This window comes from Triplophysa rosa, linkage group LG10 (genome assembly GCF_024868665.1).
Source record: "Triplophysa rosa linkage group LG10, Trosa_1v2, whole genome shotgun sequence".
Classification (NCBI taxonomy): domain Eukaryota; kingdom Metazoa; phylum Chordata; class Actinopteri; order Cypriniformes; family Nemacheilidae; genus Triplophysa; species Triplophysa rosa.
In genome coordinates, this window is record NC_079899.1 from 23,326,454 (window position 1) to 24,371,571 (window position 1,045,118).

The 1,045,118-nt window shown below is 39.0% G+C and overlaps 46 protein-coding genes, 3 long non-coding RNA genes and 8 other non-coding genes across 92 annotated transcripts in view; 34 read left to right on the forward strand and 23 right to left on the reverse strand.

The window, feature by feature from the left end:
* Positions 1 to 39,286, reverse strand: part of kif26ba (kinesin family member 26Ba) — a 72,306-nt gene extending 33,020 nt beyond the window's left edge. For both annotated transcript variants that reach the window (XM_057343313.1, XM_057343312.1), the window contains exons 1-4: positions 38,851 to 39,286; positions 38,278 to 38,667; positions 15,746 to 16,363; positions 7,823 to 7,986 (exon numbers count right to left, since the gene is read on the reverse strand). In XM_057343313.1, coding sequence (XP_057199296.1) covers positions 7,823 to 7,986; positions 15,746 to 16,363; positions 38,278 to 38,667; positions 38,851 to 38,907 — 1,229 coding nt within the window. In that variant the 5' untranslated portion in view covers positions 38,908 to 39,286. The remainder of the gene's footprint in view (positions 1 to 7,822; positions 7,987 to 15,745; positions 16,364 to 38,277; positions 38,668 to 38,850) is intronic.
* A 1,186-nt stretch (positions 39,287 to 40,472) lies between these two features.
* Positions 40,473 to 43,311, reverse strand: efcab2 (EF-hand calcium binding domain 2). 2 transcript variants are annotated; one of them, XM_057344265.1, is made up of 8 exons: positions 43,224 to 43,311; positions 42,413 to 42,508; positions 42,096 to 42,180; positions 41,865 to 41,937; positions 41,673 to 41,752; positions 41,060 to 41,102; positions 40,811 to 40,877; positions 40,473 to 40,671 (listed from the first exon to the last, which is right to left on the reverse strand). In XM_057344265.1, the coding sequence occupies exons 2-8, from the start codon at positions 42,432 to 42,434 to the stop codon at positions 40,553 to 40,555; spliced, it is 489 nt and encodes a 162-aa protein (XP_057200248.1). In that variant the 5' UTR covers positions 42,435 to 42,508; positions 43,224 to 43,311; the 3' UTR covers positions 40,473 to 40,552. The 2 variants fall into 2 exon arrangements, with proteins under 2 accessions (XP_057200248.1, XP_057200247.1); XM_057344264.1 differs by lacking the exon at positions 43,224 to 43,311 and having other exon boundaries at positions 42,413 to 43,149.
* A 47-nt stretch (positions 43,312 to 43,358) lies between these two features.
* hnrnpua (heterogeneous nuclear ribonucleoprotein Ua) lies at positions 43,359 to 53,136 on the forward strand. 2 transcript variants are annotated; one of them, XM_057344263.1, is made up of 14 exons: positions 43,359 to 43,901; positions 45,427 to 45,541; positions 46,359 to 46,432; positions 47,097 to 47,236; positions 47,317 to 47,416; positions 47,490 to 47,602; positions 47,854 to 48,117; positions 49,191 to 49,310; positions 49,402 to 49,530; positions 50,302 to 50,470; positions 50,557 to 50,838; positions 51,004 to 51,242; positions 51,404 to 51,496; positions 51,694 to 53,136. In XM_057344263.1, the coding sequence occupies exons 1-14, from the start codon at positions 43,496 to 43,498 to the stop codon at positions 51,742 to 51,744; spliced, it is 2,295 nt and encodes a 764-aa protein (XP_057200246.1). In that variant the 5' UTR covers positions 43,359 to 43,495; the 3' UTR covers positions 51,745 to 53,136. The 2 variants fall into 2 exon arrangements, with proteins under 2 accessions (XP_057200246.1, XP_057200245.1); XM_057344262.1 differs by having other exon boundaries at positions 43,360 to 43,901; positions 51,401 to 51,496; positions 51,694 to 53,135.
* Positions 53,137 to 54,168: 1,032 nt separating this feature from the next.
* Positions 54,169 to 62,631, forward strand: adpgk2 (ADP-dependent glucokinase 2). Its single transcript, XM_057343819.1, has 6 exons — positions 54,169 to 54,405; positions 55,326 to 55,485; positions 56,867 to 57,057; positions 57,345 to 57,441; positions 57,566 to 57,702; positions 59,343 to 62,631. Exons 1-6 carry the CDS (start codon positions 54,225 to 54,227, stop codon positions 60,011 to 60,013), a joined length of 1,437 nt encoding a protein of 478 aa, XP_057199802.1. The 5' UTR covers positions 54,169 to 54,224; the 3' UTR covers positions 60,014 to 62,631.
* A 1,894-nt stretch (positions 62,632 to 64,525) lies between these two features.
* Positions 64,526 to 69,592, forward strand: psma3 (proteasome 20S subunit alpha 3). Its single transcript, XM_057343939.1, has 11 exons — positions 64,526 to 64,653; positions 65,278 to 65,360; positions 66,920 to 67,043; positions 67,295 to 67,396; positions 67,700 to 67,773; positions 67,888 to 67,960; positions 68,156 to 68,221; positions 68,579 to 68,625; positions 68,952 to 69,019; positions 69,242 to 69,306; positions 69,396 to 69,592. The coding sequence occupies exons 1-11, from the start codon at positions 64,633 to 64,635 to the stop codon at positions 69,438 to 69,440; spliced, it is 768 nt and encodes a 255-aa protein (XP_057199922.1). The 5' UTR covers positions 64,526 to 64,632; the 3' UTR covers positions 69,441 to 69,592.
* A 1,629-nt stretch (positions 69,593 to 71,221) lies between these two features.
* arid4a (AT rich interactive domain 4A (RBP1-like)) lies at positions 71,222 to 92,360 on the forward strand. 2 transcript variants are annotated; one of them, XM_057344385.1, is made up of 25 exons: positions 71,222 to 71,911; positions 72,861 to 72,910; positions 73,345 to 73,455; positions 74,257 to 74,322; positions 74,857 to 74,947; positions 75,107 to 75,186; positions 75,312 to 75,406; positions 75,883 to 76,015; positions 76,235 to 76,314; positions 77,492 to 77,568; positions 77,646 to 77,812; positions 80,122 to 80,194; positions 81,358 to 81,452; positions 81,697 to 81,794; positions 82,514 to 82,754; positions 83,542 to 83,795; positions 84,508 to 84,684; positions 85,130 to 85,208; positions 85,286 to 85,472; positions 85,558 to 85,620; positions 86,045 to 87,208; positions 87,316 to 87,420; positions 87,741 to 87,947; positions 89,547 to 89,693; positions 90,548 to 92,360. In XM_057344385.1, exons 2-25 carry the CDS (start codon positions 72,905 to 72,907, stop codon positions 90,649 to 90,651), a joined length of 3,900 nt encoding a protein of 1,299 aa, XP_057200368.1. In that variant the 5' UTR covers positions 71,222 to 71,911; positions 72,861 to 72,904; the 3' UTR covers positions 90,652 to 92,360. The 2 variants fall into 2 exon arrangements, with proteins under 2 accessions (XP_057200368.1, XP_057200369.1); XM_057344386.1 differs by lacking the exon at positions 71,222 to 71,911 and adding an exon at positions 71,937 to 72,649.
* On the forward strand, positions 82,865 to 82,951 carry LOC130560871 (small nucleolar RNA SNORD53/SNORD92). The gene has a single exon (XR_008963773.1). It is a non-coding gene; the product is annotated as a small nucleolar RNA SNORD53/SNORD92 (small nucleolar RNA).
* Positions 83,873 to 83,952, forward strand: LOC130560868 (small nucleolar RNA SNORD53/SNORD92). The gene has a single exon (XR_008963772.1). It is a non-coding gene; the product is annotated as a small nucleolar RNA SNORD53/SNORD92 (small nucleolar RNA).
* Positions 84,813 to 84,894, forward strand: LOC130560867 (small nucleolar RNA SNORD53/SNORD92). Its single transcript, XR_008963771.1, has one exon. It is a non-coding gene; the product is annotated as a small nucleolar RNA SNORD53/SNORD92 (small nucleolar RNA).
* On the forward strand, positions 85,846 to 85,927 carry LOC130560865 (small nucleolar RNA SNORD53/SNORD92). Its single transcript, XR_008963769.1, has one exon. It is a non-coding gene; the product is annotated as a small nucleolar RNA SNORD53/SNORD92 (small nucleolar RNA).
* LOC130560866 (small nucleolar RNA SNORD53/SNORD92) lies at positions 87,506 to 87,588 on the forward strand. The gene has a single exon (XR_008963770.1). It is a non-coding gene; the product is annotated as a small nucleolar RNA SNORD53/SNORD92 (small nucleolar RNA).
* Positions 92,361 to 92,485: 125 nt separating the features above from the next.
* On the reverse strand, positions 92,486 to 94,013 carry timm9 (translocase of inner mitochondrial membrane 9 homolog). Its single transcript, XM_057344389.1, has 4 exons — positions 93,940 to 94,013; positions 93,523 to 93,581; positions 93,336 to 93,431; positions 92,486 to 93,151 (listed from the first exon to the last, which is right to left on the reverse strand). The coding sequence occupies exons 2-4, from the start codon at positions 93,559 to 93,561 to the stop codon at positions 93,017 to 93,019; spliced, it is 270 nt and encodes an 89-aa protein (XP_057200372.1). The 5' UTR covers positions 93,562 to 93,581; positions 93,940 to 94,013; the 3' UTR covers positions 92,486 to 93,016.
* Positions 94,014 to 94,332: 319 nt separating this feature from the next.
* On the forward strand, positions 94,333 to 197,601 carry kiaa0586 (KIAA0586 ortholog). 4 transcript variants are annotated; one of them, XM_057344384.1, is made up of 34 exons: positions 94,381 to 94,420; positions 95,042 to 95,314; positions 95,403 to 95,464; positions 95,560 to 95,623; positions 95,743 to 95,812; positions 95,908 to 96,082; positions 96,320 to 96,520; positions 96,822 to 96,972; positions 97,688 to 97,837; positions 102,899 to 103,025; positions 130,876 to 131,071; positions 132,294 to 132,404; positions 134,014 to 134,237; positions 142,853 to 142,925; positions 144,022 to 144,285; positions 145,154 to 145,322; positions 145,425 to 145,598; positions 153,085 to 153,281; positions 153,528 to 153,629; positions 156,808 to 156,894; positions 159,325 to 159,497; positions 161,231 to 161,340; positions 163,137 to 163,312; positions 163,575 to 163,722; positions 163,810 to 164,008; positions 164,754 to 165,022; positions 165,450 to 165,526; positions 165,757 to 165,882; positions 166,165 to 166,351; positions 167,979 to 168,103; positions 169,716 to 169,791; positions 170,386 to 170,426; positions 189,391 to 189,447; positions 197,278 to 197,444. In XM_057344384.1, the coding sequence occupies exons 2-34, from the start codon at positions 95,059 to 95,061 to the stop codon at positions 197,335 to 197,337; spliced, it is 4,677 nt and encodes a 1,558-aa protein (XP_057200367.1). In that variant the 5' UTR covers positions 94,381 to 94,420; positions 95,042 to 95,058; the 3' UTR covers positions 197,338 to 197,444. The 4 variants fall into 4 exon arrangements, with proteins under 4 accessions (XP_057200365.1, XP_057200367.1, XP_057200364.1 ...); XM_057344382.1 differs by lacking the exon at positions 170,386 to 170,426 and having other exon boundaries at positions 94,333 to 94,420; positions 95,045 to 95,314; positions 197,278 to 197,601; XM_057344381.1 differs by lacking the exon at positions 170,386 to 170,426 and having other exon boundaries at positions 197,278 to 197,601.
* irf2bpl (interferon regulatory factor 2 binding protein-like) lies at positions 105,794 to 108,639 on the forward strand. The gene is made up of 2 exons (XM_057344387.1): positions 105,794 to 106,632; positions 107,173 to 108,639. The coding sequence occupies exons 1-2, from the start codon at positions 105,858 to 105,860 to the stop codon at positions 107,895 to 107,897; spliced, it is 1,500 nt and encodes a 499-aa protein (XP_057200370.1). The 5' UTR covers positions 105,794 to 105,857; the 3' UTR covers positions 107,898 to 108,639.
* LOC130560539 (uncharacterized) lies at positions 122,907 to 134,082 on the reverse strand. 3 transcript variants are annotated; one of them, XR_008963708.1, is made up of 3 exons: positions 133,985 to 134,082; positions 123,934 to 124,140; positions 122,907 to 123,438 (listed from the first exon to the last, which is right to left on the reverse strand). It is a non-coding gene; the product is annotated as an uncharacterized LOC130560539 (long non-coding RNA). The 3 variants fall into 3 exon arrangements; XR_008963706.1 differs by lacking the exon at positions 133,985 to 134,082 and adding an exon at positions 125,672 to 126,572; XR_008963707.1 differs by lacking the exon at positions 133,985 to 134,082 and adding an exon at positions 125,497 to 126,572.
* Positions 197,602 to 215,801: 18,200 nt separating the features above from the next.
* Positions 215,802 to 222,299, forward strand: dact1 (dishevelled-binding antagonist of beta-catenin 1). The gene is made up of 4 exons (XM_057343791.1): positions 215,802 to 216,409; positions 218,163 to 218,292; positions 219,180 to 219,335; positions 219,840 to 222,299. The coding sequence occupies exons 1-4, from the start codon at positions 216,107 to 216,109 to the stop codon at positions 221,678 to 221,680; spliced, it is 2,430 nt and encodes an 809-aa protein (XP_057199774.1). The 5' UTR covers positions 215,802 to 216,106; the 3' UTR covers positions 221,681 to 222,299.
* Positions 222,300 to 241,886: 19,587 nt separating this feature from the next.
* On the reverse strand, positions 241,887 to 241,969 carry trnal-uaa (transfer RNA leucine (anticodon UAA)). Its single transcript has one exon. It is a non-coding gene; the product is annotated as a tRNA-Leu (tRNA).
* Positions 241,970 to 242,073: 104 nt separating this feature from the next.
* Positions 242,074 to 242,156, reverse strand: trnal-uaa (transfer RNA leucine (anticodon UAA)). The gene has a single exon. It is a non-coding gene; the product is annotated as a tRNA-Leu (tRNA).
* A 4,987-nt stretch (positions 242,157 to 247,143) lies between these two features.
* On the reverse strand, positions 247,144 to 247,226 carry trnal-uaa (transfer RNA leucine (anticodon UAA)). The gene has a single exon. It is a non-coding gene; the product is annotated as a tRNA-Leu (tRNA).
* Positions 247,227 to 264,055: 16,829 nt separating this feature from the next.
* On the forward strand, positions 264,056 to 267,742 carry LOC130560059 (uncharacterized). Its single transcript, XR_008963650.1, has 4 exons — positions 264,056 to 264,100; positions 266,187 to 266,263; positions 266,592 to 266,719; positions 267,733 to 267,742. It is a non-coding gene; the product is annotated as an uncharacterized LOC130560059 (long non-coding RNA).
* Positions 267,743 to 267,780: 38 nt separating this feature from the next.
* On the forward strand, positions 267,781 to 272,842 carry lgals3b (lectin, galactoside binding soluble 3b). The gene is made up of 11 exons (XM_057343105.1): positions 267,781 to 268,086; positions 268,181 to 268,269; positions 268,420 to 268,588; positions 268,857 to 269,009; positions 269,718 to 269,724; positions 269,831 to 269,941; positions 270,797 to 270,807; positions 270,906 to 271,205; positions 271,380 to 271,468; positions 271,734 to 271,902; positions 272,168 to 272,842. Exons 1-11 carry the CDS (start codon positions 267,796 to 267,798, stop codon positions 272,324 to 272,326), a joined length of 1,548 nt encoding a protein of 515 aa, XP_057199088.1. The 5' UTR covers positions 267,781 to 267,795; the 3' UTR covers positions 272,327 to 272,842.
* A 120-nt stretch (positions 272,843 to 272,962) lies between these two features.
* Positions 272,963 to 289,820, forward strand: fbxo34 (F-box protein 34). 2 transcript variants are annotated; one of them, XM_057343529.1, is made up of 4 exons: positions 272,963 to 273,486; positions 282,257 to 282,465; positions 283,485 to 283,638; positions 286,717 to 289,820. In XM_057343529.1, exons 3-4 carry the CDS (start codon positions 283,547 to 283,549, stop codon positions 288,731 to 288,733), a joined length of 2,109 nt encoding a protein of 702 aa, XP_057199512.1. In that variant the 5' UTR covers positions 272,963 to 273,486; positions 282,257 to 282,465; positions 283,485 to 283,546; the 3' UTR covers positions 288,734 to 289,820. The 2 variants fall into 2 exon arrangements, with proteins under 2 accessions (XP_057199512.1, XP_057199511.1); XM_057343528.1 differs by lacking the exon at positions 282,257 to 282,465.
* A 996-nt stretch (positions 289,821 to 290,816) lies between these two features.
* atg14 (autophagy related 14) lies at positions 290,817 to 295,458 on the reverse strand. Its single transcript, XM_057343824.1, has 10 exons — positions 295,003 to 295,458; positions 294,332 to 294,394; positions 294,209 to 294,251; positions 294,048 to 294,129; positions 293,696 to 293,933; positions 293,382 to 293,614; positions 292,969 to 293,086; positions 292,680 to 292,770; positions 292,503 to 292,588; positions 290,817 to 292,291 (listed from the first exon to the last, which is right to left on the reverse strand). Exons 1-10 carry the CDS (start codon positions 295,293 to 295,295, stop codon positions 291,994 to 291,996), a joined length of 1,545 nt encoding a protein of 514 aa, XP_057199807.1. The 5' UTR covers positions 295,296 to 295,458; the 3' UTR covers positions 290,817 to 291,993.
* Positions 295,459 to 295,844: 386 nt separating this feature from the next.
* tbpl2 (TATA box binding protein like 2) lies at positions 295,845 to 298,427 on the reverse strand. The gene is made up of 7 exons (XM_057344340.1): positions 298,328 to 298,427; positions 297,344 to 297,705; positions 297,124 to 297,211; positions 296,905 to 296,996; positions 296,610 to 296,777; positions 296,435 to 296,529; positions 295,845 to 296,329 (listed from the first exon to the last, which is right to left on the reverse strand). The coding sequence occupies exons 1-7, from the start codon at positions 298,370 to 298,372 to the stop codon at positions 296,253 to 296,255; spliced, it is 927 nt and encodes a 308-aa protein (XP_057200323.1). The 5' UTR covers positions 298,373 to 298,427; the 3' UTR covers positions 295,845 to 296,252.
* A 308-nt stretch (positions 298,428 to 298,735) lies between these two features.
* jmjd7 (jumonji domain containing 7) lies at positions 298,736 to 301,535 on the forward strand. The gene is given in 8 exon segments (XM_057343519.1): positions 298,736 to 298,971; positions 299,212 to 299,365; positions 299,743 to 299,996; positions 300,091 to 300,147; positions 300,234 to 300,329; positions 300,428 to 300,501; positions 301,146 to 301,305; positions 301,425 to 301,535. Coding segments are annotated over 8 exon segments (933 nt in total). The 5' UTR covers positions 298,736 to 298,922; the 3' UTR covers positions 301,514 to 301,535.
* Positions 301,536 to 301,650: 115 nt separating this feature from the next.
* Positions 301,651 to 342,691, reverse strand: mapkbp1 (mitogen-activated protein kinase binding protein 1). Of its 2 annotated transcripts, XM_057343517.1 has the most exons (31): positions 342,227 to 342,691; positions 339,073 to 339,164; positions 327,745 to 327,807; positions 327,482 to 327,539; positions 325,943 to 326,113; positions 325,682 to 325,819; positions 325,396 to 325,578; positions 323,212 to 323,229; positions 321,176 to 321,336; positions 318,895 to 319,084; positions 317,701 to 317,844; positions 317,300 to 317,484; positions 317,032 to 317,123; positions 314,864 to 314,989; positions 314,697 to 314,767; positions 313,173 to 313,294; positions 310,974 to 311,049; positions 310,781 to 310,892; positions 310,605 to 310,668; positions 310,358 to 310,480; positions 310,134 to 310,270; positions 309,916 to 309,962; positions 309,610 to 309,846; positions 308,626 to 308,750; positions 308,340 to 308,494; positions 307,627 to 307,812; positions 307,121 to 307,196; positions 306,753 to 307,030; positions 305,831 to 306,673; positions 304,177 to 304,262; positions 301,651 to 304,048 (listed from the first exon to the last, which is right to left on the reverse strand). In XM_057343517.1, the coding sequence occupies exons 1-31, from the start codon at positions 342,338 to 342,340 to the stop codon at positions 303,809 to 303,811; spliced, it is 4,713 nt and encodes a 1,570-aa protein (XP_057199500.1). In that variant the 5' UTR covers positions 342,341 to 342,691; the 3' UTR covers positions 301,651 to 303,808. The 2 variants fall into 2 exon arrangements, with proteins under 2 accessions (XP_057199500.1, XP_057199501.1); XM_057343518.1 differs by lacking the exon at positions 323,212 to 323,229.
* Positions 342,692 to 344,016: 1,325 nt separating this feature from the next.
* On the reverse strand, positions 344,017 to 345,090 carry LOC130559827 (type-1 angiotensin II receptor B). Its single transcript, XM_057343106.1, has one exon. The coding sequence runs from the start codon at positions 345,088 to 345,090 to the stop codon at positions 344,017 to 344,019; it is 1,074 nt and encodes a 357-aa protein (XP_057199089.1).
* A 28-nt stretch (positions 345,091 to 345,118) lies between these two features.
* On the reverse strand, positions 345,119 to 366,429 carry mgaa (MAX dimerization protein MGA a). The gene is given in 25 exon segments (XM_057343203.1): positions 345,119 to 347,820; positions 347,910 to 348,035; positions 348,126 to 348,197; positions 348,285 to 348,818; positions 349,006 to 349,117; positions 349,212 to 349,325; positions 350,614 to 350,647; positions 350,765 to 350,940; positions 351,025 to 351,800; positions 352,035 to 352,328; positions 352,995 to 353,183; positions 354,496 to 354,742; positions 355,135 to 355,559; positions 355,711 to 355,750; positions 355,845 to 355,952; positions 356,089 to 356,276; positions 356,473 to 356,764; positions 356,912 to 357,600; positions 357,700 to 357,792; positions 357,889 to 358,008; positions 358,085 to 358,195; positions 358,283 to 358,352; positions 359,562 to 361,335; positions 362,562 to 363,705; positions 366,212 to 366,429. Coding segments are annotated over 24 exon segments (8,547 nt in total). The 5' UTR covers positions 363,668 to 363,705; positions 366,212 to 366,429; the 3' UTR covers positions 345,119 to 346,963.
* A 1,169-nt stretch (positions 366,430 to 367,598) lies between these two features.
* On the reverse strand, positions 367,599 to 386,190 carry tyro3 (TYRO3 protein tyrosine kinase). 2 transcript variants are annotated; one of them, XM_057343204.1, is made up of 20 exons: positions 386,035 to 386,190; positions 385,867 to 385,935; positions 381,973 to 382,156; positions 380,279 to 380,379; positions 379,984 to 380,154; positions 378,307 to 378,393; positions 377,227 to 377,342; positions 376,181 to 376,361; positions 375,186 to 375,328; positions 373,797 to 373,935; positions 373,473 to 373,599; positions 373,259 to 373,353; positions 373,074 to 373,169; positions 372,852 to 372,932; positions 372,645 to 372,737; positions 370,958 to 371,079; positions 370,479 to 370,588; positions 370,197 to 370,356; positions 369,917 to 370,053; positions 367,599 to 369,062 (listed from the first exon to the last, which is right to left on the reverse strand). In XM_057343204.1, the coding sequence occupies exons 2-20, from the start codon at positions 385,922 to 385,924 to the stop codon at positions 368,651 to 368,653; spliced, it is 2,613 nt and encodes an 870-aa protein (XP_057199187.1). In that variant the 5' UTR covers positions 385,925 to 385,935; positions 386,035 to 386,190; the 3' UTR covers positions 367,599 to 368,650. The 2 variants fall into 2 exon arrangements, with proteins under 2 accessions (XP_057199187.1, XP_057199188.1); XM_057343205.1 differs by lacking the exons at positions 385,867 to 385,935; positions 386,035 to 386,190 and adding an exon at positions 383,907 to 385,856.
* Positions 386,191 to 386,995: 805 nt separating this feature from the next.
* On the forward strand, positions 386,996 to 445,426 carry mipol1 (mirror-image polydactyly 1). 4 transcript variants are annotated; one of them, XM_057343060.1, is made up of 14 exons: positions 386,996 to 387,127; positions 389,628 to 389,713; positions 402,648 to 402,732; positions 403,612 to 403,682; positions 407,182 to 407,392; positions 408,939 to 409,071; positions 411,815 to 411,920; positions 413,389 to 413,518; positions 418,258 to 418,291; positions 419,664 to 419,834; positions 423,827 to 423,934; positions 432,094 to 432,185; positions 438,547 to 438,723; positions 444,805 to 445,426. In XM_057343060.1, the coding sequence occupies exons 2-14, from the start codon at positions 389,668 to 389,670 to the stop codon at positions 444,869 to 444,871; spliced, it is 1,431 nt and encodes a 476-aa protein (XP_057199043.1). In that variant the 5' UTR covers positions 386,996 to 387,127; positions 389,628 to 389,667; the 3' UTR covers positions 444,872 to 445,426. The 4 variants fall into 4 exon arrangements, with proteins under 4 accessions (XP_057199043.1, XP_057199045.1, XP_057199046.1 ...); XM_057343062.1 differs by lacking the exon at positions 423,827 to 423,934; XM_057343063.1 differs by lacking the exon at positions 402,648 to 402,732.
* A 4,039-nt stretch (positions 445,427 to 449,465) lies between these two features.
* On the reverse strand, positions 449,466 to 452,220 carry foxa1 (forkhead box A1). Its single transcript, XM_057344002.1, has 2 exons — positions 451,956 to 452,220; positions 449,466 to 451,186 (listed from the first exon to the last, which is right to left on the reverse strand). The coding sequence occupies exons 1-2, from the start codon at positions 452,163 to 452,165 to the stop codon at positions 449,954 to 449,956; spliced, it is 1,443 nt and encodes a 480-aa protein (XP_057199985.1). The 5' UTR covers positions 452,166 to 452,220; the 3' UTR covers positions 449,466 to 449,953.
* A 1,299-nt stretch (positions 452,221 to 453,519) lies between these two features.
* ttc6 (tetratricopeptide repeat domain 6) lies at positions 453,520 to 477,393 on the forward strand. Its single transcript, XM_057343107.1, has 32 exons — positions 453,520 to 453,627; positions 454,049 to 454,765; positions 455,474 to 455,644; positions 456,192 to 456,325; positions 458,325 to 458,501; positions 458,887 to 459,046; positions 459,433 to 459,537; positions 459,953 to 460,033; positions 460,634 to 460,729; positions 460,914 to 461,290; positions 461,678 to 462,131; positions 462,438 to 462,567; positions 463,021 to 463,196; positions 463,352 to 463,488; positions 464,189 to 464,358; positions 465,205 to 465,325; positions 465,504 to 465,654; positions 466,289 to 466,371; positions 466,957 to 467,033; positions 467,261 to 467,418; positions 468,868 to 469,002; positions 469,131 to 469,307; positions 469,785 to 469,925; positions 470,055 to 470,168; positions 470,356 to 470,475; positions 470,904 to 470,977; positions 472,057 to 472,086; positions 472,171 to 472,267; positions 473,086 to 473,238; positions 473,507 to 473,680; positions 473,755 to 473,980; positions 477,091 to 477,393. The coding sequence occupies exons 2-32, from the start codon at positions 454,148 to 454,150 to the stop codon at positions 477,219 to 477,221; spliced, it is 5,148 nt and encodes a 1,715-aa protein (XP_057199090.1). The 5' UTR covers positions 453,520 to 453,627; positions 454,049 to 454,147; the 3' UTR covers positions 477,222 to 477,393.
* Positions 477,394 to 480,120: 2,727 nt separating this feature from the next.
* Positions 480,121 to 483,300, forward strand: LOC130560553 (uncharacterized). Of its 2 annotated transcripts, XR_008963711.1 has the most exons (4): positions 480,121 to 480,913; positions 481,841 to 481,895; positions 482,122 to 482,176; positions 482,538 to 483,300. It is a non-coding gene; the product is annotated as an uncharacterized LOC130560553 (long non-coding RNA). The 2 variants fall into 2 exon arrangements; XR_008963710.1 differs by lacking the exon at positions 480,121 to 480,913 and having other exon boundaries at positions 481,312 to 481,895.
* A 216-nt stretch (positions 483,301 to 483,516) lies between these two features.
* Positions 483,517 to 485,631, forward strand: sstr1a (somatostatin receptor 1a). The gene has a single exon (XM_057344083.1). It carries the CDS (start codon positions 483,876 to 483,878, stop codon positions 484,974 to 484,976), a length of 1,101 nt encoding a protein of 366 aa, XP_057200066.1. The 5' UTR covers positions 483,517 to 483,875; the 3' UTR covers positions 484,977 to 485,631.
* Positions 485,632 to 486,589: 958 nt separating this feature from the next.
* On the reverse strand, positions 486,590 to 488,180 carry clec14a (C-type lectin domain containing 14A). The gene has a single exon (XM_057343040.1). The coding sequence runs from the start codon at positions 488,110 to 488,112 to the stop codon at positions 486,970 to 486,972; it is 1,143 nt and encodes a 380-aa protein (XP_057199023.1). The 5' UTR covers positions 488,113 to 488,180; the 3' UTR covers positions 486,590 to 486,969.
* A 24,076-nt stretch (positions 488,181 to 512,256) lies between these two features.
* Positions 512,257 to 532,321, reverse strand: sec23a (Sec23 homolog A, coat complex II component). 2 transcript variants are annotated; one of them, XR_008963681.1, is made up of 21 exons: positions 532,228 to 532,321; positions 531,011 to 531,242; positions 530,776 to 530,833; positions 530,590 to 530,676; positions 530,091 to 530,327; positions 529,919 to 529,998; positions 529,621 to 529,765; positions 529,137 to 529,295; positions 528,821 to 528,936; positions 528,612 to 528,735; positions 528,413 to 528,493; positions 528,219 to 528,308; positions 523,727 to 523,833; positions 523,000 to 523,153; positions 522,729 to 522,806; positions 522,460 to 522,621; positions 521,123 to 521,209; positions 520,275 to 520,430; positions 519,693 to 519,758; positions 512,832 to 519,559; positions 512,257 to 512,508 (listed from the first exon to the last, which is right to left on the reverse strand). XR_008963681.1 is itself a non-coding variant. In XM_057344204.1 (20 exons), the coding sequence occupies exons 2-20, from the start codon at positions 531,229 to 531,231 to the stop codon at positions 519,470 to 519,472; spliced, it is 2,298 nt and encodes a 765-aa protein (XP_057200187.1). In that variant the 5' UTR covers positions 531,232 to 531,242; positions 532,228 to 532,321; the 3' UTR covers positions 512,257 to 519,469. The 2 variants fall into 2 exon arrangements, 1 of the variants encoding a protein (XP_057200187.1); XM_057344204.1 differs by having other exon boundaries at positions 512,257 to 519,559.
* Positions 524,889 to 527,670, forward strand: LOC130560442 (adenosine receptor A3). The gene is made up of 3 exons (XM_057344205.1): positions 524,889 to 525,744; positions 526,613 to 526,766; positions 527,192 to 527,670. Exons 1-3 carry the CDS (start codon positions 525,018 to 525,020, stop codon positions 527,370 to 527,372), a joined length of 1,062 nt encoding a protein of 353 aa, XP_057200188.1. The 5' UTR covers positions 524,889 to 525,017; the 3' UTR covers positions 527,373 to 527,670.
* A 573-nt stretch (positions 532,322 to 532,894) lies between the features above and the next one.
* Positions 532,895 to 537,462, reverse strand: srp54 (signal recognition particle 54). The gene is made up of 17 exons (XM_057343812.1): positions 537,378 to 537,462; positions 536,847 to 536,966; positions 536,592 to 536,694; positions 536,402 to 536,493; positions 536,234 to 536,318; positions 535,966 to 536,070; positions 535,816 to 535,882; positions 535,668 to 535,725; positions 535,415 to 535,565; positions 534,956 to 535,104; positions 534,764 to 534,864; positions 534,591 to 534,677; positions 534,372 to 534,445; positions 534,169 to 534,277; positions 533,900 to 534,070; positions 533,675 to 533,770; positions 532,895 to 533,553 (listed from the first exon to the last, which is right to left on the reverse strand). Exons 3-17 carry the CDS (start codon positions 536,667 to 536,669, stop codon positions 533,462 to 533,464), a joined length of 1,515 nt encoding a protein of 504 aa, XP_057199795.1. The 5' UTR covers positions 536,670 to 536,694; positions 536,847 to 536,966; positions 537,378 to 537,462; the 3' UTR covers positions 532,895 to 533,461.
* Positions 537,463 to 537,843: 381 nt separating this feature from the next.
* Positions 537,844 to 540,365, forward strand: zgc:109986 (uncharacterized protein LOC553566 homolog). 4 transcript variants are annotated; one of them, XM_057344185.1, is made up of 8 exons: positions 537,844 to 538,020; positions 538,136 to 538,257; positions 538,657 to 538,795; positions 538,880 to 539,001; positions 539,301 to 539,411; positions 539,498 to 539,604; positions 539,716 to 539,812; positions 539,926 to 540,357. In XM_057344185.1, the coding sequence occupies exons 1-8, from the start codon at positions 537,924 to 537,926 to the stop codon at positions 540,046 to 540,048; spliced, it is 918 nt and encodes a 305-aa protein (XP_057200168.1). In that variant the 5' UTR covers positions 537,844 to 537,923; the 3' UTR covers positions 540,049 to 540,357. The 4 variants fall into 4 exon arrangements, with proteins under 4 accessions (XP_057200168.1, XP_057200167.1, XP_057200166.1 ...); XM_057344184.1 differs by having other exon boundaries at positions 539,716 to 539,815; positions 539,926 to 540,356; XM_057344183.1 differs by having other exon boundaries at positions 539,716 to 540,363.
* Positions 540,366 to 541,353: 988 nt separating this feature from the next.
* On the forward strand, positions 541,354 to 554,858 carry baz1a (bromodomain adjacent to zinc finger domain, 1A). 5 transcript variants are annotated; one of them, XM_057344656.1, is made up of 28 exons: positions 541,354 to 541,522; positions 541,833 to 541,975; positions 544,107 to 544,385; positions 545,978 to 546,124; positions 546,224 to 546,322; positions 546,585 to 546,672; positions 546,973 to 547,107; positions 547,313 to 547,373; positions 547,461 to 547,615; positions 547,764 to 547,859; positions 548,021 to 548,159; positions 548,270 to 548,416; positions 548,564 to 548,659; positions 548,836 to 549,060; positions 549,180 to 549,345; positions 549,430 to 549,534; positions 549,619 to 549,710; positions 549,823 to 550,359; positions 550,567 to 550,730; positions 550,987 to 551,129; positions 551,464 to 551,612; positions 551,970 to 552,050; positions 552,158 to 552,405; positions 552,525 to 552,733; positions 552,827 to 553,158; positions 553,257 to 553,429; positions 553,617 to 553,704; positions 553,786 to 554,858. In XM_057344656.1, the coding sequence occupies exons 2-28, from the start codon at positions 541,863 to 541,865 to the stop codon at positions 553,956 to 553,958; spliced, it is 4,440 nt and encodes a 1,479-aa protein (XP_057200639.1). In that variant the 5' UTR covers positions 541,354 to 541,522; positions 541,833 to 541,862; the 3' UTR covers positions 553,959 to 554,858. The 5 variants fall into 5 exon arrangements, with proteins under 5 accessions (XP_057200639.1, XP_057200638.1, XP_057200637.1 ...); XM_057344655.1 differs by having other exon boundaries at positions 546,227 to 546,322; positions 553,254 to 553,429; XM_057344654.1 differs by having other exon boundaries at positions 541,356 to 541,522; positions 553,254 to 553,429.
* Positions 554,859 to 555,365: 507 nt separating this feature from the next.
* cfl2 (cofilin 2 (muscle)) lies at positions 555,366 to 559,473 on the forward strand. 2 transcript variants are annotated; one of them, XM_057344072.1, is made up of 4 exons: positions 555,366 to 555,471; positions 557,282 to 557,589; positions 558,168 to 558,244; positions 558,388 to 559,472. In XM_057344072.1, the coding sequence occupies exons 1-4, from the start codon at positions 555,469 to 555,471 to the stop codon at positions 558,498 to 558,500; spliced, it is 501 nt and encodes a 166-aa protein (XP_057200055.1). In that variant the 5' UTR covers positions 555,366 to 555,468; the 3' UTR covers positions 558,501 to 559,472. The 2 variants fall into 2 exon arrangements, with proteins under 2 accessions (XP_057200055.1, XP_057200056.1); XM_057344073.1 differs by lacking the exon at positions 555,366 to 555,471 and adding an exon at positions 556,949 to 557,057 and having other exon boundaries at positions 558,388 to 559,473.
* Positions 559,474 to 562,681: 3,208 nt separating this feature from the next.
* snx6 (sorting nexin 6) lies at positions 562,682 to 573,626 on the forward strand. Its single transcript, XM_057343789.1, has 14 exons — positions 562,682 to 562,889; positions 563,021 to 563,071; positions 564,864 to 564,968; positions 565,110 to 565,220; positions 566,014 to 566,135; positions 566,216 to 566,339; positions 567,479 to 567,574; positions 569,046 to 569,151; positions 570,797 to 570,872; positions 570,951 to 570,990; positions 571,193 to 571,279; positions 571,574 to 571,733; positions 572,416 to 572,501; positions 572,797 to 573,626. Exons 1-14 carry the CDS (start codon positions 562,884 to 562,886, stop codon positions 572,848 to 572,850), a joined length of 1,224 nt encoding a protein of 407 aa, XP_057199772.1. The 5' UTR covers positions 562,682 to 562,883; the 3' UTR covers positions 572,851 to 573,626.
* Positions 573,627 to 573,875: 249 nt separating this feature from the next.
* Positions 573,876 to 576,293, forward strand: eapp (e2f-associated phosphoprotein). Its single transcript, XM_057344255.1, has 6 exons — positions 573,876 to 574,046; positions 574,391 to 574,575; positions 574,660 to 574,767; positions 574,853 to 574,967; positions 575,323 to 575,448; positions 575,542 to 576,293. Exons 1-6 carry the CDS (start codon positions 573,976 to 573,978, stop codon positions 575,852 to 575,854), a joined length of 918 nt encoding a protein of 305 aa, XP_057200238.1. The 5' UTR covers positions 573,876 to 573,975; the 3' UTR covers positions 575,855 to 576,293.
* A 6,040-nt stretch (positions 576,294 to 582,333) lies between these two features.
* egln3 (egl-9 family hypoxia-inducible factor 3) lies at positions 582,334 to 588,856 on the forward strand. 2 transcript variants are annotated; one of them, XM_057344632.1, is made up of 5 exons: positions 582,334 to 582,860; positions 587,282 to 587,401; positions 587,489 to 587,625; positions 587,714 to 587,787; positions 587,872 to 588,856. In XM_057344632.1, exons 1-5 carry the CDS (start codon positions 582,423 to 582,425, stop codon positions 587,898 to 587,900), a joined length of 798 nt encoding a protein of 265 aa, XP_057200615.1. In that variant the 5' UTR covers positions 582,334 to 582,422; the 3' UTR covers positions 587,901 to 588,856. The 2 variants fall into 2 exon arrangements, with proteins under 2 accessions (XP_057200615.1, XP_057200616.1); XM_057344633.1 differs by lacking the exon at positions 582,334 to 582,860 and adding an exon at positions 584,164 to 584,730.
* Positions 588,857 to 591,907: 3,051 nt separating this feature from the next.
* LOC130560294 (neuronal PAS domain-containing protein 3) lies at positions 591,908 to 827,072 on the reverse strand. 7 transcript variants are annotated; one of them, XM_057343995.1, is made up of 12 exons: positions 825,945 to 827,072; positions 776,454 to 776,552; positions 748,098 to 748,342; positions 712,705 to 712,787; positions 678,302 to 678,391; positions 631,434 to 631,611; positions 609,614 to 609,732; positions 606,133 to 606,326; positions 604,476 to 604,582; positions 598,758 to 598,905; positions 598,067 to 598,182; positions 591,908 to 596,686 (listed from the first exon to the last, which is right to left on the reverse strand). In XM_057343995.1, exons 1-12 carry the CDS (start codon positions 826,100 to 826,102, stop codon positions 595,302 to 595,304), a joined length of 2,922 nt encoding a protein of 973 aa, XP_057199978.1. In that variant the 5' UTR covers positions 826,103 to 827,072; the 3' UTR covers positions 591,908 to 595,301. The 7 variants fall into 7 exon arrangements, with proteins under 7 accessions (XP_057199978.1, XP_057199977.1, XP_057199976.1 ...); XM_057343994.1 differs by having other exon boundaries at positions 591,908 to 596,689; XM_057343993.1 differs by having other exon boundaries at positions 776,454 to 776,615.
* Positions 827,073 to 840,028: 12,956 nt separating this feature from the next.
* On the reverse strand, positions 840,029 to 954,399 carry akap6 (A kinase (PRKA) anchor protein 6). Of its 2 annotated transcripts, XM_057343892.1 has the most exons (15): positions 954,267 to 954,399; positions 943,972 to 944,351; positions 933,225 to 933,476; positions 930,101 to 931,504; positions 923,427 to 923,549; positions 916,125 to 916,221; positions 911,288 to 911,457; positions 885,303 to 885,433; positions 880,117 to 880,237; positions 862,747 to 862,893; positions 859,100 to 859,342; positions 849,539 to 849,754; positions 844,392 to 847,430; positions 842,999 to 843,106; positions 840,029 to 841,023 (listed from the first exon to the last, which is right to left on the reverse strand). In XM_057343892.1, exons 2-15 carry the CDS (start codon positions 944,305 to 944,307, stop codon positions 840,982 to 840,984), a joined length of 6,429 nt encoding a protein of 2,142 aa, XP_057199875.1. In that variant the 5' UTR covers positions 944,308 to 944,351; positions 954,267 to 954,399; the 3' UTR covers positions 840,029 to 840,981. The 2 variants fall into 2 exon arrangements, with proteins under 2 accessions (XP_057199875.1, XP_057199876.1); XM_057343893.1 differs by lacking the exon at positions 849,539 to 849,754.
* Positions 954,400 to 955,882: 1,483 nt separating this feature from the next.
* Positions 955,883 to 966,897, forward strand: zranb1b (zinc finger, RAN-binding domain containing 1b). The gene is made up of 10 exons (XM_057343688.1): positions 955,883 to 956,311; positions 958,263 to 959,213; positions 959,989 to 960,176; positions 961,146 to 961,299; positions 961,488 to 961,559; positions 962,583 to 962,781; positions 962,992 to 963,112; positions 965,085 to 965,214; positions 966,068 to 966,297; positions 966,490 to 966,897. Exons 2-10 carry the CDS (start codon positions 958,373 to 958,375, stop codon positions 966,706 to 966,708), a joined length of 2,154 nt encoding a protein of 717 aa, XP_057199671.1. The 5' UTR covers positions 955,883 to 956,311; positions 958,263 to 958,372; the 3' UTR covers positions 966,709 to 966,897.
* A 1,625-nt stretch (positions 966,898 to 968,522) lies between these two features.
* On the reverse strand, positions 968,523 to 974,686 carry psmc1a (proteasome 26S subunit, ATPase 1a). The gene is made up of 11 exons (XM_057343689.1): positions 974,610 to 974,686; positions 973,939 to 973,992; positions 973,652 to 973,748; positions 973,430 to 973,554; positions 973,025 to 973,210; positions 972,785 to 972,913; positions 972,487 to 972,583; positions 972,210 to 972,399; positions 970,204 to 970,355; positions 968,895 to 969,049; positions 968,523 to 968,773 (listed from the first exon to the last, which is right to left on the reverse strand). Exons 1-11 carry the CDS (start codon positions 974,610 to 974,612, stop codon positions 968,639 to 968,641), a joined length of 1,323 nt encoding a protein of 440 aa, XP_057199672.1. The 5' UTR covers positions 974,613 to 974,686; the 3' UTR covers positions 968,523 to 968,638.
* A 1,425-nt stretch (positions 974,687 to 976,111) lies between these two features.
* On the reverse strand, positions 976,112 to 977,045 carry LOC130560647 (proactivator polypeptide-like 1). 3 transcript variants are annotated; one of them, XM_057344594.1, is made up of 5 exons: positions 976,934 to 977,045; positions 976,752 to 976,804; positions 976,568 to 976,648; positions 976,311 to 976,474; positions 976,112 to 976,185 (listed from the first exon to the last, which is right to left on the reverse strand). In XM_057344594.1, coding segments are annotated over exons 1-5 (393 nt in total). In that variant the 5' UTR covers positions 977,028 to 977,045; the 3' UTR covers positions 976,112 to 976,184. The 3 variants fall into 3 exon arrangements, with proteins under 3 accessions (XP_057200577.1, XP_057200578.1, XP_057200576.1); XM_057344595.1 differs by having other exon boundaries at positions 976,114 to 976,185; positions 976,307 to 976,474; XM_057344593.1 differs by lacking the exon at positions 976,112 to 976,185 and having other exon boundaries at positions 976,192 to 976,474.
* A 10,432-nt stretch (positions 977,046 to 987,477) lies between these two features.
* LOC130560481 (uncharacterized) lies at positions 987,478 to 988,770 on the forward strand. Its single transcript, XM_057344288.1, has one exon. It carries the CDS (start codon positions 987,513 to 987,515, stop codon positions 988,419 to 988,421), a length of 909 nt encoding a protein of 302 aa, XP_057200271.1. The 5' UTR covers positions 987,478 to 987,512; the 3' UTR covers positions 988,422 to 988,770.
* Positions 988,771 to 1,001,383: 12,613 nt separating this feature from the next.
* On the forward strand, positions 1,001,384 to 1,002,367 carry LOC130560454 (prosaposin-like). The gene is made up of 5 exons (XM_057344223.1): positions 1,001,384 to 1,001,454; positions 1,001,541 to 1,001,602; positions 1,001,727 to 1,001,825; positions 1,001,917 to 1,002,074; positions 1,002,233 to 1,002,367. Exons 1-5 carry the CDS (start codon positions 1,001,412 to 1,001,414, stop codon positions 1,002,312 to 1,002,314), a joined length of 444 nt encoding a protein of 147 aa, XP_057200206.1. The 5' UTR covers positions 1,001,384 to 1,001,411; the 3' UTR covers positions 1,002,315 to 1,002,367.
* A 1,366-nt stretch (positions 1,002,368 to 1,003,733) lies between these two features.
* LOC130560455 (prosaposin-like) lies at positions 1,003,734 to 1,004,814 on the forward strand. Its single transcript, XM_057344224.1, has 5 exons — positions 1,003,734 to 1,003,847; positions 1,003,935 to 1,003,996; positions 1,004,212 to 1,004,307; positions 1,004,433 to 1,004,590; positions 1,004,679 to 1,004,814. The coding sequence occupies exons 1-5, from the start codon at positions 1,003,805 to 1,003,807 to the stop codon at positions 1,004,740 to 1,004,742; spliced, it is 423 nt and encodes a 140-aa protein (XP_057200207.1). The 5' UTR covers positions 1,003,734 to 1,003,804; the 3' UTR covers positions 1,004,743 to 1,004,814.
* A 1,978-nt stretch (positions 1,004,815 to 1,006,792) lies between these two features.
* Positions 1,006,793 to 1,008,056, forward strand: LOC130560456 (prosaposin-like). Its single transcript, XM_057344225.1, has 5 exons — positions 1,006,793 to 1,006,854; positions 1,006,951 to 1,007,012; positions 1,007,153 to 1,007,251; positions 1,007,706 to 1,007,863; positions 1,007,960 to 1,008,056. Exons 1-5 carry the CDS (start codon positions 1,006,812 to 1,006,814, stop codon positions 1,008,015 to 1,008,017), a joined length of 420 nt encoding a protein of 139 aa, XP_057200208.1. The 5' UTR covers positions 1,006,793 to 1,006,811; the 3' UTR covers positions 1,008,018 to 1,008,056.
* Positions 1,008,057 to 1,011,526: 3,470 nt separating this feature from the next.
* Positions 1,011,527 to 1,012,983, forward strand: LOC130560776 (antimicrobial peptide NK-lysin-like). Its single transcript, XM_057344795.1, has 4 exons — positions 1,011,527 to 1,011,632; positions 1,012,049 to 1,012,119; positions 1,012,315 to 1,012,419; positions 1,012,538 to 1,012,983. The coding sequence occupies exons 1-4, from the start codon at positions 1,011,590 to 1,011,592 to the stop codon at positions 1,012,706 to 1,012,708; spliced, it is 390 nt and encodes a 129-aa protein (XP_057200778.1). The 5' UTR covers positions 1,011,527 to 1,011,589; the 3' UTR covers positions 1,012,709 to 1,012,983.
* A 44-nt stretch (positions 1,012,984 to 1,013,027) lies between these two features.
* Positions 1,013,028 to 1,027,278, reverse strand: tonsl (tonsoku-like, DNA repair protein). The gene is made up of 28 exons (XM_057344794.1): positions 1,027,013 to 1,027,278; positions 1,026,502 to 1,026,597; positions 1,026,183 to 1,026,325; positions 1,025,918 to 1,026,101; positions 1,025,648 to 1,025,777; positions 1,025,317 to 1,025,488; positions 1,025,075 to 1,025,189; positions 1,024,402 to 1,024,547; positions 1,024,177 to 1,024,329; positions 1,023,962 to 1,024,084; positions 1,023,694 to 1,023,886; positions 1,023,480 to 1,023,535; positions 1,023,314 to 1,023,403; positions 1,023,136 to 1,023,208; positions 1,022,888 to 1,023,051; positions 1,022,577 to 1,022,700; positions 1,020,815 to 1,021,044; positions 1,020,263 to 1,020,728; positions 1,019,980 to 1,020,155; positions 1,019,676 to 1,019,779; positions 1,019,438 to 1,019,594; positions 1,018,751 to 1,018,829; positions 1,018,165 to 1,018,472; positions 1,016,922 to 1,017,093; positions 1,016,544 to 1,016,719; positions 1,015,299 to 1,015,372; positions 1,013,764 to 1,013,897; positions 1,013,028 to 1,013,578 (listed from the first exon to the last, which is right to left on the reverse strand). Exons 1-28 carry the CDS (start codon positions 1,027,035 to 1,027,037, stop codon positions 1,013,376 to 1,013,378), a joined length of 4,266 nt encoding a protein of 1,421 aa, XP_057200777.1. The 5' UTR covers positions 1,027,038 to 1,027,278; the 3' UTR covers positions 1,013,028 to 1,013,375.
* Positions 1,027,279 to 1,027,634: 356 nt separating this feature from the next.
* edrf1 (erythroid differentiation regulatory factor 1) lies at positions 1,027,635 to 1,035,608 on the reverse strand. Its single transcript, XM_057344698.1, has 25 exons — positions 1,035,178 to 1,035,608; positions 1,034,584 to 1,034,792; positions 1,034,425 to 1,034,491; positions 1,034,199 to 1,034,324; positions 1,033,978 to 1,034,102; positions 1,033,744 to 1,033,894; positions 1,033,561 to 1,033,653; positions 1,033,170 to 1,033,291; positions 1,032,913 to 1,033,024; positions 1,032,680 to 1,032,827; positions 1,032,483 to 1,032,594; positions 1,032,285 to 1,032,396; positions 1,031,931 to 1,032,197; positions 1,031,744 to 1,031,815; positions 1,031,191 to 1,031,338; positions 1,030,915 to 1,031,106; positions 1,030,510 to 1,030,710; positions 1,030,162 to 1,030,383; positions 1,029,763 to 1,029,989; positions 1,029,423 to 1,029,581; positions 1,029,173 to 1,029,322; positions 1,028,936 to 1,029,089; positions 1,028,733 to 1,028,851; positions 1,028,404 to 1,028,615; positions 1,027,635 to 1,028,320 (listed from the first exon to the last, which is right to left on the reverse strand). Exons 1-25 carry the CDS (start codon positions 1,035,256 to 1,035,258, stop codon positions 1,028,158 to 1,028,160), a joined length of 3,744 nt encoding a protein of 1,247 aa, XP_057200681.1. The 5' UTR covers positions 1,035,259 to 1,035,608; the 3' UTR covers positions 1,027,635 to 1,028,157.
* Positions 1,035,609 to 1,036,378: 770 nt separating this feature from the next.
* tex36 (testis expressed 36) lies at positions 1,036,379 to 1,037,390 on the forward strand. Its single transcript, XM_057343202.1, has 4 exons — positions 1,036,379 to 1,036,481; positions 1,036,569 to 1,036,709; positions 1,036,922 to 1,037,002; positions 1,037,088 to 1,037,390. The coding sequence occupies exons 1-4, from the start codon at positions 1,036,428 to 1,036,430 to the stop codon at positions 1,037,388 to 1,037,390; spliced, it is 579 nt and encodes a 192-aa protein (XP_057199185.1). The 5' UTR covers positions 1,036,379 to 1,036,427.
* The last annotated feature ends 7,728 nt before the right edge of the window (positions 1,037,391 to 1,045,118 follow it).

Below are 1,045,118 nucleotides of genomic sequence, written 5' to 3' on the forward strand. Positions count from 1 at the left end.
TGCATTGCTTTGCGGCCCCCCAAATAAAGACTTATAATCTTAAACTTAAAATTTTAATTAAACCAAGAAAATATTCAGTTAAACAATGCCAAAACATCAATTATTTTGGATGGTGGTGTTGTTTTTGTGATGTTTGATTGCACAAAATGTATGATAGATATCTATATTTCTAAAATGCCACAAAATCTGTGGCCCCCCGGAACCATCTTGGGGCCTCCCAGGAGGCCACGGCCCCCAGTTTGAGAACCACTGCCTTAAATGTAATTCATACTAATACTGTATGTACAGCCATTGAAAAAATTAAGAGACCACTTCTAAAGTTCTTCTACTTCTTTTCTACTTTCCTATCCCCCCAACCCAAAAAAAATCTTAGCTTATGTGATAGGCTGACTGAGAGCAGTTTTTACTGCACCTATGCATTGTTGTTCTTTTGTTGCACAAATTGCTTCTATTGTTTTCCCCTACTTTGTAAGTCGCTTTGGATAAAAGCGTCTGCTAAATGACTAAATGTAAATTATTTTCATATATTTTTTCATACAAATAGAATTTACGCGTTCAAAAATGAATATATGATGGAATAAGTCAGTTTTTTTTTCGCAACTTTCATTCATCTTTGCATTCAGTCTTTTACATTGCTGTTGGGTGACTTTATTCCTGAGGTTTGTTTCTGTTGAAATTCAACAGACATTCGACATGAATTGCCAAAATACATGCAAAAATGCTGATTAAACATAAAATTGGAGTAGTCTCTTAATATTTTCCGCAGATGTATAATCATATTTATAAGCAGTAGTAATAATGATGCTTGCCTTAGCAAACATCACTAATAAAGTCAAATAACTAAATGCATGTACTGGCTGCACTGGGTGGAAATATCCAGGACAAGCTCATTAAGTTTCAGTGTCAAAAATTCACACACACACATACACACACACACACACACACACACACACAAACCACTGCTCTGTAGTGGAATGCCATCTGAGACAGCCGTCCCCTGAGGTGAATATTTATGGAATAAATCTGGCTGGGCTCTAATGAAACCTCTCACTCTCCTCACGTCGCTCGGCTCTTCAGCAGCTCAATCGATCATTTGAGCGTGCGTCGGGAGGGAAGGTCTCTAAGGGGGGGTGGTCCTGCTGCGATAGAAGGGTCAGGGCTGATGTGAGGGGTTTCTGAGGTGACCCTGCACGTTTTTAAGGGCCACAGTAAAGTAAACTGGCGAGGAGGTGGAGCATAGGAGGTGTAGGTCAAGGGGGCGACAGTTTAGCTCCCCGGAGATGGAAGCACGAGAGCTAATGAACAGAACGACACACGCTGCACATACTGAAAGTGGCAGCGGATACGCATGGATGCTTGCATTATCTCATCTGTACGGTACATACCCCACACCCACAGCTTATTCGGTTAAACACACATACATAAACACAACATCTGGAAGACAGCTGAAGGATGAAAATACAGACAAAATGTGTTTCTGATTAAGATCGTCCTACTTCAGGGAAAAAGTAAAGGGGAAATAAAGATTACAAATGAACAGTTAGAGAAAGTATTCTGTTTTGCAGAACAATATATAAATCCACAGCCATTCTGCAGGGGAATTTAAACAAGCACCGCCCATTACTCCCCGTTCAACTGTCCAACTGGATTTCTGTCACAGACTTCCAGGCTTCTAATTTGCACATGGTCTCAGTTCGCTCACTTATTAAAAGCAACCCAACCTGTCGAAATATGCACACGCACGCGCGCACACACACACACACACACGCACACACACACACACACACACACACACACGCACACACACACACACACACCTTTCCTATTGGTGTTCTTGACACTGATGACTTGTAGAGGAAAAAAACATGGGTGAAAAACTCCTGGGACCAGAGAAAGATGGAAGAGGTGAATCTTAAATAGATCTTTTATCATACTCCACCCAAAAATGTAAATTCTGTCACGAATTACTCCCCCCAAGTTGTTCCCAACCTGTATAAATGTCTTTGTTATTTTTAACACAAAGAAAGATATTTAGAAAAATGTTAGCAACTGACATTTCTAGGACACCATTGAATACTATAGTAGGAAAAATTAAAATGGTAGTCAAAGCTGCCCCAGAACTGTTTACTTACCTAAATTTTTCTAAATATCTCATTTTGTGCTTAATAGAACAAAAAAATTATACAATCATTTTTCCTACTATGGTAGTCAATGATGTCCCAGAAATGTCAGTTGCTAACATTTTTCCAAATATCTTTCTTTGTGTTCATCAGAACAAAGACATGTATACAGGTTTGGAACAACTTTTTTATTTCCCTTCAAAAGTCAGCAAATGGGTTAAACAAATTTAGAATTTTGTATAGAAATAAAATTATATATAATATAATATAATATAATGTTTGTTATGTTATGTTATGTTATGTTATGTTATGTTATGTTATGTTATGTTATGTTATGTTATGTTATGTTATGTTATGTTATGTTATGTTGTTCTATTTTTTGTACAATATACAACAGTCAACAATCTGTATAATAAGAGGTACAGTATAAATGATTCACATAAGCATGAGAGGAAGACAAAAACAAGAGAAAGATGAAGAAAAAAGATGGATTTTACTACAGGGCTCACTTTGTAAACATTAGGGAAGGGAGATATAGCTGCCATTATGCTCTCCTAACCAACCAGACACCAAATAATTGTACCACAGCAGCAGAAATAGCAGCTCTTGGGGTACAGTGAGGCTGTGACGGCGGAGGGGAGGATAGATGTGAGATGGGCTGAAAGAAAGGAAAGAACAAGGAGCCTCTGCCGAGATGTCAACTTGCCCGACACACATTCCTGTGCCAACACACCTGGGAGGAAACACCTGATCGGGCCAGGGCAGATCTACAAATAGATCTCCTAACTGAAGGACGCGGACCACCCACCACAGGATACGAAGAAGGAATCTCCCTAGCGGCCTCAACTGATTCAGATTGCGCCACCGCGACCAATTCTCAACGTCCCCGCAGAACCTCGATTTAAATAACCAAATGAAAGATTGTGACTGATGATTGCAGACTGTGAGTTAGAACAGACACAGCCAAAGCTTTAGATAAGAAACCGCAACACCGACAGGCTTTTTCCACTGTGAAAATATTACATTAGAAGAACGCTTCCATATGGGCTGATGTCCCGGGTCAACATGTCCTTACTTAGAGAGCAGCGAGCGAGACCGGGGATCAGGGGTACCGGCAAACTAATGAGAGCCGCAGGAACCTGACATGGCTGAGCGGAGAAAGGGTTGTTGAAAAGACAGGCATGACCGCACGGGGGGACGTTTGGTTGATGATAGAGTCTCTCATGCAGACAGAGACCGCCAGCAGGCGGATCAGATATTCAGCAGCTTGTATTCTGGATATATGCAAGAGAGAACCCATTACAAAAAATGATCATAGTAGCTCAATTATCATGAACTTACACCTCAACAATGAACACACAAACCTCAACCATGGTAACAATCAAAAACCATCATTCATTAAAAAAACACAACAGATAACTAACAGAAACAACGATATTAAAGCATAAATTAAGCCAGCAAGAACTAAAACACTAAAGAAGAAACACAGAATTGAACGTGCTGCAATGCATCTTGGGAACTTTCAAACTCTTGCAATATTGTTTGTTCAGAATGCACTGTTTTGTAACTGGACAAACTTTCTGAAGCATTTTGGCCAAAAACTTGAGAATCTAAGTCCAGTCAACAAAATAATCTTTGTTAGAATTATGTTTAGGCTAATTTTGTTTGGTATATGCAAAACAATCACGTGACTCCTTTTTACAAAAAATTCTATGTTCAAGTTGTTTATTTATCTTTGTAGGGAGAACATTTTGCAAGTTGGATTTTTTCACAGTGTTTAACACAAAACATATTCAGAGAAATGTCTGTTGTTTTGTGTCCATACGATGCAAGTCAATAGGGGTCAATGTTGTTTGGTTACTGACATTCTTCAAAATATCTTCTTTTGTGTTCTGCAGAAGAAAAGAAAGTCATACCGGTTTGCAAAGACATGAGGATGAATAAATGATGAAAGAATTCTTTAATTCACGTGGTTCCTGAGGTTGATCATTGAAAAATGTAAGCAACCGTGATTCGTGCTTCAGCACATAGACTAGCAGAAGATGAACAGGACATATTTCACGGTATCTGGAAGGAAGGTGTGTAAATTGCAGGTTCAGTTTGACAGCCCCGACACTTTAACCAAACGCATCCGGATGGTCAGGTCACGACACCTGTCCCATAAACCACAACGCTCTCTCAAAGCGTGTTACGACATCTGTAAATGTTCAGGTGCGAGAGCAGGGGAAGAAGCGCAGGGGGTGTGACACGGTCCCGTTTCAAACAAAGAGAAAAATGAGCGCCAGGTGTATATATAAACACACGCTTTGGCAGAATAGTCTTTAGCTGTCAAACGGCAGGTCAAGACACATATATACAGAAGAGAAGAGGGCTGTCCTTCATGTAAACCGGCACTGTCTTCTGAAGTTTACAGCCTTTTTGTGAACTGCCCAAGGATAGTTGACATTGTAGGCTACATGAGGGCATGACGGGTATAAATCACAGTTCACTCTCTCCTGGTCCTTTTATTATTTCGAAAGAGGAAAACTAGCAACTGGCACGTATGGAAAAATGTGAGAATCAATAGAAACACACACTGTAAGAAACTTCTGTAGAAATTACAGTATTACTGGCAGCAGTTTGCCAGTAACTTACTGTAGATTTACATTTACGTAATTTACTGGCAACGGTTTGTTCAAAGATAAATGAACATTAACCATTAACAAGTCTTTATCTTTACAGAAAAAAATAACAGCCTCATGCAAAGCATTCTGGGAGGCAAAATTAAAAAAAGAAAAAACAGAAAAAGGTTGATGAGGATTTCTGGTTCCCAGAATGCTTTGCATGAGGCTAACACAATGCTCTACCAAATACTTCCATATCAATATGAAAATGAAATTAAGCAAAATAACTAAAATAATGTAAATATATGTGATCTTGGAAAACAAAACCAGTCTTATGATTTTGCATCATCTGAAAGCTGAATAAATTGGCTTTCCATTGGTGTATGGTTTAGGATAGGGTTAGGATAGGACAATATTTGGCCAAGATACAACTATTTAAAACTCTGGAATCTGAGGGTGCGAGAAAATCACCTTTAAAGTTGTCCAAATGAAATCCTTATCATAGCTTATTACTCACAAAAATTATCTTCATGGAACATGATCTTTACTTTTGAGTTTTGGCATAAAAGAAAAATCGATCATTTTGACCCACATGATGTTTTGTTGGCTATTGCCACAAATATTCCCGTGCTACTTAAGACTAGTTTTGTGATCCAGGGTCACATATTGGTTTATTTTTTTATTCAGAATCAGCATCGTTTTTTCCTTGCGTTCTCTTTCAGACCTGACAACCACCAGTTGAGAGCCACTGATCTAGAACATCCACATGGTATCTGCCAGCACGCTTGATATGAAGCCAGTAAATCACGCCGGACGCCTCTTAACCTCGTTGTGATCTGAACTTTACAAAAATATTTACAGCGATTGAGCAATACATCTACGGTAAGATCCACTCGCATGGATTAAGAGCGTACGGTCCGTTTAACAATTCATTCTGCAGATGAGGCTGAATGTCATTTATCATAACTGTTTACCCAATAAGCACCACATCACAGATATAGGAGCGCTGCCAAATGGTTTCTACTGTAAATGTTTTGGGCCTTTGGATGGATGACTGTACGAGACGTTAAACAGAGCACTGGAAGAAAGAGTCGGGAAGCAATCTTTTCCAAAAGAAAACGTTCTCGTGAATATTAAATTGAAATGGAATCAAGTTCGATTTGACAATGGTGCACTCTGTCATTTAGGATATTTATCAGCTGCTACAATGTAAAGATAACAAATTTATGGTGCAATCTGTAACTTTTGCATCTATATCGGCATCTCTGCTTGAAACAGAAAATTGCAGGTGACTTTGCGGTTTTTTTCTTTACGTAGGATGAAGTCCAACTGACATTTGCACACAGAGACGAAGTGATAAAGATAAAGACACAGTGCCACCACAGCCGTAGCCTCTGACACAAATAAAATCCTTAAATCCGTCCGCTGAATGAGAGAGGCTCTCATTCCATTTGTCTCCCGCTATCTGCCTCTCCACCCTTCCCCTTCTCTCCTACATCCTACGATAACACCCCATGATCGATGTCCTCGCCTCCTCCCACGCCGCTCTGGGCGACAGAGACCAGAGCCCCAATCAATTCATCGGGAGGGGAGCTAGGGTATTTCCCCAAGTGTGAAATAATGACTTCTTCGAAAGATAGTAAACACACAAGTTTAACTTCACGTACAGTAAGACCCTGAGGGTCACGTCGCACGTCTTCTTTCCAAGCTGAGAGCAGTGGAAAAGAAGTCTCCGGTGTAGTCCACCCAGTGGTCAGAGCATCTCGTTTGACAACATTAAAGTGACAACACCTCTGCGCTAGCAGGAGTGTGTTTGCATGTGCGAGAAACATCGTGTTGACAACTGACAGCTGTGAAGATGAGTGTGAGTGAAGATGAACATGAGAGAACGCACATGCTCGAGTCTCTCTTCACCCCAGAGTTCATATGCTGGCTACAGATGGGAGACGAGTGCTACGGTCACCACCATAAAAAGAGCGATGAAGTCATCGGCATGCAAATATTCAAGTGACGTGATAAGAAAGTCTTGCTCAAGGCTAAGATTACTATTTTAAAAAGAATCTACATAATCTAATCTACTTCCATATAATAATAACCAGATAATGTGCCATAGAGTCACACATTTACAAGCTCCTGCTAGGAAATTATCATCCAAGGCCCATTCACATCCAGAATGTTAAAGGGACAGTTCACCCAAAAATGAAAGTTCTGTCATCATTTACTCACCCTCAAGTTGTTCCAAGCCTGTATACATTTCTTTGTTCTGATGAACACAGAGAAAGATATTTGGAAGAATGCTTGTAACCAAACAGTTCTCGGCCACCATTGACTACCATACATGTAGTACGAAAGTTTGCTTTATAAATGTATTTGTTCTGTTGAACACAAAAGAAGATGTTTTTGTAGGAAAGCAAACAGTTCTGGGACACTTTCGACTATGGCAGTCAATGGCAGCCAAGAACTGTTTGGTTACAAGCATTCTTCAAAATATCTTCTCTGTGTTCATCACAACAAAGAAATGTATACCGATTTGAAACAATTCGAGGGTGAGACACCATTTTTATTTTTGGGTGAACTGTCCCTTTAACAATAACTATAACTTAAAAGTAAAAAAATCGTCTTAATTTAATTGAATAGCAAAGTCCATAACACAACTATAATAATACAGAGTCATCATATCTTTGACATCTCTTTCGCAGCAATTTTTCTTCCAGCTGAAAACATTGACAGCCAATCAAAATCCATTCAAATGTAAAGGGATAACACATATAAAATGTGAAAGTGCAGCAGGTGACATAGAAAAAAACATAATATTATTGTGTGTTTTTATGTTTTTGCATTTATTGTTATTACATTAACAAGCTGATTGGATGGCAGAACGGTGACTCACAATCACTGGATACTTGTTTAACATTATTTCATGGCCTTTTTACTTGCATTTATGTTACATGGGCCACATTAAGAAATGAACTGGTATCTCAAAAAAATATATGCAACACCGACAGAAATCCACTTTTAATTCTGGACTTTTTGACTGGAATGGCAATCAAAGTTTTTTTTACACTATTAGACCAAACATGCAAAATGATCCAAATTTACCTGGCAAAGAAGGATGCAGCAGCAGAGGTGCCACTGGAGGGCGCTGTGGTGGCCGGGGCAGGAGCCGGCGGGCTGCTGTATGCTGTCGGGCGGTCGGCATTGTATCGGTTCAGCGCTGCCTCATTTAAACCCTCTCTGTTGCCCTCCGACACCATCTGAGAGATCTGCATGGGAGTAAACAAACCCGTCAAAAACACGGTGCAACAAACCACAATTATACAGGAGACAATATAGTTAGGCTAATGTTATAATATAATTAGCTAATGTTCTCAATTTGCTATTTTATGACCCCCATGACTTGTATTTTCCCAGACGTGCGGGGGAAAAGAGTGAAAACACATTCTATTTGTGTCTAAACTACTGCGGCATGGTAGCGGCACGCAGACATTTCTGGCAAGCATCCCGGGTCACGCAGCGGCTGTAAATTTAGCTCAGATTCTGCCAGGGCTCCAGATAAACTTGTTTAGCTTAAACGTGAGTCATGAGAAACAGCCCTGATAATTATGCCGCGAAGGGCCCGTGGCTTTCTTAAACAAGCATGCGGACAGAGCCACTCAGAGAGATTTGGAAATAATCCGGGCACCCTCCCCTGACCCAGCTCTGTAAATAATCAGCAAGGGCACTGCTGTTGCTGCGGGCCGGGTCTGTCGTCTCACCCCAAATAAGGACACGCACGTCCCTGTTGGCGATGAGCACTGCTGTACAGTGAAACAGCAGCCCTCTTTGTGTTTACCCAGAATGCTTTAGAAGTGTAGGCAAGTATCACCAAGATAAGCTTAAAGGGACAGTGAGAAAGTCCAGCTGGTGAGTTTAAGAAGTGTTTCTGAAATTGTGATATGCCCAAGCAAAAGTCAACATTAAACATCAGGAACACATTTTATATTCATGTGTCATATTTCTGAATGACCAAAAAAAGATTAAAAAAACAAAACAAAAACGATGCTAAATTATGTATAAATGTTGATTTTATGCATTGGCAAGTGTTTGGATCGTGAAAACCGGGTGTTGCACACCACAATTTGCAGTCTCAAAAAATTTAAGATGAATTGCAACATCCCATTTGCACATGCCAACTAACAATCACTTTCACAGCTGACAGATATAGTAGAGCGAGCCAAATGCTCATGGTGTCTTCACAGCTTCACAGGTTATTTCTGTTTGGCTGCAGGTATGGTGGCAAAATTCACAGCCGTCTTAAAAATACACTCTGATAGCACATGACTAATAGATATATTTAGCGGTGTCTGAACGCATTACAGCTCAATAGCTGTAATCGTCCCAGCACAGGATTTACAGATGTGTGCACTTGACAGCTGCAAAAGGAATGAAATCAAATAGATAAACGAAAACATTAACAAACCTGATAGCAATCAGCTAATATTAGACACGGTATTGACCCTCTCACATCATAAGGTCAAAAACATCTTTGTCAGTCATAAATGTATGAAACACTGGTTATAAATTGCATAATCTTATAAATAAATTTAAACATTTTTTTTTATCGAGATTTATACATCATCTGAAAGCTGAATAAATAAGCTTTCCATTGATTTATTACAATATTTGGCAGTGATACAAATATTGGAAATCTGGCATCTGAGGGCGCAGTAGCAAAAACAGCCTGTTTATCATAAGGATGGTGGAGAGGGTGTTTTACATATAGTTTTGGTTCTTAAAAACCTTTATTAACATTTAGAGAGTTTAGGCACAATAAAAGTAACACAAATCTAGAGTTACGTCCCTTTAAAAAATGATTGTTTTCATTTAAAACTCATGTTTTTTGTGGACTAAATGGTACTGCTGTCCTCACTGGTGACATTAAAACAGACCCAGCGCAGTATACAGACCATCAGATCGCTGGGGAACTCAAGGCTGATCTGCCATCTGTTGTGCAGGAATGAGAAGAAGGGGCATTAAATACGGTCAGTGCCAACAGCACAGATTGCACCTCTCTGCCCATCCACTCGTTTATCACCATCATCTCTTCTTTCTTTAATCGCCACTCACTTGTCCTTCTTTTACTCCATAATATAATGCTTTTGTCCAAATGTAAGGTTCTAATCCATTTAACCATTGCTATTTCTCTTTTTCTTCTCAAGAGAATGACCTGATTGCTGAAGGTACTTAAAAAAACACAAACCAGATTTCAGATGTTAACCTGCCTGACCTTGACTTTGACCTTCATACTCCTTTTGCTGCTCCATATAGGCTTGAAAAGTAGATTAAAAATCTCAGCATTACTGTGATAACAGCGATAAGAGATACTGGCACATATTATAAGATCTCCAGTTACAGGTTGTGGAATGAGAGAGCATTTTCTTCCAGGTTTTTTTTTACAAGGACAGAATAAACCTCTCATTTTGTAAAGTAAATTATAAATCTGGATCGCCATAGTATGTTTACACCACAAATTAAACAAAAAAAAAAACAGCAAAACTGTTAGACCTTTCTTATACATTTTATTAATTGTTGTAAAAAGATGCTAAGTGTAATCAAATTGAATATATAAAAGGATACTTTATTTAATAATTATACTCAAATATTATGAATATCAAATATGATAAATAACATTCAATAAAATAATAAATAACATTAAATAACATAATATTCAATTCATTTTATTATTAAATTAAATTATACTTTATTAAATGTAAAATATTTAAAAATGTAATTAAATAACATTATATAACACACACACACATATAAAACATTAAGTAACATAATATTAAATCAAATCAAAATAATGTATTATTAAATGTTGTTATACTGTATATTTAACATTAAATGTATTAAACATAATGCATTCACTGAATTTTTTATAGTTAGTTATAACACATAGTTAACTCATATATTTACAGTATAATTTAAGAATTTTAAATGAAATATTAAAATATTAATTAAAAATCTGTTAAAAAAATAACAATTAACAAAGGACTTTTACAAAGGAGATTTTTTAGATTTTTCTTCCATTTAATCCATCATATTCGGAATGCTCAACCTGGGAAACGTCATCAAGTCTTATTAAGTCATACTCAAAAAGAGAGAAGCACCATCGTGACAATCTAGTGCTTCAAACAGTGGCAAGTGTGAAAAGATAAACCAAATATTTAATGTCCTGGTTGCCCTGGAGAAAAATATAATTCTAGTGCTTTATTCGAGCATATTAGAATGCCTTGAGCACAATTATGGCAACTTCATGACAGATGACAGATTGCAAAGTATGCCCCTGTGCGTGTGTGAAATCAATATCCAGCACTTGTAATTTTATGGATGTCTTATTTCATGTGTTTCTACAGCAGGCCAGGCCCACCATGTGACTATAGATGCTCCGGGGTTCCATGAAACCAAGTGCAGGTGTGATGAATGAGGAAGGTGGAAAACATTTCTGAGAGTGGAATTCTCCTGATGTAGCATTTATACCCAAGAGAGAAAGAAAAGATAAAAAAAAAACTTGAACGGAGGTTTCCTTCCACCCTGTTCCCCGGTGGCCCCCTGCACGCCCACATGTACAGACTTCCTCATTTATCATAATTAAAACATGGACACACTGCACTGCCTGGGCACATGAACCTGTACTATTCTCCTCCATCCCCTGTGTTCTCTTATATCTGTCACAACTCTTTTCCTACCGTGAGAAAGCATGCCGTTAAGTTGGGAATGGGGGTACACAGCCCTGCAGGGAGACATTTCAATAGAGACAAGCTGCAGAAAGGCCTAAAACAATGAGATGAAGAAATGAAATATATATTTTTGTCTTTTTGTGCAAATATTCATTTCTCTCTCTCTCTCTCTCTCTCTCTCACTCTATCTCTCTCTCTCTATCTCTCTAACTCTATACAGTATAAGGAGTGTTGGGTGTAACTAGTTACTAAGTAATTAGTTACTGTAATTTAATTACTTTCCCTTGAAAAAGTAAAGTAAGGGATTACTTATTTTTTCTGTAATTTAATTACAGTTACTTCTGATGTAATTAAACTAAATACTTTGTGTAATATGTGTGTGCAATAGTGGAATTGACATCAAAATTCAAAGTCTAACTTTAAAATCCTTGCTTCAATGTATAATTCTCACATTTGTAATACTTTGGTCAGGTAATAATAATACTTTATGTAGTTTAATATTATTTGATTGACTGAATTAAATAAGCCATTTCATGTCTATCCTTGAATCATTTAACTAATCAAGGTTGATGTAGGATATAGAAAGTAATTAGTAATAAGTAACTAAATATTTTTGGAGAGAGTAATTTGTACAGTAATCTAATTACACTATTGAATATGTAATTAGTAACTAGTAATTAAATACTTTTTCAGAGTAATTTACCCAACACTGAGTATAAGGCATATATATATACAGTATATTCAAAAGGCAAAAATGCCTCATCACATCTCTAAAAGGCCCTGTGATGTAGCCATGGCAGAGGTCTTAAGTGTCTGTTGGGTGGGGGGTTAAATTCCTCCTCCATAGAAATGGATGTAACCCTCCTTAAGGAGATTTTATAAGGGATAAGACAAAGTCCACACGGAATGTAAGGACTCCGTGTGTGGCATCCGAACTGTTTTTATGGCAAGGTCCTGCATCCAGGGTAATTGTCACTATCTGAGTTACTCTGCAACACAAGCTTAACAGCTTCCTGTGAACAAAAACCAGCCCCTTAGGCACAGAAAGACAGAAGGAGAGTAAGAGAAACAGAAAAGAAAACAGATTTTAGCCAAAGTAAACAGTCGTGAAAAGAAGACACAAAAGACTCACTGAGATAAAGATACAGATTTTAGCTCATGGTGGAGAAAAGAATACCAAGGAGGAACTTGAGGAACCTAAACCCAGAGGGATTATATCCACAGAAAGATGTTGTGAAGGGTGTGAACCATCCACAGCCTAAATTACTTCCGATTAGGTTCAAATCAAAATTGTACCCCCACCAAAACTGACCACGACCAAACCACGTCCTCTTACACACTGGATTATTTCCTTGGCCAAAATATAAGCTTTTAAAGAAAATGTGTACCCATAAAGCCATACATTTTCCAATAATGAAATTTTATGTATTCTGTGTGAACTAACTTCTTTTTTAATTTAGTGATGTGTTGTTGATTGTAAATGACAAATAGATTATATTCTTAAAACTAAGGGTAGTTTAGATTCTATATTCAGATGGAAAGAATCAGTTCACCATATTTAAAGCTATTGTAAAAAAAACAATTTTATTCTTCCCAAGTTGATATGTTGCTTGAAAAGCCATTGGCGAGGCTAAACTGTACATACAGTATATCAGTATTCTGTGTTTTTAATAGAAATCAATTGTTCTTGGCAAAATTATTTGGTGTATCTGTTGTATATTTAGAAATTTGGTGTTTTCCCAATTAAAATCTGAGTGCTAATTCACCTTGAGTCTGTGCATTCTGAAAGAGGACACATTTGGAAGAGCGAGAGATGTGAGTGAACATGCAAAATATCTTATGTTAAAAGATATCCCACAATGCCCTCAATATTAAAACTATATGTAATGATTTAAAAAGAAAGATGGTTCCTTACTAGTCTAATGAACCTCACCTTTATGCACATGTCAAACCCATGATCTGTAACTTTAAAGCGGCCCTAACACACGCGGTTACCCAATCTCATATTAATCTTGAGTACCTATAGAGTAGTATTGCATACTTCGTATCTTCGAAGAGTATTTAGTTTGATCACATTTATAAAAGATAGATACAGCTGTACGATTATTTCCGAAAGCATACGGCGCGTGCGGGGGGAGGGGTAGGCTGAACTAAAGCACGTGCGCACCCATTGCCAACAAAACACAGACATCAGTTTCACTCACCGCATGCCGTTTATGTCCGGCATCTTTTAGCGCTCCATATATCAGTTTCAAACGATCTCCAAATCCAGCGTTATATCCACCGTTTATATAACATTCATCACCCAAATGCAGTGAACAAACAAACACCTGAACTTCGCGAACGTATGCTCTCAACTCTCTCTCTCTCTCTCTCAGAACATTCATCACCCATATGCTCTCTCTCTCTCCTGCACACAAGTGAAAGTGACGTCTGCGCATGCTCCTTCTCCTGCTCTCCTTTCTGCCGCGTGGGCGTGCCGCATGCTTTTCCGGGAGAATTGTCCAATAAGGGACTAAGAAAAATTGTTACGAAACAGTTTTATATGTTCGAAAAAAACCTGTACGATCGCTGGGGGAGTGTGTCGAGCACAGAAATACTACGTAATACGCCCAACTCGTTTTTTGACAAGTTGACCATGTTACGCATGAGAAGACAGCACGTTTAACAGTGTAAAGAAGTCAGAATGCATGACACACCGTTGCACCACCCCTTTAACTATTTGGTTGGATCAACATCACACAGAAGTGTCTTTGTTTCCATAAAAGTTCATTTTAAAAACATTGTTCTTATCTAAATGGATTTTAAAAGCTTGACTCTTAAAATTCAATCAAGGAAACATTAATCCACTCAACCACTTAAACTCACACCATAATGTTCATTTCCAAATATAGCCAATGAAATATTCTTTAACAGATTCCTGTTTAAGTTCGTCTACAAACAACTTCATTTACAGCTGATTTAAAATGAGATTCAGTTTGATATGCACAAGAATACATGATAGTATCTTGTACACAGCAATCCTTTACATTTAATGGAAGGTAAACCAGCTGACACTGTCTGATAAGCCATTGAGACTCCAGAGGAGATCTAATCAGCCTGCTGTGTCTTCATTTAGTTCAATTTACTAAAAAGACCCACGAGGACTTCTTTTCCAGCAGACAGACACAATATATGCCAAGGTTTAAGAATGAATTATCCCTTAAAACAAGATATCTCATTTGGACCTTGTTCAAATGTTTTTGTTTAAGATATTTGCTTTGGTTGCAGTCATTTCTGCATCTGACTCTGAAGAACTAGAAATTAGGTCTGAAGCGGACTGAGCATCATTCACCTGTGTGACAGGATTAAATTGTTTGGTCTCCAAAGACACACTCGAGATCATTGGCCTCAGTCTTAAAATAAAGAGTCGCCTCTGATACCAAGGCAATTCTGAGGCAAACTCTTTTGGAAATGACTCCCCAACACTACTTAGAGGGTTCCGGGACCCCTTGCAGTCTATATAAAATGTAATTGCTTCCACCCTGATGCATTACCAATGCACATTAGACCCAGAGGGATTCCCACAGGACTCTATCATCAGATTACAACATTAACCACAATGTGTAAACGCTCTCATTATATCCAAGGCACTGCTCCCCGAAGGGACAGAAAGCCACCAACCATGAATAAAAACACTCAGACTTTTCCCCAAAACCAAGTGAGATGCTTTGATGTCTATCGACTACAGGAAGTAACATTCTCAGCAGCAACAAAAGAAACCTTATAAGTGACTGATTTGGAATGGTCTACATGTACAGTAGACTGCACACCCCACAAAATTGATTTATAATATGAAATTTGTTGTTGTTTTTGTTAAAACACTATTTACATTAAAGTTGCAATCCATAACTTTTGCCAAATTGTTACTGTATTGAGGGCACTCATCGTTACATTTACATTTAGTCATTTAGCAGACGCTTTCATCCAAAGCGACAACATGCGATTAGGTTGAAGTCAAATGGTGTCAAACTGAGCGACATTTTCCACAGCTCAAATTATCAAGTTGTATAAAAAAGATACAACCAACAATTGATTTGCATACAATTTCGTGTTAGCATGTTGTGAGCTAATCTCACAGCGTGTTAAGTCTGATCAGTGTAAAGATACATACCGCACAAATATATATATTTTTTAAACAAACACCAATTAAGTGCCTATTTTTAAAATCATTACCAACTAACTAGGTTCTATCTCCTTAAGAAGTCATAAATTCAGAAATGTGATGCTCTCGCACACCAAAACAGAATTAACAAGCCCCTACCTGGTAAGGATAAAGCGTGACCCCATTGGCTCTCGACTGATGCCCGGCCGTCCACGTGCCCTCCATATACTGGTGAGTTTGGAGCACCGTGGAGCTCAACACGGTCCCATTGCTGTTGCTGGGGCTGCCGGGTGGATAGGGCTGTTGCGACGCTGTCGACTTTCCACCGTGTCCGGGGGAGTTATTCTTCTTCTCCACCCCGCTGCTCACCCCCAGGCTGTTGGGCTTGGACCCGTGTTTGGGATGGGTCGGATGGTGCGGGCTGGCACTGTTACTTGCGCTGGTGGTTGTTGTTGTAGAACTGGAGGTGAAGGCTGGAACAGTTACAGGAGCGGAGGATGCTGATGAATGGTACCCCGGAGGCAAGTAGGCCCAGTCCCGTGGTGGCATGGAGCCCTGGAGGACGCTGCGAGAACTGACGAGGGAGGCCAGGGATGGAGGAGAGCCGGGAGACACGTCACACTGGTCCAGGCTCAGGACCATATGGACGGCTTCCTGTTTCAGTTGACTCAGGTGGGTGGAGCAGACATCGCAGCGGCCGTCTCGCTCGTTCCAGGCTTTGCGCGTGCTGTTGGGCACCTGCAGCTTATCGTGGATCAGCAAAGAGAATGAGGGATCCTATACAGGAAGAGAGAGAGAGAGAGAAAGAAAGATGTCTTAATATGACGGTCACATAGAGCATTTAATTGCAATGATTCTTTCCAAACAAAGATATTTTGTAACTACATAGATTTGCTAAAAAAATGTGTCTTAAACCCATTTGTTACTTTGGAATACTTTGCGGGTGGGAATTAATGTTAGGTTGGCAGAGAATGCTGGGAGACTCCTGAAGAGAACCATAAATAAATACAACGGTCATCCAAACAGATTTTCTACAGGATCAAAGTAAATAAGTAGAAAAAAATAGAATAAAATCAAAACATTGATTAAAGTAACAAATATAGTTGGTTTAAGATCTATTAAAAAGATTCAGTTTGATTAAAGTAATAAAAAAAATATTCATGCAAGAAAAAAATACATTTTTCAATAAAAAAAGTAATAAACAAAGAATTTAGAATATATAACAAGAAATAAATGATATGTAAGTAATTGTATACATTAAGGAATACATTACAGTAGTGAGAGAAAAAATATAATTATTTTATTCATATGATTAAATAGAAACTTAATAGAAACTAATTTTACATTTATAATATAAGTTTTCAGTGTATAAATTGTGTATGTAAAAGACAGAATGAGAAAGATCATACTTGGGGGTCCGTGGCATCTAACAGATTGAAAACCCCTGGTCTAAAGTATACAGTATATTGTTTTCATTGCATATACAGTATGTCCCATTTGAGGGTGTTTTTTTGACTTTTTTACTATACACGTTTTCCAGTCTCCCCCTACACATTAAAACATTACTGATTAATCATTAAAAATTCAGTGCAAATGAAATGTGTTCTCACACTTTGTTACTTTAGATCTTCCGTCGCTTCATTAACATAAAGCTGCCAATTATCTGGGTTTAAAACATCATCACACCAAGTGCTTGAGCATTGTGTGAAATGTAGATCATAATTACGTTCTGGCACATGCTCGCAGGCTATGGTGAAAACGTGGGAAGGATTTGAATTAGTTTAATTGAGATGATGAATGACATCATCAGTTTATCACACCTGGGAAGAGATGCAGACTTACTAGGACTCAGCGGGTGACCAGAAGTAAATCATTTTTTTCTTTTCTTTCCATTTTTTCCTTCTACATTTACATATTTTTATATGTATTTTTAACTCTTCATAATGAATACACTACAGTTTTTTTTTTCACTTTTATTTTAGACCCAACAGCCGTGATCTAATTAACTTCTAAAGCGGCCTGAAAACCACTTGACCTTTTTAACAGGTAGGACTATATCTGTTAGACACAATAGCGGTGCTTTCAGACTCTAAAAGCGCAGCTAGTGCAATAATTAACCTTAAACCTTTGAATCATGAAATATACTTCAGACTTTGCTAATGTTGCTGAATTAAGAGACTGATAATAACTGTGTAGCATTCGTCTAAATCAAACCTGCATATTACTGAAGTCATTTGGCTCTGCTTTCAGCCATCATATGCAAAACCAAGATTTTTCATCCATACAAGGACAAATTTGGCTTTTAAATGCTGCAAAATTGCAAGTGAAAAGTGATAACGTGAGGCCAGATGGTCGAACGAAAGGGATTAAAAAATGGCTTGCTGACATCATCCGAGAAGGAAAGTCATTTCACAGACGAAGCAAGCGAATACATGTTGATGAAAACATAATAAGCCGAGCACATTAAAATCACCACATGTATTCATACAGTAAATAGGGTCCATCTTGATTTCAAGCAACCATTGTTTCTTCCTTAATATTGTATAATCGTAAGCACGGTGTCCTTACTGCACCTTTACCTCACCGATGGGTTTGCCCACCCACCCCTCGGCTCTCCCCGGCGGCTCACGGCATCGATCCAGCTAATCAAAAGCCGTCCACGATCACAGTCACTGGAGGAGAGAGACTGAAGGTCTGTTCTGATTAAAACCACACATTCCTGCTGTCAGTGTAAATCTAGAGGCCGTCTCTCGTCTTACACAAGATGCTTTGTGTATCCATCCCCTCCACGGCCAGCGTCCACTTTGCCCCGTACATCGTACGCAGTGACCTCTTACATTTGCTACGGTTAAGTCCACTATGCAGCTGACATAAGGCTTGTATCATAAGGCTCTGTATAAAAGTTCAGAACTAAGAATATTTTCTCTGAGCAGGTTGGTGTTCTGTGTTTCTGGTCCATGTCCAAAGGATGGAAATTCAATCTGGCACAACACACATAATGGCAAAATCTACCCAGAATGCTCCTCTGCCTCATTGTGCATGCATTCTGGATGTGCTTTGGTGGAGATGTGTGTCCTGATCTCACCTGAAAGGGACAGTTTCAATCCTTTCATGATTTACTCAGTCTCGGTTCATTCCAGACATGACTTTCTTTCTTCAGCAGAACACAAAAGAAGATATTTTGAAGAATGGTGGTAGACAAACAACATTGGACCCCATTGACTTACATTGTTTTGACACAAAACCACTGCGACGTTTCTCAAAATATCTTCTTTTGTGTTCCACAGAAGAAAGTCATATACAGGTTTGAATTATTTGAGAGGGAATAAATGATAACAGAATTTTCTATCCGGATTAGGCAGTTTGGGGCACTAGCATCATTAAAAAGTACATGAAAGTACAGAGTACATGAATGATGAATCTCTTTTTTATGAACGCATCGAACGAAGTCTAGATTTTTTTATGTCAAAGTCACCTCTCATTGTCCTTTGCTTTCGCAGTTCATATGTTTCAGAGACGCTGATGTCAATACAGTTTATAAGGGTTCTATTGCTGATTCTCTGTCAATGACAACATCGTTTTGTCTGTCATCTGTGATATCTCTACCCAGCCTTCAAACCAGCATCAAAATGCATTGGTGGATAATTTAAACATTTTACAAAAAAAACGGCACGCATGCTACTTCACTTAAAGGAACTGCACAAGATACATTTGTCTCCGGAGCAATATTGATGTAAATATTTGTAGAAGGCAGACAGACGTGATCTGGAATATGTCTGGAACCCCCGAAAATACTCACGCACTGACCTTCACTTCCCAGGCCAACAGGAAACTATCACTAACACGCTGGAAGTTCTGGTGCTGGATACTAACTGTCTGTCTCTGTGTGTTTATCAGACAAGTTCTCAATTTGTCCGGGCATTCTTAAATAATTTACACTAAACGATACTAAAAAAAACATATTGAAGGTAAATCTGGTGTGAGATGACTGTAAACTCTGGAAGTTCAGACGTTTCAGACTGCGGCAGCTGAAACCTGCAACACTTTAATTCATGCAAAGCCACTGCAGATATTTCGCCTGTCAGGGTGGAGACCTAAAAACCAAATCCTAAGCTGTGCCACTTTAAGCCTTCGCCAAAAATAACCAGAAACAGCGGAACTATCACTTCAACTTCAACAGAAAATAAGCAGATGTTTGGCCTGGTGAAAACCTGCACCCCGAACCATCGCAACAAATGCATTAAAGACCTTGCAATTTAGAAAAACTGCAGTATCTGAGCAGAACGCAATGCCTGAAGGCGTTTTACTTATGTCGAGTATTTGATATCTCATATCTCATATGTGACCCTGGATCACAAAACCAGTCTTAAGTAGCACGGGAACATTTTTAGTAAACGCCAAAAAAACTTTACAACATTACACAAAACAACATAAAATAATTTTTAAAATTATAAATTCTAAGTGACACTTAAAGCAAACTTTGCTAGGGGGTTCATGTGTAAACTCATTATCTGCCAACACAAATGAACAACACGCTTTTGAGTATTGAAGTAAAAATTTGAAGTAAATAATTGGCATCTCCGTAATTTTGTTTTACACGACATCTTTGGCTAAAGAAAAAATATGATTACCGCCCCAGTGAACTCAAAGTTGTGAAATGACTAAAATATCTTGAAATCCACTAGAAAAGAGGTGAACACTTAGTGACCTCCATAAGGTCTTTCAAAAGATTTTTGTTTCAGTTTTTTTGCATGCTGAAGAGCAGCTACGCATTCATAAAAGACGCTTGCATGCACTATTCTGCATCGCTCACATTAATATCACATTTATTTATAAAAATAAACCCTTACGGTATCCTCTCAATACAGCACTTTTGGACAGATGAGGGAAAGCGCACTAATGGATGTAGCCATTCATTCTGCCGACAGAAAGAGAATTTCACAGCGGCTGAAAGAGGCCTCTTAAGACCACCAGATGGGCTAAAGCCCTTCGGTCCGGCGCTCGCCTTTAAAGACACTTCAGATGAGAGGCTCAGAGAAGTGTTGATTGGATCATTTATCATGGTGGGAACTGGATCCGGATCGTAAGAAGTTTCTTAGATGTTTCCCCAGCTCATATTCCTAACTTAGAGGGACTCTGGACAGTTATGAGGTCCTAATTGGAACCATTTACTCACTGCCACCGAACGGGTCCCATGACACGTTTACCCGCGCGGTCAAAGCAAATGAGCAAAGTCAGGCCCGCGTCCAGAGCCTAACTAGTCAATCCCTCTTTTCATTATCGGGGATTGGAGAGAGAAGTGCAACTATTATCGGGACGGTCATGAAAACTTTGGAGTCATTAATACTTCTAGCAGTAGCGCTGACGGAATCCATTTACCATCGTTCATATGGACGTCCCATTGGGCCAAATGTAAAGGGCAAGGGGCAAAAGTCAAAAGCTGGATGTGGCTGGAACAGAAGATGGAGTGTCCTTACAATTAAAGAGATTTCAAAGATGTCTGAAGTCATGGACCCTAAACTCGAAACAGTCATACACATCTCTACATCAAAAACATTTATATTTACTCTGTTCATACAACACTCCGCAAGTGAGTTACGAGATCTTCAAAGCATATGTTTCTCTCACTTCTAATTTAAAGTTCTTTGAGTCTTCCAAGTTTTTAGTCGCTATATTTCCTTCATCATGCACTATAAACATGTTAAAGCTAGGAGCGTGATGTAAGAACAAAGTCTGTTTTTGCAATACTGATGTCGCTTTTGGCTGATGCTGAGTATATTCATTACGGGGTTTAACTGGTCATGCATTACATTTCCGTCCGCTCCTCAGAGAAGAAGTACATAACATATCCATAAACCTCACAGAGAGGTTTTTGTGTCTGACAGCCTTAACACACCTCTAAGACTTGACAATTATCCTGTATCAACAAATCCGAAGCTCTCCGGAGGGGCCGCTTCTCTCGGCCCCCCTGGAACCCGCTTCTGTCTTAAGACCCAAACTAATGTTGACTAAACGGAGGGACAGGGAACTATTGATAAGGGCACACAGGAGCCCTAAAGTTTAATGTAAAGCTTGTATACATTTATCTGAGCTTCAGACAGGGAGTTTAGTGTGGGCAGGAAGGCACGTGTGCTGTCAATAACTGTCAGAGCCGAGCTCAAACTGGAATGAATGGACAAGAGAGGTGAAGCGTTTTTTTACCTGCACAAATCAACCTGAACCAGATGAACGTCTTTAAAATCCAAGATTAAAAGTATAGTGACATTAGAATATAGCTTCAGTTCACATTTTAAAGCTGCCTAAAACCTATTAGGTTAACAAACATATTGCCATATGAAAGAAATGTCTGACAACCCACATCACTGGAAAGTATTTTAACCGACCTGATTTCACGGGAATTCATGTGTTTTTTACGAGGTGACTAATTTGTAAGAATTTGTACGATGAGAATCACACAAAAACGTATGATTATTAGAAAAAGCAATACTGAAGCCCCTCCCCTAACTCCACCCCTAAAGCTAATGTCACAGGCGTGAAAGCAAACCGGACTAATTCCACGGTCACACTAGACTTCGAGTATGCGAAATTCGTTCGCAAAAATGGGCGGGAGCGATTCCTCTATCGTTTACATTTCTGTACCGAGAAGTCATCTTGTGACATTTTGATCTTCTATTGGTCTCACGCATTCAAGTGACGCGAATTCACCATGACTGGAAGTCAATGGAACGAAAAGTCAAGTGTGACCGCAGCTTAAAACGTACGAATTAATACGAATTAGCCACCTGTGAGATTGCATTGATGCTAACTCCTCCAAAAACCCTTTTTACGCTCTGATTAATTTAAAGTCTGTTCAACATTACATTGTTTGAAATGTTTCAATAAATATGAAATAAGAGTAAAGAACATTATTGTAAAGAAACAATTTATACATTGTGTTGTATTGTACATATCAGTGCACACACATAGAAATAAAAAATGTATACCTTTAATGCACAGGTAGTTGCTTTGGAAAAAATATGTTAATAAATAATATTTTGTACAAAAAACCCCTGCAATTTAGGTGTCAATACAGTTACACTGTACTAACAACTACAAAGCCTTTCAATGTGACATTACATTTTCTGTCCTCAAATCAATTCCACGCTCCAAAAATAAATAAATAAACAGCATGTCAGTAAATTAACTCACTGACGTCTGCTAAAAACATCATGCCTCCTGAGAAAATATTACTGCTCAGCTCAAAACCAAATGACAAAATTTACGGTGGCAGTATATTTCCACTGCGATCGGTGTTGTAAGTCCAGAATTCTGTTCTGTTCCCATTAGCAGCACTTTCAACCCACTGCCAAACATTCATCGCTTATGTCTGGACTCCAGTACAAGACAGATCCAAAGGTTTCAGGATTGTAAAACCCAAACATGAATCTCTTCAGACAACACAGCCAGTATGGAGAGAAGCAGTAAGGTGCCGCTCTGCGAAGAGAGGGGGGAAGGAACTGGAATACACAATTCTGCAGGTTTCCAGAAAAATAAATGACATCCTGAATTGCTTTAGAGAGATCACATTTATTTCTACAGATGTACTTGTGTGTGCGAGGGTGCGTGTGGAGGAAAATGACTGCAGTAAATGTAATAAAGAATATTGAGCAAAGACTGAGTTCGCTGAAATCAATTGATGCTATTGCATTTCTTAGCATCAATGCATATAGGTTTATGTAATGTGTGAAGATTCAAATCTTTCTTTTTTATCAAATCTTTAATAAATTGTGGAGTCTTTAATGGATTTTAGTCAGAACCTATAAGAACCCTTTTCATTGCACACACGCTTCTTTAGACTAAAACAAAGAAAGGAAAAATGATTATTTTAAGACCCTTCTGCTGTAATGTTCCACAGGGAACCAAAATGGTTCTTATGGCACCTTTATTTTTAAGAGTGTCTATCTGACAGACATCTCTAAAATAAGTGTCCTGGGAAATTACACCTGTCTCTCTCAACGACAATCTGAGAGTGGCCTGCATGTGTCAACCAATCAGAATGCACGGAGGCGTGTTTCTGCCTGTCAATCACTTCACATGTTTTGGAAAGAGGCTGTGTGGTTAAAAAAAGGACGAGCAAGATGGATAACATTGCTTACTGTATAGCAGCTTTACAAACCACTTGAGATTTATTACCGTACCATTTATGAATGTGGAAATATGAAATGCAGCCTCGCTATTCGAAGTGGGTGTTTTGCTGCAGGGATCTGTGAATACATTTTTTACCACAAAACTAAAGTGTGGTTTCACCTCTGGTAATAAAGAGGACCGCGGTTTGGAAAGAATTATCTGTCTGTTTTACTGTAGATTCAAACTTGTCTGAATGTGAATGCTGACACGGAGGTCTCAAAAAGCCCTTGGCCTCAAGGTGATCATAAATACTCACTGTAGGGAGTCGTTTGGCCTAAAAATAAAGAATACGGTAGATACATTAGCTTAAGTCCACACGGGCCTATCACAGAGAAAGAAAATGTTACTTTAAATAGTCATTTTGTTGTCATAATAATGCCTGACCTTCCTAACTGAAATAGGTTGATTTAGTGGTCAGACGGCCCATTTCCTGATAAGCTTTCGGCTCCGTCCTGTCCTTTAAAGTCACCATGAAAGGGTATTTTCTCCTACTATGGTGTCAATGGTGACCAAGCGTTCTTCCAAATAACTTTCTCTGTGTTCATCAGAACAAATACATTTTACTCGGGTGAGTAAACAGAATTTTTTTTTTTGAGTGAACTGTCCTTTTAATGTGGCATATTTTCCATTTTGAAAAGAGAAAGGCATCAACCATACAAAATACATGCTAGAACAATTTTATCAATTGGGATTGTAAAAAATAACCGTTCCAGCCAAAAGCGTGAAAAAAGAAAACAAAATAAGTATTTGCCTACTGGTTGTGATTATTTTCCAACCAAACAGAGAAGTCATTGAAGAAATCTTTTTAATGTAGAAAAATATACAATGATGAATTATTCAAAATAACATGCGCGAATTAAAAATGGTCAAATACTTAAATGGAGCTCTGATCAATTCATCAAGTCATTTCCATATTAGCCCAAAGCTTATTATTCAGCAGTGATGTCACTTGTGTGTGTGTGTGTGTGTGTGTGTGTGCATGCGTGTGTGCGTGTAAACCTACAAATCATCTACATTGTGAGGATCAGTCAAGGAAAACAGATTTAGAAGCATATTAAATATTTTCTTAATATAAGGAAATATTTTCTATATAAACAACGGAAAGTCTCCATCCTACAAAAAAAACGAATTTTTAGTGCGTAACACTAAACTGCAGGAGGGTAAAAATGGAAAGATGCCCCTGCTGTGATATAATGAGATGGGACAGGCCGCAGATGTTTTTCAGCATCAGGTAAATTTTCCACTCTCATCGGACACCGATTCAGGGCCCATCAAAAGCAAATCCACACCGGAGCCCCTGATGTTTGTTGATGTCGAGAGATAGATAGACAGATTAAGAGAGATCCCAATCACTTCGGTCTCCATTCCACCAGACGCTATCTACCTGCATCTCCCTGCCAGAAAAGTGCCATAAATCCAGTCTTGGCCAGCAGCCCTGTTTGGCCCCGCACCAAACACCCCCCCCCCCAGAGGAGAGATGAATAGGAAATTAGTGCTCGCAGGAGCCGAGGGATCTGACACAGGAAATGGAGCTGGTCAGAGCCGCACAGAGTTCTGCTTTTATCCTCCTGTAATAAGTTCCATCTGGATGCACACAAGGTGCAGGGGGGCACAGCAGTACATAAAAGCAGTACACACTATGGAGTACACACTCCCTAGTGGTGCTCCTGCGATCTACCCTGATAGAATCACTAATAGAGTAATAGATACTTTTTGGGGAATATGTACAATAATTCTGAATTCAAGCTAATTCTTAAAACTACAATCCTAGAAATAAAGGTGCTTCACCATGCCATAGAAGAACCCTTTTTTGTCTAAATGGTTCCATAAGGACCCTTTAACATCAAAAGAACCTTTCTGTTTCACAAAAGGTTCTTTGTGGCCTAAAAAGGTTCTTTAGATTATAAAAAGGCATGAAAGAGATGGTTCTTTAAAGAACCTATGACTGAATGGTTCTTTGTGGAACAAAAAATGGTTCTTCTATGGCATCACTGACAAGAACCTTTTAAGCACCTTGATTTTTGGGAGTGTACCAAACAAAAACAGAGGGAATCCTTAGATTCTCGATTAACTACTAGTCCAATCTACTTTACGGTTTATACGTTAAGGGGTTACATGAACGTTACATACGTTACATGAACAAATAACACAATGTTCATATTAAGAAATGACAAAATGCTTAAGGAAACATATTTTTTAATCAAATAATAGTTTGTATAACTCTCCCAAAAAATGAAAATGCATGTCATTTCAAACCTTAATGGCTTTCTTTCTTCTGCAGAACACAAAAGAAGATATTTTGAAGAAGGTTGGTACAACCAAACTGCATTGACCCCCATTGACTTCCATTGTGTGGACACAAAACCACTGAGACATTTCTCAAAGTATTTTTTTAGTGTTCCACAGAAGAAAGAAAGTCATACAAGTTTTGAACAACATGAGGATGAATTAATGATGGCAGACTTTTAGTTTTTCTGCTTTGCAGTGTGAATGCAATTTTTATTGCAAAGTATCTCATTTTTATTTATTAGCCAAAGCCAAATGCGACTTAAAGAGATAGTTCACTCAAAAATGAAAATTCTGTTATCATTTACTCAACCTCACAAAAGAAGATATTTTGAAGAATGTTGGTAACCGAACAACGGCGCTACCCATTGTCTGCTATTGTATGGACACAAAACCAATGCAAGTCAATGGGTACCACTGTGGTTCAGTTACTAACTTTCTTCAAATTATCTTTTGTGATCTGCAGAAGAAAGAAACTCATACAGGTTTGAAATGACAAGAGGGTGAGTAAATGATGACAGAATTTTCAATATTGGTTGAACTATCACTTTAACCCATAACTGCACAACAAAAACCATTCAAGGACATGTCTCAGTCCCTTCTCAGTCACAACTCCAAATAAACAACAGATGTCCCGCCTCCAAGTTTTATTGAGGCTGAACTCTTAAGTGCTTGTGCATTTGGATGAACGGCGTTCTGTTGAGCTCTGGTTGTAGATGTGAGGTCATGTTTAGTGTCAGGGCAGTAAATTCAGCCGATGTGACGTCAATTTAAAGATAATTGGAAAACCAAGAAAAGAGGTTTTCAGTTTATAGATCATGCACAGTTAATAGACTGACACTCAGTTCCTTTTTTGGGATTTCCAAAGTGATTTAAAGGGACAGTTCACAAAAAAATGTCATCATTTACTCACCCTCATGTGCTTTCAATCCAAACCTGTGTAACATCTGCATTTAACACAAAATTAAACACAAAATTAGTTTTCTAGCAGACTGTCCATGCTGCATTTTCTATATGGAAGCGATGGTTATACTGTATAAAACTTTCTGCTAAATATCTCCTTTCGTCTTCCACACAAGAAAGAAAATCATACAGGTTTGGAACAACATGAGGAGTAAATTTTGATCATATTTAGGTTAACTCTTTAATATCGCTGATCTTTGTTGGAAGGGTCGTGCACAAAAAGGTTGTGAATGATAAAAAAAAAATTCTAAAACGTTCAAAATGCTCGGTTTTCTCAAAGAAATTACACTCAATCCTAATAGATAAGAGACAGCTTCACCTTTCCCAACCCAATTTGTTCAGATAAAGTACTCAATCTCAGTCGAGTGCAACATGTGGTTGCGGATGGTGACCCAACCAAATTGATGGGTCATATTGACCTCTGATGAAAACAGACTTCCGTTTGTTTGTGTGAACGTGTATGTGTGCGCCAGGGGGTCAATGCCAGGGCAGAACTGAGTGATTCACACAATATCACTTACAGACATAAGGACCAGCACTGAAGCGTTTGGAAGACAACATAATCTTGCCTGTCAAACCTTTTTGCTGTGGGAGGAGAGGGTCAATACGAGATCATTGATGAATGACTTCTCACTAGACACCGTTAACGGTCAATCATCTCCTCTATGATGTGCTCGTGGGATGGGGTGAGAGAAACATCCAGACACCTGCCGTGATTAACTGCCGCTATTTAGAAATGAGAAGCGTGTGCATCACAGAATGATGCATCAGCTATAGAGATGAATTGCTCCTGAGAGCTTTCAGAAATCTGTCTATGCTTTCACATCAAGCGTAGTGGGCTGAAGAGGGACAGAATTTGTGTAAAGTAACAGTAGATGGATAATAGGAAAAAAACACAAAGTACAAAAGCAAAGTACAAAAGCAAACTCGAATCTATGCTGCAGATAGAATGAATTTGCTCTTGATATAAATAATAAAAGAATTTAGAGGATTTATAATTAGATGGTATTTATAGCGGCAAACACAAACGTTATTGTGTTATGCCGTGACCAAATGCGAATGCTGGAAATCTAAAAATGTGCTTACTCTTTAAGGATTATTATTCAGATTTATTGGATAAACCCCTTGAGATGCACCATCTCGTTTTCAAGGGGGTCCTGAATAATAAAAGGATAATACCAGTGATGTCATATTGCAATATTAGCGCAGTAATTTCATGCAATGATATGCAATAATCCATATATCTCTATATAGAGTGCAAACATTTCCAGAGGTGGACTTTACCTAAATATTTTTTATCTAAGTATACTTGAAATACTTTACTCTTCAGAAGTTCACTTTGGAAAGATTTTACTTTAATACATTAAAAAGCATATATCAAAGTTTTTACTCCACTACATTTACATTTAATGAACTCATGTAGGTTTTCGATACCTTAAAGAACATTAAAAATCAAGAATTACAACGTAAAAGTCTAACGTAAAACAAGAAAGTAAAAGTAAAAAGAAAGTATTTTAAAGGGAAGTATTGTACAAGATATATTTATAAATTGGAGTAAAATATATGCTTATAAGGCAGTGAAATAGAATTTTAGAAAGTACAGATTTACTTGAAAACTATCGCAAAAATACTTAAGCACTGTCCCCACCTATGAATATTTCGGTTGTACTTTATTTTACATTTACATTTACATTTACTCATTTAGCAGACGCTTTTATCCAAAGCGACTTGCAGATGAGGGAAACAATGGAAGCAATTGGAACAACATAAGGACAATAAAAACCATGAGTGCAATAAAAGAAAATTGGTCTCATATAGCCTATCACAGTATACAGAGCTAAGTTTTTTTTTTTTTTGAAAGAGTAGAAAAGAGATAGAAGTCAGAACTGATCAGTCAGGTGTTGACGGAAGAGATGTGTTTTCAGATTTTACAGTACGTGTACCTATAGTGTACTTACAGTGTACTTCCCTAAGAAAGTGCTGGGTAACTACATGGGATAAGGTTAGGTTTAGGGGTAGGTTCAGGTTTAGTACCTAGTTATTACCCAATTATAATATTTACTATAATAAGTACACAGTATGTACATGAGAAACAGGACTGTAAAATAAAGTGCTACCAACATTTCTATATCTGGACAGCAGGAAAATGCAAGGTGACAGGTCTTTTTGCAGTAAAGTGATTCAGACACAGCAAACCGGAGCAAGAGAGAGAGGGAGAGGGGGCGGGGCTTGTCTGCCTGTCACTTCAATGATTGATTGAGCAGACCCTGAGGTTTCATTAGGACTATAACATCACACCCCATTGTGAGATAAGTACGGAGGGGGTGTTGCTCATTCCTCCATACAATCACAAACACGAGACAACATAAAGGCTGGTTAAAAAGGACCGATCCTGCACATGAACCATAACCACAGGCCATCAGTGGGTTTATGTGTTATGATGCATAGGCTCCCATGCTTCCTAACCTGAGTGGATGGATGGACAGATCTACTCATGCACAGACAGACAAACACAGTCCAAACATTAGATGGATGGATATGTACAGACAAAGTGTAAACGTGTTTGATGGGATTAGATAGACAGGAAATTGATTCTTCATTGGTTCTTTAACCACAAGAGCTCAGATGGTTGGTTATATTTTTTTGTCTTTGTCATTAATGCCATTGATTAGTGGATTTCTATTGACCCTGCAATTGAGCTTTAATTATTTTTGAGTATTAAATGATGTGAGGTCTGCATGGCCCGGCAGTTTCTGCTCATCGAATGCACATCGAATGCACAGACCAGCAAGACTGCAATATACCCTGCTTGAGCAGAGCTTTAAACAATCTAGTCTTTGGTAAACCAGCTGGTTAATAGTCCTCTATTTATCCTGACCAACCGAGAACAACATATGTGTAGTTCAGCCATCCGTTACTGATGGAGAGAAGTTCATTAACGTGCTGTGTTGCTATGGCAATGTGGGTTTTCTAATGGGATTTGTACATTATTCTATAGTTAACATCATGGTATGTTGAATAACCACACACAGCATGCTATTATATCGACAAGTGAACCGCCTTCTTTTATATGAACATAAAAAAGCAATTAGCTGAGTTTCCATATGATCAAGAGAACATGGCATGCTATTCATTATGCATTTGTCTTCAATGTTATATTGTTGTGCATTTCCTAAATTAAAACCACGCACAACACATACTTCATCACAGAGGGCTTGCACTCTTTCTACGCCTGTGGGAGTTGATGTTGTTTTCATTCACTTTAAAATTACAGACGGGCATGCAGAACACGTACACATGAGCTGTCCCACAAAAAACATCAACAAGTGATGCACACAAATACATGTCCCTTCGCTTCAGGCTGTCAGATGAAACTTGAGGTCAGAGGGCACAACGACATGACAATACACAACCGAAGGGAGTATTTCAGGAGTAAAGGACAGACGTTGAGAGCTGGCATTGGGTCACTGAGTTATAAAACAAAAAGGACCCAGGATTCAAAGAAGGCAGATGAAGGTGAAATGAATAGAGCCAAGATATCATTTGAGTTAACTCTTATATTGCCAAATCTAAGCCTTCAAACGCTGGAAAAAGAATTTTCGTGGCTTTTTTGTCATGGTTTTAAATGATTGATCATCTAACAGACTCAGTCACCATTCACTTTCATTGCCTCTTCTTTTCCCACTGAAAGTGAATGGCGACTGAGGCTGTCAATCACTCACATTCTGACTGACAGTCGCTAACAATCTCCACGGAAGAAAGTCTAAATATGAGGGTGAATAAATGATGACATCTATGCAGCTCTGACAGCTTTTGTCAAGTGTAAAACACAAACATACGCAAATATCTTTTTAGGCTAGAGACTAGAAGCAGACACGCACTAACAACGTACAAACCCGAATGCATTATAACAAACCGTTGCGCAGATATACAAACTGTCTGTATGTCTACCTACAGTCAGTGAGTATAGAAATACAATTTTAAAGTCATAGGAAGCTGAAGTTTAGCTGCACAAATCTATAAAACTGAACTGAATTTATCCAAGCTTGCAAACTGAATGAACTGGTAGTGGACAGTTGGAGCTGTGCAACACAAAAATAAACAATAAATAGCATTATATATGCTCACCAGTATGTGCTGTAATTTTTCAAGAATCTACAGTATGTTTGAAACATATTTTCTGCTTCCATTCACACTTCTCTCTCTCTCTCTCCCTGTGACAGTGATAAATTGTTCTGTGCCGTGCAGAGAATCCATCTTCTTAGACCCCAGACCCAAATCTTTAGTGTACTCTGCCTCTATTCTCTCACATTCCTCTGAGCTCAAGGTTACTGTGGTCTGTGGTGCTGAGCTGAAAACCTGCAGCTAATGACTTCAAGCTCAATGGAGAACAGATAACACAGAGAGCAGGAAAGAGCTTGACTAAACAAAAAACAGCAAATAAAAACAAGAAGATTAACAAGGATCTTAAAAACAATTTCACGTCTTTAAGGAGTGCGGAGTTGTTTTATTTTTTTAATTTTGGAATTAAAAATGTTATTTTTGTTGCTGTGCCTTTAAGAAATGCAAGAACTTTGCTCTCTCTCTGTCTTTCTCTCTGTATATACATTTCATTATTTTATATATATGAAAAAATTATGCCCATATCATATCTCAAGGCAACATCAGAATATTTCTTTGTGCGTGTGTGCATGTTTGCGTGTGTTTGCGCGTGTGCATGTGTTTGCGCATGTGCGTGTGTTTGCGCGTGCGTGTGTTTGCGCATGTGTGTGTGTTTGCGCGTGTGCGTGCGTGCGTGCGTGTATGGACAGGTACCGGTCCACTGGTGCATGCAATAGAGATGTAATGGGCAAGGTGACATTGTGCTGACATCACACACAGCACCGCGGTACATCATAATTTGGACATGAGCTAGAGCTCATGTGAAGGTTAATTCAGTTCTTTATTCATAATAATGAGCCACTTCGTTGGTCTATTGCATGTGTGACCTCTAGTGAAACCCAACACGCCTTACTTTAAAAAAGTGACACACTTTCAAAGTGCTTTCTACATGGGTGTCAAAAAAAGATGAGAAAAAATTGCAGTAAGAGTCGGTTTCGGAACGTATTTTGTACTGTGTTTTGGCAGTTTTACTTTACAGCCATGGTTGATGAGACACTTAAGATTTTAAAAGAATAGTTCACCAAAAATTGAAAACTATTCCCAGACCCATTTTCCAAGCACGGAACAAAATACTATTTCAACTGTCTGCTGAGAAATGAAAAAACTGATTCTATCTGAAATGGCTTGGAAGGCAATTTTCAGTGTATTTATTTGACACATAAAAATCCCCAGTCTGGCTGGTCACCGCAAGGTCAACTGAAATCTCAGAAACAAGGGAAAGCTCCAGTAAAATGCATCTCCTCTGATCTAACACCATATCATGTTCATGGACTCTTCCTGTCCTCCTGACCTTTATGATGCCCTCGTCATTCACAGCGTAATAACCCCAAACCTCTCTCTGTGTCTGCATTACCCCGCTCTCAGTCACCCTCTTAACCTTGTTGATTTTGTAGAGGAATGCACTTAAACCTCTCGTAAAACATGGCCTTTGAGAATGAATGACTCCATCTGTTTTCTTTTTCTGTCAAAAGGTGTGCGTTCCCCTTGAACTCTACCCAACGTTAGAGCACCACTCGCCTCTCTCATCATCACTGCATGTCAAAGACCCTTCTAAATAAGTAAAAAAAATCCCTCTTGATGGTTTTATGCATGTTGATAGATGCAGGTTCTTTTATTATATGGCGGTTTTGTGTTTGTCTCTCAAATTTTACAGATAGCATAACCTGTATACATTTCTCAAGATATTTTAATGAAAGTTTGTAACTAACCCATCTTGGGTCACCATTGACTGCCATAGTACGACAAAAGACTACTATGGGAGTCAATGGTGACCCAAAACGGCTTCGTTATGAAGAAATGTATACAGGTTTGTAACAACTGGAAGGTGAGCAAATGATGACAAAATTTTCGTTTTTGGGTGAACTATTCCTTTAACACAAATGGATTAAATTGCATAAACAGTATTATGAAAAATCACAACTATTGACTAGCCTACAGCAGCATTCAGGAGCAAAATATAATATTCTATTATAAAATATTATTGTTCTCTAACATAATGAAAAATTATATACATTGCAGTAATGGATTTTTTTGTGCATCCCAGTTGTTGTGTGGCGGGACAATTAAAGAAACGAGGCAGTCAGCGAGGGGGGGAAGAGGCCTCATCCCAGGTTAAAAGCAGAGTCAATGGCCCTCTCCACATGTGTGTAAGACCAGTGACCGCATGAGAGATCACAGCGGTGTAAAACATGGGTAAAGTGGAGTTCAAGCTGACTAACACTGCTAATGAGAGATGAGGTTTATAAATGCATTGGAAAAAATGCTATTAAAGACATAATTTATCCAAGAAATACCATTCTGTCATTATTTGATCCATGTCAAAAATATATATAAAAGAAGCATGGGAAAATAAAGTAGCTTCAATGTCAACAAATAAACAAACAAGCAATGCATTTAGTTTAAAAAAAAGCATAACACGTGCTCTCACTCACTGGTAATACATAAATCCAATGAGTTTTATTACCAAACAAAGTTAAAAAAACCACTTTGCTTGTAAGTTGTTAACTGGACTATACATGTTCAGCACATCAAACACTTCGGTCTCCAGAGGCCCAACACACATCTGCTCGAAATCTTTCAAACCATTTCTACTCAATGACCAAGTCACGAGTGACTAATGCAAACCAGCACTGCTGATCGCTGACCTAAAAATTGCATACCGGCAGAACCGGGGTCTATCCCCAATGAGGGAGTTCTGCTTTGATCATAGAAGACTTGGAGCCGGCCCGGTCCACAACCCCTTCAACTAATCCCTTTGATATCGATTGTCCGTGTTTGATGGAGTTTTAGCAGAATCACAGACCTCTTCGCTTTGGAGAAAGGGTCACAAAAACAAGCTGGCAGTGATTATGGGGCACAGCAGCAACCTGAGTGATGCATAACACAGTTTTGATTAAAAAACAAACCCACTCTATAGAAATGCTCTATATCTACTGACTTCGGCACTGTGAAACTATTGTTCGTGGGTCACAGGTGATGTTTGACATCGTGTTGTTGTAATATTTGAGAAAATGTTCAGTGACACACATGCACAAATGTAAATCTCAGGATGACATTCACATGGAATCAAATGAGAATGCAACAGAAAGTAACAATGACAAATGAGATCTCATCTCTTCTCAAATCATGAGATTAACAAGATTAAATAGACAACAAATGCAAACCTGCTTTTTAAATTTTGTGACTGTGAAAAAACATATCTAGACTTAATAAAAAAAGATGTCTTAAACTGTGCTCAGTTTACTCCTACTTTTCTCCTATTGGTAGTTGTCCCAAAAGTCGGTCATCATTTGCATAAAGTTGAGCAAATCTCAACTTTGTCGCACTCGTGTCGCCAGAAGTCGCTGGCTCTCCATTGAAATGAATGACATCGCGTCGCTTTGTCGCTGGGTGTTGCTGGTGGTGTGAACGCACAGTCAGAATATCTTTAAGTCTCCTATGAAGGTGCAAACATTTTTTAAATTGGTCATATGGCGCGAACACATGTTTTTCTGTGTCTTTGGTGTGTTATAAGTTGCCCATGCATGTATTAAGACACTTAAAAAATAAAGTGTAAATAAAACCTAAAATAAACCTTATGAGCTATTTCTATATACATACAGCACGGGTCTGCTTGGTGTTTTTATCATTATCTCATTCGCGAAAGATGCAAAAAAGTGACAACATCTTAGTCTTCTCTCAGCCGCTGTAGTGCTTCGAAAGGGAGTGGGGAGGGGTGAGCCGTTGGTTGAAATTCGCAAGCTCACCACTAGATGCTGATAAAATCACACAGTGGTCCTTAAAGACCAAAGCTTGTTTTAAAACTACAGCAAAACCCTACAAACTACACCAAATTCAAAGTCCTATAAAAGTCTTAAGTTGTAAAACAACAGCATACCTCAGCTAGTGCATAAAAAAACCTTTTAACAATGCATACCTCTAGTCTCAAAAAGCAGGTTTTAAAGGCTTATCATTACTACCCAAGACCTTCAGTTCAGCTGGTAAAGTAGAAGAAATGGTTCATAAAGCATTCGACTTGTAAATCCAAGCTGTATCATTGCAGTATCACAGCTTTGGCTTGGTCAACAATCCACTATTGTTGCGATCACAAATCTGTAAAATCACAAAGTATTATAAAGCTCACATCCATTTTCCACAAGCTATGCTCCCTATTGAGCACACCAAATCCTGCAGGGACGTGCCCGTTCTCTCACTACTGAGCTGTATTCATATATGCCCTAGTGACACCATTACACCCCAGTGCTGAGACAAAGCCTTCAGCCGGACAGGAGGGAGTGTCGTTTACAGTAAGAGCGGCTGCTGAATTGAGGCCGCGTCAGCAACCCTTTCCCATCAGTCCGTAGTGACAAAGCGACCTCTTTATATGATAATTCCTTTCCCACCTGAGAGGCATAAAGAGCATTAAAACGTGAAATATGTATGAATCTCATGCCCATAACATGTTGCTGCCGTGGCAACAGTGCTGTACTGGAAATTGGAGCGGTGTGTGCAAAGGAATGAAATTAACATCCTTCTGTTGTGTAATCTAAACACGATCCCCAGGGGATGAAAGAACCCCCGTGAGTCTGACGGAACAAGTTCTGTGAGCTATACTGGTCTCCCAGTATACTGCGGTCCATTGAAAGGGAGATATTCCTACATGATGTCTCTTGATGTGTCAGCGCAGGGCCGCTCAGAAGATGATGAATGAGAAAACAAAATGGTAATGCTACCGTCAGCATCGCAGGTATTCAATCATCAACAATAAGTCTTTTGACAGCCAAATTGCGACGAATAAGGTTATGCTTATTAAGTGTGTTACACACTTTTTTCTTTGCAAGAGTGCTAGAATTTTAAACAGGTTTAAGTATTATTAAATGCTTAAAACTTACATTTATAAATGAGGGGGACAATTTTATACAAATAAATACATACCTACTGTATGTATATTCTTTGGAAATCCAACCCACAAATTTGCAATGCTAAATCAACGCTCTACCAAACTGAGCTGGCTAGTTCACCCAAAAATGAGAATTCTTTCATCATTTACATCATTTTACTCACTGATGTCATTCCAAACCTCTGACTTTCAACTGCAGAACACACAATTTTGAAGAACCCCCACAGCAAGATTTTTCAAAACATCTTCTTTTGTGTTCCACCGAATATATGAGGTCAAGTTAATGATAACAGAACTTCTAGTTTTGGGTGAACTGTTCCTTTAAAACATTTTATTTGCTCCAAAGACAATGGCTATCATCGTCTGCCATGTAGGATCTTTCATGTATAAATTTCGTATGAGTTAAATGGTATCTTGTAAATGATAACTTGCAAAGTCAACAGGCATGACCTACTGTATATCACAATAGGGCTCCACTCTTCAGTTCCTGTAACAACACTTCTAATCACCATGTGGGTGATGATCCCGTCACGTCTCTAGTAAAACTGCCTCCGGCTGGAAGCACAGCCATTAAAAGGGCTTCCACACGGCCACCCTGTTCTCCGGTGATCCGCTCTCCTTCCTATAAGCCCCTCCTCCAGCACATTTTAATAGGAAGCTCCAGGTCACTTTTGCAGCTGGCAGAACTAGCCATAAAATCTGGAGACCAACCTCAGGTCTGAAACATGAGCCACGGGTAAGTCGGATGAACGGTGCTCTTAAAACACAGTAAAGTGCTCCGTTTACAATAATTGTATTAATAAAAACACTTGTTTGTGAATTATTTAGACACGGTTTGTGTTGAGGTGATGTGAATGCTGTTTTGGACTGCTAATGGTTCGTTTTTTCACAGGAAAATTGAGTAATTATTGAGATAATGGACACCATATGTCTATGTGGCCTAAATTGGAGGAACTGCAACTGTGATTGGGTTGTAACCCTTATAACATGTCTCTCTTTTAACACTTTCTCTCTGGTAAAAGCGTTATACTGTATCTGCTATGGGTCTCTATAAAGAATGTAACCAGATTTTCATCTATGGTTGTTAAGGTGCTGGTTTCCAAAATTATTTGTAAACACATTCCAACGACAAAAAAGTAATTCAATTCATGGTTTAGGATCAGATATATTAAATTAACATATAGCCCTATCCAAAAAGTAAACAAGTAAAGAAAGTATTACATGATATCACATTTTTGCATTACTGAATCTTTATAGTGCATCGTTTGTAAAAGCACAGCGCCCCCTGTTCAGGATGGGTAATTATTTAATTGGACCAACTGTGCTTGAATGCCATAATGCGCACACATAACCCCAAATTATTAGCATCGTAAGATCTGTTCAACTTCTTTTCAGAAAAACCGTTTCTCTGATTATGTTATTTTAGTATAAAAGCTATAAAAGAAACACGCCTTGCTGCCTCATAACACGTTTACGCACACATGCATCCAATTACGCACTGTATATTTACGCATATCCTATGTACATTCTGTGGTTATGAGTTATGAGCTGGTGCACAGTGGAATCCACACCTTTGTTTTGTTTTCAGTACTGCCTTGGGTGGCACATGTCAGAAAAGAAATCATAATGGATAATCGTAAATGCGCCTGGCAAAACGAGCCAGTCCTCTCCACCAAAGCCACATCATGACGTGTTTCTTCTCTCAATCTGCTTCGAGTTACAAAATTCACGAAGTAAAGAAAATAGTTATTTGTCACCAATTAACTTCACCCCCTTGGCTATTCTCGTCATGATCACAGAGACGCACAGGAATAACAGCGATACTGGATCTGCAACATGCTGCAATGTCCTGAAGGTTCAGCACTCCACCCCTCGTGTGCAACACTTCTTTCTTTGTGTTTCATTCAATCCAGCTCATTTTCAAAACTCTCTTTTTTCTTTTCTTATTTGCAATATTTGGATCGTAAGTGAAACATATTCCCTCAAGCGAAATAATGAATGAGCATCAGAAAAAACTAACGCAGCAGGTAATTCATTTAAATGGGAGCACCTTTAGCCAAATATTAAGTTCGGATGTCTACTGTGTGTGTGTCTTTGCACAGGTACTCAGACGTGCGGGATGTCCAAAATTACGCACTGCACCGCTGTTCACCGTGCATTTCATGCCATCAGTATTTGCTTTACCAAGTCAAAACTTGTCTTTAAAATATTTTAAATGTTCTGGTAACCAGCCTACCTTGCTAGTATGGGGTCCGGGGATGAGTAATTTAAATGCCTGTCTCTTTAGCTCCACCAGCCGAGCGTTGCAGTTCTCACACCAGATACCTCGTTCAGAACCAGGTGAGCTCCCGCTACCCGAAGCGGGGGATCCTGTGCCGAATCCTGGAGATCCACCTAACGAACCGGGCGATCCGGTGCTGATTCCCGGAGATACGGTAACAGGTGAGCCGGAAAAAGACCCCGGGGAGGATATTCCTGATCCGGGAGAAGGGGTTCCGGAGGACCCGGGCATGGACCCGGCACCTTCTGGGATGGGGCGGCTGCCACCCCGGGACTCTTCATAAGCCTTTCGGTACCAGGTTTCAGGAGAGAATGATGCTGACTTGGTCGGGGAGGAATCTGTCATCTGCAATAAATGATGTCTCGGTTACAGATATGGAAAATGTTTAAAATAAGTGTGCAAAAGTGCGTCTGCAATGTGAATCCTAAGTGGGGTTTATAGCCAACATTGCGCACACACCGATAGAAGCAACAACTGTACTAAATTCACGCATACAGTTATAATAATAATCTTAGTAACTATCCTTACCCCATGTTTTCTACTCCTCGTGCCGGATCTGTCTTTACTCCCAGTTAGAGAGGTCATGATAAAGCTTTAGCGAACTGGTGGAATATCTGTGCTTCTGGTTACATCCACAAACCAAGATCCAAAAATCAACCTCAGGTCAGTTCAACAGTCCTTCTGATGTCCAGTCTCAGTGATCAGTGCCATGCACGAACCTATCCATCTTCCACATTGGAATATGAATATCAGAAGATGTTCCACCTGGAAATGACCAACACAGAATGAATCCTTTCTATTCCCTCTGGTATAATGCGTCCATGCGCAGAGCTTTAGATTTCACAGCATCCCAGCACAGGCGCATTTTGCCATGCATGCGGACTTGTTGGGTTGAGGCGCACAACACTGACAGCAGAACGGACTGCGCTTCTCCCACTCCAGAGTAGCGCGCACATCTGTCTCTGGGTAGACTGACCACGCCTCCTCTTCGCCGCTTAGCCAATAGCGTCCCCAGGACTGTCAGAGTGACGTGTGGGCGTGTACGTTAGACATTTCAAATGACTTTAAACTTTAAGAATTCCCTACACGGAAAGTCACTTTATGATGGTTGTTGGAGAGATGTTGGTCTATTATTGAGTCAAATAATATAATGAATGACATGAACCAGAGCACGCTATTAAAACATTCCTGAACAGAAGTTGTCATGTGTATTGGTTTTATTGCGAACATGTTATTTAAACTATTGAATGCAAATGTTTAGCTATGATACCAAAATCAAACATTTGTTAAAACATTCTGTGGGAGATATCCGGAAGCTATATAGCGTTTTTTAAATAACGGCCAACTGTTGTTCTATATTGATAAAACGTTCATAGTTTACTGTTTTCAGCTTTTTGTGCTAATCTCAGACAGAATTGGACGAAACACTGTCATGTGTGGGTTAAAAGCGCCACCTGCTGGTTGCAAATGCAACATCCCTTCAACTGTAAAAAGATTATCCATGGCAAAACAAAGGATTGAAAAATCAATTGTCAGGGTAATATTGAAAGAATATTTCAGCATAAAATAATGCTTCATAAAATACGCCACTGTGAATCTTCTTGTGATACTTAAAAAAGCTTTTCCTTAGGGCATATCAAAACATGAAAGGATTCTGTATGAACACTGAACGTTTTTTCTTTTCAATTTAGTCCTTCAATGCACCAAAAACCTTTCTTGAAATATTACTTTTAAACCAATCTGCATAACTGCATTCTTCAATGGCTATTAAAAAGTAATACGTTTCTCTGGTCAGTTCACATGGGGACAGACATGCTCTTGTGGAGCACAGGTTAATTAGGAAAAAATGAGCTCGGAGAATTTCTCACCCCTTCATGAAAGCTGCAAGTTTGCTAATGAAAATAACAGAATGAGGAGAGACGCCACAAAGTGACTTTGTAATGAGGGTCTCTGACACCCAAACGGCCTTAGAAAACCTGCCTTATTAATAGTGAGAATGAGTATTGTTAGAATTAATTGTTAATCTATGTGTACAACCACTAAGCCTCACACACATTCTTCTCTTGTTAATATTTACAAATTATTGAACTGTTTTGTTTGGATGGAAAAAGTAGTTTTAAAAACACCATAAAGAAAGTACATCAGGTAAAATAAAATTATTTATTATGTTTGTTACTGTATGGTTTGCTTGAACGCTTTGATTGTAATTCTTTGTTTATTCCATTGGCCATCATCGATGATCATCGAAGGTCATCATGCTGACAAAATCCTTGTAGAAAATGAAATTTTTATCAGGATCAACAGCAGCGGACAGCATTTCCTCAACTTCTTCCTGTGTGAAGGACTCTCCTTCAGAAGCAGGACAAGATTTCATTTAGAACGTGCTTAAGTTAAAAAACATCACATTTGATTTGAAAACACAGCCATTTCACAACATTCGAACCTATCATAAAACAGTTCCTAAACCATGATTTTACAGATTTATTACCTTCTTGTGTTAAATATCTGGTCAGTTCCTCTTGTTCCAAATATCCTTTTTTCTGTTGATCTAAAACCTTTAAAAAAGACCATTATAAAGTCTTTCCTTAGGTCTGAAGACGCCATATTTATATACAGTATCACCATGTTTCTCTCACAATTAATAGGTAAAAAAATATGTACTGAAAAATATATGCTCACAAATTCATTCCCAAGTCTGCAAATATGTAAAGGGTAAAATAAGAAAACAACAGTGCACCTCAAAGGCCTGCAGAAGCAAATCTTCTGTGATTGGACGAAACCTGAAATGAAGAGCAAGCACATCTAAAACATTTAACAAATGCTAGGGTTTTCTAAATGCCTCTTTTGTTTACCGTTAAATATGACAAATTCGACCAAGTGAGATCCACATTAAAGCAAATTCAATATTGATTAAGAAGATAAAGGTTCAACTTTAAAAAATAACATCAAATCATATTCTCACAGGGTTTGCCCTTGATCTCCATGATCAGCTCTCCATTGTACAAACGGACTCGGGCATATCCAAACCACAAAACAAATATCATTGAGTACAACAAACATTACAAAGACTCTAAGACCAATCCCAAAATCCAACCATACCTGTTACTGGACTTCATAAAAGAGATTATGTAAAAGCATTTGAACTTTTCAATAATGAAATACCAGCGATGGATGAGTTGGTATTTCAGATATGCTGGGACATTATACTAATATTAGAAACAATACAGTCGACCTCAAAGGTAACCTTTTCTATTAAATACATAATTTTTTGCCTGAGGTATCTACTTATGTGTAATTCGACAGCAAGCTCAAGATATTTCTAATTTGTGTGATTGATTGTAACTGCTTACTTGCGCTCCAGCAGGATCTTAGTCATAGTTGGAAGGAACCTTTCATAGCGTACAAACCCTGTAGGCTCTTCCTCTTCTAGCTGTGGAAGCAGATGCACATCATTCATAGGACCGATTGTGGTGTGACACTTGTCTAATTAGTTTGCAATGAGTCAATAATTAAATCTAGAGCTGAAAAACAAACCCACTAACCTCAGCAATGATATCATGCAGTTCAGCTTCCGAGGGGTAACAGCCAAGTGAACGGATAATTGTGCCTATTTCTCTTTTACAAGAAAAAAATAGCAAAGATAAATAAATGCAATACAATTAATATCACATTGACAGCTAGTTAAAACTTGTGTAAACATACGTATGTAAACATGAACAGAAGCTCTTATATGAAACAGAAAAGCATTTGAATGTCTTGACAGTAAACATTACCTAACGTCAACAGTCTTGTTAGATTCGTGGTCAAATACATCAAAGGCATTACTTATCTTCTTATGGGTGTCTGATATAATAGTCTCTGAAGAAGAAAATATGGGTTCATTCGCAGATTTTACATGATTGTGGTAAGTAAAAAAACAAGTTCATGACTGGAAAGTTGTAATGGACTTCTATTTCATGTGACTGTTTATTATGGTCTGCGACAGGAGTTTTATACGTTAATGCTGTGACAACAAATCTAAACAACTGGTCTGTACGAATAGACATAAACTCCTGTAGTTAAAAAAGATATTGACGCTACTTTTGCTTACCTGCGTTATACTTCTCCGCCATGTTCAACAAACTGGTTGCTAAGAAACGACGACTCTCCGCCACACGTGTTCCGTGACGTCATTTATCACGGGCGTCTGCATTTAAAAAATGGTGTGGGCCGTTATAAAGTTGATCGCTGGTTGCCAAAAATGCAACTAATAATATTAGCTTACTTTAAAGTTCAATACACATATAAGCAATATGTTTATAGCAATGCCGTTTTATGAATTAAGGCAGAGAGAAACCGGGTAACAATTATATTGTTGGGGAAAAGCCCCTCAAACATAAACAACCTTCTAAAATGTTAGATTTACATAAGTCCCAGGGAGTTGGCCATTTTATCTGTCTTTTAGTTACTGTCTCCGTTGCAAAATCCTTCGAGTATATTGAACGTTAGCTCCACAAGAGGTCCATATTCGCAACGCAAAAACCTACCGTGGATCACGTGCCCTAAATGCGCCGTAAAACCTTCCCTTACCGGAAGTTAAGTTGCGTCTTTTTTCCTAGCACGAATCGAACAAGCCAACACAAAAAAATATCATGACACGAGGTAGAAACTTTTATTTAATTGTATTCCAACGTAACTATCAGCACAACTTCAAAGTGTACTTTAAGCAGCATATTAAAGTAAGAAATATATCGGTCCTGCCTTGACATCAGTCGTGACGCTACGCCATGACGCATTCTCATAGGTGAAATGGTACAATGATAGTGATTTAAAGATTAAATTTTTCATTAATAACTTATATAAATAATAATAAATAATATTTGTAATAGAAATACTAGGAGAAATAGATACTTTGACAATACCGTAATCTCTCAGGCCATTTACTCGGTTGATTACGGTTTCACCGTACAGTCAGTGATGTTTACGGTAGTTTGCTTGTCTATTCCATGCACTACGGTAATGTTATATAAGGCTGAATTGGCCCCGTATAGCTTTGACTGCTGCCCATCTGCTCGCACCGAGTGCTCTGTACGCAAGACAGTCAGCTCGGACGGATTTATTGTAGGTTAACCTCTTGTTCCTTTTTAAATTCTGTAATTTTGCAGGTATCATTTATTAAACGGGGATCCGAAGGATGAGCTCGATCAACGTGAAAAAGCTGAAAGTGAACGAGTTGAAGGACGAGCTGAAGAAGAGGAATCTGTCCGATAAAGGGCTCAAGGCCGATCTGATGTCCCGTCTTCAGGCCGTTCTGGATCAGGAGGAGCTGTCCAGGACCAATGGTGCTGAAAGAGAGGATGGGGATAAAGGCGGCCCTGGTTACATGGGCGATGAAGACCTGGTTGGGGAGAGCATGGAGGCCGATGAGGAGGATGGAGATGACGCGGAAGCAGAGGAGCATCAGGATGATGACATGCTGGATGAGGAGGACGCGGGGGTAGAGATGGATAACTCGGACGAGGATGCGCTCCTCAAAGAAGATGATGATGATGAAGAGATGGAGAAATTTGAAGAGGATGATGTGGCGGTCTCTGGAGAGGGTGAGATTAAAATTTCTTCTAATATCCGAGCTGTTATACAGGTAATGATAATCGATTAGAGTATCAAGCTTGTTATGTCTGGACCGCGAGCGGTGTCTTTAAGCGCGTGCAATGAGTACTTTTTTTTCATTTTGACAGCATCGAGAGCATAGATGGTTTCTAAGGGTTGTCAAGAAATTGTTGCATTTGTGTCCTCGTGACTTAAGTCACATTATTTAATGCATTAAACTCTGTTTTTAAGCAGTTTTATGCTCATCACAACAATATATCGCATGTAGCCTATAGCAGTTTATTTTTGTATTTAATTTACATTACTGCTTTATAAATATTGATTATCTTTCTGAAGTTATATTGGAGAAAGTTATATTTGGCAACATTACATTTAACCCAACACATTTTCAGCATAGTTATGTCCAAATTTGAGCCATATCCCTCTGACGTTATCAAATAAAATAATAATAAAAAATATATTTGGGAGTGTTTCCTAAATTATAAACCCTAAATATTGTGTTATTGGAAAGAAATGTCACTGGAGTGCACATAGGCTCAAGGGAATTGGTGAACTGTAATAGGATGCTGAAGTTGAGAAGGACAGAAGCTCCAGATGGAGTCTGTGCATAATGATCTCAGCTCATTTGTTTCATTTTGCCTGGAGTAGTGAGGAGCACATGTTAGGACATTATTAATCTTAGTCTGCATTCAGCAGATGTGTTCTTATTTTTTATATTATATTGATAGTGCAAGGACGACCTTATTGGGGTAACTTTTAGGTGTTGTGCTTAAGGGCTCATTGGTTATAGTTCATGAAATGTTTATCTCACTTCTGGTTTAGAGCCTAGATCTTTATTTACTACATGACAACAACACATATAGATAAGAAAAATTTGAAGTACGGTAAGATTGATGGTCTTGGTAAAAATAACTATTGTCCATTATTTTTAGGTTTTGTACATTACAATTCGTCATTTGTCATGCATGTCAGCCTTTTACACTACAGTGTCATGGAAGATCATGAAAATGTGTCTATTTTTTATGGATTTCTGAATTATTTGTCATAGTTTGGCGTTTGCTGGTTTTATGTTTACTTTAATTTTGGTTGTTAATGTGTATAAGTGTGGTTCATTTGAGTAAATTGGAGACAGTTTTGTCCATCACCAAACGTGCCTTCAACATTCACACAAAGGATTGCTTTCCTTCCAGCTGCATGCACCGTGAACCTGAAAATGTGTGTTACTTAGCTCAGAATTGCATAGTTTGCAGTTGTCTTGGCAACAGCCTAATTTCTGTAACCATAAGCAGTACTGCAGTGTACCAGCTGCTCTATATATAAGCACTCCTTGATTTTAAACATGTGCAATTGCAATTATACACCTTTCTGTTTTAAAATAATAATATTGGTTTATATTGGCAATTAACCGACTGCACCAAATAAGTCCTCCAGTAATGATGTGGACCCACGTGTCACGTCATGTAGGGTCCAGCGGGGAGGCGCATCCCCTTACTTTATATTGTTTTATTTCCCAAGGAGATGCGGACAAACACGAGAGTGATGAACAGAAGAATAAGAAGGGTGTAAAGAGACGTCGTGATGAACATGGAAGGGGCTACTTTGAGTTTATTGAAGAAAGCAAATACAGCCGGTAAGAACTGTGCAGTCAGGCCTCTGGTACTCCTGAGGTTCTCCTGCACCGCATGAACAGCTTTGGCAGTAAAGAGCCGAATCTGAATGTTGTTCCTCTCCCGTGCAAAGAAACACACATTTTTACTGTTGACCATTTTAATGTCCACAATTTAAGAGGCACCTGTGTCAACTCAGAGTCGACAAGTGCTGTTTATTTCTTAGACATTTGTGTGTGCGTTTTGATCCGGGTTTGGGTTGATTTGAGATTTAGAACAACAACGTGTAAGGTATACTGAATGGGACGTTGACAGTTCTGGAAGAAAACATGATTTCTCATTTTTATAAACCAGACAGTCGTTTGTATGTTTGTAAAGTTTTTTTTTGTTTTTACAATTTTTGCCAATTTGTACTGTATCTATTTATGGTTTTGTCAGTTTACAGGTACCGTAATCACTTGTATATCTACAGCTAAATTTAAAAAATGTTAGAACGGTATTAATTGGATAATACTTATTTAAAGTGCATTTATGTTTAACATACAGTATGATTTTTTTAAATATATTCAGTAAAATAAGGTAAGTAATCCTACAAATTGCTAAAGATTTAATGTAAAGCGTTAACAATTATTGGATGAGATAATTATTGATATCAGATTAGGCATAAACCTTTACTTCTTAATTTAGCTTTCTTTGTATAATCTAAATTGAGATGTTACACGTGTCTCTGGCCGTACACATTCTAAGAGCTGAAGGAACTTCACAGGCAATTTCAAAAGCTATGAATTAATTATATTATATATAATTATATTTACAGTATCTCACTGATCACTCCCTCAGGGCAAAGTCACCTCAGCCTCCACTGGAGGAGGAAGATGAAGAGTTTGATGACACCACTGTATGTCTGGACACCTGTAAGTACAGCATAGCACTTTCTGTTTATCATGCATATAGAAATACTGCAACTATAGAAATACTGATGTCAATATCATAAACATTTCTCAGAGCAGCATGCAGCTCAAAAACACAATGCATGTGTCGTGATTCTGCCTCATCTTGTCATGGCTTTCTTGACCTTGTGGCAGAATCACGGCAGAATCCCTTGTTTAATGTGGAGAGAGAAGTTTTGGCCCACTTGGCCTTCCACATTCTCTCTCCGGTGTCGAGTCTCTGTTCCCGCCCTTTCGTCTCCTTAGTTACATTGTAAATTAGTTCATGCCCCGCACCTGTCCGCTCTTGATTTATCTCCCTGTATATTGACCTGTGTCTCTTGTCTTGTGCTGATTCGTTTTGTGCTACTTTGTACTGTTTGGATTACCTCGTATTACTCAGTGTTCCTCGTCATTGTAAGTGTTACGTTTTGCTCTGCCTAGTCTTGTGTGTGTAGTTAGTTTAGTCCTGTCTAAGTTTCATGTAGTTTAGTTAGTTACCCTGCCTCGTCTGTTTTATCCCCCATCAAGGGTGTTTTGCTTTGTGTTTTGTGTCAATAAACCTGTGTTTCCGTTCCACCGCTGTCTGCACCTGGGTCCTCATTTGCGAATCATGACAGCATGAAGCCTGTCTCTTGTGTTTCCTCAGACAACTGCGACTTGCACTTCAAAGTGTCTCGGGATCGATACAGCGCCTCCTCTCTCACTATGGAGAGCTTTGCCTACCTGTGGGCAGGAGGACGGGCGTCTTATGGTGTGGCCAAGGGCAAGGCCTGCTTTGAAATGAAGGTGTGACTGTTGTCTCAACTTGAGTTTTACCTATATTTTTTATTTTTTTTCATTTTTAAAATCCTGGATTTATTTTCCAGATTATAGAGAAGATTCCTGTTAAACACATTTCCAGTAAAGGAATCGAGATTCATGACGTCCTGGTGGGCTGGTCACTGGCGAACAGCTCCCTTCTGCTAGGTAAGGGTCTGTGTTGATTTCTTACAGAAAAATTTTAAATAAACAAATGTATTTTTTTTGTGTAATATTACAGGAGAGGACCCCAATTCTTATGCCTTTTCTACTAAGGCTAAGAAAACCAGCAACTGTGTGACAGAAGATTTTGGAGAGGCATTTGATGAGAATGATGTTGTTGGTTGCTTTATTGTGAGTGTCCATGTGCTCTTATTTTGTAAACATGCATACATGTACAGTACAATGAAATATTTTTAGTGTATTTTTTTACAATATGTATTTTGTATTACTTGTATTCTGCCTACATACATGTAAGTGTCAATGTGCTTTTACATTTATTTTAACATTTCAGAATTGTTTCAGTTGTTTTTTAGTTATGTAATGGAAACCTTCTTAACTTTGGATAACAGCAAAATGCATAAATGTAAATGTTTCTTTGGCAGAACTTTGATGGTGAAGATGTTGAGATTTCCTTCTCTAAGAACGGACAAGATCTAGGATGTGCTTTTAAAGTCAGTAAAGAAGTGCTTGATGGAAAGGCACAGTTACCTCATGTGCTCTGCCATAACTGTGCAGTTGAGTTCAACTTCGGTCAGCGAGAAACACCTTTCTTTCCTCAACCTGACGGCTTCACATTCCTGCAGAACATTCCTGTTTGTGATCGCGTCAGAGGACCAAAGGGACCCGAGACCAAAGAAGACTGTGAGGTTGGTTTCACTAGTATACTGCTTACTATACACTGGTATATAGTAAGTAGGTATGCTGACCAGTGTTGGGAGTAACTAGTTACTAAGTAATTAGTTTTTGTAATTCAATTACATTTCCCTTGAAAAAGTAAAGTAAGGGTTTACTCAATTTTTTTGAGTAATTTAATTACAGTTACTTCTGATGTAATTAATCTAAATACTTTGTGTATATATATGTGTGCAATAGTGGAACTGACATCAAAATTCAAAGTCTAACTTTAAAATCCATGCTTCAATGTATAATTCTCACATTTGTAATACTTTGATCAGTTAATAAGAGTACTTTATGTAGTTTTATATTATTTATTTGAATTAATTAAAAGAGCAGTTTCATGTAAATCCTTGAATCACTTAAGTGAAAGTGACCTATTAGTCAGATATGGTGACCCATACCCGAAATGTGACCTCTGCATTTAACCCATCCAGAGAGTAGTGAACACACGCACAGCAAGTGATGAACACACGTACACCCGGAGCAGTGGGCAGCTATCACTGCAGCGCCCGGGGAGCAAGTAGGGGTAAGGTGCCTTGCTCAAGGGCACCTCAGTCGTTAACCGCCGGCCCTGGGAATCGAACCGGCAACCTTCTGGTCACGAATCCGACTCTCTAACCATTAGGCCGTTTTGAAGAGAGTAACTTGTACAGTAATCTAATTACATTATCGAATGTGTAATTAGTAACTAGTAATTAATTATTTTTTCAGAGTAACTTACCCAACACTGATGCTGACTAGTATTGTTTTTTTTAAATAGTATGTGAAGTATATAGTATGTAAGAATAAATGTTCAGAACAATAGTACGGTACATCTCTCTTCCTAAGTTTAAAATAAATACAATTATTTTACATTTTAAATGTGCAAAAAATACATTAACCTAGCTAACGCAATTTAGCATTGTAAAATGTGTATGCTGTTCAGTGTGAAAGTTTTATATTCTGTGTACATCAAAAATAGTGATCTAATAAAATGGCAAGATGTACTGAACAAGTCTATTCTGAAGATAGACTTTGCTTTGTCTTCTGTAAAATGGCATAGGTCATAGTCATGGTTGGACTGCCTGGATCTGGAAAGACAGAATGGGTTACAAACCACACACAAGCCAACCCTGGAAAATATAACATCCTTGGAACCAACACGATCATAGAGAAAATGATGGTGAGTCAGATTGTATTACTGTGATTGAGTTTAATAAGGTTAAAATAATCATGAACATGACAGCGTATGTTCTTTTCATGTTGAAATTCAGATTTCCAGTCTGAAACGGCAGATGAAAGACATCATAAAAATCACAGCAATATCTCAGCGTGCTCCGCTCTTCCTTGGGAAGTTTATTGAGATTGCAGCACGAAAGAAACGCAATTACATTCTTGACCAGGTGACTAAATGTGATCTAGAAAAAAAATTAAATAAAACATTTTTCAGTAGATTATTTATTAAATCATTGAGTAAAAATATTGACGCTTAAGTCACACATTTTTGTATATGATTGTTTTTGTTAGTTCTGATTTATTTTTCATGTAATATCTGGTGCAATGATTATTAAAGGGGTCATATGACACGGCTAAAACAAATTTTATCATTTGTTTTAGATGTAATGCAATGTGTAAACACGATTTAAGGTTCAAAAACGCTGTATTTTCCACATCCCGTGCATGTTTGTATCTCCTCTTTGCCCCGCCTCTCTGAAACGTGCAGCTTTTTTACAAAGCACATTGCTCTGAAAAGGTGTGCTATGATTGGCCAGTTAACCAGTGCGTAGTGATTGGTCGAATACTGCAAGCGTGTGACGGAAATGTGACGCCTCTTACCATATTTGGAACATCAGGGTCCAAAGCAATTGTGCTAACATGTACGCCCACCTTACTTGCGTATAGATTTGGGCGGTCTTAGTCAAATCATACCACCAACTGACGTAGATTTGTGGGGGTGTGGTTACACGAGGCGTTTCAGGCAGGTCTGGGTGAGCATTCGCTTTTAGATAGAATGCATCTTTTGTTCCCACACTTTCATTTTTGCAATTTCACGTGTCTAATACATGCATGGTCAATTTATAACACACCAAAGACACACAAAAACACGTATTCGCGCCATATGACCCCTTTAAATCATCTTCTAAAAATATTCTCACATAAATGTCTCTGTTTAGACTAATGTATCAGCACCAGCCCAAAGAAGGAAAATGTGCCTGTTTGCTAGCTTCCAGCGGAAAGCTGTGGTCGTCTGTCCGACAGATGAGGCGTACATACAGAGAACCCAGAAAAAGGCAGAAACAGATGGCAAAGATGTACCCGAACACGCTGTGCTAAAAATGAAAGGTAAAATCTTTTGTAAATAAGTGTGCGGTCCCCAAAATGTGGACGGTTATAAAACGTTTTGATTAATTTCTGGTAATCTCTTTCAGGAATATACACGTTGCCCGTGGAAGGTGAATGTTTCAATGAAGTGCGTTATGTTGAGCTGGAGAAAGAGGAAGCCATGAAACTGCTCGATCAGTACAAGGAAGAGAGCAGAAGTTCCCTTCCACCCGAGAAGAAACTCAACCAGGGTGGAGTTCAGCCGAAGAGAGGAGGCATCCGGGGACGAGGAGTCAAAAATCTGTTCAGTCGTGGTGGTGGTGGTGGTGGTGGACGCGGTCAGAGGGGAGGAAGAGGAGGCTTTCAAAACAGGGGCAACTTCAGGGGGTGTACGGCACTCACAAAAAAACATAAATCATAGACAATAATCACACCAATAAATAAGTAAATAGTGTCAATTATAATTTTGTGTTGTATTTCAATGAATCCAAAAGAAATCCTGGCCGGCCTTAATGAAGAAAAAAACAAACTTTTCTTTTCTGACTGTATAACAGTACCCGGACCTCGAGGTGGGTTCAGCAGGCCACCAAGAGGTTTCCTTCCTCCCCCTGCCTTCAGAGGAGGATTTAACCGGGGCAGTTTTAACCGCGGTGGTGGGATGCCCAACAGAGGTGGTCCCCCCAGACCAGGACCGGGTCGGGGAAACATGGTTAACATGGGCAGCAGAGGAGGAGGCATGCACAGGGGCAACATGGCCAGAGGGGGAGGAGCTAATAGGGGTAACTTCAACCAGGTGAGAGATCAGCAATAGTCTGCATCATTCCCAATGTGGCTTTTCTATTCTGTTGTTGTAAATCTATCCAATTTATTTTCTAAACAATAAATTTTTTGCTTTAACATACTGACTGCCTGCCCAAGTGCATCTATATTAATATCTTTATGGTTCTACAGAAGTTCAGGGGTCGAGGAGGAAATAATCGTGGTTTTAAAAATGGGAATTTTAGCATGAACAAAGCACAAGCTTTCAACCAGAGCTGGCAACAAGGGGTGAGTGTCTCTTTAAAGTAAGATTTCTGTATTCTGTGTGTTATTCTGATTCACTGAAATCTTTTTTGGTCTCAGATAAAGAAAACATACTACCTGTACTGCTAAATATGCATATTTATAAATAGCCAATTTTATGAAATTCATATTATAAAATGAAATATGTATATCCATGAAACGATAATCTTTGTCTTCATCAGTTTTGGAATCAGAAGCCATGGAGTCAACAGTACCATCCTGGATATTACTGAAAAACTCTAGCTGTTATGGACTGAGATCAGAATCGTCTACTTTAACTTTAAACCGAGGGGAACATCTTTTTTTCTTTGTTCTATTGTGTTTTGTACAGATTTTAGGACATTCCACATCTGAGTGGAAATGACTCTGGGGCTTTGAGAAACTTCACAGTTCCCTGTTGCTTTGTTTATATTTTTAGGTGTTTATCTTTGGACATACAGTAGGTCCAGAGTCCTATGATATCATATTTAAAATCAGGAATCTAAGTAACTTCAGGGTGGGATGTTTGTCTTTTAAAAACATTCAGGATTCTGAATTTTGCTTTTAATAAGACTTTGTGTAGCTCCATAATATAAGAATACAATTGTTGAGAAAATTTGCAGAATATTTGTTTTGCTGCAATAATGTTTTCGTTCAAACATATTAATTGTGCAATGGGAAAAAAAAACTTTGTATATTTAAGTGAGGCCATCTTTTGAAAACTATATATGAGGGCCCTTCTAAATGTTTTGAAAAATATGAAATTTTCCAGTGTTGTAGTGGTGTGTGTTGAATTCAGTAAGGTCTTGATCGAAAACCAGCTGTCATCTGTACATACATTAAGCAAGGTGCTAAACAGTCTGGGCCTTTAGGTTACAATTTGGCAAGTGTAAAAATGAGAGATGTTAAGTCTGTTACTGTGGTGTCTGTTTTATGTGTTGTTACCATTTTGTACAGTGCAGTCTAGTTTTATCATCAATTTCAGTCAGGCAATTCCGTATATAAGACCTTTAGTCATCAGACATAGTGACTGCACATTTACTATTTATTAAGGTTTTCTCTCCATGTTATGGCTGCAAACAAAGTCAGAATAGCTATTTGGACTGTTACCAATAGGCTGATAAGATGCAAATGTCATTAAACAGGATTAATAAAGGATTTTGTCTCTCATTTCTAATCCCCCAGCAGAGACACATAAGTGATCAATTCAACCTGTAAAATGCATTTCTTGTTCCTAAAATAATGTAACCATAGTTATTTTGCTGTACATAATGTAGACAGTCTCATATCAGTATACGTAGGATATTGTCTCCAGACTTCTGATGCAATGACAACATTCTTGTTTTAAGTAATTGTTGGTTTAAAACATGCATATGTAAAGCACATTTGAAGTATTACTGTTTTGTATTAGTAAATTATGAATGGCATGTCCTTTAAAAAAATGTTGACTTTAATTGAAACTCGTTTTGATGTTGCATTTATTCGTGTTTAAGGTATTTGGTCAAGAAACTAATATATTACTGACATACTAACAATTTGTAACATACCCTTTTTTTCTTTGTTTTTATACCTTACTATCTTTTGTATTTTACCTTTGAAATAATTAATTCTATTGCAAATTGTTTTCAAACTAAGACAATAAAATTTGAAGATAAAGCATGACTTGCATTTATTTTTGAGTTTATTTATCTATAAATATGGACCTCCCTGAACAACTATTGATAGAGTTGCAAAATTAAAGCCACGCAAATACACCAGGCACAGCACATCCCACAGGCCTATCAATGCAGAAATATACTACTTGTGTTGACAGTTTAACTCCCCATTTATATCTCTGCCACAGATGAATTTGATGTATACAGTATATGGCAGGCTTTTTTGCTGAGTCAAGCACAAGCCATTCTGGTGGCAAAATATCACATTTCATGCTTGTTTGTAAAATCTACACAGAGAATAAAAATACTAAACAACAGTAAAAATATTATTACTAAATCACTTGCATTCAAAGTTAATAAATACTCTCGTTTTTACTCTATGTATAGTTTAAATATGTGTAGGCTAATTTATTAATGAAAGAACAGAACTTTTATTTTGAAACAAAATGACCGGAGCGGGTTGATTTCTTGTAGGCCAGTTGAACAACACTGAATAGAAAATGTAAATGAACAACAATGGTTTACAATTATACGGCAACGTTTACCTCCTCCAGGGGGCGCATTAAAGCCCAATGCAATTATTAGGACATTTTAGTCATTGGAGATCAGTATATTTATTTATATATTCTAAGACGTTTTTCTTACATGCAAACGCAAAACCTGATCAAGCAATCTATATAAACTTATTTTTAATGCCCTAATAGTTGATCAGAAACAACGGTGACTAGTCCACTTAGAACAGCGCTGATAAAAGTAGCAGATTCCACGTGATAGCGGGTCACCTGAATTTTACATTGAAACTTATACTTTATTATCTTATACTTTACAGCTTTATTAATAAAATTCAGGCATGAATATATGTAAAATAAGCTTAACGCCTGAAGTTGGGGTTTGATATAAGTCTCATCTCGCAAAATACAACAACTTCCGGGCCGCCACCCGCGCCTCATTTTAATGCTCTTCTGCCGCTCTAACTGCTGCTTCTATTTCTACAGAAGAAAAAAACATCCGCCGATTCATCATTGCATTATTGGCTCAGGAAGGCGGAGGGCAGATAGGAGTGCGTTCATACATCTGCAATGGCCATTGGAGTGAAATATAGCTCGCTTTTGTCTCTTGCAGTGGTGCTGATTGCATACTGGTTCCGATCACCAGACAGTTCGGTTCTGGACGACAGACTGGACACGGTTCTGTCTTCACTGCTGCGCGCGGAGCGGAAAGTTGGCATGAACAGCGTTTCCAGACCTCGAGTGGCCATCGGTACAGACTTTTACATGCATTTCTACACCATGAAACATAAATAATTAATTATATGCATACTTAAAATAACTTTTGCAACTCTCAAATGTAAAAATAATATTTTATGATACAATTATATGTGCAACACTGAGATTTTGATAAGTTATCTATATGTTATCTTTAAACAAATATTTACGTATGTTTTACGTAAATAATTGTTAAATATGCTTGAAATAACTTTGTCAATTCTCAAATGTGATAATAATATATATTTTTTATTTTTAATAATATTTAAATGTTTGATAATATATGTTTTCATTTTTTACTTTTTATAAAACTAGCATTTCCTTAAAACATCAGGGTTGTGCTGTGTGATTTGCAATTTTGCATGTTAGATTTGCATATTTTCTTGCTTATTTTAACAGTCTCTGTTGTAACGCATGCTCACTGCTTGCATAGAAAGACAACAAACCAGGGTTAGGTCTTCCATTTAACAAAAAACATTCTTCGGCCATTGCCTTACACTTTTAGGTTGATTGTATTATACAGACAATGAATGTTAACTCAACTTTATCTTAATCTTAGTTCATGGGGTTGGTATTGACATATATCCTCATGGTGACTGCTTATCCATTTATTCAATCTTTACTGATTTTTGATCTACTCAGCCTGACATCATGTCTGTGGTTTACATGTCATACACTGTATTCCAACCTGTAACTGGTAACTGTCAGCAGTCAGTCTAATGAGAAAGGACAGCTTCTGTGCCAGCTATGGATGACATCTAATCTAGTTTGTTCAGTTGCTTGCAGATATTGTATGACCTATGAGTTTAGGTGTGTTTTGTTGCATAGTCAGGTTCAAAGTTGAAAAAAAATGTAATAGTAGATAAGATTGCATTATTAAACAGCACATGTAATATTATTTTCCTCTTTTATTAGGTTTTGGTGGCTGTGTCGATATCATCGTCGATGGAGTGGCCCTGCTGAACAAAATCGGTGTGAAGCCTTCAGACCAGCCTCTCCATCATGACTACATAGAGAACGCAGAGCAACTGGCCCAGAGCTTCGCCTTCTTTTTCCCACCGGGAGCCGCTTCAGAGTAAGTACAAGACGTTCACGAACATGCTCAAAAAGCCCCCGGGACACAGGGGTGCCTGCCTGGAATTCCTCTGTAATCTAAAGACCTTGTTTAGCAGCTTTGTGGAGCTCTTCTTCTAAAGCTCAATTCTGACGGTGACTTCCCATGAGCATGATTGGAAATAATAGTCATTCGTTTGAACTGATTTTATTTGCTAGTAGTTTAACTGGTTCAAATCTTTAGTTTTGTTAGATGCATGGTCAATTGATGAGTTTACAGTCTAGAAAATCAGGCACATACAGCTTTAGAAAATGTGTGCCGGCACTATGCCAGTAGCATCATGCTTCACTCTATAGGAGAGTGTGAGAAATTTCACATTTCACAGATGTGATCTCTCAGGATACTGTTGCAGTTGTGTTGAGACGGATGAGTGTCATTAACTGCTTGTGCTGCTAAATGTTGTTTTGGAACATGGCAGGGTTGGGAGGCCTGTGTGCAGCTTGACACATGTTTAGAATTTAAACTGATGTGTCAATACTTGCGCGCCTCATAACTGTGGGTCGTAGTGGAATTGTAATTTTTATTCTTTTTAACTCAAAAAACTCAAAAATTCTTAAAATGCATACTGTAACACTATGTTAAAAAATAGTGTCGAGCTGAATTGTTATTTCTCAGTGAAAGCTTATTTATAACACAGTGTAACAAATTGTTGTTTCGCCTGACCTTTTTATAATTCTTTGTACAATTCTGTGGTGCTAATTATTGTGGTAATATTTATTTTCATATATGTAGCATCAATGTTTTAGTGTATATTTAGCTCAAGTAAATATTCATCTTATATCATTAATTACGAATTATCGGTATATTGCAAATAAACAAAAACTGTAACATTTTTTACATATTTTAAAAGGCTCAGGGAAGGACTCATTTTTAGTAACTGTATGTTAAACTGTTGTTTTGAGCTCAGTGTTATGCCAGTACCTTGTATTTTTTTGAGTTTTATTCTAGTAATAATACCGAAACGTATACATGTAAAAAAAAATTTTTTGTGTGTGTGTTTTTTTTCTACTTCATAAAGAAACAGTAAAATAAAATTAATGTATTAAATCGAAACAACTTTTTAAAAAATGTGTTACATTGTGTAATTAAATGATTTGTTTGTGTTTCAAGTTAAGAGACAAATGTTTGTCATTTGGCAATTTGCTTTACTTTTACATTTTGCGTGTTAGATAATTAATTATCTGAATCGAGTTTGTTTCCGGAGATATGATGTACTGTATATGGAAAGGACAAAAACACTGCAAACACGGTCCGCTTTCACATCTCACGTTCCTAACCATCAGTCTGCCCTTCTGGTGTGTTTTAAACTGTTATTTAAATTTTTTTTTTTTAAATTTTGTAGGAGGTTTGTGGTGAACGACACACTCTTCAGTGAGCTGGTGGAGGCTTCTCGCGAGCTGCCAGGAAACAGGTGGTCGATCGGAGGAAATGCACCTGTCATGGCCAGCAGGATGGCACTTGAGGGGTGTGATGTGCTTCTAGGGGGCAGTTTCAGCACAGATTTCACTGACATCCTGTCTCAGCGAATCACTGGTGGCGTAACATTCATACTTTCAGAATATCCCCACTAATTATAGAATAGAAGAGAATATTTAAATACAGTTAAACTATGGCTACTGTAGCAAAACCATAGTTAACTTTTTACTATGGTTTACCATGATTTAACTACAGGATTGGTTTAAAAGTTAATAAATCTGTTACTAGTATCATTAGTCTTTAGTATATTTATTATCTTCACCTCTAAAATCGTATGTAGCGTAAAGTTGTCTTTCATTTATGTTTAATATCTTTTAATGTAATTAATTATTTGGTCTCTGCAGTGGCAGGAAACACACTGGACGAGCCAGACATCCACCTGATTCTGGAGTACCCCACAGGAGCCACATGGGGGCCATACACCTCGCGAAGGGCCAACAGGTTGGTATACATTTGATTATAGATGGATTAACTCATCTGCATCCAATAAATGTCAATATGCTAAAACAAATCTGCATATGTCTGTAATATGTTAAACGTTTTGCTTGCTTATGCATTTCTTTAGATATATAGTCCACAGCGATGACCATAATCCGTATCTCGACTCCATGGAGCAATTTCAAGAGCAGCTAAAGAGCTTCAAACCAGATCTACTGGTGGTGGGCGGGCTTCAGATGATGGACAGCTTCCCTTTTAAACACGGTAAGTGAATTGCAGCCACAACAGGGGGTATCTGTAACACCCTGCGTCTACTACAGACGTGAGTGGCGTGACGCGACACAACAAATGCCTTGTTCTTAATGAGTTTGTCATGTTGCATCGCGCCACGTCTGGTGTGGACAAAATAAAAAATTAGAATAGGTTCTTATTGATTCTATTGTCTTTTGTCGTGGCGCGGCGCGGCTTGCGTCCAGTATAGACAGGTTGTGAGTTTAGATTAAACACTGGGTACTATATAACTTTAGGTAGTAACTCAGAAGTTGATATACTTTTAGATATTTACATTTTTATGAAATGTGTATTAAAATGAAGTTTAGTGACTCAAAGTTTCATGATGTTTATTTTACACTACTTTAACAAATGATTCTTGAATTGTTTTATAGGTAACACTTTTTTTAAGATTAAAGGGGTCATATGGCGCGAATACGTGTTTTTCTGTATCTTTGGTGTGTTATAAGTTACCCATGCATGTATTAGACACGTAAAATTGCAAATATTAAAGTGTCGGAACAAAAGATGCATTCTCTCTAAAAGCGAATGCTCACCCAGACCTGTTTGAAACGTCTCTTGTAACCACACCCCCACAAACCAACGTCAGTTTTTTGGTATGACTTGACTAAAGCCCATTGCACATTGAGTCCGAAATTTGCGTCCGAAATTTCCGCACGTTAAAAAATAAATACGACCTCACGTTGTGTCAATCACATTTACACACTGACTCCGATATTTTCGTCCGTCATAAAAAAATTCGGACCGGGTTCGATCTTCTGCGTTTTTTGCATCCGTCAAGCATTTTGAGAGGCGTTTTATAACAATTCAGAGACACCGTACAAACGAGAGGCAAATACGAAAAAACGCATACGAAAATTTCGGACTGTATGTGCAAAGACCTTAAGACCACCCAAATGTATACGCACGTAAGGTGGGCGTACCTGTCAGTACAATTGAAGAGGAACCTGATGTTCCAAATATGGTAAGAGGCGTCACATTTCCGTCACACGCTTGCAGTATTCGACCAGTCACTACGCACTGGTTATCTGGCCAATCATAGCACACCTCGCTTTTCAGAGCGATGAGCTTTGTAAAAAATCTGCACGTTTCAGAGAGGCGGGGCAAAGAGGAGATACAAACATGCACGGTATGTGGAAAATAAAATCCTTAAATCCTGTATACACATTGGATTACATCTAAAACAAATGGTAATATTCGTGTTAGCCGTGTCATATGACCCCTTTAATAAATGCTTTAGAAGTTCATGTTAGCTAATGCATTTACTAATTGTCAACAAATACAACCTTATTTTTACAATGTGATGTATATGTAAACTGCGATACTGTGTATAAATCAGTGGTGGTTTGTAGCCGTGCAGTCTGAACCAGTACTGTATGTCACAGGGTGAGATTAATGTGTTTTTTCAGCCTCCCTGGGAAAGTTGACAGGCTGTAATGGCTTTTTAATATTCAGTAATCCTGTTTGTTTTGTACCTCTGTGGCAGTCTGCCCTTGAGCCAAAATAGGATGGTTAATAATTATTGCGTATTTGAACTGGCAAAATATTAACTGTAACATCTCAGCCTTTTAAAGTTTTTTTTCTGTATTTATTGTACCATTGTTTTCTTTTAGGAGAGCGTGAATCATTGCTGAAAAATCTGGCACGGATGTTGTCCTCTGCATCGCCTCAGACTACTGTGCATTTTGAGATGGCCAGCTTTGTGGATGAGGGTTTGATGTTGGATCTTCTACAGTTCGTTCTTCCACATGCTGATTCGTTGGGCATGAACGAACAAGAGCTGCCCAATCTCTTGAGCCTCTTCCGGGGTAGCAACCTAACCGTTCTGTCCGATCCCAACCCTCGCGTAGCTACGGTTCTGGACCAGATGCGAGAACTCTATCGCCTGGTAAACCAGCACCATCAAGATGCCGGTACGGGCCGTCCACTCACCCGCCTCCACGTCCACACGCTCGCTTTCCAGGCCATCATCGTCAAGCGTGGCTCCCAGTGGAAGAACACCATGGCGGCCATGGCCAAAGCCTCTCTGACCGCCAACCGGCATGTTTGCGGCTCGGCGGACATCGACCTGAGTAAAGCGCGGCTGATCATGGACGAATCGTTCTCCACTAGCAGGAGTGAAGGAAGCCAGAGGATTCCTCTGCAGGAGTCTCGACCCGTCTCGTGTTGGCACGAGGATGACTATGAGATCTGCGTGGCTCCTGTTCTGGTGTGCACTGAAGTGTATCAGACCGCCGGGGGAGGAGACAACATCTCTGCAGCTGGACTCGTCCTGCAGGTCTGAATACGAGAGGTGGTGGATGGTCCCAAACAATTGATTTGATTAATTGTGTTGTTTTATTTTTCGTTTTTACTTTTGTGGGGACGACACATCATGTGCAATATAAACATTGGGTCCAGTCGATATATAACTTGGTGTATTTCACAAAACCTGTCAAGATGTTCTGGTCAAAGTTCACACTAACATCAGAACAAAGAGAAAGGAATTTGACTTTTTTGAATTTGATTAATGTTCGCTTATGTTAAGTGATAGTTCAACCAAAAATTTTAATTCTCTCATCATTTACTCATCCTCTTGTCATTTCAAACCTGTATGACTTTCTTTCTTCCGCAGAACACAAAAGAAGATATTTTAAAGAATGTTCACCAGCACCGATTCACTTGCATTAGTTTTGTGTCCATACAATAGAAGTTTCCAGCTATCTTCAAAATATATTCTTTTGTGTTCTGCAGAAGAAAGAAAGTCATACAGGCTTGACACTAGGGTGAGTGAATGATGTCAGAATTGTATCACTCTAATGCTGGGTTCACACCAAACGCAAACAATCGCGTTGCACGCTCTTTATTACTCGCGGGAAAAGTTCGTTATTTTCGCGTGAGTGACGCGAGTGATCGCGCCGCCCGATTCGCGTCATTCGCACCGCCTGCCGCGAGTTCGCGTCTGTACGTGTCCTTACATTGACTTTGAATGCAATTTACTCACGCAAAACGCTTAATTCGCGTTTGGTGTGAACCCAGTGTAAGGACTACAATGTTTTTTTTGCATTGCAATTTATTCCTGATATACAAAAATATTGCTTTATAACATTGAGAAAGTGGTCACTATTCAGAATAATGAAAATAACTATATATGTAAACCAAATGTCTGGAGACATGATAATGGGAATTTGTGGTTGTGTGGCGTTTAGGAATGAAAATCACAATGCAAAAAAAAAGTGTATGGTTCTTAAAACTATGAAAAACTGTTTTCATGAGATTCAAGCAGTTATACTACCTATAGGTCACTGTTTCCGTTTTATTTTCTTGTTCAACACGTCTTTACTTCATTTACATGTTTGGCAGACGCTTAAAAGTGACTTACATTGCATTATACTATACATTTGTATCTGAGTATGTGCAATCCCCTGAGATCAAACCCATGACCTTGGCGTTGCTAGCACCATGCTCTTACCACTGAGCTACAGGAAAGTCCACTTCATTAATATCCCTTATCAGGTTGATGGCTTCAGAATCATTACCTTCACACAATCCAATGAGATGCCAGTCATTTTCAAGTACTACCGAAGATTTTTTTGAGGAGCCAGAGCTTGTTACATTATGACTGAAATCTGTGTATACAAAGTGAAAACACTTAAGAATTTAGCATGACTGATGTGCTTTAGGGCGTTTCAACCTGTTTTCTAAATTAGCTTCAATGCTTCATCTCTTTCCTATCTTATGCTCCTCGTACTGCAGTCAATATTAAATTGCTTCTCTTCATTCCACAGCTTCATCATATTCCTCTATAGCAAGCATCTGAGCAGTTACACATCCCAAATAGATGTCTTTTGCATTTCCCTTTATCATGTCATTGATTAATCATGTCTCATTTTATAATGTAATGAATGCTGAACCCTGTTGACTTTTGCTGCTCATTAGGGAACGTGGCATGTTTTAAACTCTTAATAGGGTAAAGGGAAATGTTGATTTTAATCTGTTTATTTTCATCACATTTTTTCTTGCAATGGACATAATATGAAACCAAAACCATTTCTTTATTTGCGAACGTGTATTTGATATGTGTGTGATGTTTCAAATCTGCCTGCATGTACATAATGTAGAAGGAGGGTTAGAAGAACTTATGTAAAGGGTGAAGGCACCTCAGATATGATCATGGTCCTTTCTGAATCTTTTCCATTAGCCACCCTGAGTGCAAATTATTACCTACCTCCTGTGCCTATGAAATTACAAACAGCTGTCTTTTATGATTATATTGTATGCCTGCATTTATTTACAGGAGGGGTTTATTAGAATGCTCATCCATGCTAGTGTAGCAGCCTCATATTAGACAGGAGCTCGATAAAGATGTCCCACCCTATGAAAGATATCAGGGTGAGTGCATTTAGGCACTCACAAGCTGATATATAAATCACGTCTCAGGGATTACAGTAGCCCGGATGTCTATGATCCACAACACTTGAGCCTGTTGAGCTGTAACGGAGAGCAGCTGGTGTGATGAAACCTTTTTTCCTGGATGAGATCTGAGCCTTTATATACTGGCCAACCAGTGGTCCAGTAGAAGATTTTTTGTGTGAACAATAGCAATGGATGTTTTTGTTTTGAATGTGATTTGTGCGTTAAATCATACATTGATGATATGAAAGGGGTTTAGAACCATGTTTGCATGCATATGAACCAATTGTAGCATTTTAATTTTGACAGAAAGGGTAAAACAGTATCCTTAATGTTTTGCTGGAACAGCTGGAAATGACAATTGATATGAACTGCGTTTTTCTCTTTTTCCCATCTGTGTTCTGTCAGCAACACCTGTTTTTGAAGGGAATGCTTGTTTCTGAATGATTTTGTATGTAATAAACTATTACATTCCATTGATGATACAAACTTTGTGGATTTGTAGTTACTTTATTGACTGTATCTCAGTTGACTGTTGAATTTTTGTTTAATACATTTATGCATTTGGCAGAGTAAGCAACTTACATTGCATTATCCTATAGATTTGTTTCTAAGTATTTGCAATCCCCTGGGATCGAACCCACAACCTTGGCATTGTTAATGCCTTGCTCTTACCACTCAGCTAATATAAATACATAATAGATAATACATAATAAAATAATAATAATATTAATGAAATTCTGTCATCATTTATTCACCCTCTTGTCATTTCAAACCTGTATACATTTCTTTCTTCTGCAGAACACAAAAGATATTTTGAAAAATGTTGTTAGCTGGACCCCATTGACTTGCGTTGGTTTTGTGTCCATAAGTGAATGGGGTCCAGTGCTGTTCGGTTACCAACTTTCTTCAAAATATCTTCTTTTGTGTTATTCGGTAGAAAGAAAGTCATACAGGTTTGAAATGACAAGCGGGTGAGTAAATGATGAAAGAATTTCATTTTGGGTGAACTGTCCCTTTAAATTTGAATGTGGAACAAGCTTATGTCTCCTTCTCTTATTTTGGAACTTCAGTGCTGCCTCAGAATTCATGGTTTGGCCCAACTGTCAGTCCAACAGTTGCCTTCTTATGCGTCTGCAAAAGGACATAGGAAAGATGATAAAAACATTTGGATTAATCCAGGTTAATTGACTTTGCACCTACAGTGCAGACAATTATTCCCTGTAATAGAAATTTAAGAAAGGAATAATTCATTACTGTGGTTATGGGCTCACATCACAGTTACCATGCACACTATAGTAAGACATGTTATATTTCAAGAGATTTGTCAGGTTTTGTCCTTGAATGCTTTTGTGAGTAGGACTGTGTGATGTGGTGATATGGAACTGTAATGCGGTCAACAAACATCTTGAAGTAACACATCTGAACAATGTCTTGAGGTGTGCTAACTGTGGTATTATTAGCAGAATAATTTATTTGGTTCTGTCACCACTAATTCCTTTATAACAAACTGACTAACACAGAGTCACTATAAGGTCATTTATAGAATGGGAAATTTTACATTAATGTTTGAAGGTACATAAATGTTTACAAGAGATAGGAATTAAAGCTACCAATGTAACGTTAGACCGCCCAGCCACCTTGGGTTTCCTGGAAAACACTCCATGAAAGATTTCATCGTTTTTATCAAAACAATCTTCAAAAAAAAATCAATAGTCGCAAATATTCTCTGTTTTTACAATGCTACATGTTGCAGTTTCACTACTATTTTGCAAGAAATGAGAGCACACATCTTAAAACTATTCAGTTTCAGTTTAGTGTAGGCTTGTAATAATTTTACCCCAGGACTCATCAGACCATAACGTCACACATCAATATGCCCATATATGACAACATTTAATAGCCAATTAGCAGAAAGACCCAAATATGGCAAACACCAATTAAAATTGCTGCTATTAGTTTGACGGCAGAAATAAACCAAAATACACATTGCAAAAAAAATTCACTTCATTTAATATTTGATAGATGACTTGAGACATGAAATATATTTTCACACATAGATAAACATATTTATAAATGCACAATAAACATCAGTTTGTAAGGTTGAAAGATAATTTTATCATTCATTCAATGGGGGAAATACAAAATAGAAGCATTTTCTCTAGATTTCTCAGACATGTGGATCTAATTGTGTGTTCTTATTTTTTATTAATTTAATCTGCATAACTCACTTTTTGTATGCAATTGTTTTGATTTATATTGAAATATAATCCCATCATTCACAAGCCAGCAATTAATATAATCAACTGTTTTACATTTTGCTACTATGTCAAAGGGTCTTATGTTTTATTCCTTTGACGTATAAAGGACTCTTGTTTTGAAATGGTTTTTGTCCAATCAGCGAGCTCGTTGTTCGCAGATGCCAGAGGGAGAACTGATGCGCCGTAGAGTCTGCGGCTACTATAACGCAAAAGTCATACACACATTTATAACTGATCGCCGTGAATTAAAATGAGCTCGATTGGTACAGGGGTGAGTTAAATCAGTAATACAGCATAAATCACCATGTTTGAATGAGACTTGATGCTAAATGAGCTATTGAATGGGGAATATGTGTATGTCTGTGTCATTCTGAAGCTAATAAGCTAATGCTGGTGTGCATGATGTGTAATAGTGTGTTAATTTTACATGAATATATTTTAAGTTGACAAAGAGTGTGTGTAGTTTGTAGAATGTTTTATTTTATTTTGCATGAGTTAATTGTTGTGTTTTGCTGTATTTTTCCTCTGCTGAGTCACTGCTTGCTAACAATGAGTGAGTTCATATGAAGTCACTTGAACTAAAGTGAAAGTAAATTTGATCTGCAGGGTAAACGCTGCTCTAAAATTTATTTTGTGTCCAGATCTACAAGAAATAAACGATGTTAAAAAATATAAAAGTGAAATATATCCTAATATCGTTTTGTTTTGATAATGTGTGGGTAATTCAGATTGGGACACTTTTTGACAGTCATCTTAATGTCAAAAGTTGTCTCATTTTTATTGAATTTACCCTAGTTTTGTTTGTTCTATGTATTAATGATTTGTTTGAAAGTAAAATCTTTAATTGTCATTTTCTGTATGTATAAAACGTTTATGCTGTGTTTCTTCTATCCAGTATGATTTATCAGCCTCCACATTTTCACCTGATGGACGGGTGTTTCAGGTGGAATATGCCATGAAAGCAGTAGAAAATAGCAGGTAAGTAATGATCATCATAATCATCACATCAACTATTCAAATAAAACCTATCGTTTTTATTGAAAGAATAAAAGCAGTACACAGTAAAATAGTGAACAATACAATTTCCTTCTTTCCATTTTGCTTAATGAACCTCCACCCCCAAAATCCCAAACATCCCTGGGCAGTGAAAACACAGCAAAGTAACAATGTCTGATTACAGAGGCAAAATACACTGCCCGTCCAAAAAAAAGTCACCACCTGGATTTAACTAAGCAAATAGGTAAGAACCTCCCATTGGATTGGAGGTCTAGGTTCAGCAACGTTATTTGCCCAAAGAATGAGGTCAGCTGACTACCTGAATATACTGAATGACCAGGTTATTCCATTAATGAGTTTTTTCTTCCCTGATGGCACGGGCATATTCCAAGATGACAATGCCAGGATTCATCAGGCTCAAATTGTGAAAGAGGGGTTCAGGGAGCATCATTTTCACACATGGATTGGCCACCACAGAGTCCACACCTTAACCCCATTGAGAATCTTTGGGATGTGCTGGAGAGAAGACTTTGCGCACCGGTCCGACTCTCCCATCATCAATACAAGATCTTGGCGAAAAACTAATGCAACTCTGGACAGGAAAAAAATGGACATTCTGGACATTGCAGAAGCTTATCGAAACGATGCCACAGCGAATGCGTGCCGTAATCAAAGCTAAAGGCAGTCCAACGAAATATTAGAGTGTGTGACTTTTTTTGGACATGCAGTGTATAATGATTACTTCCTTACAAGGTTTAAGCCCATGCTTATCGCTATCTAAATGATGATGATAGTAGAAATGTGTATTATTACAGCAATATTACTGTATAAATACATACATACAGAGAAAAAAAGATTAAGCCATCCTACGAGAGTTACCACAATGAGATCAAACTTACCAAAATTAACATTACACACAAAAAAGGAGAAACCAAGTACAGAAAGAAAATAGTAGTTAACAATTGGGCATTTCTGTTAAATGTGTAAAATGACAAAATATGCTCCCAGTTTGTGAAAAACTTGTCCACAGGTTCCCTTAGTGTAAATTTAATCTTTTCTAATTTTAAGAAGAACATCACATCTTCGAACCAAACTGTCACAGACGGTGGGGTAGGGGACTTCTAACTCAACAAAATTCTGCGGGCCAGTAAAGAAGTGTAGGCAGTGATATCCCACTGGGTTGCAGTTAAAATTGTGGTCATATTGTCACTGGGAATTCCGATAACAGCTACTTAAGGACTAGGCCTCAGTGTCCACCCTAAGGGCTTCAACACAAATCCCAGTAATCTATAGAGAGGGACAACACCAAAGCATATGCGTCAGATTAGCTGGGGAAAAGAACACCTATCCCAGGCTGCAATTATGTCCGGGTATATTCCAGCTAACGGTGCTAAAACAGTTTTTTAATCACATTCTGTGGTTTCACAGAATAGCTATATCATGATGAAAAGTATGGGAATTAAATGAAGTTTTTTTAATCATGGCTTTAGTTTAGGAAGAGCCTTGTCTTATTTGCTGGTGTTTTTTTTTTGTTCATGTAGCACAGCAATTGGAATCCGCTGCAAAGATGGAGTTGTGTTCGGTGTGGAAAAGCTGGTGCTGTCCAAATTGTATGAAGCGGGTTCCAATAAGCGCATCTTCAATATTGATCGCCACGTTGGGATGGTGAGAACATTTAACAAATTGTTTTCCCTTAACATGTTCAGTAACTCTTCTTCAGTGACATTTTCTTGGTTTTGTAGAATATTTGAATAAATGAAAGACATTTTGGAATATAGTTGAGAAGTATAAGTGCAGGTTGCTTTTAATGTACTCCAGAAGCAGATAAAAGAGGAAAGTTTGGAGTGTGAAGTGAAACAAAGACTTAAATCCAGTTGAATTTAATACAAAGTATTTTCTGTTTGTTTGTTTTGCAGGCAGTGGCTGGTCTTTTAGCAGATGCTCGATCACTCTCAGAGGTGGCCAGAGAAGAAGCATCTAACTTTCGCTCCAACTACGGCCACGACATCCCATTGAAGGTGAGAGATAGTGAGAGATATTTATGGAAAATAGCTGGTACTCTTGAAATCTTTGGACGTGCTGATAAAACAAGTCATGTCTAACCATAACTAAGATAGGTTGATTAAATAACAAAAAATAGCTTGTATAACTGATCAATCAGTAAGCTGAATCAGAGTTGACTAAGATTTAATCTTTTCACTTTTAAAAACTCGATACACTGGTAATTTAACATATGACTACATTATAAAAAGTAAATGACTTAATCAAAAGGAATTGTTTTTCAGACTGACTTACATGTTTTCTAATATACTTTTAAACAGCATCTATCTGACAGAGTGGCCATGTATGTCCATGCTTACACATTATACAGCGCTATGAGACCTTTTGGATGCAGGTAAATTTATTGTATGAAAGTAAAAAATGGTGAAAGGTATACTTCTAAAACAAATTGGAACATGTTTGTGTCAGTGAAACAGCAGGGGTTTCACTTTTTTGTACCTCCTTTTAGTTTCATTCTCGGGTCTCATGATGAAGATGACGGTCCACAGCTGTACATGGTCGACCCTTCTGGCATTTCATACGTAAGAGATCTCTGTTAATCAATATACATGCAAATTCCATCGTGCAAAAATAACTGCAAATCATTTGTAGCATTTGAATGTGCGTTTGAATTATCGTTTAACTTAAACCTCTATTCTGCGTGTTGCTGCTGTTTTTATTTGTAAAAACACTGCTTGTTGCTTGAACGGACAGTACAGTTTTGTGTCTGTTTTTAGGGTTATTGGGGATGTGCTATTGGAAAAGCCAAGCAAGCTGCTAAGACAGAAATAGAGAAACTACAGGTACGTGTTTTACTGCTTATTACTTTAACCATACAGTTGCTCTTGAATGACTGTGATCCAGCACATTCTGAATATTTATTTAAACATTTTAGTCAAACGCAATCGCAAACCAGTCAAAAATGATGAATAGCTTCTTGTTAAGCTTGTAATATCATTAAAGTCTGTAGTATCTTTATTAGTTTATTAGTACAGCTGTCTGTGCACTTATAAGTGTGCACAACAATATGTTCAAACAAGAGTCTGCTACTATTGGTGCTTATTTCTACTGGGATACCCTCACCTTATACGGTTTTGTAGGATGCATTCATGAGGCTTGCTTTTGTGTTTATGTAAACACAATATTATTTATTTTCACAGATGAAAGAAATGACCTGCAGAGAACTGGTGAAGGAAGTTGCAAAAATGTGAGTGCATTTTATTTATATTTATAATTAAGAGTGACCTTAACATTTATTAGTGCATGACAGCTAACATAAGACTGCAGCAGAGGTGCATGGATAATATCTACCACCACATGATGATAAATAACAAACGGCTTGTATTGACTGTTGTGCCTGGGATTTGAAAGGTCTAGCTCAGCGCTTCTTTTTCTTATCTGTAAAAGTTATACATGTCAGCACATTTAAGTTGCTGAGTTTACAAAAGTCTTTAAATGAAATGCGACATAGCAATCTATAACTAACATTTAAATCACTGTACTCTAATTATAGTGTTTTTCTTTTGTTCTCAGTATCTATATTGTTCATGATGAGGTGAAAGACAAAACCTTTGAACTGGAGCTCAGCTGGGTTGGAGAAGGTACTGAGCTGACCAATGTCAACATGACATTTCATTACATCTTAGAAGTTATCGAATCACCATATCCTTTTTATGCATAAGAATATTTGAATCGTGTATTTTGATCTTAATATTGTTTAACAAGCAACTCAATATTTTCAAGGTCATTCAGTTGGTTTAAAGGATGAGTTTAGACAAGGTAATAGAAATGTGGTTTATTTATATCTTTTTCCTTTTTATTAGTCACAAAAGGAAGGCACGAGCTTGTCCCCAAAGACATCAAAGAGGAGGCAGAGAAATATGCAAAAGTAAGTAACTCTTACCCTCTGGTAACGGACAGTTCGCTGGCTGAAACTGCCTTCAGCGTTTGCTTATTCTCATGTGTCTGTCTTTACAGGAATCTCTGGAAGAAGAGGATGATTCTGATGAAGACAATATGTAAACCTCTTCCTGTGTACCATGTTTAACACATCCTGGCAAATCTCAGCACACAATAAAAATATGTTTTTTATGTTTTGTAATGGACCAATGGTGTCCTATATTTTCCTGTGGGTTTCAAACTTAAAATAAATACCATTTGTAACATCGAAAGAAGCTCTGATACATGGTCATAATTATATTCATTAGTTGAGGTGGCATGTTTAGGCACCAGACCCACTTATTTCACCTGTAGAGTCATTGAATATATATGCAAGAATATGTCCATTACTAGGATGGGCATAGAGCAAAGAAAACACCCTGAAATCAGGTGTAGATAGATAAACAGTTCTTCAGCAAGGTCTACACTGCAAGGACTTGAACCTTGAGCTAAGGGGTAGCTCAGCTGTGCCAACCACCAGCGTAAGGTGCCCAAAGCAACTGTTTATCAATGCACAACCCAACGGTATCATCATGGAAAAGAAATCAGCCATGGTACTTACATTTCAATTTAAAAAGTACATCATATAAGTCTTAATTTTAAAGTGACTTTACTTTGAGTTACAGCTGTGAGGGTAAGACACTTGTCGTCAGTTTTAGGCCCAATCCCATTTCTAGCCCTTACCCCTACACTGTATCTCGATTCTCTTTCGGTTGGAGGGGTAGGGGTAAGGGCCATATAGCGCTAACCCTTCAAACGAAGATTTTTCGGGACTTCACTTCAAACAAAGTGGTGTGAAATTTCCCAACATGGCTGCTCATGCGAGTATAATGTAAGCTTTTATTTTGGCTTTATTAAGGATTTAAATAACAAATATTCATATTGTTTATGTTAAATTTAATGTGTATATAAAAAGTCATAAATATGCACTTTATGATGAAATGTTCTAGCACTGTCACATACACTACAAGGCAAAAGCTTACACCCACACATCTTGGTGTAACAGTCTCCAAACTATGGGAACACATTTAAATAGTATTCAAACATGATTTTTTTTAGCTCTACACACACTGAGCATTTTCTCAACCTACTGTACGAGGCGCATGCCTCTTAAAAGTAAATGTATGCTGAACTGTTGCTGTTGTTCTTGCATTTGGAACAACTCATCCATTAAAAACTAAGATAATTATTATTACTGTGACAAAATTGAAAGGTATGCATATTTACATAAAATGTAAGTGTTTAGGCCTAGATCAGGCAAAAAAAGTATACACTATTTTGTGATAAATTAGTTCTCTTTGAGGTCCAAGCTCATGCTTCTTGTTCTGGTGACAAGCTGGACCTCATAGGCAGTTTTTTTAAATGTTCCATGTATTATGTAATATCTGTCAATCCTAATGAATTGTATAGACAGTTACACAGTTACACTATATTTATGGGTACCCAATTTATAAGTACAATAATACAGGCACTACACATGCAGTTTGCACACTAATAAATGTTACTTTCTGACTTACTTTACATTAACTTCCACACAGCTGAAATATGACAATACCTTAATAAGTCATATAAATGAGACTGTTTAAAACATTCATCCAATATACTTATTTGTAGTCATTTTTAATACTGAAAAACATAACTATTAATTTGTAGGACAAGTAAGGCTTTGAACACATTTCTATAGCAAGTCAATGGACACTGCTTTAAACCCCCCCCCACACACAGATGTAACTAAAAAAAGAAACGTGTCACACATATTTCGTTTAAAGAGTGACACTGGTTAGTCTGTTCCCGTCACGTGGTCAAAAACCCGTGACGTCCGACGTCCTCCCCAGCAAAGACGTCAAGACGCCATTATCGTTGCTTTCAATTGACCTTTTCTAAAAGACCCGATATAAAGCGATTTATTTTCAGAATAGTAACACTACAAATGCAACATAGAACATTTACATCTAGAACACGACTAAAATGGGCGATTCTTACTAGAATAGCAGAGAATGTACAGCCGAGGGCTCACTGCGAAATCTCACGGGCTCCGAATCCAGAATGCGAAATAATTACGTTGGGTACAAAATGGCGAATGTTCTTTTCACTTCGACATGCGCAGACTGATCAGAGGCTTTCGCTCTCCGTAAAGATGCCGACTTCCCATACAAGATTACAGCCAATGAGCTTAGCAGACTGGACGCTTCTGAGTCAGTTTAACCAATCGTAACTGCGGGACGGCACAGAATGGGAAACGTACCGCCAATTGGAGAGCAGGATAGGTTTGTTTTATTTGCAAAGAGTGGGAATCGAAGAACACCAATGAACAGCCGTCATTTGCAGCGCCGCTTTCGTACGCACCTATCATTTTGCGGACATCAGTGCAGCCTATAGAAAACCGCTCATTTGGCGGCCAATCACAAAACTGAGAATTTGCCCACAGTGTCCTCAGTAGCCAATAGGGGTCCGAGAAACACTGCCTCAGCTCAACAGCTTGTTATTTCGTTTATGCCTTGGCAAATTGCAACCTAGTCGAATGCTGCTGAGCTGAAGCAGTCATATAGGAGCATGTAAGTACACATTTATATTTCCTCACAACATACAAACAACGATTTCGCTTCAATAATCCTAAACATTTACGTATGTCTTGTTTAATCCCGTTTGTCCGGAAGTAATCCAGTCATATTTGTCGTTTTCTAGCGAAGGTATTTAGGCGACGAAGAGAAAAAAAATTGAATGGCAGAGGCTAGTCACAGCTAACGTTAGTCGGCTTGTTTTCTCTCAGGAATCACGTTTCACCCGACCACTTTTACTTAAACTAAACCATTCAAAACCGATTGCTTTCTCGTTAGAAACTTGTAACGTTAACTCAATCGTTTACTAAAAGTCTCCCGTCAGACGCCTCACATATTGTTGCGGAACTAACCCGAAGAACAGTTTAAATCGCCATAACAGCTTCACTATATTTAGCCCAACCGCCTGAGTTTGATTGACAGGCGTCAATAACCAACATATCCGTCAGTTTGTCGTCCTTAAAAGTCAGATACGATAAAGACAACGTTAGGCGAGGAAAGTGTGGGGTTTAGTGGATGGTGGAGGGGCTGACATGGTGCAGGACGGTGTGTGAGCTATGATGGCGACGTGACACACACACACACACACACACACATAGTGAGTGAAGCGGGAAGGAAACACGCAGGGTTTTGAAGGGCTTGTGTTTTCTTTCTGCCGTCACTTTTTTGTTTTTACACCATCAAAACGTTTTAAGTGACTCAGATCGGTGGTAAAGCCATGGTGGAGCGATTAAGGTGTGTTTGAAGGGCTGGTCTTGTGTTTTTGATCATTTTGAAGGGGCGAGGAGGAGTACTGGCTAACTGCGTTAGCTTACGTACCATTTTCTCCGTGCGTTTGTGTCGTGCTGTCAAACCTTTCCCATTCGTACACATACGACACGTTTTTCAGCACATGGTGGCAGATCGTGACTCTGTTTCTTTATGCGTGTGTGTTTTTCTTTTTCAGCAGTCGAAACCAATCGAGCTGGACTCCCTCAAATAGCCATCAAGATGAAGGTGAGTCTGGAATCCTCTGCAGTTCTCACAGGCGACGCCTCTTCAAATTAACCCCAACAAAAGATTTATATGAGTGCATCACTTGAACAGAGGGAAAAGTGTGTGATTGTCGTGTAATTTTTTTGTAAGGGGTTAAGAAAGTAGTCAAATGATTGAAGTAGTCACCAGTCAACACATTGGCAGCTTTAATACTGTTACTTCTTTCCTGTCAAGTGCATCGTGTTTTCAGAAAAAAAGGGTTGTTTACATGAATGCCAATGCAAAAGCTGTAACCAAAGGTGCTCTTTTCATAAAATGTATTCTTGTGTCTTTTAAAAATATAATGTAACAATGTTCTTTGTAACTCAAGCTTGTGATTGTCATTATATGGAGCGCAAATGTTGCTATAAATCTGTACATGCATTATAACAATATTTATCATATCACGCCCACAGGTAGCAGATGAACCTGCCTACCTGACCGTGGGGACGGATGTGAGCGCAAAGTACCGCGGTGCCTTCTGCGAGGCAAAAATCAAGACTGTTAAACGCATGGTGAAGGTTAAGGTAAGCTTAAATTTTTCTGTCCGTCTAGGTTAAAACTTTTCTAAGCGTATGGTCGTTTCATTCATAAGATTTGAGTCTTTAAGTTCAGAGTTCAGTTAGAAGGCTGAAGTCTTATCTGTCAAGCCAGTGTCAGGTGACATGGAGGATAAACAAACTTTCTTTGTAAGTGTCTGTGTTCACTTTTGACTAAGCACAGATTTGTTTCTTGGTGCTCTGTATACAGTTATCGTCAGCTGGCCTACAAAGAAAAATAAATGTATTTTTCGTAGATCATGCTTTCCAATATTGGAAAGCAATATACTGACTTCGGGCATGAGTTGTACATGACATTCAAAACTTTTCTGTTAGTGAAAACCTTGAACATTTCCATGTTGTGTGAGTGAACAAGCAGTTTTCAAATGGTTTAATTGTCACCAAGCAAACATAATTACTTTGTTTTAGGTTGATATCCTTGATGTATGTCATCTGTGTTAAACTTTCTGTTAAGCTCTGCGAAAGCAGCCTGGTTTATGACAAGTCTTGCCTGCTGAAAGCTTTAGTTAACACAGATCAACAGATGCACCATCTGAATTTTAGGTGCATGTTCCTAAGTTTGACTAGAATAAGATTTTAAGTAGTTACTCTAAACAATGTACGTAATGCTAAGCTTGAAGATCATGACGAACACGCTACACTGTCTGTTACACAACCAGATTACTTTACCTTCACTGAACTCTGTTACTAGTCTTTTACTATCCTCTGGCTTCTCGCCATCTTTTGTTGGTGCACTTTTCAATATCATCTGCCATTCTTTCTTTGTAGGTTGTGCTTAAAGGAGACAGCACCTCACAAGTTGTCCAAGATGACCAAGTGAAAGGTCCTTTAAGGGTAAAGTGGAAAATTTGTATTTTGTGGTTGTTGCACAATAAAATTGCTAGCTGAATTGAAGTCTCTGCTTGTTACTTAAACATCAAATTTAAGACCCTAGTCATGGCTATAGGACCTTTTGCACCGGAGGAATGTTTTCATAGTTTCTATACTGTAACTATTGGCAGAAGTTTGCATGTTCGCACCGCAGGACCTGGGATTAGTTTTAGTTTAGGAACAATATTTAGGAGGACTAAATTAACTGTAGATTAGGGTCTAACCCAGCACAATAGGACCCACTACATATTACAAAACACACAACAGACGACAAATACACAGTTTGGATTATGGTATAGATTATTTGATATTTTATTAGGATATGGTCACTTCTGTTCTTAATTATATGATAGATATGCTTTAGATGTTGCAGCCTCAGAAAAGAGACTCAAAGCATGTTTAATTCTATCCAAAGGTTATGTTATTAAGCATGATATTTCGCAAAGGCGGTTTATTGCAAAAACGGTCCAGTGATGTGATGTTTCTGTGTGGTCTCAGGTTGGCTCAACAGTGGAGGTGAGGAGCCCCGAGGGCGGACTTACTGAAGCTGTCATCAGCAAACTCACAGATGCCAGCTGGTACACTGTGGGTACGTACAGGCATAGCTGAGGAAATTTCCCTGAAGAGCTGCTGTCATAAAGCCATTCGCTCTCAATCTCTCTAATTGCTCTTCAGTACCACAACAGTGATCGAGGTCTTAGCCAAAGTTGTCATTAGGTTTCTAAAGTTGTTTTCTTTCTCGTTGCAGTATTTGATGATGGAGATGAGAAGACGCTTAGAAGAACGTCGTTGTGTCTCAAAGGCGAGAGACATTTTGCAGAGAGCGAGGTCTGAAGTATTTGCTTGGAATGTGATGTGATGTGTTTTCTTTGCTTTGTCGAATTTGTGCTAACGCTTCTTTGTGGGGGTCTCTTTCTCTTTTTGCTGGCTTTCCATCTCTTTCTTACTGACAGACTTTGGACCAACTGCCCCTGACTAACCCAGAGCACTTTGGCACTCCTGTCATTGGAAAGAAGACAAACCGAGGTAGAAGGTCTTCACAGGCAGTGTGAGTATTTATGGATTTTTACCTCCCGGTGTTTGACATCTTCATGGGAAGCTTTGCTTTGTGAGTGTTAGAGTATGTCCACATAGTGCTGTAAAAGTACGACCCCTTTAAGTCTGTTTCATTTTTGTTTTCTGTATTAGCTGTATTACTGTGACTGCATGTCTAAAAACAAAAAGTGACTGAGTGTAATAAATGTTTGTTGTGGATAAAGATGTTATGCAAATGAAGTGTTGCAAATGAAGTGTTATCAGCTTAATTCACACTGAGCTTGTTGAAAAATGCTTGTCATTCTCATTTCAGTTTGAGATCCCTGTAAGTTAAAACTAGGCCTATTATACTTATAATGAATCTAAGAAATGTAAGTTTATCTGCTGATTTGGTTCTGAGCTGGTTTATTTTTGCCGTTCTGCCAGTGTTACAGTGTGACAAAGAAACAAATTGATTAAAACTCGACTGCTTTCTTTGATGCGTTGCAGTGCAGAGGATGAGAAGGAGTCTTCATCGAGTGAAGATGATGATGATGACAGGAGGAGGCTCAATGATGATCTTTTGGGGAAAGTTGCCTGTATCGAGAGCGGTTCGGATAGTAATTCATGGTTCTATGCCCTGGTTAGTCCTGGCTTCATTTGTTTTATTGGATAGCTTTTTGACCCACTTTTGTGTTTTAAAGCATATGGACATAGCCAGTATGGAGACAGTTGCATTGTTAATGTTGAAAACGTGACTCTGAGAGTGTGTAGAAGACTTGATTGCAGTGAGATACACTGTGTATTTCTTGTTAATTACTACACTGCTTAGATTTTTAAAGATATTTATTTCTCTCTGAAGGTAATATCTCCAAGCTGCAATGATGACATAACTATAAAAAAGGACCAATGTTTAGTGAGATCATTTGCTGACTCCAAATTGTGAGTACCCTCAAATGTTGCTGTTACTGTTTATTTTGATATGACAAATAATACTTCATTAAGCATTGTCACGTGGTTGTCCTTCGGACAAGTAAATTTGTCATTCACTTGTCCGAGTACAAAAATTACTTGTCCGAAGATAATAAATTATATTTAATTTGAAGTTTCATAATCGTTTCGGATTCTGATTTGTCAAGTTCGCGTCTAAGCGATTTACCTAGTGTCCACTGTGGCCGCCTGAATTTGGTTATACTCTCCGTGATTGCTATAGAACAAATTAAAGCAGTAATTATTATTAGTAATTAGTGAAAATATACTACAATGCTACTGCAATTTTCTATAGCAAATACTATACATTTTTACATTTACATTTATGCATTTGGAAGACGCTTTTATCCAAAGCGACTTGCATTGCATTGTACTATTCTTTTTTTTATATAAGTATGTGCAATCACTGGGATTGAACCCACAATGACCTTGGCGTTGCTAGCGCAATGCTGTAACAACTAAGCCACAGAGAGAAGAATTTTACTTGCCCGACTATAGTACACTGAAGTATTCTTTCATCTGAGTTTTAAAGTTAACGGGACTTTTATTTTGACGGGTCATCGAGAAGAAGCTCGAGTTTGACGATGGCTTCACTCAAACACTAAAATGTTAGTAAAATAAACTCTCATAACAACTCTGTAGATGAAGTTAATGTCTTTTATATCCTCATTCAGTGCAGACGCAGACAAATCCTCGACCATCACTTGTGTAGTATGTTAAACCGTGCACCTCATTTACTCAGACACGCAGAACAGCCAGATGACATATTTAAACAACAGGATTCCGCGTCTGCATCTAGTTATTTGGACTCAGTGTGGTGCGCATTGATTATTGTCACACACAAACAAGCACAACGTCAAACCCACTTCACACAAACACTGAGCTCCGTCTAATGCACCTATTCTTATTATTCTACATATATATCGCACTGTACAGCCCTGAGTGGTTTTTTTTCAAGTTACTTGTCTGGTCGGGCAAGTTAACTTCTCTCTCATTTGCCCATACAAAACATTCACTTGTCCCGGACGAGCGTTAATGTCGAGCCCTGTTATTGAATAAAAAATCATGGTACGTTTCAGTAAATAACCTGAACATGCTGACAGATCTTTCTTTTGTTTGTCCCCTATAGTCACACAGTGGCACGCAAAGAAATTCAGGAGTTGAACATCAACACCATCTCCAACCCTGAATACTCGAACAGGAAAGGTATGAGACCTTGGCTGACTTTGGTTAATTTGTCCAGTGTCAGATCTCTAATCCACAATTTATTTTTCTCTGGACAGGATTTGAAGCAGTACAACATTTTCTACAGTCCAAACAGGTCCCTGACAGCTGGAAAATGGACCTAAGTGAGATTTTGGAGTCTTCAAGCAGTGATGAAGAGGATGAAGAAGATGATGGTGATGGCAAAGAGAGTGAGGAAGAGTTGAAAGAGCCAGAGCAAGAAGAGGTAAGACTTTAACTTGCTCATCATTGCCAATTCGCTCAATAAATATTTACAACAACAGTGTTTTATTTCGACATGGTCCAAAAATAAATCTTCATCTTTCCTCTTTTGTTGATTTGTTGTTTATTTTTGTTTTTGTTTTATACTATTGCTTTCAACTTGTGGTCCTGGTCCCCAGTGTTTGGCATGTAGTGTTGCAAAGGTAGCTAGGGTTAAAGTGGTTGGCACCAGGAGTACTGAAGGTGTATAATGACATTCACAGGTGCCATGTACTGACCAAGAGCCCCAGTGTTGATATTTTTGTTGATTTGTGAAGACATTCCTCGGCTCTTTACATCTCATGTTCTCGTACACCTTGATTAAGTCCACTGAATGGTCCCAGCATGTGGGAAAGTCCCCAGGCTCCATGCAACAATGTCTCATTCTTCCTGCTCCCCGAGTTTGGACAAATGGCCATTTGCTTGGTTTTCTGACACGTTCCCATGGCAACTGTTCGTTCCTTTGATTGTGAAAAGGCTTTGGGGATTGGATGAGGCCCAGTGGAGGTGTGCCAGATTATTGGTGGGCAGGGCTGAGCTCATCTGAAAGAGTCTTCTCTCTTCACTGAAGGTGGTCGTGCACATCACAGAAAATATTTTTGGGGAAAGATGGGTTCTTTTTGAGAGTGTTGTCATTGGAAAGATGCTATATAACTGCTCTTGTAAATGGTTAATAGCAGCAATGAGCGTGTGGATGCTTTCTTTAAGTTTATGGCTTGAATCAAAGTTTTTACTACCACAATCTCAACAACAGCTTCCTTAGCCCCTTCTTGTGTTGAACAATTGTGCAATAACAATTTTGTCTTGCTTTTTATTTTATTAAAATAAAAGCAAGCAGCAAATTTAGGGGCACACCTTATATCAGCCTGCAATGCAATTGTTGACATTTTCCCCCAGCTGTATTGGGGACAAATACTTTGATAATAAATAGACTTAAACTAACAGAAATGATGATATGACATTACTCAATACCAGGGTCAAATGGAATCTGCAGACTTTTTTGTTAATTCTGTGCTAAAATTTTGGAAATATCTGCAGAATTCTGTGGAACAGTTTTAGATTAGTGTACATTTGTACAGAAATGTAAATATGTGTTAAAATAGTTGTAAAATACTACCCGTCTATGCATTTAACTGCAGGTGACAGTGGTTTGGTTCTGCTCATCATTTAAAAAGTGGCAGAGCCTACAGAGAAGCTTAAAGTGCTAAGTAAAGGGAGTGTTTAAACTCTCAATACACTAGACCAAATTAGTATTCTAAATTCATTTGAACCAACAGAAAATGTACATGTCATTTTGTATGAAAAGTATATATTTTGTTGTTTATAGTGTTAAAGCAAAATGAAAGGGCTCGTCTTACTACATTCTTATGATGAATTCATTGTGTATTAAGAACACTTTTTATCATGTTCACAACACAATGTAAAAATAAGTTCACATAAAACTCAACAAGAGCATTCGCCTGTCGTTCATTCTTGTTGTGAACGGATTGGAAATGATTCATCGCTGTCTCAAGTAATCAGATAAATGGCGTATTCTGTTAGTTTTGTTTTAAACGTCTCAAATATCAAATCGTTTGTCTTCAGGCTCAAAAAATCAGTCACAGCAAACAGCGAATCACAGTAATGTGCTCACGTTGTGTCTGTTAACTTGTCAATGATAAGCTGAGCTGAGCTGTGACCGATGCGACGACAGAGAGAAACATCAGTCACCCAGCCAAGCAGCGCTGGACTCCCCTTCTCACACACATAGGCCTACACTGGTGGGCTCGCGATCTACTCGTCTTTTCACATGAGATATAACAATTAGAAAAAAGTACTTGAAAATAGTACTTGTAAAAAAAAAAAAAAATGCTCGCGATGTCTCAAACTGGTTGCAGTCTGGAGCCCTCAAATGTATCAGATCATAAGAAATATAGCTAAACTCTGAAGCTTGATTCAGCACAACTCATTTGCTGAGTTTTAATTTCTGTGGTACTACAATAGGATTAAAAACAGGATTAAATTGCTATAGAAATTGTTTTCTAGTATTACAACCGGTTACTCAAATGTTGTTATTATTGTTATCTAATACTAGCAACAACACACTTTTGATGATATTTTTAAGATATGATTTCAGGGCTTGAATGTTAACTTTGTTTTAGCACTTGACCCTACCACCAATTATGGATACTTTTGCAATTAGGTGACAATGATATTTATAAATGATTTTGCTTGACTGATATTATAGAGTAACTATCTATGACTTTGTTGGGCCTTTGTGTCTTTCTTAACCAGCCTGATGATGAACCTGATCCAGAGGAGAGGGACCATTTTCTTCAGCAGCTCTACAAATTTATGGAGGACAGAGGTAATGTTTGCACATCCCAAGTAGAATTGATTAACACGCAATAATGTAAAAAGAAAACCAGGATTACCAAATTCCACTGATGTCTGAATACTGTAGATCAGTGGTTCTCAAACTGTGGTACGTGTACCACTAGTGGTACTTGAAGAGACCCCTGGTGGTACGTGACATGACAGGAAATTAAAAACTGTATATTCATTTCGTGTTTTAAATACAATGTAAAATGTTTAATACATGATCGATAAATACAGAATACATATAGCCTATGCGCAATTTTAATGCAGTTGTATCAATTATCGTTTATTTTTCATTGGTCTATGTAACTCAGGTGCGTGAAGGGCAGCTCAAACACAGAGCGGGAGCAGACAGACACTTGTGCGTCTCTCACTCTCTCTCTTCCGACGAGCTGTGTGCAAATTAAGCTTCTTATGTATTTCTGCACTTGAACCGTTGTTTAAAGCTGTTATTATTGCTGTAAAGCACTAATTCAACACGTGTCTACATCTACTTGAGGTTAAATCAATGAAGCGTGTGTTGTGATTTAGTTTTGACGCGTGAGTGTGAGTCTCTGTTTGTTATATACAGCTGTTCTCCTGACGTTTAAGTATATGAATATTTATCGTCTGTTAAATATTCTTTCTACATTGTCTGTCTTTGATATAGGTTTGTAGTCTTTCTGCAAGTCCCCACAAAGTTAATAAATCCCCCATAAAAGTCATTTACAGAGCCCTGTTTACTGTGCACTACAGAAAAGTGTTTTGTGTCCACTATTACTGCTGACTTGAAAGACATGGAAAAACATGTCATTTAGTTTGAAAACAGCTTGCAAATAAAAAGTGTTTGTATTATTAATAATACATTAGAATTGAAGGACGAGGTGTAAAGATAAAAATTCACAGCTCTACTATTAATTTTAATGTTTATTCATGTGATTTTTCTATGGCGGTCATTAGGTGGTCCTTGGAACAACTAATTTTATTAAAGGTGGTACTTTATCTGAAAAGTTTGAGAACCATTGCTGTAGATCATGGTAGATTGCTCTACTATAATCTTGTTTGTGTGGCCCAACAGGCTCAGACACGTTTTTTTTTTTAGGAGGACCCCATGACTAATTCTGCAATGCCAACTTTCAGTTCAACGCTTCTGCCTCTTTATTTTTCTTCCAGGGACGCCAATTAACAAACCTCCAGTGCTGGGCTATAAAGATCTTAACCTCTTCAAGCTCTTCCGGCTGGTCCATATTCATGGCGGCTGTGACAATGTGAGTGTTCTTCACTCTCCTACAGTTGTTTATCGTTCTCTGCAAGTGAGAAATTAGACCTTGACAAAAGTGAACTGAAAGTTGGCCTTTGGTTTTCATTTCATTGAGTGAAGGAAACTAAAATGTGTTATTTGGCTTTATATGTTTGCTGGATCTGCATAGCTCAATGACCTCTACAGTAAGAACATTACTATAAGTCATCATTGAAGAGTTTGGTAATGGAACTGTTTATTGATGTTTGCAGATTGAGAGCGGATCCATTTGGAAGCAGATCTACATGGATCTCGGCATCCCGATCCTGAACTCTGCAGCCTCCTACAATGTGAAAACGGCTTACAGAAAGTAAGTGCATGCTTGCACAATTCCTGCTGCTTTGGGTTGTGTTTGTCAGCAGATAGTGTTTTATAGCCTAGCAAAAATCTTTTTGTATAGTTAGCAAACAGACAATTCTACACTTTGCTGAGCTTAATTAGTTGTTTTCAACCTATTGATTATGGATATAATCTTTCGCCTGCTTTTAATCTCCACGGAAAGTTTTAACTTGTCCTTCAGTGTGTACATAAACTTACACAAAACATGTTTGTCGTACATACACTCATATTGAATGTTTAGCAGCCAAGTGTGCTAGCTAGCTTTTGTTAGCCTGCTGGTGAAAATAATTCTAGTCTTATTGCAATATGTAAGAAATGCAATATGCAAATTATGACCCTTTAAATAGTTTAATAGTGCACTGCATCATAAATATCTATATACCCTTTAAATAAATCACCTTGACATAAAACTTCCGAGATAGCTTTTGTGAAAGTGACAGTAACTTTGGCTCAGCTGTAATCCATCGTAGAAACTGTAATGTGGCAACATTTTCTAGCCGTGCTTTTTACCCTTCTGTTGTTTACTTCTGTGTTCTAAACCTTGAAATGTGAAAGGGGGCGGTCTGTTATATTGCACTACAGACGCTGTTCTTAGACATTGTTTTCGAAATATCCTACATTGTTCCCTCAACATAAAACTCCCAATAGTGTTGAAATGCAACATGACTCATTCTGTGTCCTGAACATCAGGTACCTGTACGGTTTTGAGGAGTATTGCCGCTCGGCACAGATCCAGTTCAGGACGGTGCACCACAACGAGCCTCGACCGGAAAGCTTGCCAGGGGTGAAGAGCGACAGGCCCATGATAAACGAGAGCGAGGCGACGGAGGAAGTGAGAGAGCAGGTTAAAGCAGAGCCTGCAACCAGCGGGGATGGAGATGAGTCAGACGCAGAGAGCGAAAAGGGACACAAAGATAGCTGCTCGCCCAGGGTGAGTTTCTACAGGGCTGCACTCAGGATGTGGGATTGTCATACTTGTTGACCTGCGAGCCACAGAGCAATAATGCTTGGATTCAAAGCTTTATGCGCTCTAGGGAGGAAATGCACATGATGATGCTAGAGAATGGTTTCGCTTTCATGACCTGATGTCACATGATGCCACACTTCTCTTGGCTGTCTGATACGCATCTTCTGGTTTTAATTGATTAATGGCTGTCTTTTAGTTGTGCAGGAAGTGAAGGATGTAATTGCAGCCTTAATGTTTTACCTGAACTGAACTTTTGTGAATGTTGCAGGAAAAAACCTTGAAGGCTAGACATAAAAAAAGCATGATTAATAAGATTTTGATGCATTTTTCTGTTTTGCTGTGATCTGGTATCCTGCTGCCTCAATGCCAATTTATAACCAGATCCAGATTTTCTGCTTAACGGTTGAATTGTGTAACTTCTGCGGTATTAGCTGAACCAAACAGAACTGCACATAACCATGACTGCTTTCAAACAAGTTCCAAGCACTCCCCGTACCATTGTTTGGCAAACAGGAATTTTTATCCCCAAACTTGGGCTGGTCAAAATTGACATGATCCAAACACTGATGCTGTTGTATTGCTGTTGACCGTATTTATTTTTTCAAGGAAATCGGCCTAAAAAGAAATGGCTTACAATTTCTTTTTAAGCTAGTATAGTATTAAATGTATCAATGTAAAATAGCATATACAAGCTCCCATGGACATATTACACTATAGATTTAAATGACAAATGTGTTTTTTAACCCTTCAGGGCCAACGGCGGAGCGCCGTGCCTCCTGTAAAAGTTGAGGGCAGGGATTCTCTGAATGAGGAGAAAGTGATGGAGGAGGCACCAAGAGGAGGAGAAGCCAGTGGAGAGGAGCCAAAGGAGAAAGCCGATGAAGAGAATCCTGGGAAACGACGCAGCCGTCACCTTGAGGACTCTGATAGAGACTCTGATGATGAGGAGCTGGACGATGATGAATATGAAGAGGACGATGGAGAGAGATTCAGATTCAGGGACAGGTACGTTAGATTTTGTTCAATACTTTTATATTTCACAAAGTGTATGGTCAGGATGAAATTGGTTGTTCCAGCAGAGTCAAAAATGATGATACCAGAGAATGGTTTCGCTTACTTGACTGATCTGATGTGATGTCACACTTCTCTTGGCTGTCTGATGAATCTCTGCATTTTAACAGTGATTTCAGAGTCGTTTCATATTGCTTTTGATGGGACCATGTTCTACACTTTAGTAGCTTTTTTGTGTTCTTCAAAGTCAGCTAATGTTATTTTTTGGCACCAAGAACAGATGCTTTTTAGTGTTTTGTGACGACATTCTCTCTGACCCTAGAGTTAAACAGGCTGTTTTAATGAACATGTTTAAGACATCTGTATGTGTTTGATCTCTGTAAATAAGCACAGATAAATGAAAATCGACAGCTTTATCTTTCCTGTGAATGTATTGTAATGCATTACTTTTTGCATCGGGCAAGGCCAGATAACCAAATAATTTACAGTTGTTGCTGATGCCATTTTTGGATTTTCACTGAAATAGTCTGATGTACTCTATAGATGTACTGCAATGCAAGTCTTTCAAAGACAACTCCGATTTCTGTTATATGTCCCTTTAGAAATGGCATTTGAGCTATTTGTGTCCTTTCACGTGTTTTCATCAAAACGCAAACATGAATCACTCTGTGGAAGATAAATCTGATGGTTTGCATTTGTTTGACAGAGATGAGAGGGAATGTGATGGCTGTGAAGACCCTGAGCACTCTTTGGCTGGCACTAAAGTCAAAGTGAAATACGGCAAGGGAAAGACACAGAAGATCTATGAGGCCAACATCAAAAATACTGAGACTGATAATGGCGAGGTTCTCTACTTGGTGCATTACTACGGCTGGAACGTGAGGTGAGACAGCGATGTGCCTTGATGAGGTGTTTTGGCTTTTGAAGCTTTTGACACTTCTCATGCCTTTTATTTGTGCCTAAATATGAGATGTGTGTGAGAATGAAAGGTTTCTGTGAAGAAAATGAGGTCAACCATGATGATACCAGGGAATGGTTTCGCTAACTTGACTGATGTCATGTGATGTCACATTTCTCTTGGCTGTCTGATTAACCTCTGCTCCAGTTTTTGATGTTCAACTCTCTCTTAGTAAACCTTTGGCCTATTACCTGTAGAGTTTCCAGTATTTCAATATTTGAGATGAAATTTGTTTGCACACCTTTCTCGAGATCACCTCTCTTTTTAATGTCAAACATGCTCTTTGCCTGTTAAGTTTCCCATTCTTCAAATTTGTATGTGTATATTGAAATCAGTTATTTAAATTAGGTTTTTGTTTTGTTTCTAACAGATATGATGAATGGGTTAAAGCCGATAGAATAATATGGCCTGTTGATAAGGGTGGAACAAAGAGAAAGCAAAAGAAAAAGGTGAGCAAAATAAGACTTGTTATTAACTATTGAGGACTTCTTACATTTTCTAAAGCCCACATGATTTTTCACCATAGAATAAAGAGGATGAAGAGAAAGAGGAAGATAAACAGGTCAAAGTAGCTCCAAGACGTGGTCGTCCTCCACTCAAATCCACCCCTCCAAGCACATCCCGCAGTGTGTCCAAGACCCCCAGCAATGAGGGTCGATCCAGCAGCAAGAACTCGCGACCCACAGACGCATCTGTCCTGCCGAATGGAGAAGGTACGGTTGTCAGATGCTATGTGTATAGTCAGATTTCTTGAATAAGATGAACTGTTATGATTAACAGTGGAGAATGTTTGCACAGGTACCCCTCGTCGACGCACAAGGAGAACTTCTGGCATGTATGATTCTGACAGAGGGTCTAATGGTAAGTCCAAAAAGCAGCTAGCAATGCTTTAAGCTTAAATGCTTAATATGGATGAAGGACCTGGTTTCCAAAACCAATGCATTCTACTTTAAAATATAGATGTAAACCTAGTTTTTTTAAACAACTTTTAGACAGACCACTTACTGCATATCAAGTAAATTATGCAGTAAGTGGTCTGTCTAAAAGTTGTTTAAAAAAACTAAGTTTATGAAAACTGAATTAGGTCTGAGATGATGATACCAGAGAATGGTTTCGCTTACATCGCTGATTTCATGTGATGTCACACTTCTCTTGGCTGTCTGATTGACCCCTCTGCTCCAGTTTTCACATGTTTTCATGTACACTTTTAGTCTAGTTAGTTGTAAAATATGACAATATGGTTGATATGGATTTATAGGTGACAGTTAACTTTCATTGTTCTTAGATTCAGGAAACTCTTCAGATGACAGCGACTGCGAGGACTCTCCTGAGCCGAAGCCAGAGTGGACTGAGAAAACTGATGCACCCCCAACAGAAAAACAAGAGGAGGTGAAAGAGGAGCCTCAGGAGGAAGAGAGCCGAATTCCAGAATCTACGCAGTCTGAGCCAGAATGTCCCAACAGTCCTGCAGAGATGCCCAATTTCCAGAAGAGTGACAAACCTGAAGAAGAGACACCCCTGTTTATGGAGTCTGATGACGGATCTCTGAAATCAAGAGCAAAGAGGCCTCTGCTGAGAGAACCAGGATCGGAGACTCCTACGCAAACACCTGCCACTGCTAATCATTTAGAGACAGAGGAACCTTGCACTCCTCCACGTCCTGCTAAGAAATCCCAGGAAACGCCCCATAGCAGTCCTGCAGAGAGAATACCCGAGACACCCGGCTCGGACACAGACTCTGCCACGGAGGACGTTGGCCCTCCAGAACGAAGCAGCGCCTTGAAACGCAAAACCACTGAACAGCGGACGTCGGAAAAGAAGGTTCGCCTGGACAGAAAAGATGAACCCAAAATGCTGTCTCCAGTAAAAACATCGCCACAGGAGTCTGAGAGGAGGCCTGAGCCAGCTGAGAAGCTCGGAGAACATCCTACCCCAAAACTATCATCACCCAGCAAAGATCTGGAGGTGAAGTCTGAGATGCCCGCTCTCACCAGAGAGGTGCACATCAGGGTGGAACCTTTGTGTCTGGAGCTGCAGGATCCCTTAACAGCCACAAACGAAGAGATGATGCCTCAAATAGGCCCAGAAGCGCTGGTTTGCCATGAAGTGGACCTCGATGACCCAGAGGAGAAGGACAGACCATCTGGTGAAGAGTTACTGATGATGATGAAGGAAGAGAAAGCTCCGCTTCAGCCTCTGGAGATTTCTGACCACTTTCCTCACGCCCTGGCTCAGGTAGGACCTCCCCGGCTCTTTTCCCCGTCATCTGCCCCGAGCCCGGACGAGTCCCACAGCACAAAAAGCGAAAGCGATGCCACGATCGAGGTGGACAGCGTGGCGGAGTCACAGGAAGGTCTTGGAGAGAATGAATCCACTCATAGCTTTGATGCTAGCGCCAGTTCCAGTAACTCCAGCATCTCACTACAGGAACGAGATGGAAAGGACAGAGGTCCGTTTGAAGTTTCTGAATATTTATATGAATGACATTTGCTTGTCCATGATGATCTGGACTTTGTAACTCTTTTCATTGGTTTTGTTGTCAATCTGAATGTTTAGGTCAGAAGAGATTATTAGACTGCACTACCGGCTCATTGGCCAAGAAGCAAAAACGCAGCCAGAAACGTTCAAGTGTGGTCTGTAAAACAGAAAAGAATGGAGCAGGTGAGTTATCGGTTTGTCTGAAAGTCATTGCGAGCGAGTATTATTTGCTTTTGAAAAACTAAAGGTTTGTGAAAAACAAATGAGGTCAGAGATGATGATACCCGAGAATGGTTTCGCTTACATCGCTGATTTCATGTGATGTCACACTTCTCTTGGCTGTCTGATTGACCCCTCTGCTCCAGTTTTCAGATGGTCAGCTTTGTCGCAGTACACTTTTAGCTTATCAATCACAAGCATCATGATTACTGTTGTTCATACTTTAATAAATATCAACTTGCCTTGCATTGAATGACACTGACAATCTCTCCGAATGTCTCCAGGTCACAGTAGCGACAGTGAGGACCTGTCTGCCATGGACAGCTCAAATAAGCTAACCCCAGTGAAGCACTCCAGCCTAACCAAGAGTCAGAAGCTTTCTCCATCACCTGCTCTGGTTTCTCCCAACAGTAAAGACACGGAGAAAGACAAGCACAAAGAGAAGCAGTCTGTCATCTCCCCCCGCGCACAGAAGTGGTCCTGCCAGCTGAGTGAGTTTTGAAGCTTTTCAAAAGTTACACTGACACATTTACATTGTGGTTTCTCATGCTTTGCTAACTGCAGATGTTTATACATGTACTTAGTAGATGTGTTTTCATGGTTGGCAGACATGTGGCTGTGCAACTTCCCAATTAATATAAAGCAGTTTACTGCTAATTCTGAGCTGTACTGTAATGGCGGTTTTCCACTGCATGGTACCGTCAGGTTTAGTACGACTGCTCGGTACAGCTCACTTCACTTCGGCTCAGTTTGCTTTTCCACAGTAGTTTATTCAACTAGATTATAAAATTAATCGTCATAGTTGCGCCGCCTGTACTGCTGTAGCATCATTGTGAATGCGACATAAACACACGCACAACACAGGAGTAATGGAGCATATCTATGGCGGATGGCAGCAAAACAAAATACTGCTAGTTTCACTGGTGTGCAATTTAAATGCTGATATGCATCAAAGATAATGCGGTTCATATTAACGGTAGCATGTTTTGATGTAAAACATGGTAAAAGCTTACCATGGTGTCCAAAACCATTGACATTTTTTTTCTCATTATTCTCTTCTTGAAATGTGCCAGTATTGGAAGAGTTAATGGAAAATTTTGGTTTCTATGTAGGATGATTCAAATAAAAGGTCGACGCATTTGCTTATTTTTGTTTTTTATCATCTTCGTCTTCTAAAGTGTCTGTAAAACTGGTTGTATGATTGGTAATACTTTAGTGAATCATATTATGTATGCAGATGATCTTGTGGTGTTTAGTCCTAGCAGTGCTGGTCTTCAACAGCTGTTAAACTTATGTTCTGATTATGGTCTTGAACATGATATTTTATATAATCCTGATAAGAGTGTGTGGTTATGATTTGCAGAACTAAGGAGGATAAAAGTATACATTTCCCAGTTTTTAAGTTGTCTAAGAAGAGTCTCACTGTGTGTGCGAAAGTAAAATACCTTGGACATATTATCACTGAACGCATGCCAGATGATGAGGATATTGAAAGGCAACGCCGTGTGATGTATATGTAGGCGAATATACTTTTACGTAAGTTTAGTTTCTGTTCAGATGAGGTGAAGGTGTCACTTTTTAAAGAATATTGTACAACACTTTATACTGCCCATTTGTAGTAGCTTATAATGATGCAATGAGAATCTTACTAAGGAGACTTAGATGGCATAGTGCAAGTGAAATGTTTGTGAGTGTAAGAGTAATCACTTTTAAAGCACTGTTACGAAATCATATGTATAGTTTTATCTGTCATCTTAATGCTGCTAAAAATGAAATTATTGTGGGTTTATCAAATATAGGGGTTAGTACTACACTGTATCAGTCAAAGCTGTGGAGACACTGGTATTGCTGTATTTTGTAACTCTGTTTGTGATGGATCCTATGGTTGTATATGTTGTTTATTGTCTATTGTTTATTTTTTATTGGACCTTGAGTCTGTAATAAAGATTGATTGATTGATTAAAGTGAATTCATTACATTTAAGCATTTAGCAGACACTTTTATCCAAAGCAACTTACAAGTCTGTGCTGTCGTTTCTGTAGTCGAGTATGAATTTTGTACTGACTGGGTCCTGCTTCTGTTTTCCACAGCTGAGCTGGACAACATGTCGAGCGCTGAGCGAATTTCATTCCTGCAAGAGAAGCTGCAGGAAATCAGGAAGTATTACATGTCACTCAAGTCTGAGGTGGCGTCCATCGACAGGAGGCGGAAAAGGTTAAAAAAGAAGGAAAGAGAAGGTATGATTGCCTTTTGATTTTATAGAATAAAGCTGATTTTTATTTTATTTTAATTTTTTTATTTGCATTGTTGGAATTGTGAAATCTTGTGAAAATCCAGTCTTTAAAGATTGTTTTAGATCAGCCAATAAATTGCCATTGCACAGAAACACAGCCTCTGACAGATTCTTACACCGTGTCTACACCGGACGCGACTGACGGGACATGACAACCTGCTTGTTCCAATGGGATTGTCGCGCCGCATCCAGTGTGGACCAATTTTAAATGATAATGGGTTCTAATGCATTTCTAATGTCTTTTGTCGTGGCACATTGAGCCGGTTGCGAATGGCGTAGACACTGTGTGTCAGTGTTTAGAATTTTGGATTGTAATCCTCATGTGAAACTGCTACTATGGCAACCATCAAATAAACAACCTGGAAATAACAGTTATACAGCATTTTACACAGCAGGGGGAGACGTTCGGTTAAACATGTTGATACTAGTAATATAAATATTTCATTTTAGCATTTCCTTTGTGTTGTGAACATACTGTTAAAATTACGCCAGGTGTGCTCTGAAGAACAGTCCTGTTCTGGCCTTCAGACCCTAACTTGCTTTTTTTGATGGTAACATAAGTGCAAAGGCTTTCTTGGATTTGTGCAGTACTATTTCAAGTTCACGTGTCATTGAGTATGTCAGAATGTGATTGATGTGCTAAAAGTTGTGGCCGTTTTAGCAAAGATCTATATTGCACAGTGATATAAGTCAGGGCTGACTTGTCCATACCAACATCTCGCTGTCAGTGAGGACAGAAAGTGTAAACTGTATAGAAGAAAAATCTTTGTGAATTAACCTTTGACTTTTGATCAACAGTGTCCCACACCACGGCATCCACATCATCGGGCTCGTCCGACACGGGCATGAGTCCGTCTTCAGCCTCCCCCACTCAAAACACTGTGGCCGTGGAGTGCAGGTGATGCCACGCCTGTGCCCCGTCCCGTCCCACCTCTGCCTTTTCAGCATCCTGCTGCCTCCTCGGAGACGTGCATACTGATGAGCCAGAGCAAGCAGCCAATAGCACTAGACTGCCCGCCTCCATGTCTCCTCCGATTCCTATGGCCACTCTCACCTTCTGCACTTTGTAAACTGATCCTGCCTCCACTCGCTCACTGTCGCTACAGCACCAGGGAACAGACTCTACGTGAGGGTTGAATGTAATCTATGAAACAAAAGCTTACAATTTATCCATCCAGAAAGAAAACAATGGCACTTTCCACTTCGTTCTCTACAAACCCTGAACAGAATTCTGAATTTGGATGCAGTAGTCAATCATTTGTACGGTCCTCTATCAGAACATGGTAAGAACCTTGTGTAAGATCCCTAGGTAATGGTCACTTAACCAGCTGGACATGGTTATTCAATGAAAGGTCAATTGTAATGTGCTTGCTCCATCAGAACTGCCAAAGTACATGTGTTACAGCAGAGTGCCCTATTTTGGAAAAGTAGGACAAAGTCAATTGCGAAAGGGAATGTAGTTTACTGAAAACCACAGCCGGCGTCTTCCACTTATCTTGGTGTGCGGGCGCAGAGAATTATGCAAAAACCTATTTTGTTGACTTTTTAAGAAAATAAAAACGAAAACAGAAAAAAACCTGAGCAAATGTTTACAGTGGAATACGAGACAAATCTGTTTTCAGTGGACTAATTTCCTTTGCAAATTGTATTTTGTCTTTTTTATATGTAATTGCAGAGTTTTTATTTTAGTATGGAAAATTTCAAAAAGTATATATCACAGCCGTGAAGTTATTTAATGAAAGATTTCTAGAGCTGACATTTTTGTGTAAAATAAAGGTGTTATCTTGCAACTTGTTAAATATATTTATTCAGTCCGTGGACATAGTTTTTGTAATTTTTACAAGATGAGATCACACAATCCTCCCACGTTCGGTTCAGTTGGTGGGGTAGAAGGAAAATGAGAATTTTGTGAAGTCATCTTGATCGTTTGAATGTGATGTCACAATTGGGTAACTACTGTGCAAGTGTCCTCTACCGTTTCGTTCATTTCATTTAGGCCCAAATAACCCGAGTTATTTCCAACACCTTTTAATGGAACACCAGAAACTGGTGGCCTGCTTTTTGTCCCCTTGATTTGCTGGTACTTTGTTTGTTAATTTAAACATTTCTTGTTTTCTTTTCGAGTTCTTGACCAATTGAATAAATCAGTTGCTTATTACACAAGTATGTTAAGCCCAGGGGTTTCTTACTGTTCCTATTGTAAATAGATCTTCCGAAACCATGTATTTGAAAATACATTTTACACAAACTGTAAAAATGATTTATATTATTTTTTAAACAGTACATCTTTGTATATTAATTTTCCTTTTCTATGTCAAGTTGGTAGAAGCATTAGCACATCTTTAGACTGTATATACTCAACCATTTAGGAACCTAAACCAAGCTGTCTAGAGTGATGAACCCATGATATGTTGAACATTTTATGCTGTAGGCGTCGATTAATTCACCGTTGAGATGAAATTGTGAAAACTTGCTTCCCTGTGACTTCAGTTTATTTACAGATTCCTGGACAGAATGGAATGAAGGCATTAGGTTCCTAAGCAAAGCCATTGTATCTTTATGTAAAATAAGAGTTCTCATTTCTAATAAAGTTTTGAAATATTCTGATTCATCACGTTGTCTTTATTGGCTTAAATTAAAGCAGAAAGACCATGCCACACATTTACTCCAAAGTAAAATCTTGCATTGAGTGTCTAATGCAACCCCCACCTCTTAGTAAACTAAATACTTTGATTTATCTTTTGTGTGTAATTTTTTTCGGCAGTAATGATTCTCATTGCTGTACAAGTAAGTTTTGAAGTATAATGAAATGCTACATTATATAAAAATGACAAATAAAAGACAACTGATTTTAAAATAAATGCTTAATTGAGGAAACCAATGTCACAATACAAAACATCTAAATGGCTTCAATGTCTGCCAATCTTTGATGACAATTTGCCCAGGAAATATAACAAAAAAATGGAAAACTTAAAAGTTCACCGTTCTTAAACACATTTATTTCTTCAGTTAAATTACATACAGTAATAAACTCAATAAGTGAGAATATTTTGTAGCATGTCAACAAATCAGTATCTGCATCCATCAATATTAGAGTATCTGTCCTTGTTGAAAGGAAACCCCCATTATCTGAAGATGTGATGGAGCTCAGAGGACTTCTCACGCTTTCACCCATGTCTCTGTCCTCTGCGGGGTCCAGTTTGGAGACCCCTTCTCCACACTGAAAGAGTGGCGTACTGGTTTGGAGTCCATTGTAATAGCGGTTGATTACCGCGGCTGTCCTAACAAGCCAGCTTTAGCAGCCAATGCTTCATTTTGCTGGATGTGATATTCCTGGAAACGCATGGAGATCCTCTGTGTCATTTTCAGGTACTTCTGTAAGCAGCTCTCAGAGCACGTGGTCTGGAAAGATACATTTATATTATTAATCAGAAAAAAATGGTTTGCACTGAATAAATTCTTTAAGGATTTTTAGCTGTTGGGTTTTTGGCTCAATTAGTACAAAAACCTCAGTATTACTAGTGCTTTTAAAAAAGTGTGGGGAAATATAAAACAATTACAACAGAAATAGAAGTGCACATCATACCTCTTCTGGTTTGACTTCTCTTGTAGTGAAATCTTTTACACAATCCATAAAGCAGTTTTCTGTCAGTTTGTTGTAGGTGCCCAAAAATTCTTTAAACTGAAAGATGAACAATACAACAGATATTGAACATGATTTTATAACAATCACTAGAGTAATTTTATGATTATGTCAGTAAGACTCCTATTACCTGTTTAATCTGATCTGATTCAGTGACCTGAGCTGCCATAGTTAAATTATTATGGGATGCTGTGGGCGAAATGAAATATAAAATAAATACATTCATCAACAAAAACATTCATCAACAACATTCAAACAAAAACATTCATCTGTTAATACAACTGTTTCAGCACAGCATTTAAGATCCTTGATAAAATAAATAAATACACACACAAACACACATATATATATATATATATAAACAAAGGTATCATAATACTTCTATAAATTAGATGAGTAGCTAGATTAGCCTTTAGCATTCCCTTAGATTTATCATACTAAAACGCGGAAAATGTCGGAAATATTGAAAATATTTATAATACATAAAATGTATGCGATAAACATGGCAACATTACAAAAAACGACAACATTACAATAAAAACGTTACCTTTGCTGTCAGAACTAAGGATGTGAAGGGCACGTGAACCAAGGAGAACTTGAACCACATCCGGTGATTCCTATTGGCACTTTCGCTAAAAATAAAAGCCCTTGTTGAAAAAAAGAAAATTTGTAAGCAAAAATGTTTTTGGGAATATAGATGCATAAAACAGCATAAACAGTAAATGTTTCATAAAATAATTTTTAATTGTTTTTCTAGTTTGTGACCTTATACATACATTTTTGATATCTAACGTGTTCTAAGCCCTGTAACATTATTGAATATTATAAATCAACGTTAACAAATATTTTCCCTCGTTTCGCAAACATATTTTGCTACAGATCAAAAACACTTCATGGCTCAAATCGCTTTGAATCACCGTGAGAGAAGGAGACTTTTACTTTGAAATGATTGTTATGTAGTCGCTGTATTGTTTCCTGATTCACAGATTTGTTAACTTTCTGTTGTCAACAACAACCGTCGTTGTACAGTAAGTGTATTTACGGTTATACTAAACTATGCACACTTTGATATTTCTTAAAAAAATACTTCACATGAGTAGTTTAGTACACTGGAGAAACAGTGCTCCGAGCTGTTGCTTTTAAATATTACACGCGGCGGGAAATTTGAAAAGGATAACGTTACCTATTGACAAACATGTTAAAGGGATTGACGTGTGTCAGTTCTAGCTATCTGAAGAAAACATTATAATAATCCCTGTAACTAGCTTACTTGTTCAGTAAAATGTCTATTAATGCTTAACAATAGTCAACGCATGTGACACTTGACTGCTAGATCACTTTCTTCATCACATTAATCCTTATTGATTTACAGTTTGTAATGAAGCCGCTGTTGGAGTAAAAAAAACCCCATCACATAAATTCTCATTTATTTAGTGGTTACAATGGGAATTTGATTTATAATACTTTCTCTGGATCACTATTGGGAATATGTTGGATTCTGTGAAATGTTCTCTGGTGGATGGTAGTCAATACATAATAAGGCCAAAAATACATTACATAAAATAATATTGTAATAGTTTAATGGTAGACAGCTGATGTTTATTAATGTCATTTGTAAAGGAACCCAATAAAATGTGTATTTCTTTCAGCAGGGCTATGAGTGGCAATGGACCCTTGTGTGTCTGTTATCAATAATACACATTTAAATGACTCCACTTCAAGCTCTGATGCTGCAGATGTATTGATCGGTTCAACCAGAGTTTCAGTGGATCCCAGCAGAGTGGAGAAACAACACAAGAGTCATAACAAAGTGAATATTTATATCAGGAGAATATCAGACTCTGCACATGTTTCGTTTGATGATGACAGGTGTATAGAGGAAGACAGACCGTCTCTGAATAAGCCTCCAGGTTCAAAAACAGGTAACACCCTTAGACTTATGTTAATAAAATGATGAGACAAATGAATTCAAACGAACAAAAGAAACAAGCCATATTTGTGTGTGTTTAGAAAGACCCAAGGTACAACAAGCTTGTGGGCCATCAAAACAAGTTCCTGAACCTTTAAACAAGGTGAGTTTTTGCTTATGTTTGGTATGGTCCTTGTTTTGCCAAGTATATCGTTTTTTTTCACGTGTACTAACCAAAGCATATGTTTACTCCTGTAGGACCCCAGAAAAGAGAAAAACCAAGCTCAAACAATCATGCAGACAGGAAATTCAAAATTAAAAGGTGTGTGTATTTTTTTCCTTATATTTCACCGTGGTTTTGCATTCCAAATAACACTCAAAATGATCAAGTTTGTGTGTACGTAAGTGATAGTGGTATGAGTTGACTGAATATTTTTGCAGGTGAAGATGTGCACATTTCTAGATACTCGGCTGATGGTAGAGGGGCGGTTTCTGCAGCACTCAAGAAGAGGTGACGCTTGCTTACGTTCTCATTAATACCATACAAGAATGTGATCAAACCTGGTTGTGTTTATGACATGAGTCTTTTGTCTCTTTGTCTGTCAGAAGTCAGAGTGTACCTATAAACCGAAGTGTGACGGTACAGCTTTTGGACCAAGAACGATCTCAATCTCCCAAAGTCCTCAATGATCCTCCCTGTCCATCCGTAGATACTGGAGCTTCTGCCACGGTGGCAGCCATTTCAGCTGCTGCGATAGCTGCGACTGCTCCACTTCTGAAGGTAGACATACATAGATTACATTGCACTACACTACATACAGAATACATTATAGAAACATGCGATTGCAAAAAATAGCTGGAAGTTGCATATTAATGGACTTTCTGAAACGTTTAGTGTAATCGTAATAAGACCCAATGATCCAAAAAGCCGAAAGGCAGCTTAAATGAGCTAAATGCCTGTTTAAAAGTCATGCATTTGTTATAACAATTTGTGCATGTTATACTCTGTTACCATAAGGCTCAGAGTGAAATGGAGGCACAGATTGCTCGAGTAAGTGCCGAGCTGAAGAGACTGCAGGGATCAGAGGCCAGTGCTCCGCAGGGGAGAGCGGACACTTCTGCTGGTAAAGTGACCCATCTGGAAGAGCAGCTGAACGTTCTGATCCAGCAGAGACTGCAACACCTAGAGACGATCCAGTGTCAGCAGATCCAACTACAGGTATCAATGCCGAATCCTCTGTCCAGATCTGGAAATGCAGAATCTGGCTGTCCTATAGGGACCACATTATAAAGATTCACATTATATGAATCAGTTTTGTACTGTTTTTCCCCTGCAGTGTACTTGTAATGTTATTCAATATTTTTTGCACCAAAAACAACTTCCGTCCTCTATGTGAGTGTTAATAAAATCAGGCTGTGTTTGCTACTGTACCTTTAAGAACTGTAAATGTCCGAAATGTCATTTCAGAGTTCATGAATTGATTGGATATGAATTAATATGGTTATGTTTTTGACTGTAGAATCGTATCTTGGACTCGGCTCTGGACGCTGTTACAGCTCGTGCAAACGCAGACTCGCACACACATCACACTGTTTCTGAAATCAGCCAGACAGAGTCGCTGCCAGCTCACACTTTCACTGATAAAACCTTTGCTGGAAGCCTAGAAGCAGGTGAGGCTGATATCTGTAGATATTCTTCAAAACATCTTAGCAGTTTTGTTGATTTCAATTTCATAAACTCCGAATGTATAATCAGTTTCAGAGTGATCAATGACTGTGACAAACAAAATATTCAACTATTCAAAAATGAGAATTTTATACAAATATTTAAACTACATTATCAAAAATAATCATTATGTAGGTTTTCCATGTACTGTTGGAATCTAACTGTGTATAATATTCTAATATTAGCCATTTTCTTAAAGTGATAGTTCACCCAAAGATAAAAATTCTGTCATCATTTACTCATCCTCTTGTCATTTCAAACCTGTATGACTCTCTTTCTTCCGCAGAACACAAAAGAAGGTATTTTGAAGAATATTGTTAACTGGCACACATTCACTTGCATTGGTTTTGTGATCATACAATAGAAGTGAATGGGTCCCAGGCACTGTTCGGAGACCAACTTTCTTCAAAATATCTTCTTTTGTGTTCTGCGGAAGAAAAAAATCATACAAGTTTGAAATGACAAGAGGGTGAGTAAATGATGACAGAATCTTCATTTTTTTGCTTGAACTATGCCTTTAAATCTTTAAAGATACACAGAGATGTACTGAATGCATTAGAAATATTCTGAATATATGTGGGGTTTGGCATTTTAAAGCTATTGCAAATATAAACAGAAGCACTGGCTCAAGTGTTTCTTTATTTTTTCATTTCTCATTAGCTTCAAAATTTGAGAACATAGAGAAGCTGACAGGTGGACATAAAAGCCCCGTGGAGACCCCAGCACCTCGTAAAGTCGTTCCGAAACCCACCTACTGGACATCTTCATCCAAAGCCATCAAACCCCAGAGAACGTCTATTAAAACCCAAGGTGAGTTTATTGCCAAAAGCAATTTTGTCAAGATTTGAAAAATGTATATCCAGTGTAATTAAACGTATTGTCTGGTATGATAGCAGTGTCGATGGCATTTGTCATTTAAGCCACTGGATGGCAGTAGCGTCACATACCGCAACCATTGAGGAACCCTACTGTATAGCCACTGTCGTATAATAGTTTCAGTGTAGATTTGAGTCTAAGCAGAGGTAATATTAATCCATAAAAGCCATAAAACTGTCTATTCTAATCTCTCCCAAGACTGTCTGGATGGTCGAATCTAAAAGCTTTATTGGCTAATGGTATTCTGGAATTAGTTGCACACTTTTGGATTATATTTTTCCGAGCATTGAAAAATGAAGATTGTAATGCAATTCACGTACAGCATTTGGTCATTATTATTGTTGCCATTAATCTTTTTATTAAGGTATTTATTTACTGTCAGATCATAGAATACGTTCCATCTATATACTGTAAGAAGTCATTGTTTGTTTGTATGTTCTGGCAAGAGGCCACAATGTTTTAATCGATCACTGCTGTGTGTATTTTGCAGCATATTGTTTTTGGTTGCATCTCAAATATTTTATCACTGATTTTAAATGCCTTTCTCATCTGCTTCCATGGCCACAGGCTTTGGAATCCATTGTGTTCTGCCTTTGCCAAGACACAGCCTGGCTTTAGTTTCCTGTTTAAGAGGCAGCAGCGTTCAGCTCAGGGTGAAACAAGTTCTTTTCGTACCAGTAATTATCCAGGAACATGTCTTTTCCTTGTAGACGGTAGACACCATCATTCAACCACTCTGTCACTCCTCCGGCTCGAATTGAAGACTCGCTTTTGCACCAAAAACCAATTAAGGCAAAACAGTTATGTTGAAGGGGCGTCTCTGCCGAACAGCTGTGTAAATACGAACGGTTTAAGCTGTTCGCCTCCGTCACACTGTTTTGCTCTGTGTCAGCTTTTGTCGGAGGACTGAGGCTTGTTATTGGAAAAGCTTCAGGCATGTTTGCACAGGCTGACCTGAGAAAACAGCTGCCTCAGTGTCTTAGCAGTCAGCGTCATTAAACGGCCCACTGTATACCCGAGTTACACAACGTCGTGTAACAGTTTGCATACACTAGACTGGCCAGTAGGTTTCCATTTCTTCGCTCCGTTTCCAACAGGGAGGTAATTTAGGTGCGAGTTTTGCGCTCCGAGATGGGGTCAGTACGTCTGAAGCTAATCCACCTGCTGAAGTATGTCCCACATGAACACAGGATTGCTTTCCCAGATGCAAGAACTCTGTTCTCAGGCTTTGATGGATGTGCGGCAGAAGGAAGTGTTCATTACGGCTTGTGCTTGTTTTAAGCGAGTGTGAAAATTCTCATTTAGAGCATAATTGCTTGCCCGACCCAGATACATATACAAAACCCTCGTCCTTTATGTTTGATATAAAATTCAGGAAAGATTCCACACTCAGAATTGAAAAGAGTTTGTGTTTGTCAGGCAGTGGGAAATGTAAGCAGTGCTTTAAGATGTCTGTTTTAACTGACTCCATTTTGTCATTTGTGAGCATCCATCTGGTCGTCATGGCAACCCTGCTATTTCAGTGGCAGCTTCGCTCTGTTCGTTTCTCTGGCCATCAGGCTGCTCTCTCCATTAAACGAGCTATTTTTAGCCAAACTACCTTTTGTTTCTCGAAAACATCATCAAGTGGCGTTAAATAGATGCGGGGAAGCAATATCTGGCGTGTCATGTGGAGGATACTTTTAATATCCACCCATTTGTGAGTAATTCAGCGGGAAATTAGTAAAAGAACTGGTTTAATTGTCAGGAGGGTAGACTGGTTTTTAGCATCAAGACTTCAGGTTAAAATGTATTTGAATGTACAAGTAAAATTGTATATTTGATGTGCTGAAACTAGTCTGTGTTTTCCACCATTTTTCAACCTTTAGCATTTTAGCAGTTCTTTAAAAAGGTCAAGTGGTGTGAAAAAATGATTTTGTACGGTACATTAGTTCCTTGTAAATCTCTCTGTTAACATGTCGTCATTAAAACCCACCTAAAAGTTTAGTAAATGTTATTTAATTAAAGTATATTTTAGAACAACTCTAGCATGTCGTATTGAAAGACACTGCTGTCACTGTCTGAAATGTCAAGCATCCTTTTGCAAAGCACAGAAAGCAAATTAGATTGAAATGTAATAGTGTTTTCTGCTCTATAGACGACTCAGATTTTATTATCTCTGGTGTATATATAGAAAGAATTAGCGGAGAAGCTTGTAGGTTGTACATTAAAGGTTATGAATATTGCAATTCCCGTGGTCTAACCTCCTCAAATATTTATGGGCCAGAGTTTTAGCTTGTTCCATCCAGACAGACAATAGTGCATATGCAATTCGTGTGTTTGTTTCATAAAAAGATGCTGCAGACTAAACATAATGATTAAATCAAGAGCAAAGTCGTAGATTAACATAATCAAGAATACAGACATTAAAACATTGTGACCCACATCATGATCCCAACACGTTCACCGTACGTGTTGCTGTGATTTGAAAGCGTCTTGTCACTTCTCCCACATCAACTGAAAGATGCCAAGAGAGTCTGTGTGCACCCTGCCGGGATGCCCTTTCCGATACAAATGGCAAATTTTATTAATAGCCACTACCCTTACCTGCGTAGACCCCCATCACTGTTGATGTGCACTGGGGGGGAGTCACATGCCGTGCGTCACTTCTCAATAAAGCACACAAATAGGCCTGTGCGCAGTGGGCAAATGCATTATGTTAGGCATCCCCGGTTCTTTTGTTTTGCTCTTTAATGCTTTTAATGCATTAGTGATCTTGCACACCCCTGCTCTCTTAAGACCATTTTCCTGTTCGTAAAGAGTTTAATGTGTGATGGCATACACTAATGCTGTGCCAGTCTGTCTGGACGCTGCGCTCCCGGAGGGCTGCAGTCTGGCAGCATTATTACGAGAAATCACCTCTTGGTGAATTGCCAGATTCCTGGTAAATGCTGAGTATTGTTTACAGCTCTGCGTTTGGAATAATTAGAAACAAAGCTCTGGGTCCACACATTGCAGCTGTGGACATGTGTTGCTTTGACGTCACGCCGCTGTAAAAGGGGATCAGAATCTGAGCACTCGAGGGCTGTTGTTTACATCCGTCACAGTTAAAAAAAACCTGAATGTGTTTGAAAATATGGTGCAGAGAAACGATGACTCTTAGTTATATTTATGAAACATATTGATTTCTTTTTCTATGTTCGATTATGTATGACATCAGTAGAAAAACCCCCTTTGAATGCTGTGAAAAGGTTTATTACAGATCTGTTTGTTGTATTTCATTTCTTTATATGATTCTATGTATTTTTTATGTACTGTACGTTTATGCAATTTTTAAGCACATCTGTATGACTTTTTATGAGTCCACTTTAGTCAGGGCTTTGAGGAATAGATGCAGAGTTCATTTAATAGGTTGTATAACTACCACTATTGAAAATTCCAGAAAACATGAATTGTTGAAATGAGACATGGGGCTGGTTGCATAAACTGCTTAGACTAGTCTTACAAGTTAGTCACCTAATTTTTTCTTCAAGACTGGTCTTAACTTCTTCAAGTCAGGTACATAAAAAGGTGAAATATGAAAAGTAAGACTTATTAGTCCTAACTAAATGCTAGTCTTTGAGAATAGCTGTTAAGACACAGTCTATAGTGGCTATGTTTATGCAACTGGCCCATGATCTAAAGATCTGGGACATGACTAGCACAGTACAATCTATTGAATGCACTGCATGTATTAACTAGAGTTGCACCGATATATCGGCCAATAATATTGGTCGGCCGATAAAAGCTCATTTTCACATAGCCATTACTTTAAAAACCGCAGATGATCAAGGCCGATTGAAGATCACCAGTTTGATGTTCAATATTGTATTAGTCATTATATAAATGAATACCATTCAGAAAGTTAAGAAATATTACTGTAACCATCAGAAACGGTATCGGCAGATATCACTCTGAATAATTGGATATCGGTATCGATAAATTTAGTATCATGCATCTCTAGTATTAACCTTGTTCTCAATCATGTCAAATTCAATATGTATTTTCCTAAATATGAGTGTTTCCCTAAACTTCATTGTTTTATTAAAAAAACTACATGGGAAAAAAAAAACAAATCTAACAAAATAAATGGTGCTGATCAGTTAACCAATCTGATAGAAATCAGTGACTAAAATATATATATTTTTCTGTACATTCATGTAATTTTAAAGCTGTAATATGTCATTTCATTGAATGTGTTTTTATGCAGGTTTGCTTTTCAACAAAAACATTAGACAAATCTAAAACTCTCCCAAATCTGACTTTTGATTTCCAAAGCATATCTTCTAGACGTTGATTGTTTTTCCACATCTTCTCGTTCTCGCACAGGAAACGCGTCCATTAAAAGAAAGCTTTGTTAGCTGTGAAGTCATGAGGTTTTAGCTGCTCATTTAACTGTAGTCAAGAAGCTGGAGGGCCTCTCAGTCAAAGCCTGCTGTTCATCAGACGCCGGGGTCCGCTGGGGACCGCCGGAGGTGCACATTGCAACATTGCTGTTGTTGTAGTTGGAGACCCACTTTACAGTGCCTTTTTGACCTTAAGGAAATGATTATGGTCGGGAGCTCTTTCGACTGCCAGGGGACACTGTTGTTTTTGGAGGATTGAGAAATCCTTGTCCTGCGTGTTTATATAGCTTTTGTTTCCTTTCGTCTGCATTCCACGGGACCTCGGGGAGAACATTCCACTCGCCCGCCTCTCATAGGGTTCAGGAAATCTGCGAGATACGAGGTTTCCCTTTCCCCCGTTTACAGATTCTGACTTTTTCCATTTACAGTCAAGGGCTGTGTAACCGTAAGAATAACGAAAGAAAAACTTTGTGTTCACGAACGCCTGACGAGCATCGCATGTTTATGGTTCAGGTTATTGGCACGCTGGGTTTCTGCAGAACTGATGACTGCAGCTGAAACACGCGGGGCCTTGTTAGAGTCTCAGGCCCGGAGCGGTGTGCGATCATGGCGGTATCTTCTCTCTTTGCAGGAAATGGCAGACTCCAGGACCAGAACCGTAACAACCAGAGGTCTCCTGAGAGATGTGATGTGCAGTCTGTCGGGGTAAAGAGGTTTGCCATGGCAACAGCTGACAATGGCCAACCAGAGCAGTCCAGGTAATAATAGATCTTGTTTTCAGAGCGTGAAAGCACACAACCCTTGGCCTTTCATGTTTCATTGTACACAGAGTGTAACCATAGCACTGGACCTTCACAACTATTTCCATTCCCAAGCCAAAGAATGCTTTTGTTTTATATATGGCACACCGCTAGGCCAGCTTGTCTTTTTCTATTAAATATGCCTTAGAAATGTTCCGTAAGCAAGTGTCATTTAAAGACGATAAGTGGACACGGTTTGCTCGAGCGTGTCTCTGTCTAGAGGCTTGGCGCTGCTTGTCCAAATGGCTGGATGAGAAGCAGGGCTTAACACTGTAACCTTGTCTTTGTTTCTGGCCTGTTATAAAGTCGGGGAGGTTTTTGTTTTGGATCCGGTTCCAGGATCTTTCTGCACTACGTCTGCAGGTTCATGTGGGTGTTTTCATTTATTATATTTGTTGTAGTTTATATAACGGTAAACATTGTGCAGCTGATGCTGACAAAAATACAGCGGTGTACCATGGTATTACCATAGGATATCAATACGGTACCCGGGTACTGCCACGGGACTATTTTTGTATAAACTCTGGTTTTGTCAAACTTTGTTTACTTGCAGGTATTGGGTGATGTTGTAAAAAAGTTTTTTTTCTGTATGATTAAAACAAGTGTGGTTTATGTTTTAAGGAAAGAAAGCCTCATGTATGAAAGGTGTATGAAAACAGCAATTCCAAATGGGAATGTTATTCAGTAATGCCACATTTGGTTGTTGTGGTCGGGAAAATATGTTGTTTTCACATTCGTCTTTCTTTTCGAGTCGCTACTCCTATGAGAAAGACCAACAAGCCAGGGAGAGCAAAGTCATACATCTGCAAGTTACTGAGAGTTCTTCACTAGATGTGCACGATCGAGCGGCACTGGGAAGTCTCTGAGCAGCCTCTGGTTCCCATGGCAACTGCGGGGTGGTCTCTATCGGCTCCATCTGAGAATAGGTAAAGTAAATCTGCATGCATTTGGCTGCCCGCCAGCGTCTCAAAAGAAAGAGCACTTTGAATTGCTGCCAGCTTTGGAGGAGGAGAGGGGCTGTCAGGCCTGCTTAATGTTGGCAGTTTGTACTTGGCAAGACTTGCCTTTTCCCAGAATCCCTCACTCTGGCAGCCCGCCAGCCACTTAGCGGAAGCTGAGCATTAACCCCTGCGATAAGCTGAACATGGAAAATTTTCCGTGCGCAGTGAGTGCGTCTGCATGTGTGTGTGTGTGTGTGTGTGAGTAGGTGGGTGGGTGATATTTTGCACAGGGCCGGTGCGTGCGTGTGAGAGAGAGAGCGAGCCAAGCCTCTGGGTGATCTGTATTCACGGGAAGGCTACACGGACAGCGAAACATCTCTCAATAGAGTAAAATATCCATTACAGTTGCACTGTCGGTTTTAGACTCGCTGTATATTACAAAAGGATATTTTAATTGTATTTCTTTTTTTTGCCATTAAAATGTGATAAACATAAACATTTCAGAGAAGTTCCACTCCATAATATAAATATTGACAAACTTCACAGTCTGTCTGATGTGAGGATTGTTCATTTGTGGAGTCTGATTTCAATATAAAGTCAAGTGATTTGCTCTGTCTGTGCAAAGATCATTGCACAAACACTCCTTTCTTTGTGTTGTTCATTTGAAGCAAAAGTCACAGCCCCAGTCACAAGTGCAGAGCACGGATAGTTTACAAATCGTCTCCAGCTGCTTTCGAGACGGGCTGATATATGCATTTCTATACCTGTTTGTATATCAGTAGTTGTTATTCCATTTCTTTTGGCCTTCATGTGAGGCTCCTTAATTCTTGGTATACTGCATATGTAATATTCGGGTAGGGTGAAAAAAAACACATCCTTGAAATTGGCTTCAGCCTTACTTGGTGGTTTTAGTTTTTGGCTCGGATAGAGCGCAGCTTCGTTCTGTGCCAGCAGAATGCAGGGATCGCAATAAATGGCATTTCTTCTTTCCCTCAGACCTCTCTTGCTTTTTTCTTGCTGTTTTTCCAGCCTCACATTTAGTTGTATAACAGGGTCAGTTTTTTCATGTCTACAGGGTGTTGTTAAGCAGAGAATAGGCTCTGAGAAAGGGGCGGGGCTGACAACTCCTCATTTAAAGTAAACATTCTGGAGATGCAAAAATACAGAAACTGCTCAAAATGCTAGTGAATATTGTTTAAATATAGGTGTATGATACTCAGACTTCTCACAGATTATCTCTAAGGAAAATGAGCATTTTTTTAAGTAAAAGTGTAGTAATCGTTGTTTTTGGTCGGTTGGTATTGCCATAGTTTGTGTAACAGATTTTATTGTTTTACCATAAGTATTGTTTAAGAAAATCGATTCGCCATGGCGCATATACTTTATCCAATATGTACAAAGACCATGGTCAGTAAAATATAGCAAGAATGCGCTTGTTTTTTATTACAAATGGCACGTGCGCGTTTTGCTGATGTAAGCATTTTTGCAAGACGTGATCTCGCATTTACAGTAATGCACAAAATTTCACGCCGAAAAGGACACTTGGAACGAATTAAAACGGATACTCTGGCTGAAAAACGGAATAACAACGATTTTCCTCCATCTGGTTCTCGCATTCTGAGGGCAAACTGGCCAGCGTGGTGATGCGCGTTCCTCGGTCCATTCAGAAGATTTGTTAGGGAGTGGTTAGCGCATGCGCACTCGCATGGCAACAAGTGGCTTGTCACATTGTAACAGAACTGCGGAACGTGGTGCTGACGTCACCGGCCCAGCCAGGTGGCATTCCGAGAAGAAGAGGCGCGTTCACCTCTCAGTAAACGAATAGCGGACTCGAGAGGAGCAGTTCAACATGTCTTCGGCGCAAGTCTCCTCGTCGAGGAGACAGTCGTGTTATTTGTGTGATTTGCCGCGCATGCCGTGGGCTATGATCTGGGATTTTACCGAGCCCGTGTGCAGAGGATGCGTGAACTACGAAGGGGCCGACAGGATCGAGTTCGTCATCGAAACGGCGCGCCAGCTCAAACGGGCGCACGGCTTTCAGGACGGCAGACCGCCGGGACCCGGGAAACAGCTGTCGGGGAAAGACATTCAGTCCATGAACCATGCGCCGGGTGACCCGGGCTCGCGCCCGCCGCAGCCGCTCGACCGCTACCCGCTGTCCTCCGAGCGCCCGCCCAGGCTCGGACCCGAGTATCAGTCCGCGCGGCAGGCGAACGGCATCCCGGTGCCGAACGGATTCTCGAAACCGGACGACCCGCCGGAGCTGAACCGCCAGAGCCCGAACCCGCGCAGGACTAGCGCCGTTCCGCCCAATCTCATGCCTTTGATGAACGGCGGCATGATGAACGGCAGACCGCAGATCTCGGGGCACGCGCCCGCGGAGCTCGGCGGGAGTAAGCGGCCGGCCTCCGTCTCCAGCACGGAGCACGACAAGGACAGACACAGACCGGACAGCCTGACGCCGGAGATCGGAGACGGACACAAGGGCCGGGACGACTGGCTGAACAAGAACAAGACGGTTCGGGACATGATGACGCTGTACCCGCACGACGGCGGCCGGTTCAAGAAAGAGCACATGCAGCAGAGGGTCATGTACGAGACCAGCGCCCCTCCATCTAAATCCGGTGGGTTTGTATTCACTTATTCTGGGTTTCTGCGTGCATTGCAGTATTTTAGTGGTAACCATAGACTAAGCATCATATTTGTAATATTCAAGCAACACTTTTACTATGTCATAGCCACAGTTAATTTTCTCAACTGTGCATTTTTTTGATCAGATTATGTGTATGTATGGATATATTGGAGTGTCTAGAATACATCGTGTATTTCTGCTTTGCAGTGTCGCGGAAATCAACATTTTTCCTTATAAGATGTGCAGCGAAATGCGTTTTCTTTCGATTCTTATTGTGTTGTGTTCAGTGTCGGGTGGGAGGACTTGTATTGTTGCCTCATAAATGGCCTGGTTTGAATGAGAGCACTGTGGCATGAGTCAGCTGCAGGGAAATTTCCGCTGATCAAAGCTGATGGTGTATTTGCATGCGGTGCGTTTGCAGACAGCCTCATTGTTACGTCTGGCACTACGATGCATGTCTGCGTATCAGCAGGTTTACTGTGACGGATTCGTTTGCATGTGGTATTAACTGGCTCTCTGTGCGCTCTTGCAGATAGAGGCAAACATCCCAAGAATCTCAAGAGGAAAGCCTCGCCCGAGCCGGACGGGGAGGGCACCGCCGTCAAGATTAACGGGGACGGACAGCAGTGGCTTCCGGCGCCCGGAGATGGCTTAAAAATGCCACCTGTTCCTCCGCCCAGCTTCGCTGCCCCCCCTTCCACGATTTCCCCGCACCCTCGCACCACCCCGCCGGAGGCCGCGAGCGGTGCCGCCGCTCAGAACGGACAATCTCCCATGGCCGCTCTCATTATGGCAGCGGATAACGCCGGCGGCAACAGCTCGCCCAAGGACGCCAACCAGGTGCACTCGACGACGCGCAGGAACAGCAGCAGCCCGCTGTCCCCCAACCAGCGGCGACTGGCGCAGAGGGAAGGCTCGGGTGCCGGGACGCCCCACGTGCCCGGCATGGATGCGGTACATCCTCAGAGCATTCCGGACTCGTCGGTGCCCAGCAGCATTCCGCTGTGCTGCACGCTGTGCCACGAGAGACTGGAGGACACGCACTTCGTCCAGTGCCCCTCGGTGCCCTCGCACAAGTTTTGCTTCCCGTGCTCCCGGGAGAGCATCAAAGCGCAGGGGGCCACGGGAGAGGTGTACTGCCCCAGCGGAGAGAAATGTCCCCTGGTAGGGTCAAACGTGCCTTGGGCTTTCATGCAAGGCGAGATAGCGACCATTTTAGCTGGGGATGTCAAAGTAAAGAAGGAAAGAGACCCTTAAGTATAACTATACCATATATGCTTCCCGCACCAGAAACAGTCAAGTGAAGCGAGTATATTTACGGCTGTGTTTTAAAACCCCGCGAGCTGCCTACTAAACCGCGTATTCGGGCATCACAGGTGCGCGCGGCGTTTTTTGGGCATCATTCAAACTTAAAACGCGCCTGACGTGAACAAAGATGCGGTGTGTGTGTGCAGCTCGCTGGGTTTTAAAGCACAACTCTATTTGTTGTGAATATTGAAGTTACAGAAATAGTCCAGTGTACAGAGACATTTGCGTTTCGCCACGAAGGGGGAGGAGGCGGTGTGCGTGGAAACATTTTTACGGCACTTTTACGGTTTACGTTATAACGTTTCTATTCGATTTCATACTCGTTTCCACATCTACATGTACAATCCCAAGCAAAAAAAATATTATTAACGAATACACTTTTGTGGTAGGTGTAACAAACGAAGCGAGTCTAAGAGAGGGCGTTTGTTGTTTTTTGATCTTGTCATTTTTTTGTATGATCTTTAAAACAGCGATTTTTAATTTGTATCCCGTGGTCTGAGAATACAGATATATTTTATTACGTGATTTCATTCTCTCTTTTTGCTTTGAAGTTGCACGGACGCTTTAGTAGAGCTGAAAATACTGTACATGAAAAAAAGAAAAGCTCTGTTTGTTTATACATATTTCTGTAGTAACAGAAGACTTGTAATGTGCCTTGGAGCGGAGTAAATTGTAATAAATTCATTGATATTAACTCTTTGTGGCGTGTTAATTTGTTGAGGTAGAAGGAAATATTACTCCTATATTTATTGTAAAGTTGACTTATTATTTGTTTATTAAATCCGAATAATGTTTGCATTACTGTTGGTTCATTAAGCTTTTTAATGTTATGAAACAAACTAGATTTGCTGAATATATTACCTCATGACCTCATTAGAGATCTTTCTAAAGAGATCATTTAATATCTTCCTGGCATAGATGTTATGGTGTCATCTTTATGTGTGTGAAACAGACATATTTAATCTTTTATTTATTTTGGAGTAGTTCATTGACTCATAGTGATTCATTTTGCATTTCAATGAACTTTTCTATATGAGGAAAAGTAAAGCGCTTAACCAAGCACATTGCTGTGTAACAGTGGATCAAGCATCAATAAGCATATCTCTTTCATTGCTTTAACACTGTCTTGAGAATTCATGTCATTGTTTTGCTTCACACCGATTTAGTCCTGCTACACTGACCTGAAGAGTAAAGTTTGAAGCATCTTTCAGCACACGGACGGTACACATGGCTGTCACATGGGGTGGCTGTGGTGCTTATTTAATATGTGCCGCCCTTGTTTCACCCTTAGCAACAAGTTCTGTTAATGGCACATGATAAAAACTGTTTCGCTGCATATGCAGGAGGTTTTAAAATAGCATGCTATACCAGCGTGCTTAATCTGCCATGCCTCAGTTTAGCAACCGTTACCCTATCTGAGATTGGGAGTATTTTTTGGGGAGGTAAAGAAGGGCGAAAATGCTTGCACATGCCTGAGATGTCTCGGGGGATGTATTCCTCATTTAGAATTCAGCTGGTGGTCATGTGACTTGTCAGTCGTAGTTTTGCATTGGCTGCGGGAGAGAGGAAAAACAGTTGGTGCGTGGCTGTTGCCATGACTCATACTAATGCTGGCTCTTTCCCTTCAGAAGCTCCGGCAAATAGGGTGGCACAATTCATTCATGGCAGCCGGCCATGCAAGAGCATCCAGACCAGAAAACAGGGGGGACATTAAGGTCAGGGAACAATGCGTATGCCAAACTATCCCACTGAAGTGGGCTTTGTGCTCGAATTCTGTGGAGGCCTGTGGTGCACATTCTGGAGCGCAGTAATTTGACAGTGTTGTACTAAGCAAGGGATTTTGTTTTTGTTATGGGGGCACGTACAACATGCATTTCTCTACTTATTAGCATGTTACATTTATTTTACAGAAATACATTTTTGTGTAATACATTTGCAATTGGCATCTATGTTGATTTATTACGTAATTGAATTGCAGTGTTTGATATATAATGGCAATGATGGAAATCCACAACTACACTGCGTTTAACTTCAATCATGAGTATTTGATCACAATATGACATTGTAAGTGCAATAAATAATATTTATTGTAATAAGTAATATACGTTCTTGCATAGTCGTTGTTTTCTGTCAAATATGGTACATTTTCTTAAATGATCTACAAATGAAATATAATTCCTTAAATGGTGCATCCGTATTAAGATAATCTTGCCAAAATAATTGTGATTCAAAAAGACAATGGCTCCTTTGAGATCACACAGAATTAGTCAAGCAATTATATTGTATAGATATCATCCATTCACAAGTCATATTCTATAATTTAAGCCAAATTTAAGGAGACATGTTTTGTGCTGCAATGCAGTGATATTGTTGTCGCTGTCTGCTGGAGGAATCAAAGGTGCGGTGTCTGTTTAATGGAGAGGCTTCCTATTGTCATGCAAAAACAGATTGAGGTGCCCTTGGCTGTCTTGGTAATCACCTGGGTTTCAAGTATCAGTGCACATACAAAAAAAATAAACAGATACCCCAACCCCACCCGTCAGGGAGGGAGGGGGTCCCACTTCCTGTTTACTATACACACATCTGTGCCGTCTGAGTGTGTGTGTCAAATTCTGCACCTTTTCATGGAATGCTCGATCTTTGGGACACGGTCAAGTACAATCCAAAGACGGGACCGTTAGTAAGACTGGACTCTATAAAAAGTTTGATAGCTTGTGTTTTAAGGATTTGTGTACCACAGGATCGCATCTTGATTTTTTTAAAGTGGCTTTTTGGATTTCTAGGCCAAATTGGTTGAGTGTTTTCTGTAGCTGCTTTATATCGGCGGAATACTTTCTTGTACTAGGTTGCAATGTTATTTCCGTGCAAAGTTATTTATGTTAACCGTTGCATTTATTTGCATTGCAACAAACATCTCCGAAACAATACGAATTTCTTGCATTCTAAGCAATCAGCTCTGACGTCAATTGTCAGTTCTGAAATTTATTTTGGACGCATTGTAAAATCACTGCAGTCTGTTCACCCCTCGCTAGCCAGCGGCTTCTTCCCCTCCTCCAATTCCCTTCAATCCTCATAACACACACACACACACGCGCACACACACACACACACACTCAGGGAGAAGTTTCCAGCGGATAAAAATACAGCCACTCCAAAGGTTGCACCGCAGTGCCATCGTGCACAGTTGCCCGTGGCAACAGCCTTGTTCAAAACATCATTTATTCAGGAATGTGCAGACACAAAGAGTTGAGACGGAGGTTCAGCCTTAACCCTGCGTGTGCCGGGGCTCGGCTGTCTGAACCACAACCTCTCTAGAAAGGTTCTTGCGTTGTGCTTTAATCTCTTCGTGTGTTTTTGTTAAATAGTCATGTTTATAGAGGTGTCTTAAGTGCATGTAACTTCTCTCACAAATATTTATGATGTTGTTTTGTGTTTGTTTTCCTTTTGAAATAACAACAAGGAAAACCAACATTATCTCAGACAGGTTTTTACAAACGTCAACCTCTGCCACTGGACCTCCAAGCAGGTAGTGAAACCCACAACAACACATTGGATGCTCAAGCAATGTTTATAGTGATTTCTGCACATCAAACTGGGATAGGAGTAGGTTTATTTAAAAGTTATTGGATAAAAGCTGTTCAGCCGCATATTGTCTTCCCACCTTTTCCCTCTGCGTCAGCGCATCTCTCGCTGCGATATGACATTTAACTCTCCTCAACTGTGCTCGTTATTTGGCGCCAACAGAGGGGGTTTATGTGCAAGAGGGTTATTCCTATTTTGTTTTCATTCACCGTGCCTCCGAGCACAGCCATTTATAGACGGTGATGTCAGCACTATCTTCCATAGCCCAGGGCCTCTTGGCACATAATGTATGCAATCTCAGACATTCCATTCCTGCCTCGCAAATAAGCTGCGGGCTACAGCGGGCGTGTGCTTCCCCCACTCGTTCTGCAGATATTAAAGGCGCAGAGGGGGAATTGATTTTCTGCCGCTTTTCACTCCCACACTGTCGTTTATTTTATTTTTCGGGCTTTTCCTCTTTTGTAGTTCAGAGGAAATGCTGCGCCATCCCTTCGGCATGTTGCGAATATAATTTGTCAGTATCATTTGGGATTAGAGTGTTATACTTATTATGGTTTAATGTGTTATCACTTTCTGCATTTGAGTTGGTTTTCGGGTCTGTTTGCATTCACACGTTGGCTGTGTGATTTCTGTTAGTTAGTTAGTCCCCTTATTTAATGGAAACGAAGCATCGATATGATCAAAATCTCTCATGTGTCCACAGAATGTAACAAAGTCGTACGGGTTTAGACAGACACCAAGGTGAGTAAATGTTAACAGATGTTTTATTGTTAGGTAAACTAACTCTTTAATAAACATTCTTAATCATCTTGTTTTGATCATCGCTATATTTATATTTTACAGCTTCTTATATAAGAACGTAAGCCCTGTGTAATGGATGTCGGGTCTAGCCTTGACTAATGGCATGTGGATTGTAAAAAGGGGCCATTCTGGCCGAGTTTCAGATGTTTTTCATTAGCTTGTAAAGGACTTCAATTTTCGGATGGAATTCCAATTTGCATTTCAAGGCCGGTGCCTCCTTGAGGGCCTGTTACAGCTTCCTGTAGTTACCCGCCAGGGCAGTTTGGGGTGTGGGGGGAGCTAGTTTGAGGCCAGAGGGTGGGGGTGCTTCTGAGCACATGAAAATGGGCTATAGGGCACCATGGAGATTCAGTCTGTCATGAAAAGCTCGCAGTCTGGATTGTTCAAGGGCGGTTTCGCTTGATTGATCTACATTTTTGTACCGAGGTCTCAATAAACGATCTGTCCTTTTGACCGTCATGCATTGAGCACCTTTGGATTCCAAATCATCCCCCCAACTTGTGTATGGATCGACTTGAATGAATAAAACAAACACTGAGCACCTTTGTAGTTGCATAATTCATGTACATTAGTCATATTTAATGTTTATATTCAGTAAAAACTGTTCAGTCTCTTACTAATAAACATCCAGTTCTCTGTTTTTATTTTCCTGACGTCTGGTTGGAAGGAAAGGGTTAACTGTAACCGTGCAGCTCTTGGCCGGCCTTCTGGAGAAATGTAGCCCCCTTTCATTCTCCGGGTTGTTTACGCGACTGGCAGCCATTTTAGACCGGAGCTCTGCTAACACAGAGAGGATTCAGGTTTCTTAAGCTCACGGTGCAGCGGGTTCACTCGGCGGCTTGTTCTCTCATCCATCTTCCATCGGGCCCAACCCCCCCCCCCACTTAACACACACACATTCCTCCATTCTCTCATTCCAGAATCTGGTCACCATCCACATTTCACTGTACCCTGAGAACTGAGTGTTTTTACTTAAGTGCTCTGTTGTTTATTAAATAAGATTCGGCCACATTTGACGGTGGGGTTAATTCTGTTAAGGGTAACTGGTGGTTTTGGCAGAGTTATTATTAAAACAGACGTATATTGAAGAAGAAAGAAGGTTCTACACGTTTTGAATGACATAAAGGTGAATAAATGATGACTGAAATTTTTATTTTTAGGTTGGCTTTAATAATACGTTGTTCTTAAAAAGCGTGTCTCACGGTTGTCTGTTTTATTCCGCCGAGTCAATCAACCTTGCCTTGTCCTAAATTTCCATTAAAAGGTCCATTAGTGGACGAGGATACTGTGTCCGCATTAGTGCCTGTGTCTATCTGTTGCTTTGATCCCGTACCAACAAATACAGATGATCTCACTGTACCAAAACCATCAGTATTAATAGCAGCGAAACTCCCATGTAATGAAAACCTTCCCAACGACCTTGCGGTGAAACCAAAGGTCGCCATCTATCTCCAGCCCAACAGCGAGAAAGGACAGTGGGTGTGGTTTGCCCAGTGAAGTGTCTAATTGGTGGTCTGTTTTAAAGGTGATGTCATTTATTTGTCTATGGATCTTTAACCTAGCACCGTTCCATTTTTATCAGTTAAGTCTTTGAAGTATTATTTCAGGCCCTTTGATTGGATCTAATCGAGCGTTCCCAAATGTAAAACCCCCCGGCACAGCCGGATGGGTATCGTCTGCGTTCATTAGAAAATGAGGGTTATTGATCAACCGCATCCTCCTGTGCCGTTTGCTTCAATCACGTCAACAAATAACATCCTCGATTTATAAGATGGATTTAGCCTTTTCTCCAGTCGTTGAGCTGCATGCTACTGTATGTGCGCTGTTCATTTGTTTGGAATGATTTTGCGAGCGTGTTGATATTTGCTGTGCGGTAACTACGATTGGTCATTTACAAGCATTGAATCAGGCTGACTTTGACCTTTTCGGTTTGGTTAGGTGATCAAACATTGTTCTGACAAGTGTGATCAATTCAGTGAGGACGTAAAAGAAAATGAATTTGTTTTCAAAATAAGTTCATGCATCTTCGCTCTTTTGGTTAGTATATTTGAGAAATTTTAAAGTAATAGTTCACTCCAAAGTAAAAATTCTGTCATCGTTTACTAGCAACCGAACACGACGGTACCCATTGACTTGCATTGGTTTTGTGTACCGCCGTTGTTCGGTTACCCACATTCTTCAAAATAGCTTCTAGTGTGTTCTGAAGAAGAAAGAAAGTCATACAGGTTTGAAATGACAAGGGGGAGGAAATGATGACAAAATGTTGATTTTTGGTCGAACTGTCCCTTTAAGCATCTGGGTTGAGGGCCATAATCAAAAATGTAACTTTTTGCAAAGAAATAACTGTGTGGTATTTCACCCCAAAACAAAGGAAAATGATATTTATCATGTATAAAATGATTCTCAGTGGGGTGGGGGAGAAATATGACCCAGTCATTTCTTTACCATTCACATGAGATTTACTCAAAAATCAATATGTATCTGTTTATTACCATTTTGTCATGCAAGACTCCATTTTGACCTTCCAAAATAATGGCAGTAATGGCAGACGAGCAGCTGTGATTAATATTTAATATTCCACTTCCTTGAGCAACGCAACGCGCCTTACATGTCGGCACTCCCCCGTTCATTTCCCCGCGTTTCATTCCACTCCATCGTCACACGTTTTGTTGACTGAACATTTCGCAGCAAATCCAGCTGACGCTAGATGACCTCATCTCTCGGCTGCTGATTGGTCAATAGACCGTTGACACTGCCGCAGCCTTTCGACACCAATACCCCATGCAAACAGAGCTGTTTGGGATGGGTACGACCGTAATGGCCTTCCTCCCGTCACCTGGGCCGGGTGCGATCACCCCCCGCCCCACCTGTAGGCCATCTGTTGCGTGAACGAGAGCCGTGATGGTGCTTCATTAAAAAGTGTTAGAAGAACGTCAACAGCTGTACCAGACTTCCCTTCACACTTCCAGACTCGACTTGAAATAAGAGGGGAAAAGCATGTGTAAATTGTTTTCGCAGACTGTTTATTTCTGTCTTGCCCGTCACGCCGTTCGCACCCAGAAATGGTGTAATTTAGGAATGCTATTGAAATTCAACCGAAGAATGTCATTGACAAACTCTCCTTTGTGATGTTTTTTCTCAGTTTCAGCTGGCGGTGTGCTCCAGTCATGGCTGAATTTTAAACACTGCAGCCATTGATTGAATTTCCATTAGACTGAATGAACATTGAAACAGAGGACCTCATGGACAACAGGCATGTAGGGATAGTTCCTGGTTGTTTTGAATATATTTTAACCCACCCCCCACATCATTTATTCACCCTCATGTCATTCCAAATTCCAAAAAAGAAGATACGTTGGAAATTAAACGACACTGGCCCCCATTGACTTCCATTGGATGGACACAAAACCACTGAGACATTTCTCAAAATATCTTCTTTTGTGTTGCACACTCCCTGGTTCCTAAGTATTTCCGGTGTCCCATCTATGAGATATTTTGTCATCCACCAAGAGAAAATGTCTGATTGTATGGGAAAGTCGCACACCATATCTGTATAACAAATGAGTTTAATACAAAGGTTTTTGTTCCCTATTTTCCCCGTACAATCGTAAGATCAAACGGAACAGTGACACTCGCCTTAGCGAACAGCACTAATGACTGCGGCCTTGCACCTGGATGATATATCCGTAGCCATTAGTGTCGTTCTATTAACAAACACTCCCCGACATCCACTTTGACATTTTCCATAAATGTCGCGTCCGTTCGGCGTGGCATTAGATTGTGTGGCTCTCCATGTCTTCGGGATGATTAGGGAATAGAGGACCGGTCTTTAAATAGAATGTCAATGAAGGAGCGCACAGCCTGATTGGCAGAGGCGATGTATAATTCAGTTTTCAACCCCCAGGAATCAGAGCAAGTCTGTGTTCTGATTACTAATCAGCAAATGTGGAAGTCACTCCACCTCCCGTACGGCGAGGAGATCAGCTGCTGCGTCTGTCATGAACTGTTGCCGAGAAAAAGTGGGAGGGCTCGGAGGAGATGCTTGTTGCCATGGAGAGGAAGACGTGAGATGATGCTGGTTGGTTGTAAATTGAAGGTCTCGGAGTCTTTTGATATCTCTCTTTTTCTCTCTCCCTGAGTTTTTCTCTTCAATCCACCCTGAATGACAGAGAGAGATGAGTCGCATGCCCAGCGGTTCATGGGAAAATGCATGCGAGACGGGATTACTTGAAGAGTAGAACTAGGCCAGAAATTTTGCGGTGACTTTTTTTTTTAGCGGGGAAGGTTTTGGCGGCGGTCTAGGATACCATCCTTCAGTAATTTAGTCTTTTGAAAACCATGTTTTATGGGTTTCTAAAGGGAAGGTTTTAGAAATACTATTATATAACACCTGTCATACTTTCCTCATATTGATATTGAAAGCGCCACTCCACGTCTGTTATAAAGTTCACCTTGATTTTGTAAAGTAAAAGTTTTATGTTTTTATTTTCCAGCCGTGCAGGGGAGATTTTATAGTCTCATCTCTAGCTTTATCTTTTTTCTCTTGTTGTCTCACTGTTTCTTGAATATCTCTCTCCCTCTCATTGTTCATTTGTTTTTGTCCAGACGCCAAACCCTTTCTGACCCACTCTCATTTCTGGTAATCACAACCAGAACCTCTCCAGAAGTCTGACATCCCACAATCCCGGGAAGGAGCCACTATCCCGGGGTGGTCGGATCGTAATTATTCACATTCCACGGCGCGCTGTGTTTTGAGTTTGAATCTCACTAAAATGTGGGCCAAAGAGTACACAATGTCCACTAGATTTTTTTCAACATTTTGTTCCCTCTGCATTTTTGCAGAAAACCATGGACAGCCAATTTAAAGCTCATTATTGAATCTCAGCCAACGGATGGACCCAAATTGTATTCCCATGTTGTCTGGATGATGATCAGATATATGTGTTATCCACCGAGGGAATTCAGAGAGGATGAGTCATAACTATTTCAGTTTGAGGCCTTCATTCACACCTACGAACGCCTGCGTCGCCTTTAAAGGTTGTGAATTGGCCATTCACACTCTTTTGCTTTATGCGCCATACTCAGAAGGACTCCTGCTGGTTAATGTGTGCTATTGCATGTAACTTCGTGGGTTCAACAATATCGTGGAGTCTCATACACTTGTTTTATTTAAGCTTTGAATAGCAGTTGAATGCACTTATTTTCTTATGTCTAAATCCCTACAGAGACAAGTTCACCAAGTCCACATGAAATCCATATTTACTTATAACTTGTTCTTGGACATATTGTATGTCACATTTTATTTAATGATTTTCCACCTGTTCAGGGTGTTTCTGTGCCTGTGGTCTGAAATATGTTGGGATGGGCTCTAGCTACTGTATAAAGATAAGCCATATAGGGAGTAAGTGGATGTAAAAAATTGCAATGTCTCCGAAACAGATTTTCTTTTTGGCTTTTATTTTTTTTTATCCAAACGCCTTGCTTCATTCTAGGGCTTGGATCAATACCAATATTCTGGTTTTGATACGACCGTCTGCAGTTATCTTGGTATAGATACTAAATTGATACCTTGGGCAACAAATAAACAAGCAAGTGATGAAATATACCCAGGGCTGTTCTATAATTCTTATTGACAATGCTTTTTTTAAATGATTGTGATTTGTTTCTTTTCCTCATGAAGAAAACAAAGTTAGTTCAACCGTGAATTGGCGTTGTTGCTCGGTTTAATTACCAAAATTGTTTTTCATCAGATTTCAGAGATTAAATTGGTTGTGAATGCCATTTTATGTTGATTTAAAGGGACCGCTCCCCCAACAATGAAAATTCTTTCATCATTTATTCATTCTCGTGTCTTTCCAAATCTGTATGACTTTCTTTCTTTTGAAGAAAAAAGGAGATTTTAAAGAACGTTGATAACCAAAGAACATGAACCTCCATTGACTTCAGTTGAGACATTTCTCGAAATATCTTCTTTTGTGTGCCACATAAAAAAAGAGTCACATACAGGTTTTGAAGCACATGAGGGTGAATAAATGAATATAATTCAATTTAAGGGTGAACTGTCCCTTTAAAAGCCAACTCTTCTAGCCTTCGACCAAAGGTCCGGGCCAGAGGTAATGCATTGCAGCCTGTTTGCCGATGGCAGCCGCACAGATGTTGAGTCGTACAGGAGAGCAGAGCCCTGTTCCTTTAAGGTGATTTATGAAATCCCGGCTCCTCTCTCAGCCTCCACGGACGGCATCGGTCTCTCTGGTCCCTGGTGTATTTCCTTCACGTTGTCAGATTTATACCAGGGTGTAGTGCATATTTATGAAGTGCACTCTCCATTTACACTGGTGGGTTGTTTTTCTTACATTTACTGTCCGTGGCGCTGGATATTAATCATATGTCACTCACTGCCTCTGCTGCAGATGGCTGCGGATGTCCACCAGCCGCATAATTGAGCAAAGCGTGCCAAAGTTCGGTAGGAAGTAGGTCTGATAAGTTCTATGTGTCTTTTGTCTTTGTTCATCTGTGAGTATATCTGAGGTTTTCATTTTATGTTTCACCCTTTATGAAGTTCTAATCTTTTAGGGTTACCCTGTTGTGTCCTGAGACCGTATCACGTTGTAATTTCCATATTAAATAATATGTAAGATTAGATTGGTACATTATAAATCAGTACAATGAAGATTTTTCCATCATTTTCTCACCCTTCTGTAGAACACAAAAGAAGATATTTCGAAGAAATTTGGCAACCAAACAACATTGGCCCCCATTGACTTCCATTGTATGGACACAAAAACATTCCATAAAAGAAAGTCATGAACATGTTTTGAATAACGTAACGGTAAATTAATGATGAACACTTTTTTTTGAGTGAGCTGTCTCTTTAACCGTGGTATGTCTGATGTTACCTGCTTGGTGGTCTCGCATCAGTATCACATCATTATTTTGTGTCTGTTAGTTGTGTAATAAGGCTGTAAATAATTCAGGATGATGAAATATGTTTATAGCACAGCTGTCATTCTGAAACCAATGAAGTTAAACAACTAGTTACATGCCTTGACGTACCTTGTCAGTCAGTAAAGGCAGAATATAGAGTCAGAATGAAAAAATAGAAAGCAAAAGCGAGTGTCATTTTCTCATGTCACGCCTACGTCTTCTGCAGAAGACAGAAGAATCCTGCGCGTGATGTAATATCATTTTTTCATGAGAAATGTCTGACTGCCGTGGGTGCCGCGAGTCGTTTCCGTCTGCTGGCCTTTCCATCAGTAAGGCAGGCCGTGGGGGAGGAGCTCTTACCGTGTCGTTCCGATGCGACGAGCGGCGAAGACACGAGCAGAAAATAGCCCCATCTCCCCCGTTTCAGCTGCCCTCATCCTCATTTTCTCTGCCCCAACCAAACCCCCTTGAACGTCTGATGCAACCAGCCAATGGCAGCTGGCCCTGTTGCTAGGTAATTGCTCTGCCGCCCCCTCGCCTAATACGTGGCGATCGCATCCCCCTTGCCGAGACGAGAGCTCTTTCGGCAGAAGACGCGGGTGTGGTGGGGGTTTGTTTACAATGAGCGAGAAAGGCCGAGACGATAAAGAGAAACACAAAGGGCAGCAGGCAGACAGAGGAAGAGAATTATAGGGGAGAGCCAATAACTTCTTGCTCAAGGTGAGGCGTCACATTGAGGAAGTGAGTCACCGTGAGCAAATATGGCTGGTTGGAAATGAGTTCGGCTTCATAGCGGAAGGTTGATGTAACAAAACAACCCATATCTTTCGTTTACAGAACAGGTTCAGTCGCAGTCGCTCATCTCTATTTTTAATTGATCAACATTTTGAATTTGGTGGCTTCTCACCTCCCACGGGGGTCCCACTATCCCTCATGGGATAGATTGATGTCCATCTCATGCATACTTTGAAACCTCAATTGGTGCAATAGACCACCACCAGTGTTGGGTAAGTTACTCTGAAAAAGTAATTAATTACTAGTTACTAATTACACATTCGATAATGTAATTAGATTACTGTACAAGTTACTCTCTTCAAAAAGTATTTAATTACTTATTACTAATTTATTTCTATATCCTAAATCAACCTTGATGAGTTAAGTGATTCAAGGATAGGCATGAAACGGCTCTTTTAATTCATTCAAATAAATAATATAAAACCACATAAAGTAGTATTATTAATTACAAATGTGAGAATTATACATTAAAGCACGGATTTTAAAGTTAGACTTTGAATTTTGATGTAAATTCCTCTTCTGCACACACATATATTACACAAAGTATTTAGTTTAATTACATCAGAAGTAACTAATTAAATTACAGAAAAAATAAGAGAAATCCCTTACTTACTTTTTCAAGGGGAAAGTAATTAAATTACAGTAACTAATTACTTAGTAACTAGTTACACCCAACACTGACCACCACCTACTGTTTTTGCATACTAAGGTTTTAAATGTACTTTTCATTATGCAAACTGATACTGAAGTAGGCAATAGGGCTACAACAGGGCAGTTTGGATCAGCAGACCCCCACACACACATGTATGCTAACATAAATATGCGTGAACCATGCAAACCTTTACATTAATAAAAAAATGCATAAGCTTTGTATTAAGCCGGATGAATATTAACGAGGAAGCGTGTTTCAGATGGATATGGTTTAATAACAAGCGTGTGTGTGCTGGTGATCGCTGAGGAGGATGCTGGGAAGGTCGGCAGGGTACAGGACAGCGAGCGGAATACTAATGCAACCGCTATACCGTTGTTCCGCTCCAGCCCTCACGTTTTTCCACCTGCTAGGAGTCATTCACATGCAGCCGAATGCGCTGGAGAGGAGGACACTGCGGGCTGCAGAAACGCTAGAATGAAATTCTTGTCTCGTTCGGGTGCACAGAGAGCAGAATTGCTGAATTTGTTATCGCGTGCACAGGTGTTATGTGAAATGAGGAGAAAAGGATTGTGCATTGTGAAGCAGAACATTAACGTGTGTCTTTCTTTAGTTTCTTTTTAGGGTGTGTTTAAGCAATTCTGGTTGAGAGATGGTGCTATGGCGTGAATATATTCACAGCTATAAGGCGTTTTAAGGCGTGAAGTGGAGCCGAGTTCCTATAGACATAGATGTGCACACGTAACTCCCAATATTTCGACTGATGCTTGTGTAGGTGGTCTTGGGAAACATCTTTGGATCTCATACCAATCACATTTTAGTTTACAAGTTTACATTTACAGTTAATCTGACGTTTAAGCTTACAAGCAGGGTTGAGTGATTCCACACCTGATTTTATGGATACATTTTGGGTTTTTACAGATATGTTGTTCCAGGGTCAACAAACTATACCTAGGAACATCCTTAACTTGGCAAAATTTAGCGATTCTTAAGCTGTTCCTCCATTTATGAAATATGATTACAGTCTGGTCTTTAGACTGTATTCACAATAATATTATTGTCTTATTGCTTTGAGAAATTTTGTTACTAGGACAAAAAAATGTAATAACGTTTTTTACAAAGCAAATAAGTCCTTGTGCCTGAAGATATTCTACTGTACACAAAAAAATGCTGGCTTATTTCACCCCATAGGTTAGGTAAAATATGAACAAGCCCAACCATTGGTTTATTTGTTGTATACATGTTATGTACATTTTTTAATCAATTTTATTTCTTTTTTATTGCTATTTTAAGTCGATAAGTGTCTTGGCGATTCATCTAAAAAATGCTGTGTTGGGTTAAAAATGGACAAACTCCGCAGATAAATTACCCCCCCCAAAAAAGTTTATATTTGAGCCATGGATCCAAGGGGGCACAGTTTTTGTGGCATTTCATGAAATATAGAAATTTATCAAACATTTTGTGTAATCAAAAAATAAGGCCACCCAACTAAATAATTGTTTTTCCAGCATTGTGTAATTGAATATGTTTTTTGTTTAATTACATTTCTAAGTTTAAGGTTATACACAAAAGGATGCACCCTACACAAGGGGTGCCTTACAAAAAGAAGTTTAAGAACCACTGACTTAAAATTAACTTAGAAAATGTCCAAATTTGACCAAATTAAGACAATTCAGCATTTTTTTGTGTGTACCTTTGACATATCGGAGTGCATCTATGCAACAAAACCAGTTATCTGCTTTGGGTGTTGCACAGTGATTTGTAACCAGATTTTTTTATGTTATTAGCACGGATCTGCGCGACTTGCTTTTATATTGACCAAACAGCGTTCTGTTTTATTGTCACGCATATGTTTGAACTGATGAATGGATGACCTCTGTTGCAAAGCAACAGCACATTTACTGTGTAAATATGAGATTTGTATGTTGATAACTGCCTGCATTCAATATGTGTGTGTGTGTGTGTGTGTGTCCTCCCTGCTGTAAGCAGGCTTTCTCCATTGAGACTTTCACCACATTAGTGGACTCCAGTTTAAATGTCACCCACTACTGATAGACAGCTCCTGCCTGCACCAACGTAAAGCCAATAAACTGACCTTGATCCTGCCAAAATGTCACGCTATCCACCCTGTCGTGACATTACGGGTAGGGGACTATATTTGCGCATGAGGAGTCTTGCTATTAAATATCCAACACAATGGAGTGTTCAACTTTTTCTGTTTTATTTTATGGCTTTGAATGGCACTCGTGTTACTTTTCACAAGGTCTGTTTTCATTGTAGTACACACATGGATGTGTGTATGCAGGTGAAAGTTAGCATTGTGCATGAGACATTAGCTGTGTTTTAAAACCTAGAGAGCTTGCAGTCTGTTTGAATGCTACTTCCAAACTCTGCAGATGTATTTGTTGTCAGTCGAATTTCTGAAAGCAAATAGAAAACTTGAGATTGCCTCATGCAGAAAGGAAACATGCAACGATGCCTTAGATGTTCACCAAAACAATCTTATGTGCCGTGATGTGGGTTATTGGAACAGAACTAAAATGTGTGTTCTCAGGGAACATAAGATTGGAGCTGTGTGCGCACAGTGTGACAAAATCCTTGAGGGATTGTAAGAGGAGCAATTCAGAGGAGAGTTTCATCATCCTGCATAGTCTTCTCTTCCAGGCCCATCTCCGTTCTGTCCTGTAAAATTGATTTTAAATTACATTTCCGGGTTTCTCCCTCGATTCCCTTCATTATCTGTGAAGCAGAGGAAATAAATATCAGTTTGAAATATCCAATTCGGTTCTTTTCTATGGACATTTGCAATGAAGTGGACGCAGTGTTTATTGATCTAATTTCTCTTTATAGAAGTCGGGAATCCTGAGTTTAACAACAAATTGACTCAGAACTCAACAGTTGGGTTAAAATAACACAGAAAATGTTTATATTTGACCCAACACTGGGTTAAAAAAACCCAGCATACATTAATTTGTAACCCAACGGATGGGTTTGTCCAATGTTGACCCAATGCTGGGTTGAAATAACCCAATATTTTTAAGAGTGTAGTCATATATTTATATGAATATGCTTCTGATGCAGGTGAAAATACAGCGTCTGTATCCAGAGGACATTCACACAGACTACACAATCCAAAAACATAATCTCCCAAAAACCGATATGATGAAGAGCATTAATGGAAGCAGGGCACCCTGTACAAATCATGATAAATGAGCACCCAAGAACCGCGCTCACCCATGCTGTGCCGCCGGAGTTCTCGCCACAGCCCTGGGCATCAGGTGGCCGGATTTAAATAGCGAGGTCCGAGGCCACATCTGTTGTGGCTGGTACGGTGGAAAGAGCATCCGTGCTCGGGTCGGTGTGTTCGGCATTTAGATGAGCGGGGTTTACCCAGCATCTGTGCAGCCGCGGGTCGCCATGATGGATGATGGGTCCCTTTGGCTAATGCACGGCACAGAAAAACAGTCTGTTGTTAGGGCATGAGACGCAAGCCACCCTGTTGCTTAAATGCTTGCAGTGATGTTTGTAGGAGGCAGTGGCTGTAGGTAGAAAATCTGTCATTGATTTGTTTTTCTGTGCGGTTGCTAGTTTACTAGTTATCACTGTCATATCAGCTACTTGCATCCACATTGTTTTTTAGGAAATATCGTGGTTAAAAAGCAGGGTTGATATTAGGGACGTAACAGGTGTATATTGTGGCACAATATAGCGACATGCAAAAGAGAAAACACACACACCAAAAAAAGCTAAAAGATGTATTTTAGCAATAATTATATTTTTTCAATATTTCATAGATATTGCTATAATATTGTTAACATGAATTATTTTGGTCATAATAATTGTATAGGGATAATGTTATATTGTACTGCCGCACATGAGCTGCGCCAACATATATCATCTTAATTCCTTTCTTAATTTTATTTTTCAATGACAGACCTATTAATTTACACTCAGAAGGTTTAATTAAACCATATACTGCCATAGAAAAAAATAAGAGACACATTTTTATTTAATCAGCATTTCTAGATGTATTGTGGTCATTCCAGTCCAGAATTTCAACAAAATCAAACCTCAGGAGTGACTTAAAGTTATCCAACAGCAATGTGAAAGACTGACCGCATTACAGGACACATGAAAACTGTGATAAAAATCCTGGTCATCCTGGTCATGTACAAATATTACAGTTGTATTGCTTTGAAGTGTTTTCTTTGCAGTATTTGAGGTCTAAAAAATACACAGAATCTTTTCTGTTATTTTCACCTGGTTCTCCAGTTTTCATTTTCTGCGAATAAATGCAAATAGAAACAATATTTTTATTTAAAATTTGGGAGAAATTTGTTAGTAAAAATGATATTTTTACTAAATTTAAAAAATTTACAAAAATGATATTTTTACCTAAACGCATACCTATAAATAGTAAATCCAAAGAAAAACTGAAAATAATATTGAAAGGGTCTCCCATTTTTTTTTGCGGCTATATGTTCTATAACAACTTGTTTTGTGAAAAAGTCATTGAAATTTGTAATGTTTTGGAAATAAGTTTAAATTTAAATCTATTGATATCGCTTTTGCTTCGGTTATAAATGTTCTGTTGGTTGTATTTTGTTTAAAGGTTTGTGTTGTGTTAAAACACTGAAACAGTAAGTTCTTCTGGACCAGCTTTGTTTACATCTTCCGAAGTATATATAGACCTATACTGAATGTTTTAATAATTCATTCAAATTTAATAAGTCATACAAATATTTTTTCATATGAACGATTTACATACTGGGCTTAGTATACATACTGCGTGCTTACTGCAAAGATAGTGTGAGGACTGTGAACACAGCAGTAAGTTTTCCTCATCTCCTGACACGACCGTTGTCTATTCATTCAGTTTTAAACAGAAGACATCCCACTTTCATGAAATAACCTGTCTGTCATCAAAACAGCACGCTGTCATATTTATAAATATCGTCAGCAGTCAGAGAACCTGCCGGTTCTTTTGTTCCTCAGGTTTCCCTCGCTGCGTGGAGCGCAGCACCCCACGATGAATATGCCACCTGCCCCGACATTTCACTCTTCTTTCTATGAAATCTGAATCAATGAAATGAAATCTCTTCACAGGAGGGTTGAAACTCATGTGCCACCATTAGCGAAGCCCGCGGTCGCCGTTTCCCGTAGACCGAAGCAGCCGTGAGGTTAGAAGACGTCACCCTTCCTCCATCCTCATTTCACCTCTTCAGAAAGAGGTTCTTCCCTCTCGTTTCTCCTCCAGATCTGTTGTGACTGACAAATGAAGGCAGACACCAAGCGTTCTGATTGGACGAATGGGGAAAACATCTTGTTTCTTTGTTCTATTTTTGGGGCTTTGCCGCTTTTGGATAATGAATTGTTCTCTCTGTAGCGTTTGTTAAAAGCGATTCTCCAAGCGTGTGGTTTGTCCTTGAGGTTTGGCGTCTTGTCGAGTTAAACCTTAGGTGATGTCTATCTCTGCGATAAACCAGAAAAAATGTGCCGAGCATTGATAAAACGCTTCTTTTCTCTGGAAGGTGACGGAAAGTCGTAATTCGATTTGAGAAATATTTGGGCGTAACTATTGTGTCGTACAATCTGACAGGTGTCACATATTGATTATGCTTTCTTATTGGCACACAAATAACCCTCCATATGAATATTTCAGCAGGAAAATCCATACCCCGTCTGGCAGTGCATCATTTAAGAACGATTTCTATCACCACCGAACGTCGACACACAAACGGGGAAACTCATTAACCGCCGTGTTTTCTGGGAGAAGATGTCTCAGACATTAGCATCGTGTGACCTCCATCGGGCATCCCCCCCCCATCGTATCTACACCCTAATCAATTTGAGCGAGATCAAAAAGCCTGGCATCTCCCTCTTCAAATGGGTTGGCTTCTTTTTGTGGCATCTTAAAGCTGATTGAGGGAAGCGTGCTGCGTGGAAACGTCACGCGGTGCCCCGACGCTCTCGCCTTCATGTTTATTTATTACGAAGCCCCAAAAGGCAAAAAAGCACCTGTTTCCTTCCCTGGCTTCCTGTCAGCAAATGAAACCTGGGGACAGAGAGGCGTCTCTGATGAGACGGATGTCTAATGCATCTGCCTGTTGTGCTGTCTGTTGCCAAGCGATGGATCAAACACAACGCTGTCTCGGGTTAACGCAGCCGTCTTCAGCATCAGACGCTTCACCTTGAGAAGATTTAGTTGTTTTGTCTGTATCGTATCCTTCACCTATCGGCTCTTTATAAGAGAGGAGGTGACTGTCGGTCATTTAAGATGAGCTAGTTTTATTGCTCACATAAAATGCTAATTTGATGTGATTTGGCCATTTTCTGTCTCTTGTCTGCCTGCACATTTTTTCTTGCAGGTTGCTTTTTTCCTGTTTAATAGTCCTACTTGTAGTTCCTTTAAAGGACAGTTCACCCAAAAATAAAAATTCTGTCTTTATTTACTCACCCTCAAGTTGTTCCAAATCTAATGAACACAGAGAAAGATATTTGGAAGAATGATAGCAACCGACAATTCTGAGGCACCAAAGTCAATGGCGCCTCAGAAATTGTAGTAGGCTAACATTCTTCCAAATATCTTTCTTTGTGCTCAACCTAACAAAGACATTTATGCAGGTTTGGAACAACTAGAGGGTTGAGAATTTTCATTTTTGGGCGAACTGTTCATTTAAGACAGCATTCAGATGAACCATATTTTAGCACCAAGGACATTTTGTTGATTTATTAGTTCACTATTTTCTTAAAATACTTTTTTTGTCTTGTTGACGTATGTCAGTAAGTCTCTGTGCTATTCTGGTCACAAGTTATGACTCGAATCCCCTGTTCGAATCTATCTGATCGGGTTTTTTGCCAAGATCATCAACGACCTATTCAAAATTATCATTCATTTTCACTTTGAAATAAATGCTGTTTCACGTTTCCGTTTCATAGCGACAAATAAATGGAATTTTACCTGTAAGGCAAATCAATAACATCTTGTGTTTCTTCCGCAGGTCAAGATTACACTTTTCTTCTAAATACTGCTTAGTCTCTGCGGTTGCCTGAGGTTTTTCTGCTTTTTGTGCTCAGATGGAATGAATGTCTGTCTGTAGTGAAGTAAACCAACAGATTTCTGTGTGTGTGTGCGCGTGTGCGTATGTGTGTGTGTGTGTGTGTGTGCGCGTGTGCGTGCGTGGGCTTTTTACACAGGACCTCATGATGTGCAGATAGTGAGCTACCTCAGCCTACTGTCTGTTGTTCATTTACATTTTTTATTAAAAAAAAGAAGACAAAAGCACGCACAACAGCCTCAAGTGGGTGCTCGACCAAAAAAACAAATAAAGAATTGTATATAGTCGACACACCAAAGCTCCAAAAATATAAAAAATGTATTAATCAAAAGACTTTTAAAAGTTTCATATCAATTTTTTTATATTTTTGGAGCTTTGGTGCAATTCTTTACATTTTTTATTCACATTTATTTACAGCTTTTCATTTTGTTGCTGAGTTTGTTGCAATGCATTCTGGGATTGCTGTATATACATGCAGTGCTGCCTTAGAATTTGAACCAAAATACCTATGATGCTTTGAAATTCTTTTCCTCTTTTCCCCTATCTCTCTCTGTTTGTCCTGCTGTATCACATTTCATTTTCCTCCTTGTTCCACTTTCGTTCTTGTCCTTTCTCGTTTTGTCATCTTCGCTTCGTTTCAATCGTCTCTCTCCAGCTCTTCCCTTTGTCGTTCCACCAGCTTCTCTCTCTCTAAATAAAGCCGTCAAGCTCAACGCTTTACTTTCTTCCAGTATCCATTCTCACATAACAGCTCTTTGTCTTTGTGGCTTAAAGGGCAACATGTATCTTTAAAGAACCCTTTCCTAGTAGGTGAGAGCAAACCAGTGGGAAAAAGCAATCAGTGTAACAAGAAACCCATATTAACCCTCCGGATGACATTTAGCACTGCGTCTGTCCCTGCAGACGGGAGAAAGTTCGTAGTGAATTTCGTTAAACCTGTCAAGAATTTGTCCAAGCCTCATTTCATCTCAAAGTCAACAGAAAGAAATAAGAATCTAAGATAATTTCATGAAAAAAGTGTCAGGCTGCAGCCTTCTTAATAAGTCCTATGAATGTGTTTTATGTGGTTGTGTTTTTTGTTATTGTGGGCTAGAAAATAACCAAGACGCAGATTTAGAAATCATGTTGAAATAACCTGTTTTGCTCTCTCTGTCAAGGAAAGACAATGCGATCTGCCCGAAAACCGTCTCTTTTATTGTTCAAATGTGCAGCATAATTTTGGCAAACCGAAACCGTCAGCAGATGATTAATCGCCGCAACGTTAGACAAGCGTTTCAGTGTTGGAGAAATTGCCACAGTAACGTTAGATGGGTTGGCAACCAAATGCTGTGAAACCAGACTGCTAAAACCTGACAAACCCCTGAGCTGGGGACCTCCGGGCCCCTCTGGCTTTCTGCTTACCTGCCAGTATAAATACATATTTCAGATTCAGTCTGGCCTGTTTCAGGTTTTCTCCCTGGTGCCGCTCACGTGACATGTGGTGTAAACGCTGAGCTGTTAGGACGGATGGGGACGGTGGGGTAGTCGCGCAGAGGGTGATGAGTTCACATCCTCCGGCACTGTTTCAGGGCGCTTGCTCACTCATTCCTCTGATGAAAGAGGCGAGCATCACTGCTTAGTCCTTCAGCTAAACTCTATTATAGTCTGTGTGTGTGAGGAACACTAATCCTTTAACTGGATTATTAGTACACTGAATTGTAATGATATAATGTCAATGTATCTGTCAGTTGAGTTAACTGGACAGCGTTTGGTATTGTGAGATTAGCGTTATTGATGTTGGTGATGGAAAACACATTTCAATCACCAATGTGCAAAAATATTGATGTTTAAGATTCTTACCTCGGGTTGACATTTACTTGATAGGCTACATGCATGAAACGCAAGCTAAACGAATTTTAGGACACCTTAAACCCGAACAAGTTGGGTAAACTCAAAAAGTTTTCAAAACTCAAGTTTTGAGTTTGTTGTACTCATGCATGTTAATACCTCTTAATTTTGAACATTTAGTAAGGTAGCTCCTTTTTTATTTACAGTTAGATAAAAGGTCTTAAGATAACCTAAACATTTCAGCTACATCAACAATTATCAAACAGCCTTCACAGAAAGTGATGCAACACACACGAGAGCTATGGCACCTCCCACAACCTAAGCATAAGCACCACTCTTCTGAACAATGGTAACCCCGAAACTCAAAAATACAACAAACTCTTCTAAATATCAAAGATACGTTAACATTTATCATTAACTGTAGCTTTATCCTTTCTAAAAACGCATAAAATAACACCTAATTTCAAAATTTACTCTCCTAATACAGTCGCACTCAAAGCATGATGGGAACTGAAAATCATTCTCAACAAATCGTGTTGAATTAACTTGTTTAAATTAAGTTACAATAACGCAAAAGTGGGAATTAGTTACAGAAACTCAAAATATTTAAGTTAGTACCATTTTTTTAATATAAAATTAAGTTTACACTTCTTTATCTATTTAATTACTGTGAACATTCGAGTTTACAGTGTGTAATGCATTTGTAAAACAACTTTTTGCCTGTTTTTTGAATGATTTACACAAATGAATTGTTCTTGCGGCAAGCATGTACTCATTTACATATGAGCAAGAAACTCTGCAGCCATGGAAAAAATTAAGAGACTATTCAAAATTTTCATTTAATCAGCATTTCTAGATGTATTGTGGTCATTTCAGTCCAGTGTCTGTTGAATTTAAAAAATAAAAATAAAACTCAGGAATTACATAAAGTCATCCAACAGCAATGTGAAAGACTGATGACAAGACACATGAGAACTGTGATAAAAGAGGTTATCACAGCAAAAATATTTGTAACTTGTCCTAACTAAACACTAACTATTACTGTTATATTGCTATAAAGGGAATATGAACTTGTTTTCTTTGCAGTATTTGAGGTCTGGAAAAGTTTTTATTTAGTGCAAATACTGTAAATGCAAATAGAAATAATATTTTTATTTGAAAATTGGGAGAAATATTGTTAATAGTTCACAGAATTAAACAAAAATGATTATCGTGGCTGTATATGTGACTTCATGTATGAAGCATCTCACTAAAAATAAATTTAAGTCTCATCTCTCTGATGCTTTTGCAGAAGCACACAGATGTCACCTAAAGCATCACGTTCTGGAAACCAAGGACCATCAGAACCAGCCGTGAAGCAACAGAGCAAACTGGAGGACCACAGAGAACAGGCACACATGGCATCTTCCAGCTCAGCCGTGCGGCGGGCCGGCGAGATACTGCGAGATCTGGGCCGACTAAAAAATGAGATGAGTCGTCTAATTCAGGTGAGAGCCTCGGAAATCAATGCTAACTTTCACACTCTGGCTTTGAGTATAGTTACTAGAATAGATCTCATGCAGTAGTGTTATCTGTCTTGAGCAAGCCTATTAAAAGTTAAGCGGCTAGCTTCTTCTTATTTGTCATTACTCTGAAATGGGAGGATGACGGCTAAAACGGACATCGTAAGTTTGAATTCTGAGGCATATTTCAAGACAAAATACCCACATGTGTCCTTTGAATAACTTATTCATTAACACCTTAAGTTTATTTTTGGCTTGGAACCTAAATGCAAATGGTTTGTATATAAATAACTTTATTTTTTTCATAACGCAGTGTATATGCACTGCAAACTGTATATGCAGTGAATTCACTTGTTTACTACTAAAATGTATTTTTATCTTATTTGGTTATTTTCTCTTTTTTATAAACCGCACGCAAAGCAAAAGATTATTCCTAACCACAAGTCTGGCATCAATACAACAACAGCTACAAAAACAAGATTTTAAACAGTTAAAGTAAAATGAAATGGACAATTAAGACATTTTAGCCACCGTATGTACCAGCAGGTTTCTGCTCTCTTAAAGTGGCCCAATGACCGCCCAAGTGTTGAGCTCCGGATCGACTTAATCTAATTGGAGGGGGGCCGCTGATGAAATCAAGCCGAGCCACCGAAGCGAGACATTTGTGTCTCATTGACCAGACACCAATTTTTCCAATTGTTTCGTTCCTCTGCCTCCCACACTAATAAATTACAGCACTTCTTCATTCTCACCAAATGTGCCACTGCCTGTTTCCATCCATTACTGTCACACTCGCTCTCCCAGTATGGCATTGAGTTTCCAGTCACGTCTCTGCGGCTGAAAAATTCCATCAGCCCGGAATAATGTAACATACAGCAAATGACACATTAGCATATAATTGAGGATGCAGGATCTGAATGCTCTTTGGCCGCTGTCAGAAACTCTCTCTCGCTCTCGCTCAGTCACTGGTCCTGCAGTCTGGCCTGTTTTAATAGAATGTCATTCACACTGCGTAGTGAACTAACACGTCATGCGCCTGCGGCTGATTTCCAAAGTGTGCCATTTTGTAAAACAATAAGAAATGTTATATTACTAGTTACATTTAATTGCATGCAAAAGCACGTCGATGCATCTAATGTTTTACATAAAAGTTTAAGTTCGTGTTCAAGGCAACTAAGATTCTGCATGTTGGTCCTTGTCCTTTCAGACTGCTGATGCGCTTCCTGCGCAGCACGCCAAGTCGACCCAGAACAGCAGGAGCAGCCATCTCACACCCTCCACCCCGGTCCCGCCTCCTTCCACAACCCCCATCTCCATGGTAGGTTTCCATGGCAACCCCATCCTCTGCAGTGCCTGGTTTACGAGGTTGCTTCTCTGAGCGTTTTCTATTCACAACAACAGATAGGCACACCGGTACCTTTTGTGTCGTGTAATTTAAGGCACGCTGCTATTCAAAGACCGTTCAGATAAATCAGCGTTGTTATCGGTAGTTTGCACCTGGGGTTAGAAAAGAAATGTGCAATGACTCTAAAAACACTTCTGTAAGCCGCTGCAGCAAATTACAGCATTCTTTGTGTTGAGATTTGTTTCTTTTCGTCCGAGTCAATAATCGCAGCCTCTTGTTGTTGCCATTTATTTTGTCATTTGTATCTCTTCGTTGTTATGTTACATATTATATGAATTGACACTCTTTGTACCAAACTTAAATTAAACAGTTATCTTGCAAACGTACTGCAAATGCATCCCCTCTGCCCCAATATCGATCAGGATGTGAATGCCGAATTCATTGTGTGCTGTAAGAGGATCTTTGTAAGTTCATGATTAACAGTATTTTAGCATCTCTGATGTAGCTTAACGTTCGACAGGAGTACAGGGTTCAGGTTAAAATCTCTCGTCGAGCTCGCCAGGGCAGCATCTGCTGGTCTGTGTAATGGATTTATGGAGCTCTCCGACAGATTTGTATTCAGGAGAGGATGTGGAAAGAGACAGCCAAGGACCCTCGGCTGCCCACTTTCATGCTTGCCGAGAAGGAACGTGATATGTGTACTACAGGGAACGATGCTGCGCTTCGGGCCAAGATTTACACAGCAGCACTCACCTATATTTGATCAAATCCTACAAGAAAACTGTATTTACTATAGGATGCTGTAGTCATTTTTTACTTTATCATAGTAAATATTAAAGTATACTACGGTATTTACTAAACTGCATCAGTTCACAGTAGTTAATTCTACAGAATATTTGGTAACACTTTATAATAAGGTGCTATTTGTTAACAATTAGCTAATGCATTAGCTAACATGAACTAACAATAAACAACACTTCTACAGCATTTATTAATGTTAGTTTATGCCAATTTTAGCATTTACTAATACATTATTAAAATCAAACGTTGTCACTGTTAACATTATTTAATGCACCACAAATGAACATGAATAACTGTATTGACATGACCTAACATTAACGGATTAATGCTGAAAAACTAACTTGTTTATTGTTAGCTAATGCATTTACTACTGTTAACAAATAGCACCTTATTGTAAAGTGTTACCGAATATTTTAGTATACTTCAATTTATACTACAGTATGCTACAATGTACCGCCGTTACTATGGTAAATGCTAAAGTATACTGCAGTATTTTTTTCATTTGGGAGGATTTGAATTTTTTTCCATTTTCATTGGCACATTTCAGATCATTTTAATATGAAACAAATACAGTTAATTTAATTGTTTACGATATAGCAGTAATGAAGTTATGCCTTTAGTGAATCAATTTACATTTAACATCAAAATTAAATGCATTTCGTTTTACTTTAATGAGTTTTCTTATTTTTTCTCCGAAGCTGCTCTTTTAAAAAGATTTTGAAGGAAATAAGCACGCGCCCGGAAATACATACGATTATTTAAATGATCTCCTTTCCTGCAGCCCTCAGAGCCCATTGATGTAATTCCCACCAGAGCCGTTCCTTTAAACAGACTGAGCATTCTGAAGAGCATCCAGCCGCCCACATCCATGTTTGAGGATGCAGGACAGGTCCTGAGGCGGGTCAGGCAGCGCAAGAAGGTTCTGGAAGAAAATCTGCAAGCCATTTTGAGAGCCAAAGATGGAGAGGTGCTTCATGCCCAGTTAGAGGCACTGTCAAAAAACAGGTATGAGTGTTAAGGCCCTTTTAAAAGTACCATTGAATTACAATATCAGTATAAAAGTGGTGTTTTGACATTGCTGTCATGGTAATTTGAAGGTGTGAGTGCCATTTAAATTGGAGATGTGATTATTACACTACCTGTCATAAATCTGGACATCCATTCATTATTAATAGCATTTTCATAATACAGTAATAATAAAGTTACAGTGAAAATTCTTCCATCATTTATTCACCCATGATATTACAAACCTGTATGACTTTCTTTCTTCTGCAGAACACAAAAGTACATATTTTGAAGAATGTTGGTAACCAAACATTATTGGCCCCCATTGACTATTGTATGAACACAAACCCACTGAGACATTTCTCAAAATATCTTCTTTTGTGTTCCACAGAAGAAAGAGTCATATACAGATTTTGAATGACATGAGAGTGAATAAATGATGACTGAGTTTTTATTTTTGGGTGAACTATCCCTTTAAGATCAAAACTGGGTTTTGATATTTTAGTGTGCAAACATTTGACTGTTAACCATCTTAATCACTTCAAGACATTTCTAAAACAGTAAATGGTCTACTTGAGCTATTTTCTCTTTCTCTCTCAGTAAATAATTTATTGCATTAATATTGTCATTTGTTTGCTAGTCGTGAGGTTTAGATCTCTTGCAATTTTACCAATGCTTCTGAGAGCTCTGCTGGTTAACTCCAGCGTTTTTCTAGTGTTTTCATGCTTTTGAAAGTTTGAGGCAGTGAACCAGAATGCGAGTTTGATTGACAGCTGGCCTCAGAGCACACTCCAGGCAGGAAAGGTCTAAGGCAAAGGAAAGCGTCACATTGATAGGCAGCTGTCAGCAGAGGCCTCTACTCCGATGCCGCAGAAGAGGCGCTCGACCTCAAGATATTCAACCCGCAGCATCACCTCTGAGAGCGGAGCTGGCTTCCACCCGAGGTTAACAGCTCTGGCATCGCATTAAACTCAGAACAGAATCTTACAGGTCTTTTTCTTACACAAAGGCAAGAATGATTGTCAGCCACGTGGGGTTAAAATCAAATATGGCTGCAAAAATGGTGCGCTGTGTTATTCAGGAGAATAGCAAAACTATAGCTTTTGTAGCTGAATGTCAATTTAGAAATATTCCTTTTCATTACTGTTAACTTACTACTCTTGGTGTTATGGAGAGAAATGCGTGACACAATCAAATGTAACGAATATTTTTCTAGCACAAAAAACTGAAAGGGTTCATTTCTGCTATGCTGTACATTTTTATTGTGTCCTTCAAATGTGACTTAATATATTAAATAAAATATGAACCTCCGATTTTTCATTCATTTTTAATTTATCGCCATTTCCAAAATGAAGGAAACATTTAGGATTACATTTATAAAGTAAAACAGGATTGAATGTATAATGATTTGTTAAGCAGAAGTCGCCAGTTACATTTTAAAAGGTTGTTAAAAAATTATCGAAATTCTCTCTATTATAGATATATGGCTAATGTCAACATTTTATTAGTCGACTCTCGCGTACTGAAGGTCTGGGAACTTTGGCCGGTTTCTTTGGCCAAGGCCTGCCCAAAACGCCATTTGTCTGAAAGGTAAAGCAACCAATCACGTTTCGTTTTGTGTCGCGTCATGTTTAGCGTGGAAATGTCCCCACAGTAACAGGCCGGTGTACATTCACGAACGTCAAAAGCTAACAGCAACAACAATGATTATAAGTTTATGTTGTGAACCTCGCATACTTTTAAGAATTTAGCGTTTAGTCGATCGTGATGAATTCTTATTGCAACCGTTGTAAACACGACAGCTTACTTCTTCGAACGGCTTCGTGTTGCTTCCAGGCAGACCATAAAAAGAACGCGACACGCACGTCTCCTGGAAATCCTGTGGAATTCAACCAATCAGATGACGTGTTTCCAAGAAAGTGAGCCTTTTGCATCAGACGTGCAGCCAACGGTCAGTGGGCGTGACGTCTGAGGCTGAGACTAGCTTTTTATTTCCATCCGTGTTGCTTTTTATTTGTAAATATTTATTTAAAAGTTGCAGATTTTTAAAGGGAGCGCATAGCAGAAATGAACAATTCTCATTAGGTGATAATATCCCCAGTCAGTCACGGCACATGTTTGTTGTAAACGCTCCACCAGGACGTTATGCCTCTGCGCATTATGGACAGTTTGCATTTGTTTGCAGCTTTTAAACATTACGCTCAGAGCCAAACAAAGTGTTTGGACGGAAGGGGGTCGATTTTTTGCTTCTTTAGCAGATCTCACACAGAGGGGCAAGGCTTTATAGCGTGAGGTCAGTCTCAATCTTTCCATTCAGCCTCGTCTCAATGTGACATTAGCCCACTTCCCCCGGGCGTAGAGGAGCTAATGGCTTGTGATACACCGCGAGCCACAATCTCTGCCCACATCATGCACTTTTTCAGAGAGAGAGAGAGAGAGGCAGAGTGCTAAAGCAGCAGTTTAAAAAGTGAAATGGAGACGGCCGCCCCAGGACTGCTGTCTGTTATGTGATGCTGTGTGGATAGCAGTGTTCTCTGGCTTTCCTCGTGCTCAGTGCACAGTCAGTGCTGGAGATGGTAGAGAAAGACTATTATTGTCCGAATGCTATAATATGTTTTGAAATGAGTGGTCAAGAGATGTATAGTTAGTACTGAAACCACTAATGAAAATGCTTTTGTTTTGCATTTACATTTGTGCTTCTGGCAGATGCTTTTATCCCAAGCGACCTTAAAGTGCATTCAAGGATTTCACTTTATCTGTCTTGTTTCTGTCTCTCTTGTATGTTTATATAGCACCAAAAACCAACCAAAGTTGACAGAAGGTAGATGCAGGGTTTTCTGGTGGCGTGGGCGCCACATGTTTGTTTAAAACCTGATGATCCCTTGCTAGAATGTTCCAAAGAGCATCTTGTGTGCTTTAGTGAAAGCAAACAAGTCTGACCTTTTTTCCTTTTTAAGTTCACGTGATCGAATTTGCTTGTGAGGAGTGTTCAAGAACAGTCAACTTCTATTTCTATTTCCTTTAATGTCTGGGTTTCTTATCTCATTCCTGGTTCTCAAATGGAAATTGGCACTTTAACTATTTATTTATTTCCCCTATTTTTTTTCATTCAGACCTAATAATTATATTCAACAACATTTCAAGTGAACCCCATATTTCTTGATATGCAGTAGTTTGCCAAATAATGTTATCCATTAAATACCATAAAGGTCCAGTGTATGAAGTTTAGCGACATCTAGCAGTGAGGTTGTGAATTGCAACCCACGGCTCAGTCTACCCCTCCCTTTCAACGCACTACGGTGTCATCGCGTTCTTTGCGTGTTTACGAAACGCGCAAATATTGCACCAAAAAAGTCATCTGTACATCACTTTAGGCCACTACTGCATATTGCCAATATAAGCCTATGAGATATCGGCTGATAAATTGACCAAATACAGCACTAAATGTCTAATGTATTCTGTATTTACATAGCAGGCTGTCAAATGATACTGGTTGTTTTCTTTAATGTCAATGTGCATTGTTTTGTTCGAAAGCTTTAGCCCAACGTGAGGGCGGTGTTCCCGGCTCGGCGGTCCCCCTCCGACACCTCTCGAACCCGTCTCGGTATCCAAACTCTTCAACCAAAATGTCACCCCCAATGCTAATTGTCTCCAAAATGGCAGCGACAATCAGCCGCGCGAGCACGAAAACACAAACGGGCTGATTGATGCGGCTGCCTCTCTTTGCTCTAATGGCTTTGATCTTTTCCTTTGCTGAAAGGTCGCAGGGATTGAGGTGCCAGATGCTGTTCTGCTCTCCCCCGTTCACCGGTTGAGCCCGCGCTGCGGGAGAAGAGCGTTTCACGTCGCGCTTTATGTGCAGAGCTTGATGGATTCATGCATTTGACGATGTGACACTGCAAAACGAGTGTGAAGTTCGATTTTATTCCCGCCATCCGTCGCGATGAAATATTAATGAGGGCGTTTGCAAATGTGGAAGTTTCCGATCTTTTTATTCCTTCATTATGCACCGCGGGCCCCCTCCGAAAAGTTACACCTCACACTTGGGCAAAGGCAATATTTTCTCAGTTTGAGTTTCAATGACTTTGTAATTGTAATTATCCAATGTGCTGAAAATCTCATGAAGGGTGTTGCATAATTCAACAGATGGCAAAGGCTTTGGGTTGCCGAGACGGTGGTGAGATTTATCGTTCGTCTCGCTGCTTCTAACTAGTTTTCTTGATGCTTCCTACCGTCTCCGCTCATAATTGTTATGGCTTCGTTTCGTCAGTAGCAGAGGCTTGGAGTTCAAACCTGTATTGAATTGTGTTCAAGTTTCCTCGAATTACATCCCAACTTTCAGCTGAAGTCGTTTGTATTATATAGATATGTCATTTGTAGTTGTGTCAACTCCAAGAGTGCTTGATGATTCTGGTAATTACTCCGAGAATTACATCTGCTAGCACCCTCGGAGATTATGAGCTTTTATTGTTCATCAGGGACTGATGTTTGGGTTTGATGACTTGCCTATGTCACGTTTGGAGTTAAACCGATTTCTAGAGAATTGTGCGACTCTGTTCTGCTGTTTTGTATATTCCTTAACTTGAAAAAGTTAAGGAAACTTTGTTCTTAATGTACTTTGATAATACAACTTAATAACATAATTCGTGTTTATTAATATCTCTGTTATTGTCAATACCGGCATATTATATTTAGGGCTGTCAAACGATTAATCGCATCCAGAATAAAAGTTTGTGTTTACCTAATATATGTCTGTGTACTGTGTATATTAATTTTGCATTTATAAACGCATATATTTAGGAAATATTTAGATGTATCTATATTTACCAAACGTTTATCACTTTTTATATTATTTTCAATATATGCATGTATGTGTATGTGTTTATCAATACGAAATTAATATTCAAAGTACACAAACAAATATTATGTAAACACAAACTTTTATTCTGGATGCGATTAATCGTTATAATCAGGTCGGAGCACAACAGAAAACAACAGGATTCTGGGGTCAGATCAAGGTAAAAATATTTTAGCCGGAAAAACGTCAACGTCACTAATTGGCAATTGTTGTTGTAGTAGTCAACATCCCCACCCATCTCCAACCGACACAACATCTTATCTTAGTCCACTCACAACTCCAAATTTGCTGATTCTGATATTATGCGTTTTTAGAGCCGTCAGCAAATACTTAAAGCTTTTATCTCTTTTTGAGTTTCTCTCTGGAGCCATTTCACTTCTCGTATTTTTTTTTCAGAAGGAACGTGAATAAAGATATGTGCTAAATAGACTTTACGGCTCATTTTCCACTTTCGCCCCCTTCCCGAGAAGCTCAAATTTGCGAGATAATAAGGAGTTTAAAGGGGCTCAGTTAGAGGATGGTGAGGAAAATGGCGAGCGGTCCGAAGAGGTTAATTGAAGGTCATTCGCCGAGCTCGAATCAATTGCGCTTCATTTGGAGTCACAAGTGTCTTCGAGCATCATCTGATTAGGTGAATCCATCACACCGGCAGACGCCCGGCAGAGACGCAGGAGGCACCGGAGTTCGCTGACAGGGCTTTTATCGTCAGCCAGAGCCTTCCGATGAGAGTCTGTGTTTGTGTCGAGAGCTGTTTGGGAGAGATGTGGGCAGCTGTGTCGATGCTTGGATCAGCGAGTCCTTGTGTGTTTGTGTAGGAAGTCTGTGTGTGTTTGTTGTGGTTCTAGTGGGTGTTGGGTAAGGATCAGTAGGGCTCAGTTCTCTTTGTCTTTGTGTTTTTTTATGGCCAGCTGTTGTGAATTTCAGTCCAGAATTCGCACCGCTGTGCCCCTGAAACATCCTCTCTCCTGACAGCGCCTCAGTCCTTCTCTGGGCTTTGGGTATGTTGGATATCTTCCCTTTGTGCCGCAGTGCAATATCTGTCAGGCTACCATCCAAACTATCTTCCTAATGGCACTTACACACCAGAGAGAGCTCTGATGGAGTGGTGGATGGGATTGAGGGTGTGGAAAGAGAACGGTCAGATTGAAATCAAGCAAGAATACAGCAAACTAGATTTTTCCGATAGTCTCTCATAAATTTTTATTGGTTAATGGTAATAATGAGTCTAGTGGTCAAATATACAGTACATGCAACAATTTACTATTTTTTTTATATGTAGTTTTTTCTTTTTGATATTATTGCATTTTTATTAGACTTAGACAGTAGTGTTGCTTGGTAGTAAACCCTCCTGTAAATGTATGCTTTTTTAAACACAGACACAACAGCCATTCAGATGTCTTTGGCGGCAATGTAATGTCTCATTTTTAAGATTTAAAGTGTCATAGTTGTTCATAAATTAATTATAAATGGTTACATCTGCTGAATCAAATGCCAACGTCACATCATATCAAGATCAAGAGGGCCCTTTAAACACGTACCTGTACAGGTAAAGGGAACTGTTTTTCTGGATTAACAGCACGAAAACATTTACATTACTAACCCATTTTCAATGCTTGCAACTGTAAGTCTTCTGTTTCTTATGAGAATAAGTAAAGTTGGAGATGAAATGTTTTCGATAATAAACCATTAAAATTCAACCGAGTAATGTAAATGTTGTGCTTTTTATGCAGAAAAAAACACTTGATAATGCTTTATAAACACTGAAGTGTTTATAATGATCTTAAAAATCTTTTAATCTCAAGGTGTATGCTTAAATGTTTAAAATTGCTTTTGTGGACAAAAATAAAATTGTGCGTTTCTTTCATTAGAAAACCAAAATTTTATTTTAAAAATACTTTTTAATTGGAAGACCTAGACCACATAAGAAAGAAAAAGCAGCCAATAAGAGCCCTGAATAGAGGAGCTGAATAAAAAAATACCAAGAGAACAATTTTGCTAGCTACAGTCAAAGGTTGGCAACTTTGAAGATGCTAAAATATGACAGTTTTGATTTATTTTAGATGCTTTTATTCACAAAATAATATGGAAAAAAACCTGAAATAAAGATTGAGTGAGTATCCAAACTTTTGACTGGTACTGTATGTCTATGCCAGGGGTGTCCAGTCCCTCTCCAGCTTTAATCAAACGCACCTGAACCAGCCAAAGTCTTCAGATTAGTTTAAAAATTACAGACAGGTGTTTGATCAGGGTTGAAGCTGAAATCAGCAGGACAGCGGCCCTCCAGGAGCAAGATTATACGCCCCTTCCTAAAACCAGTTAGTATGGTCAGGCGGTCCACTCACAAGTTGATTTTGAAAACATCTACAGATGCCAATGTCAGAGCGCATTGCAGCAACCGTTCACTTTCACAAACCCTCCATTTTCCCTCTACACCTTTGCACCGCCCTATCCCCTTTGAAACCGTTGGATCCGCAGTGTTCTTCAACGTAACTCCATTGTGCCGGCGCTCCTGCACACACGAGCACAGACTCCCTGTTCCAGCCCTCACGATTGCTCCTGTGTTACGTGTTGAAGCTCAGAGAGATCTTATAGAAGAATAAGCAGACAGTTGATGCGTCGGGTTCTGGCGGTACAGAGCAGCAGTCGGGAGGCATGCTGGGAATGTCACTCAGCCCCTCATCTCTGTGATTTATACAGTGCAATAAGTGATGCAGAGATGGACTAACAGGCCAGCAGACAGCAGGGCATTAACATAATGTGTGGTGTGGAGAAACGCTGGAAGATGATTGCGTCTCTGAACGCAGTGTGCTACATTTAGATTAGCTCTGCTCGCAGATGTCAGCCCGCGTCGGGATTCACTTTTTCAAACGTTTAGAACACGAACGTGAAGATTATTACGCTCCCGAATGTGGTGGTAAGGGGGAACTATATGTGTTTTTGCACATATTCATGTCTGAATGGTATGCAGCAGAGTTTGTTTATTTTGGAGATTTTGAAAGTGAATTTGAAGATTTGTTTTTGTGCATTTTCATTTCACCCAATGAATGAAATTCACACCATCAGAGGCTAAACTACAACCAGTGATTTTTGGAAATTAGCTGACACTGATAGAAATGTTCATGTTGTTTACATTTTTATGTTATTGCTTATATGTGATATGAGATATGCACCATATTTTAAACATAAACACATGATCATTTGCAGTAAAGGAAATCATGAAATGAGGTTCAAACATAGAAAAGATGAAGAACTGTCTAATAGTTATTTCAGTTCCTTATTAGCATGCCTATTATTAGCTATTATTAGCATATTCGACATCCCTAATCTAACCCAATACCTAAACCTAACAACTACCTTACTAACTATTAATAAGCAACAACTTAGGAGTTTATTAAGGCAAAAGTCATAGTTAATGGTTAATTAATAAAAAAAAAAAAAATATAAAAAAAAAATTAAACAATAAAAAAAAAAAAAAAAATAAAATAAAAAAAGAGTATAAAAAAAAAAAATAAAAAAAATAAAAAAAAATATAAAAAAAAAAAATAAAAAAAAAAAAAAAAAATATAAAAAAAAAAGATAAAACACAAAAAAAAATTAAAAAAAAAAAAAAAAAATAATGAAAAAAAAAAAATAAAAAAAAAAAAAAAAAAAATTAAAAAACATGACAGTATTTTAACAATGAGACTCTGTTGTTCTGTCGCTTTTGTAGTTTCTGTCGTGTCTTTGAGGACATTTGCTAAATGTTGATGTCCTATAGAGATGTTAGTGAAGAACTGAGGATAAAGAAGACAGTTGATGCCTGGATCAATACACTCAGCAAAGAGATTCAGGTGAGTTGACCTAAAAGATTTCTCTCTTTCCTTTGTAGCAGTCTCGTCATCTACCGTAAAATCCATCGATGTTTCTTTTTCTCTAGAATTTAGTTTGAAAATGTTAATAATTTTTCAATTATAGTATTAGAGTTATTTAATGGGGGCTGCATAAGAATGTTTGACAACAGTTTGTCTTTTTTCCTTTGTTTGTTTTAATTTGGTTAAAAGCTGCTTTTGTTGGTTAAAAATACACAAGTTGCATTATTGTGCAAATACATAAAAAGAATCAGTGATCAAAATTGTCTCCTTACCTTCTTCGATTCACAACGGTAAGATTATTACAATGCTGTACAGTTTATTATAGACCGTTTCATCGGACGCGCACGCGCCTGACCCCCAGTTAACTTCCGGTTTGTGTTTGGCTATAGTGTCTAATAATATAACTACTTATATTTAATTTATGTTCATATTAATTTGTATTATTATTTGACTGTATAATAATTGTATTCAATAAACGACTTGTTGAATTTTGTTGTATGTTCATTTTATTAAATAAACAGTTTGTTGAATGGGTCCTGTAGGACGGTCGCATTTAAACAAACCATATGGTACGTTGACTTTGACATCTAGCGGTTGAGCTTGGTTTCGGAGTTTAAATTCAAAGTATTGGAGAGACGAGTTTAGCCAACAAACGATTGTTCTCGGTTTCTTTTGATTGTTATCAGAAATAATCTACAGGCACTCTATTGTTTGTGAATGTGTGCCGGTGGTTCAGGAGGGGTCACGAAAGTGCGCATGCGCAGAAACGGTTGTTAATGTTGTTAAGATGAAACCGTCTATAGATTATAACTCTCTTCATCTGCCATTGGTCAAATAAAAAGCTGTTGTCGATGCTGTTGCGTTGGACTTTTGGGGATACCTGAACAGACCAATGTTTTGATAGCATTTACATTATGGAACTCAACCTATAATGGCATTGTCATCCCTAAATTTTAACTTCTAAGAATTGATCTTTTTAGGAAATATGTGAACACCAGGGGCTTTGCCAGAGTTAAACGAAAGCTCACGTCAAGCGTTTCTGACTACAACGTGCCCTCTCTATCTCTCCTGGCAGGATGAGCTGGCGAGGGAGAGCTCTGTTTCTGAGAAGAGGATTGTGGAGAGCAACAATGCTGCAGTCACTGAAATGGTGCAGCAGGGCCAGGGGAGCGGGAGCAGCCGCAGGGCTGGACCGAGAGGGGGAGGAAGAGGAGGAGGAGGTGAAACCTCTGCAACGGAGAAGAAAACCTCTCTGAGAGGCTCAGTAAAAAACACTCTGCCGCATGGGAAACAACCTACTGTGTGTGTCAGAACCAAACCTGAAGTAAACCAAGAGATGGTGAGCAAGCCCAGTGTTATCTCATGAACTTCACAATGTGCTCGCATAAAACTCAAACTTTATAACTCCGTTCCAAAACCTTGTGAGCTCAAGATAGTAGAAATCGTGGCACTTTGGTTTTGCAAGATTCTACGGCAGCGGCATGCTGTTTTAGCTTTGCTTCCAAGCATCCATCTGTAATCACCAACATGAAAATCTGTTAACCTGTTTTTGTTTGCTAATCGCCGTGACCTGACTGCAGTATCTCACAACACTCCCAAAATTGTCCATCTGGACAACCACGCAGTTGCTTCTCTACATCTCTGTGGTGGTTCTCTAAATGAACGCCCGTATGTTGCCGTGACACTAATTTGCTAAATATAAAGAGTGTGAAGACAATAGACAGGCCTGCTTTATCTGTGTTTGGCACGCCAGGGCCTGTTAATGTCCGTCCCTGTTGCCCGGTGTCTGTGTGGAAGATTCTTAACCTAGCAACACATCCGTTGGTTATCTGAAAGGTTACCAAGCGTGAAGCGAGTTGGGGCTTTTTATTGCTATCATTAAAGGTAAATCCAGTCCGGATATTTTGGCACACAATTATAAGAGTTTGAGATGGATTTTGTTTGGCGGCTCTGTGGGGTTGCCATGAGATTTTGATGATAAAGATCCATGGCTATAATAAGCTTTTATCTAAGTATGTGGATTATTTTTTATTCTTGTCAGAGTAAAGTAAAAAATATGTATATTTTACCATAATCATAGTATAGTATACTACAGTATAGTTTTGTATATATTTCAACATGTTTGCTAAACATTTAAGTGTGTCATTCCATACTGTATAATGTATAACTTAGCGAAAGTCTATTGTTTGTTCTTCATTCATGTCCAGCCACTGGTCGTGAAAACTCAGGACGATCATGAATATCTGGCCAAGCTTTACGGGAAAGCTCTTTATGAGGGTCGTCGACGGACTCTGAAAAAGGGACCTTACCTTCGATTCACTTCCCCCACACCTAAATCCCAAACTCAACGACCCAAAGTAATAGAGACCGTCAGAGGTGAGTTATTGAAATGTGTCCATAATCTTCAATTGGAAACGATTCTCTTCTCCCTTTTATGATCTTTTTGTTTAATCCTCCTCTTTTCATTATGTCATATAGGGGTCGTAATGAAGTCATCTAAAACCCAAACTAGTCCATCTGTGGATGCTGTTTCCGGCCTGCAGCCTTCAGTCTCTGAACCTCATTTCCTGTTCAGCCGCAGTGACTCCGCCCAGCAGCATCAGCCCGGTTCCCCAGTACGCGGCTACCTCATTCCCATGGCCATACCCTTAGGTAAACCATCATTACAGCGTGTAATTCTCTCTTTCTCCTTTGAATTCACAAGAGTGATCAAAAACTACGTGAAGTCAACTCTCCCGACCTCTGATTGAATAGGTTTCAGAGAATCCGATTTGCGTCGGAATTACATCTTTGATGCCCAAGAAAGCTTTGTAGGTAAAGATAAGTAGGTTTGGACACAAATCTCCTGTCGTTTGACTATATGGAGTCATTTTTGCTTTTAGTCATCCCGTTTGGCCATTCTGCCACGAAGACGTTTGGATTGCGACAGCCTCCTCATGCTGCAGTCATAAAACCATCTCTCCTCAGGCGGGACGCGAGCGTGCGGCGGCATTAAAGAACGGACTTAATTAGACAGACATTGCAGCTCGGCGAGTCGAGCTCTTAATTACGGCTTCCTCTCCTCTCATTAAAAAGCCTTCCAACGCCGCTTTCTTTTAATCACTTCACTGTCAGGATCATTAATGCTTTCTATCGCGCTCCCATTTTCCCAGTTCAAATCACCGCAACCTCCATCTCAGCTCCGACCTTGTGCAGTCGGAGGTAATTCTTTTTATTAGCCTGCGTATGAAAACACCGGCGTGCTTTACGAGGGCGCCTTTTTTAAGGCAGTAATTGCAAATAGCCAATTGGAAACATTTTGAAAGTGTTGGTATTATGAGATTATTCTTATTAACCCTACTCCCCCACTTCTTTTGGACCTCCTGGCGACAGAAGGATCCATTAGTTTGGTAACAGCTGAATTGGAGTCGTTATTATTTTCTGCAATGGACTGAGGAGGTAATTAAAGGTATCGCTCTAATAAATAGCGGTGACTGTGCACCTTTGCTCCGGTTAAATTGTTTACAGTATTCGAACGCTTCCGGAATTGCGACTCGGGCTATTGAAAATGAAATGGCAGAGAACGGCGGACGTTGAAATGGCAGGTGGTGGTTTTGTGGGCTGTCGTCTGTCTGCTGCGTTGACCTTTGATCCGAGCTGCGCTTGAGTGAACAAAGACTCGGCTAATCGCATCTGCAATGCAGTGGCCCTGAACAGTGTCATTGAATTTACCTTACGCTCGTATCACCTCGCTGGTTCCTCTCACTATTCAGTGTGTTACCTGAATGTCTTTCACAGCAATAATGCTGCGTTCATTTTAGGTAGGAATTATGAATTATTCAGACACGTCGTTTGGAAGCGAAACATTTAGAATTGTATTAAATTGACCATTGTGAAATAGAGCTAAAATATGAATGTTAGCATTAACGGGATACTCCACCCCCCCCCAAAAAAGAAGAAAATTCTGTCATCATTTACTCCCCCTTAAGTTGTTCCAAACCTGTATACAAAGATATTTGGGGAAATGTTAGCAACTGACATTTCTAGGACATTATTGACAGCCGTAGTTGGAAAAATCATTGTATCTTTTTTTGTTCTGTTGAACACAAAATGAGATATTTTGAAGAATTTAGAAAAGCAAACTGTTCTAGGGCACCTTTGACTACCATTTTAATTTTTCCTACTATGGTAGTCAATGATGTCCCAGAAATGCTAAAATTTTTACAAATATCTTTCTTTGTGTTTGACAGAACAAAGAAATTTATTATTTAGGTTTGGAAAAATTTATGGGAGTAATTCATGAAAGAATTTTCATTATTGGGTGGAGTATACCTTTTAAGGACATCTATAAACTATAGATAAAGAGGATATAGGCATTCATAATTTACAGTCTCTTATTTCCGCCGATACGGATTAACAATTTTGATGACATCATTCTGCACTTCTCATTCAATTCTAGTCTCATTCAATTCTAGTCTAGTTACTGTAAAGTAAACTAAGTGATAATGGGGGAGGAGCCATTGAATGTCTCGTACCTTGACTTACTGTTTCAGGAGAAATGATGTGGACACTTCAGTGAGTCTTTAACGGTAGTTTGGTACCCTCACACATATTTGTGTTTGATATCACTGCTGTCCTTTCTATTACCATATTTCTTAATTTCTATTTTTTGCCGTAAATCAATAGTAATCCTTTATGTTCGTCACTGGGTTTTGCAAATATCTAACTATTAAATAGTATTTAAAAAAGGGTTTGTCAACCTTGACAACACAGTATTTAATCATTTAAAAAGTACAGAGTTTTTTCCATTTCCTGAAAAACGTTGAATTTGGACATCCGAGGTTTCGGAAGGACAGCGTCTATATGCTGTTTTATTGCTATAGACAATGTGGGCTTTTTATTCATAAACATAACAAAAGCATATAAATTTACGTAGTGAATAAATACTTTGAATAGCCACATGGATTCATTTGGCACTATGCGTGTTGCCATAGAAACATAATTTCTGGATGTGAACAGCTCAGAGTATCTGGTAATTACAGTCATTTGAGTGTGATGTGAATGCATCATAACTGTAGCTGTGATGCTGATATCACTGATGTCCTGGGTCCTTATCAGGTGTGACGCTGTTCATACTGAAAATGCTGTGAGATGCGACATGATGTTTAATAAACGGCACACAGTAAACTCACCAGTGTTAAAAAAGTCAAATTAACACTCACAGTGTATATATAATACACTATCATAATACACTATCCACTGACTTTTTTTTAACACTGATGATTTTGCTGTGCAGGATTTTGGACTAATGATATTTCAGTGTATAGAGGGCTAACGAAATAAATAAACAATAATAATTGTTATTAAAGACATGTTCACACCAAGAAAGAAAGATAACTATAGCAATAAGTATATTAGCTTTCACACCTATTAGCAAATGTGGTCTGTTTATTCTCGTGCACTACAGTTTCACATTTTGAATGTGAGAGTCCTATAAAATTCAAATGGACTTTTGGTTGGCTGTCAATGCTTTCTGGATTATGAGATGAAAAAAATAGCTTTTAAAGTGATAATAACAATGTTGTTCCGCTGTATTGTTAGCTTTAAACTCTACATTTTAAATCTTTCTTGGTGTGAACAGGCCTTAAATCATTAGGTTTCAGAGAATGTGAGTGAGGCGAGTATAAAAATATTTTTCATAATTTTAATGATCAACTTTATGATCTGAAAAGTTGGATTTACTGGTGTAATTTGAAAGTGCTCTGTAAATTAACCACATTTTTTCTTATTGCATTTCGCAGGGTCTCCATCTCATTCCCCAAGTTGTAGCTATCAGACTCGTCTAAATTCTATCTAATGAAAGTGAAGCATATCACTTTTATTAGCAGTCGTGGTGATATTCGAGGCGATGAGATTCCCACGGCATTTTAATCTGTTCATACACCGTCCGCCGGTGTTGTCCCTGCGGCTGTCCTATTTCTCGTCGCACTGAATGTGTGAAAGTTGCAGACTCTCATTAAAAACAGTTTTGCGGAGTATCTGTAAAGCAAGAGGATACCAGACCGGCCCAGGCTGGATTGGATTGACTCGCCAAGGCTCAGACTGGGTCTCTGGAGGGCTGTAGATTAGAGCTGGCCTAATTTCCCCTCTTCCATGACTCTCCGGGGAGGACAGTGGGAATTGCAGAGCGCCCCATGGGAGCGGAGAGCGAGCCTTTCATCTGCTGCAGATGTTCCGTATGTCTCATCCGCAGACGAGTCGCAGTCACACGGAAGCTACGGCGGGCAGCTTTCCGTAAATCTGCTTAGATAGTTCTGCTCTGCAGAGAGGAGAAAATGGCAGGCGATTCAACTTTGGGTTTTACAGAATGTGATGTTTTTTTTTTACATTTTTATGACGTATATTTTTTTGATAACGGTTGTTTTTGCATTTCTTTGTAACCTGCAAAAGGCTTTTTATTATTATCTGCATTAGTTTAAGTAATTGAAATGAAAATATGTCAATGAGTGCATTTACATGCACAGTCTTACTCCAATTATGCTTAATAAGATGATAACAAGTAGGTTATGTAAACGCATAAAACGGTTTTCTTTTAACGGGGAAAGCTCATAAACGGCGTAAGCAAAATCCGCTCGGCAGAGGTAGTTTTTTGCCCATTACTCCGATTTTGCGCTGCATGTAAACGCCTTTACTGGTTTTCTCTCAGTTTTGTTTATGTATATATTAATAGTAAAAGTCCCAAAGTAATAGTAAAATAACGCGTAAAAGTCCGCTCTCGAATCATACTGTTGATGTAGAAACGTCAAAATGAAGAACTATTGTTGCATATGCAGGTACTGCGGACTTGAGAAGAGATATAAAAATACAGCTTCTGACCGTTTTCCCGCTGCATTTTTAATTACTAAACAGACTATTGACGGCGACGTCACTGCACGCAAGAAACCCGGCAAGTCTCAAACTTCCATGTAAACGCGGTTTTATGCGTAGCCGGTTTATTACAATGCATGTAAACAAGTGGAAACAGGTTTCCTTTTAAGATGATTTTTGATAGATTTATTTTGTGCATGTAAACGCACTCATTGATAAAGAAATTGCTGAAACTCTTAATTTGCTTGCTTCCCTTCTCTTGCACGCAGGCACTGAGCAGCTTGAGCTCACAGTGTCTTGCTGTCTCAGGGGTGAATGCTTATAGTTTATTGATTGAAAGAGAAATTACTCTTGTGTTGTTGTCCCCCGTAGTGAAGACGTGACTTCATTTGTTGCGTTAAAATTGCGTGCGGTTGCAGAAGAGGCAGTGTGCGCACATACATTTCTGAGCTTTTTTTGTCTTAAAGTCTCCGTGAACTGAAAGTTGCGATCTTTTTTACTTCCGTATTCTGACACATTTCCGAGTGAAAAGGAATTTCAAAGGAGAAAATTAGTGGGCGTGGCTTGCGTTTTTCACTGCGAATTGATTGGGTGTGTAAAAACAGCTGCTGCATTGATTTTGAAATGAAACTGGCAGCAGACTGACAGTTGAAGGGGAGGAGTTAACGGATGCTCTGCCCACAGCATCTAATTTGCGTCATTTGAGATGGATAGTCATTTCAGGGCGGAAGTGCATTTTCTTATTTTAACTGAAGATTATGAGGGTGCATGAATTTTAAAAAGAAAATGACCCACAGTGATAAGCTATTTACTATAAACGCTGCAAAATTTCATGAAAAAATAAGAATCGTCATTTTTGATTTCACTGGGACTTTAACCATCATAACCTCTTTTCTTTTTCCACTGACCTGCACAGCAACGGCCTCGGGTCCGATAAAATCAGTGATTTACACGTTCCTGGATGTGTTCCCGTGCATTTTTAGGTATAAGGGAAGTAAATTCTGTCACCCGATTCTGGTCTTTGTTTCCTCGCATGCCTGGCGGCCTCTCTGGGTCGCTAAAATAGCATCACTCCCTACCCTCTCGCCGTCCATCACTGCGCTAATCTGTCCAATCTCGTTTCGTATTTCGCAAACTCTCTCTCTCGAGGTTGTGGAATACAAATGTCTTTCCTCCGTCTGCAGTCCTGCAGCGCAGCCCACATGTTTGCTATCAGAACTATTTGTGCATTCCAGATGAGTCAGTACTTCTTGCTCCTGAGCCACTGTTTGGATGCCCTTCAGCCAAATTATGGAAATCGTAAAGCTTATGTTTCCCCTGCTTTGCATGGAAGGCTGGGAAAAACAGATTGCTGCGCTCGCAGCAGATTTATGCTAATGCGAGCCTCCTCGTTCGCCGTTAATGTGCCGAGTCCAGACTCGCGTCTCTGTAATGGGGCGTGCGTGTCCGTAATCTGCCTTCCCGCAAACAGGGATGACACAAACCTCTAGCGCACTCTGGCTGAACCGCTTTGTCTTTTGGTACCGTTACAGAACAGACGCTTGCCTTCCGCTTTGCCAGATGTGTGCGAATGGGTTTTGGACAGACACGGCGGTTTGAAGTACCGTGAACGTCCTTTACAATCCCACTGAAGTGTGTTGAGCGGTGAAGTAATGAGTAGGTGTGTGTGGGCTTTATCCGCAGGAGTGTGTCTGTCTTTAATATCCCTCTTGCGTGAGTATTGGGGTCTCGCTGTGTCCTTGCCTGTAAACAGCGCGTGTTGATGTTATCTCTGCTGCATTGGGCCGATGGATGTGCAGACTTCAGGGGTTTGGCAGGGGCAGCTTTCGGCTGTCTAAATGTGTTGTTAATCCACTCTTGTATCCTGCGGAAGAGTCCTCTCGGTTTAATGTAGCCTCTTTAATTCTGCAGACAGATATCCCCAGTGCACGAGAAACTGCATCCTTTTTTAAGTCTAGTCATTTAGCTGATGTTGTTTTTATAGTGAAGTTCTGCAAAGTGCATAAACACAAACCTACACACAATTATTCATGACAATAGTCTGAAAGACCCAACAGCAATGTGAAAGACGATAGAGAATGCCAAGACACATGAAAAACTCTGATTTATTCCATCATATACTGTATTCATATTTGAACTGATCATAAAATACATGTAAACATTAGTATTGTGTTGTTTATACATGAATATGAACTTGTTTTCTTTGCAGTATTCCAGATATGCAAATACTGTATCTTTTTTTGGTATTTTGTCTGCAAATTATGCTAAATTTCTGCAAATAAATGGAATGAAATGTTGACACGAGATCATAATTCACAGAATGAAACAAAAATTATCATTTTACTTAATACTTAAACAGGTAGCTATAAATTGTAAATTCAGAAAAACTGAAAACATTTTTTTGCAGCTATATATATATATAATTTCCCATTCTTTATTTATTATTTTTCTTCCTATATCTGTTTATTTATTTATTGCATGTTGCTTTTCAACAATGCAAAATTGTAAAAGTGCTATATGAATAAACTTGACAAATGCTTCTAGATACAAAACAAAAACAGTCAGCGTTCATAACACAAGCCGTAATGACAGTTTATGGATAGCCCATTGCAAAATTCAGAAAGTGACCATCTGACCAACCCAGCTCAGGCAATTCCATCCCCAAGAGCAAAGACGGACTACTTGTCACATTAATGCTAAATTTACAATACTTAGTATTTAATGCTAAACTAACATCACATGACGGCAGTTTAAAGTTATAGCTGCACTCAGTTACATTATGCCATTACTATTTTCCCTGCTTATAACATTCCTCTGTTGTCTGATATCCATCACAAAATTAGACCTAAACAGTTAACTAATAAGCTCTCCATATCCTTCATAAACATTTACTCAGTAACTTTTAATCAAAGTCAGTGAGTGCAGCAGTGACGCGTCAGAGGAGACCTGGCCCTCCCGGCTGAGACTGGTTTCTCCCGAGGTTTGTATCTCCATTTATTTATCATTGGGGTTTAGGTTCCTCGCCACAGGGCAGTGTTGGCTTACTCACCGGGAGACTGATTTTATTAAATATTATTTATTAGAATGATCTTGCTTGTTCTATAAACACCATGCACTGTGCTGTGTTTAACCTTTTCTGAGTTTTTCTGTTTTTCTCCTGTAAAGCTGCTTTAGAACAATGCACATTGTGAAAAGCGCTATATAAATCGAATCGAATTGAATTGAATCTCTAACCTTTCAGATACTAGCCCTGATTTTTAATCTCTACACCGCTCTGTATCTGTCGTTTTAGGTAAGCCCAGAGTGGACAGCCAGGCCCCGGTGCCTTCACAGATCACCATCAGTGACAAACCCCCGATTATAACAACTTCCTTACCACCTACAACCATCGCTGAACCCAAACCAGCTCCGGTCATTCGGAAGCCCAACACCATCTTACTGGAGGTCCAGTCGGAACCAAAGAAACGCCGCCCGCAGCTCGAAATACAGGTGAGAGTTACAGCAGAACTTTGATATCACTGTATTGCTGCAATTTTATTGCATTTGAACCCAAAGAACTACACGGTTGTGTTTTAGCCATTCAAGCAGTACATTTCCCTTAGATGCATTCTGATCATCAAAGATTTTCTAATTTTTCATTTGTAAATACGCAGTATTTTCCTTTCGCTGGGGCCAAAATGACACTTATTAACTTGTGAATTTAAATGGCATTTGCATCACATGTTTTGTTTGCAGGTTCAGCCTGGTGTGAACATTGAGAGCGTCTTATGCAGCGGACCGGCTTCCTCTACACCGTTGATCTCAGCTGATCCCATCTTTCCTCCACCCGTCATTGATGTAAAACCTCACAAATCACAAACAACACAAATTAGACCGCAAAATTCACATTATTTGCCAATGAAATCGTTACACTATACGTTTCATAACCATGAGGTCATACAGAAACGCTTAGCAATGATCACTAGCGATTAATGTGGTTGGTTGTCATTCCTGTTTTCAATATTTGTTTTTTGTCTCTTTCTATCCATCAAAGAGAGCGATATGCTTTTCTTGTAGCAGAGCCATCACTAATATTTCTGCAGACCGATGAATATGATGAATATTTCTCCGAGATGGAGGGTACATTTAGAATGTGCTCTCTTTGAACATTTGTATGTGCCGTCCATGGCCAGAGGACCTCTGGTATTAATACACCAGCTGGTCTTTGCTCTGTTCAGAGAATGTATAGATGGATACCATTAGAGTTTGGCAGTACTCCAGTGTGCTGTACTTCTATAAGGGCCGGTTTTGTTCACGGTTTGCATTTCTCATTGCTTCGCCATTGATTTTTGCCAAGCCCTGCGCTCGCATGCGTGCGCTTGTGCTCTCAGAACGCGCTCGAGCGGATGAAGATGGATGGGGTGTGTGCGTTTCTCCGCATGCGTGGGGCTGAATTCATAATGATCCAGAGGGGACTTTGCCGGCAGCGATTTCTGCTCTCACTCCTCCAAAACCGACCTCGGCTGCTCACATCTGGTTGCTAGGCAACAGATGCAGCTTCAATGCTTTGTGTCAGAGGATTCTGAGCAAGCGTTTGGGAGGACAAAGACGCTCTGTGCTCTGCCTGCTGCTGTTAGCATCATATTAATCATTACAGCTGTCTGGAAAGAACCGCAGAGCAGCTTTTACATTTATATTGGAATCAATTGAGTTTAGTGATACGTTTGTGGAGGTTTCTGTTTTTTGTATTGTATCAAGGTTAGGGACATATTTTTTGAATTGAGCATCTACAGTTCCCAGCTTTAGTACTGTTAAATTAATTTAACTGCTTAATTTCAATATTTACTAAAGATTTATTTAGTTGCGATTAGCTAGTAGAAAGAGGTGTCGGATGTAAGATATAATGGTGTTGAGTCTACAACATTCTTTAAAGGGAATAGTTCACCCAAAAATAAGCCGTTTTGGGTCACCATTGACGCCCATAGTAGTGTTTCGTCAAAGTGCTTAGTTACAAACTTTCATTAAAATACCTTCATTTGTGTTCAGCACAACAAATAAATGCTTACAGGTTTGTGACAACTGGAGGGTGAGCAAAGGATGACAAACATTTTATTTTTGCCTGAACTACTCCTTTAAGAGCTAAAAAAAAAAAACATTTAGTTGCGTTTTTGTATAGTTCAGTATGAAACTTAACACTTGCTCTATGAAAGGAAAATGAGAAAATTCATGTGTTACTGCCCTTTCTTTCAGTTCTGAGTATTAGATTCAGAATTTTATCTGAAGCAAAGCTTTTTTAAAACACCACTGCGTTCAAATAAAACACAGGGATTTTACAATGGTTAAGGATGCAAAAAGGTAGTTCACATCTTGTGTGAAGTATGAAGCATAAACGCATGTGTATTTATGTATGTCTCAAATCGTCTTTCCCGGTGCCGCACAGCGGAGGTGTTCAGTTCTGCCAGCCCCGGGCACTATTACAGCATGGCTAAATTCATCACTTTCTCTGCCTGGTTAATGCCCATGACTCATCAGCCTGGCAGACCACAGCCGCTAACCACACACACAAATACACACAGCACATCTACAGATTCACAGATGCAGTCTCACAAAGCCACAAATCCACCGACAGGCTTTAAATTTCAAATTGAATTCACCTCTCTCCTGAGGCCTGTCAGACACGGCGAATTAAATGGGACTGCTTCCCATGTATGTACTTATGTAACATAACTATTTTTTTGATTTTGTTTGGCTCTGTATTGCGTTAAGAGGTGTTTTATGCGATTATGTATTTTGTGTAGTTGGCATAATTTGAAATCTAGAAGCAAAAACAGATATGAATAAATGTTTGCGTGCAGGTGTGATTGTGCAACTGTGTGTGAGCTGAATTGTAATAGTGTGCGTTCGCAGCGCATTTGCTGCAGTCCTGCGTGTTACCGCAGCTCAGATGCAGTTATTTTTCACGCATACAGTGCATACCGACTCTCTTAGACAATGGAACACAAACCACGTAGGACAGGGATAATGTACAGTCATCCGTTCAGTGTCACAAAATCGATTAGTAGCCTTGCTAATTTGGTTTATTTCATCACTATTTAGCAAACAGTGTACACCATGGAGCTACTGTATTGATTAATTGGTCACAATAAACATGACAAAAAAAGCTATGAAAACACAGTCTAATACAACACGTACAACACTGTCTCCATACTCAGCACACTCATGCCTCTCATTCATATGAGCAGACTGATTCTCTCGGTTACCATAGAGACAAGACCAAGCTGTGTGAGACAAAGACGTGAAAAACTGATGCGTGATTTTTACCTTTTCTTACACACGCACACCACTTACACAGTAACAGTTCATGACCTGTGTGTAATTCATGGATACTTCGTAGAGATGTCCCCTAAGGACAATGTCTCGTCCCTTCTGTAATGAGATTAGAGGCCTGATGTTGGTGAAGTGACGGGCATTTTGTTGTGTGTGTGCGCGTGTGTGTGTGTGTGCGCGTGCGTGTGTGTACTCAGCATCATGCCTTTAGTCCTGAAGGTGTGTCAAGACGTGCATCAAGGATAAAGGTGCTTCTTGATAACTGTAGGAAAAGTTTTTTCGATTTTGTGGATGTCAAACCTGGAATTAAAGGGATAGTTCCCCCCATTATTTATCCTCATGTCAGTCCAAACCTGTATGACTTTCTTTCTTCTACAGAACACAGAAGAAGATATTTTGGTGACCGAACAACATTGGCTTCCGTTAACTTCCATTGTATGGACCCAAAACAACTGAGACGTTTCTCAAAATATCTTCTTTTGTCTTTCACAGAAAAAAAGGTTGTAAATGACATGAAGGTGAATAAAGGATGACGTCATTTTTATTAACGAACTATACCTTCCATTCAAGCTTAAAATGCAATTAAATGAAAATTTCTTATTAACGTATACATCAACACGTTTCTAATCTTCCAAGCCGTTAATGAATTTCGTCATTTGCAGATGTCGCATAGCTTCTTGACCTTTGTCTCTATATCATCGCCTCACAGGCCGTGGAGGAGCCGCACGCTCACGAAGACGAGGAGGAAAATGTCTTTCCTGGAACCAATTTCTTGGAGGTAGCCGACATCAGCCAGGTACATTCAATTAAAAGCACATTTCAGCGAGTCACCACCCATACACACGCCACAGCTCTCAGCATAAAGGTCATTTCACAGCCTGGTGTCCACCCTGAGAATGTCGGCCCGCCTGACGATTCCTTCATCATTTGGATTCTCAAAATACAAATATTCCAAATCCCTCCATCTTGGAAAAATTGCCCGTCGACGGCACGGTGCTCCAATAATGAGGTTTTCAGAGCCAAAGGATGAAGGAGAATCGCTCTCTTTAATTAACAAAGACCAGCAAACGAATGAGAGTTTAAAATATCATTCTGCTCAGAACATTTTACACGCCCCGGAAAAAAAATCGAATGAGAATGTGCGCTAAATTGGCCTTTCGGTGGATTGATATTGAAGGGGTGTGGTGCATATCGCGTGTCTTTTTTGCTCCCTTTGTGGCAACGCTGGTAAACAATTCTGCTCATGTCACAGCTCACTCAAGCATTTACGTGGAGCCATAAGCCCCTTATATTTACCACTAACAAGCTGCACAGGACACCCGCAGTATTGGGCATTAGGCCGATTGTACCGCACGGTCGTACAAGGGCAAGGCGACAGTTAGCACAGAAATAGGATGGCAGTCATTAGGCTGGAAGAGGGAATCGGTGTTGTTCTCACAGGCTTTTGCTGGGAAAAAAGAGCGTTTCAAATGAGGATAATGAATCGGTGGGGGGGGGGGGCTTGCTCACCGATAACATGAGCTCTTCCACAGTGCCCCCTTTTGGTTTCAGCAGCACACCACAACCACAGAGGGCTCATCTTATCTCAGGTAACAGAGAATGTGAGCTGACAGGTATTGTTTTTTAAACAGGTTTATTAGAATAAAGAGTTTTGCTCAAGAGATGTCTGTCTGTTTGCAGGATTTTTGAAGTATGTATTATTTTGTTAAAATCCCTCACTCTCTGTCTAAAATGTTTTTTTGTGTGTGTTTTTGTAAAGCTGGTCTATTAGCTGTCCGACAGACACGTTTGCGATCTGTAGGCTTTCTCATCTTAGTTATTAGTTCTTTCTGATGGGTTTACCATTTTTTACCATAGTTGTTTTATGTTTATAATGTGATCACTATTTTTATTATTATTTTTATTGTGTAAAGTGTCTTGAGAAGCTGCTATAAAGGCGCTATTTAAAACACATTTATTGTTATTGTTATTATTGTTAATAATATATTATTATTATTACAATCTTATTAAAGCAGCAATGCATGTTTTTTTTGCGTATTACTGAGCAAGTTCATAAGCATTTGTATTGAAGACTCTCCTTATTTTACCCGATTCACAACAGTAAACTTCTTATAAAGATTTATTATTTTTTAAGTTTATCTTCTGGGTCTGATTTCACAGGTATGTCATTTGACTTCAACCCAAGTAAAGTATATAAAGTAACCTGGAATTTTATGTTTCACACAGAGGGGGCGATAGAGAGGTTAACTTAATTAGCTTAAATCATATGCAATTTCCAAGAAAGCATACGTTTTCCATATTTATTGTGCATTTTTACTTTTTGTTAATTCAATATCAATTATTCTGTAAATGAAAGACAGAAGTTTTCTATTATGAAGATTTCAATTCTTCAATTTCAAGAGTTTTAACCCGAACCACACAAACATCACTGACGTTTTCTTTTTTTAAATCTTGCGTGTTTTGGTGTCTTTTTCAGTGATGTGATTTTAATTAAAAAGTTCTCAAGTCTTATTGCATGGCAGTTAAGATCAGTTATTGAGTGCAATAAAAATGCAAGTGTTTTGCACAGAAATGGCCTGTAATTAAGTTTTTGTGAATTCTCGGTGAGGACTGGCGTGTTTTTCGCCCACTCTGAGTTTTCCCAACGACCAAATAAAGGCCACAGCAACTTTACAGCAGGTCCTGGTGATCACGCTCTTACTCTCTTTTGGACTGCAGACTCGGATCTTTGGCAGCTCCTAAATGTGACTCCTCTAAGTCTCTAGAGCTTTAGCTTTGGCCGGGTCTGTTTTGATGAAGCCATAAACCTCATCCGGGCCCAGCGCCCGGCTGGCAAAATGTACTTCTTTCTCTGGCTCCTGGCCACTGGAAATGAGCTAATGACATCTTTCACAGACCTTCCTGAGCCCGGGCCAAAGGAATCTGAGCAATATCCAAACCAGTGACCGAAATGTTGAAATCCGGCCCGCAGAACTCGGGATAAAATTATATAAGACAAACATCCTTCTTCTTCACAGCTTCTCATTCTGTTGCGACCGGTGCAGACTAACATATGTTTGCCGTTACTTCACACTTTTTGTGATTTTATATGCTGTCATTTTGTGATGAAAGTTCAATGTCTGATCTTGTGAGCTGTCAAGGATATTTTGGCAGTACCAGTGAATCCCTTTCTGTTTGTTGGCAGATGTATACGATAAAACTGCTGCGATTCTTGTGTTGATTTCAGGAAACACATGTCGGAGACTCTCCTGTAGAGCTGAAGGGATTGCCGTCTCCTCCTGCCGCTCTGTATCATGGCCCAGCGTTTCCTCCACAGCCTCACCGGTCCACCCCGCTCACAGAGCCCGTTCTCAACACCATCCTGCAGAGAGAGACCCTAGAGAATAGACTCGTGGATTGGTGAGACTCTTTACAAATATCATTCAGTGAATATTTTAACATTTAGATTATCCAATTATGAAAATGAATTGGCCTGTAGGTTTGGAAAAAGTAATACATTGCAAACTATACCTGCATGTCTAATCATTGAATTGTAACTAAATGTTGGTTAAAGGGGTCATATGACAGGGCTAAAACGAATATTATCGTTTGTTTTAGATGTAATGCAATGTGTAAACACGATTTAAGGTTCAAAAACGCTGTATTTTCCACATACGCGCAGATTTTTAACAAAGCTCATCGCTCTGAAAAGCGAGGTGTGCTATGATTGGCCAGTTATCCAGTGCGTAGTGATTGGTCGAATACTGCAAGCGTGTGACAGAAATGTGACGCCTCTTATTTGGAACATCAGGTTCCTCTTCAATTGTACTGACAGGTACGCCCTCCTTACGTGCGTATACATTGGATTTGTGGGGGTGTGGTTACACGAGGCGTTTCAGGCAGGTCTGGGTGAGCACACGCTTTTAGATAGAATGCAGCTTTAGATCCGACACTTTAATTTTTACAATTTTACGTGTCTAATACATGCATGGGCAACTTATAACACACCAAAGACACAGAAAAACACGCGCCATATGACCCCTTTAATTTCTTGTTCAGTCAGCTTACAGAAAACTTTCAGAGGTCATGTAACCTCTAATGTTATACAGTATATTAGTGAGATATGAGTAAATTACACTGCAAGAAAATTAATTTCCTACTTCTGCCATGCACAAATATCTAAAAATTAAATCGAAGACTCTTAAATCAAGAGTTTTGCTTGAGAAGCAAAATGAATTAGGATATTGAGATCTTGTTTTCGTAAAAATAAAATAATTACGTCAGTCTGTTCTTAAATTGAGAAAATATCCGCCAATGGGCTAAATTCAAGTTTATTTTGTTTAAAAAGAATAAAGTAAAAAAAAACATGATTAAGGGCGTTATTCAAGATTTTTTACCCATTGACAGATATTTTAACTGATTTTTGCATGAATAGCTTTTTTCAGAACAGAAGATGTAGGCCCGGTTTCACAGACAGGATTTAGCTTAAGCCAGGACTAACCCTTAGTTAAATTATGATATTTGAGTAGCTTTTATAAAAAAATGTTTAATTGGAAAACAATGGCAATGACATATTTTAAGATATTTCAGGGCACGTTGTTTTCAGTTAAGACAAACTTTCGTTTTAGTCTGGGACTAGCCTTAAGCCTTGTCTGTAAAACCGGGCAATAATAATTTAAATATGTTTAGATATGTATACCTAAAACAAAACAAAAATGCTAGGTAAGATCTATTTGTTGAGTTGAAGAAGTGAGCTTTGATAGTACTGGTAAATATGATTTGTCCCTGCCCATGCAACATTTGTTATCAGCAGAAAAGTTGTTTCAGAGGAAGATATTACATATTGATGAACATTTTGTCGTGCACATGATGTACACAGTAACAAATTCATGAGGAATAAAGACATTTATGAAAAATGAAGATTACATTTATGCATTTGGCAGACACTTTTATCCAAAGCGACTTACATTGCATTGTACTATACATTTTTGTTTATGACTATGTGCAATCCCCTGGGATCAAACCCATGACCTTGACGTAGCTAGCGCCATGCTCTAACCACTGAGCCGCAGGAAAGATTCAAGTAAAAGTAGCTGTAATCATTCATATCAAGTCATTATTGTGTAATTACAGGTTGTACATTTGTCTCACAGGGTGGAGCAACAGCTCATGGCCAGAATGATCACTGAAATGTTCCCTCAGCCTGTCCAGGCTGATCCAGCCAGCCAATCAGAGCTTGAGAATAGTGTGACGTCAGATATAGGTGAGCTATTCAAACCGAATTAATGTATCTCACAGGTAAAAATAATATGTACAAACAGTACAGTGCTAATGTCGATGTAAAATAAATGATTGAAAGCGTGAGTGTGCATCAAACGTTCTGCATTTACAAATAACTAGATTCACGTTTTGCCACTACTGCACTTCATGCAACATCCCAAAATAATGCAAGTCACTTCACACACACGGCTCGACTAAATTCATGAAGTCACGTGAGAGTTTGCCGTCACATTTAAAATCTCTCACGTTAAGCACTGACGTTTGTCAGTCTGTTCTTCAGCCGTCATACATCATCACCAATATACCGCCGCCTCTGAACAATGTTAAAAACCAACAACACGATTAATAATGCCTGACAGAAAACACTAAGAGTGGCGGAGCGGCACCACGTTCCACTCTACAAACTCATAACATGATTCATAGTGTCGTCGGAGATGAGCGGCACGTTTGTCAAGAATGTCAGCGAGACAGTATTTCCCAATTAAAGTGCTACACTCCTCCTTCACTCCATCCCTGTCTGCGTCGCGTCACTTGTGCTCAGCCAGCGCGGAGGTCCTGCCTCATTAATTCTCGCTTTCCTTTAATAGAAAGATCAATGATGTATCAAATATGCAGAGGAGGCTACGAGTCTGCCGCGAGCAAACCGTTGTCAGCATATTCAGCCTGCACAGACTCTTCCTCGTGTAGTTGAGTTTGAACGCTTGGCCTTAGAATAAAGGAAACGAGGACCTCTGCCAAAAATGTCAGTTCTGTATATTAGCTTTTTAATAGCAAAGGTCCGAAATGCTTACGGGTGCAAGAATTCAGAATAGTTTGAGAGGTTGTTGTAAATTATTTCGCTGTCAAAACGCAGTTTGAGGCACTAAATATATAGGAATAGTTAATGGAAATGTTGACATGTGACATTTACGCATTATGCAATTATTCTGCGTATGTGCAGTTAATATTAGTGTTGTCTGTTTAAATTATACCGACTTGATGTAAATCTATACCAACCCCAAAATGTTGTTTGCGGTTTTGTGGTATATAGATCATGTCATTTAGCTTTAAGGTAACTAAAAGTGAAGTTTTACCAGATGTACACAATTAACTATTTGTAGCTTACGGGAAAAAATAATATGCATACATATACATATACACTATGTGTAAAATATATGAAAAATATATTTAACTTATTTTTTTTTTTATAATTTGACCAAGTTTACAGAAGAGATAAGAAAGATAGAAAGCTAAAATAAAGCAAAAAAGACATGCTGTGTCCGTATGACTCTAGGTTAGGGTTTGTGGTTCATGGCTGTTAAAATATTTAATATATATTTTTAAAAATACAAAATATTATATACAGTTTCAAAAGACAACCTAAACAAGCCACTGTTTATTTATTTTATTTTTGTGCAACTTTCAATTGATTTCGACAATTATAATAATTATTTCCCTGTTCATATCTGTTAACTGTTTTCATGTAAACAGTCTCATATTGTCGCCGTCCTTCTAAAACCTCAGATGTCCAAATTCACAGTTTTTCAGGAAATAGTAAAAAACACAGTACTTTTTCATTGATGAAATACTGAGTCGTCAAGCACTTTTTAATACTTTTTATTGGTTCGATATTTGCAAAACCCAGTGACACACATAAAGGGTGACTAATAATAATGATTTATTGCAAAAACAAAAATGACAAAATATGGAGATACGAGGTTTCAGAAGGACAGCAGCGATATGATGCTGGTCAGTGCTTTACCCCATGTTCATCTTGCTGTTTGTGTTGTTGTGTTATAGTGGAGACAGCCGGAGGGGCCGGTCTGCAGTTGTTCGTGGATGCAGGGGTACCGGTGGACTCTGAGCTCATAAGGGAGTGTGTGAAGGAGGTGCTGACTGAAACCGTTGCTCTAATGCTGGGACAGAGAGAGACCCAGAGAGTGCCCGCTGAACCCGCTCAAACACACGCGCAGGAGGTACTGCATGCACACAGTCAAAAACAGCTTTTGAATCCAAGTGACCGGCCTATTTGGAATATATAAGCAACAATTTCACAAGGCTGGTTGTGTTTTTTGGTGGAACACAAAAAAGATATTTTGAGAAATGTCTCAGTGGTTCTGTAATAGACAACATTTTTTTTTTGTTAACCGTTGTTTTCAACGGTCTTGAAAATTGCATTCATGAGCAGCTGTATTGTAAACTCTTATTTTAATGTGCTAAAGATAATACATATTGCAGGAGCTGACAATAGTGCCAACACCAGTACCCACACCTGAACCCATCCTCAAAGAGCCGCCATCTCCTGTCAGAACCCCTGATCTCTCCGAACATCCTTCTACAGCTTTGCCTCTTGAAGAAAACCAACCTCAGGAATTAACTTCCCCAGGTCATCCATATCATACATTTTCTGAATAACAAATCACGCTGCCAACATGTATTAGTCAGGCTTAAAACGTTTCTGCCTTTGTTTCAGGTCCATCTAGAATTCCCGTGGACACACCGACTACTACACCGATCCCATCTCCCGTCAGGGTGGACGCACCCTCTCCTCCTCCTGCCAGTCGGAGTCCAGAGTCAGCCAGCCTGCCGAACCACCCAGGGGAAGGCACAGAGCTCCCCCTACAGGAGGAAGAGCCACACAGCGAGACAGAAGAGGAGCAGCCTCCTCCAGTGTGCGCTGTTTATTTTCCTATTATTGTCCTAATGCAGAGCAAAAAAACAAACACTGCTTATTTCAATGTTTCATACATACAGATTTTTCATACATAAGTCCCTCCTCAAAACCTATACAAAACAATGTAGGCAGCATTACAAAAAAAACAACTTACAGCTGCTTTAACATGCATTTGTGAAATCACGTTTGGTTTGAAATCCTTTATTTACTTTTTGCATTGACAAAAATGAGTTGTGCTAGTATTTTCAATTTAGGTTTAGGATATTGGGACATGATGTGCAATACAGATGAAATGTGTTAGCCCACAGTGCCCCCTGCTGACCATAAAGATACGTTTTATATCAATCCCAGGTATGGTAAATGCGCTTATAAATAAACTGAAAAGTGCTTTCTCCGACATTGAATTTCACAAACAACTCGAGCAAAAGCGCATCTTTTATTTAAATTGGGTAACCTACAGTTTCATTCTATTTTGTCCATTTTATAATCTTGTTTTTATACCTGACACAATCACAGTTTAGTTTTTCAGGATCTTTATCCACACTTTCTCCATCCCCTCATAAAAACATTTTATTTAAAAAATGAAACGGTCTGAATTTGAAAACGTTTATGTGCAAATGACCTCTGTTGTGACTGGCTAACTTTCATGTGAAATGAAAAAATAAATAAGTGTCTGTCAATGTGTGTAGCCCTGCATGTAATGTTTGTTTTGCTAACACGCCTCCACCTTTCTGTGTAAACAGTGTGATGTCAGTAGCCCGAGAGGATGAAGAAGAATCGCTCATCCCTACAGTTTCACCTCTGCCCTCGAAACCACAGACCGCGCCTCCACCTCCTTTTCCAGTGATTCAGGAACCTCCACTTCCTTCGCCTGCTGCTGAGTCTGAATCCTCCTCCACAGAGGAGAGCAGCTCCAGTTCCAGTGATACAGTGACTGAGACCGAGACAGCAGCCAGACACATCTCAGAGGGAGAGCTGTTGTTCAGTCACGGCCAAATGGCGGCAGTCAGAGGTACGCTCAAACGCCAAAGCTCTGTTCCAATCCCTAGTAAGCTGCCTCACTGTGTAGGGAGCTGTCTTCTAAGGCAAATAGCAATCCAGATGTTTTAGCGCACATTATTCGTTTTGAATGTGAGTGGGTCACAGTGGTGGCATGTAGTCCCTAATATGCTAGATCAAGCACAATATATAGTGAACCATCTATACAGTAGTAAAATGCCTTGATTGTCATTGCACAGCTGTAAAACATGCTCTTCTCAGTAGGACACACATACCTGTACATAAAAAACACAGAGATATGGACGACCCTGATAAAAAATTAGTTGTGGACATTTTGTTTGACCTTTCCAATATGGCGGAGGACTAAAACAATACAGCGGGTAAATGGTTTCAGTGTGCACAAATTGTTTTTATTGAATTCCCACCTCTTTTCTTCGCAGTTCTGAATGAGGAAGGAATCCTTCTGCCAAATTTGTTGAGCAGCTTGAACAATTCCATGCATGGAGTCCAGGACATGGTAAACGTTTGACCCCAGAGTCTTAGCAACAGACCTAAACACTTGTGTCCCTGTTTATCGAACAGAATTGAATGAATTAGCAATCATCTGTGATTTCCGGTGTAAAAGAACTAAGACTGCTCAAACAATGATACAACGAAAAACTTTGGTTTTTGAACTGAACTTTGATCAGTTCTTTCTGTAGATATACACATTGTTCTAGAATACACTGATTTCATCTGTTTTTTTAGGATTATGATCCACCCAGTGAGGGTCAGGTGATCAGTGGGCCACGCCTCCAAGCTCATCATGACCCTATCCTGTCTCTTTTGGCCAGAATGGATCACGGTCCTGTCAGCCAATTACAGCAGCCAGAGGTATCGCATGATTCTAGTGAAAAGTTTTAAGAAGAACACATTTCTGACAATCTTATTAAATGATTCATTCTGACCAGTTGTAACTCGTAATAATCTTTTTATTCTATATTTTTAATTTGAAATACAAAAATGTGACTATTGTTCAAGCTAAATAGCATTGCTTCTGTTTTAACCGATTCCTAAATTTTAATCAAATGTAGGATTAGCGTATAACTGTGTGTTTCAGTTCTGCCCATATCCAGTAGATGGCGCTATGGCCTTTATAATTCGTTCCTCTTACAGAGATGGTGGGTGGACGAGAGCAGTGGAGAGATCAGTGAGGGTCAGAGGCCTCTTCTGACCGCTGCAGAGGAAAGTGTGCTGACGGGACATTCTCTTATAGACCAGCAGAGATCCGCACAGCCTAACACAGAGGTCTCGCCCCATGCCACGCTCACATCACCTGGACAAGTGCTCACTGACCATACAGGTATAAAAACATCACAAACACATGTGTCGGTCTTTAAGAAATAACAGCAAAGCCAATCTGACATGTAAAAGCACCCTATGTTCTGCTCCCCTATCACCCCTATAGAAACGTCAACTTTTTTACATTGTTATTCCTGTCACCGTTAATCTCTCATTTTGCCCGTTAACTCTCCGTGGCCGTTTGGGTGGCCTTGTCCCCTTCCTGTTCCCCTTCGGTGTTGTTACCGGCCCTCCGCGGGGGCGTTTCAAATGCAGCGTGTCTCACACTACCCGTGTTATGTGATCACAGGGAATTAAACTGTTATTGCTTTAGGATCTGTGTGTGTGTGTGTGTGAGAGAGAGAGAGCGAGAGAGCTTGGGCCGACACAGAGGAAGTCAGGCTGTCTGGATACTTCATCAGAATTCAGGCTCGGGGAGAAGAGAGGAAGCCAAACTCTCTTCCACTCTGAGCATCTTTTACAAAGCCTGTGAACTCGGTCCAAATGCAACCACAGAGATGCTGCGCTTTTTCCACTGATGTTCATCTGAAGTTCCCAGCTCCACGTGCATCCTTCTGCTTAAACAACTGATCCATTGAAACTTGAGATTCACTGATATTGTTTTTAAGTGTCCGAAAATCAAATTGCGGAACGTATTTTTTTAATTTCGGACATAATATTCAACAGTAAATAACTGTACTATAACAATAAAAACAAAGAAAAGATATGCTTTTGTTCATCCTGATAATGAGTTATTATGCCATTACACTTACTGTATGTGAAGTTGTTTTTTAGGCTAGATGGTCGCAAATGTATTTTAATTGTTGTTTTAGAGTATGTCTAAAAATAAGTGGCTTGAAATCTGAGTTGATTGATATTATTTGTCTAGTTATACTATAAAAATGAATTTTAGTTGGGTTATTTTGCTGTAACTATTAGATTTGCATCATGACTCAAAATGGAAACATCTGTCCAAACAAAAGCATACAATCAAATAAGGTTTAAAGCAAAGATGTTTTGGAAAAGTTTTACCCGGCCTGCTTTTAAAATGTTTGCCGTTAAGCGATTAGTGAACCCCTGCTGTTCGAAAACGTACATTAAGTTATGAGTCCCGGGCAACAGAACGCTGGTGTAGGTTCCAAAGCTTCTTCCTGTGTTGGCTTAAACCAATATTTACTTAAAGCCAAGACTGCTCTGCTCGCTGTAAAAAGAACCTCGGTGTTGCTTAGAGACGAGCGCTGCCAAAGAAAAAAACACACAGACCCCGGCAGCACATACAAGAGTTCATCCTTGACTGAGGCAGAATTTAATGCTGTTTTGCTTTCCTCTCAATTGTAAAAGAAAACCATTACAGAGACAAATCATAGCTCACGGTCACTAAACCATCTTATTCAGCCTGTCGAGGGGAATCTTGAATCTGTGTAAACCTTACAATCTGTCAAGCTTTTTGCTCACCTGGCTATAGGATTCAGATTTTAAATGGCTTTGCAGATTGGCATTAGGAGAGGTTTGGTCATTTTGTGACCGTGTTGATGTGATGTACAGTCATTACATGTTGTTGTTGTTGTTATTTGACAGACAGAAATGTTTGATTTGACTCCTAATGCATAAAACCAGAAATGATGTGCCGTTGTATCCATGACAACCAGGTGCAGTAGCTGAAGAGAGCGAACTGTCAGTCACCCTCAGGTCGTCAAGGGAACCAAAAGAAGCTGAAGTTTATCATGCGATGGCCGTCTCTTCACCTCAGCCGGAGGATACAGAACATCAACAGGTACAGTGGCACAGGTTTGCATACACTCTTACACCGTGTCTACACAGGGCGCGGCACGACTAACCCATTAAGAACGTTTTGCGTCATGCCATTCGTGTCTGGTGTAGACAGGGGGTTAACAAAAGGGTCTACAAAAGGTTCTTTAAAGTGAAGCCATAGAAGCATTTTTTGCTCCCCCTAGAACCATTTAGTCAAAGGTTCATATCAGAACCATTTCTTTCTTACTTTTTTGTGAGAAATCCTTTTGTGAAACAAAACCGTAAAGCATCTTTTTTAAGAGTGTATCTAAGACAACATGACATTATTTCTTAGAGAGCTGAGTGATCATATTTATTCATGGATTTTCAATAAAACTTATGTTAGGAATAGTACACCCACATATGTAACATTTTTTCATGCTGTTGAAGACAAAATAAATAATTGTATATAAAATCACTTGTATACAGTATGGGACTCGACATGTTGGCAATCCATCATAAACTCCAGTGGGTTAGGAAGGGCATTTTCCAAACGGCAGTGTGCATCCCTATGCCCTACTCCCTTCGAAGGGCTGAGGCCTTGAAGTGAACTCTTGGAAGGGTGTAGGGCACTACTGTCTCTCGTGTAAGCCTTTGGAGCTCCCTTCACAAAGGGAATGACCGGCCAAATGTTACCTTGACCACGCCGCACGTGCACTCTGAAACCAGCGCTCGGTTGTTCAAAATAAACAATATTTTTTGTTGATCATCATCTTATACTATATTTTAACCATCTTAAATCATATTTACCATTGACAAAAATAGTGTAAAACAAATACAGACTCAATTATTATACTTACGTTTGTAGGTAGCGTCAAAGTCCCGCACCATATTTGCTTCAAAATGCATCGCGAGACCTCGTAATCCAAGATCACGGGATCACAAACGGAACTCACTTCCTTGAAGTGACCATGGCATGTACCCTTCGCTAACGGACTTCTGAAAGGGCCCTTTGCGAAGGGATTCAGGTGTACACTTTAGTTTGGTCCCCTTCGCGAAGGGCCCTTCAAGGTCGCATAAATGCAGTTTGGAAAATGCCCTAAATATATTCTGAATCGAAGCGATCGGTGCATGTTAATAACATGCAGTATATCTTTAAATCTCACGTAGTGAAATTGACCAAGGCAAACACATACCAGCACTAAATTCAAATGTCTATAACTTATAAAATATCAATGGTTCTTTAAGATTTCTTTAACAAACACGAGAATCTTTAAAAAAAAGTTATTGACCGATCAATGTATTGACCCATCGTTTCACGTTTCACAAATTTATTAGCCCACTGGAAACAGCGATGCTCTGTCGGAGTTTTTACGCTGCATTTGAGTGACGCTTGATGCTCTGAGGAAAATTCTCTTAATCTCAAAAACAAAGTGGTCTCATCAGTGCTGTGTTGACACTCTCTTGACCCTCATTAATCCAGGATCTGTGGTCTGTACGCTGCCCATGTGTGGGATTTACCCCCCTGATTTAGAGAGAGAGATTGAAACTGTGTTCTCCAGCTCTTCCTGTCTAATCCCTCTGCACACACTGTCCATCTGACGCCCATCTCTCTTCTGATGTTGTCTCAGATCATCTCATCTTTTTTTGTTTAGAGCACAGAAACAACACAGATGGTCCACAGACCTGCAGCGATCCTAGTGAGGCAGTACCGAGATGAAGAGGAGCCAGGTACATAAACAAACTTCGACTTCAAAGTTCAAAACTCACATTCGAGTTGTTCCAAATCTGTATACATTTCTTTGTTCTGATGATCACAGAATAAGATATTTGGAAAAATGCATGCAGTATAACCAGACAGATTTTGCCCCCCATTGACTAACATAGTAGGAAAAAATACAATGGTGGTCAAAAGTGCCCCAGAACTGTTTGCTGTCCTACATTCTTCAAAATGTCTTCATTTGTGTTCATCAGAACAACTATTTTAAATTATAAAGTCATTTTTCCTTCTGTGGGAGTCAATGGGGGGGGGGGAATCTGTCTGTTTATAAGCATTTTTCCAAATATCTTTCTCTGTGTTCATTAGAATTGATACAGATTTGGAACAACTCGAAGGTGAGTAAATGATGAATTTTCATTTTAGGGTGAAGTATCCCTTTAAATAAACGGTGCAGTTTGCTCCGCGGCCTGTAGATGGCGGTGTGTCTATACAACCGTCTGCAGTGTCCTATTGACACGCTGAGGTCAATGCAGTCACTCTAAAGCAAATTGTCCTCTTCTCTCCTTCTCTCGTGACTTGTGTGAACCCCCCTTCCTGTCGTCAAGGGTCCAGAGATGCTGGAATCAGCTTTTCAGACTTCACTCAGGTGTGAAGAAGATGCTCGGCTGAGACAAATATCCTCCTGACAGCAGAGATGGCATTTGTGTTTAGTTTGATGGTTTTGCTGAATCTGTTTGTTTAAGGAGTGACTGAGAGTTTCATAGTTACATAGACAGAGATCTTTAATCCATTGCGGATTGAAAAGATAATAAACCTTAGTGTCTCTTCTGAAAAACTTGATGCATTTCTTCAAAATGAAAAATCTGTCAACAATTTCTCAACCTGTTGTCAGTTTAAACCCGTGTGATTTTATTTCCTCTGCAAAACACAAATGAAGATATTTGGAAAAATGTCGGTAACCAAAAACCGTTGGTCTCCATTTACTTCTATTGAATGGACACAAAACCATTGCAAGTCGATGGGGACCAACGTTTTTTTCAAAATATCTTCTTTTGTGTTCTGCAGAGGAAAGAAAGTCATAAAGGTTTGAAATGACAAGAGAGCGTGTAAATAATGAAAGAATTTTCATTTTGAAGGTGAAGCGTTCCTTTAAGGTTTGTATTAGAGAACCATTTGAATTCGGTACACATCACCCCAGTTTAATAACACGACACAGCTGCCAATGTTCTTGTGTCCCACTCCTTTCCCTCTGTGAGACTTTATGATCTCACTATGAACCTGTAAGTCATGCTATAAAATCCAATGTGCCACCCTCTTGTCAAATAAACCGTATGCACACCTGTGACTGCACATCAATTTTACATGAATGAGCCATGTTGCTTAGCGACCATACGCCGATTTAGCCAATTATATTGATTTGCATTACCAAGCATTGTCTGCCTGTCTGTCATCATAATTATTGTCTGTCTGTATGTTTGTTTTTATGTCATCGCTATTATTTACCTTTGTCTGTCTGTCTATCAGTAACACTCAGCCTCTCTCATGGTCTGTTGCTTTAGTGTTCAACTGTGAATCTTGACATTGTCATCTTTTGCATCCTCCTCCTCTTTTATTTCTCTCCCTCCATTTCTCTTTTTGTCATGATTCACATTTTCCGCTCTTACCCGTAGTTCTCCACACATGTGCGAGTCATTATAGTTATCCAGAAGCATTGAGATATTTCCATGTGGACTGTTGCAGAGCAGCCCATCGTGTGTTATAAGCGTGTGCTGACGGCTGATTGGACATGATCAATGTTTGAACTCGTTGCGTGTCATTACATTTGCCCGGCTGGTTTTTCTTTTCTCTCTCACCGTGTAATTTGACGCACCAGTGAAAATACAAAAATACCAGAGCTGCACGTCAATTTGGGGGTCTCCGGTTACTTTGCAAATTGCCAGGACATTACACTCCATCATTACAGTGATGTGTGCAGACGGTGTCAGAAATTGACTTCATTAAGGGGAAGTAAATGCCCTGGGATTGATTTTCAAGGTCATTTTTTGTATTTACAAAGCCATTTTGTTTTTAAACAGTATCAGATGCACAGTACCTCATCCATTTATGTTAAATATTTGACTGGAGCCAGTTTATGACCATCATGGATGTTAAACATTAAATTAGATCGGCTTAAAATACAGATGTAAAAACAGAAATAATTTTGCAAAAATATAATGTTATTATATAAAGATATAATCGCGCAATTCCCTCAAAGTACAAGTACACAACTCGCATACACAATGTTTAATAAAGCTTTAATACTCGATTTAAAAAAGGACAAATTAGTAAATATTCCAAAGTTGAACATCACTTTTTGACACGTCTGTATGTGTGCGCCCGTCTTAAAACAATATAAGCACATTTTTGGTATAATCCTAAAGGTGTCCGTTTACATAGACATGCACTGTTATTTCTATTGTAGGCGTCACACAAAACGTAATTACGCTAAACAGCCTGTATATCTTCACAAAGTCTCACTGTTAGATCTGTCCTTTCCGCTCTTTATCAGCGCTCACACAGTAAACCGTTTGTGCCTTTGAATAGAGGTGACAGCACTGAATGTCCCCCAATGTGTTTCCTTGTTTTCCCAGTGCAATGCTATACTGTAAGTACATGACACGAGACCCTTTTAGTCACAGCTTTACCCCAGACGAAAGGCATGGAACAAATAGACCTTCTGTGGCTACGCTTCGCGCCTGTGTCTGATCTACAGATGGGCCAATTGTGTCGTCTAATAAAGGCTTAGTGTGCTACTGTACGCTCAGATCGATGTAGACATGACCCGAGCAACGTCCTCTGGTAATACATCTGCACTTTCTGATTGTCATCTAGCGCTTTACCAATCACAGAATAGATGCTCTGTTCAGATGTCCTGGTTCTGGTTTTATTCGTGACATTGAGGGTGAAAGGCAAGTTAAGGATGCTGATGTAATTGTGGCTGGATTCGGCCACAGATGCAGTGTGGTGCGAGTTTTTGTCTGATATTTTTAATTCATTTGATTTATTTAAAGTTTTAGCCAGTGCCCACACCGTACAATGTTGTTGCTGCTTTAAATTACAAGTCGTATAATTGTTTGGTATGTTATATTAGATAGAATTGTATAACATTAGGACAAGTTAAGTGTCTGTAAGGTTCATTCTGTTGTTTGCATGTACAGTAGTTGGTGTGTGCTTTGTTGTTGGTACCGTGTTGTGTTAAAGCGATAGTTCACCCAAAAATGAAAATTCTGTCACCATTTACTCACCCTCAAGTTGTTCCAAACCTGTATAAATTCTTTTGTTCTGTTGAACACAAAAGAAGATATTTTGAAGAATGTAGAAAAGCAAATTGTAAGTGGTATACTATGGTAGGCAATGTTGCCCCAGAATTGAAAAATGCTAACATTCTAATGCTAACATTCACTTATTTGTGAAAAGTGGAGATTTTTGTCCAGTCGTAATGTACATTTGTGCTTCACAGACTTGCACAACTCATAAAAGACTCTCTATCCTGATGTGAAAGTGGCTTTGGTTGAACACTAGACTCTTGTGTTTGAAATATTGGCCCCTCTGTGGAGCACAGGAAGGGGGTGAGGGCACACAGCTCGCCTCTCGAGGGCCATACCCATAAACTGTTTCCAAGCTGCTCCGTCGCTCTGTTTTTATTGGGATCAAAACATCTATCAAGGTGTTGAGAGCCGTGTTTAGTTCAGCTATGTGTGGGCCCTGTTTCTCGATCGGTTCTGCCAGCTCGTCCCTGTAATGATAACACGCCTGCAGCCACGTTTGGTTAAGAAAAATGTATGTGTGCCAAGTGAGAACAGAGAAGCACGCATTCAAGTGCCTATGCAATTAAGTGACTTGCGATTTTCATGGTGCTGGCGCTGAATTTTGATGACATTTTAAGCTTATTGTTATGCAAAGCATGCAGGAATCATTTACGCTTCAGTCAGATTGCGTTGGTCTTTTTTTTCTTCTTACACATTGTTTAAACATGCATGCATTGTATTTTTATTTTAAAGCTGTAATTGTTGGGGTTAAAAGAAACAAAAATGAGTTATTTGGCAAATACTTAAAAAACTGTGTTCAAAAATGTTTTTGCCTTATCCCATTTTGCAACTATAAGCTTATTATAATGATTTATAATATAATCTGTGATCAGTTGTTTGTTGATACATAAAGACAAATTAAAAATTAAAATGACTTGTAATTTTGTGTTTCAGACAGAGCTTTCCATAGAAAGGCAAGTTACAGATTGCAGCTTTAAAGTCGATATTTGAATAAAGTCAGATGTTTTTATTGCCTTTCGTGTAATGAGAGTTTGATGCGTTATATAAACATAATCTAACGCACACAACTCAGATCGGTACCATTTATTGAAAGTTAGCTTTAAGAACGCGTTCAAAACAGGACAGACGGGTGTCCGGCAATCATTAAGTGAAAAAAGTTCGTAAATATTTATTATATTGTTTTAACATGCATTTGTTATTACTTGAAAAGATCTGACCCTGTGATCGTTATACAGCATGTGAAGTCAAAGTCAAGTTGAAGTTTTCAAGAGACGGCCTGTTTTATGGACCCCTTTAACATATGTTACATTGTATACATGGGCAAATTGTATTTATGTATTTCACATATGGATTGACCTATAGTTACTTAGACTTTCATGTGCATAAGAGAAACAGCAAATCTTTACGTTCACTTCAAATCAGTCCAGATTTCTGTGATGTGCTGTGAAGTTGGACGATCTCAATAAATCGTTGCATTATGAATGTTTTTGTTTTGGTTTGAGCTCGCAGTGTGACGCCATCTCGTGTTTCCTTTTCAAACAGCAGTCTAACGCAAACAAACACAGATACACTGAGACGCTGTCTCCTCTTTTCACTTTTCATCACACCGCTCCTCCCGGACGTGGGTTGGGTCTGGTTTAAACGCAGATGAGAGCAGATTATTTACTCCACGGCTGCTTTTAGGTTTATGGTCAAAGAACGGCGACTTGTGCGTGTTTGTTTAAACAACCTGCACAAAACAATTTGGAAGCATGTATGTTTGTTATTGGATGACACTGTGGACTTCTTACATTTGATCAGACCGCAAGTATAGCGACCTTGTTTGACCTTACAACTCTAAAATATGTGAATAAATGATATCTGGTGCACACGTCCCATTCTTTCATATAGGAGCTGTATGGTGTGGTTGACAAATCACGTTTTTGATGTGATTTCTGAGGTTACGGGATGAAAGAAGAGTCCGATCAATGCCAGCCTTTGGCCATGTTTTTCTCTTAAAGTGGGAAGAAGCGATAATGGGACCCGATGAAAGAATAACAAACCAGAAAGTTCAATTCTGTCTTTGTATTTATGCAGCCACACACTCACCCGCTTCTCTCTGCCGTTCGGACATAAACTCTCACTCCAAAAGCTCTGGAATAACACTCTATATAAACAAACCCCAAAAGTTGAGGTTTTGTAGCCACCCAGAACTTCACCACATTGAAACGGAATGGAAAGAGCAAAACAGAAGGCAGAGAAGAGTGGGTGTTGTGTTAGAGGCCGTTCTCTTACAACAAAAAGAAAATGGCGGGAGAAACCACGTTGTTCTACACAAGAAAACCTGGGCTTAACTGGATTTAGTGCTTTAGAAAGTGTTTTTACACACTCTGTGTTTGGCAAAGTATGTGGACATCCACCACAGAGAGAAGTTATGCGAGAGGTCAACCTCACGTTTCCCACAAATGAAGTGACGGGACACGGGGCTTGTCCAAATGATGTTGGGTTCTTCCTTTTTGATTTAGAGCCAGTTTTCTTCTACTGTCCTCAAGACGATGTTTGCTGTGTATGTTGCCGTTGAGCTGTGCCAAAGAACGCTGCGTTTAATGTGCGTGCACTTTTTAAAGCTGAATTGAGAAATCAACTTTTCCAGATTAAGTAAGACAGATCCGCCAAAACCAAAGTGGAACTGTTAAGTCTTTAACATCACTCCAAGCCGGACGTGAAACGGCTCCAGAGAGAGAAAATTGGAATCAAAATAAGATGAATACGCAGTTCTTGCGTGGCAACTATCCTGCCCAGTTATCACTGGAAGTACAGTTATTAGTGGTACTTGGTAAGGCAACCATAACTATTATTATTTCTTTGGCGTACATGTGGTATTTTGTTAGAAACTACAGTTACCGTGGTCATTTTGTAAAAGGTTAACACTGTCTGGAAATGCAGTTTAGGTTTAGACTGTAGTTGTTTTGACAGCAGGGTGTGGAATGACAGTGTCAAGTGTCTGTGTAAGATGGGTAAGTGATGACTGTAGTGTGTATGTTTGTGTTCATACGGCCCCTTTGTAGCGTCACGGTGAGTGCTTATCTGCAGTTGACTGACAGAGACTCGCCCGGCCAAGTTCTTGTTTATCATCATGCTTCATCGGACTTTCCCATCGTCTGACCTGCAGATGCTGCAAAGCAATTTCACGGCACAGTTACGAGCCGCCACCCTGCTGAGGCACAGCAGCCATGACACAACCGTCGCAGGGTTCGGCGGATGAAGCTCTCAGAGCACTTTTATGGCTCGAGTACACTTTTATAGCTAAGTTATGGTGATGCTGCAATGGTATGTTAAACTTTTGCAATGGTTACTTGGAAACATGGTACTGTGGTGAATACTTCGTTATAATTTTTGTAAGATTAATAGATATGTTTGAAGGGACAGACATACAAATTCTGTCATCATTTGAGCACCCCCGAATTGTTCCAAATCTGTATAAATTTCTTTGCTTTGATGAACACAGAGGAAGATATTTGGAAGAATGCTTGTAAGCATACAGTTCTTGGCCATCATTGACTACCATAGTAGGAAAAATGACAACTGTAGTCAAAAGTGCCCAAGAACTGTTGTTCATGTCTTCTTTTGTGTTCAACAGAACAAAGAAATTTATAAAGTAATTTTTCCTACTGTGGGTGTCAATGGGGGGCAAGAACGGTTTGGTTATAAGCATTCTTCCAAATATCTTTCTCTATGTTCATCAGAACAAAGACATTTAAACAGAGTTGGAACAATTCGAGGGTGAGTAAATAATGACAGAATTTGTATCTTTCTTTAAGATGTCAGAAACATACCGTAGGCATTTTTAACCCCAAAATCAAAAGAAAATAAAGTCTACAGTATGTTAGTATTGTTTTTTCTCGCATTGTTTTTCATGACAAATTCTCATTACCATAATGCAAAAATATATTTTTATTTTAATGGTAAATGAAAAAGCTGTAGAAGAATAATGGAAAGAAAGGGAAGGATTGGGGAGGAAATGTTAATGTTCAAACACACAAGCTAACTTCAATTAATCCTATAAACAGGCTTCATTTTCATTTGGAAAAATATAATTTCTTTATTTTTGTTTTTTGAACTTGAAATGTTACTTAGACCTGTTTTCATTCAAATGTAATCCCACATAATACTGTATATTCCATACACAGATTTCCAGCAAAATGTTACCTGTATGGAATACTGGTCCAATACTTCATCCACAACGCTTTCTAACTTCAGATGAAACAAACAAAAAAAACGTGTTCTCTGTCTGTAGCAACGTGCTGCCAAATCGGCCAGGATGAGCTCTGGACAAACAAGTGACTCATATGGCAGCGTGTCTTCTGAGGAAGTCTTGGAAAAATCTGCTGGCCTTCAAGATGTCGAGCAGTGGAAAACAAATCATTCTTAAATCATGCGTTCTTATGCTAAGAGTTTTCCTGTAAGATCTACACGGCCTGTTAGCGCGAGCTGTCGAGAATAAACCCCTCGTCCAGTTGTTCGATGTAATTCGAGGAAGCTTGAAAATGTGTTGTCAGTTCGTCCAGCTGCACTGAGCCGTCTGTCTGTGAACAGCTGCAGGAGGTTCCGCTACGAGCTCGAGACCAACAGACATTCCACGCCACTCACCCGGGCCATGCATATCATTTTATTGTGTCTGTTGAGGACGATGCATGTTTGAAGTTCTTTGCTCTGGTCCTTTGGTACCGCAGTCATCTGCAAATGACGCCAACTGGTCGAGCGTGAGCAGGTTCAGTTAAATCATGTTTCTCACAATCTATAAATACAGTTTTAGTTGCTGACCCATAGACTTTCCTGAAAGCACTTGCCACGGTAGCCAAAATTATTGCAATTATTGTTACTACTGTGAAATTAGTGATAATCAGTATTAGATCATTTGGTTCAATTTATTATATTTATATTTTTTAATATTTTGTAGACAATGGAGGACAATACCAAGTCCAAACAGTTTAAAAGGTCCAATGTGTACTGTCATTTTTTGGGGCTCTATTGAGAGAAATGCAATATAATATACATGACTATGTGTTCAGAGGTGTATAACGGCCTAACATACTGAATCGTTATGTTTTTATTACCTTACAATGAGTTATTTCTATCTACACACACCGTGGGTCCCCTTACATGGAATTCTCCATGTTGTTTCTACTGTAGCCCTAAACGGACAAACTGCTGTAAAGAGCGCGTTTCGTAAATCTCTTTTATTTCGTTATCTCCTTCGGCAAAGAAGTGAAAAAGCAACGACATCTTAGTCCTCTGTCAGCCTCCGTAGTGCTTCCAAAGGGAGGGTTGGAGTGAGCCGTTGGTTGCAATTCTGACCCTCACCGCTAGATGCCGCAAAATTTCATACACAAGAGCTTTAATAGTGGTAACTGCAATCCGTAACTTTGGCATCTGTAATGCTATTTTTGTTTAAAAAAAATACTTGTCATGGTTTGTTTGTTGAAATAAAATGACGTCAAACAGACATTTCGTGCTACCGTAATCCACATATAATAGTTGTAAAATTGTTTACTTTTAGCCTAAAAGTTACCAATTGAAGCTTTAACTTTAGCGCCTTTTTATTATTGTGATAGAAATTAGGCTTAATGTATGGTTAATTGTACATAATTTTGATTGGTAGTTTTTTTTCAACATTTAATTTTCTTAAAGGAATAGTTCACATAAAAATAAAAGTATGTCATCATGAGATTTAGAGCCCACCATGTGCTTTGGTTTTATAGCACTCTGTTCCACAAAAGAAATAAAATCGTTTGAGTGTGGAACAACATGAGGGTAAATAAAATAATGAGAGCTTATTTTGGGGATTTAATTATTACCTTAAGCCCATTGTTCAAAACTTCTTCACATAACTCATTCAAAACTCAAGTGGCATCAAGAAATTGCTGCTGACGCTCTGACGTTCCGTTAAACAGAATTACTTTCTCTTTATACTTGGAGGGATGCAGCACCAGGCGGCTCCAGCAGTCCCGTGTCCTCCTGTCAAGCGTGAGATCAGGCGCAGAGATAAAGTTCCCCGCACAGATGGATGAGTGGAGATGAGAAGGATAGACTTTTGAAAATGAACCGGGTTGTGAGTGCGGCTGTGCGCTCCAATAGTCCTCACCTCTTCACCTCTGACTCCTCATCTGCCAGACATTGAGAGGAGGGGGTGCTCGTCCCCGGAGCTGGACCGCTTTGATCAGCCGCGCCGGGCAGCGGCACTAAGCCACGCGGCAGAAGGCAGAATCTTTCCTTTCACAGGTGGAGGAGAAGGCCTTGCGTGAGAGTGCTCCTGTTACAGTGCGCTGAGGTTTTGCGGGGTTACGGGCCTGTGTTTGTGTTTGAAGTTGGGATGAGTGGCGAGTAGGGACCTTCTGTCTGCCAGATGGATGGATGAGTGTTCTATATGACAGGGCAACGTGGGCCCACTTTACAGGACACTGTGGGCTCCTAAGTGAATTATCCTGCTGTTGAGGATCCACTGTATGGTTGGCTGTGGTGTTTTATAAATCTTTAAAGCTGATATACACACACGTGACCTTGAATTGATTTGAATTGTGATTAATAAGTTGCAAAATGTTGGCCATTAAAAGGATAGTTCACACAAAAAGAAACAAAATATGTCATTTATTTACCCTCATGTCATTCAAACCTGTATATGACTTATGCAGAAAGCAGATATTCTGAGAAATGTCTCAGCGGTTTTGTGTCCATACAATGGAAGTCAATGAGGTCCAATGTTGGTTACCAACATTCTTCAAAATATCTTCTTTTGTGTTCTGCAGAAGAAAGTCATACAGGTTTGGAATGACATGTTGATGAGTGAATGATGAAGGAATTTTCATTTTTGGGTGAACTATCCCTTTAAGAACTATTGAAAACTCACTGGTCAGTGTAGATGAGGATGGGAACCATGGATATCACACATGGAATTGCACTGTTGCTGTAATTTTGAAAAGGTTTGTGTGTGTCATCGCGTGTGACTCGAATCATGCATGATAAACATGTTTTTGTAAAACAATGGCTGAGTAGCTCTCTAGATTTTTCTGCCTCTTTATTAAAGCCTACAACCCTTACGAAAATTAACCATGTTTTTTTTTGTGGTACAAGTGTAGTAACCATTTGGTGGATTGATTACTTAGGGCAAAACCATGGTTTTATTACAGTTTACTATGGTTTTTACAAAAAACATGGTTTTCAAAACCATGGTTATTTTGTGATAACCATTGTTTTACTACAGTAACCATGGTTTTTTGGTTTTAACTGTAGTAAAACCATGGTAAATTTTCGTAAGGGAAGTGAAGAGTTTGGTTCCAAAACGCGATAAACGCCATTTAAAAAAAACGAGTTAACGCCAAAATCAGTGTTGCATCATGTCGGTATTGAAAAGTCACTTTTTAATTTTACGCAAAATGCGATATCCGCCGTGTTATTCTGTCATGTTTTCTCCCCTTACTTTCCAAACCGCAATATACGCCAGTCTCACTTCTCTGCAGAATGCGATATATCCGCTCAACCAATCACAGCTCACCATTCCACGCACTGTAAACAGTACTGGCGGCGCTCTGAATACGGTCGGGCTCCTAGTTTTCCTGATCTAAAAATAAAAAAATAAAGTTTCCCTGATCTACTTTGTACTTTGTGTTCAACAAACAAACAAAAAAAAGAATGATTTTAACGGCATTGATGAACCTGTGCTGGTTTCTGCGGTGGGGAAGAAACGTAAGTCATCGAAATCTTAATCATTTACGTGAGGAGATTAAGAAGACGAGGCAGTAATTTATAGCATTAAAAAGATGACCCGTTGAATTCATTTTTGGAGCGATGACTGATTGAATGTATTTTTAGTCCAGTGCCTGTATGTAAGATTAGGATTGTATTGAGTTCAGAGGCTGTCATATGTGGATCAACTCACTTTGTTGTGTATTTTCAACAGTTTCAATATGAAAAATAAATGTTATATTGATTCAATGGATTTATTGCATTTTGATTTAAAAAAATGGTTATGGATTTATTGCATTTTGGAAAAAAAGATCAGTTTTTGTAATAAATCTTTTAAAATCAAAATCTGGATTTGAGTTTTTTATGTTACTAGAACCTAAAGATGCTATGTGAAACTTTGAAACAGAAAATCGTGGTTTTCATCTTGCCACTTTCTTTGTAAAGAAAACACATTTTTACTCAAATGAATCAAAATGGATTTATAGCGTTTTGGAACCGAACCCTTCAAGTATTCATTGAAGAACAATTATCAATGTGAGTTACTGATCACAATTGCTGTTAATTGTATTAAAGCAGTACGATGGTAAAATCACAATGGTCCGTCATTACCTATTGCATTATACGAGCAGCTGCCATGCTGATTTAACGAAATGGTTTCGCCACATTGACTCAGTGTTGTGCTTCAGGTGAGTGTGTTTGCGGCTAGAGAGAGTGCCTTTTGTTTCTGACAGCTCTGAGTTTCCATGTGTTTTATCTCACTGCCACTCGACCTCTCTCTCTTTCTCCGTCTCTCTCTCTATGGCTCTTTTCCCCCCAGCTGGGGTACTGGAACAGACCCCAGCGCCCCATTAAAATCCTGGCTACCACCAATTCTGTACAACCAGACCAGCATCTTGAATCTATCAGTACTTTCACATGTGCTTCCAGGTTCTCGTCCAATTTATGCCGCCACTGTGACTTTCACGTAATATTTTTCAGTGCATCTTTGTTTGCCTGGTTGCGTTGGATGCAGGGTTGAGTAGAAGCTGAGGCTTCAGTTTGATTTGGCTGCAGTCTGAACATGTTTGAGTTTTAAGCGATTTAAAGGAAATCGATTCGCTTGTCAGCTGACGGTGTGTGAACTTGGGGCGTACTCGCATTTGAATGTGATCTGCAGAGGTTTGTTTCTTTCTTGAGTTTTTTTGCTTTAATATGTCGGGTGGTTTGTGTTGGGTTTTGAACATGGTTTCTTATTTGTCAGGTACTTAAAGGGATAGGTCACTGTCATCATTTAACTAGCCCCATGAACACAAAAGAAGATATTTTGAAGAACGTTGGTAACCAAACAACATCGAACCCCATTGTATGGACACAAAACCACTGAGGCATTTCTCAAAATATCTTCTTTTGTGTTCTACAGTTAGCACAAAAAATCGCCAGCTAAAGACTTTTTTATCCTAAAAATGTCCCATCGGCGAGTCCAACAGATACACGCATGCATTCCCCAGCGTTTTATTTCAATCACACGTACATGCCTTCCCATCACTCCCTCTTATTTCAGATCATTTTAGCCCTTCAGACACACGCTCCCTTGTTCACAGATGGCTGACAGTTCGGGCGGCTCGCCCACAGGTCCGCCCTGGCACCCTTTCCCTCTCCACCCCTCAGTGATCGCAGCTTCTTCCCCACTCCCGCAGGGCCCTCACATACCTGCGATACGCTCGGTTAGGCTTACACAGAGCAGCGTTCCTGATAGAAGTGCCGTGAACGAGGCTGACAGCTTAGTTTTCAAAGGCATGCCTCTTAATTAGACTAGATCTAAGACTGAAGGTGTGCTAAGCCAATATAATGCTTTGCTGGCTTCAGCAGATAGCAGATTGTTTTCAGGTGAACTGTCATGCGATCTCCGAGCCTGCTTCATTCCTGGCCCCCATCGGAGCGCTGTGGGAGAGATGCAGGAGGGGCGACATTGCTTGAGAAATCTAGTTTAACGTACAGCTGTCTGGCACACAGTAAGAGCGGGCGTAGGCGAATGACACGGTTTGTAGATTTGTCGTTTCATGCCTTTCAATGCAGTTTGACTTTTTTAGCTCAGAAGTGGACCGGAGAGAAATAGTCCAACAGTTCTTCGGGTGGACGGTGTGTGAGTCCCGGCTCATGATTCTACTTTCTCTCGTCCAGTATTACTTCCTGTATTTTAGCTTCAATCTTCTGAAAATAAATGCAAAAAAGGCAGTACATTTTTTTATAATTTAAGAAATGTTGCAAGCTGTTGAAAACTATTTCACCTTTTTGGTCCTATCATTAGAAATCAAATTGTGTTTATTGTCCTTAAAGGGACAGTTCACCCAAAACTTGTTTTTACTCACCCTCTAGTTGTTCCATACCTGTATGAATTTCTTTGTTCTGTTAAACACAGAGAAAGATATCTGGGTCACTATTGACTACCATAGTAGGGAAAATGACATTGGTAGGCAAAAGTGGCCGAGAACTGTTTGCTTTGCTACATTCTTCAAAATATCTTCTTATGTGTTAAACAGCACAAAGACATTTTTCTTAGTCAATGGTGACTGTTCGGTTATACAGTAAGCATTCTTCCAAATATCTTTCTCTGTGTTCATCAGAACAAAGACATTATACAGATTTGGAACAAGACAGAATTTTCATTTTTGGGTGAACTGTTCCTCTAAGCTATCTTTTGAAATAAAGTTTTGTGTACTATAAAAGCAATGTAACTTCCCATTATTCAATTCATAGGACCATTTATTTCTAAAATAGCTTGTTTCATTTGATTGAACCTTGGATTTCAGATGTCAAAAATCCTATTAAAATGAATGACTTCTTTATCCTCCGCGTGGTATCACCTGTGTTTTTATAAAGAGGAAAGGGTTTTGCTTGTATTCAAGAACTCTTTGTGATAAATGAATTAAGCCTATCACATTTCCACAGAGAAGCTTAATGCATCATTACACCATTAAAAGACCATCATTATATCATTTATACCATTATACAATTACAGCTGCTTAGCCAAATGATTTTATTATTTCAGTCCAATTTTTAAAGCGGTTTGTTGCATATTTACTGTAGTGTGTGTCAGTATTGGCAGAGCTGTGTAGAAATACAGCTTCATTTAGTATTCTTGGAGTAAATGTTGATGGGGTGAGAGTTGGAAATGAAAAGGGTTGTTGTTTTCATTTGTCTAAAGAAAACCTCATTAAATCTGAGTGTTGACGAGAATAGAAGGTCAACCAGGCAGAGTTATTCCTGGAACAGAGCTGATTTCTCAATTATTTTACCTTTCTGTTTGACCTGCTTTGAAGCTGGCCCACATGATGGCTTTTTTCTCTCAGTCGTTTCTGAGGCTCGGTCCCCCAGTTCTCTTGGGACAAATAGCCCACTTATCTAAAAATAACCTTTAGTCCTTTTTAAATCCCTGTATAGCACGACTTCTGTGAAATGCATTAGCCAGTTGTGCAAGGTGGAAAGAGTTGTATTTATGATGACAGTGATGCCAATAAATGAATTCTCAAAAATCTCTCTGAAGCAAAGTTTGGTTCTCCAGCTGTGGTCCAAGTCTGTGAGAAAGTAGTTGAGAAGATTCATATTGTCAGTCTTTGAACGATCGGTTTAGCAGATGATCATAAACATCATTGTTTCAACGTCATTGGTTAAAGCTGTATGGTGCAGATTTTTTAATCATTTTTTCAGTTTTCTACCTTGATAGTGTAGGTATCAAAACAAAACAATCATTTTTTTAGGTCTGCCAAATGATTATTCTCGATTAATCGCATCCAGAATAAAGGTTTGTGTTTACATAATATATACCTGTGTACTGTGCATATTAAATATCTGTGTACTGTGCATATTCATTTTGTATTTATAAAGACAAGACAAAACATACACATACTTGTCTATAAATTTTAAATGTATTAATTTATATTTACCAATAATTGAAATTGTAAATAAAAGTTTATTAATAGTTCTATTTTATATTTTTCTTAAATATATGCATTTATGTGTAGGTGTTTATGAATACAAAATTAATATGCACAGAACACCGGCATATATTATGTAAACACAAACTTTTATTCTGGATGCGATTAATCACGATTAATCATTTGACAGCCCTAGTTTATATATAATTTCAATTGATGGTAAAAATAAATAAATACAGCTAAATATTTCCTACATATATATATATAGACACTGCACAGCACTATATATATATATATAGACACTGCACAGCACTATATATATATAGACACTGCACAACACTGCACAGCAGAGCAGTGCAGTGTTGGCTTGCTCACCGGGAGACTGCATTTATTTATTTATTTATTTATTCAGTTATTTATTAGATATTATTTATTATAATGATCTTGCTTGGTCTATAAACACCATGCACTGTGCTGTGTTTTACCTTTCTGTGTTTTTCTTATTTGCTCCTGTAAAGCTGCTTTGGAACAATGCACATTGTGAAAAGCGCTATATAAATAAAATTGAATTGAATTGAATTGAATATATATATACATGTATGTGTTTATGAATACAAAATAAATATGCACAGTACACAGACATACACTCACCTAAAGGATTATTAGGAACACCTGTTCAATTTCTCATTAATGCAATTATCTAATAAACCAATCACATGGCAGTTGCTTCAATGCATTTAGGGGTGTGGTCCTGGTCAAGACAATCTCCTGAACTCCAAACTGAATGTCAGAATGGGAAAGAAAGGTGATTTAAGCAATTTTGAGCGTGGCATGGTTGTTGGTGCCAGACGGGCCGGTCTGAGTATTTCACAATCTGCTCAGTTACTGGGATTTTCACGCACAACCATTTCTAGGGTTTACAAAGAATGGTGTGAAAAGGGAAAAACATCCAGTATGCGGCAGTCCTGTGGGCGAAAATGCCTTGTTGATGCTAGAGGTCAGAGGAGAATGGGCCGACTGATTCAAGCTGATAGAAGAGCAACTTTGACTGAAATAACCACTCGTTACAACCGAGGTATGCAGCAAAGCATTTGTGAAGCCACAACACGCACAACCTTGAGGCAGATGGGCTACAACAGCAGAAGACCCCACCGGGTACCACTCATCTCCACTACAAATAGGAAAAAGAGGCTACAATTTGCACGAGCTCACCAAAATTGGACAGTTGAAGACTGGAAAAATGTTGCCTGGTCTGATGAGTCTCGATTTCTGTTGAGACATTCAAATGGTAGAGTCAGAATTTGGCGTAAACAGAATGAGAACATGGATCCATCATGCCTTGTTACCACTGTGCAGGCTGGTGGTGGTGGTGTAATGGTGTGGGGGATGTTTTCTTGGCACACTTTAGGCCCCTTAGTGCCAATTGGGCATCGTTTAAATGCCACGGCCTACCTGAGCATTGTTTCTGACCATGTCCATCCCTTTATGACCACCATGTACCCATCCTCTAATGGCTACTTCCAGCAGGATAATGCACCATGTCACAAAGCTCGAATCATTTCAAATTGGTTTCTTGAACATGACAATGAGTTCACTGTACTAGAATGGCCCCCACAGTCACCAGATCTCAACCCGATAGAACATCTTTGGGATGTGGTGGAACGGGAGCTTCGTGCCCTGGATGTGCATCCCACAAATCTCCATCAACTGCAAGATGCTATCCTATCAATATGGGCCAACATTTCTAAAGAATGCTTTCAGCACCTTGTTGAATCAATGCCACGTAGAATTAAGGCAGTTCTGAAGGCGAAAGGGGGTCAAACACCGTATTAGTATGGTGTTCCTAATAATCCTTTAGGTGAGTGTATATTATGTGAACACAAACTTTTATGCTGGGTGCGATTAATTGCGATTAATCGTTTGACAGAAAATGTAAAAAACACGGGACAGGCACGACGCAACACGACAAAATACATCAAAAACGCAGTAGAACCCATTATAATTTTTCATATTGTCCACACTGGATGGGGCGTGACGCAACAAACCCATTTAAACAAACCCTGTCGTGTCACGTTGCGCAATTTTTTTTTATTTTAATTTTACTTTTTTTTAACTTTCTTTTTCATTTATTTATTCGTCTGTTCGTTTTTTTGCAGTACAGTAATGAGAATTGTAAGTCAAAATGTCTTTAACTCTTCTGATAATATCACAATGTAGAAAATCTGTTTTCTGCAAACAAATACAATTGATTTGTTTCTTTTGACGTGTTTTTAACATGTTTGATCAATTTCACCCATGAGCTGTTCCGACAGATGATACTTGAATGATTGTGATGGCCTGCGGTGGCCGTAAACACTGGCCTCGTCTTTGTCTCTGATACAGTGTCCATCGACTTTAACAAACCCACGGAGGGGTTTTCTCCAAATGAAGACGGATAAGATCTCTCTCTGTTCTCTTTCACTCTCTCTCTATCTGCCTCTGTGTCTCTCTATCTCTGGCCCTGAGCCGTGGCCTCGCTGACCTTATCTCCTCTCCGCTCCTTGACCCTTCAGCGTGAGGTTACGGCCCGGCTTCTCCACATGGGAGTCCTGCCTGCTGTCTAAGCCCAACTCTGTGTTCCAACCTCTTCTCCAGATCCAGATGAAAGGAACATTGAGAGGCTGTCCCATCACCCCAGACCCCCTCCAGCCCTCTTTGGACGGGACAAGAGGCAGGGGGATAAAAGCTCCTCTGGCCGAATGCAAATCCCCCTGAATCCAACCCTGTTGCCAGATCTTCACAGCAGCCCCCTCCCCATACTTGTTTTCATCGCTGGGATCTGCCAAGAGGACTTTTCCACGTGACCTCAGTTTCGAACTGTATGCTCATCGAAGCCGCTGTTCCCTCTCCGTGGAGCTGGGTGGAGTCACGTGGACCCCTATCCAAAGGTCGTAACCCCTTGACTCTCAATTAGCACTCCCTGTATTCAAGCTGCTCTTGTTTCTAGGGTCGGGACAGATGAAACGGTGGGAGATGGATGGTGGGCGGCACTTTGCAACACAATGCTTCAATCAGCAGCCCATGCGGCTTTCCTGAGCGGTGCTGTAAACAAGCAGAAAGAAAAGGATTAGTTAAGACTCATTGATGTCTTTGATTGACTTAATCTGTCTTTAGGGGATAGGAAGTTTGATGGGGTTTTAAATGCTCGGTGGACGACCCCAGCTCCACCTGGCCGCACCCCCACCCTGCACCTCATAAACCGAAATCTTCAGCGGGCCGTGTCAGGAGGTCTCCACCTGCAGAAGAAAAGCCCAGTAAATCAAATTCGACCTGACGTTTTTCCCAAGCAGTGAGCCTTTGGCTGTGTTCCCCAAACATGAGGCAGGGAAGATGGTGTAATTAATTTATGAAGCGTTGCTTTTGGTTTGACACTTTGACTCAGGCGTGCGGGTTTGATGAAAGAACCGCTATCCCACTTTTCAAACACACGCCCTGTTTTTTAGCCTTGTATGGTACTTATTTGGCTTTAAACCAGCATGCCCTGTTATGATTTATCTTCAGGCTCTTTAAGACATGGGAAAGGTACTGTGACGTCACACTAGTGGAATACATAAAGCTGAAGGAATGTTAATGCTTTTGTCCAAGACTATAGTGCTATAGATTTCATCTATTGTAGTGACCAAAAGTGATGTCCGGTGGGAGGGACATATTTGTACAAAATAGGCTTTTGATGGCCTCTCATCAAAATATAAGATGTATGGCAAAATGGATAAAACACTAAACTTTAAAGAGATTCATTGGTAATTTGGCAAAAGTGGAAACTACAGCATATCATGGAAGGTGGGTTTTCTTCTTAAATGCAAAAAATGCATAAAAACAACCAAAAAGCTCACATGCAATAAAGCAAACATTGACTACGATTTTACGTTATTAACATTTGTTGATCTTCTTTTGTACTAATAGTTTATAGTCATTCTCCTGTGCCTCTCTGCCAAGCGTGTTCTTCTGAAAGCTTAGATTTAGTTGAGTAATTATGACAAATACATAATTGTCCAAAGTTGGACATGACAATTGTATCTAATTTGGTATTTGCGTTATAAGCAGGCATGAGCACAGGCTGTCTTTGCTCACCGTTTTTCAATTAAATAAAGCAACCATTTAGTTCACTGGCCTATTGTGTTCCATGCTTGGGGATAAAGAACGTTTCAGAAACAAATAACCCACAATCCCACAATAACCCCCGACTTCTTATATTATGCCTTTCATCGTAGTCATGTGGGTTTTAAGATGTGTCTGGTATTAGCTTGCAGCAGGAAAAGTCTGAATGTGACTGGCTCTTCTGAACGCTTCGACATGCCCACGGGGAAAGTGAATTGAGGTTATACGTGTAATTGCGAGTTTCTGTGTGTTTGTGAAGTTCTGTTATGTTATTATTTCAGCTCAATGCTTAAAGGAGTTGTTCACCTAAAAATAAAAAGTCTCCCATAGTTTACACAGGAGACTTTTGTCATAAGTCCCTTTTGGATTTGATTTATGACATTTGCGGAACAAAACTGAAAGCAACAATAATAGAATAAAAACTATCAATGATTAAAAAAAAGAATGGTCATTTCTGAATGGTTTTTCAATTGACTTATGTCATGCTAAAAAACGGACTTATGTCATCTCTGTCTTTGTTTTTCCCCAGAGCTTCTCAAACAGAGACGATCTTCAGATGGCACATTTTTTGAGGACGACGAGAAAGGTATTGTGTAAATAGTTTGTCTTTCTTCTTTTCATATGAAGAGTTGAAAATGAGATAACTCATGTTTTTTTATTGTGCATTCCAATCAATATCAATCGAACTGCAGTTTTTTTTTATTTTTTATTTAAGCCATAGTAACTCCAAAATACAGCTAACTAACATAGTAAAAACATGATTTTTGAAACATTTTAAAAACGGAGTTATCTCATTTTGGAACTAAACTCTTCGTATATTCTGTTAGTGTAAAAAACAGATGCTTTGATCTGACTTGTTTCATATTATCAAATGCCCCCTCTCGACTCTAAACCTTGCTGAAGCGCTATTTTAAACAGTACAGCATAGGAAGCTTTCCAGCGACCGTCTACCACTATGAAAACACTGCCAGACAGCTTCATTCTTTAAAATCCCCAAACCTCCCACCAGCCAGATGAGAGCGGAGAAAGTGGTGAAGATGAGCGGGGAGGGGTTGACTCATCTGTCTGTCCCGAGAGCATGAACACGCTGGAGAACTCTGTTAAGTGCTTGCAGGTGTCTTCCAAGAGCCAAGCCAAACTTTAGGTGTGTGCCAGAACGTGTTTGTGTGTTTATTACCATTAGACTTTAAACACACACTAGTAAGTCATTTTTCCCGATGCTCCACCTCTCCGGAACGAGCGCTTTGCCAAATGTGTCAGATCTTTCTCTCTTTTATCAGCTCTGGCCATTTGTTTTGTTCTTTACTGAATTTGGATTTCTGCTGCACCTGGCTACTTTTACCATCTCTGAAGGTCATGCAGAAGTTCCTCTCTTACAGCTGAAGCATCTTTGTGCGTGGTGTGATATTTTCAAGCCGTGCTGATGGATAAGGTTTGACCTCACCACCTGGTGCTCTGCGGAGACACTGATATCAATCTCTGTTCTCTGCTCTTCTGTTTTTACTGGCATGCCCAGAGGTCAGGCTCTGGTTCCAGGTTTAATAAAAGTTTGGAGTCTCTTCTAGGTGAAAGGCATTGTTGAAATGTCACTCCTGAAGTTTGAGCAATAGCTGCTGTGCTGAACCAAATATAACTGAACCAAACATAGTTAGAAGACATATTACTTTTTTTTAATGTGACGTATTTTGTTTGGCTCTGCAAAAAAATGCAATGCATGGATGGTTGCCAGGGTATTTTGGCACAATATTTAGGGGTTGCTAATGTAATTAATATAGTTATAGATATACTGTAGATATATGTACATAGACACCTCATTAAAATCTGTTTCAATGTGATTCTATAGGCAGTTTCAACGGACACAGTTAGTTAACTGCAGGTCTGTGTTTGTGATCGGTCTGGCTAGTGGCTAATAATATAACTATTTATATTTTATTTAATCTATATTAATATTAATTATAATAAATTAAATATTTATTGTATAATAATTGTATTAAATAAACCATTTATATTCATATTTTATTGTATAATAATTGTGTTAAATAAAAAAATTGTTGAATGGGTGGTATAACTTTGTTGCATTTAAAGTGGAGGTTACACACGCAGTTTCTGCAAATCTCATATTAATCTTGACTACCTATAGAGTAGTACTAGTTACTTCGTATCTTCGAAGAGTATTTAGTTTGATTAAATTTATAAAAGAAGGATACAGCTGTACGATTATTTCCGAAAACAGGCGAGCCCCTGGAGCAGGGGTGCGAAACTACAGCACGAGCACACAACACATCATCTCATTATTTTAGCATAACTCTTGATTCACTACAATTTCGTGTTGTTTACATAATGCGCGGCGATTGCCAACAAAACACAGACATTTGACCCAGGTTCATGTACTGCATCTTGTAGCGCTGGGACTGATCCATCTATCAGTTTCTAACGATCTCCAAATCCAGCGTTATATCCACCGTTTGTATAACATTACTTACCCAAATGCAGTGAGCAAACAAACACAGCTGAACTTCTGCAAAGCACATTGATAGGTGTGCTCTTTCTCTCGCTCCAGCTGGTTGATGTGTGCTTGTGCTCTTTCTCTCGCTGGTTGACACGTGGGCGTGCTCTTTTTCTCGCTCTGGCGGGCTGACGCGTGGGTGTGCTTTTCCGGGAGAATTGCCCAATAAGGGCTAAGAAAAGTTGTTACGTAACGGAATTTCATGCTTGAAAAAACTTTCAGGAAGGTGTACAAACCTTGGGGGAGTGTATCGGGCACAGAAATACTACGTCAAACGCCCAACTCGTTTTTTGACAAGTTGACCATGTCAAGCATGAGAAGCCAGCACGTTTAACATTGTAAATAAGGTAGAATACATGAAACACTGTTTAACCCCTCCCCCCTTTAAGTAACGGTTCTTTTACTAGTAACCCGAAGTAATACTGGCCAAACATACTTTTGACTTGCTAGCTAATGTAATTTACGTTATTTATTTGCTTGTTATCAGAAATAATCTACAGGGATTCTTCGTGGATGTGCACTGGAAGTTAAATTCGGGCCACAAAAGTGCACATAAACTGTCTGCCATATTGGAATTGTCAATGCCGGTCCATGATCACTTGAGATGCAGCTAGACTGTGCATCGGCAAATAGTTCAAATGTTGCGTGCTGTTTTGTAGTTCTTAACATTATAATTATAATTGCTAAACAAAATAAAAAAGACAAAGGCGTATAGCTAATGCAACATAAAAAGTTACCATAGTTTAAAAACCTGTTATATTGACAGCGGTCGAATCGAATGTGGCATCTGGGTACACATATCTATGGTTCTGGGTGGCTGTGAAATGTCGTCACTCATAAAGCTGTTAGATCCCACAACACTGCGTATGCCGGATCTTTGGCATGTAGGGCATGAGAACTCATTTTATGTCATGTAACTATTTCCTGTTAGGAAACATTCTCATAAGCCAACCGGTGCTTGTCCTCATAGAGAGCAATAGTAAGTCATGAAGAGCTGACAGTTTAATTCCAGATAGCTGTAGCTCAGTTTGTAAAGCGTGACACTCACAACACCAAGGTCATGTGTTGGACTCCCGGGAAACACACAACATAGAAAAAGGATACCCTTGTGTGCATTCTACGTCGCTTTGCTTAGATGTTGTACTCTCTTCTGCTGCGTGTTCAGTGAAGATCTGTTATTAATACTTGATGTGTTAATGAAATGTTAATGACAAGTGATGAAACATCTGTGTTTTTTCTTCTGAAAGCAAATTCCATCCTTAATGGAACTGTTGTCAGACAGATTTAAAGTCTGAACTTTTTATATTCTAACTTTCATGTTTCATTAACCCACTTGTATTTTGATGTTTTTATAATGCATGTATGATTTATGTAGATATCTGCTCTGATAATAAGATGAGCTGCTTGATCCAAAACTCTTGAGAATAGTTCATCCAAAAAATGGAATCTGTCATTTACTCGTGTTGTTCTAATTCATGATTTTCTTCTTTTCATGGAATTTAAAGGATGTTTAATAGCATACGGTGCCAAGCGGATGTTAAAAAAGCATGTTGAAAGTACCATAAAATGTTGACGTTGGTTCTTGTGACCAATTGTGTATTTTGGTAAATAATGAAAGCCTTTTTAACTTTTGGGCGCACTGTTCCTGTAAGAAGCTGTTTTTTTTTTGTCATGTTCCCATAAAACTGGTTGACACACAGCTTTAGGAATGCTTTAGAAAACAAGTATCACTTTTCAAATGTCAAAGTTATAAAGAATGATCTCCTTGTTTGGGTGGTTTAATTCTTACGTGATCATCATTTTGTTCCTACAATCCAAACAAATGACTCGGTGCAAATGCCTTTCTGTTTGCTTGGTGTCAGACTATTTCAAGCTTACGATCACAGCACAATTATGTACATTTTAAAGCAAAGGCCATTTTTTTATTGAGGTTGAACCTTTAAAGAAAAATATTGATTGTGAAGAGTTGTACTGATGTCTTTTCGAAGCACTCTAAGTTCAACGGTCCAAGAATTTGGTGATGACCTAACGTCCCTGCGGTATCATACAGTCAAAGATACAGCGCAGCAGTGTCTGCCTCGTGATTCCAGTGCGATGACTCCATGTCTTTTCACACAGCTGCGAATGTTTGTTAAAGCCCACACAGAAAATGAAATCATTGCCTGAACACTTTCCACTGAAAAGTTTAGAGGAGAATGAATGCTGAGCATCCAAAAACGGAAGCAATTTTTTAAAGGATAGTTCACACCAATGATTATTGTTTTGTTATGTCATTCCAAACACAGGAGATTTTAGGCTGATTGTTGGTGACCGACAATCTCAGTCCCCATTCACTTTTTTTATTGTATAGACAACAGAATTCTATTTTGGGGTGAACTGTGCCTTTAAAGCACAGCAAAGCAAATATTTTAGATCAGTGGTTCTCAAACTTTTTCGTTGTAAGGCCCCCTTTGTGTAGAGTGCATCGCTTTGCGGCCCCCCAAATAAAGACTTATAATCTTAAATTTAACTTTTTTTTTAAACAAAAACATATTCGGTTATACAATGCTGAAACATCAATTCTTTTGTCTGTTGGTCTTATTTTTCTGATGTTTGATTGCATAAAATCTATGATCAATTTCTATATTTCATAAAATGCCACAAAATCTGTGGCCCCCCTGGATCCATCTCGGGGCCCCCCCAGGGGCCACGGCCCCCAGTTTGAGAACTACTGTTTTAGATATTCTTTTAATACCTTTTACTCATTCATAACACCCACCAACACGTTCACATGGGTCTGAATAGCTCAAGGCTGCTTACACCTTATAAGAAGTTTGGTTTCTATCGATGGGCAAACTCCAACTCTCTCTTCGTCTCTACGTTCTTTCTATTTCTCTCCTCCACCCTGAGGTGTTATATAGCGTGTAGCGTTTGTAGGCCACAGGCTTTTCCAACAAGAATCTGTGCCAGACTTGGCCCATCTGCTCTACAGAGACAATATTCACTGCACACGGTCCTCGAGGGTCTTTACCTTGAAGTTTGTGTGTAAAATAACATCACTTGTTCAATCTTCTCTTTTTCCATAGTTTATACTACAGTATCAGAGATCAGTTTTATGTTTTTCCAAATGTCTTGATAAGGAAGATGGCGTATTCCTGGCCCAGCCTGTGTTTATTGGCTTTAATACCTTGATCAAGGTTTTTGCCAATGCTGGCAATAGACAGAACAGAAAAAGTCTACGTGAAACGACATCACCTCATTCTCCGTTCATTGAAGCCAATCCATATCACTAGTCCAAATCTGTTTTTTGTTATTATATTCGAATTGTTCAAGAGTGAAATAGTTTTTATTAATCATCTACTTGATGAATCTGATCACGTCAGTTTGCTTTGAATTCGCTCCAGTCAAAACATATGCGGCCCGTTGAATCTGTCAAAGGCAATGAAGCTCAATATTTGTGGGAGAGAAATTATGGGAGAGATTCGTTGTAAAAATCTCTGTTGGTCTCTTCACAGTAAATCTCCAGTTCAAATGATGTCTACTGGATCAAAGCATACCAGAGTTATTTTAAAGAAGCTAGATTTGATTGAAAACAACTTTCTTTCTTTTTGTACAGTACAAGTGTTTGATTCAGTGTGTCGACAGGTTTAAATGTTGACGGCTCAAATCTTCGTTCCCAGTTCAAATGAACGATTTATCAAAGACTAAACAGCTAATGCAAAAATCATTGTGGTTACGGTGTTTCAACATGTGCACACGATCGTCTGCATTTACACTTCTTGAGTGTTTAGCAGCTTGACCCAGACTAACCAACCGTGTGAACAAGGAGGTTTTTATTCAGAAGTGTTTTTAATTATAATGATAGTCATAATAACCAATTATAGTGATTTACAAATAGAAGTCTTAAATGTACAGGAGCGATTTACAAATAGTCTTAAAGGTAGCCTTAACCGTCTGTTTATATTGTATTTATTTTTAGATTGAATAAGAATAAACATTTATATTTATAGTTTGACTTTTTAAAATAAAATATGAGTGTTTAATTTTAAAAATATATATATAAATGTTTTTATAAAAATGTATTTGAATATTTATTAGGGCTGTCAACGTTAACGCGTTTGATTATTTTTTTCAAATTAACGCGTGAAAAATATTTAACGCAATTAACGCAGCATCCGTTTGTTTTGACATTTTTTGTCTAGCGTTACATTATGTAATCACGCTCTTATTCGTGTACAGGCTTTTAAACCACTTAAGCGCGATTTTAAACAGTTGCTTTGACGCGTTCAATGAAGATAGACAGCTTCTAAACTGTGGGACGCGCAAAACGCAACGCGAGGTCCAGTCTGGTGTAAACAGTCACGGGCTGAAGGCTGCGTCGGTGAATCTCTGTCAGACAGCGCATCCGTGTTAAATTCTCTTTCGTGCTTGAATGGATAAAACCACACAAGATTATGTCAGAAAGCCCGTTTTGTCTAGCGTTTTCTTAAGCAAGACTTCAAAGTGTAAAATAAAATCTTAAATGAATGCAAAGAGTTGTGAAAATGGGAGTGCGGTGACGGTGAGATCTGCGTACTGAGACAGCTCTTAAAGGGGCCGCGTTCTTAAACGTGCTGCTGTGACTCCTGTCACTAACGTTAATCAAAGAACAAAATAAAAGAAGAAATCAATGTGATTTTATAGCTTTAATGAGAATTCTTCTGCATTTAATTTATAATTTAGCATTAAAGACTGTAAAGTGTTTGAGAACTTCCTTCAATTTCTGTATATTTCATGATAGCTCTCAATTATATTGTTGAATGGCTATAATTAATGTTAAAATAATCAATTTAATAGAGACATCAGTTACAGTACTAATATCAAAATGTTTTCTTTCATTCATAAAATGACGCTGTTAAAGAAATAGGTTGTTTCTACATCAATTTGAAGATTAAATGTGAAATTATTCAAATGTAAAAGTATATTTTAAAATATTATTGTTATGTGTGATTAATCGTGATTAATCACAGAAAATGTGTGATTAATCCGATTAATTTTTTTAATCGATTGACAGCACTAATATTTATTAAAAAATACATTTTGATTTCATACTGACTTAAAGGGTCAGAGAGGATGTGGGAAACATTCACAAAGATAAAATTCTGGCTATTTTAAGTGCAAGTAACCTTATGTAGAAATGAAAACGGTGGAGTTTGGCCCCTTTAATATTTGTGGCTAAGCCAGCATTTTCCACACCAGTAAAAAATCCCCAACAGCTTGAGAAAACACACAGGATAGAAAACCATCCTCTATTGTGAATGTGTGTGAGGCTGAATCAAAGCTCCCCGCCGAGACTCCCTCCCCTGCAGAACTGCCAGAGCTGATCTCCATCACTGCGTGCCCGGGTGGTCCCGTGAGGGTCCCCGTTCACTACCACTTCCTCTACTGCACGCCCCATTGATCTGGGTAAATGCCCACCCTGCTTCTGCCCGCTGCACCCTCCGATGCGGAGGAAATGACTGATGAGTGTTTGTTTCTCCCTTTAAGTGTGCCATCACCGAAGCAGTGCGACCGTTTAGATAACATGTCTTAATAAGTGGATGATGTCAGACTGATTTAATGATGAGTTCAGTACCGCTCGCTAAGTTGGAAAGGATTGATTAGGATGGCTTAATTGCATTGTAATGTCTAAATTATAGCAAATTACACTTGGAAATTCGTTTTTTTTTAGCTGTACTTTTGAAATGCACGTGTGAATGTAAATGCGAAAAGTGTGTTTTAATGATGTTATCACAGTTAAGATCTGTTAAAAGACAATGCAAAGCAGAATTCACCTAAAAGTGGAAATTCTTTCCTACTTAAATGCTTATCCGAGATGTATGACTTCTTTTCTCTCGAACGCAAACGATGTCACAGAAATCATATCCATTGTTTTTTTCCTGTTTTCCACAGATAAAGACGCTTTTCTGCACGCAGGAGGCGGAGGAAGTGATGTCAGAGTCATGTCAGTGAGACTGCCGTCTGTCGAACAGGACCACGAGTCCGTCAGTCTCAGCTCTGTCGAAGGAGATACAGACTCTTCTGCTAATGATGTGTTTCAGCTGACATCCGACCTGTCTTGAAACTGCTAAGTGCAAAAGAATATGCAGTTTTTTTATTATTTATTCCGTTTTTATGCTATGACAGTGAAAGAGATACGGTACAATGAACGTCTTTTACGTCTGTTGTCGTTCACTGTGTCACATCAATTGTACATGTTTATACAAATAAATGCTTTTAAACAAATCTTGGTTGCGCATCAGTGTTTTTGTCTGTACGTTCAATGCCGTTTTAATAGTTTGGTCACGTTGCTATTCCAGGTTCACCGCGGGTCTAAGCACGGCTGTTTTCTGTCATGGTAATGGCACGACTTCACGAGAGGAGGTTTCACATCATTAGTCTCAGAAGGTTTTTTTGTCCCATTAGACGGAGAGATAAAGAGAAGATAGCTGCTATCTGATGTTGCTTTGCAGTGTCCTGTACTGATGATGCCTGTCTAATAAGCATCCTGTTTCCCTTTCAGCACTCCAGACATGAGAAAGCCCAGGAGAGAGCATGTGAACCACAGACGGCCTTGCAGAGCCAGAGCTTTTATTTTTTGGCGTAAACTCTGGTCCACTGTGCAGCTCATTCTTGTACAGGACCCAATCAGACAGGAAGGAGCCATCCGACCGCATTCTGTTTGGTTGATGTTTTGAGGTCGGGTGTATTTGAAATATGTAGTCTAGAGATTATATAGGTATATGTAATAAGACAATGATAGATTAGGGTTTAACAAATTCGGTTAGTACCACAGTCTCTGGTAATATTCGTATTTGCAATACTGAAGAAAATTTTCTTTTAAGCTAGATTTTTTTATTCCTTCTAATAAGTAGCAATTTTTCGATCCACTTGGTACGTCGTGACACAAGAATATTGTTTCGAGCATCCACTCTTAAACTTAAGCTGTTTATGAGCCCTGTCATATCACAAGTGTATGCTATATTTACATAAACTTCAGGCTCAAGGAACGCGACGTCAATATTTTTGCAATTCATAAAAAATGAATTTAAATGAACGGAGATAAAGGTCAGGTTCTTCCGTAATTTTACAGCACACCCGATACGCAACTGAAAGAGCGTTTAGACCCGGAAGCAGTGGTGCGTGATGTCAGACTTAACACGTGGACTGGGTTTGGTTTTCAAACATCCTATTTAACCTTAAAAATGCTGGAAGGTTTTTAACTGTATGCTGAGGTGAATGTGGACAAACCCAACCATTTGTTTAAATGAGCGTAATGTCCATATTTGACCCAGCCATGTGTCATCCACGCATTTCTTTCAAAGATTTCATATATCCTAAATCCAACCTATCAGGTTGAAGCTTGCAACTTTGAAAAAAGCTCTTCCAATTTCCATGTTCAATATCAGATGAGCCACGGGCATCCCATCTAAGGCTGAGACTATAATGAAAATATCTAGATCCGTCGTGACCTTGGTGCAGAGCTCCCAGCAGACTCGGTACAAGAATATAGTAACTGGAGAATTTTAGTCCACTTCTCCCAGATACACTTTGTTCTGCTTTTTCCGCAGGTCGAAGGAGAGGATCTTGAGAGAAATAATAAAGAAGAGCAGAAAATCTATATATAACAATATTATCTGGGAAAACAGCAGGCTTTCAGAGCAGCCAACGGAGCGATAAGTGCTGGCAGAACAGGTCTGGATATAAAGAAGCTGATGGTGTAATGTGAAGTTGACCAGAGAGTCCACCTGGCCGTTTTAACAGAGGTGTAAAGAGTACCTGAAAACCATACTTAAGTAAAAGTACAGATACCGTGCAGTGAAAATGACTCCATTACAAGTTACAAGTCACCAATTCCAAAACGACTTCAGTAAAAGTCTTCGAGTATCTGATTTGAACAGTACTTGAGTATTTTACTCATACTGAATGTAGGCTCAAAGCAGCACTAGTCCTCAACACTTAAGAGACACATCAGTGAAAAACTAGAAACAGATGATTCGTGAGGAGAGCAATCGCATTTATTTTCTTAAATCATAATAAGACTGAACACCTCAAAATGCAACAAATCATGGCCGACACCATAACCTACGTCATTACAAACACCCAAGTCTCATTTAATCTAAAGTGCTCATAAGTAAACCAAACTCCTTCAAAAAGGTCTCTTCAATATAACGGATAAATAAAATAATGTTAAGTAGAATTAAAAAGTCAAAGCCTTTTTGCACTGGACATGCTGGTTTGGGCCTCATGGCCAGCTGCAGTCATGTCCTCATTTCACATACACTGTTAGCCCTTACCTGCCATTTCTACAGTCATATACTGTCAACACTGTTGCCTGCTAGTTACTGTAGGTGTTTTACAGTAAACTACTGCAATGGCTGTTTGAAGATACATTATAAAGAATCTATTAACGCACTTAAGTCACACAGTCTTAGATGAACACGTGTAAATAACAGATGAACACAATAAATCTGTCAAGATTTCACCAGAGGAGAATTAAACACAAACATCAATAACATCTTCACATATTACAGACACCACTTTCACTTTATTTCTGTCATCTGTGTAAGATCTTATTGAGATTGAACTCGAGTTCATAGTGGTTCAATTGTGTTTTAAGTCACCATTATGGCGATCAGTGTTTGCTTTGGTTGGACTCTTTGACTTTCTTGTAGCTTTAAAATGTACACTTATACAATAACACTGAAAGGGACTTTACAGGAACCGCAACTTTATGTTTGCTTAGTAACTGAAGATACATCTGAAAGAATTCAATCATTAAATAATAATAATATAGCATTTAAGATTTATTAAGATATGTTTGGTAAAGTGATCACATGTTATAATGGAAAGATCTCTGTCAGAAAATCTTTCTTTGCAATTGAGACACAGTTAGACACTTGACATACAAACCTCATCAATGGTGACAAACAATCATGAATGAGTTTTGTACTATGTACCCAGCATGCATTGCAGCATGAAGCTGTTCAGTTGATTGTCACCATTGTTGAGATTCATATGTGGATTGTTCATTTCTCTGTGTCCGACTCATTCTATAGGTTAATATTTTGTCTATATAGTGTGAGAGCACTTTTGAAAATTGAAATACTATACATTCTTTTTACTGGTTTACATCACTTCATGGCAATAGTCCCACCATATGGTCAAATTTTGAGCAAACATGTTTAGAGCACATTTAGGAAGAGTTAGTTTTAAAAATAAGAGCTTTTGTAGATGTGTGACCTACAGTAACTAGCTGGCAACAGTGTTGCCAATATATTACTGTAGAAATAGCGGGTAAGGGCTAACCGTGTGTAAACCGCCAGCGATTGACATCTACCTGATACTGCACTCATATTCATATAAAGAAGCCATGTTGACAAGTTTTTGTAAGTTATGGCAAAATCCACAAGATTGTAGTACCTTCATTGCCCTGTAAATGGCAATATTAATTATAAGATAGGTGGCATGCAAAATGTAATGTGTAATTGCATTAGTCATTACAAATGTAGTGGAGTAAAGAGTACATATACTTGTTCAAAAATGTAGTTAAGTAGAGAGTAAAAGTTGCTAATATCTTTAATACTCAGTACAACTACAAAGTAGCCAAAAAGATACTTAAGTAAAGTAACTAAGTACATTTACTCCAATACTTTACACCACTGCGTTTTAATCCATAGGCTCTCAAAAGAAATGTAAAGTAAGTTCTCGGTTAAAACTATTGTAAGATTTCATAATATCATACGTCTGTATGACATCAATCTCAGCTATTTGTAACTATTTTACGAGGGGGCTCATTTGTTTGAATTTATACATGTAATGTTGAAGTCTAAATATCTGCTTTAAAGTGTATCTGCTCGCAATGAGGAATGAGTTAAAATGCATGTCTGTGGTACGGACACTTTGCCAACAGTTTTATTGCTCTTCGTGTGATTAATTTCATCTCGTGACCCCTTCAGTTTGGCACTGGATATGTGGCTTCTGCAGACCAAATCATTTAAACAGCTGTGTGTGTCAAAACACTAACTGATCAACCTCATTCGATAGCCAAGCTGGGTTTGATTGGATTATAATGAGCATGCAGGAGAACCACGAAGAGAATTACAGAGAGAGAAGAAGCCCTCAAAAACCCCACCGCTGGCCTGATATCACTCAAAGTTTCTCTAAGTGTTTTCTAAAGATTAGGTTTGTGGGCCAAGCTTTGCAGTCAGCTCATATCAGCTCTCACACCCCAAGAAAAAAGCTCCCCTGTTAGCCAGCTGTTTATCAAAGCCAGATGTGCTGGACAGGAAGCTCTTGGAAGTGAAGCGTGACATTGTCCACTCGTCTCTTGAAAATCCTCGTAGAACAGAGAATAACGCATGTAAAAAATTCCCATCGCCATCGAACTTTCTGTAAAAGGAATGTTTACCGAAAAATTGAGTCTGCATGTTGTTCAAAACCTGTATTTGACGCTTTTCTTTGTGGAACACAAAATAAGATATTTCGAGAAATGTCTCGATGGTTTTGTATTCATACAATGAGGGGCCAGTGTTGTTTGGTTTCAGACGTTCTTCAAAATATCTTTTTTCGTGTCCTGCAGAAGAAAGAACGTCATACAGGTCTGGACAGACATGAGGGTGAGCATATGATTTGTCATTTTGGGGTAACGTATCCCTAACAGTTTCCTTCATAGGTTGGTGCTTAAACCTTATGGGAATTGCCACGCGTTGTGCTCGGTGCGTTGCTTGTGATGTCAGTAGCTGGTAGGAATCTTCTTGTCATTTGTGGACATTCTTAAGAGGTTAGAGGTCGCATTTAATCTTGGCGACTTTAGATGGACGATGCGTTTGGGAAAATTCCAGATCACAGTTTTTGTAAATTATTCTGAAGGCAAAGCATGGCTGAACAAACAGTCAAAATTATAAATTGAAGAGGTGATCATACTGACAGTGATTTAGAGAGTCAAGATGACCAGAAGTCTTTCATTTTCAATGAGGGCTGTTGATGCGAGTAACAGAGACCAAGCTTACGCAGAGTTCAGCTTAAAGGGATAGTTTGCTCAAAAATAAAAAAAACTGTTATCATTTATCCACCCATGATGTTCAAGAACTGTGTGACTCTTTCTTCTGCGTAAAGCAAAATAAGATATTTTGAGAAATGTCTCTGTGGTTTTGTGTCCATAAAATAGTCAATGGCAGCCAATGTTGTAAGGTTACCAACATTCTTCAAAATATATTCTTCTGTATCCGCAGAAAAAAAAAGCTCACACAGGTTTGGAATGACATGAGTGTGAGTAAATGATGAAATCATTTTCTTTTTCTGGTCATATCTTTGCTGAAAGCTAATACTGTCGTTATGACAGAGACTCAAAGCTAACAGCCACGGACCATAAAAGAGCAATCTGCATGGAAGCGGCGCTTTCACATCCTCCTAACACACCGGAGATCTTCGACCTGTGTCCTCCACAGTATATAGGTGACATTGATCAACCTGGTGATGATATCTTTACTCCACCGCAGCAGTCGGATGACGGTGAGTAATGATGCTCGAGGTCACGATAAGCAGGACGAAGAACATCCTGCCCTCTCAAACCAAGAGCTTTAGAAGATAAATGGCCTGCTTGCTGGATTTAGACCAGTTCAGCGTCCCATCGCTTTGTTGTGTCCCTGCAATGATGAATGACCGCAGTTAAGGTTTAGTACGTGAGGATTTCACCCGGATGACCAGCGGTACCCAGCACCTGCCGTATGAATCACTCCCTCGTGTCAGGCCCTCAACCCTCCACCTGCTGAGAATCTCACTCGTGTCACGTCCACATACATTCGTCTTTTCGACATCTAGTCTTCAAATAAGGGATAATAAGGAAAGTGAAGGATACATCTATTCCCTCTATTCATTCTTTTCAATTATGTGAATTTTGCATTGCTTTTCACGACGTTCTAGTTATTGCATTAGCTGATTAGCTGGAATAGTTGCTGTGTTGTCATAGGGGAAGATGAGCTAATCTCATTTAATCAGATATTTGATGGACGTTTTCAAGTCAAATGTGAGAGTGGGTTTGGACGCACCCTGCAGATTTTTTGGCAGCGCTGGGATGAATGTTTCTTAATGAGCGTTTGGGAGGAGTTTGATTATCCTTCTCTGGGGTTTAATAGAGACTCAATGGCTAAGAGAACCACGGGGGATGATTTATACTGGACACTAGACAGAACTGTGTTTCTTTTGCACACTACAAAGATCCCTAACATGAGACAAGCGAGCTGTTTTGCTGTGTTTGTATCTAACGCCACAAACAGAACCACACTACACTTTAGGGCTTTTCACACTGCGCTTAACTCCGGGTCATCTTCATTCTAAACCCCGCTTTTTATCCCCACATTTTACCCGGGGTTATGAAACCCTGCTCCGAAGCTTTTGCAGGGTTAAAGCATGTGCGGGGTGAAACGAAGCGGGGGTAGAACGATAAGACCAGGCGCTTAGCAACGGACACCCAATCAAAAACAGTCACAGAAACACTTTGCGCTGTGTAAACAATCCTTGGAGTTTAGGAGGCTTGAAACAGCCAAAAAGGATTTGCGAGGCGTCATTTTCCCCCGGATGCAGAACAAGGAGGTATTTGGTTATTTAAAGTGACCGCGCACAATAGGGCTTTTCACTCTTGAAATCGTTGACCCCGGGTTATTCTTAACCCCAGGTAAACAGAATCCTGCGTTATCTGTTTCACGTTTCACACTGCTCATAATTTACCAGGGGTTAAGAGATAACCCTGGGTATTCAAACTGTACATCACTAAACCCTGGTTTACCATTCTTATTTGCATATTTGCGGTGTCAACAGTCATGATTGGATAAATACTGCAGCGTCAAACTGACTGGATAAAAATACGGCCTTTTCACACTGCACGTAACCCCGGGATATCTTCATTCTAAACCCCGCTTTTTAAATGCGGGTAAATGAACGTTTCACACTTGTAATTTGGAAGCGGGGTTATCCCCTCGTATTACCCGGGGTTATGAAGCCCTGCTCCGAAGCGGGGTTAGCACCGCTTTTGCAGGATTAACCCCCGGATTGCGGTGCCAACGTGTGCAGTGTGAAAGGAAGCGGGGGTAGAATGATACGACCAGACGCTTAGCAACAGACGCCCAATCAAAATCTGAACACAGCTTACTTGCGAACCATCAGGTTATGAATACCCAGGGTTATCTCTTAACCCCTGGTAAATTATAAGCAGTGTGAAACGTGAAACAGACCTGGCGTTTAGACTAACCCGGGTTATCGATTTCAAGTGTGAAAGGCCTTTTGTTTCCTTGTGTTTTAATGGCTCCTCGCTTGGCCCGAGATCAGTTACGCAGCGTATGATTTGGCATCCAGTGGAGGCCTACAGATGGACTTGATGTGTTTATGGAAATTAAGCTGGCTAGATCACATGATAGATGGACATACAGTCAGCCTCTTTGTTCCAACCTCGCAACATCACAGAGGAGCTCATGTACCGCTTTGATTTGTGTGATATCAGTGTTTATCTTTAATAAAAGAAAAACAGGAAGGGAGGAAAACATCAGTGTTGTTCTTATCTAGATGACCTTCGCTTATGAAACGTCTCAATTATCTATTCATGAGTGCTTTGGACATCTAAACATCTCTAGAGGTGTGACCCATCTGGGATTTAGAGTCAGCTGATATGCAAACCGCATTGATTTTCTACTCTCTGCTCTGCAAGATGTGCGAGGGCATATAATCAATCTATGTTCAGTACATTGGTGCTGATATTTAGACGTGCAAACATCACACGAGTGTTGCAGTGAAATGCATTTGTGCCCTTGCCTGCTTCGGCAAAGTCACAGACATGCATTTTATTTAGGGTGAGGGAAGGCCAGAGTTGTGTTAGGAACAGATGTGTCCAGATGTTTGCTCTGAGAGCAGTCGCTGACCCTCTGCAATATCCTTTGAGGCAGAGATGGCAGCCGTGCTGAGTGCACAGGAAGTAAAACAGCTTTTATCCCCCCAACACAGACAGCTGTTTCAGCAGCTGTAGAGAGACAATCTACACAGTCCTGACAATGACCGGCTATGTTCTAGAAGAGAATACTCTTAAAAATAAAGGTGCTTATAAGATTCTTCACAGCGATGCCATAAAAGAACCATTTTTGGTTCCACAAAGAACCATTGAGTCAAAGGTTCTTTAAAGCAGTGGTTCTCAAACTGGGGGCCGTGGCCCCCTGGGGGGCCCCAAGATGGATCCAGGGGGGCCACAGATTTTTTGGCATTTTATGAAATATAGAAATTTATCATAGTTTTTATGCAATCAAAGTTTTTGGTTTAATTAAAATTCTAAGTTTAAGATTATACGTCTTTATATGGGGGGCAGCAAAGCGATGCACTTAACACAAAGGGGGCCTTACAACGAAAAAGTTTGAGAACCACTGCTTTAAAGAACCCTCTATTTCTTACCTTTTTATGATCTGAAGAACCTTTTTTCGCCACAAAGAGCTGTTTCGTCTTAAGGTTTGTTGGATGTTAAAGGTTCTTTATGAAACCATTTAGACAAAAAAGCTTCTTATATGGCATCATGAAGCACCTTTATTTTGAATAGAATAGAATTACATTTAGCAGTAGTATTGACCCATCTAAGAAAAAAAAAGTTTTTGCTAACTTTGCTAGCAAGTTATGAAAACGTTTCTTCAAATGTTCCACCTGCACTCTAAGAATAGGCTTACCATTTCATACCAATGTTTTTCTAATGTTTTTAGAACGTTAGAAATGACTTACAATGTTGATGAAATGTGACCCTGTGTGTGAAAAACACTGTTTTATGTGTTTTGCACATAAAATCGTCCAAAATAATGTAAACATTATGTGAATCTATAACATTGATATGTTTAATATTGACCAAATAATGCCATGTCAAAGATACTATTCAATGTTTAGGGAGCCAACTTCAAAATCATAAAACATAGTAACTACTGTATCTGAAAAAATATATAATATAATTGATTATTAAAGTCAATAAAGCTCACTTTTAAGGCCATAACTATAATGTTATAAATAGATTTTATGACGTTAGTCTGGATTTCACAGTCAGGTTGCAAACACAATATCATTCCTTGCTTTTTCAAACATGATATAACTTGATTTCTATATAACATAACATCAAATATCTTGATTTGGTATTTAGCTGTAAAGTTGAATAAAGAGCATTGCATAAACATCAGATCTGTTAGATGCTTGTCTTGTGTCTAAGATGGATGGAGGCGGAGGGGCGTGTATATGCCCGTGAGAGCATTAATTATTCACAACCATTGGCAGTTAGTGAATCATACAAGTGAAGACAGGAAAACAAAAGCTGAGGAGGGACTACATCGCTAATACCTTCCCACACAGAAAGGAAAAGCAAGGGTGGAATAAGTAAGAGACCATTGGGAATGGAGATAGATCAGCTAAAAGCTAGAAGCCTGCTGTCCACAGCTGTGTTGCAATGGTCAGGCTGTGTTTTTGAGCCTTGCCTCGGGCGCTGAGCCAGATTAATTCAGTAGATTTAATTCAATGTTTGTGCACCCACAGGGTCTTAACTTCACATGCTGAATGTTAATTATAATACCTTTGACCCGCCTGCGAATGCAAATGCAGTGGTTCCAAAATATCTTTGAAGAAATGACCATTCCTTACATTTTTGCCTTGTTTATTTATTATCCTCCATTATTTGTAGTTCCACAGACTGGAATGTATTTCTAAGAAATGCCATTGTGTTTGTCACCGGTGTAAACATATCTAGGTCCAATCTTTCAGGTATTTTCTGCTTCTGATAGCCATGCCCTCAGGAACCTCGGCGGTATTTGTTTGGTGTTTCCACATATTTGCAATGTATTTGTTCCCATCCAAGTCCGACTTGGTGAAATGCCTCAGGATACACAATACTACACACGACTGAAGGAAAACGACTTGAGATTGATATTGATTTTATTGTACACTGTCAGAAAGATGTCAGAATGAAAGATGCTCAGCGTGAATATATTCCAACTGTTTCGACCGGATGTGTCCTGGATGTTAGATATATGCTGTTTTTCTCTTTTCTTTCTTCTTGAATGTCCAAAATAGACCAAAATAGAATGAATGCTCTGTACTCTCTAGGAACATTTGATGTGTTTCTCTTTGCCTTCTCATTTTCCATCTCTCTCTCCCCCTCCGCACCTCTTTGAGAACAATACTCAATCTCTCTCTCTCTCTCTCTCTCTCTCTCTCTCTCTCTCTCTCTCTCTCTCTCATTCTTCTCTCTCTCTCTCTTTCTCTCTCTCTCATTCTCTCTCATCCTCTCTCTCTCTCCTCACTCTCTCTCTCTCACTCACTCTCTCTCTCTACTCACTCGACTACTCTCTCTTCTCTCTCTCTCTCTCTCTCTCTTCTCTCTCTTCACCATTTACTCTCTCTCTCTCTCTCTCTCTCTCTCTCTCTCTCTCTCTCTCTCTCTCTCTCTCTCTCTCTCTCTCTCTCTCTCTCTCCTCTCTCTCTTCTCTCTCTCGTCTCATTCTCTCTCGTCTCTCTCTCTCTCTCTCTCTCTCATTCTTCTCTCATTTTTCTCTCTCTCTCTCATTCTCTCTCATTTCATCTCTCTCTCTCTCCTCTCTCTCTCTTCTCTCTCTCTCTCTCTCGTCTCTCTCTCTCTCACTCACTACTCACTCACTCACTCACTCACTCACTCACTACATCTCTCTCTCCTCTCTCTCTCTTCTCTACGTCCTCCTCCTCACCACTCCACTCACTCACTCACTCGTCACTCACTCACCTCTCTCTCTCTCTCTCTCTCTCTCTCTCTCACTCTCACTCTCACTCTCACTCTCTCTCTCTCCACGTGTGCTCATGTGCTATTTCGGTGGATGAAATGGATGAAAATAACAGAACTAGAGGGAGAGTCTTAAAACTTTCATGGTATATGAGTGGACTATTGAAAGGTATATTGCAGATGTTGTGTGGCTGACAGCTGACCGCTGACAGCTGAGATTTAAAGATTGTGGTACCAGACCCCTGTTAAATATTAACTGCATTAAAAATATTCGCTCCTTATTGAAGTCATTTTTGTAGCCCAAAATTGTCTAGCGCTAACCAAATGGTCCCCGTATCTGTTTCTTATGTGAACGTACTGAAGTATGAACGTTTTTTGCTGTTGTTGTATAAACATGATTTTTTTATATTTACAGGTTGGCTGGTCAAGCTTTCTTCATCTTATGTAAGTGTTATTTAAACGATTTTGTAAAAAATACCATTTGCTTGTTTAGATGTACCTTTAATATTATTACAAAGATTCATAATGTAAAGTCCCATCAACCATTTTTGATAGACGAGCAACATCTCAAGCTTAGAATGTACATGCACATATGGCAGTTAATCTGGTTTATATTTTTCACCTGATGGACATTCTGATGGATTTCACCCGAGCATCTCCGAAGAAATCAGAACCTAATCCCGGAGCTTAGGAGAGACCCAGCTCCAGTATTGAAGTGGGGACATGGGAGGCAGGCAGTTTTCCTAACATGAAGCAGATCTTTAAACAGTCAGACCCTAATGGAGTCCATCTTTTATTCGGTGATGTTTGTGGGAACCCTGCATGGGTCTCTCAGGACCTACGCTGGTACCCACCCTCACCACAGTCACTTTCTGCCTCTGCAGATGTTTGTTTGATCTGGCCTTTAGGTCGGTGGAAACATCGAGTTATTTTTGGAGCCGCAGTCGCCATTTAATTAAGGCTATTAAGTGACCCCGCCAAAGATGAGGAAACTGCCTCCGATGGTGCGAGCGATATGATAGTGAGAGAGATGTCATCTTGAGTAAACACATCCCGGTATAATTAAGTGTGTGATGAAAATCCAGACGGGTTTGTGTGTGCCGGGAGTCATTCTCAGACCGTGTCGAGTAACCGAGCCGAGGGAAAGTTGGCCTTAAAATAGCGAGTTTGTGCTTTCATAGCGAGTTTGTGTTTCCACTCCCTTGTGTTTGATTGAATCAGCTCTGCGTATTATTTAATTTATTCTTGAATTAAAAGGGAACATGTTTATTTTTTGTTGTATTATTTCAGTGTCAGGCTGTAATGGACGCTTTGATCAATCAGAGGAAAGCAATTATCCAGAGCTACAGATGTATTATCATGGGCTGGAGACTGTAGAACATTAATCATGTTTCAAAGACATTAGCATATAAGATACCGATAAGCGCACAGCTGAAATGTTGACGCATTGATAAATATGAGTGCTGACAGACTGTTTAAATGCCTGTCATTTTGTTATGTCCATTTAGCCAAACTGAAAAAGGCCATGTTGGTAATGTTAACGTTGATTTTAAGCGTCATTTTTTTAGACAAGTAATCACCCTGAAGGACTGTATTTTGCAGTAATGGCTGGCTGACTGTATATTATCCATTTATGTCATGGCTACTTGCCAAATAAATGAATACATGGAATATTCATTTGCGTAAAACCACAGTGATGCTAAAACCGGTTGCCTAGGGCAACACTCTATTATACACTGTAGCTTACATTATTCTAAAATATGTGACCCATCTGTAATCACAACACACACAAACTCATCTGTCTCGCACTATTTTAGAATAAATTAGGGCTGTGGGCAAAAAAACATTCCTTTTGCAGGTTATGACCTTAAAAAACTGGTATTCATTTGAAGACACAGCACCTCTTTTGTCCAACCCGTCTCAAACACCCAGAGGGGCTTTTCCAACAAAAAGCATCTGCAGCATCGTGACTGTGTTTTAATTACGCACAAATCCCTGTGATGAACGATGGAGGGGCAGGGTATGGAGGTGGGAGCGTACCGGTGTCTGATAAGGCGTTGTCATGACAACCGCATCCACGTAACCTCCCGGTAAAACCGAGCACTGCAGAGATTAGTAAAAGCAAAGCAAAATGTCAATCGGTATTATCTCTTTCAGTCGAGAAACGGACCGCTGCATGGAACTCATTACTTTCAGATTAAACTTCCATCTTAGTGACTCAATATTTGCTCAAAAATGAATGAGACGTTTTGGCTGCCATAGAAAAAATATTCAATCTTTTAAATTATGTTTTGTCCAAAGAACCTGTTATGCAAATAAAGATGTTCTCTGTCAATACTTATTACTTATTCATTTTAGTCTGGGACTAGCCTTAAGACTTGTCTGTGAAACCGGGCAATAATGTTTTTCTTGATGAAGTATCGTAAAATAATGGCTGCATTGGTTGTACTGTATTTATGTTGTTTTGAATTTGTTGTCATCTATACTAATGGATTCCAGGCATTGCTTGAAATGCTATTTGTCCCATAAAGAGTTTTTTTGTTTTACTCATCAAGCATCACATCTTGTTTCATGGCAGAACACAGAACGGCTCTGTACTGCAGCTGCATTACAGAACCACAAATCAAGAACATCCAATGGAACACATGACAACTAGGCCTGTAAGTGACAGTCTTATTAACTTTTTCAGATGAAAAATAGTTCTTTTCATTGCTTTACCTTTTATCCCACATAACAGATTTTGTGAAAATTGTTTCGCAGTGTGTGATGTATTGTTTTATATTGTGATTTGACTGTGATGTGTAAAGATGAAGATGGTGTGTGGAATATAATGGCATTTGAAAACACAATAACAAACCTAACTGAAAGTGCACACAAATGATGGTAGAGATGTCAGAACTAAATTCACTTTTTTTTTGCCATTACTTTTTACCAACTGTTCTTAGTGGTTTGTAGTGGATACATAAAACCTTCAAGTGTAATTCATCACATGAGAAATAGAATGTTATATAATGTTCCACTAACATTTTCAATACCTAAAAGTGTATATGATATGTTGCTGTACACTACGTCTATTGTTTATTCGTTTCATTTTAAACCTAAATGCATTTTTTTGCGAAACGTGTTGCCATTTGTTTTATTACTCTGACATCTAAAATCATTTCAGTTTATTTTTGTTTGAGTCACAACCATCTATTCAGGTATCGTAGCGTTCACCCTAAATTGTGAAACCACAATAACCCTTTGTCTTTCTACGGTTTTCACTCTTTGACTACAGTAGCTGTTGATCTTTGGAATGGCTTGTTAAACATGGTGGTTTTCTGCACGTGTACCTGGCATGGAAAACTACTTGCGCATGTGCCGTGTCACGTGTGTTTGCCCTCAGACGGTTAAGGGTGTGTGTTCAAAATAAATGGGTGTGAAGGGGTTTTTGAGAGGGGTCTGTGTGACAGGGAGGGTAATTGGCATTGTGCAGACCCGCATTACCCCGCCATTAATACTCTTAATGATCCACAGGATGACAGTAAGGAGATCCTGGAGACCGCCTGGCCTCTACGCTGTTCTGTGCATGTGTGCGTTTTCAAAAGAATCGCCATTTAAACCCTTTTAGTGCACAACATTCTGAAGTACTTCTTTTATATAGATTTTTGCAGGGCTTCATGGGCTGCATCTGTGACATGCTTCTATGAGAAAAAATAATCTCTCAGTTTGTAAAAATAAGTACAATTGTGGTCACAGTAATGTGCCTACAGTCTATGGGGCAAGACAATGCGCTGGGAAACATTAAAATACACTGATTCAAGAATACTCATCTTGAACTTCCTGTTTATGGAAATCATAGCAGATACAAAGAGACAAATTCCTCATAGATATATTGGTTTCAAATAGCCAGAATGTTTCACCTACAACTGTAGCTTCTGCTCAAAGAATGATTTCTGAAGCCCAAATGTGATTAAATATTGCGTGTAACAATTCAGTTTTAAAATTCCTGCTTTTGATCCTTTGAGAATGCCTTGCCCAATAGACTTCTATTGTAAATATTTTTGTTTGTTTTTACAAACTGAGGGACGGGTCGGAATTATTGCCTGTGGTAGTGGTCAGCATGCCACTGATGTTGTTTTGTACATTCCTTTAATTCCCCGTAGTCTTTATCTACAAGGTTTCCTACACTTCCTTGTTCTGGAAAAGTTGGAATTGATTTTGACTAAATGTTTTTGCTTTCTTCAGATGCTTAGACCGTAGTTTTCATTATTGTATCATGAAACCGGTAGCCGGTTTTTTTGAGTGATATCTGACGATACTGATAGTTCGGTGCTTACATTAACTCACATTAACAAAATTCTAAAGGTTAACTTAATATTTCTTAATTTTCTGAATGTTATTAATTCATATAATGACTATTAATATTGAACATCGAATTGGTGATGTTTCTAAACATTTTATATACACAGAGCACAAATTTTTCTGTGCTCTTTTGATTGACAGGCCCTGATCCTCGGCTGCTTTTGAACTATAGGCCGATGGCCAATTGCGTTTATTGGCTGATAAGCCGATATATCGGTGCATCCTATGATAGAACCTTTCTTTTTAAAAGTGCACGTGCACTCGCGTTTTCATTTTCATCTGAATTTATAACGAAATGCATCCTGATCCAACCTTTTCCAATGCTTTTACTTCCACCCTTTTAGGAAAACTAAACCAAACACCTAGAACTAGTTATTTTTGGATCATTGCCACAAACATTGGGTGTAATAAGATCAGTATTATGACTGATGTGTTTTATAAAAGTGCTCTGTGTCCGGCGTGACACGCGATATAGGTGAGAGGTGACGATTGGGACCGCATTTATAAATCCTCAAGGTGCGTTTGCTCAATTTGTCCACACTGTTCGGTATAAGGAACGGTGCTGGCTTTGATGTATTTAGATGTATTAATTTATTCCTCGTGTTTCTGCCAGTGCGACATAATGGGCTCCTGTTCTGGTTTAATGGGCCTTACAAATTCACAAGGTAATTACTGTGAGCGATTGGATTAGGTTAAAGCACAATTGTGACTTTGTACTACAAGACTGTCTAGCCTTTTTTGGGTCAGATTTTTCTTTTAGTTTTTTTGAATGAGGCATTTCTGTTTTATAAGACCAAAGTTTACTACTTGATCGCAAATGCGGTCATTCTGATCCACAAACTCAGAAAGTAAGAGTTTATCTTCTTGTTTGTCTAAAAGATTTGATTCTGATGGCACAAAGGCTTCTCTCTTTGATCCAATTACAATGTGTGTATATCCCGGGTCACTTCCTGTCCCATAATCTCACCCCGGAGGGCGACCACCAGTCATGACCCTGTCGAAATATTGTTGCCGTCAGAGTTTGTGCCCTAAAGCCGCTCTTTCTCTCAGCATCTATTGCTGTGTTCTTGTTAAGATTCGAGCAGGGATAATGTTTCATTCAGGGGACTATGAGAAGCATCACCAGCTGTGTTACAAACATCTGTTCCTCATACATGCAGCCAAGCGGCCGTTTTCTCAATCATGTTTAGAGGAGAGATTAAGCTTTGTGCTGTCTGCCGAAGGTCTTCTCTTGACTCTTCAATGGCTGCTTAGCTGTGAATCACACGAAACTGTCTGAACCGTCGGCTGGTTTTGATGGACGGGGGTTTCGGAGGTGCAGTGTTTTTAATTAGACATGCTGAATGCGGAGCCCTCACGCAGAATGAGTCTATCCATCACAGCTGCAGGCAAAACTAATTTATTCGGATGAGTATACACAATGAATGTGCCTTTTTATAATTGGATTTTTTTGTCTGAATATATGACTGAACATATATACCTTGCTTGTCTCTTGTTGTATATTTTGTGTAAACCCCGAGAGCCCACACCCAGATTCTCAGCCAACCCAGAGATTATACAGTATATAAACGAATCTTCAATATATCAAAAAATACATTTTCACAATAACTTTAAGGCAAACATTACTAAACCATATGTGACCTATTCTGCGAGAACTCAGCTAAAGGCAATTGTTTTGTGATTGACTGTTTTCTACCTAAAAATCATCCAGTAGAAAGTAAACAACATTCTGTGAACGTATAACTTTGATGTCTTCGAAATTGAGTAAGTAAATTGAAATCATATCAAAATGAAAGGGTAAAATCAAACTTTGATGCTCGTTATCTCAAAATTAGATTTTTAAACTTTAGCCTGCATGGTTTTTTACAGACGTTTAACAGATCAATTTAACGTTAAAGCTGAACTTTTTTTACACAGCGGTTTGTTTTCACAATATATTTACATAAAGCATATGCACAGGCACCAAAAACCACTGCACCCTAGTATGATTCTTTAAATAAGGTTACGCTGTGCTTTGTCAAAAGCTGAGTTTAAATATGCATATCAATATAATAAACAAGTTTCAATTTTTTATGCAAAATCTGCATAAAACCACATTTCTTTGTGTCTGAAACTTTAATTAGCTTCAGCTCTGCCAAAGCAATCACATTTCTCCACCCTTCATATGTGAATTCTTAATCCGTTTCACAGATGATAGCTGCTCGCTTTAAAACAAATCAGACGTTCTGCGTGGTTCTGACTAATGTGCTGCTTGAGAAATGGGACATCAGCGTCTTATAGAAGCAGCTGTGTAGTCTATTACCAGTAAGGATGTTTGAACACGTGTTTTAATGATCCTTGTTTTAAAAACCAAGTAAAAATCTTGGTAAAAATTTCCATTTTGATGTATGCTTAAACAGCCAGAAAAGTGAATACTGTCATTCATATTTACAGTATATCCCCCTTTAAGTGTGTTTTCAAAGGACAGGAGATCAGGTTGTATTTTAAGAACAGTAGAGGGCAGTCACTACACCTGAACACCTCAGACTCACACACACCTTTTAATCACATCCATAAATCTTCCTTTTCAAATAAATTATCTGTAATTCCTCTAATTATCTGTAATGATAATTATCTGTAATAGTTATTAAACATGTTATTAGGTTATTATACTTTTATTGATCAAACAAATTAAAGAAGGCCACACCAGGCTTAGTGCTTATTTTCACTTTAAACTACCTCTTAATTTGATTATATTGCACAAACACTGTAATTATTGAGATTAGTTTCATCCATTTCCACCTTAATGTGCATGTTTGCTTTTTGATGTTGTTCTTGTTTGAGACATGATACCATGGTAATACCGTGGTTTGAGGCATTATCGCTAAAATATCCTGTGAAAGTAAAGTATTTGGAGTAATATGTGTATGCAATAGTTTATAAAATAGTTATCATATGAAGCCTTAGTAGAATACACGTCACAATTTAAAAATCTAGATTTATTTCTTCAAACCCTGTGAAAAAATACAAATGGAGGTATGGGTAATATGAAGTTGCCTTGTTTAACTGGACACTTTTTGTTTTTCTTTACTGCAGTCAAAAACGAGTAAACATATAGGCTACGCATAATTATAGCTATGTCTTCAAAACTAATTTTGTAAAGGACACTTTCATGACATATAAAAAGTAACAGAAATGTTGCCTTTTGTGCCATTCCTAATAGTCTTTCATTTTATTTAAATAGTTAATTGACGAAAGGGGGAATTCTGAAGGTGGGCGTAACTGGGCGGGCGATAGGACCCCTCGGCATCACCAGTGGGTTTCCTCAGAGCGCGTGAGTATTGATTGAGCTCTGAGTCTGGTTCCAGTATTCACATTCAGAGCCCAGCATCGCGCGGACTGGCCACATCACCTCTCTTTCTCTCTTTGACACAACATTTGGACTTTTTCCTGCTCCTTATCAAGGACATCATGCTTTTAAATGCACTATAAGTACAGGACAAACACTATTGTGCTTTTTTACAGTTTATTCTAATTTTCGCGATCTTTTCGGGTTCGACAATATCACTTTTAATCAGTGGATTTGGTCTAACCATGTAATAAGTATCTCTCAGAAGGTGTGATCAGACTCCTGTAAGGTCATTATTGTCGGATGTATAAATGCACGAGCTGTCAGAGATGTTGATGTCCAGGGAATATTCTGCTCTCATTATGCGCGATCGGAAGGAAAGCGACGCGCGCTCCCGGGACGCGGATCTGGAGCGGGTTCGCACCCGCGAGCGCTTAGACGCGACTGTCGCGGGTCTGGCTGAACTGGGGTACGTGAGGCAGAGACAGGAGCTGCTGGTCAGGAGTGTGTTAAACTTTCAAGAGGAGAGACCGAGCGTTGTAGTGGAGGACAGTTATCTGAACAACGAAGAGAAACTTTTGGAGGAGAATATTTTATTGCTGAGAAAACAACTGGTGAGTTCATTTATTTTATTTTGATCACTGACAATTTTAAATGAATTTTAATACCATGGCACTTCGATATCCTGGAACATTGACACTATGTGTAAAATAACTATGGAAACCATATACGGTAGCATATTATTACCATGATATCACAACTGTACCGTGGTACTCGCACGGTATTGATTGATTCAACCAATCTGATATTCAGGAAAAACGTTATTTGTTTATGCATTCAAAGGACATTTTTGTTGTACTTTTATCGAAGTTTATTATCATAGGACATCTGAATTGGCATTATTTCATTAAGCTTGTTTTTAGTTAGATTGAGGTTGACGTAGTGATAATTAAAAATGGGATTATTGTTTTTTACATTTATATATTTTTTTCTAATAAAGCGGATGTCCAGTGGGTGTGAAACGAAAATTAACAACAAAAACAAGACACAGCTACTTAACAAACGATTTTACATGAACACATGTATGGGATTAAACGCAGTCTGTTATATAAAACAGGGATCTTGCAAATTAAATGGAAATAATTAAGCAATTTTTGTACACCTATTTACAAAAGTAATGGCTTGGATTAAAGTACAATGTTTTGCATTTAATTCAAAACACTGGTGCCCTGAAATCTTCATATAGGCATTTAAATCAAACTTTCTGATGCTGGTCTGGGGGGGGTCTGAATGAGATTAGTTGAGGAGTTTCAATGGAAATGAACTTTTAAAGCCCGGCTCAAGCCCCCTGCTGTCTCAGAGGATGACCAAGATTAAAATGACCAGACACCTGGTTCCATTTAAGACTATTTGCAAACATTTCCATTATTGTAACCCGTTGGGATCCTTGCATTGTAGCTAATGTTTTGTATACAGGAAAGAATTACAAGGTTTTGATTTGTTTCCCGGCTTTTCGAGCCTCAGTCATGTAGCTAAGCGGTTTAAGTTTTGCCCAATAGGTTAAAGAAGAGCTGCAATGCAGTCTGAGAAATGACCTTATGTACATGAACAAATGAAGCAAACGTCTCTGACGAAGTTTGAGGCTGAGCATGTTCAGAATGAAACAAGAATGTAGGCAGTAAGCCCAGGCCATCAACAGCGTCTGGGGTTAATTTGATGCCGTTTCAAAATAACCGTCGGTGTGCTGTGCAAATGGCACTTTGTGTAAAATTGGTCCTCACAGCCCAGCATGCTGAGAGCGCAGGGCCCATAAATCACTTGCGGCCCGCCTGTCAGTACCAGGCTTTTTTACAGCCTCGCTCTGCAGCGAAGGCAACGCCATTCCACTTCTACATGTAGTCTAGAATCTGCCCTGCGTTGCTTCTTCTGTCAGCAAACGGCAGTTAAATGTGCAGATAACGTGTCTTAGATTATGGATCATTTGAAGTAATGTCCGTCTGCTCTGAAGGGGCCACATTTTCCTCGGTCTGCCATTCCGGCACGCTTAATTTGGAATGCAGCACATGATACGGGCGTTGTCAGACGCGTCCAATTGCTCTAAAGCGGTGTGACAAAGCTGGATGGTCATTCCCATACGCGGCGTTGCTTTGGTTTGGGTCGTTCGTACAAATATGTCTGTCTGATCAGGGCCACCAGCATTGAGACATATGCAGTTGGACACACCTGCTAAAAGAAATAAAACAATGACAGTTGCAAAGTTATATTACTATAGAAAATGACAAAATTGTGTGCCACAAAACAGAACTGTGCCCTAACATTATGAAAATGTGTCATTTGTAAACATGTAATATTACTGTTTCTTTATAGAACTGCCTTCGGAAGCGAGATGCTGGTTTGATCAACCAGCTCCAGGAGTTAGACAGACAGATCAGTGACCTGCGATTGGACACGGAGACGTCGCATGAACTCGTGGAGACAGACAGCCGGCCGAGCTCAGGTTGGTACCTGTTGTACATCTACGAACGGATAAAAGGTCAAGTTGCCAAAATCGAATGCCTGCACAGAAAGCAATGTTAGCAACTAGCGAATGCAAAGAGTCTAGATTTCTAATGAGACTCATTTACAAGAATTTAATCGTTCGTAATGTTCCACAATCACTCGGGGTGAGTAATCAGACATCCCGTACGAATTATATCGCTCTGCCTACTTTACGTGGTTTGGGCCTGTGGTAGCATGTGTACCTGCAAGGCCTAATGTCAGTTGGAAACCGCTTGGCTGTTTTGTTTACGCACTAATTTGGTAATATGAACAATCTGCCCCTGTGCTGGAGGCCTCCATTAGTTTACATTCCAAATACAAGAGGTAATTTTAGTGCTGGGACTGAGTGCACTTTTGTTGGAGGAAGGTTATATAAAGTGGAGATTGATTACACGTGTGTATGCTACTCTGTGAAAGTCTTGATTGTTTAAATGGCCTTCTAGCTACTATTTATGGGACGACAGATTTTTTCCATTTGAAAGCTGGTCTTATTTGCATCAGCTAAAAGTTTTGTGGACAGCTATTTTGTGTTTTGCTTGTAGTTGTTGTGGGAGATTTGGTCTTTTCTTCACTATTTTAATGCTAATATCAATTGTAATGTATGGAGGCCTGGTTGCCGGATCTATTTCCTTTGACAAATGGATACTTTCCTGGAAGCAACGTTATGCAAATTGCTTTCGGATGTAGGTTTCCGTAAAAGAGTTTAGTTGAAAGTAAAGCAGCTCTAGCTGTCAGTTTATTATTTCCAGTATTTGCACCTAAACCTCATTGGACAAGATTCACATGATCTCATTTTTCCCCAAGATGTGAAATTGAAGTGTTAACGTCTCTTTCTCTCTTTCTCAGGCTTTTACGAGCTAAGTGACGGTACTTCAGGATCTCTCTCCAATTCCTCCAACTCGGTCTTCAGCGAGTGTTTGTCCAGTTGTCGTTCCACCACCTGCCTGTGCACCCCCCTTGACACCTCGTTCTGTGCCTCCGACGGACGGCAGAAGCCTGCAGGTGAGATTCAGTTTGACATTTTGAGGTTTCCGAGTCATTCTGGCTGGTGTTATCCATCAACACTTTTCCAAACACTGTTCAAGCTTTGGTAAATAAATGCAGCTCCGTGTTTTATTTAGTACTGATGGTTTGCTCCAGCTGGCATCAGAAAAAAGGGTGTCTTTGTTCATTTGTTTCTAGTTCTTCAACTGACGTTGTTTTCTGCGTTCTGTAATTACTTAAGCTTGAATGTGTAAACAGAGGTGTAACGAGAGAAGTTCAGTCCCAAACAGGGATAGAAACTGTTTCAGATGCCTGCTGATGGCTCTCCCAGCCACACCTATAAGCCACTTACAAAAGGCTCATTAGCACATCAAAACTAATCAACCACCCACTTAGCTAAACACTAAGGAATCTACAATAGGGTGTTCTCACGTGACATTCTTAAAAATTAACTGTTTGGTGATAGTTTAGCTTGCATTCTTTTATGGTTTTATTGACTGTTGTGTTTTCTGGTGTTGGCAGATGAGCTGAGCGTTTGTGCCGAGTGTGATTGCCAATGCGAAGACTCCACCTCCAGAACAGTCAACAGGTCTCTTTCTGCGTCTTACTCCCCCTCCCCAGATGGTGGCAGCGAGGGCGTGTCCAAATTCCACTGTGACCTCATTGCCAAAAATGGTGGTGATATATACCGGTATCCCAGCCCTCTACATGCAGTGGCTGTTCAGAGCCCTGTCTTCCTTCAATCCATGACTGGTTACCTAAAGGATGATTGTAACTTTTCCAAACTGGGTGAAGCGTCGAGTGATGAGCAGAAACCATATCACCCCACGAGTTCCCAGAATTCCTCCTGGCATGGTTCTTTGCCAAACAATAGACTGGATAGTTATATCTTTGGTTTGCTTCAGAGGAGAGCGCAGCCTTTGAGGACCAACAGACCCCGAACAAGCATCAACACTGACCCCTCCAAGAGCATTTTAAGGCAGGCTAGTCTTTGCTCACGGGCCCCTGCTGCTGTCCAGCTCCAACAACGGACCTCTGACCTCAAGCCTAACTGGCAGACATGTTTACAAGATGTGTCAGCAACAAGCACTGAGCCAAGAACAGCTTCGCCCCAAAGACAATGGACTGTTGAGTCCAAAGAAGGAACCTTACAAAACAGAGCATCTTTTTCTTCAAGTCAACCACAGAATGGTTACACAACCACCAATGATAGTAACTGTCTCTTGAAGAAGAACAATTCCGGAGCTGGGAAAGGCCAGCCAGTAAGTGTTTTATCAAAGGACTGCCAGGATTTAGGAAGCCCAAATGCAGTTTCCTCTCCCAAGCTCAACAAACACTCATATTACGTTGTGGAGGACAAGAAATCAGGCCAGACAGCGAAAGCAAGCCCTGTTAACAGGAGTCCTAAGACTCAAGCTTCAGTCGGATGTGGCAAGGAGGTGGAGAGGATGGCTCCAGAATTGCTCAGTCTTGGTTCCTCTTCTCAAAGCCAAGACGAGGGAGGTCAACTGGTCAGTGCCCAGTACATCCCTGGCCAAAAACAGAACGTAAATCTCTGCAAGGGTGGCACTAAAAACATCAAAGTTGTTAAAGTGAAAAACACCAACAGTGTGAAAACCAGATCGCATGTTTCCGAGCACGTTTCCGAGATCGCCCACAAGCATCGGACCGGATCTAGGAGGTCTCGACACGCAGACAATGTCCACCACTCGCACAAGTCCTCTAAGAAGTCCACATCAAAAGCCAAGAGAATCCCTGCCTCCATCCCTGAAGGACGAATCCTGGAGAAGCACACTAGCTCCACGGATCGATCGTCTTCCCAAAGACATCACAGGCATCATCGGCATCATGAGGCAGTGTTGGCCAAACCCAAGCACAAGCGCAACGACTACCACCGGCGTCCGAGGGGTCTCCACGAGATCCCGTTCGAGGAGGCTTTCAAGAGAGCTCATCGCAGGCAGAAACAAGAAATGCTGGGTCACATGTACCTGCCGTCTAACGCGCACTACACCAGTCCCTACGCTTACGTAGGCAGCGACTCTGAATATTCGGCGGAGTGCGCCTCCCTCTTCCATTCCACCATTTTGGACACCAGCGAAGATGAGCGCAGTAACTACACCACCAACTGTTTCGGGGACAGCGAGTCAAGAGCGAGCGAGGCGGAGTACGTGGCTGAGAGCAGCACTAGCAGCGACTCTGAAGGTAGCGCAGGGGTCAACTGGCCCCAGTTTAACCAGGTGGAGTCCCATGGAATGACGGCGGCACAGGCGAAGGCGTTCGTCAAAATCAAGGCTTCTCACAACTTGAAGAAGAAGATCTTGCGTTTCAGATCAGGCTCATTAAAACTCATGACCACCGTGTAAGAGACTCACGAAACCGTTCGCACGCGGCCGATCAAATTGGCGGCAAGTCACGCAATCAAGTGCCTAGACAGAATTCAGCTGCATGGCCTAAAACTGCCTGTCATACGCTCTCGGTCAGTGATCCTATCAGCTGGGAACTCGATTTCTGTCCGGCTCCATTGCCTGCACTTTTACAACTAAACGAATGCTCAAAATGGCATTTGAAAAGCTTCTTTGTTATGCCTCTGATGTCGATGTCTTTAGCCTTTTTTTACTTTTTTTGTTTAGTATTTATTATAAATCCAGCTTTGCTGTGAAGCATCTACGTAGCAAGTACTATGTAAATGCATTATACATGGTTTACTTTTCTAAATAAGATATTTATAACTTAATATATTTGGTTAGTCATACATGAAAATGGTACGGAAAGTATGACTTAGCCGAAGCAGTGCATTACAGATGCAGTCTGTTTGACAAAATAATGTTACGAAGGCAAGTTCACCTGCTGATTTTCAAGGGCTTTTGTTATATGCACATTAAATATGCATGAGCAACTGCTTCATCTCTTTTACATGATTAGCTGTAAATGACTCTGTAAAATGAATGTTAATGATTACTCATGTCTTATTCCTTAATAAATATTATTGTTGAAATTTTGTTGAAATTGAAATTATTCATTATTTTTGAGTCCGTTTTTAGTGCTGCTGGCTGCTTTTCTTATGTAGTTCTGCAATATATAAAATGAACAACAGTCAAATTTTGATGGCCTGAAATTAGAATCTGAAAATGTCAAGGACCACCCTAAACACGCTGCCAGAACTGATAAAATGCGACTAGTTTTGGTCTCAATGTGTTGACCAAACAAACACAGTTCTTCCTCCATGCCATCTGTGTAACATTTCACGGACGGCAAAGTACACAGCTGTCAACAGCACAGTTACTCTGGTTCTATTGAAAGACAGTGAAAACACAAGGATCAGATGTTGTGTTTATTTTAGATGTGTATAGGGAATAGATGCATTCATGGGTAAGACGTGTTGACCTCTGAATCAAACATGAATTTAGAGAGGGCCCATTATTTACAGCTGTTTGTAAATGAGAGATGTATGAGATATACTAAGTATCTATCATTTTTATGCATGCCAAAGTAATGTTCTACATATCAAGTCAAATGAGTTTTATGTCAAAGCAAACCTATCTAGATCTAAAACTGTATATAGTGTACATGTTGAGAAATTGCCTGTGTTGGCAACTGCACCACTTTTTGTTTCATATTTTGAGTCACGTTCCATTTCTAAGACCCACTGTTATAGATGTTTTCAACGTATTCCGAAGACCTGATAACATGGACTGACATCGTAGCTTTTCAGTGTCTGCAAAACTTTCTTATCGTGTACAAAGGTGAGATGACTTTTAGCATGAGGTTTACGTTAAAGAAATGCCAAAAGTAGAACATGTGGTTTAAGTAAAAAGTGCAAAGATATAAACCTGTTGCGCTCATAATTACTATCCTTGTGTGATTGTCTGACCTTTCTTTCGTTTTTGGCGTTTGTCCCAAGCAGTCACATTTCCCGTTCTGTTTCCAGACTCCAGCAGAGATGGCGGCCTGGAATAGGTCTGGCTTTTTAAAGCCCGGTATGTCTGTTTAGATTACCACAGCTGTGTGAAAACCAGCCTGTGTTCTCCTCTTTCTGCCGTTTAAGAGCACATGGCTCTTCTTGCCAAGTTACAGGATACTTCTCTCTAGTCTCGGTGAGTCCACCAAATCTTCAGCTCAATCAAACTATGCCTGATGATAGCTTATTTAGCATATACAATTACCACAGATCTCCAAGATCATGGAAAAAGGATTCGAGTATATGAAAATGCATGAAGGTGGGGTTAGTTTTCTCCTAAATCCATATTGTGGTTGCGTGTTTTCCATTACGTGCACAAAACTTTAAATTCAAGTTAACTTAATAATGTGTGATTTTCTATATGAAGTTGAGGTTTATTTGCACAGGACTAAATTCGAAAGCAGTGTGTTATGTGAAACATTTCATTATGATCTGTCTAATAAGTTCACAAAGAGTTCATACGACAGCAAACATGCCGACAGAATACTGTTTGCATATTTGAGGCTTCAACCATAATCGTGTCTACATAACATATCCACAGAAGTACAAACAATGAAGAGCAAGAGGTTTAGAAATATGGGCTGTCAAACAATTAATCACGATTAATCGTAAAGTTTGTGTTTACATAATATATGTCTGTTCACAGCGATGCCATAGAAGAACCATTTTTGGTTCCACAAAGAACCATTGAGTCAAAGGTTCTTTAAAGAACCATCTCTGTCTTAACTTTTTATGATCTGAAGAACCTTTTTTCGCCACAAAGAACCTTTTGTAGACAGAAACGGTTCTTTATTGAACCATTTAGACAAAAAAGGTTCTTCTATGGCATCGTGAAGCACCTTTATTTTTGAGAGTGGTACTGTGCATATTAATTTTGTATATATAAACACATTCACAAACACATAAATGTATACATATTTGGAAATATTTGCATGTATTTATATTTACTAGTAATAAAAGGCAATATTTATATTTTATATTTTTCTTATCTAATACAGTATATGCATGTACTGTATGTGAATGTTTTTGTAAATACAAAATTAATATTCACAGTACACAGACATATATTATGTAAACACAAACTTTTATTCTGGATGCAATTGACAGCCCTATTCGAAATATATTGTTTATATTGTGAGTATTACTTAAAGTGAAGCTGACAATTTATTTTAATAAATATAAAAAAGTGCTTCAAAATGTACAAATCAGTAGATATTTCCTTTAAAGCATTTTAAAGTATTCACTTTAGTTCTTTTTTTGAACATGACGTGTCATGTAAATGCTCTGGTATATGAATATGCATTTTTGGTAAGGGTCGACTTTATTTTTTTAAGGGATTGGTGTATGTTTTCTACATTGTTTTTAGTTCATTTTTTAATAGAACCCAACATAAAACAAGCAGCTTGTATGTTTACCTCCCTAAACCTTTAGTAAAACTATGATGTACACTTGGGCAGAGTTGGTAGCCCTGGCATCCAAGGTCAGTTTAGCCCTGTAGAACAGGCGGACGGTGGCTATGAGAGGCATGCGGTCAGTGTTGATTTAGCCTTGCTTCCAAACTCCTCTTCATGGCCCGATGACTCTCTCTCAGGCCTGTCAGAGATCACGCACAGATCAATCTTCTTTTGAAGCAGCTCATCCCAGTCGGGTCACCGAGAGGCCAAGTTGGTAAACTTAATACGTGGACAACTGGTGGAAAACCCACGCAAAACAATCTGCCCACCGCAAACCAGCGCGTTCTTCCCTTACTCATTGTCCAGAGAGAAGTTCTCAGAAGTATCTTGATTTCAGGTAATCCGATGTCAGCTGTCTGGGGAATTCGGCGATGTGGTGTGTCATGTGTGCTGCAGGCTGTGTGCCGAATATAAATGGTAAACAGATATTAACCTCTGTTAAGCCTCTGGCTTTTGGGTTATTGGTTGTGCTTGGTATTGATTGTTGAGAGCTTTAAAACCTTCATCAAGGATCTTTGGCAAATTCATAAGAATTCAATAAATTATGGAATTTATAGGACCTTTATTTTTACTATAGGGCTGTCAAATGATTAATCGCAATTAACCGCATCCAGACTAAAAGTTTGTGTTCACATAATATATGTCTCTGTACTGTGCATATTTATTTTGTATTTATAAACGCATACGCATACGTGTGTACATATTTTGGAAATATTTGCATGTATATATTTATATTTACCAATAATTTTAATTATATATAAATTCTTCATTTTTATATTTTTCTTAAACATATGCAATAATGTGTTTATAAATACAAAATTAATATGCACACTACACATACATTATGTAAACACTTTTTCAACTTTTATTTTATATGCGATTAATTGCGATTCATCTTTTGACATCCCTAATTTTTTAATTATTGTCACTTTTAATTATAACAATGCATTTGAATGTTTTCCAGTGGTGTTTATCCAGTTTCTTGTCACACAGCAAGAAGCAATAACATAACATGAAGCAATTTCTGTAGATTTATACTGCATTGCCCTGAATTATTATTCTGTTTTGTATTTGCCGAGGCACATGAAAGCCATTGATTTTCTTTGCCTGCCAACATGCTTGGCCTCATCTGAACTTCTGACTCTGGAGTTAATGAAGACAAAACAGACTTTTTTTCTGTCGTTGCCATCATGATGGCGCTTCAACAGGCACTAATACCCAAACACTGTCACATTAAGCTAAATAATGCATTAGCAACAATGAAGCCTCCTCACCCCACAACCCCCTTCTCTCGTCTCAAGAATACACCAGTCCCACACTTTCCCAGACCCTCAGAGTTTTGATAGGTCTATAGATCTGCTATTTCAATTGCACTGCACTCAGCCAGGCCCCCTGGACCTCCTCTTGTTTTTCTCGGATATTATGGCTCTGTTTGTTCAACATTGCTTAAGTGGAGCGTTCGGCACACTCAATGACCCGATTCTGAGGAGCAACGCCGGCTTTGAGAAGATCGAGATGATGTGAAAGGGGAAGAGAAAAACACTGTTTGTGAGACGTCTGGCATCCGTTTTCCCTGCAGTGGTCTGTCCTTCGCTATTGATCTTCAAACGGTCACCAAGAGTCATAAACCTAAATGGGAGGAAATGGAGGGTAGATATGGAGAGATTGGAAGTGTAAATCAAAATGGGGGCCAAACCCAGCCCAAGCGCAACATCTCCGCCTGACTCTACGGCTCTTTGTACAATAAGATCTGAAGATAAAAAAACTTAAGGGAGAGGCAACATGGTCAGTTTGGGTTGTTAAATGGAGATCTGGATAATGTGGAAGAGCTTAAAAGGCCTTGAAGTCTTTTAACTCTTTATTCCTTCAGCATTTAAGAGAAATATGTGCTGAAATGTTAGCTTGTATCAGTCATTGCACATGTTACATGTTTTTCAAGATACAATTTTAAATAAATATAAAAAGTATTTATTTAATTTTAAAAAGAGTTGTATGTTCTCTCCCGTTTAAAAGTTTAGGGTCACTTGACTAAAATGTTTTTCATGATATTTAAAGGCCTTTGGTCAAAATCTTTGAAATTAATGCAGACAAAACAAGTTTTATTATTTTATTAATTACTTTTTAATTATTATTAAAAAACTATTCTGAAAAAAACCCCACCAAATCTTCAGCTCAATCAAACTATGCCTGATGATAGCTTATTTAGCTTATTTAATTATTATTAAAAAACAATTGTTATGTTATGTTATGTTATGTTATGTTATGTTATGTTATTTTTTATTATTTTTAAATTGTTACAAATTGAAAGTTGAAAAGACTTGTAAAGCCAATTTGAGTGTACTGAAAATTTATGCAGCATAAAAAACATTGTACAGTCGGAAAAAAGTGCAAAGCTTAAGGATTAAAACATAACAATACAGTCTTAGATTTCCAAACAAATGTAAACACCAAGCGTAAACAGGCCCTGGGATAATAATCAATGAAAAGCCCATGATTCTCCGCTATCTGCAATCTTGGGAAGCAGTAGGAATCAGTGTCTACCAGCAGCACCCCAATCCGACAGGCCATAACTCACCGGCAACCAGATAAATGCATCTCTATTTAAATGAGTTCTTTGGCTGACCTCTAAGAAAGTGCTGCAGGGTTTTTCGGTGGAAGAGATCCCGTGTAATGGACGGCGGGGGGAGAGCCGGGCAGGTGATTATTGTGAAACGCATTGTCTCAGTTATAGACCTTTTCCCCCTCTTAGCTTCTCCCCCGTGTATCGTCAGAGCTCGGCCGGCCGTCAGGGGAAGGGTCGTCTACACCCCGAGGAGAGAAACAGGGCCTTGCAGAGGTCACTAGAGCCTGTGGGGAGAGGAGGGGACAGGAGTTGGTGGTCTCAACAGGACTCTGCAGTTCATTTGCATGTAATCAGAGCTGCTGAAAACAGGCTTGAGGGAGTCAAGGGACACTTTTGACTGGAGCTATATTTGATGTTGGCTTACAGGGGGAGGGGGGCTTTTCAATGGCTTTCAAAAAGCACTTCGTTAAGGTTTTTGCATGATACAAATTGCAGAGGTTGTTGCTATGTGGCAAGTGCAAACATTGGGATTCCACATCATTATAGTAATGTGTTGCTGTTTCTTCGTGTTGGTTGTATAGTTGTCTAAGGATACCTGGTTTGGCTCGCTCTAATGAATGATGTTTATGGTACAGACAGCACAACTTATAAACGCATTGATGAGTCTGTTGATATGTCCATTTAACTTCGTACATAAAACCTTTTTGTTTTCTAAAAAAGTCCCAAACATGTAAATAAGTTTTGACAAAAATGTCAGAGAGAACCTTATAATTCCAAGGTGACGGATTGTATCGTTTGTTTCATTTTTTTCTCGTAAGCAATTTTAAGAAAGACATCTGAGACAAAGTTGATACTTGATATAAAATACAATAAAATAAAACACAACTAAGAACTTCATTCAATCTTCTGAGCTATAAGAGCATCTACTGAACAATAACAGAATTGGCAAGTACACAAGCCTCAAAATATTTTGAATCATGTTTCGTTCCAAGTGTCTCACACACATTTGTTTCAATTTTAGTGATCCGGAAAGCACAAATGATGTACTTTGTGGAGCATGAAATGTGTCTTTGTTGTCTGGATGGTCAAACAGGGATAAATAAACAGAAAGTCTTTTGTCACCTGTGCGTATAGACAAATTTGGCCGGGAGCATAAACTACTTTAATTGAAAGATGTAGAAAATGTAAAAAGAGCTCAAACTTGAAGGTGCAGCATTAGTTTAATCTTGCATTTATTGGACAGATACACTATATAATGTCATTTGTGTCATTCAATAATTATACAGAAAACAAATGTGTAATCTTCTGCTGGTAATGTAATCTCATAGCGGCCACCAAGATTGGTTGTATAACTTCTATGACTTCATCTCAAAGTTTATATTTGATATATTTGTTAAAAGTAGTATTTATTATTGATATTTTTTAGTTTGTAGATCTTTAAGTCAAAATTTATTTTTAGTATAATCAATAACATTAAACCATTGACACATCAGTACACATCAGTTTCTTTGGTCTGTGTAGTTCTGCTTTGCAGAATAATACAGTCACAGAGAATAATATATGAAAACAGAACCGTGGAGAAACGTGATGTCAGCATTCAAAATTTTCATTTAATACCCATCTAATGTGGATGACCTAATGGTCAGATTTCCTGAACTCTAAAAGCCAGCTGTAGGAAAACATTTCTGTCATTCAATCTTGTTTTTGTCATCGTAAATTACCTTAAATACAGGCACTAACGTGGGCCGTAATAAGCCAACAGAGGGGATGTGAGGACATCCAACGGCCATAAACCTGCCTGACTGAGTCTGAGTCGCTGACTGTAAAACAATGAACTCATGGGAGAAAACCGTTCAACAGGTAATGATTCAAATTATTCTAATGGAACGTTAATAGCTTTGTTTATGGACCGTTGACTTTCTGGTTTTCCACCATAAATTCAGCAGATCTGTCTGTCTCTCAACATAAACGCACACACGTGAGTCAGTAAATCTCTCCTCTCTCTCTCAGACCAGACTTTCATGATTAAAATGTAAGATACTTCATGAGACAGCAGGTATAATTGCTAATGTCTTGTGTCTTTCCGTCTCATTAGAAGTAATGACTGCTGTTTCCTCCATATCAGCTACTGTGGTTTGGTGTACACTGTAAAACTTTGCTGTAGTTTTTGCAGCAGGTTTGCCAGTAACTTACTGTTGATTTAATTACTACTTAATATACTTTCCAATTAATACTGCTTTCAATTACTTTCATCGAAATGAAAACACATTGACTTTTGAGACTCCAAATGAGCAAGAAGAGACTGGCATTAGCACAGCAACGCTGCAAAAAATGACATTCTTCCTAAGCATTTTTCAATTGTTTTCTGTAAAAATATTTAAAACTTCTTAAATTACGATACATTTACATAAGAAGAAAAGTGACCCAAGGTATTTAGTCTGAAAGAAAAATATATAAACTAGGTAAGTTAATGCTTAAAACAAAATTGTACATTAAATCTACAGTAAGCAGCGAACCTGCTGCGAAATTACAGCAAAGTTTTACAGTGAACATCATTTATACTTTACCGAATCCTTCCTGGCAGAAAAGAGGTATTTGCAAAGAAAGTCTCATTAAAATCTCAATGAAATCAGTTTTCTGAAATTACTTAGAAAAACATTCACTAAAGAACAAACTCAGAAAGTCATCGACCAAAAGTCTGATATGTTATCCACATGCATTTTAATTGCTTTATCCTATTTTTTTATTTACTTGTCTCATCTTTGTCTCCTTTATTCTCCAAGTGAGGTTTTGAAGATTTTGACGCAAACAGCATTCTGAACCGTTTTCAATTGATAATGCGTTACAAATATCCGAAATGTTTACAAACTATTTGGACAGATATCTTTGTACAATACAGTACTTCATCAGTGACGCTATGGGTGGGGTTGGAGGTCCAGCCATTTGTGCATCTGAGAGGCCAAACATAGATCCGAAGCCTTTATCTACAGTGTGACTGTATGCAAGTGTAGATAACACTCCTGGCAAATATACACCGATGTTTACCAAACACTCTTAAAAGAGAAGCTTTGTCTCGGAAAAGCTGAGCATGTTGTCCTTCTCTTGATGCAACAAATTAAGGTAAAAATCTCATTGCATGTCAAATTTAAAACTGTCCTCATGGCCTCTGGGCGGTTAAAGAATGTATCACAATGAACAACTGTGTGCTGTGTGGCGCGGCATGTATTGCAGATTTGGAGCTTCCCATTGGCTCTTGAACACTGGCAGCAGAACAGAACACAGCCACATATGGAACATCCCATTTGTCAGAATTATTTGCAGTGCTGGGAAATAGGTGCTGCGTGTATGTTTCTAAGTGGCTCGATGGCAGTGACTCATTAGCTGTGCCATCTGTATTTATGTGTGAGAGCTGTAGAGGCTTTTATAGGCCATTCTGAACGGTGCATAACAAACACTGCTGCTATGAATAAATATACTTCACATTTATATTGTTTTACGTTCATGCAGACATGAAGTGCTCACTCATTTGTAAGTTGCATTGGATAAAAGATGCTAATAAATATAAATGCATCCAAAGCAACTTACAGTAAAGGGATACTCCACCCAAAAATGAAAATTCTGTCATGAATTACTCACCCTTTAGTTGTTTCATATCTGTATACTTTTTTTTTCTGTTCAACACAAACGAAGATATTTTGAGGAATTTGGGAAAGCAAAACGTTTTTACTAGTCAATGATGCCCCAGAAATGTCAGTTGCTAACATTCGTCCAAAATCTTCCTCTGTGTTGATCAGAACAAAAAAATGTATACAGGTTTGGAACAACTAGAGGGTGAGTAATTTTTGACAGAATTTGCATTTTTAGGTGAACTGTCCCTTTAAAGATCATTCAAACTATACATTTTATCAGTATGTGAATTTATAATTTAAAATGGTTCAATAACGCATGATGTTACTATACTTTGTATAATTTACAACAGGATCTGCACTTTTATTTGCTTAAAGGAGTCATTCACCGGAAGTATGTGTTTTTCTTTGTCTTTTGTGTGTTATAAGTTGCCCATGCATGTATTAGTCACGTGAAATTGCAAAAATTTAAGTGTGGGAACAAAAGATGTATTTTATCTAGAAGCGAATGCTCACCCAGACCTGCCTGAAACGCCTCGTGTAACCACACCCCCACAACTTGACATCAGCTCGTGGAGTGATTTGACTAAAACCGCCCAAATCTACACGCAAGTAAGGTGGGCGTACCTGTCAGTACAATTGCTTTGAAACCTGATGTTCCAAATATGGTAAGAGGAGTTACATTTCCATCACACAATTGCAGTATTCCACCAATCACTACGCAGTAGTGAACTGGCCAATCATAGCACACCTCGCTTTTCAGAACGATGAGCTTTGTAAAATATCCTCGCGTTTGAGAGAGGCGGGGCTAAGAGGAGATACAAACATGCACGGTATGTGGAAAATACAGCGTTTTTTAACCTTAAATCGTGTATAAACATTGTAATACATCTAAAGCAAACAATAATATTCGTTTTAGCCGTGTCATATGACCCCTTTAAATAGAAGATTTTTGTTATAAGAGACAATAAAAACAACTTTGTGGATCAAAACAACTTTCCTGGTTAAAAAAATCAATTAAATGAATCAAGTCAATGAATTTGTGACAGCTGAATGTAACACCGTGTCTACACTGGACGCGACCGATGCGACGCGACACGACAAAAGAAATTATAATTATTTTACATTATAATTTTACATTTTGTCCACACTGGATGTGGCGCGAACCCATTAAGAACAAGCAGGTTGTCATGTCGCGCCTGTCGCGTCCGATGTAGACACGGTGTAACGTTTTTTACAAGCCAAACTTGTCAGACTCTGAGTAACGTTTACTTTATTTAATCCACAAAATAAACTTAATTCTATGAAATAAGTATAATGAACTACACAAATGCATTTCAAATGTCTCCACCATGTTTTATAATTGCCCAAAAATCAAATTTTATTAAATTAAAAATTGACCACGTATTTACGCTGCATGCATTTCAACACTCATGAGCATCTATCACTTCACTATGACAAGATGTTGTTAAAAACATTTTTACATGGTTTGTTATACTGTATTAATGACCCCATAGCAGATCTGAACTGATATAATATGTGAATCAAAGTGTCATGAAGTGTTTAAATGTACAGATTCTAATGATCTGTTATATAATAATCAGCATTATATAACATATTGGTTAAATCATTTCAATTTATTTTACAGCATTGCCGAGTAACTAACACTTATGTCCATCACGTCTATTTGACAGGGTCTGATGTCCAGCCTGTTTTGTTCAGAGTTCCAAAACAAAGCCATGAGGTTTATGGAGCTTCAGGTTTCTAGACTCGTGCTTCCTTTGGTGAAAATCGGCCATTCCAGAAAACATGTGAATGTGTTGAAATAGCTGGTTTCTATGAAGGGTTTAAAGAAGTGTGAGCCAAGACTGACATTTTTTCTTCAACTTATTTTCTCTAAATGGCCTTACAGTTGAAACCCAAGCAAGCATATGAACATATATAAATATGTAATCTTTGGAAAGGAAATATGCTAAAGTGAAGTGGCACGAGTGTTATGGGCCCGGAGAGAGAGCTTCAAATAATCCGTTACAACTGTAAAACACATTTTCAAGTAGCGTGTCGACATGTCGCTCATGCAGGCATTCAGACCCTACTGTACTGAAAGATGTTTCCACATTGCGTTGCCCACAACTCGAAACACTTTTTCTGCTAAACCGCATGTGCTGAAAGGTGATCATTAGCAGGTAAAGTGAGACCAGGGAGCCTGATGCTCACATGGCATTTGAAGTCACGACGCTGCCCAGTTTTGACCTGCTGAAACTGATACCAGACAAGCAGCGGTGGAGAAAGTTGCCGTCCCTCTGCTATACTGAGACAACTCAATGTTTACAACACTAATGGCCTGTAGACGTATGAGAAGAGTCATTCTCAGTAAAAACACTTAAGAAGTTTCACCTGAATAGAGCTTGTGTTTACATGCCACGCACAAGCCGTTCACACTCTTCTGAAAGAAATCAATCGAGCACTACACCGTCTTTCAGATGAAACGAGGCGGAGTTGTTGTTTACTCTGCACCTGGGTAAGAACTTAAAGTAAAATCAATATGACTCAATTTACTGTTGCAACATTTTCTGTCTTTTTTCAGGTCTGGACAAGAAAGCAAAACACAAACCTGTTTATCTGTAAAAGAGGAGTGTGTTCTGTGTGTGTGTTTGAAGGGCATTTATGCTTTTTGTTTGTGTATTACAAAGTGTTCAATACAGGGAAGATACAGTAATGCAATATAACAAACAAACCCTTCCCTCTACTGTATTTTAACACTGATGTCAATAGATTGAAATAATGAGGTACGTAGTTTATAAAATTATTCTCTCTTTTATAATTTTCGGTTTAGTGATAATGCAAATGACTTTTGTCATTAGATTTCATCTAGAAATGAATTCAAAAGCATATATAATACAAAATAAAATGAATACTTTTTTTGATTTCATTTTATTGCTCTTTGATTTATTCTCATTGATCTCTAGGAGTAATAATTAGATATTAAGGAAATTTCATCTTTGATTTTTCTTCCTTATGGGTAAAATATCGTTGTGACAACTAATTAAGAAATTTATTAAAATAAATGTATTATATTTAATTATATGTATAATTTTGTAAAATATATATAATTAAATATATATTTATTTTCTAAAAATTATATAAATTATGAATAAAATTGTTTGTATATATATAATTAAAAATATTTGTTTTAATTTATTTTTGTTAAAAAGTGTTAAAACGTGTAATTTAAAACATGTATATGTTTTAAAAATGTATTTTAAATGTAAATGTGAAAAAAGTAAATGTGTCTTTAAAAAGTTGTTTCTCCACCAGTTAAAGACACGAGAGCCGTTGTTTGAATCCTTGTGCTCTTATTCATCCTTTTTAGACATTTTAATGTCTTATAGGTAAATGCATTAACTGTGTTAAATGTAGCACAGTTAAATATATTTACTTAATCTCATAAATTCATGTGTCAACTTTGGCACCCCTCCTTTACACGCATATACGTCGTCTACAGTATCCCTCCTTGGAGTGACGTTTTGGTTTCGGTCGGTTTCAAAGCCAAGAACGATCCACTAGAAAGAAGTCGTCTTTGCTTTGATGGGCTTTAGTGACTATTGGAAGAGAATAGGAAGGGGTGAGAAAGCGGGGGGTGGCAGGAAGACACTGCTGTGATGGTGGCGAGGGTGGGACACCTCAGCTGGACCCGGCTTTGAAATGGACGCCTGACCGTGGGGGGAACGGGAAAGAAAGAGTCCGATTCAGGGAAATACCAACAAGTTGTCTTCCCGGGAATCAGAGGAACTTAGGCTCCATACAGCTCTAACCAAATGCATGTGCCTCTGCTTTCAACTCGCTGCGGCGCTGTTATTTGTCTATTAGCATTAGTGGATCAATGGGTGCAGTTAAATGGAGTCCCAGTTTGCTACAGCGGTTTCTGTGGGGGTTAACATTAATGAAAAGGCAACGCTGTGGCTCGAAGTGAAAATGAATTCAGAGTTAGAAAGCAGAGATGAAGCTGCTTTGAAGTGGCCTGGAAAGATTTTGGCCAGTCTTGAGAGAAGCGGTTTCTCAAATCCTGGCACCCCGCGCTTAGTTTTTACTACAATTGGCAACCTCCAGGAGATCTGGAAAAGTGAATATGGAATAATCTTTTAAGCACAGCTCCAAGTCCTTTCTTCTCCGCAGTCACGAAAAAGCCCTTTTTGTTTTTTTATCTGTCTGTAATAGCGTGTTTCACACTACATATTAAAAACAGTTCCAAAGTTTTGGGGAGGAGCGTGTCCGTGTCATCTGGCCAATCACAGCGCCACGAGAATATAAACGCCCGTTTCAACTCTCGCCAACAATTCCTCAGGCATCTCCTCTCCACCTTTATTTTCATAATTAGGTCCATGGGGGAACTTTACTCTTGAGTCCAGTCTCACGATAAAGTCCATGCATTTTGGATTGCCGGTTAAACCTGTTTAACTTTTGCACAATTGCTTGTTTATATTACATACACACCTTAAAAATACAAAATGCATTTTAAACATAATCAGTCTATGGCTGAATTAAAAGTAAGTTTGTCTGTCGCGTTACATGTTGACATGCGAATTACTACTATGTGCAAACCAAAACCAATCCTAAAATCATGCAGAAACAACAACTTGCTTGCACTTGTTCATAGAAAGGCAATCCTTCCTGTCAAAGCATCATCTTGTGCATGTTGTTTTTGATTTGCACTCATCTCTCCAGGGCCGGATGACAGCTGACCTAGAGCAAACAACACCAAGACGCAAGGAGCACCGATGGCTGCACGCTTACCAAATCGATACGAAAAAGCTACAGACAACCTGATGTGTAAAAAGCAGATTCCCAACAGCTCCGCTTCTCACCTCACTGGGTTCATCAGTGGTCAAGATAAGCGGCCCAGAGGAGGAACCACAAGCTTCCAGCGCGAATCCCTGTGGGTATCAGTTCACCTGGTGTCCAATCAAATCCATCTGAGACTCACTCACTCACTCACTCGCCATCCCTCTACACCACCAGACAATGACACCGCTTTAGCGTAGCAACCATAGCAACATTTGTAAGGTTAAGATGCTGCAGTAAATCCATGTTTTCACTTGAAATCTGATTTGATTTGTGGTTGCATGTATTCATTTACTGTAGGAGTGTTTTGCACATGTAAGGTTTCATGAATGGTGTCACACAAACAGAACCCCCCCACCTAGTGATTTCCCAGGGGTGATTCAGAGGTCACAGAAAGGCCATTTCTAGCTGACCTATTTAGACTTCTCGAAACCTGTTCACTATGCTCATTTGAAGACAATGTGAAATTGATTCCATTTAACTTCTTCGTAAATGGTCCTGATCTTTTTGAAATGTGTAGGTTATGGTTAAACAACAACCTATTTTTGTTTGTTTCTGATTTTTTATAGTTTCTAAAGAAAATGTGAGTGATGCTTGTCTTGATAAACTTGGTGACAAGATGCTGTGAGATGTTGTGAGTGGTTGCCAGGACATTGCTTATGGTAGTTGGTTTCTATTGTCATCAGATGGTTCTGTGCAAATTAATATTTTCACTATTTTTTATATCTGGCCAGACGACAATCACTAAGAGTTACTAAGAGATTAATGCCCGGTTTCAAAAACAAGTCTTAAGCCTAGTCCCAGACTAAAATGCAAGTTTGAGCTGTCTTAACTGAACATGACTTGCAATGACAGATCCTAAAACATGTCAGTGCTGTTGTTTTGTCTCAAGATTCAAACTAGCATAGTTTTAGCAAAGGAAACAGCCGGCTGATGGGTTGGCTGGGAGGGGGAAACAGTTTCTAATTTGTGCCGCATTTTTATAAAAGCTACTTAAATATCCTAATTTAACTAAGGCCTAGTCCTGGATTAAGATAAACCCTGTCTGTGAAACAGAGCCTAAGAGTCTTTTGAAAACGCAAACTACTGCAAATAAACAGACATTTTGTATGTCGTAAACATAATCTTGACTGTCTAACTGAATTTTCCGTGAACTCAATTCCCCCCTGGCCACCCCGAAAGGAGCCGCCCAATTAGAAGGTGCCGCTAAATAAGAATGGAGCTGATTCTCATTGTAAGAGCCCAGATGGTAATACAGGCTTACCTGTTTCCACAGGCCCCCTGAGATGAGCTGGGGAAAGAAGAGAGCGGCTCACAGCCAATTTATCCTCCCTCGTCAGGCTACATGTGCTGCTGCCGAAATGCACCCTGAAATTTTCATGTTACCTCGACTGGAAGATAATTAGGAATGTCTGGATTTGGCAGTCGGGGCGAGCCGTGACACGCCGCCGATGCGTGGAATAGGGCTATCGGTTACATTAACCCGATTAAAAATATGAGTCACTGACATCGTCTATTTTGCTTGTTTATAGCGTGTTGAGAGATGGAACATGAACTGTCGCCCGAGACTACAAATAATCAATCAATGATGTGATGGTCCATTGCTCGAGTGGAAGTATGGAGTCAGCACAGGTGAATGACATTAATGAGCATGGGCAGTTGTGATGATGTAACGGAAACCTTTTGTGAATATGATTTTGTCGTCCTTAAATGTGTGTGTACATGTTCAAGATCAGGTTGTACAATATGACAAGCAAAAATCACACCATGTACATTTTGAGACTCAAGGTTATCTTCTTCTAAAGGAATAGTGATCGAAAACATCTGATCAGGCTATATTTCATTGCCGTGACCCTGGCCAACTTTGCCACATCTGTGACGTCGAGCGACGTCCTCCGCCCGCTGTGTGTAAACGTGCACAAGCTGTCACCGATCGATCTAGCTCCCGGTGTGTTTCAGAGGTAAGGTGACCTGTCATGTTATTATCTCGTCAACCAAAAAGGACAAAAGCCTTCCGCATGGTTGCAGTCATCCATGCTTACTGTGGTTGCCTTGGAAACCAGCTGCTCAGCAGGAATTTTGGAAGTAACTACCGGCAGGAGGGGTACACCCCTCTCTAAAAATGGGTATTGAGCCCCAATGAGAATGTGACGGTTCAGAGAACTGCACGGGTCAACACAAAGTGAGCTGTTAGTTTAGCATCTTTGCTTTCGAGCTCACGGTGCAGGGTTTTTTGTGTGGTAAAGCCTCGGTCTGTTTAGCAAAGGAAACGGCCGGCTGATGGGTTGGCTGGGAGGGGGAACCAGTTTCTAATTTGTGCCGTGCACCACGGTTGTTCTACCCTACAGGCGGCCATTGCGTGCTGCTAGTCAAGCGTGGATTCTACAGGCTAGAAGGACTTCTTGAAAATTATTAGACTAATTCAAGTGATTTAACAGACTCCCCCTGTTTTGGGTTTTGGGAGAAGCTAGCGCAAACCAAGCAAGGTTTCTTATTTGCACCTAATCCCTGTAATTTTAAACCCATTAATCTCATTCATATTTCAAAAGTGCTTTTGCTTCCCAGGCCGCAGGGTTCGGAGATTGAGCGGGGATATACATTTCCAAAAGCCATCTTAAAATAAATCACCGGTTATGTTAAGAACAGAATACTAACGTGCTGCATGTTACATACCCGCATTGTTGCCACATTAACTCATTATGACACAATTTTAGCGAGTTAAAATAAAATGATCAGTTATCACTATTTATTTGTTATTATTTATTTGTGTATATATTTTAAATTCACTTATGTGTAAAAATGTCTCAATTCTTGGGTAACCTGTCTTAAATTGAGTTGATAAGATTAATTGTGTTCACAATATACATACTGCTCAAGTAAAGGTAGAAACACCTTTAAAGGGATGGTATGCTTTTCTAAACATAGCTGTCCTCTTTGGTAACTCCCGAGCATGTCTTTCTTTGGCCTGGGCGTAAGAAATGGAGTTTACACTAAACCAACATCTTACCCAACACTTGATGATTAATGGTATGATCAGATTCGCTCGCTGCCTTAAAATACCCACAGAGATGCAAGACGCGAAGCCTTCTAAATCATAAAAACAGCATTGGCCATCAGCCAGTATAAGAGATCAGATCGGTCCGTTCAAATATCAGCAACTCTAGATGTTGGGTTGGGTGGAGTAATGGGGAAAACAGAACGCCTGACGAACAGACGCGTAAAGATGGCAAGCGGCAGCATGCAGCGCTGCAGGCGAGAGATGAAGACGTTGATTGCTCCAGGGATAGGAAATGAAGTGGTCAGAGAATACACCACATGGTAATCCTCCATCTCTCCCAGGCCGCACTGGTTTCCGTCTCCCCGTCTGTCTCTCAGGAGAATGGGAACGGATCTGGTGTTCTCTTATTGCCAGTTGTAGAGCACTGGGCCCATGTTTTCTCAATTGCACTGATGAGACAGGCTGGCTCCTAATAAACGCAGGCCTGCTTTAAATGACGGGGTTTAATTTCATATTCACTGATGAAGGGCTGTGGAAAAAGCGTGGCACAGCCTCAGACAAGCAGAATGGGGCTTGAGTTAGTGTCCAAAACCTATAGCTACTGCATTGCTCAACACTTAGTCAGTGACCTGTCGCCAACAACTGCACTGCAAGCAAAGGATTGTGGGATATCATAGACGGTGAATCCAAACACAAACACATTTCTGACATGTCTTCAAAACCTGAAAAGGCTGGCTGTGTGTTTAGGGCTTAGATTTCTTTCTAGATGAATTTCATTTCCTGTGAAGATGAAGTGTGCTGTTGAGCTGATAAGGGGACTTGGGGGACGTGTTTGTAATTAGCTTGGGTGTAAACTCATTTCACAGCACCTTGTGGGGAGGCAAATGTTTTCACAAATTTATCTGCATAATTGACAGAGGTGTTAATCTAGTTGGGAAAAACCTGCTGGCTAGACAAAGCAAAGAATAGACCGACATGAGGAATGTGGATGTATGATATAGCTTAACATTCTTTTAAATAAAAAACTGCGTCAAAGCTGCGTTATGGTGTTGTGGGTGGTTGTCTAGGCGTTGATGTGCAATTGTGTTTTTTGTGTGTTGCTACGTATCCACTAGAATGTTGTTAGGGTTGTTAGGGCATTGCTAAGTGGTTGCTATGGAAGTCAAATAGCGCACCCACCACAAGTCTCTGATATTTTGATCATTAAAAATCACTTTGATAATTCTCAATATAACATTCACGAGGAATCTCTTTATGGTGAAATCAAAATCCACGCTACCCGAAGTTTGACCAAATGTAGCGCTATCAACCAGACAGATGGCTTCTCCTGTTCTTCACTTCCACGCTCTTCCTTGATCTCTCGCTCAGGTTCGAAAGACAGACCCAAGCCTCAGACACACGCCAAATGAATCTTCGCTGCCATAATATTTGTCTTGACACCCACAGCTTCCTGAGCTCTTTGTAAAGTAGGAGATTGGAGGTGTCACGTGTATGGTACATTAAAGACCTCTGGGTGTTTATTTGTTGTCAGATGGAAAGGCAGGGTGAGAAAAACCAGACCCATCCTGCTGTTAAGCACTACGCAACCAAAGGGAAGTGAACTTTTATTGTTGATCCCCCCCAACGAGGGAACACTCGGGGGTCCCCAATTTACAGATATTCCTACAGAGTCAACACACAAAAAGGGCGTAGATCTGGGGCTCGGCGTTGGAGCAGATGTGTTTGAGGAAAACATCAAAAAAAGAAGAAACAATTGATGGAAAACGGATAAAGGAGCTGCTTGTATTATTTCTACCCATTTAAAGCACAATTATGGTGCTTAAACTATTATTATATCAAAGGTGTGAAAATGTGGATCTGCAATTGAAAAAATGCATTCTCATCACATTTTTTAAATGGGTAGATAATGGGAAAATAAAATAAAGAGATCGTTGTATGGACACTGGTTGAACTGTCCAAGAATTCCCAAGACTTTCTTTTGCAGAAAAAAAAAGAATTTAATGTAAGTCAATGGCGATTCCGTGTTGTTTGGTTATCAATGTTCTTCAAAATATCTTCTTGCAGAATAAATAATCTCATACAGGATTTAAATGACAAATGGGGAAATAAATTATGGCAGAATTTGTATTTTTGGCTGAACGATCTCTTTCGGCTGTGATGACATGCCAATCAAATCTATTGCCCGTTTGTTTGTTTGTTTTTAATGTGGTTGTTGTATAAATTTAGTATGGTTTTCCGCAGACAAGCAGCCAAATCAAATTTTCAAACTGGTTCAAGATTCAAATTTTTTATATTCTCCAGTGAAGAAAGTAATCGTTTTGAAATTATATTTTATAGAAATGTCCTTCAATCTGAACTGCCCAAATTGGACATAGCAACAATAATAACACATTTAAGAACTCATTAATGTCACATTATTAAATCAACCCTACCAAAAGTCATCCAAATGTAAGAATTTTTTTCACATCTGCTTATTGAAGAAATGTTCTTGTTGTGTCATTTATTGTTTGTAAATCACAATCCTTGCATTTAAAAAGTGCATTATATGTTAAACTATGCAACACAAGTTGATCAAAATCAGTGTGTTCAATGCATTTTGTAGAAATGGATAGCAGAAATGAATCAGTAACCATGGTTGCAGGCGTCTTTATATTCCATGGGTGCCATAGCGACAGAAAAATCAGCAGAGATTCTGTATGCGCTAGAAGGTGTGGATAGCATCTATATACAACCTGCCAGTCACTGCCTGCCTCGCTTCTCACTTTCCAGAACAGCGGGCGTCCCTCCTGACATGGTTCTTATTAGCGCTCATGCGGAAGTGCTCATGTAAGGTGAGTTTCTGGAGAAAAAAAACAAACATCTGGTTATTAAACACGACCATCAATGGAATATTTATTCAATGTTTTGTCATGCCATAACACATTTTGCACATTCTATTGGGTGTTTGTGCTGCCCAATTCATTGTTACCAGGAGAGGAGTTCCAACCCCATGTGGATATTCATCCATTGAATTTTAAGTCCAACGCCTTAACCACTGCGCCATCCTGGTCACTTTTTTTGGATCTTTGGGCAGTTTTGAAGCCAGTTCATTTATTTATTGCTTTCCAGCATTAAGTTTAAAACAGTCATACCAGGAGTGGGGTTCGAACCCACGCGGATATTCGTCCATTGGATCTTAAGTCCAACGCCTTAACCACTCGGCCATCCTGGTCACTACAGACAGTTTTCAAACCCTTTGTGAAACAAGTTTCATTATTTGTTGTCAACCATATTTATGCACTAAGAACCGTTTCCCATTTAAAATTCACCTATCCATACCAGGAGTGGGGTTCGAACCCACGTGGGCATGTGCCCATTGGATCTTAAGTCCAACGCCTTAACCACTCGGCCACCCTGGTCACTCACTCTAAAGCAGAATGAACGCGTTCCCTTAAGCATCTTGCCTATTTGTGACACAACAGCGCTCGCCTTTGATCACCTTCTGCATGGCTCACCAAGCAAACGCTTTAATTAGTACTTTATTGACTAATGCTTTTCTGCAGACCTTGTGTCACTGGCTTTACCGACCACCAGCCTATTCTTCGCGGATTAACCTCTTTCTGTGCACAGTTTAACCGGCCATTGTCCGGCAGTAATGTGAACTGCTCTTGAAGGAGGTTTTGACACAAAAGACCCTTCAGTGCGCACGGAGACCTCAAAGAGCCATCATCCCTCCATCTCCAGCTCTTCAAAGACTCCTTCATCATTCAGAATCCCTCTCTGTTCCTCCACGGCCCCTCGTTTAGGAGCGGGACCCCGTTGGCCCTCACCTCCCCCACCGACCAACACACTTATTGGAGAGTCTCCCGGGAGCGTGGAGCTCATATATAAGACCAGGACAGCTGATAATGACTACAGCTTTGGGGGAAGGAGATCTCCACTGGGTTTCACTGGTTATGGTGGTGATGCTGTGCAGGGTCCAACATGAACACTTGGCAATAACAAATAAAACAGCAATTTGACCTCTTTGGTTACACTTGTAAAGACTTTGCTGCTTTTTTAGTGTTAATCACAAGAATTTCCCTGTGTTTAGCCCACTAGATGAAAAAAATGAGCAAAGAATTAGCATTAGTGCTTAAGCAATTTTGCCTCAAAATCCTTTTCCTTAGTAAAATCACTGTACCACACAACCTCAAATGGTCAAAAATTTAACTATATAACACATTATTTCAATTCTAAAAAATGTTCTATGTTATAATAAAATTGACCTAAATTATAAAGTTGACCTAAATGAATATTACACTTTAATATAAATTTTAAATGTAATTTTAAATGTATTATAAGTTCCCACATTTCTGTGAATATACTTTAGTGTTTAATACTTTAGTAAACTGTAGTAAAATCCCATGCCTTACCATAGTAAATATTAAAGTATATTATAGTATTCACTACAATTTATCAATACACACTATTTGTACTACAAAATACTACAATTTACTACATACATTTACAGTACTACATAAAACGACAGTTTACTATAATAATACATATTTAAAATATTCAATATGTCTAAAATTACCCACATAAAAAATAATGTGAGTATCCTTTAGTATTTAATATAGTAAACTGAAGTAAAATTCCTACTGTAGATACTTTAGTACTTTTGTACCCTACCACAGTCAATATTAAAGCAGATTATAGTATTTACTACAATTGATCAATTCACTATAGTTAATACTACAGAATACTATTGCATATTATAAATGCTACAAAATACAGTTTACTATAATAAATACTAAAGTACACTACAGCATTTTTATTTATGTTATTCGCATTAAGCAATCATTCTATTTATTCTTAATGTAATTTTGTACATTATGTGTGTATCTGAGTGTGTGTTTGCAGTGAGGGGATTATTTTCTTTTCTTTTCTTACCCTGACCCCCCTTTCCTCCTAGCACTGTTCTTTAAAAATTGTGGGCAGCTTCTAATGTGGATGTGTCTCTTTCATCTCTAATGATCTCTTGTAATGAGCAGACCTTTGCCATGCTAATGGACGTTCAATTGTTCCCACTTTTACATGGGGTCTCCATCAACACCAGTGGTTGGGGGCCTTACCCTGTCCATCTTTGAAAACCTCCCTGGATCACAGTGAGGGGGACAGAGAGCCGTCTTTGAAGCTCACACTCATTATCTTCTACGATGGCTCTTGTCTGGTAATTGTGGCTTTTCGGTGCAAACGATTTCTTGATATTGTAGGCGAGCGGTTCTCAGCGTGCGCTTAATTTCGATGTGTTATTTTTTCTTTTCTTTTGGTCCATCACTCCTCACAGGTCGGGAGGAAGGGTTAGCTCGCTGCAGGGTGCTTTGAATCAATATAACACACTGGATCTCTTTCGATAAATGGGGATGGAGGAAGATGAGTTGGACCAAGAGAACCAGTGTTATTAGAGTTCAGAATCTGACTCGATAATGCAAGCTATTTATATGTGTAACCTCTTTACCTATTTTAGGTTACCTGAGAACATTATTCTGTGTTGAAGGGGGATTTGAATGGATGTCTTCAGCAGTCTTTGTTTTGTGATCTCTCTGTATATGCCTGAAAAGTGTTCTTTAGTTACTGGAATACCAGTGTTTCTTAAAATGCACAGAGTCTACACTCACCCCCAGCGAGATTTACACAGCTGGCCCTCGAGTACAACACAAACCCTAAACTCACAGTCCATCCTTTCTCTGTGGTGGTGAGTACATATCACATTCCCTTTTGCTCTAGCAGTTTGAGCATATAATACTTGATTCTTTTATTGATGTCACGAGGTTTTGCTCGTAGTAGCTATTGAGGTTTTTTTCTAATTAAATGTGCATTTTTTTCAAAGTATACAATATTTAAAATGAAAATTATTGGTAAAAATAATAGAATATTTAAATCTGAAATCTCTAACATTTGTCTCTACATTGCCATCTCTATCTCTGTTACTTTCCATACAATCTTACCATTGTGAAGCCGGGAACCTTTCATTTTAAACACTGATTTTTATTTACTTCCTCAATGATTGAGTTTTAAGTAAAACAAAATATGGATTGCAGTTTTAATCATTGATGACATCATCTTTATTCTGGACAGCATTTTCTAACCTTACTGCATTTTTTTGCGATAAGAATTTTTTTAATCTATTCTATTAATGACTGATATAACAGAAAGTGCTGGGAAACCTTACAAGCTGAACAAAATGAGTCGCAGAGGTGGGTAGAGTAGCCAAAATCTTTACTCAAGTAAAAGTACAAGTAACTAGAGAAATTGTTACTCAAGTAAAAGTAAAAGTCACTATTTTAAAAATACTTGAGTAAAAGTAAAAAAGTATGCAATGAAAAAACTACTCAAGTAGCTAGTTACTTAGTTACTTTGTATCTGATTATATAGGCCTACTACATAAAATTAATATTAACGCCAATATTTTAATATTACATTTTAATCAATATTTTTAATTATCATAAGCAAATATCTTTGCAATATACTAGAGAGACTAAAGAATAGACAAACACAGAAGAGACAAGCATTTCTGTAAATTTCATCTAGTCCTGATGTCAATGTAGTTTACACAACTTATTTAGAATAATAGACCATGTCAAACTAAAGCATGAACTAAACTCAGAGCATTTCCTAAGATGATCTAGAACATCTGCAGTGCTCTCTTAAATGAAATACACATTTTTGAACAAAGCTCATGTTTTCTCGTGTTGTGTCACGTGTGTGTTGTGAAACGCTCTTACTTGTAAACAAACAGTAAACAGTGAACACACGCCCATCAACAAGTTTTCTTCCTTCTGTTCTTCAAATGTATATTTCTGCAAGCCCACGTCTCTGTGTCTGACAGGTAACGCGCATGTTGCTGTGTCTGCGAACAGTCGTCGCGGGTGGCGCATATGGCGGGCATTTATCATTGCTGGCAAACAATATGACACATTTGCAGTTTTGATTGTATAGATATAGATTAATATCCACTTCATCCAACGCTCTTTGTGTTCTGCGTGTTCTTAAGTTTCGCGCTACGAGGAGTGAGTAATCCTGCTTCAGATGATTCAGATCGTGCTGCGAACTGAACAAATCATTTGAACTGATTCATTAGCCTATTCAAATGGTTTTGCCCATTGTTCAATTAATGCTTTCAAAGAATCGACTCAAAAGAATCGATCACTCGGGAATGCCCGTAAAAAGAGACGACAACCTTGAAATAAACAACGCGTTTTAAAAAGCATATTTTAAAATGAAGGAACGAAGTAACGTCACGCAATGTAAGTTATGTAACGAAGTAAAAGTACAGATTTTCTATTACAAATTTACTCAAGTAAGAGTAAAAGTACACACTTTTAATTTTACTTAAAAAGTACATATTTTCCAAAATGTTACTCAAGTAAATGTAACGAAGTAAATGTAGCGCGTTACTACCCACCTCTGATGAGTCGTCAGTATTTTCGGTCACTTTTAAAACTAAAGGTGCTTCACCGTGCCATAAAACACCCATTTTGAGCTGAATGGTTCCATAAAGAATTTTAAACATCCTTCGAACTTTTCTGTTTCACAAAAGGTTCTTTGTTATGGAAAAATAGATTCTTTAGACTGTAAAAATAAAAAATAGTTGAGCAAATGGTTCTTTGGGAAACCAAAAATGGTTCTTCGATGGTGTCGCTGTGAAGAACCAACCTTTTTAAGGAGTGTTTCCAAGATAAGAAAGATAGTACATTTTAAAAGTGCGTCTGCTAAAGGTTTGTTTCAGGAAAACACTATCATGTTCAAAAAACACAAAACTTTCATTTCTGTCATTTTTCAGTCTATTCCATCACTGGCTCGGGTTGAAATTGTATGGTGTCAGGTGAACTATCCCAGGAAAGCAGCTGCATCCTTTCCTTGTCGGAAATGAAGGAAAACACACGCAGCCCCCGCCAGTCTTGTGGGTCTGGCAGGGTCATAACCCAGCACCTGAGCTAATCATGGACATTATCAAAACGGCATGCTCTCTGGGGTCTGTTTGTTTATGTAATCCAGGGTGGCCCCTTGCTCTGCCCTGCCTGGCCCTCGTAACTGCACCTGGGGAAGGCAGTAAACACCACTCCCTCGTTTCTGGATGAATGAGGTGCTAAAACGGAACAGGAAAGGGGAAGAAGCATTGAGATTAAGCTGTAAATCAGCATGTGCGCATTTGTATTAGGAAAGTATTAGATTTGGTGATGTTTGTGGAAACTTAAGGTTTAGCCTGATGATTATTATTTTATTTCTTTCTTGTGGTACATGAACACCACAGAACGTAAGTCAAGAGAAGTGCGTTAATGTATTCATAGTTCACCACATTTTTATTTTTGAAAGTGCAATGACATTTCCTTGCCAATCGGTTTAAAGATCGCACAGCACTACCAGGAGTGGGGTTTGAACCCACGTGGGCCTTCGCCCATTGGATCTTAAGTCCAACGCCTTAACCACTCGGCCATCCTGGTTACTTTTGTAAGTTTTACAACTTGTTGTTTTGACACATTATCTTACTTTTGTTTGCATGATTGGGATTGTGTTTCTGATATTATTAAAGGTGAATCACGGTATAAATGACCAGGAGTGGGGTTTGAACCCACGTGGGCATACACACATCGGATCTTAAGTCCAACACCTTAACCACGCGGCATCCTGGAGACATGCATGTTGTAGAGCAGTCAACTCAGTGGCTTATCAAAGCTCATTCTCAAGGCCCTGAATTCTGGCAAAGCTTTCTATCTATAGAGTATCTGATAAGAACTGCAATCTTAACCGGCACTGTTTTTGTCTTTTCCGTCTGTCTCTTTTCTGACCTTGTTTTTTCTCAAGCACCTTTCCATCACATTAGTCACTGCATTTTTTAAACACATACAAATGGATGAAAAACTTTTTGTTTTTTTTGGCCTAGCTGTCAATGATCATTGCACAAGGTCTGACACATTGAGTTTTCAACGCTTTATACAAGATGAAAGGTCGAGTCTTTTTTGCAACATTCCCAATCCATTACATTCTGCTTTTCCTGTCATCTCTTGCCTGCGAGTCAATTTGACGAAAGGACCAAAAAATTAAAGCTTTTTACCCTATTTCAAATTCTCTATGTACAAAATGCAGTACACAACAGGTTAGTGTCTGTCATACATGTGAGTCTAATCAGTACTGAAGGACATCTTCTCCAGAGAGACGACAGCGTGACATTCCGTGTCCTTCCTCGTGTACAGTACCTCCAATGGAATGAAAGAGCAAAGATTATTTTATCAGTTCCCGTGGGTTCATAAATCAAGCGAAAGGCTTTTTCATTTACTCATCTTTACAGCTCTCCTTCAAACGGCTGTAAACGATGATGTTTTCTGGAATGCATCAATTTATTGATTGAATCTGGTTAAAAGAAAGCCCTTTCATTATTGTCAAACCAGTATAACTGTCATAAAACATAAACCACAAGAAAACAAGATTAACCCTTTATTATCATTGGCTTGCATATTACACCTAATGTATTGTGTTTAACTATATCATTGATGATGATTTTTCATTTCATTGCATTTGATAGACTTGATTTTACATATGAACCATTTTTACTGTTTGTACGATGTTATGTAGCATCATAGTTTACGTAATCATTCCAGGCTTTAACATTGCAGAAAACAAATTTATGTAAAAACATTTGGATAATTGTTGTTTAAACTACACTGTATACAATGCAAGGGTGCTGTGCATGGTTGCCAGGAGATTACTAGGCAGTTGCTATAGTGGTCTTGACAAAAAAGAAGTTTATCCAAGTGTGCTATTAGTATAGACCACTTCGCAAGATGCTAACAAGGGTCCAGAAGCACTTCTGGTTTCAGTTCATTTTCAATAAATTAAATCTTATATATATTCGATGAACATTCTAATTCAGCTCTTCTGTTGGTTTGATTTAGTCCAAACAGTTGCGTGGTGTTAAAAAACTGAAACAGGAAGTTCTTCTGAACCAGCGTTGGACCAGTGTTGTTAACGTCTTCTGAAGTGGTCTATACTTCTTTAAAATTGAAAAGCATACTTTTTATGTACCTCTCAGAAAGATTTTTTCTTATGGTAATCTGGTCTATACCTCCAAAGTTTAACGCTTCAGGTTTATTGAAATCTTGAACCCTCAATATGAGCAGCAGTAATGGTGCTGATGTGTGCAATGGTGAGCCAGGAGCTGAAGGAAGGCAGAAGGTGTCTTTGCAAGGGGCCATTATTCATTACTTGTGCTCGCTCAGTGGCTGCCGGCCAGCACATAAATATGAACAGGACATTGAGACAGCGTGCCAAGGTGACAAACGACTGCAGCAGTGGGGGAAGAGAGAATATTTCAAAGAAAAATAGTGAAGACACACACACAGCAAATATGTGTGTTTATTCTCAGGTTGCACAAGCACAGCGATCTCTGCTGCAACTCATCTCATCTCGCCATAAACACGGTGCTATGCGTGCTTGTTAAAATGCCTGAGACGAGAAGCGTGACCTTTGACCCTGATGCCAATTGACAATATGAATGATTGATTTATATTCAGTAGAGCTCACCTCCCATAATGCTGTGTTCTCAGCGCTGAGAGAAAGGTCGAAGGTCAGTGAAGATGTTTTTATTGTTATCTCATTCGACATTTAGAATAATTCTTTGGTTTCATTATACAGGATGAAAACCACACTGGTTAAGACGTGTTGGTGAGTAAATAAAGACAGTATTGTGGTTTTAAATCTATTTCTAAGCTTCAGTTTCTTTAAGGGTTCTTGATGTATAAAAATGTATTTTTTTCTCTCTTGAATATTTCTATCTTGGAGTTAATCCATTCTCAGTTTTGGGGTCACTTTTGGAATTTTCTCAGGATTTATTGCATATTTAATGAATGGATTCCACAGTGGACCCTCTGTCTTACAGCTTTACATATGCACAGGGTTTTGAACTTTGACCCTGACCCTAGTAGGACACTGGACCGCCTGCAGTTGATTTTTATCTCCGGCAGATTCCTTGTTTCATCTTGCCCCTCTCTCTCTCTCTCTCTCTCCCTCTGTTGTCTTTGGCCTCCTCCTGCAGTTTGTTTGTGGTTTCAAACAGAGCTCATGATAACAGGTTTGAGCTCTCGTGATACACTGATAAGACTCTTCATATCAGGTCAAACAGAAAACTTGACCCAGACACGGAAAGCTATGTTTCGTCTGATGACAGAAAATTTGTCGCTGACATTGGGAAGCTGGATTAAACATGAGGTAAATTCAGGAGGTCGCTTGGATATTTGCATGGGTTTTGAAACTAATATTTTCCACTCGCATTCCTGTTCTTTTCATTTCCAGTCTCTTATTGCATGAGGACATATCTAAATCCACATCTGATTGCTATCATGAAGCTCATGAGCAGACCTGAGACGCTCTCGTGTGCTTTCATTGCATGTTTTTTGGTCAGAGGAGATATAAGGGATGGGCAGAATGGTCATGCTTTAAGAGGAATAATTAAAATTATCATTCAACTTTTTTTAAGATGCAAGTTCTCTAAAGAATTTTAAACACATTAGGGATTTATTCATGTAAAGTTAAGGTCACGCTTTAAAACAAGCTGTCATGCAAGGATGGTTGTGAGGCGTTGATGTTATTTTAAGTGATATATTTGTTGACATAACTTCATGCATTTTGTTTATACTGTATGCAATATTATATTGCCCCATTTATGTTTCGTCACCTCTTTTTTTTTGACCTACCACATTTTTATGTCTTGAGGTAATTTTTATGTCTCTCTCTCTCTGTCTCTCAATTCAATTTCAATTTAAAGGTACTTTATTGGCATGATTGTGTGTACTTACAATATTGCCAATGCATTAAACATAAAACAAGAAAAATATTAACGACAAACAATAAGATGTAATACAAAATGTGTTGCTATGTGAAGGATAAAATCGGACACAAGATCAAATATAATGTGTAAATAGTAAAATAGTAAAAAAGTCTCTCTCTCTATCTCTCTGTCTCTCACTCTATCTGTCTGTCTCTCGGTTACGACAGTTATGTAATAACCGAACACTTTCATTCCTTTTAGTTAAAAAAATCAAACACACAGCAAACATAACTGTAATATCACATCACAGTCTCTGGCACAACACCTGAGTATTGGTTTCTTTCTGTTGTTTCATCGTCATGACAACTGCACCATCTGTCACAACAAGAAGTGGATTGGACCGAGATATCAAAGTTCCTTAAAGTCCCCATGAACCAAAAGTTGCGATTGTTATTACTTCTCCTAAGGGGAGGAGTTAACGGATGCTCCGCCCAAGCCGTCTAACATACGTCATTTAAGATGGATAGTCGTTACAGGAAGGAAGTGCATTTTCAGATTTTAACTAAAGATTATGAGGGCACACGAATTTTAAAAAGAGAATGAACCACATTGATAAACTATTTACAATAAACGCTGCAGTATTTCATGAAAAAATAGGCATTGTCATTTTTTATTTCACTGGGACTTTAAACCCTCATTAATATCTTATCTATCAAACATTCTTGAGGATCTTTTTGTTATAAAGAGACAAAAACAGCCAGAGCTATATTTAAGACCCAGTATTCGGTGATGTGCATTTCTTTTCAGAAGGCCAACATCTCACATATTTCAATATCAAAGTTCTTCGGGTTATTCATATTTCTGGGTCATAGGGTCAAACCCATGTGTATGGGTGTAATTCTCATTTGGCCATCGGAATACAGCTCTTATCCAGTTTCTAGTTTTTCCCGGGAATCTTTATACAAAGCTTCAGGTAACATCGGACCGCAGACAGAACGGCTCCAGACTGCTTGTTAACCTTGAAGTCATATAAAACCAAAGAGGTGCAGGACTTCTTTTTGTGGCCAAATGAGCTGGAACCTTCTAGACGTCTGTCTGCCCTATTTTCATTCCTAGAAACGTCACTCTCTTAGCCCAGCGTCTATGGCAAGAACAATGAGCAAATAAAAGAGTCCATACGTTCTCTCCAGACCAAATCCTCAGTGCACTGAGACCAGTTGGATAGTATCAACATTCATGGAAGGAAAGACTGAAGAACATTTGCATTCCTTAAAAGGTTTTCTAAGTTGCTTCTTAAAAAATCCTTCAAAGAAATAAAAAAAGAGTCCAATGTTGACATATAGTATAAAATTACATGAATGCAAAGCATTGCTCTAGTTTGCTCTTGAAAGAATCAAATGAGAAATGTTTAAGTTAAAACTTATTCATTGTAGATTTTATACATCTTTATAAAAAGAATATATCGGTTGAAGTCGTTGTTTTGGTTTGTTTCTCGTCACTTCAAACAAAATTCAATTGAGCCACTATGAGCGGATGGACCAATTTAACAATGTCTTTAGTACTTTTCTGGACCTTGACAACAACTATAATCATTATGTCTATGAGGAGGCCTGGAAATCTCTCGGATGTCACCTAAAATATCTTTATTTGTGCTCCGAAGACGCCGGGAGGTCTCAAAACATGTTTAACGTCATGTGGGTGAGTAAAAAATCACACAAATTTGATTTTGGGATGAACTTACCCTTTAAGCATGTATTTTCTGCAACACTAGCATCACCAAAATAGAAATGCAAAAATGATGACAAACAGGTTTTACAAAATATGTTTTTCATTACTGATACTGCTCTTGTTTTGTAATGTTTATCCCACTGTCTTTATTTTGTCAAGAGTCTTGCTGACATTCTGCTCCGCCCTTATATTTTCCAGCTGGTCAGGAGAGCTCTGCCTGCAGCTTCATCTATGAAGATCTTATTAACAGTTGTTTATTTTAACATCCATTGCAGCTGCAAGAATTCACCAGAAGTGAAGACCACATCAAAGAATCACGAATCGTCAAAACAAGCCACTTTCCTTTTCTCACAATGGCGACAGCGTGAAAATATTAATGGGCTAGGAGTCTGACACTCTTACAAACTGATATAATATACACATTTTTATAGGTATTTTGGGCAGAATTCAAAAAGAATGATGTGAACTCGTATCAAAGGTTTTATTTGCTTTCCATTTAGTCTCATAGCTGTTAAGGAGAAACAATTGAGATTACCAAAATCTCATTTGCGGATTGTCTTTTCTATGGGAAGTTAAATATATCTAGATAAAGCCATGCTTGTTTGCTCTTTCTTTCTCTCAGCCATGCCCAGAACGGTAAAAATTGACCCCCCATGGCTTGAAAATCTTTCATCTTTTCCTCCGATTGATTTTAGTTTTCTTTTTCTCCTGCTCCCCACTGTCAAAGCCATAATAAGAAGCTCTGCTTTATTATGAAAAACAGTAAACGTGTTTAAAAGACGTGACATCCACTTTGTCACTGCGGCCCTTTGTGATTCCATAACAGAAAACTGAGACGAGTTCGTGGTCGTGGTCGCCTTTCACTTCCAAACAAAACATCGGCTGGAAGTTGCTTCTGGCATTGAACTTTGGACAAATAAGATATTGTGTCTGACTACACGCTTTTGTCAGCGTGAAAAAAACACAAATTCAATGTGCATGTCAATCACTTGACTTTTCACCAGTGGGTCTTCTTAAATGTGAATTTGAGAGGTTGACAAGCAGATGGTCGCTATTAAATCTAATTACACCAAAGACTGTTCAGTGCCGAACGCATTTGCTTTGGAATGTAATTCAATGTTTCCCACTGACCCGGAATCTCTCACGCAAAACTGATTTCGTAAGGAAACAAGCTACGACAAGATATTTATTTTCCTCTTGCGTTTTGTGTATTGCGTAGTTTAACAAGTGATTGACAGACGCAGACCTCACTCTGTGTGTTATTTTCAAGTCTGTCTGGGACGTATAATGCATTGTTACCATTGGGGAAAAAACCTGCTGATATTCCACGGTGACGCAAATGGGAAAGGACAAAGAAAAGAAGGCCATGGCCTACGGTAAACAAAACCAGATCTCGGCAAGACTTTGGGTAAACATCTTTAAAGTTAATGAATCACATGTACAACTTTTTATTTTGGGTTCAATAATAGCACAGTGAAAAGCGTGTTTATTTCGTAAATCACCAGTAAACACATTAGTTAATCTAAATCTATTGTGCGGATGTGGAGCCTATTTGCTGTAATGTTAGGCCGTTCACACATGGATGTGAATTGCACTGGTTGACTCTGAAGGGGTTGCCCATTACACATCACTGATGACTCTAGGGTGGCTGGTGCTTTTCAAAGACACGCTTATCAACACTTTTGCCTTTTAGGGGAGTAAGACTCATGAACTAAATAGTCTGAGAATGTGTTTTAGGTTATGATAGACCACAGATGATGTTATCAACTGCTGAAGTCTGTATACAACAACAGTAAGATAGGAAGTCTGCAGAATGTATGTATGCAGAAAAAAAACACCTCCCGGTTTCTATATGTACTGTATATACTACATACAGTGTGTACTTTATGAGATCCACCAGTGTCTTGATTCCACAGTGCCCTTTGTTGCTGATCTGTTGCATATTCCGTCGCCATGGAAATTGGAATTATAAGGTTCTATCTGCATTTCTGAAGTTTTGAGATGTTGAGCTTCAACGTTTTTGCATTCCATTTTACTTTGTAAAGTCCCAAAATGTACACAGCTTGAAGAAAAAACATCACATAATGTATAGAAGTTGTCACTGAAAAGGAATACATAAATAATAAAGAACTCAATTTTGACAGAAAAATGGCAGATAGAACCTAATTCCAAGGCGACGCTTTGTGCTAAGTGACCATTTGGTAAATTAAGAACTTTATAGTTCATTACTACAGTGTAAATTTTCAGTTGTAATTTTGTTTACTTAGTTGGCTGTGCGTGTTAAACAAGGAAAGAAGGAACTATTTCAACAGAAAACGACACACTATTTACTTCAATGATTATTTACAAACTGTTGTCTCGTTTCTCTGAAATATCAAAATAAATCTGTCATAACCGTATGGGTTGTCTGTCATATTAAGGCCTACATGTATGGATGCATACTTAAAAACTTCATAGACAAGTTTATCACATATTTGGCATACTTAGGATATGAATTATTGTGCATTTATCCTATTTAGGATTAATATAATTTTTTTCCTGCTGTAAAATTAAATTGGTTTTACAAGTAATTTCGATGATATTAATTCTGAGTTACTGTAACTCTGTAAACAGTTGACAATTATTGAACTTATTCAGATGAGTTGAAGTAATTTTGTAATGTTAAACCTATTTTGCCATGACTTATTGATCACGTTATTTTTTACAGCATATGTAAATTGACATGCTAGGACATTTTAGACTTTATACAACAAAGCAGGCCAGACATTTTTTGACGACAAATTTTTTTGAGACTTTCAAAATACTTGAAAATGTAAGTGTGATGTCATGTAAGTGCTAACATCTGTCTACGCAAAATCATTTATTTTTAGCCTTCATATGATACCAACAGTTGAATATGATCTACATGAATGTAAATAAGAAAACCTTGCATCTTCACTTTGATTGATTGCCTAAAATATAAAAGAACCCATGCTATGTATTTATATACTCCACAAACGTCTTTATAGACCAAGGGCTCGTGCTTTAATGTCTGTGTTTAGTGGTGATGTCGGCACCAGGTTATATTAATCATACTAAAGGTTTGGACATCATATATGGAAAGTCATTTAACAGCGATAACCACAGCTGTGCTCCATGAAAGAAGCTTTCCTACAGACATAATTGGCTAAACCTCTTCATACTGATAAAAAATTACAGATTTTAGCTGACGCCGCTGACTAAAAACTCAACGCTGCTCTCTCGGACAGGAAATGAAAACAGCATGAAATCTGTTAAGGGCAAACCGGCTTCCGTCCCTAGCGACTGTGTATTTTTATAATGTTCTCTCATGATCGATTGCGAGAACATCGATGGGCCAGCCAGTTGTCCCCAGCTGGTATAGTGGTCGTGGTTCACCGCAGAATTCACGGTTCTTTATGGTACGCAATTCAGAGGGACCTTACAGAGAACAGAGCTTGACTTATAGACTTAAAGCAATACTGAATTGCTTTAATTCTTTTATGAGTGACCTTTCTGGTGAGCTGCTTTGAAGGTTGAGGTAAGCAAAGAAAATAAAGTTGGAGACGATAACAGTGCAACCGAAACCAGTGAGTTTGGATACCTCACTTGCATTTATACAGATTTAGTGAAAGGTACTTAAAAAAAATAGAATAATGCTTCTCTATGTAATATGTTTAATGTTATATTTATTATTTAGCACATTCATTCCATGGATTATTTATGAAGTGCTTAATATATCGAGTAAGCACTAAAGATGTCAATTCATAGAAGGAAACGTTCAGAAAACATTCAAACAACCTATTCTTCACTGGCAACATGTGCTGTCGGACTGCTGTATTCGCGCAAAAATAATAATACAATAAGCGAGAGGCTTCTATGCTTCTATGCTTTGATTTACCCATAAATATGCTGGTGCACATAGTGCCAGGTTTGACATCTTTGACGCCAAATGGTTCTTGTGTAAGATCGGTTTTTGCATTTTATGGGAAAAAAACGACCGAAGGTTTACAGACAGAGGATAAGTAAATAATGGCAGTTGCTTTCTCATTAGTGTGGTTTTGCTGTAATGCATTTCACATTGTCTATCATCTTGGCAAATCTTTAGATGTCACCGGCCATGCCGTTAAACAAATGGGGTTTTTAATTTGGCTAATGGCTTTAAGATCCACCTCAGAAGAAAGAAGCAGTCTGATAAGGGAAAAGACTAATACAACTCCCAGCATGCCTCTGTCAAACTACAGTTATCTCAGAGTTTACAGGGATGAAGAAATGCTGGGTGGACTATCCTAAGATCTATTTAGATGCTTTATCTAAACTGATCAAACTTTGTCCCAATGTTAGTTTGTTCAACAGATTACGACTATTTTACATAATCCCCAAATGGTATCTTTTCTAGAAGACACATAACATACATTTCAGTATGCATTGCAAGGTGGCTTTCACCCGAGTATATAAAAATTTTCAAAACAAATAGTCAATCCGTTAATTTAAGCCTCACCAAATTGACACTCACCCATTTGTATCAAAGGAAAAACACTATTGTTTAATGCTATTGTTACATTTCATCCATATGTTCAAATTGCGCAATCTTCCAAAACCACCCACTCTCAAGTGTTCAATTAGATGTTGATGTACATAGTTGAGTATTCACACAGTTCCTTGGTTCAAAATTCCATGATGCAAAGCCACGAAGTAAATCTTCAGTGTGTAATTAAATGTGTTAGCCGTCCCTGTGGATGGACTCGTTACTGAGTCACTGCGCTTTCGTCTTTGTGTGCCGCTCAACCTACGCACTCCAGTCGACCTTGGGGACCGCGGGGTCACCGCGGATGCTCTGTGTCGTTTCCAAGAGAGTGAATATGTCTTGCAGAACCGTAATGGGTGCAGAGAACTCTTCACATTTACAATTTTTCCTCTCGGGCTGTCAGCGCTGTGTTAGGGATGTGGTTGCTATGGCAACGCAGTAGCGCTGTCTGACAGCAATTGAGGAAAGGCTGCAGTGTTGTACTTTGGGTTTGGTATGTGCAGTGATAATTTGCAGGCTTGCAGACGTTGTTCATGGACGGATGTCTAGTTTGTTTCTCCTGAAAGCTGCCAGGGTGTCTGGCACATTGTTCTTAAAGGATCAGTGACCTTGTAGAAGTGCTTAAAGTAATACGTATCATGTGTCGGACATCATTACTCGGACTGTAGTTGTATATAAATACACACACATAGACAAACAGTGACATGTAGAGAAGCAACAGTGTTAGCTGTAATTAAAGACATGGATGTTTAGTCAAATTTAAACATGGATTTTCGTCCATTTGATGGAAGCCAAACGATGTGTTAAAGAAATCTGTTTGAGAACCATTCATTTTGTCATTTATTTAATCTTTTTTGTATTTAATGCTAGTCGTGGTGCAGAAGTTATGCACTTTTTCTTCACATTTATGAATAATAACGGTAATATAAAATAAGCTATTCATTAGCCACGTAATATAGTTAACTTTAGGTTAAGGTTTTAGGCTTATAAACACCACTTTATATATAGTTATAAGGCTTTTGGGGACGTTTTGGATATTATGATGTGGTTTTAATACAAACATATAATCACATTTAAAGATTCAACCCTCGGTCGCATACACACCCACACAAGTAGCAATAAAACACACACACATTTTCCTCGAGGCATTTGTGCCCAAGGAAGATGATTTCATTACAATATTAATAACTACACGTGAATCATTCGTTCCAGGCTAAATGTTCCACGGGCACACCGCCTTCGGGGAAAAAAAGCGGTTGACACTGCTACACACAGTGGACACACACATACGCAAACACATGACCCCAGAGCAGGGACCTGGCATCGCCGTGTGGGGACGTCTCTTTGTCACCATGTGGTCAAGGCTGAGTAGATTCACGCTGCGTATTGTAATCTGACAGATCGGAGCATTCGAGTGTGCCCTGATGGGGTGAACATTTGGGTGTCTTATCAGTTTGGGGATTAGAGTTCATTTCTAGGACACCCTTTATTTGATCGAAAATGCATATCCTGAGACAATGGGGGGGTTAAGTAGAAACCGTGTCGATGCATCCGACCCCAGACGATACGACTCGTGTACCCTCGCTAATTCCATTGTATTGACAAGCAGCATTGATGGAGTATGTTGACTGAGGTCATAATGGTGGGCAATGATATATAATTGAGTTATGAGAAGAAATATGTGAAAATTAGTGTCTAATTTGACAGGAAGAACCTGGAATTATATATGTATTAATTATGTATATATATATATATATATATTTATATATATATACACGCACACACAATTTTATGTATTTTACTTTTATTTCAAGAAAATGAAGGGTACTCATTGAACGTGATAAACTTGCTCCCAGAATGCAAGGGTAGTTCTGGGTGGTTGCTAGGGCATTTTAAAGTGGTTGCTAAGGTGTTTTGGGTAGATAGGTGGTTGCTTATTATCCTATAGCTCAATTGGTACATCAATGGTTTCATTTCCATTCCACAAATCGCATTGCTTGAATGTGCTTTAAGTTGCTTTGGATAAAAGCATCTGTCAAATGCGTAAATGCACAAAACATGCTTGTCCCTGTGATATTCTACTTCAGTAAAATGCTAAAGTATACAGTTATGCCTATCCTTAGCAATAGTTATGAGAAAAGGCAATGTTTGGGTTTAACATACACTATAACCATAATGTCATTCGCTTTTCCCAGTCATACTTTAAAATGTTTAAACTAATAGAGACACGACCATTAGTGTTTAACATTTGAAACAAAAATTGCTCAGCCACCTCTAACCCCCCGCTTCTTTTCTGAGTGTAGCATTACACCGAATTACGCCGACAATGTGGTCCCGTCCTTTAGCTGTAGAAGACAATTAAAGGCTCTCTCTGTACTTTGACTGACATCCCATTTAGTTTTACTGACGTGAGTCTAGTCTAGTTTATCTGTGAGACACATCTGTGGACCGGACAGGTTGATTGACCGCTCTTGTTTGTGTGCTAGTGCATGTCCGGGTGGAGACAGCGTGTGCTCGCGTTAAATATTCTATCTCTTGTATTGCACCCAGCGGCAGGTTAGATTAAACCCATTCAGCTGATGTTTAGCTCCGGTGAACCCTGCTGCTGGTGTCTGGAGTGGAAACATAGCATCATAAATGTAGTCTCATCTCAGTTTTAATGGGCTTTTTTCAGTGCATGCAGTTCTTAAAAATATTAATTACAGCATAGTCATGCAGTGGGTTCTCAACAGAACATCTCTTTGTTGTCTGGTTTTAGGATAAAAATAAATCCCGTGTTTACGATAATCTTGCTGTTTTAATCCACGCTGCAGCCCATTGTTAATGTGGACACTGTTTAAAGCTCTTGATTGTCTCTCTATTGTTTTTGTTCGACAGCGTGTTGGGTTTGTTTTTGTCTATTGATGCATGAGTATTTGCTTTTCACATGCGTAGTGACGCTCATTACAAGACTTTGTTGCTATAGTCTCCAACCAAGACCTACAGTATGTTGACCACAGTATTTAATGTGTGTCACACATTTACTGTATGTGGTTAATGAGGGAAAGACTATTTTTGTGCTTAATGAATTCTTAATGAATGCCAATTAACAATGTATATTAAATGCAAAGGATGCATGACTTTAAATGTCCCCATGAAATCAAAATGACAGGTTGGATTATAATTATATATATATTTTTTTTATGTTATTATATATTTTATTTTGTTTTATAAAAATGTACTCATTCTGCTCATAATAATTATTATTATTATTTTGATCCAATACTTTACTTTACTTTACTTTTAAAATTTTGTTTTAATTGACTCATTCCGCTCATTTTCCATAATGGTCTTTAAAAACAACTGCATATAAGATCAGAACTACACGAGGGTGAGTAAATCATGTCAATTAACATCTTTTTAAAATCCATGTTTCTGGTTGATTACAGTGTGAATAGCCTCCAAATACTTCTAGTTTAGTCCTGCTGATATTCGTCTACAGCATCTCTGAACACAAGCCGGGCACAGAAAACAGCAGAATTCCAATATGAAGTGGAAAACAAAAACACCATCATCATACGATAATGGAATAAGTGCAAGCATGTGATTCTGATGACATTTCACTCCACATTCCTGAACTTCTGCAGCAGTAAAGCAAGGTTATCTACAGCACCCTGGCTGTCAAAGTATGCACGCTAATGTCAGATTGTAACATTGTTGAAATGTGAATGCAGGATCAGAAATGAAATTATTAATATAATGCAGAGGAAAAATGCTCCCATTATGAACGTTTTGAGGCTTTTTTGTTTGGAATATTATTCTATTCATGGTTAAACATTGTTGTGCATTAAATATGAGGTGATTAAAGAATTAAAGAATTGTGCTAATTGAAATGCACCCACATAGCAAAGCACTAAAAATAACCAAACTACCTTAACAACCGCATAGCAACGACCTGCCACCCACAACAGCCGTGCAGCCATGTTTTCTATACGATCAAGCGGCGCTCATATTTTCCTCTGCAAATCTAGTCAAATCTGGTCTCCTTTTCTTCATAGCAGAGACTTGAGTCTGGGACACCGCTGACCAAGCATTACGGATAAATAAATTGTGCGTCATAGCGGTTTTAGGTGAATGCTCTTGCAAATGAATAACGCACAATGAGTTCCAGGCCGTGGAATGCCTGATTGCCATCGCTGATGAGTGTACCGCCTGACCTCTGAATTCGTTCGCCTTCGGTTTCGTTTGTCAGCTGCAACCATCATTTGACTTTATCATGTGGGTTCCTTCTGTGCCGCAGAGGCCTTCTGTCTGCTTCTGTCATTAAATGCTGGCCCGCCAACAGGAACGTCGAGAAGCCAAGCATTAGATTGAACGTCTTGTTTAGTTAAGCTCTGCAGCCTTCTCCGAAACAAACCCCTTCATGCGATAATTTCATTTAACTCCTAAAAATCATATTCACACTTAATTCTTTCTAACTCTTTGGCCCGGTTGCACAGACAAGGATAGTCCCAGACTAAAATGAATGTGTGACCTGTCTTAACTGAATATAACTTGCCCAGAAATATCTTAAAATATATTAGTGCCATTGTTTTGTCTCAAGATGCACACCAGTAGTGTATTCTTCTAAGGCATTTTTATAAAAGCGACTTACAGTAAATATCTTAATTCAACTAAGGCACAGTCCTGGTTTAAGCTAAGCCGTGTCTGTGAAACCGGGCCTTTATTTTGTAACTCTCTTAAATCAACACAAGCTAATTTATCCTGTAGTTCATAAACCACATCATGTGACACTTCAATCCAGGATTTTATTTCTGGTTTGTGTTGAATCTCAGCATGTTGCTATGCGGATGCTGGAGGTAGGTGGTTTCTAGGGTGTTGCCAGGTTGTGTTCTGGTCTGTGCCTACTAGCCCAAATCTGTATTTTGGTTTCTAGACGTTCTTCTCCTGAAATGCATATTGATCGGATTTATTTGCCGTTCGATCGTCCGCATCTGTTCATAAGATTTTATTTATAGTCGGTAGCATAAACAGCGTGAGAAACGTTACAAGGCGAAGTTTAATACTTAAGAGGGCTTTGTTCAAATCACTGAGGTCCAGTGTATGAAATTTAGCACCATCTAGCGGTGAGGTTGCAAATTGCAACCAACGGCTCACCCCTCCCTTTCGAAAGCACTATGGCGGATGAAACAGGACTAAGATGTTGTCACGTTTTCGCTTCTTTGCCAAAGGAGATAATGTATTTATGAAACAGACTCTGTAGAGCAGTTTGTCTGTTTAGGGCCACTGTAGAAACAACATGGCGGATTCCATGCAAGGGCACCCACGGTTTATGTAAATAGAAATAGCTCATTCTAAGGTAATAAAAACATAACGCTTTAGTATGTAAGGTCTTTATCAACCTCTGAAGACATAGTTATGTATATTATAATGCATTTCTGTCAAGATCCTCCAAAAAATGACTCACAGAACCTTTGGGTATGAAACATAGCATTCCATTTTGCTAATGGTCTTATCAGACGGCGCTAACAAAGCAAGTATGTAAGTGCACGCATACTTGTCATAGATTTATAGACCTCCACTCTGAGGTACTGTAGAGGGGTCGGTGAAATTTTCCTGTTGGGAGCACATATGATGGCGGTCGATATTCATCTCCTTTGAATAACCTTCCAGCAAAACAGCAAGCAATTTCTGGGTGCAGCAAAGACAGAGAGAGAGTGAATGTTACATTTATGAGGCCAGCTATGTGTATACAAAGAGGTTCTTGTGCAGTCGTGGTGGGGGTAGAGCAGGCCTGATGAGCTTCATAATCCAGATATGAGATACGGGATGAAAATGGAGCCAATGTTTTTGTTTTGATTTTCCTGGGCCAGATAAGACGGATCTCTCACAAAACAATTAGACGCTGCTTGTTTTGCTTTTTAATGTTTGGACATGGTGAAATTGCTCGCATAATCAAACAAGCCTAAACAAACATGCTCTGTACAACGGTGTTCAGGAAGACGCTAATAGAGAAAAAATAAATCAATAACTCTAAAGTTCAGCTGGGGGTATTTTTGGGGAATGGCTTGACGTGCAGCAGAACTGAAAACAATTGAAAACAGACATGAGCCTCTCTGAACTCCTTTGGAAAACTGTAGAGGGTTGCATCTTCCATGTGAAATGAAAATCACATGGCACATGTTCTGTTTTGACAACAGCAGTGATAGCATCCAAAAAATACACAGTGTAGCATTCCTAACTTACATTAATCACTTTCACAGTGTATGAGCTCCACCTGATCCCATCAGATCCAGTTGCACATACTTTTAAAACAGTGCAAAATATTAATTATCTGCTGTCTTAAGAGAAATATTTCAATGTGTAAAAAGTATGGTTATCTGTCAGTGTAAGAGAAATTCTTATTTCTTTTTTAGAACAACTAAAATTTGCATTTTTGGAGTTAGATGTGGATTTGTGTGTATTGGGTTCCGTCATATATCATCTTATGAAGCTGAATCATCCTTGTTGGTCTTCACACATTTAACCTACCTCATCTATCAACCAATCAAATATGACCTCTGAAACTTGTCACCCCGCTGCCAATTGAAAGTACTTGAGTGACCCCTAGTGTTAATAAAATATATTGCTCTTTTTAAATATTTTGTGTCGGCCGTTTTGTGGTTCTTTCAGATGTTATGCCAACATTTAGATGAAATATAACGTAAATTTTGCACGTGCACTATATTCGTATATAAATCATTAGAATTTTACGAAATGTTTTGAAAAAATGGTAGCCATTTTGTTGTTAGCTTTCCGTAAAATGATGACAAATGTAATTATGATAGTTGTGAATAATTATGATGACTGAATGCATAAAAAAGTTTACGGAAAAAAGTGTGCCAAATTTGAACAAAGGCTTAAAAAACCTCGTGAAAATACGAGTGACGTCATATGTCACTGAGCAAGAGCAGGTGCGTCATCTAGTGGAAATACTGTGCAGTACATAGCTGCAGTGCAGAACTCTTTTCTTTTGAAATGAGAGGTGAGATAAAGAAAAACAAAACAAAGATCGATCTATCATTATTATTGCATGCAGGGCTGGGCAGTATTTATGATACATGTATTTAAAATACGTATTTTAAATACAAAATAGTATTTTGTACTTTGTATTTGATTGGGTTGATGGAAATGGCTTCATATTTTGTATCAAAATACTTCAGTGTTTGTATGTCGTTTCAAAATACTGCAAAATACTTTGTAAGAAGTCTACGTGATGACATCATAAAAATGCGGCCTCTGATTGGTGCCTACTCGGTAGTTTGCGCGGACTTGTGCTCAAGGTAAGAAACGTGCAGGCTGCAAGATTTCCATCGTCTATTGCATATATTGCTTTAATTTTTAAGAGTTTATGTTAAGTTTTGGTCTTCGTGTTAGTAGCCTAGGCTAAATACTATTATACCGAGCAGCAGCCCTATGTTAGCTTGCTACTTTCAGCCTATGTTATGTTCGTCGGTTGTGCAAGGAAAAAAATAAAAATAACGCATTTCAGTGTTGTACAACATTACATTCTATGGTTGGAATTGGATTAATACTCCTTGAGAAGTTCTGTTGATACTTCTTGATTATATTTCTGGCTACATTTAAAAATATATATTATTTTTGCTACAATATTTGTTTTCAGCTCCCAATGATTGATACATAAATATTTACTGAATAAATATGCTTATTGAATATTGTACCCTTATTCAAGTAGCTGCTGTTTAATAGGAGCATGATTTTTCATACCATTGCATGAACGACTGCCTGTCACATATTATTATATGTTTATTATTATTTATGATCTAATGGTTAATTAATGAGAAACTGGTTGCTATGAATACAGGGACCGTTTCAGAAAGGAGGTTTAGTGAAAACTCTGAGTACATTAACCCTGAAATGAGGGAAACTCTGGGTTTTCCATGTCAAACCCGAGAAAGCGGGGTAACTCAAGCCCGTTTCTAAAAGAGAGGTATCTTATACTCGGAGTCAGTAACCATAGTAACTTACTCTGTGAACCTAACCTGGTCGGGAGCAGGTTTTCTTTGGTAAACCCAGAGTTTCTCCCCCCTTTTAAAGCGCAAGTGCATTCATTCATTAATACAGTCATTCATGGCATACATTTTGATCACACAGAGACCATCTCAGACTAAATTGTCCTGTATGTGAAGAGGCTCTCATTAATTCATATGGATGTTCTTTGATTTCAGGAGAGGAATTTAGGACCCGAGTGGAATTTTGTCATTTCCCTGTGCATTTTTATTAAAACTGTACCATTTTTCTCCACAGTGAATTAGATGTATCAAAATATATCTCATCCATCCTTACATCAATAACATCAGCCATCGTGGCCGTGTATTACATAAGAGCATATTCTTTCCCTTACATGTTCTCACAAATGGTAGTTTTCTATGGAGGATGAGAAATTACTTAATAAAGTGTGTAAATAAAGTGCCTGAATAAAGAAATGAATAAATGCAGTGATAAAGGTAATAAACAATTAATTTAGACGTGCATCCATTCCTACCCAAAACTGCTCCGAGCAGGGTTCGAACCGTTGTTGTTTCATTCATTTACTGATTCATTTGTTTGTTTATTGGTACATTTATCTTTTTATCAATTTAAACTTAAGTCATTTAAACATTAAAGCCCATTAATTAATCCACTGTATGCAGAGCGGAAAGTGTTCCTCGCTCTCAAGCGCTTTCTGCCGCCATGTTGCTTTTTTTTGGTGCCGTTGCCATGGTGAATCGTAATATTGGAGCTCCATTGATCATGGCTTGTTGTAGTTGTGGTGCAAGCGCTTAACTCAAGGTTAGTCTACCCAGAGTCGATAGAACTTACTCAAATCAGCTGTTCTGAAACCAAAAACTCAAAGTTTCGCATCTCGGTTTTAAAGAACTCAGAGTTCACATTTTAACTCGGTGTTGGTTGTATTAAACATAGCATTTAAATTAATATAACTATATTCGTATAAAAACAAACTTTAATATAAAAAGCATTTTAAAGTAATGAGGTATACATATTATATTTTGATCTTATTGTAAACCTATATAAATAATTTAAATTCAGTTGATTCTGTATTGATATAGTCAGTAGCTGCCTTCTCAAACTTTCACTCCAGCAGTGTTTATTCCTGCCTTGTAAATGTGTTAGTTTATTTTGATACATGGTGTGGCCGCTGTAGTTTATTTTGATACACTTAAAAGTATTTGGTATTTTATTTTAAAATACATTTTGCCCAGCCCTGATTGCATGTCAGTAATGTTTTTCTTTTTTTAATCTGGAAATTTGGGGAAAGGGTTTAACTGACATGAAAATTGTGTCATGGCAATAGTCCTAAAATAGTCTGCATTTTCTTGATAAAATTTCCTTTCTTATTTCTTTTAGTTTAGGGTAAAACGACCAACACAATTTACTGGACATGAGGAACATTCTACTGAATGATGGGAAGACAAATAAAGAAGGTAACTCTGCAAGATATGTTTTAACCACAAACAGCTTTTCCAAACCTAACCCAGTTGCCAAGGCAACCCTTGGCTTTTGTTAATACCTGGAATGCATGTTTGTCTTTGATTGCCCAAACAAAAGAAAGAACCTCCCTGAATTTACCCAATTGTTTCAACAAGCACACCCATCTTTAAGACACATAGAGAGAGAGCCCTATAAACCTTCCTGAAGCACCAATATTGTCAGACAAGAATGCCACAGCATGCTATAGAAGATAATCCTGTCTTTTATTAAAGTGTGATCACAGATCATTTCTTATTATGATCAGACCACATGTTTGTATAGCTACAGGTACGCCCTCTTTTCAAGCATAGGGGAGGATTTACAGGGCCGTGAGAGCTTTTTTACGATCTCCACACCGGAATTCCTGCTTGTCTTCCTTCTACCTGTGTGACATCAACTACACAAAACAGGTACACTCTTTCATTTCAGTTCCATGTGTTCTCTTTTTTTAGTGTCTTTACTTTTAAAGTTACTGTATTTGAGGTTGGTTTGAGTAATTGCACTTGTACAAATATGTATAGATACATTTACGTAGCTGACAAGATCAGTTTTCCTAGGCCAAATGAAAGTAGTTGGACCTGTCAAGCTGCAAAGCGAGCCAACTTAGTGCACATATATTTTTTGTTAAAGATAAGCAAGTTTCTACTTGGATTTTTGTTATAGATTTAAATAAGTAACTTTACGTCATTAACAGACTGGTAAAAACCACAGGCCTGCATACATTTTGTTACATGTTGTTAACATATATGAACATATGGTTGTTCAGTATAGATTGTAGCTATACTGATTTAAATATCTCTATATATATATATATATTTTTACTCGTGTGAAGCTTTTCTACATTTTAATTGGATGCACACAGGAAAAAAAATAAATGCAAATACTAAATGCATCCATAGCCACTTTATGTGAAAGAATTTTTCATTCCATTTGTGTATTTATCGTTACTGTTAAAAAAACATTAATGTAATGCAATAATAATGATAGATCGATCTTTCTTTTGTTTTTCTTTATCTTACCCCTCATTTCAAAAGAAAAGTGTACTGCACCTATGTACTGCACAGTATGTCCACTAGATGACGCATTCCGTTAAACTAAACCTTATTGTTAGGATGTTATGATGTAATATCGGTTCTGATCATGGCTCCCCTTTGGGTCAATATTGAAACAGTGGATGTGGTGGTTAAGTATGAGTCATCAGCATATTATAGTTTCACATTCTCTGTTTGGACAGCCCACAGGGAGCATCATGTGAGCATGTCATGCACTTCCAGGGGAAGAAAAATATCATGACTTGCAGAACCAACACTGTTTTATCAACAGCCTGGCTTTTTGTTTATCTTTATTTATACAGTATCTTATTGCTTGATTATTAGTTGTAAGTTGTAACAGTATTTCTCTTTTCTCTCCGCCTGGCTTTCAGAGATCATGAATGTGAGTACAACTTAGTCCTCAATAAATACAGATACCTAGTTTAATACAAGAAATGACATGTTATATTTTATTTGATGTTCCATTGCAGCCACCCAATCCTGCCTGGCCCGGTCAACCACCAAATCCCGCCTGGCCCGGTCAACCACCAAATCCCGCTTGGCCTGGCCAACCGGCCAATCCCGCCTGGCCCGGCCAACCAGCCATGTCCGCCTGGCCCGGTCAGCCAAACCAACCAGCTCAAGCAACATGGCCTGGTCAGCCCGGACAGCCTGGAGCTCCAGGGTGGCCTGGACCTGTTCCACAAACAGCTCCTTACGGTGTTCCTGAGCCTCCAAAACCACTGGTGAGATGTTTTTACTATTTTTGGATTTGCAGAATGGCCATTCGTTTGTTCTTTGCTTATACAGTACGTTGACTCTTCATTGTTTCTTTCCAAGACTGTGCCATATGAATTGCCTCTAGTCAATGGAGCACATAACAAAATGCTTGTCACCATTAATGGAGAAGTACAGCCCAATGCTAAACTGTAAGTACAAAGACACACCCTACAGACCACACAATTATCTTAATTATACATGCTTGAAAAAAACGGATTATCGACATTCAATTGTTTATTCTTTGCAACGTGATGTCCTCGTGTATTAATCCATCTGTGTATTGTTTTTACTCTGATTAGTATCACTATTGATATGAAGAAAGGCAACGACATTGCACTTCATTTAAACCCTCGCTTTGATGAACGTGGGAAGCAAGTGATTGTGAGAAACAGCTTAATCGGAAATGGTTGGGGACGAGAAGAGAGACAAATCCCATCATTTCCTTTTGTTAAAGGAAAGCCTTTTGAGGTGAGACATCGGACCAAATCGTTGTTTTCATCATTACAGCTCTATTTCGATCAAATTAAAGTTGTGAAAAACATTTGCTCTTATTGTTAGAGGGGTAAGAGAGTGTAATAGTTATTTTTGATCAAACATAAGTCAGTGAATACATTTGTTTTGAAAATGGGTTACAGAATGTCAGATATGTAAAAAAGTTGGAATATTATGCACTTGACTTTCTGCTCTGTCGTATGCTTTTTTTAATTGTAACTGATTACTAATCGTTGTATTTCAGCTGAAGATTTTATGCACTGACACTGAATTCAAAGTGGCTGTAAACAAATCTCACCTTCTGGAATACAAACATCGCATTCGTGAGCTCAACCAGATCAACGCTCTTAGAATCTACAATGATGTCACCCTCCGATCTGTTAATGTGGAGACACTGGCATAAGATCATACTGGCATTTCTGGCATAGTTATTAGTATATTCAGTAACCTTGGTATGTTTATCAGTTCCTTTACCTCAAATAACTCATTTTTATTACTACCTTTTGTATTTACTACAAATTGTTTATCCTATTAATCCCCCACGCAAGTCTAGATGAGGTTTGTTTTTTTAACTGGTGAGACTGGTGCAAGAATGGTGTAGTTATCTTTGCTGCCTCTAGGTGGGTCTGTTTAACTAAATTGAGTGTTTTCATAAGCTTCTGCATAAATCACTTTCAAAATAGGCTTTTGTTAGGGCTTTTCCAGTGCACACTTTTAATTGTAAAATGGGCTATTTTATTGTCTGCTGTCTTGAGTGAACTGTGGATAAAAAATGCATTTGTCACTGTCTGGGAAAATGAAAAGATAAATGTGCATTTTAAGAGTTTGGATTAGTGGCTAAGTGTGTATTAGGTGCCTTGATATATAATCGGATGAAGCTGAATTACTCACCCATGTTGGTCTATACATATTTAACCTACCTAAACCAATCAAATATGATCTCTGAACATAAACTGCCCATTAAAAGTTAATAAAAAATATTGCTCCTATGTTTGATTTTCTTTTGACTAAATGTAAAGTTTGGTATATGCTGTAACCGTATATTATTTATATAATTTATATGTTGTTGTTTTTTACTTTTTTGCATTTTGTTTTTGTGTGTTAGCTGGTTCGTACTTATGCGAAATGACTGCTTTTAAGATTATCTAAAAAAAAAAAAAAGAATGCCAGACTTGAACAAAGGCTTTTGAAACATATAGAGATACGCCCATATTTGAGGAATACTGGGAAGGATTTCAGGGGCGTGGGAGCTTATTTATGATCACCTCCTGGAATTCTCGTCTCCTGTCTTCAGTCTGTGTGTGCACCATCAACAACACCAAAAACCAGGTACAGTTGACTATTCTTGTGGTTTTTGTTTTGATGTTAATATATTTGAGGTTCTTTTGTGTATTTGCATATCAAAATGTTTTGACAAATACATGTAAATGTATTTATTCACGTAGCTTATGAGTGTGTTTTTGCCTAATCCAAAAACAAAAGTACGTGAACCTGTCACGCTGCGATGAAAGCCAAATGAGCAGTGCAGATATTGGACATTTTTAAAAGATACAAGATAGGCTTGTGTTTACTTGGACTTTTGCTAGCTTTAAATAAGTAAGTCTTTACAGACCTGGTAAAACTCACAGGCCTAGAAGCGTGTTGTTAACATGTCTAAACTTGTGGTTGATGAGTCAGAATTGCCCAGCGCTATATTGTTGTCTGAGGTATACTCAGTTTGTAGTTGCAGTTTGACTTTGTACATATTTGATACAAACGGAGAAAAAAGTTTTAATGTACCTACTTTATCTACTTCATGTGAAAAAATCCATTCCATTATAATATTATGATCTAATATCTGTTGTGGTCATCATGCATCTCCTCTGGCTCATTATTCTCATGATGGCCGGGCCAGTGGGTGTGGTGGGTGGTGTCAGAATGAGTTATCCACATATCATATTTTCACATTTTTTGCTGTGTTTAGACAGCCCGCGAGGGGAGCATCATGGGAGCACATGGTGCACTTTTACAGAATCAGAAATATCATGACTAATTTAGCTGTTATGTAAAGTTCTACAGAACTACAGAATTGTGATGAGAAACTAAATTTTTTCCCTCAAAAATAAAAAAGCTCTTCAAATATTCTTTTAGAAAATCAGCTGTTATAAAATATAGCAATAAAGCATCTCTCTGTCTTGTTTTCAGGTATCATGAATGTAAGTACATCTTAGTCCTCAATAATTCTATTTGTCTTGTTCAATACAGCAAATACCAATTAACATCCAACAACAGTTTATTTTACGTTCCATCGCAGCTTTCAGATGCTCTTGATGATTTTCCAAATCAAAACAACCAAGCTGGAGGTCCTATATGGCCTGGCCAACCGACCAATCCCACCTGGCCTAGCCAACCGGCCAATCCCACCTGGCCCGGCCAACCGGCCAATCCCACCTGGCCCGGCCAACCAAATATGCCTGCCTGGCCCGGTCAGCCAAACCAACCAGCTCAGCCAACCTGGCCGGGTCAGCCCGGACAGCCTGGAGCTCCAGGGTGGCCTGGACCTGTCCCACAAACTGGCCCTTACGGTGTTCCAGAACAACCTTCAAAGCCACTGGTGAGATGATTTCACTGTGTTTGGATATGAACAAACAGCCAGTGTTCTTATTGTTTCATTTAGCTTATAATACAAATGAACTATAGAAGGGTTAAGCTATATGTGTAACAAGCCATTGATTCATTTTGATGTTTAATTGTTATTTTTAATTATTATACATTTTCTCTTTGCAAGACTGTGCCCTTTGACATGTCTTTAACCAATGGAGCGTATAACAAAATGCTTATCACCATTAATGGAGAAGTCAAGGCCAATGCTAAACAGTAAGTACAACACACGCTACAGAGTATAACACACAAAGATCTGTCATAAATAAACAATAAAAATACATCAGAAATTGTTGATCAGTTCTTAAAATTAGGTAGTTATAGAGGAAAAGTTACAAAAATGGCTACAAAAGAGGGACGATTTTGCGTCAAGTTGACCTACGGTAGATCATCACCATGATTGTGATTCACCTCCATTTGTCAGTGTACTGCGATGTCCTAGTGTACTAATCCATGCGTGTTTTGTTTTTCCTCTGATTAGTTTCACTGTTAATCTAAATAAAGGCAAAGACATTGCACTTCATTTAAACCCTCGCTTCAATGAAGAAGGGAGGAAAGTGATCGTGAGAAACAGTTTGATTGCAAACCAATGGGGACGAGAAGAGAGACAATGCCCCTCCTTTCCTTTTGTTCAAGGAAAGCCTTTTGAGGTGAGACATCGAACCAAATCTTTGTTTTCATTATTACAGCTCTATTTCGATCAAGTTAAAGTTGTGAAAAACATTTGCTCTTATTGTTAGAAGGGTAAGAGAATGTCGGACACATAGTTGGATATCACAAAAGAGATCTAAAAATAAACACATATACTGTATATATATATATATATATATATGTTTTTAAAATGTTATTAATTTGTCTTCTATGCCTGTTGTATGCTTGTTCAATTGTAACTGATTACTTATTTTTGTATGTCAGCTGAAGATTTTATGCACTGACACTGAATTCAGAGTGGCAGTAAACAAAACTCACCTTCTGGAATTCAAACATCGTGTTCGTGAGCTCAACCAGATCAAAAGTCTTGCTGTCTATAATGATGTCACCCTCAAATCTGTTAATGTGGAGACAGTGCAATGAGGTCATACTGTCATTTCCGGCATAGCCTAGTTGTCTGTGTATTCACTTACATGTGTATGTGCCAACTCTTCAAATAACCATTATTACTTTTTAAAAAACTGTGCATGTCATGTCATGTAAGAATTTCTATTTAGTCATATATAAAAATGAATAGTCATTCAGTCATATAAAAATCTCCATTTCAAATCATGGTAACTCAAACTGGGCTTGCTGTAGTATGGTATATTGTTTGCTAAGTGGGTCTGTTAAACTGCAGGGAAAGTTTGGGTTGTCATAAGCTTCAGTAACAGGGTTGAAGGTACATTTTATTATGCGATCACAAGCATGTTGCGATTACGGTTATTGTATGGTTACATAAATAATACATGAGATTGAAGTGTAAATTGTTTACTTGCCTATAAAGTCTCCCACATTTCTGAAGATGGTGCTGTTAATGGGAACATGATGACGACAGTGGGAAAGTTGGCATTGACCACTGCATTATTATTGTCTAAATAAAACCAGAAAAAAATATGATTATATAACAGTGGATCATGTTCAGCTGTAAAACTGCAATAGATTAATTGGAAAAATGATCCGGGAGCAATAATACGTAGATGTAAACAGCGAGTGTCTGTGTGACAATACTTTGTGAGATCTATGTAACAAACTTCCTCAAATAAATTAAATAAGACCACTTTAAACTTAAAAGCTATACAGTAGGTGTAAATGTGTAACTAAACATGTGATTCTTGTATTTACCTTAAGAACACCCATGTCTAAAGGCTTAATAACAACACATAATCCTTAAATCAATATATAAAATATGATATAAAATAAAAACAAGCAACCTATAATGTTACCTATAAGTACCTATAATGCATATCACATTCAAGTTTCATTATTTAATAGGTAATGTTTTCAAACAAGTGTTAATACTTACGATCTTACTATGCGTGCGAGCGCGCGCTCGCGTGTCTGTGAATGCGCGTGCTCTCGTTATATCAAGCAAGGCAATGCACGCTGCGCGCACACCTGATCAGATCTGAACGCATTCATCCACGAACGAAGGTCTGATTCCTGAAGGACGCAAGAATTCAACTCTCGTCAGGATGATATGAATTTACCACGAAAAACACAGAAGAAGAAGAGTTTTCCTCGCTTCAGTTGTTTTTCCTCAGGTTGGTTACGAATCTGCTATTTCCTCATGTTTGGTTCATTCCTCCTCCGCGTCAGTCATAAATATCACTATTATTTGTCTAAATCGAGTTTTGTGAACTTTACTTTGCGTTTCAAATGTTAAGAAATGTAACGTTTGTGTTTTTTTTTTCCTGTCGGCTCGTTTTGGCATATGCTGAGCGGAACTAACCTAGCATTTAAACACCACGAAACACAGCACATACGACGTCTGTATACGTTTTAATGGCATTCGACGTTTTATATTTCTATCATGTATTGTATTTACGTGTGTTTGTCTGTATAACTGTTTTAAAATTCGTAATTTTGGCTCTTATATGGCAGACGTATGTGGTGGCGTTTGTCAGTTAACGTTAGCTTCAGTGCTAATGCGCATAGACGTAGCAATGTCACATTTATTTTTTGAGGTTTATATTTTTTCTATTTAAATATGTTCATTTTATTTTCGATACTGCGGTTGTAGGTGGTGTAATCTATCTTATGTTGCACTTATGGTCACTTATACATAACTCTGTCGACTTTGTTGTTTTCGTTGCAGTGGCCTGTTCCTAGTTTGGGTGGTTCTGTGTTTGCTGTTATTTACTTTAATTTAAATAAAGCTTAAGGTTGGTTTTGTTTGTTTGCTATAGTGCATCTTTTAGTGAGTTTAAATGCAGACTTGCAATGGCATGTGTATGGTTTAAAGGCAGGTCATTCAGTCACGTTTAAAAGGATTTGGTGGCATGTAAAGGGTTTCAGATGTCTGATGCAAAAGATGATACTAATATTGAACATTGAATTCACACTTGCATCTTAAGAGCTATTATAAGTGTATGATTGGATTACATGATAGGCACGCAAACACACAACATGTTGTCTTGAGCATGTGTATCAGTTCACCTGTGAATATATGCAGTGTTGTTAAAGGACTGTAAAGATGAATATGTTACTCAAGAAGCAATGAGAATAAAAATATTTAACTAGTTGATTAGACATTTGAACCTTGTCTCTGCCCAAGGGAGTGATCAACTTGTATGGATGTTAAAAATTCATTTTTTTAAGTAGTGGTTATACTTAACATTATGTAAAAAGTCATTTGTGTTTGTTAGGATGTGCAGTTTATTCGGATAGTTTGTGCAGGTTCACTTTCTTGAAGGCGTTTTTGACCTGCGTCTGGCGTGCATTTAACTGGTTGTTAACAATAGTAGGCTGATCCAAAGATCTTATTTTTCTGTAATAGGGGAAGTGGACAGAATTTTAAAGCCTTTTATCTTTAACTTGTCAACTGTCTCATGTCATATTCATATTAATCAGGTCTTACATCCGGTCAAAGACTTCATACACTTACCCGTGGTTATTTGTCAAACGATGTGGTGCCAAGGTAGTTTGTTTATTCTTCGTTTTGTCATCAATTTATCCACCTATTTTTTACTTGAATCATTGGTTAAGTTTTCCCCTCAGGTTTGAGATGCAATCCCTTTTTTAGGGTGATTTTTAGTTTGTCTCTGCAGTCAGCTCCAAGATGTTTGAGGTTGTCAAATCTGGATTCCTTTAGTGTTTAAGGTAAAAATGTGAGAGCTTTAGAATGACATCTGTTAACATATTCTACATTTGGCAAAACAAGACTTGTGGCAGCCCTCCCCTGAAGGTGCTTTCCTCTCCGCCTTATTTGTTGAAGCAAGAACATTACAGAGTTAAAGTAATAGTTCTCCCAAAAATGAAAATTCTGTCATCATTTGCTCACCCTCATGTCATTTCATACCTGTATGAATTACTTTGTTCTGATGAAGAAAGATATTTGAAGAATGTTAGCAATTTTAAATTTTGTGACATCATTGACTGCCACAGTAGGAAAAATTAAATGGTAGTCAAAGGTGCCCCAGAAATTTGTGTTCCCAAATTATTCAAAATATCTCACTTTGTGTTCAACAGAACAAAAAGATATATTTTATTTCCTGCTATGGTAGTGGATGATATCACAAAACTGAAAATTGCCAACATTCTTACAAATATCTATCTTTGTGATTAACAGAACAAATACATTTATATAGGTTTGAAACAACCTGAGGGTGAGTAAAGGACCGTGTTGGGTGTAACTAGTTACTAAGTAATTAGTTACTGTAATTTAATTACTTTTCCCATGAAAAAGTAAAGTAAGGGATTACTCTTATTTTTCTGTAATTTAATTAGTTACTTTTGATGTAATTAAACTAAATACTTTGTGTAATATATGTGTGTGCAATAGTGGAATTGACATCAAAATTCAAAGTCTAACTTTAAAATCTGTGCTTTAATGTATAATTCTCACTTTTGTAATACTTTGGTCAGTTAATAAGAGTACTTTATGTAGTTTAATATTATTTATTTTAATTAATTAAAAGAGCCCTTTCATGTCTATCCTTGAATCACTTAACTAATCAAGGTTGATATAGAAAGTAATAAGTAACTAAATACTTTTTGGAGAGAGTAATTTGTACAGTAATCTAATTACACTATTGAATATGTAATTAGTAACTAGTAATTCATTACTTTTTGAGAGTAACTTACCCAACACTGGTAAAGGATGACAGAATTTGAATTTTTGCTTGAATTATCCCTTTAAATGAACGCTTTGTAAAACACTGCCGACACAGTTCTGCCCGGACCACCTGTTTGAACTCAATAAGCCATCCAGGTCTGTCAACTGGACTGCTTACACAGTTTAAGAAAACCTGTNTTGGCTATTCTGCCTGGAGTCATGTGGCAGAGCTAAAGGGAAGGAAGGTGTACCTTACCTCACTCCACAAACCACAGAGAGCTTTTATACAAACATTTGCAGGAGAGAATGATCCGGCAGGTTCAGACAAGCTTTTGTTTCATTCATAGGCAGATCTACAGTATGTGGTTTCCATTACCCTCTCTAAAATGGGGTTTTAGGGTTTTTCATAAAGCTGACATGCTTTGAAACGTTTGTGCGGCAAAATGTTGTTGCGTGTTTGAAACGAGACATTATTCGGGGAGAACGTGAAATGGAAAGCATTTGTTTTCCGCTGTTAATAATGCAACAAGTTCTTTTGTTCCAATTTGACATTGGGTATTTGGTGCAGTGTGTTTGTTAGCTCAAAAACACCAGCTCCTATCGGTATGCTAATGTTCATGTCTGCAAAAACTACTTGGTTCTTTGTAGGAATCGAATGACTTCAAAGTCTAGCTGGCACACCTTCTCTTACTGAGATCATAAGGCTGTGTTCATATGTCTACTCATTACAGACGTTTATGACACTGGGTGAGAGAGAGACCGAAAACCAATATAATGGAGGAGAATTTGTCCTAGAAAGCAAATTGCACAAGGTGTGTTCGATGCATCAAGTTTCAGCTGGGGATGTTTAAAGAGGCCTGGTTTTGTCTGCGGTCATGACGTGGACCTCATGTATAATTAGGACATTCTTTTGACGCCACTTGTCTTGGGTGGTTTGGTCAGGGTGGGCTTTTTTTAATATGCTTGTTGACCTGGCCCGACTATTCCTAGTACGGTGTCAAAGTTGTGGGATAGTATTTGGCAACGCTCTCGTATACATATACACATGCACCAACCCCTCGCACAACAAGCTATCCTGGACAGCCCCTCAAACAGAGCAAGTGTGAACTTCTGTCGAGATGTGAAATTCAGAGCTAGGGTTGCTAGGGCTTCTTGGCTCTTGGTTAAAGGATACCTTCATTAGGGACTTTGGGACAGATTGATTTGTCCATGTTGTTAGCTTATTGAACTACTGTTGACCTCTTTGAAGAGCAGTTCAATTATGTGTTGAGTGGTTATATTACTGGTTTGTTGTTGCAACATGAGATAAAGATTTTCTGATATCACATGTAAACATTGCATGGGTAGTGGATACACAGCTTTGTGTTTGAAAGCTAAACATTACCTTTTTATAAATTTTGCTGAATGACTTATTGGATCAGTATATGAACAATTGGCGTTTTATTTCTTACCCAAGCCTTTTTAAATACCAAACATTAGCACTTTACTAACTTTACATCTAGACAAACAAAACAACAGAAGGCTGGGATAATCACACGCTTGTTTGTGACACAGGAACATGCAAGAAGGCAACTTAAGAACACAAGTTATTGAACAATAACTCCGTAACCAAACCATGGTTCACTTATTGGAAAGAAGTCCTTGGATTTGAAAGAGGCCCGAATCAAATATAAAAGCACATTCTGCACTATTGAATATGTAATTAGTAACTAGTAATTCATTACTTTTTGAGAGTAACTTACCCAACACTGGTAAAGGATGACAGAATTTGAATTTTTGCATGAATTATCCCTTTAAATGAACGCTTTGTAAAACACTGCCGACACAGTTCTGCCCGGACCACCTGTTTGAACTCAATAAGCCATCCAGGTCTGTCAACTGGACTGCTTACACAGTTTAAGAAAACCTGTTTGGCTATTCTGCCTGGAGTCATGTGGCAGAGCTAAAGGGAAGGAAGGTGTACCTTACCTCACTCCACAAACCACAGAGAGCTTTTATACAAACATTTGCAGGAGAGAATGATCCGGCAGGTTCAGACAAGCTTTTGTTTCATTCATAGGCAGATCTACAGTATGTGGTTTCCATTACCCTCTCTAAAATGGGGTTTTAGGGTTTTTCATAAAGCTGACATGCTTTGAAACGTTTGTGCGGCAAAATGTTGTTGCGTGTTTGAAACGAGACATTATTCGGGGAGAACGTGAAATGGAAAGCATTTGTTTTCCGCTGTTAATAATGCAACAAGTTCTTTTGTTCCAATTTGACATTGGGTATTTGGTGCAGTGTGTTTGTTAGCTCAAAAACACCAGCTCCTATCGGTATGCTAATGTTCATGTCTGCAAAAACTACTTGGTTCTTTGTAGGAATCGAATGACTTCAAAGTCTAGCTGGCACACCTTCTCTTACTGAGATCATAAGGCTGTGTTCATATGTCTACTCATTACAGACGTTTATGACACTGGGTGAGAGAGAGACCGAAAACCAATATAATGGAGGAGAATTTGTCCTAGAAAGCAAATTGCACAAGGTGTGTTCGATGCATCAAGTTTCAGCTGGGGATGTTTAAAGAGGCCTGGTTTTGTCTGCGGTCATGACGTGGACCTCATGTATAATTAGGACATTCTTTTGACGCCACTTGTCTTGGGTGGTTTGGTCAGGGTGGGCTTTTTTTAATATGCTTGTTGACCTGGCCCGACTATTCCTAGTACGGTGTCAAAGTTGTGGGATAGTATTTGGCAACGCTCTCGTATACATATACACATGCACCAACCCCTCGCACAACAAGCTATCCTGGACAGCCCCTCAAACAGAGCAAGTGTGAACTTCTGTCGAGATGTGAAATTCAGAGCTAGGGTTGCTAGGGCTTCTTGGCTCTTGGTTAAAGGATACCTTCATTAGGGACTTTGGGACAGATTGATTTGTCCATGTTGTTAGCTTATTGAACTACTGTTGACCTCTTTGAAGAGCAGTTCAATTATGTGTTGAGTGGTTATATTACTGGTTTGTTGTTGCAACATGAGATAAAGATTTTCTGATATCACATGTAAACATTGCATGGGTAGTGGATACACAGCTTTGTGTTTGAAAGCTAAACATTACCTTTTTATAAATTTTGCTGAATGACTTATTGGATCAGTATATGAACAATTGGCGTTTTATTTCTTACCCAAGCCTTTTTAAATACCAAACATTAGCACTTTACTAACTTTACATCTAGACAAACAAAACAACAGAAGGCTGGGATAATCACACGCTTGTTTGTGACACAGGAACATGCAAGAAGGCAACTTAAGAACACAAGTTATTGAACAATAACTCCGTAACCAAACCATGGTTCACTTATTGGAAAGAAGTCCTTGGATTTGAAAGAGGCCCGAATCAAATATAAAAGCACATTCTGTCTGTATGCCAAGTGCATTGAAAATGCACTGACCTTCCTATGCCTGGGTTGAAACGAGAAAACCACATTGTGTTACTTGCATGTTTCTGAGGAAGGGAAGTTATTCTGACGAACCTGGAGGAAGTGAACCTCTGTGAACTGTAGTATTCTGAGGAAGGCTAACATTTAGATAAACATAAGATCAAAATCATCTTTTGCTTTCATCACAACATGCACTCAGGTTGGAATGAGGTCCATACTTTTATTTAAAACTGATGGTCCATACATCTATTATTTGTTTTGAAGCAAGCAAGCAGATTGAACCTTTTGTATAAGAGTTAACATGGTCAGTGTCACACATTTGTTTGCATTTGTGTTGTGACCTAGAACTTGAAGTGTAGAATCTTAAAGGGATACTTCACTATCAAATCAAAATTTCCCCATGTTTTACTCGCCCTCAAGGCATCCTAACTGAATATGGTTTTCTTCTTGAAGAATAATGCTGTCGGAGTTATAATACCACGTATCATTTTACTTTCAAGCGGTAGAATGAGAGTGAATGGGTGTTGATTTTTTGAAGCTCCAAAAAGTGCATCCATCGATCAAAGAACTGCTCTACATGGCTCTGTGGTCTTAAAAAAGGTCTTCTGAAGCGAATCGATGCGTTTGTTTAAGAGAAATATCCATATGGACAACGCTATTAACGTTGATGTCTAGCTTGTGTCATCTCTCTAATGTGCGGTTTTTCAGACCACATTCATCAGGAGCCACTGGGATTACTTTTGTGTTCCTTGTATGGGGTTTAAAGACTCTTAGAAAGTAGGGATGTAACGATTCACTCAGCTCATGATGCGATGCGATTCACGATTCTGATCTCACGATGCGATTTATTCACGATTTACTCACGATTTATTTTAAAAAAATGAGTTGAAACAAATTAGAAATGAACAACATCCCTTGCATTATTTCTTAAATGCTTCACGTTTCTTTGAATAATAAAATAATGTTTTATTTCAAATAACAAAACTAAACTGCAATTTTATAACAAATTAATAATAGAAAAAGTCTCTTTAATATAAACAAACTAATACTGTCTGTGCTTTTCTTGGATTTTTTTGCATTTAAGAAATATCAGCATCCACGTTTAGGTTTGCAGTGAAAATAGCGGCCCCTGCTGTTCAAAAAATGTATTGCGATTCAGTTCAAGCCTCAACCGATTTGAATCGTCGCTCATTATAACCGATTTTCAACCGGCTCACGGTGAATCGTTACATCCCTATTAGAAAGCCTTTGAGGATTTTATGAACCATGGTTCTGCTAAAAATCTTCTTTACTGTTCTACTAAAGAAACAATGTCACCTACATTTCGGATGGCCTAAGGGTGATTAAACGGCACACATGCGTCATTTAATTACAAATGCTTTAAAATAGACAGACGTTGAATCAGGCTGGTTTAGTGGACTCATGTCTTGGACAATTAATGAAAGTTAAGTGCTAATGGTCTGTCTCCATGTGATAATTTTGTCCAAAAATGGATTAATAAAGACATATAATCTGTAATGTAACAGGGCAAGCAACCCATGTAGAAAACATCAATTTAAAATGTTTGTCGTGTAAAAATAGTTAATTTAGGGGCCTTAAAGATTGAATATACAGGTGCTGGTCATATAATTAGAATATCATCATAAGTTGATTTATTTCAATTCCATTCAAAAAGTGAAACTTGTATATTATATTCAATCATTACACACAGACTGATATATTTCAAATGTTTATTTCTTTTAATTTTGATGATTATAACTGACAACTAATGAAAATCCCAAATTCAGTATCTCAGAAAATTAGAATATTACTTAGACCAATACAAAGAAAGGATTTTTAGAAATCTTGGCCAACTGAAAAGTATAAACATGAAAAGTATGAGCATGTACAGCACTCAATACTTAGTTGGGGCTCCTTTTGCCTGAATTACTGCAGCAATGCGGCGTGGCATGGAGTGGATCAGTCTGTGGCACTGCTCAGGTGTTATGAGAGCCCAGGTTGCTCTGATAGTGGCCTTCAGCTCTTCTGCATTGTTGGGTCTGGCATATCGCATCTTCCTCTTCACAATACCCCATAGATTCTCTATGGGGTTAAGGTCAGGCGAGTTTGCTGGCCAATTTAGAACAGGGATACCATGGTCCTTAAACCAGGTACTGGTAGCTTTGGCACTGTGTGCAGATGCCAAGTCCTGTTGGAAAATGAAATCTGCATCTCCATAAAGTTCTCCATAAAGCTACATATAAATTATTATTATAATCATTACATTTTCTCTATCACTCATAACACTTTCAACATTGAAAGACATCTCTGTTTGCTAGGGCAGCTAAAAAAAATGCCCTATTGTATTGCAAGAGGTGTGTGTGGTTCTTTGATTTACGGGCTTTAGTTTATTACAAGTTCAGAGATCTGGAAAGATCTATCAACGCTATTGTAGCTGCTGATCTGTTTTAGATGGCCTGGAAAGGACATTGTGCAAGTTTAACAGGCACCCCACCCCTACTTTTGAACCACAGCCATTGTTTTTGGAGAGCTTGAGCAAGTTCAGGTATATTGTAGGAAATGGTAAGAGAGGTCCTTGGACCTTTAAACGTGTGTGTGTGTGTGTGTGTGTGGACCTATTGTGTGCTTTTATTTGTATAGCTTATTTGTTTTCCTTACGTCATAGGATGTAAAGTGTGCAGTTTGTGTACAAAAGTACATGCTGGTGGGTATGGAGCAGTCACCACCCATATGATTTTTGGGCTTCCTCCCATTTTAAAGTAGTGATGCGAAAGTAATTGAATTGCCTTTTGGCTCCTTATCATACTTTATTTATTATCATATTTATCTTCTCTGACAGGTGCACACGTGCTTTTAAGAACAGCCCGCATGACCCGGCCAATCACAGCTGCTTAAATGAAATTCTGGAGGGTGTCAGTCAGACCAATAAAACCACGTGCTGTTCTAGGACGAAGACTGTGTACATATTACCCTCTGTAATGGAATACTGTGTGAATGTTGGAGCAAAGGAATTTACAATGGAATGAGTGAAGAATAGCTTGGATGCATGTGAGTAACTTTTAAACATAACTGTGTAAGAAGAATGAATCTAGTGTTTTTAGTGTCGATTGTGGATCCGCCTCGAGAACAGCATGAACATGCCAGAACTTGGAGTGCATGGATAAGAATGAGGTTGGACGGTGGAGCAAAAGGAAATTAAGTTTATCTCCGCTTCGTTTCGGTCTCTATGTTGAGACCATGTAATCTTGTCCTTGCTAGTGAGCTCAGCCAGTGCCCGTTTTATTAGCCAGTGTTTCTGTAAGGGCTTATGAATGGGACGCTAGGAAACCGTTCCAAAATCTTTTTGCGAGCTTATCTGGTTTTCATGGGTGATGCACTCTTTTCAGAACAAACTGCTTTGCTTCTTTTCCAGCCCCTGAAGAGACAATAGACATGATATTCAGAGCCATGCATGCGTTTTATTTAGCTTTTTTCCAGATCTCTTATCTGTGCTATTTTGTTTCTTTTATTCATTGTAATCATTAGAGCTGTAGATAATTTTTAATATTGTTCAATATACGTTCACATGTATCTTTTACAGGTTTAATTTGGTATCACAACATTATATTTTTGTGGAAAAGGTTGGATATAGTTAGATATAGAAGTAGTTTTTTGCATAACGTAATGCATATTATCTGGACAGATTTGAACAAAACGGTGCTGTGACCCAGTTTGTTTGAGATTCTGATTTTATATGCCTCTTCTCATCAATGCTCTGTCTTTTATCTGGGTTACTGGGTCTCTCCTTATGATAAAGCCTGGTTATTTTTAAATTACACCCCCACCAGCTTTTGCTGCATATTGCATCGGCCATTGCAATTATTCTTTTAGCATGAAATACAGACTAGCCATAACCATTCATCCATAACCAAAGTCATTTTTATGTATCCACTGCTTTATGAGTTAAGGTTTACATTTTTGCATTTATTTTGCAGCCGCTGTTTCCCAATGTGAATTACAAATATAGTTGTAAGATGAATACTACAGAAAACCGTTTCTCAATGTTTTTCATTAATGTTGTTTTGTAGTGTGACTGGAGTCCTGATCTCTTCTGCTGGGAGACATCGCTCGCACTGGAGGAAGGAACCTAATGCCTCAGAAATGTGAAACTATCAGCTACTTCAACCCCACCCCTTACCGGGAACCACGGTTACGAGCCTCCAGTCCGTCATCAGTCTGGAGGTAATTGCTACTTTCTGCACTAAATTCTATAGACTACTTTACAAGATGTAAACGCTGGTCCTGAAGCACTTTTTTTGATTGGTTATAAATGTTCTGTTGGTTGTATTTTAAGGTTGTTTTAAAAACTGAAACTGGAAGTACTTCTAGACAAAGATATTATTATTATTATTAATAACAAGATGCGCCACTGCCGTTACAATGAATGGCAAGGAATGACAAACTCAATATTGCCACTCATGTGAAGGAAGTCCCACCTTCCAGTAAAACGAGCCAATCATCAATCAGTAAAGACAGATAATTCACTGGGGCGGGGCTCTCGTGAGGCGCTTGCCAGCCTGTGGGTTGGCGCAGTAGATGAGGCGACCTCGAAAAATGTGTTTTTTAGTGCAATTTAAGCTTAGCAAACCAAAGTTATGATACAGTTCATGTCATGTTTCATTATTGATTGGAAAAATGCTGTTTAATTGTGATTTTTGCCAGCAATTTTAGAAATATAGGCCTTCCCCCATTCAAGTAGATAGGACTGTGGACTTGCTATGACGTTAATAACTGCAAAGAGGTGTTGCAAACATGGCAGCCGAGTGGCAAGACATCCGTAAACTGACTTTGTTCTAGACCAACGTTGGACCAGCGTATTTACGTCTTCCGAAGTGGTCTACATTTAGAGGATATTTTCATGGTGATTTCGTAAAAGTCTCCGTTTTAGTTAGATCCATATTGGGTTGTCACACTAAATTTCCTAAAAAACAGACTCATGTTTCATCTGTTCTATGGATGTAGACCTTTTTCTTTGGCTTGAGTTAGAGAGGCAACAACAACAAATCATCTTGTTACAACAGGTTTTTGAAATAAGACCCTCTAAAGGATTTAATGGAAATGCAGTGCACCCACTTGCATTGGAGCCATGTGCTAGCTATTAACACCTACACTTTGAGCCATGGTGCTCAGACAAGTAACGTAGGTTATGGTTCAGTTTGTGTAATATCCGGAATCCTAATTTCATCTCGTGTCCTTACTTTATTTTAGTTTATATGACTTTGCGGGTGAAGATTACTTCATGCTTTTTATCAGGGCCTTATGCCATGGGCATCTTGTTTAAGATGGTGGGTGGATGGGTGGATAAGAGAATAAGCCATTTTGTATGTTTTAGTAGGGTTGTGTTGCCATCTTGTCTATAATTACTCCTCCTTTGTTGTGCATGTCTCTAAGCTATGACTACATGAGCTATAGGTTACGGCAACGTGGAGACGTGTGGAGACTTGGATGCTCAGTCACTGCTTTACGAGGAACACAGAGTTACGAAATAATTGGAGCAAAGTAGACTTCATAGTCGTGACATCACCCTAATTTTTTTTCCTGTGAGTTGGACAGTTTCTCTTATAGATGAAATCATGAGCGTTTACAAGGGGAGCAAAAAATCTCCTGTTAACCGAGGCATTGTGCTGATTTCCGTATAAGCTCACCTCATGTTTTGACATTTACCCCCTTCCTTGTTTTGCTTTTTACTTGTGGGTATTTGTGTTCTTTTTACACAATGATGTTGTTTTTTTGCCTTTAAACTATCATTGACTCACGTGCTCTGGCACACGGTCTTAAGGAAAGTTTGAGTTGTGGGTGCGTTGAGGGCGAAGGCTGGGAGGGGGCTGTGTTTTTTTGCCAGGTTGTGTAATGGGTAAAAATCAGTATTTGAGCACCAGATACGAGCTGGCGTGTCTCCAGGGTAATCATACTCGAGTCCAGAAATGTGTTCTACGAACTGGGAGGTTCTTTAGATATTGTGCAGCAATTTGCTTTTGATTTAAGTTCTTTGATTTAGATTCTTTTGTTTTTCTTCTATTCAGTCAATATACAAATTTGTGTCTGGTCAAATTGGATGCGTAATTTATGTTTTGTGAATAAAAAATACAGAGAAGAAAAGCAAGCACCATTGGCTCCAAATCTGTTGGCATCTGTTTTCAATGCTGACATTTTCAAACGCATTACAGTACTTTTTCTTCTTTTCTATGTCAGCTAGATGCCCAACTGTTGAATTTAAAAGCCCCTCATTCAAAAGAATGTTTGAGATTTGTTGACACAGAACCTTGGCAAGAACAGGAAGTTCAAGGCCAGGTTGTGCCAGGAAATGTGAGTGCGCCCTGTATTCAAAGCTACAGTTAACTTGCCTTTTATGTGGCGCCACATTTTATCCAAGACGTTAGTTCAACCAAATAATTCTGAATCTTACAGATTGGACTCTCCCACTGTTTGACACAAAAGAACGTTGACACCACAAAAGAGGTGCTGGGCTATGCAAGTTTTCCAAGGACACACCAAATGGTATTCGCACTGCTCAATGGACATGCCACTTTCCATGTTTGCCATCCAATAAATGGATGCAGCCCACATACCCTGCCTCCTTTTTGAGCAAGCCAGATTGCCTCCTACTCATGGCTCCGCTCCGAAATAACAGTGCACACTCTGAATGCCAACCCAAGTTAAGTCACGTGAGAATCCCCGTACCCCTTTATCAGGTCTGAGTCTGCCATTGAAGAATGCCTTATATGCACTTGTGTCTGTGAGCGTTCATGCCTGCTGCTGTTTGTGGTGATGCAGGGTTGTTTGTGGGACAGCTGGGTCAGTGTCAGCTGAGTGCTTGTGTACGTTCCCAGCTGTGTCTGGACCTGGGTGACTCTGCTCCCATTATGTCAGCCTAAGGGCAGGAGGGAACAGCTACCCCTTGTGCTAACTATGAAACGTTTTCTGCCTGAGAAGCTTTTTGCCATTCTGCACACTATCTAGCAAACTAGGTCCCATATGAATTCTGAAGAATCACTAATAGTTGTCGCTAGTAAATTTTTGTTCCAGATACATTTCTACATTCTTTTTAGGTCAACATTTGAAGTTTGTTGCAACTGATATGCAAATGAATGAAAAGGTTTTTTGAAATGGAATTGTTGTGCTATTGTCCTCAAGGTCACATTTTGACTCATCTTCAGTGACTAAAAAATTCTAACGTTAATGTTACCTTTGTGACTGTTGGTGAGTTATGTGGCACACCTTGGACTCATTAAGTTCTTTTTTTGTGTGTGTTTTGCTCAGGTTTGCCACCATGCACCTTAAGCCATACCCCAAACCACAAGATAAAGAGATACATCGGGAGTCTGTGCACGATGCAACACGAGGCCTCCATGCTGACCAGCAGGGAGTGCTTAGGAAAGAGTGGGGCGTTCGTCAGGCCTGCAGCTTCATGAGCTCGCCTGGCAACGGCACAGCCAACCGGTGCCCCCTCAGCATCATCTCCACCAATACCCTCCGATGTAGCACCAACAGTGGGAGCAACACACCAACTAGAGTAAGCGGGACCCGCAAGACCAAAGCACCCCCTGTCACAACATTTACCAGCTCTTTAGTTCTGCTCTCATCTTCGAATGGTTTGGAGAATGAAGACTCGCTTAGTATCTACCAGGGAGAGGATGCAGAGGGATTTTTGGACATATGGGCTGTCATTAAACCCGGAAACACAAAAGAAAAAGTTGCCCTTTTCGCAGCACAGAAGTGTGGCAGTCCTTGTGGTGGTGGTGGTATTGACAACACATCTGAACAAGAAGCCATTGCCCCAGAGCTGCAGACTGTTTCTTTGAAAAACAAAAGCTGCTGGGAGGTTGACTGGTGTGTGGCCAAGCGCAGGAGACGGTCTGGAAACCCAGAGAAGCCTAAAAGTGTGGAATCTGCAGCCCCAAAATCTGATACGCAAAGAATATCTCAAAGTGAGGTCCCCAGCGAGAACATCAATCCTTGCCAAGTAATGTCAGAGGAAGAAGAGGCTGAAAAGACCATCTCTGTTGTGGAGATGGTGGCATACCTGGAACAAAGAGCAAACGACCAGCAGTTGAGCTCCAAACCCCCATCCTTACGCAGCACCAGCACCATTACTCTATCAAAAGCCATCCAGCAGTCCAAGGACTTGGAACAACCAGAGATCCAAGAAGAGGAAGGAGAATCTGTGCGGGTTCTGGATATGGTGGCCAAGATGGAGTCTCAGTGCCTGAGCAGACAAGGCATCAGAGAAGGTGGAGATCTCTCTCGAAACAACAGCTTGAGGAGAAAGGTGGGTCGTGTGCTTCTGGCGGGGTCAGAACCGTTTTCACTGCCTTCACATTCAGTATCATTTACTGCTCCTCAGGACAGGACAGTTCACAGTAAACCACAAGAACTGGGTAGTGTTTCGGACAAACTAACTTTCCCATCCCTCGAGTTGGCAACAACCGAGGGCTCGCAGTGTAGTCTTGCCACCACCACCCTGCATCATGAAGATGGTTCCTGTATGGCAGGACAGCAGTGTAGCCCAGATGTCGAGATTGTCGAGTCCGCACCAAGGCATGCCAGCTTATGTGGCAGTGAAGAACCACACCCGGGCATGTTGTTTTTTGCACAACCTCTAAAAGACCAACATAAGTCCTCCTCACCAGAGAACACACCTCAAAACAAAGAACTTAATGATGGTAAGCCTTCTGTGGAGACTTCATTGTCATTCAGAGAGGACAGCAGAGATGGACATGATGCTGAACAAAACCATCACAATGTTGAGACGGAAACAACAAGAGTGGTTAGCCGGGAGTCTGTGCCTTTTCCTTTACGCCGCCTAGTGTCTCACGAATTCCTTGTAACTCGCTTCAAGATCCAGCTGCTTTTGGAGCCCCAGCAGTACATGCTTTTCCTACCCCACCACATCATCGTAAAGATCTTCTGCTTGCTGCCTACTGAAAGCCTGGCCGCCCTCAAATGCACATGCCATTACTTCAAATTCATCATTGAGAGTTACGGCGTACGGCCCGCGGACTCTCGTTGGGTGAGCGATCCCCGCTACAAAGATGATCCCTGCAAGCAGTGCAAGAAGCGCTACGATCGAGGTGACGTTTCGCTATGCCGCTGGCATCACAAGCCCTACTGCCAGGCACTTCCCTACGGCCCGGGTTATTGGATGTGCTGCCGGGGCGCTCACAAAGACACGCCTGGTTGCAACGTGGGACTCCACGATAACCGCTGGGTTCCTGTCTTTCATAGCATCAACATGCCGATTTACAAGAAAAGCAGGGACACGGGGGAGGACTCGTAATGTGCCAGAGGGGCAAATGCTTTTTATTTCTGAGGCCTGTGTGTTATTAGTGTGAATGAGCTGTGTGTTTCTGTGCCTGTGTGTTGCCAATGAGCATGTGTGCTTTTTTGTTGTTGTATAGTGCTTAAAACCAGGTTGCTAAAAAGAAATTGCTGGATCTCTGTACTTCTCCGCCAAACGATCACCCACTCCCCTAATGGATACCTTCCTCAGGTCCTTAACGTTTGTCTGCACTTTAACCCTTAAAGACTGAATTTTGCAGAGTTCTATCTGGGTACCGCTTGATGATATTATTTTGAATAAGCATTAACGACTAACTTATTTTCTGGTAAAATCTGAAGAACTTTTCAGTTCTTTATAATGCACCTCTGCTTTACTTTCTTGCACTGATGTAAACTTAACCTACAAAATAAACCTTAATGAGCATTACAGTTATTTACTTGCATACCTAATTCATTGGTGATGGGGAATCTTGTAGCGAGAATGCAATGAGTTGGAATAGTTGCTTCTGTTCCCCATCTCCCAAAACCATCTCATTACTGCTAACAAGTCCTGGGATGTTGTTGGGGAGCGCGATGGTGTCATGACTTGTTGGGTTTGAGATTGTTCTGAGCCCAGATGTTTACATTTGTATTTTGTACATAGCACAGAATCCTATATATCATAACAGAATAATGAATGATGTGTGAGTGTGACAGGAAATGCATTTAATCTTAATGTGGGGATAAACGCCTTGTTCTTTTAATGCTAACGTGTATATAAATATCTATGTGAAATGGTTGCCCTTGTTCTACAGCGGGATGTTCAACCCCTGTGAGCAGGCAGCACATATTCTTCTCGAATTATAAGTGTTTGTCTACCTTGTATGATGTACTGTTTCTCAACGGGAAACATTTGAGTGACTGAGAGTTTCTCCATCTTGACGGTGATTAACTGAGCACCATCTGAAAAAAAGACGAATTTTGTTGCAATAATGTTTTCCAAAGTGTGTGTCAGATTTTTAAAGATTATTATTTGTAATGACCTTGCTGTGCTCTGCCTGTTAAGGCATTTTACTTCAATAAAGTATATCTTGGAGGACTTGTAAGATTGCGGTGTTGTTGTTTTTTCTATTTTGTAATCATTGTTTAATCCATGATTTAACCTTGTGCTTGGATTACAACCAGATACATTTTGCCTTTCTTTGGAATTAGTGGAGACTATTGTAAATTCATAGGTATTTATATTTATATATATATATATATATATATATATATATATACCCTCGAGCAAAGGTTTTGGATCACAGTCATTCTTGTATTTTGTCCACCATGGAATACTGCAACGGTGGGAGTTATGTTGAGACTTCAAGGGTTCAAAATTAATAAACACGGTTATATGTTCACATCTTTAAAGTAGTCACCTTTTGACTACAATTTGCAAAAGCGTACCATCAATTCTATCATCCAGCTTTTTGCGGTCTCAACCTGGGAAGCTTTTTAAACGGCACTGAAATGATTTCCATCTATCCTGAATCCATTTTAAAATGTTTCAATAACTTTTCTAATTAAACAAAATGTTGGCACAATTGTATTTTTGTCTACAGAAATAAATTCAAACATTGACACATACACCCTTAGATGAATAAGAATATACTAAATATGGTTTTCAATTTCACATTTCATTTGCCGTTTAAATTATACACTTACACGTAAAAGGAGACACTTTTGGTAACAAATTTAGGTGAATAATTCCATGGTCATGTGCTTTGCAGGAAAAATGGGGAACAAACATCACCTTTCTGTTGTGCGCCTTGTGAAAACAAAAGTTTGCCAGTTGTTTGTTGCATACACAATTATACTTTCAATAAATGTTAATCTTCAAGAAATATTGTCAAGCAAGTCTACTACTACTATTAAATGGATAGTTTTAATAGGTTTCAGTTTCAGTTAATCTGGAGATTAAAAGGTTTGATAAATGAGCTCAAATGTGCTAAAGGGTTATTTCAAATGCTCGTAAAATAAGAGCGTTTTGTCCCTGGAAAGATATCAAACTCTAGTTTGCAGTGTACAGCTAACCATTATTCAAATTTAACCATTATAGACCGTTTGAACGACTGCTCGGATTTAAAAAATTTAAAAGGTCTTTGCTAAATTCTTATCTTGGGGAAAAGTTTTGCAAAATCATCAGAGTTCAGATTATCGGAGTTGTCCGTGTAATATTGGTTTTTATTATGTCTGGGTGAAGCCTGAATATGAATAAATCCTCTAGTTAATCTTCGCTCTTTAAAGCTAAATGATGTTACATCACATAATAAATGACTGTCTGCAGCAGGTTTTACAATGTGTGACTGATTTATAGTACAGTACAAAAATTGCCTGACATGAAAACAGAATATGCATGAGCATTTGTGGCACGAAAGCCCTGAATGTTTTATATCCTTGTCTTAGTATTTATACTCGTGATGCTCCTTATGCAGTTTCTTCCAAAAGCAACTGGCGATATCTCAACACATTTAAAACAAAAATGTAATTTATACGTATAAATAATGCTTAATTAGTATTGTTTATCAAAGAGGTTTTCATTTTAAAAACTGCGGATTTGCTAATACAAATACATGTTTACATGAAACAAGCTTTCTTTAAAAAGTATGAACTTTTGTTTCAACAACTAAAAATGGTGAAAAAATAAATATAGGTAAAACATTACAAGGCAGCTAAAGTCATAACAATGCCAGAATATTCATGCTCGATACAGCATGTTGCATCTTAAAGAGAGAAAAACGGCAATACACACCTCTTTTTCTTCATAAAATACAATTCCTTTTGAAAACGTATCTAACAAAACAAAACACGGCAATAATATGTTTCACTCTTTCAGTCCAGCAACATTTATACAGTAAGATTCTTTGAAAAGCTGGTGAACAGGTGCAGTTTCACATTCCGTGAGAACTTACAATCCATCAGTCAGACAGCACAGATTCAAGTCTGTCCAACAATGCTTTCTACAATTTCTATGAATATAACAAAAATAATATTTGGCAATGGGTGAAAGCTATGTAATGTCTCCAGTTAAATGTGAGCAACAGAAGAACAGAAATGTAATTTCTGCTTTGAACCCACTATCCAAGACTTTATTACTTGCACTCACGAGTTGTTTCTGAAGATCACATGCTTCCCTCTTGTTTCTATGAGCAGTCAGGTGAACAAAAAATTCCCTTTGTCTGCATATGCAAGTTAAACAACGAGATGGGTTAAACCACCCCTTACATCCATCTGATCTCAGCGCTGACCAGTGTAGGTACGGAACCAAGACGTGACGGAAGCGGCCGCAGATGAGATCATTCCCCCAGCGTTGCCCACTGGCTGAGACGCCTGCATGCCGCTTTGGGAAAGATCCATAGGCTGAGATGGGATGTCACAGAAGCGGGGACTGGGTACAGTCTCCCAGTCCGTGCCCAAGTCTGTTTCTTCATCCGTCACAGCCTCATCGCCGCTCTCCTCAGCAGGTCCGGCTACTTCTGGTTCCACAAACTCCATTGATTCTTCCAAGTCTGCACTCACTTCAAAAGGCCCAGTTCTGTAAATTGGAATTGGCAGAATGGTGAAAGAGATGTTTTACTGATGAATAGGGAACAACAAATATTTGGTTAAAATAGCTTTTCCAGACCCACACGGTCTTGAGCATGTCAGATGAAAAAGGTCAATATGGAGAAGGATTTTTTTAGCACAACAACGTAAACAAGTAGTCTACAATTCAGAGAACACACTATTCAGAGAATAGTTTTTACCTGCCGAGGTTCTTGTTTTCCGGCGACACTAAAAACATGATGTTCCTCAAAGTGTGGTGAGGATGAAGCAGCTCGCTGTCAACATTCTAAGGGGCGACATGCACGTGAGATGTTAGAGTCATCAGAATCTTCTCAGATCAAAACAGGCTAAGTTATGATGAATTCAAAAAAGGTCACCTGTGAGAAGCAGAGGTGCAGGATGTTGGTGTTGAGTTTGTTTATGGCGCGGGTGAATCGGTATCTGGTCAGATTATCACCACAGAACTCGCTGTAGAGAAGACAAAACAGAATGCATAAGATGTCAGTCGTCTCTGGTCTTAAAGATCAACGTTGTGCCGCACACTGAAGATTGCTCCTGCTTCAAAACTGTCACAGAGTTACAGAACACTGACGTCTCGACATTTTACTTGAAGGGAATGAAAAAATAAACAGATGAAAGTTTTAAAAATGCATATGCTGCTATGACCTGTTGCACAACTTTTTCGGAAGGTTGACATCCAGAATATGAGATAGGATGTTGACGAGTTGTGTAGCATAGCAGAGGGCAGCACTGATGGTGTGGGCTGGGTTCATGTGATCCAGTTCTGAAACATAAATGAAATGCAAAATAAAGATGTTAACAACAGCAAAACTTTACTACATGATGGGTTTAATTTGAAGTTAATTTTGAAAAGTACATAAAGCAAAGCATATTTCTGAATAAACTAAAGTAGACTAAAAGTCTGCATCCTTATTTTTAGTTTTAAAGAAGCAAACGAATCCGAATGGCACACTTGAAGGATTTGTAATATGTGAATAAACAAAACCGCTGCCATCCACTTCATTCTGTCACAACCTACATTTTGAGAAATGACTGAGAGGTGACTGTGTTTTCTGTACCTGGCCCCTGGTTTCCGCTCTTCTCTTCCACCCAGTTGTAGTAGGCTGAGCAGTCTCCATTGCTGGGCAGTGTGACGTGTGGCCCAGTGATGCTAATGCTCGTCTCTCCGTTTTGATCATCCCAGATCCAGCGTCCCGAGTGGTATGTGGTTCGTCTGGCCTCTGCGAGTTCAGTAACGGTGCTGGAGGTCAGAGCAAGGTCGTACTCTGCCACAGCTGGATCCACTGGATCCCTTAATAGTGAAAATAAATACTGTAAACATGTTGTGTTGTGCTTTCTGTTTGCTCATGATTCCTCTAACTCTGGCTCTGACCTGCTGCCCTGCTTCTCCTCCTGTATGCGAAAGATGTGTGTGGTGAGCTCCAGGATGTGCTCTCTCCGCACCTCGGCCAGGGCCTCCAGTCTTCCCTGCAGCTCTTTGGATCTCTTTTCCAGAAGCTCACCAAGCTTTTGGTTATGGCGCTTAATCTTATCCCTTTTCTCCTGGTGCCGACTGGCCCTACGCTGCAGTCTCTGACCTTCCTCTTGAGAACGCAACAACAGCTCCCTGCCTAAAAGGTAAAGAGAAAAACAAAACTTAGTAAAGCAACACGGAATTCAGACATAAGCATGTCCAAAAAAAGTATTTCTTAGTGGGATGAACCTGTGTGACAGTACAGACTCACCACTCTTCACTTCTTCATTGCCAGTGCAGAAAGCCTCTTTCATTTGCTGGATTTTCATCTTACATGACATGATTTTCCACCTCTATGTTGAACAAAACCATTAAGGTAAAATGTCATTGTTGCTTATTTCAAATGTGGAGTACTTAAAACCTATAACTTACCATCTGATCAGCCTCAACTTTCTTGTCCATGGCTTTGATGACTCTAAGAAAGGAATATTCAATATTCTATTAATTTTATATACAAGTTCTCAAATCTTCCAACATAATATATTGATATCGCACCTGTGTTGTAGATTCTCTTTTTCAGTTTTCAGCTTCTGCAGTCTTTCAAGTTTTTCGGTGTACCTGTCACCAGACTATGATTATTTATTTATATGAATAAATAAATATAGTATGAAAGTAATAGTAGGAATATAGTATGAAAGTATAAAATGCAATTTATAATTTAAAAGACTAAAACAGACTAAATTAACCACTTAATAATGTTATATCAAGCCACGTATAATATTGCACAATATCTATTTCATACATGGTTAAATATACTGAGGCTACAAACTGTCAAAATAGCAATTTAATCTGATTTAAACACCGTTAAACGCATTTACATCCATGTGTAATATTATTTACGTAACATAATTTCAATGCAAACCATTACATTTAAAACACGTGAATATGGACATTTATCAACATGACTCAGCTAAAGCTAAACAGTTCAAAACACAAACATTCAAATGCTTTTACAATGTTTATTCAACAATTTATAAAAACTTAATCGCGTGGACGACACCTGCTTAAATAAAATAAGACAAATGAAATTATTGTCACAGAACGATAATACCGAAAACTACTAACAGTTTGAGAGTTTGTTTACAAGTTAGCTTTAGCCTGTTAGCATCGCGAAGCTAACCGCATTAGCACGCGGCGTAAATGATAACAGTAAAACATCTGCACACCTCTCCTGATTTCTTCCGTCAAAGTACACGAAATCTCCGGCCTGTATGCATCGGGCACAGGTAAGTCTGCGTCGGGCTGTGTTACAGAGCGGACATCTCTCAACGGCTACAAACAGCCCTTCGGCATCATCCAGCGCCTCCACCATGACCGCGGCAGACGCGCCCGCACACGCCGTCTGAATGTGCTGCTGAGGCGGCTGAGGCTGCACAGGTGCCCGGGCCTCTGATGCAGACTCTGGTTGTTCTTCACCAGGCCCAACAGCCCGGGATTCGGCTGCTACGGGACTAGCCATGATGATACAAGCTCGGTCAGGATTCAAAGCCCATAAGAACCCCTATCTAATAGATTTACATGGTCTGTGGTTTAAAACGTTCAAATAAATAACCAGCACTTCTTGACTGGTGTAGAAGTATGTGTGTATGTGATGATAGCTGGATATCCACTGCATCACGTGACGTGTTGTTTGTGTGTGATGTCATGTGAACTGGTGAAGTTCATACTTCGGAAATAACATGCTTGCCATGTTTGTTACTGTTGCAAATCATGAGATTTCATTTCATTTTTTATTCATTTGAAGCTTAATTTTGTTTTCCCTGCCGAAAAAAATAGAAACCATCACAAACATTCGAATGGATTTAATTGTTATACTGGGAATTGTGTAGGTTTTAATGGAAACCATAATGGTCTCTGTGGGTAATGTGTTGGGTTCTGTTAGTGGGATGTTATCTGGTGGATGGGAACCAATAGAAGCCAATAGTTTTGGGCTGGAACTAAAATACCTCGAACCATACCATTACAACCATTTAAAAAATCCTTCATGTATAGAATACAACTTCGAAATGATTTTAATGGAAAACAGCTGACATTCACAATGTATTTATCAATCGAATCTATTAAAAATGTAGCAACTTATTTGGGCAGAAACAATGGTTAAAATGAAAATTTTACCGTTACAATTTTAGAAATAAAACTAAAACACACTTCCCTATTCTGAATTAATAAATACAACCGATTGTTCATACCTATTCTGCAAAATAAGAGATGTTCATAATTTATTTCTCTTGCATCAGCAAGCTGCAGTTACAACATGTAAGGGACAAAACATTCATAATATTTTAACAAAATATTTACTCTTGTGGCCTCCTCTTATTTCAGCATCCATCACCGATAATCATAAAGACATTAAACCATGTGTAACAACAAAAGTCAGGTATTCCCACGAATCATGTGTACAGTAAGTGCACGATTTCTACTGTTTCCTGAATCCTTTCAGGATGGGGTAGATATTTTCAAAAGCTTCATAGATCTCTGATCTCTCCTTCGCACCTGGAATCAAAACATTAGGAGAAGCGGTTAAACTTGGCCTTACAAAACAATTCCAATGCACGATTACATGTTTTAAAGAATACACGAAGATTGTATCTAATGTACCTGTGAGCACGACCTTTCCAGACACAAAAATCAGCAAAACAATACGCGGCTTCACCATGCGATATATCAAACCAGGAAACAACTCTGGCTCATAGCTGGAGAGACAACATGTATGAAAGTGTTTACAAGACAGCCAAATCGAAACCCGTGAACATAAAACAATTGACAGACAGACCTGCTGAACTGCTGGTGAGTGAGGACCAGGCCCTCCAAGCGTATAGGAAAGCAGACGTCGCAACTTCCAACCATGTTTTGGATTTTGAAGTCCAGGAATTTGGCAGGAAAGCCTAGCTTCTGTACGACCCGAGCGTATTTCCGTGCAGCGAGGCGAGATTGCTCTTCACTGCTTGCAAAGATCAACAATGGAAATGACAAGTACGGGCTAACAGACACATGTGAGACTATACTCCACTCAGTTTGTAAGATTTACAGCCATGCTACCTAAAATAAGGAATATATATTATGTATACCTCTTGGCCCCGGTGCAGACCATTTTTCCAGAGCTGAAAATGAGAGCAGTGGTTCTCGGTTCCCGAATCCTCATTATAACTGCAGCAAAACGCTTCGCAAACGGAGAAAATAATTACAGTGCTGCAAAGACCTTGCAATGATATTTACTCTACATGGATATTTAAGGTGTACCTCAGAAATATTGGTCATTATCATACGTACAAGCACAGAAAGTTTACCTTTGGATTGTATTCAGCGTTACGCGCCTGAAGTGCAATGGATTTCAGGTCCAGAGGACAAGCAAGGTTCACGGTTGACACAATATTCCTGAATTTTACAGTGACATTCAATAGAACACATTAGTCAATGAATCATTTAAATGTCATTACAAATACAGAATTATGGATCACAAATATTTTGCAGCCATTGCCAAATGAAGAGCTTTCTAAACCCTCTCACTGTAATTGTGGGATGATGCCTGAACTTTCCGCCACTGGGGTCATGGGGGTCATAGGGGTCATGGGAGTCATTGGGAGAGTGCAGAACTGAGATGTGTTTTGGACAGCATTGCTGCTGTCAGTATCCGCCTCTGTGGATTCGGTCGGCGGACAGAAAACACCACTGTCTTCATTCCTGCTGAGGTCTTCGGCCCGCGACGGCTCATCTTGAACGCTCAACTCATCAGGTAAAAAACTCAGATCCAAGTCTTCAGTGAGATCCTTCTCCTGAGAGTTTATAGAGGAGAGGTAAGAGGAATCCGGGAGCTGTGAAGCTGGACCCTGTAGACTTAGATCCCCCTCAAAGATGTAATCAGATGAACCCTTCGGGAGAACAATAAAGAGAGAGAGGGACGGACTTAAAATAACAAAATGTCAATTAAATTCTTAAATTCAATCCTCAATAACATCATAGATATTTTGACACAGACATATTCTTACTTTACCTATGATGACCCAACCTATAAACAAAAAACAACTAAAATATAATTACGAAATTTATATTTCATAATCATTTTTAATGTAAATACATTATTTTACATTTATTTATAATAATACATGTAGAAAACAAATATATATAAAAGTATATCTTTTCATTAAAAAATTAAGTAGCCTAAATCTTTACATTTTAATTTTAATGATTAATAAAATTTATTATTAATTTCTATAGCAATTTATTACATATTTTGCAATTATTTTCGTATTTTACCGCTTCATTTACTTGGTTATATGTGTGTTGAGTTTTTGTTTCCGCACGTAGGCCTATTTCCGTTTTACCTTAATTTTGGCAGGTGTTAACACAACAATAAAAACCTAAGCATTAAAAACAGTACAAAAAAAAAACATTTCAACAAACTGTGAGAACGTACGTTTATCTAGGCTATGTAATGGGCCTATATTGATTAGATGTTAGACGTTTTGTTTTCATTTTAAACAATTAACTTACAATAGTTTGATCAAAGAAATCTTCGAGGGCTGCCTCCTCATCCATGTTCCTTATGGTCCATGAGTATAAACAATAATTGACAGAAAACGAGGAAAGAAAACTTTCCCACTCTCAACAACACTGATGTCTCAGAAGCACGTACATTAATTGGCAACAAGTGTGAAGTTGTTCGAGGGCGTGGCAATAATTTAACAAAAATAAAAATAATTAAAATGAGGCCACTTTGTTATACCTGGACAAATGATCAAATAAAAAGTCAAATATTCTGTATTGATGACGATTTTTGTTAAATTTAACGCATTTAAATGAATCGATTGTTTATTGCAGTCCAGCTTCGAGCCACTAGAGGACGACAAACACACGCTCCAAACATGGCGTCGCTTCTGCGCATGAGCGGAAAATCGCGTCACAGGAGACGTAAAACATGCGAGTTGCTGAGTATATGAGCTGTCATTCAGTACTTTTAAATCATCAACAGCTAGATGTAAAGTAGTTTGACGAGTAGTAATTCGCTGAATATGAGTAGACTACTACGCATGGCAAGAACGTACACGATGAGTGTTTTAAGCTGACGAAAGACACATAAGCATGTGGAATGGAGGCAGTAAAAGAGTGTTTGAGAGATTTTCCCAGAGAAGCACGGGGTGAGTTTGCTTTACATCATAGGCACGATTATACCCCATCAGCAATTTTCAACACTGAAAGCCTTTAAATCTAATGATAATAGACAACGTGGAATTTGAAATGGCCAACAACCTAAGTGAAAAAAACAGCATTTATTTATTGCAAACATTTTTTTAGTGAGGCCCAAATATGTTCAGGTCAGTTTTTATGAGATAGACTCAAATGTGTCATCATTATAATCTGCGTGTTTTCTCCATCAGAGCTTTAATTAAATGAAGCAGTACCATATCTAGATGAGCCCCTCTCCCCACTTCAGTTTCATCGTGAATGGATTGGTCCTAACAAGCCCTGCATCATTCGCAACGCCTTCAGTGATTGGCCTGCTTTGTCTAAATGGAACCCTGCGTACCTCAGGTCAGCCAATCAGATGTCAGCATGCGTAGAACTCATTTGCACATGCATATCACATACATCTCTATGTCCTTAAAGGAGAAATTCACCCCAAAATGAAAATCCTGTCATCATTATTCATCCTCTCAACAGAAGATATTTTGAAGAATGTTGGTAACAGAACACAGTTGGTCCCCATTGACTTGCATTGGTTTTGTGTCCATACAATAGAAGTCAATGGAGACCAACGATTTTTGGTTACCGACATTCTTCAAAATGTCTTCTGCAGAAGAAAGTCATTCAGGTGTAGAAAAGGTAAATGTAAATGATGACAGAATTTTCATTTTAAGGGTGAACTACTCCTTTCAATGTTTTGAAAACACTTCTTTTGTGTTGCACAGAGAGAAAGTGGGCTCCAAAATAATCAGCGTGGCTGTCACTCCTAACGGATACGCAGATGCTGTAAATGGGGATCGCTTTGTGATGCCAGAGGAGCGTCAGATGAGCTTTTCCTCTCTGCTGGATATCATAGAAAGAAAAGTTAGGAGCAGTGGTGTGTATTATGTTCAGAAACAGTGTTCAAATCTGACGGATGAGATGCCGGAACTGACCGGAGATGTGCAGACTCACATTCCCTGGATGAGTGAAGCTCTCGGTGTGTTGACATATTTCCACATCCATTTGAAACGCATCTCACAACTTCAAAATAATTTTGTGTTTTATTCTCTTTCTTATTATTTTATGTTCAGGTAAACAGCCTGATGCTGTAAATTTTTGGTTAGGGGAGGAAAGTGCTGTCACATCGAGTGAGTGTCTAATATTAAATCTGAGATTCTCAACATGAATATATACAGATAATGCCGTAGTAAACAATGTTTGTTTTCCTCTGCAGTGCATAAGGATCACTATGAGAATCTATACTGTGTGATATCTGGACGTAAAGAGTTTGTATTACTTCCTCCCACTGATAGACCTTTCATACCGTATGGTAAGAATCAAGAAACCCTTTTATTTTGCCTGGTTAGTTTCACAGACATACTTTTATATCGTTGTGCTGTCTGTGCATTTACGTATATTTATTTACAGAGCTCTATCAGCCAGCAACATACAGACAGAAACAGGACGGCGAATTTGAAATAGTGGATGAAGATTCACCTAAAGTGAGTTTATAAAAGGATTTTTGTCAGTAAGTGGGTATAGTGACATTTGAAGATATAAGTGTTGTTTTTTATCATCACTAAAATGTGAAAAAGTAAAACCTATTTTTTTATTTTTTTAACGTGTTTTAAACCAATGAAATGTCAATGTGGTTAAGACTACCCAGCAGAGTACTGTTTAAAGTTTTGTCTTTAGTTTTATATTTATAAATATATATTTATAAATTAGCTAATTTTTAGATTTTCAGTTTTCATGGTAACTTTACTTAAATTTTTAGCAATTTTGTTATATACTTTAATCATCTTATTATTTATTATCTCAATTATTTTTAGGCCAATTTTTTATTTAAAACATTTTAAAAGTTTGAAAGAAGATAATAATACCAAAGATGACCTGTTTACCAAAGATGTACAGTATATGAAGAGTTTGGTTCCAAAATGAGATAACTCAGTTTTTCAAAAATCATGTTTTTGTTGTGTTTTATTGTGTTAGTCGGCTGTATTTTTTTGTTATTATGGCTTAATGAAAACAAACAAACTGCAGTTAACTGCAATAAAAAAACATGATAAAAACGGAGTTATCTAAATTTGGAACCAAACTCGTCATATTCCTGTTAACGCCTGTGTGATGTGTTTCCACTCATCAGGTGCCCTGGATTCCTCTAGACCCTCTGAATCCAGATTTTGAGCGATACCCCTCCTACAGACTGGCTAAACCTCTGCACTGTACTGTTGAAGCTGGAGAGATGCTGTACCTTCCCTCCCTGTGGTTTCACCATGTGCGTCAGTCTCACGGATGCATAGCAGGTGGGTGATGCGTCTGCAAACATGCAACAGTACAAAAATGTATTCATGATTTTTCCTGGGTTTGCAATTTAGATAATAATGTGTTGTTTGATTAAAATATGATATTTTTGTCTCTGCAGTGAATTTCTGGTATGACATGGAATATGACATTAAGTACAATTACTTCCAGCTGATGGAGTCCTTGACAAGCGCAGTGGGAACATTATGACACATTATTAAATAAATATATCTGATTCAGCAAGAAACCTCTTGTACTGTTGATATGTGTGCAAGTTATTCATTGTGGTATGCAAGAAATGTGCAATAAATACAAGAAGTTTCCATGTATTCATGTAATAAATACAATTTTATTTGTTTGACTTCTCTGAGAAAGACTGTGGATGATAGATCTTATAAACACTAAGGATAAAAACACTTGACTTCGGTATTGGAGCAAAAGAAACAAACGTTCTTTGAAACTGGTCCATCTGTCATCCTAGACTACATCATTTCATCATTCGGTCATATGTTCAATGAGAGCAAAGCTTGGTCATCACAGAAACAGAGCTGAAAGCTAAAGGTTCAAATGATTGTTCATGAGGAGCAAGTCAAGCTGGCAAGCATGCGTTCTAGTTTAAAGAGCGAGCTGACCCCAAAATCCACCGATCCTCATGCATAAGTAGTGTGTTCATGCTGTAGTATAGAAGAATTCGGTTGACACTCTTACCAATGTAATCCTACTTTCCGTACAATGTTTAGTTCTGCATCATTCCTGGTTGCTTAGTAACTAAATGAATTCTGTCTGAATTTGAGCTTATGACATTTTTATCTCATGCATTTCAAGTTATGTTTAAATATTAAAAGATGGGGAATGCATACTGTACCAAAAACAGTTTGTAAGTATTAGATTCCTAAATGCAAGATTGCCGGTGCAATCTCAAAAAAGGGGTATTATAGGTTGGTCTAAAAATAGAAGCATACAAAAACGTTGTTCAGCATTGAACTGGTCATTTGCACCAATTGTCCATAAGACCAAAGAGATATAAGAGTTGTGACATCATGACAGTCTTTAAAGTGGAATTTGCAGTGTTGAAGCGTGTCCGCAAGGTACATATTTTTTCAGATTAGGCATTTGGTCAATTGCGTAGATTTTGATATCCTCAATATAATGCAAAAAATTAAAGTTGTGTCTGAGTGACTGCAGATTTTGCTCCATGACAAAATCATTTATGGTAGCAAAAAATTGTGAAGCATCTTCACTTTTTAACAATACAAGAGAATCTGAACACTATCAAATACAGTATGCTCATATAGATAAGAGGTTACAGTACACTTAACTACAAACGCCATCATTAGCTTGGACACAAACAGTGCTTTACTGTACATTATCAATATGGAATTAAGGAAAAGAAGGCTTGTTTCTACCGGAGGTTAGAGAAGCAACATCATCTATTTAGCAAGGAATTATGGGATATACAGAAAGGATTTTTAGGAAGTGATAACAGATTTTGTTTAGCTGTAAATGACTAAAAGAACACCACTTTTTAACAAAACGTACCTTTAAGAAGAATATCATTCGAAAGCATTCGGATTTGTGTCATTTCTCAACATGTTTTCCCACTACATTTCTATTAGGTTAAGAAATATTCCCCAGCATCACCAGAGCGATTCAATTCCGTTGTGTTTATTGTGGCAGTTTTGCTTTGGCTGCCATCTGCAACCTAAAAGGAATCTGTATGAAGTACAAATGCCGGATTTATTCCTCGATGACAAACTGCTGGTCAACGTTAAGGCACCTGTATCCTTGAGACAAATCCAATTTCAAGTACAAAAGCTATCAAAAGACAAAATCATTCTTCATAATTCAGTTAGATTGGTAAAACGTTTTTTTTTTGCAATCCCTAAATATCAAATTTCTGGTGATACTGAACTTTCCTGACACGACGTCACCGTACAACAAACAGTGACCCATCATCACATAATAATAAATACACATCCCACCGTCCCAATTGAACTTGAGAGCATCAGCACAAACACGACATTCAGTATAAAATCATTGTAGTAATAAAACGTTAAAAGTGGGATAAATCTGGCTTGTTAAGACTTCCAGGGATACTGGTCCCTCTGAAAGAGAAATTTGAAATATCAAATTCAAACATGAGCGTTCTCTCAACAACAGTTTGTTGTAACAGTGTTTCACTTCAACATACGTCAGACTGCATCCATGCATAAAAAAACGTCTTTAAAATGATAATCCATGGCTGTACCATGCAGCCAGCATGATGGATAACCCTCGATGATCGTTTATAGTTCATTTGGCAGCCATGTTGAATGGCAATAACATCCAGACATGTCTTTAGTAGCAGGGCACAAAATGATCAGTGGCAAGAACCATCAAGGGTGTGTTGCTGACGTAACAGCGCTAAACATGGAGGTAGAATATCTGCGTTCTTTTCAAACTCTTTATTTCAAACTCCTCGCTTCTGCAATCCAGTATCATGGCTTCAAATCCTGTTACGAGTACTCAGATTTTGTTGTCCATCCTCTTTTCCACAGCGTTGAGGAGAAGTTTGGAGTACTGCTCTAAAAGGGCAAGCGTCCGGTCGTCAGTGTTAGCGAACGTGCGTGCGCTGTCGGCGCTGGGCAGTCTTTGAGGAGGGCACGGAGGAAGGGAATTCAGCTCGACTCTCATCGCCTCAAAAGCTTCGGCCAGGACACGTGTCATTTCCTGCTGCTCCTCGCCGGAGTCGCTGGAGTTGCTTAGCTACAGGAGCACACACACATCCCCAAAGTTAAACTCAATTCACCCGCACAAAGCGTTTTAGACAGTCGTGTGGGCGGAAGTGAAGTCGACGCTACAATTAAATGTAAATGCGTCGAAAGATAACCTACCATTTTATAGAGGTGGGAGGCTCTTTGAAAACCGCTCTGCAGTTCACTGGCAAGCAGCCTACAAGAATCCACATTGAGACATGCGTCTGTAGAGATAAAAAAGACTTTAAATAAGATGAGCAACAAAACCGTATGTTTGAAATCTGATAAATGACAATTACATGCAACTGTAACTGATACCGAGGTGTAACGATACACAATTCTACACAATCAAACGTTTTTTTTTTCATTCACCAATCGATTTTTAGGTTTCAGGATTTTCATTTACTAATAAGCCTTGGAAAAAAACAGAAGACCATTCCAAATTTTTATTTAATCAGCATTTCTAGATGTATTGTGGTCATTCCAGTCCAGTGTCAATTGAATTTCGACAAAATCAAACCTCAGGAGTGACAAAGTCATCCAACGGCAATGTGTAAGACTGACAGCATGACAAGACACATGAAAACTGTCAAGGTTATCACATATTTGTTTACTTTTCCTAAATACATGTTCAAACGTTACGGTTATATTTCTTAGAAGTGAATATGAACTTGTTTTCTTTGCAGTATTTGAGATCTGAAAAAATACAGAGCATCTTTTCTGTTATTTTGACCTGTTTCTTCAGTTTTCATTTTCTGCAAATAAATGCAAATAGAAACAATGTTTTTATTTGAAATTTGGAAGAAATATTGAAATATCATTTTATCTAAACATACCTATGAAAATAATTTTAAAATGATTTCTTAATTTCCCCCGGCTACATATGACACAAGTCAAATGTTCAACCAACAGGATTCAACAAATGGCAAAAGCAACTGAGCATATGAAGAAGAGTAAAATTGGGACATATGATTTAGGACTATGATTCATGCACGTTTGACACAATTTGTTGTACCTGGTAAAACATTCTTATTACACGGCTCGTTGGAATGCTTAATTCTGATTGACCAGTCGTGACATTTGCAGGTTCGTTATTCCCAGATAACAGCCTCTCAAACTAATAACACACGGTAACACGGATGGAGCAAATCATTTTGACACGTTTGTTCGACATATTAAATGTAAATATGTCTTTTAATGAACATATATGACATTATATTTACAAATGATTAAACCAAATTGCCTGTTCGTGACATTTCAACGTCGTCTATTACCTTAACACCAAAAGTAAACGGCTTTTCCTCACAAAAGGTCTGCATTCGGTAAAAATGAGCTAATAATAAATTTCAAATTCACATTTCATGCACAGTTTTGTGGCAGCATGTGGCAAGTAGCCGTGTAATAAGCTGGATAACGTACAAGCAGCAGCCTGTTATCGCGAAATAAGCCTTTAATATTGGGAATTGGTTGATAGGAATATTGTTTCTGGTTTGAATCCTACGTCTAAAGGCAATGACTGGCCAATAGAAATGCTTCAGCATCAACAAAGAACAAACAAAACAAATCAATGAGGTTGAGCATCAAAGGTCTTACAGACGTCACAGAAAGTGTTAGTAAAGCCATGCCTCACCCTTCAGATGGTAATGATTAATGGATGAAGGGGGTGAAGAAGAGATGAAAGAGGTGATGGAGGAAGACAGAGGCCAGAGCCCTTTGGTAAAGAAGTGTTTAGGTAACCCAAGCCGTAGCAAAACAGAAGACGGAACCACAGAAGACTGATATCCCATCAAACCTGAGTCCTGAAGAACACCTGGACTGCACTGTCCCGTTGAAGAACACTCATCCCTGGTGGTTTCCTCTTTTTCCGTCTCTGCGTTTGAGTTGAGTTCTGCTTCAGTCAAATCTTTAGACGGATCTGAAATGAGCACCAAACTGACATCGATCCGATCCGTGGTTTCAGATGGGGTCAGACGCACAGCTGTGACCGGCTGCACCAAACACGCTTCGTGAAGTGAAGACGGAGTCGTTGGGGTTCTGCTTGCGAACCCTTTATCCTTTTGTACAAACCTTGGGCTTTTGCTGCTGGGTGAAAGGGAAGACAGGGAAGGTTTGACTGGAAGAGGATTGGGAATGTCGATATGGAGCAGGGGGCGAGCACTGCCGGTCAGTCTGGCTTGCAGACTTTTGGAGAAAGGACTTTCACTCGAGCCAGCGCTGAGCATCGGTGCAACTGCAGCGTGAGGTGTGTACGGGCCTGGAAAGGGTGCCGCAGTAGTATTTGGAGAGGAAACTATGGCGACGGGAGTTGTTGGCTTGCTCTGTGAGGTGCTCCGTGTGAAGTCCGGGCGTGGATCTGAGGATCCAGGCTCTTCTAGTTCCACCGCGTTCAGGTTGTCCCCCATGGACACGGAGCGGGACATCTTGGCCATGGAGCTGGTGGTAGGGCTCATGTAAGAGCGAGACTTGGGTCTTGTGGGTGTGGTGATGTCCTGTGTGAGCGGGGTCATAGGGCTGGTGAGTGGGACAGTGGGAAGGGAACGTCGTGGTGTAGTGTGGTGTAGGACACCTCGTTCTGAGTTTTGGATCAGTGGTTGGACTTCTTTAGATGGACGAGGAGGTGTCTGGACCACATCAGCTGATGAATCGAGATGAATCGAGTTAGAAAAGAGGTCATGTAGTATCATATATGACCGTGCGAATTAAATGTATGTTACCTTCTGAGGAGATGTTGTGGATGGATTGAGCTTTCCTCATGCCCGCCGATCCGCTCTGACTCGCGGCAGCTTTAGCGATTGGGCTGATGAGCCTGCGGGAGTCTGTGACGGGTGTGCGTTTCTTCTGGATCAAACGCTGAAATGTCCTGTCAGAGCTCTGGATTTCCTGCTGTCTTTTGTTTTCCATGATGGGCCGCACCTCTGAGATAAGGGGCCGCACCACGCCGCTGGTGGTCTTACCATTAGTGCTTTTGTTTGAGGGGAATGGGAATCCAGTTCTTGTAGGGAGAAAGAACAGTCACGTTTTTGGTTTCATGGTCAAGTCTGAGTGCCATGGACAGATATGAATTTCGATGTCCAGGTCTTACCTGCTAGGGGAATTCTGAGAGAAGAACTTTGACGATATGCTGTCAGAGATGGTTGCGGTGACTCTGGTTGAACTTGCTGGACAAAGAAATAAGAGAGTATGAAAATCTAGTTTGAAGTCATAAACACGAACAAGCACCTCTTACTTTAACCAAAGTCCGTTTACGGAAGACATGCCTTTCGGCGGCCATGTTTGCAGCTATTTATGTCAAAGCAAGTCCACAGTCCTATCTACTTGAATGGGGGAAGGCATATATTTCTAAAATCGCTGGAAAAGATCACAATTAAACAGCATTTTTCCGATCAATAATTAAACATGACATGATCTGTATCATAACTCTGGTTTGCTAAGTTTAAATTGCGCAAAAAATTGATTGATGATTGGCTCGTTTACTGGAAGGCGGGACTTCCTTCGCTAGAGCGGCCATATTGAGCGTTGCATTCCTCACCATTCTTTGTAGCGGCAGTGGCGCATCTTGTTAATATAAATATCTTTGGTTTGACCTACCAGGTGTGTTGAGGTCTGAGAGGTTTGCAAAGTGTTTCTTAAGAAATGCCTCCTGGTCTGGTGTCTGAGGCACGGGAGTCTGAACATCACTGTTCTTCAAGGTGTCGTCTTCTTCCTCATCCAGATCCTCCATATCCAGTTCCGAAGAGTTTCCATCGACGCTCAATGGCTCAGTGGGCTCAGAGTCTAAAGCGTACACACAAAGAATGAATATATTTATAAAATACATTGAAATATGACAGAATATTACCAGAACGATGAATTCTGCCTGTAAAACTGTTGTATAGTGATAAACAACCTTGTGAACTTCGTCATTTGGTGAAATAATTAATTCTGAGTATTAATATAATACATTTAATTAATCATTGAATATTAATGTATCTCATCATGTCATCATTTTTAAAGGGATAATTCATCCAATATTGAAAGTTCTTCCATCATTTATCCCTCCTCATGTCATTCCAAACCTGTATGACTTTCTTCTTCAGAACACAAAAGAAGATATTTTAAAAAACATAGGTAACCAAACAACATTGACCACCATTGACGTTGATTGCATAAACACAAAACCACAGAGACATTTCTCAAAATATCTTCTTTTGTGTTCCACATAAGAATGAGACATAGGTTTTAAATGGCATGAGGGTAAATAAATGTGACAGAATTTTTGTTTTTGTGTGCTTTCGCAAAGCTAGATATCATGCCTAACAAACCCCCAAAAAATAGAAATTCTCCAGGATGCTCAGGGCTGGACAGACGGCTGCTGGAATATTCCATTGAGCAGGCGCTGTCTGGACTCTGCTTCTCAAGGCAAGTGTTGACTTTAGCACATCTCATTCCAGGAGGAAACCTATTCACCTGATACTCACTACACAGAAACAGAGAGGAGAGAACAGACATGTGTGTTTGGAAATCACATTAGGAAGAGAAGAATGCATCGCCATAGATGAAATGACTCTTTTGTGTGTACATGCACCAAAAAGACTTGGATAGATCTACCTGCCAGCCAGACTGATTTGGTCTTCACATCCCTCAGGATACAGCACCTCCGCATCTGGAGTCTGAGAGGACAACTCAATGTACTGAGGACGAGTTTGACTTTCTGAGCCATTCTCTTCAGGTACCTACAGCAGTTTAGAAACAACATCGGATCAAAACGTCAGAAAGAAATAAGAACATTTTACAAGTGGGCCTTTCTTGGCTTTAATGTGGAGCGAACATCATGTCAACTTTATGCTCTGCACGACGACATTGCATACTACATCATATTGGTTATTTTTTGCATGATTATTATAATTGACTAAATCTTAACCTTTTAAAACAGCTTTATCATTTTAAATCAAATAAAATATTGCTCTGATATTACTTGGAAAACTTATTTCAGTTTATAGCTGAGGTAATATTTCTAGGTTTTGTTTATGTAGAGGCAATACAATTATTAACTAAAATAAATAAATATTTAATTCAATCTCAAATTAAAATAAATAAAACTTATATAGCAACATAAAAAATAAGCAAATAATAAAATGACAAAAGCAAATCATAAAATTGCTAACAATTAAGCTAAAATCAAAAGGAAACTAAAAATAAAAGCTAATTTATAATATTAATAAATCTACAAAAAAATAGCAATAAAAAATAAACAAATAAGTAATACAATGACAAACGCAAATAACAACATAGCTAAATAACTAAATAGCTTTAATTTGTATATTTTTAGTTTTCACGTTCATTTTAGTTACATTTTTTGCTTTTTTTGCCTTTGTCATTTTATGAATTATTTGTTTATATTTTGTCTATTTTCAGTTTTATGAATATATATATATATTTTTTTACAGTTTTCAGTGTAATATTAAATATAAACAAAACTGCTATAAAACTGAAACAAACTGCTATAAAACTGAAATTAAACTATATTAATGCTGACAAACGTTTTTTTCTTTTTAAATAAAGGTATATCATGATTTTATGATTGTCTCTCACCCATGCAGCGATGGTCTGGAGACTGATGGTGCTTCCCAGTTCTTGGTTCCTGCGTGGTGGTGGTTTTTTATGAACATCAGTGGTTTTACTGGGAAAGAGAGGCATAGCGAAGGACTCCAGCTGCCTCAGGTCCAACATTGACTTCACCTTTAGATCCATGCTGCCGATCCGTCTGGACCAGCGGCGCCTCGGCCGTGGACCTGAACCATCGTGATGCTCAACACCGCTGTTGTGTTGCTTAAGAAAGAACGGAGTGTTACAAAGCATCAAGGGAAAGAAGAAAACCGAAGAAAAGCTGTGATGTACCTTCTTCATCTGGGAGTTGAGATTGTTGTGTTTCTCCTCTGATGATCCTTGAAAAAGCAACAGAGGCATATTAAAAGCTCACGAGGTTCAAATAAATATTTGGAAGATGTCAATCAAATCAAATCTCACAGCACAGCCCAATCCTTAAGAACCGGATGTGGATGTAAACCTAACCAAACCAGTTGATCATGACGGCTGAGGGATGTCAGATGAATTACCGGTTTCCTCGCCTGATGATGATAGCTGAGGGAACATCTCATCTTCCTCCTCAATACCCTCCTCTTCCTCCACATCCTTGTCACTATCAGATGACATGGTGCCGATGACAGGAGCACTGTGGACATCTCTTCTTGTGCTGGTATAAAACAAAAGACACATAGTCAACATTTTTGTAAGGATATAAACAAATTGCGTGTTCTTGTATGCGTGCCTCAATTCTTACCTAACTGTGTTCTGTTTGTTTGGAGGAGTCTTCTGAACCGGTCTGCTGTTTTGTTTGAGCTCTGCGAGACGCTGTCTCATGTTAATGGTCAGCTCAGGACACAGTCGCCATACAAAGATACAGCTGAACACATCGGCACACACCACAAGATGTAAACATCACAATTCAATCCAAACATGCAATGTAAAAACAAGACAAACGTACTAAAATGAACTGAAACAAAGTGTGGATCATTCCACATGATTACCTGTCTCCTGACACCGTTATCAAATGTTTACAGTCATTAGTAAACTTCATCCCAGTTACAATCTCTAAAAGACAAAATACACCTTTATTTGACTTTAAACCGAATGACTGATTATGCAACACAAACATAAAGAAACAATAACAAATACACGTTTTAGCTCATCTGTAGGATCTTACCAGAGTGTCCAAACATGGTGGCCACACATTCTCCAGTGTAGAAGTCAAAGATGCTGATGTTCTTGTCCGAGCAACTTGTGGCCACATACAAACCTGATGGATCTGTCTGGACCTGATAAACATACACAGCAAAAGATCGGAAACGACATCTCAACTAATAGAAAGTCAAATCTCTGATTTTTGTTCCGCTCACCTTGATAAGTGTCCCGTCCTCTCCCTGAGAGCCCTTGTAGACTTTCTTCTGTTTGCCATTGGCAATGTTAAAGATCCTGTAGACATACAGTAAGAAAGATGCTCAGACCAAAACGTAATGAAGTAAAAAACACATATAGGGTGATGTAAAATTAAATGACATTTTTGGTGTAAGGAACCTTATACGGACTTCAGGGAAAAGCAAGTACACCGCCCTTAAAGGGATAGTTCACCCAAAAATAAAATTCATAAAATCATTTCTTCACCCACATGTTGTTCAAAACCTGTATGACTTGTCTTCTGCAGAAAACAAAAGAGAATATTTTGACAAATGTCTCCGTTTCCATACAACGGAAGTCAAGGAATGTTGTTTGGTTACCAACGTTCTTCAAAATATCTCCTATTGTGTTCTGCAGAAGAAAGAAAGTCATACAGACTTTAAATGACAATGAAAGACTTTTAGCTAAACTAATCTTGTGCTTCTTTGTTGACCTGACAAAAATGCAGCACATTTTTATTTTGCCCTTTTCACCTTCCGCCACTTGGAGGCGCTATGGTGTTACACCGTCAATCCGCACCCTTCACAACCCCCAAACCACCACCTATCAGCTTTCAAGAGGAGCAAAACTAATGAACCCCTCAGGCGTCACATGACTTACACAAGAAAAAAAAGAGCCTGTGCCCATTACAGCGGTTTAAAATTCCTAATCGTGTCCAACACACGAGGCCTACAGTCTGTTAATATATGTACAGGAGAGACCTTCTTTCAATAAAGAAACACTGAACAACAGGGAAAAACTGAGAACTGTCCATCTGTATAATATACAACATTCCTGACATTTTTTCTTGCCCACAGCGGCGAATAAATTTGAGGTCGTCGTCTGAATGAACAAAGAAAAAACGGCAACTCATGTGCAGCGCCGGTTCCTTCCCAATGCTTGACCATTAGCGCAACAATAGAAAGCATAACATGAGAAATGATACGACAATCTCACGCAACCTGTGAATAACACATTCATATATTACACGTCTGAACACATTACAGTAATTAACTTTATAAATGGGGAAAATGTGCTTCACTACTATTAAGAAAATAGTTGTGTTGAAAACAATCAGCGAAATATAATTTGTTTTGAAATTACACGCCTCTACATGTTTTCATGTAATTCACATATTGTAGTAAAAGAATCACAGAATGAGTCAAATTTGTGTCGTTGATTTTAATCGGACACACCAGTCACACCACAGACTGACTTCAAGTGTGTTTATATGTATGTACTGTATGTGCACGTGTTCAACAACGCACTTAATACCAGATTAACCAGTCGAGAGCCTAATCCCACCCTTCTGTAAAAACACTTGATAATCTGATAACGCCGTAAACCGACAGACAACACGTAACACCCAGATGACCTCAGAGGTCTAAATATATATCAGTCAAACCCTAACGATTAAAAATCAACATGTATTCATTTACTGTATATAATCAGAGGCGTGTTTTCCATTTTGGGGGCCCTAAGCAAAGTCAAGGCCTGAGGCCCCCCACACATTGCCTAACATTTTTGTTTGAATTGCACAGCAGTATTGACTGAGTACCTGGAATTAATGAGACATATATACATACAAATATAAACTAGATTTATTTTACGTTGAACCACATAACAGCACAAAATTCTCTACAGTTTGTAATAAGAATAAACCTTCTTGGTTTTGGGATGAAAAACTGTCTTTTGTTTTATTCAGAATAACACAGAATGATTTTAGCTACAGTATAAGAAAGTAAAAGGTGCAAGATTCTTCTTTTCATGCTTCTTTTCATAGCATTGTTTTGCTATATTTGTAAAATTCATATTAGATTTCTTTTCTTTTGCTTTCTTTCGTTTTTGAGCACCGCTTTGATACGTGCGCTTCATTGCGTATATCTGAGTGTCTAAATCAAGCGTCAAATGATTTTACCGCTTGTAGCCACTAGGGGGCCCCCAAGCTTGCGGGGCCCTACGCATTTGCATGGTTTGCGTGGTGGTCAACAACGCTACTGTATATAATTACAGACACACATGTGAAAAACAAATGAGCACAATAATAGTTTCCTGGTTGACAGGCCTAACCAGCAGATGCACAAAAAGAGGGATTTATAATACAAATATGCAGATTATTACATGATTATATTGGTAAACAAACACATTAAAGCACATCAGACCTGATGCTGCGATCCTGGCATCCGACGACAGCATATTTTCTGGTGGGGTCGATGTCCATGTCGTACAGCGTTGTCTTTCTCACTATGTGATGCGTTCGTGTGAATGTTGTACCGTCTGTTGTCTGTGTAAAAATGGCAATTCCTTAGATTTCAACCAAGTGTTTATATGGTAGAAATAATAAACAGAAAAATAACAGAATGAAAATGTGCATTTAATTGTCAAAATTTACTTTGATATTTTCTATTTAATCATTTATATAAGATTTACAGCGTTCTTTCAATGTTGAAAGTTATTCAAGTATGAGATCATGATAAGCATTATCACTTCCTGGTCCAGTTTCACACTTTAAGGTCAGAGGTCATAATGTTCTTTCCAACAGATTAAGCAAGGTTCTGTGTTGTTGAGTATTTTACGTTACAGATACATAACCCTGTAATTCGTGTTGCTAATTTACTAGCTTTAGCATCTTAAGACCCCTTTAGCGACATTTTAAAAAAAACGTCTAGCAACAAATCTAACGACTTTTTGGATACACACGTCGCCATTAATTCCCCCGTAAGCACACAAACAGCATAAAGGACAAATCCCTTATCTGTATAAGTAAATGCAAATATGACGTTATGTCATAAATAGGCCAATTAGCATGACGTCAGCTAGCGCAATTTAGTGATTTTTATCAACTTTCCATTAAAAATAGTTGACAGCACTGCCTAGAAATTCCCGCCTGATCACTGTAAGAATGCTTTAATTTACTATTTTGATTTTTAAAAATGTATAAATGAGATCGCCCTTCTTTAAACTCACACTACTACTCGAGCAAATGTTCTGACTGGGTCGGCCCACCCACAAATAACAAACTAGGGCTGTCACGATATCAGAATTTCACTTCGCGGTTATCGTGGCCCAACAGTCTTTTGGCTGTTTTATGAGCAAATACTGCTTTGTCAAATTCATCTTTCATTTTGTTTTTTGGCCAAACGGGCGCTAAATTATTTACGATGTTACCCTATGTGTAGAATTAACACTGTATCGATAATCTTGGTTTTTAATATCACAGTTATTGTCAATACCATTATATTGTGACACTCCCACAACAAACTGCAATACGTCTGCTATCTGAGAAAATGGACAGGTAGGAACCTTCAGTTAAGTTGTATAAACTATTTAAATATTACTGATAGCCAATTAAAATGTAAGAGGTTAAGTAACCAATAATGCAACTTGACCAATAAAGGGATAATTCACCCCAAAATGTAAATTCTGTCACTATTTACTCGACCTCTTGTCATTTCAAACCTTTATATGCCTTTCTTTCTTCCACAAAACACAAAAGAAGATATTTTGAAGAAAGTTGTTAGCTGGACTCCATTCACTTGCATTGGTTTTGTGCCCATACAATAGAAGTGAATGGGGTCCAGTGCTGTTCGGTTGCCAACTTTCTTCAAAATATCTTCTTTTGTGTTCTGCAGAAGAAAGAAAGTCCTAAAGGTACTATCCCTTCAAGCAAGAATTGTGAATCTCACCTTCTGTGCTGTGCGGAAGTATATACTCTTATCCGCTCCACATGTGATCATTCTGACTTTACCCTCATTAGCTGAACAGAAAAAAGACGACAATAATTCATATGAACATTTAGAAATAATCACATTGAGCTGTTAATCTCCATGCTATACGTTCATCAGAACCTCACCAGCGAATCGGACGGCAGTGATGGAGGACGAGTGTTCATCCAGAGTTTGAAGAAGGCTGTATTCGTTATCAGCATCCAGAACGTGAATCAGTCGGTCTCTGCTGGCCGTGGCCAACAGCTTCAGCCCTGAAAACACACACAAAATTCTGCTTTGTTCATGCATTAAAATCATACTGACATTATATCCTAAAGAACCTTTCCAAAAAGTGCCATGGTATTGTTTTTGATAGACTACTTTGGGATATCATACAATCTTTCGTTTCTATGACAGATATCTAAGTGGTACCACAGAATTAACATCTGTGTATTGTTGTAAAGTCACAGCATACCAGCCAAACTACATTTCTGAAATAGCAGACCACGTAAAAATGTTCAAATAGCGTGTTGAGTCTTCAGTAAACGCTAGCGCTTGTTCTCTCACCACATGCTGATTCACTAACACACCGTGTTCATGTGTGACTTTGTAAGCATAATGCAAACAGCCAGATCATGTAGAAATGAGCTTTCATTTCTATAAAAAACTCCCTTAGGTAAAGAGTTGCAAAGTTACAGCAACACAACAATGAAAATGTGATGTCCTTTAGTGCCTTACACAAAATGTGCAGATTTCTCATTTATTCAATTGTGCAATCTGATCACGTGCATGTTATACAGGTATAGCAAAAGTGCACTGACAAAATGTCTTATTAAGACACAGATAGCGTGACAGTAGACTGTATCCAGGTTGTTTATTAAAAAATGTTTTCAAGTGTCTTGAAATTTAGTTATACAGTTGCTGTGCACACCTGCTTATTCTTTTATGTTAAGCCTATCCTTCTCAAACCTGTATATTGAAACCCACAGACGCCTGCGAATAAAAGATCTTAAAAGGTTTTGCTCTTAGCGACGAGGTACATTTAGGGTTAGGCGGTTCAAATGTTACATCGCTAAGCAACGTTCTCTCTCACACATCTAAAAATGTGTGTGTTCCGGCAGATGTTGTGTTTCTCAGCACGCGCTTACAATGTCTGGTCTTCAGCCAGATATAAACTACCAGCTACAGCGACACAAGCTCGACACGACTCAACGCTGACCTGCACTTAACACAGCATGAGAATGACTCTTAATATGACTGCACTAAACCTCCAGTGCTGGGGAGTTTCAGGAGACCAGAGAGCATTAAATCATTCATTAGATGTGTTTGGCTGTGCAATATTTCCAGAAGAAAATAGCAAAAAAGTCCCATAGACTTGCATTGAAGGACGAACCTAATCTATATCTAAAGAGCATAATATTTGCTTAGGCCTAGTAAACAACCACTAAAACAAACCAAATACAGTAGAACCTCCATGAAAACCCACACAAAACTTATTCAATTCCATTTTATTTATAAAGAGCTTTTCACCATTTTGCATTGTTGCAAAGCAGCTTTACATACAATTACTGTACGTACATACTCCCTGACACCAATTCGGAACACTCTACAGTAGCAACCAATATTGTGAAAACAACATGAAATCTACCCAGAACTCCCTAGCAACCGTATAAGAATCCCAGACAACCACTCGGAACAACCTAACAACCATATAGAAACTCCTTGACAACCACTTAGAACACTGTGGCAACCACAGACTATATGACAACAACACAGAACCCCTCCAATATGTTTTCATAAAATATAACAAAAACATAATATAAAACATTGTTAAAGTGTTAAGTTGTTCTCTTGTTAAATGCTAAAATATATTTTATGACTATGTATTATTTTCATTACTATACTTTTCCGAGTACTAATCAGGGGCTATAAACGTTGCTTCAAGATTGTTTTTATATCCCGGAGGGGACTTAAACCTGAATACACGCCAACTCATGGGGACTCGTGTCAAAAAAGCTTGTAAATCGTACAGAACAATATTTTTGGAAAATCTAAAAATGCTTTCTAAAAACGTTTTCTATGATCTTTAGGTTTAGGGGAAGGGGATAAAATATACAGTTGTTCAGTAAAAAAATCATTTCGCCTATAGACTGTCCTCACGGAGATAATATGTGTGTGTGTCTAATGGTGACTTCAGGATTATAAACCATCTGCTGAACATCTGAACCAGAGCAGCATCTGTAACCGAGGCATTAAACAGCATCTCACTGTTGAATAAATTCAGCTGGAGGCCCTTTGAGCTCTCCTGACTCACCGGTCTCAGGTTTAGAATACTCCAAACACAAGATCTCAGAGTCGTGGGCCTGAACATCCAGAATCTCCTCCATGCTCTCCAAATCATGGATTCTGTGAACATATTAACAACAATAAATGGGTACATGCCCACATGTTTGTGTGACTACAATGCTCACATGACACGCAGTCCTTTCCATTAAAACGCCCAGAGGATCAATTATTTAAAATCAATTAGTGCAGAAGCGTTAAGTAGTCCTGTGAAAAACAGCTGTCCCACTGTGCCAGACCTCAGCGTTCCATTGCGGTCCCCTGATGCCAAGTGCATTTCATCTGGGCTCACACACATGGTCCTAATGCCTGTCCGGTTCTCGGAGGTCTGCGGGTCGACCTTCTCCGAGTTACTAGAGAGGGTGCAATCTGTGTCCAAAAGGGTGGAGGTGTTGTTGTCCATATAAATGACCTTGTGGAGGTCCTGCAGAGAAGAAAGCAAAATAAAATAACTGAATTAACTGTAAACTGCCAAATCATCTGCAGTGGTCCCGAAAAATATCATTGCATTAGATTAGACACATTATGATACCTTTTTGCAAAAGTTTATGTATAAAGTTTATGTTCAGTTATGATGCTTGATTTGGTATTACTCATAAACAAATGTGATTTTATTGTAGTCGGACTTTAGGAAACCTACACCGCTGATAACGTTCCGGTTGAGCGTCGTGTTCTGAGCGTCTGTGTTCCACAAGCGGATCGTGTTGTCAGATGAGCAGGTGAGGAAGGACCCAGGAGACCCGGGAGACAAACGTGACTCGCCATCCTTTCTCTCTGGATATACCTGCAGGACAAACGCATGAGTGACTAAACCAGACAACACACAAGAACATCATTGCATTTACAATATAATTATATGCATTACAGTACAAACTCATGCATGCAAACAAATACAGGTGTATTTACTTTTTAGTTACTTAAAAAGTAACTGTGTTAGCATCTCGTTAAACGTGTCATAAAACAAACAGATCCAGTCCTGATGCCTGATTGGTCAACACAATTGGTCATATTTTTCCAACATGTCACTAAATGCTAGACCGGTTAATGAAAAATATCAACAAACTAAGGCACATTCCTCCATCATTTGATCCGATACGAAACACCCACGACATCACCTGTACATATAACAAAAGCGTACTTTGTGCAGTAGCATGTCACATACTTGTCATCGCTGACCGAACAACAAACAAAAACACTAAAACGCTCCTTTCATCTCATATGAAAAAGCTACACGTGTAATTAATAAAAATAAATAAAACGTAGCTACAAAAGCTACAGGCCAGGTCGAAACCTACGGCGGGCGGCTTTTCATTGTCACAATAACGCATCGTGAGGTCACGCAGACCACACAATAGAACAAAATATAAAAACATGAAAGACTCACGTTATGTCAACATACAAAACAATGACAGGACATAAAAAAACACAAACATGCTCAGACTAGACTGGTGGACATGAACCAGCCTTTCTTTAACAAACTACAGCGGAGACTTGTTGGATTCGTAGTTAAGAATAAATAATATAGGAAGCATTATTTATTCATTTTATTTTGACTATAATTATTTTTAACCGATGCCATTTTATTAAACGCGATCTTTCTAGAAGATACACTCCGTGACATGTAAACAATAACCGAACGTAATTCTATTCATGCGAAGCTGTGATATACACAGTCGCTGTGCTCTGCGTCATGGCTCTATTTATTCAGCTTTGTGTATATTATCTATATAACTTAGCTGGAATGCTGGACCAGTCAGCATCCATGACTGGTGTTATAATATTGTTCAGATGACAACCTAATGTTTGCATAAGTCTAACTTGTGTCGTATCTCACCTCCACGCTCCAAACGCAAGACGAGTGGTACAGGGCCGAATACACCTTGCCCACCTTACGGAGATCGCGAATATCCCACACGTACAGACTGTGGTCGTTGTAGACGCAGGACAGCCAGCGGTTGGTGGGGTCATAGGACACGGCAACTGTGTCGGGATACCGGACGTTCTCCTTGTAGGTGAAGAGGTGACTGTGAAGAGAAGTCGTGATGGATTAGTCGGACTGTAAAGACAGCTGGACCTGTGGGGTCAAACAGGGTCATCTTGGAAAATGCTTCAAAGCTGAACCCGAACTTAAGACTGCCAATTATAAGGAGACAGATGCAATGATGGGGTGTAAAATACCCAGGAACGCTCTGAGGGTCAGTATTCTGAGATCAATAGACATACAAGGAACACTGGCTTATATTTAAAAAAAATCATTATATACGGTATGTGTATTTCCTGGATTCTGACCCATGCGTAGTTAGCATGACCATGATGTCCAAATCTTTGGCTCATATTACATACTAGTGCATTCTAAAATATGACTAAAATAACCTTTAGAACATTTAAAATGTATAGTCTTTCTCTTCTTAAAAAAAGAGAGCAAAAAATACTGATGACTCATCTTGTTCTACGCAGTCCTCATGAAATCAACATCCTCATGAGTCCTCGTGAAATCAAAATTCAAGATTTTTTGGCATTTAGTATGAAGTCTTAAAGTCCCTGTGAACCAGAAGTTGCGTTCGTTTTTACTTCCGTATTTTGACGCATTTTCGAGTTAAATGGAATTTTCGAATGAGAAAAATAGTGGCTGTGGCTTTCGTCTTTCTCTGCGATTTGATTGGATGTATAAGAACAGCCGCTGCATTTTGAAATGGAACTGGCAGCAAACCGACAGTTGAAGGGGAGGAGTTAACGGATGCTCCGCCCAAGCCATCTAACATGCGTCATTAAAGTGTCACGAAACCTCCCCTTTCAGCTACATTCTACCACACTGTCGTTTTTGAAAAATGCAATTAAAATGGGCGTGAACGCTGTGAAAAGAATAGCCGTTAAAAACCAGCGAAGGTTCCAGCATGGGAATCCAATCACAAGGCGCTGTCATGAATAATCAGGAGAAATGTCTTCTCATTGGTCAAGAAAACACAGTCTCATGAATAATAATGTGACACCGACGCGTCATCGATGTACTATAGTACATCGCCACATCACATCCTTTGACGTTGGCCAGATGAGGATTTTAAACCCAGAAGGCAAAAATAGCGCAAAAAAGCTAGAAATTAACTAGTTTTCTCTACTGTAATAACTTACAGTTGCTTACAATGTTTTCTATGATGTGCAACACAACCAACTTTGTTTACATCTAAATAAATGTTGTTTAGTGTTACGGAAGTGCATTTTCAGATTTGAACTGAAGATTATGAGGACACACGGATTTTAAAAAGTGAATGAACCACATTGATAAACTATTTACAATAAACGCTACTGTGTTTTATAAAAAAAAGCAATTGTAATTTTTAATTTCACAGGGACTTTAAGGATATCTATAAACTAGTGTGCTTTAAAACATTCACAAACTTTGTATTTCGAGGATAAAAGCATTCAAAACGAAAATTTCTTTCACCTTCACCAATACACATCAACGATTTTTATGACATCATTCTGCACTTCAGCTTCTCATCAAATTTTACCTGTGAGGTAAACTCAATGCTATTGGCTATTCTTAAATGGCGAGGAGCCACTCGGTCCTTACTTGGCTTTCTGTTTGGACTAACTTCCTATTTCAGTGGAAATTACATCATTGCATCGGATAAAGAACTTCTGTGGATCTTTGAAGCAAAAAGACAATCAAAGTCTCACTAAAATAACAAACAACTCTTTCTCAGTCAATTCAGATATATTGTTCACAGGGCATGTCGACACACCGTATAAAGAACATTAGTGTAAAACCAATAAGTAATTCAACATGTCTCCTCGAATATAATATTTAACAGAGGTCACCAGCTCCGTCTCAGCCCTGCAGCCGTCTTTGCATATTTATGGGAGACGGACCAAGAGGTCTCGTGCGTTATTGACAGTCTGCGGGGAAAGCCGAGAATGTTAAAGAGATAGCACACTGTACGCTGCTTTATCTAGACTGTACTCATCCAGACTGAATCCTAAAAAATGACACGGACATCAGGAACATTTCTGGAGATCTGAATATGCATGAGGCTAGTCACCAGATGGCAGCTCATCCAGTACATGTAACATGGTCATGGTTGTGATGATTTCTGTCAGGCCGATCTTCATCTTACCTGGCCTCAGTGACAGTGGCGATGTCCGTGCCCAGGCTGTGGGGGTGAGGCAGTGTGCAGATAAAGTGCAGGTCAATGGGACTGAAGGCTCTCACTGTACCATCAGCACAGCCGCAGAATATCAGATCCTCGGTGACGGACAAAGACGTGGCCATACTAGTCTGAGAAAAAGAGACAGAGAAATAGAATTCAATGACAGGGAAAGCCCGAGAGATTTGGGATATGCTAAATAAACTGCTCACTTTTTAACCCTTGTGCATCAGTTTAAAAAAGTTTCACTTAGTCCAAAAACTGTCATACAAGTATGATATATTAATATTATATTATATATGTCAGTAAATGTATTATTCATTTATTCTGAATCCTCGCCAACCCAACAAAAGCATTTTATACACAATGCATGGTTTAATGCTAAAATGGTAATGGTACTAAATACTGCCATTTAAATGGGTTTCAATGAGGACGTTTTGGTCTTTTAGAGCCTATTCTGTGAAACTGGATTTTAAATATATTTATGAAACTAAATGAGTGTAAATTCCAACAAAAAACACTCTATTTATGCTGTTTGCATTAACACGTGGTGAAAACATAAAAAAAGTAAAAAGGACCAAAATGTCCATATGGGCGCATTAGGGTTGAAAAGTTAAAATGTTATACTGAAAAAGCAAATTAACCAAATATTCATGAATTCTTTGATAGTCAACATGAAAAACCCAAAGACTTTAAAAGAAAAACAAATAAACTAATACACAAGCTGTGCAAGGCCAATTGCTAATAATAATAATAACATGCATTCATTTTAATGTTGTGGAAATGCAGATCTTTCAGTAGAACTTGGCCTGTTTGGATTTTGTGTGGGCAGTCATTACAAAATATGACCAATAAAAATGAACAAAACATTTTGATGTCTGTGATGTGTGAATGGTCACTGTGAAATTCCACTGATAATGAGATGGAAAATAAAAAGTACACAACCTGCAAATACAGGGTTATTACAATGAAAACAAAGCTAAAATGAAAAATGCATCATGCTGTTTGCGCCTAAAAAAAAACTTGCCTAAAGCAGATGAGTTTTATGTGTGTTAACTGTTCCCAATGAGATCAATCTAATACAGGATTGTAAACGCCTCCTTTACTGAACTAATTTAATAAAGTACAAACAAAATCAACTTTATCTCTACAAACTGAGTACATCAATTTGTGGAAAAAGACTCATGCTGTTGACAAACAGAGACGCTTTTGTTTGTCTTTCTGTTCTGTTTTCCCAGAGCATCGGGATCAGGGGCGGCCACAAAAGCATTAATTGTGCTTGTGCCCACCTGCTCCGACCGTGACCCACATTGAACGTTTGCAAGGAGTCCGATCGAGATCTTCTGTCAGTTCTAAAACACGTGCTTCAGGTTTACACCACTGCTCGGACCACAGGGTTTTGTTTTCTCTTTTCCTTTTAGATATTCAAAAATATTACAACTACATCCAAGTCCGTCGATGTGGACATAGCATCACGCCCCAGCGAAGGTTTACAGATGCTATTGTGGAAGTACTCTATTCACAGGCTTGGTTGGAACCTAACAATTGCATGAGCATTAGTCATGGTGTCATAGAATCGGGACAACAGAGAATGGAGTGATCCTGTATGCCCACAGAAATTCAGCACAATTTATTTTTCCTGTGCTGGTTGGGGGTCAAATAAGATTTTTTGGTAGCTAAACACTTAATCAAACTTCACTGTGAAATTGACAGGAAATAACATTTATTTAAATGAAATTGTTATGAGAGATTAAAGGAAAAACAAACATGAGGAAATGCAATGAATTCTGCACACAAACTCTCCAGGAGGAGATTGACAGGAAATGGGAAATCCTGTGTTTGAGAGCAGAAAGATAACTGCTGAGTGAAGACACTGCAATGGGGTCAGACATCCGATGAGTTGCACGAGTGAGCATGACCAACAGCGGTACATGTGAAAAATAATTTCATGAGTTTTATAATGAGGTGTTATAAAGCTGAATCTACAGCTCTGATATGAAACTTACTGCGAAACTGTCATTTCTCTGGAGTGTGAGAGGAGGAGAATTAAAACAAGACTAATATTAGACAACAGCAGCATTAATTAACACAGCCACATCCAAACACACACACACACGCACACGCACACGCACGCACGCACGCACGCACGCACACACACACACACGCACACACAGTTAAGACAGATGTGTTAGAAAAACCACTATGCTACTTTTTGCTCTTTTATTTAACTCCATTTTAGGCCACGATTACACGATAAAAACGGAAAAGTTTTTCATTTGCGTTTTTGAAAAGTTTCACGTACACATGACAGCGTTATCAAAACGGTCTGAATTTACACGGGTCCAGGAAAAGGGTCAAAAACGCTGTCGTATGCACGCCAGACCAGTGGATGGCGATGTTGTTGTGAAAAGAAACAGGATGTGCCTTGGCACATACACGGTGACGGTACACGATCCGGGATGCCTGCACGATCCGTCCGCGCATGCACATAATGACGTAGTAGAAAACGCACATGCGCAAATGATAATTCTGTTTTGCGACAATTTACGACACTGCATGATCTGTTCCACGATTGCGCACCTTTGTACCGCGACTTTCACTACTGTCCACCTCTGGTCTCATGTGTCACTTGTGTGTGCAATCTATGCGTTCTTTCAAGTCATTTCCATTGTCAGTTTGAAATACTCTGTAACGTTTCCACAGACTTGTTTGTAGTTCTTTCTTCATGTAAGTGCAGATAGTCTAGGCAGAAATGCATATTATGTTCCTTATTGTCTTCTGTAAACACCATTGAAGGGATAACTTTCCTCATTTAGATTATATAGATAGATATATTAGCCTATATAGACCCATACTAATACAAAATTACTAAAGCTAACTAATATTAGCAGCTTTTAATAAAAACATGACACAAACCGACTTTGACAATACTACGGACCTCACATCGAAACACAGCAAGTTATGTAGGCCTAATGCCAGACAGCAATGAATCGCAAAGGGGAGATGAAGGAAACTGAAGGTTTGCAGTAACAGAAAGACTCAGACTTTATTCCACATGTAACCAAAATCGTGTATGTTCATACAACTTATACAACCTTTATTATTTTGGATTAGCAACCACGTAAACACATCGTAATGCATAGCGTAAGATACATAAAACATCAAAATAGACCCGCCGTGAACTGTTAAATGAAAAACACAATGTAGCCTACAAAAATATGCAGCCCGTTGTGCCGCCAGGCCGTCAAGTGTTTCATCTCATAATACCAATAGAGTAGGGAAACCGTGATCCGTGGGCGTGGCTTGTTGGTTTTGACTAAATCCTTGGTGTTTCAAGTCTTACGAAACCTTTACCCTAACCTTACTCTAACCATCTAAACTACATATGATTGTTAAAATCGCTAAAAAAAAACACTGTTGCGTGATGACGTCAGACTCGAAACACCAAGGATTTAGTGAGAGCCCACATTACACAGTTATAAGCCAAAACTGCTTTTTAATACCGTAGGTCGACGTATATGTGTGTTTAAATTATGGCTAATGTCAATCGTGTGTCTCCGGTAGTCTTATTGGTGCAGCAAATCCACATTTTGCTGGAGAAACGTTAATACATAGTAGAGCAGCGAGAGCTCACAGTACGGGAAGCAGCCATATTGTTTTGGCTATTCTCGCCCGACTGAGCGCGTAATACGCATGCGCGTGACATCAACGTTTTCAGAAAGTTCCGTCTTGCAGTTTACATAGAAACGAAAAGTTGCACTTTGAGACCCGTTTTCAAAAGTTTGCGTTTTCAGTCCCCCAAAACGCTGTTTCCGTCTAAACGAACGGCTAAAAAGCATAAAAAGTTTTCCATTTTTAGTTGAAAACTAAACAGCATCTTATTTTGCACTTTATTTATTTATAATATCACTTGCCAAAGCTGTTATTTTAAATGAATCCAGAATTACTTAATTGTTCAGGTTCATCATATGAAGCTAAGGTGACACAGGTGTAAAGTTTTTACCACGTCAATAAAAAAGACATTGATCTAAAATGGAAAAATAGACTAATAAGACAGAAGTTTGATTATAAAAGAGAAGTAAACTTTCAGAGTACTGTTCAAACTTCAAATTTTGTACAGTCAAATGGACATCTGACATCATGCATAATTCTGACTGCAAAACGGGCCAATCAGCATCCTCGTCACTCACCCTGAGCTCCACCCACTTGTCCAGCATTCTTTTGTCACTGAACACACAGAGCAGCCCAGAGGAAGTGATGCAAAATGTGCTGCTCGCTTTCCAGCCCTTTCCACAGGCCACATCGCTGAAGAAATTATTCCGCAGTTCTCCCAGAAGACCAGATCGACCCAGTAACGGCACAGTGGCACTCACCTAAGTGAGAGAAAAAGAGGGAGTCATTTCTATTTCTAAATGCTAGTTATATTTGATCAAGATAAGAAAGTTGGGTGCAGATCACCAAGTCTTTGCCATGTACCTTCGACGACTTGGTGTGGTCCAGGTACCAAAACTTCACATGTCTGTTTCCTGCCGTGACGAAGTACGAGCTGTCATCTGAGAAAGACACGGCCGACACTTTACTAGAGACCTTGTTGGCAGCAACCACCACGTTTTTCTGGAAGGACAAAAAGAACACATTTAAACCCGGTGAAAATCAACTACTTGTATATAAAAATCAAAGAAATGAAAGCCGTTGTGTAAAGTGTTTTTTGACTGTGATCCGTATATTGCTAGTCACCTTCCAGGCCCAGACGTTGACGATCATGTCATGCTGGTAACCCACACTGACAATGTATTTGCTGTTGGGGGAGAAAGCGACGCACGCCACGCCGTACTTATGTTCCTGCAGCTCGGCCACCTGCGTCCTCTCCGCCACATCCCAGACACGCACCGCCGGCATATGACCACTCTAAATACAGAGAAAGAGCAGAGAGAGATGAAGCATGGTGAGACATTCAAGAATCGCTAATAACTTTCCCATGCATGTGTGAATAACACATTGATGTTAGCCGACACATCAAGACAAGTTGATTCATACCCATGTTATGCAACTTCAATCACGATTTACAGTACAGCAATTCTGACAATAGCTTTCTTACGTATGCACAAGCTGCTCTCTAATACACTAAAATCCATGTTTGTTATGGGAAAAAGTAGCACAAATATTTTAAAAAAAAAAATCTCCACAGAAGAAACAAAATGAGTCCTAGTTTCTGTGTGAACGACACCTTATCTGCATTCATAGCTGCAGGGGTTTGACTCTGTGAATCTACGTGTCAAAGGTCAAAACGCAGCAAAAAGCCACATGCAGATTCCAGACCGTTTCTGTCTGTTTCTTCAGGCTTTTTCTTCCTCCCGACATGCTTTTTCTCGCCCTTTCTTGGCTCGCTCGCTTTCTTGCACCTCTTTATGACAGTAAACACTGTCTGTGAGCGGACTGGCACGATGCCCCCTGTTGCCATGGCAGCCGGTAAGCACAGAGCCACATCACTTTCACATGCTGGAGTAAGACGCTCCTCCCGAACAGAACAGATTACTTTTGTACACACACAGATGCACAACCACATACACAGTCAAACCCACAAATCACCCGTCCGGATGATACATTGGATTAGAGAAGCAAACACAGGATCTGTGCTCATGTTCAGCCTTGCAAATAAAGTCCAAACAGCTCTTAACATTGTGCTAAGTGGATAAACAGCACTAGTGTTTCCATTCATAACTGTTTCCATTTATTAGCTGCAAGCCACTTGTGTGCTTTAAAGGAGACGTGAAATCAAAACTGACCAAAATAGGACTAGCATCACTATAACTATTGCTTATCCTTAAGCTGCAAACTGTAACTATTATTGGGGACGTAAAAAACTAAAATAATTTTTTGAGCAAGTACATTAAAACATAAAAGATGCATATAATAATTGTATCAACCTCATGACATGGTGTTTCAACATGCTTGATCGGATTTTCAGGATTTGCCGTCAAAGCAATAAATCCATTCAAACCAAATGTTAGTGCTGATGTATGAATTGCAGGAAGGAAAGCAAGAATCATCACATTTGGCTGTGCTTGACTCCACTGTGACAAAAGAAACATTACACTGAGTGTTAGTCGCTGTCCGCAGGGACTGCAGCACACTGTACACTTCATTGCCCTAAAGTTAGAGACCTATCCAAGTGTGAGATACAGCCCCAAAGCTCTTGACTTATACTCGCATAACCACATAATGTAATTTTTGACTAACTGTGACCGCAAAGATGTTTTAATCGTGAGCACTCACCTCACCCGTGACCACATATTTGCCGTCAGGAGAGAAAGAGACGGTGGTGATGGCTTTCCTGAAAGCAGACAGAAGTGTTAAAGTGTTCATATCCGCCCGGTTCAAGTGATTTCCTGTTCGTCTCGTTATTGCTCATCAACAACTGACCCACATATTATATCATCGTAATATCACAGATATGTAAATGGTGATGAGTCACATTTTAAACATGAAAATACATCCTCATGAACTTCCTTAACTAAGCAATGCTTGTATGGTCTCACCTGGAGCTGTTGAGAATGTGATGTTGTTTGTTTTTTCTAGGATTCAGCAGCACCACCACACACCTGTGAAACAACAAAAACAACTTTATTCTTTTCACAGAAACTTTTTCTTTGAAAACAATTAAAGGGATAGTTCACCCAAATTTCATTATTATCTCGAAAAATAATTTATTCACCCTCATGTCATTCAAAACCTGCATATGACTCTTTCTTCTGTGGAACACAACATATATTTTGAGAAATGTCTCAGTGGTTTTGTGTTCATACAATGAAAGTCAATGGGATTCAGCGTTATCAACGTTTTTCAAAATATCTTCTTTTGTGTTCTGCAGAAGAAAGAAAATCATACAGGTTTGGAATGAGGGTGAGTAAATAATGGGGAAAAAAATCATTTTTGAATAAACTATCCCTTTAAGTACATTTTACTATGGTGTCTTTCTGTTAGCACAGATCTTGTATTGTATCCCCTTACAAAAAAATATGTTTATTTAAGTGTGCTATTAGTTTTAAATATATAAATTCAAAAAAATATAATTCAACTTTACCCAAGTATACTAAGTATACTTGTTTTTTATCAGGGTCATGGAACACAGTTTCACCAAATCCTAGGGTTACCTTAAGGTTAAGTACCTTGGTGAATAGTTATAATTTATGGTATTACCATCTGCTACCATCACCGTACCATGGTACCACCACATAATTTTGAGTGCTGATGGTTAGTATGCTTTGTGTTTTGTGCCTTTCATCTCCCAAATACAGGAAACAAACTTAAATCTTTTTCAGACTCAAAGAGCAAATAGAAGCCTTTTAAACATGTTTAAATGGAAGTACAGTGAATTGGCTATTATAAAGATTGTTTGAGACAATGTCGGGTGTGGAAACGTCCTGCAGGCCAGCCGAAGAAAAGGAAGGCAGCTAGACAAACATACAGTGGAAATACGTCAATGATTTTCGCAGGACCATTTTTCTTTTAAAGATAACATGTCCATCAACAACATCTGCGCCAGCGCTTATCAGCTCACAGGGATAAAAAGAGACCCCATGTAAAAACTGTTACGGCACAAATGTGCCAATACTAAAGGAAAAACGCTGATATAGAAACAGTCTACTATGCATTTCTACCACCCAAAGGAGATGAGTCAAACTCCAACCCTTTTGAGAACGAATACAGCACAACAACGCATATGTCCATGTTGTGTGTTTGTGGCTTGAGTTGGTCATTTCATTCATTCATTTCAGTTCTTTTTCAAATATCACACAAAGAGAAGAGAGAAAAATGAAGCAGTCAGTGAGACAGCTGATGCATGAGAAGCAGACAGGACCTTCATTGTTGGGAAGTAATACCATTAATGGATTTCCTGCACTATATTTAAGCTGAGCTCCTGATGGGATTGACAGGACTTGGATCAATGACTATACAAGAGCACTGTAAGAATGTCTATAGCTCATCCCATTACAAACATAAGCTGATATGATAATCAGTGCACACTCAGCAAAAAAAAAACATGTGACGTTGCGTTTACACGTGGCTGCCCACAAATCACAAGTCAATGCAATGCTGGCTAGCTCGGATCTGACTGTTTCCGAGATTTGTGTCTTTGAAACTTATGCTGCGTCCCAATTTCCCAATTCGCATACTATCCGTCGTAAATAGTATTCGAAAATACAATTAGTATGTCCCAATTCGTAGTATGTTGAAAAAAGTATTCCAAAGATTCCCGGATGGTCTACTACTTCCGGTAGAAATTCAAAGTGCAGAATGATGCACACTCTAACGGCTAATATTACCCACAACTCACCGCGAGTAGGCGGAGTTAAGTATGCGTCACTAAATTAATAAATATAAGCAGAGAGTTAACATTACATACGAAACAATGAATGAATAAATACTTAAATGGAAAGAGGAGCAGTATTTTGATGTGTGTGACAGTTAATGGCCACAATGTCTAGGCAACAACGGCCACTTCCGTTTCCTGTTAGTATGTCCCAGTGTGTGCATACTTTTCCATAACAAAAACAGTACAGTACATACTTTTAGTGCATAGTATAAGTAGGCGAATTGGGACGCAGCATTATATTTCTTCTTTCAGACACTTTTTGTGACGAGTATATTCAGAGTTAAATCTGTAAAATAATTGGCAGTTTTGAACGGACGAAGATTCGGAACACATTGTTCACCAATGAGCTTTAAAAGAGCATCAATCTTGTGACGTCGAGCATCTTTCTGAACTCTTTTCCACGGAGTAAGCAGGATATTTTTTCTCATTAAATGCGCCTTGATAAACAAGGTTACATTAGGTGGAGTCAGCTCGTCTACACAAATAAGAGAACATCTCATTTCTTCGGCTTACACGCTGGGTCGCTGAATTATGCCTACAGTAACAAGGTCTGAGACGTGATTCGATGTTTTCGAAGGCACAGAACAATTTATTTTGTTTTACAGAGAACGGATGAAAAACTCTAAAAATAATTAATCGCTTTTGCTATGGGAAGGTCGGAATGAAACAAGCATTTTTAGACCATTTTTATTCTCAAACTCAAATACTAAACAGCAGAAAATAGCAATGGTCCTAATGATGGATGAACTTTATGTTTACGAACACACATTCTATACAAAAGGGCTCACATTTTACTCACTGTCACTGAACATTAACAAAAACATTTAACACCACCAGAATCGACAAACAAAATGACCACCGTCTATCTTTTGCATTTATGCATTTGGAAGATGTTCTAATCCAAAGCGACTTCCAGTGCATTCAAGCAAAACATTTAATCAGTAAGTGTTTTCCCTGAGAATCGAACCCATGACCTTTGCACTGCTAACGCAATGATTTATCAATTGAACTACAGGAACACAAATTTAAAGGATTATTTTTTACTTATCCTCAAGATCTCCTCCAATAAGACAGTTCTCTCTGTACGGTAGAAACATTTCTGCGTTGGGAGAATCTGAACAAGGATAATAAATTTGTTTCTCCCTGGGGGGCAGAGCTGGAAGAGAAATGAGGGCAGAACGGCCAAGCCCTAAGAGATCTACTTCGAGTGTAGTCTTGCGTAGCCAGACCTTCATATTGAAGGTCTAGAACTTATCGCCTCTTTCTGTGGCCAAGGCCCACCCAAGAGGCCATATGACTGACAGGTAAAGCAACTAATCGAGTTTCGTTTTGTGCTGCATCATGTTTAAAGGCGTGAAAACGTCCCTGCAGTAACTGACCGGTGTACATTCACGAACGTGTCAAAAGTTAACCACAACAAAATGATTATAAGTTTATGCCGTGAACCTCGCATACTTTTAAGAATTAAGCATTTAGTCGATCGTGATGAATTCTTATAGCAACCGATGTAAACACGACAGCTTACTTCTTAGTTCAGACGGCTTCGTGTTGTTTCCAGTCGGACCGTTAAAGAACGCGACATGCACGTTTTCCGGAAATCCTGTGAAATTCAACCAATCAGATGACGACTTCGAACATGCTGAAGTGTTTCCAGAAAAGTGTGCCTTATGCATCAGACGTATAGCCAACGGTCCGTGGGCTGAGACAAACAGGAGTGTGACTAAAGATCGACCGAACCAAACAGATCTCATCCCCTATTTACTGCCATAGTAAGGAAAATAAAAACTATGGGAGTCAATGGGGAATGAGATCTGTTTGGTTGCTGACATTCTTCCAAATATATTCCTTTGTGTTCAGCAGAACAAAGAAATGTATCTGAGGTTAAGTAAATAATGACAGATTTTTTTATTTTTGGGTGAACTATCCCTTTAACTCTCACTATTGGCTAAACGCTGTAATGATGTTGTGGAGATTCTAAGCTTTACATAGACACCAAACTTGAGTGTGTAACTCCTAAAGAGCGGGCAGCAGCGAGCGATGTTTGTAAGCATTTTGTCGGCCATTTTTGTTCACGATTTTGCTGCATGCACTCACGAAAATGAAGTTTTGATATATTTACGTTAGGAAATTTACAAAATATCTTCATGGAACATGATCTTTACGTAATATCCTAATGATTTTTGGCATAAAAGAAAAATCGTTCATTTTGACCCATACAATGTATTGTTGGCTACTGCAACAAATAAACCCGTGCGACTTGTTTTGTGGTCCAGGGTCACATATGGTTGTATATCTGTTAAACAGACATGAGAGAACTAAACTATCAGTAACAAAGCATTTCTCAAATTAGCCAAAATATTTAAGAAACAAATGCAGAAGGAGCGTGGGATGCACAGACAGCTGTTAGAATTCTGTTGAAATCTGTCGAGCTTTCTGCCGACGTAGACTTCATGTGAACCTACTAATAAGGTAGCATTAGTTGTCAAGGCTTTGACTGGTATTGCATGACTATCATTTAGCATTCGTGCATGTGCATGTCATTATAAAAAAAAGAGAAAAAGGTCAGCAATGAGGACGTTGACATGAACTGTACCAAATGAAACAGTAAAAAGTACAGCAGGTGTTAAGTCCACATGTAAGCTATTGGTTGTTTTCAAACACTCAGCCGGGTCACATGTGCCATGTGGCGGGTAAAAGCCGATCCAGCTCATTATCTCACCTAGCAGGGAATCGAATGAGTCAAGTCAAGCGTACCGGTGCATGGATCAAATAAAGGACTGCAGGCTTCAATGATCAGGCAACCAGCACCCAAATACTGTCCTCCACATCACACTACAAACCAAACTCATAGAAACTTATTCACACTCGGCAGATCAGTTGACGGAGCATTGCATTAGTCACGCGAAGGTAAAGGGTTCGATCCCCAAAGAAAAAATATGGATAAAACAATGTAAAGATTGAACGCACTGTCAGTTGCTTTGGATAAAAAAACATCCTCTAAATTCATAAATGTAAATACATGAAAAAACTAAAACTTTTATATGTTCGGTTTCAACTTTCCAAAAAAAGTTAAGATAGGAACAGAGATGCTTAAAAATAGTTAACAATGTAAACTGCAGTTAATGGTTTGACACATCACTCAAGTAGAGATGAAATGATACCCACAGGTTCCTGTGTTCTCATTAAATACTCGAGTCTGCAAACGGCATCAAGCGTGAAACAGAACAGTGAGAGAATGTCCTTAACAAGCTAAAAGCTGTTGTACAACAGAGGCTATACATTTCTGGATGTTAAACAGCTTGTGCTACGATCTCTCAGGTTTCACGACTGTTGCGAGTGTAGACCGTGTGTTGTCTACGAGTGTGTGTGTGGAAGGGTTTGAGATGGGCCGGATCAAATGTTGTGGCCAGTAAACAGGGGTAGTTGCCGCTTCGCTCCATCTGGTGAGTGGGATAAAACAGAGACAGGTGGTCAGGCTGCTTCTACACACAGAGACCTCCAGGGGTATTGCTTTCCAAGGTTGAGTCCTGCCGTAAGACCGCTATTAGCAGAAGACCCCACTGATCCCCCACTGCTCTCTCCTCGGGCAGATGGTTACCACAACTCCCTAATCCAGAAAGACGGAGCCCAGCAGTGCGCCTTAGGAGAGCTGGAGATGCAGGAGGGTATGATGAAGTGAATGCTCACTTTAGTATGATAAGGGTCTAATAGCAAATTCTGTATAAAAGAAAGCACCACCATGCCTTACGCCTTCAAAGGTGAGCAAATAAAGTCAGCTAACATCCAAAGTCATATCATTTCATTGTCTACTATCGTTTTGATTCAAGAGTGCAATTTTGCGGAAAAGTTTATATACAGTAATAAAGATTGCTGTGGCAAAAAAGTTTTTGACTCAAATGCATAATATTAGCCAAATTATGTGATCATATCAGACAAAATTTCTTCCTTAACTCTTGAATGCATACCTTGTGTCTTAGTGGTTAGAGCATGGCGCTAGCAACGCCAAGGTCATGGGTTTGATCCCAAGGATTGCACATACTCATAAACAAATGTATAGTGTAATGCAATGTAAGTCACTTTGGATAACAACATGTCCAGCGTCTGCCAAATGCATAATTGTAAATGTTTAGGAACATGGGACGCCATGCACTACTCTCCCCCTAATTCATGTTTTAAAGTTAGACCTTCATCCTTGAGCTTTTTATTTATATATAGACTAACTCTGTAAACTGTTAAAAAGAGGTAACTGCCAAATGGATTATTTGTGAACTCTATTTGGAAGCAGTCACTTACAGCAGCTTTACAGTGACGATCATCTGTACACACTGCTAATGGCTCACATTCATTTGAACTGACTCACCTCCCGCAAGTGCTCTTCAAGGGCATTACATTGATGTTTGGATCTCTCTGAGGGAATGTGTTAGCTCTCTGTTTTGTGTGTAATCTTTGTATTCGTGCATGAACGCGTGATCCATATTCACGGAAATCAGAGATGCACTTCCAAGTAGCCATAACAATAACAACATTATGAACAATAAATAACGATTCTGTCATTTATTCACCCTCATGTCATTCAAAACGCTCGTTTATCTCTGGAACAAAAAAGAAGATATTTTGAGAAACGTCTCAAAGGTTTTGTGTCCATACAATGGAAGTCAATGGGGGCCGAGGTTGTTGGGTTTCCAACATTCTTCCAAATATCTTCTTTTGTGAAAGTTATATAGGTTTGAAATGACATAGTTTTCAAATTACGCGAACCGAAAATCAGTATCTTAACATCATCTGAAACACAAGTGAGTTCTACGGAGATGTTCCTATGGGTGCATTTAGATTGCGGCTCTCCACTTTATGCATGGACTGCTAGATGTCATTAGTGTGTGTGTGTGTGGAATACTGCAATGCAGCAAAGAGAAAGACCCCCAAGCACGCATACACACTACAGCAACGCTGTTAAATCATCCTCTCTCTGGGCCATTCTCTCTTTCTGCACCTCTCTGTCCCCTTGTCATCCTTCCTTCCTTTCATCCATCATCTCCATCTCATATCTCTCTTTCCTCACTGAAATCATACATTCAGCTCTACTGACCCACTTACTGCAGCACAGAGAGACAGGCAGACTGACACACATTTTCATGCATATTTGATTAACCCAGAGGGCTGCTTATTCATAACACTCATAACTATTCTACTGTGAATTACAGAAGAACTCATTCATCATTCAAACCCTCAGTACAGTTAACTGGCGTGGCTGCAAGGAGAAAAGGAGAGATTAGTGAAGTACTCTGGAGACATGTAAAGTTATTATGAACAACTTTGGATATTTACAAAAAAATTGAGGTTCGGTAAATGTGTTAGGATTGCTTTAATGACCTTGACTGGGAATTATGGGAATGAGCAATTATTATTTGGCGAATCAGGAAGACACAGTACAGAAAGCTACTGGGATTCTTAAACTTGCACAATGTGACCCACAAAAACCAATAAATGTCAAAACACGAGAATGTGTCAGTCGACTTTAAGAACCGGCATCAGGTTTTTCCTGTATTTCCTGAAGCCTGTGTCTTTAAACAAGCTAAAATAAACTGTCCAGCCCTCACAATGATACTTAAACAATATGGCACAACACAGCCTAATATGGACTTTTACAGTAATTCAGCTCAAGACAAAAACACTGTAAAACGTTGTTCAGAAGAATCATTTCATTGTGTTTAAAAGGCATAACTTTCACAATGGCAGATTCAAGATAATGCAGGACATTTATTTAATTTCAATATACATACACATATATAAATATACATATATATACTGTAAGTACAGTATATGATCTTCGCAAAATGTCAGATGATTTCGATATTGAGGAAGACTTGCACTTTTTTACCCAACCGTACAAACCGAATGTGCATGCGTCAAAGTGCTCTTGTGAACGCGCACCATAGACGGACAAGACAAAGTCGTTATTTTGGTTTGTTTTTCGGATATAAAGCATTCTCGTCGCTTCAAAAAAATTCAATTCAGATCAGTCCAGATGGCATTAATAACACTAGAGTATCACTATTTAGACACTTTTACAAGAAAGCAAGATTTGATTTGGTCTATATCAAAATGCTCTTTGATCTGACATCAGTCCTTAGATGACAAGAGTTGTGGTGGTGTAATGCATTGAAAACTGCTGCTGTCAATTAGCAGACTAGTTAATGTCTGCTTACAGTACTTCCATTAATACAGTATAAGCTCAAAATTAGGCAAAGGTGGTGCCATCCTGATCTTGTATACGGCTCTTCTGTTTTTGCCAAGTGGTTAATGTCCTTAGGGCAACATCATGTTGACCCTGGGACAACATTTAAATCAACCAATCAGATTTCAGAATTAAATTTACAGTTTATCTTAAATTTAATCTTCCAACCAGGATTAGGTGCTTCTAGACCATTGTTTTTCGCTAATCATTTCCATCTGGTTTTAGGAGTAAGTTATGGTTAGGGTTGGGGTTAGGTGTGGGTTTAGGTTTTATTTATAAAAATATGTTGCCCTGAGGACATCAACTACTTGGCACACGTACTACCGTTTTTTTGGCTTAACCAAAGTGACTTTGACATATTAAAAGTTCTAATAAAATTAGATGAAAATGACAATTATTACAGTTATATAAAACTATTAAAAATATTACGTTTTATTCAACCAAACAGAAATGTTTTTTTTATCAAATAAAGATTTTCTATCATTTTCAACTAACTTTTCAGCCCGCAATAGCCAACTCAATTAACCAGTCTTACTAAATGAGCAAAGCTCATTCACATCTTGCATTCTCTGTGGTTCACTTTAAATGATTCAATGATCTCGTTAGTGACCGAAAAGTTCAATAATTTAAATGAATCGGTTCAAATGAGTCATTCGTGTGCGAGTCGTTCTGAACAATGTGCGTTCACACTGACGAACTCGCTGTGTACAGTATACGCTGATTCAACGATCCAACTGCACAGCTGAAGACATTACAATGATGGACGTCATGTTAATTTAAGAAATTTCAAGAAATTAGAGAGGGGTCTAGCTGCAGCCGATGGGGCAAGTGGAGCTCTACTCTAGAACAGGAAATACGTCACCTCCACTCAATAATAAAGAAGGGGCAAAATGGTGTCGCTGAATTTCCTTAAAATATTTTTTTTATATAATCCACCAAAGTACTGAAAACCCTGATATAACACACCCCGGTACCATAGGTGGCGATATACACCTAAACATGTTGGTTGCGACCCGCCATTAAAAGGAAAGAAGAAGAAAGTTTGTTGATCATTATTTACTGTTACTTGCAGTTGATGCGTTTTGTAAATAATATAGTTTGTGTTTTCTACTCAAAACAATTAAAACTTAATTTGTGGAAATTATTAAACATTTTACTGTGGTTGTTTTGAATGTTATTTTGCTTTAAATATAAAATTCCTAAATTATTTGTGTTCACATTTTTCATTTTTATAAAAATTAATTTATTTGATGTTTCATTTATTGTTCACTGCTAACTATTATAATGTTTACTTTCTAAATACAAACCTGGAAGCAATGTCTGGATTTAGTAACATGAAATGTATTTAATAACATTTAAACAACAATTTTGTAGCATTAAAACATTACAAGTATTTATTGACATTAAAACAGCGCTGTTTCATAAATTACTTCGGGTTGAGGTCAGAATTAGGTGACGTATATCCGCTCGGGCTTCGAGTGGAGGTGACGTATTTCCATTTTTGAGTGGAGCTCCACTTGCCCCATCGCCTGCAGCCAGCCCCTATTGATAAATTAAACGTACTTGGATGCAAAACAAACAGCCGTGAAACACAGCTAGCTCTTATTCTGCAACTCTTTTTAGCACTCAGTGTGCTGATAACGAAACAGCGCCTCCACTGTGGCGTTATGCCGCAACTGCAGTTACAAATTACAGTCTGTTAAATGCACGCAACATTTCTTGTGAAGACACCCGACATCATTTTGGCGAGAGTCTGAGGCGGCGCGACATTTGACGGAGGCGGCCGCCTCCAATTTCTCTATGCTGGAAAAACCCTGAGTATAAGTATGCAAGTACGATTCATTTAAACATAGTAACATAAAACTCAACCTAAGATAACCCCATGAAAAGTGACAGACGTTAAACAGCATCTCCTTGTCCTTGTAAAGAACCGGCTCCCGCTAACATCTATTACACGGGCGGGGGGGGGGTTGGGGGGGTTGGGCTGTCTAACTGTGACAGCTGCATATGCCTGCGCTAATTTTCCTGCCTACCGCAAGCCAAGACATCTGCACCAAATGTGCGCTTGGCTCAGTCAAACAGCTGACCGAGCACAGGGTGCAGTTCATCATGGAAGCTGTGATAGGATACGATGAGAACTTTTATTTTCATGTACTAAAGCAATAGACTTCAATACTTCAATGTTACACCGTCTTAAGGTGCAAAGTCACATCTCGTTTACCAGAGGTGTGAAAAACTAGATAATCGCAATACAGGTTTACATATGGTACAACTGGCTGGTGAGTTATGGTGTTACCGGTGACAGAGTTAGAAATGTTCTTCACAAACACATGGAACACTTAAGCTTAACTAGAAAAGCAGATTACAAGCACCATGTGATGAGGAAGGGAAGGTGTTTTTTATGAAGACCTAACAAAGCTATTAGAAGGTAATACCAAAGTATTCCATAATGAGATTTATTCCATGGTATTTACACTGAGTTCAGGGTATTCGGAGTTACAAAAATGGCCAAGAAATATAGCATTACCACTAAAAACTCAAAATGAACAAATGCAGATGTGCTGAGCTATAAATATATATGAGCCATGTGCAAACAGCAAACCCTTTTTTTTTACTTTGGTCACTGCCCTAATTCAAACAAATATCTAAATGCATCCAAATTTCGACTCTGGGGAGAGCATTGAGCACCCACAGGATGTTTTAACAGCCAGATTCAATCTTTAACATGCCAGACCAACCCTCTGGATAACATACAGCTGATATGCAGCATCTGCGTACCTGAAGAATCTTATCCATGGATGAAATATTGTAAGCATAGTAACAACAAATATCCATGGTCTTACTTCAGTAACCATAGTTTAACCATGGTATTTGTAGTAAAACTACTGAATGGCAAGCAATCTGCCAAAAATGTGGTTACGAGTAATCTCATTCCTCCTTCAGATCCAGCTTTTCCTGTTTGTAGATCACACTGAGATCACTCATCTGTTATCTGTTCTCTTTTCCTATCTGTGGTCTCTCTCTCATTTTCTCCCAAGGAAATTTCTTCATCAGTTTAGCATACCATTGACTCAGCGATGCTTTGTCTATAGTCACGCGCTGCAAAGCTAACCATGTAGCCCAATAGAAAGGTTTTCGCAATTGAAATACAATTCGAAGGGAAGAAAAACTGCCTGCAGAGCGAGTACCCCCCTCATCATACTCCCAATGACTCCCAAAGGTTTTGATTTTTTTTCATGTAAAAAATAAACTTACCCGGCCGGGTAGGCCACCAGCCCCGAGTGTGGATCACATGCCAGAGCCCGGTTCCCAGCAGAGGTGATGCCTAAAACTTTATCCAAAGTCACCTGTGGAAGTACACAGAAAAAAAGTGTAGACACGTGTTATGATGGGCACTATAAGACCGTTACAGTTTAATACAAACAACCATTAAAAACAATTCATGTCATGCGATGTGAAATATTAATCACACCACCACCAGTCAAAACACATTTGTCAATGTGGACACAAGACTGTGTACTAGAGCAAATAAGACCAAATTTTACAAATGAAAGAACGTGTTTTTTCCTGTTAGATGTGCCTCTTTTGAATCGTTTTCAGTTGGCAGGGAGCGTTTTGCCAGACGCCTCGCGTTTTTGCCGCCTGCGGGGCCGATCTGACAGAACAAGTTTTTCCGCTGTTATGCTGGGTTCACACCAAACGCGAATTAAGCGATTTGCTCGATTAAATTACATACAAAGTCAAAGCAAAGACACAAATAGACGCCAAAAAAAATACGCTGCATGAAACATGAAAAAGGCGTTCTAAGTGATCGGCCACTTAAAGAATTTTAAATGCAGAAAATGAAAAATTCTGCTCAAAAAAGTGAAACATTTAGAGAAAACAATGCTGGTTTAAGCTAAATTGTATTCACATATATTGTGTAACTGTTTGTTTAATTCTTTAGTCTGACAAAGTTGATAAATTATGAGATAATCCAACAAACATCATGTCTCTTTGGCTTATACATGATGAGCAACTCAGTTTTGTAAATTACATCACCTAATTTCCCAATTTAAAACATTGTTTAAGACTTTATTTAAAGGACGTGAGAGAGACACTTCAAATGGCCAAAGAACAGAAGGTCTTCTTACATGGAAATTATGAGTTCGAAATTTTCCATAAGCTTTTGCTGGGGCTGAACTACAGTGACATAAAGCAGGTCGAGTCACACACACAAACTCAACCATAAAACACAGAATAAGACAGCAAACATTAGCACTGGCTAAATGGAGTCAATAGCTTAAAGTTCAAATCTCTGCTGGTCACATTTTCCAAAACACTCTCATTGTTTTAATCCTGAGTAACAGTAATGAATAATGTATTTGGCCATTTTGAAAACAGACAATATTATGCATCGTTTTTATAATTACTGCCTTAAAGGAGTAAGATGAACACATAATGCCTGTAATGCTGGCTTACATCATGAATAATGACATCAATCTATAAACAAATAACATGCGCACATGCATGTTTGCATGACAGCAAATAAACCGGCTTACTGAACATCTGAATCTGTCTGCTCAATATCTGCAGCCTTTTTCAACCCATTAAAACGCCACAATCTCTCTGCTCATGTCTTCAAAGCAAGCATGGCCACATCCAAGCTGAGATGACTCTTTCACATCAATTACAAGCACTTTAAATACAGCCCAACACGGAACTGAGAAGAACAACATCTGGTTTGTCAAATGATCTTTCAACCCTGATATATCAGTTCCTCACTGTATGTGTTTATTATGCCCTGTCACAATAGAAAAACTCAGACCATTCTTGAGTCATATTTTATATTTATTTACTATCCAGCTAGCATTTAAGTTGAACATATCCTCAATCTATTAACACTATTCAGGCCTAAGATACTGATTTAGGCAAGGAAAACTATAATAGTGGCAACTGGCGAAATTGTATTGGTCCGCAAATGTTTTGACAGACACCCATATACAGTATCCACTGTCTATAAAGCCTTAAAGTGGTAAAACACCAGAAAAAGAGACGCATTTCAAATGCAGGCATCAGCATCTCTGATGGGAATTTCTGAGCTAAAGGCCATTTTTGCACTTTTCCAGAAACTTTTTCCAACCCCTGCATGGAGATTTCCCTGAGGAACGCGAAGACCTTGAGCTCGAAATCAATGGACCCAGAGGGATGACTTTGATTTTGATGCTACATAGCATGTGAACCTCGGGAAACAGCACACATATTGACTTTCAGAAAGCTCGGATCCCTTTTCTGACGGTGCACACGAGATTCCTCAACTGCTTAGGGCCAGAGAAAGATAGAGGGAGATCTGATCTTTTTCTGTACAAAACAAAGGATCCTTTGTTGTTGTCTGCGTTTTTTCAGAGCGCTTAAATGGTAATACATATTTGACATTGTTTCAAGAGCAGCGATCATTAGATGATTGATTCTGCTCCTATAAATGCATGAAAAGGTTACTTCCGTGTCATGCATTTAGCTTTTTATTATTATGGAGTTGTGCAATCATTCTGTACCTCTACCAAACCAACAAAGTTAAAAAAAAAACATTAGATGTCCTCATTTTCTAAAAACATATGCTTGCTATTGCATATCTTTTCTGTTTATAACACAAACAGTTCAGGGTGATTTACAGGTGTCGTACCTATATGCTTAGGAACTGTAAGTATTTTATGGCAAACATCATATGAAGCTGAATGTTCAGCGTGATTCAAGCATTCAGACTTCAGTGTTGCAAAAAGTCACAGATACTTTATGAGAGTGGAAGGGAAGTACAGTCACGAAAGGGTTTGCGGCAGTAAACAGGCGATCACAGTGGAATGCAATAGTCAGAGCTGACTACACGAATACAATAATAGATACAGTCACAATAACAACACCAAAGAAACGTTTTCCCATCAAGCAATGAGATTTACAGCACAACTATGAGTTGACACACATATTTTTCTTGCCTTAACTCAACTTAAAGAAGACACAGTTACGTAAGACATACATTAATACAAATTGTCTTGTTTAAAACGAGGAGACATGTGCTTGTTTTCCTGCACAATGTATGAGGTGACCAAACTGAGGTTTCTGCATCATACTTGTACAAATCTACACAGTTTTTTGCCTGGATGCCTTCTTCCATGTTTTACAATTATTTGTGTCATCGTGTGGCAAAAAATAGGTCAGTGCATTTAACAGCCGTCATGCTGTTACAGGGACAGAGTTTACAGTATATAAGCATGTTCAGATCTTGCATAAGAAAACCCTGTAAAGAATGTGACACATTACTATCAATTCGACGCCGTCTTGCAATAACCTGCAGAATTTCACAGAGATACATGACGTGATATATTCACATTCAATTCATCGTTTGTTTAGCGTTATATACACTCATGTACTGTACCTTACTGCTGAGATTCTCCTTGTTGTTGCCAGGTTTGCTTCTTCTTAATTTGATGGACGGCTGTCGAAGGAGATTTTTAATCCGACTTTTAATAGTTGTGTTTTCCACTGTCATCTTGCTTTGATGTGCCGATAAATCAACGTTTGCAACAATGTTTTCAACCAGAGACGGCGACAGCAATGAAACCTTTCGCTCGACAATCACAACCGAGTCAAATAAATAAAAGACGTTTAACGTAAACCATCATCTGTTCACGGTCCTTTATGTCATATACTAAACCAATGCACCGGAACCGTCATCGCGGAGCTTTAAATCCGTAGTCCCGCCGTCCGCTGTAACCGTGGCATTCGCGCTCCACGCTAACGTGCGTTTGTTAAAATGGACCATTTTTAGTCAGCAGTTTGACGGCGAGCCGGTCCCGCAGCTCAGCGAAACACCTCCTTCACCGGTACCGTGTGTATTTACGAATACCACTACGTTGAAGACAGGCCTTATGAATATTAATTAACTAATACGACGTGGGTCATGGTAAATTTTCTTATTGGCTGAACGGAAGACGATGGGAGGCGGGCGCTAGACCGCTAGCCAATTAACGACATCTGTTTTATAATTAATATTAATGAGATTACGCGAGAGAGCGCTCCAGGAGAACGTCAAGACGCTCGAGTTAATATTAAAAACGTAGCCTTATCCATAGTACACGCACGTTAGACAGATTGTAAAGAACATATGGGAGGGCTTGAGATACTGCGGTGTTTCTCTAAGGTCACTATGCTAAATTAAATAACAAAGGGAAGAAAACGTAGAGCTTTTATAACATCACGAATCCAACTCTCCAGTTCAGACAGATCGACAAAGATATATTTTTTGCAGGACAGTTAAAGGAAAGACCCCTGCAAGGCCTGGGGTCATTAATGTTGGGTTCACGGGTATTTATGACTGGCGTACTAAGTTTTATTATGGCAAATTTACCTTATTGTGCTATTCAGATTGAAAACAGCAGTAACTGAATAATAAAAGCAAGTGTCTCAAGATAAATGGATTTATCACTTCACCTCTAACCCCTTTGTTCCTTGAAAATGTACGATTGTTCACTCCTAAAACAATTGGTTAGTTTACATTTATTACTTTGGGTTGATTTATTGGTACACGCTGCTGTTTCATGATTAAATTCTGCCATCTAGTGATTCTACAAAGAATCTTTGCAGCCTATATTAAATGCGACTAATGGCAAGCTCACACTACGTGACTTTAAAAAAAACAAAAAATATATCGATTAGTGATTTAGTTTTAGTTTATTCTTATTTTGATGCTTTTGTCCTATTGGTGGAGTGCTCCGGTTAAGAAACAAAAGAAAAAAATACATTTAAAAACAAATCTTGTACATTTCTAAGTTAAATCAAATTGACTTTATAAGTGAATTTAATTTAAATTATTTTAAACTAACTTAAAAGTATAGTTTTATTTTATATAAAGATAAAGAAATGTAAAAACATATGTCGCCATAACTTATCCTTTTTACAGTGTATGCAGTGTAAGACATGCTAGGATGTAAAATGTTTTGTATTAACAGAAAGAAATGGAAAAGAACACACTTTACATTCACATTAAAACAAAATCTACAAGATAAAACACACAAACAGTCACAAGACTATTTTAATACAGCACACAAAAATTGAAAATACCGATGTAAGAACATAAAGACGTTGAATGCATCAATTCACACTTGTGCAAATAACAAAACAGATATTTGTGGATGCCCACTATATATATATATATATATATACTTACTATTTTGCTTGTTTACCATTGTGTTTTTGAATCACATTGACTGACTCTTGTTTTTCACCCAGCTTTAATAACTTACAGCAGTTTGTCAACAGTACTTTTGGAAGCAGCTCTGCATGTCTCTGCTGCATGTAGAAAATGAAGGGATCCAAACAGGCATTCAGAGAAAACACTATTTGCGAGACTTCGGAGAGCAGGTTGACCACCCATGCAACCCAGCAAGTATTGTTGCAGTTATCCAAAATGTAGAAAATGATAAAGGCGACGATGTAAAGCAGCTGTCCCGGCACCCAACACACCAAGAAATTGGCAATGAACAAGGCTATCAGCCAGATGGTCTTATCCCGGCATTGCATGTTTCCCAGACCCCACTGCTGACGTAACTGCTTCATCAGGCCAATGATCTTCACGTAGGATGGAATGATGATAAGCAGAGGGACAGAAACCTGAATGGAGTAGTAGGACAGAAGATCGTAGGTGGCTTCCGTGGTTCTGAACTTAGAAATCAGCACAGCTCCGCACACATGAAGGCCATCGTTCCTCACTAAGTATAAAATGTTGAGATATCTGAAATAGGTGAGTAGGCCGACGATAGCCCAGAGCAGAAGCGAAACCAGCATGATGTTCCTCGGCGTGCGTATAATTCTGGACTTCAGAGGAGAGACAATGGCAAGGAAACGGTCAGTGCTGATGGCACAGATGAACATGGTGCTAGACGTCAAACCGGCGAAGTATAGGATTTTCACTGCGATGCACAGTGAACGGCCCATTTTCCAGTGGTAGTCAGAGTTGATGTAGACGGCCCAGGGTCCCATAGAGGCCAGGTAGACCAGGTCACACAGAGCTAGGTTCAGGACACCAATGGATCCGATACTCAAAGGATGGGATGGTCGCAGGCAAGTCCACAGGCTCCAGAGATTACCGACTATTCCAAGGGAGGACAGTATGTAAAAGACATTTGGTATGAGGTTTATGGCATACTTGCGATTGAAGGGACAGTCCATGTATGGGACCAAAGGAAACGCGAGATCATGGTAAGAAGTGCAGTTCTGTGCACTGGTGTTGACCGCAGACATTTCTTACAGAGGTCTGTGTTATTTTGTAGAGGGAAAAAAGGCAAAATTAGTTACCCATTGTTCTGAATCTGAATCATGCTGATTGTTTCCAGACTTTTAGCATTTGACACATTTATGCATTGAGTGTAATGAAAAAAGGATGAATCTTACCTTGACAAAGCTGAATGAGGTTCGAGTCGACCCATTCAACAACTGCTGTATATAAACCCTGAGATTATTCTCCCCCGAGAGTCAGTTACTGTGTGTAAACCTCTCGAGTCTGTCAAATCAAACATCTATAGCTGGTCTTTGTGGTATAATATGTTACAAAGTACAATGTGGGAAGAATAAAAATGATAAGCAAAAAAACTTCAAATTAAGTCAAACTGTAACCTGGAAATCAGAAATTGAACTGAAGTCACACATTCGGCTTTAAAACAAATTCAGCAAAATGACATTTGGATCATGAACCACGACAACCATAAACATATATTTAGATATCAAAAACATTGACTCGCGTTTCTTTGCACATTTTTATTGACTTCAATGGACAATCCGTATTCTTTCACAAAAAAATTTAAGAGAGCACTGATTTATAAAAAATAAGCAGTCTACAAAAAAGTAGTACATCTTACATATTTACAACACTCAAGAAATCCTTTATACTTTGACTAATATACAGACAACACAGTGACCCTATATACAAAAAAAAACCCAGTGTAGCATAAAATACACAATAACACTTTTTAAGAACAATGAACAACATTGCATCGTGTTATCAAGCCTGTTTTCCTACGAAGCTGTAGTGTTTCCTCCAGATATGTCATCTAAAGCGAAAATTTGCATAGTGATTATTACATTTCTCAGAACCAAAGTTTGGGATTCCCTGTAGTCAACCACATTATTAGACACTTGTAGTGTACTTCAACAGCTTTACAATCCCTTTAAAACCTCCAGGCATCCAAGTTGCTTATGCACAAATAAAAGTTGAGGTTTTTGTTTTAGGGAAGCTGTAAATCCACAACAAAACTAAATGTTTTAAACTCATCATCGGACAAAAACAAAACAGAGGAAAACTGCAGTCTGATGGCTAAACGGTCGAAATTAAAGATACACACTGTATCTGTTTTTCTTATGCGGTTAATGATATCTTTACTTGTTTGACCAAGTGTGCAAATCAAAGGACCTTCTTAAAGGCAAGCAATGTATGTGTCATATGTAGGCTAGATTTTCTGTAACAAGAACACAGACATAATTCAACATTATTGCCAGTATTAGAACATGAACTCATTTTACGATCAACAAAAGATGATGCAAGATTCAGCTAGATGCAAATGACATTTGTGTATCTCATTAGAAGATAAAGTCATGGGTGAAACAGTTCTTATGTTAAATGTCAGTAGGCAAATTCAATTAATTCTGAAATAGGTCACCCAGAAATCCACCTAATGATCCCACAAAATTCCCAACACAAACAATTAAAGGCAGATTCTCCTTAGATTTTCTTCCACAATGCGCTAAAGAGGGACTAAACTATTTTCCTATGTTTAAAGATCGGTTTAATTTTCTTCGAAATCAACCTGCTCCAATATGGAGGTTACAACGAATAGCTTCTAAGTTAACAACTGCCACGAGAAGTAAAAACTGAAAAAACAGCCTTTTATTAAATAGACACCGAAAACCCAACAAGGAATCAAACAGGCAATCTGCTGATCAAGTAGTTAGTAATGAAGTATTTAACCTAAAAAAAAAAACATCTTTGGAGATTCCAGAGGCCCAACAGGACTGCAGCAGGACTTATGAAAAAGTAAATACATAAAAACTCCTACACTGTCCATAAAGTGAGCAGCAGCTATACCTGATTTATTGACTTACCAGATCACGTGTGTGGTTTCTAAACATCCTGCGCCTTTGAGTCCGATTTGAGAACAGACGAACCGTTCACCTTATTCAGAACAGCATCCTTTAACCCTAAAGGAACAAGTTTAGGCATCGGCCGCCATGTCACATTAGCCCCTTCGCTGGCGGAGTGACCCAAAACGGCCCCGCACGTCGCTTTCATGTGCAACAGAGGAGGTGGAGTAAGAGCATCACTTGTAACGCTGCTTGTCGGAGGTTGTGGACTAGGAGCGTTTGTTGATGTCGCAACCCCAGATTCAGACGAAGTGGTTGGTGAATCTGACCCGAAGATGACTTTGACCAAGTCGTCGACTTTAGGTGGAATATCATCCAGTTCATCTTTGGAGCACTCTGGAGACATCAGATCTTCATCGAGAGTTAGAAATAAGGGGCTGAGCGCACGATCATCATCCCGTTCTGTATCTTCCTGATGGTCGGACTGTGAGCTTTCTTTATCGGGCATAACATGGTTCTGATCTTCATTCATTGGTTCGGGGGAGTCGTTACTCAACTGCTGACTGAGAAGAACAAGTTCGTCTAGCAAAGACATCAGATTTTCATCTTCAGCATCATTGGTGTTCTCTTGACCCTTCTTGTCCAATCCATCCTGGTTGGGGGACGTCACAGATGTTGTCAGTACATCTCCTCCTATAGGTTGCTTTGGTGATTCCTTGGGTTTACCATCAATAGCCTCTCTTTCTTCCAAATGAGACTGGATAGAGATGGTCTGTGCCTGGACAGCTGGTGTAGTGTCCATCTTCTCAAGCACAACCTGCTGTGGTACTACCGGATTCTTAACTGGTGGAACCAGGGAAATGACGTTGGAGACGTTGGAAAGGTTGATGGGTTCCACTGCATTAAAAATATATATATATATTGTTCATCTTAAATAAAAATTCTATTTAATCTATATCAAGAAATCAGCAGACGTATAAACTTACCTTGTGTGTTAATGTCAACAGGGCTGTTTGAAATTTTGATCAACTGAGGCTGCAACATCGGAAGAGGATTTTCCACTCCGAGTGGCTGTGGCATTGCAGCAACTGATATGGACGCAGATGCTACACCTTGGTTAAAAACACACAACAATTCTCTAAGTTTATTAAATCACTAGCTTAGGTTTCAAAAAACATTAATGATAAGTTTCGGAGACCAACCTGGTGTGGTTGACTGCTGCGGCCCAAGTGCGGTGATGCCAATGGGCTGAAGAGGCATCAGAGGAATTACTTCTGAAAAAAACATTTAAAAGAGATATTAAACCTTTAAAGCTTCAAAAGTCATTGGAACAATGCATGTATATTTTCTCCAAGACTTACTGTTAGTTACAAGAGGCTCTTTGACTGGAGATGCTGGTGTGGTCTGTGAGCATGACAGGATGTTAGGCCTCTCGCGTGATATCGGTAAGAGTGTTATAGGAATGGGCACAGGTGCAGATTTAGAATAAATGGAACTAGCGATTGGCTGAAGAGGTAAGGAGACGCTGCTTTTGTCTTTAACTGGAGCTGTAGGAGTGCTTCTGTTGCTATCGAGTTCTTTAGGTTTTGAGGTTGAATCTTCTGTTATACTTTCTGGTTTTTCCAGACTTCTTTGTTTTTTAAGACTCAAGTCTATTGGCTTGGAAGGAGACTGCGTGTGTTCGGAAACAACATCCTTTTCTTTTTGCAATCCTGAACTTTTGGGTTTACTACTGGGATTAGTTGATTTAGAAAAATGCTTGGGTTTTGGACTGGGTTTGGGTTTTGTCTGCTTAAGCTGGGACGTCATCGCTCTCGCTTCGTTCTGGGCCTCAAGAGTTTTTTGTTTTGCAACAATTTCATTAAGCTTCTGGCTGATGGACTCTTCACTCTTGTCTGTGAAACGAAAGAATATTGCAACTATAAGTAAGACGAAATTAAATAATTTAAGCAATGAAGTATGAGAGGTAGTGCTACAGTACATTGTGAATAACAACTGTGATGTTATCAGGCACAACACAAAGTGAGCCCTCATATTTCACTACATGTACTAAAAAGATTCTGGACCAAGAGAGCTTCTTACCAGACATCATGGAAAGCGTCTGTAGATATTGCTCTCTTTCAATTATTAACTTGTGTCTGTACATCACTAAAAAGCTCTCCTGCTGCACTAGGGACTCAATCTCTTCTTTAGCCTTGAAATATGAAAATATGAAAACTTTTATAAAACAGTATAAACGAAAATATTCAGAATTGTTAGCATGATCAACTATGAAAGCCCCAACAGACCAGTGTGAGGATTCCATTTCTGGAGATGTTCTTCAAAGATTTCTTGAGGGTCAACTGAAGGTTCAGAAAGCGTTCTTTTAACGTGCTGCGCCTCACTCTCTCATTGTGAACCCTCTATTGAAATATAAAACGTTCCATTACACAACATATCAAATAAAGATATGTTACATTCATACATCAAAAAGTAATCAATAATACACTAACACCGTGTCTACACCGGACACGACCGGCGCGATGCGACACGTCCAGTGTGGACTAAATTTAAAATTATTATGGGTTCTAATGCGTTCTATTGTCTTTTGTCGTGGCGCGATTCTCAACATTAGCTAACATGATCAATGAACACAGAAGTAAGAATAAAAGTAACTAAAAATCTGCAATCCGCAGTGTTTGAAACATAAAATTGCAGGTCACCTTATGTACTTATCTTTACATATCAAAGGTCCAGTCAGTGAAATCTAGCGGCAAGGTTGCGAATTGCAACCAACCGCTCACTCCCCCCCTCTCGTTGGAAACACTACGACGGCTGACAGAACATGGCGAATTACATGCTAGGGGACCCGCGGTGTATGTAGACAGAAATATCTTCTAAGGTCATAAAAACATAACGCTTCACTGTGTAAGCTCTTTATACACCTCTGAAGGCATAGCTATGTACATTATATTGCATTTCTATCAATAGATCCTCCAAAACATTACACACTGGATCTTTAACAAAGTTGTTAACATAAGTTAATGCACAATGAACCCTTGTGATGTCGTAAACAGAGGCAGTTTCAAACTGCATTTTTTAAACTGTCTTTGGTAAACTGCAGTTTTATGAAGAAAATACTCCGCAATGGGTTAAAAATGATGAATTTGCACATGGTTTATCTTAAGTAAGGGATAATGTACAGGCATTTCGCTATAACAGCCGGCTGCTTGTACGTTATCCCGCTTATTACAAGGCTACTTGCCACATGAGAAAAAAACTGGACATGAAATGTGAATTTGAAATATTTTATTAGCTCATTTTTACCGAATGCAGACCTTCCGCGAGGAAAAGCCGTTTACTTTCGGTTTTAAGGTAAGAAACGATGTTCAAACGTCACGAACATTCAATTTGGTTTAATTATTTGTAAATATAATGTCATATATGTGATTAAAAGACACATTTATATTTAATTTTGTGTAATATTAAACTGCACCTGTCAAAATGATTTGCAGCATCCGGGTTACTGGGTGTTATTCGTTTCCAGCGGTTGTTATCGGATAATAACAACCCTTGGAATGTCGCAACTGGCCAATCAGAATCAAACATTCCAGAGTGCCGTGTAATAATGTATATTAAAACACATTAAAAATAGACATATATACAACATTAAAACTTGACTTTAAAAAGTTTAGGGAATTTAAAACTTACCTTGATCTTCTGATCATCAGTGTGCTTCTGCCGTCTACAAAATGTAACAAAAGAGATTATGCTGTAGTGTTAATGTGGGCAATCAATAGGGGTCTGAAGTAACGTGTCTGTCTCTAAATTATATTAAGATCACATGATGTTACTTTGTTACCTGTGAAGCAGATTTTGCTTTTTGGCAGATTCCTTTAGTAGTGTAATCTTCATTTTCTCCACCGACTCTTCAAAGGACTCAATATCAACCACCACCTCTGCAGGATCTTTCATCTCTGAATCCAACCCGTCCTCATCCTCATCCTCAACCGGCCCCAGCTCATCTTTATCAGAATCCTGCACAACAGCAGATACACAATTAATCTAAACGTATACAGTCAAAGGACGAAACAGACTCAATTACCAAGTCACAGCTCTTACACTGTACGAATCATCTTGGTCATCTTCACTGTACAAGTCGGAGTCGTCCGTTAATTCTGATCCGTCCGATCCGTTCCCTTCCTCTTGCTGATCCGTGTCACATTCTCCTTCCTTCTCATAGGGATTAGCAGCTAAATCTGAACCTTCCAGTTCTCCAAGCTCCCTATGTGAGAAGCTAGATGGAGAACACCATGTGGGTTTTGGAGAAGTGGTGGTAGAGGATGAAATCTGTGATGTGTTTACAGCTGAACTTTCAGACATTCTGGAATCGTGGGCGCGATCCTGTTTAGCAGAAACCATGTCGGATCGCTTACTCAAATCAAGTAACGGTTGGACCTGACTGACTGGACCCTCTGTTGAACCTGAGCTAACAGAAGCAATGGTTTCAGACGTGGTGGAGTCTTGATTCTGTAAAGTTGCACTTGAAGGTTTGAGTAATGTGAAACCGCCCTGTGAGAGGCTAGGGGAAGAGGTCGGAGTGCTACTTGCAGTGTCTTTGAGAGTATTTGGAGGGAGAATTCTTAACGTGCAAGTGCCAGACTGTCCCAGAAACGTCGGGCTAACTTTAAGGGTGGAAGGAAGACTGTTGAATGAGACCGACTTGGATGTAGTGAGAGTGACCGGCTTGCTACTTAAAAATGCTGGGGCTGGTACAGTGTATGTATATTTTGCTTGTGTTTGGCTTGTCGGGCTGGATGACGTGACTGTGATGGTACTGCCGCTCTGAGGCTTATTCGGAGAAACCACATTAGGTGCTGGCAAGCGAAACAGGGTTGCTGCAAAAAAAAATGAGCACAATTAGTAATTACGCTTACCATTATACAAAACAAGAGTTCAATAACAGTAAAAAATCTAAAAACATTCAAATGTAATACGCAACTTTTTGAGATATTATTTATTCAATTTTACCATTTACCTTGTCGTATCATTTTAAGTAAATTTTTGACATTTCGATGGGGCGCACTGCTCCTGTAAAGTTTTTCTGAACCGATTCAGTTAAAAGCACTTACTTGGACCTTTAGGGAGGCTGCTGGGCGTCATGGATTTGATTTGACTAAGAGGCACCAGCCGAATGAGTTGACCACTGGGATTACGGTACAGCGTGTTGCCATCGGCTGTTTTCACCACTTGAAGTGTCATCTTTTGGCCTGAGGTCTGTGGAGGGCAAATATGTGTGACGGGTTTTTCTACCTGTGGTCCACTACTAGTGGTCCCTGCTTTACGGGACACAACTGTAATCAAAACAGTCTTCTTTCCTGACGTGGGAGATCCAGATGAAGGGGTTGGAGTTACATTATGTCCACCTGAAAACATGAAAAGGTTAAACATTAAAAAGCTTGAACTATACAGTTAAATTAAACAATTATAATATAGTGTAAATTATAGAGCATCCCTACTGTCACCAACATATTGCACAAATCAGCATAAATGAAACATGCAACGGTAAGATATGATAAATAAAATCTGATGGTTGGGGGATCTTGCATCAAGCCTGTGAACACAGGGTCCAAAATGTACAATCCCCAAATGCAAAAAAAATAATTATTACAAATTTCAGAAACGCTAAGATATTTTTGTCAAGTACATTTTCCCAGTGAAACTGCCATTGGCAGGTGTGCCAAAAAGTACATTTTACACCCTTTGTGAAAGATTTACAATGTAAACACAGCCACAATCACAAATGGCAGCAATAGGAGATCATGGGAAAATAAAATAAACACAGATGTACTCCAGAAACTAAATATATAAAGCTCTACATTATAAGATCAGACCCACACGAACACATATTGGCCCAATATGTTGAATTCTCAAAGTAGGTAAAGTAGCAAAGGGTTGGGTGGAGAGGGAAGCAGAAGAACAAAATGGGAAACCAAAAAAGCCAGGCTTACCCAATGGCAGGCTGGGTGATTTATTGAGGATGGTGACGGTAGGGGCTTGAATTTTTGATACATTTGGAAAACTAATGCTACCTGTTTTTAGAGAAGACAGAGCAACACCAGGAACCCCAGCCTCTCTGCCAACCATTAGCAAAGAGGAGGGGATGACAATTTTTGGAGGAGAAGACTTTAAGTGTGGGGCGCTAGTGCTGGCCTGATTTTGAGAGTTGATGTGGTTGACCACAAACTGGGTGAAGACCTGTCCCGCTGGGGGGTTGGTCACTGTGCAGAAACAAATTAAGAAGCAGGTTAAGTCTGCCAGGCTGGATTACACTACACAACTTTTAAAATAGCAATAAAACACCAGGCATTGAAAATGGCAACAGCAAACTGTCAAATTCTTTCTAACATAACAAACTCCAGCGAATGTAGGGCTGGGACGATATGTCGCGATTCACACAAACTATACCCATCTAGGTCGATCCTGAAATCGTAAAGGCTTCGATTCTGTGTTGTATGCACAGCTCTTCTGTGTACTACGGCTCTTTGATCAGAAGGAAGTACAGCTCAATCTAAAATCACTACGCGATTGAGTTTTATAACGTGCATTTGAAAAAGTAACACTCACTCGTCAAACATCATAATTATACTTCATTATCATGAAAATACCTCAAACGGTTTGAAGCACAGCAATAGAACATGACCATTGGCATTTCCTGGAACTACATGTGTAAATTCTTCTTCTTCTGTGTCATATATTGAAAATTCCTGCGTGAGAGCGCCCTCTAGCTTTCGGATGTGGTGGCATTTAACCGTAATTTATTGAGAAACTGAGCATTAGAAATGCAAGATATATCGTCCCAGCCCTAGCGAAAAAATTGCTAAACTTGTTTCCCACTTGCATTTCTTTTTTTGAATAACTGTGACTCTTCATGCTTGATTTCAACGTATAACTTCAGATTTGATCTGCAGAAAATTTGCAAAGGGGCGGATATAGTGTAGTGTATTTCAGCCATTATTTCATTGACTATTTCATTGGACGCAAACGCCTGGCCAAAGCTAACTTCCGGTCTGTGTTTGTTTATCAGTCTGGCTAGTGGCTATTAATATAACCATTTATATTTTATTGTATAATAATTGTATTAAACAAATTGTTGAATTTTATTCTTTGTTAATTGTATTAAATAAACCATTTATTATATGGGTTGTGTAACTTTGTCACATTTAAGTTTAATCAAGTAATGGTTCTTCTACTGGTAAACCAAAATAATACTGGCTAGACATACTTATAACTTGCTAGGTAATGTAATTTACTTGTTATTTCTTTTGCTTGTTTTCAGAAATAATCTACAGGGACTCTATTCTTTGTGGACGTGTACCGGAAGTTAGGTTTGGGCCACAAAAGCGTGCATGCGCAGTAACGTTTGTTCATGTTGTTGCATTGAAACCGTCCATAACTCAAATGGAGTAAATCTGCACTAATCTAAAAGTGTTTGTCAATACCCTTGATAACACAAGGTTTGTATTCTCTTGCTGTATATTTTTTTACACAACTAGATGCAGTAGAAAGAAACTGTTAAAATTGTTGACTTACCAGCAGTCTTGAAGGGTGATGTGATTGTAGAAGCACATGCGCTGGTAACTGAGGTTACTGTGGCCACATTGGTGACCGGAACGGTTGTAGAGGCCTTCGCAGTGGTTGATGTTGTTACAAAGGTAGCCACAGACTGACCGACTGGACATATTCTTCCTGTGATGTAAGCTGCCAATCGATTGGCAGGGTGCAGTGCCCCCATCTTGCCCAGTTCCAGCTTGGCTTGTGGGTATGGCTTTCCATTGACCTGTAAACACAATTTCAAATTACAAACCAAAAGGTTAAAAACTTCTTAAAGATAAAACTGTAATGATACATTTAAACCTTTAACCTTAATGACTTTGATCAAACAAATTTTAAGGTCACACGAGCCCAACTTTTGGTTTACAAAAACCATGAAGTGCATTGTTTTATTGACGAAAAATGATAAATGCACACTTCTTTGTAAGTCACTTTGGATAGAAGCGCATGCTAGATAAATAAAGGTAACCAGGAGACTTTGTATCTTAGCATCCTTTGGATGAGTCACTTCATTGTTCTCCTCACTTGTCTAAAGTGCTTTGGGTAAGAGTCAATGTTTAAATGCAAATGTGACTTCTCTCAAATGTTTATTTCTTCCATATGGTTGTGCATGCATACCATTATCTGTCCCGGGGCATTAGGAGCTTTTTTCTCCGCCTTGAGCAAGCCAGCAGGGGAACACCTGGCAAGGAAGGGCAAACCTTTCACCTCAATCTTCTCTACAGGCTGTATGGACTCTGTTTGGACATCATTCTGCGAAACATTCTTATCTTCTTTCTTCTTCTCCACAGGCTCTGATATCTTGACCTTGTAGGTGTGGACAGAACCTTCCTCTGTCTCCTGTACAGTCTTAGAAATCGGCTGAATGTAATACTTGCCAACCCAGAAAGGGTTCGTTAAACGATCTTGAGCCATGTTCTTGCACACCACCCCCATAACGTCATTTCTGCTGTCTGTACTTGACCAACTGCACTCGGATATGATCTCGAGCCGCTTGATAGTGTCAGACAAATTAAGAGGTACAAGCTCTCCCTCCTCGACATCTGTGAGAGGGAACGTAGAAAATACGAGGAGAACCATTATTTAGGATTCCACTTAAGATATTTTAAAGCCCTCTAATCTTGAAACCATTTGTTTGCTATAAACCATGTTCACACCAGCTATTAACTCAATAACAGTAAAGTAAATACTGACCTCGTTTAGGGATCTGTGGGATGTGCTGTTGGTCAACCGGCTAAAAAAAAACAAAGGTTTCATCAGTATCATGAAGAGTACAGATTTTCAGTCTCTTAAACAAAAAGATAAAACCCTTTATGTACAAGTCTTACCATTTTTCGTTTATTACGACACGGTCGAAATGGTCGAACACGAGAGCAAGTCAAATGATTATCCATTTCGCTGCTCTCCTCCATCATATTCAAATTTCTCTCTCCCACCTGTGTATAAAAATGAAATTTAAGATATTCAGTTATTCAGAATAAGATTAAGTGTAGATTGCAAGAAACCTCTAAAACATTGCTAACATAGAAAATATAAAGGAATTAAAAGAGGCATTGGCAATATAAGTTGTACCCTCTTCGGTTTCGGGGGACTGAAAAAACGTTCCAGGTCGTGTTGTAGATCTTTTGACAGTAGTTGTGGAGGGAGAACTCTCGGAGGAGGCGGGCAGAAGATTTCTGAATCAGATTCCTCGCTTTTTGATTCCCATAAAGTATTGACACGCTTGGCCGGCTCAGGTGCTGCCTCAGGATCTGTTAGAACTGCAGGACACAAGGACATTAAAAACCATGAACGCAAACACTTCTCATTCACTCGTACAACAGTGGAAGTGGAAGTCATATTATTCATATTAATAAAGGCACATTTATATTCACCCATTTGGCAAACACTTCTATCCGAAGTGACCTGCCGTGCATTGAAGTATGTACACAATTTGTCATGCCTGTTGTGACTCACCATAAGTTTTTCTCTTTTTGTTCTTCTTCAATTTAGTCTTGTTATCCTCTGACAGACCCTGAGGTTCAGGCTCCTCTGTTATACAGTCTTCCTCTTTAGGGCTCTTCAGCGCGATAACTTTGCGTCGCAGACAGCTGCAGCCCAACATGCACTCCGGTTTGCCACAGTGATGATGTCGCCTCTGATGAAGCAGACTGGCACACAGGCAGCCGAGCCTGCAGAAGACGTTAAGGCAGGGTGGCGCCCGTCGTTTTATAATTCTCATGGCATCAGGGTTTGCCTTTGTTGCACTCTTAAAAGAGAAAGAAAAACAAAGCACACATCAGGTGTTAGATACAACATCTAACCCTAACAGAAGACTGGAAACACGTGTTTGACAGAAATGTCGGAATTTTAAATTCTATCATTAACTACATAAGATAACCTAAGTTTAACTCACTTCAGCAGTGACGAGAGCTGTTAGCGCAATGGCTGCTCTTTCTTCTGTGATACAAGTACGACGTTTGCCTTCCCATACTGCTCCATCTTCCACATCCATCAGCTTCACCAGAGTCTTGGTCAAACCTGGACTGCGTCCACCTGTGCTGCTCGCTGCTGTTGATCCAGAGTCCTCAAACCTGGGAGTCTTATCAGAAGCTACCACGGCAGGTATTTCTGCGAGAACCTTTTCAGTGCTTAAACTCTTCGATGCCTTTCTAATTTTGTTCCTTTCCAATCTTTTGCTTTGCTGGACCTTGTTTAAGCTCATCAATTTGTCCCCTCCGCTGACTGGTTTGGTTGGTTTCGTGGTACTAAGAACCTGGTTTCCTTTGCCAGATTTCAGATTTTTTTTAGATTGATTGCCTACTTTGGAGTTGAACATTGGCTTGGATTTACTGGATGTTGGAGTTGAATGTTTGGATGAGGAGGATAAAGAGGGAGGTACTTGTTTCTTAAGCACACTATCCAAGGTGCGGACATAGCTGGTGCTCTTAGTGGGTAGCTGGTATGCCACAGTCGTGGTGTCGGTCTGGGACAAGTTGGCAGCTCGTTCATCAATCAGTTTGCCCTCACTGGCCAGATACTCATCCAACATATCACTGCAGAACGCTGAGAGGTTATTCTGCCCTGTTTCGACGCTTGATACGCCTGCAGAACAATGTAATTGGTCAGGGAAAGCTTCACGTCCTTCAGGATCCAATATCACCTGCAAATTGTAACTGGGAGTCAACATATTACTTTACATACCTTCACTCAGAGATCCTGAACCAGCAAATTTATCCCTCCAACCTTTAATTTTGGTGACGTCAGTGGTTTTCCCTGTTCTGGAAACAAACTGGACTAGAATGTCCAGAAAAACAAATTGCAATCATGACGATGAAAACCTGAATCATCAGCATGATATATTGATGACATAATTTATTAAAAGCCTGTTACCCTGTGATGATGCTGGACTCTCTTCAGGTAAGAGAACAGGTGGAGGTATGGGTAAGTGAACACCCAAATACTGCAGGTCAATCGGCAGGTTGAGGTCTAGCAGATGCAGTTTTAGTCCAACTATAAAAGAAAAAACTATTATGACTATTGTAAGTTGTGTGAGATCAAGAGAAATCCAAAATAAAAGTTCATGAACCTTCTTGCAGCACCGGATGAATAACCTGCCTGTGCTTCATCAACTTCAGATCATGTAAAAGGTCTTTCTCAAGCACCTTAATCTTTTCCTCTATACCTCCACAGTTGTCACCTGATGTAGGAAAACAGAAAATGATTTTGAGCCGTGACTTTAAGTCTTTCATTTTCACTGTAATCATGTTGGTTCAACTCTTACTACCAGAGGTCTCCAATGTTTTCTGGGCCACCCCTGTTTTGGCATCATCTCCAAGGTGAATCTCAAGAGCTGTCTATTTTAAAATACATATATTTAATAATGTGTCAGACCAATCAATAATGTGTAGAGATATAAACGTAGGGTTGGGAATCGAAAATCAATTCCAATTTGGAATCGGAATCGAAAGGCTAGGAATCGGATCGGAATCGAAAGGAATAGGAATCGGATACTTGAGATTAAAATTTGAATTCCTCTTATCAATTCCTGTCTGCATATTTTCAGAAAAGTACATGCGTTGCATGATCTGCTGATATCTCAATAAAAGCCCTTATGAAAATTATCGATATTTTTTACTATAGTAAGCATAGTTTAGCTATAGAATTTGCATTAAAGCACAGGAATCACAAATTAACCATAGTTGCATTATAGTAACTGCAGTTTAACCATGATGTAGTTCAACTATGATAATACAAATTGTAATAAATCAGAAAAGGTGTGTTTCTATGTGTAAATATACACAAAACGGTGCTCATAAATATATAAATATATTTAGCAAACAAGTCAATAAGCAGGCTAAATGACCATACAGGTTGATATCTAAATGTTTTACTTCAACTGTGGAATCGAAACTGGGAATCGATAAGAATCGAAATCGATAAGCAGAATCGGAATTGGAATCGATAAAATTGAAACGATTCCCAACCCTATATAAACGTCCTTAACTACAGTATATAGACAGAGCTCTACAAAATACAACCATAATATAAAAAAGTATACATTTTATAATATACAATTTATACATTATAGTGGAGATTAGGTAGTTAAGAAATGTCACATATCGTCAATGTCCTGTCCAAACCTTGGATGTTCATATTCGCTATTTTTCAGGAAATGGAAAAACACTACTTTTAAAATGATTAGAAAGTGTGTTGTCAAAGTTGACAAGCACTTTTTAATACATTTTATTGGTTAGACATTTGCAAAACCCAGTGACAAACATAAAGGTTGACAAGTAATAATGATTTATGGCACACAAAAAAAAACACAAAATGGAGAGACAAGGTTTCAGAAGGACAGCAGCAAAATATTTCTTTCATTGAAAACGTCCTGACTGCTATACACCACATAATGATTAAAAAGCTGTAAAAAGCTTTTTGCAAAAAAAATTTGACCACACCAAAAAAATGTGATCATAATGGCAAACATAAACAGATTGAAATTTATATTAAGAATAAAACCTTCATCTTTCTATGCCAAAAACTAAAGGCGTTGTTTGATTTACCTTAGACATGAACGAGGCAAATAATTGTCCTTCTACATCCTCCAGGCTAGGCTGCATTGGGGCAGGTACGGGTCCTTCAAACACCTCATCATCATCACCGTGCTTCAACTTTCCTACTTTTTTCTGTTTTTTGTTGGATTTCTTTGTTGGAGTGCTTCCATGAGAGGACTGTTTGGTTGGCTCAGGAACAGGATGATCAGAAAGAGCGGTCTCATTGCTCTCACAATTAACAGTTGATTGAATGTCTTTAACAGGACCTGGTTTATCAGGTGGTCTTTGAGAAAACAAGTCAATGGATTCATTGAAAAGTCCTGATCTGCTTTGACTTGACGACACCGAATCTAACGGTCCATTAAATATTCTTCCTTGAAATGAATCGAGGTGGTTTATAGGAGCTGCGGGTATGTCACATAATAATGTAAAAATGTCAGAAGAGGATATGCCTGTGCAATCCAACAGCCTCTCTGGGCAAGAATCAAGGGCCTTTCGGGGAGGTAGAGGTCGGTCACTGAATAGATCTGGAGGAAAGGGGTCGGGTGAGGAAAGAGCTGGGCTGGGTAATGAAAAGGTTGGGGAAGATGGGTCATCCAATGGCAAGGAAAGAGACTCATCATTTGTGTCCAGAACCTCCTGGGTAAAAAGCTCAGTACACAAGCCATTGGAGTTTTCCAAGAGACAATCAGAAAAAGATTCAATCTCAACTTGAGGCATGGAGGACAGTTCCTGGTTGGGAACGATCTCATTGTTCTTACTTGATGGAACATCAAAAGCAGAGTTTGGTGATGTGGTCACAGTTGGGTTGTCTGATGTGATGACAACATTGGTCTTAACTGCAGGTGTAGTGGGCGAATCAGTGTCATCCAAAACATTACAAGTAAAAACAGATGAAATGTCTGACTGAGACATGAGTGTGTTGACAAGACCTTGCACAGAAACATTTTCAGTATTACTAAATACATCCGAGATACTGTCAAATGAAGGGTCAAAATTAGATTTAGCGGGAGATGAAGTGTTGGGGGAAAGTAAAGATTCACTGTCAGATGGAGAAGGTGAAAACCTCAGAGGTTGTTATTCTTCTTCTTGTATTAAGGGATCTACAGTTAAAGAGGGAGATGATAATGAAGCAGTGAATGTAGATGTCATGTTACTGGCATCTTCTGTTGATGATGATGAGGTAAGCGATGGTTGTGAATCTATTTGAGTGTTCGCCAAAGGGGTGGAAGAGATTAGGTCAGGTGAGCTTTCAGATGTTAACTGAGGTTTACAGTCCACGGTGAAGCGAGGAGCTTCAGGTGTTGGGGTGGTAGATTTTGTTTTAAACTTTCTCCGTTTAAGAAACTGAGCGAGGAGAGGTAGGGGTACAGGTTCTGGTCGTTTGTGTGGTAAGGTTTTCTTTGTCTTTGCTTCAGGCTCAGCCTCAGTGTCCAGAGAAGAAAGGTTCTCCTTTTTCTTTTCATCTGAGTTTTGTACTTTTTTATCACTGGGTAACAATGTAATCTTATTATCTTTATGTTCATCTATTACCATTTTAATTTCATCTAGTTTTATCAACTCTTTTTTTGAGCTTGTGTCTGTGTTGTTACATCTGTGAATGTCATCCATTACAGTCTCTGGTTTGGATGATATCGCTTCTTGTTTTCCACTTGTGCCACCTGCGTCAGTTTGCAGGACAACACAATTTTTCTCGATATTGTCCAGCGATAACCTTTTGACTTTCACATGTGCACCTTTAAGGAAGTCCGAAAATGCTCCTGACAATGGACGCTTCTTAGTGCTGCATTCAGAATAAAGGAGAGAGAAAAAAATATTGCCAAAATTGACAAATCTTATTAAAATATGTATAAAAACATTTTGCATGCAAACCACCAAAACTCTACAAAATGCTAGCTATACACTGTTGCGTCCCAAACTCAATTCACAACACAAATAATGCGTTGTATGACGAGCATTGCAGCAATAGAGTGCCATAACAGACCGAAACATGGATGATATATTCTGGGAGTAGTTCCTTATCAAAAAACATGCTTTTAACGAAGTTTAACAGAGTTGTTGGAGGCTTGGTGGTGGTGATGTTGAGCAACCGTGGTGCAGTACGTTTATAGCCACTTGTTAGAATTAATTTCTGCCGATTACATTTAGGCTTCAAATTTCATAAATTGTGTTCATGTGTGAAAAACAAAAGTAAGTATCATGAACATTTGTTGACATCCAAGTTATTTTTTTTATATCCCAACTTTTCGACTTTTTGTTGAGGGAACCAGTGCACCGCTAACTTTGTATTAGCACTTATTGTATTATTGCTCCTGTATGACATATCGCTTATTGCTCCCTGAACTATTTGAAAGTCGCTTTGGATAAAAGCGTCTGCTAAATGACTAAATGTAACTTCCAGGTTTGCCTACAAATAATGTCATCCCTGAATGGCACTATAGTGGAGAAAAAGTTAAACGAGTTAGATAGTTTAGCTGTCGATATGTTTACATCTAGCTACCTACATAAAGCTCCAGATCCACCGAGGAGCTTTTACGCAGCTGAAAATGGCAGGAGCTGGCTAAAAACGCAAGTTGCAGGCGTTGAAAGGTGTTTTTTTCAAGCAGAGGCACATTGGTTACTATGATACGCGGAGCGTGAAAAAAACGCTAGGTGACAGCACTGAACCTGCGGAAAAGATCGCCAGCTGCTAGTGTTTTCAAAAAACGCGGCATTTCCGTTGGAAACAATTGAAAAAACACGCCGTACGCCAGCAGAAACGCCTCGGTGGACACAGCCCCTAACACATCAAACAGCACAACCAATTAAAGGTAACTCTAAGACCATCTTGACAACTTATGGCTTGTCACTGCCCCACACGAGCAGGGTACCGTACGCTTACAATTAGCCAAACAAAGATTTGCGACCTTGGTATAGCGCATGTTTTTGATTCAAACTAAAGCATTTAATGTTTTGTTTTTGCTTAACACATGGACATATGATGATCTATATTTATAAAAGAAGGCTTACCTCTTATCTCTATCCTCAACAGGAGCATCACCATTAACAATTTTCTTCTCCCCATTTGTTGGGCTGGGGACATTCTGATCCTTATTGACCTTTGCAGCAGCACTTCTCTTCATGAACAAAGTCTTCAAATTATTCAAGGTTGTTGACTCTTTGCTTAGCTTAAGCTCATTCTCCGTTTCTTCACCCGATACTCCATTCTTGGCCTTCGTTGATCGGGCGTTGACCGCATCCTCCCTGAAGCCTTTGGCGAAGGGGTTGTAGTCAATTTTGAGCTGGGTGATACGCAGGTTTTGATAGGCTGTGACGGCAAAGAACTCTGTCTGAGAAAAACTGAGCGTTATAACCTCAGGCCTGTCTATCCGAATGTCTTCACTGTCTTTGTCTGCAGGTATGATATGAAGTCGAGGAAGGTACCGGTGCATTGAGTGTAAAATGATGTGGCCCTCCTGGTCCAAGGTGTTGTTGCAAAGCTTCAGTCGGTAAAAAGAAACAGGGTACTGCATCCAGTGCAGGCCTGTAGCAGGGGATTCTGGGTGTACAAACAAGCGTGAAATGTGAGAGTCCGCCTTTCCGTTGGTCTCCCATCCTTTGCCACTCCATTTGTATCTGTGGTTATCAACTGGAACGATATCCATCGCTAGCAAGTAACTCTGGAAAGGTTCCATACCAGAGAGACGAAAGCGGCAGTAGGGGAACATCCTACGACCCTGCTTGGTCAGAATCATCTCAGTCTGGCACCTACTAAATTCATTCCACATACTGTTGTTGTCCAGTGTAACTGTGATGCCCTTATATCGAGCATCTGCTGGCATGTTCTCCACATGTGTGGTGGCGTCTGAAAGTGACATGGATGATGTTGAATGTAAGCCTGTTGCAGCTGAACTGACTGCAGACTTCATTATACTATTTGCCTCGCTAATAGCTAATAAACTACCCTTGTCTTTCAAAACATCACCAGGATGCACCTGTTTAAGGACAACAAAGAGAGAAGGTGCAGAGGAAGGTGAAGGTGCCAGTGTAGGGGCAGTCATGCCCTCCTCATGAAGCACCATGGCACCCTGCTTCTCGGTATTGGCCATGGGAGATAAGAAGTCATCTGGACACATTCAGACCCTCTCACCTCAGGGTATTTCAGGTCTACATCCTTAAAAAACAAAACATACATGGCACATAATGGTCAAAGCATGTTTGGTAACCAGCTGGAGAAAGCTACATTCAAACCCAATGTAAATGGAAGTTGAACCCCTGCTTGGGTACAGTGATTTTACTTTTGTACTATTTTTACTTGATTTTAGTGTATGAATATGGTGAATATGTCTAATATGGTTTAAATAGCATTGCACAATGATTATCTATGGGGGCCTAAGACATTGTAAAGCAGTGTTTTGCTGTAAAGCATCTTTTAAAATGTGTTCAAATGTTTTTCACATTGCTTTTACACATTTTTAACTAACTTGCATTCACATTGGTACCTATGATAAGCGCAAACTTGGCAGAAAAGCAGGGTAGAGTATGCATGTTCTAGTGCGCTTCTGAGTCCCAAAAAACCATGAAAGAACTAATTCCAGGGTGTTTTAAACAACAAAACAGGGAGTTCAATACTGTGCTCATGTACACATATTCATAAAATGCTGCACAGTACCTGACACTGTAAATGCTGTAATTCAAAGAAACGGTAGCAGGAGATAGCAAAATGTTGGTTATTATCTAAAGTAATAAATAAAACAGACTAACTTTTAGATGTCTATGGATGCTTTTTATACATATACACTGCACAGATGGTGTTTGAGTAGAAGTAAGAAGAGTAGGATGAGGCGGTGGGATTGTAATAAACAAGGAAACCTGTTAGAATACAATCATTATTTTAGCTTGCTTTAGTGGTTAGCTGTAATTCTCTGACGTTAACAGTAAAATGAATTGTTGTGGAAGTGGAACGCACAAATAATGCCTTAAAACTGTTTTACTCTACTTACATTTTTTTTACATTTGGCAGACGCTTTTATCCAAAGTGACTTACATTGCATTATACTATACATTTGTTTTTAAGTATGTGCAACCCCCTGGGATCGAGCCCACCACATTGGCATTGCTAGCGCTATGCTCTAACCACTGAGCTTAATATAATTAATAATGGTCTACCAACAAGTACCAAGAGAGTTTTCATGAATTGCTTACAAATGCATTCCTAAAATGTATCATTAGGCTAAAATACACCATCTGAACTTGGTAAACTTAACAGGCTTGCCAACTGAACATGAACACAGTGATGAAATGAAAAAAATAAAAAGTACAAATCTTTAGGTTGGCTCCAGTAGCTCAATTGGTTGGGCATTGCCTTAGCATCATAAGTTCATGGGTTTGATTCCCAGGGAACGCACACATTCATACACTCAATAAACTGTTGCTTTGGTAAAAAAAAAGGTCTGTCAAATATGTACAACCCCAATTCACATAAAATAATCAACAGGTGAAAAGTAAAAATTATATAAGGCTATACTGGCTTACTTAACATTGCAATATTAGTTAAATGCTCTCTCATTTGTAAGTCCATTTGAATAAAAGCATATGGAAGAAGAAAAGCCTAAATGTAAATGAAAAAAATATTAATTTGACCAACCACTTTGTAAAAATGCTGTCTTTGCAAATAAAGTTACAATTGACATCATGAAGCACTGACTTCAAAATCTAGAACTATCGATCTAAAACTTGGTATAACAAATTCCGAAGAAATAAAAAAAACTCCAAAAGACGTTTGGTTCCAGATAGACCTTTAGTGAGAACCTTTGACAAACGTAGGTGTTTATTAAAATTACACTCAGTAATTGTTAAGATTGTGCTTGGATGATATGAGTCGTCTTTGAACTACACTAATACCTAGTGGTGTGGATGTAGCATCACACAAGAGCAAAGGTTTATGGTTACCAATGCACTTTTCACAGCAAGCCATTATCCATTTGTTGGTAACTGCTCACTACCAGGGAGGATACACAAGGTGTTATGTTCAGAGGGTCATGTGACCTCAAAATGGCATCCCTCATGAGGCAACCCACTCAACGCAAAATATAACAGCCTTTATTTTTACATAACTGGCAGGCATCTTATGTGAGTGTACAGGATGGTGAACAATTTTCAGTTTACACAATCCATTTTTTCATGTGTTTTTAATTAATGGAAAATTACTGAGTGCCCCTTTAACCTTATCCCCACTGTTAAAAGTGACCCAAATGTCTGCTATTTGTTTTTAATATTTAAATACATTACTATCAAGACAGAAAGTTACCATATTTCAGTGGTAAAAAAAGCTCAAAAGTAATAATGTAAACTGTCTATGTAATAACAACGTGTAGTTATTCTTGACAACGTAATGGCTACACCTAGCAATAATTTAGCCTCGGAATTGCGTCGAAGTTCCACCTTCAAAGCTCACTTCTTGACAATTTAATTATTCTATGTAACATAGACAATGCATAACGTATATACCGCGACGTGCGTCCGCAAAACGATATAGCACACCGATTAGTGACGCAACATCACAACAAGACTACGCATTTTCCTACTTTATCAGGTGAGTTAACGTGCCAATACGGGCAGCTATCGGCGTACATAAACGTTAATTGACACTAAACGTCAAGAAATGGAGTTTCAGTCACCTTTTGTGTAATGAGCGTAGTTATTTTCGTCGACGACGCGTCTCTAATAGGCCCGAGAACTAAAAGTTGGCGCTGAGAGCGCGTGCACGTCGAACCATCTCGAATGGCGGGCGAATCGGAGGCAGGCGATCTGCTCTGACCACGAAGTACAAACGAAAAAACACCCCTGTTCAGCCAACTTTATGGATTTCTTTTGAACCACACTGCTATATTCCGGACTGGACCGTTACCTTTTGTCAATATGAAATGCATATTTTGCATACTCTCTGTCCTGCCTTCGTTTATGTTGTTTTACGATCTCCCCCTCTCACATTAATACACCGTGCGTCTCACCCTCTGAGGTTACCATGCGTGATGTGACGTCATGACGTCGCTGCTCACAACGGTGCACGTTGGTCCTCGTGCGACTCGCGCAGGCGCAACAGCTGCATGAAGAGACTCGTTGGTTGTATCGCGCATGCGTTTACTTAACGCCTTTGTTTACGTCATGGTTGCCTCGATTCGCTGAGTCGATTTTGATCGCTTGGAAAGACAGAATATAGTTTTTCCTGTGTGAAGCAACGGGACAAAGATGCGAGCTTAAGGTTGATATCGAGGTGAAAACATAGACTTAAGGACAAATATACTTTAAAGGCTATCGATCGTCTGATCAGCGCAACGCAATTCTGAGGAAACGTCACGTGCAAAACATGGAAGGGCTTTAACAATGGTAAAGCGGAAGAAGTTTGGGGAGATGTATATACCATTTGATTGAATATTTAATGTACAGCGTGCAATTCTGATATTTTGTGCTACCCTCACACCGACTGTAGGTTAGGGGTTGGGGGAGGGGTTATGTTTTGTATGGGAGGTAGCACACCGGAGTAAAGTATGAATACGACGCATTGCAGAGGTAAAGGCGCATAATACATAATAGCAAGAATACTGCCTTATTTGGTACTTAACAATTTTACAAACGATTGTGTGTGAAGTTATTTCGACACCATTTTATAATCTGTAGTGGTAATTGACTGTCTCTAAATCCTTGATCTTTGCTTTATATTTGTTAGGTTTGAAGCCACGCCCAATAAAAATCAATGTAGAATATTTTGAGAATGAATGTTTTATTTACATTTTTGATCACAGTTTGTAAACACCATCCAAATGCCCAACAAACTCTGCAATATTCTTGCCATTTGCAATATATACATCTTAATTTTTTTACTGTCTGCATTCCAAACACATGTTAAATATGTCTTGGTTTAACTGTAAAAAAGTCTATCTGCTTTATTTTGAAATAAGTGTAATGCAGAGATATGACATGTTAATGGCAGGTGCAAAAAGACCTGTAGATGAGCGAACGGAGATCAGCTTTAATAGTTCATAAAACTTGACAATGGATAAGATCTACAACAAACAAGACAGTTTATTACATCATTTACATTTAATCATTTAGCAGTTGCCTTTATCCAAAGCGTTTACAAATGATTTAACACTCTAAAATCAGCTTTAGCTGTGCAGTGATGAACTACAATAGAACAAAAGCTAAAAAACAACAAAACAAAACAAGCTGTCGTGGTTCTGTAATGCTTGGTTTTGCAGAATAATCATTCCACATAGCATAAACAAAAATAAACCTCAAGTCCCTTGATATCCCATTCTCAGAATGCTGCAATGAGGGTTTGCCTAAAAGGGACAGTTCACCCAAAAAATGAAAATTCTTCATTTACTCACCCTCATGTCATGTCCAATCTGTATGACTTAATGTCTTTTGCAGAACACAAAAGATTAATTAAAGAACTAATTTGATAAACAAAAACATTTGCCCCCACTCACTTCAATTCATTGCCGCAAAACCACCGAGACATTTCTCGAAATATCTTCTTTTGTGCTCCACAGAAAAAAAGAGTCATATACAGGTTTTGAATGGGATGAGGGTGAATAAATGATGGGAGGATTTTTTTCTGGTGAGCCATCTCTTTAACTCGCTGCAGGTTATAAATACAAAAAATCAGTTTTTGTAAAAACTTTTAAATGAAGGCACCTAATCTGTGAACCCCAGCAACTGGGAAGTCACAAGTACAAAACATACAAAAAATTCTGACTGTACCAGCACAAACAACACTTAATTTCTAACAAGAATGTACTGTACAAAACACTTCATAAATCACAGATTTTACTCTAAAAATGACGGCATTTCTACAGTCAGAATTAGTAAGTGAATATCAATTAGCATTGAAATTACGTGTCCACAAATAATTTTTCTAAAACGTATTAGCAGCTGATTGTTCACAAGGTGCTTCATGCCCCTAGAGTTAGCATGGAGAAAAGTTCTTAGCATTATTCCTGGGCATTTCCCAGTGCGACATCGTAGGAATGCTTAGTATCTTTATAGTGCTGTTGTTCTTTTACCAAAGTTTCTCCACTTGTGCAACAGACACAGAGGGAACACACAAAAAATCACACATTAATGATGACATCCTCTTCTTCGTCTCTGATGTCTTCCGATTGGCCATCGTCAGAGTGTCTGGTCTCATCATCTGTGCCGTGTGGACCGATGATGTACCGATAGTCTCCATCAATAGCAAGTGCAGCACCTGATGGCACCATTAGCCAGTTCTTCTCATCGTCCTCCATACCTGCGCACAGCCAGGGCACCCCCCACGAGGGCTCATCGCTACTACGCGTCCCTGTATCAAACCCTGGCCCAGAGGCCTGCTCTTCATCATCCTCCAGGTTCACATACAGCATTGCGTCTTTTTCAGGAGCTGGATTTAGCTTTGCCCACTGAACCTCCAGCTGATCGATCAGGTATTGGAAACTAGGGCGACACTTTGAAACAGGAGACCAACAGCTGTGCATGACCTCATAACTGGAGGTAAAGGAAAAATGAAACATAAGTACCATAACATATATATAGCATTTATAATGTTAAATAAGGGATGTCTCGATATATCAGTATTGAAAATATCCGCAATATTAAAAACCTCAATTGTTGATATTGTGATATCTCTACACATATAATATTGTACATAATTTAGCACCTGTTTCAAATTTGGTTTTAAGAGCCACAGAGTGCCATTCATTGGTCATACATTGACTGAATATTCTATCTATTTCTGTGGATATCGCTGTAATATCACGTTAATACCATGAAGTGAAAATCTGATATTGTAATAAATAAATATTATAATAATTCATATATTGTCATATATTGACTGATTATTCATTTTAAAACTATAATAATTCATTATAATAATTCATATATTGTCATATATTGACTGATTATTCATTTTAAAACTATATCTATTTCTACGAATATCACGATAACACCATGAAGTAAAAATCTGATATTGTGATAAAGAAATATAATTATTGACCATACATTGACTGATTGTTTATTTATTGAAAAAAACTATCTATTTCTGCTAATATCACGATAACATTATGATAATACTTTGAAGTGAAAATCTGATATTGTGATAAAGAGATACTATAATTATTGATCACTGGTCATACATGGACTGATTATTTATTTAAAAATGACATGCATATATTTCAGCAAATATCCCGATAATACCATGAAGTGAAAATCTGATATAGTGATAAAGAAATATAGTTATGTTGAATTATTGTTTGCCTTAATGATCAGTTCCTTTATATTGTATATATAATACAAAAATAAGTATTTTACAGAATTTATATACTTAAAGAACTAAAACTTACATGTCAACAGGGCAGTCTGGAGGCTGTTTGAGTCTTTCTCCCTTGATGAGATACTCATAAATTTCTGAGTTCTCTACTCCTGGATAAGGTGTCTGGCCTCTGGTCATGATCTCCCACATGGTCACACCAAATGCCCACTAGTACAAAAAACATCAACTTGACCAGCCTAACAAAGTCTAAACATCTGTATACAGAGTAAAGAAAAGATAAACATTTTTTCAAAAGAACAAGAGGAAAATGTCTAGTACTAGTAGTGAGAACACAGGTACTGTATTCATACCACGTCACTCTGTGTTGTGTAGACATTGTCTGCTAAGCTTTCCAGAGCGATCCACTTGACAGGCAACTTTGAGACAGACCCTTGTCTGTAATAGTCTCCACTGTAGATTTTCTTCGAGAGACCAAAATCTGCTACACATACTGTCATATTTTCATTCAACCTAAAATCAAAGATGCATGGGAATAGAGATATTTTATTTAGTGTTATAAGATATCAATGCAGACTGCCATTTAAACATGATGAGCAGCAGCTTTTTACACAAACACAAATGGAAAAACTCACATGCAGTTGCGGGCAGCCAAATCCCGGTGGATGATGTTTTTGTTGCTAAGATACTCCATCCCTCGAGCGATATCCAGCATGAACTGAATCAGAATTTGCACAGAGAGGGTCTAGAAAAACAAGAGACAACAACATTACATTATTTTATTACATTACAAAAGGCATATAAATACAATGCTATTAAAATGCAATTCATTTAAGAGTTGTTCAATTCTTCAACAACTGATACAATGCATGAAACGTTATCCAATGTGGTTGTTTATTTAAATGAACATACTGTTGAGTAATAAGCAACAGACGCAATGTCTGTTGTGTGTCAGTATGTGTGTAGCTCAACTGATAAATCATGGTGTAACGCTTAAATGATGGGTTCGATTCCTAGACAACACAAACGGATAATACGTATACCTGCTTGAATAAAAGCTTCTTTCAAATGAATAAATGTGTAAGGAGGTTAAAAGGTATCAGGACAAACTTACAAATGGTTCATCTCCAAGTCGAGACATAAGAAGAAAAGTGTGAAGATCTCCATGTTTCATGAAGGGCAGGATTACCATGGGAACAGGCAGCCGCTGCTGAGCTCTTCTGTGTAGACTCACCCCTGCACAAATGAATTCACAAAAACATATCATCTCCATAGAATCTAGTTTAACGTTTATATATCAAGAACGTTTCTAATAAATGCCTGAAACTTGAGAACGAACTTAAGATTTCCCTATAGAAGCAATATGAAGTTTAGCTACCTTCACGCATTCGTAATTGTTAAAGGGGTCATATGGCGCGAATACATGTTTTTCTGTGTCTTTGGTGTGTTATAAGTTGCCCATGCATGTATTAGACACGTAAAATTGCAAAAATGAAAGTGTGGGAACAAAAGATGCATTCTATCTAAAAGCGAATGCTCACCCAGACCTGCCTGAAACGCCTCGTGTAACCACACCCCGACGAATGTACGTCACTTCGTAACATGACTTGACTAAGACCGCCCAAATCTAAACGCAAGTAAAGTGGGCGTACCTGTAAATCTCATTGTATCGTCACTGTCACAGCCATGTCGCGGAGATGCTGTGTGTTTCGTTGCGAAAAGAAAGACTCTTTGTTTGCCATGCCAAAAGATGAGACGACTAAAACCGAATGCTTGTTTCTGTCTCAAACAAACTCTGTATGATGTATATGGTTGTTTGTTTATAGTCTTTATAACCTCGTATATAAAAGGTAAAACACTTAGCTATAGTTTTTAACTATTTAACATAATATTTATTTAATAAAACCTTACCAATCCTTTACATCCTGCTCAAGTCGCGCTGGCAAAGTTGGTGTATCGGCTTGATCATCTTCATTTTCCGGATCAGATTCGGGCTCGAAATGATATAAGGAAGTACCGATGACATTTTATCACCTGTCAGTACAATTGCTTGGGAACCTGATGTTCCGAATATGGTAAGAGGCGTAACATTTCCGTCAAAGCTTGCAGTATTCGACCAATCACTACATACAGGTTAACTGGCCAATCATAGCACACCTCGCTTTTCAGAGCAATGAGCTTTGTTAAAAATCAGCGGGGCAAAGAGGAGATACAAACATGCACGGTATGTGGAAAATACAGCGTTTTTGAACCTTAAATCGTGTATACACATTACATCACATCTAAAACAAACGATAATATTCGTTTTAGCCGTGTCATATGACCACTTTAAAGTCCCAGTGAAATTAAAAATGACAATTCTTATTTTTTCGTGAAATATCGCAGCGTTTATAGTAAATACAGTAGCTTATCAATGTGGGTCATTATTAAAATTCATGTACCCTCATAATCTTCAGTTAAAATCTGAAAATGCACTTCCGCCCTGAAATGACTATCCATCTCAAATGAAGTGAGTTAGACGGCTTGGGCGGAGCATCCGTTAACTCCGCCGTAGTTCTTAGAAAGGGAGGGGTGGAGTGAGCCGTTGGCTGCAATTCGCAACCTCACCCCTAGATGCCGCTAAAATCTACACATTGGTGCTTTAAATAGTCAATAGTTAAATAAAACAGTATTAATCACAAACTGTTTAGAGAAGAACACTGGCCAAGATAACATTTGGTTTAACTTAAATTGTTCTGTAGAGAAATAATGAAAAAAACCATAAAGTAAAATTTCATTAAAGGAGAAGTGTGTCCACTAACCAATAAGCTGAATGACATTGGGATGGTGGAAGTCCTTCATATATGCCGCCTCTTTAAGACACTGTTCAATGTCACTGGTTGAGTTAATATCAGCTGTGTGAAGAGAAACATGAATTACTGAACAGTAACAATGACACCAACATGTAAAGACTTGACAAAATGATCCGTGCACATTCCACTGCTCGTAGCTTTTGCACGTTTCCTTACTTTTGAGGACCTTCACAGCAACCTTCTGCCCGGAGTTATTCTCTGTTTTGAGAAACGCTTCTCTCACGGAACCAAACTCACCTAGAAAACCAAACCAAACCCATGAGCCATTCATACACTTCCAGTGAGTACGGTTATTTTTCAAACTAGTCTCGACTAGTCAGATTATTCACCAATTGATCTGATTTTCAACAACACAGGACTAATAAAAACTTAGCCAACCTTTGCCAAGCATGCGTCCCAGAGTTAAGAGCCTTTCAGAGATGAGAACATCCTGTAGCTTGGCCTTCAAGTCACAACTGATTCCAAGACTGTCCACTAGAGGGAAACACAGTCCAATTTCACCATTTACAACACAGCAAACGTGTCTATAACCATGTAGCATGTCAATAATAGTACACACTTACAAGTGCATTCTGGGAGTTCAGGGTATTGCCTGTTGAAGGATCTGGCAGCAGTAAAAGTGACTTGGGCCTCTGTTCCTGGAGCTGTGAATGCAGACCTAAAAACAAATTTCAAAGACAACCAGATGGCGCACTTTTCAAGAAAATTCGCAAGTTAAATATGTCTTAAATAAACATAACATAACTTGAAATATTTATTTAATTCTGAAAAACACACCCGAACTGTGTCTCTTTCCCCCTTTTCCGTAATAGAACAGTCAACAGGAGCCCCACCATGGTGGCCACAAGAAGTCCAAAAAGCAGCCCGACCCAAATGTGGCCCCTCTGGGTCTGAGCTTGTGTAGCTGAAATGACACAACAGCATTGAAAGCTACTTCAGCTCAAAAGGGCCTTGAGTTTATACGGCATGTTTCAAATGACTACACTTCTGTATCGTAAACCACACATTATCAGCACAATATATTGTATGTATTATGTCAAACGCTGTTACATAACTAAAATGACTGTTTTAGATACAGTATGACAATGTGAATGGACAGACCTGATGCAGGCATCACAAGAATCGGCTGACTCCACGGACCACATCCTACCGCCGTGCAGGCCGAAACCTGAAAAGTGGAGTTAAAGAATCGCCCGGCGCCCGAGAGGTGAGCGTAGTTTTCCTTGAACAGTAAGGAGTCCTGTAAACAGAACAGAATAAGACTTGTTTGTCGGTGACACAAGAGACATGAAAACCAACACAGTTGTTGACAAGGACAGTCATTTCACAAACATATCTGACTATAGACGGTTTCAAAGCGCGCATGCACGCTTTTGTGGTCCAATCTTAACTTCCGGTACATGCCCGCAAAGAATTAAAGAGAATTAAATAATTAACGTCCGCAAAGAATCCCTGCAGATTATTTCTGACAAGCAAAAAAATTAACAAGTAAATTACACTAGCTAGCAAGTTAAAAGTATTTATTTTGGGTTACCAGTAGAAGAAACGTTACTTGACTAACCTTAAATGTGACAAAGTTACACGCGACCCATTCAACAAATTGTTTATTAATAAAATATTAATATAAATCAACATTAAATTAAATATAAATAGTTATATTATTAGCCACTAGCCAGACCGATCAACAAACACAGATTCTAAATTAACGACCAGGCCTGTGCGTCCGATGAAACAGTCTATAAAATGTTGTGACTGACCAATCTGAATCAAGTATTCCAGAACCCCATGTGATCAAATAAATTAACTGAATAAAATGAAACTGCTAAAAAGAACAGCATTAAAGAAGGACATATTTGAAATAATTGATCAAAATGTTTTTGGGGGGGTTTTTTACGCTCATGTTGTTCCAAACCTTCTAATGTTGTTCTAAACATTCTAATTTTCTCCTCTTGTTTTCTACAAAAGATAAAGTCAAACACAAAATATGAGGATGAGCAAATGATTTTTACTTTTGGGCGAATTATTTAAAGTGTAAAATGATGTCATTGTGAGTCATTACAAAACGCGGTCACGCCGTCATCAAACTACCGAGTCATCTACATTTCCAGAAAGTTCAAAAACAGTTGTCAATCTGGATTGTCAGGTTTAAACAACTTAACCACCTTGTAAACATAAATCTGCACATTACAATTCGATGCTGTCGTAAAAACAGAGGTTTATATGTGTCTCCAGAGCTCATGTTTGGTCATTACGGTGAGTCATTGTAGAATCTGTAACTTGATCACGTTGTGAGGATATGAGATAAACGTAAGAATACATTTCTGGTCATTGATCTGGGAAAAAAATAAAACCCTTCTGAGTGAAACAAGTCTCAATAATCTTATAAACTACCAGATTTTTACTATAAAAAACAGGAAATATTTATTTATCTTCATATGCCTGAATGTATTCTGTTAGTGTGGCTCATGTTATCACTGAATAATACTGTACCTGACTCTCTCCTCCCTGGCTCCATTGTACTTTATATGCTAGTAATCGTCCCCGTAGCTCCGCCTCCTCCAGCGGCGCCCAGGACAGAGTCAGCTGCTGCTCTGTGAGTTCAAAGGTCAAGTTCTTTGGAGCAGCTAATGGTGCTGTGTATAAAAGATATAAACATTGCAAAAATGAGCATGTGCATGAGTCAACTGCCACACTGCAGAAAACAGTATGGGGTCAAGAGTCGAGAATGCCTCTGCACAACAATAAACAAAGTCACAGCTGATAAATGCAGAATTAATTTCAGCAGCAGGTTGCAATGCCACCCTCTGCCTGTACAGCACATGGCAGCACATTAGACTCCGTACACGCAACCGTGCATTGAAATGGATTGGGGACACACACAATAGCACATTGTACCACTCAGCCTGGAATCTGCTGGACTGTGGCCAGTGCTACCAGTTTACAAACATGCAAATAGGGTCAACATCAGAAATCCCTTCTGCTCCCCCAAAACCCCCGTCGGCTCCTCCTCTTCCAGTCCCCAGGCCAGAACCGGCTCTCTGGGCTGTTTGTTTACTTCCAACCCACCGAAACGTTGGTCGGAATGGCTAATGATTTCAGTCTCAATGGAATGTTAAAAATGTGCGTCGTATAGAATCGTGCTTTTCAGAACTTTTCTAATGGAGTAGTTGGCCCACCATGGTTGAGAATTAAATCGTCATTTCTAATACAGCCCTTCTTGATCTAAAAACAACTCATTTAGAGATGTATGCAATAAAAGCATGTTGCAGAAAGCTATAAGCATCTTTTAAGATGAGTCTGAGTTCTACAAACACAATTTTCTTCCGTCCTTCCTTCCTTCGAGGAATCCTAACACTCTTCGTCTACAGAGACAAATACTGGCATGTGAATGTGGATTGGTTTTTGTCTTGCTAGAGCAGTCGTTTATATTTACACGACCCAACACATCACTGCAGGACGTCATTATCTTATCTACTGTTACATACCGGCCTCTGGAGTATAAAAGTCCACCCATTGTGAGAAGGGTGAAGACCCCACTTCATTATCACAGCGGATTCTCACGCTGTAGTTTGAATGACTGAGGAGTGAATCAAACATGTGCTGGAATGGCGGAACTGGCAAATCTACATCAGGAAGTTTCACCTTTCTTCCAGCTCCCCTGGACATCTGCAGATGGGGTAGAGAAAGATAATTTTCATCTAAAACACATTTCATTTTTGTGCTTGTAGGTTTGAATGTAGAAAATGAAGACTTCTGCACTATATTCCAAGTCTTCTGAAGACATTCGAAGGGGGAAAGGATAATCTGGGTAAATAATTTATTAAAAGAATTAACTATCTTTCACTGTAACTCTTAAAGGTCCAATGTGTAATTTTTAGAGGCTCTATTGACAGAAATGCAATATAATATACATAACTATGTCTTCAGAGGTGTATAAAGACCTTACATAATGAAGCGTTATGTTTTTATTACCTTAGAATGAGCTATTTCTATCTACATACAAGCGGGTCCCCTTGCATGGAATTCACCATGTTGTTTCTACTGTAGCCCTAAACGGACAAACTGCGCTACAAAACGCGTTTTGTAAATACGGTTTCTCCGTTCGGCAAAGAAGCAAAAACGTGACAACATCTTAGCCCTGTGTCAGCCACCATAGTGCTTCGAAAGGGAGAGGAGGAGTCAGCCGTTGGTTGCAATTCACAACCTCACCGCTAGATGTCGCTAAACTTCATACACTGGACCGTTAAGATCTCATTTACGTACATTGAAATACGGCACATGAGAATTAAGGAGATAACAGTGATTACCTAGTGATTAGTAATTTATTTGACAAAGCAACCAAATGACTTCAGAAGGCTTGGATTATGTTGTATATACAACTTTTAAGTTGCCCTTTTTCAACATCACTCAAGCTCATTTGTCCACTTTAACTTTTTAAATGACCACAACCATGACAGAAATAAGAACACAAGACATGGGCTTTAATCATTTGAAACTCAATCACACCATGTAGAAAACAGGAATACTCTACCTGTATAGTGCAGGTAGAAAGACGTGAATGTCCGGTGAAACCTGCGCTCCATGTTAGTGTAACGTTACTTTCAGATGCCTGATGCACCCTGATACCCTGAGGGGAATCTGGACGGACTGTTCACAAAATCACACATAAAGAGAAACATACACTATTAAAACTTTTGGTTTAAAAACAAAACAATCTGTCAACAGGATTGCTCAAGTTGCTCTAAAACTGTACAAAAAATGTTTTACTCCTACTGTGAAAGTCAATAGTGCCCCAGAACAGTTTTTTGTACAAAATTTTAAGACAACTTGAGGGTGAGTAAATAATCAGAGAATTTTCATTTTTGGGTGAACTAAAAAACTCAAGCTGGACGCTCATCTACAGTATTTTTTAATTTACATGTGAAACGTACATCCATGCATGTGACGTGAGAGTACAGTTTTTTGTAAAGATATAATGTGTAATGGGCAGAACTGAGTTAAAGGGATAGCTCACCCAAAATGAAATTTCGGTCATCATTACTCACCCTCTTGTAATTTCTAACCTGTATGACTTTCTTTCTTCCGCAGAACACAAAAGATTTTTGAAGAATGTTGATAACCGAACAGCAGTGGCACCCATTGACTTCTATTGTATGGACACAAAACCAATGCAAGTGAATGGCTGCCATCGCTGTTCAGTCAACAACATTTTTCAAAATACCTTCTTTTGTGTTCTGCAGAAGAAAGAAAGTCATACAGGTTTGAAATGACAAGAGGGTGAGTAAATGATGACAGAATCTTCATATTTGGGTGAACTATCGCTTTAAGTGGACTTGCACCATGCGCTTTAGACCATACGCTTAGATCGTTAAAATAGGGCCCAATGTGTAAAAATTCTTTAACACAAAAACGTGTTATTCTTTTTAAACACCCTTTTTGAGAGAGCAATGACAAAATGCATGCTTTTAACCTTCAACCTTCTGGTGATCGTATTTGTGTAGTTGACAGTTTATTGCAGTTGTTATAATAACAAAAAAAAAACGATTTTGCATTTGTATTTAACTACAGACATATAAATCTGTGCAGTGTTTGTGCGTGTGATGTGTCTCACCTTTAATGTGCACCGTGCCTGTGCGGGACACAGAGATGCCTCGTGTGTTCCTGGCTTCACAGTAAAACTTTACACTCCCATTTACACCTGTCAAACACATGAAAAACACATCGCTGTTCACAGGTTTTGCCTCACTTTGCTCGTACTGACAGTTTTTCATGTCTCAGCTTGCCTTATGAACAATGCAATGACGGCTCTGGTATTCTGACACATGTCTTTGACCAGCAGTGAGAGAGTTTGTCTCACAAACCCATTTATGCACATGGTGAAGGTAGCTGTTAATGTGGAAAGGAGACATAGACTTACATAGAAATCGTGACTCAATGCTTTCTCAGCATGGGCTGCTAAAAATGGAAAGTTAACTTTACTGGGCTTTAGTATTGATCACTATAATGCACTCACTCAGAGCTATAGGATCCAGTTACAGAATGTAAAGGCAGGACGTGAGCTCAATCTTAACATTATACGTCACCAACAGAATGTTTTTACACCATAATGACATTAGAAATGAAACCTATACATATTCATTAAACCAAAAGAAATATTAAGCGTCATTTCATGGTTACAAATATCTCACAATGCTCTTTAACAGACTATAATTTCAATACCTGCTCCAAAGAAAACTCATTTCTACAAAGACCAAAGCCTAAAGTTGCCCCACCCACCATAAACAACAATTGATTCAGTTCTTCAATTCAACTGCCAAGTGTTTCACCTCAAAGATCTGAAAGAGGATTTTTGAAACAACAACGTTTCATATGATGTTTCATAATGTAATTGTTGTGTTTTCCAGTAACACGTTATTTGTGACAACATGTAATCTCACAGTGTGAAAAAACAACATTACTGTTTTTATGTCACATTTGCCTTGTGATCAAGCAAAAGTCAAACACATTCCACTAGAAGAAGAAAAAAACTAAGCTTTTGTTGAAACTAGTAACTTTGTATTAGCACCTATTGTATTATTGCTCGCTTATTGCTCCCTGAACTCTCTGTAAGTCGCTTTAGATAAAAGCGTCTGCTAAATATAAATGTAGAATCTCTCTCTTTCTCAAATAAGTCAGTTCTTTTGGATTGTTGTTTTTAACTGGTTCAAAAGCTTGATTTGTTGTTTTTGCGTTTTTGAAACTCCCTGCAAGGCACTATATGCTGTTTTATTGTAGTGAAGAAAATATATTTAGTGAGTAATCTTTATATCCCTAGTTCTGCAAATTAATGTTTTTGCGTCTTAAAAATGTAAAGGAAATGCATATGTAAAGAGTTGATGTGCATGAAATGCATCTGTTGCCATGGATACAATAATATAAAGTAGCTAAAGCAAGTAATAGTGTCCTCAGATTTTTTTGTCCGAACAACAACTTCTTGTAAACATACGGTTTCCTTTGAAGAAATGCAATCTGAAGTATCTAAAACGTACATTACCATTACCAAACTGGAGAGCTGCCAAAGCAACAAGGGAAAATGATTTTCATAAAGCACATTCAATGCCAAAACAGCGTTTTCAAATCTATCTGCTTTAGAGAATGTTCTCAAAAACCTGTATAGTCTCAGTGTGGATGAAAGACCAAAACAGAGAAAAAAGATCAAACAAAACGAGAAAAAGTTTCCCTAGTTTTTCTAGTGGACAAGGCCTCGAACATACTGGACCAACCTGATTTAAGCTTTGATGCATCTCACCTTTAACAAAGAGAACTGAAGGGGAGGCCATGAAGTCACCCTTCTGTTCACCTCCCAGCCACCACAACACCTCCACAGGGTCTGGAGGACCTCGTGCGGCACACGTCAGGTTAAAGGGCTCTCCTGCAAAAACGGCCACATCGCTGGGCTCCACTACAAAGTGAGGCACACCTGAAAACACAGCGTAAAATAGAATAATGTTAAATAACAGATTGTTTTGTAATGTAAAGGACTGTATTGTACTGAAGGAACAAGATATGCCCCAGGAAAGCGGTGTTAGAAGCCATTGTCAAACCTTCGACTGTGACCCAAGCAGGCTCAGAGGAAATGATTGTGCCGTGATATTCCACCTCGCACCAGTACTTCCCAGCGTCCTGCTGTTGCACGGATTTAACGCTGAAGAGAAAAAATGGCTACTTCATCCACAAAATGACTGAAAACTTGACGAAAGCACACATTTTCATAAAACAGTATCAACCGATTTTTACTTTAGTTGGACAAAGCAACTGCATGTACGCTGAAGAAATGTGTGGGATTTACATTTGTTTTTACAGTAATGATCGCAAGCAAGAGAAACTATTAAAGACATTTATAGATTAGGCTGGCAACACTTTACCCATGTGACTTTCTCTGGCCATGTTTCCCTGTTTGTTATCCTCTTATGCCTAATCTTACAGCAGACAAACCCTTTAAAAGCCAATTTCCACCAAACTGTTTTTAGTCCAGTCTAGCTCAGCATCTGAATCACAGGCGACCGGACCGCGTCAGTGCTCGTGCAAGGGATTACCGGCCAAAACAGCATTTAGTGCAGCAAGCTCATGTTACTAATGCTTATGTGCATTACATGCGGATATCTGTTCACACGAAGAGCTAAGTTAACGGGATAGTTCAACCCCCCAAAAATAATTCTGTTATCATTTACTCACCCTCGCGTTGTTCCAAATCTGTATACATTTCTTTGTTTTGATGAGCACAGAGAAAGATATTTGGAAGAATGCTTATAACCATACAGTTCTTGGACACCATTGACTACCACAGTATTAACTTATTTTTTTTGTTCTGTTGAACACAAAAGAAGATATTTTGAAGAATGTAGGAAAGCAAACAGTTCTGAGGCACTATTGACTACATTGTCATTTTTCCTACTGTGGTAGTCAATGGTGGCCAAGAACTGTTTGGTTACAAGCATTCTTCCAAATATCTTTCTATGTGTTCAACCAAACAAAGAAATTTATACAGGCTTGGAACAACTAGAGAGTGAGTAATTCATGACAGATTTTCATTTTCGGGTGAACTATCCCTTTAACCTGCCTGCATATCACAAGAAAATTCAAACTTCCGGCAGCTCGTGAAATGCGATTTTATGGTATTTTTAATGGTGTGTTCAGGAGTCTTTATTATTTACTGGCTCAGCCCCCAATTAAATAACCATCTCAACTTCATCTAAACAACTTTCCTTCCTTTAATCCTTTGATACACAAGAAAAGAAAGTGCATGAAATGTCTTGTTTTGTGGTGCTATACTCAGATTTAATAACACATAATTTACTATGCTCAAGAATGATCTTAAACAAGGTCAAATTTAAGTTTGTATAACTTTTGTAAGAACGTCAGAGGCTGAACACAGAAACAAATAATCTACTGAGAAAAACAAGAAGTCCTTGACAAATATTCTCTTCTCTACATAATGGGCAACAATGAATGTGCAAACATCATCGCTTGGAGTTACTTTGTTATCTAATGAATAAAGAACAAACAGTAGCTCTGGTTTTCTGATAATAATAAAACAAGAGACTTCAGGGACACAATCTCATGACCATGGTCGCATGACAACTAAATACACTCTCTTCTAGGCAAAAAGAGAGGACGATCCTTGTGTGTGATCAAACCTGAGATCAACACATATTCCAACATCCCCTTTATCTACTTCTGATGTTTCAATTCTCAGTTTCGACCATTATATTTTAGTTTAGATTACAGTCAACCCTACCTGTGAAAGGTCTCCCAATGGTGCGCATCCAACGTGATGTACATTTGATCTGAGCTGTATATCTTTTCTCCATCTTTCATCCATGCAATCTCTGGTTCGCTCAATCCTTCAAAGGCACAGCCCAGACGGGCCATGTTACCCTGAGTGACTGTGATGTTCGAGGGATTTTTGGTGAAACGTAGACCTGAGAAAACACACACAGTTTGAGATGTTGCTAATGCAAATTTACAAAACAAGTAATATCAAGTTTGTAGAGTTATTTCTATCAAAACATAATTTTTTAGTGATTGAACAATATGTTGATTTCAATGGTTTCAATAGTAACCAGGATGACCGATGGGTAAATTCTAAAAAAATCACTTCCTTATTTAACACAAAATTGACAAAATAATAGTATTTGTCTAGTATCCATTGACAGAAGGCCGAACCTCAAAATGCTAAAATATCAAGTCTATTTTTATCTTATAAAACACTTATTCCTCTCTGTAAAATAATAAATGTTGGGTAAATTACTCTGAAAAAGTAATTAATTACTAGTCACTAATTACATATTTAACAGTGTAATTAGATTACTGTACAAATTACTCTCTCCAAAAAGTATTGAATTACTTATTACTTTCTATATCCTACATCAACTTTGATTAGAATTGATTCAAGGATAGTTTATTTAATTAATTCAAATAAATAATTAATAACTACAAAATTATTCTTATTAACTGATCAAAGTATTACAAATGTGAGAAGGATACATAAAAGCATACATTTTAAAGTTAGATTTATAATTTTGATGTAATTTTAATATTTTACACAGAATTTAGTTCAATTACATCAGAAGTAACTGTAATTTAATTACAGAAAAATAAGAGTAATCCCTTACTTTACTTTTTAGGGGAAAGTAATTATATTACAGTAACTAATTACTTAGTAACTAGTCAAATCTAACGCAAGTAAATTTTGGATTACCTCAGGGATCGGTTTTAGGACCCTTGTAGGGTTGCACGGTGTACCGGTGCTACGGTAGCATCGCGATGCTAAATCTTCAAAATACCCGCAATGCCTCTCTATTTTTGAAACGGTAGTATCGTAGTACCGTAGTTAATGTTGCATATGCGCATTAATATTCATTTGAACACTTACATCTGCCTTTTTGCGGTGTTTATCTCCAAAATGAATGTGTGTTTTGAATGACTCGGACGAATGATTCTAATTAGTATTTTGAACGAGTTGGTTAAATGATTCACTAACTCAGTGGGAAATTGACGCCACCTACTGGCCGTCTTAGTTCTGCATTTAAAGTAAGCCTAATATTTCCCTTTATAAAGACTGCTGTATCAATTAAATTTGTTACACATTTGAATTAGTTCCCACGTGAAAAATGATCTAGTGTACTTTAGTATTTACTACAGTAAACTACTATAACTCATAGATACTAGTGTTTTTGAGTCTTACCATAGTAAACATAAGTAAACTTTTTTTTTTACAGTATTTGCTACAATTTAACCAATTAGTACAATTAATACAACAAAATATTATAGTGCAAAGTATAATACAGTTTACTATAGTAAATACAAAATGTTTAATCTAAATCTGTTTTTTTTTTGTATAGATTTGAATTATATGGCACAGCATCGTGATACTACTTGGTATCGAGATACTTCAGCTGGTATAGTATCGTAAGACATGTTTATGGTACCGTGACAACCCTAGACCCTTGCTATTCTCCATATACATGCTTCCCCTTGGCAACATTATTAGAAAACATGGAATTAGCTTCCACTGTTATGCAGATGATACTCAGCTATATATCTCATCAAGACCAGATGATTCCTTCCAGCTATCCAAATTGGCAGAGTGCATCGAAGATATAAAACATTGGATGACTAGTAATTTCCTTCTTTTAAATTCGAATAAAACAGAAATATTACTTATCGGACCAAAGACACGTAAACAGAATATTTCGGATTATAACCTGCAAATTGAAGGCTGCACTGTTACTCCAACAAATACAGTTAAAGACCTCGGCGTTATATTAGACAGCAACCTGTCATTTAAAAATCACATCTCAAATGTCACAAAAACAGCCTTCTTCTACCTTAGAAATGTTGCCAAGTTACGAAATATTTTAAGTGTTGCTGACGCAGAAAAGCTTATTCATGCATTTGTGACATCAAGACTTGACTACTGTAATGCACTGCTTAGTGGTTGTCCTGCATCATCAATACAGTTAGTTCAGAATGCAGCTGCCAGAGTTATAACCAGGTCCAGAAAATAAGATCACATAACCCCAATGTTATCAACCCTTCACTGGATACCCATTAAGTATCGTATTGACTTTAAAGTTCTTTTAATCACTTATAAAGCCTTAAACGGTTTAGCCCCTACCTCCTTAACAGAGCTTCTATCACACTACAACCCATCACGCTCTCTAAGATCTCAAAACTCCAGACTTTTGATAACACCTAGAATAACTAAATCCACCAAAGGGGGCGGAGCTTTCTCATACGTAGCACCTAAACTCTGGAATAGCCTTCCCGATACTATTCGAGGGTCAGACACTCTCCAAATGTAAATCTAGATTCAAGACACATCTTTTCAGCCAAGTTTTCACTTAATGCAAAATATGCTAAATAAACCACCGGGAGACTGCATTTATTAGATATTATTTACTACAATAATCTTGCTTGTTCTATAAACACCATGCATTGTGCTGTGTTTGACCTTTTTTGTGTTTTTATTTTAATTTTCTCCTGTAAAGCGGCTTTGGAACAATGAACATTGTGAAAAGCGCTATATAAATAAAATTGAATTGAATTGTTACACCCAATACTGAAAATAACATAAATATATAAAAATGACATAGATCAGAACAATGCAAGTCTAATTCCACAAAATATTAATAATTCCACTAAACACATGAATTCATGTGAAATGTTTTGCTCGGTCTGTTCATGTCTCGAAATGTCACGTGCATCTAAAAAATGACAAAGAAACAACAGAACAAGACATGTGCAATACATAAACCATGCCCCAGATTTGTAAAGAATTTTCATATTTTCTTCAAGGGGGCTTTTGTGTCCTATTCTTTCTGAGACATCTATTGTGTTTGTGTGCATCATTTCTGACATCACTGCCAGTGTGCAAGTTCATGAAGCCTGCAGATGGATGAAGGATCTACAGTGACAAAACATCACAGCTGGCCAAAACACATCCACACTCACTAATGAAAAACTTTTAACTACAGCACTGACCAACTACAACATGCTTGAAATAAATAACTTCAAACATTCAAAGAAGGTCTACGTGTGTTTTAGCTTCTAAACTACTTTAATATCACTTTTCACCCTGCTGAAAAACAACAACACACATTTTAATGTTTTCCATTGCAAATAGAAATAATATTATGAACCATCAGCTGTTTGTCGTTAACATTACAAAATTCCTTCACAGTATTTTATTTTACGTGTTCAATCCCATCAACAGAACATAAAACCCTAAGTTTCCATTAAAATCAATACAATTATCGATATTCTAACATTAATGTAATTATAATCTCACAGAAAACACTTCTCATATAAACAGCGATTATATTATTGTGAAAAAAAGTTCGTCATCAGTGTAGCAAAATGTAAATTCGAGATGCTGAATCCGCCAGTTTATACTCGACTTGGCTCCTAAATGACAAATCATATCAACCCTCAACCTATGGTAAAGAAAATTAATTTTTCAAAATGTTACAGAACAAGGTTGGAAACTTTTTGCTCGTGTTAATATTATGTGACCCCGTATATTTAGCCGCAAACACTGATGTTTATGGTGAAACCTTCCCCGGGTCAAAGCACTCACAGCGCTGATTTTAACGAAACGTCGAAACTCCGCGAATATCGACAGACTTACCATGAATCCCCTCATTGCAGTGCAGTAAAAACAGCAGTGTCCAGAGACAAGTCCCCATAATAACATCTTCTGTGAAAAAGATTCGTTTGTCCTTCACTTGCGATCAATGTGAACAGCAGTGATAATGTATTAACTGAGCGCTCGCGAATTCCATAGCACGACACTTACAGACAGACTTCACCGCCACTTCAACATCCTTCTGCTGCGTTAAATCATACCGTTTACTGTAACTGAACGAGTAAAATACAATGCTTATTATTTTAAAAAGCCTATAAGAGTAAGTGGTACTCAGGTGAAGTAAATTCGACCGATCAGAAAAGTGTGAAAACATTAGAAACTGTGCATTAGCGCCCCCTTTAGATCGTACGGCGTCTCTACACATCTCCAGCAGAGCAGTAGTTACACCAGGCTATTGTTTAGAGAAAATGTTGCTAATTTTAAGATAATTACACAGTTTCAATCGTTATGGTATAGCCAAAATAATCTTAATCCGATATATTTACCCACTACAGCTTTAAAGCGAAGGTTCCGGTTTAGCTAAATAGGTTTACTTCACTGTTGTGGGACTCTGTTGAGGGTGATCTCAACATTTACACACAGCATTAATGACTGCTGAGACTCCCAGGAAGGATTTCACTTAAATGGTCATGTATTGCAAGCCATGCTGAGAAAATAACAAATAGAAACCATCACAGAAAAGCGTAAGGGATTATAATATAATAAGAATTCTACTAGTGTTTGGTTCTGTTGATGGTACGTGGTATATGTATATCAAGGCCCAAAACACACTACATGTACATTTTGCAAATTTGTAATGGTTTTAATAGTAGTAACATGGTTCATTATGGTATTTGTAAAATAAATCATTAGAATTATTACTGGTTTTTTAAATGGTCCACAACAATTTTGAAGCCCTCCCTCTTTTTTTTACACAATCAAAATATTCTAGAGCTTGGCACAACTACAAAGATGTATATTCGTTAAAAATATCCAAACACTAAGAAATGTCTAAAACATTTTTTGTTTTATTTTAGTTTATTAAGGAGCCGTTGTTCACTGGTTCTCCTAAATTGAGCAGTGCTTACTGCCCTCTAGTGGACAAAAAGTCTCTCTTCTTTCCGGTCGTTCCCTCACCGGGACCGGAATGGCGCTTATCGTCGTACGCTGTAATAGGAAGCTGCCCTGCGAAACTTTTTAGGAAACAATTCTGTCCGACCAGCCCAAAATGAATACCAACCCCTTAACCTCCATCCCTTTTATGGTAAGCCTTAAGCCTTTATTTTCATATCGCCACGCCTATCGATGTTATCGTTGCAAAAGTTCAGTCATGACTTAATAATACGAAAAAAGCAAAGCTTGTGTTTTGATTTTAATCGGGTTGACAGGAGATGTGGTTCTCGAATGGATTGGAGCTGAATGAACTACTTTACTGTGTACGTTTTACTAAGAAAAACTGCAACAAGTAACATGTTAAACCCACTTGTTACATTTCTGCTACAATGTACACTTGATACAATGTATACTTTGATACAAACGCACGTCTCCAGGACACATTAGCTGTGTTATCAATAGCACGTGAGCTCCCTATCTAGACAGACTGCAGTTTTGAGTCGCTTGGAAGATTTGGAGACATCAGACTAGCATTATTTATCCATACAAAAAAAAGTTGCAATACATGGATAATTGCGCAGTAGTGTATGTTAAACAGACAGCTGTGGTAATACTGTTGTGCTGTCTTGTAAGTGTATATTCGCAGCTCACTAGGGTTTGACACACGGACATTGTCTCCTCGCATGTATCATGTTGCATGCGTATGTGCAAGGTGAGATGAAGTATACTGTGTCCAGTCAGAAAAGCCCGGCTTTCTGAACACATACATGAATATCACAAGCATGGCACGGGATGTTACATGTGCACTTCGGAGGGCAAAAAACAAGATATCGACATTGGAGAATGAGCTGTCATCGAAGTGAGTGTAATGTGATGTCAGTTATTCACCTGCCAGATGGGAGTGAGCAATTGAACATTGCACGAGCAAGTATCTGTGGACAGGCAAAAACAACTTTTGATGTGTGCTGAGTTTTGTTTGGTAAACTGTGTTTTAAGAGGGTGTCTGTGGAATGTGCATGGATGATAAGATGCCATACTTCATTACTGGCAGCTGATTCCATATAGGGGTGTGTGTCAATTCTGTCAGGTGTACTGTTAAGATATAGTGTTGTGTGTTTGTTTTCTTTAAAGGCGGGATAACATGCTATGTCATGCATTCTGACTTCTTTACACTGTTAAACGTGCTGGCTTCTCATGCTTAACATGGTCAACTTGATAAAAAAAACGAGTTGGACGTATGACATAGTATTTCTGTGCTCGATACACTCCCCCAGCACTCCAACTTGTTTAGGAAAGTTTTTTATAAGTCTGGATCCCTGTTTTGTAACAAGGCAAAAGAAATAGCCCGCCCACGCGTCAACCGACAAGCGATAGGAAGACCCGCTTATCGAGATTGGCTGCGCTGTGGGTGTGCAGCTGCAGCTCGGTACACTTGGGATGGTGAGAGAAGTTGAGGTGTGTTTGTTTGTTCACGGCATTTCAGTGATGGATGTTATATAAACGGTGGATATAACGCTGGATTTGGAGATAGTTTGATAGATGGCGCGGTCCCAGCGCTAAAACATGCCGGACATGAACCGCACGCTGTTAGTGAAACTAAGTCATATGTCTGTGTTTGGTTGTTAATCGGCGCGTACGTGCATGATAAGGGATTAATGCCAAGATGTGTTGTGTGCTCGTGCTGTAGTTGCGTCCCCCCTGCCTGCCTCCAGCAGCTCGTGTTTTTCCGGAAATAATCGAACAGCTGTATCTCTCTTTTATAAATTTGATCAAACTAAATACTCTTCGAAGACGAGACGTATGCATTACTACTGTATAGGTACTCAAGATTAATATGAGATCGGCAGAAACTGCGTGTTATCCCATCTTTGAGTTTGAAGCAAGTCCTATAAGTGATTAAATTAGTTTGGCCCTAAATGTATTTGGACGCCTGTCACACCAGAAAAAAAGATACAAATGTCTTTGCATTTAGCAAGCGACAATGTTAAACTCTCAGAACTGACTTCACTCTTCCAAGCTTTTTTTGTTTGTAAGGACTTTTTAACAATCTTGTGATTTTTGGTGGTTGCATGAAGTTATTTCTTCTCATGTTCTCGTGTGTTGTCAGAGTGACCACATGTGTATTCCTCTGTTGCTTTTTGTCTTGTTAAAAAAGTGTTCTTTGTCTTTTGATTTCTTATTTTGTTTTCTAATTCATACATTTTATAAGTGTTCAAAATCATCTTTGGGGCTGGTATACTTGATTTAACTAAACTTTAATAGGTCTAGCAGTGTCGCTTTTATTCATTTTTGACTGAATTTGGAACTTTCTCGTGCCTTAAATTAGATTCAATGTTTTCTAACGTTTGAATAATTGCATTCTAACACATACATTTCTCATTATAAGGTTACATCCTTGTGGTTTGGGATTACAAGGAACATTAGAGAACCCATTTATTATATATGCAGCATTACTTTTCTCTCACACACACACACAGAGGATTTGATGTGTAGCCTGTGAGCTCCTGAAAACATTGCTAAAGAGATTAGTCTGACCCACACTGGGCGCTAGTAAACATGACCAGAAACCCAACACAAAGAGCCTGAGCATCTACAGAGATGCATTACGGAAGCGAGTTATTAATGCTGATGTTCTGTCTGTCTGTTTAAAGGGAGAGCTGATCTGAGAGTGAAGATGATCAGCTGTCGTGGATGCACAAACAGGAACTGAGGGATTCACTGTTTGATATGTACAAAGGTGAGTGAACGTTTTGTGATTGTTGGAGACAAAGGTGAAGTTGTTGAATGCATGTCATGTTAAATGCATGCCGCATTGTGATCTGCTTGGTCATATATAGAATTTTTTTACATTTTGTGTACTTTAGATTTACTGTACTTTTAGATTTCTATACAGAGCTATACTAAACTTTTTTTTGTAAATCAGATTTTAATGCATACTTTCTGACATAGCGAACACTGACTGTATAGTATTTAAATGGCAAAATGAACACAGTATAGTGTAAGCTAGATACTTTTACATTTCCAATTTAAATTCAGAATAATCAGAATGATATGAATTTAAGAGCCAAGCTGATTTAAGGAAGGATCATGTTTATGTTATAGCTTGAAATGTAATATGGTAGTTTTATTTAAACCAGTTTGTTGATAATGTGGCTTTCATAGGAACCAAAACTTGGTTTAGTAAATAAATCATTTGAAAAAGGATGCATTCTAGATTCTGGACACAAGATGGCCCCCTTATCACATCAAATGATTGTGAGACGCTCTGCATGGCTGAAAGGAAAGGCAAACTATAAGAGGTAGTCATTTAATCATGTAAATCCCAGGAAAGGAAATTAATATTTATTGATTTTCAAAACATTTCAGACACCAAAGGGTCTGAGAAAATATTCCATTAGAACTTAATGATCCGAAAGGATTTACAAACCCTGCTAATAGAGTATAATACCCTTTACAAAAGCACTAAAGGAGTGCAATGGTGTAGTGATGGTATCTGATGATAATACCATCTGGAGTATTTTGATATATACCATAATGTTGAAAGATTACCATATTTAAGCACCATAGCATTTACGTTTTTATCACCATGGTACCATGTCCAAAAGAAATGGTAGTACCGTAGTGCTTTTTGGTAAAAATGTAAATAATGCGTTGTGTAAATCTAGATGTTGAGTTGGCACTGCAGGCCCATGTAATCAATGTGTATGTGTGTGTTGGAGAGCTTTACAGAACATCATTTGAGCTTTAGTCGCAGGGATGTGCACCGTAAAGAGCACAGATAAGGTTCGATACATTATACCGTCATGTCTGTTTGTGTTTCGGATATAATGTCAGGCTTGCTGTTTCTCTATGTGCTGACACATTCTGCAGCAGAGCAGCCCAACCCAAAGCATTTCAGCCTTGAGATGGGTGGAGGCTTGGACCTGAAACAGGATCTACTTAGCATGTATCCTGATATCTTAGACGGCAGGCGTGTATGCGTGTGTGCATATGCGTGTGTGCCTGCCGGCATATGGCTGGATGCCCGTTTTTATAGCTTTGTTTGCGTTTGAAGCGCAGACGTACGTCTGCCTCTTACAAACACAAGCGTATGTGTTGTCATCGTGTTGTCAAACTGTGTGAAGGGTGTATTCATATCGAATTCTTGAGTTTAAAGGGATAGAAAACTGTTATACAAAACATCGCGCTTGTCAAATCAAACCCTAGAATAAAATTATAGGATGATTTACAATTTGGGATTTTGCAAGTGATATTTACATTTATCTGGATTTACATATTGTTCATAAAACAAATAGCTTTACTAGTTTTGAAAGTAAATTAACTTCTGTGCCTTGTATTTCTTTGTAAATGCCTCTCTGGTTTGGGAGTGCACCACTTTTATAATGATGTTGAATTGTTTATTTTCCACGCTACTAACATGTTGAATTTATTTTCTGCTAAAGAGCGGTGAGAAAGTAAGAAATCACATTTTTGAACCAAAATCAAACGCCATCCTCATGCGTCCGTTTCCCTGCTGTTTTTATTTGTCTCACGTGGTTTGGGATAAGCCCGCTGCTGTAGGCTGGGTCATGTTATTACAACCGACCCCGGGATTGTTTTCCTGCATGGTATAAACTGTCCTTTTGCGGTGCAAATTCAAAGCACACACACCACGTCCATCATAACAAACATGTAAAGTTTCCTATGGAGTTGAATTGGCCTTCCCGACAAGAGCAGGAATAGGGCTACAGTCTCAACAAGCTTTGTTCTTAGCAGGTGAAACGACCTTTGACGTAACCCCTCGCGCCCCCTCCCCCTGCGCGAGCCGGCCGGCAGGAAAACGTGCTGTTCGGACCCATCACCCCTGGTACGGTGTGGTCCCTCCTTGGCTTTCCGACAGCCACCCACTCCGATCCTGCGTCTCGCTCCCTCTTCGTAGCTCTTCGCTTCATGAAGGGCAAGAGAAGCGCCGGCGACCCCTTCGCGGCTTCTTTGTGGGTCCTATTGAAGTTCAAAATCCCTGGGATAGAGTGCCGTGTGGCCCAGCGGGCCTAACTCCCTAAGTGGGTGGTCCACCAGTGACAGTGGGATTCCACAGGGCTCTGTCCCATCTTTTGTGTCTCTGTGTTGGTTTAAGGAATAGACCTAGGAAGGGCACTGCTTAACTGTTTAAGCCTGGTTACTGTGATCTGAAACCAAACAAACCTAGTTGAAAAGCCTGCACACTCACAAACACACAAAGACTCGGGCTTTAACACCCAGGCAGAGGTTGGCATCTCTCCGATGGGTCTTGAAATGAAGAATTTTGCTGGATTTTTGGGTAAATCTCATCAATCGATCATATTTCACCCCTACATCAAAATAAAAAAAAGCATTAAAACCATTACGATCTTTTTGCATTGACATGAATTTTTATGAAGGTACAAATCATTTTCCTTTAAATTCTCTTTGGTCTGAATGAATGAGTTTTGGGTTTTCTTGTCATTTCCATTATTTCCATTTCATTTTTAATGTAATAGCATTGTTTTGCTTAAAATGAGCATAAATTAAAGGGATATTCCACCCAAAAATGAAAATTCTGTCACCATTTATCCAACCCAAACCCCCCCCCAAATTATTCCAAATCTGTATATATTTCTTTGTTCTGTTGAAGACAAAGAAAGATATTTGGAAACATGTTAGCAACTGATATTTCTCTGAGACATCATTGACTGCCATAGTAGGAAAAATTAAGATGGTAGTAAATGGTGCCCCAGAACTGTTTGCTTTTCTAAATTCTTCAAAATATCACATTTTGTGTTCAACAGAACTACTATTGACTAGTCAATGTTGACCCAGAATTGTCAGTTGCTAACATTTTCCATATCTATTTTTGTGTTTAACCGAACAAAGAAATTTATACAGGTTTGGAACAACTTGAGGGTTCATGACAGAATTTTCATTTTTGGGTGAACTATGCAAAACAACAAATCATAAACACAATTTAGATTAATATCTTATTTTCTGCTTTATTCTAATAAAAGTTAGATTTGTTTGCACTTTAATAATGTTATTTGGAATGGGTCAGAGAAAATATTGCTAAACAATAGGCTTTATTTTATTTGAACTAAATAGCTGTACTTATTTCTTTAGATTTTTGGCGTGAAATATAACCGGATAAGTTAACAGGTTTTGTGAGATTTAACATGCATGTGTGTTTGTGTTAAACCTCACCATAAAAATGAAATAGTTTTAATGTAAATCGTTCAACCAATTTTTGCGTGAAATGTCTATGAGAATATGTCGGGCCGTTTCGTAATTTATATAATTATTTTACCCCTTAAAGGAATAATTCACCTAAAAATGAAATTTCTGTCATGGTTTACTCACCCTCGTCATTTCAAACCTGTATGACTTTCTGTTCTGCAGAACACAAAAGAAGATAGTTTGAAGAATGTTTGTAACCAAACTTCCATTTAATGAAAACAAAAACATTTATCATAATATTTTCATTTTGAACAATGTAAGAGTAAATAAATGTCAGAATTAAAATTTTTGGGTGAACTATTCCTTGTAGACTCTTGTAGCTTTTCAATGATGGAATAAACATATTGTATCAGGTCAGAGTCACAGAGGTTCTGTTCCATCATGCGTCTCTTAAGAATCATACCGGCGCTGCTATGTTCTCTATCGTCTCTCTTGCCACCCAGTTGCGAGCAGGGATTCCAGACGACCTAGTGATGGCCCATGAAACAGGCAGGAAAACAAACACGGCTTGCTTCGCTGTGAACCACAGATGCTTGGGAACTGTTTGAACAGGGAGCAATTTAAACAGTCACTCCTGTGGCCGGTCTTCAAACATCGAGTGGTAATGAGGACGAAGGACCCGGTCCTGTGGCCCCCGGCCTCCCCTTCGCTTTTCAACACATTCACGCTCCCAAAGGAGGCAGGACCAACAATGACGGGCCACTTTCACAGAGTGGCAGTTTTACTGCCTTTTTACCTACTTGTATTCGGGGAATGTTTGTCAAACTCAGAACCATTGCGCAGACAGTTGACACTTGAGTGGGGGAATTTATTGAGCGGCCTGAAGAGTCCTGTTGAGAAACATTGGATTGAAATGCTTTGTCCTGAGGTTAAAAAATAGCAGGTCCTTGTGTAAACGAATGAGCAGGCTTGTGTGAACCCGCAACAGCAAAATTTGACAGATTTGTGCATTCGTTCTGCATTATGCATATTTGTGTATTAATGTTTTGGCCTATTTGTAAATGCTCTCAGCTGCTCATAAAAGTGTAGCACTCCGTTTTAAAGCCATTGCACAACACATTGCACAAAGCGTACCGATTTAGTGTGGGTCTAACCATTGTATTGTCCTCTGATGCAAAGGTTTTAATAACTTGATCGTCCTATAGAGTAAAGCATCATGTTCTTTCGCATGTGTTTGAGAGATGGTCATGTGACCACTATTGTACAATAGCTGCTCTGTAAATATTTGCGGTGATGTACATCCTTGCACACACAGTACCTCCCGCAAGTCTCTCTGCATGTGTCCCGCAATTGTGCCGATGTCGCCCAAGTGCCCATACTATACCAATATCGCACATTAATACAAACTTTGTTTGTTCCCAAATGTTCCGTTGTAAAAAAAAACCCAGTGCTATTTAAAGCGGTTTGTTTGATGGACAGGTCGAGGCACAAGCGTCTGTCATTATTAACGCTGGAAGAAAGAGAAAAGGGCTGTTTGGATTTGACGCCTCTGCGTTGCCCGTAGTTGAGCTTTGCAGGTCGTGTTAGAGAAAGGATTTCCTGAACAAAGGAAGACGTGTTTGTCGAGGATCCTCGCACCACTAGCTATGTGTGTGTTTTAGCGCCGGGCGTTGAGGTGACATGCAGCTCTTTAAATGTTGCTCTGGAAAGCGGGTTAAATGTTGACTTGATATGAAAGTTTTATGTTTGGTGGATGCTGAGGGATATAATACCTGTAGGAATATTTGTATTATCGTTAGAAAGATCAAAGGACAATGAATATGGTTTATTTGCTTACTCTTATAAAAACTTACAGTGTTAACAATGGTTTCTGCCTAAAGCTTCTACAAGTTTTGGAATCGTTTTCTTCTGTACTTTTTACTATTGTTACTGTAAGTTCTGAGTTTGTCATTTTCTTAAGTTTAATTAAATGTTTAATGGCAGTGGCTTTGCTATGGTTTACCATGGGCCCCTAAGATGGGTTATGGCTGATACAATGCTGATTTATATTTTCATATAATATATATAATGTATAATATTTATAGGCCAAATTCAGATCATTTAAAACATAATAACTATACATTTTTAGTAAATTGAGATTGAGGTAGTGGTTCTAATGGCAAATATTTTTCTACTTCTATTTTGAAACTGTCAAATCAATAAATAATTAATATTTTAGTATAACGCTATAACAGTAAATGCAGATGTAGGATATGTAGTTATTTTATTGTAAGAACATTCCAAGAGAAAATCAAGCTTGTGGTTGACATTTGTAGATTATTCATTTAGCAGATGCTTTAATTCAAAGTGATTTACAAACCGAGGACTGGTACATAATTGTACAATACATTTGTATTTGAAAGTAGGTCTACATAGAAGATCGATGTGTCGAAACTTGTACGGCTTTCTGTAAAAACAGCACAGAGTTGAGAAGGCGAAACTCTTGGCCGGAATGTCTTTCATAAAGCGGCTGACCTTGCGTTGACTCTCTCGGCGAGCCCCACCTCTCCTGTTTGGCGTCTCTTCGATGAGTAATAACAGTCTTACGGCCGGTGACGCCACCTTGCACTATAGTTTCACAATCTCTCTGGCCACAATAAGGCTTTGTTTTCTCTGTGCCCGAGTTAAAATGTCGAAAGGAATGTGCTTGAAGTATTTTGTTTTGATCGGCAAAAGAGCAAGGGTGGTCAGAAATAAAAGCATTTGTTTTTATAAGAATTCTTAGAACGTCTCTGCTGGAAATTGAGTAAACGCAATAGGATTTCTTCAGGTCTTTGACTACCAGTCAAACGTTTGGGCACGTCTTATTTTTGATTCTTTAAAGTAGCCGCTTATTGCATAAATCTGCAGCTCTGTGAGCATTTTCTCTCTTCATGAGGTGCAGCATGGGATGTCTTTGTAAATGCATTATTTATAATTTTCTACAAAAATAATTTCAGGCATTAAACAAGTCGAAAGTCAAGACTTTAGAGGAACAAAAATCACGTGAAATGTAACTTTTGACTTCTTGTTTACATTTAAGAAAAGTTCGAACATGTAGAATTTTCTCATATTTCAAGAAATCATTTCTTTCATGCGAATGATGATATCTCTCTTTTTGTGTTGCAGAAGTGTTACAGTATTTGATATATGATTGAAACCTTCTTTCCTCTTGTTTCGACTGCATTAAGCTCATCTTTAAATAACTCTCTTCACCCTCCCAAATGTTAGCCAATGCAAATCTCAGCTTAGTCCATATTTACACAGCCAATTTTGAGGTTACATTCTGCAGATGAATTATCCAATCGCTGAAATATTCACTCTTGACATCCCATTGCAGAATTGATATGAAACGTGCTGTTTGGCTAAGTGCTTACAAATACAGACCTTTTAAAATTCATTTTTGATGACTGTGACAACCTCACTTTGACAAATACAGTCGTGGCATGACGCTGCAAACCTTTGCTGCGGGAGAAATTAAATCAAATGCTTTTCTGCATAGTTAAAAGCAGCGACAAAAGAAATGTGCAATTGTTAAAGCGCCACTTTGTGCAAAAATATATATTTGAAATTGTTCACGCTGAGTATTTTGCTTGACTTTAAGTAATAGATTATTTAGAAATAAATAAGTAATGTTGCAACAGGTTTATTTGCTGTAGTATGAAATCAGGCTGCTTTAAAGTACTGTTTTAATCATTTCTAGGTTATTTCTGAAATATAATGTGTATTAACAATTGAAAGTTTAACTGTTTGGTTTACTTAAATGTCTGGTTTTATTAAATCATTGTTTATGACTTTCTGTAATTGACTTTTGTATATATTGAATATGTAGTGCATTATAACAAAATATATGGTATAATTTCAATAAGCAATATTAATTATTAATCAGATTACAGTGTAACTATTTGCTTAGTTTATAATGAATAAATTATATGATTTATTCAATGATTTATCTGTATTGTAAGATTAAACATGTCTGACAAAGGTCATATTGGTTCAAACTGTAATTTATTCAGCATATCCAATAATATCCAACAGTATTTGTATTGTTTGAACACAAACTGAATTTATGTCATCACAATATCAAATACCCCAAACAGAGTATTCAAGGTTGATTTATCAGACATCTCGAGGGGCAGTTTTCCTGCATCTTATTCATTCGGTTGTGGGGTGAGGGAGCAGTCTCTCGACTCGCGCTTCCCTCGCACCCAAATGAGTTGGATCTGGGGAAATTGAGGCACTCATCCTGGTAGATTTGGAGGGTCATTTCTCCTCCCCCGTTAATACAAGAGGATCAGCGAATCGTGGCCTGATAGACACCACCAAAGATGGATCCATCAGAGGGATCCGAGATGCAAGCGCTAGCTCATTTCCCACAGGCTCAATTCAATTATCACCGCGCCTGCTCCGACTATGAGCTTTATGCCTATAAGACGTGCGGCCCTGCCTCACAGATCCTGTGCTACTCTCACTATGAGATATCTCCACCGTCTAAGAAACATAAAGTCTACCTGAAGAATTGTCGAGTAATGCCAGGAATTATGGTTTCATTTGAGAGACTGCGTATCTAAAGACCTTAAAGTGACATTGACTTCCAAGTGAATCGTTTTTTTTCGTGAATAGTTCATTTTTTTATAGTTTATCTTTACATAAATCATAAGGACGGATTAGTTTATCTTTAAATAGATGGGACAGTTTCACATTTTGATTACTGTACTTTTTCACTATATCCAGGACATTTGTCAATAATGATTGATATGTGATCCGTACGATATTTGCTGTATATATACAGTATATATATATAATATATATTGCTGAATGTGACTAACATTTGCAAGTGTAACAAAATCTTTTTGTTTTATTTTATTTCAATCTTTTTGTTTATTTGAATGGCATTAAACATCTTAAAAGTGATCTTTTTTTGTTCTAATAATAGATTTTTTTTTGTAGTTCAGTAAAATGTGAATTGTCTGCAAACTTTGTGTTAATGTGAATTCCAAAATCCAGTTATTTTTATTTCTACACACAATAAAAACATTCATTTTTTATGTATAACTGTCCATTTCAACAGGTCATGTTGGCTTCGTGAAAATAAAAAAACAGAAATATTTTTATATTTGTGCTCATAAAAAAAATCATTTTTATGAAGTTAGATTTTTTTTCCATTCTGTCTCATTCAGTTTCACAGTCAAGCTGAAAAGCAATATTATTATCATCATCATTAGCTGTTTAAAAATGAAAAATAAATAACACCAACAATCTCCTGTATGTCACCGATTGACAAAACAGTTTCTATTGCAAATATCTTTCAACAAGTCAACAAAATCGTTTGATCCCAAAAAATTTAAGACCGTTCAGAGCTTCACGACATCCCGTGACAATCAAATTACACGGTGGGGCACCCTGCGTGTCCCTTCCCACCTCCCCTGTAGAAAAGATCTTGTTTATCCATATCAAATCGGCTCATGTCTGCCTTTTCCTTTCCAGCCCCAAGCATGCTGTACAATTAAAGCTGATTTAAGACTCTCTCCACTTTAATGTCCATATCAAAATTCATAAAGAATCGGTAAGATGAGAATCCTGAGCTGGTAGATTCACGGGGATTTCGCATGAAGCTCGTTTAATCAGGATAACACTGTTATTAATATTCATAAAGCCAGCTGGAATACAAATGACAGGCCGAGGAATCCGGAAACTTTTTTTGCCCGAGGAAACGCGTTTAAATGCAGCTTAAAAAATTAATGGAATTGAGTTTATTTTAGAGGAAAACGCCGCGCCCCCCTCACCGAGCGATTGAAATTGGGCTTAGACATTTCTTTTTGAAGAATTCCATCTTTGACAGACATCAAAGGCGTTTTCAATGAATGCGACGCATGAATGGTCATTTAAAAGGATTTAAAGACATTACACTGCAATAATTGTACATGAATAATAAGTGGCCCACCGAGGCAATTAGCTTAAAGTCTACAAGATGAGAAAATGAAGATCACTGAGTGACAGCAAAGGACAAATTGAAATGAGAAAAGTTTGAAGGAAGGATAAAGTGGTTTTAAGTGGCAAACGCTGCTTTGTAAGAATTCGGGGCGTCTTTTACGTTTGATGTCGGTTTATAACCGATTAATATTTCTTTATGTACCGATGTTTCATTATTGTGAGCGAACCTTTGTGAAATGTTATCTAAAGACGTGACAACTAATTCTGAAATGCATTACAAGTTTATTTAATAAGCAGTGACTTTCACAGACCTTGTTGCGTAGATGGTTTCATAAATTTTGATATTGTTTCACACGGTATACTTAAAAAAAGTTGTATTTATCTATGTTTTGTATAATTTATTTTTCTCTTTAATTATTAATCTGTTCCCCCTGTATCTCACTACACTGTTTTCAACTAAAATCTGACAACTTTTATGCATTTTGGTCGTTTATTTATTGGGCAAGGGCATTTTGGTTGCCTGAAAATGCAAACTTTTGAAAGCTGTTTTCAGAGTGCAAGTTTTTAAAACAATACTATTATGGTCGGTGTGTAAACTACAAAAACGTGCATTTGTGAAAACGATGACATCACGCACATGTATATGTTGTGTTTCTTTGCAAAGTGACATCACTAGCTAATGGCATAATATGGTCTTGTTTTTAGTCGTTTTGACAGCGTTGTTGTCACAATTGTTTCCCTCGCAGTTTTGTTGTTTCAGTGTAGTTTTTTTAAGTTGACCCAACCTGCAGTTGCATGTTAACATGTTAAAGTGAATGAACAAATTCAGACACTGCAACTCGTGTCAGCCTAAAAATGACATTATAACAACTAAACTGTGAAACCATTTTTACTGTGTATGTAGGGAAACTTTTCAGAAATGTCAAGGAAAAACTTTGTTTTTGTACATTCTTGTTATGTAAATTTACCCAAAGTTACTTGAAAAATGTTTTGCTTTTGCAGGAATATGATTTTGTCGTATGCAATTGCTGTATTGTTGTGTATATGGTCAATTAATTTGGATGCGATTTGAATGCATTGCTTAAGCACAATAATAGGTTATCCCCATTACTTTTGCGTGAATGTATTTTCAGTCCTGTCCTGTGAGCACTAAGGTTAATAGCTCGTTAATCTATCATGAAACTCCTGCAGATTATGTAGAAAATGTAGATGCGATGCTAATTCACCATCTGGAGCGGCAGCCAAACAGAAACGGGCCTCCTCTATTGCACCTCGCACAATTCCAACTTTCATTAAACCAGAACGAGCGCTTCTCTGTTTTTCAATATCGGATTATTGGATGGTATCAATTTCATTAGGTTTTTCGGGGGTGATTCTCCCAGGAAATCACTGAATCGGCCCAAATTTATTTGGTAAAGCGCTCCTTTGGGGGAACCGTTTCGTGCATCTCACCCGAAATGAGGAGAACATGAAAAGGTCACGTTTGTATGCTTTGCCTTGTTTCTTTTCCTTTCTGTCTTTCTAAAGCTGCTTTCTCCTGTTAGCGTTCAAGGATTACCAGGCGTTTTAGCCGTACCTAATATCTTGAAACTCTTTCTTCATCCTCGTCTTCCTCTCCGTCCCTGCGAGAGGGCGGCATGCGGGGCCCGCTCCTGTTCGGAGTCTATCACTGAGATTAATGGAGCCCCGTGGTGTTTGGCACAAAAAGCCAGTTGTCCGTTCACGCCTGAGCTGAATAGCGTGTGAGGGTGTGTGAGCTGTGTGTGCTGGCTAACAGCGCAGGGATAACGTTCCACTGGCATCTGCCCCAGGGGTCAACCCCACCCGCCGAGCCGCAACCTCCCAAGAGCGCTCTCGCTCTTTCACTCTCTTTTTCTCACTTCTTTTAAAATGTATTCTCACCTCTTTCTTCCTCTTTCTCCCATGATGCCCCTAGACCTTTAGATCCTCGTCCTGACCTCGGTTTCCTTTCCCATGAAATTGATCCTAATTTGTCCAGTGATTTACGTATTTACATAGAGCCTCAAGAAAAAGCCCATGAAATCGAAAATGTCGTTGTGGCTTTTGTGGCAGAGACCAGGGGATGAAAAAGTGCAAAATATGATAACGCAAATAACAAAATGCAACTAATATTTTGGCAAAGCTACTTAAAAAGATTGATCAGTTTTTTCAAGCAGAGTAGAAAGCACGTCCAATATTTTTTGTTGTTGGTGACATCAAATTCTGTTTTGTTTAAACATACGAATAGTATGTTTGGTCTGTTTTATCACTTAGTATCGTAACTATCAAATTTACATTCATGTCTATGGTGTTTTCAACAACGTTTGCGAAGCAGCTTTACTATAAGCACATTTTTGCACAAATAAATAAGGAAAAAAGAGATAAAAACGTGGCAATTATAAATGCATAGTATTGCAAATAAATGCCAATTGGCGCCCAACGGGGACTATACGTTTGTCCAATAAAATGCTTGAAGTGCTTATGCCTTCTAACAAAAGTATCAAATCATGATTCATGGCTGTCAACTAAACCCCGTTGGCTATAAACAAGGAACAAGCCTTTCAATATGCCTCACACTCTTTAAAATAAAGGTGTTACAAAAGGTTCTTCACAGCCATGCCATATGAGAACAAGTTTTGGATCCTCAAAAAAAGTTCTTTATTGGCTTTTGTAGTCTTAAGGACCTTTTGTGCGACAGCCAAGGGTTATTTTATGGCGTCATGTTGTACGTTCAACACCTTCAGAGTGCAGAAACAAATGAGTTTTCATTCCATGGGACTTTAAGTGTAACGGTTTTGTCCAGCAGAGTTCACCGAAGAATTGCATTCGTTTGATTCGAACCTACAGTTGACAGAACTGTAAAGGTGTCTTTTTTTGCTTTCTTATGAAGCACAGGTTCTGTGAAACTCTGTCCTGATGGATTCTGACGTATCTTTCCCTCAGAAGCTCCACCACTAGAGGGAAGCTCTCCACCACAACTCGAACCACCATCCAGCATCAGGCTCTCCGGCGCATGAATGTCAGCGCTCCTGCTAATTGCCTCCTGTCTGTTTGTTGCTTGCTTATGAATTAGCTTCCTGTTCACCGAACGAAATTATCCGCCATTATTTAATTACACCTGAGTAGATGATGCTTTAATCGGCGATTCCTGACTGGGATCTGATATGCCTTGAGCTGTATTAAATAGCTGTTTACTTTTCTGATAGCTAAAAGCATTAAATCGATGGCATGGAGGGATTACGGATGGTTAATTGGCGCCGTTCATTAGCCCTCCATAAACTGCGAGGTAAAGCACCGGTACACAGTGGATGAGATAAAGACAAAGTCTTAAAGCATAATTTCGCACAGGCAAATTAAAAGGCGCCTGCCTTGTTTTGCTGCCTGTACTCCAGAGGTTATTAAAGCTCTCCACCAAGCACCCCGAGATCATATTGACAGGCTTTAATTAATACTAACCTTTCTACGTCTAATGGAAAAGGAGCGAGGAAGAGGCTGAGACGAGAAGCATTTTTTCCCGCGCCGAAATTAATCATATCCCTTCTATATATTTCCAGCTAATCCCAAAGTCAATGAAGAACTGAAACAAAGGTTTCCGTCCCCGGTAAGGCACCATTGTTCAGAGACCACACCACAACTTGGGTAAAGATGCTTTCCTCCGCTCATTTTACACTGTTTGTCAATGGCTTTCTTCCACATGTTACAATTAAGGGCGGTTTTTTAATATGTGCGAAATGTTTATCGGTGTACATCGCCAGCGATGATTACACGCTGTAATGATATCTTTGCACAGATATGTTTTCTAAATCCAAAACCCAGTTACAATGTTTGAAAATCAGCTAGTTTGGTTTGTTCGCCTTTAGTGAAATGCAAGCGTAAATTGGTTGCGTGCGCATTTTTGTGTGTGCACAGGATGCACTTTTAACAGGCACTGAAATGTACTTTGTTGGTTATTTTAGTACGATTCGACACTGAGTTACGATTTAAAACTCCCTTAAATTACATTTCACTTGCATTTTACATGCATACAAAAGCAATGTAGGCATATGCTAATTATTATTTATTTTTATTTACTTTCAGGAAATGTAAACAACAATTTGTAAACTGTATTAGTGTACAATTTAAATAACATTCAGGATATTGTTATGGTATTTTTTATCAGTGAAATCAAGATTAGATATATTTATATACAGTACATTTATTTATGTTGTGTTTGTTTGTGTAGACGTACAGCGTACACGCTGTAAAAGAGTTGACACTGTTCTCTTTTGGTGCGAACACTTGAAGGTCTTTGATATTTGTGTCATGTCCTGCCTTTATACATCGCTTTAGAGAAAAAACGACAGCTAGTCCATCAAAGCGCTGTCATTGATGTACAGTTTGTCAATATCCCGTATCCTTTACCTGTTCGTGTCAGCTACAGCATCACTTTTATTGCACTGCTGTTAGATATCGAAGGGGATGATGTGACGCAAAGACCAGAAGGGAAAAAAAAACGTATTTTGCATTTATGTTTTTCAGATCCTCTGAACGAGATTCTACGTCCCACACTAAGAGTTTATCCAAAGCTTTGGAGGAAAAGCTCAAACCAGGTAATAAATGATTACCAAAAGCAATTGCATGATAACGTTAATCAGGTCTATTTAAATTACAATGATTGGCCCTTATTTGTTTGTTGCTTGTTACTATTTCTCTCCAGCTTCCTGTTGTCTAAATGCTGTCCGAAACAATGCCTACATTTATTTACATGTGTAAATTACTTTCCATCATTACAGCAGCCTGCATGCCTCATAATAACATCACCTAGGCCGTAACGCTACGGAAGAGCCACTATTTAGATAGACCGGTTGGAATGACAAAGAGAGATAAACAGAGTATTTACCAACCCTTCACCAAACGCTCCTGATATGCAAATTTATTCTGGCTGACTGCTCAAATATACATTTGGGCTGTCGCAGAAACACTTGAATCTTTTCGCAGCGGGTTAATCGGCATGTGTTTGGTTATTAGTGACTGACATTAGTGAGATGGCACGTGATAGTATTGTGCTCTCTTTATCAGACCGAGAGAAGAGATGGACACATGAGTTTTGTCTCTGTATTGCTCTTTTTTTTTGCCCCGTTTAGCATGTAAAACGGCCTTTTTGTTTGTGCGCTATCCAGATCAAAGTGCATTGTAATTCGAATTTAACAATGTTGAATTTTAATGGAATGAAAGGAAAAGGCATTCAATGCAAAGGAATTCAAAGGTTTTAATATAGAAATATTTTTTTGTTGTATGTACATTTCATTATATTTAAAGGGATAGTTCACCTAACAATACAAATTCATCCTCACATCTTTTAAAACTGGTATATGACTCTTTATTCTGTGGAACATGAAAGAAGATATTTAGAGAAATGTCTCAGTGGTTTTGTGTCCACACAATAGAAGTCAATGGGGACCAGCGTTGTTGGGTTACCAACACTCTTCAAAATATCTTCTATTGTGTTCTGAAGTCATACAGGTTTGAAATGACATGAGGGTGAGTAAGTGATGAATTTTAATTTCTGGGGTAAACTTGAATAAATTAAATTATTTTATGGTTCAATAATTTTTCAGAATGCCGTAATTGAACCCAAAATCCTCAAAATGGCAAAATGGAAACCCAAAACAGAATGTCTAATGCATGGTTTTACCTATTTGCTTGTTATGTCGGACTACTAAATATCCTGTGTTTGTCTGACTGTGTTGAATTTTTTGACAGTTCGACATCTTGTGGGTGTGGCCAATTCAATTCAAATTCACACTCGCAAATTAAAAAGTGAGCATGTACCTAAATCCTAAATGATGTCCAGCTATTCCGCTCTTAAACTTGCGAGAGAATTGGTTCCCATAGGACGCTAAGATTAAAAGCCCCGCTCACCCCATTTGTGAGGGAAATGCCACTTTAAAAACATTCTCTGGGGCAGTTACCTTTGTGAGAGACACCCACGGAGAGAGATAAAATTAAAGAAGTAACCCAGGTTAGGGAACAATGTATCTAAAAGTCTCATATTTGCAGTGTGACAAAGGGCTTCTATAAGTGTGTTTGGCGTTATTATTCATGGTTTGAATTTGCTGTTTGCTCTGGTGTCTCTTACGGGGAATACTAATAACTATCTCCAGCGATCCTGAGAGCCGAGCCCTAGCAACAAAGCCATGAGGCAGACCTCCCTGATCTCGACTTCAAAACCTGACCTTTCGCTAAATAATTGTGGCTGCTAAGCTGGCGCTTTTTGGACATGGCGGTCACAAGCCTGCGAGTCGAGCATCACGTCGCATTTATTAACGCGGTATGATTCTCCAGCTTTTGATGCTACGGCGATTTAAGCGGCCGTGTTTGAGTTCTGCTGGATTTGAATTGCATTGATGTTGAAGTGATTTATGTATATTTTATAATCGCAGGACAGCCCGACCGCTTTCATAGTGTAGCACTTGGCCCTCTCAAATGTGCTTAGTGATGCTTTCTGTTTAATTTGCTTGCAGACATGAAGGTGAAGTGTCATTTTTTGATGTTAAAATACTTTTGTCTTTGGGTGCTTAACATAAAGAGACAACAATAAATAAGTCATCCATATAATCATTTTTTTAAAGAACGAATTAAACTCGACATTGCAGCATTCACTCTTAAAAATAAAGTGGCGACACAATGCCAGAGAAGCATTTTTGTCCGTATGGTTCCATAAAGAACCTTTAACATCCACAGAACCATTTTGTCTCACAAAATGTTTTTATATTGTGGACAAAGATTATACAGACAGAAATTGTTCTTTGAAAGTTTTTTGAAGAACCAAAAATGGTTCTTCTATGGCATCACTGTGAAGAACCCTTAAGAAACTTTAATTTTAATGGTGTACTCCTAAAGTAGGCCTGTCTATTTGTTCGACCGGTTTTGGGATTTCTGGATGAAAATAGAACAGTTACAGTTTTTATATTTGGAGACACTAGTCACACTTTGTATGATTTTATTAGAGGACAGTTATACTTCTCCAATCTTGAGGAACTTGTTTATTGTTTTAATATTTGTGAAAATGTTTTTAAGCAAGCAAAGCCAAATGTTTTAAGGATTTTAGAAGAAAAAAAGAATCTTCAACATCTTATTTGGTTTTATGTTTGATGATAGTTGGCTCCATAAACATATAGAAGCTGGTCTTAGAAAGAGAAAGAGAACGAGAAAAAGAGACAGAAAACAGAAGCAAGAGACGAGACCAAGAGAGAGAAAGAATAAAGGAGAGAAGGAAGGAAAGGAAAGGAAAGGAAAGAAAGAATTATTTACATGAGACGGTTATTTGACATAACGCAATTGTAGTGTCCTGCATTATAATGTCTGCCTTTGTTATATTATAAAAGTCTTAACATCAGAAATTTGTACTCATTGAAAACACCTCCGATGTAAAGACCATGGTCTCATTGGGAATGATCGCGGGTACATCCAGGTTTCCCTGAGGAGCGGAGCGTGTTGTCAGAAAGGCTGCCAGAGAGACAGGCCTCTGTGTTTGCCTCCTCGCCTGCGTCTCTGGCCGTGAGCGCTACAGAAACATTGACAGAAGACCTCGCTTCCCCCTCCTGCCAGTCACTCGGCACAGCCCGCCACATTCTCTCGTGAAAGACAGCCAGACCTAGTTTCCTTTTCAGAGAGCTGACGTGAACCAACCCAACAGAGCCGCTTTTCAAACCCTCAGACTGTGTTCTCACACCAGAAGAATGGAGGTTGTATATACTGTAATATGGTTTTGTTGCTGGTTTTAAAAAGAGTCTCTCGATCTTTTTGGAACGTTATAACACTGTCTCCTATCTGAGTTTATAGGATTGTCAAAAATGAACGTTCTGTCAATGTTTACTCAACCTCATGGCGTTCCAAACCCATTTGACTTCTGTAGACCACCAAAGATGTTTACGCCGTTTTATTGCCATACAAAATATAAAAGTAAATGAAAGACGACAACAACAAACATCATAAAGATATTATTCAAATCAGTCCATGCATACAAGAATCAAACTTGTGAAAGTAAATCTTTTGTTTGCTTTCTCATTGTTTCTCAACCTCCTCGTTTTCTTGTCTTTCGCAAAGTACCCAAGTCTCCTCGTCCCGGTGAAGGTTTGGCACTCAAACCCCCTCCGCCCCCACCCGCACCGGGCCTGACTGCATCTGAAGTGAGAAAAATGGAGGAGAAACCGTCTCCACAGAGAACCACAGCACAGCAGGAACAGGACAAAAATGAGACGGCCAGGAGTCCGGTCCACACACCTCACGTCAGCAGATCTGCATCCACCACGCGCAGGTCAGGAGAATCTCATCCATCATGTTTACACGATTCACTTCTGTGCTCGATCACACTTTCATCTTAGCATAAAGCATCAGGATCATGGGATCGGTCTAATGTTGTGTTGTACAATTTTCAGCTTCTGTTTTTGTGTTTGTACACTTCACTTCACATATTTCTTTAAAGAGATAGTTCACCCAAAAATGAAAGATCTGTCATGATTTACTCACCTCCAAATCTATATAACATTATTTGTTCTGGTCAACACAAAGAAAGATGTTTGGAAGAATGTCAGTTACCAAACAGATCTCATACTTCCAATCCATAGTATTTATTTTCCCTACTATGGCAGTAAATGGGGCATGAGATCTGTTTGGTTACTGACATTCTTCCAAATATCTTCCTTAGTGTTCTTTAGACAGACTAATAAAATAAGTAAATTGGGAGATGTTGGGAATTTTGGCTCACTCTTCATCCGGTTCATTATATAGGTAAAGTTGCATTGCATTGTGGGATACAGTGTTTTGCACACTGGGTTCTACTTGTGTTCTACATTTTGTCAAACATTGTCATTGAGGTATGCTGTGCATAACAGCAACTTTGTATAATTTGCCCACCGTACATACTGCATACAATTTTTTCCAAAATAGCAGACCTGTCATATATCAGATTTTCACGACATGCTTATCGTGGGCATATAATCATCGTGATATCTATTAAAATAAGAAAATTATAATTATGGTAATTATGATAGTTGTATAAAGCCTGTAATATATGACTTTCATCTGTGGAACAGAAAAGAAGATATTTAGAGAAATGTCTCTGTGGTTTTGTGTGCCTACAATAGAAGTCAATGGGGGTCAATGTTTGGGGGCCAACATTTTTCGAAATATCTTCGTTTGTGTTCTGCAGAACAAAGATAGTCATAGAGGTTTGGAATGACATAGAAATGAGTAAAATGAAAGAATTTTCATTTTTGGGTGAACTATCCCTGTTGTAATTCAAAATTGCGAAATTGATCATGTGTGTAGTATTATCCTCAAATCGATCATTAGCCAGTGTGTCATTTTTAACATATATCTTACGTGCAATGCAACAGTTGTTTCGTTTCCTCTGTGTGACCTTTTCAGTTTGACCTCGAGTACTATCGAGAAGGCCCTGGTAGGGTACGAACGTCACATTTATTCTCATTTATAGCATTTCTGTCCATTGTGAGATTATTTTAATTATATCAGAGAGAATCATCATCTGATAAATATAGATTCCTATGCATTTCCTGTGCCATCTTAATGAGAAGCGAATCCGATTCCTGGCTCCAAGAGGGGAAGTAATTTACCGCACGATACAGTGCAGTGATACTTTAATATTACCTTAAAGGTCAACTGTATGATTTGACTAATATCTCAAAGTAAATAAGTCACAGTAATATTCGTGAAAGTGGGAGACGGCATCCCTTGTGTATTTGATAATTGCATGTCAGAATGTGAATGTGCTTCATTTTTGTTGCCCGTTCGGGAGTCTAATATAAGAGATTTTCTAATCAACTTTTGTCTTCTATCTTAAGGCAAGCTCAGGAGGACCAAGAGAATTCCAAAGTTGTCAGTGACTCCAGAAAGCAAATCCCAGTTCTGGATAAAGAGAAGAACATTGCGTTTCTCCTAAAGGAGCTGGATTCCCTCCGAGACCTCAATAAGAAGGTAAATTCAGAACTTCTTCAGTAATTTGTTAATCTTGCCCCTTTTTCAGGGTTTGAATTGTAGAATTTGAGGTATAATTCAGCCGTGAAGTATCTGTTCCCAACTTTTGCGAATCTCATGTGTTGGGTCTCCTCTGGCCTTATGAGATAGCAAATTCTTATCATAATCTGTAAGCAACACTGTATATTGCATTCTAACCGAGTGGCAACCTTCCGGTCGCCCTCGTGAAACCAACACGGAAGTGACTTAAACTGCAATTCATCGACTGGCCGCTAGAGACTGGCTCCAAAACAAAGCAGAATCTCATTGAGCCGAATGTTAAAATGCCCAAGTTTACAGCAGAGAAAAACATGTTTACAGCCTGGTACAATTTTTTGGGGGGTCTATATAGCAAATTTTTCCCTTCATGACAACTGTGAGGTGGTTTTTTTTTCATAACTCATCTGTTTAAATTTGATTAAGCCTTAAAATTCTGCATAGTTAAGGGTGTGGTTTCACCAACCAGGCACCTCAGCTTCACCCACGTCCCACCTTTTTGCCCTTTTTTTATTATCCTGGAGTGACGTGCTGCCAAGATGGCGACGACTGGCTCCGCTCACTTTAGGCTTCAAAACTGCTTTTCTCAAACCTACGGGTGACATCGCAGACACTACGTCCATGTTTTATTCGGTCTGTGATTCTTTAAAAATCATTCACACGTCCCATGAAAGCTGCTGTAGAGTCTGCTATCAGTCTGGCTAACCTCCATCACATTGCAATTGATTGCAATAATTCTCGTTTCCGTGGTAACGCAACTTCTCTCGTGTGGATCTTGCTTTATTGTGATGAGTTTGCCAAATAAACACTTGAAGTTTTTTCTTTTCCCATTTTTTTCAAGAATGCTGCTCATGTCTTACTGCATTATGGTCCAAACCCATTTAGAGACATTAGCAAAAGAATTCGGGCTTTGACATTTTCATTACCATTTAGCACCGGGTCATCAGTTTGATACAGATGCGTGTGCAGCTGCGTTCTGTATGTGCCGTGTCTCTGTTTGAAGGCCCGGGAAGGGGACGGCCCTCTGGAATGACTGTAATTGATGTCCCAGGTTTGCAAGTAGCTGTGACTCCTGACAGAAGAGCAGGAACATGTCCTGAGAATGTGTTCGTGCTGGCAGTGATCTGAAAGCCCAGCTCGTTTCAAAGTCCAGCAGGACAATAACAAAAACGGGGTTCAATCTGTCATTGACAGGCTCAAGAGGTCAAGATCATTCCCAAACAAGATTTATGGATGAGACAGGAAAGTGCCTCTTTTTTATCAGGAGCTCTGAATTATGCGAGAGAGTGGTCCAGATATGAAAGTTTGACATGACTCGGCAGTACTCAACCATTGTAATATCTGTAAAGCAGCAATTATGTAAATATGTGGTATTATTTAATGGTGGCACATGATATACCAAAAATGTGTGTGATTCTTCTGAAGAAGCCAAGCAGAAACTAAATGAACAAGAGGTTGACTCAAACAAAGAACATTATTTGGACACTGAAATGCAGTATGATGAGGCTGACACAGTGTATTTTACCCAATGTTTACAAAGGTGCAGTCAAAAATATTTAGTTTCTCTGTGTTTCTTTGGTCTCTCTGTCTGTCTATTTGTCTGTCTGTGTGCCTGCCTGTCTCTCTGTGTTTCTGTCTGTCTGTCCCTCTACGTGTGTCTGTCTCTCTGTCTTTGTGCCTGTCTGTCTCTGTGTGTCTGTCTCTCTGTCTTTGTGCCTGTCTGTCTCTGTGTGTCTGTCTCTCTTTGTCTCTTTATGTGTATCTGTCTGTCTCTGTGTGTCTGTCTCTCTGTCTTTGTGCCTGTCTGTCTCTGTGTGTCTGTCTCTCTTTGTCTCTTTATGTGTATCTGTCTGTCTCTGTGTGTCTGCTTCTCTTTGTCTCTTTATGTGTATCTGTCTGTCTCTGTGTGTGTCTTTTTCCGTTTCTGTTTCTCCATGTGTCTTTCTGTCTGTCTGTCTTTCTGTCTGTGTGCCTGTCTGTCTCTCTGTGTTCCTGCCTGTCTGTCCCTCTGTGTGCCTGTCTGTCTGTCCCTCTATGTGTGTCTGTCTCTCTGTCTTTGTGCCTGTCTGTCTTTCTGTGTGTCTGTCTCTCTTTGTCTCTTTATGTGTATCTGTCTGTCTCTGTGTGTGGGTGTGTTCATGTTTATATATCCTGGTGGGGACCTAAACCTGAATGTACACCAACACATGGGGACTCGTGTCACTGTGGGGACCAAAATTGTCTGTCAGTCTGTCTGTCTATATAAGTAAGTCTATCTATATATATATATATATATATATCTATCTATCTGTCTGTCTGTCTGTCTGTCTGTCTGTCTGTGTGCGTCTGTCTCTCTTTGTGTCTTTATGTGTATCTGTCTGTCTCTGTGCGTCTGTCTGTCTGTCTGTCTGTCTGTCTGTCGGTCTGTCTCTGTGTGTCTGTCTCTCTTTGTGTCTTTATGTTTATCTATCTGTCTGTCTGTCTCTGTGCGTCTGTCTCTCTTTGAGTCTTTGTTTATCTGTCATTCTGTCTGTCTCTCTTTTTGTCTTTGTGTATCTGTCTTTTTGTGTGTGCATTTCTGTCTCCCTGTGTGTCTGTGTCTTTATGTTTCTGTCTGTCTTTCTCTCTGTGTGTCTTTTTCTCTGTTTGTGTATTTGCGTATCTCTTTGGGTGTCTCTCTCTACGTGTGTCTGTCTCTCTATTTACATGTCTGTCTGTGTGTCTGTAGCTGCAAGACAAGTTGGCATTGAAGGAGAAGGAGTTGGAAACCAAACTACTGGACTATCAGCTGCAGGAGGCCGAGCTTGAGGCCCAGGCCAGCGAGAGAGCGTCAGGTACGACAGGATGGATGATATAAAAAATAAACACAAGCAGAGACAAAGAGACAGATGTTTTCCCCTTTAACTCCTCTGACAATCTGAGCACTTTTGCGTGATGTTTAGCGTTTCAAAGATTTCTAAATTAAGACGTCTGACCTTCCAGCGCTGTTCAAAAGATAAACACCTTTAAATTAATTAGTCGCTACGTGTCAAGAGAACCCGAGAAAGCACACTTCCACGTTTGTAAACAACAACCTGTATGTTTAACATAAAGCGCTCTCATCAGCAGCCGTCGCTCCACTTTGTAACTGATTATTTTGTCAATGGCATTTACACGCTCTCACCTTCCATGAACAAATATTTAAATTCAGCCAATATTCACTTTCCCTTTCGTCTTAACTTGCTAAAAAGTGTCAGTTCGCGCCTTGGTAATTAAACGAAGATACGTGGCGCGTGACATATAGGGAATACAATTAAGCAGCCAATTGTTCGTTTAATAAGACGATGATCGCGCATGTATTTGCCGCCCTCATTTCAATATGATTTGCATGGTTCGGGGTGGCGATGTTTAATCAGCAAATTCCAGCTAAAATGCAATATTGATTTGCTTTGTGAACTTTGTCATGGCTTAGCGCAGGAATGACTGTTTATCGTGAAGCCGGCGTAACATGCAGGAGTGAATTGACGCAATGATGGAGAACAGAGACGCTTTCAATGGGATTACAGGTGGAGCCGAGGACAGTGTGGGAATCCCAAAATCTTCTGGATTTCACCAAACTGTCTGTAATGGTCGGGTTCTCGTTGTTTAGATTCCTGTTTCTTAGTGTATGTCAAGTTTATTATATTGAGTTACATTTACATTATATTTACATTAATGCTTTTGGCAGACGCTTCCACCCAAAGCGATTTACAGTATATTCAACCCAACCTTGTTTTTTATTTATCTGCTTATTCATTCCGTGTTCATTCATTTGTATTTGCTTGGACCCTTTGTTTCCAATATTGCAGTGGAAATTCAGTGCCCGCCGACTTTCCAAGGGTCAAACGCAGTTGTGTTTTCTTTAGTTTCTGATATCCATGCACTGGGTGTAATTGCTCGCCGTTCTCTTACAATGTTGATAAACCAGAGCATTGCCGTGCTGAAATTGCATAAATAAAATATCTCACAGTCTCCAAGTGCATGGAACTCTGACTTCAGGGTGTTGCTGCTATTTTATTGCTCGGGGCGTGCGCACACACGCACGCACACACACACACACACACACTTGGGGAAACTGTCTTTTCAAAATAAGGCTCACTTAGAGTTATTAATACTTATGCCATAGTGTTTCAACTGCAATAACCTCTTTCCCGAAGAGCTTAGCCTTGTTATTGTGCAGCTGGAGCTCTGGAGTGTGCAATACCAGAATAATAACCCTCTCTCTTTCTCTCACTCTCTCTCTCTCTCACTCTCTCTCTCTCTCTCTCTCTCTCTCTCTCTCAGTGTTAGTAGAGGAGATCTATAAGGCTCAGAGGGAGAGAGATCAGGCTGTGATGGCCAGACTGCGTTTGGCTAACGAGGAGAGAGATGAAGCTTTACTCCGGGCCAAGAAGCTTCAGGAGGCGTCAATTGAGTATGTGCTGCTCTCACTCACTCACTCACTCACTCACTCACTCACTCACTCACTCACTCACTCACTCACTCACTCACTCACTCACTCACTCACTCACTCACTCACTCACTCACTCTGTCTCATATCTGTACTCTCAAAGGAAGGCTTCACGAAATGAAAATTGATCAATTTGCAATTTTCACACATTCAGGCTTGTCACACTGAAATTAGGCTGAGATTGCGCTCTTTGCGGGTCATGGAATTTCTGGAATATCATAGATTTTAAAAGGTCCAAGTCATGGAGTGTCAGAGATTTTTGTTTGTCACTTAAATTTATTTTCCATTTATCAAAATGTAATTTTTCTGTACCGTATTTTTTTATCACGTTGTTTCACACGTTTTGCGTATTGTTAGCTATTTTCAGCGCCATTAAATTCCCTTCCCGTTCGTCATCATGCAGCTGGCCAACTGGATCCTTTTTACGTTATATGCCATGCATGCTTGTTAAAGTCCCCGTGAAACGGAATTTGCGATCATTTTACTTCTGTATTTTGACGCATTTCTGAGTGAAATGGAATTTCAAAGGAGAAAAATAGTGGCCGTGGCTTTCATCTTTCTCTGCGATTTGATTGAATGTATAAAAACAGCCGGTGCATTTTGAAATGGAACTGGCAGCAGACTGACAGTTGAAGGGGAGGAGTTAACGGATGATCTGCCCAAGTTGTCTAACAAAAGTAATTAAAGATGGGCAGTCATTACAGGAAGGAAGTGCATTTTCATATTTTAGCTAAAGATTATGAGAGCACACAAATTTTAAAAAGAGAATGGCCCACATTAATAACTATTTACAATAAACGCTGCAATATTTCATGAAAAATAGGCATTGTAATGTTTTTATTTCACTGGGACTTTAAGAACGTGCGGGCGCTCCATTCAGCTTGATTCTGAAATGTAGCCTACAGTATCTCCGTAAGTCATATTTATGTCAGTGTATCCAGAGAGTCTGTGAAAAATACTGTTTTGGTACTCATTAAAACAAGGGGTGTAATCTTATTAATAGTGATTTAGGACGCTGTAAAAGCTTAACATTCTGCGTCTGATAATTCTCAGAATATCCGTCTACACAGTATACCCATTAAAGCAACATAATATAGACTGAAATTGCGAAATACAATTTTAGGGCCATTGGCTGAAAACAATACAAACGATTGAGTTAGTACTCGTCCTCGCGTTGAAATGAAGGCGCTATTAAATACAGACATTTTGATGGACAAAAACTGTTGTTTACAAATACCATTATTACGTGCAGATCAATGCTGACAGCGCTTTATGAGTGACGTAGCTGCGCCATCTAGTGGCTATAAGTAGAACTCTCCTGAGTCCACAGTATTATTCAGTTTTTGTGTGTATAAATTATTGCATTCATGAATTATTTCTGATGACAATCAAATTAAAAGTACAGTAATGGACTGAATGGATATATCATCTGTTAATCCTATTTAACACCAGCATAAAACAGATTTGCACAAAGTATCAAGCTATTTAATTATACAATGTGTATGTCTATCCTAATAGCACATATATATCTGGCAGACATGATGTTTGCTTATCTGCAATACATCTCTGAGTCTGAGACGTCATATAAACATGTAGAATTTGTCCGTAAGATGTTTATGATTTAGAATGTATGTAAAACCTCTCTTACTGACGTACCTGTGCTATCTGGGTATTAAACTGCTAAAATAAAATAAAACTGATGAGACTAAAATTTGCAGTCAGAACTGGGTAATTATAATAGATTTGTTTGTATATTGTATGGCCAATTGTAAAATATTTATTTCTGGAAAATAGTTGCTTAAAGAATGTTGTCTCTTTACAATTGAGATAACATTTTAATATTAACATTTGAAGCTATTTGTTGTGTTGTATTTGTCATTTGTCTGGTCAGTTAAATGAGTTTAATTCTTTATTTTGATTATAAATAAAAATGGAAGGGGGGCGTGCGGTTTTTCCTTCATTTTCCAACTCGTCTACTCATTGCTCAGCACAACATCGGCCTGTTTTTCCCGTTCATTGTAGGTCATGGAAATTTAGCTTTTTAGTCAGTGAAAGTCAGGGAAAAGTCAGGGAATTTGACATTTGGCTTAGAGTGGGAACCCTGTCTTTAGTAATGCTCAATGAGAAATAGGCAAAACGAGTTTGTGTGTAAGTTGTTTGTAAAACCATCTTTTGCCAAAAATGAGTCGGAGTTGATAAGTTGAAAGTCTCTGGTTTTGAAGAGTTTGAAGGGGAAATCCAATATCGACTGGTTTGGAAATACATCGGAGCGGTGTCACATATCTTAAGAATCCACTCACAGTTGTGCTGGGTTGTCAGTCAAAAGTTCCACTGTATAGGAAATCAATCGTGTGCTTTAGGCCTGTTTACCATCTCTCCCCCTCATCTGCTGCTTCCTCATTAATATGAACTTCTTCCTTGTATGTTTAATTTGACAATAATGCAGGTGTTGGTGGAAAAAGCAGATGGGATTTTCAAACATATTGCCCTGTGACCTCCAGGGAATACATGCTACATACATAACCATTCAGACGTTTAGGGTCACTTACAACTAAAATGTTTCTCTTTTGATCTAAAGGCATACGTTTTAATGTTTTTGGTTTGTGTCTTTCAGTACACAGCTAAAATTGCACTTAGAAACATTTTGTTTGAAATAGATGACTGACAGAATAATGGTAAAAAAATTATAGCCCAGTGTTGATTGGAGCTACTTAAATAGTGTTTAAAAAGCAAATACTTTGTTTTTTTAATAGTTTAGTGCCTCATTTTTCTTTCTTTAGTTTTATCAGAAAGACATAATTTTGAACTTTTTTTTAACTCAAAGATATTTAGAAGAATGCTTATAACCAGACAGATTTTGCCCCCCATTGACTACCATAGTAGGAAAAAATACAATGGTAGTCAAAAGTGCCCCAGAACTGTTTGCTGTCCTACAGTCTTCAAAATGTCTTCATTTATGTTCAAAAGAAAACAAAAATGATAAAGTAAATTTTCCTACTATGGGAGTCAATGGGGGGCAAGATCTGTTTTGTTACAAGCATTCTTCCAAATATCTTTCTCTGTGTTCATCAGAACAAAGAAATGTATACAGATTTGGAACAACTTGAAGGTGAGTAAATGATGACAGAATTTTCATTTTTGCGTGAACTGTCCCTTTAACAGAAATGTTTTAATTGTTTTAATGTTAAAAACACTATAATAAACTATCACCATAGTCACATTTGTGATGTTTTATCATTTTTAAGAGTTTACTTTTATTGTAATTTTGGAAGAAAAAAAAAGCATGTAAGTGACCCTAAACTTATGAATGGTGTGTGTAGGCATATTTATATAAAATAAAACTTGTTTTACAGCGGTTATGACCTGTTTTAAATACAGCTTTATTTCATTTCCAAACAACTAACTCGCATAGTAGTATGCATGTTTACATCTTTTTAGAAATGTTTTAAATGTAATTTTCCGTCGACTTTCTGTGTTCTTCATTGCTTTACGTCCTTTCTCAGAAGTTTTTGTCACCTTACGCCCTGTTTAATATTTCATTTAGATCTCATGATTTATTGATAGTTACTCAAGTCACTCAAACGAACTGCAATTATCCAGAGGCATGGAACGCATTTTCCAATCGTCCAATGAGTGCGAGATCCCTTCCAAATCTAATTATAAAATCGTATTCCTCTCTTAGCTGTGTTCCAGCGCCCATTCTGGCCCCTCTCTATAAAAATGATAATTGATAGCCAAGTGAAATCCTATTATCTTGGGGGGAATATGGTTGCCGGTGTTCTAAGCCCTTATTTTCAGAGGTCACTCTTGAGTCCGGCGTGTGAATGAGTATGTACCTTTATAATGGATGGAGATCTGTGTAATGCCTTTGTAAATGAGTGCAGGGGTTGTTGTTTTTTCTGCCTGCTGGTTGAAGGAGAAATTCGATTTGCTCTTAAAGGAGAATCACACAGCTGGGTGTGTGAAAGCATGCATGGTGGATTTCTGCGATTGATCTGATTTTCAGGAGGATAAATTACGTGAAGCAAAGGTGCATGCAAAAATGTGCCAGAAATGAATTGCAAATTTACCCCAAGCAAACTGTTTTTCCAAGAGAATGAAGTGAAAATGTGTGTAGATATATATTGTGTATATTTAGTATAAAGTATATATTTAGTGCATTTACGAAACCCCTAGATTTTTCTTTCCACGGCGCTGATCTACACTAGCCATGAGCAAATCTTTGTCAATGAACGTTTGTTATGCCTCTTTGAGGTCTAAATGAAAAAGCGCAGAAGTCAAAAATAGTTCCGAGCACTCGAGCCACGACTCTCTAGGCGTCGGGCTCCGTAATTACTGTTGTCTTTGCCTCTATAAAGATGCTCTCGGCAGGTGTGGCACGAAAGATTCGGCCCTAATCTCTTTCTCGCTTTCCCCACACATATGAACAATTGATCCCAATAGTCATATGAAGCAGTAAACATTAATAACTTAACAATCGCTGTCAGTTCCGAGCAGAACGGGCATTACGGTGAAATAACAGCTCGAGCCGGGTGCACTTTTAATATCTCCGAGTGTGTCTTCTGCCTCCATGCCCAGACTCGCAGAATGCAATTACTGGATTTGGGAAGTGATTTCATTTTGCACGAATGACAGAATGGAAACTGAAGGAAGCTCACTACATTTCATCTCTCTCTTTTCTCTCTCCTTTCATCTCTCTGCAGGCTGGAGAATATTAAACCTGAGGACAGTAATGTGGTAAGCCGTCCTCGCTGGAGGATCTCATCTTTGGGTCTCCTGCGTACCCTTTTTGTTCCACTGTCTTAAATGAAAGAACGACCACGAGAAACAAAGGGTTTGAGTGTTGTTCACGCTTATTTTGATGAAAGACTTTATCATTTCTGGTGCTGTCTATCATCAGTTTTACTATTGCTCAATGTATTAAAATGTAGCCTGGATTGTTTGGGATGCCCACATAAATGATAACTATAACCATGGCTCTTATGGAAAGGTATGCTCTTACTTCACCACGTAACCGTCTGTATGATTTTGACAGACGGTAAAACAAGCAACAAGATTCCATAGCCTAGCACCCTAGCAACCATATAGTAACTACTAAGACTGAATTCATCCTTGGCATTACGGCAGAGACACATCAAAAGATTAAATTAATGTTTCAATAAAATTTTATTTTTATAGCGCTGTTTACACTTTCACATTGTTGCGAAGATATACAGAAAACACATTATAGTACAAAAAGTAGTGGGGAAATTAAAATGGTGGAGGACTTAAGAAAAAAATTATTATAAAGTGCATAGTATAATTGTCGTTTTTCATAGGATGCACCTTTAATTGGACTGTTATTTGTAACTTTTGCCTCTCTATCGCCATCTCTGTTTGAAACATAAAATTGCTGATTATTTTACATATCTTTATTGTTTTAAAAAAACAATTGACATTTCACATTAAATCATACTTGACTGCTCAACTTCTAAATCATTATAAGCTTACCATTGTGAATCGTGGTACAGTACTGTAAGAAGACTGTTTTAAAGTTGCTATGTGTCATTTTTTTGGAGGATCTATTGACAGAAATGCAATATAATATGCATAACTATGTCTTCAGAGGTGTATAAAGACCTTACATAATGAAGCGTTATATTTATATTACCGTAGAATGAGCTATACTGTATCTATCTACATACACCGCGGGTCTCCTTGCATGGAATTCGCCATGTTGTTTCTACGGTAGCCCTAAACGGACAAACTGCTCTACAAATACGTTATCTCCTCCTGCAAAGAAGCGAAAACATGACGACATCTTAGTCCTTGTGTCAGGAGTGCTTTGAAAGGGAGGGGGGAGGAGCCGTTTGTTGCAGTTCGCAACCAAACTGCTAGATGCCACTAAATTACATACACTGGACCTTTAAACACAGATTTTAAATGTATAGTCACTCAGTAACTTTTGGTTTATTTTCACCAAATGTGAACTTTTATGTAAAACTGTACATTTGTGATAGTAACAGTAAAATGAATTGTCTTTGGGAATGTAACAGCTACAAAATGTTTCCAATAAATATTTCAGTGTTGATAAACTATGATGGCATTGTTCGACTGCTCTTGTGTTCAGGACCTTGAAGAGTTGTTGAACAGAGTCAACAGCGCTGAGTCTGCCCTCGATATCGAGGAGAGCGGAGCGGCCATCATCGAACAGATCCAGAGGGCCAGAGAGCGCCGCTCGCAGATCACCTCAGAGGAAATGAAAGCCGTCATAGAGGAGCGAGATACCGCTTTATCTCGGGTGAGACCTTACGACACATCCTCGCACTCCGGCACATGCACACACCATCACACACACTCCACTACGGGTCAATCCTAACACACACAGGCCCAAACACTCCCTTACAGTAGTTGTGTACCAAGCCAGACACCTTCACACCATCAAAAGAAATCAAATATGACTCTCTAAATATTGACTATCTCTCCTCCTCCTGCGTTTTAACTCCTCGGCAAGATGTCTTTGATTATTGGTCTATTAAAGCACATACATCTGTGTTTATTCTCAGATCCTGCTCTGATTTAAGAATCAACACGGCAGCTAGCTAAAAGCTAATTCACGTGTTGGGACAAATATTGCCGCATAACCTCAAATATTTGGTATATCGTTCCTACACGCATAATTCGATCAAATGAAAACAAACAAGCAGGTAGCTAAATATTGACATCCAGATATTCAGCTTCATGACGGAGTTCAAGTGAGGGGCAGTGGAGGCGTTTGCCGGGATTTCTTTGTTGATAAATACAGCGTACAGTTCATAATTAGGGTTATATAAACTACTACACTCCAAAAAAAGGTTTGTTGAAAAAAACCGCAATCCGTGTTATTTCTGGGACAACGCACAAAATGTACTGTCCTTAACTAGACACATTTCTCTGTTATTTCTGAGACGACACACTTTGTGTTACTTTGAACTCGACTTGCGTTGTGCCTGTTATTTATTTAAAACATAATAAACCAAATGAATCATAATGCTTTACAAAACACATAATGTGTTATATTTCCATAACACTATTTTTTTTTGTTATTTAACACATCTTTTTTGAGAGCGTATCGCTCAGAACCTTCCGATCAATTGTGTCCTTTATTGAAGGAGGCCAACTTCATAAAATAAATCCCGGCGTGCAGATAAATGCAGCTCGACCGTGCAAACCTGCGTCAACCTCTCCGATATGAACAGAGGGCCAGGTGTCACTCTTCTAACTCCGCCAAAACATCTCTGCGTCCCCCAGAAAAGCCACCCTTTTTTTCATCGAGGCCAAAAACCTTAATCTGTGGGGCAATTTCAGTAGTAAGTTGCAAACCCCAGGCCTAATCCCTCTGAGACAGGAATGGGTCGGCTCTCTATCCTCACGGATCTCTCCCTCCCCTGCCGTTCCGCCCATCTCGCGCCTCATCTCGCAGGGATTAGAGCCCGGCTGCAGGCGGAGGGCCGACGCATCCCTTTGACCTGCCGGAATATGAAAAGCTGGATAAGTGCTGGAAGAAATAAATCTTATTCTCACTTCCTTCCTCTCCTCGCAGTTATCACGGAGAATAAGAGCGGCTTCGTTATGTGTCGGCGCCGGGTGCTTATTGAATTTCTCTTGATCTTGATAGAGTGCTGATGTTAAAGTGAGAGGGGAAATGAAGTCGCATCTCCCGGTGAATTAGGGCTGGATGATTGTCTTGAGATCTTATTCCGCAGGATTTTTTCCCCCTGGCAGAATGTGCGGTCACGTGGCTCAGACTCTTCATTTGAAGTGTTGACTTGTGACTAGTTTAATATTCTTTCTGAGGTTGTGGAATTATTTTAAATTATTAACATTTTACAAATATTCAAGAAAAAAATAATTAAAAGAAAAAGTATAGATTTTTTGTTTTCAAATAAAAAACATGAATATGTTTTTCCCTATTATATTTTTCAAGCATTTAAAAAAATGGAAACATTTCAGGTGTTTAAAAACTTGAATGGTTGTGTGTATGTTAATATAGTTTCTTAAACTTTTTTTATATAGTTGAGGGCTGTCAAACAGTTAATCACGATTAATCGCATCCAGAATAAAAGTTTGTATTTACATAATATACTGCATTTTTATTTTGTATTATAAACACATACACATACATGCATATATTTAAGAAAAATATAAAATACAAAAATTAATAAAGTTTATATCATTTCAATTTTTGCGAAATATAAATAAATACATATCAATATTTCCTAAATATATATACATTTATGTGTATGTTTTTGTGTTTATAAATGCAAAAGTATCATGAACAGGACATATATTATGTAAACGCAAACTTTTATTTTGGATGCGATTAATCGTTTGACAGACCTCATATACTGTAGTTTGTAAAATGTATTATTGTATTGCTAAGTGCTTAACACATTTACAGTTTTCTTTAATATTGTAAAAATGTCGCCGTGCATTAAAACGTCCCTGAAATGATGTTCTAAATGTTTACTAAGAGCAGTAAAATTGAAGTAAAACTGATTATATTTTTACTTCTACAGCTATTTTTATTGCTGCTTTACTCATCTGTCGCATTCATGTATTGTCTTTGAATGATCTGCATTTTGGCTATCAAATATTGATATGCGGATATTTGTTTTTCATCTGTTAAGGCATGTCATTTATTTAATTTGTTTCGTAAAAGTATTTGTCACCTGGATTGACAGATCACAGATTTATCTTAGACTTCTATCCGACGATAGTTAAAGAAAGTTCAAATACTTTAATGTGTCTGTTCCTACGCCCCATTTCCCTCGACTGTGGCTATTTTTGGGTAGCTGACAGCAGTGCTGGTCTTTTGCGTCATCTCAGAGGTGCATTCTGATTAAAATACGTTTCCCTCTAAAAGACATCTGCTGCCCGAGAATCATAACTCAGGCTGACACTAAAGAGGAGCCGTGTGTTTGGTCTGGATGGCAGCGGTATTATTTTAGTCTGCAGAGGAAAGAGACGAGAGCGGGGTCTGTGCTGTGAGGCTTGTTTTTGCGGCCGCCACTCTTTGAGATGGCTGAATGTTGAGGCTTGTCGGGCCATGAGGATGGTTTACATTCCTGGTAAGTGTCTGTGGGCCGTGGAATGTTCACATGGAGTGGGGCACATATGGACGGGTATAAAACAATAATACTCAGAGAAAAACTTGTTGTATGTTTAAAGTGTCTGTACGTCTCTCAATGTGTCGGTCAGACAGCCAGATGAAGGTCTTGTGTTGTATGGAAAGCAAGCAAGGACTAATTTAAGGGGATGGTTCACCAAAAAATAAAAATTCTTCACCCTCATCTGCGGAGCACAACAGAAGATATTTTGAGAAATGTCTCAGTGTTTTTGTGTCCATACAGTGGAAGTCCATAGGTTTCAATGTTGTTTGGCTACTTACGTTTTTCCAAATATCTTCTTTTGTGTTCTGCAGAAGAAAGAAAGTCATACAGGTTCGAAATAACATGAATTTTAGTTTTTGGGTAAACTGTCCCTTTTAGGACTTGAATTTGGTTTCTATTTTTCTTAATAAAACCGTATTTTATTTTCAACTCCACCGCAAATGAGTCTGTCCCTCCAGGCATCACAGACTCACACGGGGAGTAATATCAGCCGTGTGTGCCAAAGTTCTTACAGTAAATGTAGTAATAACTGAGAATGTAGGTTTTTTACTCTGCAGAGATTTCACCTCTCATAGAACGGGCTTAGATACACATTATTTTTCCACGTGGCGACGTAACAAGTTTTTGCAGAGTCCTTAAGCCAACTTTAATGTGTTTGGGTACTGATTTTTGCGGTTTCATTTATTTTGTCAAGTAACTGACCCCCTGCCCCTCGAAGCGAGATTATACACCAAATATATTTGTTATATAAATAACCTAATGCACAGAGGACATTTCTGAACCATTCAGAGGAATTTCAGAGAGTTTTTGGGAGTTTGTAGATTTGCTTTGATCCCAACAGACAGAAACTGTCACTGCAACTGTGACTATGCCAAAAGGGGCGAGAGACCTAAATAGTGAATTAAGAGAAAGAGAGTGGCTTTTTCTGAACTAACACGCATTCAGTTTGTTTAGTTGATGTGAAATTAGTAGTAAACAATGATGAACTGTTTTTAGTACTCTGTCCCAAAAGTACAACGAGGAATCGAACTCGGAATGAAACCGGAATCAAATTTTGGTTCAGACCTAAAACATCAAAACAAAAGTGTCCTTTGGTTCGTCTTGTAATTCTGATTTCTCTCTCTCGCTTGCTCTCTCTCAGTGCAAACGTCTGGAACAAGAGCTTCTTCGTGCAAAAGAGCCAAGCCATAATTCTGCAAACAGCACCCGCCACCTGGCCCCCCAAAACAATCGGGAACGATCGAGCAAGGTAAAACACACACCTACCACATGAGAAGGTTCCTCTGAAAACAAATGTCCCCCTTGCTAGCTTTCACAAAAGTACACGTGCTCGCCCAAACACGCTGAGTCTGTTTGCCAACAACACCATCCCCGAGCGTGACCTCCATCGTGCGTGCGGTCCTCCACACACAAAGGGATGCCCTCGGACCCTTTATCAGCCTGTCATTACCCTCTCCACTGTATCACTCATTAATTCCTATTTGCTCTCTCCTGCTCTTGTCTTCCAGCGATCTGCAAAGATAGACCCGGGCATATGTTTGACAGGGTTTTGTGGCCGGCCGGTGTGCCGCGGCGATTGCGGGGTAACGCAGGGCAAACAGGGAGCTATTTGATTTGCTGTATTTATCTGATGCAGCTAAAGCCCTGGAGTTTAATGCACAGTGCTGTTAAAAAGCCATCATTAGGTAGAGATGGGTAAACATGCACTGAGAGAGATTCGGGCGAGGGGGATTTCAGCAGGGGTGCCGAGTCAGGGCTGAACCCTGGACCCTTACGTTGAATATAATGATTGCGTTTGATGTTGTTATCCACTTAACCTTGCAGCACTGATACAGGGGACATTGTGTGTCGAGCATTTATGGTGACATCACATTTAGTTATGAAACAGATTTGATGTGGTGTGTAAGGAAATACAATGCAGGTCAGGCGTGTTTTGGACCGGTTGTGTACACATCGGTGCAGTGCCAAGGAAATTGTTTGCAATTTCATAAAAGTAAATATGTATAGCTGTGTATGTACACACAACTGTGTATGGGATTTTTTTAAGTATGCATAGTGCACAAAGTAGACATATTGGAAAGTATAAATAAACTGCATAGGCACAAATACAGTGGTACATGTCTGTAAATCATGTATCTACATTTATCAGCCGCGGAAAAAATTAGGAGACCGTTCCAAACCAGTTAAACCTCAGGAGTGACATAAAGTCATCCAGCAGCAACGTGAAAGACTGACAGCATGACAAGACACGTGCAAAGCGTGATAAAATCCAGGTTATCACATAGGAAAAAATACATGTATGAATATTACGGCTGTATTTCTTAAAAGCGAATATGAACTTGTTTTCTTTGCAGTATTTGAGGGCTGAAAAAATACAGCAAAAAATGTATTTTCTGCAAATAAATGCAAATAGAAACGATATTTGTATTTGAAATTTGGGAGAAATATTGTCAGTAGTTCACAGAATGAAACAAAAATGACCATTTTACCTAAAAACATCCCTATAAATAGTAAATTCTGAAAAAACTGAAATAAATTTTTAAAATAGTCTCTTTTTTTCTACGGATGTTTGTAGACAGTTATATAAAGTTTTCTTTATGTAAAAAATGATTAAAGATATAGATATAGATAGATTTAGTTTTATAAAGTGGTTTAGTAAAATGTCTTGTACGTAGATATTGCTTCATTTTTCCAAATGCACCTTCTGTGGTATGATGAACATTTGCTCAGTTATTGTTTCATTTTATGATAATCTTCAAAACCGTGATGTGATATAAAACTAGATTAAGTATTAGATGGATACTGTTTGTGTTTGGATGTGGATGTGAAGATGTTAAGACACAACTGTGCCACATGGTGACGATTATCAGCAGATAAAGAATTATAATCAGTTATAATCTGGTAAAAAGTCCAGTCTGTGTTTCCAGGCAAAGCTTTTTTGAAGATTTTTGAGAGAAAAAAATGGTATTCCCATTTAAGACGGTTCGGCTGATGGCTTATTAAGAAATATATTAAATTTGGTTATAAATGTAGCACTTGGTTTTTCTATAAATCCCCTTAATTATAGATTGACTCCTGGGATTACAGAGCGGGGTTTTTAATTTAAAACGAAATGGGAACAGCTGTCGTAAAATTAGTCAACAGTGCCGGGAACATATCCACAAAACAATTTAAAAATGAAAAGGACTTCCACTTATCGATTGACTTTTTACTTTAAAGAAAGCCTAAGAAAATCTGCAGGGGTGTGAAAAAAGAGCCGAGTTCATGGAAAGAGTTTTCTTTGTGAAGTCTTTATATTTAGCTTTTAGCTGACAGTAACGTTCAGGGACTTGGTTGATTAATTTCTCTGGTTTTAATCACAATTCTCTTTAGGAAGCGAGAGAGACCAATGTTCTTTCTCATTATGAAAAATAATAATGAAAGCTTTTTTCAATTAAGATGGAAATAACGGCCGTATTCAGCTGTTGATGTTCATCATCGTAATTCTCCAGAAAGCCGCTGTAAAACGTTTTTTTTTTGTCTTGTGACATTTGTCGGTTGATAAAACCTGGGGCAGTTCCTTGTCTTATCTCCTCGACCTGTCTCTTTTTCACCTGTAAACAAACCTGTTCGGCAGCCATCTCGGAGCGATTGCACCAAATTGATCTAAAGCTTTATATGTGAGCGTGGGAGGGTCGGGGGCAGGTTTTACAGTCCTTTTAAAGACCAGTTGCCCCCCACAAAGCCAGTAAAATCTGAACATGTTATCTGGGATTTGCCCACAAACCAAACAACTTGAAATGTTTTCATTAAAATCAGGAAACGCCAGGTGTTTGTATGGTTTGTGGTGTGGGTTCATTATAATAATTTACAAACATTATGTGAAAGGGAAATCCCAATTTATATTGTATTATCTTAAATAAAAATAAAATGAATGGTAAAATAATTACTAATAAAACACTATCAAATGATATTAAACGTACAATGAAAGACAAACATGGTAGAATTTGATCAGAACAAACAAAAAACGCAAAAGTCACTTTGCAGTATGAATAAAGAGAGCAATTTTTTATAGAATAAGCTTAAAAAAAATCCCAGTGTAAAGATTTGGTGCAGGTTAAGAAGATGTGTATACGGGTGTTTAGGGGATGGTGTGTTTGTTGGATCAAGAGAAAAACGCAGAGGGTTAAAGTGGTTGATATTTGGGTTGGTGTTAGTTTTAAGTGTACGGGTCGCTGTCTGTGCCGGGGTGGGGGGTGGAGGGCTATTGTGAAGAACTCTGTCCTCGCGCAAAAGCACCTGTGTTTGCTCTACAGCTTGACTCTCGGAACAGCAAAGTGATATCTCCTGCCCCCATCACATGCCTGCCCCCCATCACATTCTCACGCTGAGGTCCGTCCGTAACTCAGTTTACATAAAAATGACAAATTTGTCTTAATTTACTTGCCCACATGTTGTTTCAAGCCTATTGTTTTTTATTTAATAATTTGCTTGGTTTCTAATATTGAGATCATGGCTGGATGATTTGCTGTTGAAGTTTAAAGGGGTAATTCATGTATTCACCCTCATGTCATTCTAAACCTGTATGACTTTCTTTACTCTGCAGAACACAAAAATATATATTTTATGTTGGTAACCAAACAACATTGGACCCCATTGACTTCCATTGTGTGGACAAAACCGCTGAGACATTTCTCAAAATATCTTCTTTTATGTTCCTCAGATGAAGAGTCATATACACATTTAGAACAACATGTAGGTGAATATATGATTTGAATTATTCAACATTTTATCAGGATTTGGGTCTTGTCTGAACCATATCCTGGTGGTTAGCGTCTATGCGTTGGATGCGTGCGCCATGTTCCGGCTCTATTCCTCTTCTCTCTCGGCCAGTTAATATCGGTCTCGTCTCTGCTCTGCCTGTCAGTAAAAATGGACAAAAGGCCCAAATAAAAGATCCTGGTTGCTCATAAAGGTTAAATGTTACGAGAGACATTTACGAGCTTGTTCTGCTTATGAGGGATCTCTTGTACTAGAGCGTGTTGTTGTAAGGCACGGATGTAAGCTGGCTCCTTCACCATCAGGTTGCACAGTTGGAAAGAAGAAGTGCGAGGGTTAATTAAAAATTCTCTCATCATTTACTCGCTCTTATGTCCGTCGAAACCTGTATCTGACTTTCATCTGTGGAAAAGAAGATGTTTTGAGAAATGTCTTGGTGGATTTGTGTCCATACAGTGGAAGTCAACAAAGGGCCAACCCAGTACACTTTATTAAAGAACACTTCCATAATGTACTTAAAGGGACAATTCACCCAAAAATAAACATTCTGTCATCGTTTGCTCACAACTTGAGTTGTTCCAAATCTGTAGAAATGTCTTTGTTCTGATAAGGGCTGTGCGATATTAAAGAATAATGCGATATGGGATCGCATGCTAAATAATGCAATATTCAATATGCGATATGATATTTATTTTTCTAAAATGAATTTAAATTGTTTTAAATATATTGGAAATAATTATATAACTAAAAGAGCTGCACTGAACTGCTGTTAGTTGCATTTTGTTCAACAATTGCGTAGCGTCAAAAAACTGAAACGAAGTTATTTTGGACCAACGTTGTTTACGCCATCCAAAGTGGTCTAAACATAACCTTTTGAATTTATAAAATAATTCAGTTATTGCTAAATGTTGCGATATGCATATTGAGTTATGCACATTTGCAATATTTCGATACTTTCTATATATTGCGCTGCCCTTTCTGATGAACACAGAGACAAGACATTTGGAAGAATGCTTGTAACCGCCACCATTGACTACCATAGTAGGAAAAATGACAACCATAGTCAAAAGTGCTTCTTTTGTGTAAACAGAACAAAGAAACGTATAACACTGTTTTTCCTACTATGGCCAAACACTGTTTGGTGAAAAGCATTCTTCCAAATATCTTTCTTTGTGTTCATCAGAACAAAGACATTTAGACAGATTTGGAACAACTTGAGGGTGAGTAAATCACAGAAGTTTCATTTTTGGGTGAACTGTTCCTTTAAAACTTGGCTTTAGTCACTTTGACCATCAGAATGAAGCAATATTTGACCTCTGTTATGATCGGCTTACCTCCACCTGGACTGGATCTCAAATAGTCTGTTTTAACTCTCTTTTGCATTGAACATCGGAGTGTATCTATCTCAAAAAAGTCCTGTTTTTCTCATTTAACCTTGTGTTTAACATCTGAAGTGCTAATGCGCTGTTCGGTGACCTCTGACGTGATGCGGGCCGCTCTGCTTTAATTGTGCCGCAGTCGGCGACGGAGTGTGCGACACAGCTGATAACCCCCATCACATCCTCCTCTCCCCACTGGTTCAGAAAGGCCACGACCAGCCCACCTCTGCCCCACCAAACGCTCGCTCGTAAAGGTCAAGGCTGCGACCCTCCTTTGCCGGCCTTAATCTCTACAGGTTAACACGTTACTCTGGGAACCTAATTTGGATAATATTGTAATGAACGCTGATAAAATACATAAGATTAAAAGAAGTGAGCTTTGAAGTCGAGCTCCCTTCCCTGTTGGAGAAAAGTACATATTGACTTTAGGGGTTTGAGGCTTTTTGATGTTCTCTTTGACTTGCGAGACCTACACCCCGGTAATTAGAATGATTGGGAGCGCGCCATCGGATGCTGCAAGTGCTTATGGGTAAAAGTGTTTGTAGCGCTGGATAAGGGATTTAGATGCGACAAGCCACAGTCACGGGCCTGTTTTTGTTTAGTCGCACATGTAAAGTTCTTACGGTGTTCGCTTTAGAATTAAAGTTTTTAATCACAAACTGGATCGCAGCTAAAACGTGTTTTGGAGGAGATGGTATAGTTTAGCATTGCAAATTTTGTTGTTTTATTGGTGTAGATTTTATAAGATTAGATTAATAGTGCAATTCATAGCTTTTTGCCTCTCAGTCTTCACCTCTGTTAAAAATACAAATCGCAGGTCACTTTACATACTTCCCGAGGGTTGGAGTAAAATGACGTCAAACTGACGTTTACTTCGAAATCGATCCCAGCATCTTAACATAAAAATCATTATTACATCAAGGTAGGGAGACATTTTTTACACTTTTTTTTTACCCAAAAAGTTTGAATTGCAGCTTTAAGAAAAGTCTCATCTGCTGTGTTCAGGTAAGATGTGTGTCAAACGGCGTCCTCTTAGCAACAGTTTGTGTTTCAATGTTTTGAAGTCTGTGAATCCAGTAGGTTGTAAGGTAAATATATACACCACCCTCAGGCCAAAGATAAGGCACAGTTTATGTTTTCTTTTTTTTTTAAGAAAACTGTTGAAATGTCAAAGCTATCAATGACTAACCTCAATTTAACAAAGCGCTAACTTACTATCAGTCACTCAAATCCTTAAGATGAAGATAAGTTCATCAAAAAAAGAAACCTCTGTCATATTTTTCTTTCATGTCATTCCAAACCCATTTGGCTTTTTGTTGTGCAACTTTTTAAGCTCCCCAAAGCAAGAAAAGAGCCATAAAACTAGTCAATAGACGCGTGTGCTATGTTCCATATCTTCAGGAGCCGTACAATAAACTGACTCGAACCATACTACATCATTTATTTTTTGTCCTTTTTGAAACTAAAAGGCGTAGTTCACTTTATAAGTATACATTTACATTTATGCATTTGGCAGACGCTTTTATCCAAAGCGACTTACATTACATTATCCTATACATTTTGTTTCTAAGTATCTGCAATCCCCTGGGATCGAACCCACGACCTTGGCATTGTAAGCGCCATGCTCTAGCTATACATGAAAACAGGTTTAAAATGTTATACGTTTAAGTAAATTATGACAGAATTTTTATTAGCGAGACATACTATAACAACTATAACAAACTCTCTTTCCTCTCTCTCTCTAACACCCCCCCCCCCCACCGTGTCTCTGGGAGTATATTGGAGGACTTAACAGTAGGGCGGGTTGTCATGTTTGTTTAGACAGTCTCTATTGTGTCTGTCTGCTCACCCAGCTGTTGAGAGGATGAATTCATCAATACATCTGTTTCAACGGCTGGTCATTAGCAGGAGCTTTATTGAGGTCCCGCACCTGCCCTGCACCCAACAGCTCAGGGTCCCCTCGCTCTCACAGGAGAGAAGGTGCTGAGATGGAAGACAATACATTGGATCCTACTCGAACCAAACGTGTGTGTGTTCATGTTTGTATATCCTGGTGGGGACCTAAACGTGAACGCACACCAACACATGGGAACTCGTGTCACCGTGGGGACCAAAATTGAGGTCCCCATGGGCAAAAAAGCTTATAAATTGTACAGAACAATATTTTTTAAAAATATAAAAATGCAAAAAGTTTTCTATGATCTTTAGGTTTAGGGGTTGGGTTAGGGGTAGGGGATAAAATATACAGTTTGTACAGTATACAACTCATTACGCCTATGGACTGTCCCCACGGAGATAGTAAACCAGACATGTGTGCGTGCGTGCGTGCGCGTGTGTAGGCCAATGAATAAATGAATGCAGTTCAGATGACGATCTGAAATCTTGACGTACACGTACTGTTTGATTGCTCTTCATTAGACCAGAAACATGTTTGCATTTGTTTGTTTGCATTTTTTGTGACTTGTTTTCATGTATTTTCTGCAAGTTGTCCTTCCTGATTTGTAGATCCTAATAGCATTTACTATTGGAAATAACTTTTTGGTCTTTGGTCACTTTTGACCAACATTTACAGTTATTTATTTGGCAGAGGCTTTTATCCAAAGCGACTTACAAGTAGGAGAGCATAACACATTTTTAAACTTTTTCACTTTACCGGTATAAAACGAAGCTTGTTGACTTCTGTGACTATTACTGTGTGAACACAAAAAATCATGGATGTAATTTAAAAAGGCTAATGGTCTCAAACACAGTCATACGTGTGGTCCTCTGTCCAAAATGAATGGGTAACATGATAAAATTGTACATTAAAAAAAGTGTAAAGATTTTAGGAAATGATGTATTGGTCAACTTAACCCTCTCTTAATCTTTGGTCACTTCTGATTTGAAAATGTTACATTTGACTAACCTTTTTTACTTACGTTTACATTATCAGAATGGTACAAAACTTTGTGACGCTTGTGCCACTCGTAAACACAAAAAACTTGAATTTGATTTTAGAAGATTAAAAAAGGAAAAGTATTATATAGTAATAATATTATATTCAATAGAAAAATAGATCATAATTGTTGCATAAATATTAGAATCATAACGTTCCCAAAAAATCCTCCAAAATTATTGTTAAAAAATATACTACACTGACTCCACAGAAAAGAACTACAAGTTAGATTTGAGGTGTTCTCTCACTTTTGACCGAGGGATGTATGACCCCTAAATGTGGAGAACCAGAGGTTTATCATTGAAATATCACCGTGACTTGCATTTATCTCTACAGCTTGAAGAGGAGCTGGTGGAAGCCCAAAGAGAACGAGATAAAGCCCTGGAGCTCAGTCGCACGCTTGAAGAGGAGTTACAAACCTTACGCAGGTATTACAGATCACCCACCTAACATTACACTGCCGTCAAACTGAAGCAAGGCCAAAGCCACGCCCCTCTTAGGGTACGTTAGATTTGGAACCTGTTGCTTTGAGAACGCTCTTTCCTTAGACTTGTTTTGATCTGGTAGCAATAAATGACTCGTACCACAAATTCATGATGTGGAGATTTGAAGCATTCAGAAAGATCTCCATCCACATTTTGTGGAGACACGCCCCCCTCTGTGCTCTCTGTTGGAGGTCTGTCTACACCGGCTTTAAAGTCACGAGAGTGTATAAACCTCCAGCGGTATGGAACACAAGCGTTTCAGCACCGCCTTACATCTGATTGTTTTGGCCCCTGAGCTCATTTAAGTTTTTTATTCAAATTGATTGTCGGGGTGTTCAATAACCAAACCTTAGGTGGTGGTGATGGACTACCGCAGACTCGCCCTGCCCAGGTCTTGTCTCCCTGCCAGAGGCTGTTTGCTTTACCTGGGGTTTATCTGTCAGCGAGGGTTGCTTTGATAGATAATATGAAGTAAATACATTTTGCTCATAAACTGGTCGCGCTGGTTAAGTGAGCTGCATCCGGTTTCAGTGAGATGAGCATCCGTGTGCGTTAAGGACTTTTATATTTGCATTTGTCGTCTCGGTAGATCTTGTCGTGCGTGACTGCGCGTTCGTAGTTCACTTTTTAAAATACAGTCCCAAAAAGAACCAAAAAGATGGTTCCATAGGGCAGTGGTTCTAAAACTGGGGGCCCCAAGATGGATCCGGGGAGGTGCACAGATTTTGTGGCATTTTGTAAAATGTAAAAATGTATCATATATTTAGTGCAAATCAAACATCAGAAAAATAAGACCACCAACCAAAAGAATTGATGTTCCAGTATTGTTTAACTAAATATGTTTTTGGTTTAATTAAAATTCGAAGTTTAAGATTATAAGTCTTTATTTGGGGGGGCCGCAAAACGTTGCACTCTACACAAAAGGGGCCTTACAACGAAAAAAACTTTGTAAGTTCAACAAATCATTTTGAGCTGAGCAACCTTTAATGTAACATCAAGATCTTTTTGTTTATACAAAGTCTTTGTGTCATGTCCAAAAAACATGTTAGTACCCTGGTTGTCATGTTTCAATCCAAAACCACTCTTGTGATCTAGAAGTTTTCTGCCGAAGGAGGTGACATAGCACATTGTATTCCCCCAGACAATCTGCATTGTGTGAGCAACACGGTGTCTGTCGCTGGTCCCCGGCCCCTGCCGGCATGAACCTTTAAAAGGAGAATCCTCCAGGAACAACAAAGGCCAGAGTATGGCTGGTGTGTTTGCTTTCAGGATTCCCGACCACCTCCATTGTGTCTTTCAGGATAACAGACAGTCTGTGTCAGATGAAAGGGCACAGAACAGATGAGAGCGAGAATAGGACGGGGAAAAAAGGTCTGCTGCTTCAAGCTCGGGTTTTAATAGAAGCGTCTCAGAGCGGAGCGGCGTACACGGGCTCCCCGCTGATAAAGAGCAACACTTGTACTCTGAGAGTGAGTTGTATTAATAGGTTATCATTGGCCGGGCGGTGAAGGAGAGGTTAGACTGAGTTTAAGGTGCTTTGTTTGACCATCAGCCAGGAGCAGAGGGAGGTGACGTTGGATTGACGCTTATTAACGCCGGGGGTCTCCATCTCCCCAGCGATCGCTCATCATTTCCCACACCAACATCTTGATCTGTCAACACTCTCGGCTCAATAGTCATTAGCAGATACTTAAAAGTCAGACACGTACGCTTTCCTTCCGATATCGGTTTCCTACGTTAGCTTCTCCTTCTCGTGCTAAAACGCTTGAAGGGCATTTGCTGTTTCTCCTAGCTTTGTTCTCATTTTTAAACGCTAGTATTAAACGTGTGTCATTTCACAAATACCTGGAGGAGGTAACCGCTAACATTCACGTGATACTGTAGGAGGAATTTGTGTAACGTCAAATGTATATACATTCGTTTTTTATACATTCGGTACTTTACAGTACATCTACATTAAGATTCTGCATCAGCTTTTGTCAAAAAAGTTTTTTCTATTTAATATAAATAGAATTTAAACATTCAAGTCAAAATGTTTCTGGGGTTTTTTCAACACAATAAAAATACTAAAAAATGGATCTCGACATGATTAACATTTTTTCAGTCATTTTCGTTCATATTTTTTATGTTTTACATTTGGCTCTAATTATCAAAAAACTTTATAAAAATGACATAAATAATACTCTCTCTAATCCAAAACATACAGTATACACGGTTTCATCGGTCGCACACGCCTGGTCCAAAGTTAACAATTAATTTAATGTTTAATTTACATTAATATGAATATTTTATTGTATATCAATTGCATTAAATTAATTGAAAACTACTCAACAGTTATATATTCTTTGCGGAGGTCTACAGGAAGTTACGTTTGGGCCACATAACGTTTATGTTGAAACGGTCTATAAACTGTATATTTTGGGGGGGTATTATACATTTGTAAGGTTAACTTACAATGACGTTACATTTGTGTCTTTTTCCACACTAGCTAGTTTATAACATCAGTGAAGTATGATGTCATTTATTTACATTTTTCGTATTATTTTATTTTTTCTCACTTTTAAAGTCCCCACAGTTTGGGCGGAATAATATATTCTAAGAAATGCATTGCCTTTGATCACACCATCAGATATGCCGTGTTGCTCTTGGAAACTTGATGTTTATAACGTCTGTGGCATTAAGCAGCTTTAGCCCAAAACGGCACAAACCGCATCCTCTGCATTAGCCGTCGTCCCCATTCTGTGCAGCAAAATACATTTTGTAGATTGCGTGGAACCCCGTCACAGTCAGCAACATCTCCTTTATCCAAGCGCACAGCAGCGTTCCTCCACAAGCGTAAGACATTGTCTGTAGTTTTCAGAAACGAGTGATCAAAACTGTGCTGTTTTTCTGCACGGTTGGGTTGGGTTCTCAAACATCTGTTCTCTAGAGAGAAAGAGACGTATCGAATCTAGCGCGGCTTTTATCAGGAGCTGTCAGCGTGAGTGATTGGTGTAGTAATGGTGGATGCTGGGATGTGGTCAGTAGTTTTTAGGTCACTTTTTGTCCACCTGTCTGGAACGCCTGTCTTGTTTCTTTCTTGTTGCCGTCTCTATGTACTTTTTGCCCGCAGATAAGGGCTCTCTATTAAAAGGTTATTTTACATTTCCCATCTGATAGCATTTTGTGGGGGTGTTAATGTTTAACTGGCATGTGGAGGGCAGGTTTGTCGGGGTCCCGCCTCTGCGATCAGGTATCTTGCATTCTGGTTAATGTTTAACACGCCGTGCCGATCGGATGTCTGCTGTTTTTTTATTAAAGGTAAAGCAAGTCAGACACCAATATAAAGGCCACGTTCAACACGAGCGTTGTGTGTTTGACTTGCTGTTAGTCATATACGCTGAATAGTTCATTTATATTTACATTTAAGCATTTGGCTGGCACTTTTATCCAAATACATTTGTATCAGAGTATGTGTGATCCCTGGGATCGAACCCATGACGTTGGTGTTGCTAGCGCCATGCTCTAACCACTGAAGACAAAAGAAGACATTTTGAAGAACGTTGGTAACCAAACAACATTGGGTCACATTGACTTCCATTTGTAAGGACACAGAGACATTTTTCAAAATATCTTCTTTTGTGTTACACAAAAAACAGTCGTATTTTTGGGTGAACTATGACTTGTTTGCATCATATATTCTTCCCCAATGACTTCTCATAATGTGCCCGTTGCGGGGGCCAGGATGGAGAGCCGGGTCGCGGAGAACCGGTTGTTCGTTGGGGGGTGGGCAGGCTTAGATAAGATAATCCATAGTGTGGCAATGCTCCCGCCCTTGTTTGTCACCGTCATCGGACCTTTGTACCCAATATGTTTGCATTTAATTAAACAAAGCACACAACTTTACATCACTTTCTCCAGCATCAATATCGCATCAGAATTGATTACCTCTTGCTTTAAAAAAAGAACATAAAGGAGGAGCTCTCGTCAACTAATGAGCGGGATTCAATGAGTACTATGACTTTAGGGTGAAAACACACAAACGCACGCATGCACGCAAGCCTAAAGATAAAAGCCGGTGCCCATCGATCAAGATTTCTCTGTCACAGATGACACACGAGCCCCGAGTTGCATTGTTGACTAATCTTGCCATTGTCCCATGTGCATTGTTTCCTAATATGAATACCCACTTAATAGCGTGCTGGTTTTGTGTGCGTCTGTGGTCACAGGTGAGAGCGGTCTACCTGTATTTGTGTTATTAGTGCAGCCGAGGAGAGCAGGTGTCATCATTGTTTTTGATAACTATGTCGCTGGTGTCATATTAAAGTGTATTGTTCCTCCACATATAGGTTGACCACTAGTTAGGGCTGAGATGTTCACACTGAATTGCTCTTAAAGGGACAGTTCACCCCCCCAAAAAAACGTTCATCCTCATGCCATTCAAAACATACGTATGACTATTTCTTTGGTTGGAAACAGAAGTAGATATTTCGAGAAATGTCTCGGTGGTTTTGTGTCCGTACAATGGAAGTCAATGGGGACCAGTGTTGTTTGGTTACCGACATTCTTCAAAATATCTTCTTTTGTGTTCTGCTGAAGAAATAAAGTCATAAAGTTTTGAAATGACATGAGGAACTTTAATTTTTGTGTGAATTATCCCTTCTTTTGCTTAAACTGACCATCAGTGGTCATGTATGAAACGTTTTTTTGGCAACACTCAAGCGTTCTGTTAAGTTTACGTGATGCTGTCTTGGTTTTTCTTGGCACAATATACACTCTCTTTCCGTTAGACTGATATGTATCTCTCACCCCACCCCCCTCGTTTTATCATGACCTTAATCATCTCGCATCTAGCTGGAAAAACAGCTTTGCGAGTTCGAAGGTGCCGTGCGAGCGCTAATGTATTCCACTGACATTCCCAGGAGTTATTAGCCTCAGATATTGTTCCTTGTACTGACATTCCGTTTGAATATTAGATGTATCTGTTGATGGAGAGTCATGATTCTCCACCTCCAGGTAAACTGTAAGCATGCAAAGGGTCAAGTTTCATGTTTGTGTAAGACATTTGACCATTGACATTTGTGCTTTTGGTTTTTGAGGAATGATGCGTTACTGCCTGATGCTAAACCGTTGACAGTTATATTTTGTGACAGTTAGTCATTTTGAGGATTGTTTTAAATGCTTATCTGTATATATCTGATAAATAATTACTTGCCACATCAGTATAATGAAAATTAAATTGGATTTGTAACGGGGTTCCTGTAGCTCAGTTGGCAGACCATTGTGTTAGCAACGTCAACGTGGCTTTGAGTCCCACACATACCCACACATACTGATACAGATGTCTAGCTTGAATGCACTGGAAGTTGTTTTGGATAGAAGCGTCTGCCAAATGTGTTTTGCACGGTTTCTGTGCTGATTGTGGGAGAAAACGGCGAAATGCAATTTCAATAAATTGCTAAATGTGACCAATAAGCAACCAGAATTATTAGAAATGTTTCCGGAAAAAGTTAGAAGACAACTCCAAAATTATTTAGGCTTTTTATTTACTATTTAAAGGTATGTGTTTAAGTCAAATGAACATTTTCTACCAGTTGGTGAACTATCAAACAAGAATTCCAAGTCCTAATATTTTTTTGTATTTGCAGAAAATGAAAAATAGACAAACTTGTCAAAAAAGCAACATTATATTTTGTGATTTTTATTTTTTGTAATAAATCATTATTATTAAGGGATACTTCACCCAAAAATGAAAATTGTGTCATCATTTACTCACCCTTAGATTGTTCCAAACCAGTATACATTTCTTTGGAAGATATCTGGAAGATTGTCAAAACTCACCCCAGTTGACTCCCATAGTATTTATTTTCCCTACTACGGCAGTAAATGGTGGGTGAGATCCGACATTCTTCCAAATGTCTTTGTGTGTTCAGCAAATCAAAGAAATGTATACAGGTTTGGAACAATGTAAGAGTGAGTAAATGATGACAGAATTTTCCTTTTTGGGTGAAGTATCCCTCAAGTCACCCTATATGTTTGTCACTGGGCTTTGCAAATATCGAACCAATAAAAATGATTAAAAAGTGCTTGTCTACTTTGGCAACCCAGTATTTAATCATTTAATAAGTACAGTGTTTTTTCCATTTCCTGAAAAAAGGCAAATTTGAACATCTGTGGTTTTGGACAGCGACGATAATCATTTAAAAAAAACAATACTAATGTATTTTAGGAAAATTATGATTTTTTTGTCCACAGCTTTCATTGGTCATTGCATTCTCTTTCACAATTGAATAAAAGGCGTTTTTGTGTACATGTGCTTTTTCAGTCTGCTGCAGAGTAAAGCTGACGAGAGCGGTCACGACAGGCCCGCCACCCCGAACCAAAGCCAGATTCAGTCTCTGCAGCATCATCTGCAGCAGGTGACATCAGAACACCAGCGCGCTCAGACTCAACTCTGCCTGGCTCAGGAAAGAGAGAGAGAGGCCAGTGAGAAAGTTCAGAGGTCAGTACAAACATGTCCACTTTGAGTTTTGCAGAAGTAATATGTGACTTGTATGTTATGTTTCTTTACCTCCGCTGATTCATGGACAAGATAAAGTCACTGGCTTGGGCATACCATGTGACTCAATGATGATTTTTGGGTGAAATTCTTTTTGATATACAGTAGGTGATATTACAGCGTTCTTGAAACGTACATCCTCAGCTTCCCTAAACCTAGTTCGCTGAGCTGTTGTCTACGCTTATGAAAGCGGGTTGGCTGGGAGATCTTCTCTCACTCTCGTCTCGCTCAGATGGGGGGCTCCCCACGTAAAGCAAACACAGGCCGGCCTGCTGATCTATTTACATGATGAATTAACCAAAGGGGGTGGAGATGCCAAGCTGAGGGGGTGCTCAAAACACAGAGAGAACCCCCCACCGCCCCGGCACAATGAGACCGCAGAATAAAAGCGAGAACTTTAGTGGACTGTTTACACATGACATTCTGAAGGGCTTCCATCTTCAGAGGTAAGATCACACAGTCCCTGCTGGCTGACATGCAACTCCTTGTGCTACTGTCTGAAACACTGATAGTGTCCTTTCTGTGCCGTCCTTCTGTCGTTTCTGAAACACTGGCACAAATCATTGCATTGCAAGACTACAAGAATAATATCTTTGTGTTTGTTTTCCTTTTTTGGTCACACCGAAGTGCATGATCATGACCGAGGAGTTTTTATTTACTAGCATGCTTCTGGTGTTGAAAAGCTCAGTTCAGTTGTTCATTTGGCTCAATTGATGAGTTATTGTGTTAGCATCCCAAGCGTTATGGATTGGATGCCCAGGGAACATACAGTGGATTTAAGCTATACATTTGTATTGGTGTATAAGTCAATTTGGATAAAAGCGTCTGCCAAATACATGAATCTAAAAGTAAAAAGTCATGCAGAAGGATCATTTTGCAGTCTTCTTAAATGCATGTGCAGTCTTTACTAAAGTATATATTTATTCAGTACCATTATCGATACAAAGCGAGCAATTATTAAGGAATAATTCGTTAGAATCAAAAGCAGCACAAGAATCATTCAATTCATTACAATATTCTTCCGTATAACCGTCACAATGTGCAAAAAATGGTGACGCATATCCAGCCCCCGAAAACTGCAACGTGTCTGTATTTAAGATGAGACCTTTCACCAAGTTACAGATATGGCGACATGTTGCGTCAAAGCGAGTTCGAATCACGGCTCGTGCGGTCCTTTCTCGGCTCCTGTGCCCCTCTCTCTCATACCATCATTCCCTGTCGTTCTACACTGTACCGCCTGGCAAAAAACTATAAAAAGACAAAAAAAGTTGGGTAATAATAACATGATGTTTCTCAGAACGTTGGGAATTTCACTCCCAGTAAAACTACACAGAAACACCTCCAGCACTGCACTGCAACATGTAGTACTAGAAGTGTAGTGCTCAGTACTTGAGATAAGAAACACTGATCAAGATTGTTAGCAGTAGACAGTAAGTCAGTTTGTAAAAGAGCCGGTGTGTGTCACAGTAGCTTGTTTGTGTACATTATAGCGCTGATTCCGAGTTATGACCCGGCACCGTCCGCAGTACAGGGTTCAGCCATGTGGGTCACTACTGTGTACAGCGTTCAGCCGAACTCTGATGTGAAAGTCCATCTCACCCCTCTGCCTCACATCTGCAGGTGTTTCTGTGCAGTTAAACTGGACATTCCCATTTTTCTGAGAATCAAGTTATTCTTTACCCTAGATTCAAAGTTGCTGCCTGGGGTTGAATGCGATTCCCCATTTTTCTGTGCACTTTGTGACTGTTACAGATGTGAACTGTTAAGAATTGTATACTTATTTTTGATCACCCTATTTTTATGTTTAAGTACAGTGAAAGACTATAGTTACTAGAAAAGAAATGCGAAGAAAGTCCCGTCTTTGGTAAAAAGAGCTACAAAACTTTAACGATTAACCATTTTCTGAGGGAGGAGCTTTGTACCGAGTGTTGTGAACCTTTGCGTATGCACAGTAGCTTGAGCAACCTGGCTCAATTTCATGGTTAGAAACTAAATATGTTTAAGTTTAACTGTTGGTCATGAATATGTTGTATTATTTCAATCTTGGCAAGTGATTTTAAAGATATCGGTCTGTCCCCATTTAGGTGGAAATGCGTTGCAAATGGGTAGTTGACAGATTAACGTGCAAATGTGTCCTATGGTGTGATGGCAAAAATGTAGAAAAAAAGCTAACAATAAAAATAAATCTTTCTTGTGCTATTTTATATTGTAAATATTATTAATATAAAACAATGTAATATTAACAGTTTTCAAAATTTTGCTTTGTCACACCATGGGACACATGTACGATTTGTTCGTCAACTACCGAAATATAGCTGCAGAATGCGATTACATTCTTTAAAGGGACTTTGGGCCTATATGTAATGCAACAAAGCTATTTTATTTATTACAGATAAAACTATTTGTATTTAATTGCATATCACAGTATTCTGTCTGCATTTGTTAAAGAATGCAGAATGCCAACCAAGCTAGAACCAGGCATTATTCAAATCATTTGGTTCCTGTTTTTTTTATTTAATAATATAAATGACTAATTATGGAATGATTCCTGACTCTAGTGTAAGGTTTATTTTGTGTAAAAGCGCAAGCGACAATGAACATGAGCATATATTTTTGTTCGAGACTGGGGTCAGGCCCAGGATGAGAGGGCAGCCACGCCGGTCACACCTGACCGTTAGCTGGCAATCAGACGGATGCCCCCTGCTCACCGGGCCCCGGGCGACTGTGGGAAGCCGCTGTGACGTGAGCCTAGTCACACCGTGGTGAGAAGAATGCAGGGGTGATGCGCTCAGGCTCCGGCAGTAGGGCACGCTAGGGTGGACGAGCCCGGCACATGCCCAGAATGTGGCACCTGAGTGTAGCGCGGCAGCTCATTGACGGAGGAGCTGAGCTGAATGTCTAATGACCCGCTGAATCAAACTTGGCCGTGAGAAACGCACAAAGGGTCTTTTCATTGGCCCACAAATGGGCCGTGGCTGGTGTGTCCCGGCATACTTCAGTCTTGCAGACTCCCGTGTGGGGCGGCTTCTGTCTGGCACAGCGAGGGCTTACCCTCCTAACCGCCATGTTTTATTTCTGATTCTGATTTCTCTGTCCAGAGGGAAACATGTTACTGTTGCTGAAGTCAGATAAAGTAGTGTTCCAGTTAAAGATTGCACGTAATTTTTCATAATCATCATTTTTGTATTTCTCTTTTTCCATTTGATTTGAAACGATCAATTATTATATGAGGTTCATTTGTAAAGTGTTTTACGACAAACAATCATAATTTACTTTTTATGGCCATTTTACTTTTTGACATTTAACTACGTGGTCCATTTCCTGTGTCCTTCTAGAAACTGATATGACATGAGAAATTCTGCTGCTTAGTGGCTGTCAGCCATGGATAGGTTTGTTTACTTGTAAATATAAATGATCATATATTTCCAGATTTATATATTTACAACATTTGGACAGTAGAGAAAGTTTGTATGTTACAGTTACAGTATGTTTCGTAGTACAATGAAGACTTATCTCAAAAATCTTGAATTCCTTGTTGTATGACCCCATCAAGGGTTTTTGCCAGACATTGTAGTGGCATAATTATAATTCATGTGTACACAAAACACAATAAAAAGGATCATATTTTTGCATTGAAACATGGATATGTTTTCACGCCGTACATAAAACATGCCGTTGTTTAGAATTTATTCACGGCCGCTGTTTACTCAGAGCTGGAACTGTTGGTTTTGCGACTCTGTGAATTCTTAATCGGGATTTAGGCGTTCGCCGGCTCTTCCCTCGCGTGTATGTTTGAGTTTACGGCCGCTTTCTTCAAACAGTGTTCGCCAAATCCTCCCCAGCCCGCAGACACACCTCGGAGATCCTGCCACAGAATCGCAGACCTGTTAATTGTGCAAACACGACAGAAAGGCTAATGAATATATTTAAAACGCTCAAAATTTGCACATGAGGAGAGAGAGGGTTCTGTGCATGTTTATGAAAGCTGGACGGACGTGCGGGGAGAGAGAGAGACGGTTTTAAGGTATCTGTACGCCTGTTTGTATGTTTTGGGGGGAGAGGATCGTGCGTTTGCTATATGAAGGCTGTTTGCTTATTTATGTATATATGACTGCGCGCGCGTGCCCTGTTCATTTAGCAGCGCTGACCTTTCATAAATATTAGCCTGTTGTTTCGTGTTCCCTTCCCCTTCTCTGATGCGTAGTTCTTCTGGGAAAGAAAATGCATGCGGTCTTGTGGCTTCTCTCCAAAGTCCCTGTAGGAGAAACAGGAGGAGACTACAGAGGGAGCAGGGCTTGGGTCAAACCACTCCCATATGCTCACTTGATAAGAGAGAAACCTCAGTAGACAATATAAGCAGTGGCTTTGCTATGAAATCTGTGACGGAGAAAACTCGGTTCTTTTTAGCCCAGTAGAATTGTCTGCTGTAATTTTATTGTCAGTACCTGGCTCCTTTTTTTAGGAAAATCAACCTACGCTCATATTCAAAGCCTGTAAAGTGTTTTGGTTTATTTTCCGTTCTGATTTCTGGATCAGAGAAATAGTGCAACATATTCTGATATTTGTCCACTCTTTTACATGTTTATAGTGGGCTTTCTATGCAAACTTTACTGTCACTGTACTACTATTCTTTAAACAAACCTCTAAAGGTTTTAGTTTTCATCTAACCTCACTTTTTAGCATTAACCTTTAGCGCGTAACTCATACTGACCTGATCTGAACAAGCTAGGGAAATTTTTGCTGTTGTTTCTATAGCGCTTTTCACAGGTTTGCATTGTTGCAAAGCAGATTTCCAGTTAATACATATAAATACAGAAAGTAGCGACAAAAGTGAAACGTGTAATTATGAAATATTTAGACGGTTTCAGAAGCAAGAACATTCGTTATGGCCCAAACTTAACTTCCATTTGACCTCCGCAAAGAATCAATAACTGTTGAGTAGTTTTAAATTAATTGAATACAATTAATATACAATCAAATATCCATACAAATTCAATATAAAATACTTGGATATATTATAACCAAACACAGACCGGAAGTTAACTTCGGGCCAGCATGTGTGTCCGATAAAACCGTCTCTATACATTTTTTTCCGTTTGATGAAAATTGATGAAAATGAATTATCTGTTGATATTTGTTATGTAATCATATTTATACAGTACACGAAAAAAATGCTTGGTTATTTTCAACCCAGGTCAGAAGGGAACAAATCCAACCACTGGGTTAAATTAACCCAGAAATGTTTATATTTGAACCAGCAATGTTAAAGATAACCAAGCATTATAACCGAGTGTAGTACTAGTACATTAGCGATACTAACTGCAAAAAAACTAGAAAGATAAATAGAAAGATGACTCAATTGATGACCTCATTGTTCTATTTTGAAACCGATTAGAAAACATTGGTTGGGTATCAACAACTGGCACTATAAAGCCCCAATTCTCAGTCCAAAGTACTTCAAACTTGAAACATTTGAGATATCAGTCATAAATGGAGTGGTGCTGTCTTTGTGTTTTGAATATTATTAGGAGAATCGTCTGAAACCTGCATGTACATAACTGTCAGATGTGAGGTTTGTGAAGATGCATGTGCTCTCTTTTTAGGGGGGTTGGAATCAGCATTTGTTTGCAGGGAGAGAGAGACAGGCCTGTTTTCATGCCCATTCTTCATTTGCTCCAAAAGAATCCCTTCACCCTGCCAGAGCTTCCTCCATTTCCACAGTCTTTGGGATCATCGCCCTCATAAGCACAGGTTTACTCACCCCGACCAATCACATGACACCACGCGCGGGCTTCTGTTTGCCAGAGTAAAGGCAGGCGGATATTCTGAGGATTTGGGCATTGACACCAGCATGGTTGTCTCACCCACTTTAAGAAGCATCTACATCCCCTCTCTGCCTTTCTCCGCTCCTCCAGGAGCGCCCTCGTGTCAGGAGAAAACAGCAAAGAGCTGGCCCTGCACTTCTTTCATTGACTCAATCACTTCTTTATGCTTTCTCTCTCTCGCTGTGTGTTTCTTGCTCAGGTTGGAACGGCTGGTGGAGGTGTTAAGGAAGAAAGTTGGAACCGGCAGCGTCCGGACGGTGATCTGACTGACTGGCCGTCGGTTTGACCCGAGCAGACGGCCACATCTGGTGACCAGGCTGCAGCGTTTAACTCTGAGCAAACAGCCGAAGCCCGGCCTGCGCAAACACAGGCTGAGAAGTGGCGTTCTGCCTCTTAGTCCTGTTCTCATTGCAGAAACTGGATCGTAAATGTTTAACCTCATTCACTCCGCAGTCACCAATGAACATTCCTCTGTCAGCCCTTTAACACTCACACTTTTCTGCTCCTTGGGTCTTTTTTTATGTTATGATGTTAGGTCAGGTTAAGCAAGGGAAATTTAAATTGACAATTACTTGGTCAGTGTAAAATTTGTTTAAAAGATGACAAACTTGATTTTCAGGGATTTTTCATGATGGTGTTTTTCTTAATTATTGAAGGGAATATCGACAATGCAGGAGCAAACCCAATCAGTATTTCTCATTAAATCTTGTTCAGTATTTACTATTAATTAAAAAAAGGTCTTTGTGCTCTTGAATACGTTTTTTTTCTCATTATATTATCACCCCAGAGTTTTATGAATTATATGTACTGGCATATATAAAAAAGGTAAATGTACATTTTTAAATGTCTTTGTGTTTACACGTGATCCGAAATATGATGAGCCCTATTCATATTCTAGAGAATATGCATTTAATACCCTAGGCTATTATTTATTTAAGATTTTATTTTCTAATTGAGTTCACTGAATCACGGGTCTTTCGGAGTACAAAATCTACCTTAAAAATGAATCGAATTATTATTTCTGATTTACTAATATTCATGAGGCATGCTTTCTTAAATTACACAAATTCCAATCCGTTAAAGTCGTAAATGATGTTTATTTTAGTTAAGAGTTAATTAGTTTAAGAAATGTAAGAAAAAATATCTTCTTTCGATACCTTCGTCGTTCTTAAATTTAACAATATTGTAAAATCATGTAAAACCTTTAAGGTCGTATCCTCACAAAAAAATTATATGAAAAAAAATGTAGTCAACGAAATTGGTGTTAAACTTCAGAAACAACAAGTCTATGTGCGTTTAAAATATTAACTATAAAAAACGCGTAAGTTGGCTGAGTAAACTAACGCTGATCATTCTTTTCAATTACTAAAAAACTAATTGTTTAATAGCGAGCTTTGCATGCTGATAATTTACAAATATAAAACTGATCTGTCGACCTTTACCGCCCTATATACACCCTAACAATTAGGCCTATGTGAGTACGGTTTGTTTCCTTTGCCTGTCCGTCCTTCAGCAGAGCTCGAATGGTGACTGCTGTTCTTCAGCCTGATCGATTATGTACTCAGAATTATGTTAGATGCACCGGTGAATAAAGAAAAGGCTGTTTAGGCGAGACGTGCTGCTGAGTTGCCCTCCCCTCAAATAAATGCCCCGACACCAAGACAAGCTTGTCGATTTTTCTCCTATAGGTTACCGTGGAGATGGCGCAACCTGGGTGTCCCCACACGTCCCTAAAGAAAAGTGTTGTCCTTTGATAGTGCTCCAACTTTCTTTCCCCAGACGAGAAACGTGATTTGTTCGAGACGTGCATTCGTAAATGATTTGTTTGAGGTGTGCATGTTTTTAAAGATTTGTTTGAGATGCATGCTCAAAGTGGGTGTGAAGGCTCGAGTCTGTGTTTGTTGGGGCATGTGGAGTGAAACGCCCGATTATCGCCCTCCAAATTCAGTGTGCGTGATCATCGGCTTACAAAAAAACTTTTATACGCTTTAATTAAAACCGTGTTTCGGCTGCACATATTGAATGACCCCCAATGAAAAGCGCTACTGATCCTGTTGCTATAACGACACCAAATATTTCAAAGCCTCCCATCTCTCGCTTTCTCTGTCCACGCTTTTCATAGTTGCTATTTCATACAAATAGGAAATTGTTTTGGCGCGTATTTTCTATAACTCAATTTTCTTGATGCATCAATTTTTTTTCCAATTTATAACCATTACTGCAGAAACGTGTTCGGGAAAACGGATTAAATTACTGCGCATTATTAAATTTACTTTTGAGGTGAGGTTGATCAACTGTATTATGAACTTTAATTCTAAATGTGTAGTTAATAAACGAATTTAGGTTGCATTTCGTTCATTTTACAGGTTTGCAGGATCGCAAACATATTTAAGCTCGACCTAAACTTTTTAAAACTAAATTATCTAGCTTGATTGACTTTTTGGCTTTTGCGCACTATAGTTTTCAACTGCATTTTACAAAAAGAACACGTAACATTCTTCTCCAAAATATCTATCTGCTGTTAATAAATAAAAATATCGAGGAAAAACACGAAACTCTTGGTTGATCGTCCAGTGAAACTCCAACAAAAACCAACTGGCTCTCTCTAGAATAATGAAGACACAAAACACGGAACAGCGCGAGGGGAGTGCGAGACCACCAACCTGACATGGTCGATGCATATTAGGGAGACACAAAGCCCTAATAAACTTCTCCCGTATCATTTTTAATGGAAAACCAGCTGCTTCTAAAGCTGATTTCGGATTGAGATCTCTCCCTCTTCTCACTGGCCCTTTGAAAGCTCCTTTCTTTCGTGCGTGTGATTTTGAAGGGGTATTGCTTTGCTCTTTTCGTTGGCCAAGCACAATTGTGTTATTGGAGATAATTAATTCAATCCCCATCAGAAGGTATTAGGAGCGCCTTGGCCCTGTAGTGCTTTTCCAAACTGCGAATGAAAAGAGGGAGAAGAAAGGTCTACGGGTAGGCCCGCTGATGGTCGCTTTGAACTAAAGGGCCATGTGTATTGTTGTCGAAATTTTTGTCCATAAGGCTGGAGAAAGCGCCAGAGCTTTTGATGGGGTAACGAGAAATGCCACATACGTTTGAGAACAAGGCGCTTCTGAAACCTCCGCCTTGGACACTGCCCGCTGATAACATATGTTATGCCTTAATAACGTCTGGCCATTTAAATATATATAGGAGTTAAGATGTGCACGAAATGCATGAATGGGACAAGAGTGTCGAATCTGGGAAGTTTTCTAGAAATCATAGAAATTGCATTATATTATCCTTCACGTTTCCAAATGCATATATCCTTTATACATTAATTAGGAAAAACTCTCCTCTAAAGACGTGTTCTTAAAAAGAATCTAACATTTCTGCACTACCCAAGTAAACAACTTTTAATAGAACCGCACAGTAATATCTCCCGTTGACAAAAAAATAAAAATCATATAATGTGTTTTGACTGGCATTGTGCAAAGCCGACAACATTCTCTAAACATAATATAATAAAGACGAGGTTTTGATTACATATGAGGCAAATAGACATGATCTGACCACAGCGGCACAGTAGTCTGCTGTGTGATTTATGAACTTGATAGTGACCCTTTACGATGTGTATTTTATAAATGTGCGCAACGCCAAACAAAATCAAATGAAATAAAGTATCATAAAAGTTTTTGTACTGATGCCATTTTATGTAATTAATTAAATTGTGTCAACAGGAAACACATTTTTAGATAATAAATAACAGTGACATATTTTTAACAATGCACTTTAATTGTGTCTAAGCGCTTCGGGTTTCTTATCATGCGCGTGGTAGAGAAATTTAGATCATTCCAACATGCCATTAAATGTTTTTTATTTCCTATATTCTTGGATCGTTCACAATTTTTTAAATGCATTATAATAGTACGTCTTAGTAGCCTATCAATCTGTGCAATTAACTTCATTAGATTTACTTTTTCCGTCCTCGTGCCTAATTCGATGTCAGCAGCAGGCTGCCTTTTGGAAATTTTGATCTTTATCTGTATTTTTAATTCGAAAAGAAAAAAGATATAAATATCATCTGAATAATTTAAGTCATAAATGACTGTGGTGGGAAGCATCAGGGCGTCTTCATCTTTAACGTGAAAAGATTTCTGTAGCCTGAAGTCAATTATCCATTTTATTTACGCATCGGGGGGGAATTACACGATAATTAAATGAATTTCACGGCTACTCAGCCAAAATGCGTGTGTACAAAATACCATGATCAAAGTCAAATCTGTTCAGGTTCACGTGCCCATCATGTAGGTTACGCTTCACAAAAAGATGATTTGGCCTCTTTATGATATTGTTTAAAATCCCATTTAAAACGCGATCGGATCTTTTATGAAGCGAGTCTTTCAGCCTGCGCTTGTGTTAGACTTGGATTTTCTCTTGGTCTTTTACCAACATCGTGTCCTAAACCAGACGAGCCCAGCCAAAATCTGCTCCAAGAGAAGACGGCATATGAAATCAATTTAAAATAGCATATATTACTATTTTGTTTAACATTTGACTAGGCTATCTTATGATTGTATCTTGTGTTTAAGTGCGTCATTATTACAGGGACAAAAAAGCGCAAATAGAAATAAATAAATAATAAAGGAAAAAAGACCAAATGCTTTTAAACAATGCTATCTGAAATGTTATTTTTTTTAACAAATACATTAAAATAAATAAAGCCTGATATTTATTATTCAATAAATCACAGTTCTAATAAATTCTAATAAATGTAAAATTAAATTCTATCGAGGAAAAAATAGACGGTCGCGCGCCTTGATACCTTTGTCATTTTTTCATAAAAACGTCACAAAACACTGTAATTTTTGCTTGATTAAGAAATACATATTTTATTCAGAATGCATTTCCACCTTGGATTAATTTATTTCAGTACAAGATTGGGATTTAAAGTGTTTTTGTCAAAACGAGGTAAATAAACCCCAAAACAATGAGTAAAATGACAACATTCAAATACATCTGCAACATACAGGGGCATGGCTTTTTTACCAGCAACAAGCTTTTTTTTTCTACAAGACCAAAGTTGACCTTCTTTCGTGCACGTTGTAACACATGAACATATGATGGGGAACTACAAATTTTGGGGATTACAACAAGTATTTTTACAAGGTCAAAATTATTTTAAATACACTAGCAATGATTTATAACTGGGATATACAATCATTCAATGGGAACACTTTACAATATTGTATTATACACATACACATTTCTTTATACTTTAAAGTAACAGTTCTTTATGCACCAGGTGCATGCAAAAAAAATAAAATAAAGTTTTTTTCGTCGACAGCTGGTGAAAATGAAAACTAAGACGTATTAAGAACCGGCCTGGAATACACACCTTGATAGTACGAGGCCTCTAAAGCCGATGGGTCCATGCTGGCTCTCCCGGCCATGGGCAAACTGGACGACATCCCTGAGCCGTACGAGGAATATTGCAACGCTTGTTCGTAAGCTTTCAATTCCAGTTTATGCTGTTGCTCTGAGGAGGACATTAAATTATTGATGGAAAACGGGTGATTGAAGGAGTAATGGGGGTCTCCCTTGAGGTGCAGCTGCGACTCGTGAGCCATTGAGTGAGGGGGTAAAGGTATAGAGGACAGAGATGTGGCCGAACTGGACAAGGGGTGGATCTGTGGGCCGGTGTTTTTCAGTTCGGAGTTGGTGGTGCCGCTCCTGTGGTCCAAACTGTGAGGACTGGACGAGTGGTTCGAAGAGGTTAAAGAGCTGGAATCCATGTGCACGGGTTTGGTGCCGGCACTATCGCTCGACGGCGAACCCGAGCCGCTGGTGTGGTCCCTCTTTCCGTCGGACCCCTTACCCGACCCCAACTTCTTATCGCATTTAAAGCGTTTTTGTCGGCGCAGATAACAGCCGTTCTCGAACATATTCCCAGAGTCAGGATGCAGGGCCCAATAAGAGCCCTTTCCCGGTTTATCCGGCGACCTGGACACTTTGATGAAACAGTCATTGAAAGACAGCGAGTGCCTGATGGAGTTTTGCCACCTTTGTTGATTCTGACGGTAGTAGGGAAACAGGTCCATTATCCACTGATAAATCTCACTTAAAGTAAGCATTTTGCTCGGTGCCTGTTGGATAGCCATCGTAATGAGAGATATGTACGAGTAGGGTGGCTTGGCATGCGGGTAACTTCTTCTGAAGGTCTTGTTGTCTCTGGCCCTGTTCAGGTTGGTCTGCGTGTATGCCATGGTGCTCATAGTGGGACTCATGTTGGAATAAGGATTCAGGGCGTTCATGGAGCTGTGCTGAGCCGTCATGGCGTTTAGGTTGGACGGGCTGAGAGCGCTGCCCATGGTCGACACCCCGCCGCCCATCCCGTTCATGGCACCGGCGGCGCCCGCGGTCATCCCCGCCATGGTGCCCGGGCTCAGTCCGGCACCGAGAGCTGTGTTCGCGTAAGACATGTTGAAAGAGCTTGAAGTCATATTTCCACTGGTCGACATGCTCATGTAGCCGTTCATATTGTTCATGGAGCCCAGCCCAGCGTTCATACCGCTGTTCGCCATGGGAGAATACACCTGAAAGGGAATCAATCGTGCGTTTTATTACTGTTCTTTTTTGATTGTTAAACAGCCTTTTCTTTTTCATTTTCATCCGTGTATTTTACCATTCGACAATGTTTTTTAAATATGCGTTTGGCATTTTTACACTTTAACAAAAACATTTTCCCACAGAATATAAAACACGATTGCCAAATAAAATAGGACTTCTTTATTTTTGTTTTTTGATACAATCTGGACAAAACCACAATGTTGCACGTTCAAACGATTGCATAACAATTGACAAACAATTCTACAATTAATTGTAGAAACGAATAGTACGAATAGTTCTATTTAATGTAGCCTAATTGTCAAATGTCAAAAATACCTCAATTACAGGGCAGGACTCGTGTAATTTAATTACTCATTTTACATATGCACCTCAATAATAAATGGAAGAAATCGTTTGTTTTTAATAGCTAATAATTTAAAATAGTTTCAACCGCAAATTTAATTTGTTCAACTCTTACAATAATATATTATATTGACCCACTTCCAATGGGATCACTGCTGCCACCAAGTGGGTTGATCGATTATCAGAAATTTTCTCTGCTTCTGACAGGAATAAAAAAGTTATGTATAAACATAACATTGAATTCTTTCTTATCAGCATTTCTGTGTTTGTACAGGAAGGCTCGTTTTTAAAACAATGCTGCGATGATGCATTATAGGCTAAATATTCGTTCACCTATACAAAGTTGTGTCTGTTCCAATAGCTCAGATTCATGAAATGATCGTTTTCTCTTACCTCTTGTGCATCGTTATAGTAGCTGCTCCAGTCTGAAGTTTCGTGTCCTTCCATTTTCACTGCGCCCAACATAATGGAGGAAATCCGCAGCTCGTCCACATGCAGTTCGCAGACCCGCAGCGCGTGTGTGTGCGTGTGTAGCGTGCGCGCAATCACTGACGGGATGTTGCTCTCGGCTTTGGGTAAAGTGTGGAAATGTTGGGACCGCATTGGAGATCGTCCCCTGCCTGTTACGTATACGGTACAGCCCACTTTCCAAGTCTCATTTGCCGGATCTCTCTCTTATTCCAGGAACACCTCTTACTCTACTGTATTTAATTAGGAAAAACAAGTGTGTTGTTATAGCACATGTGGCTATTTTAAAGTAAAACACTTTATTTACGTTATTTAGCCTAAGTTTTTCTGCAATAATAATCACGTAGTGCCACGTAATGTCATCTTATAGTAAATGCATAAAGCACTAAACATTTATGCCATATTTTTCTTTATTAAAACTAAATGATTCACTTTGTAATAACTTTCTGGCAAAATTAAAGACATGCGTTGGACCTCTTAGGTTTATAATAAAAGTCTTTATGAAGCATATAAAATATAATAAACAAGTGGGCATTCAGTTAAAGCCTAAATATGAATAGAAAATATGAAGTATTATAGAAGATATGAATAGTTCTAACAGGGCCTACGGAAATATGCAACGCACTATTATTTTTAAGCATTTTATGATAATGTTATTAAAATAAGTTATTATTTTATATTTAAAAATTCCAGTTTTAACTACCGTATTATTAACAGGGCCTATTACTTAAGTGGCAATAACTTTCATTTAACTAAACAATTAATTTTTATTGTGGCTATATCGTTTAGAACGGAACTGGAAACCCCACCATCTCCCTCCCATTATTGCTCATGCAGATAAAGTCCCACGTCTCACTGTACACCTGCTAATGAGCGAATGACAGCGCTGATCATCCATTTACACGGGATTATCACCAGTGATCTATGACACCATTAGAGAACAGATCGATCTCTCACAGGACGCAATGAAATGGACCTTGAAGCAGAAGAACATTAGACCGTGTCAAAGCTCCCACGAGGGAGGTTGAGAGAGTCAGGCAAGACTTTGACTGTCTAACCATTTTAATGCATTAATGAAATGGTTTCAGATCACAATGTAAAATCGCTGTGTACTTTATTATTTTAATGTTTGTTTATGTAGGCTATTTTATTGTGCATTGTATATCGCCACGTCCAAATATGCATTAAATCGACAAGTACATTTTTTATTCGTAGCCTATTTCCTTCTCAAGTTATTTCGCCATTTTTGTCACGCTAAATAAGACAAAAATGACAGGCGAAGTTGCGTTATTGCTAATCAGTAAAAACGGTAGCATATACAGAGATAAAATTGAATAAACAAAAAATGATCAAAAAAAAGAATCGCAGCTATAGTTAATGATTAACTTAAGTAACGTTAGCCTATTTCAGATTTGCTCGGCAGCTCTGGCACGCGCAGAGGGACAGCCCGGTTGCTAGGAGACGCTGCTTGGCGTTTCTCTGTTTGAGTTTCTGAGGTAAAAAGCTGCAGACACATTTGAGCAATTTAGCAAACCCGTCAAATTCATTTTGTATGTTTCAGAAAGGTTGAAGTTCGAGGGGATACAATCCTGAAAAGGTAAGAAAGTTTATAAAAAAAGTTTTCTGTAAACGTTTGAATGGCAGCATGGGAAACGAACAACTTTTGTACAAACAAGTTTAGCTAGCAGGCTAGCTCAGACTCGATCATTTAATGTTACACAAGCGTGAACAAAAAGTACTTTTCTACATATTTTATCTGCACGTTTTAAAGACACTGTCAAGTTATACAGGCTATTTTTTAAATTGTTGATTGCAAACGATTTTTCAATTACTTGTATTTCAAGTGGCTGTAAATAATTGCACAGCAAATATGGCAATCGAACCATGGACACTGAAGTGCACTTAATTTGAGTATATATGAATACATATTCAATATATAAAAGACTGTACTGTATAGCCTGTATGTCCTGCCCGCTTTGTTAAGCTCCAAACACAAGTTTAACTTACTCTCTTTTTAGCTAACTGCCCCACAAATCCATGTTTTAAAGACCTATAATGTGAGTGTGACTCAGAAAGCAAGACCAGAGATTTCCTACACAGTCACTTCAGTAAACACAATGCCTCTTCGAAAACCTAAACCAGGACATGACATTGTCCAAAAGCCGGTCATTGCCTCTCTCGCTGGGACCACCAAAGCAGTATCCATGTCCCACAGGCCTCAACCTCCCATTAAGCCCAGATCAGAGAAGAATCTGTCAGCAGGTGGATCTTATAAACCTAGCACACTTACCCAACAGGGTGCATGTGCGTCGAAGAAAGCTCACCAGTCCGCATTCTGTAGCCCGGGAAGTTCTGAAAACTTTGAGGATGGAGAACAGAATGGATTTGGAGGGGGAACGACAGAATCATTTTGGGAGGCTGGTACACATCAAGCTCTCTCTAAGAGTCACACCAGCAGTTCTTGTTCCAGCAGAACACAAAGTGTCAAGTCCACCTCTGAGCTGCTGATGGAAGCTAGACTTATTGCAGGACTGGAGCAGCCAGATGAGTCCGGCCAGCAGAGGGCGACAGAGGAGACCCTGCCAGACACAACAGTGAAGGAAAGTGGGCACACAGGAGATGAGATTATTGGTACCCTGCAAAGGGAAGTAAGAATTGAAACTCTCCCCACCTGTAAGCAAATGGCCAAGAAGTGCATGGAAAGTGAATCTGGACATAGGCGTACTGAATATGAGGTCTGCCATAACTATTTGTTTCTTGCTATGATTTATTTGTTTTTTTTCCTTAAAATGTTTAAAAGGTAGTACATGGTTTCATACTTTTACTTGTACAGTGATTCTAAAAAATGTCTGGACACTTAGCCTCAAAACTAATGTGAACTTTATTACATCTAACCATGTGCCATCTTGCCAAAAATGCAAAAACATTTTTTTATTTTTATTGCAATTTCTATTTAATGTTTTTTTTGTGGCTATGAAGTCAGTTCCCGTCAGGTTCAGATAGATGTAGAATACAGAAGGTCAACACAAAACTGTTACAACACTGTTGTATGTTCCGCAAACATTTCATAACTATAACCAATTTTATATTTTATTTTGAAACTAATATTTGTCACACTTTGTGCGTGAAACTTGTGTTGAATGACCCTGGCTTAAATCTTTCACTACAGTAATCTAAAGTAAAAATATAGCATGAAATCCTTCTTAAGGAAAGGCAGTTTCAGGAAGCACAGAGACAAAGAACAAAACCTGTTTGTTTGCGGTTTAATGTAATATTTGGTTTGTTGCACTTGAGCACATATAAAGTGACAGAATGGAAAAATGTCATGTTTCTTAAAGCAGTGGGAAATCTGTAGTATTTCCTGTTTGTACGTTGTGATGTGTGAAGTCACATGCTTGGAATGAAAACTTCTTGGTAGAATGCTCATGTGTATTTTCTTTCAGGGGCCAACTCGAAGGGACTCCTCTGTACCACAGTTAAATGTGTATATATCAGAAGAAAGATGTTCAAGACCAGTGTGCCCTCAACCCGTGTCATCTGGTGATAAAACGGCCGTGTCAGTTGATTGTCAGGTTGGGTGTGATGATAAAGAACTCAAGGATGTCTTCTCCCCAGTAAACTCATACACATTACTATGGAACAAAACTATTTAAAAATGACTTAATACAGCGATTACCAGCTGTAGTCATGTATACTGTCATTTTCTAAAGAAAATATTAGTGGTGCTTGATCTTTCAAAACTCACTATAAAATTAATGCTAAAGGGTTTTTAAAAAAGCAACCCCATTCCAGATTTGGCTTGGATTTCTAATATAAAGTTTTTTCCTCGATTGGTCGAGCATTGCATTACCAATGGTCATGGGTTCAAACCCCAGGGAACAAATAATAAAAAATAATCTGATCAAAAAGATGTAGATTAAATACATGGTAAATTACTTTGGATTGTCTGGCAAATGCACACATGTAAAATCTGTGGGATTTTTTTCTACATTTTATTGGTGTGCACGTGCAACAAGTCTGATCAATTGTATTACTAGCTCATCTCTCAGACTGCATGGTTTGAGGTATAATTCTTGTCTATTTTGAAAAATATAAGCAATAACTTATCATTGCTTGGTATTGGATTTCTCAAGTTGTCTTTCCACGCTTTATATTTTTAAGGTGACTAATGAAGATATAATAATGGCTCGAGGACACAGCCTAACTCAGAGAGCAGAAAGGACGCCACATCAGACAAAAACCATTCAGCGTCTTTCACTAGTAGCAACATGGAAACCTAAAAAAGATTATAGAAGGTAAAGAAACAAATCATTTCAGATGTTTTCTAAAACTAGATTTCCTTCTTAGAGCCATTTTTAGGATTTCTTGTAAGAAAATGGTGTCAAGGTGATTTTAGTCGCAGTATGTACATGCTAAAAAATTTAGGTTATTTCCACCCAGAATTGGGTAAAAAATTGACAAACCCAACGGTTGGGTTCAATTTACCCAGCAAATGGTTTATTTTTGACCCAACAATAAGTTAAAACAACACAGCATTTTGGGTTGAAACAACCGAACAGGTCAATTCATAACCCAAAGGTTGGGTTTGTCCATTTTTGACCCAATGCTAGGTTGAAATAACTCAACATTTTTGCATGCAGTCTTTTCAAGTTTACAGAGGTTGCTTTAAAAGTGTGCTGTCTTTTTTATTATAATATTTTAGTTTATGTGGCTGAAGTATCTAAATGGTAGTTGTGGTGTATATGAACAGTACTTCACGTGTGCATTATGACAACAAGAGTGACTGTTTTAAGTGTTAATAATATATAATGGCACATTCAAATTGCTATCAGCATGTCAATCTCTCTAGCGGAAGGGCTCAGAGGGTGGCCTTGGATGCAAATGATCTTGTTTCACGGTACCTGAGAAGTGCGTTCAAGGCTGTCATCAGCCCCTCCCTCAGCCCTATTAAAGGGGCAGTAACACAGCTAGTAATTACCCGTCACTTACCCCACTCAACCGTGCTGCGGGTCCGACTGGAGCCAGCGCACCCACGCATACCTCTTCCCGACCTCTCCGCCACTCACCTGAGAACTGATAACGCAAGATTTACTACCTGCGCGGCTGGAGCACGGCCACTCCCTCCCAGAAAAACACTCAGGAGAAAGAGGCTTTTAATTACTGGCTTTTTCCAGTCACGAGGGTCACTGAAAGGTTTGTGTTGGACGCGGTTGAGAGGGTTTATATGAGAGCCTCCTGCCTGCAGGGCAGATGGATAGCTGGGCAGGTTGAAGGTTTCTCTTCAAGGTTCAAGAATGTTTCTTTTCAGTAAAGGCAGGGCTGATGACTTCGGTGTGACCTTCCAGGGTTTTTTGGCGAGGCTTCGCCGTGCCAAAGCAGGGTGATAAATCGAGCTTGTCACAGGCTAGAGTGAACGAGTCTTACGCAATAAATTGGCGCTGTCAGTGGAGCCGCGGGGACGTGGGTGGCGGAGGTCTGAGGAACACAAAGGGCCCACACACACAGTCGCTTCAGAGTTTTTTTTTTTGCTGCTGTCTAGGGTTCAAACAGTGGTGTGAAGTTATGGCAGAGACGATCTGTGCAAACAAACTGAGTCATGATCTTTTTACGCTGGAGTTTAGGGCCTATATCAGATCAAGTTGGCACCAACATGGTTTACGATTAAGGTCAATGAAGTGTTCCTGTGAGACCCTGAAACCGGGAAAATGTTTATCTGCTTTGGGAGCAGAACACTAGTGTACTAGTGTTTACTGGATGTGAAAGCCTTTGAGTAAAAACGTTTGGTTTGTACACGGGGTCCAAAATTCATGTCAAAAAAGCGCAGTAAATCGTGGCCTAATGGATAGAGAGTCGGACTGATGACCAGAAGGTTGCCGGTTCGATTCTCAGGGCCGGCGGGCAACGACTGAGGTTCCCTTGAGCAAGGCACCTTACCCCTACTTGCTCCCCGGGCGCTGCAGTGATAGCTGCCCACTGCTCCGGGTGTACATGTGTTCATGACTCACTGGATGGGTTAAATGCAGAGGTCACATTTATTTACAAATAGGTCACTTTCATATTTCATAACCAAACAACATTGGCCCCCATTATATGGACACAAAACCACTGAGACTTTTCGCTAAATTCTTTTGTGTTCCACAGAACAGTCATACATGTATGCAGGTTTTGAATGACACAAGGGTTAAAAAATTTGTGACATAATTCTTATTTTTGGATGAACTATCCCTTTTACACCGTGTACGATTACATATTATACCCAAATGATCATTTTCTAAATATCTGTTCCGTCTACAGTGCTAAGAGCTATAAAACCATCCATCATTTTTGCACCACACCTGTCAGTCAAATAGTGCCTGTGGAGCTACAACTGGCATCCAGGTTCTGCCACACTCAAAATCTGATCACTGCAACACCTCAGTTAGACCAGCAGATGGCAGCACCTGGACAGCTGTCTCATCCTGACCTAAAGAGGTATTTCATGTACAATCTTCTTATCTCTTGCTCACATGGGAGCTGTTTTGTTATAAAGGTTCACCCTAAAATGAAAATTCTTTCACCGTTGGCTTACCCTCATGTCATTTCAAAACCGCATGACTTTCTTCTGCAGAACACAAAAGATATTTTAAAGAATGTTGGTAAACAAACAATTTGGGACCCATTGACTTCCATTGTGGACATTTCCCAAAATATCTTCTTTTGTGTTTCACAGATGACAGAGTCATAAACAGATTTTGAATGACGTGAGGGTGAATAAATGATGACAGAATTTTGATTTTTGGTCCCTGTAAGAATAATATTTCTTGTTTAAATTTGTAAGTATTCAGGGTCTTTAGTGATTTTGTTTTGTTTATTGTAGGCTGGTGTGTGAAGGTGTAGCCGCTGAATCTGCTGGAGTCTCGGGACACACAGACTGTATTTCCCACATACCCAAACAGCCCTCAGATACTCTGGCGGATTGGCAGAGAATAGCAGAGTTTTACGTGGAAAGACCACGGATTATAATGTGTGGACGAGCTGTAAGAAACATTTGTTATAATTCACTGGTAGTGACTTTGATCAAAGAAAAACAAGATTCATTTGTAGTAGTTGTTTAGGTAAAACGCAGCCTTTAAGTATTTGCTCTCCTTTATCAGCTTCTACAATGGTTTCCAAGCAGATGGAGATGTTTATTGTACCTATATGAGAAATGGAAGCAGATTGTAGTTTTGAATGTTTCAGGATACTGGTGATATTACATCACTAGGTGGCATTAGACACACATGCAGTGCTTTACCCTACAGAATCACACAGTTTAAATTTACACTAAGTGGCTTCATTTCACAATAGGTTTCAGGTTAGGAAAGACGTCTCACATTCATATTATTTGAAACTTCCAACAGTATAATGATCTCCTTTCCCCAAGGCAACACTGTGTGCCAGCGAGCTCAGAATGTTCTGGAATCCAGCACCTCCTAAATTCATCTGTGCTCCGTGTGTGTTGAAAGAAAAACTCTTTCCTGAATATCAGGTACAGCAGCGGCATTAACAGATAGACCTTTACCTCCTCTAAGCTCTCTTGGACTTTAACAGCAACATTTAATGCAGAAACCACTTGCTGTTATTGTCCATCTGCTCTCTGATTTTACCCTGTAGACCCCCCCACAAAAAAAGAAAATCTTTTTGTTTGTGACTAGTATTGATGCGCACTTGCTTAAATTTATTTTGATTTGACTGCAATTATCCTCCAACTGCATAATAGAAGACAAATGGATAAAGCACTCAAGTATGGTTCTTGCCAAGAGTTTAAGTGAAAAGATGCGCGCTTGCATATTAATTATCTCAAATTATAGCTATTAATATTCCCCTGTGATATTTCCTTTGAACTTGACTGATGCTGAAATGATGAAACGGAACTGGAGTTCATATATTCTTTACATTCTCAGATAACCCGGCCTGACCAGTACAAAGAGAACATGATGGATCATGTGGTGGGCTCAGTTAGCCATGAGACTGTGGCGAAACAGGTCAGTTTACTTAATTTACTCTAGTTTAGATAATCCAAATGAAATTCCTTTTGCAATATGACAATATGAATATTATAAAACTCATCAAAAAAATAAGAGACCATTCCAAATTTTCATTTCAAATCAGCATTTCTAGATGCATTGTGGTCATTTCAGTCCAGTGTGAATTTCAACAAAATCAAACCTCAGGAGTGACAAAGTCATCCATGTGAAAGACTGACAGCATGACAAGACGCATGAAAACTAAACATTCAGGTTATCACATAAGAAATCATATTTGAACTTTTCCTAAATAAATGTACAAATATTACTGTTGGATTGCTTAAAAGTGAATATGAACAGTTTTTTTTTCAAATAAATGCAAATAGAAACAACTTTTTAGTTTGAAATTTGAGAATAATATTGTTAGTAGTTAACAGAATAAAACAACATACCTATAAATAGTAAATTCAGAAAAACTGAAAATGGTCTTTGAAATGGTATCCTAGTTATTTCCGCGGCTGTGTAATTATATTTGTCACAGTTTCTTCAAGACAAAAAAAATCGCATTTCTGTGCTGTTGTGAGTTTTACACATCTAAATGTCTGGCCTTGTCCACAGAAAAATGTCTCGTCTAGTCAGTGCAAATCGTTGCCAGAGGTGAAAACAATGGAAATGGCCTCATTTACTTCTTTTTGGTTCGGCGCAAATGAACAGGTCATACACGTACAGTATTTAAGTTTTTATTGCTAATTTAGAGAACTTATTTAAAAACTTCTATCAGCTTCCAGCTATACTGGTATATTATTGTCTGTTATGTAAATCTAGACTATTGTACTGGAACAGTCATTGCAACCAGATTTCATCTTTAATAATATCCTGTTTCCCCTCGGGCTTCCAGGCCAGACGGCCCCGCTCTGCCCCGCACTTAACCCCGGATCCTGAGCCCCTTCTTCAGCTGCGGTCTGACTTTACCAGCCTCTCGCAGGAGCTGGAACATGTGCGCTTACAGCAGCAGAAGTCAGTCTGTGCCGCTCAGGCTGGAGAATTCCTCTCCAATGCCAGACAGGCTGAGCTCCGGGATGTTCACGCTGGCCCCAGCTCATCCGAGGGGCCCTGCCAGGCCCCAAATCACAGGAGAAACCCGTGCAAATGCACAGACAGGACAAGTGTCCCCTGTTATAAACGAAATGCTGCTAAAAGAGGAAAGAAACTGAGCTCTGTTAAGATGGCCTACGTTTGCAAAACACTGAGCGAGCCGCCACGAACACTCAAAAGGTTTGTTAACTTTTGTTACCCGATCATCTTTACAACCATAGCATACAGAACTGAAATGTAAAAACGCAGAATTTAACTTTAGTAACTACTATGAAATGGACTTAGCACATGTGTTTTAGAACGTATTGAATTATACAGTACATAAAACAAAGCTGTTAAAAAATATACTGACACATTCTATATTAATGCAACAAGACGTAAACGTCATAGAAAATAAAAACTTGTTTATTCTGATAATTAATATGAAAAGAAATACAGTATATACATTGATATGTTTTAGCACAATGCAGTGGTGGTTGTTAGTTTTTCTTTTGAAGTGAGGCGTTGAAGTCATTCAGTCTATTGTAATGCATGCAATATTATTTGGTATATTTTTATTCCCAAAAGAAGTGAGTCTTTGTGTCAGTTACCATGGAAGCCCAAACCATCTGAAGGTCCGTCTACACCCTTCAACCGCCTCAGTCTGCCTCTGCTACTCGATTTTGAGAGCTTTGCTGTAGATCGGGGTGGCATACCTGACACAGCGCCACCCAGAGAGTGGGTTCGAGACTTATGGGACGCCTGGTTCGACGAGCTCTTTCCACCTCTGGAGAAGATCCAGAGTACAGACTCTGCCTCAGGTGGTCTGAAAGAGAACAAGCCCCCACAGGCGCTGGATAGAGTGGATCTGTGTGAAGTTCTGGAAGAAGGTCTCACTATAGCGGATTTGGAGCGTGAGGTAGCCAAGCTAACCCAAGTTATGACTGAACGTGGGACTCGCAGTGCCTTTGACTTGTGTCGGCGAGGAGCACTTCAAATCAAACTTGGTTATCTCAACCAGGCCCTGGAAGATCTGAATGCTGTAAGATTTTTTTTAAAGTGATGTTTGCTAAGGCTGGCATCTGATTTTCAGATATTGGGTTTAAAATAAACACAACCTTACATTGAAGGACTCGAGTAATATCTATAGATCAGAATGTCGTAGATACTGGATGGGCTTTTTTAAGTCAAGCAACCACACACAGAAGCGACGCTTCCTAAGACATCATAGTATGTTTCAATGCATATTTGATCTACGTACAGAAATGATACAAGAACAGAATGTTCTACAGATGCGAGCTGTTTATTTGGTATTAAAGATCGATCTGTTGTTTTTCTATTTTTAAAGGCCATCTCCCTGGAGCCCCATTTACTGGATGCCTACTGGCACAGACACAACGTCTACCTGCTGAGAAACGACCCCAGTCGAGCCCTGGCTGATCTCGACATCATCATTAGGAACAACAAGATGCATGCAGGTGTGCGCACGAGTCCACTTTCATTAGCCATAACAGGGAGACAAGCAACCTATAACCTACACCTGTACTGTAGAGTACTGGACAATATTTAAATGAAAACCAGATTGTCCTTGCTTTTCTGAAATGAACGGCATACACATACAGTATAATGCAAAGCTTCCTCTTTAGTCTGCTCAGAGTCAAACAAGTTGTAAAAATGTGCATATAATCACTAATGTAATGAACATTGTGAATTACACCAATTCACTTAGATTAGACAGATCATTAAACAGATATCATTTGCATATTTAAAAGCTAAAAGCTTGTTACATTCTAAAGCTAAGAGAGCAAAATATTATAAAATGTCACATTAGTTGGACTCCATTTAGGTGAACATGTTATCTCAAGTTTTAGCATTTTAGAATCATAGAAACACAGTTTGGAAGATTCTGACTGATGCCAAATGTGTTCCAGACGCCTTTATGTCTAGAGCAGAAATCTTCAAAGAAAGAGGAGAAACTACGGCAGCTATAATCAGTTACACACAAGCCATCAAAGCCAATCCAGATAAAGCAGACATTTACTTCAGAAGAGCACAGGTGTATGAGAAGACGAGTGAAATACTGCTGGCCATGGAAGACTATGCTACAGTGGGTTTCAAAGCAGATTGTTTTTATGATCCTGTCACAATGTAATCTACAGTTTGTTTGTCAGAACTTTAGAATTGTCAATTATTATAAATGGTGTATTTGCACATAAAACGTATTGAAGATTTTAATAGGAACCTCCTGTATTTGACCACCAGACATTCGCTGTTGACTCGACAAGGACAGATGCTATGATGATCTGTGGAGTGCAGCATTTCAACAACTCCCAATGGACTTTGGCCCTGGATGATTTCTCCTTGCTGCTGCAGCAGGAGCCGAGGAATGCTGTAGCTAGGTCAATATTAACAGTTTACAGTATATTAACAATAAAACATCTATTTAATGTCCACATTTGGATAGCTTACTCGCTATGTGTGCTTGCGTGTTTTTTGAGGATGATAAACTTAATTTTTTTCGATTTCCAATAAAAGGAGTGGGTCCAAGAAGTCTGAGACCACGTTGAAAATCTAAAATCAAAACATCGTGTCTAATTTAAAGAAAAATGTTTGAGGATTTTGATGAAAAATAAAAAACATTGGAAACAGATAGCATCAGAGAAATGTCAAGCTGATAACATAATTTGTAATGATTAGGGCCATCAAACGATTAATCGCGATTAATTGCATTCAGAATAAAAGTTTGTGTTTACATAATATATGTCTGTGTCTTGTGCATATTTATTTTGTATTTATAAACACATACACATACATGCATATATACTGTATATATTTATTTATTTTTACCAATAATTTAAATTAAACGTACTGTAAATGTTTATTAATTTTAATATTTTTCTTAAATATATACATGTATGTGAATGTGTTTTTAAATACAAAATGATTACACAGACAAATAATATGTAAACACAAACTTTTATTCTGGATGCGATTGATCACGACTGATAATAGAGACATATTTAATAGTGGTCTGTATACAGTATGTAAAAGTCCCTCATGTGTTATTTAAACAGGTTTTAAAGAAAGTCTTTATTGCAGGACATACAGAGGTAGGATCTACACTAAGCTGGGCCGCTTTGAGGAGGCTATCGAGGACCTTTCATTGGCTGTGCACTTGAATCCCAGTGACTGGTTGGCATTTTACCACAGAGGCTTCCTGCTGAGGAAGATAAAGCCTCAGATGGCCTTGAGAGACCTCAGCACGTCTGGTAACACACACACACACACGCTGCATAAATCTCACTCAAGATGCACAATTTTCATCTGTTGTTATAATGTGATAAAAGGTCACATATCTGTTTTGGTGCATGCACATGAGGAAGAGTGATGCAAATGTTCTTCAGTGTTTAGGTTTGCCTATTTCTTTTTCATACAGCCGGGTGAGATGTGTCATTTTAGTATTTGTGGATATACGTAGTTGGATCCGTCGTGCTTGCTACTCGATTTATTCAAAGGTTAATACATTTTTTTTACACATTGAGTTTCTTCTAGATAGCTTCTTGAATGACCTATTTTTGCATCTTAGATTTCATAAATGGACTGATGCAGGATCTTCACATGGCACAAGAAAATCTCTTTTTCTATAAAATATTCCCTTCACGAGTATTTGGTCTAAATCTTTCAATTAAGCTTGCACAGAATTAATCTCATTATTGGAACCACATCATAATCTTAACATTTTATCACAGTAATCTATTGAATCAGGTCATATGAGAATCTTAATGTTTTTATTCATCCAGCAGAACAAATAAGAGCTATCCAAGAGCTATGTGATGTCGGCCGCTGTAATCTGCTTCTTTGATCTCTTCAGTTTGGAGAATTTTTTCAACGCCGACTGCCGTAAACCGAACAGATTCAACAGTAATGTCATAGGCTTAGATGTGCCACTGAGCTACTATATTACAATAACTTCACTGTATTTTATTGGCACACGCTTTGAGAGATAAAAAAGTGGCACGCTGGAGAGCCAATGAGAGTTTGTCTGTGGAAACATGCCAATACATTGTGCATTGCTTGCTTATGAAGTCTGTCATTTCTCTCTCTGTGTGTTGTAGTTCTCATCAATGACAGCACAGAAAACCTGAGATCTTTCCTGCACCGCGGCCTGCTCTATGCTCAGCTGCGGCTCTGGCGACAGGCCACGGCTGACTTTGAAGCTGTGATCAAACTTGACAGGTGACGCCTCTGCCGCCTCAGCCGTGTGTCGAAGGACCTTTCCTGTCTTCTCTTGCACAAGCAGTCCAAAGTGAATTTAAGTGTATTGAATCTTGAAGTTCTTTGAAAGTATCTTCAAGGTAGAATGTGACTGGAAGTGTTCGAGTCAAATATTGAATCCGTCTTCTTTCCTCCGCAGGTCCGTGGCTGTTGCTTATGTCAGTTTGGGTCTCATCAGCATGTTGAAAATGAATCGAAACCATGAAGCCATCAAAAGGTTCAGTGATGCGTTGAAAGCGGATCCCAGCTGCGTAAGAGCATGCGTGTGTAGGGCCAAAGCTTACTACAACGTAAGAGGATGAAGGACTAGAAGTGGCTCTTAAAATTGAAGAAATCGATTGTCAAATTTTTGTTTTTAAAGTGAACAATGAAAAAAAGAAATTTACTTTGCTAAAAAATAAAAATATCATAGCTGTCCCTCCATAACCTCTGATGTCCACATTTTGCAGGAAATGGAAAAAACACTGTACATTTTAAATGATTAAATACTATGTAGTCAATGTTGAAAAGCACCTTTTAATACTTTTTATTGGTTAGATATTTGCAAAACCCAGTGAGAAACATAAAGAGAAATGATTTGTGGCCAAAAATAAAAATCACGAAATACGGAGATACAAGGTTTCAGAAGGACAGCAGCGAAATACAGGAACGTGCCCAAAAAGTGTTTGAATTTAATCCCTATGGACGCTACGTGCACCGGATGTAACTGAGCGGACTGAGACAAAACACGGAAGCGATCATGCATAGAGTCTATTATAGAGATTATAAAATAAATTGAATGTCATTGGACTGTTCAACCAATTATACAGTAATTGATTCTGTCATGTTTTAAGAGGCACTCATGTTATTTTTAGGTTCATGTTATAATAATTTGAATAGAATTTTTTGTTGTAAAGCAAACATGTGCTCTTGTGTTATTCATAGGTGAATAATCTGAGTCCAGCCGTAAAGGATTTGAGTCGAGCGATACACGTGAATCCAGATGCCCATGACCTGCACATCATGAGGTTATCTGGACATACAACCGGGATTTTATTTTTTGTTTTTATTGTTCTCAACAATCCCCACTCTTGAGTTTGAGCAAACAGTACACGGTTGCGAAACATAATAGGATTTTATGTTTTCAAAGAGCCGCCTCTTATCCAGAAGCCTCTTCAGCTCTATAGGATTCGTGAATTGAGGGTGTATGGAAAGAGAAAAGAAAAATAAAGATATTGACCGTATATGTTTTTCAGCTCAATGTAGTGGTGTCCGGGCTGTTTAAAGCATCTGTTCGTAGATGCTTTTCTTATGAAACGCTTTTGTATATCTTACAAAAGTGCTTTTATGAACTGTAGGCAGATTAGATGCCATATTTCATTTGATACAAATGAAAACAAGGTTGCGATTTCAACGGGTTGTAGACTTGAGTACATATAGTGTTCAATGAAGTTTTGAAAATCCAAAAGTTTTAGGACCTTAAAACAGTCCAATTCAGCATCTTCCCATTTAGCAACACTGAGCAAAATTCTTTTGGTTCTATTTGGCATCTTTATATTTGAATGTTTAGCTAATGCAGATGAAAGTATTTTAAAGTGTTGTGTTGTTTTTAGAGGGCAGTACTTGTATGAAATGGGACGGTTTGACCTGGCTCATCTCTCCATACGGTATGCAGCAGAAATGAAGACAGGTAATGGTCATTTCAGTTCACTGTCAGCCAAAGTGAATTGCAAACATATTTTTAGCTCTCGAAATATATCAACCCTTATCGCAGGCCATGTTTTAATGACCGTCATTAAATCTTATTAGGCCACCTGGCGTAACTGAGGGTGAAGTGAACCTTCCAGGGCAATGTGGTTTTTGTTGCCATAACAACAACAGGACCAAACTGAAAAGCTCTCCTCTCGTCCGTTGCAGCTCTGGGTTTATCGGCGGTCCAGCAAGCAATCGCTCAGTCGTTCCTGGGGAACGAAGCCGAAGCCATCGCCTGCCTGCAGGACGCAGTAGATACACGCCCTTCTCTTCCAGCCCTCGTTCTTTTGGGAAAGACACTGATGAGGGAGCACAGGTTCACAGTGAGTCTGAGACCCATGAAGGGAACATCTTAATCAAGCTTATCCTGGCTCACATGATGTGTGGCAAAACTAAACCAGCTAAGGACCATCCCTTTTTAAAAACATCAGTAAACACAAATACTGATAGTGGTTTTATCAGAAAGTTTTAAAAGAACACTAAAGCAACATGCTACAATAGGCCTCAAAAAGACATCAAAGAACATATCAAAATGTGTGTCACTTTTTGTAAAAGAGTCACTAGTCCTTAACAGTCCAAACTATAATTGTCCTAATAATTGTTTAGTCCTAAACAATTATTTGCTTCCTGTATAGTATAAGTATAAGGGGTATTCTCTTTTTTATTAAAAAGTAATATATGCCTCAAAATTATTGGTCTGTTAATTCTAAAAAGAAAAACGATTAATTGTAAGTCTATATCTATACATCTACGGAAAATATGGTCATTTTTGTTTTATTCTGTGAACTACAAACAACATTTCTACCAAATTTCGAATGAAAAATATTGTTTTTATTTGCAGAAAAAGAAAATGAAAAGAGAAACGGGCCAAAATAACAGAAAAGATGCTCTGTATTTTTTCAGACCTCAAATACGGCAAAGAAAACGAGTTCATATTCACTTTTAAGCAACACAACAGTAATATTTGTACATGTATTTAGGAAAGTTGAAAAATATTTATTATGTGATAACCTGGATTTTTATCACAGTTTTCATGTCTTGTCATGCTGTCAGTCTTTCACATTGCTGTTGGATGACTTTATCACTCCTGAGGTTTGATTTTGACTGGAATGACCACATTACATCTCGAAATGCTGATTAAACGAACATTTGGAATGGTCTTTAATTGTTATTGTGACTGTATATATTATTCTGTATCTGCTAAATGTTCATTTCCTCTTTTAAGAGTACATAGAGCAGACTGTTTATAGTTGCTAAGCAACCATATAGCCGTCTGTCTGTCCAAGTATCTGTGTTGCTATCTGTCTGTTTATCATCAAATAGAAGAACCTTTTGGTTCCACAAAGAACCTTTAACATCTGAAGAACCTTTCTGTTTCACAAAAGGTTCTTTGTGGCGAAAAAGGTTCTTCAGATTATATAAAAGTAGAAAGAGATGATTCTTCAAAAAACCTTTGGCTAAATGGTTCTTTGTGAAACCAAAAATGGTTCTCCTACGGCATCGCTGTGAAGAACCCTTTAAACACCTTTATTTTTAAGAGTGTAAATGTATGAAGAGAAAGAGAGAAATATTCTGTATGTGCTGTTTTTCGTAGGTAGTCGCTAGTTTGTTTGCACAGTGTGTACTTGTTTCTGATTTGCTTTGAAGATTTCTTGATTTTCATGCTTTTGGTCTGACTCTTAGACAGTATCAGAGAGCATCAATACCGGTGTACACATTTTGCAGCATGGTTAGATGAATGTGTCAGAGTTTATGATGTGTATCGTACACAGGAAGCAGTGGAGACTTTCGGAAAAGCTCTGGAAATGCTGGATACCAATAAAGCGAAACGCTCTAGTGTAGAAAAAGCTGCAGAAGTCTTCCATCTTATTGGCGTGTGCTGCGTGGCACAGGTGCCTCTGTTGCAGGTAATAAATGAGACATTCATACATCAAAGCAACCGTCATCATCAAAACCATCTGCAGTGTGAAACATAGACATAAATCTTGTTCTTTTCTGTTATGGTGATATCTGTCACTGTTATTTTGTAATTCAGGAGAGCGAAGACTCTCTTTTGCTCCAGGCATTAGATGCTTTCAACAGCGCTGTGAGCATGAAGCCAGACCTCGCTGAAGCGTACCATCAGAGAGGACTTTGTCGCACGTACCTACGAGATTCAGCGAGCGGGCAGGACTTTAATACAGCACTGCGCATAAACCCCAACCTTTATCAGGTACATCGTATACAACGCAGTCCAGATGTCTGAAAGCACAACTTGATTCAAGTAGACATGATGCTCTTTTGTTGCATAATCGAATCCTGCTGGAAAAACATGAATCATGGTTTGCACATAGTTGTGCAAAAGGTGGACATACATATTCATGTTAATTATGATTAGTGTCGATTTTCTTAGATATAAACATAGCTTGGTAGACCACGTTTATTGTCAGCTTTTTAGACAAAATGTTAAATGCCGCTTTGGATAAAAGCATCTGCTAAATGAATGTAAATTTGTCAATTACATTTGTCGTTCAAATTGCATCGCTGATCGCACGAAATGCAAAACGGACGCCTTTAATGTTAGTGGTGTCAGACTTTGAACCTCTATGTTCATTCGAACATATTGAGTTTCATCTGGCTTGACTGATTTATTCTGTGCATGTCATGCAGAGAGCGTTTCATGTTTAAAACATGTTATTCCTGTTTTAAGGTACATTTAAGCCGGGCTGCACTTTATGGAGCTGAAGGGCGATATGCAAAGGCCGTACTCGACTGTAATGAAGCTATTAGAATCCAGCCCAAGAGTGTCAGAGCCTACTTATATAAAGGAGCTCTTCAATTCTATCTGAAAGTAAGTGTGAAAACACCATTTGAACAGATCTGCCTCTCACTTAAGGATTATGGTCTGCGATGACAAGCGAAGCAGGACTTTGCAATCTGATTAAAATGCTACATTTTATGATATGGGTTGAATCTTTAGGCATACAAGAAAGCAGTGGAGGATTTGTCCGTGGCAATCCAGATGGACCCCGCGTGTGCATTTGCTTACTACAACCGTGGTGTTTGTTACCAGAAGCTGCAGGATTATGAGCTGGTGACGGTTTTCATTTGCATTTCTCCACTTTGTATCGGCTACTTTTTCGACTCAGTAACACAGGATCGTATATGTAAATATGTATACAAACAGCAGGATGGATTTTCATAAGCACTGAGCTTACGCACATGCATTTTAATGCAGATTTATTTATTTGCTCCTGCATTACTTTTCTTTGATTTTAAAGGCGCTCAGGGACTACAGCGTCGTGCTGCTCCTGGATGGAGAGGCGGAGCTTGATCTCAAAGTGTTGATAAACCGTGGCCTTCTGTATGTGGAGTTAAATGATTATAGCAGTGCCCTTCAGGTAAGCAAGAGCTATCAAGTGTGAAGCATCGATTGTACGGCAGCTTCTGTAATCTGTTTGTTCAAGGACTCAAAAGCATTTTAAACAGAAATTTTAACTATATTTCTGGTATAAAATGGAACCATTTTACAAATGTAATGTTATGCTTTCCAAGTAAGACGTTGTATTTATCAAGATAAGGGGTTGGGTAGAACAGAATGTGAAAAACAAACAGGGTTTGTACCATCTGTTTTTATAAAAGAAAAGGAGAATTAATACGCATTGAAGATACTTTCACAGTGATGCCAGAAACATATATTATAAAACGTAAATAGGGTCAATTTAGGATTTATGATTACTTTAAATGTAATATTATGGAGATTAGTAGTAATAGCAATATTTGTAAATTATGTACAAAAAAAATGTGTGTCAATTTTATTTATTTGTAGGATTTTACAGCTGCAGCACACAAGCGTCCTGATGATGCAATAATTCACCATACACTGGGCGTGATCCATCACAGGTCTGTGTCTTTTCATGGAGGATTTCTGAGAATGTATAAGAGTTCAGTCCAAAAAGACCATACTGAAATACAGCAGCAGAAAAAAATCGTTTTTAGTTTTTCTGAAATTACTCTTTATAGGTACGCGTTTAGGTAAAATTATCATTTTTTTCAATCTGTGAACTACTAACAATATTTCTATAGCGCTTTTCACAATGTGCATTGTTCCAAAGCAGCTTTACAGGAGCAAATAAGAAAAACACAGAAAAGGTAAAACACAGCACAGTGCATGGTGTTTATAGAACAAGCAAGATCATTATAATAAATAATATCTAATAAATAAATAAATAAATGCAGTCTCCCGGTGAGCAAGCCAACACTGCCCTGCTATATAATCTTCCCTTACCTCCCACTTAACCAATTTAAAGATTGAGTCAATCAATTGAACTGGAAAATCAATTCAGTCCATTTTGTAAATGAAACATTCAGATTATATGAACTTGATCGACTGATACAAATTTGACTAGCTACTTTTCTACGGAGAACATATTTTAGGTATAAAGCTGTAATAAATGATGTTCTCAATGCTCTTTTATCACGCAGTTGTGAACATGGTCTGTATTTGAAAAGGTACACCGTAAATAATGTAGACAGGGCATCGCTGATTCTGTCAATGAGTTTATTGATTCACCTTCAAAAGGCTCTGGGTGTCCAATGGGTTGAGACTTACTTTAATCAGACTAACAGTGTATTATAGACAGGGTGTTTGATCTCTTTACATGAGCTGTAATGAAAGCCATAACTCAATAACCCTGCTGATGTGATGCACAGATCACTGAACTATCACTAAAACAAAAACAGAATGCTTTTAGACCTCAAATAAATGGCCTTCCACAAGATCGCAACTCTAATGTCACAGTAATTGCAGATTTATCCCTTTTTGAACTGCATGTTGGGTAAATGCTCACGCTGGGGATGTTACAAAGCCATAATTTAGTGTTTGAATTGCAAATGCTGCAGCGAAGTCTGAAATTACAAATCAGATTAATTCATTTGCAAACCGAATGTGTAATAATGGATGTCCATTGTCTGTTTTCTAGGCTTGGACAGTTGGAGGAAGCTTTGGACAGGTACAGTAAAGCTATAAGACTTGATCCCTTCTCACAAGATGCTTATGTGGGCCGAGGTAACGTTTTTATGGATTATGGCCACAGTCATGGCATGAAGCACGCCCAGAGAGACTTTCTCACTGCTCTGCACCTCAACCCACTCTGCTCGAATGCCCGCATCGGCCTGGCATACAATTTACAGGTAGCACTCTAAGAATCATCTTGTAGTTTGCATAATACAACAAATTCATTAATGAGTTATGAAATGGTATTTGTTTCTCATTATAGCAATATATGTTTTATTCAACAATTTGCCAGCTGGCATGGGCAAGTCAATTTATTGAATATTTCCAAAATGGAAATCTTGTCCATGTGCTGTTGCCTAGTGATTTTGACATTTTTAACTCTAAATAAATTGTTGACTTATCTCAGTGAGAAAATGTGCCAAAATATGCATATTTTAAAAAACTGTGTCAAAAACTAAAATGATGGAGAAACTGAGGACGATGAACCAGATAAATGACCCTTACTGATACCATTCAAGTTATCTGTTACACAATTAATGAAATAATGTCGGATGGGTTTCTTTTAAGAAATGGTGCACCCAAATATGAAAATTCCGTCTTGGTTTATTTATCGACAAAACCTGCTTGGTAAATCTAAACATTACTCATAGCCTGAAGACAACCAGGCATGGCTTCTCTTCATTTCAGCCATCCCACAAAGACATTCATTTGACCCGGTCGATATCTCTTTTTCTGTCTTTTATCTTTACACAATGTCTTTGTATTTGATGTTCAATTTTTCTTTAAAAAAAACCGAATGTTTCTGTATTGTGAAATGGACAGTTTCCAGAGTAACAAATGCGGATACTGTACATCTTTCATTGTGTGATCATTCTTGTTTTCATTATCTTAGCTTTTTCCCTCAGCGGGAACGATATATTGCAGACGGTCTGTTGACTCTCTGCTCTTTATTGATTCGCGCTGAGCTGCATCGATATTCTGTCCTCTACGACAGGTTTTAGGGTTCTTCCTGAGAGCCTGGAATCAGTTCACTGTGGCGATGGAGGTGAACCTCAAATGCTGGCAGGCGTATGAAGGCAGAGCTGTCGTCAGTCTGCAGATGGGAAACCCGTTTGCAGCGCTGCAGGATATAAACACTGCTATAGAGGTTGTTGTGTAGCTTTCGATATATAAAAAATTGCTTTTGATGTACTCATTAGGACAAAACATGGCACTGCTGTTATGTGTCTTTTAGTTTCGTGAAACGCATGATAGGAGATCTGAATGTCTAAAATATGCATTTGTTTCATACTGAAAAACAATCCACTTTCATTTAAGGGAAAGGAGCATATTGAACATCATCATATGTAAACTAAATGACATGAAAATGATGACAAAATGTTTATTTTAAAGTTTTTTTTTTCTCTTTCTGTCAGTATAATCCTCACTCCGAGCTGCTTTTAACAAACCGAGGTCTGATCCAGCAGTTAATGGGGGATAAAGTCAGCGCCATGAAGGACTATCAGAAAGCCATCAGCCTCAATCCCAAATACGCTCTGGCACACTTCAATGCTGCCACTCTCTTCTTTTACAACGGACAGTTTGAGCAGGTGAAACCCGAATCAATTCTCACACTATTCTCAGGAAGAAATCCTCTCAAGTCTTGTTTTCTTCTGCGACACAGGCGTGTGAGTTCTACAGCAGAGCCTTTGAACTGGACCCATCAGATGAGTCCGCCATCCTGAACCGGGCCATCACTCACGCGCTGCTGCGGAAGATTCCTGAAGCACTGCAGGATTTCAACGAGACTCTGCGCCTCAACCCGCTCACTGCACACGTGTACTTTAACAGAGCCAATCTTTCCTGCTCGCTCAGACAGCATCAGTCAGCCGAGGAGGACCTTACGCAAGGTGAGCGACGTGAGCCTGAACACACCACCTTTTATTAAGACAATAAGCGTGATATTAATAACATGAGCATTGATATCATGTTAATACTAATATCATAAAAAATTCAGCACTAGTAACTGTGTGACACGCCAACATAGTAGGTGGTGATATTGTGCCCGTTTAACATGTTGCTGTAAAAGCCACAGAAGTTGCAAAGTCTCTCTGCCTCTCTACAGGTACATTCATATATTACTGGCCTAAAAAAGAGAAAAAACATAGAATAAAAAAATGAAGATGAATTAAAAGCATCATAATTAGCGTTGTGTATAATTATGTATTTCAATAAAAATATTATATCTTTACTGTAAATACCACAATAATCCGATATTTTGACAGATGTATTTACACTTTTGTAGGATTTATTTAGCTTTTATAGTTGTGTTTTTAGTATTTAGTAGTTTTAAAAATAATCCGCGTTAGCTTTTCTATATTTCTCGGTTTTATGTCAATTTTAGTTTAGTTGTTTTAGCAATTTTGTTATGTTGTGTCATTTTATTATTCATTTGTTTATTTTTTAGTTTTCATTGAAGTTTTTATTTATCTTTCAGTTAATAAAATGATGGCCTCAACTAAAACTTTAGTTTATTGCTGAAGCAACATATCTCATTTTAGTTTTTCAAATAATATTTTTGCAGATATTTTCTTAGATTTCAACCAACAAGTTTTCAGCGCTGGAGACTGCTAAATGACTTAAATGCCGATGTAATAGTTTTAGTAAACTATAATAAACTTGCTTTAACGTTCACTAATGTACTTTTCCAACACGTCTTCTTTTATATTTAGTATTTTAAACCTTTATATTATATATTATAACGCTTTTTCAACCCTTTATACAAGCAAAAAGTAACATAATTGCATGGTTTATTCAAGCCAGTGTTTTTAATTCCACTCATATACGCAGAATGACATTTATTGGTAATGATATTTTTGTATTTCGGGTGTTATTTAAGGGTCCCAACAGCTACAAGTTACATACGCTTATAAAGTAGGGTAACTTGCTAGCATACTGATCGCTCTCGTTCTCTGTACTCTCCAAGAGAATGACACTGCATTAGTCATCATACATTTACTTCATTAGTGAGCAGAAACTGCAGCAAATAGGGTTTCTTGATTTCATGGACATGAACATAAAAGCTGTTAAACTTCAGTTGAAAATATCCTTTTGTGAAATATGCCAATAATGATACATCACTTAACATGGAGATTTGCACATGATAACACTGATAACATTGTGTGATATCTCTGTGAAGGGCTTTGTGAGGAGATAGCTGTCTTTATTCAGACAGTCAAGTGTGTGATAATCTGTGCCTTAGATGTCATGCCCACAGGCCACCCATAGTCTGTTCACTCCCTGATGCATATTGCAAAAAAGATGACGGGCTGAAAGCATTCATTCCAATCTGTTTGGCAGGCTTTACGTAACTTCTGGTATGAGCTGCAGGTTTTTTAATCAGTAGACTGCCAACTTTGTACTTGATTCAGTATTCTGAAATAATGATTTACATTTACATTACAGTAACGCTTTTTGTAATCCCAATTGACTTGTGGATTCGCGTGCATTCAAGCTATATATTTCCCTGAGAATCGAACGCACAACCTTTGCACTGTTGTTGTGTATGTGTGCAGTCATTACTCAGTATGTTTGTGTGTGTATGTGTGAGGCAGATGGACGGCTTTAAGGCACACCTTCACACACGAAAGGACAAAAACGTGTTGGCTTTAGCCACATGGCTCCCGTGAAAAAACAAACCCCAGAGGGAAATAACGCAGTACCCATGTCCCTCCTGATTTAAAACAAGAGTCAGGTGGTTACTATGGTTACAGTGTAAACCAATGATTGGTTTCCTCTTGCCATCCTGCATATTTATAAGGTTGAAACCCAGGGATGTACAAGCATTCCTAATACGAAAAATCTGAGTTTTTTAGACGGCACGGCTGAAACTGCGTCTGAAACAGGTGGGTATTAGAGAACAGATGGCCCTCGGTAACTAATGAGTGTCCATGTTCTGTTCTGTGTGAATGGAGTAATCACTCGTCATTCCAGCGCGCATTTCCAAACGCTCTCATTTTGTTAGCTGTAAATAGATACGTTGAACGCTTATCCCGCGAGTTTTTACACATTATGTCAGGAACGGTGAGTGCAAGGACAGAGGTCCCAGGCGCAGACAGCAGGTAAGGGGTTAACCAAAAGGTTTTAATTAAAAAAAAAAAAACCCACAAGGGGGGAAAATAACAGAACAATGGTAAGAGACACAACGGGTGAACATGGACTAACTAGACTAAATACCACACTTGGCATAAACTACAAATAACTAGATAAGATAAAACACAGCAATTCAAACCAGGGGAGTGACGGGGAACAAACAAACCAAAGTGATCCAGCACAAGACAGAAAACACAGGGGCATTAAATAAGGGATCACATCAAGAGGGAACAGCTGTGGGGCATGAATTAATTAACAATCAATAATGAGGAAACGAGGGGCTGGGGACAAAGACGAGACCAGAGAGAGTGCATGACATGTCAAAACAAACAATGCCACGTCTCTCTCTACACTAAACATGAGGCTCTGTCATGATCCTGCCACTAGACCAAGAGAGACATGACATGATGAGGCAGAATCATGACACATTGGCTCACTCCCAGGCTTTTACACATGCGAGCACTCTAAATCAAAGCACCTTAAAACACTGTCTGTTAAAGGTACCTGCCGAGCCATGGTAATTTATGCAAATGCACCTGGGAAATTGCTCGCGAATTGCCCCTCTTGTGTGAACTTAAAAGTAGATGTCCTCTTATTGGCCTAGTCTTTTCTCTCGCAGACTGTTAGAGATGGTTGTGGTAATGCGGTACGTGATGTCGGTCTCTGTTTGAGGAGAATAGAAACCCATACGAGAGGCTGTCTGTTGTTGTAAGACAATGCGATTAATGGCAGACCTCTTAATGGAGCATGGGTGACTTCAGTGCATGTTTACACCTCTTGAAATAAACAGCAGACAGATTGACGAACGTGATGGTGGTTTTTAGGGACATTTTGTACTAACATCTGTCTTTGTGTGTGTTTTTTGAAGCTCTGTGGCTCCAGCCGGGAGATGCTCTGCTCTATAAACTCAGGGCTGACGTTCGGGCACGTTTAGGGTGGACTGAGCAGGCGTTGAAGGACTACAGGACCGCAGTGGAACTTGAAGACTCGGAAGCATGAATCTTGATGCTGCTCGGGGTTCTTTAAATCAATGAAGTGTAACTTATTAAAGCACTTTGATACAGTTAATTAGCAACACGTTTTAATGATTTTTTTTAATGTCACACAGGTTTATGCTTGCAGGTTAGCAAAGAAATAATCAATGGCATGAGTTTGAGGTTGTTCAACCAATAGGAGGAGGAGAAAATGTGTGTAAAACCTTTTATAAAGTGATAGTTGACCAAAAAATGAATGATATTTTTAAGAATGTTGGTAATTAAACAACATCGGACCATTTTGATTTCCATTGTATGTGCACAAAACCATTGAGACACTTCTCAAAATATCTTCTTACGTTTTCCACAGAAGAATGATTTCGAACGACATGGGGGTGAATCAATGATGGTGAATTTTCATTTTTGGGTGAACTATCCCTTTAAAACAGGTCAACGGGTAAAGGTCGTTGTTTTAATTTCAATTATGTTAGTACAAACACATTGTGAGAGTCTGTAGATCAGGCAGATCAATCTGAATTATTTGCATTCATTTGTTAAGACATAAACCGGGTGTTTTAGGAATATCATTACAACATTTCAGTAAGTTTTGTGTGTCTAGCAGCACATACAATTATCACATTAAAATGATCACCTGTGAAGCAATGTCTTGTTAGTTTAGAAACTCAGTTCACTGACTTATGAAATCAAATATATCAGATATCTATAGGTCATTTAATAGGCTTAAATAGATGAAGAGTGAAAGAAACACCTGCCGAATGATTTGGCTTCTCTCCAGTCGAGAGAGAGAGAGAGAGAGAGAGTCTGAGAGAGAATAGTGTGAATTCAGCCATCTGCTTCTCACACATTGTGCTGTGATGACTGGGCTCATTACATTTCAAGGACAGCACGAGTCTCCGTCTGTGAGAAAGTGAGGTATCACTGTATACTTCTGAAAGATAAGGCTTTTTGCTATTCTTAAATGTTATTTTAAATGTGTGAACTCTATCAAATTGAGCAAATTAGCTTGGGAGTGAAGAGAGTCAAATTGGTTTGGGGTGTGAAATGTTTCACATTCCTTAAGGTGCGTTCAGACTGCCAGTGACTGTGTTGCTAGTGATGCTACGAGGTCGTTAGAAAAGGCGTTCAAGCTTTGGTGGCTCTAGTAACATTTATAAACAAACCCTGCAGTCACTGACGAGAGACGGATGACGTGAGCTCGGCTGCTTTACTCCTATTGGTAGTCGCTCCCGAAAGTCGCTCATCAGTTGAGCAATCTCAACTTTGTCGCGTCGCTAGACACGCCCACTTCCGGTCGCCGGAAGTCACCAGCTCTACATTGAAATGAATAACATCGCCTTGCTTTGTCGCTGGCGGTCTGAACGGGGCGCAACATCACATCATTTATTTCTATCCAGAGATGCGCTCGTTTTTGAGATCTTATATTGATGACAGGAGACCGCAAGCAACTCCACCAAGTGTTCTCCAGCAAAGACTTCCCAAAGGGGTCCGGTCAGGACTCTGTGGTGCCGGATTGTGAACATCTCCCTCATTGTTGTCTATTTGATGCAGGCCAGTTGCCCTTCAGAAACATAGTAACATCTTTTCCAACCATGAGATACATCTTCTAACATGGGTGTTTAAGAAATGAGATGCTGCACACAGTGTTGCCATATTTGGAAATTAGAAATGTGCATAGCAATGTTTTCTCCTAAAGTTAAACATTTGCTTTGAAACAAGTATTTTAGGTACAAAAGCAAAGACAAAGAAAGGGTCAATCTAAACACAGAGATTACTGCAGTGAACTGGTTTTATATGTATTTATGGCTGAAATGCAGCCTTTAGGAGAATTATGTTCTTCAGATGTGAAGCCATCACTAGGTGGTGCCAGAAATAAGCACAGATATGTTTCCACACAAGGTTGATTTGTTGTTATTTTTAGACATTGTATAATATTGTGAAAGATGCCAATATATGCGTTCACTTGAATGCCTCAAGGCTCTTTATACCGAGCCAAGAGTTTGTTTAGTGTTTCTTGAGTAATGCCTTTGGAAATCGTATTGCTGTGTCACACTCACACACGGTTGGATGGAACACACACACAGAAAAAACATTAAAGCAGTAGTTCACCCTCAAAATGAAAATTCTGTCATCATTTACTCACCCTCTTGTCATTTCAAACCTGTATGACTTTCTTTTTTCTGCAGCACACAAAAGAAGATTTGAAAAATGTTGGTAACAGAACAGCACAGCCCCCCATTAACTTCTATTGTAACCAATGCAAGTGAATGGGGGGACTGTTTACAACATTCTTCAAAATATCTACTTTTGTGTTCTGCGGAAGAAATAAAGTCATAAAGGTTTGAAATGACAAGAAGGGGAGTAAACGATGACAGAATTTTCATTTTGAAGATGAACTACTCCTTTAATATTGGACCCCTGAAAGTAACCTGTTATCTTAATAACCCTATCAATAGTTTCAATTGTTTAAGGCAGTCTGAGTGACACCGGTTTGTCTTGGCAGTAGTTTATCTAAACAACAGCAGGGACAAGGTTATAAAAAAAATGATACAACATTATTGTAGTCTATTAAACCGTCTTGTGATGCTGTTGCTGACGTGGGCCCCATTGAATCTCCTGTGACCATCGATGAGTTTATGTAAATGCACTATCACTGTTAAAAAAAAGTGTAATTTTACAGGTAATGGTCTGTATTATTTTACAGAAATTTTCCTTTTTTCCATTAAAAAGTTAATGCCTGTTATTTTACAGATTTTTGCTGTACTAAAAAATACTACTTATTAAATTATGGTTAATTTCCTGTAATTTTAAATTACAGAAATATTATGTTTTTTTAAAAGCAATTTATAGTATTTTTACAATTCCCAAAATGCAATGAAGTAAAAATTTACGTATTTTCTCTGTAAAAAAATATGTAAAATTGCAACTGCTTTGTAATTAAATGCAGTTGAAGGTCATTATATATTTAGGGTATTTTAGAGGTCAACTGGTAATTCTACAGACACAAATGTAATTTATTTTGACATTTATTTTTGTTCTCACCTAAACAACATACAACTTTGCATTTTGACAACTTAAATATAGTAAACTGTAGTAAAACTGCTAGATCCTATTACGTTTTTGAAACTTTGCCTAACATATTAAATATTAAAATAAAGTATTTACGTGTGCAACGGTTATCGATTCACTAATACAACATACAGTATTTTAACAATTTGTAATAATTTCTGTAATATATTACAGTACGGCAGTATTTGTAATTTAAACAACAATATTGTAAATAATCTGCAATCAAATTTATAACTCTCCTTTTGGGCATATATATTTTAGTTGTGTAAGACTCCCATCATCCAATCAGAGGCTGCAAATTTAAATTTGGCGCACTTGCGTCCTAACGGCTGTGAGTGGCGGTACTAGTGCGAGCAGCAGAGCCAGAGCGGGAGTTTTCAAACTCCAGTGGATTCCTATGGTAGCCAGGCAGGCACCGCGGGAAACATCTCTGAGAACAGCCGTGAGCAGTAGCGTGCGAGTGAGTGACAGTGAAGAAATTTCTTCCGCTCCGATGGAAATATATGACATGTAGGCTACATATAAAGCGCCAATACTTTTGAAACTGTGAGGAAAACAACGCGCCTTTAGCGCCTGCTTCACTATAGTCGTCGTCACCATGTCAGTCAGAGCAACCGACCGCCGGATGAGGTAAGCGTTTTATAACACATTTAAACGATTATTTTATTATTTCATGTCGTGTGCAGCACTTTTTGTCTTAAAGCTAATTGTTAGCACTCTTCTGATAAACCTGGAGGCCTAACCTTACTGTAATGTTAGCTATGGGTAGCTAAGGAGTAACGTTAACGTTAGTACATATAATGCAGTAATTTGTGTTCTCAAGATAAAAAAAAAATTTCAGAGACGTTTTTATGAACGTTTTTGGTTATAGAAATGTGTTTCCGATCCAGATAGATGATTATTACACCTGTAGGTAAAGTTACACTGCAAAAAATGACATTCTTGCTAAGTGACAACAAATCTCACCCCATTGTCAGATTTTTTTGCCTGTTTTTACCATAAACGTACATAATTCTTATATAATTTTACATAAAACAAGACTAAGGCCCGGTTTCAAAGACAAGGCTTAGCCTTAGCCAGGATTATGCCTTAGTTAAATTAGGCTATTTAAGTTGCTTTTATTAAAATGCAACAGAAAAAACATTACTGATGTGCATCTTAAAACAAAACAATGGCACTGATATATTTAAAAAATTTCAGTTAAGACAGCTCAAAATTCATTTTAGTCTGGGACTAGTCTTAAACCTTGTCTGTGAAACCGAGCCTAAATACCTTTGGTCACTTTTCTTGTCAAGTAATTGTATATCGATTTAAGAAGTTTTAGATATTTTTAATAAAAACAAGACAAAACTGCTGCTTAGTAAGAATGGCACTTTTTGCAGTGTAGGTAAAAATGATCTAATGTTTTCCCTATACATTTTGTTTTAATTTCATAGCAATACTCTAACGTTATATCTTAATTTTCTTGTTGATGTTTTGTATGTCTATCTGTGGAACTTGTGCTTTGTATGTGTAAATGTTAATACAAACAATTTATTTTTAATATTTTATTTTCAGGTTCTAGGGATCTAATGCTTGTGATAATCTACAGCAGATGACCATGACAATCCAGGTATGGAAAAAATTGGACTGTTTATAATCTAAAATCTACCTTGTACGTGTGAATGTAATACAAATTTATTTTTAATATTTTATTTTCAGGTTCTGGGGATCTAATGCTTGTGATAATCTACCGCAGGTGACCATGACAATCCAGGTATGGAAAAAACTGGACTGTTTATAATCTAAAATCTACTTTGTATGTGTGAACGTAATACAATGTATTTAAATATTTTCAGGTTCTGTGGATCGACTGCTTGTGCTAATCTACCGCAGGTGACCATAACAATCCAGGTATGGAAAAGATTGGACTGTTTATAATCTAAAATCTACATTGCCAAAGACAGACAAGTAATTTGATTCCATAGGATTGCTTTGACAGTGGCAATAAATTAAATTTGATCTACACGGTATCATTTTCCTATAATATTCATTATTAATAATTTGTGTTGTCCTTGTGGGTCCACTGTGACTGTGCAAGATGTGTTACTGCAAAAGTAACTCTTGGGAGGTTTTGCTATAAGAAAGTAAACTGAATATAGTGTATAATGTACATAGAGATTTGCAGTCAGTCTAAGTATTTTGCTGCGACCGTTGATATCTGAAAAATATGTTTACCTGATGCCATCTAAAATGTATGTTTTTCTTTCTTCAGCAGATAACTTCAGGATTTATAGAAGGCATATAATGACAGTGAGCGGGACCAAAACTCTTGACAATCTAAGTCACCTATAGGTAGCATAAGTAATCTATATGACTCAAGTTGCTCAAATAATGTCTAGATGTGTAACAAATACCTTGCATGTACAGAGCTATGTTCTGAATCTGATATACTCCGCTTGTATTCCCACTGTCAGATGAACATTTTAAAAAATAAATATTTTTGCATTTCCCCAGAATGTCTTTTTCTGTTTCATTGAAGGTACAAAATAAAGTACTGTTTTTTAATATTGCGTATTTATTTTACATGTAAAGAATTTAACAGGAAATTATTGTAGGCCTGTGACCTGATAGATTCAAATAACTGCTAATTACTTTTAATTAACAGTATTGTAGGTTTTAAATGTAGCTACTTTTGGTGTATTTTAATAATATATATCTTTATTATAACTGGTAAATGTACAGACATTTGGTTTTTATTAGTAGTTTCTTAGTTATTATACATTTAAAATGTTTTTTAAAAGTAAATTCCTTTGTAGATTGACAGAGAAGCTTAATAAAATTACTTAAAAATTCCTAAATTTACAGAGATTACCCTGAAAAGAAGTTGCTTTTTAATGTATTTTGATATAATTTATCTGTTTTTACACAGTTTAATGAGCAATTATCAACAGTGCTATACTGTAATTTAACCAATTTTGACCGTAAAATTGGCTCTGTATTTTTACAGTTCATTTCATGTAATTTTGTGAAACAGTTCTTTTCCATAATTTTACGGAAAATGTCTGGAAACTCTGCTGCCAGACTTTTTACCGTTTTTTTACAGATTTTTTTTAACAGTGTACGCAAATGTTATCCTTTTAGGTCATCCTTTTAGTCAAGATATAATAAAAAAGGAAAGGCTCCTTATAAAGCTTAACTATAGTCAAAACCTTTTAATTTCACTCTATTTCTTTTATTAAGCAACAGGGAAGACTTGTTTGAATAACACATCACAGTTTTCTTTCAAATAAAACAAACCACCCGTGTTACATGATTTCTAATTATACTGACATAGAAAAGAAGGTCTGGTTGGCGTCAATAAACTATTTTGCTTCCTTAGACACGCTGCCAACCCCATTAGGACCAGAGCAGCGTCATTTTGCACGTCTGACGTCTGTGAATGCGATGCGCGTGGATGTGGAGTAACTGTCCACGGTGCTGAAAGCGCCGCGCAACGCCGCAGCGACAGTGACACGGAATGCGCTTTCACGACTCCTGCAGCATGTATGCGAGAATCCTCTGATCTTTTACGTATACTTTAAATCCGTAGCAGAGCCAAAACAGTGTCGGAATGCTGCCCAACGACACCTTCAAGAACCTGGAGGACGGTTTATATCCGTTAAACTCCTCCAACGATACGCATAACGGGGACTCTCACGGCAGCAGCGCGATCTTCATCTCCTTCATCTATTCCGTGGTGTGTTTGGTAGGACTATGTGGCAACTCGATGGTGATTTATGTCATCTTCAGATACGCCAAGATGAAAACCGCGACCAATATCTACATTTTGAACTTGGCGATCGCGGACGAGTTACTCATGTTGAGCGTGCCCTTTTTGGTGACCTCTTCGCTACTTCACCACTGGCCCTTCGGGTCTCTCCTGTGTCGTTTGGTTTTAAGCGTCGACGCGATCAATATGTTCACCAGCATCTATTGTCTCACCGTGTTGAGCATTGACCGCTACATCTCCGTGGTGCATCCCATCAAAGCCGCTCGGTACCGGAGACCCACCATCGCCAAAATGGTCAATTTGGGGGTTTGGATGTTCTCCATCCTGGTCATCTTACCCATCGTCGTCTTCTCCACCACTGCGCCAAATTCCGACGGATCCGTGGCGTGCAACATGCAGATGCCAGAGCCCGAGAGGCAGTGGATGGCTGTGTTCGTGATTTATGCCTTTCTGATGGGCTTTCTGTTTCCCGTCATCGCCATATGCATGTGTTACATCCTCATCATAGTGAAGATGAGGGTCGTGGCGTTAAAAGCGGGCTGGCAGCAGCGCAAGAAGTCCGAGAGGAAGATCACACTCATGGTCATGATGGTCGTAACTGTTTTTGTCATATGCTGGATGCCGTTTCACATCGTGCAGCTCGTCAGTGTGTTTGTTCAGCGGCACAATGCCACCCTCAGTCAGCTGGCTGTGATTTTAGGGTATGCGAACAGCTGCGCTAACCCCATTCTGTACGGCTTTCTCTCGGACAACTTCAGGCGCTCCTTCCAGAGGATCTTATGTCTCAGGTGGTGGGAAAACGCCACGGAGGAACCCATAGATTACTATGCCACGGCTCTAAAGAGTCGAGGATACAGTGTGGACGAATTTCAGCCGGATAATCTGGAATCGGGCAGCACTTACAGGAACGGCACCTGTACATCCAGAACCACAACACTGTAGGACTCAGCAGAGCCGTTTACAGAACCTTGTTTTGTCATCTGTTGTCATTGAAGTATGTGCCGTTTAATTGTTTTTTTAACCCGTTCAAATGATTTGGTAACACTTTAAAATAGCTGTCATTTTATGCGTTAACAAACATTATGTAAAGCTTCGTTGATGTGCATTCACGAAAGTATTTATTTTTATATTTTCATATTTTAATGCGTAATGAGCTCAATGTTTGTTAATGACTTACTGATAAAGTTCATTATAAAGTGTTACTGGTGTATTTGACTTTGTTGTTGAAAGATATGAAAACAAACTGTCCAGATTAAAAAATATCCCAAAAATCTGCTTCTTGTTTTGAGTTGAATTCAAACAAACTGGTCGTGACTTTGAGGAAACTAGATTTGTATTTCCTGGACGATGGTTGCAGTGCAAGGAAAGAATATCGTAAAGTTTTGGGTAAGCAGGCAGAGGGAGGAGAAAACTCATTGACAATCCAATATGCAAATAAATGCGAGTAAGCAGACCAATCGTAATTGCCTCTGCAGATATTACAATGACCTCGTCGGTAGGCTATATGTGAAAATGGGAGGGGCAAGTATTCTGTAAGTCAAAGTTTTTTTCCATTTTTTAAAATTACATTAAAACACCGACAGACAGCTGTAAACTTAAAATAATGATTCATAATTTGAGCTGTCAGGTAAATTTCAATTTGACATAATTTGACATACTGTAAAAGGAAGCCTAACCTTTTTTGTGTGTGTTTCAAATGGGGGTTGAAATACTTAATAGCTTAAAATGTATTGTGTAATGTTAATGTTGATTTGTTGGATATATGTCTGATCTTGATAAAGTCTGATATGAAGTCTGTGAAATATTGAGCAGGAACTCTATATGTAATTCAAGGCTGGTCTACAGGTGTGGTTACTGTATTTTATTGTATTTTAACCACAGTTCATTTATTTAATTAAAAAAAGTTCTTTGGTCAAGGTGCACTAAGTAAATTTTTTTTTTTTTGCCTTAAAAGAGAGGTTTTACGTCTATAAAGGCATAATAGAATTTGTTACAAATCTTGTACTCTTATTAAATGAAAAGTCTATACAGCTTATTATTTTTATTCTACTCAAAAATGGCTGAACTGAATGTATCTTCAAAGCGTCTCTGTGCAATTTCTGTGCCCCTAACAGCATCAAAAGGAATTGCAATAGTGCTTCCAAACAGCTTTTCTTAACGCTTTCCTGTCTTTCATTGGTCACCCAAACAACCACTCCTGCCTCAAACACATTGGCTGAGAGCCACCTACAAGTGTTTTGATTGGCTAAGACAAAAAGGGCTTAGTAAACTTATTTTTTCTTGCTGTTTGTTGAGCCTGGGACTATTAATTAGAGTCAAATGGATTCTCCACTCCAAAAATGCTGGGTTATTTTCAAATCATGGCTGGATCAAAAAGAAACAAATACAACCGTTGGGTTAAATTAACCAAAAAAAATGTCCTTATTTGACCCAACAATTGGTTCAAACAACCCAGCATTGGTTAATACCAACCCAGCGGTTAGGTTTGTTCCTTTTTGACCAAATCATATGTCCAGGATTTAGGACACGTATCTGTCAGGTCATAGGGACAGTACAGTATTGGAACAATCATAGGCGTGTACAGTGGCTTCGACGTAATTTTTATTAATATAAAAAATCTAGTTGTAAAGATTCTCAGAAACCTGTTGTGTGAAACACAATTAAAAAAACATCAGAAATGAAAATGTAACATTTAACACAATAATATCTACAGTTCTCAAATGTCCGCATTCCATCCAAGCAGTGAAAGAATAAACAAGGAAACTTTATACATATATTTACCAAATATATTCTCATATCCACATTTGCATAAAGACCCTGATTTTAATGTTAAGGAAAAATAACGAATAGGCAGTAACTACGCAACCTCCCACGGAAATGTTCCAATAAGAAAAAACTCTTCCAGTAGTCTGCATGTGTCAAAACAAATTCTGTTTTACAGTTTACAATCTCTCTCACTTTGATGTTTATGTTCATTCCCATTCTCCGTGGAGTTGGACCCGTTCAGTGCCACGGCCTCCGCCTTCTTCTGAGCCAGTTTCATAGAGCGCCTCCTCAGGCAACCCTTCAAGACGGCTGCTGCTAACACCAGCAGAACCACGAAAATCAAAAGAGCTATAATCACAGGCACCACAATATTTGAAATGACTCCATCCTGTTCTTCAATCTCTACTGCTGTCTCATTTCTGCTGACACCATCTGGTGGAACCACGTTCACATCTGAATAAGTCGGATGTACGTCATTGTTTTCCAGATCCGTGGTGGGTGTTGTTGATTCACTGCAGACATCCGAGTCCTCATTGTCGAGACATGTACACTTGAATGAGCCGTCTGTGTTCAGGCACGTGCGCTTGCATGGATTAGAAGGTTCGCATTCGTTAACATCCGCACAGTTTCCAGAGGCATCCCGTCTGTAGCCGCTTTTACACTGCAGGCAAAGTTGAGATACGTCCGAGTTTTCGTCACCCTCGATATTCCAAAGCAGGTTGTTCGTGCACTTCAAAGTGAACTTGGCACCAGAACCGCAGGTAATGTGACGCGTGTAAGGGTCATTTGGAGGTATAACGATGTCATGGGTGCCAAGTATTGATGGTGAGGGACAGGTCACCTCGAAGTTCCGTTTGCAGATAAACGCATGCTTTTGCTTACAGGCGGCATTCCCCAGCCCACTGCTTTTCGTCTCCGAGTCGCTGTATTCCACCCACAACAGTCCACAGAGTTCATCCGTGCAAGTCATCATGGGGTCTTTTTTCCATTTAATATCGTGTGAATATTCGCCGTCGTCCGCCGTCCAGCGGAATCCTTTAAGAGGTTTGTTTTGATCAACACACTGACCTTTTTTCTTCTTTAGTCCAATCCAGAACGAGGAGGCAGTTTTGTTGTTTTTCTCCCAGATCGCCTTTTGGATCTCTGCGATTTCCGCCTCGCTTGTCAGGTTGGTGAGAAAACCACCAGGTTTGCAATGATTCAGAGCGTCCTTGAATGAGAGTTCGTTCAAGTGAATGCTATAAGATGCCCCGGGAGAACCGAAAGCCACGTTCAGAACGCTCACGAGATACAAGCCCGTCCACAATTCCATTGCGTTCTGTTGAATGCTCGCGCGCTCTGCCGACTGAAACTAAATGACAATGTTTTTTTCGCTCTCTTTCTTAGCCGCCTCTGTGAGGTCCTCCCAAGACAACAAGCCCAGGAAACCTGCGCTGCCTTGATACAGACATTCACTTCCTCTTGGGTGGTGGTGCTTCAGAAAACAATCGCGATTTGCTCGTGAAACTAAATCTTCCATAATCTCACTGAGAAACTCCCACAGCAGTGTGATGGATGACCTCAAACCGAGGGGAGGACAAAAGCTGAATCTGACGTTTCTCTTTTGTAAGTCTTTTTGGATAAAAATATCCGCATCTGTAAATGTAAAACTTGAGAAACATCATAACCACTTCTGTGTGCCTTTGAAAGGTTTATTTCTTTGTTATCTGGACCCATTGGCTAAACAAAGCTTAGTGAAATAAATTGGCGGATGCATTGCTCATTGCATCAAGGGAATGTATTTTACAGCCTAACTACACGTAGCTGTGTTTACACTCAACACAATCGCTTTTAAACGTGTGTTGATTGACCTCAGTGTGTGTTTACAACGGCTCACGCGGGACTAACGCGGTATTATTCTGTCCTTCTGATGGGCAGCTTTATAAACCACCAGCAGATGCTTCCTGGAGGAAGTGCCAGTGAATGGCAGGAAGTGAGGTTGCAATAGAAGCACTTGATTTTCTGCTCCACGCTCCGCAGTGTCGGGGGTAGAGAATAAGGACAGGAAATGGAATTATAAGCGACAGGAAAAGGAGTCACTGGCATGGCGTACAGAACAAGAGGTTTAGATAAAGGCAATGAAACGAACAATTAACAACCCAAACAGTCAAAGCATTTGTTCTTTTTAAGGGTGCGTGCTGAGAAAAGGTGCAGGTGGTCAATCAAACCTATGGATTATGGATGGGCGTTTGTGCTTTTTTTAGACAACATTTGAAGTTCTTTAGAAGATATTGCGATGGCAATTTAAATGAACAGTTCACCCAAAAATGAAAATTCTGTCATCATTTACTCACCCTCGCGTTGTTCCAAATCTGTATAAATTCATTTGTTCTGATGAGTGCAGAGAAAGATATTTGGAAGAATGCTTGTAACCAAACAGATCTTGGCCACCACTGACGACGATAGTAGGGAAAATCGCATTATAAATTTCTTTGTTCTGTTGAACACAAAAGAAGATATTTTAAAGAACAGTTTTGAGGCACTTTTGACTACCATTGTCATTTTTCCTACTATGGTGGTCAATGGCATAAAAAAGCCATACTTGAAGCCCCTCCCCTAACCCCACCCTAACTGTCAATGGCGAGAAAGAAAATTGTACAAAAACGTACAAATAAGTTATTGTAGTTATTATAGTAATAATAGTTATGAATTGCTGTGAGTTTATGTTGGATGTTCTTATCCTCTCTAGATAAAGTAAGGATATGTTTATGTCTAGTCAGTATAATACATAGCCAGTAATAAATATCCATAAGTGAGATTCATAAACATTGTAGCTTTATAAGCATAATTCCGATTTGAAATCTACATGCCCAATAGTTTCTAAAGGCTTTAAACACTCGTGTTTATCGTCCCAGGATCAGTTTAGTGTGAAAAATAATGTTCTGTTACACAATGCAGGACTGCTCTGTAGTAGGTGGTGTGTGCGTGCGTGCGTGCGTGCGTGTGCACGTGTTCGCACATGCTCCAGGACTGAATTCCTACAGAACATCTTTAAGGAAGTCAGCTGGTGAGTCATGATTTAATTAAAAGTGGGTTTGATAGATAGAGCCTAGAGTGTTCAATGCCAAGAAATCCATCCGCTGCAGACTTCACAAAACAGTCATGTTGTTTTTGCTTGCCCAGCCTAAACCACTATCAGGTTCCTCGCTGTGGTAACTGCTTTACCAAAGCTGGTCAACCAGCAGGACTTACTGGGAAATCATTTTGGTTGAGCTAGTTAGGAATCCTGAGATCAGTATGTGCAGCTGTGAACCAAAGCACAGCACATGCTGGTGATCGTGTTTTAAACAGAAAGCAGCGTTTTATGTAATCCTAATCCACAGAGTCAGATTGACTAGACAGCTGTGTGTTTTTACTATCTTGCCAAGGAACGACGTAATCAAGGGAACACAAACTAACCTAATTGGAACAATGTCCGTATAAAAAAATGTTGAGGGCTGTGGGAGGGGAACCAGAGCTGGTTTAGTCATGGCACATGGACACAAACAACTGAATTGTGGGTAAAGCATGAAACCAATGGTGTGACTCAATCGGCTCCCTACGTTGTGAATCTGGCTCACTACATATTGGTAACACTTTTCCGGCGACAAACATCGCCACTTGTATTTACGAATACAAGACAGGGCAGATATGTTTTTGACATTAAAGTACATTATAATAAATATAAATTTTCAGCAGATTATTCTGTTTAATTTACGTGGACCATTTTAGCCGAATTTTCATTTTAAATGACCTACATTAAATTCTGTCATCATTTACTCACCTTCGAGTTGTTCCAAATCTGTATAAACTTCTTTTTTCTGATGAACACAAAGAAAGTTATTTGGAAGAATGCTTGTAATCAAACAGATCTTGCCCCCCATTGATTCCCATAGTAGAAAAATTATTTTATCATTTTTCTTGTTCTGTTGAACACAAAAGAAGATATTTTGAAGAATGTAGGACAGCAAACAGTTCTGGGGCACTTTTGACTACCATTGTGTTTTTCCTACTATGGGAGTCAATGGGGTCCAAGAACTGTTTGGTTACAAGCATTCTTCCAAATATCTTTCTCTGTGTTCATCAGAACAAAGAAGTTTATACACATTTGGAACAACTCGAAGGTGAGTAAATGATGACAGAATTTTCTTTTTGGGGTGAAGTGTCCCTTTAAGCTCTCCACTTTTGGCGATGTACAAACGTATAATTCAATGAAGGTTCGATTACATTTCATGATGTTTATTGAGTTGGCTTGTACGATTCCACGCTAAGAGGCTTCAGAAAATAGCATGTGATTTTCGTTACTGACTGTTTTTGCATTGCATTGTGGGAATTTTTAGGGTGAATGAGTGAATATCTCCGTGCACTTGAAAGATTCAAGTGCACTTCACTGATTGAGAAACACCTCAGGATTTCAGATTTAGGCTAGAAACATTCTAGCAAAGACAGACACGAATGATTGGCTGTTGCAAATTATGTTTTGTAGCCCATGTGTGAAAACATCACATCTACATCTGCTAAAAGTTTTCTAATATAAGAAAAAGAACTGAAGCAAAATAGGATCTAATGTGTGACGGTGTCTTTCTAGCAATCCTCTTTATTTGAGCTTTTAAACAAAGCGGGTTCTGCCAATGGAGCGACTAATACAGTTTCTTTAAAGTTCATTCAATCTCCTTTGTCTTTTACTGTAATGTCAAATGCTCGTGCGAGCAGAGTCCGAGGAGAATGTCTGAGAGAGCCAGCGCAGGATAACACTAATCGGTAGACAATTTAGATGTGTCATTCCGACATCATTCTGTTCAATTACATTCCACTCTGCACAGGACAGAACAGTATGTTAGTTTGAAAAGAACTAAACCAAACAATCCAATTAGATTCAAGTCACGTGAACATGACAGCTGCATTTGCAATTCATTTTACTTTCGTAATATGATGGAACTTGTGATGTTCATGAATATTTCTAACTGTAAATGTTGATTTTAAGCATTAGAAAAAGGGGGTGACAGACCCAGAGAGCGAGCTGATTGGTTGGAGGAATTATTTCAGATGAGAAGGTCATCTCAAAACTTAATCTCAATTATTTCTGCTAGAAATTAATGATATTAAATGGAGGGTGAATAGAAACTTTTGCTTGAAGGGAAAGTTCACCCAAAAATGAAAATTCTGTCATCATTTACTCACCCTCTTGTCGTTAGGTATCTGTATGACATTCTTTCTTCTGCTAAACACAAAAGAAGATATTTTGAAGAATGTTGGTAACCGAACCAGAGCGGTACCCACTGACTTGCATTGGTTTTGTGTCCTTACAGTTGAAGTCATTGGGTGCTGCCGTTGTTCAACATTCTTCAAAATATCTTTTTTGTGTTTTGCAGGAAAAAAAGCATACATGTTTGAAATTAAATGATTTTTTTTTTCATTTTAGGGTGAACTATCCCTTAAGCCTCCTGCGTCTCAAGTATTTCCCTTGACGAAAAATAAAAGACCCCGAAATTTCCCAAATGAATGAATGCAAATATTTCATTCGTGACATTTCTGTATATGACACAAAGCTTTATGAGAAGTCCATCAGTAAATCATTAACGGGCTATTTCACATACATCAGCAATTATCAACCTTTGCTTTTGAATAACAAGAGTAAACATACACACTGATATTGGAATAGCCAATTAAAACCAATTCATTTTGTATTATCTCAGAAATGACACTCTAATTGGTCGTCTGAGAGCTTGTAGAAGATATTGCGTCCAGCTGCGCCAGTGATGATGTGACTCCACGAGTCTCGCCCTCGAGTTAATTAATACAATATCCAGTTAATAAACACTGTCAGTTCATATTCTCTAAACACATGAATAAAATATGGTGACATTTACTGACCTCCACACAGAAGAAACTTCTATTCAACTTCTTCTTTGACCTTGTGGAGTATTGTGAATCACATCATTAGACCAAACACATGACATCTATCTATCTATCCATCTATCTATCTATCTATCTATCTATCTATCTATCTATCTATCTATCTATCTATCTATCTATCTATCTATCTATCTATCTATCTATCTATCTATCTATCTATCTCTATCTATCTATCTATCTATCTATCTATCTATCTATCTATCTATCTATCTATCTATCTCTATCTCTATCTGTCTGTCTGTCTGTCTGTCTGTCTGTCTGTCTGTCTGTCTATCTATCTATCTATCTATCTATCTATCTCTATCTCTATCTCTATCTATCTATCTATCTATCTATCTATCTATCTATCTATCTATCTATCTATCTATCTATCTATCTATCTATCTACCTATCTCTCTATCTCTGTATCTCTCTCTCTCTCTGTCTGTCTGTCTGTCTGTCTGTCTGTCTGTGTTTTACATAATCTGCACCCATTGTCATTCACAAATCCCCTTCTGTTTGTTTCATTATTTAATATTTTGGCCAACATGAGCACAAGAAATGCAAAAAGCAGTTTGAAGAACTCGAGCAAGTCGCTGCAACATTCGCTGCCACACTTGTGGGGTTTGTATTCAGGTTTGTGTGATTGTTGTGATGTTTGAATGCAGCAGGAAATTTCCTGACCCCAGCCAAGGTGCAGATGTTCTGTTCGTCCGCACAGAGCACGTCTCCTATCTTTAAATTGCAGCGGAAGAGATAACAAATCTGAACTTCACTAAAACCTGATGCTTGCATTTTAGAGGACAGGAGAAAACCGCTCAGGCCCGGCAGATTTCCACTTACTGCAAGAGGAACAAGCACTGTAATCTTGTCGGCTTCATGTGAACCAAAGAAAACAAGATGGTAGAAGTCATCCGCAGTTCAGTAACAGCCCTATTTATAGTGTCTCGACTCAACGAAGATTAACACTGGATATTTAATTACAGTTTTTTGCCGTCTTGCCTCCCTCTCCGCGGGTGTTTGCTGGGTGAACAGCGTGGATGCCGGAGGTCGATGAAGCAGAACTATAAACTGTTATCAGATCAGAATCATGATATTTGCTGTGATTAACATTCTCCTTCCAAATCCCGTCACGGTGCAATTTCACGCCGCAAAATATCTCCTGATTTCATCTCGGGATGCCCGTCAAACAGGAAATGAACGTCAAGAACCGCAATAAGAAGAGTATTGAGATGTGATTGATGCCTCTTTTCTTTTGAAGGTGTTTGTTCATTTTGCCTTTAGAAGCAGGTGGGCGTGTTTAAAGTCACGTTTTATATATTTTTTCCGCACATGCCCAAAAAAGTGTGTGTGTCCATTTATTGGTATTGATTTTAAACAACTCAGACTAGTTATATGATTAAATATTTTACTTTTGCAAGAGATTTTGAAAATTGATTTTCAGTGCTGTTTAATAAGAATGTGTCACATTTCGAGTAAAAATGTATACTTTGTTTCCGGTACAACACACTCGCAGACCCAGTAATAAGTAAAACTCAGTTTTGATTGAATAATCATTCATTTGTTCTTCTGCCGGGCTGCTGATGAAAAGCACAGCAGTGAAATAATTGACCATGAACCCCACAGACAAGCTGCATGGTTCATTCTCGAAATGCCACTCATTTGTGTCCTTTAGCTCAGTGTTCTATAGCGTGAAACCTCTTCATCTCTTTGTTTGGCGATCGTAACTACAAAAATATTTTTCTAGAAATGTGAGTGTATTTAGATTATTGGAATAAATTATTGGAGTAAATGTGTAAAGAGCAAATGTGGCGATGAGAATGTTTCATTATCATGGCCTCTTTGAGCGTTTAGTTTTAGTTCAGGTGACATCCTTGTGCATTCGGCAGATCCATTTAAACATTGAGAAATGATGAAATCATAAAACATTGAGGGGTAAGAAAACTGAAATAATACAGAAATGTTACAATCTGGCATGCTGTGCATCAAAATAACAGAAATATTCAAACTCTGAAATACATTCTTAAAGGCAAAAGTAGAAAAAAGTGTTGAAAAAAATCATACATCAATCTCAAATGCTGCACATTACAGCTAATGGATTAAAAACGCAAGTCAAAGATTCGTAAAATGAAATCCATTTATGTGCTTCTTTATAACTGTCATCCTTGAACTATAAAAGATGCATATGGACATTATGGGTTATAAGACTTTCTGTTCCTCTATGATGTGAACTCATTACACTGTCAGTGAGCTCTGTGTGCAACGGCGTGTAAAGTTCATTGGGAGCAGATCTTTTGTGCTGCTCGGATGTTTAATTGACCTCTGGGTTTTGAAAGGACTGAGTTATTTTATATCTATTAAAACCTTGTAGTGTATAATGAAGAATGGTTGCATTAGTAAATGAACCGCTGGTGCAAGACTCAAAGCTGATAACAGTGAAGAATAATCCACAACCTGCAGTCTCCAGCTCTTTCCATCATGGTTCATTTTATCTTCAGCAGGAAGCTCATGCGAAAAAAAACCTCTTAAAACGCAGGAATGCAGTAAATGAATGCTTAAAGCAAATGTTGTCGACTAAACTAACTGCTGACCAATAGGAAGTTGCAGTGAAAACAATGTCGTGACAAACATGTCGTGTGAGTGCAAGCACATAAGAAATCAGTTTTCTTACTCTGGTTCGCTCCGCTCCGCGGTAAGGTTTTATTTAATAATGTATGTTATGTTTAATAAAAATTATAGTTTGAGCTGTCTGGTACGATTTCGTGGGAAGTGTCAGTCTGGCATCATCTGACTTCAACAAACGTAAAGAATAAGTACATAAAGTAACTGCAATTTTGTGCTTCAGAGAAGGCGACAGAGAAGCAAATGTTTAGAATTGCAGCTGTAAAACAACAACCTGCAAAAAACACTCCACCATAGACATGTTTCTGTAGGTCAATTGGTAGAGCATTGCCATTAGTAAAGCTGTTGCGTCTACCAAACACAGTTACCTTCCTGCATTTTCTCTCTCTCTCTTTCTCAGAATTGATTAGTCATCTTCTTCAAGTGAAAGTAATGGATTTTCTGCCTTTTAAAGTCTAGTTAATGGCAACCGCATTCTGTTCTTCATCTTAGGATGAAACACGTCCCTCTCTCAGGCCTAAGGTTATGTTCCTCTCTAAGTTTTGGTAAGTTGAAATGGACTAATCTTTCATTTAAAAGTTTCCTTGGTATTTGTATGAATTTCATTCTGTGTAATTTTATACATCGTAACGAAACCAAATGTCAGTCCTGGACTGAAGATAAATAAGGTTTTCAGATAGGAAAATTTTGCTGCTTTAAAGAGAAAATTGTACTAAATCTTTTTTTAGTTCACATTAAACTCTTTGACTTTTGGGTCTTTTACAAATTTCGTTAGATCTTTAAGATCAGTGGTTAAAAACAGGTTCATTTGTTCTTGTTCAAGGTCTAAGAACCTTTGAGTAAAAGGTTCTTTGGGGAACCAAAAATGGTTATTATGGGGCATCACTGTAAAGAACCTTTTGTAGCACCTTTTGTAAGAGTGTGAAACGTACTTTTTATAAAATACAAATCGCTTTCTTATAGTGTAATTTACATTTTGCTGTTGTTGTTTTTTAGAATCTTTTTATTTTGTTCTTTATTACATTCCTTTTATATTTTATTGTATTGTAAAGTTGCCCTTCTACTAAACACAATATCACTGTAAAAATGTAACTATTTTATAACGTGGCTAATTTTGGCTCATACGTATGAATTTGTAGAATAGCATTCCTAAATTTAGGGTTAGGGGTGCGGCTTCAGGATTGCTTTTTTCTAGTAATCGTACGTTTTTATACGATTTGCAACGTATGAATTCATACGAATAAGCCACCTCGTAAAATAGTTACAAATTCCTGGGAGACGAAAGTACACAATAAATATATCATAAATAAAGATCACATGACAAAAAAGAATGCTGTAGGCCTATTGAAACCGAATATGTAAAGAATGTAAAGAAAATAAGAACTGAAATAAAACACGAATTTGTCAGAATGGCAGTCGTCTTTCAGAGAACACGCACAGACACACAGGTTGCTTTTAAGAAACTCAGATCATTGAACGCTCCGTCACACTGTTCTGAAGCTTTGGAGGAGAGATGTCTTCTTGGGGTATTTTTTCTCTCAGGAGAAAAATCTAAGATTTAAGGAAAGTCTGTATTCTGTCTGGGCAAACCTTTTTCAGTTGAATCATGATCAAAACCACAGTTTTATTTTTGGCTTCACATCTTGTGTTCTTTGAGTACACCAGCTTTAATGCCTGATGTCATGACTGATACGATTTATCTCTAAAGTGCTTCTGTTGCTCATTGTGCTTGTTTCAACCTGCCAGACGCATAGTGGATTCTATTTTCCTTGTTATTATTAAATCAGACCAGATATAAATCGGGTGACCGGTGTCGTGCTTGAATAGTGCACATCACTCCCTTGACGTTTTATTTATTTATTTTTCTATGTGAAGTGGTTTAGTGCACAAGGCATTGTGGGCGTACTTTACATCCAGGTTTCATAGCAACCGGACAATCTAGAGGAGGCAAACGTGGCGTTTACTCTTGAAATGTTCACTAACCTCAGACCAATCAGATGAGCTTTAGACCAAAGCTTGTTGCTAAGGTTGTGGGTTCGATTCCCAGGGAACACAGATAAGTGCATTCTTTCAAAGGCTTTGTCCAAATGTATAAATAAAAAATACAGTTTTAAAAACAGACATTTATGTAATGGTATGATGTCATTAAAAGTTGACGTGTCACATTAAAAAAAAACAATTATGCTTTCAAATACTCCACCTATCTTTAAATTTGTATTAATATGTAGATCACAAATATTTAATTTTATTCAAGTAAATGTGAAATCTTGTGAATGTTATTTAACGCTTCTAAACGCAAAGAAATTGTTTTATTTTTAAATGTGCTTCCTCGTATGACAGAACACTCACTAGGGCTGTGCAGAGACGTTGAGAGAGAGAGAGAGAGAGAGAGAGAGAGAGAGAGATGTCATACAGTGAAAAACTCCAAACAACGCCTGCAGAGCAGAATTAGGACTTTATCCTCTAATAATTAAAATACAAAAAAGAGCTATAAAATTCTACACTCACCTTAAGAACAGCGATACAGAGACACTCCATCACAAAGCCTTAAGCCACCAAGAGCTGAACCCAGGGAGAAGCCCCTTCATCCAACTGATCTCAGAACTAGCTACAACCCAAAACATGCCCAACCCAACCCCAAACCCCAGCCAGACTAAACCAAACGATAAAAACACAAAAGAGAAATATCTCAAACACTGGACAGAAGCAACAGCTCAGCAAAGTAAATTGGTTAGACACAGTTAGTTACAGTCAGACACAGACAGACATGGACACCAAGTGAAGAGCGACTGTGTCCACGCAACACACAGAATCAAGCGTTTACAAACTTCCACAAAGACCTTTAACCAGTTTCAACAAAAGGACAGATTTCATACTGGGAGAAAACTCAAGAAGCTCAAACATAGCTGCAAGATATGTCAAGTCCTGCCACGACAAGAGAACAAACGCATGCAGCTACGGCTAAACAGACCAATTGAAGTAAACTTTTTACACATTTAATTTAAAGACGTAAGTTGTCTAATGAATAAAAAATGTAAGAAAAAAAAATTAAAAGAAAAAATAACTTCTTGGAACTATCTGAAGGCTCCATGAATCATGTGATGCTCTAAAAATGGCCATCGGCCAATCAGCATAATGACGTCATTTTCCTGCAGCTGCAGAGTGATTGGTCACATGACTGAGGTGATTGGCTCAAAACCACCCGCACCCAGAGCTTAACGGCTACGATCGAACACAACATATCTCTAGCATCATGTGCCAGCTGAGCAACTGCAATGAAGACAAATGAGAATACCAACAGAGGGTTTTCTCCAGGTATTACACGACTATGTTGTAGATGTGTAGGCTTCTGAACGTCTTTTTGTTGGACGTCTTTACCCTGGATGTACAAAAGCAGCATCGTTAGTGTTAACGCAGCAGAAAACGCACGCACACACACACACTATCAAGGAACTCTTTAAATGATCCTCAAGGGTCATCTGTACAGAGACTAAATGAGATTCAATACAATGTTACATTCACACCAACAAAAGCTTTTAAGCCCCCCAATTTTATCACAATACATCCGCGCGTATAGAGAAAAAGAGTAGTTCTCCTTAAAATAAAAAAATTCTGTCAGAACCTCAGGTCATTGCAAAGACATTTTATCACTTTAATGGTGCTTTTGCGTCCTTTTTGAAAGTTCCAACTCCGGTCCCCATTTAGAAGGACAGCACACCCCCCAAAAATCTGTTATCATTTATTTACCCTCTGACTCCTGGTGAACACAAAAGGAGATATATTGAGAAATGTTTCAGTGGTTTGTGTCGATACAATGGAAGTCAACGGGGTCAATGATGTTTGGATACCAATGCTCTTCGAAATATCTTTTTTTTTTGGTCTACGGAAGAAAAAAAGTCATACAGGTTTGGAATGACATGAGGGTAAGTGAATGAAATAATCTTCATTATTAGGTGAACTATCCCTAATCTAACTGCATGAAAAACAATACATGGTTGAAAATCTGTAGAAACATGACTGTAATACAATCTTCATTTATGGGTGCACTGTCCCTTTAAGAACAGATTATGAAAAATATCCCTAGAGCTTCTTCATCTATACAGTACACTTAGCTCGTCCAGTAACCCTCACTGTGCCAGCTTTCCTCACTGGGTACTTTCACGTGCAGTTTATTTTATTAAGAACGACACTTCATGAATATTAAAACAATGGTGAGGATGTGACTTTGGCAGAACCAAAGCAGGAGAGAAATGGGATGGCAAGTAAAGGCAGATAAAAGTGTAATTATACATTACACCGTGCCAGGGAGCATTTAGTTCCAAGCACAGATAGAGGTGGTAACCGTCCAACCCTCCCATTTCTTCCCATTAACCTTCCTTGTCCTGTTAGCTGTCAGTCCTGTTGAACATACTGAGCTCGCTATGCAAATGTGATCCAAATTTAGAAAGCTGATTTAATCCATATGTAAGCTGCAGAAACATTACAGTCTATGCTTGTGTTATTAAGTAATGCGGTGTAAGCACTGGCTCTTTTTCATGAGTCTCCAAGACTGAGATAAATCCTGCCACCGAATCAGCTCTAATGCCTCCTGTATGAAGTCAATCTTTCATCTGGAGATTGCTGGCATCAAATAAACAAATCCAGTTCCAGTCTACCACTTCCTACTCATGTGATGACACTGCAGCCATATATTAAGTTAATAGTTTAATATATCTGAAAGCTTTGCTTTTTATTATTATTTCTTAGTTTTTACAGGGACAGCGGACTGCCCTGGAAGCTAAATTTCATCTGCAGTCTCTGGGCAAAGAATTAATGATAGAAATACAAGTAGGCCTACAATGCAATTTTACAAATGCCAGTAAATCATTTATTTGATATATTCACTTCACAGTTAAGTTGGGCCTCTCTTACGAAACGCATGGTTCAACCATAACTAATATTTTAACCATGATATTTGTCATATATTTGTAATACAAATAATGGCAATCGATCCGTCAAAGACATGGTGGTAACTTTAGTTACTATAAACTGTAGTAAAATGGAGCTTGTGGAAACCGTAACAAAAGCGTCGAGTGCACGCGCACGCGTGGCCAATAAAGCGTTCTGATAAGACAGAGCTGCCGTCGCTGGTTCAGCTCAAAGAATCGCAAATCGATCATTTGCATTCTGGTCAGGAGTGAGTGGTCCTCGGTGTTGCCAGACTGATGACTTTCTTCAGTGAAATAAAGGTTTGCATACGATTTATTTGTTATAAGGTTATGCAGGTTAATATGTGAAAATAGAGGCGAACTTGATGTCAACTGAAGTCTGAACTCGTGTATCACGGTACGAAAACAGACGTGACAGGCGTTTAATAAAATTACCAACATCGAATGTTAATAAGTACTATAATTATTTTTTACTGCAGTAAGCTGCCTTTTTGACTTAAAAATTAAGAGTTATACAAAACTTTCGAAAAGTCACATCCGTCGAAAATGAGATTATGATGTTGAGTGAATGCTCTTAACACACAGTAGCCTAAACGTTACTCAAATAATTTTAATTTTGCTTCAAAACCAGCTTAATACCACACCGAAATATCTGGTATTGCTGAAAGTAATAAAACAATTGATTAAAAAAATGCTAATATAAACGAAAAGTTGTCTGGCATCTTAACTCTTCCAATATTCTTTTGCCAAGCAAAGTAGTTCTTCAGAAAAATACGCGGCAGCACGCTTTGGCGCCAACCCAGTCTCACGGGAATTCGTGAAATTGTCACGAACTGTAATTTATTAATTCATGTTCATCAACACGAATTTCCTCTTTTTTTTCGTGTCACTCAGCACGACAATTTTTCAATACACAGACCGCGTGTGTATGTACATTTATATATTTCTAACCTGATATCAAAAGAAGTCGCAAATACTTTAGGAGTTGGCTGACCATCACCTTACCTCACACCAAACCCTAAAATCACAGCCGCGAAGGCGTGGCAAAGCAATGATAAATGGCTACCCTAACCCCGCCCCTAAATCTAACGTCACAGGGGAAAAGTCATATCATAACAAAACATACGAATAAGATCGTAGGAAATAGGAATTCACACGAATGAGGACCTTGTAAAATAGGTATGAATTCCCATCAGATTGCGCTGATATATATTTATACATATGAAAGATATCGCGTATTAAAGTACTTTTGATGGAAAGTCGTGCTGGGTGACACGCAAAAATGGGGGAAATTCGTGTGATGAACACGACTTAATGATTACGGTTTGTGACAATTTTACGAATTCCCATGAGACTGTGTTGTTGGCGCAGTAATTCTGACGTAATGATGTTACATATATTTGGTTCCAGAGTAATTTGCAACTGATGAAAAACATCTGAGATGTCAAAACGACGCATCTTTGAAGGCAGAAACAGAATTCTGTTTATATCTTTACTTTAAATGTCATTATCGTGAGTAATCTTGAAAGTCATAATTAAGCAGCCTTTTGGAACAGACTTCATGTCAGGTGCGCATGAGTGATGCCTTAAATTATGTCTATAGCCTTGGTAGAGAGCTGAAAAAGTTTCCGGACCAGATCTCGGTTGTCCATGATTTCGCTATCTGCACTGATGTTTTTTATACAATGACGTGCTTTTGACAGCTTCCGTCAATTACTGTGGAGTCTAAGTGAAACAAAGACAACCGACCTTTCATGATGACGGACACCCTGGAAAAGCTGTCACGTCTAATACAATTTACATAAGCAGCTCTACAGTATGGTGCAGCAGTTAATATGTCAATATATATTTGGCCTGATCTCCACTCCACATATTCATCATGATATTGGTTGCTGTACGGTAATGGTCTGCCATCTTGTCATTTCTATTTATTGAAGATAATTAACTGAAGTTCATGTTTGTTGCTTAGGCTGCCATTAGTCCGTTAAATGTGTATGTATAAAACCATATTTAGAATAAAGTTCAGCAGTAATTGACAGTCATAGCTGAGCTCTGCTCACCGTAATTGCATTCCCTGCATGTGCAAATAACTCGCCTGCCTGTCCTCAGAGAGCTTTTTACAAAGAACCAAACCTCTGTCTTTATTGTCTCAATAATTTACTTGCTAAGGTTAGGAAACCAGGTTTTTTATTAATAAACAAGTCCCTCGCACACAAATAAGCACCGCATATTGCCCTTTCCGTCATAAACCCAGTATGAAGAAAACAGGCTCATGAGGATATTAGAACGCAATAAGCCATGCAAGGCTTTGCTTGGCCTGTCATGTTTATAGTCTGTTTGTGACCGCCAGTGGTTGCATGGTGACTTAAACCTTAAAATCACTATAATGCATCTTTAGTATGTCTTTCAGCCGTATTTGTATACTAAAATATAATGGCAAATAGCTGCGACCATGCGACTCAACCGTAGCGACTTGTCCTTCCAATTTTTATGTAAACAAAATAAAAGCTAGCATGTGGCTTAAATTATATATAGCTATAAATTCCCCTCGTTAATGATTTTGTTCAGTCAATAAATACAAATTAAAAGATGTGTATTTCTTGAAAAATATGCATCAGATTTTCTAAGAAGCACCGTTAAGTTTTACTCTGCCACCATTTATTTGGCATGAGATGGTAAACTGACATTATTAACACTGAAATTATTTGCCAGACATGATCTTGATTGATCACATTATCAAACTTGTAAAGGCCCTGTTACGCATTTGTTTTGGTTTGTCTTTGGTCTGGTTTGTTTTGTTTTTCTTTTGTTTACGTCAGAGGGAATATTTTCCTACAACGTGATGAGTTTTGGTCTTCGAAATGCCCCTTCAACTTTCCAGCGACTTATGAATAGAGTTGTTGCTGGATTGAGGGGAGTTGCAGTCTATCTGGATGACGTTGTAGTCTTTAGCGACTCCTGAGAGCAACATTTGTGTTACATTTCAGATTTGTTCACACGTTTTAAAGAGGCAGGGCTGAATGTTAACTTGGCCAAATGTGAGTTTGCCAAAGCCACCGTGACTTACCTTGGCAAGGTGGTGGGGCAGGGGTGTGTGCGGCCAGTCCGTGCCAAGGTTGAGGCAATCGATTGTTTTCCTCCGCCGACCACTAAGAAGGGGTTGATGCGGTTTTTGGGTTTGGTTGGGTACTATCGGGGTTTCTGTCGGAATTTTGCTTCGGTGGTAGCTCCACTTACCGATTTGCTCAAGGCAAAAGCTGGTTCTCTTCATATCAGTTGAATTACTCCGTAGTGGAGAAAGAGGCTTTAGCCCTGATATGGGCATTTCGAGGTGTAGCCTACGTTGGTTCAGTGTTGGCTCCATTGATTGTGTACACCGATCATAATCCGCTTACTTATTTGGATTAATTTGCGGTCCCCTAATCAAAGATTGACTCGTTCGTGTTTATTTCTTCAGTCATATGCCCCTGACATCGGCCACATAAAAGGAACTGACAACGTAGTGTCAGATGCGCTGTCTCTAGAACCTCTTCCTTACCTTGATTTTAACCTACTGTGTTATGTTGTTTCATTTGATTCTCTTAAACAGCATGTACTGGGCTCGAGGTTGCTGGGGACTAATGAACCTGAAAACTTATTTACAGGACGTTCACACCGCCAGCGACTAGCAGCGGCAGAGCAACGCGATCTCATTCATTTTTTCATTTCAACAGAAGCTCGGCTACTTCCGGCGACACGAGCGTCAGTGACTGTTGGCAGGAAGTGGGCGTGTCCAGCAATGCAACAAAGTTGAGAATTGCTCAACTTTATGCAAATGATGAGTGACTTTCGGGAGCGACTACCAATAGGAGTGGAGCAGTGGCGCTCACGTCATCTATGCCTTCTAACGACTTCGTAGCGCCACACAGCGGCATTAAACTTCGGTTATGCAGCTCAGTTGGTAGAGCATTGCGTTAGCAGCGCAAAGGTCGTGGCTTTGATTCCTAGGGAACAAACGGATAAAAACATACTTAAAAATGCACAGCAAGTCACTTTAGATAAAGGTACCTGCCAATGTATAAATGTATCTCACCCACACTGTTTATCTAGTCATGAATTTATAGACTTTGACTCAAAAATAGGTTGTAAGTAAATAGAGCACTATTATATTATATTGTTATTTTGGAAGCATAGTAATATCATGTTTTTAGAACTACAGTATATCGTTGGTATTCTCTGAACTACAACGAGTTATGTATCATGTAAAAATATCCATAATATATGTATAGCTATACAGTTAGTATCGGTAAAACAAAACGAAGGTACCATTTTTACCATCCGTGTACCATGGTACTGCCAGTTCTTGTTAACCCAGGGACTTTTAACGTGTATAGTTTAAGTGTGCATTAAGTTCTAGATTGTATCTCACATACACTGTGGATAAAACATATTAGATTGACGCCTCTAATGAACAGGTTTGATTACTTTGGTCATTTCAGTGACGACAAATCTTAATGCTACAGCAAATAATGATATTCTATAAAATGATGTGCTTCCAATTTTATAGCAACAGTTTTTGCATGGCCCTGTGCACAAAGCAAGATTCAAAAAGAAATGATTGATTCAGACAGTCGAGTGTAGAAGAACAGGACTGGCCGCATAAAACCCAGACCTGAACCCAGCTGAACATCTTTGAGTCAAACACTTCAAAACTCATCAATGACAGAACAGAAAAAGACCCTTTCAAAACTTTTGCAATGATGAAAAAAATGTATTTAATGTAGCCTACTATTGTATAGTATGGCTATAGCATTAATATTTGTTTTGATTGGAATTACTGGAATAGATAAACGTGTTTATTAGGAGGGGGCATCCCAATCATTTTGTATATGATAAAGTCGAACATGAATAGCATCGAATGAGTATAATTTGTCTTTCTTCAAATCATAGTGACCAAAGTGAGGGCAAAATCAGCTACGTGTTTTGAAATGCAACACACCGACATCACCCCTGATCCGAGGACAAGTTTTAATGATGTGTTTCACTGCAGGATCATGTCCACTGACAAAAATGATCAATGGCAAACAGAATTTTTCGATCGTAAGGATTTCACATCTTTTATAAGCTGTGGTCAGCCAGGCTGACGTATCTCTAAATCTTGCTGGTCAAACTAATATCTAGTTGCCGAGGTTTGATTTTACATGCAGGTGGTGCAAAACCAAATAAAGAGAAAACGAACTCCTAAATGAATCCTTTGAACGTTACATTTTCAGTATTCACGAGTATTTCCTTGACCTACTAACAGTAAAGGAACGTGACATTCTCACACAAGTGCGCAGAGCTCTTTAAAAACGTTGAATGCGTGACCACGCTCTGCGTCACCGTGTTCAGTTCTGCGGCTTTGCTTTTAGGAGATGCATTGAAAGCTTTCTCGGCATGACCGTTCCTGCTGTTCGCCGACTAAATTGCTTCTAATTAAACTGTGCGTGCAGCTTGGCTACACACTTTTCTGAACCGTGCTGTGACACTTATAGCTGTAAAGCATAATAATGCAAAGTGTTCATGAAATGTGATGTGAACAGTGACATATGAATTTGAAAATATCTCTGTGAAATAGATTTTTTGTGGTGTTTAATAATATGAGATATGAGACTTTGCTTGATGTGTTGTTGCTATGATTTGGTAAATGTGAATGTACTATATTTGATGTTAAGTTGACATATTTGATATTATTTTTAATTAGGGATGCACGATAAATTATCGGCCATATCGGTATCGGCCGATAAATGGTCATTTTTAATGTTATCGGTATCGGCAGATAATCAAATTTAGGCTGATAAATTATAGCCGATAAATTATTAATCATTTCCTCTGGTTCAATCACTTCATCTGCATGCTGCTCACAGTTAAAATCCAGTACAGTACTGTCTTTCTGTCGTGATCATTCACTTACTGTTATTTAACAAAACATTGTTGAAGTAGTATGTCGATATTTATGAATGTGTAAATTATAGGAACAAAAGCATATTGTTTGAAGCCGACTGCTGTCTAAATGCTTTCTGTCTTGAGACCTGTTAGACTTGTGGCTATTGAGAACACCTTTCTGGGCCGCTCTGGAAGAACATCTTTCATTTGTTTATTAAATAAACGTTATACCCGAAAAGTTTAAAAGTTAAAGAATCTTTAATTTGTGTAAAGTAGGCTTGGTACATCATTTTCAGGGGAAAAAAATAATTTTAAGTCTCAGAAAATGTTATAATATTTAGATAACTGTATATCGGCCAATATATCGGTTATCGGTTTCCAAAGGTCAAGAATTATCGGTTATCGTTGTCGACCAAAATTGACATATCGGTGCCCTATTTTAAATGTCAAGGTAAATATTAAAGATATGTTTTTGTTAGCATCACAAACATGATCACAGGAAAACAAATATTAAACATGTAAAAATTATTACTATAAATTTCTTGAACGTTTATAGTTAACATTTACATATAATAGTAATAGTAGACAAGTTAATGAATAGCTAAAATTAAATAAAAAAATAAAAACAAAACAAAGAAAGAAAGAAAAAAAGACACTGACAGCCTAAATGCAGAAAATAACATTTCCACGCCCTTACAGAAAAGACACATGAATTTCACAAAGTTTTTTTTAACATGTTTTTCGCATGTGATCACATGTATACAACATGTGTTTAACATGTGCAAAAAACACGTGTGATCACATGTGAAATGTGTGTTTTTGGAACATTTTGGTGTGAATTCCATGTGAATTCCCACGTGAAACCCATGGGATAACATGTAAAAACCCATGGGATGACATGTGCAACATGTGGTGACGTGAAGAACATGTGATCACATGTGGAGACATGTCGCATATGTTATCCCATGGGTTTTTACATGTTATCCCATGGGTTTCACGTGGGAATTCACATGGAATTCACACCAAAATGTTCCAAAAACACACATTTCACATGTGATCACACGTGTTTTTTGCATATGTGAATTTCGTGTGTCTTTTCTGTAAGGGATAAGGCATAAAAGTAAAAGATTGAAGAAAATAAATACAAATAAGATTAATATTTTTGTGAACTTTTTTGAAAATTGAACTTGTGAACGCGACTGTTGAATTTAGCTCCCAGAAGAAAATGTTATTATTTATGATGCCTTATTACATATTTGGTTTCAACTTGATTCCTTTTGGATTAATTGGTGAAATGGATGATGGCTTTATTCTTTCAGTTATAGTAGATAAAGAATAAGCTTTTGTAGATTAGGCGTATTATTATCTGCCACTCCTTCTTCTTCTTTGTTTAGCAGATGCTGAAGTCTCGCCCCTCCAAGCGTATTCTGATAAGACGGGTGACGTGTTGTAAAATTCTCTCTCTCACCTCTGTCTTCTGTGGAGGTGTTAGCCGGTTAATCAGGCATTTACACCTCTGTGTTTGCAGAGGCTCGGTGTTTGCGGGAGATATGGAAGCTTTCTTTGTGAGTGCTCAATGCACCATTTCTGCTGATTAGAATGTTAAACACAGTCATTGTTTCGTGCAGTTGCCGCACAAAACTCGCAGTATCAAAGGTGCCTTCTAGCAGGCATCGCCATAGAGACAGATGAAGCTGGCGGTAAAAGTAAAAGGGGCTTGTGTTTTGGTTGATGGGAGAATGGGTTTACTATGGCAACAGACACAGGAAGGTGGAGGTGAAGTATTAGGCCATGATAGCAGCGTGATGCAATGATGCTGCGTTGCGCCCGCGGCATGCTCTTAAACTATGTGATTCTTCTCACGGAGATGTGAATTAATCATTCTTTTTGTGTTTTATGTTCGGAATGTTCTTGGCACTTGTGTTTTCTTTAAAATGACATTTAATGTGACTCATATACACTCACCTAAAGGATTATTAGGAACACCATACTAATACGGTGTTTGACCCCCTTTCGCCTTCAGAACTGCCTTAATTCTACGTGGCATTGATTCAACAAGGTGCTGAAAGCATTCTTTAGAAATGTTGGCCCATATTGATAGGATAGCATCTTGCAGTTGATGGAGATTTGTGGGATGCACATCCAGGGCACGAAGCTCCCGTTCCACCACATCCCAAAGATGTTCTATCGGGTTGAGATCTGGTGACTGTGGGGGCCATTCTAGTACAGTGAACTCATTGTCATGTTCAAGAAACCAATTTGAAATGATTCGAGCTTTGTGACATGGTGCATTATCCTGCTGGAAGTAGCCATTAGAGGATGGGTACATGGTGGTCATAAAGGGATGGACATGGTCAGAAACAATGCTCAGGTAGGCCGTGGCATTTAAACGATGCCCAATTGGCACTAAGGGGCCTAAAGTGTGCCAAGAAAACATCCCCCACACCATTACACCACCACCACCAGCCTGCACAGTGGTAACAAGGCATGATGGATCCATGTTCTCATTCTGTTTACGCCAAATTCTGACTCTACCATTTGAATGTCTCAACAGAAATCGAGACTCATCAGACCAGGCAACATTTTTCCAGTCTTCAACTGTCCAATTTTGGTGAGCTCGTGCAAATTGTAGCCTCTTTTTCCTATTTGTAGTGGAGATGAGTGGTACCCGGTGGGGTCTTCTGCTGTTGTAGCCCATCTGCCTCAAGGTTGTGCGTGTTGTGGCTTCACAAATGCTTTGCTGCATACCTCGGTTGTAACGAGTGGTTATTTCAGTCAAAGTTGCTCTTCTATCAGCTTGAATCAGTCGGCCCATTCTCCTCTGACCTCTAGCATCAACAAGGCATTTTCGCCCACAGGACTGCCGCATACTGGATGTTTTTCCCTTTTCACACCATTCTTTGTAAACCCTAGAAATGGTTGTGCGTGAAAATCCCAGTAACTGAGCAGATTGTGAAATACTCAGACCGGCCCGTCTGGCACCAACAACCATGCCACGCTCAAAATTGCTTAAATCACCTTTCTTTCCCATTCTGACATTCAGTTTGGAGTTCAGGAGATTGTCTTGACCAGGACCACACCCCTAAATGCATTGAAGCAACTGCCATGTGATTGGTTGATTAGATAATTGCATTAATGAGAAATTGAACAGGTGTTCCTAATAATCCTTTAGGTGAGTGTAAGTCAGTCTGAGTACATTAGGAGAATAACATTTACTCACGCTCATATCCAATATAATGCAACACTTCATTTATGTTTCTGTAAATACTGATGTAGTTTTTAATATAAAGTTAATATAGATTGTGCTCATTTAATTTTGGTCTTCTTGGAGCTTGGAGGACACGGATGTGGTCTCAATGAACTGTTATTGTATGGCGAAGAGCTGTATAATGATTTTATATGATTTTCCCTTTGAGATCAAGTATGATTAGCCCATAAGATATAGCTTCACGTCTTATTGTTTCCCGTCTGTTCTTTAGCAAAACGTAATTGACTTCAAGTCTTCACCTGTAGCAGTTGATCATCTTACATATAAAGATGCTAAATTTGTAGTTGCTAACAATTGCTCGGGAGTAATACAAACAGAGACGAATTGCAAAAATAAATATGTATACCGAGCTGTAAAATAAGTGTAGATTGTAACGGTAACGTGATATAAAATGTAGTATATTTGATGTATATGGTTTGAGTTGATATTAAAATAAATGAAAGATTTCTGGGTCTTTTTTTCAGGAGAAATAACTGAGACACAGGTGACCAAAGCAAATGTTTCCATTTAATCTCATTCATGTTCCAGAGAAATAATTAAGATACAGATTTTTCTTTCCTGTAGGATATTGCTTGACTGTGACATGGGCCAAAACAATAACTCATTATGGTTCATAATCACATAATTTCAGTTTTAAATTGGCACTTCTCAAATGACTGATGCTCATTTCCACAATGGCATGTTTTGATATTGTTCCACGCTCCCTCGGCGAGAAACCTCCATGTTAGGGGGCGGGAGGTAAATACTTCGTGCTTTGAGTACAGATCGCATTGCCTTTTGGGCTTTCATGGATCAAACTTTAATTTCGGCTAGCTGGATTAACAACAGCAATGGAGATCCCACCTGAGACAGCGCAAGCCAAATTAACTTCAACCTTTAGCCTCAAACTTTGTATCAGGCTACATTCATTTCCTTTGCTTTAAGGGCAATGTCATGAATAATGCATTAACTTCTTGCGCAAACACTTTTCCTGCCTGTTGGGAAGGATTATGGACAGATCATACGCAGAAAACTCCGCTATTGTGTGTCATTGAGTCCCATGTGATGGATGTGCCTGTCCGCAGAGGATTTCGTAATGACAGGAAGTAACAACCTTGTCTGGCCCATCTTCCACAAGAGAACCGGAAACCAAGGATGCCCTATTGCCTAGAAGGAACATAGAGAAAAATATCACAACAGCCAGTACTCGATCTCTCTGATGATGCATTGTGTAAGGTTTCTTTCATAGCTCGAGGAATGGCCTGCTGCCTGTTTGAGGAAGTTCGCAGTTGTCTATGTGGCTTCCTGCCAAACAGGAAAGAGTAAAAGCTCAAGTGAAAGCTGGAGGGCGGATTAATGCAGCGTTGATTATTTTGTGGCTCGAGGAAAGACTTCAGCGCTGCGTGAGTTTCACTAGTGCCCGACAAAAACACACATTTCTACAGCACTATGAGGTTTTTCTCTTTGATTTAAGTAGAGGAGGAGGGGGGTGTCACGTTTTTCTCCAGTTAATGATATGGTTTTATTTTTCAGTGGCTATAAAACACATACTGTACATTGAAGTCTTGACTAAAACACAACCGAAATAGACACAGTAAATGAATAAACGTAAATATGAACTATCTTCAATGTGTTTATGTTGTGTCTTGTTGTGTACCCAACAGCGACTGTACAAAAATATGATATTGGAAATTTATGAAGTATGTAATGAGTAATGAAACGAACACAAACACTTGACCGAATCTACAACGGTCACATCAAGTCCAGATCTTCCCTATTTTATATAATGATGCGGGGAAAAAAGAAAAGAAATGAGAAATGTTTTTATAATTTAAGTTAACTTTAATACCTGGTCAGTGCAGAATAAATCCTGAAAGGGTGTTTGGGGCCAAAAGGTGAAGTGGATGGGTCTTATGCTGCCTTCATGTGCTTAATGTTAGCGGATACTTTACTACAAATTTTAAGCTACTAAATACTTTTAATGTTACTAAATCAAAACGTATTTCCGAGTTGAAGTGGAAATTATCGCATTTCCGAGAGCACGTGAAGGCAGCATTATATCAGCCTGAAGGGATTTATTTAGCCAAAACCAGGGTTATTAAATAAATATTATAATAGTGTAATAATAGAAACTTTTTTGTTAATTGAAATCAAATGAAAAAATCAAATAAATATATAGGGCTAAATGACACGAAAAGCACACCACAAATTTTTTTCAATTAACATGAATTGACTAAAACAATAAATAAAACCCAATTCAAAATATTGATCAAATTACAGTAAAACCAGTGTTGGGTGTAACTAGTTACTAAGTAATTAGTTACTTTAATTTAATTACTTTTCCCTTGAAAAAGTAAAGTAAGTGATTACTCAAAAAAATTCTGTAATTTAATTACAGTTACTTCTGATATAATTAAACTAAATACTTTGTGTAATATACTGTATGTTCAATAGTGGAATTGACATCAACATTCAAAGTCTAGCTTTAAAATCTGTGCTTTAATACAGTATATTATTTTCACATTTTTAATACTTTGGTCAGTTAAGTTCTTTATGTAGTTTTATATTATTTATTTGAATGAATTAAAAGAGCCGTTTCATGTCTATCCTTGAATCACTGAACTCATCAAGGTTGATATAGGATATATAAAGTAATTAGTAAGAAGTAATTAAATACTTTTTGGAGAGAGTAATTTGTACCGTAATCTAATTCCACTATTGAATATGTAATAAGTAACTAGTAATTCATTACTTTTTCAGAATAACTTGCCTAACACTGAGTAAAACTAACTAAATAAATAACAGATGAGTAAATCATTGGACACAAATATTTATTTGAAATATTTTAATTATTTGTGACAAATGTAAACTTGGTATGAGAAAATACAGCAGGGCTTTACATTAAACATGAGTGGTATCAGTCAAGATGACTTGCATTATGAGCAGTAAATCATTTTAATGGCATGACTGAGCAATCAGAATCAAGTATTCCATAAAGCCGTGTAATCATTTCAAATAAAGTCTTTGTGTTGAGAAAATATCTTTACTCTCTTCATTTGGTGCTCTGGTGTTGTTTTGTAGCAGGTAGTTGGAGCTAAAAATGGAAGTGAAGTAAAATGACTAGTAATCACTGCTACTAGGAGAGAATCATCCAAATAATTGAGCTTCATCCGAGCAAAACATGCACCTCCAACATTAGCAAATAGAAAGCCATTAAGCTATTACTTCAGATTGCCATTCCATCAGCTGAGGTTTTGTCGAAACACACATGCACATTTATAAAAAAAGACAAAGCCTTCACAGTGTTTGGAGTGCGAGGACAGTCTGTAGATCTGTCTGAAGCTGTATGACTCCATTCCAATGTGGGGTGAAATGTGAGCCTGTTAGTCAAGCGCCACATCTTGTGATTAAACTGACCTACTACTGTGAGGATGGTGAGAGAGCGGCGCCGCTGGACCACAGGGCACAATAACTGACGGTTCACACATCATTAGCTCGGTCTAATGTCAGAATAACCCGCCGAGAGGCCTTTAACACGTGCTGTCCTTTAGGAACGGGCAGTGTCGGCACAGCAGAAAACCAACACTGTTTATATATTTCCTAAACTCCAGTCAGTAACCTGGAAAATTATATAAAACAGAAGAATTATTCTTTACAGAATAAAGAGGAGTAATTTAAAAGTCATTCGGTTTTTGATAGCAATATGCACTTTAAAGCAAATACTATTCAATATTTTTCAACGTGATCTCACAGGAATTCGTAACTATTTTGGTGGCTAATTCGTATGAATTCGTACATTGTGAATCACACACAAACGTATGATTTCTAGAAAAAAAGCTATACTGAAGCTCCACCCCTAACCCTGCCCCTAAACCTCACGTCACTGACGCCAAAGCAAATCGTACTAAAATATATGAATGACATTGTACGAAATTATACGAATTAGCCAAAATTACCTTGTAAAATAGTTACGTTTTTGCCGTGAGATTGTGTAGTATTTTTTATTTTCCAATGAAAAATCTTACCTTTAAAACTGTGACGATTCTTATGCATTTCCAAAACCTGTTCAAAACCGCATACTACCAACTTGCACTGTTTTGACAGTATGCACTCTATGCAGCGTGCATGTGGATTTGACCTGCTGTTTACTGCATGCAATGCTGTATCCCACAATGCATTGCGCTTGGCTTGACCTTACATTTCTAATGTGACGAATGAATTGGAATACCCTGATCTTTTCATTCATTATTTTATTGGACTATCAAAAGATTTTATTTCAGCCATGCATAAATTATTAAGTAAACGTAATCATAAACGTAAAAAGTATCTATTTATGATATGTGGATGCCACGAGTAACACTTTCCTATACAATACAGAACAAAAAAATAAATCCCCCTGCAAGCACTGTCTTTATGCTGTCGGCACTGGTGCCTTATGAAATATACTCAACTCTATTTTGCCACATTTTAAACTGTTATGATGGGAAATTACAGGCCCCCATTGACTTTCATTGTATGGACACAAAACCATCGAGACATTTCTCAAAATATCTTATTTTGTGTTCTACAGAAAAAAGACTCATATACAGGTTTTTATGACATGGGGGTAAACAAATAATGAAAGTTTTTTTAATTTTGTTGAAATATTCCTTTGAAGGTCAGGTTTGTGTCTGATGCTTTTCACTTTGATAGAGATGAACACAGACTCAAATAAGACGGTTGCGTAAATACAGAAGGCAGACGGATATATAATGAATGTGCAGAGCAAAAATGTCATAAATCATTTTATATTTTAAAATTTGCAAAGAAATAAGAAGACTAAGAAATCTGTGATTACCAGACCTTGGTAACTTAGCAAATGTATTCGAAATTGTAGTTTGAGAACTTTTCTAATAACTTAGGAGACATGTGAGATCTTTTCTTATTAAGAACTCTTAGAATCAGGACTTGAGGTAATAATGAGATCTCAATCATTCTCTAAATTCTCTAAACTAAGTGTCAGGGATGGTGCGCTGAAATACACCGTCAATCACACCGGTGAGCGAGTTTTCAGTTTCACGCGCTGCTTATTGGAGAAATGATGCTCATTCATTGGAACGCTTGTCTCTGGACATTTCGACGGCCGGTGATTGATCACGTCAGGAGCAGTGTGGTGACCTGCCTCTGTTCTGTTCAACAACAGACCCACTGAGGCCTGTGGACCTGCATTAGACTTGCATTGTTTTGAAAAAATGTTTTAATATAATACTGAAAAAAAAATATCTGGCTCACAATTCTCTGAAATATACACAAACTTGAGAGCTTGTTTAACAATCTTTTTAAATGCTTTTTCTTGATCTTCATTTTTATAATTTCTTAAATATATTCTGGTTTATGTCACCTGAAATAAAGAAGTATGGCTTTGTGAGGAAAGTGTCTTTTGCTTGCGTAAATGCAATGTACTTAAATTGATGTTTAGTTACTTGGCAGCAACGTAATGTAAATCAAATCTATTATTACAAGGCATAATTATAAATCAATGGTTTCTGAAATATATTAACAATGACGTGATTAAGCTTACTATGGTTCCCATTGTAAATCTTGATAGTACATGAACATGCCACTACATTCTCAGAAAAATGTCATCAGTCGCTTCTTTACATTCAACACTGTAACAAAGCATACATTTCCATAACATGTCTTTCCAGAAATGCTCTTCGTGGTGTAGGTTATATTAAAAACCCTTATCATAAAGCTCTGACAGTCGTGTTATGATGTAATAAACTCTTGTCAGGTTTAAAATATTTTCCATCACCATGAAGCTCACAGTGAAACAAAGCCATTTTCACAGACGAACGCTTGAACCCCAGTGACTTCAACTGCATTCGCACAGTTAATTGCATTTTATTCTCTAATGACAAACAGTACAGATTTAAATATATTTCACTTGTCCCCGCTGTTCTCTCGGTGACATTGTGAAACAAAAGTGTTAGGTGTTAAAGCTGGAGCCAGAGATTAACTTCTCAGGTAATTGGATGTTAAAAAATAACCTGGATGGCAGGATCACCATGGAAGCATTAACAGCAATTTATTGTTAAGTATGTGGATTTTATTTAAAAATAAATAAAGCGACCTGTAGCATAACATGCACACTTCTCTTTACGCTGTGTATTAAGCTACTGAAGATTAACGTTTTGATATTGTGCTCATTTGTAAACATGTTTTTCATACATGAACACACTTGTATGATTACACCCTTAAATTACAGGTATATGTATTTAAAACAATAGTGGCAAAAAGAAACGTCCAACTTTAGACAATTGAGGTCCTTGCTTTTTATTTAAATATTTCATTTAAAATGCATTAAAAATGTTGTATTTATGTTGCATAGTTGTACTTGGAGTATAAACTAAAGCTTAGATTTGGAAAAAAATACAGAGTCAAGGCCAATGAGAATGACTACTAAATATTACGAGAGAATTAACAAATATAAAAAAATGTTAAGTTAGTAGTTTTGCTTTTTTGCCAAATAATTTGGTTTAGCGAGGACTGTACAAACATGCCCCTCTTTGGACATCACTTTTGGCCACTACTGTATCGTTAATACTATATTTACAGTTTTATATACAATCTTTCTTTTTTCTTGACAGTTTATAGTTTGTGCTGCAAGATTTCTTGGCAGCCATTGCTGCTGATGCAGGAGAAACCTCTGCTTCTTTTTGTGACATTAGAGAGAACATTCAGCTGTACTGACGGCGTTACAGATGACAGACAGTTGATTGCAAGGACAACGTAGCTGCTTCTTGAAAAGCTATTAAATAACCGGTTGCACACACGCAGTTTCTGCCGATCTCATATTAATCTTGAGTACCTATACAGTAGTATTGCATACTTTGTATCTTCGAAGAGTATTTAGTTTGATCAAATTTATAAAAGAGAGATACAGCTGTACGATTGTTTCTGGAAAAAGACGAGCGCCTGGAGGAGTGCAGGGGGGAGGCATGACTACAGCACGAGCACACAACACATCATCGCATTGATTCACCACGTGCGGTTCAAGTCCGGCATCTTTTAGCACTGGGGCTGCGCCATCTATCGGTTTCAAACGATCTCCAAATCCACCGTTTATATAACATTCATCACCGAAATGCAGTGAGCAAACAAACACAGCTAAACTTCCATCAGTCGAGTGAAGCGGCATTGATGGGCGTGCTCTTTCTCTCGCTGGATGATGCTTGGGCGTGCTTTTCCGGGAGAATTGTCCAATGAGGGACTAAGAACCCTTGTTACGAGATGGGAATCCATGTTCAAAAAAAACTTTCCGAATTCTGCCGGAGTGAATTGAGCACAGAAATACTACGTCATACATTCAACTTGTTTTTTGACAAGTTGACCATGTTAAGCTTGAGAAGCCAGCACGTTTAACCGTGTAAAGAAATTAGAATGCACATATTAGATATTTCAGACTACTGCTTTAATACAATCATTTACTCTTTAAATCTTTTCCACAGGCTGTGACGTACACTGGCACGCAGAACCCACGCATACGCATGAATGAATGGCGATTATGTAAACAAACATATTCTATGTAAGAGATATGTGGGGAATCTTCGATCAGTGAATCTCTGCTTCAGCTCACATGAATCGTCTGTGTGAGGGTTGAGCAGCTGGATGTATTACAGCCAATCAGCTTCTGAGGAGTCTGGAGATATTGCTTTTTAAATGTAATGCATATTTTAAAATTGCACTTATATATTTAGCACCAAATGAAGCGGTCCTTGTAAAGACCTCATTTAATAATTAAAAGTAAGTTTAAAGGGAGAGTTCACCCAAAAATGCTGTTCAAAACCGGTACATAACTCTTATGTGGAAGATATTTTGAGAAATGTCTCAATGGTTTTGTGTCCATACAATAAAAGTCAATGCCGCAGATGTTTGGTTTGGTTATCAACGTATTTCAAAATATCTTTTTTTGTGTGTTATTCTGAAGAAAGCCATGCAGGTTTAGAATGACATGAAGATCAATGAATGATGAATTAATATTTATTGTTGGGAGAACTATCCCTTTAACGTTTACAAGACACTGCACGCAACATCATTTCTAATGCGGTGTTTGTTTTTTCCATCTTTTAACAATGATGCAAGTAAAAGTCTGTTTTCAAAAAAAGGTTCACATTTATTTTTCATAGATTCTATACTGTTCTTTTCACCCTCGATGCCTGCAAGCTGTATGTCATGCAGCGCTTCTGATTTGGATTATCATGGCTAAAAATGGGAAACTTTTTCACCCATGTCTGCTTTGCGTTGTCTCCAGGGTAACATACTTGTTTCAGCACATTTTATTCTTACGATTCTTAAAATAAAGTGTCACGTTGTGCTAATCTGATCCTGCATCTGAATGTGTTGACGGAGGTGTCGATCACTCCAATGTAAGAAAATATTAGAGTATATTTAAGATATCAACCAAAGCTGTAATGAGCCGTAAAGTTTTTAAGCAAATCTTTTTATTTTATTTTTACCTTTTACAATTTGCGCCACCGATTAGTGGACCTTTTTAAATAAATCATTTACATTTCTTTTTAACAAAGCTTTTGCCCCCCTTTAGTTGTTTTTAAATCTGTAGCACTTTGAGATCTTTTGATGAAAAGCGCATTATAAATAAAATGTATTATTATTTATTCTTATTATTGATTAGAAGAGGAATGCACGTGTTAAGATAAAGAACAATTCACAGCCACAACTGGTGTGAGAATGCATTACAGGATGAGTATAGATGACACTGCTCAGGGGTGTAAGTAATATTTCTTTCATACACACTGCCTAATGAATTAATTTAATAAATATGAAGTCATGCATATCTGACAGGTTGATCTATTCAAGTATCAAGTACCATCACAGACTTCAAAATAGTGGGAATAACACGTTCTGATAATAAACGCTTGAGTCACCATTCTGCAATTGTCTTTTCATGAAACCTAGATGTCAGAAGTCTGGATTAAATGCTGCAGGAGGTTAAAAATGAACATGCATCTGAAAAAGTAATATTTGCACAGCATTGCTCTCTTAGTTAATTGCTGCTCCCATGTGGCCAGTAATGAAAACAACCACACACATGGTGTAAAAGGGTTATGATGAAGATCAAGATGTTTATTTAACTTTAATTGAATCAATTTCTCAGATAAAGATATTTCTCATGCTTATTTTTGCAGAGATTCTGCCTTAAACTGTATGAAAACAAAACAGCTCCACGCACCACAGAAGAAACGAGCCGAGTGCGTTTGCATCGACACACGGGTGAGTAAACAGTGACAGAACTGTGATTTTCAGGTGAACTGTTGCTTTAAGACAAGATACGCAGATGCTTTCCGTGTCCTTTGAGACCGACGGGATTGTGACTCGAAAGGCAAGAGTGACACAGCAAGCCATTCTTTTTCAGCTTCTGTTGCACAAAATCTGAACACGGCAGGCCAGCTGGTGTGATGAAGCCGCTTTTATTAGAAACAAAACATTCAAATACTGCCACAAACGTATCATAAATATCAGAGCAGCAGACGGAGAGGCAGCTTTCACATTCCGCAAGTCTGTTTGGAAAAAGACTGTACCGAAACAGAAGAACGTCGGCGGGACGCGTACGGAGTCTAAAAATAAAGCGTTGTTCTGTGCTGTCGGCTAGAGGCAGCGTTGAAGCTCTTATGTTTAATTGGCTACGCCGGCACCACGTTCACTCTCCTGGACTAACAGAACCATCATCTGCAGGTGTGCTTGCATACAAGACCTAGTTTCCTCCTCCGTTCAACTTGAGGTTTCATAACAGAGCTTTGTTAACATAAACATCAGATTTAAATGTGGCCACTACACATGTAACACTGAATTTAGTCAAAAAACAGTAATGTATAGCTTGTTCTGATGTATATGTAGTGTTACGAGGGTGTGGAATTTGCCGTTTTTTGTCATCATTTCAATCTTTCTAGGGTCTGGGCTTCATATACGCACAATGGAAAACAGGCAACAATGCTAATGTGCTGACTTTGTGCTGCCGGGCAAAGGATTGGTACAACGGTGGATATTCAGGCTTTCTAGGCAGCACTGGACACCGCCAGCTTCTTGAGATGATCCATGAAGACCTGAAGACTCACGTCGTCTGTAAGAATAGGCGCGCCGGACTCCTATGCAAACACATAGGAAAGCGTGATTCAGTCGCTGGTGTGACTAACACGATAATAACAACAAGCTGCGACGTGTTTATAGTTATATAAAACAGCCTCTGGTAAAGTGAGTGGACTGCTTAATATTCCTCACCTGACCCCATGCGTACATGTTGTTATGTGTCTGAGAAGGATTCACTTTGGACAGGAGGAAACGGGCCTGGAGGGAAACATTTACATTTATTCATTTGGCAGACGCTTTTATCCAAAGCGATAGGAAAGATGTAAGAAAAACAAATCTTGGTACAATTTCATACTTTAAACGCTGCAAACACGAGTGTGTTAATATTCAGAGCAGCCGCCAATAACCCATTACAGTCACTTACTCACAAGCGCTGTGTTAAACCTCAAAGGGCGAGTTTATCAAGCGTACAAATGAACTGACGGGCTGTAATGAACCGATTTCTTTTAGTAGCACCTTCTATTTGGTCCGTCATTAGTCAAAGCTTGATGAAAACAGATTTATAAAAATATACGCATTGACTGATCTAACATTATTATTAAAATGGGATTAAAAAGATTTTCAATTCAATTTGTGGCCATTCATTTCACAGTAATTCACTTGATCGGTCTGTCATTATTATGCTGCTGGCATTTGTGAAAAGCGTATTCAAGAATTCAAGCTGTGCAGATTTCCATAACACAGAAGTTCCTCCACGTCTCCGTGGGGTCGTACCTGACTGCCTCCGTGCTCTGTGTCTATATAGCGTGGCATGGGAAAGCGGCTGTGAAGAATCTCTTGGGCATCGTCCACTGGAGCCTGCAGCAGGTGCTTGAAGTTCTCATACTCGGGCATGTCCTGGTATCCGGCTTTACGCCACTGAGACACCGTCTGCAAGAGGCAAAAAGCGGTCAGAGGTCGTCTTGTTTTACAGGACAGGTGTTTTTAAACCTTGTCTGTGTCCTTGTAGCTCCATTGATAGAGCATTGCGCTAGCAACAAAAAGGTCATGGTTAGCTTCTCAGAGAAAAACATTCCTTGAATGCACTGGAAGTCACTTTGGATAAAAGCGTCTGCCAAACGCATTCATGTAAATGTAGTCTCGGTCAATTTTTTTTGCCCTTTATGCATGAATTATGACCACCTTCATATTTATCTTTATTTAAGACAAGATTTTAACATGTTTTACACATATTTTTCACTTTGAGTGGACATCTGAAGAGGTGCCACTGTATTGCCTCACATGGCTGAGGTTCCATCAAACCCCACGCATGAGGCTTTTTGAAAAGCTGTGCACCGTAGTGCGTGAAAGGGTTAAAGTTTGATTTAATTTACGTGCACTTTAGCAAGCGTTTCATCAGAAAACGCCTCCCCTCGCCAACGTTAAACTTGTTGCAGTGCAGTACCGACTTCGATTTTATGCGCTCAGATATTTAACAGTTCGGACCACAGCAGGCTTCCCTCTCAATTATTTAAAAGACTGAACACACGGTGGTTTAACGCCAAGTCTTTTTAGTTACCGGGGTCTATAAAGCACAGAGCCCCAGAATAATCTGCAGCCAAGATGTGCTGTGTGAATCTCACCTCTCCGTGGTATATCAGAATCTGAAAGAAGGTGTCCATAAGGAGGATGCGGTCGGGCAAGATACTGCTGCTGTCCAGTAACACCGGCTACAACACGAGGAAACAAAAGGAAATGTTATTGTGCACTATCATTGTCAATTAGATGGACTCCACCCCGCTTCTGGTCGCAGAGTCAGAGAAAAAACAGTAATTGGCATAAAGACCTAAAGCCCTCCATTAAAACCAGATTAGAACACACAGATGTCAATCTAAGGAACCATCACCTTAATGCTTCTTATTGAACAACACTACGGACTATCAGAACATTCTGTACAGTTTATACAGTCTGAAAAAACTGTCGGGGCTCTATATGTCTCTCTCTTACAGGTGTACAGTAAACATTATTTCATTATATCAAATATAAATTTTGCTTTGCAGAAAGGTTTAAAAGGCAGCAATAATATAAGATTGAATAAATGAGAGGGGGGAATGTCATGGTGTGCTAATTAATCTGAACACTGTTTAATCTGCGGAGTCTGGGGACATCATGTGTACTGTCATCATGACACTGCATTTCACATTCAACATATTCTAATTACAGCTAGTTTGCCTGTCTACTAATATAGTATATTAGAAACTTTAGGATTTATTTGATTGAACTTTCTATGAGAGTGTGATTATTAAAAGCTATACAGTAGTGGCCAAAAGTGATGTCCAACATTAACGCCATTGCTCTTCATTCCAACATATTATTAAAGATGTATAAATAATTGCGTAAGCGTGTTGCGTAGAAAATTGAAACGTTTTAGGAAGAATTAAGGAAAGCTTGGCAAAAATTACACACAAGACATGCATATTGCACAAAACTTATTGAGCTAAGACCCAGGAGAATGACATTTAAACAAAATATTAATAACTATTGACAATGTATGCAATATTTCATATGAGATATTTGTTTTTCTATGCATTTTTCATATATTCAGATTAAACTCTTATTCCCCGATATGCTGTAGTTTGTTTCATGCCAAATAATTTTGTTATATAAACACATAAACCAAGTTCAGTCTTCTTCATTTTGTATCATACTCTCATAGTTAAATGGTTTGAACTAAATTGAGGGGACATTAAAAGCTAATATTGTACAAATATGACCTCCGGACATCACTTTTGGCACCACTGCATTTCCACATAATAATCCCACCTGAAACGTGGAAAACTCTGGATAATATCTGAATCTGGTTTGTGTGTGTACATTAAAGAACAAGCAGGGATCAGTCATACATCCATCCACGTCACCTCTCATTGCTCAGACAAACCACACAATCATGAAACGTGGCCAAAGTGAGGTGTGCGTTTACCTCTGGTGGCCCGCTGAACGAGTACGCGTACAGGATGGGTTGTATCATTATCAGAGACTGGGTCAGGTCCTGCCTCATAAACTGGTGTCTGTAATAGCTGCTTTCATCAGGACTGTTGTTGAACACTTGCAGGAATGGAGATCTTCTCAGGTGGAACATGAACTGCGGAAAGAACACGCTGTTATTTTTCCCATCTAACTTTGCAGTGAGGGCTATTATAGTAACATCACTGCTCTGTGTTCATATGAGGGGGAGTTTGAGGTACGTACCTGAGGATACAGCGAAAACGTCTCGGAGAAGCGGAATGAGTTGGGATCGTCTTTGTGGTAATCTCCAAATTTCTGGCACTGCAAATGGAAGAACAAAAAGACATAATCTGAAAATGTTATATTGGAAAAATAAGGACACCCGGAAATGCTATGGCCAATTCTATATTTAAAGATACTGTATGTTCAAAAATATATTTTGCGTTCCTAATACAAATGCACTGGGATCAAGGTCATTCCTATCTGGGAAAAAAAGGTGCTCCAAAAAACTCACCAAGCGGATGAGCTGTCGGTCCAGCCAGCGCAGGACGTCAGGTCCCTCCTCTGTCTCTGCCCTGTAAACGGCTAGACGAGCCATAAGAATGGCAGCGGCCTCCTGGTCGAAAGACGCCGCGATGCTTTGTATTTGAGTCTGAGCGTCAGCCCAGCTAAAGAAAAAGAATTAGAAGAACATGTAATAATACATTGACTTAAAAGAAAGAAAAAGTACAACGGTGCATTCAAATAGAGACGGACTGGCCGTTTATCAATAAGTTGAGTCAAAAAGCTCTTTCGGGGACTTGAAACACTAAGTACTTCTAAAAGCTACAAGCAGCACATTAGTCTTTGTCAAAGAATGAATTTACTCTTTTCTCTTTGGAGGTGCATTGATTCTGACAAACAAATGGCACATGCTTAAATTGGAATCTTTTGATGTCTTCGCGGGTTGTCATGGAAACTGGAGGTGATTCAGGATAACAAATGGATGATGTGCGGAGATGATGTCCGAACTCGGATTCTGAGAGACGTCTATAAAGAGACGGCTATCATAGACCCCAAGTACAATCTACAGTCACAATGTTTATTGCACATTTTTCCTATTCAGTACACTGAAAGGCTGAATCTGATGTATGTATTTTTCAGCTGTAAACAAGATGAACACTTTAATAAAAGACCGGATTGAAACGGCAGGCAAATTCCACAGCAAGCATCCACGGCTGAAATAAATGTGTAAAACGTACTTTCTCGCGATGGTGGTGACTCTGATGCGTCTTTGCCCGCTGGAATGCTGATACTGGGTCACGTATTGTATGGCTCCACGTCCACCCTGTGGTATAGGAGCATTGTGCTGGCGAACAGGAAAAGAAAAAGTACAGATTGAACAAAGTCACGCATGTTACAGACAAAGCTTACATTTTTTAAAACAACATTTTTAACATAACCCGAATGCACCTTGCTAAAAAACAAAGAATACTGTGGTTCTTGTCTTTATTACAGAAACACACTTGTTTGTTTACTTTGTCTATTGAAATTGTACAAGCTAGTGCTCATGCACAAACAGAATATTTAAGACTTTAATCACTTAAAGCAGATAGGAGCTGTACTTCAGATTCGATTCGATTTATTGTTAACTTCATTGTCATTGTGCAGAACAATCACAGAGGCAATGAAATGCAAAACAACAGATGGCCACAGAGTGAACTGTGCGTTTTAAGAGATGTTGACATGTTTGTACCTTGAATATCACAAAATTACAATCAGTTTGTGACCCGGTGTGTGAAAAAAGTGTGATTTACTGTTTTCTACATAAAACCATCCTACATAATATAAATATAACCTGATGTCTTTAAAATGGAGTGTAAAATTAAAATCAAATTGAAAAGAAATAAAAAATTCATTTGATGGTTGTCATCTCATAATCAGATTGAGACTTTTTTTTACAAACAGGGTCACATTTGTTTATGAATTATTAGGTAAGCAATTGCAAATATGGGCTTGTTCAATAAAAATGTAAAATAATATATAATCCAAAGCACATGGCCCAATGAAACGACACATGTGACAGGGTATAATAAATGATATAACTGGGCTAGAGGCTTATGGTCGTATTAAAGGCAATGAAGCACAGATTAAAGCTTTAGAACCGAGCCTCACACCAATTACACCAAAAAAACACTCGTGTACGAAAAAGCCTCATGAAGTCCTACTGAATCCTCTCTGCTGTCTAAACCCCCCGGACACTCCGCTCTTCGAATGTTAAACGCTTTATTTATCCCTCTACGTGTGATTGTAGCTGTTAACATAGTTTGCCTCTCAAGGTGGCGCGTTTGTTGTTTTACAACCGGCTGAGACAGATGCTGGGGGATGGGGGGGGGGGGGGGGCGCGCTCGGTGAGAAGCAGTAGATGCTCATCTCCGTAGGATCAGCATGAGGTCCACTCCTCCCCTACAGCAACACCTTCCCTGGAGCTTTGGCACACGGCACAAATAACGTGACCTCATCTCCTCACAGCTTGCTTTCTTGTGGCTGTAAATGTCTGCTTTTAAACGCTCAGGTGAACGAAGGATGCAGTGGACAGCGCTGGTCTTCGCTGTGCTGTTGATTGGTTCCAGTATCTGTTCGGTGTTGGGGAATTCGGTATTACTTCTGGTGGTGTTATTCGACAAGAGCCTTCAGACGGACACCTGGCCTCTTACGCTCAGTTTCTGTCTAAGCGATCTGGCGTTGGGCATCTCCGTCATGCCGTTTGGAATCCATAACAGTCTTTTTCAAGTCAAGGGATATGCTAGCAAGAGTGCCCTCTGTCAGGGCAGCGCCGCCTTGTTTCTTCTCCTCCAACTTGCTTCCATCCATTCCCTCACATGGGCCGCTGTCGACAAGTTCACAGAGATCTGTTTTGCCCTCAACTACGCTGGCATCTTCACAGCTCACAGGGTCAAAATCATCCTCGCTATGGTGTGGGTGTATAGTCTTCTCAGCGCTGCCATGCCATTCATCGGTTTTGGTAGTTACAGCTACAGCGAGAAGAAGTTCCTCTGCGTTCCCAGCTTCCAACCGTCCAGCGTCGGCTTCAACATGCTCTTCATGGGGCTGGGAATAATCATTCCCATTCTTCTAATGTGCTGCATGTACGGATATATAGTTTATGTAGCGTGGAATCAGGTGAGACGAGGGACGTTCGTTTGCAACGAAGACCACTGTTTCTATGTACCAGCCAATAGTTACTTCAAGAGCTCCATAGTAATGGTGGCAACCATAGGTAAGCACAATTAAAAGGGCAGATAAAGCACATTTATTATATTTGACGTACCACGCTGTTTTGGGTAGTCATTAAGGGTTTATCTTTATGACATCCTTCTATGAACTGATTACATTGCCTTGGCATATTAAGATTTGTTTCCTGCTTAGGACACCGTTTAATAACAGCCCAAAAAGTATACAAGTTGAGCAAATACAGTAGAATGAAAGAGATTGCCATTCAAAGAACATACAGGTTGGCCATGCATTTAAAGAGATCCGAAAATTAAAACTCTGTCATCATTAATTCACTCTCATGTTGTTCAAAAACGCTGAACTGAACTGGTATTTTGAGAAATGTCTAAGTGGTTTTGTGTCCATACAATGGAAGTCAATGGGGGCCAATGTTGTTTGGTTACCAACGTTCTTCAAAATATCTTAATTTCTTATTCTGCCAAAGAAAGAAAGTCACCAGGTTTGGAATGACATGAGTTTAGGTATCATTTTGGGGTAAACTATGCCTTTAAAAATACAATCAAATGTTTGGTCACACCAACTCCTTTATCATTCCTATTTTCTACAAATAAAACCAAATACAACATTTGTCTAGCAAACGATTCCATATATTTAACCAGAAGTCTTTAGGCCAAACGGTTTTTAGAATCATCATAATAATACATTTAGTCAAGTGTGTCCAAACATTTGACTTGTAGTGTACTTTACACAATTCCTCATAAGCAATAAGCTGTTGATGACAGATCAAATCACACTAGATTACTGATCAACACATGACAAGTGCAACACACTCTTGAGACAATGAAAGCCGATATTACTCTAATCTACTATAGACATACTGAAACATCAAGCGCGTCATGTCATTGTGTTGACAGTGTGCCTGCTTGTGTGCTGGCTGCCGTACATCATTATCTGCTTCTACGAGACACTGACAGGAAAGGAGAGCTCGCAGTCTGCCTCGGTTTTTGCCACGTGGCTTGTGCTCTTCACTTCAGCTCTCAACCCATGGATCAACTCCATGACTCAAACGTAAGCAAGTTTTGATGCTTAGAATGTACATTATGTGGAATTATGGAACAATAATGAGTTTCTCCCAATGCAAACAGGGCGGTAAAACTGTATATATGTGATTTTGGATACCTAAAATGTGGAGAATCAGAATCATTTTCCCTGAAAAACAAGTTATCTTGGATAGATCAATCTTTTGCTTGATTAAGGCTTTTCCGGCACTTTAACAATCAGATGTGGCAGCCCATATGAACACCTGTCGCATTTGGTAATGTTTGGTAAACAAAATGTGGCGGCAATTAAAGAAAATAATTGAAAAAGGAAGGTGGAAGTAAAAACCTGTGGATCATAAATTCACTGGTCAACCCCGAGATCGTGCAGTGCCTCTGAATCAAACTACTAATATGTGGCTGTTATTTGACCGTGACCTTGTTTGTATCTCTCAGGAGGTACAGAGTTGCACTACGCAGAAGCGTGAATAAAATCCGACTGATGTTTCAGCATCCTCGTAAAAACTCCCTCCCCCAGTGCACAACGATACCGGACAACTCCCCTGCATCATCTCCCAGCGTACCAACAGGACCACAAACAAACAACGGAGCACAACAGGACCTCACGCTGGCTTGAATACGATCTGAATGACCTTCGGCCATTTGTGTCGGCGGTTTAAATTGAGCAGATATAATCATGATTTACAGAATCATCGCTCACAGCATCGCTTTACCTGACAAAACCAAGCATGGAGTCGACGGAGATAACCAGGAGCAAATTGCTGCTTATGTTGTAAAGAGACTTGACCGAGACCTTGATGAAATGAAATCTTTAAACAACTCAATTTAACAAAGACTGCCTAAGGAAAACATCATTTTTCTCTAATGAAAACTGTGACTTGCATTTCTTAAAGAACAAATAAAAGTTGCTTTTAAACAACTGCTGATTTTGAAATGACTTCTAACACCTGGTGACAGCTTGAAAACTAAACAAGTGCAATATTTTAATTTTTTACTATTACAGGTTTGTAATCAGTCATTTGTGAAACATTAAAAGCAATAAAAGGCAATAAAGCACGTGAAAAATCCCATGCTTGAGAAAGTCTGCCCTCTAGCGGACCATCTGCAGATAAACTGGAAATACATATGCAGACCGAAGGTTGAATTTCTGGGTTCAAAACAAGTTGAGCTCCATCAATACTAATTTTTGTGAACTCAGCAAACTATAACTGAAATAATTTTTTGAGATAAACTGCAAGAATGTACCATACAACACTAGATTGACATGTATTGAAAATGGATCATCATTCATAGTAAGTGAGTTTTATTAAAATATATCCTATAGTGAAATATAGAAACTTTTAGGAAAAATAGTTGCATAGCTTGATAAAAATCTACAGAGCTATCTGTGGATTTTTTGCAGGTTTTGTGAAGAAATAAGTACATTTTAAGGAACATGTATAGAATGTTTAAGCAGATGTACCTGATTTACGACTTCAAAGTAGAACGCAAGAGTTGTACTTGGGTCCAGTCCACAAATCTTCCACTGACTTGTGCCACCGGTTCCTATTTCCTACAGATAGAGATCAAAACACATCTTTGCTATTCCAGAGATAAACCACAAAAACTAAAACTAACTGAGTGACATGTCTGATTTAAATCAGATGCGCTACTCACATTTTCTGACACACAGGGACCTTTGGCGTTCAGAGAGACGCACGGCCCGATCGCTCCAGAAATCTTAATCTCTCTTGAAGTCTGAAAAAATGTATATCATAAGCAAACCAATATACGGCAGAATAATCGGAGGATTACAACAAAAAAGACCAGAGAGCACTTGATAAATCTTGTTTAAGAATAAGGAAAATCGTGACACCTTAATCTCCAGAGTTCCTGCCAGTGCCATCTTAAAGGAGCCCTGCACGTCTTTCGTGAAAACTCTCTGGAACGTTTGCTTGAACAGAGATGTGTTGAAAGAATCGGCCATGACCATATAACCCCTGCAATACCAGACAAACAGATAGCAAATGTCCGAGTGCCTTAAAGCCGTGGCATAGTAGGTTTTTTTACTTTGGAGTCACTTACCCCGTGTAGTTGGTGCAACACTTCATTTCGAGTAAGCCTGTCTGGTCCAGAGCACAGGCATAAATATCAATAATGTGTCCGTTGGTGGCGGCTCGGTTGGCTAAGGCTTCATAGTGCTACGGGCGAAAGCAGTTCCACTTTAATTATGTGAAATGCAGTATGTGTTAAAATTTTCAGGGTTTAGAGGTTTTAACCAATAATATTTTTTAAGGTACAACCACTTACAATCTCACATTTCTGTAATTACTGCTAAAAGCAAGCTGTAGCAAAGAACTTTTACAAAATTCATAAAAACAATAAATATAAGACTACTCACTTTAGTGGCTTTCTTCATGAACTTTGCATTGTCTTTCTCAATGTCATGCCAGGATCTAATAGGTGTTTTTAGTTCATCTCCCACCACCATGCCTGGACCCTGAGTAGCTGGACCACCGATGAAAGACATGATGCGGGCACCGGTGTTAGGGAAAGTGCACTGAAGAGGTAAACGAGAAAATTCAAAGTTATTGCAAGTAACCAAATTAAATCGACACAAACTGCCACTCTGATGTCACATAACCTCACTTCAACTACTGTGTAACTTTAGCTTCTTATTAAAGGTGCTGTGAATGTTCACAATCATTTTAGGCGTTTTACTATTTTCATCACCTTATCATCCACACTCGTCTATTCCTTTTTTTGTGTATTTTAACAGGAAAACATTTAATGCCCCCCGCCCCACCCAATTGACAATTGCAATTGACAGCTAAGATGCCTTCACAAAAAGTTGTATGGTTAATACTATAAACAATGACAGTCACCTCTAATAAACCAACAGCAATAGAAAGGGCCACTCCAAGTGATCTTAGTGGACGTTTGCCTTGGGTGACGGGCCATGGGTCTCTCTGAAGCTCTCCCAGCAAATCAGTCAAATTCATATCTATATTCTGTACTGGCTGTAAGAACCTGAGTGCACATAGGAGACCACAGTGTAACAAGAGTTAATAAATATTTTCATGAAAATAAGAGAGACCCACTGAACATAATCAACAATTTGAGGATTAATATACAAAAACTATTGAAAAATGATTGAAAAACCGATTAAAACTTGTAGCTCACCTGTTTGAAGGAGGAACCTGAGGCTGTTGTGGACCTCTACCTGCTTGTGCTGCAACTGGTTTGGTCAACCCAAGCATCTCCTAAAAAACAACACTGACATGTTTAACTAAACACTCATATCTGAAATGAGCTGCTGAAAAAGATGGAAAGTCAGATGGAAAGACATTTTCACCTGAAGCTGCTTAGCGCTGAGATCTTTGGTGCCTCTGAAGACGTAGCTCTTAGAGATGCCCTCACAGCCCAGCTCGTGAACCTGGACCATCCGTCCAAATGTAATGAGGCCTACCAGGGCGGTGGGAGGAAGCAGACTGAGGGACATCTGAAGAGACTCTTTCAGCGCCTGTAGATCTTCGTCTTCCATACACGTGTCCACCACATACAAGATGTTCAGAGGCATTTGTGTGCCACGCTACAGGTAGGAGACAAAATCACAAAAAGTAAACTTAAGTTGAGAAGACGTTGTTTTTGTATTTGTACAAGATCTAAACTTACAATTCAATGTCAGTTAAAATGAGGATATGTTACGTAAAATATGACACAGGAGGGACTACATAAAAAAATTCTGTGGACAATAGGCTTTTAACTTTTCCATTAACACTTTCATTTTGGACCAGTTGATTTCTATAGTAATATTTATTTACCATTACAAGGTTACCAACTACACACTTTACCTGGACAACATATTCAATGGTGGAGAACTGTGGGAGCAGTTCAGCAGGCTGGTTGACCTCCGATATTCCAGCATAAGTCGGCGGGAACTATAACAGAACACAGATATTATTTATGCCATTGCCAGCCTGATTCTTTTTAATGAATCACCAAATCTTTAAATGAAACCCTACCAAACTGACAAATACCTGATTTCTCTGATAACAGAAGTTGCATGCCCATAGTTTTGCTTTGTAATCCACTTGACTATTTGTGTAAAAAAGTAAGAGAATATGCATAAGAGAAAGAATGTTAAGACATGTCACATGTTAGGTTTTAACAATAAATGCATTTATTTGTATAAAGTTTATACAAATAGGTTACAAGTTTATATTTTGTATAAAGAATTTTAGCATGCTGTTCATCCAGGTTTAATGGATTTACCAAAGCGGATTGAGCACGGCTCGACATGTGGCCCGGCTACACAGCACAGGCTCGTACTGGATCGGAGGAAGATCTGGACGTTCCTTCAGAGGGGTGAACAGTGATGCCACCGGAACAACCATACGTGTGGCTTCCAGACGACTGGACGGCCAGACGTTCCAACTGAAACGGACGCCATCACGGTCCTCGTTCTGCTGGATGAACTCCTGGAAGGTCGCCATGATAGCACCCTCTGAAAATGACATGTTATGAAAGGTTTGCGCAACAGAAATGTGTTATGATGCGTTTACTATTTAGAAGAAACTTAAAATACTTATTACAGAGACAGGACTGCCCAATCTGAATCATGTAATCAAGTACTTTGCCCTTTGGACAATGAGCAAACTATAAATGTCTATCATATGAATACAAAGGTAAAGAGATACTGTAAGAACTATCTGTGATGCCCAAAAATGTTGTCTAATTGAGGCACCTAATTTTATTTGGCCTTGTTCAAAATGCTGTCCAGGTACACAGCTTGCTAGGTTCATACTGAGGTAGGGATCCCAGATACATAAACACCAAATATGCCACATGGGCAGATGTGAAGAAGACCAGTGAAGCAAAGTAGTCTCTGTGCTTTATAAAACAAAGTTACAGTATGTAAATTACAACCCTTATGGAAAAAAGAAAGAAACAATGCAGCAAACACCGGTTTTCAAACAAGTTTTGCCAATTTTGCCAATGTTATACTGTAACAACTTACAATATTAAAATCCAAAGCAAATGATGATTAAGAGCTATTTTTTCCAAATAAGAGACACAAGTGTGACTATATAGTTAGTCAAGCACACATATCTGAGTCTAGTGATAAGTTTCGTTAAGTGTGCTGAAGTTATGTGGGTCCAATGTGGGGCGTTAGCCCACCTCCCCAAATTAGCCACAACAAGCTAGCTCGACTTAAAAACTTCACAATACAAAACACCTCATCAACATTAAAACATTTTGAGGATATAGATAATCTATAACGACAAAATCTGACTAAAGAATGTGATTAAACAGCCGCTTGTTGATTGGACATGATGCTTCAGAGTAGACACACAAGCTAAATGTCATTTTTCAAGCACTTTTTTCAACTACAGTCCACGTAACTCCTCGCGACAATCTTTATCATTCGTATCACGACCATGACGCTAATAATCGTTTGTTTCTGAAGAGGAAATTGCTTTTGGACGTACCTGAACTGTTGATTATGTGCCTCAGACACTCTCAGCCAGTGACAGCACGCTCACGGGCTCATGCGCGCTCCCGAGCGGATGACCTAGCCGCGCAACATGGAGTCGGTGCCACGTCAAGAGCCCAACTCATTTCATACGAGTGACATTTTTGGATTTTATAATAAAACGAAGAAAATATTATTTTATTACCATACAACATATTTACAAAGATATTTAATTTTACATTCAATTTTACTTTAAAATAACAGATTTTATGTATTAGATTTTAATGTATTATGTCTATTAAATGTGCAAAATGTAGACCCGTTCTTTACACCCATTTGATTTATCTTTATGCAGTGTGTAAATTTCTTATAAAAAAATAGAATTGTGAATGGATATTTATGCTTGTATGTGTAATTACGGTTTTCAGATCAGTTTGTTATGGGCAAATTTACATACACTTATCTAAGGTAAAGATTTGCCTTTGATTTAAAGTACATGTTTTTTTAGAGCAGTATTAAGCAAAGATTCAACACAAATATTAGTATTTATTATCTATCATCATTATCATTAATGTTAACTAATCTCTGTGCAAATTTACATACTCAAGCTAACAAAAGCACTTTTTAGCCAAAAAACATGGCCTATGTAGGCAAGATTAAATGCTTTAGATTTGATGACAGAAAATAAAAATACAATTTCTGTTAAAATGTTGCCATATAAATTTTATTATAACATTATGACAAAATATTACCACATACTATTTTGCATCTAGTGTATTTATCTCCAAAGCGCTTCTATGGCAAACCAAGAAATCAAAAACAGTCAATTATACAATAAATCAAGATTTCTACTTGTGGAGATCTTTTGCCATGGTCATAGCTATTACTGTAAAATTACAATTTGTATGCTTTATATTTTATCCCAGTTTAAAGATGAAAAGTGGCCAGTCTCCAGACCCTGGCAAACTGTAAAGTACTCAGATGTCTGTGTGTATATTTGCAAAGTGGAACAATCTGACATCACGCAAGACATTTTAAACATCACTTGATCTCAGGAAGGATTTCTTCTAACAGTCCCCAATGTCCATCCTGCTGCAGTAACACTGGGCTTTATGTAAATGAGCATTAAATGTTTTACACCCTTTAAATAATAAAATTACTTGTGGCAAGACATCAGATTCAAACCACTTTTATCCACCCAGGTACACCATTCGATTCTGTTACAATGATCTGCTTGCACGCTCAAATGTTCACATGTTGTTAAATCCCATCATGCCCTTCATGTTACCAGCAGCTCCCTGCTGAAACTGTCTCATCATAGACTGCAGTCCGGCCATGCCACCTTTAAACAAAGAGAGAAGTTTTAAACACTGGTATTATTCAACAGTGTGATAATGATACTTGCGAGCAGAGCTGTAGCTGATAAGACTACATTTTTAGACAGTGTTATATTAAGCTTATACCCATGTGGTGAAGTACTCTGGGATCCATCATTTTAGCCATCTGCTGGTTCAGTTTCGCCATCTGTGATGGGTTGACGTTTTTGGACATGTCGCCTCCTTCAAAGCAATCGTACCATGAGTCATTCATTTGTAATTTAACACAAAGCAACCATTTCAATGAATCATGTTAAGAAGCATCTGACGTAAAATATTCGACATTTGCATTTATTATTTGATCAACTCAACCTTTAAATAAGCCTTTAATGCCTCCCATCTTCTTAACCATCTGAGCAAACTTTGTGTACTGGGTAAGCAGCTCCTGTACATCCCTGGGTGCCACTCCAGATCCACGGGCCACTCGCTGGATTCGGTTAGGCTGCTTACTGAAGAGCTTGGCACCATCTTTGTTATCGAGTTCTGAGTGAGAAAACCAAAATAACTTATTTGAATCTGTCCGAACCTGAACCTTGCGATTCAGGAAAACAAATGAAAAACTGATTAAGAGTTGTACATGCCTTGGTCGTTCATACTATCCATTATTGTCATGAGCTTCTTTAATCTGGCCATAGACTCCTGCTCATTTCCTTTACTCATGAAATCTGTTCCAAAGCCTGGGATCATACCCTGAAAACATGCAAAAGAACAGTAAGCTGCGTAACTATCATCAAACATATTTGTGACCATAATTAGATTTCTTTTCTTTCAAGTTTGGCTTTACCATGATCTGACCAAAAGGTCCCATCTTCATGATGTTCTGGAACTGTTCATACATGTCTCTGAGTGTGAACTGACCTAACAAAAAGATGTCAATATGATTGTGTTAGATGTGAATAAACGCAGTGGCATAAACCTCAAAATTCATAAAGCAATATTCTACATTCTCATATAACAATTATGGGCATTATAATAAAAATAGCAGTAAAATAAATCATCCCACCATGTTTGAGCTTGTCAATTAGCTCCTCATTATCATCAAGCTTTAGTTCGTTTACTTTATCGATCAGTCCTTCAATATCACCCATGCCTAGAAAAAAATTAATTGACAGTCAAATGCATGTTTAAATGATCAAAAACTTAAACTAACATCTCATCAGTATGCGTAAAACTCACCAAGCAGTTTGCTTATGAAAGGCTGAGTCTTAAAAGGCTCAAAGTCATCAATGTGCTCGCCTGTACCGATAAATATGATGGGGCTTTTTGTGGCTGCCACACTGTAGACATAAAACATACGTCAATTGATGCATTAAATAGGTTAAAACAATGAAAATGTATTAAACTAAAAACAATTAAGTGTGTACTTACGCACTGAGCGCACCACCACCCTTGGCATGGCCATCCAGTTTGGTGACAATAACAGAGGCCACATCTACCTTGTCTTTAAAGGCTTTAGCTTGAGCCTCACAAGCCTGACCGATTGAAGCATCCATCACGTACACTATGTTGTCTGGTTGCTATGGAAACAGATGATATGATTTGAAACAAAAGACAACTTGTTTTACAGTGTTTTTATTAAACATGTTACATGAACTTAGTTGTATTATAAATAATAACAAGGAACCAACTTTGAAAAAGTATAGTTGTAAAATTAATAATACTCAATAATTATGTTTGTAAACAAGGACACCCTGAAATATAGTGTAACCCAAATTAAGTACAAATCAAAGCTTTTAATTGTAATGGGTATTTTTTTCATAGCATGTTTACTATCCTGATTCCTACTTAAATTTACATTTATTCAAATAGAGAAAATCCTTCACATACCACAGCATTTGACACCTGGAGCATTTCTTCAAAGAGTGAGTCTTCCTGTTTATGTCTGCCACTGGTGTCCACGATGATTATTTCAAAGTTTTCAGACTTGAACTTTTCCACACCCTCTGCTGCTATAATGACTGGATCCATTTCTGTGTAACTGAATTAACGTACACATAAATCAATGTTTAGGTTTGGTGAGCAAAAATATACAATAGTGAATGAGGTCTGGATAAAAACAACATTTTTATTGTTCGATTACCTGCCATAAAAAGGTATTCTGGCTTTTGTTGCATTTTGCTTGAGTTGGTCAAAGGCACCTTAAAAAACACAAAACAATTTTAGTTTAACTTTAGTACCCCCAGCCCAGACAACATGTATGCTACAAAAACAGTGGAAGTCAGATTTACCTGCTCTGAATGTGTCTGCACAAATCAAACATGTTTTCCATCCTTTTCTTTGGAAGTAATATGCCAACTAAATCACATAAAAATGTAAATACATTGTTATTTGAGCTTCATGCTGTACATTGTCTAGGACAACATCCAAAGACGTCTCACCTTAGAACATGTTGTGGTTTTCCCGCTGCCCTGAAGTCCCACAAACATGATAACATTGTTTTTGCCCTTTGTGGGAGTCCAGGCTTTAACTCCAGGGTCGACAAGCTAAAATGGAAGCATTCTATTTTAACGTTTTTATTGAGATTATGTTATGATCAGCCTTGACAAATATATGACACTCACAATGGGCTATCATAAATCACCTCTGCATAAAACAATATGAAACAATGAACTATTAAACAGAATGACAAAAGATACAACCATCCACCTTGACAAGCTCCTTGAAAACGGCATGCTGGATCATTCTTCTCTTGTTCAGCCCAGAGGCCATGTCCTCCAGATCAATGGCTGCCCTAAAATTTACAGTGGTTATCGAGGTTATATAACAAATCTAGAGTAACACGTCGTTTACCATAAAATAAAAAACATAACTTACTTGACATTTTCTCTGAGCTGTTTTACCAACTTGATATTCACATCAGCCTCCAGCAGTGCCGCACAGACTTCTTTAAGCATAGCATTTAAAACCTAAAAGTTGCAAATACATAGATGTGAATATTGGATTGTAAAGTTCTTCAGAGGTGAAAAATGCCCAAATATTCAAGAGGGTAAGATTGTCAAAGTACCTCCTCGTTGATGATGGTGGCATTGCTGAGAGACCTCAAGGCTGAGGTTATTTTCCTACCCAGATCAGCTAAAACCATTTTTGCGGTTCAGAGAGCTGCCAACCTGCAACAAGGAAATCTGGATTTAACAGGCTACAAAGATTTAACAAGACAGACAGACTTCAGCACTTTTCAGTTAAAGTCGCTGAATAAGACTTGAATAATGCTTTTAAAGGGGTTAAAAGGTTGTGATTAATCTTCTGTTTCTTTCCTTACTTGTAAAAAGAATGAGGTCTTTCCAATGCGGTTGGGGTTTCCCCCCAAGATCTTCCCGACACTGCTCACTCTGAACCAAGGTATTCAATTAAACCAGCGCAATGATTTTTCCCAATCTTCCTACACACAAAATGTACTTATTTGAAAACAAAATAACTACAAACATAAACGACTTGTTATTTACCAGCCATGTACAATCTGGTTAAACACGTATGATGAATCGTGAACTGTAAATAACGTTAGAATATCTTGTTTTTAAAATACAAATATTACAGCAATAGTGAGAAATTAAAAAACTCTTATGAAAACATAAATCCTTATTCATATGTTTGTTTGTTTGTTTTTATAGGTGTGAATTGCTCCGTTAAAGCTCTCTGTCGAAATAAGGCCAGACGTTAAACCGCATTAACGTGGCCCATAATGAAACGGCATAATTTAACTCCAGATTAAATTGATCCAACGTCGACTTGTTTTGTCTAGCATCCACATTAGTAACATGAAAATATATTGTTTTAAATTAATATTACTCACCGCCAACTCGCAGCAGCTGTTTTTCTTAGTCGAAGCCCGACGTCACCCAACCCTCAACTTCCGGTGAAGTCGGTTTACATCCGGGTTATGTAAAACGCCCTTTATTAAAGCATACAAATAAAAAATATTTTCACTTTCCGTTTATTAAATACGTGTTCAATATATATATATACATAAATAAATGAATAAACAAATATGAACTTTTACAAATATTATTTATCTTTGAGAAATTGCTCAAGAGGCGCGTTCTAAATCATTTAAGGTAGCACGGGACTAACTGTTAGATACAATTATTACAACTTTTAAAGATGGTTGTATTTATAGCTTCACCGTAATTAAAAAACAATATTAAGACTACTTTGGAAGAAATCGTTTTTGACATTATAACCAGGAAGAGTTCACTTGCTCAATGTGTCTATTTTTTGGTTCTACCTTAAAGCATTAGCACGCTCACTATCCTATCGCGATACAGCGGACCCATGTGTCAGTCACTTGCCCATAACCTGAATTGTTTTGGGCATAACAGTGGGTTGAAAGACGGAATCTATGAATTTTAACGATGCTAAGAATGAAATTCTACAGGTGTTGTCCAAAACGGACAGACAACATCTTCCAAAGCTGCTTGAATGGTTGAAAACATCTGGTAATTAATTTATCATTACGTTACCTACTTTTGATACCAGGCGAATAAATGTTTTAGTTGGAATTTAGTTATAATTTTTACAATCAGACTTGTAATTTTATATTCACACTTTTAGATGATCTGGACGATTTCTTGGTGGACAATCAAAGTATTATTCTTCAGAGTATTGCTGAAGACCTCAGGGCTTGCCTTCCTTTGGAGGCTATGGCTCCCTCAGAGACCATGGCTATCCAGAAGGCCAGTATTGATTGTAAAGTGTATTTTACTTTGATATTCCTGTCCAATGTATTGACGCATCTAGTCGGGTTATTATGGGAGTATTGGTCAAACTGAAGTATTTTAACTTTCTTTAAATCTAAATCAGTAGATCACTTTGCCTAGAACACCTTATGAATAAACACCTAGTATACATGTTCATGTATGCTGGGCAAATAATTACTGGCTAAGTATAAAAAAACAAGTATAAAACAAATGTTACTTTTTAGAGAAATCCATAAATTAGTGCTACTATATTATAATCTCAAGCATTTATGCATTGAAATCGAAGGGGTAAGATTAAGAAAAAAAGTTTGTCGAACGTTTGATTGGGTACTTTACATTTTATTGTGAGATCCTAAAGTGTACTTTCAATTGTAGACCAGTCAGAAGTCTCTTCCCACAGTGCACGTGGATGCGTTCTTGTACGATGAGGAAACTGTGGATTCCCTGTGTGAAGATGGAAAAATGAGTCGCAACTACTGCCTCGATTGTGCGTCTCACAGAACAGCACCATTGGGTAAGCGATGGCATTGACACGTAAAATATAAATGTATAAAACTGTGATAAAGAAGATGTGACATGATGCTCCTCTGTTTCACAGAGTTCATCTCGCATTCATTCTCCATTCCGGAACTTCAGTTCCTATTCCAAAATGTTCTCCCGGACCTCACAGGAAAGCAAGTGATTGATGTGGGATCAAGACTAGGAGCTGTGTTATATGGGGTAGATTTTTTTTACATAGATAAACTCATTCTCAAATGTACTTTGAAGTATTTTTAAACTGAAATGAGAAAATAAAGTGAGATTATTCCATTTAGGACAGATCCAATTGAGTACATTGACCACATTGGGAGTAACTCATGGATTACCTCTGCATGTGAGAATTTCAACCATAGGCTATACTGTATGTTGTTTTAAGAATAGTGTTTGTCTTCGTAATCCTCTCCCGAGATTTTTATGTTTTTCTGACGAAACATCTTGTCATCTGTATTGTAATATATGAATATGTTTTTTCTCATCAGGGTTACCTCTACGGTGCAGCAGCTCAGCTCGTGGGGATTGAAATAAATTCAGAGTTTGTCAAACTTCAAACAATGACTGTGGAGAAATATGGCTTTAGTGAAAGGATTCAGGTCTAATATCTTTTTGTATTTGTGTATGATGATTAATATTCCTTGAAAAGTTTGTTTATAGGAATGTTCATTGTTCTCCTGCCTAGGTTATTCATGCAGATATCCGGTCACAGGCTGCATTAGTGCAAAATGCAGATGTTTTAATCATGAACAACGTGTTTGAATACTTTATGGAACCAAGCGATCAAATGCAGTAAGTGCCAAATTATTGTGGTGAAGCGGTTTGGTTAGTGAATCCAGCATGTTCCAGGATTCTCTCTACAACGGACATTAATGTTTATTATTCTTATGTCTTTAATTTTAGAGCTTGGCAATTTATTAGTCATAATTTTCGAAAGAAAGGTGCACTGTTGGTGACTGTACCCAGCATTCAAGAGGCACATGCTGTACTTCAAGAAAATGTTGTAAGAAGCTTTACTGTAATATATCTAATACATATTACCTGTCATGTTGTTTGCTGGTTGAAAAATGTCTTTAGTAACATTTCAAGTGACTTTTATTATGTGTTTTTTAGTCCCTGGAGATGTTACCGCTCTGCCAGTGGGTAGAGGAAGTACCACTTGATTACACTGTTTACATAAAAAATGACACAGATGCAGATTCTCTCAAGCAAATTCATCTTTACAGGGTACTGTAACACAGGTCTTCTAAAACAGTGGAACTACTGAATATGAATAACCTCAATGAGGCCACACCAAATAAATCATGCAAATAGATTTGATTAAACAAACAGTATCCTCTTTTAAATTAACCTTGTAGTGACAAAAGTTGAGCTTGCATTTATACTTCATTTAGGCAATATATGCCAAAGGAAAAACACTCTTTCTTATGCCATAGATTCGTTTTATTCACTTATGTTGTTCAGAGATTGCACTTCTATGGTTTAGTTGTCATCGATATATAATAAACATGGTGCTCTTTGTGTAAGTGTGTTCTTCCCTGGTTACATACCCTTTCTGTTGAAACAGGAAGTAGAGGAGGGGACACTTTTGTTTTCTTTTATAGGCAGCACATTTAGTGCAATATATGTATTATGTTAAGAGTAGGCATGGGCTGAATACCGTTTCCGAGGTATACCGCGGTTTGGCAAGGTCACGGTTTAAACCCACTAAAAGTTTCTGCTATACCGTTCCAAAGGTATGAGCTGTTTTGTGCAGGAATCCATCAGGTTATGTGCTATATTTTGTTTATGCTTAATTAGTTGTTTGCTCATCTGCATTTAATTTATTTATGTATAGATATACAGTATATGTATGGACGAATGCATGTAAGTTTAATTACTGGACATGCATTTAAAAGAAGACTAGAAAGGGGTGCCATGCTTTCAAAATGTTTGGGGAGCACTAATTTAACCTGACATACTGTTCATGTTTACTACTGTTCCAAATATTTTGTGTTGCTTAAAAATCAAATCTATTGTGTTCAATGTTTTTTACTCAGACATTTAAAATAACACATTTTAAAGCTGCAACACCGACATGCCGCGAAACCGTGATGTTTGGCTTAAGGTTACCATACCGTCAAAATCTCATACCGGCCCATGCCTAGTTCAGAGTTGGGCGACCTTATACTAAAAACAAATTCAGCAAAAGCTTTAACTGGAGTTTGTTTGTGAACACATTTAAAAAAAAACATGTAAAATTGGAAAATAATCTTCGCTATTACTTTTTATAAAAATGCTTTCAAGTGTACATTTTAATAATCAGTGAAAGCTTTGTGGTGAGAAAATTTATCACTGTCTAAAAATTATTGTTCTTTCTTCATTTTCAACCACATAATTTGTGCATATTTATACAAAATGACCTTAAAATATTATGAGAATTACGAAATAGATGAACCTTCAGTGGTGGGGAAAAAATAAAAGCTATATTTCCACTTTTCCACTCTCACCATTGGGCGCAGAGGCGTGATTGGCAGTCAAACTGCCCAATGCAATGATAGAATTGTCATGGAAGCTCCACCTCCAGGACTGCCCAGTCGGTAAGTGAACTAGAGCGGATCAAAACTTGTCGTCAACACGGCACGCGTAATATCGCCGCTCGGAGAAGTGGGACACTTCTGTATTTTTCTTTCTTTTTACAGCCACGTATCTTGTTCACACCATAAAATTGGTAAATATTATCTTTACTCGTCCGTATACCAGGCTCGTTTGTTATTTGGATACCAACCGTATGCTTTATATTCGGTTTGAATTAAAAAGCCGAAACATGTGGGCAGGATTTTGAACGTCACCCGGGAAGCGCGTGTCATTAACAAAGACTGAAAACTGTCGTTAGAATTTAAACATTTTAAAACCTAACGGCTTTCCTTACAACCAGTTTCGACGAATGAAACGAAGACGCGATTGACTTTTAATGGACCCGTATTAATTTGACATTTTCTTACTTTGTGTTTGTTTTTTGTGTTTGTTGCTTTTGAAAGTCTCAGGGTAAGAGATAAAGAGAAAGAAAGATGCCGCTTCTTCACAAAAAGCCCTTCGTGAGGCAGAAGCCGCCCGCTGATCTCAGACCAGATGAAGAAGTATTCCTCTGTAAAGTCACGCATGAAATCTTCAGGACCTATGAGTAAGACATTTTATTATAATTCGTATTGATTCGTATGAACTTCCCCTTTGATGCCAAACAACAGCATCAGAAACTAAACAGAAGTGACAGCCATGGAGACAGTCTGCACGAAACTTTACTTTTTACTTTAGTAATACAAACAGCAACATACATTTCTCTTGTTATGGTGTTTTAAACCACAATCTCTGACACAATAGCCAATGTGTGAAATGGTCATATATTTAGAAACCCTCAAGAGTTTTTTTCCTCTTCATACACCGGCAGGTGTCAGTTCGGGCCTCTGCTAACAGAGTTGGTTGCTAGTTAGTTAGCTCGGTTTAGCCAACAAAATTCACGATCCAGAAACCAGACTGAGTGAATTATATCTTAAAAGTGTGTGTATATGTGTTATAAGTGGTTAAATAATGTCAGATCGCGGGTGGGATGTGCACGGGAAGCCCCTGGTCTAATGTTTTTAAGGGGGTGTTAGCGAGGATGGGGCAGATCTCATTCACACACAGGATGTTGTAACGTTAGCTAGAAACGTGGTCGCGCTATTGTTAGTATGTGTGTAGGCACTTAGGGGACGAGTTTTACTGCTTTTGTAATTATTTTGTTGACGTCATTTGACATAAGGTCTGTGGTCATAGGGCTGGTAATGAGTAAGATTATGATCATGACCATGTAGTTTAACTACTATGTTCAAACTAATCACTCAAGATTGGTCTCAATGAGTGGCTTTAGTTCATCCCTATGTGAATTACAGGTTAGAAGTTGTTGTGTTTCATTATTGTAATGTCATCTGTTATTAGGGCTTGGAAAGTAGACATTGGACCTAGTGGTCAGATGGGACTGGAATAGGAAGTTGTGGAATATGATGACCAAGCAGTTTGACACTGCAAGTCAGTTTAGTACAAATACCACTACAACTTGAACATTAAAATGTCATCCGATGATACAAATAAGTGTGAATAAAATGTTTGTTTGCTACCAGAGTAGTAGTTATACTTCTATTTTGTTATTTGTCATTCGGTCTGGGGAAGTACACTTTATTGTTTGGGATTTGGGGGTTTACTGATTAGCTGCTTTGAAAAGTTTGTCATGATCCTGATGATGGTTTAGTACGTTATAGATTATGATGACAACGTTGTTTAATTTTTTTGTCTATTCATCCTTTGTTTTATTAATAATAAAAGTCATCCATTGATCTGAACATAAAAGCTATGGATGTGTGTTAAAAGGCCTTAAATAGTTTAAATCTTTTGCTTATGTTTGTGTAGTTTGTCTCCAAGCTATGAATAAGAGACATTTCTTTTGGGTTTGAAATTAGTTTTAGTGGTCATATCATGACTGGTCTGAAAAATTGCAGATTATCACAGTTTATAAATGGTCTGACTCTGAACTAATAACTTACTTTGATAAAAATGATGTTGCCATCAATCCTAGCAAATTACTTTGTGGGAACATAAGGCTGATGTAGAAACCTCATGATGTCATATCGAACTCATCAAGTTTATTTGGTTCGATGGGAACATTAAAATCTTAATGCTAAAAAGCAATTATGTCACCCACTGTGTTTTTAACTTATTTATCCACAAGCTTTGAGTGGTAGGTGTGTATGAGTCGGTCTGTTTTGGGTTAAATCTCCACTCATCACGTTGCTGTCCTCAAAGCAAACCTTTTTAACCTTTGCATGAAGATACATTTTCATTTATACGTTTAAAGACTGTTTCAGCTGCAACGAAATCAACAAAGGTTATGTGGCTCAAACCTAACCTCCGGTTGACCTCTGCAAAGAATGAAAAAGTGTTGAGTAGTATTAATGTAATTTAATACAATTAATATACAATAAAATATTGATATAAATTAAATATAAAATAAATTGTTATATTCTAACCAAACACACACCAGAAGTTAACTTTGGGCCAGGTGCGTCCATCCGATGAAACCGTCTATATAGTTCGGCTAACCGAGATGCCGAGAGCACAGTCTTTAATGCCAAGAGCACAGTCGGCACACATACTAATAGAATGTATACTTTAAATGAGCTGTAAACCACTTTGGATAAAAGCATTTGCCTGATGAATAAATGTAATGTTAATGTATATTTAAGTTCCGTAGCAGTCAGTTGACGTGTTGTGTTGTTTAACAGTGAATTCTTCGAGAGGACCATTCTGTGTAACAGCCTGGTGTGGAGTTGTGCGGTGACAGGGAAGCCTGGCCTAACCTACCAGGAGGCTTTGGATAGTGAGAGGAAGGCCAGACAGAATCTTCAAAACTTTCCCGCCGAACTCATGGTCCCCCTCCTGCACCTTACTGCACTTACACACCGCGTACGACTGCACGAGATATGTGATGATGTGTACACCTACGTCAAAGAGCGCTTCTTTCCCGGAGAGATGGTAGATGTTGTCAGTCGTTCTGGTGCCAGGTAAGAAGTCAGATATTGTTTGTTGTCATTCATAATTCATCAACATGAATGATGGACAATTCAAAGAATCAGTCATTCAGAATGTTTAGAATACAACAATAAGCCGTGAGAGGCCATGTATTGGTTTAACCACGGTTTAAATAGTTGTTGTTGTTAAATAATGACGTGATGGTGCTATAAGACACCAATGGACAATAAACATAATAATTGTTATTATCAATTATTATTGGTCATTATTCATAATTCTTTGAATACTGTATAGTGTATTGACCTTCCTGTGTTATATTGACTGTAGAGCGCATTTGAACACCAATCCGATTTTGAAATGGAAATATCTGGTGTGCAGTTATGAAGAAAAATAATATTAAAACGCAAAACAAGTTGTTTTTCCCTCCCCTAAAGACAAAGAGCACTTTTCCACCATCGCGCCGAATCGTTCTCGTTGCTTAATCGTTCCACTCCGTGCCGATCCATGCCAGCCGGTACGTAAATGGTTTCATTTTCCACTGCAGGGCTGATAACGGAAATTTTTAGAATGTAAACACAAACGCGTCACGCACTGCCTTGGTAACACAAGAGACTGAGCTATAACGGCTCTGAGCGCATTCATTAGCATGATGTAGAACCGTGCTGAAAATTCCGAGCTGAGAACAGTTTGTAATCGTGTCGTGTCGAACGAGGCTCACGTGGAAACATAACTGTAACCATTTCAGACTGTGCTTCGGCGCGATGGTGGAAAAGCGCTCAAAAACTCTAAACAACGTCTAGATGATTAACAATAGTGAAGAACAATGGTGCCGAATGAAGCTGTGTTCAAAACAGGCAACGGCATGACTGAAGAGAAACACCCAGATGTTCATTGATATGTCCCCACCCTCTGCCTGCCTCCTGTAGACAAAGCCTGTCTTTTAGAGCTCCGAAAGTCCTTGGCAGCCTTCTATACAGTCCATTTTCAAACCTCGAAAAACAAGTGACAATCCAGCACGTCCAAAGATAATAACATAGATTTAGTAAGCCTGATCTTGACCTCTTAAAGGAAACTGTACAAGAGCTCTGTCCTGTGCTGTAACAGAGGATCAGAGTCAGCCATCACAAGCTGACCTTGCTATTTTGAGAACAAAATAAATGGGTGGAGCTTAGAGAATGCCTCTGATTGGATGGACTGATACAAGGAGTTGCCCCAGACAACATTGCAGCTTGTGCTGAGGCAACCAGACATCAGGGTGCCCCACTGGTAGACAGGGGGTGGAGGGGGCATTTTCTTTTGGAAGGGAATGACAATGCTGGGTGGTTCCTTGCTTCTACATGGATGGCCAAGAAATTAGAAAGCAGGATTCAGCCAGACACTTTGGTCACACCCAAACTGCCTGGCTGCTTCTATATTGTTGGCCAGAGAATTTATCTCTGTCGAAGCTGCCGTGTTTTAAAATTATTATTTAAGAATTTTTATGGTGGATCATTTTGAATCATTTTGAATTCTGTGCTGCTTTAAAACTCGTGATTCAAATGTAATACTTTGCTCTGAAAGTTAATTTGAAGATATCCCATGCCATCAGATGTTCACACTAACACAGGGTTTATATGCTCAACAGACAACACTGTAAGATATTGGAGGTCATACCACCCCATTCCAATGGCACAGTCAATGGGCACGTCAAACATCATATAGAGGGCGACTCGATCGTCATCAGTGACAGCGATGAAGAGACCAAAGTCACTTCTCCCAAGACACCAAATGGGTCAGTACTCAGAAATGTCTTCAGCTCCCTCAATGAAATGCTCAATAAGTCTGTTCCAGTGATCATTATCTAAATTCTGTGTGCTTTTTGCTTTGAAAGCAGGAAGAAAGCCATGAGTCCATCTTTGTTTAAATACAAAGTTCAGCCTGTCAACCCTGAGGGTTGTGAGCCTTTAGTAGTGAAACATGCTCTGATTTGGTGAGTTTTTTGGGGGGAGATTTATTCATAAACTGTTTAGTTTTTTACCTGTTTTTGTTTAAATATCAAATCATAAAACAAACTGTACTGGTCAAATTCAGAACATGCCTTTTCCCAATACCTTATTAGTAAAGAATCCTTCTTCCAACTGCTTTTTAACAACCATTTTTTCACTTCTTGTTACCCATTTTGTAAAGTTATGGACAATTGCATGTTTGATGATAATGTTGTTGTTTCTTTTTTCTGCCGTTTCATCCTACAGTCGTAAGAAAAACGTTTTTAGTCGAGACAGACTGAGGCTGCTTCTTAAACATCACTGTGAACCGATAAACGGGACCATCAGACTCAAGGTAAGTCAAGTCATGAAATATGACAAGTCTTTAGTTGTGTCCCAAATTACATACTATACGGTTTTATACTAACCAGAAGTATATTGAAACTGCGACTGTTGAGTGCATGAAGTGTCCACAGTTCCACATTCTTTTTTGAGAATTTTCAATGTGAACGCACTACTCGCACTATTTATACTACAAAATGGCATAGAATAGTGCATAAGTGCGCGATTTGGGACGCACCTTTTATCTTACTTGCCCATTTACAATGCTTTGCACCTTTTTTATAATATATTTAATTTTTCTTATTCTTTCCAGCCATCAACAGTTGCAAAATATAAGTTATCCGAACAGAATCTCTCGCACTTCTTTCCCGACGAGCCCCCAGTGTTTGCCTTCAGTCCACCAGGAAAGGGCAGAGGTCGTCGTCCAAATGATGCCTCTCCAACTGAGGTCTGTGTTTCTGTAGTAGTAGAGCATTAATGTATTGTAATTACAAACATGGCATGCAGTTTGTGTAAATGTTAAGTAAAATGTTAAAATTGTTCATTCTGATATGGACTTCAGGACACCTTGATTTGGATTTTATTTTAATGTTTTGATTTGTTTTTCAAAGAGTGACTATGTGGTGTCTGATGATGAGTTATCTTCTTTTCAGATGAATTATGTCGAGGAGAAATTAAAACAGATGCAGCAGAAAGAACCGATGATGTCAATGGGTAAGTTTCAGCTCATGCAAAATACTGAGAATTGAATGTAGATGTCATAAGCAAGTTGTGTAACAATTTTTGGCTTGCTTTAAAAAGAAAAATTCAAGAGAGAAAGAGAAGATCTAATGGAGGCTAAAAGGAGAGAGAAAGAGGACAAGGAGAAGAGGAAAGAGGAAATGAAGAGGATCGTAGAAGAGGAGAAACAGAGAAGAAAAGAGGAGAAAGAACGAATGAAGGTGGAGAAAGAGAGGGTACGTTGCATATATTGTCTTTCAAGTACATCAGTTTTTAATCCTAATTTTTAATCGAATAAATGCATATCAATGTTATTTTTAGAGGATTTGATCGTTAATAATTAAGGCTAAATCTTTAAGGATGTTTTTATGTAATGCACTTCAGGAACGAGAGAAGCTAAAGGAGGAAAAGAAAAAATATGCAGAGCGACTGAAATTATGGAGTAAACCTCGAGAGGACATGGAGTGTGATGACCTAAAGGTAAACATATCTCTTGACATAGACTCTCACATGTGAGTGGACGATTAGAATACATAAAGATTTGATTGAGATCAGTTGGCTTTACTGATCAGCCAGCTATAGGACAAGTCATCCATCCATAATTAACAAACGGGTCTATTTTTGAATGTGCCCACCCTCAGGAGCTCCCAAATCCATTGCCAGTTAAGACACGTCTTCCTGCGGACCTGTTTGGAGATGCTCTGATGGTGCTAGAGTTTCTGCATGCATTTGGAGAGCTGTTTGACCTGAAGGATGAGTTTCCTGATGGCATAACACTTGGTGAGATAGAGTGGCTACCTGTAAATGCATTGCATCATGGGATATTGTGTCATTTGTACCCACAGAGCTGAATATCTTTTAAACATATTGGATTTGAATGTTGTTGACAGAGGTTCTGGAGGAGGCAGTGGTCGGCTGTAATCCTGAGGGGCCTCTCTGTGAGCTGCTTTTCTTCTTCCTGTCAGCCATATTCCAGGCTCTGGCGGAGGAGCAGGAGGAAGTAGCCAAGGACCAGATTGCAGAAGCGGACACCAAAGGTTAGAGTGGTTAAGCATAAACTAATGCAATTTTAGGTTGGTTTATGTATTATGGTAAAATAAAATCGCATCAAATGAAGTTTTTGTGACAGGTGCAGGTTCTTTGTTAGATACCTCGAGTATCATATTGTGTGTTGTCATTGGCAGATCTTAGTGAGGCTCTGGAGGATGACGCTGACCCCACTCAGTCTGCCATCAGCGCTGTGGCGTCTCTGGCTGCTGCCTGGCCACAGCTCTACCAAGGTTAGATAATGTGCAGTATAACGAGTCTGTGCTGTCTTGATAATGCTGTATGTTTATCTCTTTTCAGCGTTTAACAATGAACCTTCTTATGAACAATGTAGACAAGACAGTGTTTATTTATTACTACAGTCAACACACTATCCAGAGCTTTATGTTCCTTGCTTGTGTCTGTGTAGGTTGTAGCCTAAAGCAATTGGATCTGGACAGTTGTACCCTCTCTGAGATTCTGCGGTTGCACATCCTGGCTTCGGGGGCAGACTGCAGCTCCACTAGTGCTAAGTTTCGCTACCAGAAGCAGGGTGGGTTCAGTTCCACAGATGACCCCTGTGTGGAGCTGCGTCTGTCAAACCAGTGCCTGCTCAAAAAACTCTCCAACACTGCAGTCTATGACCTGCTTCCAGGTAAACTGCCTTTGTTCATAAATGAGAAATTTCAGATTCTATACGAAAAATAAACATTTTGAAAGTTATGAAACGTGAAAAACAGGTCAATAGTGTATTCTGGCACTTGTGTATTTTAGGAGAGAAGCTGAAGATCCTTCATGCTCTGTGTGGGAAGCTGCTGACTCTGGTTTCCACGCGGGACTTCATTGAAGACAACGCAGACGATCAAAGAGCTGCCAAACAGGAACTACGAGAGCTTAAAGCCGAGCAGCATCGCAGAGTGAGAGAGGAAGCTGCCGAAAGGTAATGCATTACAAAGATATGACGTCCTTCAGTGCCAAACTTGTTTATCCTTGGAAATTCATTGGTTGAATCTCCCCGTTTCAGGGTTCGGAAAAGAAAAGAGGAGAAGCTGAGGGAACAAGAGCAGAAGTTGAAAGAGATGCATGAAAAACTCAAAGAGGAAGCAAAGAATGAAGGCCATGTGGCAGGGTAAGATTAACCAGCAATCCATCATCAATCCACTGCTTGGAGTTCTATTCACATGCTTGAATAAACCAGTATTCTGTTTTGTAGAGAGGAGATGGACACCAGCACAGAGAGTCAGGAGGCTCGCACTGAACAACACACGGATGATGAGGAGGAACAACCAGTCAAATCTAAAACAGGTATCAGCTTTAAAATGGCCAGCAGCAGATGGCCCCGAATACTTTAATATTGTACAGCAATGGATTAATATCCATTGCTGTACAAGATTCAATAATGCACTCATTTTCACAGAAAAGAAAACCAACAACTCCCCAAAAGAGAAGCAGTCTGGTGAGGTTGAAGCGAAGGACAGTCTGACCCCAGAGGAGTTACAGCAACAGCAGCTCAAAGAGAAAGAGCTTCTGAAACGCATTCATGAAGCTATGGCCTGCACCTACATCCTGCCACTCGGCCGAGACCGCCTGTATCGCCGCCACTGGCTCTTTCCTTCTGCCGGAGCACTCTTCGTCGAGGATGACTTCTTTGGTTTGACAGAGGATATGCTGGAGCCACGTCCGACTCCTGAACCCAAAATGGAGGAGGCTCTTTCTGTTGAGAGCCCAGTTAAGACCGCTGAGGACTCAATACCGGTCCACAACACCTCCCCTCCGGTCAACCGGCCCAATCAGTGGTTTTTCTACAGCACGGCTGAGGAGGTGGAGCAGCTCATAGAAGCTCTGAACTCTCGGGGACACAGAGAGAGCACCCTCAAAGAAGCCCTTCTGCAGGAGAAAGAACGCATCGTTCAGCTTCTGGATGAGAAAGCTGTTCAGCATTATTATCACTCGGGTACTGTGAGATTAACTCTTAGTTAAATGAACGAACATTGCAAAACTGAAGTTATTTAGCTCCTAAGTATTATATTTTAGTACTAACCAACACATGCTCCCAAAGAAGTTTAGTCTTGGATTGTAATGGTACTTCTATATTAAAATAATGTTACAGATGAACATGGATTGTGTGAGTAATGTCATTAAATGTTATGTTATTTTGCAGATCAACCTTTGCCAGAGACCAAAAGCAGTAATATCAAATCAAAGGCTGGCTCACCTTCCTCAGACAGCACTGTACCTGCTGAGCGCTTCATGGAGAATCGCCTCAAAGATCTGCTACTGGATATTGAAGACCGCATCTATCAGGGAACTTTGGGAACAATTAAAGTATGTCGATTGACACGGCTTCTGTGTATGTAGCAAACAACAACTTGGTTTTCTGACCTGAGGTGATCTGACCTTTTCTGGAGTTTGTCAGATCACCGTGAATTAGACATATTTACAGCATATAGTTGTAAACTCATTGGTCATGTTTCATAATTTTGATGTTCATTGATTGATTGATTGGTTGGTTGGGTTGAGCTGGAATGCAGTGATTGATCATATACATTTGTGTTTGGCTTTCGTCCTGGTCTCTGAGAAGGTGGCTGACAGAAGTTCATGGAGGGCAGCACTTGAAAATGGGAACTATGATCTACTGAGCCCTGAATCCAAAGAGAACCAGACAATAAATGGAGAAGAGGAGCCGATGGAGATTGATGAGAACAACTCCAGAGTCAAAGACAGGTCAGTTTATCTTTGACGTAAATTAGAAATTACATTTAAAACGGTGTTTTCTTGTTTATATGCTATATTTACAGAAACGGCTTATTGCTGTGTAATGAAGTAAAATCCACCTGTCAGCTGATTAAAGCTGTGTAATTTGACTTATGAGTAGGGCTGTCACGATTATGAAATTTGTCTGACGGTTAATTGTCTATTAAATAATTGCGATTATGGTGACTAATTGTCTGTTTTAAGACTTTGACAATGAGGTCTAAAATATGACCCGCATGTAGTTTTAATACAGTGCCTTGTTTCCTTGTGATTATCGGAACTAATTGTTTTTTCTGTAATTCAGGCTGCAAGAATTAAAGGCAGAAAGTCAGAGTGTCACGTCCACTAGTGTAAGCACACCTCAGCCCGTCAACAATACCGTCCGCTTCCTGGCACAAGCCCTGGCTCAGATAGAGCAGGGTATAGAGCGCAAGTTTCTCAAAGCTCCACTCGGTAAGCTCGGCACATTGGTTACTGCTACAGCTTCTATTAAAACGGAGTGTTTTTTATCATTTTGTTTGCATGGATGGTATAGTGTTTAAGTGACAGCCTGCCTTTTTATTGATATTTTCCCTTTTCATTTTCTCCTTTACATTTCAAAGTAATCTGATATGAAATATGATTATAATTTAAACAACCAGCTCAGAGACCAACTTTGATTGGAAGTTAAAATCAGAGGAATATCATACAAGACACCCTAGGCAATGTACACACAACCTGCAAATTATGCAAATGAATAACAAATGACAGCACGGTACATTATTTCTAGTCATCTATTTATATTTCTAAATATGTTGTGTTTTTAAAAAGGTGATGAAGATTCCAAAAAGGATCAAAAGGTGAAGAAAAAAGACAAAAAGAAAGATGACGACCAGTCTAGTGAGAAAGACGGTAAGATTAGTTCTGTTTCCAGGTCAGGATACAAGACAGTTTGTTTTAAATGTGTGCCACACCTGAACGTGTGCATTAACTAAATCTGTCTACTTCTGCATTCTCAGATGGCAGCGAGAGTGGGCGGCAGGTGAAAACCGTGCAGGAGCGCTGGCGCGAGTCTCTGCTGGCCTGCTCCAGTCTGTCACAGGTTTTTCTGCATCTCTCCACTCTGGAGCGCAGCGTCGTTTGGGCCAAATCTATACTTAATGCCCGCTGCAAGGTGTGTCGAAGGAAAGGAGATGCTGAGAACATGCTCTTATGTGATGCCTGTGACAGAGGCCATCACATTTTCTGTGTTCGCCCAAAACTGAAGGTAAGCTTTTAGTAGTTTTTGTTAGTTTTGGATAACATGGCAGGTGTTTTTTGACAAAATAGTTTAGGTGTGATATTTGCCTGCTTCTAACATATGAAGGAAAATAATCGTGATTACAGGCTGTTCCTACTGAAGACTGGTTCTGCCCAGAATGCCGTCCCAAACAGCGCTCTCACAGAATCAACTCCCGCCAGCGTTCCTCCATCGACTCGGAAGAAGAAATGGAGGAACAGGAGGAGTCTGAGGAAGAGGACGAGTCTGATGAGGAAGAAGAGGAGGACTCTGAGGATGAACAGTCAGAAGAGGAGGAGAAAGAAAGGTTCAAAGAGTAATTTTTTCCTTTATTTTGATTTGCTTTAAAGTAAAGGGAAATGACAGGTTCCTTGAAAGTTAAGACTAACATTTCTTCTTGCCTCCTCAGTGTTTCTAAGAAGGTTGCCGTCAAACTTCCTCTCCAGAGCACTAAAGAAGGTCGTTCAAATAGCAAATCAAAGCAAGCTGAATCAGGTCATTCCACACCTCGCTCTCAGCAGAGCACACCCAAACAAAGCCAGTCTGCTAATAAAGGAGGCTCTAAAAACTCAGGGAAGAAAGCCACCCCGGTGTCTAACGGCAAACCCCCGGCACGGGCAGGCAGCCGTTCCAGTGCTCGTCTTAGTCTTGAAGTGCTCAATAATCGAACAAAACCCAAATCTAGCAGCCAGTCAAGCCCTGCTGCACAGAATACAGAGTCCAGAAAGAGATCCATTACTGGTAAGAATAATAGAAAAGTTCTAGTTTACATCTCAACAGTTCTAGTTTACATCTCAAGTTCACATTTCGTTCTGTTTTTTTCCCCATTTCTCCAGCAGAGGTCTCCCCAAAAGCCAAGATCGTCTTGGCTCCAACCACTACATCATCCAACCGTCGAAGCTCAGGAAGAAACTCGGGTGTCCACGAGCTGTCGGCCTGTGAGTTGCTCACTGTGGATTTGGTCAGACATGAGGACAGCTGGCCCTTCAAAAAACTGGTCTCCAGAACTCAGGTAGTAAATGTAGGAGTTAAGAAAAGTCCCTTTCATATGTTTTTGTAACATTGACCCAATTTGGAAGTTGCATTTTTGGAGTGTTTCAGTCAGCTGTACTGTTAAATGTTCTTTTCAAAAGTCTCTTTTTGTTTTTTTCACACAGAGTTTATGATGGTTTATAATGCTTAATACGTGTATTTTTCAGGTGCCTGATTACTATGACATCATCAAGAAGCCCATAGCCTTGAGTACAATCAGGGAAAAAGTCAACAACTGTGAATTCCAAAGTGCTGGTTAGTTCAAAAAACTCAAGATCAAGAGAATTGAACAACATTAGCCACTGCTAATTTATTTCTGTATTTTTAATGTTGCAGCGGAATTTATCGCAGATGTGGAGCTGATGTTTTCCAACTGTTTGGAGTACAATCCACGTAGCACCAATGAGGCAAAAGCTGGTCTTCGGCTCCAGAGCTTCTTCCACTCCGAGCTTCAGAGGCTCGGTTTGGCGGATCGCGTGACCCCTCCACAGAAGCGGGCACGGATGTAAACAAAACTTCCACACAAGCCCACCACCTGGCTGAGACTGAAGGCCAATTCATAATCCGATGTCTAATTATGTTGTTCCATGGCATTTGCGGAATGTTCATGGGCATTCCAGTGTGGTGTGAGACAATAAAAATTGCTACCTACCCCTTGTTCGCAGGAAAATGAACTTTTAAAGTGCAGAGCTCAAACGAAATGTCACTCTCACGGATATCAAGTGGCATTTATTCTTCAGGCAGCCATGAGAGTTTAAATCCGCTGTTATGAAGTCACATGTCAATCCCTTACTAGTAGAAATCATAATGTTTTCTTTCTAGGGTGCTGATGGATAAAGTTGTGCTGTGAAAAAGTATTTGCACTGTGTTTTCTGTTAAGTCCTTTTTCATTCAAAGTTAACTCGGGACTAAAAGCATTGTGTGTTTTTGTCTGTAATCTCAAAAAGGTGCATTTGTATTTTGTACCTGTGTTTCTAGACTACTGTTTTGTATAGATTTTTACAGACTTGAGTCTCTGTTATAACGATAAATCAAGTCTTGCAGCTCAAAGGAACAAATAGAACTTCTGTTTCGTAGTTGTGAATATTTGTAAAGAGAAACACGTTGTTTTTCAGTCAGGTCCCTATAGCTTGCTTAAACACTACATAGGAACCAAAAGCATCCTCTATTTTGTTATATTTCCTTTTCACTTACTGGTTATTTATTTAGATTTGGGTCTAATTTGCTTGCTTTATTTATAAGATTGTTTTATAGATCGTTTGTCTTTTGTAAGAGCAACCAGCTTTGGTTTCAAAAAGCCAAAAGCTGGATTCAGTATGTTGGTTTTCCCCCCTTTCAGGTCTTGAGATCCATTTTACCTGCTGTGTAAATTTATTTCTGTATTTACAATAAATTTTGTTTATATTTGGCTTGGATAGTTGTTGTTCTTGCAGATTCTCAGTTATGTACGTGTGAGGTTTTACACTGGTGTGTATTACCGTACTTGGTAAATCTCTGAATTTTAGCATTTTGGAACATTTACCGGTTAAAATGAAAAATGTCCATGAAGTAAATTTCTGGTCGTTGTTTTTTAAGTTTAAACATGTTTTGCTACAATTAACAAACAAAAGGAATTTTGACACCAGTAAGAGCTAAAAAAAAAAACAGGAAATGTGTGAAATGTAAAATGAATCATTCTTTTGAATGAATCAGAAACCGGTCTGAATTTGGCTTCTAAAAGCTATAATAATTAATAATCAAAGCAACAAAGTTATTTCAGGTGCTTTACCAGTCTGTGAATTATAAACAGTATTATGCGTATTAATCAAATTATGATCGTTCTCGTATTGTCCTTTTCATTGTCAACTGTCCCAAATACAGTAGCACAGACACTGACTGACAGTGCTCGAGCAGACATTCACTGCGGCTGCGCACTGCTCTCTCTCTCTCTCTCTCTCTCTCTCACTGTCTCGGCTCTTCACATTCCCACACTGAAGTACCAAGAAAAGAATCTTACATTGATTCATCGCATCGGACAGCATGGTAAGCACAGGCATTTAATAACGTGCGCAATAATTCTTTCTTAATTCATAAACAGTAAGATTTATTAACTTATTCCTGTCAAACTTTTGCTCTGTGACTGTCACGTTGTTCAGCTCGAGCGGGATCCGTAATGCGGGGATAATGCGGGATCCGTGATTGTGTGCGCATGGTGGATGAATATAATGTTGTAGTAGGCTGTAAGTTGGCTTTAACGTTATTTTTAACACTTATACTTAAGGATAGATCTATAGATCGGGCCTATTGCCCGAGGCGGCCATGTTAAGCTAATTTTAGCCGGTGCTTTATAACGGTAATCACTTTCCTCTCTCCAACTTTAACGCACGGCCGCTGGAGAAATGAGTGTCATGGTAAAAGGGACCGTACGGATTCACACCAACGCGTCTATTAACATTAGTATGAACTGTTTGATTGTGTTTAATAGGTCCAGTGTGTGATGGGGAGTGAGTTAGATTATTGTTTATGATTCAAAAGGATTTAGAGTGTTAGAGAGAGAGAGAGCTCTACACCAGCTGCTCTGAGTGCGCCTCTGCGCATGCGCTTAGACTGACTCCAAGCTGCTGTACAATCCCATTCTTCAAACGAGTAGTAATGCTACTAGTACTTATTCTATACATTACTTTTTAATACGTGTTAGTACTTTTTGTAGTAGTAACTATTTATAGCGGTAATAATTCGTAATACTGATGCTAATGCTATTTTTAAAATGAACAATAATTATATGGTAATATATTATATTAAATGCATAATATGTATTTATTGTAATAAGTGCGGAGTAAATACCAAACCCAGATTTGTATGTTTTCTAGGTTGATTTAAATCATTTGGTTGGGTTTGTCCATATTTTACCCAACCAAAACAACCCAGCATTTTTAGACGGCAGATATAGTACAAAGTAGGCCTACTGTATGTAACTAGTATAGAAAATATAGAATATTTTAAGAGCAATTCCTTTACTGATTACAAAATTGTACATTTTTGGAAATTAACTGTCGGGGATACTGCATTTTAGAAGGAACCATTCGATTAAAACTAATAAACCAGTACCCGTATCTCCTGAAAAGTCATACAAAAAACTGGAATAGGAAATAGTAATAATTGAAATTTGTAGTAATGGAACATACTGGTCCCATTTTGTAACAGTTAGTAGTGTACATACTAGTATCTAAGTACTATCATGTCATAAATACCTATCAAACTAAAATAGTGTTCATTACTGGTATAGTTGGTTGCAGTAACAGTAAAACGATAAAAGCATTCAGCTTAATATAACAATAAATGATTCTGTTTTTATTAAAGGAACGAATGCTTTGAAAGACTGGAAAGAAACATACAAGGGCTTCTTTGAGTTTTTTGGTTTCGACAGTGAATGATTATTGATTATGAATCTAAATGTCTGAAAAACCACAAGAGGGGCTTTCATAGTTGAATCGAGGCCTAAACACCCCGCTATGACTTCCATTTAGGAACCCGAGTGGGAGATTTGAACTGTAGTGACAGACCAGCTGGCTATGCACAGCACGTACATGAGTCAGGGTTTGTGAGCTGGATCACTCAATGCCAAAGAGGTGATTCAAATGTGACGTTACTTCTAAATATCACCTGCTGAATTCATACATACTGTTTGTTGTTAATTTTGTTTATTGTATTATGATGATGGTGCTTATTGAACCCATACCGGGTTACACATACATACTTATAAAATGTATACCTTGAATTCAGCGCAAGTCATTTTGGATAAAAGCATCTGTCAAATGCATAAGTGTAAATCTCAATATCATCCCTGCCACAGGCATCTGGTGTCACGGTCAATGATGAAGTCATCAAAGTCTTTAATGATATGAAAGTACGGAAGTCCTCGACCTCAGACGAGGTGAAGAAGCGCAAAAAGGCGGTGCTGTTCTGTCTCAGCGAAGACAAGAAGAAGATCATCGTCGAGGAGGGCAAGCATATCCTAGTTGGAGATATTGGAGACACTGTCGAAGACCCATACGCCTGCTTTGTGAAGCTTCTACCTCTCAATGATTGCAGATATTGCTTATATGATGCCACCTATGAGACTAAAGAGTCCAAGAAAGAAGACTTGGTATTTGTATTTTGGTGCGTAGTATGTCTATAAAGATAAATTGTTAAACATGTCGCAGATTACAGTTTGCCTTTAAGTGTTAATAGTTTTTTTTTTTTAGCGTTAATATCTTTGTATTTATAAACTTCACAAATTACTGTTTAGCTATGTCAACACAAGTCCTATAACTTTCACTATTATTTATTATTCAATTTAAGTTAAAGCTGCCATCTGTAACTTTTCTTAGATAAAGAAAAATCAGTTATTGAGCAATTACATCAAATGTATCCTTATCCCAAAAATGATTTATACATTAAGCCGTCCGGTAAAATTTCACAGGTATTGTCAGTTGTCATTTGACTTCGACCCTCGTAAAGCTGAGTATTTGAAGATAACCTGCAATTTTATCTTTTTAACAGGCGTGGAGATATAGAGGAAAAGTTATAGATTGTGGCTTTAACAAATCTTAAGTCACTGTTCATTTTTGTCTACGCAATATTGTTTGTTAACCATAATAATTTTGCTGTCTGGACACATCTGTGGCACCATGCTTGGTTTTAATACAAAATAAATTCATTTTCATTCTATCTGCTGTGTTTACTAAACATTTTAGGGCTCCTGAAGGTGCGCCATTAAAAAGCAAGATGATATACGCTAGCTCAAAAGATGCTATTAAGAAGAAGTTTACAGGTGAGACACTTTTTGTCTAAGAATATGCAGAATGCGTCTTATGCATAAAATGTGTTGTTCTGGTCCTGCTCACATCTCGCCAGAAGAAAAGACACAACGGGGCTATTTTGAAATCTAATAATTGATTCGATTTTTTCTTTTAGGTATCAAGCATGAATGGCAGGTTAATGGTTTAGACGACATTCAGGACCGCTCAACCCTGGCTGAAAAGTTGGGAGGAAGCGTGGTCATATCGCTGGAGGGCAGACCATTGTAAACTGAACAGCCATGTGCCATCTGGATTCCACACTTTCATTTTAGCAGCAGTCTCATTTGAACCTGAAGGAAATAGTCCTAGTTTGTTTTTATTCCCTTTTTTTGTTTTTCCACATTAAGGAGATCTCATTAACAAAATGCAAAAAAATCTACCAGTATACCGCCAGCTTACTTTTTCACTTCCTGGTAGTTTTTGTACATCCCCAAAGAATGTTCTCTCTCTGCGTGTTTTGCCAAATGACACTAGCAGCTCAGATGATCGCATATTAACAGTGCTACGACAGCACAAGCTCAATTTATATCTTTATGATGATGTATTTATAGAGATATTCTCTTATGCTGTATACAGGATGAGAATATACTGCTTGTTAATGCCTCACAGCAATGCATTAACCAGTAACAAGCACTTTACAAGTCGCAAGTGAACTATTTATTTGAACTCTTCTACCTAATCTGGCTCCTTTGACATGGCAAACGCGTTAAGTCTATGCAGATAAAAAGCACTTTTCCTTTTTACACTACCAATTGAAGGAGGACTTGGGAATTTCTGTGTCTGTCAATCGAAATAGAGGTTTCCACAGTTTTCATTCCTGCTATGCATATGAACATAAACATTTCCATCGCAGCATTTGTTTCAAGTGCATTCAGAAGGTTCACCGTGGTACGCGAAGGCCAAGCTGCTTGGAATTTTTTAACACTACAAGTGAATACATATTATCTGTAAAGATGGCAATATTTGCAGCCTGAAGTGAAATGTTGTTTTTGAGATCAAGGAAGTTGCCACTTTGAATAAAACCGTGTGGCGGAATTCTTGGAAGTTTTTTTTTTTTTGGCTCAGTTCAATCTGTTCATCTGGGTTTTGCCACACAAAGATATAATACTTCTGGCCCATGTTTTAACTTTAACTGAAAGTATTGTTCATTGTAAGAAACTCGTCGTTCTATTTATATTTTAAGCCAAATACAACATCTATCCAACCAGCCAACCACCTCTTAAAGGGACAGTTTACCCCAAAATTAAAATTCTGTCATTTACTCACCCTCGGGTTGTCCCAAACCTGTATAAATTTCTTTAATCTACTGAACACAAAAGAAGATATTTGGAAGAATGTAAGTAACCAAACAGATCTCATCCCCCATTTACTGCCATATTAGGTCAAATAAATGCTATGGTAGTCAATGGGGGATGAGATCTATTCGGTTACTGACATTCTTCCAAATATCTTCCTTTGTGTTTCGCAGAACAAACAAATTCATACAGGTTTGGAACAATCTGAGGGTGAGTAAATGATGACATAATTTTTATTTTTAGGCGAACTTTTCCCATTAATTCTCCCATTACATATTTACATCTTTGTGAACCAAATGATTTCTTGCAGATTTAAAGGGACAGTTCAACCAAAAATAAAAATCTGGCCATCATTAATTCGTCCTGGTGTCATGTAAAAGCTGTACAGTAAAAATATTTTGTGTCCACACAATGCAAGTCAATGGGGGTCAGCGTTGTTTGGTTCCCATCATTCTTCAAAATATCTTCTTTTGTGTTCTGCTGAATAAAGAACGCCATACAGGTTTTGAATGAAATGAGAGTGAGTAAACGAGGAAAGAATTTTCATTGCTAGGTGTTGACTGGTTGTAATGTTTAAGAAAGTTTAAACGAACAGCCTCCGGTCTTTCCTCACTTCTCAAGATGAGCGGTCTATGAGCGTGCTCTTGCAGTAGATCTGGGCCTCGGGCCAGGGGCTGCTTTTCCCTTTGGAGAATTTGATCCGCAGGCAGGGAGCAATCCTCCACTGCTTGCCGCTATTTATAGCCAGCATGCTTTTGTGTCTTGTCATCGTTGTCCACAAATGGCAAAACTGAACATGCCTCCACAGACCTACGAGAGCGTTTTCACTCTTGAATGAAGTGGCACGAATAAATGAAGCTCTCTGTCGCAGCGAAAAATCTGATCCGAGGCCCTGATCTCAAATATCACAATGTGTTACAAATCTAATCCTTAAAATCCCTTTCTTTAAAGCTTTCAGAGAATGACCTCCCTGGGTTTCAGCTGTATCGGTGAAGTTATAGTTATGAAGATGATCACACTGTTGTCTCATTTTGAGAAATTTCTAGTTGAACTAGTTGTTGTGCACATTGTAGGACTGGATGGGGCGCGGACCTCAGTTGTTTCTATAGTGTAGCGGTCGGCTGATATGTGCCCATACTGATACCCACACAGCAATGCTTCTCTCTCTCCCTCTCTTAATACAATACAATTAAGTGAAAGTACATGTAAATAAACTTAAATAATTACAAAATGCACGAATCTATTGAAAGCTAAAACAAGTCCAGTTGATATCTACAGTAATCACTCTCAAATGGGACTATGAAGCAGATCACCAGACAAACTAAATCATGCATCAAACCATGTTTTTTAGTTGCATTCAGATGCATTGTTTGTCTGGGCTTTTACATACGTCACCGCACAAAACAAAGTGCCTTTCACATAAGCCCCGAATCTCAGCATGCTGAAAATAAACAAGTGACCTCTCCCTGCTCTCCGACAGGTCCTGTGCTCTGAATGGGTGTGTGCACTGCGCACTGCAGTATTGATAGCTGCCGGCACAAAGTATGAGAATGCTCGACACGTTTAAAAAAAAAAATGTATTAAAACTGTCAACTGGCACAGTATCCACTTCTAGTTTAAACAGAATGTCTGTGAGTTTAAGGGATGAAGGAATTTTAACAGAGAGGAGACGCAAACCTTGAGGTCTCCCAGAGAAACTTGCTGTTACAACATAACTCATTTTTTTAATTGCTTAGGAGAAATAAAAATAGAAACAAATGAGATGACTGTTAAATGCACGAGAAGGGAGGTGTAAAATGATTGTAGAGGTAAAATAATCTGGATTTGGGTACATGTGAGGAGAAATGTTTGAGTTCATACTGAGATCTTCTAGTATTTTTCTGATTGCAGATGTGACAAATCTAAGCTCAAACTCTGATGGAGATATTTGTGAGATTTCTGGGTCTTTTCTCAGGAGAACTATCTGAGACGCAGAAGGAAGGTTTTCGTTTGCTCTCCATCTAATGTCATTGATGTCAAGATATTAAAGAGATCTCATTTCTTTATTAATCATAGGCTGCTGCTGTTTCTGATGTTGTGATGTTCTCTAGAGGCCTTATAAATGCTCGGTGTCATCAATAAGTTGTTTTTCTGGGAGTTTGTTGTGAAACATGAGTCGAGAGCACATGAATGTGTTGCTCATCGCGGTGTCACAAGATTTAACTTCAAGACAAAGTTACTCAATATGTTATTATGAACTCTTACAGCTCTGACGTCGATGCTTGTTTATCATTTCGTAAAATTATGTGGAGGTAAAAATCTGGAGGTTTAGATTTACACATGAACTTTGGTTGATCATTGCCTAAGTCTATCAGTAACCAAAACAACAGTCCCAAAGCGTACAGCATGGATAACTAATCTGTTACCTGAAGTCCTGTGTTTAGCAGGAGCTATTACAAACTTATCCTAGGCCTACATGATATGCTTTATCATTGGTTTATGTCAGAAGTAGCAGAAGAACATCATCACATCACTCCACCAGCAGGTGAAGAGGAGAGGCTGTGTTCTACTAAGAATTACAATCGAGTTTGTCACCCTCTAGTGGTGAGAAAAACGCATCGACGCACAATGACGTAAATAAGTCCATTGTTTCAGTGACCTTAAATTACATCATAATATATTTATATAGACAAAATTATTTACTTATTATTTACTAAAACAACTTACTTTTTTGAATACTAATATAGTGTAATATAATTTAAAATAACACGAAACAGTCTTCTAAGACACAACATAAATAATAATTGTTGTTAATAATAATAATAACAAATAATTATAATAAATAATATCGAATGTTTTTCGTTATAATAAATACAGTACATTATTATTGATAATAATATTTAATGTTTACAACATCGGAATGCATATGTAGTGGAACATTTTTTAAGTTATAATTATTAAATATATCACATTTAACAATGTTTTAAGGGTAAACATTGTCAATTCATTAAAATTTTCACGAGAAATAACTTGTTTTGGATATACAGCACCTTTTAAAAAATAAACACAGTACTTTACAGACATACACATTTACATAATAAAAAGAACGTGCAGAAAAAAATGCGCAAAAAACTAAACAAACAAACAAACAGAAAGACATAAGACTTAAAGCTAAATATAATAGTGAGCGATTCTCCAGACAGAGGTTTGTGTGAGGTTGCATTGCACTGATCTCGTCTGAACACACGAAGGCTCCACCTCTCTAGATCTCGAGCCTCACACACTCCCTCCCTCACGTCACACGACTCCGCCACATTCATCTCCACCCGCAGAAGCCATGATGGTGGGCGCTTTTCTCTCTTATTCTCCTTCCACCTCCATCAATACTTCCCTCAATCTTCCGATGCGTCGCGTAATAACGCGCATCTGTTTTCCTCTCACCCGTACTGACCTCTCTCTGTCTTCTCTCAACAGCAAGAAGGGCTGGACGATGGTCCCGATTTTCTCTCCGAAGAGGATAGAGGAGTAAGTTTTTTTCTCTTTTCTCATTGTGATCCTCTCTTCCCGCGGTGTGTTTTGCGTGTTTGCAGTCGTGTAGAGGACGCGTGGATCACTGCTGGTGTCACTGTGGCCCAGTGCGCGTAACCGTGAGCCGTCCGATCACTTCCTTCTGTCTGCTGGAAACACAAAACCCATGTATGCACGACGATTCACTGATCTAATGTCAGTGCCAAAACAAGGACAGAAACCCACGAACGTCGTGACATGACCAAAAAAAAAACGATGATTATTATAAGTAGTCTATTAAAGTTGCTGTACAGTTGCTGTCACCCGTTTGCAGGTTCATTTTGCTTATGTGCCAGTTACTATGGTTCCTATGGTTTTACCATGAATAAAACTGGTGACTGTGGTTAAACCATGGGTCGTTTTCATAAGGGTATGGCTGTATAGAAAAGCTCTGAATAATTTTACTGTACTCCTTATTTACAGGTTCTCTGCTTGCAAGATGCAAATGGAAATTTACTACTTACTGTTATCCACCAATGTTGTCAAAACAAGCACTTGACTGACGATGACAGAAAGAGTCTAAAAGCTTTCAGTAGTTAATTTATTACGATTTTCATTAATAACAATAATTGTAAAAACTAGATGTTTACGAAATATCTTTGTTATGACTGAAGTTTAAAGTCTTTAAAAACTTGTAATTATAAAATAATCATGTAACCTTTGAGAAACATGAATGAAAATGTAAAAAAAAATGATAACACAAATAATGTTAAAGAATTAGTTATTTGTAAGTCCTTGGGCTAACATAAATTAAAAAAAAGGAAATTGACAGCTTAACCATTTATACCATCAAAACAAGCATGTGGCAGAAAATAACAAAGCATCTCATTGTCAATATTTTTATTATTATATTATAGTAACAATAATGGTAAACAGAATATTTTTGATAGCGGTGGTGAATTTGTGCTGTTTCATCTTGATTTCAACAAGTAAATATATATTCATTGTTATGTTTTGGAATTACTAAGGTTTAGTGACAACTTTTTTTAATGATAAAATAATCACGTTCCTATTGGGAAACAATGTTTAAAATGAATAAAAACTTAAAAAGTGTTATTTTAACAGTCTCTCGGATGTTAATAATTACAGTTATGCATGTAAAATGTACACACCCCTTACAGAAACACAGCCAAGTGTTAGTATTTAAGTAAAAATACAGGATTGTGCATAATTGCATTTTGTTTTATATGTAAGCTATTTCACATAACCATTGTGTAAATATAACGACACAGCATAATAACTGAATTTACAAAAATAAACCAGTTCAGAAGTGTATGTATGTAAGGGTATGTAAACGTTTGAATGGGGTCATTCAGTTTTTATTCTGTTGTGATCCATATTTAAACGTCTGTAATTAGGGCTGCATAACGATTAATTGCGACTAATCATTTGCAGAATAAACGTTTTTGTTTACATAATATATGTTGGTGTACTGCGTATGATAATTATGTATATATAAATACACAAATACACGTACATGCATGTACTGTATATAATTAAGAAATATGTAACTTTTGATATGTTTTATATTTATATATATAATTTATATTATATATAAATATTAAATATATTTTTTCTTAAAATCATGCATCCATGTGTGTGTATTTATAAATACATAATTATCACACACAGTACACCAACATATATTATGTAAACACAAACTTTTATTCTGCAAACGATTAGTCGCGATTAATCGTTATGCAGCCCTATTTAATATACAATACACAACGTCTGTGTGTTGTTTTACTAGACGAGAGCAGTGAATGTGGATCTTCAGACTGACGCTACACTACAAGTGGACATTTCAGATGCTCTGAGCGAGCGAGACAAAGTCAAGTTCACCGTCCATACAAAGGTACACAACAGTGATCTAAACTAACAGGATTTTATCATTAGAAACAATATTTGCATGCTCATAGATGAATTCATACATTCTTATTACATGCTTGAATTAAACGATGATTTCACGATAACTTCGTGTTTTTTTGTCTCTCAGAGCACTCTTCCTAATTTCAAGCAAAATGAATTCTCAGTGGTGAGACAACACGAAGAGTTTATTTGGCTTCACGACTCCTTTGTGGAAAATGAAGAATATGCCGGTTATATTGTAAGTACCGTAAAATGTCTGAAACCTTGAAATAAACCTTACAGTAAATGTTTGGTTAGCGATGTGATTTATGATACGCAGCGAGGCTAATATTGACATGACCGGACTGTTAATCGCAGCCGCAAGCTAATCTGTTATTTTTTATAATGTTCCAGTCGCCCTTTCCAAGGGTGAAATCATTGCTATAACCTTACTTTTACCATGGCCCATATTTTTCATAGCAAGTCTGTGTAGCTTTATTATAGTTGATAAAAGAAGCGAAACGATATTTGGTATCATAAGGTATTTGCATTTCCCTTTTCCTGTTTTTGCAGCATTTATTTTCTTACAGAGAATCATCAATAACAAAAAAAGAATAGACGTTACTCTTCATTAGATTAAGTTTCTAGCTAACATTGCGTTATTACATTCATATGTTTATTTAAAAAAATAGGAAGTGGTCATATCGATCATAGTTGAATTAGAATGAATCAGCGGTCCTGTTCCCTGCTTTTATTGGTTTATTCTCCCCATTACTTCAGATATCAGATAGGCCTGTCTTTCGCTCTCTGATTTAATATAGTTCCAACCGGAATACAGTTAAAACACAGCAAAGCAAGAGGCCCGGCACAGGCGAGCATTTACAGCATCATCAAAGCTAGACTGAATTATTTATAGCGCTTTGGATCAGGCATCGCGTTATTGCATTCACTGAATATTATTACAAATCCCAGCGTTTCATTAGTAATTCCATCCGAAGCCAAGACAAAACGATTTTTGGACTTGATGAGGTCATAATGTGCTTTCCCTGTAGATCCCACCCGCTCCTCCGAGACCAGATTTCGATGCGTCACGTGAGAAGCTTCAAAAGTTGGGAGAAGGAGAAGGTTCAATGACCAAGGAGGAGTTTACGAAGATGAAGCAGGAACTCGAGGCGTGAGTCCATCGTCTTCACGTAGTGATTGTCCAGTTTGCATCACTCATTGTGGGTGTTAATGAAATGAAATGTGTTGCAGGGAATATCTGGCCATCTTCAAGAAGACCGTGGCCATGCACGAGGTCTTTCTGTGCCGCGTCGCTGCTCATCCCGTCCTGCGCAAAGACTTGAACTTTCATGTTTTCTTAGAGTACAACCAAGATGTAAGTGTTTGTGCGCTCTGAGAGTTTTGTTCTTATTTGCCTAAGCTTAAAAAAACACTGACAGTCAATATGGGTGGTATGATGACATAAATAATTCTGCATCATGATAACAATGTGTATGTGTCATGACTAGGGTTGGGAATCGAAAATCAATTCCAATTTGGAATCGGAATCGAAAGTCTAGGAATCGGATCGGAATCGAAAGGAACAGGAATCGGATACTTGAGATTAAAATTTGAATTCCTCTTTATCAATTCCTGTGTGCATATTTTCAGAAAAGTACATGCGTTGCATGATCTGCTGATATCTCAATAAAAGCCCTTATGAAAATTATCGATATTTTTTACTATAGTAAGCATAGTTTAGCTATAGAATTTGCATTAAGGCACAGGAATCACAAATTAACCATAGTTGCATTATAGTAACTGCAGTTTAACCATGATGTAGTTCAACTATGATAATACAAATTGTAATAAATCAGAAAAGGTGTGTTTCTATGTGTAAATATACACAAAACGGTGCTCATAAATATATTTTGCAAACAAGTCAATAAGCAGGCTAAATGACCATAGAGGTTGATATCTAAATGTTTTACTTCAACTGTGGAATCGAAACTGGGAATCGATAAGCAGAATCGGAATCGATAAAATTGAAACGATTCCCAACCCTAGTCATGACCTAGTTACTTTACCAATAAATTAATATAAAACGTTCAATATATTTCATAAATATGCAGTAATGCTGATTTTATTATAATCGGGTGCTTTACAAGAAACATATTTTCTTTTTATTTCAGACAAAGTCGTTCACATCAAATGAATAACTTTGGCATTAGTAAACAAAGAAAAACTTTCGATAACAATTTTTGCCAAATGCATAAAACGTAAATTACAGGTTTGCATGTTTATACCATCACACAGTAAATACCACCCAGATCTACTGTTTAAGCTTGTTTTAAAAAAGTTTTTTTTTGGACGAACCCTGATAAGAACGTGTGTGGGTCGTATTCCAAACCAAATTTTAAAGAAATGTCAAGAAACTGTTTATCAGAGTTTGTCATTCTGAATTGAATAAAAAAGGTCCACAGTGCAAAATAATAATTGTTTGTTTGACCTTACAAATGTCAATTTTAATCACAGCTGAGTGTACGAGGGAAGAACAAGAAGGAAAAGCTGGAGGACTTCTTCAAGAATGTGGTGAAGTCTGCAGATGGAGTTCTGGTGGCTGGAGTGAAGGTCAGTTCTGTCATGTGACTGTTTTATTTGAGAGAGAGAGGCAAAAATTCAAACATCACCTTTCTGTCAAATGATTTACTTTGGCTTGAGGTTCTTTGTGTTCATTTGCGGTCTGAAGGATGTTTATGACACATACCTTTTTAAAGAGTTAGTCAAAAAGCAAAGTGCGTTCAGTCTGTGCGAGAATCTCGACATTATTTACTTTATTAACATTACTACTTACAACACTAGCTGTGTTTTGTTTTGTAAGGCTGCGTCCTTGTGTCCTCCAGAGGTCTCATCCTCTAAAGGATGATGTATACGGAGGATTCTCAACATAGAATTAAACGAGACGTCCTTCGTAGGACATACCGGCAGAAAAGGAAACAGGAAGTGCCACGTTGCTATGACAACACGTTGCACTCGCACACCTGTCAAATGAATTAAAATGATTTCTACAGGATTTTAAGAGGTAAAAAGTCGGTAACTTTCTACCCTAAACAATGCCAAAAGAGTTAAACAAATGTAAAAAAATTGCCTTACTGTTATAAAACGTTTAAAAATCACTAAACACTTGTAAATCTATTTACTACATATGCCTGCTAAGATTAAAAAAAGTGACACAAATTTGTAAACTGTTAACATTTAAACACCTCATATTTGATTGAATGTGCAGCTGCTGCCGTTTATTCAAATAACAGACGTTGGCCGAGGCAAAGAATTGTGGGTTATCTCTAGCAACGAAGCATGCACCTCATGTGTCCTCCGAATTCTCGTGAAAGTAGGTCGCATTAGAAGGGTGCATACGGAGTGTCCTACCTGCTTTTATGAAACGAGACAGCCTCGATGACGAAGCAGGCTTCGAATGAGACCTCCGGAGTACGCAGCCTCCCGAAACGAGACACAGCTACTATTACTTTAAACTAAGTAAAAAATACATTTAAAGGAGTAGTTCTCTATAAAATTAGAATTTCACGATAAGTCACTCACCCACATGTCTTACAAGCCGTCCGTGTGTTTATTTCTTCTGTCGAAAACAAATTGAGGCTTTTGAGGAAAGCTTTCCAGGGTTCTTGTCCATATAATGCACTTAAACGGGGGGCTGTTGCTTTAAGGTCCAAATTTCAGTTTCATCGTGGCTTCAAAGGGCTCTACACGACATCAGCTGATGAATAAGTGTGTTGTCTAGCGAAACGATTAGTCATTTTCAAAGAAAACTACAAAATTATATACTTTGGAGTGCCTCCATGTAGCGCGTCCACGACTTCACGTACTACGGACGGCTTGTAAGACATGGGGGTGAGTGACTTATCGTGAAATTTTCATTTTATGGTGAACGACTTCTTTAAGTGGAGCTGTGTGGGGAGTATGTGGCAAATAGTAAATTCCATATAAAAAATGATATTGTATTTAGCATATTTTTTATGTCTAAAAAGCACATCACTCTATTTCTACATTTCACTGAATATTTTTTCCTTTTCTTAAATTCCAGGATGTCGATGATTTCTTTGAACACGAGAAGACATTCCTCTTAGAATACCACAACCGCGTCAAAGACTCTTCTGCCAAATCTGATAAAATGATCAGATCTCACAAAAGTAAGTTTTTGTCTCTTAACTTTATGTGTAAATTTCTTCAGTCACATTGAATGTCCATGTAGTGTCAGTGAAATGGCAAACTCAAAGTTCTCCAGTCACAGGAAGTGAGCGTTACGTCACATGATCTATCACTAGTTTCCTTTGAAAGCGATGTGTGCCATTTTTCCAGCGTAATACGCAGAGACAGTCAGACTAGCTGCGTTTACATGGATACATGGACGGATTGAATTTAATCAGATCTGTCTGAGTGTAGTGTTTACATGAACATACCCACTAAAACAGTGTTTTAAAGCACATGTTGCACATGCATTTTATTTTACAAACGGCACGAAAAAAATGTACAGTTTATAAAGGCAGAGTAATATCTCATGCCAATGAAGCACGAGCACATCCGATGCGGTTTTAAAACCATGACAAAAGTACCAAGACCCACCAGAGCGTCGGCAGGCAAACAATAATTAAATAAATGTTTAGCAACAGCTAATACCGAACTTTAGAAGTGATAATATGCGGATTCATATATCAGCATTAACGGTAAACAGAGACGGGCGCGGTGGACGCGGGTATCATTATAATATTCACAAAACGGCTACTCGAACAATGTTGTAAGCACAGATGTATTTATTTTATGTCACAGACACCAGCATAATAATGTACAATTCATAAGCACAAAATAATGTCTACATATCAATGAAGCAAGGTCGTTACAGCGACTTAACATGGTAAAAACAGTTCATCCTTCCAAAGCAAATGTAAATAAATGATAAATAAAATCAATGTTCGGTAGCCTACTGATGAAATTTTATGATTAGATATTTTAGCCTACAGTATGTTTGTACATCTGCAAATGTATCGTGTTTTAAAAAGGAAATTGAGGTCAAAAACTCACTCCAGGGAAACAGTAAGACATTTTAAATGCATAGAATCATGAATATGTTCATTTAGAGATGACAAGCTTATGGAAATGTGTACCGCTTTGTCAGATTTATGGTTTTTGGTTTGTTTAGCAACAGCTGCTCCGTTCCGTGTGTCATACGCCCTTACGTCTGTACAAGCCAGCGTCGTCTTTGCATATGCGCACAACTTCCTACTTCAGTTTTTCATCTGATCAAGTGTTTACATGTCCTATCAAGCGGATTACAAACGGCATAAACCACCCCTTACAATCCCACTGAAATTTCATTCGGATTGGACTTTTAATCTGATTACATTGGTCCATGTAAACGCAGCTAGTGTGAGCCACTCTTAATTTCTCCTGAAGGGCAAACATTGCTTTTTGTTTATTCAAACAGATGGAGGGTGTGTTTACAAAACCTGTCTGTCATCATAAAAACACCTGTCTTTATATTTGCAATTCTGTTTGGTGACACTAGTGGTATAGAAAGTACACATCACCTTTAGATATTCCCTCTAATACAAAGTTCAGTTTTATTATTATACTATGCATCTTAGAATAAAATGTTTTTCCAGTTATGAGCCAAATGTTTAGTGTTTTCTTGCATGTCATGAGTTTTATTGTCACAACACTGATACGTGAAATGTAGACGGTGTTGAGCGCTGCAGGGATGAATGTGTGGATCAGTGAAGTAAAGTCTGTTTATGAGACGCTTCTCCCGTGAGAGATCTAACAGGACATCTGTTTCAGATGCTGCCGACGACATCAACAGAATCGCCTCCACGCTGTACACTTTAGGAACCCAAGACTCCACAGATCTGTGCAAGTACGTTCCTTTGAATCTGAATGTTGTAGTTTTACAACGTGCTCTTGTTTGACACTTCTATTATGTTTTTGAAAACAGATTTTTCCTGAAAGTATCAGAGCTTTTTGAGAAAACAAGGGTAAGTGTTCATATACGTTTTTTAAAAATGATATATTACCGTGACTGCTTCACTTACTGAGTTAAAGAGAACCTCATATGGCTATAAAAGTATTTCTGAGCTCAGCATGTTTGTAGTTAAACAGAAGGCACAATGTGATGAATCGGAGGTTAGAAGGTTCTTCCTCTCAGTTAGTGTCAACATGTGTCTCTTTCCTGTACAGAAAATTGAAGCTCGCGTGGCGGCCGACGAGGACTTGAAACTTGCCGACTTGTTGAAGTACTACCTCAGAGAGTCGCAAGCTGCCAAGGTATCAGTTAGACCCTTCAGTCCGTGTGTTAAACTGACAGCCAATCACTAGACATTGACATATTATTGAGTGATTTCCTAAATATTCCCTGAGAAACAATCCAACTTGAATGCAATGGCCATTCTCTGGCAGGCACCGCTTGTGCCTTTAGGTTAAGTATTACACAGGTATATTGATGTTTTCTAGGCCGGGTTTGATCTTCTGCCATTAAGTGCAGTGCTTGCTGAAACAGTTTAATGATTTGTTTACATGGAGTTTTCATGTTTTGTTATATAAACTGCATTATCGCCACAGGACCTTCTGTACAGACGAGGAAGGGCGTTAGTTGATTATGAGAATGCTAATAAAGCGCTGGATAAAGCCCGGGCTAAAAACAAGGACGTTCTCCACGCAGAAACCACACAGCAAGTGTGCTGTCAGAAGTTTGAGAAAATCTCAGAATCGGCCAAACAAGGTACTTTGCCTTTTGTCATGAAATCCAAAAAAAGCCATCCTATGTACTGTGCATGTGCGTAGTTATTGTACACTATCTATTGTTACCTTTGAAAAAAAATCTTTGATCAAGATTTACACAATTTTTTGCTTACATCACCAACAATTTATGGGATATATCATATATACTGTAGAGGCGCTCCTCCCCTCCTTTCATATGGAAAATTTCACCATCTAAACAAAGCCTTATGAATACAATTCATAAGGAAATAAAATACAATTTTATAATACGTATAATATAATATAATGTTTCACGTACAGCTGCTTTGTAACAATAAAAATTGTAAAAAGCGCTATATAAATAAAGATGACTTGACTTAAACAAAAATCGATAAATAATAAATAATTATTATTTTTGTTAATTAATAAATTCATGTATTACATTTTCTAATGAATAAATCGTTTTTTATTTTTCTATTATCCAACATTTTATTATTTTCCTCTTTCTCTTTGAAACCCCACCTGTTATATGTCTGCAGAAGGTTACTTTGCATAAAAATAAATCACTTAATACTAAATTTGACTAATTTTCCCTAAATGTTTTTCCCTGGGAATGCACATAATAATAATTATAAAATGTATACCTTAGTACATTAAAAGTCAAACACATAAATGTTAAAAATGTTGCATATTTTTCAACTTAGAACTGATAGATTTCAAGACGAGACGAGTAGCGGCGTTTCGAAAGAACTTGGTGGAACTGGCTGAGCTGGAACTTAAACATGCCAAGGTAACAGTTTCCATTTACTCTGTGATCATTTCAATGATGTCATATCCCCAGATTGTTTATTCATGATTTTCACAACATCTGTTTTGGCCATTCTCTCTCTCTCTCTCTCTCTCTCTCTCTCTCTCTCTCTCTCTCGGTTCTCTCTATAGCTCTCGTCCTCTTCTCTCTCTTCTCTGGGCTCTTCTCTCTTTCTCTCTCTCTCTTTCTCTCTCTCTCTCTCTCTCTCTCTCTCTCTCTCTCTCTCTCTCTCTCTCTCTCTCTCTCTCTCTCTCTCTCTCTCTCTCTCTCTATTCAGGGAAATCTACAATTGCTGCAGAGCTGTTTGGGGGTTCTGAAAGGAGACACTTAGACTCTTGAACCGGGGTTCTCAGAATAGGGCTTTCCCTGCTTTGGTCTCGTCTTCATTCAGAGGATGGAGGAGAGAACATACCTGGGGTCAGTTTGTCTAAAGAGACGTCTGTACTTACCACTACCAGAGACACCATACTCCCTCCACAACCCCCCTTAAAGTGAGGCAGTCCACTGTGGAAGATCACCCGATCCACACAGCACAAGATATACAACTTCATTTAATCACAGACTTTTAACTTTTAATTGTTAATTGTTTTTCACGGGATTCGCTACATCATTACAATGTTGTTTTTCTGTCCGGTTTGTTTCATTTTTGTTTGTTTTGTTTTGCTTGTTTTGTTGTAATCAAAGTTGGTTTTGGTGATCTATAAGTGGATGCTGCTCAGATATCTTGTTCAAGTTGAGCTGATTGTTATTACAATTAAACTGTATGGTCACACAAAGCCTTGTATATGTTTGTGTTAGTTTTTATCATGTAGTTACCGGTCATCAGACTAATTTTCTGCTAAGCAGTATTTTGTTTGTTTGTTTATTCCTATTTTTTATTCCTAATAATGTTTCAGTATGTTTGCCTTAAAATGAATATTAATACGATATTGTTAAAAGAAATTATACATGGATGCATTTTTTCTCCAGACTTTTTTTTTTAAGTGCTCTGTATATGAATGTTTTTCTCCACAATATGTGACCAAAGCTTCCATTTACTCAGATGGAGGAATGATGACATAAACTGGTAATAACAATGATAAGATGACTATAAAAAAATAAATGCTGTTTACTTGGAGAAACTTTTAATCTTTGTTTATATTAAAGCGATCAGAATCCTTTTCAGAATATACATTATGAGAACGGTTTAAACAACTCCATTGTATAGTTAGATGAATTTATTCCGCTGTATACGCTGGAGAAAAACTCAGGATTTAATAATGATAATCGCGATAATAGTTAGATGATAAAACATTAACAAAAGAAATGTCTTTTAGTTCGTAATTGACTTTTATTTTGAAAGCCTCGTGTTGCGGTCAAAGTCACCCGGAAATATTTCGACGTGTGGTTTCCGGCTATGCGTTTGTAAATTAAAAATACGCACGATTTCCATTGAGTTTTGCTTAAAAACTTAAAAATGAACGGAAAGGAGGATTATGATTCATATGAGATTGAGGAGCCAAGTGACGAGGAAGGAGCAGGAAGCAGGTAAACAACGGACATTTTGAACTTGAGCAACTGAAATAACCAATGCCTTCTCACGTGCACATGTAAACAAACTGTTAATACACCATAGAGTTAGTATTAACATGCATTTGGTTGTTCATTAAATGTCAAAGTTACATGTAAACAGCGTTTAGCAGGTGTATGAAATATGTTTTTCGGCTTTCTCTAGTAGTGTACATCATTATTTTGAACACGTTTCTGTGTCTGGTGTTTTTTGTAAAGCTGCTCTGCAACAAAGCACATTGTGAAGCGCTTCAAATAAATAAACTGATAAAACTAAGCCGTTTTTATGAGCAACTCGCATGTTTTCTTGTCTTGTTCCTCAGTTCTGAGGATGAGCTGGATATTCTTCTCAATGGTACTCCAGATCAGAAGAGGAAGCTCATCAGAGAGTATCTCACCGGGGAGAGCGAGTCGTCCAGTGGAGATGAGTTTGAGAAAGAGATGGAGGCAGAGCTGAGCAACACCATGAAGAAAATGGAGAGCAGCTGGAGCGCGTCCTCAACTCAAGGTTTCATTCACTCTCTATTTAACAAAAAGGCACGCTTATGAATGACACATACATTGAATGGCAATGTTCATGCTTGATTCATAGGTCAGGGCTCTGGGGCCAGTGGTGGCACGTCCACAGAAAACATACGTCAGACTCAAGAGTATGACAGCATTTATTTTGACTCTGATGATGAGCAAAACGAGACAGCAGGTAATTGTCAGTATTTGCTGAGACTGTATTGTTGCTTATGATTTCAGAGAACAGTTGTTAATATGTGTGTTTTGGTGTGTATTAGGCAGCTCTCGGAGTCACAGGAGGAAACAGCGTGGCGTACTTACCAACGATGAGCTTTTTTATGACCCAGATGAGGATGATCGTGATCAGGCTTGGGTGGATGCGAGGAGAAAGGAGTGAGTTTTTTTTGTGTGTGCAAGAGAGTTTTTTGAAATGCCAGATATATGCTGATGGCTATCCTAAACAAAATGTACGTGAATGACTTCAACAATGGTTTAGGGAAAGCTTTCATAAATATAAAAAGAATAGGTCACCTAAATGAAAATTCTGTCCACATTTACTTATTCACGTTTTGAACCCTTATCATTTTTTAGCATGTAACGAGAAACAAAATATTTGATGCATCTTATTCTTTACCCCACAGTAATTTGTAATTGTGTGCGATATTTCAAGTTTCCGAAGCCATGCGATAGCTTTGGATGAGGAGCGAACAGAAAATGAAGTCATTAAATATTTTCATTATTTGTACAGGTACAGAAATCAGAGGAGGATCCCACAGTCAGCAAACAGGAAAAACAAGACCCCGGCTCTTCCAAGCAGTGATGCTGTTCTCAACTGTCCAGCCTGTATGACCACCCTGTGTCTGGACTGTCAGAGGTACCGTTCCGCAGATTTCTTATAGCAAAATCACACACGATCAAACAATCATAGACGTATATGAAAATAATGTATGGTACTTTCAACCCACAGGCATGAGAAATATCGGACCCAGTACAGAGCAATGTTTGTGATGAACTGTGCTGTCGACAAAGAGGAAGTGTTGAGGTACCAAACGGCAAATAAGAGAAAGCAAAATCGGCGCAGAAAGAAAGCTCGACAGGAGCCCGCTGCTACAGAGGCAGAGATGGATACGGATGCTGGCCTGACTGATGCTCGCTTAGCAGGAATGGATGAAGAAGAAATCTATCACCCCGTCAAGTGTACAGAATGCTCCACTGAAGTGGCTGTTTATGATAAAGATGAGGTGTACCATTTCTTCAACATCCTAGCAAGCTACAGCTAAGGACATTTACTGGATTAGTGTAAACCCAAGCCATGTATTTTGATTGGTCTGAAGTATACAACATGGATAAGGAAGTGACTAGATGTGTTTTATTTAGATTTATATTCTGTTGTTGTACAAACTTTTAATTGATCCATTTGATCGTGTATACTACTTGCCGTTCCATGAGAGTTGTTCCTTTGCCTCTTTTGCCGTTGTTTTTCCCCTTTTATTAAATAATATTTTTATACCACATAAGAGCACGTAATTTGAATTAAACGGAAGTAACATAACCATTTTAGTGGTTTTACAAGTTTATATTTGTTGTGCTTGCAACATTACTGGTGTCATCTGAATAAATGTCATCTTCATTTTATAGAGATGCTTTAAAACATATTTTCACCACATAAACTCATTCATCTGTATATATAAATATGTAGATATTAAAAAGTTAAGTAGAGGCGTTTTTTGTCAGGACTTTTATTTTGATTCCTCTCAAACCACCAATCGGCGCCCTCAGGTTATCGACCGGAAGGGAGCGGCGGGATCAACACGAGCACTGTGAAAATATGGCGTTAGGAGATGCCTGGAAACAACTATCTTGGTTTTATTACCAATATCTGCTCGTAACTGCACTGTATATGTTGGAGCCATGGGAGAGAACTATCTTCAGTATCCTTTCTTTATCGATAAAATTGCGATTAAAATGTGAAGACGAGATTGGAACGGTTTGCTGCCTCGAGCAAGGTATTAACGTTAGCTACGTTTTATGACGTTAAATGTAACATTATTTGCTTAAGTTACTATTCATATGCTTTCTTGCTCGTGTTTAACGAAACTAGGTTAAGGCGGACATTTTATTTTTATATTAAACATAATCTGGTTTAACGTTACTTGTAGTGTCAACTGTTACGTTACTGTAAATTACCGGCGAATGGCCAACGTTAGTGTAATAATCTAATGTATCACAGCAAATAGATATTATTCAACAGTTTATTTGGGCAAGTTTCACTGTTCAAACTAATTTATTGGGTTTTTTGTTGTTGTAAATGTTTATACGTAAATTGAAAGTCATGCCACTAAGAGGACAGTTCTTGAACTGAATGAGTCATGTGTATTGTTTAGCATTTAAATAATTTACGTAACGTGACTTGATTTTCAGGTCTGTTCTCGGAATAGGTGTTAAGAACACGTGAACTTAATTTAAGATAACCAGTTATACCCGCACCGCCTGAGCTTTAAAACAATGCAAAATATGGTGTACTGTGGTCACGTGAGCAACATGTGTCACCTGACTGTGCATTCACACCGCCAGCGACAAAGCGAGGCGATGTCATTCATTTCAATGGAGAGCCGGTGTATCAAAATCTGACTCCCCGTGAGATTATGACTCCCCTGTTTTCCTCTACGAAGGTTAGGGTTAGGATTAGGTGTGGGGCGGGCTTTAGAGATAGGGACCAATCACAAGTGAATGGCTGAAGCCAAAATGGCATACTTCCTTACTATATAGTAGGCAAAAAGCAGTAGGCGAACGAATAGTATGTCCGAATCGTCAGTATTCACAAAACGGTAGGCGAGTAATACCCTGGTGGTGGACTATTTCTGGACGTGCGTATACTAATGTTGCGTCTGAATACGCCTACTTACCTACTATGTAGTAGAAGAAAACAGTACTTGAACAGAGTAGTATGTCCGAATCGTCAGTATTCATAAAAGAGTATGCGAGAAATTCCCGGATGGCTGATTACTGGTTACGCCCAGATTTAGAAGTACTCAGCGACGCATACTTGAGATGCTCTATATCCCATGAGCCCACGGGACAGAATACCGCACACAGCCCGCAAAACAGTCTCAGCCGACTTTCATGTACAATTAAACATGTTGTTAATTATTGTAAAGCTAATGTAACATTAACGTTGACCTTGCTTTGTTCTTAAATTGACCGTGTTTTAAATTGTGCATAGTTTTAATTCATAGAATTTAAATACGAAGCATTAATGTTGAGCTTACTTTCAGCAGTTTATTTACGTTTGTGTTTTATATGCATATTTGCCCTTTACAATATTATATATTGCTTAAAAAAAATGTTTAACTCACAGATATAACAAAATACACGATAATTATTCACAGGATCATTTTAATCAGGTGGTTTTAACGGATACACTTTGGCACAATTCAACTTTCTAATCACCTTTCATAAACGAATAATAACAAAACACAAATAAGACCTAAACCAATAATTACTCAAATTAAATTACTTATTTATCCAAACGAAAAATGAAGAGACGTGTAAAAATGGTGTAGTTTTATAGACAAGGAAAGAAAAGAACATTCCATTGGCATAATCATTCTTCACAGTGGGAAGTGTGAATGGGCCTGTTTTTGCAACTCATCGATATAATCACAAAGCTGTTGTATTGCTTTTAATTGTTTACTTTTAAGCATATAGCCCTACAAGGTAAAAATGAAAATATAAAGCTCTGAATGTGCTGTACTTGAAGAAAATTGAAAGCTTTGTTTCATGTGTTGTTTACTTGTACAAAACCCATGTTAGGGTGTTGCAACCTGTCACTCATAACTTAAGTTGTTGCGCTTGCCATTACATCACATGGCTCACACTCCAGTACAGTAGGTGGCGGATATGCACCTCAAACGTAAGTTGCCAGCCACCCACCATTGAAAAGGAACAGAAGAAGAATTACGTCACATGATCACGTCAATATGGCATTTGACGGCCTATCGCATTCATACTACACCCATTCAGGCAAAACAGTATGTACCCATTTATCCCTCGTTAAGTAGGTACTTACTGAAATTGAGTACCTACTCATTGAGTATGCCATTTTGGAGTCAGCCAATGATTCGGTACAACACCGGCAACATGAGCGACAGGGCCCGTGGGCGTGTCTAGCGACGCGACAAAGTTGAGATTTGCTCAACTTTATGCAAATGATGAGTGACTTTTTTGAGAGACTACCAATAGGAGCAAAGCAGCGGAGCTCACGTCATTCATTCGTTCATTCGTCGTTACTGCAGAGTTTGTTTTTTAAATGTTACTAGAGCAACCAAACCGAAGCTAGGAACGCCTTCTAACGACTTCGTAGCAATCGCACCCAGCGAAAGAGTCGCTGGCGGTGTGAATGCACAGTAAGGCACAGTGGTGGTATGGTTTCACGTTAGTAATAATGTTTGAAACATTTATGACCACGATAATGTTTGTGTTAAAATATTATCTGAGAAGCAGCAAACACGTGCTCAAGCGTCCCAGGTTGCATCGGACTCTAAAATGTCAAAAATTGTAATAATAAAAGTCAGTGGGTGTGTCCATACTTTTGACTAGTAATATGTAAACTAGTCATATTTATTGTACTCATTTCTAATGAACAAGTAAGTCAGTACATTTTTATTTTATTAAATAAAAGGGTCATATAAAGTAAAGTAGTATTAAAGCAGTACTGTATTATGTTTATATTATTGTTGATGCAATTATTTATAATAACGCATAACTGTAATTTAAAGAAAAATGCTATAGGATTAGCAGAGAATATGTACATAGTAAGTGTATAAATGAATATTAATTCTACAACAACGTTTAACTTGCAAAAGACACACTTTCCTTAATAGGTATATCAGATTCTCTTCTCATCACAGTGGCAGCTATGGCGGTGTACACTGGATATGTCTTCATGCCCCAGCACATAATGGCTATATTACACTATTTTGAAGTGGTCCAGTGACGTCATCTCCAGTTATCACCAGAAGGTTCACGAGTTCCACCTGGTGGCTGGAAATAAACGAACCGCTCAAGAACTTTTTACCAGATGACGTCTGATCAGTGTAAACAAGGCCGGGTTCATGATGAGGGTGAACCGCATGGATGAGCGAATCGGATGCGTGTCTCATTGTCTTATCATTTGTGTGGCTGTGTAGCCTCACATAAGTGCAAAGTCTGTAATTGCATAAGCGCACATTGCCCAGTCTTTAAATGTAAATATTTTATATGTGGAACAACTTTGTGTTTAAATAATCTTTTCCTTTTGTGGCAGCAGTTTATTCAGATGAGAAATATTTTTTGATAGGAATGTGTATATTCAATTGTATGCATATTTGTTTAAGCTTTATTTTGGCTGACCTAAATGATTGGTTTGAGATACAGGAACAATGAATGATTGATACCGTTTTTGTCACCACCGGAATTCTAATCCCACTTGTGTGAGTGTATAGTAAATAATTATCTGAACTGATGTGTGATGTTATCGTTTAGTTTTCGTAACTGTAATGGTCGCTCAGGTCATAAACCAGAATCAGCCTTTGTGACAGTAAATCAGAAGAAAAATATTTAAATGAACACTTTCTTTTATTGACTTCTGTATTCAATTCATAGTTTCTTCACCTTTATTTTGATGTATTTGTAATGCAACGCGTAATGCTACAGAATACAGTCTCTGTTTCAAAAGACAAATCATTTAATATTAATTTGGTAAAGCTTATTTAGTACATGCTTGGTAGAGTTATGCGTGTTGTGGTGCGTGTGATAAAAGTTTACACAATATGTTTAAACAATTTTATCTTTGTGTTAAAATTTAATTGTAAATAAGTTAAAGGCCACATTCCCCGCGATCACATTTTTCAACCTTTAGTTAGTGTGTAATGTTGCAAATTTTTTTAAGTCAAAAACATTATGGTCAGCCTATGCACACCGACCAATGATATCAAGTCTAGCGCTCAGATTCATATCAATGGCGTGAGCTCAAAATGAAAATAGCAGCTGGTTACACTTTCAACTATGGGATGCGTGTGTTCACACGTACACCCTCATGTACTGCCTGGAGTTTGCACTTCTGATGTAGAGCAAATAAAATGTCCTGCAAGAGTTGCAAGTACAATAAGCTCTGTTAGGCAAGACAGTGGTTCATCTTTCTAAGAACCTGTTGTACATACACATCCCAGGTGACCTTTAACGGCGCTTTGACCTCTTCTAGATGAACGCAAATCATAACATTGTTTATCTGATCAAACCACCACATGCATATCTAACTGCATTAGAAAATATGCATGAATATTTGAAAATCAAAATAGTTTAAAAGTTTTTAATTACTTGTGATGTGTCTTATCACACACGTATCACAGTATATCAGTGCATTGTGCAATAAATGAACTCCATGTAATCTCTTCGCAGAAACCAAAGCCTACAAACAGATGTCTTTAGGGACAGCACAAATGTCACGTCTCTGATATCTCCTTAATTACTTCCGTGCTATTTTTAGCCGATCAACATGCATTTTCTTATTTGAGCCACTTCAGACGGTCAAATCCAGACCAGAACAGATTTGCCCCGCTGTGATATTATCCTGCAGAAAAAAACAAGACATACAAATGTGATTATAAACACGGTTGACATTTGATGAAAGAAACACAAGGAATGATATGAAGATACTGGCCATATAAACTGTGGTGTTGGGCAAGTTACTCTGAAAAAGTAATTAATTACTAGTTACTAATTACACATTCAATAGTGTAATTAGATTACTCTACAAATTACTCTCTCCAAAAAGTATTTAGTACTTATTACTAATTACTTTCTATATCAACCTTGATTAGTTTAGTGATTCAAGGATAGACATGAAACGGCTCTTTTAATTCATTCAAATAAATAATATAAAACTACATAAAGTATTCTTATTAACTGACCAAAGTGTTACAAATGTGAGAACTATACATTAAAGCCTGAATTTTAAAGTTAGACTGAATTTTGATGTCAGTTCCACTATTGCACATACATAGATTTAACAAAGTATTTAGTTTAATTACATCAGAAGTAACTGTAATTAATTATCAGAAAAAATAAGAGTAATCCCTTACTTTACTTTTTCAAGGGACAAGTAACTAAATTACAGTAACTAATTACATAGTAACTAGTTACACCCAACACTGGCAACTTGTGTTTACATTAACTTTTTACATTCATTTTTATACTGCATACAGCAGTTACATTACCAGTCAGCATTTAAAATAGAAAGTCTAAATGACATGTTAAAACAATTTAATTCACTTAGAAATTAAGACTACAGTAGCCTATAACATGAAGAAAATACCTTAAGGATTCTGCTTAATTTCTAAGTCCTTAACAAAATAAAATCTAATTCATAACAAACTATTTTTGGACATAAACATTTTAGACATGCTCCTTTTATTATTGTTATTATTAAGAAACCTTTTTTAAAAACCCACATTTAAAAAACATCCTGGTCTGACATGACACAATGTGTGGACGAAAGCACAGTATGAAGAAAAAAAATATTATAACCCAACCCAAATAAAAAAAAATGATTATAAGATAAAACTTTTTACATTTGATAATATCGTCTGCCTCTTTTCTGTTCAGACTTATGTGTGTGCTCTATATTAGGGTTTGACACGTGTGTTGCAGTTCTCGTAGCTCAGCTTCACTCTCATCTTTCATTAAGTTTGCCCTCTTGCTATACCGGGTTCAATGGCAGAATATCAAGGAAATCATACCCCAACAGAGAGTACTTCTTTAACCACAAACGATTCCCCAGGAAGAGCTCAAAACCATGCGGACCGGAGCATGCAGAACAGGTGTCCAGATGACATCCATGATACAAACATGATGGAAGTGCCCAAAGAGCTCAGAAAACCCCGCAGTAACCGTCCAAAATCTAAAGACCACAAACGACTGAACACTAACAAACTAGTCTTACAATACATTGTCCCGTGCTTGAACTCGTACGGTTTGTGTATCGTGGATAATTTTCTTGGAGACAAAATTGGAGAGCGCGTGCTTCAGGAGGTGAGACATATCCATCAGAGTGGGAACATGCAAGATGGACAGGTAGTGAGCCAGAAACTGGGGAAAAGCAAAGCTATTCGAGGGGATAAGATTGCATGGGTCGATGGATCGGAAAGCTGCTGTCAAAACATCGGCTATCTGTTGACCAGAATGGACAAACTCATCACCTGCGCGGACGGCAAACTGGAGAAATACCAAATTAGAGGACGACACAAGGTACGAGTTGCTTGAAAATAAAAAGGAAAGTGTGCTCCCAATGTAGTATTGCCTAGATGCCTACATGCTTAACTCCACAACGACGGAAATGAATACTGCCTATACATGCTGTTTTGCAATGTAAACTTGATTACAAATTATGGGGAAAGTTTATTCTTTCCATTTTTCGTGGAAGATTTTTTTAAAAAGGTTTTATTGGTTAAGATATAAGTATTCCTATGAAAATTTGATTGCGGAGAAATGGCGTTTTCATGCACTTCTTGAAAAAAAGAGATTCATGGTGAGATTTGTGCGCATGATTGGATGAACGTGTACATGCGGCTGGTCGCCCCCTCAATGGCGGTCGGGCATGCCCATTAACAAAACCCATGTTAATTTGTTACGCTGCATGATTTGACGCACTCTAACCACACGGTAACTGAAATAAATTCATTATTAACATCAAAGATGCAGCATATGTGCATCCTTTTACATCAGACCTTCATCACGTTTAACTTTTTTGTATGTAACGCATGCACAAGATTTATCAAATGAATGTTCTCATAAGATGAATACGTTTACTGGCATTTTTTTGCTCGGCAATATGGGCTTTACAGTGAATCAGGACAGTTTGGTTAAACTCGTAGAAAAAGATCAAACGGGTAGAATGGCACGTAGCACTTGTGTGGAAGTGTCTAAAATGGGCGGGTCTACGCGCCTAGACTTTGTATTTAATTGGTCACGTACTATGTTTAAGACCGTAATCTTTTTTAACATTTTTTTTTCAGTTTAGTCCTAATGCCTAATCGATTATTGTGTGTTTTATAAAGACGAGTCTAAACAATTATCTTACTATCGATTCAATATATATTCAGATGTCACAGTATCGTTCAGATGTAAATTATTGGCCAGGCGGCTGCTGAGGGAGCACGTACGCAGCATTGTCACGTGGTACATGTTTCTTTCCTCAGCGAAGGCCGGGATGGACCAATCACAGCCGTTTGTGGTTTCACACATTTACTTTCGTAATAATTTTGCAGAGGCTGCAAATGTAATGTAAATGTAGTTGTAGAGAATTACAGACCGTCAGATATAAATTCTTGGAAAATTAGTAAATGCATATATCAATGAATACAGACGAACGTCCTAAAATTTGAACGCGTTACAGAGATCTATTTGAGCCACCGTGCGCCCCCTATCGGAAATAAAATTTTGTCTCATAGGAAACGTGTATTTTCTAACGGCATTTGGCGTCCAATGGTTGAAAAGAGAACGGGAGTGAATGGGGATTTTCATGTGAAAGAAAGAATCCGCCCACTGGAGCGCAACACACACATTCTGCACGTTCCACATGCGCTTCAGATGCGCGGAGCTCCGCACATGGATCAGCGCGCAGAGCTCTTATAACACATCCCAGAGTCCCACCAGAAGCCGATGTCCAGTGCATGCTACTCAATAGACGAGCTTGTGCCTTTAGAAATCATTTTGATTCAAAACTTATCCATTGATTTGAATGCACCACGCGCAAGACAAAATGCCATTTCGTCAGCATGCTGTGGACAGTCAGTTGGAGAAACTTGCTTTGGAGCAGGTGGTGCCTGCTTTGCTGGACAGAGGCTTCTTTTACGTGGACCATTTTTTGGGGGACATCGCGGGACAAACGGTATTGGGTCAGGTCAAGCGCATGCATGACTGTGGGCTCCTCGATGACGGACAGCTTGCGGGTCGAAGAAATGGAGTTTGCAGGAGGAACATCAGAGGAGATAAAATAACGTGGGTTAACGGGAACGAGAGGGGCTCCGAGGCTGTAAATTTCTTATTGACCCTCATTGATAAGTTGATATCTTCATGCGACGGTCTACTGGGGAAAAGTATTTGTGCTAGATCAAAGGTGAGCAACAATATAGCCTACTTTAAAGAGTTTCAACACTTCTATTGCGCCTTTTTTACATGTTTATGATTTATTTGACTATCAGTTCAACTTCAAAACAAATTTCCTTGCCAACATTCATTGATGCATTTACATATAAATTGAAATACAGCAGTTAAAATGGCAGTAAAGTTAAATAGGGGAATTATGCGGGGCATGTTGTCACAGGGGAAATAGTCGCAAAAAATATTTAAGCAACTATATAAAGGTTTTGAGTCATATGTCCAATTACTTTAAATAGGCTGTTTATTGGCAGCTTTAAATATGTGTGTGTGTGTGTGGCTATTGGGGCATGTTGTCACAAAAAGTCAGCCTTTTTTAATGAGGTTTATTTAACGAATTAATCTTTTGAACTGTGTGAATCATCATTAAATATGTCTTAACACACCAAAATGTGAATGTCCTTATAGAACCAGTTTACTTTTGTGAACTTTACAAAGTTGAATTAAATATATGCATTATGTTTTTATAAATACTAAATTAATATGCGCATGCAGTATACAAACACATGTTATGTAAACACAAACGTTTATTCTGGATGCGATTATCTCGATTAATCGTTTAACAGCCTTAAATAACTTATTAAATAATAAGTAATTTATTAATAGTTGTCGCATTACATAAAACTACTAAACACATTAAAAGTTTGCATTCACTGTCACATGTGAAGTCAAATCTTTTCATTTAAATTAATGCGAATTAACCACTGATCTGTTCAACATGATATGTTTTCATACAATTACAAAATGTAATTGGTAAATTGATAATATGTATTATATTATCAATACAATAATACAAATATTGCTAAACATTTGAACATATGTTCTTTTAAGTCGACATAATATTTGCATGTTTTTATGGGTGAACTCAGGTTATCACATTAGTTTTTGTCTTTTTGCTTTAAACACTGTTGAGTTTTACCCAGAAGTGTTCTTTGTTTATGTTACGGTTGTCGTAATTCGCACTGGACAAACGTGTCAAAAATAAATAATGTAAATGCATTAAGAAATGAATATCCTTGGAACTTCAAAAACACGCCAGAAAAGATCAAACTCTCTCTGCTTAAGCTGCTACCACCCAAAAACAAATTCTCAATAATAAAACCTTAATAATAACAAGTTTAGCGTAATAAAATAATCAAAACATTTTTGCATATAAGTACAAACTATTTGTTGTTGTGCAACTGGGGAGAAAGTATTCCTTAATGTATTTCATGTATGTATTTCTTATTTTATATTGACCACAAAAACACATGGGCGTAACTTGTTGATAGTGTTGAATCACAGCTGTGGACTGTTGGTTTAAGGCTTTGGTCATGTGTGGTACAGTAGACTCACGCTCAACACGTAGCAAGGTCATTAAACCTCTTACAGCGCTGGCTGCTGGCCAAGCCCACTCATGCACGCACGCACGCACGCACGCACACACTTCCTCCTGCTGGCTACGTGTTTACACCGCGCTGTGACGCAAGCTTGCGTGTGCGCTCTTATTGTGGGAACATGATTATGATAAAGACATGTCTGCAGAAATGTAAACATTGGCACCGGTGACTTAGACCCCCATTGTGTGTTTGTATATGTGGGGGTTGGGAGGGGGGGGTTACGTGGCTCTTGAGCTCAGGATATTTGTTTTGAAAGTTAAATTAGTATAGTGTGTGCACTAAATATCATTAAATTATATTGAATGTACGTGTGCTTTTTTATTATTCTTTATTTTACATTTAAATTATTTGAAAATAAAAAAGAATACTGTACCAAAGTACCAACCCCCCCCAAAAAAGTTTTTTAGGTAGAGAAAAAAATATTTTCACACAGATCCATGGTAATAGTTTAATTTGGTATGATTTTGTAGTTTAAACATTTTTATAAGATCAATCCTAAATCGGATTCTTGTTTTTTTTATTTACAAGATGGAAAACAAAGTAAGACCCCTTTTATGAGATTTTTCATTTTGGCACTTAAACTGTGTATCGGAGACCCCTCTGTGCAACCCCCCGGGATACTGAATAGATATAGCAGGCAAATATTAAAATGTGAGTCGACTGGTTTTTCCGTCATTTAAAGCACCACATAAGCAGAGGTTGTTAGTGGTTAAAACCTACTCTAGTTGGAGCCGATAGCCTCGTGGGCAGTGCTCCGACATGTTGCGCATCCTGGGTTCGCTTCCTGTACCGTCTCTCACAAATACAGCAAAAATACATCTTAAAAAAAAAAAACTATAAAGTTTTGTAAGAGCACTTCTTTTGTAACTTAACAGAAACATTTTACAATCTCTTTTCTGGTTATTTTTGAGAAATGTCTTTAGAAGTCACATCTGACATTGTTTAACATTACTTTCAAGGATTTGTAGAAAGGCTGGGTTACAGTTTAGACTCAATATGATCCTATTAAATAAAATAACAAACAGGTCATTAATCACTCGCCTGTTTTGCCGGATATAAGCTTGTCTGAGTGTTTCATAAGTTATAATGAAATCGATCTATCAAGCTGAGGTTACCGTGCTTCTGTTTCAGGCGATGGTGGCTTGTTATCCAGGAAACGGAGCAGGATATGTGAAACATGTAGATAATCCGAACGCAGACGGTCGCTGTGTTACCTGTATTTACTATCTGAACAAAAACTGGAACGCCAAGGTAGACTCGTTAGTTTATGGTTTGATTCACAAAATATTTGTTAACTTGCATGACATCAATTAATCAAATGTGATTGTGTTTTTGTAGGAGCACGGGGGAATATTAAGGATATTTCCTGAAGGGAAGCCTTACGTGGCTGACGTTGAACCTTTGTTTGATCGACTTCTGCTTTTCTGGTCAGATCGAAGGAACCCTCATGAGGTTCAGCCATCATATGCTACAAGGTGAGTCGCATGTATTAGCTTTCGTGTTCAAGAACTGAGCGTTGAGGTGATTGCAACATCAGGCTAAAAAGTTTGTTTCGTGTAACAGGTATGCGATCACCGTGTGGTACTTTGATTCAGAGGAAAGAGCCGAAGCTAGAAGGAAATTCAGAGACCTGACAGGTTGGTTCGGTTAAAATGTTTTAAATGCACGTCCGTGATTTTAATCTAATTCACATGATCTAATGTTTACTTTTAATATTTCAGCCTCCACACAGGAAAGATCATCATCTTAACATAGAGACACACTGGTCTGTTTCCTCCAAGAGGATTTGTTTGTTTTCTTGTATTCTTTTGCTTATTTTTGTAATGGTTTTTGCACTAAAGTTACTCCTCTCCTGTGATTTACTTGGGTTTGAATACAGTCCTTAAAATCAGAGAAGAGTCCTTTTAGTAACACGCTGCTAATGTAAATATAATTTTGTGAACAATGTTAAATTGTAATACATATAGTAAATCAACTATTAGATGTTTATTGTGAAGTTGTTCTTAAAAAAAAAACAGAGATATATATGGCAAAGATACATTTTAAAAATAAAAACGAATATATTACCGCTTTTAAAAAATATATTCTAGTTATTGTTTGTTAGAAATATGTATCGACAAGCATTATACATATTTAAATTTCTTTGATCGTCCATTTTGTTGTTGTTTTTATATTTTTGTGTTTTTGCATTGTGGTCACTGAAAATTGTTGTTATTCTTTACACAGTGAAGTTTAACTGCTTCAGAAAGGCAACATGAGTATTTATAATTACTTTATGTGCATTATTGTTTGATGTGTTTGATGTAGCGTGCAACACCTTTATGGAAGTCAGAATCTGTAATGTTAAAAAATGGAGTGTTGGTAAAGCTTTACAAGATATACAGTTATATTCCCTAAAGCACTTGAAATGAAATGGCTTAACTTTTTCAGTCCTAGTGTGGGTTTGAGAATTTGATCAGCTTGCATGCAGGTCAGCAATGCTGAGCAAACACGCACTTGAATGAATGTTGTTGAGAAATGTTATTTGCTTCATGTAACTTACAGTGGTAATGTAACGCAAGTCGTTTTGGAAAATCTCAGTTCATGTACTGTACCCCAGTGACGACGTTCTACAATTCTACAGATGGCCAAATTTAACATGGAAAGTCCTGAATTGTTCATACTGTATTGTTTCAGTAATAAAGTATTTCCTTTGGTCAAATCGTACCGCCAGGTGTCACTGTTTTATTGTTTTGCTCGAGTTCAGTTTCATGGACGGGGCTTGAAGCTAATTTGAAGAAAAGTGCTGCTGAGGTTGTCGAAGCCCTCTCAAAATATTTAATATTTCTCACGTTATAAATGTACATGTATCCATTCTACGCGAGGATTTATACAACAAGTACATTTAACGTTACACATCCGAGCATTAACGTTACGCTTAATAAATCTCATTCAAAATCACGTGACTGCGCCCATTTTCATAATTTTTCACAAAAATGCCAGAGATTTGTAAAAGATTTAGTTATCCTCCATTACTCACAATTTAGGTGAAACTTGTGGAAACCTCTTGTCATCAATCGCAGGTCGTTGAAAGCGCAGCTCGTCTGCTCTTGGTGGTATTACGGTAAATACAGTGATAAACGTAGCACACTCTTTCATTGAAATGATACTACCGTGATATTAGTTATAAACGCGCACTAGATTTGATCGATACAGAGATCACTGCTGTTTCAAACTTACACAGCCAAGGAGTGAAGCTTAATTAGAACAATGTAGCCCAGAAAGACAATCATATAAGTTGCTATGCTGTATTTAATTTTCGTTGGCGTTGACATTTGCCGTGACATTTATTTGGTCAGAGTGAGAGCTTGAGACGGTAGCGTGTATTACGCCAAATGCGTGTATTACGCCAAATACGTGAGGGTTGACAACACTGCGTAAGATCTATAAACGTATCAATACATAGTTGGAAAACACTGAGGCTAGTTTTGGAAAGTCAAAACTAATTTTGACATTTTTAAAACATATGGCACACAATTAAAGGTGTGGGTTTGTAAGAAGCTGCTTCTATTTCCAACGTTTCATTCTCTTGTCTGCGTTAAGTAACGTTATACTTTAACGAACGTTTGACTCAATGGGGCATGTTGTCACAATGGGAAAGTTATAGTCTTCATGACAGCGTCCCGTATGAAAACTAGGACCATTCGCCACAATATATTTATTGCACACACAAGTGAAGATGATGTGTTATTGTGATTATTATGAGTTGTGGTCTTCATAGACTTACAAGAGCTCCTGCTATTCACAATAGGGAGGTATTGTCACAAGTCGACGTTACATCCCTGTTGAAATGAAGGTGAAAAGGACAACACTGTATGGGAAATGTGCGCAAGAAAAGCAGAAACCGTACACACAGCGTGTGCTTGCTAGCTGTAGTTTATAAACTAACCACTAGATGTCACTCTTGCCACACTGCAGATTTCCTGTGGTGATGCGCCACAATATATATCCTCATAAAAATAAAAATCCTCATAAAGTACATAAATATGATGAATACATAATCCCATAACATAATGCAAAAATACTATAAATACGAGGGAAATTATTGTTACTTTGTATGTTTAAAAAAAATCTATAAACCTGATAGGTACTGTATATATTGTATAACTCTAATCTTTCTGTCGAGCCCCCCTATCTCATATCACTGTCATATATTAAAAAACATGCTTGCCTCTGATGAAAAAGAACTGTTTTTCAAAGGGTTTTGTAGATGAGAGACAGTTATTTCATTTTCCCATAGGCACTATAGCTCTATACACCTGTAGCCACTCTAATGAGAGTCTCTTTGCTATATAAACACACTCTTGATTTCCAATAAGGACTGTATAGAGGAGATGGACAGCTCCTAATCATTAGGGAGGATTCAGGTTTGGGCTTTTTCAGCACCACCTCCTCTCTTTCTCTCTCGCCTGTGATCTATCATTCATGGGCTTCATTGAAAATTGCGTAAAATATTTAAAGTTGGTTGGATTTCTTCAGTGGGCTTCAGCGATGACCTCCCCCTCAATGCCTGAAGTCAGAGGAGAAGGATGAACAAGAGAAAAACAGGACAGAGAGAAAAAGGTGAAAGGGGGAAGGAACGGCGTTACTGAGCAATGAACAAAAAAGCATGTGTTCACTTTTAAGCAAGTGAGCAAAACAGTGTTGTGTTGACATACTGTCTTTGTCTGCATGCTGAAATGCTTTTATACATAACCCATACGTAGATTATAGTTCACTAATATCTCAAATGATTTCCCTGAATTACATCAATGAGACTGAAATGGAGAACAAATGAGATTTTTGTCTAACCCTCAAAAACCAGTTGTAAAACAATTATAGTGCTTTAACGCAATTAAATAATCTGTAAATTTATAAATATGGGTGTGGCAGGAACATACGAGTCCTCTGTGAGTTTCATATTGCAAATAGCCTAAGTCACATAACATGGTCACATAACACTATTGCTCACTGATCTGAATTTTGCCTTGCATATTAGATTTTTTATTTTATTGTCTACTAAATGTAAAAAATAGGAAATGTAACCACAAAGCCTATTCAGGTACGTCTGAGGATCGTCTCTTCATCTGAGTTCAATTTTGATTCTTTAATGAGTCATAATTGAGAGCTCCATTAAAGGGGTCATATGGCGTGAACACGTGTTTTTCTGTGTCTTTGGTGTGTTATAAGTTGCCCATGCATGTATTAGACACGTAAAACTGCGAAAATGAAAGTGTGGGAACAAAAGATGCATTCTATCTAAAAGGGAATGCTCACCCAGACCTGCCTGAAACGCCTCGTGTAACCACACCCCCACAAATCTGCGTCAGTTCATGGTATGATTTGATGAAGACCACCCACATGTATACGCAAGAAAGGTGGGCGTGATGTTCCAAATATGGTCACACGCTTGCAGTATTCGACCAAACACTACGCACTGGTTTCAGAGAGGCGGGGCAAAGAGGAGATACAAACATGCACGGTGTGTGGAAAATACAGCGTTTTTAACCTTAAATCGTGTATACGCATTGCATTACATCAAAAACCATCGATAATATTAGTTTTAGCAGCTATGACCCATTTAAGTCTCAAGTCTTATAGGAGCAACATCTGAGCTATAGATTTCCCTTTAGAAGACCTAATATATATATATATATAATATAATAATATGATTGAAAAACATACTGAAGTAAAACACTATTAAAAGGAAGCAGTTTCCCTTTTTATTTAGCTTTGCTGTAGGAAGTTACAGTGAGATCAATATCATAGAAGACACAGAATAAAATTGTCCCGCTAATTGAAAACCTGGTAAAGATATCGTGAGGTGGAAATAACATATCAGAAATACCCGTGAGAATCTGTCCAACAAAAAGGAGATTCACTCAGCCACTGCTAAAAAACGCCAATGCCCTGGTATGTGGGCACTATACTGTAAATGCACTGGATTGCCATTCATGTGGAAGCAAAAGACAGCTGGGCTACGTGGGAATATCTCGATACTCCCTTACCTGAAACCTGAAAAGTATTCAACACATTGACCAAAATCAAGAACCGGGGGGAAGAAACATAGGAGAGAAAAGAACGAACGTAAAGAAGCAGTAAAGCAAAGAATAATCACTGATGCTCGCCATTCAGTTACAGTATGATGAACAGAACGTGAAAGAAATGATGCCAGCTAGTAACAAATCCAAGAAAAGTTTATTATGAATATGGCACCTGTAAGATGGTAAAAAAACTGTGTTACAGAAAGACAACCATGTATGACATGTCGCTTTAACTGATGAAAACCTACAAAAGTATAAAATAACCCTGTTGTAAAATGAAGTATGTACATTGTTTTGAATTGCAGCATTATTCATGGTAAATGAACGAACAAAACGTGTTTTCAAAACAATAAGCCAGGCACTCAAAGTTAGCTTCAGTTAGTTATGTTTTTTTGTCTTTTTCTGAAAAAGAAATCAAGGAAACCAAATCCCAAATAAAAATGTACCATAGTTTTCTCTTTTTAATATTTTAATTTGTTTTTCGTACTTAGAATTTATAACACTGTTAACACTGATACTAAGAGAATCCCATTCTCCCATATTCTTCTACTTGGCACCAAGTTCCTCATAAAAGAATCTGTATAATTGTACAAGAAATAGTTAAAAACACAGACACAGAGTCTTCACAGGTAATGAAGTGATTTCTCATATTGTAATTTTAAACACTATTTATCTGACAGCAGCTGAGATTAGTTTAAGATTAAATCACCAGCAATCATTTTGACACAACACAGATACATTGAGACAGCTCGCCCGGCTGTTCTGTTAGTAACATATGGGTGTATTTCCTGGTCCACTGTGTCTGTTTTCGAGCTGCCCCCAAACCCCGTCCCCAACGTCGTTTCTCATCTACGTACAAAATGCTAAAATCTAAGATCCCGCAGCAGCGACGCAAGCTCTCTCCTGCAACCGAGCAACCGTTTTTAAAAACATATGAAGATATCATGACCTGGGTTTTGAGTAACAACATTATCTTCACAGAAACCACAGACACAAGTTTCCTGATGTTGGGAGGGGGGGGGGGGGGCTTTGAGAGCCTGATTCAGGTAAAAAGACGAAGGCTTCCTCTTCCCTTTGCTGGACAGACTAAAAAACACTGAACATCGACAAAGCCGCTGGACCCAACGAAATCAAGTAAACCAAACGATCAACTTAGTAAACATGCATTTCCAAAACACCTATAAAAATAGATTTTATAGTGCGAAATATTTTTTCATCTCTTTAGAAATCTTTAAAATTGTTTATTGTCCTGAAATACTACCAACAACGTTTTTTTTTGTGTCTCTGTGTGTGTGTGTGAGTTGCAGGGTCCTTGAAGTCAACAGGTTTGGTGGAAACCAATGAAATACACCCAATGCACAAGAGAAGCACAAGGGACTCTGGGAATGTTTCACATCTGAGGCGTTTAAGGTTCCAGTCTAGTAAAATGCTACTTCGGCTTTTCATTCCTCATCGTTTTGGAGCTGGAAACTGCAATCCCAGAATTCCTCAGTGGCAAAAAAATGGCTCCTTAAACCTTTGAGCTAGTTTAGAGTCTTTTATCTCTGAGAAAAGAGAGAGAGGCCCGCAGACTACACGACAGCAAAGCAATAGCAGAAACAGAAAAAAGGAATACATACAAAAAGTAAGCAGCAAAAAAGGTGACACTACATCGGAAGGCCACCACACAAAATCCACTAACCTCCACTGGTTCACTAAGACTGCAGGGGCACTAGAGGGAGAACACGTTTCCCCGTCCGAGCCCGGACTAGCACAGAGAGGACAAAGGACAAAACAGCTACATTAGCTCAGTATATACTGCATATAGTAACACACACTTAAGTTGCTATGGAGACTGACAGCCAATGACACTTACACATTGTACAAGTTTACAGTTATCACGCTGCGTAATAGATGACTCGATGGGCGGCTGCCAAAGGATGAGGCGACAGTTTTCGTCCGTTTTATTACTTTTTTACACATCAAATCACAGTGTTTTAACACCAAAACTGTGAGAGTAACATTTTTTGGCAACAGTGGGTAAAAACTAGGAATGTGGTTTTTTTTGATTGAGAATGCACGTCCTCATTACAATCTCTGTTTGATATGTGATTTTCAGAGAGAGTTAAGGGGTAAGGGATGGGGAGGTCGATTTCGGTAAAGACACCAGGCTTTTAAGCTAAAGAGGGAGTGTAAACATTCAACGGAAATCGAAAAGCGAAACGATGAAGAACAGCTCTGACCGAAGCCTGTTGGAGTTTAACATTCATCTCGAAGTCTGTGATGTAAAATTGGCCTCAGTTGCACTGAGAGACAATTCAGTTGAACGAAAATATAACAATCACCCTTTTCCGTTTCTCGACTCAATCACATTGAGTCAAAATACCCTCCCCGTGTGTGTGAACATAATTTAAAAACACAACGATCGAACGTAACGCGTCGGTTAGAGGTTTGACATGCTCTGAGGCCGCTGTTCGTCTGAACAGGACCTGCATCAGCCAGCTGAGTGAGCGTAACTCAATGATAGCACCATGGATCCGCAAACAGAAGATGGAACTGGAAAAATCTCACGCCGACCTGTTCCATGTCCTGGGATTTTGGAGTAACATTCTATTCACAGGTCAATACCCGGCTAAAATTGCTTTTTTAAAATGCATGATTTGCAGCTATAAAAAACCAAGAGAAAAACATTTCTTCTAAAATACCGTTCCCCATTTAAAACCCCTTGAACTATATCAAACAGGGTCACATCCTTTTGTCAGCATCGTTCTTCATCACTGTCGGAAACATGAAGGGTTTCTTTTCCTGTCAGTCTTCTTCTTCTTTTCTTTACGCTATGCTACAGTGCTATGAACTCCCTGCGGCTCGGAAGGAACTCTTTACAATAGTCTGTGTTGAGAAACTGTCATCGAGGAGAAAGAAGAAAGAAGAACTAGAGGAGATAGAAAGATAGAAAGACACACGAAGAGAAACCATTCATTTCGGTTAGACAAGCTCAATTGCTCAAAATTCAAAGTGCTAGAACATCTCACTTCCCCAAACTTTAATACACAGTCTTTGCCTCACAAGAGTCACAGTTGAACACAGTAATATGGTCTCGATGTTTTGCTTCAATCCTCCTTGCGCTCCAGAGTATGTGTGTTGTGGATGCCGTTGGTGTAGACTGGGAATGGAAGCGTGGAGAAGAGTCCTTCTGCCGTGGTGAAGACGTTAGCAGCGGGCATCTGCGTCAGCCCTGCTCCGCCGACCGCTCCGCCAAAGGGCGTGGACATGTTGAGCCGGTGCACGTGGTGGTACAGCATCTCCATGGGTGTCTTGGGGTCTATGCCGAAACCGGGCCCATCCACAAAGTTCACAGCAGCATGGGCGTTAGGCAAGAGGTTGCCCTGCATGGCCAGGCTGACGTCTGCCGGGGCGTATCGAATGGTTCCAGTGGTGTAGACTCGTGGGGAGGCCGTGCTGGTGGCGAGTGTGCCAGTGACTCTGTGCACCAACGGGAGCACCACGTTACCCGCTTGTAACCTCTGCAGGGCTTCAAGGTCACTGGTGTAGAGCAGGGAGCCGGAAGAGGTGGGCGTGCCCTGCAGCTTGTCCCGCGGCGAGGCCGACAGAGGTGGGGAGAGGGGGTCAGCCGTGGAGGAACTGGAAGGAAGAGCCAGGCTGCCCGGGGTTGCGCTGGCCACAGCGGTGGGGGCGTTGTTGGCGCTGCTACCATTGCCGTTGAAGTTGGGCTTTCTGCTGCCTCCTCCGCTCTCGGCACCAGGTGGAGTGAGGACAGACTCGGGAATGGACACCTGCGGACCGGCAGGCTGGGGGGAAGGGAAGGTGTCGTGGGGTTTCGTCATGCTGTAGGGGGATTCGTTGCGGGAGATCTCTCGGTTGGGCGGGTAGTTCCAGATGCTGCTGTCGTTGTCGAAGTTTATCGGCTCTGACATCTCGGTCTTGATCTTGAGCACGGAGGCACTGGTCGGGGAGGGCGGGAGCAAAAGGGGAGGCTGGTCTCCGAGGGTGGGGTCCATGCCGCCGGGGCTGTGAGTGGCGGTGGGCGACAGACGCAGCCGCTGCCGACTTCCGTCCCATCTCTGCTTTTTCCTTCTCTTCTTTCTCTTTTGGTGTCTGCTCATTGCCGGTCCGCTTAGCTCTCCTGCGCTGTTGCATTCCTTCACGATCTCGTCCTCATCGTCCTCTTCTTCCTCCGAAGAGGAAGAGGAGGGCGAGTCCCGCAGTTCTTCTACGTCGCCGTAGCGCTCTACCTTTATGTGTAAGCCGCCCAGTCGACCCAAGTGTCCTTCCTTGTGGTCGGTTTCACAGTCGGATGGTTCCAGGCTGTCTTCGCTGTCTTGACTTTCTGGATTGCTGGAACTGTCTCCTTCCTCCTGTCGTCTCATCTCCTGCTCTGGCGGCTCGCCCGTCTGTTTCTTACTGTCCGACTCGGGGTCCTCGCTGTTCTCGGAAGACGGGTTTCCTTTCCCACCTGACTTGGAGTTGTCGTTGTCTTCTGGGAGAGAAAGAAAAGTTTAGAGGACATGTCTCCAGATGCATTTGTATAGCAGAGTTCAATTTGCACAAAAACTGTAGTTCATTTAAGAGTTCGCTTGAGGTATTCTTTTAATGTTTAGACACTTACTCCAGTTGGATTACGGTTTACCGAGTCTATTACGCTTCTAGAGCAACTGCTCTTTGAAGTTTTGCATTAGCCCATGGTGACTTATATTTGGTTCCTTATAGTTAGTCATTTCTTTAGTCATGAACAGCATAGATTCCGTTCAGAACATGTGACTACAAATGCTGTGTTTTTACTCTTAATAATGAACATCAAAATGAAATTAAAAAGGATTTGGTGATTCCAGCCTTAGGAAGAACATGCCAGCAATGGACGAGTAAGAGAAACAGATAAAGGCGGGGGAGAAGATGCTATGGGAAGAGCTAGCGAAGAGGGCATGGTTTGGTCCAGCTGCAGCTGGCACAGTCTGTAACCTCTGTGATGAAAGCTGGCAAAAGGCTCAGCGTGCAGAGATGCCCAGGGGCCAATATGTTGGCACAATCCCCAGTCTGTCACCCAGCCTTGTTCACTTCACAGCCACCACCATCTCTGGAATCTCACTTCATCTCCTTTTGGAATGTATAATTAATATCTCCAACTGGCTGCCGAGTCTTAATTGACTATTTACACCAGTTTTGGGGACATATCGAAAGCACCACATTTCCTTGTCCTACATAATTTCTGGTAATTATCAGAATGAAGATATTTTGCACAGTAAGAGCCCGAAGGTGACACGTGCGCGTTTGGATAATAGAAAACTTTGTAGCGTGTAACTTTCCATAATATCATGGCTGAGTCTCAAACACTAAATCATCACACTGTAAAATCTTAAACAAAAACTTAAAGGGACAGTTCACCCAACAATAAAATAATAAAATCCGTCATCATTTACTCACCCTCAAATTGTTGTTCCAAATCTGTATAGATTTTAGAATAAAATATTTGGAAGAATGCTTGTAACCAAACAGTTCTTGGTCACCATTGACTTCCATGACAATGGTAGTCAAGTGTCCCAGAACTGTTTGCTTTCCTACATTCTTTAAAATATCTTCTTTTGTGTTCAACAGGACAAAGACAATATTATAAAGCAAATGTTCCTATACTACAGAGTATTCCGTGGTAACCAAGAGCTGTTTGGTTACAAGCATTCTTCCAAATATCTTTCTCTGTGTTCATCAGAACAAAGACATTTATACAGATTCGGAACAACTTGAGCGTGAGTAAATGAAGACAGAATGTTCAAATTTAGGTGAACTGTTCCTTTAACAATGTAACACTGGTTTGTGGCAAATTGTAACACATCGGCACAAACGAAGAGCATTGGTACTCTACCTGAGTTCTCCTTGGACTCTGATTCTGAATCCGATGTTTCCGAAGACTCCGATGTTTTCTCCGGCAGGCTGGGCAACTGTGCGATATCTATGGGTATGTCTTTGTACTCCAGATTACTGCGCATTCAAAAGAAAACACGAAGTTAGAAGTCATTCACTTTGCCAGTGTAAAACATCCTGCGCACTTCTCCAGACGTCATGATTGATCCGCTGTGGCCCAAATCACAGAGCTTCTCTAATGATCTCTGAGCCCACCCAAAGAAGGCCAGAAATCACACACGCAGTTTGAGACGATCGTTCTGTTTGGCCTTCTACATCTTACACAAGAACAGACTATAATACTCATCTTCATCTTTTGACAGCGTAACACTTTTGGTAACACTTTACTTAAAGCATATATGCATTGTGCATTATTAAAGTAGTTTTAATGTATTAATTATGTAATGCACCTTATAATGCCTCATGAATAATTGTAACTACAGTTTATGCATTACAACTCTTATCAATTCATTGTTACACTTCGCATTTTTATTTTGGTTATAACTTTTTACAACAATATTTAATGCATTACAACACACGTTATGAACAATTATAAAGCATCATACCATTTAATAACTCTTAATAATGCATTATACCTAAAAGGCTTTAAGTTAAGTCTTAACGAAATTTTCTTTAAATAAAAGGAGTTATACCTAAGTACATAGTTGACCCAGATTACGTTTTTCTCGTTGCCGTTCTTGGCATTGATTGCAATAGTGGCGCTGGACTGGATCCAGATATAACCTCCGCTCTTTTGAATCCAGCGATAGTACTTTGTCACACACTGTCCTTTATTCATTACTGTGGAAAGAAGGCAGAAAAAGGAAATAAACATGAATAATGCCACCTTCATATATAATAAACTAGTATGTTTTTTAATACTCCAAAGACCTGCTGGCAATATTACATACGATCAGATCAAATAACAGCAATTCAACAGCAGCAGTGATAACAATAATTTGCTTTGTCTGAAACCTATTCATTATTTTCCTTGTCAGAAATCCTGTTCAGAAATCCCAGCAGAGGGCGCTGTGACTGTTTGCCAACATCTCTGCCACTGCGTCCTTGACTGAGGCTACCTGTGTGAAGACACTGTGGCAGTCGCCATCATTTTGGCTAAATTAAGCGCTAAATGGCCATCTGAAATAATCTGAATTTGCATTAATCATCGTTCCACAAAACAGAAACAGTCGGAATCCAAGCAAGGCAGTAAATTCAAATCTGCGGGTTTAATTACAGCTACAAATAGCCATTTCCAAAAGAAAAGAGTCCATTGAGAAGAATGATTTATATAAGAATAAGTCTAGTAATTAAAATCATTACAGACTAATAGCATTGTTTGAGAAACCCTCCCAACGGCGCTGATAATTGCCTTGAGTTCACTGCGCGCTTTCTGTACCAATAAATGTAAAACGAACCCGTAACTTGAAAACGGAGAGTGGTTTATCGCACCCTTGCTCTCACCTTCCAACTCCAGAAAGTTGCGCTACTGAACCTACGGTGGAGTTTTGTTTACACTATATAATATATATATAATATTTCATCAGAAACGACAAACCTGGCTGATGATAAAAGATCAACTCATATGATAAATAATCACCAAACAACTTTGATCATTTAAATGAGGTACAAAGAGATGAATGTGTTTAATCACTTTTTTCTTTGAAACAGTCCGAAACTCTTACTTCAATACAGAGATAAAGAGAGGACCGACAGAAAGATGCTAAACAAGACACAGAGAGGAAGCCAGACATACAATAGATTCAAACTCAATCTTAAAAAAGTCTCTTTAGCAAAGCGATCTTGTGACTGGTGTTGTCGCATGAATTTTCACCTCTTGTTATGAACGCAGCGGTCCGGGCGTCCACTTTAAGCCCTCATTACTCTCTACAAATTCCAGGACGTATCTTCCCCTGCTTTCAAACCTGATCTCATCTGCATTGCATTTGATGTGATGGCCCCGTTGGCTCCGCCCGGCACCGCGTCCGTACAGGTAAGGCTTACTTTTTAACCCCCTTTCAGTTACACTGCCATTAAATCAATCAGGGCCTGCTTGAGTTATTGATTTAGTGGTAATGAAGCCAGCCCCCTTCTCCCCTCCTCTCTCTCTCTCTCTCTCTCTCTCTCTCTCTTTATTTTCGGCGCAGGAGTCGTTGGCTGCTTTTGGAGGCTTTAAAAGGAATACGGCCTCTTTAATCTCTCTGCCTTCTCCTGGAGCCTCGGGCAAGCCTGCAGGACGGTATCTCTCTCTCTCTCTCTCTCTACTTCCGTCCTCCCATTCGATCTCTCTCTCTCTCTCTCTCTCTCTGTCCTTCAGTTCTGTTAAATCACTTGGATCCCTTCCATAATAGCAGCTACCTTTCAGATACCCTTTACCCAGCGTGGCCTCACTTCTAGCAGGAGGGGTAGAGAGTGTCACTGTCATATAAAAGTAAGTAATTTACACCCGTGAAATTGCTTTATGGAAAAGTCCTTGCAGTCCACTGGGGTATTATTGTAAAGACAAGCCTTTTATGAATGAGAGAGCAGACATGCAGATCTGCGGCAACCGGGCAAGGTCTGGCAGGGGAAGTGAATGGGAGGCATTTATGTTGTGTTATTCGGATTTAAATGTGACACATCACCAGCAGGGAAAGTAAATGCATTGGCCATTTAAAGAAACGGTATGAAGTGCAATTAGCGGTAAGTACTGTAGAGAGATGCATGGTTTCTTCAGCTACAATATCAAAAAACAATGTATGATCTGGTTGGGGGTTCCCATCCGTCCAGAAGCACTTCCTGTTTCCGTCAAACATGTCAAACAAATACAACCAATAAAAGATTTTGAACGGAATCAAATGACTACGTATAGATGGGAAATTAAAAACGAAACCGATAAATAAGTAATAAACGAAACAGGAAGAGCTTCTGGACCAGAAACTGTTTGGAGACCACTTCGGATGATGTAAACAAGGCTGGTTTAAGGCTGGTCCAGACGAACATCCCGTTTCACTACACAAACGATTTAAGAAGTTAAACAAATATCTTTAAAGTTTAATTATATATGTGTTGATTTATTAAATAAAATAATAGACTTCATAAATAAAAAATAAAACAGGAAGTGCTGAAATGTCAATAGATGGTTTCATCGGACACACACGCTAGCCTGAAGTTAACTTGTGGTCCGTGCTTGGATATAATATAACAATTTATTTTATATTAATTTACATTAATATTTTATTGTATATTCATTTGATTCAATTCAATTAAAACTTCTCAACAGTTATAGATTCTTTAAGGAGGTTTACCGGAAGTTACGTTTGGGCCACATAACGTTTGTTTACGTTGTTGCCGCTGAAACCGTCTCTACTGTCCTGTCACATTAAAAACATAAAAAACAACAACAAATCCAAATAAATCACTGCTGACGTAAATACAGCGTATCCATGGAAACTGCCTAAAAGAAACATCCACTTCGTATTTGCTCTGAACGCGTTCTGGAAGAGGCATTGTCGACGGAACACGACGCGACGGGTGTAGAGCAGGTGTATTTTTCTGCAGCTGTGGAGTCTATCTTCAAGCCCAGTAAAGAGTGAAGGGAGTTTTTCATTAAAGTCAGTTTGAACTAGTCTTCAGAGACCGGCTCTTGTACTCTGCCTTCAGGCACAGAGCTTCATTCTCCTGGGGTTTCAGCACACTTCTGTGAGCCATCGTTTTCCACCTCGCGCCGCTCTCTCTCTCTCACTCTCAGCTCGTAAAAACACACACACACACACACACATACCCGCAGAGCATTTATGCAGTGAGTATTATACTCAGTCCTGCCTTTTATTAATTTAAGCGTGTCGGTCCTGTTCTGTAGCTGACACAGGTGAGGTCAGACCTGTCAAGATGTATTTCTGCTTGTATAAAGCACCTGCTCTCGGATCTATCTATCTATCTATCTATCTATCTATCTATCTATCTATCTATCTATCTATCTATCTATCTATCTATCTATCTATCTATCTATCTATCTATCTATCTATCTATCTATCTATCTATCTATCTATCTATCTATCTATCTATCTATCTATCTATCTGGTTTCTCTCTCCACGGCATTAATCCACATCGTCCGCTCTTCTCTCCTCTGCCTCCGCTGGGTTTCAAATCAAGGTCTAATGGACCCAATCTGGTGGCTTTTTAAGGCACAGGGACAGTGCAATACAGTGGTAATTGCGCTCTAATTCAGTTGAACTCCCAATATCTAATCAGACAGCTCCAAATTCCCTCGCCAGTCCCAAGGACACCCGCCCTCCTCGGCAAACACATAATAAAACGCCGGATTTATCCCCTGCCTCTTCTTCTTGCGCCTCGACCCTCGCTACTTAAATAATGCCAACCTGCCTGCCGCAGAGCCGCGCACATATTTACTGTATAAAACGCTACGCCGCTCTCAATAACGCTTTGAATTTCTGCCACCATGGCAGAGGGATGGGGGGGGGGCGTGAGGTGGGCTGCCAAAACACACTTAACAGATGATTTAGGATATTCAAAAAGCTTGAAAGCTCCTCCAGACGGTCAGCGGCCCTCCTGCCGAGCGGGATGAAAGCGGAGCGCACGAAAGGTTGAGGAACCTTCAAAGAGCTCTCCAGCGGATCGGCCTGGATGAATACTACATGACATAAAAACGCCCTCGAAATGTAGCGCCTGCACATCGAGAGGAGCGATTTAAAGGAGCGATTCATAATTCATCCAAAAATGACAATTTTGTGGATATTTACCCACAAATATGTTTCAAAACGGCGCTTGACTTTCGATTATCTGTGGAAAACAAAAGTGGATTTTTAAAGATAACGCAGCTAAAATGAAAATGAATAAAGACCGGGGCTGTCTGGCTCTTAAAAGCACCATAGATGTGTCACGAAAGCGGTCAACACGATACGCGCAAATAATTTCCCTCTCCGCCGAGATCTCAACCACTCCATCCAGATCATTTATAGTTAGAGAGCTGATGTCATTTAATTGATCTGACAGAATCGTGAAAGAATTATTGGAAAGACTGATGTATTTACAAATAAAAAATAGTAAAATAAAGTGTAGGGATGTAACGCTTCACCGTGAGCCGGTTGAAAATCGATTATAATATGTGACGATACAAGTCGGTTGAGATGTAAAATTAATCGCAATACATGTTTTGAACAGCAGGAGCTGTTCAAAACTGAAGTCTTAGTTTGTTTATATTAAAGAGACTTGTATTATTCAGTTTTTATTTGATTTGGAATTTGTTTTTAAATTGCAGTTTAGTTTTATTATTTGACATGAAAGATATTTTTATCTTTACAAAGAAATGTGCAGCATTTGCGAAATAATGAAAGGGCAGTTGTTCATTTCTAATTTGTCTCAACTCGTTTTGTAAAAATAAACCATGAATGAATCGTATAGTGAGATCAGTATCGTGAATCGCATCGTATAGCGAGCTGAGTGAACCGTTACAAAATAAAAAAAGGATTTGGACATCACCACTTTTCTGAGAAACTTTCCCATGAACAATGACTTATATTTTAGCCCGCCAAATTTGTCATATCATCGCTGTCCTTCCCAAACATTGTATGTCCAAATTCGCTGTTTTTCAGTAAATGGAAAAACGCTGTACTTTTTGAAAGATTAAACACTGTGTTGTCGAAGTTGACAAGCACTTTGTAAATACTTTTTATTGGTTAGATGTTTGCAAAACCCAGTGACAAACATAAAGGGTAACTAATAATAATGATTTATGGAGAAATTAAATGTGGTGATACAAGGTTTCAGAAGGAAAGCAGCCATGTGACGGAAAATAAAAAGTCATATATGCCAATTTTAATGAAACAGCCCCAGTCTTCATTTACAGCACTTTCATTAAATAGAAGAGTTGTCAGAATATTGTGTAAAAATCTACTTTTTGTGTTCCTCAGAAAGCTTATTCAAGGTTTCAGTTCAATTTTTCAAACGTGAGGGTGAATAAACGACAGCCTTCTCATATCTGACTAAAAAGCAAAATGTGTTTCTCCGTCAAACAGAGATCTTCCGTCGTGTTCTGTTCCTTGTGAGAGATTCAGGGTTTGTTTTGAATACCGTCTGGCAGAGGGAAGCGTTCTTCGTCATGGCCAGTTATGAGACGAAGCGCTAGCATGGATAATCTCGCCTGTCACACCGCTGTCCCATTACACCGAAGGGCTGCTGGGAACATATTACACTAGCTTTGGCACGTAACGCACTGCGCTCTTACGGTGTCATTGACCGGTGATCAATGAGTCTTACAAAAGCATGTAAGGACACTGAATCTTGCTCTTTAACAACCGTCCTGTAGTTTTTGGCACTGCTGGGTGGCTGCACAGATTGATTGGATAGATTCGGGAGCAGATGTACTCACGGTCTAAATGGCTTTGCCGAATGCCTTCCACGTCCTCTGCGTGAATGAAGTGATAACATCTCTTCCCGACGATGTCGACAGGTGTCAGGTCCATGTAGTCGCTGATTCTGGAAAGGATTCGGTTAATGTGAAATCAGAATTGGCCATGTTTGCTTTCTTAATGTTCAATCTAGTTGTTTCCAAATCCATTTCAAATCACTTCTTTTTCAGATGACATCATCAAGCCCCCTTTTATTTTCAACCTCTCTCCTCCAGTCACCTGACAAATACAGACCCCATTTTTTACCCTCCAATCAATTCCCATAAAAAAATGTAAATCTTCCTTTGCATGTTTATCCTCCCGTATACGTTTCGCATGGAAATCACAACAAGCCAATCGGGTCTGTGTACTAGTCTGATCCAATGAAACCAGCGTCTACATGCCAGCTAACAGGGAACGTTCTCAGGTTTAAAATGTCATTCGAAACGTTCAAGCAGAAACGTTAAAAGAACATTTTATGAACATTATGTAGCATTGCTAAACGTTACTGGTATATAAACATTATTCTTGTATTGTTAGTGGAACGTTTAAATCATTCAGAAATAACGTTTTCATAACGTATTGGGAACACATTTTTGTTTGTGCATTTGTGTCACATTCTACAAATGGGTTGACATCTCCAGCCAATCACAGTGTGAGATAAAACAGGGCAAAGACCTGACCGGTTTCTTTCAGCTAATCTTGCTGATACAAACGCTCTGGTTTCTTAGCGAAATGCATTCTGTAAGCTAACCGCAACAGATTTTATTCATTAAAAACGTTTCCATCTGCCATGGCAAGATGTCAGCCAGCATTCATCATAGATGTAATATTTACTGACCTACTGCAGCTTTACCAACTGCTTGTTGAATCCAAAAAGCAATTATCGCAGAATTATTGAACGTTTGATAAAAACAGGTGGTTCGAACCATACGAAATGCCATTCAACCGGGTAAATACTATTAAGGGTGTATTTTGAGACAATTTTTGACTCCAGCCTCCGTTAAGTCCTTCTCTACACGGATCAGAGAACAGAAGCTATAAGAAAATGCCCAACCGATCTCTATCCACCTCCATTTAAAAGCAGGCTTTGGCTGCGATGATAACTCCACTATAGACTTGGCTCCATTCCATTCTCTCATAAATATGTTAAGTGCACCCGAGTGCTAAAAATTTGAGCAGACGTTGGGATGACTTCAATCCCGGAGATATAAATAAAACTAATAAAACTAATATGATATTTCCTTTCAGGCCCGGCCAAATTAAGATGTTCTCATTTTATGGGGCACCGGCGGATCCGCAGATGTTTTGTAGGTACAAAAGTGCCTTTTTTCTTGGGCGGCTTTTCAAACGAGCGATAGATGTTAAAAAAAGGTCATTTGAGGGATCGTGATTGAGGCGAGCTCATCGCTAACAGTTTCATAATGAACTCCACGCAAACATAACTGAAGTGATGTTTCTCACCTACAGATGCTTCTAAAATAATGCAAATGCAGTTTCAAATACAAAATTGACTGATTTGTTTAGATTAATTTCCAATACTTCACTTTTTACTTGGGGCAGATCTGCAAATATATCAACTATAAACAATAACGTTGACTTAAAATAAGTGCAAACATCAAGTAAAGGGTAAATTACCTGTTTTCACAGAAGATGATATTGAGATCCATGTTGACCCGTGTAACAAACATCTGACAGTCGATCCGAACCTCGTTGATGGTGGGCGGAGGGAGCGCGTGTGCGACCACAACCATGCCCATGATCTGATTGGGTACCGAACGACTGTGCGTTAATGCCATTCTTATCCTCAAGCTGCCCGTAATGTGAATCACCTTGAAAAGAGAAATAGAATCGATTCAAACTCTATTTTACCTATATCTAAGAAAATAAAAGTGATAGAAAAACAATACATTGTTAACAGCAAAAACAGCAGACAAGAAAAAAAAAGATGTCAACAGTAAAACTTTATACTTGAAAGAACATAAAACGATATAAAATCTATTATGTACTTGTGTATACACCCAGAACAACAGATCGATATCCAAACCAAGACTCTTTGGTTTTCTACTAGTTGAATATGTTTATAAAAATATTAAGAAACACAAAAAGAACTGTGGCGGCGCCACTAATTACTTTTTTCCGGCTTTAAAGTTCGTCATGCTCTAAAGTCTTTGTAGCCCATTGTGCCCAGAGGATGCATTGACTAGCAACCATGTTCTTTTTCGGAGCCATCCATTTTAATCACCCAGGGAAACCTGGAGGGGATTGTTTTTGTAGTGTTTTAAACTTCTGACACGATCCTTTCATTGGTTCACCTCAGAGATTGGCGAGATGCTATTAGCATCATTCATATAGACAGTCTCGGCCCCTGAAGTCACAGAGTGCCCGCCGGGGGTCTTTGATGCTTTGTGCGCTTCCACTGAGGGACAAGCAACCCCAAACGCAGGGACTAACCGACTGCCTCAATCACTAAACACAGCGACTCTGAGCTGCAGGTCTGGAGTTGAGAGAGTTTGTTTTCACTTTCACACATTTCAAAGGATATCTCAAATCAGGGCGCAGTTATAGATTACGCTAAACTTCAATGACGTCTGTCACATCCGATAGCAGCTGGAAATCCCTGTTTGCCATGCACATTTTTACTTTGGTGGAAAAGTATACTTTGTCAAATGAAATATAGATCTCGTCGGAAGCCGAGTGTGCTGCCCACACACTCTAAATACTATGATACGACGATACCAATACTTTTATTTCAAACCATTGCTTTCACTTGAAATAAAAATGGATTATAAGGGCGCTACCTAAAAAGTCAGCAGACTAAGTAGGTTGAGGACAGCAAGCGTCTCCGGCTTATGAAACAGAGCTCATGTATTTAAACGGATTTACATTTTTATTAAATCATCTTTTAAGCATGAACAGTAAAGTTCTTAAATTGTAAATTCTTGGAACTCCAGAAAAATCGAGACGTCTATCAGAACGAGAACTGGCCAAAGCAGTGAGCTTCTGGTGTTAGAAGAGAGCGTTATCTCAGCATCAGACAACAGAACCGGCAGTCACAAAGACGCCTGGTGCAGCTGTTCCCACGTTTCAACGAGACATCACAGCGCGCCGCGATCAGAAGGTGATGTCCAATTACGACCCGATATCAAACCCGCCCACCTAATCCCAGCAAAAGCGTGCCACGCCAGGTAAAACACGCATGCCACCTCCACGATCCACACTCCCAGCTTTCCCATTCAATAAATAAACAGTGAGCTGTATTAAAAACACACCAAATGGAAATGATCCTTTCGTAAGCCCAAAGCGAGGGGCATCAAAAAGTTCGTCTGAAAATACAACTTTTGAAGTAATTGCCACAAAGAGAGACTCGCCGGTGAATAGCTGCAGGAACGCTCTTGGCAAGAACATCATACGCAGTGGCAAAACATTAAATATGCTCAGGCTTCTAAATGCAAGCTGACATGGCGAGGGTTCACGGCGGCCGCGGCGAGAGCCAGCCGCATAGCGTATCTCAATTTAATACGGGCCAACATAACAAAAGGATCAATTTTTATAATTCATGGTTCAGCACACAATGCATCCCCACCCTCCCGCCCGTCACCGCGTCGGTGAATATAGAATAGGTATACATAAGAAATAAGATTCATCTGTTTCTAGGGATTCTCTGGAGTGCTTTTGAAATGCGATACGGCACGAGTAATGATAGAGTGCTTTTACATGAGTGCTTTAACTGAGCCGAGACGCTCGGGCGAAAAAAAAGAAAAGGCGGGTCTAAGCTGGAGAAGAATTCACTTTGATTTGACCTCCAAAGTGAAGAGGAGATATAAACAGCCATGATGCGTGGCGCGCTTCGTTTCTCGCACCTGATGCCGCATGCAAAATTCATACTTGTGTATTATGTAACAACACAAATATTGACTAAATTTGGAGTAAATGCAATAAGAAGTGTCCTTGTCTGGCCGGTAATGTATGCGAATGTGCATGTGTGAATATTTATGCTATGGGTTAGTGTGCTCCCCGACTTCACGCTTATTTGCATCAAATCTACGTCCAGATGGATACCAAAAGAGGAGGGGGGGTTTGGATATCAGTCTCTTGCTCAAAGACAAAACCACAACAAATGATCTACTTTCCTATAAACAATATGATTGATAATAGATGTCAAAATGGATAGTTTAGTTTGCGGCGAGACATCAGTGGCATTCTCCATGTTTACTAAATGAAGGTGAATCTCAATGCTGTCTTGGTTCTTTAAGAAGATTTTTTTCACATGTGTAAGAGTACGCATTTGTAAGACTACAATAACATAAGCAGACTAAATGAATCTTTAATATGCATGTTGGTTAACTTAAAGTGATAGTTCAGCCAAAAATGAAAATTCTCTCATCATTTACTCACCCGCTTGTCATTTCAAACCTTTATGACTTTCTTTCTTCCGTAGAACACCAAAGAAGATATTTTGAAGAAAGCTGGTAACCGAACGGCACTGGACCTCATTCACTTCTATTGTATGGACACAAAACCAACGCAAGTAAATGGGGTCCAGTTGCCAACATTTTTCAAAATATCTTCTTTTGTGTTCTGCGGCAGAAAGAAAGTCAAGTTCGAAATGACAAAAGGGGGAGTAAAGGATGACAGAATTTTTATTTATTATATCACTTTAATAAAACATACAGGTACATCAAAAATAACTATGAACATTAAATCCATTACATACAATGCAAAGCTATAGACATATGGGTAACACTTTATTTTACGGTGCCCTTGTTACGCATGTTACATGTATTTACTATAGTATTTACTATAAATTATGCATAATTACATGTAACTAACCCTGACCCAAACCCTAATCCTAACCCTATAGTAAGTACATGTAGTTGCTTTTTATTACTCAGTACTTAAATGTATAATTACACTGTAACACGGGCACTGTAAAATAAAGTGTAACCGACATATGTATAGATAATTTTGTCTAATGCAATATGAATTTTCACAATATTCAGCTAAATTAACTAAAAACAAAGTGCTCAGTTATCACAGAAAACATGTATGTATTGTCGCTTTACGTAAAAACTGCCAAATGTATAAAACTATTCATGCAGTTATCAATGGGTCTCACCTTGTATCCAGAAGACTTAATATGGATGCCTCTCTTGGTTAGCGTGGACTTCATTCGGATGAAGAAGGAACGTTCCAGAGTGTTATCTGGAGACAGAAGACTGGGACTGCTGGACTCCACTGCAGGAACAAACACACAAACAACATTTTTATCAGTCTACATCACCAAACCAATACACACCCACAGAAAGACCCCGAAGAGGAGAAGATAACAAACTGCCTTAGTGCAATAACTTCTCATTGAGTTTCTATCATCAGTAGGTAGACAGTTAATGAAACCGCACAACCTGATACGAGTGAAGGTGCTAATGAAACTCTGACAATGTTTTAATTGTATTTACTAATAGCATCAAACCAAGCTTCGGCTAAACACGGTAATTGCTTTAAACTCTACGTGGGAAATAAATCTCACCGGGCCGGAGTTGGACATATTTGCCTCAGTAATGAGTAAATTAAGAAACGAGAAAATGAAGAACAAATGAAGTATTTTCCTAAAATATGACTCATTTTTGCTAACAGATCACTATAGCTTTTATTTGCCAGCTCGCTTATGTTTACAGCGTCTTTATGGTTTTTCTCATAGTGGATGCACGGTTTTAGTGTTTTGAGTGGCACCTTGATGTTTAATTAATGGTAATCTAAAGATTTAAGAACACGCCACAAAAATGACGAATATAACTCAATATAGTAAGGTTGTATTCACTTCCATCATTTAATGCATAAGCCAACAAAGAACAGTGTATCTTAAAAGGGTCATACGGCGCGAATACGTGTTTTTCTGTGTCTTTGGTGTGTTGCCCATGCATGTATTAGACACATAAAAGTGCAAAAATGAAAGTGTGGGAACAAAAGATGCGTTCTATCTAAAAGCGAATGCTCACCCAGACCTGCCTGAAACGCCTCGTGTAACCACACCCCCACAAATCTGACTAAGACCGCCCAAATGTATACGCAAGTAAGGTGGACGTACCTGTCAGTTCAATTGAAGAGGAACCTGATGTTCCAAATATGGTAAGAGACGTGAGATTTCCATCACACGCTTGCAGTATTTGACCAATCACTACGCACTGGTGAACTGGCCAATCATAGCACACCTCGCTTTTCAGAGCCATGAGCTTTGTAAAAAATCTGCTCGTTTCAGAGAGGCGGGGCAAAGAGGAGATACAAACATGCACCGTATGTGGAAAATACAGCGTTTTTGAACCTTAAATCGTGTATACGCATTGCATTACATCAAAAACAAACCATAATATTCGTTTAAGCCGTCTCATATGACCCCTTTAAAGCATTCACAACTATCAAGCAGTCACAAGAAAATATAAAAATCCAGTTATAATATATATCGTTTTAAAGAGAGCATCAAAAGAATGTAACCAACCAATGGATGCGCAATGATACAGTTGACAGAATACTGGGAGAAAGATTCCGATAAACATCCGATAAACAAAGAAGCTTGTGCAAATTTGCCATAACACGTTTGATTAGAGCTAAACGAATGTCACATTCATCTTGACATTCAACACGTTACAAACAAGCATCTGACAAGGTGTACTGCAGTCAACTTTACCCTGGTGGCTTTGAATCAAGACGGAGCCACAAACAGATGCAAACACAGATCATCCGGCTTTGACGAACTACAGTGAAATAATAAAAACACACGTGGGCAGTTGCAAAAAATGACTTTCAAGTACAAAAAACAAAATATAAACACAATGGCAATATACTTACAATTACATTTAAAGGGATAGTTCACTCAAAAATGAAAATTCTGTCATCATTTACTCAGCCTCAAGTTGTTCCAAACCTGTATACATTTCTCTGTTCTGATGAAAAAGACAAAAGGAGGATCTTGCGCTGAGTTCCAACCACATTTAACACGATTTCAAGTTGTCAATCAATTCTATGCAAGAGCAAGAAGCTCACTTCTTGGAATTCGTTTGCTATGTCTCCAAAAAAGGATCACAGGCCGAGTGCACTGAGCACTTTGTGAATAAAGAAGATTGCTAATATCCTTTTTTGGAGACATAGCAAACGAATTTCAAGAAGTGAGCTTTTTGTTCTGGTGAACACAGAGAAAGATATTTGGAAGAATGTTAGCCTGTTCTGGGACATCATTGACTATCATAGTAGGAAAAATTAAAAGGGTTGTCAAAGGCCACCCAGAACAGTTTGCTTTCCTAAATTCTTTAAAACATCTTATTTTGTGTTCAACAGATGCTATGATTGATGTTCCAGAACTGAAAATTGCTAACATTCTTCCAAATATCTTTCTCTGTGTTCAACAGAACAAATAAATGTATACAGGTTTGGAACAACTTGAGGGGTGAGTAAATGGTGACATGGTTTGGGTGAACTGTCCCTTTAACTAAAGGTTTTGTTAGAATTGGCCATTTTTGCTTTCCACTTATGCATTTGTATTTATACAGACTAAATATTAAAACGGTTTCTAAAAAGCAACGATGAAAGCACGGTAAGAGTCTTTTCAATGAAAAAAGTTGAAATCAGTCAGTTTTAATAAAAACCCAAGGGACATAAAAGTGCCGGTAGTTATGGAAACGCACGCGCACGCACACGCTCGCGTGTTACAACCGCTGTACGTTTCTCTATCTTCTCCCTCTCTCTCTATTCTCGTCTCTTCTTCTCCTTCCCTCTTTCTTTCCGAGAACATGAATTAAATGTCATTTAAAATCTAACTAGTTCTTTATCACTTCGGGGAAAAGGCAGAGCCATGTTATATTTAGTCATTTCATTTCTTCTGATTAAATATGAATTACTATGAAATTTTTCTCATCATCTAACACACAAGAATATGCCAACAGCTTTTTAATACACTATATAAGCACAAACTTCAGCTCTAAGAGTTTAATTTGCCTCTCTAATCCAATCACATCAACCTTATTTCTCTTATCAGAGATTCCCATTTTGAATTAAATGAGCTCATTAGTTTTAATCAAAGGCAAAGAGATCAAAACTTGCACTTAAATGCTTTAGATCAGAGCTGTCAGTCAAGCGTTGAGTTCTATTTGGCTAAAACACCAGATCAGAGGCCGTCGGAACGTGCCGTTTTCATTAAGAATGAGACGGCTTGAAGATACGCTGTCCTTTTTCAACACGTGCGGCGCCCGGACGGAGAGGTCGCTTGCCGCGTGCCCTCCGCGACCTCTCTTTGGTGATGATGACGGGAATGTGAAGCGTGACAGACATTTTTTGTTCCTGCCAGAACGGTGCACAGAATTCCAGAACATCCCTCTTGACTGTGTACATGCGACGGAGCGGTAACAAAGACTGGGAATATAGCCAGCTCCGCTTAGCCGGAGACGAATAAACTATTAAGGCAAGTACAAAAAGATACCAATCTGAAAATACGATCGGGTGTAGAAAAGAGCAAAGTTAGATCACAATGTTATCGGTTTTACACTTGAGATACGCTGATTTACGTCAGACGATAATTGATCATTTATCAAGGAAAAAAAAAATCACAACCACAAACTCCAAGTGAACATGTATGTTCTTAACACATCTATATAATGGATCATATGGAAAGCATTGCGTCCTTTCTTATGCTCCTTTTCTTGGGTATAAAAATCTGCACGCAAAAGACAAATTTGAAAAAGTGATTTATTTGCAACACAGCCATGCTAAAATTCATTTTTACATCGTACGACTAAATGCACCATGTACCATAACATTACCATATGATTTTTTTTTACATGGATGGTTTTGTAGTGGTATTGTGGGCATCCATGAATCCATGACCTTAAGGGAATCTGCTGTGTGTTCTGACAGAGATTTTGTGTAATTTCATATGTTCGATTTACAGTCCCACAATAAACCTGACTCCTCTAAAACATCCCACACACTTTTAGTTTTGTTTTTGACACAACTCCATTTCACTTCCAATCCAGATGGGACAACACAGACACCCTTTAAAACACAAGAAACTCCTCAGACGTCCGCTTTACAGAAGAGTTTAAAAATAAAACATCCAACACTATAAAGACCTGTTCCTCCTATAAAACCGGCAACACCTGAGATGACTTTTTAAAATTAAATATTATTTGTGTGCGATTTACGACCTGGAAGGCTTTGGGATTCATTTCCTTGATGAAACCTTCGTGGATGAATGTGTCTGAGAATAAACGATGAGATTTTAAAAGTATTACATTCTATGCTGAGTGTTGACCATCAATAACCGCCTGGCACATCTGAGGTCCATCCGGGTCCTCGTCTCACGCAGTCCTTGCGGTACACAGCCAACACGTTCACACTCAGCGCATGACTTATAGGTCTCAGGAAAACTCAAATACTCTGGCTAATCCTCCTCAATTTACATTTATTTAAATATTAGTACCAATTCAGGACGTCAGGAGTTTAACGTAAGGATAAATCAAGATTAAACATGTAGGCACGCTGAGAGGAACAGGGCTGTCTGGAGCGGGTCTAACGGATTAGGGTTTTGCTCTGTACATTAGTAATGATGTATAATTCAAACAGCTTTGTGCTAATTGGACCACTGGCTGGCTCTGTATTGAGATGTAGGAGGTGATTTTTCAACGCCGCCCCTATGGGCGTCTACAAGAGTACAGGAGGGGTATGTTATCTATTCTATAGGTCACTTCCCAATTCAGGTCGTTTCTCCTTGTCACCGCATTGGCCAACAAGTTACGTATCGTGCGTCCGAAGCACATGTGAAAGTGCAGCATGATCTGGTTACGAAGTAACTAATTTTGCGTTTCTGTAATGCATTCCTTTATGGCGGTGCTCGCAATATATTATACACAAGCCTCTGTTAGAGACACTTAAAACCGTGATCAATATTTAATCCAGCAATAATGAAAAAGGATTCCCTGGCAAGTAAAAGGCTCAGGCGCGCGTTTGAGATGTCACCGAGCTGAACTGTGAAACAAATGACACTCGCTGTAAAGTACAATCTCCGTAGAATATGTTGATCATTGATCAGACGAATTACGTGCGCGGCAAAACATCTTCAGACCACTCCGGACCAATACTATAAATAAATGAAGAGCGACAACGATTATGCGCAAAGAAACACAAAAGAAAACTGTAGGATGTGAGAAGTTGCCATATGTTCACTAAAACAGGAAGAGGAAATGCAGAAGGAAGCATTCGGGCCCTCAAGATAAATGGCATGCAGTAAAACTTTACATTGTACTATTTGTCTTTGAAATAACCCAAGCCAGACTTCACTGAATAACGCCTTATTTCTTCTCTTTTAGGCCTGTGAATAAACTACAGATACAGTGCGAGTCTATACAGTAAGTCAGCTATAAATGCTTTGTCCGCTCTTGCAGTGCCTTGTCTGTTTTTTGATTACTTTATGACGAATCAGATGCATGCTGGGATAGCAAAGCAATATATCGTGACTGCAAGTCTTCGTTCAAGGTGGATGAAAAAACAGTGTTCAGTTATGGTGTTCTGTACATCAGGATGATCCTGGAGGTTGCTAGGGTGTTGCTAGGTGGTTGCTTACTGCAAGGTCTAAATATTTATGATATACAGTTCATATCCTTTTTTATTTTTACCTATTATTTTTTCCATCAAAACTACAGGTTTCAAAATATTTTTTAATAAAAAATATTGCGCTGAAACGTAAACTTTATAAACTAAAAACAAAATATAAAGAGTTCAGATGCAAAAGCCTCTAAGTGCAATTTTTTGTGTAAAATTTGTGATTTTTTCAGGTTCCTAAGTTTAGGTTCAGTGATTTCACTTTAATTGCAATGAATACATCCTTTTTGCCATTAACGTGAAATAACTTTTAATAAAAATCGGTGCCTGATATAAAATGATGGAGGCTTTTGCATCTGAACTACATAACCAAACTATATAACCAACATATTACCAAACTATACAACCAATTCATATATAACCAAACTAAAAACTGTGGTTAACCATCTAAATGTAAGAAAATGAACACAACAAAGACAAATAATTATTTTTGTGGTCAGTACACTATTTTCACAAGGGGGGATTGTTTGTGCTAATCTTAAATTCCAAAGTCTTTCCTAATTTAGATGTAAATAAATCAATTAGGTGTAATTACTGAAAGTGACGCTAAAATATGCAAAAAATAAATAGACGTGCCCATTAAACTAGAACAGTTGAAAAAAAGCATAAAAACAAACTATAAAATGCAATACTATAATAAAAACCTCTTTAATATCTCAATTATTTCTCTTAGACATCAATGAGATGAAATGGGGAGCAAATGGAAACTTACGTCTCAGATATTCCTCCTGAGAAAAAGAAACTAGACATCTCACAATTTCAACTTCGAGTTTCAGAGATCTCAGCAATGTCACAGACCGAGCTCAGATTTGTCAAGTCGGCAATCAAAAGTCGATATTATTGGAGATCTCATCAAATTTACCCAAATCCAGATTATTTGACCACCACAATCAATATTCATTTTACACCTCCACACTCTTCCTATATTTCATGTGATTATGATTTTATTTCTCCCAAATAATTTGAAGTTGATACTAAAATAAACAACACAACTGAGAACTCCCATCAAATCACCTGAACTATGAAATTTCATTCAAATAAAATCTATGGCCTGATTTCCAAACGCGTGCTTTTTGATTTGAGCGATACACAGAGAAACACAGAAACAGGCTGCAGAGGTGAAGAGCAGTCCGTCTGGACGCCGAGAGGAAAGGTCACAGAGTAAAAGACAACCTGAACACTGAACAGTTGCTGCATTCCAGCAGGCAGAAATGGAATAAGTTTGGGAGAAGATGGTCGAGGTCACAAGGACATCGCCGGGAGTGCACGAGATATCTCGAGAATACAGATGAACGGAAAAACCTGAGCTAAAAGAACAACAAACAGATTGTGGCAGAAGTGGCACCCGAGTGACGCTAGAAGATGAACGACGTTTAAGCAGAAGGAACGAAACCACCTGCCAGATGTCCCTCAACACCCATTAGCAGCTAAAAGACCGGCGGTCGGTGGCCTTTGCTCTCTGTAGACCATCTCCGTGACCCCTGCGCCCTACATTCTAAAAGAGTCAGGAGGGGACAGACAATCTGACAGGTACAGTAAACTTCACCTGGACTCCTCGTCGGTTAGGTCTGTGGGGACAGAGCGAGTCCAACCCAAATATATGAGGTCTTGCTTAGATGCTCTGGATGATATATTGAGAGCTGCCTGACGCAAATACATCAAGTACAACATCAACATTAAGCACTGCTGATAAAATCTGAATCATTTCTAAACTTTGAAATAAATCTGAATTTTTGTTTGGGAACATCAGTGACGAATATGTTTATACTTTCAAAGTCATTGACACAAAAGAAGTACTTCAGGGAATGTTTTTGTTTTGTTTTATATTTATTGTACTGAAAGTAAACGCTAGACTGCTGCGTGTGATTCAATGCTATAAAATTCACTTGTTCAATTATAAAACCAGGGCTTTGTCTGAGACGACAATTTAGAGGACATGTTTACCCGAAGATATAAAAGCTTTGTTTATGCTCGTAGTGTTCGCAGGCACCGAAACATCATCGCCTCAAATCTAAAATTTTATCGATTCCCGCAGATTGTTTGAAGTCATCCGAGAGTTGTATTCCTCGATGTTTCTTCTGCTATACATCAATAACAGATTCACCCACAAACAGCTTTAAAATTTAATGGATCTATCTTGAAAGACCAAAAAGCTATTTGTTTAAAAATGCTGTCATAGAGACTTGGGAGAAAAGATGTAAATACACACACAAACAAGCAAACGGTTCAACAGCGACCTGCATGGTCCGTAAACATCTTGCGGGAGTTGTATCCTCAGCAGACCTTCAAGGATATACCTCTATAGCCAGCGTAGCGTAGCTATGTGTGTAACGTTCCTGTTTCCATAGCAACCCGGGTTTGACATTCACTATATTATGTGGCTAAATAACAATATATCTCTGCTAAAGAACCAAAGCACTACAGGAAAACAACCTGAAATATCTATACCATCTGAATATATACAGCAATAATTAGAGAGAAAGCAAGATATAATATTCTATCAAAATAAATACATTTTTGCGATTTTATGTTTATTTTAGACTTTTACAGTCATTGACGAGAAGTGCTTCAAGAAATGCTTTCTGCTTATTTGTTTTTATGTATTTATTTGTTTGTTGTTTTAAAAGTGAAACACTAGACCGCTGCATGCGATTCAATGCTATAAAATTCACTTGTTCAATTAAAGCATGATGACAATTTAGAGGATGCTAACCTGGTAATATACATATACAGTATATATACTGTATATATATAACAAATAAAGCAGTTATTGTTTTTTCAATAAAAAGCTGTACACAAAAAACCAGTGTTCCAAACGGTCACCTTATTTTACCCCAATTCACAATGTTAAAATTATAACAACGATTTATAATTTGAGCTGTCGGGTATGATTTAGCAAAAAATGTCAGTTCATTTTTATTTCAACCCATGTAAACATAAGTAACTTGCAATTTTATATTTTAAACAGAGATGGCGATAGAGAGCTACAAGATATTAAAAATACAATACAGTGCCAGTCTCGTTTAAATTGTAGTATTGCAAAACATACCCAAACAACTTTTCGGTAAAGGCCTGGCGTGTCGAGCATGTTGAGGATTAATTGCAGCCCTGATCAAGTTGTGCATTTATCACTCAATTGCTTAACACGGCACCACAGTGTAAACCACAAACACGGGATATCAATTAACTGCTGTTAACACAGTTTTAATGATTCCTTCATCTGAAAAAGTCAGGCAATAATCAAATTTGGGCTTGTAAATGAATTTCAAAGTGCTGTAATTGAAGCACTCTCATCCCCTCCAATGAATGTACACATGTAGGCGTTTGTTTCCGACGTGTCGACGAGAGCAAATCAGAAATGGATTCGGGGTCTTGTTTACCTGTGTTAATGGATTCGCCATGGCAAGCGAAAACTTCACAACTATTTTATTAAAGTGAAAAGTGAATTTTAAAACATTTTTAAAGGGGCCATTTTATATTCCCCCCGAGGTCCTCTTATAATGCTAGTAATTATATATTTTTGTTAAGTCTAAAATAATGATCATTTCTTTTTTCATGAGAACTTTCTACTCTCTTGTTTTTTTTTACATTTTTCCTTGAGAAATACCCCCACAGATTTTCAACACTAAGACAAAGTTGGGTTTTACGGTTTGGTTTTTAACTACCCGATGCCTTTAAAAACCTGGCGTCTAATGGTAATTTAAGACTGAAACCATCAAGAATCTTTTCAGACAACACTTTAGGCACTCGTTTCGAACTTTGTGGTGAAAGTTTCGTCTTCTCAAATCTATAGTACGTTTTCATACATCAAGCTTTTATCTGAAAAGATCCTGGAAAAAAAATGATTTCTCGCGATACGACCTCTTTAAATCACCAGTCTCCGGTTGCCATGTTCTGACATTAACACACAATCACAAGCTGCCGAATATGTCGGAGGATAAGTGTCATTATAAAGCAGTAAAGTTGGAGAGAAAAGTGCGTGCGCAGCAGTCTTCACAGAGAATATGGTGACATTACGGTTTGATGTTATTATGACAGCCGGAGGCTGTGTGTGCAGACAGCATTATTGACACACAACAAACAGGCGTCTCTCTCTCTCTGCTTGTCACACACCATAAAACCTCAACGGGATGGGCTAAAAAAAGAAAAATGTTTACGGTTGTCATTTAAAGGAAGAGATCTGGACATCACTGTTATTCTATAAAACACAATCTGATTTCACAAACTATTGTTTGAAAAGTTGCCTCCTTTTACAAGAACGGTTGGCTTGAACGGTTTCAAGGTGCATTATGGGATACGGTGATATGCATGGTTTTGTGATTGTCTATTCCGTGTTTATCCAAATGTTTGGATCTTTTCATTGCAGGACAGAAGAGGTGCTCAGATAACCATCTGCCCTCCGCAACAGCCTCGCCCCTCGGGTCTCTGCGTGAAGATGCTGGTCTGCTGGACTCATCTTTTATTAATATGGTAATGAGAGTGAACCGGTGACAAGGCAGAGTTTTTATCAGTCTTGGGGTCGGATCGGCCCTGTGTTCTGGAAGAAAAGGGGTCCGGTCAACCACCCGGCAGTGCAGTCAACAAATAAGAAATGCACTTTTGTGTCTTTGAATTTGTTGTGGTACTTTGAGACTGAAAGCAATAATCTCTCTCTCTATATCTGCTTTTGTACACAGTGTAACTAAATATGGTTTTCATGGTTTGCATTCTGGTTATTTTTGGGTGTGACAACCTCATTATTTACATTTAGTCATTTAGCAGACACTTCTATCCAAAGCGATTATAAAACCAAATGCTAAAAAAAAACAGTTTTTACAACAATAAAACAATATTGTACTGACACGCTATAGAATTTATCCGACCGTTAATAAATTATCTTAGTTCGTTTTCTACAGAATAAAGAAAATAACATTAAATGGCAACAAAAAATTCATTTTCGGGTAAGTATATTGTCACTCCCAAAACTCTGCCATGTGTATGTAGCCAACGCCTAAAACTTTTCTAAGACTCTGTCAGTATTGCTTTACACCAATTTGACATCACATCACAACATAAACTAGTCATGTAAATAATGTGAAAAAGCAATAAAGATACAGTCAAATTCATAGACAGAGACTAAGTTAAGCTTAGGAAGTGTCGTCTGGAGTAAAGGGTTTTGTGGTGAACAGGTGTTGTAGTAATAATACCTGTCACTGAGACAATTTCAGACACAACTTATGAGCTCTAACCCGAGGGATTCGTCACATAAGATCAGCACCAGGCACACAGCAAAATGTTCGACCTTAAGCCTTGAAATCAGTTTGACTTGGAACTACATAGCAAAATTGTACTAAAGGAGAAAATAGCAATATTTAAATATAATTCTTATTATGAATCTTTTAACAGCAATGCTTGCTTCATTTCTCATTTTTCTCATTTTGCTTTGTTTGTTTGATGGAAATAAACAAACTCAGACAAATGAGAAAACGCATCACATCCCCTCATTTTCAGTACAGACTATTAGACTCGTACAAAAAATGTGAATGAATTTAAAACCCTTTACTTACTGGCCTAGGCAAACAAATCTCTGAACACAAAACGTCACACAGCTACACAAGACACAAAAAAACAACATAAAAGCACACTTTATAAATAAAAAACCTCTAATTGCATTCTAATATAGCAAAAAGCCCTCCATGAAAGCTGATGGCATGTCATTTCGCCCCTGCCTCACTTTTCCTTTAATCAAGGTGCAGGAAAGTGAGAAAGAGAGGAAAATGTGAGATAAAGAAAGTGTGATTGAGCATGAAGTGAGAGAGAGAGAGCAAGAGAGCGAGAGAGAGAGAGAGAGAGAGAGAGAGAGAGAGAGAGAGAGAGAGAGTTTGCAGCTGGCTGCTTTACGCCGTGACGTTCAAGCATGACTGACCTATTTCATCAGGTCTGTCAAAAGCTTGTGCTGATACATGTTGACAACATTTAATCTTAAAAATTGAAAGAAATGAATTAATATGCAAATTCCATCAGCTTTGTAATAAAAATGTCCTTGAAAAAAACAGGGAACACCACCCCAGAGGAACGGTGCGAATTATCCGGGCTCCGTTGTTACTCGAGTTAGTCAGAGGTACACAAGTCCACCAGGAAATCAGCGCGGATCTGACTTGGAAATAATTATGATGGAGAAACAAAAGCCCTAGCAGGTTGAATAAATGGAACGGCATGGGAAAAAGAGGCAACCTGCTTTGTTATTCACTTTGAATTAATAGGATTACTTGGAGATCCATATACACCTAAAATCAACACCTCCTATCAACGAGCGCAGAGCCGGAGAGCGAGGGGAGGGGGGTTCCCGAATTACGCATTCAAGCAACAGTGGGACACTGTGGGGAAAACAGCACCGTTTCCTCATTCTTCACAAGACGGAACAATTCTACGGGGACGAAATCTTACAAGACAAAGATTAGCCGTCCAAAAGGAGCAGGTGGCTGGCTGAAGTTCTCCTGTGGAATTAACTGAACTATGGGGCCTAATTATCTGTGGAGAAAGTGAACGGAGGAGAGAAACTTCAGTGTTTGAAGGACAAATGATTCATTAAAAAGAACAGCTCACCTCCGCTCTGATCTTTGGACAAAACAGCATGCGTCCAATTCCCATTTGAATAAAACTCAAACCAGCACCCTCAAAACACTAGATGACCAATTGCACCGATGCAATAAAATCATTTGTTTCCGATCACCTTCAAATGAAGTTGCGTATCAGCAGAGCTTCATTTGTACGTTCATTTGCACATTCAATTTTTTTCTTTTTTACAGTCCGCACGCAGAATTGTTTATTGTCGTTTTCTTTGTTCCAGAAGAGCTCAAATGAGTCAAATAATATGCAACTTCATGTTTCATATCATGACTTTGGAGCTTTCTTTGTTGACTCATTCTGTCTCTTCCTGTTATTTAGAGTAAATACATATAAGTAAAACTAAATATAAATAAACAATAATATAAATGAATAAAATATAAATATTGATAGATTTATGAAAGACACAGTACAAAATAAAAATATGGTTATATTTATTGTCTGGGACTATTCTCAAAGTTTTACACTAGAGACACTAGAGACAATCTTTCCTCAAATTTAAACCTCCTCCTCCTCTTCAAGGGTCCTCACACCCACCTCCCTCTCTTTTTCTCCGTCATTTCTAACAGATCAGAATGGGCTGTAAAATCATGAAAAATGTGCAGTCCTTACGGGGCAGCGTTCCCGCACATACACGTCCACCCCGACATTCATCACTCGCCAGGTATTGTCAGCGAAAGTTTAATTGCATAAACACTGTGTTACTGTCCTGTCATATTTCTTGTCGGCTGGGATTCTCTCTGCGGACTCACTATCGCGCAAAACTATAATTGAATAGCGAGCGAATCACACCGGGGCCGAAGGGAGTGCGCCTTTATGAATAGAATTTGTTTTCTATCAGCAAGTCTGACAAATTGTGTCACGAGGAGGCGCGGGGCCGATAATTTCCCCCGTTTATTGGGCAAAGACCTGTTAGCCGCTCGGCCCTTATCTCCTCCGCGTCGTAAGGCCCGAGTTAAACAAACGTGCGTATACAGGAAATTTGCCAAAAGAAGAAATTGTTTTTATGCGGGGAAAGCTTAGAATAACAGTGCTATTTTAGTTCATTCACTAATCTGAGACATGGATTCTGAGGTCAAGAGAATTGCAACAACAAAAAAACGTTTTAAGAGAAACCTCTACGTGAAGTGTCTGGATCATGGCTAAAAATATAAATACAATCTCTAGAAATACTCATGCATGAAGTAAACAACGCGTTGGAGATGCGGTGCGGTGGTTCGTATACATGTTTTAGATTCAGGTTGTGAAAATTCTCTCTCTCTCTCCATTTCTGACATATTTTTCACTACGTAAAGATCAAATAAAAGAGAAAATGTGATCAGTGGTTTGTCATGCTACTTCAATAACTGAGAACTGTTTACAAAAAAACACGTGTCAGCCTGAGAAACAAATCTGACCAATCCCAAACAAAAGCGCCCATAACTACAGATAAAATCCACACCAGCAAGCTCGACAAACAAACACAAAAAAAACCTTCAAATCCACGAAACGCTTAAAACAGAAGTGCATGTCCGGGGGGTTCAGCCGTCTCACATCGGTCTTTTCCTGTGTGAAAGCGCCAAGCAGCTTTACGGAAAGACTTTCCCACCGCGCGGCTCGCCGCGTAACCGCTGCCTGGGAACGGAGGCGTAATGCTCGCGCCGACTCCTCACGCCTGATAAAAAGCCCTTTTTGACAACCTTATCAGCCAAATAAGCTTACATAAAACTGGCTTCTAATAGTCTGGAGACCGCCTGATCCAGCCTTTGTCTTTCAAAGCTCGCTAGTCTTCCTCCTCCAGTGATCTCGCGCTTTCCCCGTGACAGAATTCTCAATCTTTTAGGCCGGCTAAGCTGTCGTTAGTTTCTTTGTTCCTCTCGCAGGATTGTTTAGCGTGTTTCTGTACGGTTTGATATGAGGGGCTCACGATGGCTGAAGTGCTATAGACATTTGAAAAGCTCCATAATGCCCTTTAATAACAGCGGAGATGAGAGACGTCTGAATGCGCGTTTCTGTCCTCGACGCTGCCAATGAGAATAGTGGAAAACCGGAACTCACGCATACGCCGAGGTAAGCGATGATGCCTCTTTCAACGCACAACAAATAAATACATTTCGATTTTTTCTATGAAACCTATAAGGGACTTGTTTTCGTACTCTTATTCAAATAAAATAAGCACGAAAGGCAATTTGGACTAACACTGTTGGGAATTATTTTGTTTACAAACAATTAATAGGGCGAGATGCATCTTTCAGTGATCTTGCAAACAAATCTAAACAACAAAGCAAAGATTAAACAGCAAATAGCGTAATAACACAGATAGAAGGTAACACAGTTCCTCTCTTTGTTGTTACAAAACAAACACGTTTACTTGCATATTAAGTGAGTTTTCAGGTAAAACCGAACGCAAAACAATTGTTCCCCGTAAAGGACGAATAAAGATCAACGTGCTTCCTACGAGCGTTTTCCAAGCTGACCGAGATTGATGGGCGATTCTAAATCAAGTTATGTTCTAGCAAGGGCCTTAATTTAAGGCTAAACTTAGGGCCTGCGATAAATGAACGCATCAGATGATTAAAAACATTTGTCTTAGCGAGCGGCCAGGTCTCTTATTTATGGCGGCTAGTTCATCACGCCGCCTGGCTCGGAGCTTCTGACAGTGAATCTATCTGATGAAGCGATAGGCACTTTCATAATTACTGAGTAACTTATGACTTCTTCCCTCGCGCACACAACATTAACAAGCATTATGGCTTTTACTTATAAAAGCTAAAGAGCTGTATACAAGCGAATTACACAAACCTGCTTGCGGGGGAAACTGTGTTTACAAAATGACCGGGTAACCCAAATATATCAGCGAGTTAAAGGGACAGTTCACCTGAAAATGAAAATTCTTTGATCATTTAGTCCCTCTCGGCTCATTCCAAACCTGTAGAACACAAAAGAAGATACTTTGAAGAATGTGTACAACATTGCCCACCACTGACTTCAGTTGTGCGGACACAAAACCACTGAGCCATTTCTCAAAATATCTTCTTTTGTGTTACACAGAAGACAGAGCCATATACAGGTTTTAAACGACGTGAGGGTGAAAAGATTATAATCATTTTTATTTTTGGGTGAACTGTCGCTTTAATGAACACATTCGACTTCAAACTTTGGGTTTTGGGGTTTTGTTAATAGCTTGAGAATTGGGATCAGTAAATCATCAGAATTAAAAACATTACAGTAAGTAAGAAAGTAAATATTAGTCTATTTGTTTACTACTTGTTTAGAATAGTTGACCAATAAACATAAGAACTGTCTGCAAATGACATCATAAAAAATCAGGTGTTTAAATGATCTGGCATGTGCATACAGTTAGTTGTATCTACACACCTTCTGTCTCATAATGTTGGATTCTGTATAATATAAAAAACAACAGCCGACAACAAACCGGACGGAGCTCAAAACACTTTCACACCGCTGCAAAAAAAAGCACGCTGTAAATTTCAGAATCTGCGCCTCAGTCATGTCTCACGTAATAGACGCTACTGGAAAACAAATCTGCACGTTTTACTCACGGCAGCCACCTGCACCGCCGAAACCCTGTTATTGTTTACATCTGAGACCACCAGACGAAACACGGGCCTGTGATTTGAGCTGATTGTGTCTATAGATAACACGGCATAACATCACAGCAGACACTGATGTTTATTTTAATTAAACGCGTTCCTTTACCCACAGAAATGCAGATGGACAAAAGCGTGGGATTTGCATTCTTAATCAAAGCCAGGCGTGCGGTAGAATAAACATGGGCAAAAAACAAATTTAATGTGGAATCAACCCGGGGCCGCGCTGCAAATGCATCTACAGTATCGCAGAAATGCTGAAATATAGAGTTCCTTTCTCTGTGAGTGGTATAGCGAGCCGGTGTGTGCATTGGCAAACATCTGGTTCTGAATCCAACGCTGTTTGGATGGAAGCCAGACGAGGTGTTCTGGCTGGCTAACATTAAACGTGTCAGCGTTAGATCCAAATCTCTGAGCTCCTGCAGCTCTCCGAACATTTGTCAGCCCTAAACACATCAGTCAGGAGCAACTCGAGTTAAACAGCAACTCTGCTCTTAAAGGGATAGTTCACCCAAAAATGAAAAGTCTGTCATCATTTACTCACCCTATGATTGTTCCAAACCTGTATAAATTTATTTGATCTGCTGAACACAAATGAAGATATTTGGAAGAATGTCAGTCAGTAAACAAACAGATCTCATCCCCCATTGACTCCCATAGTATGTTTTCCCTACTATGGTAGTAAATGGGGGATGAGATCTGTTTGGTTACTGACATTCTTCCGAATATCTTCCTTTGTGTTCAGCAGAACACAGACATTTAGGCAGGTATGGAAAAAGTAAATGATGACAACCACATTGTTTGGTAACTCGCATGCTTTGACATTTCACATTTTTTTTCAACACAATAATGTTTATACTGAAATTTTGCAGTGCATTCTGGGACTACCTTATGTGTGAAAAATAAACGTGAGACCGCCTCAAACCTTTTGCCCAAAAAAGATGAATACTACACAAAAAATGCGGGGTCATTTTAACCTATGGTTGGGTAAAATATAGACAAACCCAACTGTAAATTTACCTAGAAAACATCCATATTTGAATAACCCAGCATTTTCGAATGCAAAGTTTAAAACGGCACGTCAACTGAATGCTAACAAAAAGGATTGAGCTGACTAGATTTGGGCACAGAGCACACATTTTTGCAGATATAAAGAATACAAACTAAACAAACATGAAGAAAAGCACAAGATTGAAAGTTTTAGCAGAGAATGGAGAATGTTAGACTCTTTAATGCTCTGTCTCTCTATCTCTCTCCTGGGATGATCTGAGAGACACCTGCCTCTGGTCATTAATGCACAAGAACATGTGAAGGACATTGTTCCATCCGTTCCTATTCCCTAGATCACCTGCATCTCTCTCCTCACCTCTCCAAACTTCTCCTCTCTTCTTGTGTCTCAGAAAAGGACTTCAAGAATAAAGCACAATTAGTCTAAATGTATGTTTTCAGTAATGTAATCTCCTTTAAAACATCACAAGAAACCCAACTTTTAACAACTATGCAAACAAGCTTTTGTTGTTGTAAAATTCTATGATGCAATAAACCAACAAAGACTTGCATCTTATCTTACTAGAGCCTTGAAGACAACTTGAAACATCCCATCACTAGGCATTTAAAAGTAAAAAAGAGTCAATTATGACTTCATGCTGATTTTAACGACAGACTGATGGTTTGGTAAACTTCATAAGAATATTACATGATACAGGACATGGGCTGTATTACATTCCCTATATAGTTGTATAGCACACACACACACACACACACACACACACACACACACACACACACACACACACACACACACACGCACGCACACACTATTTCCACCCATAGGATAAAGTTTTCCGGGTCTAAATGTGAGATGAATTGATGAAATGTCAGATGAGTTCAAACGTGACCCCACCGGTTGGGTCAGGCTGAATGAAATCAATACGTTTGAGCCGCAGACCTCACGAACTTCAGATTTCAATTAAAACACCTCCAACAGCTGGTCATGTGATCTCTCTCTATCACATTTTCTCACAACTCAGGTGTTTTGTGAGCTAAAATCATAGCCGGTGTTGACATTCAGCCCATATTGTGTTTGTACAGGTTTAAATATGTTGAAAGACTCTTACAAAAAGTACTGTGGCACTAGTGGGTAATATTATGGAACTTTAATATATACCATGGTGCTGTGTGATTACTATATTCATGTACCATAGTATTTGTTTAATATTTGAAAAAATACTACGGTACTACCAAAATACTATAGTAAAACAATTTCTTTAGATCACATGACGTTTTCAAAGAAATAAGCATGCTATTTTTTATATATAAAAAAGCATTTAGACTTTTCGAGTCAAATCACACACATTTACATTTAAACAAAACATTCATCCAAAACTACACGAGTATCTCAAACTCAAACAGCGTGTTTGCTGATAAAAGCACCCTCGTCTGACAGGTGTGTTAGTCTAAAGTCTGCTGTACATGTAATCCCATTATTTGTATTCCGACCGGGTGCTAACTGATCGCCTGACCCTAACTCCACTTCTCAAGGACACGTCTCTATATGTGCCAAACATCTACTACGGAAGGCAGAGAGCAGGATTTACCACAGGGAATTCTGGGTAATGCAGACCGCCGAAGTCCCAAATGGCCCGGACAGCCAACAGCCAACACCGGCTAAGGTCAACGACCTCGGCTAGACGCCTCTGGTGTCCTAAACGCCCTACGGCTGAATGAGACTCAGACACATTTCTGGGCACAATCACCGAAGGGTGTGAATAATCATCTGAGCCGGCGGTCCTCGGCTCTGCTCCTGGGGTCCCACAGCACATTTTATATGTGTCCTTTATTTAACACAACTGATTCAAATCTCCGGCTGAACTCAACTGAGGGTGTCGGATAAGAGAGACCTACACAAATGCAATGCTGTGGGTTTCCAAAACTGGAAAACCATTGAGCTACGCCATTTGTTGTATATAAATTTCATTCCTATATTAAATAATAATAGTCAAACATACTGTATGAACTACACAACTACACAAGCTCCTGGATACTGCAAAATACTTTTTTCAAAAAAGAACATGACCTTTATGTGACAGCATTTGTGTATGCACTGTATATGTGTGTTTGTGTAAAGTAGATATTGTGCATGTGCACATGTCTGTGTGTGTGTGTGTGTGAACTGGTTTGGGGTATTACTCGGGTATGACGGGGGTAGATCCAGAGGCCTTGTAGAAAAGAGCTCTATTTGCATTTCAAATGTCACCGGCAGCAGCAGACACCTGTTAAAGGCTAGAGGAGAATCCACACAAATCAAAGGTCTGATCCTGCAGGAGAGTCCCATCACCCTGCCCACGGGCGACCGCCGCTCCAGGTGCCCTGAGACGCAACTGCTGCCCTGTGCTGGGACGATACGCTCTACATATAATACTCACAGACCAAAAGGCTAATTCTGCCGTTTTATTTTAAATTGCGTGTTTCTTTAAGGATATAAAGATATACACATTCTTGATGTACGGTATATACCTGATACCTTTGGGCCTCATCACATGACCAGTATAATGGGGGTAAACTTAAAAAAATATATTATTTATTTATTGTATACATTATTATTTAATGTATATAAAAATATATTTAATGTAAATAAAAAATAAAAAACTATAAAATAATATAAAATATATTTTTATGAATAAAAAAGCCTAATTTAAAAAAGGAAGCTGTTCTGATATACCGTACATATGCGTACTATTAATTCTATATTGAACTAATAACGTTGTGCCTGATAAACACCCATAACTGGAGTAAAATCAGTTTTAATAGCTTTTTTATTAACTGTAGTCACGTACCTTTTTGTTAAAAAAATAAACGTATGCCAGTTATTGATAAAGTAAATAGAAAATCTGCTTCCCCTGATTCATAACTGTAATCTAATAATAATCATTTATAAAACTGAGAAGTTGTGTACGCTTTCATGGGAATTTTTTTATTCAACACATGTAAAGAAATTGTGAATTGATGTTTTTCAAACAGAGATGGCGATAGAGAGGCACATGTCATGGATGACAGCTTTTCCTTAACATACTCCAAAAAGACACGCAGCATTAGGTTTTCTCGTAAGAAATTTTCTAGACTACGGTAAAAAAAATCTGTTACAAAAATGTTAAAACCAGTCTGGGGGGTTGCGCTCGTATGACGTCTCTGTGCCAAACCCGACCGGACATATTGTCACAGGTGCACGCTCGTGTTCCCGAACGCATCTTATTGCAAATAAGGCTTGAACGCTTTTCTTTTATGAATGCACACATGGGGGCTGCCGTCACGCTCATCAAAAGCCTCGTGTTGACAAACGGCAGGATTACGATCTTCAGGAAAAATGCAGCTGTGTTCACTATTGCCGGCGTGTCGTGCCCTTGAGAGAGAAACAGTGACGGGGAACGCTGCTCTCCACACTGGCAGATATTTAAAAGAGATGATAAAACCATTTACTTTGCAGGTCGAGCAGGGGAAAAATTTGACATAAAGGCAAAACTGAAAGAAAGAGGAGCTGAAAGAAATGCTTGACTACACCTTAAATACAACTTACCCGACTGTAATTCAGAGAGAGAGAGAAATCTGCAGACGGCGTTCTGTTAGCATGACGTTCCATTCATCTCAATGCAACTTGTTCAATTGGCGCTGGTGACCTGCATGCTGCCACATCTGTTCACACAGTCATTTTTTTTCAACCGAAGACGACCTCATACAGGTCACATCGTTTTGGGTTTGCACATTTATGGCAAGAGAGCACTTTTGCAAAAAAGTTGTATTATTTCTAAAATAATCTAGAAAGCGGTTTACACTATAAGTTCAACCACTCTTTGTCGGATTGTCAAGCATCATCTATAATGCGTCTGTGTGTACAGTACACAAATAAACCCCAGTGTCAGAAGCCCACCCGCCCTCACCCATCAACCATTAAACCCCCCCTCTCACTGCCACTAAAAAATGTACGCTCACACACCTCAAACACACACACACATGCATGCACACAAACACGCATGTGCACACACGTACACACGCGCGGAGTCTGCCAGTGTGAAATTTCTGCCGGTTAAAAAAACACACGAAAAGGACAAAACCACAAATGTGGAACTGCAATTAATTTAAAGCTCCAATCAGCGAAGAATAAATCCTTGGCAGATCTAATTACTGAAGCTCTCGGAAGACCCGGGCCGAGCAGCCAATCTCCCTCATGTTTGAACAGCTTGATGAACTCAGGGACTGATGGATATCAAGTCATTTTGTTTAATTTATAAATGGATTTTCCCCTAATACTTAAATTATCATCAGTACAACACAATGAAAATGGGAACATTTGGAAGGCAAAGTCTATAAGAGCCCTGAAAGGAATTCCAATGAGGAATGTCACCCCTTTTCATTCCTGCTATGCAATTCGTCTAATTAAATTCGGGAGCGGGGTAAGCCTGTGTTACAGTACCGCCGCCTCACGGGATGTCCCCCGAGAGCACAAGCCGGCCACGAAGACGCTTATCTGCCGTATCATGTCACACACGTGTAGAAATGGCCATGCACGCAAAATGTCACTTGAAGTCTTAATATAGATGGTATAGACCCTTTATTGTGACACTAAATAAACTGCAGACTTAAAAAACAACATGGCTTAGACTCAAAATAAATCAATAAACAAACAACTCAAAGTGCACACAATGTAAACAATAGAGGCTAAATCTGTCGTCTCAAGATTGAGGAACGAAAACTATGGTCTCGAATCGAAAAAGAAAAAAACTCGAAAACACAAAGCACAAAGTGATTATAATTTCCATTTCACAGTATATATATTTATCTAGAATATATTTGTAGGACATAAAGATTTTACCACAGACAGGGTCGTAGACATTTAAAAAATATTGCATTGGATAATAAAATATCAAGGCACGTGGAATGTATTTAAATAACAATAATGCAAGCGTCATTTTCAAACAAAACATCTGACAAAGTCTTGTAGGTTTACTGACAAAAAATTTGTACACTTTTAGGTGAAATACTTTCTCTAATGCATTGACATACGATTCTAAGTTTTGCTTACGCCCACAGACATGATCTCACCTGGCTCAGGTGTTTCAGAATGAGAAGATGAGGAGGCGGAGCTGGCCCCGTCCTCGGCCCCCGCGCTCTGGGACAGCAGCCCTCTTCCCGGCGGTAACTTCATTCCCAGCTGCTCGGCCATCTCCACGTGATCGCCCGGATGAACGTAATCGAACACGCTGCTGCCCGTCAGCTCTACCTGAAACACAGCAAACAAGACACAAACGGACACATTAATGACCATTAGTGATTCATTTCAAGAAAAGTAATACAGAAAATCCTTTTATAAATATAATTCAGTAAAGGCACTCCTATCGGTATTACCCAGAGTTCTTTCTTAGTGAGTTTAATGTGATTATTTTCAACTGTAGCGCGGATAAAAGCTCTTATATTTCTCCTCCCGTGAGACGTTTCCTCTGTCTTTCTCTATACCTCGCCGAGACACAACTTTATGCTCTTTAGGTGCACGTCCAAATAATGAAATAATTAGCATGCGCTTGTCTAACCTTTAACCACGCTAAACACGTATTCATTGTTACAAACTGACGAGAAAATAGCCAACAGTAGTTGAAACAGCCACGTGCTTCTTAAATATCCCATTATTATGTTTCTGTAACTCTGTTCTGTGATCAGGTCCACGTCTACAGGGACCTGCGGATTACATGAGAATAATCCCTTTAATGTCGCTCAAAGCAATTTAGTTATTCTGAGCAGAAACGACAAAGGAAGGGAATTACAGAAACAGGTTTTGTATGATTTTAGGCACAATGTAAAGCAGTTGAAAACTACTATTGACTGAAAAGTCAAGTATGGAATTTTTATATTTGATATCTCCAACGTGTCCACTTTAAAAATCAACGACAGAACAGAAGATCTGGTTGAAAAATGTGCACTGTATGTTTTCGAGAGGACTGAATTTACTGCATCTCTCTACTGTATTTTTTACTGTAAGACACACAGTCCAAATCACAGAAAATCCAAGAAAACATAAACCAAACAACAGTATGACGAGACCACCAGCTGTCTGTCTGTTTCTATTTTTCTGTCTCTCTTTCACACACTAGAAACCCAGCAGCACATCTGTTATTTTCTTGCTTTTTTTGTCCCTGGGCATCAAAAAGCTGCAGGCACAATCCAAGTAAGACTTTCTGGATCTTTCTCTGAAAGACTGACATTCTGCCTATATCCAGTAGACCAAAGAGTTGAGGATTCCTTTTGAAGAACTAAAGAGTTTGGGGTTGAGGGTTTCGACCGGCTTACACATGACTGGAGCCCAAATCTTAACAAAATCAAAAAGCAAGCCGTTCGCTAAAACAAAGAACGGTTTACATTTGTGTTTAACCTTGAGAAATCAGTTCATCTGGATAAACTTTCCCTTCAAAGTCTATTTAAACTTCCTGTTGACTTTGCAAGAGATCACGAGAAAACAAGAAAACATGGTGTGAATTCATTACACCGACGTTGATTTTTTAAGCACTTATCGTAAAGATGAAATGCAAAGCTATCTCTCTCACGCCGACCCGAGCAGACAAACCCATTGTGTCCATTGTAATTCACGAACACGGCCCCGTCGACTATTTTAACAGTATTAGAACGAGCCCACTTTCCAGCACAAGTGGCTGCACAAAGCACTCGTCTCTCCCTAATCTCCCCGATGCGAAGATGGGCGAACGACGCTCCGAGAAAAATTACATCAGCTCTAATATTCATTGAGGAGTCGCGGCGGTAAAGTGTTGTCTGTAACAAGAGACGAGCAGATTATGCTCTGTGATTGCGGAAAGGACACTTGGATTACAGGAGAGGCTTTTGCATTGTAAATGAAGCCCGGCTCTGTGGAGTGGGGCCACGGACAGAGCCCACCAGCAACATGCTTATTTTGTAGAAGGTCACTCACTAAGATCTTTCCCCAACCCCTCCCCGCTCTCCTCCTTCTTATTAACACTGACTGGCACGTATTAATGAAATCACCTGATTCTCCAAACATGAAGAGAGAGAGAGAGAAGGAAAAAAACACATGACGTTATGCTTTGGTTTATAGAAGGAAGCCCTTCATTAGCAAGGTTTCGGAAATGTCAGCTGTCGGCTATGAAGCGTTCTGGCTCTATCAAAGCTATAATCTCAAACTGTCAGATTTCATCAAATGACGGGCAGCTTCCTGTTTCCTGATTCATTTCCTCTTTTACCCTCTTTCATGTAGGAAGGGAGTGGGGCAACAGGGGCCTGAGCTAAACCCTGATTGGCCGCTTGCTTCAGCATCCCTGTTCTGGAACATGATTGGTACTCAGACAACAGAACAAAACCACATAAATGTACAATCAAACCAAGTCTTTTGTTTTCGTGAACATCCTAAACCAGTGGTTCTCCAACTGGGGGCCCTAAAATAGATTCGGGGGGCCACAGATTTTGTGGCATTTTATGAAATATAGAAATTGATCAAAGATTTTATGCAATCAAACATCAGAAAAATAAGACCACCAGCCAAAACAATTAATGTTCCAGCATTGTATACCTGAATATGTTTTTGGTTTAAATAAAATTCTAAGTTTAAGATTATAAGTCTTTATTTGGGGGGGCCGCAAAACAATGCATTCTACACAAAGGGGGCCTAACAATGAAAAAGTTTGAGAACCATTCAAAAATAACAATATGCAAAAAACAATGTCCTGACTTTTCACTGTAAATCTGGTTCTCGTGTCTCTTTGGTTTCTCCAGCGGATTCTTCTGACCTGCCCTGTGAAGCAGAAGATCGCTGTGTCAAGTGTCACTAAACCTCCAAAATGCCAATAGGAAGCCGCCAGCTCTCGTCTCTCTCATTATGACAAAATTAGTCGCTGGCATCAAACACGCACTGCGATGGCTCTCACCTCACGTTCCCTGCCAGTTAACCTGTTAGGAGTCCAGGAACGTTTGGCCTGGGCCATGCATGTGAATCGTGACTCACTGTCTGAAATAAAACATACTGTGTATGTCGATATGAGACAGCACAGTGCCAAATGAAAGGAGTAACGTTTTCTTTTATTAATCGTTATTTTCCTACCACAAGTTTTTGAGGTAGGCCTGTCACTGATGCCTCTTACAATTTAAAAAATATAAATATACAAATAAAATAAAATGCTCATACGCTTTTGAGTAAATTTTGTATATTTTTCTCTGTGTAACACACACGGTCTCACTAATCAAAAACACATAAATCCAGAGGGACACAAAAATATTAAACACATCTAAGGGGAGGGGAAGAAATCCCTTCCGCTTCCTGAAAATGTCAGTGACTTTAAAAATAGTATTAATCAAATAAAGTGATTTTGGCTCCAGGGTTCAGAATTAATTAAAGCATTTAACATGAATGTGCTAAATGGAACATTATACATTTGATAGCATGTAATTACTCTTTTAATAAATGATTCATGTTTCATTCCCATCAACTGATAACGCGAGTGAATCATGAAGTGATTCGGCGAGAGCTCTTTTGGACCCTCAGATTGTGTTTGTGGGGATCAAATCACTGCTTCTGTTGTTTTTGTTCCAGCTGGGCACCATCAGTCCTCATTCAATTATGCAGGAGCTGCAGCACAGATAGCTGCTAGCTACAACCCACCATCCAAAACCCCCCGACTTCATGTATTTCTAAAACCAAATAATGAATGTGTGCACTCTCTGTCTAGTGCATAAGCAGTGCAATGCCAGTGTAAAATTAAAGTCCAATGAAAAAAGCCAATTAATATAACATATTATACAGTGCCCTCCACTATTATTTGCACCCTTGGTAAATATGAGCAAAGAAGGCTGTAAAAATAAATCTGCATTGTTTTTCCTTTTGATCTTTTATACAAACAAATCTACAAAATACCAACATTTCATTCAAGTAAAACAATTTGAAGTGGGGGAATATCACATTGTGAATTTTTTCTCTCTCTCTATTACACCCTGGTCACAATTATTGGCACCCTTGTATTCAAAACGTTCTGCAACCTCCATTTGCATAAAAAAACAGCTCGGAGTCTTTTCTTTTATGTCTGACGAGGTTTGAGAATATATGGCAAGTCAGCTGAGTCCCTTCCTTCATACAGAATCTCTCAAGATCCTTCAAATGTTGGTGCTCTCTTATCTTCAGTTCATCCCACTCATTTTCTATAGTGTTCAGATCAGGGAACTGGGACGGCTATGGCAGGATCTTGATTTTGCGTTCAGTGACACATATTTTGAACCAGTGTGGAAGATCTAACCACGACCCATTATAATATTTCTAGCAGAGCAAATCAGGTTTGGATTTTTTTACTTGTTGATATCTGATATAAAACATGATGCCTTGTATCTGAACAAGATGTCCAGGACCTCTGGTATAAAGTAGGTTCACAACAATAAAGATCTGGCGACATATTTAACTGTGGACATGGGGCGTTTTTTGCCATCTTGAGTTATTGCTGCCAAAAAAACTCTTTTTCATTTCATATGGCCATAGAACCCAGTCCTGGTTGAAGTTCCAGTATAGCAGATTAATATGGTGGAGTTTGTTTGTGCATGAGAGCAGATTTGTCCCAAACAACTTGTGGTGATGGAGGTGCAGTTCTCCTTTATTTTTATTAAATGCTTTCTGACCCCAAAATTTCTGATCACTGCAATTTTCCATCGGTGCTCTTTGAAGAGTCTTTGGCCACTCAAATTCAACATCTCTTGATCATTGCCCTGATGTTGGAAATGAGATTATTTATTGTTTTAACTATTTCATTAAAGCCATTTTGTATTTTGTGTAGCTCAACAGAACTATATTGCACATCAGAACTAGATTCTTTGGTTTTATCCCATTGTGATAAATGATTAAGGGGGTTTGGGCTTTGTGTTATTAATATTTATTCTCCCGTGCAACAAGAAGTCATGACTGGACAACATCATGTTTCTGGTCACCTTGGTGTGCTAGAAAATGTAAATATCAACGAGAATATGCTTAGGAGATATTTTACTCATAAGAATTTCTAAGGGTGCCAATAATTGTGACCAGGGTGTTTTAGAGAAAAACATATTTTTTCATAAATCGTTTTACTTTAATGAAATGTTGGAATATTGTAGATTTTTTCAAATAAAAGATCTATTTTTACAGCCGACTTTGCTCATATTTACCAAGGGTGCCAATATTAGTGGAGGGAACTGTATATAGAACTGGATTTGCTTTACATTCTCTGACACATCTGGACCACGGCGTGTCTTACGTTTTCAGTTCTTTCTTCTCTGCCACTGTTAAACTCACAATCCACCTCGAAAGTGTGATGATTGACTTTGAAATAACGTTGACGATTCATTTTCATGAAAAGCACTGGAAAATCACACTTTAAAAACAATGTTGTAAAAAACTTAACTTGGCAACTATGTACGCGATCACATTTACGGTTATGAGCATATTTATCGCTTATCAATTGGTTTTACATTATCCATATAGTATATTTTATTATCTACACTCTTACAAAAGGTGCTACTCAAGGTTTTTCACAGCAATGTCACAGAAGAACCATTTACTGAAAGGTAAATATGAGAACTATTTCTTTTTTACTTTTTAATAACCTAAAGAACCTTCGGTGAAACAGAAAGATTCTTCGGCTGTTAAAGGTTCCTTATGGAAGCATACAGAAATGGCTCTTCTATGGCATCGTGAAGCACCTCTTTTTAAGAGATTGTAATACCATATTATATGTTGCTTTGTTGGGTTGGACTGCTTTTGTCTTTTTGCAGTCAATATAATTACAGGTTATTAAATTAATTCAAACCAAATTGTTTGACATGGACTAGTAGCAGACCAAAACAGTTCAACACCTGTTAAGCAACTAAGCTTAAAATTTAGCATTGCACAATAACTATAATGCTATATATGGGCGATTAACCGAGGTAGTGGCAATGAATAACCTATGAATATTTATTTGTAAATATCCATATGAGTGAATTTGTATAGAATGATGTGCTCAGTAAGTCATGTTAACACATGTTTTCCCTTACTTAAACTCATCACAAGAATTTTCTACAGTGCACTTGTTAAAAATGTGCAAAATACTGTTCATTTCAGAAATAGCTTGTGTCATTTGCTATATTTATATTTTATTGTCTGCTGTATATACACTACACTCCACATATGTGCATCTGTCATTGAGAAACCATATCGGTGAAACACAAGTACAGCCTCCACTATAAATAATGATTGACAAGACCTTAATTGACCCTTTCATTTTCACGCGGTCTCGTCCATTAGAGTTCTTAGTAAATCATCTGATTAGTGAGGCAACGAAATAATAACCGTCCGATGTGAAAGCGGCACTATTGTTGTAGTGGACGCCAGAGAGGACAGATATCCCTTGAAAAACAAAAGGCAGAAGTGGCTTAAAGGGAAGACATAATTAAGGGCCAATCGTAGCTGTCTTCTGTGAGCGGAGACCCAGGGGACAACCTCTCTCTACCTGTCTGACCTTGGAAAATGGGAGTCCTTGACTGAGCCGGTGACCCCGTGATCTCCACTCACATCCAATCTCCCTCACCGGCAGCGGACGAGACCCTCCTCATGCAAATCCCATCTCCCACGTGAGCCACGGATAAACTACAGCCTAATTAAATATTTTTTAACGATGCAAGTAATTTTTGCCAAGGGGTGGATTCGGGCTAAAATTTAATATGAGATCACAAAAGATGTTCCCGGCGTTGATTCTGTAAATTAATGACTAGCTGCCTTATAATGAAAGCATGCTGCCAAGAATCGGAATGACTTTATTCCTCTAATAACCAAATGCTTTTGGGGGGTGAAAAAATGTTCTGGAAAGTTTCCACTGAAGATGACTCGGAGAGGCCGGGTAGTATTTGTTCTAATTCCACAAATCAAACAGAAACACAGTGTGTGTTTGTCGGACAGATCTTACTTTCCCACAGCGTTCCTCTGGTCACTTCAGAGGGTTAAGCCATCAGATCGGCCGTGGCCGTATCTATCACAGGCGCTATTAACCGCAGAGAGCTTTCACTCGACTGGCTCGCATTTCAGTAACCTTTAACAGCTCCGAGTCAGACGGACAGGTTGAGTTCTGCTCAAGTCCAGCCTCTCTTTCTATCGCTCCGCTCCTGTAATATGGCACCGTGCCACTTCCACACAAAGCCGTAATCTTCTCTCTCCTCGCCCCCCCACCCCCCCGGACTGAAGCCTCTCACTTCGGGGGAAAAATGGAGGGCGTCAGTAGCCGTGGGCCGTGTGGATTTTGTCTGCTGATACGTGGCACTTTACCTCAGGCTATGCATATGAGCCATTATACAGCCAGCGCTCGGTGGGACTTTAGTCAATATTCCAATCAGCCTTTGGATCGGTACCAATTCATACAAGCGCCATTAAAAAACCTGCACATGTTACGTTAAATAGATGCTAATGATCATATGGAGAAAATGCAATGAGTCTCACAACTACAGATAATGCACAGAACTGAATAAGCAGTGGAAAATCTTTTACATTGTAAATAAAAAATTTTTGCATAATGCCTGTGTATTTAATTGTATCAAAACAGTGTTCATGATGCATTTTAATAATTATTAACATGAGTTTTACGTTTTTGTATATATATATATATAGTACATGAGAGTTTGGTTTCAAAATGAGATAACTGATAAAATTTTCAAAAATCATGTTTTTTATTGTATTATCATGTTTTTATTTAAGTTAGCTTTATTTTTTGAGTTATTATGGCTTAAATCAAAACAAACCAACTGCAGATTGATTGGTATTAATTGGAATGCACAATAAAAACAAAGATTTTTGAAAAAAAAAAAAAATGGAGTCATCTCATTTTGGAACCAAACTCTTCATATATATATAAACATCTTTATAGACTTTATAAAAGTTGTCACCAAAAGACTGAAATAACATATCGTCAGCGTATTTTACATAATGTACAGTAATACATATACAAATCATGTTGTCATGAGAAAAATGTCTTAAACATACTGCCCCAAACATACACGTCAAAATATACCGTTATTGCCATTTACTGTGATATTAATAACCGTGATTATAGATAATGCTACACATATGATAATCTCATAAATAATCTATAGCGCCAGTATCTGGTATCATGGTAGTTGCTGGTTTTGCACCCCAAAAGATAAAAAACAAACAAAATATGAAAAACACACATTTTTAATGTGTATCCCGATAATGTCGTTATCAGGAATCCTTCCGGCCATGATAATTGTGACAGCCCTGATGCCAAATCCCTTTACGAAAGGGTTCAGAAGTGAGGGATAGGAAATATCATTAGCTCATTATTAAAATACAACAGAAATAGAATAATTTACATGTGTTTGTTGTGGGGTTTCAGAGCAAAGAAATGGATTTTAGCAGCAACACGTCTCTGCACTCCAGCCAGCGCAGTACATCGGCCTAGAGAAACAATAACTTACACAATTAATTTGGAAGGACAAAAAGGGTAAAAATCTCCCCACGCTTTTTTCTCCGGCGTGCCTGATTTTTATCGAGCCCACAAAGCTCCCTTAGATCATCTTAATCCACTGTGGCAAAGTAACTGAATATGAGATTCAGATTGTCTTAGAAATTCTGTGCAACCAATCAGCTTCCTGACATTGCTTTTCCCTTCAACCTTCAGAACTTGTGACAGCCAAGACCAAAAGCCAACTCACAAAGGAGTGTAAAATCGGCAAACCCAGCGAGCCGGCCGCTTAATCCGCCCAACAAAGATTGGGCCTGACACTTCTGAGCAACTCCACGTCCAAATATTTTATCAATCATAAAACGATATACGGAACATATATAGCCTGCTATTTAAATAGAACCTAACATCAAAACCGTATAGAGAAAGAAAGACAACTTAAAGAGTACAAATTAAAGTTCAGAGTGTCGGTGAAATTGTGCAGCCGTTACCGGAAGAAGCTATCTTAACCGGACCTGTTCTTTAAAAATGTGGTTTATTCGGTTAAACGCATGACCAAAATTTTACATCACGGTAACACTCAATATCGTAATGTATTTATTTTTTGCAGGGTATTTAATTGAAAAATCTGATGTATGTTTTTGTTCCTCAGCCATTAATATTTATAATTTATGAAGAAACGCTTTTCGTTTTTTTGCGATAAAATATATCATATTGCAGAAAAATTGAGGTATAAAAAAAACATTCAAATCAGACCTCAACACCACTCCAGGGTTAAATAACCATATGGTCATGACTATATTTTGGCATAATTCAGCCTACTTTGCCGATCAAAATTACATTATTTCTTTCATAACATATAAACATAAAAGTCTAACATCAGTTCAAAAACGTAGCCCTTATCATTTCAAGTCACTTTAACACAGTTTTTAAAAACACAAAGTTCAAAAAACGACCAAACTGTGCTTTGTGTTACACCACAGAATAATACGTCTTTTCTCATCTTGGTTTGCTCGCATATAAATAACACGAATCACGAGTTCAGCCCACAGAAATCCAGGAAGAAAAAATGACTACGGTACAAACTGAAAAGCAAAATCTTTACCGCGTGAGACATTTCTATCGCCGCACAATATTTCTCCTCATACTGCCCGGGCCCTATTAAATAGTATTTCTGAATTAAATAAAACCACATGACACATACTTTTAGATTACCTGACAAATCCCTCACTATCCCTTTAATATAGTCCGTGCAGCCTCAATATATTGCTGACAACAGGGGAAAAAATCCTGAAGAATGCTACGGCATGACTCCCATTCCAGGACTCTTCTAACCTCTGTCCGTTTCCGCACACGTCCCCTCCTTCGGCTCGCCGTAGAGGCCTGTTACAGATCACTGGCCACTTTGAAAATCAAGAAAATGAAAATCAACTCAGGGGAGAAATCTGCAGAGGCAATAACCCCCCCAGTCACATACCAGCGCCTCTCCATAAAGGGCCAGTGTCACCGCTGTAGGTGGCAATCGAAGACCTTAGACCCTCTCCGACTCCAACACCAGCGTTACCACTGCGATTGTCCGTATGGATGCCCCGAAACAAATGAAATCACACACTAAATAAAACGCACCATTGGTGTTCCCTTCAAGAGATGAAAGGATTAGCTCACTTTTAAATAGAAAATTTGGTCATTATTTAGTCGCCCTGATGTCGTTTCAAACCCGCATGATTTTATTTATTTTATAGAGCACAAAGGGAATATTGTTTAGGATTGTTATGGCTGCCATTCCAGTGAATGGGGACTGGGGCTTTTAAAGGGATAGTGGTGATATATTCAACCTCATGTTATTTCAAACCCGTATGACTTTCTTTCTTCTGCCACACAAAAAAGAAGATATGTTGAAGAATGTTGGTAACCAAACAACATTGGTCCCCATTGACTTCCACTGTATGAATACAAAATATCTTCTTTTGTGTTACACAGAAGAGTCCCATACAGGACATGAAGATGAATAAATGATGACTAATGACTTTTATGTGAACTATTGGAACAATAATAAAAGTTTTTTTTTAAAGTGAACTATTCCTTTAAATATATCAGTGTCAAAGCTCTCTCCTCTCATTTACTCCAACTCTCTCTTTCTCTCTCTCTCTCTCTCTCTCTCGCTCGCCCCGTCTGGTGTGTGTTCTTTCATTGGAATCACTTATCTGTCAGCGGTCCGTGCATCTGAATAGCGCTCGAAACATTCGCGCAAATCAATAAACTCTCATTTTCTTGTAACAGTTTCATATTAATCGGGAGCGGGGCGGGGGTCCGGGCCGGACGGCGGCTTTGGTTCCAGTGAGATGAAGATGAGAAACAGCAGGGGGCCGTCGCGATCCCTTAATGAAAACCTCCCAACAACCCCTCCATTTCTTTCTCTTTCTTTCTCCTCTCCATCCGCGCCGGTCTGATGAGTTTTCATGCTGATCAAATATAAGCAGAAATGGCCTTTTGTAGCTCTGGTCAATTTTCCCTCCATGGTCCTGATAAATCCAGACATTGCACAATCACAAGCCATAAATCTGTGTCTGTTTCCCACAGCGCCGAGCGGATGAATTATTGAACAGCAGACGGTGAGAGAGACATACATATATACGCACAAACGCATCTGCGGGTGCGTTCACACATCCCCATCCGCAATCCAGTTCTTGGGGTCTGATCATGCGATGAGCTCCAGAGTGGCGACGTGTGGTACTGTTTTATACCTGCTGCTGTTTCACACTTTAGACTTCACAAAGAGCGTAAACAATGTTGCACTTTCAAAACATTACACGGTTATTTGAGCCAAAGACTTACGGTTTGTCTGGTTAGCTCCTGCTGGCAGATGACGTAACTACGGCAGTGATCTGAACCCCAAAGATGTCTCTCTTTCTTCCATCTACCAAGTGGCCATTTATTCTGACCCGGTATGTTTTTTCAATTGCAAATATTCCAAAACGTTCCCTGGTTTGTTAGGGAGGGCTAATAAAATTCATGAAATGGATTCACGTTTTCCCTTTTGGGATATTTGAGATATCTTTTTAAAACCAATAGGTTTGCAATTTCACAAAAGCTATAAAATAAATGTTGGCCTTAACTGATCACATTAAATTCATGTATTTGGCAGACGCTTATCCAATTCAATGTCGACACTTATTTTTATCGGTACATATTCCCTGGGAATCGAACTCATGACCTTTGCCGCGCTAAAGCAATGCTCACTGTCAATATGTATTAAGACAATCTGTTCTCTTATCCCTGCCCAAAATCCACCCTATCGGGTGCAATGTTTGGCAAAAGTCTATAATAAGTAATGAAGTCGAATTAGTTAAGACAACAGTCAACTTTCTCTATTTGGTTACAGCATGTGAATCTGTGTTGGATTTCCCTGCTGCTCGGACGACGGTAATTACCAAAGGCCGTATGCGGGGCGATAGCGTTGCCTTACATTTAAAATCCGTCTGCCCCATGCAAACCCACAGCACGACTCTCTAGCAAGAGAGATGTCCTCGCATACCTCAATCTTTTCTTTCTATCTCATCTCTGTGATTCACTGTCTGATGCATATTATGCACAAAAGACAAAATCACAAGCTGCTATTTGGCTGGCTTTACACTATTTCTATAAGTTAGCGTGCACAGAACATATACAAATGTTTATTTGTATCCCGTGTTAATGTATATCCAATATTATTGTGATGATAGAAGTCCATGTATTGGTCTGATTCACCCCGTTCTCTGTGAGTTGGTCTGGCATAAGGACGCCGCCAAAGTTGGTCGTGACAGTAGTGTGATTTATGCTGAGACTCTCCAGGACACCTTGAGCAGAAATACAAACATCCCGACTTACAAGCGCCACCACACAGCAGACGACAGACAACTTACCACACACACACAGTCACGTGCACACACACACACACACACACACACGCACACACACACACACACACACACACACACACACACACACACACCACACCACACACGCACACCGCACAACACACACACACACACACACGCACACACACCACACACACACGCACGCACACACACACACACACCACACACACAGCTGTCTGTTGATCGCACTTCACAAGCTCGCCACGGCTTTAAGGGTAACATCTGTGTTTGCTTCTGAAACACGCGACAATCGTGCCGATACTGCAGGTATCTTTCTTCAACAGGCTGTTTCTAAGCAGGACTGATATCTGCATGCGCTAGACCTTACAAATCATTCAACAAAGATTATAGCAAAACAACCCCATTTGATAAAAGAGGACAGTCAGGAAAAAGATGACTGAGGTACAAGCATTTGACACAATCGGTCACGACTCAAGCTCTGGGGAAAACTGCAGGAAGAATGCAAAAAGTCCCCATTCTGAATGGTCATGTTTATGATGTCACAGGTCATTAACATAGAACCATATATATTTAAGCAACACCTTTTATAGGGCTGTCAAACGATTAATCGCGATTAATCGCATCCAGAATAAAGGTTTGTGTTTACATAACATATGTCTATGTACTGTGCATATTCATTTTGTATTTATAAATACAAACACATACACAAGTATACATATTTAGGAAATATTTACATGTATTTATTTATATTTACCAATAATTGAAATGATATATAAATGTTTATTCATTTTTAGATTTTTCTTAAATATATGCATGGATGTGTATGTGTTAATAAATACAAAATTATTATGCACAGTACACAGATATATATATTATGCAAACACAAACATTTATTCTGGATGCGATTAATCGCGATTAATCTTTTGACAGCCCTACTTTTTTTTAGTATTGAGCACCTCAGACTGATAAACAACACTAAACAGATCATGCCAGACCAACATAAGCAAATCACATGAGATCATTTACACAATTTTTAAAACAAGCTGATTTAATTCTAAAGTTTCTCATCTCAAGACATGTCGGATATCTTCATCTGTGGCTTGAGAAGACTAGAACAGTAATGTGCACAAAGTTAGGCAGAGATGCTCTCTCTCTCTCTCTCTCTCTCTCTCTCTCTCTCTCTCTCTCTCACTCTCAGACCTACTGGCTCTCCTGAGACTCCATCGATCTGTCTGTCCATTCACCCATATGCTCTCCTCTCTGCTCATCTGGGATGGACCGATCTCCATACTGTTCATTAAGCTTGTGTCTCTCAGCTGGGAGAAGGCTTGTTAACTCTTTCTTATGACTTTAAATAGCTTGGACACAAGGGTGTGTGCGAGAGAGAAGACCCCCCCAAACCAGCTAATGCCTGTTTGTGTGTGTGAGACTGCTGAATGTTAAATTCAAACGTTGGTGATATTTGCTGTCAATGTAACATTAAACAACATTATGATTAAGATATTGATTAATGTATACATTTATATTAAAAGTGTTTAAAAACCTTAAAAAATATATATTTCTTTTAGCCCATGTCTGTATGTCTATAGGAGCAGAATGGGTTTAGACAAGACTAAACACAGTTCTAATAAATGACAGAGCAACTTGCATAAGGGATATCATCTCCCTTTTTTATGTTAGAGAACAGTCTAGATTGTCTTTGGAATTGTGAACGTGTCTAATAGATCCCTGCTTTTATTTCACATCCATTCGTGAACGACTGATGAGGGCCGTTGGGTGTTGAATTCAGCCCGGCCCCTGGACGCCCCTCCAGTGCGCTGTATTCAAATGGTTTATCTTTGTTCCAGTCTGAGTCTTCTGAAGGTGAAAACAGTCACACAATGCACTTTACGTACAGCTTTGTTTGATTTAAATTAACACCGTCTGTGTCTTCATCTGAAAACAAACTACAAAATCTGAAAATCGTCTGCAGGCATATTAGCAATGACCTTGACAACTAACACTGACACTAGAGTTATTTTTGACTATTTATAATGGAGCGTTAAAAGCAAGAAGCCATGAAGACTGTGTGCTACTGCTTCTCAATTCATATTCAATAAAAAAATATTTTTTTACTAATAATTATAACAATATAATTTGCGCCAAGTGATAAAGCATAAAACTGTAGGCTGTTCTAAATGCTGAATATAAACGATATGATTTTTTAATGATTAGGTTGATTGCTCGTATTAATCAACGGGGTTGTAACATCATAAGCATTTTAATGGTTTGCCACAAAAATAAAATTCAATTATTTCAAAGGTGTGTAAATTTGCTTTGAATGCAGCTCATTTAGTCTATGTTAGAAGTAAAGAATAATGTAGTCATTATCGCAAAATAGACTTTTTATTTAGTTTAAATTACAACTGCAATGAAATAAAGACATTTCTGGGGTTTATTTTGTGTTAACGACATTATTTTGCTTATTAGACGACTACTTACCAAATAAATGAATAAAAGTACACAAAATACTGATTTGTGTTCGTGTTTAATTGTTTTATTATGTTGTAATGCAATGGCTAAATTTGGGTCTGGAATCCCTAATGTTTATATTTCACATCCATAATACAAGGCTAATTTAATATAATTTAATTTCATTTAATCATATTTCCTTTCTTTACCTTCCGTATAATTCTACCTTGTCTTGTTTCTGTGGCAGTCAAAATGTACGGCAGCTCGTCTCTGATAATAACTGACAAAATCCTGCGGCACCTTTTTCAGAAGAGCGGAGTTTGATAAGTAATGCCGTGCGCGGGAACACGCGGTCTGCGTGATAAATCAGACGAGCCGCGCTAGGGAAGGAGAGCAGTGGATTTCTGTCAGGAAGAGAGATCATTCCATTTCTACTTGAGAAAAGCACAATCAATCCATTATGAGGGCGCACTCTCTTGTAAATCTGGGATTTATGCTAGCGCGTCTCCACTCGACTGTTCTCCAAAGCAGCTCTGATTTACTGAGTCCCAGCATCAAAATAAAGGACATAATCACTGCGGGAGAGACGGTGAGAGAGACTGCGCAAGGGCGATCGAGAGCGCTAATAGATACGTTTGGTAATAGACACACTGCATAAATCACAAGGAGTGTTGCTGTGTGCCACATGGTTGCACAACTGAAGAGACCGGCGTGCACTGTATGATTCTGACCACAATTTTGAGGAGAGAGAGAGAGATGCATACAAATACATATACGTATATGAAAAAATCTATATATTTACATTTACATTTATGCATTTGGTAGACGCTTTTATCCAAAGCGACTTACATTGCATTATACTATACATTTGTTTCTAATTATGTGCAATCCCTGGGATCGAACCCATGACCAACGCCACGCTCTAACCACTGAGCTACAGGAAAACACATACACATATTGTGTTTCTCACTACAAACAGATGGGGTTTTGTCAGGCATGGTGGAGGCCGGTCTACTGTTTGTCTAAGTTCAGCTATCCGCTGGTTAGGACATCCGTTCGTGTGGCTGGAGACCTGGCTGCCGCCCAGCAACTCATTAAAACACTGCTGAGGTCGCGAGAGAGGAGGCTGAGATCTGCCTCAACGCTCGTGACGCGTGACGGATCTTGACAGCCGATTCCCTCTGATCAATTAATATAAACAAAAGGCACAGATTCATCATACGGGATTCTGCCGAAAGCTTCCTGGGCGAGCGCGATTTCCATGCTATAGATACCGGCGGAATCCCGTGCATTAAGGTGAGCCTGTGGGATCGGCAAAGCCATCATAAATCAGCCCGGAAAACAAGTGTAGCGGCGAGAGATAAGCTGCGTGTGGACAGCTTTACTGCGAGCAGACAGGGACGAGAAACGGATGAGATGCATACACCTGGATCAATGTCCAGTTGGAGGTGGAAAAAGAAGAGAAGGAGTGAAAAAAGGCAACTTTCAACATTGTCCATTGGTCGAAACCCACCAGTGGCAAATTCTCCCGTACCACATGTGCGATTGGTATTCTTGGGATTACTCGGGGGTTACAGAGTTTGGCTTTGGTGCTTCAGGATGGAAAAAAGTGAAAAGTAAGACCAAAGTAACCCTCTTTGCACCACTGAAGAGCAGCTTTACTTATGGGAAAGCCTGGATATCTTGCTGAGCGGGGTGTGCTGTAATGTACAAATGCTTTAAAAATAAACTACTACCTCTTTTTTGGTGGGTATGTTGAGACCGTATCTAGCTGGAAGGACTATCCAATGAAATAACATGCCAGGAGTATCAGATTAGTATGATATAATCTGCAAATGTAATGAATAGAGAGGGAAGATCAGATACAACAGTTACACACTCCCCAAATTTATTATAGAAGTGTCTCTTTGAGACGCCAATTCCTCTGACAGCGCTTCGGCTTACGGTTCCTCTTCTGAACAGGAAATGAGCCTGAGAGAGGGAGGAACATATCCCTGAATGCCAGTCAACAGAGGAATGCTCCTGGAGTGTCACGCACACACACACACACACATGTCTGGTTTACTATCGCCGTGGGGACAGTCCATAGGCGTAATGTTTTTTATACTGTACAAACTGTATATTCTATCCCCTATCCCTAACCCTACCCCTAAACCTAAAGATCATAGAATACTTTTTGCATTTTTAGATTTAAAAAAAATATTGTTCTGTAGAATTTATAAGCTTTTTTGCCCCTGGGGACCTCAATTTTGGTCCCCACAGTTACACGATGTGTTGGTGTGCATTCAGGTTTAGGTCCCCACCGGGATATACAAACATGAACACAAACACACTATCACGAATGCACCCATAAACACACATACACACTGTACACATGCAAGCACACACGCACACTATCACAAACACACCAATAAACACATGAAACACGCCAGGGCTCGACATAAAGGATGGCCCGGGGCCAGCATGGGAGATCCTCGGGCCAGTTGAGAGAACTGTCACTTGCCCGATCGGGCCAGTTCTGTTCTGTCATGGAAATTTATAATTTGTACGTTTTTAAGATTTGACTATTTAAATATTCCCAAGAAGATGCAAAAGAGGACTGGATTCGGTTCTCCAGTGCTGTTTGAGATATGCGCGCAGCCGGAATGCCGCATCAGACAAAGCGCAAAATACTGAATTGAGTTCTCTTTCACGTCTTCTTACTCTTAATCTGACATATCGACACAAAATTATACCAAAATGCCAATATTACCAAGTATACTTGGAAAAAGTAATCAATTATGTCTAACGGGAACAAAACGCATGTGTTACATTATAATAGATCCATGCATCTCTTAAAGGGACAGCAGCATAATAAACGTCTCAGTTTTGTTCATCAAACAACAAAGAACGAAGACAAAAAACACACTGCTCTTCACTGATTAAATTATAACTTTAGTAAGGTTAAATCAATATTATATTTAATACAGTGAAGACAATAAAGAATTTACATTATTTAATTTCTGTACCTGATAAATACTATTATTAGACCAATCAAAAACACCTGAAATGCATTGATTATTTGTATGTTTGCTTTATTACATTTATCTGTGCTATTGCACATACTTAATTACTTGCTGATTACTTGTTTTCAACAATAGTTGAAATTTTTGAGTTATAGGCTAATAGTTTTAGTGGTATCATACGCTTATTTATTAAGATTACATAGGTAAAACACCAACAAACAAATAACTAGATATTATTTTACACTTTTTTGTGGTGGGGCCAGTGAAAATTTTGGCAGGGCCAGTAAAAATTGGAATCACTTGCCCGACTGGGCCAGTAGAAAAAATCCTTAGCATTGAGCACACTATCACACACACACAAACAAAGAAACACATACTCTCGCACACACACGCACTATTATTACACAGATAAAAAAAGCACACACAACATATAACATGTCACATACAGTTGGGGACACACATACTAGCCCCCTTGGTAAACATGAGCAAAGAATGCTGTGACAATAAGTCTGCATAGTTTTAAAAACTATTAACTATAAAAACTCTTTTATTTTAAAAATTCACAAAAATCCAATGTTTCATTGAAGTAAAACAACTATAAGTGCGGACGACTGAACGACTAAATGTTCCAATTTAGTTTCAATAAACAGTCTGAGATCAGCATTGATCTGTGGGTCTGAGAACACCTCTAGATTCATTTGTCCTCTTTAAGAAGTCAGAGCTGAGAAAATCTTTCTACACAAACACACACACTGTTGGTCATGTGGACGAGCCTGTCGAACTGAGGTCTTTCTGACATTTCATTCCTGTTCAGTGAGCAGAATTTACAGCTCTCCTGCAAACAGGGCTTACGGGCCAGACACCGAGGGGCTCAGAGCATGTGAGACCAGCACTCATGTAAAGACCCGACCCAACCTTGGAGCAAAGCTCAGGCCAAGACTTTCCACCTTGTATCAGACTGCTTCATTTTTAATATCTGCAAAGACAAACCACAAGAGGAAGATCCACACAAAACAAAACTTTACAGCCGCTACACTCATATACAACTGCTCAGCTACTTTCCTATCTACAATATGTAGATGCGTTTGTTTGTTTTTATTAAAGTTTTTACTTTTTATATTAAATAATCCAATGAAATTTGTGGAAATCGTTTGACAGACACTGAAGTAATAAAATATAACCACATAACCACCAAGTTTGGTAGTTTTAGGCCCAATTCACATTTCTAGTCTAAAACCGCGCGGAAAACGCGAGCCGCGCCGCTTTCTCTCCTCAAATGACCCGCGGTCCAAAAAGTTTAATTATTTCCATCTCGATGCGGTGCCTACGCGACTAGAAAAATGTGCGCGCTGCGCGTCGCCCCCTATTTGCGTGAGTATGCCGCGCGTCTACATTTAAAATAACAAGAATGCGCGCGGAAAAGACGCGAAATGTGAACCGGGCCTTAGAATATTTTATCGCTCGTTTTGTGTGATTTTAAATCATTTTAAGTCGTAGACCCCCAAAATTTTGTAAAATGTGTAAAATCTACATACTGAGTACTTTATTGTTTAGAAATGCAATTCTACATATAAAATGTTTCCACTGCATGTATAGAATATTGCAACATATTAAATGTTTCGATGTAAAGGTTGTGTATGAATGTCTGTATGAATCACATTTCTACAGACGGTTTCATCAGACATACACGCTTGACTCGAAGATAACTTCCGGTCTGTGCTTGATTATAATATAAACAATTATTTTAATTTATATTAATATTTTATTGTTTGATAATTGTATTCAATTAAAACTACTCAACAGTTATTGATTCTTTGTGGGGGTCTACCGGAAACATAACGTTTGTTTATGTTGTTGCTGCTGAAACCGTCTGTCTATAGAACATCTACATAAAGAATGTTTCCACGCACAGTTTATCATCCTAGTTGTTTTTCGCACCCCTGAAAACTCCTCGAAAGGCACCATCCCCACAGGCTCTCCGTGCCAGAAGTGTTCGAGTATTTTACATTCCAAAAAGTGACTCGTTCCCCTCTGGGCCTTTGCTTCCCCAGAAGCCTAAATGTGTGTTAGAAGCCCAACGGCCTTTCATGTCTAATACCACGATATTACCCTCAAAGGGGAGCTAAACTTTCCCAGCACAACGTCTAATCCAGCCTTCACTGGGGAAGAGCGGGGCCTTTGACAATTGTCTTTGTACGTTTCGTGCGTGTTTGGACTTAACTTTTCCGGCAGAATATTCACCGGCACCTGATAAAAACTCCGGTTAAGTGAAACGGAACACGCGGTAAAGTTCAAAGACGTGAACAGCGCACGTTAAAACTCAAGAAACCGGTGCGTTAAAACTCACGGAGCCTGATTTAGATCGTTTGGTATCACCAAGGACAGCGGACCAACATATTTTACTGTGTGCAAGACCAATACAAGCCTCTTACTCCACACGCTGGTGGTTTCATTTGAAGCACTTTGGAACGGCACAGCCTTGATACCTGCAGGTACGGTCCACAAGTCTCATTTATCATTTCCGGCCTGCTCGGGAATGCTCATTTGCACCTCTTCTCTTTGGCCAAGGGGGTCTCGTCTCCCCCCTGACAGCGCCAGCGTTCGAGGGGGTGCCCGAGGAACAGATTGATAAATCCTCACCATGATAATATCATCGGCACAGCTGGCTAAATCTGACATGATATTTCTCACCCGCCACCGCCGAAACCCCGCTATTCCCTACCGACGCGCAGCGTTTATATTCTTCGGAGAAGAAGGTGACAGAAGATTTGCGCAGGACAAACTAGCTTGTCACCGAAGGACATGCCAGCCAGCTGTTAGGGTGTTGGAAACATGACAGATCGCTATGTTTTACCTCAGATTAATTCACTTATTAGAGTTACACCCAAATCACCCGTCACTGTCAAATCACATGTCACGGTGTGGAAAGCGTGTCAGGTACGCTCCATCCGCACACCTTCCCCATTACCTCTCAGAACCGCTGTCGATACAATAAATGTAAATTTCCCCAGCAGGCACAGAGAGCCGGCCTAACGGGAAGCTCACTCCATCCGAAATTAAAGAAGCAGAGAGAGGAACGGATTTCAACAGCCTCGGGCACACGTCGCACCGGTTTATTGACAGTTTGAGCTGCGATCGCTTGTATATGAGGTGCTGGAAAATAAAAGCGCTTTATTTGTACTGTACTTGTCAGAATGTGTGTTTGTCAGTATACTGCAGTGTATTGCGTATGGGAGTCAGTGTTGCAGGACATGTCGGTGTGGGTGCAGTAAGGGTTTTAAGGCAGTGATGGGGGGGGGGGATGATGATGGGAGATTGTGTCTCTCAGGTGGAGTAAAGCATGAAATTCAGATGTATTGTGCGACTGCTGTGGATGAACAAGTGCCTGACTGCTTGATTACTGAACAGAACTTACAGGATCAACACAAACACGCATGCACGCCCTCCACTGCATACACACGCAAACACACACACACGCGCACACCCTCCAATGCAGAAATTTTTGAAATACACAATAATTGGCCAGCAAGGTGAGAAAACTGAACAAAAAACAAAAATGTCCATTTTACCCCATCCTTGTAAGTTACATTTTACGACAAAATCTTTTTCCATTACAATTTATACCTCCTCCTCCCACAAGTCTATTCTATATTTTTTTTATTTAAAAAAATGTTTTAAATAAATAAATAAAACATTAAAAAACAAACATATAATATACTGTATATATTTTATTAATATTAATTGAATTTATGCTGATGCAAAAAATACTTTCGTAGTCAAACTAAATGATTTTCATTACTACATAAAAATGCATTATTAATATCTTCTTAATTGATTTTTAATCGCCAATATATTTTATTAATAAGTGCTTCTTGTACATAGTCAATTCTATACAGCTGCAAGTGCTTACAAATTTTCTTCATGCAAAATATACGATATATCTTTTTTCTTTACGTGTCATTTTTTTACATATCCTATATCTCGGAGTGGCATGTACACTTGTATATGATTATGTTAATTCATCTGTACCTTGGTTTATAAGGATCAATGTGATCTGCCACGTCGCGAGCCAGATTCGAACCTTGCTGAGAATGCACTGCTGCACTTTATAGTGCAAATTATAAATGTTCTATTTGTAAGTTTTGCATCACATGACAGTCACGCATCTACAAGTATAATGTCCCAAAGATGCATAATGGGTCGACCACGCTACAGCATTTTACAGAAAAATCTAAAAGGCTCCTAATTAGTTAAACGTGCTGCACATCACTTGTCTAGTGAGGATCAGAATGGCTGCTTCACTCGCGGCGATGTTTGCGCTTTTAATTCACCGCAGTACGTGTCAGAGACTCGGTGTGTGCCGCGCTAAAGACTCATGTTTCCAAGCTCACCTCAGAACATAATACTTCACTCCACGGCCAATCAGACGCGTCTGCTTGTCAGTGACCTGTCAGAGCGAGCATGCAGACAGATTTGTGCGAGGCTAAAATGTGTCAAGATGACACCGAACGGAGAGGGACAGAGGAAAAGAGAGAGAGGGAGACGGTTAGGGAGCTGCTCGTCCCTGCAGCCGCCGCCAGCAGCCCTCCAAGCTGCACAGTAATACAAATCTTTATTTGGTCGTGAGATGTTGACAGGTCAATTGAACAGAATGAGTCTAGTTTATGATCGAGTTGTCAGAGTCGGTTAGGCCTGGAGTCTGTTTATCTGACTGCTCGGGATATTCCCACAATCTCTCTCTCGAACCCCCGGCACCTCGAGGTTAATTACTTCACCAATTTGAGTAAATGGCATGCCATAGTCCCATCTGTATCCATTAGTTCCCCACTATTTCTCAATTTACGAGGACGGGGGTCAAGGCGCCGGGTGCAGGGGGGGATGTAATAAAGCATGCGATTTTATGTTTACACAAATGCGAGAGCCGGGGCATAAATAACAGAAAGTATCTCTCCAATGGTGAGAGCATTTATAATAATGCTGCTCTTTAAAAAGCCGTTTTTGAGCCATTCTCCACCGGCTACGGAGAATGACAAACACGACGCACTAAAAACTAACAAGCCAGTGAACAGAGGTAATAAATATATGGCTTAGGCAGCACTCTAACAGGGCGGAGGGGCTTTAGCGGTCTTCATATCGCAGGCACGGTCTCTTCACGTTGAGCACCGGTCAATATATCCTCAGTGTTGGCCACTGTGACTGGCTTTTAGCGGTTGAGAAATAATTTAATACTTTTACACACACATTTCAAAACAAAAACCAAGAAACCAGAAATGCATGTCGGAAAGCAACAGTGCACTTGTGCTTGTCTGGAGAAGAAGTATGAATCTAACGCACAAAAAAACATTTATACGATTTATTTCGCCATCTCTGTTTGAAATATAAAACTGCAGGTTACTTGGGATACATACAGTACTTATCTTTACTTGGGTTTGAGTCAAATGACAACAAATTAAAAACAAAATTCTCAGAAATTTGTACTCAAAGGTCATATCCAACGACTCAACTAACAAAAATGACTTTTAAAAACTTCGGTTGTGAGTCAAGGTAAGGAAAGGAGAAAGTTATGAACACTTATTTTTAGGCTCAATAAATGTTTTTTTTTATTTTTAACCAAGAAAAGGTTAGGTATTGCAGCTTTAAAAATGATGCTAATATTATTATGAATTAATTTGAATGGTTTACTTTATTATATAGATGGTTTCAAAGCGACAACGTAAACAAATGTTACTATGCATGCACTCTTGTGGCACAAACTTAACTTCCGGTCCCCATCTGCAAAGAATAGAGTCCCTGTAGATTATTTCTGAAAACATGCAAAGAAATAACAAGTAAAGTATACAGTATTTTGGGGGGTTACCAGTCAAAGAACCGTTACTTGGCTAAACTTAAATGCGACAAAGTTACACGGCCCATAACAAATTGTTTATTTAATACAATTATTATACAAGAAAATATTCCTTTAAATGAATATGAATAGAAATGGTTATATTTTTTGCCACTAGCAAGACCGATAAACAAACACATATACCGGAAGTCAACTTTGGGCCAGGCACATGTGTCCCATGAAACCGTCAACAGTTAGGTAAATGTATTAATGTATTAATTTTCTACATAAAAAGGTGCAGGAACGGACATCATGATGACATCCTATATTTAATGACTGCATTTCTTGACAGAAAAAGGACATAAACCTGGTTAGAACCTGTGAAAAGTTGAAACGAGTCGCTCTGGTATGAGGTAGCATGCGTTAATATTCACCCTGATAAACTGAATGGAATAAGATTAATAAGGTAGGAAGAAACTGAGAAGTGATATCTCTGTATGACAGACAGCGAGGCAATAGTGTCCTTCATCGGCTTTACGCGCGTGTGGTGTTATAGAGGAGTGACTGTTAGGGCAATTAATTTCATCGCAAGGTAAATCCAGTCCACAGATCCTCCCAACTCTCTTTCGCACACGTTATTAGTCCGCCAGTGTCTGCCTCCGCTGCCGTCCCAGAGGATCCATACATTCAGCTGTTAAAAATGACCTTGCAAGATCACTAAACCACTAACTTTCCCAATCTCTCATTCTACCGCGCGGCTCGTCGCTTCAAAACGCCGCCGCAACAAAAGAGAGGCTTTTAAAAGAGAACTTTATTCGTTCTGAAAAATACTACCAAGGAAAAAGAGAGAAAACGCATCTCCGCCCACGTCCAAAAGCGCTCGCGTCCCAGATTTTTGGAGGTTGTCGGAGTTTCCTCTCTCTCATGCACACGCACTCCGACTCTAATCTTCGCCGTATGCGTGGGAGAGGAGAAACTCGCTGGATGCTGGATGAGGTCTCCATGTGTAAACAACAAAGCGACTGTCATTTAATCAGGGTCCCTTTAAAGAGCGTGGCAGCGACGCCGGGGTGGGACTCCGTGCGCTTTTTCTCTTTTCAAGGACAATTGTTCTTTTCGCCCTCCGTTGGCGTACGACTTCGCATTCGCGTAAACAACCCGTCACCGTTGAAACGCTCGACGCCAGCCGCGCCTCAGCTAGCTGTCTGTAACGTCACTTTGGTTTCGCCGCTTTTGTTTGTGAATTATAAATCTACGCAGAAGGTTAAGCATTTCCTTAGTACCGCGCCTTTCGTTCTTTTGACGCATTTTAGCTTGAAAGCGTGTATACCTCGCCATCTCGCCTGGGATTACGGCGAGAGAGTCGTCAGAGCTCTCGCAGAAGGTAAATTCCAAAAAAGTGACTATGGGAAATTACTATTTGTTTTCAATTTCAGATCAAACAGATTTCTCTATGGGGGGAGAGGGAGCGTTAATGTCGACGAGGCCGCGCTGTTTCCTCCACGGCGCCGACGAGCCATTAGTCTCTTCTGACAAGCCCGCAACCTGCCACACACTGCAAAGTAATGAATTGGGGAGAAAGATAAGAAAAAATAAAATCATCCTTAATTTCTCAGCCTGCCTTTGTGTAAACTAATATTTTTCCACCCCAGCGCTTTTGATATGTTTGGTGCGGCGGTTGCCAAGCTGAGATTCTATGAAAGATGATGCCGAGACACGCTGGGAATGAAAAGAGGTAAAATATGAGACGTGCAGCCTGCCGCTTCTAATACAGCACACAACCGGAGATGTGCGCGGTGTGTGCGTGTATATTTAAAAATGTGAGAATAATCAAACTTCAACATAAGGATGCAAGGACTTTCAACAAAAAACTGACCAAAGAGATGCGTTGCACCAAAAATTTACCAACAAACTTATTTACTTACAGCTGCCACCGCATCGGATGTTAGAGAAGTAGCATTTTAACAAAAAAATATATCGTAGCTTTAAAACAAAACCAAAAATGAACTCCACGCAGTCTACGGCTGACTGTAAAGTAGGTAAAAACTCATTTGGCGCATCTTCGCCAAATACACAGTAAATCTGCAGTACATACAGTAGACAAAACCAAACTGCATTATTAAACTATCTCAACACACACACAAAATGCCGTGGAAAAACACTTGTGTGGCTTAATTTGAAAACAACTTAAGCGTACAGACAGAGAATTGGTGTTTTAGTAGCGAAAAATCATATAGTAGTAGGTAATGGACTGTTTGTATTCAGGGGCAGGAAGGCAATTACTTAGAGACTCATTAAGGTGGCAAATTTGTTAATGCACTGCTAAACACGCACTAACCAACTGCCGATTTATGTTAATCTCTGTACAGCTGTTTCACTAGCAGAGGGAAAGTGTTTGTCCACAGCAAAGCAGGGATTTCAGACCACAACAACAGAGATCATGAATTCTCCTCAGATGAAGCATCGACAGAGAATTGAACAATGCACATTTTTGTGTGTAATTGTGCAGCTGTTTTAAATGCCCAACGCAAAGTTTGTTTACAACTGAGCTGTGCGAACATTTGACCTTCGTTTCATTATGCATGTCATAAATGGGATAGTTCACCTACAAATAACAATTCTGTCTTCCTTTATTCACTTTCATGTCATTCGCTTTGTCTTCTGTGGAACACAAAAGAAGATATTTTGAGAAATGTGTCAGTGGTTTTGTGTTTATACAATAAAAGTCAATGGGGGTCAATGTTGTTTGGTTATCAATGTTCTTTAAAATATCTTCTTTTATGTTCTGCAGATGAAAGAAAGTCACACGGGTTTGGAATGACACGAGGGTGCATAAATGATTCTTTAAAAAAGTATGTACGGATGCTTTAGAGAGCCCCAAAACGAATACACTAACCTAAAGAAAATATTATATAGACAGAAGTTGTCCAACCAAATAACTCAAGAATTCCAGAGAATATAGACGGTTTTAAAGAGTAAATGAAGAGTTTGGTTCCAAAATGAGATAACTCAAAAATCATGTTTTTCATTATGTTATCATGGTTTTTGTGTGTGTTTTATTGTGTTATTTAGCTGTATTTTTTGAGTTATTATGGCTTAAATCAAAACAAACCAACTGCAGTTTGATTGATATTAATTAGAATGCACAATAAAAAAACATGTTTTTTGAAAAATGTTAGTTTTCGGGAACCAAACTCTTCAAATATTCCTTGATTTTTAAAGTCCTATTTTGGTTTATGTGGTGTCCAACAACAAGTTTATGTACAAACAAGGTGTTAAACCCACTTTCATTTTGTTATAATAGGCAGTTTTGCTTAGCTTACTTCTTGACTGACTCTCAAATGATTCGTTCGGCGAATCATCCATCTAATCCCCTCCTTTCCGCCAGCCTACTCTGATCTGATTGGTCAGATGGTCTAGTCTGCTGTGATTGGTCTACCGCGAATGAGGCTCACAAGCTACAGTGTTTGGGGGAGAAGATTGATGTTTTCGCGGGAAGTCATAGCAAAACGTAGGCGGGGCTATATGTAGTGACGTAAATGCGTGGCGGTTCGCGAATCGGACTAGGGACGACTCGTTTGCGTGATTCAGAGTCGACTCCCTTTTTTCCAAGCAATAACTTTGTTATTCATTCCCCTTTGGCTTTACAACTTTGCAGACTGCTTACATTCACACACGGCAACATTACACACATGAAATGTAATTTACATCATCTCGTAATATGTACTCTTTAAAGTGACAACATAAACAAACGTTACTGCGCATGCTCACGTTCGTAGACTGCCCTTAACTTTCGGTACACATTCACAAACAATAGTGCGCCTGGAAATCATTTTTGATAACAAGACAAAGAAACCGAGTAGAACCGTTACTTGGCTAAACTTGCCTCTCCAATATTTTTCTCCAATGAAACGATCTATAGCGAGGAATGATTATCGGTAAAAGGTGGGCTCTGTATTGAACCTACAGTGGACCCAAGAAGTATTTGGACACTTAAAACGCAACATTTATCAATGCAAATGGTTCATAAACTGACAGTAAACACAGGTGTAGTTCACCACAATAACTGTAGACATGTTTCTATAATATTCCAATAAATGTGCAAAATGTTTAGTCTTCAATTTGAACAGTATATCTATTGTTTTGGCATTTAAAAACTGGTGATCCATTAGCATTTATTCATTTCGAAGTTTGGCTAAAGCATCCAAGTACATCTTGGCGACACTCAGCACGAGTGCTATAAAGAATCCAAAAGAAAACAATACACCGATCTGACCTAAAGAGCCCATAGTGTAACATCAACAGCTGTACGTTTCTACAAATCCAGCATTAGGATAAAAATGAGCACTGTCAAGAGTACATCTCTTCATGCCGTTCCAATCTGATACATGAATTCTACCCGGTATGACCTCTGTTCCCATCCTGGTGTGTGTGTGTGCTGACAGTCAGGCTTGAGGGAGTCATTAGTGACCCCAGCATGCTCTGCCACACTAACCACGGATGAGTCGTCCGCCGAGACCCCTCGAAACCATCTGCACCCTCACTCTTCATTCAGACAGACCCAATGTTCCCTTCACCCTCTGCAACATCATAAACAACGGCCAAACGCTCTCTTCATTCAAAACTCAAACCGCATTCACATCCTGGTTTCCAAACGTATAGCAATCACGTCAAAAGCTTTAGGACGGCTAGTTTAATAGAATGGAAATAAAACAAGGCAGACAAAACGATACGAAAAGAAAAACATTTAAAAGTCGCGAATCCTGGAGCGGCGAGATGCTGTGTGGAGACGGCAAGGGTCTCGAGACGCTTAATGAACGAATCCGTGCTCATGTCTCAATTAGCAAATAATTAATGGCTGTGTCGAAGCAAATTGCCGGGCGAGAGAGCCGGGCTTGTTATTAACTTTTACTAAACGCCTGTGTACCGATGAATAACACAAACTTACAGAAACAGTGGGGTTTTTAGCGCTGTCACATTTCTCCGATGAGACTGACAGTAATGGTGTGTGCATCTATGAGATACATCATTGTTTGTAAGGACTTTGTTAAAGAACGAACAAATTACTTCCATTACCCCCAAAATCTACATACATCTAGGATACTGGATCCTAAACTGGGGTACTCAAGTTTGCATGTGTACTTAAAGATGCACACAAATTACTGTTGTAAAATATTTCAGCACATTTTGTTTCAAATAATACATCTTCTTTTCATTAAAAATACAGCTTTTTATTTTATAAGTAATATATTTTCTATAAATTGCATATGGATACAACAAAGATTCAATTACAGTAAATGGTTGCTGAGGCTGTCGGTCGCTACAACCTTTTACCTCTTATCTCCTTTTATGATGAATTAAAGATCAAACAAATCAAAAACAAATCAAACATAAATTGCATATTTATGACAATGTCTTTGATAATCTAGATATGCACCATAATCTTTTTGTGAACGCATTTGGCTACAAGATTTATACACGGCGGAAAAAGTAAAAAAATGTGTATATTTCATATAAATAAAGGAAGTAACTAAATACGTACTTTATGTGTAATAAATGAAAAGAGAAAGGCTGATTTGTACATTTATTTGAATATTTGGAGTTTTAAAAAGTTGAACATGAATACTGCAGCACTTCATGTCTTTACACACTACATCATTGATCTTTAGAATAAAATGTAAAAGAAAATAAGTAAACAATATGTTTACGAAAGGAATTATAGTCATTATGTCCATATAAGAACTGTGTAAAGGCTTGACTTACGCAGCAACTATGCATGCACCTCCAACGCATGATCAATGGTTCCTAAAGCAAAGTACCGAGAGAACCAGCAGATGGAGCACAGCACAGAGTTCTGCAAACAGATCGACAGAATTGGCGTTTATACCACTACATCGGGAGGTATGGAGCGATGGAGATGTGGGGGAACATAGGGGCGAGTCCATCCACATCAACTGTGTCTGCATCCCGGGCTGCACTGGCGACTTTAATGGCGTCTTAATGTATATTCAGCAGGCTGAAAAAAAGGCTGATATGTGCTGCTGTTGCTTGAGGATCTAGTTAAATGATTCAGAGGGAAACTATGGCTTTCATTTAGACTCGTGCCCTCCAGTCTGTTTATACTGGTCGATACACTTGTCTGAAGAATATAATGGATTAGCACATCATTCAACACAGCCGCGGCGAGGCAGACTGCAGGCGACCGGGAGAGAAAAGTAAATTACAGTTAGCAGCCGGGCCAGGCCATGCCCTGAGCAAGGAAACATCATATCAACTCTCGCAAACTCCGGTTCCACCCACAAACCCCCAGTTTGCGGGGAAATGAGAAAAAAAACGAATGAGAAAGAAAATAAGATAAAACCTACAAATGAGGTGAAACAATTGCAGGAAATGAAACAAAACAATTGCTCCAGCGTCTTCCAATTTAAATGCAAGTTTATTTTAAGGTGTGATGTTAATACTTCAAACCAACAACCTTTGCACATCTAATGCCACCGAGCTACAGAAACACCACCATCAGGTGTTACCGCCCGGCAAAGATACAGGCAGAAACACAAATCTATAGCCTTTTCCTCACGCTACCTGCGGTCAGGTCAGACTCATTGTCTTCTAGCGGATGACATTTGATTTATTCTCAATCACCCCACTGTTCAGTATAAAGACATGGCAAATGTAAACGAATACTCCATCTTATCTAAGAGCAAGTTTGCTTTTCCTGTAGGAAACAGATGAGAAACATGGCTGAGGGTTCTGGAATCTCTCTCTCTCTCGCTCGTTCTCTCTCTCTCTCTCTCTCTGTTCCATTAAAGGAATATCGATCGAACCCTGCTGCTCGCTGCGCCAAAATGCCATGAAAATAAGAACTTAATATAGCTATTCATTTTCATTGAAAGAAAAGGTTGAACACATACCTTAACATTTGGAAGCTCTCTTTTCTCGGGGAAATGAAACTATTAGTTTGTTGGCTGAAATTAAACGTAAAGCTATAATGCACCGTAGCGCAAGACAACAACTTTAGTTGTAAATAAAAGACAGAGCGTAAAAATGCATGGCTTGCAGTCAAGTGATAAGTGACCTTTTGTCAAATGGCTGCTATTCGATACTGTGTACACTATATATATGTGTCCCTCAGCATCTATTTTTAACGCCGACAAAAATAAGTGTTAATTTTTTACCAGTTCCTTGTTCGCCACTTTAATCCACGAACACAAAGTGGCCGAAGGGAACAGAAGCCTCAGGCGATATATTTCTGAAGTGACACATTTTTATGGATCAAACATTTTTTTTCATCAGGTCAGACAGTGTAACTCTCAACGGTGTGTTGAGTGATCAATGGCGTGTGATACTACAAACAAATCCTCAAAATCTTTTCATAATTAATGACCTGTGCTAGCGAGGGTAGAATCGGTCCAAGACATGGAGGGATTTATCAGTTGTATTCCTCAGTGAGAACTTCCTGTCTCGCAGGAAATCAAGAGTTAGCTGATGTCAATTAGCCTTCGGGGAGATTTGAGTTGACTGCTACAGTGTTTTAAATCCTTGATTTAATTAAAATTTTCACTATTTTCTTACAAGAACATCTGGGCAATACTTACTAAAAAAGACAGATAAAACAAAAAATAATATTGTATAAATAATAATAATATAAGAACAACAACAATAATAAAATGATAAAAATAATAACAACAATATACTATTTTTATTATTATTGCTACTACTACTACTACTACTACTACTAATAATAATAATAATAGCAATAATAATCTCTTTTGCAAGATGCAACAAAATCAGGTTAAAAATGAATTCGGACTGAAAATGTGCCTCTTGTAATGAAAATAACATCAATGCAAACATTTTTTGTACTATACGTTTTTGGTAAGTGAATGTTCTGGATATGTTCTGAAAAGATTTTGCTTGAATTATAACAGTGATATGCTGTTGAATCACATGAACCACTACAGAAATTACATTTCAGTGCACATCCACAAATCAAAAAGAGCTCACAACCTGCTTAAGCTTGTACACCAAAAACCCCAAAAGCCAGAATGTTACCACACCGATCACCAAAGCATCCCGTGGGAAGTCCTCCTCTGAATTTATCTCTGTCTAATGCATTTACAAATAGATTGTCAGGGCAAGCCTTCCTGTATCTTTTTATTGCATGTCAAATCTGTGCATCTGAAATAGGTGCAGACTTAATCTCTCTCTTTGATATGCAACTGCTCTATCTTACTAATGAAAATGTTGTCAGCGTTTCATCGTTTGCATGTCGTCTGCGGGCGCCGCATTAATGTAAGATCGCGTGATACTGCGAGTCTTTAAAAGCTGAGGGGAACACGGGCTAACATGGGGAGGAGAAAACGTACATTTTACGTTAGTAACTACAAAAATAAAAAATTCTATTAAAAAAAGGTCATTTGTGATGTGCTTTTAGATGAGATGAATTAAGTCATTATCAGTCTTTTTGGGACAAACTCTGTTGCAATTATTCCAGCAAAAAATACGCTTAAAGGGACAGTTCACTCGCCCTCATGTCATTCCAAACCTTTGACTTTCTTCTTCTGAAGAAACCAAAAGAAGATATTTTAAAGAACGCTCGTAACCAAACAACACGTCCCCCGATTGATTTCCCTTGTATGGATGCAAAACCACTGAGACATTTCTCAAAATATCTTCTTTTGTGATTTACACAACAAATAGTCATATAAAGATAAAAACAAGGGCTAATAAATGCTTTTTATTTTTGGGTGAACTATCACTTTAAATATTCCTTTCAAATGTGTGCGTTTGCATAATTCCTCTAACCGATCCCGATCTAAAACAACCCAGACAGCACTTGTAAATACATTCTTAACAGATTCCCCGCTTAATGTCTTAATATAGCTCTCTAGACTGTATCTGACTTTGTGCCCTATGGAATTCTGGGAATAATGAAAAACAAAAAAAGGCATCTAAAGGGGGTTAGGATGACATTGGCAGGCAGATGCTTAGGCCTCCCAAAAAGAACAGCCATTTGCACTTAAATGAGGGGATTTGTGGCCTGTCACCCCATTACCAATACACCATATGTGAAACCATGTCTTTATCCCACATTATCGAAGAGGGAATGAGATCTCCTTAGACCACTTTTCTCTCTTTCTGCCTCTCTCTCTCTTTTCTCATCTCTCTGTACGGAATATTTCAGGTTCAGTTCGCTCGCGTCCGTAAGGGATAAGTCAGACATGACTCCTGCTGCTCTCCCGCATGTCTCTCAAAGTCAGATTTTAAGAAATGGACTTGGGATCAAACCCTTCGCGAAGCAGTAGTGGCTGTCGACATGACTCCGAGCAAACAGCTACAAACGACGGACAAGTGTTAAAGGGTACGCTTAATCTTATTTTTCCTGACGTCCAAGTATATTCCCTCAAAACAACAGTCATTTAAATACCTCTCTCTCAAACGGCAACAAAAAATTGTGATTACTGACTCATCCTAATGTCAGTCTGCTATAAAAGTTTTTCGTAAAAAAACAAATAGACTGTGAAGTTAGAAAACTGTCCACGTAATACATCACACTCCCGTAATTTACAAAAGAATGAAGTCTGTAGCCTACACAACGATATTCACCTTCATCAAAAGACCTCCAATCACATGTAGGGCATGAAATGATGCGTTTCTGGTTCATCTCACGAGTTCGTATGATTGATGCCGGGGTGTTTGAATGTACCTCTGGCCCACCTACAGATAGCAACCTAAGCATCGCTCTTTCCTAATGTATTCCCGATGATGGAACTGGGCAAAAAGGATGGCGAGAGATATCAGACGCTCCCAAAAACCGCAGCGCAGAGAGCGTGGAGTGGATCGCAGGTCTGCCCTCATTCTTCACCGGCATCTCTGACGTTCTCCCGCTGTTTATTTTCCCGCGTTATCAGCCGCGTAAGTCGGGCCGCTCCGCACCTCCTCTCCAAACTCTACATATTGATTCATTACTAATTATCTATCGCGCCGGCCGAAGAGCGCCGTGCATCATCGCAGGTGCTGCGCCTGATAATGGAAGGATGAAGTTATCATGCTTGTACACAAAGTGGCAATGACATTTGCGAAAAATCCTCTAAGCAAATTTCTCCTCTTATCTGCACGCCGTGGCGCTATGGAGGCGGCGGCTCTGAGCAGCGTCATTAAGTCACAATAATTAGCTCTCATTTGTAAAAGCTTGTGTTCATAAGCACTGATAATTGCATTAGAGGTATTTATGAGGAAAATGTAAATGTGTTTTTAAGGACAGTGATGGTGAAGACCCGTTTGACTTCGTCTAGTCGGGGAAATACAGAACCAAGTTCAGAAAATTACTATTCAACCAGATGAAATAAGTTCTTAGAAGATCTATGTGTATTATTTCCATGTATTTGTATACAAAACCTGAACTAGTTTGATTAAGGAATTGTTTCTATAAATGTACGTGGCCACGATAAGCATGAGAACAATAACGTACAACGACTCATCTTTGCATATGCATTCAGAAAAAACGAAACTATTTAACTAAAGAACAAATACAACTACCCTTATGAATATGACCCGTGGTTTAGCTAGTAATCAGTTTTTAATATATTTGTAGCTAAGTATCACATTAACCTCAAATTTACCATGGCCTTACCCCAATAACCAAAGTTTAAAGTCCCAGTGAAATGAAAAAATACAATTCCTGTTTTTTCATGAAATATTGCAGGGTTTATTGTAAATACTGTAACTTCTCAATGTGAGTCATTCTCTTTTTAAAATTCATGTGCACTCATAATCTTCAGTTAAAATCTGAAAATGCACGTCCGCCCTCTAGTGACTATCCACCTCAATTGACGTAAGTTAGACAGCGTGGGCAGAGCATCTGTTAACTCCTCCCCTTCAACTGTCGGTCTGCTCCCAGTTCCGTTTAAAAATGCAACGGCTGTTTTAATACATCAAATCGCAGTGAAAAAACAAGCCACGCCCACTATGTTTTCTCATTTGAAATTCGGTTTCACTCGGAAATGCATCAGAATACGGACGTAAAAACAATCGCTACTTCTGGTTCACGGGGACTTAAAGTAAAACTATGGTTATGCAAATGGTAATAAATCTGTCCAAAAAACATGGTAAGTACAATTTTACTGTAATACAACCTTGGTTAACTTTCCTAAGGGTAGCTTATCAACATGTACAACCAATCCGATCTTGATTTTAAAACCTTAAAGAGACAGTAAGAAAACAGCATCCGAAAAAAACTGTCATCTGAACAAAACCACTAAAATATACACTGAATAATATTAACAGTATACATTATAAAAAAATAAAGAATACACACATGGACAAAAATGCTGGCACCCTTGGTAAATAGTATGTGCAAAGAAGGCTGTAAAAATCAATCTGCATTGTGTCTCGTTTTTATCTTTTATTAAATAAATCTACAAAATTCCACCATTTCATTAAAGTAACACGTAATCTTTTAATAAAAGATTAAAACGAGAAACAATGCAGATTTATTTTTACAGCCCTCTTTGCTCATATTTACCAAGGGTGCCCACATTTTTCTCCACGTGTGTAACCCTCTACAAAATACGTTAGATTCAGTCTTGTTTGAATTCCAATAACCGTTGTTCTCCTCCTCTTTCGTCTCGTGCTCAATGATGCTCTTATTTTCTAAAGTGAGAGATGGAAAACAGGCCGCTACACTTGCTGTCCGTGACTCGGTGATCTGGGATCTGAGAGGGTCAAATCTCATCTATTATTCCTTGTGGCACAAGTCACAGGGGCTCATCAGCTCTCGTTATATCCTTATATGATGGCTTTCCCGCTTCTAACACATGGAGGAGATTACAAACGCATTTCTCTCTCCTGCAGCATCTGGGTGGCTATGTCACATTAAGGTGTCACCCCGGCTTCTGATAAAAAGGTTATTACCGGCTTTATGGCCCTGCCACCTAGAAAAGGGAGCACACCTTATGTGTAATGAATGGCGTTTTTCTTTAAAGAGGCTAACTGTACAACTGAAGCCGCCTACTTTTTGTGTCGACTAGCTGATTTTGTCTGTGCAAAGCAATATATTGGTGTTTTTAGACAAAGATTGCGTTGGTTCCATTCACTTCTTCCAATCATTCTTTTATTTATTCACTCTTGAAAAGTATATATATACTGTATATAAATCTATATACAGCAGCAGAAAAACAAAATGTTCATTTAATCAGCATTTCTAGATGTATTGTGATTATTCCAGTCAAAATCAAACCTCAGGAGTGGGATAAAGAATATTGTTAGTAGTTCACAGAATGAATCGAAAATGCTCATTTTACCTAAACACACCTATAAATAGTACATTTTAAAATAGTCTCTAATTTTTTTTTCTCCGCGGCTGTATTTCGGTGTCTATGTCTATATATATACAAATTTTTAACACAAACGTTTGAACAAAATACAACCACAGAACATTTATAACCAATATCTTTAAATTGATATCTTTAAGACTTATTTATATATGTGAGATTTAAAAAACTTTGAAAAACAGAAACGAAAAAAAAAGACACAGGAAGTGCTTCTGGACGACCAGTGATTACATCTTGCGAAGTGGTCTATACTGTATATACACACATATAAATCTCTATACTGTACTGTAGATTTTAATATCAGAAATAACCACTGGAAAGGCTTTTAATTATTGTAGAAAAAAATGAACAGGTTAGACATGATTTAAACATTACACAGATCTGAGATGCAGATTCAAAAAGAGCACCAAGGCTCAATGTGTCAGGAACACTTGCAGTAACCACTAGGCCAAAGCTTTGTTATAACCCGCAGATTCAGACTTGTATATTGAACATCAAAGGACTTGTATATTGAAATGCTGATTGTCTATGTATCTCAGTAGCAGATGCTCTACAGCGGTCAGCAGTAAAGACGCGTCACCTCTCAACCCCGGAAGCAGCACTCTCTCTCGCCTGTGAATTATGAGAGCCCTTCGTTCATTGTTCTCTCTCTCTCTCTCTCTCTCTCTCTCTCTCTCTCTCTCTCACTCAGGTCTGATCTCTTTATATTGTACGAGATTCAAGCATTAATTAAAACACAGCAGTTTATCTGACGATGAGAATCTCCACCAAACGCTTCCTCGACCCTGTTTTCCAGACGATGAGAAAGCTCATCGATAAAAGCTCGTGCGAGTGGGTCTACATGGTACTGAGAAACAGATCTGATGAATCGGTGTGACTGATAAAAACCAGCTGACACGGGAGTCAAATGGTTCTGTCTAACAGTTATAGTGGACTCAGCGGTTTTGGAGAAACATCAACATGTCAGAGAGGACTGTCGAGATTTCGCTATGAATTAATAATACAGTTTTTATTTTGCTTTAAGAAAACATAGCCAATTTTAGTACAATTAAAATATTATGTATAGGGATATATTCATGACAAATAAGGAAAATATTGCTATACCTTTGCCTGTAAAGTGAAAAAACAATGATCGATTCTAAATCAAAATAAATTTATGATAAATGATGATTAATACATCAAAAATTAAGTTTGAATTCTAACCTTAAGTAGTACTTACGCATATTATTTGCAGTACGGCTGTAAATAAACACATTTAACATTTGTCATAACATTTAAATGACTTAATTGAAATTAAAATCATTGAAATAACTTTAAACGAGTAAAGAGATTTATTTGGTTTAAATGGGCCTAATTATCATCAAAAATCTTAATGGTGCTACAAATGGCTTCATTTTCTTCAATGCAAAATATATTTTTTCCCTTTTACTCTAGGATGAAATGTGCTTTTGTGAGATTCACCGTATTGAATTTTGACAAGTGTTTCTGGACGTCTTAAAACTACAGCTCATAAAACACATGATCCTCGTGTCATGTAAACAAACTCGGTTTGATAAAACACAACTTTCAATTATCAGCTCAATCAAATCCTCACTCACATACAACAGCCGATATTCCCATTCCTGATCTCGGATCAGATCACAGATGGGCCGGGCAAGTCTGGTGTCAGCACTCGGGAGATGCTATCGGCGAGATCCTCCGTCTGACATTAATAACGGCAGGCAGACATCTGAAATGAGAGGGGCCGTATCGCTCTGCAGATGAGGAGAAATCACGGCATTGTGCTTATCAAAGAGCCCTTTAGAGATCAACGATAGGGACCGCACATACCCAAACGCGCCACGCCGCAGACAGGTGCATGCTATGCATCTGAGAACAACACACGGCTAAAATGACAGTTTAATTAGATCTAGCTTATTTAGCTGGATTTATTCTTAGTGCAAAAACAATCAACTGTCCTCAAAGGTATAGTTTGATTCTACAGTTCAATGGCTTTCGAAGTTTTACCTGTATTATTAAAACATGATTATGAATTTATTGTATTACGTGGGTAAAGAAACAGCACACAATGCACACCTACTGTGGCATTAGTACTTAAACAGCGCAGTTGCTTCCAAGCCATTATTAAACATTGTTTAAAGTGAACATTTAATCAAATGCCTTTCATATTTAACAAATGCTTTTTGTCGTTTTATTTTCATATTTGTAAGCTTGTTTGAGATTATGGCACCATTCAAGTAGAAAGCAAGTAACAGCTTGTAGACAATAGTAGGTAATAGGCTGTGATTACGTAAAGATATATATAAATATATAGAAAAAACAAACAAATATTGCTCAAAAAGTGAGTAACGTAGTCTTAAAAACGAAGGGAGTTGTAACCAATGTAACTTTTTCACACGGCTACATAATAAATGAAGATATATTGATTTGAGTTATTTACTGTATATTACTTTATTATATGACAGCAGATAGTCGTAGTCGTGAAACTTGCTTTGTTATCGTTGGAGAAAATCTCAATAATATTTAAGCGCATAAACACAATTATATTTCACAATGCCACAACTGACCAATCAGAATCAAGTATTCCTATTAACCCCATTATAATACTTCTTATAGAGTACTTCTTATATCTTATACTGTATACTTAATGCATACTTCAAATAACAAAGAAGTACACTGTAAAAACGTTAAATTTACAGAATTTAATATTTTTTACAGATTCTTCACGTACTGTGTAGAATGTAAAAAACTGTATGTAAACGTACTTAAAAAAATTTTTTAAAACAAAAACCTGTCAAATTACAGGAAATGACTGCAAATTTACAAGAAAAACATGTAATGTAAAATCAAATCTGCTATTTTACGGGGGGGGTTTTACAGTTTATTTTTGAGAACAAGGATATTCCAAAAGGACATTTCTACTTGGTCTACACATTCACACTGCAAAAGTGACTTTCCTTTGCTTTAGCTGGTCTAATGCATAGCATATTAAACTAAACTAAAGCTAAAACTATTAGTAAAAAGGCATTATAAGGTGAACGTCCAGGTTAATTTAAAAGCATGCAGACACCGTTGAAAAGAAAAGCCCTATTAATATCTAAGGTGCCAACATCTATCAAGACAAAAGAATCTTCAACAAAAGGAGATGAAAAACTCTTCTGAAGTTCTCTGACCTTGACAATGTGGCAGCAAACCATCTGTTCACGAGTTAAAAACCCTGCCGCTCCGGGAGGCTCTGTGTGTCTGCTTTTTAAAGCCCTCTCTGTACATTCAGCCTGCAGTCAAGTCACTTAACGCTGTCTATTGTTCAACAATTGCCGTGCCACACTATCTACAGCACTTCTAATTTTTCCGTCATCCAATTATTAAAGCTCTTTGTTGGCTTTGAGATTACCGTTGATATTTTCTCTTTTCCGTAATGTTTTCCGTTCGACATCAAGATGAAGACGGCTGAAACTTTGGCTCCCTAAAGACCGTCGCACCAGGAAACCTTGACGTGCACAAAGACGAGCGAGCGGATGCGTCTGCCCTGCTGTGAACGATAAGGTCACCTGTGGGATTGCCGAGATTATCTCTGTCAAGCACTTGGACGCGGCGCAGTCAAATGATGCATCGTGGAGTCATTTTCAGCGGGAAAAATCAATTTTTTCACCATGCTGCTGTTTGCTTTTCAAAGTGCCCTTGTAGTCTTGGGCTCGGGGCACTTATCAATTTAAATGTTGTGAATTAATAATGTTTTTAAGCCACGTTCCGTGTTAAATCGTGCGGGCGTATACTCAATTGAGGAGATAAAAGCTTTGAATAAGAATAATGAATCGGTCTAAATATAGAACTGGTCGTTTCTTGCAAAACTGTGGGAAATGTAAAAATTTCAACCAACAAGAACACCAACCGCAGATCACCCTCTTTACTGATAAAAACAAAACAACTAAAACTGGCTATGGCGGAGTTTTAACAGCAAAGCACACAAAGTCTAATTGTTCCAGAGGGGCATGATGGGATATGACAGGTCCTCCATGACTCCCGCTCCGAGCTGAGGGTGAGTGCGGGAACAGGAGGGGCAGTTCTGGGAGCTCGGTGGATCGCGGGTGGCTCAATTAAACATGACCTTCCTCTGCCCCGTCTCTCCACACACCGCTGCAGGCTCACATGCAAATGCTGACCCTCGGCCGTCATGCCATCATAAATAAAAGAATACTTATTATCTATTTAGTAACATTTTTCCAGGTCTACCTTGATGGGCTGTTATAGAGCCGGTGCAATAACGCTGCATTGTTTTATTGCTGAATTTATACTGAAATTCTGAGTATGGATATGCTTACAATAATTTAAACACTATTATATTAAACCAAAAACATTGATATTTAAATTGTACTAAGAATTATATAGCGTATGTGTATATAACGTATATACATTTATATATAAAACTATACTGTACATACTGTACAAATACAAATACATACAGCCGGGGAAACCAATGAGATCATTCCAAATTTTCATTTAATCCGCATTTCTAGATGGATTGTGGCTATTCCAGTCCAGTGTCTGTTAAATCTCAGCAAAATCAAACCTTAGGAGTGACGTAAAGTCATCCAACAGCAATGCGAAAGACTGACAGCATGACAAGACACACAAATATTTCAAAACATGTCCTAAATACATGTACTTTTATGACTGTTGTATTGCTTAAAAGTGAATATGAACTTGTTTTCTTTTGCAGTATTTGAGGTCTAAAAAAATACAGAGCCTCTTTTCTGTTATTTTGACCTGGTTCTCCAGTTTTTTTTCCTGCAAATAAATGCAAACAGAAACGATATTTGTATTTGACATTTGGGAAAAATATTGTTAGTAGTTCACAGCTATAAACAGTAAATTCAGAAAAACTGATAATAATTTTGAAAGGGTCTCTTAATTTTTTCCACATACATATACTGTACATATCGTATTTTTTTTTTTTTTCAATTTACTTAGAAATATGACCTTGCCTACTTTTGTGAGATTCACCTAGTTAGCTTCACTAAGCTAAAGACCTTCAAAAGCGTCACGCTACGTTGCATAAGAATACATGTTATAGATGCAGACAGGTGTGAAAAGGTGAGAGAGGAAGCAGAGATAAAGGCTGGTGTGGTGGGGCGATGAACACACAAAGATGCGATCAGACATTTGGCCAGACAGTTATGCTAATAGACCTTGAGTCTTGATTCGTTGAGTCTCTCTGGCCAGAATGAAGCACGTGAAGAGAATGATGGCAAAAAAGCCATCCATACCTCTGGTGGAGACACCTACAACACAGATGTCACCATTTAACTCATTCCTCTGTGAAGTTTAAAGCCCAATAGCAACAAATATTCAGCTTTAAGACATTCTGACTGAAAACAACTCGCCTACAAAAACATGCACTGTGACCAATGCAGTTTGCTTTTATACTATATCAACATATACTGTAAGAAAATCCACATCTATAAGTGGCGTGTGGCGATATCTTCACGTTAGTAGTTGTGTTACTCAAACTAAGTGCATGTGTTTGTAAAAACAGCGTATCATTGCCGCGCATGTGAATTTTGACCCATTTGTCTTCTATAAAGATCATACGCGGTCCTCAAATGTGGCGTTCGTACAGTTCGAAGAACCAAACCGGCTGTTCACGCAAGTGGTTAAATCTAAATCCTGCGCGGCAGATGAGACCTCAGATGGTTGCTGTATTCCAGATGTATCAATTTCCTTGGGTATGCAGTCCATGCAAGTGCATATGCTGTACTGGCAGGGGTGCGGACTGAAAATGGCCATAATCCAGGAGCTAATATCCTTTTGGCCGGAATAATGCAATTATTATTTTCTAGCCATCAGCTTAAGCACACGCTGCCATCTGTTACACAAACGCCCATGTACACGTCTCAATTACAAAACAGACAGCTGCCCACGCGCTATGTCATCCGACAAACGCCACGCTCGACCCCGGTCTTTCCAAAAGCAGATTTGCCTTCCGACCACCTTCAAACTCAATAGGAAAACCCCAAGTGGCGCGATGTTATCGCTACCTCTCAATTTGCGTCGCCCATCAGCCGACATAACGACAAATCTGGTCATTAATCTGCGAAAGATGGCCGTGCATCCATCACGTATTAATTATTGGAGATGAACTAATCACCCAGCGCAGAAGGCGAGCAGACAGGAATAAAAACTCAGACAAGTGAAAAATTCGGCAACATATGTCTATTTACATACAGGAGCTAAATGATAACGGCTATTAGCACTGTAACGCAGTTTAGCGGCCATCTGTTGAACGGAATAATACGAATCAGATGAAAAAGGGGTGTTACTTGGTGTACTGTCAAACAGCATCCTCATTATCAGACCAATCTGAAAGCAGAGTCACAGACCAATGAGATAAGAGCGTGGAAACACGTCCACGTCGACTGTATTATCAAAGAGACGAGGGCATCGGGTGCTGTTGTTCAGCGTGACGGAAATGTCGGCGATGCCAGCGGATGCTTGCTCTCGCTGTAAAAATCCGCTGGCTTGTCTGCTCTACACACATTAATCTAACACGAGGTGGTCAATGGCCATGGAGGCAAAAGCAATTTCACATCCCTCGCCCGCCGACTGGAGGAGAGGGGATGGAGAGGGGATGTGGAGAGCGGGTAAACACACTCTCAGGATGAATAGAGCGGACATCTGAAATAACAGATGCCTTGCTGCTCTGTTATTGGGCACAAAATTAAAATGCATTTACGATGCGCTTAAATTCAGCGATGTGATGCATGCCGTTTAGTGAAACTGGAAAAAATGATGCAGGGCGGGACTTCATCTGTCTGGCTTGTTGGTTACTGAATTATTAGTTAATATTCCTTTTCTTCAGGGCTTTTTGTTATGGAAATCGTGCCCAATAAGAAATAGGAATGATTGAAGGGGCAGTAACTAATTTATTCTTAAAGTTTCGTACCTTAAAAAGAAACCTTTTGACAAATGTCTTCAATTACGTAAACTAGTCATATGAGTGGCTTAAAAACAAGCTGTTTTATTAACACCTACTTCATCTCAATAAAACCCTCAATTATTGGACGATTTCACGTGCCTGATAAATTAATCACGGGTGACAAATACACCTGCAAAAAGAAAATTTCTCGCTTTTATGTGGTGCTGCATTCACAGTGAAATATGTCAATTCAAAGTCTAAATCCAAGGCCAGCAAGGCATACACTAAAATAACTTTTAAAAATGTAATAGTGTCAAAAAAAAGAGTATAACAGTCTTTAAAACTGTTTCTGAAAATACGAAGTACATCTATAGGTAAAAAACAGGTCAGGTCATATTCATCAGAGGTCTATCATCCAGAACAACTAAGGCCATTCTCCTCATATTCTTTCTCTTTTCTTGCAGTACTCAGTGGTGTTAATCCAGCATTCAGCATCTTCTTCAAGGGCACAATTCAAGGGTTAACTCAGCAACTCCGCAGATATAATTGGCCTTCACATACATCCCCAACAGAACCAGCAGCGTTAGGTTTAAACTTTACATCGGGGCTTCTCAAGTGTCTTTGCTTCACAATCCGAATTTTACTGACAGATACATCTGTGCCAATAATACACTGTAAAAACGTCTTGAATGCTTTAATTTTTTAAGTACAAGTAACTTGGCTTTACAGGTAATTTCAGCTTTTTTTTTACAGTAAAATAAAATAAACGAATTCAACAATTTTTAAGTTACATCAACTCAGTTTTAAGTTATATTAACTCACTGCTGGCCAAAACTTTAAACAGTAAATTGACTGTACTTAAAAATTTAAGGCAAGGATTTTTTTACAGTGTATACAGTTGAATTTTATTAAAGGCTTAAACTTTGAACATCTTTCTAAATAAAAACTGATTAAAACCTTACAATTTTTTGTTAAGTGTCGTCAATATACATTGTGTTGAGAATAACTCAAATAATGCATTTTATGTTTTTTACATTTTTCATAATCTCTCTACTTCTGTTAATATTTATATATCGTTGCTGTTCTTCTAAATCCTCGTATGTCCAAATTCACTGTTTTTCAGGAAATGGAAAAAACACTGTACACTGTAAAACTTTGTTGTAGTTTTTGCAGCAGGTTTGCCAGTAAATTACTGTAGATTTAATTACTGCTTAATCCTACTTTCCAATTTGTACTGTTTTCAATTACTTGGATCAAAATTAAAACACTTTGACTTTTAAGATTTAAAAAAAGCAAGAGGAGACTGGCATTAGCACAGCAACACTGCAAAAAATGACATTCTTCCTAAGCATTTTTGTGTTGTTTTCTAGTAAAAATACTTTTACATAACAAGAAAAGTGACCCAATACATTTAGTCTTGTTTTATGAAAGAAAAATATAGAAACTGGGTAAGTTTATGCTTAAAACAAAATTGTTAATTAAATCTACCGTAAGTTAATGGCAAACCTGCTGTGAAATTACAGCAAAGTTTTACAGTGCACTTTTTATATGATTACATACTGTGTTGCCATAGTTGACAAGCACTTTTTAACACTTTTTGTTGGTTAGATATTTGCAAAACCCAGTGACAAACATAGAGGGTGACTAATAATAAAGATTTATGGCAAACAAACAAAATCACAAAATATGGAGATACAAGGTTTCAGAAAGACAGCAGCGATATATAGGAAGCTGCTTTGAACAATGCAAACTTGTGAAAAGCACACTAAATCAAAAATGAAATATATCTCATGTATTTCTCCTCTAAACGTCTAGAAGAATATACGCAGTATTTATTTAGTTATACGGTTGCATTTTTTCCTTTAAAACAAAACCTGTAACCACCAGATGGGAACCACCTATAATGTGTGACCTCTACCAGGCATCAAATCTGTCCTATGTGCCAGCCATAGCCTTACTACCGGACCAGCACCATACTACTATAGAAAAACGTTTCCGTAAATCACCTCGACGGGTTCGAAATATAAGTGCGAAACACTGAGAGACAGTCGAACTCCTGATGTACTGCCGCCTCTCCCAGAAACGGTGGAAATGAGTGGACGCTTCATATCCACTTTCTAACGGATCGAGGAAGAGCTCGATTTAGAGATTAGCGCTCCTCTAGTGCCCTGCGAGGCTACAGTATCTATCTGAGAGCAAAGCTCGGATTTTAGCTCTCGAACGGGTGTATGATTGAGCCGCAGTGCTAAAGGTCACGCTATCGACTGTGCCCGGTGTAATGGCCGCGGTAAGGTTCGAGCTCTGAATATTTAATAACCTCCATCATTAGCTCACTCGCCGACGTACACACGGTGAAACTTCAACAAAGATAATCTGACCCCATTACATTAATGTTACTATAACTGTTACATCTGATACGAAATGATTATATATAAGAATAAAGCGGTTTTCTATTCCACTCTGAGCAGAATAAAGAACACGAATAAAAAATAGAGATGATAACAGAAGTCTAAATCTTGAATGCAAAAATGTTTAACCTTTGGAATGTATTTGTGCTTAGTTTTTAAAAGAAGATAAGACGAGGATTTCTTGCACGAGTGACAAAGACGTGCATTAAAACTCAAGTTTGAACAGTTGTTAATTAAACACGCACCTGAGATGCTCCGTCGGTACATAACCATGATTTATATTACTTTATATATAATGCAATATAGTCTATTATAGATAACCCACAGCACGAAAAGACATAAAACTGTCAATACAGAAAAGCTGGCAAATTGTTCCTCCAATTAGCGCTCAAAATAATGAACTACACCTTATACATTTTTGGCCTCTAGGACAGATTAACCAAAGAAAAAAGGTTTAGCAATTAAGATGGCGAGAGTTATGGGATAAGCTCAACCATGTAAGATAATAAAACCTACTTAGACTAAAGACTTTACAAGCACTTTATCAGCAGGCCAACCTAAAGATAATAGCGCCGAAAACGAAGCAGACCGAATTCCAAAAGCCAGGATTTTGAGAATTAATCAATTATTTGATAAAAATCATCAATCAATTAATGCTGAATTAATTTCCAGCTTGCTTTAGTCTTCTTCATTCATATCTCAATCCGTCTATCTGGCAGAGAATTTCGCGTTAAGAGTCTTGCGCAAATCGTGTCGCTTTTTTCAAATTTAGAAGACTCAATATTCACATCTTGGGGAGGATGATTTGTTGCACTTGAACCCGGTTGAAAGCGAATCGACAGTCACGTAACCCCGCTGCTTACAATGCAATAGAAAGCATACTGAAAACGATTTCCTTAAAACAGCATAATGCAACGCATGCATAATGCAACGATAAACGTTTGTAAGAGAAGTATTCAAATTGTTGTCACATGACCTCATTAGGTTGCATATTTAAAAAAGGCGAGTGGCACTTATGAATATGTATAGAAAGAAATCTATGGAAAGAAATATAACTTTTGGCAGTCCGATCAAAGGGATTAAAACCAAGGTTAACATCGCTTCTTATTCCTTCATCACTGGACAACGAATGCAATGCATTGTGGGATATTCTAAACTATACGTTCTGATTGTATTATGCATATTTCACAGAAAGTGCTGCCATAACAACAACACATCCGATAGTATCCACCATCACACAAATCATACAAAGATCAGTGTCCACGCAGAAGGACAACCAGAGAACATTCTGATTATGTTTGTGGATTTTTGAACCACCGCTGAACAGAACCGTCCTGCTGTGAAGCAGTGTCTGGTTTGATTGAAGCCTGCTAGCGCTTTAGACGAAGCTCTGCTAGACAGAACCGCAAGAGTTCTGAAGGTCACTTTTCCACCGCCTGACCTCGCCGATCCGGCTGTTTATTGAAAGGCCCTGGCCCGAGCCAACAGGAGCAGGGAACACGCTAGCATTCCAATGAGAGCATCTCTCGCTGCTTAAAATATGCGCCGATGAACGCTGCAAATTAAACAGAAGCTAACAAACCAGCAGGACTTTATATAACGCTAATTAGTCCGGATTCTCTTCTGCACCGACAGGCGAAGAGAGATCGGAGTGGGGAATTCTCCCGTGAACTTACCTGTGAAAGCCCCAGGTATATGGACACCGTCTCGGAGATGTACAAAAATCTTCCCTCCTTGTTTAGTGCAAATACAAATGCATCCAGGGACTGTGTGGAAAACAGAGAAAGACAAAAGAGGAAAACAAGTCAGGCGAGATGCTCACAAATAGCTTATTCCTCACACAACCCATCATGCCCGCAACCGCAAACAGAAAAACGTCCCGTGTGGAAACGGCCCTGACGGATCATTAAAGAGCAACAATTACAACGTCAATGAACAGCTCCGGATCACAGGCGCCACAACACTAAAAGCAAGCGTGATGAATGCGTAGAGATGTACAAAAATCCTGTCGAGAACACGTCAAGTTCAGATTTCAGCCCGAAGAAATAATATTCTTAATATACTTTTAAAAATGATAAAAAAATGTATTGTAATCAGTGTTGGGTAAGTTACTCTGAAAAAGTAATGAATTACTAGTTACTAATTACATATTCAATAGTGTAATTAGATTACTGTACAAATTACTCTCTCCAAAAAGTATTTAGTTACTTCTTACTAATTACTTTCTATGTCAACCTTGATCAGTTTAGTGATTCAAGGATAGACATGAAACGGCTCTTATAATTCATTCAAATAAATAATATTAAACTACATAAAGTAGTATTATTAACTGACCAAAATATTTAATATTAAAGCACAGATTTTAAAGTTAGACTTTGAATGTTGATGTCAATTCCACTATTGCACACACATATATTACACAAAGTATTTAGTTTAATTACATCAAAAGTAACTGTAATTAAATTACTGAAAAAATAAGAGTAATCCCTTACTTTACTTTTTCAGGGGGAAAGTAATTAAATTACAGTAACTAATTACTTAGTAACTAGTTACACCCAACACTGATTGTAATAACGAAACAGAAAATAAAAGGAACCCAAAAATGAAAATGTTGTCATTGTTTGCTCACCCTCCATTTGTTACAAACCTGCATACATTTCTTTGTTGTGCTGAACAGAAATGAAGATGTTTAAGTTTGTAACTAAGCGATTTTGGGTCACCATTGACTCCCATAGGAGTCTTTAGTAATGGTGACCCAAAACAGCTTAGTAACAAACTTTCATTAAAATACATGCTTTGTAACAACTGGAGGGTGAGCAAAAGATGACAACATTTTCATTTTGGGGTGAAGTATTCCTTTAGGTCTGTTTTTAGGACCACTATGATTTTTTTGCATGTGACCTTATTTTTATGACAGTTAAGCACATCACCCCAGTTCACATTACAGTAGAAAGTACAGTATGAAAAGACAGAAAGGGTAGAAATTGTATCTTTATCTATTTGACGGACACTTTTATACACAGTGACTTTTATCCTCACGTTACATGAACACAGAAAATAGTCATGAAATGTTTTGGACACTTGTTAGAGCATGAAATATTGACTGGTGAAATTCATAGAAAAAAATGGTATGCCAAAAGTGTAGAAAACTGCCCCTTGCTGTAAGTAATTTAAATATAACACAAGCAACTGTCTTAGTGTAGCATTTACGTTAAAGCATTCAACATCAGTCCATAAGCATTTCAAATGTAAAGAAGTGCCACATAATGGTCAGTATTAGCATCAGCTTGTAATGTTAACACATCACTGGCAGCAGATGTGTGCTCGGGGAGAAAGTGAGGCATCAGCGGGCCGCCGTGGGATGTGCTGTTGTCAGCTGCATATCAGCGCGCTGTAAATAGCCCGAGGCTGCTCTGTTTTATCGGCGGGTGGAGACCGCGCGCTCTCTCGCCAGCTGCCAATTCTGCTTTAAACTTGGAAGCGAACGAGAGAGAGACGCTCCTCCGCACCAGCGTGTAAACCTCATTTTCATAAAAAGGTGATCAGATCCGCTGAGACGTTGTGCGCGATACCTCTCGCGTTTATAACTCACACCGCTCTCATCTCGCCCGGAGTGCGCACACCCCGCCGATTATCTGAAGCAGTGGGGGACTATATGTAATTAACCCATGTGACCTCACTGCCTTAATTGTTGCCTGCTGGAGACCCGACAGCAGAACCTCCAGCCGTGATCGTACCGCGGGGCTTCCCGTAGACCAAAAACCCTACTTTTATACACATACAAATAAACACAACCGCTACGTTCTGATGTCAGATGACGTTTAACGTACGAAATTAGGATTTCTATAAAGAGTACCTGGATCTTACTAACACTAGGGATTTGTTTGTCAACCAGGGGGCCAGGGCCCATTAAAGAAATAAAAATAAAAAGTCTTTCGTCGTTTATTCGCCCTCATGTTGTTCAGAACTTGTATGTGACTCTTTCTTCTGTGAAACACAAAAGAAGATATTTCGAGAAATGTCTAGGTGTTTTTGTGTCCATCCATACAATGGAAGTCAATGGGGGCCAATGTTGTTTGGTTACCAACATTCATCAAAATATCTTCTTGGGGGTTCTGCAGGAAAAAGAAAGTCATTCAGATTTAGAATGACATAAGGGTGAAGAAATTATGAAATCCTTTTTGGGCGAACTCTCCCTTTAAAGAAGCGCAACAAACTTTCAAGAGGTCTCGAGAAGACATAAAATGATTTAAAATAAGAACAAGTACAACAATTAAAATAACCTAGAACTATTAAAAATCGTTTTTGTATGGTTGGTAAATCTTATGCCAAGCTCTACAATCTTCTATCACAGAAATGGGCATTTTAATGTCACAAATCCTGGTTTCTACTCCATTCATATCAGCTCTCCATCACGAGACCACCGTCCTCCCCATCTGAGGGTCTCACAACCTGAGAGCTGACACGGCCCCCCGCGTCCCCAAAGATGTGTCCCGGGCTGTCAGGAAGGGCCCGCAGCAGTCACCTCCAGCCAGTGTGCAATCATCTCCTCTCTGTTCCTCGCTGCTCTTCCTTCAAACGCTCGGCGTCTGCGGGCCAGGTCTCTGAGGAACACCGCATGCCTCGGCCCGGCTCCCCTCTATGATAAACGGCTTCTGTTTACAGGCTAACCACTGTGTAAAGTGCACAATAAATCACTAGCCAGACAAACTTCTGGGGGAGAAAAGTGTAACATTAAGATGGGCCTTTTTTGTCATTTGTTTAAAACAGTCATGCCTTGCAAGCAGCTCGTCCCTCTCGCGCTCTCTCTCTCTTGTCTGAAGCGCTGAGTGATGGAGGAAAACATTTCACGGAAGGAAAACAAAACTCTGTGTAGAGATTCACTATCTTTACCGCAAAAGAATACAATACAATAAGTTAAAAGAGGTTAAATGAAACTATGGGTAGTTTAATCATTTGCAGAAATAAAAAATCATTTGTATGATGATCCAGTAAATGAACTGAATCTACGTCACTGAAAGTTTATTTCAAGCTTTGATGTTTGACATCTTGCAAAGGTTTTCTTTACCTCAAGTTTTTCTTTGACTAAAGCTCTTTTGATTTAGCATCAAATCAAATACTTTCAAACGCATATCAAACATTTACTGTCGTGATGAACATTAAAGTAAATAACAGATCAATGTTCTGCCTGCATATTTCTGTTTTACTTGTCACAAATTCCTCATCATTTTAACCCTTTCACTATCAACTGTAAATAAAACCTAATTATCAAAATTCAATAAATTTATGCCCAAAAAGTCTTCCCATACGGTTTCATTCTAAAATTGGATTCATTCAGTCAAATGGGTTGCAAACTGTGTTTCATGATGACTGAATGAAAATTGAATATTTTTCATGATTTACTTTTACTTTCATAAATTACTGGATTATTGTAGCTGGAGGATTTATTTCAAGAAACAGCGCTCAGTTTAATACTTTAATACTGTACGTCTTTCAACAATAACATACACAGTACACGTAAAAGTTGATCAACAAAAACATGTCATGCACAAGCTTGGGGATTAACAGTAAAAGTGTACAATTTATTCCTTTTTAAAAAGAGAAAAACATGTTAACACGTAAAGGGATAGTTCACCCGAAAATGAAAATTCCGTCATCATTCACTCACCCTCATGTTGTTCCAAACCTGAATAAAGTTCTTTATTCTGCTGAACGCAAAGGAAGATATTTGGAAGAATGTCAGTAACCAAACAGATCTCATCCCCCATTTACTGCCATAGTAGGGAAAATAAATACTATGGGAGTAAGGGTAAGAAATCTGTTTGGTTACGGACATTCTTCCAAATAGCTTCCCTCATGTTCAGCAGAACAAAGAAATGCATACAAGTTTTGAACAATCTGGGGATAAGTAAATTATTTCATCCAGAATTTTCATTTCTGGGCGAACTATCTCTCTAAACATTTCCTACAAATCTACAACGATATTTTCGTCTTGCAGAGAAAAGTCCAACAATAGCTCTATTCAAGTCCAGCCCTACAATATTCAGTTTCACTTAGAAATACGTTTGACAGAAAATGGCAGGACATACTGTATGTCCACCACAAGCATCTAGTAGATGAGAGTATAAAGTCAACGTCGCTCTTTCAGGAATCTGCATTTCAGCAACAAACGCGGTCTGTAACTCAGCAGCCTTGTGTTTTCTCTAACAAAGGACAAATATACGGGAGCTGAAGGACACGCAAGCTGGTAAACATCAATCTAGCGCCTGCACCCTGACCAGAGCTGCCGCACGGCCGCATTAACACACACAGCGGACGCCAGCCGAGACCGGCCTCATTGACTATTAACATATCATTAACTATTAGGTCAGACAAAATGAAGAGCGGGAGAGAGGCAGAGAGGAGGGGGCAGCTGCTGATGGGGAAGATGCCAAATGTTCAATCTCATCCCTGCAAACTCCGACGGCCTCGGCGCTGAAGAACAACAAGTGCAATTATCTCTTCTCGCAGGGTCAGCCGAATCAGACCGTGTTGACTCTCTCTCTTTCTGAGAAGGGTGTGAGCTACAAGATAAGCTTTACATAGGGTGTAAGGCTATACGGTATACGTTAAGGTTTCAGAGGAAATTAAAAAAGGTTGCACGGGTCTTAAAAGTATGTCAATGGTTAATTCAACGTATCACATCAGTAACCATCAAAATGTAATTACGTGGAGCACAAATAAATGCCTTTACACCACTAGAAATTTATCTATGAAAATGAGATGACAGACAGCAGACGTGTGCACGTGAAACGGTGATGTACGGACAGTGAGACCATCAGTAAGAGAGAGAGAGAGAGAGAGACACACAGATGAGAGGTGTTAAAAGAGATCTTATCTGAACTTCTAAATCACCACGGGAGCCGCGAGAGATCTCTCTCATCGAAGTCAATCCTGAGGCTGACAATCCACGCAGAAATGTGCAAATATGGATGCGTGTTATTGATTTCTTTATTGAAGGCACAGGGGCGGGAGATGCTGGAATCACTCATCCTTCCCCTCGCTGAGACCTCTTTCAAATAAGAGAATCATTAGATTGCTCATTTCACGTGGGGGGGGGGGGGGGGGGGGGGGGGGGGGGTTGTGGTGGTATTCAACATGGAATATTTATCGTCCTGCTTCACTCCAAATGACCCAAACATCCAAACACCTCTTCAACCCTTCTATTTTGTTCATGACTCAATAGAAATACCACCTAATAAACCTGAAAGGTGTCTGAATCTGAACTACACCTCCTGCCCTTCTCACTCCAACAATATCTTGTTTCTATCAAGAAAAAATACACATATTAATCTTTTTTTTTTTAGGTATTGCCCACTGGTCACAGTTGCTGGTGAGCCGACATATGAAATCTAAATTAGCACACAGCACCAGAATGGACGAAGCACTCCAGAGGCGATGAGCGAACAAGCTTTCCTTGTACAAACTAGCCCACTTTAAAAAAGTTCCTTCGGGTGACTAGGTAACAATATTGTTTCTACCTCCCTCTGTGGTGGGATTTAATTAAGTGATAACGGTCACCTTCAGGTGATGACACAGGACAATAGCATCTGGGTTAAAGGAAAACGCTGAGACTGGACGGCACATATTATCATGAGCAAAGATAGAGATAGAGAGACAGAGAGAGAGAGAGAGAGTCTCAGGTTGGGCTCAGGATGAATTTTCGGAGTCTAATCTAGGGAGTTAAGGGAGGGATTTAGCTCAACCCTAAGAGGATTAATCATAATTTGAATGCTTATGTGTTTAAACACAGGCTTAATAAAATGATATGACGTCCGCACAAACAAATAGGGGGCTTGGCTGCATTGGAGGGAGAGCTGCTCTTCAGATGACACGACTAAACGCTGTGGTTACAAACCTACAGACACACACATTTTAGCCAAAGTGAAAAGTTAAACCACAGTTAAAAACAAATGGTGTCTGCAATTCAAAAGTTACAAATTTAATGTAATAGATATGTGACCCTGGACCACAAAACCAGTCTTAAGTAGCACAGGAATATTTGTGGCAAAAGCGAACAAAACATTGTATGGGTCAAAATTATTGATTTTTCTTTTGTGGCAAAAATCATTAGGATATTAAGTAAAGATCATGTTCCGTGAATATATTTTGTACATTTCCTACCGTAAATATGTCGAAACCTAATTTTTGTCAGTGATATGCTATGGTAAGGACTTAATTTGGTCAACTTTAAAGGCGATTTTCTCAATATTTTGAGTTTTTTGCACCCTCAGATTCCAGAGTTTTAAATAGTGGTATCTCGGCCAAATATTGTCAAACCATACATCAATGGAAAACTTATTTATTCAGCTTTCAGATGATGCATAAATCTAAATTTCGAAGATTGTTTGGTTCCAAAATGAGATGTTTTTATTGTGTTTTATTGTGTTAGCTGTATTTTTTGAGTTATTATGGCTTAAATCAAAACAAACCAGCTGCAGTTTGATTGATATTATTTGGAACTCACAATAAAAAACTTGATTTTTTTTTAAACGGAGTTATCTCATTTTGGAACCAAACTCTTCATATAGCCTATATATATAATGCATCCATACATACTGTATATACATACATTGATATAATAGAAAAAAGTGGAGGTCTTTACTCCTAAGATACTAAACTTGAAACTGAAAAGAACTGTAATGGTGATTTGTTAGAACAATAACTAAAAAACTAAATATGTTAAATTATGATTTTATATAGACATCAGGGCAGCATGTGTCACATGTGTGTATTTTCGGTCACGTAACCTCAAGCTAAAACATTTAAATCCAACAGGAAATAATAAAAAGCTGGAATATCACAGAGAATGAAAATGAAAAACATGCAACAATGAAAAACAGAATCAAAGGCGAAACGTCATATTACTGAAAACAGACCAAGAGATATTATAGCCTGGCTGTCTTCTTAAAATCATCCCAATGACAGAAATGAACAGGAATGACACTGATTACTACACAACAGAGCCACTTATTCAACCCTTTCATCTGAGAAGTCCCTCACATCCACTTTGTATGAGCTTCTCGACTTTGGCGGGCACATACATTCAGGACTGCATATATATTGAGTAGGTTTACAAGATTTAATTTGCTGGATATAAATTCCATCACAATTCACGTCCAATAGTGAAGTCATTAGAATGCAAGATGATGATCGATTCAAACAGTGATACAGAGCTCAATCTCATCTCTTTGAACTTTTTCAGGGAATTAGTCAACGAGTGACTATGTTCTGTGCTTTTTCACAGCATTTGTGCAAAATGCATACGTCTGGTAATGCAAAATGTTTGTTTTGGAGATCCAAGGCCGGTCCTGCAGGTAATGAGGACCTTCACACAGACAACACCGATCATCTTCAACTCCATGAAAATGTCTAACAATGACCGCGCAGAAACCTTTTCAATACATACAGCAATCTCTCTCTCACACACACACACACACACACACACACACACACACACACACACACACACACACACACACACACACGTGCGCGATTTCCATGACGCCTCTTAAGAAATCACACAGGGCCTGACCAACACAGTCTAATTATGCTAATTGCTTCAATGCCCTTGCTTTATTTATGCATGGCGTCTAAGATAAATAAGAGAAAATTGCTTTGGATCTAACTGTATTCATTCTAGAATGCAAACTAGCCCTTGTTTGTTATGAGATTGCTGATGTGTTTACCCTGGAAATTCTGCAGGTAATTGCAATTTTGATTGTACATTTATTTTTCCCACCGACGGTCCCAGGACTGCGTCTGTTCGCACTTCTTATAATTAAATGCTTTGTAATATTTAAGCACACCGAACGGAAGAAAAACAGCACACATTAAAATATTTTATTCACCAGACTGAAGAAACACGCTCAGGGGGCTCCGAACGCATACGGGGAGCATAAAAATGCAAGAATTGCTGCGGAATCTAAAGGTTTTATTGAGGTAAACATTAAAACGCTGAGACCAGTGGAAACAGCGATATATTTATTTGTCTCGAGAAAAACTCAGGATGAGCTTCTGGTCTTCGTCTGCCTTGCCCGCATCAATTTATAATTCAACAACAACTACTGTACCGGACTGTACTGTACATATCTCATCTGAGACACTACAGGACACAAAAACATTTTCAGTTTAAATTTGCAAAATTGGCTTCCGTGCAATTGCTGTAGGTGAGACGACGTGACGTCTCGTACGAGCTTTGCGAGGACATCTGCTTCTCTGTTAATTCATAATTCAATATCAATCATATCAAAACACACAGCCGACGTTCCTGACAGCATTTCAAACCTTACATCTAAAACTAACACTCCTTAAGTTAAAAAATGGACTCATTGTCCCACGCGGAGAGTTCTGTCTCGACACATACGCCGTACATCAAGAGGCAGCCGCTGCGTGTCATAAATTCAAAAAATGACAATCGATTCGTCCGAGCGTCGGGAGCAAACAAACAGTTGCCATCTACGTACTTTAAATTAATGAACTGATCTCCCCTCATATACAGAACTGCGGTCGAACCGCACGGCACTGTTTCAACGAGCTGAATTTTTCTCTGCCTCGGTCATCCGAGGTAAATCGTTGCTGTCTTTCAATCCTTTTCATTATGAGGTATGGATTTTACCTTCCTGATGGAGCATTCGAGTCCCTGAAATGCTCCACACCGTATGGATAAAGGATTTTACCGAGATTAATCAAAACATGGATCTCTCTCACCCGCGAGGCAATTACGGACGGCCTTTAGACAAATAGGGGTCTATGTCTGAAAGTTTCAGATATTAAATCTCATTTCATATAGAATAACAATGAGGAATATTGCTTAATGCAAATGACTACTGAAGGACGTGTACTGGTTAAATGGCTACTGAAACACATTTGCAGTGTGCAAGTGTCTTTGATGTCGGGTTTTGTTAAATCAATTGGTATAGTGTGAATATCACAGTTATGTTGTAGCGGAAAAACTATGAAACAAAAGAAATAAAAACTGATTAGATGTATTAGTTTATTTGATTATCTATTCAATAAAACATAACCTAAAATGAATTCATCATCTCATTATGTTTACATTGTGGCAGTACTATTAAATCTACTATTATTATTACAAGATTGTAATAGAAAATAGTTTTGTAACTCACCCTGTTTCCCAGCTAGCCGCTGACAAGCGTGTTGATTTATTTATGGTATTCGTGCAGCCCGGTGTTACGTAGGCGAACGAACGCATAGGTCTCCATTGACAGGCCTTTTGTACAGCGCCGTAAAAAATGAGCTACTTACAATACATCTATAGGAAACCAGACGTAAAAAGAATCAGAACTAGGAGTTCTCACATTGCCGATGCTCTTTAATAAGAGGAGACACGAGGGAAGGGAAATCAATGGAGAATATCTCCTTTTCTCTTGCTGTATTTAAGATTCAGCAAAAGTTTTGTCTGGGGAACGTCACCTGGCACCAGAGCAGGAGATGAAACCGGCATTAATCATACCAACAATTCATACATTTCTTGAATACAATGAGTTCTCCGCAGAACCCCCGGCCCACCCAGTACTCGCACACAAATCTATCACTCAAAGTTGGGGTTACTGAGCTATACCCTTAAGGCGGAGATAAGGAATCGCCAGGGTCCCACATTGGGTTAAATCACTGTAGCTACATTAAACTGAATGGAGGCAGGAGGAAATCGCAGGAAAAAAAGGCATTGCTGCGCCCAGATGCTTATCAGCGTGCCGAAAAAGACATTTGTCCTTTGTCTGGATTGCCCTTGACACATCCTTAAGGGAAGGAAGTCCTGAACTTGTCTTTGTTTTGAAGAGCCCTCGGACCTCCGAGGTTTAATCTGGGTTAAACGCGGGCCGATCTTGTGAGTTTTCCCTGCGGCGTTGATAAGCGCACACTAAATCCCTCCTCTTTGCTTCACATATAAACATCTATTCAACATCACATCAGAGAATCGCCAAAACATTCTGCTCTTCAAATCAACTAAAATGTGTTTTTTCTATCTCATGAAAACACGTCTATTACGTTGTATTTAATAATCATAGAAACAATTAAAAAATATTAAGAAAAATATTAAGAATCAATATATATCTTATATATATATATATATATATATATATATTAGATAATAGATTATATGGTGTGGTAATTTCCGAATAAATTTAAGCATTTTAAAATAATTATTTCATATTTGCTTGAGAATGAGAATTGAACAGATTTTTAAAAACATTTTGTTAAAACATCTCATCAACCTAAATGGTCCTCAAAAATTCTGCATAAAAAGGCTCTCTGCTCCTAAAATATCCTTCATAATATTCACGCAAAATGTAATTTCTTTTTTAGAACAAATCAAGAAAATCTTTAGTTTTTAAATAAAATATGACTTCGAGATGTTCTTGACCATCTTCCTGAGATACACCATTATTTTCATGAAGAAATCCAAACTTCTCACGTGTCCAAGATGCAATCCAAACGTACTGTGAAACCCGATCTAAAAACCGTTCTTTTCCTCCGAGCTGCATGTGGAGCTATGCTTTGGGAGGTATATCTGTGTTTATTGGTCTTGGTTCCTCTGAGAACACATTTAAAGCCACAGTAATTACGCCCAAAGCCACGTTATGAGGCCATAAGAAGAGCACTAAAGACTGTCTGGTGCTTCTCATGTGAGCAATAATGACAGATATAGCAGGTTTGCAAAGAAAAACACGCAGACATGCTGGCACAACAGCGTCAGGTGGATGCGTGTGGTTGTGTGTGATCCAGGGACGTGCCACATGGCCCTATAATCACACAGTTTCATTACCCTTATAAAACAGCATGCTTTACAGCAACTTTAACAACATGTACAGCTGTGGCTGCAGTGAGAAACGTGTGTGCATTTTCTTCCATGCAACAAATTCCCAGAATGCATTTACTCCATGTGCTACCTGTTTGAAAAACTGTATCTTTAATCTGAACGGGTTTACCAGTACAGAGCGCATTTCATAGGAAAAGTCAAAGCGTGTTTGAAGTATACAAAACCGGGAGAATTTCCAAGTGGAGATCTTTCCAATGTGTGATAATGAAATGTCTCTAAGGGACGATGTCATTTTTATGCAAGAAATGTGACTTCAAATCCATTGAGGATGTTATTTAGGCCTATTTCATTTTTCTTTGAAAATATTATTACAATTTGACAGAAAAGAAATCTTCACGTTTTTCACTTTTGCATTGTGCATTGTGTTTTCTTTACAATTCAACACAAAATGGTACAATTTAACCGAACAAAAACAATGCAACAAAAACAAAAATGTCACAAGTACTACTTTCACTGATGCAATTCAATAAATGATGCAAAATTTTATTGTGTTGAAGGTGAACTGAGATTAAAGGGACATGAAAATTTTGTCATGATTTACTCACCCTCTTGTCATTTCAAACCTGTATGACTTTCTTCTGCAAAACACAAAAGAAGATATTTTTTTAAATGTTGACAACCGAACAACGTCGGTTCCCATTCACTTTTATTGTATAGACACAAAACCAATGCAAGTCAATGGGTACCCCTGTTGTTCCGTTACCGACATTCTTCAAAATATCTTCTTTTGTTCTGCAGAAGAAAGAAAGTCATACAGGTTAAACATGACAAGAGGTTAAGTAAATGAAGACAGAATGTTCATTTTTGGGTAAACCAACTCTTTATTTTTTGTGCCTGACGAAGATCTTTTGATCGAAACGTTGCCATTTTTAACTTTTTGTAAATAAAGGGAGAATAACAGGCGTTTTTTATATTATTGGATGTATTTTTTGGTCTTGCACCTGACTAAGACATTTTGGATGTGCGCACTTTGATCTCTCTAACTCAGTATGAGCAAAGCTATGACTCCAAACATCTCCCACTGTACATCACACAAAAACTATACCAACCCGTCCAAATCAGTCTTTGGCTTTCAATCACGCGGATGCTTATGACAACCTGATGAATTGCAGTCGCATTGCAATGCATATCGAGCGCGCCGGAGTTTTTTAAACACCGCGAGGTGCCGTTCTCCTGAAGGTTCAGCGCTGGGTGTCAAAGGCGAGGGCGACTACTACTTATAACAAATGTAGTGACAGGTTACGATCAAGGGCCGCGCTGACATTCTCTCTGCAAAGGTCAATGTATGGCGAGGCCGGCGATGAAGAAATGAGCGCTCTGCCATCATTGCCAAGGCAAAAGGTCAGACACAAGCTGATTGGTGATAGAACTATCAAATTAACCAATCAATACACGGCTGGGATGGTAGGAAACGGCCCCTCCAGGGGAAACAGACAGGCTGGACCAAATGCCAAGATGTCAATAGCTCTGCGCCAGTGAGAGCCGACACAGGGTTCACGAGGGGAGGGGTTTTCTGTAATACACACACACAAACACGCAAAGCTTTGTCTACAGTATGTGCTACACAAAAATCTTTCGAATTACACATCTAATGAACCTTCAATCTGTTGAATAGAAGAGATGTCTAGCTATATGCTATATGTTGGATTTGTGTACATCAGGTGCAGACAAACTAAGCTTACAGCAAACAACTTAATTATGACCGAATTGCATTTTTAGCAGCGTTTAGTAACTCAAAATAATCTAGCTTTTACAGTAATGTACAATATTCTTTCCCAACAAGCAATGGTGCAGTATTCCTCTAATCTTGGAGAAATAAATATTTAGTTAAATATATTATATCATTATTTTCAAAAATTATATCCATTGTTTATATTAGTTGCTTTTATTAAATTACAATTGATTACAATTAGGGCTGTTAAACGATTAATCGCGATTAATGGCATCCAGAATAAAAGTTTTTGTTTACATAATATATGCCTGTGTACCGTGCATATTAATTTTGTATTTATTAACACATACATGCATATGTTTAAGAAAAATATAAAATATATGTTTAAATATAATTTAAATGATGTATAAATATAAATAAATACATGTAAATATTTTCTAAATTTACAGTATATACACGTGTATGTGTAAGTGTTTATAAAACCAAAAATAATATGCACAGAACACGGAGATATATTATGTAAACACAAACTTTTATTCTGAATGCGAATAATCGCGATTAATCGTTCAACAGCCCTAACAGTTTACCAGTCCAAATAATTGCGTGATGTTTTTATAATCTAATCCACATTCTTCTGTACTAGTAATACTGTAACGCAAAACATCTGCTCATCAAAGTAACCTTAATATAGTTTGCAATTTTGCACCATTTGTTGGTAGCTTATAAAGTAGATAAGTACTTGATTATAGCTCAACAAAAACTTTAAATTATGATTAGCTTATAGCTTGGCAATCTTCTCTGTGTGCACAACTAACAGCCTTAATGAACTCCCCGTCTACAACTGACTGCAAACCCAGCTGCTGAAATCAAATAGCCCAACAGCGTATCAATTTCACCCCTGTCCCTTTCTCCAGAAACAGAACAAGGAAGAAAAAGAGGACACAAGGACGCGAGCGGGACGTGAGAATGAACGCCGAGTCTCTTCACTCAGCACAAGAGCTTGTAATCCTCCTCTACATTTACTGCAAAAGCTCAATATCACTTCAATTCCCTCACGAGTGTCCGACTGCTTTGTACCTATCTGCTCTCGAGTGGATCTATTCAGATATTAACCGTCCATTCTTCCACCCCTCCAAAATACCGGCTACCCTTTAGACCTGAGGGGCCATTGAAAGATGAGCCCATCTGGGGATTAATTGAATCGCATTATGGACGTCAGTCAAGCACATGGGCGGCAACACCTGCAGGTCAAAGCACCGGGAGTACAGTGACGCAACCGCAAAGACACTCTTGCTGATAAAACTGATACCTACAGATCAATATGTTTGATCTATAATGCTATAATATCTCCCATAACATTCTTCAGCACTTTCTACAACAGTGGAGTTTTGTATTATGCACTTTTCCATAAATGTCACGTCACTTTCTTTGGTTTGCATTTTACGCTCTCTTTGATGTTTCTTGTACCACTTAATTATCCCGAAATTACCCGGCAATTAACTCATCCTTCAGTGCGGCACGCGTGCCGTCGCCAGGTCAACGATTAACATGGTGACTGGTGCTGTGCTAAACATGAAGTCTGACCCATCCAATGATATGCGTTTCTACTGAATGATAAAGAAGAAAAGAACTCAATATATATGATATGCGATAACTAGATTAAAATATATTCATATACATATATTAATATATATTTCTATATATGTTTCACGCACATGCAACAACATTAGCATTCTTTCTGCATTCTCTGCTTTCTGTATCAACCTAGAACCATCTACGGTTTCAGCGACAACAACATAAACAAACGTTATGTGGCCCGAACTTAACTTCCGGTAAACCTCTGCAAAGAATATATGACTGTTGAGTAGCTTTAATTTAATTTAGTACAATGAATACACAATAAAATATTAATATAAACAATATTAATATAAATTAAATCTAATATAAATTGTTATGTTATAACCAAACACAAACCGGGAGTTAACTTCGGCCAGCACGTGCTACCACTGAACCAGTCTATACATAACTAAAGTATTAATAAGTATTAAAATCATTCAAACAATTGCAAAAGTCTGCTAAATGCCAAAATGCAATACTTCAATAATTTTTTCTATATATTGTGCAGCTATAGTTTCCAGTTTCTATACCATATACTGTACCATCTTCCTAAAAACACATGCAAATGGAAGTCTTATATGTAAAATCATTACAATAGGCCCTTTTTGCCAGCAGGGTCCTATTATAAGTCGAGGAAACTCTGAAAAAAATCAATGCAAAAAAACCCTTCTGAATACAAGCAGCTATTCAAAATAAACACAGCGTTTAAACCATTGCAGTGTTTTGCAACAATATTTTCTCCCCCTGTGGTTTGGCCTGTGTGTTCCCGTTTGGAAAGCACAGTGAACTGAAGAGTTCAAACTTCCACATCAATTAGAGCAATAAGTCTGTTCCGACTGCCTCGCGGTCTCTGCTGAGACCGTGTCAATTTCGGACTCAATTAATGATTCTTTCAAGCCTAATGTTTATGCGATTGGTATTCATTTGAGGTGTTGTGAAGAAATCGTACACACATTTCCATTACGACGCCCACCCGAAGGGAGATCTTCAAACGCGCTTCATTTGCATGTGTTACTGTTGGTAAAGAAAACGCTGTTTAAGAGAAAACAAGATTCAGTGCATTCAACATGTTCTTCAATAAAGATGTATAATTCAGATTTAATCAGATTGTGAACGAGATCATTTTTTGCGAGTTGTTTTAGTAATTGTCTTTGGCTTTTTCCACATTGGAGCCTGATTAATTCATGACTTTGATGAGTCAGCTAGACTTTCTAAATTCAAAACACCAAGACACAAATAGTTTCTTGTTTACTATTTAATAGATCAATTATATAAACAAACACACGTTTATATTAGGTCATTATTTATTGTGTCCAGCGCTTGCAGTCCTTTCAGAATGATTAAAAATGTAACCAAATAAAGGTTAAATTTATATAGCATATAGTCATATATAGTCATAGTGTATGCAATCTGTTTTTTCCTGGTATTCCTTAAATGACGTTGAATAAATGATTACTGTCCATCACTTACGCTTAAACATCTGTTTCCATTATCTAAAGTTAATTAAAACCAAGCGTTTAGCGCCATCATTCACACGTGGAGTACGGTTAGGGCTTACAGAATAACTAGTATGAAACTACACAAGCCAAAAGTTAAAGGGATATTTCACCCAAAAATGAAAATTCTCTAATCATTAACTCACCTGTTTGACTTACTTCTGCAGAACACAAAAGAAGATATTTTGAAGAATGTTGGTAACCGAACAACGCTGGCTCTCATTGACTTGTGTTGGATTTGTGTCCAAACATTCTTCAAAATATCTTCTTTTGGGAGCGAGTAAACGATGACAGAATTTAAGGTAACTCCAAATGAATACATGCCTAGAAGATAAAACAGCAAAAATGGTGAAGGCCTATTAACACAAAATCTAGGAATGTGCACGAATACAAACAGGATTTTAAACATTTCAACCTTTATCATTGTCAAGACATAAAATGTTTAATTTAATTATATGTTTTTCTAGGACGGTTACAGAAACAGATTCTGGATTTGGAGTAAATAGTTGTCAATAATTCATACGTTGTGTTGTTTTGTCACATTAGCGTAAACAAGCCAGTCTATTAGTATCCCTTACAAAACTGAACAAAATGATGCAATAAGATCAGTGCTTATATTTTTTATGATATAACGAGACACAATGTATATTATTCAATATATGACATTATTAAGATTGTAAATATATTTTCTTTGCGAAAGGGTTGGACTGCTATGACCTCTACTGCAGTGAACTTTGTGTTCAGATACAGGCGAATATCGAATGTGATCGTAACACACTGACAAACAGCACAATAATTCAGTCCACAAGTTGTCAATACCTTTATGCAATCTCACTAAGAGCGTACACACACCTCTTTACCAACCGAATCCAAAAATAAAAAGATAAAAAGAGACAGTTTCACACCTACACAGACAGATCTTCTGCAGTGAGTGTAAATGCGAATATGTAACAAGAATTAAAACCACTGTTACCCCACACAACCTCTCTCTCTCTCTCTCTCTCTCTCTGTATTTCCCTCTGTTACATTATGCCGAGACGCTCTTGCTAATAAATCTTTTTAGCTAATGCATTCCAGATGGAAGCTGCAGCAGCCGGCTTTGACCTTCCTAAACCCTTCCAAAATTCCTCCCCCTGCCAGTGCCCAACCATTTATCTGCCTTTGATTGAAATGCCATCAGTAACCTTTGACAACAGTGTAATATCATTATAGAGGGCTGCTCCTCTCACAGGACTCTCGTGGCTTCTGCAGGCCGGGACGTGAAGCCTCTGACTGGATGCTCGCGGTTCTCACTGAGCGCTCGCTGCAACATCAGCACAAAACTCTTCTACTGCTCATAACAGATCTATTTCACTAGCGCTTTATTTCACAGTCCTAATTCTGAGTGTATGAGCTGTGTACGCTGGCTGTACAACCACAGTACAAATAGTGTAAATCAGGGGTCCTCAAACTTTTTGGGGCCAGGGACCCCCTTAAAGGTGAGAAAATTTGCCCCTGAAAATGGTAACAGTAATTAAGCATATAAATTATTTTGCGGAGCACCTAGCTATGGGCGGTCCCCAGACCCCATTTTGAGAACCTCTGCTGTAAATAAAGTGCAACTAAGATTTCAGTCATGGATCTTGCATAGTCAGCGAGTTATTTCTTAAAATGTCTCGATTTAAAACAACCAAATAAACTTCATTTAACAGCATCTGACATCAGGCGAATAAGTAAAATTATAAATAAGAAGGAAACGCAGAAGATACAATATAACTCTCTGACATTTGGCTTCAATAATCTGAATAGTGCAACGCCTTATTTTCATACACACAATATTTTGTTTCTCTCTCAGCAATTGGATCAACATGTCTGGCCGATGTGCAGATGGTTTGAGTGACTCATCTCTGAAGATTTGGTTTGATGTGTGTCAAAGAGACATGGTTGTATGATGAAGGTCTCTGTCTGACCACCAGAGGGCCCCTCATCAACAAAACACACACTTCATCTCCAAAACCATTCAACCATGAGACTGTGAAAACTAAATATAGCCCGTCTAAAACTATAAACAAAACGCCACTGAAGTGAGCTTTGAAAACCAGCGTGTTGTCGTTCTCAGAGGTTATGGGTCACTGTAACATCTGACACGTTTCTTCTACAGGCCATTTGTCAACATTGATTTTTTTTGTACAGTACAAGACATGCATATAGCAGAGAAAGACAACGTATACCGCCTCTCTTTCAATATAAGGATGCTAATAAACATCAACATGAGACGCAGAGGTTAGTGCAGGTTCCTGAACATGAAGGCCAGTAAACAATAATCTATCAAGCATTCAGAACAGACTGGCTTTGCTGAAGTGAGTTTCACATAGTCGAGCGATCTAGTTTAACATAGGTGTGTCTGGCTGGCTGTGAAGTATATACTCACAACACGGTAAACACAGTGTACATCAACTGCACAGCAGCTGTAGTCGTGTTCTCAGTTTCAGTGGCCCAACACTGCAGCCAAACCTGCACCTCAGATCTTTCACTCCGGTAGTGAATCTTTAACAATACCCATCTGCACACGCACGCACGCACGCACGCACACACACACACACACACACACACACACACACGCACGCACACACACACACACACACACACACACACAACATACACACTCACAAAGACACACACACACACACACACACGCACACACACACACACACACACACACACACAACATACACACTCACAAAGACACTCACACAGACATTGTTTTGAGCAACAAAGGCCCATATGTCTGTTTCTTTGACCTCCATTGCAGAAATATGTTGGTGCATGTGGCTCTTGGCAGCGCAGAGAATGTTTGTGCATCTGTGTATGTGTGTGTGTTTGTGTCAGGGCTAAGCAAACATTTAAGAATGGCTCCCGTGTGTGAGTGTGAATTAAACTTTCACTGGCCGCACCCAACAGGAAGTTAAGATGGAATTTTAATCAGAAAGGTATTAAAGGGAGAGTTCACCCAAAAATGAAAATTCTGTCTTCATTTACTCACCCTCGAGTGCGAATCTGTATTAATATCTTTGTTCTGATAAACACAGAGAAAGATGTTTGGAAGAATGCTTGTAACCATACAGTTCTTGGACCCCATTGACTATCATAGTAGGAAAAATTGCATTATAAATGTCTTTGTCCTGTTGAACACAAAGGAAGATATTTTGAAAAATGTAGGAAAGCAAACAGTTCTGGGACACTTTTGACTACCGTTGTCACTTTTCCTACTATGATAGTCAATGGTATCAAGATTTTTATACAGATTCGGAACAACTCGAGGGTGAGTCAATGAAGACAGAATTTTAATTTTTGGGTGAACTTTTACTGTAAGACAGATTTACTCAATAGCAGTTTCATGTAATTTAAGAAATCAATTTTACACGTATAATGAAATAAATACAAAAATTCATTTGTAAATAAACACAAATACATAAAGATACAATAAAAAAAATCCCATTTCCCAAGTCCCATTTCTGACATTATTAATATGACCGAAATTGAATGTCAATACCCCATATGTTGCATAAAAATATGCTTACGGATAATTCAATTTGAATTTTCTTTTAAATATATATAAATATGGCTTTCTACTAGTCGCCTTTGCATATTCGGCTAGGATACAATAGTGCCATATTGTACTGTAACTTCCAAAAATCTAAATCTGATTCTAAATACAATTCTGCATCCTGTTTAAAAACAAAACAGAACTGGAATATAAAAGGCACACACACACGCCCACGTGTGTGTGTTTGCGTGTGTGTGCAGGTCACCGAAATGAGTTAAAAAGAACATTCATGTACAGTTAGAACGTCTCTTTCACTGCGACCTGCCGAGATTATGATTCCGGGGCAGCGCACTGCATTTGTCTTCATTTTGTCAGACTGTCTTCATGTCTTATTATTAGTGGCTGTCAGAGCATAGAGAGGAGGGTGGGACGCAGGGGCGCGCTTGGTTACACACACACACACAGGCTGAAGGAGAATACATGAAGCTCCTTCGTTTTACCCCGGACCCACCCTAGCCAGACTCAGATGCCCTTTTTAGATATCCCATAATCCTCCAGTCACACGCTGAAGGTCAACGTAACCCGGGCGCTGCGATGATTCCGCCCGATTGTGGCCACTCCCCTTGGAAACAGTCATCCATTTTTTATGGCCTGCGAGAAATGCCTTGGATGCGCGATTCGCTAGCGCCCTCACAGACAAATAAAGCGTATGGCTGAGTAACAGCATGGAATATTTACTCACTATATTCTCTCCCCGTGCGTCCAGCCCGCGAGCTGCGCGTACAGCGTGTTTGGCGTGCGGTTTGTGCTGTTACTTATGCAGGCGGGCGGCGGGTGAATAATGACTGCACGCCTGCGACACAGAGTCGATTCCAGCACTCAGGTAGAGAGAGAGAGAGAGAGAGAGAGAGAGCGACTACAGCTGTTACATAAGGACAACACGATTCAATGAGCACAACGCAGCCAAACGCACACATTATAATAAATAACTAAATGTAAATATTTAGCATGGAATCAGAACTGAAAACTGCACAACAGATGTTGGTTAATAAACATTGTTTTTGAGCCAAAGGAAATGTCTGGGAAACATTCATATAAATCCGCTCGGTTTAACAGCGTTACGTAATGCAATGACATTTATACGTTTACAGTAAGCGTGGCTTAAAATCACTTTAGGAACTATTACTGTACAGCAAACAAGCCTATTGGCAGATAAAACGACTATTTATAACTTGAAAATTGTGTACTGTGCAAATACTGCATTTCTAAACGAGCAACATTTACTTAACCATTAGCGATGAAGAGCAAGAAAGCACATTTTTGGTAAATGAAATGTCAAAATTGGCACAGTGAGTTATCGAACAATGAGGCTCCTTTATTACAGACCAGACTGAAGAGAGAGAGAGAGTCTGCCATTAGATCATAAAATCAAGCCCCAGGGAAATTCTGAGTCACTACAGCAACGGCCACGCTTACTACCGGCCCGACTAAAAGACAGAATGAGAGAGACTGACATACAGAACAGAACTCAAAGACATCTACTTATACCACGGCCCTTTGACTATACATGTATCTTAACCTGGTGACTAGAAACAAAAGAGCTTTAACTAAAACTATAAACAGCGGCTTGTTATTCTCAGGTTTAAACCGAAGCCTTGCTGTTTAAAGATCCGCACATGCGACGAGACCCCGGCGATAAAGCAATAAAAGCTCTTTCTGCTGCTTGGATCGGCACAGCCGCAATCAAACGCAATTAAAGCAGAGCATTCCGGCCGCCCGACCCGACGGGAGTCGCCCATTCCGCCTCTAACAAGATCGAGATACTTCCACTTTACAGCTTCTGATGACAAACTCAGAGTGCTATAAAACAGCATGCTAAAAACCTCCGCTAGACTCGACCACTGCAGGCCAAATCCTGTCCGTTCTTCTGTGCGCTGTTTAACACCGCTCACATCTACCTTATACTTCTCTGGCTGTACTGACGCATTTATTTCTGTTTATTCTTGTTGGAACTGCATATATTGGAATATAAAGTATATACACACTAAATTCATTGATTGCAATAATTGTATGCACACCCTCACACAAACGTTCACACACACACCGTCTCTCTCGCACACACTCACAGAAGGTTTTCATGTTTATGGGGACTTTTATAAACATAATGACTTACAGTATACTTTACTACATACACACAGCATATTTTATATAATAATTGTATTTATTAATTATTTATTTAACTATTATATTTACACTTTATAATATAAATTTAATTAACATTTAATTAAAACAAATGTATTTATTTATAAATAAATAAAATGGAATATATTATATTTATTTGGTATTAAAGTAAGAATATATTAAGTTTATTATACTTTAGACAAGTCTGGGGTGACGTTTAGTCCCCCCTGAACAGACCGGATTTATTTATACATTAATATATTGATGATAATAATAATAATAATACATATCATTATTACAAAAATTATGTGTATAATGTATTACAAACTAAATAAATCAAATAAAAATAAACAAACAAATATTGCTGCCTTGGTGGTGCCATTTCTTATCTGTTGTCTTATTTATGGGTCAGTAGTTCGACTCCCAGAGAGTTCCACAGAGTTAAACAAAAGAGTTAGATAAAAGCATCTGCCAACGGCATGAAAAGAAATATAATACCATAGTAGATTTAACAGTGATGATTATAAAAAATAACACTTCAAATATCTCACATGCAGATTCATTATTCAGCTTTGATAATCAATGCACTGTTTACTGACAAATCAAGCTCATTCTTTCATGTATCACTCCCTCTGAGCTTAATCTCTCTTTAATGTTTCTAATCTTGCATTAGCGTTCATTTTTAATACTCCAAAGGAAAATATCACACGACTACAACGGTGGGACATTCGCTGGATTAGCACCTGCCGCAGCATGGACCACACATCTCCATCCGCTGTGAATACAGAATGACAACGCTCGAACATCTCCCAGTTCACGCTAGGGTTTAGTGTATCATAAATGTATATGTCAGCTCAATAATGTTCAGCGGATACGCCATAACCCGCTGGTATTGTGTTCATGTGATCTCTTGACAAGCTGTTAAAACAGTACACGGGGCATTAATCTTGTTTACAAGAGCGCTATTGTGCACACCGATGTGTCTGCGGCAGGTGACGACACGGAGCTTCCGCTCTCCTGTTTTTCTTTACAGTGAAGTCATTCATTAATCCAGAGCTCACAAGTTATAATGAAATTATTCAATGGGATCAAATTCCTTTGGCGCGACACGATGAGGAAGACAGAATTGAGAGGATTAATTTCCACAGTCGGATTTGCGCTCGCTGTTTGGAGATGAAGGTTTGCATTTCTCCCCCCTTGTCATTAGAAAGTCAGACAGATGCGTCTGCTCGAACGGCACATCTACAGCGCAAACGAAACCGTCTGCGGAGCTCTCGGTGCGGATCGCAATGGGAAACTTTGTGAAGGAGACAGGTTTGTTGACTACATTCTGACCATCCCAGCTCAGGCAATTCCATCCCCAACCAAGAGCAAAGACGGACTACTTGTCACATTAATGCTAAATTTACGCTAAACTTCCATCACATGACGGCAGTTTGAAGTTATAGCTGCACTCAGTTACATTATGCCATTACTATTTTCCCTGCTTATAACATTCCTCTGTTGTCTGATATCCATCACAAAATTAGACCTAAACGGTTTCAACACATGAAATTTTCTAAATCACAACTAATAAGCTCTCCATATCCTTCATAAACATTTACTCAGTAACTTTTAATCAAAGTCAGTGAGTGCAGCAGTGACGCGTCAGAGGAGACCTGGCCCTCCCGGCTGAGACTGGTTTCTCCCGAGGTTTGTGTCTCCAGTTATTTATCATTGGGGTTTAGGTTCCTCGCCACAGGGCTGTGTTGGCTTGCTCACCGGGAGACTGCTTTTATTAAATATTATTTATTAGAATGATCTTGCTTGTTCTATAAACACCATGCACTGTGCTGTGTTTGACCTTTTCTGCGTTTTTCTGTTTTTCTCCTGTAAAGCTGCTTTGGAACAATGCACATTGTGAAAAGCGCTATATAAATAAAATTGAATTGAATTGAATTGAACTACACCAGACCATTCAAATACTATGGTCCATTACTATGCTAATCTTAACAGCACAATTCAAAGCGTAATGAAATTACCATCTGACGCCATCACTCTACCACGCCTCTACCAATACAATGAAAAGATGGCAAATGGCACACGCAGAGAGGACTTCTGCCGTGGGAAATATTGTTTCTAATGCCAGGCTGGTTTTGAAGGGGGGGGTGGAGAAGGGGACAGGGGACGGGGGGTAGTTCAGCCGTCAGAAGATTGAAAAATCGGCGGAGGGATAAATGTGTTCGGCTGTGAGCGTCTATATCATGAGAATGTTTCATCGGTGATGAATAGGCATCACACTCCACATACTGTAACATTAATCTATACATTATATACCAACATTAGAAACAGATTAATCTTACATTTCACATACTGTACTGTAATATATGTAGGCTGGGGTCTAAATCTAAAACGTATAACTTACTCGTATAAAACGTATAGTACTTACTTACTAATTTGTTAGTACCGTGATATTATTTGAAGTGCTGTACCGTCTTTGTAAGAACTAAACAAATTTTAAAATGTAAAATAACGTTGCCTACTAAAACATGTGCTTAATTTGAATCTCTCGCACAATTAAGATGCTTTCAAATATTGATCTAAATACTGAAACAAACTGGAGTTACACATTCGAAATGTGTTGTATGACTCACTGTTTTTGACTCATAAAGAGATGCACGCTGGTGTAATATAATAGAGACAACAGTTCTGATGTAATTAAAGCACTTAAACACACACACAACAGCGCAGAGAGGAAAGACACGACTCAGACAAAACAACTGCCAGCGCATTTAAATGATCATATAAAAGTATGCAGTAGACCATAGGAACATAGTCGAGTACTGAAATGAGAGAGGGGGGAAATGAGAGATTAACAAAAGCTAAAGAGGCAGCTGTAGAGAGCAGAATACAAAAGAAAATGAAGCGCAGAATCCTGTTGCTGAAGGACCGATGTTTTCATTTGCTTTTGGGGGTGAGAAATGAGAAAGAGAGGCAGGATAGAAATCATGACAAATTTCAATTTGGATTTCGGTTCATTTTCTGGGTCCTTAGGGATACTGCACCCAAAAATGAAACTTCTTTCATGAATTAGCTTTAAATTATTCCAAACCTGTATACATGTATTTTTTCTGTTGAACACAAAGAAAGATGTTTAGAGATTCCTTCTCAAAAAATGGTGGTCAAAGGTTCCCCAGAACTGTTTGTTTTCCTAAATTCTTTAAAAAATCTTATTTTGTGTTTAACAGAACAAAAGAATACAATATGTTTTTCTACTATGGTAGTCAATGGAAATCTCAGTTGCTAACATTCACCCAAATATCTTATTTTGTGTTTAACAGAACAAAGAAATGTGTACAGGTTTGAACAACTTGAGGATGAGTAATTCATGATTCAGTGAATTCAAACATTGGAAAATTGACGTCTTCACCCATAATTCAAATATATTATTGAAGAAGTATTGAAGATTTTGTATGCATGTTGTGTTAACTGAAGCTCAGCTTTGAATTTTAGAAAGCTTGGAAAAAAGCTGAATATTGTACAGATATGCTGTCCGGACATGACTTTTTGCCATTACTCTAGTTATTTCATTGTAAAGTTAAAGAAACAACATAACAAGCAAGTTTTTTGTTCCATCCAAAATGAAAGAATGCAGTAGATTTGCTGTCATGAAAATGACCTGGTTCTAGTATTTAAAAAAACCAGACTAGAGAGAGGCAAACACTGAGAGCGTGTTGAGGAAGTGTCTCTTTAGGGAAAGGTGCCCGGCGTCCGTCTGCAGGCCTGTTGAAATTCTGCAGGTATTTCAAGGTTGTTATCTATTTCAGATCAACAGTGTGGGTCAGGGTTCACGGCTGCCCGCGTTCCCCAATCCTCGGCAGACCCGTGATTGACAGCAATCAGCATCTCGCCGGCATCACTCGAGAGACAGAGTGAGGGTCAAGGCAGCGGGCGATTTGGTCTGTCATTTTTAATTATCCAAATGATATTCACAGACAAAACCTCTCCCATCCATCAGGGCAGAGCATTACCATAGACAATGTTTGTTTAAAGACCGACCTATAAAATCAAACAATTATGAATGCAGACAAGTCTTGCTATTGACTGCATAAATAATAAGGGTGGATCTATTCCCCCCCTCCGCCTTCTCCCTGTCCAAATTCCCACCGCTAATGAACCAGAAGGGCTGCGCGGGAAATGGATGGCGGATCATCAAAATTCCCCACTGTGCGCTACCCATTGACCTTTTTTTTCACCGAGAACCTTTGGTGACGCCCGGTCAAGCTTTATTGACAGAGTTTGAGCTGAAAGTAAAGGGCTACTGAACACAGACAACACCATTTGTGCATTAAGACGTGACATCGGTGCATTAGCATGTATAGGCATGTTTCGCCGCTTTATACAAAATTCACATGTGTGTGATGTTACCGTCCGATCGCAAGACTTCTGGGAAAGTTGCGAGGCCGCACCCATCGCGAGGGTCTCGTGGGGGTCTTGTGTCCGGTCATTGGCTGTTCAACGTTAACTGAGAATATCTGTTCCACCTGCCACATGTGCTTAGGTTGTACCTGCGACCAGAAAACACCTGCCACACAATGACAGGAACTCAGAACACACCTGCACACATCTGCCACCTGCACGCACAGGTGCCACCTGCTCCCATCTGCCTGCCACTTCTCACCTGCACCCAACAGATTCGAACACATGCAAAATGTGCACGGAGAACAAAAGAATTGGTAAAACTTGTTGTGTCATACAGATAAACAGTGAGAGCATCCAGAACAATCCATTATGTTTTATTATTTAATTTATAATTATAAAGACATTTAAAATTGTACTAAATTTAAAGGGATAGTTCATCTAAAATTCTTTCATCATTTACTCACGCTCATGTCATTCCAAACCTGTATGACATTCTTTCGTCTGCAGAACATAAAGGAAGATATTTTAAAGAACGTTGCTAACCAAACAACATTGGACCCTATTGACTTCCATTGGGTGAAGGTAAATAAATGATAACATCATTTTTATTTTTGCGTGATCTATCCCTTTAAGAAACATTGTTGTATATACAATACTGGTCATTTAAAAATGCATTATAGTCTTTTAACATTATACTGCAACTGTGTTATTTGTAATAGTTTGTAGTTTTTTGTAGTTACTACAACTGCCTATGTAGGCAGCAGACAGCAAGGTAACTCACTAGATTTCGGAACACAGCCTCCGTCTCATACAGACAGTACTCATCCCGTCAGATACACATCTCACAAACCGTACAGCACCTAGTAAATGAGGTGAGATGAAATTAAGCATTCACGTGCGGACGGCACGAGCAGAAGCATGCGGCTAACAAGGGAACTGCGTGGCGAGAGGCCCAACGGTGAGAAAAACAGACCAGAGAAGTGCGAAAACTCATTCGTCGTGTTGGTCAGCAGCTGAACGAAATGATGTGTCAGGACGCCATCCAACACATGAGATTGAGCCGTGCGCGTGTGTGTTTATGGATATGTAAATGCTGTTCGCATTATGTTATGCAAGCTAGCGAACCACAACAAGAGAGGCTCTGACATGTTTGCTTTCAACAGCAAATTAGTGAGGGATGGAAAAGCTATGGAGATCTTCCGACAGCCGATGTAAATAATGCGGCTAAAAGCACGGAGCGCTGACCTCACACGCGCTCACGCTGTGATCTTCGGCACTCCGTGATGGACATCACAGAAACACATCTGCCTCGCTTTTTACAAATCTATGTGATGCGAATGCGTGACGGACCTCAACTGATCGGCTCTAGAAACACAGCAGAAAATGAAACATCACTCTTGGGGTGTGTTTTATCAAAGCGTAGTGAGATCTGACGGTCGCAGATCATCACTAAAATTGCTTCTCTTTTGTATTTTTTAATTTACAGATTTCACTTCAAATTCACAAAATGCCTCAGTGGTTTTATATTTATACAAAGACAGTCAACAGTCTTCAAAACATCTTCTTTTCTACTCTGCAAAAGAAAGAAAGTCATACAGGTATGGAATGACATCAGCGTGAGTAAATGATACATTTTCATTTTTGGGTGAACTGTCCCTTTAAGAGTTAAAGTTTCGATGTCTGTTTAGGAAGAGCATGCACTCAATATTTCTGATGTACAAGCTACACAGTTCTGTATATTATTATTGCTTTCTTTAAGGAGCATTTTGGGAAAAGACGTCTTTAAAAATAATAATGAGCTATACACAATGACTCCGGTATAATTATTACAGCACATTAAAGAGCCGCTATCACAGGAATAATCCAGTGAAATAAAAGGCTGTGTGCTGATCTGTTAAGCATGCTCATGGGTCTCGTGTACTGCACAACACTGAGCTTGTTAAGAAAAGTTATTTATGTGCTGGATGATGTTATGATAAAAAGACATTTAAAGGAATTATTAAGAACAGCATCACACTCATGCAAATCTGTATCACTATATTAGTTATACAAACTTATTGATATCTCACTGATGTCGCATCAGGTTAAAAGTAGATGCTTTGGCAAATCGAGACTTTTTGGCTAGTAAGGGACAACCCTAAATAAATGTCCTTAAAAGTTAATTTATTAGTGTGTCACTACATTTTCAAAAATGGGGTCTTGGAGTATAGCCAAACCCACACAGACAGACAGACGCAGTCTCTCACACACACACACACGCACACAGATTGACAGGTGGGTGGGACAGACATTACTAGACTGTTTAGTCTGGCAAAAACAAAGCACTACGCCTGTCTCAAAATTCCCCTTATTTAAAGGGATAGTTCACCCAAAAATGAAAATTCTGTCATCATTTATTCACCCTCATGTCGTTCTAAACCTGTATATGACGTTTTCTCTGGGACACAAAATATATAGGGATGCACCGATACCAGTATTGGTATTGGCCCGATAGCAAGCTCATGTACTCGTACTCGTAATGACACACCGATACCAAAGACCGATACCTCATGTGACATACATTCCGCAATGCGGAAAACGCGGACGGAATCCAGGCATTTCCTAACAAGAAATTAGCGCTGAACAGCACGTAACAGCTAACGAAATATTCAGATACTGTTTAAATATGTATTCTGCTTGTTTTGCGTTACCGTGTGTGAAAGGACACGAGGACACGAACACATAAACAAACACCATTTGCGGCGATCTGTCAAAATAAAAGTCCGGTTAACTTAAACAAACGCTATTTGCGGCATCCCAACCAAATAAAAGTCCGGTTGACTTGAACAAGTTATAATACACTCACATTTTACCACACCACCCCCCCTTAAATTTTTTATAATTCAACCACAGAGTATATTGTTTACTTTAGTAAACTGAAGTAAATGTGCTAGTAAAATTGTGCTACTTATAATTATAATAATAAAAAATAGAACTTAATTAAAAAATAGTACTTCAATTTAAGTAGACCTAAAAACAAAAGAAAAAAGGAAAATGTACCAGTAAGATACTGGTTTATTAGAATTATTGTACATTATACAGGCATCGGTTATAGGTATCGGTGAGTACCAGAAAAAAATATCGGTACTCGTACTCGGTCTTTAAAAAATGGTATCGGTGCATCCCTAAAAATATATTTTGAGAAATGTCGCAGTTTTGTCAGAAAGTCATACAGGTTTGGAATGACATGAGGATGAGAAAATGAAGATTTTTCATTTTTGGGTGAACTATCCTTTTCAGGGTTTTTCCTGCATAGAGAAATTGGAGGCGGCCGCCTCCGTCAAATGTCGTGCCGCCTCAGGCTCTCGCCAAAATTATGTCGGGTGTCTTCACAAGAAATGCTGCGTGCATTTAACAGACTGTAATTTGTAACTGCAGTTGCGACATTACGCCACAGTGGAGGCGCGGTTTCGTTATCAGCACACTGAGGCGCTAAAAAGAGTTGCAGAACAAGAGCTAGAGCTTTCACGCTGTTTGTTTTGCATCCATGTACGTTTAATTTCTTGAAATTTCTTAAATTAACATGTCGTCCATCATTGTAATGTCTTCAGCTGTGCAGTTGGATCGTTGAATCAGCGTATACTGTACACAGCGAGTTCGTCAGTGTGAACGCACATTGTTCAGAACGACTCGCACACGAATGACTCATTTGAACCGATTCATTTAAACTATTGAACTTTTCAGTCACTAGCGAATATAAGAGATCATTGAATCATTTAAAGTGAACCACAGAGAATGAAAGATGTGAATGAGCTTTGCTCATTTAGTAAGATTTAATGGTTAATTCAGTTGGCTATTGTGGGCTAACTTAATAATTGTAATTTTCATCTAATTTTATTAGAACTTTTAATAAGTCAAAGTCACTTTGTTTAAGCCACTTAAAGGTACGGTAGTACGTGCGTGTGCACAAGATGAGGATGGCACCACCTCCGCCTCATTTTGAGCCAGGAAAAACCCTGCCTTTAAAAGCATAGTTCTCACAAAACTGAAAAATTGATGAACATTTATGTTGTTCTCAACTTTCTTTTAAAAATTCTTTATAAAAACAGTGTCTTCAAAATGAAAAGTATGATAAAAGGGGTATATGCACAAACGTATTCAAACTCGCATCATCCAAAGCTACAGGATAACTTAAATATGATGGAGTAACTAATACTTAGTTACTCCAATTGTGTTTGACATCAAACCTGGTGTGACAGGACTTAATGTGTCACATTAAAGCATAAACATGAATGCAAACTGAAAGTTAAAAGACTAAAAGAAAGTCATCCAGGTTTGGCAAAGCTACAAAAACGAAACTCTTGGACGGGGGCCTGATTCCCTCAAATAACCTGCATGAAGAGAAGGGCTTGACATCTGCAGTATAAGACGGTCGGGAGGTGATGAACGTCTTGTTTGTGAGTTATTTTTTTCTCTGCCACCTTTCTACCTGATCTCAACGAAGATCCACGGAACCGTGATGGCGATTCCTCTGAACCGCGCGCGAATCGACCTGGCGATTACAGGCGGTGACAGCTGCACGCAGACGGCCTCAAAGACGCTGCCTCGCTCCTCCTTGATGTTATGCAAATGTAAACAGCTGTCATTTCTAAAGCCGCCGTCTTTTCGCTTTCCACCGGTGTGAAGATCGAAGGGTTTTCAAAGTGTCTCTGTGTTTTTTTTCTCTTTTAATCCAAACCCTATTATCACAAACAACCCAACACAACAAAGCCCACGCTATAAAAACAAACAACGAGAGAGAAAGAAAAGAGAAGAACAAAAGAGACTAAAGTAAACAAGGAGTTGATGAAAGATTGATAGCAGGAATTTGAAGCCGTGAGACATATTAAGAGATGTTTGGTGTCCTGTCACCCCTACGCTCACCGCAGGTGTACACACACACACACACACACACACACACACACACACAAACATGCACGCACACATACACACTCAAAGTAATTAAAGCTCTCTGTCGATCAGTGTCCCACAGCAGTCATCTGTTATCACTAAAACACATCAAAAAACGCAGATAAGCAACAAACAACAGCAGCAATAATTTGTTCGGTGGAGATCACAAAATTTGTGACACAAGGTGGCACAGCCGTACTATCAAAGCAGAATAGAGAATGCCCAAAAAGGCCTATCACTCGCTCACACACAACATCCACACTTCCTTTCTGGTTGTCTAACCTTGAAACAACATAGTCTCAATTTATGTGATGAACTCCATATGCAATGACCTGCGCAAACGTCATACATCTGCTAAGTTGGATAAAAGTTACTGCAAAAATGGCTAAGAAAATTAAACACACAAGACAAACAAGCAACTTACAATAAAGTTGTTTCTCTACACCATGTTTTTTTATACAATCTAACTGGATTAACAAGTCATTTCAACTTGCTATTGAAAATTTTGTCAAGTGATTAAATTGATGTAAATCAGTTTAAATGAATAACATATTTTTAGTTAAAGTAATGCAAAAACATTTTAAGAAATGTAACATTATAAATTATCATCATTAATAGGTCATTAATAACAGAAGGCAATACAAAAACTTTGCAGTGTATGAATTCATCCAATGTAAATTGTACACAAACATACAATTACTATAAAAAAGATGAAGCCTCACCACTAAAACTAACATCACTTGGGAGAAAGCAGATATTAAAATGAACGAATAAGATTGCACGAATCCATACAAATTAGTCACCTCAGGAACTAGTTATAAACTACCTTGAGATTGTGTTGATAGGAGAGTGGCAATACTAAATAATAAAATGCATTACAGTCTATACTATAAAAATACACATATTAGGTGGGTGAGAGAGAGAGAGAGAGAGAGAGAGAGAGAGAGAGAGAGAGAGAGAGAGCGGAACAGGAGTTGGGAAAGCACCACAAGCCAAGACTCAAAACCCGTGCCACCCAAATAGCCCACTTGACTATTGCCACCGACTGGGCGTGTGCTTCAAGGTCAAGGTCAGGTCATATGGTGACTCCCAAAAGACGCAAGACCATAAACATCTTGTGGCTTTGTTAACGCGCGCCTAATTTACCACCAAGCTTTTATCCTCCAAAAACAGTGAACGAAAGGAGAACGTTGTCCTTCAAAGACAGCTAAGCTCTCGTCTGTCTTAAAATCAAAGCCCGCATCTATAATTCATCTCTTGCTAAGCATGATCTGGGTGATATAAATGCTATTATTTAGCGGGGTGGAAGCGAGAAGCGCTCTGACAGAAAACTTCTGAGCTCTCTTGCTAATGACCTATCGCCGCTGTCAGAATCAATCCGGCCCGCTGCCCACGCAAATGACAATGCACTGTGGGAGTGAACGAAATGGTCATTTCTGTGGCCGTGAGCGCTGGCACAGCCTGTGCTGACGCCGTCAGAGCAGTATCACCCTTGGGCGGGTAAAGACCCGACGGGGGAGAAAGCAATGTGCCAACTGTCTGTTAGAGGAACCGTGCACTTTTTTACATTTTTGTAGCAGTTGACTTTTTATGCTTAGGTTCACTTCTTGCATCATAAACAATGTACAATTTTTATGACTTTTTTTCCATATTCTTTGATGGCAAGAGAATAACATGCTGTTTTGCCTATTTAATTTGATATTTAAATGATTAATATTATTGTGGCATGAAATTGAATAGCAATGAGAAAGCTTAAAGGAACAGTTCACCCAAAATTGAAAATTCTGTCATTATTTACTCTGGATATAAAACACAAAGAAAAATATTTGGAAGAACGTTTGTAAGCAAACAGTTCTGGGGCACTATTGACGGAAAAACACTGCTATGGTAGTCAATGGTGACCCAAAACTGTTTGGTTTCCCACATTCTTCAAAATATCTTCTGTTGTGTTCAACAGAACAAATAAATTTATACAGGTGTGGAACAACCTGAGGGTGAGTCAATGATGACAGAGTTGTCATTTTTGGGTGAACTGTCACTTTAAGACCAGCTGCCTCCACTCACAGAGCTGCATATTAAAGCTGTTCATTGATTATTTGGGTTGACAAAACCGGGCAGTAAATGTATTCAGCTTATTTGTGCATAAACAAAGGAGTATAGAAGGGTTTCTGTGCTGAAGTCTGGACCCGGGTCAGCGGGGTCACACCAGTCACATGACACAACAACAGTACAAAGACCTCAATAACACCCTGGGAAAAGCAAAAAGCACTGTTTAACCTTGCATATATTCCAAAATCATTTCCTTTTTTATTTATAAATCTGAATTTACAAAGGTTTCAAATATATATACATTTCTAAAGCTGTTATAAATCTGAAGCGACATCATATTTTGTTTTGTTTGGAGTGTCAAATGTTCGCCATGATATTACTGGTAAATAATATTTCCCCTCCCATCATCAACAATGCATTTCGGCAAAACTATTTCTTACGGCTAAACAAAAATCACACCAACAAACCGCAGACAAAACAAATGCGAAATGACAATAAATACTGCATATAAAGCTCTGTGTGTGTCTATTCTTGTGCACAGGCGTGCGCGCCCCCGCGGTGTCCATCACCAGGTGAAGGACGCCCGGCATCTCTTTCCCCCAGTCGCCTTTATTAAACGCTATCAAACATGCTTTAAGCTGTCTAAAATTAGCCTCGGCGCTCAAGCACTAATGACGGCCTTGCATCCATTATTAGTTCATTTTCTTCAGATCAATCACCAGCCGAGCATGCTTTTTTAAAATGTCATCCTCAAACTTTTCACAATCAATTAAGCTGAAGATTAATGGGGACAATTTGCCAGGAACAAGTCCTTCCTTGAAAAGGCCACGCCTCGACAGACTTCCAGCCTGGTATTGGTGTTAATTATAAATTTCCGCTTCCCTGTCACACACTTAACCTGTCGTAAGGGAATATCGCTGGCGGCCCGGGGACCACCGAGCCGCTATTTAAATATTCCTAATCCGCTTTTTTTTTGGACACAGGTGACTGGTGTAAATTGCGTTCTTTGCCATTAAAAGGAATTTGAGAGGACGCCAGGGCTGTAGCTAGGCATGAAAAGTGCTTTATTTTAACCTCTGATGTGAAATAAGAAAACCGCTCCCTTGAGCTTCTGAAGAACACAGGTAGAGTCGATGGAGTGCCAGCGCACATTTACATACATGTTAAACAGATCAGAGGTGCCGCGGCGCATCACTCGAGACCTCTAGATTCATACTGTAAATCTGCGATGATTTTCTTTCAATTCAGATCAAACATATATAATGACTGAATTTTTTATTTGTTGAAATAAATGTGCATTGCTGACATTTTCAATTTCATCTTACCTGCAGGATGTGGCTTCCAAGGTGAGGCTCAAAGATCTCCGCGGCAACAGCGCCAGGGCTCCGCCTCCGCTGGGACCCGATAGCTGCGAAGAGAAACACACAGCGTGAGCGCGTCGGTCGTCGGCATGCGCACGCATGCTTCGGCTTTAAATCCAAATGAACTCGGAAATGGAATTCGCCGGTGCGATTTTAAATAGATACAGTAAACTGTTGAACAAACACTTCCGCCCCGTTAATACTAAGCCCCTGGTACTGTAAATACACAGATGCAAATCAAAGCCTCGGAACGGCTCCCTTCTGCATATTCAACCGGGCTCGGCGCTACAAAGCCCGCTGTTTATAGCAGGACTAATATCCATTGAGCTGCACGGCACCGGGAGAACAGAGCCCTTAGGGCATTTTTTTTCCAAGTTCCCAACTTTAAAGTCGGCTCAGGCTCTGCTAAAAAATGGCCTGGGGTGATTTCAAACTTAACAGACCTTGTCCCACCAGAGCTCATTATAGAGAATTTTATAACAAAGTGCTCTGTACTTAATTTTCCGAGCCTAGCCAGGCGTTAGGGTAATGTTGCTGAATTAAGTGCAATTAATGATGTAATAAAGCACTGAACGGCCATTAAGGAGTCTCAAGGACCAGAAGCAAACAACAGTTTGGTGTCTGGGGAGGAACGCAGCCAGGGACGCAAGGACATTGTGCCCCGGGTGAGAGGAGCCGAGGGACGGACACGAGGCCCCTGTCCTTCACAGAGACTCAAGCTGGGCAAACACCTTCTCCCCTCCGGTAATGCTTTCAGCGTTGAGCCCTGTGTTCGCCCCGGAGGAAAGTCAGTGGCAAACGTGAGCGGCAAGGAGAGATGGGGCAGGGCTTTTAGAGGCTCCCTGGAGCAGCGGGGTCAGTAGCAGTCGATGCGGGTGGGAATGCAAACAATCCAGAAGTGCCGGGACACGGCGGCTGGCAGCGCACAGCAGAGGGAGCTGTTACGCCCTGAGGATAACACACAAGACACTCACCAGCAAAACACACACAGCGTGACCAGGCCAGCTCATATAAACACACACATTAAAGGGATTCTTTGATCAATTACTCACCCTCTTTTCATTCCAAACCTGTGTGACTTTCTTTCTTCTGCAGAACACGGAAGAAGATATTTTGAAGAATGTCGATAGCCAAACAACAGGCCACCATTGACCACCATATTCTCAAAATATCATCTTTTATGTTCTGCAGAAGAAAGAATGTCATACAGGTTTGGAATGACATGGGGGTGAATAAATGATGAGAGATTTCTTTAATGCACGTGCATTCAACGTAACCTATCACAAAACACACACAGGGACTAAACTGAGATTTGGTAACTCCAAAATAAACATTCACTAACCCATGCATACATTGGCTTTTGTGAGTAAACAGACTCGAAACTTATAGCAACGTGCACAATACAAATCAATAACATCCAACAGTAAACAAACTTGCGCATTCCCTTGTGCAACAACTTTTTCTTCAATGAAAAACTATCTATCATTTGGTCCATGTGGTTAAACAATTTCTTGGCAATGAAAAATAAAACTACGCTTAAATTCTGCTTTTAAAGAAAGACCATGACATTTTTTCAACAACAACAAAAAAACAATCCACAAGCGACAATTCAGGTTATATTTGAGTTCATCTTAAACATAATGCATTTTTCAAGACATGTGAATCCAATTCAGGTTAAAGCAATCAGACGCGGTTTGAAAGCATCGTTGTATGTGACCTGGCACAGCTGCACTTAAAGAAGATGAAGAATATATCAAAGTTAAGAGTGCACTTGACCAGCTTCAAATGATCCTCCTCTCTCTGTCCTTACAAGATGACATCTCCACACAACAGCCCTCACCACTAAAGGATTCTCGCCTGTGAAACATCATGGAAATTAGGCATGTGCTCCAGATTCCTTGACCTTGAGGATCCTTTCAAACTCCAGATTGCGGTTAATAGTTCATAATGAAGAAACGGTGAAACACCTTCATTGCAAGGCCACCTCTAATGCGCCTGGTGTCCTCTTCTTAATAGCTAGCGTTATTGAATTAAACCTTATAATGTAAATGGAGCATCTAAACATTTTACATCCCTTCCTGATGTTCACATCAAACACCAACAGCATTGAAACAAGAAATTCACAAATCAAATTGAAAAGAATAAGCAACATTTAAAGTTCAAGACCCAGAAGACACAAGATATCATGTATTGCCTGTATTGTCAGAACATCTCAACATCTTTGAGCATCTCCAAACAAAAACCAACATAGGTTTATAAACGTAACCTGCCTCTGTTAAGAAGCACTTTTTTGCAGTTCCCTAAAAAAAAAATATAATTTTCTATTTAAAATGAAAAGGTACAACCATAAAACAACAGTTTTTTAAATCACATTCAAGTGTCTAAAATACATATAGAGAACTATATGCCACATGCACTGTTCCTGTATCTACATTGGTAGAGGATTGTGTTAAAAGGTCATGAGTTGAATTCCCAGGGAACATTTCGATTGAATTCGATTGTAAGTCGCTTTAAATAAAAGCTTCTGCCAAATGCACAAATATAAATGCAAACATGCCGATGCTTTAAGCGCCGTCTTAATACTGCCCAATGACACGTCTGTGCGACCAGGATACGCCTGAGAATTGAGAGCCCATCCTCCGCACGGCTGCTCGGGCAGCCAGAGAGATGAATATAATTGCATATTGATCTCAGGAATTATGCTCTATTAATCTGCTTCATTTTGCTTGTGACGCAAATGATATATGAATAGAGAGCTCGCGGGAGCGGAGAGGCAACACAATGTCTGTCCTGCAATGATTCTCCATAATATACAGTCTCTCTTCTAGTTTAGCTCCCTGCCACGGCAGATTGAGCCGATACAGATATATTACGGAGGAAACGCAAGCAAATACATCTCCTAATAAGCTCTAACATGCTCTCCTAATAAGTGGCGGACAGTAACAGTAACGGCGCTGTAAATGTACACCCGTGTTTTGGGTACAGGGTCTGTTTATGGTGCGTCAAAGTATTTCGAATTCTGGTCGCGGACACTGCAGGCGACAGGCGCTTCATTTGACAGATATAAACCAAAACCGGCAATATTAGGAAGTCCTTGACGCCAATTCACAACATCTAAACAGACAAAGACCCTCCCTGATTTAGACTAATGCCATTTTATTACGAGACCATATCGATTTCCATTTGACAGTTTCAATATGTAATGCTAGTCTTTAATACCCGCCATGCCACGAGCACATTTGCAGCAAGACTGCACTAAATGCAATTTGTTTCTCCGCACAGTGGCAATTTCAAAGCGCCAGCGCTGTTAGAAAGTCAATTTAACTTTCACTTTTATAAGTCAACATTATTGCTATTGTTAATTTATTTCTCATTGCATGGGAAATTGGCAGCAAGGTTTCTGACTGTCATTTCAAATCGGCAATAATTTCTCGTGAAGTTTAGACCTCGTATTCCCAAGTCCTGGATTATTGGAGCTAAATGGGCGTCCCTGGCTTCACCAAAGGCTCAGGGGCAGGTACTGTTACACAAATTGCCAATTCAATTAACAGAGTGTAGACGCTCAACTGGCAGCTGGCACGGAGGATGGCTATTTTGGCAAGTGTCAGGCCTAATTCATCAAGCCGTCAACGTTTTCGCGGTCGGGAGCCGCGGACGCTGTCAAAGCCGTGGACGACACAATGGGGAAGCGGTACAATACGGAAAAGCTCACGTGCGAAGAAATATTAACTCATATGCTAACCACTCAAAACGAGACTGCGGCGGTCAGTCGGGCTCGCAAATGCGTTTTACGGCAGCCTGGTAAGATAAGAAACGAGAGACGATTGAGTGTCACCAAAAATAGAGGGAGAATCAGAGTTAGAGAATCGCTGAGACAGGTTCAGAATATAAATATGGGTCTGGATAACACCCTGACTTCGGTTTTCAATTACACCTTTTATGACTCAGATGATGGCAGGTGGGAGTATTTTTACTCGTTTAACATATGAAGAGGATAGCCAATCATAACGGAGTCTTAAAGGTACGGTAACACAAACACCCAGCTTCATTTAAAGAGAGAAATGGAAAAGATTATGAGAAACTAAATTACGATAAGTCTAATTATAATGAACTAATAATGGCAGTCAGTTTCCTGTACTAAATAGAATAAATTCGGGTAAATTGAGACACACTTTCTCACTTAGAGGTGAGGTGACTGTCTGAAACTATCCCTACCCACCGTATTTAGTACAAGAAATGTTTACTAAGCTGATAGCACACATACATCTGGCTGGTAGACGTCTATTTGATGCGTGTATTTACATCTGCAAGACGTCTCGGAGACGTTTACTGTCAGATATCATATAGACGTCTTTAAAATTGTCTCTAAGATGTTTATCATATATTATATACAGTATATAACTACATATATTATGTAGTTACACAGCAGATGTTTTCAAGACCTGCAGATCTTTAGCGGATCTTACAAGGACAATATGATTGTTAAATATGTCGCTTATATCGTTTATAGTAAATTCTATTTTTCTTAATCAAGTGTCTTGCACATCACACACGCATAGGCGCAGTTGCATGTTTAAGTTCTGCCTTAATGAAATGATGAGCCTGAACAAACCACAGCATGTCATTAGCTTATTCAGAAAATTACAGCCTGTTCTTCAGACATTGTTCAGTCGTCTTTGAACAGAAAACATTCATCCAGAGCGGGGTAAAACTCAACAACGCATTTCCAAAAATACAATCTTCATTGCACGAGCGATCTTTACAGGATTCTAAGCCAAGGATTCAAAGTCTCTAAACTTCCTTCCCAAACATCTGATTTGCAATTTCTAATTTGTTTCAGGAGCCCACATGCCGTTTGGCTGTGAAATAAAATAAACATTGTGCATGCATATAAGAACAAATTATGAAATTTCAAGCTGACAACCGTAATACTTAAACATAATAAATAAATTGCTACATGCTCTTTAATAAAAACATATACTGCATTTGAGCTGTCAACAGTAATCTATTAATGTCTTACAAAATCTCATGTTGTCTTTCCTTCCAACTGTACTTCAATCTGCTCCTAATGTTTTCACAGGCCAGATGTCATTAAATAATTGACTGTAGTTGAGATAATGACAGTGCTGGATTCTCCACTTCTCACAGGCCTCTGAATAACTTATGCCTGTGAAGATGGAGGTTGAAACATTTGTTTTAATTAGTTTCTTTTAACAGCTTTGACTGCTTTACGTTTTCATGATGATGTGTTCAATAATCCATGCTCATCTTTTCTCCTCATTTATATCATCAAAATTTAAGACGCTCCATTCTGCGTTAATGACGCTTCACACAATCTCTCTCTCTCTGTTCTAAACCAAAGTGAGCTGCCTACCTAGATAGCTGCCTACGGTGCTTAGAGCAATACAAATTAGATATTAATTTTCACACATTTTATAAAAAATCTGGAATTATTTCAAGAACAAATCATTTTTTGCCTCGGTTCTTTTGAATCATTCAAACCTATTTACAAAATGAATCATTTGCAAATCATTTTGAGCGATTCTCTAGATAGCTTTCTTCTTGCAGCATTACAATACAGTATTTATTTTCAACTTATATTCAAAAATATGGATTTTAAGGAGGTGATCTCAAGAAGAGATCATGCTTGCCTCGGTTCTTTTGAATCACTCGCGATTATTTGCAAACGACTCGTTCGCCCCACTCAAAAAAATGCGTCTATTTTCACACTGCTTATAAAATATCTGGTTTGCAGCACAATGATTGTAAGAGCAATTCAATTTATTGTATCGGTTCTTTTGAATCAGTTGTATGGAGTCAAAGTAGGGTCCCATATATTTGCAAACAAAAAAAATGTTTTGCAAAAAAAAAAAAAGTTTTGCAAACAAAAAAAATGTTTTGCAAAAAAAAAAAAGTTTTGCAAACAAAAAAAAAGTTTTGCAAAAAATAAAAAAGTTTTGCAAACAAAAAAGCGTTTTGCAAACAAAAAAAAGTTTTGCAAACAAAAAGAAAGTACTTTCCAAAGAAAAACTTTAGCACCAATGATTTTGCAACACATCTTTTCCTTTGCAGTACCTACTAATTCATTTGCGCCGCCCCTTTAATTCTGCGTTTCAGCCACCAGTGCTTTTGCGACTCGGTTTTTCCTTTGCGCTTCACTTTACTTTGCGTTTGGCTTTGTGACCCTGTTTTGACGTGGGGGAGGAGTCAACGGATTGGGGCGTGTATAACGGGTCTGGGCATGCCTTCCTCGTTACGTCATCAGTGTGAGTCACAGTAGACAACAGTTGCAACGGATCGATCGTCATGGCAGAGCAGAGGAGGCAGATCTCAAGTATGTCTAGGTGATTGTTTTTACAATTAAATCTGTGTTTTGTTTCTGTTTGTTAACTAAAATGTATATTAACACGTTTGCTCAAGTTAAAGAACTTCGAGATCAATAAATGCGGGTTTTTTTTAAGCAGTATGAATGGCTGCTACATGTATTCTACAGGCCAACAGACAACGCAAGTGGTAATCAATCTGCCAAAAACGAAATGGTTATTACACTTTCACTGTATAAAATGCTGTATATATTTACCTGTTGTATTAGTTGTAGTACATATACCATGGTTAAACTATGGCTCCTGTAGTAAAACCATGGTAAATGGGTCGTATAACTTCACTCACTAGACTTATAAAATATACCTTGCTTTAACTTGCTGATTCTCTGTACTCAATGCACATCCTTGGCATTGTTGTGCATGTTTATATGAACTGTGTTATTTGCTCTTTACTCTGTGGCTCATATGCAGATGCCTCTGTTCAGACACAAGACACTTTACATAGCTTAGATATTACAGTAAGTATCTTTATGTTTAGAAAGGTTCCATGATTTGTGTAAACATGTTAATGCTCATATAAGGAGTAAATAATTCTGTTGTTTTTCCTTTGTTTTGGCTACAGGTGTTGTGCTCTGGAAGAAATGCAATGAAACATCCAAGGCTCAACTCACACGATCATTCTGTTGGATCATTTACATACACTGGATTCTTAACCATGTTACTTGGACAATCAATGACTGTTTTTGTTTTGTGGTTGTTAAGAATAAGTACCTTGTTTGTCCTCAGCTGTTAACTACCCGCTGATCTTCAGAAAAATCATCCAGTTCTTGCACATTCTTTGCTTTACCAGCATCATATTATGATATATGGCTCAGCAAAATGTCTCCATACCGACGTTTACCTGGTCTGAACTATATCTGTATGATGGACACATCTGCTACAACCAGCATTTGGTCACATTTTCAGACAGCATATCATTTTATTTTAACTTTTATACCTCAACAAAATTTTTGGTATCATATGATTTTAGCAGAATTGTAACAGAATCAAAACAGAAATGTAAAATCATCTTAAAGCAGTTTAAAGGTTACTTGTAGTGATACAGTATGTTAATGTGCCTATTCCCCATCACAAAACTTTCGGTTTTATTCTTGACTAACTGTTTATTTATATTGTTAATAAAACAAACACATTTGATACTTTTAAAGCACATTTTAATCTCACTTTTATATTGAAAACGTGACTGTTGATTACTTACTGTGTAGACACATGTGGAAAAATGCATAATAATAATAAACATTTAAACTAAAGCATGTCATCCAACTGTATTTTGTTCCATCATTTGTGCAAAATAGCAGCGTAAGCTTTCAGCCTAATGTTCTAATAATTGAAGCCTTTTCAAACAGTGACTGTATGATGTAAAGAACTTTAAGAAACTTATAAACAACTATTACAAAAGATACAAACATTCACTTATGCTCAATCAGGTAACATTATACAGTATATTAAGAATCCAGTGTATGTAAATGATCCAACAGAATGATCGTGTGAGTTGAGCCTTGGATGTTTCATTGCATTTCTTCCAGAGCACAACACCTGTAGCCAAAACAAAGGAAAAACAACAGAATTATTTACTCCTTATATGAGCATTAACATGTTTACACAAATCATGGAACCTTTCTAAACATAAAGATACTTACTGTAATATCTAAGCTATGTAAAGTGTCTTGTGTCTGAACAGAGGCATCTGCATATGAGCCACAGAGTAAAGAGCAAATAACACAGTTCATATAAACATGCACAACAATGCCAAGGATGTGCATTGAGTACAGAGAATCAGCAAGTTAAAGCAAGGTATATTTTATAAGTCTAGTGAGTGAAGTTATACGACCCATTTACCATGGTTTTACTACAGGAGCCATAGTTTAACCATGGTATATGTACTACAACTAATACAACAGGTAAATATATACAGCATTTTATACAGTGAAAGTGTAATAACCATTTCGTTTTTGGCAGATTGATTACCACTTGCGTTGTCTGTTGGCCTGTAGAATACATGTAGCAGCCATTCATACTGCTTAAAAAAAACCCGCATTTATTGATCTCGAAGTTCTTTAACTTGAGCAAACGTGTTAATATACATTTTAGTTAACAAACAGAAACAAAACACAGATTTAATTGTAAAAACAATCACCTAGACATACTTGAGATCTGCCTCCTCTGCTCTGCCATGACGATCGATCCGTTGCAACTGTTGTCTACTGTGACTCACACTGATGACGTAACGAGGAAGGCATGCCCAGACCCGTTATACACGCCCCAATCCGTTGACTCCTCCCCCACGTCAAAACAGGGTCACAAAGCCAAACGCAAAGTAAAGTGAAGCGCAAAGGAAAAACCGAGTCGCAAAAGCACTGGTGGCTGAAACGCAGAATTAAAGGGGCGGCGCAAATGAATTAGTAGGTACTGCAAAGGAAAAGATGTGTTGCAAAATCATTGCTGCTAAAGTTTTTCTTTGGAAAGTACTTTCTTTTTGTTTGCAAAACTTTTTTTGTTTGCAAAACGCTTTTTTGTTCGCAAAACTTTTTTATTTTTTGCAAAACATTTTTTTTGTTTGCAAAACTTTTTTATTTTTTGCAAAACATTTTTTTTGTTTGCAAAACTTTTTTATTTTTTGCAAAACATTTTTTTTGTTTGCAAATATATGGGACCCTACTTTGACTCCATACAGTTGCACCTATTTGCAAATGATTCGCTCGTCAATCAGTTTTAGCGGCTCTCTAGTGAATCGCAATTCACATAGACCTGACGTGAACTTGCAGGGGTTAATGACCGCACAACCCCTTGCTCAGTCCGTCACATTTTCTAACTTTTTAAATGCATTTGAACATTGACTTGCCTTGTTTACGCGTCCATGTTTCTTCACGATTCAATGTAACGTTAGGTCGCAAGTCACGTGTTTGTATCCGACTCACAGACGCGGGTTTTCACCCCTGACAAACAATTTTTTTTACCTGCATCACAATGAAACAGTAAGCTGTAAAATCGATGCTTTGCGGAGTAAGTGTGTTCGTTCAGACGTGCTCAAGTTCAGTGACGGGTATTATCAACACGCACTGAAAAACGCAGACGCTGCGAAAGCACGCGGCACAAGTGGAAATCTCTAGCTCAGTAGCTACGGACGGAGATGTTAGATTACACCTTGAAGAGGCGCTCAGCGAGGAATAATTGTCTATGGAAAGCTTGTAGGGGCTCTGAAGTCCCGCTGAAGTGATTTGGTATTTTATCATTGTGCCATTTCCTCTCATCACGAGCAGAAACAACCGTGTCAGATACACTGATAAGAGGGCCGGGGGAGCGCGAGACTCCGGCTCTCCAACTGACAAGCACTGTCCACTGACGATCCGTATCAAAACCCGCGGAGAGACAGAGAGAGTCACGTTATTCTCAAAACGTAGCGATTTCAGAAACAAAACCTATTCATTTTTACCAGTACGACAAAAATACACGACCAAAACCGATGTTAGTGAAGCAGAAGTGAGGTTACGCCTGCTGTTTTTACCCGGAAACCCTGAGAACGTTAAATGATGGACCTGACTATTTGTCAGCGTGACTAAAGAAAACGCGGGAAGAAGACAATATTTTCATTTAAAAACATTAAATCAAGTCGCCATGGAAGATTCATCCGTGCGTTTTATTCTAATAAATATTTTTGTATTCTTTCATCAAAACGTAATATTCTTTGCCTCAAATAGTTTTATTATTCCATTTACAACAGCAAAAAACTAGGAAAGTTAGAAAAGTTGCGTTAACTACAACAGTCTCCTAAAACTATTCCTAAATAGCCTAGCCAATAACCAAAACATTAACCAATATTAAAATGTATAATACAATGCAATGTAAGTGGCTTTGGATAAAATGCTTAAATGTAAAATGCTTAAATGTAAAAAGTGACATAAAACACTAACCAACAGCCTCGGTGGTCTATGTGACATTTTGATGACAGATTAAGACTTTTCCCATTGACTTCCCATTACTTTTTCCAAGCACTGACAAATCAAGCACAACAAATGTGTGTTTGAAAAGTAAAACGGTCAATTTTGGTTACCTGCTATTTTCCCATCCTCACCAACCGGCTGACATGTCACCTATGGATCTTTAGATTGTGAGAGTCCCGGCTGCTAAATGCAGCTATCGATAGCTCGCTCGGTCGAGGAAAGGCAGAGGACGACGAGATTATTGACATTGACCAGCACAAGCAAGGTCAAGTTCAGGGGCCATCGCAACTGAATCGATACTCCGGGATGAGCAAAAGAAAATAATGGAAAAAAAACTCATCTAATTTGGAAATGCATTCATTACGGCAAACCGCATTACAGCGCAGGCTGCATGGACCGCATGGATGCAGTGCAGCTATACGGATAGACAATCCATTACCAAAGTGCAAGCAGCAGGCTTCTCTTAATAACCCCAACCAAACCCATCCAGGCCTGCAGGACACGCGCTGGCACAAATCTGGCAGCGATTCAGGTTGCCTCGACTGCTTTCGGGGGAAAACATCACCTGATGTAACTCAAACGTACCCTGAGGTGCAGTTACACCAAATTTTGTGCTCAATTTAGAGCAGAAACATAAGCAAACGTGATGATGATTTTCTCTTTCGCTGTGAAGATCAAAGTTTGACTGAAACTTCGAAGCTGAACAGTTTGCAGTGTTGTGGAAAAGATGTACTATAGATGTTATCATACACTGTATATTCTGTCACTTATTATTTATTAAAAACAAAAGCCCTTGAGGATGACATCATATCCTGTTGCCAATATTCGCTGCAGGGTTCAAAATATTTCTGCACGCAGAAACCTGTGTGACTCCACTGCTTTTCTGCAAAAGGAAGCGCTCTGATTGGCGGATTCGGGTTTGCTGAAAAAGCTTCATAAACCCTGAAGTACTTGGTCAGCATTTGACGATTAACTTTGCTTACACTATTTAATAATTCAAACATCATGATGATAAAGCCATGGGAGAAAACGCTCAGCATGGACGATTCAGTCAAACGGAATACAATATTAAGACATTAAAACACCAGCAGAGAATCTGAAAACAACTAGCTTACAAAAACGACCACACTTTTCCTCTGGCATTTTTGTTTTATGGGCTTTCTGGCTTTACACAATAAGATTTTGAAACACAGGCCAGATTCAAACCTGCATCACTGTGTGCACGACAGCTCTTAAAGGGACAGTCCATCCAAAAATAAAAAAGCATTTATTCACCCTCATGTCATTCCAAACCTGTATAACTTTCTTTCTTCTGCACAACACAAAAGATATTTTGAAAAATGTTGGTAAGCAAACAACGTTGGCCCCCATTGACTTCCATTATATGGGTACAAAACCACCAAGACATTTCTCAAAATATCTTTTTTTGTGTAACACAGATTAGAGTCATTTAAAAGTTTTGAACGACACAAGAGTAGAAAAAGAATGACAGAATTTGTATTTTTTGGGTGAACTATCCCTTTAATGTGGCAGGCCACATCTCCAACTGACCACACTGTTCCACTTTCCGTCGGTTTTGAAGCGTTTCTTTGAACTGAAACACATAATGGCTGATGTCATGGTTGAGGTGTGTTTTGTTGAAGGGCTAAAGGAACATCAAGGCCAGTCTATGTACCATGAAGTCTTTGTTTTCCAGACACTTTTCTCTCACAGTTCACAACTGCAGCATTACCTGCACAATCCTGTCTGCCTCCGACCCTTCCTTGACACACCACACACATCAAAACACGCACGCACGCACACACACTCGAATACCGCCACGCTGTCCTCCAGAGATGTCCTTGACGTCCTACACATCCGATCTGGCAAAGTGCCCAAGACCAAGACAGTTAGGATGATTTTGTGTGTGTGTGTGTGTGTGTGTGTGTGTGTGTGTGTGCGTGTGTGCGTGCGTGTGTGTGTGTGCGTGCATGCATGCACATATAGGAAAAAACCCACAAATGAGATCTCTTTAATATCTCAAGTGTTTCTTATAGACAGTGGTGAGATTAAATGGAGAGCCAACAGAGACTTTTACTTGTTTTTCCAGCCTCTGAAATGTTATAAAGAATCAGACCCTAGCAATTTCATGTGTTAAAATAATATTCCTAGTCGTTCCTTATTTGATACAAATAAAATAAATTACTGCAAAAACTGTACTCCCAAAAACAGAGTCTAACCATTAGAATAAATACATTAGAATACGATTAAACAGAAACACAAGTTTAGTCAAATGTGACAAAATATCTAAACATTGTCTTAAGCATTGTCTTGAAATTTCCCAGTCTTCAGTTAAAAGTCAGATAATTCAATATCTGATAATAAAAGGGACAGTTCTCCCGAGAAATGACAATTCTTTCATCTTTTACTCTGTATTACTATATGATTTTCTTCTGCAGAACACAAAAGAAGAAATTATGAAAAATGTTGGTCACCAAACAACATTGGCCCCCAATATTGTATTGACACAAAACCACTAAACATTTCTCAAAATATCTTCTTTTGTGTTCCACAGAAGAAAAAAGTAATTGAATGAATAAATGAATCTCTATACCCTCTGTGTATGTCATCAAATACCTCTATTTCAATGTCTTTCTGAGCAATTTTAAGCGAAACATCAAAGACAAAAGTGAAGAAACAATAACTAAGAACATTATTACATCTCTTGAGGTATGAAAAAGCAACTTCTGAGCAACGAAACATCCCTCTGAGCGTGAGAGAGCAGGACTGAAAGAAGGAGACAGACAAGATGACAGCCTATACGTTGAGAAGATATTCAGTGCGATTGCTGCAGAATGAGAGCTGAAAAAGCCGGATAATCGCTGTGGGCAATCAACAGAAGGCGAGACGAGACGAGACACAGGCTTCACGCTATTGAATCTATAACATAGATGATTGCAGACACATTCAGACCGCGGTGGAACAACCTGTAATGCCACGGCAACAGAAGTAGTCGAGGATACAGGCTAGAGGATGAGAGACAGAGAGAAAGAGAGAGAGAGGTGTAGAGGTGGAAGTCTGTACACGAGCCGTGGCGTTCACACATTGAAAGGCTGATGTTTCAGGCTGCCAAACAACATAATGAGTCGTTGAGGCAGAAAAATATTAGCACCAGGGGAATATTTGGAACGTCTCTCGGAGAGAGTAATTAGGAGCTAACCCACAATGACACGATGATCCAGAGAGGAAAGGAAAACAAGAGAACAAAAAAAAAAAGATCTCCGGAGCTCCAGACTGATGGGCATGCCATTTATGAGGTGATGGTGTGACCATATGGACCTTCACTGATTCAACATTACACCAACTTGAGGAATTAAAAAAAAAAGAAGAAAAAAAAATACACAGATTGGGGAAGAATAAATATTGCAATAAAGCAATAAATGTAGATACTATATTATTTTCATTTAAAGAAAAGAGACATCTGTGTAGAGCTAAGAAGCACCGTGTCAGATTAATGTGCAATAATTCGCATTTTTCTTTTCTTTTTTTAACGCCATGTCAGCTTCTATGGCTATGTTTATGACAAGAGACGTGTTTAATAATAATAATAAAAAACAAAACTAATATGTTTAATATTCATTTTTCCTAAAAACTGTAGGACAACATTTGGATTAACTTGATTCAAACTTTTTAAAAAATGTCAACAGAATAAAGTAAGTTTATCACAGGGCTAATACGGTCTAATAAATTGCATTTAAAAAATAATTTGTACACATAAATGTCTGTTTGTCTTTAAAACCGACAAAAGCTTATATAAATATACACTGCATATTAAATAATAAAACTGATTATGATTAAGTAAAAATAAATTATGATTAAGTTTGATTTCCTTTAGCTCAGTGGTTAGAGCATGGCGTTAGCAAGGGATTGCACATACTCAAAAATTAATGTATAGTATAATGCAATGTAAGTCACTTTGGATAAAAGCGTCTGCCAAAATGAATAAATGTATAAACTTATCATTTGAACGTTTAGGGTCATTTACTTATTTATTTTTTAACATTTTGGAATAATATCAAACGCAACAAAATTAGGGAATAATACAAATGTGAATTACGTTGTGATAAAAATGCTATATTTCAGCATCTTCAGTGTTGTCACTCTTCCTAGAATTTGCAAAAATGTGTCAGAATAAAAAATTCACAGGATTATTTCCATAACAGATCTATGCACACAAATTGCTTGCATTTGGGAAACACCCCTATGACACATTAAACAGCTGTCTGGGTAGGCAGCTCAGCACGTTTTGTAACAGAGGTTGTGTGCGTGTCTGCGATAGTTGCACTACAATAGAGCAACAGGAATGAGCATCAGACATAAGTGTCAGAATCTGTGCTCATGTCCAGGTAGACTAAAAGCATGTCAGGTGCACCTCTGGGAAACTACCTGTGTCGTAAAAATTAATGAACTCTGCGCTGCTCGCCGCCCTGCTCCACCAAATTACATTTTCAGCCTCACAACTCCAGGACATGCTGGGTGGCTTGATGCTTCGCAGCTATCCATCTTTCCGCAGAGCCAATTTTCATTTAAACCTAATTAGAAGCCTGAAATGAACATTATGCATTAGATAAAGCGTCGGAAAAGTGGAACTATCCTCGGAGAACTACTGGAAAAATGGGGGGAATATGAAGGGACTCGGAGAGGGAGGTGGTAAGAATTAATTACTAGCCATTAGGGTACGAGTCATCTCAATGCAAATGTTGAGTTAAATGGAGGAATTAGTCCCTCAGTTGTGTTAAAAACTACGCGTTGATTTAGTACGGTACAACTAGTTCATTACGCAGAGGTCAGAGTTAGAGACGTCGGAAGTGCACATGGCCACGCTCGCAAGCGCTCATGTGTCAACAAAAATGAAAGGGAACAGGATCTTCCTGACGTCTGAGCTCTCTCTGCTGTCCATCCACACCATTTATAAAAACAAAGCTACAAAAATATGTAATTTAGAAACGATTATCTTTGTCATGATTATATTACTTTGTTTTGGCTTTTAGCATGAATATGTTAGCCTTAAGGATACGTATCTACAATTTATAAACTTGCATTTGGAAGATACAAGTCATCAAAAAAAGTCTCTCATCTCCGCCAATGGACCCTTTTCACGTTTCCAGGTTTCTAAGCAGCGGAAGTCGTCATAGTTGGGTAAACTTTCTCATTTGCACAACTACCAAAACAAAAACTCAATGATAGTGTTTTCACTAGTTTCAACAAAACGCAAAAAATAGAGTCTGATAACGGCAGTCAAAAGAGAGAATGATGTCAAATTTACCGTGCCTTCCATAGACAATGTATAAGAAACACCCTCGCATTAGCGTTAACTATTTTTTGTAATTTGATGCATAGGTATAAACGTACATACATAAAAAAAAGAAAATATAAACAACTTTGGAGGTTTTACGATGCTGATGACAGTTGAACACGCGTCATCACAGTCTTTTGAAAAAGGTCCATAAAAATTTTGATCATTCTGCATTTCAGCTTCGCTATTGGTTATTTTAATAGAAGGAGGGGCCACTGAATATGCCCCGCCCACAATTTCTGTTTCCGTTAAAATGATCGAAGAAATCTGCACATTTCAAGCCACTTCTGTGGGTCTTTAAAGTCAAAATAAAAAAGCACAGCTTATTTGACTTGTAAATTCAAATGAAACAGGATGTTAAAAATGCCATCAAGGGCGGAATATAATTTCATCCATCACATTTTCTGGAATCATGAAACATGACAACAGATATTTAATATTTACATATAGACATCATAACAGGGCAGGTCTTTAATTTAAAACATCAAAGGCACCACACATAAACACAAACTAATAGTGTTGTGCTTTAGTTTAAACAGAGAAGAAACTCTGACCCAACAGTATCAAGCATTACCGTGGTTTCATTAAGATCAATATCACACCCGTTTGTACTCGGCATTATCTGCAAGCTCTTCCAAACTACTCCCTTATATTTATCAAAACACAAACTTGCAGGTGACGTCCTGTCTCTGTAACTGTACCCGCCTTGGGTTTCTGTATCCACGAATGCAAAGCAGATGTTTCCACTATTATCACGGAATAACAGAACAGTGCAAGTAAAGCCACGAGCCGCAGGTCTTATCGTCCGTACCTCTTATCTCTTCTCTCTCCACTGCGTTTTAAAGATCTCTCCTACAGAAAGCAGTGTAATGGATCTCTCTACACTCCCTGCATGTGTGTGTGTGTGTGTGTGTGTGTGTGCGCTGACACACTTGCCCTTGGCAGAGAATTAGGTGAGGGAACAGGTCAATTTCGCATGTTGTGTGTGTGAGTTTCCTCAAGAAAGCAGCCCTGGCTTTGTCCTCCTCGACAGACTGATTGCTTTTGTGCTCCGATTGCTTCTTTCCCAACCGCCCACTATCACTACAAACCCTCTCAACAACCCCCCCCCGGCCTACCCTTTAAAACCTGCTTAAAGTATTTTGTCCGGGATTGCATTAGCGAACCAGAAATTAATCTACCATTACGGGGAATATTGAAGACCGCGAACCTTTGAGGGTGGCGGCAATAAAATAGTTTAACTGCTGTACTGAAAACATGATTGGTCAGAAGCAGCCAGTGAGTGTTTTATCATGTGCTAAAGAGCAAACGGAGAAGAGAAAATGGATTAAATGAAAGAGAGTAGCGGAAAAGAGCGTTTCTTCAGAAGACAGACGGGCAGCATTGAAATACTAGAAGACAGACGGTTTTGGGGGGGAAATGCAGACGGAAATGAACAGAGACCAACTGTGACGTCATGTTCAAACCAGCTGTGACAAGCAAAACATGACCAATGTCTAAGTTTGTCACATGTGACATTGTGCTGGGTAGCTCCGCCCACAGTAAAATCCTCAACAATATATTGAACATGCATGGGCCGGTATGCGATTTTGACGGTATGGTAGCCTTGCGCCCAAAAAAATATCACGGTTTCACGGTATGGCTGTGTTGCAATTACAGCTTTAAAATGTGTTCTTTTAAGTGTCTGGCCAATACACAGTATATTTGTTTTTTAAGCAACACAAAATATTTGGAACAGTAGTACACATGTACAGTATATGTCAGGTTAAATCTGTGCTTGCCAAACTTTTGAAAGCATGCGACCCCTTTCTAGTCATGTGTTTACATGCATTTCTAATGATTCAACTTACATGCACACACAAATATATATAAATGAAATGCAGATGAGCAAACAACAAATTAAGAATAAACAAAAAATAGCACAGAACCTGACAGATTCTTGCACTTTCCGTCTTGGATGAGACAAAAAAAACCACTTTACACCTTGGGGACGGTATAACAGAAAATTTGAGTGGTTTTAAAACCTTGACTGTTTCCAACCGCGGTATACCTTGAAACCGGTGATCGGCCCATGCATAATATTTAATATCAAATTATGTCTTTAATTGTGTCTTTCTGGACAGAAAGAATAATACGTGGCACATGTGAAAAGCTTTCCACAGATATGGCACATTTATTTATGACAAGCAAAAACCTGATTTACCTCTGGATGCCAACACTGAGATAACTCACAAGCTGTCTCTAAGACTGTTCGAAGGGGGGATTTCACATGCAAAACAGCAAAGATTCCCAGAAAACATTGTCCTAACCAGCAACCCAACAAAACAAGACATTCTCGCTGCCGTTTCAGAGAAACTCTATTGGTGCGAAATCACATTCACACAGCTGCATACAGTATTAATCGTCAACCACATTCAATTTCGTTTTTTTAGTTCTAGTACAACATAAGAAAACAAATACAAACTCAACAAGATGGATTATAATCGATGCACTGTTTTCAATGGTGTGGTTCAGAGATGACGTATTCTTGTAGGCTAACCCAGAAGTAAGCGCCGCGCTGGTTCCCTCGACCGAAAGCCTATGCATTTTTCCCTTAGACTTTTGGAAAAATCGCAAAAAACAAGATCTGCGATTAACAAACGTTCATTATGTTTACACGTTTTGTCTATCAAGATAATCTTTACAGATTAACACAATATTTGCTATTTTCAAACCCTAAATACAATCGCCAGAAGTAAAAAGCTAGCACGATGCTATAAACAGACTACACTATGGTCGCACGATATCAACGTCACCACCACCAATCCTCCAACAACTTTCTCAAATTTTATTAAAATCGTGTTCCCTGGCAAGTGATTACTCCGTGAACGATCCCCAACGATTATAGACATTTGTGCCCAGGTTGCATTATTTGTGTGTTTGACGTCTAACATCCCCGCCGAAGGAAGAGTCACTTTTAGCAACTTGTTAGCGACCGCCATTTTAAAGACACAATAAAGGTTTAAAAATCACAGGCGGGTTATAACTGGTGTGTTTTATGTCATACCTGAAAATATTGAGAGGTTTTGTTAGCCACAGACCTTATATTTCAAAACCCATAGACTTTGGTGCGAACCAGAAGTCTTAAATTCTAACTCGCTTTCGGGGGTTTGCATACAAAAATAAGTAATCTCTGCCGTACTCAATTAGTGTTGTGCAGGCACAGTGAATGATGGGAAATGTAGTTTCTGTCATCCCGAAAATCTATGAATCTTTTCATGTTGATTTTTGAAACCGAAAAGTGATGTACATGTGCATACAATGTAAAGAACAGAAGAATACATCATACAGTAATATTCAAGGCTTGGGCAAAGAACCCCAGACCACAAAGCATTCAACAGCAATGGAGGACTTCTATCTCATTCACCCTGAATGATTGTGTGACAGGGACTGTGGGTCTCACATTGGGGCGAGTCCAGCAAGGATGACCTGGGTGATGGTGGTGGGCTTCCTGCATTTAATGAGGCAGTTCAGTGGATCGTCTCTACGTCAGCAAGAACCAGGGTCACAAACACACAGTGAGGTGCTGAGGTAATCACCCTTTCTAGTTAGTAGTGTGCAGGAATATGCATGTCAGCAAACGCTGTCACCAGCGCAGTCAGGGCCGGAGCTCTCCACTGAGTTTGCTGAGTAATGAGGCGAACACGAGCGCGTTTCACGGCTGCAGCCTCCACTGAAGGTGTTTTCCATGTAACGTCTGACTAATCAGAACAGAGAAACTCTTACTTACTGTATCTCAGCTTGAGTGCTCACAGAAGCTTCTGCAAGACACAGGACATCTGCTCTTTTAGTCAAAGAGATGAGGAAGTGTACGGTTGACTGCCTCTGATCTACAGAAACAGTTGCAAGAAACACACAGGATCAAACGAAAGAGTAGTCCTATTTCTAGACTAAACACTTTTCTACACATCTGACAAAATGTATTGACAGAGGAAACAAAAGCAAAGCTTGGACCAGTAAGCAATCACCTGGCGACGACTTACTGTGCGTTCACACAGCCGCCGTCGAGAGCGTCAAAGTGGCGCGGCGCGTCTTGGCCGTTGAGGGCGTCGAGGAGAGTTGAAATCAGGTCAACTTTATGGTAATGAGCTATGACGCGGTTAGGCGGCAATCAATCAGAACGTAGAAGTCCACCGCTTGAGAGGATTCCAGAGAACGCAGCCCTGTAAACTCTGGTCTACGTCAGAGCGCCAGAGCGTCCACGAATCTTTCTACAGCGTTGTTGGCAGGGCGGCCAGAGCGATTTTTCAACGCTCTCGACGGCGGCGGTGTGAACTTTCTTGGACACAAATTTTAAATCCTTAAATCCTTATAGAACAACGCAGTCACAACAAAATCTCCAACACTTCTGCTGTAACACTAAACAGTTTGCATAAAAGAAGAGAATGAAACATTAGACGGGGTCTGTGTTTGAAACAAGCCTCAGATGAGTTCAAAAGAAGCGTTTTTTGAAAGCAGCACTTCAACACTTTGCACCCGAACAGCCGTGGGGCTGAGAACAGCAGCCCGGGCTAAACTCACCGCTTAGAAGCGCAAGACCCTCATAAAACGCCTTCTAATTGTGCCGATTATGTGTGTTGGCTTCAGATAAAACGTGTTGTGGTTTTGTGGTGCACGATTCAATGGAAACGAGCGGCGTGTTGCAGAATACAAACTTTAACAAAGGCTGTTAGACGCTATTTGATCGAGAGACAAAAAACACCTTTTATCTGATTCCCGGGTATGAGTCGCGGTTAAATATGTCCAGAGAGGATTTGAAACAGAAGCGATGACGAATCACAAACAAACATGTTCATTTGGATGTGGCCGGTTTACTTAAAAGTCGAAAAGGATGACAGATTTGTCTTTGATTTAACAGATGCAATGGAAATTTTAGAAGGCTAGACAAGTTTTAAAGATGAAAAAAATCCATGTGATTACACCTTAAAACCTGTTGCGTTTCACACCAAAATAATAGAAAAGGTATAAAAATATATACTGTGTATACAAACACATATGTGTGTTATATGTTCTTGTAATGTTCTGAAGAAAACATTATGACTTTAAATATTAATTGTGATTTTAGAGTTGAATATGTCTCATTTTGACAGGTTTGCATATATTTACTGACTGTAAAACCCATGTTCTGCTTCTCAAAGCATGCAGCTAATAAAATACATCTCATTTTTCAAACCTTGTTTGGCCGAACAGTCGGAAGAAGGCGAACTGCAAATGTTTACCAGGTTCCCTCTCGAAAGCCGATGGTCTTTTGAAGTAAATAAATTCTGCTTATTTCCATGTTTTCAGACACCCTACCGCCTTGTTTGCGGCGGAACCAACAAGTGCATTTTACACCAGATTTACATTTAAAAGGGGCCCCGCGTGCAATGTAAAATAAGTGTTGATTCGAAGAAATATCAGCTGTGAAATCGATTGAGGGCGCGGAGCTCCCGAGCGAACGCTCGGCGGCTGTCCGTGGCCTTTCCAGCCACACGCGCAGGCTACTTCAAAAGCCAATTAGTGTGATTTCACATTCCCAAGCAGCTGAATAATTTCATGTAATTTTCAGCCACGCTGGATGGAGGCCAAGTTTGTTGGAAAGCGCATCCCCCCCCTCCAACCCCTCTGCCTGCTTCCTCACCCCCAGATTCTTCCACGGCCCTTGTTTTTACCCCGATGCCTTTCCGTGTGTGTTTGGGATAATTTGGAAATCTTGTTGAAACCCGGCTGTCCTAATTACACGCGTATCAGCGCGCACGCTGTCCCCGTTACCCGGCCTTCTCCCACAGGAGCACGGTCACTCGCGGCCTCCGCGCGCACACACTAATTTCATCTCGCCGTGGCCTGTCAAACATCCAGCCTGTCTGAACACTTTTAATCGATTAGCTGAATGTCTCTATAATACATCAGCAGCTGGCAGGCAGAAGGGATTCGGCGCTGGGACACTTTAATTACTGTACCTGTGTACCAGCACAATGACGGCCGAAACGCTGATGTTACGGCACCGGAGTCTGCCCTGCAGCCCGGCTAACTTGGTCTGTAGACACACCGTATGTAATGTGGACATGATGAAAATATATGAACTCCAACAGCTACAATAATGCAAATACATTCTATTTGAACATATAAAGAACATTTCTGAATGATTAAATGATACGTGAGTTTCAGGAAAACAAAGCCGTTTGTGTCTACTAGGACATTACCATTTTCTAGGTTCATTAAAATTCCAGCATTATTAACATTATTTGGACCAAAAATGATTTATTCACCCTCATGTCATTCAAAACTTGTATGTAACTCTTACTTCTGTGAAACATAAAAGAAGATATTTTGAGAAATGTCTCTGCGGTTTGGAAGTCAATGGGGGCCAATGTTGTTTGGTTATCAACATTCTTCAAAATATCTTTTTTTGTGTTCTGCAGAAGAAAGTCGAACCACAACTGTTACAGAAATACAATAATGAGATCATTTGTTTTTACTTAAACATTTTCTGTTATCTAGAAACTACAGTTGCATGGATTTCACTCCAAGAATGATGATCCAACCACAGTTTTACTTGTATTTACTATGATTTTACTACATCTGTCATAGTTTAACTGCCTATAGTGCAAGAAAAACTAAGCGAACACTGTTGAACGATCTTTAAAAAAAACATTCAATTCTGACAGCAGCCGAATCGACTGAGGAAATCCAGCCAAAAGACGTCTCCAACAGTTAAACAGCAAAAATCCATAAGAACCAAATATAAAATTGGGCCGGTGTGCATCCTGAATATCCGCCGCTCTATAAATACAATCTCTTGTCAGATTTGTTTTTGCATCCGTGTTTGTGGCATAAATGATGACTAAAAGGGCTGAATCATTCGGGCCGGCCGGCGGTGATTGATACGCGTGACGGCCGTGAGCCGATGGCACGAGAGAGAGGAACGACAGTCCATTTTAGAAAGTGTCTACCGAATTGATTTAACAAGTTTAATGTGTGCATCAATGTGGGTCTATTACTGGTAGTAAGCCTCAGTGATGCTATTTGTTCGACTGGCAAAAATACTGCTCTTTAGAATGAGTGTATTAGGTCTAAAATTGCAGAGAAAACCCCATTACAACTTTATTGCTGGTAAATTGGAACCAAACGTTGTCTGTATTTCAATTATTGTGAGTTACCCGGGAAATAAATCGATTTTGTATAGGCTCAATCACAGAGACCCTGATGAGAAACGCTTTATTACACTCGGCAACCCAAAGCTAGTCTTTTTGTTTTCTCCCCTTAGCAATTTTCCAGAAATTGTCAATTAAGGACTTTCACGTCTCTTTTTGGCTTCTAGGAACCGTCGTCCGGGGGAGAGAAATCGCCATGCGTCCTCTATTGCGAGGTGTCGTTTTGGATGCTTGTGTGCTTTTGTACCACGACAAAAAGTGGCACATTTTGACATGAAGGGTAATCATTATAAGTCTCATCTCCAATCAGCAAACTGAGTCCTAAAACCAGCACACAGGAAAATACCTAGCGCTTACCCATAATGCACTGCTGCACTGGCTTATTAAAAGAAAACGAATTCGATTCAAGCGAGTTATGCGAAAGTTTTTAGAGCCATTCCTTATGTTATAATTAAACAACAAGACCCCCCTTCGTGACTATTTACAAATTCCAGATGGACAAAACCTCATCCGACATCTATTTCTAACTGATGACCACTCACATAAGTCACATCACGGATGTGCGGATTTTGACTCGTACCGTTACGCCGACAGAACAAACGTTTTCATTCACAACGATTCTGAGCGCGAATGAAGCAGTCAGATGACACAAACGCAAAAAGGGGTTTAAATTACATTAAGCCCGCAGACACGGCAGCCTCACGTTCATGCAAATCAAATTCAAAGCAACCAACGCTGAGGAAAAAACACTACGGCGAAGTTTAATTAAAGGATCTGCATAATTTGAATGCGTTAAAAAGCAACGGAGACAGAGACGGAGAGAAAAGCGAGATCAGTGCAGCCTTGAAGTTGATATCATTTAATGACATCAGCTCTTTTACAGCGGTCTGTGTGGGCGAGCTGCCTCAACACACAGTCCACGCAGGGAACTCTTTTCTATACCCCATCGCTGAGACTGACGGCGCGGGGGTCCCTCTCTCTCATCCTCGCAATTAAAGCGCGCAGGCTCTGCTAAGATGCATCTTGTTCATACATGGGCGGGATGACGTCCAAACAAATGGGAAAGAAAGAAAAGAGAGGCGTTATTAATGAGCTGAACATGCTTCTCTGACCTGCTCGAAACAATGAGAATCCAGCGGGAGGATTTGCACACCGCATCTCGCCGGCACATCCGGAAGTTTCCTTCAGATGTAATTGGCTTGGCAGCTTAGAAAGTGATAGTGTGAAACCGTTGACGTATAAACACCCTGTACGGATGCAGCAGGTTTTATGTTGGTCCAAACCACAAACATACAGTACAGGATAACCTGTATTTTAAAAAGTAATTTAATTAAACTTATTTTTACTGAACACCATTTATAAACACTTTTAAACTTCTGTCCGTACTGTACTGTATGTGTTATGTTCAATAGTAAAGTTTTCATTGAATTGTAGACGAAAGCTTAAAGGGGTAGTTTATCCAAAAATGAGATTGCTGTCATCGTTTACTCACCCTCACGTCATTTCAAACCTGTATGACTTTCTGTCTTCTTAACACAAAAGAAGATATTTTGAGAAAGGTCTCGGTGATTTTGTGTTCATTCGTACAATGGAAGTCAATTGGGTCCAACAGAAGAAAGAGTCATATACAGGTTTTGACTGACATGATGGTGAATAAATGATGAATTTTCCTGTTTGGCTGAACTATCCCTTTAACATTTTATATAAACAAAGAAGACGTTAACATTGAACAAATGAAAGTTGCTAGTCTGTGATTCGACAGACTTTAAACAAAGACAAGAGTGAGTCTAACTTTATCAAACACCTTCAAAGTGTCAGGACAATAAAGTGTCTCTTTAAATCTATATGTCATTAACATGCTCTGAGAAAACTCTGAAATTCCAGTAAATTGCGACGATTTTCAACGGTTGCTCATCCTATTATCTGCTGTTCGAATTGTAAGTATTCAACAAAAAGAACATACTGAAAATTATAAACGCATCACGGAAAACTGATAACAGGTAAATGAACTAATTTCTCTGGGGCTCTGTCCAACTGAGATTTTCAAAACCAGGACGCCATCGCAAAGAGTCAGCGTTGTTTTCTAATTATTTAAAGCGAGCAACAAATTCAATCAAACGGCGAGGAACTTCAAACGCGAGCTTCTATCATGAAACTACTCGTGTCGAGAGCTTCTGCCACCAAAAACAACGAATTTCATGTTTTATTCATGCGTTCATATACATTCTCATTAGCGCCGGCCACCGTGTGAGGACAGATAGCGTGATTGAGTGAGGATGGAGGGGGGAGAATGTGGCGCGCTTGAAGGCCTTGGGCGATCTGTTGATTGACTGGGCACTGGTCCCAGCGGTGGTGACCGCCAGGCTCGGTGATGGACACACATGGGAGAATGTATCCGAGCTAGCCTGCAGCTGGGTTATGCGTCTGCTCTGCGGTGGGCCTGCAGATTGACCTGATGCAGGCCAACTGGTGGAACTGGTTTGATTCACGAGATACGTGGGTTGAAAGAATGCTGGGAGACTTGGTTGGTCACGTCTAGATTGTAACGTCATTCTGCAAAACTCTAGCAAGATTCACGCTGGCTGCTGGAATAGAACTGGGTTGAATTAAAACAACGTATCCCTGATAGCACACATACATCTGGGAGACGTCTAATAGATGTCCGCATTTACATATGCAAGACGTATTTGTTTGATTGTTTGCTCATCTGCATTACAGTATGTCTCTCACAATATGTCGACACCAGACAGTGTGGACAAATGTAAAATTATAATGGGTTTCTAATGTCGTTTGCCGTGTGTCGCGCCGGTTGCGTCCGGTGTATACACGGTCTAAGACGTTTCCTGGCAGACGTTATATAGATGTCAAGAAGATGTCTGTAAGATGTTTATGCTCTTTCTAAGGCGTTTATCAGATGTCTTCACACAGCAGATGTTTTCCAGATCTTTCACAGACATCTTACATACGTAACTGTGCTATCTGGGATTTGACTTCCTTAAATTAGATTCCTTAAATGCTGTTTGCCTGTCTAGCGCCATCTCTGTTTGAAACATAAAACTGCAGGTTACTTTACATACTTTTCTTTAAATGGTTTAAAAGTCAAAGGACATCAAATGGAAACTTCCTGTGAAATCATATCCAACAGCTCACATTATAAACCTACCAGATACAATTTTGATCAATTATTTATTTATGATTTTTGTTTATTAAGATGAAAGGTCAAGAATTATGTCTCCGTAGTTAAATAATTTCATTTAGTAACTAGTTGAGGTGAACTGTTTGTACTTGATGCTTAATTGGAGACATGCGGAAGGCCAAAGTTGTTCAGTAAATTCACTCAAAGGGACTTTACCCTCCAAATAAATACCGCACATGAATGTCACATTAAATTTCACACAAGGACGGTTACCATTAAGACACAAACAACTTCGCCGGTGAACTGCTCAACTTTCTAACCCGACTTCTACCTAGCCAACCCAATGCTGAAGCAAGTTTAGCATTACATCAGTGATGCTGAGATGAGAGCAGTAATCCTCCGCTGGAAGGGCACTATCAAGTGGTTTATTACAGATATTAATGAATAATATGGGTGAGCGAAAACTGTTAGTCATGCGTTGAGATAGCAATAGCTAAATGCTTCACGCATGAATCGCTTGGTTTTCAGGCGGCCCCCCAATCTCGACCCCACCGCTCGTACCCGCTCCCAAACCGCCTTTAAATGGTGGAAATCCATTGGTTTCGATGTGAAGGTCTTTGTGACAGCAAGCAAAGGGAGTGATTAAGCGGGGCGAGGGCTATTGAGGGGCAGAAAATGGTGTGATTAAATTGGATGATTTGGGTGAGTCATTTGTGTCCTGTAGGGTGGGGGGACAGAGACAAACACAGTTGAGGCCACACACCTCCATGACCTTCCTCTGAAATTTCAACCGCCTTTATAATTTACTGCAGGCGCATGGAAAATCATGATAGAGTCTGATAAGATGGAATTATCACATGGAGAAAAAACTGATTTAAAGAAAAAATGAAATCAAAATTGTACAATACGATAAACGATAAAAACAATGTCTGTTTTCATAATCTTTCATCAGGTCTAAGGAGCCTATCCCGCAAGTCTCTAGATATGGATCACGTCCCTCTTTTAATGTAAAAATGTTTTTCAAAAGAAATACAGTAATTTCTTGGTATTTTTATCTTGTTTTTCAGTAAAGATATTTCATCTTAATTTCTAAATAGTTTTTTTTATATCAAAAACCTCCAACCAGGGGTGCGTTTCCCAAACAACGACATAACTCGCTGGTTAACCACCATAGTACGATGGATCATTGGGGAAATTAACGACGTAGTTATGACTGTTTCCCGAAACCGTAGTAACTCGGATCGGAGATCAATCGTTTGAACCAAGTTGGTTCAGCAATCTAGTCGATGACGCCATACAGGTGGTGGAGTAATGACGTCTACTAATAAATACGTTCAAATCAAATTAATGTCAAATTCTTGCTGTAAATAACATGCATTGCATTTAACGGCGACTTTAGTTATCCTATTTACTTATCTGTTGTTTTATTTTACGATATTTCATTAATTCATAAGTTTCCTCCTATGTCACTCCGCCCAGGGATTCCCCAGGGTCCTAGTGCACGTAAGTTCGAGCGCACGCGCACTTTTCAAAAAACAGCGCTTGTATTTTCTTAACAAACTAAAATATGTAAAATTAAATTTGTTTGTATTTCGAATTATGGATATAGAATGCACTGCATGTTGCTGGCTTAGTTTGCTCAAAGGCATTATGCTTGTAAGTCTACATGTCATAATAAAAAGGAACTATGCTTCTAACCACAGCTCTAGACCTGTAGTTCCAACCACGCAACTTTGCGATGCTGTTTGCGATTGATCGTTGGAACGATGGTTTCGGGAAACACTTAAATCATTCAACTATGCTGGAACGACGGAACTTGCGACCATAGTTGGCTAACGATGCTCTTGGGAAACGCACCCCAGTGCGGTAAGAAAATTAAACTTCAATTAAATACTTAATAAAGAGGTAAAACTTGATTCAAGTATATTTTTCATTATACCACTGGCAGATATTTTTGGTTGTTTTAAGCATTAACTCAATATATCTTAACATAACTTGGGCGACTTTCCTTGTCAAGTAAATGTTTCTTGATTTAAGAGGATTTAAGATTTTTTTTATATTTGTACTGCAAAACAAAACAAAAATACTAAGAAATTTTCTTCTTTTTTGCAGTGCACCATCCACAAGCCAGAAATCTCACAATGCATCCCCTTAAAAGTATTCTAACAAGCACCACAATTTAAAGAATAATTTATGTCCATAGCCCAAAGGATGTCGTGAGATTTAAATGGCAAAATCACAGTTAGAGTTGCCAATGTGTCACATTACAGAAGTTCAATGCATAACCAAAACCTGCATCATGTTCCCCAAGACTCATACAGGGAGTTCAGAGGTTCTCACATACTACGCCTGAGCCAGGAGAAATCGATTCCGAAACGCACGGTGACGTTTTAAAAGCAAAATATCATGAAATTATTTTTGACGTTTTGATTCGTGCGAGGCCATAAAGCTCCGTGACAACTCGGTTTAATTATAATATATATTACGGCTGCCTCAGTCGGGCCAATTAAATTTGATTGGCTACTTTCTTTATTCAACAACCTCTTTTCATGTCATTCTAATTTACTGTCAAAGCAGTCTGAATATTGGAAACTAAATTATTTACTACAGCCCATAAGCCAATAATGTTCCATTTGTCTTGTACTGAGAGAGACTACACTAACAAGATTATTAAGGACATTAGTTGTAATGGTAAATGCCCTTCACTTGATTTGAGCCTCGTGCTGAGGTTTAGACGTTCTACTTCAAACGAGACCTGCTCCATCCTCAAAGACACCGAAAACGGCAAACAATCCCTCAAAAGACGGGAGATTAAATCATATGCTTGTGAAACAAAATAGGTTCAAATCTCATGAAACCTTTCTTGTGCACATCCAAAACTGATGAATATGCATCCGAATAAATGTCTCTGTGTTTATACAATGGAAGTCAATGGGGGCCAATGTTGTTTGTTTAGATGCATTCTTCAAAATATCTTCTTTCGTGTTCTGCAGGTTTGGAATGACACAAGGCTGAGTAAAGGACGACAGAATTTTTTGGGGGTGAACTATCCCTTTAAGCCCTATTGGAGGCCTTATTTAGGACAATAAAAGGCTTGAAACATTGAGCTGAAGTCAGGAAGCTGAAAGCTGCTTGCTGTGCGTTAATGGCGAAGGTAATTTGTAATACTTTGTGAAGATATTAGCCAAAGCTGACTTCAGGTTCAATCACGGCCGTGGAAACGAGGCTTTCCATATTCATTCGAACTGTCTCCTGGATTCATTTCTCCATTATTGGCCTATTTGCAAAAGGACTAATTACCATCCGGCTGAGTCCGGCCACTGAGAGTTTAAGCACTCGGTCTATCCGTCAACACAAAACAGCTCTCTATTTTTAGCGGAGAAACAATAATCATATTCTCTCACGGCCAGGAAATCTACAATGTTGTTACTGAGAAAATACAGCCTTTACCGAAGGCAAACACACACGGCTGTATACAAATACACATCGGCGCACGAACACGCTCCCGAGCGAAGCTATTGGGAAACTTAAGGCACCCTGGAGGGCTGTCTCACGGTGCCGCTGCCAACGCTGGCTTTGTTGTCTCCATTCAGAAGAGAAATAGACCATTAAAGAGCATAGTTACGCTAAAATATATAGCAGACTCGCGATTAAGTCTCTGACCAAACGGCGAGCTGGATTCGCACATCGCATCGTGATTTAATAAGGAAATAAGTACCTGATCCTACCAATTAACTGCATTTCTGTCCCTGTGTTTGATTTAGTGCTAATCAATTCACGAAAAGACAAAGTGCGTACAGTTTTTTATTATTAAAACACATTGTTTGACAACAATGCACCCTCAAGCTGTTTGCGCCACACAGAGAGAAAAAAATAAAGGTGTGTAATTGTTTCCATGGCAATTACGACTTTCTTTGGCGTGCATTCGAAAATAAAGAAAACAACATAAACATGCCCGCAGCCTCGATGCAGCCAAAAGCAATTTCCTCTTCTAAATTTAGTTATGCAAAGCCTATGGGCATCATCAACATTTAGTAATTAGTTTTATAATTACTGCTGTTTTGCTCACTGTCATTCAATTTTTCTTACACCACGACTGGGGAATGGAACATCTCGCGCACACAGCTGTGCAAATTACCATTCATTTACAGAGTGAAGGATATCGACGAGAGCTGAGAGATTTTTACCCATGATGCCCAGCGCTGAGTAGCGCAACACCTTTGAGCCTGCCATTTTCCACCGACGACTCCAGAATGCCACGCAAAAGGCGCTTTTCAGTGTTGTGAGGGTCTATTGTGATGCAAACGGCATTAATTCCCTCATTACCATTAACAATGAGAGCGGCGTGCTGGTCACCCGGTTCGAGCGCTTTAATCAATGCCCTGCTCTCTGCCAACCCGCCTCGCCAAAGACCCCCTTCACATGAGGACGCTAAAGTGACTGCTCGATCACTCTGCGAACTGGTCAAAGCTTTTAATGAGATCACGCTGTTGACTGTACGAGGGTTTGATATGCTCATAAATTAACAGCGCTGCGGCGGAATACAGGTGGGTTGATGCAGCGTCGGGGAGCGGTTGACTGTAAAAACACATTACTGTATATCATATAGCATGCATCTCGGAAAAGAATAGCATAGAGCTGAATAATGTGGCTCACAATCCTTTTATGAAAATTAACCTGGGTTCATTTAGGCTACAAATAAAACCAAAAAAACTATAGTTAAAAGAGGGTAAACACACGAGTAGCCATCATTTAACCATGGTGTTTGAAGTAAAAACAAGTATCTGTACTTGATGAGTGTTTTTACTTTGGAAAGAAATTACTTCACTACATTATAAAGCATGTCATACCTTTACTCCACTATACAAATATACATTTTTTTATTTATACAGTATTTAAGTACAGTAAAAATCTAGTATTTTGCCACTTTTAAAAGTAAAAAATACTTGAGTAAAAGAAAGTACTAGATTTGCGATTGTACTAATGTACTAATGTATTAAAAGGTAAAAAAACAACATTAATTTATCGAATGCAGTTGAGTAAGATATGATATACGCTTTATAATATGGTAAAGTAAAACAAAGCAAAAACACTCTCATAAAGTCAATGGGGGGCAAGATCTGTTTGGTCATAAGCATTCTTCCAAATATCTTTCTCTGTGTTCATCAGAACAAAGAAATGTATACAGATATGGAACAACTCAGAATTTTCATTTTTGGGTGAAGTGTCCCTTTAAGTACCATCCACCTCTGATACAGTAATCAAATATCAAGAAAAAAACAAGATTACTGCACTTTTACTGTAATAAAACCATGGTTCATTTTCAAAACTTTTTCTACGCAGTTTTAAGTTCAAGTAGCTTAAAAACAAACAAACGTCAGTTATTGAGCAAAGCTGTCTAATCACGTTACCCAGATTTGCAACAATAGGCATAAAAACGAGTATGTAACATGACTTGCGATTTTATGTTTCAAACAGAGAGGGCGATACAGAGCAAAAGTACCAAACTTTAAATCACAAATTTCAGCTTGAGAAACTGCGTTACAACGCTGCAGATGTTGAGCGCCGTGCCACGCGTTCAGCTAAATGTCAGGCGTGAAGCGAGGGAGATGTGAGGGGAGCTCGTTCTAGAGTTTATTGATGAAATTATGCTAATTGGAAAAAGTACACGGACATTTGCCCATGTGCTTGAAACGTGTCACTACAACACACAAAAAACACTTTTTATGAGTGACAAAACTTCAAAAGAGGCCATTATGTTTGTTAGAACGCTTGTGAATTTGAAACGCGTCGAAGCACGACCTCCCAGAAGACGAAGGGGAACAATGAAAGTAGATGATTACGAAATCTTTTTTGATTCTGAGCTAAACAAGTGTCTTGAAAAGCAGGAGGTTTGGTTTTATTCGGGTGAGTGACACATCTATGCGATGCGGCAGTCACCGGAGATCAAGCGCTGATAACCAGCGAACACGCGGCAGAATCCAGCAGAGTCTGTAATAAAGACAGCCGGCCTCGGCATCTCAGGTATTAATCACAGACAACAAAGAGCTGTGTGTTTCTGTCACTGCGTTCCACTCACAGCCGCCGACTGCTGAATAGATTATAACCCCACTGATGAGAAAATCTCCAGTACAAACAGCATGTTTACAGTAGAATGACACAAAGAGGATTTCAACACGATATAAACCGGGCCCGGAGGAAGCGCCGTTGCTCGGATGATGCTCACGAGAATTACTGGAGCTCTCGGTTATGTCGTATTGTATTGAGGTTTCAATTTTGTCTCAGATGATTTTACAAAAAGAGAGTAATGAGATAATCATTTCTATACAAACGTAAACGAATTCACCTAAAAACGGTATGAGGAAAACATGAGTTCATATGGAAGCCCCTGGTACCCTAGTGAATTGAGCACAATTTGAGACATTGTTGGGATTTTTACGACACAGCGTGCAACGTCTTGCTCTCCTTTTAATGTCAGGAGCACCAATTGAGACATTACAGAAATCTAATTTGTGATTTCTCACGAATAAATTTGCATGTCACTCAATTATTTCACAAGCGTCCATGTCAACCCGGGCAGCCGGTGGCACAAGATGTTCACGCTTTGGGTGATTAAGACGGAAAACCTGTTTTTTCATCATTCTGACTGGAAATATTAAAACCTGCTATTTTGTAAATATTCCCGGCCATTTGGAATTACCTTCCGGTGATCATAAAAGGACAACGGGCATATGTGTCCCGGACTCGCCGGCTAACTGCGGGCATAAAACGTATCAATTTCGCAGGCAGCGTGGTGGAGTTGCGGGGCGTGTGGTTGGTGAAGTGTGGCATTTTGGCGACTGCTCGCTGCTCTGCATGCATGAATAATGAATGCACAGGTGGCGGAGGGGGGTCAGGGGCCCGCGCCAGCCTCCAAACAACAGAAAGGTCATGCTTGTTTGTGCAGTGTCCTTCAACAGATGTGAAACGTTTCTGACAGAGACTAGCAAATTTCGGTTAAAACGCTAGGAAAAAAATTAGTTGATGGGTCAATTACGGTAAAGGTCAACAGGCGCCAAGGAGGGGAGGCGAGACTTATGATAATAAATCGACACTTGAGAAGCGGAGGTCAAATTCTTTCAGTTGCGATGCCAGTAATATCTCAGGCTTTTATTACAGATAAGGAGCCATTTTCTACGCTTTGTCACCCTTGTTTTGCATTCGAGAAAAGCCGACTTTGTTTTAATGGCAGCTCCAAATGGTTGCTTATTCGCGAAGGCGCGGAGAAGAACGTAAAAAAACGTAGGCAGATTTTTCTCCGAGCAAAGAATGACTTGGAGATTGGCCAAACGACACCGCTCGGAGATTTCCCAAAAGGTTACAATCATCAGTTATTACGGAGAAATGCCTTACAAGAGAAGTCAACTTTGCCTTTTTTCTTCTGTTATGGCAAATACACTATAATAAAAATGCAGCAGCGGGCCCTGGCTTTCTATGTAAAGACGCGGGGAAATTGCCTGGAACTCTGAACTGACAAATGAACCGGTGACTTCCATGCAGGGGAAACAATATTATTTTCCTACAGCTCACCTTGACTCGCGAGCGCAAACAATCCGAAGGAGAAATGGGCCCTGGCCTCTGAGCTCCGGGCCTGATGCAATAAGTCACCATATGCTGGCATTAGCATGCTCTGCATTACAGGAACTGGCGCGCCTCCCGGTCAGCCGCACGCCAATCAAAACCCGCGCACCTCTTTCATTCGGAAAACACAGAGGAGGAGAGCTCTCTGCCTCTGTAGGTCAGGCTCGTCTCCTCGCCTCGATCGGAAAATAAACAGAGATTCATGAGCTCGGAGGAACCGGGAGTGGGCTGAGTATCCATTAGCTCTAGTGATGCAGAGCGGCAAAACGGGAATCGATAACGGCTTCTGTTCGAAATGTAGTGCAAATAAAACGGGACGCGCTACTGATTCAATTCAAATGGCTGCTGTCAATGAGATGGAAGGACACAGAGCTGCTCTCGTTGTCCTGGAGGGTTCGGGTTCACCTTGCCCAGCATTCGTTAACACGGATGTTATTTATTTCCTGCGCTTACATCATTTCCTTCACCGAGCATGCTGGAACGGGTATCAGACCTGTGGACCGGCTACACCAAATTATTCAGCATATACGTTTTCTCATTAAAATGCATGCGGCTCTTCAAAGCGAGACAACAATGATACCATCTGTTGTGTGTTGGCCGGAATACTCAGAACAAAGCTGCTGAAAACCGCACCAATTTACTCCTTCCTTTAACGTTTCATGTATTACCTTCCAAATTTACGGCAAATCACTCATTCTCGGGTACAAAGTAGCTGTAATTAATTGGAACATTTAAAGAGGCACACGCACCTAAAATATGTTCAACATGTTTCCCAATGATGAATAAAAAATCTTCATCTACATTTCAATACAAATCATGTCAAAATCATGAACACAACAAATGAATACAAACACGGGTCGTAAAAATGTAATTTCCTCAACATCTTATATTTAAAGTGACGGTTCACCTAAAAATGAAAATTCTGTCATCATTTACTCACCCTCGAGTTGTTCCAAACCTGTTTAAATGTCTGTGTTCTGTTGAAAACAAAAGAAGGTCTTTTGGGGAATGTGGGAAACCAAACAGTTTGGCTATTGACTACTATAATAGTTTTTATTTCAACTACATTCTTCCAAATATTTCTACAGATTTGGAACAACTTGAGGGTGAGTAAATTGTAACAAAAATTGTATTTAGTAACGCATCTCAACTATACAGAGAAGAGCAAATATCGAGCGCATCTTTTCTTATTTCTATTGATCCGGATCACATCCTATATCACCAACCAATTAGCATTAGTTGATTAACCAGACCCATTACTCACCAAATCAATCCGGTCCAACTAAAAATCTATACTTACTGTTAAATCTATAGTATGCTTCAGTGCACCGACATACGTAACTAATTAGGGCTCTGTAGGGCATGACACATCGTCTTGTTTATTTATAACCGACAGCTATTTTTCTTCCTCGGTCTGTACTAGAGCTAGAGAGGGTGGGGGGGGGTTATGAGCATGGTACTTTTCCACACAGGACTTGTTTTAATGCACATACAGTTCTATAGTATATCTTCGCTGTCGTCTCATTAGACAGAAGTGATCTCTATGAAACACGCCTGTGGCGTGCTGTTGAGTACCGCAGACAACAGTAGTGACACGTCCCTCAGCACTTACTGTATGAACAAACAGAGAACGTGTTTACAGTAATTGTGCTCATAACGGAAGCCTAGCGGGCAAGCGTGCGCAAGGGTTTAAAAGCAGAAATTTGTTAAAGGTGTATCATTTCGCCGTTGCTGATGTAATTCAGAAAAACACAAGTATATGTGTTGTACCTTTGACTGAGGTGTTGGGTGGCGGTCCTTCCATTCGCAGGTTCCACGGCGGGTCTCCCTGGTTGGCGAAGTCCCTCATTTTAAGGTAGCTGATGGTGAGACGAATGATGGACGCCTTGTCAAGTTGGCTGGTGATGGCGCCGGGAAGAGGAAGCATCTTTGCCAGCTCGTAGAACTCAAAGTTTTCCTTGCCCCGGCGCGAGCGGGCGGCGTCACGTGACTTCTCCTTCCTCAGAGCCTGCAACCTGGCAGAAACACAAGAAAGAACACTTACTGCTGGTCAAAGACCTCTCGTTTCTGACAAAGCATCAAGAATATCCTTTAAGCTGGTTAAAATGCAAAAGTTAGTGAGGCACCATGGGATATAAATATAAATAAATACAACAACAATAATAATAATATAGATAAATATAAACAAGGAAAATAAAACAATAAAATAGATGAATATAAATAAAGAAAACAATAATAATAATAATAAAGAAAAAGATAAATAAATAAATACTGCTAATAATGTAGATAAATATAAATAAGTAATATAATAATAAAATAGACAAATATAAATAAATAAAATGATAAAATAGATAAATATAAACAAGGAAAATAAAAAAATAAAATAGATAAATATAAATAAGTAAAATAATAGAATATAATACATTTGGCAAATATAAAAAAAAAAAATAATAATAATAAAATAGATGAATATAAATGAATAAATATTATCTTTATAAGTTATTTAATAAATATTAGCATATAAAATAGATTATTTTGTAACTGACAGTAGCCTACTACACAATAGACAGAGTAATTTACAGATCTAATAATATTGTCTTATATTCATAAAACATACAGTATAAATGTAACTTCATACATCACATCCCTGCGTGAAATCTTGATTTATAGCTGGATATCTCAACACGCCTTTCTGTTCTCTGAACTATTTTTCACATCCAGACAAAAGGCCCAGGAGAAACGGTTTGTAACTGAACTCAATAGCATTGCTGGGCTTTTTGTTATTGACTGTATATAGTATCAAGTGAACACCTCTGTGCCAATCACAGACAGGGTGGGAAACCACGGCGTCTTGGCGGCTAAAGTTGCATTCGTACCGGCTTTGTTGTGCTCCGAAGGGACACCTCAATTCAATTGATTCAGTCATTGGAATCCAGAAGTGGGTCGAAGTCCTGATTAGCTTTGGCCGGGGGTCTCAAGAGACAGTCCTGTGAATGACTTTCACATCGCTGCCTTTTAACCAAAGACTCAAGACCAGAGATCTTCTTTCTCAGCCAGAAAGAGAAATAAACGCTAACTGTCTGCACTCAATTTCAGAACCGATGTCAGACGGAAAACACCCAAAATACGTATACACAACATCACACACGCTCGCACACACAAAATGATTTGTTTTACATTTTGCCTCCATGCAAGTGCCGCTGTTTGAATCTATGGATGTAAAACTATCTGGTGAGCATGTCTCTGAATATATGTTCTTATACAGTCAACAGACTCTTGCATTTTAACATGCATCTGAGCAAGAAGCAAACAATTTCCCATCATGCCATGAAAGCTTGAGCTTGTCGACACTGTTGAAAACTTGTCATTACAAAATGCTCGTGTGAATAAGTAAGCAAACCCATAAAAAAAAAAAATCACAGATTTCTACAAGACATCAATGAGATTAAACGGAGAGCAAATGAAAATGCTTGCATCTCAGATATTTCTCCTAAGAGATAGAGGCAGAAATCTTAAAAATGTCTCCATTAGAGTTTAAGAAAAGAGATCTCAACAATGTCACAAACTGAGCTCAGATTGCCAAGAAAGCAAGTCAGTAAAAAAATGGAAGATCTCAATATGAACTCAAACATTTCTCATCAAATTGACCCAAATCCAGATTATTTTACCTCTCCAATCTACAGTACTTTCATTTTCCACCTCCATACTCTTCATCGGGTTGATCAAATTTCTCAAAACATCCAAGACCAGGTTGATACTTCAATACAAATAAACTAAGAACTGACAACCTCTGAGAAATAAAATGTTATTCATAGCAATCAATTCATGATATTTGTGAATAAAAAAAATACTTTAGCTGGACATGGTCCATTGATGCTTTGCAGTGCGTCAAATAATACAGAATGGCTCATCCATTTACAGAAGACACACAGTGGCATTGAATGCATCCAGCGCAGATGCACCGTCACAGAAAATAATAGGCGTGATCCATTTTTTCATGTCAAAACACTACATTGCTATCCTCTGACTGAGAACAAAAAAGAAAAGTGCTTCTAAAATGTATACTCCATCAGATCCAAGAGACTTTTATTCATTAAGCGCACAATTTACATTCACTTCAAGCACAAGTAAATATGCACAACCCCATTGACTAATATCGTACAAGACGCAGCCTATTTCGTGTTTATAGATTCAGCTCTTTGGTTCAGGGTTTGAGCGCCTTGATTTATGATTTTCAATCACGCAATTCACAACAGCCAGTTTAATACTTCCAAAACACAACTGCCCACTTTCTGTAGCGCTCATCATGTCAAGCCATTCCGAATTAAGTCGGAAATAAATCAGCCCGGAGCTTCTGTGTTCCCCACCGGCCGACATTCAGATTAATTTTTTACCACCGTAAATGCTAAATCAGTTATCGCAAGTGGCGAAAGATGGGAGAGAAAAATGTCTTGATGGATGAAAAATGACGGTCGGTGTAGGAGAAAACCATCAGATGTTGCCTTTGCACTTTATCAGCAAACAAAAAGCAACATAAAAAATGAAACTGAGCCATGTCGTAGAATGCAAATATAAAGTACTTAATCTTGACAAATCCTCACAATTCTCCGTCTCTAGTTTCTGTTTTAGTATTGGTCGATAATCCCAAACAGCAAGCAATAAACCTCAAAAAGCCCACATGGCCATTACCTCCAAAAGACCACCTAAGCGCAAATCTAATACTGCCGTCGAAGATAGTGTGATCAATTTTAATCCCCCGAATATCAACAATATAAAACTATCATTTCATCACCAAATATAGATGCACTCCATGCCTTTGCATAAGCGAGATGGATTTCTATTCTCGATGGTGTGGAACACTTCAGGATGAGAATAAAAACACTATTTGATGGTCTGCTGCTCAGACAGTATATAAAACTAGTAATGGTTGTCTGGAGTCAAAGTGCAATAGAGCAGCAGGATTTCATTTCTTCCACAAACTCGGAAAGAATTATGTTGTCCAAAAGCCGTCTTGATGCGCTGAGGTTACATGACCTTCAGTTTTACCACATATTATGTAGTACGAGAAAATGCAACAAATACGAAAACATGGTGATAACTCCAACCCTCCACGACCCTTGCAGATTTCTAAGAAGAGAAAAATCACAGATGAGATTTCAATTGTTGCTGCAAGATATCAATGACAACTTAAAGGGGGCATGCAACAGTGTTTCATGCATTCTGATTTATTTACAATGTTAAACATGCAGGCTTAACATGGTCAACTTGTCAAAAAACGAGCTGGATGTATGACGTAGTATTTCTGTGCTCGATACACTCCCCCAGCACTCCAACTTGTTTCGGAAAGTTTTTTATGGTTCGTAAACGGGATCCTATTCCTTTTATTGGGCAATTCTCCCAGAAAAGCACAGCAAGGCGAAAGAAATAGCCTGTCCACGCGCCAACCGACGAGCGAGACCCGCTTACCATCAAGATTGGCTGCGCTGCTCCTGCAGCTGCAGCTCGTTACTCTTGCGATAGTGAAGTTTAGGTGTGTATGTTTGTTCAAGGCATATCAGTGATGGATGTTATATAAAAGGTGGATATAACGCTGGATCGTTTGAAACTGATAGATGGCGCGGTCCCAGCGCTAAAAGATGCCGGACATGAACCGCAAGCGGTAAGTGATACTATGTCAAATATGCGTTTTGTTGGCAAGCGGCGCATATGTGCATTACATAAACAACACAAACTTATAGTGAATCAATAGTTATGCAGGGATAATGCGATCATGTAGGCTATTGTGTGCTCGTGATTTAGTTCCTCCCCCCACACACCCTCCAGGAGGTCATATTTATAGGTACTCAAGATTAATATAAGATTGGCAGAAACTGCATGTGTTATGGTAGCTTTAAAAGAAGCAGAAACATAAAAGAAAAAATAATTGGTAATTGTTTGTAAACACAATTACAGTATGTACAGAACTGGAATGGAGTTGGTGGCTGAAGGGGAGTGACTTTATTTTGACATGAATGTCATGTAAAGTAGAGATGGTTGACAAAGTATAAACTAAAATGATTAAAAAAAAATTCTCGTGTAACTCCAGACATCCTTTCATGTGTCCTTTAAGACAATTTAAACCATTTTAAAGACATCCAAAACATCCAGTACACATCACCTTGCGAATGACCGTACCGCTCTATTTACTAAATTAGCAAATCACTCTGACATGTCTGACTATGACAGACCCCCCCCCCAAAAAAAGAAAAATGCAGAACAGGCTGAATCTTCTGCAAATGATGATTTAGGGTTGGAGGTAATTGCCTTCATCAGTGTAGAAAAAGCCGGCAGAGGAGAAATGTCACTTTAGATTATCTTCTTGCCTCCTAAAGCAATAGATGACACTTGATCAGAGACTAAATGCCAAAACCAATCAATTCCTTTTGTGACTCGCCGCCACGGCGCACTAAAAAAGGCCATAGTCTTGGTTCTTCTAATTAAAGTAAATGCTATCTCCTTGGTTACCTCATTAATATTCTCATTGACTTGGTTATACATACAGTATGTCATATGATGGGTTCGAATTAGATGGAGCGGGTTTATAACAAGTTACACGACTTTTGGAAAGACGACTGTACATTGTTTGATCAATATACAAGTTGAGCACATGCAACTTAAAGGGATAATTCACCCAAAAATGAAAATTCACTCACCCTCAGATTGTTACAAACCAGTATACATATTTTTGTTCTGCTAAACACAAAGGAAGATATTTGTAAGAATGTCAGTAACCAAAAAGATATCATTCCCCATTTACTGCCATAGTAGGGAAAATAGTAAATACTATGGGAGCCAATTGGGTATAAGATCTGTTTTGACATTCTTACAAATATCTTCCTTTGTGTTTAGCAGAACAAAGAACTTTGTACAGGTTTGGAACAACCTAAGGGTGAGTAAATGATGACGGAATTTTGATTTTTGGGTGAACTGTCCCTTGGTCTTGGTCTACTCTTCCACTCTCTCAGAGTTTTTAAGATGTCATTATACGGTATGTCAATGACATCTGTTGAATGGATACGAAACAATATGAAACACTAGATAACAAAACTTGAAATTAAAATGTCAAGAATTTTAAATCGAAAAGATTCTTGTTGTCTTCAATATGACGATGCAAAGTGACATCACAACTGTGTTTAAGATTTACTTGTCTATGCTATAAAAAGCAATTCTTGCTGCTATTCATAAGCACTATGTTCATAGCTACAGAGCCACTGTGAATCATGGGATTGCTGAGCTCAGATGTGCATCATTAAAGGCAAGGTTACGTCTTCCATGGTGCACTAATTCCCTTCAAGGTCTGCACGTACTTCACTCGCAATCAGTAAAATGGATCTGGTTCTGATGTGAATGTCCATGGCTTGCAATGCCCTGGATGCCGTTCACTTGTCCTGAGAGCAATGTGTATGCGTGCGTAGGGGGACACATTGACATTCTTCATCACTACAGAAGTCGCTTGTCCCTACATCTTCCAGAAATCTTGTAAAATTCAACCTGCATTCGACGCTTTTTAAACTTCTAAGTGTTTCCAATTTTGTGTCAGATCCATTGTCACATCCGAGGCTGAAACTTGAAATTATTAACAAGGTGAAAAAGTGGTTCACAAATGAAAATTCTGTCATCATGTCTCACCCTCGTGTAATTACAAACCTGTGCGACTTTCTTTCTTCTGCAGAACACAAAAAAAGAATGTTGGTAACAGAAAACCGTTGGTCCCCATTGACATGCATTGGTTTTGTGTACATACAATAAAAGTCAATGAGGACCAACACTTTTTGTTTACCAACATTCTTCAAAATATCTTCTCTTGTGTTTTAAAGAAGAAAGAAAGTCAAACAGGTTTAAAATGACAAGAGTAAATGATGACAGAATTTCAATTTAGAGTGAACTATCCCTTTAAATGTATTTAAAGTGCTGTATTTTCTTGCACTACTTTTGTATATACAATTTTTTAAAACTTTTTAGTGCTTTTTAAGAAAAACTCAAGAAGATGTAAGATCTACTCAACTGTGCTATTTTAAGACACCATGAATAGAAGTACTAAAAACCGTATTTTAGTTTTAGTTTATTAAGTACAAACGTAATGTGTAAAAATAGAGCGCTTTAATTACACTTTCGCCAGTGTACGAAGTGTAATTCCATAAAGTGTATTTTAGTGCACTATTTTTTCAACCTGGGATATTGACTTGAACTTCAATCGTGAAGTCAACTTGAAAACAAATACCAACAAATTAAGCTGGGTGAAGTATTCATTCTTTTTTTGGACTGGGATGAATTCGTTTACAGCCTTGTAAACCCATCTGAAGGCTTTCTAGAAGGCCGGATTCATCGTGAATTGCCTCCTCTTGTTTTTCACAATAGCAGAGAGCGAGAGGCAGTCTCACAACGCTCAAAATGCAATTTACTGAACAATTTCATATTCAAGAGTAGTCTCTCTTAGCTAAAAGCAATTAAGCGTTTCTTTTGGTTCAGCTTCAGAGCTCGCAAAGAAGGATGTTTATTTTAGACAGAAATGGAAAACCAAGAGGGCCACGAAAAATGAAAAGGATGCCATAAACCTGATAACAGATAACAGGCATCAATTCAGTACAAACTCACGTTACTGTATTTAATAATAAAACCAAAATTGAAATATTCACCGTTAAAAAATCCTAATTTCATTAGAAAATTCACAATTATTACTAAGATACCCACAGCGCTTCCCAACAGGATTCACTCATTTTAAAGTCCAGAAAAATGTGGTTTTCCTCACACTCCTTGGTCTTGATAATCCCACAGTGTATTTCTTTTTATCTTCCAGCAGACATGACATCTCAATGGCCGCTGATAGCCCGGCAGATGTGTGCGGTGTCAGAGGGGCTGTAGGCGTGTGATTGGCTGTTTAAAAGCACAAGGGTGACCTGACTGACTGGACAAAGGGAGGTTGTCAGAGGAAAAGGTCACAGTGTTGCTTGTACAAAGTGAAACTCATGTCGCAGCCACAGAGAAAGAGGTGTGCTCTATTATACCGGGTGAGTCACAGTGGAAACATACCCGTCGAACGAACAGCATCTCTCTCACACTGGGAAGGAAGCAAATAAAGGAATTTATTCAGAAAAACTGAATCCTGAATCAATATCCCATAAAGTACAATAAACAATAGTGTCATTAGCAGATTCCCTCTTGGGTGTTTACAATTGAACCCCTATAAGGACTTGCGGTAATAAAAATGTAAAGGTGATATGTGGGTGTTTTAATGTTAAAGTGCTTTTACCAAAACTGTTTTAATATGCTCAATATACAACCAATGGAAGTGGGCCGTGCAGAAACCACGCACTTTACATTTAAAGGGACAGTTCACCCAAAAAGCTTACATCGTTTACTCATGTTAAATCTGTAAGGCTTTCTTTCTTCTGCACAACACAAAATAAGATCTTTTGAAGAATGTTGTTTAACATTGACTTCCATTGTGTGGACACAAAACCACTGAGACATTTCTCAAAATGTCATTCATATACAGATTTTGAATAACATAAGGGTGAATGAAGGACGGCAGACTTTTTATTATTTGGGTGGACTGTCCCTTTAACTTAAGATCACATGATGTTCAAGGGACACGAAAGGAAATTCCAAAACTTGCAATATTGTAATACTGTACAATCCTACAGGAAACAAATCATTACTCACAAAGAATCATACCAGGCCAGTGGTCAGTGCGGGTTTGGTGTAATCTGGGTTTAAATTTAGCGCGGAATAGAGCTGTGTGGGGGTCCGTGGGGGCCGCCGGTGCCCCTCTCTTCTGATCAGAGGGTGGGCTTGTCAGCGCTGATCTCCTGTCAGTGTGTAATTAAGAGGGCTGTGGAAAGCCACAAGAGCAGTGCTGCTCGCCGGATCTCTGCACCGCGGTAAATCCCGTTAGCTGTGAATAAACCCATCGGGGGCGGTGCAGGTAAGCTAGACGCAATGCGATTACATGGCAAAAGCGCTGCCTGAAAAGCCAAATCACAAAACACCCTGCATTCGCTTTCTCACATTCCCTTCTGTGTGAGCCAAAAGAACGACATTGTGAGACACAAATCGCCTTTATTGCCCTGAGGAGACCAGGACCAAATCTTAAACACGTACAGTAGAAGATGTGAGAGACATGCAGGGGGATATGCGCACTAAAAAACGATGGCTTATTTTCAACCCAGAGCTGGGTCAAAACGGGATGAACCCAACTGTTGGGTGTTAAATTAACCAATGCTGTGTTAAATATAAACATTTTCTATTATATAAAATATAAACAATTTATATTATATTTAATTTAGATTAATATTTGATTGTATATTAATTGTATTAAATTCAATTAAAACTTCTCAACAGTCTTTGCTGAGATCTACCGGAAGTTACGTTCGGGCCACATAACATTTGTTTATGTTGTTGCCGCTAAAACCGTCTATAGTAACAGCGAAGTTCATCACCTACTATGTAACCAACTATTAATCGCGGTTTACGTGTCAGAATATAGCTTATAGCAGATAATAATAAATAAAATGAGAGTTTTTCTTAATTTAGTGAAAAATGATCAGTTAGATAAAGTTATATCAAATATTTTTATTATTCACAATATAACAATATCGTTTTTTGGTACAGTATATTGTAACTTATTGCTTTAATGTAAATACCGGTACAAACAGTAAACATTGGGTAAAGTTGTATCTATAACATTAGTTAATACACAGTGAACTAACATGAACAAAGAGTAATAAATAATGCCTTTACTAATGTCAACAAAAGTTGTTTTTTGTAAAGTGAAAATTGATTACAGTAATGTACCAGGGTAAAAGAATCCTCCAGAATGAGTCATCTGTAGAATACGTCTAATGGACCAGATCTGAATCTGACCACAAATATGATATACAACTGTAATTCGTAATGTCTGCGTTAAAGAGAACAAGAGCCTGTAGCCACAGGATGAGAGAGAGAGCGAGAGAGAGAGAGAGAGAGAGAGAGAGAGAGAGAGAGAGAGAGAGAGAGAGAGAGAGAGAGAGAGAGAGAGAGAGAGAGAGAGAAAGAGAGAGAGAGAGAGAGAGAGAGAGAGAGAGAGAGAGAGAGAGAGAGAGAGAGAGAGAGAGAGAGAGAGAGAGAGAGAGAGAGTATATATACAAAAGCAGAGAGGTTGAATACTGCAACCTCTTAGTATATTGGACAAGAAAAAAATAAAAAAACAAGTCAAGAGAATAAAAACACTCTTTACAGTGGCGTAACGCAGGACCTGCTTTACTGTTTACCCACATCGCAAGCGGGCCCCTGGTGACGAAGTGACTATATTAATATAAATATAAATATTAATAATACCATTGTGCATTAGGGCAAAATAAGGAAACGTTTTTTTATGTGCTTGCTCAATATCAGATTTTTGTTTAGGATTGCACCTCTAAAATTCTGTATCGATCAGAATGTGCAAAAAACGTTCAAATTGCGTGAAATAAAATAAAAACAACTGCAAAGTTGTAACTTCCTCCTTTGACTTCCTGATAAACTGCGATGACTTCAATCAGAGACCCAAAATCATCATCTGATGCACAATGGTCATATTCCCCCATCTCTGGCTCTCTCGCTCTGCTCCGCCCTCCCTCCCGGTCGTTTCCCTGCTGCACCTGCTGCGGTCGGCCCGCTGAGGTGGAACGGCTCAGTATTAGCTGTGAAATTAGCAGCACTGTCTGGTTAAAGAGCTGGCACGCGTTGCGGAGGGATAGACACTGTTAATGGCATAAAAGCCCTCATCACCTGGGAGCCGCACAATTACTTGAGCCAAGGCTCGACGGCATCTTCTCCTATCCCACAATCCCCCACATTCCACACCCCCTCCTCCAGCCGTCCCTCAAACAGCTCACTTCTCTTTGCCTGGCCTCTCGCCAAACCCGGGACCCAATGAGATCTCTCTCTCTTTCTCTGTCCTAAATCATATCTCTAGCCAAAGTCCCACTCCACTGTAACACACTAAATTCAAATCCTGAGGTTTGAAACCGATGAAGTCAAGGCTCTCGGGATGAAAGGAAAAAAGAAACACAAGGGCATGTTTGAACAGGACAAAACTGAATTGGGATTCTTGTTGTTGTGAAGTCAGAGGATACAGTAATATAATAATAGCATATAAAAGACGAGGCATGTTGCGTTGCCGACATTCAGACCTGCCAAAGAGCTTTATTTAATTTTCCAAATTCAAACCGCACTAAATTTATATTTAGCAAATGCTAAACGGTACATCAATCGCAGACATTGCACATCTGAAATAACCTCAAGACAGCCACCAAAGGTGCGATGAATCAAGAGAGTAGCATATTATTTTAAAACGCATTAAAAGCAATACATTTTTTTTGACATGACAAGGCTTTCAAACTCACAAGGAAAATGTTGTTGACATTAAAAGAAAACGGCAACGGCCCCAGCACCCGTCCAAACTCAGCCGTACATGTTTACACTTCTCCAAGCATATGCACATATTCAGATCCACCTCCTGCCGTCCAGCAGGCACGCCAAGCGAACGCGCAGCACGCCGGAGAGCAGAGAGGCCGAGGTGAGGGTCACAAATGCCGGGAAGGGCATGTCGCGAGGGGGCCGCATACCTGCGCAGCTCCGAGATCAGCCTGACCACTCTAATTACCCGCCACAGCTCCCAGAAGCTCCTGGACTCCTCGGAGAACCAGCGGCAGCCGTGCCCTTCTCCTGCATTACATCAGGAGCATCGAGCCTGGGCCCCGTCCATGCCAGTCACCCGGGTTTTGATCAAAGCACAGCGCGGCGGGCTCCACGCCGGGTCAGACGCTCAACAACCTGTACAAGATTTACCACCTCAATAATGAATGAGAGAAACATTTTGAAGTAATTGGCTGCGTGCAGGCACCCATCTCTCCAGCAGGGGAGCATGTTTGTACAAAGCAACACAAGATAAATAATTGATGCACAATGCGGCGGCGCTCTCGCATCGCCTTGATTTGGAACTTGTTCAGAGTTGCGCTGTTGTGCTGCTGATGACAATCATTGTTTAGGAAAACAAAAACTGTCTTGAGAGAGAGAGAGTGAGAGAGCGTAAGCTGCTTTTATCGCTGATGTTCTAAGCCAAACCACAACAACCCGACTACTGATTCATGAAGGTCTCCGCTCTACAACAGCAATAATCATGAAAAATGCACCCTGCACTGCTAGCTACTGAAGTGGGCTTGTTTGATGGCTTTTCTTTTTACAGATTAGGCCCGTCTCTGATGTTTCTCGTGGCTGTAAAATTGCACCCGCTTGCATTTTCGCCCTATTTCTGTGGCGGTCACGGTCAGTTTAAAGAAACGCAGCGCGTCAGAATTAAGGGGCGGAGCTACAGCTGAACACAAAAAGTTTTTATTTCATCGAAATACACTAACAAACTAGACTTATTGTGAAAATTTTCAATGAAAATATAACTTGCTAAACATGCACACCATGCTCGTATAATAAATTATGTACTTGTCACTGTTTATGTATTTGTTGATAGTATTTGAATAATAATTCAATTTATTGTATCATTGCATTGTGTAAAAGCAGATTTAAAGTAAAAACAGCGAAGCAAAGTACAGGCAAAGAAATGTATATGAAATACACAGGATATATGGTATTATTACAAAGTACAAGTACATTGGCTGTACCAACTGCGGAAAAAGTCTAAATATCAAATCAAAATATCAAATATCAAAAAATATAAAAAAGGTGTAATATCAAAAAATCGAATGTCAAAATAATTGTCTATAATAAAAATGTCTAGGACAGTAATTGGAATGTTGTATTAATGTTGCAATCAAGAAAATATGTTTTTTAACAAAACATAACCTTTAAAATACACGTCACTTGTCTGACAATTTCTAAAATTGCCATTTAAGCAGGAAAAATGTAAATTTATTGCGATACATAAAGCTTTAATCTGTACCCTTTGCGTCTACATCTACCTCTGTTCAAAACATACAACTGCAGATTAATTTACATACTTATATTTACATGTCAAAGTGACACTTCCCGCAAAATCACAGCTTAACATTTAATGTACTCAATAAGTGTTTTTGGTGTTTTTTAACTAAAAAGAGTTACAGGTTGCATCTTATTATATAACACATTCCCATAATAGCACAGTACAAAAAAGCCTTTAAAAGATGCTATTCAACACTATTGTTGAGGCAGCTGGACAACATAATAAATACAAATTACAAAATCTAAACCTTGATCAATTCTATTTTAAATGTTATTCGAACGTTTGGTGCCGCAAAATATTACAGAAAATACATTTAGATAAATCGTAATTTATGTCTGTACTTCCTCCCTCTATTACAGTTAGTGTCTTTGGGGGCCGGACGTCCAACGCTAACCGTTCTGCTGACAGGGTGAATTTCGCACCAGTAAACTCACAGATTGTTCTTTATTTATCCGGCGAGCGCGTACGCCCCCACAGTATGTTTGTTTACCTGTGTTTGTTGTTATTTATGGTGTTTGTCGCATGCGCAATTTGTATAATGTGCTAATAAAACACTCGGTGAGACAGAGCACAATCTGCTTTGCGAGTGATAAAGGAGGCGGAATGGAGATGGCGCTTATCTGAGCTCTGATCAGAATTCATATTGTTAACACACTGCCTGCACTTCCAGTCTTCTACAATATCAACCATATTATTATCATAGAGCCACCATAAAGGATATTGGCGGCTATGGCGAGCTCTTATCCACCAGAATGTGCTGTTATTGCTTTTCGCATCAGGACCATATGAGGCTGACGGGCAGTCGCAGGACACTTCAAGGTAAAAATATAAGCAATAAGATCTACTGTAATGCCGCTTCAGTCACTGTGTAAATAGATTCTGACAATAAATGTTTGAAAACATAGACAGATAGTATTTATCCATTTTGCGAGCGGCGCAAAAAAATGACACCGTGACTGATGATGATATAGATGACAAAGGCCAAATTCAGATTGATTTATAGAGAAGAGGAAAATGTTATAGCTCCGAGGTTGCTCTTTCAGAGCTCGGGAGACTGGATGGAGTACTAACTTCATTCATTTACAGTTCGTATTAACTTCATCTCTGAGGTTCCATCTGAAATACAAATGAATGATTCAACTTTTAGATATAGGCTACCGTAACAGTAAGAGCAGAGCACAGAGCTAAAAAAGAATGTGCGTTACAGTATATGCCTCAGAAAATTTGGTCAAAACGAATTTTTAGGAGATTTTTAAAGCTCATAATTTAATCATTTAAATCTCTATCAACACTCATAAAAATAAAGGTGCTTCGTGATCAGTGTTGGGCAAGTTACTCTCAAAAAGTAATTAATTACTAGTTATTAATTACATATTCAATAGTGTAATTAGATTACTGTACAAATGACTCTCTCCAAAAAGTATTTAGTTACTAGTAATCAGTGTTGGGTGCAACTAGTTACTAAGTAATTAGTTACTGTAATTTAATTACTTTTCACTTGAAAAAGTAAAGTAAGGGATTACTCTTATTTTTTCTGTAATTTAATTACAGTTACTTCTGATGTAATTAAACTAAATACTGTGTGTAATATATGTGTGTGCAATAGTGGAATTAACATCAAAATTCAAAGTCTAACTTTAAAATGAATGCTTTATTGTATAATTCTCACATTTGTAATACTTTGGTCAGTAAATAAGAGTACTTTATGTAGTTTATATTATTTATTTGAATGAATTAAAAGAGCCGTTTCATGTCTATCCTTGAATCACTTAACTCATCACGGTTGATGTAGGATATAGAAAGTAATTAGTAATAAGTAATTAAATACTTTTTGGAGAGAGTCATTTGTACAGTAATCTAATTACACTATTGAATATGTAATTAGTAACTAGTAATTAATTACTTTTTCAGAGTAACTTACCCAACACTGCTAGTAATTAAGAATTACTTTCTATATCCTACGTCAACCTTGATTTGTTAAGTGATTCAAGGATAGACATGAAAGGGCTCTTTTAATTCATTAAAATAAATAATATTAAACTACATAAAGTACTCTTATTAACTGACTAAAGTATTACAAATGTGAGAATTATACATTAAATCACAGATTTTAAAGTTAGACTTTGAATTTTGATGTCAATTCCACTATTGCACACACATATATTACACAAAGTATTTACTTTAATTACATCAAAAGTAACTGTAATTAAATTACAGAAAAAATAAGAGTAATCCCTTACTTTACTTTTTAAAGGGAAAAATAATTAAATTACAGTAACTAATTACTAAGTAACTAGTTACACCCAACACTGTTCGTGATGCCATATAAGAACGATTTTTAGCTAAATGGTTCCACAAAGAACATTTAAAATCCACATTTGAAACATTTCTGTTTCACAAACGGTTCTTTGTAGTAAACCAAAACTGGTTCTTCTAAGGCATCGCTGTGAAGAACCTTCCATATAACCTTTATGTTTGAAAGTGAATGACAAATTTTTTTCACTGTAAATCTCTAGTGGATACATGTGAGATTACCGTTGAGATGTAAAGGGGTCATATGACACGGCTAAAATGAATATTATAGTTTGTTTTAGATGTAATGAAATGCGTATACATGATTTAAGGTTTAAAAACGCTGTATTTTCCACATACCGTGCATGTTTGTATCTCCTCTTTGCCCCGCCTCTCTGAAACGAGCGGATTTTTAACAAAACTCATGGCTCTGAAAAGCGAGGTGTGCTATGATTGGCCAGTTAACCACTGCGTAGTGATTGGTCGAAAACTGTAAGCGTGTGAGGGAAATGTAACGCCTCTTACCATATTTGGAACATCAGGTTCCTCTTCAATTGTTCTGACGGGTACGCCCACCTTACTTGCGTATACATTTGGGCGGTCTTAGTCAAATCATACCACCAACTGACGTAGATTTGTGGGGGTGTGGTTACACGAGGCGTTTCAGGCAGGTCTGGGTGAGCATTCGCTTTTAGATAGAATGCATCTTTTGCTCCCACACTTTCATTTTTGCAATTTTACGTGTCTAATACATGCATGGGCAACTTATAACACACCAAAGACAAAAACAACAACAACACGTATTCGCGCCATATGACCCCTTTAAGCATTCAATCTCATCCCTGTCTGCCAAATGAAATGATCAAGAAATCTAATATCTACTCTTGCCTCCAGAAACATACGGGTAAATGCAAAAAACTGAAAGATAACATTTATTTATAATTCAGGTGTGGTGTGTGAAGTGGAGCTACCTTGAATTTTCCATCATTATTTCCCATCTGTTAGTGAATCAGAAGCTTCAGAGAACCCGACGCTCGGGCTATTTCCTCTCGACTTCTTCCTGTCATCATCTGGTTTCTGAGACATTGTTAATTTATCTCTGTGCCCTCAGTGAAAGAAAGTCACTTTGTGAGCCTCGAACCACAAGTTCTAATCTGATATGCAGTGCAGTAATTGAGCAATTGGTTTTATAAAAAGACCAGCATGAGCGATTTAGAAATCAGAGAGAGGTGGAGAACGAAAAGAGCCATTTTTCAGTGGCTATATATTGTTTTGGGAAACATTACCAGGCCACGTAAGTATACATAATGCAGTTACAGTAAATAGAATTTTCACTGCTTTTTTTGAGTCCTTAATTCTGATCTATAAAGACAAAGCTTGGTTATTTACAGTAGTGACAACCCAATTTAAACCTCGTCTCAAACATGGTCTCAATTCCACATAGTCCAGCAACGCTTTCTGTGCCCTTTTCAATACTCTGTTTGACAAATCCAGAACATACCGAGAGATTTTTGATATCTGTGAGTCTGGATGTCTTTAAAGTGGGAATACGATATAGCAGCAGCGTTCTGGCAGGGCCCGAGACGCCCGTACGGTTTGATGGAATATTTAAGACAAGGACAGACTTTCTGCTCTCTCCATCTGCCCTGAAAAAAGCTTCTAATGTGTTCGACAGGTGGCCTGCTGCAACGCCAAATCTGCTGGGTCTAAACACGATTAAGAACTCAAATTAGCCCCTGCTGAGAATATGATTTCTATATTTAGACCTGTCAGGAAAAGAAACGGCACCAACAATCCAAATAACTCACCGCTGACAGACATGAACTCCCTGAGAGTAAACGGATGCCAGTCAACTCTGTGTTAGTCTTTTCACGTTGCGTTTAACCCTGGTTTAACCTCAAGGCCACGGATTTAACCCCTCTTTTAACAACACTTTTGTCATTTTAAAGAGCGGGTTAGCAGAACATGTGCACTTTTAACCGTGGCAGCGCAACAGTGTTCTTTACCACCAATAGTTCTTATGTAATTCTTAAATATATATATAAGTTTAAAAATGACCCCAGGTTAACAACCGAGTATGAAAACCCAATTTATTACATTTAGATCATGGTCTATCTTTATCTAACATCTCACTGCAACTTGACAAAAGAAAATACAGCTTACCTGCTGTACCTGAGGTCATTGCTAACCGTATGACGAGATAAATGGAAAAGTGGCGATGTGGCCTTCACGTAGTTCTTTTATATGGCCTCTCGTGCCTTTTCTCGCTAAAGTTTCAAACAGCAATGAAATCGTGTTCCATTGAAATAAGATAAAAGATGACCATAATGAACAGAGTGATGTGAACGTTATGCCACAATGTAAGGAAAATTGCATGAAATTTTCAAAGATGGAGATAAAGTGCTAGACAGAAAATGTGGGTGAGGACGGAGGGCAATGAATGGCTGGTATAAACAGCTCATATCTCCTTCTATTCCATGGTGATGAGTTCAGTCCAAACCCACAGCAGTCGGTAAGAAAGACTTTCTTTCATACTTAAATGCATACATATACAGTTCCTGTATTTGGCAAGATGGTTTAAATATTTGTTACCGCATTGCTTTGTAGCTTTTTTTCAACAAACCGTACGATATGGATACAATCCATGTGGAAAACGGACAAAATCCCACCATCCATTATTTCCTGCAGAATACTCAGAAATATGACGCATAATTTTATACTGACCATAATTGCTTTGGTTTCACTGTAGTAAAACCACAAATTAACCATGGTTTTACCACAGCAATGATAATTTAGCCATATTTGTAGCAAAACTTACCAAAAGAAAACTTTACCTTACGTTTACTCGATAAAAACCCCAGGTAAGGGATCATGAATGGATTACATCACTTTGTAAATTTAACAATGGTTTTATTATAGTAAATAAGTGCAGTAACCATGTTGTTTTGGCAGACTGGTTACCATTTGTTTTACCATAGATTTACTACAAATACCATGTTTAAACTACGGTTATTGTGATCATAGTAAAATTGTGGTTACTATGGTTTTACTTCAAATAAAACCAAACTACTACGGTTACTTCAATTAAACCATTTTTTTATAAGATCATTTAAATGCCTTGCTAAGTCTTTAATAAATAAGCCAATAAAAAAAGCATGAGAAATGTTCAAAATGAAAATGAAGCAGGCTGTACATGCTGTGCCATGTCTTATTCTGTGACTGATATCCAACCAAACGCCGGCTGATTAATCTCCATTTTTTTCTCAAGTCTACCTTTTCTTCAGTCCATATGATGTTCCATCTTCAATGAAAGCAAGATTAATCCACGTGTCCGCGCTGATAGGCCGCACTAATGGATCTGGCCATTAGAGAGCCCGCGAATAGCCTGACAAGGTAACTCATTTGCTGGGAAAAAAATAAGTAGTTTGATTTCGACCCAACTTACAACAATGACACGTTTGGACTTCTGCGAAAGTTGCTTCTGCACTTTCATCATCATAATGAGACGATTTCTAACTTTTAATTAGAGCTCAGAGCACCTCCACTGTAGGCCTCCGAGAATGCTGGGTAATGTTCTCCGAATCGAAGGCGTGTTAGATTGGTTCGCGTAGCCTCGGGACGGAGTCGGGCGGATGATTAGTTGAGGAGAATCTCGCGCCTCTCTGATAAACTTTCTCGGATGGTGCTTAACTCCCTTTTCAATTCGAGAACGTTGCACTCGAGATGCTTTCAAAAGCTCTAAACGAGGTTCTTCTGATTTTGATGCACACGCCGTCTTGTTTATGAAACATTTAGTAGCCTTTTATTTTCAGAAAAAAAAGCATGCGTGACCCTCCGCATCCACCTCATTCCAAAGCCGATTCTCCAAACCCGTTTCTCTCTGCCGGTCCCACTCCCCCTGTTTACATAGTGATTTATTTACCGAGATTGACAGATAATTACATCACCCCAAACAGTCATGCGAACGCAAAACCAAAAGCAAACAGCCAGTGCATGAAAAATAATATTTTGACATAGCTGACTGCATTCAACATCTCATATACATCAATTCATGCTGTCAGGGTGAGCATAATTTACTTTTTCTACTCCGCGGCAGAAATGGCAACAACAATATTTTTGCATATTCTTAAAGCGTTCCCTGTATATTGCTTTTTACAGTTTGGTAAATGCATGTTAACGCTGTTTCGTATCCACAATCGTCCCTCCAAAGGACTCTGCGGTATTTGCATGACCAACACTTTCTCTCTATATAAAATATATGACAACGACCCCAAGACTAGATGTGAGTGGTGCTTGCCTACACAGAGGTCGTTGCCATGACAATAGAATGTTGCGGATGGTTTCCAGGGGCTTAAGCTATAGGTGCTCTCCGTTACAAGAGCTATTACGAAATAATAAACAGCAATGCTTTTCCATTCATTTGTATTTAAATGTATAAAACATATTTAAATAACATGTCGATGAAACGTTTTCATTCGTGTCGAATTCAATCTGCATACTACTATTGCACATTGTATGCTAACTGAATGATAGCACTACAAAACAGCTCGACCTTACACGATGAAGACAGAAGCCACAGGTCGACTACATCCAGAAAACCAAGACTCTACACCTAAAGCCCAGTCAACATGGTTTTAATAAACTCCGCCCTCGTGTTTGTTTGTAAGCCAGGGGTCTTTGGCGTGGCCCGTGATAGCAGAAGAACGGGCGGCTTGAGAGGCCATTACCACAGCCGGCGTGCTTTTCCAAGCAATACACCACTAGCAGCCATGTTTATTCATGACAAAAGCAGAGAGACCTGCGAGGTGACTGCCTGTCAGGAGCTGGCAGACTCACGCGACACCCTCTCCCTGATTTCATCTGATAGATGGAAAGAGCCGGCTGCAGAGCGAGAGCGTCACCGCGCGTGAACAGTCTGTCTGATCTGGGGCTAATTTGCAGACGTTTAGAGAACAGGCTGGAGTAAGAAATAGCTGCACGGTTTAAGGTGTATGACTGACCCGTGGAGATGCTGGAATATGGAAAGATGCGTGTGGAATGAGTTGTCTGGATCGGGACATCAAAATTTAGGGTTGGATATAGATGCAATTCATAACTTTTTTTATTAGAAACAAACAAAAATCTTGAGCAAATGCAATCGTTATAAAAATGTGTGGGGAAAACGGTCTCTTTACCCCGATTTACAACGGTAAATTTATTATAATGATTTATAATTTGAGCTGTCAGTTGGATTTCAGTTGGACAAACCCAACCGCTGGGTTAGAATAATCCAGAAAATGTTTATATTTGACCCAACAATGAGTTAAAATAACCAAACATAGGTTAACTTGTAACCCAACGGCTGGGTCAGAAAAGAAAAAAAATGCAATTCAAATAGCCTATATTCAAGTAAATAATAAGTTCTAATGTCTTCATACTCTGGTAAAGATATGTAAAGTAACCAGATTTCTTTTTCAAACTGAGAAAGCCAAGTTACAAACTGCAGCATTAAAGAGAATATAATATCAAAATTGTCCATATTTACTGTATTTTCTTCCTCATGTATATAAAAATTTGCATGAGAATGCATGAAAGCAACTTTCGGTGCCTTTAAATTGACCTTCTGATGTAACCAAGGCCATGATACAACTGGACTCAGCTCTCCAAACTTCTCATTGGTCAGTAGATGCTGACATCACACTTCGTTTTAGCTAAAGTTTTAACTTCTGGTCACATGACAAAGCATTTCTTTAGCTCCCTGAGACGTACCATCACGTCACTATGAAATATGTCACATCACGTAATTGTAACGTGTTGCGAATGCCGTTTAATGTCGTCTTTAAATATATGCAGTTTAATGCAACATGCCAAATCTAAAAAAACCCTTTTTGAAGATATAAATAACTGAAAGGCAGCCATAAAGAATACACAGGAATGGGCACAAAGTTTGCTTCGTGCACCTTTCATATTTATATGCAGGTAAGTATCTGCGCTTGGCAGGAAAGTCTTTATCGCACGGAACAACAGGCGAAGCGGACAAACCGAGTGTTCCTCCAGGTAATAGACTCAAAGCCAACACCACGGTCAGAACCGCCCCGCTCTGACGACTCCATGCCTATTTAATCTTATCTTGTTAATATTTTAGAAAAAGCTTACAGGCATATAAATCAATTAATTATAGCTGGTATGTGGCTCATGAATAGTGCACATGGTCTGTGCCAAGTACACGTGTCAATCATAGCTGAGCAACAGCTGGCTAATTACCGCCGTCCACATCTGAAGACGCCACACGCAAACGCTGTTGTTGCTCCAGGCTTCCAAATTACAGATTACATGGACCTGGATGAACTTAATATGACTTTGATCTTCATTTTTTTGAGCGAAAGTTTTTCGGGCCTCATCTGTGTTGGACGTTGAGAAACTCAATTTTTATATGGTAAAGTGCATCTCAAAGAATTTAAGTTGAGCGGAAGATGTGGAAGATGTTACCAAAAAATAGGCAATTTATGGATCGTGTACATATAAATGATAGTTTGCAATGCTGGATAATGCAAATGCATTGCATGCTACAGACGGTTTCAGTGGCAACGACATAAACGTTATGTGGCCCAAACTTAACTTCCGGGAGACCTCCGCAAAGAATCGATAACTTTTGAGTAGTTTTAATTGAGTTTAATACAAATAATATACAAAAAAATATTAAGATTAATTAACATGAATAGCAATTAAATACAAATGTATATAATAACCAAACACAGTCCGAAAGTTAATTTCAGGACAGGTGCATTCAATCATCTATAGTTTATGTTATAGATACACATATATCAATAATACATTTTTTGTCCCCGTCCAAGAAAAGAACGATCACAAGATGAGAAAGACACACTTAGTGATCAATGTCAAGCTAACAAAGCTAACCGATCAAACAGACCAACCTAATGGCCCGTTCACACCAAAGACAGTAACTATCAAGTTTTCCAAATCGTGCTAAATTTAATATAACAACTATAATATGTAACAGAGAAACAATATTCTGGGATCACTGACAGCCAATCAAAATCAAAATCCACTGTTGTGGATGATTATATACTTATATAAATAACTTTATAGTTATCGGTTTTTGTGTGAATGGACATTAACCAGTTCAGACCGGCTAACCACTTTAACTTCGTAAGTTTCAACAAGGCAAATCTTCCTCTGTCAAGTCCAAAGGCCACAAACACTATCCAGGGACGAACGCATATAGAGCATACAGAAGCAACTCCTGTCACGATAAACATGCACCAGACTGCTTTGTGTTTACATCTCCTACTAAGTTCACTAAGCAAGAATTAAAAAAAGCAATGAAACCCCCTGTTTGTGAGTATTATGCCGTGTTTTTTTTGTCGGCTAAAATCTCACTCAGGAGGGAGGTTTGAGCACAGCGGGTCCTGAGACTCTGCTCGTCGCGATAAGTGTTTCTCTCTCAGATTAAATGTGTTTAAACACAACCGCGCACTCGCTGTTCCACTCCCCCAATGTGCACGGCGGAACCAATGGATTTCGGCATCGTGGATATCTGAAGGCAAACCAACAAACTATAATTTGTGTAGCAGCACTAGAGTTTATTCTGACCAAATTTTGCAGACCGTTACGAAAAGAGACGTGCATTCTAAACATGCACTTTATCATTAATGAACGCATGGCAATGAATGCATCCCCCGTGCTTTGATATGCAGAAGTTACAAAATAAATACAGCTTATAAATCTAATATAACCACGACCAGGGAGTACATATTAAAATCCTAAAATCTTACACAAGGTTTCCCTATTTTAAAAGACGGGCACACAGAGTTTGAAAGATCCAGTTCAGTGCAACCTCTGATGTACACTGGACTGTGATATTGAGACTATGAAAGGCATCGCGTGCCGCCCGGGGAGGAGACCAGGGGTGGGATCAAACCCCCATCCTGCTTTCTGTGCAACGTCCGCATTAGTGGGCAACCTACACTTCAAAAAGATGTCACCGGGATCCCAAGGACATAGTGGAGAGCCAGGTAGACAGAGAGCAAACGGGTCACGGTTTCACAGCGAAGCACATTCTATCCAAATACACCCAGAGAAAGCAAGCAACGCCCCATTGCACCTCCTTGTACTCCTCGAAATCTATAACATACATTATTTACACATGCGCACAAAGAAACAGGTAGACAAAAAATTGAAAAGAACGCAGTTAAATAATTGAATGCGAGGCACCTCGAAAAAAGATTGAGAGAGAGAATTCATATCTCTTTCCAATCTAGGTAAAAAAGTAGGTCAGGAAAAGAAAAAACACATCAAAAAGAAAAACTTGGAACAAAGTAATTTACACTGCGAGTACAATGTTCAAAACATATCACTCCAAAAAAACTAAAATCATTTCAACACAGCTCCCAACATCACTTAAAAATGAATTAATAAAAGAAACATTGCACGTAAAGACACTCTCAGAGTCATGGTGTTCATCCTAGTGTCATCATTTTCCATGTCTTTATACTATAGGCCTACCTATTACTAAAACAAAATTATATACAGTATATATATATANNNNAAAGTAATATATATATATATATATATATAAAGACCCCAAAACATCACAGGATTTGTGAACTGAACTAACACGGCTAACGTAATAAACGCAGTCATCACAAATCAATACAAATGTGCTCAACAACCTGTCTTAAAGTCGCTGACATTTCCAGCTAAACTGATCCATATTCAGCTCCATTAGCACGTTAGCTCAGCGCAGGAGTTTGCTGTTAGCACCGCGCTCTTATTGCACCGTGTCCATTTGGCTAATTCCAGAGCTGGCTCGTACGGCCGGTGTTAAGTGACTCATGCACAGCGGGGAAGGTTTATAAAGCCACCGGTAAATACTCACACAGCCTGCGTCACAAGAGCACCAGTTTAATACTGAAGTTGAAAACATATGTTTTGTCCGTATGAAGTGAGAGTTGGTGTACGTGCATGTGCCAAAAAACCAAGTTCTTTCATGTTGACGGTTTCTGATTATATGTGAAAATGCATTCTGAAAAATGCATTTAAATTCCATATATTCCGATTTTTTTTAGTGAACTGCAAAATTGTTTAAGATTGGACAGATTTGAGTGGACTGAAAAAAATATTATTTTTATATATATAGGATATACAGTATACTGTATATACACACAGTATATATATATATATATTTATAAAAATGTACACATTACATGTATAAAGTTTTTCTTTAAAGTTGCAATCCAGAACTTTCAGCTCAATATCACCGTCTCTGTTTGAAACATAACATTGCAGGTTACTTTGCATACTTTCTTATGTAGAGTAAAATCAAATGTCAAGCTGACATTTTCTGGAAAATCATATCCAACAGCTCAAATGATAAATTCTTATTTCAAGCTACCGTAGAGAATTAGAGTACGGTAAAGTAACATTTTCAAAACAGATTTTTTTTATGTACTTGCACAATAACAGATTTTTGTTTGTTTTTAACAAAAATATGTACAAATTACTGAAAAATACAAGATTAATTGTGCACAATAAAACCAGGGACATTTGTGACCCTGGGCCACAAAATCAGTCCTAAGGGTCAGTTTTTTTTTAATTGAGACTTAGACATAAATAAATAAGCTTTCCATTGATGTATGGTTTGTTAGGATAGGACAATATTTGCTAGATATTGAGAAATCGCCATTAAAGTTGTCCATCAGAAGCGCTGTAGCAGGCCGTTGCTAAGAAAAAACAAATTCGTTTTAACGATCTCTATTGGCTCCCCACTTTAATGTCTTTGTGAAGAGTAAATGGACCTGAAAGCGGAAATTCTAAGCTTTACATAGATACCAAACTTGAGTGGGGAATTCCAAAAGAGCGGGTAGCAGCGAGCGATATTTGAAGGCGTGTTTCCGGCCATCTTTGTACGCGATTTTTATTCACCTAAAAAATAACGTTTTTATATATTCACGGACGGAAAATTACAAAATACCTTCATGGAACATGATCTTTAGTTAATATTCTAATGAGTTTTGTCATAAAAGAATAATCAATAAATATGACCCATACAATGTATTGTTGGCTATTGCTACGATTATACCAGTGCTACTCATGACTGGTTTTGTGGTCTAGGGTCACATTTGATAAAAAGGTGCACAACTTTTAACTTCATGTTCGAATATGAACAACACACATCCAACATCCCCACACAAATACTTCAACTGACCGTGCTGTCTCTCTCTAGACAAAATAAACAGACACTTTTATCCTCCCTCAGTAACAACAGACAGGTCCTCTGGCAGGTATAGACGTCCCACCGTCATGTATTTAAGCATGAAATGCGTCGAGCTCCCCGCTCTGAGCCGTGGCTGGGCCTGCAGCTGCCGAGATGTGTGCATCTCACCTGAAGTATGGAAGTTTCCGGCTGCATAAATAAAATCCCCATGGCAACTAAATGTGTCTGAAGATAAGAGAGCGGGAGGATTTATGCCTTTTCTGAGCTGTCATACCCTACAGATCTTCCTCAGGCAAAGCAGACCACCTGCCACACATTATATTAACCAGCGGTCTACAACACTCTCTCTCTCTCTCTCTCTCTCTCTCTAATGGATAGCTTCATTTATGCCTCGTACGGCCGCTGCTTTTTGCCGCCGGTCAAGATTGAGACGCTTTACAGCGGCAGGGAATTTTCTTGTTTTTTAATATATAAAAACACGAGGAATCCAACAAAGCTTCGCTTTGGTGTGCATTATCACAGATGGTTACTATGCCAAACATGAAACTAAGTTATTTTGTACAAATATCTAAAATAACGCTTGCTAAGAAGTGACTTACTTTCCTAAGTAATGTCTAGGGACCAGGATTTGGCTTGGGCCTGTATGAAACCACTCACCCTTGAAACCACCTAGCCGTGCCCTAGCAACCACCCAGAACATCTTAGCGACTGCATAACAATGTGTTAAAAATCACTCCGAACATCTGGCAACCACCCAAAAGACGCTAGCACCACCGTGGCAGGTTCTGCATGGGCAAGCAGCGCTCAGATCATATCTCTGAATGAACTTTGTTTAGTTATCTCTGATTGTATATGTTAATGCCCCAAAAATAACACAACAAACCAACATTCTGTATACAAACAAGGTTGCACGTACTCTATGACATCAACTAGGTTGTGGCTTTGGCCAAAAATGAAATGATTTGATCATTTATTCACGCTCATGTCATTCCAAACCTGCATGACTTTCTTTCTTCTGCAGAACACAAACGAAGATATTTTGAAGAAAGTTGGTAACCAAACGACATTGGACACCATTGACTTCCATTGTCTGGACGCAAAATCCACTGAGACATTTCTCAAAATATCTTTTTCGTGTTCCACAGAAGAACGAATCATATACAGGTAACTTCATCTGATGTAGCTTCAATCCTACTCTAGTCTTGTCAGCTCTAACAGAAGAAGGGACAGATCGAATGTATAATGTGTGGGGGTGTATGTACTTGTAACGGATGTACACGATTCGATGGCCGTGCATGTCTTGCTGTTTACCGGGCCAGAGGTCCCAATAAGCCTTGACAGAGGAGAGCTGGTGTCTCCGTGAGCCCCGGACTCTGTAACTGTGAGAGACAGGTGTGCAGCAGACCCTTGGCCCCGCTGCGGCCCGCAACGGCCCCACGCTGGGAAGAGAGGTGGCCGCCCCCCTCCCCGCAGCCATTTATCTCAATTTCAGTCTGCCTGGCGTTCCCGGATCAAACAGCACTTAAACTAAATAACCCAGCTGGAATTTACTCGCACGCTCATCAGCTGAGATATATAACCATACCTCACAGTGACCGGATCCGACAGCCCCTGCACCTGCTATACAGTATCACTTAACATCAAAGCTTCTAATACAAATTAAAGCGAGGAAGTAAAAATGAGACTAAACCTACTTGGATGGTTTTAATGTAGTGTGTTTTCGTACTGTAAGTGTGAGGAGCTCGGGACTTTTTTAAGAGAAAATGTGCATGCTTAAAAGGAAAGGTTTAAAGGGATAGTTCGCCCAAAAATGAAAATTCTGTCATCATTTATTCCCCCTCATGTCATTTCAAACCTGTATGACTTTCTTTCTTCTGCGGAACACAACATAAGATATTTTGAAGAACCAACAAACATTTTCTCAAAATATCTTCTTTTGTGTTGCACGGACGAAAGAGCGACATGCAATATGCGACATGAAAGTGAATAAATGTTGACAGAATTTTTATTTTCGCGCTTTCTTTTCTGGTAAAAAAGTACATGTGATATATCAACAGCTATTTTGTATTCTTGGTCGTACCTGTCTTAAAGGTGCAGTGACGAACAGCACTCTTTTAAGAGGGGGCAAAAACAGTCATGAAAACAAAATTATGACCGGTTCGGGTGCAAGAAACCTTGACTAACATTATAAGTGCACATCAAATGAAAAAAAAAACCCCGAACAATAAAGCCCATTTAAATCATTCCCAGGCTTTTGAATCATGCGTCTCTTTAATGGACAGCGAGGGCATATGATGCCAGCGGGTTGGAGTGGTGATGCTGTTGGCATTGTGCTTTTGTTCCCTGGAACGCTTTCAAAGAGGGATGAAAAGGTGAAAATCTATTTAGTGGCTCTACGCCGTACCTAAAGCGTCAAAGCGTGAACACAATGCCAGCGTGACCCTGTGCATGTCAGAAGAGAGACGCAAATGCAGGAAGAAAGCGCAGATGATGCTGAGAGAAAGCACGCCAGGCATTATGGGTACAGACAGGTAGTGTATCAGAAGCCGAGGGTGGTTGTGCTAATAGTTCTAAATACACCCCGCGATGAGCTATTAGAAGAGGCTTTTTGTGAATGTGATAAATAAATCCTCTTTGTTCAGTGTGACAGTAATCCCAGCAACCCGTGCCTCCGTTCCTTACCGATCCATCAAGCGGCGCGGCACATAATCAGCGCGGCATATTTCTCAAATGCGTTTCCGTACGCTCTACAAAGGCTTCCTCAAACGCGCTTCGTTTATAGCGCTCCGCGTATCTCGGGAAACTTGCGAGCCTGCCCCGGTCTCGGAGGAATACGGTAAACTCCACTTCCCACGATGCCTTGTTTTATCTTCACAGGCTCGAAATCAGCGAGGGGCTTGCGACACAATAAAGGCACTTCTGCAACTACAAAGGGGGGCATCATTTATCAGAGCTATGAGCAATACGGCGTGCCTTACTAAGCCCATTACATATTGGATTTCTGTTACCGTGGCATAATTTATTTGCGCTGCTTCTGCTCAGAAGCAAAAATACTTATTTTTGATCAATTAAGTACATCTTGGCGAAATGTGAGGGGAGATGCTCGCCGGGGCTTTCGCACGCAATTTAAAACATACTTCTAGCGCAAATCAGACCGGCAAGATATCATTCCTGAAAAAGTATTTCTAACAACAGAAAAAAGAGTGTTCTCTTATATTTCTATGCTTATTATTGAACAAAAACACTATAGTTACTGTTATTATTACTTGTTATTCTTACATCCTCTGAATCAGAAACTACTATAATAGACCAAATTAGATAGATCGGCTATGTTGATACTGACAGCAAAAAACATATTCACTACATTCACATCTCTGAAAACTAACTATATTAAAAAAGAAACAAAACTGTAGTAAATATGGTATTTTGGCACAAACTATGGCTAAGTAAGCCTTCACGATACAAACTATGCAATGTCGTGTCTGTATGCGTGTGCAATGTGATGACTAATATTCATTGATTTCATGGTGCTTTGCAACAAAACGCATTGTGAAAATAAACCGAACGGACATTTGTGCATCAGATCTACGGTCTCTACTGGGACATGGGAGAAGGGATGGATTACCATGGCGATGAGGTATGTTGTTGCCCTCCAAGGTGGAGTGTCTTGGGCCTAGAGGCAGAGCAGGAACTGGCATTAGCAGACCTCTCCCAGTATGGCTCGCTGTGGAGAAACGTGGAAAAGCTCTTAACGTCATCAGCCCCTGACCCATCCCATAATACACTGCTAAAAAAAAAACAAGTCAAGCATGATTACCAAGAATTCAAAGCAATCACATCGGCAACTTTGTCGTGAAACATTTGACTCAACATGATCATGAAAAAGAAGAAAGGAAGTGATAAGTGACATTGGATTAGATGAATCAAATGAGCACATAAACAACACATTTAAATGAAGAAATGACATTAGATTAGACATCAAGATATGTAATGGTGTGCAAGGTTCATGATGCACATAGCAAAAGTGAGGACTTCTGAAAAGACGAAGCATCAAATGCATCAGAAAATGAACTTTCTCTGGAGGTCAGGAATTTTTACAAGCTTTATGGTAATTGACTAACAAAGCTGCATAAATTACTTCAGAGTGTTGCGTGGCATGCTATACGTCTGACAAACTTGATCTTTTAAAGCCGCTAGAGTGTTTATTGACAGATTTGGGGAAAAACAGTCATTTAACACAAAGAAATTTTCTGAGTTATTGATTCGGGCCGACGCGATTGGCTCGTCTCCACCGTGATGCGCTGCAGATAATGGGTGGCGTTCTAATTGCTCGGCATAAACGCCCTCGTTCGCGCATTTATCTGTGGCACTCAAACGCTAAAGAGCTGTTATTTGTTAAGGGCTCTTCACGAATCTCGTTAAACACTGGAGGTTGCCGGAGGATGAATGGGTAGGAATTGAAAGGCGAGGTTTCAACGGCGATATCAGACGAAACCGACGCCGCCGTGTTCCGCTCTCTCTATCTCCTCTAGATTGATGCCTCGCAATTTACCAACTTCTGCGGGCCGCAATTCATTTAGCACAATAAATTCCCCGCAGGTATGGAGTGTGTCGCCATTCCACCGCCACTGAATGAAAACGCCTACACACGCTCCAACACACACACGCACAATGTCTCCACGGCCCAATGTAGACCCATTTTGATTTTGTTTCATGGCTGTAAAAGGAACTGTATATTGCGGACAGCGGCAGAAGATTTGCTCCATTTTTCAAAGCCGACTGTATTACCCCAACAGCACGCATTCTCTTTAAAAAAGACCTTTTTCCCTTCCCATGTTGGGAAAACTAATCCCCATCTGGTGCATAGAACTCTATAAAATGCTCAGACGTGGCCTTTCGGTGATTTCCAGGGAATCGGCGATATGATTGAGAATGTGTCAGTTTTGTAAGCAGGGCTCCGGGTGCACGTGCAAACAGCGGCACGGCTGACCCTGACGTCGTTTCTGATCGTGTCTGACTGCCTGTTTCCGCTAAATCCAGGCCCCCGTGCGGCTGTCTTACAATCCCGAAGACTGGAAATGGCCGTATGCTGGATGTTATAGCTAGAGTTATATGGACAAATCAGAAATGCTTTTATCCAAAGCAACATGAAGAGCACGATCCATCATAAAAACACCTATCGTTTTTAATATTGAAATAAGAAATTCTGATCAATTTACATGTATGCATTTGGCATACACTCATCATAGAAATCATCTAAATCTTCATTCGCCACTTAATTCACGTGGACAACACATTTCTCTTTGATTGCTCAATGGCATCAACAATTCTTCACACAACAAGAGTAAAACTAAACTAAATGCTTAAAATGATACTTTTACCCAAAAGCAGCTCCGATCATAATCTCGATGATTCATTTCATTCATCGTGCAGCCCTACTGGATATGAACTCCTGCCGGTTTGGCCCGAGCGTTCACAGAGTCAACAGCATGAGCAATGTAATACAAACCCCCGAGTTTTCAACTTCTGTTCTGCGGGTTTGCAACAGCATCAGAGGATTATTATCCAACAGGATGGTACCATGTCAGAACAGAGCGTCCCGTGCCAAAGGGCTGGCAGAGAGACGCAGAGAGACTGGGAAAAAAAGAAAAAGATATTCCTCCATCTCTAGTATTCTGAAGGTGTTCATAACAATGTTTCACCAAGAAAAGGAACTGCAGAAGGCCGGCGCTGAGCTCACGCACACGCACACGCGTGCTGGATCACACAGCCCCTCGGTACGCACGAAACCAAGAGCGTGTCAATCAAACGCAGGAACGCTTCACACGCCTGTCATAACCCTGCAAAATAACACCTTATTTTCCCAGCGCTGCGTAAGCGGAAGAGTCCGGGGAGACGGAGGAAAGACAGAAGACAGAATATGATGAGATATCAAACATGGTCCTGAAGAAAGAAACGAAATTTAGAGATTTACTATGAGGAAATGTACCAGGGAATGAAAGAGCATGAAAGCAACGAGGCTTATATTAAACCTAAATGAAGAATAATTCATAAATCACAGGAAACAATCATTCTGATCAAATGTAATGAATTTGGATAAAAGCATTTGCCAAATGTATCAATGTAATACTGTGATCTGGAGCCAAATAATACACTGCAGCGAAGGGAAGATGCTGGAATCAAACTCTGGTTCGGACCAATAACTGTACCAAGTTATAAAGACCCATCACTGATAGCAGGACAGACAAATTTGTAGAAATTTGTATTTGCTAACAATTGGTCTGCCTGTTCAAAAACACCTCCCAAAGTTCGCTGGCGTGTTTATTAAGCTGCGATATTGACCGCCGGATCGTGATTTACGGGAGCTTTTATCGATGTCATCTGGTGGAGTGGGGTGACTGACATTTACAGGTAAATTCCTCCACGCAAGAGTCCATTACTATAACGCACAACCCATCCACGGATCCTTGATCACGGGCTGACCGCAACCCGGCACAATAAATCTGCCGTGCGGGGGCCGACGGCTCTGACCGTCGTGGTAACCTCGCGTTCACGAAGAAAAAGACGGATTTGTCCGCTTGGACAAAATGAACGTAAAAGTGACACAGCAAACACACAGTTAAAGCTGTCTGAAAGATCTCTCGTCATCACGGTAAAAGTGATTTTCCAGAATTTTTGGGGGGTCTTAATTTTGCATTTACCGGCTTCAAACATGGCTCGTCCAATCATTTGTAAAATCTACTGTCTCTGACTGTATAGACCACTTTGGATGACGTAGACAACGCTGGTTGAGAAGAACTTCCTGTTTCAGTTTTTTAACACTGCACAAACGTTTGAGCAAAATACAACCAACAGATTATTTATAACCGATTTAAAATGTTAAACATAATCTTTAAGATTTAATCTTAATTATAAGATTTATATTATTATATAATAATCATAAATAAATAAAAACAGAAACCGGAAGTGCTTCTGGGCTAGTGTTTACATCTTGCAAAGTGGACTATATACTGACTGTACTGTATACACACATACACATGCACGCACATGCACGTGCAAACACGCACAGCACACACACACACACACACACACACACACACGCACGCACACACACACGCACACGCACACACACACACACACACACACGCACACACACACACACACACACACAAGTTAGGTGTCTTTTTTCACTCCCTCATCTCAATTCAAACACACAGATACACACAAATTTCTACAGCATGTATGTTAGTAAAAATGTATGACACTGTCTTCCAAAGTGTGTATGTGTGTGTGTGAGCGAGCGAGTGAGAGAGAGAGAGAGAGTCAGCCCTACTGTTCAAGTTCTGCTCCGCAAATAAATTATTAAAAACTGTCTGCTACACCACATCAAACCGACAGCAACACTGAGAAATTCACTGCGGTACAGGGACAAGAGTACCATCGTATCACACACACACACTTGAAAATACAGACTGCGGTTCCACTCATTCCAGCTCCTAACACGGTCTTCAATGCCTTAAAGTGCACCCAAAAATGAATATTCTGTCATCATTTACTCACCCTCTTGTCGTTTCAAACCTGTATGACTTTCTTTCTTTCGCAGAACACAAAAGAAGATATTTTGAAGAAAGTTGGTCACCAAACAGCACTGGACCCCATTCACTTCTATTGTATGGACACAAAACCAATGCAAGTGAATGGGGTCCAGTTAACAACATTTTTCAAAATATCTTCTTTTGTGTTCTGCTGAAGAAAGAGAGGTTTGAATTGACAAAAGGGTGCGTAAATGATGACAGAATTTTTATTTTTGGGTGAACTTCTACTTTAAGAATCCAGAACCGGTTCTTATTAAGCATCACTTACTAAACCAAGATGACACTGTGCTAATCACAAAACAATTACTCGCACGAACATACAGCGTGACTACAGCAGTCTGCTTCACAAACGACTTGTATGATTAGGTTCTTTTCAACGAATCTTGCAGATAGATTGATTGAATCGGTTACATATCAGTCAGCCACTGCTAACCCAATCTAACCATAACTAAACCAAATAAAACTAACCAAAAAACAATAACGAACAAACAAGTAAAGAGAGTACACGTGTATAACTTTGAATGACGGACAGCTGCAGACCTCTGTGGAGATCCCACGCGCCTGCTAATGACATTCCTTCATCTACAATTTTCATTTCTTGGAAAAATATTTGTATAATAGTCTCATATTTTTCCAGCCGACGCCAAGAATAAGTCATTATGAGCCCATTGATAAGTGCTGCTCTATAAGTCTGTTCTCACACGTAACCCCAGGCCTCAAAGCTGCGGTCGGCCCCGCGCCAACACTCCGCTAAAGAGACTGTGAGCTTTCAGCGGGCGGAATCAAATCCCAGCCAGTGTTTTAGTTCACATTAGGTGAATGACACTCACGCATATGCTTTGCTGAAAGTGCCAGAGGAGAAATGTGAATGATTCAGATGAGTGTGTGTCAGTGTGGGCGTATAGTGAGACTGCCGTACCCTCTGCAGGAGTCGAGATTGACTCTCTCCTGTAGGCTATAACCGGTAACATCTCTGATGTCATAAACTTGAGTGAGACACTAATGATGCCAATTTATTCACGGCTCTTGCTTTATCACTCCGCACATGTTCCTTAAGGCCAACTGCGCTTACCAGCACCAGCCGCGCCGGGAGGAAGTCAAATACGCTGCACAGGAAGTCGCTCCATACATTAGGTGGTACGTTAAGAACCTTATAAAACAATGCTGGATTAAGATGTGACATGCTGAATGTGACCATTTCATTTACGTAACATGAGGAGTGAAACAGCTTTCCAAAATACTCATTTTTATTTTATATATTTTTTTATTTTATACTTTACTTTTTTACTTTTGTGGTTGAGGATAAAACTGGTTTCCAAACTACTCAAATCTTTTTATTTGACACTTTAAAAAATCAGTGTTTGGAACAGTTTAACCCGATTCACAATGGTCAGCTTATAATAATGACATACATTTTAAATGTCATTTTTAATTGAAACTAAATGTAATAAGTTTCAATTAAAAATGTAGAAGTTGAGCCCCAGGTAAGAAAAGAACGTATAGTAACCTGCAATTTTATGCTTCAAACAGAGATGGCGACAGAGAGGCAAAAAGTCTGGATAGCAGATTGAAATTAGCAGCGAAAAATCAAAATTTGTGCAAATTTGACAGTTGACAAAAAATGTAATAATTAAGTTAAAAAAGAGATGTTAAAAGAATTAGTGAAAAGAAGTATATTAAAGGGATAGTTAACTCAAAAATAAAAATTCTGTCATCACTTACTCACCTTCGAGTTGTTTCAAATCTGTATACATTTCTTTGTTCTGATAAACACAAAGAAAGATATTTGGAAGAATGCTTATAACCAAACCGTTCTTAGACCCCATTGACTACCGTAGTAGAAAAAATTACTTTATCATTTTATTTTGTTATGTTGAACGCAAAAGAAAGATATTTTGAAGAATGTAGGACAGCAAACAGTTCTGGGGCACTTTTGACTACCGTTGTCATTTTTCCTACTATGGGAGTCAATGGGGTCCAAGAACTGTTTGGTTACAAGCATTCGTCCAAATATCCTTCTCTGTGTTCCATACAAAGAAATGTATAAAGGTTACGCACAACTAGAGAGCGAGTAATTATGACAGAATTGTCATTTTTGGGTGAACTCTCCCTTTAAGGAAGTGAGTAAATGAATTCAAAATGAAAAAGAGAACTACATAAAGCTATTAAATGCACATACAACTTTTACCCTAAATCAAGTCTGTTTGGAAATAAATATCAAAAATCATCTCCATACCAAGATTCTTTTGCGTTCTTTAACGTTCCATTGGGGGGGTTAAAAGGAAGAACTGAAATGATGGATAGAACAGATGGGATGACTGTGATTCACTCTTCTGTCACCTGCAGCGGGACTGACCTTCATCTCTCCCCAATCAGCCTATTTACTCAGCATCAACGCCTCTCTTTCACTGAAGTGCTTCAAATTATCAGTGCCATTATTCAAAAAAGACAGCGGCGATGCTACGAGATAGCTCTCGAACCCAGTTCCGTCAGCTCTGAGAGGGCATTTTCAGCAGGGCAGACTCTGACGGAGTATTCACCCGCCGCTACCATCGCAAAAATTACACCCCCTCAGGAAAACGGCTTTTCACTCTCCGCAACTTCGCGAGCAACGGAGCTTAGCGTTTAATTAATTAAACCTAAACTGCTGACTTTGCCTGCGATTGGTCACAGCTCATCCTTTTTGTCTTTTTCCCACCAGCCTCGCGTTTTCTGAGCTTTCCAACAGGAGCTTCAATAAATCCCACACTAAATAAAACAGCGAAACGCAACCCGGAGGACGAGGCAAAGCGGAGAACGGGCTAAATTCTTGCAGGCTTTTGGAAGCATTCGGGTCACGGGCAGCGCTGTTCAATTAAGCCTCCGGCTATTTGCGTGTGTACAGTGGCGGTCTCTCCTAACGTTCTCCATTATGTCTACAGTTCTCGCTGTCATATTTGATTTGCCGCACGGTGAAGCGGGTGGGGGGACGGGGATGTGGCTTGAATCAGAGAGATTGTCAGTCACGACGGGAGAGAACGAGCCAGCGAGAGATACACAGAGTGAGAGAGAGAGATTGAAAGGAGCGGCGACAGAGCAACGAAGATCTGCGCAGAGGGAGTCCGCATACGCTTTCGTCTCTGAAATAACTTCCAAATGCCTAGCCGCCGCGAGCCTCCGCCATTGTGTTGGCGCACCGCGGCATCTGCATCCTATTAATAAGAGCAAAAGATTTGCAATTACACTCTATTACTTTAGAAAAGCGGCGAAAGTAATTGATAGACTGGAACTCGGCCAAATAGCTGCTGTTCCAATTAGAGGATCATCTTCTCCTGCTTTGTGCGAATATTTGAGGGCAAACATCTCGGGCCATTTGCATGAGGTGTCATTTTGCTGCCAATGATTACAGAGTAGAGGAAGTCTTTGCCCACATAAAGTAAAACATCTGGGGATGTTTTTCCATATATTACGTATGTATTTATGCATTACCGCGTTTGTGCATGTCAATCTTGGCGAGATGGTTTCACCTGGAAATATCTGAGTCAAGCCAGTCAGAACCATTCCTGCATTCATATTTATGCATATACGCCGCGTTCCCCCCCAAAAGCAACACGGTGTTATCGCATTCAAAAATCAAATTTCCCTGATATGCAGTATGCTTAAAAGAGGAAAGAATGCATCGCCAGGTTTAAATGACAAGCTAACAAACTTGAACATGTCGGTGTTGTTGAGGAAGATTTCTGCGAGATGATACAAAAGAAATGCAACAGAACGACATGAAATGCATTAAAAACAACCTCCTTTAGGTGAAAGTGCCCTATGTATACTTTATTTAAGTACGCTTAAGTAATGTTCTTAAAGTGCTATATTAATTTTGTACTTAATATACAAAAAATATTGTTTTTTTGTACTTACGTTTATGGTGGCTCAAAGAGGACAGTTGAGTACACTTAGATCTTCTTATCTTAAAGGGGTCATATGGCGCGAATACGTGTTTTTCTGTGTCTTTGGTGTGTTGCCCATGCATGTATTAGACACGTAAAATTGCAAAAATGAAAGTGTGGGAACAAAAGATGCGTTCTATCTAAAAGCGAATGCTCACCCAGACCTGCCTGAAACGCCTCGTGTAACCACACCCCCACAAATCTACGTCAGTCCGTGGTCTGATTTGACTAAGACCGCCCAAATGTATACGCAAGTAAGGTGGGCGTACCTGTCAGTCCAATTGAAGAGGAACCTGATGTTCCAAATATGGTAAGAGGCGTTACATTTCCCTCACACGCTTGCAGTATTCGACCAATCACTATGCACTGGTTAACTGGCCAATCATAGCACACCTCGCTTTTCAGAGCCATGAGCTTTGTTAAAAGTCTGCTCGTTTCAGAGAGGCGGGGCAAAGAGGAGATACAAACGTGCACGGTATGTGGAAAATACAGCGTTTTTGAACCTTAAATCGTGTATACGCATTGCATTACATCTAAAACAAACCATAATATTAGTTTTAGCCGTGTCATATGACCCCTTTAGGAAGTGCTCAAAATGAATTTTTTGTATATTAAGTACAAAACTAGTGCATTTAGTATTTTAAGTGGGTTAAGTAGAACACTTTTCACCCAGGCCTTCACAAGCCAATATTTGACAAGGCAAATTGCAACTTTTCTGCCTCTTCCTGCAACGACGTGTCAATCTGATCATGCGCATATCAATATAAATGCATTTGTTAAAGCACGAGCATAATTTAAATATCGCATTCCTCCCAATAAGAACAGACTTAAATATTAAAAATCAATTCAAATCAATCATTTTATAGCAAAGTCAAACAAAACAGGTCGCGTATACAGTATAAATTGTCTGACAAAAAGTGCAAAGACTTCTAAAATTTTAAAAGCTTTAAATCATTCTTCACCATTCGATATGCTATCTGTTTAGTCCTTTTGACACCTGACACAGAAGAATGGATTGAAATAAGAAAAATAAGCCTTGATATCATATCTTTCAACATCAGACAGATTTAGATCAAGGGCAAGCTGAAACTGACTGATATTGATACAGTGATCGATCACTACCAGCTATTCCAAAACTATTGAGATGTTTAATTTGGTTTTCAAGCCAGATGCATTTTGTCTTAAGACAATAATCAAAGTTACATCTCAATAATTCTCTTTAGCATCTTACTTCATCACTAGGGATGGATTAAGCATTAACATATCATCAGAAACCAACTAAGACTAAAGTAAGGAGTTTAAAGCATTGAGAGATGCATCTTATTTAACGCACATACTGGAAAGTGCTGACAACAAACAATTAAATGTCACATTTGTTTCTACACAAGATAAATTTAAGATAACGCTCGATCGGGTTCAGCAGAATCACACTAGCCTAAAGCTCAACGACAGGACGGGCTTCTCATTCTGTCAACCCTTTCAAGACAACCATCACCACTTATTCATCTATAATGAATGGTCGACCGCCATCCATCCGCCCTACTGCAGTAGCTAGTTTTTTCAAAATATGCTAGTGTTAGCAGCGCGGTCAGAACTTCCACCTTAATTGTGGATTACGGTGCGGATAAAACGAAGCGGAGAGGATTTAGGTAGAACGAGAGACAGAAAGACAGAAGCAGACGGTTTAGAGCCCTTGGCAGCGACGTATGCAAACAGGGCGCTTCCACGAAGCTGACAGCCGCCTTGATAACATATGATACTTTGTTGGCTCGCCTCGAAACGAGACGTGGGATCAAGAAAAAACAAAACTCGCGTGACATCCGCACCCACTCTGCTAATGTGTGATAGAGCTCCGTCTTGCACCGACTCTTTGAAACCTAATTTCCTCACAATTATGTAACTCCCTGGCGCGGTGATGCGCGCACGCGCAAACACGCACCCTTTGGGCTATTAACAAACCTCTGCATGTTTGATCTTTGACACCTCAAATCATGTTTTAACCGCTAAACGGCGCAGCTGCAATCAATTAGCGGCGGCGCGCTTCCTCCAGCTGATAGAGGGGACGCTTTTGCGTTTGGCAGGCGCCGCTCTCCCCCTGCTGCGGGGTGGAGCGGGGCTCTAATGGGACCCAGCCGCCACCGCGTGTCCATTCCCGAGAGTTTTGCACGTGCTTGCAATGCATGTGTGTGCGTGCTCACGGCAGCTAAAGATGCTCTGAGACGAGAGGAGGAGAGAGCTCCGGCCCCAGCGTCTCACCGTGTTGACATTGTGATGAGGTAGGTCGGTGGGATTCTGACAGCCGGTCCGGAGAGACTGCGGCAAGGAGATGCCCGATCTGGGCTTAGACGATTAAACCTCTAAACTTAGACAATGGGACCTTATCGTTCACGGCTCCTGTGAGATGATGTCATCTTCACGCGAGCTCACGAGGAAACATACTATACAGACTGAGTAGAACAACACAACTTGCTATAATGGCAACAGACACTTCTTGTCTGTTGTGTTTGTACGTACAGCTTGTTGTACGCTTTTAAACATGCTCCTAAAGATATCTGTACCTCTGGAAGACAATGTAAACTACACCAGCTGTGTGTTCTGCATGCTAAACTATACAACTCATGACTATAGCAAGCTGTTCAGAGAAGCAGAGAACTACAAATCACAGCGAACATCTCTTCCAATAGAAGACGTTTTAAACATTTTGCGAAGCCCTGAAAACTTTCCGTGTCGGTCAATAAAGGAAAACCTTTGATACACGGCGCCACTAAATAAGAGTGCTATAATGTTGCCTGTACGGTTTCTTTTAAGTATGTGTTTTAAGAATGTGTTCATTAGGCTTTTCAATGAAATCAACAATTTCATATAATCTTTCCCTACAATTCGATTCTTGACAAACAGAGAAAGTTTTCTGCACATGCACAAGAATAAAAAGAGGAAAAAGATGAGCATTAGGTGTGATTGATGCTTTGTTTTATTATTCTCGCGCTGACACTAAGAATGATGGGAAATGTAGTTATTTCACGCACGCGCCTGTCACCTCATAAACCAGCGATATAATATCTTCTGCCAAGCTTTATGGATAAAATTCATCAAAAGTACACAAAACGCTAACAGACGGAATTATACGTTTTAAACTGAACTGCAAAACACTTTGCTTTCAGCTCTTGGGAAGGCCAAACTCAAAGACAACCTACATCTCCTAAAGGTGCTAAATAAGATCATTATGACCAAATCTGAAAGGTTCATAATTCCCTTTACTTAAGGCAGTTGTTAAATGTGATATTTCATAAATAATCCTCAAATTTATTTTAATTTCATAAATATCTGTATAAGAAATACACCTTAATGAGTAATCCAGCTATATGGAAAAAACGAGTTATGACCGGCTATAAATATTATTAATGTTATTATAATATGCAAGCAAACCTGTTGAACACATATTAAAAATCTTCAAATGACAGCAACGGCGACTGAGGCTTATGCATTCCAACAATTTTCCAACAATTTCTGCAATTTTAATAAAATTCAATAATCGCATAAAAAATAAATAATCTATAATAAAAACTCTTCAGCTATCCTATTTCAATTTCCTATAATATATTCTTATTATATACAAACAATGGGCCATTCTTGTCAGTCAATGACCCTATTTCTTCCATACATGCCCAAACAAACAGCAAACTAACTTTGATTTGTAATGCTTTCAAGACACAATGTCAACGCTGTAAAAATACTATTTTGGATGACGTTTTTCATCAACACTCTCCAAGGGGCCATATCTACACAGATATGTAAATACGCTCCCGATGACTTCAATTAGAAGGCTAAATAAATGTACCGTTTCATACCATAATGACATCCTACAACAGTACAAACACTATAAATCAAGTTAAATGTGAGACGTCGCAAACAAGAGACAGATATTTCACCCAGCAGGACAATACAGTCAAACATTTTCTTGTATAAAGACGTACACTCAACCGATTCGTATTTATAATATTAAAAAAGAAGGCCCCGTCATCCAACAGTCAGACAACTCAAGGTTCAAGTGCCATTCCTAAACAAAGAAGAGACGACATTGGCCGTGAAGTGACAGGAAGGCCACGCGGGCACCGACGAGAAGATTGTACGTTTTCATTGCCGTGCCGCCCACTAAGAATCGCTCCGAGTTCGTCTCTCTCACTGCTCTCCTCCGCCCGCTCGAAATGAACTATTTAACCTCTTCACACAGACCCCTCTGCTTTTCTTTACCGTTCCTTTAAAGGTTTCCCCTCTTTCTCCCTTTAATTTAGTGAATATTTTAAATGCGTTTTTTAAGTAAAGTCAAACTTAATATTCATCCGGTGCTTATCACTGTTTCTGTGCAAAGCAGGTCATAAATATTAATGAGGAGTTTGGTGTGGACCTGAAAGAGCCTGCTACGCATCGTCTTTCTCCGTTAAGAAAGGGGGGTTTATCACAAATAAAAACCCCTGGGTAATTTTTCACAGAAATAATTGCCCTGCATGTGGTAAATGGTGTTATTTTCTGGTATTTAAAACTTTGGCAGGGCTCCCCGTGTAATGATTTGCTGGCTGCAGTAAGCACTGGCAGTGAGACGGGCCGAGCGAGCGACGGAGTGCGAAGAGCTAAACTAACTGTGGCCGCTCGACTGGAAGCGTTCAGGATGGGAATAAAAACACAGGAATGCTGGTCTGTATTCGGTGTATTCTGACTGGAGCTGGTTTCAGAACAAAACTGGTGGTACAGCGTTCTCTTGTTTGGAGAAAACACCAAGACCGGATTATTAGTCAATAGAAAATGATCTGCTTTACAATATTAAAGTTTAAATGAAATCTAAATCTAAACCCTTTTCTAAGCTTATTATAAACGATTTCTCAGTTACAAAGCAAAAGGAAATAAAAAGAAAAAATAAGGGTGCAGATATATGATAGCTACACACAGATACATAAATAATGATCAAAATTTTGCAAATGTGCATGTCACAATATGCATAATAAAAGTTTGCAATAACTGTGATAAAAAGATTATCTATAGTCTTCAAAAAGTTATGTACAGTCAAGAGAGTGATGCTTTCTCAGAACAAAATGTAAAACATGTATGTTGGTCATATAGTTTTATAGTTTATTTATATATATTATTTGTTTATGTTTATATTACTGTATATTCTATTATTTATTTATAGGTCAATTTTAATATAACTTTTTTAAAGTTAACAGTTTTTTAAATGAAATATATTTTTTACATTTCACTACAAGTTGTATATGAATAAATGTATATGTGACAAATTGAATCCAATTGAAAGTGATTTCAAAACTAAGCATTAGCGTATCGCATGTCACCAGCAAAAAAAAGTTTCCTTTTATAATCTCCACCTGTGTTAGACTAAATATGTCACATTTTGTTGTCCATGCCATTTCATATCGACTTCTCTGTAACAAAAAAAAGTGATTAAAACCTCTAAACTCAAAGACACAAAATTACATATAGTGAACGTCATCCAAGTTTACAAGTGAGAGTACTAATGTTTCAGCAAAAGACCAGCTGCATTAGCGCTACAGATAAAGCGGGCGCGTGCGAGAACAGATGACAGCAGAGCCTTTTACTCAGGTGGCCAAACCGATGCCAAGACGAGACTCATTACAGCATTTTGTCAGCACTGGCGTTCTTGCTTGGACGGTTTACAAAACACGCCATCCAGATCACGCATAGAATCTCCACTTGGCTGAAGGCCCTGTTGAACATCAAACCTGAGAGAGAGACGCCCGATGACCTTCAGTGAATGTCACTGTAAAACGCTGAGGAAATTAATACAGGACGACGCATTGAAACAGCTGCTGGAATACGGCGGTCCGGACGCGTGTCTCTCTTTCATCACGCGGCTCTTGAATTAAAGCAAATGTGATTCTAATCGCAATTAGTCTGCGAGTATTAAAATTTCGCCCCGTCCGTCCTCCAATCTACACGTTCGGTCAGACCGCCAATTTGCTCCTGATTGAAGATCGCGATCTCGAGTCACGGCGAAGCACTTATGTTGGGCAAACACTGATTCAGCTGCAAACCTCCCCAAACTCAGAGAATCAGATGATTAGAGCGGGTGGGCTCCATCGGGGTCCCTCTCTCGAGCTTTATCTCGCTGACCCTGCTGATTTTCATTAAAGATATCAGTAAAATTGTTGTTTTGAAATGAAAAGTCCAAGTGCTTGGCACACAGTGCGAGTTTAATTTCCTGTTGTTTCGCAGGCTTTCAGGGAAAACAAGAGTGTTGATGGGCGAGACGGGGCCTCCTGTTATCAAGTGACACAAAACGCCAGGAGGAATGTGATAGACTCGCTTCTTCCCAGCTTCGCTGTATCTACGAGGTCCAAAAATGTACATTCTTTTACCCTAATTTCATTATTTCTTCTGCAGAACACAAAAGAAGATATTTTGAAGAATGCTGATATCCAAACAACATTGGACCCCATTGACTTCCATTGTACGGACAGAAAACCACTTGCACATTTCTCAAAATATCTTCTTTTGTGTTCCACAAAAGAAAGAGTCATATACAGGTTTTGAATGACATGAGGGTGAATACATTATGACATGACATTTTATTTGTGACACAAATTACACAACTGTCTTATTTTGAGGTGGACTGTCCCTTTAAGCAGTCAAAGTAATGAGAAAGCAACCCAAAGTCATTTCAATTCAAAAGTAACTTGAGCGACCAATTTAAATACAGAAACAGCGGCCGTGTAAAAACTCTTCTGCAATTTCGTACAAACAAAAAATGTTTCTCTATTGTATATCATAATTTATTATTTTTCTCCGTTGTCTCAGTATGGAGGTAAAACTAACATACAGCTACATATTAGCTTATAGTATAGTCATAACTTTTTTGTTAAAGCTGCAATCTGTAATGTTTTAGATTTAAAACTAAACAAAAATCACTGAATGAGCAAGTACATAAAAAAGTCCATTTGACACCAATAACTTTGCAAGCAATTTGCATTTTTATGTTTAAACAGAGATGGCGATAGAGAGGCACAAAGGTACATATTGCAGCTTTAATAAAACAGTCTGGAAAAGCTATTGTACAACAAACTCTTGCAATTTTTAACACCATTCAGTCACCTGAAAGAATTCTTGTCTCTCGCTTCAACTTCAGTGCAGTTCACCTCAGTAAATTAAACCTGAAGAAAACCGAAGGCAACCGTTGACAATGACGACCAGATTGTACTTTGACCAGGAAATGGACACATTCGACCGTCTGCGGCTCTGGACCCCAGCGTGCAGATTTAACCGGCCTGTAATGTACATACTAATTAGCGTCGAGGCAGAGGAATCCTGGCTAGCATGTTAAATCTGCGACATGACAGAATAATTTGACTCCTTAAAAGGATTATGCAAATTAGCGCTCATCACAGCATAGGAAGAATGAAAAAAAGGTGACAGATAATTTATACATAATACACTTTCCCTGGATATCTGCAGGCAATGCACATGGGCAAGAGGCAATTCCATCACCAGCCTACCTTAAAAGCATGTTTACCTGTCATCTAGTTATAAAGCAGACAGGCTGTCATTATTTCATTTGTAAATCAAGCTTTACCTTCTTTAACGCCGGGTGACGTACGGGTGTGAGATGCGTGGCCTACTTTTGTACCTTAATACATGTGAAACCTCAGATACCATTAAAATAATTATTAGTTATTTTTCATTTAAGCATCTTTGTCACAGACGTTTCTCGTTAAACTCCAAAGGAAAAATATAGACAATTATTGTCATACTGTACGGCATAAGTATATAGCTATAAAACGAATGTGGAGAGCATCGTTTTAGTAGAATTAGAGAAATGTTTGCGGTTATTTTGTCATTTAATCTGAACACGTTATTGAGATGAAACAGGAGACTCAAGTCAGAATTTGCTTTCTATTTAATTCCTGTCTAACAGAAACACCTGAGACAGAAATGAGACTCATTCGAAAATGAGGTTCTTTCGCCGTTCGCATTCTGCAGATTTCACGGTGCAAAGTAAAGAATTCACAGCTCGTGTGATGTTTCCGCAGCTCCACCGAACTGTCGGCACCCATTAGAGCGTTGTGTTCTTCCTCCTGACATACATTACCTCACATTTTAACATACTCATCAAGATTTATATAATTTGTTACAAGTAAGTCAAATCTATACAAAGAAAACTGCAAGTTATGGTTAGAGGCAGGGTAGTAAATTGTTCCATTTTTGCAGGTAATCTAAATGCAAACTAGAAGCAACTTATCATGAGAATGGATTTCCCACCATCTGGTCAAATAACAGGGGATTTGTCTAGTGGCAAGCAAAGAATGGAATGATGGGAGAAAGATTAGCAAGCAAGTCCTACAGTTGGCTAAAATGTATTTTGTGCAAACAAGAACAGATGACGCCTTAACAATTACACCTGTCAAAAACTCCAGAAAGCAATCCATCTCTCGCAGCTCGCCTGAAAGCGCGCTACTTCATAGCAAAATGATTTTTTTAAACAATTGTCGGCAAACGTTTTGATACATGACAAGCCGAGAAGTCGCATTTTACTTTCATGCGCAACCAAACCCAACCTGGGCTCTGCCACAAAGCGATAAGTACGATAAACGCGAGGGGGTGACGCGTACGGCCGTGCGGTTTTCCCGTCCTGGATGCATTTTCAGATCAAAGCCAAGCAGAAATGCCTTCGCCTCTTTTACCGATGGCCTTCTGGCCCGTGAAATGCCCCTTTATGTGTGATCGCAACAACTACCGGCCACAATCAAAGAGCGGCTGCTAACTATTTATCCGTCTCATGTTGTGAAGAAAAACCGTACTAGATGTGGTATTCTCCTCACGCAGGCTTCTGAATTAAAACCTGTATTGAAAGCATGTTTGTGTAACATAAGTACCCAGAAATGCTATACAAGTAAACATAATTACGCTCCCCTCCGTGCTTTGGCTTTTAGCTGCATTGGTGCGTCATCCTCCCTGTGTTAGAAGGCCAGAGGACAGGAGTAATTGATTTGCTGTATGAAGGGGAATACAGACAGAATGTCATATTAGCTGATGGATATATATCTGGAGGCTCACTGTGTATATCTGCAAAATACATGAGCAGGTTTTTTGGTGTAAAGTTCTGGAGAAACGCCAGTGGTGGACCGAAAATGGAAAAAAGTGCAGCGCTGCGTCTGGAAGGGAAATGTTTTCATATTCCTTAGCTAAGAGCAGTGAGAAAACGCTTTATGAAATCTGTGTCATTCATCATTAATGTCAGCAGGAGGACGGAGGCTTTCTAATGACGCTAATGAGTAAATCGTGCTGTACTCCGGTCCAGTTTATGACCTCTGACCTTTGCAGTCCGCACTAAAATTGGGACAATTTTGAATTTAAAGATGTACAGTCAACATCCCTAATCACTTCGGCATAGAAATGTGTCTACATGAAAAATCTTCAACAAGCTTCCAATAATCCATTTCAGGGAAATATGTGGTAATTATCTCTATTTAACTTTAATGTTGTTGAGCCTAAAGCAGCTCTTTGGGGAAGTCATTTACTGCGATCCTCCCTGACATCATTTACTATACGCTCGGAAAAGTGAAGGGCTTCCTTTGTCTTAATTTAAGACGTATCACAAGACATTTAACATATTAGTCTATATTTGCAACCTAGGTCTTCTCTTCTTTCAGCGTAGGGTGTCAGAATAACATTCATTTAAACGACTCATTTAAAGGAATAGTTCACCCAAAAATGCTAAATCCTGTCATTTATTCACCCTCATATTTAAACCTGCATAAATCTTTCTTCTGTGGAACACAAAAGAAAATAATTTGAGAAATGTCTCTGTGGTTTTGTGTTCATACAAAGGAAGTCAATGGGAGCCAGTGTTGGTTACCAACGTTCTTTAAAATATCTTCTTTAGTGTTCTGCAGAAGAAAGTAAAACAGGTTTGGAATGACACGAGGATGAATAAATGCTGAGAATTTTCATTGTGAAAACGGAACTCTCCATTTAATGTATACAACAGACACGTTGTCGTTTACCCTCATAAAAAAAAGAGAGAGAATCCAGTCCGATCTGCCCTTCAAAGTTTTACAGCTGGCATCTCCGGCCTGCTCCATTTCATCTACAAGCTGCATCTATAACAACCCATTTGCCAATGTGCATTCGTACCGGATGAGGCATTGGGGCCGAGCCAGCCAGGCCTGTCAAAAGTGCTTATTTACAGGGGCAGGAGCGCAGGAACGGAGCTCGCGCGATGATCAATAATGAAGGGAATTTGTCCTTTCATGTAATGCGCGATTATTACCAAAGCCAAGGTGAACCTCTCGCTCAAAGTAAGAGCCGAGGCACCTTTTCCACGTCAATGCGGGCTTGTTTTATTCGCGGGACCCGCTGTTCAAACCAATTGCGCTCTGACAGGGGAGCGGCAATCAGGGTCAGAGCAGGTCAGGGGGAAAGATATAGCATATCGATTTCTCCGCAGGAGCGGAACCGGAGTTCGGCGCGGCAGGAGGTGGACTGGAGAACCCTACGGCTCTGCCTTCATTTCAATCAAAAACCGAGGGGTCAGGGGGTCGAGCCTGTTTCACTCCCTATCGTGATGAAGTGGCCTGCGCCGGGTTCAAACGGGTGACCTGCGGCATCGGGCCTCAGAGGACGGGACGGAAGAACATAGATTACGCTAGAGGTAAGCATGTCACCGTCTATAGTTACATGAAGAAAAAAAAGAACTACCAGATATCAAATACAACTTCACAGCGCGGCCATGAGGGTAAAATCTTTCAAGAGATGAAAACGTTGTGCTTCTTTGATTTAACACATTTCCCCTCAGAATCAGCGTGAGAGCTGTGGTAAATATGATGTCATGTTTACATGCCTCCACTTTGCTAACATTGGAGTTTTCCTCTGGAACTAAATGGAAATTTGCTATCTCGCTATTGCAATATACAGTATTTGTGTAGTTGTTTTTAAGCAAATTGTGCCTCAAGCAGATGTTTCTACAGTTAGCTGTTAGTCTTCACACTTCACACTAGTCTTCACCACTATTGTCAAGTGGTTGTATTGTGACGTTTTGAAAAATGCTGCAAAAATTAAGTTAAAAAAATAAGCAACTAAAAAGCAATACATCAATCCTTAATATTTCTGAATAATATATAATAATAATAACAATAATAATGATCCAGACTAGAGACTTAACTAAGCAACATTTATGGTGTTAGACTAAAAGGCAATACATCAAGCTTTAAGATTTCTAAATATTATATAATAACAATAATTTTATTCCAGAGTAGTTCAACAATTAAAATTTCTAAACAATATAAATAATAATAATCATTTTATTCCAGATTAGTTTAATTTGAAAACAAAAAAAGTGAATTAAATTGAAAAATTTAAAGTAAACAAAATAGGCAAAAATTATGGTGTTCATAATCAGACTAAAAAGCAATACACCAAGCCTTAAAATTTCTAAATATAATATATTATAATACAAATAATAATATTCTAGATTAGAGACTTTTAAAATACTGAGTAAAAAATAAGCAAAAATGATAGTGTCTATAATCAGCGTAAAAAAACATGTATCATGCCTTGAGATTTGCAGTAACAATATTCCGGATTAAAGACTTGAAAATCCTGTGACGCGAACTTCACGATTCAGTATGTTACCATAATCACAATACCATAATCGTATCTGAAACTGACATAAACCTGCAAGAGAAACAGAATCTAAGATAAACAAACCACTAATCTGCTGACATCTCCATCCATGCAAGCTTTCAAAATAAACCAGGGATCGACACCCCACACAACCCAAAATGAGAGGTGCACAACCCATCTTTACTGTTCAGCTGTTTACAAGCACTAAAGATCTCACTGAACATGTGGAGTGTTGTACAGTATTATAAAACCATGTGAAATTACAAAGCAGACGGAACTCATAATTCAGCCAATGCAGACGATCTGAGGGTCTTTCCCATCAGCTGCTCGAGAGAGGTGTTTGCCTTTCCTGCCCGCAATTACCCAGCATGCAATATTCACTCGGGACGCCCGCAGACCGTCACGGATTATGCAGCTGTGTGCGGGATCCGACATCTCAGCGAGCGGGTGAATGAGGTCTGACTTCACATTTTTATTTGTTCTCAGCGCTTTAACCTCATTTACTGTAAGAGAAAGGGGGTCGGAGGTCATATTACACCATATCAACATATGCTTGATATCTTATGCAGCAGCTCTGCTCTATTACTGTAGGACAGCTCGACACCGGCTCCACACAGCGACCATCTCTCATGCATTTCTACATACACTATATGACTGGCCAAATGACAACCAAATACAAATACGTCCAAAACAATAGACATATTTACTAATGAATATATTATAATTATATACATTAACTAATAAAAAAAAATTGTGCACAATTTATCCTTGCATGCTATTCTAAAAACATCACATTTTGATATTTGACCAATGAGTTTCCATCTCTTCCAAGTCACTTTTTTGTTGTTTTGTCTTTTTTGTTATTTGTTGTATTCTGTATTGTATTCTGTAGGTGTCATTGGGACCCCTTGAAAATGAGATGTTACATCTCAAGGGGCTACCCTTTCAATAAATTTCAAATTTGCGATCACTCTAGGAGTTTTTCAATGTTCTTTCAAAAAGATCACATAAATTATCGCCGACAATTTGATTTTCCATATTCTTTATAGACATTTCGTGATTTTCCAGGCCTACAAATCACGATTTTTTTATTCTCAAATGTTGCCAGATTTTCCATGACAGTGGAAACCCTGTAAAATATGTTTACTCACATCCTCTTTTATCAAAATCTAATAACTTCTCAACCTCTGCAAATACTTTATTTCTGCTGACTACACCGTGTTGGCAAGGGAAAATACCATTAACCAATAACATAAGACCCTGAGGGGGCGTACACACAATGTTCTTGTGTTCAAGGCAGACAGACCGAGTACAGCAGAATACCATTTTAAACTTTACTACAATTAACAAGATTAAGAAATAAAACATATTCACATTTACATTTATACAGATCCAAATGATTGTATCCAAAGTGACTTTGGATCAAACCCATGCCCGCTACCAGTTGAGTTACAGTATATTAAATATTTCACTCCTAAATACAATCACATTACAGAATTGAACACGTTTCACATAATGTTTCATGTTGTCTTTAAGCACCGAGGTGAACTGCAGCTCTGCTGGGTTATTTACTGTAGATGTCGAAGTTTCGCCGTTTGATGTCTGAGAATAAATCGCATCTGTGTTGCCTGCTAAACTAAACGGTTTGTTCCATGAGCGCGCACACTGGGGGCAGATGTTGCGGATGAGAGATAAATGAGTCTGATGGTGTTTAGAGTGCGAGGAAGATGAGAATGAGCGAAAGAGGGAGAGGAAAGAGAGCGAGCAAACAAGTGCACTTGGCAAGGGAAGGTCGGCAAGGGCCCAAAATGAGGCTGGAGAAGAGTGTTCCAGAAACAACAGAAAGAAAAAGAAAAGACCCGGCCAGCGGATCCAACCGTCCACTACAAGAGAAGAAGAGAAACAACTGGCACTCATCTTGAAATGGTGTCGACTCTAAATACGGCCAGATGCTTTTTAAAAAGGCTGTATTTTATACATGCCTCTTAAATGGACAGATCAACCAAAAATGAAAATTCTGTCATCCTTTATTCACCCTCGTGTGGTTCAAAACCTGAACGACGCTTTCAAACACGAAAGAAATATCTCAGTGGTTTTATGTCCGCACAATGGAAGTAAATGGAGGCCAATGTTGTTTGGTTACCAACATTCCTCAAAATATCTTCTTTTGTGTTGCACACGTCAAAAGAAAACAGCCACAGACTACAATCCAATAGCAAAGCAAAGACATGCATGCAAAGGCCGCGTGAGCTATTTACAATTTACAGTAGCAATAAAAAACCTCTCTAAACAGACCACAAGCTGCTTTTTAATTTTCCGTCGCTCTGAGGCTGGAGTTCACATCTACTGTAGTGAATTCCCAACCCTGGCCAGCAGATTCACTTTACTCAAAAGCAATCATAGGGGTCGGGCTCTTCGAGCGAATAAACAGCTCGCAGGTACTTTGCAGTCAGTCAGAGAAGCTTTGCCATTGAACCACAGGCCCCAGTGAGAGCTCAGGCCCGGGGCCTCTGTTTCAGCTGAAGATGCATGGGGGCGGGACCAAACGTGCTGATCTAGAGAAGGGGCGGAGTCGGAAAAAGAGGTCACACATGATCACCGCAACTCTAGACTACTGCACTAGACAGTCAGAATGTCAAGGAGAACTGATTTTCTAGTTGTCTAGTGATCTACTGATTACAAAAAAAAGTTAGAGCTTATAGACAATTTAAAATGGTATTACTATTAAATATCTGTATATAAAGTCAGCACACCAAAGCTCCAAAAATATGAAACATTTATTAATTAAAAGACTTTCGCGTGAAGTCTTTCAATTAATATTTTTTTTATATTTTTGGTCGAGCACCCACTTGAGGTTGATGTGCATGCTTTTGTTTTCTTAATAAATTTAAATGACATACATTTTTTTTAATTTATTTTTTAATTTAGCATTTTACTGTATTCTGGATGTTAGGCTGAGATGTTATCCACGTTTCATGATTACTTCATAAGACAAAGAAGTCATTTCAAAGAAGGAATAAAGTTGTTAGATATTAACGGAAAACTATTTAAAACACATTTACATCCATGTTATTCTGAAGCAAAAGAAAATAAGATTCCATCTTTAATAAATAAAAAGATGTATAAGATTCCAAATAATTTCGCACACGTATAGTGAAATGAACCATACACTATTTATTTTGTTTAACATGTTTATTTTAGTGCTGTCAATCAATTAAAAAAATTAACTAACTAATCACACACAGCTTTTTATGCTTTTAAATATACTTTTACGTTCTAATAATTTGACATTTTATCTCCAAATTAATGTAGAAACAACACATTTCTTTAACACCAACATTCTAATATTGTTTGCTTTGCAACTGATGTCTTTATTAAATATATATTTAAAAAATATATATTTTCTACTAAATCATATTCCATTTGATGTTTAAATAAAAACATAAAAGTACAAAACTTTAACAACAAATATTGGCAAAGAACGTCTATGCAAAGCGACTGAAATCTCTAAAACGGTGCTCGGCGTACATCACAAAGCCCTGCCAGAGAACGTTTCTTCAGCAAACGTGTATCGCGAAAGCCCAAAAGACTTTTAAGAAAACTTTCATTTTGCTCTTTACTTCACTATTCATCTCTTCCTAACATGTATTCGACTCCCTAGAAACAAACTCCACACGTTCTCATGAAACACTTCAGTAAAGTGTCGTACGATGGGTCCCGCGTCTCCATATATGAATACATTAACGCGAGTGATTGTCAGGCAGTGCTGACGGTTTTCTCCCCGTGGCCCCTCATGGATCTGAAAGAAGAGAAGGAAAGCTCACACTATTGTTAACCTCTTATCAGGCAGTTGCTAACACTCTAAATTGTTTCGCTCCTCAGCAGAGGTTTGGCCAATACTCCTTTCCTATCCCCTGCACCACTCCATCCATCTGTCTGCATGCCCGAATCCCTCAGAGTTAAACAGGCTGCAGGAACGCGTCCCTGAACGCCACCTAATATAATTAATCAAACTCTCAGAGAGGATATCGATGCGATGAACATCTAGATTTCTCCAGGCAGAGTTTTGGAGGAAAGACGGGAGAGAAAGAAAAGAACAAGAGAAAGATGAGAGTTTGAAAAAAGATGCAGATGTTACAGTGGATTAAAAACCTGACGGTCGGTCACATCGAATGTGTGTGTGGTGTTGTAAAATATTACCGCTCCTTTTGCAAAACAACTTAAAAGCGACGTAAGCATGCAGCACAACACACTGATACAAACTTTTTCTATTGCAGACTATTTTGTGTTTGTTAAATACAATAAATGTATTTATAAATATATATTTTTTTATTTCTGATTAGGGCTGAAACGATTCCTCGAGTAACTCGAGTAATTCGAATACAAAAAATCATCGAGGCAATTTTTGTTGCCTCGAAGCCTCGTTTAATCCATTTAACTACAGTACACACGGAGCGCTGCGTTTCCCCACGGACCGTTATTACTGACGCACAGCCCGCTAAACTTCATGTTACAGGGCTCACGCATTCACCGTCAGACACGCACATTTTAGTCTGTTCACACGCTAACACGTGTTTCTCATGCTGATAAATAACTGATAGCTTATTGAAATGGTGAACTGCTATTTTATTTAGTTTTAGTCTATTTTGCGAGTGAAACTTGTTTTCCGGCTGCATTGAGTCCATAAAACTAGATTCGGACTAGTGGATGCGGAATCCTGTTATTTACACATGTCGTCTGGCTGTTCTGCGTGTCTGAGTGAATGAACTGCACAGTTTAACGTGCTACACGTGTGATTGCTCATGGATTTGTCTGCATCTGCGCTTTATGAGGACATGAACTTCATCTCCAGAGTTGCTCTGAGAGTTTATTTCAGAACATTTTACTGAGTGAAGCTAACACACTAAAAAATAAGCGTCTTCCGACGACCTGCCAAAATAAAAGTCCGGTTAACTCGGTATTTTTATGTGGACAAATATATTACTATTTAATAGTAAAAAAAGAAACTAAAACTAATTTAGATAAACTAAATGCATCATGCATAAGCTGAAGTTAGTTGTTTACCTTTGAAATTATTTTTTCCATTTTTATTAATGTTTCACATTTATACATTTGTATTAGGCCTATATTGCATTTTGAATGTAATATGGCAATGGAATGTACTAAATGGGTTTAGTTTTCACAGATATTAATGTATGCAATTTCAGCAATAAATATGTTAATTTTTCTAAAAAGGAAACAAATTAGTTGTTCATTTTAAGAGACCTGTCTTATTTTCTCTTGTATATTTAGTATTGCTCTTTAATAAAGAAAAAGTACTTATTATCCGAATACCCGATTAATCGATGGAAAAATCAGTAGAATACTCGATTACTAAAAGAATCCCTATTTCTGATTTAGTTTCATTAACGGGTTAGCCAACTTTCGATGTATTTGGTGTTCGGCAAGAATTTCTATAGTAAGAGCTAAAATGCGAAAATGTACATTCTGTTATGTCATTTACTTACCACGTAGTGTTGCAAGAAGATAAGTTTTAATGAATATGATCTATTTATTTTCATGAAATAAAAGTTAATGTAGACTGCCAGTCATTAAACGTCTCAATGTTTTAAAAAAGAAAGTGATACGGAAAGATAACAACACGAGGGCGAAAAAATACCAACCCGATCTCACGAGAATTCATTACTATTTTCCGAGGTGGCTAATTCGTACTATGCGAATCGTACAGAAAGGTACGATTATTAGAAAAGAAGCAATACGGAAGCCTCTCCCCTAAACCTAACGTCACTGGCGCGAAAGCAAATCGTATTTAAACATACGAATAAGACTCGTACAAATCAACCACCTCGTAAAAAAGTTAAGAATTTCGAATTGAAAAATACCGACAGAATTTCTCCATCTCTACTTATAGTCAGTATGCAGGTTTCATAAATTTAAAGGGACTATTTCACGAAAAATGAAAATTCTGTTATTATTCACTCACCCTCGTGTCATTCCGCAAAACACAAAAGAAGATGTAACAAAACAACACTGTTTTTTCAAAGTTCCTATATTTCTCTCTCTCTCTCTCTCTCTCTCTCTCTCTCTCTCTCTCTCTCTCTCTGTCGACCGGTGCTGTTATGACAAAACACAACTAATGAAACTGTAAGCATCCCTCTGGTACGCTCCTCCTTTCCGAGACAGCAAATTAATTTTTCCTCTGTACTGATTAAAAATTTACCTACCACATCCAGCGAAGCAACAGCAGAATATGCAAATCGCCTCAAATTTGATCGCCATCAATTGTTCTCGAGATCTACTGTACATTACAGTCGTAAAGCCAGTGTTTTTTTTTATCGAATACCAGCATCTTTTAGACTTAGCGTATATCAAAAAACCGACCAGTGGGTGGCCTTGTAGTGTCAAATCGGGCCGAAAAAATCAAACAGAAGAGGCTTATCCCACACGCACACACACGTCCAGGACAGACAGGCATCTCTTGTTATTTCTCAGCTTTGACATTTGCAGAATTAAGTGAAGGGGACGGGTTTCTTTAGCATGCGCCGTCTTTCCTGCAGAGCTGCTATCAATGTTTACTGCGTCAGACCGGGCTCACTGCAGCGCTAATGCTGCAACAGACCGCAAGATCTCCAGCCCCGTCTCTTACACACAGAATAACAAAACACTCTTTATAAAAAAACAACAAGTTTAAAAAAACACCGCTTGCATTGACACCAACAGCTTACATGAGACGACGCAACAGAATATTAAACGGTATGAAAGAAGGAAGGCCTTTGCAAATAAAAACATGTGTCAACCTTCCAAAAAATGCCAAACTAAATCTATACTAGCGTGCGGTGTCATTATGAGCGTAATTGCAAGTGCAAAACCTTTATAATGGTTTCAAAAGTCATTCAGACCGCTTTCGCTGCACGGCTTGAAGATCCGAGATCCTATTAAAGCACTTCTGAAATTAAATTATGAAACAATGGTTTTTACAGAGGCGAAAAAAACGTGCGACTTCAATCACCTTCCTTTGAAATCTTGTGGTTGCGCACTAATTAATTCTATTGAAATGAGTCTAATTAAATTGGCCTAATAAGAGGCAGCTGACTGCCATCTCCGAGCACAGACAAAGCTTGTAATAGTCAGGTTATCTCCGGCGTCCACAGCCGCTCCGACAACGCTAAGCCTTGTAAATACAGGCCCCTCTTACACGGGCACCAATATCTCCGGCGGGATGGGAGACGGGAAAATTCCCACAGCCTTGTGTGTGCGTGCGCATGTAAAAAGGCACGCTTTTTTCAGGTGCACAAGAAGATGAGGAGGATTCTCTTTCTGTTCGAGAACATATTGTTCATTTTGTTTAATTGATGGGGAAAAATAAATTTCAAGTCCCTCTTTTAGCACCTTGGTTTTCAAAGCGGGGCCCAATTAAGAGCGCTCAGACAAAAGGAGATTTGGAGTGGAAGAGCTCTTCTCTTCCTCCGCGAACACTTTCCCATGACAGAGCGGGAATGCCTTCGCTCTGGAGTCACGGAGAGGCGGTGTGTGCGGTGTCGGTACGGTGAGAGAGAGAGAGAAATGCAATCCTTTGTTCTGCTGGAGCAGAATCCCGCTCTGCGGTCACAGTTCAAACGCTCATCTCTCACAACCGGAGTGTGATGTCAAACGCAGGCCGCTTAAAATTCATGCGGGGTTTGTGCAATGCACTAAATTCACCATTTCTAAACACAGAATCACTGTCAATTTGTTTCAAATCTAATGTAAATTCTGACAAAATTGCAAATGTTGACAGCTGAGAGATCATTTAAGGTGGAAAACGTAACTTTTGCCTCTCTATCGCCATCTCTGTTTGAAACATAAAACTGCTTTTCTTTGCATGGGATGAAGTCAAATGACGTCAAACATTTTTTGCAAAACTGTACCAGAAAGCTCAAATTATATATTTTTATTATAAGCTTACAGTTTGTATATTTTTAACCCAAAAAGTATGGATTTCAGCTTTGAATGTGTAAAAAACAAGTCATGTGATCATTGTTATTCCAAAAGCTTTTGCTAGTTTTGTTACTCCCATTAACGTCACCGCTATCCGACTGTTTGCTAGCCATGTAAATCACGATAAACAGCAGTTAAAAAAACACGTTTTGATACCCGTCCCCGATCAAAACACACAACACTCCGTTCCGTCCGGTCTCCATTCATCATGTCGTTCCTGTGAAACGCCACCCGGCTTTGAGACGTGATTTACTGGAGGTGGAATTAACTCCAGCAAAGCAAATATTTGAATGAAACAAATGGCTTAGACAACTGAGAGACATGTGCTTTGAATCGTGTTTGAATTAAGATAAATTAGATTTCAACTCCAATAAAATCTGAGCATGTGAGCAATGCGACTGGGCTAGAAAATCAGATTTGGAAACGTATTTTCTGTCGTGTGCGGTTTCGCCGCTCGGAAACACACTGGGTCACTGATACAGAGCGGATCCCACACCACCACAGGACACGTTTAAATGTGTTTTCCTGCAAACAAACACGGTCGCCTTGTGTACTTTTGGTTTATGTACATACAACATAATATCTAACAGTTGAATGACCACAAGCACAGAAAATTGGAAACTACAAAGTGTTGCATCTCAGTGAACGACTGTAAAGAAAATGCTCGGATGACTCGGAAAGAAAATCTCGTAACGTTGCATTCTGGGTTTGTAATACGGACCACAAATGCCACACTTTATCCTGCGATCTACGGCTGACGGGAGGAGAGAAAACTAAGCAACCGAATTCCTTTAGACTGTTAGAGAGCACATAAAAAGCATTTACACACAAATCACCCCAAATCCACTCCATACCAGAAATTAAATGGCAATCGCGTTTGCAGATCAAATTCAGAAGCGCAAAAATAAAATTCCGCAATTTGTTACGGGACACGTTTCTAGATAACGCAGCCAAAGGATAAAAATGCATCGACACAAACCACAAACCACAAAAATAGAGGCCGAAGGGTTTGAGAAATCCTGCGCCCCCCCGAGTCCCAAGCAACACTTTCTCTCTCGACCCTTCCGTGAGCGTTCAGACATTTCACGAGAGATAAGAACAGCGTTTGTGTCGAAATAAAAAATGGAAATGTGTGCTGGCTGGTTGGCCGCGAATGCGGGCGAAAATCAGCCCCTTTTGTCTTTGAATTATGTGAAAAGAGAGCGGGCAGCTCGAGGCCTGCCGCCCCCCATCTGAAAATCGCCTCTTTCTGCCGGAGCTGTTGACCCATTAAGCATATTGTGTACATATGCAAAAGGAAGGCAGGCAGGTGTCTGGCGAGCCCGTGAAGAGAAGCACTGCAGCTATGTCACCGCGTCTGACTGGAGAGATTGGCGTGATGGTGCGTGTGGGGGGGTATCAGGAAGGAGGGGGAGGGTCGGTCAGAGCGATTGTCCTCTAGCCGGCACCCTAATGCAGTTCCCCCTGAAACGGGCGGCTGATGGACGACTCTCCTCACTCCCGCTTTCTAATCAATTTATTTAGCGGCTAAGATAAATATCCCTCGCTGAGGTCGGGGATTAGAGAGCCCTTGTTTGTGCTGTCTGTAAATGTGCCGTTACGGCAAGGGTGGGTGTGTGTTTCCGTAGAGCCGCCTGTTTCTGTGTCCAGGCAGCCTGGGAGCGAAGTCCCAGCTTATGTTTATTTATTCGGCTGATGTCAATACTTTACACAGTCACTCAGAAAGGAACATCTATGCCGACGCTTGGCAGGGACGAGCGGAGAGGAAATCTGCTTGTCATTGCTGCCGTCTCACGTCCCTAACAAATGCATCTCCACACAAGTCAACCACAGGGGAGGACACGCGTTACTCCCACTCAGACACGCGTTACGGGCGGACTCCTTAATGTAGGAATCCTCGCCGGTTTTGCAACACGTGCCGCTGTTTATTTCGTGCATTTACATTTATGCATTTGGCAGACGCTTTTATCCGAAGTGCATTTGCGTTATACACACGCATTCCCTGGGAATCAAATCTGTGCTAGTGCAACGCTCGATAGTATCAGCTGAGCTACAGGGACACTGTAATAGTTTGAATTCAATTCAACCACAGCTTTATTACTAACCAATAAAAACACATGGTATTGCTAGAGTAGCATGCTGGCTGATCTTAAAGGGACAGTACACGCGAAAATGACAATTCTTTCATCATCTATTCACCCTCACGTCACTCCAACACAAAAGAAGATATTTCGAAGAACGATGGTAACCAAACGACACCGGACCACATTGTTTTCCATTACATAGACACAAAAGTCATTTCTCAAAGTATCTTCTTTCGTATTCCACCCAAGGGTCGTATGCAGATTTTGAATGACATGAGGTTACATAAACGACTACCAAAGTTTAACTTTCAGGTGAACTATCCCTTTAAACCCACCAATGCAAATCTAATGCAGCATCCAAAAGTCAACATATGCTCTTGATCGGCTATTCTGTGTCGTCTGTAACACGACTACTAAGAAGTGAGCTTCATGCCGATCTGCATCTGTGCATTTACGTTTAACTGGAAGCAACTTGCGGTGCGTTCAAGGCATACATTTCATTCAGCATGCGTGTTCCTTGGGAATTAAACACATGATTTTGCACTGCCACATGATATACTGTACAGTAACTCAACACACACTAATTCTATTCCAAAGCATTGAAGTAATCTTCAGCAATATTATCTTGAATAAAAACATAAACGTACAGAGGATGAGAGACAAAAATGGATGTTTTCTGTGCTTCAGATCCGAGTCTCTTAATATCGAGTACCTGCCGATGCCGAGTCCCAATCCGATACGTGTGTTTTCCTAGTGCTAGGTGCACACTGCAAGTACATTAAGGTTATTAAACCAATCTGATGTATATGCTTGACAATTGAATAACTCTGCAAGCGGTTCCCTTATATTACTTAATATAAAACAACAAACACTAAACATCTCTTAATCATATATTAATATTTAACAATTCAGTTGCACCTTAAGCACCGATCACATGATGTGCGCAGACGTGCTGCCGCAGCCTCTCTTCTAAAGCGTGATAATGTATATTCCCCGTCACCGGCGAAGTGCTTTAATAGTCGATAAAAACAATGTCACAGCGTCTCCCTCCTCCAGCTCCGAGGCGAGTCATTTGCCGTGCGGTTGAGATTCTCCCCAGCTGGGAGCTGGAGAGTCTTCAACCGTCGGTTTGATTGCACTAGCCTCAGGCATTAGGTTCAATCCAGTGTGTCGCACCTCAGTAGTCTCACACAGACAGCTGAAATCTGGCTCAATTTACCTCAGGGATTTGTTAACTTTCACATACATTTAGCTGTGCAGTTGGCCAGCTCAAATTGATAAACCTGCGGCTCTTACTGTGGTGATTTCAGGAGCGCCGAGACGCAAGAGAAGAACGCTCACCAAAACCAGCGTACCTGCTGACGGCCGACAGTTTCTCTCTCATTTTTCTGCATTCGACGGGAAGGAATTACAGAGACGTTTTGCTAAAGAAACGGGTGCAGAAATGTGTTTTAGGAACCTGCTGGAGGGCAGACATACAGTGAGCTTAGTACACCTACACAATATTCACGGACCATTAGATAAAAATGTTTCTTAAAATGAAACATTAAAATGAATTCATTGACAAAATGTTAATGCTCGCTCATCGGTGTGTCGCTTTGAATAAAAGCATTGGCTCAATGAATAAATGTAAATAACTGAATCAAAAATGTAAAGGTCCAATGTGTCATTTTTTGGAGGATCTATTGAAAGAAATGCAGTATATTAGGCTATACATAACTATGTCTTCAGAGGTGTATAAAGATCTAACACGATAAAGCATTGTGTTTTTATTTCTACCTCATACACCACGGGTCCCCTTGCATGGGATTCGACATATTGTTTCTACAGTAGCCGTAAACGGACAAACTGCTCAACAGAGCGTGTTTCGTAAATACATTATCTCAAAGAAACGAAAACGTGAAGACATCTTAGTTGCGTGTCAGCCGGCGTAGGGCTTCAAAAGGGAGGGGTGGCGTGAGCCGTTGGTTGCGATATGCAACATCAGCGCTAGATACACTGCAAAAAAAGACATTCTTACTAAGTGTTTTTGTCTGTTTTGTAGTACAAATCTCGAAACGTTCTTAAATCAAGATGCACTTTCTCGACAAGAAAAGTGACCTAAGATGTTTAGTCTCTTTTTAAGGAGAAAAATATAAGAATTAAGTAAGTTCATGGTCAAATTAAGCAAAAAATCTGCCAATACGGTGAGAAAAATTAACTTGAATTAGGTACTTGAGAAAAAGGTCAAACTAAATTCAAGTTTATTTTTCTCATGCCATTGGCAGATTTGTTTTGCTTAATTTTACCATAAACTTACTTGATTCTTATATTATTTTTCATAAAAAACAAGACTAAATATATCTTTGGTCATTTTTCTTGTCAAGTAATTGGATGTTGATTTAAGAAGTTTTTGATATTTTTACTAAAAACAAGACAAAAATGCTTAGTAAGAATGTTATTTTTTGCAGTGTAGTGCTAAATTTCGTACACTGGACCTTTACGTCTATGACATTTCAAGTTAAAATCCAATTCCGTGCAGATTTATTCCCTGCTAAATGTAACGTAAAATAACCCAGACAAATTATATACAGACAATGTAATGTATGTTATTATTGTTTCTCATTTTGACCTACTAACAATCACAGAAAGTTACATAGTACGACTACAACATTTAAACAGAACGCAAAAATGTAGCCTGATCCATAGACATTTGTAACTATTTTACCAGGTAGCTAATTCGTAAGAATTCGCACAACGTAAAAATGTACGATTATTCGGAAGAAAAAAAAAACATCACTGACGCAAAAGCACATCATACTAAAATGTGCATTGGAGCAAATTATGCTTTTTGCAACGCTCAGTCAAACTTCTGGCTTCTCGAATTGCCCTCCAGCTACACGACAACAATATCGTTTCTTACTACCGTTCAGCCTACACCTCAAAATCCACCAGGATTTCTCTGAAGCAAAACCACAAGAGGTACAAAAAATAAAAACGGAACAGAAACGCACTGAAGCCCAAGAGAGCTGCTACAGAAAAAGCAGTTATTTAAATGTAAATAAATAGGAACTTTATCTGCTATTCCCACTTAAAGTTTGCCGCTTTATCTTCCAACTCTCTTGGCATTTCTCTGCAGTCGCTCGGTTTATTACAGCACCTCTGCAGCAGGTCACAGCAAACACAACACAAACTCGCGGTCGCATGCTGGACCTGCCCGCTGGAATTAATGCGCTCGCGTCATATCAGCTCAAGAGCGTTTCCACACATCATTTGTCATTTTCTATGATGACACAATAGGTTTACGTTTAATTTTCTGCTGCACTTTATCAGTGGCTGGTTCTTTCTCTCTACGCTTCATTGTTTTTGACCTATATACATAAAGCGGGCCAGATGGATGAGAGGATCCATCGCTCGGCCTCTGACAGGCGTCAGATAAACTGACAGCTTCTCCTGCGCTCTGGATCACATTGGCCTGCGGAGAGCACGGAGACATCACCCAACATCTTCCATAAGAAGGAGAGGAAGAAAAAAAAATAGGAAAAAGATGACATGGGCCATCTTAGCTTTTTTAAGGATTCACAATACTGTCATCAGAATGACGATATATCACCCAATATTTGGTTGAACCATATCACATATCACCCAAAAATAATCTCAAAGATTCGTTTTCACCAAGTATATATTTTATAGTTTCTATGCTACACTCTTGTTTATACTTGCAGCGGAATCCAATGCAGGAACCCTGGATATGTTTTTCTGCACGTCCTTCTTTAATCTAATGCAGTATGAAAGACGGGCAGAGAAAGCAAATACACGATCCACATTACTCGGATAAAACACGGCCGGGTCGACATGAAAGACACGCTTGCACATCACAGTTCAATAAGACGGCGGTCGCGAGCTGAAATAATAAATACAAAGGGATGGGCCGCAGGAAGATGAGAGGTCGGAGTGGTCTGAAGAAAAAAGGCGGATTTAGAAGACGAACACGAAGCTGCGAGAAAGAAAAAGATGGGCGGAGAGACGGGCTGAGCGGGGAGGAGACTCGGCAGGTAAAAGCACAGATTGATCGTGCAGCATCACAGATGAACTGCTTCGGATCAATTCATTCTGCAGATTATAGCGATGAGACAGAGACGATGCAAATGTCAAGATGCTTTGCGTTTACTGATGCCACTAAAGGTAGGAGGAAATGACATCATTGGAAGATAACGCAGCGAGGGATTTTATGCACTGTTATACATCAGAACGGCTATTTCAATACAACATAGAGATTCTGTGCTCAACGGTCCGCAGACACCCCGCAATTCCCAGATAGCTGCGCTTCTCATTTGACAGATTTCCATGGGGAAATTTAGGCGTGCTGCCGTCTTCAAAAAAGCAAATTCTAGCCTGTCTCTCTTCTATATATCATAAGATGGCAGAATGGGTAAAAATCGGCTTGAAACACAATAATTAGAAGCCACAAAGGCCTGAAAACTCACTCCAAGGTCTCTGCCGTCTGTGTTTAAAGCTCTCCGTCAGCAAAGCTGTGATTAACACAAGCAGGGCAGTAGAGCCTCAGAGATCTGACCACATAGAAACAAAATCTGTACTCTTTAAGGATCCGATCAGATCGCAGATGTTATAAAGCATCAATAAGATAAAAGTAAGCCGAAATTAGGCAACAGATGGGATGGCCAATGACTATTTTAACTGTATTTTTACTTGATTTTTTGTATTATTATATGTACAGTATTACTTCATTTTCTATAGTAAACCCTTACCGTAATAAGTATTAAGGTATATTACAGTACAGTTTATCAATTCATTATAATCAATATTACAAAGTACTGTTGCAAAAATGTACTATAATATACTACAGTTTACTATAGTAAATACTATAGCATGCCAAAAGTTTCATGTGGGAACACACAATATTATTAATGTATTATGATGTTTATGATTGTTTCGAAAGAAAAATAACATTCACATTAAATCAAACCAGACATTAAAACAACTTTCTATTATATCTGATCTCTCTCTCTCTCTCTCTCTCTCTCTTCTCTATCTTTTCCTCTCAAAGACCTCTCACTGCGGCCGTGTCCAAGCCCTCAGCTCGCCTTCCATCCGCTCTTTCATGTCTCTGCGCGCTGCCGGTCCATTTCATGTCACGGCCACGTAATTACTGATTTGTTTGGAGAGAGGAGGAACGGACGGATGGATTTCATTTAAGGAAAAAAAGACACGAGGATTAAAACGAAATGTAAACATTAAAATTACAGAGGGAAACGAGGGAGAGATTTTCGCATTTTTCCTGAATCAATATCATTGCTTTGACAGCGCACTGAGCTGGTGTGAATTGAATGTGTCTGAACAGATCGCTGAAGCTTTGAGCACGAGCCAGCCGGGGACAGACCTCAGAGCGAACAACACTTAAAGCTTTCAGTGGCAGCCAAAGCAGAGAAACACAGAGATACAGACACAGCAAAAAGAGAGAGAATGTGCCAGAAAAAGAGGGAAATGGACTTCTAAAGGCAATGGACGCTGATAAAATGGACACATCTGATGGGACAAACAGGAAATGTCCGCTTTACTGTGACGTAAAATTGAGATAAATGCGAATATATAGCCTTCTTAGTCTTCTAACTAAGAAAGTTGCACTCTAAAGTGATGAGCCCGACCCGACTGCCTGTGTTCCAGATGAAGGTAGAGGAGCCCTTTTGTTTTGTATCTCCTCTCATCACCCACATTCATCTTGTTCAGACCACTTGCTCCAATCCATAAAACAGGCATTAATATGAAGCTATCATCCGGCTAAGAATTTTCATTTTAACTGACAAGGTGCCCCATTCATCATCGCTGGCATGTTCTCTCTGACTGCCGGTGAGCGGGAGAGATACAGCTCAGGCGCTGCCCAGAGACCAAAAATCAGGCTAAGCCGCTTCACTGCAGGCCTACAGAGAACAGACGCCCGCCTTGAACCTGCTGTGGCCATTCACAAATCCACATTCACCTGCATGCCTTCAAAGAGCAGTCGCCTGTGTGGGTATTTTTGACATTTAAGGTGGAAAAGAAAAGTTAAGCATCTTGGGAGGTGAGATACAGTGAGGGAAATAAGTATTTGATCCCCTGCTGATTTTGTAAGTTTGCCTACTTACAAACAAATGAAGGGTCTATAATTTTTATGGTGGGTTTATTTTAACTGATAGACACAGAATATTAAAAAAAATCAGGGGAAAAAAATGTTATATAAAGGTTATAAATTGATTTGCATTTCAGTCAGTGAAATAAGTATTTGATCCCCTACCAACTAGCAAGAATTCTGGCTCCACAGATTGGTTATGTGCCTATATGGACCACAGATTAGTCCTGTCACTTTAAGAAAGTACTCCTAAATCAGCTTGTTATGTATATAAAAGATGCCTGCCAACAGAATCTGTATCTTCCAGTTCAACCTCTCCAACACCATGGTCCAGACCAAATAGGTTTTAAAGGATGTCAGCGACAAGATTGGAGACCTGCACAAACCTTGAATAGGCTACAGACAGAAGCTTGGTGAGAAGGAGACAACTGTTGGTGTGATTATTTGGAAATAGAAGATATACAAAATAACTATCAAATGCCCTTGTTCTGGAGCTCCCTGCAATATTTCCCCAATGGGGTAAAGATGATCATGAGAAATGTTAAAGATCAGCCCAGAACTACACGGAAGAAGCCTGTTAATGATTTCAAGACAGTTGGGAACACAGTTAGCAAGCAAAACATTGGTAACACATTGGTAACACGCTATGCCACAGTAGACTGAAATCCTGAAGCACCCGCAAGGTCCTCCTGCCCAAGAAGGCCCGCCTGGCTCGTCTTAAGTTTGACAATGAACATCAAAATGATTCAGAAAAGGCTTTGGCGAAAGTGCTGGCACTGCTGTGAGACCAAAATGGACTCCTGTGTTTGGAGGGAGAGAAATGCTGACTATGAGCCCAAGAACATCATGTCTACAGAGAAGCACAGTGTTGGAAACATTCTGCTTTAGGGCTTTTTCTCTGCTACAGGTATACAGGATGACTTCACCGCATTGAGGGGCTGAGGGACGGGCCAGTGTACCGTAAAATCTTGGACGAGAACCTCCTCCCCTTAACTAGGTCACTGAAGATGGGTCATGGATGAGCCTTTAACATGACAAAGACGCAAAACATATTGCCAAGACAACCAAATAGTGGCTTAAGGAGAAGCACATTAAATGTCCTAGCCAGTCTCTAGACCCTAGTCCTATAGAACCTCTGTGAAGGAGGCTAAAACTCCAATTTGCTGAGCGACAGCCAAGAAACCTTAAAGATTGACAGAGGAGTGGACTAAATGTATCCGGACACATGTGCAAACCTGGTGACCAACTATCAGAAATGTCTGACCTCTGTGCTTGCCAACAAGGGTTTCTCCACAAAGTACAAAGTTATGTTTTGCTTGGGGATCAAATACTTATTTCACTGACTGAAATGCAAATCAATTTATAACCTTTATATAACATTTTTTTCCCCTGATTTTTTTTAATATTCTGTGTTTATCAGTTAAAATAAACCCACCATAAAAATTATAGACCCTTCATTTGTTTGTAAGTAGGCAAACTTACAAAATCAGCAGGGGATCAAATACTTATTTCCCTCACTGTATATACAGTATATATTACATCTTTGGCATTTTATTTTCTCTTATGCAAGTTAATTAAGTGAAATCACCATAGCAACTGACTACAGACTTAAAGTCCCTGTGAACCGGAAGTTGCGATTGTTTTTACTTCCGTATTTTGACGCATTTCCAAGTGAAATGGAATTTCGAATGAGAAGAATAGGGGTCGTGGCTTTCGTATTTCTCTGCGATTTGATGGGACGTATAAAAACAGCCGTTGCATTTTGAAATGGAACTGCCAGCAGACTGACAGTTGAAGGGGAGGAGTTAACAGATGCTCCGCCCAAGCCGTCTAACATTCGTCATTTAAGATGGATAGTCACTACAGGACGTTAGGGCATTTTCAGATTTTAACTGAAGATTATGAGGAATGATAAAAAGAGAATGACCCACATTGATAAACTATTTACAATAAACGCTGCAATATTTCATGGAAAAAATAGGCATCGTAATTTTTTGTTTCACTGGGACTTTAAGACGCCGTATGTCAAGCGCTGCCATATACTGGGAAGGGCATGACTGGTCTTTAAACACATAAATGAATGGGAGAAAAATAATTTCCTGGATAAAAAGCACCATAACATTTACATTTCGAAACAGATTTCAATGGTTTATGGTGTATGTGGAATACAAAAACATCCCGTTTCAATTTACTAATTGACAAAAAACTGTCAAGAGATATTCTGAAAACTCTAGAAAACTAATTGGGGAGGAATGCAACACTCAATATGGCTGCTCGAAAAAGGTGATTTTAGAGCAATTTAAGCTTTGTAAATCAACGTTTTAGTAGAGCTCATGTCAAGTTTAATTATTGATTAGAAATATGCTATTTAATCTTAATTTTGCCAGCGGTTTTAGAACATCTGCTTGTTGCTTTGCTATAATGTAAATAGCTGCGCGAAGGCGTTGCAAACATGTCCGCCGAGTGGCACAACTTCCATAAATGGACTTTGCTTTACATTAACATTCCCTATAGCACCCCTTGTGGCAATGCTGAGAACTGACACACAAGGGAGGTCAAAGCAATGTGTCAATAAAAATGAACTAGGGAGAGAGCATTTCACCATACTACATTAAAAAAATCTTGTTTTCACAATTAGTACGATCAAATGACGCCCCTAGTGTTATTAAACAGCCGAGCACTCGCAAATCTGTCTCCCCTACTATCCTTCGAGGATATCCTGAGTTACTTTCCTTCAATGAAGTGGGATGTAATTCCAACAGACAGCCTCTTTCCACACAGCAAATAGGCAACGGAAAGGCTATTACTGTATTTGTCAGAGAGCTCATTAATGAATTCACATCAGAGGGAAGGACAATGTATGCACGCGCGAGGGTTAAAGCGCACACAAAGAGAGTCGGAGGAATACAAAACGTTCTAAACGTCTGAAAACGCTCTCAACAGAACATTAGCGCGAGCAGAAGGCCATGGGGGAGAGCGGATCCATTTTAATGAGCATCACAACTTTATAAAAATATTCTCTGTTTCCATTCCTGACAATTTTGCCAATTTCATAGTAAACAGGCATAGAGCAATATCCTCTGACAGCAACGCCTTGATATGGTAAACAGCCTCGGCTTTGAAGTCAAGCGCCAGATTATACAATTCAGAAGTGAGATTTTAAAGATTATTCTTGTTGTAACTAACGACGCGGCTCATGGAAAAATAAATACGCTGACATTTGTGGCACGAAAAATTATTTACAAGCCATCAGGGAGAGAGAGGAGGCGAAACGTTTCCCCCCTCGCTTGGCAAAAGGACCGGGGCATGGCTGGGCTATGATATTGCTAAAATATTTATGATGAACACTGGGCACGTATGCCAGCGGAATCGCGGGACTTCCTGTGGAACGTGTCTGTGCGCATACTGCGTGCCAGCCTTCACAATAAACCCCCCCTTCACGCTCACCCAGAACCCCCCCCCCTGCGCACAACAGATGCTGCGTTCATCTGGGGTGCAACACAGTAACGGTCCAAATATTGACACACAGCTCCGTCCCCCACTGATTTCTTTTAACTCTTCTCCATGTGGCGGTGGCGCATCGCTCTGTGCTGAGCTGCGGAGGCAAAAGACTGCAGAAAACTTTTAGGAGAAGTTTCCTACGCAAATCTCAAACTACTTAAACGATTGAAGTTTAAAAAAAATGCAAACGAAAAAGAATGAAATTATTTGTAAAAAGAGCATTTGTGACATAATGTGACATATTTCTGAGTGAAGTGGCAACAAGCGTGAATTTATCCAGTGTGCATTTACTGTTTTGTGATACAAGTGCTTGGACTAATTTATGAAGAATAAAAAGCTTGTAAAAAGTGTAGAAAAGGCTCTCTCAAACAAATGGCAATAACACAACATAAATATTCGTAGCATCCTGTCTGACCGCACATCCTCTCCTCACAGACGCCGCGAATAGAAGTTCATTCATTTTTTGAGGCACGACAGCGATTCGGAGGTCCACGTGCTTTAAAGAACGCTCTTTGGGGATTTCACCGACGGGTTCGAGTGGGAACTGAAAGGGTAAATCATGACTGCTGGGCGAGAGACACACATCTGACAGAGAGAGAGAGAGTTCAGAGGAAGACGCTCAGCACACACAGTGCCAGAGGCCCCCTCCATCCTGGCCTGGAGCACAGTTTCCATCTCTCTCTCTTTTTCAGACCACAGGGCGAGCAAGTCCAACACTTACACCATCCGAACTGGCAATACAGCAGTGCTTGTCATCTTCACATTAAACTATTTGGGGCGTAAATGGTTCTGCAACTGAATGTGTGCATTAGATAAAACCAAATGTATATCTACCTACAAAAGTAAACAAGCTTTTGAATATTGCCAGATGACAGTATTTCCATTTTGGGGGTTTAGTTCATTCCAACCTTTCCGCAAACCCGACCACAAAACTAAAACCTCACTGACCCTTTTCTGTCTCTGAAGTGGTTCATATTTCTGCTCTCAGAGAGCGAGTCAAATCTATGTTTAAACTCTCATTAATACCATCAGAATATGTAAATAATGTAAATTCAATAATACACTACCCTGTAAAATGTCTCTTATGTCATTCTGTACGATAGTATTTTATAAATGCATATTTTTTATAATCTTTTTACACCGTCTTTATCTCTATTATAATTTGTCTTGTCATTATGTTGAATGTGTGTACTAGATGCTTCCAACACCATAGAAAATTCCTTGTGTGTGTAAGCACACTCGGCAATAAATCTCTTCTGATTCTGATTCTGAAAAATATTCATTTCAGCTGTCGGGAGCTCTTAAAACCATAAAATGGTTTACGCATAACAACCATGCTTCAAAACATCAGACACAAACTGGATGACAGAAAAGACCATTTACAATGTAAACATACAGACGTAAACTGACTTTGTGGCTCTTTAAACACTCACTGTGGATAACCGGCACGGGAGAAGATTCACCTTCATGTACCGGTCGCCAAAGGACTCGCAATAAACTAACATCAACAACCCCAAACTAAATTTCCACCTCAGACGAATAAACAGACTGAAGAATTGGATTGTTTTCTTTTGCCGTGTGACAGAGTTTATCTCTCGGTATTATAGCAGATAGAAGCGTTTAGTGCTGGATTCAAGACCAGAATATAAGCGACAGGCTTCCAGCCTTCCAGAAAATTCTGCATCTCAGCATTTTCAAATCACGTTATTGCTTACAAAGCAATACTGCGTTTTTCCCCCTTTTTCCCAAAAGTCTTTAGAGTGTATTTAAATGAGAGATTTAGTTAATGAGTTTGGGCAAAGTGTGGAACAGTCTTTTAAGAATTATCATTCTCATTAATTTTCAGAATTACCCACTGTGTTGTGATAGCTGTCATGGACTTTAGAGTTCAATTAACTAAATACTGAAACCCTATATATAATATACGTGCACGTGCGTCTGCGGACGCGTGCGAGTCGCGTGCGTGCGTGACCTCACCTCAGCATGCATACGTATGGCGTGCATTTCATTCTACTGTGCAAAACGTTTAACGTTGAACTATTCGAAGAAAGCATCTGTGATGCGACAACAACATCTTTCGTAAGAACGAAGCAGAACACAATTCCATGTAGCAAAAATGTCCCCGAATCTTTAAAATATGAAATTCAAGTGCAAAAAACATACTGGTGCTATAAATCAGTTTCAATCATTTGGCGACTTTAGCGCTGACGTCATCTCTACGAGCAAACATTCCTTTTGGACCTGAGGAGTGTCCACATCGCACCCATAAGCGTTTCATTATGCCTGTATCTGTCCGCCGTTCTGGTGAAGCAGGAACAATTAACCCGGCCTTCAGCGTGATTGATATAGGCTTAGCTTTCAATTTGTTCCACTACACAGATCATGAAATTCGCAATGTGCCCATCCTTATTGACCTAGACTTTCAAACACACGGGGCTACAATGAGATGAAAAGAATTGGAAAGAAGGGAGCCGTGCAGCCATGAAATAACACGGGAGGGGGGAAAAAACTTGATGTGACCTCACGAAACCTCGACTAGTTCAAGAACACTTTCTGCAAAGTTGTTTTCCGTTCGGGTAAAAAGTGTCCTGTATGTTTGGTGTTTGAGTAATGTTTGAAAGACACACAAGTACTCTCCAGGTGTGGGAATACACGGTTAGGTCGTAAACATGGTTCGCTTGGGCTAACTAAAATTTCTATTGCTGTTGCTGAAATCAAGCTTTCAAATCTGATGCCCTGAGCTTAGTTTGTTTCTGAAGAGGAAATACAGTACTCTTAAAAAATAAGGGTACTTAAAATGTTCTTTACAGCAACGCCATAGAAGAACCATTTTTGGTTTTTCTTACCTTTTTATAATCTGAGGAACGTTTTTACCTTTTATGAAACAGAAAGGTTCTTTATATGTTAAAGGTTCTCTATGGAACCATTTTAGACAAAAAAGGTTCTTGTATTTCATCGTGAAGGACCTTTATTTTTAAGAGTGTCAAAGTGATGTCAGGTTTGGCAAATTTGTACAATATTCGCTTTCAACACCCCCTCAGGTTACATTTGACCCTAAAAATAGGAGGTGCATGGTATAAATCGGACAAAACACTAAACTTTCATGGTATTTATTCTATAAAATGTGACCCAGCCAGTGAAAACCCAGCTAAAGTCATTTTTGGTGATTTACTTATACAATCATCCTACATAATGTAAAGAGCATTTAGTGAAAATATAACCTTAACATCTTCAAAATAAACTGACTAAGGTCATGTCAAAAATGGAAATCATAAGTGAAAAAAATGGTTAGAATCAAACTTTGATGCTTATTATCTCTAGATTTTGAGACTAGAGAGAAGTCTATGCAACATTTTTAAAACTTTGCACCATTTTTAATCCATCACTTTGGACATTACTTTTGGCCACAGACAAAAAGCGCGTGTTTACTGTAGCTGATGGCCATTCTGCGCATCAATAAGCAATTTGACCTTTTCCCACAGTTTGCGAGCGAAACTACGTTAGTCTTCATCTGCCAGGACTCTGAGCTAATTTTAGCCTTTTCCCTTTCGAAAGAAATACCGCGACTCACTTACAGGCCACACGTAGCACTCTGTCCCAGGCAGATATATTATCAATTCAAAACTTGGGCTTTGGTACGTGTACGCACGGGAAGAGGCAGGAGGCAGAGAAGTGCCTGACACAGCGTCCCGTGGTGCTGCTTTAGATGAGTGTAGCCGGTGATAAGCCTGGGAAAAGCACGACACAAAAGCGCTCAGTAAATCCCCGCGCAGAGGGCTTCTTTAGGTGACGACATGCGTAAGGAATGCTATAGAGAAAATACCTCAGCGCGTTGTAGCTCTTTTGTGAGGCGTGGTGATGGGGGCTTACCTCCGTTTACGGCCAAATCAACGCTATGACGTTTGGTTATTAAAGTGACAGGTGGGTTATCGAGCATACGCGGCGCTACATTTATTTATCGGGGATCTGCAGCGGGTATCACAGAGAGGCGCGAGGACGGTTTGTGCGGAGTTAATCGTGCGGAATCTTCAAGCTCCCGTTCTGCAAAACTGAGATAATCGATTGGAATTTCATACACAAAACTTAATAACTTAATGAAGCTTGATAAAGGGGAAAATATCAGAAAAAGATTACAATTTATTATTTTTACTTTACGAACATGAAACAACTTTCAAACACATTTAACTTCCATACTTTGACATGTCTGAGTGAAACTGAATATTCAGAAGGAAATAGCCTAATGTACAGTAGACTTAAAGGGATAGTTCGCCCAAAAATTAAAATTCTGTCATCATTTACTCACCCTCTTGTTAAAGCCTGTATGACATTCTTTCTTCTGCTGAACACAAAAGAAGATATTTTGAAGAATGTTGGTAATCAAACAATGGCAGTATCCATTCACTTCTATTGTATGGCCATAAAACCAATGCAAGTCAATGGGAACAGCCATTGTTTGGTTACCAACATTCTTCAAAATATTTCCCCTTGTGTTCTTCTGCAAAAGAAAAAAACACATACAGGTTTGAAATGACAAGAGGGTGAGTGACATTTTTGAGTGAACTTTAATTTCATCTAACTGGATTGTGACGAATAATATTGCTTAATATTATTTTTGTCCACTTGTGGTCTAAAAAATGATTTCAGAGAAAAAAAAACAGACATTAAACAAAAAGTGTACTAGAAATTATTACAAATAAAAGGTATAAAAAAAATTCTCTTCAGCTGACGTCATCAATCCTTCCTACTTCTTAATTCCTCCCTTCTGGCCATCAATATATAAACCACTTTTACCATGCAAAAACTAAAATCCTGCCCCACATTTTCTCCTTGTAGAAGATCCAGATTCATTCTAAAATACGTCACATTGTGGAAGTCAATTGGGTTTCACTAAGAAGTGACAGACATCAAGAGATAAAGAAAAAGTTTCATAAGTACCAAAAATGGTGAGCTCGAGCTGCTATATTTTTAAAGCACACGAATAAAATGCAAATTTGCCAAATACAAATTCACATATTCATATCCATAAGTCCTTCACCAGTAATCTAAATTTAACAGTTTGCATAGAACGTGTACACAAGATGTGCTGTAGAGTTTGTTATGGCGTCAGAAGTGCTGCTAAAACACTGGGGGTGGGGGGGGTTAAAGGGCAAATCTTGCTGCTAGCATTAGATGATCGTACCACAGCCAAACCAAAGCAGCAGATGGGAGTCAAGCAGGCAGAACATCTGTCTTCAGAGCCAAATACTAAACGAAGGTCTTAAAACCGCTGCGGACATCAAACCACATCTCATCTCATCTCATCGCAGCCGCAAACCATAACAAAATCTGTGACGTTCAGAAGCAACACTTAAACGCCCAAAGCACGTTTCTTTCTGCCTTAAAAACAAACGTACTGTACTTCCTGTAATCCGTGTGTTGCGTGAGATTCCGTCATCCTCTAAAACCACGAGTAAACTACGCAAGGTAAAACAAACATGCTTAATTCATTCATCTGCAAAGAGGAACATGGTTTGAGATGAACATAACTTTTGATTTTAAGGGCATCTCTTTTCTGTGTCAGGTCACTGCTTGATGTTAGATGTACAGTTTGTGTCCTAAAGCTCTCACAGAACTTTAATTTATATCATTTGTCACTTCATGACCTACAAAAGATTGACTGATGCTTCCATGCTCCCACACAACGGAGAGATGTGTATACGTCGCAAAAGCTGCAAAAAAAGGCTTCCACACCGTGAGGCGTGCAGTAATGCGGCCAGGCTGCACGATTACCTTTGCGGGATGCATCTTCATGTCTCTCTCTGCTCTGACCTTCAGAATAACAGAGACGAGTGGCGGATGGCGAGAGCCGCAGTAATCACTGCACAACATGCCGAGCCGCAGATGGGGGCTGGAAATCCCTCTTAATTGTGATAAATACACATCAGAATTGCTTGTTTGCCTCCGAAGCACGCCGCGTTCGACGCTGGCGAATCAACGGGTGGATTTTCTGCATCCTTTGTGTGATGGTATAGCACAGCTTGGGCCGTCTGCCTTTCCAGCATTCTGAGAATATCGACGTTTTGTCTGTAGCGTAAACACGAGCGCACCCTCCGCACGTCACATTCTGAAATAAAAATCGCACATGCTGCACGCGGACACTCTTGAGCTTTTTGGTTTAGCGAGACGTAATCTGGAACAACGTTGAAACTATTATTCGTAATAATCGCACATCAAAGGATTATTGTAATGAATAGCTTCACGCCGGAATGTGATTTCAATAACAGCCAGAGCAATACCGCAACGGGAAAAATGAAACGAATGGGTGGTTTTTGGAGAAAGACCTCTTGACATGCTATACACCATTTATAACTATTTTAGGTTTTTTTTTTAATTATTATACTGGACATGCAGATTATGTGACTTTAATATCAATTGATTAAAATATGAATACATCAAATGGCAGAATTTCAAAAAGATGATTAAAAACAAAAAAGAATAGTGAGCAGTTCCCAAATGTATTCACCATATTTTTAACCTAAAATCTTCAAAAATAATGGAGGCCGTATGCATCCATTACTATCTGTACCCATATACAGAACATCTTACAGGACCTGTTGATATACCAATTAAAGATTTAAGACAACATGAGAACCGCATGATTAGAAAGACAATACTTGCATCTAACAAAAACAAAAAAAGTATCTCACATTTCTCCAGCTCCAATGTACAGAGCCAGAGGAAATGGAACAATTTAGCACCTTTGTTTGCACTCAGCGAGGGGGGAACACATTGCTTTCTACAACACAAAGCCAACTTTGTGTTTAACGTTGTGTATAAATTCATGCCAACCAATCTCTCTCTCCCTCTTCAATTCTCGTCCAACTCCTTTGGAGTTGCTCAGCCCAAGTGCACAATCCTCCGATCCCAACACTTACTACAACAGCACTGCATTAAAAAATAAACTCCTGAGCTTTTCCCCAAGAATTTCAGCTACCGTATTATTCGGTTCGACTCTCAAGTGGAGCCAAATACTGAACCACGGTGCAATTTAGCCCTTCAGAATGCTGGTCGGAAACAGGTGATAAAGGCAGGCAGGCACTCATGCACCGGCTATGAAGTTTCCTCCATCAAAATTAATTCCATCTTCAAGATTCCTATCTCGGCGATATGCTCGGAATGGCACACAAATACGCACCCGCCAGAAAGATTACTGCAGACAGACTTAGCATAAACATCTGCTGTTATGACTGGCAGTGGGCTGAATATAATTCTAACGTTGTGGCCTATTTAGAGGTGTGCGCATTAGTGAAATCTGCACGGTTTGAGCGATTTATAAAACAATAATGCTCGATGAGAGATTTTGTCAAGCCTGCTAATGACAAGCATTCACAGTCCGGTCAGGCACACGATTTCCTAGAGTCGCACGCTTACAGTATATGAAGCAGGCCGTGTTTACATTGTAAAATGTCACGGGCTCTACGTCTGATATTTTGTACACACACTGCAGGTGAATTATTGCGTGCGGTTTAACATTAGTTCAACAAGCTGTACGCTTTACACGGTACGGTGTAAATCAGTGCTGCCTAATTTAATGCTTCTGAAAGCTTGTCAGAAGAAAATCTGAGCTTAGTTAGCTTATTTTTACTGAACCTCTCACACATAAAACGAAACAAAGACATTCTAAAACACCCTGTCTGAGATTTAACAGCCACTCAAAGCATAAGAACCTGATGCACGTGCAAAGAAAATGCCGAGCGCAGTAAACAAAATAACACGCGTCTGACTAGTGCATTTAAGATATTACACCAATTTCTAGGAACTAAACACGACTTCAAAACAGCTGATGAATTAAGTGCACAATCTGTCAACTAAGCGTATAATGCACGCGCAATAAACTATACAATAAACATACGTGCACCTGTAAACACCCTCGTGCTACAGTTTCTGGTGAATAGATCAACTGATCACGTCGGTAATTTCACAACTGCAGATGGATTAAGTGCACAGAATTATCTCAAGCGTGTGGTCGTATAAACACATTTAAACTTCATCAAAACGCTGTCTATTGCACAACAGTAAACAGCGTGTTTTACTCCAGCTGGCCTAAAGCCGCGAAATCAAACGCGCAGCGGATACAAACAGACACAATGTTGCAACAGTATCGCGTTCAAAAATTCACAAATTTCCCGCGAAACCCGTCAACAGAAGCTGCACAACGCGGATCGCCTTCAGTCTACGGTCATGTCCTCTGCAAACACACACACACACGCACACACAAACAACAAAAACACACTCACGCCTTCTCTCGGCGTCTATACCTGTTACCCAACCCCTCGAACCCACTCCTGCGCAAAGGGCAAAGTTTGCACATCACGGTCCAAAAATGCACAGCGGTTTACGCCGCGTTGTTTCCACAGATACAGAACAAACCAAGCGTTTACCGTTCTCGTCTTGAAGGGTCTTGCTGAATGCTAGGCTTGGTGGGCGCCATCTTCCTGCAATTATTTGATTTCTTACTTTTCTCCCTCAGATATCAAGCGACGTGCAGCTGACGGCGCAACCGGGAGGATTTAAAGAACGCCATCGGTTTCACCGGCTCGCCCGTGCCCGTGTCTCCGTGCTTTCACACGCCTGCAGACGGGAGCGAAGACGCGCCGAGACTGAGCTCCAAAGGCATGCCAAGAAAAGTGAGTGGAGACCCGGGGAGGATTGTGCGATCCGGCGGCTGTCCACACGCACGCGGGGTTTTCTCGGGGTGAATCGGGACACAAATCAGTGTGCCAGAGGGGCATTTACGTCGAGATGTGCCCCTCGAACACAGCCCCCTTTTCTCGCAATGTTTGTCCGCATTTTCCAGCTTTTTTTTCTGCCTCGCTCTCCCTCTCTCTCCGGCGCAACAACGCCACTCAGTTGTAGTTGGAAATAGTTTATTGGGGATACACAGGTTGTTTCAAACGCGTAAAAGGAAAGATTTGCACTTTTATTGACTGAAAGTGCATCACTCGTCTTTATGTGTGGTCGTTTGTTTATCGATGTGGCGTCAACAGTTTAACGTAATGATTTATTGTAGCCTATACGTGCAATTCGAACCGTATGATTGACAGGTGTCAAAATAAACGCAGACGTCCAATTACGTAAACTGAACTTTTAACGCAATTTGAGATAGACTGACAATATGTATGGGTTTTATAGCCCACTTGAGGAATGGCTTAACTTGTTTTGGCTTTATGTCAAAATTAATGGCTTAATTCTGTCAAAGCATCAAGACCGAATGAAATAAACTACATCCGATTAGCCGTTTCAGTGAAATAAAGGAGAAATCTTATAATGCGTAAACATGCATTTATCCGTTTCCAATGTGTGAGAGATTGCAATGCTCTTATACACATTATAGTAAATATGCTACTTTTTGTATTTATCTTCCCATATCTGTTTTAAGTGGTACTTATCTAAATCTGTCTTGACATAAATAAAGGCCTGTTTCCAACCATGCATTAGAACCTGTGACCTGTCAAGGTCATAATCTGACAAACCGCCATTTGTTGTCCTGTTTAATCCTTTGTAATGTAAATAGTCTGTGTAATGTAATGTGATGGTATGTAAAACATAACCATGTGTGCAAATGACCAGTTTAATCTGCTGATATTACTAAACAGTCATAGTAGGTTTTAAAAAATACAGTATATGTAAAAATATGCATTTATTGTATATGAAATAAATCAATAAAGAATTTAAAATTACACTTAGTCTGTTCATCAGTTTTTCCAACTTAATCCTAAACACACGGTGTGTGGTGTTTTCACCGTATAGGTTATTGTTAAAAGTTTTGAAACTATAACTTAATATTGGAAATATTTCAAGATAAGACTATCTTTTCTAATCTATTTAAAACTATTGAGCCATGCTGCATTGAGCTTACATGCAGTTATTACTCTTTCTGAATGAAGCCTGAGTGCCACAGGGATTTTGGATACACCTTAAAATTCATGAAAAGAACACGATACAGAAATGCAAAGCAAAAACGCATTAGTTATGTTGATCATGCTATTATTTCTCTTTACATCAGCGCGTGGGTTGGATGTGTTCTGGAATTTGATAAATAAATCGAACTTTACAGCTTCAGCGGATCTCGGTGAAAACTGATGTTCCAGGAATTCAAGTTGGTACCCGCAACCTCCAGAGAAGTCCAGTTTTGCAAACTTGACAACGCGTGGTGCAGCTCAACGGGAGCAACAATTATGAAATGAACGTTATGAATGTCACATTTACGCGAAAAACAGCTACAATGTGTTTCAGTCAACATACCTTTGTTGGTAAGAGGTCAAGCCTTGGACGCTTTGCGGGTTTCCGTTGGTAGCTACCGGGACTCTGGACGCAGCCGGCATCCCTCCACCGGCTCCCCCACCTGCAGACGCCGCCGCTGCCGTCACCTGAACACTGAAATCCGGGAAGATCCTGATCATACCCGAGCGCGCACCGCGATGCTACACCAACAGAGTGTGTGTGGATGTCTGCGAGCACAACCTTCCCTCCGGTCCGACAAATCACAGCAGCACAATCCCATGAGTGATAGAAACAAGCTCATGAGCCATTCTACCTCTTGTTTTCTGGTTACTAAGGAGAGAACTGATAGTTTGTGACGATGGCACGGATGATAACGCCCGCAACCTCGTTGCGCGTCCTGTACGCGTAAAAGTTTCTGCGGCACCAATGATTTTTCCGGATGGCTCGGACCATATAGGTTACACAGATGAACTCTCTCAAAAACCGTATTACTTAACGATATCCTCCGATATGTGAAAGTTCTGACTGTATTTACCACTGTAGGCGATTTCCCTTCGTCAATTATAACCACTCCAAAAGTCGAGAATAGGCTACAGCGACAGTTTCGTAAACGTACCAAAAAGGTAAGAAGCTAACTTCTCCTACAATCTTAAATAAAATTCCAGTTATTATTTCATTTTTAATGCACCGTCTTTAGGTTGACATGTGCAGTTATAAACTTTACATAGCTATAATAGAAATTCAAGATTTTAATTAGTGTAAAGGAATTTGTGCATAAATACGTCAGCAAAGAACTTTCTATCTGTCCAGTGTGTCCGGAAAAAAGCGACTATTGATTTAGATGAGAAAGACCTCTCGATTCCGAGTGTGGTTTAGGAAACAGATCTAAGTACGCGTGGAAAGTCCAGTGCATGATGTGATCTGCTCGCCTCCTACTGTTGTGATGCTGATGTGTTACTGAGGAAATGATCAACTCTAAGCTTCTTCTCCTATTGGTGCTGATGCTGCAGAGGTCAGAAGCTGTGAGTGATGCTGCCAGGATCAATGTCTAAAGGTGCACAGCTGACGCCTCAGTTGATGGGATGTTTGCTGTGTGCATTCTCCTGGTGTGTTGTGTTGCCCTGCTGTGTGTGGCAATGCCATCCCTATAGCGCGTGAGAGAAGATGAACTCTGCCGTTCTTGCGGCTGATTAACGGCGCGCGCCACCGCCGCGCAGCCAATCGGACGCTCGCACGAGAGCGCGCTCCGGCTACCGCAGCTCTTAACCCTTTATAAACCGAATGATGGACACACTTAACAGGTTCTCATTTGAGAGGGCAACATACAGTCGTATAAACGCAGGTTTTATCTTTCAGAAACAGAAAAAGATTTAAGGAACTATACGTACTTGCTTGAAAAAGAAATCAGATTGAAGAACTTTTATTGGCAATGACACAAAAATCCTTATATTGTCTAATCATTGTGACCCCAAAAAATAATTTGGGTACCTAAATGACACTTTCAAAATGTTTGAATGTCATTTGCATGCAATAATATCAAAGCAAGTGACATCTGCAAATAAAACTAAACCCTTCCTAAGAGCAATAACTAGAAAATGTTTTATCTTCATTTAATTTAGAATCTAATACGATTTAGTCACCGTATGGAGTGTGCATTAATACATATACACATAGCTTGAATGCAAAAACAAACACAGTGCTTGTCTTATTCTGCAAAAAATATTTTTTTTCTGTTTTGTTTTATTCTGCTTATACATTTAGTCATGTGCCAGACACTTTTATCCAAAGCAAGTATAAAAGAGGAAGAATTTAACATTCTGCCTTCAACAAAAGTTACGAAACTGTAACTTAATGCTGAAGTGTACACATGATATTGGTGTTTTCATAAACAACATATAATTAAGAAGGATGTGCACCTAAACCTTGTCGAACTGAGAGAACTGCAGAACTACAGTTTTATTGACAAATAAATGAAGAAATATGTGTACATAAAAGCAATATCACTGCTCCAGACGAGCAAACAAAATGATGTTGACTGAGTTTTCAGGGTGTCGTGCTTAATTTCATGTTTGTGAGAGGAAAACGAGGCACAGACGCAAGATGAAGAAATGAAATAAAGACTCCTGAGCAGTGCAGAATGTTTCCTGCTGATTGAATTGTGTGACGGCGGCGCTCGTTGTTTGCGAGTTTCTCTTCATCGACTCTTCTGTTCTTGAACTGTCATTGTTGTGAAAGTGATTGAGTGTTAACCAATAAAATATTCCAAAATGCAAATATTGAGCTGCATCCACATCAACACTCATGAATCTTCTACTGTATAGCTCACTCGTCCTTTTGATAAACCAAAGACGGCTATCTGTTCACGGCGTATGAGTGCAGCTTTTTGGCATTTTATCAAAGATTTGCACCCTTTGAATGATCTCACTGTCGACATAGACCAACCTCTAAAATCAGCAAGAAGTCCTTGAAAATAAAACATCAGATATCTTCCAGAAACCAGCAGATTTGTAATTGTCAGTGTGGGCATATTAAGATGCCTTGGGTACGTCGGTATGTTTTTGCATTTGTGGCAAGTGAAACAAAACAAAAGACATAAAAAAACAAAACATCAGAAGTTGCTGATTTACAACTCGGGAGAGTTAAATGAAGATATTTGCACAGATATTTTTGTGAAGAAAAAAGACACAAACCAGACCATTTTTGACATGCAGTTAGAGCTATACATGCAGAATTCAATGAAAATGTTTGAGGTCCTATTCAATTCTTTGACTTTTGGTTTGCAGCGTTAGTACAGTCTGTTTCCCAAGAGAAGAACGTGAGAAGCAGGAATCTTTAGAAGCTCTCATGTGAGAAACTATTGAGCTACAGTATCTCAGAGATCTCATTTGTCTTTCCTACGCTAATGAACACGAACACGCGGCATGCCAAAACCTGTGCAGTTTTAAAGAGAGAACATTTAATTCGCTTTCTCCTTGAAAATGAAAAATACTCCCTTAGATTATCAGCCGACATGATTAAATAGCAATAAAGACGCACTCAGTGTTTCACATGGGACAGTAAATGGAAAAGCTCTCTAATAAAACAGCCTTAACAAACAAGACAGCAGAGAGCTCGGCTCTTCACGGCCGTTTCTCTCTGATGGAATCAAATAGATTGCACTGGAAGTTTAAACCGACACTGCAGCTCCTAATACAATTAGATTAACGCTTTCTCCTGTTTACTTCCCTGGGTATTTGCAGTGGTCTGTATTGCATTTATTTGTCTACAGTGCTTTGCTAAACTACATAAGACAGATCCGGGGCAGCTGCAACCTCCCACATCACAGAGCTACGCGGGTGGTGCGCGCTCTCATGAGAACGGCTTTGGCAATCGATATCGCGCGCGTCTGCCAGGAGCACAGAGTGTTGTTAAAAGACAATGTGGATTATAAGCAAACTGCGCTACAGTTACAAAGAAACGTAAAGTTTTAGATTCACGAGAAAAAACCTGAGGTTGCTCCTCTGAGTTTTCATTCATTTCATCTCTAAAATGAACGTGGGTTGCAAAGTTTGTCATTTTGGTCTTGTTAGAATTTAATGAGAAAGAAAATGTAATGAGAAAAAATGGCAAAAAAATCAAAATCACAGTACAATTTAAGACTACAGGTGGCACAATATCGCTATTGACAATGTATACTGTATATATAAATCATAGCTAATATCGTCTAAATCTACAAATACCGTAATATTGTTTTGTCTTATAGGCACGAATTTTAAGTGTAGTTTGTTGTCGAAAAACATAATTAAAGATGAATGACTTAGGGACTTATTTCTTTAAAAGAAGCATTAAATATCATGATAATATCGTCGCCAGTTTGTTTCACCCACACTTCTTGTTCTTGTACAATTCTGCTCATTATTGTGGTGATATTTTTTTTCAAGTAGCATCAATGTTTTACTGCATATTTAGCTCAAGTAAATGCTGAGCTTATAGCATTAATTACGATATATCGGTATATTGCAAATAAACAAAAACTGTAACAATTTTCACATATTTTTAAAATTATTTTCCAATTTCACTGTCAGAAAATCACAGGGAAGGTGGGATGAAGCGATGATGGGTGACGTTTCTTTGGCCGACTGTTGTGTTAAACTGTGGTTATGAGCTCAGTGTTATGGCAGTACCTTGCGTAAGAGTAATAATACCGAAATGTATAAATGTGTGAAAATATTTTTTGTTTTTTGTTGTGAGTACTGTCGATGGTAAAAAACGATGTCATTTTCGTATTCAGCATTTGAAACTTCATAAAGAAACTGTAAACACTGTGTTATTTGGTCATGATAACCGTGTATGGAAAAAACGATACCGCGACAGCCCAATTTGAGACAACGATGAAACTTCTGAAACTCAAGGGGCAGGTCTTTATCCGCTCACCCGGACACTAAGATCATGTTTAAAGATACAGGGGACTAAAAGTCTTCATTTGCTATCGATTTCATCTCATCTCTCTGTAGAAGAAACAATGGAGACATTAAATTAACTTTTTATAGATTTGGCAACAATGACAAATGATTTCCTGGTTCAAGGTGAAGCGTGTGCGTTTTGTGTCGCTAAATCAAATCAAGTTTGCGTAAACAATTCGTCATCTCTCATTGGTGAGAGCCAAACCCAAACTCACACTATTGGTCAAGTCAGTGTTGCTATGCCGGGCTGGCCAGCATGTTTAAAAAAGCTTTTAAATAAGTTTTAATAGAGCCACAAAACCACATGGTTTACGTGGTTTAATAAAGTCCTACGCCTGGGATGGCATAAGGTTGAATAAATGATGAACGCAGAAAAATCACACACTTTATCTTTACAAACGATCGTAACAAAATGTCTTTATTGGCACCGTTTTCATCTCCCACGTTCTCTCAGAAGACGTGACAACAACCCTACCCCGTCAAATCCATTTCCCCCAGACAAAAGCTGACGCTGTCTTACAGCAGCTCACTGAGGGTCAGTGGATTATTCTGGAAAGCAGCGGTGGGCTTCCCTCTCACACACAACGACTCAGTGCCATTCTTCTCCAAACCACATGTTGACGAGTCGGCTTAATGTGAAGCAGGATAAAGTGTGATTGGAGCCGTCGGTCCTGCTGTTTGTCCAAACTCTCTCCATCTCATGTTCACCGTTCGGCCTCAGAAGAGAAATCTCTCTCCCGCTGACTGAACAAACGCAGCCCAGACTCAAACTCGCCCACCTCTTTCTCTCCTCCGTCCTGAATATCATTCTCTCGGAGCGACGCGATAACAATCGTCAGACGTCTATGTTAAATGAAGTCAAGGGTATTTTTGCAGAGGAGTTTTGAGGTTTGATGACTGGTTGCTGGTAGTTAGGCTTATCGGAAACCTGACGGTGTTTAACGCTCCACGCTGGAAAATGAGTGCGTCCCATTATGTGATAATTCTGTCCATCATGAGGTCATCAACAGCGCTCCTATCAGAAGAGGATAATTGGAGCTGTAACTGGGAATGACATTTTTCTCCTCTCCCTTCATAAATGAAAGATAATAATGCAATATGACTCTTTCTTTCTTGTAGAGCGGCGATTATTGATGCCGCGTCTTAATTAAAGTACCTTTTATTGGATATTTTAATTTGCATAAATTAATATAACATCATCTTGAACTAACTTAAGCATTTAATGAAAAGTGTGAAATCTTTCAAATGTCCCAACGGCTGAACTGAAATACTGATGCATCTCACACGAATGTTTTGGGTTTAAAATAAGTTTTTGGTGGTTCACATACAATAATTTGCAATGTTAGTAAAACCCCAACCCTCAACTTCCCAATGTTCAACAATTCTAACATGATCATTTATAATATTATTATTATTTAAAAATGTACTATTCATATTTGTAAACATAACTGATTGTTCATAAAAGGTTCATTGTGGTGAAAAAAGGATCTTTAAAGAACCTTTGACTGAATGGCTCTTTGTGAAACCCAAAATGGTTCTTCTGGCATTGCTGTAAAGAACCCTTTAAGCACCTTTATTTTTAAGAGTGTGGTTCACCAAAAAATGAAAATTCTGTCATCATTTACCCACTCTCTTGTCATTTTAAACATGAATGACAGCAGAACACAAAAGAAAATGTAACACTTCACTTAAAGCCTTTATGTATAGTGCATTATAAAGGGTTATTAAAGGATATGATGCATTATAATTGTTCATAATGTGTGTTGTGATACATTAAATGTTGTTGTAAAGAATTATAACCAGATTAAAAAAGTGAAGCGTAACAATGATGTGATAAGTGTTATAATGTATCAACTGTAGTTACAATTCTTTATGCATTATATTACAATGCATTATATGGTGCATTGCCAGGAATAATTAATACATTCCAACTACTTTTATAATGCATCACACATATATGCTTTAAGTAAAGTGTTACGAAAATATTTTAAAGATCTTTTATAGAATTTAGGTAACCGTACAACCCATACAATAAAAGTCAATGGGTACCGAAATTTTTTGTTACCAACGTTCTTCAAAATATCTTCTTTTGTGTTCTGCAGAAGAAAGGAAGTCACACAGGGTTGAAATGTAAAGAATGTGAATAAATCATGACAGAATTTTCCATTTTTAGGGGGGTGAACTAGTCTGCTAAATAAATAAATGTAAATGCAAACACATTCCATAAGTTGTCCATGGAAATTAAAGTTGATAGACATAAAAATATAGGAGGTTTATCACAAAGTAGTGTCATGATTAATTGTTCTAAAACCTGTACTGCTCATCCTTTGCAGGTTCATGGGAAGACTGTAGTCAACACTCTAAAAAATAAAACTTCACCAAAAGGTTATTTGCTGGGCTGGGCTCTATGGTTCCATAAATAACCTTCATGTATTCTACGTTGTAGTAGAAAAAGATTTTACAGACTATAATAAAAAGGTGAGAAAGTTTTGACTTAACAGTATTTGAGGAACTACAAATGGTTCACACTTAAGAGTAATTTTAGTGACTCCAGTTTGGACTTTAAGAGTAACCGGATAAAACCCACGCTGACCCAGGAACAGCAAGCAAACTCCAAACCAAAAGCCCTCAAACCACGAACCGTCATGCCGTGAGGCAACAGTGCCACCCCTAATTTAATATGATAATCTGTAATAATGCAATATCTCTTAGCCGTCTAATTCATCATAGATTCTGTGCCGACGTTGTGTTGCCTACCGTATGTGTGTGTATTGTGTAAACACATGTGGGTGGATGCAAATGCTACAGAAATGTAATACTTTTATCCTGCAACTGTCAGAGATAAATTCTATCCGACTCTTCCTCCCCAACACTGATTGATGAAGCAGATTATATTAAAAAAAGCAAAGGCTAAAGGCTACCGCGAAAACGTCTCTCGCACCTCTCCAAACCTGTAATGCGTCTTGAAAGATTGCGTCTCCGTATTTACGGAAGAGCATCGCAACTCGAGAGGAATTAACTTCTGCCAGAAATTACAGATAACGCTTCGGAGGGGAAAAATCAGCATGGAAATGATTGATTGGGAGGGCGAAAGGAAAATGACATCATGGATCTTGTTTATTCTTGGCGGTGGGCTCCGCGTGGCCTTTTAGCCCGCCTCGTGATTTCACATCGGATTGTTTTCTAATATGCCTTGATGATGACACGTCTGGAATCCAATTACTCACCTCACAAATAACGCGGAGAAACTCAGCACATTCTGGAGGGTTGTAATAGGGGCAGCACCTGTGTCAGTCGCATATCAAACATGCGCTCTAAACCTGTTATTGGTGATGACTGCGGGATTATCACACACCTCACTTTAGCCCGAACTCAGCTGATATTTTACATGATCAGTAAACCGTGGCAATGTAAATGCAATCGAGATGACAAAGCTGTTTCTGTAACTATGCTGTTGCCTGACTTAGTCACAGAAAAGGTTCTTGGTATTTATATTTGAAGAGTTCATTTGCAAAAACAAAACAAAAACAATCACGTTTTTTATTGTGATGATATGTTTTTTATTGTGTCAGTTAGCTGTGTTACAATTACTTCATCAAAACAACCCAACTCCAGATGGATTGATATTATTGATGTTGACTGGAAAGCACAATAAAAACACGAATTTTTAAATGATTTAGATATTTTTTGCAAATTAACTCTCAATTTTAGATCATTTGTAGGGATGCAAAAAGCAATAGAGTTAAAACAGGTTAGTAATCAGGCCAATGAAACATTGTACTATAATGTGATCATAGTGCATTCATAAAATGGTTAGAGAATAATCGTTTCATCCTATTTTATTCAGAAACGGTTTCACAGACAAGGCTTAAAGGGCTAGTTCACACAAAAAATGAAAATTCTGTCATCATTTACTCACTCTCAGGTTGTTTCAAACCTGTTTAAATTTCTTTGTTCTGTTAAACAAAGAAAGATATTTGTAAGAATGTTAGCAATTTTCAGTTATGTGACATCATCCACTACCACAGTAGGAAAAACATATAGTATCTTTTTTTGGTCTGTTGAACACAAAGTGAGATATTTTGAAGAATTTAGGAAAACAAACAGTTTATGGCACCTTTGACTACCATTTAATTTTTCCTACTATGGGAGTCAATGATGTCACAGAATTGCAAATTGCTAACATTCTTCCAAATATCTTTCTCTGTGTTCATCAGAGCAAAATTTAAAAAGGTATGAAATGACATGAGGCTCAATAAATGATGACAGAATTTTCATTTTTGGGTGAACTATCACTTTAAGGCTAGTCCCAGACTAAAATGAATGTGTGACAACTGAATATAACTTGCCCAGAAATATTTATATCAGTGCCATTGTTTTGTCTCAAGATGCACACCAGTAATGTATTCTTTTAAGGCATTTTGATAAAAGCGACATAAATATCTTAATTTAACTAAGGCATAGTCCTGGTTTAAGCGAAACTGTGTCTGTGAAACCGGGCCTAAACTTCAAGAATCATCATCTCTGTTCCAGAAAAAAAGCCCTAAACTCATCAACTTATTTATACAGTAAAACAGTGGTTTTGTAATCAGCTTAATGTAACCCATCATCCATTGCATCACTATCATACACTCTTAAAAAAGTTCCTAAAACGTTCTTTCTTGACACGCGTGGTTCTTTAAAAATCTTTTTAATCATTATAGCCGTTTTAAACATAATTCCCACAGTAGGTTTTTTGTAGTGAAAAAAGGTTCTTCAGACTAAAATGAATGAAAGAAATGGTTTATTTAGGAGCAGTGGCGTGTCCACAGGGGTGGCAGGTGAAAATGAGCTTTACCACCTCCGTTGCCACCCTGACCATACAGTCACGACTTGGGTACTAATGTAATGTACAAACAATTTTTGGATTAGGTTTTTGGAGAGCGTTATTTTTGCTCAAAATGGCAAATTGCTAATATTCTAGACGCGTGTCTATCGGCGTTTGAGCAGGTTGATCACAGGTTGATCTGTGAAGCGTGTGGAACGCGCCCCACTGTTCCGATGCTTCTGACCCGCGGATTAACTGTAAAGTTTATCTGTCATAGAGAGAAAGACGGTTCTAAATGCGATCTCTTTCCTTCTCTCCATAGCCTCCCTCGCATATAGCATATTTCTTTATTTAAATCACTGCGTAAGGCAAAGTGTAAAGTTAAAGTACTAGTGTTGTGTAGCGGTAAAGCTGTTAGCCACTAATTCGACACACAAATGACGCCACAAAGTGTCTGTACTAGCTGTACAAGATAAAACTATCACATCCGTTTAAAGTAAATAAAGTGTGCGCTGCTGGACAAGAAAGAGCCGCAGCAGTGCATGCTAGGAAGTGAAGAAAATACATCTCTCAATCTGATCTCGAGAGATCCGTCTGTCATATACAGCTTTACTCGATTGCACGTTGGTGTATATATTCATATTTATTCTTAATACATATAGTGTCTGTTTTTATACATATGATATAGCATGGAAAATAAATAATAATTTTCTATCAGGATTTTAGATCAAATTCAAAACTGTTTAAACAGCTATGATCAGCAATTAACTAAGTAGTTAGGCCTATATCAAGTTTCTGCAGTTGTCTTTCAGAAACAACAATATAATATACTATATAATAGTTTGGATTGAATTGTGCTGGGAAACAGACTAGATGCAAAACTGCTTTGAAACAACACGTACAAATCCTCTAAGGGGAGAATTCACCTTTTCCCTGAACAATTTATGTGAACACTATTTATTCCTTTACTATTGTAAGAAAGAAGTCATCATCATCATAATCATCACCTAAACCCTCTGCATTTTTAATGTAGGCAAAAACAGGTAAAAGTTAAATGAAACTATTTTTCAGAAATGCTAATCAGAAAAAATATCTGAGCCAGACTGTAATAGGGCTCAATAATCAGGAATCTATAACATTCCTAATCCTGCCAATGCAACTGCGAAAATGAAAATTTATGTGTTTAGGTTGCCACTCCTCATTATGCTCTTGTCCCCCTTTGCCAACCCATGTATAAAATCCCTGTTTAGGGACCTTTGACTAAAAGGTTCTTTGGGGAACAAAAGGACAGCAATACCACAGAACAACACATAGACGGTTTCAAAGCAACGACATAAACATCTGCAAACGCACGCTTTTGTGGCCCAAACTTAACTTCCGGTACACATCCTTAAAGATTATTTCTGATAACAAGCAAAATAAATAACAAGTAAATGACATTAGCTAGCCTAGCAAGTTAAAAGAATGTCTAGTAGTCAGTATTATTTGGGGTTACCAGTGGAAGAACTGTTACTTGACTAAACTTAAAATGCGACAAAGTTGTTTATTGTATAAAATTAACATACAATAAAATTCAACAAATAGTTTATTTAATACAATTATTATACAGTGAAATGTTATTATAAATTGATTAAATATAAATAGTTATACTATTAGCCACTAGAAAGATAGGTTAACAAACACAGACCGGAAGTTAACTTCGGGCCAGGCACGTGTCGAAGAAACAACCTGAGAGGTTCTTATAAGACCCATTTCTTTCTTTCTTTCTTTCTTTCTTTCTTTCTTTCTTTCTTTCTTTCTTTCTTTCTTTCTTTCTTTCTTTCTTTCTTTCTTTCTTTCTTTCTTCTGCATCAATCTGCATAATTACAAACTTTAAATGCTTTTATATTGGCCGAACAGATCTGAGCAGTTGTCTAGTGTTTCGCTGGACAGCGTTTAATGTTTTTCCCCGCTGTCTTTCAAAAGCCCATGATTACGCTGAAACATAAACGCTAGTGCTATATAGACATTCTGTCAAGTGTCTCTTGATATATAACTCTGCGTTATGGTGACATGCCACTTTTAATATTGTATCTTCACATCAAATGCGCCTGATGACAGTGCAGATGTGATTCTGACATATGATTTAAAAAATAAACAAAATGTTGAAGAAAGACCAAGAGAACATAACTGGTTTAATCTAAATGGCTAAATTTCGGAATAGACAGCACATGCGTCTTTGTGAATGCAAAAAAGACGAGCTTCATATATTTTACATCAAAAGTGAAATTGTTAACGCATGTCAAAGACTTCTGTTAGCGTCCAAACTAAAAGGCATTTCTGACATTTTGAAGGTCACACTCATGACTCTTTAATCTCACTTAAACTCGTGAGGGGGGAAAATCGCCCACAACTTGTCTTCTTTGTCACATAATGTCATATAATCAACAGCGATCTTTTCAACAAAGAGACTTCCACTTATTAATTTTTCCATCTATGCCTGCGCAAAAGCCTCCAAATCAACATTCCGGCCGGCTGTAATTGCAAAGCCACCATGCTTCGATACACATGACCTTTACTACCTTTAAAGCCATTTTCATTTCATAGAAAAATGTCCCGTTAATTGCGAAAAGAGGAATAATTTGCTCACCATGCAATGTTTGGAAGACAGTGTAAGAATTCATTTCCATCCTAATTTATCAATGCCATCTTTCAGTGCCAAAACCTTATTTTAAACATTAACACCACTTGGATTTAATACGGCTCCATAGAGTTTTTACTGTGAGATAAAAGAGCTCAGACATTGTTATAATGTCTGCGTTTCATTATTTATGTGTGGTTTGTGTTATTGTACATTTTCATTCGTTTATATTTATAAACAAAACTATGAAATGTTGAAAAGCCCCAAAATGACGAGCAGATGATTTTTAAACAATTTAAAGTTCAATGAAAACTAAACGTATGAATATTAACAACTTTGGCAAGGCAACCATTGTCAAGTGCATTTGTGAATAAGTCGGCACATGCTCTAAAAACACTACAAAGACAATCTTCTGACGCCCACCCTGCTAAAAAAAAAACTATAGAAACCACGACAGAAATTCTAATGGTTTCCATTGAAATGCCCTTAGCTTTTTCCTTAAAACCATTACATTTGTTGTAGTGTGTTTTGGACACTATTCCACTAAGATCACATACCAGTAGAGACCATTATAGTTCCCATTATAACCATTGAATTTTCTATTGCATTTCAGGCAGATTTCTGTTGTTTTTTCAGCAGAGCAAGCTGTGTTATATTTTCACAAAATAAGTGATGTTTCCTCACAAGCCATAAACAAGGCAATCATGGCATTATAAACAGCGCGAGGTGGCCAGTGATACTACTCACATCCACAAACACTGTCCTCAATTTCATAAGAAAGCAGACGAATCCTCTCGCGCCGTTCATTGCCACCGTCTGATATGGTTCCGGCGCAGGCGCGCGCGCGCACTCATCATCAACAAACACGCATCTCCTGCAGGGGCCGATGGGCGATTACGGCAGAGAGCTTATCATCAGAGCGCGACGCCGCAATCAGCAGAGCGCTTGATTGGCTGTCGATGAGTTCCAGAGGTTCCGATGCCACTGTATATCTGAATCTCTGAGGGCCCATCACGCAATCTTCAGAGTCATCAGGACTTCCTGTAAACAGCATATTAGCCACAAAAATAACCGCTTGACGTCTGCGTGGATGCTCGCGCCTCTGCTTTAAGAACACCGTGTAATCTACAGCACATAGCTGTGGTGAAAGTGTTATTTTAAAACTTCTACATATGGAATTTACCAGGTGCAGGCACGATGAGGACAAAAGTAACAACCAAGAAAAGAAAAACAAAACCTTGTTGAAGTAAATAAAAGCTTTCCGGTAGCTCAGTAGTTAGAGCGTGGCGCTAGCAACGCCAAGGTCATGGGTTCAACGCCAAGGTCATGGGTTCGATCTCAGGGATTGCACATACTCAGAAACAAACGTATAGTACAATACAACGTAAATCGCTTAAAGCGACTGCCACATGCATAAATGTAATTCTACATGTTAGGAGAACGTTCTATAAACTGAAACGATGGAATTAAAGCTTAAAGTCCCAGTGAAATTAAAAATGACAATTCATATTTTTCATGAAATATTGCAGCGTTTATAGTAAATAGCTTATCAATGTGGGTCAATTTCTTTTTAAAATTCATGTACCCACATAATCTTGAGTTAAAATCTGAAAATGCACTTCCGCCCTGAAATGACTATCCATCTCAAATGACATAAATTAGACGGCTTGGCCGGAGCATCCGTTAACTCCTCCCCTCCAACTGTCAGTCTGCTGCCAGTTTCATTTCAAAATCAATGCAACAGCTGTCATCCAATCAACACATCCAATCAATTCGCAGTGAAAAACGCAAGCCACGCCCACTCATTTTCTCCCTTTCACTCGTAAATGTGTCAGAATACGGAAGTAAAAACGATCGCAACTTCCGGTTCACGGGGACTTTAAATTCATATTTTCACTTGGCGACAAACGGAGACGGGTAACCGTAGCAACAGCAGGGCGTTCAAAGGTAGCGTTGAACAGCATGCAACAAAAATACTGTATTATTTTTTTCGTTTTACCTTAAAGTGACATCATAAAAAACATAGTAAAATTAAACATTTGCCTTATTGTTAATATTACATAGCTGCGCTTTAAAAAACATTCGCAACTTTCCTTTTTAATTGATGTCATGATGAATTCCTTTTTCTGTTCACACGCAAACACACTCAGGCTGCTGTAAAAACATGCTATTACAAACTGTACTCAGATTTATTTGATGCAAGATGTGTTTAAAAAACATCTATACGCGTAAAAATGCAACATGTGCACTTTATTAAATCTGGTTTATTTATGGAAGTGTTCTCGTACATAGTTTACCATGCAGCCTAACAGTACACTATTTAATCCACGTCACTTAACACAAACACTAACATGAAGTTATTATGACATCATTATACAACAGCGTTCAAACGTACAGTATACATATTTACAGATGCTCATTCGTCAACATCAGCCTCGCCGACATCCGCTTTCTCACCGCTTACCCGACACACGACAGGGAAAAGCAGTGTTTAATTAAATGTACATGTATAATAACTGCAAGGCACAAAATGTTACGTTTATACATTTCATTGTTCTCCGGGAGTAAAAAAACAGCATCACACTGCCGAAGATCACGTGCCACACAACATCACACAATCGTCGTGTTGCATAGAAACGCAGACGCTCCTATCCTAGAGGAACGTGAAGATAGTTTTGGTGACCTCCACATAACTGATTTTACCATATGGAGAACGCAACACGTCCAAATCTAGGACCACATTACAGATTCACTGAAAACTTCAAAGCGCTAGGGGCAACCCTCAAATAACACACCTCAGCTTTGACCCTGAGGATGCAAACATTGTGCCAACAGTAGCCGGCTGATCAGATAGAGTACCATCAGATAATGAAATAGGTTTTATTTGTACACAAGAGTGTTTAAGTGTCAGACAGGAGTATGTATGGTAGAAGACTGGTGAGGTAGCTCAGTCCAGGGTGGAGCTTCGAGTGGCGGGTCACTCACGCTTATGTCACCGGGGATCAAAGGTCATGGCTAAATAGCAAAGCAGCCAGGAGGAGGAGGAGAGAGTGAGGATGAAGGACTCAGGTCTCTAAAGTGCCAGACTAGCGGCCCATGCACTAATATCCAGGTAGGTGTGGATTTTCTTCCAGATCCCAAAATCACAATGCAGGTGTGTAAGCCTTCAGATAGCCCCAACAAGATCAGTTAGGGTTTACACACAGACGTGGCTAGACTTCCAGAGAATTTCTACAAGAAAAAAAACACAGCAGATTTGTATAGTTAGACTGCAGTGTCTGCAAACACACTTTTTTATAGACGCTGCAAAACCAAAAAACGTAAAATTCTGTCATCATTTACTCACCAAACCTGGTGACTTTCTATCTTCTGCAGAACACAAAAGCAGATATTTCGAAGAAAGTTGGTAACCAAATAACATCGGACCCCATTGACTTAAATTGAACGATCACAAAGTGACTTTTTTGTGTTCCACAGAAGAAAGAGTCGTCACAGGTTTTCAGCGGCACGAGAGTGAAATGGGCCAACTACATCGTTAAAAGATTAAAAAGTTGTGGACAACATCTCATATTGTACTTTCAAGTACAAATGTATACATAATGTAAAGTAAAAGTGTGGATTAATGCTGATTCCATTTCCAGATGAGAACAAAACTATTTCCTCACACTTTTTCCCCCACAAACAACATTTATTGAATATTTTACATAAAGAAATACTTGAATTTACAATAAGCTCCTGCCAGTTTAATTTGAATTCATTTGAATTTTAAAGGGGAAAATTCTGTAAAATGTGGCAGAAAATCCTTTAATTTCCTATTATTATTATTATTAATTTTTTTTTTTTTTTATTATTTGGAGTTGAAACGAGACCCAGATATGTCCTAACAGAGTTTGAGAACGACACAGATGCTCTATAAAGCCATGAATGTCCTACAAAACAATATATTTGATTGGTTTTGTATGTGTTTGGTCCCGGTCCACTCAGTGTCTTGTGAGGCCTCAATAGCCGCAGGCTTGATATGATAGTGTGAGAGACGGATAGTTTATGCTTTCTGCTGTTTACTGTGTCCCTAACGCCTCGGGCATCTGCTGAAACATGACCAACATTATTCAACACGACCTTTCCTGTGTGTCATATCACTACTGCAAACATAAATGATATAATGCTTAGAATTACACACGATTTGTATTGTTCTGGTACAACCAGTAATTTTCTTACTAGTGGGGTGCAAAATCTGAGAACATTGAGAATAGAAAATATCGAGCGTTTGACACTATTCATAGGTCACAAATAGGGCTGTGTATTGGCAAGTGCCTCCCGATACGATACATATCACGATAGATGGGTCACGATACAATATATTGCCATGTATTTCGATACCACACACATTTGCGATATATTGCAATACTTTAAATAGAAAATGTCAAAAGTAGAGCTAGAAATTTTAACTCGTTTAATTTGTCTTTAAAGCAAAAGATGGATTCATTTCTAATTCATCCTTATTAATATAGCACTAAAATTCAGAATTTTTGCAAATGGTTTCACACTTTCTGACCCCAATGCACTGCGTGGTTTACCAATACAGCTTCCTTGTTTGAGCTAGAGTTTGTCGTATGAAACAAAGTGTGTTCCTTTAGTGAGAGATTAAGACCGCAGCTCTTTAAGTTTCCATCTGCTGTACATGCTTTTCATCAGGAGAAATGATTGCAGGCCAACACACATTCATTATTTCAGCAGCGCTCTGATGAGGGCACAGTTCTTCTGTCAAGAAAGAAAAGAAAAACGGAATGACAATTCAAAGGCCGGGTGCATTGGATATACGGCCCGCGTTACGTAACGACTGCCTTTCAAACCAATTTACTGGTAAGTGTCTCATCGCCGTACAAAGTACAGTGTCCTATAATTTAAACCATACCACCGTCGAGCCCCAAACGGGTTTTTGCTTCATCGCCAAGCAAGCCTTTGGGTTCGTATCAAGCTGAATTTCATAACCCGAAAACAACGGGAAACACGAAACAGGCTCGTTTCAAAGCGCGCCGCTAATAATTCACGCTAACCCGCGGTACGGAGCGCGGTGGAAAAATGAGGTTGTTTGCAATGTAACGCTTGACGTGGAAAAGAGCCGGCAGCTGTTTTTTTGAAGGGGCGCTTGAAGTGGCTGGGAGGGAGAGCTTGTGTTTGTTGAAGCGAGTCCTATAGCACCTACCTTGACCTGAGGCCTACTGCTGACTCCAACCCTTCCTGCAGATGAGCTATTTGTCTGTGGAGCCCTGCGGCCCACCGCAACATCACTGATGTTCTCTGACCTTGCAAGCTGTGAGAGAGAAAAAAGAGGGAAAGATTAAATCATGTTCCTTCTAGAATATTTTCTATTTCGTTGTAAATTGGACAAAACGTTACTTTCTTAGTTTACTTGGTAATTTGTTTGATTTTATATTACTGTTAAAGGTGAAGTGTATCTTTTCCACCAGCAGAATCACCAAAAATGATTATTTACACGTTTTGGGGGGGGGTCAACATACAAATAGCTCACATCTCAGCACTGTTCATTACATACGCAGTATCGTTTTTCTTTCCATTTATATTTATGCATTTTTAATACATTTATTTACATTTTACTTATCCAAGCAGAAAATGCTTTAGCGCAGCAAATAAACACAAAATAAAGCATAGCAACTGATAAGAACTTGAAAAAAAAGAGAAATAAAAAACATCAGAGAGTGGGAACGATAAATAAGATAAAGAGAGATAAAGGGATTAAAAGAACATTTGAAAAAAGAAAGAAATACAAAGACAGGGAGAGAGAGAGACAAAAAACACAAAAAATAGAAAGATAAACAGACTGAAAGAGAGAGAAAAGGGAGAGAGATCCAGATACACTGTACACATTTAAAATGCTTTGGAAATACATTGTAACACTTGTCATGCAAATAAAGCACATTTTGAATTGAACTAAGAGATAGAGAGAGAGAGAGAGAGAGAGAATGAACACAGAGCTAAACTAACTGAAAGAGAGAGAGGGGGGTGGATGTTATGATGAAGATGATAATAGTCCCTCTTGTGTTTTCATATGAAACAGATATCTAGTTATTTGAATGAAATCAATATGTCATTACAAGGGAAAACACTGGAATCTGACTGATGACTAAAGCCATTAATGCCGTGTTTTTCACTATCAACGATGAGCTGGAAAGTAGGAACCTAATTCGTCCGATATAAGGTCAAACGCAGGATTTGCAGACAGAGGCGGAATCAAGCGGAGACAAGTTTGCATACGGAATGGAAAACGACTTAAAGAGAACACAAATACATGCTAATTCAGTCATGAAATTAAGTAATGATCCTCGCCGCATTCTTGCTTATGAATCATAATATAATCTGACTGATTATGATTATTCTGTTCTGTAGACCTGAAAATTTTAAATCTACGCCCGCAAATCCTTCTTTCATTAGTTCTTCGGGGGAAAAGCGGAGGGGAGGGGTGGGAAGAAAATGAATAACAAGGCCTCTTAAATATTTAGTCAACGAGATGAATTTGGCAGAAACGCACACCGCTCTCATTACAAGCAGATAGAGAGCGGCGTCACGTCAAAACGCACCTGTTTACGAGTCGACTTGACTTCCGGCGCAGAGCTGCGGCCTTTCCCCACATTCTTGTGTGTCGTCGGCTGTGAAGCGGGGGCCCTTTCATCGCTATCACTTTTCCTTATCAGCGGACAGTTAATTTTGGGATTAATATAAAGGCCGCTTTCCTCTTTTAAAGGATTTGTAGTGGAGCAAGAGACTCTTATCTTAGTCATTACAGGGGAAATATTGGATTCAAGCATTTTAGTATCTGCAAAACATTCAACAGTATCTATCAGGGTTTCACGTGGTAAAGGATTAAGATAAGGAGCCTCATTATGGCACTCCGGCTGGCTACCAGCTACACTTTCTTCAGCAATACCATGTGCTTTTTGGTATTCATCGCAGGCCGAGCGAGGTGCTGAGCTCTGGAGACCGAGGGGCTCTATTAGTTTGCCGGCATGTCTCGTGGGCCGTTTGCTAATGGACATGCTGTAACAGAGAGGAGGGCCTAGGTACACCTCCTCTGTGCAAGCCTCGAAGAGCGGCTCCTCGTCACGGATATCTGGCGTCCCGGATAAGATCGGGGTGCCGCTCGTGTTGTCCACGCAAGTGCTGACCTCTCCGCAATCGCTGTCGTGAGAGGAGAGCGACAGATAGGAGTAGAAGTCGCCCTTGCGCAGGTGGATGAGCCTGTGGGAGTGTTCGAGCACTTTCTCTTTGATCTGAGACACAGATGTTGGTTTGGAAACCTCCGTGGGCTGCTCTGCCTGCGTCTCTTTGGTTTTCAAGGCAATGGATGTCATGTCGATGATCTCCATCACAAAATCGTGGACGTTTTCGTTTTTCGTCTCCTCCTTGGATGTGAAAGCTAAGTGGCTGCAGATATCCGAAGCGCATTCCTGATGGTTCTCGTGAACGTCGTTCAGGAAGGCAGCGAGCTGTTTCTGTCGAGCGTGTGCTGCCGAGCAATCGTCTATTGGAGAGATGGAGGGTGAAGAACAACGAGAGCTGTGACAGGGAAGCTCGCCTTTCAGCTGCCCCTCCAGCGATGACTCTTTGGAGATCAAGCTCAGTTGTTCACACGAGGATGGAGACGTGGCGGTTAGCATATCACTTCTGAGGACATTTCCAGCATCCGTCACGTAACAGCCTTTAAACGACTCCCCCTTCCTAGTAAGCAAACTTCCCTCCTCTCTCAGCAGCTCTTCGTTCAGATCTTCATCCTTTAGCTTGCTGTGAGCGCTCTCGACATTGCCGTTCTCCATGTCGTCCACAAAACGGCTGATGTAGCTTCTGGTGGCATCCTTACGGTTTCCGTCCACCCCTTTTTGATTTAGGCTCTCGTTTTTAGCATTGGCATCAGCTTCTAAGAGTTTCAGTGCTGAGTGGCTGAGAAACTGCCTGTCGTTGGCGGATTTGATGGGTGATAGGATTTCTCTAGACAGGGTGCCACATTGCAACTCATCCACAAGATCAGCCTCATTCTTTTCTCTGCACTGAGGTCTGGGTTTCATCCAGCTCTGAAACTCGCCCTTTATATAGTCCATCCCAAGAGCAAAGGGGCCTTCAGTGTACTCTTCATCAGAGGTGACACTCGAGTCGTCGTCTTTAATACCGAGCTCTTCCTCGGTAAGTGTCAGGGTAGAACTCGAGAGAAGGTCGCTGTCTTCCTCATCATCCGTACAGGCTGAGGTGCAGGACACATTGACGACCATACTGACGCTCGCATCACCCTCTTCGGTTTGCTGCTGGCTGCGGCAATGCTTCTGGAAGGATACGTTCGATTCGGCATCCACACAGCGGTTCATTTGCACGGCCAGGTCTTCGGATGCCACTGATGAGTCTTCAGTGCTGCTCAGCTCTGTGAGAGAGGCTGCAGAGCTCTCGTTTATAGAGGAGGACGCGCCAGTGGAGCGTGGTCCACGCCACAGCGAGCTGCTCTCGAGCGTTACGTCAGACACGCTCCGCGTCATCTTCTGAGCAAGAGGGCTTTGGATATTTTCAAGGCGTTTCAACAGTTCCAGAGTTCTCCTGCTGAGCTCTCCTGTTGGCTCCATGGCCGATCCAATGTCTCTTAGGCTTTCCTTACTACCGCCGTCCTCCGTGCTCTTGCAAGGAGCGAGCCAGCTTTCCAGGGATGTGCTACGAGTTAGTGTCTCTTTGCTAAATGGAAATAACTCTCCTACTGCATAAAGGGAGTCAAGTGAAGACCCCTGGGATAACTGTGGGAACTCTTTGTGAAGCCTTGTCTCTGTGGTTACCATTTCATCAACTTTTGTGCTTTGGTTAACTTTAGGGTTTATGTCATTGATGAAGATCTCCAATGGTTCCTTGCAGTGTTTCCTCTTGTTTTCTCGACACTCCTCCCTCTTCTTTTTCATGACGTGCATCCGCCGGTCACTGTTCCCAATGGTGAGACTGTCGCCATATTCTGCACACCTATTGGCACGCTCCAAAACTCTGTCTATGTCTTCATCTGAGACTCTGTCTACATCGACTGTGGGTGGAGTCAGAGTAACGCACACTTTCGAATCATCGCTCTGGAAGAGCAGGCAAACCTCAGAGTTACCCGTGGTCTCCGTGTCTCCCTCGCTGACTATCCCACTTTCGCTTTCTGATCTCCTGGTCAACTCCGACAGCAGCTCGTGCTTCCCCTTTAACAGCTCTCCCAGGATATCAGGCAGGGATTCAGTGGAGGAGAATGAGGAATCCATGCTCAGGCTCTTCAACAGGGGCTGCTGAACTTTGGCTTTGGTTGAAGATGATCTGTGTTTATATTGGGGTTGATGGTAGAGCTCCACGTTATGCAGACTGTACACTTGATAAACACGAGGTGTGGAGGCATTCTCCTCCTCCACCGTGTTGAAGGTTGCCTTGCGCTGTGTGTCGTTCGTTGGACTAAAAGGCTCCTTTGGGGAATTAAGGTGCAATTCAGATTCAGTGTTTGGCTTGTCTTCACAGTCCTGCGTCTCTAGATTGCCAATGGTCATGTCCATCTCATCCCATTCCCAGGAGTCTTCCGTCACGCACTGGAGGTCCATGAGCGAAGGTTCAATGAGGTTTCCCGGGACCTGCAGAGGAAACAAAACAATGTTAGTAAGGGGCCAAAAGAAACTCTCATAACAGCCCTGAAATCCACTGGCCTCCACTAAGACTTTAAATGAGATTAAATGCAAATGTAAGCTTTCGGTACAGCACACAATTACTCTAATTTTCTGCTTGTTGTTCATGCAAGAAGGGTCTATTTATATGATCCTCCTTATCTCATTAATCTAATAAACTGGCAAATCTAACACTTGCTTTGTATGTCGTATATCTCATATAATGAATTTTTATTAGATTTCTGTTAATTCTCTTTCTGCTGATGTGGAAAGCCCTAATGCACAGCCTCGGATCGCCAATGCATGAAAAACCTCAAGTGTGAGAACAATCAATCAGTTTAATCCAATAAAAATAGTTTCAGTAAGCGACCTCAGCTCAACATTTGCACCACATAACATTTTAATCACATGGACTTAATCGAATGCCATTAGATTTGTTATATTATAGCAGGTTAAGTAAGACCGACCAGGATTTTTAGGCTGGAGTCAATGGTACTCTATTAAACACAAAGGGTCTCTTTCTTTGAGCCGCTCTTTCTCTGGTTCAACACGTCTTTGAAAGCAAGTTACCTTTAATGACCTTCAAACCCAATTCATGATACCCTGACAAAAACGTGAAAGATTAAGCACCCATTTCCGACTCCTAACGCGGGACTGGTTGTGAACAAGGCCTCCCGAAGCATTCAACAGTCAGCTATTTTATCATTTCACAAAGTGTACTGTATTTACAAAAACAAACTCTCCCTATTATTTTTCTTTTCCTCTGCTCCGTGCCCGCGAAAAGTGAAATTGCACTTCAGGCCCGCAAGGTCAGCCTGAGCGAGGGGCGAGTAATTTGTCTTCCCGTGTAAGTGAGTGGACGTTCACAAACAGGTTGCCGGGCTTTTCTGCGTGCCTCCCCAGAGCCCTGCTGCTGCCATGCAGGAATGCGCAACATCTACATGACAAAAGCCGAAGTCTAGCCCTCGATCCGCTTCACTGTTAACACGCACTGTAACGCTCCCGCACATACAATAAGAGACTAGTTAATGCTTCTGTTTTAAATCTTTTTACAAACAAGCCATATGTACATGGTACGTAGTGTATATGTGATGAAAAGCCTTTAAAAAACGATTTCCTTTTGTTTAAGTGCAGGATGGAAACGTAAGATCGTGCCATTATTTGCGGGTTACTCAATATATTAAGAACAGTCAGTTATTTCTGGCAACCTCTGCAATCGATTGAGTTCACACTATAGTGAGTATCTGGGGAGTGAACCTAGTGTTCCTTCTCTCTGTGTATTCAAGACTAATGTGTGGCCATTTTCTCGGCCTTATACATCATTCTTATTGCTCGGTTTCAGCACTTTACTACCAGCAGTGAGTATTTCTGCTTAAAAAAATAGTCTTAGACAGCTTCCTTAGCATACGGTGGGTTATATTAAATACAGCTCAGAAAAACATGACAGAGTTTTATCTGTTTTTGTAGTGACAACCATGGCTGCGTTTGTGTTATTCCGTTGTTCTGATAAGTTGATGAATATATTACAATGAATGGAGATTTTAACAGGTGGTGTACTATATCAGTGGTTCTCAAACTGGGGGCCCCAAGATGGATCCAGGGGGGGCGCACAGATTTTGTGGCATTTTATGAAATGTAGAAATTTATCATAAATTTTAGGCAATCAAACATGGGGGAAATAAGACCACCGACCAAAAGAATTATGTTCTATCATTGTATAACTGAAGATGTTTTTGGTTTAATTTAAATTCTAAGTTGAGGATTCTAAGTCTTTATTTGGGGAGCCGCAAAGCGATGCACAAAGGGGGCCATACAATGAAAAAGTTTGAGAACCACTGTACTATATATCCCACAATGGTCATGGGACAAAAACATTTTAAACGCAAAACATCCCATGTTTCTAAAAACATCCCACCTTTGTCACTCCTGCACTTCACTCCTTAGCACACAAAACTTAAGGCTTTTTCTCATTGGACGCTATGACTACCAATAGCCTACATATTAAAACAGCACAACCAGGACCAGCACCACCTTGATCATGCAAAGTGTTTCAAACTATAGCACAACGCATACGTGACCTGGTCTCTGCCCAGAGAGCGCTGGAGTCTGATCTGCCACTGTAGCACCTGCATGACGATAGCTTCCCAGCGTCTCTCCAGATTCACCTGCAGCAGCTGCAGAGACTGTCCATCTGACTCTGAGCTCTGACGCTCGGGCCCGTCCAGAAGCTTCTGACAGAGTCTCAACACGGAGGAAACGCCCCTCCGTCTGCCCCGCACCTCCATACACAGAGCCTGGGGAGACAGGGCCACATCAGTTCTCTCAGATAATGTGTTAGTACACATAGGGTTTGAAGTTACTATCAAATTAAGGCAAGGGCTGAAGAGACCAAAAGCTATGAAGTATCTTAATAGGAAAGCTCATCCAAGAATAAAACTTCTGTCATTGTTTATTCACCCTCATGTCATTCACAACCCGTATATGACTCTTTCTTTTGTGGAACACGAACAGAGATATTTAGAAAAATGTCTCAGTGGTTTGTGTCCAGACAATGGAAGTCAAGTGAGTCAAGTGAATATCTCAATAAGTTGCCATCATTTTAATAATTTTTATAAATATAATGATTTACTGTCTGTTATTATTGCATAATGTTTAATGCACAACAATACTGAGGTGCAAATAGTAACGTTATCTGCCACTATTTATAAGTAAAAAGCATCTAACTACTTTTTCAACTTAATCCAAAGAAAATAGGCCCTACAGCTATTTTTGGTTAGTGTAAACAGCATATCGCTAAGAAATGCTGCTATTTTCACTTAGTGTAAACAGAACTTTCTACTATTTAAACTTAGTGTAAATAGCATCTGCCTTTTTTATTTTTGGTTGAAATATTCTTTTAAGAAACACAAACAAAACACTCGAGCTAGTTTGTCACATTGAAACTAGTAACAAAATGTAGCTATTTTACTACTTTAAAGCTTTCAAAGTGAAAATCGTTTTATCATGTTGAGGATCATTTATTATATATATATTTAATTTATACAGTATAATAAAATATAATATTTAAAATAATTAGATTAGAAATATTTAAAATAATGAGATTCTTATTTATATAAGTATTTATACAAATTACATTGTGATTTAGAAATTTTAACAGTCAGCCTCAAAAACAATGATGATGTCAATTCTAAAATAAAACAGTGATAACCAGTACTTTAAATAAATAAAAAAACAATAAAAAATAAATAAATATAATCCCCTCAAAGAATATATTTATATTTGAAGTAATTATCTGAAACAAAACGGACATTTTCTGTGAAATTGGACATGAGAACACCAGTTTGTTTATTTTATTGTAATAAAACAAAAACCTTTTTTCTTAACGTTTTTCTTTGTGTATTTACTTTTTAAAGCAAGTTTAATGCAGCAAGGATTGCAGCATTAAACTTCTCAATGCATTAAGTTATTACCTTGGCTCGTTTGCTCTTAAGGCCGCGAAGAAACAGTGATGTAGCCTACCAAAAAAGTAAGTCAAGCTACAAAAAAAGAAGTTAAGAAAGCAGTGCTGCTAACTTTAGCTATTGACTTGCCAACACTAGTCACAGATACAACACGGGTTTTACTTACTCAATATCATCATATCGTATTTGAGATCCTGTTCTGTAGTATTTTAGTGAAATGACAGATAGAGAGACACAGAGAACGACTCCTGTGCGCTTGATGAGGTCTCCTCAGAAATTGTGTCTGTCAGGAGCATGTAAATCCCGATCCTCTTTCCCCATAAACACCACAGAATTAAATATTAAAAGGCCAAAGCGAGTCCAGCTATGACACTGGTTTAATGAAATCACCAGAGCATATACAGTCTCCTAAAGAGAAACACAGCGCTGTGGAGGAGTGTGTGTGTGTTTTGTGATGGTCTCTCACCTGTACCAAAACCCCGTTTAAAATATGCAGCGGCAGCTTCGCGAATCGACGGCCACGTGTACGGGACGAAAACATTCTGTATTATGTAAATCCCGTCAGCCTCGAAAAAGCATTGCCTTACATTTTCCGTACATTTTTCAATAAATATTAAACACCATTACATTTAAATTGGATTTTATTTTTCCTGGAGTGCTCTTCTCCTCTGTTTTAGCATATTCCCATCTCTTGTGTCTTTTAAACAGGTAATGAGACTGTAAAGTGCGATGGCGGCGTGCCAGAGAGAAGTAGAGGATTGTACTTCACTGATAGAGTCATCTACCCTAAGAGCTCCAGCTTTGACGGGTAGAGACGTGTGATGGAAACCTGACGCTCAGATGAGCTTCTTCTTCACCCATGAGCACACATCGGCACACAGGGTATTGCATCTGGTGACTGTAGAAACTTGCTTTCTTAAAGGAATTTGTACATTTCACATTGACACAGCTTAGGTTAAAGGTAACATTATAAATCAACCTTGATTCACTATCATGTCTTTCAAAGTCCTTCTTCTGTGGAACACAAAAGAAGATATTTTGAGAAATGTGTCAGTGGTTTTGTGTCCATACAATGGAAGTGAAAGGCGGTGAATGTTGCTATTGTGTCTTATTTTGTGTTCTGCAGAGGAAAGAAAGTCATACAGGTTTGGAATGACATAAATAAATAATGACAGTGAATAAATAATGAAAGAATTTACATTTTTGGCTAAACTATCCCCTTATGCTGGGTTCACACCAAATGCGAATTAAGCAATTTGCGCGAGTAAAGTCAATGCAAAGACGCAAATAGACGCGAATTCGTGGCAGGCGATACGAATGACGCGAATCGGGCGGCGCGATTGACGCGCGATCAATTTTCGACTAGAGCGAGAAATTCTCATGAAGAGCTCATTGACACCTGTTTGACGGGTTCAGATGCGTGAAGACACTCCCCGTCGATTGATGTTTTTCGAGTCACTCACGCGAAAATAACCAACTTTTCCCTCGAGTAATAAAGAGTGCGGAACGCGATTGTTAGCGTTTGGTGTAAACACAGCGTTAAAGGCAATTTTCGACATTCAAATGATGCTTCATTGTTTTTGCATTGCTGGGTCTCATAAACTGATTTCTCTTCAATTAAATCTTGCCATATTGACAAAGTGGAGTATAGTGCGCCAATATTTGCTAAAAAGTTTTTTTCAAATACCCAGTGCAGTGGAACAGTCGGACCCCCCATCACACCACCCTTGTATGCGAGTCTACACATTGAGTCCATTTCAGAGCCACAAGCCCGGTTCTACGGCCGAGACACTGGCCGCTAGCCAACAGACCCTGTTGCTTCCTCCAAATCAAAATAGGAGAGAGGTATAGAGAGAGGCCAGAATATTGTGAAAGAGAAAAGAAAAATCACATATCACATATCTTTAATAGCTCAGAGTCAGCAATAAGATAAAACGCAATTGGGTTTTTCTTAAGTCTCCTGCATCTACGATTTATTTCTGAAGACAAACACCCGACTAAACTCAAGTCTCAATAAACTTCAGACTGTGCTCAGATTTGCCATAATACCAAAGTCGGGCATTTCAAAGTGAACAACTTGAATTCTTTTTACACCGAATCATGTGAGATACTGTATGCTATTCATGTATTAGCTTTTTTATTTCATTTGTAGCTCTCTACTCTTACTTAGTGAACGATCGCCTCCTCTTTGTCTATTTTTATTTCTCCTGCAAATTTAGATGAAAATAGAGAACATAAATGAAACTTAAAACTGAAAAACGTTTCTAAATCTAATGTGCTATTTTCAGGCAAGCAGAAAGTTATTCATCTACAATGCTAGAATGAAATATATTATTTAATGATAAATGGTTAATTTGGATTTTTATTATAAAAATTTAAAGTCCCAATTGACAATTATATAATATTGTATAATAATTTTATTAATATTAATAATATTATAGAAAATTGTATTAATACACTAAATTAATATAGATTTTACATTATTAATAATGATTATTAATTAATTATACTATCAGACTGACAATTTGTATTTAATATAACAAAAGAAATTAAATAATATATATATAAATATATATAAACAAAAATAAAACAATAATGATGAATAAAGAATAATTTAACAGTAAATTATTAAATAAAAATATTAAATAAATAAACATGGCCAACGATAGTACTCTACATTGGTAATCACAAATTACCCATTGCTTCGCTGCAGTAACCAAAGCTTAATCATGGTATTTATATCTGCCCAAAAATAAAACAAAACAAAAAAAACATGGTTACTATAGTTATACCACAGTATCTACAAATCAAATTAAACTTGGTTTTGCCATAATATAACCATAGCTTAACCATGGTATTTGTAGTAAAGCTTTGGAAAATGTAACACAACCCGCCAAACCCACAGCTCAAGATGTTTAAGGCTCTCCGACTCATACTGAGAAGTCCATTGAGCTATGAAAGAGCACCTCTCAATAAAAATGTCCTCTGGCAGTATATTGAGAAAGACTGACAGAAACAAAACATCAATAGCCACCCCTCCTGTGTCCATCACGGTGGAGATCTTCAGAAGAGACGACCTGATCATCTATCAGGTGCTTTTTAATAAAGCTATCAGAGGATCAGCCGTCTCGCGGCGCGCCTGTGCGCTAACACAATCTCCCGAACGGCCGAGATGACTATTCTCGCTCATCGCGCTCCCCCGACTGTTATCGTGCGGCTAAATCCATCTGCTGTACAGTATTAATCTACAGGTCTCTCGCTATCAGAGTCTGTAATCACACCTGAGGCGGAGAGGCAGCTGTGAAGATGCATGTGTATTACACGCAGACCTCCCAAGAGTGTTTCACCAAAAACTGCTTATCTCTTTATTCTAGCACAAAATGAGAACAGGCCGCGCCAGACACGGCCTAAAGCCTCCAAACTCCCATTCCCCGTCTCTCCCTCCCACTTAATTTCATTAAAATCTAAGCCTTGCGATATTCTGACATTTTTTAAGAGTTTAAGTGCTGGTGACGAGCATTCGCGAGGATTAAAGAAATCACGACGACGTTGCCGCACTTTCGTTTTCCGGATATTTGTTTCCTCCTCTCCCGTGGGAAAGCGAGCGCACACTTCATCTCGCCCGCTGCAATTTTAACATTTTCAATTAATCTCAGCAAGATTGAGGAGAGGAGCCCAAATCCCCTACAGTGATGGGAAGGACACGGGAATCCGGCGCTGACGGTGACCCACTGGATATTCAATCAATTACCATAAATTAGAAATCTCTGATTAATTCTATTTGTTGATTAAGTCAATTAAAGCCACGAGCACTTGTTATTGCAAATGAGTATAACGAATTCATGTCGGCCGTTTGTTCTCGCGCGCGCTCCTCGAGTTTCCATCAATGTCTGTCAGGTCCAATGTCTTCCTCATCATCTCAGCTGTTTCATCCCGACACGCTAATAAAAAATAGCAGCGCGGTGTCAATAGAAAATAAAAGCAAAGAAATAAAATAAACTCCTTTCTTTACTCTCTACTTGAATTCGTACGCTAACAACTCAAGACGCACTTCCTCTGTTTTCAAAACTTTGCACTTTTTGTTTTAACATTGCTAACAATTTAGTATTATTAAAAAAATAAACTTTACTCTTTTTTGCCTTACATTATGTAGTGAAAATCTAATTTATCCTTTGTCACAATAGTCTGAAAGTATAAATAAATAAAATCAAACAAAAACACAAATGTACATAATATTAAAAAAAAACATAAGTGATGGGAAGAGTCTAGGACAAGGTCAAAACAATACATTTGATAAATAAACAGGCATTTGAAAAGCAAAATCAATCAATAAATAGGCTACATGAAAACAATGATTAAGGCACAGTAAAACATTTCAATGTGTCCTTCATACAGATAAAAAGTTTATTTAAGTTATCTTCTGAAAAGAAGTCAAGTCCCGTGTCCAAAGCTGAAGAAAAACCTGAGATGGAATTCACCTGTCACCACTGAGATTAGTCTTATCATCCTGTTTTGTATTCTGTTTGTCTTTTTCCGAACACATCCAAATTACTATTACCGAATACATTCGAGTCCGATTGTCAGTGACCTTCCTCCAATATAACCCTTTGGTAAAGGATGCTTATTTTTAATTATTTTTCCCTTTAACAGAAAAAAACATGACAGTGTTTTCAAAATGAGCCTAATGTCTTAGGAACGGCAGGCGTCCTCTTTACCGCGCTAAAGCAAACAAACGGCAGGCGAGCCCTATCATCGAAGACATTTTCTCATTAGTGCCTGTAAAAGAAAGCGAGCACGATGGACATATAATGAAAAATACCAGTCTGCGTGTGCGTGCGGCCAGTCGATTGTGTGTGTAATGAACAAGTCTGTCACCTGACTGCTCCCCATTACTAGCTGATGAGACGCTAACTCTGCGTTTGCCCGTCCCAGAACTGCCTTAATGTGGTTAGCACTTGCCAAAGAACGGGAGTTTCTTATTCCTAATCATGGAGAAAGTATTGATATTATATCTGCGCCGTCACATTCAATCAGTCGGACGGGACCCTGAGGATGAGGCCCCGGGGCCACACGCTGAGACGGGCTGATCAGAGGTGCCACGGAGACACGGAGATGGACTGGGACTCAAACGCTGCCGCAGCGATTCAGTCTGATTTCCATTTAGTCTAATTCTCCGGTGGAACGTCTTTAATAGGAACGTGGTTTGGAGTTGAAGCTGTTTCAGGATGGGCTGCAAGAACTGTCTCCATGTCTCTACCCAAAGGTTTAAAAAAACACACTGAGGCGCAAGGGTTCGAGCGTCATTTAAAGGACAGTTCACACACACAAAATTATAATTCTTTCATCATTTACTCACCCTCACGCCATTCCAAACCTGTATGACTTTCTTTTAAAGAACCAAACAACATTTTCCCATTGCATGGATCCATTTCTCAAAATATCTTCTTTTGTGTTCCACATAAAAAATGACTCTGAATGACATGAGAGTGAATAAATCACGACAGAGTATTGTATTTGTCTTACCAGCTATCAAACATGCAAAACGCTTCATCATTTAATCCAATGTCCGTATTCAATATTTACAAAGATTTATATAGATATTTAGAGAGTAAAAATGCCTGTTATCCAATGACTAAAGCTGGCACGTGGTTCTCGAGTCCTCTCCTCTCCCTGACATGAAGTGTCCAGCCCTCGGGTTTTAATATCACGAAGGCACACTATTACAGAGAAGACAGTTATTAATGAAAGAATTGAAATTGGCAGCCAACTACTCTGAACTGTCTGACCACTGAAGGTTAAGATACAATAGTGTCTAATTTTAGACCACTCCACTGCCCCCCCAGGACGTAACGAACTTCATGTTTTTTATTCAGTGGAAGACGGACATTTTTATGATGACATTTTAAAGGCTGACCATATCTGTTACTCATAACGAAGCCGCTCGCTATCTCTCCTTTCAACATATTTCAGGGTTTTATTGGAGTCTTAAAGGAATCTCAAACCGAACGGACACGAACTCTACCTGCCTCAGTCGAGAGGCGATAAATAAAGATCTGTCTCTGTTTGAGGAGCAGAACATGTATCTCTTAAACCGCTGAAGTGATGTTTCATTTTACTGCGAAAATCTGGGCTAAAATGATGCGAAACACCAAACTCAGTTCCTGAAAGCAACCACGCATCATTTTCTTATTAAAAAAGCTACAATCACAGCAAGTCAACTAAAAATTAAACCAATAATCCATTGCTTGTCATATGTTACAGTAACTAAACACCACCTCTATCTGTGCTAAATTTATAAATATTTGAGTATATGGATGCACCAGTAGAATTTTTTAAAACAAATAACTACTTACTAATTTCGAAAGCAAACGCATTAAGATATCCTAGCTACAGTAGTTTATTGTTACATCATCAGATCCATTTTACAAGCCAACATTATATAAGAGCCACAAAGTAATATAAAAAATACAAATAAGACAACCTTCAGACGTTAACTTTGCTATCAAATTTTTAAAATACAGTATTAACAACATGAACTAATATTTGATTTGGACATCAAACAACTCAGTGCTTCCACACACTTCATTCATAAAAATAAACGCAGTTTATAATAATACTATTGGTTTATTATATTAGCAGGGGCGGCGCTAACTAACTAAAGGGGCTGAAGCCCCGCATGTTTTCAGTAAAGCACTGATTGTTTTTATTACCATTCCCTGTACGATTCACTTAGGGGCTGTTCATATTTTGCGTCTTTCGCGTGCGCAAGTTTGTTATTTTAAATGTAGAAGCGCGACAAGTGCACTCAAATAGAGGGGCCGTCGCGGCGTGCATGTCATGCGACACGTTCTTTTTTCCTGGCGTGTTCGTGCTAAAAATCTATATATTCTTTGCTGGAACCTTCACGGCGAGCGCGGCTTATGGTTGCTTAGCAATGGCAGAAGTTACGACAGCGCAAGCTCCCGAGCGCTTTGACGAGAAAACGTGCGGCTTGCGTTTTTCACATGTTTTTAGACACATAAGTGTATTCTGACACATAAATGGATGTCTCTGGGCTAAGCCCCGGATATCCACTCTCCCTAGAACCGCTCCTGGCTATAACCGATCTGCATATGGTTTTACATTTCCTGTGCTTTCCTGTGGCTCAGAGGTTAAAGCATGGCGCTGGCAACGCCAAGGTCAAGGGTTCGATCCCAGGGGATTGCACATAGCTAGAAACAAATGTATAGTACAATGCAATGTAAGTCGCTTTGGATAAAAGCGTCTGCCAAATGCATAAATGTAAATTGACCAAAAATCGGCAGATAAATATCAGCGGCTGATATACTTCCGCATAGTTACGTAACTCAAATTATTACACTTAAGTCAAAACTAGTTGATGCTTGCCTGTCCACCAGACAAACATCTTATCAACTACAGCACATCCCTCTTCAATGAGACAAAAGTTACTGAAGCTTAGACTGCAAGTACAAGCAGATATTGTGCCTTAGCAAGCACCTCTAATAACAATACTTTTTAAAATCATTGTAATCTGCAATAGAGTTTTGAGCTGTCCTAAATCCCTCAGCAGTTTAAACTGTACAGTTTTTATTCTGCATTAAGATATCGTAAAGTTAAGATCACACCATTCAGCCAATTCATGCTTGAGAGCAACCACTAAAAAGTGCATGTAATCATTCTTTTTCTTACTTAACCCTCATGTTGATCTGTTTAGTGCAATGGCAGAACTGCCCATAAAAATCACACGTGTCGATATTTCCAATCCATATATTATTCTTTTCTCTGGATGTTTTTTGTGAAATCGATGCAAACCGTTCTGGCAGCGTGCCTTTTTATCAAAGAGTAAAGTCATGCTTCTTGTTCATTCAGCCCTGTGAATATTTAACGCTTTTCTACACTTGTGTTTTTCAGTCACTGGGTGAAATGTAATCATCTGGGCTACCTGTGTTTTGACACGTCTTGATGAATACTCCAAGCTGTTTCTCAGGATTTTAACTCAAATAATTATTTCATATAGATTTTCAGTCAGGAGATTTGACGGGTGCTCTTGCCCTGAATTTATTAAAAGACCGCGGCTCCAGAGAAGCAGGGTTACTTTCAGAAGGAGGTTCTTTACTATATAAGCACTTTTCTTTCTTTGTATTTCATTGTACATGTAAATGCAAATGTACTGCTAACCTTAAAGTGCTGCAGCTGTTTGCTGTCCTGCGGGCCGTGTTGTTGATCTTGGGCATCCTCACACTGCTCTGCTTCTGGTCTGAGGTTCAGATTAAAGATGAAGAGCTCGGTTTCTCTCAGCCAGATCTTTAACTCTTTTATCCGGGTCTCCAGCTGGGTCACCATCCTGTTGGTGTCCGGAGACAGAAGATCACGCTGGCTATGACGGCCCATGCTGGGTTCCACATGTTCCGCTAGGGTTTTCTGATTGGACGCAAACAGAGATGTCACACAGGACCGTATGAGCGCAACACAAACACAACAGAACATCCTTTCTGCGAATCAACCATTGTTTAATAATATGTCAAATAATACCACGGTATCAATAGTATTTTATGTGATATATACTATGGTGGTACATTGATGCAATAAATAGTATCACTTTTGCGTCATATCGCTCGTTCTGTTTGAAAGCAATAGTTCCCAAAAATGAAAATTGTCATCATTTGCTCACCGTCCAGTTGTTACAAACTTGTATACATTTCCTTGTTGTGCTGAACACAAATTAAGATATTTTAATGAAACTTTGTTACCAAGACATTTTGGGTCACCATTCACTTCCATGGTAGTCAATGGTGACCCAAAACGGCTTAGTTACAAACGTTTTTGTGGATTTGCTCTATAAACTGATTATTTTTATTTCATATGTTTCAATTACGTGTGCAAATAATTTTGTAAATGTTTATAAAGGATGACTTACTCATATCACAAGATGCATACATCAATGCATACACTTAAAAAACAGCAAACATAAATGCAATGGCAAGATTTATTATGATACAGAACATGATTCATTCTTATTATTGTGTTCATTTGACAAGTGAGATTTGGAGAAGACTGTGTATCCAAACCGCCTCTATACGCTCCTGAAGTCTCTGATAACGGTGTTTGATCTGATGGGTCTGAGAGGGTTAAAATCTCATCACACAAAGTGACATTTTACAGCAACATTCAAATGTTTGTTGAATAGCAAACAATCAACCGCAAAAAAACTACACCAATGATTTCCGAAATGGTCCCCGCTGAACAATTTTCCTCCACTGACAGCGAGCGAACAGAGACCCATGCTGAGCATTGTGTGTGTGTGTTCCTCCACCTGCATAGCAATCGCACTTTTGGAGACGGAGTGCAGGTTGAACCCTGTATACCGAGATGGCAATTGCAACCGCAAAACACGCCATTATCCAATTAATACACACACTGGCTGCCGTAATTGTCCTTCCTTTATTTGTGCCGTGTGTCAGAAGCTGGAATGCAAACAGATGTGATTATGACGGCGCTATGAAGTGGCTATTTCAGCATGCGGATTCAATTAAGTTCTCGGGGTTCCACCGCACACACACTCCGGCCCTTTATTAACGCATCTGTGTTCCGCTCCTGTCAACACAGTGTTTAAAGAGGAAAATGGGCAGCTCTGCTCTTTGATGAGAGATGGTTTTAGCTTTATGGTGCAAATGGACTCTTTCGGCCAATAACTAATTTCGAGGTTTTCCACAAGCTTGACTGGGGCGAAATCAGACCTTATTGTCATTTTATGAAGCCAATGATGGTTGCATGTTAGAGTGCTTTTTGTGAGACCAAAATATACAAAATGCCATGTAGCGTGTTGAGTAGAGAGTGATGCATGATGACACTTTCTTACTTTGTCATTGTGTTAGCAGCGCAACGTTTCAAATCAAGTTTATTTTTATAGCGCTTTTTACAATTTTACAAAGAAAACATGTTAAACAAAAATAGAATAAAAAAAGACATACAATAGCCCTAAAGAGTAATATGAAATAGTGAAAGTACATAAATCAAATACTTACACAAATGCATAAATGTAAACGCAAAGCAAGTTTAAGTCTCGCTCTTGGTATTTGCTAAATACTTTTCAAGGTCTACAAACGTAAATAGTGTCAAATATATTTCCTTTGATTTCTACAGAAAATGTATTCGCTGCCCAAAACTTGCAGTTCTATGAACTAGTGCATATGATTTCTATAAGCATCTGTTTGTTTGTACCTCTGTCTCTCTCGCTCTCATTTTATGCCACTGTCCTTTCCACTCATTTGAATACAAATCATTTGACTAGCATCAATGGAATCCAGATTTAGCCATTGTGTTTTCTCTGTGTAACAAATGTCTCGGTGGGAGGTGAAGTCGATGCCCTTGGAGGGTCACGCAGCGAAAAAACAGGAATTTATTGCCACTTTATTTTGTTCGGGAACAGTTTGCAATCATAAATTCTTCATAAGCAGAATACTTCAGAGAATGGTCTGTCTTCATAAATATATACGACAGAGGACATCAATTTCATTTAATTCACAATTTGTGTCAGCACAGCAGATGCCAATGGCTGGCTTGATAGGCTTGTTTAATATGCAATGGAGGCGGCATAATGCTGAGGTGCGGGCGCGCCAGCGCTCGGATTGAACTCTACGCACCGCTGTCGGTTTATTCCTGTCGCACGCGCGCTAGAAAGACGCCACTCATCGCGTATCGATGGTTAGCTGGAATTAACACTTGATGGAAGAAAGCTAGTTGTGTGAAACTCTACAAAAAACGTGTTTTAGATCAAAGGCCGTTATGTTAATTATGAGAAGCTCTGCAGTCGAAGCACATCAATGTGACTGAACATGTTTGCACTGTATTAGCAAAGATTACATTTTTTAAATGTAATTAGTGTCTAAGAGCTGCAAAAGCTGGTTGTTTAAAGCAGTGCTTCTCAAACTTTTCCGTCGTACGGCCCCCCTTTGTGTAGAATGCATCGCTTTGTGGACCCCCTTATAAAAACGTATCATCTTAAACTTATAATTTAATTAAACCAAAAACCAATTCTGTTATACAATGCTGGAACATCAATACTTTTGGTTGGTGGTCCTATTTTTCCGTTGTTTGATTACATAAAATTATTACATTAAAATAAATGTCTTTATTTTATATAATGCCACAAAATCTGTGCCCCCCTGGATCCATCTTGGGGCCCCCCAGTGGGCCACAGCCCCCAGTTTGAGAACCACTGGTTTAAAGTCATGCCGTCGCACAGAAAAAATGTCACTTTCGACTAAGGATAAAAGTATCTGCTAAATGCTTAAATGTAAATTTCACTTTTTCCAGTATTTTAGAAAAATAAAATGCTTAAAAATAGAAGAAACTGCAACGGTATGATAACATTACAAGCATTAAGACTGCAGAGATTAAATTTTTATAATAGCTCAAAAAAGCTCTTTAATATCAACTATGCCAGAAAAAACAGGGTATCTTTGTATCCATGAAGAACCCATATATAACAAAGAGAAACAAAAATACATGAGAGACATTTACTCTGACAATCTCTCAATCTCTCTCGGTGTCTATTTCGGTCTGGTTCGCCTCTCAATGTTTCCCTCGCTCTCATCTCAGCGGGTGCTCTGGTTCAGGGAAAGATCATTCTCAATGTGGGATGCTCACCTGTATCAGGAAGCACTTTCTCTCTATAAAGAAACCTCGACTGATGTGCTGCTTTGAGTCTTTTTAAACAGCGATTAACAGTGGTTTTCCGAACAGGTTTCATATTCCCCTTGTTCTGAGATGTTGCAGCTCATGTTCATACAGTGGGGAGTGAACACAGACAAGTCAAACCTCACCTCCAGTTGATCCCATTTGCTTCTAAGGGCACTCAGTTGACGGTCGAAGTCGGCGGGCAGTTCGACGCCGCTTCTCTTCAGAGATTCGGACCAGCCTAGAAGTTGGGTTTTCTTTGGAAGCCACATGGACATCTCCACACTGTTTCCCTTTAGACACAAACACAGATGACAGAGTCAGAAGAGTCCAATTTGCATTTTTATAGTTTTGTATATATGTACTTTCAAAGTCAAAAAGAGCTCCAGTGGTTTTGCATCAGGACCCGGACTGCGCATCAAGTGGCGACCCAACCATTATTGTTTGTTTAAAAGACAACAAAATATTCACCCAAAATGTCTTTTTAAAACATTCCTGCAAAAATATAAAACCCAGAGCAAACAGTAATAGTTAATGGACTATAATCTCTATAGAAAACTAACATTACATTAACATTTACATTACATTAACATTTACATTACATTAACAAAAAATAACATTTGTTATAATTTGAAGATTTCGTTTGAACAACGCTGGACCAGCATACAGTAAAAGATGAAACTGCTATCCGACAACTTTTCTCGGTTAATTTCTCTCTTTTCTCCATCTCCCTCACTCTCTCTCTCTCTCTCTCTCTCTCTCTGTCTCCCCATTTCATTTTCTGCATCAATAGCTACTTGATTCTAGTTTTCGGTTGTCATTTATCATTATGGCGGATGCGCATTTAAATATTTAAATGTGCTGTTTTTCCCCCCTTCCCTCGCTGTCATGCGGCCAGCGTTCATTTTTCACTGTCGTTTGTTTTGATGGAGATGATATCACATCCTTTTAAATCATTCATCCTTTTCGGTTTTTAATAGCGGTCGCCAAACTAAAGACGCGCCCTCTTTAAAATAAAGGAGATTACACAATTTGTTTGTTGACAGCAAATATTGATTTTAAGTCCACCCATTGGTTTAAAAAATGGCATGTTATTGATGGAGAACGCAGACGGAGGGAAGACAACCCGAGTAATTAGAATTCTGCAATGACGTGAAGTCGAGGTAAGTTAACCTTAGCTACGTGCACGGCTGACTTTCGACCCTGGAGTGAAGTTCCCCGTCGCAAGCTCGATACGTTGATTTACATAGCTAACCCTAGGAGACAGTGCCGGCTTGGTCACGCTAAAAACTTTATAGTCAACTGTGTAATTGACGTTGAGGGAAAACATATTCCAGGGCCAAAGGATGCCACGGAGGTGCAGGTGTGACGGTAATACATGATTCTGGCATCGCTCAGTTAACCTTGAGGTACGAAGCTTACCGGGGCGACGTGAAAACTTCCAAGACGAAAGTTTATTATGAAAAGCCGTTTATCCGTGTACAACAGGACACGCTTGCGCTCACTTAGAAAACTCCATGTTAGCATATACTGTAACCCGTCACTAACATTTCGACATTTTTTAGAGGAAATGCACTGGACAGTGATGCAAGAGTGGTTGCGGGCTGATTGCCAAGATGTTGCTATGTGGTTGCTAGGGCATCTCTAGGCTTTCTGGGTGACCTAAGAAAAAAGGGCTATTCTAAGGTAATCTTGTTACCTGTTCTCCACACGCTCCTTGAGGTCCTTAACAGAAATGGAAGCATTATCAATATGCTAAATAACTGCAAGAGTGAGCAAAGATGGTCGTAAAAAGTTGAAATATCAACAAGCCCTTGTAATTTTAATTTATTTCACATATTAATGAACGCGAGTCTGGAAATGTCAGCAAAAACGCAGTCACACATGAACACACTTAATGCGGTCTCGTAGATTCATCTTATCCGTTAAATTAAAGTTTGTTCAGGCTCTGTAACTTGTTGAGACAACAGAAGCAAAACTGCATGAGGTGGAGATGAGGTGTGTTTAAATCATTTAATGCTAACGTTCGCACATGAATTCTCAGGACGCTCACGGACTACCTCGTCTGATTCTCTGCCGTCTCTAAATCAAAACGGAAGTAATAACGTCTTTCCTTAGCCCTGAAAGTGAATCTGCAAGTGTAAAAAGATGTCCATTTTGGGCTTCTCCGATTACCCGCTGAAGCGGCCGCATTAGATGTTTTGCACGAAGGACAGGGAATCCATTTTCGAAAAAACCTGAATATGCATCAGTCACATGGAAACCTACGCCGGGAGCCGATGAGCTACAAATTGACTCAGAGGTACAAAATATGGAATTTGATATGCTTTCATGATACGGAGCTGAATGAAGCTGGGAAAACTGATAATTACTTAATCAGTTTGAGGCCTTTTCATATCTTGCCAGCATCCTTGATGTCTGTAATTCGCTCTAGATGGAGAGCCGGGCGCGGGGAGGAGGAGAGGAAGCGGCGAGAGGGGGAAGAAGCCGGGGTAGAAGAGGCCCATTGATGGAAACTCGGTGCAGCTGAGGAGGCCGAGCCAAACTCTCAAAGATGTGTGAGCGCCGGGCTTGAAAGACCAGGAAGTAAAAAGCTACATATTTACTTTAAAAGGGGGGGAAACGTGAAGCCTCCATTTGGATGCGATTCCTTACTGTTTATGCAAAACAGACGGCTTTTTTCTCTCGTTGTGAAAAATCACTTTGCAACGAAAAGGGATCGGGGCGGTGGGGGTCTGTTCAAACCGCCTTGAACAAAAGTCCTTGAAACACTGTTAATTGTCACCATGGTGACTGGAAGAATAAGCCATTTTACAACTGGTTTAGAACGTTGGTATTGAGTCGAGCGCTTTTCGTTTTTTTTTTACCGGGCTCTCTTCTCTCTGTTTAAGAACAAGGTGGGCAGTCACTGTGTGGTCAGAGAGGAACACAGGAGAGTTTCCACCAGCCTTTCCAGACCTCGGCTGGCATCAGGAGCTTTCTTAAGGGACGGGGGACAAAATACACTTCAAAAATGTTGTCAAAATGCGATGAGTGGCAACAAATTGCGCAGACAATGCTATCGTTCACGACGACAAGAAAAAGTTGAGCGCAGAAAAAACGATGTCACGCTCTCACAACCGCAAAAATGTTAGCCCATGGGATTCTGGGAATGCGCTCTCTCTCGCTGTTATAATAGCCAGCAATCTGCAAAACAATACAGAGCGCAGAGGAATTTGAGATATTCACTCGTCTCTTGTCATGTTACACAGATTACTAGTCACAATGAGAAATAAAAAAAAGTTATACAACCAGGATGTTAACTCTGGAAGATTTATTATGCAAAAAAGATCTGGATGGTTTGTTACGAGCTCGCCGTATGCTTACCAAGCTTACGGTTTCATTTGGGTCAACGTATGGGTCACAAATTACACCCCGTTTGATCAAAATAAAGCCTATTTTCAGGACTATAAAAGCTGTAGTCTGTATCATTTGCCTCTATAGCGCCATCTCTGTTTGAAACATAAAACTGCATGTTACTTTACTGTATCTATACATGTCAAATGTATAAAGAAATTTCACATAACAGTTATTTTGGGGAAATACATTGTTTAGAAAATGATGTCACATCCTGTGTGTGGATGTTTTTTCTTAATACAAAATATAACATATTTATAATACATAATATTTTGATCATATATAATATTTTAACTCCTTAGAAATTAGCCATATTGAATTGTATCAATTTTATATTGATTTAATGTTATCATCACACCACAAGTAACGTTGGCCCTCTCGCGCTGATCCGCTTGAAGTTTATGGTTGAGACGTGTTGTTCTTTTTCAGCCTCTCCTTCTGCCCCCTCACAAGGCTTGGTGGTGACCCCCATAGGAAGCCCATGCCTAATGCCATTGAGTGATGAACAAAGGCACTATTTATCCGGGGCCCGGGGTCTGGAGCTCAGCTGTGAGTTCGGGGAGGAGGGGTTCTCACGGAAAGATACTCAAAGCCCATCTCTCCGCTGACCCTCTCTACACTGAGCGTGGCATTTTTCTTCACCAGACAAACACAAGAATAATGCAATCAGCCAAGAGCTTTAGGAGAGAACGGAGGCCTAAGATCTGTTCTGCTCGGCCCGGCTGCAACATAAAGCCACGGTGCCAGAAATCACAGCGGCAGTGCTGCTCGCAGTAGGGGAAAACTTTACGGCCCAAGAGTTTGCTGTTTTACAGCTCAGGACACTTAAATAAAACAACTGAGATCTCATTTAGGTATCAAGCTAATTTCTAGTGTTTCTACTACAAACTACAAACAGAAGTTGGTTAGTATTGAGTTCTCCGTAACCTGCTACCCTGCTAGAACTCCAAAAAGTAAATAGGTGTGAACGTGACGGATATCCCAACTCGGCAAGTAATTTTCCATGTAAATGAACGGCAGTTCGGCTCAATGAGTATAAGTGTGAAACCTTTGAAAAGAGAGCAAGAATTAAAATGTACAATGTCATTTAAAATTGGCAGAACTGGCCGGGTAAATTACATTTGAGGAATGCAGTCGCGTCCTTTCTTTTTGCTTATTCCATTTGCATTAACTGAAAATCATATCACACAGAGCATGTATTGTTAATTGGAGCCTATATTGCATTATCCCCACATAAATCAAGCGACAAATATTTAAATGATAAATGATGAATAGCAAATTCACTAATGGCGAATCATAAAACAATCTTTTTTAAGTATCCTTCATTAATAATTTAATTCCAATTATTTCGGTAGTACAGAATGGGGTTTGGAAAGCTGAAGTTGCTGGATTGGGCCGCCTGCTTGTGACCGATGTGATAATAATGGAGATTTATTTGTGTCTTGAACCAAGGATTGAGAGAGAGAGAGTTTGGGAGAAAAAGCAAGAGCTGTGAGAGAAGGTCAGAGAAAGCAAGAAATTAAGAGAGAGAGGGATGTTTCCCATCTGATAGCCCATATAGAGGTATGCTCGTCCCACAACGTGCCACAGATCTCCACTGAGAGAGACCGACATGAAATAAAAACAAGACGGGAAGAAAAATAAGAGAGACCAAAACATATCCCGAAGGAAAACTGTATTGCTCAGGGGTTGCTCTATCAAAGCCCAGGAGACAAAACGGAGACCCAACGTGGCTCAAATGTTTACATTTGTGGGGAAAAACAAACGAGATCAAGCAAAAGTGAAATACACTATGCAAATGTTGGTGAATCTCATGAAACTCAAAAACCTGGAGATGGTCCTCACTGCAGAACACAATATCCAGGGGGCGTGGTTGGATCCAGATCCAACTCCTCCCACTTTATACACTTAGCCGCAGTTTGGAGAGTTAAGTTGCAACGTTTGCTCTTATCAGTGTAAACGTAATTTAGTGTACGCCTGTAAGTAATGATAACAGTTATGTTAAAACTACCCTGAACCTTAATCTAATAAAATATGTTACGGTTAATACCTTAAGAAATAAAGTTTGTCTTCAGCGAGTTTGTTTTTCCGTCAAAAGAATAACTTTAGTTACGACTCAATGCGGAAATGGTAGAGCAACAAAAAAGATGCAGTGGGAGGAGACTGGATCCAGCGTCGACCAATCGCAATGCAATAGGAGGAGACTGGTTCTGGATCCAACCTTGCCCCCGGGATCTCACTTAACATTTGTAAAAATAAATAAATTCTTTATGTTGTTCTTTTTATTAGAGTAAAATACATCTTGTTTATAAGAATCATAATTAATAATGTTGAGATAGTAATGATGCAAATTAAAAACAAACTCGACAGCATTGCATGCATTACATGAGAATCTGATGTGAAAACATGCACCCTGAATAAAACGTAAGTTACTTTCAATAAAAGCATTGCACGAAAGCATAAGTGAAAATGTGTTTGCCATCAAACACAAAATAAAATCTAACCGTAAAAACAGGCTACATTTTCTTTAACCTGGACATGAGATTCACCAAGATATACTGCAGCTCACATCTGTCCTAAAGTCTCTCCGGAGAAAAATCCCCAAGTCACCAAACGTCTTAATGTGATCGTGTTTTGCAATATGTACTGTAACAGCTTCTTGAAAATTTGGCCATGTAATTTCACCACTTTATGAAAAGGACATAACTATTTGTGTAATGTGATAAAAAGGAAAAAATAAACCCTCAGTGGTGCGTCGGCGGTGTAATCGTGCGTCGGGTACACGAGGGCCAGATCACGAGCTGTAATGACGGATGGAGTACACTCGTTTAATGCTCCATCTCTCCGTTCCTCAGGGGACTGTGCAACTGTTTCTGGAGACTCTCTCCAAACAGCAGGTGAGACAGGAATCCCCTACGGCTTTCCACAGCGCTGGAGCCAAAGCACATCACAGTCAGACGGTCAGATTCTCTCATAGCATCACCACTGCGAATCACTAACATCTAACACTTCTCCGTGACCTCTTCTGAGCTTCTCTCAATCAAGGGTCTTCAACCAGGTCAAGCATTTCAAGATCTTCTCTGAGAGTACACGTGTGTCTGTAAAATCTAAGCTGTGTGTTTCTGCGGCACGCAACAGCACCTAATGAGTCGGGACATAGAGCGGTCACCATCAGGACCACCTTCAACCACAGAGATGATCTTTAAACACCTTATACTCCACGTCGATGTCTTTGAGATACTATTTATACATTTTTGAACATTTATTGAGAAATACATCTCAATGTCATGTCACTCCTCTCCTGTTTGTGTGTTGTATAACACTGCTCGTATGAGCGTGTGACAGCTGCACGATGTGCGTTTGTGTGTGTGTCTATTTCACCGCCCGTTCAATGAAACAGAAAACACAAACCCAGCCAAAGCGCAGTCAGAGAGGAAAACATCAAGTGCAAAGAGCCGTTCTCTGCGAGAGCTGTCCGTTGCTGTGGAGGACGGTCCAGCATCCTGGAGACGAGCCAATGAAACAACAGGGAAGCGGGACAACAACACAGCGCTCTGCCAGCCGTCCAACATGACATCACTGCATTAAAATGCCATTATGCCTCCTATTGAAAGGAACAGCCGAACGCACATAAAGACAGAGTTATTTGCTATATTTTCCGACTGACGCAGTAAATCGCCGCATGCTCATCGCTGCACGTCTCTCTCTCGTCTCATCTCCCATAGCCTTAACGCCTCGAGACTATTTGCCCACAATTAGAGCGCCGCCCCCTTCCTGCCCCCTCGGCTTTCAACTCATGTGAGTAAACTTTCCCAAAGCCCCACAGTGCGTTCTTCAAGGCGAAAATGCTAATGTAGATTAATTTCCTACCGCCTAGCTACTGAAAAATTATTGTTTTTTAGAGAGTGGCGAGTGAGAATGTACTATATCATATGTATTAACACAATATTAAAAATGATGTTCATGTATAATTGTTTTATAATGGGAATTGTCAATTCACCAAAACTTGTTTACCAAAGCATTCGAATAATAATGCTTATTCCACATTCATTTGATTTCTCTTTGTCATCCTGATTATAAAAGTTCATTGTATAGAGACAATGAGAAGCAGGATTCATTATTTCAGCTGTATGATCTGAATCACATTGGCGGAAAATGAGAGAGAGAGAGAGAAACGTTGGAAGCTTGGCTTTGTTAATTAACCTCAGAACGAAATCCCAGCTGTGAATTTCGCCCAAGCTCACATCCTTGTAAATGATATGGCTTCTCCTTGTCAACAGCCATATTTGTATGAGTGAATAATGCATGGGCTATAACAGGACGCCATCCGAAATGCTGACTACAAAATATTCATCTCGTCTCAGATTCACTATCTCAAGGGTCTGATCTGTAGAACAGAGCACCCCGAAACTAATGCAACATTTATTTGGGGAAACGCTAACAAATTTGACTATTTTCTCAAGGAAATTGACAAAGCACGATTTGAATATATTTTGAAGACGAGAACTCTTCTCATCTACATACAGGGAATAAACTAAAGAAGTGTTTGAGAGTAAACGCAAGTGTCTCGCTGTGTGTGTGTGTGTGTGTGTGTGTGTGTGTGTGTGTGTGTGTGTGTGTGTGTGTGTGTGTGTGTGTGTGTGTGTGTGTGTGTGTGTGTGTGTGTGTGNNGTGTGTGTGTGTGTGTGTGTGTGTGTGTGTGTGTGTGTGTGTGTGTGTGTGTGTGTGTGTGTGTGTGTGTGGTTTTTAAAAACCTGGTTCTTAATGGGCTCGGGATGTTGGTAGTGCCATCTAGTGGTTTGAGAGGTGTAATGCATTACATTGACATAATGAAATAAAGATCTGAAATAAAGCTCGTTTTCTCTCCGTTTTCCTCTTGTTCTCTCGTTCCTTTTCTCTTCTTGTTTTTTCATCTCTTTCTCTTCTCTCTGTCTCTCATTTTTCTTTCTTTCGTTCTCTCCTTTCATCTGGTTCTCTCATTTCTTCTCTCCTATATATTCTTCTCTTTCTTGCCGCTCGTGTTCTCTCATCTTTTTCTTTCCCCCATATTTTCTCATCTCCTTCTCTTCCTCTTCTTCTTTTCCCATCTCTTTCTCTCCGTTCTCCTCCTTCCCGTTTTTTCATCTCTCTCTCCTCTTTCCTTCCCATTCTCTCATCTGTTTCTCTTTGCCTCTCTTTCTCTCATCTTCTCTCCTTCATCTTTCTCATCCTCTCATTCTGTCCTACCATCACCTTCTTTCTTTCCTCTCGTTCTCTCGTCTGTTTCTATTCTCTCCTCTCGTTCTCTCATTTCTTTCTCTAATTTTGTCATCTCAACAATCATGACATGACAATCAACAATCAATACATGACAATCTCAACTGTCATGTATTTCTGCCTCTCGTTCTCTCAACTCTTTCTCTCCTCCTTGCTCTCTCGTCTCTTTCTCTCTTTTCTGCTTCCAATTTTCTCATCCGCTTCTCTTTTCCCCCTCCTCTCGTCCTCTCATTCTATCCTACCCTCACATTCTTTCCTATTTTCTCTCATTCTTTCATCTCTCTCTCTTCTCTCGTCCGTTTCTATTTTTCTATTCTTTTTCTTGCTTCTTCCCTCTTTCTCTCCTCCCGTTCTCTCGTCTCCTGCAGCAGCATCTCTGGGAATCAAACTCTGAGCATATATTTGACCAGCTGGTTGACTTCAAGCCTGTCAGCGCTCATAAAAACGTTGGCAACAACACTCATGTCTATTGGCTGCTCGTGTTTCTTGAGTTTTGAGTTCATGAAGAATAAAGACGGTTGGTGTGAACAGGTGCGGTCTGAACAGACAAAACTCAACAGAATCAGGTGGTTGCTAGAACACTATCAAAAGAGCCCGAACACTATATGTCAATGGTTCAAACTCCGCTGATACTCACGTTTTATATCTCTCTCATATGACGGATTCAGTTGATGAATCTCTGAATGATTTCAATCAGGTGGTAAATAAGAAGACTTAAAAACATGCAGAGCTGTGCATCTCCGGAATCACTGCTGGTCTGTGAATATGACTTGGGTCCCTTCTTTAATGTAAATCTATGGGATTGTTTGCCTGTTTCATCACATGACCGATCATTAAGTGAGGTAATGCATTAGCTTGTCCATAAGGACCATAAAGAAGTCGCTGGCCAGTCACAAAAACTCCATTCAAGTGTTGTTATGGCAACACCACAGCAAATAAACGTGTCTCTATCTCAATAGATATTAAATGATGAAGCCTGTCGTCTGTTAGGATGCACACATACACACACTTAATATATATCAAAATTTACTTTGGAGTTTGCTTATGCAAACGTCACTTGAACCCAGCAAGACTTATGTCTGTCCTACTTTACAGAGTGAGTGAGTGTGTGTGCGTATGTGTGTGTGTGTGTGTGTGTGTGTTTGCGTGTATGTGCGTATACGTGTGTGTGAAACTGTGTGTGCTTGTATACATGGTTTACGAGGACACAAAACTGTGTAATAACATGTCTATAACAACGTAAACATGGTTTACGGGGACACTTCCTGTGTCCTCGTAAACTAAAATGCCTAAAAAACATACTAAATGATAATTTTTTTAAAAGAAAAAAAGACAAAGGTTTTATGTGATATTAGGGTTAGGGTTAGGGGTTAGAGTTAGGTAATAGAATATACAGTTTGTTCGGTATAAAAATCATTACGTCTATGGAGAGTCCTCGTAAACCACATATGCAAGTATGTGTGCGCGTGTGTGTGTGTGTGTGTGTGTGTGTGTGTGTGTGAAACTGTGTGTGATCTGAATGTACATGTGTGTGTGTGTATCTCTGTGTGTGCGTGTGTGTGTCTGTAATCTGCATGTATGTGCTGTATGTGTGTACTGTATGTGTGTGTGGTATGAAGGCATTTTGTACAGTACTGTCCGACGTCCTTTGTCTAAAATTGACTTAAAAATAATTTCGCCAATTAATAACAATTATAAATGCAACTGTAACAAACTCAATGTGAAATAGTCACATTTTTAAAAATTCAGCCGCAGGCCATGAAAAAACTAATTTTTTAAAAAAACTAAAAAAGCTCATTTAAAATAATGAAAAACTTCAAAAAGAGAAAAAGTTAATGTCTATGTTATTTGTAAACTACCCATGTGTCTGTCTGTCTGTGTGCATGCCTGAGTAATTCAGTTTTGGAGGGTGGCAAATAAAGCAGGTGTGTGTTAGTGTGTGTGTGGTCGTGCTGAATGAGTGTGTACCAATGGGGTGTCCTGCATTAGCGCTGTAATTAGTCAGCGTCCTGCAGAAAGAGCCACAGGCCCCAGCCGGCACCACCATAACAACTCGCGCACACAGAGACAGCAAACCTTCTCATTTTAACACACAAAACACCACACGCACACCCGTAATTCCCTTCAACCATGCCTCATGAGGGAGCATCTGAGAAGAGACATTGAGAGACGCTGCGGGGGGACCGAACGACCCCACATCACACGCCAGCCAATTACAAACCACAAAAAAGCTGAATATTCATGGATATGTAATCCATCTGAGAGGGATTTAAAGGCGCAGCCCGGGAACAATGGACAAAGCTCTTCTGTGACCTCAGTTAAAGAGACAGTTCACCCAAAAATGACCCATATTTCGACACAAGTGCTAAATTTCATGTTTACTACAACAGCCGTTTGATATCGCTGATGCCAAACCTGGCAAGACTCGTCATGAGGCGAGATGATTTTCAATCTGTGCCACACAATAAGCTTCAGTACGGCTTCTTAGCGCACATGCTACATGGAGGGCCATGACGTCAACCTTTACATCGACAGTCTAGGTATCAGAAAAACATTTGCTTGAGGAGCTGGAGACCTTGTAAAGGAACAGAGGCAGCAGAACATGGCACATTATTTATTACACAACCCTGGTAAAGGCATTCTGCAGAAACCAGGGCCTTAAGACAGCTAGTGTGGTGTCTATCGTTCTCTCTTTCTCCCTTTCCCTGTCTGCATCCCTCTCCGTCTCTCTGATGTTACTCCTCACCTTCTGTCATCCTTTCCACTTTCTCCAGGTGTCTCCTCCTTCGCTTCTATCCCTCCTTTCAATAATTCATGGGGGGTGAGGACTGTATGACTGTCTCTCCTGACAAACCGCATTTCTCTGCATCAGATCTTCACGTTGCGCATAAATCTGGCCGGTCTAACAGACACGGAGCGGAGAGCCGCGGTCTTTATTCACGCCTAATGTTGATTGCCAGGGAGGGAGGGGCGGTCTGGCGGTCACGACTGATCTTAGAACAGCACTTTGACCAGGGGCAGAGCTTGATCCCAGTATCACAGGCTTGTTGCATCTCTCCCCTGTGGAATGTATCTCGCTTTTTTAATGCCTGTACGCATCGTGAGCAGCCATCTGGTGTATACACACATACACATACAGTACAGGAACGCATGGGGTAAGAAAGGATGGAGGAAAATTAGGTAGAGAGAGAGCGAGCTTTTCCATGTTTTATGGAAAAATCAAGTCCACACACCAGACGTTTGAAAGTCTGTCAAGTGATCAGAAACAGGCGTTAGGAGAACACAAGGACTGCTGTGTGTTAGCTGCACAATATGTGTCTGCCTGTCACAACAACAGAGAAAACAATGAATCTGCCCTGACATGATGTTTCCAATATATTATGTACATAACATGATATTATTATATCCCTTTATTCTGCAACTTAAATGTATATTTTACTTTTGTAAATCTTTGTTTAAACTATACTCTGGATTGGATTAACTTTATTGTCCATTCTGTTTGTCACAGAGCGGAAAATTGTCTTTGACACTGGTGGCATGGTTCAATACATTGACATAAACATTACACATATCAACTCCCCAATTCCGCAAACACATAATCAATAAAATCACAAAAAAAGAAAAAGAAAAAACAATACTCTATTTCTGTTTTCATATATTAACATATATATTAATGCTTTGGCAATACGAATGTACATTTTGTCATGGCAATAAAGCACACTTAACTTGAAATTGAGAGAAAGAGAAAGAAAGAAAATGTATTTTGAAAATAACTATTTAAAAATTAATTCAGAAATAGACAAATCTTCCACAATTTTATAAAACCTAAAATAAAACTCAACCAAAACTATTAATTTTACTAGAGTTAAAAACATTCAGTAACACTTTTCAATAACATTTACTCAATTTTATTCCTTCTAGGCTCCTACTAATATAAATTTAATAGAAATATAATATAATACTTTTTTTGGGACATAATACATTCCAAATAAAATTCAGTTATTGACAACCACAGAAAAAAAATGATAGTGATAAAGAGAAAAAATGAAAGAGACAGAATAAAACAATAAATAGGAACGCGAGACAGAGCAAAGATGAACAGAAAGATGAAAGGAAAAAAAGAAGGGAAGAAGGAAAGAAAGAGTACAGACAAACAGAAATAATGAAATAGAAAGAAAATAAAACAAGAAAAAGAAAGGTGAGATGATGAATGGAAAGAAAGAAAGACTCCTTAAATCTGTCAAGAGCTCACAAGCCCCCCCCTCTCTCTCTCTCTCTCTCTCTCTCCAAACACACAACTCCCACTTTCACTCCCACAAGATTTTTTACATATCAATACTTTAATGTAATATAAACGATACACCGTCTAATCAAGCTGCAAATGATTTTTAATGATGAAAACACTGTCACATCGCTCCTGCCCAAAGTGTACAGTACATGTCCTGTGATGACCAAAAAAACTGTTTACTTTATGAAGTGACACGGTTGCCTTGGAGACCAGAAGAGACACTAAAGCATTAAAGAAACTTTCCAGACGAAGTGAGCCAGAGACGGAGAGAGGAGGAATTTATTTACCCTATAGAAAGCATACCGGCCCAGAAGAGACACAAGAACACGGGCGTAATGGAACAGTACAAGATAAACAAACAATGCAATCAAACTCAGAAAATGTCCATTAGTGATTACCTACATTAGCACGTACTTACTGAGGCCATTGACAGTGTATATATGTGTGTGTGTGTGTGTGTGTTTATAGTGCTGTATGAGACCGCAGTGATTGTGTGTCCGAGGGTAATGACGCGTGCAGGTGCACCCAACAGTATCTGCACAATATTCAGCACATAACGTCTTTCGAAAGAGTCCTAAGATGGGGAAAGAGTCATTTGTGTGTTTGGATATCACAATTGTTTGGAATATACAGACGTCTTTGAAGGTGCCTTGTTGTAGTTGTATTTTAAGGCATCATCAATGTAGTGAAGTTCACGTACTGTAATGTCGGTTTGCTTAGGACATTAAGACCTATGAAGACAACAAAAACAACCTCACTAGGTCTTGATACGGAGTACTAAAATGTTCAGGGGAAAAAATTAAAAGGGAAGACACAAAGAACGAGATGGAAGGTAAAAGAGAGAGAGAGAGAGGGAGGGAGGCAGGAAAAGGTGCTGTGATGTTGTGATTCCCATTAAATACCACCTGCTCCGGCACCATAAAGCAGCAATGTGTCACACTCACACACAGCTTCTGTCGCTCCACCAAAACACACACACACACACGTCTGTTCCACTGCCTTTACACTCCTGACACACGTGAAAGAGTCTGAAAACATCCGTGCTCCATCACAAAGGAACAACAAAAAACGAGGATTCCTGACCTTTCCTGCCAATAGAAATCCAGCTGTGTTTGTACGAAGCTGTCAGTACAAGCACGGGTCATGTTTTGTACCAAAATCAAATGAAAAATATAAGGATTTATATTAAGTGTATATTTAAGTGTATATTAGACCATTAAGAACCAAAGCGTTTTCATCACATCTTACCAAACCCATCTCTTTCTTTTGTGAAACACATACAGAGTTACAGTATTTCTAAAAGAAATACCAAACTTAAATAAACCTATTCATATATATAAGTATTATTAATAAATATATTGACAAATAATAATAATAAAAAAAATAATAATACATTTCAATTATGGAGAACCTACAGAACTATAGGCTACGGGGGGGAACTCATTTTTTGTGTTTTTAAAAGTTTTTGAACACTTACTCACTTATATTTTTTCCACATTGTAGAAAAACCGTAAACTCATCAAAACTGTAGAATAACACAAAGGGAATTATGTGGATTATGTTTTGACAAAATCGAAACAAAAAATAAAACTTTTTTTGCAGAAATGTTCTCTTGCCATTTTCTTGGGGTTTCACAACCAGTGTTGGGTGTAACTAGTTACTAAGTAATTAGTTACTGTAATTTAATTACTTTTCCCTTGGAAAAGTAAAGTAAGGGATATTTTTCCTGTAATTTAATTACAGTTACTTTTGATGTAATTAAACTAAATACTCTGTGTAATACATGTGTGTGCAATGGTGGAACTGACATCAAAATTCAAAGTCTAACTTTAAAATTCCTGCTTTAATGTATAATTCTCACATTTGTAATACTTTAGTCAGTTAAAACTTCTTTATGCAGTTTAATATTATTTATTTGAATGAATTAAATAAGCCATTTCATGTCTATCCTTCAATCACTTAACTAATCAAGGTTGATATAGGACATAGAAAGTAATTAGTAATAAGTAATTAAATACTTTTTGGAGAGAGTAATTTGTACAGTAATCTAATTACACTATTGAATATGTAATTGCTAACTAGTAATTCATTACTTTTTCAGAGTAACTTACCCAACACTGTTCACAACAAGATGCTTTTTAAACAATTTTATAGGAGTTCCCATATATTCTGTGCTCTTACTGGCTGCTCTTTTTTCATTATTTAGATAATTTCATAAGTCATCCATTTCAACGTCATTTGTGCAAGTTTATACTTGCACAATTCGATTTTTGTCTATGAAACTAATTTCAGACATTTAAGCACACACCTTCAGATAAAAACCTTTTTATTATAATGACAATCATTTCACTCAAATGTTCACAAACTTTTGACCGGTAGTGTAAATTTAGCTAAAAATAAATTGTGGTAAGTAAATTTAAAAAATGAAGTCTAGTTAAACCTACTAGTTGTTTTTCAGTGTAGAGAGTCTCCTTTGAGAATAAATAACAGCATTGTACAGTATAGACCTGAATAGGCTAAATTGTCGTTATGCTTAATTTTTTTGTGAAATAAACCAGCTCGGCGGGAGAGAGCCATCAAAACACACAAGATCAAGTTTAAAGAGCTGCGACTCCAAACAGCAAATTAAGTTACTTTTGACAAGTTTTGACAGATCACGTAGCTCAACAAACAGGGTCACATGGGGAAAATGTTTCACGACAGACTTTTGATTTCGCATGCAAAAAGACAGATACCTCATAAAGCTGAGAGGTGTGACTCTCTTTCTCTGAATAAACAAACGCGAACATCTGCAGGGCAGCGTGGATGAGAAACGAGGGGAAAGTTTGGCTGCAGTCGGCTTTGATCATCGAGCGCATTAGCGCGTGTTAGATTAGACTGAGATGTGCTCGGCATGTCGGTGTGTGATGAAGGTGCTCAGAACGAGACGTTTTGAATGTTTTCCATGCATGAACTGCTAACAAGCCAACATCTGAGTGATGCTTGACACAAATATTCAACAACAATGAGAAGTAGGGAGTATTTCTGTGACTATAACTTGCATTTATGCATTTAGCTTTTATCTGAAGTGATCAACTGCATACAAGATCTGCACACCAGCACACTGAAACGAAACGTCTCTCTTTACGGCCAACTAAAGACGTGAGAACCGTCTTTATTATTATAATATAGGAAACTATATTTCCTCAGTTCTCTTACTGTAAGATATGACTAATGTCGGGGTCAGCGTGCCGATGAGAGGGAAGATTAGTTCTGACCTTGAGCGTGACCTCTGCAGGTTTAGAGGAGGGGTGGGGTGGCGCTAGCTCGCTGCCATTTCTTTCATCATTAGGGAGCTGTTTCCAGTACCAGGCGGGGTGGGTGGGGGGGCTGGATATTAATTTCATTTCTTTATGATTCACAATCTGTTCTTTTGAAATATGCCATATGCTCGGAGCAATTGGAGGATGAAGAGTGTCGGATTCAGTTCGATAAAGAACGGCTAAATGAGGCTGATTTACGCTCTATGCCTCACGGCTTTTTGCTTCCCCCGCGATAACCCGGCCCATGTACACACGAACCTCTCTCCAGATCAATCCAAAGTACAGTCCTGATAATGCAGCGAACCTCGCAAAAAAAAAACCCAGATAACTAACATAGTAGCCCAGTACATATTTATTAGCGAAGGTGGGCACGCAATCAATACCGAAGGAGAAATCAGCTTGTTTAAATCATGAACACACGTATTGACCTAACACAATACAGGCCACTTTATCTGAGACTAATAAAAATTCATGGACTGTAAACAGGGTGAAGTATTATCTCTCCTCCGCACTCCCTCTACTTTATTTTTCCTCGCTCTCGTTTCTCCAACGCGAACTTTTACTGAAACGTGTTAAAGTGACGGTCGAGCTCCGGGAAAGGACAAAGAGATTGAAATGCAAGACAATGATCTAATCTAGACGGCTTTATTGTAATATTCAACCGAGATCTGCTAAACCGGTTTAAAGGGATTGAAAGTCACGAGTCATTTGAGAAATCCTACCGTCTATAATTCACCATCGTTTCCAAGTTAAAAAAAAAGAAAGCAACACTGAAATTGTTGACATGGATTCTCTTAGTTTTATTTAATAATTATCATTTTATCCAACAAAACTTGAAACTCGAAACTTTCGCCTGGCCTGAAGTTAACTTCCGATCTGTGTTTGTTTATCGGTCTGGCTACTATTTATATTTTCATCAATTTATATTAACATTATTTTATATTAATAGTTTATTGCATAATCATTGTATTAAATAAACATTTTATTGTATGTTAATTTTATCATATAAAAAATTGCTGAATTGTTGAATCTTTTACTGGTAACCTCCAAAAATACTGGTTAGTCATACTTTAAACTTCCTAGCTAATGTAATTTACTTGTTATTTCTTTTGCTTGTTTTCAGAAATAATCTACAGGAACTCTATTCTTTGTGGATGTGTACTGGAAGTTAAGTTCGGGCCACAAAAGCATAACGTTCGTTTATGTAGTTGCTTTAAAACCATCTATATTTACTTTCCGCAACCTTTCAGCACAAAACTTTAAGACCCACTTACTTTATACAAATGACGCTGCTGCTCCTCTGACATCATCAGATCGTGGCTGTCAGTCACTATGGATTCCATGTCCATCAGCCAATCCCAGAGCTCCTGGTACTCGGCCTCAAACTCTGATAGGCTGGATGAAAAGAGAACATTTTTAAAAAAGCATACATATGAATATCTTTAACTGAGATTAGCAAAATCTAGAGAGGCCGCGTATGGCCATATTTCACCGGGTGAATATTTGACAAGTTGAGTTAATTACACTAGCCGGTTAGTGGTGGTGCACCGAGGCGCAGTGCGTTGTGGGTACGTGAAGTGTGAAAAGGGTCGGAGAGCACAAGGGATCTTTAACCCGCAATGTGAGTGACAGCTCGTGAGCCAGAACATCTTAATTAAACATGACTTCACCTCCTCATTCCTCAAAACTGCCGTGAGCTCTGTGGTGCAACCCCATCAAATATCGTAAACGGTACGAGGACTTATTGAACGTGCGTATGTTTATAACAGCTAAAACAAGCACAGAAGCACATTCAGTACACACGCACAAACATATTAAGGGTCTGTGTTTAGATATTCACCTCAGCAGGACGGCAGCATGTTTATAAACATTAGCCTGAGAAGCGTTTTGTAGTAGCGCAACGTGACGAGCACCCTGACAGTTGTGTCAAACTAGCACCATTTTCCTATCTTACGTTTGCGAATGACAAAAAAAGCGTTGAATGAAAGTACACAAATAGCGAAATCAACATTTTATTTCCATTCAGAGCGGGCACAGAGGAAAGAGGAAAGGGGTATCGAATGCTAGTATGAGCGGTTAGCATTTCCAAGCAAATTTGCATTTCCAAGCAGGCGCTGATTAAACAAAACGACGTTGGGGAATTTATGAAAATTTTATCTGTGTTTGTACGCAAGACATTGATCAGGACAAAACGGCGAAGGCAGCAAATTAGAAACAGTCAGATGTGCGCAGAATAAGTGTGAAAACTCCCTTAGGCACCGCGCTCTCCGATTGATATTAAAACTCAATATGCTGTTTGCCAGTTAAACAGACAAGCATGTTTCTGTATTCTTGCATACTGTATTGTTTCTCGTACTTGTTTTACCCCCCTCAGTAACATAAATCTAAATGCTTGTAAAACAAGCTCTCGGGGCATCCAAACAACATTAACGACGAATAGCGGAAAACAAGCGGGAGAAAAAATGTGAGATCCATTTAGCAGACGTGCATCGTGGGATTTCGGTCTGTCAGCATCATTTTCTCTGGCTTGTTTTGGATGTCAGCACAATAGCTTACAATACCTTTAAAACTCCTTTGTAGAGTGAATCTTTTACCTGAGGGGTGATTTTATGTACAGGTGATACAAGATCAAAGACAAAAAACTGAAATTACATTTTATTATAAAGATTTATGAAAATTATGTCTATTTTGTGACCATATCATTTATAATTTTTTTATTCTCATTACTGTATTTATGATTGCTGTATTAGTATTTACTGTAGTAAACTTCCGTAACTTTACAGTAAACTTTAATAGTAAAATACTTAGGGTGTTTTCACATATAGTTCGTTTTAAAAGAACCAAAACCCTTTCACTTAAAGTCAACAAGTAAGGGAACTAGCCGAAAATTACCTCAGTCCTTTTGGTGTTCACAGTAAGCAACAGAGTTTGCTTTTGAGGGTTTATTGTCCTCGTTTAGATTATATAGATAGATATATTAGCCTATATAGACCCATACTAATACAAAATTACTCAATTTAAAGTTAACTAATATTAGCAGCTTTTAATAAAAACAAGACACAAACCGGCTTTGACAATACTACGGACCTCAGATCGAAACACAGCAAGTTAAGTAGGCCTAATGCCATACAGCAATGAATCGCAAAGGGGAGATGGAGGAAACTGAAGGTTTGCATTATTCCACATGTAACCAAAATCGTGTATGTTCATGTAACAACTCCTTTATTATTTTGGATTAGCAACCACGTAAACACATCGTAATGCATAGCGTAAGATACATAAAACATCAAAATAGACCCGCCATGAACTGTTAAATGAAAAACACAATGTAGCCTACAAAAATATGCCGGCAGTTGTGCCGCCTGGCCGTCAAGTGTTTCATCGCATGCGTGATACCAATAGTGTAGGGAAACCGTGACGTGGTTTACTACGTAATTACGCGCATGTGCAGAACGGATCGTGCAGGCATCCCGGATCGTGTACCGACAGGGGGGTCTGAGATCACTTGGACTGTTCACATATACACGCTGAACTGCTCCGAGAGCTTTTGGAGGGCTCAAACGCACTAGGTGTGAAAACACCCTTAGATACAGTATTTTTGAAGCGTACTATAGCAAATATGATAAATAGGTATACTATTTATCAATTTACTATAGTAAATACCACAGAATACTATAGTATTCATTAACAAAATATCCTACAGTATATCACAATTTACTGCAGTTTACTATAGCAAACACTCTCGTTACTATATTTGTGACTGCTGTATTAGTATTTATTTACTATAGTATACTTCAGTAACTTGATAGAAAACTTTAATGTTAACTCGATAATAAAATTCTTAGATACTACAGTATTTTTGAAGCGTGCTATAGTAAATATGATAAATATTTACTACAGTTTATCAATTTACTATAGTAAATACTACAGAATACTATTGTATACATTAACTAAATGTAATAATTACTACAATATCCTACAGTATATTACAATTTACTACAGTTTAAGTATTATTGATGCGTCCTATAGTAAATATAATAAATACAGTATTTGCTACAGTTTATTAATTTACTATAGTAAATACCACAGAATCCTATAATATGCATTTACAAAATGTAATAATTACTACAATATCCTACAGTATATTACAATTGACTATAGTTTAAGTATTATTGAAGCGTACTATAGTAAATATAATATACTACAGTATTTCCTACAGTTGATTAATTTACTATAGTAAACACCACAGAATCCTATAGTATACATAGTATACATTTACAAAACAATAACTACAATTTCCTACAGTATATTACAATTTACTACAGTTTACTATAGTAAACACTAAAGTACACTTCAGTGTGGATGGACATGTTCTTGGCAGGTCTCGTGAGATTCTCCCACCTGCAGAGAGCGGTTTGTCAACAAGCATTCCATGTTAGCCGCCTAATACCAACTCAACCAGATCAACACCGGACTGACACAAATGCCAGACAGAAATGGATACCTCTCCATCTTGCTTTCTTTTCAAATCCATTTAACGTCAACCCGGCCACCGCACAGCCCCGCCGCCGTCCTCCTAACAGGGGGAGGTGTTTCAATTCATCATCGGAGCCGCACACTTCACCCCTGAGCCTCACCGGGAAAGGTTGGCCAGCTATATTGACACCCCTCACATCTCATATGAAGTGACAGTTTTATAGAAAGAGCTCTTTAATTTATAGTGCTAATCCCTGGCGCCTAATGCAGGAGACTTAACATCTCCTTTAAATCGCTGTCTGTTATGTTTCTCATCTCGTCCTGCAGAGGGTTTGTGATAACTGAATGGCAGGCGTCCCGTCTGTATCAGGTACCTGGGAGCAGCGTCGGTGGGCCGTCAACCCTTGATGAAGTAGAGAGGCACCGAAAGCCATCCAATTCGACAGCTTTTCCCTTAAGACATGTTTCCATGCAAAGGTAAGGGCCAAAGAGTCAAAACAATGAATCCTTGAGCAGGCAGCCCATCATTAAAATTCAAAGGATCATTATGGGTTTTTTACCGCAAAATAAATCATTACAACGAGAAGCTTAAAGGGATTAAAATGATGTTTGATTCAAAGCCAAGGCGAGCAGTCTGGCTCGGACTCTACGGTTAACACTCGGGACTCTTACTGGATCAGGAGAGAGAGAGAGCAAATGGCTCTCGGAGAGGAAGAGACGAGTCATTTTAGTAAAGGGAAAAACAATAATGGGTTCTTTACGAGGTTACAGAAAGACTTGCATTAAAGAGCATTAGAGAAAGGTTATATCAAGTCCCTAAAATAGACCGGTGGATAAATGAGCAAGATGTGCGACAACAAAACGTCCAAGTCTAAAAACAAAAATGCACTTCAGTACTTGGCATGTATAGTCTGAGACTCAGACGGCTCATGCATACTGCAAACAAAAATGGCTCGCCTGCATGTAGTTGGTCATCATCCACAAACATTTTGTACAAAAGCCTCTTTTTGTGGATATTTTTAAAAGTTGCAACAAGCAGAACAATAATATGAATTTGAATTAAAATAGAATTACAATAATATATTTACAATAAAATGTAAAATACATAAAAAAATGATTTTTTTTTAATACTACACTAGTAACACTTTACAATATAGTTTTATACATTAACATTAGTTAATGCATTAGCTAACATGAACAAACAATGACAATTTTATATATTTTTTTACAGTTTTTTAGATACTGTATGTAATATTTTTATAGCAATTTTTAAATCTTTGTCAGTGTTCGTTTATACCAATACAACTGCTCTTTGTTTGTTCGGTTAACAGTTACAACAATTGATTTTAAATATGTATAAGCAAATGCTGAAATGTTGCTGTAGAAGAATTGTTAATTTAAACTAATGTTAACAAATTAAAGCTCATTGTAAGGTGTTTCCACTCCATATGATCACGCTAAATGGAAAAAAATGTGTTACTTTTTCACACAATGTTGAACATTAATTTATGTCTTTTTACTAGGGCTGTCAAACGATTAATCGTGATTAATCGCATCCAGAATAAAAGTTTGTGTTTACCTAATATATGTCGGTGTACTGTGCATATTCATTTTGTATTTATGAACACATACACATAAATGCATATTTTTAAGAAAAATATTAAATATAACAATTAATAAACGTCGATATAGAATTTCAGTTATTGGTAAATATAAATAAATACATTTAAATATTTCCTATATATACAAGTATGTGTATGTTTTTGTATTTATAAATACAAAATTAATATGCACAGTACACAGACATACAGTATATTATGTAAGCACAAACTTTTATTCTGGATGCGATTAATCGCGATTAATCGTTTGACAGCCCTACTTTTTACATAAATAGATTTTACATTAAATGTTACATTTGTTTTGCCGCAAAACTTGCATTGCTTTGGAATTGGCGTGGCCAAGACAATTCAATTTCTCACTGTACCTGCTAGATTTGGACATTCGGGTGAAGTCAATACTTCTGCTGTTCGGGCTGTACTGTTGACTCTTCAGTTTAACTTTCATCTGATCCAGAACATCTTTCTGGGCCTCTCGATGACTTTGTTGGACCTCTACCTGTTGACAAAAGAAGAAAACATCAAGACAAAGTGAAAACATTACATTAGATATTACTGCAGCACCATCTACAAAAACAATAACCTCAACATCATTGATCCAACTTCAAAAACTATTACAATAAATCAGAACTCGCAAAACTATTAAACCACTTCAGAATTGGACAGTGTCAAGTGGTTTAATCAATAAGAGCGCAATAAAGAGATGCTTCAAACTGGCGTCTTTGCATTTCAGAGAGTGTTGTGTTTGTTTCAAGAAGTGATTAGGAATCGCTTTTTCAAATCAGATGGCAAAAAATATGCATTTCTGCTCGGTGCTTGAGAAAATTGGCTACATTGGCTCGACTGAGATCAGTTATTGTGCAAAACACGAGGCGGCGGAGAGGCAAAGCCAATAAAATCTCCAACAGACGGCTTTGATTTTTCGCTCATTTCTCAGCGCTTTATGAAGCGCGCCGGTCGCGCGTTCTCCGCCGCCTGCTCGGCAGATCCCTCTAGAAAGGTCAGACGATTGCATGAATGTAAACCGCTCCTCAATCAAAGCTACCCTTGATAATAAACAAGCGAATCAACAGAAAGATGTGTCGCTTTTTCATTCCATTTATTGGGAGGCCATCAAACGCCGGGCTCGGCGCTTTGCTCATTTGGGAGAAATGAAATGAATCTAACTAGGAGCTCTAGAAAATTAGCGGCGCGAGTGCGGCGAGTTCTCCTCTCCCTCCTCAGAGGAATTTGCTTTCATTTGCCTTCATTTTTTATTCGCTCAGCTCGCGCGCCCATGCCATGTCAGGATCCTAATTACTCCATCCCAGCGGAGCGGCTTACACACACACGATAATAACCGATGCCCACCTCCGACAAAAGCAATTTCTGCATACCACCTTGAGCGTAAGGACAGTTCGGCCCAGCGCGGAGCTTCGGTTTTTGCGTTGAGGACGTTACCGTGATTTGCTTCTCTTGTGGTTTGCGCGGGTGGCTGTGGGTAAGAATCGTTGGCATTGATCTGCACCCCTCCCATTGCAAAACCGACTAGAATCACCATCCGGTATTAAAAATCTGAGTTGAAATGTATTAGAAATCTATAAATGCATATGGTGGGAGATGCGGCTCCGACGGGTGAATATGAAACTCGTCAATAACCTACATCAAACATCCAGGCCTTGAAATCGGGCTATTGACGCGCATTCATCTCCTTGTGTCACACTGCACTCAGTGTTTACCCACAATGCCGTTCAATCACTCACTAAGCTTGCATAATCTCAAAACAGACAATGTCAACCCCCACAAAAACACATGTAAGCTTATGACTTAAAAGCAAAGCGTGCTTTAATTAATTTTCCTACAAAGCGTTCTACATGTGAACAGAGAAGAGCACGTCACCCACTGCGCTAACAACCAATCGCGGCTTCCCATGTGACCTCTCTCTGAGAACACGCAACCTCCTGCAGACGTGGTAAATAACCCCTTGAACGGACGCAGGGTCTATTTAAATCTGTGCTTATTCAGATATGCAGACAGAAGGGATTTGCGTCTGAATATTCTGCATTCTTATTTCAAACAGAATCATTCAGAAACCTCTCGAGCCGTCAGGAGCTTTAAACTGCTAATGTGGCAGGAATCGATATAAATTCAGTTATTTGATGAAAACTTACTCTCGTCCCCAGAGTCAGAAGAACGCTCAGATGTCGGTAAAATCTGCTGAATCGAGTCATTTTTGGCCCTTTAGTTTACATGTCTGCACTATTAACGGCCCTTGGAAATTTCCAGTTTCACGTCTTCAGGGACGTATCATGTGTTTCAAGTGTCAATCAGAAACTGAAACTGTAGTCTTGTGTACATGTACACCACTTACACTCACATTAGAAATACTGCATCATGAACAATTCACAAATATTGTTTAACCTAAAAGATTGCTTGGCGACCATATCTTTACTGTGTTTCCAACTGGTAAACTATTAGATAAAAACTCCAAAAGAGAAATGAAAAGTCTAAAACTCTGAAAGCAAAGATTTTTGGAAACAGACCACATTAACAGATTTATATTGACCGCAAGTGAAAATTGATTACTTGATTAGCTAAAAGTATTAAAGGGGTCATATGGCGCGAATACATGCTTTTCTGTGTCTTTGGGGTGTTATAAGTTGCCCATGCATGTATTAGACACGTAAAAGTGAAAAAATGAAAGTGTGGGAACAAAAGATGAATTCTATGTAAAAGCGAATGCTCACCCAGACCTGCCTGAAATGCCTCGTGTAACCACACCCCCACAAATCTACCTCAGTTGGTGGTCTGATTTGACTAAGACCGCCCAAATGTATACGCAAGTAAGGTGGGCGTACCTGTCAGTCCAATTGAAGAGGAACCTGATGTTCCAAATATGGTAAGAGGCGTTACATTTCCGTCACACGCTTACAGTTTTCGACCAATCACTACGCACTGGATAACTGGCCAATCATAGCACACCTCGCTTTTCAGAGCCATGAGCTTTGTTAAAAATCTGCACGTTTCAGAGAGGCGGGGCAAAGAGGAGATACAAACATGCACGGGATGTGGAAAATACAGCGTTTTTGAACCTTAAATCGTGTATACACAGCATTACATCTAAAACAAACCATAATATTCGTTTTAGCTGTGTCATATGACCCCTTTAAAACACTTCTGTTCATTTTAATGGGATAAAATAGTGGCCTAAATATTATTTGAAAAACTAAACAAACAAACAAAAATGTTGCGAATGAAATAAGCTTTAGTTGTGGCACACAAATTATTAACTAAAAATAAACTAAGACGAAAATAAAAATGAATTCATCTTTATAGTGACATGGGTAAATAAAAAAAATGACAAAAGCACATAAGAAAAGTCACAAAAACTGTAATACAGTAACTTTATAAACGTAATTGGACATCTGTCCTCAAGTCACACATCCTGAGGTTGCATACGTCAAAGTTTAATACGTAAACGTGAGGGTTTGTTGAAATCCCAAACCATATGTATGAGCAAAAACAACAGTGATGCTCGCCTTGGCAAACACCACTAAAATTCTTCTATTTTTAAAACAGTGTTGTACCAAAGAGAAACAGTAATGAGAAAAAACATCAATAGTAAAGTATTCAAGGCCCCATCAGGCAAAGCATGATTTTGAAACTAATTCTTCTCTGTAAGCTTGACAGGACCAAATGCTAAGAATCTACTGCACTGGAAAAAAACAAAGCACATGTGTTTCACATTCAACATGAGGGACAAAAATCATCGGGATCAAATATAATCCAAACCAAATTGGGAAACATTCTTTTGTTGCTTCATTGCAATAAAACAAAAAGAGTGAAAAGGAGAGAGAGATTCTTGTGGTAGCAGCACAAACGCGACAGTCACGTTAAAAGCACCCGGGGGACGATATAAACTAAAGAAGAGAAAAATGTGACTCCGGTGGGCAGTTTGGAAAAAAACTTCAGTGAATTGCTGGACAGAGGCCTGCGGATACCTCCTAAATTCTATATTCAAGCAGTGTGACAAACCGCCGACTTCCCTCATTTCTTTATCGCCTGCTCTGAATGCGAGGCGCGTCGCGGCGAGATTGAAAACCGTGGGAAGTCTCTCGCCGCCGTGGCCCCCCCGCGACCGGTGTTCAAAACAACCGCAACATACACCGGCCTGTTTGAAACGTCTCCCGTCAGGTCGGTCCTGATGTTCAGAGGCTGTATCGGAGCCGAGCGGGCATGCTCGGAAAATAAATTCAAGCGGGAGTCGCGTGGGGTCGAGGCGGCAGTTGTAAACGGCCACGGGTTCTATCAAAGCAGCTCATAAATTTACAAATGCGCCCGCTAAAGCTTCACCTTCACAAACTCTCGACACGGCTGGGAAAGGCGCTCGTTTTCCGTGAAAGGAAAACAAAATCTCCCAATTGTCATTTAAGGGGGTGTAATTCATTCCGATGTTCCCAGTTTCACAAGCAAGAAAAAGAATGCCCCACCTTTCCTACCGGCGAAGGGTTTTTGTGTCTCGCTCCTTGGAAAGTTACGAGGGGAGATTATTTTTGAGGACAGCGGCCCTCAGAGGGGCCGTTGAAGGCATGAAACTCATTTGGAAACTATTACTTTCAAATCACTAGTCATAAAGGCTGGATTTAATGCGTGGTGAGGTCTACGTACGTGAATCACATGACTTTATAGCTGAAAATAATGGCGATTATTATAGCGTAGTAAGACAGAAGTTCCTCTCGTTCGCTCGCGCTTATCTGTATTTTGCAGCTAACCAGCTGCTGATACGAGCGCATTCATTTGCAGCTGTTTGACTGCTTGGTCAAATAAATTTGATTATGTATGCAATATAAAACAGGACGCCATATTTCTGCGGCTATCTACGCTGCCATTGAAATAGGGCCGAGATAAATTGCTCGTGCTTTATCTGGAGAACACAAAACAAGCGGTTTGCAACATATGAAATGTTACGTTCAACAATTAAGATTCCTAAACCTCAGATCTATGCATATTTAAATAAAAAATTCATGTCTTCTTACAGGGGGGAAATGTCAAAATCACGTTTTAATAGCAAATTTTAAACGAGCAATAAATCAGTAAACAGCAATGGACTTGAATACTTCATCATGATAAAGCTACCTAAATTAGGTCCATCAAAATGGCAACAATATGCTGGCAAAAATAAAAACACATGTCTCAAAAATGTTATGCTATAGTGGATATTTTTGTAATTTACAATAAGGTTCTATTTGTAAACATTATTTAAAGGTTACCCATACTTTTTCATCATTTATTCACCCTCATGTCATTCCAAACCTGTATGACTTTCTTTCTTATGCAGAACACACAACCACGAAACAAAGATATTTTGTGTAAGATTGGAAACCAAACAACACAGGTCCCCTTTGACTTTCAGTGAGTGTGCACAAAACCTTTTCTCAAAATATCTTCTTTTGTGTTCTACAGATTTTTAATGACATGAGGGTGAACAAATGATGACACATTTCATTTGGGGCGAACTATCCCGCTAACCATGAACAATACAGAATTTATTAAAAGGATTTGGGGGTGAACTGTTCCTGTAATCTTATAATGATAATTTCAACACCTAAACTTTTCTAAGTAAGGGATAATGTACAGGCAGCCGTTTATTATCGCAGAAATAAGCCCCGACAGTGTGATCAGGACCCGACGCGAAGCGGAGGAATAATCTTTATTAGATTACAGGAACGGTTCACCCCAAAATCCTTTTAATTAATGCTGTATTGTTCATGTTAAATAACTTGGTTAGTGGCATAGTTATTACACGGCTACTTGCCACGAGGAAAAAAACTGGACATGAAATGTGATTTTGTAATATTTATTATAGGTCATTTTTACCGAATGCAGACCTTCCACGAGGAAAGGCCGTTTACTTTCGGTTTTAAGGTAAGAAATGACATTCAAATGTCACAAACAGGCAATTTGGTTTAATAATTTGTAAATATAATAAGACATATTATGTGTAATATTAAACTGTACCTGTCAAAATGATTTGCAGCATCCGGGTTACTGTGTGTTTTGAGAAGTGGTTATCTGGGAATAATGAACCTGCAAATGTCGTGACTGGCCAATCAGAACCAAGCATTCCAACGAGCCGTGTAATAATATGGAATAATCAGCATCGATTTGCTCTCTGGACTCTCAGTTCCCTTTTTGAGTCAAGATGGCAACAAACACATTCCTTGTACATTCAAGTCCGCACGTGCAAGTGAAGCTATTGATTTCTAGTTGAATGGGAATGCTAATGGCCGGCTCTTCTTCAGGAATAACAGAACCCCTGCCATTTCTCACTTTCGTTTTTCTGTCATCTGCTTCTTTGTTAAACGTCAAACATCTTCTAACCCACCAAAGTTCCTTTTGACCGCATATGAAAGATCTCCTTAAAAAAGACATCACTCTAAATCTAACTGATGAGATCGAATTAAATGTTTAATCGGTAATAAAGAAATGACTTGCATTCGACTCGGACCAAAACAACGTCTGCCATGCCTTTGACCTTGATGTGAAAGTGCACATTCGCCCCGTGAAAGGCCCCGCACCTTTATCCGCATATGCCGGCTTTCCTTTAAGAAATATCCCAGGCACTTTGAAAGCTCCTGCAACATTTATCAGGGCGTGAAATTAGCAATTGCTAGGAGCTAAATTGCTGCTTCTTATTTAATGTTGTTGCTGAAAGGTGACATTTAATCGCTGATCCTTGCTTCCACGAAGTGTAAGCACCTCCAGACACGGGCAGGAAGAAACGCTGGGCTCTGAAACAATGTTCGCATTATGGATTAGTCAGACGGGGGGTCGCATCGATCGGCTGATCGTCATTTTCATTCTAATAGAGACCATCTTCACTTTAATATGGTTTTGGTTTGCTTAGCAATGCAATGCATGCCAAACAAACTCAGCGGGTGTGTCGAGAACGCCAAAATAGATGTATACTGCTGGCATCACGTACAGGTGACAACATCTGGGTCATTATACAAAACCGTCGCCTTGTTTGTGGTCCTCATTTACATATCTGCATATAAGGATAATAAAGAGCTTATCTTGAGTTCTACTATTTCATTATATACCTTTTCAAATAAAAAAAATATTTTAAGAATTCAATAATGAAAGTGTTATTTTATTCAAGCATTTTTAGAGTTTAGTTGACTTAATGTTTTGTTCAAAACACGAGTTGGCATTACATTTCCTTTTTAATAAGCATCTTCATGATTCACAACCTTGAGGCTTTTAATGTCAAATTTAATAGTAAAACATCTTTAATATATATTCCAACATGCATTAAAAAAGTTGAGATGCCCAAAGTAATTTACTGACACTGAAATGCATTATTTGTCTAAAAGGATGTGAAAAATTGACTTAAAAAAAAAAAAGAAACAGGCACCTGTTTCACAAAATGACCCGTCTAGCAGATTACACATCACACATAAAAGACTTTCACAAATACAAATATAATCAAAATATGCCATGCCTCCCTACAAACGCTGCTTTGAAATGAAACCAGAAAAGAAGAAAGAACGCGTTTGGTTTTGACTACTTCAGTGCGTCCTGAAAATCCCCCGAATTCAATTCGCCGTCAAACGGCTGAGATGAAGATATTCTGAAAGCTGAGCCAAGCGCTTCAGGCAGGTGTTACATGAGAATCCATTAATATAGGTAATTAACATTAGCCACCATTTTAATTAACATGCAAACTAATTAGGAAATAATCAAGTGACACAAAAAATCTGATCTTCATTTGAAATCTGGAGGAAATGTAGAGCAGCTACCTTGACATGGATTCTTTGAGGTTTGGGGAGCAGGAATGAGCTGTTTTTTTAAGCGTGTGAGATGAAAGCAGGTTGTTTGTCGGAGTGGATTGTGATGAAATTAAACCAAGAACTGGCACCAGATCAGACTGAGAACTAGAGGAGAGATCAGACTCTACTGGCCGCTCGGTACACTGCAACTCAAACACACCATCACTGTATTAAAGTACAAACACACATCAGTCACCATACTGCCTGAACGCGAGAGAGAGAGAGAGAGAGAGAGAGAGAGAGAGAGAGAGAGAGAGAGAGAGAGAGAGAGAGAGAGAGAATTTACTGGCCAAATGGGCTACAAAAAAAAAGATATTTTGAGAAATGTTATTATTTTGTGTCCATACAATGCAAGTCAAGGGTTCAATTGTTGTTTGGTTACCAGCATTCTTCTAAATCTTCTATATCTAAGGATTCTCACGCGAACTATCCCTTTAAGAACTTACTGACACAATGATATGAGGCAATATATATGGTATATAATACATCTTTTATTTTATTGATGGAAAAGTGAATCAGAGTATATACAAATATATAAATATACAGCCACAAAAAAATTAAGAGACCATTTCAAAATCGGTTTTCCTGTTATGTATTTAGGTAAAATGATCGTTTTGTTTCATTCTGTGAACTACTTACAATATTTCTCCCAAATATCAAATGAAAATAGTTTCTATTTGCATTTATTTGTAGAAAACAAAAACTGGAGAACCAGGTCAAAATAACAGAAAAGCTGCTCTGTGTTTTTTCAGACCTCAAATACTGCAGAGAAAACAAGTTCATATATACTTTTAAGCAATACAACAGTAATATTTGTACATGTATTTAGGAAAAGTTCAAAAGTTATTTTTTATGTAATTTTTATCACAATTTGCATGTGTCTTGTCATGCTGTCAGTCTTTCACAGTGCTGTTGGATGACTTTATGTCACTCCTGAGGTTTGATTTTGTTGAAATTCAACAGACTCTGGACTGGAATGTCCACAATACATCTAGAAGTGCTGATAAAATGAACATTTGGAATGGTCTTTAACAATAATGAATATATGGATGTTAGTCGAAATATTGGCCTTGAACTTTAAGGATAGAGAAAAGAAAAAGAAAACGTCAAGGAAAACATTTCATGTAAATCATTGTGTTTTTTACCATAGTGGTTTAAAAAAAAACGGTAGCACTTTACAAAAACGTTGTTGTAAATAAAGTAATAAAAAACATAAACGAATAATGAATATTACAGTTTCTCAGCATTTATTAATCTTTGTTAATATTACGTACTGTCATTACAACTCTTCACATTAGTTTATTGTTAACTAATGTAAACAGTTACAACATTTGATTTAAAAAATGTTTTAGTAAATGCTGAAATTAATATAAACTAAGATGAATAAATGCTGTAGTAGTTTTAGGTAATGCAATAATCAATGTTAACAAATACAACCTTATTGTAAAGCGTTATCAAAATTAGACACTGATGAAAACGGGATTGAGAATGTCACTTACGACCTCAGTATGACTGATTCTTTCAGACGAGCCATAATATTCATCCAGCGTTTTCCGAGAACAGCATACACACAGCGCATTTGTTTGTTTGTAAGACCGTCACCGAACATTAAAAGGCAGAGAGGTGGGAAATGGAGTTGAAAAACATGGCATGAAGTAAGTGCTTTTAAATGCTCTTCTTGGCAATCACCAAAGGAAATTGATTTTAGTAATAAGACAAAGAAAGCAATTGCAGAGATCGATGCATAAAGCCAGAGCGTAATGTACAGAGCCAAGTTTACTATTTCATTAACAGAAGGACAAAACTCCAGAAACCATTCTCTATGACAAATGCCCAAGACCATTATATATACATTTCAGGTGAGTGCCGCGGGCCAACTTAAATTCTATTTCTCTGCCCCATTGTATCTCTATTTATTATTTGTTGTATTTGTTCCTGATGGAGAAGGAAGGGCTGCTGAGAGACTATTGTTCCCCCGGCCTCAGAGAACCGGGTTTGAAATAAACTCCATCACACAAAACCACAATCCCCAGCACCACCTCCACACACATACAATATCAGCCCCAAAGCTAAATCTCACACGCTAAACTTTCCATCTAAACCAACGCTCAAAGGACCAAGGTAAAAAGTAAATCAAACACTAAACTAAACTAATCTCACACACATCCGTGTTTGTATTTTTGTAGTTTTGAGTTACACTGTGCTCCATTCAATGACCATAAGGAGGACACTCCATCACCTGATGCTTTGAAAACTAACATACCCGTATACAGATATGAAAATATAAACACTATCATCAGCTTTGCAGGTGTTTGACAGACTGCGTTTGTTTCACAGGTGCATGTTTTTTTAGAAACATTTCCTAAACCGTTTTTATTATGGGGTGATGTAAGAACGTTGACTCATCGATGCATTTTGTGTAAAACGGAACGTTGATCTTTAGCTACCTGTATGTATATCCCTGGGTTGTCGCCACGGTTATGTGACAACAACATACACTTGCCAAAATGTGGATAAGTTAGAGATTTGAACAGGATTTGAACAGTTTTCAAGTTATACCCCATGTGTCATTCTACTGCACTATTCCAAAGTTTTCCAACTTTTTATATTGAATGAAACGCAGCACGGACACTCCAGCTTTTCCCTTAACTTTACCGCGATAACCACGGTTTCCACCAAAATACCAGTCATAAATAAATATAAAGCCTCAATCAAACAGTTTCAGAGTCATATTTTTTTTAAGCAAACTCCAGCTAAACTCTGCGGTGGGTTGTAAATGGCCCTTGAGCGTGTAAAGCTCAAACGGACGTCGAGGGGTTAACGCGGCGAGGAGAATCTTGACTTGAGCCCTGGCAGCCGCTAAACGCCTCTGACATCTCACCAGCCTTCTCGTTCCAACCAGTAAGCCACCTTCAAAGTTGCTGTCAGGTAAATGACCTTGTATTTCATTAACTGATAATTAAATGGATTTATTCCACTAACGGTTTTAATTAAAATGCTAGAAATATTGATTACCTCTATCATCTCTTCTCCCCCCAGATGAGAAAAGGTTCGAGAACTGTTTATTTAGAGAGGGGAGAGAATTAAATTAGATTGAATCTCCCAGAGATTTAAATAAGGCGTCTTACTTTTTCTGCTGTCCGTGCAGAAAAACGGGGGCCCGCTTTTTTGATGTTTGATGTAATTATTTTGAAATCCATTTTTGCTTACCTTAATATTTAATTAAAATATCATTTCAAAACATAATCAAATCTTACGTTTCAGTACGAAGGGCAGAGCGTCTAGCGGCCACCGAAGGCTGCCAGCGTTGGGAGGTTCGTCCCGGTAAAGGGAACGTAAGTACAAACAGCGGTTGGACGAAATGAGTTCAGTTCATCCGGAGCGATGGGGCGGAACCGCGCTACTCTTCTAATGCATATTGGCTGTTGTCCTGAAGCCACTGTCGTGGAAGCTCAGATATATTGCAGATAGCGCCGCTACAGGGTCTTCTCGGCTGCTGATGGACAAACTAATTACGCATGAAATCAAATATGATTTGTTGAAGGGGGTTCATGAAAAACGCAATCTTTATAGCCCTGACACCTCCGGTCCTTAGCTGTGTGCTAATGGAGCACAAGGACGCCGGGACTTATGGGTAATAGGATCAGAATGAGCAAATGAAAATATTTGAAACGATCTATGATTTTCAGAGGTTTGAGCGTCTCCTAAAAAATAAAAACATCTGAAACAATCCTTGTGTTGCCAAATGTTCTTTCTCGAGTAAACGCGTATTTGGGTTGAAATAATGGTGAGTTTAATTTAAAGGTGAAATTTTCATTCTTTAAACTTAAGTGTTTCAAACGCTCTCATCTTTTAACAAAGAATCAACTTTCTTTTCTGCCCATAACTCTGCGGACGGCCTATCAATCGTGAGTTCTCTCCAAAAGTAAGAAAACAAGAAAATTAGATCAGTCATGCTCACTTATTTACTTCCCAGGTAGCATGCAAACGTTAACGCGTTGTGGAAAATGAGCAGCAATCAAGGTATTTTGGGTAATTCGATACAATTAAGTGTAATTTTAAGTCAACGGTGTCACAAATAGAAAGCGTTTGCCATTGTTGGAAAGAAAGTCTGGCTGATAAGTGGCCATTAAGATTCAAGGCAACTTCTCTACACACAAACAGATGCGGGGAACCGACAACAGAGGAAAACAGAAAATGTACAACAAAGAAAAGAGGGACAGAAAAAAAGAAAGTGATGAGGAAAGAGAGTGAAAGGATATAATGAAATGGTAAGAAATGGCACACTAGCTAATATTTTCAATAAAGTAGTAAGCAGTCTTTGCCACAATGTTTTATGCCACAACTTGATGACTACTTTTGTCAACTTTAAAGCTCACTACTTCGAATACTGTATCCCTTAATGCAATGCACATGACCTTTAATTTCCAGTGGAACAAATAAACCAGAATTAATATGAATGTTTTCTGTAATTGATACGATTATCTGAAACTTTATACTTAAAAATATTAGACAATATACAGTGTAGACTGTGCACAATTCTGTATACAGTACATAATGTTCTATTCTGAACAAAGCCATTAGAAAGAGAAGTGTATTCTACACAGAAGACTACAAATTTGTACACAGCTATTTACATGTGAAAGTGGATACATACACAACCAACATGTATCTTATTTATACGATACGATACTATGCTGTGCGATACGATACGCTATTCTCTGCGGTGCGGTGCGGTCTATGGTATGATATATGGCATGGTATCATATAGGATATGATATGTAGCATGTAGGCGGGATTGTGTGAGTGTGTGTTTACGTGTAGGAAAGCAATCCAAGGTCAGCAGCGTGATGAAGCACACAGTTTTATTTTTACTTGTGCTCACTGATTCAAAGCACAGAAATCTGCTCACAGTCTCTCAGAACCTGATTCACACTGCAAGAGCTCTCTCTGCATCACAGGGGCATGTTGTCACATTTAATTTCTGGTTATCAGCAAAACTATAGCACAACATGACGCTCAGGGTCAGCATCTGGATTAGAGTGAAAAGGGTTTTTTGTCAAAGTCACAGATAGAAGTGCTTTCAAAAGCAAATATTACTAAGAAATTTCACCTGGTTGGCAAAACAACATCCAAATCCAACAAAATCCACAGAATTACAAAGATGGATAGACTCAGGCCATATCTAGAGAACAGACTATCATAGAGACACTTTTCTCACTTTAGACAGTAAGCAACCTCCTAGAATCGTCCCAAAACACAACATCAACCGACTAAAACCCATCCAAAACAAACATAATTAAATCTGCACACAACGTTAAGCAACCTCATAGCAACGCACTTAAACCCAAGCAGAACACTTTGGCAACCGCACAGAAATGCATTAAATCTACACAGAACACTTTAGTAACCTTACAGATATGCACTAAAACCCATACAGAACATTTTGGTAACCACATAGCAAAGCACTTAATCCACACAGAATACCCTAGCAACACCCTAGTAACACACAAAAACTCATTCAGGACACTTTAGCAAGTGCACTGCAATGCATTAAATCTACACAAAACACTCTAGAAACTATAGCAATGCGCTAAAACTCATGCAGAACACTTTGGCAACCACATAGCGATGCACTACATCCACACAGAACACCCGAGCAACTCCAAAATAGTGTACTAAAACCCATACAGAACACTTTGCCAACCATGTAGCAACATACTACACTACATCCACACAGAACACCTTAGCAACTCCATAGAAACGCACTAAAACCCATACAAAACACTTTGGCAACCACATAGCAACGCACTAAAGTACATCCATACAGAACACCTTAGCAACTGCATAGAAACGCACTAAACCCATAGAAAACACTTTGGCATCCAAGTAGCAGCGCACTACAGTGCATATAGGGCTGTCACGATTATTAAATAATCGTCTCATCGTGATTGTTTGACCTCATCGCGATGGATTCAGATCATCGCAATTATTGCACATCTCTATAGAAGACACTAGGGGGAGCTGTAGTGCGTCTACATATTGCATATTTTAGTGTATATATTGTAACTAAAGCATGGTAATACTTGTCAAATGTACCACCACAACACAATCACTTTAAAAAAAACTAAAGCATATACCATAAAAATAACCCGCAGTACAATTTTATATTATTTAAGATAAACTCAGCGTGAAAACCAGTCTACCAAAATCTCATTAACATAGAAGTAAACTTTTATTGTAGTCTTGCAAGTGAGAAAAAAACAGACTAGAAGCTTTTCTATGACCGATAGCATTTTAATGGTGGCTTCAATTCACTCATGATCAATTTACTTAATTTACAAGTATTTGGCGGTTGTATTATTGACAGGTAAAAGCCTAAACCTTAAATATATGACCCAATTTTTTCTGATGTATTTCCTAGAAAAAAACATAGTCTTATGTTCAGAACAATATGGTCGTTTAAAAGCTGAATAAAAAATGTATGACAATTAAATGTCAAAGCTCTAAAACAGACAATTAATCGCCAAAGCCCTAAAAGAGGCAACCAATCGTCATAATCGCAATGATTTATTAGACAATTAATCAGCCAAATTTCATAATCGTGACAGCCCTAAGTACATACATACAGAACACCTTAGCAACTGCACAGTAACACACTAAAACCCATACAAAACACTTTGGCAACTGCAGAGTAATGCATTTAATCTACACAGAACACTTTTGCAACCTCAATGCACTAAAACCCATACAAAACACTTTGGCAACACACTGAATCCACACAGAACAACCTAGCAACCCCAAAGCAACACATTAAAACCCATACAGAACACTTTGGCAACTGCTTGGCAACGCACTAAATCCACACAGAACATCCTGACAACCCCTTGGGAAAAATACTAAAACCCATACAGAACATATTAACAAACTCCAAATCCCCTCCGAACACAGTTGCAGTGACTTTAGCATGGGCAAAAGTTTCTTTTTTAAAAGGACTAAAAAGAAAAAACATACTAATATTGAAAACTCCCAGCACCCTGGTGATCCGTTGCCTTATCAAACCTTATCGGCCGTGTACCGAACTACACAGAGAGAAAACTGGGAACCTGGGCTCTGGCAGATCACAGAATTCCGACACACATCACATCAGGGACAGAATTCGCGGGGGACAGCCTGCATATCACAGCACGGCGAGCACGCCTAAACATGAAGGTATGGAGGAGTTCTGAGAAACTCCGATACACAATCCGTCGTGAAGCCCTTCCTGGCATTTACTTACATTTATGTTCAAGGACACTATCGCACGGAGTTACAATATCACAGCTGGGGCATAAATCACCAGTAATCCAGCAGACAAGACTCTCTGTGTTCACAGAAAGAACGGCATTTGTAACTGCCACAATGCAGTAATGGATTTCATCGGGTTCGGAGAAAAAAATAGGAAACAATGGAATAGAATCCGACGTGGAAATGATAACCGGCCTTCCGTGAGTAAAACCGTCACGGTTATTATCTGCATAGAGAAGACAGTTTTATATAAACAAATAAAATGTGATGTATTCAACATTTGGGTTGTAACTGCTGGATGATTTGTCACTATTACTCTGGATTTTTATCGCTCAATTTTGAGCCTCTCTAGAGAAGTCTTTGGATGGCCCAAGCAAAGATCGTCAAATATCAACGACATATTTGCAAAATATAAATCTCAAATTAAGTTATAAATAATGACAGTAATGATATTGTTTTTTGATTATCGGACAATGCTCAAGCGGTCTACTGTTGCTATGGTAACCACAGCGGATGTAAATGTGACTTCTGTTGATGAGCATCTATTTGACGACAGGTAAACACAAAGCACACTCTGATCAACTCAAATATAATAAGAATAAATAACGTTACAACATCACAAGAATCATGTCCAACTGTTTATTTTGACTTCAAGCGATCAAATCTACACTTTTGGTTTGTGTTGGCTGTCTGACACTATTAATAACAAACATAAAAACGCATCTCAATCATCCTGCCGGTCCTCGTCTGATGTGCCTCCAACCAAGGCCACGAGTGCTGCTGTCTGTGTAAGGAAGCAGTTTGTTCCAGTCAGACTGTGACACTCTTCACCTGTTCAAAAATATGATTTACACCCGTCTGCTGCCCCAACTTCAGCGCTCAGACCAACTTCACATTAATACACAGTTGCAAAAATGTTTATTTCTTACTTTGAATTTTTGTCTTTTTTCCAGTACAAATCGTCGCCTCCTAATTATAAGGTTCGATGTGACATTTTTCTAAAAATGCAGTTATTCACATTTTCGTATTTTGAGACAACTTATTTAGCTTATGTGATGTTTTTTTCTTACACTGTGTACCTTTTGGGATTTTTTTAGAAAACAAAAAGGTTTCATCTACAAAGTCAAATGGAATGCGAAAACTTCGAAGCTCAATATCTCAAAACTGCTTAGAATGCAGATAGAACCTTATAAAATATCATTCTTAAACCAAGATTGATTTACTTGCCAAAAAAGTGACATAAGATACTAACTTTTGTTTGGAAGAAAATATTAAAATAAGCTTAAAAGATTTCTGCCAGTGCATGAATACTTAATAATAATAATAAAAAATACTTAATAAGAAAAACTTCATTCAAGTTTAGTTTTTAATTTATGTTTTTAATATCTCAGGAAATGTTGCTTTTGAAGAAAATGTTGTTCAACTACATTTGTGTGGCAAAACAAGACAAAAACAACTAAGGCCGTGTTCACACATGACTTCTGTTTTACATTATAATCTTATGAGTAAACCGTGTTTTCAAAAAAGTCCTGAGCGCTTTTTTGAGGTTGAAAAAAGTTAGACTTTTCTGAAAAAAACGCCCTACGTCAAGCTTCTTTTTCACAGCTAACAATGACAGAGACCTGTCGTTTCCATAACATGCGAGGAACGTGATTGGTTGAGAATATTTTTAAAATATGTGATTGGTTATTGCAAAGACGCTCTCTGTTTATAATTAAAATGCACAAATGCTATCTTTGAACATTGCCGGCTATTACTTGTAACCACAACGCTGTGAGCATTTTTTTTACTAAAAAAGCGCCATTGTCAACTTTTTCTTGTCAAAAAAGAAGTCAAATGTGAACACAGCCTAAGAAATTATTTTTTCTTTTTTTTGCAAAGATCCAACCAGCACGTAAGAGCTTGCTTTCAAAACTAAAGTGTCCAGTTATCTCTACACTACATCTATTAAATGGACACAACAGAGACACTTAAACTAAAAAAAACCTGAAATTAAATGTGAAATATCCCAAATGCTTAAAGAAAGCATTTTCCCTACACACGTTAAATATGTGGAATATTCTGATGGCAAATGGTTCATTTCTGACTTTCTATAGGAACCACTGGAGAACCATAATTTTAAAAGCGAACCCATTCCTTATTCTGGATAATATAACGTTTTACAAGTCTGAGCATCTGTCACAGCCTGTCGTAAAAGCTGAGGGGAAATCATTACGTCTCATCAATCCATTCAAATGCCCAGAAGAGCGAGCTTGTAACATTACTCCACATCCATAAATATACATACAAATACCAAAGCAGGGCACATGCATTTTATGTCTTCCTTTTCTCTCAGCGTTGGGATATATTTCATGAGCGAGTCTTCCTGTCTTCACCTCGTCTTGCTGTTTTCTTTCTCATGCATGTCACCCCGCCCGCATACCGTCAATGCTTTGGCCAGATTTCAGGAGAAAGAGATCCAGAGGGCAGACATTAGAATTTTATATCACTTCAAGAGCGAGAGAGGAACACGCAGCTCCTCTGACAGTCATCGAGGAGCGCGAGGGGATGATGGGACGCGTCTCACCTGAGAGGCATGCTTAAATGTGCTGTCGTGATAAGGTAATTCCGCCACGCCATATTTCCTCGCGTGGCCGACAGGTTTATGTTTACCAGACTGGCCGTAAGCATTACTGATTGAGACAAAGAGAAAAGGTTGAACAGGAATGAAACAGGGTGGCGCTTGTGCCTGTGAAAACACCAGGAACATGTGAATCTACTGATACTGATGTCTCCAAAATTAAACGCAACGTAAAAATAAGAATGAGATTTGGAAAATCTCTGTTGGTGAATGTCACTAAAAGCAAAGCCAGATCTCATTTCACTCCAAAGTCAAAGAAAAAATAGAAATTCAATAGTGTTTCGAGTACTTTTAAGATTTTTAGCATTGTGACATTAAGCAAAATTGGATTCCCATTACTGTAATAAAGTGTATTTAATTGCATTACAATTGTTTTTTCACATCAGTATAAATGAAATGTAAAACCAAAGGGACCATACCAGCCACTTTACATTGAGAATAATACTAAATATTTTGGGGGGCCTTGCAATACAGCGAGGACATTTTTATTTACAGCATAGGAATTTTGAGAAATAACATACTTGTTTATCATTACATTATTAATGCAAATAACAATAATAAATAACCAAATCAAAATACAGCCGTTCTTTTGATTTTGGAGGAAAGCATGATCCTAGCATGTTTTGTGAGATTATGATATTACGGAAAGAAACTTTCCTCATAGTAGCAGGATACAAGCATGTGCCGGGCTGATGCTGGACTTAGTTTATTCACATCAGTATAATCTTTAGTCACTAATCCAGTATGCACTCTGCTCCACTGACTACAGTGTGTCTATAGCATTTCCAATATTAATAATAGAGGGAGAGCGTTGATGCCACTCAGATGCATATCCATCCTACTGAAGGCTTGTTAAATATTCATTGACAATTATTCCTCAGTGACTGAAGGCTAAGTGGTCGCTTCTGAGAGAGAGAGAGAGAGTATTGAGAATAAAGAGGCATGCAATTATTAATGTCCATTTTTCCAGCATGTTCCTCAGCTGATGTCTGCAGATCAAAATCAAGCTCCAGACACAGCCAGACATTCAATCCCATTACATTTTGACTGAGAGTATTTTAAAAACAAGGCTGTGCCAAAATGTATCTTTATAAATATACATATTAATATATCAAATTATGCAATAAATGAGACTGCAGATTAGTGGTTGCAACTATTAACTAACATTGTGGGATTTTAACAAACCCTTAACCCTAAACAATATATCGCCACCAGAACATCACATGAACTTCAAGATGGGTATTCTTTCCCTTAGCAACCACCCAAAACACCCTGGCGAATACCCAGAACACATAAACAACCCTGGAAACCAACACGCTTTTCTACATGAACAGAGCACATGCCCAATACTAAAAGAATCGCATTTTAAGAACACCACATGAAAATATTACAGCACGTCAGATCAGATCTGATTTTGACAGGGAGAAATCCCTAAACATTTACAGTTGTGCCACGCTCCCAGAACGAGGCAGAAACCACGGCGCGCGCTCTCCGTTTGCATTGTGTCTTTCTCAGAAAACCTCTCCGATTCCAATAATTACAGCCTAAAGTGATCCTTGTTGCTTTATTTTGCTAGCGAGTCGGGTAATCTTTGATCCGATTGCCAAGTGTGGAACGCAGAATACAAATGAAAAAATAATAAAATCTGCTTTATATTCCAGACTTTCTCATGCACGATATCTATAGCCAAAGGACACGATAAAAACAAATTAAGTCGCACAAGAGAAGAGTTACAGCGCGAGCAGGGGTTTATAACTTCATACATGTCTGCAGCTGATTGGAAAAACCTTTTTATAAAAATAGAGTTACAATATTCCAATTCATCTCCTGGTGAACTCTGAAATTAAAAGACAGTATAAAGACACACGAAACGGCAGACGCGGAAAACAAACGCAGACCAGTTCCTATCATCCGCGAGCGAGGCGGTTATGAGGCGTGAATTTCACGTCGCCAGTAATTCAACAATATTCATTGCAAAACATGTTGCTCGTACATCTCGTGCGCAGGAAAAAATTAATATGAATTAAACCTTGCCTGCATATTAATTCATATCATTTGTGTGATTAAATATTTGAAACTGCCTGCAAAAGAAAAAACATGGCGCTATTAATTTTTTTCATCAAATATTCATTTCAATTGTCAAACTGCCGCCGGCAACAAGACAAAAAACACTTAAAGAGGTATGTCAATTTTAAGTCACTTTATGAATTACAGCTGGAGTGCTTTCGCATGCTAATATAAGCACAGAGACCTGGAATAAATTACTGCCTATTTGGGTCCTTGATTATTTTTCATTTTCACCACAGAAGTTGATAAATACTTTGTCGAAGGGGTTGGAGGAATATTAAGTCTTTGAAATTAACACACATTCTGTTTAATCAAACTCTCACGAGATGAATTTGCAAACACAGATAGGAATGTGAGCGCTACAGTTACCATTCGAACAAACTTTTGCCGTGTGACTCGCACGGCATCGGTTTTGCTACAGATACCCGTGATGCCCGAAATCATTCCAAGTTTGTAGGATAAAAAAGTCCATATCTTTTAAACTTCCAAGTCATGGATCAGAGTATCTTAAAGACTTTGTCAAACATACAACATTGGGCTAAAGAACACAATCTGGAAAATAACGGTGGCACACGATGCCAAAGAAGAACCACGTTTTGCTGTGAGGTTCAACGAAGAACCACTCAAAAACGATTATAATTTTATATTTATACGGTTAATCTACATTCATTTGTTTAAGGTGATGTACAAAATGTGTGTGTTGACCTTTGTATAACTTTAACCACTTTTAAAACCTGTATAGGGCAAACCAGAAACGTACCAGGAAAAGCGAAATCTAACCCAGTTGACGCAACACTTCAATCCTGGCTCACCCGTTTAAAAAATCTCAATTTACAGCATATCAAACGTGTAACTGTAACACAGCGATTAAATATATATCAAGCCCTAAAAAGTCCAATTTAAATTCCCAATTTCTAAACCGACATTCAATTTGGAGCGAACTCCAGATTTAAAGTCTGCACTTACGACACAGGGGTGGCCGGGCCCCTGTCTCCCAAAACTTCAGCTGCCACCTCCTGTAATTTCATTTTTCCCAGCAATAACCCCGGGTCACTTTTTAAGCACGGTGACTTTGATATACCTCAGACTGCTCCATATGCATGGCTGGGTGGCGTAGTGTGGCATGGCTGCTTTTAACATATGCCAACGAACAGAACGGCCCTCCCTTTCCCCCTCCTCCACACTGTGCACAGAGCAAGGGGTGAAATAACCGCCCCGGGGCAGACAAGCTGTCTCCGAGGAGTCTCCGATAAGGGCCCTGCCTGCCTTATACATACATACATATGACAGCGGAGAAATACGACACAGACTGCTGGCAGGGACCGCGGTGTGCCCGACCGCAGCGAGAGGGACGCAGATACCGCAAACTCTTCGGGCCATGGAGGAGGTCCCCAACGAGACGATAAACCGGTAAAGAGGCTGCGTGTGGAAATTCTGACCCAAAAAAATAAATGTTAGAGTGCTTGCTTGTTAACCCGAGGGGTTTTTTTACAAGCTCGGTTACAGGATTAGATTAACTAGGGCGAAAAAAACACGGTCTAATCAGGGCCGGTGACTTTAAACGTGTTGTCACACTCGGTTGGCTTCAGGGGTCCGGGAGAAGTTCGCGGGAATTTCGACGGAAATGTGAACGCTCCAAATGAACCCTTTTAAAGTGAACTTGGATTGTCTAAAAAAATGCCAGTGCAGTTTTACTTCAAATGTGACTTCAAAGGGCACTTTGTTTTCATAATTAACTATGTGTTTTTTGGCCATTACAGGTTACGAATGATGTAACCATAGCAAAAATGATGAAATGCAACGGCACTCGGAAAATGAGCCGTTTTGTTTCTGAAGAGATGACAGAATGTGGAATTAATGAAAAAATATCGCGAACATCACAGACTCTCAAACACCTTCATAATTTTACATGATTTAAAACGAATGTTTAATTAAATGAATAATTTACCATAATATGAACAAATGAGATATGCCCCCCTTTTATGGCCAAGGTCAGTATAAATGCTTTTTATTTCTCTGTTTACTTTTTAGTCCACTTAAAAGGGCAGTTCACCCCAAAAACAAAATTCTTCTGTCATTCCAAACCTGTATGACTATTTTTTCCGCAAAGCACAAAAGAAGATATTTTGAAGAATGTTGGTAACCAAACAACAGTGACTTCCATTGTATGAATACAAAACCACGGAGGCATTTCTCAAAATATCTTCTTTTGTGTTCCACTGAACAGAGAGTCATATACATGTTTTAAATGACACGAGTGTGGATAAATGATGTCAGACATTTGTATTTTTTTAGGTGTACTGGCCCTTTAACAGTTCCGCAGCAACAAGACACAATCTGTGATTATGAATGCAATTCCAAATTCTCAGCAAGACCCTGAACACAACAAACACGCGTCACAGACTGACACTGGATCAGTGATGTTAGACCATGACTGTGACAGCACAAAAGAACTGAACACTCCTGACCAACACATATCAAATATTACCCATGAATCCCTGCACAAATGCAAGACATATGAAGTTCCCCCGCAGTCTATCCCATTCTCCGCACCCACCGATATCTCGTGACATTTAGCAGATTTACAAAAAGTCACGTGTACTTTGCTGCCGTTTATTAGATCCGATACAGATATGAGAGAAGGTCTCCGTCTGGCAAAGAGACGGTCAGATTGAAGCGTGAACCATGTTATTGCACGTCGACTGTTGGCGCTTCGTGCTGTTAACATCCATCTTTCCTCCAACCTCCTCTGATCTTCCCTGCAGTTTAATTAGCGGAGAATAACTAAACTAGACGGCGTTCCCCGAGGATTGCCATTTGACCATCATCCAGCCATGTTAAAACTTTATGGTCTCGAGAAAATAATTCAGAAGGCACGGTGCGGCGGGAAGACGTGGGTGCGAACATATGTTTCAAGCTATAACAACAAACCGTTATGGCTGTCGAGAGAGACGCGGCCTGCTTTGTACACATCTTAATGGCATTCTGGGGACAGACTTAGTGTCTGGGCGCGGGGGTATATATTACCCCTCTGACGGCGAGCATTGCTCATTTGCGAGCCGTTTTTTTGAGCAAAGCAAATTAATGACTGCAACGACACCTGTTGTAGCGAAGCATTAGGAATTAATAGCGAACGGGAGGGTTGTCATTGAAAAGAAGCGCCTTGACAGCACTTTACAAATATTGTTTAGTCAGTGAAACGGGTTTGAACAAAGTGATATGAATTCCCAGTGCCTCCATAAGGATGAATATACGGGCGGCGCGGTGACCTGGGACAAACTTTAAAAAGCATTTGTTTGACCCACGTGAAAACTACAAGACTACTCCCTCACTGAACGTTAAGATAATCGAGCATCAGGACGAACTCAAATTGTTTCTCAACAATTTAACAATTCCTTCACATCACCAACTTAACTTAAATAGCTCAAATAATAGCAGGGGAAAAAATATTATATATTTTTTATAAATAAAAATTATTTAAAGATGCAATCTGAAAAATAATTTTTAAAAACTGCTTCCTTCACCCCGATTCGCAGTGGTAAGATTTTAATATTAATTTGAGAAATTATTAATTTCTCATTCATCATTTTTTCAATATTCCATGGGAAATGAAACATTTTTTACAACTGAAAGCAGCAAATTAACTCACATAAGGCAATACTGTAGTATACTAGCATTCACTATAGTACACTAGTAAATATTTTACTATATTATACTATAGTATAGTTTAATGAGGACTACTACAGTATACTTAGCATTCAGAAGTATTAAGTAGTACATTTTTAAACTGTAGTAAATATCGTATGACAAATATTTACTATGGTAAGGTTTAAAACCATTACAGTATCTAGGAATTTAACCATAGTAAATACTATAATATACTGCAGTATTTTTATGTGGGATTGTTTATCAACTAAAACAACTTGTGATGTAGTTTCTGACAAATCATCTAAGCATCGTGGTAAAATAATTAATTCATAAAGTGACTTTTTGATTTGATCAATGTTTCATGGGAAATGTCAGTTCGACGTCATTTGACTTCAAGCCATGTAAAGATAAGTACGTGAAGTAACCTGCAATTTTATGTTTCAAACAGAGATGGCGATAGAGAGGCAAGTTGCGGATCAAAACAACCTTCACATTTCTGTCCTTAAACCCACTAAAGCCCACAAATTTCCTTTATAAACACATTTTCTCAAACTGACATTAAAACTGTTCTGCACTCGCTCAAGACACGCAAGAACCAACAAACGTGCGTGAAATGTTGTCCTTGACCCGACACAAAGCTATCATATGGCTTCAGAAGACTAAGAATAAAGTGCACGGATGATATTATGGAGCACTATAATGGAGTCTAGGTTACACTGGAGGTGTCAGCGCTATGGCACGAAAGCCCCACCCTGATTCAGACAGAGAGATTTGTGGCACCTTGTGTGACCTTCCCACAATCCTCTGGCCCGTCTGTAATTAGGCGATGCATCCGATCATCATTAACACCTCTCAGATAATGAATCACTCATCCCTTTCTCTGGTAATTCGCTGTAACCAAGCGGCTAATGGCTGTCAACGCTGACTGATCACACTGATTGTGGTGATTTCTAATTGCAACAAAACAATTTAAAAGCACCCCGATTATTTATCTCGACGCCCACAAGTGGAAAAACAACAAGTATGTGGTTCTGAAATAGAATACTTACTACTGTTTTCAAATAGAAGAAAGCATGCAGTATAAACAAGTATAGACATGCATCGATATATACAATAATACATTTTGGGATGTTAAAATTCTTTATAAGATAACATTGTACATCAGAATGACATAGCAACATTGGCAAAACCAATGGCATGAATTTGAGGCGGAGCTATCAGTATTTGACCAATGGCAGACAGGGAGTATTTGATAAACATATCTAAAAACAATTATTATTTAACTTAGTTATATTTTATTTTGAAAATTACACATGTCTTGTTTGAGATATTTTATACACAAATGTATTGAAAAAATCTAAAACTATATGTTTCAGATGAAAACCAGACCCCAGCTGCTGAACTAAACATAAAGTGTAAGGTCATGTGACTGCAATGTCACTGGCTTTTATATGTAAAAATAAAATACATTTTATTTTATATCATGTTGATGCATTAATGGAATATGAATAAAAGTCTAAAAGCAAAAAATTCTTTAGACACCGATTTCTATAAATGGTTTCATCGAAACGCACACGCCTGGCCCGAAATTTTATATTTAACTTAATTTATATTATATTTATACGTAATATTTAATTTATTTTCATATTATTTTGTATATTTTATCGTATAATAATTGTTTTAAATTTATATTGAAACTACCCAACAGTTATTGAATCTTTGCGGAGGTCTACTGGTCTACCTAAGTTTGGGTCACATTGCCGCTGAAACCGTCTATAGACCACTTCACCAGTCCAAAACCACTTCCAGTTTCATTTTTTATTTATTTACTATTACATTTTCTTTAATCTTACATATATAATTAAATTAAATTTTGTTCAAACGTTTCTGTAGTGTTAAAAAACTGAAACAAGAAGTTTATCTGGACCAGCATTGAATCAGCGTTGTCTACATCATCCAAAGAGGTCTATAAGACAGCAAAACGTAAATACTTGAGGAGTATAAGAGTAACCACTTAATCAACGCTCTGGCAACTGAATACAAAACATGCTCAAAGCCCCCGAAACATCTTAGCAACCATCCTGGCAACCCAGATTCAAGCCGACAACTGCATGGGCATCCACCGCTGACATTTTCTTCCACAACAAGTAAAATAAATCTAGTGTTTTAAATTTGACAAAAAAACTGTAAACTATATACAGTAGAGTTGTGCACAGTATGCAGTAAGAAATCAGCTAGAACGAAGAAAAACACAAGAAAGAGGGGGCAGAGTGAGTGAGAGACAACAAGAGAGAGAGAACGCCAGAGCGAGAGAGGCGAAAGTGAGTGAGAAAATGAGAAAGTGAAGAAAGAGAGAGAGCCTGGCGTTCTGGTTTTCTGCAGATGAAGCAGAAGAGATTACAGAGGAGAGCAGCAGTAAAGATTGCGTCCCGGTGATGCCGGCGCTCCCGGGGGAAATCCAGCCGAGACCACGCTGTTCCTAAAGCTGCGGTTGTCGCAGGAACACAAACATGTCGCGCTGTTCCTGCCAGGCCTCGCTCTTAGCGCCCCTACACACAAACACGCCGTCTAATTGGAGCGCAATTACCCAATCACAATTGACAATTAAACAATGAGAAATTGGTCTCTGAAATAACCACGTCTGCAATTACACATTAAGTGCGAAGTATAAATTGAGTCTTGCGCGTCGCGGAAGTGAGATTGCGTGCGCGTGTTTGTGAGAGCCATCACATTTGCTGGACAGCAGATTCTCATTCGTATCACGCGTATCTCACGTCTCCTGCCCAGCTTGCTTCTTGAAAGGAACATCTATTTGATCCGTTCCTTATGGAAATTTCCAAAGCTTGACCGTGTGTTTGTAACAGAGAGCATGAGACAGATGGAAAGATTCAGGGTTTGGATACGGAGCGCTGACTCTTACCTTGGGGCTGTCGTGAAGACTGTGGGCCTCGCGTTCCTCGTTCCTCTCGCTGGAAAGGATGTGGGTTTTGATTGCGTCCAGCGTGCGGAGCATCCAGTTGTGTTGACGGCGAATCTGCCTCTGGAGCTCCTGCCACTGGAATGAGACCATATGGAGGATGTCCCGTAACCCTGTTCACACGCACAAGACAGCCAACGTTTATATAAATCAACACATTATTGACGACAGAAAAATATATATCAGCAGCTTGGTCATTAGGTTTGGAGTTTTTGATAGCAGGACAGATCATTTCCCACAATCCTGTGCATGCTGTTTGACAGCTAAAGAATTCAAATGACACACTGAGCATTTGAGAGCAGCAAATTAGCCCACATGAAGTAGTACTACAGTATTCTACAGAATTTACTATGGTAAACTGTAGTAATTATAGTATATGGTACCGTATAATAAGGACTACTATAGTATACTTAATATTCACAAGTATTAAATATAGTACATTTATAAACCTAGTAAATGCCTAAGTATGCTAAATATTTACGGTGGTAAATACCGTTACAGTAGCTAGGAATTTAACTACAGCTTACTATAGTGGAAACTGAAGTACACTGCAGTATTTTAATGTGGGTTAATTTATCAACTAAAAGTCTTAAGCATTAAAAAACTTGTAATGTAATTTCTCATTAAAAAAATAAACATTGTAGTCAAATAGTTCATATTATTTGGGTTCTGTCCAAAGCTCACCCGACCAGAAATGAGTTTCTCCAAAAAGTGCCCAGTCTTTGGTTTTCGATTCAGATTTTATTCACAAAACACTTTACAATATGTTGCTATTTGTTAACAATTAGTTTATGCATTAAGTTTATTAACATAAAGATGAGGTAACACACGCAGTTTCTGCCGATCTCATATTAATCTTGAGTACCTATACAGTAGTAATGCATACGTCGTATCTTCGAAGAGTCTTTAGTTTGATCAAATTTATAAAAGACAGATACTGCTGCACGATTGTTTCTGGAAAAAGACGAGCACCTGTGCAGGGGGGGCGGAACTACAGTACGAGCACACAATACATCATCGCATTGATTCACTATAAGTTCGCGTTGTTTACATTATGCACGTACGCGCCGATTGCCAACAAAACACAAACATATGACTTGGTTTGACTTACAGCGTGCGGTTCATTTCCGGCATCTTTTAGTGCTGGGACCGCGCCATCTATCAGTTTCAAACCATCTCCAAATCCAGCGTTATATGCAGCGTTTATATAACATTCATCACCCAAATGCAATGAGCAAACAAACCGAGTGAAGCGGCATTGATGGGCGTGCTCTTTCTCACGCTGGCTGGTTGACGCGTGGGCATGCTTTTCCAGGAGAATTGTCCAATAAGGGACTAAGAACCCTTGTTACGAAACGGGTAATCCAGGTTCGAAAAAAACTTTCCGAAACCTGAACGTGGAGTAAATCGAGCACAGAAATACGACGTCATACATTCAACTCGTTTTTTGACAAGTTGCCCATGTTAAGCTTGAGAAGCCAGCACGTTTAACAATGTAAAGACGTCAGAATGCATGAAATAGAATGTTACCTCCGCTTTAAACTAACAATGAACAATACTTCTACAGCATTTATTAATATCAATTCATGTTCATTTCAGCATTTACTAATACATGATTAAAATCAAACGTTGTCACTGTTAACTTTAGTTAATGCGCCATGAACTAACATGAATAACTGTCTGTATTGACATGCTGAAAAACTAAATTGTTCATTGTTAGCTAATATTAGCTAATGCATTTACTAATGTTAACTAATAGAGTGTTACCATATTTTTTTGTGAATAAAATCCGAATCGAAAACCAAAGACTGGGCACTTCTTGGAGAAACTCATTTCTGGTCGGGTGAGCTTATGTGCCAAAACGATATTTGTTATTGCTGAATTGAATATGAAATTGTGAGATATTGACAACAATGAACCAAAATACTTGTTGAAACATTTCTTTTTGCATACTGCTTCACATCCTAATACTTGAGAATAGTATGTAGTATACAGTACATAGTGTGCAATACAGTACACTAGGCTGTTACATTGTGCATTCACGTAGTTGGTGCACACAGCTAATGTCAACCAAAGGGAGAAACGTCCACTTTAAACCCACAGCGACTGCAACCAGTCGGCCCATCACACACACGCGAGCACACGCACACACACACACACACCCCTACAGTTCTATTAATGAGCCTTTAATGTTCTGTGATTTAACCATTTATCACGACTCGCCCTTAATGATCACACGGACACACATCTCTTTTTTTAACCCCCACCCTCAAACGCATCAGCAATAATAACGCTCACGGCATTATCATAATCACCGCCATCATCTTAATCATTAACATTATCCAGTGGTAAAAAAATACAATTTTGCACAAGTTCAATCATAATATCTGTTCTTCCTCATCTGGTGATTAGCTGCTGCAAAAAAAGTGTTTGATTTTGCAGCCACTCTGTGACCCGAGCCAGACCGAGAGCATCTGAAGAGCATCCTGAGCGTTCGCTTAATCCCAGAGTATTATGGGTTGTTTCTATATTCTAAATTCATGGCGTCTCCGCCGACCACGATCAGCATCTCGGTCTCAAATCCTATTTGTTCACAGTAATTAAAAAGCATAAATTAAGATAAATGTGGTGGAAGAGGAAGCGGGGCTTTCGGAGTGTGACCCTGCATTGTGTCGGGATCAGGCCTCGAGCTGCGGCCGGTGGCGCTCTGTGATGGAAGCGGATACTTACACCTGAGGAGTGATACCCGTCTGTCGAGTTGCTAAGATACGGGGCAAAAACTGGTCAAGGTGGGAAGTTGGATTTGCTTATAATTACAATACCGAATACGTCCATGAAAGGGGACATAACATGCAAAACACATTGTCTTATTCTTTCGAAGAACTGAAAGCTTTCTTTCCCGTCTACCCAAACCATTTATCCAAAGAAAGCTAAAAATACTTTCCTAAACAAATTTGAACATTTAATGACATTACAAACAAATTAACATATGACTGGCAGCATTTACATGAGAACGGCTAATCTGTACTTTAAAGGGGGAATGTGCGCCATAGTGTTTCATGCATTCTGATTTCATGTTAAACGTGCTGGCTTGACATGGTCAACTTGTCAAAAAACGAGTTGGACGTATGACCTAGTATTTCTGTGCTCGGTACACTCCCCCAGTGATCGTATAGGTTTCGGAAAGTTTTTTTCGAACATGAAAATCCTTTTCGTAACAACTTTTCTCCCGGAAAAGCATGCCCACGCGCGTGTCAACCCGCGAGAGCGAGATGAAAAAGCATGCCCACGAAGTAAGCAATACTAGGTACTCAAGATTAATATGAGATTGGCAGAAACTGCATGTGTTACATCAAGAACACTACGTGAACATTTTTTTACTTGAAGTATTTTTTTTTTGAAAAAATGCATGTAATACTTACTGCATTTATCTATACGAGATTCACAGTTTGTTATATTTTTGAGTTTTGAGGTTGTTCGGAGAACTCTACTTAGGCTGCCGGAGCTTACGTTTATAACTGAAATTTCTGTTAAATTCAAATTTGTATCTTATATCTTTTCCAAAATATTAAGTTACATTAACTAAAAATATTTACTTAAATAATAAATCAGAAAATTCTACAGACTCTACTGTTTCATCGGACACGCTCGCCTGGACTGCAGTTAACTTCTGGTCTGTGTTTGTTTATCGGTCTGGCTAGTGTCTAATAATATAACTATTCATATTTGATTTAATTTATGTTAATATTAATTTAGATTATTATTTAATTGTATAATTGTATGAAATAAACAATTTGTTGAATTTTATTGTATGTTCATTTTATTAAATAAACAATTTGTTGAATGGGTCCTGTAGTGTGGTCGCGTTTAAAGAAACCGTGTGGTACATTGACATCTAGCGGTTGAGCTTGGTATCGCAGTCTAAATTTTAAATATTGGAGATAGAAGTTTAGCCAAGTAACGGTTCTTCTCGGTTTCTTTTTTTCACGTTTTCAGAAATAATCTACAGGCACTCTATTGTATGTGAACGTGTGCCGGAATTTAAGTGCAGTCCACGAACCCGCGCAGTAAAGTTTGTTTACGTTGTTGCTTTGAAACCAATGTGCAACCAAAGTACATTTTTTATGTATGACCGGTTTTTTATTTGCAGCAAAACCGTGGTTAATTTTTAAACAAAACTCAATAAACCACAAAGAAAATATATAATGCGATGACTGTTGCAGCAGAAGGCCAGCTATAGGTGTGAAGGCGCGTGTTTGTATTTGTGGAGTTGGCGGGGAGGTGTTGTCACGCTGTGGCACCGCAGGACAGATCTGTCAGGGCATTATAAAGAAGCTCTCCCGCCTCTGAGAACCATCTGCATATTTAATGGTAGCCGGCTTTACCCAGCGGAGACGAGACATACCAGCAGGGAGGTCAGCTTAGTGGATCTGCACATTTGCCGAGCACTCTGCAAGTCTCTCCAGCTGAATCAACACTAAGAGAGAGAGAGAGAGAGTGGGGGATTGTGTGGTACGAGGGTCTTCGTTGGCCTCTGTCGACCCGCTGTTCTTAATTCCCGCGCTCTTCATTCACAGCTCGGAGGGCTCGGCCGGCTCTCGCACCTCTCTCTCCACTTCATCCCAGAAGTCTATTCAGCGCCCGGCGCTGCGTTTGTAATGTATGTGAATAGACGTGCGCTCGCCGGCTCCGAAGCGCTTACTTGAGGATTTATAAATTCTGAAGGTCACTATGTTAATACAAACATTAATAATAAATGTGTGGCTGGGCAGAACTGTACCTGATTTGTGGGAGGTGATGAGTTCCAGGAGATGTCGTCCCTCCTCCAGGAGACTGTCTTTCAGAGCGCTGTGACTGTCCACGTTGAGTTTGAAACTCTATTAACATACACACACACAACACAAAGCGTGACACGTCAGCTCACGGGAAATATAGCGGTCCAACGTTTCATGTCTGTTCCGTGCAGGGTACTTCAGTTCTACTACAAGAACACACACAACTATCATTTTCTTTGATTTCTATCTTTTAATTTTGTGGAGAAATATGACAGAAAAGGCGTCTCTGTTTTGTCAACATCAATGCAATAGACTTCAGCAGAACCTCATTTTGTTCTCCTTTTAGCGTCACGCCAAGTGCTTCTTCACAATCAGGTCAGCAGAATGTACATAATATCCTCTCGCACAACCTCTAAACACCCTTCACTACGCTCCTCGATCTCAACCGAACATTATTCATTGATCCTCAGAGGAACGAAGCCCATCTCTCTGTATTTGTCCGAGTTGATCAAGCTATCCGAGCGGCGCTGAATTATTAACAAACGACGACCGTCCCTCTAATTCATCATCCGCCGCATAAACTAATATTCAAATGACGTTATAAAACTGAAGCCGTTTTCTCCCACAGTTCTGACCTCCAGAAAATGACCTCAGGAGCCCACTGCACCGGGCACTCTGCCTCGCGGCTCTGTTCCAAAACTAGTGAACTACCCTACAGAGGGAGTACACTATGTAGCTGCTTGGGCAACAGCATCCTAAATAAATTAAAAGTGACAAATTTCAAATAGGCAGCACTTCTTTGCATCATACAAGTAGTGTTCCTCGTGTGAAGCGTTCTGGAGAATTCATTCACAAACTTTTTCAATGTTAACATGTCCATTATCAACACAATATTCGAATAAGCATACAAAGACCTAATACACACAAATCAATAAAAATACATCTTTGATTATATTTCAAAATATATGTTATATTAGGGCTGTTCAACGATTAATCACAATTTATCGCGTCCAGAATAAAAGTTTGTGTTTACATCATATATGTCTGTGCACTGTGCATATTTACTTTGTATTTATAAAGACGTACACACATATTTAGGGAATATTTGCATGTATATATTAATGTTTATATAGAATTTAAATTATATATAAACATTTTTTTTCATATTTTATATAAAATTTTCTTAGACATAAATGTATGTGTTTATAATAACATACAGTATATGATGAAAACACAAACCTTTATTCTGGATGTGATTTATTGTTTAACAGCCCTATATTATATTATATTATATACGATTATATTTTTGTTAGGGCTGTCAAACGATTAATCACGATTTATCGCAACCAGAATAAAAGTTTGTGTTTACATCATGTCTGTGCACTGTGCACATTTACTTTGTATTTATAAAGACATACACATATATTTAGGGAATATTTTCATGTATATATTAATGTTTTTATAGAATTTAAATTATATATAAACTTTTTTTTTCATATTTTATATGAAATTTTCTTAGACATACGATATATTATGAGAACACAAACCTTTATTCTGGATGCGATTTATTGTTGAACAGCCCTAAATTATATAATATACAATTACATTTTTGTTAGGGCTGTCAAACGATTCGTTGCGATTAATCGCATCCAGAGTAAAAGTTTGTGTTTACATAATATATGTCTGTGCACTGTGCATATTTATTTTGTATTTATAAAGACATACACATATATTTAGGGAATATTTGCATGTATATATTAATGTTTATATAGAATTTAAATTATATATAAACTTTTTTTTTCATATTTTATATGAAATTTTCTTAGACATACGGTATATTATGAAAACACAAACCTTTATTCTGGATGCAATTTATTGTTGAACAGCCCTATATTATATTATATACGATTATATTTTTGTTAGGGCTGTCAAACGATTAATCGCATCCAGAATAAAAGTTTGTGTTAACATCATATATGTCTGTGCACTGTGCATATTCATTTTGTATAAACACATACATATACATTTACATATTTAAGAAAAATATCAAATATAAAAATTCATAAATGCTTATATATAATAAAAATTATTGGTAAATATAAATAAATACATCTTAACATTTTCTAAATATATATACATGTATGTGTATGTTTTTGTGTTTATTAATACAAAATGAATATGCAAAGTACACAGACATTATGTAAACACAAACTTTTATTCTGGATGCGATTAATCACGATTAATCGTTTGACAGCCCTAATTTTTGTATAAATATTATGATTATATGTGATTGTATATTATATTCTACAGTATGCACTTTTTCACTTTACAAAATGAATTGAAAGCATTTTAAAAACACTCTCTTTTTCGTCTACCACCATGGATGTTTCTTCCTAAAGTAAGTGCAAAGCATTATGGGATCGCCTTCTTTGCAAAGTGCACATGCAATGCTAGTTTCGATTTGGCCAAAAGAGGTTATCATAAAGACAACACCACATTGCTGCCTACCTTAATAAACAGCCTCAGAAGTGTACTTGGCAGTAAAACTGAACTAAAATGTAGGCAGCTCTCACCTCCCCATCTCTCTCTCTCTCTCATACCCACAATGTGTGGCGCTCAGAAGCTCAAAGGATCCATCATTCGTTCATTCTCCAAATCCCAGCATCTCCCAACACGCTGGCCATTAACTCTGATGTCTCCATTTCAACTATAACCTTCCAGTGCCCAGTAAACCCCTCCCAACACTCTCTCTCCCACTCTCGCCCTCCAGTGGGTGCCGATAAAAACTTTCATGTTGATTGGTTTTGATAATACGCCGCGCTCTCGAGCGGAGGGCTCTCCAGTCGCTAAGTGTAATCAAAGAGCAGAGTGCATTATCCCGGGTTTGGGAGGAAAGGGGGGTGGGGGTGTGCTTTTGAAGATGGAGAAGGGGGGTGAGCAGGGCGGTGGGCCGTGCTCCAGCAGGGGGTCGGCGGTTGAGGCGCCTAGAGCCATCCTCACCATCGATTCACACCTCTTCAGATCTCCGTCTGCCCTGTTTCATGCCATTACCCACCGTTCTGATCTCACCGGCGTTACGGAGGTTTTCACCTTCAGGACGGCCCGCTTGCCCGTCTACCTGAGATGCCCGTCTCATTAAACAGAGCAATGTATATAGTAACTTAAACACTCAAAGAATAAAAATCACACATACTAAACGAAGGCTCTGGTTTTTGAGTCTGAGAGCAGACGTTCAGAAAGCGTGAGCGGGACGGGACGCGTGATGGATCGGCAGGTGAGAGAATTTATCACTGGTGACAGACAGGAGAGAGAGCGAGGAGAGCTTATTTATGGCTTCGGATAGAGGCTGAAATTGATATCCTTTACAGAGCTAAACGCCTTTAAAATGAGTAAACAAACCAAAGCAAAAAAATGGCAGAATAAACAGATATCTATCACTCGCATCATCAACAAAAAAACTGACAATAAAAATCTGACAATAGCGAGCGAGCGGTAACGTCGATTTTTGGAGCACACGGCAAGGACGTTCTCACACCGAATGCGACGGCGTAAAACCCCGGCTGTAATAATCCTATCAGCCATAACTGAGAGCATATCAATATCACACAATCTTATTAAAATCCTATAGACCGCAATCCCGCACCTCCGATTCAAGGTTGAGTGTAACCAATAGTCATGTTTTATGAAATGAAGATACATTTGATGTGAAAAGATCTAGCTACACAAACGTTTTGCAGCTCAGGTCTGAGGTGTGCAAATCGCCATTGCATCCATTTCATCATCACCTCAACCTTGAGACGCCAGATTCAAAGAGAAAATCCGATGTGTGCGATGAAATCTTACGTTTTTTAGACCATGAAGCTGAAATGTGTTTTAAAGTTGATTCCTCGGGCAGAAATTTGTGTTCAATCCTCACATGTGAGGCGATACGTGCTTTGTTCTGCTAGCTTTCGCTGCATGATACGTGTGTGTGTGTGTGTGTGAGCAGACAGACGGGACCCAACTCTCAGCTAAAGCTCCCTGGCTAGGATCCATCGGTGGGGCGGCGGGGTTATCGCTTACTAGACATCAATAGATGTGCCACGGCGACCGGTGGACCACGAACCTCCACCTGTCCTAATCCCTAAATCAGAAAGAGAGAGAGGCTTCGGAGGAAAGCAGCTGGGTTTGCGCCGTGGCGGTCTGATGGAATCCGTGGAGTCCGCGGTGGGCAGACGGGGGACCGCCCGTCGGTCTCTCCTGGATCAAATAGGTCAGGCAGGGGTGGAGTGGGTTTATAAAAGTGAGTTTATGAAAAGATGTGTTGTTGATGTTATTAAGAACTTTTGTGCCAAGAACAAAACTGACTGGCTGCATTCCAATTCGTACACCATCCGTACTATATAGTATGTGAGATAAAGATGGTCACGTTCCAAATTATAAAATAGTATACTGAAGATGCATGAAGGATGTTCTCTTTCTGGGCTAATATTACCCACAATACCTGGAGCTACAGAGGGTAAAAATCATGCAACACATGCTGTCCGTGAATCCGTAATAATATAGTATGCAGGAGAAAGATTAGCATGTGCCAAATGATAGTACACAAAAAATATAACAAAGTTGCTTAAATGCCACTATCAGTGGATTTGAGAAATATCTATCTTGGGAAAGCCACAATACTGAAGAAAAATGAAAAATAAATAATGCAAGATATGTTATGATAATGCTAAAGTTTGTAAAATCAATTTAAATTACATTAAAATATGTTTATAAATATATTAAAATAAACTTTAAATATAATTTTTTAATTTAAAATAGTTTGTTTCAATATATTTATAAACATATTTTAATATATATATATTTATAAAGTATATTTTAAAGTAGTCTTATAACTCAGTTTTTAATTTTTTTCAAAAATCTTTTTTGTTTAATTGTGTTAGTTAGCTGGGGTTTTTTTTTAGGTATTATGGCTTAAATCAAAACAAACCAACTGCAGTTTGATTGATATTAATTGGAATGCACAATAAAAAACATGATTTTTGAAAAATTGTTAAAACGGAGTTATCTAATTTTGGAACCAAACTCTTCATATATACAGTATACTGTATATACATTTATATTACATTTTAAACAAAGTTTGTAAATAATACTTTTGAACAAACATAAATATATCTAAAAGAATACTTTAAAGCATACATTTATAAATATATTAAAACAAAATAATATAACCACAGAAAAGACAATTTCTCTGTCTCGACAGCCTTTCTGCTGTCTGCATCGACCTAAAACTTCGAATACACATAACTGAAAGATTAAAGAGAGGGTTATCGCAAAACATTGTGACATGCACATTTGCGGTTTTTCAAAAAATGTTATATATCTTGCAGCCCATTGGGCTAATATTACCACAAACTATTTAGACAGAGAGACGAAAGACAATGACCATTCTCTAAAATGTTAGTTGCTGAGAGATCTAAGGCTCGATTCACATTTCGCGTCTAAAACCGCGCGGAAAACGCGAGCTGCACTGCATTCTCCTTTTTTCCAAAGCTCCTGGACTTTGTGCTCTCATGGCGTCTGTCGTCGCTAAGCAACCATGGGCCACGATAGCCGTTGAGACGAGGAGGTATAAACAAAGGATATATGGATTATATGCACTGAAAATATCTTGCAATAACACTGCTACTAGATTTAGTTACGCTGTGATCATCTGTGTCTCCATTTTCATTGAGCTTGTCTATATTGGCTGGTTGGTTCTTGTCACATGACCTGCGGTGCACTTGCGCCTTTCTGAAAAGTTGAGGTTTTTTTTCATCTCGATGCGGCAAGGACGCTCCTGAAAAAAAGAGCGCGTCGCGACCGCGTCGACCCCTATTTCGGCGCGCTTGGCACGCGTCTACATTTAAAATAACGAATATGCACGCGGAAAAGACGCGAAATGTGAATCGGGCCTAAAGGTGTTTCATAGACCATTTCCCTGCAAGGCACCTCCCGTTTCAATTGAAACAAAATACAACCAACACAACATTTAGAACTGAATTAACATATTTAAAAAAAACATTTGTAAGACTTTTCTATGTGAAATAAAAAACCGAAACAGGAAGTGCTTCTGGACCAGTGTTGTTTACACAATGCAAAACATTCCGTAGTTACATTGTAGAAGCTGTCAATGAGTGCAAACCTTTTTGAGGACGTCACACAATTAAACTGTGTGCTCTATCCTCTAACAGATGAGTAAATAATGGCTTTAATGTTTGTATGGTGGAAAGCCATGGCACAAGTCACTATCTCTGTGACTGGGCTCTCTTGTCTCTGTGTCTCATTTGCCAATGGATGCCGCTGTGTGTGTGTGTGTGTGTGTGTGTGTGTGTGTGTGTGTGTGTGTGTGTGTGTGTGTGTGTGTGTGTGTGTGTGCGTGCATGCGTGCGTGTGTGTGTGTCTTGTTAATGTGATTCAGAGACCTGGATCCGCCACCCAGCGCAATCAATAGCTGTTTCATTTCACCATCTCTCAATGCCTTATAAAGAAAGCCCACTCCTCTCTCTCTCTCTCTCTCTCTCTCTCTCTCTCTCTCTCTGTCTCTACCCCTGCAACAGCCAACCTTCTTCTTACGGCTCTCCCATGGGTACCGGAAAGATCTGTGCTCACAGACGCGCGTGCACAAACACACACACACCTGCCAGCTGGTCTTAATGCTCGCACATTAAACCTGCGGGCGCATCCTGAAGCCCCCCCACGCTGGATGAGAAACACAGAGTGTCTGACCCTGCTCTCTAAATCAATAAAAATGAGTGAAGACCCTCACTATAAAACGCCATGTGATTTTCCTCCCGCAAAGGAAACTGGCCGTCTCGCAGCATGCGCTGATACATCTTTGAAATATTCATATTACCTCTCGTAGAGATTTAAATGAGGCCAAATGCAGATTTTTGGCTTAAAAGGTATAGTTCCCCCAATTATGAACATTCATTTATTCACCCTCATGTCATTCCAAACCTATTTTGAAGAATGTTCATCACCAAACAACATTGAACCCCTTTGACTTCCATTCTATGAACACACAATCACCGAGACATTTCTCAAAATATCTTCTTTTGTGTTCCACAGAACAAAGGGTCATATATAGATTTTGAATGGCGTGAGGGTGAATAAATGAACATTTTATTTTTAGGTGAACTGTCTCTTTAATCTTTAGTTTCTCCAAGTAGAGCTTTAGTGGAAATCTCAATTAGTAGCAACAAACGTAAAACTGTCATCTGTTCGATTTATGTAAAGATTGAGTTTCTATATCGTGATATTTACTGTATGTATATACGCTTACTTACAAGATGTGTTTCCAGATAGAGTTTGAGGCTGTTGATATCTGCTTTAGGTGGCGTCCAGTTCTCTGTGGTTTCTAAAGCGTCTCTCAGCCAACAGATGAACTCATCCAGTTTGCTGACAAAACCCTGCACACACACATACAAACATATAAACGTGCACACCGCATTAAAGATAGCATTTAAATATCCGTCAATAAACAGTACATTTGAAAAAGCCAGCAGTGTCATAAAGCTGAACCAACAAATTCCTGTTGCACCAACACGAGAGACAAAACTTCACTGAGAAGTGTTCAATAAGGTTTGATAAAGTGATAAAAGTTTTGCATTTGTCAGAAGCATACAGTGCTTGAGGGAATGCCACACGCAGAAGATGCCCTTGATGTGCCTGACTGGCTTTTGCAGAAGGCCGGTTTCATGTGGGTGGTGTGTCAATACTGCCATCTGCTGAAAGAACATACAACTGCAACACTTGAAATGACTCTAGCTACATCAAATACTGTGTGTTTAAATAATTCAAGTTCACCCAAAAATAAAAAATAATTCCTACTATGAGAGTCAATGGGGGGGGCGAGATCTGTTTGGTCATAAGCATTCTTCCAAATATCTTTCTTTTGTGTTCATCAGAACAAAGAAATTTATACACATTTGGAACAACTCGAAGGTGAGTAAATGATGACAGAATTTTCATTTTGGGGTGAAGTGTCCCTTTTGTCACCCTTTATATTTGTCACTGGGTTTTGCAAATATCTAACCAATAAAAAGGATTAAAACGTGCTCGACAACTTTGACAACACAGTGTTGAATTATTTAAAAAGTGCAATGTTTTTTTCCATTTCCTGAAAAACAGCGGATTTTGACATGCAAGGTTTTGGAAGGACAGCGACGATATACAAGTTTTGAATTACATGAGAGAATGAAGAAATGATAAAAGAATTACAAAATGACACGAAGATGAACAAATAATAACTAAATTCGGGTTTCTTTAAGCATGTGTTTGACCAGAGGCTAAACTACCAAGATCACCAAACACCCGAGATGACAAACATGCCTTTCTTAATTTCATCCTCTAAAGCCATCAACTTAAGATGTACAATGAATAAAAATCATTTTATAAAGTCTATAATAAACAGACGCATGTGTGAAGATGATTTTCCTGCTCATTAGCTGACATCGGCAAAAAATCTAAGCTATTGATAAAATTGACCTTTACGAGGACACTGGCCAAAATTCCCATAATTTATCAACTGTTTGGCCCTCACCGGTGAGGCGGATGAGCTTTGAAGTGGGCGAGACTGGCCGTGTGTTCAAGGGTAAATGCTGGAGAGGTAAAGAGTTTCATTTCAAAACCCACAAGGAAAGGTTATTTTTCTGCCAGAATAAAACCTGCGTTTCTTTTCTTATGACAGTTAACGGAGACGGATGCAAAAAATGCTCCAAAAAAAAGTTCCAATAAAACATATACACAGAAAAATATTCAAGCACGAGACAGAATTTTATTTTTGGGTGAACTAACTTTAAGGTGCTCCAAGCTGACCAACTACAGCTCAGACCAGATCCCAATTTCAAAAGACCATCTTATCCAGATCTAACCTTTAATCCAAAAAGAAATACATGTTTTCAAACTAATGCCTCGCTACACGCTATCATATAAGGCAAAGGAATTCTGCGAGACTGTGGCAGTCGATGGAGATCAATAGATACCGCTGGTAAATTATTCCCCTGCCGGGGACGTCGTGTGATTCGCCCTCATCTTGTGCACTGATACGACTCTCACAGCAGATGAATATGTAGCCGCTGGTCACGGCATTAACAGAGCTTGTCACAGACCGGTTTGTGTGTGTATTACAGGGGGAGGAAAAGAATGAGAGCTTCATGCCCTAAAGAAACAAAAACAGAGAGAGAGAGAGCGAGTTTTTCTATGTTTTATGGAAAAATCAAGTCCACACACCAGACGTTTGAAAGTCTGTCAAGTGATCAGAAACTGGCGTTAGGAGAACACAAGGACTGCTGTGTGTTAGCTGCACAATATGTGTCTGCCTGTCACAACAACAGAGAAAACAATGAATCTGCCCTGACATGATGTTTCCAATATATTATGTACATAACATGATATTATTATATCCCTTTATTCTGCTACCTACATGTATATTGTGCTTTTGTAAATCTTTGTTTAAACTATACTCTATTTCTGTTTTTATATATTAACATATATTATAAACCACTTTAAGTTGCACTACATACATCACACTTTATTTTATTATTACTATAATTATCTTTCTTTTCGTTTGTCAAATATTTGCACTATTTGTACGCAGCCCCGCTGCAAATGCTTTGGCAAAACGAATGCACATTTCGTCATGCCAATAGAACACCCTTAGTACAAGTGTTCATAGGCGAAGGCATTGCAGCATCCGCTGCTACCAAATTCACATTTGAAATGCACGCCCTCTTAAACCAATGAATGGCTTTGATCACCAAATTCACAAATGTTCACCACAAATCTTCATGTAATCACTCTCATTTCGTTCAAAACATCCGTTTTTGCTCTGAAACACAAACTGGATTTTTGAAGAATCGCTTTCAAACGCATGAAGCTGTCTCAGTGACCACAAAAGCACCATGAAGTCGGTTTATATGACACCGGCTCTCTAAAGCCAGGCGATAGCTTTGTGTGAGAAACAGACTTTATAATCAAATCATTTTTAAAGTCAGAAAAGTTAAACGTGGCACTTATGGCACAGACTGGCTGACAGAAGAGACAGCTTTGGTTATCATGTGTCTCGTGAACGACTACGGTGAATAAAGACTGAAATCAGTCCACCAAACAAAAAGTCATTTGGATTTCATTGATCATCATTTTTCTGTTGTTTATGGAGTTTGACAGACGGAAAGAACTGCATGAAGAATTGTATTTGTTCATTTGCTGTTTGTATTATGATACGGGCAGAGAGAAAGAAAAGAAAGAGAGAGAAAAGGGAAATAAAGACTTTTGTCATGCCAATAAAGCAAAATAAATTGAACCTGAAATTAATAGTTTAAATATTTACGCTATGTTTCTATGCTCATGTAGGCAATGTCTAGGCAATGTAAAGCCTCTTTTTTATTTTTATACCTAAAATTGGTATGAGACACAGGTTGTGAAGTTACAAAGCGAAAGATATGCAAAGAGCGAGAGACTATGAGTGCGGTAGAGGAGAGAGAGAGAGAGAGAGAGAGAGAAGCACCAGGAGAGGAGGAAGACGGGCTGGTGGCGTCACACATGACTAAGCCCCTGAGACGGCCCCAGAAAGAGGCTTCAGCTGCCAGCTGTCTGTTGCTATGAGAATGAAGTCATCTCCAACAGCTGAATACTAATGTAATCAATCACCTCCCCCTGTGACACACATCATCTCAGGTGGATGTGCTTCCTACCTACACCCGGTCCAGTGAGTTAACCGCACACACACACACACGCTTCATCTGGAACATAAAGGAAAGATTACAGCTGCAAACTTTTCATTGCATCCAACGATCTAATGGACATTCGCCTCCATCACATGTGATTGGCTTCATCGTCATGGTCACCGATGTAAGCTGATGGGAAGATGTTTGGACTGATGGGAAGATGTTTGTTTCAAAACAGCATCACATATCGCAGGGTCTGTTTAAAGTGACAGTTCACCCAAAAGTGAAAATTCTGTCGTCATCATTCACACCCTCAATTTTTTCCAAACCTGTATAAAATACTTTATTCTGCTGAACACAGATATTTGGAAGATTGTTAGTCATTTTCAATTCTGGGAAATGATTGACTACCACAGTAAGAAACATTTAAATGGTAGCTCTCAAATGTGCCCTAGAGGTATTTGATTTGAAGTATGTCATTTTGTGTTCAACAGAGCAAACAAATGTAAACTGATTGGAATAACTTGAAATTAAGTAACCAACTAATACGAATACAAACTAATACTATGTTTATTATAGAAACAACTATTGTACAATGGTTTGATGATTTACAAAAGTTGCATCTAAATACATTCATTAATTTTATTCACCTACACTGAAAGAACAACTAGTAGGATTCACGTTATTTTTGTGTTCATTTGCTTAATTTTAGTGGCAAGTTAAACACAAATTAACACAAAAAACTAAGTAAATCCTAGTTGTTTCATTTTAGTGAATAACTGTCTCTCTTTTAAAATACAATGAATCTGTTACCTGTTAAGCACTGTTTCTTAACCATTTATTAAATTCATTTTTATTTAATAAAAGCCAACACAAGCATAATGGAGAGGTTCAGAGATGACGTATTTTCGTAAGATAACCCAGAAGTAAGCGCCGCGCTGGTTCCCTCGACCGAAAGCCTATGCATTTTTACCTTAAACTTTTGGAAGATCGCAAAAGATAAGCTCTGTGATTAACAAAGGTTTTTAATGTTTACACGTTTTGTCTATCAAGATCATCTTTACAAATTAACACAACATTTGTTACTTTCGAAGCCGAAATACAACAGGCAGAAGTAAAAATCTAACACGATGCTATAAACAAACTACACTTAAGGTCGCTCGATATCAACGTCACCACCACCAAGCCTCCGTCAACTCTTTCAAACTTGATTAAAATGTGTTCCCTGGTAAGTCTACGTTTTAAGAGATCTGTGCCCATGTTGCATTATTTGTGATCTTTCTATGCGCGATGACGTCTAACGTCCCCGCAAAAGGAAGTAGTCACTTTTAGCAACTTGTTAGAAACCGCCGTTTTTAAGACACAATAAGGTGTTCACACTTGACTTCTTTTTTGAAGCTGCCAGCGTTTGTTTTACATTATAATTCTATGGAGTAAACCGTGTTTTACAAAAAAGTCACGAGCGCTTTTTTAAACGCCACCGCCGGCGTCTTTTTCTGCAGCTCCGAGCGCCATTTTAAGTTGAAAAAAGTTCAACTTTTCTGAAGAAAACGCCCTACGTCAAGCATCTTTTTTGACAGCTGACCAATGACAAGCGAGTAGCGAGACCTGTCGTTTCCATAACAACATGCGAGGAAGGTGATTGTTCGAGCAGGATCCTTCTCTAAAAAATAAAATGGCGGCCGAAGCACTGCTTTGAACATATTTTTATATGAATTCAAGTTTATTTTTCAACTTTAATAACCTTCGATTGCATTTCTAGCCAGAAATTAGTACTGTTGTTTTAAAATATGTGGTTGGTTTTTGCAAAGACGGTCTCTGTTTATAATTCAAATAGACTACCTTCATGCACAAACGCTGCCAGCTTTTCTTTTTACTAAAAAAGCGCTCTTGTCAACTTTTTCTTGTCAAAAAAGACGTCAAGTGTGTTCATGGCCTAAGGCTTTAAAAAATCACAAGCGGTTTATAAATGGTGTGTTTTATGTCATAGAATAAACCGTAAAAATATTTAGAGGTTTTGTTAACCACAGACCTTATTTCGGGCGATTTACCAAAAACCCATTCAAAAAACCCCTAGACTTTGGAGCGATGGAACCGGAAGTCCTAAAATGCTAACTCGCTTCTGGGGTTTGCTTACAAAAATACGTCATCTATGAGCCTCCCTATATAACATAAGCTAAAACAACTGAAAATCAAGATAGGTCTTAAGAGTTTGGTCATTTTTATAACAAATATAATATTTCTACTTATAGAACATTTTATTGGGTGCAAACTGTAAAATGTTATGGAAGTTGAGATCCACTGCTTATCTGTTGTATTTACATTTAACCACCAGATGGCGACAATGTTCCATTACATGTCTGAGGCTGCAAAGCAAACTATAAATGAAAAACTAAACCAATCAAGAAATCTCAAAACAAGTAAACCGAATGTAGGACAGCTGCTTATATTAATCCTTTATCTCCTGTACAATAAAACTTTCATTTCTACTTTCTATCTTCAGTATACTTCATATACGTGATGCACAGTTGATCAGACGTGTTGATAAAGTCTGAACAATGAGAATCTGAAGGAGTGTCAAATGAATTTGTTTTTTCTTCAGTACCGGGTCCTTTACAGACACGATTGCGTGTTGTTAATTATGCAGCTAATCATTTAATTACAGTCGAGGGACTGAAGGGGTTCGAGAGAGCTGCAATCCTGTTCATTAAACTCAGAACATTATTGAAAGGCTGAGGTGGCGTGTTAGTTCATTACCTCTTAAGTTATCAGCTGTTTTTAATAACTGCTTAGTGTAGTGACACATATTGCTTGGTACCGTTTAGGCGTACAAATTACTTCCTTAATGATTAAATTCTCTTTCAAACTAGATGTGAGCAGCAGTGATGATAATGTAGGTTTGAGCTTTGAGAGGTTTATCATAGAGACTAAATAGCTGTGTTGGGAATGGCGTACTTGAATACCATTACCATTTTTGCAAGCATACCATGCACATATGTGTGTTTTATGTTTTAACCAGAGATGGCGACGTAAAGGCGAAAGTTACAAATTGCCGCTTTAAAGGCATAGTTCACTCAAAAATGAAAACTCTTTCATTATTCACTCACACTCATGTCATTCCAAACCTGTATGGCCATCATGGAAGATATTTTTAAGAACGTTGGGTACCAAACAACATTGACCCCCCCACTGACTTCCATTGTATGAACACAAAACCTCGTTTTGAAAAAAAAGACATACAGGTTTAGAAAGACATGAGATTAAATAAATGACAATGAGATGCAACGACTCACCTCTATCTGTCCCCAAACGTCGTGATCCTGGTGCTGTATGTCCTCGATGAGTTTCTCTATCAACGGTGTGCACTGCAGTATCATCTTTGGTGCGCTGGGCCACCCCTCTGTTACGTTTCTTCCCCTGGACTCGGGTGTACTCCGCACCCCCTCGTCCCCCGACAGCAGGTCACTGAGAGGCCCGGATTCAATACTCTCATCCAGAGAAGGGGCGACGTCACTAGAAGAGGCCTGTGAGAATCGCCCCACTTGGAATGGTTTCCTAAAGGGGTGAAGCATGAGATCAGCGTTGCTCTCCCATTCGGGGTTGACCTCTGTGAGTTCCCAGTCATCGACGTCCTGTACGGGCTCCTGCAGACATCTCTGTGGAAGAGCCTGGGCGAGGCTTTCCAGCTTCATCGCCAGCATCTCCGTCTTTCTGAGATGGGCTGGAAGAGCGAGGAACTCATCCGAGCCGTACCAGCGTTCTTTGGGGCTGGCTGATATGTCCGAGATGCGGCTATTTCGGCTATTTGCCCAAAGGGAATCTGCGGTGGGGGCACGATCGTCAGGGCTGGAGGACATTTCTCGTGAGTCATGGTCTGAGATGTCCTCCCCTGAAGATGGTGGAGGGCTGGAAGAGTCGCTGTAAGCCCGCTTGGCTTCAGAATGCGTTGTCTTATTCTTCAAGTTTGTACTCGAGCACATCTGAGTGTGTGACCCCCGGAGAGCCTCAGATGAGCGTCTCTCGAGAATTTGGGCATTGCCGGGTCTCTCGAACACCTGTTGACCCATCTGCAGGTTCCACCCCGTCGTGGCATGAAGACTCTCATAGGATTGACTCCCGTTGCCCGGATACACCGATTCCAACTCCAGCCAGAACTTTGAACGATCCGGTGGGTCCAAAAGGGACGGAGTGCTCCTGCTTATATCCGCCTGATACTGCAGAGGCCTCCTCATCTCTGCGTCACCCTCAAGGTACATCGGCTTCTTGGGCAAGGGCTGTGAGGGCGACACATCACTCCTAAAGCCACCCTGAAGAGGACGTTTGGAAACGCCAAGGCCGCTGTCGCTTTGTGGGCTCACACCCTGCATTGCCGTATCTGGTGCAATGTCGCCGTTGGCGGAGTCGCTGATTGTCTCTTCGGGTTCTTGGGTGGTTACAGGCTCTTGTGAAGGTGATGACCCCTGGTTCTGTCTAGAGACCGCGATGTTGAGAAGATCCACGCTCTGGAGCAGTTCAGGGAAGTCTTGCTCCAACTCGGGGTAGAGGGAGCGGGGCCCTCGGCCTTCTGGATCCTCGATGGGACTGTAGTCGTCTAGTTCGTAGGCGGTGATGCCACAATCCAGAGAAAAGTAGTCCTGACTGCACTTAATGGTTAGCTGACCACAGTCGTCCACTTCTGTGAGAGCATCCAGTCGAGTCTGAGAGATTACAAAACAAAAATATCTTTAATATTGCAGAAACTAGGCTTGCACGATGTACCGGTGCTACGGTAGCATCGCGATGCTAAAGCTTCAAAATACCCTCGATGCCGCTCAATTATTTAAACGGTAGTATTGTAGTACCGAAGATAATGTTGCATATGCTCATTAACATTCACTTAAATGCTTACATCTGCTGTTTTTTCGGACGAGATAATGATTCAGTCCTTTATCAAGACACTTGTTTCGTTCTTGATTAAAAGTCATTTTGAACAAATTGGTTGAATGATTCACCGACTCAGTAAAAAATTGCCACCACCTACTGCCATTTTATTTCCACATTTAAAGTAAGCCTAACATTTCCCTTTATAAATATTGCTGTATAAATTTAATGTCACACATTTAAATTAGTTGCCACGTGAAAAAATGTTCTAGTGTACTTCAGTATTTACTAGGGGTGTAACGGTACGTGTATTCGTACCGAACCGTCACAGGCAACATTCCAAATATAGTCATCATTCATGTGCCCTACTCCCTAGACTTTGGAGTGAACTGGGCATTTGCATGCCATTATGTAGATGTTTGGAACGCACTTGGCAAAGGAAGCGGCGTAATTTCCTCATTATCTTCAGCTGGCATGATGTCTGTCAGCAGATGTCGCTATTTTAATGGCATAACTTAAGCATAAAACCTAACAGTTTGCAAATAAACAATACACTTTATATTTTGAAAAGTTTTATATATATTAGTGTTTATATATTATATAGCATATTTTAAAAACTTTTTGAAATATAAAACGTATGTTTATTAAGTTATGCCATTAAAACAGCGACATCTGCTGACGGACACAATGCTTCGTTTTCATGGAAACATGGCAGCTGAAGATAATGAGGAAATTACATTTGCCAAGTGCATTCCAAACATCTCCATAATTTCACGCAAATGCCCTGTTCACTCAAAAATCTAAAGTCCAAGGGCTCTGCCCTTCCAAGGTAGTAGGGCATAGGAATGATGACTTCATTTGGAATTTTCCCCGTGACAGCTCGTGACGGTTCGGTACGAATACGCGTACCGCTACACCCCTAGAATTTACTACAGTAAACTTTACTAAAATTCCTAGACAGTCGTGTTTTTGAGTCTTACTATAGTCAATATTGAAGTATACTACAGCATTTGCTACAATTTATCCAACTACTATAGTTAATACTGCAAAATATTGTAGTGTACAGTATAATACAGTTTACCATAGTTAATACAAAATGTTTAATTTAGATCTACTGTATGTATTAAGGAAATTTAGTTTATTTAGTAGATTTCAATAATGAACATGGCACAGCACCAGGATACTACTGGGTATCGTGATACTTCAGCCGGTGTAGTATCGTAAGATATGTTTATGGTACCGTGACGACCCTAGTAAAAACTGCTTTGCAACATCACTCGGTAGTTACAACCATTAAACCTCATTTAATCCAAGTAGGTTTCAACTAAACATGTTTTTCTACAAAAAGAGACATAAAATTGAATTGAAAATCGAATTGAGTGACTCATTGAACTGTAACCGTGCTAATGGTTGAATTGCATGTTTGTATTCCCCGTCTTTGCTACAGGATACAGAATATTAGTTTGTTGTGCTCTCCAAGATGAATATTGCATAACTACATCTCTGTCCTGTTGAATTGTTAAGTATTGTTGGTTCAGATTGGGTTTTGTAACCGACCTCGTCGTGGTCCCGGCTGAAGGCCTGCAGTATGTCGGACTGGCGGGTGTAGTTGCCGTTGGAGTCCTGGAGACCCTGCAGGAGCCTCTCTTTCAGAACCAACACGGACACTCGTAACTGATGCCAGAGGAGCTGCACGCTGCGGATGTCCACGATGATGTTCACCGAGTAGGACAGGAGCTTCAGGGAGAACTCCGTCTCCAGCAGCGCGTGGATCTGCTCGACATGATCGGATATGTCTTCACAGATGTCCTACGAGAGATGATACGAGAGGGATCGTGAGGACGCTGGTTTTAAAGCTTAACGAAATGCAAAAGTTTCAAAATCAATATAAATACTTTCTCCTTCTATATCTCAGTTAACTGTAAGATCCTCTTGCACACATTTAAAATGGAAGACATTAAAACATAAGAGGAGATTTTGTGAATTATATCTCTTGCGAGACAATAACAAGGATATAACATGAGTCATCTCTACTTTGTATTTTGTTTTACTAACTTTAAGAAACCAAACCTTGATGATCATAATTGATCATAAAGATTAGATATAATCATAATAATTTTCTCAAATGAATATTTCAAGATCAAGCATACCAAAAAACATTTTAATGTCCCCTGAAAGTAACATGACGAACCTTCTGGCTATGGTCATGCTATTCAACATTCTTTTGCATAAAGTCAAGACGATCTGTAATGTTCATGCCTTCAACCAGACGACAAAACATGTGACATCACATCAGTGTGTTTCCATAAAAGAGGGAACAAGTGATGAGAGATATTTGAGTCATTTTCACATGACATGATGTGAATAATACAGAGGAACTGAGAATATACAACAGAATTGACAAAGGGTTTATTTGCAAAAACAGATAACTTCAAAAATCATGTTTTTTATTGTGCATTCCAATTAATATCAATCAAACTGCAGTTGAGTTGTTTTTGATTAAGTAATAATAACTAAAACAAATACAGCTAATTAACACAATAAAATACAATAAAAACATGAAAACATAATAAAAACACGATTTTTGAAAACTTAAAAAAACTGAGTAAACTTGCCCGTGTTTTCTCTATAAATCATCTCCGATTATGCATTTTGTTCACTCCAAAAACCATCATGCAGAAAATATCTATATCTCTGATTTGCTGCCTGCTGCAACACCTGAAAGACTCAAGATTCACAGATTTGAGACTGTGATGAAGTTCGAGTCATTTAGAGATACATATCACCAGAATTAAACGAAGCTTAATCTTACAAGACTTGTCAAAATAAACTTTTGCTTCGCCAACATCTTACTCTTCGCTACGGTAATTAAGTGATGACGAGGAGAATTGGGAATAAAGTAGTTATGCTCGATCTTTACCGTTTAAAAAGAAAAGGTTCTTCAATGTTTTCTTACAACCATAAAATTGGTGTCAAGTTATTGTGTTAAATATTTCAACCTCAAAAATTATGTTTCCACTGATGTGTTTGGATAACTTAAATTCAACTTTATTCATCCAGTCATGCGTATTGGTGACGGTTGATTGTTTTATGCATATAAAGTCCGTCGAGAGTATATCTGGACTTTTCTGGGTTAAGCTGATGTCAATGACAAACCGTGAAGAGCATGTGGGTCACTGGGTCCACAGGGCTTCTCTTTCACGCTCACTGTGGTGCCAGCGGGATAGGGCGGTGATATTAAAGGATCATTTCAACCATCTAGGATAACATAAGACCTAATGCATCTATTTTCGGCTTTTATTACAGTGTTCATGAGTTCACAGCAATAATTCAATCCAATTCACATTTATTTGTATTGCACTTTTGTATTACAATGCATATCATTTCAAAGCAGCTTTACAGAAATACCAAGTTACCAAAACAGTTTAGTCTGTTATCAAGGCTGATTTCAGAAATATACAGGTCTGAGAGTCAAATTATGTTTATCATGTATGCAGTTAAGCAGTGAATGTTAAAGCAATGATTACGATCAATATGTCAAATCTGTTTTGTATGTCGGCAACAGCCCCAGAAAGTATTTTGACACAGCTTACAGTAAGTGTACAAATGTCATTGCATTAGTTAAAAACAATATTAACATTTTACTATCTAGTTATCTAATGCCATGACATTCACACATTTTGAGCATCAAGTGGCTCTCTCTCATGTCATGTTTTTGTGTGCAAGCGTCCAATTCCTCCCAACGGGACAGCTCAGCTGTCACAAGCCTTTGACAGTTGTCTCCTCTCGCCCACACACACCGAAACACACACCCATCTTTTCTCTCACAAACTGTCATTTATACAGCGTTAATACTGGATGCAATGGGACAAGTTGAGATTTTGTAATTGCCCAAAACATAAACTGAGCATTTCTCACTTTTGTCACTTTTTCCCACTTTGACAGTCCATCTTTTCTCTTTGCAAATACCACTGTCCACCCTGATCTCTAGATGTTAATACTGCAAACACATCGGTTAACCACTAACCAACAAATATCAAAGACTATCAAGTCATGGTCCACAGCAGATATGCATAAAAGAACATGGACAACACGCCAAAGCAACTGCGGCTACTTGTCAACACAGTAACTGTCCAGTTGAGTCCAGCAGCATCTCGGCTACAGCGCTGCCAATCGCCCAAAATAACATGACACCTTTGAATGTAGGTCAGACACGACACCAACATGCTAGAAGTCCCAACATGAGTCTCCTGCACCGCGCAATAAAAAATAAACAGTAGTGTAGGATCCAACTTTGCCACAGCGCTCAGAACATGCACAGAATCATGGCTTCATGTGTATCGTACAGTAAACTTCACGAGGAGTTCTTTAGTTTGTACAAACCACATGAAATATTCTGCGGCACACTTTAGTATTTACTATAGTAAAGTGTGGTAAATTGTAGTATACTGTAGTTTATTCTAGGAACTAATTACTACATTTTGTAAATATATACTACAGTATTGTAAAGTATTTACTGTAGTAAACTGATAAACTGCTGATTATTTTAATTTAAAACTTATTATCTTTTTGTAGTGTGTTTTGGGAATTGTTCCAGTAGGATTAATCTGCCACCAATATAATCAACCACATACCAGTAGACACCACTATAGTCTCCATTAAAACCAATACAATTCCCATTATAACCATTAAATCCGTTACATTTTCTATTGTGTTTCAGACAGGGTTCCCCTGCTGGAAAAACAACCCTACTGAAAACAACAATGGAAACCACTAAAGAAGTTGTAATGGTTTAAATGGTTATAATGGGACTTGTATTGGTTTTAAAGGAAACTATAATGGTGTCTACTGGTGTGTGATGGATTCTATTGGTGGGATGTTAAATCCTATTGGAATAATGCCCAAAACACACTACAAAAAGGAATTTTGTAATTGTTTTAATGGAAAAAGCTATTGGGTTGTAAGGGTATTCTAATTCAAACCATTATAATTTCTGTGATGGTTTCCATTAGGTTTCTATGGATTTTTTCAGCAGGGAATAGAAACCATTAAAGAAGTTATAATGGTTTTAAAGGGATTTGTATTGGTTTTAATGGAAACTGTAATGGTTCTACTTGTATGTGACAGATTCTATTGGTGGGATGTTAAATCCTATTGGAATAATGCCCCTAACACACAGCACTAAAAGGATTTTTGTGATGGTTTTAATGGAAAAAGTTAATGGTTCATAATGGTATTTTAATGGAAACCATTAGAATTTCTGTGATGGTTTCTATTGTTTTTTTTCAACAGGGTAGGATTTTTACTCCAGTTTACTATAGTAAATACTAAAATACACTACAGCATTTTTTTAATGTAGGAATAATTAATGAATAAATGAAGTCTAATGAACACAAAATAAATTGTTAGTATCACAGTACTTCATTACTGAAGTAATGTTACCCTACTGTCGGTGACAAACGCCAGTGAAAGATGATGGCAGAGGTGTAAATGAGCCACAGCTGCCCTCTCAACACCATGTGACCCCTGAGCGCTGATGACCCAAGCACATGGACATAAACAGACAGACACGTAACGTCCACGTAACTCACCCTTCATTATATTTTCCTACAAAATAAATGTAATTCTTAACTTAAAACGTGTCGTCCCTGCTGAAAAAAACCCAATAGAATTCATCACAGAAATTCTAATGGTTCCCATTAAAATACCATTCTGAACCATTAGCTGTTTTCTATTAACACCATTACAAAATTTATTTTTGTAGTATGTTCTGGGCATTATTGCAATATGATTAATCTGCCAGATAACACCCCATCAACAGAATCAATCACATACAAGTAGACACCATTATAGTCTCCATTGAAACCAATACAATTCCTATTATAACCACTAAAACCATTACATTTTCTATTGTGATTTGGGCAGGGTTCTATTGTTTTTTCAGCATGGGTGCAAATCAACCCCAAACCACATCAAACACAAAGCCACAAAGAGAATTACACACAATCTTATCCTACACACGTAGAAAACTTCCTGTCAAAATCTACTGAAGTGAGAAGCTCGTCACATTCGTCCTCTCTTACCTGCTCGCCGGCTGATGTTCAACACAATGAATCAAAGCGAATCAGAAGTGTGTGTCTGTTTCAGTGATGTGTGTCAGATCTGAGCTCTCATACTGATGTCTGATATGTTGCTCTCTCTCTCTCTCTCTCTCTCTCTCTCTCTCTCTCTCTCTCACTGAACTGGAAGCCTGTTATTTCCATCATGTGTCTCTCTCTGGAGGAGGGGCCTTCTCACCACACTGAAGGGCTATTTTGGGACGTGACCTCTCCCTCCCTCCTCAAGCCATCGTGCCGCTGTCACTGTCTGCCACACCAGCATGGGCAGCTGCTGTGGGGGAATTACAGGGGCATCTGAGGGGTAGCTGGAGAGGGGAAGGTCATCGCAATGTGGCTTTCACATTTGCATCAATGCCAGTCATAACTCATATTTTTTTTAATCTACAGTACACTTGTACAACAAATGCAGTTCAAAATATGTCAAACATAAGTTCTGTTTTCTGCAGCACGTACAGTACTAAAATACTTGGCACAAAAGATTTCAGAGGCACAAATGTACGTACTAAACTATAGAGTACGACCATGCTACAGTATAGATCAAAATACTACGGTATTAGCATCTAATATTATCTTCCTTTAAATCCCTAAATACTATACAATGTGTTTTATACTATATAAATAAATTTGCCTTGCCAAAATTTAAAATGATCCTTCATTTAAAGTCATTTTAGCGTCTGCTGAATAAATGTAAATTCTACCGTGGTAGTGGAAAAGGATACTTTACTTTTAAAAAGGCATAAAAATATTTTAAATATGGTTACAAAATGGTCAACTAGCTACCTTACTAACCGCAAATGTTCCCAAATAGACCGGAAGGATTTGCGTGAAATTTTGCAGAGTGGATTAAAAATCTATCGCACACTTAATAGTTTGTAGAACAAAATTCAGCCTAAATAAACAAACATGCAAGCAACCACAGCTAAAGTTTTCTTTCTTTCTGGTGACAGAAACACGCAAAAGCCACACAGAAACGTCACAGAATCCCTCGGTTTCTCTCCAGAGCTGCTGACAGACGATGAGACTGAATTCTCTGAATTCTCCAGAGCACTAAGATGACATCATTCTAAATAAACACGTCTCAACCGGGTAAAAATACTGATGTGAGAAATATGGGTGTGTCATTGTGCGTGTGGCCTTGTGTTTATATCCCAGTGGGGACCTAAACCCGAATACAATAAATCATACAGAAAAATATTTTTTGAAAATCTAAAAATGCAAAAAGTTTTCTATGATCTTTAGGTTTAGAATCAGAATGAGAAAGAGCTTTATTGCCAAGCATGTTTGCACATACAAGGAATTTGTTTTGGTGACAGGAGCATCCAGTACACACAGAGTACTGGATGCTCTCTGTGTGTACACAGAGACCATAACATAATAGAATACAGTACACAGATGATTTAAATAAGTGCCTATGGGTATAATATACAGTTTGTACATTATAAAAATCATTACGCCTATGGACTGTCCCCACAGAGATAATAAACCAAACCAGTGTGTGTGTGTTTTCATGTTTGTATATCCCGGTGGGGACCTAAACCTGAATGCACACCAACACATGGGGACTCGTGTTACCGTGGGGACCAAAATTGAGGTCCCCATGGGCAAAAAAGCTTATAAATTGTACAGAACAATATTTTTAAAAAATCTAAAAATGCAAAAAGTTTTCTATGATCTTTAGGTTTAGGGGTTGGGTGAAGACTTGGTTTTAGGGTTTAGGTTATAATTAGGTTTAGGTTAGGGTAAGGGTTAGGGTCAGGCATGTAGTTCTGATGGTTAGGGTTAGGGTAACGGGCTAGAAATTGCATCGCGTCAATGTATGTCCTCATAAAGATAGCTTTTGTGTGTGTGTATGTGAGGGTGTGTCTGTATATTGTTCTTCGGGTGCGTCTCAATGGGGAATGTGGAGATCACAGCTGTGTGCTGATCTTCTTACACACACACTGACATCCACTGGTGTGTATCCTCGCTCTCCACATTCTATACACAACTGTTACCGCAGCCCAAAAGCACTTTCTAATATCAATTTATGTACATTCAACATTGCATGCAAACTGTAATAAATAAATATGTATGGGTGTTTCTGCAACTACGGGCACTTTTGACTGTCCAAAATAAGAAAAATTCACCCCTGTGAATTTTAATTAATTTAATTTTAATCATCAGAGTCCGAAATACATATTATAAGGTCAACAAAATTGCATGGAGTCATTAAGATTTTAATCTGGAACATGTTTATTTTTATATTTGTAATTTAATATACAGGAAACCTTGAAAATGTGCTGCGGTAAAGACATGTTGCGGAAATGACATTTTTGCTAATATTGCAGCTAATTGGCAGCTAGTAAGGTCTACTACATTAGTTTGGACTCTTAGCATCTTAATATACATGAATTAAACAGTAATATACATTTATTTTTAAAATGTAGTTCAAAGTACAGAATTACTAAGCTGTATGCTAAGGACACACAATAAATACTGACACAGAAAAGATGATATTTATATTCTTGTGAGTGAGGTGGCCTAATCTGTCAGCAATGTGTTCAAGTGGTCATTTCTGTTTCCGTAGAAACTAGACTTGTTTGTCTTTGAAAAAGGCTTTTATAATGAAGTTTTATCATTGTTGCGGTAAAGACTCAAAAGTGGACAGGCACATTTACTTCATAAAATTATAAAACGATCAGTAAAATATACAAAATAATAATAATTAATATGTATATTAAACAATTCCATTTGAAATAATGTCAAATTGTAATTCAATTAGCTTATCTTACATATCTTAATATTGTGACCAGAGTTGTGGGACATGAACAAAATCGGTGTTTGGACCTATAAATGCTATATAATTTTATATTCAATCACATTGATCATTAATTATATATTTTTTCAAGGTGTGTGATGACACTGTGAATATATTTTGACATAAATCTACTATTTCACTGCTGGGACTTAAAAGTGCCCATACACACAGCCACAGAAAAAAAAGTTTTTCAGTTTTTCTGAAATTAATATTTCTAAACATGTTCAAAGGAGTAGTTCACTTCAAAATTTGCCCCCATTGACTTTCCATAGTAGGAATAAAAATGACTATGGAAAGTTAATGGGGGGCACATTTTGGAAGTGAACTACTCCTTCAAGTGAAACAATCCTTTTTGTTTAATTCTGTGAACTACATTCCTCCCAAATTCCAAATAAAAATATTGTTTTTTATTTGAATTTATGCCCTGAAAATTAAAACAGGACAAACTGGTAAAAAAAAGAGATGCAATGTTTGCAGATCTTGAATGCTGAAAGTAAGTTCATGTTCGTGCTTAAACACCACAACACTCGTGTTTTACATGTATTAGGATCCGTTTTGGCATGCTCACAGTCTTTTACATTGCTGTTGGGTGACTTTGTCATTCCTGAAGTTTGTTTCTATCAAAATTCAACAGACACTGGACTGGAATACTCAAAATATATTCAGCTGATTAAATGCAAAACTGGAGTGGAATCTTATTTTTTTCGGCGATACATATCAATTGCAGCACAAAGGTTGCATATTGCAAATGGCCAAAATGTATCTTTATTATATCTGTTAAATGGATTACTTTTGTTGTAATTTAGACCTAAGTAAATTAAGCTTCAATGGACTAGGGTTCTTCAGGTTTTCGTGGGTGGAATGTAATTATACCCACACAAACTACAGTACCATATTTTCTACACTAGATGGCACTGTATACTTCAAAGTCAACAGTGAGTATTTGAACACAAACCAGGAATTCTCTGTGTATATATATACTGTATATATATATATATATATATATATATAAAACACTTACTGTCTTTAACTGCCATTAACTTGCACTATAAATGTCACTTTTTTGTATGTGTATATCAAACCTCTCACAAAGCATTTCAAAGTACAAATTGTCACTGACATCTGTACACATGAAAAGAAAAACTTGGACGTGATTGAAATGATGGATTGAAACGTTTCTTGTCTTGAAACCCAAAGAGGGTTTAACAGCCATGCTACTAGAAAATAAATATATATATTTTTTAAAAGAAAGCAAGAGAATTTGGTTGTACGATATAGGCACCTAGTGTTGAGATTTCATAATGGGACAGAAGTCAGAATGCAAGTCAGTGATGTGGGCGCTGGGCTCTCTGGCCTCTCTCATACTCAAACTGATGTGTGCTGTCCAGACTGACTCATTGTCTGCTGATACTGGACACAAAGAGATCAGTCATGCTCAGAAAAAAACACAGAATCCTTCACAACGACAATACAAAGCAACAACAGAAAGAGAGGGATTTTATAAAAGTCTGTAAGAAGCAGAAAAACACGGTCAACCAACCAAAGACAACATACAGCCAAACTGTAAAAGACACAGAACAAACGTGCTCTATGAGAAAAAAAAAGCTTTAATCGTGGCTTATGAAAAACCAAGACGACAAACAAACTATGATTAGACAGTAGCTATGTCCCATGTTTGTTACGATCTCACTTTACATTGTTACTATGAAGACATGATCCAGAACTGCGAGCATTGTTTTTTGCCTTGCCTAAGTAAGACAATCATTTTATGTCAATTATTAGCACGGCAGGCAGATTCACCGACTGTAAAAGCATGTGACACCAGAGACTGTGGGTTATTTAAAATAAACAGAAGTTGATAAATGCAACATCAGACACGGAGAGGAAATAATTTTAATTTAGGAATGAGCGATCGGGTCATGTTCCTCAGGCAGACACGCTTGAATCACACTAATAATGTACAGAATCCACCTAAATGGCGTGACTGTGGTTTCTTTTTCGTTATTTCATCAATGTTTCAATTCTATATACTATATACTTAATAATCAATATACCTCTCTATATGTATACTTCTATATCAGTCTTAACGCTCTAGCAAAAAATGTATCTTATTTGTGGCCAGATTTGTGTTTACTGGAAAAAAATCTGATTTCTTGTAAAGATGTTTATCGATATGTGACGCGTTTATGATGATCTAATAGATCAATGCGTTCTCTAACACTAATAAAGCACGCTAACTAGGACTCGATACACTACAAGAAAATGAAAGAATACAACTGAAGAGCAATGATTCATAATGCTAAACGCATACACACATGACCGCCTGCGAGTGCAATGTGCACATGATATAAAAAACATCCAGCAAGCCATACAATAACTGATAATACAATCATTTATAGGAATCCAGCAAGACCTCAGGGTCACCGAATAATTGATCCGCTTTCGATCAAATAAAGACAGAAATCACTAAAGACATTTCATTGTTTTAAAGATTGTCCACATCTCTCTATATTTTGTCTTAATTCAAACGCCATGTGTTACTACCTGCTTTTACTAGAGAGAGGCAGGTGGAAACAGAAAAACTGCACTAGCGTAAACCCGGATAAGTTGGCAATACTCGTTGCCTCACATTTGTTTAGTTTTAGAGGTTCTTGGTTTAAGTAAGAAGAACTTTCAGTCTTAGTAAGTGTGACTTGAATATTTCATTCATTCTTCTCGTGAAATTAAGTAGACAGTTGCACTTTTAAGTGACTAAACTCATTTTTTTCCGTTCCTTTATTTGACACATTTCTTAGTCTTAATATGCATAAATCAAACACCTTGATGCAGTTTGACGCAAAGCATGCTGGGAATTGGAAATCCTTCTTGAGCAATTGTGTTGAATTAACGTCTTTAAATTAAGTAAATTGAACAAGGAGCAATTTTTTAGTCAAAACTTCATGTTTCATTATACTTTACACAAAATTAAAAATGTGTTATAGGAACTTAAAATATTTAAGCGGTACAACTTTTCTATATAATTAAGTTTACATAACTTAATTTGATACAGCATTTGAGTTAACAGTGTGTAACTAATCAATGTGCATTTCTGCTCAAACATGAACTAAACGCTACAAAACTTGAGACACTTTCCCTGTCTTATGCATCCCTCATCATGTTACATAAAAAAGACAAAAACGTAATAATTTGGTCTGCCTGTGAAACAACTTTCTGTCCTGATGACATCACAAATCACTCTTCAGCTCACTCAAAACTCTACACTTGCCTACATGCTAGTTGGACATCCTGATCCAGAAACTTTATTATTCATTCTAAATGGCTACAGGCCGATAAACATGTGTCATATACTACACCATCCGTACCGCACATTGAGACGCAATCCTCTTACCTTGAGCTGTACAAGGTGCACATCCACATGTCTATTGGTGATGTCTTGCTGCACAGAATGTGTGAGGTCTCTTACTCGTTCTGTCGTGGCCCTCAGCCATGTCTCTATCTCCGGCAGGTGGAGCACGACCTTCCAGTCGGCCCCTGTGTGGAGGGGTGGGGGCTTCTGGTACCTGCGGTAAGGATCTTGTGTGTGGGTCGTTCCATCACCGCTAACACCAGCCCCGCACAGTTCCAGGTCATCATGCTTATCCGGGTCATTTTCGAGGGTGGGGGTCACAGAAGTGATCATAGGGGAAGAAGCCTCAGTGGCCATCGGCGATACGGCGATGCTCATGGTGAAACGCGGCGTGGTCCTGAGGATGGGGATGTTTGGTTTGGCTGAGACAGAGGGAAAGGAGAGAAAATAAAAGAGGATGAGAAACAGAGGACAGACAGAAACCACAATTAATGACAAATGATTTGCCACATTATGTGAAATACCAGAAAGCCAGACAGGTCATTTGGGAGGAAGATTGCATGGCAGTCACTATCATGGTCTGCTGGCACGTAAATTGGCCATCAAGGAGATTTTGTTCACAGAGAGATCCGAATAATTTCATTACCACAGATATTTATGAAAAAAAGATCAAATAGCAAAGCCTTTAATAAGCAAAGCCTCTTTAATCCTCTAGTATTTGTCTGTATTTACTAAGAAAAGCCCAGCTGCTAGCAAGCTGCAAATGTAAAATGAAGGTCATTACATTTACAACCCTTCATAATGTTCTCTTGTCTACAAAACTTAAATATGCATCTATTCCAAAGCTGAATTGAACTGTTGAATATTATATAACTGCATTATAATGAGAGATCATGAGAAATGTACTTAGTCGACTGTTTCCACTAACTCCTCCGATGTGACTGTTCTTTGTGTCCTAGACAATTTACTAAGAACCTTTTACACTACAACAAAACAAACACTGAACCATGAATATGACCAATAGCCAGTAATATCTAAAATACCCAAAAGTATCAGTTCAATACGATCCCTGACACGAACTCACTACATTACTTACTGTGACATGGACGTGATTAATAAATGATGCAGTCATCTCTAGACATACAACATCATAAAAACAGTGTCCAAGATCAGCATCTGAGGTCATTTTCACCTCACACAAAGGCCTGTGATGGAAAACACACTAGTTTAAATGTGAACTGTGATGTTCATTATGAGGTCATCTCATCAGCATTATACAGCATTGAATATCTAGACCACTGCAGCGGCGAAACCAGCGATTGGAAATCAATATCTCGAACGATCCGTTGTGTGTGTGTGTGTGTGTGTCCGGTTAATGTGCCGTTTCAGCAGTATGTCACACACACGCTCCCACACATGATAACACTGCAGTAAGACAATGAATTATTCAGCTTTTATGACTGCATGCCATTTGCAGCTCATTCCCGTGCTAAAGCTGAAATGAAGCTGTGTAAACGGATTCACTAGGTGACATTAAACATGACAGGGTAGAGACCGAATCTGCTCAAATGTGTTTGCAATTCTGTCTGAACAGAATTGATTAGAACTACATCTGCATCACAATAACATACAAGCGAGCTTTCACATGTGCACAGGATTACAGGTGATTAGCATATACATGAATGTGTAATATATTCAAAACATGACATTTGGATTTACTATGCGTCTACGTGTTTTACCGCAAGCTGGTTATATGCGTTTCATGAATGAATCGTTTTTAATGACTCGGTCAAACTGATTCACAAAGCAGTGGTTGATCTATATTGGCTTTTGTAAATATCTGATTCTTGAACTTTTGCATTTGGTCCCCACATAATACAACATTGTGCTGGAGAGGATCGACTCAACTCCACAAGCGCAATCTCTTCTGCTTTCCGATGAGTAAACCAATGACAGTCATGGCATGGCACTGCTCTTACTCACACGTGTATGAGTGTGTGTGTGATCTCACAGTGAGGACAGAAAATTGAAAAACAGGCCTGTGACATCATCTATCTTTAAAATCAAATGTCTCATCTAATAATTTTTCATCTTTGAGTCTCCATGCGAGAGAAAACTTTGAACAGTTTGTTATATCTACCCGCTCTCATCGATCTGCGTATAAATAACACGCTGTTGCAATATCGTGTAATACGTGTCCATAAGGCAGTTCATTTTATGACTGTAGTTTTTGTACTGCCCACCAATCAGGTCGCATATATTTCATCCAACTTCATCTGGATAGACAGGATCAAAAAAACTGCATCTAAGTCATGTGGAGTATATTTTTTTGAAAAAGGCATCACAGCTGCAGAGAAAAAAACCCCATCGAGCCACGAAACGTGAATGTCTTTGACAGTGACAGCTTTGATTTCACACTCAAAGTGTCAGTGTAAACAAATAAATGATCAGTATAACACTGAGCAGAATGGCCAGCATCTGTGTGAGGCTGTTTGAACGTCAACGTCTACGCCAGATCCTCATAAACAACATCAGTTCTGCTGATGATGACATCACGAAAGCACAGGAAATGAGCAGAATTAGACTCCTACAAAACACAGTAAAACCATACTTTACCTTACAAAGTACTTTTGCATTTTTTAAAAACGGTTTAATGCTAATAAACTATGAGTAACTGCATTTAATAGAGCTGCTAAGGAAATCATTGCTATATTATTGGTCAAACTTTGGGATTTTAACAAACATAAATGACACACATTTTTTCATCATTTACTCATCCTGATGACATTACAAACCAATGTCACTTTCTTTATTCTACAAAACAAAAAAGATATTTTGAGGAATGTAGGTCACATTTCTCAAAATATATGTTGTGTTCCACAGAAGAAAGAGTCCAATGAATTATGACACAAGTTCTGTAGAAGCAATAATCAAAAAGTTCTATTTTTATAATATAATATATAATCATTTTTGCTTAAAAGAAAATTCTCAAAAAATCTAATTTTACAAAACATGGGCAGTGCATATTCTTATTTTCATATAACACAGAAACGGTCAAACTTCTTAATGCAGAATGCAGATTGTCCTTGGTCTCTCTCTGTGAACATGGCTGAGCTGGCGTCTCTACGCTTTTGCTGTGTGTGTTTCATGGCGAGCGCTGGTTTAGATAAATGACTGAACTGGAATCAATACAGACATGTACAGCAGGACTGGGGGAAAAGAACGTTGTACGGGAGGAGTTCAATCTCTGCAGAGTGCCGCTTTAGTAATCTCATAACCCCACATTAAACCTTCTAACTGCATTTAAAACCTATTTCCAGTCAGCCTGTGAATCACCATGACCGGCACCATTTGAGTAATAGCAGGGCTGTTCCATACGAGAGAACGAGAGAGACCCCATCTACACCCGGAAAAACCCCTGCGAAGTAAGGAGACTTCTCCTGTCCGTCTATTCAACACTGTGCTCAGATTTACTAAGATATTAAAACGTGCAATCAAACGTCAAAAAATGAAAATGATCCGAAAATGATTTAATTGTGCTAGCTACTGATCAGCTAAGGGATGTTCTTATGATGACAACTATAAACATACAGTATATTAGCATCCACAAAAACACCAACAGATGATAATGTTATGTTAATTCTAAGCGCAAAGACACATCCATGGATGCAGATGACCTGCCGCTGCTTTAAGCCTCTCAAAGAAACATAAAATTGTTTAAAGAAGCCGTCAGTCTGTTGAGAGAGTTGTTGTCTTAAGACAAATTTTATTTCTATTTTTGTTGCCATTTTAAAAATTTCATAGACGATTTCAGCGGTTACAACGTGAACAAATGCGACCTCCGCAAAGAATCAATAAATGTTGTGTAGTTTTAATTTAACTGAATACAATTAATATACAATAAAAATATAGAATCAAGTATATTAATATAAATGAAATATAAAATAAATGGCTATATAATAACCAAACATAGACTGGAAGTTCTGTGATTTACTCATTTTTTGGTAGATCTTACAATTTAGGCTTAAAGACATTGAGTGAATTTCAAAGCTGTAAAATCAATGAAATATACTATTTAAATTGAGTATATGTATGTAAAACAAATAAGTAAATCTGAGTAACTCAAAAAGTTCCATTAGAATTCACCAAAAATATTACGGGTGTATTAAAAATAGAATTCGTTAATTAAATACTTATGTCCTTTCATTAAATAAACTTAATCAATACATGTACATTTATTAGAGATTTATTGTTTATGTAATTTATTTTTTAGAGAAATGAACTGTTGGATTTTAATTTAAAAAAATTATATCCACTCAAAAAAACTTTTAAAATCATTTTTAAAGATTTTATTAAGTTAATATAGCTTTTTATTTTTGTGATATTTACTAAGACACTGGATTATTTTTTCAAGTGACAGAGATAAGAAAATGGTGTGGGCACTTTTGACTTACGCAGGTAAATAACAACCGAAGAAAACCTTAGCAACATCCACATGCCAAAGGCCTGGCAATCACCCAGAACACACAAGCATCACGGCAGTGAGTTCTGCAAAGTACCAAACACTGCAATGTGCTCTTACTGAGAAATATTTGAGGCAACACAAGACAACGTTGATACTTCAATAAAACATTACAGAGAACCTGATGCATGAAAGAGCAACCTCTGAGTAATGCAGAATGAGTAATCGGTGTGGAACATGGCATGCTTCACTTGTAGTGTATGTACAAGATGAGAGAGAGACAGAAAGAGAGAGAGACAGAAAGAGAGAGAGAGAGAGAGAGAGAGAGAGAGAGAGAGAGAGAGAGAGAGAGACCAAGTAAACATGAGTGTACAGTGTAGTCCTAAATAAAGGCTGAATCCAGACAGCAGGCCTGTAACAACTCTCAGCTGGTAGTTCTTTTCTCTGGGGCTCTGGCCCAAATGCACGGACTTATTTATTTATCGTATCCACAAGCAGATATCCTGATGTTTGAACCACCTTCTCAAATGTCCGAGACAAACGGAATAAATGACATTTTTGAGATTAAAATTCATTCTCTCATCCCAGCATGACACCAGCGTCTGTTTGACTGACCACTGGCACACTGGGATTGTTCAAGAGATGTGAAAACAAACTTTACTTTTATTCAGCTTAAACGTCTAAAAGAATTACTGAGCTAGGTAATACTTTGTCATGGTTATAAAAGGTAGATCTTAATAGCCGTGTTACAGCTGCAGAAAAATAGATCAAAAAGAAGCTTTATTATGCATTAGAAAATCCAGTTATACAATTTTCCCACTTAGGCTCACTTAAGTACCATCTAAAGAACAGAAGCAAGTTCTCAATCACTAGAGTTCCTCTTTTAATATAAATCGCTTCTTTAGAGCTGTAATATATCAGCCAGGAGCGTTTAAGTAACTTAAGAAAGGTTAATATTTAATAAGACATTTACATTTTCTTAAGTTAGAGGTGTTTGCACCTCCCACTACATTTCTAGAGAAGCTTTGCGATTCCTAGTGTTGTTGTGTGGTTGCCAATGTGTTCTCCATGATACCCTTTGATACATGCTTTAATTATTAGCATAATAAATAAGGTCAAATCACAGACCAGCAGCCGCATCTGTGAAGGATCGGATGAACTTCAATAATTCATTATACTGACGTAATGACCTCGCCATTTTGGAGATAGGATGAAGGAATGCGTGTTGTGTAATTCAGTGGGTTTATCACACTTTACATTACAGTATCAACAGACACTGTAATGTAAATTGCTGTTGTTTTATTTCCTTTTTTCTCACATTATGAATTGAACAAATTATTTTCAAATAATTTATGAAAACAAATATCCCATGTGACTCAGTCAGCGTTTAATTCATAAATCGGAGGGTCATAGAGAGAGACAACACGTGAATAATATTTTACATCATTATTGCATTCAAATGTCAACCCTGCCCAGACAGTAAATCTACTTTCTCTCATTTTTAACATGGAATTCTGTATGTGCACACGCTGTTATTCAAAGCCGATAACATGAGTATACACAACCGTGAGCTATAGTGTAAAAAATACTGCATCTCTGCACTCACACAACATTAAAAAACAAGATTTACGCTTCATAACCACCATAAGGTAACTCTAAAGAGAACTGTACACACAACTCTAACCATCAAATACCAAGAACAACTATTTACAGTCCTCATTATCCTACATAATTAAATATTCCAGATTATGAATACACCCTAAACTCCAAAAATGTGCAGATATTTTTAAATATTACATAGAATACATACAGAGAATACATGAACCTTTTATATTTATCTAGTTAAATGAAAAATGTTAAATAATAATCAAAAGAGCATCATCTGAAAACCTCAAAGTAGCTTACATTTACTACAATTTTGTCATTGTACTATATAGTTACAAACTCAGATCTTTAAAGTCCCCGTGAACCGTAAGTTGCTCGAGTGAAAAGTAATAGGCCCTTTTCACAATGACGTCACTTAACTTCTGCCTTTTCGCAAAGCAGTGTATCATAACATCCGTCTTGCAACAAACAAGACGAAGAAGAACTTCCGTTTTGCCGTTGTGCAGGAATTTAACAACAGTGGAAAAAAAACCCTGACAGAACACTTATTCAAGGACTTATCCTAGCACCTTCGCTAACACAAAAAGAAAACAAAACACTTACCTTCATAATCAAACAGGTACTGTTCAACGAAGCATTTGTATCCTTTATCTAGATTTGGTCTTGTCGTAAGCGAAAATTTGTCTGCAAGATGTTGTACATCATCCAGCCGTATTTGTGGCAGCTGTGCAAGGGACTTGGTAAACTCCATTCTAAGGTAAGTAACGATACACTGCTTCGCGGCAGAACGGAAGATGCGTGACGTCATGTGAAAAAGCCCTATTTCAAAGGAGAAAATTAGTAGGCGTGGCTTGCGTTTTTCACTGCTAATTGATTGGATGTGTAAAAACAGCTGTTGCATTTTGAAATGAAACTGGCAGCAGACTGACGGTTGAAGGGGAGGAGTTAACGGATGCTCTGCCCAAGCCGTCTAATTTACGTAATTTGAGATGGATAGTCATTTCACGGTGGAAGTGCATTTTCAGATTTTAACAGAAGATTATGAGGGTATTTTAAAAAGAAAATGACCCACATTGATAAACTGTTTACTATAAACGCTGCAATATTTCATGAAAAAATGAGAATTGTCATTTTTTATTTCACTGGGACTTTAACCACAAAGCCACATAACTAATGTTGTCAGATTTCAACAGTGAAAGCAACACACGTTGTGCTCTTGATTGAAGTGCGTTGTGTCAAAGCATGAAGCCTGACATAATAATAATCCAATAATAATAATACAATAATGTCCTAATAATACAATAATGTTTTTGGAACTGTCCATCATCTCTACCAAACATTTTTTCACTGTGTCTGATCAATATGCTGTTAACCCTTAACCTTCGAACATCAATGGTGTCAAAGGTCAGGGTCGTTTATTCTGCAAGTTCATTACTACTGCTACCGTGGCAACATGACCCTTCTGAACCCCACGATAGAAAAACATAATTTTTAAGCCATTTTATCACAATCAACCTGTGAGCTCAAGCTAACCTCCACAGTTCTCGGGTACATTTATAATGGGAAGACTGTCAAGAATTATATATTTTCAAACAAGCATCCAGCTGCCGTTTATAAAATATATTTAATGACACCGTGGGTTGGATTAGTCAAGAAGTGCCTGGCCGGCTGCTGCCACACCCTGGGTCTTAATGTTAGATGACAGCTGCCCTCGTTGTGTTTGAATGATGACAGAAGCAAACGGAAACCATAGAGAGACGGGCCGACTGCACTCCGAGATCAAATGGAAGATTAACTGAGACGTGATATCCCCATCACAGAGCTAGAGAAGGAAAGGCCAACAGCATCAAACAAACTGTGGTTCGTGTCAGGCGTAAATTGTGTTCGAGTTCGGCTTTTAAATTGCTCATTTTATTGCTTGTTCCAGTTGTTGGGTAGTACAGACCTGCTAAACTAGACAACATTTCAGCATGCTACTAAAGGCCCTGGTCTGTGCCCTCAGCTCTCCAAAATTCAAATCTCACCGTGACACTGCGACAGCAAGCGATCCGGGTCACATAGGCAAAAGCAAACGGCTACACGGCATATTCCGCCTCTGTTTTAAACAGGGGTCAGTTCTTGTTGAAAAGAGGGGTCTGTTCCCCACCCAAACCCCTGCTTTTCACACAGACCAGCATCTCAAACACAAACCCTCATCACCATAATAAAACCACCATCTCGTGGGAGAGGGAGGGGCAGACAACACATGATTCGCTTTCAAAACCCAGTGGCACAGAGGCCGCGCGAGCACAACTGCAATAGCGTCTAAGGCTGTCGGGTTGAATTACACAACTATATATTTAGACAACCGTAGATGTATATAAGCAAGCATGCAGTAAAATGCAGCAACTCGATGTTGAAGTGCAACACATTGTTGGGTAATATATTTGCTATGAGGGATGTGCAAAGTGGCCCATATTGCCTGGTCCAGTGGAGATCGCCAATAATGATGATCCATCAACATTCAATATGTGTGACCAGTTTACGGTTCCATTTGTTAACATTAGTTACGTTAGCTAAAGTTTCATCCAAAAATTTAAATTCTTTCATCATTTAGTCGTCCTCATGTCACTTAAAATCTGTATGACTGTCTTTTGTGGAACACCAGATATTTTAAAGAGACACTGGTAACAATTTTGGCCCCTATTGACGTTCACTGTACGGACACAAAACCACAGAGTCATTTCTCAAAATATCTATATATAAAGTTTTCAACGACACGAGGACGAATTAAGGATGCCAGAATGTTTCTTTTGGGGTGAACTATCCCTTTAACAAACAAACAAGAAACAATACAATTGCACCATTTATTAAGCTTAGCCTCAGTGTTTACGAATACATTTTTATTTTCAGTGTTAAATCTGTTGACATTAGTTAACGCACAATGAGCTAACATAAACAAATAACGAACAACTGTATTTATATTAACTAACATTAACATTAACATTAACTAACATATGGTAATAAAAGGAAGCTTGATGTAATGTGTTACCTAGCACCACTATTTTGTATGCGCTTACAGTAAAGTCCAATAGCCTAAACTACAATGAAAATCTTGGATTCAAAAACTAATTTTGCCCAAGAAACAGAGAAATGTTTTGTGTTTTTAACATTAAAAAAAAAAAACATCACATCAATCGAATTAACCAGAAATCGGTACAATTCAGTACTCTTTCTGGGTCGCTACTCAAGCACATTAGCTTCTTTATACAAAAATATCAGATAATCTTGCCTGAATTGAAAGACAAAACATGCTCTTTTAAAAATAATGGATGATCAAAGGATGAACTTGTAGAGTTCAAGTAAAGGGAGATCCAGAAATGTGAATATTCTAAAGCAACTTTTCATTTCCATCCTCCTGATAATATAATTTGCAAACAAAACAACACAAGTGATGTTTTCACAAGTGGTCTCAGACTTTTGTACCCCACTTTAAATTGTGCGTAACGTTATATGATAACTACCCGATACAGCATGCTCACTCTGCCCTTTATTTCCTCGTTCACCAGCCAACTCACCCGGCCAATGAATTCTGATTTCAAGCCTGCAGTGCATCGCCACCACACCTTGGGACACATGCTCGCTTCCTCCTCAGTATTTCTGAGCATCTGTCCTACAACATCATTCAAACTAAGCAGGGCAGGGTGTGCGCTGGGGCCCAAGGTGATGATGAGGCAGCGTCTAAAGAACCATGACCAAGCAACGACACAGGCGTGTCTGTCCACTGGACCACATACACAGAGAACCGCTCATAAACCCGCAAATCCCACGTCCCCCATCCTGCAGCGCAGAGGCCAAATGGGACAAGCCCCACAAACGTGCTTAACACAAACACAAATGCAGGGGTGTTGAAAGACAACAGCAGGCCACACTTCCGTGTGAGGTGGTTGGAGAATACACTCACTCACACCGACACACACACATTGCTGTCCTTGTAGACAGAAATAGCAATACTGCAAAATAAATCATCCCCTCCCCAGGCTTTATAAGGCTTATATGTAAACATTCAACCACCCTTACGGATACTATTTGTGTATGCAGCTGGTCCATCCTATGCAGGCCATTTCAACAAAGCAACGTGCCATACCAATCTCCCATAATGCCATAAATCTCCATCAGCTCGAGTTAAACCTTCGGATAATACAAGAGCTATTTAATTCTAACCTGGCTTTTCTAAAAAAAGCATCCAGCAGCAGCTCACAACAGCAAAAGACAAGAGCCGGGTACTTACCATAACACTACTCCATTTTCCTTATAGTGCGGTGTGTGAGGGAGGTGCCTGCTGTACTGCAGCTCTCGCTGGAGGGATGCTGATGATGTAGCTCCTTTCAGGAGAGCAGCCCAGTTACCTTGGAAACTGTGAAGTGATGGAGTGGCCGTGTTGTGGTGTGATTGGCCGGAAAGGGGTGGTGCTCACTCTGTGGGGTCCATGGGGGCGGGGCTACAAATAAGAGGAGAGGAAACAGAACTGTGGATGCAGATACACCACATCTGAGAGAGTGGTGTCCGTGGAGTGCAGTATAACTCAAAAGCAAATAAATACACGTTTAAATACACAATATATGGTATGAGAGATGAGAAATAATATATGAGAAAGTATGTGAAGAATGTACCTGACACACTTCGTTCCAAGCAATCAGGTAACGTAATCCTGGTTATTTTGTTCATATTTTATCGGTTTTTTTAAGTCAATCTTATTTGCATATTTATGTCAGTGACAGCTTATCGACAAACAATGCTAGCTGTTACACGCACGCGATAGCCTTTGTCAAACCACTCGTCTTTCAATGGAAATGTCGCCAAATAAATCCACATAAAAGTGATTAATAACACTATAAGAATAATGTTATCCGTTTACTTTAATAACGTTTAATACAAACACATCATGCAGAAGTTTAGTGACTTTACAAAGTAAATATTTAGTTAGTTGTGCACCGAGGTTGTTCATGATTGGTGTAATGTTGTTACAAAACTCACCGTAACATTGAACATGACACCGGTTTTAGCAAATAAGTAATTACTTGAGATTGTAAAGACTTTAATATACATTTTACGTATCTGACGTACACCTTTCTAAAGTACCGATAATATTAGATGGCTTTGGCGTCTTATTTGCACGTGCAAAAAAGAAAACCCTCCTTTGCAATTTTAAGATAACGACCACTGGATGGCGATGCTGGACCAATTATAATCGATTTGGTGATCAGCTGACCTCAAGACGGACCCCCTGGCTACGACCTACAACCTCTGGTTTTTAATTTTTTTTATTATATATATAATATATATTGTATTTTTTTATTTCGAAATAATCAGGCAATATTATAATATTGCTTACAGGTTTCACCCTTCGTTAAGCTACCATGTGAACTTTTTGCTTCATAAAATGAACTTATTTAAACTTGTAAATTACTTGGTTAAAAGTTAAATCAGTATCGCCCGATAAATGAATTACCAAAAAAAAACAGCTCAGCTAAAGCCATGCATACTATGCCCTTTCCTCGCCCTTCATTTTCGGGTTGACACGAAAAGCTACATGCAGTCTAAAGGGCCCGAGCTACGGTAGTCAAATCTTCAATGATGTGTTTCATTAAAAAAATGCACTTATGTCACTGCAGATGATGCTGCGGTAGATCTTTCTGTAACAATGACATCATCCCCTCAGCCTGGGCAGCGGAGCCAAACACATGAAACACACGCCATTTTGGCTCCGTTCCAGCGCGATAGACAATATAGCCGCACGGCTATTCGCAGAGTCAAAATGGCGGACCAAAGGGCCACAGTTTCCTGATTGTTAGTGCTTATGAAGGAAGTACGCCGCGGAACCCTTTAACGAAAGAAAGGCGCTCTCATTGGTTTCCGCGATGTTTACGGACTGAGAGCCAATCATATGTAGCCGCTGATCCAGGTGATATCCCTCCTACCAGTATCTCCGGAGTAGGTTTATTTTGGTTTACCCCCAGCTCCCGTACCGCCGCCATTAGAGCTAGCCAAATCGGCAACAGAAATGGGAATTCCGGTGTCTAAAACCCTCTAAAATCCCTCTTTGATGCGAAGATCGCGGTGGCGCTGAGGGTTTTAGAGGAAGGGAGGCGAAATAACATGGGTGTTCCGCCGCAGAATTGCTCTGCTGTCGCGGTAAATTGTCGGTGCTGAGCTGGATTTGGACCCGATAGGATTGGGTTTCGCCAGGACAGACCTTCGGAAGAGATCCGCTTGCAGAAGGGCAAACTCGGGAACGGTAGTGTTTGCAAACTGAATTGTGGAGTACAAAGGCAGGTACGTTAAGGGCCTCGATATTTATATGTGTGGGGGAAATCACTGTAACACGGGATATGCAACAGGGCAGTTTAATGCACCGTAGATTTTGTTTTAGTTTCCCAATGTTGTGCGTCAAATAGGTCAACATTCAATAGATGCGTGCGCTCAAATGATTGTTTGTTATTTTCCGTACATTTCTCATTTGTTTTTATTCAAGATCCGATATTGCAGGAGAAATGTCATCATGTATGCGTTGAAGTGGCCTTATGTTTATTTACAGTAGAGACAAACACTCGAGCGCTTTTATGGTGTTGTTTTAGTTCGGGTAAAATCGACACCTTGGTGTGGAATTCCGAAAGGAGCCGAGAGTGTTTACAGCGTATCAGCGAGGAGATTTGGGAAATTGGGACATTTGTTTTTATTACATTTGAACTTGATACTTTGTAGCCGCGGAAATGCTTCTCACATTCCGTTCGAGGGTTCAAAGGAAAACTTCCGCTCGTTATGGAAAAAACCATTTCACCGTTACATAGAAGTTTCCTGACAGTGTAAAGGGCTTTTAAACTTAAGCCTCGATTTGGGGCAGCAATTGTCTAAAAGCTCAGTGTATTTTGAAGTACAGCCCGTGTACTGGATTCCACCCACCTGACCAGCGCTGTCAAAAAGCATCTTTAATTTGCCATAAAATGAAGCTATGCTGAAAACACAGTACTATGGGGATACCATGACACTTAAACAAATACAATGGTACCAAATGATTACCACATACAAATGCCACGGTATTTACATGGCTCTTCCTATATGGTGGAAATATGTTGCATGTGCACACTGTTCATTTTTCTAGTGGAAATGTAGGCCAGCATTTTGTTAACAAATGTTAATAACCAAGATCTAGTTCATAACCAATGAGAGTAAAAATGTGGGTCAAAGGATGTGACCGTTTACCCCAGTGATCTGGATTCATCACCACCTGTTTAGATTGTTGTCAGGAATAATCCAGAGTCGGGAACAACTTTCCGGTCCGAAAGCCTTTCCGAATAAATGCATTGTGTCCCTTTTTATTAGACCAGCAAATGCAAAGATTAAGGCCATTCACAATGAGGCAGAAATGTGTGAATGAAAAGACCGAATGAAGAGATTTGCACCAACTGTTACTTTGTAACACGCAGAGAAATGCAGAGAATGTACATATTCACATGGATGTGCTTGTACCAGCTGAAGTGCAAAGCATTTTCACACATTGTTACTTGCTTCCTATCACTGCTAAAACTATTACAGTAATAACATTTTTGTTGGTTTTCTAATTTCCATCCTTCATCTGTTTTTAGCCCTATGCATTTGAATTTGGTGGAAATAGTTTGTAATAGTTACTTACGAACCTTACAAAATGTATTTTGGTGGTTTTGTGGTACATTAATAGTGTCCGACAGTAGTTTGTCAAACATGGGACTAAATGATCATTATCATATTGCATGGTACTGAAGAAGAATACATGCAAAAAAAAAACATAAATAATTGTATGGTTCATTTTGTATTAAGTTTACCATGTGGTCCAAATAAAGATTCGGTTAATGTAAAACAAACAAAAGAATGACTTAAATTAGTGGAAATTTTCCACACTATTTCGAATGGAAACATATTTTATTACACATTGGCCATGTTAGCATCTATGTACAAAAAGGTTGCTTTACTTCCATTAAAGCACACAAGATTTCAAATCATGCTGAAATAAAACCGATCATCCGTTCAGCTTGTGTATTTCACGCCACGTCTTGAAGCAAAACTTTGAAGACATTTTTCAAAATGTTCAATACTCAGATTGTTATTGTGTAAAAGAAGCTGAAGAGTTGAATTATTTTGTATGGATGAATAATACTGACTAGATTACAATTAAAAAGAAAACATGGTTTCCATTAAACATTTCAAAAACGAGCAAAAACTAAACATCACTTGTCTGTCGTTCTTGCAGGAGAAACTGGAGGCGCTGCGTTCCTGCGCAGGTGAAAACCGGTGAAGAACGGAGAACAGGTGGGTGGGAGGGAGGGGGGAGATCAGCTGCGGTGACCGGCGTGCGCGAGGATGACAGATTTTGGCGTGAAGTGGAGCTGTGAGTACTGCACCTACGAGAACTGGGCGTCCGCCATCAAATGCACCATGTGTCGTGCCCAAAGACACAACGCACCCATCATCACAGAAGAACCCTTCAAGAGCAGCTCCAGCCTGGACCCGCAGCTGTGCACCACCCAGAGCGGCTCCACCCTGCTCATCTGCCCAGACTCCAGCGCTCGACCTCGCGTACGGATCGCGGACGAGCTGCCCGAGACCAGCAGCAAATGGTCCTGCCACATGTGCACCTACCTGAACTGGCCCCGGGCCATCCGCTGCACGCAATGCCTCAGTCACAGGCAGCAGGGGTCGCAGCAGCGGCCCCTCAGCCCGTCAGAGGCCCCCCAGACCTCGGGCTCCAGACCTTCCCCTGTGATCTCTGACCCCTGCGAGGAGTACAACGACCGCAACCGGTTGAACATGCACCCTCAGCGTTGGGAGTGCTCGGCCTGCACCTACGACAACTGGCCAAAGAGTCTCAGGTGTGTGGTTTGCGACCACCCTAAACCCAACAGTACGCCCGAGACGCCCCTGCATGACTCGGAGGCGGAGAGCGCTACATCCCAGTCCTTCGTAAACGAGCAGGAGCGAGAGAACGTAAGGACAACGGGGGGTGGGGGGATGAGCGGGGGACTGTGGGGCAGGCAGAGAAAACTCTCTCCACCTTCGTGTAAAGGGCAGGCGGAGGTGAAGATCGAGCTGGCGTGTGGAGCGATGGGCAGCGATAATGAGCAGGAGGCGGACTTTAAAAAGCTTAAACAGATCAGGAACCGGATGCGCAGAAGCGATTGGCTGTTTCTAAACGCGTGCGCTGGTGAGAAACAAACCACATTACTTTAGCAGATACAGTGGTTCACCCAAAAAACTCAAAAACCTTTGTGACTCTTTCTTCCGTGGAACACAAAAGAAGATATTTTGAGAAATGTCTCGGTGGTTTTGTGACAATTCAGTGGAAGTCAATGGGCCCCATTTTTGTTTGGGTACCGACATTCTTCAAAATATCTTCTGTTGTGTTCTGCAGAAGAATTAAAGTCATACAGGTTTAAAATGAGGGTGTGTAAATAATGAAAGAACAATTCCCTTAAGACACACCTAAAAATGTATGAATGTCGTTGCATTAGATAAGAAGTTCGACAACCTGGACATCTGTCTTTTTTTTTAAACAGTATATTTGCTGTTTTTTCAAAATATCATGAATACAAATTTGAATACAATATGTATTGTCTAATGACTTGCACCGCACAAAATCTTTGGTGACATGACGTTTTGTGAGATTCTTTTTATATCGTTTGATATCAAATCTTTATTTTTTTTATCTCTATCAGTGCAAGAGGATTTTTGCATGTGTTTGGTTTGATGCCACATGCAAAGCGACAAATTTGCTCTCACCCCCAGTGGGAGTTTTTCTATTAGCTTTCTGCTCTCTTGCATCTGTCTTTTGGGAATTCATGTTACATCTGGAAATTCATCCATTAAATCTGAAATGCATACTGCAGAATCAAAGAATTGTGAAAAATCGTAGTGTGTTGTTTGTTGATGTGTGTTTGTATGCATCGGTCCACTGAAATGTTTTCCACCTCCATTATTAGGTGTGGTGGAGGGGGATCTTTCCGCCGTGGAGGCGTACAAGTCGTCAGGTGGTGACATTGCACGTCAGCTGACCGCGGACGAGGTGCGGATTCTGAACCGCCCGTCTGCATTTGACACTGGTTTCACGCTGGTGCACCTCGCCATCCGCTTCCAAAGACAGGACATGCTGGCAGTACTGCTCACCGAGGTCAGAGTTTTGCATGTCAGACGTGAACCGGTCTTACAACGGGAGCTTAAAGGGATAGTTCACCCATCATTTACTCGCCCTCATGTAATTTCATGCCTGTATAAATTACTTTGTTCTGATGACGATATTCGGAAGAATGTTAGCAATTTTCAGTTCAGGAACATCACTGACTACCATAGTTGGACAAATTAAATGGTAGTTAAAGGTGCCCCAGAACTGTTTGTTTTCTCAAATTCTTCAAATTATCTAAATTTGTGTTCAACGGAACAAAAAAGATACAATATTTGTTTTCCTACTATGGTAGCAGATGATGTCCCAGAACATTTCTTTGTTCTGTTGAACACAAAGGAAGATATTTGGAAGAATGACAGTAGCCAAACAGGTCTCATCCCCCATTGACTGCCATAGTAGGGAAAATAAATACTATGGGAGTCAGTGGGGGATGAGATCTGTTACGTAACTGACATTTTTCCAAATATCGTCTTTCGTGTTCAGCAGAACAAAGACATTTTTACAGGTTTGGAACAATCTGAAGGCGAGTAAATGATGACAGAATTTTCATTTTTAGGTGAACTATCCCTTTAAATAATAACACACGTGTGCTAAAGTAATAGGCACTTCACAGCCGTGTTTTACAGTGATCTTACCACGGTACACACAGGACACATCCTACAATAAACTGTGATTCTTGTTCCCATCAATCACATCATACTGTTGATATTCTAACTCCAAGAATCAGTAGTTTTAGTAAAATTTTATACAAATCATTTAAAGAAAAATCAGATGCTTTAGACGAAATCAAAGCAAGCTCAATAAAGTTCAATGTAGATGAAAGATTAAAGTGATCACAATACACTAGACATAATCACAATATTATCATGAATCGGATATTAATTCAGTTGATGCGTCAAGATTGCTACAGATCCCCAGTCGTGTGTTTAATGGGAATGTGTTTTCTTCACTCTTCAGGTATCTCAGCAGACAGCTAAGTGTATACCGGCGCTGGTGTGTCCTGAATTAACAGAACAGATCCGCAGGGAGGTGGCCGCAGCTCTTCACAGACGTAAAGGAGAATTTCCCTGTTACTTCTTCACTGACCTCGTCACCTTCACACTACCAGCAGGTTCTCTTTTACTCTTGAAAAAGTATCTGCTACCACAGGTTCATAAGTGTCACATGGGTCATGCGAGTAAGAGTAATCTGTGATGTACATTGCATACATTCCTGTTTCAAAGGGGCACATGAAAATGACCATTACATGTGCCTCCTCAACAAAAGGTTTGTAAATGGGTTGTCTGCTTTCCTCTTAAGATATTGAAGACCTTTCCCCAAATGTTCAAGAAAAATTGTTCGATGAGGTCCTGGACCGAGATGTGCAAAAAGGTAACCACAACACACAGTACCACAGTGTGTTTCTGCAAGTTGCATTTACATTTTTGCATTTGGCAGACTCTTTTATCCATAGTGACATACTGTGTTTCACTTAGTCTTTGTTTTTTTTATCAGTATGTGTGCTCTCGAACTCATGATCTTTGCATTTTTAATGTTCCACCAATCGCAGGAGCTACAGGAACCAACAAAGGTTTCGAACCAAAACAGTACCGGATGTGTAAGCTGTTTAAAAATAAAAATAAAATTCCTTTAAATAAATATGAAATATATTAGACACCCGTGTATTTGTAATGAACAGCATATATCCAACAATATGTAAAATTATTAACATGATTAACTACATAGCAGGTTCACAAACTTTTAAAGGTGCAGTGTCTATTGATCTATTGACAGAAATGCAATACTAAATATATATAACTATGTCTTCAGAGGTGTATAAAGACTTAATGAAGCGTTATGTTTTTATTACCTTAGAATGAGCTTTTTCTATCTACATACACCGCGGGTCCCCTTGCATGGAGTTCGCCATGTTGTTTCTACAGTAGCCCTAAATGGACAAACATCTCACAAAAAGCGTTTCGTAAATACGTTATCTCCTTCGGCAAAGAAGTGTAAACATGACGACATCTTACCATAGTGTTTCGAAAGGGAAGGGGGAGGGGTGGAGTGAGCCATTGGTTGCAATTCGCAACCTCACCACTAGATGGCACTAAAATCTCCACATTGCACCTTAAACGTACTAGTGAACAAAAATATGGGAAAGGTTTTGAAAAGTCTGTTATTTTATAATTTTGTTAATGCCGAATTACTTTACTATTTGCATTCGCTGATGTTTTTCCTGCTGTCCATGATCCGATCAGAACAGACCTGCAGTCTATTTTTGGGTCCCGACCCACCAGTTGATATGGAAGATGCTTTAGCTGGTCTGTTTCATTTGTTTGCTTAAAGAGTAGCTGTAAAACATCACTGAATGTTCAGAGAGCAGCTTTGGCAAACTGTTGTTGTCCTCCACAGAGCTGGAAGAGGAGTCTCCCATCATAAACTGGTCTCTGGAGCTGGGCACACGTCTGGATAGCCGCCTATATGCTCTGTGGAACAGAACCGCAGGAGATTGTCTTCTGGACTCAGTTTTACAGGCCACGTGGGGAATTTATGACAAAGACTCGGTCCTGAGAAAAAGCCTCAACGATAGTTTACACGACTGCTCTCACTGGTAAGACAGAAAATGAAGAGTCAACAATTTCCTGCCATTAAAGTCTTTTTAATCTTTCAGTGATTCGAGTGATCCAGCAGCCTAAAGTAGATGACTCGTGCTAAAACATCTTAACAAAAGCTTAAATTGTTTTATGACTCCTTCAAATGTGAGTAATGATATCTAAGGATCGTATAAGAGATATAACTGGCGTGTTTGTCTTTTCTACAGGTTCTACACACGCTGGAAAGAGTGGGAATCCTGGTATTCCCAGAGCTTCGGCTTACATTTCTCCCTAAGAGAGGAACAGTGGCAGGAGGACTGGGCTTTCATACTGTCTTTAGCAAGTCAGGTATACAACCAGTTCAAAAGCACACAGTTCTGATCGACTGCCGGCATCGCTACACAGCACCAATAGATGACATTATTTTTGTTTTCCTCATATGCATACATGCATAGCCTCACATCATTAGTGACTATACGCAAATTATTCTCCATATTGGAACTGTCAAAACCAGTCTGTGAACGATGGAAGGCTAGTTGACGGTTCCTTGGCAACTGCAGTTATTTGCATGTATGAATAACACGTTATTACAAACTAATACGATACAAGATAAAAGCGTTAGCAAACCCTAAAAAGTTACCATAGTTTAGAAGCCTCTAATATTGAGTAAATACATATAAAAACACACTTTCATACCTGTGAAAAAATCTTATGATTTCTCTGGGAATAGAAATCTTGGTGGTTTTTACATCCAGAGTAGGGCTGTCAAACGATTAATCGCATCCAGAATAAAAGTTTGTGTTAACATAATATATGTCTGTGTACTGTGCATATTCATGCTGTTTTTATAAACGCATGTACGTACATTGTATACATAGTTAGGAAATATTTACATGTATTAATTTATATTTACCAATAATTTAAATATAAGTGTTTACAATTTTTCTTAGTAAATGCATATATGTGTATGTTTTTATAAAAACAAAATTAATATGCACAGTACACAGACATATATTTTGAAACACAAACATTTATTCTGGATGCCATTAATCGTTTGACAGCCCTTATCCAGAGGCTACACAATGTTGTGGCTGCATAAAAAAAGATAGATTTTTACTGTGAGTGATGACTATGTGAAATGTTGACTGTTCCAAGATGGCGGACGCATCAAGTGTCAGAGACTACAAATTGTAACGGAAGATGGCATTTAATGATTTTGCATTTAATAAGACATTTGTGTCCTCAACATCTGTGATAACCATTTTATAGCGTTTGTAATATAGTCACAGATGAAGGACCTTCAGGCTTTACTGTATTAGCAGTAAACCACACCCTCTGGTACCTGTTTGCTTACATGTTCATCTGCTAATGGATTTGGAGAAACAGCTTTCCCATGTAACAACTGCGATAGCTGCACGGTTGACTCATACTGAAAGTCCCTCGCTCTTACACACACACATCACACCCAAAGAGGATGAGTTTTTTTTTTTCATGAATCTTCATACTGTGTTGAATTTTATAGTGTACATGAATCAAAATGGACCGTTCCTGGTGTTATTGTGAAAGATTTGTTGGTTCTTGTTATTCCAAATGGAAAAAAATCTTTAAATTCCTGTGAACCGGAAGTTGCGATCGTTTTTACTTCCGTATTTTGATGCATTTCCGAGTTAAATGGAATTTTGAAAGGAAAAATAGTGGCCGTGGCTTTTGTCTTTCTCTGCGATTTGATTGGATGTACAAAAGCAGCCGTTGCATTTTAAAATGGAACTGGCAGCAGACTTGACAGTTGTAGGGGAGGAGTTAACAGATGCTCTGCCCAACCCATCTAACATGCGTCATCTAAGATGGATAGTCATTACAGGAAGGAAGTGCATTTTCAGATTTTAACTCAAAATTTATGAGGGCACACAAATTTTAAAAAGAGAATGACCCACATTGATAAACTATTTACAATAAACGCTGCAATATTTCATGAAAAAAGCCATCGTAATTTTTTATTTCACTGGGACTTTAAGCTTTCCCACACAAAACAAAATCTTACAGTTTACTTTAGTATTTACTGTAGTAAATTGTAATGTATTGAAGTATATTATAATAATTAATACACCATTGCGTACTAGAGTCTTCCCAGTCGTCCCTCAATTCCTCATGGATTAAATCAAGCCCCAGTACATATTTTCGTCAAGTAAACGAGATTGCAAATTGCAATTTACATGGACCTAAAAGTAAAATGTTGTGGTCTTGGAATGAAATAAGCCTAAAATGTAGCAGTTTGGTCACATTCACATTTGTATGTTTTCTTTATCTCTTCTGGCTGCAGCCTGGTGCGAGTTTGGAGCAGACGCACGTGTTTGTGTTGGCACACATCCTGCGCAGACCCATCATAGTGTACGGTGTGAAATATTACAAGAGCTTCAGAGGAGAGACTCTGGGATACACTCGATTCCAGGGTGAGCTGCTCTGCTAGTCTGCACATATCACCGTTTATTTAGCTAAAACAGCATTCTTGTTTGATTGTCGTGACATTTAGAATGACATTCGTTATTACAATGACTTAATGTGGGGGTGCACCCTTACAAAATGTCCCATGGTAACCACTGGTTCCACTTAAACACCTTAATCACAGTTACATCCCACATGAAAAACTACTGTAGTATACTTTCGTATTGACTATAGTAAACTGTTGTAAAAATGCTGGTTACTACAGTGTTTTTGACTTTTACTACAGTATAAAGTTGATCAAGTTCCTGTCGTTAATACTACAGAATACATTAAAAAAGTGAATTAATCATTACAGTATTCTACAATTTACCACAGTTTACTCTAGTAAACATTAAAGTATAGTACAGTTACAGTATTATGTTCCAGTACAGAATAGTGTAGTATACATTAACAAAGTGTAGTAATAACTACAATATACTATAGTTTACTATAGTAAAAATTCCCTTTTTTCCTGATTTGGGATGTCCTTAAAACAGCGTAAGAAGATTTCAGAAACGCTCTATAATTGTGTTTCTTTTCTCGATTACAGTGGTGCCTACTTATATTTATAAGCATCACGGTGTAACTGTTGCTATAGTAACTGTTTGTCTCCGTGGTTACCATAGTACATTTTTGTGAGAGATGTGACTGTTTTACTTTTCTTTTTGGAGTATTTGTGATCATTAGAACGAACACATTCTAATGTGTAACAAATTACTAATGCTTTCGTTTGGCAGAATTTTCAAGATGTTTAAATCCGTCATCTCATTTTTATTGTAATAACAGACGTGAGAGTTTAAACGTTATTCGCCATGATTCTAGGTGTATACCTGCCTCTGCTGTGGGAGCAAAGCTTTTGCTGGAAGAGCCCCATCGCCCTCGGTTACACACGCGGCCATTTTTCTGCCCTGGTTGCCATGGAGAACGATGGCTACGATAATCGAGGCGCAGGCGCCAACCTGAACACGGATGATGACGTCACGGTCACTTTCCTGCCGTTGGTCGACAGCGAGCGAAAGCTGTTGCACATCCACTTTCTGTCAGCACAAGAGGTGAGAGACATAACTTGTATTTAGAATGGATATTTCTCTCGCCATCTCATCACTGTTCACCGGCTCATAACCATGCATTCTGGGATTTCTGTTGCCGGTCATTTATTTTTAGATTATGATACGATACACTATTTATCAACTCTTGGTGATTGGTCGATATCTCTCTCATTGGCTTTTGTGCGTGTCCGTCAGATGGGAACGGAGGAACAACAGGAGCGGATGTTGAGGCAGTGGATGGACTGTTGCGTGACGGAGGGCGGGGTTTTGGTCGCCATGCAGAAGAGCTCTAGGAGGCGGAACCACCCGCTCGTCACTCAGATGGTGGAGAAGTGGCTGGACGGTTATCGGCAACTCGCCGCATGTCCCACTCTTTCTGACGGGGAGGAAGAGGAGGAGGACGAAGATGAGTGAAGAACAGGCCACGTAGAAGTTCACTTGACACTACAACACGCCCCTCTTGTTTTCCCTCACATGTAGAAACACACAACAACACACACGTTCAGCCCAGCTGAAAAACAAACCCGAGGTTTCCTTTTGATTTTTGTCCTTAAAAACAGCAAATTATTTGGGTTTGTCGAAAATAAAGGAATGCAATCATGATTGTATTTGTCTTTGCAAAGTATGTTCTTTGCTTTTTGTTTGCGTTTCGTTTTTAATTTGCTGTCGCGATGCTTGTAGTGACGTAAGAAAAAGGATGATGCGCTTTTGAGAGAAAGATATTTAATAGGTAAATTGCAGCAATTTAAGCACCCTTTTTAAAACTGGTTCTGTTTGTTATGGAGCCGATGCAAAAGTCTACTTATGTTTGTGTAGCGTTACTCTAGATTGAGATGACAAACATTATTCACTACACCTTTGAAAACATGCATTCACATAACTAATCTCACTCAGAGTAGGGCTGTTATGTTTTCTGTTTAAATAAAGCTTGGTTCTTTGTTTTCACCTGGACGTGGAGGAGAAATCCAGTGGACGTTTGAATTTCTAACAACTTTTCTCGATTTATCTGAATAAGTTTGTGAGCCATAGAAATGAATTATTTTTCACACGTACTCGTGTCTTATCCCATTTCCGAAGTGTGTTTTGAACGCACCGTGTGTCGACCTTTAACACAGATGAGATTTCACAGATTTTTTTTTTTTTGCAGAGGAACGTTATTTCAACTCTTTTTCAACGTGGTCCGTTTCACTCTTTCAGTTCTGTATTTTTGTGTCGTATGTCATTTGTGAATGTGTCTGCCCACAGTTTCTCAGTGTATGCTTCTGAACTTCTGTACACAACAGTCATCAAAGACTTGATGTAGACCAAAGTGAATATTGAGAGATCTGTGGATTGTTTTTTTTCTTTTGCAGTGCTAATATAACCGGTTAAGTTTGTTTTCCCATGATTCGTTACATCTCATCACCTCTTGTATTTGTGTCCAAATCCAACCCCTTACGCACTCGCATCTTTGTTTTCTTTTCTTTTTTAAATTATGTAATAGTAGCCGCTACACTATGGCATATTTGATATATAAGGTGGAGACCAAACTTGGTGATATTGAAGACCTAAGTGTTTTGAATGTCCAACTATGAAACGATTATAAAACTTCAAAAACGAAAAAAGTGTGATTTCCTAAATGATATACCACATCATTGAACAGAAGGCTGTGTTGAAGTGCTCTTTACCATAATGAACTTTAGATTGTTCTTAAAAACAAAGATATTACTTAACACTGAAAATACATAATGACATGAAAATATGTAAATAGTCAAAATGTTTGAGTAATGTTTACAGATGTAATCAAATGTGAAACCATCAAAAAAAACGTCTGGCTCACATTTCACTCGACAAATCAAAAGATGAAAAATGTTTTAAAAAACCAAAACTTGAAATTGTTAATGACAATTAAGCAATCCCTCAGCGAAGATCTAAAGTAAACAATACTATATTGTCATTTTCGTTATAAATTCCTCTCGTTTATTCTGACATATACAATTACGTTATAACAGTAATAAGAACACGTGAATAGTAGTAAATTTAAAACACCTATATGCTTTGGGGGAAATGTGCTTAATTCTCATTTGAATGATGTCACTACGAACAAAAACTCGATGGACCTAAAACGGATCTCTCCCTAAAACGAAATAATTCTTACTTTCTTTTGATTTGGGGGAATGAAATGTGATCTGGACAGGTTTTCATTAGATCTATTCAGATCAGCAGAATAAATGTGAGTTCAGCAAAGACGCATTTAAGAAATGTTTAATTGCCATCAAGCTCAAATGACCAGAGTGTAACATCAGGAGAAAGTGTTAATATAGACAAAACAAATGGTGAAGAGTGGAACTTGACTAGTGACAGGTTAAAGGTAGAGGCCTTCTGGCGTCCCCTCCTGCTTCTTGTAGAGAACGTTTTCTTTAGACTTCTTAAAGTCTTCATTTGTGACTTTCATGCGTCGTTCCCTCAGAGCCATCAGACCTGCCTCGGTGCAAATAGCCTGAAAGAAAACATTAGCCAGATGAGTAACGCATTTAACGAGTCCCGCATTCATAGTTTCAGTCTACGTAATTTAACTTCTTAAGGTGCGTCATCTATTACAGCTATAAAAAGCACACAACCTTAATGTCGGCTCCAGACAGGTCCTCTTTCGCTAGGATGAGGTCATCCAAGGTCACGTCATCCGCCACCGTCATCCTGCTGGTGTGGATCTGGAAGATTCTGCGCTTGGTCTTTTCGTCTGGCAGTGGGAACTCTATCTTACGATCAATTCTGCCTGTAAAGGTTTATACAACATACTTTACTCATGTCATGTGCGCTTTCCGTATGGTAAGGTGATCAATTCTTACTATGCTTACAAATCAATACACTTTAACCTTTATTAAATTCAATCATTAGAATAAATAGACAATCTGCATTGTACACTGTGCGGCACATTATCAGAAAATATTTGTAGTTTAATTTTGAAACATACCAGAAATAAACACTGGGTCTCATTTATGAAACATTCGTAAATATAGGAGTGATTTGCGCGTAAACAGACCTTTCCGAAAACTCCTCCGGATTCACAAATACTTCGTAAATGTCAGTTTTGATGGTTAAATGTGTTTATGTTAATGAATTCCAATTATTCGTAAATAGGGCGCGAATGCATGCTGATTCATGATTTGCATAATCCCCGCCTATGAATTACAACTACGCAAATTATGTATCTAGGAATGCTGTGGAATCTTCTAGACTCCATTCTGAGGTTTGACACGTTATATTGCATAAATGCATAAGAGACTAATAGGCTATATGCCTAACAATAAATTAGCCAAAGCATTTTAGCCAGCTAAAATAATACCCAATGCTTTTATGAGAACGCTTTGGAGGCACTGTGTTCTTCCGGAGATGCATTTGTTGCTATGATTTGTAATATCCATGGCTATAACATGTTACCAGTATCTTATTCTGAAGGATATAACTGAATATAAAAATGCAGTAACCAGCAATATTAACTTCTCCATTGCTGTGTTGTACAAGTGTGATGGTTGGTCAATGTAGTGTTTGTCCCGCCTCTCCTCCACTGTTATTGTGAAAAGGGACAGTGACGTGCTCTCCGTTTTACCCAAAGTTAAAGAGTAAAAAAACGAAAGACAGACAGGGCAAAAGAGCTTCTGAAATATCATTATCATATGTCGTGTCATCAGTCTGTCTTAAAGAATACAGAACGTTTGAATGTTATTTGCACCAACTGCACGCAATTGAATGTGCACCATTTACACGCGGTAGGGAGCAGGTGTAAATTTCTTTCGTACCAACTAACATTTTGAAAATACGAACATTTTCATGAAAATTTACGTCAGAACGACTTTACGGACGATTTTCACAAAAATGAGTTCTGCTCATGTTTCATGAGTGAGGCCCATTGTAAGCATATTTATTTACCTGGTCTAATGAGGGCTGGATCGAGGGTCTCTATCCTATTAGTCGCCATGATGACTTTGACGTCTCCACGAGAGTCGAATCCATCCAACTGGTTCAGCAGCTCCAACATAGTTCTCTGGATCTCCCGCTCCCCACCTGAATTAGAATCGTACCTGCAGAGCAACAAGTCTCATCACACAGAATCTTATCATCAGTGCCGATCCTAGACGTCTGGCGGCCCTATGCAAACCTTTGTGAGGGGCCCTTGTCATAATAGTTCAAATTAGATACGCATAACTGTAAACTATAAGAAATAAAAATAATAAATCAATAAACACACTTTAATGAATTAAAACTGAATAGAAAGGGCATTATCAGCAGCACCTCACCGAAAGGCATCTTTCACCCAGGATAATGGATGTGATGAAAGTGGGACACACAACTCATGAGATGTCTCTCTGATAATGGCAAGGAAAGGTAAGTATGCCATGTATTTCTATAATCATTTATCCCCCAAACACAGAGGATGCCTACCCGACGAACCCAGTGAAACTGCTCAGACCTCCTTTCCTCTATTCATATTCTTGACTGCTTCCCCTGTCATGCATAAGGCACGGGCAATGTCCTATTGGGCAATTAAACTGTGCTGAAATAGTGGGATTATAACACCTAGTCCTATTAAGTGAATCTGAAAGTAAGAACAATTAAGTATAAAATTGAATTCACATTTTGATTCACATGTAAATAATCCTTTACCTAAAGTAACACATGGCTCTGATAAATATAGTTTACTCAAGAAGCCAAGCATATGAAAACACATCAATAATTCTCTAAATGTGATGACACAAAAATGACATATCATGGGCAAACGAAATACAGTGGATTGCAGTGGTGTGTGACTCACATGAACATTGTACAACTAGTTTTGTGACTGCAAGTCATTCTCTGTAAATGCTATTTAAGTAATTATATTAATGTGTATGTAACTTTGGACACGGTCCCTAAATTCACGACTATTGAACGTCCACAGTCAAACCAACTGTATCCCAGTGGACAAATACTAAATCTGTACTTGCATAATTAGGCAAAACTAAATAAGACTTTGAAATAGTACAAAAGCACATGCCTTCTTGTTCTTTTGCTTCCAGAAGCCAAGCCATGGCCATATGTAAAGACGCATCATCACATTACGCGCATGTCATCACCTGCGCGCACTGCATGATGTCAGAGTCTTCTTCTTCTTTTCCTTTCGGCTGTTCCCTTCAGGGGTCGCCACAGCGAATCATCTGCCTCCATCTTGCCCTATCCCCTGCATCCTCTTCTCTCAGACCGACTACCTTCATGTCCTCCTTCACTACATCCATAAACCTCCTCTTTGGTCTTCCTCTTGGCCTCCTGCCTGGCAGCTCTAACCTCAGCATCCTTTTTCCGATATATTCACTCTCCCTCCTCTGAACATGTCCAAACCATCTCAACCTGGCCTCTCTAACTTTGTCTCCAAAACATCTCACATGTGCTGTCCCTCTGATGTACTCATTCCTGATCCTATCCATCCTCGTCACTCCCAAAGAGAACCTCAACATCTTCAGCTCTGCTACCTCTAACTCTTCCTCCTGTCTTTTCCTCAGTGCATGATGTCAGAGTATGTAACGGTAATTAAATTAAAAAAAGACATTTCCAAATGATTCCTGTAAAGTTTGTAAAAGAACACTCCGAAGGCAGAAAGTTGAATCCGCATCCTGTTTACATTATAGTGTTTTGATTCGGTACTCAAGGGGGCCCCCTGGTGGTGCAGGGGCCCTACGCAACTTGCGTAGTTTGCATATAGGAAGGATCGGCTCTGCTTATAATTCATCAACACCTGTGCTCATCGATGTTTATAATACAACTACATGAGTCACATTTAAAGCCTGAATAAAATAACAGATGCACACATCAGTGCATGCGTATTCATTTAATTCAATAATAATGCCATGTTCCTCTATGGTAAAATGACAAACCACAAACTTTAAAAAGTTCCAATCTACCTCTTTGTCCCTATAGCATCGATCTCATCAATGAAGACGATGGATGGTGCGTGTTCCTCAGCAACTCTGAAGAGTTCTCGCACCAGTTTGGGACCATCGCCCAGATACTTCTGAATAAGCTCGGAGCCCACGACCCTCAGGAAGGTGGCGGAGGTCTGGTTAGCCACTGCCTTTGCCAGAAGGGTCTTACCTGCACACCAGTGACATGTTACACAAGCATGGAACGTGCGCTAAAAACAATTCGTATCAATGTGATTTTGAGAGCCCTTAGACAGACCTGTCCCAGGTGCGCCATAGAGAATCACCCCTTTTGGGGGCTTTATTCCCATTTCTTCATAATACTCCGGATGTGTCAGCGGAAGCTCCACAGACTCCTGTAAAAGAAAGTGATGTCAAAACAGTTTAAGAACAATAATTAAACAACGCCCCACTGATTTTATGTGCACAGCTCTAAATATTCAACAAAGTTCAAGTTTTACTCATCCTGCATCACTCAGTGTTAAATATTCAGTCCTATATAATACGCTAAATAACAAAATAAAACGGATTGTCCGTGGCTGCTTGGTGAGGGGTACCTTGATCTCTTGAATCTGGTTGTCCAGTCCTCCGATGTCTGCATACGTCTCCTGTGGGGCTTTTTCTACTTTCATCACTGTCACTAGCGGATCTGTGTCATCCATCAGCACCCCGATCACTGCATGAACCTGAAATCAACATCTTTCATTATTTTTTTCTCATATTTGCATTACTCCTGTTATATTAATCACCTTAACTAATCATAACTTTGTATATAGAATAATGCCATCCCAACTGACCTTGTGGTTTAGCAACACTGAACAGCCAGGCTCCAGAAGATCCTTGTCCACAAATGAGAGAATACTGACATAATGTTCAGAACCCACTGAGGTCGACACAATGGCATGATTATCATCAATAATCTCCTCCAGAGTTCCCACAGACATTGGCGTCCCCCTCAGGTCATCTACTTTAGATCTCTCTTCCTGTATAACAAAACATAGTGCTCTCAGTTTCCAGAACTGCACATTTACTTTTAATGCTATAATACATGTGTTTAATTATTGAAGTAAAATATATATGTTGGAAAATTCTGCAAAATTAGAGAGATCCTGGATATCTTTTAATGTATTTTGAATAAATAGGTATGTGGTGCAAATTTTTGCTTTTCTGATTAGAAAAACTATTTGTTTAGTTCTCTCCACCTCTTGTTTCTCCTCCAAAGGTTTCATCTGCTCCTGATTCCTGATGAACTCCTCCTCCATCAACAGATAGTCTTTAATTCTCTCCTGTTTCAGGAGTTTCAGTCGGCATTGTGTGTGTGGCGTAACTGACAAAAGATATATGATGTTTCATTGGACATTTTAGGAATTACTACATGTGACAGCTACAAAAATCTTGCAAATGTTTAAAGACATTCATATTACCCAGCGGGAGTTTGCTAGCAGCATCTGGCCCCTTTACTTTCTTCTTCTTTTTCCCAACTCTGGTGGGAATAGGGGGTTCATATTTCTTCTTCTTATCCTAAAGAACAAAATATTATACAAACAATAAGCAAATTGAAAAGTCAGACGACTTGATCTAAACTAGACACATTTTCTAGTAGCAGAAGGCCATGATATCCTGTGATGACCTAGATGAATGTTTACAAACTCTTTTCATCATTTGTTTATGTACCACTGAACAGCAGTGTGTGTATTTTCCTAATACTCACCTTGTCATCTTTCTTTCCCCCACCGGGTCCCTGACCTCCACTCTGACTTTGACCCTGTGAAACAGATTCAATGAAACAGATTTTTAATCTGCTGTCTGTCATCCACTGTACACTGACCGCTTCCCTGAATTCACAAGACAGTCATAAGAAATGATCACGTGAGCTATTCATAAATTGAGCTGATATTGTATTTTGCATTAAACACACACAAAAAAAATGTATTATATTTTGCCATTACCCCGTTTTAGTACAGTATAGTAAAACGATAGTAACCACAAATCTACAGTTGTCTCACCACAAGAATCATAGTTTAACCATGTTATTTGTAGTGAACGTATGGCAGTAAAATGGTTTAATAGCAAGCCGCCACAAAAGGCATAGGCGTAAAGACTATAATATAGGTTATTTTTGCATGGAGATTAACTGAAATTTTAGCTGGCAGTAACATCTGGGCCAATAAGTCATGTGAAATATATAAACATAATGAATATTATTGACCAACATCGATTATAAGCTAACACTTAAAGCTAATCTTCCGACAATGCTATTAAACAGTCTATAGAATGTACTATAATTAACATTCAGTTAATACATTTACACAAGAAAAATACATGTATATCAATGATTAAAAACAATTCAAAACATGAAAACAGTAAAATATGCTGGCTCACCATTGTCGTCTGGTGCCTTTCTTCGTTTTCACTTTACTTGTTCTTTACACTGTCACCACAGTGCAGCAGCGCCACCTGCTGGAGAGGAGGACACGAGGATGCTTGGAAAGATATGAGACATCCAACCAATGAACCGGCACGTGGGCGGAGTAACACAAGTAGCCCCTCCCAAGGTTGCCACGCCTCCATCTACAGTCTGCAGACAGGGGGATTCTTGAGACAACTACAGAAACGAACATACACCTGTGACCGCATTACATCAGTGTTAGTGCGCCACTCAGGTTCTCAAGAACTACGTTGCTTGGCGGAGTAATAATACTAGTTTTACCAACAGCATTACATTTTTGTTGCTGTGTGTTTATTTTATAACACATCGCCATGAATATGGAGTTAGGCTATGCTGTTTAGAGAGTTTCCAAACGGCGTTGTTGCATTCTTCAGGAGAATCTAGTGAAGTGAACGCCAAACGAAACTGAACACCTGTCCTGAATCGCTTCAAGGGCACTTCCCGTTTTTCGGAAGTCCATTAGCGAATGATGCATAATGCACATTTCTCACAAAATATATATATATATTGTTGATATTGTCGTTATAAAAAATGGGAACACATTTCAATTAAAATGAAAACGAACCTACGTAATGGTATTTTATTGAAGTATATTTAATTCAATACCAATAAAACCCGACAGATGGCGGTCGCTGACTGAGATTTCAGATTGTCGCAGGTTTATTTGGCGCTTTTTTTTGGTCATCATATCCATTCAAGCTCTTGTTTTGTGATCGTTTAAGAGCAAACATGTCCCCCTGTAATTGTGTTTTATACCTTGAATTTAAAAAAAAGCATGACACCCCTCCACAGGGAAAAATGTAAGACACCACATGCTTGTGTTGTAATCGATTTCAGTACTGCCTGTGCAGTTTGAGTGTTAAAGTATGATTGCAGAATGTCAGATTTCCTTATCAGGTTAGAATATATTTTACATTGTGCCATTTCATTATTTACATTTTTCAAAATCTTGTGATACCCACACAAGCCACTTTACTTACTGTCACTTCTGGAATAACTGTTCAATGTCATTTTATTCGATTTATCTCACATTTGTTATTGTGATTAAATCACACAACTTTACTATTTGTTATGTTATAGGAACGTTTCTATATGCTTAATACTCTGAATTAAAATGTGTAAAATCATTTTTGGGTTGTGTGGGGCAAACAAAACCAATCGAATTTTTACAAACAATATTTACACACAATATAAAATGTCAATTTTTATTACTGTTACAACCTGAATAAAACAAAACAACATTCTTTAAAAAAAACATTATGGACCACCATTTTGTGACTTTTTCTTATCATTTAAATGAAAATGAACAACTTTTAACCTACAATACCTCACTGACAGATGGATAAATCAGTTACGTTTTTCGCCATAGACGGCAATAATGGCTCTTGACCATAAATTTAGGTTCATTGATTTAGACTTGAAAGAAAACAGACAATTGATCTTTAATGCATATTTTTTATTTTATTTTTGATTTTTGATACAAAGAACTTCTTTGTGCGTGAATTTGACCTATGAGTAAAAATATACACAATTATTTTGTTTATGCTTTCAAAATAACACTTCTGTATTTATTTACATATAATGACAGACAGAAAATGTGACATTTGAACAGGGGAAAGAAGCTGTGTACCTACTAGCAGAGTTTAATTGCAGCACATACAGTAGGCGGGTCAGCCTTGGAAATCTCTCTGGCCAAAATGTCCACATATTTATCAACTATAAAGTTGCAGAGGGATGAAAATGGAGGAGGAAAGGGAACTGCACCGCAGACCGCATGCAAAAGTGTCTTTATTTCTGCCTATAGAATGGGAAAATATATTTATACAGTATAATACATCTTTAAACATTTACAAGCAAAAGGAAGAGTGACACAACTTGGTTTGATGCCTACCTGAGAAGACTGAGGAGTGATTTCTTTTTTCACTGTCTCCACAATCCATTTACAGACATCGCAAACATTAAAGTGCTCCTCCTGACAACACACATTAAGTACACAGATGAAACAAGATGTTAAGTGTTTGAATGCTTTTCATTTATATCATTATTTAGTCATACTGAGATGAACAGAGCCTTACAGGAGACAGCGCATCCCATTGCACATCCTGCAGTCCCAAGTCATCTGCACCGACTGTGAAGATTAAATCAAGAAAAAATATTTGTTTCATCTTACTTGAACGCTTTCATCATGTCACTTGGCATTCAGTGTCATAAAATGCCAAATAATTATTTAATTGAGATCTGGACTGTTTTTTCTTACCTGTGTACATGATCAAAGTGACAAAAAAGATGTTTCGGAGCATCTTGAATGTTGAAATGTTATCGACAATAAGGAACGTGCAGAATCTTGACATTTGTGTTTTGCATATTTCTGTGAGCACCTTCTTATAGAGCTGTGAATTAACCACAATAAATACTCACTTCCTAAAATCACGGACATGGGGGAACTTTGTTATTTGTCATAACAAGTATTTGCTATTTTAGCAATTTAACGTTAGAAATGTTATATTGTCTAAATAAATCCATAATCAATATCAAACATAACTAAAGACAATAAATTACTTTCTAGGGGAGTAACAATATTTCATTGTTAGACGAGGACTGAAATGTCTGATAACAGAAATGTGCAGCTACATTAGGAAGAATCTACACAATCTGATTGTTTTCGATGGAAGAAAACAAAATACAAGACTTAGTAGGCTACAGTTCCTCTTTCTAAACCTCTAATCATAAAAACTAAAGTGTTATTTCTGCTTTTATGAGAAACAAATTTCCACCCCTAATGTTTACTCGTCTCTTTGTCTAAATTGCATAGCATACTTGAATAGTTGTAGGACTGAAGTGTCATATAGGGTTAACACATCAATTTCAATTCTGGAATTGGATCCTTAAAGTTAGGAATTGCATACTTGATATAAAATTGTAATTTCAGTTCACATGTGCATGTGTTAACTTGTGATATGTTGATAGCTCAGTAAAAGCCCTTTTGAATGTTAACCATATTTTTACTATAGGAACCTTAACTATGATATTTGTAGTAACTTAACCAAATGTAAAGATCATATTCCAAGTACACATTGGCAAACATGAAACTCGTGAAATGCTGTGAGAATGTGACACAAAGGATTTGTTTCTTTGTAATATAATATAACTGTATTGCAAATATGACTATACTATAGTAATATAATTGCTCATTTTCTCTGTTTGGCGCAGTGAACACTGCTGTTGTGATTCCCAATGTCCTAAATCCATCTTTAAACTTACCAGGTCAGATCAATGTGAATATCATTTACACATTATCATTAGAAGTGTCATGCTGCAGTGTCTTTTAATGCTTCCCTTCTGAAAGTGACTTGTTCCTTATTTAGTTAAGCAACTGCTCAGAACACCAAAGCAACTTTGAGCATTTGTCATTAAGTTCCCCGGCAAATTTTGAAGTAATGGCATAACAAATGTCTTCAGGTTAGCTGTATTATTTATAGCTGAGAATCAATCGTGGCAGCATGTTTTTGTTTTGTTTTTTGTTAAAAAAAAAAAGTGTACCTAGATGTGAAGCATAATGAAAAGGTTATTTGTAAAAGGCGCATTAAATTAATATACTGTATAATATACCTTATACTGTAAATGTGTTTTACTGTGACAGTATTAATAAAAAAATACACAGTTGCTTTGATGCATAACTAGGGTGCAACTATTCCCCTAAAAAATAAATCATCTTATGTTGAACAAAGTAGAAAATACAGAAGATGTTATCTATCTTATTGTTGGCTCAAAAATTCTGTTTCATTAGCGTCTGCTAAATAAATAGATGTAAATGTAAAGGCCTTATTTGGATATAAAGTAAAGATTATGTCCATTTTTACTTTCTGTTTTTGTCACGACGGTGCGTGGAAGAACCCAAATGCAGGCAGGCAGAGGTGAAGGGTGAACAGAGAAGTTTATTAAATAATAAAACAAACCAAAAACCCACAAACACTATAAACAAAAGACTTATCAAAGGGCAAAGAAAAACTTCCCGCTATGGGGCAAAACAGAAATTAAAGCAAAACTAACATAACTCACTTAAGATACAAACGTAGGGAGAGACAAGGCAAAGACACGAGAGCACAAAGCAACACGAGCACAGGACCACGAGCACGAACATCCACATGTAATCCACCAACACAAGACAAAGAAACAAGAGGGTATATATAGGAAAGACAAACGAGGGATAATTAACACAGGGCAGGTGTGGGTAATTAGACATGAGGAAAGCAACACAAGAAACGAGAGGGGCGGGGCTAATGACAAGACATGAGAAAACACATGAGATGTCAAAAAACAAACATCTCATGGCTTTCTCACATATAACCTAAGGCTTTGCCATGACTCTGCTACAGGACCAAGAAAAACATGACAGGAAGCAGAGCCATGACAGAAGCCCCCCCTTTAATGAGCACCTCCAGGTGCTCACCAAGGGGTAGACGGACAAGACAAGGAAGACTGAGACAAAGACAAGACCAGACAAAACATGGAGAACAGAATAAGAGGCAGACAAGACAAAATTACAAAGGGACTAGGGTGAGACAATAAAAACAACAAACATGGGAGGGGGGAGGGGCCAAACCAGAGCCCATAGGGGGCAGTCCATGGGGATGGGGAGAAGTCCCAGTCCCCGGTGGCACCTGAGGGTGCGTAGTCCAAGGGGACTTAGGAGGAGTCCTGGGGGGGACAGTCCTTGACCCTGGGGGTCTCCCCGGGGCTGGATTGGCTGCCAGACTAGGGACCAGCTGGAAGGCCGGCTGGACAGGGCTTGATGCCGGCTGGAAGGCCGGCTGGACAGGGCTTGACGCCGGCTGCTGTACCGGCTGGGGCGCAGGACTGGACACTGGACTGGACATCGGACTGAACGCCGGCTGCATCGGACTGGACGCCGGCTGCACCGGACTGGACGCCGGCTGGACCACCGGACTGGACGCCGGCTGCACCGGACTGGATGCCAGCTGCACCACCGGACTGGACGCTGGCTGGACCACCGGACCGGACGCCGGCTGCACCGGACCGGATTCCGGCTGCACCGGACTGGACGCCGGCTGGATCACCGGACTGGACGCCGGCTGGATCACCGGACTGGACACATGACTGGACACAGGACTGGACACCGGACTGGACGCCGGCTGCACCGGACTGGATGCCGGCTGCACCAGACTGGACACCGCCTGCACCGGACTGGACACAAGACTGGAGACCGGGCTGGACGCCGGCTGCACCGGCCGGGTAGGAGTCCACGCTGCCTGCCGTTGCCTCTTCTTCTTCCGCCTAGCCACCCGGCTGGTGGTCGGGTGATGGAAGGAGGTATACAGAACGGCTGGCTCCGGCTGGGACTCCTCGGAGGTGGTTCCCCAGGACGCTCGCCTCCCCAGCTTGCCCACGAGACTGGTGGACGGTGGAGACGAGACTGCAGGGGCTGAGGCGGAAGGTGTGGCGTTCCCCAGGGTGAGGGTACCCACTATGCCGCCCTCCGGGATGGAAGCCAAACCGGGGCGAGAGGAGGTCAGGTGGCAGCTGGGAAAGGAGTCCTTGACTGACTCCTCTCGAAGCTGCAGCCGTTCCACTAACTGTGGGAACGGCTGATACACCATCTCCTCTCGCTCCGAAAAAGGTGGAGGGTCGTCCATCCCGGCCACCAAGTAGGCCTGGACCAACACCTCGGGAACGGAACCCCTCCGGGCTTCGACCTCCCGGGCGTAGTCCAGCAAGGGACGCTGGCGCTGAGCGGGAAATGGTCCTCCTCCAGCGTGTGACTGGGAGGCTATTGCCTCCCACCATACCGGGTTGGAGGTGCAAGACCATCGGTCGTGGGTGAATTGCTCATGGTAGCCTGCTGGGTTCAGTTTTGGTTGGTGGATTCTGTCACGACGGTGCGTGGAAGAACCCAAATGCAGGCAGGCAGAGGTGAAGGGTTAACAGAGAAGTTTATTAAATAATAAAACAAACCAAAAACCCACGAGGGGGTGTAACACACAAACACTATAAACAAAAGACTTATCAAAGGGCAAAGAAAAACTTCCCGCTATGGGGCAAAACAGAAATTAAAGCAAAACTAACATAACTCACTTAAGATACAAACGTAGGGAGAGACAAGGCAAAGACACGAGAGCACAAAGCAACACGAGCACAGGACCACGAGCACGAACATCCACATGTAATCCACCAACACAAGACAAAGAAACAAGAGGGTATATATAGGAAAGACAAACGAGGGATAATTAACACAGGGCAGGTGTGGGTAATTAGACATGAGGAAAGCAACACAAGAAACGAGAGGGGCGGGGCTAATGACAAGACATGAGAAAACACATGAGATGTCAAAAAACAAACATCTCATGGCTTTCTCACATATAACCTAAGGCTTTGCCATGACTCTGCTACAGGACCAAGAAAAACATGACAGGAAGCAGAGCCATGACAGTTTTTGTTGACCATCTGCAAGTCTGCAATCGTGTTTTGCTGCCATCTAATGCATATTAAAGAGATAAGCATCCATATGAATTCTTTTCAAGTTGTTAATAGTTCCGGTCACTATAGCACTAAGCAGAATAAACCATCAAGAACCACCAGATTTGTTTTTGGAGTTTACATTTACATTTAGTCATTAAGCAGACGCTTTCATCCAAAGTTAATACAAGTGTTTATGAATTCTTAACAATAGTAAAAGTCAAATTTTTCATTCAAACATTTGGCTGATGATCAATTGCATGAGGTGTCTTGGTTAATAATCGGTCACACTCATTTTTGTAAATGAGAGAGAGATATAACATGTTGACAAATCATTTTGGAATTAATTAGGCCTACAATCCCTTTATTTCAAGGCATGCTGTACAGTATACTGAAGAGATGCTTACTTACACAAGGTAATGCATCCCATTCGGCATGCTGCACTCTCTAGTTTTCCCTTCCGACTGAAAATAATTAAAAACAAATCTTAACATCAGCTGATACTTGACATCTTAGCAAATACTGTTATTACATTCAGTGTCATAACATGCAATGGAAATTATATTCAAAATAAAGTCACGCTAGATCACATCTGCACTAATTTAAGCTGAGCACATGATATTCGGTTTTGTTATGTTTGCTGTGAAATTGTTGGTTGTTTACTTGTCAAAACTCTTCATTTTTTTCTTGCTTTTATAAATCGTACATGAAGATCAAGGTCAGGAAAAAAACAGCAGCATATTTGTTGCACTTACTATTCCTGTACGCCATTTCTTCAACTTGTCCAAATAAATTTTGTCAAAGGTCACAAAAATGTCTCATTTAAAATTATTTTATTTTAGAATACCTTTTGTTACCTTGCTTGTGCTACTTGTCACATCGCTTTTAGATATTGTTTTTCCCTTATCGCCGAGTGATTTAGGCCTGGATTTTGTCTTTCAAAATACAAAAAAATACTAAATACAAACAGATACTAATAGTAAAAGTCTAAAATTTAATTAGATTCTATTGATTAGTGTTCACGGACACATGTGCAAATTCCCCTTCTTATAGAGCTATATTTTAATCATTTTGCTGGAATGTTTTTCTTTTTCCTTCTTTTTTTCTCTTTTGCGATGCCATTTCTTTAAATATATAATATAAATTTGAATTAATGCTCATTATTTGTGTATATGACTTGATATGTTTGTTCAGTGACATGTGGTGTGACCTTTGGTCTTGACTCAGCTGGGTGGACGCAGGGTCAGTTAAACCTCATCATGTGGTGATGATCTGCGAGTTTTAAGAGGATGTAGAGATTATATCAAAAATAAAACATCTGTTACTTATTGAAATGTGTCGGTTACACAATGATTCTTGCTTCACCCCATGGTTGCTAGTTGGGTTTGTCCATATTTCACCCAAGCATGGGTTAAAACAACACGCAACATTTTTGGAGTGTTGTTACTTTTTGTTAACAAATGGAAGCTTATTGTAAGGCGTAAAAAACACAGCACAAAGAGAAAAGGAAGATCAATGTTAATTCTGATACAGGTGATGTATCAGACTAACTGAAAACAACTTACTTATTATTAACAACGAATCACAGAATAAACTGTAAACTGAGTCTTAAAGGTTACCCTTATGAAGATTGATGTGGCTTAATAAAACTACAACGTAGAATTGGCCATATGAATGTGAAATAAAAGTTTAAACAAGTTTAAATTTTTAGGAACATTGAAAAAACAAATCCTCTCACTCAATGGACATGATTAATAAAAAATATCTTATAACAGACCATACTTCCTATACTGTAATTGTCTTACTGAAAGGTGTTGTCAGATCCACAGTGCTTTATTCCCAGCTGTCTGAAGTCCTGCGAAAATTTGAATTTGATTTCCTTAAAGAAAGTTTTCTTTATTTTCCAAATATAAAAAAGTCTATTTTTTAAACTACATTCAGTTTCTCTGATGCTTTTATGGTGATGCAGTCGTTGCACTGATTTTCCTGAAAACACTAATAAATTACATATGGTTGATAGTATATAAGATTTACTTCTGATAATGTTAAAACCAAGGGCCATTTTCAACCATTCTATTAATTTTTCTGTGGATGATGGCCACAACCTGCTCTAGGACTGTATTTGAATAATACTTTGGACATTGGTCCATGTTTTAGTTTATAAAGTGTACTTTGAGTGCAACTGTGGTAAAGTTTCAAGCACACAACTAGCTTACAACAACATTTTTCATTTGTACTGCATCATTTATACGTTTATAAAAGTACAATCATGTGGTATACTCAGTGGTCGAATAGTAAAACAATTACAAATTTTCTATATATTTTAATCATGAAATTTATCCCTTTGATGGCAAAGATGCCTTTTCAGCATCATTACTCCAGCATGCCATGTCACATAAACTGAAAATCTAATTGGGATGGTGGGGGGGGTTTGCAGAGGGGATGTGTTTCGTCATTTTCTGCAACAGAGGGGATGCCATAGTAAACAGCCGTATTTATAAAATAAAAAAATATGATAAGCTTTCTTCATGTGAAATAAACACATTTAAATATACCCTTAACTTTACACTTATATGTATACTTGACTTAAAGGTAATTTTAGGAATATTTCTGGAAAGTATAAAATATATTTCTAAGAATTACATAAAAAGTGGACTGAAAGGAAAGCCCATATTTAATTTATTATTTGCATAGTATTTTTCTTTTTTTGCAGTTTAAACGATACAACTTTAAGTAACGTTTATTTAATTCTAAACTTGTATTTATAACAAATCAATAATCTGTTGTCAATTGCCATATGGAGTTGATGTCATTTGTTGTTTTTTACAGTATACTGTTGTCTGTTGTTTTAAAGGTATCATTTGAAAATAATAGTACAGTTTAGTTAATGTTACAAAAATCATTTAAAGGAAAAAAAGGTTAAATTTGCGCTTGGAAAAACAAACAATTGTTTTTAAATGCATGTATTTTATTTTGCTTACTTTTTAATGCAAAGATGAACTCCTTTATGAGTGCTTTTGTCCTGTAAGTAAAAAGTAAACACTATTAAGAATCTTGTTTATAAATCTATAAAGCATGTATTTATTTACAATAACTGGGTCTTTAACTGGGAAAGGAAACTGTGGTAGTAGAGTTTAGTGCCACAGACAACATCTGGGTCGGCTTGGGTCTAGCCAAAATATCCACATACTTATCAACAATAAAGTTGCAGATGGCTGGAAAGGGCATATTTGTTGCATTTATTCCTGTATGGCATTTCTTCAACTTGTTCAAATAAATTTTGTCAAAGGTCACAAAAATGTCACATTCAAAATTATTTTATTTTAGAATACCTTTTGTTACCTTGCTTGTGCTACTTGTCACATCACTTTTAGATATTGTTTTTCCCTTATCGCCGAGTGATTTAGGCCTGGATTTTGTCTTTCAAAATACAAAAAATACTAAATACAAACAGATACTAATAGTAAAACTACTTATTTGCAGAGATGAATTTTCTTACAGATGGTTGCTGGGTCAGCATGTTCCAGGATAAGTTCAGCAATCATGTCACTAAAATAATTCACAATACAATGGCAGACAGCCTGTCCAATGCTTAGTTTCTCACATTTCTAAATCATATTTTCTTATTATCATTCTACAGTTCAGATAAAGAAAAGCTGCATACCACATAGAAAGACATAGTGACAAAATTTCAGAGAAACTGATTGTTAATGCATATTTTTATTGTTTTTTTTATGCATGCAAAGCTGAAATTTTACAATGTATCCTCATTCAGAGATTGTCGATGTGCTGGATCAGATGCAAACAGTAGCTGATTCTGACCTATGAGAGAGGCAGACCCAAAGAAATATTATTAAGACTTTCTTTATTTAACTCTTAAATTCTTGTAAGAGTAAAAAAATTTATAGAAACGTGCACTGTAACATGTTTTCGGTAACTTCATAGAATAAACTGGCATCAAACTTGACCATAATTAAAAAATATAAACTAATTAAAAACTGCAGGGATACTACAAAACTTGACCATGTTTACATGTTGTCTTTTGTGTATTACAGTACAGTACTGTATACATTTTCACCAAAGCACCTTTAGACTCCTGTTAGAATTAAAAACATTATATTTACAAAAACCTAAAGAGTTCGCTGGTACCTAACAGATACCAAGGCTGCTACAGATGACTTGTGGGTCTTCGTCAATTATTCCAATGATTCCGCCAGCAATTGTACTGATAATCATTTTGCAGAGAAAAGTGGGAATGGGTAGTGTACTACAGGCCATTTCCAAAAGTTGCTTAATTTCTTCCTAAGAAAAATGATAAAGCAAAATATATTGCATGTACAGTATATTGTTTAGGCATGTTTACAATGTTTCATTATGTTATTGTAATATATGTTTGTTTTATTTGTGTGGCACCCACTATTGTTGGTTGAGAAGGAACATGGTCTTTCACCCATGTCACAATGGTTGTACATATGCTGCAAAAACTGGGTCCATTCAATTCACCCCACTTTTTAGAGACCTGACGAACATACACAGATATAAGTCATGAAACAAATAAAGCAGATAATATTTAGACGTAACTGTATTGCACAGCCCCAAACAATCAGATTTTTTTATTTTATCCACATTGTTAGATACATTTTTATTTGTATGCTCGGTTTATGATCTGACAACGAAGAGGCTTATATTAGTCAATAAAACCTTGAGAACTGGATGAAGTGGTTTGGGTAAGGAATAGACTGTTTTTCCACTATATTGATTTATAGTTTTAAACATTTGTCTTCAACATATCTATAATGAACAAGCTTACATCAGCTTTAAGACTTTCAAGGTGTTCTTTTTTGACGTTCACTCTACTTGCGTTGGCTGTTAAAAATAATGAAGAAGATTAGTTAAGAAGAGTTGATCCTTATACACATCTTACTAGAAGCGTTTTTACAGATTTCAGGCCATATACAAAAAACATTTGGTAAACTTTGTAAAAACACAAGAAATCATCTAAAAAGAAGTTCAATTTTACCCGAGTAGACGCATACGAGCAAGGTGACAAGAACGATGTTGCGGAGCATCTTAGATGTTGAGCTGTAACCTGAAGAATGAAGAATCTTTCACAGTCTGGTCTTCTGTGTTCTTCAGAAGCCTCTGGACTCTTTCTTATAGGGCTTTGTATCAACCACGTGACTATTTACTTTCCAACCACAAACCACAGACAGATGATCAATGAAAAACTATTGTTAGGAAATTGTGAGAAAATGTTTTCTGAAAAAATCTTGTTTATAGTTAAATAGCTGCAAAGATCCTGAATAACAGTTCATAACAAATTATATGTACTGTATAATTCAAACATAACTTAAGACAACATGTTACTGCATTTTATTTTTATTGGTAAGCTTTCAATCTGAAAAACATTTATTCAATTTCCAGCATGCAGGGAATTTATTCTTTCTCTTATGTAGGTATGTCAAGTTTATTTATAAAGCGTTTTTTACAATTTTGTGCTGCTTCAAAGTAATTAAAACAGACAAAAATAATACATACTATAATATACAATACTATTTATGTGATTAATTTTCTGTAGGATTTTAATAATAGCTCTATTAGGTATGAATATCAAATTATAAAAAACAATTGTCTTCTGAATTGTAAACAGATGATTTTATTCACATCATAAGTAAGCATGTATGTTTTTAAAAATATAATCATATAAAATAAAATTACATAGTAAATGCTGAACAGGCAAATTCTGCACATTTTATGCAGAACGAATACAGTGTATTCAAGCTATACACCATTTTAAATCTATTTTAAGATGTATGCTGTAAATCTTGTATGTTGATAGATAGACCTTCTCATTCTGTTGAAGTGGAAACATTAATGACCTTGTTCAATTTCTACACACATCATGTATACAAGCAAATACCAGAACAAAACAGATTATCTTCCAAAAAACCAACATTGACATAAATATGTAAAGTGTTTTAACTGTTATCTAACAGTGAACAGATTTTATATTATTTAGATTTTCAGATTACTTTGTTAGGCCTATCAAGTATTAACAGAGTAAATTATAGTTGTTCTAAATGGATATGGACCATAACTTTGTTATTAAAATGCATTTGATTTCTCAAGTGTTTCTTACACAATAAGTCGTTTGTTCAACAAGATGTGGTGATGATACAACAATCTACTCAAGGATATGTTGAAATGAACTGATGATATTTAATCTCACCGTCATTCACTGTGAGACAGACAAATGATAAGGCAAGAAACAGTTTACGTGAGGCAGTGTACTTCACAGCAGCCGCAGCGGCGAGAGGGAGACCGATGGGTGCTAGAGGTCCGAGACTGGCTCACCTGACAACATGCAGGCCAGCGACCACGTTCGGATGGCCCTGGGCCATGGGGAAAGCATTCATACGCAGCAGCTAAGAACCGTCCGCCAAACCCAGAGGAGAGGAAGAAGAAGTGTGCGGCCTGACATGCAGCTATTCCCCAGCCCTTCTCTCTCCACCCGCGAAGAGAAGAAAGGGGGAAAACGGACCAATTGTGTTCAGTTCAGTAAGGGCCAGTTGGAGTTGTTCTCCTCGAGCTCAGAGAGCTCAGTGTTCTGTTCAGTGTCACCAAGCACTCACAATATGTTCTCGAATGCTTTTATGTGCAGGGGATATAAGAGTAAAGAACGCATTTTCGCATCCAGGCCACGGGCCGAGGGCGGAATGCTCCCCGAATTCAGAAAACATAAGAATAAACATTCCACTATCGCAACCAGGCAAGCAGCCGAGGGCGATATGTCCCAAACACAAAAAAGATTCTCTAAAGTGGAAAGACATGAGAAGCGCTCCCCTAGTCTCACCACTGGGGGAGTGCTCGCTCATTCGGCCAAAGCCCGCACAGCGATTGTGATGACGTCATCACTATGCGACGCCAGCGGGGCGGAAGTATACGGAGGTCTTCTCTCGGCCCGCATAGCAGACTGGCGCACATGTGCAGTTCATCCGTGGGTCTTAGCTACGATTTCATGGGGATACAGGCTTCAATTCGCAATGAAACCACCTCGGTTCAACGGGGTTTTGATGTCAGTGGCGGAGGGGGAATCGGCCCGCGTACTGACAGCCGAAATCGAAACTCTGTTAAACAAACGGGCGATCAGAGTAGTGCCCGAGGAGGAGAGCCGTCAGGGTTTTTACTCCCACTATTTTGTTATCCCAAAGAAAGGGGGCACAGCCCTCCATCCTATTCTGGACCTTCGTGTGTTAAACAAGCACCTGTGAAAGTATTCATTCAGAATGTTAACACACAAAGTACTCTGTCGATCGATTCGTCCAAACGATTGGTTTGTGACAGTCGATCTGGCAGACGCATATTTTCACATAGATATTTACCCCTCTCACAGAAAATTCCTCAGATTTGCACACCGAGGCACAGCTTACGAATTTCAAACTATTCCATTCGGGCTGTCGTTAGCCCCAAGGGTTTTTACCAAGTGTGTGGAAGCAGCTCTGTTCCCGTTGAGGAACAAGGGAATAAGAATATTGTCTTACATAGACGATTATCTCATATGCTCTTCGTCGAGAGAGCAAGCAGTGAAAGATGCGGAGATGTGTTAAATCACCTCGGCAATTTGGGGTTCAAGATCAATATGATAAAGAGCTGACTGGAGCCTTTTTAGCAGACAGATTATCTGGGGCTCAACATAGATTCCCTCTCGTACCGAGTAACACTGACAGAAGAGAGGATCGCGTCTTTCACACAATGCCTCGACCGTTTTCAGATGGGTAAAGTGGTACCGTACAGACTATGCTTACGAATGCTGGGGCTTATGGCCTCAGTGATTTGTGTAGTGCAGTTGGGACTGCTCAAAATGAGGGATTTTCAGCGCTGGATCGCGCGTTTGCGTCTGTGCTCTCGGCGGCATTTGGGCCGGCCGGTGGGAATCACTCACGCGTGCGTCAGAGCACTCAGGCACTGGAAAAGCCCCGTGACGTTCAGGACGGGGATTCCTTTAGGGGCGGTGTCATCGAGAGTTACTATGACAACGGACAAGTCATTGCTGGGGTGGGGAGCGACTTTAATGGGCAGGTCGGTGAACGGCTTGTGGCCTCCGCAGCTGACTCACAAACATATAAATTATTTGGTGTTGATGGCAGTATGGTTAGTGCTGAAACATTTTCTGGGCTTCATCAAAAGCCAGCATGTTCTGGTGAAAACAGACAATACCACAGTGGTGGCATACATCAATCGACAGGGAGGCACACGCTCTCTACAGTTGCATCAGTTGGCAGAGAGACTAATTGTATGGGCCGATACAAGGCTTTTATCCCTCAGAGCGACTCGCGTTCCGGGGATTTTAAACAGGGGAGCGGACTTGCTGTCCAGGGGAAATCCCTTATACGGGGAGTGGAGACTCCACCCCCAGGTAGTGTCCCAAATATGGCAGAGATGCGTTCAGGCTGCCGTAGATCTATTCGCCTCACAAGAAAATGCTCAATGCCCTCTGTATTTCTCGCTAACGGATGGAAATGCACCGCTGAGTGTGGATGCCTTAGCCCACGCATGGCCAGACGTACTTCTGTATGCTTTCCCTCCGCTGAGTCTAATTTCCCCCACTCTAGCCAGGGTGAGGGAGCAAGGTCTATCGTTAATACTGATAGCTCCGCACTGGCCGTCCAAACCGTGGGTGGCAGAGATAATTCAACTGTTAGCAGGTCAACCGTGGCCCCTCCCTCTACGGAGGGACCTTCTGTCGCAGGCAGGGGGAGAAATGTACCATCCTCACCCAGACAAGATAGCCCTTTCGGCTTGGCCCATGAGGGGTGGAATTTGAATGCGGCTGGTCTGCCGTCATACACACTATTCAGAGTGCTCACTTTATAGCAATAAATGGCGAGTCTTTGAGGAGTGGTGTGAGCGGAGTCATATAGTCCCTTTTCAGTGTGCTGTAAGAGATATTTTGTGCTTCCTACAGGATCTGCTAGATAAAGAGAGAGCTTTCTCTACCATTAAAGTGTATTTAGCAGCTATTGGAGAATGGAGGAGGGTGAAAAGCTGCCAGTTTACCCATGTTTGTCACCTTTCATAGGGAGAGTGAGGGGAACGGATCGGAATCTGAAGGGTTCATGTCCCACCGGTCCCCAGTGCCATCTGCGCGACTGCAGAACTTTGTTTATTAAAATGCATTTGATTTCTCAAGAGTTTCTTGTTTCTTACACAATAAGTCTAGCATGTCTTGTCTCAGCTGAACAGACGCAGATGTTTGTTCAACGTGTGGTGATGACATAGAGATTAATTGATGTTAATCTCACCATCATTCACTGTGAGACAGACATAGCCTATGACAATGCAAAAAAACAGTTAACGTGAGGCAGTGTGGTTTAACTGTCTACCTGTAGCTGCCCACAGTTTATCTTTAGATCTTTAGCCAACCTGTGACTTTCTAAGGTTCATCCAATTTTTTTGTTTTTCATGTCCTTCTAAACCCATATAATTTTCTTTTAGCATTGAATATTTGAACTGATCCCCTTTCCATGCAATACTGATAAATGAGTAGCTACTGAATTTGACACATCATCTCTGATTTGTCAGAAGTAAAATTTCTCTACTTTGCAAACGTTCCTTTTTATAACATTTAAGGGGCCATTCACATTTCGCGTCTAAACCCACGTGCAAAACGCGGGCCGCGCTGCTTTCTCCTTTCTTCAAAAGCACCAGGGGGGTTTGCGCACTCCTTGCGTCTGCCGTTGCTAAGCAACCATGGGATGCAGCAAAAATATTGTCATATCGATGCGGTGCTGACGCGCCTAGAAATAATCTCTCTATTTTAGCGCTTGCGCGAGTCTACATTTAAATTAACGAACTTGCGCGCGCAAAAGATGCGACTTGTGAATGGTCCCTCAAGCACGTCAAAAATGCCTTGTAATCTTAATCAGGGGCGGATTTAGTGATTTGGGGGCCCTAGGCAAATCCATGTATGGGGGCCCCAACTATGCACCATTTTACTTTACTGCAACCCTTATTTTTCTTCCTCCTCAAAGCACACAACTTTTCACCCCCAGTCAAAGTGACAGGGGAAAACTAAGCTTAATAAACAACATTTAGATACTGACTAATTAAAAAATATATAATAATGAATTCCCAAATGAAAAACATGGGATAAGTGTCTTAACAAAACACTTATATTAAAGTTCTAAAAAATTTTGATGAAATGAAAACTAATAAGTTATATAAAGAATTAAATTTATTCAATCAAACAGAAAAGTTGAAAATATTTATATAAGCCTTTTTTATAAGACTTTTTCGCCCATAAGTAATACTAATGGTCCATATCACAGTATAACTTGCTTTATTATGTGTAATGTGATGCTGCGCCACTGGGGGGCGCGAGTGAGTAATTGGATGAAGAAGGACGGTGAGAAGAAGTGAGAATAAAGTGAAAAGTGTTAGCTGTACAAATGGTTGCGTGTTTTGTAAAGGGATTAAAAACACTACAGTGTGTACAGTATGAATCGTTAGCACTGTACTGACGTTATTATATTATGTCTTTATGTGCCCATCGGTCTGCGCAGCGGAGTCAAACAACCTTTGAACTACCCCTCTCCCTCTTTGTTTGACAGATGTTTTGGTCATCAGTCATTATAACTGTTGTCGGTGTTCATGGAGAAATACTCACTGGCACATTATCATTGCTCGTGGCCGGGAGAGTGCTGTGTCTGGCGGGAGAGAGATGTGCTACTGCTGTAGGAGCAGCGGTGGAGTTTGTGTGGGGAAAAGCAGAGACTTTGGCAACAATCTTTTGTAAATCGTCTTTTTTCCTCTCCGCTGGTTTAGCTGCGTTCTTTGTTGTTTTATTTCCCTGCGACTTTTACTTCGTTTGGCAGCTAATGTACCACACAATGACACTCTCGCTGGGGGCAGTTCTACTAATTCCGCCGCTGCGTTAACTTTCTCTAGCTGGTGTCGAACTCGTCTCGCGCATATACTGTCATGGTTCTGCCCCACCTTGTCTTGCTTTTCTTGACCTAGTGGCAGAACCATGATAGAACCTCTTGTTTTATGTGGAGACAGACAGTTTTGGCATTCCATATACTCCCTCTCTCCGGTGTGGCGTCTCTGTTCCCGCCCTTTCGTCTCGTTATTGCTTGTTAATTAGTTAATGTCCCGCACCTGTTCCCTTCTTGATTTAGTCCCCTTTATATAGTCCTCTTGTTTCATTGTCCTGTGCTGGTTCATTGTCGTTTGTCTGGTGAGTGTCTGTGCTTTGTTAGTCTAGTTCAGTTTAGTTATTTGTATACTATGTCAAGTGTTAATTTTAGTCTTCTGTAGATGTAGTCAGTTTTAGTCCTGTCCTGTCGTGTTTTCGTATTCCCATGTTTTGTTATGTTCCCCCACATGGGTCTTTGTTTTGTATTTATATTTTATTAGATGTCTTGTTAACCCCTTATCCGCTGTCTGCGTCTGGGTCCTCTGTACTGTGTCCTTGTTCCCTCACCAGTCGTGACATATACGGTGCTAATGGAAGGTCCACTCTAATCTATAATGGGGGGAGTGCCTTCGTACAGATGTAATAACGTAAAACGTTAACAGGGATATCCCGACTATTTTAATGATTACTTGGGGCTCTACGTGGCAGCTGACATGGCTTATTGGTTAAGTCCACCCCTTGCTTTTGGGGGCCCCTGTTAGCTCGGGGCCCCAGGCGATTGCCTACCTTTGCCTAATGGTAAGTCTGCCCCTGATCTTAATTATTATAATTATGTTATACTTTATTTCAGTTTTTCAGAAGCTTGCATTGAAAACATATTTGTTACCTGATTTTTATTTAAAAAAGTGTTGGTAACACTTTAGGCTACAATAAAGTTTCATTTGTTAACATAAACTCCATATGAGAGTGAGTGAGCGAGAGATCGTGCGCACACCTGCGTGTTTGCGGTAATGTGACAGAAAAGCCAGTGATTATAAATGAATTATTTCTCGTATTCTATCTTCAGCAGTAAAAAACATCACGCAAACTTTTGAAAGAGTAGGTCTAACAAAACCATATTTATTATTAGTTGTAAGCAGCATGAAGAGGAAAACGAACCAGCGGGCTATCAGTGTTTATTAATGCATTTTGTTTTTCTATTTAGTTATTTTATTTATTCGATTTCTGTATATATATTTCTTGTTTTTGAAATGCTTTGTTTATTGAAACGAAACTGCACATGTTTCCATTAACAGTGAAGTTTGACATTATAAACGTCAGATCAAGAGCAGGGTGCTGTGTGAGGTGATGGCCTGTAGGCTACACTATAACCTGTTGTTTAAACTTGGCGAAGTCATATGGAACTGTAATGCGGTCAGCAGATCTGGAACACCTTCATAGGTGTGCATTTAACTGAAAGTTAATGAATACCAATAGAACGTTTTTCAACAAATCAGATTGAAGCATTGAACAGCCCGGTGGTATAACAAATATGAGTAAATGCTGAATAAGTTGTGCTTTGGTGCATTTTTTCATGTTAACTGATGTTTACGAATAGAACCTCACTGCAACTTGTACAAAGCATAGAAACACGAAAAGTATCTTGTCAACATATAAACTCCAGGTTAAGGTAGGTCTCTTGGGTTATGGATTGGGTTTAGACAGGAAGCAGGACCAAGAAAAATATGTTTATATAGTAAAAATCGCCCAAGAGGTTTCGCCGCAAGTTATTAAGGTAAAGCAGGTGAAAGTAATGCAGTTTAAATAGTTAAATTAATTTATTACAATATGTACACGTAAATCTACAAACCACTTTTGCCAGCTTGTGAACTAAGAGAGAGAGAGAGATGTACCTTACAGTTGTTTAATCAGATGACTTATTTGAAGACCGAAAAATCACTTTAAAAATTGTGACACATCTCTTCATGCAGGTGGTAAAACAGGAAGTGACGTGCAAAATGCAAAACCTCTCAGAAATAATCAGTCTTGGTGAAATAAATGACCGTTAAGTAAAGAATTACAACACGAATTATGAAATAGTCGAAATATAAACAATAACTAAATGAAACTAATCAAAAGTTACCGAGATAAACAATCATCAGCTCAAATGTGTGCCTAGGCGTAACTACCATTACAACCCGATAGAGGGCTGTCTCTGGCAATTTTTGAAGTATGTTGAGCATGTTAAACCCACATTATTGAAGTAGAAGCACTTTCTAGAAGTGCAATGACCCTTTAAAAGCTATGTCACCCAGACATACTTGTGCATTATCTGCAAAACTCCAAGCTCCATATTCCAAGCCGTGTCTTATTTTCTGAGTAGGACATTTTCCGTGTATGTTTGAAATGCTGTTTCTGCTTATTTTGAGTTTCACTCTTACTAAAATGTTTGCCATCACATTTTGATATATTCAATTTTGACTTATATTCAATTATTCTATAATTAAGAATACTTTATTTTATGGCATAATTTAACAAATAAAATAAAAGCTATACAAAATAATGGAAACGCGGTTTTTAAAAGGTTTGTAGGATTGGACGGGATGGCGCCATCTAGTAGTTCGTAATATTTACAGCAGGTGTTGAGGATGCAAGAGGAAAGCAGGGCTGTATACAGTATATAGCCGTCTTTCGGATGAGATGTTAAATCGAGGTCCTGACTCCCTGTGGTCATTAAAGATCCCATGGCACTTCTCGTAAAGAGTAGGGGTGTAACCCCGGTGTCCTGGCCAGAATCCCACCACTGGCCCTTGTCAATCATGGCCTCCTAATAATCCCCACGCTCTGAATTGGCTCTATCTCTCCTCTCCACCTACAGCTAGTGTTTGGTGAGCGCACTGGCGCTGTTGTACTAGTGGCTGCCGTCGCATCATCAAGGTGGATGCTGCACACTGGTGGTGGTTGAGGAGAGACCCCCCCTCATATGATTGTAAAGCGCTTTGGGTGTACAGCAATACACAATAAGCGCAATATAAATGCCTCAAATATTGTTCACAAATCTGTCTAAATCTGTGTTAGTGAGCACTTCTCCTTTGCCGAGAGAATCCATCCACCTCACAGGTGTGGCATAGCATGATTATTGCACAGGTGTGCCTTAGGCTGGCCACAATAAAAGGCCACTCTAAAATGTGCAGTTTTACTGTATTGGGGGGTCCGGGGGGATCTGGGTCCGAAAACCAGTCAGTATCTGGTGTGACCACCATTTGCCTCACGCAGTGCAACACATCTCCTTCGCATAGAGTTGATCAGGTTGTTGATTGTGGGCTGTGGAATGTTGGTCCACTCCTCTTCAATGGCTGGGTTAGGGTTATGGCTCACCCACACGACGCCATACACGTTGTCTGCCATCTGCCTTGTACAGTGAAAACCGGGATTCATGCGTGAAGAGAACACCTCTCGAAAGTGCCAGACGCCATCGAATGTGAGCCGTTGCCCACTCAAGTCGGTTACGACGACAAACTGCAGTCAGGTCGAGACCCCGATGAGGACGACGAGCATGCAGATGAGCTTCCCCGAGACGGTTTCTGACAGTTTGTGCAGAAATTCTTTGGTTATGCAAACCGATTGTTGCAGCAGCTGTCCGGGTGGCTGGTCTCAGACAATCTTGGAGGTGAAGATGCTGGACGTGGAGGTCCTGGGCTGGTGTGGTTACAAGTGGTCTACGGTTGTGAGGCCGGTTGGATGTACTGCCAAAATCTCTGAAACGCCTTTGGAGACGGCTTATGGTAGAGAAATGAACATTCAATTCACAGGCAACAGCTCTGGTGGACATTGTGCATGCCAATTGCACGCTCCCTTAAAACGACATCTGTGGCATTGTGCTGTGTGATAAAACTGCACATTTTAGAGTGGCCTTTTATTGTGGCCAGCCTAAGGCACACCTGTGCAATAATCATGCTGTCTAATCAGCATCTTGATATGCCACACCTGTGAGGTGGATGGATTATCAAGGCAAAGGAGAAGTGCTCACTAACACAGATTTGTGAACAATATTTGAGAGAAATAGGCCTTTTGTGTACATAGAAAAAGTCTTAGATCTTTGAGTTCAGCTCATGAAAAATGGGGGCAAAAACAAAAGTGTTGCGTTTATAATTTTGGTCAGTGTATTTATTTTTATCTTTTATGCATATTCATTTTTCCCCATTTCCTGTGATTGTCTATACTGTATTTGTTTTTCATTCTGAGCTTCTGAAACCACAACAAGTTGCTTGTCTGTGTGTGCACAATTGGCAAATAAAGCTCATTCTGATTCTGTTTCTGATTCATAGCTCTTAATATTATACAAGATATAACGACGCAACAACATTTCAATGTACCATACTATATACTAGATGTGCTTACACAGTGCTCTTGGCTTATTCCATGTCCCTTTAAATACATGTTGACATCTCTACTGTAGCATTTTTATGTTATGGACACATGACGTTATGGGAAGGCATATGAGACAACACATGAATGAGACATAAGTCACAAAACAATTCAATGCAAAATTGCTCTTATATCAATCTTAAACCTTAAATATCGCTATTGTTTAAATATTTGATGACAGTGGTCCTGACAGAAATAAGATGATGAAGTTTAAGGGAAACTTTCAGGGCTTTCTCAAGCTAACATAATAAGTGACATCAACCTGACATAAATCGATGGTTCATAGCTTGTGTAATAGTCAATGAACCCCAGCACTTTTGTCCATAGTGGAGTTTTGTAAATTGGATCTGGATCACCTGAGGAGAGAGTTCTGAAAATGTGGTAGTGGGAGAAACTTGACGGATAAATTAAATCAACTTTTGAATTGATTTTCAGACTGACACATTTCACAATTGCATTGCAGTGCTCCTAATACATTTTATATAATTATTTATTAGAAGTGCCTGCACTCATTGTTGGCATTTAAATCTTACCTTAAATGAAGTGTTCATAATCATGTCAAAATTGTATTTTTAAAGTCGGTTTTCTTATTTGAAAATATTTGCTACAGTTTACAAAAAACTGAAGACACAGAAATACTTCATTTTTTATGCATATTTATTTATTTTTTAATGCATGCAAAGCTTTGTTTGTTTTTCTCCTCGTTCAGAGATTGTTGATGCGCTCGATCAGATGCAACAAAGAGCTGGTTCTGACCTAGGAGTGAAGCAGACCAAAGAAAATGTTATTATTACTCTCCTTGTTTATTATTTACATTAGCGGTAAATAAACCTTCATAGAAAACTACACTATAAAAATACTTTTGGTAAAGTTAAGGTATACAATATCAGCTGTGATTGTTAGAACTTTAAAAACAAACAAATGACAACCAAACATGACTATTTCAACAAGATAATCAGTTGCTATGGATCACTCAAAGACTTTTTTAAGATGTATTGCACCCTTAAAAAATGTACTCTTGTTGAAGAACACTTGGACAATACTAAAAACACAACTTTACAATATTTGACAGTAAAATCAAATGGTTGTTTTTTTTTAATATTTTTTCGCCGTTGCATTTTTGAACTCTTTTTCTGTTCCAATGACAAACATTTGCAGGCACGGATTTTCTTACAGACAGTGTTTGCGTCAGCAGTCTTGATTATTTGAGCCATCTTGGTCACATGCTTATCCAAAAGGGACTTGCAGGCAGATTTGAAAAGAGGCAATTGATCACAGGCGATATAGAAAAGTTTCTCAATTTTGTCCTAGAAAATGATCTGTAAAAATGTAAAAATCTTTACACATACTGTACACATATGTATATGTAAATATATCATACCAATTCATTTTTTCATTTGTATATATTTACTTGATCTGTGTGGCACCTACCTGTGTTGTATCAGGAATGATGAATTTTTTCACCTTTTCAACAAGTTTTTTGCATGGCGAGCGAACACTTATCTCCAGCCTTTGCAACTCCTGAAAAATACATCAAATTTGCACAGATAAGAATCGGACAGAAAATAGATAAAGCACATCATCTTCGACCACTGCACCACTAACACTTGTCTCTATCGTAATATAGGCTTACAGAAACCTCTTTAAATTGGATTTCAGTGGAGTCCACTTCATCTGCACGGGCTGTTGAAAGCAATAAATAAAAATGGTTATTAAAATACGGTCTTTCAAACTGCATCTTAATGAAAACACTTATTCGAAATATGTATTTGACTAAAATCAAATATGAAGTCATTTTATAATCACAGCAGTGCAGGTTCACCTGCAGAGAATATGAGCAAGGTGACAAGAAAGACAATCTGGAGCATCTTGGATGATGACCTGTAACCAGCCGATAAAGAATCTTTTATAGTCTGATCTTCTGTGTTCCTCAGAAGCCTGTGGTCCATCTCTTACAGGGCTTTGTACAAACCACAGTATTTCTTTCCAACCACAGACCATTTGAAAAAAATATTGTAGAAGAATTCTGAGATAAAGTACTATATTTTTGTCATAACTTTCTATGCTTGTTCATAGCTTTCATTGGCATCAGCAGTGTTAACGAATATTTTTTAACACGTCACATCAAATTGTACAGTCGTGGCCAAAAGTTTTGAGAATGACACAAATATTAATTTTCACAAAGTCTGCTGCCTCAGTTTTTATTATGGCATAATACTCCAGAATGTTATGAAGAGTGATCAGATGAATTTAATTTTATTGTGAAGTACCTCTTTGCCATGAAAATGAACTTAGTCAAAAAAAAACATCTACATTCCATTTCAACCCTGCCACAAAAAGACCAGCTGACATCATGTCAGTGATTGACGAGGACAAGGCTGGAGATCACTCTGTGATGCTGATTGAATTAGAATAACAGACTGGAAGCTTTAAAAGGAGGGTGGTGCTGGAAATCATCGGTCTTCTTCTGTTAACCATGGTTACCTGCAAGGAAACACGTGCAGTCATTGCGGTGCACAAAAAAAGGATTCACAGGCAAGGCTATTGCTGCTAGTGCACCTACATCAACCATTTATCGGATCATCAGAAACTTCGAGAAGAGATGTTCAATTGTTGTGAAGAAGGCTTCAGGGCGCCCAAGAAAGTCCAGCAAGCGCCAGGATGGTCTTGTACAGTTGATTCAGCTGCGAGATCGGGGCACCACCAGTGCAGAGCTCGCTCAGGAATGGCAGCAGGCAGGTGTGAGTGCATCTTTTTGAGGATGGCCTGGTGTCAAGAAGGGCAGCAAAGAAGCCACTTCTCTCTGGGAAAAACATCAGGAACAGACTGATATTCTGCAAAAGGTACAGGGATTGGACTGCTGAGGACTGGGGTAAAGTCATTTTCCGGGATGAATCCCCTTTCCCATTGTTTGGGGCATCCGGAAAAAAGATTGTCCGGAGAAGAAAAGGTGAGCGCTACAATCAGTCCTGTGTCATGCCAACAGTAAAGCATCCTGAGACCATTCATGTGTGAGACCGTACAATTCTGCCGAAGAACACAGCCATGAACAAAGAATGGTACAAAAACATCCTCAGAGAGCAACTTCTCCCAACCATCCAAGAGCAGTTTGGTGATGAACGATGCCTTTTCCAGCGTAATGGAGCACCTTGCCATAAGGCAAAAGTAATAACTAAGTGGCTCGGACCAAAACATCAACATTTTGGGTCCATGGCCGGGAAACTCCCCAGACCTTAATCCCATAGAGAACTTGAGGTCAATCCTCAAGCAAAACAAAAACCTACAAATTCTGGCAAACTCCAAGCATTGATTATGCAAGAATGGGCTGCCATCAGTGAGGATGTGCCCAGAAGTTGATTGACAGCACGCCCGGGCCAATTGCAGAGGTCTTGAGAAAGAAGGGTCAACACTGCAAATATTGAGTCTTTGCGTAAACTTAATGTAATTGTCAATAAAAGCCTTTGACACTTATGAAATGCTTGTAATTATACTTCAGTATACCATAGTAACATCTGACAAAAACATATAAACATCACTGTTAATTAATATTTGTGTCATTCTCAAAACTTTTGGCCACGACTGTATATAGACCTAATACATATAATGTAAATATAAGTGAAGACAATGCGTTTTATGGCAGTTAACTGTTAATTCTTTGGTAGGCAAGAACTCAAAATATAAACTCAGAAAACATCACGAGGGAGAATCTACACAAACAATGGTTCCTTTTATAAGAATAAATGAAATCAGAGAATAAACCTGCTGACTTCTGTTTGTTATATAAAGGTGACTTTGGAAATGCCTTTAAACATATCACAATGGCTTCGTTTAAATCTTGATGTTCAAATGCTGTTATGCATTGCTTTGATCGTTTTAACCTTGTTACCCAACGCTGTTCATGCGCCTGGATAAGGTTTAGTAACCGTAAACATGCGTAGATGTAATACCATTACGATCCGATAGAGGGCAACCTCTGACAGTTTTAGCTTTGAACCTCAAGTAACATTACTGGACTGTTAACGTAAAGGCAAGGGTTTGGTCAGCTTGAGATTAAGATTTACCTACATAACTGCCCACAAATCATCCTTACTGTGTTATTCTATGTTTAGAAACAGATATTATTTATTTTGAGTAGTGTATTTTGTATTTAACGACTACACACGTCCATGGGAATTTACATCAAAGACTGTTCTTGTATGATATTCAGTGTACTCATTATGCATGCAGTCTGTAACATCGATTGACTACTTTGTGTGCATTTACAGGGAAAACCCTACCATGTTAAACATCTACACTAGGACTGTTCGATTCTGAATTTTTTGGAGTCGATTCCAATTCCTGGTTTGGGAATCGAAAGAATTGATTCAAAGAATCGATTCCGAGCTGCTGTTTTCGAGTCCTACTCAATTCCCTGTTTTACCACAGATTTTTATTTGTTATTAAAAAATGTAGCCTACTAATGTACTTTTCTAAGCTGTCACTTTTTACATTTATTAATTGTTTGTTTCAGTGCAGTTTTTTTGTCCAGAAAAAAACTACGACTTCCAACTTACAGCATCAATCAAAGTGATAAATGCACAATCACAGCAAAATGCAAAAGCAGAAATAGCATCTAAAGTAGGCTAGTCAAAAATATATATTTTTAACAAATATTAATTATTCATATTACAGGTACCCATGTTCATTTCACATTTACATTTTTATGCATTTGGCTGACGCTTTTATGCAAAGCGACTTACATTGCATTATATTATACATTTGTATCTGATGTGTTCACGAGGCCAACAAAGTTAGCAGTGATGTTTTGTCTGTGGTTTGTGGTTGGAAAGAAAGAAAGAATCATTGCGGTTGATACAAAGCCTTATAAGAAAGAGCCCAGAGGCTTCTGAAGGATCAGACTGTGAAAGATTCTTCAGGTCACAGCTCATCATCTAAGATGCTCCGCAACGTCTTTCTTGTCACTTTGCTCATATGTTCAGGTAATATCAACACTTTCTTTCAGTAAGATTGTCAAAGTGTATGAAGGATCATCTATTGTTAACTCTTTTTATTCTTTATTTTACAGTCTGTGCAGTTCACTGGGAGATTCGTGAAGTGGAGTCCTCTGAGGATGTCGATGAGATGCCTGTAAGTTTCTCCTGCTCGTGAAATGTTTGTTGAAAGTTTCATGTATGGCGTTAATGCAGATCTGTTCTGCAAACCCTGAGATTCAAGATTTTTGTCATTTGTGCGTGTTTGATATGTTTGTCAGGCTGACAAAATGACAAAACAGAAGCTGCCTGGCGTTTGTTGGGCGTGTACTTGGGTCATGAAAAAGGTGAAAAAAATGATCTCCCCGAATTCAACCCAGGTAAGTGTCATGATGTCATGCTTCTCACGTTAAACCTTTTACACCTTAAAAATACATAATAATAGTGTACAAATTATGCAATTTCCCTTAGGAAGAAATTAAACAAGATCTTTATGCCGTCTGTGAGAAAATTGGCTTTTTGAAACGCTTATGCAAGAGTTTTGTTAATATGTATTTGGGCACTTTGGTGGAGGATCTCAGCACCACCGATGGTCCAAAAACTATCTGCATCAACGTTGGAGTCTGCAAGTGAGTTTCAGCAAAATAGACAACATTTCCGGTGTGAATTCTTATAATCTATTGCCTGCATGGTGTTATCTGCAAAAAGTTACTGTATGTTTCATTCTTTGACTGGTCATATTTACTACTGTTGTCTAGTCTTAACTGTGTTTTCATTGTTGTTACAGGTCAACATCATCATTCTCAAAGAAGTTCATTCCTTCATCTGATCCAGAATTTGACAATTTCCTAATGAGTACAGATTACTAGCAGCATTTACTAAATCTACATGTATACGTGTACATGTAATAAAATATATCTATTGAACAAACAATCATCTGTGCTTCATTAATGCAAATGTCATTTCTTTTCAATTAACCTAAGTTTGCTATATCTGAAGATAAATAATACTAAAGAATAATACTAAAGTATTTTCATATAACACAAATGGCACACAGCATGCAAGCTTAAAATGATACCGACTCGCTGCTAAATTTCACTTTTGTCGGTTGTTTTCACGCATTGAGATTTAAGACCAAGGCTCTAAATCAATAAAGTTTTTCAACAGTATTTTATTTCCCCCTAATAATAATAAGAGCCCTTTAATAATGTTCAGAATATACTGTATGTGTGCATTTATGAAATGAAAACTAAGCTAGTTCTTCATTAACTTTAGTAGTGAGTCCTTACCAAACCACATGGGACATTCTGAGAAATCTGAGTATTTGGACCAACAATAAGTGTTTCAAGTCACTTCTAACACAAACACACATGTTGGGTTTCTGTATTTTTGGGGGACTTTTCATACTGCATAAACTCTATATTCTATCCCCTAACCCAAGGTGCGCAGATGGCACTAGGGACGGGGGGACATGGCCCCCTCATATTCATAGTGACCCGATCCGTCCCCCTCGCTGTCCCTATGAAAGGCGACAAACATCGGTAAAACTGAGGATTAATCAGGGTTTCCGCTATGTACATTAGCCTAAGTAGTGTCGGACAGGCCCGCCGCTCCCTTAATTATTTTTCCGTCACTGCTTCAGTTCAGAATCGGGTGGGGGGCAGACACAGGCGGAAGCACAATAACAGGGCTGCTGTGCTGTAGACAAATGTGACCTCCGGAGGGCGCAGCTCTTGTCTGGTCTGCGCTCAGAATTTAAAGGGACAGTTCACGAAAAATGAATGAAAGTGATGAAATTGTTGTGTTGGCACGTGTGGCCAACTAGTAGTGACTACGCCACCCCAAGTCAATGGGGAAAACAACCTAATGAAACACACACGTACACACCACTCGAGAGAAAAGGCAAGAGGCGCGAGTGGAGTTAAAAAATCCCATCTGCGCCCCTGCCTAACCCTACACCTAAACCTAAATCCGAGAAAACGTTCAGCATTTTTACATTTTCAAATAAACATCATTCAGTACGATTTCTAAGCTGTTTTTCTCAGGGTGACCAAAAAATGCCCCCACAAGGTCAGAAGGTGACTGCTATTACTATCTTTGTGGGGACATATGGTCCACACACACATACTTACCATTAGTCATTTTGTTGTTCCATAAAAACATCCCTCTTACATTCTTATTACTGCTCCAGCAATAGTATTTCGAAAGATCATCTGTCTGTGGTTTGTGGTTAGAAATAAAAAGACTCATTGCAGTTGATGCAAAGCCTTATAAGAAAGAGTCCAAGGGTTTCTGAAGAACACAGAGGATCAGACTGTGAAGGATTCTTCATTGTTCAGGTCACAGCTCATCATCTAAGATGCTCCGCAACGTCTTTCTTATCACCTTGCTCATATGCTCAGGTAAAATCAGCACTTTCTTTCAGTAAGATGCTCAAAGTGTATGAAGGTCAACTAATTTAAATTCGTTTTATTCTTTATTTTGGACAGCCTGTGCAGTTCACTGGGAGATTCGTGAAGTTGCCTCCTCCGACGATGTCGATGAGATGCCTGTAAGTTTCGTCTGCTCATTAAAATTTTGTGTTTAAAATAATCATTTTGCATGCATGCATTAATGCAAAATACAATCTCACATCTGTTCTACAAATTCAAACACAACACTCCTCTTGTTCGTACACCATAACTCAACGTATGCGCAGCTGTGGACAAACGTATTTTATTCATTTCAAGATTTTCCTTATCTGTGCACATTTGATGCATTTGTCAGGCTGACCGTATGACAGGACGAAAGCCTGGTGTTTGCTGGGTGTGTAAATGGGTGGTGAAAAAGGTGAAAAAATCTATCTCCACGACCTCAACACCGGTGAGCGTCACGATGACGTACCTCACACATTCAGTCACTGTGCCTTTAACACCTTACATAGAACAAGAAAGGTTCTTTATATAGAATATATGGTATATCGTGTAAAATGCCCATATTTTCCATAGGATGAAATAAAAAACAAGTTGCTTGACGCCTGTGATCAAAGTGGTTTTTTGAAAGCCCAGTGCAAGAGTTTGGTTAGTAAGGATTCAAGCACTTTAGTCGAAGAGATCAGCACCAGTGACGATCCAAACACCATCTGCACCAACTTAAACGTCTGCACGTGAGTTTCACTGAAATACATCTCCGCTGCAAATGTTTCAAGTCTGTAACCACATTTAGAAGCCACACATCTTTATTTTGGTGTCAAGGTCAAAACCACCACCCAGGAAGGACTTCATTCTTTCATCTGATCGGGGGTTTTACAATCTCTGAATGTGTCCAAGTTACACTCACATAAAAGCATATATACTGTAAAATATGCTGTATAAAACATATGCATGAAATAAAATATATGTACAAAGCAAATCTGTGTGTTTTTATCCTATTTCTAATTCATATGTGAATATCTAAATCACATTGAAGTCATAAAATAAGAAAAAATACCACCCACTATTGAAGCTAACGCTGATATTGACATGATTAGATCTGGTAAATCACCTTTTATCTCACTTTATCTTTTATTTTCTTAATCAGACCAAGACATTCTTTAATAATAATACTTTTTAAGAACCTTTTTCCACTACAAAGAACTTTTTGGGAAACTGGGATGTTCTTTGGGTTAAAGGTATATATTAAGAGTCAGCCAGATAATAAGAGTCCATGAGCCCCACATATATCATCAGCCAAAGTTTGTAATTCTTGTGTAAAGCTTTATGATCTACAGTGATCTGAAAACACACCCAGCGTGAGAGAAGGTGACAGGAAGAAACTGGGGTCTCAGTTCAAAAGAAATAAGGTCGGGAGACCCTTGATGACACAGAGAAGAAAAAAACATTTGAGAAGCCAACAGCTAAAGCTTTTAAAGTGACTGAAAAGTTGGAAAAACGATTGTGTAGAGGTGTTCGGAAAGTTTAAGCGTGTCATTGGTTTGCAGATGTTGAGTGGTTGAGGTGTTAGAAAAGCATTCAGATCATGGGGTCTGTGACACATGACACAGGGGTCCTTAAAAAGACAGCTCACCCAAAACTGAAATCACCCTCATGTCATTCCAAACCTGTATGACTTTCCTCAGCAGAACACAAACGAAGATATTCTGAAGATCATCGGTAAACCAAACAACATCGAACCCCATTGACTTCAATTGCATGGACACAAAACCATTTCTCAAAATATCTTCTGTTGTGTTCCACAGAACAAAGAGTCATATGTAGGTTGTGAACCACATGAGGGTTAATAAAAGTTGGTTTGGCTAAACTATTGTGGTGTTAAAAAGAGCTCCCGACAAACCTAAAACCAGGTTCTTCAGTCTCGTGTCTACTCATATCAATAACAATTTCAAAAATGAGATTGTTTGGTGAAGTACGGATTCGATATGACCATGCATTAAATAAGGCAAAGCTGTGTTTTTCTTAAATATTGTAAACATTTATATTTCATATTTTTGTTCTTTTTCCAGAACTGTGTTCTTTGCAGTGTATCGTCTTGACTTACACATCACTTCATCTTTAACATCGGTTTTGCTTTTGAAGTGAAGCAATGCTGTCATTTTGTTCAATGGCTTGTATATTCTCACTAGCTGCAAAGGTTAGTCAAATTCTGCAAAGCAAAGTGCACTGAATCTAAGGGTGTTGCTTACTTGGTTTAACTTCGCATCAGTTGTTCTCGAGACCTTAAAAATACTTGCATGTTTTCCTGCAACCTTCACAGTGTCCTTCACATGCCAGAAACATTAACCTGAATCTCTGGTTACCAATTCCGCTGGTCAAAGTCTGTAAATGCAACAAGAACACAAGCAAAACAGCCTACAAAAAATCCCTGCTGAAAAAATGAATGGTTCCAATAAAATATAGAAATGTAATAAAAAATATTTCATTTGTGCGGCACCTGTGTTGTATCAGGAATTATGATTTTTTTTCACCTTTTCCACAATTGTTCTAAATGGCGAGCAAATATTGCACTCCTGACAAACACATCACATTTGCACAGAGAAGAATTGGAATAAAGAACAGATAAAGCAGATCATCTTCAACCACTGCATTGTAACTCACCTGAAAAATAATTCTGGTAAACACCAGGAAAAGGCTCATTTATTTTCAATATATTTTATCCACATTTATTAGTATATTACACTATTTTATTCAGCCACAACATTCTATTTATTATTAAACACGTAACTAAATATTTCTCATAATTCCTCAACACATTTTTTACAATTGTCTTCTGTCTGTGGTTGGAAAGAAAGACTCATTGTGGTTTATGCAAAGCCTTATAAAAAGGGGGTCCAGAGGCTTCTGAAGACCACAGAGGATCAGACTGTGAAAGATCACACCTCATCATCTAAGATGCTCCGCAACATCTTCCTCGTCACCTGCCTCATATGTTCAGGTAAAATCAGCAATTTCTTTCAGTAAGATGGGCCCAGTGTATTAGGGTTCATCTCTTTTTATTCTTTATTTATTTTATTTATTCTTTCTTTATCAGTCTGCGCAGTTCACTGGGAGATTCGTGAAGTGGAGTCTTCCGAAGATGTCGATGAGATGCCAGTTAGTTTCTCCTGAAAGTTTTGTTAAACTTTTGTTCATCTCCGCACACGGCGTGAATGCAAAATACAATCTCGGATCTGTTCTGCAAAACCTGAGATTCCAGATTCCTCTCACCTGTGAATGTTTGATGTGTTTGACAGGCTGACAGAATGACAAAACAGAAGCTGCCTGGCCTTTGTTGGACGTGTGAATGGGTCATGAAAAAGGTGAAAAAAAGGATCGCCGTGAACTCAACACCGGTAAGGGTTATGATGACCAGTGTTCGGTGTAACTAGTTACTAGTAACTAGTAATTAATTACTTTTCAGAGTGACTTGCCCAACACTGATGATGACATGCTTTACAAGTCAATGCGCCTTTTAATTCAATTCAATTCAATTCAATTTAGTTATATAGCGCTTTTCACAATGTGCATTGTTCCAAAGCAGCTTTACAGGAGCAAATAAGAAAAACAGAAAAACACAGAAAGGTAAAACACAGCACAGTGCATGGTGTTTATAGACCAAGCAAGATCATTATAATAAATAAATAAATGCAGTCTCCCGGTGAGCAAGCCAACACGGCCCTGTGGCGAGGAACCCAAACTCCAATGATGAATAAATGGAGGAAAAAAATAGTGTCATAGCTGCACTCAGTGACCTACACCTTTTTTTACACCTTGAAATGCATGTAAATATTGTGTCATTTGCCTTAGGACGACATTAAAAGAAAGCTGTTTGCCACCTGTGATCAAATTGGCTTTTTGAAGAACGAGTGCAAGAAGTTCATTCAGAAGTACGTGAGCACTTTGGTTGAGGAACTCAGCACCACTGATGGTCCAAAGACCATCTGCACCAGCATACGCGCCTGCAAGTGAGTTTCACTGGAACACATGACCAGTGCCTGTTTATTCTTTCACTGCTTCAGATTATAACCGGGGAGTCTTAACTGTTTTGTTTTTTGTCATAGGTCGACATTCTTAAAGGATTTCATTCTTTCATTTGATCAAGCATTTGACAATCTCTGAGATTACTAACAGCATTGTATGCATTACAATGAAAGCACCTATTAAATATAATGTATGTATGCAATAAAATATATATCTACAAAACAAACAATTGTCTGTGTTTTTTAAAAGTTCTCATTTAAATTTTCTTCGTGCATGATTCGTTTGTTTTAGATTATTGAAAAGACATCTAGGCTCATTTTTAATGAACTTCACTGTTAGTGTGTGCTCACCGAACCACACGAGGACCTTCAGGGCATTCTCATTTAGGACCAACAGAAAGTGTGAAAGTCACTTCTCACGCACACACACAGTTATTTTGCTGAGCCACCACAAATATTCCCTGCTATACTGTACATCCATTTCATCATTGAATGAATAACACTAAATGATACTTCTAAGAATCGAATATTTCATCTCGTGTGAAGCCTTATTGCTATACATTTGCATATAGTTCAATGATGAACTCTGATATGCGTGATCTGGAAATGTGGACTTCAGATGAGATGCAGAGAGGCTGAAGATCTGTGGCCGGTTTGGGTCGGATGAAGAAATCGACCTAAAAATCACAACCCGTTGGGATGCCGAAGGGGTACCCAGCTGCGCACAAAAAAGTGAGAATGTGACGATTCGGGAGTGAGAATGTGTTGAAAATCAACACAGCCACAAAAATACACTTCCTTTCTCACAATAGTGAGTGCTCATAACATCAGAGCATCTCTATTGATCTCTTGTATCGCCACGTAATTTAAAAACTGTCCCTGGGTCAGTCCAACCAAATCGAGACGAGTCAACTTTATTCAAGTTCTTATACACGCCCAGTGTGACAGAGACGGTTTTAAGAAACTGGGTCTCAGTTCAAGAGAAATTAGGTCGGCAGACACTTGATGACACGTCAATAGCTAAAGCCATTAAAGTGGAACAAAGATTGCGTTTGGGAAGTGTGTCTTTGGTTTGTTTGTCAGATGTTGTGCGGTTGAGGTGTAAGAACCGTTTTCAGACTGTGGGGTCTATGACACATGTAAAAAACTCAAGCTCTGAAATAAATAAGAGTTGGCTCTAGTTAGTACAGTATAGTTTTTTTATTTTTTAACATAGGGGTTGACGAATTCCCCTTAAAGGGATAGCTCGCCCAAAAATGAACTCACCCTCATGTCATTCCAAACCTGTATGATTTTCTTTCTTCTGCAGAAGATATTCTGAAGATGTTTGATACAACATTGAACCCCACTGACTTCAATTGTATGGATACAAAACCACTGAGACATTTCCACACTACAAAGAGCCATATACAGGTTGTGAACAACATCAGGGTGAATTCAAGATGAAAGAACTGTATTTTGTGCTGAACTATCACTTTAAGACCGTCTGTGGTTTTTGATTGTGTTGAAAAGAGCTCTATAAAAGATCTTGACAAACCTAAAACCAAGTTCTTCAGTCTCTTCACATCTCAGTTAGCGTGTGTCAAACATGATGCTACGAAACATTGTCCTCATCACCCTCCTGGTATCCTCAGGTAAAATTTCACGCATCAATCACTAGCAACTTTTATCTTATTTTTCACATTTTGGCGTGTTCCCTCAGCGCGGGCTCTTCCGTTGGAAGCGTACGAAGACAACTCGACTGAAAACGAACTGGACGACAACATTGTGAGTTTATTATCACGGACAGCTGCGTAACTCCACAATATTTGCAACTTTCGTCTGTTCATTTTTACAGTGCTGCCGCTGACTGCTTTCAGTCTTTTTACAGGAGTGATCGTGTAGCAATATTTCAAATGTACAGACGAGAGCGATACACTAAATAATGGACATTTTGTCAAATCCAGGTACTTGAAGATAGCCCGGGAGGAAACGTCATGACTTTATTGCTCTTTTTATAGCTCAAAAGATTTGATGGAGTTTCATTTAAGGATCAACTTAGTCATATATATTTCTCCTCAAATTGCTTAGGAGACGTAAAAACAAACGAATGAAACCATTGGTAAAATCCATGAAGATTTGATGAGAAATGTTTGAGGTCGTATTGAGATCTTCAATAATATTGACTTGCCAAATCTGGGCTCAGTTTGTTGACGTCTCTTGTCAAACTCTAATGTGCACATTTGCATCTATTATTTATTTTTTTGTGTCTAGGAGAAATAACTGCGATATTACAGAGATCTTATCTGTGACGTTTAAATGTTGAATTTGTCTTGTTAGACGGAGATCATGGCCAAAACAGGCCACAAGCTCCCGGGAGCTTGCTGGGCATGTAAGTGGGCTATGGGCAAACTGAGACAACAGATCTCCGTTGGCACATCTCAGGTCGGTGTGCTCATATCAATGACAATTTCACATCTGAAATCATGCTTTCAATACTTTCATGGTATAAAATGCCTAATTGTTTTATAACGTTTATTCTGGTTGTAAACATTTCACAGGGTGCTATTAAAACAATGCTGCGTGAGGTCTGTGATGGGATTGGGTTCCTTCAGTTTGTGTGTAAGAACCTCGTGGCCAACTACTTGGGGACTCTCATCGAAGAGCTTTCGACCACAGATGATGCTCCGACTATCTGCCGTCACATTGGAATCTGCTAATAAACACCAATATCTTTTCTAGGCAGAGATGACTATTAAACATTCATATTTCCCCCAAAAGTCAAACGTATGTTCGAGGATGCTAGTGTATGGAGTCAATGTGATCATGCGTAAAGAATATTAAATAAGACGAAGTCGTGTTTAATTGTTTCTCGTTAAATATAGTAATCATGTATATTTCATAATTGACCAGTTTTGCCTTTTTGCCCAGCTGTGTTCTTTGCAATGCATCATCTTATTGACTACTGAAATCACTTCATCTTTAACATTGATTTTGCTTTTGACATGAAGGAATGCTGTCATTTTGTTCAATGGCTTTCGTGTTCTCATTAGCTGCAAAGGTTAATAAAATGTTCAAAGCAAAGTGCACTGAAGCTAATGGTGTCGCTCACTTGGTTTAACTTCACATCCGTTCTAGAGACTCTAAAAATACTCGCAGGTTTCCTTCAACCTTTCACACGGTGCCCTTTAAATGCCTTTTTCATCAAGACAATTGACATGAATCTCTCTTTACTCGTGGCAACATCCGCTGGTCAAAGCTTGTACATGCAACAAGCACACAAACAAACTACAAATAATCCCTGCTGAAAAATGATGGCTTTCATTTCAAATATCATTATGAGCCATCAGCTGTTTACTGTTAAAACCATTATAAGATATATAAGAACTTTACAGTTTCCATTATAACCATTCGATTCGGTTTCATGTGTTTTTCTTCTACCGGGGATCGTTTGTTTAACAAACTTATTGTAATTTGATAAATGTGATCCAAAACACACTTCATTTTGATATGAATTACAATATTTCTCTATTACATTTGAATACCTTAAATATCACAATGAATTATTTGGTATAGTAAGGTTGGGTGTCATAGATCTGGCATGTACTATATGTCTGTGGTTTGGCTGAAGTGTTAAACAGAGCTCCGCTACAAAAGATCTCGCGCTCGGCTAAGTCAACCACTTTTATCAGCCTCACAGTGTTCGGGCGGCCGAGGTGTTTGCAAAGCAAGATGCTCCGCATGATCGCTCTCGTTACCCTGCTGGTACACTCAGGTACAATTTCACTCATCTTTCATTGACTAGATATAATTTACTTTTAATCTTTCCTTCCCGTGCTATGGTTTGGACCATCTTTAATCTCTAGATGGTCTTCACTCAAAAATTGTCTCGTCATTCAAAACCCGTATGCGACTCTTTCTTCTGTGGAACACAAAAGATATTTTGAGAAATGTCTCGGAGGTTTTGTGTTCATACAATGGACGTCAATGGGGGTCTGTGTTGTTTGGTTATCAACGTTCTTCAAAATATCTTCTTTTGTGTTTTGCAGAAGAAAGAAAATCATGCAGGTTTAAAATGACACGATGAGTAAATCTGGTTTTTCCTCTTTATTTTGACTTTATTGAAGTTCTCACCTAAGCTCGCATGTTTAGTGCTCTCATTAGGGATCATGTGGTGTTCTTCATTTTTAGTGTGCGCTTTTCAATATGAGATGTACAGAATTCCACTGGATAAAGATCTCATTGAAATTGAAGAAAGCTCCGTGAGTTCATCTCAAAGTTTATTATCAACTGTGACAAATATGTTTTTTAAATATGTACATTTGCTTTAAATTGCTGGATATGGTAGCAGTACTTGTAGTAAACCAATCACATCCATTAAATGATTTTAAGTGCACAAGTAAGCATGAGATTCGAACTCAAATCGCTCATTGCATGTGATGATTCTGTCTTGTTAGGGCGAGATGATGGCCAAAACGAATCAAGAGCTTCCTGGTAAGTGTTGGGCATGTAAGTGGATTATGAAAAAGCTGAAGAAACGCATCTCCGCCGGCGCAACTCAGGTCGGTGAATGAAATGACATTACAATGTTAAATACAAGAATGTTCGATACTTTACGCTCAATACTAGACTGGCGTATTATTTTCTACAAGGTTCATTTTGTTTGTGGCTTCCCTACAGGATGACATTAAAAAGAAGCTATCAAACGTCTGTGATGAGATCGGGTTCCTGAAATCCATATGCAAGGGTTTGGTGAACCAGTATGTGGGTACTCTGGTTGAAGAACTTTCAACTACAGATAATCCAGCCACCATCTGTATGAACGTCGGCATTTGCAAGAAGAGTTTCTAACCTTTAAATGTACTGTACAAAAACAGCAATGATTCAGTAAATCTGTCTGAAAGTCATTATTTTTCCAGTTATGTTCAGTAATGTGACGCAGAAATGACACATTTTACGTGCCAAGAAATGCAAAGCGAGTTTAAGGTGTTGCTCATTGTGGTTTTATAAACTTCACACATAGTGTCTAGTGTGAAGACGTGTTGCATTATAATTCACGTTCTTGCATGTCATAAACACTTGCCTTTTCTTTTGGCACTGGAAACTTTCTCTGCAGTTAACGGAGAATAAAATGTGTGCAACAAACTTTGTTTGTGTGATTGAATGCTTTTGAAAAGAGAATTTGCTTGAATTAGTATTTTATTGGTCCGTTTCTTCTGTAACTTTAAACCACCAGTTAGAGTTTCGCAACACCGTGTACAATCAGATGTCAATTCCATTTCACACAGAAACTCAATGCGATGAGTTTTGAGAAATAATTGTACAATAAAATGGGTTCGAGTGACACTTATTCACACAAATATACAATTACTTATCATTAAAAAACGCACACACGCTTCATTCACAGACACTTTTTGGATGAATATTCTACCATAAATACATCCGGCGTGTGATCAGAGCGGACAGCACACGTTATATTTTGCCGAACGCTAAAACAGGCAAAAACAGTCCGGGAGGTTTACTGTGGCGGCCCGGTAACGGTCAGCATGCATTTGGAGGTGCTTGAGAAGATGTTCACAGGGTCCGTGCTTTGTCTCCAGCTGTGCTGCAGTGCATTCTGGTCCAGTTTATTTAGACTCTGAGAACACAAACGCAGGTCTCGGATGTGATCCGATAAGTTGTCCAAATTTAGATCACCCCAGGGGCCAGACACCTGACAACCTGCCGTGACAAGAAATAGAGGAACGTGTGGTCATGATGACATAAAATACACATTATTCTCACTTTTAAGTGATCAAGGGCACAATGGTGAATCACCCCCGAGTTTGAAACTACTCAGCGTACACCACGTGTTTTATGCTCCTGAGCTGGAAAATAAAAAAATAAGTATCAATCTATTACTGTACCTTGAAGATTGAGGTGAGTCAAAGGTCGCTGGGCCTCCACCAGGGCGTCCAGGAGACTTCGGAGTCCTGCTGAGGTCACAGCGGGGTTGGCTGATAGGTCCAAAGATACCAGGGAAGGACAGACAGGAAGACACCTAAAAACAATCATTTGTTATACGAAAATCATGCTTATATAGATTATATATTAACTAGAAATTAATGCCTTTATTGGACGTCTCTCTGGAATTCTTTACTCTGATTGGCTACTTTAGACATTCCAATGCATGATGTTCACAAATAACAACCACTAAAACCCCCGATTAAAAGTGCTGGGTGTATTTTTTTGAAGGATCTATTGACAGAAATGCAGTAATATATAACTATGTCTTCAGAGGTGTAAAAAGACCTCACATAATGAAGCGTTATGTTTTTATTACCTTAGAATGAGCTATATACAACGCAAGTCCCCTTTCATGGAATTCCTCATGTTGTTTCTACAGTAGCCCTGAACGGACAAACTGCTCTACAGAACTCATTTCGTAAATACGTTATCTCCTTCAGCAAAGAAGCGGAAACGTTACGACATCTTAGTTCTGTGTCAGCCACCGTAGTGCTTCGAAAGGGAGGGGTGGAGTGAGCCGTTGGTTGCAATTCACAAATCTGACCACTAGTCCCAATTCGAAGGCTGCAACCTTCTGAGGTCGTGGAATTAAAAACGAGGACTTGATCTTTAAAGGGCGCAGCCTTAGAAGTCCACGAAGCGAACTGAAATGAGACTGTCTAGCTTTGCATAGGATTTCCTAATTGCCTCACCTGCTGCTCCTGTTGCCAGGTGACAGCAGCGGGACACAGCAGAGATGTTTCAATTTGATATATTATAGTATATTATATTAACCAACCTTAGAAATGTAAAACACAATAATGCACCAATAATGAAAAAGGGACAGTTCACCCAAAAATGAATGTTCGTTGTAGATATTTGGCAGAATGCAAGTGACCAAACAGATCTCATCCCCCATTGACTCCCACAGTATTTATTTCCCCTACTATGGCAGTAAATGGGGGATGAGATCTGTTTGGTTACTGACATTCTTCCAAATATCTTCCTTTGTGTTCAGCAGAACAAAGAAACGTATACAGGTTTGGAACAACTTGAGGTTGAGTATATGATGACAAAATATTTATTTTTGGGTGAACTGTCCCTTTAATGAACATCATATATAATATAAAAACACTGACAGGGACCTTTTTTGCAAATTACATACTTTTATTTAACTAATGCTTTGAGTGACTATTTAAACATTTCCAGCCGTTACAGGAGCACAATGAATTTCGGGATAGCCGAGGCTGTGAAGGACACACTCGCTCTATCGTTAAAAACCCGCGGAAATAAGGTCACATTTTTAGGCTGCATTTGAAGCAGCCTTCGAATTGGGATGGTCTTGCCAGCCTTCAGTCACGCAGCTGTGATGCAATCGGTCTTAAAATGCATGCAGCCTTCAAAGGACGCAGCCCCCGAATTGGGACGCAGCTACAAGTGAGCATGAGTGATTTACCTGGATAGAGAAAGGATGCTGTTGTCCGTAAGACCGTTTCCAGCCAGACTCAAGTGTGTGAGTGTGCAGTCAACCTGTACCCAAACACAATATTATACACACACCTCCACAGAAAAATATCAACGACTACTTCTCTAGCCCCGCCCACTGGTTCGCGAATGACTTTAGCCACACATAGTACACACTCCCGCATTTGTGATGATTGATAAACTGGTAACCATAGCGACATGTTTTTCGGCTAAAGATTCATTTTGTCCGTCAGTTTAAACTAAACCGCTGATATGCGCTGTGTTGTGTTTATGCTCGGAAGGCTACATCACACAGTGCTCTTTTGCTGTGTTGCCATGTTTGTTATTAATAAGCGCTTTTATGCCTGTTGTTTGGTCTTCGATCAAAAAACCTCGGCGCTTAGGTCTTAATAAATGGTCTGTTGCTGATTTTAAGAATTTTTGGTCTTATAAAATATATAAACAATTAGCATTTTAAGGTTTGTTTTTGTCTCGTCTTTATTTGCTTATTTTTTCTGTGAAGATCTGGCAACCCTGTCACTTTAGCGAAGGGCTCTCGAGAGCGGCTAGCCCCCAGTCATATGTGCAAAGTGAGGACTTCTTTCACTGTTATTTTTATTTAGAGCGACCAAGCAACAAACATTGTGCAGCGCCTGGTTGTGGAAGAACGCAGTCGCGATTCCTTCGGATTCTGATATTAGGAATGCATGGTTGAAGTTGATTTTTAAGTACGTTCTGCTCACGTGGGTGAAACATTGAGCATTTGTTCGCGTCATTTCACCGTGGATTCCTTTGTGAACAAGGCGCTGGATTTGCGGAGAGCCTAAAATAAACAAGCAGTGCTGTGCAGTCAATATTGGATCCGACAGGAATGGCGCAGCAATCTTACGTGAGTAAAACATATCTGTACTATGCGTCACTATTGCTTTGTTAGAGATCGCTTGACATGTCCTGATATCTAACCAAATTCACAGAAGCCTCCAACTAAGTTTCCTACGTTAACTGCTATCCAATCATAGCAGTGGGCGTTTACTTCCAAGTCTTCAATGCGGCACGCCCATAAAACGAGACGGCCTCAAAACCCGGCTAGAAAATAGCCTATTACTTATTGATTTGGGTGTTTTCGAATGTAAAAACCACGCGAACGTCATAAGTAGACCTCATACAACAGTATAAAATAATGAAAACGACCAGTTCAGGACACCTTTAAAAACACAAAGATTGAGTGTTTGAGGACCTGTGTAAGAAGTTTAGTGAGGATTTCCACGGCAGGCTGATCAGATGAACCTCTACAGACTGAAGAAAGCTGAAGATGTGTGAGACACTGCAGCGGCAATGTCTTCAACACCAGCTCAAAACCTGTGGAGCCCAGTGCATTGTGGGACAGACACACAGACCTCAGGTTTCCAGTGCCTGCATTAACAAAAGAACCATCAATAAAACCATTTAAGAATTAACATGTCTCCCTTATTGAAGAAATCCATCACGTATCCGTTTTTGATTTGCAAGAATCTATTCCAGACATCTAGCAAAATAACAAACAGAGGTCAAGTAGAAAACCGTGTTAAACAAGGCATGCAGTCGTGTTGATTTGAAAATGATTTTGTGAACTCACTGGCCATGGCGTTGGCCAATAAGAGGCGATGTTGCTGGAGAAAGCGTGCAGAAAGGCTGCATGCTTGCAGGGACAGCGTGGAGAGAAGGGGGCAGGCGGACAGGAGAGTCGCTAGTGCTTGTGCCCACCCATCGCCCAGAGGATTCGTGCTGAAATTCAACTCCTCTAGACACTAGATACAAAAGGAAACGGATGAGAGTATTTGTAGGGGATGATCAGCTACTTCTGAGTAGTTAGTGTGAAGTATCAAAGTGTGAATCTGCCATCTTTGCACCTTGACACTTGGTCAACATCACCCACACAATTAACCACAACATTGAACTCAAAAGAGGAAACAAGTCATTTTTCTTCAAGCAACGTCAGAGAATAGCAACAGCCGGCCATATCCGGCAAATGAGGGCGCATTCAACATTTTGCCTTAAAGGGACAGTTCACCCAAAATGGAACATTCTGTCATCCTTTGTTCACCCTCATGTCATTCAAAACCTGTGTGTGACTCTTTCTTCTGTGGAACACAAAAGAAGATAATTTGAGAAATGTCTCTGTGGTTTTGTGTCCACACAATGGACGTCACTGGGGGTCAAGTGTTGTTTGGTTACCAACATTCTCCAAAATATCTTCTTTGTGTTCTGCAGAAGAAAGAAAGTCATACAGGTTTGGAATGACATGAGGATGAATAAATGTTCTCTTTTAATGCAATTTTCTATCAGTTATCTTCATGTCATCACACTTTATTTGCACTGTAACCTCAAGATGCTGATTTAATCTTTGTGATTTGACAGAAACGTTTTCTCACATTTATCATTTTGCACACCATCTTAATTCCTCGATTAATACCTTATATGGTCACCAGTACAGACTGACTTCAACTTAAGATGGCCGAATCGGCATAGAGCTATATTTAAGATTTCACAGGTACAAGAACATCTTGATTCCCAGAGCACAGCAGGACTTCTGACTAACTTACCCACCCACCAACACCTGCAAAAACAAAACGGGTCTGAGTAACACACGCTACCCTGTCATTTATAAGACGCGCTGGGTGGGGTGTCAGAGAGAGAACAGAGGATAGTTTCACTATAACTGTAGTTTCCAAATTAAAACACATAGCTGCTGGGCCAGTAAAAGCATTTTTTCCAATCAAACAGCTTGGAAAAATGACATGCATATATTCTTGAAATGTATAACAAAAGAATAATGACGTCTGTAATAAATCAACAAAGTAAATAAAGGACATAATTACAGGAAATGCATGTTGACTCCGCCCCTCGAAAGCGTCTGATGCTTTACAGAGTCCCTCTCCTGTGATCTGATTGGCCGACATGTCTAAAATCCGCAGTTTGGGCATGGTGGCCGCGGCGGACATCAGTTCGGGTAGGAGGTCGTCGTTCAGACGGTTTCCGGAGAGCCGGAGCTCGGTCAGACTGGCCTGTAGTTTTAACGCTCGGAGGAGAGGAGCCAGCGACGCGGGCGGCAAACTCAGTCCGCACACATTCACGCAGGAACCGTTGTCCTGAACCTCACACAAGCGAGACACACGTTTGTTCTCCTCTGAAACACACACGTAAACATGCGCTCACAATAAGACAAAAATACATATTGTACAGTTCAATCCAGTTTGTGTAGACTAATGCGATAATAATTGCTTGTGATATTTTTTATCACAAAGAATTCCAGCTTTAAATGATCACGCTAGCAAAACCACGAATGGGAATTGGAGGGTTTTAAGTTGCAGGGCAATGCAATGTTATGGGATAAATAATACATCTAATCGAAGTATTTTTTAAACACGGTATTTTTACATGTTAAGTGTGAATCATGTCACTCACCCACTGTCAGAGTCTGACAAGCTTTCCTGTAGCGCTCGGGGAGCGGAGGCAAATCCCACGAACAAACTTCAGCAAAAACCTAAAGCCAACCAGTCAAAAGCCATTTATATTTCAAAAGAGACAGTCCCTTAAAGTGCACAAGTAAAGTTACATTTTGTTCCCTTTAATCTTTGATTATTTCTATACAGACAGTTTCCGGTGACGCACGCGCCTGGCCCGAAGTTAACTTCCGGTCTGCGTTTATAAATTATACATTTATTTTATATTTAATTTATATTCATATTAATATTTTATTGTATATTAATTGTATTAAATTAAATACCAACCACTCAACAGTTTTTATTCTTTTCGGAGGTCTACCGGAAGTCTGGGCCACATAACGTTTATTTATGTTGTTGAAACTGTCTATACAATTATTTCATATGGCTTTAGAGAAGTTTGTAGGTTTTTTTATTACAGTTTTGGGGTATATAGTGATTTGGGGGAGCTTTCTAATAACTGGTCACCATCCACCCGAATTAAAAAAAAAATGTAATGGTTTGCGTTTCTTTGTGTGAAATATGTATTTTATAACCTTACATATTCCAGAAAGCAATATGCATGTTATTTTTTCAGATTAAATTATGCCAGACTAATTTTAGCGTTTAAACACTACAGCATAAAAATAATAATAATATCTCCTCTGACCTCTTCATTGGTGTGCAGCACAGCCAGCAGTGGGTCTGTGGGAAGGAGAAGAGCGCCCTCTTTCTGCAGGGAGAGGCGCGGCAGTAATCCACACTTCTGATAGTAACGCTGAGCGGCCTGCTCGCACAACCACGCTACCGTACAAGAGTCCCCCTCACTAAAGATAATACAATACTCAGAATAACACACACATATACAATCTACTCAACACAAACTGATAAACAAAACCAGAGGTGACCTGTGAGGGACCGGAATCAAGAAGACGTTGTCCTGAACTCTGACCCTCATCCTGATTGGTGCAGGCACATGGTGAGAGGCTCCGCTCAGGAGCCCTGTGTGTGGCTTTGCAAAACAACATAAAACGTCATTCAGTAATGCCAACTGACAAAACATTTACTAATTTATTCACTTATTCACGTGTCTGTAAGTGTGATGGATGCATGCTTGAAAAGGATTTATACAAAGTAGCTGTGTTTGTCATTACATAAGTTTGCTAGCGTTCCATTAGAAATATAGCCAATGAAAAGCGAGATTTGTAATACCATTGGCTGATGGGACAGAGGTGCAGGGTCGGGGTCTTGGGTCATGGTGGGGCTCTGTGACCTGCTCACCTCTCTTCTACCCAACATCACCATTCCAGGCAGATGATTCATCTTCACTTGTCGAGCTTTACCGGCTCCCTTTTTCAGAGAGAGACCCCTGCTGGAGGAACTCTGAACTGCCGGTACAAAAGTAAAACTTTCATTATCACAAACTAAACCTGAATGAATAAAAAACATCGATTTTAGCAGAGATGAGAAAATCTCCCACATCAACGTCGCACACCTTTCGGATGCACTTCCGCAGACACAGAGAAATTATTCTGATTTCTCCAAGATGATTCCTGCGTGACATTATGCTCAGAAACTCTCCGTTTCTTCTTGGGCTGAACATCTCCCAAGTCATCCTCCAACCAATCGTCCGCCACATACTCGTCTTCGGGGACCAACGCCGATCTGCTATTGGCTGACACCGCTGGAGTGCTGCTGAAGGCCGGCTCTGATAGGCTCTGAGTGAAAAGGCGTGATTTGGCGCTGCCCAGGTTCTGCATGACCTTATGGTACTGAATTCTGCACGATTCTTTCGCAAGAGGAGACGCTGCATTTCTGACCCCATACACGGAGGGCACTTCCTGACTGGGCGGGACTTTCTGCGGGGACTGGCTGGATGGGAAACGTGAGGTTGACCGAACATGACGCAGAGGGCTGACCGAACAATCCGAGTCGGAAAAATCCGACGGATTGCTTTCGATCTAAAGTGACCAGAGAAAAGGGTCCTTAACTCATATAATAATGGCACCATAAAGCCTGACATTTTTTCAGTCTTAATATATCATACCCCGTACAGGACGTCTGCTTCCATCCCTCGTGCACGGCGAGCTGGGCCCGTAGAGCCCCTGTGTCTGGAGGCGGAGTTTTTGTGGGCGGGGCTGGTCACCGGGCGGGGGGCGTTTCGCTGCGGTGAGGGGGGCACATCCTCCTGCAGCAGCGGTTCTGAACACTCAGCATCAAAGAGCTGACTGTCCTGTAGCTCGCTCCGCTGGGCCGGAGCAGCCGACACAACACACACTACAACAGAAAAATGAAGAGCCATGAAGACAACTTTGAATGAAATGTAAAATCAAATGTTTTGTCATTTCCTCTCTGGATAAAAGCGTCTGCTAAATGAATAAATGTAAATTCGTTTTTATTGAAAGTGCTCTTGAAATTTTTATGAACTCGAAATTATGTTCACGACTTAATGCCCATCCACATAAAGAAAAAACAATAAACAATACATATTCTGATGCCAATAACTATATTAGTATTTACACCAACGTAATATGTTTATTTTTAGCTTGAGTGTCACAGTTTTGCATTACACACCTTTGTTTCGCCGGACCTTTTAAAAGTTCTTGTACAATTCTGTGGTGCTCATTATTGTGGTGATATTTATTTTCATGTAGCATCAATGTTTTACTGTATATTTAGCTCAAGTAAATTTTGAGCTTATATCATTAATTACCATACTGTATATTGGTATATTGCAAATAAACAAAATCTGTAAAAATTTTCCACTTATTTAAAAAATTATTTCCCAATTGTCACTGTCAGAAAAATCTAGAAATGTCTGTAGCACAGGGAAGGTGGGATGAAGTGATGATGGGTGACTACGTCTGGAACTTGGTTTGTGAGGACAGTATTAGTCATAAAAGACAAAAACGATCAAATGTACACTTCTGAAGTTTTGGACGACTCATTTTTAGTAACTGTTACGTTAAACTGTTGTTTTGAGCTCAGCGTTATTCCAGTACCTCGTTATTTCTGTGTATGAGTAAAAATACCCAAATGTATAAATGTGTGGAAATATTTTGTAGTTTTTTATGAGTACCATCAATGGTAAAAAAAACATTCATGTGATTTTCTTATTCAGCATGGTTAACTTCATACAGAAAATTGTGTTATAAAGTATAAATTGTGTTATAATGTTAAGTTGAGTGGCTGACGAAGTTTTATCATGAATTGATAAAAAAGCTCAAGAGTTTTACAGTTGTGGTTCATTTTTTTACACTTACCCTATTGTCCTGAATATAAGACGACCCTGATCATAAGACATAATTTGATTTGATTACAAGACATAATTTCGTTTTTTTTAAAGGCCTTTAGTCGTAAGAAAATGCATTTACCCAAAAATCATTCATACTGCATAATTTATTGTAGATTTATAGTTTAAATAGAGTTTGGTAAAGACCGGCAAAATGTACCAACAATCATTTTAAAAACACTTTATAGCGTACCATAAAATAAACCTGTAGTACAATTTAAAGTTTAGGCTATTAAACCATGTAGCCTAGCAAAATGTTATCAACATAGAAGTGACGTCTTATTGTAGACTTCCTAAGAGAGAAAAACAGACTTAGCATTTTTAAGCCTACAATTGACCAGAATGGTGGCTTCAGATCTGATCAAACTCGTTTTTGCACATATTTGGCGCCACCTATTGTTGTATACAAGACAACCGCATTTTTTCAGATGTACTTCCAAGAAAAAAACATTGTCTTATATTCGGGACAATACGGTATTTATCTTTATAGTTATCATTCTTGCTGTGAACTTCTCACCGTCGCCGGATAAAGCCTTCTTCAGAAGTTTCTCGGTCTCCAAACATTCCTGCTTCGTCTCATGGTCTAACTCCCGGCTGTACGTCTTAAACCACTGACGCAGTGTGTCTAAAGGCGTGTGTCCCTGCAACAACACATACAGACAAGATTCATACACACACAAATGTCAAAGAGATGTTTTCTGGTGGCTTCAAATCATAATGGTTAGACCACAAAACGAGACTTATGCATTAACAAGAATAACTGAAACAGATTTGTACGAAATCAGGGATACGTGTATGACGTATGTCCAATATATGCGTGGGTCTGACCTTGCCATTGCGAACGGTGACGGACGCCCCTCTCTGTATCAGTATTCGAGCTACGCTGAAGTGTCCGCAGTTCAGTGTGTCATGCAGAGGCGTCACCCCCTCACACGCTCGACCCCCCGGGTCATTTATATTCGCACCACGTTCCAGCAGTAAACCTACGACTTCTAAATATATATATATATATATATATATAAAATTGCTCTCCGATGAAACTCCTTGACTGTAATTCAAAATAAAGCAAGCCGCACCTTCATGACCGTAGTTACATGCCTCATGCAGAGGAGTCCAGCCGCAGTAATCTCTGACGTTTACAGGATGACCCTGTGAGACAGAAACGCAGAAAACACATAAGACAGGAGAGTTCACACCTGCTGATCCGATCACTCGAAAGAGATGAAACGCGAATGACCATTTAACAGAGCTTACCTGGTCGAGCAGATATTGGACCTGCTTGAAATTCCCCTCGATGCAAGCCCTGTGAAGAACAGACTCTCCCTTTTCGTTCCGCCGGGTCCACTGAACAAATATTTAATAAATTAAATTAAATCAATCAATCAATTAAAAAAGCAAATGACACGGAGGGTCAGCTCACCCTCTGAGTCTTTCTCTTGCCCGTGACCATCTTATCGTAGCCCTCCAGATCCTCATCTACACAAACATTCAAAAATAAACATCCGTAACATCTATCAACAAACGTATTACATTATGTTGCTCTTGGATTTTTTTTTCAAGTTGAACTATCCCTTTGAGGGTACCGATCTTAGTATTGTCACAACATCAGCAGACGACACATTATCGTTTATTACCGGAGTCTGAGCACTGGATGTCACTGTCCTCCAGCGGTTCACTGTTCTCTATCTCCTCCTCCTCCTCATCATCGCTCTCCTCCAGACTCCGCCCATCACGCTCACACAGCTCCTGCAACCTCGCCTCGGTGTCGTCACACTGGGAGGAGCTGCAGCGCCGTTGGGCCTGTAGCCACGCCCTCAAGACCCGCCTCTGAACACACAACCAGTGTCACTTCAGTGTAAAGAAGAGGAGGTGGAATGTGAACGTTGGGAGGCAGAAACCGACCTGTTGTTTTAATCCCGATCGCTCAGCGCAGCTCAGAGCCGCGGTGTAACTATCACCCGTTTTCTCCATCGGGTCTCCCATCTCCTCCTGACACACAGCGATGTTCAACCACGTCTCGCACTCCTGACACACAAACACACAAAGATAACAGAAACATTGAGAAACCTCTCTCAGTTCCGTATACATAAACACGTCGAGTGTCTGCGTGCGTTCACCTCGTTAGGGTTTCCCTGTCTCAGCTGCAGCTCCTGTCTGTAATGTTCCACAGCTCTGTGATGCTGTCGCAGGTCCGTGTGCGTGGCCGCCAGCGACACGTGAATCACGGCTAACTCGCGGGCCGGCCTATCCAAAGCCTCGGCACACGCCAGCTAAACACACGCATACATTGTCAGGACTTCATCGTTCAAGGTTTGAGGGTCTACGACGTGACGTTTTCTTACCTGTGTCTGATACGCTTCCAAAGCCTTGTTATAGCAGCCCACTTTACAGTAGAGATCACCCAACTGCTCGGACAGCCCCATGGCCTCATGGGAAAAATTCTCGCTTACTTCTGACGCCGCCTGCTCCAGCTGACAGCCTCGGATCGCTAGATAAAACACAAAACGAAATTGAACAAAGACGCAGGGAAAGCAAGACCAACTTTTTGAGGGCTCAATTAGACTTTTGAAACTGAATTTTAACACCTTGTAGATCTGATCTGACCTTAAAGTCCCCGTGAACCGGAAGTTGCGATTGTTTTTACTTCCGTATTTTGAAATGGAAATTTTAAGGAGAAAAATTGTGGGCGGGGCTTTTGTCTTTCTCTGCGATTTGATTGGATGTATAAAAACAGCCTTCGCATTTTGAAATGGAACTGGCAACAGACTGACAGTTGAAGGGGAGGAGTTAACGGATGCTCCGCCCAAGCCGTCTAACATACGACATTTAAGATGGATAGTCATTACAGGAAGGAAGTGCAATTTCAGATTTTAACTCAAGATTGTGAGGGCACACGAATTTTAAAAAGAAAATGACCCACATTGATAAACTATTTACAATGAACGCTGCAATATTTCACAAAATAAATAGGCAGTCATTTTTAATTTCACTGGGACTTTAATGTTTTTGTCTCACCGTGTTTAAAATCTCTCCTCACAGCTTCTCGTTCTGCAGGCTGCTGGGAGCCCAGACAGAAAGATTTCTTCAGAGAACGCCGAGCTGCCGCGAAATCACCAAGATGAAGTAATATCTGAACAAACACACAGAGCACCAGACACAAATATATTTACATTCAAGTATTCGGCAGATGCATTTATTTTTTGAGTGTTGCCTGGGATTCAAACACACGACTTGACTGATGCGGTTTGGATTGTTACCTTGCCGATGCTATGGAAACATTCGCTCTCGCTGAATTTATCCTTGGTTTTTCGGGCACATTCTTTGGACTGCTCAAAACAGCGCATGGCACGCGAGTGCTGCCCGTTTCGGAAGTGGATGCTGCCCAGGTTGAAGTTGGCACGATAAAGATCCTCCATAAGGTCGTTCTTTCTAGAAGAAAATGGTTTTAACAGCTACAAATTATTTTTGCACCAACTTAAAATCTCTCATTTTTTGAATTACAGATACTACAATTTTCCTTGTAATAATAGAAATTTCTAAAAATACTTTTTAAGTATGTTTGCTAGTGTACAGCCCGGAGTTTCTTACTCAGCGATGTAGATGCTCTGTCGGATAAGATCACTGCACCGCTGTGGTTCCTTCATCCCATCATACACGCAACCCAGATTGAGCAGCAGACGAGCTCTCATCTCACTGAGCTCTCGTGACGAAACTGTACCTGCACAGACAGATGTCCATTTTATTTCTATATAATCTCTGTTAACATCACTTTTTAAATGAAATGGCAGACCAAGAACACTGCATTATGGGACACAGTATTAATATGTGAATTAATGTGGATACGGTTTCTTTATTAACCTTCTAACCGCTCATCAACGATGGCCAAACTCTTCTTGAAGGCCTCTTCAGCATGCTGCAAGCTCTCCCGTGATTGGTCGGAATCAAAGAGGAAGAGGAACGTCCGTCCGATGGTGGCCTGGGCTCTCTGCTCCTCTGCCGCATCATTGACGGATCGCGCCAGATTCAGATGAAGCCTCTGATGCTGAAGAGAGAAACCACATGTGAGACTGTGTGACTCGGCTACATCCGATGAGTTATTCTTCACACAGATCTACATCCACACCTTTAGAGCGGCCTCAATGTTGCCTAGCTCTGCGTAACATTCTCCAATCTTCCTATTGGCCACAGCACAACCAATGACGTCGTTCAAAATCTCAGACAGGGCTAATTCCTGGCGATGCTCTTCGATAGCTGCACGGTAGTCACCTACAAGAAATACATCCCAAAAACATGGCAAGGCCACAAAATCCTTTTGTAATGGGCTGATTTGTTTGACAAATTAAATGGGATCTCTTGGGGTTTGATCTGACAGTCACTAGGTTATAAGAGCAGATTTTTAACTACTGACCCACTACCAAGTCTATAATTAAGGGGTGCTGTACCTGTTTTAGCCAACACCTCTCCCAGCTGATTGCACAGACTGGCCTCCTCTTTCAGATTATTGCTGCTTTGGGCTTTATTTTTAGCTTTCTGCAGCTCTGCATACATAAGAACAATGCAACTACATACAAGGTGGTAACATAAGAACAGTAATTGTATGGAATAAAAAATAAGTTTATTATTGATTAAAACGTCTTTTTAAACATATATTACAAACGTAAAATGAACACGTTTAAAACATTATCAAACAATTATAGTTATATATATATGTATTATATTTAATTATATTAAATGTATTTTAATGTAAATGTAATTAAACGTATACATAATAAAATAAAATGTATTTGAAGTATATGTATAGACATATAACGTTACGAGATAGGGGTAGGGTAGATAGATAGATGATAGATGATAGATAGATAGATAGATAGATAGATAGATAGATAGATAGATAGATAGATAGATAGATAGATAGATAGATAGATAGATAGATAGATAGATACTGTTACTTACGTTTGATCTCTTTTGTAGACGTCATTCTGTCTATCGCTCGAAATTCTGACTTCCACAAACACGCACACGTATCTAATAAATAAACAACATTACCCGGCAGCGATCAGCTGCAGAACTTTAAATCACGTCCTCACGAATCGTTTCCCTACCTGTTTTACATCGATCAATTGTTATGATCACAAAACTCGTCTGTTTTTTCTCGATTACTCCATTCTTTCAAAGCGGCGCGCCAAAGTTACGGTACGGGAAACACCAGACGTCGCTGATTGGCTAGTGCAGTTGACGTCACGTCGCTCCCACAATGCCTTTCCGGAAACCGGTCGCAGCAAGAGGACATGTTGGTAAGGGCTTTTACCATTTATCCTTTTTCATTCTTTACGTTTACATTACAAACAAACATATCAATGGATAACACAAAGAAGTTTCGTTTTGACATTTGGTTGTTATATTTTGATAAGCAATTTGAAATTTGCGAAAGCTTTTTTAATTCGTTGCTTTTAATCTTTCCGTATTTACATAGTGACAGCGGGTTACGTTTCCTTAAAAACAGTCACTGTTAACAGAGAAATATTAAAGAAAAGTTTCAGGTTCTGTTTAAATTAAAGACAGGCCAGGCATTACATAACTTTTAAAAACGTTTATTGAAAGCCAAGCCAAAACAAGCATTCTCAAACAGGACTGCACCTGTTGCATTGAGGCTTGCCAATTTATTGCACTTTTTAGAGTTCAATTCTTAAGCTCATCCACCGGAAAACAAAGTCTGTGAATACGTTCCAGCCGAGCGTGTGTAAAACAACATCACAGGTTCACATTTTGTACATAGTGTCTAATAAGAAATAAATATCTGCTCCGCAAACAACTGTACAGTTTCATATTCTTTTCATTTCAAACAAATGTCACAAAATCATTGGAAATGACTGACAGTATGTTGTTGGCTCATCCTGTTAAATGTGAACATAAGAAAAGGCACTGCTGGTGAAGGTTGTGTTCACACATTTCTATGGTACTTCTCGAAGCTAGATGATGTCATCTCTTTTTATTGCCTTGATCATCAGCTGCTGTAAAAGCAAGATGGGTTCAACTCCAAACATTCCCCAAGACACAAGCACCCTTTAAACTGTTCGAACCAAGCTGGATTGTTATTCTCAAGATCCTGATCTTGTTTCATCACTTCCTGTGTGCGGGTTTAGCTGATCCAGCAGATCCAGAAAGAGGGAAACCCGCTTATCCAGCGGGACGGACTTTTCAGCCCGCAACAGCTGAGAATATACCTTCTTATAGACTTTCACCTGCTCTTCTTCTTTAACACTGCATCAGACAAATGAGACATGGTAAATTATTACGAAAACTATTTTTCAGGATATAAAGCATGAACTATCTTTATCCCTCACCTAAGTTTACGTTTGCTTGCAGTGCTGAGTTTAATCATCTGTAACAGCAGAAAAGAGAAACTGGGCACAAACACGCCGATTAACTTCACAACTTCTTCGGTGTCCAACTCAGAGGAGGTGCTATCTGAACCTTCTTCGGTGTTCAACTCAGAGGAGGTGCCATCTGAACCCTGGACATCTTCAGGTTTATCAGAGGCTTCTGGGGTCAGTATCTGTCCACATACATCACAGCACAGCGTAAATCAGTAATGCAGATGTGAGCATGGCCAGAAGTAAACTTCTCAAGCTTTTAACATTTTGCTATGTGTGCACTATGTGTGTGTAGGTACCACTTTGTCCTGTTGCTCCAGCAGTTCTTTATGGATGAGTTTGAAAGCGTGCCGAGTTTCGCACATCATCTCCAGAGCTCCCGTCAGAGTTTTCAATTTGACCGCGTTGCTGTTCTGACCTGAAACACCAAACAAGACATCTCATCGAAGTTTCTACTTCTGTCTCATCCTGGCTGTGGTTTTCTGTGCTGCACGTTTCTTACCCGCCATGGTGAACTCGGCGAAGGCCACTCTCTCCAGCAGCGTTCGCAGCAGCTCGCACGGAGCGTCGCTCAGGTTTACGAAGAGCCGCACGGCTTTACTGTAATGCTGCTCGGCTTGAGTCTTGTGTTGCTTCCGGATGCTCTCGTCTCCGACCTGTAAAGAAAGATGATTTGAGTGTGCCCCAGAGGACAGTGTGCGCTGTACCGCACATGCTCTGTGTGCATCTGACCGTGTACCTGGTTACGGTAACAGCTGTGGTACATGGAAGCCAGTCTGTGGTGGATGGTTGCAGCTCTGTACTGGTAGAGCGGCTGGCGAGCGGATTCTGTCTGCAGGTCGCAGTAGCGCAGTGACTTCATCATGGTCTCGGTGACTTCCCTCTCGATCTGAAACGCGCCACACTCACGTCAGCCAGGTCTGATCGTCTCGAAGCCTAACAGCAGTGTGTTCAAAGAGAATCAAGCATGTGTGTTTGTGTGTGTGTACCTGCTCTTGTGCTTTGCGGGACAGCGGAGCGTAATCTTGCAGAAGTGTGGCCAAAGTAAAATATGTCGTTGAAAGTTCCCAGTTCACAGAATCCCAGACTGCTGAATGACTGTCCCGGCAGCCCAGAGACTTCAGGGCCTTCTGATAGTAATCTTTAGCCTAAATATGAAATTTCGCTTCATCAACCTTATCTCATTATTACAGAAATTAAAAGGGTCATGTCACACTTTTGGTAGTTACATTATGTTTTGAATTTCTTTAAAGATAAATGTAAGTTTGATTCTTAATTATATGACCCCTAATGTGCATCCTGAATCCTGTTTAGTTTGTGTTTGCAAACCTTATTGTAGTAGAGAGCTTCTTCGGGCGAGAACTCCCCGCGGCTGTGGTCTGATGTCATGATGCAGTGAGCCTGTGCGCAGATCCGCATGAGCCGCCCGATGTTACACAGCAGCAGGGCTGTGTTCACCGAGTCTGAAATCGCTTGGAAATTCTGCATGCCCTTCTCGAAACACGAGAAACACTTCTTCCACAACTCCTGCTCGGCCACGCAGACGGTCCTCCGCACTAGAGAGCATAAAAGACAGTGAGGTAAAAGCATCTCTCCACAAATTACTTTGAAAGAACTTATCGAAAGGTTGTACTAGGTTCAAACCCGGTAAGGGAGATCTAGTACCGCCCATGCCTTTTTGGTTTTGGTTTATAACTTTAGGGTTACTAGCCCAACTCAACATCTTACCTCCTTCTTTCTCTGTCTGCATGGCCGCCGCTTGGTTCATGTAGAAGACACCCATCTCGTTGCGGATGTTGCCGAGGCGCTTCAGAACCTGACCTAGCTGCTCCTGTCCCAAATCTTTCAGAACTCCAGAGGTCAACAGGTCATGGGCCGCCTCATAACACTTACAGCTGATGATCAGCTGGTATTCGGGGTCTGTGGCCAGATCGGTGGCCATGCTAAAGGCTAAGAGGGAAAACCGAATCATTGCTCGGTATTCATGTCAGTATTATGATCCTACTAAAACAGATATGAAGACAGACGCTTCATTCTTCACGATGTGTGAAGAGGTTTGTGATGAAGCGTTCAGACCTTGGCAGGAGCTCTCGCGATGCAGGCAGTGTAAGATCTCCTGGTCGTCTTTGGTCTGATAGCTGTATTCCTCTAGATATGCGGCTCTGTTGGAGGTGTTTTGAGCCAACATCAGCTGAACATCACCGCATAGAGACAGACACTGACAGTGGAACAGAAGCACCTGTGGGTGGAGACCTCCGCTGATGGAGCAATACGCATCTAAAGACAAAGAATAAACATTTAGTACTCAAACATCTCCTTAAACGGTTGCGTTGTAATGTGCATTTTCATAAGTCAATAACCTGTGGCTTCACTGTAGCTCAGTTGTTAAAGAATGGTGCTAGAAACCGAAAAGGGCGATTTGTGATTTGAACCTACAGTCTACCAATCTTTACCCACTAAGCCAAACTAACACATTCTTACCATGGCACTGCAGAGCCAGTTTGATGTAACGCAGTGCACGGCCGTACTTCAGCAGGTTGGTGGCAGAATCTGACAGGATGTAGTATGCCTTCGACGCTTTCAGGAAGAGCTGCTGTTTCACACGGTGATGCCAGCTGCCCGGGAGCATGCCGGAGCGCGTCGGCATCTTCAGTTCCTCATTACACGAAACGACTGAACAATGCATGACAGAGAGACGTGAGTAATGATGATGAGGACGACGTCGCTCTCTGGTTGAGTTAGTGGAGAATTACTAACCTCTGTCCAGCAGGAGTGCGATCTCCTTCTCCACTTCTCTCGCTCCGCTCTGAGATCTCTCCTCATACTTAAGAGGAATGGGGGTGCTGGGGTCAGCGGAAGGCAGGTCGGTTTCTTTCTTTATACTGCTGTCTACTGCCTTCAGACCCTACAAGCAAAACAAGCATGTGAGATTTTGAAAGCTTGTATGCGAAACAAACCTGCCAATTGAACCCGATGAAGAAGATTTTAAACCTGTATGACTTCATTGTTTCTGCAGAACAACTAAAGAAGATATTTTGAAGAATGCTTGTTACCAAACAACACTGAACCCCGTTGACATCTATTGTATAAACACAAAACCACTGAGACGTTTCTCAAAACATCTTCTTTTGTGTTCCACAGAAGAAATAGTCAGGTTTTAAAAAAACACGAGAGTGAATAAATGATTATTATTTTTAATATTATTAATTTTTATTTTTGGTTGAACTGTAGCTTTAAATATAAAAACTGTAAAAGTTTAATTAAAAATATATACGTATACTATATATTACATATACAGAGTAGGGTGCACCTTAAGAACATAGCTGAGGACCAGTCGACACTTCTCCTCTTTGTCTTGCGACACAGGGAAGGCACAGTTAGGCTGAAAAAGAGAGGAACGTTGTTATGATAACAAAACTTGATCAATGTTTGAATTTCTGTTAAAATGAACAAAAGAAAATGTTCTGAATCTTCAGATATTCATTATAAAATCATACTCTGATCTGGTGAGTGCTCTTGTATTTCTCAGGAACAGACAGCTCGCCGACAGACTTTATAACCGCCACGGCTTTGGAGTCGTCCTGCGGCTTAGAGGAGCTGTCGTAGGAGCAGCTGTCGTCTTCATCTTCCTCCTCCTCCTCATCTTCATCACTGTAGCTGTCTTCAGAGCCTCCCCCCCTCAGAGATTCCCCGTTGCCCACTTCTTCGTTCACATCATCTAACTGGAACAGTTCTGCTAGCATGTAGTGGGCAGAGGCGATGATCTACAGCACACATGAAGAACATGAGAAATCAAAAGTAGATGGAGAGGAAGGAGAGGAAGGAGTTAAGAGACTTTTGTAGACTTGTACCTGTGGATGTCTCTCCTCATTCAGCAGTTTGATACAGTTGAGCAGTAGAGTTCGGATTGTGTCGTAGTTCTTCCTGTTTTGGCTTTTCTTTAGCATCATGTTACTGGCCACTCTGTCATACAAAACAACACATTTGTTTGGGATACTGATGCTGACCGGACGGAATATAAAAGATGTGGTTGTGAAGGTAAATCGTACTTGTAGAGCAGCACAGCTACAGGAAGCGTGAACGGATTTTGGCATTTCTCCTCAGCCGCTTCTTCGCACAGAGTCGTGAGGTCATACAGCTTCACGATGTCACTTCCACTGGCTGCATGGAGGAAGAGGATAGAATGTCTGTTAGGTAACTGAGTTGATCTAACATCAAGATGAAATTGAGATTACAGACAACCGGCCTTTAAAGAGCCAGTAGGTGTGGCCTTCTTTGGTACAGTTGGATTTTAGGAACGACAGGATGTTCTGCGCAATGTCCTTCACAACTCTTGTCGAGAATCTGGAATTTTCCAAATCTGGGATGTCTTCTGTTTTTATCATCTCATATTTCTATAAACAAGAGGAAATATTTTGGATACTCTGTACCTACATACACAAAACAAATATGTCTAATATTTGAATTTATGTTTCTAACCTGTACAATGCCATTGACGTGAAAACACATGACCAACTCTGGTACATTACACATCAAATTATCCAGCCAGTAGTCAATTCCTGTAAGGACGTTGATTGGTTTATTGTTGTCCCTGGTAAACCAAAGAAAAAAATTCAGGTTATTTCAAAATTCCAGGATAATGAACAAAAGCTTTTAAATGCATAAAGGTATTCTAAGAGTGAAATGTATTTAAACTAAATGAAAATTCCTGCCAAAAGCAAATGTCGAACTCTGACCTGAGTTGCAGACTGACTGCTGGGTATCGACCACCTCCAAATATCGGCATATTTGATCCCACAAGCATGTGGATGTCCTCAAAAGTCCATAAAATATTCCGGGCGAAGTCGTTCTTCAAACCCTGCGGCACAGAACACAGACTGTTTGAAATGTGTTATTTATAAACCAGTACCACATATTACCGATTGCTTAAACACGAAGCATGCAAATTCTGCATAGCTGAACAGAATTGCAAAATTTGTCCGTCACTGGTCGAACAGAAAGCCCCACCTCGAGCTATGTCGCTACGTTGGCGGTTTGGGCTTGTTTCAATAAAGCCAATCATTTTGAATAAAAATGTAAAATCAAGAATAGAAACTCAAAAGTGTAAATTGCAATTATTTTCATTACCTGACTATTTTCTCCTTCATCGAACAGCGTTGGCAGGTTCTGCTCTTTAGGAAGTGAAGACACATGACCCAAAGCATATTTGTCCACCTGCTCCTGTACGACATGAAGAGGAGAGGACTCAGCACTATAAAACTCAAATAACACGTCTTAAGAAATGAGCCAGAGAAGAAAGACGAACCGCACCTCCTTTGGTATAGCAGGCTCTTCTGAATCAGGGGAGGAGCTGTTGTAGGTGGCAGGCCAAGACGGCCCACCGCCCCCCGACCCACAACCATCGTCTGCTGTCTGGCCTGTATCTGACGGCACGGGCACAGCGGCCCCATTACTGTTAATACTGCAACACAGAGGAGCGTTGTGGAATCGACACGGTGAGCTATTTCACAAATCATTTTGTTCAACAAGTTGATTGGTTCTCACCTGTAATAGAGAAATTTGGAGAGAATGGCCTTCTCGTTCCAATGTTCTTTACTTTTCTTCTTTCTCTGCCACTTCTGGTCAATGAGACGCTGATAAAACTCCTTCAGCCATGCCCAGTCTCCGGTCTGTTACATTTAATTCAGATGATCTCAAAGTCATGTTACATTGTCCAAATTTTGGGGTTGTGTGATAATAATGATACAATGAACATGTCCTGTTACCTGTGATGATCTCATGAAGAGTTCCTGAATGTCGAGATCATCCAGCAGCAGAGTGCCGCCCACTCGATGAACGGCCATGCTGACATGAGATTTACTGTACGGGATCTTTAGCAACTTCTTAATGTTCTAGAGTCACAAAAGCCAATACACATAGATATAACCAATTCATGCATTTACCTACATGAAACAACAGACATTCCCGCTAATAACAGAAGAGCAGACTCACCTCTGAATCAGACACAACGTCAACATCATCGCCAATGCAGTCGATAAAGTCATAGGCCATCCCAAAACTGCAATCAAGCAGACAACGTACAGTAGAGAAATCAGCTTTAAAGCTCACATCTACACATCTATCTGTAAATCCAGACAGGCAGAAAGGTACCTGGAGAAAGGTTTGCTTTTCCTGCTGGACCCGAGCACCGTGGTCCCTGCAGGTCCCAGCTGGGCATTCTCTCGGAGCCAGTTAGCAGGAGGCAGTTTGAGGTCGGTCTTCTCCTGCAGTAATGCATAGGTGCTGGGAGGCGGAGCGGCTGAGTACTTCACAACTGCACGACTCTTCACTTCATTGTTGCCCAGACAAATAACAGCCTCCTAGAGTTAAAGAGTTCAAATGTAGTTACACAATGTCAGTCTAAACTCAGGGGATGGACAGAAGTCATTATGGATCAATTCAGTCACATTCCATTAAACGTTGACATCACTCACAAGGATAAACACACAATCCAAGCCATTGTACGCTATGATCTAGTTCAAATATATTCTAAAGTGGGCTTGGAAAAACTAGCCATTAAAACTCAAAGTGAACTGATGATTCTTAAAGGATTTTTAAATCAATTACAGGGCGACAAGTACTGTATGTTTTTTTATGTGAAAAGGAAAGGTACATAAAAACAGATAAATGTACTGTTCGTGTATATATATATATATATATATAAAGTATTATTGTTGCAATGGCAGCAGTTATAAAGACTCATACCTGTTTGTTGTCTTCACTGGCAGCACCGGTCTGCTGCTCTTCTCTCTGCTCTGACTCGGTCTTGTTATCCTGAGAGCTCATTTTTACCCGTTATCCATCCATGCAGAAACTCCACAAAACGAATTAAACTTTAAGAATATGAAATAACCAATTCTTTCTCTTTAGACGTTGACTCGCTAAATCGTCTTTACTATCTACACATATTACATAAACTACACCAGCACACATTCTTCCATCATGTGCTTTTAATTTTTATTCCGCACGCTGTTTCAGCTTAAATGTCGATTTTTCTGTGTGGTGTAAATTTGACACTAAATCGATAGCAGTTGGTTGAATAGCAGATTAATTAAGAGTAAAAAATATATGTTTTGTAGATTTGAGCTGTGTGTCCCATCGGTCAGCTTCTGTCAGAGCAACGTAAACTCACAGCCCCTCTCACCCGGAAGCGGACGCGACGTCACGACGTCCACCTCGTTCTAGAAAAGTGTAGAACATTTGAGAAATGCTGATGTTGCTGTCAATTTTTATTAAAAAAAAACTATATAATGATATATACCTAAATATATCAATACAATAGTATTGTTTAGTAAGTATGTTTAGTAGTATTGTAATAGTACGTTTTAGAATCATTTAAAATATTCATATTTATATAATGTTTATATTTGATTTACACATTTTTTAAACACGTTTATTTCGACATTTTCGATTTAAAATATTATTTTAGTTGGTTTACCGGACAACTTTTAAATGTATTTGGCATGAATTAAAATATTCAAAATGTAATATAATGTTATTGTTTGTTTTAATCCTTTTTTAAATTCGCACATTATTTTTATGTTCTAATATTTTTTGTTATATATTTATGTTATATATAAAATTCGATTTCAATACTATGTAAATTGGTTTACTGGAACAGTTTTATGTAGTTAACGTAAAATAAAATAAAAATATCAAAATGTATATAACGTTTAATATTTGCTTAATCCTGTTTTATTTTTGTGTTAAATATGTTCTAAACATTATTTTCTTGTTGTGATATTTGGGTGTTTAAGCATCTCATTGTACAAACTTTTCGCGTGAAGTTTTTCATAAATAGTGACTGTGTTCCGTCGTCATGGTTACAAAAGCAATGCCATTCGCTTTCTCACCTGAGTTCACCTGCAGAGAGTCATGGCGGTTTATGTATGACACTTAGGAATTGAATTTTAAGTTATTTGCTTGTTTTAAACATTTAATTTCATTTTGTAACAATGAGTCAAGGAGGCAAGAGATACTTTAACAAGAACAAGAACAGTGGAAACTGGGTAAGATGCACACACAAACACACACCTTTAAATCCATTAAAAAAAATGTTTAGGCTATTCATTTTTGTTGTTGCTCTTGTTTTCGAGTTTATGCATATTGGTACACCCCAGACAGAACAAACACGAGAACTGTGTACCAGCACAGGTTCAATGCTGGCACATGGAGTCCCTCAACCCCTGATACAAGGAGAAAAGAGATACCCCAAAATATTCATTAATCTTGAAAAGGTCAGCTATTGCCACCTAACACACACTGAAAACAAACGACAGTAAAAACTGCAGTGAAAATAGGCTACAGGTAATTTATATGACAGCAGATGTTTTGCATAATTATATATTGCACTTTTTCTTTTATTTGTTAGAGGGCATGTACGCTTAAAGCAAAATAGTGATCAGTACATTTAAACAATCACATTAAATATATATGTTTTCAAATACAGAAAACAATAGGCAGAGACTTTACATTCTCAGCGCATGATAATCGTGCAGCTCTGCAGGACGCTATTGACGTGTATGATCAGGTGAGTTAGTTATAGAGATAAATAATAATTATATTGTTCTTTCTTGTCTTAGCTACTATTTCACTGTGTTTGTGTATATGAACAGGGCTTCGGGCGTAAGAAATGTCTTGATGAGCGACGACAGCATAACTCTCATTTCTGCCTGTGCCATCACGACACCCCGCTCGGGTCAGAAAAGCGGGACCACTCTGCCTATCAGACTGACTTCCTGCCCAAACAGGAAACAGAGGCCACAGGAGCCACAATTACAAGGCGCTTCCCCAGAAACCACTCAGCGAGGTCTCAAATAAACGCTCAAGCTCAGGCTGGAGAGTGCTTCATGTGGTTTGGGAAACATAACTCTAAAGAGACCATTTCACTAAGTGTACTAGCCACCAGCAACCATTAATTCCATAAATAAGTCATCTGCGTACCCTCAGAGAACGGTGTAACTATTTTAACCCCTTATTTGTCATACGACTTTCGATTCATGTTTATGACACTAAATATGTTGCAATATGAGAATTCTTGTGTCGTTACCTGCTTGTCACCAGCAGGTGGCAGACTATTTGATTTTGGCAGGCAACGTCAATCCTCTCATGATATCTTAAAATCTGTTTCATTCTATATAAATAATAAATGATATTAGTAGCACAACAGAACCCAGATTTTTTTTTAATGGATCAGAGCACATAGGCACTTAATAGTAACCTTATTGTCTTTTTATCAATGATCAACTTTGATATTTTAGTATTGGAGGAAATTCCAGTTTGTATTGAAATGTTTGACTTTTGATTGCATTCTCTTGAAAATGTGAGCAAAGTTTGAGACAAGCATGTGACATAACTTGTGTGTTTTTTAGAAACATCTGAGAAGCGCAAGACTTCAAGTCAAGGAAGCATTTCTATTTAATCTCAATGCTGTTTTGTAGAAACAATCAATGTATTAAGAGGATCTCCTTTTTAAAAGAAAAAGTTAATGTCGTGGACACAAGTTATTTAGCATTTTCGTTTTGCTCGCCTGGTGTGTTTGAAATAGAGAAACGGATGTTATGCGGATACAGAGGGAAAAATGGAAAAAGAGAAACATTTGTGCCGAAGCTTTGAAAGAGGTTAAACAGTGAGCAGCGTTACATCATCTCATGTTCAAAGAGAAATTCTAAGATTGGCATCGTATTTGAACAGGTGTTGCATTTGAAACAGCAGCTGTATGGTTGTCTGTTTGTGCACCTGGAAAAGACCAGCGAGGAGGACCATCCAGTGCCTTTCTAATACTCCTTTAACAACATGACCAGATATCAGAAATACAGAGAGAGAAAGAGAGATATTAGGAGAATCTCTGTATTTCATTCGACGTTGTCTTATCTTCTAACGTGCAATGCAAGAAAATGACATCTTATAATTAAGTATTTATTGCTTCGATGGTAATGGAGCATTTCTTTCATAACCAATTCATGAAAGACAAGCCTAAAGCATGTTGCCATGGCGACGGCACATAGAATTCTCTTAACATTGTTCTTTTAATATTGACTGACTTATTGTGGGGACAGCAATAGTCTCTCTCTCTCTCTCTCTCTCTCTCTCTCTCTCTCCCTGTTTTTTTCACTAAACATTTATCTTAAAGGTTTTTTTCTCCAAGTGATTATTTATTGAAAAGGCATCATATCTATCTCTGTTTGGCAAATATGGATAATTCAGTTTAAACACTGACAAACAGTCATATGGATTTGTTAAGTGACATGCAAAATAATACTGTTGGAATCAAAGGAATTTTATCTCGTTTTGATGTTTGAGTAAAAAAGTTGAAATTGACTTGATTGTGCTGCATGGTAATCAGTTCAAACACTCCAATCTGTGATTTTTTAATTTCTATTACGTTTTTTCCCTGAAAAGCAATCAAGTTGTCAATAGAGGTGCTAGAAATCTATTACAACAAACCTGTCAGGTTACCATGGAAATGAATGTTTCTATGACAAGGATTAATGAAAGGATGGTCAGGTGTCAAGGTACATTAGAACATTAGAATGCGTGGAGTTAATAGAGCAGATTCATCAGCATAAATCATTTCCGAATTAGATCTTTAATTTAAGGGCATTCCAACCTAATCACTTTGTTTCACTCGCCTCACTATAATTAATAATGCCAGTTAATGAATTAATTAAATAAATAATCTGGCATGTTTTACACTAGGGGTCAAGACAAATCATTTAGCCCATGTGCTTCTCAGCTGATTATATAATGAGCTCATCTTAACACTCTAATTAGCCTTTTTTCCCCAGACAAGTGTAAACAAATGCCGCTTTGTGATGCAGAAATGAATTCAACCCGCAATTACGTTACATTTGTTTCTGCTCTCTGTTTTCTAAACCCCACCTTTGATTTTTGACCGTTATAATTCATGACACATAATGCTGTTTTGTTTTCCAGTGAACACCACGTTCTTCTTGATGTTGTTTTTGAGTGATATCACTCATTGTTGCTGCTCAGCTTTACCTCCTGTTTTCAGCTTGGCCTTGTGATAACTGTCTAACCTTGAGAAATGGCTGCGGGAGACCCGGCTCACAGCAGAATATACCTTCGTTGTGATGAAATATTCATTGAGATGAGGTGGAGAGGGCTCGTGCATTAGAATAAGTCATTGTTGAAGACCGCTTACATCTTTGCATCAGTGTGAATACAGAAGATGTTATAAATCGGAAAAACTCAATAAGCAGTGTGCGGTGTCAAAAGTCAAGACTTATCCACAACTCAAAACAACCTAGAAATGTGAAAATGCAGGAAAACGTTAGAGGAATTAAAGAGCTGTGAGTCAGAAATGCTAATTATACAATATGCTAAAGTGATAGTTCACCCAAAAATGAAAATTCTGTCATCATTCACTCAGCTTCATACCATTTCATACCTGTTATATATGAAATATATATATTATATATGTTCTGATGAACACAGAGAAAGATATTTGGAAGAATGTTAGCAATTTTCAACTCTGTGACATCCTTGACTGCCATAGTAGAAAAAATTAAATGGTTGTCTAAGGTGGCCCCAGAACTGTTTGTTTTCCTAATTCTTGGCTAACATTCTTACAAATATATTTCTTTGTGTTTAACAGAACAAATAAATGTATATAGGTTTAAAACAACCTGAGGGTGAGTAAATGATAACAGAATTTTCATTTTTGAGTGGACTAGCCTTTTTAAGTATGTGGTGAAAGAGGATGCTGATATTGCTGGTTATGTTTAACATTGTGCTTAAAGAAATGAAACTTAAACACATGAGGAAAGTCAAAGGTAGAACCTAAGAGTGCAATAAATTTGAAATGAGCTCCTCTGTTTGTGCCCAGAGAGGCAGAACTTAAAAGTGCTGAATTTGGCCAAAATGTGTGTTAAGGGCCTTTGGGGTGTGGGTGGAGAGAAGAGTGTGTCCTGAGTTTTTTTTTCTCGATTGGGTTTTAGGTTCCTCGCCACCGTTTGCATACAGTTTTGCACTATTTGCCTGGCCGGGAGGGCTGCTTACGAATTTTAAAGTTTTACTTAATTAATATTGCATATAGGAATTTATAGTCTGTTTAATATTTGACCTGTGTTTCTCTCTCCTTTATCTTAAATGTGTGCTCCCACTGTGCGTGCCTGCGTGTCTGTGCGTGCGTGCCTGCGTGTCTGCGCGTGCGTGCGTGCGTGCGTGTCTGTGTGTGTGCGTGCTTGTCTGTGTCTGTGTGCGTGTGTGTGTGTGCGTGCGTGCGTGTGGGACCGCGTCCGTGTGTGTCTCTATGCCTATGTGTGTTAGTACGTGTGCATATTGTGTGTGTGGAGTGTTTTGTATGTGGGTATGTCTGTCTTCTGTGTTTTCACCTTTTTCTTGTTTTTACAGGTACAAATTTAATTGTTTTTCTTATGGTCAATATGTCTCATGTACAGCTGCTTTGTAACAATGAAAATTGTAAAAAGCGCTATATAAATAAAGTTGTGTGTGTGTGTGTGCGTGCGTGCGTGCGTGCGTGCGTGCGTGCGTGCGTGCGTGTGTGTCTTAGAAAAACGTGTTCCTTTGAATATGAATTTTTATAACAGGTCCACTTGAATATTTTTCATACATATGAGATATTTCTGGATCAGTAAAACAATATAAAATGATTTTAGCTGATCAGAGAGAGAGAGAGCGAGAGAGAGAGAGAGAGAGATGAAAATAAAAACACAACAGAAGACAAAAACATATTTTTATTATTTTGTTTTGCAAAAAAACTTTTTTATTGCCATGTACTTTAGGTTTACATTACAAGGCAGGGTGCTGGTGCAAAACAGAGAAATACGAAAAATAAACAGATAAAATATATCCTTATAGAAACAATAGTGTGTTTTTCTGTGCTGGGTGCGTTTAAAAACAAAAAACTGAAACCTGAATACATTCTCTAAACAATATATTGTAAACGATGATTTGTAAATATATACGTAAGTATACAGAGTACACGCGCACACACAATCAACTCAAATTCAACTTAAAAATACTGCCTAAAAAGTTTCTGAAACTGCACCAACTCTAATGTTTTCTGTTTCCAAACTGAAATGGCAATCTCTTGCATGTAATGCAGATTAAGGAAGGAGTGCAGGCCTGTTGTGCTGCTGTGGTCACTCGGACAAACTCGCCAGTATCTGCGCACAAAGATTATGGGGGTGTGGTCGCGCCCTAACCGCCTCGACATTGGTCCGTTCGCTCCGATGCCCCGCCTCTTTCAAAAGATAGAGAAAAAAGAAGAGGAAAACAGAGACATCTCAATCCTGCACTGGGGAAAAGATAAAACGTAGTGCACCGTAGTCTCCGAATCACCTCCTCTTTTTTTCTAAACCCACTCGGCCACCTTCGTTCGCTGTGAACCCAACTCAACCACATCCGTAACTTCTCTAAAATCGCCAAACGCCTAAAAAAAACATTCTCAGATATTCAGTTTGGAAACACGCTGGATTAAGTTTTGGGAGCGTTTTGAAAGGTGAGTCACTCATCGCGAGCGCTTCTACTTGCATTTTAGCATCGGACTGGTTCTTGGTGGCTATATGAAAGTGATATACTAATATTTGTAAGATAATATCCGGGTTGGATGTAAAACCCACTCGGCGGTTGTTGGTCTGGCGCGTCCGTCCATGTGTGCGTTTATTCGCCTGCGACATGGAGGGAATGGGTGGGCTTTTCTCTCTCGGTTTCTCTAACATCCGAGGACATCTTGAGCCACTTAGCAGCTGATCATAGTTAGAAATGAAACTGCGTTCGGTTGTTACATTGTGTCTTTGATCCGTGTATACATTGATTGTTACGTTTATCTATGAGATTAAGTGGCTACAATGTATCCAAATGTTGCGCGTAGGTGACCATGTGTAAAAATAGCTCATATCTGTTATGCTGGCTCATTGCATTACCCTGTTTGCTCAGTGTCTTTAAGTGGAGTATATATGAAGACATATGCAAATTAAGTGAGAGTTGATTGTAATTTTTTGCGATCAGGTACATAAACACGACGCGCGTTTTTAATAAGCATGTTTTGGCCTTCCATTTGTTTTGTTGTAGTTTCAAAGTTTAGTCTCGCCACAACTTGTTTGTGATGGTTCTTACTGATTCCTCGATGTTTTCAGACACAGCCGTGAAGGAGTGTAATATAGTGAGAAGTGGAAGTATGTCCCTTTGTCTGCGTGGTGCAATAGCTGGTGGAGAGGGGGTGTGTACAGATGTTTCCTACCAGGACATCTGCTGTTTCTAAGGGCTTTGTCAAGGACCCTTCTCAGGGAGGCACGGGGCCCTGAAAGATCTATGTTATGTGCGTGACTTTGGCAAGCTTAACTTATCAAACAGATTTTAAGATGGAGGCTTTGCTGCTTCATGGAATGCGATGCATGTGTAAATAATGCCCAGGGAGTTGCCTACAAGCAGTTGTGTATTCTCAGTTTGATGTGTTGGTTGGTTGACCAAAGACCTTGATTCTAAACACGTCTCCCCACTAAGAATTCTGTCTCTCTCGCCCGGAGCGCTCGCACATCACATACTGAATCATAGTGTACATGGCAGCATATGAAGCAAGGAGACATTTATTGAAGTCAGGCAGGAAAACGCAAAGGGCTTCTTTAATATTTATGGCATGATCTTGTGCTCCAGGTGTGGAGGGCCAACACGGCAGACAGTCTTCATTTATATGTTCCTGACACCACAGACAGATTTACTATAACTGGATGAAAGTTTTCTTTCTCTTCAGGAGATGTTATTGGGTGCTCAGTCGTTTCAACTTCATCTTAGAGGTTGTTTGGAATCAGTTCGGTCTTTGTGTATTCTCATTGGTGTCTGGGAGAAATGGTGATAGTTGAAATTAGTGTTAACATAAATGATGAACAAAAATATTTACAATGCAAACCCGAGCAGCTAGTAATTCACAACACAAGCTTGTTGCAAGTAAACATTTACTGTAGTCTCGGTCATATTTCCAGGGAAGTGTGGTTCGTGGCTTTTGGATGAGAGCATCACCTGCTCATGTTGCATCTTGTAACATTTATTTTGCTTTTTTAAATGATATGGTTATTTTGTGCTTTCATGCTGATAGCATTATTAAGAATATAACCATCTAACTTCTAGAGGCTTCAAGTAAATTGTCAGAAAAATTGTCATTTGAAAAAATATTTAATGAATCTGTTACATGTGAGCGATCACCTGATCTTTCCCAGAAAGTAGGATTGACCGAGTCTAGCTTGTCCTGCTCTTTAACAGGTGTATCGAGATGTATTGACATTCGCAACTGTGCGGAGAAAACATTAGTTTGTTTTCGAGCGGATGGACGAATAGCAATGAATTCTCTTCAGTTTCATACTTTAACACATATGAGTGATGTATTCCAGCGGTTTCTTCACAGTTAGAAAGATGCGAGGATGTATAAGAGATCACCTTATTGGAAGGTAATTGGTATGAAATTGGAATGTGGCGTCCGTCCAAAGCTTCTGAATTCAACCTTTCTATCATTCACTGCTTGCCTGAATCTCGCATGTATTTAGCTGTCACTCAAAATCTGACACGGGATGAAACGTCTACAAGAAAAGATTGATTCAATTCAGTATAGTTCACTTGTATGCCCTTTAGTTGTGTTGAAAAGCAAATCTGTGAAATAACAATGAATGAGTAAAAAGGGGCACAGTGATTTTGTCCAAGATCTCGAGACGGGCGGCTGACGCTTGATTTATATGTCTTTGTCTAGAAAAGTCATTGTGGGAACAGAAGAGAGTCGTTTTGAATATCGTACACGACTAACTCTAGGTAAACTATTTTGTATTTGATGAATTTGAATTAGCTTCCGATGTCAAACTTAGAAATGATTTAAAAACAGCTGCTTCAATCACAAAAATAACCCTGATGTCATTTCTTTCCAGTATTTGCAGATAATAACAAATGTGAGTTGCCTCATATACGGAGATATTGTGGATACCTAGTTTACGCCACGTTGAGAGTTTCTCACAGCTTCATAGATCTTGTGACATTTCTTTGTGCGGTGGGGTCACGGGCTATCTCTGATAGATAAGAGTCAAACGGTCTCTAATCCTGCGAAGCGGATGTCTAAAAAAGATCGCTTATTTAGTCAAATCTTTGTCGTATCTGAAATTGTTGGGAAGAACCGCCGTTCCGCACCGTGGGAGGCGATGTGAGCAGTCCACCCCAGATTATTAAAGTTCGTCCCCAAGAGTGAGAGTCAAACCCGGGTCATCGAGTTCAATGTGTTGTGAGGGGTCAGGGAGGAAAGGGGCCCCTTCATTGTGCTGTGACCGCGAGGGGTCGAGACGGAGTGCTTAGCTCATTATAGCCCTGACGGATCAATACGACTATCAACGAGGCATTCACATGTTTGTAGAGTCAAATTACAAATGTCAGGTTCACTCCTTTCTGTGCCGTGCCGTGTCGTAAATGTGAAGGTTTCTGTCGTAGGCCGAGAGGAAGAGATACGGCCGAGAAAGAAAGTCATGTTGAAGTAGAAGATATAGATGCGTGGGAGCGATTGTCAAGTGATCGTGGCATTGTTGAAGAAGGAGGTTTCTCTCTCAGACGGAGAGGCCCAGGGGAGAACTTTTATTGCTCTGTCAGGAGACATCCTCAGTTATGTCTCATTGAAGTATTAACTTTGTCTC

What these genes read in the sequence shown, in the direction of transcription:
- irf2bpl (XM_057344387.1), top strand. Translation starts at nt 105,858, where the DNA reads ATGTCTTCGGCGCAAGTCTCCTCGTCGAGGAGACAGTCGTGTTATTTG. An exon ending in CGCCCCTCCATCTAAATCCG is followed by an intron (nt 106,633 to 107,172) that starts GTGGGTTTGTAT and finishes GCGCTCTTGCAG; the next exon opens with ATAGAGGCAAACATCCCAAG.
- sec23a (XM_057344204.1), bottom strand. Translation starts at nt 531,231, where the DNA reads ATGGCGACCTTCCAGGAGTTCATCCAGCAGAACGAGGACCGTGATGGC. An exon ending in CAGGTTCCTCCTTCAAACAG is followed by an intron (nt 529,766 to 529,918) that starts GTGAGCTACAAG and finishes ATGTGCACTCAG; the next exon opens with GTTCTTACAGCCAGTACAGA. An exon ending in CGTTCAGCGGGCCACCAGAG is followed by an intron (nt 521,210 to 522,459) that starts GTAAACGCACAC and finishes CTCGTGTTGTAG; the next exon opens with CCGGTGTTACTGGACAGCAG.
- edrf1 (XM_057344698.1), bottom strand. Translation starts at nt 1,035,258, where the DNA reads ATGAGCTCTCAGGATAACAAGACCGAGTCAGAGCAGAGAGAAGAGCAG. An exon ending in AAAAGCAAACCTTTCTCCAG is followed by an intron (nt 1,034,492 to 1,034,583) that starts GTACCTTTCTGC and finishes GCTTGATTGCAG; the next exon opens with TTTTGGGATGGCCTATGACT. An exon ending in AGCCTGCTATACCAAAGGAG is followed by an intron (nt 1,033,654 to 1,033,743) that starts GTGCGGTTCGTC and finishes CATGTCGTACAG; the next exon opens with GAGCAGGTGGACAAATATGC.
- LOC130560481 (XM_057344288.1), top strand. Translation starts at nt 987,513, where the DNA reads ATGCAGGCCAGCGACCACGTTCGGATGGCCCTGGGCCATGGGGAAAGC.
- baz1a (XM_057344654.1), top strand. Translation starts at nt 541,863, where the DNA reads ATGCCGCTTCTTCACAAAAAGCCCTTCGTGAGGCAGAAGCCGCCCGCT. An exon ending in GAACTTTGGGAACAATTAAA is followed by an intron (nt 550,731 to 550,986) that starts GTATGTCGATTG and finishes GTCTCTGAGAAG; the next exon opens with GTGGCTGACAGAAGTTCATG. An exon ending in GTGTTCGCCCAAAACTGAAG is followed by an intron (nt 552,406 to 552,524) that starts GTAAGCTTTTAG and finishes TCGTGATTACAG; the next exon opens with GCTGTTCCTACTGAAGACTG.
- mipol1 (XM_057343060.1), top strand. Translation starts at nt 389,668, where the DNA reads ATGCACAAACAGGAACTGAGGGATTCACTGTTTGATATGTACAAAG. An exon ending in TCCGAGACCTCAATAAGAAG is followed by an intron (nt 409,072 to 411,814) that starts GTAAATTCAGAA and finishes GTGTGTCTGTAG; the next exon opens with CTGCAAGACAAGTTGGCATT. An exon ending in GAGATACCGCTTTATCTCGG is followed by an intron (nt 419,835 to 423,826) that starts GTGAGACCTTAC and finishes GCTCTCTCTCAG; the next exon opens with TGCAAACGTCTGGAACAAGA.
- egln3 (XM_057344632.1), top strand. Translation starts at nt 582,423, where the DNA reads ATGCAGAACAGGTGTCCAGATGACATCCATGATACAAACATGATGGAA. An exon ending in ACAAAAACTGGAACGCCAAG is followed by an intron (nt 587,402 to 587,488) that starts GTAGACTCGTTA and finishes GTGTTTTTGTAG; the next exon opens with GAGCACGGGGGAATATTAAG. An exon ending in CAGCCATCATATGCTACAAG is followed by an intron (nt 587,626 to 587,713) that starts GTGAGTCGCATG and finishes TTCGTGTAACAG; the next exon opens with GTATGCGATCACCGTGTGGT.
- LOC130560455 (XM_057344224.1), top strand. Translation starts at nt 1,003,805, where the DNA reads ATGCTCCGCAACGTCTTTCTTATCACCTTGCTCATATGCTCAG. An exon ending in ACGATGTCGATGAGATGCCT is followed by an intron (nt 1,003,997 to 1,004,211) that starts GTAAGTTTCGTC and finishes TGCATTTGTCAG; the next exon opens with GCTGACCGTATGACAGGACG. An exon ending in ACCAACTTAAACGTCTGCAC is followed by an intron (nt 1,004,591 to 1,004,678) that starts GTGAGTTTCACT and finishes TTTGGTGTCAAG; the next exon opens with GTCAAAACCACCACCCAGGA.
- LOC130560442 (XM_057344205.1), top strand. Translation starts at nt 525,018, where the DNA reads ATGTCTGCTTTTAAACGCTCAGGTGAACGAAGGATGCAGTGGACAGCG. An exon ending in AGTAATGGTGGCAACCATAG is followed by an intron (nt 525,745 to 526,612) that starts GTAAGCACAATT and finishes TTGTGTTGACAG; the next exon opens with TGTGCCTGCTTGTGTGCTGG. An exon ending in ATCAACTCCATGACTCAAAC is followed by an intron (nt 526,767 to 527,191) that starts GTAAGCAAGTTT and finishes TGTATCTCTCAG; the next exon opens with GAGGTACAGAGTTGCACTAC.
- mapkbp1 (XM_057343517.1), bottom strand. Translation starts at nt 342,340, where the DNA reads ATGACAGTGGAAAACACAACTATTAAAAGTCGGATTAAAAATCTCCTT. An exon ending in GCCACTGTCACTGAGGCCAG is followed by an intron (nt 319,085 to 321,175) that starts GTAAGATGAAGA and finishes TTCTCTTCACAG; the next exon opens with TCACCTCTTCACCTACAAGG. An exon ending in CACTGCCGTCCGATTCGCTG is followed by an intron (nt 314,768 to 314,863) that starts GTGAGGTTCTGA and finishes TTTTCTGTTCAG; the next exon opens with CTAATGAGGGTAAAGTCAGA.
- lgals3b (XM_057343105.1), top strand. Translation starts at nt 267,796, where the DNA reads ATGACATGTTATATTTTATTTGATGTTCCATTGCAGCCACCCAATCCT. An exon ending in CTGAGCCTCCAAAACCACTG is followed by an intron (nt 268,087 to 268,180) that starts GTGAGATGTTTT and finishes TTTCTTTCCAAG; the next exon opens with ACTGTGCCATATGAATTGCC. An exon ending in TTAAAGGAAAGCCTTTTGAG is followed by an intron (nt 268,589 to 268,856) that starts GTGAGACATCGG and finishes GTTGTATTTCAG; the next exon opens with CTGAAGATTTTATGCACTGA.
- arid4a (XM_057344385.1), top strand. An exon ending in GACATTTTGCAGAGAGCGAG is followed by an intron (nt 75,187 to 75,311) that starts GTCTGAAGTATT and finishes TCTTACTGACAG; the next exon opens with ACTTTGGACCAACTGCCCCT. An exon ending in TTCATGGCGGCTGTGACAAT is followed by an intron (nt 81,453 to 81,696) that starts GTGAGTGTTCTT and finishes TGATGTTTGCAG; the next exon opens with ATTGAGAGCGGATCCATTTG.
- clec14a (XM_057343040.1), bottom strand. Translation starts at nt 488,112, where the DNA reads ATGGAATTGTGGACGGGCTTGTATCTCGTGAGCGTTCTGAACGTGGCT.
- efcab2 (XM_057344265.1), bottom strand. Translation starts at nt 42,434, where the DNA reads ATGGCGGAGAAGTATAACGCAG. An exon ending in AAGATCCTGCTGGAGCGCAA is followed by an intron (nt 41,103 to 41,672) that starts GTAAGCAGTTAC and finishes TCTTCATTTCAG; the next exon opens with GTTTCGTCCAATCACAGAAG. An exon ending in CAGATATTTAACACAAGAAG is followed by an intron (nt 40,672 to 40,810) that starts GTAATAAATCTG and finishes CTGCTTCTGAAG; the next exon opens with GAGAGTCCTTCACACAGGAA.
- zgc:109986 (XM_057344183.1), top strand. Translation starts at nt 537,924, where the DNA reads ATGAATTTTAACGATGCTAAGAATGAAATTCTACAGGTGTTGTCCAAA. An exon ending in AGACCATGGCTATCCAGAAG is followed by an intron (nt 538,258 to 538,656) that starts GCCAGTATTGAT and finishes TTTCAATTGTAG; the next exon opens with ACCAGTCAGAAGTCTCTTCC. An exon ending in TAGGAGCTGTGTTATATGGG is followed by an intron (nt 539,002 to 539,300) that starts GTAGATTTTTTT and finishes TTTTCTCATCAG; the next exon opens with GGTTACCTCTACGGTGCAGC.
- LOC130560776 (XM_057344795.1), top strand. Translation starts at nt 1,011,590, where the DNA reads ATGCTCCGCATGATCGCTCTCGTTACCCTGCTGGTACACTCAG. An exon ending in TACCCTGCTGGTACACTCAG is followed by an intron (nt 1,011,633 to 1,012,048) that starts GTACAATTTCAC and finishes CTTCATTTTTAG; the next exon opens with TGTGCGCTTTTCAATATGAG. An exon ending in TTGAAATTGAAGAAAGCTCC is followed by an intron (nt 1,012,120 to 1,012,314) that starts GTGAGTTCATCT and finishes CTGTCTTGTTAG; the next exon opens with GGCGAGATGATGGCCAAAAC.
- foxa1 (XM_057344002.1), bottom strand. Translation starts at nt 452,165, where the DNA reads ATGCGGTCCCAACATTTCCACACTTTACCCAAAGCCGAGAGCAACATC. An exon ending in ACTATAACGATGCACAAGAG is followed by an intron (nt 451,187 to 451,955) that starts GTAAGAGAAAAC and finishes ATTCCCTTTCAG; the next exon opens with GTGTATTCTCCCATGGCGAA.
- hnrnpua (XM_057344262.1), top strand. Translation starts at nt 43,496, where the DNA reads ATGAGCTCGATCAACGTGAAAAAGCTGAAAGTGAACGAGTTGAAGGAC. An exon ending in CACTGTATGTCTGGACACCT is followed by an intron (nt 46,433 to 47,096) that starts GTAAGTACAGCA and finishes GTGTTTCCTCAG; the next exon opens with ACAACTGCGACTTGCACTTC. An exon ending in CGCTGTGCTAAAAATGAAAG is followed by an intron (nt 50,471 to 50,556) that starts GTAAAATCTTTT and finishes AATCTCTTTCAG; the next exon opens with GAATATACACGTTGCCCGTG.
- eapp (XM_057344255.1), top strand. Translation starts at nt 573,976, where the DNA reads ATGAACGGAAAGGAGGATTATGATTCATATGAGATTGAGGAGCCAAGT. An exon ending in TGAGCAAAACGAGACAGCAG is followed by an intron (nt 574,768 to 574,852) that starts GTAATTGTCAGT and finishes GGTGTGTATTAG; the next exon opens with GCAGCTCTCGGAGTCACAGG. An exon ending in GTGGATGCGAGGAGAAAGGA is followed by an intron (nt 574,968 to 575,322) that starts GTGAGTTTTTTT and finishes TTATTTGTACAG; the next exon opens with GTACAGAAATCAGAGGAGGA.
- LOC130560454 (XM_057344223.1), top strand. Translation starts at nt 1,001,412, where the DNA reads ATGCTCCGCAACGTCTTTCTTGTCACTTTGCTCATATGTTCAG. An exon ending in AGGATGTCGATGAGATGCCT is followed by an intron (nt 1,001,603 to 1,001,726) that starts GTAAGTTTCTCC and finishes TATGTTTGTCAG; the next exon opens with GCTGACAAAATGACAAAACA. An exon ending in ATCAACGTTGGAGTCTGCAA is followed by an intron (nt 1,002,075 to 1,002,232) that starts GTGAGTTTCAGC and finishes TTGTTGTTACAG; the next exon opens with GTCAACATCATCATTCTCAA.
- akap6 (XM_057343892.1), bottom strand. Translation starts at nt 944,307, where the DNA reads ATGAGCATCGCCGTATCGCCGATGGCCACTGAGGCTTCTTCCCCTATG. An exon ending in CATCACCTCCCACAAATCAG is followed by an intron (nt 911,458 to 916,124) that starts GTACAGTTCTGC and finishes GCGTGTGAACAG; the next exon opens with GGTTACGGGACATCCTCCAT. An exon ending in CGAATGTCCAAATCTAGCAG is followed by an intron (nt 880,238 to 885,302) that starts GTACAGTGAGAA and finishes CTTTTCATCCAG; the next exon opens with CCTATCAGAGTTTGAGGCCG.
- tex36 (XM_057343202.1), top strand. Translation starts at nt 1,036,428, where the DNA reads ATGAGTCAAGGAGGCAAGAGATACTTTAACAAGAACAAGAACAGTGGA. An exon ending in ACAAGAACAGTGGAAACTGG is followed by an intron (nt 1,036,482 to 1,036,568) that starts GTAAGATGCACA and finishes CTTGTTTTCGAG; the next exon opens with TTTATGCATATTGGTACACC. An exon ending in CTATTGACGTGTATGATCAG is followed by an intron (nt 1,037,003 to 1,037,087) that starts GTGAGTTAGTTA and finishes GTATATGAACAG; the next exon opens with GGCTTCGGGCGTAAGAAATG.
- fbxo34 (XM_057343529.1), top strand. Translation starts at nt 283,547, where the DNA reads ATGCCTCAGAAATGTGAAACTATCAGCTACTTCAACCCCACCCCTTAC. An exon ending in AGTCCGTCATCAGTCTGGAG is followed by an intron (nt 283,639 to 286,716) that starts GTAATTGCTACT and finishes TGTTTTGCTCAG; the next exon opens with GTTTGCCACCATGCACCTTA.
- LOC130560294 (XM_057343992.1), bottom strand. Translation starts at nt 826,102, where the DNA reads ATGATCAGGATCTTCCCGGATTTCAGTGTTCAGGTGACGGCAGCGGCG. An exon ending in TTGACCTCTTACCAACAAAG is followed by an intron (nt 776,616 to 825,944) that starts GTATGTTGACTG and finishes TTTTTTTTTTAG; the next exon opens with CAGTGTATTATGGGATGGGT. An exon ending in CAACATACCTCATCGCCATG is followed by an intron (nt 748,343 to 776,453) that starts GTAATCCATCCC and finishes TGTTTCTGCCAG; the next exon opens with GTTGCAGGCTCTGAGGAAGG.
- snx6 (XM_057343789.1), top strand. An exon ending in ATGAAGCAGGAACTCGAGGC is followed by an intron (nt 566,136 to 566,215) that starts GTGAGTCCATCG and finishes AATGTGTTGCAG; the next exon opens with GGAATATCTGGCCATCTTCA. An exon ending in TCTTAGAGTACAACCAAGAT is followed by an intron (nt 566,340 to 567,478) that starts GTAAGTGTTTGT and finishes TTTTAATCACAG; the next exon opens with CTGAGTGTACGAGGGAAGAA.
- zranb1b (XM_057343688.1), top strand. Translation starts at nt 958,373, where the DNA reads ATGACAGATTTTGGCGTGAAGTGGAGCTGTGAGTACTGCACCTACGAG. An exon ending in TGGCAGTACTGCTCACCGAG is followed by an intron (nt 960,177 to 961,145) that starts GTCAGAGTTTTG and finishes TTCACTCTTCAG; the next exon opens with GTATCTCAGCAGACAGCTAA. An exon ending in CACCTTCACACTACCAGCAG is followed by an intron (nt 961,300 to 961,487) that starts GTTCTCTTTTAC and finishes TTTCCTCTTAAG; the next exon opens with ATATTGAAGACCTTTCCCCA.
- srp54 (XM_057343812.1), bottom strand. Translation starts at nt 536,669, where the DNA reads ATGGTTTTAGCTGATCTGGGTAGGAAAATAACCTCAGCCTTGAGGTCT. An exon ending in GGTGGTGGTGCGCTCAGTGC is followed by an intron (nt 534,865 to 534,955) that starts GTAAGTACACAC and finishes TTATGTCTACAG; the next exon opens with TGTGGCAGCCACAAAAAGCC. An exon ending in TTTCATAAGCAAACTGCTTG is followed by an intron (nt 534,678 to 534,763) that starts GTGAGTTTTACG and finishes ATTTTTTTCTAG; the next exon opens with GCATGGGTGATATTGAAGGA.
- LOC130560456 (XM_057344225.1), top strand. Translation starts at nt 1,006,812, where the DNA reads ATGCTCCGCAACATCTTCCTCGTCACCTGCCTCATATGTTCAG. An exon ending in AAGATGTCGATGAGATGCCA is followed by an intron (nt 1,007,013 to 1,007,152) that starts GTTAGTTTCTCC and finishes TGTGTTTGACAG; the next exon opens with GCTGACAGAATGACAAAACA. An exon ending in TCGCCGTGAACTCAACACCG is followed by an intron (nt 1,007,252 to 1,007,705) that starts GTAAGGGTTATG and finishes CATTTGCCTTAG; the next exon opens with GACGACATTAAAAGAAAGCT.
- psma3 (XM_057343939.1), top strand. Translation starts at nt 64,633, where the DNA reads ATGAGCTCGATTGGTACAGGG. An exon ending in GCCACGACATCCCATTGAAG is followed by an intron (nt 67,397 to 67,699) that starts GTGAGAGATAGT and finishes ACTTTTAAACAG; the next exon opens with CATCTATCTGACAGAGTGGC. An exon ending in CAGAAATAGAGAAACTACAG is followed by an intron (nt 68,222 to 68,578) that starts GTACGTGTTTTA and finishes TTATTTTCACAG; the next exon opens with ATGAAAGAAATGACCTGCAG.
- timm9 (XM_057344389.1), bottom strand. Translation starts at nt 93,561, where the DNA reads ATGGCAGCTCAGGTCACTGAATCAGATCAGATTAAACAG. An exon ending in AATCAGATCAGATTAAACAG is followed by an intron (nt 93,432 to 93,522) that starts GTAATAGGAGTC and finishes TTCATCTTTCAG; the next exon opens with TTTAAAGAATTTTTGGGCAC. An exon ending in GAGAAGTCAAACCAGAAGAG is followed by an intron (nt 93,152 to 93,335) that starts GTATGATGTGCA and finishes GTATCTTTCCAG; the next exon opens with ACCACGTGCTCTGAGAGCTG.
- cfl2 (XM_057344072.1), top strand. An exon ending in GACTTGGTATTTGTATTTTG is followed by an intron (nt 557,590 to 558,167) that starts GTGCGTAGTATG and finishes TAAACATTTTAG; the next exon opens with GGCTCCTGAAGGTGCGCCAT. An exon ending in TATTAAGAAGAAGTTTACAG is followed by an intron (nt 558,245 to 558,387) that starts GTGAGACACTTT and finishes TTTTTCTTTTAG; the next exon opens with GTATCAAGCATGAATGGCAG.
- tonsl (XM_057344794.1), bottom strand. Translation starts at nt 1,027,037, where the DNA reads ATGACGTCTACAAAAGAGATCAAAC. An exon ending in AGAGGTGTTGGCTAAAACAG is followed by an intron (nt 1,026,326 to 1,026,501) that starts GTACAGCACCCC and finishes TATTTCTTGTAG; the next exon opens with GTGACTACCGTGCAGCTATC. An exon ending in CTCTGTCCCATCAGCCAATG is followed by an intron (nt 1,019,780 to 1,019,979) that starts GTATTACAAATC and finishes TGTTTTGCAAAG; the next exon opens with CCACACACAGGGCTCCTGAG.
- sstr1a (XM_057344083.1), top strand. Translation starts at nt 483,876, where the DNA reads ATGCTGCCCAACGACACCTTCAAGAACCTGGAGGACGGTTTATATCCG.
- LOC130560647 (XM_057344594.1), bottom strand. Translation starts at nt 977,027, where the DNA reads ATGTCAAGATTCTGCACGTTCCTTATTGTCGATAACATTTCAACATTC. An exon ending in CACTTTGATCATGTACACAG is followed by an intron (nt 976,805 to 976,933) that starts GTAAGAAAAAAC and finishes TAATCTTCACAG; the next exon opens with TCGGTGCAGATGACTTGGGA. An exon ending in TCACTCCTCAGTCTTCTCAG is followed by an intron (nt 976,475 to 976,567) that starts GTAGGCATCAAA and finishes CCCATTCTATAG; the next exon opens with GCAGAAATAAAGACACTTTT.
- atg14 (XM_057343824.1), bottom strand. Translation starts at nt 295,295, where the DNA reads ATGGCTAGTCCCGTAGCAGCCGAATCCCGGGCTGTTGGGCCTGGTGAA. An exon ending in GACGGAAGAAATCAGGAGAG is followed by an intron (nt 294,395 to 295,002) that starts GTGTGCAGATGT and finishes GTCTGGTGACAG; the next exon opens with GTACACCGAAAAACTTGAAA. An exon ending in GAGCGGAAACCAGGGGCCAG is followed by an intron (nt 293,087 to 293,381) that starts GTACAGAAAACA and finishes TTTATGTTTCAG; the next exon opens with AACTGGATCACATGAACCCA.
- tbpl2 (XM_057344340.1), bottom strand. Translation starts at nt 298,372, where the DNA reads ATGGATGAGGAGGCAGCCCTCGAAGATTTCTTTGATCAAACTATT. An exon ending in ATTTCTTTGATCAAACTATT is followed by an intron (nt 297,706 to 298,327) that starts GTAAGTTAATTG and finishes GTTCTCCCGAAG; the next exon opens with GGTTCATCTGATTACATCTT. An exon ending in ACTCACCAGCAGTTCAGCAG is followed by an intron (nt 296,530 to 296,609) that starts GTCTGTCTGTCA and finishes TTGTCTCTCCAG; the next exon opens with CTATGAGCCAGAGTTGTTTC.
- kiaa0586 (XM_057344382.1), top strand. Translation starts at nt 95,059, where the DNA reads ATGGACCCTTGTGTGTCTGTTATCAATAATACACATTTAAATGACTCC. An exon ending in TCAGGAATTAACTTCCCCAG is followed by an intron (nt 163,723 to 163,809) that starts GTCATCCATATC and finishes CCTTTGTTTCAG; the next exon opens with GTCCATCTAGAATTCCCGTG. An exon ending in TTTTGAGGACGACGAGAAAG is followed by an intron (nt 189,448 to 197,277) that starts GTATTGTGTAAA and finishes TGTTTTCCACAG; the next exon opens with ATAAAGACGCTTTTCTGCAC.
- adpgk2 (XM_057343819.1), top strand. Translation starts at nt 54,225, where the DNA reads ATGGCCATTGGAGTGAAATATAGCTCGCTTTTGTCTCTTGCAGTGGTG. An exon ending in CAGACCTCGAGTGGCCATCG is followed by an intron (nt 54,406 to 55,325) that starts GTACAGACTTTT and finishes CTCTTTTATTAG; the next exon opens with GTTTTGGTGGCTGTGTCGAT. An exon ending in CCTGTCTCAGCGAATCACTG is followed by an intron (nt 57,058 to 57,344) that starts GTGGCGTAACAT and finishes TGGTCTCTGCAG; the next exon opens with TGGCAGGAAACACACTGGAC.
- LOC130559827 (XM_057343106.1), bottom strand. Translation starts at nt 345,090, where the DNA reads ATGTCTGCGGTCAACACCAGTGCACAGAACTGCACTTCTTACCATGAT.
- dact1 (XM_057343791.1), top strand. Translation starts at nt 216,107, where the DNA reads ATGCACGAGCTGTCAGAGATGTTGATGTCCAGGGAATATTCTGCTCTC. An exon ending in TATTGCTGAGAAAACAACTG is followed by an intron (nt 216,410 to 218,162) that starts GTGAGTTCATTT and finishes GTTTCTTTATAG; the next exon opens with AACTGCCTTCGGAAGCGAGA. An exon ending in CGGACGGCAGAAGCCTGCAG is followed by an intron (nt 219,336 to 219,839) that starts GTGAGATTCAGT and finishes TGGTGTTGGCAG; the next exon opens with ATGAGCTGAGCGTTTGTGCC.
- tyro3 (XM_057343204.1), bottom strand. Translation starts at nt 385,924, where the DNA reads ATGGGGACTTGTCTCTGGACACTGCTGTTTTTACTGCACTGCAATGAG. An exon ending in TGCTTGGGTCACAGTCGAAG is followed by an intron (nt 380,155 to 380,278) that starts GTTTGACAATGG and finishes CTGTGTTTTCAG; the next exon opens with GTGTGCCTCACTTTGTAGTG. An exon ending in TTCAGTTCTCTTTGTTAAAG is followed by an intron (nt 378,394 to 379,983) that starts GTGAGATGCATC and finishes TGTGTTTGACAG; the next exon opens with GTGTAAATGGGAGTGTAAAG.
- ttc6 (XM_057343107.1), top strand. Translation starts at nt 454,148, where the DNA reads ATGCCTCTTCGAAAACCTAAACCAGGACATGACATTGTCCAAAAGCCG. An exon ending in GGTTCGGCGCAAATGAACAG is followed by an intron (nt 460,730 to 460,913) that starts GTCATACACGTA and finishes TCGGGCTTCCAG; the next exon opens with GCCAGACGGCCCCGCTCTGC. An exon ending in CGAGGAGGACCTTACGCAAG is followed by an intron (nt 473,981 to 477,090) that starts GTGAGCGACGTG and finishes TGTTTTTTGAAG; the next exon opens with CTCTGTGGCTCCAGCCGGGA.
- psmc1a (XM_057343689.1), bottom strand. An exon ending in CTTTGGAGGAGAAACAAGAG is followed by an intron (nt 973,211 to 973,429) that starts GTGGAGAGAACT and finishes TTTGTTATACAG; the next exon opens with GAAGAGAGATCTAAAGTAGA. An exon ending in TGTCTGGAGCCGACATTAAG is followed by an intron (nt 968,774 to 968,894) that starts GTTGTGTGCTTT and finishes GTTTTCTTTCAG; the next exon opens with GCTATTTGCACCGAGGCAGG.